Raw genomic sequence first — 925,855 nt, forward strand, 5'->3', positions numbered from 1 at the left:
AGATTAGTTAGGCATAGACTAAATTCAGATCAAAGGAAAATAAAACTTGACCCCCAGCGAAACAGTCAGGAAATCTAAATGTGTACATAGGCCCATTGTAAGTGATATTTTGATGTGTGAAATGTTTATCCTGGCTTTTCGCTAGATCAACATCGCAAGTCGTTGCAATGACTTACTCTCGGTGGCGTGCAACACCAGGGAATGTGTTGGATTTTAAATCCAACACCTTCCCTGCCGTTGCGCTAACTGGAGTAGGAATAGTAATTTATACTATTCCTAAGTCCAGCGCACTACCTAGCGCAAGTCGTTGAAAGGACTTGCGATGTAATGCCACGCGTGGTAACAACGCAGTCATTGTAACGACTGCGTTGTTACCTACCGCGTGGTGACACCACATGTTGTAACATCATACATTCATCAGGGGTCGCAACTGCAACCACAGGCAACTCTAAAATGATGTCCATGCTCTATCATCACTGCCTTACTCTCATTGCTGTGTCAATCTCTCCTATTAGTTTTACATCTCCTCCTACTGTCTCTCTTCTCTTAAACTCACTCTCCTGTAACAAATTATTTTCCCTCTCAGCCATTTCATTGCCCCCTCTGCAAGACAATCTTCCCTTTTCCCTGTCGTCGGTCATCACACACCTCACCCTGTTATTACTGGCAGTCAGTACCGTTGCTACCTCCTTCCTCTCATAACCCCCTGTATCACCACTGTCAACTAGCTGGTGCTCTTGAAAGTCTGGTAGGGTTCCCACCGCTACTGGCCTTTCACAGGCCCAGAGAGGAACAATACTATCTAGCTTTCTTTTCCTCTGATGGTCTCTATGAAACAACCTGAAATTCTACATTAGCAGGAAAAGAACTGGAGTTGTAATCATGCCTCCATTTTGCCCTACACCTCTGCCCAAGCCCTACCACTGGATTCAGCACTAAAAGCAAAGAGAAACGTTTTTGCAGAACAAGCACAAGTGCTTCTATAAACAATAAAAGGTTAATGCACAAAATGATATTGACAGGTCAGGCACAACACTTCTGGCAACAGCCAGCAAGTTGCAATTTTGTGCACAGCTGGCTCACTTCCCAGGTCAGCTGCCCCCACTATTTGAAGGACACTGCATAGCTGGAGCATGCCATTTTGTTAAGGCATGTAGGGTGATTGAAGCTTTCTCACAGTTCTGCAGTGTTCTGTACTGTTACTGTCAACCATATTATTTACCCATTTGTTAAATCTGTTCCCCTGGGAAAAGACAAGCTCTGCTTTCTCCACCCTCCGTTTTCCTATCGGACATGCTATCTAGGATGCCAATCTGTTCCCCGTCAGAGGTATAAAAAAATTGTTGGCGGAGAAACTCCTTTGGAACAAATCAAATGAATATTTTTAAAGGTTTTAGTGATTGAGTGCAATTGCAACTATTGGAACGACATTGTGAGCAAATCCTCTGCTAACCAGTAAATGGGGCATGGTTGAAGCCTTTGCAGCCACATAGAATTAATATGAGTAACAATTTCCAATAGGTATAGATTCAACATTTTTGTTAACCATGTAAAAGCATTTAAAATTATTAGGTTTCTTAAAAAGTTGATTAAAAAAGTCTCAATCTGCCTGAGGTCTTCATGGGTTATTCCGACAGCAGTATGTGTAACAAGCATTTGCAATGCATTAGGTCTCGCATCTGCGAGAGTTTAATCTATTGGCATTGTAAATGACCATGCTTTTTATTTGTTTTAAAAACCAACACGGCAGTAAAAGGCGTTGTCATTTACAATGCAATAGCTCAAACTCTTGCAAATGCGATACCTATTGCATTGCAAAAGCTTTTTTTGTTATGATCGGCTTCATAGTGCAGAATTGCGGCAACTAGGACAAAGGGTTTGGAGGGGCAAGTGAAAAGGAATGTGGCACTGAGGAAAGAAGAAAAGATTGGGATCCGGGTAGGAAAGAAGTAAGACGACCCATGCAGCTCTCGAATCATTCATGGAGATTTTAATAAAACTGAGTGGGCGCTTTTAAGCTCCAGGCTAGAGCTCAAATACCCCCAAAACAGAACACTTGTAAGCAATTGCCACATACCTGCAATATTTCCCAAAGCCCTCACTGCGTGCTCAGAATGTCAGGAAACATTTGCAGTGGCAGCCGCGAGGGAAAGCAAAATATGTTGGTTGTTTATCTTCATTACTGCAACCACACGAAAGGCAAGCTTCGCAAAGATATTACACCCTGGCCACTGCCTATAACAAGCATGCTTGCACATTCGTTTCCTACTATGACAAACACCTAAGGTGCCGAGGCATTACCCTCACAAAGCTAACCAACTCCACATGGAGAAAAGCACTCGATTGGGTACAAATACAAAACAAAGGCATCTTGCATGTCCAATCAAATTACTGTCAAACATATTATTTGCATTGTATTTCAGAAGACCCACCGGTCTAGGGCATCCTGAGCAACCCAGAGCCATTGACTTTCGTTTGCTAAAACATATTGACATTCTTGCAGCAGGCTACAATATTTCGCAAAAGTCTGACTCATGAAGCATCTGAATTCTGTGATTACTTCAGAAATGAATGGCAACCATCAACACAGTTAATATCAATGTGGTACCTTGGCCACCAGTCGCACATACAAAATGTAAGTGATTTCAAATACCGATACAGGGGCAGCTTTACTTTATCAATGACCATTAGCACATTCAAATTACCTCGAAAGTGAACAGATTACTCTTTCGAAGACACTACAGCCTGAAAATGAAACCGCGGCCATAAAAGAGAAAGTGAGTCACACGGGTAACATGGAAGGGGGTGGGGGGGGGGGGCGGTGAGTGCTAAAGCAACACAGGGAAGCCTGGCATATGGTGAGCACTATCGCGGCCGCTTTGATGTTCTCAGTGGCCACGCGGCTCACTGAGAACATCAAAGCGGCCGCGAAAGTGATCAGCAGGCTGACAAATGGTGCGCGCGCCCGGCGCACATGCACTGTAGTTGGCGGCCTCAAAAGCACTAGTTTGCACTTCCAAATCCCACTTTCTATAGCTCTCGCAAGAGCAGCGCTAAAGCGCTGGCTCAGGCGAGACCTAAAAACCCTGTGGCCTCGCCCTTTCTCAGCATTGTATTGGCCCCATCCCCGGTCCCCAAATAGCCGAACACAGACCAGAATCGGCTTGTGCTTCCTCCCGGGCTGGTGTGGAGGTCTCTGGCGGCCGCATTGGTGCTCCTGGCGAGGTGCCTGGCCGGGCCGCGTTTGGGCTGAGCGGGCGAGCGCCGGAGCCAGCGACACGATCAGGCACTGCCCAAGGAGCCTGCAGCAGGTTGCAGCTGGTGTGCTGACAGCGCGACGTGAAACAGAGTGGCTGTCCAGGGGGAGGCCTGCAGAGAGCTCGCCATTTTGCCTCATTCCCGGCGCTGGCCGCGTGCAGGAGACCGGTGTGCCTGGAGCCTTGTGATTCCCATCCACGGGGCCCGGGAGAGCGGCTGGCCTAGTGACCCGCCCAGCCAGGTGTGAGAACTGGTGGCCAACGACGTTCCAGACCATATGGTGAGCCTAGCACTGACCTTCTTGATCTCCGGTGAGTGGGGCCTACATGCCAATAACTACCCTGCCTGACCCTGCCTGGCTCCTGCCCACCACAACAGCGGCTGCTCTGCTTTCCGGAGGCGATAGCCCAGCTGAGTGTCTGGGACCCCCTCTCCCCCTTGGGACCCGGCTGCTGATAGGGGGCAAAGACTGTGGGACTGCACCTGTGCACGATTGAGCTGATGCCAGAGGGGGGCCAAGTGCAGCTGGTGCATCCCTGCATGAACGCGCCTTCAACAGTACTCTCGCATGTAGCCTGTGAAGGACTGAGCTCTGAGCACCCCATCCGGTTGTCGGTTTGTGCTGACTGAGGCCCTTTAGCCAGCCTAGCACCTGCCCAGCCTGGCGCAAGAACTAGTGGCAAACGACGCTGTAGCCTGCCTGGTGAGCCCCGTACCGGCCATATGATAGGGGGCGAAGACTGAGGGTTCGCGCATGCTGCCTGTGCACGACTGAGCTGATACTAGAGGGGGGGGGCCACGTGCAGCTGGTGCGTCCCGGCAAGAGCACGCCTTCCACTGTATTTTCTCTGAGCACCCCATCCGACTGTAGGCTCGAGCTGCCTAGACCTTTCCACGCACCATTTTACGCCGCGGGAGATGGGATCTCTGTGACCCGAAAGACTGCCTGGACAGCGCAAACTTCGGCCGCAGAGAAGAGGTAGGCCCTGGGCGCATTTTGCTGTATACCACAGGCACATTTTGGCGGGTCATCGACTTCCTACTGGCTTATTCCAGCTCTGGGGCCAGAGCTGGGGTGTATCTGGGCGCGTTGTGCCCACGGAGCTACGGATCTCCAGACCTCCCCTAGCCACCTCCTCGACCTCATTACGGCATTATGGCTTCGGCTCGAGCAAATAGGGAGAAGACCCTCAAAAACCTGCTGTTGAAGCAATCCAGCGGAACCGACATGGCGCACGTGGCGCCCCGGGATCAGGCGCACCCAAACTCACTGGAGGGGGCAGACGGACCGGCCACGAAAGCCTTCATGATGGAGCTGTTCTCTGCCATCAAAGAGGACATTCTCGACCTAAAGGGCCAACTCTCTGCGGATCTCAAGGAAGTCCGGCAGGACACAGACGAAGTGGGTGAACGGGTGGCCATCCTTGAAGAGCATGAGCTGAACCGAGAAGATCTTCACCAGCTACAACAGGAAGTCCTCTGGCTGCAGGATCAAAAGCTGGACCTACAGGCATACGCGGAGGACCTAGGGAACCACTCACGAAAGAACAATATCCGCATCCGGGCGGTACTCTGGCGAGCGGAGGGTGATGACCTTCGATCCTACGTCCTGTCTCTCTTTCGGCAGGTGCTGGTGGGATGACGGACCGCAAGAATTAAGATGGACCGAGTACACAGTGTGGGTCTCCCTAGGGGACGGAAGCCCCCCCGGCCCGTCATTTGCGCTTCGCTTCCTCCACCCTATGGTTGCACTTCGCACGCTAATCCTCATCTGTTATGACTAGACACCTGAAAAATGTGAGCCTCAATGTTCGGGGCCTGAATCACCCTACGAAGCGTGCTGCGATCCTCTCCCTACTCGAGCAGACCAAAGGTGATATCTGTCTGCTTCAAGAGACCCATATGCTTGCTAAAGATACTCCCTGCATGCGCACGCAGCACTTCCCTCGTCAATATTGGTCCTCTGGTGCAACGAAAAAGAATGGTGTAGCCATCCTTCTAGGGGCTAAATTTGAGGGCAAGGTTCTGTCTACTTTTTATGTGTCCAAGGGTAGGGTCCTAGCTCTCCGGATTCAATTGAGGTCTACTATTCTAACTTTAATTAATATTTATGAACCCAATGCACACCAAGAGCCCTTTCTTCGTCGGCATGTCACAGAGGGTCTGGCCTCCCCGGACTCTGCATTAGTGGTGGGTGGAGACCCAAACCTGGTCATGGACAACAATTGGGACCGCTCGAGACAGCCCTACACTCAGGTAGGAGCACTCTCCCTGGAGGGTAAGCAATGGCTGGCCGATAGCAGCCTTCACAATGTCTGGTGCCTTAAGCATTCAGACATGCGCGATTACACCCATTACTATGCGGCGCACAAATCCTATCCGCGTCTTGATATGTTTTTGGTCTCTAATACGCTTCTCTCCAGGATCAGTGACGCCTCTATAGCCACACGCACCTTCTCTGACCATGCACATATCTCTTTTTCCTTACGACCTGAAGGGGTGGGGCACGTCCCTGCTAGATGGCGGCTGCGCGTATGTCTCTTACACACCCCTACCACCGTAGAGAGTGTGCATGCCAAGCTCTTAGAATACCTCCAACACAATGACACTGGTGAGACATCCCTGGCTACTGTTTGGGAAACCCTCAAAGCGGTGTAAAAGCACAAAATTAGTAAGAAGAAACAAGAAGAGCACACACAAAGGCTTCAGTTAGTGGCTTTATTGCCAATGAACTGCAGTTATTGCCAATGAACTGCAGTTGAGACAATTTGCAAGTAGGACTGCAAAGAGATCTGATTACAGAAAGGAAAACCAGTCCTTATATACAATTTTCAGAACCTTCACACATGTTAATCATTAATACCAAGACCATGGTGTGAGCATTTCACAAATATGTCCACGTGTACATTACTTTATACATGACGTACATGACCGTGCTAATATTTAGCCAACTCTTCAAGTTACTGCCTCCTGACCTAGAGCTCTAGCTTGTTATCTTGTTTTTGTCAAACAAGCACTGTTTGATCTAGTCAGCAGATGCGTGTGCTCTCTGCTTTCTATGCACTATTTCCATACGTGATATTTGCCATGAACAAACACTTTACCCAAGTAAGAGCAGAGCAGGTTGACATGCTCTAGTTCAGAGAGCCATTCCCAAGAATGAACTCGCTGATCTGGCTTCTGTACATAGTTGAACGCCAGTGGGCCATTTCTAAGAATTTTGAGCAAGGGCCTGCAAGTTACACGTATATGCACAAAGTACAGTTGCAATCCATTTGATTCTTGCTGAATTTCAGACAGTTTAGTTTAACCATTTGTGTACCACCGAACTGTATCTCATGAGTGAACTCATATATTTGTAAGCTGGTGAAACACAGAAATTAATGTAAAACTATGGTTCACTCTAATATATCTTTTCACTAAAAGGGGCTAATTAATTTTTCATCTTTTACAGCGGTGATTTGCGGGGAATTTATGGCCATCTCCTCCGCTGACAATCGGCGACGTAAGGAAGCCCGCCTGGGCCTTGAAAAGGAAGTGGCAGACCTGGAAGCGGTACATAAACGCACGGGGGCCCCGAGGCTCTGGCGGTCATTAGAAAATAAGCGGATGCTTCTTAAACGTTTGGACCTTGATAGGGCGGAATATGCTTTGCTTCGCCTCCGATATAAGTTCGATCTGGGTAGTGACAGATGTGGGAGGATGTTAGCACAGAAATTGCGTGCCAGTGCAGTGGCAGGGTCTATCCCCTCCCTAAAGCGGCCTACAGGAGAAGAGATCCAACTGGACTCCCAGATTGTTGAGGAATTCCGACGTTTCTACCAATCTCTCTATAGCGGGGAAGCACATGGTCCCTCTGACGCAGGGGACTACCGGGAATCTAGCAACTTTACTCGCCTTCATAAGACACAGGTGGAACCACTGGAGGATCCCATTCGATTGGAGGAGGTGATCTCAGCCATCTCACGGCTGAAACTTGACAAGTCGCCGGGCCCAACGGCTATCCTGCCCTGTTTTATAAAACATTCTGTCATGAACTGGCTCCCCTCCTAACCCGCCTGTTCAACTCTTTCCTAGACAGTGGGGTGGGTACGGACTCTATGTCCGAGGCGGCGATTTCCGTACTCCTTAAGCCTAATAAAAACCCAGGGCTCTGTAGTTCCTACCGCCTGATCTCGCTGCTTAATGTTGACGCGAAACTCGTCACGGGCATACTGGCGTCTCGGTTGAACCCCCCAATGGCGGGCCTCATCGATCCCAACCAGGGCGGCAACAACACCAAGCGCCTTCTCCACCTTCTAAATAGTGTTCATCGCTCCCAAGTAGGAGCTGTGCTCTTCTCTGTCGACGCCGAAAAGGCGTTCAATAGAGTTTGCTGGAACTATCTCTTCGACGTCTTACGGGGCTTCGGGTTTGGCCCCCGTTTCATCCAGTGGGTGCAGTGCATCTATCGTGCTCCCCGGGCATTTGTTAGAGTTAATGGGATGTCCTTGTCCCCTTTTGAGATCACCCGAGGCACGAGACAGGGGTGTCCACTCTCACCTCTCTTATTTGCACTTTACATGGAACCTCTCGCGCAGAAACTTCGCGATCACCCGGGCATCCAGGGTCTTAAGTTCGGGGCCGACATCCACAAGATCAGCCTCTATGCGGATTATGTCATCCTTTCCCTCGCGCAGCCTCTCACCTCCCTCCCTGCGCTGGTGGGAGAGCTCAAGTCTTTTGGCCGTCTCTCTGGCTTCAAGGTCAACCTTGGCAAGTCCCAGGTCCTTTATTTGTCACTTCCACACGCACAGGTAGAAGCCCTCCGGCAGACTCTCCCTCTGCACTGGTCTAGCGACCCTTATGTGGGCATCCTCCTGACCCCCTCACTCCCACGCACGCTGGAGTTGAACTACTCAACTTTAGTGACTCAGACGCGGGGGGCTCTGGACGGGTGGACCAAACACAACTTCTGGTTTGGGTGCATCGCCGCGGTCAAAATGACGATCCTGCCGCGAATACTCTACCTGGTCCAGACCCTCACGTTATCACCGCCACCTAAAGCCCTGCGAGCCTTGCAGCTTGCTATGAACAAATTCCTCTGGGGCAACAAGAAGGCACAACTCTCGGTAGCGCGACTGTCGCGTCCCAAAGGTGACGGAGGGGTGAACCTGCCGCTAGTCCACAGATACCTACAGGCTGCACACCTTTGCTATGTGCTGGAGTGGAACCGTCCACTTTCCGAGAAGCACTGGACCTTCATGGATCAGGCGGTAGCCGGTGCGGATGTCTGGCGGGAAATCTGGCTTCCCCGGCGCTCATGAGCATGGGGCCTTAACTCTTCCCCAGTCACAGCAGCGACAATGAAAGTGTGGGACGCCGTGGCACTTTCGAGAGGCCTTACTACCTTCCCCTCCCCAAAGATGCAGATGGTTGACAATCTGGATTTCCCTCTGGGAGGATGTAGGACGGCGGATGCCCAGAGATGAACAGAAGCGGGTTGTAAGCGCTTAGGCCATTTATTCAACCTCAAGATCTTAACCTTCCTCGAACTGACAAGTTCTATTACCTACAGCTCCTGCACTGGGCAACCTCTACGGCTTATCTCCCACACGTCTCTCTTGAGCTTACCCCTTTCGAGAAATGGATAGCAAACAAGAAAGATGACAAGCACTCATAACAGACCTTTATGCCCTCCTTGCCCCACGTGTGATAGGGAAGCGCTCTCGCGGTCAACTCCAGTGGTAGGCAGAACTGGGACAGGCTCTCACAGACAAGGAATGGGACAACATTCACTACAGGGCTCAACACACGGCATACAACACTGCTGGGACTGAATCCGCGTTCAAGGTCGTATCCTATTGGTATCTTACGCCAGCTAGGATACACCAATGGGACAAGAATCACACGGAAGACTGTTGGCGAGGCTGCGGACTATCAGGCTCCCTTGCACATCTTCTTTGGCACTGCCCGAGGCTAGAGAGATTTTGGGAGCAGGTGCTTAATGACATCAACACGGCATTTGACACTGAGATCCCTCGCTTCCCGGCTTACACCCTGCTGGGGCTATCGAACCCACTCACTTTCCCATTGAGGTCACTACGAGGCAGGCAGATGGCGTTAGCATTGCTCACAGCGCGGCAGGTGATATTACTTCATTCGGGTACTCCCATGGTGCCAGACCACACGGCTTGGCTCCATAGGCTCTGGATGACCCTTACCATGGAACGACTCTCGCTGAGTCAAGATCAGAAGGGCGAGAAATACGCAGAACGTTGGGCTCTTTTCATAACGCTGTTGTTGAAGGACTACTCGGGAGGTCACTTGCCCCAAACTCCTTCAAGTGCTCCGTCTAATACCTCCAACTTCGGAATAAGTAGTGCCCCATCTGAGCGAGCGAGAGGGCTGGGGCTGGGTGGTGTGGGTCGCTATACACCTTCTGAAGACCTTGGTATGGGCCACATTCTGTTTTCCCTTTTCCTTTGGGGGGTGGTCGGGAGGGGGGGTTTCCTTTACTTATTGTTCTCCCTTTATGATCGGTTTGCGTTCTTATACCTGCATTGTTTTTGACAGTCTATGCTACTCCTATTTGGTAGGTGTGACTTTGGTAGGTGTGACTTTGAGTGTTGCCAGCCTCCGGGATGTCGGCATTAATGCGGTGGAGATATATATGCCCTCAATGCATTGTCCTTTAGCCGCCGGCCCCTGTGATTGTAGGCGAATGGCTGTGTGCAGATGTTGAGACATCTACCAACCAAATCAATAAAAAAGATTTGTTCCATAAAAACCCTGTGACCCACGTGAGTCTGTAAACTCTGGTATAGAAATCAATGTATGCATCAGATAAGGGTTGACACTGTCATAAGGTGAGGTAAAGCAGCAGTCTTTGAGCACCTTCACCACCGTGAGGTACTAAATTACAAGTAAACTCAGGAAATTAGACTTTTACAAAGAGACCCAGACTTATTCAACCGCAAAATGCAATTTTGCCTAGATTACTGAAAACCCTTTCACGATTTCTATATCAGATATGTACAAATGGAGATCCTCTTGTACATTGCCTGCCAGTGGTCTTACTTATGTCTGGGAGAAACTATGTAGCAGGACCTTTAAGAAAGGTGTCCTGGTTCTCTAGAGGGGAGTGGAATTCTCCAGTTAAAAACGCAGTACCAACATGGGCTGCCAGAAGAGAGTGATGAAAGTAAGAATCCTTCAACCGTGCACAGATGTAGTCCTTCACACTATTGACTAAAATGGAATATTAATTTTCTATTAGTTGCACATTTATACTGTAACATACATAGTTAAGAACACTGGAATGTTGTGAGCTACTCTGAAGACAATGGACCGAGATACGCCCATTAATGTCTACTTCAAGACAGCAGCAGCCAGAGCAGAAGGTCTCCCAGAATGCTCCCTTCCGCGAACTGTAGGCATTCTGTGGCGGCCCGCTCCCAACGTCCCTCCAATTCCCTTGAGCGCTGTCCTTGTTGGGCAAATCTCGACTTACCTCATAGCAATGTAGACCCTGAACACTAAAATGAAGGAGCACAGTTTTTCTTATCTTATCTGCATAGCCCATGTTTGTTTGTCTTAAGGTGCTGAAAATAGTTTATTCTTTCGCTGCTACAGAATGCTGGCTCCATCTGGGTCTTCGAATAAGAAAACCTAATCAACCACAGAAATAAAGCAATAATAAGTGAACCTCCGCATCCCGCACGGATATCCTGCATGAGATCCTTATTCTGCGCTACGAGATCGTGTTCGTAAACGAAAGTGGCAACCGATCGTGTGACCCTGAGGTTTCTGACTGCAGTACCGCCGGAGAAATCAGCGATTGAACTTTGCGGCCCGTGCGGTCCCGAAGCCGGGACCTCGAGTGGACGCCTTGGCCGGGCGGCAGTTTAACAACAGCGGCCTGTGGTGACTGGGTGGAGTCGGTCCGCCGGAGTGGTGCTCCCCTCGGCCTGCATTTTGCTGTGGTCGCTCCCCCCCTGCTGAGCGCTGCGGACCGAGGACATGCCCGGGTGTGCAATTCTCGGATTCTGTGGTGTTTGCCCCTGCCTTTGACGGTGAGCTGCCCGGACGCCGTCCCTGGTTCGGCCTGATCCTTGCGGGCTGCTCCCGGCTTTTTGCGGGAGCTGGTCCGTGGCGGAGACGACTATTGCCCGTGACCGCGCAACGGTTGAATCTGTTCCTCCCCCAGGATCCCTGTCTTCAGCGACGTGGACCTTGAGGCGTTGGTCCCGGGGTCCTGGCCCCAATACGAGTCGGGCCTTCCCAGCGGCCATTTTGTCACTATGCAGCCTACCATCCTGTCCGCTGGGACGCAGCGGGACTGGGGGTGTGTGACGGTCGGGAGTGTGGCAAGGCGATCGGAGAGAGCTGCTCTGGGGTACGGCGACCTCCTGGAGGCCCTTGGTGCCCTTCATTACTCCTTGGCTCATGGCGCCGGGGTCCTGGGGAGGAAGCTAGATGGTGTGGTATCAGCGTTGGGACAGTGGCGGCATGCTGGTCCACAAGTACACAGTGGCTTTCCACACTGCACACAGGAGGAAGATGTTGCGGCCCCCCCCGCGATTAGTGTACAGCCGGACACTCCGGACAGTATGCTACCGTGTGGTCGGCTAACTGTGGGCTTGATCTGCTCCGGAGGTATTGGCCCTGAGCGGAAGATGGTGGCCTTGTCCCGTGCGCAATCTCCGGCGGCCCAGGGACGATTCCAGCAACGTGTGTCTCATTTGACTGCTTCAGCCTGTCTGGACCTTGTGTGCAGTGCAGATCCTGGGGCGGCACTGGAAAAGACGCCCCCCCATGAAGCGGTCCGTGCTGATGCTCAGAGACTTCCACCCCACCTGTGTGCGTCGCTTCCCGACTGTTTTTGGACACTCCTGTACCTTGGGACATCGGACATGGTGCTGGGTCGAGGGGCAGGCATGGGCAGAATCGCAAAGAGCGGTCAAGGCTGAGGCTGATCCTTCGGGAGTGGTCACCTAGTAGACAGGCGGACTCATGGTTGCGTGCTCTCATGGTTATTCGCATAGTTGGTGCATAATGCTCCCCACTCCCCCCCTCCTTTTTTGATATGATCAACTTGGTGTTGCTAATTGTTTGCTGTGGGGAGACTTCACCGTGCGGGAGGGAGAAGCCGGGGGTATGTTTTGAAGGCCCTCCTCCAGTTTATTACATTCCCTCCGCCCCCCCGTCTGGGGGGGCTCTTTCTTACTCCTTTTTTCCCTGTCTCTTCTATATTTCGGGTCTAGTCCCAGGGCGACAGGCACACTGCTGGGGGGTGGGGCCATACTCATTCGCAGAGGTGCAGGGTGGGGGGATGGGGGAGGGGACTCTTTAGTCTTTATCTCTTTTTCCATGGCCTCTTTTTTCTTCTCTGTTTCTTTTTGCTTGTTTTTCTGGGATCAGCGCGGTACACCTCTCTTATTGTGAATCGCTTGCTCTTAATGTGCGCCACAGTTTCCGGGGGGTTCGCTGGGCTTTAGGTACGGGGACCTGTAGGCGCAACTATCTTTGATATTTCTCCCCATCCGTACTTTCCCGTGTCTGCGCCATTGATTCAATGTATTGCTGCTTGCTGCTTGCGTCTCTTATCCTTGCCCCTTATCGCTGTTGGGAAACTGTTTGGCACCTGATCCTACTGTTTTGTTTTATTATAAAATGAAAAACCCTTTCTCTCCTGGTGTCCTACCTGAGCGGCTCATTGGCCGGACTATACTGTATTGTAGACTTTGCTCTCCGAGGTGCCGCCTGTGTTTACATGTGCTTTTATTGTTCTGATTGCTTAGCGGCCGGCCCCGGGGGGTTGTAGGCCCATACGTGTAAATGATTGAAACGTCAATAAAGGTTTTTCAAAAAAAAAAAAAAAAAAAAAAAAAAAAAGAAATAAAGCAATAAGTAAACAAACGCATTTCTCTACTTCCGTGGTTGACTAGGGTTGTTTGTAGTAAGGCAAGGGTGGAGCCTGCAATGGGCGGCTCCTCCATTAGAGCAGAGGAGCGTCAACCAACTTGAGTGCCTCCCAAAGCCCCAGACGTAAAAAATAAAATGGTAATTTATTATCATTTTAATTTTCATCGTCCCATCCTGAACCGAGCACAAGGATGGGGTGGGGCCTGCTGAGTGACAGCAGGGAGGAGTGATGGGCAGAGGGCTGCCTTCACACGTGTTCAAAGTGCACATGTCTTTTTGGCAGGATGTTTTTCGATGGCCAGCCAGACATGCGTGCTTTAAAGCTCTCAACCTAGGTGTCTTAAAACAGATAGGTTGGGTGCAAGTGCAGTCATCCAATGCCCTTGGAAGCACTGAGAAAGGCCGCTCCCACCGAGCAGGGCACTGCCCACATGCTGGTTAACAGCACGTGAGCTGACCAGAATTGGTCGAGGAAGTTTGCTGGGGCCCGCACTGCAGTTCCAGCAGAAGAGGTCAGAGTGAGGAGGACGTCGTCGGTCACAATCCGATAAGTATTATTCTTTTTTCTTTTGTTTAGCCACCCCCCTCCCCATAATAGATACCAGCTGCCACTGAGCCTGCATTCCCTAGCAGGGAGGGGGTAGCACCTTTTCTTTCAGCAGCAGCACCTGAAGAGCTCTGGTCACATCACACTATGCATGCCCATAGAAGAGACACTTGCAGTCTTATTGTTCGCACCTTCGCTGCCATAATATCTGTTAATTACCCTTTTGTCATTATGGGCTTGAGTCATGCTGGAACGGGTATTTGACAGCTGGTATTATTCTGCAGAGGCGTGCAATATGCTTTATCATTGGCCCTCTGCCACTCCTTTGCTTCAACATTCTGTTTGTTTCATGTTGCTCCCTGTAGTATTTACAACATCCTAAATTTGGTCAGGGGAATGTTATAATAGCTTTATAGCTCTTCTGCCCCAGGCTTAGCCAGCAGTGGTGGCTGCTCCCAGGAAGCAGTAGTTGGGCAGGGAGGGGGTTTAAAAAAAAAAATGTACCTGCCGACGGGCAGGCCAGCCACCACCTCCCCTCCGACCTCTCCGCCCTCTTCCTTCTGTGGAAGTAGAAAGCAGAAAGCTCCCCTAAGCCAATCACAATGCTGCAATGCAGTACTGTTATTGGTCTGGGTGCCTCGGCATGTTCTTCATCCAGGCTGTACAATACAGCCGGTGGAGAATATGCAAAGTGCGCATGACTGTTTGGCTGGCCGGTGGAGAATATGCAAAGTGTGCATGACTGTTTGGCTGGCGCAAGACGGCCGGCAAAACCATGATGCGCACTTAGAGAGTGCCGCCACTCCTCCCACTGGTCTGCCCAGCCTAGCACCACCCGGCAAAACTGCATCAGCGAGGAAAAAAATATATAATAACATCATGTTATTATCAATCATTTGTCCTTTTTTGCAGTGCTGAAAGGCAGTCGGGCGACGCTTCTCCACCTTAGCGGAGGAGCTGCCCCTGTTAGCCAGTAGTTTAAATCTCCCCACTTGTGAGAGGTTTAACGACTAGTATAGCCCTTAGCAGCAGGCTATTATGCTATATCAGTATGTGTTTTATCAAACCATAATATTGCTGAGTCAACATAAGAAGCAGGATTGCCAAGAACATATTCCAAAAATTATGTGTATGCACAATGTACCCTCGAATCCTGACATTATTTTGCCCCTTGTTTTAAATCGACAGAGATACAACCTTAAAGAGACAAGGAAACAGATAACCAGCCATTTGTTTTTTAATACACAATAATCAAACACATAAGTGCAGGCAACAAAAATACACCATATACACAGTTAACCCATACAGGCAAAATATCAAATTCTTGGCGGTAAAAATTACCGCAATGAACACTTTCATTTCTTTCATTTTTTAAATATGATTTTTTGAGCACCTTTTAGTAACAAGTACTTTTTTGTGCAAATTGATTTATTAATTTTTATTTCATTTAAATAGGATCACAAACAACACATGAAATAGCTCGTCAAAGGGAGAGGGATTTGGGGAGCACCAGTATTCTATAACACACCCCCAATTTTTGGGCATCAAAGACTTTGCATCAGTTGTTTCTCTAAAGTGGTGGAATGACAGCTCAACTTCTATGGATAGATTTTGTGAAGTTTCTTCAAATGTTCATGATAAGAGTCATTTGGTAGATGGCTCACAATTCAAAAGATCTGATGGGATATGCTGACTATGCAACTTGACCTAAAGATTAAAACCAGAAAGCCCACACATTTCCCAGTGCTTAATTTGTAAAAACATAAGTACCAGTACCCAAGGTATTCTACTGCAGCTGGCATCACCCACAACTAATGCCACTGCTGTCCAGTGTGATGTTTTGAACTATTCCAGGTCACCCCATGCTGTAGGGATGAGATGGTAAATTCTAGCTTTAATATTTCTTTATACATTGAATCGCTAACCATTGTACTGACATGCTCTGCTCAAACATAGGCTGTGTGTGCCACCATGTGGTGTACTCTAATAAACAAGTGCAGGTATTCAAAAATAAGTTCTAGTGCTGAGCACAGGCAAACACCGGCACAAATTAAGCACTGCTATTTCCAAGTCCATCTTAAGCCAAACTAAGAATGAATACACATTTTTTTTTATTTGTTCAACGGACTCTAGCAGCACATCCATTCCCTTAAAAAGAGTTTTCAGAGTTAAAAGTTAAACCTCAGTACAAAGCAGCAATGTATGTGTATATTAATTACACATAGCCGACGCATAATGAGTAACTATGCAATATGGTCACTATAAGGCGATTCAATGTACTGCCTGACATTATAAAGACATTATCCATTATTATGTATATTTTGTATGACACAGTGTGATTTGTGTGCTAGTCTCATTATTTCCAATAGATTTCAAAATTCATAAAGTGCTATTGGGATGTAAATCGTGGGTATTGAAATCATTATGACGTGTGAAATATAACAAACATGAATCATGAATTTCATCAATATATTTCTATCACAGAGTTGGCAAACTTACCTAAAGTTATAGTTTGTGAGCCTAAAATACTCACAGAGTGCACTATACTTTTAAATTTCCTTAATAAGCCTACACATTGTTTGTTTTATAGTATAAGGGAAAATATAATCGTGTTGTACGAGGCAAAATATTTTACTTTGACATGTTCATCAGGGAAATGAAAAAATATGAGTTATCTGTTTAGCACTGCAAAAATATTTGGAAATATTTTGGAGTGATGCATCAGGAAATATAGTCAAGTATATATGTACATATACATTCTAAACTTGTTCTTAGAATAATATTAAGTATAATGCTACCACTATAAAGGTTGTGAAATATGTTCAAAGTTAAAAATAATTAAATGATTTGAAAAAAGCGGCTACGTTTATCCCCTAGCTTTAAAACATGTTGACCATTATGAGGCTCCCCAACCTTAATTTATCTCAGTGTTTTGTTGAAGACATCACACATTGACTTTAGATTTTATATATCTGTCATGAGCAATAGCATCACATTAAACGCTACCAATTGCATACTCAAAGACATAAATGCTTACTAACAAGACCCTTCGAAAACAAAATATTATACATTTGGGAAATGGGATGTTCACATAGTGGAAAAAGAGTGACTTGGCAAAAGAGGATGCAGGAAAGTATGAAATATATACATTTGTTTCATTTATGCTACAAGATGAAGTCAGCTTTATCATGTGAACTCATTTACAAGTGAAATGCATGCTGTAGACTTGTGACAAGCAACAGAGGTTGCACAAATATACCAGTCATGTACAGCACAAGTTGTGGTCTAGCAGATAAAGCATGTCTTCAACAACTCATAACGGAAAGTGCTCTGCACACAGCAGAAGCAAAGAAGAAACTTGGAGAAGAGTTGGAGCACCCAAATTTCAAAGTAGTGAATGACGAGGAAACAAAAAGTGTGCTTATGATACTTGATGCTAAGCACGCCAGGGGTTTGAGATGTTGATATCTTTGTGAAACCAAGAGTAAACTAGAAATATAACATCTAATGAAAGAAGAAACGAAAGCAGAGAAACAACTTTGTACACAATATGTAGAAAAGTATTTGTAGAAAAACAGGAGTAGTTCATTTAAACATAACAGAAAAACTCCTTTGTAAACAGGAGTGGGAGCTCCAGAACATAACAGAACAATTACAGTGTGGCTATAGGTATTTCTGAATAGCAGAGATACAACATGTAGAGATAATGAAATGAAATGTTAGCATATGACTATTAGTGAGGATGCTGTAATGTCACAGGTATTGCAATTCGTGATATTCTATAGGGGTTATTAGCAGAGCACATAAAGGAAATAAAGGTCGTGTTGTTCTGTGCTATTTCAATTTCATAGTGGGTGGGAGATAAATGTAAAGGAAATGTAGTAAGTCATTCTCTAAGCATAGTCACAAAGTGTTTTAAAAACATAACTTATATATCTTATGGACTAAACCTGCATTTCATTTTATAGCGAGTTTTGTGACTTTCTTTTATTTGTTTATACCGATCATAAATTTTATCTTGAGGGATATTAACAAGAAGACAATTTTACTAATGTATTTTCAACTATTAATATTATATAAACTGTATATGCATGCCCCTTAGTAATCACTGCTATAATCTCACTTTTTATGTGAGATTCATTTGCAGAGCAGGAACTCCCTTGTAGGTGCCCACATGGCATTACATAACACCTCTTTCTAACAAACAAACTGAGTTAAAGTTCACAGAAAGGGGTCCGTAACAATAACTTTAACATGGTGTTTCCACAAAACGGTACTTTGGAGCATTTTTAAGGATTGTGTGAAGTTGCAAAATAGACATTATATCTCGGTTTATTGGCTGCTACGCAACTATCCAATTTATTAGGGAACTATAGCTCTTTAGGTTGTTTGCCTTAATACTATTTAGAGGAATACGTCTACTAAATTGCCTTCACCTTTTTTATATTAAATCATTACTATTGTATTTTAAGTACAAGTAGAAAATGGTGGAGGGACAAAATCACTGGGCCACTTTCAGAAACACCCAGCGGTACACAGTCACGTATCTGTTGTAATTACATTACATTAGCTTTTGCAGAAACTCTTCTTTGGTTTTTCGCTGAAGAACCCTTCGGCCACCTTTCAATAGGATCAGAAACAGTGAGTTAGACAGTTAAATTGAATGCGAATAGGGGACAAATAGAATGTTCACCCTGTAAAGACCTGACCCTTCGCCTCTTAGGTGGGCTTACCCCGCAGATTTGAATATAGCTAGCTGATAGACAAAGCACGGAGCGAGCCAAGACATAAAATCTCCACGGGAATTGTTAAAGGATGGCTGTCTATCGAACAAGCAGTGCATGACAATTACAGGTAGATAACATTTTAGCACGTTTGCATGCAGTCCTACTCTGACACAGATTTGAAGAGATAACTAGGTAGAAGGTTTGACGATTATGGAGACATCTTTAGGCCAAACCAAGCAATTTGTGAATGTACTTGGCAAGATAACCTAAACAAATTGAGCTTTTGCTTAACTTGCATCTGGCAAGTAGTGTTTACTCAACACATGTGAGTTGATCTACATTACAACTTTCTGCATCTCTTGGAAGTGAGCCTATTTTGGAAGGCCATGGAACCTGGGTTTGCTTTGTTTGAGTGGGTATGCATCCCTGCCTAGTTCATACTTCGTTTTTTGTAATAGCAATAGGTTATGCACAATTAATTGGGTAATGTAGATAATGACAGACGTCCTGGTAGGCATATTTCCTGCATAAAAAATCTTTACTCCAGAAGTGCATTTAAACTCCAAGGTACAATTAAAGTAAAAGCAGTGCTTAATTTGAGCCATTAGTTGCAAATGCTGTACATGGGGCCCTCATGCTTGAGGACTGGGGCCTATTTTACAATATCTGACTTTGACTCAGAGCAAGAAAGACTGAATGAAAGGCAGAAAAGGGAGAAAGAAGGGAGGAGAAAATAGATGTAGTGTCCATAAAATGAACTTCTAGACATTAGAGAGTTGTCAGTATTTGTGACCCAAAGCCTTTGAGGAGTTCTGATGAGATACCACAAGGCTAAAGTCTGAGTCTTATGGAGGTGTCAACTGAGCCTTGAGAGAACACTTCACATATGTTACAAGTTGAGTGTTTGTACAATGCAATAACATTGCAATTAATGGTAATGACATCTTTAATCAGGATTGTTTTGACAGCTATTTTAAAATTCCCATGAACTGAGAATTTGACAACACTGCTTTTTGATTTGTTATTTTTAAGATGTGTTTTTAGTGTTTGAAATGCAATGTTTGTAATTGGGCTTCAGCCCAGAATAACTTTTACAATGCTCTTTGTGAAATAGCAGTAGAGAAATATGTAATATGTACAGGATACATAAAAGGCAACAAACGTTGTGGTTTATGTAAGCAAGGGGTTCTGGAAATATAATGAACAACAAGACGGATAGTTGAGTGCTTTGTGAAGTCAACTGAAACCTTAAATGGGACTATCAGCTCATAATTCATGGTTAACCTGTTATGTATTTTTATAGTAACAGGTGTACTTTTCAAAAATACTGTAATTTAGCAATAATTTATGTGTAGAGTTTTGGTTGAATGTAGTTCTTTAATGGTACTGCAGTGATATGTTAATAATTTTACAAATGGTAAACAACTTTGTAAGCTTACTGGAAGTATTTTGGCTTAAGAACTGAAACGATTTTGTTTAAAATGTTGTTTCACTGTGCTTGTCTTTCAGAAGGAAATATAGCTTTATTGCTATTAGTTTGCTAGTGAACTCTCTCAAAGAAGATTGTTGTCTCCATTTAGTGCTGTGAAGGATTTGTTTGACTACTCTTTAGTGCCTGTCACGTTATAAGTTGTGGGTTCCTGCATTATTCCTCTGCAATATGGATTTGAAACCCATATTGAGCATGAAATTAAGCACACTACAATACCCAAAAGATCAACCTTTGCAATTGGTCAATAGCTGTTTCTCATGGCCACTTGTGGCCTCATTGTTAATCCCTTCTGTAGTAAACTGTACTACTTCTACATATATTGTTGCTTTACATGGGATTAAACATTAAGCATGAGAAAGGTCACCGTCAAGTTATGGGTGTGAAATAAGATGTTATGGTTAGAATTTGAATATCTATGTGCAAACTCTGTGTTTGGACATGGAATTTGGAACTTTTGATCCATCAAACTGGTAGTTTTAGTAGCATTCTTCTACCTAGATCTGGACCAGATTACACTGGATGGCCATGCCATTTGGTATTTGTCACTCCGCAGGGATCTATTACATTTCCTATCTTCAGAGTGTAAGAAGCTCAACATCCATTTCTTATAACTGCTCTGATGCACTCTCTTTTATTCAGATTGGGAGAGTCTTCTCCCCACCAACCATAACAAAATTACTGTTAGGTTTGGTAGGTTATCGTCACGTCAGGGGAAATAGTCAGATTCTTTCCGATGGACACTAGAGTTCACACGTTCATTTAAATATGTGGGAAATCTATCATACTAAGATGACAAACAAGCATCTAAAAACTTTAGAAAGCGAATAAAACAACAAAACTTGATGAGCAAAATGCTTTCAAGGCTCAGCCACTGGCTATCACTTGAGCAGTATTCCAGTCCATCGATGTGTGGCCTTGCAGTTTGGGCTGCACCGTACTATTTGAGCAAGGCTATGACTGGTTTGCATATGGTTGCTCCTTGTCTGGAGTGGCACCGTAAGCAAAAAAAGTTAGACTGAAATGTGGACCAGAGCAATTTCCAATGGCTTTGATGCATTTAAGCATTTAGCTCTTAATTCTATCTTAAAAAACAAATAAGCAAGGATTCAATACAAACTGCAACAGTAAGAAATTGAGTTAAAACTGAGTTGTGGGCTATCAAAAGGTTTCCACCTTTCTCTTTTCTCACCATTTTAATGTCATGGTTGTTGAGTATGGAGAGAGTACAGTAAGTCTTCAGGCTTATAAATCTTCAGATGATCCACCCATTGGTTTGTGTTTCTAAAACTGATGCCATTAGATTCTCGGGGACACAAAGCTGCAGCTCACAACATATGACATAGCTCCAGGCACTGAAATCACTGAAGTAAAATGCAAGAATGGGACATGTATTGCATGAAGGTCTCCAATAGAGGAAGCCCTAGTTTATGGTAAAACTGCACATGTGTATCTCAGACTGTGTTAAGGAAAAGATGCAGGTATATGCAGTAGTCATGCACTGTGGAAAAAGGATGCCTTCTACAGGACAGAAGGGGGTGACCCTTTGCTTTTCAAAAACATGTGCTGCACAAATTTGAAAGATAAATTAAAAAATATATAATATCCATGGCTCTGCACAGAGGTTAGGTGAGGGGATACATTTCATGATATCTAAAGGAAAGGAAGTTGGCTTGAAGCAGCTAAAGCAGATAGGATAACGTGGTCCCATCTCTTTTTTCACAACATATTTTGTGGGTAGGTGTGGTTGTAGGAAAAGTAGGGGGGCATTTAGCTGTGCTCTTTTCCATTTTCACCATAGGAAATATATGTAGCACAATTGGGCTGCCCAACCATCCAAAGTGCAATGCCACCCCAAAGGCCATGGCACTAATTATGCCTGCATGCTAATTGTTGACCTGCACTATCTAGGCACATTGTGTCCTGCTAGAACAGAGAGCTGGTATAGAGTATCTTGGTAACGGAGTCCTCACCAGTTGCGTGTAGACGGCTTTTCTTGACCAGTGTTTTTATAAATGGTATGCCATCTGAATTAACACAAATATATATGATAAAACTAAATCTGGAAGGAAGTCTTGGATACAGCCTTGCCACCTGTAAAGTGGAACTCCCAGGGACAGGCATTTGCCTACATTTCCCACCCTCGTATCCCATGGCATGACAGCCAAAATGAAGGAGATGAGGGAGTTCTGGACCATAAAATGTAGTTGTTCTATCGGTCCTACAACAAAGAGTGATAAGGCATTAAAGTCTATCAGGCATTTAAAGTCAAGTCATTAGTAAGATTGCCTTCCAGTGAATATGTCAGCCTCAGTGAGTCTCACTCTATATAAACTACAAACCACCACATTTGGGAGAGCCACTGCCATTCACTATATTTGGGAAAGAGGCTGCCATCATGGATGGGTGAGATGAGTGGCTAGAAACAATTACAAGTGATAATTTTGGTACAGTTTTTAAAAAATGCAAACCAAAACATCAATAATGTGTTACTATCTCTTCTGATGAAGAACAACTCACTTTACATATTTAGGAAACAAAAACTGGGGGTGGGTTATAAATACATTATTGCGCAATAAGTGTGCTTAAATTCTTTTAATTTTTTCCATTTTCCTAAAGGAAAAAAGAAACAAATATTTCCTTCACATCATGCAAAGCAAAAAAATAAAATACAAAAATAAAACTTAAGCCTCTGCCTGGATAGCTTACAGAGAGCGCATTCATTTTTCAGGGTTCTGATCCCAACTATACACAGACAAGTAGGAAAGAATTCAACAGACACACTCTTTCACCAAGCACCATCGATCAATTGCTATCAACGAGTAGCTAACACCCTATTTTCAAAGTGCCATGGTACCGTGCCTAGCGTACACACACTAGCACTCTTGATTTAGGTAGGAAACATGTTTTTTTTAAATGCTTCTTTTCTATATTTCTCCTGCTTAAAACTTCTTACACTCCAATACAAGTTAATGGGGTGAATAAACTCCCCTGACTTTGTTCTCTAAATCTCCCTCTTAGCTTTTCCTATATGTTAGCATGCATGTTAATGTCAAAAGTATACTCTTAATTCAGATAGCGCTGCTCAGTGAAAAACAAATGTTTGGCTCTGGGTATATTTCCCAGTGCAGGACATCACCCGATATCAGGTCAGACTCTAATATCAGAGTGGAGAGAACAAGAAGGATTGTATTGTAACTGCATTTATATAGCTCTTACTACCCCATACGAGGGCACACTACTCCGGAACCCATAAAGGATTAGTGGTGACAGGGCCGGCTTTAGCGCTGGTGGCGCCCTGTGTGATAATCATTTTTGGTGCCCCACACCCCATGACGGCCTCCTTGGATTCTCTCACTACCACCGGGCAAAAGTGCCACTCACCTCTACAGTCATACCTTATTGCTAAACACAGCGCCCCCCCCCAAACAGGTCAGCGCCCCCTCCACAGGTCAGCGCCCAGTGCGGCCGCACCAGTCGCACTGCCCTAAAGCCGCCCCTGATTGGTGAATTAGTATAGTGAAATATGAAAGTAATTTGAGTGCATTAGATAACGCTTGCTACCCATGATGGGGTGTTGAAGCACTTTTTCGGCGAGTAGCACGCTACTCTGGAACCCATAAAGGATTAGTATGAGAGTTACATATTCATTTTTGTCACTGAACATTACCTTAGATGCTCATTCCAAAGAAAATATCAGGCAGGACGTCCAAGTACAGACCTCAACTGACGTGGAAGCCCTAAGTACATTGGTTTCTAAATCAAGGAACGAACCTGACTCAAAAGGCAAGTGGAGTTCTGACCAAGCGCCAAAAGATCAGTATCAAAAGAGAAAAAAGTAGCCAACGTAACTTTGAGACGATCTAACCTGAACACCAACATCAGCCATGACCTGGATTTGGAAAAGAACTGAAACTCTAGAAATACACGTCATTAGAAAGTCCTCTGGAGCCCGCTTGATTCCTATATGCTGTTGGGGTTCATGATCTCCAGTTTCCCTTGCCCCAGAGCAACTGTGCTAAAGGCCTTTTCATAACTGTATGCCTGATGATCAAAGCACATGCTGGCTTCATCTGATTCAGACAAGTGCACTTTTTGATGTGTTTTTTATCTAGTTGGCATGAGTTTTCATGATCATGATTTGATGTTTTGGTTATATCATTGCAGCTTTCGTGGTATGATCATTTGTGAATTTTGAAAAAGCCGGGTTTAGAATGTGATTACACTCGCTTGAGGTTTGTCTTCTGTACACTGCTCTACCCAGGAATTTAAACTTCTGCACGTTTAATTATGAACAACTGGAATATTACACAGCAGGGTTTCAATTTCCAGAACACAGCAGGGGCTGTAAGCTCAAGAACTGAGAAAAATCATGAGCAAAATCAAAACTTTGGGCGTTTCCTGAAGAGCAATTTTTTCTCTTTAGAAATGTAAATGCCATGGCGAAAAACAGAACCAAGATGAAGCCTGGATGAAATTTTCATTACGCAATTGTAAGCTCGCGTAATTCTCAATTACAGAATTTTGGGTATATCATTCAAATTTCTTTTGTTTGTTATCTTTTTTCCCATAATTTCCTCTCGCAAGAGACTTGGTTGAATAGAAAATGTCTTGCGGGAACTGTAAAACTGATGTGCCTGTCAACATTTTTTGCCAGAACAAACATCCTACCCATGACTACTGTGTGCGAGGCATGCCCCTGCATTCAGTTTTCACCCATGATACTGCACAAGTGCAGTATATGTCGTGCGCATAATTGTTTTGTGAAAATTATTTGGAAAAATGTTATCAATTACGTGTCATGGCTGCCCTAAAAGCTAGAGAACCCAGTATCAAAGGACCACATTAAATACATACAAAAGCTGATAGTGTACAGCTTGAGATGTTGGGAAGTGGAATAATTAGGGCTTCCGGGTCGGACACGTGCTATTGGGTTACCTCTAATATCACTGTGCTATGAAAAATGTCCTGATAAACAAAAACTAATAATATGCACCTAGTTTTGGACTTCTTAAGATATTTTGGCCAATGAATGGCCAGTGATTGCATTGGTCGATAAACCATGGGGGGGGGGGGAGGAGGGGGGTGGTTATTGACGCATTTCTTTATGCAAACTGATATTTTAGCAGGTTTTCCTCTCAGGGATCTAATTTTCTTATGGTCCTCCATCACAAAGAAATACATGCTTGGTTTATTCTTTTCGGCCATGTTGAGCAGCTTCAAGCTGCCACTGTCTGGCCCGCTGATGCCTGAGAGGTTAAGTACATACAGCAGAGCATTTAGTGCATATAGGGCAATTGCAGATCCCCAAACAGACCGTTTTGACGTTTCCAGTTGGAGAAATCTACTAAAGCTAGTCTCCTGTCAGCATGTGCAGCAGCAAACACGCACTCGTACACACACAAACACACAACTCTCCAGTTGATAGTTCAGAACCCTTTCCAAAACACTCAGAAACAACGGCAAGCAGTGACTGGCGAATAAAGCTTTGTGCCGAGCATGCTCAGAGCCACGTTGAAGTGCATTGTCTTCTCCTGCCGCGTCACCATCTCGCTGCTGATGGTTGCGGACAGGCTGCTATGGCTTAATTTGGGATTTTCTGAAGTTACTGTACTTTTGCGCAGATAGTGAGAATTCAGCGCAATCCCAGGTGTGAAAAAATACATTTCAAGAAGTATACTGTTTCACCCAAGTTCACAATATTGGTTAGACTCTGAATGGAATTGCTCTTGCCAGAATATGAGTTACATGATTACTTGCCTGAAAGTTCCTGACAAATCTTGAAATAATTTCATAAAAGTAAAATGAGGTTAAGATGCAATAACGGCTATCAGGTTTAGGCCTGGAGCAGCGATAAAAAAGTAGGTGCGGCCTTCTGGTTCATGGAAAACGTAAGCTGAGCTCCTAAAGGTTTCTCCACTGAAGGCTGAAAATATATGGACGCTTTATTTATATGTAACACTGATTGCCTCCATGGGTAAATCCTTTAACAGATTCACACTGGCTTCAGGAGAATTTTGATGGTGCGAATCTCTGACAAGAATTTCCCATGGTTGAGAGCAGACGCAGTTGTAGGATTAAGAGCTGATATACACTGTCTTTGCAAGCTGCTTCCTACACCGATAGCAAGCTTTGCAGACACAGAATCACTGACATTTCGGTCAACCACCAGCCTTGCACTTTCAGAGAAGGCTTAGGAGGGTGAATTACTCATAACGACTGGAGACATCAACAATAGTGTCATGTGTTAAAAGTTGGCAGTGCCATATATTAATTGAAATCTTACCCCGCTTGCATCAATAACCTACCAATCACAATGGAGTAAGATTTTGCCAGGATCGGGGTGCATTTCAGGCAACAAATTTCAGCTAAAGTGATATGTGCCAAAATTGTGCACTGGTGGAGCGAGCGATCATGTTCTAAATCGTAAGTCACTAAAGTACAAGTGATCGCTGGCCCAACCCTAGCAAACAATGCTATTGCCGCCAGCAGACCTATTTGTATCATGTAGGAGACAGCCATTAGCACACTCAAGGGGACAGAAATATACAAACATTCAAGCCCACAGTAGGCCTCTGACAATGTCCTAACATGACCATTCCCATAGTTTACCCTTTTAAGGAGGCTATAGCGCTGTTAACTCAATATTATACCCATCGATGTTTAAGTTAACCCTTTTGACCTAGTGACTGTCAGCTGGCCAATGACATGGAATCCTACAATGTCATTTTTGGGAAAAGTGGATGGTCCATCTTTACAGCTTATTGAGTTACAAAAAAAGAAGTCTGCCTAACAATACTGATGGCCAACAGCTAAACCTAAACCTAACAAACTAACCACTTATAGCCGACCAAAATTATTCTATTTGTAAACCAAATTCCGATAAGCTATCCACAGGTAGGAAATGGAATGTCAAGCTAGGAACAAAACTAAGCAGTGATGCGTCACTGACCCCCCAAGTAGGGATTCTTTAATATGTACACAAATCTCCCATTTTAGCTACTGTTCCACCAAATGTGAAACTTTACTGCGATTTCAAGTGCATCTTAGAAAGATTAAAATGCATAGACCCTGGTCATCAGATTAATCTGGAAACAGAAGATGAGATTACACTCTCTCTGTAATAATCTCTCAGCATTTCTCTGAGAATGCTCTGAACAAAACGGACACAAATGTGAATGGCGGAGGGGTAAAATATGGGCAAAATTCACTCATTCAATGCACAAAATGTTCTTAAAATGACATTTATGTCCTTAGCTGTTACTCAAAATAAAGGAAGAGGTAATGAGCTCAGATTACAATGTCAGGGTCTCGTGCTTGGAATGTTCAGGCTCGCGACTGTAATGCGATGGACGAAACGCTTTCTTTGTCAGTAGCTTCATGATCCAAGCACAGGTCTTCTAGGTGAGGGTGATGTAGGCAGAGGCCTTTTCCTTCAGTTGTCGCAGGCACAAATGACAGCTCCAGCTCCCTGTAGGAATAAGGTGAAAAAGTAAAAAAGCGTTCCAACACTCACGATTGGTCGGCGCACCTTGGCAGGTGCACGCGCACAATGGGCAAAGATCTATATTGGCTACTGAAAGCAAGACTGTAAGAAATAAAATTTCTTTCGACAGATGCGCTTTTTGGCATATAAGTTGTAAAAGTGATAAAGGTTCCAGCACTGTAAAATTAATATATTTTTAGGAAAAACTCCTTGCTCGTAAAGGTGTAGAATTTGGAGGGCTCATTTCTGCAAATGAGGCAGGTAAATAAATTTGAATGCAAGAGTAGTGATCTTTGACTATAATTTAAGCACCAACTTAAGGTGCTTAAATTATAGGATAAACGGGTGGCCAAGGCAACACAGAGGTGCATATACCTCTAAAATGGAGCTACCGTTTCAGCACTAAAACACTTTAATTCTGACCCTATTGTTTAACGTTATGAAAGCCCATCTTACTAAAGGAAGGAATATAAAACTTAACATTTTCTAAGAGTGGTAACTGAACCAGATACTTGTTCCAGAGTATCTAGTGTTCTGAGAATAGTGCTATTTATAGTAACGCATACATTTGGACTTAAATTAAAATTTCGACCTTAAATGAAAACAGGACCAAAAGGGAACATTCAATAATTCCAGAATAGGTTGAATAATACTACATTGGGTTGAGAATAACGACCTACAATAATATCACGCCAAGTACATCGATTGCTACTACAGGGTCATGGTGAGCACAATATTACTATTTTTACCTACACATTATCTACCTAATCTTGTTACCAATTATACTATTGCATAGCAGTTACCCATGCCCCCTTTATCTCCACCTATTCACTCTTTCTTACCATCTGCAATTCATTTTGATTTCCCAGCTTGCATCATGCTTGGGTGTGCGTGCGCGTGCTGGTTCACACAGGCACATACGCGCGCGCCCCCACACACATTTTGAAGGGAAAACCAGCCAACCGCTTGCCCTTTACACCAGCCTACTACCGGAAATAAATAAGATGGCAAAGGAAGAAGCTGGGCTGGAGTCCACGGGATAAAATATCAGCCGGCGCTTGCAGCGTTCAGCTATGGAGTGCTGGAGTGTTATGAATAGATAAATCATTTTTTATGATGTGCAAATTTCTCTTAAGATGACATCTTTTAAGACTAGCTTGTGTTTTACTGGAGTCTATTAACCTCGCACAGTTTCAACTCACCCACGCTGAGAAACCAGATTTTTTTTTTCCTTTTTAGACAAGAGACTGAGCCGATTATAAAGGCGGAAGGAGAAGAAGAGGGCTCACTGAAAAGAGGCATTTAATCTCCAAAGCCTGAGGGGATAGGAGGAGTCTTGCTTTTGTGTGTAAAACATATCTACATGTCCAGTTGTAACCAACATACACCATTAATGAGGAGAGATCTGTCTGATGGGCAGATATATACCCAGATATGGGTAGCTCTCCTCTAGCCACTATCTAGATTAGGAAGTTGTTAGACGGACCGGGAGGGTCGGCTGAGGACAAGGGGAGAGGTCTCCGGGGAGAGCCGTCTCCAGCGATCGTACAGACAAGTAACTTCCCCCCCACAGATATACACCACACAAGGATAGGATTTAACGTTCTTTATAAGCGATTTCTTAAGGTACGATGGAATGGTACAAGGAGGTCTGGACTCAGGGGTCCCCTCGATTCTAGTCTCTTGGTTTGGGAAAGGGGGTAGCGGGACAGTCTGGTTACCAATCTGGTAGCTGAGATGGTATGATGGATAGCTCACAATCCTCGAGCTCGATGTTCTAGCTTTGGACGGGCCGCGGCAGCGCCAGCAGGTCCCGGTGAAGATGGTCGTTACACGGTCCGCGGCAGCGCCAGCAGGTCCCGATGAAGGTGGTCGTTACACGGTCTGCGGCAGCGCCAGCAGGTCCCGATGAAGGTGGTCGTTACAACGGTCCGCGGCAGCGCCAGCAGGTCCCGAAGAGGTTGGAGGATGCAGAAGGCCGCGGCAGCGCCAGCAGTTAGGACGATAGTTCACAAGGCAGGGCTACGGCAGCGCCGGTAGTCCGTCAAGGCTGAGTTCGTCTCGGTGTCTCTCGACTCCAGGATACAACTGCCTTCCTGCTCTGGAGCTGCCCTAGTTATAGGTCTGGCGCCCTTTGATGTCCGGACCCTCGCGCTTGGAGGTCGGAAGGTCCGGGATGAGGGAGTCCAGACACCCAGCAGGGGGGTGGAGCCAGCACCCGGGGGAGCTGGAGGGCGATCGGCACCTGGCGGGGGAGAGCCATCGACATTTCTTTCTCCCATTGACCTGCCAAGTGGTCCGTTCACCTCCTGGGTGGATGGTGGTGCCGGGATGTCGGGGCCTGGCCAGGCCCAGGGTTAGGGTCGAGCTGAGGCCACGCGGCCTCGTGGTGCAGTGTCCAAGATGGCGGCTGGTCCGGCCGGGGGAGCCGGTAGTGGTTCGGCCCCATGATACATGGATGTCTGGGGGCAGGAGTTCCGTCGGGAGACGGGGTGCGGGTTGCTCTTGTGGGTAACACCTGGGGGTCCGGGGCTTGGGCCCTGTCATGCGGGGAGGGAGCAAGCCCTTCATGTGGCCTGTCCAACATGCGTCCCCCCCAGCTGAAGGCGGGGAGAGTCACCCATCCTCTTGGGGACTCTCCTCGTCGAGGCGGAAAAAGCGTGACAGGCCATCTGCGTTGGCGTGGTCTTGGCCCGGTCGATGTTCCACAGTGAAGTCCATCCCCTGCAGGGAGATGGACCAGCGCAATAGTTTTGGGTTTTCCCCCCGCATCTGCATTAGCCACTGCAGGGGTCGATGATCGGTTTGCACCCGGAAGTGGGTACCGAAGAGATAGGGCCGGAGCTTTTTGAGGGCCCACACCACTGCGAAGGCCTCCCTCTCGATTGTGCTCCAGCGCTGTTCTCGGGCCAGGAGGCGTCTGCTGATGAAGGCCACCGGCTGGTCAAGACCCTCGGGGTTCAGCTGGGAGAGAACCGCCCCGATGCCGTGGTCGGAGGCGTCCGTTTGCACAATGAATTCCCAACTGTAATCGGGGGCCTGGAGCACAGGGGCAGTGTACAGGGCGGCTTTCAGCTTCTCGAAGGCCGCTTGACAGTCGGGGGTCCAGTTAATCTTCCTCGGGTGGTTTTTGGACGTGAGACCCGTGAGGGGCCCCACAATGCTGCCATAGTCCCTCACGAACCGCCGGTAGTAGCCGGTGAGTCCCAAGAAGGCTCGGACCTCGGTCTGCGTGACTGGGGGTTGCCAGGACTGGATGGCAGCGATTTTGAGTTGCAGAGGGGCCACCAGACCGCTTCCCACCTGGTGTCCGAGGTAGGTCACGGATCCCTGACCAATTTGGCACTTGCCGGCCTTGATTGTGAGGCCGGCCCGCTGGAGGGCCTGCAGGACCTCTCGGAGGTGGTGGAGGTGGTCGGACCAGTGGCGGCTGTACACAGCGATATCGTCCAGGTAGGCGGCGCTGAACTCTTCGAGCCCCGCCAAGACCTGGTTCACTAGTCGCTGAAAAGTAGCTGGGGCATTCTTCATGCCGAAGGGCATGACCTTGAAGTGGTAGTGGCCATCGGGGGTAGAAAAGGCGGACCGTTCTTGGGCTCGGGGTGTGAGACCGATCTGCCAGTAGCCCGCTGTCAGGTCGAAGATGCTGAGGTAGCGGGCAGCCCCCATGCGGTCGATCAATTCATCCGCTCGGGGGATGGGATGAGCGTCGGTCCTGGTGACAGCATTCAAGCCCCGATAGTCGACGCAGAATCGGAGTTCAGGAGTGGTGCCGGGGGCAGCAGCTTTGGGGACCAGCACGACCGGGCTGGCCCAGGGGCTGTCCGAGGGCTCGATGACCCAGAGCGTGAGCATCTTGGACACTTCCTCCTGGATGCAGGCCCGCACCCGATCTGGTACGCGGTATGCCCGGTGTCTGATAGGGGGACTGTCCCCAGTGTCCACGTCGTGCAAGCACCAGGGGGTGACCCCTGGGGTGAGGGAAAACAAAGTAGCAAACTGCAGCAGGAGGTCCCGGCAGCCTTGGCGCTGCTCTGGGGTGAGGGCCTCGGAGAGCCGGACCCCGTCCACGGAACCATCTTTCTCCTGAGTCTTCAGGAGATCAGGGAGAGGCTCGGAGTCTTCTTCCGCCCCACTGTCTGTAGCCATCAGGAGGCTGAGTTCCGAGCGCACAAAGTGGGGTTTGGGTCTGTTGGTGTGGAGGACCCGGAGGGGGTTCCGGGGAGACTCCATATCGATGAGATAGGTGACGGGGCTCTTGCGTTCGACCACTTTGAAGGGCCCCGTCCACTTGTCCTGCAAGGCACATGGTTCGGTGGGGGACATCACCCACACTTGTTGACCAGGTTCGAATTCGACGGAGGAGGCATTTTGATCGTACCATTTTTTCATGTCCTCCTGACTGGCCTCAAGATTCGCTTTTGCCATTTCCCTGAATCGCCGGGTCTGATTGCGTAGTGCCAGGAGGTACTTGAAGACGTCTGGAAGGGTCTTTAGGGGGGCCATCTCCCAACCTTCTTTGACTAGGCTGAGGGGCCCTCGCACAGGGTGCCCGTACAAGAGTTTGAAAGGGCTAAAACCGAGGGACTTCTGGGGAACTTCTCGATAGGCGAAGAGGAGGCACGGAAGTAGTACATCCCACTGGCGACGGAGGGGCTCTTCCAATCCCCCAATCATTCCCTTGAGCGTGCGGTTGAATCGCTCAACTAGTCCGTTTCCTTGAGGATGATAGGGGGTCGTGAATCGGTAGGTGACCCCGCACTGTTGCCAGAGGGACTTCATATATTTCGAAATAAAGTTTGTGCCTCGGTCGCTGACGACTTCTCGGGGGAAGCCCACCCGGGAGAAGATCCCCATTAAGGCCCGGCCGACCACCGGAGCTGTTACAGTTCGCAGGGGCACAGCCTCGGGGTAGCGGGTGGCGTGGTCCACCAGTACCAGGATGAACCGATGTCCTTGTGCTGTGCGGGGGTCCAGGGGCCCCACAATGTCTATTCCCACCCTCTCGAACGGGGTGGTGACAACTGGGAAGGGTTGCAGAGGTGCTTTGAGCTTGCGGCCGCTCTTCCCGCTGGCCTGGCACGTGGGGCAGGACCGGCAGTGGTTGAGGACGTCGTTTCGCATCCTCGGCCAGAAAAAGTGGGTCACCAGGCGACTGTAGGTTTTGTCCTGGCCCAGGTGTCCAGCCAGAGGGACATGGTGGGCCAAATTTAACAGGAAGTCTCTGAAACGGAGGGGCACCACCAGCACTCGACTGGCCCCTAACTCCGCGATTCTCTGTTCACTGTATAACAGGTCGTTATCCCAATAGACCCAATGGGCTCCGGTGGTGTCCCCTGCGCTCTGGGCGATGGCTTGCTGGCGGAGTCCCTCGAGGGAGGGACAGGTCTTCTGCTCTTGGCGGAACTGTTCCTGGGTGGGCCCCCCTTCTTGACGCCACTGAGCCAGGTCGGGAAGGTCCTGGGGCTGGGCGACCCCTTCGGGGGTTTGCTCTGGGGGGTCGGTATAGTCGGTGTCCTCTACTGGAGCGATCGGGGGAGGAGGTGCAGGCCATTCTGGTTCTTCTGGTCGGGGGATGGCACGGGCGGCCATGGACCGGATGGTTACGCACGCCCAGTCCGGGAGGCCCAGCATCCCCAGGTGCTCTCTTCTTTCGACGGCGGCCCACGGGGAACTCTCAAGATCATTCCCCAGGAGACAGTCCACGGGGGCATCATCCCGGACCGTCACCTTCAACATGCCGGAGACCCCTCCCCATTCGAAGGGGACGCAGGCCATCCGACATAGAAACTGCTCTGGTTTTACCAGGTGACAGCGGACGGCCGTCACACTGGCCCCTGTGTCACGTAGGGCTTCGGCCCGGCGCCCATTAATGTTCACCCACTGGCTATATTTTCTGGTGTTGGCGGGTAGGGGGGCCCGCGGGACCATGTCTTTTCCCCCTAGGCACGCTAGAACCATGGCGGCCGGTTCCCACTCTTGTTGTGCCTGCTCGTATTCTTCTTGTTCTTCGGAGATTTGTTCTCCCCCCAGGGCGGCGGCAGCTACCTGGCGGGGTTTTGGAGTTTGGTTCTGTGGACAGTTCGGGTCATTGGTGTAGTGGCCGACTCGCTGGCATCGGTGACACGTGACGTTGGCTCGGAACCCCGGGCGCATCGGGGGGCGGGGTGCTGGCAGCGGGAGCGGCCGGGACGGTGTCTCTCCCTCGCCCCTGGCCTCCTCCTCCTCCTCGGGGACGGTGCTGACCTTGGTTGTTCCGGTTCTGCTCGTGTGGCCCTCTCCGGCCCACTCGGGTGCTTTCCCACCGGTCAGCTTCGGCGGCGAGTTGCCGTGGGTCAGTCAATTTACTGTCGAGGAGGTGCTGCCTGAGCTCGACGAAGCAGTTGTTAGAGAGGTGCTCCCACACCATGAGGTTAAAAAGTTGCTCGTAGGTCGTTACGTGGCTTCCCTTGATCCAACCCTCGAAGGCTCGGCTGAAATAGTTGACATATTCCACCCAAGTTGTACCCGGGATCCGGGTGCAGTCCCGAAACCTCTGGCGGTACATTTCGGGTGTGAGCCCATATCGGGTGAGGAGGGCAGCCTTCATGTGGTCATAGGATGACATCTGATGGTCTGGGAGCTGTAGCAGGGCATCGCGGCCTTCGTTGACGAACCTCCCCCATAGGCCGGCTCCCCAGTCACTTCGATCGATCCGGTGGGAGGTCATGGCGATCTCGTAGGCCTTGAACCACTGTTGTATGTCGTCCTCTCGGACATACTCTCGGACGACATCCTTGGGGATGTGGACTTTCTTTTCTGTCGATCCTGGGGTGCGCGGTCGCTCGGGCACCTCCGGTTCTTTGTTCTGCTTCCGTAGTTCTATTTCTGCCAGTTGGCGCTCGTGTTCGTATGCTAATCTTTTTTCTTCGAGCTCTCTCTGCCTCTGTTTTTCTTCCCGTTCTTCTCGGAGCCGCAGATGTTCTAGGTTCAGTTTTTGCTCGGCTAATTTTAGTTCGCCGTCCATTTTGAGCCGTGCCATTTCTAACTCATGTAGTCTGTTTTTTCTCTTTCTTGGATCTCTTCCTGTGAGAGGCCCGTTCCTCGCTCCTCGGGAGCCGTGGCGTTCCTCTCTGATGCTGCACCGTTTCGGTCTGGGGATCTGGCGACCCCGGTTTCTGCCCACGACTCAATGGCGTGCTTAAAATCGTCTTTGGTACTCAGGCCGGTGGTAGCAATGCCTAGTTCCATGCAGAATTGTTTCAATTCACGATGGCTGTACTCTTCCAATTTATCCATCTGGAATTTCTCGGTGGATCCGCTCTCTTTGGTTGACATTGTGGTTTTGTCGTGGGGTGAGCTACTCTCTGTACGATTACGCGTTGATTCGGATCGCGCCGCTGGCCACCAATGTTAGACGGACCGGGAGGGTCGGCCGAGGACAAGGGGAGAGGTCTCCGGGGAGAGCCGTCTCCAGCGATCGTACAGACGAGTAACTTCCCCCCCACAGATATACACCACACAAGGATAGGATTTAACGTTCTTTATAAGCGATTTCTTAAGGTACGATGGAATGGTACAAGGAGGTCTGGACTCAGGGGTCCCCTCGATTCTAGTCTCTTGGTTTGGGAAAGGGGGTAGCGGGACAGTCTGGTTACCAATCTGGTAGCTGAGATGGTATGATGGATAGCTCACAATCCTCGAGCTCGATGTTCTAGCTTTGGACGGGCCGCGGCAGCGCCAGCAGGTCCCGGTGAAGATGGTCGTTACACGGTCCGCGGCAGCGCCAGCAGGTCCCGATGAAGGTCGTCGTTACACGGTCTGCGGCAGCGCCAGCAGGTCCCGATGAAGGTGGTCGTTACACGGTCCGCGGCAGCGCCAGCAGGTCCCGATGAAGGTGGTCGTTACAACGGTCCGCGGCAGCGCCAGCAGGTCCCGAAGAGGTTGGAGGATGCAGAAGGCCGCGGCAGCGCCAGCAGGCAGGACGATAGTTCACAAGGCAGGGCTACGGCAGCGCCGGTAGTCCGTCAAGGCTGAGTTCGTCTCGGTGTCTCTCGACTCCAGGATACAACTGCCTTCCTGCTCTGGAGCTGCCCTAGTTATAGGTCTGGCGCCCTTTGATGTCCGGACCCTCGCGCTTGGAGGTCGGAAGGTCCGGGATGAGGGAGTCCAGACACCCAGCAGGGGGGTGGAGCCAGCGCCCGGGGGAGCTGGAGGGCGATCGGCACCTGGCGGGGGAGAGCCATCGACATTTCTTTCTCCCATTGACCTGCCAAGTGGTCCGTTCACCTCCTGGGTGGATGGTGGTGCCGGGATGTCGGGGCCTGGCCAGGCCCAGGGTTAGGGTCGAGCTGAGGCCACGCGGCCTCGTGGTGCAGTGTCCAAGATGGCGGCTGGTCCGGCCGGGGGAGCCGGTAGTGGTTCGGCCCCATGATACATGGATGTCCGGGGGCAGGAGTTCCGTCGGGAGACGGGGTGCGGGTTGCTCTTGTGGGTAACACCTGGGGGTCCGGGGCTTGGGCCCTGTCATGCGGGGAGGGAGCAAGCCCTTCATGTGGCCTGTCCAACAGAAGTTTTGTTCCGGACCCCTTAATCACAACACAGGCGTATAGTGGCAATGAAGGAGGCTGCTTTTTTCAGGCACATGTGCCATGTCTGACAGTCAGAATGATGAACTTCCTGGGCATTATTGCATACTAAACTGTCTGCTTTGCACTGAAGATTACAGGTGTGCTGGTGCATTGATGGGCATTACAGCTTCTATATATTGACAAAGATGACAGCTGATTAATAAACTTATATCTAACATCAAGAATCCTATGTGGGGAACCTAGAGAGGGAAAAAGCTGTCACAAGAGAATGACCGAACAAAACACATATCTCTCCAATGGAGCTATTTTGACTCAGCTGATACTGGGTCCAGAATCATTGGTACCCCTCAGAAACAACTCAGGGATCACAGGATGAGTTCTGTCAAGCAAAAGAACAAGTTACTTACCATCGACAACACTCTTTCTGGTAGAGACTTTCTCGAAACACAAATTCCTCAAGTTTGTAATATACCCCGGGCGTCAGACTGGATATGAAAACTCTTCCAAAAGTACCTCTAGTAGGTGGTGCTGTGCGGCTCCACACTGACGTTGTTCCGCTACAGAAATACCATTCGGAGCCTATAGAGGTGCTACTCCCATGTGCTGGTGTTAGCTGTTTTCAAAGCTGTCCTGGCTCCCAGGCACATAGCCCTAATATCAGTGTGAAGATTCCTAGACTTAGGATCTTATTAATGGATAGAGTACAAGTCACAGAATGGGAATGATTGGAGGGTAGTGTGGAATCTGTGGTTAGACAGAGACTCTACCAGAAAGAGTGTTACCGAAGGTAAGTAACTTGTTCTTGTTATCAAGCCGTCTAACCGCAGATTCCTCACCTTTTCAATAGATACCAAAACAATAAATATTTTGAGCTGGGTCTGTGAATGGACTCAAGCAAAATGTCCTATAGGACCGTGCAGCCGAAATGCCCCTTTCAGTGAATCTATCAGTTGTGCATCTTGAATGTATGGAGTGACACCCACATAGCTTCCTGGCAGATATCCAGAACAGAAACTCAGCATGTCAACACAGCGGCAGCAGCTTTTGCACTGGTGGAATGAGCTTGTAGTCCTTCTAGCCATTGGGTAGCAGAGCTTAATGCAGAGCACGATCCAGAGGGAGATGGTCCACTTCTGCTCTGCCTTGCCTTCTTTTGCTCCAGCGAACCCCTAAAGAGCTGATCGTACACTCGGTATTCTCTGGCATAATGGACATAAAAGATTAGGGCTCTTTTGGGGTCCAAGCGATAGAGTCTCTGCTCCTTCTTCAAGGGGTGAAGCAGAGCATAGAATACTAGCAGGGTAATGGTTTGACCTACATGGATAAGCGCTACAACTCTGCAGAACCAGTTTCTCTGAGAAGAGGGTGGTGTACTGTGTGTTGACACCAAGAGCTTGAAGAGCAACTACATGCCATCCGATGTTATGGCAACATGGAACTCTATCTTGAGAGTGGGAAGATGTAAGGGACAGCTGCGAAGCAGCTCAAAGGGAGTAAACATCAGGAATGTAAGGATTAAGTTAAGATCCCACTGTAGCATGACAAAGGGAGAGGGAGGAAACAGATGTTGTAGGTCTTCCAAAAACACATCACAACCAGTGGTTTTATTAATGAGGGATGATCCACCAACTGCAAAAAGGCAGAAAGAGCAGAAAAATACTCTTTAACTGTGCCCAGAGCAAAACCTTGCCAGGTGAGGGACAAAACAGACAACAAAATGCCAAATAACTTTGCTTGGAGAAGGTCTATCTGCCACGTGCTGCACCAAACCCCTAATTTGTCCCAATGACAGCCGTATGCAAGTTTGTGGAGGGATGCCTGTCTGCCAAGATGACATCAACCACAACCAGAGAAAGGTTCAAGATGTTCATCTGTCGCCGCTCAACCTCCAAGCATGAAGGTAGAGTTTGCGAAGTTCCGGGTGCCGAACCCCTCTCTGTTGCTGCAACAGATCCTCCCGGAGAGGCAGCCTGATTCAGCTTTCCTGCAGTATCAGGATCATGTTAGAATGTGCGCCAAACAAAGAATGCAATGTGTGAGATCTTCTTTGTGGAGTGGGATGTCAAGCACAGGTTGTGGTTCGTTGGAAACCAGGCACAGCCTTGATTACAGTCACAGCGATGCCCACACAGAGTCGGAGATCTCAATAGGCGCCCTATAATCTGATGGCGATGGAGTCGGCATCAGTGTCGATGCTCCAGGAACATGTGTGGATTGTGGAGCCGGAAGCAAATTCCGTACAGGAGGAGGGGAAAGCCCAGTTTGGGTATTGGAGGCTCCAACTGGCGCCGATGATGAACCCGCTGGTAGAATCCCAGATGGAGGGCCTCTGTTCTCTTTGAGGTCAGCAGGTGCACCGGAGGGAGTAGTAAAGCATCCGAAGAGTCAGAGCATGCCTCTCTGAACTTTTGGATCTGTTTCACTGTCGTACACAGCCCTAGATACTCGGGTTGTGAGGGGACAATTTAAGGGACGGGCTCCGAAGCTGGGCGAGATTGATAAGAATAGTGACACCATTGCACCTTCTTAGGAATATGAAAGTGGCAGAAAGGGGCCGAGAGCTGCTTCGACTTTTTAATGTTTTTTCTTTGACTTACCTGAAGATTTGGAGTGTGACAATGAACAACCTCGGGATTGACTCCTGAGACTTGTGGATGGGGAACGGTACTGAGAGCAACCTTTGCACCTGAACCAATCTCGATGTGGAGTCATCAGGTGCCTGGCGACGTAAAGTTTCACCTCAAAGTACACAATATTGCCTTCGGGTTCATCCACACACAGTTATTACAGGCCCCGGCACCACAGGTAAAATTGATGAGGAACTGTCACAGACAGTTGCTTGCAACAATCCTTAGGGGTTTCACAGCCTGTCGTCTTGGGAGGTGCCAATTCCCTTGTACACTGTCATTTTTGCAGGTTAATGAGGTATCAACGAGACAAGAGGTGCTCCGGATCCACGTCTGGTGGCACAGACATAAAGGAACTGACGTCAACATGCAGGAGTGGCACCTATATAGGCACTGCATGTGAATTCCGGAGCAGAACGGCTTCACACTACATTTCAAAGTGTCCCTGGTTTCTTCAGGTCTGTGTATTATTAAGGATCACTTTGGACAATATTGCACCTTTATAATGCTGTTCAGACCTGTAATTTCAAAACATGCCCCCTATGTCAAATGTAGGTAGTGAATTGCTCCTGGCAGATTGCTAAAGGGGTCTTTCTATTTTTAGTTCAACCTATTTCGTTCTAATGTTTCATTCTTCCAACTTTGAGAGGAAGCTCTGCAGACTGGCTGACAAAAAGACTCTGACAGCTTTATCGTGACCGCCAGCTGTACATATTCCCATGAATCTAGATGTGCTTGTATATCGAAATATCGTCCCACATATAATATTAGACATATTTAAGATGATTAAAACACCCATGAAGGCTTTGTATGGTCCCTCTTACCACATTCGTTCATCTGGTCTGACTCACACATCATGAAAGACAGAGCACACGCAGTAAGCTTATTGCCAGCACTTAGAGGAGGCTGGGTGGGAGATGTATGCATTAAACTCAGCAGATTTGGGAGTTGTGTCTAGTACAGATCCTGAGACTAGGAGTAGATGCTGAATCAAATAACAAACAGTAAAGGATCTCAGAGCTGTGTAGAAAATTAAGTGGGTGGAGAATGTCTTGTTGCAAATAAATGGTAGCCTGACAACTCAATTATCTCCCAGGAACTCTGCAACAGTTACTTCAATGCCCCAGAGGAGAAGCAACTATCAATGACCCTGCATATGTGGTGTGAGAGTTTAGAATTCCAATGAGTGAGGAAGTTTGGGGCAGAATTAATAAAAGTTATCCTTGTGGTCTTCTGCTGAACATTCTTATCACTAGATCAGGAAATGCAAACGCAAAGACTGTGCGCCAGTTACAATTCAGAACCTTTACATGTGTTGGTGATCCTCTGTCCTGTCCTATACAAGTCAATTTGGCCTTAAGTTCAATATTGCACAGCACCAATATGCACATTAATATGCATACCGCAAGAGGGGAAAAAGCAACACAAATTAGTTGATTGTTTTGCTCATTGTTTTTATGTCACAAAGGTCTTGATTTCAAGTGTTGCAGAGCTAGCAGTGATAATTATCAAACCTGCTAAAATCCGGTGCCGCAGGGTTCAGAATTTAGCTGGAACAATAATTATTCCTTCAAAATGGCGCATTATATGCAGGTTTTGGTGCTTTAAACAACATGGAATTTTAGGTTTGAATACATTTTTAATAACCTTTTAGTACCATGTTCCACCTTCCATAGAGTATCATAAGTATGTGTAGTCACCACTACTGTGAACAACTGGTAATCCCTGAATAACTGTCCTCTCCCATCCACAAGCTGTCTACTCTGCTCCGCCTGTCCCTTTAGAGAGTTGCGTCACTGTGCTAACCATAAATTGGGTTTCTTAAGGTCCATTGTCGGCCTCGTCTCAGCCCTGCAAGTCTCTATGGAGCTGGTAGACTGTGGTGTGATAGTCCTCAAGCCTGCAGGAAGGAAGAAGCTTCAGGATTTGGAGGCGTTTTGGACACAGTTCCATATAATCTCTGCTGAAGTAGTCTAGAAGACGCCCCCATTGTTTAGCAAATGTTTTCTCCTCCCCCTGCACCGGCCGGCCTTGAAAGCTTTTCCATGCTGAGAATCCACCACAGTCTTTCAATCCATTTGTGCTCAGATGGCAGGGTCAGATTCCCCCAGAGACTCAAGATGCTTTGTTTAGCTGCCAGCAGAAGGTGGGAGATCATTTTAACTATGGCTAAGTCAGAACCTGTGATGTGCTCTATTATAGACAGTATGGAGTTTCAGAAGGGTTGTATCATGGGGCATGACCAGAGTAAATGTGTGATAGATCCCTCCTCCCTGCAGCCCCTACAGCAGCCCCTCCTGCAGAGAGGGATGTGTCCTCCCTTCATTGTGGCCAGGCAAGCTGGGGTGTAGAGCCACCGATATAGTATCTTAAAGATGGTTTCCTTTCCTCCCGAGTGTGATGCATGGTTGGCTGTCTAAATCGGGGATTTTTGCCCATTGGTCAAGGACTACTGTGGTATCCAATTCCTTTTCCCAGGCATGCTGGTAGGTCTGTGTAGTGGGGATTCATGTAGTGTGTAGCATGTTTTTTTATGCTTGAAATTGCATGTTCATCGTGCTTGCAATGTAGGAGGTACTTTCAAAAGGTGTTAGATTCTAAGGTATGGTAGCCTGTGGCACAGTTGCAAGTAGCCATAACTTTCGATTTCTGTGAGGTGGAACTCCATAAGTTTACGAAGGATTTGATTGATCCTTGTGATAACGTGTCTCTCAATGTTTTGCAACGACGCTTCTGCCACTTGCCATTGGGGGCGCTAGTCAGTCTCGGAATAAATTTGGAGTTACCCCACATGGGTGTGAATGGGGAGGGGAATGTGGTCAGGCCCCACTTCATCCCCACTCTGTCCCATACCTCTAAAGTAGCTCTTGTGATGGGGGGATATATTGAGCGTTTTAGTTCATTCGGATCTGGGTCGCCAGGGGATTTCCAATAGGGGACCCGCAGTCATCGTTTGGTCTATCATGCACCAACCTCTCTCTGTTTCTTGGAGCGTCCAGTGGATGGAATAGCATAGGTGGATCGCCGCGTAATAACTGGTCGTGTTGGGGATCCCCAATCCTTCCAATTGAGGGTGTAGTGAGCCCTACTTTTGGCTGATTCGCTCTGCCCTGCCATATGAAATTGGCCTAGGTCATTTGAGGCCAGCTATGTATTTCCTTGATATTCGGAAAGTTAGAGTCAAGTCTTAGAATTTTAATTTCAGCACATTTTGCACTGGTTATTATCTGCAGGATTTAATCTGGCATACTTGTACATACGGTGAAAGAGTATGTGAATGTAAGCTGCAAGTTCCAGTCTGCTACAGCCACTGAGCATTTACTGCTTTCATAAGATGCATTCCAATGCCAAAATCCTTATTGCTGCCACAAAGTGCTTAAGTGAATATTTTCCCTAGTGATTACTATGTACTTGTGACACAAAGGCGAATGCTTGCTGTGACAAAGGTATCCTTTAGATTGTTTTCTATCTTATCCATTTGGGTCCTGCTATGGACACAGAGCATCTGATGGCTTTCTCTTCTAGTGACTTTAGTAGTGCTGTGGACCACAAGATCCAAAAGTCTGTCAAGCTGGTGTAGGAAGGTTGTCATCTGCTTAGCAAGCTCTTCAGGCTTCAGAGAAACCGCTGTACCGGCAGCTGCTCTGAAGGCTTAGCGATTTCTCTAAATATGATGGGGGGGGAGGGGCCTCCACTGGAAATGAAAGTAATAGTCTTCGCTGACCTGGTAATCTGCATTGCCTCTGGGTCATATCCTAGGGTCAAATAGACAACCCTCATTTTATATTCCTGGGCATACTATGGTTATTTATGCTTTATACATGGTCAACCATAGATGACCAGGATTATCCCAGCCTAATTTACTGTTAAAAAGACGTTTAAACCAGGGTCCATTTTGAAGGGAAGCCCATGCATTACGTTGATGGAGTTTTCAGAGTCACAGTTTGGGGTGGTAGCTTGACCCCTTCACATAGTGCAGAACAATTGTAGCCATTTGGGGATACACTACTCTCAAGAGATGGTAAGATCCAAACCTTTGGGATGGTCCACCATGTGTCTGGGACATGCAAATATTAAAATCAAACTAAATAAATATATTGACTGAGGCCACCAATCCCAAAACTCTGGAATAGAAGGCCCTGCTCACCTGGATGAGCAGACCTTTACTTTTAAATAGGTGCATCAGTTCCTGAGGTGAGGCTGATCCAAATAGCCACTGAGGGCATCATATAGCATCTGACACTACAGCAGTCTGGTGGACAGATGCAATGGGCATTAAGTAAGCACTGCAAAACTAAACTGTTGTTTTCACTTCCCATGCATAAACAATTCCCAAGAGATAAGGTTCCAGTTTGCAACTAAACAGAATCATTTGTGTGTGTTCCTTAATCTAGGACCTTGGAGAATCGCCAGAGAAAGAGGTGTAACTTACCTTCAGGAGGTTCAGACATTGGAGGGCTCAAGCAGTACATGTGGTATCCTCGGTCGCAGTCATCACAGAACAGCAATTGGTCCTATCAAAAAAATAGAGGAAAACCATAAACCAGTTCCCTGTTTTGGTTTCCTCAATCTTGTCCCTTCTATGTTTAAATAATTAATACACTGACTCTTGGTACATTTGCTCTATCTCTATTGCTGCTGGTTTTGTCGATTCTCCTTACAACTCTGCAACCCAATTAACCAAAGCATTTGCCAATCCCACGGTATATAATTTGCTTCTCTCGCTCTCTGTGTTTGTGTTGTTTAGTATCCTGCTTTATTCAGATTTGGTGGCTGATCTGTTTCATTTCAATACATAAAGACATGTATTTGTTTGCACTTATTTACTTACTGTAGCATTTACTTTGCTGTGCACATCAAAAATTATTTAAACAAAGGTAATCCTCTTTAAACTGTGTTGCCTTAATCATAAAGCCTTAACTGGTAGTGGCTATGCTTATTTAGGTACCAAACTTAGACACTACTGCCTGCCTAGATTTTTGAGATCAAGTGATAAAGCAATGTGAATCATTCCGCGTGTCAAGAGGGCCCATTTGGGCGACAGGTGCTTTTCCTATTTGGCTCCTTTACATTGGAACAAGCTGCCACACTATATTAGGATCTGTACGGATCATTTTTATTTTAGGAGATGACTTAAGACAATTTTGTTTTTTAGCTGCGTACGCTGCCCTGTCACCTGGTCGCGCCGAGATACCCTTTGGGGTGATTCGAGAGTGTTAAAATGGCATTAACATAACATAACTGTACATATAAAAATAGCAGTGGATACGCCATTCTTCGAGAATGTGCATGCACTTTGCATAACACTTATTTTGATCTGACCATATTGTTCTGTTTTTTGGACATCTGTGTCCCTAGCTTGAGAAAGGCATCTGTATGTACTCCTCTCACTGACTCTTGAGCTGTAAAATAAAGAATGACTTATGGCTCTCATCTAATCCATCCTATATTCAAGAGGTCCTATTAGCCATGTCCCATGGCACTATACACACCCCAACTACACATTTTCAAGCCTCCAAACTAAATATTCTCAATCATCTGATGTGCAAAGAGGGATGAAAAATGAGCATGGCAAAGTTTAGTGCCAACAAAACAAACAACCTCAGAAATAACTATACCACTCTATTGCCTAAACACCCAACAATTCCACAAAACCTTTAAAAGTAATGGCAATCTCCCTTCAGACCATTCCTTAAACCCTAACTGCGTCCCATGTAAGATCTGCATCACTTGTTGAAACTGCACCTTCACAAACAAGTTTATAAAAATCAGAGACAACATCCAAATCAATCTTTCCCCTCAGCGGATTACACTCAACAATTCCGTAACTCCAAAAGGCTGCTCTTAGTTCCTTCTCCCCAATGAACACATACAAATATATCATGTGAATCCCGCTATTACCCCACTGGATGTCTGCTCAGATTCCTTCATCACAGGCTACATGGCTGTTCTTACCCTAAGCCACTTGGGCCCTGATTACGTAGGTACTGGAGTATTTCGACCACTGGGCAAATCCCTATCTGCACAGGGGTTACAATTACAAATTGAGCATAGTTTACCACACTCTGTAATTAGCGGGTGCTTTAAAGTCTGCACTCTTCATTAAATTTCAGCAGGTCAAACTACTGGAATTTAGTGGGGTAGTGTATAGTATTTAGTGTGACATGCCAATTCGGATGAGGTAAGTACTAAATGATGTATGTTATTCGCCAGAAACTTGTAATAGGTGCAATCTATTGCATCTGATAAATGATGAAAACCGAGAAGTTGGATTTCATTGGGTGTGCTAAATATTACTTACTCTTCCAGGGCACTCATAATCAGGCCTTATTTTTAAATGATAACGTTCATATTAAACCTCTTCTAAAAAAGACACGGTTGGACCCGGACAATTGGACGAATTACAGGCCAAGATCCAGCTTAAAGTTCCCTTTCAAGAAATATGTAACACTGTGTAATCTCTAGCAGACCCCAAGCCTCTGAAAATTACTTCACCTGATCCTTCAGTGCCCCAGACACTGTTTCCCCTCTGCCATTGTACTTCTTCCACTGTCCAGCCCCCCGCCTAACCCCTACAACTCCTATCACCCCAAGTAATCACCCTCACCCAGTCTTCCACCCGAACCCGATTGTTGAATCGTACTCTCCCAAGCCCCCCTTTATTACCCTAGATACAGAACACCCTTGAATTGTACAGTGCACCGTTGCTTCATGCCTAGGTTTACATTATTCATACATCCATACTCTTCGTCACCATGCATCTGCTTTCTGTCTTCCAACTCTCTTGTCACTATCAGTGTGCTTCAAGGTACTTCCTGGTTCCTTTCCCTTTTTAAAGCCAAGTTGTGATCAGAAGATATCAAATTCCTTTTCTAAGATAAGCTAAGGACAATCAGCGTTAATTCCACCTTGATGACAATAACTTTGATAATTCTAAAACCTGCGGACTGCCTCCTCTCCATTAACCTATAGATGTAAAAACTTACTTTAATGGAACTACTGTTCCAAACTGACAGAACAGTTAATTAGCCTTGGACTAATCAAACTCACTTCCGGTCCTTTGCACAAAGCAGGTAACACTCTGGATCTTATCATGTTCACCACTAAGGACATTATATTCCAAAAGATGAAAGAAATCCTTTTGAGAGATCTCTTTTTTTTTTAACCATTTTAATCAATAAACTACAAAAGCTAAGTCTAAACTAAGCAATCTTAGCACTAAAAAGCAATAAAATAATTATTAATTAGGACCAGTTCCTCTAATTTTTTAACATTCAATTTGAAATTCTGCATACAAACACAACAGATGCTTTAAATACATTAAACACAGTCCTATACAAAGCCCTAGGTACCACAGCCCGATGTATAAAAAACATCAAACCTAAATATGCATCCTGCCCTTTGTTCTCTAGTAAACTTTGAGAGGAGAAACAGAAAATTAAAAAGCTAGAACACAATTAGAGAAAGAATCAAGAGATCAACAAGATAAACTCCTTTATTTAATTCATATCCTTTATTACATCTATTTGGTATGCAAAACAAAAAGAAGCTTCTGTTCTCAAAACATGTTTAGGACCTTCAAAGATGTGAATATGCCATTCAAAACCATGAACCAGCTGACAAATTCCCTTATTATCAAATACTGGACTCCCTAGTCAACTTTGTTCTCAAACAAGATAAAATAAATCAGAGCCGGCCCACTCTCATCAGTGCAGGCGAGATCCCTGAGTCAGAGCTTAACCTCCATCCAACCCAATCGTCTCTGCTCTCCAATGATGAGAGTCTCTCTCTCCAATAAATGCCAGTAAACCTTCAGGGTCCCCTGATGCTCTTTGCCCTGCCTCAGTCGTGAAAAGATTTAAAACCACCCTCACCCCAACCATTCTAACCATCACTAGCACCTCCCTTCCACAGGGTCTAATACCTACTGTTAGCAAGAAAGTCAGTACTCATCCTTTGTTTAAAAACCCAACCCTAAACTAAAATAGCCTGTCTAACTACAGACCAATATCTCTCCTCCCTTATCAATCCAAATTATTGGGGAAAGTTATAACAAAACTACTACAAAGATTTATTGAAGACAGCAATATACTAGCCCCTACCCAAGCTGCTGCTCTACAGAACTGGTCCTCACTTTAGCTATGGATGACCTCAGGATGATCGCTTACTTTGACATTTCTGAAGTAGCTAACCTTTTCACGCTGATCAGTGTCCAACCAACACATTAAATTGAACTCAAATGAGAACAAACCTTCAGATCTTCCAAAACTTCTACATAGACAAACTACGGGTCAAATTCATCTCTCACCCTTTAACTTCCATGTTATGACGTAAACAGCCTTTTGAGCAACTAGAAATAAGTGAAGATCTAGGAGCCAACTAAAACACAAATGTGCAACGTCAACCTCTCAGTACCTTTTACTTTGACAACAAGCACTCCATCTGGAGACAGGAAAGAAAATATAAGAACAGTTGCTCCACGTCAGACACAGATTAGATGTCAAACATCAGCAAAGTACAACACGAACACCATCAATGAAATTGTCAGTAGAAAAAGAACACTCTTTAAAACGATCAAGCACCCCATCAACCGCTGCCTGGCCCTCCTCTACCACACTCCATAGACAGTTGCAATGCCATCAAACACTTCTTCAATGAGAAAATACAGACGTTTCTACAGCAGATCACCAAGCATTCTTTACCTCTGACATCCACTCCTCCGCGCTGCATTTCAAAATGGTCATCCTCAAATATCTCAAATACGCCACCTACAAAGATGACATCTTACCATCATCGTTCATCAAATCCCACTCTGGAGAAGCTCTCTCACCTTTACTCACAAACATCAACGCCCCCTCACTCACTTAGGAGCTCTTTGGCTAACGCACTCAAGATAGGTTAGACCCTCCCTTTCCTGATGAATTCCACAGTAGACGTTTGAGAGCCTTGCCAACCATCGGCCTATTATTCATCTACCCTTCATCCACAAAATCACTAAACAAGCATTAGCAAAGACAGTAGGTCTTGCCTTTGGGAACTATTGCAATGCTGTGCAGAATGGCTAAAAAGGGTAGGAAAATAATTGCTGAAAGGCTTATAATGCAACCAGATGCATTAATTTGTAGGCGTGTGCACTGCGCATGTGCTTGCCTTCAAAAAGACTACAGAGCTTCTTTTTCTTTTTATGTAAAGAGACGAGTTGAATAAGTAAATTAAAGAAAAGTAGTACAAAAGTGTTTTTTAAAGTAGGTGGGGAACCAACATAGAGGGACTGGCTGGGGGAAGCAAAACAGAGGATCCGGTGGGAGTACAACACAGAGGGCAGGGAGAATACACAGTATGGGCAAGAAAGAGCAACCTGGAGAGGAGCGGGAAGGGAAGCACAATGCGGAGGGAGTAGCACATGGGTGAGAAAGGAACATGCGGACGCGCACAGAGGGGGTGCGGAGAAGTACACAGGGGAGAGACAGCAACACAGAGCATGGAAGGGGGAAAAGAAGCATACAAGAGAGACATCTCCCACCTGACGGGGCCAGCCTAATGTGGTTGTAGGCGGATTGCTGTGTACCTCTCCCCGCCTATAATGCTTTGTGGAATGTCAATCTGTTTTGCCGGCCCGCCTGGGATGTAGGCATCATGCTGTGTTTAAAAACTCTTGGCATCAATAAAGGTTGTGGGAACTTAAAAAAAAATAATAATACAATGGAGACATCTGGAAAACTCATGCGCTCTCATGGAGTGCTTAACTAAAAGGAAAAAGTAGTGCTTGAAAATTCAGCAGATGAAGGACACCAGTAATGAGGCACTGCTCCATATTAGGGACAAACACAGGAAGAAATAAAAGAAAAGCCACACAAGCGGAGGGAAAAAAAATAAATGGGAAGAAATGAGAGTAACAATAGAGCCACCAATGGTAAGCAATGGGCAGGTTCTAAGCCCACTGTAAGCTGGCAATAGGTATTTTCACAAACAAACAGGTTGAGCCGCCAAGCAGGCGAGACTTAAAAAACAGTTTATGCACCATTTCAAAACCATATCAACAACTATCTCTTACATTATTCTCAATCTGGACATGGAGACAGCTACCTTACAAATTAGAGACCTGACCATAGACAAAGACAATTCATGTCTCTCCTGATACTACTGGAACTCTCAGCTGCCTAGATACCAGTGATCACTCCACCCTCACCCACACCGATGTCTTGGATGAGATTTATGTCCTTCACAAATACTCCTCTGACCTACCCAACCAACATCAATTCATTTACACAGTCACCTCCAGATCCCAGAAAATCATGATCATCTGCAGAATTCCCCAGGGTTCCATCTTTTGATCTGTCATCTTCAGCCTCTACATGGAAACTTTGGGGCTCTGCACACAGATAACAAAATCAAAATTAACCAATATGCTAACAATGCCCAGCTGTATTTCCAAGTCTAACCTACTCCAGACATCCAATGTCTCAAACATTTTTTGCATTTCATCCAGACCTGGATATCCAGCATCTACCTGGGTTTAACTCAACCAAAACAGAATGTCTGCGTTTTATCACTAACAAGATAAAACGACCCCAAACCTGTCCGGATGTTATGAACCTGGATGGATTTGAACCCCAACTTTCACCCAAAGCCAGCTTCTTGACACTGATTGACCCTTGACACCGATCTCACTGTCAAGGATTACATCACCTAGAAAACCAAGATGGCTCTACTAAAGAAAGTTAAACCATTTCTCCAAGAAAGAAAGCCGCTTCAGAATTGCCATTCAAGCACTCACACAACTGTATCTGTATTGTGAAAATGCTCTCTTCCATGGTCTCCCAGATTCCACACTTGTCCACTTTAAGTGCATCTTATGAGCAGTGGCACGGCTCATCAAGAGCCTGAAGAAATATGACATCAACGCCACTCTGGTGGAACTCCTGTCGCTGCCCTTGCCAACTTGTACCTCGTTCAAAGCTAGAGAATCATCTACACAACTAACTGGCATCCCATCCTATTTGGCTGAAAATGTCACCAACAGCGGTGGCTCTTGGCACCGGCCACAACCAAGGCATCATCAAACTGGAGACTAAAAAGTGTAAAAAAAAGACTGCTCCATTCGTTTTGTATCAAGAATTAAGAAGCTTACAAAAGGTGGCTACAGTACAGACCATCCTTTTCTGGAACAGGTCATTCAGTCTATCTCCTTTCAATGAGTTTTGACTCATCGAGCCTTGACACCAATATGAATATGATAACCATGCAGGTATGTTTGGCACAAGTTAGTCTTATGCTCCAAATTAGAAAAGAGCTGAAGACACACCTTTTTAGAGAACACTTCATCATGAAGCAGTAAGGGTACACATTTGCTCGCTGAAACCATTCCTGTCACTCAAGGACTGTGTAAGTGCCTAGGATAGCATAGAGTGCCATTCAGCTAGGTTTGTGCTACATAAAAACCACATACACACATATAAATATGATTTCAGCAGGCAATTCATGAACCTATCTTTTCTAATAAAACACGATAGAAAGGCGGGAAGACTCATTAACCTGATACCTGCATGGTTATCATATTCATATTGGTGTCAAGGCTCGATGAGTCAAAACTCATTGAAAGGAGATAGACTGAATGACCTGTTCCAGAAAAGGATGGTCTGTACTGTAGCCACCTTTTGTAAGCTTCTTAATTCTTGATACAAAACGAAGACTAACTTGTGCCAAACACCAATACTGCACTAAGCAAATAGTGTCTTTCTGGTGTTTTGGGACTGATACGACCTGCCGGCCTGTGGACTACACCTTGACTGTAACACAGGTTTCCCTGAGCAACCACAAAGCACACACAAGGTATAGTAAAAATGCAATCCCAAAAAGCATGCAAGCAGATCTTAACACAAAAATCTATTCAGTATTTATGGATTTGATACTGGTGTTTTGAAAGGAAAATCTAACTTTTATATTGCAATCGACTTTCGATCAGTATTTAACAAGTGACTAATCTTACAGATAGCAGCGTTCGGTGCAGGTAAGCGCGGTGAAGCGGTGGCGGGGCAGGAGAGGGAAGTCGACAGATGACCGAATAGCGAAAAATAATTAAATAAATAAATCTTATTCTGTTGTCTTTCGACATCCCCACCGCCCGCCCCACCGCGATTACCTGCAGCGACTGCCGCTGCTTACTGATCCTTTAAATAATCCAAATTAAACAGACGATGTGGAGTGTGATGATATGTCAGTAGGCCTGCTGAGATATTATGTGATTATTCCAACAATGCAGAGCCATTTTAAATGAAATAGGTTTTCTTCCTCAGAAAACACTTGTCAAATTTCTCTGTCGATGTAGCAATGCTCACACACTGGTCAAAATGCAGACATGCGAATGCTCAGAGCAGGTGCACCTCTGACACCCTGAAGGCACACCTCATACCTTCCTATCATGGACTGATGCAGGCAGGATTGCCTGCGACAGTTCATGGCAGGAAGGTGCTACTGGTACGGAATTTTGCCAAGGCAAAATGTAGTACTTTTATCTCTATGCTCAGCTCGTTTCTCCTCTCTGTAGAACCCTCACAAATCAAAGCTTTTTAGCAAATCTACTACCTACTACTTAGTTTGACTTGAAACTCTGTAGAATTGTGGTAGAGAACACCTTTGATAAAATAAGTTTAATGAAACTTTAATAAAAAGAGTTGTAAAGGCACAAACATTCTTTGCTACTCATGAATCTTACTCAGGGTAATCAAAGCCACTTAGATGAGCCAGATGGCATTCATAAATGATCAGGGATGCTTAATCCAGACGAACTCTACTAAAACATATAGATTCGATATGTCTGCCTTGCTAGTGTCGAGATCGTATAATTTTTGGTCAATCACCAAAGGAGTTTTTTACAGAACAGGATAAACTTCTTGTTGATTGCATGATAATGAGCAAAAATACCAAGAAAAAATAACCAGGGGGCTAGTCATCATTTTGAAGGATACAGTTTCTAGCAAACCCATTGATATTGTTCCTGGTCCTATGTGTAAGGTTCTTCCAAAATACCGTTCCTTGGCATCACTGTAGTGCTGTAACTTTCTGATCGTACAAAGCCATCACAATTTTTGATTATTTTTTCTTACCAAGGGCATTGTTGGCACATTGCCTCATGCATGTTGTAACATAATCATCAACAGTAATCACCAAATATAAAATTTGACAGTCTTTGTGGACAATAATATTTAATTTGAAGATTCCCGCCAGTGCCAACTTCTTGTACAGTAAATACACTCTATTCCTAGTTTTTCACTTGGAAATGAGGCGTAACAGTATTTTAATGCGCCAAATTGTTTGCCTTTTTTTCATCACTTTCCTACCAACAAATTTCAGGAAGTTTGACCAAGCAAAATCTCTCAGGGGAAAACTGCGGTATTCCCAGCCCTGAAAAGAAACACAGGCGTTTGCACTGGGCTCGGAATTTAGCTTTTTACTTGGAATCGGGGCTTAAGACAAACCTTCATTTGGGAAGGCAAAATCCACCCGTAGGGATTTGGAAACAAAATGGAAGTAGGCTTATATTCCCATCGATAAGGCGTTGTTTTCTAAACATCTACAAGGGGTCAAGAATACATTGGCTAAGATGATTGGGTCATGCAATTGACATTTTAACTGTGACTAGTGTTTTCTCATTCATACATTAGGAAATAAGCTTCCTCTCAGACAAACTTTCAGATAACCTTATGTTACAGGTACTTTACAACGACACCTAGATAGCATATTACTTAAGGTGTAGTGTATAACATGGCCCAGCACCTTCCCATTCGATGACTTCACTGACATCTTGTTTACATTTGAGTATGTCCTGGCATGCTGCCTGTACTCACATCATTTTCTGAAGTGCCGCAAAGACTGCACGATTTACACTCGATGCACTGCCAGCGGTAGGTTCGTACAGCCGCTGTCATATTTACTGTAAACTGTAAACAGGATGGGTGACCTACAATGGAAAACACAACAGCAGAAAGAACGCGTTAGCTAAGTTAATCAACACTGCAGCATCTCAACGTGTCAGTTGAAAGCAATCGTAAACTTCACTTTGGAGGAAGCCAAAAATCTCTATCTGTTCTAAGAATGCCTTAGAAGCTACATCTCCACTTATGGCCACATGTACCACGAAAATCGGTTTGAGACCTCCTAACTGCTAATCTTTGCGAATCGAAATTAGGAAGTCGCAAACAGCGATGTACTTATGTTCTCAGACACATTTAGCCATTCCCAGTGGGTCACAAATGGACCTACCTCATAAATATTCATGCTAGAGGCCGCGATTTGTGACCCATTGGGATCTGCTATAAACAAATGAATGATGGCCTGCTGGGGACAGCAGACCACCTTGTCTGTGTTTGCTTTTAAACTAAATAAAGGCTCAAAAAAACAAAATGCAGTCCATTGTTCTTAAAGGAAAATGGGATACATTTAAAAAAATAAAAATAATTTGTTTTTTCATTTTTTAAGTGTAGGCACTGGTCCGTGTGACCACTGCCACCTCTGAAAAAAACGTTTTCGTAACCAGTCCTCTGGGGACCACTTCCCATATGCGACTGGGATACCAACTACTTGAAGTTATCGATAAACTGCAAATGTTTTACGACCGCATTCCGGTCGTAAAACATTCATACATCCACTGCGACTTGCTTTCAGGAAGGTACGCCCTTAATACGCCCCTTCCTAATACCGACTCGCAAACCCTGTTTTGCGATTCGGTAATACGTTACGGACTCACAAAATCTGGTTAGTCCATCTCAAAAGGCTATTAAGGGGTTGCAAACGGTCCGATTCTCTGTTTGCGACCGCTAAAACCTTTTGTACATGTGTCCCAAAGTAATGCAGAATGAAAACAGTGCAAAACAAAACAAGCTTTTGCAGAGTCAGTAGGTCTTGCCTTTGGACCTACTGGTTTTGGCAATGCAGTTTGCACGTGCTGTGCAGCATCGACAAAAAGTAAAAGAAAGACTGAAAAAGTGCAATGACGCAATCACTGTCAGTCATGTCATCCTGCAAGTGTGCGCATGCATCACCACATATTTGCTCTCCTACAGAATGGCACAGGTGACATGTTTCTTTTTTTAGTTAATGATCCAAACCGCAAATCTGTAAATAAAAGCACAAAATAAAAATAAACAAGCATTGGCATAGCCAATAGGTCTCACCTTTGGGACCTTATAAGTGTTTAGCCATGCAACAGTTGCATAACTAAATACTTATAAGGTCCCAAAAGCGAGACCTATTGGCTATGCCCAGCGGCCGTGCAGCCGCGAAAGTGAAAGTAATCCCGGTCAAGCGCGGCACACGCGCCCGCGCCCATGCACTGTAGCTTTAGGCTGGCCTGGTAGCACTTTTTGGAGCCCTCTCAATAAGTCTCGCCAGACCAGCGCATGCGCTGGGTCCGGCGAGACCTAAAAAGGGCATTAAGTGTTGGACAACAGAACAGTGGGTGGACAGAGCAGATGGGAAGAGGACCGGTAAAGCAGCACACAAGGGGGAGAATAAAACAGTGGCAAGGAGAAGAAAGAGATGAAGAGAACAAAAGAAAAATTTGGATTTTGGCATGGAAGAACCACACGAGAAGAGAGAGAAAGAAAAAGCAGTACACGAGGGCGAAATCAACACGGGTGGAGGAAAGCGCAACCTGGAGAATGAGAGTTGGTGGAGAGAATCACATGAGAGAAATCAGCTCACAAGGGAGGGAGAAACACTGAACATGTGGTGGGTATTTGGCAGGAGCAAAACCCACAAGGAACAGAGCTGGAAAACAGGTGCAGTATCATTAAGTGCTTGTCCAAAAAGGAAAAAGTTGTTCTTGAAAACTGAGCAGTGGAAGTATACAAGTCAATCAAAAGATTAGTACAGAGGCTATAATCCATAGAATGAACAAACAGAAGATGCGGAATCTATGGAATAAGACATAAGCAAAGGAGAGTGACAATAAAGCAACCAATGGAAAGCATTGGGCAATGTGTATGTCCACTATCATTTAAAAAATAGGTCTTTCGCATCCAGACAACTTGCTGGTAGGCAAGACGTTGATAAAGTATTTCATAGATTTATATTTTTGCATATCTTTAATAATGTTTAATATTCCTTTTCACACATGATTTAACATCTACAGACTGATATAGTGTAATTGTCTTTCAAATGAAGCGTGTTAATAATGTGTTTAAGTTTTGTCACATTTCTGTGTAAAACACCATCATGATCTTAGACAAGATGGATGCCATCTCTGTCACTGCTTCGCCCCTGCGCACATTCTCTCCCCATAGTCTGCACAGCACACAGTCAAACTGAGCTCACATTAGTTTATTTTTTATTAATGTATCGTTTTACTCATAAAGGGCTTTGGGGGTCAGCCGACCGCTGGGAAGTATGCCCCTCCCACGGGTGGATTGGGTAAATGGAACAGCCCAGGCGGCATATGGGCTTTATTTGGGCTGTTACCTGATGAGCTTGTAGCCCAACATATAACTGCCCATTTTAGCTGTCACCATTTTGGAAAGGTGACACAGTGGCCAGACCAAGATCAGTGTTTTTGTAGCATAAATTGACCTTTGAGTACGTTTAGCGGATAGGGAGAAGAATAATTGTGGTCATGGAAGATGCACGAGTGAAAGAGGCCATGAGCCTGCTCTCAGCGACAGGTCGCATTGACCTCCTTACACTGAGCTCGCGGGACATGGCGCGCCTGGCACTTCTCGCAGCTAGCGATGTGGCGGCAGCAATCTTGGAGTGTTCACTGCAGCGCAGCGAGAGGCCAGAGGACTTGAAGTCCAAGGTAGGCAGTAAGGGCCACTCACGAGACAGAAGAGCGGCCCCTGGATTGGTCTGAGGTACCCTTGGGGGCGGGCTACAGCGCGGCGGCCCATGCTAGAATTTATGGCTGGCAGGGGACGGGGCACGTGGGAGGCAGGCAGCTCAGGCCGCGAAGCAGCAGGATCACCTTGAGGAGGCCGCATGGGCAGCGGCCTCCGATATAAAAAGGCAAACGGGCGAGATGTACGTCAGGGGGAGGGGATGCATCATGGGAGCAAAGTGGGCAAGTCTGTGGGCTCCGACACAGACCAGAGGACGCGTTGGGAGGGCTGGGGTTTTCATTGGCAGCACAAATGGCCAGCTGTGGAGGCCTGAAAACAACGAACCAGTGGGTAAAAAAGGGCGACAAGGAGTGCAGCATGGCCCAGAGGACACAATGGACAACTAGTGGGGGCAGAGTGGCACGGAGGGCTCCCACAGCACATATACAGTGGCGGGGGTGGGAGGACAAGGGAGAGTGCGAAAGCTGGCAGGGGGATAAGGAGTCAGCAGGCGAAGGCAATTTCATTCAGCACTGGCCCAAAGTGTCGTTGTCGTGGGGGGGGGGGGGGGGGGGGGGGGTTAGAGAGGGCCTCCGCCCAGCTGCAGTCATGTTGGTCGTAGGGGATTGGGTGAGGACAGGAAGACACAGCGAGTTTCCCCGCCAGGAGAGGTGGGGGTGTACAGGTCAGGATACAGGAGAAGAAAGGGGCCATGTGTGAGAAGATAGGTCAACATTGGTGGCAGTGATGTGGGAATGGGGCAATGAGGAAGAGTAGGATTGCGAGGGGGGGTCGGGGGGGATGAGGATGGGCAATTTGGGGGCTGGAAGTTAAGACACCACAATAGACATAAATGTGGAGGGATAAGGAGAGGGGCACGATCCTGGCAAGGTGGGGGAGACACTCGGCAGGGGCGAATCAGGGCAGGGCAGGGGCAAGCGACACACTGGGGCAGCAGGAGCAGAGGGAAATGGAGGAGGTCTTAGGGCAGTTGGAAGCACAGCTGTGGGTTCCTGAATTGGACGACAATCAGGTAGGCAGGAGTATTAACCTCGGCAAGACGGATCTCCCCTTTATATTGCATCTCTTCTTTTCAGCAGTCAAGCAAACTCTGGAGAGCTTTATGAGTCTCATGGACCCTACGGGGAAGAGAAGGCAGGGTGTAGGGCGGCCGGCTTCCACAATGCCTCGCGAAGGCCTGGTGTGGCAGTGCATCAAACTGGACTGGTCGCGTCCGCTCCTGGGGTGGATGCGAGAGGCGAGGAATGACAACAAGCAGGGTTAAGGCCAGGAGGGCATACCACGGCCCCATGGAGTACTTCAGCAGGTGCAGCGGCACTGGCAAAAAATGCGGAATGTGGTGCAGATACACAGGTCGTAGACTCCACAGGGCAGAGGGATTTCGTGGAGGTTCAACCACTGTTAGATTACAATGAGTTGGGCCTGTCAGAAGGTGAAGTGATGGATGATGATGCCCCTGTAAAAGAGGGACACAGGTGGTGCCCAATTGGTTCGTGCAGGGTGGTACAGATAACAGGATGGTCCCTAGTGTTTTACAGGAGTGTCACGATAATCAGGAAGCATGTGCGAAAGCAGCAGATGGTGGTCTCCCCTCGCTACTGGTCAGGCGGCTGGATCCCGTGTGGAGGCCGACCTTGACTCTAGGTAAGGGCACTAAGTGTTTCAGGGTAAAGGGAAGCGGGGACAAAGTCTCCATTGGGCTGGATGCAGGGGGAGACTGGGGCAAGGAAGACATCCAGTTATGGAAAGGTTTGTATGTCAAAGATGCCGGGGTGGGTACAGAGGCACAACCTTCCGAGGAAAAAGTCAAGGTCGCACAGGTGGTGTCAGAAGGGGCAAGGTGACAGGTCAAAAGAAGGGACGACTGGACAAGGGGCTAAGGGGGAGCAGGTCACGCTGCAGGATAAAGGAGGGGGGAATACAGGAGAATGTGGGATCACCAGACGCAGGTAACAAAGAGAGTAAAGAGCTTAAAACTAAAGAAGTTACCATATATGGGGGTGACAAAAGCCCTGGGTGCCAACTTGATGTTGGCAACCAAAGAAAAGAAATGGAAAGGGGAGTATGTGGAGCTTTTGAAACTGCTCCATAGGGAACTTAGAGTGAAAGAAGGTTAAAAGGAGGAGGAATATCAGTTGTCTAAATGGACTAAGATGCCGACAACAATTTAGAACTTTATGGCGATATTCTTAATTTTTGCAAGTGTACATTGCGAAAAATACCCCAGAGGTGCGTGTCACTTTTCAAATATATAGATGTGATCAGGTGAGCTAAGATTACATACGGAGGTTATGCCTGGGTGCATTACGACGAGAAGTTCCATGCACGCCTAGCATGGGACCCTGAGGCAATGTGGGGGGAGCTCGATACCAATCTCTTATCAGTAGACAATGGGTTCAGTTGGCGTGTCTTTGGTATACCAGCCCTTTCAGCCCTGCCCCACCCGAGGAGGGGTGGAGATGTTGGCCAAGGCGCAGGGTGGGGAACTTGGGACCTGCTGGGATTTTAAGAAATGCCAATGTACAAGAGAGTACTGCCAATTCCGCCACGAGTGCTCCAACTGTGTAGGTAGACGCTCTTGTGCATTGCTGCAGGGCAGAGGTAGTGGACAGGGGCAGCAGACAGGGCACTGGACACAACATCCAGGGATCTACAGTGGGCAGCAGGGAAATCAGACGGCAGGAAACAGGGGAGGGCGCGGTACGCATGGAAATATGGGCAAGAGCTCATACGCCAATTTATGTGGAGCACCTCAATTTCTAGTTGGCACAATATCACAACAGGGAAGATGCTAAATTGTTGAGTGATGGCTTTTGGGAGGGTTTCAGGTTGGGGTATGAAGGTCCATCTCTGGTGCTCTGTTTGAGCGTTTCAGCTCTTTTCTACAGTGAGTGTTCACATGGCACACTGGAAAAGGGACAGTGACGTATTACCTAGATTACTTTTTCTTTGTGGGTCAACCCGGTCTGCAGACTGCCAACAGTTGGCAGGTTTTCCAGAGCTCTTGAGTGACCTCGGGATGTCACTGGCTCCACAAAAGACAATGGGGCAAAGAACTGTGCTCTCCTTTCTAGGTATCGAATTGGACAAGAAAATACATATGCAACTGTTGCTAGACCCTATGTTAGCGAAGCCCAAGGTGACTGTCAGGGAGGTACAAGTCCTGATGGCAAACTTGAATTTTGCTTGTAGAGTAGTGAGGGCAGGAAGGACTTTGTGTTGGTGGCTGAGCAGATCCCTAGCCTGGCTGCGTCTGTCTTATTTCCACAGGGGTGAAGGAGGACTTGCGTATGTGGCACAGGTTTTTAGAGGAATTCAATGGCATCCCAAAAGTGGCACAGAAACATTGCAAATGGGATGTACAGATATATTCCGATGCAGTAGGGGGCTTTGGATATGGCAGGGCAAGTGGTGCGCAGAGGAGTGGCCTGCGGGTTGGAAACTTGGGGGCAGGATCAGAGCTTTTCTTGAATTCTTTCTCCTCGTAGTAGCAGTTATGCTGTGGGTTTAGGATTTTGCGCACAATGTTGTGCTTTTCAGAACTGACAACATGACAGTAGTGCATATTGTTAACAGGCAGTCTTCAAGGGATGTGCAGGTGCTCAAACTCTGAGAGTGTTCATGTTGGTTTGTTTGAGACATTACATTTTGTTCAAAGCCCAACATGTGCCAGGGCTGGTCAATTACATTGCAGATGCTCTGTCTCGTTCACAGTGGAAGAGGTTCCATGGGCTGGCTACAGAGGCAGACAAGGTCAAGGCACCAATGCCAGAGGACATGTGGACCATAGGCGAGAAAGGATGCTTCAGTTGGCAATAGGGACTTTGGTGGAGTCTACCAGGTAGTCATTCAGGCAGGCTTGTCAGGAGTTCCTATTTGGTGGTGCCCGGCGGAGGTCTGAGGTTTGGAGCAGGGAAAAGGGTGTTGTTCAGTTAATTCTAGCATTGATAGACAGGGTTTATCGAGAGTCACGATAACAGTGAAGTTGGCAGGAATTGCACTTATGGGCCAGCTCCTCTGGGGTTATGCACCACTGGCCGGGGAGCTGGGACGCAAGATGTTCGAAGGTTGTGCGAGGGAAAGGGGCCGTAGACCGCGAGTGAAACGGCCTTTGTCAAGTCTACTTGTCAGTGAGGTGATATGGGTCCTTCCCTCAATATGCGAAGGGAGGGAGGAGAAGATTTTGTTTTCCTCTCTAATGTCATTGATGTTTTTTGGGGCTTTCCGGCTGTCCGAATTGCTAGGGAGGAAAGGGATCCCCGGGTAACACTGGGTGGACGTGGAGAGTTCGAGGGGCGGTTTAAAGCTGCACCTTCGTCACTCGAAAACAGATCATAGAGCAAAAGGGAGGACCGGGGTTTTACCAGCATTCCCAGTTACGGGGCTGTGCTTGGTGAGCTGGAGCACAAAGCTGCTAATGGGACGAGGGTGACTTCATTTCAGCTTTTGTGGGTCCTGCATGAGGTGTTGATGTCCATGGAGGAAACCCCAGGTGGTTATGGGACCCATTCATTCTGGATTGGTGTTGCCACAGAGCCAGAATGGTGGGGATGGGGTAGGGGTAGGATCATGCAGCTGGGGCAGAGGTCTCTGGACTGCTTTTGTTGGTATGGGCAGTTGCAGGAAGAAGGTTGTTGATGGTATGGGACATTTTGGTGTATCTCACATTTGGTTCTTTTCAGGTGCAGTTGCTGGTCCGGAGGCATTCGAGCTGTCTATTTGGATCATAGGACATTCCTTTATTATGTGGGGAGAGAAGCACGAATTCCAAAAAGGTCAAGGTGTTAACCTTGGGCTCAACGGATGCTGGTTTAAAGTTTCCTTGCATGGGAAAGGTGGTATGAAATTGTGAAAGTTATTGCAATGTTTCAATAAGCTGTTGATAAGGCACAGGTGTCCGGATGTGTTATTGATTCACCTGGGTGAAAATTTAATTTAATTTCAAATAACTTTATTTCGGCTCAAGCCATAAAAGTAAGCAAATAAATAAATACAGATCATACTTAAGCACAGTAAAGTTAACAGGATAATCAATACCCAACTATTTGTGTCCCTAACTGCAAAGTCGATAAGTCACTACAATAAAATTACTGAAACAAATTTCACACTATGTCATAAAATAAACCATTATAAAAATAATACACTAAGCAAAACCTTAACATCACTTAGCCGAAATAATAGCCCTCCTTTTGCCCACATCAACCCCAAGAAATTTGCAACTGTGCATACATACAAGTGAGATTGATCAGTATGTGGTATTCTTAAGGCAATCACATGGCTTGAGGTACACAGTGACCTACACATTGGTGCAATCCAGAAAGAGTGAAACCTGGTATATGCTGGACACACAAATAACACAGGTGGAATGGTTTCTCTTTGCCTTACACAAAATGGGCACTCCTCACTAGACAAACTTTTCCATTTCACTATAAACACTTTGACAGGGAGTGTACCCACTCTAAAATGATGGTACAGCTTCCTTCAAAAGGAACAGTAACCAAATCCCAATACTGCTCTAAAGCATATGAAGACTTAAAATTTTAAAAATCACTTGTCAGTGTTGCATTCACAACCACACGCTTTTCCTGGTGGAGAGAGTCGGCACAGTTGTATTTTTTCAACATATACTTTGGTGGAATCTTCTCAACCTCAGGAAGGAGATCTAGGTCACCAAAAACAATTGCCTTCAAGAGCTGCCTCACTGAGGACAGCCAAGGGACTTTGTTAGCTTTATCCAACTTAATTATCTCCTCTAAGGGCGCTGCATAGTGTCCCAATTTCGGGGTGGCCCAGATCCAACGCCAATAGAGGAGGAGTCGCAAATAGGATTTAAGAATAACCTTTTTCACGCTTGAATCCATAAATAGAGGATGCAAGGGGGTGCTAATTGGAAGCGAAACCAGTTCATCCGCCACGGTCACATAATTTCAATTAAGGGGACAAAGGCATAGAAAGGACGTGATTTGGCTAACATCAAATAATTTGGTGAAGCAGGAGCAGCAACACCACAGCACCAGATTCCATGGCTTTCTCACTACACTACATTTTATTGAGTGTACTGTGAGACTGGGGGTTATGTTTTATTATGTTGTTATGTTTTGCAGATTTGTACAATGCACTATCACCGGCGAGGGTATCCTTGTGCTAATCAGGAGTGAGCCCAGCCAAACCTAGGGCTTCTGAGACCAGTCAAAAAGCCAGGTCTTCAGCTACTTGCAGAATTCAAGATGTTATGAGGAGGCTCGTATGTGTAGCAGCAGGTTAATCCATGCTTTAGGAGCAATGTAGGAGAAGGCTTGACCACAGGATCTGTTTTTCTGTAAGTGTGGGATGGAGCACGTAGGAGTCCGGACGGGCGGTGGTGTCTGGAATGTTTGTGAAAGCAGATGGGATTCTTGAGTTGTTCTGGGTCCGTGTTATGTATTGCCTTGAACGTGGGGGTAAGGCGTCTGAATTGTGCTTGTTTGTGTATGGAGAGCCAATGGAGCCCCTTCAGGAATGGTATGATGTGAGCCCGGTCACACCACACACCATACTTTTTAGCCCCTGGGAAATGTTTGTGAGAACCCATGAAACAGAACAATGATATTAAACACTCCAGGAAATCTACAACTGAATGGCTAAAAAGAAAAGAATCAGAATTTTAGCCTAGCCAAATCAAAGTCTAGACCTCAATCTCTCTGAGATACTGTGGTGAGTCCTAAAGAAAGCTGTAACTAGCCAAGTATCTTTAAACCCCACTGAACCATAAGCAGTTTTGTAAGGAGCAGTCAGATCTTAACCCGGTGACCTGAGAGACTGATAAACTCTTAGTGGAAACATGTACTTCAAGCTATTGCTTGCAAAGAGGATCCCAAATGTTACTGAAGCAAAGAGTGCATCTAAATGTTCACCCAACACTTAATGTTGACTGAATTTGTTTGTTTTATAAATGACAAAATCAAATGCATGTGTATTGGCACAAGGTTACATGTATCTAATGTTGACACTTGATGACGGCTGGACGAAGATCAGAAATGATTTAGGGCCACATGCATCAACGAGAAACCTGGTCGCAAAGGGGCAGATTAGCAGAATCTGCCCCTTTGCGACCGGTATTTTTGCATTTGGGATGCATCATCCCCAATGCAAAAATCGCAATTTAAGGAATCTCTAAATAGGGATTCCTTAAATGCAATGCATTAAAGTAAAAAAATTAGCGATTTCGCTAATAGGGGGAGCAAATTACCATGAAGTTGAACTTCATGGTAATTTGCAAAAACTTTGAAAAATGCACTTTTGTGCATTTTTCAAAGTTTCATGTTGCGCACACACATGCCCTTAGAGCATGTGTGTGTGCAACATATGTGCACAGATCAATTTCAGGGGTGCAATAGGGTGTCATTTTGACACCCTTGCACCCTTGAAATTGCATGAGCAATTTGCGAGTACCTACTGGTACTCGCAATTTGCTCATGCAATCTCCAATTCATTCCTATGGGCCTGGAGGCCCATAGGAATGATTGGGACGGCATTCCTTAATTGCCACTCGAATGTGTAGGAATCGCTATTTTTATAGCGATTCGTACATGCATAGGTTTTTGCAATTCCTTAATTGCGATTCCTTAAAAATTGCAATTAAGGAATCGCAAAAGTCTTTGTTGATGCATGTGCCAGTTAATGTGTAAAAAATAGATTCTTAACCCCTTCGCCGCGGCAGGAATTCTGCCGCGGCGCTGGGGGGGTTTGGGGGCAGGTGCGGTGGCGCTGTGCTCATGACGGAACCACTCCGTCACGAGCCACGGGTGAGCTGTGCTCATGACGGAGTGGTTCCGTCACGTCTCCGCCCACTGCGCTAATCGCCCGCACAGGCGGGGAATTAGCGGCGCGTGGGCGGAGCGGCCGCCAACGGCCGCAGCATGACGGAACCACTCCGTCATGAGCACACGGCACCCGTGGCTCATGACGGAGTGGTTCCATCATGAGCAGGGAAGGGGTTAAGGGACTGCACATTCTTATTGACATGACTGGACATACTGTAGTTTTCATACGCCATTAACATATGTGCAATCAGATGGTATTCTCAGTCCAATTTCCAGTTGGCAGGTGACCACTGAACACTAAACCAGGCATCATATTTGACATAAAATGGTAGCCAGTCTGTAAACATCAGTGGGAGAGGGAACAAGTCTAATATACACTTTCCTCAGTCTGAGCAGCTTTAATTTATGCTGGATGGTTGAGTGAGAAGGTCCGCTACACAATAAGAGAACAGTGCTCCCAGTATGACGCAAATGGTACATTTACAAATGCAAGGCATGTAAACACCTAGCAGTAAATCACCTTGCAGAAGGCACTACATAGAAAACGTTACCTTCTCAACCACTCCTTAGTATTCTAAAAACTTGCGTTCGCATGGCAACATTCACATTTTGAAAAATATCATCTTTTGTCACACTTTTGGATTATTTATAGTTTGTATTAAGCAGACTGACAATTTTTTCAATGGCAAGGTGTGGTTGTGCAACGTTATAACAATCTGATTTCAAACTGTAAAGTGATTCAATATCAGCGATAGTATTTCAGTTTCTAGCATTTTATTAATTTACCTGAAATTGTGTTCAGAAAAATTAAACAGTAAAAACGGTCGTGGGTAAATTAAAGTACATGCCGCATTTATTATAAAAAAAAAAAAATGAAAACTGGCTTTGTACGAAACTGAAATTATATTGAAGTTTTAGTAACCTCTGTATTATATAAAAAATCATTTGGTTACTGTACTTCCTTTGGAAGACGTTGGCAGTTGGTCACAGAATCACGTACTGGTCAAAAAGCCTGTCTGAGGAGAGCTGGTGTCCTTGAAATTGGCTCTTGTCCATGCCTGCTCCAAGGCATCCCATCCCCGCCTTGACATTTTCTTCCTCTCCTCTTTTTTATGTGAATTTAATTGGTACTTTTGAAAAGTGCCGAATTGAGAGGCCTTTAAACTGAAGTCCTCCATTTATCTAAAGAGCAAGAAGAGCGCAGGTGTGAACATTCGAGGCTCCGACACTCAACCACACAATCACCAACGGACTCTGCGCGCGCGCGCACACACACACACACACACACACACACACACACACACACAGCAATGGCAAAGTCAATTGGTCTGGCTATTATTTTGAGTCCTGACTAAAATATGTTTATTGTAAAATTTAAAAAAAGGCTGCTCCAGTGAAAAAAATAAAAATAGGGCTGCTTGTGTATGTCAGGCACGTCTTAGATAAATAATTGGGCGTATGATGATTCAGTGCACATTTGAGATGTAAAAGAGTTCCTCATGCACTGAAATACAAGCTGTCTAAATGAGAAGGCATAATACACCAAACAGCCAACAGCAGGAAGTAAAAGGGTAATTCTATTGTGGAGCGAGCCTGAACCCACTATATGTACATACTGAAAAATTGGTGTCTACAGGTCACAGACAACAGTGCCGGCAAACCAGACCTAAGAAGTACAGCACAGAAAGCAGGAGAGTGCGCTTAATTTGCACCCATGACAAGAGCACTATACGGAGAAAAGGTGTGAATTTATGCAGATAAAAAGTCTACCAATGATAGTACGTGCATACACTATACACTATACAGTTAACACTGGGGCAATGTTACACAACACATGTGACACAACACAGTAGCACAAGTACAAGCCCTTCAAGTTTTGCTCACATACAGAAAAATAGAAAGCAAAAGGGCGGGTGGCTGGGTATGAGTTGTCTTGCTGATGGCCGATGTAACTATTATCATATAGAACTTGGAGTTAACAAGATCTAAAGAAGACTTCTACGGAAAAAACTGTGTGGACTTATTAATTCATTACGGACTCTTATTCAGGTTTTTGAACCTTTTAGTTTTTTACATACAGAACAAGTGGTGCAGGCACTGGCAGCAGCAGTGCAGGCTCCATCATGACACAAGTGAACCAGGTATCGTCGCGTGCCTGCACATACACACACACCACGTATAGGATCCTGTTAAGGTTTACTCACATACAAAGAGCAGGTATACAACGTGCTATACCAGAACAAGATTCACTGACACTGATCCGATACACATGGGTAAGGTTACTACAATCTTCGAAAAAGTTTCTAAGACCTGCTTCAGACAGGGGCTTTGCCATTTTTTTTTTAAAGAAAACGTTGACATTTCTTTTTAAGTCCTAATGGAGAATGGAAATGCACTACTTTTTGATGTTGCTGAAATTGTAGCCACCGCCATTGAACCAAAGGCCGGATACCTGAAGCCAGTTGGTCCCTTTGCTGCTCTGGAGCTTTGTAGATTTATCGCTGAAGTCCCAACACAGAATGGGACTGTGTCACTTTTTCAGAGATGCGGTGGTCGCAGCACAGGGAGCTGTGGAACTGTTGGTCAGATACTTTTCCTGGCGGGTCACACTGAAGGTCTTGAAGAACGTTTTCGGATTCTCTGGGTGTAAGGGAGAGGCCAACAGCAAAGTACAGTCCAGGTGCCACTGGTCAGCTGGGCACTTCAAAGAAAAGGCCCTGCAGTTTGTTGTGTACCTGTAGCCATACAGGAGTTCAGCCAACTGATCCTTGAAGTCTACTTCTTTGTCCTAGCTTCAAGAGGGAACAGGTCCAGTCCTTCGGGCTCTTTTCAGGTCACAGACAGCAGGTCCAGCCCTCTTTTGATCTTCACAGACAGCAGGTCCAGCCCTCTTTTGATCTTCCACAGGTCCAGAAACTGTTCTGAAGATGGTGTCTTGAAGTGCCATCTTTATTGGTGGTGTCAGATAGTAGATGAGAGGGACTCCTGACTCTTTCCTAACCAAAGGAGTAAATGTTTCCAGAGGCAACACTACGGACTTTTGCAGCAGATCGTGTTTGCCATACTGAAAACAATCCAACAGTGCACTTTATTCCCAAAATCAAAGATGGGGAAATGCTTCTCTCCTCGTGCAGAGTCTGGGTGCTCACTTAGAGGTGCAGCCAGGGTAATGAGCAGCCCCCCCCCCCCCCCCCCCCCGTGGACACTCAAAACCAGTTCTGGGGGTAGTTTCCCTCTCACTGGGTTTGGTATCAACCTGACATGGAGGACAAAAGACTGCTTCTTCCAGGTCTCACTTTACATTTACTTGTGAAAGGGCAGAACCAGTAACATCCTGGGCAGTGACAATGTTGTTATGGTTCTAGTCACTGGGGGAACATGCCATTTCTACTGTCACACGTTTTACTGTCACATATTATGCGCCATACATTGTGCTCAGAAATGGGTGTTTAGCTGTGACATTTAATATTTGAAATCAGGTTTTCCTACTTGTCAAACTTCCAGGCCCTGGGTGTATTTTCTGCACCATATACTAGGGACTTATAGGCAAGGTAAATGTGTCAATAAGGGGTAAGGCAATTTAACAATGTTTAAAGAGGAGCACAGACACTTTACTCCTGTTCAGTATGGGAATAACAGTGCACAGAGTTCTGAGCCCCATAAAAAAAGGGTACAGAATAAGGAGAGAAATCTAGAGTGATCATACATTAAAGGTGGATTTCCTACAATCAGCTATTAAAATGTCATGGCAGCTAATAAATACATCAAAATACACACTAGATCTCCATTGCAAAACTCATGGTGCATTAGCGGTCTAACAAAATCAGCAAAACCTAACAGGAACGCAAATGGACAATGTAATCATCCATGAAATGTCCAGGCCTTGATGGACACCTCATCCAAGCAATAACATAAAGGTGAGTGGGAGAGAAGGGCCGACCAAAATTCAAACCTCTTATCTTAACATTCTCATTTCATCTGTGACATATTGACATTACTCACTTTTTTAGGTCCATTGCTCAAAGCAGATTTCATGAGTATTAGAAAAACCCTGATAACACACCATTGTTGATAAGAGTTTGCTCTTCAACACAGTTCAATATTTACTGAGGCAACAGGCTTTCGCCAAAAAATGCAGTTGTGGATAATGTGATTATCCCAGACCTTTTTGTAACCGTCCCTTCACCAAAGCACGCAAGACTTTGAAGACATCCTACAGTCAGCACTATAATAAAGCAACAGATAATATAAATAACATATTTACATCTCATTGCAAACCTGTTAAAAAGGTTTCTGAATTTGTATATAGCTCTATATAAAAATGCAATCTCTCTGTACCCTAAACTGATCATGACATCACTAAGGTACCTATTTGTAAGAAATGACCCATTTTCTCTGTGTTCCATCAAGTACTGCATAACTTCGATTTCAATTCAATACTTTACTTCGGTTTTACAACCATAAAAGTTCATACATGAATAAGTTAATTGTAATTGTAATTGTAATTGTAATTGTAAAAATATTTATTAAGCGCGGTTGCTGCCCGTAGGCGTCCAAGCGCTGAGTTGAACAGAGAGGTGAAGGGAAGAGGAGCTAAGGTATGCAGGATCTGGCGAACAGCAGTGTCTTCAAGTTTTTACGAAATGAGAAAAGGTCAGGGTTGGAACGGAGTGAAAGGGGGAGAGCATTCCAGAGCCTGGCGGCATTCAAAGAAAACAGCCTGCCCCCAGACCTGGCTCGCTTCACTCTGGGAACAACGGCGAGGAACGCCTCCGTCGACCGAAGGTTTCTGTTAGGGTGGTAGGGGATGACAAGGTCGTTGTTAATGGCTGGGCCCGTTTTCCAGAAGGCGCGGTGCGACAAGCACAGTGCCTTAAAGGCCACTCGCTGCCTAACTGGCAACCAGTGGAGACTTTTTAGAGCAGGTCTAGCCGACTGGGTGCGCGGGACTTTCAGCAGAGAACGTGCTGCACAATTTTGCAAAACCTGCAATTTTCGGAGGGTCATCTCAAGAGCCCCCACATATAAGGCATTATTCGAGTCCAGGCGAGACTGGATGAGACCTTGTACAGCCACCTTTTTTGCCTCTAAGGAAAGTAACGGGAGAACCTTCCTCAAGATTCTAAGTAAACCAAAACATGAGGCGGACAGTTTTTTGGCCTGGGTGGAGAAGGAGAGTTTGTTGTCCAGCCACACTCCCAGGCTTTTAACACTTTCCTTAGGGGAGGGGGGGGGCCCAGAGTACTGGGCCACAAGGAGGTGAAAGGCACAGGAGATGTTGGACCTAGGAGCATGAGCTCCGTCTTTTCTCCGTTTAGTTTAAGGGAGGAGTTGGTCATCCATCCCTTGACGTCCTCTAGGCATTTTAACAGATTGGCTGGGGAATGCCTGTTATTCCCAGTTGCCAGCGAGACCACAAGCTGGGTGTCGTCGGCGTATGACACCATTTTAATGCCATACGGTTCGATAACACCCGCCAGCGGCCCCATGTACACGTTAAACAAAACCGGGCTTAGGGAGGAGCCCTGTGGTACTCCGCAGCTCAGGGGTTTGGTAGAGGACATTGTCTCACCGTCGAAGATCTGAAACGACCTCCCAGACAGAAAGGAGTCAAACCACCTTAAAGCATCACCTGAAACTCCGATGTTATGGAGACGGTCCAGCAAGGTGGTATAGCTGACCGTATCGAAGGCGGCACTTAGATCGAGGAGGATCACTGCCACTGATCCTCCCTGATCCAATATCCTTCTCGTTTCTTCGGTGACCGCTAACAAGGCGGTTTCCGTACCATGCTTTGGTCTGAAGCCTGTCTGGGATGTGTGTAGTAGAGAATGCTCCTCCAGAAACTGGACCAGCTGTGCATTTATATATTTCTCTAGCACCTTGCTGGCCCAGGGGAGAAGTGAGATGGGGCGGTAGCTAGAGTGGTCATCTGGGTCTAGACTGGGTTTCTTCAACAGCGCCCGTACCATGGCTTGCTTCCAAGCTGTGGGGACAGAGCAGGCAGATATGGACGAGTTTAGAAGATCCAGAATTACAGGCAGGGTGGCTTTGCTAGCCTGCATCAGGACTTCTGGAGGGGCAGGATCACAGGGAGAGCCCGACTTGACCTGTCGTGCCACTTTGCTTACAGTGTCGAGGTCCAGAGGAGGGAAGTGATCGAGAGAAGGCTGGTCAGGGTGAAAAGATGGTCTGGGGGGGGTGGATTAATCACATCCGGGGTTGTAGCTGTAGTTGGAAAGGAAGAGAAAATTTTTAAAACTTTCTTGTAAAAGAAATCTGCAAGCTCGTTGCATTGGTCCTGGGTTTTATTAGGAGGGGGTGCCGTATTGGCACTGGAACATTGCTTTATAATTTGGAAAATTTCTTTGGGCTTTGATTTCGCTTCTAAAATTTTCTCAGCGTAGTGGGTTGCCTGGGCCGCTCTGATCCCTTCTCTGTAGGCTTTAATCGCCTCTTTGTAGGAGGCCTTTTTGTCTGGGAGGAAGTCTAAACGCCAGGCTCTCTCTCGTTGCCTGCAACAGCGTTTTAACTGTCTTAGAGAGTCAGAGAACCAAGGGGCAGATTTCTGTAGTCTCTTCGAGGAGGATCTATGAAACGGGAGGATCGAGTCTAGCGAGTAGTTGATCCAACTTTCATAGTTGACATTTGCCACATTAGGGTCTAGGCAAGGTGCCGGGCGAGTGGAGTCCAGGTTGTGCAGCCAGGCTTCCAAAGGGAGTTTTGGCCAGTTCCTCCTAGTGGTGACTTGAGGAGGTACATTGGAGGTTTTAAGTGTGACCCAAGTAAACGGGACCAAAAAATGGTCTGTCCATGGAAGAGGAATGGGTTGATCAACAGTTATATCCAGGCAGTTACTGAATATAGGGTCAAGTAGGTTGCCTTTTTCATGGGTCGGGGCTGCAACCAGTTGGAACAGTTGGAGAGCTTCCAGATCGTCTAGTAATTCCTGAGCAACGTGGTCTGAGGGGGAGTTAAAATGGAGATTAAGGTCCCCTAGGATCGTGTAGTTGGCGGAAGAGAGGATTCTTTCCGCTATAATTTCAGGAAGAGACCTATGAAACATTTTTACAGGCTCAGGGGGGCGGTAGATCAGGGTGCCTGAGAAGGAGCTGTTTGCGTTGAACTCTATGCAGAATGCTACACTCTCGCACTCAGAGATAGTTTCTGCTGTAGTGCGGCATCGGTATTGGTTCTTCAATATGATCGCCAGACCTCCGCCTCTCCCTACCTGTCTATCCAGTCTAAGGATATGGTAGCCTACGGGTAGGGCTAAAACTACATCTGGCTCAGAATGAACAGTGAGCCACGTTTCAGTCAGGAAAATCGCGTCTGGCTTTTGCTCCTCAAGCAGCATGGCAATCTGTGTGCTGTGTTTTGGTAAGGAGCGGCAATTTAGCACGTACATACTGTACTTTTGTGCCGCGGCCGACGGGGATTTGCGGAAGGAGTGTTTGCACCCCGGACATCGGGCGGGTAGCTCTGTGGGAGCATAGATATGGGAACACTGGGAAGTGGCAGTCCTGCCTATGCTGTATAAGGCCGCCAAGCTGTATGTCCTACTCTGGATAGGGTGGGAGCCAGGGTTTGTGGCCCCGGGTCCCGGTTGGTCGCGGACGGGCGCAGACGGGCTTGACTTGTGCGCGACTTCGGCGCGCAGTCGGCGCTCCCGCTGCGCTCGTCCGCTGCGCTTGCGTGGAAAGCACATTTGAAGTGAGGGGGTGTGTGTGTGTCCTATAAGGTGGGCGTGGCCTCGCAAGAGCAGCGATGGCGTCCCTGACAGAATGATGTCCCAAACAACGCTAAATCCGCTGGTTTGTAAAATCCTGTCAGCGCTTCAGCCCAGAAGAAAGCACAGGTGAGAGTGCGAGTGAGTTAAAAGCACAACAAAAGAATAAACAATTTTTAAAAATTCTGCGAGTTTTCTCCTCCGGCTTCCGCCTCAGAGGTCAAAGTTCAACTAACGCGCTGATGCTCCGCGCTGTAGTTATAGGCGGGGTGTGTGGGCGTGGCCTATAAGGTGGGCGTGGCCTCGCAAGAGCAGCGATGGCGTCCCTGACAGAATGATGTCCCAAACAGCGCTAAATCCGCTGGTTTGTAAAATCCTGTCAGCGCTTCAGCCCAGAAGAAAGCACAGGTGAGAGTGCGAGTGAGTTAAAAGCACAACAAAAGAATAAACAATTTTTAAAAATTCTGCGAGTTTTCTCCTCCGGCTTCCGCCTCAGAGGTCAAAGTTCAACAGTTAAAACAGTAAACTACTGTTCACATTAAAAAGATATATTAAATAGTTCTAAAAACCTGCACAAAAACCCACATGGGCGTACCCAGTTACAAAGATACACAGGATCACAAACAAAGACAATGTTAAAAAGACATAGTAGAGTACATGAATCAGATGAAACTACTTAATAGCCCACAGAGACAAACATATTGAAAGAATGTAACTAGCAGCAACAATGGTTGAACTGTAGGTGCAGTTTAGAGTGTGATCACTCACAATAGGGCCAGGGCACCTTTCAACTAAGTTGACACCAAGTGCTTGCTTAGTCTGATTCTCCAAGCCCAAAGTACAAATCTAGAAGCAGCAAACACAATGGACTCTGTAGTATGACGCCTAAGTACCTTGGATGCTTCCCTATAGTGAACAATGTCCAATTGCTTGCACACTGGAATAATCATTTTTTTACGAAGCAGGGTGTAACTAGGACAGAAAAAAAGAAATTGATCTACTATTCTTCCAACTGTGGACGAAAAGGGCACAGGGCGATGTGGAGCAACTTTTGCCCAATTTGGATATGAAAGATTTTAACGGCAGAGTCTGCTCTGAACTGTATGTACATACTTTTTGCTGGGGCGGGGCATATCCTCTCCAGATATGGTTCAAATCTAATGAAGTATTTGTGTCTCAAAAACTCAATTCTGCAAAAATGGGTTGTCGACTGAGATGCTCCTATTCATCGTGGTTTACTGTGTCCAATAAATATAGAAGTTGTGTGTCTAAACTTCAGAACTCCTAGGCTTCCAGCTCTCTTTTCAAATATGTGGAAGTATAATCTAATAAACGCACTGCGAATGAGTGCCATTGGTTAATAGTAGCATATTGTGTAAATGGTAGGAGAGGTGCCACTCTACTCTACATAGTCGGTATGGTTCTGCTGCCTACGTATAAGGTTTATATTGCTACATTCAAGTTTCAAACCTGCTATATCCCTTTCAGTAACTACATCACAAGAACAGCTAGCTCACTATTTGGGGCATATGAATTCTCAAAACTACTGCCGGAGCAAAGAGCTACCGCATGACGTCTGTTTGAGCTCTTGAGAATAATAGCACTGCGGGATGCTCAAAAAGTTGCCTCCCATTCCGACCCCTAAAGAGGATTGAACAGTATCTTTATGTGTATCCCAGGTGCTCCAAGTAAGCTGGAAGCAAGGATGACAGAGGTAATCTGGTGGCACCAGTTGAATTTTATGATGGATTTGTGTTATTACGATTTCTAAGTTACTAACATGTTGACTAACCAGCACATCTAGTACACTCCATAAAGGAGCATACTTTTGACTTTTTGTCTTCCTGATTCTATAGGGACTCCTGGTCAAGCGTGTCATTTGAGTGAAGCCACACAAGGATTTCTTTAAAATACTGGCTACTAACAAAGAGAGGGGATATCTTTCAGGTCCTCAGGATATCAAAATAAAATAAACATGCATACAATTTGTGGAAATGGAAATTGGTTATGGAGTCATTGGTTATCCTGACAATCTGGCATGGATCAGGATTCATATAGAATGCCCTTGCTTTAAAATGTCTCATGTTTGTGCAATAATTACCAAGTGCAGATCTTGATTTGAGCTTTACAAATATTGTATGGGTTAATCTTGATATTCGACACCCTGTGCATGCCTGACACAACTTGGTAAACTACACACAGCAATCATGAACCTGTCAGCTTAGCACATAGTATATCATGGGGATAGTATGCAACGCCCTTTCGCATTCAGAAAAGACCCTTTACTATTTACCATAACTACCTCCTATTCTGAGTGTGCTATGCCACAATGAGGCATGGCATATGAAATTGGTGTTTATTGAATGTTTTCAGTTGTTTTCCTCAATAGATGGAGCCTGGGTTCCAAGTGAAATCCACCAGGGCTAGGATAACGAGGTCACGCCAGGTCATTATGAACAGTCTCCAGCCCTGAACTTTTCACTCAAAATCATTGCTTTAGGTGTGTTAGTTTAATTAGTTAGATGGAGGGTGTGGTAATGGTAAAAAAAAACGTGGAATTCTGATATGTGCTGTAACATGAGTTTACTGCACCTACTGAAGTGCAGTGATTCGTTTGTGATCAGGAGTTAACAGATTGACTCCCAGTGTCTGCTTGAACTCATTCACTTGGGCTCTTCCTTCACTGTGGAACTTGATTCCACCTGAATTAAAGCACAGCAGGAAAACGTTCAGTCACTGATAAGGCATGTGAAATATGGTGTTGTACATACCACTCAAGGCAAATACCATTACCCAGAGGTGAGGTATTTTGCAGGTGTGTATCATACAGAATCTTCATTTAACACACCAAAGTATGCAGTTTTTTCCGTTTGTTGGCCTTCCCTTAGCACCCTCACCGCCTCACTAATCTCGCCAACTTGACCTGCCGGCATCTGTTAGAGGAAAACTACAAAAGGTGAACTTATTATCAAACGACAGGTAGTTCCGATCCAAAGGATCGGAATGTAGCACAAAAATTGTAATCAAGGCCTTCAACTTTCATATTAACCATCATTGTTCCCCTTCAGCACTTACCTCCTTTCCTACATTTCGCTATTTTCCTTCTACTTTACCCTGTCAAGATTTCCATCATCTACTTTAGTCAGTCTGAGCAATCCCATGCACTTGGCATTTTGTGCTATGTGTTTTGTCGTACTATGAACAAATGCAGAAATATGTTCTGGAATTAATTGGATGCTAATCTCTCATCCATTATATACATAATGGTTCCCTAAGAGACACCTTTTACCCTGTTTTCTACTTGTGAAGGAGGGGGCATGGACACCAAGTTATGGGTAAGAGTGGCACTTATATAAATATCTTCATCAAGAATAATATTACTGAAAGTAAAGAATATGGCACACACCACACCAACAGGCAACAATCATTTGTTCCCACCTGGAGATGTATGCGTTTATGCACAATGCAAGCTGAGCCTTGGCAGAACTAAAGGTATCATGTCAGAGCCTGGAAAAGCCTCAGTTTTACACAAAAGTACTTGAGCCGTTTAAGCTCAGACTTTCCAACTCACACAAAGATACACATCATTGGCTCCCTTCACACGGTCACCCAGTGAGGAGCTGATTTAAAAAGGTTTGCACACAACCCTTGCGGAGACTAGGGGTGGGCGGAATTTGCGTAATCGCGTTACGCAAATCTCCGCGAAACAGTAAAAAATCTCCGCGAACACGCAGAAATTCCGCGAACACGCGGAATTGCTTGTTCGCGATGCTTTTTTCCTGTTCACAATCGCTGTTTGCGTGCTCGGGGAGAAATATCTCGCGAACACGCATTTTGAGAACGCGAACAAGCAAAAATTTCGCGAAGTCGCGGAAAGCGGAATTTTGGGCAATTTCGCGTTCTCCGCGGAACGCGAAATTACCCAAATTCCGCAAATTCCGCGAACGGAACGGAATTTACCGCCCAGGCCTAGCGGAGAGCATGTTTCTAGCTTATTGTGCGAAGTCTTCCAGCAGCTGTTAGCCATTCCGAGGTGTGAAACCTACCGAGGTCATCTGTAGCCGTTTTTGGGGGTGTATGGGAGTGGTGAGGCGCCGAGTAAAGTTGCCTCTGGCTGTGCTCGGTTCAAAGCCCCACCCCGCCTAGTTCCCACCTCACACAGTGAAAAGGGGAGGCATCTTTTTACTACCTTTTTCCTCAACACTTAGAAACATGGGTCCCAATTCAATTTATTTTGCATCAAAGTTCATCTTAGATGTTCAAAAAATTAGAGGGCATACATTATGTCAATTCTGAGATCTGATTAAGAGTTAGCATATACAGGTAATTATGCTGACCGACCGTCCTTAGTATTGCAGAAATTCAGCTAGTACAGATGTTGTTAGGGCACAAGCCAGAAAGGAAATGTTTAGGGGGACTTGCAGTAGATGATATCCATGCAATATCCATGAGCAGCACAAATGTTGATTTTTTTTGCATATTTCCAAACATTTATTAGTGGCTTTTCCTCAAATGGAAATACATCTAATGACAAATAACAGCTGGGCTCTCCAAACAGATTTCCTGAAATTATGAGTTAAACCCCTCGGAATGGGGAATACCTGCAGACCCAGAATTACCAGATGGAATTCTACAGGGTATTTCCTATTGTTGGGGATTTAATACAGACATTTACCGCTAGTTCTAAGCAGGTTTAGGTGTCTGTACCAGGAATAGGAGACGGGTCGGTTAGGGTATGGAAGGATGTTGTTTGGCAGGGAGGAGCATTACATGCTCCGCCATGCTTGGATGGGGGTGGTGTTTGCTGGGAATATAGGTCTAGGCTGCATTGCAGCCCTTTCACTTTGTGATTTCACCTGCTGAATTTTCAGGCCGATAACTTCAGGTCCAGTGTCCTTGCATCTAGAAAATCCAGCTGTGGAGACACAGACCACTTATATGCCCAGAGAACCACTATCCTCTGACTGGGCTGCAGTTTAAATGCACTTCCGTGAAACATGACTGGGAAAAATGCCTTTGATTGCATGAAAACCTATTTTTATATATTTGTCACCTCTAAAATTATGCATCATAAGCCCACAGAGTAAGGTGCTACTATAAAAAAGTAGGGCAAACTACATGTTACAGTTAGTGTGCCCTCACAGTGAAATAAAGCTCAAAAGCTTTTTCACTTTGTACACATAGCCTGACCTTTCCCTAATGAGCCAAAGTGGGATTAAGTCTTTATTTTCCACAACCGCTTAGGAAATGGCTAGAAAAATGCTTCAAAGTTATATCTTGATCAGTTTTTAAATTCTGACTTACTGATTAAATCAATTTTTTGATAACATAAACAGAAAAGTAACTTTGTAAAAATGTACTTTAGGCAGCCTGTGTCAAAACTGACTTTAAATCATTTCTGCCAATCTTCACACTTCCAGGGCTGTAACACCCATCCTAGGCTGGGAAACTTAATGAACCTGATTCAAAGGATAATGGCTTGTCTCTCAGGCCAAGAAAGGTAAATGGATGTTAACTGCTGACCACTTAACAGAGATTAGCTATCTGGGAGTAGACAGGAACAAATGGCAGAACAAAGGCCAGCTTTAAGCACTGCCTCTTTTGACTTATTGATGCCAGGAAGGGCTTCTCCTATTCATTCCCAGGATCACCCCGGCAGCCCATAGCAAGTCACAGTAGGAGGGGAATCCATGTGTACTACCAATCACACTTCCAGTCTCTGGGCTAGGAAAGGCCAACTGGCGTTAACTGCTAACCACTTGGCAGGAATTAGCTATTGGGGAGTAGACAGGAACACATTGCAGAACAAATACCGGCTTTAGTACTACTTAATTTGACTTGGTGATGCCAAGGAGGGCTTCTTCTATTCATCAACTGGACTCTCACAGAAAGTCAGGCTCCAGCCACAGTAGGAGGAAAACCCAGCTTTGACCTTGTCAGGCACGGGAGTAGCCAAGAAGCTGGAGATAGGCCTGCATGGAAGTAGCTGGGGGCCACCACCTTGAAACAGGGTCATTTTACATGAAGGTAAGAGGAACTGCTTCAAAAGGAGGTGTGAACTGCAAGAAAACTTATAGGATTGGGCTGTAAAAGTCCTCCAATCACTCGCTGGTGCACAGGATAAATCGGACAACTCCATCACCACCTCTTCAGAACATTTAGAGACCCAGAAAGACTCGATCTGAAGAAGAAGTCACAGCTGTAAGAATAATCCAGACTCCTGGCTCCTGCTCCAAGAAGAGGACTGACTGAAGGACTCCTGAATAGTGCTGCCACCCAGGTACTGGAACTGCTCTTCAAGGATCAAGCATCTGGCCTCCTGATTACCAGGATTCAGGGTCACAAAAACAAACAGGACTAGACCCTGCAGGAGACCTGGCTGTAGAGAGAACTGGTGTCTAGAAGCCTTCCCTGAGGGGGTCGGGCTACAGTCCTGACCACAAGAGGCTTTCCTAGCAGTTGAAGACTAGGTCTAAAAGTAAAATCTTTCCCCATACAACCTCCTTGGTGTATCTGAACTCTGCTCCATCATAGTCGGACTGAAATTGTTCCAAAGTCACAGTGCACCTCGAACTGGTGTTTTTTCATAGTGCTTGACTTTCTCCTGGGCGCTTTTTTCCATAAAACTTTTAAAATCCATATCTCATGTTCCTCTTCACCTATTTTGATGATCTTGGTGTCTTTTTGCTCATTATAATTGTCTCTATGTTTCTATATTGCTTTGGGAATTTTATTGTGCAGTGATCTTTGCTTTGACATTGATTGTACTGCTTGAACTTACCACACACTTTTCTAGTTGCATGCTTCTTTTGCCATCACTACCAGGTGCTGAAAAGAGATTCTTTCAGAACTTTGTTTTGATTTAACCAGAATGGGTTTATTGCGTTGGCAGGGATGACCACACCCAAATGAATAACCCCAATTCTAGCTAGACTAATTTCAATGACTTAGCATTTCAAAGCTTATCCTCCAGCACTTAACAGTAAAAGACAAAAAACATGCTGAGGATTCAGTTTTTGATTCTGAGCTGGTGCCAGTGCTACTGAATGCTGGCGTTGCCAAATGCCATCGCCGGCTGACACAGCTGCAAATTAGGCACTGATTTCCTCACGCGAGGCCGAGCCTTTGATGGACCTTTGGTCATTGCCTTGGGTTTACCTTATAGATTAATAAGATTTTAATTATCACTGACATAATATTGTCTAAAATTATACGAAAAAGATTCATCTACAGTCGAATGCCTTTGAATGCCCTGCTCCTTTAAAATGGCGATATGTCGCACTATAACCAAAATCAAAGAATGAGTTTATGTCTGATCTCAGTACTGCACAGGAACAGCTTCAATGCAGGTGGAATTAAAAAAGAAGAACTTTCAACTAGCATTCCGGATAAATAAAAAAGGAATGGATATAAATGTCCAGTGTGCCTGATATTTTTTTCGGGAAAACAAAGCGAGCAGGATGAAAATCCGTTAAAACGATTTTTATAGCTGGGAGATGACTGGGACACGCTTTTGGACTGTTTCTTTTTTCATAAGTTAGAATTTCTTGAAAGGGTAGCTATATAAGACAAAGGAGATTGCTGGAAGCCAGATGATGTTAGACGACCTGCTATCACCAGATAAAAGTCCTTCTCTCCAGGGCAAATTAACATATTCTTAAGAGGATACAAATTGCAGGTGCTGCAGCCTTCACGAGATAAAGTGAGGTGCCCGCCATGCTCCTGAAAGGCAATTCAATGTAATGGAGCAGACGGGGTGCCCTCCCAAGGCCCCAAACATTGCGCGGTGTCACTCTATACAGAATTACCCCTAAACACCCACTGCTTCTGAGAATGCGCACAGTCCCTCGCATTATCTACATTTTTATGGACTGGCTTGGTACTGCAGCTGTCGCCAGACAATTATGTGAGCATCAGAAGAAAGGGGCTTTGGCTTCGCCCACGTGTTGGGAGCCAGGAGTTAACGTTTTGATTGGGCAGAAGTTGTGTGTTTCCACAAAAAAAAAGTGCTTGCCCTTCACACTGCTGTGATCCTTTTGTTCATTTACCAGTTACCTGAGCTTGAACATTCAGGGGCCCACACATATACATTGTAATGCTATTAAAGCGGTTTAGACATAATTTATGTCTTTCTCTGGCAGCAGCAAGATGGGAGGAGGGCAACCAGTAGCGGCTAGTGTAAGTGAAATGGGGTGATGCAGTGAGGGAGCCGAATCGAAAACAAAAAAAAATTACCTGCTTGTCTTCTGCTCGCCGGTCTTCTCGTCTGGACACAGCCTGAAGCTCCCAGCGTCCGTGCGGAAATCCTAAGGCTGCTCTCAACATGACAGCAGTGTTGGGATTGGGCGGAGCGGGCTTGTTCTGCACTCCATTGGGAGCTGGGAGCCTGTGCCTGCTGATCTCTCCACCCAGCAACACAGCTGGGTTGGAGAGATGCAGGGGGCATTGAGGTTTGGCTGTCCTAAGACAGCCGGTCAAACAGTCATGCGCACTGACAGCAGAGCCTACCACTCATCCTCCCCCTGCTGCCGTGCTGTGGCCCCGCCCACACGACTCAGCCACGGGACGGAAAATGGAATCATCTGACTTAAGATCGTTTTATTTTTCGTTTGCCTCTGTGGGAAGTGGGGCGGCCCTCCTCTGCCATACCGGAGGAGCCACCCCTGAGGGCAACTATTAACATACATGTAAGTTTAGGTCTGGCTTGACAGTGCATCTGTCACCAGACCTTTTAACCTGCACCAATATTATTCTTCAGTTCTTAGCTGCCCCACAAATACATATCCATTCCCAAGCTATTTACATGCAGTGCAACATTTCCTAAAAGCCAGACCTATTAGCATTACATTAAAGATGTCCGTAACATAATAATTATTCAAATACACTAAGGAATAAAACAGCCATGTTGAAATAATTTCAAGCTTAAAATACATCACAAAATAATGAATACAATGCACAATTAAAGGATACAGAACCTGCATCAGTAGAGTGCTTATGAGCTTTCAACGGCAAAATAATCAATAGAATAGTTTAAGAAAAAGACAGAAATGTGCCAAAAAGTGCTTAACAGGCTTCAATGACTGACTAAGCAATAAATTAGCCTTGGAATACAAAATTAAGGACAAAATATTTCATTAAATGCTAACACACCAGCCTTTGCAAAGTGATCAATAAAAGCCCAGCTACAGGTCTTTCACTGTCGTGTGTAGTGGGCATCGCCTATCAGCGTTACGGCTGTGTTATTTAGTGTGCCCTTCTCGAGTAAAAGAAACTATAATTTACAGAGTGGTTCATTTCCTTTGCAACCATTTTAATGTATTTTATAAAGTTGGAAGTCAGCTGTCCTGAGTCATCCTTTAAACAAACTTCCAGAACGGTCGGACAAGATCCATCTACAAATCAGCACTAGCCAAACATTTTGAAAAACAGTTAACTTAGGGCAAATGCAAATGATGTGACTAGGTGGTTGATTACATGATCGATCTGTCCTTTTCCAAGCCTGCCATACCAAAGATCTTTTAGAGAAATTAGCCTAAAATTAGGTCTCATCAAGGCCCTTTTCTGATCAAGCAGCCAGGCCAGCTTACAATAATATGGGGCCACCGTCACGTCATACACTGGAAGAGCATGTTTAGTGTGGTTTTTTTTACTAAGATGTCAAGATTCAATTTTGGGGATAGCAATTTTGCCTGTTTATTCAAGATTTTAGGGAAAAAATGTATCTAGGAGACCCTTATTCCTAAATTCCTTGGATTCCAACTGCATAAGGGATTTTTGTCAAGTAAGCCGACTAACTAGAGCTTCATTTATACATGTTTTCAACGTCACCGTCGTGATAACGCGCTCATGATTTAGTCATTTGGATGCTTAACTCCAAGAACTGATATGGGGTGCAACAGAGTCTCCCTGACAGTTCCCTAGAGAGCCCAGAGAGACGGCGGCCTGGGCGCCCCTGGTTTTGAATTAAAATATTTGGCTGTTCGACTACAGTGGTTGGCCCAGTGGTTGGATGATGAGGGCCTTGAGATGCTGGGTTCAACTGGGTTGGTTGGCAACCAGGGTCTACTGGTGGCAAAACTACTTGATACAAAAGTGGTAATTCCCTAGCAGGGAGCATTGTTAAGAGTGGCATCATAGTGCTGGCGACGATGTCTGAGGAGGACGGCGGGGACCTCTGAATATGCCCCAGACTTGCCACTGGTGGGACTACCTCATGGGGACCAACCCTGTCACTTTACGGGACAACAATGATTAGACTGGATAGCAGTGGGATTGATCACAGTGAGCGATTGTTACCAGCTTGAGGAACTCATTCCACTTGGTGAATTGATGACACAGTGTGCACTGCCACCTGGCCAATTCTTGATCTACCATGCTTTAGCACGGACATTAGGCAACCTGTGGTCCACGTGCAGGCGAGAGCCTGCGACACGCGCTGTCCTTCAGCCGCTGTTGAACCTTAGGTTCTGCACACCATCTGGTGAAAATGCTTTATAGGGCTCAACAAGAGATGATTAGGAAACAGTTGGTAGAGATCTGGGAGTAGAGACCTTTCGGACTTGAAGTGGGGTAAGATTTGTGAAGCCCTAAGCTCATTTCTAGAAATACTAGATTTAAATATGTCCAATTTAATTCTATACATATGGTCTATCTGCACCCCTCCCCCCCATAGATTGCAGGTGAAGTATAGGGAAGAACTGATGACTTGTCTCAAATGCATGTAGAATTCTTAGATTTTACAACCCAATATGACAGCAGGTACCTCGGCTGCTGTTTTAGGTGGAAGATTTCCAGTGATACTAGAAACACATTTACCAACACCTATACCTACATTTTAGCCAAAACTTGGCCGTCAAACTTTCGGGTTTGCTAAGATTCTGACAAACTGTTCTGCAAATTCAGGCTCCTGGCTTACGATAAGAACAGTGCTTCCACACATCTTTGAGGTTGCCCTGATAAACCCAATCATTTAACCAGCACCGCAAGTTACTTTTTTCAATTTCTTAGTACAGCATGCCATCTCTGTACTGCACAACCATTCTGCAAGCCGTAGTATGAGGCTTATTCAAAGGGCACAGATGTACAGGTGAAGTACGACTCCTCATCATTTGAGAAAAGTCCATCTAAAATGTGATAATCCGTAAATACCGATAATGCCATCTTCAGCCCAATAGGTGGCAAAATAAAATGAAAATGGTCATCGTACTGTGAAATGGAGATATTTCAGGTGGACAGTAAGATTGTCACATAACTGTAGGCATTTCTTCCAGCATACGGCCGAACGGAGTTATGTAAATAAATAAATAAATAAAGGAAAACGAATTACATTGCACGCGCTGCATAGCCATTTGGCGTAGCAGTGCGAGCAATGTAATTTGTTTTATTTATTTATTCACTTAACTCCGTTAGGCCAATTGCCGGAGTTTACTACCCCCCACCCTGACATTCCCCCGCCCCGCACTACCGCCCTTCAGCACTCCCTCAAGGAGCGGCCACTGACATAGACCCTCCCATCAGAACAAATTGTGGCTAAAGAAAAATGCATATGAGAGGGACAGGACCCTACATTTTTCAACTATCTTTATTTCTAAACATTGACAAATGTTGAAAATAAATCCAGTGCGTGCAGTGTGATAGTCTTTTCTACCTAATGCTGGTATTGGTCATGAGTTTACACCATCTTTTTCTGCAGATTTTACTAAACGTTTTACAGATCTTTTCGCAGGATAGAACTGCCTTTACCCATGAGCATAGGTTCCTGAAATGTAGCACAGATGTGGAAAGGGCATGCTTATTTCTAATTAACAAGGCATTATAACCATAACTTTCAGCATTTACCCAAAAATGTTTCATCGGAAGATGGCGCGTGTAAAGGACAGCTTTTCTAGTTGCCGCTCGCTCTATCAGATGCTTTGTCACCTTGCCATCGGTGCTTCCCCCTTCAATCCTACTGCTTATATTGAATCGATTGTTTCAACAGATGCAGGCTACATCTACTGTTCCATTGACTGGAGACCTATACACTTCACTTTTTCTCTCTAGGCCCACAACTACTTCTTAATAGACCTGGCAATTCACACACATCAGACTCCCCTCTTCCATTTACCTTTTTAAATGGAAGCCACTTTCATCCTCTACAGCTATCCTCATTATTTTTTTTAGCTATCTTCATGTGCCATTGATGTCCTTTTGTCTGAACTAGGGCCCAAGGAATCACCAAAACCAGTTTGGAAAAAGCTTGCTCCTGCTTCTTCCACTGAGCACATACTGGATACAAATTTCAGGAAGACGTGTTTCTCTTTGACTTTCCATTGTCTAGCACTTGAAGTCTTCATAAACTTAAGAAGCGGTGTTTGAGAGGTAGATAAGTTCTTATAAGGCCTTTCGACCTTTTTCCTTGGATCGCGGATCCACTGAGGGGAATGGCAGCCCCGCGCTAACATATTCCAGAACATCCTAAATGTGCATTTGGACACATTGGACCCCTTGGTTTCAGGCTAATTATCCCTAATTGCCTCTCCCTTTTACACTGGCAGTGTGGAATCTGACTGATGTCTCGAACCCTTTCGTCCAGTTGTGTGACCCTTCATTAAGGCAACCAGGACTGCATCTATCATGGTCTGGAAATGTGACCTTTCCAACCACATTACATACCCCCACCCCCAGGTTTCAGCTCTGTCCTGCCACTGAACACCTATTTCATGCATCATCAGTTTCAAGGCATCGTTAGCACAGCCAGAAGCTCGTCTTGTTATCCCTAAGAACACTTTGGAGTGTTCCGCACGTATGGCTATCCCTGTACCTTTTTCTGTGACTATAATCCTCCCTGTGGCTCCAGAAGAATTTTCCAAATTAATTGATCTAGTAAAAATGCCTCAATAGCCGTATACCAAGTCACAAATACAGACAATATCACTTCAGAGCAGGATCAGTACCAGAATATCGGAACCACAAATAGCGTGAGTAGAATATCGAGTCAAAAATATCGAGGACAAGAATATCGAGAAGGTAAGTACAATTAGGTAAATATAAACTTACTATTTTTAACTACTGATCTACGTACCTTGAAGATATATGTTAGGAAGGTACATATATGTGGAGTTATATATAGTAAAACTATACTCACCAATAGAAAATGACTACACAATATTCTTATCCTCGATATTTTTGACATGATATTCTGTCCCACGATATTTGTGTTTCCGATATTTTGTCCAAACACATTCTGAGCACCCTGCCATCTTAAAGGATTAAAAAAAGACACAGATGGAAGCATGGAGGGGTGCCTCCATCGCCTATGTCCCTTGAATGGGTGGGGCCTGTGGGATTTGGAAGAGAGAGAGTGAAAAAACAAAAACCAGAAGGTAGGCTTACACAATGTCAACTTTGGGGCAACAAAATACTTATCTGGGTTATGGGAGTAACTCCTGAGTAAGGAATATTGTATGAATAAAAGTAGAGGGAATAATAGTCAACACATTCCTCGCTTAAGGCACAGATCATGAGAAGATACTCGTACCCAGCCGTATTCAGAATTTGTCAGTGAGAGCGTCATCAAGAACAACAAGTCGTCGACATGCAAACCAAATCCCAAGGACAAAGACAACACACATCCCTCTTCTCCATATACTTGCTTGGGATGCCAAGAAATTGTAAGATTAGTCATCCATGGAGACCTCTGTGATAATCGCTGACAACTAAAAATCAGCAGTCAGCGTGAGAGAGATGACACGGAGAAGGATGTATGACGTTACAACGCATACATTTACAACGCATGCACTTACAACGCAATTTTTACATCGCAACATTCACTACAACGCATTCCATTACATCGCATGACACTACAACGCATTTTAAAAAACTACCTTTACAACGCATTCCAATACATCGCATACTACCTTTACAACGCATACCATTACAACGCATACTGTTACATTGCATTTAAGGTAAGTATTGGATAGTATAGGGGTAAAAATTACTATTCTTACTCCAGGGGGTGCAACAGTATGGTAAGTGTTGGATAGTATAGGGGTAAACATTACTATTCTAACTCCAGGGGGTGCAACAGTAGGGTAAGTGTTGGATAGTATAGGGGTAAAAATTACTATTCTAACTCCAGGGGGTGCAACAGTAGGGTAAGTGTTGGATAGTATAGGGGTAAAAATTACTATTCTAACTCCAGGGGGTGCAACAGTAGGGTAAGTGTTGGATAGTATAGGGGTAAAAATTACTATTCTAACTCCAGGGGGTGCAACAGTAGGGTAAGTGTTGGATAGTATAGGGCTAAAAATTACTATTCTAACTCCAGGGGGTGCAACAGTAGGGTAAGTGTTGGATAGTGTAGGGGTTAAAAATTACTATTCTAACTCCAATGGTATGCATTGTAATGGTATGCGTTGTAATGCCTGCGTTGTAGTGACATGCGATGTAGTGTCTGCGTTGTAATGGTATGCGTTGTAATGGTATGCGTTGTAGTGTCATGCGTTGTAAAGGATGTTACGTTGTAATGCCTGCGTTGTAAGTGTAGTGCGATGTAATAGTTGCGTTGTAAAGGTTGTTTCCCCACGGAGAATGAAACTGAGAACACTCGGTCACTTGTATAACTCCAACCAGTGGAAGCAAGAAATGTACACTCTACTAACAGTAAAGACAAACACTTTCAGGAGCAGACTCCATATACAAATAAAAGACTTGAGGCCGAGGGTCACTAGTCTTCGTCCATAAAAGGAGCACTGTCCTCTTAAGGCCTATCTGCACCCTGTGGTCCTTGTTAGCGAATGGCATTTTGCTATATAAAACATTTTAACATTACATAAAAATTTTAACTCTGACACTGTACTATCCAATTAAATATCCAGCACCCATAAAATCCTGATTTTTGTTTTATTTTATTTAGAATTTTTCTTAAGCTCTTTTAAAAAAAAACCCAGTTGGTCACCACTGAGTACTCAATTAGACCCAAAGTTGGTCAGCTGGAGGCGCAGTATATAGAAATGGGTCCCATCCAATCTATCTACTTAGATGGTTTGTTATAGTTCTGTGAGAAAGTTCACACTAATGTTAAAGATGTTATACACTCTCAAATCTTTCCCACACACAAAACTTGTATATACACAGTGTCAGATGTTTTATATAACTTCCACCACTACACACATGTTCTGTACAAAATATTGTGCTGCTCCTCCTCAAAACGAGGCTCACACTGGAACAAGTACATACAAACATTACACAAATAATTGTCGGTTCTGAAGACGTTTTTTTCTGGAGCCCTAGAAGAAAGGTTTTGGTCAGGAATATTCTGCAATTTGAAGTAAAATAACATTTTAACATAGAAAATGACTAGAGGGGACAAGGTTCCATCGCACTCTGCTGTTTCCCTTTCTTATATAGCGCCAAAGAACTAGGAGCTGCCAAGTAACAGCGAGGGATTCAAAGCTCTTCACGTGAGCCGGCCTGTGCACATGACTTCGCCAAGAGAAGTGCTCTTCAGAAAATCACCCACCTCTCTGAAAGCGGTTTGAGTAAGGAAGAAAAGAGTAGCCTTTCCCGCCAAAACGGCAAGCGCTTTCCTCGCACATGATGGCATCTCTAGCACATGGCCGTGGAGTCCTTCACGCAAGCGGCGGAGCGCCACCTCCGCCCCCGCTTCCCGCGCTTTTGACTCTCAGCCAACAGCCGCCGCCTCTACAGACCTCAGGGAGGCTGTCTAGGGCTTCGCACTCAAAGCAAACGACGACCCGTAGTACACCAGAGACTGCAGTGTGAGTAAATGAAACCGACAGCCGCCTGCACGAGGCCGACGCGAAGGAGACCGAAGTGAATAAGCGCCAGAAAGCATCAAGGCCCACGCTTAAGCCTTTGTTCCCTGGGCATCAAAATTCAATTAAAGAATGAGGCATGGCGCATTTTATAAAGTGTGGGTATGTACGTTTGCATAAGTCTTGTTGTCGGGTCTTTCTCTAAGACACCAAGTCCCTGTCACTGGGTCTCCTCTCCTAAGGCCCAACCCTGCAGATACTTCTTTTTATTTGTTGTAAACCACTCAGAGTCTTAACTGTGTACCTATGCTGTCCATACCTATACAACTCAAAAAACAAATACAAGTATTTCTAGCGGCTAAGCATGCGCTGTTTAGTATACTAACATCATAATGAGTGCTGGAGTACCATGGCAGCTACAAATATGCTGCAGAGTTCAGCAGCCAGTGGTGGGGTGTGAATTTCAGTTTCACTTTAATTTCACAACATGGGTACCTAAGCTACGAACAGCAGCTCCACCATCAATACTGCTGAGTCAATAACTTACCAGGATCCCCACTGACACACAATAGTCTCCAATGAACATGCACCAGAACCTGCAATTCCTTTCTAGTTCATCTCCCGTGCCCCCAGTCCTTAGCTCTGGAGCTACTGATCCCATGTTCCACAAAGCAGGAAGTAGGCCATCCCTACTTCTGTTTTTTTGGGGGCTCTGTGCTGTTCTTCACCATTGCCCTAACAAAGTCCTAATCTGGTAGGTAAATAAAAATATAAGTTGTAATGTATTTTATCGTGTAAGTGTATTGTGACATAATTGCGCTATAATGTTATGAAATGGTATATGGATTTGTAAAGTGCAGAGCCGAACCCAAGAGAGGTATCCAGGCTCACTAGACCTCTACAGAGAGAAGCTGGAAACAGGATGACGCCTGTTTCCGAGGCGCTTTAAGTGGTGGAATCAATGAACTGGGTATTAGAGGCAATGTTGAAACAGAAAGGTTTGATAATCCTTGACAGAGGGATCATATAGACTATGCAGAGTGGGACTCAGGAAGGAGCTTTTTTTTGTTCTCTAACATCGCAAGAAGAATATGGTGTTTCTAGATAGTTCAGTTCAAGAGAGAAGAAGATTTCTTCTTTTAATATCAGAAAAAAGAACCTGAAAGTCTGCCTATCGATTCCTGCAACAAGGAAGGTACTAGACAATCAATGGAGGGAAACAGATAAACAGTATTTTCCCAGCTTTTTTACGAAGCGACATCTGTTGCAGGAAATTGCACAATAATTCCCTACAGTTGTCAAGATAGACTCTCTGATGGTGGAGTTATCATCCTTATGAATGAGGAGGCTTCACCTTCAGATCCAATTGACAAAAGGGTGGAATTGACAGTAAAACGCTCTAATCAGCATCCAATTTTTCGAGCTGAAACATATGCAAGCTACACAATCCAGTAAAGACTAGTTGACAAAAAGAGTTTCAAAACTTGGTGGATCAGTTACAGCAAGCTGAAGAGGTAACATCGACATTTGCGATAATAGACCAACAAGTATGTTTTCTATCAGCCATTTCTTTTGACACATTTGGTGCGTCTGCAACAGCACAGGATAATCAGTGGTTGACCGGTACAAGATCTGGTTATCTTTGTCAAACCACTCAAAATCTCACCTCATGCCGACTCAAGATCTCCAGTTCATACGAGTCCATTCTAATTAGACTTGGGAATGGAGTTTCTGCCTTTATCTCGGAAACAGAGACTGACTTCATGCCTGTCCTCCCTCTGGTCTTAACAGTTCCATCAGCCAGGGAGCAGTTCAGGGTGCAAGGGTTGATGGCCACAACCCTGATCATCATCCCATGGGCCAGATTGCATGTGCACCTCTTGTAAACCATCTACTGAACTTTTGAAGTCCGAGCTCTCATTTATTCGAGCAGAAATTCGGGTGACTCTGGAGATTCGTCAGTCATTACAATGGTGGTTACAGGAGGGGAAATTGAACAAAGGGACTCCTCTTCAGCTACATCGAACTGTGGTAGTAGCTATGGAGGCCAACAGTCTGTGATGGGGGCTACCTTGGGAGAGGAGTGAGTCCAAGTGAGACGGTCCAGCCAGCATGCCGAGATTCTTTCCAACTGGAGGGAGCCCGATGGAATGCAGTTAGCCCAATTGCATTTCACGCAGTAGGTGAAGGGCCAAGATCATTCAGGTCAGGGGAGACACCTGTGTGCTTATGTCGTATGCCATCCATCAAGGAGGCCTTCAGGTTCATTTTCTGGGGTGTCTGGCTTAGGAGGTCTGAACAAAGGTCGAATGCAGTCTCCTCTCTCTGGGGGTACCATGTCTCCTGATGAGAGAGATTGGGCCTGCTGACTGCTTTACAAGGATTTTACCTCTCTGATACCCTTGTCCTTGACCTGATAGTGAAGAGGGCTGAACTCTTAAAAGCTGGCCTTTTCCAACCAAGGAAATGTTTGCATACTTGCTTCTGCACGATAACTCCGTGTCAGGACGCATGAAGGGTGGATGCGATGACCTTTGCATAGCTGAAGGGGGTTCTCTAAGTTTTCCCCCATTCCATTAATCCCGAGGGTACTGCAAAAGATCAAGGAAGATCGAGGACAGATTCTATTGGTCGACCAAGATTGGAATCGGAGTCCTTGACATCACTTCTCATATCGTTGGCAATCCAACCTCACTGGACCATCAAAGTCGATATAGCAGCTACAATTAGGGCCAGATACACCTTTCTGGACTGGCAGTCGACTCTTCCTTTCTAACAAAGCATAAGGCTAAATATTGTTCGATTAACTAATCTAAAAAAAGTAGTGTAATTTAACCCTTAGCATACCTGCGCTATGACCGATAGTGCCAGTAGCAATACTTCAGCTGGCTCACAGTACACCCTCTCTTTTGTGCCTTCTTTTCTCCTGTTGAGTCTCAAAATCCCTGTCTCTTTTCACTGTAACATCAACAACATTGCACTTGCGCCACAAGTCATGCTATTCACACTTTGCTTCTATTCTCCATCTTGAAACAAACTCTCATAATGGCGATTTTTTTATCTAATCCGCCATGCCCCTGTGGGTTGATTGTCTCTCGAAGAACAAGCTCTTGAGTGCTTGTAAGGTGTGTGACTCAGGCTGCACCCTTCATCCAGTCCACAGTACCACATTATCTGCAACCCTTTGCTTCACAGACCCATCTCAGCACCTTTCTTGGTGCTGCCCACGCAGCCGAAATATCTGGCAGCACCTGGGTGCATTGGTCACCACCTCAATCACCAAAGTGCTATCCATTTACACTGCTGCATCGGTTCACAATTCACTCTGAAAGGCCATATGACCAGGGCCCGCCTTAGCACGACCAATTAGCTTCATGGCATTGTTGCACAGGAGTAGCCCTTTACACACCAACTTTTTCTCAGTGGTGTTGCTGACAGTGCCGGGTTGGTCAATTTTCCCGTTGATTATTTAGCTCCAAGATACCCACATGTGAACATGCACTACATACAGATGTGCTTTGTGCAAGTATAATTCATGTAAGGGCATATAAATAAGAATATCATACTTACAGTATCAACAAAAGAAGGCTCTCCAAGCTTTAGTGTTACACTGCTATCAGTTTTTCGATTAACATAATCGTTAATAGTCCAAATCCTGCGCTCAGGCATACACATGTTAGGGAACACTTAACAAAACACTCGCACGTGCCGCAGCTGCATCTTACACACCAGATTCACATGGGCAGTGGAAGGTGTGTGATGACCTAACACTGATATCCAATAGAAATGAAAACCTACCCAACACAACTGGGTCCCACTAAGGGAATTCTACAGATCACTTAGGCACTACAGGGCTTAGACCCAAGGGCAACCTCAAGGTTCTCCACTTCAGTCTGGGGTGCATCACAATTTTGGCTTCAGGGGTCCTCATCATGAAGGATCTAGGTGCTAGATTAGCTTAACTACTAACCCATGTGACACTAGCACCCACCTGACTATCCTGGGAATTTGAAGTGGAGGTTGCAACATTACCTGCTAACAACATGCTCTCCTCGCCTCCTCCCTCGTCGGTATGTAGCCGGGCCACCTCTAACCAGATGAAGGAAAGAAAAGGCCTACTACACAGCTACACACCCCAGGGTGAAACAGGCAACAACCCCACAGGTACGCATTTTGGTTTCTCAGGTGAACACATACATGCTATGGAGGGGGCTAAGTTGCTCCTGCTGCAGTGTCTCCCTTCAAATATACCCAAAAATCCAATGTCACGCGGGTAAACTTTAAGCAATCAGTAATTCTCCTGTCCAATCAGACATGCCTCCATCGCGACAAGCTGCATAGACAGTCACAAGGATCCCCATGTCTGCTGACAGGGAAAATCCACTTCTTTTAGCCACGGTGCATTGCACTGTCCAAATCACATTTTAAAAAGAACAATAATAACAACTGTTTGATGATCCAGATCGACATAATCAAAGCAAAGGTACAGCTGCCATTTTGTTTACAGCCCACTGCATGACAAACAACTTTATCCAATGAATTTAGAGCACCGCTGAGCTTGAAAATAAAGGTAAGCTCCAAGAGAAACAAAGTTCTCAGTAATTTCCACAATATGGTTCTGTTAATTTAGCTATGGGATAGTAACTAATACATTCATTGCAGTGGTCGAGACCGTGGAGAAGGCCATGAAGGGTAAACCGCTGTCACCCCCATGTGTTATGGGTGGCTTCCGTCCAAGAATTTCCATATCACCTATAGATACTTATTTATTGATTTGAGTTTTATTTTATAGAGTGGAGCAGGTAACGTCAATGCTGGAGCGCTTTACACAGCGGTAAACATTATAGGAACGGGTACTAAACACTTCACAGAATAAAACACATTGACATTAGAATTGAAGGCTTCTACAACAGAGTTTTTAATACCATGAGTACCTTTATGATAAATAAAGGAGAAAACGTTTCTTGAAATGATCTTTTGCTACTGTTCTTCTTGGAGAACATTCGACAAGGTGGACTTGAACTCAAAAGGTAGTCTTTGCTGAATTGAGTGGACTGTTTAAGAGGAATTCTTTCAACCATTTGGTCAAGATGGTTATCTTAACTGCTGGGGGAATGGTTCCAGAGTCTTGGTGCCAGACCAGAAAAGGACTGGAAGAGACTTTTTGTTTATTGAATTTCTGTATTTCAAATTAAGCATTTCATTGTTCATTGCATTTCTGTTTTAGCTCTAGGATGCTTATCAGGGCTTTAAATAGGCCGGTAGGGAGTACCGGCACTTTTTTATTTTGAGATGGAGAGTACCGGCACTTCTCAGAAACAAGCAGGTACTCTGGTACAGAGTACCTGCACCTCCATTTTTCCATTTCAAGCACTGATGCTTATGACTGTCTACATGACTTGGGTCCCTCTTCTACTGCAATCTTTTCGATGCATATGTCTCGCCCTCACCCACCATGCTCACCAGATTGCTGAAACCATGGCATACAAATTTCCTTCTCCACCTTGTTCTTTCAGCTTTTTGACTATCGATCCCTGTTGTCGCCACTGTGCTGATATCGAGAAGATGGTGCTAGGTCTGCATGTACCATTTGAGACAAGACCCACAGCACCAGCTAACACCTACACTGATGTGTCAGTGCACTATCAATGCTATCAGAATTGGTGTAATCGGTATTCTAAAAGGAAGGGAAGGGCCTGCCCATGGCAGAGACAAACGTTGGCGTTCTCGTAGAACTCTTGCGCAGAATAGCGAAGGCTCTATTGAGATACTTCTTCTCTACCCGCTACGATGCACAGGCATCCTACGACAGTAGTTAGTCACAGGCTGACATTAACCAATGCTGCCTTTGATCTAAATTAGTGAAATGTAAAAAAAGCACATAGTGTTATAGCTTGGCAAGCTGATTAACGCCCGCTAAAAAAAAGAAATAAAAAAAAAGATTTTCAAAGAATTCTTTCAGTTGACACTTCTGCACCTTCCACGGGATCACCTTTCTACAACAAACGTGTTGGCCTGAAAAGACCAGGATCTGGCATATCTTTAGCGAAGAAGGAAAAATTCATTATTTCTGTCTTCTAGATTCTGAAGGAAATGTTTAAAACGACTGCTGATTATTTTTTTTATCAGTCTGTGCTTCGACTTTGGCCATTAGGCCATTTGCCAATAAGCAGCGACTTTTGTTGACAATGCCACTGTTTCTAATATTGCATTCTCTTTTGATCAACAAACAGCAGTCTCCAATCTAACTTTCCCACAGTTATTTGCTTTTATTCCTCTTGCTGTTGTGATTTTATATAAATACTGCTTTTACTGGTCTTCAGCATACCCCAGACTACCAGACTCAAGACAAATTTAAAGTACCAACCAAACAAATTATATTTTCCAAACAGGTAGCTGTAACACCAATCACACGGAAAGCCTCAATTGATGTAGCTGAACCAGCATACTTCATGGCCTACTTTGAATCATTGTTTAATTTCTACTGTGTTAAAAAGACCTGCAAGTTATCAACAGCAGGAATATGTTGAATTTGACCATCTTTTAAATTTGCCGTAATCTGTCTTTTGTCACAACCAGACAGGCCGTGTTAGAATCTCATTGGGAGCTTTCCCCGACCTTAATAGATGTTTTCCAGACAGAAGACAGTTTACTCTGTTTCCCGCATTCACCTATGCTCCTGACTAGCCAGGTTTCTCAGAGGACTTTGTTTTCTCCAATTCTTTATTATTTGTGGGTTCATTTGTATCTTTGCCCACTTGCCTGTTCCCCTCAAGCCTGCAGATTTCTGTTATATATTGGTACTAACGACCATCAAGTTCTGTTTTGAAATGATGACGAGCAGAAGGCACTGTCATGTCAGATACATTCCTGCTTACACTCGACCTGGCCCTATATGCCTTAAAACTGGCTACAGCGAAATAATTGGAAAACAGAGATGGTTATCTTCTTATAAGAAATTGATCTTGAGTTTCAAAAGACCTGCTTAAAAGGAAAACCCAATTTAGCCGCTGCATATCTCTCAGAGAGCATTTTAATCTCAAGTTGTTGTTTTTTGACACATAACTTACACACCAGGATCTCCATTGGCGCCCAATAGTGTCCGCCCTGAGCACACACCAGGATCTGCACTGAACTCACAACAGGATCTGCACTGAGCACACACCCGGATCTGCACCGAAGACACACCAGAATGTGCATAATTCACACTCCAGGATCTCTACTGATTAGTCTCCAGAATCTGCACTTGGCACATGCTGAGAGCTGCATGCCTGCACACAGACACACACAAAAACACACACACCCCCGGTCACTGTGGACTCAACAGGATTTGCACAGAGCACACACCAGGATCTGCGGTGAGCACACGCCAGGATGTCCCCTGACAAAACACTTGGATCTGCAAGGAGCTCACACAAGAGTCTGCACTGAGCTCAGAGTAGTATCTGCTGTGAGCACACACCAGAATGCGTATTGGGCAAAGCGCCGGGGTCCACTCGGAGCACACACCACGATCTGCACTGAGCTAATTCTGGGATAAGCTATGAGTCGCACTGGTTCCTTCGTTCAGGTGCCAGATACACCTTTTGTGTCTTCTTCCTATCAAAGCTTACTACTAATCACAAATTATTGTTTAACTAATCAAGAAAATCCAAGTGTCTGCAATGGTCAAGAAGAATCCCGTAAGATGAACTAAAGGCACAATATCAAAGTAAGAGACGCCACTCTGCCCACTGCAAAGAGCGTCAGCATGTGTCAAATGTCTTCTTCCAACATCAAAATATGTTATAATTTAGTTCAACCAAAAAACTTTAAGCACTACATACGGTAGAGATGTAAACTTATAGGATGTAGGGGTAAAGAGGAGTGGCAAAACAAATATTGCATGGCAGTGTCAAATTGTTCCTCAGGCCACAGTCATTTATGTGAGACTGAGGGTCGTTTTTGTATGCGAGTTGTGCTCCACCATGCCCACACAGAATCGAGTCTTGGAAATGTAGAATGAAGCCTAACAAATGTAGGACTGGAGAGATGGAATTCTTTTAATTGTAGCCCAATTGCCAGTTGCCAGTAAACTGTGTTAGGCAATTCACTGGCTTATGGAAAAGGTTAGGTGATACACAGTAGTAAATCGCAAAGCCTTATCTCCCTGCAGTAGCGGCCGGCGTATCAAGGTGGACGGACAACACAAATGCAAAATTAAAAAAAACACTTACCTGCTGCATCGCGTCCCTCTCTTCTGTAGGCACAAGCGCCCAGAGTGCACTACGGCCAATCTTGATGCTGCTTTCATGCTGCTGAAAGCAGAGTCAGGATTGGCCTGAGTGATGATGATTTGAGCTGCCAGTTAGACTGGGAGCCTGTGCCTGCTCTCTCCAACCCGGCAACATAAATCAGGTTGGAGGGAGCTTCAGTGCGCATGACAGTTTGGCCGGCCTGCGAGGACTGGCCGTACTGTCATGCGCACTGAATAGCAGTGTAGCCACTCCTCCACCAGCCTGTCATCACCTTGTCCCCGCCCCCAAAACCTCAGCTCAGACAGAAACAATAAAACGATACTAAACAAGGGTTTATTATCGTTTTGTTTTTATTTGTTTGGCTCCTGGCAGGTGGGGCGACACTCCTCCGCCATAGCAGAGGAGCCACCACTGTCTCCCTTGCATGCTATCAGCCATAGGCCGAGCAGAAAAGGTTATTTTTTTCCTGAACCTTATGAAATTCTTCTAGAGCCTTAAGTAAAGAGGTAGGTCATTTCTGATAGTTAGCCACCTTGTTGAGGCATGCTGAGAGTAACCCCGGGCGGGTATCTCCACTCCGCCAGCGGAGTTTCCAGAGTTTTGCCTACTCCGCGTTTGGTGGCGAACGCAGAGTTTAGGCAAAACTCCGATTCCGTCGCTGAGCGGAGTTAGCCTGCCCCTCCACCCTCCCAAAGTAATTATAATGTTGAAAAAAAGGCACTTACCTACGTTGTACACGCGCAATACGTACAATGTAGGGGTTATCAAAGAACAAGGACGGGGAGGACGTGGAAGGAGTGCGGCCATTGTGAGGAGGAGGCAGCCACGGCAGGTAAGTGCCTTTTTCTTAACATTATAATTACTCTGGGAGGGAGCGGAGCAGAGTTGTTTTCCAACTCTATGGAACTCCGCGAAGAGGCACTACGCCTGCTCCGCCCGGGTTTAACTGAGAGTAGGTGCTTGAGAGGCTGGTAGGAGTGCTAAAGGTGAGGCGAGACCATAGAGGATTTTGTGAAATTTTGCAAAGAGTCTGGAACTATGACCTTTCGCTCATGGAATAGCTTGAGGTTCAGCAAAATATGTTTATTTTGTTCCACCCTAACCATAGGTTGACTCTGGGTGGTATGGTCTTGGACACTAAGCACCTTAGCAGTGCATAAACTGCTGATACACGTTACTAAGACTATCTGGGAAACCAAAAGGCAATTCTTTCTCTTTTCTCTCACATCCACTTGGTCAAATGAATAACCCATGAAAGTAAACAGCACACAACTCCATGGTGAATGTGGTATAAACAGAAGGAAACTTCAAGAGAGTAGACTGACTGCAAAACCCAGTGATTAATTTCTGCGGGTGGATGGAGTTGGAAGGCTCCGTCTCACATTTTGGGGAGTGAGATTTATTTTTCATCATCTAGAGAAAGGGGCAGAAAGGCAGAGCAGGGGAAAAGAAGAAGGAACAGGAAACCTAAAAATTGACGAGTGGCGAAAGCAGGGATGATAAAGAAGCACAATCTGCTAGGTGCTCTTGATATTAGGCAACTCAGGCATACGGCAACGCCGGCAGCAGGCCTCTCAGAAATAGTTTAGGTCCTTTCTCGTGTCAGGGGCGTAGCTTGGTCAGTAAGATGGGGGGGTGGGGGGCAGGAGAGCTTCAGATTTCCCGACAATCCAAGCAGGGCCCATGAGAAGCGCTTAAGAAGCAGCAGAAAGGGACAGGAATGTGGATTGGTATGAGTACTAAGTGAGAGAAACACAATATTTGGTAAAATAAGCAAGATTTTTTGGGACTTTCAAAACAAAGGTGAAAAGTGTGTTTGTGTTTTCGTCAGTATGTGTGTGCAAAAATCCCAGGTGAAATCTGACAGACACCTCACCATACCCGACTGAAAGCACCTGCATGCCACTAGTCATCAGAAAATACATTTATTAGGGGGTGTAACACCCCCCCTGAAGGAACGCCCTCGGCTCTTGTTTTTGTTTTAACAAATTAAGTGCTGAGAACAGGTCGGAGGTCGGCCGCAATTGAAATCCTAAACATCTTCCCCAACAACACTATGTGCCCACCGACTCATTCTCACTCTCCCTCACTCTTATCTCTCGATATCTCTCCCTCTCCCTTCCTCCATCTGGCGCTCTAGAGGATCAGTCTGCATCTATACTCTGCTCATTTGCATATAATGGGTCTATTTGCATGTGAATGCAGTGCTTTTGCATACGAATGGGTTATTTCAGAGCAGGGTTGGGTGGAGCAGAAAGCGTGGCTGTGAGGCAGCAAGACCTAGAGTTAGCAAACGCTTCTTTTTTCAATCACAGCTGTTCATCTGCAGCGATTGTGCGAGAAAGCTGGTTAACACAACCCATCTGGTGGAAGGGAAAGGCAGCAGAGAATGCATTAATAGTGTTTCTCCCTCGCGCAATGATAGTATTTCATTGGCGTACACCGTGCTAACCACACCGAGGCCAGAAAATGCAGCTTTTGCAACTTGACAATACAGCAACACCGGAAATGCCACAGACGGACACAAATCTCTCCAAATCTTCAAACAATACAATTATAAGGAGCACAGTCTCTTTGTTTTTCTGTTTTTAAAGAGCTCTAGGACAGGGGTCTCCAACCTTTTCTGTAGTGAGAGCTACTTCTGATCAGTGAAAATCATTGTGAGCTACTGAAGGCCAAGCAACTTAGTAATGTTACCAGACACCCCCGCGCCCAGCTTCGCTGGCTTTAAGCCTAATGTCCATAGAATCGAAGACTATTTGAACAAAATACTTTGACTAAGGGCACTCTGACAGGGCTGCCATGTGTGTCAGTGAGCGCATGGTCTATGGGCGTGTATGAACACGTGTGCATATGAATGTGATATATGTGGATGGGTGAGTATGTACTTGTGGTACAGGACATACCTTTTGCCATATGGAGCACTGCTACATGTATAACACAAACATACAACCATTTTTTTAATGTGAGAAATGTAAAGTGCAGAACAATGTTCTGCAAAACAATATCAGAATATGGAACATTTTTCTACACTTTAAATTTTTCCCACTTCAAAAAATGACTGCATTTTTTTCAGTTATAAATATGACACTGTGTCTACCAGCAACTGGGAGCAAGATGCCTAGTGTGTGTAAATGCCACGTAGACATGGTGCCATATTTAAAACAGAAAAATACTGACATTTGTTAGAAATTTAAAGTGAAGAAACATGCTTCATAAAATATTAAGATGTAATTTTTTTTAATTGAAAGCAGAGGAAATCATTGACTCAATACCTCATAGAAATTATTTTATCCAATTTAACTTTCTCCCATTTGAACAAAATACCAGTATTTTTCAGTTCAAATATGGGATTGTCTACTGGCCAATGGGAGCATGAGGCCTGCTGTTTGTAAGTCAACACTTTGAAACGGGCTACAATTAAAATGAAGAGTTAACTGAATCATGAAGTTAACTCTTCATTTTAATTTTCTCCCATCTAAAAGTATTCATAAAAGCATTCAGAAACATTATTTTGTTCTCCTGCTCCAATATTGAGTTAACATGGAATTTTATTTCAGATTTAAATACCTCAGTGATTCAGTTCTTCACCTCTGTGCCCTTGGTCATAACTGACTCCAGCACTGCTCATTATCAAGCCCTGCTATCTGCAGCTTGAAGATAAGAATGTAAAAAAATACAGACTTCCCTCAACTTTAAAAGGAATGTGTGACCCTTTGCTGATTGAAAATTAAACTCAAGGCTATGAGCTACTCTGAAGGTGTCTGTGAACAACTGGTATCTCGCGATCCACTGGTTCGAGACACCTGCTCTAGGGTAACCAGGTTTTGAAAACTAAAACCTGGTACACGCCAAAGCCACTGAAGTAGAAGTAGAACTATAGTTCTGCCGCAAATCTGGTTCACAGAAATAACTTCTTTGCAAGCACACCCGCACACTACAAAGAATCACTTTGGGGAAATGAAATCTGGTTTTGAGAAATGGTATTAACCGAGTTATTTAAATTGCTTTCTCATAAGGACAACAAGCGAATTCTAGTAGTACACGAATACTTATCCCTTTAATTAGTCAACCATCTTGAATACTAGGTCATCTGATATTTTCAACGGTTTGCCTAGAACCAGTGCTTTAAATGGAAATATAGAAACACAGGCACTCGCTATCTAGAGCAAGGGAGTAGCCAGAAAAATACAATACCCCATATATAGCAATAAATGTGCAAGTAAATTGAGCAATCCTAGCTTTCTATCCTTCTTTATATCTGTTTATTCTTATATTGCTCCTGATATTCTCTCACATCTTTGCATCTTTTCTTATTGTATTTCTTCCATTCGTTAATTACTTCATTCTCTTCTTTCCGTCATCTCGCATTTCTTCTGCTATTTCATTATATTTTTCTGCTTCCCTTCTTTATTTCCTTTTATTTTTATTTTTTATTTCTTTGATCTTTTAGTCGAATATGTGATGTTACAATGCGATCAAAATGATCGCGGAGCGTTGCATCGCAGTTTTTACAACACAAGTCATTACAACGGCTTGCGCTGGAGGGCGCTGGACTTGGGAATAGTATGATTTACTATTCCAACACCAGTCTACGTACAGTAGGGAAGGTGTTGGAATAGTAAATCATACTATGCCTAAGGTTAGAGCGCCATCCAGCGCAAGTCGTTGTAACGACTTGCGCAGTATTACCCGCGATGTAAAGGCATTGCGATGCAATGCCCGCGTGGTAATGGATGTTTCCCCATTTAGTCTTTCCTTTTCTTCTTTACATCCTTCCTTTTCTTCTTTCTTTGTCTTCTTTTCTGCATTTTTCATAACGTTATGTGTTCATTTGAACCATCTTTCCTTTATGCTTTCTTTTTCCTTCCTTCATTATTTGCAATTTACTTGCTTTTCTTCACTCCATTGGCCTCTTACTTTTTTTTCTTTGTCATTTTAATAATTTGTCTTTCTATCTGTCACCGTTTTAGGCTGCTTTTAGGTTTTCTTTTGGTACCCACCACACAGCTGTGTAATTATAGCTTATTCTTGCCGAGTTTACTAGTTTTAAATGTGTGACCTGCGATGGCCTACAAGCCATAGTTAAAGTCAAGTCAAGTCAAGTCACAAAACTTATATAGCGCACTACATACCCATAGGGTTTCAAGGCGCTTAGGAAGGGGAGGAGGATTACCTTTCAAATATCCAGGTTTTAAGTTGCTTTCTGAATGCTAGGTGGTTCTGGGTGAGGCGAAGGTATGCGGGGAGAGAGTTCCATGTTTTAGCAGCCAGGTAAGAAAAGGATCTGCCTCCCATGGTGGTCTTGTTGATGCGAGGGATAGTGGCGAGGGCTTGGCTGGAAGAGCGTAGTTGGCGGGAGGGGGTGTAAAAGGACAGACGTGAGTTGAGGCATTCTGGTCCGATGTCGTAGAGTGATTTGTGTGCGTGGGTAAGCAGTCTGAAAGTGATCCTCTTATTGACGGGTAGCCAGTGGAGGTCTTTGAGGTGACCAGAGATGTGTTCGTTGCGTGGGATGTCTAATATGATTCTGGCTGAGGCGTTTTGGATTCGTTGGAGTTTCTTCTGGAGTTTTGCGGTAGTACCTGCGTAGAGGGTGTTTCCGTAGTCCAGTCGGCTCGTGACCAGAGCGTGGGTGACAGTTTTCCTTGTTTCGGTGGGGATCCAGCGAAATGTTTTTCTGAGCATGCGAAGAATGTTGAAGCAGGAAGAGGATACGGCGCTGACTTGTCTGTTCATTGAGAGTGAGGAATCCAGGATGACGCCTAGGTTCCGTGCGTGGTCCGTCGGGATGGGTGCTTTTCCGAGGGCTTCCGGCCACCAGGAGTCGTCCCATGAAGAGGGGGACGTACCTAGGATGAGTACTTCAGTTTTGTCTGAGTTCAGTTTCAGACGGCTGTGTTTCATCCATTCGGCAACTTCTTTCATTCCTTCGTGTAGGTTAGTTTTGGCGGTGCTGGGGTCATTGGTGAGAGAAAGGATAAGTTGGGTGTCATCCGCGTAAGAGATGATGTTGAGGTTGTGATGGCGTGCGATGGCCGCGAGGGGGCTCATGTATACGTTGAAGAGGGTGGGACTGAGTGAGGATCCTTGTGGTACGCCGCAGATGACTTCATAGGCCTCGGACTTGAATGGTGGAAGGCGGACTCTCTGGGTTCTTCCGGTGAGGAACGAGGTGATCCAATCAAGTGCTTTTCCTTGGATCCCGATGTTTCTGAGGCGCTGTAAAAGGGTGCTGTGGCAGACTGTGTCGAATGCTGCAGAGAGGTCAAGGAGGATGAGGGCGACTGTGTCTCCATTGTCCAGTAGAGTTCGAATGTCGTCTGTTGCTGCGATGAGGGCGGTCTCAGTGCTGTGTTTTGCTCGGAAGCCAGATTGTGAGGGGTCGAGGGATTTGTTGGCTTCGAGGAAGGCGGCGAGCTGGTTGTTGACAGCTTTCTCGATGACTTTGGCCGGAAATGGAAGAAGCGAGATGGGGCGGTAATTTTTGAGTTCGGTGGGGTCTGCTGTGGGTTTTTTCAGAAGGGCAGTGAGTTCAGCGTGTTTCCAGTCTTCTGGGAAGGTAGCGGAGTTGAAGGAGCAGTTGATGACGTCTCGGAGGTGCGGTGCTATGACGGAGTCTGCTTTGTTGAGGACGTGGTGAGGGCATGGGTCTGTGGGGGATCCTGAGTGGATGGAATTCATCAGGCGGATGGTGTCCTCAGTGGAGATTGGGTTCCAGGCGTTAAGGGTGTTCACGGGGGGAAGGTGTACAGCAGATGGTGGGGTGGGTTGGTTTCCGGGTTGGTTGTCAAAGCTGTTGTGGATGTCTGCAATCTTGTTGTGGAAAAATGAGGCTAGGGAGTCGCAGAGGGTTTGAGAGGGGGTGATGTCGTTGGAGTTGGCCGAGGGATTGGAGAATTCCTTGACGATGTTGAAAAGTTCCTTGCTGTTGTGGGCGTTGTTGTCAAGTCGATCCTTGAATGCTGTTTTCTTGGCTTTTCGGATTAGTTGGTGGTGAGTACGGGTGGCGTTTTTGAAGGCGTCCTTGGTGCTGGTGGTAGGGTCTTTTTTCCAGGCCTTTTCGAGGGAGCGGCAGAGTTTCTTGGATTTCTTAAGCTCATCGTTGAACCATGAGGCCTTCTTGTTGCCGGGTTTGTTTTGACGTTTTTTCAGTGGAGCTAAGGTATCAGCGGTGTTGGATAGCCATAGGGTGAGGTTGGCGGCGGCTTCGTTAACGTTAGAAGAGAGGGCTGGGGTGTTTTGAAGGAGTAATGCGGAGATTTGGTCCGTGGTGATTTTGTTCCAGTTTCTTTGCAGAGTTGGTTGGAGGTGGTTGGTGGGTTTGGGCTTGTTGTAGGTGAAGTGGACGCAGCTGTGGTCAGTCCAGATGAGATCCGTAGTGTGGCTGAAGGAGACATGATTGCTGGAGGTGAAGATGGGGTCGAGTGTGTGACCTGCGATGTGGGTGGGGGAAGTGACCAGTTGTTTAAGTCCGAGGTTGGCGAGGTTGTCCACGAGGGTGGTGGTGTTGCGGTCGTTGATCTTTTCGAGGTGAAAGTTTAGGTCTCCCAGAAGGATGTATTCTTTGGAGGGGAGCGCGTGTGGGGTGATGAAGTCCGTGATGTCTTCACTGAATTTTGCGCGGGGTCCTGGTGGCCTGTAGAGGAGTGTGCCTCTGAGTGTGGTCTTGGGGTCGGTGTGGATCTGGAAGTGAAGGTGTTCGGAGTTGGCGAGGTTGGCGTCGGAGCTGGTTGAGATGCGGATGGCCCTAAAACAATTTAAAATTCCTCAGCAGCAGCCCCACGTAAGCTGGTACAGGGGGTGGTTCACTATGCCCTTGATTTAGAGTACCTGTTTGCTTCTGAGAAGTGCTGGCACTCTATATTCAATGTATTGCAGCAGTGCTGAGAAGTGCAGGTACTCTCCCTTTCAAATTAAACAAGAGTAAGTACCCAGCACCTGACAGTACCTACCCATTTAAAGCACTGACCTTGAACATACGTTGAAAACAAAGGACTGCCCTTGCAAATGCTGGACGTATGGTCACTCTAACTTTAAGACCCATGCCTATCTAAGCCAGGTACCAGCACATTTGGAAAATATTAAAGAGGACATTTTACGGGGTGGCCATCTGATCTCACTTTTAATCATAGCTACATCTTAGAGCCCAGAAGCATGAAAGAGACAAAGAACCATCATTTCTTAGGTACTTACTAAATAGCAAAATTTTATTTGAGCATTTTCCCAAATTTCTCTAAATAAGCCAGACAGTGATTACACACATTTATCACCAACACTTGCATTGATCTCATCAATCGGTGTACCTGTTGTTCACTGTTCTTGTGTACTGTTTTGTCTGTTTAAATGTTGGTGCAAACTTGCATGACGTGCAGTTTTATGTGATTTTTTTGCTGGGGCTCTGGTCAAAGTGCCAATTTGAAAAGAAGAGAGATCCACAGGGTTGGTAGGCATTAATGCCATCCCTGCTGTTGTTGCCCAACCGAGAGGCTGGTGAGGGAAAAGTCATCCAAGATACCAACAATTATTGCATGGCAAGATTGTTTAAATGGTTTACAGTATACAGTTATGGTAATGGATGGTAGATGTAGGTGCGTTGGCTGCAACTCCTCTTAGTATTGAGTGGAATGGTTTAGGAGTGTTGATGTTTGCTTCCTGGATCTATAGGTGTGTCCGATGAGGTTCTATGACTCCATGTTGCCATAATATGACATTTCTAAAAGTTCAGTCTGTAGGGGAGGAACAATCTGCAGTTTGCCCTAGCTTCAGGTAAACAGCAAACAGCAAAGAGAACTATGTCTAGTCTAAGGCCTGGACTGATTGCAGTTGGACATGGTAGCACAATATGTGAGTGGTTTTTCAGGCTTGAAGCTGATCTTATTCCTGTGTATGTCTTGAAGCACCAACAAGGTTGAATGTGTTTTGAGCTGGGCCAGGGACATGTTGACAACATTTTGCATACTGCACTGATAATACTGCAAGAGGAGTTGGTCATTCATGAGAAACAGGATGGTCAGAATATTGAGAGGAAAAGGAAGCCAATGGAAGTCAGAGAATCTGAGCCTGGAATTGAGAACATGCTTAACTGTATTCTGATTGGAGGTGGAGGTGATGAGAGACACACATAGAATAGTAATTTGTATTGTAAATACCAAGTGAAATAAAGCTACATATCTTTGCAATAAGAGAAAGGTAGCTTACATTCTATATTGAAGGACTGTGAGTCAGATATGTGTTACTTTGTATATTATAGTGAATCTTGAAAAGAAACTCAGGACACGCTGAGAATGCTATTGTGTAAAGTATATTACACTCTGAAGAAGCAGTTAGATGAGGTTACAGAGAAATGGGCCAAAATGGGAACACAATAAAACTTACCCAGGTGCTCTATGGGCAACTGCTGTATAAAGAGGATGACCTCCCGACCTCCGCCCCCAATTCCCTGCCATTGTTGTGAAGACAGATTTATGTTGGATTTGTGATAAGGACAACCAATTCAAAATATTTAGAAAAAAACTTACAGAACAGTAGAAAACATTTCAGACCTCCCAGTGAAAATGGGTTAATAAGTCAAGGATAGGAGGCCGATTTAGATAATAGCCTAGAGATGGAATGTTAGGAATGTGGCAGTGGACATCCTTATTCGAAGGTCAATAGGTTGTTGTTTTATTGGATAACTGTGAGTGGGTGAATTGATCTACAAAAATAATCCTTATGGGCAGGGACCTGTTGCAGTCAGCAGCTCCCTCTTGATTTCATCTTCAGATTCCTGCAAAGGAAGAGAAGAGGACATGTTCTGTGTTTGCCGCTGCCACACAGGAGCAACACTCAACAAAGATCTTCTTCCCATCCACCACACCAAAATGGCAGATGACCTCTTTCTCCGAGAAACTGCACAGGTGAAGCCAGGGATATTTATTTTCACTTCCACACAGGCACAAGAGAGGTGATGCTCCACCAAAAAGTTGTGCAAATTCCATTTCATCCAAATAATGCAGTAGGGAGGGTATAGAGTACAGATGGGCCAGAGAGTTGGACCGCAGTGAGCACTGATTTCATCAGTGTGTGAAACCAGTGGAGACACTACATCTTTTAAAAGTATAAACACTAGTTAAGCCAACACACATCTCGTATATCTAATGATACATTAGTTAAACATAATCAGAATGTTTTAAAGACCAGTAAAAGTAAAGCAAAAAACGTAAAAAAAAATAGAAACTAGGAAGTCAAGGATTCCACAGATAGCAATGGGCCTCTGTGAGTCAGTTGGAGTGGTTTCCCCAGAGGATAACACCCTGCCCAAATCTGAGTTCTACCAGGTGCTGAACGCACCCGGTAAACCAGGAGCTTTGGATTGGAAAGCAGGCAATCCTCTTGTGGGCGTCTTGACAGCAATTCCTGTAGGATATGCTACTTGTTTTACTCAAGATATCAGAGTAGTGTAGATCATTTCAGGGGTGAAGGCAGCATGTCAGTGCAGGTGAAGTAGTGGGTGACAGCTGAAATTGGCTACTGAGTACAGTAGTGGAGGCATGAGGCAGATAAAGAAGAGTAAAAAATACCTTGATAATATTCATCAGTAAAAATACATGGGAATTTTTACAGTGCAGTATCATCTACACCTCAGAGCCCGGAAATTATCTGGTTTTACTAACTTTTCCAAAACCTTGACTATTGGCTCTGTGGCCCAAGTCTACCAATCCATAACCTTTTCAGTTAGCAATCAGATAATTAATAAAGTTCAGGCTTTTCATATATGGGGGTTGTTTTTGATAATACAGAGCGTTGGTCCCACATCTCTCTTTCAGTCGGAAACTTTTTGTGCAGTCTCAGGCATGTGTGTTCAACTTTGCATCTAGAGGGAAAAACATCTCTTACTCAAATTATTAAATCCTATAACAGTAAATATATGCCCTCTGTTTTTGTGGGGCAGGGGTTTAGGGTTATGCTGAATCTTCTTTCCTTCAGATAGAAGACAATAGGTTTTATAAGCGTTTACCAGCTGTACCCTCCAGTTGGTCACACTTTTCATACCATGCGGAGCTTGGCCTATCTTATTCAGAAGACAGAAATATAATATATTGTCTCCTCTTCTGCTTTGAATTTGTATGTGGACCAGTCCCTCTGTGAACCTCAATAAACAGATTATTAAGGAATGTTTGGTGTTGAACCCTTATATATATATATATATCAATTGGCTCCTGTTATAGTCCTTTCAAAATCGTTGCTTTTCATTCGTGAATAGGCTTACTAGTCCCTCCTTTGTACCACCTTGTTTGCATTTGTAACCTCCCATAACGACTGGACTTTTTACTTGTGGTTTTACACGGTCTGCTTTATCTAATCGGTGAGCACTATTTTCTTTAATGGTAATTAATGTAAAGAGCGCACGCCAGCTTTAGCAATGGGAGCCATTTTTTAGGGAAGGTATTTGCAGTGCGCTGTGCACGCTTTCACATAATAGGCATCGGCTATAAATATGCCCCCCCATCCCCCTACACAGACGCCGTGCGAAGCGGGCACTGTTAATTTGCCAAAACTGATTTCTAGTACCTCAGAGCTATTAGTTTTAAATATGCTCTGTTTCTTGCCCCCTCCCCCCGCTGCACAGACGCCCGAATGATTTTTTTCCCACTATTTCAAGTTTTGGTTGTTTTCATGCGCTCCATACTGCGCTGTCACATTAATAGAAGCCACGCCCCTTTCTTTAGACGAGCTGTGCACAGAAAGGTCCGCATCTGCTATTAAAGTGAAAGTGCGGCATGGGGCACATTTACCAAAAAAAGCATTTGTTTGTCAACTTGACAAACAAATTAATTTTTTGGTAAAAGCGCCCAATACTGCTCTTTCACTTTAATAGCCCCCGCGGACCTTTCTGTGGCCTAGGGTGACCAACCGGCCGTAAATTTCACGGACAGTCCGTAATTTCGGCCGTCTGTCCGTTGTCCGTGAAGAATTCTTTAACGGACGCCATTTGTCCGTAATTTTAACCGGCCACCGGTCACACCACCCTAAAGCCGGCACAGCTTCCACCCACCTCCCTGCTTGACTCCGATGCTGTTGAGGTCGGGTGTAACAGACTCCGATGCAGTACTAAAGCTCAGATACCCAGCAGCATTGGAGAGGCACAGCGGGATGGCAGCCCTCACACCTTCAGCCCTTGATGAGCTGTTAAGAGATGCTGGAAGGTGATTGAGAGGGAGGGGTTGCAGCGTCAGGAGGGGGGGGCATCTATTCAGATGCAAACAGCCCTGAATGCATCATGTCTCTGCAATTTAGAGGGGTCTCACACATTCCCTTTCTGCCCAGGGCCCCAAACATCCTAGAACAGGCCCTGATTACCCCGAGGCAGCACGTTGCTTTTCATTCGTGAATAGGCTTACTAGTCCCTCCTTTGTACCACCTTGTTTGCATTTGTAACCTCCCATAACGACTGGACTTTTTACTTGTGGTTTTACACGGTCTGCTTTATCTAATCGGTGAGCACTATTTTCTTTAATGGTAATTAATGTAAAGAGCGCACGCCAGCTTTAGCAATGGGAGCCATTTTTTAGGGAAGGTATTTGCAGTGCGCTGTGCACGCTTTCACATAATAGGCATCGGCTATAAATATGCCCCCCCATCCCCCTACACAGACGCCGTGCGAAGCGGGCACTGTTAATTTGCCAAAACTGATTTCTAGTACCTCAGAGCTGTTAGTTTTAAATATGCTCTGTTTCTTGCCCCCTCCCCCCGCTGCACAGACGCCCGAATGATTTTTTTCCCACTATTTCAAGTTTTGGTTGTTTTCATGCGCTCCATACTGCGCTGTCACATTAATAGAAGCCACGCCCCTTTCTTTAGACGAGCTGTGCACAGAAAGGTCCGCATCTGCTATTAAAGTGAAAGTGCGGCATGGGGCACATTTACCAAAAAAAGCATTTGTTTGTCAACTTGACAAACAAATTCATTTTTTGGTAAAAGCGCCCAATACTGCTCTTTCACTTTAATAGCCCCCGCGGACCTTTCTGTGGCCTAGGGTGACCAACCGGCCGTAAATTTCACGGACAGTCCGTAATTTCGGCCGTCTGTCCGTTGTCCGTGAAGGATTCTTTAACGGACGCCATTTGTCCGTAATTTTAACCGGCCACCGGTCGCACCACCCTAAAGCCGGCACAGCTTCCACCCACCTCCCTGCTTGACTCCGATGCTGTTGAGGTCGGGTGTAACAGACTCCGATGCAGTACTAAAGCTCAGATACCCAGCAGCATTGGAGAGGCACAGCGGGATGGCAGCCCTCACACCTTCAGCCCTTGATGAGCTGTTAAGAGATGCTGGAAGGTGATTGAGAGGGAGGGGTTGCAGCGTCAGGAGGGGGGGGCATCTATTCAGATGCAAACAGCCCTGAATGCATCATGTCTCTGCAATTTAGAGGGGTCTCACACATTCCCTTTCTGCCCAGGGCCCCAAACATCCTAGAACAGGCCCTGATTACCCCGAGGCAGCACGTGGTTCTCTTCACAGAGCTTAATTACTGTTACTAATTTGTAAGCAAACCTCGGTTCTTCAAACATGCAGTCTATAATGTAATAAAATAAAGAAATGGCACAATCGCACCCACACTGATTAACAAAGTATGGAGGACAATCAGTTAAATCAATTCTCTTGGAGTATCTCCTTTAAGTACTGTACATCACAGTGGGGGATGGCAAAACTAACATTTGGAAAGAGAGCCTGTCCTCTCGTTGTCTTGTCCAGGAGGGGCGAGGAGCCCTACCCCACCCTGGAAAAGACCAAGATGATACTAGAATTCTGCATGCCCACCCCTGTGCCCACCCTGGTGGATCCTGTTCCCCCTCCTGTGATGGCTCCTGCCCCCCCCAGTGATGGCTCCATCCCCCCCAACCCGCCTGTGATGGCTTCTGTCCCCCCTGTGGTGGATCCTGTCTCCGCCCTGGGTGGCTTCTGCCCCAGTCCTGGAATGGCTCCTGCAGCGAGGGTGAAGTTCTTGATGGGCCTCTTCTCAAAAAGGCTCAGCTCAAAATTAATATGAAAAGGTGGGCGAGTGAGTAAGTGAAGGGATGGGTGGATGGCTGGATGAATTAGTGAAAGGGTGAATGAATGAATGAAAGATTGAATAGATGCAGAATGAGAGAGGATGGATGGATGTATTGATGAGTGAGTGGAAGGATGGATGAGAGAAAAGGTAAATAGCTGGATGTATGGGTGGAAGGGTAGCTGGATGGGTAAAAGGGTGGATGGATGAGTGAAAGGATGGATGAGTGAAAAGGTGGATGATGAGTGAGTGAGTGAGTGAGTGGATGGATGAGTGAAATGATGGATGGATTGATGAATTGATAAGTGCAAGGGTGAATGGATGGACGGATGAGTGAAAGGGTGGATGTAAGGATGGATGAGTGAGTGAAAAGGAGGGTAGATGGACAAAAGGATGAATAGATGAGTGAAGGAGTGAAAGGATAGATGGATGAGAGAAAGGATAGATGAGTGATAGGGTCAATGGATGGATTCATGAGTGGATGAGTAGATGGATGGGTGGGTGGATGGAAGGAAGGATGGCTAAGTGAAAGGGTCGATGGAGAGAGAAAGGGAGGATGGATGTCTGAAAGGGTGGATGGGTGGAAGGATGAGTGACTGGGTGACTGGGTGGATGGATGAGTAAGTGAAAGGATGGGTGAAAGGGTAAATGGCTGGATGGATGAGTGAATGGATGGATGGGTAGAAGAGTGAATGGATGAGTGTACAGATGGATAGGGTGAAAGGGTGGATGGATGATGGATGAATGAGTGAAAGGATGGATGAAGGGATGGATGAGTGAAATGATAGATGGAAGGATACATGATGGATAGGTTTGCAAATGTGAATATGTGGGCTTACTTATATACTATTGCGCAACCTCCTCTGATGTGTCTGTAAAACTTATCTATTATCCTGAAATTTTAACCTCCTGTCCTGAATTTGTGTCCTGAACTTTGACCCTTTGTCCTGAATTTTTACACTCACTGTCCTGAATTTGCACCAATGTCAGTTGGTCACCCTACTGTGGCCACGGCTCGTCTAAAGAAAGGGGCGTGGCCCCTATTAATGTGAAAGCGTGGCATGGGGCACTTGTAAACATAAGCTTTTTCAATGCAATAGGTTGCGCATTTGCGAGAGTTTAAGCTATTGGCATTGTAAATGACAATGACTTTTATTTATGTTTTAAAAAACAACACATAAATAATAGGCGGTGTCATTTACACTGCCAATAGCTCAAACTTGCGTAAATGCGAGACCTATTGCATTGCAAATGCTAGTCTATGTGCTGCTATTAGGTTATGGGATAAGATGTTGCCGTAACTTGTTTTTGAATTACATTTATTATAACTGATGTTACTTACATTTTGTATGAAGTGTCATTGCTCAATGACTATATGTGTGTAACATTTATAGAGGTTTTAAACCAAATAAAGTAAACTGATGATGATGTGAGTTACTATTTCCATAACAATGACATCAATTGGATGAGACAGCAGTGGTTAAATTCAGTGCTTCGCCTCCAAGTTGTTCGGGGAAGTAATAACCACTGAGGTATCCTACTTTGCTAACATAGTGCCTAGGGTCACACTCAAATGGGAGTTAAAGCTGTGCTATAGATGCATGTACCTGGAGACTGAGAGTCGAAGACATTTTCCATTGATGCCCTAAACCTGAAATCTGGACCCTTCCCTCCATTTATCTAAAATATCATCTTTAGCCCCCAGAACACTGGTAGAAACAGGACAAGAGCATCATAGGCAGGAGGAGTACAAATCGTTAGATTTTCCAGTAGAAAATGCAGCTGTCTTAAGTTTCCTGCACATTTTGGAAACAGGAAAGGTGAAAAACAAGTATCCTGATACAGTAAAAATGAGAGAAAGCGAACCTGGCCGTCATAACGCCCAAAAAGAAATTTAGAAAAAAATATGTGCAAGGGGGGGGCAGAGGCATTATTTATTCCATTTACCTTTCTAAATATTCTGTAAAAAGGAATATAGAAAATAGTGAGAAACATTAATATTCGTCTTCTCAGATATTTCCACAAATGCCCTAGTCTTTCTCACTGAAATTTGAGAATATTTCAACAGATGCTTTATTTATTTTCCCCGAATGGTTGGACTGACACCAAATAAGCGAAGTTGAGCTTATGAGAACGAGATGAGTGTATCTTGTAATTAATCTTCATTCTAGTTAGACAAGGGAGCAGCCAGGAAAATAAAATACCCCCAACTTTGAACTGTATTTCAAATAGCTCTTGAGGCAGATGAGTAGCCAGGAAAATAAAATACCCCCAACTTTGAACTGTATTTCAAATAGCTCTTGAGGCAGATGAGTAGCCAGGAAAATAAAATACCCCCAACTTTGAACTGTATTTCAAATAGCTCTTGAGGCAGATGAGTAGCCAGGAAAATAAAATACCCCCAACTTTGAACTGTATTTCAAATAGCTCTTGAGGCAGATGAGTAGCCAGGAAAATAAAATACCCCCAACTTTGAACTGTATTTCAAATAGCTCTTGAGGCAGATGAGGCAGTCGAACCCGACAATGTTTTGGAGACTGCTTTTGAGGGATTTTTAAAATTCTTAATTTTTTCCCCTCCTTTTTCTCCATACTTCCTTTTGTCATTTGTCTTTCCTGTCTTCATCCTTCTTTCAGTCTTTTTCCAACTTGCTTTCATCCTTTATTTCCCTCCTTTCACTGTGCTCTTCCGCCCACCTATCCATCCTTCAATCCATCATTTTCTCTTTAACTATCATTCATTCTCTTTTATCTTTCCTTTACATCCATCATCCAGCCATATTACCTTCCTTCTTTTCACACATCACTATCTTTTCTCTCCATCTATTCATCCTTCTCTCCATCCATCCAACAGCCATCCATATCTCCATACATCCATCACCCATTCTTCACTCCATCCACCCATCTCTGCATTTATCCATCCATGCTCTCACCATCCTTCTCATCATCTCTCTAACTGTCTTTGTCTCATGTCCTTCCACTGCAAGAGATCATCTTTATGAGCTTCTTGGAGAACAAACTGAAAGGAGCCAATAATAATATCTTAAAAGTTTCATGTTACACAGAACTGTCCACTGAACCCACCCCTGGTGGGCATAACTGCGCAAGAAAGACCCTCCTGCAGTAAGAGAAACTCATTGAAGAAAATAGTGCTTATAGACTGAAGAAGACGTACTGTGTAAAAACCGAAGTAAAAGGGCCAGTCCTCATGGGAGGTTACAAATGAAGACAAAGCGGTACTAAGGAGGGACTAACAAGCCTAATAAGGAATCAGAAGGCAGCATTTACGAAGGACAATGACAAAAGCCAATGACATATATGGGCGGAGAGTGGGCGGGGCTTCAAGTACATACTCCAATACAGCATGGCTCGCAGAGCAGCGCATGCGCTGCCCAGGCTTGACCTAAAATGGTGGGGCCCTAAAATGGGTGTGGCTTGAGAAGCCTTTAAACAAGGCAAGGTCTATGTAATGATTAAATGTGAAATAGCAACTTGTGTCTGACTTATTCATAAATTAGATCTCACTGGACAAAGCATATTGAAAATCAGCAGGATATTTTATTTAGCAGTTTATATAGCACCTTTATCCAGGGGCAAAAGCAATAAATCAGTTTGACAAGGAAACTTTTCAGAGAAGGGACTTCCGGTGACATGGATTTACAGCACAAGCATGTAACAGACATGTAGATAGATGTTTTTATTTTTCTTGAGCCGGTGAATGACGGGCCCTTGTTCAATGTGCATGTTTTTGGCTAAGCCAGGGCCCAACCATGGCGGACCCGTGTCTTTTTAGAGCACTGAGCATTTCTCTCTCACCTTCCTTCCAAGTTTGCATGCCATGGACTGGCAGTCTTTGACAATTTCACTCCTTAACCCTTAACATGCATACCATTCCCGTGAACAAGGAGATGAAGGTGGCCTGGGATCATGTACAATGCTCAGGGAGAAGGGGGTCTTTGTACACACAACTGTGGGCGAGAAGCAGTGGGAGGATCACTATAGACTTCATGAATAAAAAATAAATAAATTGGTCATTTGCCCAAAACCTGCTTTCAGAAAGACATAAAGGAAAGCCACGATCTGAACAAAAGCAAGTGTACTAGAACCCACCATTGTCGAGGAACGTGTTTGCATTATAACTAGGAATGAAACAGTATGAGCATGCTAATTCACTAACAATTATAGCATTGGTGAAAGCTTCCCATTTCATGCAGTGTTAAAATAACCTGTAATTGCAAGCATGCCTGGCAAGTCTTAACCTTAATACACTGATTTTTTACCGTGCCATGCGACCGCGCACGTTCATGCCCTGTTATCAATGTACAGAACAAAAAGGAGCTAACAAGGGGATCATTCACTGCATTACTTAAGGATTAATCCTTAGGCCATATAAATATTTCAGTAATTTAAAGAAACGTATATTAAATGCAAAAATGTAGTGATAAAGAAAAAAGAACAGCTTGACAGCTGGGCGCACAGGAAAACACAAATGTTCTACGGACACAACAAATGAACATTACAAATGGCACATATAATCACATAATAAGAAGGGGGCTACAAAATGTCAACCACCCAACACCAGAATGACCCATAATGGTCCTAAATAGCACAGTCGATAATAAGGTCATAGGCAGTGCTGATCTACTCTTGCAAAAGGTAAAAAATCCTATGATAAGCCACTTGGAGAAGAGATCACATATATGATGACAAGCAAAGTCTTATTATTGCAGAGGCGAGTAGCAGAGAAACTTTGACGTTTCGGTCTCTATAATAAATAATAAGTGAGACCCTCTTCAGGACAATGTTACAGCTTACAGATATTTTGATAGTTCAGTAATATAAAGGCTGTGGAATGTTCCAACAACTGCTTATCTATCATAATGTTACTTTGAATGGTATTCAATGTGGTTTTTATAGGAATGGATTAGCCATTAAGAGCTATGGTTCCCCGGTGCTGCTTGTGGATGCTGGCAATGGCTAAAACACCGATATGGCTTCTTTGCACACAATTTATTTTAATACATTTATTTTGGGGCTTGAACATAGCGCTTGGGTCCCTTGATAGCAATTTGAAAGTGTTGTAGTTGGTGGAAAACTAAATCCATGCTTGGTTTGCCATGAAGCGATGCTGTGTTGGTAGAGGTTATTGAGAACAGGTGGGCTTTCAGTTGTACCCTGAATATGCAGAACTTTTAAAGTTTAAGTCAATTGGGTAGGAAGGTCAAAAGAGTGGAACTTTGAAAGAGGAGGAATATTTCACAGAACAACTTGTATTTTCCAGGCTGAATGGCAAGCAGACACAGGGATGCTGACTTTGGGCATTTAGTCGGCTAGCATTTCCTGAAGAACTTGTAAAGGTGAGTCGGGGCTCATCTGTGCAAAGCCCTGTGACCATAGTAGACTGTTGCAAATGAGGGTGGTTCCTTACTCATTAACTAACTCAGTGCTAGGGTGCTGTGGTCAGAATGGCACATTCTAGAGGGTGTGGTACGAAGCAGGATTCATAGCCCTTGGTAGTTTGCTGACTGTTTTGGCAGGTAGCCCTGTGCAGATGGAATTACACAAGTTCTGTTGATATATAGGCTGAGCATTGACCAGGGCGATCTGTTGGGGGAGGGACAGCATGAGGAACAGTCCCTGTAGTAGGTGAAAAGGCATTTGACATTATGTTTTTGACTTAGGAAATGAAGGTCAGCTTGGAACAGAGTGTGATTCATAGGTTCTGACGGGACTCCAGTTGGCCTGATTAAGGGAAGGCCAGAACTGACAGTTATGGCCACAAGAAGAATCTCTGTCTTTGAAAGGTGGAGTTTGTTTTGGTGTATTCAACCTTTTTTTTTCTGCCACGCAGGGCCCAATTTGCTGTTGTATGCAGAGAGGTCCTGCAGTCTTAGGTGCTGCTGAGTGTCATGAGAATACATGTACAATGCTGCTCATTAAGATTCAACGATCCCTTCAAAGGAGCTAGGTATGGGCATACCAAAAGGGGCAGAAGCTGTTTGGAGCACAAAGTGCCAAGCTTAACTCGAAAGAATGTGCAACAGTTGTGCGCTGTGCTGCAAAGCCCAAAATGTGTGGCTGGGCAAGAACAAAACTTTGTATGGTCGATGATTCGGAAAAATAAGTACAATGATGGTACAGATATGACCTCAATCCTAGGAAGAAAATAGTCTTTCAAAATGTTGCCTAGATAAATTTCCACAGGTTCGTGTGGAAGCTGGGCTCAATGCCGTAGCAGAGGTGGAGAGTCTGAAGAGTAGAAGACAGTTGAATAGCGATAAATATTTTAAAGATCTCAGCCAAACAGGATTGTTCCTTCATTAGTAGACGCTGATGAGGGTGTCTAGACCTTCCCCAGTTATTTTGTATATGTGTGTGACAATATCTTGTTTTTTAGGCACTTTTCTGTTGACAGTCAATGTTTTTATGAGCAGAGCAAATAGATATTATGTTATAGCAGAGGCCTGCTAAATTCTCTGAAAATAGCTGGTAAGGACTTGTGTCAGTTCTCAGTTCTTCGAGCAAATGGCATCGCATTTTCCCGGCAATTATATATTTAGTGACCACCACCTTAGTGTGATAAACTATCATCAGCTAATGATATGACAAAACTGGTCATGCCTGTATGGTGCATTTGCAAATACCTCAACTATGAAACGAGGCAGAAAGCCAAAATGCTACTCCATGGAATGGTATTGAACTATGGTACTCAAATGCTAGCCAAGTGTACTACATTAGAGATGGAGCTTTTAAGGCAGTAATGTGTTGGCCGTGCCAACACTTCCAGTAAAGTTAGACGTATGACTGTCTCTGCAAGCAATATAAGCAGTCCGCCTGGCATTCTGGATCTTCTCTAAGGGAGAAGGAACAATGTCTGATGAGATGTTTTTTAACTAGAACTTTCAAAGGCCAACCTTGAAATCCTCACTGGGAAATATCATATATGTTTTAGCACACTGGATTGTTTATTGAATAGCTGCTTTTTATGGATGATGAGAAAAAAATGTCATGGATGCAAGCCCTGGCAGCAAAACCTAAAGCGTTGGGGAGCTTCAAGAAGCCTAATTATGCAGCGAGTGCACAGCAAACTCAAGTAGAAAAGCTATTAGCATGAATATTTCGGTATGCCTGACCAAACAGTCTATTTAAGAAAGTGTTGGTAGGTTGGCTAATACTACAAGAGGCTTTCATTTGATGAGTCCAATCTCATCTTACTGACAATTTAAATCAGAAAATTGCCAGTTCCCTTCTGTGATTCTTCCAACTATCATCCAGTTAAATGCATGTCAATTTAAATTTCAAGTGGGCTCAGCTTTTCTATCTAAAGGAGCATATGTACATTTCTGATAAGTTGATATATCTTGCCCCTTCAATTTCTTGACATGTTGAGCCACAAATCAATGAGTTCCACACCACATCAGACAAGTGCAAAACCAACGATCTAGGTTGCAATTAATTGGGCAGGTACCAATAACACTTGGGCTTAGAGAACACCAAAACACCCCCCACGGCTGGAACAACCATCATATTCTTCAATGTGATTTTTTTGTGCAAAACACACCTTCGAAGCCAACATTAATACATCATACAAAAAATCAATGAGATAAAAAAACAATTAGAAAAGAAGCATACAAATACTAGAAAGAAGATAGTTATACTGAAAAAGGGGAGATTCTCCTAACACACTTATAATCCAGACAGTGCCAGACACCCAGATTTGCCACTCAAGAACGCCCATCCTCATAATTCTGTATGCACTGCTCTAGATCTAAAAAGAGAACACCCTCCAAGTGCCCAAGACTGTAGGCTAGAGCCCTCTGGCACACTAAACTAGTATGGGGAATAGGGAAAGTTTTTCTGATTTCATGTGTACTCATTTCACCTGAAAGAGACACCGGCGGGTAAAGACTGACTTCATAAAAACAGGAATGCAAGTACCAGAATGCATTGGGATCGAGAGTGCATCACAAATCATCATAGCCCCTTCCAGAGGCTTAACATGCATGTCCCTCTTCCCTCCCACACACCCACCCTATTGTTCTCCACCTTGAACACCTCCGGTACACCCACTACATTAGCTCTCCTCCTCCCAACCCAACAGCTCTGTTGAGCTCCCTATTAGTGGTGCTTCAGACCCTCCAAGTGGAGGGCGAGTGAGAGTAGCATTACCAGAGCGTCCACAGTCGGCGCAGGAGATGAGGTCCTCTGGACAGCCAGTCTTCTTTGAGCCGCCTAGACAGAAATCGCAATACCCATTGGGAATGACTGTGCCGTCTGGAGCTTTCTTAGCTGTAAAACAGCAATAAAATTGCACACTTGATTTTGGAGGTAGTGTTTTGTTTTCTTTCTTTTAAATAATGTTAACACCCACCCAGCAGAAATGAATGTTGCATGGTGATATAAATGAGGTGCGATACTGGATGGAGATGAAAGTTCTTGTGCCCTTAAATACTTCTCAAATTGCTTTCTTTTCATTTTTAGACATTTGTCATTAGTTGTCGTGCATTAGGTGCTTACTAGGTTTCACCCATACCCTCTTCACAGATGCTAGTTGGCAACGACTGACAGGTGGTTTGTGGGTGTAGAAAATGTCATGTTAATACTAAGGAAAATGGATGGAGAAGCTTGAAATTTCCTTATAGACACGCAACCTGTGGGAGACCGAGGTCATATGAATTCCCCAAATCAACCTAGTGTTGACTTTAACACGTGGCTCAAAAGCGTTAATTTGTTTGCCCCAAATTCCAGTAGGTACAAACCATTGCAGTGTCTGTGTGATGGCAGTGACATAAATGCCTAGTGTAGTCACTTTGTGTTTGTGCACTCACTACTGGAATGCTCTACTTGTCAATGCACTTGCATACATTGATCCATCTTCAATCAGGCATGGTATGGCAAATGGCAATGAGATTTCAAAAAGGTCTTGGAAAGGTACACAAATGCTACCACTGTGCAGATCTAGTGCTGGGCCCAATTAAAGGTTACTGCATAGAGGGTAAGAACAGGATAGATAGGATGAGACAGATAGTTATTTGCACGTAAAATGTGTGTTAGAACGAAATTCACAAAATGTCAACCAGTGCTAAAATTTACATCCGAATTGTTAAATACCTCTAAAGCCTGTGGCAATGGAAAGGGGTGGCCTTGTGAAAAAAACAAGCTCTTCCAAATGCTGCTCAGGTAGTAGCTTCAGCTGTACCACATTTGCTCTGATAGGGCAGAAAAGACCATTAAATGTGCCCTGTCAAATTTGCTACCTCTCAATCTCATTTTGTGACACAACTGGTTGCCCCAACCAAAGAAAGGTGCCTATTTTGAAATTTGATGATGTTGTAGAGGGTAGCATTGTGAAGCCCTAAGCGGGTGTAGGTGAGAAGAGACACTGTGGAAATCTTCCCTTGCCAGGAACGCCTTAGAGGAATCAGCAGGATTTAGGTCAGCAAATAAATGGCAAGTTCTAATGTCACTGTCAGCCAAGAGATCACACCCACAGATATGACAAGCTCCTCTGAAAGAAGTACACCCTGTGTAGGTAGGGGTGGGGGACACAGTGCACTCTTCTGAAGGACAGTGGGGTTTTAGTCTATGTGATTGCAGCGTATGTGGTATCTAGCTAGGGTAGCAGCAGATGTGGAAAGGATGTGACCGTGGACTCTGGATGTGTATCTAGCATTTCATCCTTTGAAAGCAGCAACTACTTATATGAAGATAAATATTCCTGTTTCATTAAATGATGACCTATGACTGGGTGAAGGCTATAAGGGGTGGAGGGAGGAGGAAGGTATTTGGTCTATATATTGAAGTGTGTATGCCACAGAGATAACTATTATGGTTGGCCTTACAATTGATGGAAGTGTATACCTCCTGGATTCTCAGCTCTTATATATGGTATGTTCTGTTGTGGGTTATCTGGGCAGCTCCTAAGCAGCCCACATTCAGGGTCAAAGCGCTGAGAGTTGAATTTAAATGGAGCAAAAAGCTTAAATGGTTTGTCATGTGCTGTTAGGATGTTATGGACCAGATTGGTATGGTAGAGAATCCTAAATTTCAAGTGTTGGGTGAACCAGACATGCCCCACGAAACATTGCACTTTGGACTATGGAAGTCTCAAAGTTATAACCTTCATTATGAGTGCTATGCAAGTCCCACTGATACTCAGTTCCCTTTGGCAAAACAAAGAGTAAGATGGAGTCTTTGCAGGTCACCACTTTGACATAAGGGAAAGCTGAAGCTGTTTTCTCTTCGAGCCTGGCTACACATCCACATTACTATATAGACACCTATTTGGTCTTGGCATACCTCTCAATCTTTTGAGTCTCTGATGACAGGGTGAAATTGTATGGTTTTGGAAGGAGACCCTGTTGAAATCAATGGACGTTATATATTTTTGGGACAGTGAGAAAGGTTCTCAGAGTGTATACACTAAAGTGTATGAAAGGTATTTTAGGAAGGTGAAACCATCAAAATAGGGTCAGGTGAGAGGTGTCTATCTGGGTTGAGGGTACATTTAGACAACATGGGAAATGCAAATCTACTCTGTGGTGGAAGAGCTCTGTGGGAGATATGATTTGTTATTCTTGAGTGGTGATACTAGAGTGAACTCTGGTGCATTGGTTGTGCTGTAATGGGGAACGGGATTAAAGTACCAATGAGATGCCGTAGTGGACTATGGTGCCCTGGCATGGCCGTGAGGATGAGCAGAAAATGTCAGTTTAAGAAAATGTTGGGATGCACTTGGGTGAGATGTGTGGAGAAGCTGATTTTCAATGCTTATGGAGATGATGGAAAGGTATGGCCCAATAACAGAGTTGTTTCGGTGAGCTGTAATACTCGGGGAGTTGCTGTAGAGGACTGTAGTGTATTTCCACAGTTGCGTGGAGGAGGAAGACCACAATGCCCAGTGAGGTAGTAAAGCATACTCTGGTGTACAGGAACAGCTGTGTCAGTGAGCAGGTTGACCATTTGAAAGATTCTGAAGTAGAATGGGGGGGTGGGCACTGGCAAAGGTACGTAAAGGTGCTGATTTATAATGCCCGGTGATATGATGGAGCAGTGTGGTGGGACTTGCAGAGCTATGTGAAGAGGAGTAACTGCAAAACTTATGGAGATGCCGTTGAGGAGACTGGACTATTTTGAGAATTAGTGATGTAGACTGTGGAGATTAGCAGAGCTTTGCTGGGGAGATGGGCCATAATGCCTAGAGAGATACTAAAGAGTAAAGTGGTGGCAGAGACCGCTTTGTGGCAGTGCAGAAGAATCCACCTAGAGAAATGTTATGGTGGACTGTGGAAATGTGCAAGGGGTTTAAGACGCCAGTCTACCTTCAGATTAATCACAAAGACACCTTAAATCGCTTCTGCAGTTCCCTGTCAGGCTTTTTCTATGGACAATGTGGGCCCTACAACTCACCCAACCAAAAGTATTAATGTAAATAACAAACAACATGGCAGGCTTCAGATCAACATGAGTCATGAATTAACAAACCACAGAGAATAGTTTTTGAGAGGGCAAAGTAAGCTTTCATCCACTCACAACCCAATGCATTATGGTACTTGACGTCCTGTAGATACATTTTAAAAAAAAATCACAATGAGAAGACATGTGGGGAAGAGACGATGAATTGAATGGGGACGGCAACACCTACCTTGATCCAATTAAAAACCGTGAGTACACTCTAGTTCAGGTAGCACACAGAGGTTCACTTTAATGTAAATCAGACAGGATGGCATTGAAAAGGATTAGCATGAACAATTTGAGTGCCTCATTTACAGATAAAGGTTTACAGAGTATCATTTATGGCATACCTTCTGTCCTTCAGCAAGACAAAGTCAAACAAAGTGTCAACTCAGCTGGCAAGAGAGCCTCAACAGACTAGTTGGTATTTCTACATATGGACTGTGCAAATGATGTATCACAGCCAGAAACATATCTTTTCCATGACAGTTGATGCCCACCCATTTCTCAGCACCAGTGCTCTTGTGTCTACCTGTTTATACATCACTATATCAATGACGTTAAGATTGACGTACAAAAATATTGCATCCATAACATCACCTACGACTACATTGTCGTGATATGCACATATTTACTATTCTCAATTACACATCTACTTACTTATGCTACCAATGCCAGATAGTGGTTAGATTGATGTAGCGAATGGTTGATTTCTGTAATGCGATATGCTGTTTCCAATATCATAAGGGCATACCATAAAGGTACGGGCTCTCTCTGACCAGATATGAGGTCTCAAACCCCACTGGAGATGTATTTGTAGTGTCCAGTCCCCTTTAAGCGCCCAGTTTCCTCAATCATCCCTAAATACAACTCTGTGCAGTTTGGATTGTACTTTTTATATCTTCAAATTTCAAAGGCTTGCAGTCTGAAAAAAGTGTCTCCTTCCTTTCACCCAGAATGGAACCCCAAGTTACCAAATTAAGGTTTTCAGTGTGCCTCTCAGACTGAGCTTCAATCCATTCTGACTCAGTTTCAGCTCTATGGTTCAAGTTTGCGCCTTAACCTTGGGGTACCTTGCTTTTTTTTTGCATGTTTTCTCTTTATTTCTCTGTGGTGGAAGGCCTCTTTGAAATAACTATTGGGACACAGCTGTGTGACTGAATGATCTGTAATCTGACCTGCATGGGTCTCGTGTATGTCACGGCTCCCTCTGATAAAGCCTTCTTCCATCTCTGGTTTCATGTCCTTGTCACTCTCAGTTTGCCAGCAATCATTGAACCCCCTTGGCTGTTCGTTCTCTTCGCTGTGCTTTACTTATTTATGACACAGTCCTACACAGACAGTTTCGCACAATTTATATGTCGGTCTCAGCTTTACAATCTATGTTTATTGTGTTATCCTCTTTCTGATCCCAACACACAAAGTTTTTCACCCCTTTTTAATTTCCTTTTCCAATCTCTTTCGCTCTGTCTCTCTATTCTTTTCACTCCATATGGTCGTATATTGTCTTGTAAGACCCAGCTGTCTGCCACTTTGTGTTAGTTTTCTAATTATTCATTTGCTTACTTTTTACTCTGACAGTCTTCTAATCTCACAGTCTTCCAATGCATATTTTTACTTGTATTTCTACTTCTTTATTTTGGTTGGCAACTCCCCCAAAATATGCACAGGTGCTACCCTTTCACACTCTTGCCTACCTTTGTCACCTGCACTGGTCCTTCATCTCATCCTTCCAACAGAGTGGCTATGTTCTATTACCCCAATTCCCCACCATATTTCCTGTGTTTCATCATATGAAGAAAGATCCACGTGGTGAGGTCATGCCTTGAGGTCAGGCCTCATATCTCACTGGTGTCCCTCGACTCATCAATTGCTTATAGATTTTCCTATCCATAATAATTAGCGCTGTGTGTGTTCTCAATGGAGAACAACTATGTTTCTTGCACTATCTCTTTGCTGATTTCCTTCTCCATTTCTATTCTTTTTCCTCCTCACTTCTGTATAATGTTGCTAGACCCTAATATAAAAGCAAAAGTGCACTGTACATACCACTGGAGATTCTCTAAAATATCACAACACCTTGCCACCACTGAATTATGAGCCATTCCACCACATCACTGGCATCACTAATCAAATTAATAGCACCCCCAAGTAAATCAGTAGCCCCTTATGTCATAACTAGCTTATGCAACTTTAACACTGACCCCTGCCACCATATCAAAAGTTCATTCACCACATCAATACCCAATAGGATAAATCAACAGCCACTCCCTCATATCCCCAGACATTTTTGCTCCTGTGTCATTATCTGCAATGAAGCAAAGGTCCTCGCTGTGTAAGGCAGTACCTGATGGACTTGAGATGGTCACCTCTGTATCAAACCACGTCACAAGACTGTGTACAAAATGAAAACAGCTCACCTAAGGATGCCTCAGATAGAGCAAGGGAATCATGGAAGACATGCATAAATATCAAATGCTCTGACTTGCAGGAGATGCCAGAATACAGTTTCAACATTATCCAAGAATGGTTTTTTTTTGTTTCTTCTGATTTAGTTGGTGGTGACAAGAACTTGTCATTTGAGGATGGCATTATCGGAATGACCGTTTTGATATGTTTTTGTGATTTTCCTGTGTTTGAGAGGAATGCTTGTTTGCCACTGGAACATCTATCACAATAAATCCAAACAGACAGTGGAAACAAGAATGTTACTCACCTAAGTAATGTATGTAATGTTAGTCCACTAAACCTCCCTGAACACACGCCACCAATCACCATACCACTAGTTAGGTCTTCATAACCCTTAACATTCTTATCCGACCTCCCTTTTCTCTGTTTATTTTTTCTACATCTAGCAAAATGAAATGTATATGCAGGCATGAGAATATGAAAGGCAAGCAATTCAAATAAAAGAAGAGGAATATGACTTTGGTGGCTAACTTGTTGATATTTTTACAGCCACAGATCCCTTCTTCCATACACTGGAAACTATTCCCAAGCTCATGAGTAATTTGTGAAGGGGAATTAACAAACACTAAGGCCCTGCCTTCCTTCTCTCTGACTGGAGTAATCATACATTATGACTATCTTACAGAATACACCATTAGAAGCATGCTTTGGAAAACTAGTTATGATGTCTGGACCTTCACTGCATAATCCTAAACATGCTTTTGTAAACACTGAAGATGATTTAACCTTAACAGAACAAGCATGGTGCCCCAGTGGCTCTCTTGCAGATTACCTGAACAGAAAGGTGCTTTTGGAAAACTTTAAAGATGCCTTAGATGTAACTCCAAAAGCATTGGATTGCCTCGTAGAATACCTTAACATGTACAAAACATAGAGATCCACCCATAGATAAATGCGGAACCGCGTCCTCCCAGACTAAGTGTGCTTCCTACAGTGGTGGGAAAAACACACAGTTTTGTTAAAATACACCTCACACACCAAAAGGGCCCTTGGTGTCATGCTTCATCATAGGGGTCTTCCCACCCCGCTGTGGAACGGAGCGTGCTACGACCTACGGCTACGTGGGAGCACAATTTTTGAAACAACAAGACTATGTGTCGTGTAGGAGTGTGAGTGGAAGGGTCAGGGGTGAATGAAAGAGTGAATTAAAAAATACCTGGCTCTTTGGACTAAAAAACTTTAATATTCCTTTGAGCTGGCATTATTAAAAGTGGGGAAACAGGGTTGGAGGTATATTGCCTTTAATGAGCAGTCCCTCCTATGTCTGTCTACATGTTTTGAAGCCCTCCCCTGGCTTCTTCTTCAGTACCGAGATGATCCCTTCTACACTCACCAAGTTTGGTCTCTGGAATCCCAATTTAAAATCCGAACTTATGGTGAAGTCGGATTATAAAGACACCACCACTTCAGTACACTTCTGGACCTGTGGATACTTTGCCAAGAAGAAGGACTGCTGTGGTTGGCCTGCCCTCCATCGCGGTTGGCCTGAATTTGTGACTTGGTCCTGGTCTGGCACGACCAGATATCCATGGTTGGCTCATTGTGCTTTCTGCCGCTTCTTTCCCTAAAAACTTTCAAATTCAATAGCTCCAGTTCTACTAATTGGATTTTTGTTGTTTTGGCCATTTTATTTATTAAAAAGCACTCAATTTTTTTAATACTGTTGTGGGCTTCTTTTGTCATGAGTTTTCACTGTGTTACTGTTTGAAGTGTTCCAGAAAAACTTTACACATTGCCTCTAAGTTAAGCTTGACTACTCTGTGCCAAGCTACCAGGGGGTTGAGCACATGTTAATTTGGGGTTTGCTTGTGCCTTACCCTGACAAGGATTGTGGTGGCTACTTGACCAGGACTCACACTCCAGTCAACCACCAATCCAATTTCTTACAATACTCATACAGTCTGAGAATGAAGCCACCACACAGAGTATCATTCTTGTACAGCACACTACCCACTGAGAAAGAGAGACGTTTTAGACCTTTTTTCCAGGATCATATGACTTTGTGTACTCCTAGTGGAATCTAGAAGCCCTTTCATGTCACAAGAGGGCAGGTTCAATAGGCTTTTAAGATCAAAAGAATGTGGTACCAAAATATTGAAGCACACAAAAGGTGATGGGAGGATGCTCGTACTAAGTCTAATCACAGCAATAGTTTGGGGTAGAACTCCTACATATAGTTGTTTTGCTCACCATGCGACCTCAGTTTGGACTCAGCCATATGCAAATCAGTCTTGACCCTGTTCCACATGGGAACAGTCCAGCCCACACTGCCCAGCCAGGTCCTCCCTAAAAAGGAACACAAGCAACCCAGGACTGGTTTTGCCCTAGCTATGGGCTCATCAGCTGGGTACAGCTTGGTTCCAGTGGCACAGTGAGCATGGGACCCAGGTCTAGGCCTACCCATGCCACTTAGGGCAGTGCATGAAACACACAAAAGGTGACAAGCAACCACCGGCTCAATTTACGCACTGAGTAGCATACAAAGAAGTGCTCCTGTCAGAATTACATCTTAATGACTAACCTGCACTTGCAGATGAGTGGAATACCAACTGTTTATTGACACGGTAGACATACAAGAGTTTGTTGGTGGCAGGAGAAAGGGTATGGTGTACAAGAGATTTTTGGTGGATACACCAATAATCTAGAGTTCAAAGTATGTCTGCAAAGCTGCAATCCACATGTAACTGTGCGTTTTTCTCTGATCCAATTGCAAGCCCAATTGAAGCGCTATAGGCACATAAATATTTGGCCATAACCTACTATCTGCACCCAGCAAGCCATGATAGGCATGTGTATTTGAAAATGGACTCACAACTCAAAAGTATGAATAAAGACTGAAGGGGAAAATGATTCTACCACTGCCCCTATGAATAAGGCAGCAACTAGTGATGACCTTATGTGATTGACTGAAAATCCCACATTGAACAGAACAGTTTCTCGTTTGAGGTGGATACAATGTTTCATGTAGCCACTGACCAGGTGGGCAATTTTCTGGAAATATTTGCTTACCAAACCATTTATTCCTTGAATTCAGTCTGAGAAGGTCAGGAATGAGAAAAGAAGACAGCAGATTGTAGTTAATGGGGTAACACCCTTTTGACGCTAGACACAAGGAGAGTATTTTGGTTTCCTTCTCTTGATACTCTCTATCTGTGCAATGTCCTATAACGAGTTGGTTCGGTGTCCCAGACCCAGATTTTAATGTTGCCACTCTTGACAGTCTTTAGCTGTGCAGTGTCCTATAACAAGTTGGTTCGATGTCCCAGACCTAGAGTTCAACGCTGCCTCTCTCACTAAGCAAAACCATGAGGTCCTTGGGAGTCAGAGCCACTCTTGTGGCTTAAACTTGAACTGTGCCCATACGGACTCACGAAGTGGAAAGCTTCTAAGCCAAGCTGCATATTTGCCAGGAGATCTGCAAAACATACAAACATTAATGGTGAAACTGGAGCCAGAGATGGCCAGGGAGGGCCTAACCTTGCGATATCAGGACAAAAATATCGAGAGTAAGGGGAAAGGAATTTCTTGGCTACAACAGACTAGCCCAAGATGACTTTACTTTTTCGAACCCAATGGCCTTGCGAATACTTTTTGTGGTTGCCCTGCAGAATCATCAAAAAAGGAAATAAAAACGAAAAGAAAAATGAAAAAAGCATGATGACTTACTGTTCCAAGATGGAGGATGCCACATGGAAAGATTTTTTTAAAAATGTATGTGTGCACAAAAATGCTTTTTTGAAAACGGAGCAGCTGCAGCAAATGGCTGCTGCTGTGCCCCCAAAAGCCGAAACAAAACATTGCACTGGAAGAGCAGTGGGAGCAATGAGGGAGGGAAGGGGTGAGGAGAAATCAATGTGGGGGTGTACAACATCAAGTATGTGGGTATCAACATAGAAGTTTGACAGGAATAAAAAAGAGCTGATGTGGAGAAAACATTGACAACCTGGGGTGGAGAGAGGAGGAAGCAGCACAGAGCACGTGTTATCTGTGGGGAGAAAAGCACCAGAGAAATGTAAGAGAAGAACATGCACTCATTCACTGAGTGCTGAAAGAAACAAGCATTTGCAAAGCCAACAGGTCTCGGCAAAGTCTTTACAACGGAGCATACCACCCGGCAGTTGTGTATTGCGAGAGCAGCCAATTGCATGGTCCCCTTGATAAGCTGGAAAGCAACACTGCTTGACCTTAGCCGCGGCATGGTCCCCTTGATAAGCTGGAAAGCAACACTGCTTGACCTTAGCCGCGGCATGGTCCCCTTGATAAGCTGGAAAGTGACACTGCTTGACCTTAGCTGAGGCCTGAGAAATGGAAATGAAAGTAGGACTCAACTTGCAGTCTGAAGAGGACAGTCACAACGTCAGGAAGCTTGCATGTGACTGTCATGCTTTCACATGTAGACGAAACAGATATTTACGTATGTTAGAAGAACAGAGCGAAATCAATAACAGAACAACCATTCCAAAATGTGGAATGAATATATATATTTACTGCTTACCATACACTAATATGCACTGCATATTTGTTTAAATTCACATACACAAGCCTCCTTTATTTTATTTTCCGGAAAGTTTGCTTTACTTTGTTCAAAGTCACAGTTCCTGAGGAAATCTTCAAAAGTTGTTGATGTGTCCACATATCTTTTCGAAAATAATAAGAATCAGCACTAATCAAATATGGCTGCACAGATTCACATATGTCACTATCCCCGGCTTAGATGTCAGGGCAGAAATATGCAATCATGCGTTTCTGCCGTGGGTGTCCTTTAGGTAACCTAGTGCCTAGTTTTTGATCTGAACTAAAGTGTGATTTAGTTCAGGGGTGAGGGACAGTACAAGATGCAGGCAGCGCGACGGGGGCACTATGCCGGGCAGGCTGGACAGCTGGGTGGCAGCTCTGCTGCTGAAGCCTGTGAGGTGAGAACACTAGATCTTGAATGCAGGAAGAGAAAACAGGAACAATTCTCCAATATCAGAGTTAGGGGCTGGCGTCTAGTATTAAGAGACCAAATCTAATTTTGACGAGATAACAAGATTTACAAGGCTATTTACAAACGGAGCTCGGAGTGAGTGAAAACACGAACGCTCGTGTCAAGTGCTCGTAAACAAATTAAAAAGTAGTTTCTAAACCCGCAGTTAAAATGGGAGCAATAGATGGATAGTAGTAATTGGTCCATGCTCTCTAGGAGGGCTAAACACAGGAAAAGGCATGAGGCATGCATGCCATGAACAAATGGGAAGAAAGAATATGAGAGAGACGAGGGTGTCAGCAAATGGGAAGTCTATGGGTGGGCTGAAGCGCACAAAGTATATACAACATTTCTCTTCGAGACAGTGCATTAGCTGCCTAGAGCCGAAACCTAAAAAGCAGTTCTCTGAAGTCATCCAACTAAATGGATGGTAAAGAAGCTATGCTCCAGGGGAGTGAGAAACATAAAAAGAGCAATGAAAAGCCATTGAATAAGAAGCAAGAAAATGAAAGTGACAGGAAACCAAACAAATGGTAAACAATAAACTGGCATAAAGCCCACTGTAACTCCATAATAGGTATTTTAACAACAGACAGCTAAAAGCTCTCTGTGAACAAGACCTCAAATGTTTGGAGTTTTCTACAAACTTGTTGGTACTCTAATACGTTAATAAACTAAGCAAATCCAGGCACTGCTATAATATCACACCCATCATGTGTGAATTGATTAGACTTTGGTGCCTCCTTTGGCAGCTCATTGAGATGGTCAATTAGTACATTAGAGGGTGAGGTTTGCAGCTCAAGTTAGCCCATTTGACATGCAATTGTTGCAGTATGTATCACAACAAAGACCACAATTCCAGTTTTAGCAGGAAAAGGGTCCACCCAAAAAGTATGCACCAAAAGACGTTCATCACAATTTTCAATATTATAATGGACAGTCGTCATATATTTCCAAACGCTTCCTTACATGCCACATATGACCCACATAAAGAGAGAGAGAGAGAGGGAGAGACAGAGGCTTGGAGCGTAGACACCTACTATCTGCTTAGCTGAGGTAAAGATGTCTTACTAAAGGAGTTGATTGGTATCTGGGCCATTCAGCATCTCAGTTATAATCCAGAACCCCATGTACCAAATAAATGTCAACATATTCATGTTTTTAGTTTAGTGAGATTATAATTGAGATGCGCTGTTGACCTCAATGGAAACTCCTGTTTTTTAATGTGCCTGCAGATGACAAACAAAAGAAGGGCCGAAATACCAGTTTGCCCACTTTGCCTCAGTGTGGCTCAACCATCTTGTAAAGACCCCTTCAGCTTAGCCTGGGAAACAACTATCCTCATCTTTCTCTCCCGCCCCTGAGGGTGTGCACACTTGTTTTCAGATATCTGTGAGCATTTGCTTACTGAATCAGAGAGATATTGGCAATCTGCATATGCTGTTATTTTATGGCACCACCATTAAGTTGGGGGGGAATAAAGAAGGTTCTAATGACCTACGAATAACGGCCTTGAAGGGATGAATAAAATGTGTGTGGCAGGAAAGCCCTTCTGTACTCCTCTCTCTTTCTCTCGCTGTCTCTCTCTCATTCTCCTTCTCTTTCTCTCTGCCATTAACACTTCTCTCAATTCCCTTCCATCTTCTACCATCTCTTCTCTCTTTTACAACTTTCATGTATCTCCTATTACCTTCATTTCATTTCCATCTCTTCTCTAGCTATCCTACACCTGATTTGCTTTCAGTCTCAAGCAATATGTGCTATGCCTTCCCCCGATCTCACATTCACATGGCCTCCAACCCTTCTTTCCAACTTACTCTCTCCTTCTTTCCTCTGTTGTTTTTCCTCCGGTTTCCTCTCCCTCTGCACAGGTGCTAACTTCTCTTCAGAATCTCCCATAGTGTGCCTTCCCTCACTGTATCCTATGCCTTCACCTCCTTATTTGCATTTCTCTAGCTCCCAATTCTGTCTTTCTCTACTGTACTTTTTTTTAAGTTACCTTTCTCTTTTTCTCTGCCTCCTATCTTTTTTTTCTCACACCACTAACAACTCAACTCACACACTTGCCAACTAGTTATCCTCAGGGCGTAGTACCTGTCATATTATGCAAGCCTAACCCACTTTTGGAGTTTGAAGGCTGGTATCCCTGTTTTTGACTTTTTCACAAACAGTCCTTCTCTCTTTCTGCGTTTCCACTTTACTCATTTTTTATATTCTCTTTTTTTGGTCTGTTCTATCTGTTCTGCCTGTACTTGTGTTTTTTCACTCATTGCTCTTATCTCCTCCACTCACACTTGGCTGCCTCTCTCTTCCTAACCCTGAGCCTATTTTACTTGCCTCTTTTTAGCTCTACATTTATAAATAATTTCTCTTGCACCCCCCTCAATCCCCACCCGTACCGAAAGTGAATAAAATAAAATCAAGGCACCATAACAGAGTTGTTTACCTGTATGCCTCGGCTGCATGTCAGGCACCCAATTCATCTCTCTGTAAAACTCTGAGAGGACAGCAAAAAACAAACAAAATAAAAAATACTGCCTCAGAGTCCAGCATGCATGCATTGCCCCTCCCCAAAACAACTATTGTGACTTTTGCATTAAACCCTAAAATGCTAGGAAAGAACTAGGCCTCAGACATGCGTCATGCCACCGTGGTACTTTCAATAAGAAATTGGGCACTGTAGATTTGTATGGCAAATCAGACGACGGTTTTTAGGAACGGATCTTAGCTTCTAACTGTAGAAGGTACTCACCTGTCGTACTAACATCTGTTCTCACAGTAGAAAATTCTTTAATTGACAAAGTGTTGGCAGGCCATTGCCCTAATGGATGGTCATTAAAATTGTGTCAAGGTAACATCGCCAAGACTGTGATACTGAGGCCAAAAGTTGCATGCATGGTTACAGGTTCAGCTGCAATGCTATGCATGTGATGCATGTCTAGGTATGTTGGCAAGCAGTATGGTATTTCAATTAGTCAAGGCCTGGTGGTTCAAATTGTTGCTGATAGGAAGAGGAGAGTACTATCTGTAGTGGTCGCACTGACAATCACTAACCCTGGGCGGTCAAGCAGATACTATGAATTCTTGACTGGAGGGAGCCAAGAGCCTTTGCTGGTCTTTGTTGCCTTTGGTCACTGACCGAAGTAGTCTGCCCTGAGTGAAGTCTTCAGAACACTAGAAGACCTACTCAGAGGACAGCTGGAATTTTGACATCCTAGCGCGTCACACTATATCTCCTCCCTATATATAGAAAGAACAACTTAGTTGGAACCCTTTCTCTACTCATTCAGATCACACACAATAGTACTGCAGGACATATAGAGTAATCCAGCAACTGGTGCTCTGAATTCGAAGGGGACCTATTTTGCAGAGAATGGAAAGTAATTGCCTTATTTGAAAGGATTCTGCTACAGCCAAAGATATCTGGCATGGTTATTAAAAGTTCCAGCTTCGCATAATGGTTGAGGGTAACTTCCCTACTCAAGGTGTATTCTGTCACTGCTGCACATTAAACGCGGCCATGGCATATCAATGAGCTCAATTAATATTTGTTTTTTAGTGAGAAAGTTTTCTCCTATGAGAAAGTAGAACATTATTGAAGGAAAATAGGATCTGCTTTTATGGTTACCCCCACTTTTAGCTGGTGTTATTCTGTTTTCTGACTAGTCTGACTGCTAATCAGGACCCCAGTCACTGCGCTTCCTCCCTAAGTTTGAAAGTGGTAAGTACTTTGGTACCTTTCCAATTGACTACTGGTGTAGCCATGAAGTCCCTAGTATATGGTACTAAGGTATCCAGGGCATAGGTACACCAGGGGTCTCCCATTGGCTGCTGCAGCATGTATTAGGCCACCCATGAGAGACCACTCAAACTATAACTACAGGCCTGCCATTGCAGCCTGTGTACGCTGGTGCTAGCGTCACTTACGACAGATATAAGTTTCCTTATATCTGAGGTCACTGCACTTAAAACCTACAAGTCACCCCTAAGGCAGGCCTTTAAATACTGATGGCAGGATGCTAGGTTATAAGTGTGAGGGTGCCCTGCATGAGCAGGACACCTACTACACACCCCGGAGTCGATTCTCTAGGCTTTGTGAGTGCGGTAAGGCATTTTAATACATATAGTGGCCATGCGTCATTACGCAATGGCTAACTATATATTGGCTGTGAAGAACCTGGGCATGTTTGGTATCAAACATGTTGTAATCATAGCCCAACACCGTTACTGGTGTTGGAGGCATGATTCCATGCACCAGGGGGGTACTCTTGGAAGCCCTCAGTGTTCCCAGTGACAGCCTTCCAGGGTCTGCCAGCAAGCTAGTGCTGCTGCCGACCCCAGGCACGATTCTGCCCTCCTGCTGCTGAGCTGGGCTCGAGCAGGTGAAGGTAGAACAATAGGTTTCCTGTCACAGGGAGGTGTGACCACCTCCCAGACAGGACTTAGTGTATTGGGCTGGGGTGGCGGTGCTTGCCAGCGCCAACAGACTGCTTTGGAGGGCACGTTTGGTGCCCTTCTTGCATACTCTAGTTAGAACCAGTTAAGGGAGCCCTTGCCTCCCGCTCTGGCGTGAAACTGGACAAAGGAGATGGGAGTATCCTCCCCTCTATCCAGCCCCTCCTCTGGGAGGGGCCCTTGAATCATCTCAACCCATTCCCCAGGGTACTTAAGACCTTACCTGTGGGTGGCTCTTCAGATTCAGCGTGGGACAAGATTCAAACTCAAGACCACTTCAACTTCGACCGTCTGGGCACTTTGGACTTCGCTGGACCTCGCCTGGAACTGAGACTGCACCAAGGCTCCTGGTCTCGCTGTTCTGCCAGTCTTCTTCATCATCTGTGCCTGTGCTTCATTCAGGTTCCTCTCCAGGCCTGTGGGCATCAAAGATACCCAAAGTAATCTCCCCTGGAGTGAAGGAGTCACACCCCTGTATCTGCAGGCACCGCAACGAAGCTGACCGGTCTGCTGCTCCTGATGTCCCACTGACTCCGAAAGGCTCAGCCACATAGGTGGTGGTTCAGCAACTCCCTCGAGGTCTGACCTGTCCGCTCAGCAAGTATGAGGCCAGTATCCCTCGTCGGGACCGATGGAACAGAACCCCTGTGCACCATGTCGACTTGCCATTGCCAAGGCTTGTTAGCTCTATAGTCCAGAGATCTTTGGGCTACAAGAAGCTCCAGCTTCCAGCCTCTCTTCCTGCTAAGATCTTCATCCTCAATGCATCCTCTGAACCGCGGGCCTGCATCTTTGGTGAGCTGCTCGAGGTCCTCTTGCGTGATCTGTGTTCTTCACATATGAGCTCTAGTCCTTGCTCTACTAAAATCAAAGATACTTCAAAGAAGCATCTATCAGGGCAACCTAAGATGCATTTCTTGACTACTAAAAGCCCAATCACAGCCATACTACATTAGGCAAGAGCTAGGACCAAGCTCCCTGCTCCCTGAGTGAACTCTTCCTCTAATCCCGATGCCTCTCACTGTCTTCTCATAGGCACGAGCACCACAGAAAATTAGTAGCTGGCTCCAGATCTCCTTTCCTGTAACTTTTTCTTATGGGTGCTCAAGTAATTACATCCCTTAGGGAGCGGTTGCACAACAGCTCTATCTGTAGACAGTGCAGAAATTGAAGAGGCAGTCTCTAAGAAGTTCTTTTGGGCCAGCCTTAGTATCTCAAGACCATTTTAACATGATATGCAACCCTGTCGTGTACTGATTCCTTTCATTGGCCCTCGCCCCAGCCCCTCTTTCTTCGACCTTGGAGTCTCCCCTGTTTCCTTTTGCCCTCTTAGGGCTTACTACCTACAATGCATCTGGTTAGATAATCAGATTTGTAAAAAGCCATTCGACCAATAAAGCTCCTTCCACATTCCCTCTATGTTTGGTCCATTCCCTTCTCCGGGTCCCTCTTTCCATCACGTCTCTTCTCTTGTCTGCACTTAAAAGTAACCTTAGATTTAAGGAGGAGCAAAATGGAGACCCTTTGTCCTTGTAGTAGACTGAGGTTGGAAGCTTTTAAGGGAAGGTTGTAGAGATTTTGGATTTAAACTAATCGAAGGTTCTCTGCTGACAACCGCAAAAAAGGGCTGCTCTCGAGTCACAAGATGTCCCGCTCTTCAAGGGTAGCACATCCTGTAACTATAAACCAGGAAAGACATAGCTCTGCACTGGAACTTAAGGGTTTGTGTCACCAGTGAAAATACAAATAATTTTTTAACAGCTTAAGACACCACTTGAGAAGACCCACCGTGCTTTATCTGTAAAATGTATTTCACTTACCTTTGTTATGCAAGATTGAGACATGCCAATTTTACCTTCACAGTTATACACTTTCCACCAGACCGTGAAACCAGAATATGCTGTTGACACTTTTTGCCCAGAATTTTACATTTGGATTTCCTAAAAGAGGGCTGTCCCAAGGTGAACCATGAGGGGCTTATCTGTGTCACATTTTCAGGATATCCATGCGTTAAATTTATATACAATGGATTTAAATGTCAAGCATTTGCATAGTAAGTGGTTATGCCCCCAAATAATTTGCCAAGGCTTGGCCCCTTGTGGAACAACACTTGGCATCCATGTCCTATGCACTCTCTTGTGCTCTTCCTGGACATGATCCTTCATGGTTATACTATTGTCTAAGTCTGAGTAGAAATGTACTGTCATTCTACTCCTCCCTGGCACTTTAAATGCTTCTTTGTCATTGTTTTCATATCGCATTAGCCTGGGGCTGCACTGTCTAGTGCCTGTCTTCATATGGGAGCCTGTACTTTCAAACATCATTCCAGAAAAAAAGGAAGGTTTTGTAGAGGAAAGATATTAGCCCTTTCAATCCAAACCCTGTGAGATCCAACACTTCTCTACCACAAGCACCTCACTAATTTGTGCCATTCCTAGAGCGGGCCCTGATTCACCTGTACATGACGCTTACCCTACAGAGGTTTCAAGTTTCATCTATATCCATTCCATTTCCTTAAATGGGTCACTATGGTAGGGACAGCAACTGCCGTACCCACCAACAAGGGTTGATTCTTCACACTAACATTGACTCACCTCGGTCCTGAAGCTACACCACCTCAGCGAAACTTATCATCTCTTTGCCCTTAACAATTAAGTTCTCACACAGGTCAATAAACCACCTGTATCAAAGTATCCTTTGCTAGTCTCCTCTTACAAGAGGCTGGGCTTCGCAAAACTTACCTTGCAACTATTAGCACATACCCAGAATGTGAAGCAGGAGAGATGTGGCGCAGTGGCCACAGCAGCTGACTCCGGAGCACGGGGCTCACGGTTCGATCCGCAGAGGCAGCTCAGCTCAGCATCATGTAACTCTGAGCAATAGCTCACTTAATATCCCCGACAGCCCCCTGCGCCCGGATACCCTTAGGGGTGATAAGTTTGCACTTACTACCTCAAGTGTTTTCCCTGGTAAAGTCTATCATGACATTGAGAAAAAATGGAGGAAAACCTTAGCGGCATTCCAAAATAGACGCATGTAGCCTTTATTGCTTCTCTTGCATGCAGGATTAGTCCAAACGTTAGTTCAGTCTCAACAGTTTTATGCTAGACAAATCTACTAAATAAGCATAAGAAATGCTGCATTTGCTCTTGAAACTGGAACTGGTTGTCCTCTGTGGTGGTGTACTTTCCTTTGCTTGGGAAGAACCTAGCCCGTAGCAATTCTGCCTTACAATGTTAGATAGCAGAGTCTGGTCGTGTTACTCTGGACCCATAATAAGCTCAGAGTCTGAGCTAGAATCATTGGAGAACCAAAAAAGCGAGCTTCACCCAGGATATTCGGTAAAGTAATGTGCTGAGACGCTGAACAAGGATTTGTGGAAGACTTGGAAGTAGACTGGGGGAACCTTAGTCAGAGACTAATTATGTAAGTCTATACACTTCATCCCTGAAGCCATAAAGATCACGCCTTTGGCAGACGAGGACCACCTGTGCTAGCTTGAAGAACACATTATTATCAATAAAATAGCGTTAGAGCCCATCCACACACAAGAGAGAGATTCTCAGAGGGCACCAAAATCATGTTGTTCCGCCAAGTGTGATCTAAAATACTGACGCGGAAGAAAGCCCGACAGACATTAAGTAAAAAGATGAAGAACCCTACACTGTTTCTCTGCTACCCAGCCAGACTGAAGGTGGTTCACCGAGAACGGACTACACCCTTTTTGAGAATGTTGAATTGCAATATCCAGAGAAGCTGGAACCAGAGAGACTGGCTATTGAGTTTGAAATAGTTGTGACTGCTGGGTTGAGACTGGGCCAAAGGCATATGGAATTGGATGAATCTTCTAAAGAAAAAAAGTGAGACTCAGCTCAATTTACACATGACTGCCTCCTCAGTTCTACCTCATAACATCCCAACTACAGCCTTTTGTGCCTTGGAATGTGACTGCACTTCAACATTCCTGTACTTATGTAAATACCAAACACAATTCTTTTATGACTGATAAAGACACATGGTCAGGTAAAAAAATATTACAAAAGCATGAAGGAGGAAACATCCTGAACTAATATTCTTTCAAGTGTGCCTGGGGTTAAGTGCTTAATCTGTGTCGGTGATTGCTGGTGGTGGGCACCAGCACACAGTTTTGGGGAATCGGGACTTGTTTTTTATCATCAGATCCTGAGCAAGCAATAGAAAGGCAAAGAAGGGAGAAAACATTAGGAAGAGTAAGATAGGAAAGCAGTATCAATGGAGTAAAGAGGAGTAAAAAAGAACTCAAAAGAGTCCCATAAAGAGATGAAGTATAGAATGATGGAAGAAAGAGACATGAGCTGGAATCAAATCTCGTCAGTCTTGGCTTCTGGCAACCCCGGCATTCGGCAGTGCCAGGCTCCTAAGAAAAACTTTTGACCATATAATTATTAATTTATTTACAAATAAAACGCTTCTCACATTTAGGCTTGCACCCCTTTTATGCTGCCACGTGCATTGCTTTGGTTTAATGGAAGATGCTGAAAGCCAGTGGACCCCATTAGCTATAGAGATGTGCCTGCCAGTCAACATCACCGGGTCTGTGGCTGAGTACTCGGGGATTTATTACTTACGCCGAATGATTGATAGCCAATCCTCTTGTCCGCAGCTGGCAGACAATAAAAAGGGACGGGTCTGAAGAGCAATAAATGAGCCCAAGAACTGTCTGTCAGCGAGGCCGAGAGAAATATGAAATCCCCGTCTCGTCACGGTGTAATAAGGAAGGGGGAAAGATGGCTGCCGGTGGCCTGACACTTCCCCGCTCTACAATGAGCCGGCGGTGCGTCTGAAATGCCAGCCAGTTGGCGAACTCACCTTGCAGAAGACAGGGTGGAAGATAATGTAGGAATCATTTTGGCTTTTACGTTTTTTTTCAGTTTGAACTCAAAACATATTTTCGCAGTTAAGTTTTTGCCGTGGTTTTTATAGACACTGCCTGACATTTTGATTCTCCTCCAACAGAATCTCTGACGTGAAAGCGCAGCCCATCATTATTTTGGGTGCTTTTCTAATTCTTGTGTCTACTTTTTTCAGTTTTATATTGCGCGAACTCGACCCGTAGGTACTGGAGCCTTTACATTAGCACCAGTTAACATTACACAAGGACGCATTCAATTTTGGTAGGCATGGGGAGATTAAGGGTCCTGATTACAATGTTGGACAGAAAGTCTCCTACGGCTGCGGAGACTTTCCACCCGACATGGTAGGTTTAAAGTCTGACCGCGGTATTCGGATGACGGCGGTCGGAGTTTAAACCTGCAGCGGGATTCCGACGTGGTTCAGACATTTTGAAGTCGTTTTTAATCTCTTAAGGATGGCGTTTCCGCTGTCGGAATTATGATGGCACTTTCCCACAGCAGTTTCATGCCGGCCTTTTCGACATGGAGCTGCAGTCAGAAAGTGTCTTTGGGGGCCTCCGCATACTGCCCTGGAGAGCACCTAAGGTGCCCCCTCAACATCCCTGCACTGTGTGGCAGGGACCCGGTGCAGGGATGTTTACAAAATTTAATTTTTCAATAGCAGATGGTGCTGCAGGTGTTTTCAGCCCGCCGCACAAGTTCCCATTGAAAAATCGAAGTTTCCGACTGCACTATCTGCGGTCGCATCCTAATTGGGAATGTAGGAACCGCTGAGCTATGGTAATTAGGACCTAAGTGATTTGCCCAGAATCACAGGATGTTGAGCCGACACAGAGATTCGAACCTGGTTCCCCAGAGGATGTGGCGTAACAGCCAGAGCGGCCGACTCTGGAACCAGGGAATCAGGTTTGTATCTCATAATAAACTTAATAAAGATTATTATCCTCATTTTGAACACTCATGTGGTACTTTCGAACTTCACATTTGGCGACGAGGATGGGATGTGTCTTGATATGTATACTGCATTTTATTTTTATCATTTGTTACAACTATATAGTAATTTGGTAATGTGCTTAGTTATGTGTTAAGAAGTTTTTCATTTAGTTGTTGATGTAATATGGGTGAGGGAGGTGATGTGGTGTTCTATTACTATGGGCCTGATTACGATGCCGGTTTCACCGGCTTCCGCAGTCCTGTCAGAGGCAGTCCGGCCACTGCAGTCTCGTCGGAAGCAGTCGGTCCTGACTGCCGGATTACGATGCATGCCTCCTGTATTCCGACCGACCACTAAAAGACCGCCGACTCCGACATCCTTTCTCCAACCACTTAGATGGCAGTCAGAGAAGAACAGCATCCATATGGTAGTACAGGGATCTCCGACCTTCGTCTGGATTACGAAGTGAGTTTCCGATGACCTGACTGCCTCGAGTTGTCAGAAATTATGGATTTAGGGTGCATGCTCACAGAAATCAGCTGCTCCCTGACAGTCTTCAGCATGGTTCCCTTTCTACAGGTCCCCCCTACACCACAGTAGCTAAACCTCAAAGATTACGACCCTGTGGGCACCAGAATGCAGGTAAGTCCGTAGGTGGCATGTGTATCCATTGACTGGACTGTGCACAGATAGCCACACTCCAGCAATGGGGTAAATGGTGCACATTTGTTATCAGAACTTCCCAGAGGCCTATTCAGAGTGTAGTATGGCACCCTCATTAACGATGGCAAAAAATGTTAAATTCTTTCCACAAGTAATATCACGACTTGTGACAGATATGCATATCACGTAAGTCATACAAGATACCTACTCAATGTATTGGGCAGTTGTCTTCATGACAATTTCTTCTCAAACTATTCTCCCATACATACAAATTAAGTTAAATGGGTACGAAAAAAAAACGTACGTAAAACATCTGAAACCCAGTAGTCACAATTTACAGAAGAGTACACTCTTAAAAAGAAAAATTCACCCAAGCCCAATTCTCACTCATGCTGAAAAAAATGTTCCTCTACTTAGACTTGTTCAAGTAGAAAAGCTAAATTCGGCTGCCAGCACCTCATCCCCCCACTCCCTAGTCAAAGTCTTCCTCAGTAAGAAACAGCAATGGGTCAGACCATTTAACTATGGCAATTCCCTCTACTATTTAACCTTTCCATGTTCCATGGGCTGACCGCACAGACTGCTGAACAATCTTTCCACTCACAGCGAATGACACAGGGACACAGAAATATACCACAAAGCCTGAGACCCCAAACACCAGCTCACTTCCAAAGATTTTCCATTCGGGAAAAGTGAATGGCCAGAAGCAACCCTTAAGAAAATGAAGCTGTGACCATTGGCTTCCACTATATTCTCCAGTATGCAGCATACAACTCTGACCCACTGTCTTTCTCAACCACCAAAGAAACATTCCGCCGGCTGAATTAATTCAAGAAATGTCTCTACAATATCAAACCTACATTTCATGGTAGCACACAACACCCAGGTCATAAAAACTCAACGCTAGAGGGTGTGGTAGCAGAGTATCCTAACCAAAACACTGTCTGACAGAAACATGTCTACAACACAATATTTCTGCCTGAGGACATTGTTCTCTAACAATATTCTCTCAAACAAGTCTGTAGCACTGTGCCTTGAGACAGTGGCGGCTCGCAGTGGGAGTGCTGCGGGGCAGTAGGTTGGGGGAGGGGCAGGGTGGGAGGGCAGTGGAGTCGGACATACGACAGCCACGAGTAAAGTAAGTAAATAAATAAATAAAACTATTTACCTTGCGCTCGCTGCATCGCCAAGTTGGTGATGCAGCGAGCGCAAGGTAAATAGTTGTATTTATTTATGTACTTACTTTACTCGTGGCTGACGTATGTCCGACTCCACTACCCCCCCACCCTGCCCCACCCACGCCCCGCATCACTCCCACTGCGAGCTGCCACTGCCTAGAGATGAAAAACAGCAGGGACTATTCACAAATTGCATTTTGTAGTACATAAAGCACTACAAGATGCTTTTTACTAACTTGTGACTAGAGTCATATGCCTCTTCTATCTTTTCTGCATACAGATCTTCACCTAGGTGACAGAGATTTTTACACTTGTAAGGTTATGTTTCAGTTGTAAATGTGGGAGAGAAAAGGGGAGTCGCTAGAAAATGTGGACTTCTTACTATAAAATGTGAGCAGTTTAGTGAAATGTAAGGAGAGGTTTAGGGAGGGACAATCAGTTCTTTAAATGGGCAGGTGCTGTCCATTACTGAGTACCTGCATTTCTTTAAATTGAAAGGTAGAGTACCTGCACTTCACAGCACTGCTGCAATACATTTAATGGAAGAGCACCGGCCCTTTCCCGGAGGAAGCAGATATTTTAATTAGTGAGTGCATGCACTTCTATTTTTCAATTTAAAGCAGTAGGGATAGGCTACTACAAACACCCACCCACAAAAGAGTAAGCCCATTGCTGTTCACAAACTATGCTTTCAAAGTTTCTGCAGGCCAAAGGTAACAAAGCAGTAGTAAACTGACCCCAGTCCAGCTCTGGAGCAAGTAAAACACAACACATTCCACTCACAGGTACCGCAGCACACCCACAGAAAATAATGGAGGCAGGGCCTTACCACCCCACAATTGTTTTTTAATAAATAACATTATTTTGACTTTTAAAAATATATATATATATATATATATTTTAATTGTATATAATTATTAAAGAATGATTTTATTATTTTAAAAAAAATCATAATATAACTAATTTACAAACACAATTAAATTAAACGTTTAAGCTTCTGTTAAATAATCAAATTAATGAATTAATTGTACATACATATTTTAATAAAATCAGATACATATTTAATAAAAAAGAAAAATGCTGCAGGTAGGACTTTTGTAAATGTTTTTTTCAAACGTATTATTCATAAACAAAATATGTTTTAATTCATGAAATATTTAATATACATTTATTAGTAATGAGTTAATGTACTGTTACATTATATATTAATGGCTTTAGATTTTTAAGAAATATTTTTAATTAACTGTATATATCTATATTAAATTATGTTTAATTATTGTTTAAGAATAATAAAGTTAATTTTTTTTCCTTATACTTTTCCAAAGGGAGAGCTCTGCAGACATCACCACCTACACATAAGAAGTTACTTGTAGTAACTTTACACTCGTAAATCCTGTTGTTGATGTCTCCACCAGGGAATACAGACATGTAAGTCTATGCTTAGGTGAAAATTTACATTTGGAAATGGCCAATAGTACCTAGATGCAGCAGTAGATTCACACGAGTAAATCTACATAGGCAAATTTTCCTTCCAGAATCTAGCTCTTTGTGTTAAAAATGATATTAATATGTAGATGTGGCATCCTTTTACGGATCTCAGCCTGGACGTATATCACCACAAAGTTACTTAGTGTGCTCCTAGAGGTGCAGTTTAAAGTGGTTTCTTTGTAATGTGTTATGATGTGTTTTGCATTAGGAGCATCAAGTTATTGTGTCAAAGAACCACACTGTGTCACGATCCATGCCGTGATCCATTGGTCAGCTGATAAATAATCCCTCCTTGTTGGGCTCACCGAGCCCCTGACCAATCAATTGTTTATTGTTCAGTTAATTAAAATTTTAACGAGGTGCAGCCAGTCAGTACAATACGGAATCAAATAATTAAACATGATGTTTGCAGGAGCATGGCCAACAATTACAAACATAATTATGAAATTCATCGCACTGCGCTAGTGTGGTACCACATTTACGGACTGTCACAAACCTGCTAAGGACATTCACCAATCAATACACCCTTTAATTTTGCTCACCTTGCCTGCATCGTTTTCTTTAGATTCTTCGGGTACTTTAAATGGGCTGGTAGTCTCAGGTACCAAGTTACTGCACTTATTTAATTTGCCAGGAAGGCTCAAGTGCTGGTTGATTAAAGACCTCGCTCTCAATCACTTGATTTTAAAGGGATGTATGAGCCTGCATCATGCGTCCCGCATACCATGGCTTAATTACATTAGACGTAGCTTTGCCGAGCTGGGGCGCCCGGATTTATTTTTGAAGCCAGAATCTATTGTAAAAAAGGATGTGGAGATAGTTAAGAAAGCCTTCAGTAGTTCAAGGAGGCTAGAAAGAGACGAGAGAGAAGTGAGCAATCCTAGCGTCCGAATTTTTTTTACGTTAAAATCAAATCCATCCACTGAGCCTTATCTACTGGAGCCTTTGTCTATATATGAGCGGTTTTTATTGTCCAGATTTTGTCTGGATCTTTTTCACCTCCTGCTTGCTGTTCCTAAAGGGTGCAGTAGAGGTCACGTGTTAGCACCCTGTGGCTGTGACGGAGAGTCTTCACAGGATTTGCTACACTTTATGATTTTTTGTAAGTTTTATGAGGAACCCCGGAGATACTTTTTAGTTCCTTTATTAAAGAAGTTGAATATTAACCAAGCTCGCCCTGTGCTTTTGTTCCTTCAACTGCTGAAGGCTGATTGTATCTTTTTTATTGTGGGTTACTTGAAATCTACGGTGAGAACCAGGGACTGCCTGGATAGTTAGTGACCCATCTGTGGAGTATATGTGGTGACCTGGCTCATAATGTTATGACTGTTTTTATATGAAATTTTATGTATTATGTTTTAATGAAATTTGGATGGTCTCAACTTTTATGGGTTTTTTGCACATGAAACCGAATAAAGTTTATTTGATGCGATTTGACAGGAAGAGTATCAGCACTTTTCATCAGTACTGCAATACCTTTAATGGGATAGTGCAAGCCACTTCTCTATAGCAGACTGGCATTCTGGGATGCTGGGTGCCTGCACTTTTCTACTTTCATTTAAACCACTTGATAATTTAATTATTACTTACTTTAGCAGCCTTTTGCAGCCTCTTGTAAGTAAAAATGCATACAAAACTACATACAAAGCGGGGATTTAGGTCAGTCCTCTTAATCCATTGGCTTGCTCAACTGTCATTCACATTAGGCTTCCACCAACCACAGCACTCAACAAGGGGCAATGTGTCAGCACACAGTGAGTGACAGCATTTTTACCTGATCACATGCGCCCATCCACATAAACTGAAGTGCTCACATGAACTGACCAACCTAAAAAGAAGTGCATTTTAGTGACAGAGCTGGTGGCCCAATACTATACTTTGCAAATGTTTTTTTCCTTTTCTATTCTACATCCTTTTTGCTTTGTTTTAGTCAACTTTCTGTGTTTAAACTGTCTTCAGGTGGCAGTGTCTCAATACAATAACACCTTTTCGTTGTGCCCCTGAGAAATATATATCACAGATGTGCATTCAAAATAAAAAGAGTTTCTACACCAGTTCCAATGACACCGATCAGCTAGGAAGCACCCAAACTGCCTATTGACATTTTATGTGATGATTGATGTTTCCTAAATTAAAAAAAATTGTTGCAAGCATATGGCTGACATCTTTGGCTGCAGCATTTTTTCTACTTTTTATTTTTGTGGCATCTGCTGGGACTAAAAAGTAAAAAAATGTTAGCATCACACCTACGTGCCAAAGCCAGATCTACTGGCTTGGAAAATGCTTTTTTTTAAAGCGCCCCCCAGCTCTTCAGCCTTTACAGAAAAATGTAAAATATGTTTTGGTGTTGAGGGGGAAGGGGCACTGCTTTTATATTTTTAATGTGGCACACTTACATCATGTTGTGCTGTCTTTGATTTATGAGTTCCAAATTTCGACAGACCTTACTTGTGCCATCCTGATTGCTGTTTAAGGCCGAGAGCATGAACACTACTGCCTTTAGCAAACACGTCCCTTTAATAAACCCTAAATATATAAGGTGTCGGAGGATTTCAGGTCTGCAGTGAGGACAGCTCTCCTCACAAGACACTGTACATGCTTCCCTCAGTGTCATTCTATTGCATGAATTTCATCAAAGGTTATTGATGTTTCAAGAAAAACATGACTGGAGCATGAACAACTGGTCCTCTCTCACCTTATTTTCTTCGAGAAGATAAGCGGCAAAACTACAGATTTTTGGTACACTGATACGCAACCTCATCTCTTACTGGGGGGCGTATGACAGGAACAGACACCTCTGAAGCAGCGTTTCCTGCTCTGTATGAAAACTCTGGCTGCCTCACTGCTTTCACACACAGTAAACCCTTATAACCCATGTTATACCATGTCCAGCCTGTAGGTGTCATTCTCTTGTGACATGATTTGGTCCCTCTCTCCAAGACCTCAACCAGTGCTATATTCTCTCTGTCCACTAGATGGCTACAACAATAATTCTTCCTTACTGGCCTGCAACGATTCCTGGGGTATGCTTGACAACCAGGCGTAATGAATCAACAATTACAATCCATTCCTTTCATAACTTTCGTTAAAGCCAAACTACTTGGCAGAGCTACAAAGCTACCGGCCTTCTCGCTAGCATCAAGGGCTGCAGGCATGGCTGCAAAGGACAGGGCAACCAAGCAGGAGACCGTTGCAATGAGTTGATCAGACTCTGTCAGTGAATACCCCCAGCACCTTCACTATTCATTGGCGGCAGCAATGACTAAAAGACATTGCCGTCTTTCCCAAAACCTTGTTATTAGAAGGAAGGAGGTGTCCGTTGAAGGAGGAACACAACTCCCCACTGCCGGGATGGTCCTTTCAGCCAGGGCCGGCTTTAGCGCTGATGGCGCCAGGTGCGACAATCACTTTTGGCGCCCCCACGTCCCATGACCGCCTCCTCGGATTCTCTCCCTACCGCCTGCAAAAGTGCCCCTCATCTCTCCTATCATAAGATATTGCTAAACACAGCGCCCCCCTGAGGTCACGAGCCCTCCCCCACATGTCAGCACCCAGTGCGGCCGCACCAGTCGCACTGCCCTAAAGCCGGCCAGTCAACAAACAGTCAGGACGAGGGCCCTAACGTTTTGAGAGAATACACTTTGAGCTGATAGGAACCAGAGACGCTTTAAGGCATGGGCAAAGTGGGCTCTGGCCCAGGGCCCCAGCCTGTCAGGGGGTCCCCTGAGAGAGCCAGCTCTGTTAATTCCCGGAGTACCTTGAATAATTCTTCAACAGATTGTTTCAAATACCGTTTTCCTTTCATTTACTTTTAATGTGGGTGATGTGTGAGAGTCTATTAGAAACATTTTGCAGAGAAATGTGTTTTTGTTTCATACAACATACATAAAAAGTTTATTTTAGATCAAAAAAGGACCTTACATATTCGTATGTCACAGAGATTATTTGCAGTAATATTAGTGAGCTACTGCCGTGTTACAATATTGAAAACACATCACTATCCTAAATATTAGAATGTAGACAGGTTTAGAATTTGGACCAGTGTGTGTGTGTGCATTGTGAGTGACCTGGCCAAAGAGGGCATAAAAGAGCTAAACTGGATCATAAATTCAAAGCTATTTGAAAAGGGGCCCACACAATATCTTTGGCCCAGGGCCCCCACAATCCTTAAGACGTCCCTGATAGGAATGCAGACAAAGTGGCCCACTGGAACGGACCTAAAGTCTGATAGAGTCCCTGCCACTCTTGTCCACTTGAAGCAGAATCCAGTTTGAGTGACCGATCCCAAAGATTATATGCTACTTGCAACTAGAATGAATAACAAAGGCAAAAAAGAATTGACCCAGCTTGCAGCTTGTTACCAAACCGTACCAGGCATCTATGTGGTTCCAACAAACTGACGGCTTGTCTGTCAGATCAGAAATATGGGACCTCAGGAAGAACGCTGAACTGAAGCCTTGCCGTCCATCTATTTTTGGGATAAGTAACACCTATCACATGTTACTAGGATATTACAAGTCTCTTAGAAGCTCCATGGCTGTGAACAGACTAGGGTGTCTGAAGCTGCAAGAGTAGGTTGCCTCAGTTGTCCAGGGCAGGATGCTTTGGAACAGCTCTGCACACTGTTGCTAAGAGCTGTGCAGAAGTACCTGCGCGTGGCCAGCATGATTGCACTGGTCACTGAGATGGAGGGGCGGCAGCACATAAGGTGCAATACACAAGACGGCGTAAGAAACGGGAATTATGATCAGATGCAATGAAGTGCAATACCTGCAGGGGGCCGGCACACAGCTTTTAAAGCAGTTGGCGACGAGGCATTGGCCAGTGAAGGTTACTGGCCAGCCCAACTGGTCGAGACCACATAGATGAACAAGGCTGAAGGTACATAGTATTCATAAGCATTCTGAACTCCGAAGTGACCCACTATACCTTTTTATGAGGAAGGGGGCATTTTATTCCTTGTAATACATTATTCCACCCTTACCGCATCCCTCTTTAGATTCGTGTTCTCAAGCTCATCTATGTGAAAGAGATACTGTGGTCTAAGATATTTAAAATGCAGCCGTTACTGTGAAAATAAATACACCATTATGCAGTTGGAAATTTGTTGGGAAAACATAAGCAGTGTAAAGTCAGTCACTTTCAAATACATCTACAGTTCAGAATGCATGGTAATATGCACACGTGTTTATGTTTTATGCAAAGGACTTGTAATAAATAGACATCCTACAGGGAACGTGTCTTGATCAGCTGAGAGAACAGCTTTAGAATTAGTTATCCTTTAATATGTTTCAGCCGCAGGTGTAACTCTGCTGACTGACCCACATTTCACACTGTCTGTCTGGCACTACGGCAGAAGGCACTGTGGCATCACCGCCACACTATAATATAACGGTTCACAGTAGTGACAGGTAAATGTCTGTAGAAAACAGAATGTCAAATACTGAACTAGAATGTTTGATGGTCTGTAGTAAATGATCGGAAAATAGTTATAAAGTTAGGAATGTAGAATTCTATCAAATACACCTTTTGCCTTATAAAAATATTTATAGCTGTAGAATGGCGAGCTTGTTGAAGCTGTTCTCTTAGAGGTTCAGTCAACAACAAGCAACGACTGGAACTGGAATAATCAGGTTTTGTGGTAAAGCTCTTGAGAGTGGTTTGGGGTATCGTCATGATGATGAACCCATATATCACAGCTAGCCATGAAAGGGTTTCTTGTAACATAGGCACCAAGAGTTTAAATACCCCAGTGAATTTTGAGGAACAGCAGCACCCAAAAATGCCGTATATGTATATCTCTGGATCTAGGCATGCTTACGTGCCAGTAGCCTTGAGGTTCATATCTCTGACGAAGCAGACGCGACTGCTCAGACACACTCCCTGTGAGCAGACCTTAATCATGGTTACTGTGTCAGAAGGCTGACAAATACAGACAAATGAGCGGTTGTGTTTTCCTTGGTTGCCTGGTTACGTCAGGGCTGCAGTTGCCATGTTCCCTGGAAGGACCACAACTAAGATGCACACAGAGCCGGGAGAGGTTAGCATATTCCTCACTGGTATAAGAGATGAAGGGTTGTAAGGGTGTCAGTCAGGGATCCCCAGTGTTGACAGCTACTACCTTGGTATGACCTATATTACCCTGTGCTACTACTGCTCTGACGGGTAGCTGCATCAACAGTTGGTAAGAACACTTTATTCTCTGCAGTTTCTTCTTCTTGACCTGATCCACACCCTTCTGCGGTGGTTGGCAGTCTGTTGGGAGGCTAAGAGAGGGACTAAGGGTAAACTCTGAGGTCACTGGCAAGAAAAGAGGGCACAATGTCACTTCCACTGCCCATGGCATTCCAGGGAACTGACAATCATGAGCGGTGTGGTATAGACACAGTGGCCACAAAATGCTTCAGAGCATGCAGGTTACTTGGATAACGACACTGTACACGCCATCATGACACGAGTACCTAAATGAAAATAAAGGCCAGGGGCCGACAACTTTCTGACTCCCTGAAAGCATCTTTGGGTTGAGGATCCGATGCGAAACCAGGTTTGCAGCCGCAGCACCCAGCCCTTACCTGACACTTAGCTCAATGAGGTTTGACACATTATAGTTTGGAGGCTGCCTACTCCTAGCACCCCGTACCTCTGGTTCTCTTCCCCAGGTCCTCCCTGGGGTTTTGTGGGTAAACACTTAGCTCAATGAGCCCTGAAGATTCAGAATATATTATATTAAAGATTATTTGTTAGTTAAGTTCAAATTTCACCTTGAGCCTAAGACAAGAGAAGATTAATGGAGGATGATGAGGAAAAAATATAGGTTTCCAGTTTTTGTTTTTTTTAATGAAAAGTAGGGGCGCCCGTCTTCTGTGATCTCTAACCACCTTAGCCAACGCACCCAAATTAACAGATAACTGCAAATTCGCAAAGCTACGAACTACTATATTAACTTGGCCCGAAAAACGCCCGACAGGCCCACCTTAGTGGTCTAGTTACTGGATAATACGAATGCAGGGGTTCGAGTAAGAGTGCTACATCCTAGCTCACCATTCATAACAGTATTTGATCAATCAAGGAGTAGGGGCCAGATGTACAAAGCCTGTTTGTGGTTGCAAATATATCAATGCCCTAAACACAGGGCTTCGGAACACAAAAGAGCTTTTGATAATGCACAAATGTGTTTTTTGCCAGTCTGAAAAGTCATGTAAAAGAAGGGGATGTGAAAGAGGCTTCCCCCTCCTGTTTAAGAGTGATAAAGATATGTATCATTTATTAATAATTTACTGACTCCTGAGTTGGCGATATAACTGATTTATAAAAGGGGTGTACGTGAAGCACAAAGAGGAGTAGGTTTTCGTATCTTTTTATGCCCTCGTTCCTCTTGCTGCAAAATTCCCAGTTCAGGTGCAAATGGACGTTTGTGCCCGAACAGGACTACACCGGGGGCAATACTGCACCGTGCATGTTTTGCACGTCTGATTTTCGCAAGTTGCAATCTGATTTCTGCACCTCGCAACGAGGCAGAACAGAGTAATACTGATATACTGAAAAGGGTCTTTGTTGGCTCTCTAGGTATGTAGCGGGTGTGGGCAGGGTCGGATTGGGATCACAATTAGGCCAGAGTACTCCTAAAAAAGTGGCCCACATTCGCAGGTAGTGTCATGAGACACAAATAGATTAGTCTCATTGGGCACATGTTTATAGAAATGTTAGGTAATTTTAACATTTTATAGCTTATACACCCAGTAACGTGGGTAAAAACTAAAAGCATTGAATTTTGGCCAGGCGGGCAAGGTGGACTATATTGGTCCAAGGGCCTCAGCACTTGAGCTGATTGGTATTTTAATATTCTGGCCTGTACGTAAATGACAAAAATCACCTGAATATTATTTTCCACAAATCTGAATGTATGTTAACCAGTAAAAGTAAGGCAAATGCACTTTATATTGATTTCTAAAGCTGCCTTAATGATCTGTGACTTATCGTCAAATTAACAAAGGCAGAAAAGCCATTTTAAAAAGAAATAAGGTTTTTATTATATATACTACACGCTTGGTGGTTGTTCTAGTGGGGCAGTAGTGCTCTTAGACAGTGCGCGGATATTATTAGATATGGGTTAAATGTAAATGCAGTGCAAAAGGGTAGGGAGAACCACCCCTCTCCCCATACTGTGGTAAACCACAAACAAAATGCTCAAAGGTCCCCTGCCCAAGCTTGTAATAAACACATTTAGTTGATACAATGTAGGCTATGCTAAGGCTTTGTACGAAGGAACTTACAACAAGGACAATAAATCTGGAGTCACAGGAAACAGTGGATGAATAATGTCTCCTTCTGCTCTTTCTCTCTCATAAATTTTATCAACTAAATTTGTTTATTACAAGCGTGTGCAGGAGACCTTTGAACATTTTTATTATATATAAAGATTTGTCGTTAATTATTATGCTCTGGTGTTTGCAGAATTTTAAAACATGAACAATGGCCAGTTCTTTTTTTAATGTTTTTTGTAGTTATATATACTGTGAACTAGTCCGAAGGGCATTGGATCTATTTACATGAGCACCAGTTGCGTCAGAGGACATCAAATTCGTTTTTATTTTCAGGAGATTAAGTTATTTGCAAAGAATCAAAGGATGTTGAACTTATGCTGGGACATCAACATAGTTCCCGAGTTCCAAAGTTGGCAGCTCTGGTCAAGGTAGCCTCACAGCTAGGCCTATGAAAACACACCGGTGCCCCCTCCACCCCTCCTCCTTACACTCAGTCCAGAAAGACACTGGGGCTGAGGTGACAGCACCTGGCCCCCTGCAAAGACCATGCATACTCTCTTCCTCCCCATCCACCAAGGCCTAAATGTGATGTGATGGCCAAGTGGGGGAGGGCCCAAGGAAAATGCAGTGCAGTCCAGCACAACACAAGCAAGCAATGCGGACAGAGGCACGCAAGGCTTAATGAGCCATGACACAAACCCACATGGCGGCTGCGCGCCTGCACGCGCGCGTGAACGCAAGCTTGAGGCCAGCAAGCCTCTGGTGGCACTTTGAAAACCCCCTTACTAAATGTCTCGCAGAGCAGCGCATGCGCTGGCTCAGGCGAGACCTAAAAAACTGCCAACAGATGCCTCTTAGGCGCCGGCCCATCGACCAATGCCTGACTACCCGCCTTCCCAATCCGACCCTGGGTGTGGGCGGGAGGGCTATATTTGATGTATTAGATGGGGTACCTCCGGAATGTGTATTAGGAACCTTGATCCGATTAGGATCGCTTCTTTTGGTTATCTTTTTGTTATGTTTATATAGCCAAATGTTCTCTAACTGAAACTTTTTTTTAAAGTGAAGCACTCCTGTAGTTAGGGGCTTAATGCACTTCCGGCTCCAGGTACCAAAGCAATTTGTAATGTTTGACTTCAGTGTGCAGAGATCATTAACAGAACATTCAGCAATTTTCGTTAGTCTTTCAGTTCTCCCTCCAGCTCTCAATCTCAGAGAAATCAAGAGGCTGAGGAGCAAAAAAGAGTTCACTGCAGCTCTATGCCAATGCTGCACTAGCTCTGGCCACTAGGCCCATATTGTCGCAGCAATGACGATCCTTCAATGGGATTTCAACGGCTGATGTACTGTGTCTGACTTCTTACTGCCACATGTACCAGGGATTGTATGCACCTTACCGGACTACAATCAATGTGTATGTTCACAAGGAGCTTTGATGGGAGCCGGGATTGGCTTATCACGCTCTACCGGTCTGTACCAAATGCTGCCTCGAAAAAAGGGGGACGGGTTACAGACACAGGATGCACAAGGGGCAAGGCGATTGGTTGAAGGATAGAGGGGACTTACATGTAAGTGGATATCCCTGTTTGTGGGAGGGAGGATCTGCTTCTAAAGCTGAATTTTTGTTTTTGACTATCGCTTTGCAGGGCACTCTATGCGTCCTTGTGTTATACTTGTGTGACTTTATAACCACTGAATGCTGCATTGTTCAAGTATGACAAACGGATCCCCTCATGTACCTCTTGTAAAAATTATCAGATAAAAGGGAAGAGGTGTGGCGCCGCGGTCAGTGCGGCTGACTCCAGAATCTGGGGATCACGGTTCGATCGCCGGCGGCAGATTAGCTCAGCACCATGTGACTCTGGGAAATAGCTTGCTTAATCTTCCCCAACGGCCCACAGCGCCTAGAGACCCTTTCAGGTGATTGTTCGCGCTTTATAAATGTGGATTATTATTATTATAATTACATGTAAAGCGCTAGGATACCTTTGGGTCTAGCTAGCGCTATATAAAACTAAAAAAATAATAATACTATTAATAATAATATGTATATTATTTAAATGCCAAGGGCATCTGGAGACCTAGATATTGCTGTCAGAACCCTTATCATGCACTGGTTACAGGAAAAAGATTAAATGCATTAGAACAGGCTTCCCCAAAGAGTAGTTGACGATCTACTGGTAGCTCTCCACTTAACTATAAGTAGCTTTTCTGAGAGCAGCTCAGCCTACTAAGTTAGAAACGTTTGCTTTGCTCAATTAATATATCAAACATTGAAAAGCCTGTATTTCAGACGTAAATGTGTTTAATTTCAGAACTCACAAGCTCAGGTTTAAGAAAAAAAAATTAATTGCCAAATGTATTTAAAGCTGATGTTTGAATGACAAATCATGAGGCGCTGGAGAGACATTACTAATATTACCTTGGTGCCTAGGGTATTGCAGCTAAGGCTGTCATTTATTAGCCATCTAAAGGCATTCAAAATTGATAAGGCCTTTTTTTGGTCGAACCTAGAGGCAGCTCACATGCACTGCTCTGCGAGGCATGCTGTATTCCCTCTGTGGTGTTTGGACACACCCGACACACCCACCACTTTTTCATTGGTTGCTGAGTCTACCTTTACAAATTGCATTGTTTTCGTTGGTGAACAGTGTACATTTGTCCAGCCTAGTGGCTGGTTTGTTCCGACCCTGGCGACTGCCCCTGCTCCGTGGATCCTTTCACTATGGGCCATATTTTTTTGTTTGAGTGCACTACTTCTCCTTTCGTCCTCGCCACTCGCTGGTGCACCGAGCTGTTCTAGTTTAGTTAATCTCCCCGTGCCTTCCCCCAATAACACCTCCCACCCCTTGCAGCTTGTTATTTTTTGCAGTGTCATTGTTCTGTGATCGCGCCTTTTAGAGGAAGTGTGCACACTGCTCTCATTGCATTTCTTGGTCCACCACTCTCTACGCCGGACACCGTTTCCTATCTTGACTGGCGCCGTCTGCCATGACTGACAACTCATCAAATCCAGCAATAACGTTCTCCCTTTGGTCCTCCCACCTGCGCAGTTTATTGCTTTTTAATGCACTGCAACCACTATTTGAAGCCCATATCACTCTTCAAAAAAAAATTCATTTACCCACACCCTGTAGGGTCTCCAGTTGATATGGGAAAGCTCCTCCGCTAAGGCGGAGGAGCATCTCCCCACTTTTCTTAGAGCAGGAGAAAGGAAAAATAAAATGATAATAACCCTGTTATTATCATTTTATTTTGCACTATGGGGCTAAGTTAGGGCTGGGGTCACAAGGGGAGGAGTGGTTTGTACTCCCTAAGTGCTCATGACTGTTTGGCAAGCCCTTTACGGCCGGCCAAACAGTCATGCGCCCGGCCCTTTAGGGCCAGCCAAACAGTCATGCGCACTTTGCATGTTCCCCACCAGGCTACATTACACAGCCTGCGAGGAAAAATGCCCAGGCTCCCATTACCCGTCTGTGTGCCAAACCATAGCGCTCAGACCAATCACAACAATACATTGCAGCGTTGTGTTCCAAATGTTGGCATGTACAACTGCTGTGCATTTTAATTTCATATATTATCCTGCAGATAAATATTGCATAAATCATCACCACTTAATTCTCGGGTCCACTCTTCACATACGCTAGCAGTTGACCATTGAAAGATGGCCTCCGCACGAACTACGTGTCCACGGATCTCTTAGATGGTACTTGTTGTCTAAAGATGTCAGCCAGTGAGATATTTTTGTTATTAATAGCAAACAATCAGCTTTGCAGTGCCAGAACTAAATACTCAAGCCTCAAAGCGTGGATTCCTACCAGGGTTGGTGATGTTATCTGTATACCTGCCAGGTAAGTTAACCCTTAAGTTCTGTTCATAGCATGAAGGGCTATGCCAAACCATCAGTCATTCCATTTCTGATGTAGTATCCGTCTAGAGGGTTATATGAGTCAGTGCATTATCTAAGGTGTTTTTTGTTCTCTCATTAACACCCGAAAATGTAAACATCGCAAGACCTATTTTGACCATAGTTCCTCGCGTAAACATGTCACCTGAAAACAACTTAGCACACGGATGGAATGCCTCTGTCCATTGAAACAAGCCTTATCTCTTGCCAGTCCTCTCAGCCTTAAAAACATCTCTTAGGAACAACACACGTGTCTTTAACACCCCACCTTCTATCTGAACGATTCCACTATATAACCAGCGTGACTTTAACTTCCGTTTGATTTGTGATGTCAGTTTAGCTGTTAAGTATCTGGTAATAAAGGGCAACATATGGGTTATGATGGATGCTTACTTTCAAAATAACCAGTGTGATTTTAAGTTGTGCGGCTTGATAACTTTGGTGTGGGTGAATCAAGTGGAAAGTAACATGTACATTCTTCGTGTTGGGAGGTTGACAAAGTGATTTATTAGACTTTTCGACCTATGATTTACTAGGCAATAGAAGAAGTCATTTAAAGATGTGCATTAAAACACAAATTTCTATAATTGTCCTTGTACACAGTAAAACTTCGAGCTTTGCCTTAAACTATCTTGCTTCTTTTGAGAGATTTCAAGCATAGTTTTGCGCTGATATGGATGCTTTTATTAGTTGGTCTTTTGGCAGGCTCTTTATGGAGCATATTGTGCAGACATTTATACCTAAGTATGTGCAGCTCCTCGTTCCCTTTCTTTTAGATCAATGGTAACCTGCTATACACCTCTGCAGCAGAGAATATAATTGGAAGACATGTTAGCTTATATGAATTGAAGCAGATGTCAATTTTATTTTTGTGAAGGGTGGTTTTGAAATGTATTTCTTGTAATAGACTTTATTGTGTCAACAAGTCACCTGCTAAGATTCCATTGAGTAGTACTACAAAATGTTTGAGAGTGCACCTCTGAGGTTTTTGCCTTATTTTACCATATACCCACTCAAACTGCATGTCCCCTCCCTAATCAGTGCCTCTTCGCTGTTCCCTATCTCTCCCAGTCGATTGTTTCTCCTCACTGTGTACTGTACTCCCCCATGCATTTACTTTCTTATATTCCCAGATCATTATTCTCCCCGATGTTTCCGTCGCCAGTGCGCCTCCCAGTACTCTGTCCATATCCATTACCACTCACTGTGTAATGCACACGTTGGCTGTGTGACTCTCCTCTCTCTGCACTGCCACCAACATGCCCCCACCTTTGCTCTGGACCATATTTCTTTGAATGCTCTCCTTGTATATTGCAAACCTTTGCTTTAATATGTCCCTCCTCATACAATAGCAAGATCTCTTGTTCATCCCCACCCCTTTTGCAGTTCATCACACACACATACACGTGATGCAAGCATAACACAAACAGGTACACATTGCTGTCTAATGTCTTCATGCCCATCCTGTCTTCACTCCCTCAGCTACTGTCTAAAGCCCTCCTAGGGCGGAGCAGCCCCTTCTCCACCCCCCTTCCTTACTTGGATTTGTTTTACGTCGAGCTTCAATTATTGGTCCCAGCTACTCCCTTATTCTGCCTTGGATGAATGAAAGGCTGTGTCAAGCACAACAATCGCTACAGGCCTTACTACACATTTCTCTTTTACCCGATCTCTAGAACCAGTAAATACAATTTTGTTCAGTGGTGACCTAGTTCTATTCTACCTTGCCACATAACATTTGTATAGCTCTTCAATCCCTAGTGGCACAGCACCCACAATAATCTGGTGCATGGCTAAACACTTATAAGGTCGGCTAAACACTTATAAGGTCCCACAGGCAAGACCTATTGGCTTTGCCAATGCTTGTGACATTACTGCTGGCAACCCTACCTGGTGCGCCAAGGTGAGGACTTCTGGTAATCTTGCATGGGGTAGCCTCTAATGTAATCTTGTCTGATGTGCTCACTATTACAACACCAATAATATTAGTAGCTCGGGGTGATTTTCATTGAACATAAGTAGCTCTTATTGCAGAAACTCCTGCCTTATAGTGTCCTAGACTGCGACCCAGATCTATTGGGAGCAGAGATGGCGTCATTTCAGGAAGTAAACAAACTTGAGGTGAAACAATTTATAAAGAAAATGCATTAGGGAGCTCTGACATTCAAGCTACATAGTGGCAACTAATTTACTATAGCAAACCAGTTTTCCGTGATCCAGGGAACAGAGAGGAAACTGAGCATCCTGGTAACAGTTATTGATTGTTGATCCTAGAAAATCCTTTTTAGGCGTGGTCAGGAGCCAGCCAGAAGGAAATGTTATGGTTTACTAATGAAATGTGATGTGGTACAGAAAGGTCAGGTACTGTTAAGACTTGAATTGTGTCAAATAAATATAATGTCCAGTGGGTTTAATAATTTTATCTTTCAAAAAGTATAAGACTTTATTTCACAATAAAAGTTAGTATCATGACAAAAAGGTCATTTTCCCTAAAAACAAGGCAAATTATATTTAACACAGCCATGTGAAATTTCCTGATGTCTACAGGGAGACCTCTCCTTGGACTGACTAAGCGGTGCTGCAGTGGTCCAAGGACAAGTATCTGGTCTACAGGGTGGAGTACAAAAGCACTATTTATCTGGTTGGGGAAAATCCTACACTCTGTTTTAGACAGGCATCTGAGTTTGTTCAGGTTAGTCATGAATGGTTGAACATCTGAAGTCAGATTTCTCATGTGGAGACACAGTGGGCAGGCAGTGAGCAAAGCAATTGGAGATGGGAAAGGAGTCCTTCAAGTCTACTCCTGATGCTTTAAGCAGGACAGTAGTTATTCCTGTCCCTGGCGCAATCCTTCTCTGGCTGGGCAAGGAGCCTTTGCTGGAAGACAAGGTGAGCAAATATACAAACTCGGACAAGCAGCTTATTTTCTCAAAGATTGGCAGCTTAGCTGCATCCAACCAAGGTAATCAGAACGGGAGCAGCGCTGGAATATTTAGAGGTTCAATCAGGTTCAGGTGAATCTTGCTCAAACCAGAGTTTGATCGCTTAGCTATAAACAGCCCTTAATGGTCTGCAAGCTCGGGTCCCTGGTGATGGCAGGGATCATAGCAAATCTTGTTGGTCAGTGGGTTTCAAAGAGACCGTTCTTCAGATAATGGGTTACTTGTTCAAGTTCAAGTTCTCTCTTGACACAGTTGGCAACATTGGGCAGAGAGAAACATGTAGAAAGTCTCCTTTGTTCAGGTGTTGTACCTGCTTTGCCTCTGGTCACTTTTCAATATGATGATGCTTCCTTCGAGACCGCAGTGAGACCTGTCAGAACCAGTATGAATCAGTGGGTAAGTGGTTGACAGTTTTAGTCAGAATGAGTCACATAAGAACATAGGTGCAATAGCCTGGGCAGGACCTGGGGAGAGCGGTCAGGAGCGCAGGGATATAAATGGGGGGGAACTAACACGGTCACTGTGCTGTCTATCATGGCAACCCACTGTTCTGAGATGACACATACTTTACAAGACCCTCACCTCAATCATAACGCTCGCACTCAGAGAATCACATACACACAGACACCTACTCCCACCCCAACACTGTAGGAAATTAATAAAGGGTTCAAATCAAGTAGACTACAGTTTTACCTCTTAGAAAGGTCTGTTAATCTCAGCAGCCAACAACTGCTGGACCTGGGTAACTTGTGTACTTTGGGTGGCCCTATCTCCAGCACCATTTAGCACCTCTGATGGAGAGCACCAAATAAAATCATGTACAGCACCTGCAATATCCAGTGGATCTGAATTTTCTGCGTAGGAAGCATACCAAGCAAATCACAAAGTGATAAAAGTAGTTGCAGGGCTGCACAGCACAGTGCGACTGAGCTGTGAGTCTTCTGACCCTACAAAGTGTAATTCTGTACATTTTCTTAAGGTGTAGCAAGTCGTCTTTTGCAATTGTCAGGTTAAATACAACCACCACTATTGTTATTTTTTAAACCCAGTTGCAAAATTCAAAACTTAATCCCTGAAACTACCAGCTACCCAGCAGTGTCCATTCCAGTCTCCCTCGTGGAAACAGTTGACTCAAGATAGGGTCTGCTCTGGCTCAAAATCTATAACATATCACCGAAACAAGGAGTTCCCAAGTAGCATGGAAAAAAGCCCAACCACATCTTTGTTAAAAATAAATATGGATGACATGAATGACGCCTCATCAGCTCCTCTATCTACTGGCTAAGGCTAGCAAAAGGTGCTTTTTCATCTAGATGAGTAAATTGATCACAGCCACTCTTCATATTGCTGATGATGTCCTACCCAATTTGGACGATAGAGAGATCTGGCTTCTCATCTTCCTTAACTTCTTTGCAGCCTTTGACAATGACAACCACATAACTCTGACAAGTATCCAAACAAGGACACGTGGGCATGGACTGAGTTGGTTATCCTCTTTACAAAACGTATCTCAGCTTGTAAAATCTGATGATTAGATACCCTCCCTGTGCCGGTGCCTCACCAAGTATCCTTAGATTTCTACACGTCTGAGAGTACTGTACCATAGTTTACCAGAATCCTAACCATCTGTCTGGGAATCTTGAAAATGTACAATCATGGGTGTCAGAGCACAAAGTAGATCTTCCGAAATGTGTCTCCATTCTTACCCTCATGGATCTGGCACCTCCCAATTTAAATTTTGTATTTTCCCTTTGGCATCTGTTATAAATGGGGTCTCTAGTTGGCCGAGGTATGCACCATATCCAAGTAGGGACCACCACTCTAGTCAGGGTAAGCTAGATATACACTAAAAGATAACCTGTGGTCACCCTCTTGTAGCTTGGCATAGAGCAATAAGGCTTATCTAAAGAGGCAATGTGTTAAGTATTTGAGCAACACACACACATAGTAAAACAATGAAAGCAACACAAAAAGACTCCACACAAGTTTAGAAAAGAAAACAATAACTTTATAAATAATTCAAGACCAAAACAACAAAAATCCATAAGTGGACACTGAGTTGTGAATTTTTAAAGAATAGAAAGAGTTCTAGCACTTAGAAGCTATAAGCACAAATGGGGGTTATCTGGTCGCGCTGGACCGGGGTAATGTCAATCGTTCGGGCCAACTGCGATGAAGCGCAGGCTGGCTACAGGACCCACACAGGCCCCGGTGAACAAAGTACTTTATCCTGGTTGCAACAGCAAGTTGCGGGGCACAGTCGAGCGATGCGTCGATTTCGGTCCTGCAGGGGTGGCGATGTGTTGGTTCCGTAGACAAAGCTCTGAGCTGATATGCTTTGGTTCCAAAGTGCAATGCACCGGGTTTCTCCGTGCAGTTGAAGGATACGTCGATCTCTCTACACTGCTGCGGCAGCGGTGCGCAGTTCCGATGCATCAGGGCTCTTAAGGCGATCAGTTCAGTGCAAGGCAGAGCCCAGCTCTCCTCAGCAGATTCAGAGAGCAGCATGGCAGCACAAGAGAAAAGCAGGCCTTACAGGTCAGCAGTCCAGCAGAGTGTCAGTCCTTGATGCAGCACAGCGTCCATTTGCAGGTCCAGATGATTCTGATCTGGTGGGATCAGAGCCCCAGTACTTAATCCAGTTGTGCTTTTGAAGTGGGGGTGACTTCAAAGAAGGCTCTTCAAAGTGTACAGAAGCCCTTCCCAGCCCTGACTCCAGGCTATCAGTAGGGGGTAATCAGCCCTTTGTTTGGTGACAGAGCACTGCCTATTCAGGTGTGAGCATCAGCCCCTCACTCCCTTCCCGCCCAAGAAGAGCCAACAGAATGCAGATGACTACTCAGACACACATAACCTTCCTGTGTTTGTGCCTGACGAGAGAGAAAGCACAAAGTGTAGCTGTCACCCACCCCAGATGTGCATTGAAAACCGGCTGCAGGCACACAGATCTGTAAGAGCAGAGAACTATCTACTTTCTAAAAGTGGTATTTTTAAAACAGTAATGTTAAATACAACTTTACCATTAAAGAGGATTTATCATTACCATTCCAAAGATATAAAACAGTTTACTGAGGAATTCCCAGGGTTAACCTATGAGAGGAGTATGCCTCATAGAAGTGAAACACGATTTTTATGGGGGTTTCACTACCAGGACATGCAAAACTTAAAAGTACATGGCCTACCTTTTACTTGCACAGCACCCTGCCCTATGGGCTACATTGGGTATACCTTATGAGTAATAAAAGGAGAGTCTAAGAATTGGCAAAGGGTTTTCTATGCCAACTCAAAGTTGCAGTAAAACTGCACACACAGGCTCTGCTTGTTTAAAGGGCTACTTGTGTGAGTGGCACAATCAGTGCTGAAGGCCCTAATTAAAAAGACTTCTGTGGTAAAAAGAAAAAATCATTTCATGGTGCCTGAGGCATTTGTTTGTTTGAAACTTGTTCTAATGATTCCAGCCTCAGACTTCCCTAACTAAATCACTCCCCATTGTTTATAGTCACTGAATGAAAATAATTGTGCTGTCAGGCTATGCTTTTCTACTGTAATTACTAGGGGGGTTTAGTGAGCTAAGCTCATCACGTACCTTGATCACACTTCTCGCTGTGGTGCAGTCTTTCACAGCCTGTGTAAATAAAATCACATATCAACACGACCAGTCGTGCTCCTTCTAATTTTAGTAGGCTTTATATGTGTAGCTCACATCCTACCAGGTCTTGATACAATGGAGGTTTCTGATGTTCGTAGCCTCCTTTTCTCTGTCTTTTATGTTTACAATCTGAGGGAAAATGAGTAATGTAAGGGAATGGGGAGTACGTTTTGAGTCATTGCGTTTTTTTAATGCTAATGTGCTAAAGTCATGCAGTTTAATTTAAACGTACTCCCCATTCCCTTACATTACTCATTTTAGCCTTACAGCACAATTATTTTCATTCAATACAGGTATTAGATGTCCTACCAGTAAATAGCCCCGCCCTGATGAAGACCTTCATCTAAATAAAACATTCTGGTCCAACCATCACGAAGGTCGAAACGTGTTAGCAACCACACACAAGGAGGTCAAGAGCAAACAAGGACAAAATCATGCCAATTGTTTGGCATCTTGAGCTGGAAAGGTTAAGCTCAAGTTAGAAGTGTGAGACTAGTCTCTGACCCCCACAGGACCTAGAAAATAACGTCTATTGAGGACAAAAAAATAAGTTTCCCAATAGTAGATAAAACAAGTAGGACTGTCAATTGAAAATAAGGCTTTTCATACAGAGTGAATGTATTTTTACCGTGATTTGAATGTTAAGACATGTGTTTGTATATGTGAATTTTTTTTTATTGTGTTGTTAATGTTTTCATATATGTAAATGTTGTACATACTGCTTTTTGCTCTAAGAAAATAACGACAGTATGTTCAAAAACAATTGGTGATAGGAATCCTGAATGTAAAAAATATATCAAAAAGAGAAGAATACGAATAGTGAACCCAGAATTAATTAAAAAGACTTCTGTGGTAAAAAGAAAGTTTTAATTAATGGTGTCTGAGGCATTTGTTTGTTTGAAAGGAGGCCCACTAGTAGAATTTAATTTATAGGCCCTGGGTTTATGGCATACCACTTTACAAGGGACTTACAAGTAAATTAAATATGCCAATTTTGTGTAGACCAATGTTAACATGTTTAGGGGAGAAGCACTTGCACTTTAGCACTAGTCAACAGGCAAAACATTTGGGAGAAGACTACCCTAAGGATGACAGATCTAGGAGCATATAAGGGAGAGTCCCCTTCACTGGAGTGTATTTTGCTAAACTGTTTACCTTCAGGCAACACTAATCTTGAACTTGACTTGCAGATTGAAGAATGGTCAAAAGAGTCCAAGCTCAACTTCATTTGTCAAGACTGATAAGAGACTAAATTCCAGATTTGTGTCTGAAGACAGTCAAAACATTCTGGAGATGTCAAGACTTGACTATTAAGACGCCCTGTCTTGCTTTATTAACAGTAGTGCAAAGTGCAGCTGTCAGTTTCATGACATCCTATTTAATCTAACTGTATCTTTGCAATAGCTCACCTTACATAAACAGCATTCACCTCAGTCTATCCGAATATCTTGCTGAGATGACTGTCGCCCTGAAAGGCTCTGGCACACTTTGACCTATGATTAGAAATCTAGAGTTTCTAATAACTATTTCTTGGGGTGTGCTTTGCAAACCTAGAATATGCTTTCTATTAAGCTCCACTTAGCCTTTAATAATCATCTTCTTATGGAAAACAACTTAAAGCTTTCCTTTTTAAACAGTTAATGTCTATTTTCCTTCTTCCTCCTGTCTATTGTTGTCTTTCAAAAGCTTAAACCAAGTCCTGGTGGTGACTCTGTCCACGTACAATTTCAACCCAGTAGCATATCGTCCCTGTAGGGCTTCTTGGCTCCTTTGACGCCACTGATGGTCACCAATTATCATAAAAACTGTCTAACACTGTCCCTTCATCATTAGGTATGGATACTCACCTCACAAACACGAGCCATTGCTTAGTCGGATCTAATGGCTCAATTGAGTGATGCATCCACTACAGACATCTTTGTTTGACCCTATGATCACACATTCGATTCCAGGGGAGTCAGCTCTGTTTCTTATCCTCTCAAAGTCAACAAAATGGGTACCACTGAGTTGGGAAACATGAATCATTGGTAATTCCATATTAAGACACAGACGGTTGACATGCTTTTTACAAATATAGGTTGCATGTTCCTTTAAGGACCTTGTTTTATCAGGTATGTTCATTCAGTGCCACAACCACATTTATGGGGTCCGCTGAGCATAATCGGGAGGAAAGATAATAACTATGGAGCATCCTCCCAGCTGGGAAAGTCATCCAACAGAGAGCCATGGATGCTCCAACCCAACTTGAAAGCATACTTATGCCATATGAGATTAACTCAGGCCTAATGAAACAGTCTAGCTAGAGATGGAAAGTTTGCCTCTTCTTTCCTAACGACCAAAAGAGGAATAGCAATAAGGAAGAAGCTCTCATTGTGCCTTATTGCACTTTATGACATACCAGCAAGAACAGTTGCCCGTGATTCTTCAAGTTGAGCATATCTAAGGTACACTCCTTAAATGCTGAAACCGCATGCACTTCATTAATATGACTTAAATACAGAAAGAACGCCTTATACCAAAAGTACTCCACATGCATAGATGTGTCCTTCCATAGCATGGCATGCTTTGAACACTACTTCTCCACCTCTGGGAGTAAAAGTGAACATTTGAGAGCTAAAAGGTTAACAGCCACTGAACCAGATTGGAAGTGAACATCCATCCACTGTTATAACACCACAGCGGCTAAAAGACATGCTGTTGTGATGCCATTTTACACCAACAGGAAAACAACAGCAGAAACCCCTTGCTAGGAACGGTGACATAAGAGTCCATAAAAGGCAGCTGGGGACCAAATGAAACATGTAGGTTTTCTAGCACGCAATCCATATAACCATGACAGAAAATACCACAAAGCATTAAGAACATATTCTGGAGACTAATCGCATGCAAAGCTTCCCAGGAAAATATTTCTGAGGAACGGTTGACTAGCATGAGCATGAACCCTGGAGATAGTTTCTTTTTAAACCTTTATCTTGCCATTTTAATAAGGCACTATAACATGCATCCCAGCCAGGATCCTATAAAACCTGCTGATTATGAGACAGGAGTTAGTCAGGATGCCAGGCCACCACATTCAGAAAATTCATGAACAACCCTACAGAACACACAAGTGTCAAAACATCAATTTACCAACACTAACAACTGGAGCAGGCAGCCAAGTCGAGGGGTGATACTATACAAACCCTCAACGCTACTCAAACAGAGCCTGAATTCTGGACATTTATCTAGACCCGTGATTCTGCGATTGACCTGTTCATGAAAAGCTTCCATCTAGCCTGCTTCCTCCTGGGGACACCATTCCTTTATTTGCTGCAACAAACCCCTTGTGATGTCTGCAGGGCACCTACACCATGCTCAGAACATTGCCTGCTCCATAATAAATGCCCTCACTCCCCAGGGCACCCGGGGAGCCACCTCAGGGGTATTACACGTGGGGTTCCTAGCACCGCTCGGACCACGCTGACCTTCTTTCTTCCCTAAATGGCTCTTCAGATCAACGAGCTGCATGGCCCTACACTCTGAAACAGGGAAATAAAGGGAGGAATACAAAGTTAAGAGCAGCTTAAGTTCAGTATAGAAGAGACAGAACATATTTTCTCTCTGTTCCCCAAAAATATAGTGACCCCCCTAATTCTTTTAGCTCTCTGCTCCAAACCAAGATATAAAATGTATTTATGGCAGGACGATCCTGTCGTGTGACACCAAGAAAGTATACAAGACCTGAAATTCAAAGAGACGGTACATCACGATCCTTTGGATTATTATTACAGTAATTTTCACCATCCCCTTGCCTCTATTTTGCCCCAATCCCTCCTATTTGTCTGTTTTTGTTCTACATCTCCTAGTTATTTATTGCTGTATTCCTTGGTTCTCCCTTCTTTAGTGCCTACAACATTCAATTTCTGTGGGTGTTTGACTGTGGTTGGCTGTGCGCTACAAATCTCTGCAAGTTTCACTGTTGTTTTGGCTCTTTTTTCTTCTGGAGGAAATTGATGGATACACAAGTATAGTTCTGTGAAGGTATAATGTGTACTGGAAGGAGTCAACCTTACATTGGTGTATCATATTAAATTATCGATGTCCTGGACCTTATCCATCCATCGGCAATTTCATCTGTGCCATTAAAGGATTGTGTGATCCATCCTTTCCCTATTCAAAGGGGCCATGCCCAGCATACACCACCGAGCAACCCTACTTCAAGCAATCATGGTGCCCCTCGCAGAAATGTAGCATACTTTGTATTCTGCATAAAACCTAGAGGAAAGGCAAGAGGCGTGGCAGAGATGTGAAGTCCAAGGTTATCCGAGAGTACCGCAGAGATCCTATCTCAGAAAATAGGCACCCTGTACCAGTTGCATGAAACCAGCTGGAAAGAAACTTCGAATCCAGCAAAGATCACATCTATGCTATTTGTCAGGAGCATAGTATAGTCATTGAGCATATTTCTACTGTATAATGCATAGAACAGAGACGAAGAGTGCACCATCCCGTGGTTCTCATAGTTTGCACAACCAAGGCCCACGGCCAACGAACATGACCATGTTCAACAGACACGCCTCATAGATTCTCGAGTACTAGGCGGCGACCTCACAAGGGAGGTCTCCAGCCCAAGCAATGATGTATTGTGCGATCCGAGACATGAAAGGATGGCGAGTGAAGCCTGGTGACAACTTCCTCAAAGTAGCTCTAGTTCTATAGTACTTGGAAACTATATTTGATAAACTACCGGCCATCCAAAATACTGTGTATTTTGTGATAAATTTGCAATCAATCAGAACACTGGCGTTTACTGTATTAGCTGGCAGGCGACAACATTGATAACCAGTTTAAGCCAGAGTCCGAGAGACAACAAGCGGACTATCTATGTCCTCTGTGCACTCTGCCGCCAAGCCCATTGGATAAAGTCTGATCTTATGCGGTAGGAGGGTGATGCCTAGTGCCAGTTTGGAGTGAGTTAGGGGAAGCCTCCGCCCTTTCAATGTGCTTACATGAACAAATGCATTGCAAGAGTGACAGTGATGCCAGCCAATTAAGTTTAATTTCAGGAAAGGTTAGTACAACCTTCACCTCGATCCTTTTAAGAGACATTGACTGCAGCAGCTAGCAAAGATTAGGGGGGGTCGAGCTGAACGGAGGGAAAGTGTAAAAGAAGGTCCTGGACAAGCTAAAGGAAGCTCATATGCTGGTCATATTATATTCTAGTTCTTGATGTGGGATCATGGAATTTGCATGTGAAAAAAACATTTATTTGGAGCGGTGCTTAATGTGCGCAGAAGGTGGCACGTGGCGTGCACAGGCACTCTTTTTTGGAGCCAAGAACTTATTTTTCATCACCCAAGGCAAGAATGCAAGATCAGAAAAAGGAGAATAGAGGAGCAAGGGAATGATATGAAAACGGTGCCAAAAGAGGAAAGGAGGGATGAAAAAGAACATGCAAGGGTGAGATGAAAAGACAGGAAATGATGGGATAAAAGAGGTGGAATTTAGCTGGGCAACGTTGTTTTTCACCACCCCCTGCATTTGTCAGTACCACGGGAGAACATTTTGGACACCTGTCATTATAATTAATGTTATTATTATTTTTGTTTTACGAACTAAGGACTTATTTGAGTGATTTCCAACTGGAGGAAATGAATTCCCACTACATTCTCCTTCAGCTCACTCATGTGGGATCATCTTGTCCCAGATTAGGGCATTCAATAGGTTTTTTTTTAATACCTGTGAGCTAGTTTGCTCCTAGTCATCCCATTAGTAAGAACCCAGATCCAGAATGGCTGGCATTCTTATACACCATGCAGGACTGTATCTGCCCCTGCCTCATGTTCACTGTCATGTTGGCGTCCATAAAGAGCAACACATCTCACTGCATGGAATGGTAGGAGGTTAGATGGGACAGCCTTACTCTCTCTGTTCCAAGATACTGTGGTGAAAGACTTGAACTTGTGTTCCTGTTTGGTGAAAAAGTCGAAGACTAAAAGTCTAACAGTGTGGCATTTTAGCCCACTCCCATGATGGATGGCTTCCGAAAAGCAACAAACGGAACTAGAGTCGTATGGAGATCAGTCACGACAGAGATACTGCTGAATCCTTCTGTCGTCTCTGTATCGGTTTCCCACCTGTTGTGCATGCACTCCTCCACCGGCCTTATCAGGGGCACACAGCGAGCACTCGGGAACGTGCTGGGCGATATAGTCAGATGGTTCTTGCTGTTAACTGAGCATTATTGGTGGCCAAAGTTAGCCTATACTTTCTCTTCGCAGCTGCAAATAAAGGTGTTTTCAGCGTTAAAGTTGTCACCAAGGATTTGATTCTTCTTCTGAGGGAGAAGAGTAGATGCCTCCTAGTTTATTGAGAAGGACACAAAGACGATGGACAGCCAGTGTGGCAAGAAGGCTTGCTTTTGCAAATGACTTATCATCCGTTGACCTGGAAGGCCAGGAAGAATTGATCACCTAGAGGATCTACGCTGGATCCCATCACCTTTCTAACAAGTAGGCATAATCAATATTAGACTCAGTTTTTTAAAATTATTTTTATTGGTGAACTGTAAATGGTATATGATGCACAAACATATGGGAAGTGGCTGACATTCAATGAATGATGAGTGGCTTTTACTAAGACAATATTTCACTTGAAATGGCGATCACAAAAACTGCAACAGTTCAAGATGGCATATGTGTTCCCCTCCATGACATGTTGAACAGTAGTACCAGAACTTTAGCTCGAGTTGCCTTTTTTGATTCTGCAGCTTTCACAATTGTATGAAGCGACACCCCTTACATATCTGTGCCTTTGACAATGATCATCATCATCCAGAATAAATTGTCAGAATTGTGTCCATACATTCCAGCTTTTGTGAAAGGTACTCTTCATTGTTGCAGTTATGTCCTCCATTGCCTACAAGAAGTACCTCTTTGTGCCATATAATAAGTGAGGGTCTGGCTACAAACTTCCACTGGCAAGCTATCATCATATTCACTGACACGTGGTTTATGTAACTGCTCGTAGGGAACCTCAAAGGCATATATCCTGTTCATCCACATTTCCCAGTATCATAACTAAGAGATCTCAGGATGCCTCTGATTGTGGTATGCTCTTCATCAGAGGTAATAAATGTTGTTTTTAAGAAAGCTCAGCTAAAGGGCTACCATGTGTAATTTAAATGATATCTCTGATTACAAACTCACCAGAAAGATGTGGGTTGCCCCTGCATACTAGCCCAAATCTACCAGAAACATAACTTTGAAGTTTTATCTACAGACAGTGGCAGCTGGTAGCGAACGGGGGTGGGGTGTGGGGTGGGCGAAGGTGGGGGTAGAAAATAAAAAAAGAAACAAAAAAAATGTAAAACAAGTACCTACAGGTCGCGCCACCAGCCGCCGCCTCTGTGCAGCCTCTCCTCGTCGCGGGGGAAGCACCTGGTCTCCCGATTGGTCCCCCAAAGCCAATCACAATGCTGCATTGCAGAGTTGTGATTGGTGTGAGCCCCATGGTTCGGTGCTCGGACGGGGACAGGAAGCCTGTGAATGTTTTCCACCAGGCAATGTAATGCAGCCTGGTGGGGAACATGCAAAGTGTGCATGAATGTTTGGCTGGCTCAAGACGGCCAGTCAAACATTCATGCGCACTTTAGGTGGGCAAACCCCTCCTCCCCTGCTCTGGCCGGTCCGCCACTCCCCGCACCTGGGAATGGAAAAAGAAAATAACAATTATGTGTTTCGTTATTGTAATTTTCTTTTTCCTCCGAACAACCCCTAAAGCAGTAGGGCGGCGCGCCTCCGCCTTAGCGACGGAGCCTCCCCTGCTCTCAAATATTGAGCTGAGCCTTGATTGGATTTCTTTCTGCATTTTTAACACTAATCAAATATTTGCATTTGGAGGCTTCCTCCTCTCTATCCAGTACATTGTAAAAAACAGTGATGGTTCATTTTGTCCCTAATAAGGCTTTTAAATTCGGATTAACTGCCTAATGCTATATTTTTGCAGAAAGTTCCGGGACACCCAGGTGTTTGCTTGTTGGGACATCCAGTTTTCTGCAAATGCAGTTTAGATAACAGGTCAGGGAGGCAAGTCACGCAAATGTTGAGTCCTTTTATAACTGCCTCACCTAGCTCTTGGAGTGATGGCAAACATTTGAAAGAAGGCCATGGTTGGTATGCTTCAATACCGACTTAATAATGTCACTTTCAATCTTATTTTTCCCAGTTGAACTCAAAAGCATCCAAATAGATGAGATTTAGACTGGACTCTTTTTAGCAAGACATCTTTAAATTTCTTATGAACATGTCTTGCAATGCAAATCAGAACTGGAGGATATGTATGATAGCCTATATTGTAGTCTGTTTCTGAGGCAGTTTAAGCATGTATTTATTTATTCTGGAAGAATTAGTTCAAGCTCTAACTAGTCTTGCTTTACTAATGCACTGTTGGTAGGAACCAGAGGGAATACCTCACGCCGAAGATCACCAACTCTTATTACCCCTCAGGGAGGACTTGAGTTCTGTGGTGTCCAGTGTAATTTGTTGTATTGTCACTCCTTAGTGAGTTGTGCGAGATGTCAGTATTCCAGGTCCCAGGGACACGTGTACGTGCTCTACAAAGCTTCAGTCTCCGAGCTACACACTCCTCTCTATTTTTTCACCATTGACCTCTGACTTTCTTGCAAGCTTTATCAACACAGGACACATGTGCATGTCTTTATTATCTCAGGGGATGCCTTTCTAGTGATAGGATGTAGAGTCAACCTGTAAGTCACAACAAAGGGAGGAACAATGTTGTTGAGATTAACTAGGCTTTTGCGAATATCTCAAGGATTTTTTTGCACCAAAAAAAGAAAAAATAGAAACATCGTTAGTACGGGCCTGTGCAAGACGTTGTATTGCGGCATCCGCCTAAAAACATAATGAGCGTGTGATGAGTAATCATGTACAGTCTTGCTACTGTGCATGGAATGTTATTATTTCCTTGTGCTACCACAAGGCCTGCTCTTTTATACTGTTACGCTATCGAAGGTACTCTGGTACCAGGTACCCAGCTGTGGTTTGCTCTCTCTAAAAACCTTGAGTAAGTCAATGATTTTACTCAGCATTGATAATCCATGGGAGTTTGTGGTGCTCTGGACCCTCACCTAATGGTTTCCTGCAGCCACTGTCTGAGAAGCCTAACTTGGGGGGACCTGGACCTGACATCATCCCTGGGGAGAGGAATCATATTTGAGGGAACAAGGGCTGGGTACCAGCTACAAGCCCTCACAACCATTCAGCAGGAACCTCGTTGAGGCAGGACCAAGACACAGAGATAACAGAGGAGCGTCTAGACCAGGATCCACAATTCCTCAGATAGGCAGTGAGATGGTTACGCCCGGCAAGTCACCACAGAGGAATGCCACCCGCAGCTGTGATTCACAAGTCACTTGGGAGAAGACTTAAGCGCAACGAGGAAATCTTTGCCCGAGGGACAGGGCCACAGTTACAAGCCCTGCATTTCTCCAGCTTGGATTGAAGACACAGCCCATTACTTAGATGGACCGAACAGGGCTGGTTGTATGTCAAAGTATAGAATACATAAGCATTCTGCTACCAAAATATCATGGCCAAAATATCGGGACGGTAAGTGGATATCAGTAAATATAGGTTTACTTTACTTAACTTCGTGTTTATGTACCTATCATCAAGGTACATATACAGGAAGTAGCGTGACCTATACCTACCAATATATTATTACCTTCTTGATATTCTGTTCCTCGATCTTTTGGGTTTGATATTCCGGTAGCATGATACTCTGGAATCGATACTGCGGTGGACTACGCCAGGGACAGAAGAAGGGACTGGTGCCTTGGGTGTGTGCATGATTATTTGTTGCCTCACTTCAAAAGCAGTTTCTGAATGAGGTGTTGCAGAGAGAAAGGTGCAGTTTATGGGTTTTGGGGGATTAAATCACTATTTTTCGTAATTAATTTACGGTACAGTTCCCACAATGCTGTTGTGTTAAACGCTGATCTTAGTGTTTCTGGTTTCCTTACTTTCTGACAGGTGTTTAAAAGTATCTCCAGTTTGATTGAGAGCTTGATGATGTGTTTGGTGTGTCTGGTTCTTTTGGCACCCTTGTTATAGCCTGTCTCCCCAAGTTTACCCATGCAACTGACAGCTCAAGTTTATCAACTACGTATATGCAGTACAACTAATTAACAAATTACTATTGTTCCATTAACCTGTTAATATTACGCACTGTACCAAATTTTTCATCCTTTTACTGTGTGATCGCATGAGCACTGATCACTTCTTGAAGCAGTAAATGTTCATATTTGCAAAGTTTGATTACTTTCTTCGCTAATGCCTAAAATGCTATGATCATTTATTGTTGTTTACATTGATCTTTCTGCCACACAGAACTTCTGCTAGAATATTCTCTGAGCGTTTCAGGAGATTGATGGCTAGTGGGGGTTGGGGACAGTGTGGTTGTGCTGAGGCCAATGGCCAAACAGCTTTACACAGCCATGCAGAATAGAGGAGGCTAAAACGCAAGACAGAATATTTTTTATACACATGAACGATACATTGTAAATGTGATCAGGGTTGTAGCAAGGGAGGGGAGGGGCCGGCGGCACGAGATTTGGGGGCGGCGCCGGCGGCCGCCCTTTTTAGGTCCCGCCTGACCCAGCGCATGCGCTGGTCTGGCGAGACTTATTGAGAGGGCTCCAAAAAGTGCTACCAGGCCAGTCTAGAGCTACAGTGCATGTGCCCGGGCGTGCGCGCCGCGCTTTACCGCAATTACTTTCACTTTTGCGGCCGCATGGCTGCTTTGATGTATGATCGTGATCTCGATCGCGATCACTTTAACTTTCGGGGCCGCACGGCCGCTTTGCATAGCCAATAGGTCTCGCTTTTGTGACCTTATAAGTATTTAGTTATGCAACTGTTGCATAGCTAAACACTTATAAGGTCCCAAAGGCGAGACCTATTGGCTATGCCAATGCTTGTTATCGTCGTCGTCTGTCTCCTCAACACCCACCCCTCTTAGCTGCAGCTGTCGCGGGTTGGCAACTGCAGGGACCGCCGCAGGGGGCAAAAGGTCTAGCTACGCCACTGAATGTGTTCCACGCATACACAAATCACTGACAATTCAGAATTCCACCCGACACTACTAAGTAAGAAGAAAACCACATGGCTCCAAAAAGACAACCTCTTACTGCACTGAACGAAGGCACCACATATTGCAGCTGAGACACATCCTATAGTTTTTCCCTCCAGAGTAACCACCTGGCTCAGAGTAGTCAAGCACTGGAGCAAAACACCAAATACTGCAAAAAACATATTCAATACAACACTTGTTTCTGAGAGAACGTAACAAACCTCAAAGCACACAACCACTCAAGCACTTGCCTGCAAAGAAACACCATAAGTTGCTTACAAAATAAACATAACAACTTTGCAATGTTAAACTGTACAAAGCTCAACACCACATAGCTCTGAGGAGACAGGCACTGAAGCAGCAAACAAACACTGCATGGCTTTATGATAGACAAGCCATCACCTGCAAGAAACATGGAGTATTGCATAAAAATGACCTCTGTATCACTAGCCACTAGAGAACATCACATTAAGAAAAGTACCAACTAGCGCTTGAATCCCCTTGATCTATTCAATATAATCACTGTGTATGTTTTGGATTATATACAATGTCAATGAGGAATGTTGAAGTCGTCTGCCTGTAGCTAATTGATGTGTTTTGGTCGAACTGTTTAATAAAAAGAAACAAAACAAAAGTACCAACTATTGCAAAAAATACAAATACAACTCTGGACAACAGAACAGAACATAGCTCAACATCACAGCCTAGAGGAGACAACCACTCAAATGAGCATACGCGGAGGGGCGTGGCACCACACCGCTGCAATCCTGCTCTCTCTTTATGATGGAAAGCAGTCCTACAGGGGCCCGCCACCAGTACTCTTCACTGACAGGAAACTATAGTGTTTGAAAAGAAAATGGAACAGAGGAGGTACTCACAGCCCTAGACTTCCTGTTCTCTAACGAGAAGGGCAGGCGGTTGGTTTCCCATTAACCTCTTCAGTGCCCATGACGAGATAGTCTCGTCATGGAGCACGGTTGCGCTGTGCCCATGACGAGACTATCTCGTCATGAACCCCACCCACTAGTACAACGCCCGGCACAGGAGGGGGAAAGGGCGTGGCACTGAAGGGGTTAAGTAGATTTGCGATCTTGTTGGTAAATATCTGCCTGATATCCTTAAAGTCCGGCCTCCCACATGTGGTGAGAGGGCTTTCTCCTTTGCAGCTACCAGAGTAGAATATTCTTCCTGGGAAATTAAGTTCACAAACCTCTCTTGTCCTGTTCAAGAAGTAGTTAAAAACCTGGCTGTTATAAGGCCGCTTTTAATTTACAATACCAAAGTCTATTCTGAAGATATGAAATCTTTCCTCAGAATAGTTATTGCTTTAGCGCAAAGAACAACACAGCTGCTTGCAAATGGGTCAAATTAGTAGCTTCTTTTGGGGGAAATAGATTAGCAGAGCTATCAATTGCTAGGGTGATCAGACGTCCCGGATTTCCCTTGACAATGCCGGTTTTCAGGGGACTGTCTCGCAGTCCCCACGTTTTTTAAAATGTTAAATACATATCCCAGTTTTTGGGACAAATGTCAAGTGGAAAGCAGAATTTAAACATGTATGCGCGCGCCCACGTGTATCAAAACTGGGACAGGCCAGATAAGGCTAACACTAAAAGCTTTAGTCCTACTTTTATGTCTGGCCTGTCCCTGTTTTTGCATCTCAAGATCTGGTCACCCTATCAATAGTGCAGCAGGTGCAGAGCACCAGGGGTTTACGGGTTCTCTCATCTCTACTTATGGCTATCTGCGATTAGGGGCCATGTTCCTTGCTTGCTCCAAGACCCATCTATGGCAACCTTTCTAAGGCACACAGCAGTTTTCGGTCTCATGGAAAAAAAAAAAACACAGCAAGAAACGGAATTAAAACGCCTTAAACATTGTGGCTGCCTGCGGTCCACGCAGGGGACCCCCTTTAGAGGGCGGCCGCCTTAGTGCCACATGAGGGCACACGGTGACAGCCTAGTGCTGAGGGACCCCCTCTGGGTCACCAAGCCCCGCGTCATTACCGGGCACTGGTGGGCGGGGAGATAGGTATAAGTACCTCTCCCGCCCACCTGACGTCCTCTTTTGGCCGCAATCCTTCACGCCGCTCTTTCGTGCCGGGCATCATTCTGTGACAGTCTCCCGCTGGACACGCTGTCCAGACACCGGTTCGGAGTCGCGACGGTCGGGGTCTATTCGCCGGTGTGAGGCTCTGCGGGCGTCGGGTGTTTGCAGTGGGTGATTGCATGTCTCCTCTGGGCCTGGGATTGTTCTGTCTGCCTGAGCCTCAGGCCGGGCAGTGTGCTTTGATGGACTGCTTGGCCAAGTGCGGCAACGACCCACGGCATTCTTTTCCGGTGGCAGGTGGCAGGGGTCATGGGAGCAGAGCCGTAGCAGACGTGGCTATTCTCTGCAGAGTCCTGCTCGACCTCGCAGGTGCAGTCGGAGGACGATGAGGGTAAACAGCGCCATGCGCAAAATTCACGGAACAGAAGGGTTCCTGGCTTTATGAGACTCGGCTCTTGCATGCCAAGACCGCAGGATGTTTTGATGTGGAGGGGGTCCACTTGTCTCGAGTGGGCATGGACTTGCTTTGTTGGACCTGGGTGATGCCCTGGCATCATTAGGGTGTAAGTAAGAATGCCGGCATTGGTGGGGGGCCCTGGTTGTGACGGTGGCCACACCCAGAGCTGTGGCGGAGTTACAGGGCGATCCAGAGGCTGAAAGGTACACAGGGGTACCCTCTTCAGGAGCACAACAAGGGTGCAAATGCCTAATCTCCCCAGGAAGTCCTCGCGGTGGACCCTGGAGGAGCGACGGCGTCCCGCTAGTCCTACGGGCAGTTGTAAACCTGAGCAACCGGGGCCTAACCCACCATGTTGGCATATTTTAGTATGCAAATAAACCTGCAGCAATTTACTCCATGAAAAAGTTATCTTGTCTGTTATTTCATCAGGAGATTGCAGTATGTGTGATGGGGAGTGTGTTGCCAATATTGGCACTATGTCATGTACACACACTATAGCCGCTGCCAGTACTGGGCACAAGAGGAAGGCGTACCTGCTGGCTGCCCTCCAGCCCCCTGGCTACAATTGCCTACTACGGGCTGTTCGCCAGCTGCTTCACTACCCCTGAAGCCGAGGTCCTAGCTGCACACGAGTGAGAATGACTTAAGTTTAACAATTTGCTGCTGCCATGGCTGACTCCTCCTGGGTACGAGTTCTTGCAAACCGCAGCAGCACCCTTCTGACTCGAGTTTCTTAGGTCATGCCAGTTTCCACGCCTGCAGTAGGGCGTTCAGCTCTGTCAGCGAAGCCGGCTAAACATTCACATAGAGGGGGAGCCGGTGACAGTGCATGAAACATTTGTGCTTGAGTAATCTGATCAAATGATGGAATTAGAAGGCCTGTAGTTTGGGGAGTAAATCAAATCCAGTGGAATACAGCGCACTACGGGCCTGAATCACAAAAGCAAACATCCGCTTTTGTGTAAGTTTACTACTTTTAAGTATTCACAAACTATGAGTTGATAGTAAGTTTATGACTGCATAGACTCTGCAGTCAGGGCTGAGAACTCCGCAAATAAAAAGATAGGCCTTGCCTAGCTTATGTGCGGAGTTTTCCACCCTGCAGTCATAAACTTACTATTAACTCGTAGCTTGGCGAATACTAAAAAAAAACGTAAACTTACACAAAGGTGTGAGTTTACCTTTGTGAATCAGGCCCTTTAATGTTCATACACCTGAGATGGGAAAAAAGCAAAATAAAGTGCTATGGATTGGAATGCCCAGTTACTTTCCGGTAAGGTTCATTATTCCGAGTCTACGGTCTCCCTGTCACAGTCCTTACATCTCTGAGCGTCAGCTCCTCGCTGCAGCCTTAATCAAGCAAAACCAAAAAAACACATACAGCTCCCATCTCTTCCCTCTATGCCACACCAACATCCTGTGGGATATAAATCTTCTGACCTCACACCCAGAAATCCTGTAATCCAAAGCAAATGAAGCGAACATAGGGAGGGAAGAATGGGAACCAGGACTGGGATGGGGAGGTCGTAGACTCAGAGTAATGAACCTTACCGGTACGTAATGGGGCATTACCTCCCTGTCCGACCTCCCCGTCACAGTCCTTATATCTATGAGTGCATACCCAAGCAACCATCTGCTTCAGGCACCACCAGTGCAGAAACAGAAATCATCACAAAAGCCTCTGAGGCACACAGAAGGAATGGTGAACAAAACACAGCACAGCAGCACCAAAACATTTAGAAACTGCACCACCCACCACCAACTGAAATACGACAGAAAGGTGCGTGGCCTACTCCAAGAGCCGGCCCGCAGAAACCTGCTGTGGAAGCACCCCACAAGCTCACGCCAGAAGCAACGACCCTTCTTAGAGAGGGACCCTGAACGGAGTCAGGCCCAGACATTCCCATGGACAAAAAAGCCGCAACGATAGCCCACATCAACCACCACCCGAGAGTAGACACAGAAGGCTTCAGACCCTTTCCAGCCAAACCAGAAGGAACTACCAGAGAAGCCACAGCACGAAAGGAAGAGCACAAGATATAGACATCCAAAGGCCCGGCTTACTTCCAAAACAGTGCACAGGAACCCCAACCACAGGCTGAGGGACAGAACAAAAAACAAACAAAACCAGCACCACCAAACAATGGCAAGTGGAAGGCACCCAAGGAACAACACGGGAACCGGCCCTATAACCACCCTATACAAACAGCATGACAACCAGGGTTCAAACACAGCAAGGAGCCCAACACATCCACTAGACGAAATAGCCACCAGAAAATCACCATGAGGGCAAGAAAAAGAAGAGAAACCTCAACCAAAGGCTCAAAGCAAGACTGGCAATACCAACAATGGGACACCCCAACAAGGAGAACTTGACCGCACCACCGGGTCCCAAGAAAACAACTACGCAAGGGACCTGCCACCAACGGAATCATACCACACAGACCTTAGCTCCGAAAGCCCAGCAGCAGTCCCCAGTGCCCACAACTGGGACACTGTCAAGCCCAAACAAAACCGTCTTGAAGAAAGTCCAAGAACATAAGCAAGTACACAGGAAAAAGCCAACCAACTTTTTCCAGGACACCATCTCCGGAAAAAAAACCTCCCGGAAGAAGGACACCTCATAGGCGGTTTCCAGGAATACAGATTAAGAGAGCAACCTCAGGAGAACAATCCAATGACACAAGGTCTATCCTTCAGTCCCAACAGTCAGCCAGCCAACAGTAACCTGGTGAGACTCCCCGCAAGATAGACTGGGAAGCACAGTGGACACAGGGGAAGCTCCCAACCCAGCAACACCGTCAAAAACAGAGGAAACCAAGGCCTCCCACCACAGCCCGGAACCAAGGAGAGGCCCACGCTGTTCCAGCCAATGCCAGTGTGGCATTCCGACCCTGCCCCCATCAGCACGCTTCGGCAGCCACAGCTGTACACGGCGTGCTCGGAACCCCAAGAAATGCAGGCCCCATTAAACAGAGCTCTTACGCAAGGAACACTGGAAAAGGACTGATCCCACTAAAGCAGGGACTCTGACCCCCTGCAAATTCCGGTCCCACAACTTGCCGCTAAGGCAGACCAGTATATACGTACCTTCACATCCCAGAGACATGCGAAACCACAATCCTGCCTGACGACACACTGCAGAAAAAAACAACAGGATTTCCGGGTGTGAGGTCAGAGGTTTTATATCCCACAGGATGTGGGTGTGACCTAGAGGGAAGGTATGCTAGCTGTATGTGTTTTTTTTTTATTTTGCTTGATTAAGGCTGCAGGGAGGAGCTGACGCTCATAGATGTAAGGACTGTGACGGGGAGGTCGGACAAGGAGGTAAAGGGCTGCATGTGAGTACACGTGCATGCGTTAGGTGACTATGGTGAACAGAAGTAAGGAATGTGCCAGATTACATGTAACATCTGTGGAACGAGCTGCGGTGTTTGCAAGTAACAGCCTATTGTGAATGTAGATGTTTTGCACTAGGCCTGAGTGTCTGCGAATGCTGTGGAAGTCGTGGCCAAGCACGACCAAAGAGGAGGTAACAGTGAGAGAACGCAAAGTCCCTGATGAAAAGAGCGAGCGAGATTCTATGATAAGTGTTGGTTTACTAAGAGAGGATGGTTGCCTGCACCGCCCACAGTGCATAATTTCCAGTGGTGTTTCTAGAAGTGAAATCTGGAGGGCCACAGATAAAATTAGTGAACCCACCTACTATGGTAAAACTACATATAGATATAGGCCGATTCCATGGCGCCGACCCGAAAGGTTCTGGGAGTACTGGTCTACTTTAGATACCACCCTGCCTGTGACCAAGTACTTTATTATGAAGTTGGCACTTCTATTAATGTTGTCGCTTACGCTTCACCAATCCAGGTCCCAGACTTAATCACGCACCCAAGCAATTTATCTTTTTTTAACATGTAGTCCTAATTTAAAAAGATCTGTGGTCTTATTAATCTTATGTAAAAGTATTTTATCCATCAAATGTTGATAAAGTTCTTTTTTTTATTTTACAGAGTTTTATATAGCACAAACTTGACCCGAAGGTATCGGATATCAAAGTGCTTTACATAGCACCAGTTGCGTTACATGAGGACACATTCATTTTTGTTAGGCACGGGGAGATTTAGTGATTTGCCCAGAATCACAGGATGCTCAGCGTCATGGCCAAGACTCGAACCTGGTTCCCCAGATTTGAGGTCGACCGCCCTAGCTGTTAGGCCAACTCCTCTCCTCATTTTGTAATATCGTAAAGATTGTAATTAATCATACAGTAAAGCACTATAGATATATATGCTTGAAATGTTTACATATATATATATATTTATATATATATACATATATATATCATCCTTTTTCCCACACCGGGTTGCCCCTCGCACTCACGAGTCAGGAAGCAGTTATGCAGTGATGCAAGTTAATTTTATTCCGAATAATATTCAGCATGCCAGTTCAATTAGCTCTACGCGTTTCGGTCTCCACTGAGACCTTGTTCACGAGACTGATCACAGGAACTGCCATTTTTTTCAAATTATAAAGCACACCCAATGCTCATTACATCATTTCCTGTAAGTGCCGCTAAGCATTGTGGTTATGGTAGTCTTTGTGTGTTTTTGATCGTGTTGTTCTCATAATGCATCGTGTCTGTATCTGACCATTTCCATAGTTTTGGCAAACATCATGTATATGTATGGTAATCAAAACTTATCGATTTTTACAATTAGTTGCTATCATTCAGATCACTGTATTATAATTCCCATTATTTCAAGCAACATCGTAAAGCCCTCTGGTGGGCGATTGATTTTATCGATCATTAGGGTCATTGTGCATACCAGCCCTCCAGTGGGACTATATTTCACCATAAATTAGTTGTATATAAGTCTCATTCCTAATATATGTTAGAAACACTCCTACCATCATCAATTTATACCGTGAGGTTTGTGGTCAGTAACAAAAAATTTTGTGTGTAAGCATTTTTTCAACTTCTACCATAAAGAAAGTGGATTATAAGGAAATGTGTATTAGCAAATTGATACTGTGTACGAGGCATTATTAGTTTCAGCTCTACAATAGTGTTGCATGATTGTTCTATTTGGTTATGGAGCTTTCTTCCAGACAGTTCATAGGTGATAATGGAGCTCCTCATCCTGATTTAGACCATTCGGCATTAATGTTCGAAAGTTCAGAATGTGCCGCGATTCCTTCTGTCTAAGAGTTCTTTCTCTGTCACCACCTCTTGGGTGTATTGGCACGGTTTCCAACGCATAAAATTTAAGTTTTTTCCAGTCTCCACCATGATGACAAATAACCGGATGTGGAAAATACAACATCTGATCAACTGTAAAAGCCAGTACGCAATATACATAATTGAATGCCCATGTGCAATGAAGTATATAGGTAGCACTAAGTGCGAATTAAAAAAACGTATTTTAGAACATGTCCGGGCCACAATCAATACGGACAGAAGCAACGCCATTGCAAAACACATGGAGAAGGAACATGTTGGAGACTGGAAAAAACTTTAATTTTATGCGTTGGAAACTGTGCCAATACACCCAAGAGGTGGTGACAGAGAAAGAACTCTTAGACAGAAGGAATCGCGGCACATTCTGAACTTTCGAACATTAATGCCGAATGGTCTAAATCAGGATGAGGAGCTCCATTATCACCTATGAACTGTCTGGAAGAAAGCTCCATAACCAAATAGAACAATCATGCAACACTATTGTAGAGCTGAAACTAATAATGCCTCGTACACAGTATCAATTTGCTAATACACATTTCCTTATAATCCACTTTCTTTATGGTAGAAGTTGAAAAAATGCTTACACACAAAAAATCTTTGTTACTGACCACAAACCTCACGGTATAAATTGATGATGGTAGGAGTGTTTCTAACATATATTAGGAATGAGACTTATATACAACTAATTTATGGTGAAATATAGGCCCACTGGAGGGCTGGTATGCACAATGACCCTAATGATCGATAAAATCAATCGCCCACCAGAGGGCTTTACGATGTTGCTTGAAATAATGGGAATTATAATACAGTGATCTGAATGATAGCAACTAATTGTAAAAATCGATAAGTTTTGATTACCATACATATACATGATGTTTGCCAAAACTATGGAAATGGTCAGATACAGACACGATGCATTATGAGAACAACACGATCAAAAACACACAAAGACTACCATAACCACAATGCTTAGAGGCGCTTGCAGGAAATGATGTAATGAGCATTGGGTGTGCTTTATAATTTTAAAAAAATGGCAGTTCCTGTGATCAGTCTCGTGAACAAGGTCTCAGTGGAGACCGAAACGCGTAGAGCTAACTGAACTGGCATGCTGAATATTATTCGGAATAAAATTGACTTGCATCACTGCATAACTGCTTCCTGACTCGTGAGTGCGAGGGGCAACCCAGTGTGGGAAAAAGGATGATTGACAACGGCTTGGCTCTGCCGTACCCCTGACGCACCGTCAATAGAGCGCCCACGAGCCGAAAAGTGGGCCACCCTGAAAGGATACATATATATATATATATATATTTATTTATTTTTTAGACATAGATATATACACACACACACACAAAAATCAGATGTAAACCTTTTGAAAAAAGTAACACTGCCTTGCAATGAAACGTGGTTGAACAAATTAATGTGTGTGGCAAGGTGCAGTGTCTGTTTTTTTCCCCTCTGTTGCCTCCTAATACATTCAGCAACTGTGGCAAGGTGTGTGTGGGGGGGTGGGGGGCAAGACAAATAGCCCTTGAGCACAGATCCTATCTGTCCCTCTCTAGAGCTGCCACTGGTACTAATTTCTGCAGGCAGGTGGTGAGCACCATTACTCATTAAGGGACTTACTTTTTTCTCAGAATACTTTGACCCATTCCAAGAGAGAGAAAGAAAGTAAAGGGATAATCAAGGTATGCGAGAAAGATAGCAGAACAGTGACAAGGGGACAAAGGGACAAAGCAGGGATGAAAAAATAACCTGCAAGAGTGAGAGAAAGAGACAGGAAGTGCAGGTTTGTAAGCTAAAGAGGCATGAGGTGTGATCAAGAACGGACAGACGTGGTATTAAGCGAACCCATCATGCATGAGTCCCGGTGGTGGGCCCCATAAGATAAGGTTTGGCCCCCAGTAATAATAATAATTATTATTATTATTATTTTACAAATAAAGCACCGAGCACACCTGAGACTAACCTAAGTAATGGACACACAAATTGGAAAGGGCCGGTACCCGGTAACTGCTTCCCCTTCTAGGGCACACTCACTTCCTACCACCCGCGCAATACGTGACCCCGGTCACGTGATTCTAGAACAACGTCGGGTGTCACTCACGCTGCTAATTGGGAGCTCTGAACTGAACACGCGGCGAGAGGGGGCGAGAAATGTCACCTGGAAGTGATCCCCTAATAAGGATGGCACCCCACTCTCACAGTTAACAGGGCCCCAGGGAGGCACCGGTGATACCCCAGCTGGCGCCTTCTCTGTTTCTTCTGCAGCATCATCACGTTGCAGTTTTCTTATTTTCGCTGGTGTCTGAGTCGAATAACAAAAAGCAGGGAGCAGAGTCATTAATCAGCCCCCTTCTCCCTCCTCTTCCCAACCCCCTCTCTCTCTCTCTCTCTGCCTCCCTCTAATTGAAACGATATATCAGATGTAGGAATATTAAACCCTGCAATAAGATTTCTCATATAGGCTGGCGCGAGATGGCAGGTTGCCACAGCAACTGAATCATTCGGCAATGCAGATATCTTATTTTTTTTCTGTCTGTCTGGAATCGCTTCTCAAATGAGGTGCAGCAATTTGAGAAAATCGGCAAAAAAGGCATCTTCTCACAAACAAGCCTTTGCACAAAGGCTTGGGAATGGCAGGCCAGCCTCATCAATGTAGGAAGGGAGCGGGGCGCCTGAGGTGGGGGGGGGGGGGTCCCTTCAGTGGTGCTGGCTATTCCCAGAGGACACAGAGGGCAGGCCTGTGGCTCTAAAAAGAGCAGCCTTGTTCGCCCATGCGGCAGCTCTGGCGTACCCAGACAGGGTCACAGGAGAGAGGTCTGGGACAGCACCACTGCACAAAGGCCATATAGTACGTCCTTGGCAGTGCCACTGTTCCCTTGCCAAGACTAAAGCCATGGGCAGAATTTTGGGGCAATGTTACTGCCCCTCGTAGCAGTGCCACTTACGCCCATAACATAACAGGTGTATTTGTAAATTGCACGATTACCCGAAGGTGTCCTGGCGCTGAATAACAGATGTTTATTGTTACCCAACTCAATGGTACTCATTTTATCGACCTCAAATGGATGAAAGGCTGAGTGGACCCGCCGGGATTTGAACCTGTGACCATGAGGTCGACCACAGGCCCCTGCAGTGGCTGCTTTAGTCCACTGAGCCACCAGACCCGGCTAGAAGAAATCTTTGCTGGGCCACCCCGCCCCCTCCAGGGTGTGATTGATGACTGCAGTGCCCCTCCACTTCATCCAGATAGGAAGTTTGGGCAGTGCCATTGCAGCCTTTTGGAGAGAGAGCTTTGGGCACGCCAGATAGGGAATTTGGGACAATGACAGCCACCTTTCCAGTGATAGAACGTGGGGAATGCCAACGCCCCCTCCATCACCACCGCCAGAACAGAATTTTGAACAGAACCTCTGTATTCCATCTCCTGGCAGGTCGTTGGCAGTACCACTGCGTCTCCCTGCCCTCAGGAAAAGAGCCCAAGGAGTGACACTGTGACCTTTCTGTGGAGGGAGGCGCGGGTGCCACTACTCTCCACCCTCCAAAGAGAGAAGGCTTGGAAGAGAGTCTTGTGCCGGACCTATGTATCTCGATCCAGATGCGGATTTAGGCCTTTGACGCCTCGTCCTATCAGTGACTCTGTTGAGCAGTGCCAGGGCCTTTCCTCCGCGAAATGAGTTCCTAGGCCTCATCTTCTTGCCTTTGTAGGACATTCCACATATTGAACATTCCACAAGCCCAGCAACACAGCTTTTGCCCTGGCGCCCCCAGCAAATAGCTGAGGGGCGCCATTAGACGCTCCACCGCCAGGAGCGCGCCAAGGTGGGAGTTCGATTTTTGTTCTGCCTCCAAAGCAGGTAATGACGTCATCAGGAGGTGCCCGGGACAGGACATTTAAGGCGTCGTCAGGCAAAAGATAGGCCTCTTTTCCTCTCCACCACGCTCCAGCATCGGCCTGTTTTATTTTATGTGGCCACTGGGCAGGCGGGAAGGGGGGACTGGCCTGCTGGTGGTACTGGACCTTTCTGATCTACCCCAGGATGCCTGGAACTGAACATTTTGGGAGGGATTCACCTAGAGACAGGTACCCCGGCAGGGATGGAGCGCTATGCGGTGCCCTGGTTGGTATGGAACAGCAGTTACTGACCATGCCTCCGAGAGACGGCGGTGTAAGTGTGGGTTGCCACTAAGGGATGCTTGTCAATAATCCCCGGGATGCCCTTGGTTCAGGGCTGGGGAAACGGATAAGGAATAGGGGCCGTCTGCAGCAGCAACCAGCACGTTGGGAGCGCACTAATATCTTCTCTTCAGAAAACAGGCGTGACAGACTCCAAGGCACAAGATAATTACTAGTGAATTTGACATAGGATTGGATTCACCTAATTTGTATCTGCTGGTGAACGACATTTTGGGCCCTCTGCTGTTCCGTAAGGATTTCACTGAAATTTCTTAAAAATCTTATACAGGAGAAAATTCTTGCTAAGAGCGGACCGTTTTCCAACCTTCAGAAAGACTGCGCATAACGAACAGAACACGTATTGGCTGCAATCGCTCCAACAAAGCGAACATTGTGTCAAGTATATTAAAAGGAACAATAAGGCTGGAGAGGACTTGTCACAATCATTTATTGAAACTTTAATATGTGCTACCTTTAATAATACATGCTACCCCTGCGGATTGAATGTGCCTTAGAGATTCTTTCTCAGTTGAGGCTGGATCAGCAGTTAACGCTCTACAGGATCTGGGTGCATTAGGATTTGTCCCACCCTTATAAAGACAATCGCTGTTTATATCGAGGGCACTTTATATGGTGCGCTAAGGACCATATAATTGTTCAGCGTAACACGTCACATTTCGTGTTTGCATTAACTCATTGTTTTGTCACTTGTATACATTAACACTTTCTGGGCAAAGATTTTTACCTCATTGGTACCAGTCGGACACCCAAATGCAGCAATAAGCAACAGAAAGATTACCAGTCAATCTTTGCAGAGGGCCTTCAACTGTGCAGCAACACGTGCTGCAGCGTTTTTAGTAACTTCTGATCTGGTTGAGATAGAAACAACTGGGCAGATTTACAAGAACTGACACATCTCTGCATATTAGTAGAGATGTATCAGTTAATTTGCGTCACGCAAAAAATCCCTTGCGCCACCATGTATGCGTCGCATTTACAATGCGGTGCACCGTGGCACAAGGATTGACAGATGCGTGACATATCTGTTGGCGTAAAGGCAAAGCACTGCTGGAGTCGTGTCGCAAGCACAACGCAACTCCAGCAATGCTTCGGAATGCCTATTACTATTATGCTGCGTCACTCCTTATGCCTGCTACAAGCAGGCGTAAGTTTTTGACACAGTGGAGTCGTAGATGTGACGCAGTGAAATCTTGTAGCTTTCACTGCGTCAGTTTTACAAGGCTTTCTTATATCGGAATGCCCACCCTGCATACATTATACCTGACGCAGGTATAATGTAGCGCAGGGCTTTACAAAGAGATGCATCTTCCTAGATGCGTCACGTTGTAACTGTGTCGCAACATGGCACATTGTTTATGACGCCGCTGCGTTACAAAAGTGACACAACGGTGGCGTAAAAGCATCACAAGGGGCTTGTAAATCTACCCCCACATTTTTTCCATAAATTCAGCAGACTATGCAGCAGACGATGGACTATGTGGCAACTGCTGCAAATCCATAATTATGCAGTCTTTCCTCACAAAATCATAGAATTACAGCGACACTGTGTTATAAGAACAACGACTGTGTCTTCTTACTCATATTGGTTTGGTGCGCAAGGGCGATCGAGTGATCTGAGTGCGGAGCATTTTTTTTGCAGTTTTATATAGTGCGAGTTCGACTCGGAGGTATTGGAGTGCTTTACATGAGAACTAGTTACATTACAGAAGGATACATTCATTTTTTTGGTAGGCACGGGGAGATTAAGTAATTTGCCCAGAATCCCAGGATGTTGAGCAGACGCCGACACTTGAACCTGGTTCCCCAGTTCCAAAGTCGGCAGCTCTGACCATTACGCCACATCATTCAAGGAATGTGAGGATTGGTTCTACTGTACGACAATTCTAAGTGACTGCCATGACCCCACCAGGAACGAAGCTGTGTCGAGTAGCAATCGACACACCCACATCTTCTGTTTCAAGACCAATCGCAGCAGATAACGATATTTTAGATTTCCGGGGCGGGTATTAACGAGTTTGTAAAACCGAGCATTGCTTTGTTCTCTGCCCAATTGGCGTTGACAACGAGTTTTATAGGAGAAGGCATTTTTTGTGACCCTCTTTTGAATTTTCTCTGCTGCAGGGATCGCCGCCCTACTTAAGCGAAATAATCAGACTGTGTTTTGTGCATCCTTTGTCAGAAGTAAAATAAAGCCTACCGTTATAATCCGGGATTAGCCCAGAGAGAGAGGAAAGGGCTCTCTGGGACTCATGGGCATGAACCAGGAGTAGCCACTGCTACACATAAACTGCAGCCCCTGGCTTGGCCCTGGGTACCCTTGGCACTTCCCTTGCCAATGCCCCCACTATCTGCAGGGATGAAAACGAAGGAGCAGAAAGTAAGCATGGCTGCAATTTCCACTTCTCGCCTTTCCCGTGAAGGCCAGAAGAAAATATGATCGTACAAAGGTATGATGTCACTAGCACGTAAAAGGGTGTGTGATGTCACTTCCTGAACCCATCTCATTTTAGTGAGTCAATGTCATGCTGACATTTCCTCACCATGAATAGGCCCCACAGGCATTCCTCTAAGAAATCTGAATTAAAGTTCAAATAGATGCTGGAAACCACAATTCGTTCATAGCTCTCTCGTTATGGAAGCATGTTTAAATATGCTTCATAAACTTCTATTCCTCTTTGTTGTATTTTTGCTAAAATATTATTTGAAACCTATAATTTAAAGTCATACCTCAGTGTTTTTTAAATATACGACCTTAAGAATACATTTTGTGTTCTAATGACAAGTAAACAGCTTCTATAAAGTAGCGTTTTTGAAAAAAATTTAATACATGTTTCAAGGTGGCAGAAAATGTGACTGAGGAAAAAGACGCATTTTCTGATACATTTCTTGTTCGTCATCAGAGCGCGTGAGAACTCTGGTCTAGGCCCATCGACTTCCTGCCCCCCAGCGTCCCTTCCCCAGAGAAGCAGAGAGAGAGCGGATCTTACGCTTGTGGTTGTTCTTCCGGTGGAAGGGCAGCGCGTGGCGTTCACAGTTCTCCTCTCCCTCCTCCTCTGCCAGGTGGGTGTGGGTGTAGTGATAGCTGAGCCCAGGGCGGTTTTTGTAACGCTTTCCACAAACTGCAAGAGAAAATCATAGAAATGATCTAAAATATTAGGAAATGCAAGCTCTACGAAGGTTTTTGTCCTGTTTTGACAGGTAAACAATACACTGGTAAACAAACGTAGGCAGATAAACGTCTCACAAAAAACACAATAACACACAAGACATGAAAAAAATAATTTTGTCAAGCCGTGACTGACAGAGGGATGGTATTGCCAGCTAGGAACCTATCGCACACAAGACTGAAACGTCCTGGCTTATTCACTGAATTGTAGCAGACTGTCTCTCCAACTGAGAGACAGGTTTGGCCATCGAAACACAATTACTTCCTGTCTTCCTTACTGGACGTCTCAGTTGTTGTTAGAAGGTTTTTTTTTCTTGTTTGAAGCATATGACTCTCATTGAAAAGAGACATGGCTTGTTGGGAGGGCAGATAACTTGTTTGGAGTTTTTACTGCTGGTCGGAGAGTTGGCTGACTACATGGAAGTCTGTTTTATCAAAAGATGCCAGGCCACTTATTTGAAAGAGGTTATATTTGTTGGAAGGCTGGGTCACATGGTAGATGCATATGTCTCATGGTTGAAGATTTGTCTCACTGGAATGTGACTTGGTTACTGTGAAAAATTTCTTCCTCTTCCAATGCCTATGAACCTGATTTGAAGGCAGTAGGTCTGTCCTGATGGTTAGATGGCTGATGGGCACTTATCGTTGCAAGAACATTGGGTCGTTGCAGCCGCGGCCTGTGCAGGGAAGAGCGGTGGTGCGGTGGACCGGGTTGGGGGGACTCAACAGACGACAACGAGGGAACGTTAAATAAAAAATATTTTTCATTTGTGGTCGTCTGTCGAAATACCCCCCCACCCGGCCCCACCCCCTTACCTACATTGGGTCATTGAAAATATATGTAGCTGTTTAGAAAGCTATATACCTGTTGGAAGGTTCTATTATAGGCTTATAGCCCTTTGCCAAAGGCTATACTTGTTGTTAAAGGCCCTGAACCCAAGCTAAAACAAGGGAAAGAGCCTTTAGCAAGCGGTAGAGCCTGAGGTAGAAGGATTATAAGGTTTATTAGAACATTCCACCTACTGAGGGTAGAATGTTCTGAATTAAAAAGGGAGAAACAGAAAGACAAACATTAGAATGTTGCAGCAGAAGGTTTATACCAGATATTATAACCCTTTATTGTCTTCACTTCAATGTAGCTTTCAACATTCCAATGTTTTTATATGTTGTTCACGGGAAAATGGTAGCCAATCTGTCTTAGTGAATGACTATACGACTTATTGGAAGGGCATCTTATTTTTGGGAGTTTATGCAACACACAGGAAAGCCAGGTTTACTAATGTAAGACTATGTAGATCACAGGAGTGTTATCAGGTGTACTGCAAGTGTGTGACTCATTTGAATGCTACCTATCTGGCTCGCTGTAACCTCCTCTGTCTCACTGGAAAGCCATTATCACTTTGCTTGAGGATATGTCACCTGCTAACAGTCTATGTTCTTTATTAGAATATTTTGTGGCTTGATGGGACACCATGGGCCAGATGTACTAAGGGCTGCTGCAGTCACAAAAATTGCAATATGCAAAATCACAGGGGTTGCCGCTGCAACATCCCTTTTTTCTTATTTACTAAACTCATAAAGTCAGTAAAGTCTTACCAACTTTTAAAATAGGTTACAAAATGATTACTGATTCGCAGTTTGGAAGGGGCGTGTTTTGGGCATTTGTTGCAAACTTAGATTCAGTATCATATGTTTCAATGGTTTGCACCCAGAATATTGTAAACCCTTAATACATATAGTACCAACTCCTAAGTTTAGGCAATACATGATTTGCAAAGGGTACGAGTTCTTGCTTTGTTTGGAACCTTCCCCCTTGGGAATCAGGGAGAAATTTTGGGGACAGTAGGCAGTGATCCTAGGGACCACACTGCCATCTCACACTGAGGTTTTTTAAAATTAAAAACTTCGTTTTTTAAAGCTGACCCGATTCCCATGAGAAAATCGAGCTTCTTAATAAAACAAGCATTGGCATAGCCAATAGGTCTCGCTATTGGGACCTTATAAGTATTTAGTTATGCAGCACAATATGTTTGGTGCAACAACATCAACTGTTGCATGGCTAAACACTTATAAGGTACAAGATGTAGCCATGCAACAGCTGATGTTGTTGCACCAAGGATATTGTGCTGCAAAACTAAATACTTATAAGGTCCCAAAAGCGAGACCTATTGGCTATGCCAATGCTTGTTTATTTACTGTTCGCAAATAATGAGATAGTAAACCCTTGTATTGAATAAAATAAAGAGAATCTGTTTCCCAACCGTCTAGAGCCACCACCTTCTAGCTTTTGAGCAGAGGTATGGTTATTGACATAGCCAGTAATTTTTAGTCAAGGCCAGCAAAAGAAATAGGGCAATCAGTTATAGCCAGTATTGCCGACTTGTAAAAAAAAAAAATGCCCGCAGTATCAAACAGAAGGGAATCATCACTTTAAGGCTGATTAGAACAATGTAAACTATTGCTACATTTTTATTAAGGCCGACGTATAACTGGCAAGTTAAAAAAATAATATAAAGGATATTTTAGAAGTCACAGTTCCAAAGTACTGGTGCCTGGCTCTTCCAGTCAGATTTTCAAAGCATTAACACATGTGCTGTATTTCTCTGTGAGGAAGGTGGCAAATGGCCGCTAAATGCCCCAAATATTTGTGGGCTGGCATTGTTCGAAGAGTGGACTACGATGTGTGGTTTGAATGAACAACACGGTGTGTGAAAAGGGCCAGCAAGTTTATTACTTTTATGTGACTGGCAGAGATGGCTCATTATAACAAGCAACGACGACGGGCCAAAGTACGAAAAGAAAAGAAATATCCTGAAACAAAGTTAGCTAACACATGCATACACATACTACCTTCTGGTTTTTTCGGAGGCTGAGATGGTGAAATATGAAAGCTTTACTAGAAAAACATGTGCGCACTCCCTTAAAGGGTATTAGGGTAATATATGGTGAACACGCCTCTTCGATCCAGAAATGGAGCGGCCAGAATGCAGGCAACTGTGTTGTGAGTAAGGCACTGTGGCACTCAAAGTCAGAGGAGCAAAGTCTTTGTGTTCCTCGTGTGACAAAAGGAAGGCAAGTTTGTTTTTAAAACAGCCTCACAGTGAAAAGAAAGAGAGCCGTTCTAGTAAACTGTGTGCCGCAAAAGCATTGAAAGCACGGTGCATCGCACTGTAACTGCCTGGCTTTTTCAGAGGCTGAGATGGTGAAATATGAAAGCCTTACTAGAAAAATGCGTATTACGAAGAAAACAAGACAAGCCCGGCTTCTAAAGTGGTCCAGACGCGAGCGAGCGCCCGCCGCGCGAAAGTGAAAGCAAATTTGTCACGGCGAGACACAGCAGAGCGTGGCGCGCGCTTGGTGGGGGCGGGGGAGCGCATTCCAGGCGAGGGAGCGGACCCTTTGAAGTATGATGCCGAGGGCGCCAGTGGGCTGAAGCGCTTCCCCAAACGGATTGCATGGCGGCACGATGCACGTGATTGTGCGCATGCTCGCCATGCAATCCACTTTTGGGAGCACTTTGAAATGCCCCTCTTACTAGAGTCTCGCATAGCGATTGCATAAACGCAATAGCTAGGCGAGACCTAAAAAAAAAGCTGTAAAATTTTGAAATGCTATCACAGGTCTTACTGGCACACATCCCTGTGATTGTAGCCAATCGTAGGGGGTTGCTGACTGCTATTTACAGCTACCTAATTAATATTCATTAGACACGTCATTCTGCAACCCGCTACGATTCCTTATTTTATGAACTAACCTGTTAGCACAAATGTCGATTCACAAATTAGATGATGACCATAAAAGGTCAGGTTGCAATTTGCAACAAGTATCTTAGTACATCTTACCCCATATGGCCCGTGGGAAAGATGTATGGACAGTCAGAAGCAGCGTTTAATTTGAGCCGATGGTTTCCAGTGCTCAGCACTTAATCATCCACGCCAGCGCTTTTCATGAGCACCTCTTAAGGATACATTAATTTACAGGGAGATAAAGTGATTTGCCCAGAATCACATAATGTTGAGCCGAAGCCGAGACGCGAACCTAGTTCTACAGCTCTGGAGGCTGCTGCTCTAGTCATTATCCCACATCCTCTTCCACTTTCATGCTTCTGTAGTTGGTTCTGTTGTAGGCAGCGCTAACAGGCGAAATGGGCTGGTGCAAGTTGCCTCCTGACGAGAGCCCAGGGACTTATTTTTTTACATACTAACCACTGGTCAGAAGGCTATTTTTTTTATACTGGAGGACAGGATTAATGACCGTAAATCTATCTAGTGTCCATTTTGGACCAGTATTTATAAGGTTACCCCAGCAGCACTTTTTGGTTCACGAATAGTGCAGACCTTTTTTTTTATGCATTGCTGGGGTATGTTGCAAACTGATACATGGGGTCCTAAAGAAAAGAAAGGGGAACTTACTGTCACATCTTTTGTCTGGTGACCACCTATCCTCATTTTGGTCTGAGGAATTCACTTGAATTAGGTTGGAAATTGAACCATGAACTGGAAATCAGGACAATATAATACCTTGCTGCAATTTGATAACTCCACTGGATTAAATCCTTGGAAACACAAATAGTTTTTAACAAGAACACCGCAGGTAAACAAGAGTGGAGTTAAAATATGTTACTCTTCTATAAAACAAAATGCATGGCCAGCACGGCAAACGTAATGCTATTTTAAATGAATTTTTGGAAAACTGTAGGAAGCTGGCTCTCTATATAGTGTACTTAAATGAGGTACAATGTGCAGAGTCCAGTGGGTCCCCTATTGGTTTTCAGATGTAAAAGTAGATCATATTAATGCTCTATTTGTGGTATTGTGAGCGAGCAGTTAAGTTCATCAGAGGGTAGTGCTAAGACACACACACTCAAGAATAAATCTGAGACCAATTTGCAAAAAAGACATCGATTTTTACACAATTTTGCAGACCAAGAACTTAATTCTGCAGTAAATACTTTTAAAGTTATGAATTTTTAGAGTTCTCAAAATCAATCACATTTGTGAGCAATTACGCAGCATTGAAGTCAATGGGGAAAAAGACATAAAATGCATATGAATTCATACAGTCGACTTTGAAGGTTCACCTCTCAGGTTTTGGTAGAAAGCACGGCCAGGTCCAATGTTCCACAGGTGGATTCTCTGGAGCGTCCAGGATTCGGCTGGGAGCAGGGTTCTGAGGTCGTTGGTAGCATCTGTACTACGGAAGTGGGGCCATTTGAAAATATACTGCACAAGGGGGCTTACAGGTAAGTCTGGAGGGGCCCTCTCAAGGGAGCAGGTCGCAAGGGACTCAGGACCACAGGAGCACCGCTGGATCGTCAGGCCGGGTGCAGAGCAGATAGGTTAGCAGGGCAGCATGTGCCAAGATGTCCTCGGTCAGGGGCAGGCAACATGGAGAGGTGATTTTCGTACAACTGGGCCACTCACACCATGGGTCTCAGGGTCTTGACATCCCTCAATAGGTCCTTGCTTCCTGGGAAGTTAGAGTATGGAGGAGACTCCAACAGTACAGGTTGCAGGAGGTCTGTATTGGTGCAGCACGGCTCTGGTAGGTCCTGGGGTCCCCAAACTTGGTGGAGGGACAGATCTAACCCTTCGTAGCTGGTGTACCACTTTTGGTCCGGGTGCTCTGTCAGAGTCCCCAGGAGTAGCAAGTCGGTAAGTCCAAAGACTGCGGTTTGGTGCCTGCTGGTGCAGGGGAGTAGAGCCTCTACTCCTAGGGAGGTTCTCAGTGAATTTGGCAAAGGCTGGAGGGGCTTTGGTGTTACTGGAGTCCTCACAGTTTCAGGATAAGACCACACAACCACGATTGTCGAGTCCATATGTCAGCAGGCAGAGTTTGGCGCCAATTTCTCTGCAGCAGGGCTTCAGTTCTCGAGCAGCAGCTCTTCTTTGTCCCTACCTTCTTTTTGTCCGTCGAATCTAAGGTTTCTAAGGTTCAAGGTCCAGGGATGCCAACTAAATACTAAATTTAGGGGTGTTAAAGGGGGGAGACTGGTAGTAGCCAGTGGGTTATCTACTTTTAGTGTGTCTTCACCCTCTAAGTGACCACTCCCTTTGGGAAGTGGCACTACCCTAGTCCTGATAGGTTGTTTTCCCACCATTTCAAGATTGTGGATTTCCAAAAGTAGTGTCTAAATCGCTTGCCACACCTTAGGGGTGGGGCTGGCTGAATGTGGACACTCCTTCTCATCTAACTATTTTTCCCGCCTGTCCTCCCGTGAAATGTGGGGCAGGACATGAGGGATGGCATCCCCCACTATCTGGGGAAGCCAGGTGTGAGAATCCCGACGAGCCGGCGAACCGAACTCTGGCGAGGTGGACCGCGATTCCACACAGGAAGGACGGAGAGGTCTAGTGGCGCGGACCCACCTAGCTAATCAGCCGACGTCATCCGAGACACCGATACAGGAATGGTGTAACGAAGGAAAAGAGGCGGAGTTTGGGGCTGTCCCAGAGGGTAAAGAGGTGGAGACCGGAGCAGTGGGAGTCCCCCGACAGGAAGTGATTGGAGCGGAAGAGGAGGACGACGGGACCAGAGCGGAAGGAGGACCGAAGAGGAGCAAAGCACCAGCCGGAGGACCAGAGCGGGAGAAAAATCGAGAGGAGCCCAGCTGTGCCGAGGAAAGGAGTATCGCTGCAGAGAGGAAAGTGGGAAAAGCCAGAGGCCCAGCAGCAACAGAGGACGCCCCGGGTCCAAGCGCCACGGCCGAGCCCCCGGGGTCGTGGCTCAAGGCAAGTGGCCTCAAGGGGATCTTTTTGGTGGTGGGCCAGTCGGGGTTGCATAGGACTATAACCGGGCACAAATCGGTTTGTTTTGTTTGTGTGGCTTTTTCCCTCTTATCGCCACTCCTATCCGTTGCCCTACACATGCCCCTACTATTGTTCGGTCCGGTTACGTTTATTTATTTATTTATTTTTTAACCACGATTAATATACTCTCCTGGTGGTGGTAGCACTACGAACATAAGCTCAAGGACAAAACTGTTAACCCCGGCTTCTCTGTTGTCTATTTATATTTCCGGGGGCCGGAGTCCTGTGAAGAACAGCCGTAGGAGGAAGCACCGCGACTGGGATTTCCCGATGGTTTTCCTGTCCCCTCAAGGGTAGACGACCGCCTGCAAGAACAGACTGAAAAACCCTTGTGTTTGCCCAAACCTATGTTTACGTGGATTGTTTTCTTTTAAAGTCAAGGGGAGAATACAAAACAATAATAAAAGAAGCAGAGACTTCTTTCTTTTCGTTTAAAGAATCCAACATCTGTTTTTTCTATTTTTCGTCTCAAATCCCACCACCATTCACGAGGTTGTTCCCCGATACCCAGTGTCATTCCCCCCTTTGGCCTCGCTGAGGTACCACACCAGGATTTCACTTTTAAAAAGTGGCACCGCCTTTGAAGATTCAGGCCTCTGTGAGCGCAAACTCTCACCCAATAAGGCCAGAAACATGTCTGGTTGTGGCAGGCTGGCTATGACAATTGAAGAGACCCCACCAGTGTTTGGTATGTTTTCAGGGGGCCCCCTAAAGGGTCTCTGTGTGCATTTATTAATCAATTCAACACTGGCATCAGTGAGGATTTATTAAGACAAGATATTTGGTGCCAAACATCTTAGGGTACAGTGAAGCCATCATGGAGCAAGGAAACTCCTATTGACAAGTATCCAGCCCATGTACTCATTATTCATGTTTCCTTCTCCCCCCTGCAATATCTAAGAATGGCTCAGATATTGTAGGGTCACATCTGCTAATGCAGATATGGCCACACATGGGGTATAGTGAAGCCTGGCTTAGGGCTGTAAGGCCTGCAGTAGGGGTGACTTACCTATACCTCATGCAGTGTATGAGGGCATGGCATGCAGGGCTGTGTGCAATGTCGACTCATCGGTTTTCTTTGCAGCAAGACACGCAGCCTGCAACGACAGTTTGCTTAGTCTTGTTGAGGGGTCTCCGGGGTGGCACAATTCGTGCTGCAGCCCCAGTGGACCCTCTTCAGTACCCATGCACTAGGGACTTACAGGGGTAGCGGAAGTTGGACCAATCGTGATACAGTTTTGGGAAAGAGATCTGGCACCGGGAAACTGGTTAGCAGGGACCCAGCGCTCTTACAGTTCAAAATCACATTAGGCATTAAGCAAAAAGTGGGGGCTAACCATGTCAAAAGAGGCACTTTACTACATGAGTGATTAACAAGTCTGTTAGAAATGGGGTATCTATTTGGCAGTGGTTTGCACCCTGTCCATGTAGGGGCCCTCAATCTACTCAATCTAGTCAGGGTAAGGGAGTCACACAGCTAAGATAACCCCTGCTCACCACCTTGGTAGTTTAACACGAGCAGTCAGGCTTATCTCAGAGGCAATGTGTAAAGCATTTGTACATACACACATAGGTAACACAGTGCAAACACTACAAAAGGAGTCCACTCCAGTTTAGAAAAATAGCCAATATTTATCTGCATAAAACAAGACCAAAACAACACAAATCCAACATACACAATTAAAGATATTTATTTTCAAAGGTTAAATAAGTTCAGTCCATAGAAATCTATGGATGTATTTCTTTTAGCACTAAGTACCTTGGATGTGTAAAAATTCAAAGACAAAACAGGCGCAGGTGAGGTGGAGCACCGGAAAAGCAAAGCAGAGCGTTGGTTCCTTACTCCCAGGGGAGGTGATACGTCAGTTCCTTACAGCCAAGTGGGGTGATGCGTTGGTTCCTTACTGGCATGTGAGGTGATGTGTTGGTTCCTAACTGGAAGGGGAGGTGATGCGTTGATCTCCAGACACATGGCGTTGATTCCTTACTGCTGGGCAACGTCCATGAATAGATGCCGTTGAGGGGCGTATGTCGTATGTCGAAAATCCAGACGCGATGTGTCGATGTAGTGGCGGCAAAGCAGGCGTTGAGTTGATTTCACAGCTGTGAAGCAGGTGATGCGTCGATTCTTCAGTGGCGAAGCATAGCGGCGTTGATACTTTAGCCGCAGAGCTGCTTCGGGAAAACGGGAGCTGAGAGTTGAAGCATGGATTTTGGCTTCAGATCAGCATATTCTACTTCCAAGGGTCCAGAAACTGGATTTGGCACAACTTGGCAAGTCAGGGCCTTCAGCAGGAGAGTCCAGGCACTGGTAAGTGAAATGTTTGGTGGCCCAGAGTCTTCTTAACAGGAGGCAAGCATGCACAAGCCCTTGGAGAACCTTGGAACAGGATACAGAAAACAAAGTCCAGTCCTTTTGCTCCCAGGCAAGTTGCAGGCCAGCCCAACAAAGCAACAGGCAGTCCCTCTTACAACATCCAGCTCTTCTTCCTGGCAGAATGTCCTTTAGTCCAGAAGTGTTCTGATTTGTGAGTGTCAGAGGTCCATTACTTATACTTCTTTCTGCCTTTGAAGAAGGGAAACTTCAAAGGAAAGTCTTTGTAGTGCACAAGGCCCTGCCTTTCCCTGACTTGGCTCCAGACACACAACAGGGACTGAGACAGCTTTGTGTGCAGCCTGGCAAAGCCCTATTCAGGTGTCAGTGAAACTCCTCCCACCACTCTAGCTCAGGAAGGCCCATCAGCCTGGTGGTGGCTCATCAGGATATGAAAGACACACCTCAGCTCCCTTTGTGTGACTATCTAGAGTAACTGCACAAGACCCCAACTGTCAGACAACCCAGACATAGATTCTACAGGCAGAGCCACAAAATGGTTAAGGGAGAAAACACCCACTTTCTAAAAGTGGCATTTTCAAACACAGAATTTTAGAAAACAACTTCACCAAAAGATTTACTTTTAAATTGTGAGTTCAGAGACCCCAAACTCCAAAGCTCTATCAGCTCCCAATGAGAAATTACACTCAAAAAGATATTTCACGGCAATCCCTATGTTACCCTATGGGACAGATAGTCGTTACAATAGTGAAAAATGAAATTAGCAGTATTTCACTATTGGGACATGTAAAACCCACTAGTACATGCCCTGCCTTTTACATACACTGCAACCTGCTCATGAGGCTGCCTTGGGCCCACCTTAGGGGTGACATATGTAATAAAGGGAAGGTTTGGGCCTGGCAATAGGGTGCACTTGCCAGGTCGAAATGGCAGTTTAAAACTGCACTCACAGACACTGCAGTGGGTGATTTGAGACATCTTTGCAGGGCTACTCATGTGGGTGCAACAATGAGTGCTGCAGGCTTACTAGTAGCATTTGATTTACAGGCCCTGGGCACACTTGGTGCACTTTACTGGGGACTCATTCGTAAATCTAATAGGCCAGTCATGGATAAATCAGTCACCAATACAATTTACACAGGAAGCACTTGCACTTTAGCACTGGTCAGCAGTGGTAAAGTGCCCAGAAAAGACAGGGGAATTCACAACAAAGATACCACATCTAACAATGTCTATAAAAATATTCTTAGTGTGGTTGTATTTTGATGCAAGCAATTCATCTCCTCACCTTCATTCCATACTACACATCCCCAACCAGGCTTTTTGTGCTGTTGCAGTTGTTTACAAACGGGATGGTGCTTGAAATGTCATATAAATATAACATGTTTATATATTCATAGAACAATATCTGCTATACATAATGCTAAACAGTAGTGTAATGAAACTTGAGCCCCCCCCCCCTTGCATGGTACATTAAGGGACCCCCTTTGGACTCAATCAGGAGCTCTCTGGCCAGAGTACTGTGCTGAGGGGGCCCGTGGAGCATGCCCCCCCCGCACAGTGGGGACTGCAGGGGCCTATGTTACGCCAATGATACTAAACTATTTTTAATATTTGAAGCTGGAGCATTGCATAAGACAGGGATTCTTTGCTAGCGCTTTGGAACTCCCTCCCACTAGCCCTACACACATCTTGCTGTCTGCATGCTCACATTTAAAGGGGGACTCAAAATCCTGCCACTTGAGGGACACTTTGTGAAATTAGGGATCATTAACTGCCTCTCCAACGTTGACTTGACCTGTCTTTCCTGCCGAAATATTTGGTCTGCCTGCCCTCGTGGTTACTTACTGCTGATTTACAATGGTGGTTAGCTGACTACGTCATATCCTGTAACATCCCTGCTGATATGAACTGTTTGTTTCTTGCTTTTCTGGAGGTAATAGCTTGTTTGTATTAGGATTGTTAACCAGAACTAACTTCTTACTTCCTTATACAGTGATGTGATGATGCCTTTAGGCAAAGATCACGCTATATAAAAACCGCATTCAACAAAAAAATATATGAAAATGCTTTGTGTGCACATGCAAGACGCGTTCGAGAAGTGAAGCCAGAAGGGAGGCTGAACAAAGCGAGATGCACGAAGAAGACGGAGATCTTTCTTGGGTTAATGTTACTGGGAAAGAGGTGGAACAAAACACCCGACATTGGAAATGTTAAATAAATGAGTATGCGCACATGACTGAATCAGGAAACGAAGCCATGAGATTTCCTTCCTCCGGAAGAAACATTTCAAGTGAATCAAATAATAACAGCTTGCCTGAAAACCAGGCCGAGCAGCAGCGTCAACCCAGTTCCTAAATATTGGAACAAGGGTGTTTGAGCAGCCTATCTTTAAAGGCAGAGCCTATGTTGGCCTATAGGCCTAACATTTTCATATCTCCATGGCAACCCGGCTCCCTGAAGTAGAGAGCAGTCGCATCTGACGAAGGAGACATTCATTGCTGTGAAATAATTACAGCTCCAGACATTTCGGAGGGTTCCTTGAGGGGAGGGGGAGGTTAAGAGGGAGGGGGTGGGGGGTAAAGTGGCTTTAGATTCCTATTCATGCCCACTTCACATCAGCACAACTCGATCACTGCCTGCCGGGCTACGCACAGCACTCCAGCCTGGCACTTCAAGGGGCTATAAAGCACCCGCTATAACCGCACAAGTGAGTCCCTTAAGTACACCCGGCTCCGTGCGGAGACCGAGGGCTGCAGCTAAAGCATGGGCAGTGGCAGGCGGGCAGACACATGCCAGGAGGCAGACACGCGGCTTTGTACTCAGAGATGCACAACCAGCCAATACTGCTGTAACGAAGTAGACCGAGTACAGGAGGTGGGCAGATATATGTATTTATTGATGTGTTTTTATATAGCGCGAACTTTACCCGAAGGTGTCAGAGCGCTATACAATAGAGCCCGTTACATTACATATGGATATAGTGCGGTTTTTCTGACAGACGGAAACCGCCAAACTGACAGCGTGTACACACGCCCTCAGCTAAAGTAAGTCAGACATATCGCTGCAGACTGAAAAGGGCCCGAGCCACGCAGACACAATGATCCCAACAGAAAGCCACAGAGATACAAAGACATAGAACGAGACAGGTTTGTGCGGAAGGTCACAGGGAGGCGGAACGCCAGACAAAGGGCTGCTTACAGGGAGCCACCGATGAGTAGGCAGAAAGGCAGCGTCGTGTGTACGCAGACCAAGAACCCATGCAGCCATAAAAGGCGAACAGCCACTGCGCACGTGACTGAAGGCAGACAGCACTGCAGATAGACGCATGGGTGTAGTTATACATAGAGCAATGTGGAGAGACGGAACTCAAGCAGACAGGTATGCGAGGGTATGCAACTACAGAGGCAGCTGAATTCAGACAAGCACAGCATCGTAGCCAGACGCAAGGTTCAAGACAGACAAACATGGCTGCCGGCACCCAGATACCTCTGCAGGTCGAAGTGGAGGCAGGCACACAACCTCAGGGCATCATGCAGGTCAATGCCGCTGTACAGACAGACCCTGGAATGTACACGGGTTCATGACTATAGGAAGACAGTGAGAGGGTTATGGGCAGACAGACAGAAAAAAGAAGAAGCAGGGCTGCATGCAGAAGACACTGGGCTTTAAGTGGGATGAAAAACTGGGGAGTCTGTCAAAGGAGCGTGGACGATGTAATTAAGGGCGTGGCTTAAAAAACATAAGCTAAAACCTGTGCTTAGCATAGTGTGCCGCCCGACTGGTATTTTGCTGTTTCTGGCATTGTATCTAGATGTATAATACAGCAAGTAACATTATACCTAAAACAAACTAGTACTTTTGACTTTTTCAATGGTTGATAGTTGCATAGGAAAAAAAAGCAACAACTACAGCTTCGTTGTAGATAATATTGAAAAGGCTTCAGTTCTGAAATGACGAGACTGTGAAAGAAGTAAGACGAGTCTCTTTGAAGTTACATGAAAGGCAGAGAAGGGCGGTACTGCTGCAGAGGTAAGATTTCTTTTCCACCCTGAAGGTGAGGGCAAAAACGGAGAGCCTGATAGGGACACGTCTCTGCACCTGCTTGTTTGAACTGCTGGCGCTGAGCATCGGCAGGACCCGGCCCACTTAAAGCCCTGGTATAGATACCGAAAAACACAAATGTTGAAAACGGAGTTATGGTTCTGGCTCAAACATGTAAAACCACTGAAATTCAGCGGTCACGGTTTGTAGTACACACAACACATACAATAACTAAGGACACGCACCATGTTTTACTCTTCCTAGACCCCCCCACCCCTTTTCCTGTGCCATGGGCAAAAGTGATCAGGGGCGCAACGCTCATAGGGCTGAAATGGCTGTAGCCCCCCACACCTGTTGTGCATCTTAGCCCAGGCTAGCAGCTTTTAAGATACACATACTTCTTGAGCTGCTGGTGGCTCGGATGGGTAGTGGCTGGCTCCTTATCTTACCCTCATCTAAGAATTTCACAGGTCTTTAAAAGACCAACTGGCACATGCATCAACAAAGACTTTTGCGATTCCTTAATTGCGATTTTTAAGGAATCGCAATTAAGGAATTGCAAAAGCCTATGCATGTAGGAATCGCTATAAAAATAGCGATTCCTACAAATTCCCTTAATTGCGACTCGCAAATTGCGAGTCGCAATTAAGGAATGCTGTCCCATTCATTCCTATGGGCCTCCAGGCCCATAGGAATGAATTGGAGATTGCATGACCAATTTGCGATTACCAGTAGGTACTCGCAAATTGCTCATGCAATTTCAAGGGTGCAAGGGTGTCAAAATGACACCCTATTGCACCCCTGAAATTGATCTGTGCACATATGTTGCACACACACATGCTCTAAGGGCATGTGTGTGCGCAACATGAAACTTTGAAAAATGCACAAAAGTGCTTTTTTCAAAGTTTTTGCAAATTACCATGAAGTTCAACTTCATGGTAATTTGCTCCCCCTATTAGCAAAATCGCTAATTTTTTAACTTTCATGCATTGCATTTAAGGAATCTCAATTTGGGATTCCTTAAATGCAATCGCAATTGAAGGAATCACAATTTAGAGATTCCTTAAATTGCGATTTTTGCATTTGGGATGATGCATCCCAAATGCAAAAATACCGGTCGCAAAGGGGCAGATTCTGAGAATCTGCCCGTTTGCGACCGGTTTTTACATTGATGCATGTGCCTACAAATTACTTGTTAACAAAACTTTCCTTTTTTCCACTGGTTCCCAGGACCCCTGCGGCTCCACTCTGCCTATTCCTTACATTTATAAACTACTTTTGCAGCCACATAGGAGAATGCATTTCATGAAAAGTAACGTTAGGCATAGCAAGAGGCTGAAAGTTTGCCGCAGAATCCGCAAAGAGGAGAGAGCAGGCAAAGGCGAAGCAGGCGTAAAAGGCTAAGGATGAAGCAATGCAACAGCGGCTTTGTACTGGGGAGGGAAACAAGGGAAGACTTCAGGCAAACAGTGCATTGTGGGCGGGGGAAGCAGCACTGGCTCCAGAGGTAGGTTTTAATCCAGCATCTGGGCCTTGCTGGCCAGCATAGGCTCCTGCCGTTTTCACTGCTGCTGAAGCCACAACGTAGATCAACATGTGGGCCCTGCTGGCCTAAATGGTGGTAGTGCTTTGTAGAGGCAGGTACTACAGTGGAGAGCTGTCTGAGGCCGTGGGCATGGGTAGCAGCTTATATAGGACACTGGGGGTAAAGCCCCAACAATATTTCAGCTGAGAGCCTGGGGCTCGTGAAAGCACACCAAAGACTGGCCTCTGCATGGGAACACAGGCATTAGCATGGAGTTTTTCTGTTTCATCTTCTCAATTCAGACACATTCAGCTGCTGCTACACAGCATGACCAAAGGAGGGGTGGGGTTTATAGGTGGTGCTATAACATTGGCCCTACAGAGCCTCAGGGCTGTCACGTTTCTAGCAAGCTCCAATGTTTTATGGGAGTTTGAATGTTTGCCAGTTATCACTTGAATTCTAATATCTGCACATGAAAGGCCATCTTTGCCCTTTCACTTCTTCACTGATTATTCTTTGAATGTTTCCAAAAATTGAGGCTGAAAATCACAAACGGAAACTTGTTTTTAAACCTTTTATATAGTTGTCCATTGTTTTGTGTGACACCTTCATCCAATCCTCGATTTCCATTCACCACAATGCTTTGCTATGGGAAGTGTAGTTATTTTTTTTAAGGTTTTAAATTGGGTCTGAAAATCCCACCATGCAAAGTGTTACTGGGTAAAAAGCCATGGCTGCCGAAAGAGTCATGCATTTCATAAGATAAACTTTATGCTGTGATAATACATTTTAGAAAGTGGATTAGTTCAATTCCAATACTGTACCTGTTTGATACACACGTGAAACCTAATACAAGCCCTGTACAGCTATTTTAAGGAAATGCACTTTTTTCATTCACATCATACTTAAAACAAGCATTGACAAGGCCAAATGCTATGATTTTTGAATAATGTATAGACTCTAGAGAAAATGTTTTTACTAAGCTTCAATACATGGCAACCAAGGTATTGCAGGGGCAGCAGCAGTGCAAGATTTTCTAACTCGATGTAATCAGATTTGACTAATGGGAGTGTGAGTGGCACTGTGTGTGGTTGTATGTGGTCTAAGTGACTGTGTGTGTGTGTGTGAGACAGAGTACAAATGTATGATAGAGTGCAAGAGATATAGTGAGAATGAGTGCAAGAGTGTGTAAAACTGAGTGTGTGTGAGAGAATCAGTGTGACAGAATGTGTGTGTGTCAGTGCGTGTTTGTGTGCGGGTGTATGTAAATTATGCTTGCACTTGTGCTGCTGGTCTGGCATACTGGAGGTTATTCTTGAATCACACCCCACCACCTAAAAAGATCTTTAGCCAAAACTAATCAGCAGGATTGGCAGGGTGCACAGGGAGCAATGTAAGAGTAGAGTGAATACTGTGTCTGCAGTAGGGACAGAAGCAGAAGTTTGGCTGTAAAATGAGAGGATTATGTCCGTGACGGAAACGGTACCCACCATTGCACCTCACGCGCTATCGCCCAAGCCTTTGCCAATCTCTATATGGGCCGACCCCCAAGGCCTCCCTAACTGTATTGCTGTATTGCTGTCGGAGACAGGGACCCACCTGCACCGTCTTCCCCAAACGATCTCGGAAACTCTGGATCACCCCCTTACTTCAGAGGAGATTCACAAGGCCATTTCTCACTTGCATTCCGGTAAGACGCCGGGACCGGATGGATACCCGCAGGAATTTTACGCGGCCTATCGCGAGGTGCTGGTCCTGAACTTGGTGGAACTGTTTTGCCACGTGGTAGACAAAGGGTCCTTTCCCCCGAAACAGACTTGGCCACTATTGTGGTGCTTCCGAAGACACAGCCCCCCTCCATTGCTTGCGTGGAGTATCGCCCTATTTCCCTCATCAACTGCGAGGTGAAGATCTTCGCTACTGTTTTAGCCCAACGCCTCCGCCCTCCCTTATGTGATTTGGTCCACTTGGACCAATGCGGCTTCATGCCTGCCCGGGGTAGGCGGCACTGCATTCGCCGTCTCCACCTCGCGCATCGCCACGGTCTCACTCCGTACTTGGCTCTGCTTTTCATTGATTTTGAAAAAGCCTTTGATACGGTGGACTGGGCCTATTTAGATGAGGTGCTGGAGGCGATGGGGTTTGGCTTGCCTTTCCGGCGCCTCATTCACGTTCTGTACTCCTGCCCTAAAGCGAGGGTCCTGGTCAACGGCGTGCTGTCGGAGGCATTTCCTATCCAAAGGGGCACTCGCCAGGGGTGTCAGCTCTTGCCGCTCTTATTTGCACTGGCGATGGAACCCCTAGCCTCCCTTATACGCCAAGATCCCAGCATCCGGGGATGGGCGTGGGACCCACTGCAGGTCGATAAGATCGCCCTGAACACTGATGACGTCCTCCTTTTTCTGGCGGACCCCGAGAACTCCGGCCTGCACTGATTGGAGGTCCTCTCCGCTTTCGAACGGGTCTCGGGCCTTCGGCTCAACCCGGCGAAGACTACCCTGGTTCCCCTACACCCGTCCTGTGCTTGTTTTGATTGGCAGACCACCATCCCCTTGTGCAGGCAATCCTTCAAGTACCTGGGGATTTGGGTTGCCCTACTCTCAGAGCTCGAGTGTGCCCTGAACATCACACCCCTAGTCACCAAGGCCAGGGCGGACCTTAGGAAATGGCAACCTCTTCCTCTTAACCGCCTTGGCAGAAGTGCCCTCTTCAAAATGATGGTTCTCCTCCGGTTCTTGTATATTCTGCAGAATATTTCCTTTCACCTCCCGGCGAGTTGGTTTCGTGAGTTCGATGGTTTTTTCACCTGTTTTTTGTGTGGGGGGGGGGGGGGGGTGGGGGGGGTAGGAGATCGCGGATGTCTCTGGCACACTGCCGCATACCTCCTTACGATGGGGGTATGGGAGTCACCAACCCACATCTCTATTATTTTGCCACAAAACTTATCGTGGTTCACGGGCGGCTGGTCCGACCCAGCGTACCAGGTGGAACTCCAGGCGATGGACATTCCACGGCTCCAGGCTTACTTGTATGGAACCCCCGTGCCAAGGGACCTACCCCCGTCACTCGGTCGGTCCTCCTGGCATGGCGCACTGCTTTGCGACACACGAGGTGGGATCGGAAACTTACCAGGCAGACCCCCCTGTGGTGTGGCACTTGGCTGCAGGAGACCTCATCCCTCCGGGACTTCCATCGGTGGGATCACATAGGGATCTCGCTTCTTGAGGACGTTTGGGTTGGGGACTATATCAGAACCTTTGCGGACCTGCAGCTGCGCTATTCCCTTCACCACTCCCTCAATATCTGCAGCTTAGGCATGCCCTGGGGGTGCACCTATCCTCTCCCACCTCCCTTCCTGAGTTTAGTCCCCTTGAAGCCCAGGTGATGATGGGAAATCTGGGTAGGGGCGGGGTCTCTCGGATTTATCGCTCCATTGTGAATAATAGCTCCGCAACCTTAGACGCGCTGCGAGCCCGTTGGAAGGGTTGGCTGGGCCCCCTGGAGGAGGCGGATTGGAGGGACGCCCTCATGGCCCCCAAGACCCTGACAACCTCATCCAAGCTGCGTTTAGTCCAACTCTATTACTTACACGTGGCTTATCTCACCCCGGAGCACCTATACAAAGCCCAGCTGCGCTCTTCCCCGACCTGCGCGTGTTGCAACCAGGCCCCCGCAGATTTCTATCATATGGTTTGGCAGTGCCCCATTCTTGATCCATTCTGGGCGGGTGTGGAATTGGAGCTCTCACAGACCCTGGGGTGGACCATTCCCCACGACCCATTGCGCCTGATTCTAGGCGTGTTTGATGGCCTGGATGGCTCTCGGGCCGACAAGCGTTTCCTCAGGACAGCGGTGGCAAAGCGAGATTTAACGGCACCATGGTCCCAGGCAAAGCCCCCCACTGTGCGGAGGTGGAGATGGGGGGTGGACTGGTGTGGGACTCAGGAGGAGCCCCTCTTTGAATCCCGGGGCTGCCCTGAACTCTTCCGAAAGATATGGGGCAACCTGTTGTCTTGAGGAATGGGTACATGTCGTCTATATTTCAGGATAACCCTATGTATGATTTTACCCTGCAAATTGATTTGCTGGTCTTTGTCGCTTCGCATGTGGATGTACATTATGATAATATGCTTGATTTTGATGCCAATATGAATTTGTGGTTTGATAAAAACTCAATAAACTTGATTATCAAAAAAAAAAAAATGAGAGGATTGTCTAATCTTAACATGGATACAACTGCTTATATTTCAAAAGTGACTCAGCTTGGGGGACGTGGCCGACCGGCAACTGAGATGGCGGCGCTCGAGTAGAGCTCCATATCCCGCCGGCCTAAAACCCCGAGTAAATCCATCAAGTATCCTGCAAAACCCCAGGTTTGCTGTTCCCGGTGCTCTCTGAGACCCCGAGACACCTGGAGTGGAAGCGGTGAACTGGAGTCTAATTGACACGCAAAATCGGCGCTGAGGCGGTGCTGGCGGAGAGAGGCCTGTGAAGCCGGGGCCTCGAGTGAATTGGTGTCTGGCCGGGATGCGGAGGGCCTCCGGCGACCTCAGGGACAGAAAAAGATTGTAGCGTGTAGATCAAGGAGGCCGCGGCTGGCGCGGGGTGGCCGCTGGCGCCGTGACATCACTCTTCGAGCGCGGCCTCCGCACCGCTTCGCCTGCCACATCTCTCCCCCCCTTCATTCTTTTAAATTGCCTCCACGCGACCGTGGAGAAGGTGCTGGCGCTGCCTCTGCAGACATAGGTGAGAGACCTTACTTACCGTCCTTCCCGGAGATCGGCGCCCTGAAGTGCGCGTTTACATGCTGTATTGCTGGTGAATGGCTGTGCTGGGCACACTGGCTTGTAGTGTGCTGCTGCAACCGGGGACGCCTGCTTGTGCCTGCCTTGAGAACCTTGTCCAGCACTGGGTGTGGAGATATAGTGGAGATTTTATTTGTGCCGTCTCTCTCACAGCAGAAGTCCTTGGCCTTGGTGACTTTTTACCGCCTTCTTTTGCCCTGCTGGTACCCCTGTCGGAGCCTGTCTACGGAGTGGGCCCGCTCTACTGGTCCTTTTATTTTATTTTAAAAGCTTTATATAGCGCGAACCAGACCCCGAAGGATATCAGAGCGCTTTACATGAGGATCAAATGAGTCAACAAGTTACAAAATACAACCGTTACCAGAGCATAGTAAAACACAGGCAAAGAAACAATGTTACGGGAATTCGTCAGGAATAGCAAGAGTAACAGTGATCATGGAGACACGAAATGGGGAGACGAGGAAAACAATGTCAGATGTCCAGCTGGGTAGGTGACGGCCAGGGGGCCAGACTCCTCTATAGCTGCATGGGGCAGCTCCACTGGGCATCGGCCAAGTTTGCTAGGGCTCCGCGGAAGGTACAAGTAGTTTTGACAACTACGTCAGTAGAGTCAGCTAGTTACAGGCTACATAGTAAAATCAGTATGAATCAGATAGTCATAGAGGGAGGAGGAGGGGGAGGGAAGGAGACGCAAACGGGGAGACGAGAAAAACAGTGTCAGATGGCCGGCTGGGTAGGTGACTGCCAAGGGGCCAGACTCCTCTATAGCTGCATAGAGCAGCTCCACCGGGCTTCTGCCAAGGTTGCTCAGGCTCTTGGGAAAGAAACACAAAGGGGAAACGAGGAAACCAATGTCAGATGACCGGCTGGGTAGGTGACGGCCGAGGGGGTGAGACCAGGGCCAGACTCCTCTCTAGCTGCATGAGACAGCTCCACCGGGCATCGGTCAATGTTGCTCGCACTAGCGAAAAGCACAATGGGAAGCACCCTAATGATAGAATAATACCATAGTATGTAGTACTAGGGCGAGGTGTAGTAGAGGCAGCATGAGGATAAGGAGGGAAGGGGGAAAAATAAGAAAAGGGGAAAAGGGGAGCAGATCAGGACAGATAAGTGACCAGCAAGGATCAATAGTCACAACATCCCAAGAAATAGGTGATAGGGATGAAAGTGAGAGGGGTGTAGTGTAGTGTAGGGAATTGGGACCGGTAGTCTCAACAACCCGGTAAACTGCGACAGAGAAAGGTAGGAGGAGGGAAAGAGACCTGGGGACTGAGGGGTGTTGGGGTGAAGGTCAGTCCGACGAACAAACATGGAGTAGTCCATCGGTAGAGACAGAGGAAGTACAGGGGACTCCAAAATGGTGTATCCGGGTCCTAGGCACCGAAAGAAAATAAACCCAAAAAGGCGGGATACATACTAAAAACCAAATCCTAACACCAGGAGAGTTGGATCCAAGACGGAGCAGGGAGGGTGATGCAGTCAGAGAATCATGGGGGGAGGTGGCTGGAGATCATCGAAGAACACATGAGAGCACATCAAGGTTTTAAACAGATCCAGGTGTAAACAAATATGGAGGAGGCGTTTACCCAATTGCTTTCAGGCTCCTCTCGATGGCTTCGGTGACAAGGTTGCTAGGTGGCGTGCGGGGAAACAATTTCCGACTTGAGGAATCTTTTTGTACCGTTACCAGGCAACACTGCGTCAGCGTGGCACTTCGAGAAATGGTCACAAGTCGTTTCCAGAGTTCCCTCGTGTGAATGGCACAAGTGTCAATAGAAAAGGTTGGAAAAAGTTATCAAAGATGCTGGAACTTAGATACAAAGAATGCTCTGGCCAGGATGACCCACAGGCATCAGGTCCTATACCCCTAAGCCTCACGGGGGCCCATAGTGCTCTTGGCGCATGTGGAAGCGGGGGGCGCCATTCTCATGGGTGCAGAACAGCCGCAACCTCTATATTAGCTGCAGCCTGGCCGGAGGTAGTCTTGAGGAGAGCCCGTACTGACGACAGCGCTATGGCAGCAGCCAAGGGATCGCAGCAGACGCACCAAACCAGCTGGATACATTTGCGCTATCCAGGGCGGAGATCCTGGAAGAACAGACTGTGGAACCTGGTGCCAAGAAGCAGGCGGAAGGGGGTGCCCCTACCCTCCAACACATCATTGAAGCCATACAGGGGGTCTGCATGGCCTTGGAACTTAAAATAGATTCTGTTACTTCGGAGGTGACTCTAATGCATGCAGATCTGCAGTCATTGGGGGAAAGGATGAAAACTGCAGAAAACTCTGTGATGGACCTACAATCCTCCACGAAAGTTTTGGAGCGAGAAGTCAAGAAACTTCAAATCGTGACGAGGGAGATGGAAGCCCGGCTGGAGGATCAGGATGGGAGGGCACGCAGGAACAATGTCCGTATCCTGGGGGTGCCAGAAAGGGTGGAGGGCCTGGCGGCGGAGCTCTTTGTTGAAGATCTGATTGAGAATCATCTACAGCCGCACTCGCTCTCCCGCTATTTCTCTCTGGAAATTTGACTAATGGGTGTGTGAGGGGCACTGTGTGTTTGTGTGTGTGTGTGTGAGAGAGAGTACAAATGTATGAAAGAGTGCAGGAGATATAGTGAGAATGAGTGCAAGAGTGTATAAAATTGAGTGCGTGAGAGAATCAGTGTGACAGAATGTGTGTGTGTCGGTGCATGTTTGTGTGCGAGTGTATGTGAATTATGCTTGCGTGTGTGCTGCTGGTCTGGCATACTGGAGGTTATTCTTGCCTTATGGACAAGGGCACGAAAGGCAAATGGATGAGAAGTGTCAATCATGGCAAATACAGGCCCTGATATGCTGCTCATAATTCTTAGCATATGGGGTGCATTCACAGGAAAATACTGCAACTGGCACTTGAGATAATTTTGGGCATAAGAGACCTTGTGCTCATTTTATAGGGGGGCGCTGATGGCAAAATGCCGAAAGCAGAGGTAATTTTTGTAGGTACCGATAACTATGGGTGAATTATCGATGGCAAACCTCTGGCACTGGCATGTTGTATATAATCCTTGGCATAAGGGTCTCACTCTGGAAAAAATGGCATCCTTGACATAGTGGAAGTAATTTCTGATGTATGACATTTGAAAACATTTGATCTACTCCTAGGAAAAGCCAGACGTCCCTAGTTACCATGAAAGTAGGGGAATATTTCATGGATGCCCTTTCACGATCTATGGCATTTTAGCAAATTTGACCTCACATTTTTCAAAACATTCTCAGAGGAGAAGCCCACTTCCCCCACAACTACCTACAAGAAGTCTGTTTACTCATTTTGCTTGCTGGAATTCATGAAGTATCACACCTCACCACTTCTAATGAGCACTGTGTTTGCAGAAGGGACAGTAGCAGAAAGAAATTTGGCAGTGAAATAAGAGCATTGTCTAACCTTAACATGGATATAACTGCTTAGATTTCAAAAGTGACTCAGCTTGTTGTGATCTTCTCCTACCTGTAATTCTCCTCAATTTATAGTCAAACTTGGGCCATATGGTCCAGGCTATCCAATAACTCAGTGAATCTGGTTTCCATGGTTGATGAAAGGTGGTCATGTGTGGGCTGCTGCAGTTGGGGAGAGCGAAATGAGACAGCAGGTTGGGGCGCGAGACAGGATCGTTATTAGGCTTTTCAGGCTGCAGCAAATGGCGGGTCCGTCGGAGTGCTGGAAGGCTGGGATTGGAGGGCAGAACAAACTGCATATTCTGTACAGCACAACCATAAACAGGGAAGCAAAAGAAATATGCACCGATGCCTTTGCAGGATTACAGTGGATGCCACAGCCATCTTGAATAAGGGAGCATCCTTATTGAGAATCTATACTAACCAATTGGATTAGCCTATCGATAAAGAAATGGTTGTAGTTAATGCACACAGGGAGCATATCATGATGCTTCAGCAATATCATTTGCCAATGTTTTTACAGAATGGTAGATGAATCTTCCCATTGCAAACCGCCACATCATTATTTTTTTTAATGATACAAACTTCCCTCAGGAGCCAACAGGAGTACAATGGTCACTGTTTCTTAATGGCATCACACAACATCTGCTCAATCAAATACTGTGCTCAAGGTAACCAACATGTGGGCAGAGACAAAGCTATTTTACGCTCTTTTTCTGTTGATCACTTAAGGTCAGGTGACAGCTGTGATGTGAAGCCAGACCTAAAAATCTCTGAATCTTAGAAGTTCTGAAACACATCAATTAACTATGGTGCTTAAACACAGACATCACAGCACTATGCAAGTATCTTAACTTTTCCAGACTAGGGCATGGAGCTATGCCATGGGTTGCAGAGTATTGGTCATTATCAATAAGCACTGCTGTGGTTTTATAACACTCAATTTTATTCAAAATCACATTCTTTTCAATTCCTTTGTTTCATGCATTCATTGGCAATAATATTGAACAGTTTCTATCTGCACCCTTTGTGTTTCTGACTCCCATTGAACTCTCAGTAAGTGGATGGCAGTGACTACAAGGAGGTAGTTATTGCACTGTGTAGAGTTGTCCTGTCCAAATATGTATCCTTTCTAGTACAGAGCCTATTCATGCAACATTATATTTATCCTAAATTAATATGGGCTCTCCTGTGGTTTGTTCACACCATAAATGTTGAGTGGACTCCGTTAAATGTGTCATTGCATGGATGCCCAACTGATGTATTTTAGTGTCTCAATGTATTATAATTGAACTAAATATATATTCTGCTCAATAATTGCCCATGTCTTAACAGCAAACTCCAACAGGAATAGCCACTGCTCAACCTTTACATGGTGAGCAGCATGGATGCTTCATTTTCATTTCTTCTGAAGAACAACCCAGCAGTAGGTAGCAGGGAAATTTGACTAGAGCCAGAAAAGCCATGAGACGTGATGCCTGCCTTGCTTCAGAGAACTCTATCATGTTTCGGGAGACCTGACCTGTGGTCAGAAAAGTTAACAGTGGTCAAGAGACCTGAACATGTGACAGGAGATCTGAGCAAGGAGAGCTGATGATGGGTCTCCAGATCACTAAATCAGACCCGCGATAAGAGTTCACAGGAACAATGATCCTACAACCACAGTACCTAAAGTGGAAGTACCTTAGGTCATCCTGATGCCTTGCCAGCTGTCTGCCTAGCACTCCTACATTACTTCCAACTCGCCAAACGATTATAGACCTCCTGCTTCCCTCTCCATTTCTCAATCATTGCTCAATCACAATTCTGGCAGTGCTACGTAGATCACCTGAAAATAAATCCTGAAAACAACCACAGTTACTCACCTTTAACCCCTCAACCACAAAGGACTTCATCAAGGCTGCAAAAATCTTGTAGGTCATGACAATCACCGGCGGAACCATGTCCTGTTCATTTATACAAGAATGTCCTCAATAACAACTCTGCAGCTAATCCAGCCAGAACTTTCAACAGCTGCTTGGACAAAAGTCTATACCCAAAAGAATTCCCTAAAACAAAGCGGCCTTCAAACCAGGCTCCTTCTAGTTTCCAGACATTAACCAATTGTTTCTAGGCTAAAAAGATTGAAAGATTGTCATCAAGACAATTATTTAAATTCACTGATTAAAGTAACCTTCTCTCGGAGGACCAAAACAGATTCTGGAATGGCTCTGGCACAAAAGCAGCACTGGCTTCCACATGGGACAATTTATACGCTACAAATGTTTCAGATGGAATACTGGCACGTCTATTACTTGATCTCTCCCAAGTCTTTGATTCTGTTCATCTCTAGGGACTTTACATTTGACCAATCTTCCTAAACAATAACTTTGTATCTGTAGTCTAGCTAGACCTATGCCATCGAATCTGGAACCTCTGCCCAAAATACTCCCTACAAGGCATCTCTTTTTGCCAGCTCATCAATAAACGCCCAGTGTATTCCTGTGTGGATGTGGCTCAATAGGCTACATATATGGGAACTGATCGATGTGGGTTGATAACAATAACTATTAGACTTTTATTTTGTGTAGCACAGATGTGTGGGACATTTACAGGGAGCCATCTTACCAACTCATTAGAACACGTTTAATATCAGAAGGAAGGAATAGTATTTTGGGAATTGAACCAGCAGCTTAGCAGTCACACACCACAACGTAACGTGTGGTAACCCACTAAGCAGTGCTTAGTTTGTAAAATTATGAATGCAGGGGCCCAAAGTTTTGCTAAGGAGCATGGGCCTGACACTTCAAATGTTGGGAAACCCAAATACCAAGACTGTCTATGCATGATTCTACTGTGTGCCACTTTCATCCACCACCAGGCATCTCTGATCTCTTCCCCTTTATCACTCTTGCAGGTTCTTTTTCATCTTTGCTTTCTCCCTCTGGCACAAATTGTCTGTCTTTCTTTTCCTTCTCCTTTTATGTTTTTCTTTCGCTTGTTCTGGAAAAAGTCTGATGAGGTAAAAATAAGTGAGAGACCCCAAAATTGAGTGCAAGCAGGCTCCATCTGTAACTCCCATTATCAGAATCATCACAGATTATGCTAAACATGTAATGGGGCCCACAGAAGTTAACATTTCCCTTGCCCCTAGATGACAGGCAAAGATGCAGTGAAATGGTTGCCTTCAGGTATTTAATCATCGTTTCATGAAAACTACTCCAGAGGAGGGACCAATTACTACTGGCAGTGAAGCAGTGCTTAATTTGTGCCGCTTGTTACGGGTGGAGGCCGCCAGCACTCTTTTTTTGGGGCCCAAAACTTATTTTTAATCATCAGTCTTAGACACAGAACAAGAGAGAAAAAAGCAGCAAAGGGGAAAAGAAAGATGAAAAAGCAGAGGCTGAAGGAGAAAGCAGGGATGAAAATTAACACACTAGAGTGTGATATAGGGGCAAAGAAAGTATATTGGTGGATGAAAGAGGCGTGAGGTGAAATAAAGGCTGTACAGCCTTGGTACTGGTAACCCCAACAATAATCAGCAGAACCACTGGGCTTTTTAGAAATATTTGGACCTCAACACTTATTTTACGAATTAAGCACTAAAGACCCCTCTTTACTCATGGATTCCTATACTGATTTCCAAAGGAGGATTTGAAGAGACCAACTGTGCCTGCCAGAAGTGGCAACTAGGACATGGATGAGCCCGTCCTTACTAAAGATGGAACAGGGGAATGTACAGAAGGGAGCAAGTTTAAAGGTGTGTGTGTATGGATTTTGACAAGGCAGACATGTTTTCACAATGGGGAACACCAGTCTACCCAGAGCCTTTACCCAGGGTCCAAACATAACGATTTGTACACTCTCCATATACCTTCCTCTTAATTATTTAGTTATTCGCTGACAGTTTGGACATGGCCATTTGCTTGTACTATTTTGTTATTGTAGGAAAGTCATCCTTTTTGCCATGATCACACCCATTGTTGTCTGATGCTGGTGGTTACTGACTCTAGAATTGCCCTGGGATCTGCTAACCATGCCCAGGGTCAGTGCTCTATCCTCTAAAGGTATATGGTAATTTGTATAATTCTAATTGTCAAAGACGACCTAACTGTAAGTCTCTAGTATATGGTAGGGCATGTAGGTTTAGAGACCTCATGGACTTAATGCACTTAAGTGTGCACTGCTGTGCTAATTTTAAAGCCAAACCTCCCTTGCAGACTGGTTTTAAAATAAAACTATGTCCAAATTCGACTTTGGAATTGAAAGTACTTCCAAAGCCCCAAACCACCATTTTATAACTTATACGTCACCTTTAAGGTCCATCGTAGGTGCCCCAAGGGTAGGGTGCATTGTTATAAATAGACAATATAAAAGATGGTTTATATGCCCTAGTAGGGAAAAGCAGCCAAAGTCGTGTTTCCCTTTTGTAGAGCTGCTAGCCTCATAGGATAACATTGGAAGGCTTTATTAAACTTAATAAAGTCTATCTTTGCTTGAGAACTAGTTGCAATTTCATTCAAAGTAACAAAATAATGGTCACAATAAATCAAACAACTTGCCATTGTCGAATGTATTATAACTATTACAGGAAAGTGGTTTTGGAACTTCCTACCCTGAGGTTACCTAAAGCAGCCCTGTAGCAGCCTCTTCTGACTAGTCAGCTTTTGACAGCCTGAGTGAAGCTGCTCCCGCAGTGGGTGTGAAGAGGCCTGGGTCTGAAACAATACAGACATTTGGTGGGAGGAAACTTGATTTCTGGAGAAGCCAGGGACAGGAAGAGGCAGGAGAGGTAAGTTGGACTTCAAAGGCAGGAGAACAGATGTCACAGGACCCAGGCTAGCCCCCACTTCCTTGAACCAGAGTCAGAGAGGGAGCCCCCCCTAATTTGAGCAGGAGAGAGGCCCGAAAGGGAGTGTAGTGAGTTGTTAGCCACACCTATGGGTTGGGTTACACAGACACATATACCACTGACAAATATTCTCCGTTTTGATTTTTGTGAGAACAGACATTCTGGGTCAAAAATATGCCACACTGCACAAAGTGGTCATACCAGAGGGAAGTAACTTTATCCTGATTGGTTGGGGGTGAACCCCCTCTTGCCAGTGCAAATGAACGATAAATAAGGGAGAGCTGCAGGAGCTCCTCAGAACACTGCCTTGAAAAAAAGAAGGACTGCCCGGCTTGACCCTAGGACTGCCCCCCCCGAAGGCTTGCACTCAAAAGGACTGCACTGGCTGCCCTCTCAAGGCTCTACAAAGACAGGACTGAGTCTGACTCAAAGGAAAAGGCGTGGACTCCCTGATCAGCAACAATTACAACAGAGTTAGAAGAAGTCACTTGCAAGCCCAAAGAGAGGGTCCCCCAGCTGACCAGTTGGGGTGATTTTTCCTGGACTGTGGAGGTGCAATGTGGAAAATTGAGTCCTAGCCCCCAAGAGGCAATTTAGAGCTTCTGAACCTTTGGACTGAGGTAATAGATACTTATTTTCTCCACAGAAACCAAGAAACAACAGATCTAAAAAGAAAAAAACTTTCTGCAAAGTTTTGCAGAAAAGCTCCAGGAGGAGACCGGCTTGACTCAATAGTCAAGCCACCGTCTTTGACTTGTGAATCGGCTTGACCATGCTGGTTTGTCCCTGTGAAAGTGCTAGAGCGCCTCGCCGTTGAGGACGAAGACTTCCACTGAGGCATCACGCTGTAGCAGGCCACTGTCGATGAATTGAACTTCAGATCCGACAAGCCCGAGTACCAACTGACGAGCCCATCGATGAGAGAAAAACTCCAAGAAAAAGACTAAGTCCGAAGGTAAACTTTTGACAGGGACCTAGCACTCAGCCTATCTAACTTGCGCTCCAAAGCTGTTGGCCTAAAACTCTGACTTTGTCCCAGACCAGCGCAAGCATCTAGCCACGAGTAGCGCTTTAAGATTTTTGCCACTAAAATGCCCAATTTTTGATTTAATCTTTTTAAAATTCACAGCTCCGGTTCCTTACATTGAATTTTTAACGTTTTGCTGTAATTTTCAACATAAATATATTTTCTATTTTTATAAATTGGTGTTGGATTTTTATTGTGTTGTGTCTTTTACTTATTTACTGTTTTGGTGATCTTAAATGCTTTACACATACCTGTAAGTTAAGCCTGACTGCTCATTTGCCAAGGTACCAAGGATTGAGAAAGGGTTCATTTATTGAGACTTGACTGGTCTTATTAGTGATTGCGGTATTTTTACCAGCTGACAGTGAATACCAACACCTACTAGTAATACACATTCCTACAGTTATCATTTGAAAATGTCAGTACCACTTACAATCAAGGAACCAGGTTGTTTGCCCATTTGCATTTAGTGTCTCCGTGCGCACTTCAATGCGTCGTATCAGATAGTCTGAGAGCCAAGCTAGGAGCCCATTTGGCTTTTTCAATGATACTAGAGTAGCAGGAGTTTTGTGAACCCCAGCCAGGTCTAATTAACTGCTTTAGGTGAACGATAGATTTACCCTTCTCCAGTGGCGGCTGCTAGGGAACGGTGGTGGGGATGGGGGTTAGAAAAAAAAAGAAAGCAAAGAAGACTTACTGCCGAACGCTATCTTCCACCTCTCCTCCATCCTCCTTGAGTTCCTGGCCCTCAGACAGGGACTGGGTGCCTGTGTATGTTCTCCACCCAGGTTTTGCAACACAGCCAGGTGGAGAACATGCTAAGTTAGCATGACTGTTACACTGACCTAAGACAGCCAGCCAAACCGTCATGCACACTTAAATGCCCACCAATCCTCCCCTTGCTGGCTTGACGACAGCACAGCCCCGCCCTGTAAAACTGCCTCAGTACGGAAAATTTAAATGGTAATAACATAGTGTTATCATTTTCTTTTTTCTTTTTACACTACTCAAAGAGCAGTTGGGCGGTACTCCTCGCCCTAGCAGAGAAGCCGCCGCTGCCCTTCTCCTACACCAAAGAACAAAGAAAGATGCCTAGAAATGGAAACATGTCTGGCACTGTGTAAGCAGTCCTACAACTCAGAAGATGGTGAATCGACTGGGGGTAGAACCCCAATTGTGGTCCAAAAAAGAGCTGAAGATGTTGGCAAGGCAGTCTTATATGTGGCAGTGGAGGAGCTTGCCAACCTGCGTGCAGCACCTAGTGCAGTGTCATTTGAATTCCACAGACTGATCCAGAGATTTAGGAGAATAAAGTCTCCATCAACCTATAACACCTAACAAAAAGCACACAGCCGCAGGCGGGTGATGAAAGTGGGCTGATAAGGTCTTTCAGGATATCTGTATCTTGCATAGGTACCATTTGTTGTGGCCACAATCGTGAAAGCCAGGTAACCATGGCATGAACTGACTGCACTTACACAGGGAATTCTAACAAATGATGGGCATTAAGCTGCAGTCTTTTGGCACTATACCACTTCACATAGAAGAAATAGAAGCAAGGTGAGGATGTAAGGGGAATCAGGGTGGGGATGTAAGGGGGAGTGAGAGAATTCAAAGGTTTCTAGCCACAGGACTTGTATCTTTTGCTAATTATTTTAGGTGACCAAGTTCCTGCTTTGAGCACACAAGGGACACCACAGTACATTTTAATATCTAATTATACATGCACGTACTAAATTTAAATCCTGATCTGTAATTTCGTAAACCTAGTGTTAAGACTTTCACTTACTCTTTTAGTTGAAAGTATTGATAAGCTGCAGAGTTTAAGAATCTGCATCTCTAATGCATTGCCTGTCTTTTAAACTCAGAGTCTCCGTATCCATTTCCGTCAGGTAGGGTAAAAAAGCAAGGAACCAAAAAAAGGATTGTTTCAATCCAGAATACATACTGTCACAGACATATGGTTTGTCTCTATCCTCCAGTGACGTTGGATCTTGCCTCTTCTTCATGCCCCCTATCCCGCAGCCCTGCAGTGTGGAGAGAAGAAAAGGAAACAGTTCAGAAGGGATGAAAAGCCACTGCTGTTGGTAAAATGTGGTTAAAAGACAGTCAAGTGTGTGTCTAACGCTTCAGAAAAAAGTAATTTTATCCCATATCCAACTTCTACAGACATCTAACCACCCCACTCTTTCAATCAAACCCTAAAGCTGTGTCACTGTCCCAAATGATGCCAATTTTAATACGTTTTAACAAATTATGGGTGAAACACCTGAAAATCTTCCTACCAATGCCACAAAACTCTGGAAAGATTACTGTAGCAATGATGTTCCATGCATAGAGGTGATGAAGTAGCCGAGAAGTGTCTTTGTAAGTTATTTATTAAGCACATGACATCAGTGGTAGCAGCCCCACCAGGAGCAGCCTGCCTGCTGCTCAGCCCATCTTCTAACTGACAACACTCACATCAGGCACTCAAGCATTCCATCACACCATCACACCAACATTCCATACAGAACACTTACACTGGCTGAGCAGCTAGGAAACAGGTAACAGGGAACATTATAAGCATAACAAGAAGATACTACATTATCTTCTCCCCTTAAAATTGAAAATTAATAAAACCATACTAAAATGAAAAACAACTATACACAACAATGTACAAATAAAGTCAATAGTCCAAAACCCAGGGATGAATGGTAACTACAACTTCATGAGTGTGAATAAAGACTAAACAAAGGAGGAAAGAAGAATGAAAAGATACAAGCGAACGATCACACATCCTCCTCCTTTAATAATAAAACAAAAGGAAAATTCAAAGAACGTTAAGCTCACTGTCAAATAGTGAGATAACTCCACCTGACAATACACGTGAAACACTGTGAAGAGAAACACGGTAGAAACAGACTCCGAGAACTCCAACACTGTGAAGAGGAACATGGGTTACTAACGCTCCCCCAGAGCTCAAACACTATGGGTGGACCACACCCATGTACGTACTCCATAAAAATTTCCTCTAACACTATGGGTGGACTCCACCCATGTACGTACTCCTTATGTAAGGAACAAAATCAAGAATAATGTGACTATAACCCAACCTGCCACCCCTCATGTAAGGCACCATACATGCGAAAATAGGACTCTGACCCATAACGCGAACTGTAGATGGGACTAACACCCTTTACTAACTGCGTAGGTGGGACTAACACCCACTACAAACTACGTAGATGGGACTAACACCCACTACAACAAACAAAGTGTGAAGCACAACATGACTAACACACACTACAAGACCAACGTGCAGCACAAAGTGACTTATACACACTACATGACCAACATGAAGCACATGGTGACTACACACATAAGGAACCTGACAAAATATTGTTGAATGGGACTGCCATCTAAAAACTGAGAAAAAGGGAGAAACAACCCTTAAACCACCCCTCAAGTAAGGGAATAGAGGCTACAACGTGGAAGTGGGACTGAAAACCCTTACCATCCCTCAAGAAAGGGAAACATAGTTTGCAACCAAAAAAAAGCCAAAAATGCATCAAAAACAATATACCACCCTCACGTAAGGGTTGGAACACCCACCCAACATATAGAAATGGGCTTACAAAAGATCCAATGCCAGTCAAATACGAGAGATAAAGGTGAGAAACAAAAATGCTGGCATACAACTATAACCGCTCACTCAAAACACATTAGTTATGTCTTTTACATACACCATTCTAGTCATACTATTTAATCATGCCCCTCAGACCTAGAATTTCTCTACACAGCATTAACTATAACATCGATGTAAAACTTCTCACTCGTGACAAGAAACACTGTCCAAAAATATAAAGTTGTGTACCACTTCTGGGATGAAAATGAGTCACTGTCCAAGATGTCAAGGACTTATTTACATGCAGTTATACTTGAGAACTACATGACAGCTGCAACTACCAACAAGTTCGTTAAAATAATGTAACACCCAAAAACAGTGTGTTAAATCGATACCTGAGCAAAGCTACAGGACATCACAACATTGCCATGGGAAACTGAATCCCACGTCGGCAGAAAAATCTAGGAGAAGCAGACACAGAACGCTGCGGCCAGAGAGCAGCTGGATCTCTCATCGGCAGAGCAAAGGCTGCGGCCGGATATACCTCCATATCACGCTGTACGCAAGCTAGCCGAACCGGGCAGAGAACCGGAAAGTCAAGCCAGCAACCAAACTTCATAACAATATACGTGCTGCTGAAATTCCAAGATGGCGGAACATCATAGACGCTGCGCTGGATGGCTCTAGGCACGACGGTGCTGGATAGCGGCAGAAAGCAGTTTGCATTCTGCCTAGCAACAGTGTCCTCAAAGAATGCCAAAGTGAAAATCCACGCTATCCAGTAACATAGGTAAGCCTGCGTGTGCTCAAGACAGATCGTGCCTCTATTTTTAAACCGCAACACAGCGGTTTAACTGCCAAAAGTCCAGGGTGCCTCACAAAAACAAATAACCCTTAAAAGACAAAAAAAATGTCTCACCATCAAAGTCTCACTCGCTCTGTCCGCCGGTAACTGGAATGAAAACCAACATGTGTAAAAAAAGAAAACATAGCTTGATGTGGTAGGTCACATTGAAACCACGTTTAAGATAACATGTCTGCGAATACAGCATTAACACGTGAACACCCATCGGGCAAAAGCTGCTGAGGAAATCTGCGTTTTGTTAAGCTTGACGTAGCACACAACACTTGAATGTAAAAAGTCCAACAGATATGATGTTTGTGAGCAGAGCACGCTTGGGCTGAGGCTGTCCGGTGTGAGGGACACTGGTGGGGCTGCGAGGCGTGTTGCTCCAGTTTCTCCTGTTTCTTGTGATGCTCCATTTCATTTGTTTCTTGTGGATGTTTTGTCTTCTGTGTCCACACTTCCTCTGTTGTCTGTTTTGGACCATTTCCTCCAGGAAATGTACTTGTGCTGTCTGTGTGCTCATTTGTAAACGACTAAATGTTCTGCGTGCTCTCTGCCTTTGTAGTTTCTGTAGGTTCTTTCCAACCTATATACATCCTTGGCATGTCATCTTTAACTTTCTTGAGACCACCAATAGTGCATTAATTAGTCTCCAACTCGTCGCCAAAATGTAGCAATGATGTTCCATGCGTAGAGGTGATGAAGTAGACGTAGCTGAGTAGCGTCTTTGTAAGTTATCTATTAAGCAATTGACATCAGTGGTAGCAGCCCCACCAGGAGCAGCATGCCTGCTACTCAGCCATCTTCCAACTGTCAACACTCACATCAGTCACCCAAGCATTCCACTCATGTCCATCACACCAACATTCCATACAGAACACTCACACTGGCTGAGCAGCTAGGAAATAGGCAAAAGGGAACATTATAACCATAACAAGAAGATACTACAATTACCTTCATTGAAATTCTGGTATATTCAGTCCTTACTCTTCCGAAATTTGAACTGACTGAGAACTGCCTGAATGGAAAAGGTTTCTCCAAAAGAATGCTGTCACTTTAAAACTCTTAAGCTGCAGCAGCAATGTCCCCCTTTGGAACCACCTCTTCAACCCCAACCAGTTTGTCACAAACTACCACAGCAAATTTACTATTTGTGATTTACTACCACCCACCCTGCCCCTCCCCCGCCCCAACGCCCGCAGCACTCCCTCCAGGAGCCGCTACTGGCCTGATCACTATTTTTGTTTCCTAATTTTTTTTCTTTTAGAGAAACTAACTCCTACAGAAGGGTTTTTGATTCTGTACATAGAAGAGTAATAGTACCAGGGAGCTGGGTGTGTCTGCGGATATTTATTTTTAATGACAGTAAAGCTTTCAATCCTGCGGCGGGCAGGTCACTGGCAAAGGATTTTTTCTAAATGATTTAGGGAAAATGAGTGTGGACGACTGACAGGATAGGTGCAAATTCTGCCCTATTACTGCCTCACTCTAAATGACCCCTTAGACTTGGTGCCAGTCTGCCATCCGGTTAAACTGAAAAACAATTCTTACAGCCACCTAGATTTTGTTACCCCTGAGGAGGTGTTTTAGTTCATGAGACAGAATTCATTCTAAAACACATAATGACAGAACCTTTCTGGGTGCAACCATGGATCGGCACCCTTAAGCAGCACTATATGAAATATGGGTAAGTGTGTGATGTTTCATGTTGGACATTTTTATGTCACAATGCCAAGGACAAACGAATCGAGACACCAGTGCTGTACTCAGCTACCATGGGGTCGGAGCCTCGGGCCTCTCTATTAACATTACTGTGCACGTCACGGCTACAACCACTTATGTCCCAAACATGGGACTCCCCTGACAAACACCCCTCCCGTATTTTGCGTGTTGGGATAGTCCATATCCCAACATAACACTCCTCCTTAACCCCTGCAGACAAAACAATACATAAAAAACATGACCCTGACAGAACATTGAACACCCATACATACTTCTAGCGGATGAACGCCCCACATTGCACAACAGTGTTAAAAAAATGGCTCATCTACATCTCTTTGAGGGAACCCTCCATTAGTTCAGCACAAAATCTTTCAGTTTTGTATACGCCAACTGGATTGGGCCTGAGATGGTACTTTGCAGTCCCTTTTCGTCGAATCACTGGCCTGTTCCCAGGTAGTTCCTCCCGTTGTCCAGAGACATCATCTGAGCTCACTCCACCATCATTTCCACGGGAGGTAGGTGACTCCGGAGTCTAATTTGGCACATCTGCCTCTGATGAAGGTTTCATGGATCAAGAGGGAGAAGTCATTGTGGCCTCTTCCAAGGGGTCATCGTTACATCCTGAGCCCTTCCCATTAGAGGGTCGGAGGTTCTCATCTACACGGGGACCTGGTGTATTGTAATGCTTGGAAAATACTATGTTCCTGGTAACTATTTCATCACCCTTTTCGCTGTGACCACTGTTCCCCTTATCTTGCTGACCTTCCAGGGGTTGACTTCAATAGGCAAACAAAACGTGCTTCTTGGATGCCGATGTCTGATGAGTACTGAATCGCAAACTTGTAGATGTATCTGCCGTGCTCTCGTCTTGACATTTTGTCGTTTTTTGCCTTCCACTGGTTCAATGCATCTGCCACCACTGACAGATTTCCGATGTGGGGAATGGTGTCATCCACCATCCGGTTCATGCACAGAGCATTGAGACTGACTTTTGAAGTGGCAAGTGGAGTAAGTCTGTATTCTCGTAGGAATACATACAACACACACTCCATGTTCTGGTAATTGGCTAGAGCAATCCGTAGAACTTTGTTTAGAGTATGCATAAATCGTTCAGCCTCTCCATTCGCCTGTGGCCATCTGGGTGTAATCCTCCCTTGATGAATGCCTCTGGACTCCAGATAGCCAGAAAATACCTGACTGGAGAACGGAGGTCCATTATCCGTGTGCAGCTCGATCAGCAGGCCATGGGTCTCCAGGCGAGGTATGGTCTCACTGGCGGTCATTGACAGCATGTGCCGGCCATCAGGAAGGCTCCCAAAGTCAGCAGTGGGTTGATGCCAGGGAAGTGGGAGTAATGGTTCTGTGATAATGGGCACAAGCGGTTCTGCTGGCCTGGCATAAAGGACAGTAGCACACTGTTCGTTCTACCCTGTCATCAAGGCCAGGGAACCACACTTTACATCTCAGCCTGGATTTTGTCTTGGCCACCTCTTAGTGGGTCGTGTGAGGTAGATCCACTACTTGCTGCTGTAGTGGTCCTGGTATCACCAGCCAGTGGCCTCTCAACATACAGTCTTAAAGATATGGCTTGTTAAAAAAATGTATATATATTTATAATTTTTTATGAACAACATACATAGGGTCATGAAGGATACATTTGCAGATACTAGTCACACATTTCAAGATGAGAAAATACAGGCATAATGACACAGCAATGTAAAAGTAAACACATTTCCTGATCTGAGATGAGTAATGAACATATTGGATCGCGTTTCGCGTTAGTCCTACTTCCCGGTACCTGCCTCCCTTTTGCCCGTCCAACATCTAAGTTGGCTCTTGCACGCTACCCTGATTATTGTAAGCTTGCTGCGTCACCCAATTGTCCCCACATTTTGGCTTGTTCCCTGTCCCACTTGGCTAGCCGGTGTGCCCGATGTATCTTGTAGTCGGAGGTATTCCCTAAGGGGCTGCCAAATGTCCTTGGGTCGCGATGTGGACGGTTGCAGTTCTGCATATCCCCACCATCTGTTGTATTAGGCCATATATTTCCTGCCAATAAGTCTGTAGTATGGTGCAAGACCAAGTCGTGTGGAGGAAGGAAGCGGCCTGCAAATTGCATTTGGGATAGTGTGTAAAAGTGGTGCTTTTAACCCGGGTCATTTGGTACGGTGTGACGTAGGTTCTTCTGAGTATCTTAAATTGTAATAATTTGTGTCTGTGGTTGCATGAAACTAGTTTAATCTGTTTGCAGCACCCTTTCCAAATGTCGTCCGTAAGCGGTTGTTCTATATCGGCAGCCCAGGCATCTCTAACCTTAGCGTCCCGCTGTGGCATCAACGCAATACAGGTTTTGTAGAGTCTGGAAGTGATGTCCTCCCCGCTATTGTCTGTTATTACCGACGTGAGTCGGCTAAATTCTGCCGGTTCTAGTGGGTAAGTGGGAATCGCGCTGGTAAGTGCTCTCTGCAATCGGGTCAATACGAAATTATCCATAAATGTGCCAGACGTGAAACGTGGGTCTTCAGTACAATTGAAGGTGTGTCCTCCCGGGAATAAATCTCCTATAGTTTTTAGTCCCAGTCGGGAAAGAGTATGTTTGGTCCCGACTTCTACCGTGGGGGGGATCCAAGGGTTTGCAGAGAGTGGCAGTGCTGGAGAGTACAAAATGGATCCTCCAGTTTTTATGAGCTTTGTCCATGCCCAGCATGTCATGACAGAGGTTGGATGTTGTGTGGATCCAGTGGGATCCCTACAGGCAGTATTGCATTAAGTGGCGTAGGATCTGCTAATTCTCTCTCTGGCTACATACGGTATGCGTGCGTCAGGGTGATACCAGTGGTATGCCTACCCGCACTGCGCTACCAGAAAGTAAAGTTGCATATAAGGGACTCCCAATACCCCTCTGCCATACGGAAGTGTTAAAGTGTCCCAGTTGACTTTGGGCTGCTTCCCCCCATACCAGCCTAACGAGGTGTGTACGGAGTTGCATAAAAAATAAATTAGTCAATGGGATGGGAATGTTAGTGAATAGATAGAGGAAGCGGGGTAGTATCACCATTTTTATAATGGCTATACGGCCTGCCATGGATAACGGTAGTTTGATCCACTGTTCCAGCAGAATCTGTAAGCGGCTCAGTGCAGGACCGTAGTTTAAACGCAATACCTGTTCACGGTCTCTATGTAAATGTATACCCAAATATTTGGTTACCGCTTTGCACCATTGTAAAAGGTACTCCCCGCACTCTCGATTCTGAACATCGGTTAGGGGAAATAATTTTGATTTGCCCCAATTGATTTTGAGACCAGACAGGGCACCGAAGCGTTCTATTTCTCTTAATATTGATTGCAGATTCTCTTCAGGCTTCCTAACGTATAGGGCCACATCATCAGCATAAAGCGTCACTAACACTGGACCGTACTTGAATTGGAGCCCTCTATGTAAATGGTCCTTCTGAAAATAGCGTATTAGAGGGTCCATCGCTATTATAAAAAGTAAGGGAGACAGGGGACATCCCTGACGGGTGCCTCTAGTCACTTTGAATGGTTCCATTACTGTGCCATTGAAGCGAATGCGGGCGGATGGGTCTGCATAGAGTAATTTCACTAAATCTGTGAAGCTCTTTGGTATACCCATCTTAGCCAGTACGGCATGCAGGAAAGCTCATTCAACAGAGTCAAACGCCTTCTCTGCATCCAAAAATGCAGCAATCACAGGAGTGGCGGGGTTTATTCTGTTGACAACTGAGTAGAATGTCCAGACATTAAGCGCTGTGGATCTGTGCCGCACAAAGCCAGATTGAGCAGATGCTCTGATCTGGTCCATTAAGAGTGATAATCTGGTTGCCATCATTTTGGCCAGTATTTTATAATCAAAATCTAGGAGCGATAATGGCCGGTATGATCCGCACTGGGTCTTTACCGGGCTTGGGGAGCAGCACCAATACCGCTTCCCTAAATGAGGGTGGGAGAGTGACAGTTTCCAATGCTTCGGCGTAGACTTCCAAAAGGTGTGGGGAAAGGAGTGTTTTGTATGTTTTATAGAATACCCCGGGGAACCCGTCTAATCCAGGAGCTTTAGAGCCATCCATTGCTTCGATGGCTTGTTCAATTTCTTCAACTGAGTAAGGTTCACTCAGGAATTTCCTGTGCGCGTCCGGCAACCAAACCATGGCAATCTCATCTAAATGTCTCTTAATGTCAGCCATGGTGGCTGTTGAGTTAGTGGTATAAAGGTCTGTGTCGTATGTTAGGAGTGCACGCCCAATGTCAGTATTCCCTGCTATGATCCGTCCGTCTTCGTCACGGAGCTTGGTAATGTAATTCTGAGTATATCTGGGTTTGAGTGGCCTCGCTAGTGTACGGCCTGGTCTCTCTCCTTCCACGTACCTATGAGCTGCGGTGTACTTTCCTAAGTATAACGCTTCTCTACTAGCGTCCTCTGCATATTCTGCCAATAATTCCGTCCTGCAGTGCAAGTATTCCGCGCTGTTCCAGGTGTCCCCCATCATGTTCCCTTTGTCAAGTATCTGTAAGTCATCTTCTAATTTGGCCAGACGTCTCCTTAAGTCTCAGTACTCCTGTGTGTGTAGAGATGCATACCCCCCTCACGCATGCCTTGAAGGCCTCCCATAAAACTGCCTGCGTTGTGACTGATCTGACATTGTTGGAGAAGTAGTCTATTATTGCTGTGCATAACTCGTCTTGGAATACTGGATCTCTTAATGCCATGGAGGGAAACCGCCATTGCTTCTCAAAACCCCTCTCAGTAGGAAAGTGTATTGAAAGAGACACTAGGGAGTGGTCAGATAATATGCGGGGGTAGATGTCTCACATTATGAAGTAGTCAATAATCCAACCTCGTCCAAGTGTTATATTGTTGTGCATAGTAGGTGTATTCCGTGGCAGAAGGATTCAGATAGCTCCATGTGTCTACCAGATCATGGTCTTGACACATGCCGTGGAGGACCTTATACGCTCGGGGCTTGTTCGATGGGGACTTTGCCGTCCTGTCCAGAAGCGGATCTAGCAAGATGTTTAAGTCTCCTCCCAGCACTAAAAGGTCTGCCGATAGCCTTTCAATGTGTGACTGCAAATGTTTTTAAAAAGCGCATTCGTCAGTGTTAACTAGTGTAATTTTATGGCCTGCTATTGTTCCTGTCACTATCAAATACTGTTCGCCCAGATCAGTTATCGTGTCTATGTGCGTGAATGGGACTTTTTGACTAATCAGAATGGCTACTCCCCAAGCATATGATCTATAGTTTGAAAAGTACTGATGTGTTCCCCAGGTAGACGCAAACTTCGATGGGGATAGTGCAGACAGATGCGTTTCTTGGAGGTATACTATATCTACCGAGTGTCGACATATGCACTGAAGCACTAATCTGCATTTCTTAGGGCTATTCGGTACGCGGATATTCCAGGTCAGTAGGGTAATGTTAGTGTTGCGCCGTGTCTCTACCTTGTGGGCCATTGCAGACTTCCGTGTATGCGTGTTGTGCCTGATTCATTAGAACAAAATAACTAACTAACAAGTGTAAATGTGAACCTGCATCGAATATATGTTCAAACAATTCTATACCCCTCCCGCTCCCTCGCTCAGTGGCTTTCCGCCAGGCCATGTCCCCGTATCCCTCCCCCTCAACTGTAGCTGCACACAATGCCAACATAGCAATTTACCCCAGTTCAGTATTAGTGTTTTTACAGGGGGAATGGCTACGCCATGGGGGACCCCACTCTCCCCGGCAATGAGTTATCGTTTTCCCCCTCCTCCACAGGAATCTACTTGGGTGAACAGATGTTCGCGGTGCAACCCAGTCTCTGCGCCCCTGCTGTTGCCGTCTAGGATTATCAGGCAATAAAGCTCCACTGTGTGGTTCTTCATCTTTCCAGTTTTTGTTTCTAGTTGGTTGTGAATAAGTACGCACTTGTCCCCGACAACGCTTCCTGAGAAGCTCCTCTGGGGGAGATCCGCCACCTGCGACGCTGGTTCCCGCGTAATGCTTGCAGAGGTTTTGGACATCTTCGGGGTTATCAAAAATCTTTGTCTTGCCGTTCACATCGATTTGGAGCCGGGCCGGGTACAGCATGCTATATTGGAGACCCAATTTCCGGACCACTGCCTTGGCACCCCCAAATTTACGCCTGGCTTCTTGCACCAGGGCCATGAAGTCCGGGTAAAAAGAAACGTTGGAGCCCTGCCATGTCAGTGGTCCTACTTCTCTGGCCAGTCAAAGTATCGTGTCTCTGTCTTTAAAATTGAGCAGTCTCGCCATGACTGGTCTGGGTGGTAGGCCCGGATTGGGGCGAGGGCCGAGTGTCTGGGGCGTGTTCTGCCCCGAACAAATCCATCAATAGTCATTCCACAAATTGGTCTTACTTCCCTGTGTTGGTTGACTCCGGAATATCCATAATTCGCACGTTGTTGCGGCGGCTTCTTGCTTCCAAGTCCTCGTTCTTTGCAGCGACTGTCATTAGTATGCGCTCCAGTCTTTCAACTCGCTTAGTAGTTTGAGCTGCCCCATCTTCCAGATCTGATGTGCGGCCCTCCACGGTGTCCAATCTGACATCGTGGCGATCGATCCGTTCTCCCATTCCGTCTAGACGTCGGTCAAGTGAATGAAATCTGGTGTCAAGCGCCTTGCATCCTGAGCGTAGCTCTAGCAGCAAGGCCGAATTCTCTAGAGGTGCAACCCCTCCCGCAGTGCCTGCGGTAGCTTCTGCGGCCATTGCTGTGGGGTGCCGACTGGCCGTCTTTGGGAGTGCTTCAAAATTCAGCTGTCTCTGTTTAGGATCCTTGCGCACCATTCCTGACTGGTAACAGGAGGTTTAGCCAGCCCGACTGCTTGCTGTGTATTTCGCGCTAAGCATGTCGCCATGCACTCTCCCACAATATTCCAGAAAAGGACATGCACTGTATCAAAGAATGGGGGGGCTCCCAGGAGTAGGTGGTCGTTAGCCAGAGGGGAATGTGAACCACCCAGCAATCTGTCTCACATGCAACTTATTGTGGTCTTCAAGGGCTCCAGTTCTTCTTACAATGTGCTCTGCCCCTCCTCCCACCAAAGACCCATGAGGCCCTCGTGTAACTCTCTTTAATGCCTGGGGGAAGAACTACTGGCAAAGGCTCTGTGTCCGCTCGTCCCAGATGTGTGACCGTGTTTGTCCCTGGCCAGGCTCCCCTGCAGGCTCTACTTCTCCAGATAGTGAGGAGGAGGAGTAATGTCACCATGGGTGGGGGGGGGCAATAAGTGTTATTTCAGCCTGCCAGCTGGCTGTGAGTCTCAAATTATTATCACCCACGCGCTACACTGCAGTGAACCGAAGCTCCAGGGGAACGCTCCTCGTGCTCCCAGCTCCAGTGGCGCCGTGTCCACGGTGTCAAAAAGATCGTGATTTGCCTTTTCGTGTCCGCAGAAACGTGCCGCTTCCGAGCCTGTGTTGTTAACAGGCTCCGCGTTCATATGGGGCTCAGCAGGCCTCCGCGAAGGTCGCGCAGACTCACCAACCGTCGCCACCAGACCCGGGCTCGCCGCACCATGCGTACCGATCACCTCGGCGCCTGCAGATCTCCAGCCTTTGTCCAGCACCGGAGCATATCGAGATGACACGGGTACCAGGGGGGCATCCTGATGCAGAATTCTCCTAGAGCACGACGGAGTTCATCTCCAGTCAATGGCGCTATGGTCCGATCCTGCTCAGAAGTGCTTTAGTGAGATATTGTTGCTTTGGGTGCCGCTTGCATCGAGCCAGCAGTCAGTAGGCGCCATCTTGCTTCCCAGGTCACAAAAATGTTCAACAGTCGATTTGGGGTTCAGTTGTCGATTTTTCCACACAGATTTCGGCTCCGCCGCTTCAGCCACTATTCCAATACCAGAATTGCAGTTTCTGGAGTGGGTTAAAGTTGCTTACATGCCGTTGTGTGCCGTGGAGCGTAGGGTCCACACGGAGCTTCAGCTCCAAGCGCCCATTTTAGTCGCCGATCCGGCCACGCCCCGAGATATGGCTAGTTCATGAAGGATGTGGTGTAGAGACAACAGAGTCTGTCTTGCCTCAGCAGTGTGATGGGATAAGTTTTTAATCATCGTGTTCCAGTTTCCTGATGCCACTGTGGCTGACGCCATCCGGAGGCACTCATCCACTTTCATAGCCTCCATTATCTCCAGCAATGAAATGGGGTGAGGTCTGGAACTCTTGACCATCAGCTTAACATACTCCTCCACTTCCTTGGCATCCTGCTCCTCACCTAATGTAGCAGGTCTTGCATGCCTGGAGAGATAGTCCGCAGGGTTCTGAGTCCCAGACCGATAAACTACAGAGAAACTGTATTCCTGCAGTTGGAGTATCCCCTTTTAGAATCTCGGGTGGTTTCGAGGAGGACCCAGTAAACAGAGGAATGAGGGGTTTGTAGTCGGTATGAAATGTAAAAGGGTGGCCATAGAAATAGATGTGAAAATGATGACACCTCAATACACAGATTACCATGGACATTATCTGTGGTAGGGAACTAGAGGCTGTGGGACCTCAAGGGTGAACTGGCCTCCAATCACAACCGTTAAAGATAACTGAGCCAACCGAGAAAATATTTAAACCAATGAAACACCTTACACCAGCTCATCCCTGGGCATACACAAAAATGTGACAGGATGTCCTCACACACCACCAGGTGTCATGCTTGATCATAGGACTCCTGACGCTCGTCAAAAACATGGTTTGATGATGATGCAGGCCTACACTTGGCGATCAGGGAGGCACTTTTAACTAAGAATGGACCAGTGACATAGTATAATTAAAAAACAATGTGATATGCCAAACTTACCTCTATATTAAATGAAATACCACTTTGTATTAAAAACCAATGTGGAGAAAAGGGGAATTAGTACCCCATCACCACTCAAACTGTCAACATGTTTCTGCCTGTTCGCTCACGCAAGTCCATGGCATTATTCAGGCCGGAACACGGGGTCCCTGCCTAGCACAAACCCCTGTGCATGCCACTATCAGTATAAAGGTTGACTTTTGTCAACTGGCTCAAATCTTAGGTCCCTAGGTACCCCAACTTTGGGTCAAGTGGGCCCAGTGGAAAAAGGGCTCAGGAACCCTTGTAGTCACACATTCGTCAAGGTGTGTTCCTCTCCGTAAACCTACAGGTATTGGCTCCTTCCTCCCGATGAACCATAGAGGTAAGCTGTTCCATATAGAGAGTACAATACTGTTTATACAGAACAACTTAAAGGATAAGAACCAAGTACAGTCGAGTGCAATACTGTCTATACAGAGCAACTTAAAGGATAAGAACCGAGTACAATACTCTCTATATGGAACAACTTAAAGGATACGAACTGGGAAGACACAAGTGTAAAAGTTTGAGATATGATGATTTGATATACCAATCTATGCTATGTAAGAGGATACAAGATAACTGTAATACTGAGTACCACTATTCATATTCATGACAACGTTTGTGAAAAGTAAGACCCTTATTGAATGATGAAAAGCTGCCTTTTTATATAGAATTACTGATTGGTGAGAGTCTGAGAGATATGCATGAGTACGAATGAAATTAATTGGGTTCTTATGGTTTTCTAAGGTGTTAACATTGTTTACACTATTCTAGATACCTGTTAATTGATGTGACATATTCGTCATGACAAAGAAGGAAGATGTTTCCCTCTACACAAACAAATAAGTTATGAGAAATATGAATTGACTAAATAAAACATTAGATATTTTAAACGAAAACTGGTCTGAGCCTATTGCACATTCATGAAAGTTTAGGATGTACGCCAAGGAGTGTGTAAGGCTAAACGGGGGTCTTTCTTGTGTAGATTAGATTGTGTCCCCTGCCCCATTGACCTATTTATGACAGGGGGTACCTATTTGTGAATTATCGATGATGCAGGCTCCACAGCCGCAGGCCTGCTGAGCCAAATGCCCTGGTACGTGTATTGAGGCTGGCTTTTTTTGTTTGTGCAAACTGGTGGAGGTGCGAGCACTGTGGCATGAAATACCTTTCTGACAGTGGGGAGGCTAGAAAGGCACGATTTATCCGCCACGAACCGCAGCACAGTAGCGACTGAAAGGTGGCTGTCACTGGTGCGGACACAGGTACAGGTACTCCCTCTCATCACCAATTTTTTAAAAGTGGCATTTTCAAACACGCAATTTAAAAACCAACTACAATAAAAGATTTATTTTTAAATTGTGAGTTCTGAGGCCCCAAACTCCAAATCTCTATCTCTTCCCAACTGGAAGTTACACTTGTAAGAGGTTCTATGGCTGCTCCAATGACAGCCTATGGGAGCGATAGTCCTTGCAATAGTGAAAAACAAAATTAGCAGTATTTGACAATCAGGACATGTAAAACACACCAGTATGTTTCACATACACTGCATCCTGCCCATGGGGCTACCAAGGGCCTAACTTACAGGTGCCTTACATGTAGAAAAAGAATAGGTTTGGGCCTGGCAAGCGGGCGCACTTTACTGCACTCACAGACACTGCAGTGGCAGGTCTGAGACATGGTTGCAGGGCTACTCACATGGGTGTCAAAATCAGTGCTGCAGGCCCACTAGTAGCATTTGATTTACAGGCCCTGGGAACACCTGGTGCATTTTACTAGGGAATTACTATTAATCCGAATATGCCAATCATGCATAAACTAATCACAATTTACACAAGAGAGCATAAGCACTTTAGCACTGATCAGCAGTGGTAAAGTGCCCAGAGTCCTAAAGCCAACAAAAACAGGTCAGAAAAAATACAGGAGGAAGGCAAAAAGGCCAGGTCCTACACTGACATTAGCGGTTGATTAGTCAAATTTGCATAGATGCAGAGTATTACGCTCGTTTTGGAACTTTGCAGATAAGAATGTGAAGATGAGGGGATTAAAGAGGTACTGCTTTGAACGGACAGAGGATTATCAAAAAGCATTCAGGGAGGAAAGCCATGGACTTCTGCAGCACCATTGTTAAGTTGGTTCATCATAGGTGCCGAGATGATAGTGACTATCAACGCCATGAGCGAAACTCTGACTACAGGTTGCAAATCTAGGGTTCTGGTTTCAGAGGTTTATGGGACTAGAGCAAGGAAGTGTAGAAAGAACAACAGGCTTTGCTATAGATACATAGGTCAATAACAAGCAAAGATTAATGCTGGGTATAAAGTGAAATGGATACACTGCATGGCAGGAGGGTGGAGTTTGCACTTACCGGGTAGCCCAGAAGAAGCTGAAGCTGGGGAAAGCAAGAACAACCTTTGGTTTTTGTTGTGGAAGGAAGAACTACTCGAACTGACGGGCAGCTCCAACGGAAGGATTATGGACTGACCCAGATGATGTGAGGGAGATTCTGATTAATCTTTCACATGAGGGCACAGAGGGATCACGAGAAACAAGCAGGGGGTGCCAAGTGAGTACAGGTGGCCAGGAATGGACATGACGGTAGGCACATTTAAAGGCATGAGCACCATGATACATTTCGAATATGGAGCTCCCTTATTGTACAAAGGTGTTGTAAAAAAATATAAGCAATGTATCAGATTTTCAAGTAAGACACTGATATTTTATGTGTACATAGATAGCATTTTTAAATATATAATGTGTACTCTAGGGGGCAGACCAGGGTGACAGCACAGTCTCCTGGACCATCATGCACAGGTACTCCTCAGCAGCAGTAGAGATGCCACCTGAATACACCAGTGTAGAGCTCAACCCAGACCTGTGTTCAAGGACAGTCCTTTCGTACCTTGGTTTGGGAGGGAGACACGCATTAAGAATACACCCCTGACCACATCGTTATCATGAATGGGCTCAGTTCCTCCTATAGCCTTGATCTTGATAACGATGTGCTGGACAAATTTTTTTCTCTTTCTGATGGGTCATCCACTTCCGAGGACGCCGATGTTACCGGCGGAGACTGGGCTGAGTTTGATGCTGGATCTATTAGCCAGGGCGAGATTGATGATTGTTTGATGGGTGGCTATAGGAATATGCCTCCACTCGATGGCACAGTTCGGAAAGTTAAGTCTTCAGGCACACAGGTCTTGTCTGAAATATCCGCACTAGCTAACACCACCTCCGACCCTCCGGTGGAGAATCTGGCCTGGGACTACTCGTTCTCAACCACTCAACCACCAGCAATTGGCCACGATGGGAGTGAGGGGATCTCAGCCGCTGCTAGCTCTTCTGATCCTAATAAGCCGATTACCCTTGAAATGATTTATGACACAATGCTTTCCCACAGGGCTGAGTCAAGACTTGAGAATTCCAGAATGCAGGGAGCTTCCCGTAAGCTCCAAAATGAAATCAGACGCATAAGCAAGACATGCTCTGAGATCGGCACCAGAGTAGGGGAGACAGAATCTCGTATTTCTATTCTAGAGGACGAAGTAGCAACACAGAGAGGAGTGGTCAATGAGTTAAAGAATCAAAAAGAAGACGTCTCATGGAAATTAACTGAATTGGAAAACCGATTGAGACGTAATAACCTACAGGTTTTGGGTATTCCGGAGGGGGCAGAAGGGGCCGATACGAGACAATTTGTCATTCAGTTGTTTGTAGAAGCTTTTCCTGAACTCTCTCACTGGGACTGGGAGGTCGAGATTCAGAGAGCCCATCGCTTTCCTTTCCATAGTAAACCACAAGCTGCTCGTCCTGGACTAGAGACTCCCTACTCCTGTGCTATTTTGATTTCTATAAATAATTTTCTTGCACGAGAAGCCGTTTATGATCTAGCTAGACCTAATCAGAAGAGATCCGCCAAAGGGGTTAATTTCTTTGTTAGGCCTGACTTTTGCCACAAGACAGTTGTCCGGAGGTGGCAGCTCCGCCAACTAATACCTCTCTTTCAAGCTAAGGGGGGTCAAGCATTTCTTCTTAATCCTGCAAAGTTGAAAATTGTGTATCAGGGCCAGAATAAGTTTTTTTCTTCCGAAATCCAGGCCAAGGATTATTTACATTCACTTAAGTCTGGTTCCTGAAGCAGGAAAGGCATAAGTTGGGCATATAAATAGGTCCTCTCCGTAGGTTGTCTTTTTTTTCACTTGGTATGTGGGTGGTTCAGGGGGGCACCGCAGGGAGCGTCACCAGCTTCCCATCACAGGGGCTTAGGTCCCATTGCCTCAGAGAAGGGAGGGTGTGGGGGTTCGAGGGAAGGTTGTGTGGGGCGGGGGTGGGAAGCTCTGGGGGGTTCTTTAATTAAAAATTTGTTCCACAGTACATTTTCAGATCTTTACTTTTCTTCTGTTGTTGTTTATCAGTTTTTTGTCATGAAAAGGTTTAAACTTATTGATAACTCATTACATATCGGTCCATGGCTAATAAGGGGATAAGAATAGTCACATATAATGTTTGTGGCCTTAACAATTATGATAAGCGCAAGAAGATTCAGGCTGAATTAAAAATTATTAATCCTGATATCATCTGTTTGCAGGAGACGCATATCTGCTGGACCCACAGCCAGAAATTAGCTGATCTGGGATATACTACACTCGCTTTTTCTAAACAATCTGATACGACGCGAGGGGTGGCTATTTTAGCTCGACCCTCTTTAGTCCTTCCAGGGCGATCCTTAGTGGATAACCATGGCCGGTGGGCCATCCTTGAATGTTTAGTGGGGGAGACAAAATTCACCCTCTGCACGGTATATGGCTCCAATGCAGATGAACCGGACATCTTTAATTATCTAAACGGGGAACTTGCTCTGTGGCCCACTCCACTAATTTTTTGTGGGGATTTGAACATTCATTTATCTGGTGACTGAGCTTGCTCCCCTTCGTATGTCTATATGGGTCGTAAACCCAAAGTTTTCCGAGCTCTGCATAATTTAATGAATGATCATGGGCTGGCAGATGTTTGGAATATAATTTATCCGCATGATCCTGGGTATACTTTTTTTTCTTCACCTCATAGCAAATTATTTCGTTTAGATTATTTTTTTGTATCCATGGCCTGGGCTCACAATACTCAAACTCAAATTTTTCCTAGATTAATGTCTGACCATGCCCCTTTAGTTATTTCCCTTTATAATATTGCTATTTCTAGAGGTGTTAAGGCTTTCTCGTTTGACAGAAAATTGTTATATGATCCTCTTTTTGTAGATCATATGAAAAAATGGATTCACAACTTTTTTTTGTGTAACCGTGGATCGGCCTCTCCGGCGTGTGTATGGGATACTTTTAAGGCCTGTTTTCGTGGTGAAGTCCTTAGTTATGGATTATTTGTTCAAAAGTCACTTAAACATAAAATGTCAGAGCTTCTTTCTCTTCTTCGGAATGCTGAATTGGACCTCGCCACCCAGCTTCGAGCAGCAGCAGATACCAAAGAAATCTTAGCTAGGCTTGCCCAGTGCAAGGCCAATATTAATCTCATATGGGCCCAGGAGATAGCACTTAAACATCACCTTTACCGGAGACAGCTTTATGAATTGGGCGAATCTTCAGGGAGATTTCTGGCTCAAAGAATACGTGCTAAAAGTCAGTTTTTAAAGATTAATGCCATCTATGACGCTCAAGGTTCACTAGTCTATGATCCTCAGACTATTATGAAGGTGTTTCACCTGTTTTACTCTGAACTATATAGCCAACCGAATACTGGGGATCTTCCTATGGATCTGGGGCTTCCTGCACTGATTTGGGAACAACTAGACCAGTCTGAAGTAGAGAAAATGGATATGCCGTTCACTTTTGAGGAAATTGATCGGACACTACTTAAAATGCCTTCGGGAAAGGCTGCTGGGCCAGATACCCTCCCCATGGAGGTCTATAAGGTATTTTTTCACGAACTTCAAGAGGATATGCTGAAGACTTTTGAGGCGGCCAGGCAGGGATCCCCACCTCAATCTTTGGATGATGCGCATATTGTTATATTTCCTAAAAAGGGGAAGCCTCCTGATCAGCCGGGATCCTACCGTCCCATCTCCTTGGTTAATTGCGATGGTAAGCTGTATGCCAAACTCCTTGCTAATCGAATGGCCCCGTTTGTTGCTGGGTTGGTTTCATTACAGCAGCATGGGTTTGTTCCTGGTCGGGGTACGGTTGACCATGTTAGCCGGGTTGTCGCTCTTCTCGACGTCGCGAAGGTGGAGTCCAGATCTCTGGGTCTCGTCCTGCTCGATGCCGAGAAGGCTTTTGACCGGGTTGCGTGGAGTTTTCTTTGGGAGATAATGGTGCGTATGGGGTTTGGGGGCGGATTTATCCGCGCTCTTCGGGTTTTCTATCAGGCTCCTACTGCGAAGATATGCGCAATGGGAATTAAATCGGAGGTGGTTCGGATTTGTAGGGGGACCCGTCAGGGTTGTCCCTGTTCCCCTCTTCTTTTTGCTTTTTATATTAATCCCTTTGTGAAGATGCTGGAATTAAACACGCAGATTCCCCCTTTTATTGTTCAGAACCAGCCCTATATTGTTTTTGCATATGCGGATGATATCACTGTGGTCACCTCTAACCTTGACACTGCCTTGCCGGTCATTGAACATCTCGCTAACTATTTTGGTAGATACTCAGGCTATAAGTTAAACTCTGCCAAAACTCAATGTCTTTGTACAAATCCGGCTACAGTAATCGATCCCAGGGTAGTGGAGGAAGTGGTGTACCTCGGCATCAAGATTAGATCTAATTTAAATGATATGATTTCAATTAATTGGAATGATATTTTGGATAAAACTAAGTCCACCCTGGATTCTTGGCAGAGCCTGCGTCTTACTCTTGTGGGCAGATCAAACTTGCTAAAAATGGTTATCTTACCAAGAGTACTCTACTTCTTTCGCGCTGTTCCCTTACTAGTCAAAAAGCCTCAGATCCGGCAGCTTCAGTCACTATGTGAAAAATATCTGTGGGCCCCTGGCAAGATTCGAAGAGCCTCCCAATTGATGACGCTACCATTTGCTCATGGTGGATGGGCTATCCCTGATTTTGGGCTATCTTAAATGTCATGCCTACTTCTGAAGATGCGTATCCTTATTACAGGGGAAGAAGCAGGTAATCTCTCAGAAGCCCCTACTATCTACCAGATGGTTCTAGGTTGCTGTGCTAAGAATTGTCTGCAAATTGAAGCTGATGGCAGTTATTATAAACGCACTCGTTTTAAAATGATTGCTTCTGCCTTTTCTGTTTGGAAAAGTCTCATAAAGATGTTTCATATTCCTAAATATTCAGTCTATACTCCTCTTGTTGCACCTCATTTGTTACCTCCAATTTTGACTCAATAGCGCGCCAATGGCATATTAAAGGGATCACTCGGTTAGGGGCTTTTGTTTCTTCAGATGGCGCTTATCTCTCTTTCGATGAACTTAAAAAGAAATTTTACCTAGCCAACACTCAATTTTTTAAATTCCTTCAGATTCTGGACTTTCTGCAGAAATACACTTCTCATCTTGTTTCTATTCGTATTATTGATGCTGTGAGATCACAATTACGAATAGGTTTTATCTATCATATATTATTGGATTCTAGATCAGATGATCTCGATAAAATTAACGCGAAGTGGAGGACTTGGCTTTCATCTCCCTCTATTCATATTGAAGACTCCATCGACATGGCTCATAAGATTTGTTATTCCGCTTCATTAAAAGCCCAGCACTTTAAAACTTTATTTAACTTATATTACACTCCTGCGGTTATTATGAAATGGGGCAACCCTTCACAAGCTTCAAAGTCTGGGGATTGTTTTCGCTGCCAAGCTGGCAACGCTGATATAGTGCACATCTTTTTTTCCTGTCCCTCCTTAAGTTATTTTTTTAACCAAATTGAAAGTTTTTTGTTTCACATTTTAGGTAAACCAATCACAGTCTCTTCAAGTATGATTTTATTAGGGATTGATGGGGTTTCATCTATTGGACAGCCTTTTTGTAAATGTCGCTACTTTTTGTTCATTATCGCGGCTGTAACGCGACTTTCTATCGCTACTGCCTGGCTACAACCTGAGGCCCCGAGTTTTGATTTATGGCGAGCCAAACTATTTAATATTTATAATTTAGAAATTAGTATGTATTTGTTGAAAAAAACGCGTAAAAAGAAATTTGGTATGGCTATTTGGCAACCATTATTAGATTATTTTTCTGAATAGTATTCTTTTTTCTTCTCTATTCAATAAAAAAAATTTTTTAAAAAATTTAAAAAAAGAATACACCCCTGAGAGTAAGACAATAGTTGTTGAACCCCTGGAGGTCCCTTGCCATAGTGTGATGGCAGGGGATACACAGATGCCCCACAGCCATGACAGGAAAGGGACATAGATGTGAGAGGAAGGACTGCTTCATGCCTCAATTGAGAAATAGGCAGGAAAAAGCTGAGAAAAAGCAGGATGAGGCCTTAACAGGAGCTGAGAAGGAGGGCCAAAAGAGTGAGATAGCGGCAGTAGACAAATCCCTGTCCAAACTGGATACACCCGTAAACACAACTATGGTGATGTTTTTCAGTGTGGGTCATGTGGAAAGCAAGATATGTGGAATGAAGGCATCAATGAAGGAACTGGACTTCAGGTTAACAGAGATGAACAGGTAAGACTGCGAGGAACTGGGAATACTGTCAGACTTAAAGAATGGAGTGACTAGAATAGTTCTGGTGTTTGACAGCAGGGTTAAAACTTTAGGGGTTCTATGGTGCATGGTCCCACTGTTAGTATTGGGGTTCCCTGCAGTCCACTGGATACATACAGATGACTAACACATTTTTAGGAGAATGCCTTGTTGCCCCAGTCAGAAAGGTGGCACCGTAGTCTAAAAAACATACAGACAAGCCAGCCAGAGTTTCTAATTCCCAGGACACATGTGGCAGAGGTACGAAAATTGTAGTCCTGCACGACTCGGACCTTCATGATCTGATCCCGAGACAGGTGGCACACATGAAACAAGATCTGCAAATGTGAGGGAGGCAAATCCTCCTTCCCCTGGATCTGAGCTCTGCACCACAGCCCCAGAGGAAAGAAAATTCAGTTGATGTGTTAGGAAATGGCAGGCATAGGCTATTGGCATCAGTGTGGTTTCCTTTGCATTCAAAGTAATAAAAGATGGTAAGTCTTATGTCTTTCTCTAAATTGAAGCAATGTAATATTTTCTGAAGGCCACAAAGAAACACTCTTGGGCAGTTATTGTTGAATGGAGGCCCCCGACTGACATGCAGCTGTACGTGTATGTCCCGGACTTGAAAAATCTCTAGATTACACAGGTATGGGTAGGATGCTTGGATCTCTTTCTTAGATGATTTCTTCTTGCTAAGTGGTATTTTACTTTGTGTTGCCTCATGTCTTTTCCCCATTTCACTATGGTGATGAAGGAGCCGAATCTGCCAACATGAGCTTCAACCACTCAGGAAAAAATCATATTCCTCAAGACTATTTTTAGATTCGAAAAAGGTTCAATAGAGTATCACATTTAAGGAATTGGAACCTTGAGTAATGATGTGACGCTCAAACATTTATTTGCTTTTTTAAAGAAAACACTGTATTGGTGCACACAGTGAATGAAGATTTTTTTGAGTCACTGAACAACACAGTGCACACTCACTGGCATTAGAAAGAAAGAGGATGAGTAACTGTTTTGTGATATTTTTTCATGGGAACATCATTAACCATCTGTTACTGGCTGCACTCAGTATGAGCAGCCTTATCGGTGTTTGCAAGTCCAGATTATATGAGATCTCTTAGATGCGTGATATTCGGTTGATACACGTTTCTTTACCTGTAATACTTGGGCTGTGTTAAAGAGTTTTCTATATTAATGATTTTTAGGGATTGGAGAAAATTTTAGGGACCAATATTTGGGAAAGGCTGCACTACAGTTGATCTGATATCTTGTAATCGACCGACCTTTCACTTGATAATTGTACAAATCCTGGCATTTGGGAGAAAGTGAAACAATTATAAGGGTTCTCTAAGGATCTTCACTGTAGGAAGGTGGAATCTGACTATATGGTTGCCCCCAACTTTTTGCCTGGTGTTTGGATGGTTTTTGACTAAGTCTGGCTGAGATCCTGCTATCCAGGACCCCAGCCTATCTGCTTCCTCCCTAAACTGATGTGAGTACCCTAGGTCCATACCAATTGGATACTGAGGACACCCTATCAGCCCCTTGTAGATGGTACCCTAGGTACCCAGGGCATGGGTCCCTCCAAGGCCTACCAGGGGCTGCAGCACTTATTGTGCCACCCCTGGGACAGCCATACCAAATGACACCACCAGACCACTACTGTAGTCTGGGTAAGGTGGTGCTTGCACTCCTTACAGGGATATAGGTATCCTGTATCCCACTTAATACAACATATCCTCATAGGTCACCCCTAAAGCAGGCCTTGCTAATCCTACAAGGCAGGGTGCTGAGCTATGTGTGAGGAGGGACCCCTACCTGAGTAGGGCCCCTCTGCAACCTTCGTAAAATCATTGGTGGGTTGTTTGTAGTGTAGCCATACCATATACTCTTAACCGCATTATAAGTATATCGCAATAGCGTGATAACTTGAGAATGGCTACACAGAACCATATCGTGTTTGGTGTCAAACATGTAGGAATCATACCCTCAATCCAGCCATGGAACTGAGGGCATGATTCCCCCCTGCTAGAGGGGCGATATGGGAAAAGCGGCGGAATTTAGACACCAATTTAAAAGTGCACACGTAGTACAAAATGGATGCTACCCGCCACCCACACGACTCTGCCTGCCTGTTGCTGGGCAGAACTCCAGCCACGGCAGCTGGACAATAGGGATCTTGTTGCAGGGAGGTGCTCCCACCTCCTCAGACAGACTATGTGGATTGGAACTGAGTGGCTGCACCATAGGATGTCTTTCAGACTTGCACATAGGCTTCTCCAGTGCCTACTGCTGCATACACCACCTCAAACCAGTTCAGGGGCATCCTGTCCCCTGCCCGGGCGGGAAACCACACAAAGGGGAGAGGGTGTAGCCACCCTTTCCCGCCTAAACTCTCATTGGTGGGCTCTGATCTGGACACTCCCCTAATCTTTGGATAAAGGTGAATACAGGGTCCCCGGAGCCTCAGATTATTCTTGAACTTCACAGACTTGAACTTCGACTTGCTGCCGCACAGCTGAATGAAGAAATCTACCTTGGGGTAAAGGAGTTACCCCCCTGCTTGGCAGGCACCTGAAACACTGCAAGTGACCCAATTGGAACCTCGCTGCTCCTACGGACATCAACGACTCTTTCCTACCTTGAGGTGGGTTTCCAAGCATCCCAGAGGCCAGTGAGTGTGCACAGCAAAGCTCAGCACCGTGGACCCCGTGGGTGCCGAGATCCCTAATACCCCAGGACACCGGCCACCTCTTGCACAGCACCCGACCCCGACGAGTGGGGAAGTTGTGCTTTGGCCCATTTTTGAGCCAACCTCTCAGCATCATCTGTGCCAAAGATCAACGCCCTAGCCCGCTCCGGCGACCCGTGGGCGCATCTGTACGCACGCCAAATTGCTGCCTCCCGCGGTCCCTTGTCTCTCGACTTGTGGGCCCTAGCAGAGGTCAATCTTCGATTCCAAGAGTTCCCCTGGTTGCTCCAGGCCTGCTCTTCAGTCTCCTCGCTGGAGACCTCGCTCAGACCTCGTGGGTCTGCACCAGTAGCAGTTTTGTGTTTCTTGCGTGGGTTGCGGTTGCCAAGGCTTAGTGGATCGAATCCGGACACTAACACCGCAGCGACCCTCATCCTTCATGGGACAGTCGCCCTCCAGAAGCTGGCCTTCCTTGACGCCTCCTGGACCCCGTGGCTGACGATCCAAGCTACACCTCTTCCACCTGGAAGCACCCGACATTGAAGGGCTCCTTCTCTTGAGCCCCCTGGTCACTGTGCCGTGACCCAGACTCTGTCCCCTCTGCTTTCAGGTCCTTCTCTTCAAGATCTACATTTTCATTCTTCACGACAACGACAACACTTCTTGCTAGCAGCAGTTCTTCACGTTTTGCCATTGCAAATCAGCCCGCGACCCGACATCGAAAACGACCTATGCACCCGGCTTCCCTGGGGCAGGTAACAGTGGTACCTCGGTACTCTCGTGGGTGTGGGCCCTTCAAAAGCTTAACTCTAAAGTATTGAACTTGAACTCCTGCTAGAAGTGTTTTTAATCTTGTAAAATTCAACCGCGACATTCTCCATAGGCTGTAATAGAGATCCCGACAGTAGCTTTAGCCACTGCACGCGTCACCCGTGGGTCCCCTTCCTCACTACCTTGGGTGGTTTCACAAGGGGCCAGGCATTGTCTGTAGAATTGTCGTGGTTCTTATACCACTTTTTTGATATATGGTTTGGTTCCCCCCGGGGCCCTGTGATTCCAGTGCTATTTATTGTAACTATCAATGCTTGTTTGAATTGTATCTTCACCTCTAGCCTCAGAAAGAGACTAGTGGGGTTATTCCTAGAATAAATACATATATTTTATAGATATACCTGTGTGGACTACTCTTTCATTTGGTTATTCAAGAGGTTATCTATGGTAAAACAATAAGCTTAACACTCCTTCAAGACTTAGCCTGAAGGCTGCTCTCCACAGCTACCACTAGGTTAGCTTTCTTTAAATATCACCATAAGAGTCGAATTGGACTGGTGCAAGGTGTCCCCTATAACTAGAGGACAGCATATGTCAGGCCAACTTCTCACAATCACACAATAAATTACGCACTCTACTGAGAGTGCACTGACCTTCTTTTCAATGTTACGCAAACAATAACTATCTGACAATGCCGCAACTACAACCTGTACCATTTGACTGAAGCTTTCGCTCCTGGCCATCATCCCAGGAACGACATCTTTGATCTCTTGATGCAATACCTTATTCACTAAGTCATTGTTTGATTCAAAGTATGGAGGAAATTTCCCTTGACTGATCTTGTTTAGGCATGGCAGACTAGGGATGTGCTAAATGGCTTTATGTAGGAGCACGTGCAAAAAAAGGATCAACCCATTTAGTCATTCCCAGGTTCCACTAATTTAATTTAGGTCTTTTGACTTAGCGCTCCTGTTGTTTTATTCCTTTATTCCTTTCTGCTTTGGCAGAAGAGTGGGCTGAATTCATTTCAGGGATTTATTGTCGATTGCCTTTTCCCCACCCAATATCACAATTCGACTTCAAAACATTTATGTATTTAATGTAAACTTCTTTGTTTTTCTAACTTAAAATTTGGCAATTTGATTAATCCGTGGCTCCTGACGATACCAGACATAAGGGAGGAGCTTCAGAAGCAAACAGATTGCTACTTCGCCGAGAATGTCGGCTCCGTGGACTCTGCGCAAACTATTTGGGAAGCTTATAAACTGGTGCTGAAGGGGCATGATCTGGCGTTACAGACAGGCTGCCTTCATCAGCATAACCAGCAAGTTATTCAATTAGAGAGTGAGCTCCAGCGACTTGAGGCACAGAATAACTCCTCACCCGACGAGGCCACCACACACCGATTAGCTATCAAACTACTTGAATATAAAAATATGGTGCGGGGCAAAACCCGAGCGAAACTACTTCACACACGTCACAGGGTGTACAAATTTGGAGATAGAGCAGGAAAAATGCTTGCATGGCTGGAAAGAAGGGAGCAAGGGGACCGGTGGGTGCCGGAATTGTCCACTACTGAAAATAATAAGATCACTGACCCCCAGGAGATAGCAGAGGCGGTTGCAGATTATCTGGAGACGGTGTTTTCCTCCTCCACTACATATACATCTAAAGACTCACGTCAACTGTTGACTGATATGACTTTGCCCTCACTATCAGATACGGAAAGGGCTGAGCTGGACGCAGATATAACAGATGATGGGATTTGTAAAGCCATATTCCGGATACAATCGGGGAAGGCGATGGGGCCCAATGGGGTCCCAATCGAATTCCTCAAATCGACGGCCTTACGGGTAGCGCCCTACCTCAAACACATGTATATAAAAAGCTTGGAGAAGGGAAGACTGCCCGAAGATCAGAGACTAGCCTCCATAGCGGTAATCCGGAAACCCAGGAAACCGTCGAATAAGTGTAGTTCTTACAGACCGATCTCCTTAATAAACGCGGAGGCAAAAGTCCTAGCGGAATTGTTGGCATCCAGACTCAATGCCGTTCTCCCATCATTGGTGCACCCGGACCAGTCGGGCTTCGTACCGGGTCGGAACACGGCATTAAATATTCGCCAAGTCCATAATGTTTTGGCACGCCGGCACTGTATAGAAGAAGACGCGGTGATACTGTCGCTGGATGCCTCCATAGCATTCGATTCTATAGAATGGCCCTATCTTTTTGAGGTCCTAGTGCGTCTGGGGTTTGGTCCGCGATTCCTTCAGTGGATCAAACTGCTTTACACTGGGCTGCGTGGTCAGATTAGGGTGAATAACCGCACTTGTCGAACGTTCCTGCTGGGCAGGGGGACTAGGCAGGGATGCCCCCTGTCCCCCCTGCTTTTTGCCTTAGTACTGGAACCACTGGCATCCTGGGTGAGGCGAGACTTAGCCCTTCGGGGTTGAAATGGGAAGAAGACAATGAGGACAGGATCTCATTGTACGCGGATGACATCCTGATCTACTTAGCATCCCCATTCGCCTCAATCCACAGACTGCTAAATATATTCACAAACTTCGGAAAGTACACCGAATACGCTATTAATTGGACTAAGTCAGTGCTGTTTGTTTTACATGGCCCGACACCCAGACTACCCCGGGGATGTGCCCTCGAAGTGACCTACGAAGGCTTTCAGTATTTGGGGATTTTCATTACGTCTGATCCTCAAGTATTTCTTGACAAAAATCTAGCAGTACCCCTAAAAAGACTTTGTGAAGACGTCAAACATTGGAGGACGCTGTCATTGTCCTTATTAGGTCGAGCGGCTCTATTTAAAATGCTGGCTCGACCGCGATTTCTCTACCTGCTCCAGAATTGCCCTTACCAAGTCCCCGATTCATACTTTAATAGCGTGGAGGCGGAGGTCTGTACTCTATTGTGGGATGGGGGCACACCGCGTATAGCGCTATGAAAATTAACGAAGGGGTGGTATGATGGGGGAATAACACTTCCTGATATTAGGCTCTATTATTGGGCAGCGCAGCTGGTGGCAATTAATCAATGGCTGTATGGCCACCCTACGAATCCAGCATACAGACTGGAGCGATATCAGACAGGACGTGAAGGGTACCTTGGCGCCCTCTACACTAAGGTCCAGAAGGGGAGATACCTGGGTCCTATGGCTCAAATGGTCGTCCTCTGGCACAGAGCAACTAAGCGTCTGGGATGGTCAGGAATAATGACAAAAGCCACATTCCTGTGGTCTTCACGGCGACTGGGGTTGCTCTGCTACCACAGTGGCTTTGATAAATGGGACACCATTGGACTATCCACCGTAGGAGATCTCATACACAAGGGGAAGATTCTCACATTTAAATAACTACAAAAGAAACATGAGCTATCGCAGGGTGAGGTGTTTCGGTATCTGCAGATATGCCATGCTCTTCAGACAACACTCCCAGACTTGACAACATTGCCAGAGTCATATCCATTCGAAGACCGGTTGGTATCAGAACCCATCCCAGACAAGGCCATTTCACTCACATATCAGAAACTATGCAATAATTTACCTGACCCCTTCCACACCCTTAGAGACCATTGGCAAGCAGACCTGGGGCCAATAGATGATGATGATTGGCAGACTGCATTGATGTCCCCTAGAGAGGCAGCCATAAACCATCGTTTTAGGTTGATCCAACTTAAGGTGTTGGACAGGACATATTTCACCGGGGTAACACTTGCGAAAATAGGATTTAGGCAGGACATACTCTGTCTACGCCATTGTCACCAAGTGGCAACATTTTACCATATCCTTTGGGAATGCCCCCAGATACGACCCCTGTGGGAGAGCTTAACAGACATACTGCAGGATGCGTTGCGGAAACAGATTACCCTGACACCACAACCGGGAATCTTGAATATTTGGGAGCCCACTGATTTAACAGAAATAGAACAGTAAATAGCCACCCTAGGATACACGCTAGTGAAAAGAGCAATAGCTATGAAATGGGGGGCACCGGATCGACCACTGACAATAGGCTGGGTGGCAGAGATGGACAAATGCATGGTTGCCGAAAAAGATGTTTATAAGTCCAGGGGTTGTCCCAAAAAATGGGACAAAAAATGGGACAAAAAATGGGGCAGATGGAATACAGTTCGGGGGGAACTCTGTGTTTCACCTTCGGTGTAATTGGAAATGTCAAAAAGGGGGGACAACGAATGAGTACGAATCGCCTACAATATTGTGCAAGATACATGTTGATATATAAATGTCTTCTCTGTAACTAAACATACGTAATCTGTGCTTCTAAAAGTGACTAGTTTGATTTCAATAAAAATGTTAAATTACAAAATAAAAAAAATAAAAAATATTTTAAATTTGTCTTTGCTCAGATAATGACTTGAAACCAAAGTGGTGCAATTTCCCCCCAAAATAGGCAAATCAAACAACAAAGTCTACCGCTTCACTGTTGGTCCCTGTACAAGGAGACCAATCGCACCTGAGCAATAATGAAGTCCTTGTGATTGTCCTCATGTGAAAGACAATACATTTAAAGGAGGAAGAAGATTTTCTGAGAAAATATAAGCCCCAGTCCTGAAGTAGACAAGGGGAAGGAAGAGACTCTTGTCTGTCTCAAGAGCTGGTTGAGGATTTCCAGATTGCTGCCAGAACATCCGGATTGCCTGAAGAAAGGCCAGTGCATGTGTGTCAGTTGTCGAGAACCATATATCAGTTTGGGGACTGTCCTAAGGGATTGAGGATTTGCTCCTCTCTCCTCGCTTGAGGTCTTGTCTCAAAATAAGCCGTATGGCACACCGACTGTTAGGAGTTGGCTGCTCTTTGTAATGCTGATTTTATGTTGTAGGACTGAGCAGGCAGGCATTCACATTTGAGGTTGGGGCATTTTATAGTTTGCGAGAGTTACAACTCCTTACAGCAAGAGGTCGAGTTTCTGTGATTGTTGTAAGTACTCTAGGGATATGTACGGACATCAGCCATTGAGCTATAATTGTAGGAGCTAGGCGAGCCATGTACCCTCTATGATGACTTGAATTGAGCTGAGATCTGAGGAAGAGCTGATTTTTCTCTTATTTTACACATCTCTTCGGTTCACTGGTGGTAGATACCTTATTAGCGCAAATGGTGTGCTATAATTGTGCCGTGTGGCAGGAGACTATTGGCGTATTATGCTCATTCGATGTACAGTCCCTGTGAACGCTGCAGCATATCATCATATTCTCCCTGCAGCCAATGACCAACCATTTGGCATTACTTTTGGCTCGCAGGAGATATAGTGTGTCAATAAGCATTGTCTGGCTACCAGACACACTGCCGCTAATGTGTGACTGGAGCAGTCGCTGTATCCCATGGAGGATGGGGTTGTAGACTCGGGCTTTAAAAATGACAAATTTGCTTACTAGAAGGAAATTGGTGATGGCCATTATGAAATTCCCAGTTGCCTGTGCGAGACTCCAGCTAATGCAAAGGCCAGATAGGGATGGCTCAGCAAGAATAGCTGAGTTTTCACACAGGACTCATCCTGAGCCCTTCCCCTGCCGTTTCCCTCGGAAGTGGTAACATCAGCCACGGCCCATGCAGGTAAGAGCGCTGGGGTCATGTGGGGTTGGGAGGATTTCGACAGACGAAGACGAGGGAAAATTTTAAAAATGATTAGTTTTCCTTCCTCGTCGTCTGTCGAAATCCCCCCCGCCCCACTGCTCTCACCTGCACGGGCCGCGGCTGGGTAACATTTAGATAAAGATCTGTCTCACCATAGGGCTACAGCTAGAGTGTTTCCCTGATCAATGGGTAGCTCTACTCCCCAATTCTGACCCAGCCCTGCAGCGTCCTATTAAGTACTTGACACAGCCACTGCTTAGGATAGAACTTTGGAGCTACAACAGTCTTCATCTATGGATGCTGATGTTGCCCCTCCCTTGTAGTAAAAAGATCCTTTGGATATTCTAAAAATCTGCTCAGTCCTGTAGCTGTGTCTGTGCTTGAAGGTGTACGTGCTTGGTGCATAGGACTTAAAAGTATGTGTCACACAAGGTGTACGGGCTTGGTGCATAGGACTTAAAAGTATGTGTCACACAAGGTATACGGGCTCGGTGCATAGGACTTAAAAGTATGTCACACAAGTGACCTGATCACAACCAATTGCGTGATGAAATATTACAAGTAACGCTGGCAAAATAGGATTTTGAACTCCTGGAGGAGGAGAAACTGATTCAGATTACATAAACCCACAATGGCACAGTACCAACTGGTTGGTAATAGGGGAGAGCCATGGCACAGATGGATAATATCATTGACTGCTGAAAGACAATTCTGGCCTGGTTACACATCACCCCGAACGTTGGTGTCATTTACAGATAATATTATCTCACACTTGGGCCACAAGTCAGTCATAGAATTTTGTGACACAGCAATGATACTTCACTGTTGCCAAAACCATATGTAGGACAGAGCACAGTGAAGGACCGGGTGACCAGGTTACGTAACCCCAAAATTTTAATATTTTAGCTTCCCCGGCAATACAAAGATTTACCACATCTATTATAAGAGTTAGAAAGCAGATTTCAGCTCTTGGTAAGGAGAAACTAAATTGTTTTGTATTTGTAGAACTTGATGACCATGCTCTGTATCCCTTTCATACCTACCTTTCCTTTTGCTCTGTTTTTGCGTTTAGGGGTATCGTCTTCCATATCTTCCATTTCTAGGTCATGTGGAAGCTCTCCTATTGGTGGCTTCTGAAAGATAAATACCAAAATCCATTAACAATACTTGGCTCAGCAAGCAAATGTAGCACCATTTTATTTGTCCTACTTCATTTCATTCCTTCTTCGATCGAAAAGTCTTATCTTCTGATCTCTCCCATAACCCCCACCCATACCAGGCCAAGGTATGAAAGAAAGCAGGTTTACTTTCATCTTTCTAGTTCAGGATTTCCATAATGGAGTGCACTAACTTGTTTGCCTGAAGCCCTCCCTAATATTTCCCATTAAGGATTCGGGAAAGAGCCTGCAAGTTTGCGCTGTACGCCCCTGCACTGCCCCTAAGCCATCACCCAAACATCACGGTCACACAGGAAGCGAAAGCAATGGCTCTATTTAGACAGGTGGGTCTGGACACAATGGGTGATACATACCCAGATGGACGCTTTTTGAATCGGACAGACCTAACATATATAAATAACGCTATGCCACTTTTCAAATTTTCATACGTACCCGCAGCAAGGAGTGGAAGCTCTCAGGTTGATGCGGGTGGTGTCTCTTCTGATGAAGTAAGAAGCACTTGGTGGGGTACTAAGTTTTTCCGGTTCACTCTGCTCGGTTCTGGCCTGCTGTAGTGGACCAGCCAAAACAGCTAAACGAACAGATGGCGATTTTTTAGCATGCAATGGAGTTGAATATTATACTATGCAGACTGAATGGGTGATCCAACACATGCCCATGATTGTGAGTAGTGTACCATGAGGGGCAACATGGTTCTGGTATTACGATGCGACTGGGTGGGGCGGGACACATTTATGATACATGGAGGGTACATCTGATTTCTGAGTAACCACCCTGTGCAATATTTCTGGGGCCGATTGAGCTGGCCAAGTAGCCCACACTCACCGACTAGTGGAGGTCCAGTTGGGTCACGGTGTTTAAAATTGGTACAATGTTGCAACATTATCTCATGTAGCCGAAATGAGGTATTCTGGGGTCAGCCAATAATTAAATATAATTGGTTCTAGAGATTAAGATAGTAAAATGGAACTGATAAGACATACACGTGGCTCTCTCATGATATAAACACGTGAAGAGTTAGGATATTATGTAATCTGTTATCGGACATGCCGTCCTATTATAAGAAATTTGAAAGTGTCCGTTTCTTCCTTCTTTTTGTGTCCCTCACACATCACTTGTTACTGACTTTGGAAGAGAGTGACAATGAAGGATACCACCCTCTCCTTGACCAGCCTACCGGTATCCCCTCAAGCTTAGGATAAGACGTAGGTGCATTAGTGAATTAGTGAATTATGCCGCTTTACTAATTATAATGCAGGCCTTTTAACTAACCATGAAATAGGAGGTAGTGGTGGTAAAAACAGTAGCACATCAATCCCAAAAAAACACACATGTATTGGTACTTGAAAGTAAAGAATTAACAGTGTTGGTGCCCCTCAAGGTAACAAAAAACATCCCACTACCAAGGATGTCACTACACGGAAGTTCATCCGAACCCCCGTGTTGTTCCTAAGAAAAACGCTGTACCTCTGCACTCTTAGTATTTACTTCTCTATTCTTAGGCAGTAAGCATATTGGTTTATCCTATTTTCAGTATGGCAACTCACAGGAAAACACCAGTCTTGATAAAATTATTTCAACAAAGCTATTTAATTTCCAATGACAATGCTCCACTCAACAATACAATATCCTGTCTTAATAATTTGTGCAAGTCAATCCAACATAATTAAATAGATTGCATAAAATGGCATTGGTACAATTGACATATGGAAGTCCTGTTCTTGAAACCTCCTTGATGACAGAGGATGATGGCAGCTGACACGTGTTTCGTTACTAATGTAACTTCTTCAAGGCTTGAGTCCTTAGGAATTGCAGTTCTCAGATTAAAAATTGTCAAACGAGCATGTAAAGACTTTAAAAGTTTCTCAAGGGAATTCAGGAGACCCTTGTGGCAAGTGGGACCGGTACCGAACAAATCATTGATGAAGTGCACATCAAGCAGAATAGGTCCTGGAAAGGGTATATACAGCCTCCAATAGTTAACACGTATTCACTCACGTGTGGTAGTTACCCCTCTTGAGTAGAGTGAAGATGACTGTATTAAGAACAAGTTTTTGAAAAACGCTATATGTTTCATTTGCAGCGAAGACAGACTTCAATGTGCACTATATTAATGGTTTGCAGTGGTTACGGGCCAAAGTGTGTCCTTGCACAGTACAGCAAAAGAACAAGGGCTGTGATATGCCCCTGTTAACGGCGATCCCGCCGTATGTCAATACGTCAATCCCGGTCCGGCATAAGCGAGTATACTACCATCCTTTTTGGTTCACAGAGGTTATGGAGTACAGACTTCTAAGTAACTAGGCTCAAGTGGGCAGGTTCAAAGGGTATTACATTATTTGAGAGGCAAGTGAACTATTCAACGCGGCTCATTTCCCTGGTGATAAATGGTCACGGCGAGCCTGTAAGGTCATATGTAGGTCTTGCAAATACTCAGGCAATTATTGCTGTACCCTAGTATTTGTCCTGATTTCTCAGTGAAGGATGTTAGCTTGTCCGGTGAAGAGGTATCTTGCCAAAGGGAACTTTTCTGTTTTTATTCAACAATTTGACAGAATGGGGGCACACAGACCTTTCAGACGAACCTGTCACATCTATAAAGTCCAGCCAACACACGTATCTACTAGCACTCATGGATAACCACTTCTTTTGATTAACTTTTATGTCAGACAGCCATCCATTTGGGGACATTCGCTACCAATACATTTCAGTAAGACTTTCTAATGCCCTGATTCGAAGACAAGGAGTGTTATCGTCCCTGTAAAGTCAGTAGTTCGAGCATGGATCAGAATTACAAGTGTTGCCGTAAACAACACTCACCTGCTGTTTTCCCCTTGACAGATGTTGTCAGGTTAAGACTAAAGAAAATTGGTGATGAAAATGTGTGAGAAAAATATGATAAATACAGAACTGGCAAACGCTGAATCTGGATAAAATTCACAAGTTTCCCTGCAGAAACTAGGAGCAGGAGGTTTTTACTACGCCCGGTACACCCCCTGTTACCACTGTTTCTCAAGTTTGGTAAACAACACCCATTACTGAAGAAGCCAACGGCTGAGAACAGTGACTCCAGTAACTATCGTCCAATCTCTCAAATCCCCAATCCGGCTAAATTAATTGAGAAGTACATCAGCAAAAAGTTAGCTAACTATCTGGAGGATTAAAATATTTTGTAGAACGAACAGAATGGCTTCAAACCAGCGCACGGAACAGAGTCAGCATTAATCTTGACCATGGACGAATTGAGGATGGTGGTTGACAGTGGTCAGACTGCAATTTTGATATTATTAGGTCTGTCAGCTGCGTTTGACACTGTCAACCACCAGATACTGCTACTCCTGTTGGAAAGATACCAGGAGTGTGAAAAAAGAAAAAACAGAACATGGGGTATCCCACTGATTGGTGCTGAGCTCGATTTTGTTTAATGTTTACTTACATCCTCTGATGACCATGATTAGGTCCCATGGGATCTCCTTTGTGAATTATGCTGAGGATACTCAGCTAATTCTGTCCATGGGCAAAATTTCGTTTGGCAGTTCGGGCTGGACTGTTCCCATGAGGCACAGGGTCAGACTGATTTGCATATGGCCATGTTTGAACTGGGGTGGCAGAGTGAGCTAAAGAATGATGATGGATTAAACCCAGATCAGTTGACTGGGGGTGAGTGCTTGCAATGTTCAACACTCCGTCCATCATCCCCTTTGGTTTTGCCATGAGGCTTCCCAGCTGTGGAATAAGCTCCAGGCTACCCTCAGAGCCTGTGATAACCTCAACTGCTGCAGGAAAAATCTGAAAACATGGCTCTGGGGGGGGGGATAGATTTAGGACTGCATTTGGGTGGGGTTTCGGGATTAGCTTCTTTAGCACCAAAATACCTGTAAGGTGAACGTCGCGCTTTATAAATGTCTGCTATTATTATTCTCACAGACTCATATCTAGGGCCTAGGAAGGCTACTAAGACACACTTAGATGAGTAACACATAGGGCCATTAGGTTCATCTGTGTTTTCGACTTGGCAAGTCAAATGAGAAAGAAGGATTTTATCATCCTTTAATCCACCAGGTGTCGCGTGTTCTTATATTAAAGTGATGACACTGTGACATACACGTTCCTTGGATGCATGACTGATCTTCAGTGTGTCACCTGGACACGGTTCGTACATGAAGGCTCTTTCGTTGGAAACCTGCTTTGGGTAACATCAGCCGGAGACTGTCAGGTGAGTATGATTTTTCCCTGAAAACTCCAGTCTTTCTGATTATTAGGTGGGAATCAAAGAACTATCTCATCAATAAGAAGACCCCTATACATAGCTGTTAAAACCAATAATCATGCTCCAAACACACCTGTTTTGCCAGGTAGCATGCCACATCAGATGGCTGTATGTTCAATTATATAAATATCACATTCAGAATATTGACTAGCACAATATTCTCAAGGTATGGAAACTGAAGTATAGATTTACTATTCCCAACTCCTCATCTACTTACCTTTAAGATATATATCTATGAATATTGAGATATGGATATTTAAGGTACGTAAATGGGAAGCAAAACATAGTAAATATAGACTTACGTATATTCATACCATCACAATATTGTCATAGTCAATATTCTGGATATGATATTTTTGATGGAAGATTTGTGAAACTCGATTTTCTGATAGTACCTCAATCAGGAATTTACTGTGTAAGTAATACTGTTATGTGCAAATAGCCACATCGCATCCGACAGCTACTGTGCCACGAAGCCCGCTAAGACATTGTGTGCTAGTAATTATGTTACGAGAAGACATTTACTGTGACAGTAATCACAGCGCACCACCACAAAGTGCAGGCAGACTGCTAAGCACTTTGGGGGCTTAAAGCTTCAAACCATTTTGTTTCATTGGGTGGGAGTAACAAGGAAACAGCAAGAGTAGGTAGGCTTGGTGGGCCTTCTGTGTGATCATATTATGCAGCTATGGCAAAACCTACAAACCACCCACCCACTCCTCTGCAAGCCTTTCCCAGTGTTATGATGTCACCTTTTTACCTGGCAGTCCATGGGGATCTCTTCTTCCTTGAGTTCCAGTTTCTTCTCTCCAGTCTCTGCACATAGAAGGGCTTCGAGAACGGGTCCCTCAGGTAACCCGCTCTCTTTTTTTAGGGGAACCTCATAATCTGGGGAGAAATTGAAAAAGAAAAAGCAGTGCCGTCAGTTAAGGGATTATGAGTTATGGGATTATGGCAAAGCATCCAGGCGGCAGTGATCAATCTGTAGCTGTGGCTGCTGGCTCAAATCTGAGAGGCGAAGAGGAGCAATTAAGTGCATCATCAGTAATGGTATTTCTTCTAAAGACAGCGTGCAGGGATGCTGTCTTTGAAAGAAATACGAGTGTGCAGGGATCATGCATTCCTTTGATCCACGAGTGTGCAGAGATCGCACATTTCCTTGATTTACGAGCAAGTCAAGTTATTACTTAGACAGAGGAATCAGACGGACCGGATGCGCCCTCACTCGAAGGTCCTTCCATTGACCTTTGCAAGCAGTTACACTCTTTTGAGGCTCTACAGGAACTTTGACCCAATCGGGATTACCACACTGGTACCGTAAGGATCTACTGAACCTTCTATGAGCCACCCGATATCTGTGTAATCGCAAGGTGGCCATACAGGCTGTCTTGTAATATATCCCGAGCCCTGAAGAAGACCAGTGGAGATGTTTTCTAATTACACTCTTTGAATAAGGCTCAAAACGTTGACGTACTGAACAGACATTCCACACTAGCACTTCACATGTGGGTGCCCAATGATAAGGCTATATGTGCTAATTAATATACTAAGTTACTACGGATGTCTAGCAAAAAAATTCTCCTCTTTCCTTTTCAACATGCTCTGTAAATGTTTAATGTGGGTCTTTGTTGATCATGTTCACATATCTATGTATGTAATGATATACAATGTTGAATTGTTTTTTTATATTTGTATATGTAGTGTGCTATACGATATATGACTGATAATATATCGTTCACTTTTTTTAGTTCGCTGTGTCGATCTCAGTGTTTTTGTGTCTATATGGTACATAATGCGAACTATATACCATTGATTGGCTTTTCCTAGTGGTCAGGATAAAATATAAGTATTAAAGTAATTCTACCTTGCTTGACATAACCAACTATTAGTACATACTGTTCTAGTCCCCCAGGTGCTGTGAGATGCTGGGTCACCCCATTAATCTTTAATCATATTGTCTAGCAGGAACAGATGCTTTTACAAATACTACCTTGTTTACCGGACACAGCATCCTGAATTGGAGAGACAGTAGCGGCTAGGGCCGTATTGTAATCTATGGGTGTACTATTGTACAGCTTACTGTTCATTGACTGATAATAGGAGAACTTAACAAAAGAAGGATAAAATTAGATTTAGGGTGACTGTGCTACCCCAACTCCATAGGACATCAGATATACCTGTGGGTACCTTGAAATGTAGTGGTGGGACCTGAAACTGCTACTCATATGGTTATAATTCAGAACTTTGCATGGTTAGTACCACATGAGTGAAGATGTACACACCACCACAACAGGTACTTGCAAGGGGAGGACAACCTTCAATTGTTTGTTCTTTTTTAAATCAGCTTAAAAGTATGTTAATTTCCATGGGTGCTTGAGAGACGGCAGGAAGGAGTTTGAAATAGGGAAGCCAACAGAAACTTCGTAACTTTATCCTACACCTGCGCCTCAAATCACTCCTATTCTCAAGCTGTACAGATTAAAAGAAGGCGGCGAAAAGCAGAATTGAAAAATCTTTTCTAAGACAAGTTTCCTAAGAACTTTAAAATGTTGGCAAAACTGTGCATTTAATGTTGGTACAACAGATGAACTGACTGGACAGGCATCTTAAGCCGGTTGTCCAGCGAAGGATCCCAGTGATCTGCCAAATGACGCTAAAGAGATATCACCCACAGCATGACAAGGAGAGCCAACATCATGCAGGGAGGTGGAAGGATCTGGAGCAAGCAAGATATCTTTAGGCTGAATTCCAGGAAGTTGTTCACGGTCGATTTAATAGATGACACTCTTTTTCAGGTGCAGTAAAAACAGTCACCAGACCCACAGCAATAATCACCGTTATTAATTTGATTCTTCGTGACAGAATTACCCAACACATTGGGACGCTCACTGTAAGTCCAAGATCAAAGATTATCGAAAGAGGCACGGTCAGGTTCAATGCAGCCAGGCCCCTTGAGGCTGCTCTCACCAGGCAGTATTCCTGGTAAGGACAGCAAACAGCCTTAAACCGCAGCAGATCAGCAGCAGTACTTTTGGGGCTGACATGAGAAGAAGCAGAACATCCTGCAATGGTAATGATGGTACCCTCCTGGGACATTCAAGTATGTGTCCTGCAGGTCTTAAGAGCATAACCAGTCATTGATCGTGATACTAAACCTGTAGGGGTGATGGCTAAAATCGCATAGACACAGAATTAAGCAGAACCAAGGTCCCTTTTCTTTTTGTTAATAGCATGTAAGCGGAACAGGAGTCTTAAACTCTATCATGAGAAAGTCTTAGCAGGAGGAGTCTTTCCAGCTCCTGATAAGGTATTGCAGGCCTTGATGTGACAGGCGATGGAGGTGTAGAGCAAGGCTGACTAATTACAGCACCCAGAAGTCACTACTGATCTGAGTACATGGATGATAGTTAAGATAACATCTTCCTAGCACTTTTGTGGTGTGAACTCCCTGCAACTTAGAGGCTGGGTAGTCATTGTTTTTTCCTGGCATCTTTAGAGGCAAATGGGATGGCTTGATTTTCTTCCTGGCGTCTCTTCATTTGCATTGTGGGGTTGAGTCAGAGAAAAAGGAGGCGCTACCTTAACACTTGTGGTGCACTAAAATTAACTTGCTGGCTGGAAAGGGATTGGAGGTCACTTTGGTACTGACTGGATGGAAGTCATTGTTTTGCCAAAGCCATAATGGGCTTGTGAAGGTGCAGCCCCTCATCACTTGAGGGGTCAAGAGGGTCTTCCCATCAAATGGCAAGTCCTTCAACATATTGTGGGCCTTCTGATATTAGTGATAAAATTCAACTAGGCTTGCCGCTATAGGAGAGACCAGTTTTTTTGGTCCTGACAGAGGTGTCTACGAGATCACTGGACATTAACAACTTTTGCTCAATACCCATTGTTGCACGACTGAGCATAAACATGACCTCCTCCTAGACTCATTTAACCAGTACAGAGGTGTAGCAATTAGATCAACTCTGGAGGTGACAGGAACAGGTTGCCACAATGGCCCTGTCATTAGCCTGTCAATGGCACTGTCATTAACCTTTTTAAGAGAGGGATCACCAGGTATTCCTTCACTTGGGCCATCATCACTACCACAGACTGACGCTGGTGGGCATGGATATCTCAGAAAGAAAGTCATTGTCGTCTTTGGGTGTACTGTACTTGTAGCCCAGAAACCTTGATATTACAGACTTAGAGTGAGGCGTACTGCTAGGTCTCTTGCCTGTTTGAAGACCTGGTGGCCCAGAAGGAATAAGCACCCCAGGGATAACGTTGTACTTAAGATATTGCCAGAGTCCTTGTCGATATATGGTTGGGCTACGTCTTGTTAAGCAACAGCTCAACCAGAAGGGCCTTAAGTTTCTATTGATGAACACACACCCCTTGTGCAGTGAAAACGGTCTCCACCGAGCACAAGTCGTCAGGCACCACTGTAAAGAAAATGATGCCACTAGGTGCTTTTATCTTCTTAGGGGTTACTAACAGGGACTGTGCTTTTAATGATGGGGACACCCACACTGCAGTGAGAAGTCCCTTGGAAAGACTGTCTCATCATTTCACCAACTGAAGAGGTATCCATGATTTCCAAGCTCCCAAACATACATTTTGCATCCTGTGGTCATGAGTCCACATTCCTTTGCATGAACAGCAAATGGTTCTTCTAAGACCTTATCCTGTATGGTGCACAGTAGGAGCAGACATTCACAGCACCATTGATCTCTAGGCATGATATGCAGAAAGTATGCGGGTCAACTGCTGCAAACCACCTCTAGAACTTGTGTAAGGCCTTAACATTGTGCTGAACAAGAGACCAACAGGAAAAAACATCAAGAAAGCCAAAAAAAGTTTGGGTAATGGAACCTTATGTATTGCACAATTTTTCTCATCTTGAGCGAGAAGCAGATTCCATTCCAAATTGAGGGGGAAATATAGGAAATGGGCTCGGATTTCACCTATGTAGGGGGAGTGGCATGGGTTGTATATGCCCTCATGCATATTTGGAACTGGGTGTGCTAAGCTCAGATTTATAATTCATTTGAAGAACAGGTTCCAGTCCCACCATTAGGTGGCCAATAACTCAAAAGGTGAGAGCAGGATAGATTCAGGACCTAGGAGTACATTAAGAATACACTGAGGCCTTTGAGATCAGTGCACCACGGAATGAGTGGGATTCTACTGATGCACATGCGGCCAAAAACAGCAATGAGCGAGATCCTGTTAAAATAACTGATGCTGGTGAGTTGGGAATTAGGGAGACTCAGTTGAATGGATGACGCCAGTTATGTGGAAACGGGTGAGGATCAATTTAGGCATATACGGTCATTTTGAGAAAACCAAATAATCCGACCAATCCTGAACCTATGTTTCTACTTAGAATTACCACTTGGACCTATACAGTGACTGACGGGTTTAAACATATGTCAGATTTCAGAAAGATTTTGGTTCCATGTGTTTGTTAGTCAATGTTGTATTATTGTAGATATCACGGCATGTTATATTACCTTTATTAAGTTTGTCGTACATACTAACCACTCTTTTTCTTACTTTGCTTTTTCTGCTATGCTACAATTCAACCATCTATGCTTTCATGTTTGTAATTTTTTACTTTTATAGTGAGCTATAATTTGGATCTTGTACACTAGCTTTTCATTTTTCAGCTTACCTGAGAATAAGAGAAATTCTACAGTTAAACAGCAAAGGATGTACGGGTCTGTGTTCTCTTGGGGGAGTATAGATTTTTTTTTATTGATTGGGGCATGAGATTAAGTGTCCATTCAGCCCCTAAAGATTTGAGAGCCTGGTTTTCTGAAGACCTCACCGCCTGCCCTCTCCCAGAACCCAGCAGTAACTTAGGATGCCACAAGCACTAGCTGGTAATGCCCTGAGACAACTCAGCCGTTCCTAGCAGTTCCATCTCACCATGAAGCAGCTGGCTCTGGGAAGGGCACGCCTCCCTGCTCCAGTGCCAGGCACTTTCCCTCTGCTATTTGGAAATGACAGACGTTCTAATTCGAAGGAGGAAGCACTCCCTCCTCCATTATTAGCACCGCCAAGACAATAAAGGGCCGTTTGATGGATGCAATTAACAATAAAAAGCACATTCAAGACTCAGTGCTAGAGCGGGGCAGTGGAGCCTTCTGGTAGTGTGGGGAGGGCTAGCGAGGCAGCGGTGCCTTCTGGGACTGTGGGGAGGGCTAGTCCTCAGTGGCGGGACCGGAGACCTTATGGAGGAGACCACCGTCTAGAACCCCCAGTTTACAGAGTTGCTTCAGGTCAAGAATGCCCCACCGACGTCAAATATACGAAAACCCAATTCGAGCAATGCAATGGTGGCATCACTGACAAAAAACAAATATCTGCTAGACGAGCACATAAAATAAAAAAAAGCACATTTATATATAAAATCTGAATCTAAAAACCTATGACTGCACCGATAACACTGAAATACTAGAACAATAAAGGAGAGTGAGAGAGGTATTGAAAGCATTTAAGAGACAATAAACAAATAAAATATAGATTCAGAAAGAAACCTAGTCTGAAAACAAAGGCTAAAGAAAGCAGGCAGTCAATGGAAAAGATGCAGATGTAGCAGGACGACTAAATAACAGTGAAGAAGCTGAGATTAGGGTATTAATGGCTCTACAGTCTACACCAAGCAAGAGGCAACCTACCCATAGTGCATATCAACAAAGTTTGAATTGTTACCACCATCCAGGGAAACCCCTAGCAATGAACGAAAGGGAGCCAAGCTTCACGATTAAAATTGAAATTCAAGGAAAAAACAGTGCCCTTCTCTAGAGTAGACACAATCCACACCTATCTGAACAAGCAAACTTAAGTGGTAGTCCTCCTGACTTACGTATAAAGCCAAATACTTGTATAAAAAGTTGTTCCACAAACAAAGGACTATGAACTGTACATGCACATAAATTGAATCACTTGCCCTTTTTTGCAGTTCCCAATACCTGGAGATCAACACAGGGGATGAGGACCTCCAAGCATCAGAGCATATTGTGCAAGCAATCAAGAGACAAGCAGATTTGACATCCAACATGTCTGCTGCCAAAGATAAGCCTCTCCAAACGCGGCCACAACAGGGCTATAACACAACCTCATCCTAGAAATGCAACTTCGGACTAAAGATCGAAGGGTGTGCTCAGGGATTACAAAGGTGCGCTTTGCACACCTTGACATCCACGGTGCGGTGCATCTGAACGACAAGGCACACCACACCCAAACAGGGACTCAGTGGGTAAACTGCTCACGTGAAACCCCAGTGCTTCATGCTAATGCCAGATTTAGCATCTGACCAACAGATCCTGTGATCCTCCTCGCTTTCTCTTTGTAATGCATACATCGTAAATATGTATACGGTAATGTAAACATATGTACCATACTGTGTGAGAAATGCGTCTAGGATTGCCCCTATTATAAAAAGCACAAACCAGCACATTCTAGTTTCTGAGATATGCTCTTAAACGAGCCCCTAAAACACAATGCTGCTCTATGTGATGTACCTCATGTTTTTGATATATCTGCTTCAATAAAAGTGGTATTGCAAAGCGCTTTGCTAGTCTTGGAGCTAAGTCTGCATATAACAAATACCTAAAAAAAAAAAAATGAATACCCATGGGTGACTATTAAGGGTGTCTTATTAAGACATCACAAATTCGCCAACATCAGTTCTACAGCTCTTACTGGAACACAGCAGCATAAAAGGGAGAAAACAGGGTGGGCTTCACCAGTCACTACCAGACGAAAGTCCAGACTGAATCAAAAAGATCAGTCACCAATTAAGGAGGAGCCAAAGAACACTGAACAATGCTGTAAGGAAGGAAATCATTGCTGTAGATCTAGCAGAAAGAGACCAGCACATAGGGAACTTAATGAATCACTACATTTCGAAACAGGCAACCTCAGCAATTAAACCTAGAGCAAGAGGGGCGTGTTATCTTGTTTACCAGCAATATGGACCACAGAAAATCTAGAACAGCAATTGCATGTTAAAATTAGCATTTTGTGATAATTAGTAGTACGTAATGATTACAATTCGCAGTTCTAACCAGGAAGAACCTGCCTTCTACCCTTATCTGCGAGGTGACATGGGCTACTGGATAAGTTACTGACTAGTGATCCAGCGCTGGGCCAAGCCTCTCACCACTGATTATCCAATAGGTCTTTCTCGTCGACTGAGAGGTGGAGGAAGTTAGCATTAATCAAACAATCTAACTAACAGTGTAGCCCATTCGGCTACACAATAAGTACCAGGAATCAGTGAATAAAGTTGAAAGGTGTATTGAAAATTAGCAGTTACATAAATCTCAATACCATGCTGTAAAGATAACGAATAATAAGAGGATAGCCTCACCTCCTAAGGAAGCTCAGGTGCATCAGCACAAAGCAAACAAGAAGTTCAGTTACAGCAATACAGGAGATTATAAATAGTCAAATCTGATTCTAGTCTCGGATCCTCTCTCCTCAACATGAGTAAAGTCTAAAATCATCTAATTTAAAGTCCAAACTAAGAAGGATTGTTAAGTTTAAAGGGATCTCAAAAGGTCGGGAAAATGCAGGAAATTTGAAAAATATGGGAAGTTGTCAGCATTTCAGAAGCTTGGTCAAGAGTCTACTAGGAACAGGGAATGAATGTTAGCCTAAGCCACATCCAGCAAAAAGTCACAGCGAAAAGCATAGAGGTCTGTACCTCTCAAAGTCCAAAGGAATAGTGGCTAACATCAGCCTGAGAGAACAGCAGCTATCACCACACAAATCCTCTTGGGTATCACCCCTTCCACACACCATCAGGGGCTCCATTGTCCTTTTCCATTCTCACATTGAGAGCTGCAACATTAACAGATTCTCTCAGATCAAACCTGTCAACGATATCGACCTTGGTCACCTGCAACTCCTCGCAACATCACTGAATAGAGACTGTCAGTTAACGCTCTGGCTTTCCATGCTCTTTGTCAAGGTCATCTACTCAGGCTCTCTAGCACTAATATAGTGTTACATCTATTCTCATACTAACACACCATGTGAATGCATCTGCAAGAAAAAGACACGCAAGCAGAAATGGAAAAGCAGTATTTTAAGAATAATAAATACAGGCCTACTCGAGTCAACTTAAATGTGTTCACTCAATGGTGAAACATTTAATATGCATGTGCACATACAACTGCAAACAAAACAGGAATGTCAGTACATTAGATTCAAAACTAGATTCATGTTACGTCTAAATATTTGTAATTTAACCTAAAATTCATAAACATAAATCTGAATACGGACTAGATTCTAAATTCAAATGTGAAAACATGAGTGCACAAGTTTACATAAATCATTCTCATTTCAGAAGCAAAAACATTTAATAGTGTGAGGATGGTTTATCAAATCTATAAAGGAGTATATATAATTTTAATAAAACTAAGGCACACAGCATGTATGAATTTCTAATTCTACAGCGAATGCACATCATTAACAAGTTCAAGTGGAAAACTTTACATTAATAATGTTATGACACTGAATATGTAGTGCTAAGCGCACATATATTGCATATTTGTGATGTGTAAGGGTGGAGCCAAAATGACGCTGCTCCACTTGGAACCTGTGGACTTGGGCCATAATCACAGGTTTTGTACTTGACTCGAAATTGTTAGATTTTGGGCAAATCACTTAGGGCCCGATTTAGAGTTTGGCAGACTAGTAATCCGTTACAAATGTGACAGATATCCAGTCCATCTTCTTACAAGTGCAATATATCGAAATGTACTTTGACAAGGCGGACAGAATTAACCCATCCGCCAAACTCTCAATCTGGCCCTTAATCTTCAAGCCATAAAATTTATGAATATTTGAAATATAATGCCACTGCAATAGGCGTTGCCAAAGCCAGGAGGTCTAGCCTTGGCAAGTAGGGTAATGGTTATTTTTTTATTGTAAGCAAATACTACAAAAAGAAAAAGGAAAAAAATCATGCTGCTTCCTAAATGTGGTAGAAATAGGCTTGAAATAATTTTAAATTAACAAGAAAAATGATCATTGCCTACAATTTTAAAAGAACGGCACAATTGCCTACTAGCAAGTACGAATCCTTTCGTTTAATGCAGGCAATGGGGAAACATGATTCTTTTCAGGCGAATGAAAAGATACTAGTGGTTTTGGATGACTGCAACCCGAAGCACCACTCTAAACACACAAGGACGACTAAAACAAATAAAAATGAATAAATGAATAGAAAGATAATGAATTGGTAAAGTAGTGGCCCACCAGATCTGGCAATAAAGTGCACTTTTTATGTGACTTTTACATGGGACCAGGAAAAATGCTGTCACTCAAAGTGCAAAGAGGAAACGGCTAAAGTGCTTGCTTTGACCCTTTGCGCTATGCTGTAGCGGGCGGAAGTAATAGGTCAGTTATAGCTGGATAGACAAATGGGTGTAAAAGGCTTACCCAAAGTCAATCTATGTATTTGCTTTTTTAATTAGGAATATTTTTATTACAAGAGTCTAGTGAGATAGCTGAAGCTGTCTTTAAGTCAGACCTAAGTTTGTTAAAAATGTGTAAATACTCACTGGAGGTATCAAGAGTAGTATCATCGCCCCATCCCTATTAATGTACAGCACTCCGCTGCTCCCCAGCTGAGGTTCTCACATACACACACACACTTTTAAGAAAAAATGCTTTATGTGTAATTGGTAATTGTTTCTCCTGGTAGTTAATCCTTTTACAGTTCATATTTGTTAGGTTATTGATATTTTCACTATCAATGGTGATATATTTTGTAATTCACTGTTCAGCCTTCGATGCTGGAAATATTGCTATTTTATTAGCTGCTCTGCTGTGCATAACTACTGACCGCTATTACTAGAACCGATAACCACAATCAGTATTTTATTGCATGGCACTGCCTAGTCATAGAACTACTAATATGGAGTAGATTAACATCCAATGCTGGAATAGCCAAGTTATGGCCTCATCCCCATAAGGCCACAAGAACAGACATTCACGCTTCCTGTTAAGCCTGTGGGACTATTATGATATCATTTTCTTTTTTGCGAGACTCCTCTTTTGCCAAAGGCACTGCTCTGTTTTTGCCTGCAGGGAGACACAGAGTTGTAAGTAGAGCTAGTAAAAACTTCAAACGAGGCAGGCAACCTGGAGGTGTCCCTGTGCAGTACAAAAGAGAACACACAATCCTTGGCCGCTTAGGAAAGATATTCCATATTACTGGGTCAAAATAACCACCCAGAGTTTTGAAAACAGAGATATCTTACTCTGTACAATGTACAAGTGGGTTGCATGTGATTTCACAGGGAAAGGGAATTTATACAGTACCAGTTCTGAAAAAAATTTCTCCTACACCATTTCATCGAAATTTTCAAGATGAGTGACATTTACAATTTGACAGAATGCAATTCACTCAACGTCTTTCTTTCGAAAATGCCTTTCGAGGCAGGGGTGGCGCGGCAAGGGGGTTGGTGGGTTAATTTAATAAAATAGAAAAATAAAAACTTACCTTCACGAAAATCTAACTTTACGACTTTTGGTATTCACAAAGGGCATTTCCTACTCAGAAATGCCCTTTGTGAATACCAAAAGTTGAACTTTACGACCTTCTGTATTCACAAAGGGCATTTACGAGTAGTAAATGCCCTTTGTGAATACAGAAAGTCATAAAGTTAGACTTTCGTCTTATTTTACCTTTGTGAATTGGGCCCAGAGTCTGTGTCGTATGTCTTACCAGGTTCTGCCAATAAAGGCAGTGATTATGGCATTTTCGATACCTGAACTACTGTCTAAAGCAAGAACTTGAGGGGCTTTGCTTTCTGAGCCACAGTTCTGCTGTCTGAAGGAAGACCACGTGGCATCTGTGACATGGGATGGATGGGATTTTTAAAGCATGGACCCGTGACATCTTTCTAACTCGAAGGAACGTGCTACTTTTCAAGCAAGGCCACAACACATGCAAACTGACTGACAGCTTTGCTGAGAAATCGAAAACAAATCTGGGCTGCCTAAAGCTTGGCCTTGAGAGCACACATCGACAAAAGACCCCCTCTACCCTGAGGGCAGACTCATTTTACACTGACACCGCCATCTTGACACCTTAGATCCACCAGTCGCGGCTCGTGCAGGTAAGAGCGGTGAGGCGGTGGGGCCGGGTGGGGGGGATTTAGATGGACGATGATGAGGGAAAGTTAAATAATCAATTTTCCCTGGTCATCGTCTGTTGAAATCTATCCACCCCACCGCCCTTACCTGCACAGGCCACGGCTGACATACACCCCCAGGTCCTGGTCGTAGCACTGTGACCCTGAAAGCCATACCTACAGGTGGTCAGGGTTACAGCTTTGTGGGCAGTAATATGCTTGTATCATAACAGAGAGAGTGCAGGGAAACGGCTGATGAATAATGGTCCTTTAATCAAAGTTCGGGAGAAGGGAGATCTGCCATCAGAAGGTGGGATGTTCTCACATGCTGCACTGGAATCTAAAGGCACCACCACTGTCCGCATCAGCGCACAAGAGGTGAAGTATTCACCAATCCAATTTGTGGATGAAAAGTGAGGATTGCTCTCTCTATTTAATTTTATCCATGCTCAATATTTGTTTTATCCTTTTATAGTACATATACAAATATCAAAGTTTACCAAAGCAACATAAGTCCTGGCCACCTTTACTTCTTCTTTCATACCCAGCTTTTAAACATGTTTATATTTTTAAACAATAATTTTTACTTTACTGAAATGTTGGCGTCTGGACAAGAAGTAACATAATAGTGCTTTGTATACCACTGGCATGGGAATGCGCTTCTAAAACTCGAATAGGTATTTGCAATACAGTTCAAAGTGTTCCTTTGTTCCCTGCAAAATCAGATTTTTTTAAAAAGTGATATGTAAAACTGGCCCGCTCTGCTCTTCGATAAGCTGTTTTTCGTACACATCTATGACACCACAGTCTTTACATATGAAGAACAACACTATATTTGAGATGATGGTACATCACAAAAATAGAATGTTATCTAAAATGTCTTAAAATATCCCCTTTTTGTCGTGCCGGCATAAGGCTGCCACACCAATCGCAGTGATGGCAGCGCTTTCCAAGCGGGCGCCGGCTCCCCAGGAAGTGGGAGGAGCCACAAAGTGGGAGGGGCGAAGGACGGAGGAGAAAGGGAGGGGCAAGCACCTGGGAGAAGTCTAGCTGCTGCATCTGAAGGCCAAATTCATGTAGCCTGGGAGCTAAGAATCAAACTTCCTTTGAAGCACCAGAGTGTCTGTTCGACCCTGAAAACCTCACACTTTACACCCATCCAGAGATGGCGAGTTGTGTTATTATCCTTTCCAAAGTTACATGCTTAGAAAACTGTGCTGTTTAATGCCAATGTTTATAGTTGCACACGACTGAAACGTGCGTCATGCATAACTTGCTTTGTATTTTGAAGTAGTAACTGGTCAGCGTCATAAAACCAACCTTAGCTAAATAAATAAATCTAAATCCGGTATTTGTAAAGCGCAAACTACTCACTCCTAAGCGTCTCAAGGCGCTGGAGGCCGTCAGAGAGAATAAGTGAGCTATGGTCCAGAATCACATTGTGCGGTGCTGAGCTGCCGCCGGCAATCGAACCCTGAGCTCTGTGCCCTGGAGTCAGCCGCCCTGGCTGCTGCGCCACACCTCTCCTCTCCCTTAACAAACCAGCACTGGCAAATACAATAGGTTTTGTCCACGTGATTAATACGCTTTTGTGTGGTAAATATACGTTAAAGAAACTCCATAAAAGTGTTAATATAATGTGCAGTAACTGCTTATAATATAATGCGCTCCTGTATCTTCGGGTGATGTTGGTGCTTTATAAAACTCACCCTAAAATAAAATTGCGAAAATGTATGGGTAGGTGTGGGAGAGTGCATGGAACCGAAGAATGGATAGGATGTTAGTTGTTTGAGGGGGTGACAGAGTGAGGTACTGGGATGCACAGGAATAAGACGAAGGAATGAGAGGTGAGGAGAGCAAGGTGGTCAGGTGATATCTGAAATTCAGCAAAGCAATCTGCATATACAAGCAACAGAAGTGACCTCATATCTATTTTGTTGTTGTGTGCAACACACAAATACTTAACTTTTATTTATGCAGTTATTTTTTTAATTTCTCCTCATCTGAAAAATGGGGCTTCTAAAAATATGGATTGGCACCTACAATATTGAACTGTGAGGCCACTGGCTCCATGGCAAAAAACTTTGGATAAATGCACCTGAGCCAGCATTTTATCATTCCGACCCTAGGTGAGACTCATGGATTAATTAGAAGCGAGAAAATAACACAGCATATTATGACGGTGACCCAAGGTGAAATCCAAGGTATCGCAATCGCAAAGCCCAAATAATACTGTAACTGTATCATAGGGCGAGCTCATTATGCAATGACCAGGGTGTACGAAAATTTGATTTTCTGCGGAGAAATTGAGAAAATCACATGAAATTACAAGAATGGTGCGAAATGTGATTGCTAGAATCTTGCCTGAATTTTTCTGCAAGAGTAAATGGTGCGTAACAAAAAAGGTTACATAAGCTACCAGTATAATATGGTTTGAGCAGAAGACGTACCTTAACAAGAAACTTCTCAAACCAGTATCTCCCGCGAACAAAAGATGATGTAAAATTGCAGAATTCAAAATTTCATGAATTCGGCATATTTTTGCATAGAGACGCAAATTCTGTAAATGTTGCAAGAGTAATTAAAATTTCAGAGGGGTCTAGATACGATCCAAACAGACTGTTAAATTCATAAAACATTTATGTAACACAAGGGGAGAGTAGCATGCTATAACCCCTATAACACGTTAAAGTAGCCCAACTGCCATAAAGGGGTTAAAAAGGCACAAGGGACTAGCTGAAAATGAAATGCAAGCTAAAAAAACAAAAATAAATAAAGAGAAGACACAAACATAATATAATTCCTCAAGTGTTCATTCATTAGAGTGAGTGTGTGCACTTCAGTCTGGAAATCCAGGGCGCAGAGGCTACAATCGCTCATTTTGAGGCCCAAGTGCTTCCAATTGCACTCCAGCTGCATGTTTCGAAGCAGCAGTGCATCCGCTACTGCCAAGTGAAGATATTTTCATAAATCAGCATTCACCACACGTCTCTGTTTCCTGTGCTTATTTTAATCTATTAGATCTTTTTCACCCAATCAGTGTCACCCTTTTAAAAATGACACATACCCATTCCAAGTACAGGTGAGAAGGCATTATAGCTATAATTCAAAAACTAAAAAACAATCACATTCCTCAGTCATGTTTAGCTATACTACACCTCCTAACAGCACTTAAAAACACTACACTGGTTGCCGATTGAGGCGAGAATCAAATTCAAGACACTCTGCCTAACGCACAAGACCATACACGGCAAGGGACCCGGCAAAATCAGAGCTCTGGTATGTCTATATGCCCCGAATAGAAGCCTTCGTTCTGGCACTGAACAGTTATTAAAAACAACCAGAATCAAAAGAGCCAGATGGGCGGCAGATAATTTACATACCTGGCACCCAAGCTATGGAATTATATGCCAAGGGAGTGCAGATTCGTGAACCTATTTTCCCCAAAAATGTTAGGACCTGGCTCTTTACTCAATATCATTAACCTCCTGTGGCTTTAGGATTGGTTTGCTCTGCTAGCACTGGGAAGCCCTTGGGCAGCCATGCGCTCTATCAATACCCTAAACATAAACACTTGACATTGCAGATGACATCACAAATAATGTAGGTCCCGATTACGAGTTTGGAGGTGTGGGAGCGGGCTGCCACACAACCGCCCCGCTCCCACACGCCAAAAAGGGCTCCCGACCGCCTGCCAGATTACGACATTCCCACGGCCGTGCTTGCAAAAGGGGGACTTCAAAGTCTGTTCCTGCACTGCATTGATTGTGAAGTCCATGCCATGCAGGAAAGGGGTGCATGCAGACAGGTTGGCACACCATGTGCCCCCCCATGCATCCCATGAGCCTAAAGGAAAGAGAGGGCCCTAAAGGGCCCCCTTTGTTTGCCTACTGCCACCCTTTCCAATGTGGGCTCACTGCCGTGGTTAGGGTGCACTGAGGAAACTTGTAATATGCCTGGAGGTGCTCAAGCATATTGCTGTCTCAAGACCGCTGCGATCCCTGGTGGCTGCAACCATCCAACCACCCAAGTTGTAATACGGCAGTCGGATCAACGGTGCGCACTGCCACCGGTGCGCCACCCCGGGTTTGGCAGTCATTAGACCGCCAAACTCTGAATCAGGCCCATAATCAATTACATTACTTGTGGTATCACATCAGACAACAAACAGTCATCACATAGCTTCCACACAGACACTATCGTAGAAACATATGTAAATCCACTGACAACATGTCCTGAAACATAACAGAGACTAAAGCCTGTAGTACCATCGTCAGCAGCCAGGTGCCCTCACTGCATTTATATTAACAAGAAAAGCAGCTACAGCCCCAATCACAAGTGGCAAATATCCCAAACGACATTAAATGGAGATGTTGGGCTACAGTTCATGTCTGGCAACTGGATGTCAGTTATATAGAAATGAAGGATTCCTGCAGATACAAACACCCTTACATACTTAAATGTAAGACTGTCGTATCAATGTCAGTAACGAGATGTCCTTTCTGAGAATATAAGAAGAAATGCTTCGGCAGCTGCGCTCTGAAGCTCAGTTTGCTGTGCTTCCAATCACTAGTAACAGATATGCCCACAGACATTAAATGCAGATGTGAGCCTGAAGTTCACTGTCAGCAACTCTGAATGATCGATTGGTGCCGTTTTACTGTGATGTGACAAATATCATCATAGACTCAAATACGAATGTAAGGTTTGAGTGTCATTAACTAAACACATTTGCTGCAATTATATACAGAAGAAAGGCTGTTGCAGATGCACTCTGAATGTAGAGACAACCTCGCAAATGTAAATGCAAATGTAAGACTGCGTTATCAATGTCCGTAACTAGATGTCCTTCCTGAGATGGTATAGAGAAGAAAGGCTGCAGCTGTTGCAGTCTGAAGTAATACATACCCTTACAGACAATGTACGAAGAAATTAACCTGCAGTGACACAAACAACAATTGGTTGTTCTCGTTAAGATGATCTAAAGGAAAAAAGCTTCTGCCCGCAGACAATGACAGCAAATGAAAAAAAGCTGTCGGATGTATGTGAAAAACAATTTCATTGAATATCATTATTGAGAAATCATTTCGCCTAAACTGTTTAACTGAATTGTAAAGAATCTGCAGAATAAGTTCCCCTCTGCCAGTGGACCCCCTGAAAGGCTGGGGCCATTGGCCACAGTCCACTTTGCCTCCAAACCTCTATGTGCACAGGACCTGTGGCTTGAAGTATATCAGGGACAACCAATAGTATAACTAAGTGCCATGCATATGTGGGAAATGTGTAAGTGTGAGTTATGAAAGCAAACACAGCAGTAACAGCATGTGTCTCACATTTAGATACAGTAGGTGTAAGGTACACACACGAAAATGGACACGTGTATAAAACTTTCTACAAAGGTATGACAATTTAACAACCTCCATGTGTGGATATACAAATAACTAACTTGCACACATCAAACACATATCCAACCTACATCATAGTGAGCAGTGCAAGCTAAATGATGTTGACATTGGACAAGCCAAGCTGAAATGCCATATAAAATACTACCCAAAGCAACGTCAGCCCTAACTAGAATTCATCCCACATATTCATCCATTAATCATTTCCCCTTGTCCTGTGTGACTACAGCACTGGTTCTAAAGTCAGATCATACTAACCACTTCAAATGGATCATTAATCAGGTTGAAACTAATACAACTGTAGTCACACAAGTATCCAATAACATCAAATAGTTTGAAAATTAATGGCAGGACTAATGTGTTCTAAACCAAGCAAAGTGTTTTATTTCTCCAAAAATAAACACATGGAGTAAACCAAAGTCCAAACCTTAGATACATTGTGAGGTCCAGCACACTACTGTGCCACTAAACTTGCCCTTCATGGCACCGCCAGGGAAACCTCCCCAGGAAGGGGCATCTAGTGGGCAGTCCAGGCACCGCAATGATGTTATCTGGGAGTGGTGCATTTGGTTTTGTGAGGGGTGGTCCTGACTTTGGGAGGAGTGTCTTTGATATTGGGAGGAGTTTTGGTCTTCTTCTCCGGGGTAGGGGGAATCAGTTTTCTCAGGGATGTTTTGAGATGTGGAAGGGATGGGTTGCGGTGCAGAATGGGTTATTTTGACTTTGAGAGGGTGTCAGGTTTGACTGGGGTAAGGGCAAGGGCAAAGAACATGCTTTCATGGTGAAAATGGGCAGGATGTTTGGGAGTAGGGGTTGGGAGGAAGAGGGAGTAGAAGTGTCAGGTGTGGGTGTGTGTGTGTTGTAGGTGTAGGTGTCTGATATATCTTGTCTGTGTTTTGTAGGTGTCAGTTGCGTGGGTGAGTGTGGGCGTTTGCGTGTTTTGGCGGACTATGATGTGGAAGTGCTGGGTATGCTGGTTGTTGTGAATGGGTGTGGGTGTGGTGTCTGGGGGAATGCTGGGTGGTGGATGGGTCTGTGGGTGCAGGTATGATGTCTGGGGGAATGCTGTGGTGGTGGATGGGTCTGTGGGTACGGGTGTGGTGTTTGGGGGAATGCTGGGGTGGTGGATGGGTCTGTGGGTGCGGGTGTGGTGTTTGGGGAATGCTGGGGGTGGTGGATGGGTCTATCGGTGTGGGTGTAGTGTCTGGGGGAATACAGCGGGTGGTGGATGGCTCTGTGGGTGCAGGTGTGGTGTCTGGGGGAATGCTGGCAGTTGTGGATGGGTCTGTGGGTGCGGTGTGCAGAGGTATGTTGGGGTGGTGGTGAGGGGGTTAATGTCAGGAGAGTGGTTCCGTGCTTCTGTGGTGTTTCTGTTTGCATGTGCTGCTTGGGGTTGTTGAAGTGTGTGCAAGCATATGTGTGAGTGTGCTTGGGACAGGTATGGGAATAGGGAATTTGGATGGGGAAGAGGCAGGAGGTGAGGTGAGGTGGAAGTTTGGGATGGGTTGAAGGCTGTCGTGAGGGAGGAGGCCAGAGCCTGAAAAGATCTCTGTAGGCCAGACATAGCACTGTAGATGCCTTCCAGGTAGGCCACCATCTGTTGCAGATGGCTGGCTTGCCCCTGGATGGCATTCAGTAGTGCTGTCTGCCCTACAGAGATGCGCCTCAGGAGGTCAATAGCCTCCTCACTCAGGGCAGCTGGGGTTACAAGGGCCGGGGCTGAGGTGTCTGGAGCCAAGGAGATGGCTCCCCTCTTAGTGCAGTGGGCCCAGCCAACTGGGTGGGGTGCAACAGGGAGGGTGGAGATGGAAAGGGGGGTGGCAGAAAAGGATGGTGTGGGTAATGTTCCTGCGTGCTCTGCCACCACTAGGAAGTTTCCACTGTTGGTTGACTCAGAAGATTATGCCGTTGAGCTTGCATCCTCCGTGGCACTCCCCACACCCTCTGGGCCACTGGGTCACTTGGTGTCTGTAGTGTCACGACCAGATCCACTGTGGTCAGCTGCTTCCCCAACAATGTTGGCCGTCTCCTCCACTTGCCTGGGATGATGCTGAAATGACATTTCAAATAATGTGCCAGAACACATTTGACTAGGATCTTTGACCACAGAACGTGCCTAAAATGCATAGAAGACTCCAACTACAAGGTCCCCTTTAGTGGCTTCAACATTAGCATGAACACATGTATACCTGCAAAAGGTTGCTCACTGAGAAGTTGTCTCAACTCCATCCTCATGTATTAAGTGGGATACTTGATCACCTTGTATAGTTTGTCCCTTCTAGTATACCATAGTGACCTGATGTAATCAAATAGTAAGGCAATTGCAAACTCATCCCTACAAATGCAACAGAAGGCACTGCAATCAGCAAATGGTCAGATACCTAATACCACACTATGATTAAATGATGGTGAAGTAATACAGCTATGTTGCAGAAATATGTGCAATAGCAGGAAGAAGGTGCCATGAAATGCACATTTCACACTGTTGACAATTGATAATAGAAACTTTCCCATATGTCCACTGTCAGAATATACTCATGAAAGCTGTACTTAAGTAGCTTCGCTATGTATTACACGTAGCACAGAAACGTAAACTGGTGATAATCTGGCCCAAATATCTGGGAGATTTGTCTACAAGTATCCACAGCATAATGCTTCACATAGGCCTAGGGACATCCCCAATTCAGCTTGGAACTGGTGATAACACAATTCTCACATAGTATACCCAAAAGCAATAGACCATTGAAGGTTCTTGAGGCTCAGGGAATCTCTATTGCATGAAGAGGTGGTTTCACTTTCGTCCTAATCGGAAGGCACATCACAGTACCTTTTTGTCTCGCAAACACATCTTCCATTGTAATAATGAGTGTAGACACTAACATTTGGTCCCTAAATTTCTGTATGTCATTCCCTGATACATGTCACCACTAAGTGAATGAACTTTGCCAAACCGACATTTGCAGTTCACATAACTGAGAACTCCCACATCTATGCCATGGAAATTCCAACAGTGACACATTTTTGTAAGTCTACCTGTCATGTCCTTCATTGCTTTAGTTAGTCCTGACCAATTAAACTGAGTAATGGCTTAGGGTATGTGTAACCCATCCACCAATGTGTGCACAGTCCTGCCTGTGGTAACACATGAAGTGTAAACCTATAACACATGACTATTTCCAAATACAGATTGGCCTACACACACATTTGTGATGGAATTGTGGAAATGTGCCTAAAAGTGGGCACACTGGTGCAGGGTCACCCTCTCGTCCACGGGTCCAGAGACCAACAAAATAGAGATCAGCACTGGCGTTGGAATAAATAACAAGTTTATTAATCACTCATGAGCGGGACCACGTTCATACAACATTTCCAAGTGTTGCAGGAGGTGGTACACTGAAGTCACAGAACACAGGTCTTTTATACAGGTTTTCTGCAATGTAAGCATGTGACCAGAAATAGGAAGAACACGTTTTAGGAATAGCTATAAAGCAAACAAGGGCAGATGAATAACCATGTGGTCAGCAAAGTGGTAGGGGGAGCAGGAATGATTATGTCAGCAGTAAATGGTTGACCGTTAACATCTGAGACCAGGTGCACTGACAACTATAAACCCTCAGCAGGTACATTGCTTTAGCCGAGTCAGGAAATCAACAAAAATAGATAACACAAGCAGAGTGAAAAGATGAAAGAATTACGAAGGAAACTTAAATGGACACCATAGCCAAAATTTGCTGTTGCTTATGCTAAATAAAATATTACACGTTTTCCACAGAATCAGACCTCAACCTATGAAGACACTTAGATCAGGTATGAAACAGTAGTGCAGATGATACTACAACAGGGAAAGGTACTCATGCCAACATGTAGGCACTAATGTTGATGGAACTAGTGATGTTTGCACACTCATGTTACTGTTGTATCCCAGCGTACCAAAAGGAAGTGTTGTCTAGTCACTGCATATAAAGTGCACTATATGCCATGTCACATATAATAAGGCTACCATCACATGAGACACAGCAGTGAGGGAGCATCACTCCAGACACAATGAAGATAAGTGGCCTGTTTGGTACAGCTGTCACCCAGAACATCCAAGAACATGAGGTGATTAATTATTTTACTCAGCCATGTGTCTGCTCAAGACAGAAAATTGGCAGTGGACTGGACTCTGCTGTGTTACTGGCCATAAAGACAACAGGCAAAGCACATAATCATGCACCTACTACCAGACGTACACATTCAATAATTCTAGTATGCTGGACATGAGTCACCCTCAATGTTGATGGGGAAATGGCTGCCTGTTACTAAAAAAGATGACAATGTAACATGTATATTTCTGGTCAGGAATTACCCCCTTGTAGCTGCTGTTGGGCCCTCAACTGCCCATCAAGCTCTGAGTCACCACCCGTAAGCGGGCTATTAGGGGGGTGTGGGTGCTGCGCGTGCCCTGTCCACGTTGGGAGCATGCCCCAGCTGGACCTCTGTGATCTTCCGGGTTCAGCGCCTCAGGCCCTTCCACTTTTTCCTGAAATGGGCGGTATGCCGGCCATAGACTCCGAGGTTCCACACCTTTCGGGCGATGGCTTTCCAAATGGCCCATTTCCGATGGGGGTTGACCTGTATGGATACAAGAGATGAATAAATAGATTATCACTGCAGGTTTTTGGAAATCCCTTTTGTTGAGACACAAGTTGTATACATCTAGCACAAGCATTAACCCCTTGCATGCCCGCCCCTTTCCCCGCCCAGTGCCGCGCCTTCCATTAGCGGGCGGAGTTCATGACGAGCTGGACTCGTCATGGGCACAGCGCCACCGCAGCCCATGACGAGTCCAGCTCGTCATGGGCACTGAAGGGGTTAATCAATAGTTAACTCATGCTGAGCACTACAAAGACATGAATACACACTTTTGGAGTAATCTGCTGACTGTCCTCAACCCTGGTCATGTCCTACACTGACTAAGCCAGCCCACTAACATCAAGTAGCCCAGGGTCATCCGAAATGTACTGTGATGTAATGCGGACTACTTAATGGGAAATCATACTACGTCTGATTGAGTTTGTGTAGTATGTACTGCCATCACAGGACACACAATTTGTCATATGTGGCACTATTTACAGGGATGACATCAACATACCATTGTATTTTGTGTTTGATTGGTTGAATGTAACAAAGCTGGTGATTCACATATCAAAATTTCTTCTGAAGTAATCAACTATATGCGCCGTTAATGTGTCACACATGCAACAAGCCTGTACAGTGCAAGCATGACTTTTGGAAAAGTGACAACAGACCTGTGGGAGTAAGGGGCTGTCATAAGTAAATGACACACATCGACAATGCAGATCATTGGAAAGAAGTATCAGTTCAGGGGATTACCGAGTCACCATTCCAAATGCAGTCCATGTAAAAGCAACCAGGGCTACTATTGGTTCTGCAAACTCATTTTGGGAACATCCAAGGATCTGCAGGTGTACAGGGGGGAGATTACTCTGTGCACCAATAGTATTGTCACAGTAACTCTGCTCCAGGTTGGGCCATGTCCTAGACTGGGCACAACTCATTGTCAGGCCTTACTATCTGCAGGCTGAGCATACTGATCCCACATGAACATCACATTTCTACCACTTCAATACATAAAAGTACATCTTGTGGCCATTCAATAGGTGGCCTCAAGGTGGTGTGGCACTCTGAAGGTGTGAGGTATAGCTAGCTTCCAGATAACAGTTTAGCAGGCCCTGATCTGGGCTGAATCATATGTGGGACTGTACACATAACTAACATCATCCTCAACTGTTCATGCTGTAAAGGCTATACATTTGTTTGCACATTTACCATGATCTGATTAGTGCCCTTAAATGTATACATACATAGATACATGAATGCACCACAACTAGAATCTAGGGCTTATCACACATCACAATGGTGATGTTAAGTACACAAAGTACAGTGCTCATCAATTCATTACACAAGTGTCCTATGTAGGGACCACAAAATGTTACAACATTAATTTAAATTAAATCTGGGACTCAGAGGCACATTGTAGCCTGTGGGAATGGAAAGGATGGAGTTAAACAGAGTAAAATATGTATGTGAGATAGTTACCTGTTCCTCTGGTGAGCCATGGAGCTGGCCATACATGGGAAGGACCTCTTCAACCAGTTGCTCCAGCTCCTCTGGAGAGAAGGCACAGGCCCTCTCACCTGCTCGGCCTGACATGATTGCTCCCATAGGTGGCAAACAGCAGCTAAAGTGGAGGAGATGTTGATAGCAGCAGTGTCAGGAGGCAAGTGAGTTATTTTTCAAACCACAGTGTACATGTACGCCCCGTAAGCGGTCATCATAGCAGACTGACACAGCCATTGGGCGACTACCGTCACAATCACCATTAGCCTATGGCTGTGTCCACTGTGGATAAAACCGCCAACCAAGCCATTGACTTCTGATGGCGGTGGCAGGCTCTGAATATCCAACATGCAAGGTCAAGTATCTGCCAATTAAGCGGCTGGAAATATTGGTGACTGTTAAGTGCATCGCCACCCTTACAAACGAGTTGTAACATGTTTACAAATGTACTACTCAATTGTTCTGTCATTTCCAATCCAATCCAATCCAAAATTTCTTTATTTCGGCCAATTAGGCCATAAAAGATAGAATCACACGAGACATTTAAAACATCACAAAAAATGCAAACATGATAAAAACAGTAAAATCAATGTACAAATGTTACGGGCATCTAGAAAATGGAATTCATTAAACGACACAGTTCTTATTTATGTTAGACCTTATATGCCACATAGCCGTTAGAAATTTTGCAACTGCAAATACTATATGCTGATCACTGTTCGTTTTCAGTATTCTGTATACCTGCTGATGACTCCTAATGCCCAGATTTCTGCATAGTGGGACTAGCCAATATCTTCTTGGTCTATTGTATGCTGGGCAAAAGAACAGAATGTGGGTTTCTACCTCATCATGGTTGCAGCACCCTGGACAAATTTTATCGTTCTTTGTTGTCCAGTTGTGGGTAAAAGTTTTAATAGGGAGAGTCCCTAGCCTCCATTGTATAAACAATTTTCTAGATAGAATGGGAAAAATAATGTCCATAAATCCCTCAAACTGATAATGGTCCTTGAAAGTCAGAAATCGGTCAGTCAAGGACCCTTTGTTAGATGCCGAGACCAGGGAGGCATAACATTGTTCCCTGTATATACCCACAAGACGTTTGCGGGAGACCCCAAGACAACCTTGCTCTGGCGAGTCCCATAGTTCGTGGAGTCCCAACCTATAGAGTTCTTTCTTTATCGAGGCTAGCCAGGTAATTTTGTCGCAGGAGTTCAGATTCATGACATGTGCAAGCTCTTGCCTATAGTGTAGAAGCTCAACAGTGGTCCAGAGCCTATGCCAGAACCTTAGTGGCATAAGTTCCAGGTCCTCTTTTATAGAGGGTAAACCCATATCCATTCTTAGGGGAAGGAGGGGTGTGCCTCGGGGGAGGGCCAGGAGACGCCTTAAAAAATTGTTTTCTGCATTAATAATTCCTGTACCCGCCTTGTAGCCCCAGAGTTCTCCACCATAGGATGCGGCTGCTTTAGCTTGTGACTTGTACATTACAACTGCCGGGCTAATTGGTTTGTAGGTGGAGGAATTTGCTACCTTCAAAATTCCCCCAGACAGTTGTGCGAGTTTCATACGACTGATTGCTACGTGAGGTTCCCATGATAGGTTCTCATGCAGCGTTACCCCTAGGTACTGAAAGGTTTTTACTCTCTCCAGTGTAACTGAACTCAGGGATGGATTAGGTCTGGTTTTGGCTGAGGGGTTGAATATCATAAATTTGGTCTTCCCTGTATTTATTTCCAAGCCATATTGGCTACAGAAAAGACCAAAGCCATCCAAAATCCGTTGTATCCCCATCGGGGATTTGGACAGCAGGAGGGTATCGTCCGCAAACATAATGGCCGGTACCCTCCTGCCGGCCAAGGACGGGGCGTCATTATCTTGAACCTTGTCAAGATAAGCAATTACATTGTTAACGTAGAGGCAGAACAGGGTCGGGGCAAGGACACAACCCTGTCTGACCCCTCTACGAACTGGGAATTTGGATGTCAGCGCACCCGTCCTTCCATACCTGACCTGTGCAAAGTTGTTTTCATGGAGCCTAGTAATGGCATTTAAAAGATGGGGTGGAACTCCCAGCCCCATTAATGTCTCCCATAGTTTCTTCCTGGGGACCAGGTCAAAAGCTGACTTCAGGTCCACGAACACCATGTACAGCCTTCCCCTCTCAATGGTGACAGTTTTCCAGTATAGGAGTACGAGGCGGAAGATCTGATCCATGGTGGACGTGTTTTTCCGGAAGCCAGCTTGTAGGGGGCTGAGAATTTTATTTTCCTCCATCCACTCCATAAGGTGGTTTAGGAGAAGGCGCGAGTATATTTTCTGGGGGACGTCTATGAGGCTTATTGGCCTGTAGTTGGCTGGGAGCAGAGGCGAACCCTTTTTGAAAATGGGCACTATCTCAGCCCCCAGCCAAGTACAAGGAATCTCCATCCCACCCAGAATGGCATTAAAGAGTGTAAGGAGATAGGGACCCCATATATCTGCGTATGAGCGAAAAAGATCGCCGGGCAACCTGTCAAGACCAGGGGCCTTCCCCCTCGAAAGGGCTAGAATGACATTTACCACCTCGGGAAGAGTAAATTCTAGGGCTGGTACTAAGGCAGGAGCAACAGTGGAGACCATGTCCCTCCCACCATCGGTTAGGGGTGGATCCTGGTATAATTGGCCGAAATGGGCCTCCCATATAGATGCTGCAATATTTGGCTCAATTGCAGCTTTGGGGTCTGGCATACCAGTATTTACCAGGGACCAAAATTTCCTCAGATCTTTCGTTTCCAGTGCTGATGTTAGATCCTGCCATTTATTCCAGTCCCATTCGGCTCGTGCCGCTTCCATTGTTTTCTTGTAAATTTGTCTTAGCTCAGCGAGTTTGCTCTTGTCTGAACCTTTTTTGACGCCCTTCAGGAGTTCAGACTTGGCCTTTTTACAAGATGCATTATACCAGGTTGAAGTTCGAGTTATATTTTTCCTTGGGGGTAACACTGGGTAAAAGACCTCACCTAAAAGGGCCACCAGTTCCTCATGTATGTGGGCTAATTTCTTGTTGAATTCCAAATTTCTTGGCTGTGAAATTAGATTGTCCGTTTCTATTAGCTTCGGGAGTGCTAGCCGGAAAATCTTGCTTAGGGACTCTTCGGAGCTCGCCAATTTCCCCCATTTGATCCTGCGTCTATTGGAACTAATTATCAAGTTCCCGGGGTCTTTGCTGGGCTTAACGGCGAGTGATCGATCAGCACCTTTAGGGTGCGCCATAAACATTACGAGTGCGTTATGATCACTGTCCGTTCTTGGTATTATTCTAAAATCCTGAACCGTGGGCCAGAGACTGATATCAACAAAGATGTAGTCTAACCTGGATTCTTGGTTCACCCTGTTAAAAGTACATGCAGAGGGTGTATCTGAGGTACTGCGGCCATTGCATGCCCTTAAAGAAAAATTTAGCGTTAAGGACAGAATTTGTACTACAAGGGGCGACCAGATTTTAACATATGGCGATTGACATCGCGGTACGCCCCAGAGGTCGTCTTCCGCAACAAGGGCTCCTTCCTTAAGGCCTTCTAAAGGCTCGAAATGACAATTCAAGTCGCCTCCCAAGACTATCTTAGAGTCATTAGGGAGGGTGGCAAGGAAGCTGGTGAGATCGTCAAGTGTGGGAGATTCCATGGCCAGCTTGGTGGGACGGGAGTATACATTGATTATTGCTAAGCTCGAAGCGTTAGGCCACCTGAGTAGAACGCACTGGATGTCCTGCGAGTTCGTCGGTAAACACTCCGCATTACACCCAATGTGACTAGCCACCCAGATCGCCAACCCTCCGGAGGGCCTCCCTCTTCCTGACCAAGTCGCATTGATTTCGAACACAGCATACCCCACTCTAGATAGTGACTCCCTTGCCCAAGTCTCTTGAAAGAGACAAATGTCGCTGTTAGCTATCAGGGACTCCCAGTCGCTCGTGTCAAGTTTGTTTGCAATGCCAGCGACATTCCAGGAGAGAACCTTTAGAGGGATGTCAGGCGGGTCAGGGAGACTTCCAGCACTTTTGGGCGGAGCAACATCCAAAAGTACAGTCGTAAGACTGGGCAGGAATGTTTCCACAGTAGATAGTTCCTTCGGGTCTGATTTATGAAACGTTGGAACTGGCAATTTTAACTTATTATTAATACCACCCAAGACAATTTTAGTTTTAGATGATTCAGTTTCTTCACCGTGGAGGTTAATAGATGTCAGAATCACCCGTGAGGGGGCGCCATATTCTTGAATGGCGATATCTATTTCGCATACACCCTGCCCCTGACCCTCGGAGAGTCAATCCGTCTGTTCAAGACGGCTGTATCTATTGGGATGAAAAAGGTTACCAAGGTTCATGCGTGAAGCATTACTGGTGGGCCTGACTCTGTAGCCATCCATGGACGGTCCAACCCGGGTCCAACCATTGTCAATGGTCAAAATTGGCTTAAAAGTATTGGGATAAAAATATGACAAGGGGACCACTTCAATAGATGTAGACCCTTTGTTCCCGGTCCAATTGCAAATATAGGACACAATTTTGGGGTTCCTAAAATTTACAATTATACAGTCACCAGGACATTTCTTGTCGGTGTGGCCGATCCAAGGGACTCTTCTAACCATGAGAATTTCTCCCCTAGTATTGGGTGGAAGTGACCTGTGGGTATTAAGCCAACTAGTAACCTTGTTATGTAAAGCATCGTATGGTTCCAGCACGGTTCCCTCAACCGGGGGTACTCCCTTCAAGACAACCGAATAGGCAGCGGCCTCTGGAGGCAGATTGACCACTTTGCGCCTATCTTGTTGACTGTCTTGCCTATCTTTGGGAATCCTTACGTCATTTGGTGATTTTACCTGATTAATACCAGAGGCCGTGCCAGATAGATTCTGCCTATTGGAAAATCCTGTGACGGGTGGTGCAGAGGCGGGTTTTAGCAAAGGAGCCGGCTGCACATTTTCCATTACGGTGGCTGTCGGGGGTAAGGGGGGCGCGATGATGAAATCTGAAGATAAGTTAGGTACATTGGGAACCCCTCTAGAGTGCCCACCTATTGCATGCATACCTGCTCTTTGGTCTGATGCTAGACTTAGTAATCTCTTGCGCAAATCAATTAGGCAGATTTCAATGTTGGCCAGACGGTCTTCTAGGGGATTAAGCAGTTCCCTCACAAGAGTACGTAAATCAGAGAACATACTATCATACATCCCTGCAGCGTTTTGTTTGCTGGGAGGATTTTTTTCCGGGGTGTGTTGATGGATGGCTTCGTGTTTGCGGGATGAGGCCGGCCCTTTGCTAGCTATGTCCTGTTTAGTTCCCCTAACTCTAGGGTTAACTTTAGTAGCTTTAGAAATACCCCCCCTAGTTTTGTTTGCCCTTTTATCCATTTTCGGGATTGCTCCCTCCTTCTCCCGCTGTATGAGCTGGGTCTTGCTTATAGACTGCTCAGTGACAGCTGCCTCAGCAGTGGTGTGTGTTAAGGGGCCCTTGCAGTTTGGGAGAGGTAGGATGCTAAGCTCTGCATGCTCAGAATTTTCACAGTCAATGGAGGAGGTAGTGGAGCGGTTGGTATCAGATAGGTCTAGAAAAGCAGGCAGTCCCGCTTCACCCCCTGCCGGAAGTGTTGTGAGACTTGGTGGCTTGGAGGGGGTGGCAGCATGTGCGATGGGTCCCAGGGAGGATCTCCTCACCCAGTCTATTTCTTGGGAGATACGTCTTTCAAGGATGGAAATCTCATCCACAAGAAGGGACCCAGCTTTAGCAAAGTACGTATCCAATGTACCTGTTGGCCTTCCCGTCGCCATAGCACTCTTGCTCCTGGTTTCTCTCGTGGTCATAATGTCACCGACAACACCTAGTATGTAGTGGATTATAGACAAACTGAGGTGCCCCAGGCCCTCCCTCGACCGTACTCGAACGGCCTCAAACGGCCCGCTCTTTGCCCGGTCTTCGCCCCGGACTACGCCCCGCACGCGTCCCGCATACGCGAGACAGGGAGCGACTAATATAGGGAAGGGGAGGAGTCGGGAAGAGGAACCAGGTGCGGCAGTTCAGCAGGCAGCAAAGCGCCCTGGTCCTCGCAGTCCCGAGGTGGCTAAAAGCAAGTAAAAATGTCCTCAGCCTCCCGATCCAGCGGTGAAGTTCTCCGTGTCAGCCCCAGCAGTAAACACACAATCCAAGGTTGCGAGCGGCTCCCGCGAAGCGGGGGCCGCGAGGCGCTAAATGGATGCAAGGGGAGGAGTCGGGAAGAGGAACCAGGTGCGGCAGTTCAGCAGGCAGCAAAGCGCCCTGGTCCTCGCAGTCCCGAGGTGGCTAAAAGCAAGTAAAAATGTCCTCAGCCTCCCGATCCAGCGGTGAAGTTCTCCGTGACAGCCCCAGCAGTAAACACACAATCCAAGGTTGCGACTGGCTCCCGCGAAGCGGGGGCCGCGAGGCGCTAAATGGATGCAAGGGGAGGAGTCGGGAAGAGGAACCAGGTGCGGCAGTTCAGCAGACAGCAAAGCGCCCTGGTCCTCGCAGTCCCGAGGTGGCTAAAAGCAAGTAAAAATGTCCTCAGCCTCCCGATCCAGCGGTGAAGTTCTCCGTGTCAGCCCCAGCAGTAAACACACAATCCAAGGTTGCAAGCGGCTCCCGCGAAGCGGGGGCCGCGAGGCGCTAAATGGATGCAAGGGGAGGAGTCGGGAAGAGGAACCAGGTGCGGTAGTTCAGCAGGCAGCAAAGCGCCCTGGTCCTCGCAGTCCCGAGGTGGCTAAAAGCAAGTAAAAATGTCCTCAGCCTCCCGATCCAGCGGTGAAGTTCTCCGTGTCAGCCCCAGCAGTAAACACACAATCCAAGGTTGCGAGCGGCTCCCACGAAGCGGGGGCCGCGAGGCGCTAAATGGATGCAAGGGGAGGAGTCGGGAAGAGGAACCAGGTGCGGCAGTTCAGCAGGCAGCAAAGCGCCCTGGTCCTCGCAGTCCCGAGGTGGCTAAAAGCAAGTAAAAATGTCCTCAGCCTCCCGATCCAGCGGTGAAGTTCTCCGTGTCCGCCCCATCAGTAAACACACAATCCAAGGTTGCGAGCGGCTCCCGCGAAGCGGGGGCCGCGAGGCGCTAAATGGATGCAAGGGGAGGAGTCGGGAAGAGGAACCAGGTGCGGCAGTTCAGCAGACAGCAAAGCGCCGTCATTTCATTTACACAAACTTCTGTGTAGTCCGTTATTCTGCATAAACCCTGTGTTACCGCGGCGCACTGTACACCACCGGTGAAGGTATTTTGATAGAAATTTTTAAAATGTACAATATTAAGGTGCTCATGATATACATTTGTGGATGTATAATGTGCACATTTATGTTACTAACACTTGTCAAGACCACAGTGGAGATTATAGGTGGATGTTGGACAGTAGACAATTATTATGTGAATAATGTCTAATGCTTTCTTAACCAGTTATGTTTTGTCACATGACTTTTGGCTTACTCTTCGTATATGCTACTCTGGACGCTGTGACCGATGTTCAAAATTGTTTTCATTCTACACATAGGTACCCTGGAAGAGGGAGGAGGCAAACAATACAGGATTTATGTCATTAGTTGGACCCTGATCGTCTCCTTCAAAACACTAATCCCACATGTATACCACCAACTGTGAAATTTATGTCAGTATTGCATTTTCTGGCCACAAGTTCCTTTCAATACGCTGTGGCTATATCTGGTGGTATGTCACAACCAATGTTCAGTGGTGTACTACAAGTCGTGCTTTCAACAATGATGAGACACATTAACAGATACATCCAGTTCCTTAGATGTGAGAATTTAGCCAATGTGAAGGTTGACTTCTATGGGTTTGCTTGCCACCCACATGTGGTTGGAGCCATTGATGGCATCCATATTGCTTTAGTACCAGCACAAGCCAGGGAACAAGCTTACCATAACAGGAAGCACTTCCATTCTATCAATGTGCAAGTTGTCTGCTTAGCGCATTTGTATATCTCAAACGTCTGTGCCTGATTCCCAGGATCAACTCATGATTCCTTCAAACTGCGGAACAGCACCATACCCCAGATGATCTCACAACTACCACAGGAGAGAACCTGCCTTGTTGTCAAATATGATCATTTATATCTTTGTGTGGGTAATGTCAGGTAGTAGAATCAAAAAGTGTGTAACTTATTGTTGCACTTATGTCTTTCTTCCATCTAAGAGATTCAGCGTATCATAACTGCCATGGTTGTTGACACCGCTGAGGAATCCAACTACACCAGGGGACGTCCGCTTCAATGAGGCTCATGGAAGAACACTGCGGCCAGTGGCACGGGCTTTTGGGCTCCTGAAGACCAGATTCAGATGTCTGGACAAGAATGGAAGAGCCCTCCTCTACTCACCCGTGAAGGTGTGTCAAATCACTATGGCCTGCTGCATGCTCCACATCGCCCTGCGACGGAACATCTCTTATATTGCAGAGGATGGAGACCATGAATTGCCAACGGGTGTGGATCCTGAAATGACAAATGATGATTATAGTGGTGAAGAGGTAGAAGCTGGCGCATCAAGATCTCATAGGCAACTTCTTCATGAGTGTAAGTATGTTGTGAAATGTCATGACTTTGACTGTTAAAGCAACTCTTGTAGTGATGATGTGAGGAGTATGTTAAGAGAAAATACTAGGGAGGTAAAGCTCTGGAAAAGCCTTGTGAAGGGTGTTTGTGGAGGATGGTTTTGGCACATGGTCATTTTGAGAGTGTTGGTTTGTTTAGCTTTGATTTTTGTCATGGACTTTGTTCTCCAGACGTTGACTATGTGAATTGTGTTATATGTATTGTTTAATAGCTAATCTCTTTCTTTTGGTCTGTTTTAGGTACCTTCACCATGACATCTTCTTTTGTACATTTCAGAGTTGTGACATTAGCAGGTAAATTATGCTGTTTGGGAGTACCAAGGGGGTGTGGGTTGTTAACCAGTATCAAGACAGCTTGCACAGTAATTTGGTTAAAAGTAATGAGGAATCCATTGGACCTGTTCCTTGTCATGCTCCTTGTCGTGTGGTGGCCCTAATGCAATATGTGTGCCATCAAGTGCTCCAACAAAATATTTTTGTGGGGCCACATTCGCGAAATCCTCATTGTGTATTAACTGTATGTAGATTTTAATGTGTATCCTTCTCATTGTAGGCCAAAGTGCTTGAGGTACATCACTGACATTTGTTTGTGACATTCCACCAGATGCAGCAACACTGGACTGGAATGATCCTGTGATCAGATTATGTTGTAATGTGATGTGTCTGTATATTGGTGTAAGTGATGTGGGATTCCATTTGTGAGCTAGGCGATATGGCTCCAGCTGATGTCAGACCAATTTTATTTTAACTATTCAATAGGAAATTGTCTGCTATATCTCCTCCTTCCATGGTGTTACGGTCTTCTCCTGAAAATGTGATTACTGAGACAGAATATCTGCGTCATGTATGATTAGCTACGTTTCTGACATAATTCCAGCCTATGGTTGCAATAAGGAAATAAAGATGTTATAAGACAAGCCACTTGTATGTATGTGTTGGTGTGACATGGTTGTGATCCTGACTTAAACACTGTGTACATGTAATGTACCCATGCTTACACAAGTTGATTTGTTCCCTATTGTAAAGTTTAGATGGAAGTCATATATACATTGCTAGATGTGAGATATACTGCAGCAGTCAATGAGTTTCTGTTTTGTGTATTTGTTGGAGTGGTAAAGGTGAAGCGATACATTGTGCAAAACAGAAATAAAAATGAAGTGGTCAGTCATGGTGAATGAAACCACAGTTGTAGATGCCAAATTGTTTGAAGTTTAAAGTCCAAAATACTCCTCACATCAGAAAGGTAAATATGTCCAGAAATAGTCCAAAGAGTGAATGTGTTACAAACACACTGGAGGAAGGTAGGGTTGAGGTTTCTTGCTGGCACTGGTGGGTGCCTTGCCATCCACTCTTCCTGGATTTTCGCATGGATGTCCCCACTTGCGAACGGGGAGAGTGGTGGGGGGCCCACTGCTACAGGGGCAGGAGTGTCTCCAGGTGTGTCTTCCTCTGGCAGGGCCTTCCTTCCTGTGGCTGCCGCAGATTGAAGTCTATGAGTATTAAATATACTATTTCTACTCTAGTTTATTCAACTATAGAGAAAACATTGGATTTTGGAGGGGTGCAATTTTCTGGTTGCACTCCAGTCAGTGAAATAGTAGATAAAGTGTTGGACTTTGGAGGGGTAAAATGTACTATTTCCACTCCAGTCTGTGCTACAGTATGGAAAACATTAGATTTTGGAGGGGTGAGATTTACTATTCCCACTCCAGTCAGCACATCAGTAGGGAAAGTATTGGACTTGGACTTTCTAGGGGTAAAATGTACTATGCCCACTCCAGTCTCTGCAACAGTAGGAAAAGCGTTGGACTTTGGAGGGGTTACATTCACTATTCCCACTCCAGTCAGTGTAACAATAGGGACAGTGTTGGACTTTCCCGGGGTTAAATCTGCTACTCCAACTGCAAACAGCTCAAATAGTAGGGAAAGTGTTGAACTTCGGAAGGGTAAAATGTAGTATTCCCATTTCAGTCTGTGCAACAGTTGAGAAAGTGTTGAACTTTGGAGGGGAAAGATTTATTATTCACACTGCAGTCTAAGCAACAGTAGGGAAAGTACTTCACTTCAAACACATTACATATTTGAATAACCCTGTTAACTTACAAAAAAAATATTAAACTCTCAATATATACATTATTAATTAACATTAAATATATATACTTATTAAAAAATCGATTAAACTATTTACATAACAAATTAATAATCTATTAATAGAATCATTATTTACTATTTTAATAATTATTATTACCTATTCAAAAAATAATTTAAATAATGTATTACTATTTTTAGAAACATTATTTAAACAATTATTTAATTGTTATTTAATTAACGTCCTGCCCTATAATCCTGCACACCTAGCAGCCTACACCAAAAATAAAACTACACTAAATAAGTATAGCATAATTTATATAATTAAGATCAATTAAATAATTAATTAAGGATTAATAACACATTGTTTATCATTTATTACTTAACTAACGTCCCACCCTATACTTCTACAAACCCAGCAGCCCACACACAAACTGTAACTGAAATATATGTGTTACACAATTTACATAATTAAAAAGTAAGTAATTATCAATTTATAAGTAATTGTTAATTACTTTACTCCCCACCCTAAGCCCCTACAAATAGTTACCCGCACCTCAAATATATAAGTATTACACAATTCACATAATTAATAATCATATAAATAATTCCAAATGAATAATTGCTAATTAATTATTGCTTAATTAAGTTCCCACTTTATACCCCTACAAACCTAGCAACCCGCACTTAACTAATGACTAAAATAAATCAGTATTACATAATTCACATAATTGATATATACCATGTAACAAATTCAACATTAATTAATTAATAATTATTACTTAACTTCGCCCATATCCTCTACACACCTAACAACCCGCTACAACACCATAAATTACTTTTAACAATTAAATAAAAAATTTGAAACCACTTAAAATTACAAACCATATTTTAAAAAGTAATAACAATTATACAACCAATAGTAACATAAAACTAATATATGAACTAAAAACACATTAAAATAGTGTAAAAATGATTTTTCTTACAACTATATTACTGAAAACGATATTGAAAACAACAGTATTCTTAAGAATGATGTTACTTACCTAAAACGATATTCTTAACAACAATATTTTTGTATCACAATACTTTATTTCCGACATTTCTGTCTCCAATATGTACAGCTCGATATTTTGTCCAAACTCCATGGCATGGTGTGTAAAATAATGATGGACTGGGATGCGAGTAGTTAATATTGGTTCCAATTAATTCAAGCATTCCATCCATTAATTTTTTATGCTTCAGTGTGACACCCTCAGTGGGATGGGTATGCCCAAACCTGGCTCTCGTGCATACTGTGACACTGAAACCAAGCTATAACGGACTGATGACAGTAATAAGAGTGAACCTGCTTTTGTTCCGGTTCTTGGAGGTCCTGATCTGGCAGTTCAGGCTCGACTGTTCCTGTTGGAGAAGAGTCAAGACTGATTTGCAAATGGCTGGGTCCAATCTGAGATGGTGTGGTGTGCAAAGTAATAATAAACTAGGATGTGGCTCTTAATAATTTCCAGGTGCTGAGATTACATTCATGCCTTCTATCCATCATTGTTTTGCATACTTTAGTGTACGATACTGGACACTGTCATTATAGAATAGCTTTATCTACACCTTCCCATTTGGGCATGTCTTTCCATTTTTGTGGTGATCAAAATACTACAGTCTTTTTTACGTGCTTTGTTTTTTTCTCTCAATTATTTGTTTTCATATATTTTATTTGTTCTTTTCTAACTACTTGCAGTGAGAAAGAGATGTGTTGTAATGTATAACTATGTACTTTTCTCATCAGGCTTATGTAACATTTCCCTATATTTGTACTCCAAGAAATCTAACTGGGTCCAAGTTCTGTTCTGGAGTTCACAGTGTATCCTGGTCAGTTGTCAGTTAATGCTTAAGGAGCCAGAATGCTTTGATATAGTACTCCTATTTGAACAACCTTCCACTCTTATATCCTGAGAAGTGTCAGCACATTTTTAAGCCCTACCAAGTTTTTGAGGGCAGGAAGCCAGTCTAGCCTAGGACATGATGTGTGGCTTGCCTGTAGCTTTCATGACTGCTGATGGTCTGCCGTTCACAGCCTTAGGAGCATTAAAGGGGCTTACGGTCTGAACAATTGCTCACACTTGGACCCTCCATGACATATGAGAGCAGGTGTCTTTCAGCAGGTTGTATATGTTGTACTCATGTCATTAACTGGATTAAGGTACAAGTTGTTATGCCTCTGACTTCATGTGATCATACAGAGCAGATAATATAGCTGCCTTCAAAAAGTTGCATAAGTTCCTCTCATGTTAACATATGGGTCACATTGGACATTGTTACTACTCTCTTCTGGTGTAAATTCACAGTGCTCCACTTTTATTGTGGATAGGTTTGGCTGCATAAATGATTGTAAACAAATAAGGACACAAGCACCGGTTACTGAACAACAAGGAATGCGCAACACAGATGAGAAAGAACCAGTCTAAAAGGAGAAAAAAAGACAGCACATCATAGGTGTTCCAGCAGTGTAACTGCTACAGCCCTAAATGCTGCACAGATTACCATGTCATTCTACCACATTAAATAAGGGAGGGCAATGGACACAGCTATTAGCTGTGCTCTGAAATCCAATAGACATGCCAACTGGTGGTACACATAACAACATCAACACATTGATCACGCTCCAGCCTGTTGCAAATCGCCGAATCAAATCAATTAAAATACAGCTATTAACTGCTATTAAGTAGCAACAGTGGGTGACAACATTTGTTACCAACTGTTGGTGCATTATAAAGGGGCTCCAGGCTGCCTCTCTGTGAGCCTGTCGCCGCAGTGCAGGCTCTCTGCTCTGGTAGAGGGCAGAAGGCACAGCTTTGGAAAGGGAGGTGGCAGGATGACACAGAGGGTGTTGAGTTGGGCGACTAGAAGCCAGTTATTATTTTTATGTCCCTCCTAGCAGGAAGGTTGGGAAATACTATGTGAGCTTACAGTGGGCTTACAGCTGGTACATTGCTTACCACTGGTTAGCTTTACTGTAACTCTTATTTGCATATTCTTTATTCAATGGCTTTTGCTGTCCCATCTTGTCAATCTTGTGCTTATCCCTTCCCTGCAGCATAGACCCTTTGCCAACCTTTTGCCTGGATGATTTACATCTTTCCACTTCTCAATCTGAGGTTACACATTTTTTCTTTTTGGTTTGGGCACATGCGTTTTCCAGCTCTCCCTAGTGTACTTTCCCCCGCCATTACCCCTGACCCATGCTCTGTGTTGCTCTCTCTCTCCCTCATGTGCTTCTTCATCCCGTTAGACACCTGCTGCCCATGTGCTCTGTGCCACTCTCTACTTTGTGTGCTTTCTCCGCCTGCAAACTCCATTTGTGCTTCTTCATCCTCTCTCCCTTTGATGCTTCTTCCCCTGGAGACCCCCACCCTGCACTCTGTCTTTTGTGTGCTTTGCCCCCAGAAGACTACCCGCACTCATGCTCTGTATTGGTTTTCCTCGTGTACATTAATGCTCCTTGTTGTTTTCTCCCTCTTATGCTTCCCCCACCCCAAAACACTTGTGCTTAGTTTTGCACTCTTTCTCATGTGCGTCCTCCTGCTCCACCCCATCCTATGCTCCATGTTGCTCTTTCCCTCATATACTTCTTTCCCCAGCAATCCTCCTCCATCCCTACGCTCTGTGTTGCTCTCTCCCTCGTGTGCTTTCCTCATCCTAGTAAACACCCTCTGTCCATGTGCTCAATGTCGCTCGCTCCCTCATGTGCTTTCCCCACCTGCAACTTACCCCACCTCGGTCCTTTGCGTTGATCTCCTGCTCTGGTGCTTCTCCCTCTGAAAACAACCCACCCATGTTCTCCATTTTGTTCTCTCCGTGTTCCTCTCCCCACCACCCTGTGTTGCTATCTGCTTTTGTGCCACCTTTTGCCACCTGCCATTCATTTTGCTCTCTCAATCATGTGATTCTCCCATGCAACTCCAGCGCCCTACCCTCGAAACAGAATAGACGACGCCAACAGGCCAAATGGAGTAATCTATTGGCTTTGTCAGTGCTTATTTTTGAAACATTGGGGACAGGGAAGAGAAGCCATGTTATATATGCCTCCCCATGTCTCCTCTGGCCAAGCATAGCTACTGAAAGCACAGGCAGATGATTTTTGGGCCATACATAACATAGGATTATATATGGGTAGAAAGTAATTAGCAGGGAAGCTTTTCATCTTGGAGTGACATCATAGATAACTCGAGTTTTTTTCTTGTTGGTTATTTGGTGTCACTTGGAACCCCTCAGTGACTTGACATCAATGCTATAACGTCACTACTTTGGGAAACAAGAGTTGCTTCCTATTGTTGTCACATGACAAGCAATTCTCGCCTGCTCTGATCAGGATCGATAAGAGCCTGTCACAGGGTGCGGGTTCTGTGTTCTGATGGAGAGCAGAGAGCACCTCTTTGCTTACAAGGAGAGAGGAAGGCACAGAGGGTGATGGGACTGGATGTAGAAGACCAGATATTATTTTTATATATTTGGGCAGGGAAGGGGCTGGATGGAAGAGTAGTTGTTGTGTGTGGCAGGATACCTGTTTCTTTTTTTAAGATAAGATGGAGGGTGGTGGGTAAATGCTGAGGGAGGTCTGGGTGGGTAGCATGACGTCATGTGTGTGTTTTTTTTAATGTCAGTAATAGGGTGTAGGTGTAATGCTCAGACAGGTGTGGGAGGGGTTGCAAGAAGCCAGTTAATCATCAAAATTTGGGTGGTAGAGGCGAGGAATGGGGTGGTGGGGATAGGTGGCAGGACACTAAGTTCAACGCAGGGCAGGTACGGCCATATTATTTATGGCTCCCCTTTTATTTCTCTGCTTCTGCACAGCTGATAACAGCAATCTGAAATGTAACGGAGAGGGCCATCATAGCCTAAATGTAAAGATGGATGACTATGAGTGAGGGGATGTTTTTTCATGACAGCATTCTGAATGACATCATGGACAACTCGTACTTCGCTCTTGTTTGTTTGATTGCTCGAAATCCATTGATGAGGAACGTCCGTCATTCACAGTTACTTATATATAATTCTGTATGTGATTTAGTGCTGGAGCTGAAAAGTACATGAACTTGGAGGATAGCTTTCGTTGTGGCATAGGGTCTGCTCAAGAACTAAGATTCTTAAAACAAAGACAACCAACCGAGCAGGACCCGGACACAGAACAGCAGCTGTAACAGCTCGTCCAAAGATTACGAATGGGTAGGCAAAGAAAATACAAGTAGATTTAACACAGTGCTGAGCACTCTAGTAGAAGACGCAGATCTTAATAATTGCTTTTTTAAAGCCACAGTAGACACATGGGGGACAACTATGTGTAATGCTACATCTGAAAGCCTTCTTGACTAACTTCTGCTAGATTCTTCTCCTTTCTTTTTTCAGTTACCCTTGTCTATACTTTCCATCCTTTGCATGGTAAACAGACATAATATCGAATAAAAAATATCGACTGGACAGAATATCGAGTTTTTAATATAGAACGGACAGAATATCGAATTGCCAAAATATAGTGGGGAAGAATATCGAAAATCAGGTAAGAAATATCCATTTAAATAATATAGAAGTAAGTAATATCGACAGTCATAATATAGTTGTTAAAAATATCGATTTTTTTTATAGTGTTTTAAGTGTTAGTATATGTGTTAAAAGTATGTATTAATTTTGGAATGTATGTTTGAATATTTTTAAAGTAATGAATTTTATGTTATTTAATTTTTGTGTAAGTTAATTCCGTAGCGGGTTGTGGGTTTATAGGGTATTAGGGTGGGAAGTAATTTAATTATAGTACATTAAATAATAATTTTTAGGAATTATTAATTATTTTTAATTTAATTTTGCGTTTTACTTCTGTAGCGGGTTGTGGGTTTATAGGGGAATAGGGTGGGAAGTAATTTAATTGTTATTAGGTAATTATTAATTGGTATTGAAAATTAATTGGTGGTTGATGAATTATTAATTGGTAAATAATTTATATTAATTGGTAATTAATTTGTATTAATTGTTTAATTGATAATTATGTTAATTGTATTAATTTCATATTTGTAGTGGGTTGTGGGTTTATAGGGGAATATTGTGGGAGGTAATTTAATTGTAAATAATTAATTATTGAAATATTTTTTGCGTATTGATAAATAATGTATTATTAATTAATTATTAATTGGTATTATTTGTATTTATTAATTGTTGGTATAAAAATTTATTGGCTGTTAATTATTAATTGGTAATTAATTTAAAAAAATGTATTGGTATGTATAAATAATTATTAAATATTGTGTGATTGGTAATTAATTTTAATACTTTTTTTGGTATTAATAATTAATTTATTTTTTATAAAATATTAAATTATTATTTTCCCTACTATTGCACTCACTGGAGTGGGAATAGTAATTTTTACCCCTACGCTATCCAACGCTTTCCCTACTATTGCACTCACTGGAGTGGGAATAATAATTTTTACCCCTACGCTATCCAACGCTTTCCCTACTGTTGCGCTCTTTGGAGTGGGAATAGTAATTTTTACCCCTATGCTATCCAACGCTTTCCTTACAGTTGCACTCACTGGAGTGGGAATAGTAAATGTTACCCTCCCGCTATCCAACGCTTTCCCTACTGTTGCACTCTCTGGAGTGGGAATAGTAATTTTTACCCCTACGCTATCCAGCGCTTCCCTACTGTTGCACTCTTTGGAGTGGGAATAGTAATTTTTACCCCTACGCCATCTGACGTTTTCCCTACTGTTGCACTCACTGGAGTGGGAATAGTAAATGATGCCCACCCGCTATCCAACGCTTTCCCTACTGTTGCACTCTCTGGAGTGGGAATAGTATTTTTTACCCCTACGCTATCCAACGCTTTCCCTACTGTTGCACTCTCTGGAGTGGGAATAGTAATTTTTACCCCTACGCTACCCAACGCTTTCCCTACTGTTGCACTCTCTGGAGTGGGAATAGTAATTTTTACCCCTACTCTATCGAATGCTTTCCCTACTGTTGCACTCTTTGGAGTGGGAATAGTAATTTTTACCCCTACGCTATCCAACGCTTTCCCTACTGTTGCACTCACTGGAGTGGGAATAGTAAATTTTACCCTCACGCTATCCAACGCTTTCCCTACTGTTGCACTCTCTGGAGAGGGAATAGTAATTTTTACCCCTACGCTATCCAATGCTTTCCCTATTATTGCACTCTCTGGAGTGGGAATAGTCATTTTTACCATCCTGCTATCCAATGCTTTCCCTACTGTTGCACTCTCTGGAGTGGGAATAGTAATTTTTACCCTCCCGCTACTCAACGCTTTCCCTACTATTGCACTTACTGGAGTGGTAATAGTAAATTTTACCCGCTCGCTATCCTACGCAAAAAATATTGAATATTTTTAATTAATATTACGTAAATATATATTTATGAAATTTTTTTTTACTTACATTAATTATTTATTAATTTTAAAGTTATTAAGCATGTTTTAGTTAATTATATGTATTATTTCCTTAATTTTACATTACTTTTAAGACATGTAAAAAATTCGATATTTTGACCAACTATATTTTTTACAACGATATTTTGGATTCTATATTTTTGTACTTACCTGTTTGGAGATAGGGATTCGATATTTTGGCATTCTATATTTTTTCCTCGATATTTTGGTAGGTCGATATTCTCCTTCTCGATATTTTGTCAGTGATCCCCTTTTCATACCTTCTATTTCTGAGTATAGCCTCCTCCAAGTCTCGTGCCTTTCTGTCTTAATCTCTCTTACTATAATTCTGCAATTGGCTGATACCTCATTTCAGAAATCACAACTGCTCCTCTTTAAAACCCTAATCCTGTAACCTAACATTACCTAATCCTTGCCAGTCTATCTATCTCACTAATCATTCCCTGAAACAACACGCCTAACTCATATTATAATAAACTATCACAAAGTAACTGGAGTATATGCATGCAATTTTTCTTGAAAGTACAGGACTAATCACAGGAACCACTAGATTAACCACTAACCTTGGGTTCCAGAGTAGTGTGCTACTTGCCATAAAGCGCTTCAACGCCTCGTCAAGGGTAGTAAGCGCTATATAAATACAATTACAAATGCAAATATTACAAATTAAATGCAGCATAATTTTTGAGCCATGTTAAGGAGTAAAATAAGACACAGAGGGCAATGCCACAATGGTATCAATCAAAACTACCCAAGCAATATACCAACAAGAGAAAACAGTGCAACATACGAAAAAATGTCATGACTAACATTTAATTTCTACACCAAGCACCATTTGGGAAGCCTACAACAATCCCTCTCCATGCTCCGTGTCCTGCTATTAGAAATGAGGCCTGTCTCAGGTAGATATTCCTGCCAGCTAATGCTCTCGTCCGCCAGGTTAAAAAATGCCTTTAGGAGCTATGTTACTGATTAAACTGCTGTCCGTTTTAGTCTCCGGACGGTGCTAATGTTTTTATTTCCGTTCTGATCTTATTTTGGATTTTAAAACCACTGTGCTTCATTAGGATCTTGGCAGACAGGGTTACTCCGTCACAAACGTGACGGATATCTCGTCCGCCAAACTCCAATTCCAATAAATCCTATGGAACTTGTAATACGGTGGACGGGATGGAGTATCCCCTCCACCAAGATCATCATCAGGCCCTTATTGTAATATGTCTGGTAGGATCATGCAAGGGGCTGCATGGTGAACACTGACAAAAGCAGAGGTCAAAAGGTCATGAGTTTGAATAGGAGTGAGGCACATTTAGCTTTCCGTCCTTCTGAAATCAATAAATTCCGTACCCTCAAATTGGTAATAGTAACATCAATTAGTACTTCGCTTATAAACAGCACAAGCATGATATAAATTGCTATATGAGCTGCTATAATTACTTTTCCTGAAATAGAGCATTTTTGAAACCGAAGCACGTGTGGGCAATGACAGAGGTGCAACCAGACCGTGTAGGGGGGAGGGGTCGGGGGCGGGGGGTATTGGTAGAGGGGCAGGGAGAGCTACCAGGTCAGCTAATGTAAGTGGGCTATCACTTAAAGAAATGAGGCAGAGCTATCCTTAGAGCCAGTACAAGAAAATAGAGTGATAAATTGTGCATTTTAAACATTGGTCAAACTTCATACGATTACAACAAACATGTTGACAATGTGTGGCGGCTATTGACAGAGCTTGCCAATTCGCCAAAAATCGCTTCTGTGAAATAATAATGAGTTCATAAAATATTTTTTATTTATTCTTCTGACAGACACTACAGTTGGAATGTTTTCAGTCTGCCCATCGGAACATTGCGACATATGCTTGTTTGAGGGCCTCTCACATGTGCAGGTCTCAGAATCGTGATCCTGGTGGGTTAAGGTCCTGATTTCGGAATGAGTGATTGCCAAGTCTCAGGCTTGATTTCTAATGGATTATCTGGTTTCCGTGAACTTGCGCGGATAAGGGGGCGCTATGTATCCAAGAGGATTCGCCCTCCTCTTTCCGCCTGGAATCTTCAGCATTCCCTTCCTTATTAGGAACGACGTGGGACTAACCAGTTGACTTTCTTGCCTTTCCCGGCCCAACAACTCGCCGGACCCGCTGCGCGGGTCCCGCAGCGTCCAGTGAACACCGTAAGAGCGCCTGGACGGGGTTGCCTTCACCGGGGTGAGCGCATCTGTACAGGGCTGCGAGCAGTAGGGGACTCCATTGCCCAGGAGTCCCTGCGAGCCCCATTGCCTACACCTGGGCTGCTCTCCCTGCACGACACGCCCCCCTGCATAGCTGTGATTAAAAGCAGAACACCAAGCTCCCATCCCTGGGATTCATCTTTGCTTTCAGGAACGACGTGGGACTAACCAGTTGACTTTCTTGCCTTTCCCGGCCCAACAACTCGCCGGACCCGCTGCGCGGGTCCCGCAGCGTCCAGTGAACACCGTAAGAGCGCCTGGACGGGGTTGCCTTCACCGGGGTGAGCGCATCTGTACAGGGCTGCGAGCAGCAGGGGACTCCATTGCCCAGGAGTCCCTGCGAGCCCCATTGCCTACACCTGGGCTGCTCTCCCTGCACGACACGCCCCCCTGCATAGCTGTGATTAAAAGCAGAACACCAAGCTCCCATCCCTGGGATTCATCTTTGCTTTCAGGAACGACGTGGGACTAACCAGTTGACTTTCTTGCCTTTCCCGGCCCAACAACTCGCCGGACCCGCTGCGCGGGTCCCGCAGCGTCCAGTGAACACCGTAAGAGCGCCTGGACGGGGTTGCCTTCACCGGGGTGAGCGCATCTGTACAGGGCTGCGAGCAGCAGGGGACTCCATTGCCCAGGAGTCCCTGCGAGCCCCATTGCCTACACCTGGGCTGCTCTCCCTGCACGACACGCCCCCCTCACCTACCTAATTTCCAAACTTAAGCAGCCACTCATCCGCAGCGCGGGAGCGCGCGGGAGCGCCCGGGGCTAAGCCCGGGCAAAGGGCGGGCCGTCTAAGGCCGTCCAAGGACGTACAGGGACGGGCCGGGCCCTTTCTCTTACTCTCGGGATTCGAGGACTCAAAGTATGTTTTAGTTATCAATGTGATAAGATGTTGAATGTAGTTATAATGTGTAATTGAAGTTTTAAACTTTTATCTAATTTATATTTTAAATTGTACACATTATTCCTTATTTTTAGTCTTATGATGTCCTCATCACTAAGAAAGGGTAGGCGGGTTACAGTAAAGTCAAGTAGTGTTAAAGCCACTGGAACCTTAGATGATTTTATCACCCGTGCCACGGGGATAGCAGATAAGGAAATTGCTCTTACTGAAAAGCGTTTGTCTCTGGACTTAGTTACGGGGAAGCGTTCATCTTTGGGTCGGTTTGCATCTGTGGTCACTCCTGAAAAGAGCATAATAAACGACTTGGAAGCCAGCCCAGACTTAGCCGTTACTTCAGATAATCAAGAAATATCTATGGGCGATGTAGTGAACGGTCCAATAGAAGATTGTTCTGTATTGAGCAATATTGAGGATGGGATCCAACACCCTAATTTGACCCTGTCAGGCCCCATTTCCCTACAATCCAAAGCTTCGGCCTCTGTTCCAGAAGTCACAAAAACTAGTAAACGTAAAAGAGGGGGAGGTCACTTGAAGGGAAGGGTCATACGTATGGGAGACCCTGGTGATCTGACTCATTGCTGCCAAAACAACAACAACAAAGCTTTGTTAACACATATTGAGAAGCTGGTAAAAAATCTCTTGTTACCCCTTATTGAGAGAACACAAATAGTTAACCTAAAATTGGACCAATTAGAGCACTTAATATCAGTTAACACACATTCGCTGGAAATTTTGGCTAACAACAGCAAATTTCCACAGGCCCAGGGGAATTGTATTGAAATAAAGAAGGGGGCTCATAAAACCTCTATTCAAAAACCAAGTAATCCGCCCCAGCCTATTGCATCTGTTGATTCCCAGCGAACCCCTGTACGATCAGTCCCAACTAGACCTGCACTGGTGGCTGATGGGGACTCTCAGTCAATACCGATTATGGCTATAGCAGCAGCACCGAGCTCAATTACATCTAAGCCAGTAGCCTCATCTCAAGTTAAACAAACTCCACTGAGCGGCCCATTAGTTCTGGATGAAATGGCACCTCCAAGTAAACCAATATGTGTGAATATACCCCCCGAATCTGCACCTTTTATGGCCATCCTGACAGGTGTCCCGGTGGTCGCACCAAATAAACATGAATCAAATCAGGACCTATCAAATAAAGTCATATTCTGGCTCAACAACAATAGACCACTCCCCCCAGCCTCTAGTACAAAAATATTAAACGTACGAAGGGTCCCTTGGGTTGGCCCAAGCAAGAAGGATTTAGAGGGGGATTGTATCCTAATTAATTTTAGGGACAGGTGGGTCAAGGACTTAATCTGTAACAAAGCAAGGTTTGCTAGAATGGGGGATATTCAATGTATAGGTCTTGAATATTTTTATCCCAACTTGCATCATCTTCCCCCTAACCCTCGCTTTCCTGGGTCGAGAGTGCAGGGTAATAATTACTCTGGATGGACTCAGATTAATACTATATCTCGACCCCCTCAAAATCATCCTGGTTTGTGGTTCCAGGGTGATGGATCTTTCATGGGGCCAACAAGTTTCAAAAATTTTGGGCAAACCCCCTATGACCAATCAAGAAGGAGATTCCAGGGGGAGGAATACCTAGGGTGGATGCCAAATAATAATATTCCATTAAGAAACCGATTTGACCCACTGGTGGGAATGGAGGGTTTAGATTGACCATTAGACAAGAAAAAGGAAAGCATTTTATCTACCACAGATTTGGTCATGGGGGAAAACGGGGGGATAAGGCAGGAGGATAACCAGGTGGTGGACGCTTTCGACCACAATGCTCAACCTAATATGCGTTCGGATAGTCAAACTGTTAGCAACTTAGCCTGTGAGCTAAACCCACCAATTACTGGGCCTGACCTGGAAACTCCAATAAAGTTTGTGGACAATAGCCTAGGGGAACCTGGGCTGTGTCTAATCTCATGGAATATTGCAGGTCTTGCGGGTAGAATGGAGGATGAAGCTTGGCTGGAGCATGTGGGTGGTCAGGATATCCTGTGCTTTCAGGAGACATGGAGCAGAGTGGGTGGGGAAATTGATGGTTTTCAATCTTTTAATGTTTTGGCGGTCCCATCACTAGCTGGGAGGGCAAGGGGTGGGTTAATGACAGCTCTATCCATCAAACTAAAGAACCTGATAACCTCAAAAATAGTGGATACTCCTTGGTACCAGTTGCTCTTGTTGGAAAATTTGTTCCCAGAGCCCGTGTTGTTAATTAATTGGTACCATAATGTCTTTGATAGAAATGATGTATCTACAATCCAGAGTTTGGAGGAAGCAATATGTAAGGCTCGTAGTGATCGAGCTTTATTAGTAGTTATTTGGGTTGGTGATTTTAATTGTACACTGTGCAAATTTGGTGGCTGCAATGTCTGTGGTATCAATGATCTAAATGAACAGCCCTTGATGCATTTTAAACACACGCCCCAGGGGGACGCTTTAAATAATATCATTATTCTAAATGACTTATGTATGGTAGAGCCCTGGGCTGCCCCAAATATATCGCCAATACCAACCTTTCAGGGAACAAGAGGTGCAATGAGTACTATTGATTTTGTATTTGTGTCTAGTAACTTTCTTCATTATGTTAATAGGCTTGAGGTAATCGCAAGTGCCGTAAGCGATCATAATCCTTTAATGCTATCCTTGAGTGCCCCTGCTAGTAGAAAACATTTGGTTTGGGAGCAACCCATAACATATAATAAAAATCAGGGAGTTACCATGAAGTGGGGGAAAATAAATGCTGAAGGCCTTGAGGTAGAGATTCTGAATGTTTGTAAAACTGAGATCGAATCATGCCTGTCTCTGACGTCTGATCCAGACAAGGTCATTGGGAGTTTTGAAAAATTATGTGGGCACGTGGCTGAGCACCTTAGAAAACCAGTGGGGAAAAAGAATTTAAGGTGTTTTAAATGGTTTGACTCCGCATGCTCTGCCTCACATAAATCCTTAAAAGCTGCCCTTACACAAAAACCAAGAAATAAGGAACTGATAAGATCGACCAGAAGGGCTTATAAAGAGGCCATCACAAAGAGGAAGCAGGAATTGAAAAATCGAGCCTGGGACGATCTAGAGAAGGCCTCTGAGCTAAAAGATAGTAGGCTCTTCTGGGAAGTAGTAAATCGTCCCTTGTTTAAAAATGACACCAAAGAAAGTATACTGACGCAGATTACTGGTGAATCTTGGGAAGTTCACTTTGGTAAAATCTTTAATCCCAAAGCATTATTACTTTCGGATTTGTTGGATGATGTAGGGGATTTGGTGGTACCATCTTCAGCTTTGCTTCTTAGCTCTTCACTTACACTGGAAGAGGTTGAAGTAGCTTTGAGGAAGGGCATATCATTAAAAGCCCCGGGCCCTGATGCCGTCCCTTTAGACTTTTTTAAACATAATATTGAAGCTTGGGCACCTTTATTACTGAATGTTTTTAGGGCTGTTGTTCTTGGTCGCATCCCTGTATCGTGGAAGGTAGCAGTGGTGGTGCCGATTTTCAAGAAGGGCGATAGGTGTGATCCCCGATGCTATCGCCCTATATCCTTGATCGATGCATCATGTAAACTATTGGGGAGGGTTATTTTGGCCAGATTAGAAACATGGGCTGACTCTGTTGGTCTAATTGTGAACTCCCAGTATGGATTCAGAAGTGGGAAGGGGACAGTTGAGCAGTGCCTGAATTTGGCGCTAATTATTGGCAAGTACATGAAGGCAAGGAGTTCTGCAATTTACCTTGCCTTCATGGACTTGTCAAGCGCCTTTGACACTGTTTGTAGAAGCAGGCTGTGGCAGATGATGGACGATATGGGCTTCGAAGAACCCCTGGTGACACTTCTCCGCAGACTACACGCAGCAACGTCCGTGGCTATAAGATTTGGACCTGGGGGGGAAACAACTAAACCTATTCCCTCAACTGAGGGGGTGCGTCAAGGTTGCATTTTGGCGCCTTTCTTGTTCCTAGTATACACAAATGGACTAGAAAAGTACTTGTTGGACCACTGTTGTGATTTTCCTAAGGTAAACGGTAGGAGTATTCCTATACTCTCATATGCAGACGATACTGTTTTAATGACCCTCACTGGAAACAGTTTGCAGTTGTGCCTAGATGCCTTTAACACCTTCATGCTGGATCTTGACCTGAAGGTAAATTTTGGAAAATCTTTTGCAATGGTCTGTGGTCCTAAAGGAACAAAACCTAGAAAATTTGTGGTGAATCACTCTACTATTGAAAGGGTGGAGAATTTTAATTACCTTGGAAATCTTTTCAATAGCAAACTAAGTTGGGCTCCTTTAATGAAGGCTCGAGCCCAGAGTGCTACCCGCTCCATAGAAGGTCTTTTTCGCTTCTGTGGTAAGTTGGGTCAAAAACCTGTTGCGCACCTTAAAACTCTTTATATATCTAAATGTTTATCTGTGGCTACCTACGGGGCAGGAGTATGGGGGACCGAAAACCCCTCAGTGGTACAAGTGATGGAAAATAAATTCCTAAAACGGGTATTACTGATTCCATCGGGTTCATCGAATAGCTTCTGTCATAATGAAATGGGAATGACCAAAGTGACTGACATCATTCGTCTGTCACCCCTATTATTATGGGGCAAAATATGGTTATCTGACGATTTGCAGCTCTCGAGAGAAATTCTCTCAGACTGCTTGAGCCTGGATAATGCAAACAAGATCCCCTGGTTGTCATACGTCAGGGACATGTTGAATAAGATAGGTTTGGGTCATGTTTATGAAAATCCTGCAAACATCCAGGGAAACATAAAAACCCAAATTAAGTCAAATTACTGGAAGTTTTTAGGCTCACGGTGTCTGGGAGGCCCTATTGGCTATGTACCTAAGTTACAGCATCAATTTTATTTAACTTTTACAACTAATGTCCAATGGCGGTTTTATCTCACGAGGTTTAGGCTAAATACCCTCCATTTTCTTTTCGCCTTTCCTAAACAAGGGGGTTGGTGTGAGCAGCTACCCCCTTGTCCCTGTAATGACAGAGTTAGCCAAAGTACTATACATGTTGTCCTGTTTTGCTCCTTATATCAAGATCCTAGGATTAGATTTATTAAACCTGTCCTGAAGGGGCGGCAACCATGCACTTATAAAGAAGGCTATGATTATTTGCTGTCATTATCTTCTGTTGATACTTGCTGTGCCATGTTAAATTTTATAAGAGTTTCACTTCAGATTAGGAAACGCTATGGATAAATTAGCTGTAGAACTGTGCTTTGCCATTGGATTTGTATTTATGCTGTATGATGGATTTTTTTGAATTATAATTTTTATTTTATGGATGGATCACCTTATTTGTGTATTATGTTTTTTAACTTTGTGCTTTTATGATTCATTGTATGAATCGAATAAAGATTTTTGAACCGAACCGATTTCTAATGCATCTTAATTCCTCCTGAGATTGAAAAGGTTGGTGCCATTCAGCTGGCAATATTATCGCCTGTTAATTACTCTTCCAGAAATCTGCACTACCCTAAATCAAAATAAAATCTTTCTTTTTAGCACCCTGCATTGATCAGTTCTCTCATGAGATGACAGAGCTGCAACCATGCAAGAAGCCACCAGTCCTAAAGAACTGGCAAAAAGGTTGCTGCCGTGAGATAACTTTGCAACAAATAATGTTCTAGAATGCCAAAGATATAACTATTCCTTAAAGTCAAATGTGTGGCTGATAGCAATATCCTACAAAGAAAGAGTTGCTGTAGATAGCCTATGTTATAATAACAACCATGCTTTCAATTCTGTTCTGAAGCCTCCACCAAAAATTGTGAAATCTACTGAAATCTAAATGTTGTGTTTTTTTACAACCTGCAGGGACAATGTGTGAAATAAAATGCAGCTTTTGTTACTAATTTATCCAAACCTCCTTTGAGAAGAATGACCATAGGCTCTATAATGGTTGTAACAAACGGTCTATCCTAAGTATAGCAATCAGCCTGGCCTGAGTAGAGAAAGGGACAGCCTTGAATGGGGGCACAAGGGACAACATCAGGCAGGCAACATGGCTACCAGTTTGTCAACGGAGAAATGGAACAAGTAGGAAGCAAAATAGTGTTTTCATTGTGCAGTGCTTTTACAATGAACCTCTCATACCCTATAGAAGGATTATGCTGCTTGTAACAGACCCATACTGAGTTTGACATCAGAATAAGGGTTTATAAGCATTTTCTTGTCAAACATCACTAGTTTGACGAGGCACGACTCAGTGATGCAATGCCAACACAAGGGGCGAATAGGTGTACTGTGTCGGCATAAACACTATTATGGTGAAAAACCACACAAGTCACACATTAAAGCAATTTTTACATTTATCTTACACTGCACTTTGAGAACCTGATCATAAAAGCATTTGCTTTAGGAGGCATGCCTGTGTTAGACATAATTTGTATGTTCCGGTTTCACATAGTTGAGCTATCTCTCATTGTACGCATAGATCAGGTAGCGGACCCCTTTGCTATGCCTCACGTTCCATCATCAAAAGTGTTCCGTTGCCAAAAGTCGAGAGCCACAACCCATCATTTCTGCACAATGTCTACTAAAGTTGGCACCTGCCCTGAGTGAGGGCAGTGATACGGGCGGGGAGGATCACCAAGAGAGTGAGGCAAAATAATTTAAACTGTAGCCCTGCAGGATACTGTGTGTAAGCTAACACCTCTGTGGAACTCGAGAGATGTCGTGTGGACCCAAGCATTACAACTCCATTTTTAAGTGGCTTACATTTTGTTGTATGCTGTGATGTTGATGTTTTAATGTCATGTAAAAATGAAAAAAAAAAAAAAAAAAAAAGAGGAACCTGCCGAGCCCAGGGACTAAGGGCAGCTGATAAATGTATTGAAAACCTATACATGGAAGCTATAAGTTGAGTTGTTAAAATGCAACCAACACCCTAAGGCATTTTGGCACTGAACTGACTAACATCAGAAAAGATCAATGAAACAGATTAATTTTAAGAGCTTTCCTAAACATAGAAGGGTCCTCTACTTTGAAAGGCCCAAACGGAGTACATTACAAACTCAGGAGAACAAAAGAGAAGGAACATTCCCCTCTACCCCCCACCTAGCTTTCTAAAAGGGGTACTGATAGCAGGAGGGAAGAGCCACAGTGAAGAGATTGTTTAGACTTGGAAGCAAACACAAACGCTGTCTGGGGATTGTTTCATGATAGCCTCTCTGGGCATAGCAGAAAGCCTTACAATGGGTCCTAGGTACCTGTATGGATATCATAATGACAGAAGCAGATAGACAGATTTATAGACTAAGGCCATGATTTCAAGTTATGTAGTATTTGGGCTATAATTGGTGCTCGTAGCAATTACAGCTAATTTAGTGTGGGATATAAAGGGCCTTATTATGAGTATAGCTGTCCATTGGATGGCTGTGGTAGCGGTGGGGGTCATACCGCCTCCACACTGCATCACCATGTGCCGCATTAGGAGTGTGGCTGTCGGACCGCCGCCTCTGGTTGGATCCAGGATCCCTTGGCATAGCAGTCAGTGGCAGTCAGGCATAGTAATATGTTGGTGGTGCCGCTGCGGCACAGACGAGCATATTATGAGTTGCCAAACCACCACCCTTTCCATGGCGGTGAGCCCACCATGAAAAGGGTGGCAGTGAGGCAACTAAGGGAGCCCTGTATGCCACACCTTGTAGGAAGCTGCAGTCCGGGCTCTGACAGAGGCGGTCTGAATGTTTGGCTCTTCTATGAGCTTAACATATCGCTGCTGACAGACCGCCGCAGGACCACCCGCCAGACTAGGATTGAAGCCCTAATCTGGCAGACGGCAGCACCATGGCTTTGGCGGTCCTACAGCAGATGGCGCATTGCACCATCCACTGTAGGACTGCCAAAGTCGTAAAAAGGCCCATAATGTTTAACATACTTAACTTCTCCTGAGTTCCTCAATTTAGAATGAGACCTAAGAAGGGGAATTGGTATTTGCCACACCGATTACTGCATGTTTTGCATTTATGTCTTAGCATTTTATCCTGATATATTTCCTCTGCCTTATCCTGGGAAAATCCGCCAGGAGAAAATTGCAGAATGTTGTGACTGAGGCACAACTCAGAATTTCAAACTTTGTGCAAACATTTATCTGTGCCAGGATTAGAATGTAAAGCCCAACTTTGAATGGGGGTCTAAGTAAAATATGGAAGTTTAGAAAAGGCAGGGATAAGTTATGTCAACAGTAATTTGCATAGTTCGGTATTGCCATTATTAGGGATTCCCACTGCTGTAGGGCTCGAGTATATTGTATTGTACTGTATTTATACAGTACTTTATACTCCTAACGAGGCGCCAAAGCGCGTTTGCGAATGGGTGGAATGCTACTCTGTGGCATACCATAGATGGAACAGTGCATGTTTGTCGTGCGGCCTATATTGGGAGATTTTTGATGTCCTGTCTCAGGAGCAGAGGTATGCTCTTCATACATTTTGTTGCTATTGCCTCTGTGTGAATTTGAAGAGAACATGAGTGAAGAATAGATTGGAGGGATTTTACCTGCGGAGTTTACCACCCAGTAAAATATAGTTTGTTGTTCCTGCAGCCAGAACATCCCCTAAGCAGGAACACTGGACATCATTTGGCATAGCTTAAACAGAAAACACCATTCCAGAACGGATTATGCTGACCTTAAGGTGCCTCTGGCTGAAAAGGAAAGGAGGTGGTCTTATTTCTGTAAAGCCAAGGTAGAGGCGGAGAGCAAAAGAAAAAAAACACCTTCTCACTAGGGAGCCTGCTACCTGAAATAGATGCAAATGTGAGCAATCAGTTAATCAACAAATCTAAAGGCTTCTAGAGAGCCAGTATACAGCTTTAATTGATGGAGTTATTGGAGGCTTTTTGGTGAGAAAGGTTTATTCTTTTCGAGAAGTAATGTAATTGTGGTATCAGCTGCATTCTGGAGTGTGTCCTTCTAATGGAAAGCCATTAAAAGGGTTTGCACTATTTATATTCTGATTGCACATTACTACAAATATATATTTTCAATGCGCTTGTCTTATATTAAACTCCAAGGGCCTGATTTACCAAATATAAGTGGTTACAAATCCTGCGCACCGACTTTTTGCGAATGGAAAAGAATATTGGGAACTGATGTATGCACTAATAGGTCTGTTCATAAAATTGCAAATCATAGTAGGTCACAGTCTGGCCTGCCTCAACAACATTCCTGAGGTAGGGTGCAAACTGCAACTCACTATGCTTAGCAGCCATCACAGGGCTGGATGGTGGCCTCATAGGTCACAATCTGGCCTACCTCATCAACATTCCTGAGGTAGGGCGCCAATTGCAACTCCCTCCCACTGGAGGCCATCACATGAATGGATGGTGGTCTCCTGGGGTCAGCAGATCCTATGTCTATGATCGCATTTAAATAAAGTACACTTCTTTTTTTTTTAACTGCAGCCTGTTTTTCTTAGGGGAAATGGGGTTGCATTTAAAAAATAAACTTTTTTTTGTTTGGTTGAGATTTGGTGTTGTCCCTTGAACCACTGCTCCTCATCTAACATTACTTTTTTCTTTCACATTTGCTAATGGGTTACCATCACTCTGGCTTTGTACATCAGGCCCAAAACCCCTTTGTACATTTTACTGCAGACTATCTTATACTCCGTGTAATACAATTTTAAAATAATGGCTTGCATATTTACTGTGGTTTCAGTCCGGGCTGGGACCTCATAGCACCTTAAATACACGTCACTATTCCCTGGTGCACTCGACAGGATTGAGTTGTGTTACTGTCTGGTTACACACACACATAGACATCTGCAGTGATCACATTAACCAGTTGAGCTTTCATAAAAGAATGTTTTTCGTACTGATTACCTTTTTTCACTTGGGATGTGTGCCTTATATTCATTTATAAAAAGGTGAACGGCCAACAAAATAGTTGTAGAATATTGTGTTCTTTTTAGCCACATCTCTGGCCTGGTCCCTTTACACTCAGGATCACAGCTCCAATACTTGTTTGATGCACTCTGGAAGACTTTAGAAATATTTTACACAAGGCTGTTATTGAGACGCCATATTCAGTGCAGCCCAGGACACATCAGCTGAAGAACTGTGCCAGTCCCGGAAGTTGCATCACCCAGGAGTAGGACACACGACGGTGGGGGGGCTATGGCTATTTGAGCACAATGCGAGTTGCACGTCTCGGCAACAGTCTCCTTATTAATGGCCCCGCACTAACTCTACGAGTCAGAAATGTGGAAAAATGACGACCCAGTTATTGACTGCAAACAGGAAGTACTTGTCCGCATGGGCTGCGAAATAGTGTTTGTTGTATTAAGACGACCTACTGATTATTCAACTTGTGCATTTGCACTCATTCGTTTCTATTACCTTGCCTTTGCCACATCATGGCTATGAATGGGCTGATCTCTATTTTTAGTTTTTGTAAATGTGTGTCTTTTTCATTCTCGCAGACAGCGTTGAATACAATTCTCCACAAAGTCAACTCTTGCTCATTATTGAAATGTAGGGTGATCAGATGTCCCAGATTTGCCTTAGTAGCCCCAGTTTTTCAAGGACTGTCCCGGCATCCTGACACTTTTAGCTTAAAATAAATACATGTCCCGGTTTCTGGAAATGGCCAGACGAGAGCATACATTAATTACAGTTTAGTGCAGGTAACTCCAACCAGGTGATCGTGAGCTACCAGTGGATCCCAGACACCTTCAGAGTAGCTCACAGCCTTGAGTTCATTGTTAAATAAGCACAAGGTCACTTTTTTTTTTTTAAAGTCAAGGAAAGGGTGTGTTTACTTTACATTAATGTTATCAGGCTGCAGAGAGCAAGGCTTGATAATGAGCAGTGCTCAGTCAGATTTATGACCCAGGCTGGGCACAGAGGTGAAGAACTGAGGTATTTAACTCTTGGATAAAAGTCCTTGTCAACTCAATATTGGAGTGGGAGAGCCTAATAATGTTTCTGAATTCTTTTAAATGTGAGAAAATTAAAATAATGTTCACCCATTTCCTAGTGTCACATTTACACGTTTGTTTATTGCTTCTAGTGGCTGGTAGACACTGTGGTGAAGTGAAGAAAAATATTTTAATGAAACATTAAAGGCCTTGTTAGGAGTTTGGCGATACTCCTGTCGGCCCGTCACGTTGACAGGAGGATTGCCAAACCCATTGTGTGCCCGCCTGTCAGATTACAACTGTAATCCATGTGAGCCTTAACAACAGGCACTGTGCTGACTGCGCCTGGCAACGCATGCAGCACCTTCATGCACGGTGTCACATGCATGCTACACCGTGCAGGACCTGGGGTGCATTTCCAGGGAGGCACAACATCTGTCCCCCCGCATGTACCCCCAGGCCCAAGAGCGTCAGAAAGCCCTGTTAGGGCCCCCTTATTGCCTCTCCACCAACCTTTTCATGGCGGGCTCACCATAACAGCCATAATGATAATAATACAATGGTTAATTTCCAAAGTGAACACTACAGCAGACCTATCTCCTAGCACAAAAATTACAGTTATTTTCATTACTTTCCTAACAATACTCATTTTATAAAAAGAGAGAATCCTAAAGTTGCCCTGCTAGCATTTAAACCTAGTGTACAGGTATGCCAAAACCTGTTGTTGTATGTGGTTAAACCCAGTAAAGTAGCTTAGAGAGTGATCAGGACTACGCAAACCAAATTTGTCATGTGTAGTTTTGGAAGGCCTAATCCCTCCATCAAAATGGTGGTTCAAAATCTGCCATATTTATGATGAGCTGCCAGAATGGCATAGGTTTATCAACCATTGTGGGTGTGTCTACCAGAATCAGAGTAAATTGACGGAGAAACATATCAGTGGAAATAAATGCCCATCAATGCTGGTGGAGATTCTGACGGCATATGGTCAGTGGAATGTTCCACAAAGTGGGGGTACACTGTTAGTGTCCATATCATACTCTCCCTAACTTGCTGAAAGCAACATTACAGCATGTTAGTTACAAAGCACTAACCTTTTCCTGAAAGAATAACATTCCACGTTGGTCTTTAGCGGATTTAACTCAGCCAGGACAGGGAAGAAGAGCAGTCATCCCCCACCGGGCAGATGTTTTGCCTCATATCTGGTACAGTTAACTCCGGTCTTTGTAGGAGCTGGTTGCTCTGCTGGCAGCATTCCACCAGCTAATATGAAAAGCCCAGGTCGCGTATACAAACAGTAGAGCCTACGGAAAATCCGCCATTTTGATTTTGCAAGAGACTCTTGTAGCAGTGATGCACCAAGAAGCAATTGTCTGCGTCGGAGTGTTCCCTTTCAAATATTAGTGGCTCATTCCTCTCAGAAAGAGAGAAAGCAGAGAAATGAATAAACCAATAAACATAATAGGAGGTATTCATAGGAAATGAATTTTTATGATTTTTCACCTACAAACATCGGGCATAATTTCTAGGCAGATGATGTGTTAAAGGAGAGATGTCTTTGGGCATTCTCATAATTAAAAAAACATTTTTTTGTCAGCAGACTTTTTGGACTGCAGACATTTCCATATACATTATCCCCCGTGTGCCAGACAGAGGGCCAGACCGTGCTGGGGGGAGGGGACGGGAAGCTGGAAGGAGCTGCATTTCATTGTTGCACTGAGAAAATACATTTCCACTTCAGACATTTCCAAATGTACAAAAGGCGCAGGGTATTAATCAGACTTGCCATGTGGTTTGATAGTTGTCATGGTTACCGGCATTTTTTTATTGAAGGGAGAATAATAATAATAGGGGGAAAAAATAAGAGCAAAAACAAGAAAAAAAAGCTGCATAGGAATCCTAGGCAGACAGGCGGTGTGGGATGCAGATAGAGATGGGAGCTGGAATTTATTTACTGCTTTTATAAAAGGAGAGTTCAGGACGGAGTTTGAAATGTCTAGTTCTGTTGATGTGAATTTAGCACTGGTTTGCGAAAGCCCTGCCTGTTCTGTCTACAGTTTTCTTAATGACAAATGTCCCAGGACTTGACACCTTTTATTGGTTCACCATAAAAAATTATAAGTGGTATAATCCAATCGGTTTTGAAGTAACATATTTTCCTTCAGTTTTTACATGTGCTTTCTTGCTCTGCACATCTCCTTTTTATGTCGCCTGGCTGCACCGTAGATATAAAAGGAACTGCTAACTGCTAGCCCCACCCCTTGTAAGCCCCGCCCCACCACTAACCAGCAGATAACAGGTTATAGCAGGAGTGCCGTCTACCATATAGTTCACCTTTACAGGATGGGGATGTGTTCCATCCTGGTCTTTAAATGGGATGCTAAGCGTGTATTGCAAGAAGCCCTTACTATTTTATGGAAAATTCACCCTAACAGATTTGGTTGAGTTCGGGTTGAAAGACACTGTTGAGAATGGGTTGAGTATGCGTCGAAAAACATATAGATTGATAGGAGTGTGGATTGAAAGGCAGGCTTAAAAGAAAGTTTAGATAGACAGTAAATAAACTGTTAAGACTTTGTTGTGCAGATTGGGCTGACTTTACGTTGGAAGTGTGCTGAAAGACGCTGTGTAGATTGGGTTGACTTTGTGTTGAGAGTGGGCTGAGACACTGTGTAGATTGGGTTGACTGTGTGTTGAGAGTGGGCTGAGAGACGCTGTGTAGATTGGGTTGACTGTGTGTTGAGAGTGGGCTAAGAGACACTGTGTAGATTGGGTTGACTGTGTGTTGAGAGTGGGCTGAGAGACATGGTGTAGATTTGGTTGGCTTTATGTAGAGAGTGGGCTGACAGACACTGTGTAGATTGGGTTGACTTTATGTTGAGAGTGGGCTGAGAGACACTGTGTAGGTTGGGTTGACTTTGTGTAGGTTGGGTTGACTTTGTTTTGAGTGGGCTTAAATACGCTGCGTAGATTGGGTTGACTTTGTGAGGAGAGTGTGCTGAGAGACACTGCGTAGATTGGGTTGACTGTGTGTTGAGAGTGGGCTGAGAGACGCTGTGTAGATTGGGTTGACTGTGTGTTGAGAGTGGGCTAAGAGACACTGTGTAGGTTGGGTTGACTTTGTGTTGAGAGTGGCTGAGAGACATGGTGTAGATTCGGTTGACTTTGTGTTGAGAGTGGGCTGAGAGACGCTGTGTAGATTTGGTTGGCTTTATGTAGAGAGTGGGCTGACAGACACTGTGTAGATTGGGTTGACTTTATGTTGAGAGTGGGCTGAGAGACACTGTGTAGGTTGGGTTGACTTTGTGTAGGTTGGGTTGACTTTGTTTTGAGTGGGCTTAAATACGCTGCGTAGATTGGGTTGACTTTGTGAGGAGAGTGTGCTGAGAGACACTGTGTAGATTGGGTTGACTGTGTGTTGAGAGTGGGCTGAGAGACGCTGTGTAGATTTGGTTGACTGTGTGTTGAGAGTGGGCTGAGAGACACTGTGTAGGTTGGGTTGACTTTGTGTTGAGAGTGGCTGAGAGACATGGTGTAGATTCGGTTGACTTTGTCTTGAGAGTGGGCTGAGAGATGCTGTCTAGATTTGGTTGGCTTTATGTTGAGATTGGGCGCTGAGAGACACGGTGTAGATTGGGTTGACTTCTTGTTGAGAGTGGGCTGAGAGACGTTGTATAGATTTGGTTGACTTTGTGATGAGAGTAGGCTGAGAGACACTGTGTAGATTGGGTTGACTTTGTGTTGAGAGTGGGCTGACAGACACTGTGTAGATTGGGTTGACTTTGTATTAAGAGTGGGCTGGGAGACACTGTGTAGGTTGGGTTGACTTTGAGTTGAGAGTGGCTGAGAGACACGGTGTAGGTTGGGTTGACTTTGTGTAGGTTGGGTTGACTTTGTTTAGTGGGCTTAAATACGCTGCGTAGATTGGGTTGACTTTGTGATGAGAGTGTACTGAGAGACACTGTGTAGATTGGGTTGACTGTGTGTTGAGAGTGGGCTGAAAGACGCTGTGTAGAGTGGGTTGACTTTGTGTCGAGAGTGGGCTGAGAGAAGCTGTGTAGATTGGTTGACTTTGTTTTGAGAGTGGGCTGAGAGACACTGTGTAGGTTGGGTTGACTTTGTTTTGAGTGGGCTGAAATACGCTGCGTAGATTGGGTTGACTGTGATGAGAGTGTGCTGAGAGACACTGTGTAGATTGGGTTGACTTTGTGTTGAGAGTGGGCTGACAGACACTGTGTAGATTGGGTTGACTTTGTGTTGAGAGTGGGCTGAGAGACACTGTGTAGGTTGGGTTGACTTTGTGTTGAGAGTGGGCTGAGAGACACTGTGTAGGTTGGGTTGACTTTGTGTAGGTTGGGTTGACTTTGTTTTGAGTGGGCTGAAATACGCTGCGTAGATTGGGTTGACTTTGTGATGAGAGTGTGCTGAGAGACACTGTGTAGATTGGGTTGACTGTGTGTTGAGAGTGGGCTGAAAGACGCTGTGTAGATTGGGTTGACTTTGTGTTGAGAGTGGGCTGAGAGACACGGTGTAGATTGGGTTGACTGTGGGCTGAGAGAAGCTGTGTAGATTGGTTGACTTTGTTTTGAGAGTGGGCTGAGAGACGCTATGTAGATTTGGTTGACTTTGTGCTGAGAGTGGGCTGAGAGACGCTGTATAGATTTGGTTGACTTTGTGATGAGAGTGGGCTGAGAGACACTGTGTAGATTGGGTTGACTTTGTGTTGAGAGTGGGATGGGAGGCACGTTGTAGATTGGGTTGACTTTGTTTTGAGAGTGGGCTGAGAGACGCTGTGTAGATTTGGTTTACTTTGTGCTGAGAGTGGTCTGAGAGACGTTGTATAGATTTGGTTGACTTTGTGATGAGAGTAGGCTGAGAGACACTGTGTAGAATGGGTTGACTTTGTGTTGAGAGTGGGCTGGGAGACACTGTGCAGGTTGGGTTGACTTTGTGTTGAGAGTGGCTGAGAGACACGGTGTAGATTGGGTTGACTTTGTGTTGAGAGTGGGCTGAGAGGCACTGTGTAGGTTGAGTTGACTTTGTGTTGACAGTGGGCTGAGAGACATGATGTAGATTAGGTTGACTTTGTGTTGAGAGTGGGCGGAGAGACACTGTGTAGATTTGGTTGACTTTGTGTTGAGAGTGGGCTGACAGACACTGTGTGGATTGGGTTGAGAATGGGTTGAAAGAAGCTGTTTAGATTGGCTTAAGCGTAGGTTGAAAGGCACAAGTTTGAAGCAGGGTCGGAGTGAGGCAGAAAATAGCCCCAGGCACCAAAATAAAAGTGGCCCCATAACTGAATAAGATAGCTAAAGAAAATGACCAATGTTTGAAAACGGGGTCAGGTCTGTACTTGTAAAGATGCAGTGTGCAGGTGTTTTACATATTATAGAATCTGCATGGGTTTAAGCTTGCTGTTGGCAATGCTTGTTAGTTTGAAATCAACAGTAAAATGTGGCCAGCAGACCATAAAACAGGAAAAAAGCCCAAAACACTGACCTGTCAGACCAGCCTGTCTGGCACTGTCTGATTGCCCTACAGGCCAGTCCGACTGTGGTTTGACTGACCCTTTTCAGATTGTTTTTTGAGCGTAGGTTGAATGACACAGATTTGACTAGACTGAGCAAGGGCTGAAAGACACAATTTAGATTGGGCTGAGCTCGGGTTGTAGACCCCATTTGGACAGGGTGGATCGCGGGTTGAAATGCACTGTTTAGACTAGGGTGAGAAATTGAATAGCCTGAAAGACGTAAGGTTGAAATGCACTGGTTAGATTGCTTTGCACGTGGGATGAAAGACACAGTTTTGATTGGGCCAAGTCTGGGTTGAAAGACACTGCTTGGATTCAATTAAGCATGGGTTGAAAGACATTTTTGCGGCTACATGAGCATGGGCTGAAAAACACCGTTTGAATGGGTTGAGCACGAATGGACACACTATTTAGAATAGATTGAGAGTGGCTGGATAAACACTGTTCGGATCGGGTTAATCTGGGTTGAAATACAGATTTTTGATTCAGATGTTCAAAGGATGAAAAACACTATTTGACTAAAAGTTTGTAATCCTTGTTAAACCCATAATTCCTCCAAGTAAAAATTAATTAAAAGGAAGCATAGAAGGTATTTTTACCTTCAATCTCTACCTCGGCACAAAACCATCCTGAAGATGCAGGAATTGTGGAAGTCCCACTATTTGCTATCCTTGCTCAGTGAGGATCTCAACTTTATGCCTTCCTGCAAAGATTGAGGTCTACAAGGAATGCCAGTGACCAGAAGAAAGTTATACTGATGGAGGATTCACCAGAGGTGATGAAGCAGATTCGAGGGCAAAGCTCTGAAAAGAAACTGACAGCTTTGGGTACCAGGGTGGAATCACATAGAGGTGCTATTCGTTCATTTCAGGACTTGAGGAACCGTTCCATTACATCAGTGTTACAAAAAGAATTAACGGGAAGTAGAGCAACAGGAAAAGTCTGTGCAAGTTGGTAGGATTGGAGTGCTGGGGATTCCACCCCTCAAAGGAGATGATGTTTTGAGGCACTCATCTTTTAGTTTTTGAGAACACTAGTCCTAGGATGAGCAAAAGTGACTGTTTTGGAGTTCTGTAGAAGTAGTGACATCGTCACTGCCAGGAAGAGGAACCTATCAATTAGAGACTGTAAAAATCGTTGTATTCGAACTCTAAAATAGGTAATCCTGGGAAGGGAAGGAGACATCAACTGCTAGGTATTACGATACACACGCTACCTCAAAATCTTGAATTCTTCACTTAGGTTTTCAAAGAAAGCACAAACTAGTCGTGGAGCCCTTCTTGTTTAGCAATCCCAATCGTCTCGAGAATTTCTGGAGTTTGGTGATCTTTGTTCATTGTTCTTTTTCGAGTCCCTCCCACCAGGCCACAGAGTAACCCATATTTTGCTAGGATTTGAAAGGGAATATATATGGTCCTGTTGTCACCTCGATTTCCTATCTACTTTTGTGTTCTACTCCACTCTCCTTCTCTCTTTTTCTAAGATATCTGACTTTAGATTTTGTTCACGATGAGATGGTTTATTGTTTATATGAAGTAAATACAGATGGCGGGTTGCTGCATTGCATTGTTCCTTTGTATACTGTTAATTCTTTTTTTAAGTGATAGGTGTAGTGAAAAGATTTTATTCACATTTAAACGTGTGATAGAAATTTCTACAGCAGGCACTAAATCCAATGAACTATCTTACTAACATTATATTGTTTCTTTCTGACAATAGCTGGGTTAGCAGGCAATTACTTGACTCACAGGTACCACGCAAGAAAACGTCATAAGAAGCAAACATTTTGCCTTGATCCGAGCACAGCATGGAGCGATTACCCAAAAAAACACACAGGAAAAAAACGGTTAGAAGAAGATTAGAAACACAAAGAAAGAATATTATTGAGGACGTCACCAAGGTTCACTGGCTGTGGGTGAGTCGGTGTCAATCCAGTTGAATGGGCCATGCTGATACAGACCTGTGAGATGGGGAACGGTGTATTAGAGAGGTCAATATGGGCAAACCCAAGTTATGGGACACGTTTGGTTACATCTATTGGAGAGAGAAGGCTACTTAAGATCAGTTAAAGAAAAGCTATTTAAGACCAGTTAATTGGGAATGCTTTTCCGTACACTAGCAGAATGGAACAACCCCTTTTACAGTTCAAGAGAGTGGGCTCTTTCAGGAAGTGCAACCCCAGTGTATCGTCTCCCAAAACTTTGATTACCTCTACCTCGACTTGACTATTATCTCGACATAGCGATTCCTTCAAACCGACCACTTCTTCTTCGTGGCTCTCGTGCCTCACTTGCCAAGATTGAAACTGAAATAGTAAAGCCATTGAGTCAAAGTGATGGTCAGCATGAAATAACTTTCAAAGTGACAGGGTCGAAGTTTTAGCATATATAGGTTTTAGACCAGTTCAATGTGGCGGGTGTTTTATGTGAGTTAAGAAGGATTTTGTGGTTCCCAATGTGATTCTCTAAAGTTAGATGGAGCAGGTGGTTTCCCACAAGTTGTGTAGCAGATTATTTTATGGTATGATGTGGTGTTTTTTGTCTCATATAATGTCTTTTATGTCTCGTATAGTGTGATGCTGTGTGGTATGTTTGATGCAATGTGGTGCTGGATGGTGTGATTTAGTATTAAGAGGTATAATGGTTTATGTTATAGTGGGGAGTTGACCACACTAGCCCCAGACTCTGCTGGGGAAGGGAACTAGAGGCAAACAGGGCGTCAGGAGCAGGCCAGCCTCCAACATAAACTGTTATACACAAATGAGGCTGCTCCCGATAATAATAACCTAATTGGTGCTCAGGGTTGTCATGTGTATGTGAGTGAAGACATCTCACAAAAAGTTTAGGACTGGCCTCACACACCACCTGGTGTCATTCTTCATCATCGGCCGTCCTCGCCCTCTAAAAACTTGACTTGATAGAGGGCGGGCATGCACCTGACGACCGGGATGCACTTCAAAACCAAGTGGGAGCCCAAAGTGAGTGAGTGAAATTTAAAAACCATTACAGTTCCCTCACTAAATTTTAATGAAATAGGCAACTGTATGGTATTTAAAACAAGTGAACGACGGTATGAGGACAGTTATTAACCCCTCGCCGTGTAGAATTGGGTCAACATGTTTCTGCCTAGTGTCATACAGTGGTACATGGCATTCATCAGGACCTATATTTATAAAGGGCTCCTTTATATTTGTTTTTAAATACCATACAGTTACCTATTTCATTAAAATGTAGTGAGGCAACTGTAATGGTTTTTAAATTTCGGATGGCATGAATTTGTCTAGTGAGGTGTGTTGATGTTACTATGTGATGTTTGGAGTTGTATGTTATGGTCTTGTGTGGTCCATCAGTGCCAGTTTGTGTCATTTTATTCACAAATCGAGGACATGTACATTCATATACTACCTCTCTGCCCTCTTGTCTGATTCGAGCCATCTGCAACTTTTAGCGTCTCCTGCTGCTGCATGTTTATACCACCAGTGTCTTTGTTTTCTGACCCGAGCACCCCTTCCCCTGTGTGTGGCACCCCTCTGTTCTGAGTCTACTTCTTATATTTCATGTCTGTGATCTACTGTTAATGTGTCTGTGGCTCCCATCTCGTTATTTGTGTCTCCCTGTCCAGGTGTCTGATACCCTAGTCTGCTCCATACAAGACACACGTTGTGGTAGGCTGCTTGGTTGGAGTTAGCAGTCATCCACCAACAAACAGGAAAGCTAACGTGCAGCCTGTACATTAGAGGGTCTGGCTAGACGCCAAGCAATACATTCCACTTCTATAGTTGACTCAGGAAACGCAGAGGGCCAGAAAACCAGTACCCCTGCAGCAAATAGCTTCCAAAGAGAGAATCCAAGCACACACACGTCACCTGGGTTTGGTCTGCAAGATTCAAGAGTCACCATCTCTGTGGACATACTTGATCGGCAGGAAAAAAAAATACACTAATTTCACACCACTTTTACTCACCCTGCCAGGGCATGTCCGTGGTAAACCCACAACCGCAGATAAGCTCTAAACCCAAAAACTGGAACGCATGCGCTATGCAAAACGTGCTTCACATTACATGACACTGTCAGGAAAGTAAGAGGGAGCAATTTAAGTGAGACATGCGCATGGAGCCAAAAGGTGAGACGCCATATGCAGGTGGCCATAAGCTTTTCTGCGTGGACGTATTTTGCTTCCAGCAGACGGCAAACAACAACGGCCTAACTTTATGGAAGTTGTCTGCCAGATTAATAATTAAGTAAGAATATCAGTGAAGCTCCTCTTCACTGTTCCTGACTAGCCATGATGTAGGGCCGCAGTCCGCAGGAAGTCCGGGGGCTGTCAATTATTCATGCGCCTCATGCCAATCACCAGAGGAAAGTGATTAGTGTCTGCCATTCGAGATGAGTGACTGCTCACCGGCAAGCCAACAGCAGAGCCACAGTGTGGGTAAGCCAGGTGTCAATAAATAATAAGGGCTGCCAGGCACACCTCCTGATGAGAAATGGCAAGCGGCCGCGTTCTGCTTCCTCTCTACACCCCCTCGAATCTTCCCTTCCTGTACCACTTTTTTGGGTTTCCTCTTTCGTTTTCCTTCTACTTCCCATCCACACACTTAGTTGTCATTTATTGTTAAATTTCCCCATTTCCGTCTTTTTTTCCTAACTCTCTCTTCGAATCTGAGAGATAAAATTGTTCATGGGGTTGAGCAGCCTTTGGTGAGATCTTTGTGTAACCTTAAGGACACTAGATCAAGCCCAAAACTGAGAGTTACACCTCACTGAGTTGACAAAAATATACTAGGATATCTTCTATTGCGAGACAATCTAGCATGTAGTGGGCTTTATATAAGAGGTCAATATTAACATTTTAAATGTCAGTTCCATTGTACATGGCTATGTGTAAAGCGCAGCAAACACCCTAACTAGAATATCTCTTGGTGCTAACGAAAACCTCAGACAGTCGTTACAGCCCTGGGACAACCGCATATATCGAAAACAAATAAGATTTAAGGTGTTTTAAGGTTTAGGAGGAAACCACACACAAAAGACATGATGCAGACCGAAGCTGTAGCAGGGAAGTATATTTATAAATGAATTAGCCAAAAAAATAGAATAGCCAAGTGGAAGACAAACATACTACAGGACGTGTACTAGGAGTTGGGCGGTGTTAGGACTTTTGCCAGAAAGTCTCTTCTGACTAAAACGTATCAGTAAGTGGTGTGGCGCGAGAAACTGGAGATGTGCTTTTGTGAATTTTGCATGGAATGGGAGCCGAGTGACCATAAGTTATTACACAAGGTGTTAAAACAGCTGACTGTCCAGCGTCAAGAGAAAGCTGATGTAGACCTGCTCAACTGTGATCATTTGAAATGACTTCTACTGGAGTTAATGCTGGTGCTGCATAGTTTGCTGCATGCTCGGGTGAGGAGTCGCTCACTGGGGAAAGGACGAGTTAACTGCCAGTGGGAGCATGGGAGAGATACTGTTCTAAATATGCTATGCTTCACTCCAGTGGTTTTAAATGCCATGCTGAATTTTAGGATTCTTTTTGGGGAGTTTGTATGCTGGAGTGGTATGTGCAATTGTGACATGGTGTCATGTTGAGTATTCTCCCCGGTTCTATAGTGTATGCAGAAGGGTGTGTGTGTGTTGACGTTTTATGTTACTGGTCTGCCATGCATGTTTACCTGTGATGCAGTAGAGGGTAGGAGAAGCCCTAGTCCTGTGTGAATGCAGTTGAGGAAGCCCTGGTGCTGTGTGAATGCAGTAGGAGGTGTAGTGTGTCTCTGAGTTTCTGCCCCTGGTACTGTGTGGATATGGTAGAGGGGTGAGGTGAAGCAGTGTGGCTACATTTCGAATTTACTGCTGATCCTGTCTGGAGGCAGTAGGGGAGTGAAGTGAGTGTTTCTGATCTTGAAATTATGCAGTAGAGGGAGAGTGTTAGCTGCTTAAGTGAATTTGTGTTGTTGATGGGAACGTGGAGTTAGCTTTCCCTGAAGTATGAGCAGTAGACGGCGTTTGTGTTCTTGGTCATGCCTGGAGATTTAGTGTGTTGTGGTAGGAACGTGCGGTTAGTTTTCCCTGAAGTGCGAGCAGTATAGGGTGTTTTGTGTTCTTGATAATGCCAAGAGATCTAAAGTGTTGTGGAGGGGAACATGTAGTTCGTTTTCCCTGGTGGATGAGCAGAGAAGTTTTGGGTTGTCTGATTAACCTTTTCTGTTCATTTCTTTAGAGTGGAATTTATAAATGTGTAGGACATATTGATTGGGTATCTTAAGAACCATTGTATTTGTAAATTTGTAGGACGCATTGCTTGTGGATTTTACCATGTTACGTCCAATTGCATTTTCTTTTGTCTCTATGAGGCGGGTGTCACAAGGACGTAGTCCACGGAATCCAGGCGGATTTTTCTGAGATAAAAAATAAAAGTTGTATTGGGATGTAAGAATCTCGTGGATTTTTCACTGTAGTGTCCTCTCTCAATTTTGTGCATTCCATCGTGTCCTACACCCTGTTCTTCATTCATCATGAGTCTCCTTGAGATTTTTATTTGTGCTTATGATGGAGCAAGGATTTGAGAAAAAGAAACCTGCTCGGAGAAATCCTCTATTAACTTTCATTAACCGTTAAAACTGTAGATGAGACGAAACTAATACGCATCAGACATTGATACATGGGAGAAAAGGTTTATGCATGCTTAATTAATGTGGAATAAAATGTGATGCAACTAAAACCCGCTTTAAGTCAGAAAAATGCTCTGCGCATGTGACTCAGGGGATCTCCACCAGTCCTTTGGCCAGAGGGGTGGTTTTCAGTATATTCTACTAGGTAAATATTATTCTGTCTTAAAATTTGCATATTTCTTTGCAAATGTATCTTATCGTGTGCCTTTTGTCTCTACATCTATCCACTCTTATGCGTTGATTTTGTTGAATGAGGTTGTGTTATTGAGTGTGTTGTTAAATGAAAATTGTTCTCCCATTTGAAGAATGATGGAGTTTGCACTGTGAATCTGTACTAATGAGCGTTCAATTTATGACTGAAATTTTAGATAAAACTTATGAATCTTACCCAGTCTGTGGTTATTTCACTGAGATCTGTAAACTAGTTATATAACTGTTAATATCACCATCAACTAACTCAACTAACGGTGCATCAACCAGAGGAAGAGTGTTGATTTATGAAGATTAGTTAGGCATTGAATATTATCCCAAACTGATTTATGGTTTAGGTAGGTAGACTAATCAGAACTTAAGTGAATTATAAAACTTGACCCCTCAGCGGTTTGGCCAGGGAGCGTGAAAGAACACTCGGGTAAATGTGTATGGGCCCCATTAAAATACTTGGTTTTGTGCAATGTTCAACCATGGCCTCCCGCTGGATCACTTACATTGCTACTAAGTGGAGTGTTAGACACTGGTGAACCGAGGTTGTAGGAGATGTAACACAAGCCCCTTTGGCCCGTGCAGTGCAGGGACCCTCAACCCTTCAGGGGCCCCCATTCAACCCGAGACCAATGAATATATGTAAGATATGGGAGACACAGGGGTCCCTCTTCATATTCTGCAGGGGGGGGGCATAATTTAGCGTTATACCACTGCAGCTGGATTGCGCCCAAGGAACGCACCCCCAGAAACAATGCAGAATGGATACTGCACCCTCACCACCTTACTGCTTGATATTTAAAATAACCAGTGGATTCGATACTTTGACCTCAACTTAGTGACACAATATCGATGTGTTAAAGTAACAACACAACTACTAACCATCACACCGCTACTGTCACAATTCGGACTATTCCAGGCCCCCAAAGCTATAAGAATAGCTTGGGCGGCAGGTAATAGTCATTTGCATATTGAATTAATGATTGATTGCTGTTGTGGTCATCTTAGCCAGCGACGCTTTGTGCAGTGCAGACTGTCACAAGTGCTGGTGTTGACAATTAAGTGCCGAGCACCGGATAGCACCGGCTCAAATTAAGCACTGATGTTGTGTCACAATCTCCACATTTTGCTCGCTTAAGAGGCTCGTCTCTTATGGCACTGGTTGCAGACAGTGCGATGCTCGGGTCACCAGCTGGAGTTCCGGCAGTGCCCAGTCAAAGTCTTCTTCAAGGTCAATACATTTAGTACCTTGAATACATTCAGTGCATTCAGTAAATTCAGTCCCTTTAAGTCGAGCGACAGTAACAGCTGTTATTTGCAGAGCTTCATAAGAACAAAACGAGCTATTATGAAAACAGACGAAAAGAACCTCCTTTGGCAGTGTTAGGATCTCATCTCCAGCACAATAAAATGAAGAAGCCACAACCTCCTGGTTTACAAACTGACATCCGCATAAACACTGTCAAAGCCCGCATACCAAGGCATTTTGGAAGCACGACATTGCACAATGGAAGCATACTTCAAATTGCAGTATCAGCAATACAAGAGGTACCGAAACAATGAGCACTCTGCACACAAAAGAGAACCAAATTAGCATTCAAATCTGTTTTAAAAAGACACATTCTGGTCGTTTCATGTTCAAATGCAAATACAGATTGTTTCACCGCCTATCTTGCTTTGTTCCAGACTGTGCATGCCGGCAAAAGCGAGTAGACACTGGGTTTCCTTCATGGTCGACGGTGGGCAAATGCTGTTTTCCCAGATCTGGGCACTCAAGAGAAGAGGCCTCTATGGAGGTAGCAGACCACCTGGAATTCCAGAATAACCACTGGCTATTTAAAAGATCCCCATCTAGATTATTTCTATAGACATTCATCTCGTGTGCATATCCTGACAACCTCTTGGTCTAACACTGGGCACCCTAAAAGATAGATTAAACAAAACCATTTAAAATAGGGTCCAAGGGATACCCTTTACAATCTGTTGTGGATTAATCAGCCATTTTACGAATAATCGATGATGTACCGGTCTCCTCTATGCATGTAGTGTTAGCCTTTTTTCCTTCTTTATCTTTATTAATACGTTATGTGTGTGCGATAAAGATATTTTGAGATCTTGTTGACTCAGTATCGACAGTGTAGCCTCTCAAATTTGGCTGTTAGACCCCCTGTGTTTCGTGTGTTATACACCCTAAAAGATAGCCTCAGATCAACAGATGGCGTAATGTATTTAAACGGAGGGGATCTGCTCAAATGTAACAATTCTGTACACTAGGCAAGAGATTTTGTTCTGTTGCATTGGGAACTGGCATCAGGTACATCAAAATGCCCAGGAATGAGTGGTACATGACAAATACATAAATTGCGTGATTCGAGGCGCAGGAACCTTTTGTGGTTGGGATGCTATATTACTTGGGGTTTAGGGGGTCAGAGGTCATTAGTGACTTCCAAGGGATCACATGAGCCACGGTTCATTCTCTCGATTTCCATAAAGGTCACAGGTGTCAATCCCCTAGCCCACTCTAGCCTTCCCAGGAGTCACACATGTCACGCTGCTGTCCTCTCCTCAGCGGGCTTATGGGCGTCACTCCCTTGCCCTCTCTACACTTCCTCAGGTCATATATATCATGCCCTTCTCCTCTCTACACTTTCTTGGGGCTCAGCTGTGACACAAGTCTGTCTTCTCTGCATTTTCGCCTGGGATCCCTTGTGTCACGCCCTTATCTAATGTTTGTCATGACCCTTTTATTGCGCCACCTAAAATGGGCCCAAAAAGAGGACAGATTGTAACACATCTCTCAAAAGGCCTTGTTGCAGGGTAAAAGGAAGCACCCAAACTGCACACATCATTTTTTCCTGGGGCTCCAAAAATTCTTAGACTAGATCCGAGGTTAGATGTCTGTCACTCTTGTCCTCTTGAAACAACCAAAAGGGTCAGATGCATCAACAATTCTGCACTCTAGACTTCCACAAGAGTCCAGCATGTTGTGTCACTATTCTCTCTGCATGTCAACTAGAGCTCCTGTGTATCATATCTCTCTCTACAGGTTTTTACAATGTCAGATATGCCATGCCCTTCTGGGTGGGCATCAGATGTGTCACACGCGTTTTTTCTAGACTTCCAAAGAAGTTTAGATGCTTCCTACCCCTGTCCTAACTAACCTTCTTTTGACAACAGAGATGTTGCAAACTTTATACACCCCTTTACTTCCATGAGGCATGATGCTTGGACACTCTCAACATTTTTAGAGTGGTCAGATATATCAGGCCCGACCTTATCTAAACATCTGTGGACATTTTGGTGTTTTTATCAGTCTCCCTCGTTCTCTAGTCATCCACATGTGTATCTGCTGACCCCCATCCTATCTAGACTTCCACGGAGTTCATATCTATCCCATCCTCAATGAACTTCATCAGCACCTTAGATATATCATCCTCCTGTACATCTCTTGAACTCTGCGGTTGTCATATAAGTCTCGTCTTAAGAAATTCTAAGCTTCATAGTGGATCATGGTTGTCGCAAATATGGCATCTCTAGAGGTGTACAAAGGTCACATGTGTGCGTGCCATGACTGTCCTCTCTGGACTCCCACTGGAGTCAGATGTGCCAGGAACCATGGGCTCTCCGGACTTCCACAAGGATCAGATCTGCCAAGGCCCGGTACTCTTCGGACTCACAAGGGAGTCTGAGTGCCATGGCTCTGAGCGGTCTCTACAGCTCACTAGAGCTGCCCTGAGCCAGCTGACACACACCATCTTCTTACCGATCTTGAACTCACAGGGCCTCAGACGAGGGTCCTCCAAGATGTTGAGCCGCCTCTTCTTCCGCCAGCACCGAGCGGGGTATGTGTATATTTGTCCTGGAGAGGAACCTGTGGTACAACGGGGAGCAAGCAAGAGGAAGACATTGTGACTCTGAAGCACCAAACGAGAGGGCGACTGAGTTTATGAAGGAGATTTTTATAAGGCAGGCAATGAATCAGCCTTGAAAATGGGTCACAGTAACATGTTTAGCAGCCAATGGAAACATACAGAGAGAGGTACACACGAAACACAAGGTTGAGAGGGGGCATATGCGTAAATGAATGTCCCAGCCATACAGCTGCAGTCCTTCAGTAATGTACATTTGCAAATGCCCTTATTATGCGGTTTGCTACGCAAAGGATTAAAAGGGTTACAATGGTTTGACCCAATCACTGCGCATCCTTTATTCACTAAGGTAAGCAGAGACATTACACCTATCCGTCCATATCACTTGACCAAATCAAATGGTTTTTAATTCAGATGAAACAGACAAGGCTTCTCTTTAAAATATGTTATATGGGATGCATGACTGGATGCCGCTCTCTACCAGGCCCCCACTTCTTCCACATAGGCAAAGAATGAGCAGGAGCAAGGTGTGTACCTAGTCGTTGCATATTCATCACAAAGCTACACAGTACAGAGTCAAATAAAATGTTTTATATCCCTCTGTCAATCTGGAAACTGGGTCATTTTGTAGATGTCTTCAAAATACGCTTTAGCATTTTGCAATCCTGAGTAAATTTATACAAGAGGGTCCCACAAAGGTCAAATATAGCACAACACTATAGTGACGTGAAGAAACTCACATTTACTACATATTAAAATCTGTAGAGTTTACATTCAAAGTATTACCGCCATTATTGGTGGGGTAGCTTGTGATTCACAAAAAAACCTTGGAGTTGGTCACGCTGCATGGATGGATGCCTGGAAAGAATCAACTTCAAATCAGAAGGAGGGGAGCTACTCTCCACCTAAATATTGGTATCCACTCAGAGTTCCCTGTTTCTCTTTTGTATAATGTATGCAGCACACTAAACCTGCAAGGGCATGGTGTGGACTTACAGTGGGTGCTCCTTCATGTCTGGACAAAGCTGTGCTTCTCTGATGAGTTCAAGACTAAAATGTGTACCAGGAGTTGTTTTACTTATTGTGGGCTGGAATGGATGGTATTTTTATGAATCCAAAGCAATAATACTGTACCCACAATGATGCAATTCTTTTGTCGTGTTTTGCCTTGGCATGAATAGCGCTTGCTAGTCCTATGCTAAAGACATAGATAAAAAATGGCAAAAGCCTTTGGCACTTTTCTAGCTTGGCATGGATGGTACTGGGCCTATCCTATGCGTAAATTGCCTGCTAAAAGAAAAGGCATATCTGGGATTTACAGCTTGCTCCTCATTAATTCCCCTGACCTGTTTTGGAGCCTCAGGGAAATGTGGGTGGGTGATCTTGGCATCCTGGGTGATGAGGAGTGGACTGAAGCAAACGTGGCCCCTAGACTGTTGGCCATTTCTGCCTGCCACAGACTCATGCAGTTCAAGTACCTGCATCTTGTGTCCTTTCATCCCTCCAGGCTGTGGGTGATGAGCAGATGCTCCTCAGTCACATGCTAGCAGTGCAACAACACAGAGGGTTCCTTCCACCAGATCATCTGCGGTTGCTCAATCATTGCTAAATATTGGTCAAGAGTGCACACATACTTGGAGGGATTTGTAGGTCACACCTTTTCCAGCTGCCGCTGCTGCAGGTAAGAGCAGTGGGGCGATGGGGCCGGCTGTGGGGGATTTCGAGAGATGAGCACGAGGACAAATTATTTATTTATTTAATTTTGCCTTGTGGTCGTCTCGCGAAATCCCCCCTCCCCCACCCCTCTAGCCAGCCCCACCGCTCTTACCTGCAGCGGCTGAGGCTGACCTTTTCCATAGATCCCAAAATTACAATGGTGAAGAATAAATATGGTTGTGAGGGTGGCCGCCGCAGACATCTGCTGGTCGGATCAGGCTGATTGCCAAATGCAACATTGGGAGGGAATGGAGAAGTGTCGACCCCCTAACTGGGAGCAAATGGTGCGGGGAGGGGCAGATGCTATTTTGGCAGAGGAGGAAGTGTTCAGGGCAAGAGGATGCTCTGCTAAATATCAGCGGGTCTAGTTCGGATGGATACAGCACATAGACTGTACCCGATTCTGGATGCAGCGGTAGATACTGTCGCAGGTACCACAGACAAAAGGAACGCAACATGCATGATCATTTTCTTTCTTATTTGATTGGGGGACATGTAAGTAAGATACGTGTTTATAACATTATACACCACTGCTGGTAGTCGATGACCTGCTTATGATGTAAAAAAATACAATTAAAAGGTTCTGTCCAAAAAACATGTACTAGATACACAGAAACTTGGAATGAGCAGGTTGAGGGTGTTGGTGGTGTTGTAGATGTGTCCCCTGTGAAGGAGCAGCACTCCAGCTAAATATTGGGAACTGCCCTGAGTTCAGGATTTCTCTGTTGCATATTATATATGTATAAATTAACAGTTCCTCAAGTTTATGTCTAAAGAGTTTGAGTTGTTTGAATTTTGCTTTGGTAGGTTATTTCATGCCATCATATTAGCATCCTGATTGACTGCACTCACTCAAAATGCACACTATGGGCAATGGAGTGTAGTAAATTGGGCTTGCATAATATCCGATCTATTCTAACATGTAGTTTATGTGAGTGGGAATGGAAAGAATACACTTGTGTAGTGGGATTACGGGACCTCCATATATTTGCCAGATGCCATTGATACAACCAGTCTTTCGGCGTCGAGGCATTAATAGAGGCTGCTGTACGTTTTAAAGGAGAAAATGAGCGGTCCAGGCTTGTGTCCAAGACACTATTAAAGTCACCTCCTATCAACCATGGGAGGTCATACCAACTTGAGAGTATCTGGGAAAGTGACTGCAGAAAGGAGCCCTGATCAGCATTAGGTACATAAATATTGCCCAACAGGAGAAGACACCCAGTGAGCCTGCCCTTAATGAATATGTACCTACCCTCTGCCTCTATCAAAACCTCTTCCACCAGAAAATTAGTCCCCGGGGTACCCAGATTAACACTCCTCGGGCATAAGAAGAGTAGTTTGTGGCAAAAACCTGCCCTCTCCACTTCCGTTGCAATTTGATCGCTTCTGAAAGTGTTAAATGCGACTCCTGCAATAGAGCGATGTGGGAAACGCGGCGTTTGAGATATGAATATACTGCATAGCAACTAAATGGGGTATACGTACCACAGACATTCCAGGTGATAATGTTCTGAGGTGTCATATTATAGCTGGGTGAAACAGTGTATAATATTGAAGTCTGAGAGTGTACACGTGACTACATGGAAGGGCAGGGTTGGAATCCCCCGAGATGCGCGTGCAGTAGAACCAATGCAACTTGAAACTTGAACCTTATGCCAACATGGAGTGTTGTCGATACCAAGAGGGGGTACCTTAGGGTAGACTGCCCAAACTGACACACAAACTATGTCAAAAAGAGTGAACCGTAAAAGATGTGGGTGTGGGAGTATGTGGCTTCATAGGTCATTCAGAGCATCAATCCCTAACAGTACAGAGATAAGGTAGGGCCCCCAGGAGCATCCTGACTTCAGCCCAGCTGCAACCCCCGTGTGGGTATGCCGACCCAGAGGGATGGGGACACCACCGCTCACCATCAACATGCCTGGTCCTTCACAACTTGGAGAGGCCCGATCTGTGCGCAGTAGATCATGATAGGCAGGAGAGCGAAATAATGATTTTTAAAAAAGTATTTTACAGACCAAAGCAGGATTACATCAAATAATGTCACAAGACATCTGTGGGGTGACATCCGGCAGGTTGGTAGAGTTGGTATCTGATGGGCACACTGCAGACAATCGGTTAGATACTGCATCTTGATCAGTACCAGTAACTGCATCATTGATCCATGCAGCCTCCTGGACAGCCCATCAGTGCTCTGTTATGATCTGTTCCATATTCGGGCCAGGGGGTGGTGTTTTTTTATGCCGATGACGTGATCCAGGTGGGCTCCTTGTGGACCCCCTGCTGCCCCCCACACCCGCTTGGTCAGGGACCAGAGAAGAGTCCAGAGGCCTCAAGCAGTTCCAGGCATCTTGTGATGTATCAAAAAATCTTGTCAGCAGATACCACATGCAACTAACTGCGCATGGAAAAGTAAATATCCAGTGTTCACAGTTGCTGTTTTACTGCAAAGAAGGAACTGCGTTGGCGTTGCACTCAGCGGCGGCCGGCACAGATCGGGGGCAGAGGAAGGGGAGGAGGAAGGGGAATGTAAAAAAAAAAAAAAGAAACCACTTACCTTATCGCCGAGTCCCGCGTCTCTGCTCCCGCTCTCTTCTGCGTCAGAACAGGAACCAGGAAGCACACCCAAGCTCCCCTGACCAATCACAATGCTACAATGCAGTGCAGCCTGGCCACATTGGTCTGAGCACCAAGGTTCTTGCGCTCAGACTGGGACTGGGGGCTTGGGCATGTTCTCCTCCCAGGCTGTATTGCAGCCTGGATGGAAAACATGGAAAGTGCACATGACTGCTTGGCCAGCCCCAGAGGGCCTATCAAAGCATCATCCGCACTTCCGTGTGCTCACCACTCCTCCCCTGCCCTGCAGCTGTGCAGCCCCATCCACCCACCTGCTCGCAAAGCAGCTGGAACAAATAAAATAATAACATTCAGTTATTATAATTTTACTTTTCCTTTAGTCACACTGCTTAAAAGCAGTGGGGCGACGCTCCTCCACCTTAGCGGAGGAGCCGCAACTGGTTGCACTCCTATGGTGTAGTCCAGAAAGAACATTGCGGTGTGCGTTGTCAAGCCTGATGTCTTCCACTTTCCTGGTTTCACGCAGAATGGAGTCTCTGTCACAATAGTGTAATACTTTAAAAATGAATGGTCAGGGGCTATCGCCCAGGGCGGGTCTCCATGAGGGAATTCAGTGTGCCCTTTCACCAGTGCAGTAAGATGACATGGAGGATTCCGGCAGCAGCTCCCTGACCCACCGTTCAGTGAATGCGACCACATCATGACCCTCTGCCCCCTCTGGGAGGCCAATAAGGTGGATATTATTGCGTCTTGAGCGACCCTCTGCGTTTCCACTCTAGACTCCAGGCACTGGATCCTAGAACCATATTCTCGCACTTGTTGTTCCAATAATGTTGTTCCAATAATTTAGTGGCAGGTTGGTTCTCCGAGAGAGTTTGTTCCGTTGTTGATAATCTGCCAATTTCCTGAGATCAGCATGGAGTAGTGTGAGATCTGCGACTACATTGTCAATTTTAGATTCCAGGGAAACCCGGGAGTGTTCTATAGCCGCCAATACCACATCAATCCTGTCTCCAGGGGGTGATGGCCAGGTCAGGGGATCCGATCGATCAGCTCCCTCAGACGATGTGGAACGTGAGGAGGTCCTGGAGGTGGTGTTCCGAGTACGGCCCATCCCAGCAATCCCTACCAGCAAAAAAGCCACTGCAGTGCAAACAATCAGGGTCTGCAAGGATCTGCCAGAGAGCATAATGATTAAGAGGTCTAGTGTTGTGTCAAAGGCAGCTAAGGCAGTAGACGCAAGCAACAGTCACGCAACTCACTTCTATCTTCTTCCACAGATAGGGGAGCAGCCAGCTTCAGGGCGTAGGCATCAGGGAGGAAGGGGCCAAAAACCATAGATCATGGGCCCACCCACAGTTGCTCTCCAGTGTAGTGTGGCACAACGCAGCACATGCAGCCCAAAGCGCAGATGGCTGCAACAGTAGAAACGTCACAGCATCCAGAGGCGCAAAAACTGCAAGGATGAATTGAGGCGTTGTATCTCTGCTGCACCACCACCAGGGGTCCCCAAACAGTGCCAACGAAAGAGATTATGACTAAGTAGCTAGTAGTGAGCTAAGTGGCACAGGGTAAAAAGAGCCAGCAAACAACTGTACCTAGAACATATTTTTCAGTGAGGGAGCCCGTAATTTTCCTGATAGGTAGAACAAGTGCTTGAATGAGTATTGATGGGCGTAGGCTGCCAAATAAATGTGGGGCGAACCCATGCAACACGAGCCCTTCTAGTTCTGAAGGGGAGCCCAGGCAGACTCCCAGCGAGGAGCAGGGAGCCATTCCCCCGTCTCTGGGCCCGTGTGGTGGGCCCGTGTGGTAGGCCCCACCCCAGGCCTCAGATCAACGGCAGGAATTTCTGTGGCGCCGGGAGCTCACTCAGTAAGCCCCGCAGTTCAGCACCATGCAGGCGGGGGAAATTTGTGCGCAATGGGCTGGGGCACACCCGGGGTCCAGCAACACCCACGGTGTCAGTGAAGGGTGGGAGGAAGGCGGTCAGCCGGGTTCAACCCCACTGAGGGTCCCGCAGGCCGCCACCCCACCCGTGGCAGGCCACAGATCCACGCCGGCTCAGTCCAGCAGTCTCACCTCCAGTGCACTCAGGACGCGCCTCTCAATCAGTGTCCTAGATCATGCAGTCCACCCCAGGCCACAGATCCACGGTGCCCACTCACGGGTTGTTGCAGGTGCAGCATCGACAGGAACACAGAGGGGGTACTTGGGCAGCCCAGTAAGCTCTTTTCAGTGTGTGGATGCCCCTCCTGGGGGTTATAAAGTATTGGATAACAGGGATGGGTGGCAGAGCAGTGTTAAAAATAGTCCACCATCTTGGCCCTGTCTTCCTTTCATTTTTTCACTCTCCTTTCATTCTTTCTTTCACGTCTTCTTTCCCAAAGGCAAGAGGCTGGCAGTTCATGCCAGACCGATTGGCTTTTTTAAATCAGTATTAGCCAAGACCTTTTAATTTTACTACACTTTTGTGAATAACATAGTTAAGTGTGGGGTTTCTGCTAGACTTCATCCATTGATCAGGGATTCTGTCATGCACATTTTTCTTCCACCCACTCCAGCATGCATCAAGGGGCCATGTGTCAGCTCACTTCAGCCATTGTGTGACTTCACCATGAGTTACGGCTTGGACTGTCCTTTTCCAAGGAGCACAGGAATACACAAAGTAGTTTCCTTCAGTGCTAGGGAGGACTATGGCAATATGTGCTATTTGAGACCAAAATAACATTTTTTCCTTTAGCCAGTGCTTTTGTTTAGATTGATGAGGTCCCAGCAGCAAACAAGAATTGCCAAAAGGCTGGTGGCCAACGCCAGGGCTACTGGCTTTGCTAATGCTTGTTCATGTGTGTTACCTGGAATTTGAACCTTTGTATATGAATTCTAAAAACTACAATAGACGAAAAGGTCATTAAAAATACAAGGAAAAGATTAAAATGTACAAATAAAATAATTAATTGGGAACGGTCCTTAAAAGTCCAAGTATTTCAAAGGTCAGAGGTTGATTAAAAACAGCTCAGAAATGTTTGAAGCTTGTGGAATGGCACAATAATCCTGCCAAATATGTTTAAACCTTTGTAATTATGTATCTGACTTGTTTGGCTGTGACACAGGAAGGAGAGGCTTGGCTGGGACCAGGGAGAAGAGATCTAACTAGAGGGAGGGAGGTAGAAGCAGCATGGCGAGGCCTGAGCGGGCACGAGGGAGGTGAGGCCTGGTAGGAAGAGAGAGCGGTGAGGACTGATAGAAGAGTAAGGATGTGAGTGAGGTCTTAGGGGAAGGGAGGGGAGACGCAGGAGCGAGGGGCGACCCGGTAAGGACGCAGGGGCTAATGAGAGAACTGGATGGGAGTTCTAATGGAAACGTAAGGGTGTGATCGTTATGGGCTGCAGGAGGGTGAGACCCCTGCACCTCAACAGGCCTCACTCACAACCTGAGCCAAAGGCGATGGGGTAGGAGAGATGTGAGGCCTGATGAGGGAGCAGTGCTTGGAGGCCTGATGAGGGGTGCAGGGAGGCAAACCCTAGCAGGGCAGCAAAGAGTTGAGGTCTGACATGGGGCGGGCCTAGTAAGGACCTATGCAAGTGATGAAAGCAGGGCGAATGATGCCTGGTATTGGTGGTGAGGGAATATAATGATCGACCGGAAAGTATGGGCACGGGTGAAGTCTGATGGGGCTGGAGGTGAGAGCTAGTGGTGCAGGGGAGAGCAGGTCAGGAGGGGGCCTCCCTTTGGCTCAGGGTGTGAGATAAGGCACCACACCTTGCACTAAACATACGCTGTCTCTAACGAAGGGGCACGTCGTCCAGGTGTGCGGAGTCAGGCGCGCAACACCCATTGGACTCAAAGGGCTTCAGCCCCCCCCGTCGTGTGTGGCAGCCCGGGATGAGACACCTTCCCGGGCAAAAAAGCAGCCGCACCCGAGCACTTCACAGGTCTTTAAAAGACCATTTGCATGTTAATGAGGCCTTGCTGTTGTTTCACCCCTTCTAAGAGCCCCTGCAGCTCCACTCTGCCTATGGCTTGAAAGATTCAACCCCCCCCCCCCCCGAAATTTTTGCTCAGCCCCCCCCCCGCCCCCCCCCGAAATTTGGCTCTAGTTGCGCCTCTGTGTGGAGTTTATGCATGACCTCCCTTTGCATTCTAGTCGTTGGTGCTTTGCTCTTCCTGTCATAAATGCAAGGCTACAAGCTCTAAAATGTAAAAAAAAAAAAAAAAAAAAAAAGGGTCGTACATAAATTGCTTACAGTAAGGCTGGACAGAAGCCCACTCTGCTCTTATGCTTAAAGGGCAGGTGCCATGCTGCTTCTGGTTGCAGCTTGGGTCCCGTGCTCTTCCCCACCACGCGGCGCGATTTTAGACCAGACATCACCTCTCTGGAGTTTGTAAACCAGGAGCACGTGGGGTTTCTGCTCTTTGTAAATATTTTCATTCAGTGGGTAGACATGAGCCAGCGTCAGCACAGAGCACGCGGCAGCAGGCCGCACACCTCGCGAGTCCGATGTCGCGTGAGGTACCCTGCAGGACACCGGTGACAACAGACGGGAAGCCCCTATCTCTTCCCTTGCGAAGCCCCGGAGCCGATAACAGCTGCCCGCCTGCCACCCCAAACAAGGAGGAAGTGCTAATTGACAGCCACCGGCAGGCCGCGCAGCCGCTGCCGGGGCGCAGAGGGCAGCGCTCTGCTGGAACATCTGGAAGGGAATGTGTTCCGCGCGCCGGGTACTGGCGCGGAGCACGTGACACTGTCTGGAGTGGCTTTCAGTGGGTTTGGTTGTTCGAGTACATCTTTTCTCGGTCGCAAAAAGCAGTATACTTTTTGCCCCGCCCACTTCTGGAACACTTGCCTTACGGCTTTGCCCTATAGGCAGGGTCGCTTCAATTTTGCAGCAGCAGCAGAAGAACTAATTACGCCGCAATGTTGACTAAATTACGCCACAAAAAGTCAGCACATTGTGTGGCCGTTTCAATTCGCTTTTTGTCATTAACACACATTAATACTGCGTGGGGGAAAGTGTTTATATCATTACCAGTTTAACTTCGAAATATAGACAGTGTTTTAAATGGGCCGGTACTGAGTACCGGCACTTTTTTATTTTGAGCGGGACAGTGCCGGCACTTCTCAAGATAGATGCAATACTTTTAATTGGACAGTACTGGTACAGAGTACCTGCACTTTTTTTCCCATTTCAAGCACTGAATACAGGTAATCAGCAAAGGCCAAAGGGGATGTTACTTGGCTGCACCACCTCATTTCAAAAGTTTGATCCATTTAATGTACAAATACATTTTTGTTGTTGAACTCCGAAAATCACGAAGGAGATGGCAGATTATGTGGCAAGAGTGATAAGCCATACATTGGCCAAATAACCTCATAATTACAGCTGTCCTGCCTGTAGTCAGGGACACTGGAATCATGGGGTAGAGAGGGTCAAATTGTGAGGCAGAGTTATCTAAATTCAGTGGCACGAAAAGGCAAATAATGCAGCGTTATGCGGTACATTTTCTGACAGTATTACTTCTTTATTTTATCATTTTACTAAGGCTTCATTTCAGTTATCTGTTTAATACCTAAATACAGAAATCAGCCACTGAAAAGTGTTCAGATAACCTTTGTAAAGGGCTGGTAGTTGCATGGCAACATGCGTGGCAGTGGTTTTAGTAACTTGATCCATTTGAGTAAGAACAATTTTTATTAAAATCTGCAAATCATGCAGAAGGTGATGGAATTTGGGGAAAGTGCAGCAAATCTGTAATTATGTGTAAAACATCTTAGCCGCAGAATCGTAAAAGTCCAGTGGACCTGCCTATAGTTGAGATGTGAATCCTTACACATTGACGAAATACAATGATACCATGGTTTCGTATGAAAGATCACTTTAAAAAAATGTAACAACTTAATTTGAATATTATATGGACGTGGTAGCCTAGCATCTATATTTCTGTTTGCTGAACCAAGAGGGACCATTTGAGCTGATACTTTTTTAGAGAAATAGTCAAAACCCTCTATGTACAAGGGCATATGGCCAACCATAGTTTATTTATTTATTTATTTATTTTTTTTTAAACCGTTTATTACAGAATCCAAAAAATGTACAAAGATGGGCCTACAACCTTCAGGCCGGCCGCTAGCAAACAGGAAGAGCATATAATACAAGCAGTAAAACACACGCTGCGGCAGAAGAGAGGTCACAGGAGTTGAAAGAAGCGTCGGCAGCCACACCATCCGGACCCCGCACAACGGTTTCATTTTTATATAAGAAACGAAAAGGCCAACCATAGTTAAGTCTTTATTTTATAGTCTATTTTTATGTTTGGTGTTATGTAAGGACATGGTGGGCAAACCCAAAATACACCTATGTAAGTCCTGCAAAAAAGACTACAATCATAGCCCCTGATATGCTCTGTCATGTTATTGGCAGCAGACCCCCAACTGACACCCAACTGCTGGGCAACCAATACGTATTTTTGTGGTAGTGATAGGAATCAGGGGCTAGTGTACTTACCGATTTTATCTGAGAGAGCTTGAAGTGCTGGTGACTAGAAATATAATCTTTGAGTGGAGTGTATGAATGAAGTGTTACAGGAAATTATTACTGCGGCCCTACTTGTCAATAAAAACATCTTTGACTAGTACGATCCTAGTTAGTGTATCCGACCTGCCCTCCATCACGGTCAGCATCAGATTGGTCCTTAAGTATCATTGGCACTTTGTGCTTCTTGGTGGCGCTATTTCTACTCTACACTCATTCATATATTTGTTTATACTTATTGGCTTTTTGTCATTTTGTTTATTAAACTTCAGTCAATTCAATTTGGATTTTTTTTATTTTTTACATTTAAACTTTGAGCTAAGGTTTATTTATTGACTTTAGTGATTCACCCTGACAATGACTGTGATTATAACTTGAGGTGGGTGCTTACATCCCTCAACAAATAACCCAATTTCTGACACCCTGCAACAATATTGAGTGCACAATATCGCTCTACAACAATATTGGATGCAGTATAAAGAGCAACACTATGCTGTGAAGGCACGGACATATAGCTACAGGATGCCTTACTATCCCTAACCTCAAATTCATGGACATTGACCACCTTCAAGGTGTCTAAATGTTGAGTTATAATTGTACATGTATAATAACTTATATGTGCTTTTAGCACTCTATTTTGTATGGGTACATTATAGTCATAGTTGCCATGTACCCACAATTAAGCATATCCAGTGCAGTGTTTTATAATCATGAATATGTATTTAGTGGAAATCATTTACACATTCACTGTAGTGCTGTGTTATAAAATGATCATGTATGTATCATCATGCCTGCGTATATAAACGCAGGACAATTCATAGTCATGTAATGTAACCGTTTGTGTTTAAATTGCCCGATTCCCTAGGCCCAAGACTGTACTTGTTTTGCACCTCCATGGCTTCTCGAGAAATAAATAATGAAATGCATGTTGTTTTCGAGACATAGCAGTGTTCTCACCCTACTGCAGGTATCGGAATGCCAACTCGTTATTTTCAGATGGGAGAAGATACAAGGAATGCTTTGAAGACAGAAGGAAGCGAGAAGGGAGGATATCTTTCATGTCTGACTGTTCTGGGAACCAAGGCCACTGCACCTCACAAAGCCTTCTTAATTAAAAGGCATGAACCTCCCCATTTAGAAAAAGTTGCAGTGGAACAGTTTACCAGGATGTAACTGAGAATCGAATTCTGTATTATATGATGTGCAGGGACAGAGACCCCAGACTTCAGCTAGCTTTCGGAGAGAATGGAGTATCTTAGACCTCGCTCCTAGCCTGAAGCACCTTAACCCATTTGACGTGAGTACTTCTTAGGAAGTCAACACGTGCGGACACCTGTGGGATCTGATAGAAAGGCATTAGATGGGAATCCTTTAGCAAAGTGTAGGGACAGATTTGATTTATTTTCTCATGAAAAGAGAATTGGACTCTGTTTCTATTTTAAGCTGTATATTACTCTTGGAGTTCACTATTTTATTCCTATTGTGCCAAATCACTAATATTCGTAGGATCGGCTCTGTATTGATTTTCCTGTGTCTCTATATGATGGTTTTACGATGTGTGTACATCTTATTATTCTTGGCCTTATAATAAATTGATAAACCTAAAGTTGGAGTCTGTGGTACTTTCAGGTATGCTATTGTCATCATGTTATGAAATGTTTTTCCCCTCCATCACTGTTTAGTGGGTAAATAAAAGATCCTGGGCGCTGATTGCGAGGAGGAAGATAGGGTTGCAATTTAGCGTAATCATCTTCATGATATAGACTTAGTCGGTATCCTACACTCGATATTGCTGCTTGTCAATATTCTACACTCTTTACAGTTGTAGGTTGATATTTTCTTTTTTTTTAAAACTTTGTTTATTGGTTTCAATCACAGCCATACATAACATGATTGGACGACATGTTGAAGGTTGTCTATAGAAAGTAAGCAGACATTACTTTTGGTTACACGTTAAGCATTTCCTACAATACTTGCTGGTCTATGCATCTCCATTTCAACAGTAGGTGACACGCAGGGCTCCCCTCGATACTTATTCCAGTGTGACCATTTCCTATCCCACTTCTTGGGACACCCCTGAGCCTTAAAAACCTCAGTCTCCGCCAACATACATCTATCCATTTCTTTGGCCCACACGGTGACAAGTGGTGGGTTCGCTTCCCCCCAGCCTCTCGCTAGCTCCCGTTTCACCAGCGTGTATCCCAGTGTCGTGAATTGCTGTTCAACCTCTGTGAGATCTGTCGCCTCCCAAACTTTCAACAGTCCCAATTGTGGCGTTAATATTACTTCCTTCCCCAAAGCCGTACTCATGTGGTCTGAGGCTCCTTCCCAAAGGGCACGTATCCTTGGGCAAGTCCACAGAGTATGGTAGAATGTGGCCTGTTGTCCACAACCCCTTACACAACGGTCATCAGGTCTAGTCCCTATTCTCACCAAAACTGTCCCGGATATGTATGATCGGTGGAGTATCCTAAGCTGGATCAGCCGAAATCTCTGTGTAATAGCCGCTTCTCGCGGGGACATGAGTGCCGTCTGCCAGTCCTCGTCGTCTATAGGACCGATGTCATCCTGCCACCGCTCCCTGAGCTCCGGGAAAGTGTCCGGCAGGTTATTACTCAATTTCTTGTAGGTGAGAGATATTGCCTTTGAAGTGAGGGGCCCGTCTAGCAAACGGTCTTCCAGAGGTGATGACTCTGGTATATCTTTAAGGGATGGAAACGCCGCCTTTAGCGCATGTCTGATCTGTAAATACCTATACACTTCTCCCTGCGCCAGATCATATTGTTTCTGGAGATCACTAAAGGTGAGCATTGCTCCCTTTTTCACCAGATCCCTTACTGCTGATATCCCGATGAGGTCCCATTTATCAAACACGGGCTGATAGCACAGCATTCCCAGTTTCTGGGTGAACCACAACGGTGTAGCCTGCAAGAGAACGCCCTTCCATCCCAGCCGGGCAGTAACCACACACCAGATTTCCATAGTGTGTTGGGTGGGTCCAAAGAACTTCCCCCTATTTTTCCTGTCAGTAGTGTATAGGGGCCCCAAATATCCGGAGCGATCCATTTGGTATCGGTCCAGGGCATATGCTGGGCCATCTGGGGCGTGATACTTCCAATGATTAACAGTCACCAGTTGCACCGACCAGTAATAACGCTGTAGGTCAGGTAGTGCTATGCCCCCATCGTACCAGCCTTTTGTCAATTTCTGCAGTGCTATTCTAGGGGCCCTGCCATCCCAGAGCCACATGCAAATCTCCCCTTCAACCGCTCTAAAATATGAGTCTGGGACCCGGTGGGGACAGTTGTGTAGTATATAAAGAAAACGAGGAAGGGCCAGCATTTTAAAGAGTGCCGCCCTCCCCACCAGTGTTAAGAGCAGAGACCTCCAATGTTTAACATCTGCCCGTAATCGGGCCAAAGGGGGGGGCAAACTGGAGCTGTAGAAACAAACCAGATCTGAAGTGACAAAGATCCCTAGATAACGAAACCCCTCCGTCGCGACCGCTATAGTGCAGTCTGCCGGAAGGCGGGGAACTGCGCCTCTCAACATAAACAGTACAGACTTGTGCCAATTGATCGCATACCCCGAATATTTGCCAAAATTCATGAATATATCCAACACTACCCTAATCGATTTATACGGGGATGCCAGGTATAGCAATATATGGTCCGCATAAAGGGATATTGGATCTTCCACGTCATCTGCCCAGTGCAATCCTCGCACCATCACATCTTTACGCACCCAGGCCGCGAGAAGCTCTAGCATAAGAGAGAAAATCAGCGGGGAGAGCGGGCACCCCTGCCTAGTACCTCTTCGTAGCTCGAAAGTTCTAGATGTAAAACCATTAACCCTCACCTGTCCCAGCACACCAGTATATAGAAGCTTTACCCAGGCTATACATTTAGGGCCCACTCCCACTTTCCCTAGGACCTCGAATAGATACGGCCATTCAATGGAATCGAATGCCATTGATGCGTCTAGAGACAGCACTGCTGCATCCTCTTCGATGTATTTCCTACGAGCCATCACTTTATGTAAACGCCATATATTAAGGGCCGTATTTCTACCTGGCATAAAGCCAGATTGGTCTGGGTGGACCAGCGATGCAATGACTGACACCAGTCTATTCACCAAGACTTTTGCCAACACCTTCGTCTCCACATTGAGGAGTGAGATTGGCCTATATGAGCCACAATTATCAGCTGGCTTACCCTGTTTATGAATGACTACGATGGTGGCTAACCGCTGATCTACTGGTAGTCTACCCACTTCTAAACTAGGTTGATATTTTCTTGATCGATATTGTTACATATTACCAAGTTCTCTTTTTAGGACAGACTACAACTTTTCTGTGAACTGCTAGTGATTGTTTTGCAATCGCATGTTGTTGTTATCTGTTTAACACATACATTGCCCTGTGGAGCTCCTCATCTAACTATTGCAAGTTGGGGCTTGCATGAGTGGTTGGTATAATGCACTTGTGGGTTATGTCATACATGGTATGAGTTGCTTGGTGGACGAAGTTTTTATAGATGCTACAAACTTGATGCTTATGGTCAAGAGAGCTTTCGAGAACAACTAAGCTAATCTTTTGTTTTATGTGACTTATGTGACAGTGGCTAGAGTGATCAGCAGAATATACTTAAAATAATCATTTGCTGGTGGTGTCACATTAACATGTATTTGGACAGCTGTGGTATTGTTTTCTGTCATTCATGTCGCACATGGCCAGTGTGCTGATTAATAGCAGAAATCCCCCCAAACACCGGCTGCACAATGGAGGTAGTACTTAGATTAGCAACAGTCAGTCAAGGGAATCCCTGTAACATGGAAATATCATTTTGAGACCTTCTTCTTTTGAAAAATTTACAATTTGGTATAGGATTTTGTGACTCAGAGGTTAATATGTCATAGGATGGCATCCAAGTTTATGCACATGTGTTGCCAACGCTATCGGTGGTGCCACGTGGGTGTGTGCACAGTACACCAGTATCAAGAGCGAAGAGCAGAAGGAGCACAACTGAATCTCCGGCCCTGCTCTTGTTGTCAACCTCATCTCTAAGAAATTACCAGCTGCTCTTCTTGCAGAGGGAAGATTGTTCATTGCAGAGAGAGGTTGTCTGCAGATCCAAGCTTCTCCGAGATGGAAAGTATTGCCATTCTCTAGACTGAGACTGGAAGCTGCTTCAGATATCTTCTTTTCAAGGGGACACTGCTTGACTCACCATGTTTTAAGTACTTGCGTCTGGAAATGGACCTAGTGTATTAACAGTTTCATCTGTCTTACACAAGGGCTACACTTACCAGTAGCAGTGCTGCTGTTCTGGCATGTGTTTGACAAGCTTTTTTGAGGGAATAGCATTTGTACAGTGCTGTCCACCTGTGGCAGGCGGGCACATAACCATGCATTAGAAATGATGCACTGAAATCTTTGCGGCATGCATTATCTGGCCACGTCTCAGGAAACAAACATACTTCACACAATAGACCCCACCCGCCCCCGTGGGTTCTTCACTGACCCAATTAAGGGTTACATCGGAAAGCTGACTGTATCTCGCATGTCTCGTCCTAGATAGAAGCCATCTTTAATTGCTTCTATTCTCTAATCACCAGAAGGAGGCAATCTTCACCTTGGACCCAACTCCTGGAGAATGTCTTCTATCCTATTTTGGATATCTATTTTGTTTTTGTTTTTGTTTTTATTGGTTTACCTCCTCTGCTCTCTGAACATTGTAAATTGTACCTTCCATTTTCTGGATACTGCCTTATCCTGTATTTTTGTTATTATTGCTTTTTTGTCTCTGCTGTCAGTAAATTTGTAAAGCGCTCTGATACTCAAAATAAAAATAAAGAAAATATATATATTGAATATGCTACTTACCAGTATGCATCTGTTCTTGGCATGTAGGGCTGCTGACATTCATATCTGTGCATAGATCGCCGCCTAGTGTTGGGTCCGGATGTTTGCACGTTGTTGTCCTGGAAGAGTCTTCGAAGTATCCTTGGATAGGTGACTCCTCCCCTGGACTACAGTGCGCATGGGCATCCTCTCCATCCTCAGATTGTTTTTCGCCATTGTGGCAGTGATGGAGTAGATACAGAAAGTGATGACCATGCTTGCAGTAATTCTGAGAGCTGCAGCTGCGACAGGCGCCGGGGAGGAGGGAGGGCGATATGAATGTCAGCAGCCCTACATGCCAAGAACAGATGCATACTGGTAAGTAGCATATTCAGTTCGAGGCATGTGGGCTGCTGAATTCATATCTGTGCATAGAATACATAGCAGTGCCCTCTATTAGCGGCGGCTACCCGTGCCAGCTGCAGCGGTCTGAAAAAGTGTCTTGAGAACAGCCTGTCCTACAGCTGCCTGCTGTTTTGACTGCACATCTACACAATAGTGTTTTGTAAATGTGTGTGTAGTGGACCATGTGGCTGCTCTGCATATATCATGCAGGGGAATATTTCCTAGGAAGGCCATGGAAGCCCCCAACTTACGTGTTGAGTGGGCTCGTGGTGGAATAGTTAATGTGCGTTTTGCCTTTTGATAACAGATTTGAATACACTTAACTATCCATCTGGCTATCCCTGCTTTGGAGATGGCGTTACCTTTGTGGTGTGGGGCAAAGGCAACGAACAGTTGTTTTGTCTTCCTGAATGGTTTAGTCCTGTCGATGTAGTACATGAGGGCCCTTCGTACATCTAGTGTATGTAGTGCCCTTTCTGCAACAGTTTGTGGGTTTTGGAAGAAAACTGGCAGTTCAATAGTCTGATTCATGTGGAACTGCGATATTACCTTGGGCATGAATTTGGGGTTGGTACGTAGTACGACCCTGTTGGCGTGAACCTGAATAAATGGCTCTTGAACGGTTAGTGCCTGGAGTTCACTAACTCTTCTTAGGGAAGTGATCGCTACTAGGAAGGCCACTTTCCAGGTAAGGAATTGAATCTCGCAGGAGTGTAGAGGTTCAAAGGGTGGACCCATCAGGCGTGTGAGGACCAAGTTGAGGTTCCACATTGGAGCCGGTGGGTGACTAGGTGGAATGACTCGTTTGAGCCCTTCCAAGAATGCTTTGATGGCAGGCACTCTGAATAGAGAGAGGTGCTGCCTGGTTTGCAGATAGGCTGATATTGCGGTCAAATGGACACGTATAGAGGTGTACGCCAGATTGCATCGGTATAGGTGTAAGAGGTAACAGATGATGTTGTGGATGGATGCGTCCAGCGGGTTGATGTCATTATTACCGCAATAAATGACGAACCTTTTCCATTTGGCTGCATAGCAAGCCCTGGTAGTGGGTCTCCTGGCCTCCTTGATGATGTCCATACAGTCAGGTGGCAGGTTGAGATAGCCAAACTCTAGGACTTCAGGAGCCAGATCGCCAGGTTCAGCTGTTGCGGATCTGGGTGCTGAACCTCTCCATGGTTCTGCGTCAAATGCGCGGGTTTGATCCGCAGCCTTTGATGCGGCACCACGGAAAGTTCGAGGAAGGTGGTGTACCACGGCTGGCGTGCCCACGTGGGAGCAACTAGGACGAGTGTCAGGGAGTGTTGTCGTAGTTTGCGAGCCACCAGCGGTATCAGCGGCGCTGGGGGAAAAGCGTACGCAAATCTGCCGGACCAGTTCATCCATATCGCATTGCCCTGCGACTGCGGATGTGGGAATCTGGCGGCGAAGCTTTGGCATTTTGCGTTTTCGCTTGTCGCGAATAGGTCTATCTCTGGATGACCCCACTGCTGGAAGTACGGTTGGAGTACTGATGGGTGTAACTCCCACTCGTGCATCTGGTGGCTGTGTCTGCTGAGCAGATCCGCCATCTGGTTGTCCTTGCCAGGGAGGTGTTCCGCCATGAGGAACATGTTCCTCTGAATGGCCCACTTCCACATGCTCTGAGCCAGATGAGACAACTGTGGAGAGTGTGTTCCTCCCTGCTTCTGTATGTAGTACATGGCAGTCATGTTGTCCGTCCGGATCAACACGACTTTGTTGCACAGATGTACTTTGAATGCCTTCATGGCCAGGAAGATTGCCATCAGTTCCAGAAGGTTGATGTGCATCTTCTTCTGTTGTGTCGTCCATAGTCCCTGCACTGTGTAGTGGAGTACATGAGCTCCCCATCCCTGGAGAGACGCGTCCGCTGTCAGTACTATTTGCGGAACAGGCTCTTGGAACGGTCGGCCCTTGCAAAGGTTTTGTGGATTCCACCAATTCAGAGAGTTGTATGCCCGACCGCTCACCAACACTAGGTCTTTCAACTGTCCTTGAGCCTGATTCCACTGACGTGCTAGGCACTCCTGAAGTGGGCGCATATGTAACCTCGCGTGCGGGACTATGAAGATGCAGGAGGCCATCATGCCTATCAACTGCATAAACACTCGCGCTGGAAGCGAGTGATTGGGTTTGAACTTGGAGATCAGCAGTTGTATGCTGTTGATCCTCACTAAATTTGGCTGAGCTGTGGCCGCCAGAGTGTCTATAGTCGCACCTAGGTACTTTTGTACGTGTGCGGGCTGGAGATGGGACTTTGGGTAATTTAGTGAGAATCCCAGACTGTGAAGAAGGTGAATGGTGCGGGACATGTGGCTTGCACATTGCTGGGCTGACTTCGCTTGAACGAGCCAGTCGTCTAGGTAGGGGTAGACGTGTATATGCTGCCTCCGTAAATGTGCTGCCACCGTAGCTAGGCACTTCGTGAAAACCCTGGGCGCTGTTGTCACGCCGAAGGGAAGGACTTTGAACTGATAGTGCTGCCCCTGAACAGTGAACCTGAGGTATTTTTTGTGTGAGGGGTGGATGGGTATGTGAAAGTACGCATCCTTGAGGTCCAGTGAGGCTAGGAAGTCTCCCTGCTTGAGAAGCGGAAGGACTTGCTGTAGGGTGAGCATGTGAAAGTGCTCTGAAATAATGTACTGGTTCAGGGGTCTCAGGTCTAATATAGGCCTGAGCGACCCGTCCTTCTTTGGAATTAAAAAGTAGAGGGAGTAAACCCCCGTACCCTGCTCGTGGATGGGGACGACCTCTATAGCGCCTTTTAGAAGCATACTTTGCACCTCTTGCTGTAAGAGCGTTAAGTGCTCTGAGGACATAGGACGGTTTCTTGGTGGTATTGTGGGTGGAGTGGAGGTTAACTCCATACAGTAACCGTATTTTACAATATCTTTGACCCACCTGTCCGTGGTGATGGAGTTCCACGTGGACAGGAACCTTTGTAGTCTTCCCCCGACAGGTGTTATGTGGTCGGGAGGAAGGGAGAGGGCGTCACTGCTTGTTCTTGGGGGAGGACCTGGTGTTGCCGTAGCCACGTCCTCTGCCCTTTGTACTGGAGCCACGATATCCACCTCGGGTGTTTTTATCGTAGGTGGTCTGTGTATTGCCTTTGTTATACGTTTGTTGTGACCCCTGTCCTCTACCTGCCCCCTTGTTTCCGGGGCGACGAAAGGAGCCGCTCCGAAAGGACTGAGTTTGGAGGGCGCCCATGGACTTTGCAGTGTCCGTGTCCTTTTTTATCTTTTCGAGGGTGGTGTCAACCTCTGGGCCGAATAAATAGTCGGGGTTGACGGGCTGGTTCAGTATGTTGTTTTGTACCTCAGGCTTGAATCCTGAGATTCGTAGCCAGGCATGTCGTCGCAGCATGACGCTTGTGTTTATGGCCCTGGCAGCCGTGTCTGCAGCATCTAGTGCACATTTGATGGAAGCATTTGTGAGTAGCTGTCCCTCTCTGATAAGAATTTCTGCACCTTCTTTGAACTGGTCAGGGAGATGTTGGAGTAGTTGCTCCAATGTGTCATAGTGCGCTCTATCGTAGCGAGCGAGGAGCGCTTGAGTGTTGGCGATGCGCCATATGTTGGCAGCCTGGGCGGCAACTCGCTTGCCGGAGGTCTCTAGCACCTTGGACTCTTTGTCCGGGGGAGGAGCGTCACCTGTCGTTTGCGAGTGTGCCCTCTTGCGAGCATTCGCTACGACGATGGAGTCGAGTGGTAATTGTCCTTTGATGTACGTAGGATCCCCAGGTGCTGATCTGTATTTTTTATCAATCCTGGGGTTTATCACTCGTGCCCTGGTGGGTTCCTTGAAAATGTCCTTAGCTGGTTTGAGGACCCCTTTCAGCATTGGCAGAGTTTTTACATGTCTTTCTGAGGATGCAAAAGTGTCCATTAGAAAGTCATCCTCGATGGTATCCGAGTGAAGCTGTACCCCATGGTTATTTGCAGCACGTTCAATAAGAGCGTTGAACGCCGCAGTATCCTCCGTGGGAGATGTTTTTGCCCCATAGAGTTGTGGGTCCTGTGTATCGAGAGGTGCACTGGGGTCTGCAGGGTCGCCCCAAGTTTGATCAGGGTCCTGCTGGTCATCAGGGTCTGTGTCTACATGGTAGGGTGCTTGGTCATCCATGTAGTCCTCCAATGCATCCGTGTCGGAGCGTGTGGGGGAGAACCGGTGTGGATCCTGGTAGGAGGAATGGAACGGTTCATAAAGGAGAGGTTCTGATTCCACAGGCAGCTTCCTTTTTAGTGGGATCCTGAAAGGGTCCAATGGCGGTTCCGAAGTTATTCTTCGGTCGTGGAGAATCATCCTGCCAGTGTCGGCGTCGATGACACGTGACGGAGACGTCTCGTCCGGTGGAACCGGAGTCTGGGTAACCCGTGTCCTGAGTTGGAACATCTTCGGGATTGTTGACGGAGGCAAGCCGAAGGTAATGTTGGCTGGCCCCGTAGAGGTTGCTGGAGCTCCGATCGGGCCGGAACCCGACGGGTCTTTGAGGGCCGCCGTGGTTTTGTTGCTTTGCGTCGCAGCAGGCCGCACTTGGGGCGTCTTTGAGGCTTTGGCACCGGGCAGGTTCGTAGAGCCGGGCGTGGATTTTTTCGGTGCCGGCGGGTCCTCGAGTCGAGGTGTGGAGATCACCGTCGACGTCCTCGATACGTGAGGCATCGGCGTCGTCGAGGGAGCGACGCGAGGCGAAGCAGGCGGTATTGCCCTCGGTGTCGTTGGCGTCGGTAGCCGAGTAGGTTTCTCGGTGCCGATGGCCTTTTTCCGTTTGTCGACTCCGATGTCGCCCGATTCCAGTTCGGCACCGAAGTCCCTCTTGGTGCGGTCGGTGCCGACGCGTTGCGCTGGCTTCGAAGGCGTGGAAGGCCTCGATCCGACCAGCGCCACTTTCAGTTTCGGTTTCGTATGAACCGGAGCAGCTTTCGGTTTCGGTTTTGTGGTAGGGAAACCAGCTGGCTTATGCAGCAATGGCTGCCGCTGAACGTCCGAGGCCGGGCCCGAGGGCGGGGCCGAAGAACTACGGGATGGGTCTCGGGTAAGGCCCGAAGGCGATCCCTCGACCGGAGCCAAAGGCTGTGGCGTTGGTGTTTCTTCGGTTTGAACAGGTAGGCCTTGTTCATCATTGGAGCTACTCTCTTCGGCCCCTAAGGCCTCCTCGTCGTCTCCTACCTCGGTGTCGTCTTCACCTCTGTGGAAGAGTGACTCGTCGCCCTCGTCCGATCCGGGGTCGTGTTCGGAAACGGGACTGGAGGGTATGACTTCTAATTCTTCGACGTCGGCCTCGTCGAAGATGTCTGTTGGGGCCGGTGCCGCGTGCCGCGCCTCGAGTCTCGCCGCTCTTCGGTTCCTTAGAGTCTTCTTGGAACGGAACCGGGCACAGGCCATGCATGTCGATTCGTCGTGGTCCGGCGAAAGGCATTTGTTGCACACCGGATGGACGTCGATGTGTGGGTACTTCGCATTGCATACCGGACACCTTTTGAATGGCGTCCTGGATTCCATCGTCGAAGTAGTCGATGGACAGGTAAATGCGAAAGAAGTCGGTGCTGAAAGTTAGTAAACTAACAAAATGCTATCGAAACCCGATCGATAAACAGTACCGACGCGAACTAAAGGCCTTTTGGCCTCGACCAAATATTTTCCTAACTTGAGCTAAGATAGCACATCCGAACCCAATGGCGGAAAAAAACAATCTGAGGATGGAGAGGATGCCCATGCGCACTGTAGTCCAGGGGAGGAGTCACCTATCCAAGGATACTTCGAAGACTCTTCCAGGACAACAACGTGCAACATCCGGACCCAACACTAGGCGGCGATCTATGCACAGATATGAATTCAGCAGCCCACATGCCTCGAACATATATATACATCCTTGCAGAAAGGATCCCCCTATTCTCTTGCCACATTTCCACTACCCTCCAACCATCTCCCTATATGTCAAACAAAGGCTGTGTTCTACCTAGCTTCAAAATCTTTCTATCTCCTAGATTGATGCAAGCTTTTACCTGACTGTCTTTCTGATCCTTCAAAACAGGAACCATCCATGTCCACTCTCTATCTGTCAGCAAAGAACTTAACTCTCAGCTGGCACCACCTGTTGTTCTATAATTCCTCTGAAACAGAAACAACATCTCACCCTAGCCACCTGTGCTTGATCCCCAGGCAGGAGCCACTTTCCATTTGTCCTCTCACCTGTTTTTGCCAGGAAGGAACCATCAATCCGTGACACTGACTCCACTTTGTCCTACCAGGCAGCAAACAAATATAACCAGATATGCTAGTACCCTTGCCCCAAGTAATTAACCACTTTTCACCTAGCCCCACCACCCTCATCCATAGAGGCACTCATCACTTGGCTCTGCCTCTCCTACTTTCCTTCAGTAATCACTCCTCACTTGACCGCCACCTCATTTTCTTCTACTTCCCAAAAGATATCTCCATTCCACTCTCCTGCACCTGGCCGCAAGCTGTCACTCCCATCCAATGTAAAGCCATCTCTCACCAGCACACAAGCACCTCCCCAGGGTTGCTTCTCACCTGGTCCTCGATGTGTCTTCTCCATCCATATATAACAGTTGTTTTGGGCCACGCCTGTCTGCGAATCGAGGAAGGGCAGGCGCATGCTTCGCTCAGCGCATAGGCGTGCATTGTAACTCCGACAGTGCTCGATGGCTTCACGGTAGAAATCCTCTCCTAGCCTGTGAGGGGACCAAGGAAAAAGAGAAGGCTTGAGTTGCTACTAGCACTGAAAAATTCTAGGTCTAATTGGCGAAATTCTTCAATGCCCGCATGTAAAACAAAAACAGTCTCACAACTTAGCCACAAGAGAACAATATACAGACTTATACCCCAGGGTTGTCCGATGGTACAACGCAGATAAAGACATTGCATGCCTTTACCACGCATTTTTTACCATGCATGTTTTTACAGCGAACATGCTTTTTCAATGCATGCCATAAACACACATTGCTTACATAAAAAACAATGTATTTGCGCGGGGAGACCCCCCCACACCTCCAGCTTACCGTAAATCTGTAGAAAAGGCATGCATTGTAAAAGCATGCATGTAGTAACAATATGCATGCTAAAAAATGCGTGGTAAAGGCACAACGAGGTAAAAACCTTGTTGTAAAGGCTGTTTCCCATATCCCAGCAACTCTGTCCACTGCTTCGCGTTGTTTGTATACTACACACTACTAAAACCCACAAAGGCTAGCAACCACCAGATAGGTCTTCTGTGATCAGCAGGGAGGAAACATAAAGAGCCAAAAAACAATTGTCTTTAGGTCAGAAAGAGATCTGTTTTAAACCAATTTGTTTTAAACCACAAAACCCAGGGCCATAGAGACAGGATTTTTTTTTTTATGCACCAAATAAGACTAGAAAATATAGTGGTGCCAAAATCTAGCGGCTTAACTACCAAGCATCAAAATAGTGTGACGATAAATATATATAAATGTCTTTAAGCGTTGTATTTCGTGTGCAACGTATGGCTTGCATGAATCTCGTGTGAGTTATGGATTGCAGTTGTATGCATAATTTGTGAATTTCAGTGGTTTCCAATTTCCAATTTGCAATCATGAATCCACTTTTACTTTGCCTTTTCAGGGCATTTCTACATACATACAATAAGGTGTAATAACAAGACATAACCATAACTCCCCTTTATCCTATTTTTCTGATGATTTTGTTTAAAAAAAATCAAAATATAACGTGCAACTGTTTGCTGCCCCCAACCTGCCATGGACTGTCCACAGCACGTATTGGCTGCGTAATCTGGCATGTGGCCAGGTCCTGCATGTAATCTGCCATGTGCAGCCAACTAGACATGGGTGGCCAACCTTCTCAGTGCACAGCTGCGAGGCCTGGCCTAAGGCCCCACCCGCCGCGGGTGGCCTACCCCCACTGCAGACAGCCATGCATATGGTCCACATCACCTTGACTACAGCCAGGCCCTGCACCAAACCTACTGCTAGAAGACAACCGCTGTACGTGGCTGTTGGCCAAGTGCATTTTTAGTCAAACAAATTCTTTATTTTAATCATTTTTTAGGGTTAATGAATCCACTCTCAGATTCATAGAACCAGGGACCCCACAAGAGTCTCAGATATCCAGGGAGGTTTCACAATTTGTGATTCTCTTTTTAACTCCATGCAGGCGGTCCTGATATGGGCCTCAGCATCAAGTTTAGCACACCCTACCCTCTTATGTCACAAAGCAATGCCTGTCATAATCCATATGAGTACACCCTGCGTTATGTTTACCCTTTCCTGAAACCCCCTTTGCTTTGAACATGTCCCATATCAAAATACTTTTCACCCAGCTGGCAGGTAAAAGATTGAAACTCTGTAGCAATTTTGGACAGGAGTGGTCTTCCAATTTTGACTCTTAATGAATTTCACTGACCCCTTTACAGAAGTCGAACTACATTTCCACACTAAAACGTTGGCACCATTTTCTGTTCAATCAAAGGGAAGGCCAGTAAGCTTTGCTGATGCTTGATAACATTCTTAAATGAAGGCTGCCATTTCCTTGGAGATTTCTCCTTTTGCAGAGGTTCTGGGAAATGACGAATTAAAAGGAAATGTACAAGAAAGAAGTGCGTGCTCAGTGTGCAGTGATTTCCTTCAAGAGATTGCTAATGGAGAGGTAAGAGTAGTAAGTGGTTTCCTCTCTTTTCTACAACATTTTTTGTATAAAAATGCAAAAGATATGGCTCGCCAGCTTCCACATCACCGACACGGGGTCGAAACAAGGTACAGAATCTACTCCACTTGAAAGGGTTAACATCTTTGGCCCTCTTCAACAGAGGCCCTGAATTTGGAGGATAACATTCATGCCAATTCCTGCATGTTTTTCCTCTATAATTTGCCTAGAGATTTTATCGGCTTCACGCAGGGATAGTCTTCCAGACATCCATTATTCCCCCAAAACTTGGATGTCTGATGGGGCTGGTAACTTCTGTTTACTGACCCCAGCAGAATTCTTGGGCCAGTCACAACGAGGGCCTCAGTAGCCAGCTTCATTGCTTCCCTCATAATTTCCCTTCACAGTTCTAGGTGGTTAAACTCAGGGACGTCTTAAGGATTGTGGGGGCCCTGGGCCAAAGATATTGTGTGGGCCCCTTTTCAAATAGCTTTGAATTTATGATCCAGTTTAGCTCTTTTATGCCCTCTTTGGCCAGGTCACTCACAATGCACACACACACTGGTCCAAATTCTAAACGTGTCTACATTCTAATATTTAGGATAGTGATGTGTTTTCAATATTGTAACACGGCAGTAGCTCACTAAAATTACTGCAAATAATCTCTGTGACATACGAATATGTAAGGTCCTTTTTTGATCTAAAATAAACTTTTTATGTATGTTGTATGAAACAAAAACACATTTCTCTGCAAAATGTTTCTAATAGACTCTCACACATCACCCACATTAAAAGTAAATGAAAGGAAAACGGTATTTGAAACAATCTGTTGAAGAATTATTCAAGGTCATCCGGGAATGAACAGAGCTGGCTCTCTCAGGGGGTCCCCTGACAGGCTGGGGCCCTGGGCCAGAACCCACTTTGCCCATGCCTTAAAGCGTCTCTGGTTAAACTGGCCATAATATTAGACAGACCTTTCCGCCCCATGCCCCAATTGCCCCGTGCTAGAGTAGTGAGGCAAGACAGACAAGTTAATATTTTATATTTCAGAACATTCCCAGAGCCCATCACCTCCTCTAAAGCCACCTAATACAGATATTAACTCTGATTTTAATATAGCGGTAGTTCTATAAATTCTATATGCTGATAATAAATGTTTCATCAACACAAGTAAAGACAGGAAAGCCAGTGAATCGAAGTCGGGATAATGATTCGCTGCATTAGACATGTGACATGCAGGCTCTGTGCGGCGAGCGCATCAAGAGTCTTGGCAATATAGCCCATTGTAAAGAGCTTGGAACTGATCGTGCAAAGGCAATGGTGAACTGGTGAGACTCTACACATCAATGCTGCACTATCAACTGCTGTGCCTGTTTTCTCATTAATAGGACTCTACGTTGGAGCACTAACAGGCATTTTATGCGATAAGCCTTTGCTATTATTTGCTATCATTTGCTAGTTTGCTACTCCTTTATCCGAAATAGTCAGAGAGATAGTGAGATTAAAAAAAACAGAGAGACATAGAAAGAGAGAGAGAGATGTGCATTTGTGTATAATGCTGAGCTGGTTAGATACATTTCAGTTGAATATTGCCACTGAGAGAAATATTGTCTTTCCGTTCATGAAAACATATTATTGTGAGGTTGCATAGGTGCAATATATGGTTTCGTGTAATATGGATCTATATTGCAACCAAGGGGTTCTGGGGAAATCATAAACCAGAAGCCCGAAGACTGTGCAGTTTGTCAATGTTATGTTATGTCACGTCACATTACACCTCGTTATGTGGCTCTTTAGAAAGCTCATCAACCTAAAAGTTATCTGGCTCTAAATAAAGCAATAGAGAGTTTGCAATATTACTCAAGTTATTTATTTTTGTATTGGATGTTTATTTGGGTGCCTTTAGTTAAAAAACATTGCTTTTTTAATCAGGAAAAGGTTGAATAAAACATAAAGCAAACTTTGTGGTTACACTGTATAAACAGAAGAGAAAATATTTCATTAAGAAGATAAGAATTCAGCTACATAAACTTTACCTTTTTCAAAAACACGGTTTAGCAACGAAAATCAGAACTCTGTTAGCCAGACAGGGAAAACAATGGCCCTGAATGCAATTAGAATGTTCAGATTTCATGAACAGACTTCTGATAAATAAGAAGCAGTGGTGATGCTGAGAGATCTTGAAGCCAGTGAGGCAGAGCACATAGTGGAGCCTAACGGCAATGGGAATGTTTAGGTTTCATTATTAGACATTGGATTAAACGATGGACACAGACTGTGGTCAGAGACAGTCGAAGCTACTGCCAGTTAGCAATGTGTCTTGATTGCATATCGAATGTTATATACACATACAGAGAGATAATACATGTTGTATAGCTCTATATTACCACCAAGTGTTTCTCATGATATTGTTAGGCATAGCTTAGCTCTGGTACAGAGCCCCCATCATTCATTTCAGTTTCTAGAATCTCATAATCCACTGCTATGACATAGCAACAGTTGATAGCTTAACTAGTTACCCACTGATGTGTTGTCGTAAAGGCCTTCCAGGCCAGACTGACAGGCCTCCCTGACTGAAAGCAGAAAGCACAGCGGCAGAAGGGAGAAGGAAAGCAGGGAAGATGGTGGGAGTTGGTCAAGAATGGCAGGTAAGTTCTTTTTTTATTTCACAAAGAACCACCCGAGTCAACTGTGAACGCCTGCCTGGAAGACTCAACCTGAGTTATTTCACAGTCTCTATACTTTTTCCTGTCTGTCTAATCACTCTTTGACAAACAAAAGAAGTTGAAGGGATATCCTCACACAGCTACCTACCAGGTGTAATTTTTCATCATAGGACACCCCCACGCTATGCAAAACCCGGCTTGATGGAGAACGGGTCTACACCCTCAGATGAGGGAAGCCCTTTTTAAGCTAAAAATCAATAAAACAGGTTAAAAAACAATGTGGTAACCCAGTGTGAATTTTACTTAGCGGAGTACCACTCGGTATTAAAACTGGGTGTGGAGTACAGGGGAACTAGTACCGCAACCCAACTAAATTGTTGACATGTTTCTACCAAGGCGGCTCCAAAGAGTCCATGGCATTCATCAGGAGATGCACAGGATCCTAATAAAATATACACCACTTGCATAAACTGTTAGAGCTAGAAGAAAATACTTGCAACTACTGCTGTTCTCAGGTTCTCTAGTCACCCAAGCGAAGGGTAAATTGAACCCCATGAACAAAAGCCCCAGGAAAACCTGTAGTCACACTTACACCAAGGAGCATCCCTCTCCTTTAGCCCAATATTCCTCCCTTTGGGACACATATGCTGAACAGAGGCCGTGTTATGTATGGCTCCCCCGTGACTCCTTTGTCACTGCTTAGCAGCTAAAAGCAGGGGCAGATGATTGTGGGGGCTATACATAACGTAACATTATAGATGGGTAAAAAGTGAATTACAGGGATATTTTTCACCTTGGGGTTCTGAGTGACATCAGAGACTACTCGAGCTTTGCTCAAAACCCCTCGATGAAAAACATCCTGGATTACACTGTTATCCATCTATGATTCTAAATCTACATCACGAGGCAGGTGGTTAGTAAATGTCACCTGAACCCCAAGATGGCAATATATTAACATGCTGTATTTTGCTCTTTATGTTTTTTTTTATTGCATGGTTATTTTGAAGGACGTTAGCTTGCAAAAGGTGTAAGGAACGGTTCATTGAAGATAACTGAATTACTCTGTTTTCTCAAGTAAAAATAGAAAAAAATATATTTTTGCTTAGTACAGAATCTGTCTGCAGAAGGAGGGTAGAGTTAAAGCAGTTCTCTGCAAGGTGCTGCTGACAATAGGCAAACATTTGAATACAATGCTCATGACCTATTCACACATGAATAGAAAATAGACTTTTAGCCCGCCGTAGTGGGCTATACCAGCCATTTAAGGCTCGCTCCAGCATTAAAGGCCCGAGCCGACGGCGAGGTCTTTCTAACAAGGGAGCGGGACTTTAATGCCGGTATAGCCCAGCTACGGGGGGCTTTAAGGCTATTAGAACATTCTGCCACAAAGGACAGAATGTTCTAACAAATAAAACAAAGGCCTCACGAGGGGATTGAAATCACCTGAGGCTCTGTGAGGCCTTTGTACACAGCAACAGCTGTGAAGGACAACATTGGAATGTTGGCACTCCTGGCTTCTACCGGCCATTAGGAGCCCGGAGCACTCAATTGTTTCCAATGGCGCTCCCAACATTCCAATATTCTAATTTTGATTAAACTATTAGCAATGGTAAAGTTCTGCATAGTGGTCTAGGCTGTTGTTATGTCATCAAGAACGTAGAGTTTTAGAAAACATGCTTATCTTTGTTAATAACACATTCTGTCTTTAGAAGGATTGGACCATTGAAACTGTTCTCTGCATGAGGCAGCAAAAAGGGGCACTTCTTGGAATTGCAACCTTCATGTTTTCCCCTACTTTTCCTAAATAGAATTTTGATTAAACTACGGGCAACTGTAAAGCTCTGCAGCCGCGGCCCGTGTAGGTAAGAGCGGTGGGGCCCGGTGGGGGAGGAGGTTTAGACGGATGATGAAATCCCCCCTGCCCCTCCACCGGGCCCCACCGCTCTTACCTGCATGGGCCGCGGCTGCAGATCTGCTAAGTGGTTTGGGGGCTGTCACTGTGATGGAATTTCCACAAAATATGAAAACAATTTCACAGGTCGCTTTGAAATATGGATTTTTATGAGCGATTGGCAAGCCACTGAATGCTCAAGGCAGGCTGGAGCCTGAAACCTGGCTCTGGCTCAGCTCGAGGTCCTGTTGGAACCTCGAGCCCATAACGGGCCGGGCTTTCACATGGTTTCTGCCTGCCATCCTCCTTCTACCCAGGATGTGGTGTTATGAGCAGAGCTGCCCTGAGGAACTGGGTTCGAGTCTTGGCGTCGGCTCAACAGCCTGTGATTCTGGGCACATCCCTTAAACTTCCCATGCCTGTAAACAATGCATGTGACCTTGCGTAATGTAACTGGTGTTCAAGTAATGCGCTCCAATAACCCTCGGGTCGACTTTGCGCTACATTTTAAAAACTACTGAAAAATGCACTGAGAAGTAAAAGCAAAGCTTTAGCATAAGCAAAGACAAATAGATACCCATTTATTTGCTGATATGTACAAAGTGAAATAAGAAAACCTTGACAAATCGTGGCTTCTCCACTTGAATTGTGTTATCTTAGGCAAATGTTTTATTTCGCCAAAACTCTTTTTTCTTCAAAGCACTTTCAAATGTATGAGTAGAGACTTCCAGTTGCCCAAAACTATTACTTTTAATAATTATTGCTCAGTGCAGTGCTATAATGTGCCCTAGTAGTTTCAAAGCTACCGCATGTTAAAGAAATACACTTTTTTGAATTTTGAAGAGTCTTTACAACATCCCTCGACGCAGCCGCATCACCCCCCACCTAAAAAAGACCTGCACTGGCTCCCCATCAACAAGAGGATCACCTTCAAGCTCCTCACCCACGCACACAAAGCACTCCACAACACCGGACCAGCCTACCTGAGCAACAGACTCAACTTCTACACCCCCGCCCGCCCGCTCCGCCAGCCTCGCCCTCGCCGCCGTCCCGCGAATTCAACGTACAACGTTCGGCGGCAGATCCTTCTCCTTCCTCGCCGCCGAGACCTGGAACACCCTCCCCACCCACCTGCGGCAGACCCAGGATCTGCTCACTTTCAGGAGGCTCCTCAAGACCTGGCTCTTCGAGCAGTAGCAGCTGCCCTCTGCCCTCAGCGCCTTGAGACCCTCACGGGTAAGTAGTGCGCGTTACAAATTCTATGATTGATTGATTGATTACCTATTTTACATCACGTTTGTTGTATGATTTACATAGCAAATATGTTCAGGGCTCGACTCGTGCACAGGTTTTAAGATCCGAGCCAGACCCTTGGCTCGGCTCTCTCTTTTATTCTGTTGGCTCGCCCACCTCTAATTTTTATACTGCACCATTTTATGCAATAAAAGCAGCTAAATATGCAAGGGGCCGAGACAATAGGAGAGGAAGGGGGGAGTCGCTGGAAACATGTTTCTCGTTCACCCACCTTATCGATTACATCTGGAGCGCAGCATTCATTCTAAAGCTGTGCACTGGGAGCAGGGTCTGCAGGGAAATTTAATTGGATGGTTGAAAGTCACATACAATGAGCGGGGAGAGAGGGCTGGTGAACAGATCAACCCACGTTTAGCCCAATTAGTGGGTGTTTCTTTCCAGCAACACCTTTCACGTGGTGAGATTCTGAGATAAGGAGGCTGGGAAGAGAGGGGCAGGAGACGAAAGAAAGAGGACAGACAGAAGAGACAGTGTCACGGAAAAAGGGCAGGTGGAAGTGGAGGAGGGGCAGAGAAATGGGTGGAAAGAAGGAATGGCGGCAAGAGACTAAACAAGCATTTGCAATGCAATAGGTCTCGCAATTGTGAGGTTTTGAGCTATTGGCATTGTAAATTACAATCTTTTTATTTAACCTCTTCAATGCCCGTGACGAGCTGGTCTCGTCATGGGCCGCGGTTGCGCTGTGCCCATGACGAGACCAGCTCGTCATAAACCCCGCCCGCTAATGAAACGGCCGGCACAGGGCGGGGAAAGGGGCGGGCACTGAAGGGGTTAAGGGTTTTAAAAAACCTGCAATAATAAAAGGCACTGTTATTTACAATCTCAATAGGTCAAAGTTTCTTGCATGTGAGATCTATTGCATTGCAAATGCTTGTTGTTAGCAAGCGCTCCATGCTGTGCTTTCATGTTAATAGAGGCCACACCCTTTATTTTAGACGAGCCGTGTCTAAAGAAAGGTGTGCAACCGCTATTAAAGTGAAAGTACAGTATGAGGAGTTTATTAAAGAAAAAATAGTGCTTACAGACTAAATAAGATGTACCCTGTAACAACCGAAGTAAAAGGGCCAGTCCTTATGGGAGATTACAAATGAAGACAAGACGGTATTAAGGAGGGACTAACAAGCCTATTATGGAATCAGAAGCCAGCATTTACGAAGGACAATGACACAAGCCAATGAAATATGGGCGGAGGGTGGGCGGGGTTTGAAGTACATACTCCAATACAGCATGCTTCGCAGTGCAGCGCATGTGGTGCCCAGGCTGGACCAAAAAATTTCCCTACCTCAGGAGGCGAGCCTAACAAACCAAGCAATGACCACACTAGACTACAAGTCAACAGACGCAAAAGGAAAGGCCTTGAGACAGGCTACTAGTATGACACTCACTCCTTCACTTTGCCACTTCAGATGAGCAGTAAATACATCTATTCTATGAAGACCATCTTCAAGGGCCTTGCCACCTGCCCCGTCTGGTCCACTGAGCAGTATTAAGGAGCTCCCTCCCCCTTACTACATACAGAATCTTGAATCTCACTGCAAGTGTACACAGCACAGCGCTGCTTACCAGGTATTGAACTGTGTGACCTCTGAGGCACTCTCCTTGGCCTCAATCTCTATCCTTCTGCCCCCTCCTCTTACTTTGTAAGGAATGTATGACCCAACAGGCGACTGCTGCCAAGCAGGGCACCCCACCCACGCCCCTTGTGGTCCTTTGCAGCAGCAGGATTGCTTTCCCAATGTCGCAAAGGGCCACTAAAACTAACAACTTTCGTTTTAACTTTGGATGTTTCGCAGTCTGTGAGGCTTGCGAAATTAGAAGAAATTTGTGTAGTGCCAATCTTCGCATACCCCGAATGACATGCAAATTACTGGGTCATAATTTGAGTTTTTAAATATCATCACTTCAGGAAGCAGACATCAAATGGTGACGTCACTCCGTGACTGAGGCATTTAATGGTGACATCACTCCAGGAATCAGAGATGAGACTGTAACAATAATAGGTATCAGGCTCCAACTGTAATATCCTTCCAGCAACCAAGTGTAGATTAGGACGTCATGCCTGGAACTAAAGGAACTATACATCAGACAATGACATTTGTGCCTAGCCGAGAGGCTCTTTGTGGTCTGTTTGTAAATTCCAGTTGTCTATTGCACCTTTTTTCTGTAACTAATTGACATTCCCTGGCCTTAGCACTCTCATTGTGTGGCTAGAAGTCCTTACTTCAAGGAGTTCTGTTTTTTATACTGGACAATCCCCGGCACTGGATTGACCTGGATTGGCCCCACTTCTGACCACTCCCTGGGCCCGAAAGTCTTGTGAGAGCCTTTCGAAATGTATATGTTAATGGCGGCTATATGAGGGCCGCATATTTTGTTTACAACAACGCTGTGAGTGGCGTATTTTAAAACATGGCACCACCAATGGAAAATATATTTGTAAAAACGCGCTATGAGTGCTGTATTATAAAAGATCGTACTACTGTTTACCCAAAAATGCACTGATTACAACGCAATGAGTGCCGTATTATAAAACATCGGTTATAAAACATGGCACCACTGTTTAATATAGCTTTGTCGCTATTGCACTAAAGTAAAGTGTTCAGCCTGTCGCATACTAAGGAACGAAACGGACAATTCCACCCAAGATACACTTCTGGAGACTCTATAACATGCTGTTCCTCACTGTGTTACCAGACCCCCCCCCCCCCCATACCAACATGTGAAGCGTTGCATTACTGTGGCGCTTGACAGAAAACATTAGGGCACAGTAGCTCCTCTGTAATAGTACCGTGCAAACGTATTATAAGTACAACATGACAGTAGGCAATGTCCCTAAAGCACAAGAATGTGGCGTAATGCCCAGAGCTGCAAGCGGAAAGCTAGAAAGCCAGGTACAAATTAGGACGTCAGCTCACTATGCTGTGATTGTGGGCAAATTAGTTAATGTCCCCGCGGCTTTCAAAAGGCAATGTGTTCTTGTACAATGCAACTAGCTCTCTTGTAAAGGGTGCCACTGTTTTGGGTGGGGGTTCGCGCTATATGAAATTGCACACAAAACAAAACAAAAAAACAGCAAGCTAGCACACCCCTTTGTGCAGATCTCACTACACTAGCCGATACAGCACACAAACAGTTATAAGGGCTCTGTACACCTACTGCCCGTGAGGGGAAATGTTCCCACTACACATATAGCGCTGCCAGTGTACAGTATTCAAACACAGACCGAGGTAGTATACGGCTCTTAAACACCTATACAGCCTTGGGGTGGCAGGAACAGTACAGTACACTTTTAGCACTTCAGAATCAAAAAAAGGCAGCTTTGTTTTGTTTAGTGACAGAGCGACAAGCTACTAAATTGTACTTTTTCAGACAGAAGTTTTAGTTTATGACTGTAAGGCAAAATGCCCTACTACATATTAATGGGCAGTATCCAGACGCACACGGACTTAGTGTACAATAGTTAAACGCGTGTACAACCCCAAAGTAACAGTAAGAGCACACTGCACCCCCACAGCACCCAGGGCCGGACTGGCAATAGCGGGTACCGAGCCATTCCCCAGTAGGCCGCTAGGGTGGGGGCCGGTTTTAGGCCCCTGGGGGGGGCATTCTTGTTACCGGTGGTCGGCAATATCGGCCACCTGTAACAAAATCGCCCGAAACCGACCTTCGCAAACTGCTTGGCTGCACCCCCCCTCAACCCAGGAGGGGGCGGCTGAGCAGTTTGCCAGGGCCAGTTTCTGTTCCCAGTCCGGCCCTGACAGCACCCCATAATCAAATAGGCAGCTTTGCTGTGTTTGCCGACTAAACAGCAACACACTAAGTCATACTCATTCAGACTACAGCTATACTTTAGCAGATACATTTTTGAGGGTTAAAGTTTGCACCAGTTCTGTTAATGTATGGGGCGCCTTATTAATTTTAGGTGGTCCCGTGCGTAAAGTGTCTACTTTGTTGCATACTAAGGAACGAGAGGTACAGTACCACCCGAGGGACACTTCTGGAGGCTGACTCACATGTTGTTTTTCACTGAGTCCCCAAACCCCACCCTTTGTACCAAAACCTGATGCATTGTATCACTAACAGCCAACACAAAACAACCAATAGATAATAAGCAGATGTAGCGAAGCTTCCTTCCAGTCTGGCCTCTTCCTGTTTGTAATTTAAATTACGCTAGCACGGGCAGAAAGACACCGCAGCATGCGGGTTACAAACCACAGCAGTTTGCATTTGAATAATTCACTACGAACAGTAAATGGTGCGATAGATAAGATACACCAAGTTACCTCCCAGACAGTAAAGAAAGTGCCACAGGACATGTGTTTGCCTTGTGGGAAGTACGTAGGTATACAAATGTTTACATGGACAACGGTTCTACTACAGCGCAAACGTTATGATATAGAAAAGAACAGAGCGCCGTAGGTCGGAAAAGCGGAACTGAAATAGAGCCACAAAACATATTCCCCACGAACGTTAGTAGGCACACACCAACGAACAAATATAAAAGACCCAACTTTTCAAAGGGAAAGCAATATGCGCACAAATTGTAACTTCGCCAATATTGCTGTTCTGGAGATTCATACTGACCAGACCCGTAAAAGTCCGTTGTCCTACAGCACATCTTGACCAGAGCAAATACAGCAAAAGAGATGTAAAGTAAAATCATTGAGTTCAGTGTATTGGCCTACGGGCACATGGTTATGATTCTTTAACATTGTAAAGTTACAGATAATTTGATGTAAGGAGCATTTGCCCCTACAGAGGATGTTGTATTTTGAAAGAAAAGTAAGAAAAATGTGTTTAAATAGTTGTAAGTAGTGTTTTCATAGTGGAAGAGGAGTTTTTACTGCCGGGCCACAAAATGGAAGACGGATATGGGTTTGACAAAAAAGGGCGGTTATATGGATTGCTGTAAATTACACTGGAAGCGTGATACCACAGCATAGACACTACCTAAAAGCCACACAGTAACAAAACAAATAAAACTCCCCGCTGTTCCAAAATGTATATGCTAACGGCGGGTTTGAAACAAAACGCTGAGGTTGTGTAGGACGCGGGTATAAGACAAAACGCTGAGGTTGTGTACAATGGCTTTATGTTTGTTTTAAGTAAGCGCAACACTAAGGGAAGGTAATACTAAAAATTAGCAATTCTGTCCTGTGTTTGTTTTTGTATTGTGCAGGGTTGTAACCAGCTAGACATTTAATATTGTGGAATGTACTAAAGGTGCCTAAATAGGTTAGTATAGCTCCTGCATACACCCCAAAAATGCATACTGCTCTGACAAACAAAGCGCAGTTAGGAGATTGCATTATGAAAGCAAAGTAGGGAAAACTTTGGCTAAACACATGTAAGCAGTGGTTTAAGAGAGGACGAGGAGTTTGTAAACAGCTCGGCCCGAACATAGAATGAGATATAGCTTAAACAAAGAAAGCACAGTTATATAGATTGATGTAGATCACAGTGGGAGCTGTAAGCGGGATACCAATAAAGACACTACCCAAAAGCCACACAGCAGCAAAACACAAAAAAAAAACCCTGCTGTTTCGAAATGTAGATGTTAATGGCAGCTATATTAGTGCCGCATTTCCTGATTAAAACAAAGCTCTGAGTGCCTGTACTGCTCGATTTTCCCGGCTCTCTTGTGATTAAGGGGACTAATGTGACTTCAGTCTCTTTCCATCCAAGTCTAAGGGTTAGAGTAGTGTATAGAGCCTATTTATTAGGCACTTCGACATGATCCTGTGTTCTTCCCCATAGATTAGGGTTTGCACATATATCCTAGAGGATAGATCCGTTAAGTATTAGGGGTAATCTGTTCTATAGTGAGGGTATTTCATGGAGTCGTGCTGAATCCAGGCCTGGTAGGCCTTAAACGGGAGAGACTCCATCTTTCTTTCCTCTCCGGCAGCTCGGAAAGTTTCTAGGTCGAGGGTGATGTTTTAGTTATGAGGTGTTATTCGCTTGGAGAGAACCGGTTCAGGCCGGCCCTTATCGAAGGATTGTATTTTTCTTCATGCCGAAGACACTACATCAGGCCGGCCGGCTGGGAACGTGTCCTTGGTACGGGGAGATACAAGAATTTGGTGGGCGGCAGGTTACGGGCTGGAATTTTCCATGAGAAAATGCACCTCTATATTAGTGAAAGTCTGAGGCAGATACTGGCACTTGCTTTTTAGTCCGTAGGCGGCACCTGGCCGTTAAGCAGTAAAGCTACTACTTATTCCAGGGAAGACAGATGACAAGCTCGAAGGTGGAGAAAAACCGAGAGATAGATATTCTTCTAACAGAATAGCCAAAGAAAAGAGAGTAGCCGATGAGGAAGAGGTCCCAGTGACTCGGAGAAGGAGAAGGGAGTAGATCCGTGACTGCGGAGGTGTGACTTCCAGGCGAAGCCGGGGCACAGACGAGAAGGGAACCTAGATGACCATTGAGTGCAGGCTACATACGACCAAGGTGATGTCAACCCCTTTATTATTAGAGTGTACAACTTAATCTATCGCTTTTCTTTGCAGGTCATATGTAATATGTATTATGTTCTGTGAGTGTGTATGTAGTGACTAAATAAAGTATCCAGTTTGTAGTGAATCAACATGTACTGCGTGTTCTTGTATAAGAGGGTAGCCTATTCTTCTAGTCAGTTGTGACTTGATATGAACAGATGTTAATCCTGATCAGGTAAGTGATAACTGAATAAGGGAGAAAGGAGCCCCTCGAATTGGGGAACAGGTTGTGCTCAACTAGCAGTCTTTGTGTGATCTGATACATAGTAACACTGGTTCCCTTGTTGTATGTCATGGTAATTATAGGATGAACTTGTGAAGGCTGCCGTCTGGGCAGGAAGTCCTGGGTCCATTTGGGACCGCGAGGCTAAGGCTGCCGTCTGGGCAGGAAGTCCTGGGTCCGTTTGGGACCGCGAGGCTGAGGCTGCCGTCTGGGTAGGAAGTCCTGGGTCCGTTTGGGACCGCGAGGCTAAGGCTGCCGTCTGGGCAGGAAGTCCTGGGTCCGTTTGGGACCGCGAGGCTGAGGCTGCCGTCTGGGCAGGAAGTCCTGGGTCCGTTTGGGACCGCGAGGCTGAGGCTGCCGTCTGGGTAGGAAGTCCTGGGTCCGTTTGGGACCGCAAGGCTAAGGCTGCCGTCTGGGCAGGAAGTCCTGGGTCCGTTTGGGACCGCGAGGCTGAGGCTGCCGTCTGGGCAGGAAGTCCTGGGTCCGTTTGGGACCGCGAGGCTGAGGCTGCCGTCTGGGTAGGAAGTCCTGGGTCCATTTGGGACCGCGAGGCCGCCATTTGTATTATAAGAGGTCTTGGTATATATAGTAGGAATTCCCTGTCCTTAGGTGGTATATATATGTGGTTTTAGGTGTGAATAGGCCCTAGGGAGGGGGGGGGTAACGTTCTGGCTGGGTTAGAGAGGCTCTGTTGAGCGGGTTCTATCTGATCCGAAAACCCAAGCAGAACATTGCCGTATTTTAAAACATTGCACCATTGATGTAAAATATAATTGAGAAACGCGCCATGAGTGCTGTATTATAAAATATCGCACTACTGTTTACCCAAAAAAGGCACTGAGTGCAACCACGCCATGAGTGCCGTATTTCCTGATCGCAACAACGCCACGAGTGCCAGATTTCAAACCATAGCACAACCGATGTAAAACTGAATTTTTGAAAACGCGCCATGAGTGCTGTATTATAAAATATAGCACTACTGTTTAGCCAAAAAAGACACTGAGTGCAACAAGGCCATAAGTGCCGTATTTCCTGATTGCAACTACGCCGTGACTGTCGTTTTCTAAAACACGAGTGCTGTATTATAAAACATGGGTTAAAAAACATCGCACCACTGTTTATTTGTCCCAAAAATGCAGCATGTGCAAACAGAAAACCATGTCATGGGCTGCTAATTCTACAGTCCGGATGGGCGAGGACACAACGTGCGCTGAACAGATGACGGGTGGGCGGGGCCTAGGGGAGACAGGGCGTGCACCAACCGCACTTCCTAAGAAGCCCGACAGAAAACCAACGACAATAGATCTCACAAGCGAGCAGAGCATGCGCTGCGACGCAGGCGAGACCTAAAAACCAGGGGATGGGGAGGGAGTTACGAAGGGAAGAGAAATAAGGGGCTCGAAGGAGACAAAGAGTGGAGAATGAAGTCTAGAAGGAAAAGGGTGAGCAAATGAGGGGGTGAGGGTGATGGCACTGGTAGGAGAACTGTGCATTGAGATAGAGGAAAGAGTGAGGCCGGGAGAGAAGTAGGTAGAAGAGAAGATGGGGTAGCAAGAGTACCAAGGGGTCGCACTACATTAAATATAAGTAGAGCGAATTATAGGTGAAAGAGACTGAAGATAAGAAAAAGACTGACACATCACTTGGGAAGTGAGAGGAGTCGAAGTGGGGTAGACTACAACAGAGATGGGCGTGAGAGGTCAAGGCAATGAAAGACAATGAGATGATAACAGCGGCAGGAGGGAGAGGGGAAAGAATAAAAGGAGGGGGGAGAAAGTGTGAAGGGGCAGAGACGATAGATACAATCTGCATTGGGGATGGATGTGGGGCAGGGTTATTGTGGTAGAAAGTAATGAGAAGAATGAAGGAACCGTTGACATGGCACTGATGTGGATGAGAGAGTAACCATAGGGGGAAAAAAGTTGTGGATGAAAAGGCAAATGATAAGAAATGGAAAAAACAAGCGGATATTCTCAAGATTGGTATGGTCACTAGAAGTGCAAGACCCGCTTATACCACTCAGTAGAACCAGAGCCAGTCTACATACTCCTTGGGCCTGATTATATAACAGGAAGTGATGTGGCATGACGTTTAACCTTGCTGACATCACAGGAAGTGACACACATTTGAAGCAGTAACATCACAGGATGTTGTGACATCCCTTGCTAATGTAACACACATATAAAACAATACAATGCGTCATGCTACTTATTTATCAGCAAAAGAAAAGTACAAATCTTAAACCCCATAGATCATAAACTTCTTCCAAACTCCGAAGGCGTTCAAAAAGTCTTCAGTGCATAGGTCCACAAATGTTATGTTCAAATTAGGGCTCTTCCTGCTTGCCCCAAGAATTAACCTCCTCCCTGTGAAACAAACCATAAGCAGAACAGCCTGAGTTCTCCTACTTGAGAAGCCCTTTAATGCAGACTTCTGTTTCCCCCTGAAAGGAGTGCAGATGGTTGAAGTGTATACCAAATCCGGGACCAACAAAAGTGAGGGAAAGGGGATTTCTCCAGCCATCCTGGCAAACTACAATACTACTTTCTGGTCACAATTCTTTTTTTTTTTTGGGAGGGGGAAGGAGTTTTATATAGCGCTAACTAGACCCGGAGGTATCAGAGCGCTTTACATGAGCACCAGTTACGTGACATACGGACACATTCATTTTTGTTAGGCAAGGGGAGATTAAGTAATTTGCCCAGAATCACAGAATGTTGAGCGTCCCTGCCGAGACTCGAACCCGGTTCCCTAGCTTCGAGGTCGATCGCCCTAGCCGTTAGGCCACATTCTCTCCCCACGATACTGGAATAGATCAATAACCAGACAACGCAGTGGAAATGTGGACTAAACCTTCGGCCCAAAAAATCACAGCACCATCCTCTCCATAGCCACCAAAGGAATACAATGCAGAGAAATGGAAATAGGAAATAACCTAATTTCCAGAAAAAGTAGGTGAAAAGTACATTTCAAATGTAGGTGAATTGAGAACTATGTCAGTCACAAGCATAGATCAGGTACAGCTCAGGGAGCAGCAACCTGCTTCCCGCAACCATAACAGATACAGTACAGACAGCAACATTGACAACCTCCTTCACATGCAGCATAGGTATGGCACAGGCAAATAGGTCACTTACATTCGGTAAAGCTCATTCTGGTGGATACTCTATCCACCCGCAGATTCCTCAAGTTTAGAATATTCCCCAGAACCAGAGTGGATCGTGAAAGTTTTTGTAGCAGTGCCCCTGCGAGGAGCTAGGTGATGCTATGTGGCTTCACACTGACTTAATTAAGCTCTAAAAGAGACAGAGTGGTGGTGCATATAAGCACCACCCCTGTGCCCCAACATCAGTTTCTTCATTGACTGTATCCATGCCCTCTGTTGCGGTGCATAATACAGTTGGAAGTACCAGTGTACAGATCTATAAGTTAGGGATCTTTATAGGTGGTAGAAGTAACTGGCATGACAAACCTTGAGGGGGCCTCCCTGCAAGGCACCTGGGGGTCCCCCTCCGGGCTCAATCAGGAGCCCTGCAAGCAGAGTGCTGTGCTGAGGGGTCCCCTGGAGCTTGGGCCCCCCCGCACCGCGGAGGCTGCGGGGGCCTGTATTACGCCCCTGGTAGAAGTAGTATGTGCAAAAACAATGGTTCTGTCGGAGTATGGACGGACTAACTTAATAGGTGCTGAATACACTTTTGATTCTCAAGGACACACACAGACCCAAAGAAACAGGACAGAATCCAAGTCACTTGATAGAATGATGTTAATTAATGTATCGAGAACACCAAAATATTTACAGGGTAAACCAACCAAAAAACACAGGTTGTAGTGAAACAATTAGTGAAACAGTGATACTTAGCACAAAACACATCACATAAAACGAATATGTACAATGGACAATACATAAAAATAATCAACAAACAAGGTCCTATTTACAATACATAAGCCACTTAAGGGTTCAAAATTTCCTTGTTATCTGAGTGGATTTGCATGTGACGCATAGGACATGTAACGTCGACGTTTCGACCCTAGGATGATTGTGCCAATTACTACGCATCAGATTGGGTCTTCATCAGGACAGACGAGGTTGGGGACCTGGGGAACCAACTTAAATTATAGGGAAAAGATTCCTGTTGTCGCAAATGCAGATGGCCAACATCAAATGTGGAAATATTAGTTCAGTCCTCTGGGACGGAGATATATGATTTGGAAGGAGGAGTGGTGCAGTTGCAGCTGAGCCGTAGACGGAATTAGATGTCCATTCACGGACTCCAATACGTGGCGATTGTAGAGACAGCACCACTCCTCCTTCCAAATCATATATCTCCGTCCCAGAGGACTGAACTAATATTTCCACATTTGATGTTGGCCATCTGCATTTGCGACAACAGGAATCTTTTCCCTATAATTTAAGTTGGTTCCCCAGGTCCCCAACCTCGTCTGTCCTGATGAAGACCCAATCTGATGCGTAGTAATTGGCACAATCATCCTAGGGTCGAAACGTCGACGTTACATGTCCTATGCGTCACATGCAAATCCACTCAGATAACAAGGAAATTTTGAACCCTTAAGTGGCTTATGTATTGTAAATAGGACCTTGTTTGTTGATTATTTTTATGTATTGTCCATTGTACATATTCGTTTTATGTGATGTGTTTTGTGCTAAGTATCACTGTTTCACTAATTGTTTCACTACAACCTGTGTTTTTTGGTTGGTTTACCCTGTAAATATTTTGGTGTTCTCGATACATTAATTAACATCATTCTATCAAGTGACTTGGATTCTGTCCTGTTTCTTTGGGTCTGTGTGTGTCCTTGAGAATCAAAAGTGTATTCAGCACCTATTAAGTTAGTCCGTCCATACTCCGACAGAACCATTGTTTTTGCACATACTATTTTACCCAGGTTCTGAGGGTTACTGGGTTGCCCCATTATCGTTAATGGCCTGGTAGAAGTAGAACACTTCTAAGAGCGGGAGGAACCTGGTTTTTCAAGTCTGTAGTGCTTGGTGAACGTGTGCATCGGTGCCCATGTTGCAGCCCGGTAGATCTCAATCACCGGCACTCTGCATGCAAATGCTGTGGTAGCTGCATTAGTCCTGGTGGACTGGACTCTTCGTCCTTCCAGACACTGCTTTTTAGTCAGTATACAACAAATCTCAATGCAAAGGACTATCCATCTTCCGTGGGATGAGACCTGGGGGATCACTCCCTTCTGTAAGACTTCGAGAGAAGAGGAGTATTTTCCTATGTATAGCAAATTTGTTTATGTACTGCTTGTTTCTGTGTCTCATGGTAATAACGATATATTCATGATGCTTTGTTTTGCTGTGTAGACATGTCGATAGATGATATACTAACATGCTTCCTGTATAGAATGAAAATTAATAAAAAATAATTTTAAAAAAAACTATCCACCTTAAAAGAGTTCTTTTCTGCACTTCTTACCATTGTTAGCCCTAGATAATGCTACAAAAAGTTGATCATTCACCTGATGGTCTTTGGCGTGATCGCTGTAAAAATGTAACGTTATTTTGGGGTCCAGTTGATGGAGTCTCTCCTCCTCTTTCAAGTGGTGAGGAGGAATAGAGAACATTGGGGTGATAATGGATTAGCCCCGTGTGAAAAGGAGGCACCACTTTCGGCAAGAAGGCCGCCCTGGTCTGTAGCACCAGTCTGTCCCAAAAAAGTTGGAGGGCGGTAGCTCACTCCCACAACGAGCTGCAGTCATCGCAATGAGGAAGTCAGTCTTTGGGGGTCATAAGACTGAACAAGCAACTGTACATCGGCGCAAAGAGAGTACACAAAAGAAATGTCAGGACCAAATTGGGTCCCACTGAGGCATCGCAAACAGTTTGGGAAGGAACATGTGTGTCAAACCTTTAATCAAACCACATCACAACAGGTGATTTAAACAAGAACAATCGGTCCAGCAAGCATAAAAAGGCCATAAGATCTGACAAATAACCTTTAGTAGTGTCTACTGGAAGGTCTTGCTGGGCCAAAGACAAAATAAACATAAAACAACCAACAGTTTGGCTGGTAAAAAGTCTGTCTTTTGGGTTCCACACTGGGTCATAAATTATTTCCTGCACCCAGAACAGACTTCGCAGACGGACATCTTGCAGCAGCAATGACATCCCCAAACTTAGGTGGTAGATCAAACACAGTCAACTGCTGCCACTCAGTCTCTACGTATGAAGGTGTAGACTTCACCGGTTCAGGTGCTGAACCCTGTCCTGCTGCTGCAACAGAAGATCCTTTAGAAGAGGAACCTTGATCAGGGTCCAGATGCTCATGTCTAGAGGTTCCGGGCGCCTTGGCCCAATACGAAGCACCTAGGATGACTCGGCGCAGTTTTTCCTGTTTTGCTTCAGAACACTGGGCAAGAGATGCTGAGGCAGGGAAGCATACAAAAAGTTGTGTGTTCCACTGCAGCTGAAATGTATCTCCTGGGCAGTGCCTTCACAGGAACTCCATCATGCAAACGTTTGGGCACTGACCTTTCTCGGTGGCGATGAAGAGATTTAGCCAGAGTTCTGCCCTTTGGCAAAAGACATCCTGCTTTGCATTCCTATGTTTCCTTTTCGATTTAGACTTCGACTTACCAGGTGACTTCGACAACAAAGAAGATCTGTCACTGGATCGACCTCGAAACCGAGATCAGTAGAGGGTCCACACCCTCAACTTGTAGAGGGGGTGAAACGTACACAAGACCCATGACTTCTTCTGATGTTCCATGGCGTATAGCTTCGCCTCATTATCCTGGATCGCCCTCAGGCATATGAGAGCACAGTCATCACACAACTTGGAGTCATGCCCTGAGCCCAAACACTAATGACACATCTTGTGCGAGTCCGCTACCGACATCTATATACGAAAGTCACGGCATGGTTTGAACCCAGTAGTTTTAGGTGGGGACAATGTTCCCTTGCACACTAAATTTAGATGTGAAAAATGGGTAAAAACAATTGATAGAAGGAGAAGAGCGCTGGATCCACGTTTGAAGGTGCAGGAAGAAAGGAAATGGCATCAGCACGCAGGGTTGGCCCTTATATGCGACTCCACTCCATCATTTCCATAACACAATGCAGTTAACGGAGAGCCACCACCTAGCTGCACGCATGAGCACTACTATGAAAACTTTCCGTGTCTGGTCTGGCTCATGGGAAATAGTCTAAAGGGGAGGAACCTGCGATTAGTGGTATCCATCAAAAACCAGTGGTGAAAGCTTCTCTCAGACATACAAGCACAGTATGGCTACTAACATGCAGAACAAGTGCACATAACAGGCAGTAAACAGTACATGTTTCCATCACACACACACACACACACACGGTAGGTACTGTTATTACACAAGCAGAAGCAGTGCCTGAACGGTACCATTCATCTAGCAGCAGTGCATGCTTCCCTCAGACACAGAACAGCTGTAGCACACAAACAGAGGCAAGCATCCTTATACACAACAGAGCGTATGACGGTATCCCGGATGCGTTCAGGACACATGCATTCAGAATGCCATCTTTAGTAGGAACACGTCTTTAGGACGCATTTTAACGACTTGCTTGGGGGGTGCTGGATGTTGGAATAGTTTAATTTAATATTCCAACTTCAGTCAGCGCATCAGTAGGGAAGGTGTTGGACTTTAAATCCAACACCATTCCACCAATGCGCCCCCCTAAAAGCAAGTCGTTGTTATGACTTTCGTGCTGAACGAATGTGTGCTAATGCCGCGTTCGTTCTATTGCCGGTGCTATGTTGGCAGAGCAATTCCGGCTTTGTCTGAAAGGACGTTTCCCTACACAAAGCACACAGAAAAATGAGCGCCACCCATGCATGATTTCCTCACACACAGAACAGGAATGGCTCTAGCCGGACAAAGTTACCGTAGTGGCCTATGTACTGGTACTCAGCTGCGCGCTGCTCATGGAAGCCCGGCATTGTTACGTGAGGGTTCCATGTGCGGGGCTGTTGAGAACAGCAGTAGGAGATGGAAGGTGCTGCGACCAGCAGCTCACTGATAAAAGCTAATAACCAGTTTATTTGTCCTTACCTGCAGGCTCCTTCATTCTTGAAGCATCACAGTTACAAGTACAGAAAGACCCTCCGGAGGTACCCCACTGGTTAAAATCCTTAGAGATCTGGGCACAGGCAGAGAGCACTATTCTTCATAGGGAAGAAACGGCTGGGTTGCAAAAGTTTCCCATCGCACAGGCCTGGGATGATATTCTGAAAGCCCTTACACAAACTAACACTACGTCACAGACGCCTCCCATGCGGCAGGTGGGAGATGATGCCTAGCATGATGCCTGGGTGGAACTGACAGGCTGTACTCACAAGGCGCTTGGCCATAGCTGTCGGGTCAGGCAATGACCCCACATTCCATTATGACATTTCATAGACATAACTTCAGACGCAAGATACCTTAGTGTCCATGCAACTATGCACAGTACAGGAAAAGTATCTCGCATCCACTATGTACACATGGCCCTTGGCATGACTTCACTCGAAAAGTGCGTACTACACCAGATACACGTTCCTTTAAGTACTAGATATCTCCTTTTCTTTTACTTTTATTTTATTTTTATTAGTTGTGGTTAAAATGTTAAAAATGAAGATGTCTTGCAATCAGTTATGATATTCACTTCTTATCGCCCATGCACTATTGTCTACTGTGATCCTAAAGTTAAACTACACATGGGCCATGCACCTCTGTAATAATTGTCATGTCTGCATATGGTTAATTACTGTTGTGAGGAGTCACATGTAATAAACGAGCCCTGCTCCTCAATTAGAGGTAACGGTATACGTGGGTTGTAGATACCCATGCTAATTTCCAAATGCACGTCAACTCCTGCGACAAAGATGCTACTTATGCTATGGTTATAAAATTATAATATCTAGAACTGTATATACAGTGACGTAGCAACATTGATCTTGTAAAAAAAAGTGCAACATGTACCAATGCTTAGTTTGATTGTATTAGTAACATGATAAAAAATGCAATAAAGATATTTTTTTTAAAAAGTCCCAGTTACAAGTACAGAACAGCAGTAGTGCAAGTCGACACACAGAACTTAGATTTCCATAAAACAAGGCCATTCTACTCTGGCTTGATGCACAAGAGTGAAATCACTCTCCATAAAGAATATGAGAGTATGAAACAGGATAAAATCTCCATCCCTAAGCCCCACTCTTCTAGCAATGCTGACTAGCAGACGGGTGCAAGGCAGCAGGTAAGGTGGAGGGCGCATCCGCAGCGGATAAAATAGGATGTAGAGAAAGCACGAAGGGAAATGCCACAGGGCAGGGTTTAAACACCGAGTTACATCAGATAGTATCAGCGAGCCGTGCTTACCCCAATAAGTGCAGGGTTCTCGAAGCACAACACCTATAAGCGCCGTGGACCCTCAGCAGCAGCGCATTTTATTAAGCTAAACAATGTGAAATGCTTTATCACTTCCGGTTTTTGGTCAGACCCATTTATTAATGTTAATTGAAACGGGCTAAAACATCGGTTGGCCTAAACGAATGAATGGAATGAGAAGAAACGTGAATAAATGGCACAAGAATAGATGGAGGTAATCAGAGGGAAAAACAGAAAGTGGAGGAAATAAAGTGGGATAAAAACAAAGGTGGAGTATGAAAGGAAAAAGGAATCCAAAGGATAGAAATACATCAGAAGAATTAAAAAAGAGACAGTGGGAATTGGAATTTCTGAGAAGATGAAGAAAGAGCATTGGCAAAGTCACTAGATCTCGCCTTTCAATGACATTACCTGACCTTTTAGCTTTGCCAAAGCTTTTTTAAGTCCACATCAGCAAAAAGAAAAAATTCTTGCTTGGCCAAGCTGAAAAGCCTCAGCAACAAAACAAGGATGATGCATGAACATGCATGTGCACATATGCACCATTAATTTAAGGCTGCCTCAGCTGCACGGTGCATGCAGAGCATAAGTTCAGGGTACACAGGGTGGACGCCGTCTCCCCTACCAAGAGATTGGGCCCCACAGAAAAATGCTAAACTGGTCCCGTTGTAATTTTCAGACATCGGGCAACATTCAGCAGTGCCTGCAGGTTGTTTGCTTTTGTTCCAAGCAGCAACTTGTGCAGGCAAGGAGGGCGCTTATCAGATTCCAGCTGTGCCCATAACAAAGGCCATCCGGACTCCTTTTCTTGGAATATCCTGGCTGGGAACTATCGGGAGTCTCACACTGGAGCCTCACACCAAAAATGCAATTGAGGGTAAACAAAGGCACACAGCTTCCTTCACAGGCACTTAAGAGAGGCATGCTTTTATCTTTTGTTCTGTACCTGTATTTAAAGGACATGTGTGCACTGTAAGCATGTCAGATGTGTTGGTCTATCCCAGTATTTACACAAATAATTTGAATACCAATATTTTGTTTCCGTTTTTTTATAGCGCTATAGCACTACTCTTCCCAATGCAAGGTGTCAGAGCGCTTTATATCACATGTACGTATTATACATTAATATTAAATCATATGTGTGTAAATCAATGTACTGGATGTGTTACATAAGATAGTGAGGGTTACAAAGTTTATGAGTCATACGTCCTTCATAGCTCACTGTGCTATATTGGAAGGATTAGAATTTATGAACAGCAAATAACTAAAGTATCTTTGTGTTAAAAGCAGTAACCCACTTACCCATCTAGATAAAATAAAAATCTGCCATCTGTGTGTTACATGATGTGCTTTGTAGGAGACATTGTAACCCTCTATGCTACTTTGATTCAAAACTGTGACAAGACAAAACACAGATCACTCCACCAAATACGTTAACTTCCATAGTTGTCTGACCATTATTATTATACCCCGAGATTTAGTTGCCACACAAAGATCTATGCAGCAGGTGCCTTAACCCCATAAGATATTTGAAAATGCAGACTTTACAGCCAAATTTCTCCTTCTTGTCAATTTCTTTGTGGCAGGGATACAGAAATAAATGCATAAGCTGAGGCCCATATTTTTTGTCCTGGTTCTGTCACTTTTTTTGCCACAACCCTGGTGCAAAATCTCATTTGTTGAATACTGTAAGGTGCTCATACGTACTCATGATAGACCTGCTAAACATATGTGTGAGGCCTTAAAATCTGATGTCACTTCCTGTGAGGTCATGGGTTGTGATGCCACTTCCTGTGATGCCACGTGCGATGCTCAGCGCTGTGATGTCACGCGATGTGATGTAACGCGCCATGATGTCACTTGCATACTGCCTAACTTGGTTAGTCACCCTTTTTTTCTTTTACTATACACTGAGTGTATGTGTGTGCATGCTTCACCACAGATGCTTCATGAAGCTGTGGGTATTTTGTTTAAATTTACTGTTCCAAGACCGCAGACACCCATCTTGGAGCGGTGAATTAAAAATATATATAAAGTGCACCAAAGCAATTTTTGTTGTTGTTGCGAAAGGAGCACCCTGACTGCAAATTGCAGCTGCTGTGGCCTTCAAAAAACAAAAAAACAATAAAGAAGATCTAGGGGGGGCAATAGTGGAGCAGGCGGGGAGCGAGCGGTGTGTGGGATAAGTAAGGGCCAGCAAGCAGCAGTGGAAGCAATGGAGGAGCTGGAGTGGAGTTACTTAATATAAAGAAAGGCAAAAAAAAACTGAGTGCGACGGGGAGCAGCAGGGGAAGAAACAGATGAGCAGGGGAGTGGAGATCTGTATGGAGAGTGCTGTAGGGCAGGAATTTTGGCGGGGAAGTAGCACACGAGGGAGAGTAGAAGAATACACATGCACTCCTAAATAGTGCCTTAAGAAAAATGTAAAAATTGGTTACCTGACCGTAAACAGTCGAAAAATACAAAGGTATGCTCCAGGTGAGGTATAAACACAAGCAAGGGAATGAAACTATCCATTAAGAAGTAAGCAAATGAGATTGACTAGAATGCAAATCAATGACCTGACCCATGCCCACTGCAAGTATTGGTATTAAACAAAAGATAGTTAAAAGTTGGCCGTAGGTAAGACCTAAAAATGTATGGAGAACCCTAAAAAGGAGGGAAAGCTGGTGATAAAAAAAGAGAAAATTAAAACAGGAGAGCAATACGCCAAGTTTAGCCACCCTGCAAAGACAAAATAGCAACCATATACTAAGACCTACCGTTTTCACAAAAGACCTATGCCAAAGTATAAAACCCACTTGGAAAGACAAAATAGAGCAAATTGAACTACTTTTAAACTGCACGTAGCTAGCAAAGAAATTACTTCTAGAATAAAATCGACTCACAGTGGGGAACGCCAAACAAACACAAATAATAATCGTACGGGGTAAAAGGCCACAGACAGGAGATTGAAGCGCTTGCACAAAAGAGAGAGTGGATGTGTCAGCAATGTAACCTGTGCTTTGTTGAAAACAAGGTCTATGTCATGATACACAACCCAAAATATCCAGAAAGTGACCCTACCCAAGGTGCAGTAGTGCTCTTTTTTTGTCGCTGTCTGCAAGTGGGGACAGACACTCATTTTGGGGGAGCAGAATTTATCATCAGACTGACCAAAAGAGAGAAACGGTTTGAAAAAGAACCTGTGAGAGTAAAATAAAAAGAAAGGAGTGTAGGGTGAGGAAGAAAGAGGAATGAGATGGAATCAAAACTCAAGCCTTGATTCACTTCCTTCTAAATAGGAATTTTCAGGGACAACCAACTGCAGGGATCTGCATAAATGTGCCCTATTTAGTGATCTTCTCCATTTCCTCAGGGACGTTATACCTTTTGGCTTATATACAGACTTAGGGCCTTATTATGATGAGGTCCGAAAAGTCTCCAACAGCAGGTCGGAGGCTTTCCGAGCCTCTATGCAGTTTCAATTCCGACTGCCTAATTACAATATAGGTGGTGGGAATTAAAACCAGCCGGTCACTCCGACTGGATTCCGACAGCTGAAGGAGCCCGTCGGTCAGTCAGGAGACCAGCCCATAATCCCTATGGACGGCGATTCCACCGTAGGGATTATGATGCTTGGTTTCTGACTGACATTCAATGCCAGGCTTTCCGACATGGAAGGCCTGTCGGAAAGCGAGTTTTGGAGCCCCTAGCAGGGCTCCCTTCTCCTTGCGGCCTTCGGTTGGGGGCCGAGGGGGCACCTATGGTGCCCCCTATTAATCCCTGTACTGTGTGGCAGCGGGGCAGGGATTAACACAATCTCTGAATTCTCTATGGGAGCTAGTGCTACAGCCGTAGCACAAGCTGTCATAGAAAAATGGAAGTATGCAACCGCACCATGTGCGCTCGCATTCTAATTGCGGTGTCGGGACCCAAGACCGCGACGGTGTCGGTCGGAGGCAACTCCGACCGACATCGTAATCAAGCCCTTATTATTCAACAACTCTTGCTATGGGAGCACGAGTGCATGGTAAATTAAGCACTCTGGGAAAATCTGACATTCTAAATTATCTGAAGGGCTTTGCATAGCACAACAAGCTGATGGCCTGAGTTCAAAAGGGCAACCAGACAACTAGGCTAATCTGGAATAATATGCGTGCCTCATGGAGTGACCTGAATGCAATCTATAGATTATAGGTACAATACTACAGATTGTCTGTCTCCTACCAACATGGTTATGATTAATGGTTATCAGTCACTTGTGTATGCCTTTAACAATGCTGTAGATTTGTCAGGTAGATTGACAGTTTAGTGGTACTACACAAGGTCATAGGGTGCTGCTGGTACCATACTATTACCAAAGAATAGGCAGATGGGCTGCTACGTGTCCACGGCCTTAGCTAACCTCAGCTTTGTCCTGTACTGCTGAGACAATAATTTCATGGAAATGTTCAAGCCATTCAGTTGGAACTGAACGTCTCTGGTGGATTGTAACATTGACAACTTTTGAAAGAACAGTTTAGGCTCCAACATAATTCTTCGCTGCTTCTCAAGGTCACCTTCCGGAAATCAAGAATGGGCTTCTTTTTGCACCAAGAAGAGAGCTTCCAATGAGATTCTTTTGTTTTAGTAACCGGGTTTTGGGGAGGCCTGATTCATAATCCCAGTTTGATAGTTCATTACACGGATTCAAGATTACATGTGTTGGCTGCACGCCACTATGGAAGAATAATGGTATGCACACATGGAATACTTGCAAGCCACCACTTCCCCAGTTGGCAACTCTGCACATATTTTGCGCTCATGCTTGCTAGAATACTGTGGCATCAGCACACAAGTGTTTTATGTCAGACTGGGATGAAAAAGTCAGATTAAGTTTAAAATACATAGGAAACATGGCTTTGTGTCAGGACGTGGTGTTCAAAATGTATGAATAACTGGATGCTGGCGGCCACCTGTGTGGGGTCTTCACATGTACAATAACTAAGACAGATGTGGATTACAAGCCTTCAAATGGATAATACGTTCTCACACACAAAATAAGGGGGTACCGGATACAGTCCTGCTTAAAGTCCACAAATGTGCAGTATGGGTATGCCCCAACTTTGGTTGTCTGTATGGGAGTCGTTGGTACAGCAAGGAGAGCCCAGAGGAGACTTCTCGCCTTCTTTCTGTCATTTTTGGTGGAGGCCCAGCATTTTGCCAACCACTAAATGAACTCAAGTCACCAGACCAGTCTGACTTTTTGTCAGCAGGAAGTAGGTGCCTCAAATCATGGAGTGCACCATCCATATAGTAGCCTTCGTACATCCACTTCTAGCTTGGTGTGCACTATGTCTAGAGTTTCTCTGGTATTTCTCTGCCTCCTTACTCGCTATGTGTTACTCCTAAAGTATCCCTTGCTCGGCAGTACCTTTGGATTTGGTGTGTGCTAATTATTCTATAAGGAGCCTTGTATGTCTGTGTCTTCGTGCTTGGTGTATGCTAGTCCTAGGTGTTCTCTTGCAGGTCTGTGCAATTGTGTTTGTTGTATATTAGACACAGGAGTGATGTTGAATGTATGGGGTTGCTTACATGGTGTGTAGTGTTCCCAGAGGTTGCATTGTGAGGTTATGCCTTCTTGTTTGGTGTCCGTTCTTCAAAGAGGATCCCTGCACATCAGTTACTCCATATCTGATGTGTAGGTTCCCTACAGTTTGCATTTTAACTCTGCTTTTGTGCTCGGTATATTCTATTATGAATACTTAATTTGCCATAATAATAATAATTATTATAATAATTATAATAAATTGGTGCAGGGGGCAAAAAAATGTTATTAGGACCACGTCGCCAATGCTGCTGCATAGTACCGCTTACGGAACTTCATTGCATCTCATGACCCTTTCAAACTCCACCTCACACTTCCTGCCTCTATCTTACTTCTGAAGGGTTTGTGTTCCCTTATTGCTCTTTGTTGTTGTGTTCCCATCATTGTCTCCCCGCTTTTATCTAACTTTCTGCCTTTCTCATACTTGCATTGGGTCAAAGTCAGATGAAGAAAAAGTCCTGACATTTTCAGCACACAAGAAGCACTATATACCAGTAAACACACCGGTGGCCTCAAATCTGCAACCTTTGGCCTACTTTGGTAGGAGAGTAGTTCTGTAATCTAAAAAATGCAGAGAAAATCTCAGAATTTGGTTTTGTTCCAGAAATATATTCATACTCAGGAAAACGCTGCGCATGGCTATTTAACCAAAACAACGCGTGGCCCAAGGATATTACAGAGAACATAGCCAGTGCATCTGTAGAATTGTTAACCATAAAATGCTAATTTAGGTTCAGATCGTGTGCAGGAGCCATCAACACCCATGATTTCAGTATATGAAAAGTAACCGGTGAAAGCTCTACTGGTTCGGTAGCATGCAGGGAGCAAGAAATTAAACTGTGCGTTACATTTTCTCTAAGATGTTTTCAGGTTTGCCCCCAAGGTTTCTGTTTGAGAAGAGTGCTCATGAAAGAGAGATAGAGTAGTGATATCTTAAGGTGGTCATAAAAAGAACTACAGAGAAGTTGCAAAGCATTAGAAAGAGGATAACTTCCCATGGCCCTGCTCACTATGTCTTGCTACAAAGCCTTCCAGAAAACCTCAAATGTTAAGTAAACTCTGAAGTTAAATACACTAAGCAACTGGAATTCTGGAAAACTGAAATACACTAGGCTACTGAGCAAAGTGTGCTAGCCTTGTTCTCCCTGATATGGTTTGCTGGTTGTTTTTCCCGTGAAGCCAAATAGTGCCACGCCAAGCTGGACAGCAGATAAAGCACTACAGTAAAGGCCCGTACCATATAACAACATTAATCTTACATGCATGCTCCATTCTACCAGATTAAGAGCCATGCTTCTGTGCCGGCTCACCTCTCAATTGAGATTTACCACACATCTGCAACCCTTGTGGTGAGGGGCAGAGGGGGCAGGTAGAGGAGAGCCGTTGGAGGCAGCCCGGAACTCTGCTACTATTCAACCTAGCACCGAAAGTTGGGCAGAACCTCTAGGTCAGTTAAAATAATACCATATACAATAGAAACAGAACGGAAATCTCACTATCATAACTAACACTGGCAGAGACAATAAGTCTCAACTTTAATATGCTTTAATATGCGGCTGCGGACCTATTTGACTATGCTACTACTTGTTTGTTTTACCATAGTTTTGGGTGATTATACCACAAATCATTCAATGACGTTCGCCCTATGATATTGGCTTTACCAATGCAATTATTCAAGCATTGGAAAAGCCAATCTTGACGGGAGAGAGTGGAAGTTGGTGGGCAGAAGACGGAGATCATGGGGTGCAAGGAGAGAGAAAGCAGTGAGAGCACTGGACAAGAGGGGCGGGGAGGCTCTCTGTAAAGAATGGACAGAAAGCACAGGGGCAGCAGAGGGAGCGTGTGTGAAGTGTTTAATACTATAGGTGTGCAAAAGACAGACCGCTGAGATGAAAAGAACAAAGGTACATTCAGAACCCACATAAGGGTCCTTTACGTGGAATGGGTCGCACCGGGCCTCTGACCTGGCAGCAATTAAAACAAGCATTGGCATAGCCAATAGGTCTCGCCTTTGGGACCTTATAAGTGTTTAGCCATGCAACAGTTGCATAACTAAATACTTATAAGGTCCCAAAAGCGAGACCTATTGGCTATGCCAAGCGGCCATGCGGCCGCGAAAGTGAAAGTGATCGCGATTACGATCACGAACAAACATCAAAGCGGCCGTGCGGGCGCGGCCGCGAAAGTGAAAGTAATTGCGGTAAAGCGCGGCGCGCGCGCCCGCGCACATGCACTGTAGCTCTAGGCTGGCCTGGTAGCACTTTTTGGAGCCCTCTCAATAAGTCTCGCCAGACCAGCGCATGCGCTGGGTCAGGCGAGACCTAAACAGGTCCTTATATTGATGTGCTTTAAAGGGAAACCACTGATCCTTTTCTCAACAACGGTATCTCAATAATTACTGTTACCCCATTACGGCAATCCACGTCAGTGAGGTAGCTCCGGTTTACATTTCACATGGTTTACTTAATTTGCTTCCCTTAGAGTGTTTGCTTTTTATAGTAAGCTGTTTTCCTGTAATTTTATTTCAGCGTATTAATCTATTATGCGGGCTGTAAACTGAATCGTTTGTAGGTGTCTGTGTGAGCTCAGATTGTGGGTGGACGTTTATAACAGCCCAATATTAAGTGCTCTGGAGCTGAGGATGAAGGCAGCGCAAGGTTCTCAAAATGGCTGTCAGTTGGTGCAATCCTTGGCCCCTCTGCTGAGCGTACAGAGCAATGGTGGCATATGTCACTAATAATTGTAGATATATGTGCTAAAGGTTGGAAAGGAGATACAAAGCTGTTGAAATACAAAGAGGGCGAAAGTTTAAAAAAATGAAGGGGAATATTATCAAGACAGGCGATAAAATGATCGCCGCTTTAGCGGCAGAAAACTGCCGCTAAAACGGCGATAATGGGCTTGATAATATGCGCTATGGAATTCCATTTGAAGCCCATGTTAGACGTCCTTCACATCTAACATGGGCATCAATTGGAATTCCATCGAGCATATTATCAAGCCCATTATCGCCGTTTTAGCGGCAGTTTTCTGCCGCTAAAGTGGCGATTATTTTATCGCCTGTCTTGATAATATTCCCCCAAGTGCTTACAGGTGAATGGGTGTGGAGGTGGTGAAAGAGGTGCAATGAAAGTATGTGCAGAGGGAGAGAGTGAATAGAGGGTGCTCAAGACGAAATGAGGTGTGCAATATGCAGATGAAGGATTTCTGAAAAAGATGCGGGGAGAAAAGGGGTGAAAGCGTCTAACAGATAGGCTGCAGAGTAAAGTGATGTGCAGCGGAGAACAGGAGTGACCGAGACACTCTGCAGACCGCAACTCTTCCACGGACCTCAGTAATGTTTAATTTGGAAGAAATTAGGTTTTCTGATACCTATGAACACTGACATAAGCCTGCTAAGAGATGAAAGCCCCGTGCGCAATAAACGGATGACGTAAGTGATGAGCTTTGAGGGATAGGTACCCAGAAAAGAGGTCCCGCAACTTACCTCAAAAAGAAACCAGTGAGTCGCAAAAGTTTTTCCAAATATGTCTGCTCTGCGCAGCCCATGCCTCGTTCCAATACAAGCAATTCCATCGTTCACAGGCTCCGAGCACTTCAACGACGAGCACGTGGCCGTCTAAAACAAGCTAACTGGCTGCTAAATGAGCGAGGCCTGCGGGCGGCTCGGCGGCGTGCCGGCTCCGCGGCCGGTGCACCGCGCGGGGTTAATTCTCACGCTGTCAGGGCGAATTGTCTAACTATCCTTTAAACGCCGCGGTGTGAAGTGCGCCGCGCCTGAATGATGGGTTTCTCTAACCCGCAGCACAACGTGTCTTCAATTTTCCCCGCTCCGAGGTCCCCACAGAATCCCATTTGGAGCCGCCGCCGGGGGTTCCCGCCAAGGCCTTGTCTGCTGCCAGACGATTACATGGAAACCTGGCTCTTGTCAAGCCCACTTTATCCTGTTATGCAGATGGCGCGCGGAGGGCCGCGGCCCGCTTGTCTCCGAGCAGCGGCGACACGCTCCTGGGGCCCCTCGCACGGGCCGGCCCCTCGACGGATGCCGGGCGGGGCGCGTGGAGCAGATGTGACAAGGCGACCAACAAGCCACCGTACCGGGACTGTCTGCGGAGTTCACGACAGTAGGAGGCGGCAAGCCGCAGCCAGAGGCCGTCCAGAGCGAGGCTCGAGGGAGGCGAGGGTCTGTCAACGCCAGTGCTCGTTTTGTGCAGTGTAGGATCGGGATTTTCATCATCAAACTTTGAGCAAGAGAAAGAAGGCTGAAAATGGAGAGTGGAGTAGGGTGACCAACTGGCATTGGTGCAAATTCAGGACGGTGAGTGTAAAAATTCAGGACAAAGGGTCAAAATTCAGGACACAAATTCAGGACAAAACTTCAGGACAATAGGTAAGTTTTACAGACACATCAGAGGAGGTCGCGCAATAGTATATAAGTAAGCCCAGCCATACAGTGCTTAATTTGTAAAATATGAAGTCCAGGTGCTCAAATGTTTGTAGGAGGCCACATCCACTTTCCCTGGCTCCACTCACTTCCTTCACTGACTCCACCCACTTACTCTAGGAGCATTATCAACTCTGCGGGGGTCCTCGCTGCTGGATGGCCACCTGCCAGCCGGGCAGTAAGTTAGCCACAGAAACCAACTGGCTCACCTCGCCGAGCTGTGATCCAATGACCTGGACGAGGGTGGCATGAAACCAGTACATGAAACCAATGGGCCACCAAGTGTTTACGTTTATGAAAGTGCCCTCAATTCAGCCCTCTAGTGCTGGTCACACACATAAGTCCCTAGCCCGAACCATCCACTGGTCAGGCACACAGTCCCTCGCCCGAACTGTCCACTGATGGTCATGCACATACAGTCCCTAGCCCAAACCATCCAGTGCTGGTCACGCACATACATTTCCTAGACCGAACCATCCACTGATGTTCACGCACATAGAGTCCCTCACCCGAACCATCCAGTGCTGGTCATGCACATACAGTCCCTCACCTATATATTCAGTGATGGTCATACATGGCAGTCCCTTGCCTAAGGCATCAAGAGATGGTCACTCATGGCAGTCCCTCATCCGAGCCTTCCAGTGTTGGTCACACGTGGCAGTCTCTCACCTGATCCATCAAGTGATGGTTACTCATGTGCTGGTCACTCATGGCAGTCTCTCCCCCGAGGCACCAAGTAATGGTCACCTATGGCATTCCCTGACACATCAAGTGATGGTCATTCATGGCGGTCCCTCACCTGAGACATCAAGTGATGGTCATTCATGGAAGTCCCTCGCCTGAGGCATCAAGTGATGGTCACTCATGGCAGTCCCTCACCTGAGACATCAAGTGATGGTCATTCATGGCAGTCCCTCGCCTGAGGCATCAAGTGATGGTCACTCATGGCAGCTCCTCACCTGAGACATCAAGTGATGGTCATTCATGGTAGTCCCTGAGGCATCAAGTGATGATCACTCATGGCAGTCCCTTCCCTGAGGCACTGAGTGACAGTCACATGCATGACAGTCTCTAGTCAGAACCTATATTAACAACGTGGCCAAACTGCAGCAGTATATATGTAGCATTGATGCAGATGCGCCGAGTGTATTATGCTATTTATTTCCACTGTGAAATGTGGAGAGGGGCCATCAATAAAGAAGGGCAAAGCCTCAAGTGACTCCTGATGTCCTTATCCACTCTCAGCAAAGATGCCACCAAGTACCTTTGGTAACTGGAATAATACTTGTTAGTTACAGCGCTTAGAAGCATGAGATGTTCTTTAAGGAGCAGATTTACTTCATATGATAAGAAGTTAGAGGGCACAGTACTCTTCGTGGGTCAACGCATATATTGCAAGTCATGCTGTTTTATTATTAATAAAGTTATGTTTACAGCTCCATACCACCCTTCTGCCCCTTTCTACGATCTGTACACAACAGCTGTTAATATTTACCAGGTCAAAGGGTCTCAATTACTCACCATGGAGGATGAAAGGCTGAGTGGCCCTGCCGGGATTCAAATTTGTGACTTAAACAAAAGCCCACAACCCCATTCCTCTTAACAGGAGGATGCCATACGAAAACACAATTTATACAAAAGACAAATAGACCAGTTCTACAACTCAAGAAAAAGAAAACACATTATGCAGCCAATTACCAAAATAGCCATTTCACAACACTAGAAGGAAAAACACCCGGTGAAACTAAATTCCCAGTTCGCTCACAGAAAACGGAAGCCCAAAAAAGCTGTGAAATACTATTTCCGATAAAGGAATTATTTTCCAGCTGTAGTATAGTCGGCCCACAGAACACCACTAAACTGTGTAATCACCCATGCCTCAAGGTGCAACACCGGCACCCTTCAAGAACACGCAACATCCACCCCCTTAGAACGTGCTAGCATAGTAAGGCGGCGTGCTATCAGGAGGCAACCGCAAGGCCTTGTTAAACTCCACATGATGTACCGTAAATAGGCATGACCCCATATCACATGTGAAGTGTACATAACACAGAGAGCATCTCATGGCTCCTTACTCAACCACACCCCCCCCTACAACATAACGCTATCAGGTACCACTGACCGGACGTCTCAACCGCCACAAGAGCACAGCAGAATCACATCCATCCTTACAAAAACCTCCACAAGAGCGCAGCAGGGTATCCCCTTTGTTCATGTTTTTTTTTTAAATTACATTCACCACTACTGCCTCCTGAAAATAATTTATAACCCCGGCCCTAAAAATGAAGTGCCGGTGCTGAGCACCGGAAAGCAGCGGCACAAATGAAGCACTGCAGCCATATCCAAACATATTCAACCATTTGCAAACCTATCCATCATGTATCCTTCCATCTATCATTTCACTCATCCATCCCTTCATCCATCCTTTCACTCATCCATCCATTATCCATCCATCCACCCTTCCACCCTATCCATCTGTACACTCATCCATCCACTCTTCCACCCATCCATCCATTCACTCATCCATCCAGCCATTTACCCTTTCCCCCATCCAGCCATCCTTTCACTTACTCATCCACCCACCCAGTCACTCCTCTTTCCACCCATCCACCCTTTCAGTCATCCATCCATCCTTCCTTTCTCTCTCCATCGACCCTTTCACTTAGCCATCCTTCCTTCCATCCACCCACCCATCCATCTACTCATCCACTCATGAATCCATCCATTGACCCTATCACTCATCCATCCTTTCTCTCATCCATCTATCCTTTCACTCCTTTACTCCTCTATATATCCTTTTGTCCATCTACCCCACCTTTCACTCACTCATCCATCCTTACATCCACCCTTTTACTCATCTGTCCATCCATTCACCCTTGCACTTATCAATTCATCAATCCATCCATCATTTCACTCATCCATCGATCCACCCACTCACTCACTCATCATCCACCTTTTCACACATCCATCCACCCTTTTACCCATCCAGCTACCTTTCCACCCATACATCCAGCTATTTACCTTTTCTCTCATCCATCCTTCCACTCACTCATCAATCCATCCATCCTCTCTCATTATCCATCTATTCAATCGTTCATTCATACATTCACCCTTTCACTAATTCATCCATTTATCCACCCATCCCTTCACTTACTCACTCACTCACCTTTTCATAATAATTTTGAGCGGAGCCTTTTTTGAGAAGAGGCCCATCAAGAACTTCACCCTCGCTGCAGGAACCATTCCAGGACTGGGACAGAAGCCACCCAGGGCGGAGACAGGATCCATCACGGGGAGGGCGGGGGGGAGGGGGCAGGAGCCATCACAGGCAGGGGAGGGGGACAGGAGCCACCACATGGGGGGACAGGAGCCATCACTGGGGGGGGGGGGGGGGACAGGAGCCATCACAGGAGGGGGAACAGGATCCACCAGGGTGGGCACAGGGGTGGGCATGCAGTATTCTAGTATCATCTTGGTCTCTTCCAGGGTGGGGTAGGGCTCCTCACCCCCTCCTGGACAAGACAAGGAGAAGACAGGCTCTCTTTCTAAAATGTTAGTTATACCATCCCCCACTGTGATGTACAGTACTTAAAGGAGATACTCCAATAGAACTGATTTAACTGATTGTCCGCCATACTTTGTTAATCAGAGTGGGTGCGATTGTGCCATTTCTTTATTTTATTACATTACATGCTGCATGTTTGAAGAACCGAGGTTTGCTTACAATTTAGTGACAGTAACTAAGCTCTGTGAAGAGAACCACGTGCTGCCTCGGTGTAATCAGGGCCGGTGTAATCAGGGCCGGTTCTATGATGTTTGGGGCTCTGGGCAGAAAGGGAATGTGTGCGGCCCCTCTAAATTGCAGAGACATGACGCATTCAGGGCTGTTTGCATTTGAATAGATGCGCCTGCTCCTGCAGCCCCACCCTCTCAGTCACCTTCAAGCACCTCTTAACACCTCATCAAGGGCGGAAGGTGTGAGGGTCGCCGTCCCGCTGTGCCTCTCCAATGCTGCTGGGCATCTGAGCTTTGGTACTGCATTGGAGTCAAGAAGGGAGGTGGGTGGGAGCTGTGCCGGCTTTAGGGTGCTGCGACCGGTGTCGGTTAAAATTACGGACAAATAGCGTCCGTTAAAGAATCCTTCACGGACAACGGACAGACGGCCGAAATTACGGACTGTCCGTGAAATTTACGGACGGTTGGTCACCCTAAGTGGAGTAAGACACCGATAGAAAAACAGAGGCAAAGGGATTGGCCAGTGGCAGGGAGGATGAAAAAGAACCTGCAATTGTGGAATAATAGTAGTGGAAGAAGAAGGCATTACGTGGACTCCAAAGTAGAAGGTATTCTATGAACCCCCTCCCCCCCCCCGACCCACCCCACCCCCACGTTACGGCTCCTGAGAAAACCTTTGAGGTGACTGCACATTTCCCCCCCAAAAAAATTCCACATACATGCCCTTCGAACACCTGTTAAAGTGAGAATTCCAACTTTGAGTAATGTACCTGTTACTTTATTTTGCCCTCCCCTAAAATATCTAGTTCAAGTCAGGAGGCAAAATGATATGTCCCTTTAATCTTTCAAATGGTCTCCCTCTTGAGTGCTCGTAATGTTGAGAATTCCATGTGGGTGGGCCTTCTATAAGTGCTAGCAATCTATTTTAGTGAAAACAATTGTATTGAAGAACATCCCTCATAATCATTCACTCTTCTTATTTCTACAAAGTCCAAGACCACTCTTGTAGTAACAGCTGCTGCACTTATGATAAATGCACTTAATTGCCACTTCTAACTGCTCAGTACACCCTTCTCTCTTATGACAGTGTGACCTGCTCCACGTCTGTCTACTGAGACAAGTGTCTACTCTCCGCGTCTCTTTTGATATTCGTAAATAATCCATGCCTACTTAATTTTGACATCAGTAGATACTAATGCTTTAATTTTTTGACAAGTGCCCTCTCCACACGTGTCTATTATAATAATACGATGCTCCTAGCTTGTCTCTTGTGAAATCAATAACCACTCACTGCTTGTCTTCTCTGACATCATTATCATACTCACAGATCTCTTTCCACTTACTTCTTCTGACGTCAATAAATACTCCCTGCTTTCTTCAATTGGATCTTTGTTTTGGTGTCTAATATAGCGCTAACAGGCTATCTCACCGCTGCTTTTAAGAGCTCTCACATACTACAGCCGTGAAGAAATGCAAACCACAAGCGATATTAAAAAAATACAGTCAGTTGGAGACAGAAAGTGAGTATCTTGCTTCCACACGCAGGTCAATGGACAAGACACTGCCACCAATCAGGAAGAGAGAGATATCGATTGTAATTGTAGTTATATAGAGCTTACTACCCCAGACATGGGCCCTAATTAGGATGTCAGTCGGAAAGGCTTTCCGACCAACATCCTTGGTTTGAATTTCGGACCGCCGTATTACGATTACGGTGGTTGGAATTCAAACCGGCCGGTCATTCTGGCTGGCTTCCAACCAGTCGGAACCGCCACCAAAATCTCATACAGGCGGCATTTCCGCCGTTGGGATTATGATGTCGGTTTCCGACAGGCTTTCTATGTCGGGCTTTCTAACATAGAAAGCATGCCAGAAAGCTACTTTGGGGGCCCTTAGCAGGGCCCCCCTTCTTCAACGGCCTCCTGTTGGGGGCCGAGGGGGCATCTATGGTGCCCCCCTGTAAATCCCTGCACCATGGGATACTGATACTGTGTTATATATGTATTAAACACAAACCCATAAGCACACAGTCCTCTACATATGTGCCCACACATCACTTTCACAATCTGAATTGAGACTCCTGTCTGCTATAAAGACGTGTGGAGATTTACACAGACTGATGAATGGGCTACAACACCTTGATAACTGCAGATTTTGCCGCTCATAAGTTCCTCATCAACTCTGCGGGGAGATACTAGGGCCGGAAATAACAAAACGCGCTGCATCTCCCCAGGAGATAACAGGAATTTTGAGTTAAACTCAGCAAAAATGGGAAATAACTTGTTAGACTAGGAATTAACTGGTCTTTTAATGGAGTTTTTCCATGATTCTGGGGAGTTTAATGCCGATATTTACCACCTGCGCTGTACAGGTGCTAAATGTCTGCGTAAGGGAGCAGAAAGGTGAAGTAGTGTTGGGCAGCGATTAGAGAGTGTGTATTGAGGGGGCACTGCCTGCTCTCCTTGTTGTGCTGGAGGGGTGGGCGGAGGTTAGGGTGTGCCTCCGCCCACATGCCCTGCTTGCCTCCAAACCACAGTTTTCATGGATGCAGATCTACACCGGGGAAAACCAGGTATTGTGTTCTCAGATCTAGAATTTCAGGTCCCGAAGCAGTGGACAACTCACAGCTGCACAGAGTGGGTCCTCCTGGGACTACCACTTCAGACAACTCGAAATGAGGGCAATGTATCATATAAATGGCAGTAACATAGCATAGGTTTGTGGTAATTTGTTAGTGTGGGATCTGATTTCTTTTGAAGCAATTCCTGATTTACCAAGATTCGAAGAAGTGAAAGCAAAGCCTAAAGAACGTTTGTGACTTGGCTCGTGGCCAGCCACAAGCTGTAGCAGTAACCTTTTGCAACTGGTCAACTGCAACCTGTACCAAAGAAGACTAGTTTGACAGTCTTGTGACTTCCGTTACCTCCGTTTCCAACCTTAATTGGTTAAGTTATAACTAAGAGATTTGGCCCAATGGGGTGACCCGGTTATATGCTTCACAAGCAATAGGGTTATTGAAGGAAAATTAGGTCAAATCAATACAGTCTAGAAGAAGCCCTGCTATGCGCAATGGCGTACGAAAGGTGAGGGGGGCCCCGTGCAAGGTACTTGGAGGGGCCCCCTCCGGATTTGATAAGGAGCTCTACAGCCATGAGGGGGCCCCACGCATAGCGGGGGCCTGTGTTACACCACTGTTGCATTATCACAAGTCCTCACTGAGAATTCCTAAGGAACGCGATTAGCAACCACAGAAACAGACTATTCCTCATCCTGGTGCTGTATTAAACAAAATAAGAAGCACAAAGGACACCTAAACTAAGAATAACTTGATTTTTCTATAGCACTTCATTCATATTTCACTTACTCCATTTCTCAGGACAGTAAACGACAAGCTTTAACATTCAATTTACTATTGGCACTCAATTTATTAACCACAAATGGATTGATGACTCAATCTGTCTTGCCAGGTTCAAGACTTGTGATTCTCAGATCATTGCAGAGCTCAAAAGCGAGGTTAGGAACCAGAATATTACAGTCCTAATATCATCTGGCATAATTATCGTGTCCTAAATATCACACACCTAAAGTTACCAATGGAAAATATACAACCAAAGAGACAATATTTTTGTAAATGATGTTTAGGATGCAATGTTTAGGTCAGGCAATATTTCCGACAGAAATATTCAGACATATAAAATTCACCGAGCCATAGGGCCAGCAATTCATAAATATTGCTTTTAAGCAGCAGCTGCATTCTGACAATCTCCACATGCAGGCTGGATTTGAAAACAGTTCTTGGAAGTATTTTCTTTCATTAATTGCCAGCTTCTCTGCACAGGCTTTGAAAGAGGTTATTAAAGCGGTATCATTAATCCTGGCTTCCCAAATACCCCTTTACAAGGGGTACTCCCAGAGATGGATCCCATGCCAGAGATGCCTTTCAAAGGTGTATTTGGCCACACAGGTTCTATAATACAGATGTTTCCACCTTTCAGTCCAGCATTCAAGAGACACAAACAGGAGGAATTAGGAGGGGTGATTGATACTAAAGACCGAGATACAACACAGCCGAGCTTTTTATTTCCCTGCCCCTGAACCTATATGCCCTGCCAAAGGAAACTATTAGAATCTTAATTCAGTTAGTAGCTTCCTCCATTTGATCGATTTAACCACGTTTTAAATACTTTAAAGCCTGCTTCCACTCCTTATGGAGGGAAAACTTTCTATCATAGACTTTGCTGGCAGGGATTATCGACTAACAGCCAGGCAGGTATAGAATCTTTTTTTTATCACATGTTTGTAATATCCTTTAGTCAGGTGGAGACCAGACCGAAGAAAATACTTTTTTTTCCATAGTTTCTATTATGCATATTTCACAAAATGGGCGAGTGAGGATAGGTCGCCAACAATTTTTTAAAAAATACAAAATTTCCAGCGTGTTAAAAAAGGGGCCTGTGTTAATGCCTATATAAAATTTATTTCAGACAGTTTGATTTACACACATTGAGTACTATGCCACCACCTAGATTCTTTTCAGTAATGCAATTTTGATCAAGCCAATTTTCTGCATAAACACATTGTCCCACAACAGTAGAGGGTGCCAATAATTTGGAGGAAATACATTCTGTTTACAGAATGTGTGATTCCAGACATTGATTTCAACATGGACACCACAGATTATCAAAAGTGGTGGCATCCTCTGCTCTCTGCCCCATGAGACCATGACAGGTCAATGCGACTTAAAGGCATTAATCGCTGATATCTAATCTTGCTGAAACACTGAATCACCTGCAAACAGGAAAATGCCAACTATGATACCAATATATTTCAAGGTACAAAAACAAGTTTATTTAGACATTTGTCCATAAAACATTCTAAAAAAACACACATGACAATTAAAACATTTAAAAGGACCTGCAAACAGGAACATGCAAACTATGATACCAATATATTTCAGAACTTCTAGTTTTCTTTTTCATAGTCATTTCATGAATACAAGAATCAAATACTACAAGTACTAGGGTCGGTTCCTGACAATCTTGCTACTACTTTGGAAATGGGTCAATATATTTACTTCTTTTGGCAAATTTCAATGTAACATACTTCTCTAGGCAGAGCTAGCAACTCTTGTTGATCTACTTGAGTTCCACTCACTGTGTCAATGGGCTTTTTAAATATATTCTCCAAAATAATATAGTTATAGGCATGCATGTAACGTATGATACACAGGGAAAACTCTCCATCGCCTTTTGAAATACACCTGCATCTCAGCCAGAGATATTCCTCCTCGCTGCATCCAGGTTTAAGTTAGAAACAATTTTTACACAGGAATCAATTTGTAACAGTGGTTAGTAATAAACCAGTCCTTGTGTATTCCTGCCCGTGCCAGAGGTCACGATTATTGCAGATTTCGAACAAGACATTGAAACTAGCTCATGCAGCTTATCAAAAATCTAACATTTAAAAGTTAAAAAGCCATGGCTCTAGATACACCTTACCTAAACATAAAGTGAATCGTTCGGATCCAGTGTCTTTAGATTTAAGAGCATCACCTTATTTACAGTCCGAATAAAAAGTATACATTGAGGGAGTGCAACTATACCAAATAAGGTTCACGTCCCTCCTTAAATTGTCGTCTACGGGGTTCTGTATGCTCTGTCTCGGAAACTATTGTCTCTCGCTAGCAGTTTTATAGAATTTTCTGTCCTGCTGAAGTTGAATCTTGAAAGAATGGCATAAATATTTAGTAACATTCCGGAGTTCAACTTTAAAAAAATAAAAATCCGACCATCCTGAAACTTTCCTAACAGCTGCTCGCCATGAAGGTCTTTGCAAAGAAAGAGTTTGATACTCTTTACAAAATATGCACAACAAATGTGTATAATACTGTCTCCTCCACATGAAGTAAGAATTACCATGATCAGTATCCTCACTTTTGAGATTACACATAAAGTGTGAATTTAGCAGGATTACAAAGCAATGGTCTTACACACAGCAAATAACTATTTACTTTATACCAGGAAACAGTCATAATGATCTTCAGAATGAAAGACTTAATAGCTGAACAGGCATGGCCTGAGGGTTGTGGCCACGGCCTATCCTCTTTTTTCGATCATACAAATATGTTTTAGGTATCTGCAATTCTCCAGTTTGGATAGGGGTACATTCCAACTTTTTTTTCCTTCTGAGTTTTATATAGCGCAAACTTGACCCGAAGGTATTTGGTATCAGTGCGGTTTACATGAGCACCTGTTGCGTTACATAAGGACACATTAATTTTTGGGAGATTAAGTGATTTGCCCAGAATCACAGGATGTTGAGTGTCGTTGCCGAGACTCTAACCCGGTTCCCCAGATTTAATGTCGACTGCCCTAGCCATTAGGCCACATCCTCTCCCCAACTTTAAAGAACCTGACTAGTCAGTATAAGTACATGTCGCCACTTAAGACCAAATAGCCACAAATCATATTTCCCATGAGATCCCGAAAGTTTGCCTAGTACCTAGCTTCTAATAACACCTTATGCCCAACACCGTTGGATAGATGATAGATCAAACACCTCTCTTTGCCTTAGAGCAAAAAAAAATCTGCGCTGCCATAACAAGCAATTACCTCACTCTTTATTCCTTAAAATATTTGATATGGTTCTACATTAAAGTATTGTTTGGAACTGTTGCTGCAAACTTGTATGAGCATTCATGCGTCATTATTTCATCCCAGGTGTCGTTTTTTAAGATGAAGTAAAGGTTAAACACTAACGTTTTCTATTAAGATTGCGAAAGACCACTTCAACCAAAGCTAAAATCACAGCTGTCATATGACATACCAACTGCAAGAAAGCACTGAATGTGTCTGGCGTTTTACAGTAATACGTAGAGCGGTGCCTTTTCCACATGTGTTGCCGCTGGTCCCAGAGTATTTGCAAAACAGTCTAAGAAGACATTTTGTAATAACTTTGCTGTAATATGTCAATATTTACATTGATTCCAAATAATGCAATCTATTTCCAGCTTAGTAGAGGTGTGAACCAATACTCCACAGAAAAAGCCTTCTCTGCTTGCAGTCAGTGATCCAACAGTGGACCAGCTGATATAGCAGGTTAGCTGGAATGGCCACATCGTTTGAACTTCCCAATCTCAATAGTGAATATTGTGATTTGTGCAAATAATCATCATACGTGTCCAGCACACGGATTTAAACTTTGAGTGTTGCCATGTAGTATTCTAATTTTTATTTAAACCCTGTTCCCTTTTCACTGCAAGCGGATGGGCACTATAGCCCTCATTTTCAATCTCAATGTTTTAACTAAGTTCTGGAAAGCCACCACACTTTAGCCGTTGGGTTCAAATTCTGGCATCTCCCATACTGGCACTGCCACAATCTAATATAGTAAATTGAGTCGTTCTGTGACCATACTAAGGACTGTTATGATTCCTGCAAGTAGCTTTCTACAACAGAGGTACAATGAACTGGTCTGTTTGATTATCTTTAACGTTTATTTTATTTATTATTTTGGGTGGATCCCTTTGGTACCATTTTAAGTACTGTAGGGTCACAACCTAATGCAATGAGTTTGTCAGTGTGAACAAGGCATGAAAACGGAGATAATCTATAGGTTTGTAAACTCGCACCACAGGTTTCGGCTTAACAGTCAGTGAGCCCCGGGAACATAGCCTGTGATGATCTGCGTCTTAAAATATTTATCTCACCTCTGGATCATATCAAGAGGATACTGTCTCTACCTCTAAAAGGCGGGTGTCTTAAAGAATTGATGGGAAAACAATTCAAAAGACTTGAGTTTTCAGTTGTAAATAGGAAAACAAATCTAAGTGAAATTATACCACTTCCCTACCAAGACAAAAACGCTTAAGGAAATTATGATGGCATCTCCTTATGCCTGTTATGAGTGCTGCCCACCCAGCTCTAGATTACTGAACGCTGCACTCCTCGCTTCCTTTATTCAGAATATAACACAGCCATTAAGGGGTTCTCAAACTTCTGAAACCAACTCTTGGATCTGGGGAACACTTACAAGGACTCTATTGTTGGGTTTTTGCTCGTTTTATCCTGCCGCCACTTGCTGCCAATACACTACTTTGCCCAATGTCATCCTGATTGGAAAACGCTTGTCTTGTCTGCTTTTGCATCTCGATTAAAGTAGAATGCCACTGGACACAAAGTACTCCCAGCCATTGTACAGTTAATAAATGCCTTTGGCCACTCTCTCACTTTGGCGCTAGGAGTGTACGTTTAAATACACACGATGATTTAAGGACTGATGCAGCATGAGAAAAGGGTTGAATAAGCGGCCGATGCAAAAAATGCCCATGGCTTAACTTCCGCCCGAGCGGGTACCTAACCTTAACTGATGAAGCTAACACTTAAAGATCTTCCACAGGACTGTAAACTGCTAGCTGGCATCAATTGGTTGTCTCAAGTGGGGCCCTTATGTCTCCTTGTCCTAATATACCCTAAATAATCCCCAAATTTGGTCTGCATTTTCAAAGATCTTAGGAAGCCTTTCAATACACAGTATTGGCACTCTGGTGTCACTACAGCGGCATTCAACACCGTCAACCACGCAATATTGCTAAATAGTTTCTGCTTCACTTTCCACTGTCCGCATCCCTTCAAATGACTGATAAGAGCTGACCTGGGCTTTCTTACTCTTGAAGTATATTATAAAATGTGCGAGTATCTTGAAAACGCCCAACAAGTTAAAGCTGTCATTCCTCAGATTCTTTCTAAATTGGTCTGCACTAACCTAATTTACTTTCGTACTTGCTAGTGAGCTGACAGCTAATCTTAGCTCCTTTTAAAAGGAGGCTGCTCACAAACTGGCTAAGAGGCCTTGAATAGATCCCTGTCACCAAGGCGGTTACACTGGCTGCCCTTGCAGAATGGACCACAGGTCGAGGCAACGCGCATTGTTCAGAGAGCCTTCCTTCGCGAGTCTGCATGGTATCAGCCATCTTGTATGCTTGAATCTGCCTCTTGTAGTCTAGCGGGTGCTACATCTCTTCACCATTTTATAACGGGTGGCTGTTGTTTTTCTTATCTGGCAGCCCAGAGTACATTACTACCTTCTTTACGCTTTATCTCTGATCATTTCCTTTTTCGAAAAAACACCTAAAATGTGACTTAGATATTGGTAAGTAGAACAGCTTGGTTCCTTATTGGTTAGGTAGGTAGCACTGTATTAACATATTAGTAATAGTCAGTAAGCCGGAGGATCAAATCTGTGCAGAACAACAGGCACTAAGAGCGTTATATTCCAAAACGTGGTCCATTTACATGTGCGCTGATCAGTAAGAGATCAACGGTGCTGTGTGGTGGGATAATACTATTCACAATAGGACACTAGCAACATCCCCCATCTCCTATGTGCTCATTAAATAAATCCATCAAATTGTAAATCACTTTTTCCATTCATAATATTTGCAGTATCAGGCAAAGGATTATGGGAAAATTTGCCTGATAAAGTTAAAGGAATACGCTGACAGAAGTTAGGGTGAAATAACCATTAGACCAGGAATATCCAGCACCTGAAAAGATTTACACCCCATCACTAAGTATATCATGGAATTTAGTGTCAGGTGGAGATTAGTAAATTAGTATCTTTAATCAGAGGTGGGTAAAGGACTTTTATTTACACCGAGGCAAGCTGACTGCTCAAGCACAATCGCATCTCCTGTCGTGGCACCCCGTTTTATATTAATATCCTAAAATGCAGCAGCGCAAAGTCTACACATAGTGTGAACATTGTACATCTACCTAACTTTATCCTTCTTTATCCGGTCTGTACCTTTCAAAATTATTTAGAGTGTGGATGTGATCACCGGGGTTTTCAGTATGTTCTTCCTCTTACAGTCTATATGAAAATACATGCAGATGTTTTGTACATCAAAGAAAAGTTAAGGATGATAAATAACTGAGTGACCAGGAGCTCCTTTTCTTTCAACCGCGTAACAGCTCTCACAATCAGATCACAAGGGCACCAGATTTTCAGGGGATAATTCTCTCATCTGGACATCCCAGTACCTCTGTGGCAGTGGAGCTACTGGCGGTCACAAGTGAAACCCTGGGGTTCCTCAAAAAATGAAAAACTAAAGGGAGAATCTGTAACTGCGAAAACAAATCCCCCAGCAATGCCTATTTTCACCCGATTTTTCACCTGGAGATTTTGGAATACTTTCTGCAGCCGATATCTCCAGGTGAAACTCCACCCATGTGCAGTGATCTCATTTGGGGGGGAATGTGGGGGTAAACGGTTGCAACTGTCCGCATCCCAATTAAATGATCCTTGTGATAAAGGCCTTAGTCTTTGTTCTTGTAGTTTTTAAAGATTACATGTAAGGTCTTGGGGAAACCAAGGTTAAATCTGAGGATCAAATCTTTTCAACCTTTAGCTGTACGTTTTGCCTGGCCAAAGATTCATTGGCACAATCGTCAGTACTCTCTTGGGTAAAAAAAATGCAGATTTTTCCCTCTTAAATCTTCAAATTAGGTCTGATATGTTTTTACTCCTAAAATATTTTGTTAACTGAAATACTCGCATCTTGAATAGCAACTATTGAAAGCGCGGACTTTGGAAAAGCCCGCCATTCGGGCCCGGCACCCTGGGATCCCTGCCACGCCCATCCTGATGCCGGGGTAGCCCGATTGGCGACCGTGCGTCGCGAATCGCTTCCGGAGAAGCTTGTGACGTACTTCAGGCTGGGACCGGCGATGTGGGAGGGGGATTTGGGGGGGGGGCTATTTAGGGCATCGTGCCCGGGCCCTCATCCTCTCTTTTTCCAGCGCCAGCCCCAGTTGCAGTGGACTCCGTAGGAATCTCTCACCAACCCGTCCCTTAGATTTAGGGTTTGGGAAGGTGTAGGAAGGCGAATGATGAGTGGTGGTAAGGAGGCCACAGAAGATTAACTTACATTGTTAACTGGAGTCCTCCTGCATACTCTATAGGCCAGCACTGAGGGGGAGAGACGGTAAGCTCACCGCAGAGAGAATGGGGACACCGGCTGTTGGACCCGGCCTCGTAGAATGGCCCTCCGTGCCCCCGCACCACCGAAACCTGGTACCTGCAGCCCAAGCACACGGCCCAGCCGACCCTCCCCACCAGGACACACGCACCGACCCGGACATCCCCGTCCATGGCCACTCTCCTTTCGGCCACCCCGGGCCCGCGTGCCCACTTCATGCACCAAGATGGCCGCCCGGCCCCAGCGCGACCCGGGCCTAGAGGCGCCACTCCGGCTGGAGGACATCACGCTTCCAGGGGATGAGAGAGGGAGGAGCAGTTTCTATCGCACCTCTGAACTCCGCCGGGACGATGGGTTTCGATCGGCCCTCCGGCCTCCCTGAGGGCTGGCTCCGTGCCTGCTGGGTGTCTGGGACTCCTCCCGACCCGGCCCTGAAAGGATCAAAAGACAATAGCAGGAAATCCGACAAGCGACCCCCAGGTGACAAGACCCCTGCCTGCACAGACTCCGGACATCAAAGAGGGGTCGACCTATAACAAGGGGTGCTCTGGGTCTGGCCGGCAGATTTGACGCTGGAACAACGAGAGCCTGCCGACGTGGTCGCGGCTCCTGGAACTTGGACCCTCCTGAGCCCTGCTGAGTGACTTGCGGCTCCCTGAAGATCGTAAGACCTCCGAACTTATACCTGAGCCTGCTGAGTGACTCGCGGCTCCCTGAAGATCGTAAGACCTCCGAACTTGTACCTGAGCCTGCTGAGTGACTCGCGGCTCCCTGAAGATCGTAAGACCTCCGAACTTGCACCTGAGCCTGCTGAGTGACTCGCAGCTCCCTGAAGATCGTAAGACCTCCGAACCTGTACCTGAGCCCGCTGAGTGACTCGCGGCTCCAACAGACTCTCACGGTCCCGCCGGACCCCGACTACAACATCGTATCCCCCAGCTCGAGGATTGTGAGCTGTGCGCCGGATACGTCCCTGCTTTGAACCTTTACCAGAGACTGTCCCGCTACCCCCTACCCCTTCCGAGACTCTTTTTTTTTTTTTTTTTTTGAAACCGTTTATTGCAATCTCAAATATATACAGGTATGGGCCTACAACCTTCCGGCCGGCCGCTAAAGTGACAGAAGCAAATGACATACATACAATGAGGCACTAGGCTTTGCAGAGACGATAAAGCAGGAGGTATCAACAACGTGGGCCACATGGCTCTGAGCCCACAATACGGTTTCGTTTTATACAACACAACAACATAAAACCACACCCGCAAGGCAACCCGCGATCGAGAATGACGACACGTGCTCCTCAAGTGGGGGACCCCAACCATCCAAAGAAATCCAGAGAGGGGAAGGGAAACAGATCCGGGACTGGGAGAACAATGTGCCCGGGGCTGAGGGAGGGGGTCAACTAGGGGGATGGAGCTGGTGAAGCGGGAGGCAACAACGGCGGCTCGCAAATACCCCCGCGGTAGGCGTTCCAGGGGCCCCATATCTTCACCCATGCCCCAGGCTTACCCCGCGCCACATACACCACCTTTTCTCGAAACATGCACCAATCCATGTGTTCTTTCCAGGCCGACACCGCCGGGGGCCTCTGGGATCCCCACAGTTGAGCAATGTCACGTTTAGCTATCATATATCCCAGAGTCACCCATCGCGTCTGCGGAACCGAGTAATCGGTCGGTTCCCACACATTCAGCAAGCATCTCCTCGCTTCAGGCAACAGCGCGACATGCGTAACCGCTCGCAGGACCTCATGCACACCACGCCAGAATCGCTCCACCCTCGGACATTCCCACAGAATGTGCAAAAAAGTCGCCAAAGCACCACACCCACGCTTACACAATCCATCCTCGGCATAGCCCATACGCAGAAGCCTTGGCCCCGTCATATACACCCGGTGGAGTATCTTAAGCTGGACGAAGCGAAGGCGAGCCGGGATGGCCACCTCCTTCGGAGAGGCCACCGCGGAAATCCAGTCCTCGTCTTCCAACTCCAGCCCATCGGCAACCCAAGCCTCGCGGAGGCCAGTCAGTAGGCCCGAGCGGTCATTTATCAATTTCTTGTAAATGAGGGAGATCGTGCTGTCCGGAACGTGGCCATCTAGCACTCTGTCCTCCAGGGGGGAGGACTCCGGGATGGAGGCCACGTCTGGGAAGACGGAACCCAGTGCGTGACGGACCTGCAGGTAGCGAAAGTATTCACTGCCCTGCAGCTGAAACTCCGCCTGCAGCGTCTCGAATGTTTTGAATCCTCCCCTCGTCCAGAGATCTCCCACTGTACTGATGCCTATCATGTCCCACCTCTCGAAGCCCTTCGAGGTCCACAAAGAGCCCAGTCTCTCCGACGCATACAACGGTGACGCCCGGGTCAAACGGTCCTTCCATCCCATAGCTGCATTAGCCGCGTGCCATACTCGCACCATGACACGCGTGGGTCCCGTCAAGCGGGAATCGGGCACGCTAGTGTAGAGCGCTCGATTGTAGTCGCCACCGGGCAGGAGCATTTTGTCCATTTCGAATGCCGGGTTTAGGGCGGGCCCATAGAAGCCGTGATTAATTGCAGCTAACTGGGAGGCCCAGTAATACCGCTTAATATCCGGGAGGGCAATCCCTCCGTCGTACCACGGGAGCGTCAATTTTGCCAGGGCTATACGCGGCCTCCCGTCCCAAAACAGACGGCGCTGTAAGCTTTCCACCTCACGGAAGTAGCGCGCCGGGACCAAGTCCATAGTGTTCTGGAGAGCGTACAGAAAGCGCGGCAATGACATCATCTTGAACAATGCCGCCCGGCCGAGCGGCGAAAGCGGCAAGCGCCGCCAGCGCACGACGTCCTCCTTCAAGCGCTGGAGGGGGGGAAGCAAATTTCGCTCGTAGCGGGCCACCGGGTCCAGCGTAATATAGACCCCCAGGTATCGAAATCCCTGCGAGGCAATCTGAATCGGACAGCCCCGAGGGAGGACAGGAGCCTCCCCGGAAAGCACGTAGACACAGGATTTAGCCCAGTTGATGACAAGGCCTGAATTACGGCCAAAGGAGCGCAGAACATCGACCAGGACAATCAGTGATTTGCGCGGGGAGGCTAAGTACAAGAGGATATCGTCAGCGTAGAGGGACACGCGGTCCTCATACTCGGGGGTCCAACGGAGACCACGGATAGAAGGGTGCCACCGCAGCCACTCCGCCAGGGGTTCCAAGGCCAGTGCAAAAAGGAGCGGCGACAGGGGACAACCCTGTCGCGTGCCCCGTCCCAGCACGAATGGGGCCGAGACTCGACCATTCACCACCACCTGTGCCAATGGGTCCGAGTACAACAATTTGACCCAACTGATGAATCCCGGGCCAAATCCAAATTTCGCCAGCATCGCCCAGATGTAGGGCCATTCGAGCGTGTCGAACGCCATGGTGGCGTCCAAGGACGCCAAGATGGCCGGCTCCCGCACGAACGGAACACGCGCGAGCACCCCGTGCAAGCGCCGCAGATTAAGGGCCGTATTGCGATGGGGAATAAAGCCGGACTGGTCCTGGTGGACCAAATCGCCCACCACGCCGATCAGCCGGTTGGCGAGCACCTTGGCGAGGATTTTAGGCTCCGCGTTCAAGAGCGAGATAGGCCGGTAGGATGTAACCCGGTCTCGCGGTCTCCCCTCCTTGTGGATAACCACGATGGTAGCCAGACGCTGGTCCGGCGGGAGGGAGCCCCGCGAGTGGGCCGCAAGGAACATTGCGCGAAGGTGGGGTGCCAGTACATCCGGTCGCAGTTTATACAACTCGATAGGAATGCCGTTCGGGCCCATGGCCTTGCCAGAAGCGACCGAGCGGATGGCAAGGGCAATTTCGTCCGAGGTGGGGGCGGCATCCATCAACTCCCTGTCCTCCATTGAGAGGGAGGGCAGCGCGATGTCACGCAGCAGGGCATGGGAATCCTCCTCCGGGCAGGGAGAAACCGGGGAATATACCTCGCGGAAATAATCCGCAAAGCAAGAGACAATGCCTTCCGGCTCAGTAACACGTACACCATCCATTCTCTCAATCAGCGGGACCACACGACTAGCTCTCTCCTTCTTATCCAACCACGCAATCAACTTGCCAGCCTTATCACCCACATCATACAATCGCCCCTGTTGCTCTCTGCTGAGGCCCCTGGCCGCCTCCGTGACGAGGGACCTATAGGCCGCCTGTTTAAGGTGTAGAACGTGCAGCGCAGCGTCAGTCACCCCACTCCCCAGATCACCCTCCAGTTCAGTAATTTCGGCCTCCACCCGGGTCACCTCCTCCTGTGCGCGCCTCCGGGCATGGGAAATAAAGGAGAGGGCCTCCCCTCTAATCACTGTCTTGAAAGCCTCCCACAGGGAGATGGCCGACGGGACAGACCCCACATTCTCCTCAAAATACCGTTGCAAGGATTTAATCAAGTCAGCACGAATAGTGGGGTCGCGGAGGTACCAGGCATTGATTGGAGCTACCCTGCCCTCCCCCTTGGGAAGACATCAAAGTGCAACAGGAGTGGGGAATGATCTGAAATACCCCGCGCCAGATGGCGCACCTCCCCCACTCTCCCGGCATAGGCCGCAGGGACAAGGACATGATCAAGCCGCGAAAAGCTACCATGGGCCCCCGAATGGAAGGTGTATTGCAGCTGAGTGGGATGCTTTAGACGCCAACAGTCCACCAATCCCAGTGTGTCCAAAAGGCCAGACAGCCACGCTTGTGCCCGGGGGAGGTCCCTAGGGGGATAGCGATCCATAGTCCCAGAGGCCACCGCATTGAAGTCCCCCCCAACCACCAGAAGCCCCCCCGGAAGGTCAAGCAGGAGGCGTCCCAGGTCCGCAAAGGTGGTGGACTGTAACCCCGGTGGGACGTACACTGAGACAAAGACGACTACTTTGCCCTCCATTCTCCCCACCAAGACAGTGTAGCGTCCCCTCTCATCATGGCGCACCTCGTCTATTTCTAGCGGGAGCGAGGTCTTGACCATAATGCCCACCCCTCGTGAGCCTGATGTGAAGCCCGAGTGGGCCACCAAACGATAGCCACGTCGATTCATGGCACAAAAGGAGTTACCAATGAGGTGTGTCTCCTGCAAAAAGACCACATCAGGCGAAATCCGTTTCAGATATTGCAGGACCACACCCCGCTTAATCCTATCACCCAGTCCGTTAACGTTCCAGGACAACAAAGTCAGGTCCCTACCCCCCATCACATACAGAAGCCATCATTTGTCCCCCCGAGAGCATCTCAAAAACACCAATACAATGAAGGGTTTGCCTTGCGGTAGAAACGAACCACACCCCACCCCAACCCACCCATCCCAACAGAACTCCCCCCACCCTGCACCCCTGCATGAGCCCAAACAGCCCCCCCAAAGTGCAGTGTGCCTGTCGCCCCATAGAAAGAAAACTAACTAGTCCCCCAGAGGAGGAGGGAGATCCTCCAAGAGACCCCACACGACCTCCACAGGAGGGGAACTTACCCTAACAGTCAATGGTGACAATAACACAGTCCCGAGCAAGGCCTACCATTAGCCCCTCAGTCCTGATCCGGCGGGCCCTCCCCACCAACCGCTCCCCCCCCACCGCCCCGGCCCCGATCTCCGGGCAAAGTGTCCAGCCAGTCCCCGGCCGCCTCGGGACGATCAAAAAAGTGCGTGCGGCCATCCACCTCCACCCTCAGCTTAGCCGGAAAAAGCATCGCATATTTGAAATTCAGGTCCCGTAGGCGACGTTTGACACCGAGAAAGCTCAGTCTCTGCTTTTGGACCGCCGGAGTAAAGTCAGGATAGAAATTTATATCCATATTGTCAAGTCTGACCGGCCCTTGTAGCCTGGAAGTCTGCAGGATAGCGTCCCTGTCCCGAAAATTGAAAATCCGGGCGATGAGAGGCCTCGGAGGGGCTCCGGCCTTAGGCCTACCCCCGGGGACCCTGTGGGCACGTTCCACTGCAAAGAATTTACTCAGCCCCCGAGGCTGGAGATGGGTGAGGACCAAGTCCTCCACAAACAGATCCGCTGCCTCTGCCTCGCGTCCCTCTGGCACCCCGATAATGCGGACGTTGTTTCTCCGGGCCCGACCCTCGGAATCCTCCAGTCGACGATGCATCAGGGCGCTCGCCTGGCCAAGCCTGCGCACCTCCTGTTGGAGGGCCGCCACGTCAGATGTGAGGCCCGAGGTAGAGTGGGCCAAAGAATCGACCCGGTCATTTGTTTTTGACAGATCGGCTCTCACGAGGCCCACGTCCACGAGGACCGAGTCGATCTTCTGCGCCAGAGTGTCAAAGCGCTGGTCCACCGAGGCCTTCATCTCGGCGATGGCGCCCATGACGTCTCGGAGGGTCAGGTCCGTGGGCAGAGCAGGAGCATCAGTCGGGCCAGTAGGGGACCTACGCAGCGCCTCTGGAGATCCCTTCTGGAGGGTGTAGCGGTCCATGTTGTTGGATTGATGGGCCGCGCCACGACGGGTCGACTTCACCTTAGCCCGGTCGCCATCTTGTTTTGTGGCCATGGTCGCGGTCCCCAAATCGAGCCAATCTCCTCAAAAAGGGGGTAGACAATCCCGTTCAAGGGATCTGGGGGGGGGCGACCACCGCTCCGCAGGACGGACCGCAGCCGGCGGGCCGGCAGGGCACCCCAACGAGGCCACACCACCGCACACCGCTTCGCGACCCTACCTCGCCTGGCAGCAAGGAGGGCGCAAAAGCGAAAGTGAAAGTGCGGGGTGCGCGAGTCGCCCAGCCTTGCCCGCCGCTGTTATTCACTTTGTCGCCGGATCGCCCCACAACTCCAGTACGGGGGGCCGGTGTGGAGAAGGCCGCAAACCTTAATCGGTGCTCCCGCCGGTGTCCGAAGTCCGAATTGAAAACGGAAAACGGGCGTCACCTCAGCTCGGGTTCACAAACACAGTCCCCTCATCTAGGACAGGATTCGGTCAGGATTTATGCAGGAGGTCGCGGAGGTCCTCGGGAGCCTCGCACCTACGCGGCCATCTTGGGTGCGCGCTAGGCTCCTCCTTCCTTCCGAGACTCTTGAGCCCGTGCTCACCTTGTACATATTTGCAGTGATAACCTACTTGATAAAGATTGATTTCTCAGAATACCCGGTGTGGTCACTCTGTGTCGTGTGGTGCCAGAAGTACGATCCTAGATACGAGATTCCTCCCCCTGGGGAGTCTCCCGCCAGTGCCCGGCTACGATACTTCGAGGGTGGGTCTCAGGGTAGTCAGGACCCCTTCCAGGCTCCTCTGAGGTCGCCGTCTAACATCGGTGGCAAGCGACGGGATTCGGGCCCATCACCTAGAGATCGTACCGTGAACAACGGAAGCACTACCGACAAAGATGGCAGAAGGAAGCGCCGTGAGCCCCGCAGAAACCAACGCCAACAGGGTGTTCCAGGTGGAGCATCTAGAAGAATACACACACAAAGAGCTAAAGCAATTTTGCAAAGAACTTAAAATCGCTACCACTGGTCTCAACACTAAAGAGGATTTGCAGAAAGCACTGAAAACTTGGGTGGAGACCGGGGCCTCCCGCCCGGAAGGCACGGGGAGCGCCCCGACGAAGCCGAACCCCCCCAAAGTGAAAGCAGTAGCAATCAGGTGCGAGGCATCGTACCAGACGGGGGCCTATCCCCGGAAGAGCTCGCGGACAGAGAGAGAAGCCGCAATCATGAACTCGAGTTAGCCAAACTCAAAATCGAGGGCGAATTGAAGTTAGCGGAAAAAAAGCTAGCAGTAGAGCAAATGCGTGTACAAGGCGAACTAGAAGAAAAGAAGCTCCAACGGGAGCACGAAGGAAGGAAGCTCCAACTGGAGCACGAACGCAGCTTGAAGGAACTCGAGCTCAAGGCCAGAAACGAGGAAGGGAGGCCCCCGGGAAACCGAGAGACGGCCTCCCTAGCGGAACAGAAGGTCCACATCCCCAAGGATGTGGTCAAGGAATATTATAAAAACTATGACATTCAGCAATGGTTCAGGGCCTACGAGGTCGCCATGACCTCCCATCGGATCCCGCAGAAGGACTGGGGGGCGGGGTTGTGGGGGCGGTTTCTGAGCGAAGGAAGGGACACCCTGCTCGACCTACCCCTCTCCCTGCAGACCTCCTACAGCCACATGAAAGAGGCTCTACTCACAAGATACGGCCTCACCCCAGAAATGTACCGTCAGCGATTCCAGGACTGCAGGAAGATCCCGGGCACCACCTGGGTGGAGTATGTAAACTTTTTCAGTCGGGCCTTCGATGGGTGGATCAAGGGCAGCAAAGTCACCACCCTTGCCGAACTAACTGACCTCATGTTGTGGGAACATCTGGCTGCGAACTGCTTCATAGAACTACGTCAGCATCTGCTTGACAGCAAGCTCACAGATCCCTGGAAGCTGGCTGTGGAGGCCGACCGCTGGACCAACACCCGGGTCTCCCGGGGCATGGTAGGAGAGTACCCCCGAGCCAGTCAGGGACCACCCCGCCAGAGAGGGGGAGGGAACCAGGGAGGGCCGAGAGAGTCCCAGCCTAGCCCCCCGAAGACACAACCTCCACCTTTCCCGGCGCCCCCCCCACCGGTGACAGGGCCCCCTGGGAGACGGGGACACCGGGTGACCGTCACATGTTTCCGTTGCCAGAAACCCGGGCACTACGCCAATGACCCAGAGTGCCCCATGGTCACCCAAGTCTCCCCTACCACCCCTGCGAGACAGATAGCCAACGTAGCCCTGGGGGAGGAGGTTGAGGAAGCCGAGGAGTGGGAACCCGCAGCGATGGCCCTAGTATCCCTGGGAGATAGGGAGATGATCCCTGGTAGCCTCCTACCCTCCAACACACAGAAATACGGGCAGCTCGTCAAGATCAATGGCCACCAAGTAGAGGCCCTGCGGGACACCGGGGCCAGTATCACCGGTGTCCTCAGGCACCTAGTCCCCGAGGAGCAGATCCTCCCCAACGTCTTTTGCCCCGTAATATCCGCAGACAATAGAGAAAGTATGTGTCAGGTAGCCCTGGTGCCGTTTGAGTGGGGAGGGGTGATAGGTAAACTCAAGGTGGCCGTAAGAACCTCCCAGCCGGTCGACTGCCTCTTAGGGAACGACCTGGAGAGTTCTCCCTGGAAGCACGTCGAGCGCAAGGCTCACCTAGGAATGATGGGACTCCCCGAGTGGGTGTGCGCCACCACCCGATCTATGTCAGCCCGACTCACTCCCCGGAGAGAAGTCGGGAGCACCCCGATCGAAGAGACCAGTACAGTCCCCGCCGAGGGTCCTCCTGTCCCCCCATCAGAAGGGTCCGTCGCCCGCGACGAACCCGCACCATCCGACCCCACCCCGGTCCCCGAGTTGGGAGATCTACCCGAGTTGGCCCATTGGCGCCACGAGGGCGGGCCCACCCGGGAAGAATTTTGCCGGGAGCAAGCCACTTGTCCTTCCCTGGTCGGGCTGCGGCGCCAGGCCGAGGGCCAAGCCGCAGGTGACCAGACCGGGACGCACCGAATCTATTGGGAGAATAACGTCTTGTACAGTGAGCAGAAGTAGGTGGAGCTGGGATCCGGACGGGTACTGGTGGTACCCCTCCGCTTCCGAGATTTCCTCCTGGGCTTAGCCCACGACGTCCCCCTCGCCGGCCACCTGGGTCAGGACAAGACCTACAGCCGTCTCGTGACCCATTTTTACTGGCCTAGAATGAGAGCAGCGGTAGAAGCCCACTGCAAGTCCTGCCCCACGTGCCAGGCTAGTGGGAAGAGTGGGGGGAAGCGCAAGGCTCCCCTCCAACCCTTCCCGGTCGTCAGTACCCCTTTTGAACGAGTCGGGATCGACATCGTGGGACCACTGGACCCCCCCACCTCCCAAGGCCACCGTTTCATCTTGGTCCTAGTGGACCACGCCACCCGCTATCCTGAGGCTATTCCCCTACGCACCATTACGGCCCCCGTGGTGGGCCGGGCCCTGATGGGGATCTTTTCCAGGGTGGGTTTTCCCCGCGAGGTCGTGAGCGATCGCGGCACTAATTTTATCTCGAAATATATGACGTCCCTGTGGCAACAATGTGGGGTGTCCTATAAGTTCACCACCCCGTACCATCCCCAAGGGAACGGCCTAGTAGAAAGGTTTAATAGGACTTTGAAAGGGATGATCGCTGGCCTAGAAGAGCCCCTCCGGCGTAAGTGGGACGTCCTGCTCCCCTGCCTCTTGTTCGCTTACCGGGAGGTCCCCCAGAAGTCCTTAGGGTTCAGCCCGTTTGAATTACTCTATGGACACCCCGTCCGAGGTCCCCTCAGTTTGGTTAAGGAAGGGTGGGAGGCAGCACCCCAGACCACCCCCCGAGATGTGTTCCAATACGTCCTGGCCCTCCGGAACCAGACCAGGAAGTTCCGAGAACTGGCCGAGGCCAACCTGGAGGCAAGTCAAGAAGAGATGAAGCGCTGGTACGACCAGAATGCCACTCTGGTCGAGTTCCAGCCGGGCCAGCAGGTGTGGGTCATGGCCCCCGTGAAGCCTGGCGCCCTCCAGGACCGATGGACTGGGCCCTACAAAGTGGTTGAGCGGAAGAGTCAAGTCACATACTTGGTGGACGTCCAGTCGCCTCGGGATCCCCTCCGGGTCCTGCACGTGAACCGCCTCAAGCCTCACTTCGAGCGGACAGAACTGAGCCTCCTGCTGGCCACCGATGACGGGGCCGAAGATGAGTCGGATCCCCTCCCGGACCTCCTGTGTGTCAAGGAGCAGGATGGCTCCGTGGAAGGAGTGAACCTCTCCCCAGCCCTCACTGCCCAGCAACAAGCGGACTGCCGCCAGCTCCTAAGACAATTTTCCGACCTCTTCTCCCTGACCCCCCGGGTCACCAACTGGTGTGTTCATGACGTGGACACCGGGGACAGCCCGCCGGTGAGACACCGAGCCTACCGGGTTCCTGACCGGGTCCGGTCCTGCATTCAAGCGGAAGTCTCGAAGATGTTGACCCTGGGGGTGATCGAGCCCTCTGACAGTCCCTGGGCCAGCCCCGTGGTCCTGGTCCCGAAGGCAGCGGCCCCCGGTGTCACCCCCGAGCTCCGATTCTGCGTGGACTACCGGGGGCTCAATGACGTTACCCGAGCCGATGCCCACCCCATTCCACGAGCCGACGAACTCATTGACCGACTAGGGGCAGCCCGGTTCCTCAGCACATTCGACCTCACCTGCGGATACTGGCAGATTGCGCTCACCGAAGGGGCCAAGGAGCGGTCCGCTTTCTCCAACCCCGATGGGCACTACCGCTTCCGCGTAATGCCCTTCGGGATGAAAAATGCCCCGGACACTTTCCAGCGACTGGTGAATAGGGTCCTGGCCGGGCTAGAGCAGTTCAGCGCGGCATATCTGGACGACATCGCTGTCTTCAGTTCAGAGTGGAGTGAGCACCTCCAGCACCTCCGGAGGGTGCTAACCGCCCTGCGCCAGGCAGGCCTCACAGTAAAAGCCAGCAAATGCCAGATCGGGCAAGGATCCGTAGTCTACCTGGGGCACCAGGTCGGGAGCGGCCAGGTCGCCCCTCTACAGCCAAAGATCGACGCCATCCTGGCCTGGGAACCACCCATCACCCAAACGGAGGTCCGAGCCTTTCTGGGACTCACGGGCTACTACCGAAGATTCATTCGGGGGTATGGCAGCCTTGTCGGCCCTCTCACAGAACTCACGTCTAAAAGACAGCCAAAGAAAGTGCAGTGGACGGCTGCCTGCCAGGAAGCTTTCGATGCCCTAAAAAAAGCCATGTGTACTGCCCCCATCCTCCAGGCTCCCGACTACGCCAAGGAGTTCATAGTCCAGACCGATGCCTCCGAGCATGGCATTGGGGCCGTCCTGTCCCAAGTGAATGACCAAGGCCTAGACCAGCCCGTCGCCTTCCTCAGTCGGCGGCTGTTGCCCCGAGAACAGAGATGGAGCACCATAGAGCGCGAAGCCTTTGCCGTGGTCTGGGCATTCAAAACGCTGCGACCCTACCTGTTCGGCACCCATTTCAGAGTCCAAACTGACCATCGGCCCTTGCGATGGCTCATGCAGATGCGAGGAGAAAACCCCAAGCTACTGCGGTGGTCAATCTCCCTCCAGGGGATGGATTTCACCGTAGAACACCGCCCTGGTACGGACCACGCCAATGCTGACGGCCTCTCCCGGTTCTTCCGCCTCAGCGAAGAGAACCCCCCAAGATGATGGGCAGTTCTCTCCGGCTTTCAGCTGGGGGGGACGCGTGTTGGACCCGGCCTCGTAGAATGGCCCTCCGTGCCCCCGCACCACCGAAACCTGATACCTGCAGCCCAAGCACACGGCCCAGCCGACCCTCCCCACCAGGACACACGCACCGACCCGGACATCCCCGTCCATGGCCACTCTCCTTTCGGCCACCCCGGGCCCGCGTGCCCACTTCATGCACCAAGATGGCCGCCCGGCCCCAGCGCGACCCGGGCCTAGAGGCGCCACTCCAGCTGGAGGACATCACGCTTCCAGGGGATGAGAGAGGGAGGAGCAGTTTCTATCGCACCTCTGAACTCCCCCGGGACGATGGGTTTCGATCGGCCCTCCGGCCTCCCTGAGGGCTGGCTCCGTGCCTGCTGGGTGTCTGGGACTCCTCCCGACCCGGCCCTGAAAGGATCAAAAGACAATAGCAGGAAATCCCGACAAGCGACCCCCAGGTGACAAGACCCCTGCCTGCACAGACTCCGGACATCAAAGAGGGGTCGACCTATAACAAGGGGTGCTCTGGGTCTGGCCGGCAGATTCGACGCTGGAACAACGAGAGCCTGCCGACGTGGTCGCGGCTCCTGGAACTTGGACCCTCCTGAGCCCTGCTGAGTGACTCACGGCTCCCTGAAGATCGTAAGACCTCCGAACTTGTACCTGAGCCTGCTGAGTGACTCGCGGCTCCCTGAAGATCGTAAGACCTCCGAACTTGTACCTGAGCCTGCTGAGTGACTCGCGGCTCCCTGAAGATCGTAAGACCTCCGAACTTGCACCTAAGCCTGCTGAGTGACTCGCGGCTCCCTGAAGATCGTAAGACCTCCGAACCTGTACCTGAGCCCGCTGAGTGACTCGCGGCTCCAACAGACTCTCACGGTCCCGCCGGACCCCGACTACAACATCGTATCCCCCAGCTCGAGGATTGTGAGCTGTGCGCCGGATACGTCCCTGCTTTGAACCTTTACCAGAGACTGTCCCGCTACCCACTACCCCTTCCGAGACTCTTGAGCCCGTGCTCACCTTGTACATATTTGCAGTGATAACCTACTTGATAAAGATTGATTTCTCAGAATACCCGGTGTGGTCACTCTGTGTCGTGTGGTGCCAGAAGTACGATCCTAGATACGAGATTCCTCCCCCTGGGGAGTCTCCCGCCAGTGCCCGGCTACGATACTTCGAGGGTGGGTCTCAGGGTAGTCAGGACCCCTTCCAGGCTCCTCTGAGGTCGCCGTCTAACACCGGCTGTGGGCAGGGGCGCCAGGTTACAAGCTAGGGCATGGGGCAGCTGCCCCTGGTTATACCCTACGAGCCCCCTTTGACAGCCTGGTGGTGGAGGGGTGGGCCTCTAGGGTTGCGGACAAGGACCAGATGGCAGGGGCTCACCTCTCAAGGAAGCAGGTGGGTTGCGCCTTGCGTGGTTCTCAGTTGGGGGACGCGAGCCAGAGGGCCCCTTAGTGCTGAAGCAATAGAGAACCTTTTGTATATAAAGTAAGTCTGTCATTTTACGCTGATGGTTTATGATGCTATGATAAAATAAAAAGTGTAAATATCGTTTGGTGATCAATTTAATAAATCTGCATCTTAAGGAATGTGAATAAATTAGATATTGTCATGTTTATGTGTGATTGTTTGAAATAAACATGGCCATTTTTTACCCACAGCTCTGGTAATCAACTCTTGCTTTGTGGGTTCTGTGGGGGCGGGGCGGGAACAACCTGGGGGGTCCGGGTCCTATTGTTTTCACCTGTTTGTGTGCTCAGATATTTCTGGAATTTCATCCCATCAACTAAAGGGAAAATAGCAATTGGAGTAAAAAAAAGTATAATATTACTGTGTATTTCTGCAGGAGTATATGTCGAGGTTGGACTTCCTGCACCCCCATATGTTTCTCATACGCTACATAGTTTCTAGTCTTCACATACATGGTTATCACCTTCCCTAATGTTCTTATCAATCTTCTGTTGCTTTCCCTGGTTTCTTTTGCCCATGATACAAATATTTGAAGAGGGAACTGATCTATTGAGTAGGAGTCTTAATTCAAGGGAAATCAACACAATATTCCCAGCAATGCTAGTTAGACTTTGGCATATTCTTGACACAATATTTATCATCAGTGGTGACCCGGCTGGACTCTTGTAAGGCAGCAGTTCTTAACCTGTTGACTTTTCTGGACCTCCATTGAATCACTATTGGATTTCGGTGACCAAAGCCATAACAATTTCTATGATCTGAACCTCAAAACAATACACAAACAAGTGTAAATCAAACAAATAGGAAAATTATGAAATATTTTAATTTACAAATAAAAATACAAAAGAATTGAAATTTTAATGATAAGGTTAAAATTTTCCAAATAGTGTTTTATTTCTAAAATACGAAGGATCTAAAAGAAGCACACACTTAATGAAGCATGATCGGAAGGTGCTAGGACAGCACGCTGACAATGGAGGGTGGGAGTGAGAGGGGAGTGGGAGGAAGAGCACAGAGAAATATGACTGGAAAACACATCCACTCTCGTAGAGTGCTTAAACAAAAAGAAAAAAGTAGTGCTTGAATAATCGAGCAGTGGAAGGGCACGGTGATGCATCCATGCTCCACAGGAATGACAAACACAAAAGAAGGAAGGAAAGCCTACAGAAGCTAACTTCAAAGGAGCAAGCAAATAAGAGTGACAATGAAGCCAACCAATGGTAAGTAATGGGCACACTCTAAACCCACTGTATAAATGTCTCACAACATGCACTGTCTGAGGCAAGACCTAAAAATGATTGCTGTGAAGAAAATCTCAGATGGACATGAATCTCTGAAAGCAGATAAGGATTATCTGGAACAATTAGAGGGAGCATTTGTAAGTAGTTAGACCCAGAACAGAAGAACGACTGAAGGAATTATGTGTCTTCTACGTATATACCCCTATGATCTAAAACAACTTTTACAATCCTGCAGCAGAACAGAAAACAGGTATACTTACTTTCCCTTGCCCCTCTCGTTGGTCACGTCCAGTCTTAACTTTCACCAAGTTTTTTTTATAAAGTTTACCTATCAACTACGCATGCGCTGTCTCTTGGCAGGTGAGATGCTAGAGGCTCTGTCCCAGCTTGGCTACCGCAAAATTTAAAACTAGACAATATCTGCCTTGAAAATCTGAATGCATGTGTCCTTATCAGATAACCCTGTGAGGGCCATTGAGGTGTAACTGGAAAAAAACAAGAGGATGTGCAGCCTGGAGAAGACATGAAGACCCTCGGGACGCACATGCACGATCTGAAGTGGTCCAGAGTTAAGTGTCATTCACTTGTGCAGCTCCGATTTCTTTGTATACATTCTTGTATGCATACTTGTACGCAGGGCTTTAAGTGGGATGGAAAAAACTGGGGGGTCTCTCAAAGGGGGCGTGGCCGATGTAATTAAGGGCGTGGCTTAAACACGACTAAGTTAAAAACCTGTGCTTAGCATAGTGTGCCGCCCGACTGGTATTTTGCTGCTTCTGTCATTGCATCCAGATATATAATACAGCAGGTAATATTACACCTACAAGTCAGGACTGTTGGCTTTGTCAATGTTAGTTGCATACGATAAATAATCAACAACTATGGCTTTGCTGTATATGACATTTGAAAATGCTTCAGTTCTGACATGATGAAACTATGGCAGACCTACAACGAGTCGCTTTTGAGTTACATTAAAGGCAGTGAAGGATGGCCCTACTGCAGAGTTAAGATTAATTTTTTTCACCCTGAGAGTGGGGGCAAAAATGGAGAGCCCGATAGAGACCCGTCTCACCGCCTGCTTTCTAGAATTGCCGGTGCTGAGCACAGGAAGGCCCGGCCCACTTAAAGCCCTGCTTGTACATTTCCCACTATAGGTACAGGGCCTCGTCTGTCAGAATGTCAAAAAAGTTGTGCGTCAATTACTCCAACCTTACTTGAAATTTCTGTACTCACAATATAAATGGCGGGGTAAAGGGTATAGAATGATTAAAGCTCGTTTTATGGGCAGTGAATGCAAAGATGCTTTTATTCTTATAAAAAAATATATATCATAACCCCCTACTTGGAAAGAATGTTAGACTCAATTTAGTTTTTTGAAGAATTCTGCTGACCCAACTGTTTTTACATAAAAGACGAACGTGTCCTTCAAATATGGCTGACTGGCAAATGCTTTGATGTAGAAGTGTTCGGCTTTCCTAGTCTAGAGAATTATATTTCGCTTTAATCGTATTGCTTAATTCACTTCCTAATATATTCCAGTAAATCCCCCAGGAGAAGGCTGAACACGGAAAAGGCGAATCAACAATAAATCCAGCACAAAGCAAGTAGGGCCCCGAAAGGCGAATCGGAAACAAAAGGCCTGGCGCGGTGTCTCTTGTCAGACCTTTCGACGCTTGCTCTGATGCTGATCGTACGACTGCCCTCCGCGGGTCGCGCTCCAGTGTGATTGTAGTGTGTTATCCAAGAGGGCTCTCTCAGCCGCACACTGTCCCCTCCCTCCCCATCCTGCAGGGCCTCGGGTGCCGCGAGCTCCTGCCGCCCACGCACACACACACCCCATTGCAGCCGCGCGTCCCGTTCCAGTGAGGCCTGCCAGAGGGGGCTGGTGGACGGCGGGACCGGAAACAGCAAGATTGCTTCCGCTCTTGCGTCAGTTCATTTGTGCGTCAAGGTGTCCACGTGCCCTACACCTAATGCACTTATATGACGACCTCCTCTGCCAGTCCAGTCTTCCACCGCTGTCACCCAGGCACTCTGTTCTTTACACATATACATACCTGTGCACCGGGTGACCCCGGTGAATTGTATTCGATATGTTGTTTGTCAGGAGAGTGAATATGAGTGAAAAGATGGTGACATCCCCTAGAAGCATTGAGTTGTCAGTCATGCCTCAAGTTTCATGTCGTGTTTGACACCATGAATTTGGCTTGGTTTAGTGTCTTAAGCAAAGCGCATTGCTTTCTGGCACTTGTAATTTTCATTTTCCCATATCTGTCAACTCACCCGCATTTGGCGGGTGTCAACCTATCTTTTTGTGTTCATTCCCTATTCAACTAATGGGACTACCACCTTGAACACCTGAGTTAACTCGCATTTTTCATTCAAGAGATTGACAAGTATGTTTTCTAATTCGAAGTGCAGACCCACAAGTACCATTATGCCAAGTTCTGCTTTCTAAAACGTGATGTAATAAACAGGAGGAAGGGCTTTGACAGCTGAGCTGAAGTATGGGCAGAGAGGCCTCTCAGTGCCACAATACATTGTTAGTAACACATAGGAATACTGTTGGGACAGCACGTCCGCTGACTCACCAGTTTCCTTGCACCTCCTCCCTGATAAGCCGCCTAGAGGGATTAATCACTCTGTAGAATGACCTTCACCAGCCCGCAGCAACTTTGAGGTCACCACTGGCCTGAGTGCTACCTAAGCTATTCGTTTAGCAGCCAAGGAAAAGAAGCTTTCTATGCTCACGTGAGCAGTGAGAAGCAACACCACACCCATGTATGGTATCCAGTCCCACCTTCTGTGTACGTGTGGCGGCAGCGTGTGCTAAAAGAAATTTGTGGTCAAACACAATCACCTACAATACCAGGAGAGAAGCAGGAAATGCAATTCAAGATGTTATATTCCTTCACCTATCCAATGCCGAGGGTCACACGGGGCAGAGGGAGAAAAAGCACTGACAAATGACCAACCTGAGGTCAAGTGAGTGTCCTGTTGGAGCAAAAGGCATACCCAGATGAGCCCCTGAACTTGCTTTGGTTAGCAATGGCTTTTATAAATGGCATACCTTTCGATGACAGTTTTTTTTATATAGCACTTGTTACCACAGGTTTGCTATTTTGCAGCGCTGTAAGTAACAAGCACTATAAGGACATTGAATGTTGAGGGTATCACAGAAGCCGATGAAGTTGCTAATGGCTCATAATGGCTGGTACAGACCTTCTGCTGCACCACTCCATGTTTGCCTTTTTGTTTCTCCCTTTTGAATTTAAAACATTCTACCGCAGTGGGCAGAATGCTCTAACAGCCTTATAGCCCTTCTGCTTCAGGCTACAATTGTTGTTAAAGACCCTCACCCGCGGCTTGTGCCTATAGCTTGGATTCTAGGACTTCAACAACCATTATTGCATCGGCAGTAGGCTGTAATGTTTAATTAATACCCAATTGTCATAACTCAATTTAATGGCAATGAAAACAGTGGGGTGAGTCAGCCATGCTGGGATTCGACCCTGAACATCAGATCAAACAGACAACAGGTGGAGAGCTCAGCAGTGATATTTGGCACAGATTACACATAGTAACCATTACATCGCTGCCCACTGTCCCGGAAGTGCCTACTGTCCAATGGAATTTAGAAGTGTGCTGTTTCTTGACTGATCCATATTTGGCTACCTAGCTGTGATATAAGCAAGTAATTGTGTGGTGAAGTATCACTAGCACATATATCGCAACCACGAACGATATTGACGCTCAAAATACCAATAAAGGGCGCTATTAAGATATTTCAGAGTCAATATTATGGTAACACATTGTGTAGGTGGATATTTCGACTGTGCTACAACATATGGGGGCACATGCATCAAGAAAAGAAATTGCGATTCCTTATTAGCGATTTTTAAGGAATTGCCATTGCACTTTGAAAAATGCAATTTTGTGTATTTTCCTAAGGATTTGCAAAATAACATCAACTTGAAGTTGATGTTAATTTGTGATTCCTTAATGCAAAGTTGCATTTTGAAAATGCTTCTTGCATTGAATTTAGGGAGTCACAAATTGCGATTCCCTAAATGCATTTGCAAAATAGCTAATCGCATAAATTGTGATTACCTATTTTGCAAATATATTTTGGGGTGATGCATCGCATATGGCTTTTTACCGGTCGCAAACGGGGCGATTCTGCAAATCGGCCCGTTTGCGACCGGGAAATATCTTGATGCAAGCTATTTGCATCCATTCAAGGTGTGTTGCAAATGCCTACAATCTCATTCATTTAATTGTCAATAAATCTGTGCTGAGGTACTTCTCACAGTGGCCATGCAGCAGCCCACAGTTAGAGAGGAAACCGTACAGTGGGTATTCATGTGTAGAGACAGTCAGAGGACTACCCTGACCCACAAGAACCCCGCTGGCACAGAGGGTGCTAGGAGATGATTCAATGAGTCTCCATCAGTCTTTTTAAAAATCTTTTCTGTGAGGTGTTGCGAGTGTCCGAGTTCAAAAGTACCACCTTAGGCCTAGCAGGTGGGAGTTTAAAAATATGATTGCACATCAAACAGTGCGCGAGCACCCCCTGATATAGTAGCAGGTAGCGTTCTCCCCAGGGCGTTCCACCTATGAGAAGGTCTGCAAGCACAGTTATTGCTTCACGTCTGCACCGTCTCCTCCAAACTGCAAAATAAAATGCAATAATGGCTCTACCTGTCGAAAACAGCGGTATTGGCAGTGAAAGCTGAACGTTAGCAGCAGATTGTGGGCCCCGGGCTATCAAGTCGTCGACAAACTCTGCAATCTTCATTATCACATAGCCCTCCCACTCTCAACGCGTTGAAATAGCAAAACCCCTAATGTCAGATTTTTTTTGCATCTAATTTGCATCCTTAATCGAGTGTGACCTGGATTGCCTGCAAAGTTTCAGGCTTATAATTGCTACCATTGGGGAGTCCGTGCAACTCAAGATGAAATGAGTCCCGGGCTATAGCCCATAATGCCGACTCTACAGTACCCTTTCTTAGCACATCCCCTGCTCACCTCTATCAGCAACATGGACAAGGACTGTACTGAGAACTAAAGCAAAGAAAAAAGATGCAAGATGGATTTCCCCAATATATAGCCATAAGACCCAATGTAGAGCAACGCTGCTTCCAGTGTAAAGGCAGAAACATCTTACAAAGTACACCATACTCTTCCCCAATATACAGGAATCAACTTACTCCAAACACATACCACCATCCTTAATGTATGACACTCCCACCTCCAACAGTCAGTCCCACTCCTCAGACCGCTCTATACCAAAATATACAGACAACCTCAAACGTCCATATAGCAACCAACCTCACCCTTCAATACAGAGAAAGATCCATCCACATTACACAGCAACTGTAAACCCCATTGCATCAACATCCCAAGACTCAATAACAGCCATTTGATCCCAAAATGTACAGGCAACATCGCTGCCAATATACCACTAGCCTCACCCACCACTGTAGAGCAGCGGTTCTGAACCTTTTGACTTTTGTGGACCCACAATGAATCACTACTGGAAGCCGGGAACCCCGCCTTAAGCAATTTCTAATATCTGAACCTGAAAACAATATACAAAAATACAGAAAAAATACACATACATCAAATACACAAATTGCGAAATACTTTATTTAATTCACAAACAAAAACATTTAGGGGCCAATTACGATGTTGGTCGTAAGGCCTCTGAACTCAGGTCGGAGGCCTTACGACCAACATCATCGGTTTAAATTCTGACCGGCTGATTTTGATTCAACCGATTGGAATTGAAACCGGCCAGTCATTCCGGCTGGCTTCCCATGGGCTCAAGGAGGCCGTCGGCCAGTCAGAACCGACCCGTAATTCCAATGACCGGCGGTTTACACCAGAGGACGGTCGGTCCAGTTTTCGAGAAGGTGTGGGCAGACGCAAGTCAGCCTGACATCGTAATAGGCCCCTTAATGGGATGGGGTAGAGTTGTTTTTTTAATTGGGTATCATTTCTGAAAGACAGAGCAATATGCTTGATTCTAGCATATTACTTTGTCTTGTCTGCTCCAAAAACATGCTCTCTTTTTTATGACACCTACTTGTACTTCAATTGAGGTCATCCATCGTTGGTAGCAGATTATGTTTTCTCTACTTACACTGATCAACAAATCAAGCTAAGGCTACCAACTTAATTTTAGCCTCCAACTTCAACTTGCTTCACATTTACAGTGTTTTATTTTTTTTAATTTTAACTTTTTTACGTATATATACTTTATTAGTCTACTAATATCATTTGAATTTCCAAACTGTTGCAGACCCACGAGTAGGTGTTGTCGGCCCCCAGAGATCAACTAGCTCCAGGTTAAGAATCGCTGAATCCCACCCCCATGATCAAAATACAATCAGTCTGCTTTACAACCAGAAAGTTACACCGAATACATAGACAGCCATAATCAGTTCTTGGTGTGAAGCTGTTGTTGCCTCGGGCTAGCTTACAGTTATTCAACAGCTAGGTAACCTCTTGTCATGGGCCACAGCAACAAGAAGTTCCCACCTTCTACCGGCCTGCCTCTTTCAAGTGGCAATGGTGGGGTGGGTTAAACACGCCTAACAATGTAACAAACAAACCATGGGGTCTACTGATTCTTCTATTTCATGTTTTATCTTTTTCCCTACTGAATCTAATATGTGTAGCAGCTTTACTCCTGTGCTCTTTTGTTGGTAGACTGCATTGAGCTGTGCTCTGGCGGTGAAGTGTCCCTTAAGTTGTCTAATATTGCCTCTGTCTCCACAGACTTCTAGACTACTTGATGGAAGGTGATATTCTACCTGAACAACATTTGTATAAACCTGAGCTGTGTTTTGTCTTCGTCTGTGGTTTGTGAGATGGATGCTGATAGGTGCATCTGGGTTCAAATCTTAGTCTTGACACTGCAGCAAACAATTGCATGCACTGGGCTGAAAAGCTACACAAAGACCAATTACACAGTATGCAAAGTAGTATTGCCTCAATCAAATGCTCAAAACTCTTTCATCCTCATCACATACACAACATATCTAAGATAAATTGTGGATCCCCCATGATACACACACACCCTCTCCCTCCTTGAAACGAGGATCCTGGCGGTTGGTATTTAAGCCCATACTGCCTCCGAACCCCAGATGTTTCAACAGCGGGGTTTCCAATCTCCCCCCTCCTCTGTTGCCTGGCTGACTCCCCGAGGTCGTGGGGGTGAGGGAGAGGTGTGTGATGGTGCTTGGGAATGTGACGCTACACCCGGCCTACAGAAGTGTCGCACTGCAGGGACAAACAATCGTCTGCTCCTATTGAAGGCCCTTGGCTGGACTGGGACTCCAAAGATCCCCTGGCAATATTCTTGGACAAGCCCCTGAAGAAGAACTGCGGAGCGCCCAGTGGTTGAAAATGCTCGCCTGCTGATTTTGTTACTGGGGGCTATTGCAGCACCACTGCAAAGCCGCCCCCTACCCTTCCAGCCTCCCGGGAAACACCCGATGCCCGGTACAGCCAGTCGGGCCCTGTGAAGGCCCTACCTTTGTTCCTTGGAGTCGTTCTCAGAAACTGAGCACGCATCCTCCCTACAACTTAGCTGTTTCGAAGAGTGTAGGGGGCCTTAACCTCAACGAAAAAGGTTAAAATCGGACCTATGGCAATGTGACACAAAAGCTTTTAACATTCGGATTACCTGTTTGAAAGAAGTTCATGGACTCTGCACCGTTATGAGACTAACTCGTACTTTGTTAAAACTCCCATCATACCTTGCTCTTCACCTGCCTGTCTTTCTAGCAGAGGATTGATCACACATGAAATTTGTGGTACTCTTCGTCCCCGTGATTTCAGGTTGTGGGCACAACCTCTGAGGTCAGAACAGGTTCCCCAGCGGCTCAGTGTGGTAGAAGTTCACAATGCTGTGCTGCTGCTTTGTCATGCCCTCATCCCAGCACGTGGCAGCGGAGGGCGGGAAAGGAAGGCCCACGTACCGCACTGCACCTGGTGGAGGCAGGCAAGCCTCCCACTGGCCTGCACCCCGTCCCTCACACAGGACTGGTGGCTGAGGGACCCCAGGGGGGCACGGTCACCCACAGACAGCCACAGCTTCCATTTCCACAGCTCTCCCTTTGCAATTCTGTTCCTGGCTGCAAGAAAGTGGACTACATGTGGAAACAGTGGTTGAAGGGTCGCAAATTGCCTCTAGGAACACAAAGTAAGGAGTGGAAGTTGATAATCCATTGCACTTCAAATGTACCGTATTTAATTCAACCTTTGCTTTTTTAAGCCGAAGTAAAAAGTAGGTTAAGTAAATCATAGGTCTTATGTTGTTTCAAAATATGGGTGTTATTAGCCTTACATTTTTTTTTAAAGAATCCAACATATTGAGACCATGACACACTATCAGTAAATTATGTAATTGGGTTGTACAAAAGCAAGTCATACAAGTTTCAGTGTCAAATGGAGTGTGTTAGTACATTTTGGCCAATTAATACAAACAGCGAAGCCAAAAGGGATATAGAACGGTTTGCAGAAAGGCTTCTGAAAGCCCAATAAGGCTAGGGAACTGTCTGTCACGTGAGGGAGTGGCTGGCATGTGCCTGACCTTTCCCCACCTCTACAGGCTTTCTGGAGGGCAGCTGACATCATGATTCTGCTAAATCTTTTACATCTACCTACACCTAAGACATGACTATATCTGTAAGCATTTGAGAAGTTGCAACCACAACCGTACAACCATTCCATGAGGAAGCCTCGACGGCCTCTGAGAGGAGAGTTTGACTTGTGGCTAACATCACTCAAATCCTAATGGATTCTTAGTAATGCAGTGCTTTTGAAATCCCCAGATATTCTTACTGGTGATTTCTCTTATAACAGTGAAGCAACTGATGCATATGGTCAAACACATCAGGGAACACAGACATATGGGTAACAGTCAATGGTCTACTACCTCAAGTAAGTAAGTAAAGAAACAAATGCCAATTTACCTGCCCCTGTCGAGTGGTCAACTTTAACTAGAGCCATGGTGGTGGAATGGGATCATAGGAAATAGCTAAACCCCAGTGGTCACATATTTGGGTATAGTTTGGAAATTAGGTTATGTATATAGATTTCCCTCTCCTTCCAGAAGTCAACATCCCACATCTACTGAGTACCAGTGTATGTACACTCTGTTAGTTCATTCAACTCTACAGACTAAGGTTTTTGTACAACACATCATCAGAGAAATTGGGTTCACCCTTTAGTGGGTGATGCTATCTCAGATGCCTTAGAAGCTACTCTAACAAGATGGTGGAGGTACATCAAGTGTACCATATATATTATGCATTTTGATTTTAGAATGTCAGAACTGGAATATGGACTGCCATTTTCAAGTTCTAATGGAGAATATGCATCTCCTGAAAGGCATCTGAGAGCATATTCACCACTAATCCTTTTTGGGTTCTGGAGTAGCATTCTAATTGCAGAAAAGCGAGTCAACACCTCATCAGGGGCAGCAAGCGCTATATAAATGCAAACCCTTCCCTCTTCTATCCATCCACTATTCCTTTCAATCCAAACAACATACTAACAAATCCACTTATTTCCCTATACTATTTCCCCACTAATGCTGTTTGGGTTCCAGACTAGCGTGCTATCCACGGAAAATCACCTCATTAGGGGTAGCAAGCTCTATATAAATGCAAACCCCTTACTCTCCTGTCCCTCCACTATCCTATTTCAATACAAATAACAAACTCACATGTTCACCGCTCAAATTAATTTTATATTTCCCTATACTAATTCACCACTTCCGGAGTAGCATGATACTCGCCGAAAAGCACTTCTATAACTCATCAGGGGATGCAAGCGCTATATAAATTCAAACCCTTCCCTCTTCTATCCATACACTATCATTTTCAATCCAAATAACAGACTAACATGTCCACCACTCACATTAATTTCATATTTCTCTATACTAATTCACCATTAATCCTTTTTTGGGTTCCGGAGTAGCGTGCTCAAGCCAAACTATCACAACACAACCCGTCAATTATGCAGTATATGGCGAAAATCAACAGAATAGGTCATCAAGTATCGCACTTCTACAAACTTCTACGCCCAAACTCCACCAAACTTAACGATAAGTCAACTAACTACTGGGTAAATCAAGGTAATATCTCACTAAATGAGCAAGAGCTGGTTTTGCTTTGGGCCTCCCCCTCACGTAATAAAATCTCCCCAGTACTATCCCAAACAAAATTTTGGCTACACCACAAGACTTACTGGACCCCGGCTCGGTTAGCCTCGCTAGGCCTCAGAGAAAACGACCTATGCTGGAACTGCGGCAATGAAAAGGGGGATCTAGCACATCTCATCTTCTACTGCCCAAACATCAAAAAGTTCTGGGGAAAAATCTTTGATTTCATAAAAAAGGCGCTGGGATGTACACTAAAACCAGAATTCTCTTCCCTCACCACCGCATTTATGACCACAGGACTTGCTTCACAGCATGACAGGCATCTGCTAGACCTCCAGCTGACCGCGGCAGTGAAACTGGTCCTGTCCAACTGGAAGGATACAGCTAAGACATCATACAAAGGCTGGGTCAACTGGGTGACGTACCTCAAAGGCGCAGATAGCACTGCACTGCAAAACTCACCCTGGAGACCAGCTACTAGGGGGATGTGGAAGTCGTTGACGCGTATCTGGACTCCTATGAACCCCGTGAGGCCACTTGGGGGTGTCGGGTTTTTCACACAAGGCTACAAACCCAGACTAGGCTCATCGCTACAGAACAATTCTTGTAACCTATCTCCACCCTTTCTTTTCTATCCTCTCTCTTTCTATCATTCTCTCCTTAATCTCCCAGCAAGTCAATGTAAAGGGGTGCAGCTAAACACGTATACCAAGTACCTGTAACTACTGCAACACCAACCACGTTTGGCTGGTACCTCGCAACGGAAACGCTAATGTACCTGTCTATAAAATTAATAAAATACTTTGAAATTAAAAATAAAAAAACGCTGTGATGCCTCGTCAGGGGTAGTAAGCCCTATATAAATACAATTACAATAAAATACAATATTTCACTTTTCACTTTTACTCCTCCCTCCGTATTCCACCCCTTTCCATGTCACTTATCCATTTCTCTCCTTTCATCTTCTCTGAATCCCTTTTGCTCTGTTCCCATTTCTTCATCTGCTACTCTTTTCCAACCATTTTCTCTTTCATTACGTATATTCCGATTCCGGCCAGCTGCCATTTACTTTCTTCCCTCCTGTCAACTGTCCCTCCTATTTACTATTCAGTATATTTACATAATGAAAATCTAAACCTTCACCATCTAAAATGTATTTCGTCCATATTTCCCTTTTACTTTCCTCTCTTCCACTCCTCTTTCCACTACTTCTTCTAATAGCTTTCAATCAATCATAGCTACTTAACGTTTTCAGTCTCCTCTGCAATATTCTTTCTTCTTGTCAGCCCTTACCTACTACTTTATCTTCTGCTTTATCCAGGCTTCCTCTGTCAATTCCTCTTGTACCATGTCTACTGTCATTTTGCTATTTACTCCTATCCTTCAACCACTCTCGGTTCTAGGGTGTCTTTTCTAGCCCTACCTTTTGCTGTATGTTCCGCCGTTTCATTTAAATCAACTGATGTCACCCCTGAGGGCATTAATGATTTGACAAATACATAAAGGAGTTATTGTTAGTCAATACTAAAGGAAAGGGTGGTGAATTATGACGAGCCACAATAACCTCCAATATCTTTCATAGCTTTCGAAACATTAACCGTCTCATTCAACACTTGTTAATAAATTCATAAATATATTTCAAATGGGTTTCACATCGTGGGCTTACTGCTTATACCACAGGTTTATGCATCAAAGTGAGCTCTTTGCTTTTCTACTGGGAGGTGTCTACTTCTTGGGTTTCTATCCCTGCTATTTGTGTTTCTTTCCCTGCTTTATTCTTTTTATTTAAATTTAGTGATATGTAAATATACGTCAGAATTTTAAAGCAGGGCACATATATTGTATTTCGTCATACATTTTGATTCTGTAGGGGGCTTAGATTAATTTCGAAATAAAGTTTAAAATGGAAGCATGAAGAAATGAAGACCCTATGTGTATTTTCTTACGCTCTTGATCACCAGTGGCATTCGCCTGAACTACCATCTTACCCAAAGGCGAAAAATGCATTGTTTGGTCAGTGCTAGTACCACGGCAGTGACTGCACTGCACAGAGTGAATACGTGTCACGGGTCCCATCGGTGCCGCGGGGGGGGGTGCCGCGAGCAACGCTGCCATTTCCGTGGCTCGGGCTACCCTCCGTGCTTACCTGAACTGCGGGGAGAGGCTTCGGGACCTGTGGTGCGGCGTCCAGAAGGAAGGCGGCTCCAACACTCTTCCGCTACGCAGCGGGAGGAGCGTGCGCGAGGACATCGACCCGGAAGCCTTCAAAAGAGACTTCCGGGTTGAAAACGAAGCAGATTATTTTGCTTTGTGAAAGGATCAACGCGTTTCGAGGGAACTGCGTCTGGTGCGGTAAGGTGGCGGAGGGTACCTGTGGCGGATACAAGGGAAATTATCCTGTTAAAAAACTTGGGCTCTACTCACCTTGACCTAGTTGGATGGGGCTTAAATTTCATGGAGAAGCTTGTTGCTTGTGACTATATAAATTCCACGTACTGCCATTTATGTTTTGGAATACATGTTTACCAGCATTTATTTTCACGATGAGGAGGCATTTATGCATTATAACAATTGTGTGACCAGATAAGACTTATTATCGATTACCGCAAGGCAAGGGTGCAACCAAGATACCGCGCACTCACAACCCACAACCCTCGAAGTATAATTGTTTATTACTGTTTCCTAACAGGGGGCTATGAGATCTTTCTAGGATTCATCCCCTGTGATGCCTGTTTTCATTATCATTTTGGTGGGTATTGCGTGAGAGAGTGTGTTCAAATGATAACTGCTCGGATGTAGAGAGATGAGCCTAACATAGGGCAGGAACTCATTGCTTAGTTCTGTACTTTCAGCTACCTCTTCATCATTGGATAAATAGGAATAGGACATTCCTAAATGTGTTCTTGCGCAAGATTGTGTTGTTTTCTTTACAGGTAATAGGCACGCTAGTTTCCACATTATATGTGTTAGTCATTTCTGTCCATGCTCAAAGGTGTTGTTTTTCGTTTCAGATCTTCCTCCCTGCTGTCCCCTTCCTTTCCTTCCCTCACTTGATCACCTTAACCTTCTGTGCTATCATACCTAACAGAATTGAGGCTATCAAGGGGTGGACCCACTTGAGCCACGAATCGATCCAGAGGATTCGACAGGAGAAACCGAGAGGTGACAATACGATGAGAGGAGTACAGCTGGGGAATAAGAACCTCTCAGCCAGTGATGCGGGCCCATCGCTCTGCAGCTTGCCTTCCCGCGCCTGTGCAATTAGGGAAAAGGTTCAGCTGGAAATACTAATCCTCTTGCATTTATGTAATATTATGTCCTAGTTATTTCCTGCTGCACTCGTGTGTAGGCGTTTGCATCCACCGAATAACATTGATGTCTCATAACCTCACCCTATGCACTTCCAAAAACCTGCAAGCATGTAGAGTAATACCTATTACCTCCAGGCGGTGATATAATTTCCTACAGTGACCATTTTTGGTTGAGGTATATCGAACACTGACCCCTAAGACAGGGATGAAACGCATGCCCCAGCAGCCACTGCGATGCAGGCGTGGCCCATCCCTTCAGGGGGCACCAAACATTCAGGGGGCCTCCATTCAGCCCAAGGCCAATGAATATCTGCACAATATGGGAGACTCATGGGCCCCTCATCACATTTTGCAGGAGGGACCCATTATTTTGCCTTACTCCACTGCCTTAAGACGACTTTATTTGAGTGTGAATCCTTGGCTTTTTGAAGGTACACTCGGTTTTTGCCCCCTCCCTGCCTATGCACAGCTTTCACGCACCCGCAAAGAGCCAAAACTCATTGTTGGCAACCTCAGCGTGCTAAATAAGCAGTAGGCCAACAACAACAACAACAACAAAAAATAATCCAAAGCATTGTAAACATTTAACAGATTAAATGTAAAGATCATAACCGTGTCAAGGTCAAGTGAGAGCAACTACCAGCAAACACACTATGCTATGGGCAGTGGTAAAACCGTGTCTGACGCCGCACAAAACAGCAGCTCTTCCCACTGCTCCCCCATCGAGCTAGTCTAGGATAAAACTGTTCCAACTCGAATGCTTAAGAAAATCCAGGCATGTCCACCATGGTTCAGGTCATCTAAGGAACGTTATAACTCCATGATCTCTGCAAAATCCATTCAGTTGGGCCCCTTTACAATCAGAAGCCAAAATGACCTTCTAAAACAGTCACATTTCCACACAGAAAAATAATTCAAAAAGAAGATTTTTTTTAAAGAAATAAAATAAACAATAAAAACTAAGACCTCTCAGTATGTTAAAGTACCCACAAAAGTACATTCATACTAAACGTTAGATTCTAGATGGAATGAATTTCCTGCCTGTCACCCTCTCGCATGGTGTTCAAGAAGACCCTGAAGACATCTGTTAATGTAGTTGGGTCGAGTCTCCATTAACTGCACCCTTCCCCACTCACATAAGACAGCAGCACGAGTTTGATGCATGTTAAACCTATGTAACCTGTCTCCTTCATAGCTGATTGTCACTTATGTTTCTAAATATTGCTGTACAGCACTCTGACACCCTTTTGGGCCTGGTTCACACTTATACAAAACTAAGATCTAATGAATTCTTTATAAATTGTCAAATGATGGCCTTTACCAATGTAAAAGAAATTCCAAAATGATACGATAGGGGTACTGAACGATCTACATGAGTTGTGCACTGTGTTTGATTATGGCCATGTTTTCATGTACATAGAAATTTGTAATACAAGCGGATAAGAGTCTTGTTGAGACAGAGCTTGCTTTGCTCTGGTTCTTACCCCTGACTGTCATGTTCTGATTCTGATTCAGTTGTAATATTTGCCTTCATGGAGCCAATCAGGTAGGAGCAAAGTTCTTTATTTTTCAATGCACTTTTAGGTTACAGCAACAGCAGGTAGGCCCTTTCAGGGCTCCATCCTCCCTCTAACTACCTCTATCTCCTAGTTACCGCAGCAGACCACACGTTCTATTACGTCATTCACTCTCAGCATTCCAGACATCAATTTAGACATACCGGGAATGGGTGGACACAGGATACTACACACCTCCCTTTCTTATAAACAACCAAACAAAGAACAGTCATTCCCCACACTATCAAGTACAGAGACAATCACTCAAACTCCAACATGTCTAGCATACGCATTCACCCAACAACATGTTAAACTCTCTGATACTCGCACAGACACAAAAAGACAACACATATTAGTCACAGAAACTCTGCAACAGGACAAGACATTAACCTCCTCACACCACACGTTGAATAAAGAAACAACAACGAGTCTATGACTACCACTGGGTGGTTGAAGACATGCAAGTTTAGCAAACTCCTCAAATATGAAGCCTGACCACCACATGTCTGCACACTCACTTTGACATCATACAACATATATGCACGCAGGACGTGTAATCATGGGCACCCAGTCGCGTGACAGCCAAGGTATAGGACCCACCAGTTTCTTTCAACAAAAGGTTTAATGTTCAGCCATACATTCACAGATTGAAGACTCAAAACAAAGCAAAATTGACAAAGTTTAACCGTACATCACCTCAATTAAAAATTCCCTTGACCAGAATCCAACACTAAACCTTGTCATCACAACTTCACTGGTACACAGAGCCCTAGACATTTCTATGGTCTGGTTTCTTTCTTATGATTGCTCTGTCCCTGTTCTAATTATGTTCCAATTCTGGCACTGAGCATGTTCCGGTTATATTGAAACTCAGGTATTCCTGGTACTGAGCATGTTCCGGTTATATTGAAACTCAGGTACTCCTTATGGACTGACCCTGTTCTAGTTAAACTGGGATTCTGGGACTACTCTGGTAGTGGCCTTGTTCAGGTTACATTGAGATTCTGGTACTGCTGTGATACTGATCCTGTCCAGGATATGTTTCGACTTCGGGACTGTTCTGGTCTTAGGCTTGCCAGTTTATGTTTTTCTGATTTTGATGCTATTCCTCTTCTGGCCCGCTTCCAGTTATGTCCAGATTTTGGTACTTTTCTTGTCCTATTTCTATAGTGGTTTCACACAAAAAATGGTGTCTCCTAAATTACTTTTCCCTCCGCTCCCTGTGCTTCCAATACTGCCGGCTACACACCTAAAGCCAGCTACCCACAATGCACTGTTCTTCAGTCTGGCGAGAAACCAGTTTTTTGGGAAAGATCACTTCATCCACAGAACCCTCCCCCTTTCCTAGCTGCTCCTTTCTAACTCGTCAACGCACCCCCCCTTCCGTCAGTATTATGAGACTACATAAATATGGTGCAAAGAGAGATGCGACTCACCAACAAGCCAAGAAAGGCATGGCATTTGCGCCATTGTGGTTTCACTTAAGTTGACCTATTTCTGATGTAGCTACGAGTTTGATACCGCGTGATGATTGTACTACTGAGTATCAACCCCTAGATTATTGTGATACAAGAATATCGGGGACAGATTCCCGAAGGATAAAATATCGAAAGGTAAGTGCATACAGGGAAGTATAGAATTACTATCTGTAGCTCCACTTTTACGTACCTTGAAGACATATGTACTATATAGGCACAGCATAGGCGGAGTTAGGTGTAGAAAATCTAGGTTTACTTACCTGCCAGTATTATTTCCATATTTTGACCCCAATATTGTGTCCACATCGATATTCTGGGGTCAAAATTCAGGATGCACACCCTCTGTGACTCTTTACTAGTTATGGTCCAAATTGGTGTGTGTTCTGAATCTGGGAATGTTCTTGATATATTTCAATTCTGAAGCTGTTCCTGCTAAATGTAACTTCCAAATGTGGTACTCGTTGGTTCTAAATCAGTTCCAAAAGCAGCTGTAACCCCTTTCAGTTCTTTTTCATAACCAGATAAATTTCCGGTTTTGTGACGACAAAAATATTAGGCCCTTTTTGAGCTATGTTTTTTGAGTCTGGTGTGTTTCTATCACAGTGTTGATTTTAAAGGAGGGCTTGTAACAAGTCTCCTGTATTATAGACCAGCCTGCAGCCCGCCGACTCCCAATCAAGTTAATGCATTTCACAGAACACTACAGCTGGCAGGGACCCCATCGGCATTATAGCCCACCCCGCTGTGCTGCAGGAAACATCAGTCTGCTAATGAACTAATGCTCTAAATTATTACAGTGATGATTTTCCAACCAACTCACCATGGACGCTTTTCCAGCAATTAACTGCTTTCTAATAGCTACAAAGATTTTCCTGGGCACTACCTTACTTTTAAACCATTATTTACCATACATACATTTTCTTGCCAGCTATGGCTACCTGCCAACTCATTACATAGTGATACAATATCTATATGTTTGTAATTTTGCAGAATAATTTTAGGATCTCTACTTTTAGTCATTCTCCATAATTAGGACAGTCTGCTCCCCCTCATTCTGTCGTTTTGTAAGTGTCCCTATAGGTCTGGCCTGGATACAGAGCCCTGTCCGCCTCATATTTTCGAAAACATTACGAATAGAAATACATAAATAAGTAATTGCATAGTAGGTTTTCCAGTCAGACCTCTTCCTCCAATGACCTATGCAAGTGTCCTACACACTTTACTTCTGCCTACAAGATCAGGCAGCATGGGGCGATGGATCAGCCCAATACACCCACTGGCTGTTTAGCGTTTTGCTTGATCTCATGTGCGCAGTCGCCTGAAAAGGCGTACACTTCCTTGCCAAGGCTGGTGTGCCTGGGCTGCTTGACCACCCATTTACTTTTAAATGTATTTGTGATTTTTTGCATTCCCTATTGCATGCTTCCCAAGGCAGACATATTGGCGATGCCAATGCTTTTTTTTTTACACACTGCAGGGGTCCAAAATGAGAATTTTTATTTTAAAGGCCTCTTTACTCGGCCTCTTTACTCGATATATATCCTTTATAAAACAAAGTACTTCATTTGATCTCTTTTACTTCTGAATCTCATTGACATCTCATTTGCAGTTACCGATCACTAAGACACACATATTCTTCTCGGATTTACTTCAACCTGGGAAATCCCTGCTGATTTTGCATTTACAAATTGGACTCCTGCATGCAATAGAAAGAAATGTACATTCTGTTTTGCCACATCACATACCATCCACACGACCCCAGCTCGGTAGTTCATCTAGGTCAATGGTTCTTAAGCTGAGGTCCGAGGACCCACAGAGGTCTGCAGAGCCTATTTAAGGGGGTCTGTGGACCTATAGGACCAAGAACCACTATTTTCTATCAATAATCATAAGCATTCGGAACTAAATAACTGTTATAAACATTGTTCCTACTACGAGTATAGTAGTTTAATCAAGTAACACTATTTACTTGAAGTCTACTGTATTGCCATCCCAATGTATTTAATATATGCATTAATAAAATCAAGACAAATATGTTAAAGTTTTTAGTCAAAAGCTAACTGCAAGTTCAAGGAAGAGCATGTGAGAATGCAGTTACTGTTTGTATTCTAGCAAACTCAGACATGAAGTAGAAATCAGCTAGTGACTAGGCCTAGGCGGAGTTTGCGGAGTTCCACTGCGAGGAACTCCACAGAGTGACAAAAAAACTCAATCGCGCTACACAGAGTTCAGCAAGCAGCAGAGTGCATTGGATTGTGCCATCCGCGCTGATTTTTAGCGCCGGGTGTTTGTCTTGCACTGGAAAATCAGCGTGAGCGGCACCATGCGCAGCGAAAGAGGGCGCTACTTTTTTCTGCCGTTCGAGTAAATTTTCTACTCGAGTCGCAGCTTCATCAACGAAAACAGAAGGTTTCTCAAAGTGAGAAATCTCGCAGGAAGGTGGTCTGGAGTAAGATTTTCCTCACCCGCACTCCCCAACTTAACGTTGGCGGGCATGAGCGAGGAAAAAACTCTGCTCTGATACGTGGAGAGGAGTTTTTCAGAACTCCACAAGCAATAAGAGCACGGAGTGGGAAAAACTCCACAAATTACGAGAGCGAAGCAGAATTTCATGCCCAGGCCTACTGGTGATTGAAAACAATTTTGAATTGCTTATGATTTTTTAGAAAATCATACACCTCTGGGCACTCAGAGAGCCTGTGTTCTAACCGCACAGTCATCTATTCATGTATACGCAGGCAGACTGCCCAAAACACCATTCCAGGCTGCATGTTCTCCCATCCACTGCTTTACATGGGCGGCTGGTATTTTCAGACCCCCCAAGCACAACTCTTTTTATTTTGCAAAGAGGACATGCTGGCACTTTTCAGCAGAATATAATGCTTCCACAGGCAGAGTACCACTTTCCAGCAGGCAGCATATACTCTAGCGTAACGAGCACCTGTTTGTACTTTTCTTTCGCTTTTATGTAATCACTGTCTTTCTCACCTTTTGAAACAAAGTCCCTGCATGTACACTATCCGGGAAACGGCCTTTACAACGCATGTGCTCCATTTAACCACAAGATAAACAACGCTTGCCTTAACCGTGCATATGCGTGGTTAAGGCAGTCGGCGTTCTAGCTTAATAAGCAGGCGCGAAGAGGAACCGGAAGGGACGACCTGCACGAAGGACAAGGACGCTGCGAGGTAAGTTGGGCTGGGGGATAGGTCTCAAGGGAGGGGGGCGGTTTTAGGGCTCAGGGCGGGGGTAGAGGGGGATAGGTTTTAAGGGAGGGTTCTGGTTTTAGGCCTCAGGGCGGAGTGGTAAAGGGGTGTAGGTTTTAAGGGACAGGGCTGGATTTAGGGCTCAAGGTGGGGGGCTTGGGTCACACACAGCCCAATAATACGAGTCTATACAGCATTATGATCTTATAAACAAAGACGCACAACCATAGCCTTAATGAAAGTACTAACAGTATTGGTTCCTGTACACCCTGTCCACAGAACCAGTATGTACTGAACCTACAGTGAACATAGATCAATAAACAACCCATCAAATCAGTTGAAAAAAAGGTTTGGTAAATAAAATGGAGGTTCTTTATGCACAGTATGAAAGAATACCTCAGTATTCCTAAAAAAAAAGTTGCTGTTTAAGGTTTGCTACAAACTCCATTCAGCCACATCCTATGCTGCTAACGACTTGAGGTTAACATCCCAAATGAGATCACTAATGATATCATATAAGATATAACCAATGCCATCATCGATAATGCATGCCAGTCAATGTTTGGTCTATGCTGCTGAATGTAGCACAGAACATAGCCACATGGATTCCTTGTATGCCCTGTGTGTGTATGCCCCATGGCCCACTATGCAGCTGGCACAGTGAAAGGCCCAGTAGGGCCTACTGACCGTGCCTGAAGGCATGGGTAGGGGATGCAGGAGTACTGTGCCCTACCTGTGGCCGGAAGTTACAGCCGGTGCTTAGTGTCTACTGGACACGTCTGGAGTGGCTTGTGAGGGCCATGTCTGCAGTCCTCTGCAGACGGCAACACTACTGTCACAGCACACCGATCAGCGATATTTGAGTGCAGGGACACTGGACACATATGACAACTTAAATAACATCAATTAAACTGCTGTGGTAACTGGGTCATACAGCACAGAGTCTAGATAACCCCCAGGTCCATGCCACATATGTACTGGCATTGCTGAAGGACAATGATAATCACCTGAAATCATCTGCAGGAGAAGGGGTACTCAGTATTGACACTTACTTGTCATCACAAATGACATTTACTGACATTACTGATTAGATCGCATATAGTTTCACCGGTCACTTATTCATTACTTCTTACAAGTCTTATTTATGATTTATGGGGCAAGGCCTGCTTGTAAACAGCATGTGTAGTGCATGCAGGATGTGGCCATATGCTTGCTCATTTCCTCTGACACAGTCTTTCCTCCAATAAATATTCTGTATGAAACTGCCTCCTTTTGACATGGTCACCCCCACTTTTTGCCCACTGGTACTGATGTGCACTGGGTCCCTGCTAACCAGGCCCCAGAGGCAGTACTCTTTCCCTAAAACTGCAACATGTTCAATTGTATAGCAATGGGCAAGAATTGTTGTACCCCTATAAGTCCCTGGTAAATCATACCTATGGTATCCAAGGCATGGGTACTAAAGAGGGTCCCTATGGGCTGCAGCATGTAGTATGCCACCAGAGGGACCAACCCCAAAACTGCATGCAGACTGCCACTGCAGAATGCATGAAATGGAGCAAGCCATTCCGGAAGCAAGACACTGCACACTCCCTGTGTGCATTACCCACGTACACTGCATGCATTATATACAAGTCACCCTTACAAAAGGCCATAAAGCCCTAAGGCAGGGTGCATCATATTACATGTGAGGGCACACCTGCATGATCAGATGTGCCACTGTGATGTCTAGTTCAATTTCTAGACATTGCAAGTGATCAGGGAGGCATTTTAGAGATATGTACTGGGCACTGGTCATTACAAGTTACCCAGCTACATAATGGCTTCACTGAAAATAATGGTGTTTCGTATCAAACACCTCATCTCAATAAATCTGTACTGATGCCAGTATCAGATTTATTGTGACATGCATCCAGAGGGCAACTTAGAGGAGCCCCTGTTAACCTACTAGTCCCTTAGTGTGCTATCTGACTGGTATCGTCCAGCCTACCACCACAGATGAGCTTCTGATCCCTGTAGGTGAGAACCCACGCTCTGAGATCAGAAACAATGCCTGCTCCGGCGGAAGGTGTTCACACCTCTTATAGCAGGGTGGCTAGTGTTTTAGCATATCAAGGCAGGAAGTTTCAAAGTCTCTGCTGCCTTTGATATGAGACCCTGGCTTCCCACCAGACCCGGGGAACGCCACCCCCTACCCTGGGGCCAATTTGGCCATCTTGGTTTTGGTGAAACTAGAGACCTCTGAGTCAGTGTTATGCCCACTCCTCACAGGAAGTGTTCATTTTGGGTGGAGTCACCCCAGGGGTAGGTAGGCCATTGGATACTAGCCTATACTCCCCTAAACACCCTTAAATTCAGTATTGAGGTCCCCCCCCCAACACCAGACTGACAGATTTGACTACCTGGGAACAGAAGAAGGACAAAGAAGAATCAACACTGAGAGAACAGAGGACCTACACTGAACATGGTGCCAAACCCTGCCTGGCTGCAGGTACCTCATCAATTGCAAAGACCCGACTCACCCAAAATCTGTGCCTCCTCCCCAACACTTGGAGAACTGGCCAGCACTTCAAAACGCATCTAGCACCTCCCTTGGGGTGAAGGAGCCACTCCCCTGCTTCTGCATGCATCAACCACATCCGCTCTGTGCACCGTGTTGTTGGCTTTTGGGCACACCGAGGGAGCAGTATGTCAGCAGGGAGTCTTTGTGGCTCTAGGAGGTCAGTCCTTCTCTCCACTGAGTTCCGAGATGCTAGACCCTCCAGGAGCCTGCTTGCACCAATACCCTGGGTACCGCAGTACCTGCATCAGCCAAAGCTTGTGTCCAGACACCACCTCCAAGGAAAACTGAACTGCATGATAAGGGACTTTAGGACAGGACTGAGTGGCCCTGCTGTCTAATTTTCTATCCCTCTGCAGAAATCGACCGACAACCATGAGAGCCTAGAACGCTAGTGGGGAGGCAGCCTTGTCCCTCAGCACCTGAGCTCCACAGCCTAAGTACACAACTCCTGCCTGCATCCCCCTTGGTATAGGGGGCATCACAACTTGAATCTCCCTTTAGTTCTCCCGAACTTGCCCGTGAGTACCCCCTCGCAGCCTCTTTGTTACAAGTACCATTGACTTCAACGGTGTAACGCTTGGGCTACCAACCCAACCAGCACCTCTGCACCCAGACACACCAGGACAGGCAAACCCGAACTGCTGGTGGTTCTTTAGACCTTAGCTCCCTAGCACCTTTAATCAAAAAGGGTATCCCCGAACACCGACGGCAAGTCCTGTTTTGCTGTATATGTCTTTCTGCCTATAGGATAACATGATCGCATTCGAGACTCATAGCTCAAAAACCATTATTTGACTATTTTACTGTTTTCTTGTAAAATCAACAACTCCGTAAGTACTTACCCAAAATTATATAGAATTCTGTGTTATATTTATAAATTGGTCCCGGATTCCTCCTTGAGTGTACGTACCATTTGTTGACTATCTGTGTACAGCAAATGCTTAACACTCCCCTTTGATAAGCCTAAGCTGCTCGACCAAACTACCCCAAATAGAGCACTTGGAATTATTAAAGTAAGCCCTGTGAACCAATAAGGGTCGTCTGGACTTTTTGCATAGTGTGCCCTTACATTGGCACTACTACATAAAAAGCCAGCTTCCTACACATTCCACTTTCAATCATTCAAGATTTAGGAAACTCCTTAAGGCTAGGCTGATCTCCAAGTATCTCTCGCAAGAAATTTCTGTCTGGTCTCTGCCAGAAAACTCACTTAAACTTGAATCCAAATCCCACTGATACACTATGCTACCTTATGTGTGAATGAGACTTGTCTCTGCAATCAATGCTGAACTATTCCTTTTATTGAATATAGTCCCTCAATGGCTCTCTTTACTAGGGCACTAACAATTAAGGGTGGAAACGTATGTTTACAACAGAATTTACCTTTGTGAATAGTCCTATAGGCCCCATTGTGTGCATACAATTTTATGCCACTTAACAATCTGCTTTGAGAGCGCAGGGAGGTAATATTGTATAGTAGAAGTTAAATAACGGGTAACTATTCCAGGGTCCAAGTGGCCCGATTCATGCCTGTTTTTATTTAAATGTGTTTCACTTAGATGTATTGTTTTTAAATAGATCTTTTGTTGGCATCAAGAAACTTATGGCATGGAACCAGGATATCGCTTGTGAATTTATTTACATACCACATATCCTGATCCAGAGGAGATAAAGTCAACACATTTTCTTGCAAAAAGACACCATGAAGGTCATGAGGAACTGCCATGTGGAGGAAAGAGGTGTTAAACTGAAACAGGCAAAAAAAGTGAAATGGCTATAGAAGGATGGATAATAGTCAAACTGCCTTTTAAACCCAATGATGTAGGTCTACTCCTGTCAGATCACTTATTAACCAGGGTGTTTCTCAAAAAAGCTCTACGGAGAGACGACTGAATGAAGGGCACTTTAACTATCAAATGCTATCCAAAGGTGCATCCTGGCACTAGCAGAAACACAACCATAGAGAGAGGCGATGACCCAGCTCTATTACAGAGGGATTTTATACAACCACGTTTTGATATTTTCCCTTAAAGTGTGATAATTGGGAATGTTGTATATAAGCAGGGAGGATGAGTTCCAAAGTTTGGATGATATGACAGAAATGGATCTACCTCCTTGGCTGGAAAGTCAGTTATTGGGGATAAACAACTGAAGAAGAGTTAAAGACCTTAAGGGACAAGAAGGAAGAAGTCACAATAATTTCTCCCTGATAGAGAAAGGGCCTGTCCTGTGCAGCACACTGCCCCCTGAGTGAAACAAAGATCTTTAAAAATGACAAGTTTCCATATCTGGAATTAGAGCTGGGCTTCTAGATTGACTTTAACCAAACATCTGTTCAATAGGATGCGAACCACAGCTTTCGGGACAACATGTAGCCACAGCAAGAGCTATTCTTAAGTACAAGGAATAGCCACAGTCCAGTCTGGACCATTTGGGAGCTTGGATAACGATTTTGTGAGATGGGATGGATAGCAGAGGAATGATTTTATACAATATCGGAAGAATTTGGAAACAGGTAGCTTCCACATGTGAAATTTGTGTAGATAAAGATAGTTGATTATTAAAATAGAAGCCTAGATTTTTCTATTGCTGGTAGGCTTTGACGGGATGCCAAGAACCTTGGGCTGTCCATGCAAGAGACAAAAATCTCTGTTTTGCCTCTTTTATGTTGAAACAATTTGTTTTCATCCATGATGCCACTGCTAACATGCACTGACAAAAATGGATTTTGTAGATTAAAGATCCCCATAGATAAACGGGATGATCATGTGTCATATGTATATGACATAGTGTTGAAACCAGAACTACTTCTGACTAATGTGGCCACTGAGCAAATATACCCATTGAAGAGTGAAGAGCCAGGCAAAAGATTACAAATGTTGGTCAAAACTGGGGAAATGGCACTAACCAGGAACTGAAAAGTATAGGTAGACAGGTTCACATTGGGAGTCCAATTTAATCCTTGTGAGACATTCTGAGACCAGGTAGAGGTGTGAACATCTCCAGGGAAGAGACCTCAATCTGGCACTAAGAGTTTTTCCAAGTAAAGTCTGATGAGGGAATTTCAGAAAAATTTCTACAAATATATTCTATATGCTTTTTTTTTAAAGATGGCTAGATGTAATTACACAATTAAGGGGTTCTATGGGCAAGGAGATTTTGATATCCTCTGACATGCTACACACCCTATGTGAATCTAAACATTTGGGAGCAATCCTTAGAAAGGTTTGTAACACACGGAAGCAGTCAAAAGTGGGTGCACAAGGAATCAATCACACTGACACAGACCTATCCAAATTCTTCATATCAGCTCCACTGTACAACTGTTCACAGTCCATATTTGCAAAATGAAATGCACACACATATATATTTACTGAAAACAACGAAGGTTAAAGTCATTTTAAAGTTAGATGTTGAAATGAGACAAGAATTACCCAAAAAAATAAAAATAAACCTGTGCCTCTTCATGCGCAGCTTATGACCTCACCCGAATGTTATCTTGATTAAATCAAAGCTGCAAACTGCCAGAATTTCCTATGGAAGATACTGCAGTAAATAAAGAAAATAAGGGGTTTCTGATCCATGTCATTCAAACATTCTGACATATAAAGTAAAACATACACTTCCAACACCAGCGGAAGCCTGTCTGTTGACTCCCTAGCAATCAACTGCAACCTCACCACAGAGTTCTAATGAACAATTAGAGCTCTAACATTTTGTATTCAAGACAAAAGTGATGCACTCCTGAACCCAATTTTGTTGGAAGAGGAGCTGTTAAATTCAAATACTTTACTGAGAAGCAGGCTGTAGTAAATGAGCATTAAGATGATAATGCAGGCCTGAAACCAGTGGGATACAAATGGGAGGCAGGTATGGGGTTTTAGCAATTTGAGGCATAATGTATTTTTAAAAGGGCTAAAAATAGTTGGAGAGAGACAAATTTGCATAAGTACAGCATCCGCTTTCGACATCTGTTTACTCAGCCTACCCATCTTCTCCGTTACTTAACAGCTCCCTAATCTTAAAATAGTAATATTTTGGAATATTAGTATATACATATATACGTATTGGTGTGTGTGTGTGTATATATATATATATTCACTGAAAAAACCATAGGTTTCAGGCACGTTATAGTTAGGAATTAGCATTTAAAAAACCTTAAAAATTCACTGAAAAGAACATAGGTTTCAGGGGCATTATAGTTAGCTGGACTTTTCACTCGTACAAAACCATTGAAATTCCCCCGTTATAGTTAGTTCAGCTAACTATAACTCACGCACCCGCAATTCACTGCTGATGACGTCACATATTATATCACTCATGACATGGTCAGTAACATCACTCATGACATCACTGATGACATCTCAAATTACATCACTGATGACATCACTGATGACATCATCCTTGTGATAGAGTGGCAGACCTCCTCTCCCCCTAATATAACCTTTCATACACACATTCAAAAATAGAAACTAAAATGTTCAAAACAATGGACATACCAATACCAGTTACAACAACCTATTCATTAATTCTAAGATCCACACACGTTAACTCAGGCCCCGTCCCCTCCCTTCCCCACTGTGTAAACACGCCCTGTGGCCGTTTTAAGTTGGGAGATTAAGTCCCCTTGAATCCTGAGGGTCCCTAGGGGCAAAATAGCCCACTAGGTACGTCCAGTAAGCGCCATTGCAGAGAGGTGTAAAAAGGGGCACGGCCTGCACCACCTCTCTGCATCACAGAGCAGTGGCGCTTACTGGAAGCACCTGGTCAGCTAGTTGGCCCCCAGGGTCTCTCAGGATTGAAAGGGAATTATTTCCCCAACTTAAAACGCGCCACAGGGCGTGTTTGCACACGTCACCTCAGGCCCCGTCCCCTCCCTTCACCACTGTGTAAACGCGCCCTGTGGCCGTTCTAAGTTGAGAGATTAAGTCCCCTTAAATCCTACGCGTCCCTAGGGTCAAACTAGCCCACTAGGTACCTCCAGTAAGCGCCACAGAGCTGCGTTGCATAGAGGTGCAAAAAGGCCTCAGAACACCTGTCTGCAACGCAGCTCCCTGGCGCATACTGGAGATACCTGTTGGGCTAGTTGGCCCTCAGGGACCCTCAGTATTGAAGGGGAATTAATTCCCCAACTTACAACTGGCCAGGGGGCGCTTTTGCAGAGTGCTGCAAGGAGGGGGCGTGGCCTCCGGCGCGATGCCGGTCTTTATTTATTTTATTTTTTTAAGAAAGAGGGCTGTGTGGCTCCCCTTCTTTTTCTAATTTATTGTCCCTGGGGACACCATCCCCCAGGGCCTGCACCCTAATTTTTTGTTGTTGGAAAAAATCAATTTGGAAGGGGGCCACGTGGCCCCCCTCCCAAGGCCTTAATCGGCCCCAGGGACCCCAACCCCCGGGTCATGGCCTTTTTAAAAAAAAAATCTTTAGGAGGGGGCTGCGTTGCCCCCCTCCTCAGGCCACTTTTGGCCCCAGGGACCCCATCCCCGGGGCCGGCCTTTGTTTTTTATTATTTAAAAAATATATATATTTAAAAAAACACCTAGGACATGCTGGACAAACCGTATGTACCTATCACCATGACGATTTGCGTGATATTCATTAAAAGGCGACTATGCATACAATGAATCCATGTGGAATGTATTTACACCGCTAGTGAAGCTCTGACATGTCTGACGCCCTACCGTGCCTAATCCCGGCGCCCCCGCCGGTGGGTACTCTCCAAGTAGACACCCTTGTCGTTTATTTATACAAACATGGGTAGCTATTGACGGGCACATTTAATACACACGCACACCAAGCCATTCAAAGGGGATTCGACAAAAATTTGACCAAACTATGCAAGAAACCCCCCTCACGGTTAATAAAACACACATCCACCGCCGGATGTGTAATACTTTTTATTTTACTCTCTGGAAAGGAGACAAACCTCAATTGAGAGTCACAGCGTGCTCCTGGCTCAGCCCAATAGTGTGTTACACCCACCAGTGCGCACCGATTGCCACACAACTCTGTGTTGTATTCCACCTGCTAGTGCGTATGCTATGACACTCTCTAGCCCATGTGCACTGTAACACCACCCCGTGAATATGTCATGCCACACTTGCCTTCGCAAAGGTTATATTGCCCCATCTAACGTGCCTTCCTCGATGCCTATGTTGTAACGCACAGCGCTATGCCATACATATTACAATCTGGGATCCATATCTTTGTCACAGTGCATATGCAACGTTACACTCCCCAGTACATATTTTATATTACAACTTTAGAGACTAGTTAGGTTACACAACACTGCCCTGTGCATATTACACTCCAAGGCGCATATCGCATAGCACGCGCTAGTGCGTGTGCTATCTCGCGCTCTCCAATGAATCTGTCATTGCGCACAATGTATTGCATATTATATTTCACGCCCGGTTCATCTTATGTCACACTTTTTGGTGCATAGTTTATACCATAGACTATATCTAGTTTTCATTTTCAATCGTGCTCTCAGGACTATGTTTTATATAACACTGCGTACACCTACCCTTTTCACAGGCATTACATTTTGCGATGGGTGGTGGAGGGTCAGGGGGTGTTTCTGCCAAGTGAGCCCGGAGTCACAGTCACAAACGTCCTCTTCTTCCTGAATAAAAGTGAGATTATGCTGCATACTTGTTCATATTTTAAGTAGTTCGCACAGACACACATTTTAAAAACAATAAAGTTCCTAATACCCACCTTCTCTGAACAGTTAGCTTGCTGCCCCATCCACCTCCTCCCTATCCTCTGTTGTCTGAATCCATGGACTAGCCTCCTCCCTCCTGCCATGCATGGTCTGATGTGCTGCCACTGCCCTAAATTTAGCATGATGTACCAGTCCACTCCTCCTGCCCTCCATTGCCCAATTCTATGGCCCATCATTGACCTCCTGCTTAGCCTCTGTGCTTAGCTTGCTGCCCCTATTCTCCTTCCCTCTGCTCTCCGATGTCTTTGTGCATGCCCCTGCACCATCCTTTTTGCCCACCACGTTCCATGGACCTGCCACTCCTATCTACTCTGAGTATTCTGTTGAGCTGCCACTCCCCTCCCACCTGCCTAGCATTGTCAGATGACTGTAACCTGTCCCTGCCACCTCCACCCTGCCCGCCCACATGCCATGCCCCTATCCCCTTCCTCCTGTCCTCCATGGTCCATTTTACTGCCACACCCTTCTGCCCTCCCTGGTCTGTTGTGCTGCAACTGCTCCTCCTGCCTGCCCCGCGCGGTCTGTTGTGAGGCCCCTTCCCCTGAACTCTCTTGTCTGTGCCCAGATCCTGACCCTCCCTTCTATCCTCCATGGTCCTTTGTGCATGCCCCTGCACCCTCCTTCTTGCCCATCATAGCCATTGTGCTGCCTCTAACCCTCCCGCTTGCCATGCATGGTCTTCTGTGCTGCCATGGCCCCTCCCACCTTCCCTGTGTGGTCAGCTAGCTGCCCCTAACCCCCTCCCACTTTCCCTCCATGGTCTGTGTGTATGCCATCATAGTCTCACTGTTGCTCTCCATGGTGTGTCTTGTTTCTAGTGCCCATCCTGCCTGACCTCCACGGTTATCTTGCTGCTCCTGCCCTGCCCCCTTGCCCCCAGCCCTCTGTTTCCATGCGCAGACCCCTATTCACTCCCTCCTGGCTTGTCTGTTCCATTGTAATGCCCCTGATCCGTCCCTCCTGCCCTTTATGGTCTGTTATGCTGCAGCTTTCTTTCCTGTCTGCCCATTATGGTCAGCTAGCTACCATTGCCTCTTTCCCCTCTGTTCTCTGTTGTCCATGTGCATGGTCCTGTCACCTCCCTATTGCTTTCTATGGATTGTTGTGCTGCACTCCCGTCCCGCATGCCCTGTGTGGTGTATTGTGCTGCTGCAAACCCTGATGCCTGCCCTGTAGGGTCAGTTTGGTGCACCTCTCCATGTCCCTCCTGTCCTCTGTTATCCGAGTCCATGTCCCTACCCCAATTCCTCCTGCCTACCATGATCCAATGTACCATACTTGCGAACATTTTGAACTTGGTAAGAGGGAGATTTTGAAAAAGAAACTGGGGTATTGATTTTCCCCTTTGAGTTACATTGAAAAAGAGGAGATTGTAGACAGGAGAAAGTCAAATAAAGCCCATTTGAGCTTAAAAACATTGGACGTTTCCTGGCTGAAACGGGTCTGTTGGTATGTATGGTTGTACTACCACTGCCTCTTCCTTCTGCCCACAATGGTCTATTATATTGCCACAGCCTCTCTTGCCAGTCCTGTATTGTTGGTTTGTTGCCCCTGCCCCCCTTTCCACTGCCCTCCATTGTCTGTTGTGCTGCCACTGCCCTTTCTGCCTGCCTAGTGTGGTCAAATTGTTGCCTCTGTACTCTCCTACCTGCCTTCAATTTTCAGAGTCCGTGCCCCTGGCCTCTGCCTCTCAACAGTATCCCAATGAACAACTAGATTGCTAACATTCTATATTTATTACAAAAGTGTGGAAGGCCTGACGTCATCTTGATGTAATCAAAACTGTAATACCTAGAGCATTTCCTTTAGAAATTACATATATGAAAGGGTCTTATTTGCATCAAAATTATGGTTAGTGCTCTAAAAAACTAAAATGAGGACATATTTTCTGAGTTTTCAAATAGCGACAAAGAACTTTTAAATTATTTGTAATCTTTATGTTTTTTTATCCAGTTGACCACTTGATTAAATGTTGCACTTAGGGGCGAGGATGTGGTGTTACTTCCAGAGCTGCAGACTTTGCAACTGGGGAACCAGGTTGGAGTTTCTGCTTCAGCTCAACATTCTGTGATTCTGGTCAAATCACTTAATCTCCCCATGTCTACAACCAAAATGAATTTGATCTTGTGTGATGTAACCAATGCTCATGTAAAGCACTCCAATACCTGACAAGTCTGCACTATATAAAACTGCAAATACACAAAAATAAGTGTTTTGCACACTTCTGTCATTGGGCTACATGTGGGCTACATCTGGGTGATATTTGTGCTGCATTTGGACTTTTTTGTCTCTGGTGGCCATCTTGGGAGATTTGTTATGAAGTTTCCTCATTTACTCATTTACTGCAGTCACCTCAGTAGGAAATGCTTTCAGTTTTTTACTTTGATTCCATCAAGAAGGTATTCAGATATGTCACACATTTGCCATAAATTCTGAATGTTAGCACTCTAGTTGCTCATTAGATCACTGTAGTAAAGCTACTGCTCACCACGAAAGTCTGCTGCTGGTATTAAAGGTGCATGTTTCAGTCTGCATATCTGAATTTTTTTATAAAATAGAAGAGGATTTGAGAAGTCACTCAAAATGTGCCCTAATTTTTCTTTCTTCAGCACTAATCATAATTTCTATGGCAAAATGAACCCCCTCATTGTGTTCCTTTTTAAATTAAATGTTTTAAGTGTTACCAGTTTATTCCAATCAAGATGGCTTCAGGTGTGCCATACTTTTGTCATAAGTAAGACAGTAAGCGCTCTAGTTGTTCTTAAGAACACTCTGGAACATTCTGTCATTGGGCTATACTTGGGCTACATCTGGGTGATATTTGGGCTACATTTGGGCTCTTTTGTCTCTGGTGGCCATCTTGGGAGATTTATTTGTTATGAAGTTTCCTAATTTCCTCATTTACTGCAGTCTCCTCAATAGGAAATACTTTCAGTTGTTTACTTTGGTTCCATCAAGAAGGCATTCAGATGTGTCACACATTTGCCATAAATTGTGAATGTTAGCACTCTAGTTGCTCATTAGATCACTGTAGTAAAGCTACTGCTCACCGGGGAAGTCTGCTGCTGGTATTCAAAGTGCATGTTTCAGTCTGCATGTCAGAATTTTTTTATGAAATAGAAGAGGATTTGAGAAGTCAAAATGTACCCTAATTTTTCTTTCTGCAGCAGTAATCATAATTTCTATGGCAAAATGAACCCCCTCATTGTGTTCCTTTGTAAATTAAATGTTTTAAGTGTTGCCACTTTATTCCAATCAAGATGGCTTCAGATGTGCCATACTTTTGTCATAAGTAAGACTGTTAGCGCTCTAGTTGTTCGTTAGAACACTCTGGGACATTCTGTCATTGGGCTATACTTGGGCTACATCTGGGTGATATTTGTGCTACATTTCGGCTCTTTTGTCTCTGGTGGCCATTTTGGGAAACTTATTTGTTATGAAGTTTCCTAATTTCCTCATATACTACAGTCTCCTCAGTAGGAAATACTTTCAGTTTTTTACTTTGATTCCATCAAGAAGGCATTCAGATGTGTCACACATTTGCCATAAATTCAGAATGTTAGCACTCTAGTTGCTTATTAGATCACTGTAGTAAAGCTACTGCTCACCAGGGAAGTCTGCTGCTGGTATTGAAAGTGCATGTTTCAGTCTGCATGTCAGAATTTTTTTATGAAATAGAAGAGGATTTGAGAAGTCACGCAAAATGTGCCCTAATTTTTCTTTCGGCAGCACTAATCATACTTTCTATGGCAAAATGAACCCCCTCATTTTGTTCCTTTTTAAATTAAATGTTTTAAGAGTCACCACTTTATTCCAATCAAGATGGCTTCAGGTGTGCAATACGTTTGTCATAAGTAGGACTGTTAGCTTTAGAACACTCTGGGAAGCTGCAGTAGAACACAAAGGAATCAACTGACAGTCTCTGCCCTTGTTGGATATACATGTTTTACAGAGAATGTCAGACTTTATTCTCACATGACTGAGAAAGATAATGTAAATTTACAGGAAATATGCTCTCAGTTTAGCTTATAGATCACCTTCCAAACCTCTGTGGGAAAAGCATGAGAAAATAGTTTTCTCTCAAACATGATTCATGATATCACAGCAAAAGTCTTTTTCACATGGTAAAATCACCTTAGAACACACCACAATTCCTAAAATGAGTATGGTACCATCAACAAATGATTTATAATGTAACTAAAGTCTTAAAACCTTCTATTAACTGCAATGCTTTTTAATGAGGTGCTGTCATGTATATTGGTCCCAAGATGGCTGCCAACACTTCTTGGATGAAGTACTGACAGCCAATCAGATCTCACGATGAGATGTGTGGTTAGGCTCCGCCCAGATATATCTAACTTTTTAACTCTAATTTTCTCAGGAACTACTGAACGGATTTACACCATTTAAGCAAAAGCCACGAGTCTGAACTGAGTACTACCTCTTTGCCATATTTGGTGTAATTCCGTTCAGCAGTTCGGGCTGTAGCTGCTTCAACAGGTCCTATAGGAAAATGCATGGGGAAAACGCGTTTTGGGACCCCCCTTTTTTCTCGGCCCCCGCTTGACGAATCACCGTGAAATTTTCAGGATAGGAGCGGACCGGAGCTGGCCAAAAGTTTGGAAAATTTCGCAAAGATTCGTCAATCGCCGCCAACGTTATTCCAAATAGAATGTTGCGGATTTCCTATGGAAAATAGGTCCTAACTATAACTACCTACTGGCGACTGCCAGTAGGTAATATACATACATATATATATACACATATATACACACACATATATATATATATATCAGTCTCAAAGTCAAAGAATGACGCGGCACTCCTCTCGGCAGAAAAGATATTATTTAATTACAAATCGTAAACCTCCCTACGCGTTTCGAACCGAAGTTCCTGGTCACGGTAGTTTGTTACATTGGTCCTTCTTTCATTTTTGCTTATATACTTAAGTGACAAGGTGCCATTGAGGTGCATTGTGGGTATGGTAGTTTACATGCTTACAAATGCAGAGAATTTCATTCATTCCCGCACTAAAGTTTATGTTTCCACATACTGCCAAATAAATGTGATTGGGTCGGTGTTGTGCCGTCCTTGATTGGCACATAGTCAATAGAATGATGGCTATGTAATTATTATCACAAATACAATTATAGAATTTGCGCATGCAATTTGCTAATGAAGGTATAGCAACACATTGATGGCCTCTAAATTAATGGACAATGTTTAACATAATTTGCACATTAACTGGTCTGAGTGACAATGTCAAGCATGGTGTGATTGCACATTACAGGGCTGAGTGCCCGTAGTTCCATCTCACATTTTTGGAGTATGTTAGAGTTCGGTTGTGGTTCAGTACCCATTTAAATCCTCATGCACTTTTGTTAATTGGTTTTATACATAAAATGTCATTGGATGTCTACAGATGGACATGGAGCTCCTCATCCACGTTCAAGCCTAGGGGAAGTTTAGTTTTAAACCTCATTATCATGCGTGATTCTAGTCTTCGTAGTTTCTGAATGCGATTTCCTCCACGTTCATTTGGAGGTACTGTCACGAGTCCTGAGTATTTTACATCAAGCCAGGATTTACCAGTGTGAGACAGCATATGTTTTGCAATTGCATAGGTACTGTCCATGTTTTGTATGGCACGTGTATGTTCCAGTATGCGTTTCTTTAAAGGGCATATTGTACTTCCTATGTACTGTTTTCCACAAAAGCATTGAAGAATGTATACAACAAAGGTTGAATCGCATGTTATGGTTTCTCTAATTTCAAAGATCTTGCCAGTTGGGTCTTTCACATTTTTAAAATTTTTTCCAATCTTGCATGCTTTGCAAGACATACACTTCGAAAAGCCTTTTGATCTGGACTGCAGCCAAGATTCAGATTTTAATGCTTGAAAATGACTTCTTACTAGGTGGTCTGCGAGATTCGGTGCTCTTTTGTAAGATATCATTGGATGTTCTCCTATGGTTGTGCCTATGTCAGGATCTTTCTGTAACACGTTCCAGTATTTATTCAATATCTTTCTAATCTTGCACGTTTCCTTACTGTAGGTCAATATTAGTCGAGGCTGGTTTTCATCAGTTTCTTCTTTTGTAATGTTAGCCTTTTTCTCTTTTGACTTTGTTGTCAAGATTTCTGCTCTGCTTTTTTCTTTCATTTTTGATTCTCCTTGTTTGATATCAGCGTGTCTGTATCCACGTTGTAAGAAGCGAATTTTGGTTTCCTCACATTTTTTCTGCATTTCTTCTTTTTCTGAGCAATTTCTCTTCATACGCAACAATTCGCCATACGGTATACTCTTTTTCAGCGAGCGAGGATGAAAGCTCTCGCCATGTAGTAGACTATTGGTTGCTGTCTTCTTTCTGTGAAGTGTAGTGTGTATGTGCTCGTCCTTGATGTAGACCTTGGTGTCTAAGAAATCAATTTCTTTAGAGCTCAAATTGTATGTAAAGCTCAATCCCACATCATTTTTGTTCAGTTCTGTGAAGAAACATTCGAATTCTTTTTCAGTACCTTTCCAGAGCAGAAATAAGTTGTCTATGAAGCGTAGCCAGAGGGCTACGTTCGCCATGTGATGATTGTTTTCCTCTCTCCAGGCTATGCACCTCTCCCACCATCCCATCATGAGGTTCGCATAGCTTGGAGAGAAAGAAACTCCCATAGCAGTACCGCAACATTGTACATACATTTTCTTATTGAATAGAAAGATATTGTTATTGAGGCACATGGAGATCATTTCAATTAACATCTCGGAATGCGCTAGTTCACAGATTGGTCTCTGTTTCAAGAAGTAGGAAATGTAGCCCTTTGTCATGATTAATCAAGGTATATAAGGACACTGCGTCAATTGTTATCAGGAGATAATTGGATTGCCATTGAGTATCCATTATGATACGTAGAAAGTCTCCAGTGTCCTTGATGTAAGAACTGAGTGTTGGAACGATAGGTGCCAAAAAGTGGTCCACGTATAAAGACATATTCTCGTACAGGCTTCCACAGCTGGAGATGATCGGGCGTCCTGGTGGTTTATTCAGTGTCTTATGTACTTTTGGAAGAAAGTAAATGGTGGGTATTGTTGGATTCTCCACCATAAGAAATGTCTTCTCATCCTCCGTTAGTAGGCCCTTGCCTTGCCATTCATTTAGCTTATCGCTCAGTTTCAATTTGAGGTCATTGATGGGATTTTTTTCGAGACATTCGTAGTTTGTTCTATTCTGTAATTGACGCATGGCCTCTCCTATATATTGCTGTTTGTCTTGAATTACGATGTTACCACCTTTATCGGTTGGTTTAATTTCGATTAAATTGTTGTTTTTAAGTGTTTGTAAGGCACATCGTTCTTTTTTGGTTAGGTTCTCTCGATTGCTGTTGTTTTGGACATTTTGCATTTTCTCCAGATCCGCTAGGACCAATTCGTAGAATGATTCAATCTTATTGCCCGGATGTAGGGCTGGACAAAACCTTGATTTTTTCTTAAATTTTGTAGGTCTTCGTTTGTCTGTTTGAATATCCATTTCCTTCAGAATTTGGTTATCTGAAATTTCAGTTGCATCCATTTCATTGGCTAGTTCATATGCAATACGTAATTGCGGTATTTCTCCAATTTTATAGGGGTCAAGATTTTCTATGTCTGTTATCTGTAGTGGTTCATCCGTTGTTTTAAATGATTGTTTCGCAAAGAATTTCCTTAGTTTCAGTTTCCTTATGTATTTGTAAAGATCTATCTTTGGTTCAATCAAGTCCTGATGTATTTCAGGGCAGAAGGAAAGGCCTTTGTTTAGAACATCACGTTCAGGTTTTGTGAGCTTATATCTCGAGAGATTGATGACTAGATTTTGAGTTTTTAGACATATTGGCTTTATTTTCTTGTCAACGTTCGGTTTCTCAGATTGTATCTGCCGCTTCTTCCGTTTGCCCCTTCTTGTCTTTCTTGTTGTTCCCCTGGAGGAAAGTTGACCCTTCCTCTTCCTCTCACTCTGCCTGTGCCACGGCCTCTTGGCTTGTTTCTGGGTGCTTGCTGCTCCTGGTATAACAGCTTCATCTCTTCTAAAAAAGAGAATTTCCGTGATGTTGATGGTCTTTGTTCGCCTTCACTTAGGTCGGACTCAGATTCACTGGTTATTTGACCTGTAAGAGGATCGACGGTCACCTTGTTTGTTTCCCATTGCTTTTTGTAGACATCGAATTTCTTTGCAAACGTGAAGATTGTGCCGAATTCATAGTCATCTTCATCTCTGCTAAATTTTCGTTGTTTGCGTTGCACCACTTCATCCTCATGTTTTTCAAGATTACGTTCCATATCTCCACGTAATTTGTTGATGGTCTCTTTACTTTCATTACTCGATGATATCTGGGATTCAATCTCTGTTATTTGTAGATGTAATTCTTCCACATCTTTTTTTGCATATTTGATAATTATAAGCATCATATTCCTGGAGCACTCCATATTATTTTTACCCCATTCTTCCAGCATTTCGGGTTTGGTGTCTGGATGGTTGGGAAGCGTAAAGACGCGTAATCCTCTTGGTACCATGTTGTTCTCCACATATTTTTCAAGCGTGATAATTTCCCAGCTACGTGAGGTTTCTTTACGTAGTAATTTTTCCAATTGTGTAAAGATCTGTTTGATTGTGGACACATGAGGCGGTGTTGTTTTTGCCTTCGTTCCCATATTCTTAGAAGTTGATGCCCCCCTCTGAAACATGTTCTCTGCCTTAGACATCCTTTTGGATGCTCTTTCCTCCATTTTGGTACAAGGTATTTATATATTTGTACCCAGTTGCACGTTTTAATCAGACCTCGTTGTGTTCAGAGCATGGGGCCTCGTAACAATACAAAAATGGTTCTTTTAACGGGAAGGGAATGGCCGTTGACCCTTCAGTACGGTTTGTTTATCACTGCCGAGAGAGCCATTTGAGACAACCATATATATATATATATATATCTCTCACGATTTCCACAGCGTCTCAGCTTTCTTCGCAGCAACACAGGGACACGGACCACAGGATAGTGCCAATAATCGTTTTTTATTTAGATGCCACCATAACGCGTTTCAACTCCTGCGAGTCTTGATCACATGGTAACGGTGTTTAGCGGCAAAGACACTTTTAAACTTGCAACGTGCTCCGTGATTGGTTCACACAAATCAATGGGCAGAGAAGAGGTATTTCACTTCATCATTTTCACAAATTCATTTGCTGACATTGATACTACGTTTTTGCGTTTTTTGATATTTCAACAGTTCAACAAATGCTCTACATGTTATTGACAATTATGTCTATATATCCTAATAAATTGTTGAATAATAATGGCATAAATGCGGTTTTCATTTTTGAAACATCATCTTAATAGGCCTACCATTTGTCAGAATACTGTATCGTATACAATGCCTATAGTTTGAAAATAAGAAGCCCAGTGATTACAATTGTGCAAATAGTGCTATAAAGTGCTGTTCTAGTGAGAAGTAAAATGTGTCAGTGCATATGTAGAATAAAATAAAATAAAAATAAAAATAAAATACAGAATTTGAATTTTTCCTTTGTTTACAAATGTATATGTGTATGAAAATTATTCTTAGTTTCACTGATGTCACTATTGGAAGTATTTTCCTTTTGGATATTGTATCATTTACAAATTAATTTTACTCTGAACTTATCCTGAGTAATGTCTAGTACTGACAGATTAGAAAAATGCATGGGTGAATATGTATGTGATTCACCTAAGAAACACTAGTGTGGTACTCGAACATACATCACAAATATATGGTGCAAAATCGCGCCTACATAAATATAAACATAAATATATAAATATATAAATAGATATATAATATATAAATATATAAATACATAAATAAGCAATATATATACACCAATATTTGCAATGTCCAAGTTTCACGCATGTTAAAATTCCTCATAAAATTACATAAAATTCTATACAGTATTAAAGTCATTGTACGGTTTATAGAAGTTCGTGCTGGCCCAATAGGAGGTTATTTATATACAGGTGTAAAGATCTTCCGTGATGTTAAGACCACCTGGGGTCTTTGTGTCGAGGTTTAGTATATATTGGGTTTCTAATTTTCTTAGTTTAACCTCTCTGTTACCACCCCGTCTGCTTGGTGGAATACAGTCTATTAGGAAAAATCTTAAATCCTGACTTGTTGAGTTGTGGTGTTCACGGAAATGTCTGGCTACCGGATATGTATTATCACGATTGTTGATGGCTCTAATATGTTGAAGAATCCGCTTGTGTGCTTGTAGCTTGGTGCTACCGATATATTGTAGCCCACAAGGACATATTAGAACATAAATAACATATTCCGTCTTGCAGGTAAGTAGCTTTTTTATTTTAACCTCCTCCTTGCCAAAGGGTGTTGTGTATGTAGTTTTGCTTATGCCTAACTGGCATGCCTTGCACGTTTTACATCTGTAAAAGCCATAGTGTGTTTTGAGCCAGCTACACGATTCAATTACTTCTGGGCTTGTGCTTACAAGTTTGTCCCTCATAGACATTCCTCTCCTGTATGTGATGGATGCTTTAGTGGGCAAAGACTCACCTAGAACTGGGTCGCTAAGAATGAGTGGCCAATTGTTCATTATGATTTTTCGTAGCTCTTTATGTTGGTTATTATAGTCTACAATAAAGCGAAATTCACATTTGTTACTGTCCTCCCTAGTATTTACTGCTAAGGGCTTCGCTTTTGGCCTGATTAAGTCTAGGCGATCACTGTTCATAGATTTTGCTATTGCCCCATCTATAGTTTTGTGGGAATATCCCCTGGCAAGGAATCTTTTTTTGGCAAGTGTTTGTTCTTGTCTGAGGACTGTCCCGTCACTATTGATACGTCTCAATCTAAGCATTTCCCCATAGGGAATGCTGTTAATTAAGTGTCGAGGATGGGCACTAGAATTATGCAGAGTTGAATTGCCTGCTGTCTTTTTGCGATAAAGTTTAGTTTGAATTTTGTTTTTATCAATGTAAATGGTGGTATCAAGAAAATTAACAGTTGAGTTACTAATAGTGCCAGTAAATTCAAGATTTAGGTTGTTGTTGTTAATTGATTTAAGGAATCTTTCTGCCTCACATTGTTCACCCTTCCAAATTATGAACAAATCATCTATAAATCTTAACCAGATGATAATGTTGTTTTTCATATTTTCCTTGAATTCGCTGGCCAGGACCAGCTCCTCCCACCAGCCCATGTGGAGACATGCGTAGCTGGGGGAGAAGCTGGCTCCCATCGCTACTCCTGTTAACTGTTGGTAATGCATATTATTGAACATAAAAACATTGTTATTCAAACAAAATTCAACCATATCTGTTAACATTTTACTGTGGTGAGTTAATTCTGCCGTCCCACCACTCAAGTAATATCGGAGTGCCTGTAGTCCATCACTGTGTTTAATGCTCGTATAGAGCGATGTTACATCTAATGCCATCATTAGATAGTCCTCTTGCCATTGAATGTCTTTCAGTTTGTGGAGGAAATCACTTGTGTCTCTTACGTAAGATTTTAAACCTTGTACATGACTTCGCAAATAGTAGTCCACATATTGCGAGGTATGTTCCAGTAGACTTCCACGTGCCGATATTATTGGTCTGCCAGGTGGTTGAGTTCTGTTCTTGTGAATCTTGGGAATAAAGTACATGGCTGCTGTTATTGGATTGTCATTTTTTAGGAAGTTGTATTCATCCTTAGTTATGAGGTCTTTAGTTCTCCAATTTAATAATTTCACATTGTACTGCTGGTATATTGTTTTCAGATCTGCTCCATTTATTTTAGTGTAACATTTTCCATCATTGAGTTGTAATAATGCTTCCTTATGGTACTCCGTTTTCTTCCAGATTACAATGTTGCCCCCCTTATCCAAGTTTCGTATAACAATAGAGGGTTCATTGCTCAGTTTCGACATTAGTTTATTGTAATCCGCTGTACTCTTTTTATATTTCAATTTTTCATTACGTACCCTGTGATGTAGTTTTTTGATGGCCCCAATTAAATGTTCATTAAAAACATCAATAGAGTCTCTCTGACTAATTGGTACAAATGTGGATTTGGGTTTGAAAGGTGATGGAATTTCCGCTCTTTCCCTTCCATTGTTACCAACCGGCCCTGCCATTAGATCATTGTCGGGTTGTACATTGCCCTCGCTCCATAGGTCATTGAGGGTATCCAGTAGTATATTTTCATGATTGGTCTCCGTTGCCCCGGTTGTTGTTATCTTTGTCGGATTTTCAGGATTTACTTTTTTTATTTTTGTTTTCTCTTTTTCTTGTAGCAGAAAATGTTTTTTTAATTTTAGTTTTCTAATACTCCTGTAAATATCCATCCTTGTTCTCGAATAATTGAAGTTACTCTCCGGGCAGAAAGATAGGCCTAAACTTAGAATTTGTTCCTCCGCTTTGGTTAAATCAATGTCAGATAAGTTTATGATTGTTTGCTTGGTTTCATCGTTTAAATTCACCTTCTCATCCATCGTCCCCTGCCTCTCCTTCTGGGATTTGATGGCCCGAATTCTCGCCTTGCGCCTCTGCCTTCGTTTGTAATTTCTTGATTTTCCATCGGTTGGATTCGTGGGCGCAGGGTTTGCCTTCTGTCCATACATAAAAAATTAATCTCATCACCTGGCTCCGGCACCGGTTCTGATATTCCAACCGTTTTGTCTCTTAATTCCGAGTCTGAACCGCTATCTATGGCGGAGCTTAAATCGGAATTGTATGTAGGGGTAACCAGGTTTTCTCTTGTTGTTTTGTCTTTTGTTTGTTTTTCCCTTTGATTTGCCCTGGTTCTTCTCAGAGAATCGTATTTTCTAGAGAAAGTGAATATCTGACCCAATTCATAGTCTTTCTTATCTCTCATGAATTTATAAGCTTTCCTTTCCTTTATTTTGTCCTCCTCCCTTTTCAAGCGTGTTGACATTTCCTTTCGTAATTTTTCAATTAGCGTTTGGTTTGCCTCAGTTTTTTCATAATTTGAGATTTCCTCATTGAGTTTGTCAATCTGTTCCAATAGTGCGGTACGGTCAATTTCAGCATATTTAATTAAGATTAGGACCAAATTTCTGGATGATTCTAAATTACATTGTGCCCATTCCTGCATCATTTTCGGGTTTGGATTCTCGTAACTTGGGGCAATGAATATTCTGAGGCCGCGTGGTATTCGACCCACATCGATGTAGCCTTGTAATGATTTTGATTCCCACCATTTGCTTTGCTCCTGGCGCATGCATTTTTCTAACTGTCTGTATTTGTCATTAAGAGTGTTGCCACTTTTGCTGTTATCTGCGATGTTGATTTGTGGCATTGCTTCCGTAGTAACTGCATCGGTGAACATGTTAAAAGCCGCCGCTTCTCTGTCTTTAAACGTGTCACCGGACATCATGATTTCTATGATATTAATCACGCGTTCTGGGATTATGCCTTTTGCTTGTTCAGGTTAGTACCGTCCCATCCGCGTTCGTGGCACACAACCGCTAGCCCCTTATTAACGCTCCGCTCGTAGTCTCGCCTACCTTGCTCATACCGGTTTCCGTCGCGTCCTCCGACTCGGCTTCCTCCGATGACAGCTCGGTAACGGTTTGACTTGAATCACTCGTTGTAGGGGGGTCAGACAATCCTAGTCCCTCCGGACTCTCCTCGTGTTTCCTTTGCCGAAGCTCCGGATGTGGTTTCTCTTTCCGTTGTCGACCAATCGATGTAGCGGGGGTCCGTGTAGAGCCGGGTGAAACCTCCCGGTTCACATATCTCACGATTTCCACAGCGTCTCAGCTTTCTTCGCAGCAACACAGGGACACGGACCACAGGATAGTGCCAATAATCATTTTTTATTTAGATGCCACCATAACGCGTTTCAACTCCTGCGAGTCTTGATCACATGGTAACGGTGTTTAGCGGCAAAGACACTTTTAAACTTGCAACGTGCTCCGTGATTGGTTCACACAAATCAATGGGCAGAGAAGAGGTATTTCACTACATCATTTTCACAAATTCATTTGCTGACATTGATACTACGTTTTTGCGTTTTTTGATATTTCAACAGTTCAACAAATGCTCTACATGTTATTGACAATTATGTCTATATATCCTAATATATATATATATATATATATATATATATATATATATATATATATATATATATATATATATATATATTACCTACTGGCGGTCGCCAGTAGGTAGTTATAGTTAGGACCACGTTTCCATAGGAAATCCGCAACATTCTATTTTGAATAACTTTGGCGCCGGTCGACGAATCCTCGCGAATTTTTCAAAATAGGTGCGGCGCTACGCTCCGCTCCTACCCTGAAAGTCTCGGGGGGATTCGTCAAGCGGGGGCTGAGATAAAAGGGGGGTCCCAAAACGCGTTTTTCCCATGCATTTTTCCATAGGACCTTTAGACAGGGCTACAGCCCGAACGGCTGAACAGAATTTAATGAAATTTGGCAGAGAGGTAGTCCCCAGGTCAAGGAAGTGCCTTTTGTAGGTTTGGTGTAATTCTGTTCAGTAGATTCTGAGAAAATAGCCTTTAAATCAATATATATATCTGAGCCAGCTTACGGTGCGCTTACGGTACGCTTAACGTACGCGTACGGTGGCGTGCGCGAGCGCGATTCTGATTGGCTCTTAGATCTTAGTAAACATTCGAATCGGTCGAAACCAGGAAGCGGCGGCCGCCATTTTCTCTCTCGCTTCCTGAGTTGGGCAGCAAAAACGAACCCCAAAAATGTGTAAAGAGGCAGTTTCATGAGATCCTAACCACCCAGCATTGATACAGGGGTCCCCAAACAACCCCCAAGCCCAAAAAAAAAAAAATTTTATTTTCGGAAAATCGCCGATTACGCTTACCGTACGCGTACGGTAAAATTTTAAAAAAAAAAAAATATCCACATTCTCCCCACCCCGTGTGCAAATGGTGCCCGCAGGACACCATTTGTGCATGGCTTATTTCAGCTAAGAAGTTAACAAAGAATAAATTTCACAAAGATGCGCAAAATATGTCCCCCATGTGCGCACGGTGCGCGAAGCGCATCGTGCGTACATGGCCCATCCCGCTTAACGTGGTCACCACTGTGCGTGCACGGCACTAACTGCGTAAAGTGGGCGCGCGGTGCGCGAAGCGCACCGTGCGCGCATGGAACGAACTGCGTTAACTGGGCGCGCACGCCACGAATGGCGTAAAGTAACTTAGCATTTAAAAAACCTTGCAAATTCACTGAAAAAGCCATAGGTTTCACACGTTATAGTTAGCTGGACATTTTACTGATAAAAAACCAATGAAATTCCCCCGTTATAGTTACTGCAGGCAACTATAACTCACGCGACCGCAATCTTCTGCTGATGACATATGTGTCTTTATGAAAAAAAAATATTTGTAATATATGTAAAGCTAAAATTTAATGGAAGAAGACATGGGCAAATAAGTGTCTAAATACAGTATTAGCATCAGCAGAGGATTGCGGTCGCGTGAGTTATAGTTGCCTGCAGTAACTATTACGGGGGAATTTCATTGGTTTTTTATCAGTAAAATGTCCAGCTAACTATAACATGTGTGAAACCTATGGTTTTTTCAGTGAATATATATATATATATATATATATATATATATGAGAGGTGCTAGAATCTTAACTTATGTTAAAAATAAAACTGAAATTCAGTGAAAACAATCATGATTAAAATGATGTTATAGTTAGGTGCTGGAATGAGACATGAGCTAGCATTAAAAAAACTCCTAAGTACTGAAATACGCCAGGTATAGTTTAGTAAATTAACTACAACTTGCAACCCCGTCATGAACTAGTTATGTCCTCACGTTACAGCACTCTAAACATGTTAAGTGTCATCATTGACTAACATCACTCATGAAACTCAACGATAGTCTCCGACCAAACCCTGCATCCTATCCGCATCAGGCCTCGGAGTCGGTGCTTGGTTCCAGCAAAGCCCTCTACCCAACCCTCTGCAAGCACCAAACCTCCCCTGCACACAATCTTCATCCATATTTGGGACAAGTTTGACACAGGGCTTAGCCTATGGCAAGGTTATGCACTCATCCCTCCACAAGTGGACAACCCTTATATGCATATTAACTTGTGGTGGTCGCCACTAGTTAGTTATAGTTGGGTCTGCTTTTCCACAGAAAGAGGGTTTCGTGGTTTGCTAATAACTTGGGCCCAGTTTGAAAAATCTTCACAAAACGTTCAAAAAACATGTTCATCCACCTCAGCTCCTTACTGGAAAGTTTTGGGGTGACCCCTCAAGTGGGGGCCGAGAAAAAGGGGGGTCCCAAAACATAAAATCCACATGCATTTTCCATAGACTACTTTAGACAAGGCTACGGCAAAACTGCTGAACGGAATTACACCAAATTTGGCAGGGAGCTAGATCTTTGTCCGCAGATTGTGCTTTTTGTGATGTGGTGTAAAACCATTCAGAGGTTTTTGAGGAATTTAGGGTCAAAATAATGGTATATTTTGGCAGCTGGCTCTGCGAGAGTTTTGGGAGTGTCCTGAGAGAGCCCAAATTCAAAAATAGAGCCCCGTGATGGCTATAGAGGCCTGTCTTTCCCTTGAGCCTTCGAGTCCTGAGAGTACTCTGATTGGCTGGCTGTTAGAGTTTTGGAAATGATTCAGCCGCCATTACTGTTTACTGTGAAAAATTGCAGGTGTTGTGGGAAGGAAGTAAAAAAGCTATATAAGGTGACCGCAGAAAGGCATGCTGTCCCCCTGGATTTGGAGAGGAGGTCTCCAAGGCAGAAATGCTGTGAAGAAAATAAATGTGTATTGTTTTAAAAAAGAAGTTACGATCTCGTGGAACTCTCGTGGGATTGTAAATGGTAAAAAGCAGTAGGTGAGTTCTGAAAACCCTATACTGGTAGAAATGCATATTGTGGTGCCTGTTATTGAGAGGACGTATGTAAGACATAAGTACTGCGATGAGTAGAAGTTTAATTCTTTTTTTTTAATGTTACAATGTCGCATGACTCTTGCAGGATTGTGAAAAAATAGGAAGGAATAGGTGATGTCTGAATACACTCTGGTATGCTCACTTGTTAGTGTAGGAAAGAGTCTTAGGGGAGATGGTGTTTATCAGGGTCTACTATTTACGCCCCTAGTTTGGGAAGAGTTGTGAATAGAGTTAAGGCTCTTCCCACATTCTACTATGCACACCTATCATACAGGAGAGGGGTGTCAGCGGAGAGGCCACTCCCACCCCACACCTTATTATGCACACCCGACATCTGAGAGGGGGGCCTGAAAGGTAAGGTCAGTCCCTCCGCACACCCTACTACGCACTCCAGTTATCCGCGAGAGAGGTCAAGAACGAGCGGTCAGTCAATCCCCACACTCTACCATGCACACCCGTCATCCGAGAGAGGTATGAAAGGAGAGCCCAGTCCCTTTCCTCACCTTACTATGCACACCCGTCATTACAGAGAGAGTTCTATGCAGAGAAATCTGTCCCTTCACACACCCTACTGCCAGTGACGGCCCGTGTAGGGCGTTTTACCGGGGCGGTGACGTGGCGCAGAGGAGGGGCAGGGTGGTGGGTTGCAAAATGCGGCAAACGGACGATTTCAGGTAAGTTACAAAAAAAAATAATAAAACGAATTTCATTGCGCGCGCTGCATCGCATTTGGCGATGCAGCGCGCGCAACGAAATTCGTTTTATTAATTTTTTTCGTAACTTACCTGAACTCGGCCGTATGCCGCATTTTGCAACCCACCACCCTGCCCCTCCTCTGCGCCACGTCACCGCCCCGGTAAAACTCCCTACACGGGCCATCACTGCCTACGACGCACACCCATCATCTGAGACAGAGGTCTGAAAGGGGAGAGGATGTAGCCTTACAGCTAGAGCAGTCGCACTCGAAGCTGGGGAACCGGGTTCGAGTCTTTGCAACAACGCTCAACATCTTGTGATTCTGGGCAAATCACTTAATCTGCCTGTGCCAAACAAAAAAAAATGAATGTGTCCTTCTGTAACAAAACTAGTGGTCATGTAAAGGCTCTGATACCCAATGTCTCGGGTCTAGTTCGCACTATATAACACACTGGGGGAAAAAAAAGGAAAGGCCTGTCCTCCCCACACCCTACTATGCTCACCCGTCATCTAAGAAAGGGGTCTGAAAGGACAGCCCAGTCCCTCTACATACCCTACTACACACACACATCATTACAGAGAGAGTTCTCAGCAGAGAGGCCAGTCCCTCCACACACCCTACTACGCACACGCGTCATCTGAGAGGTCTGAAAGGAAAGGCCTGTCCCTCCCCACCCCTACTACGCTCACCCGTCACCTGAGAGAGGGGTCTGAAAGGAGAGCCCAGGCCCTCCCCACACCCTACTATTCACACCTGTCACCTGCGAGAGGGGTCTGAAAGGAGAGACCATTCCCTGCCCACTCAATGCTACGCTCACCCGTCACCTGAGAGAGGGGTCTGAAAGGAGAGCCCAGGCCCTCCCCACACCCTACTATTCACACCTGTCACCTGAGAGAGTGGTCTGAAAGGAGAGGCCAGTCCCTTCTCACACCCTACTATGCACACTCGTCATCTGAGAGAGGGGTCTGAAAGGAGAGCCCATTCCCTGCCCACTCAATGCTATGCACACCCGTCACCTGAGAGAGGGGTCTGAAAGGAGAGACCATTCCCTGCCCACTCAATGCTATGCACACCCATCACCTGAGAGAGAGGTCTGAAAGGAGAGCCCATTCCCTGCCCACTCAATGCTATGCACACCCATCACCTGAGAGAGAGGTCTGAAAGGTAGACCTGTCCATCCCTACACCCTACTAGGCACAACCGTCATCTGAGAGAGGTCTGAAAGGCGAGTACAGTCCATCTCCACACCATACTACGCACACCTGTCATTACAGAGAGAGGTCTCAGCAGAGAGGCAATCCCTTCATATAGCCTAGTATGTACAAATTGTCATTTGACAGAGAGGTTTGAAAGGAGAGGGCAGTCCCTCCTTTCACCCTAGTATGCACACACATTATCCAAGAGAGGGGTCTCAGTGAAGAGACTAGTCCCTCCCACATACTACAATTTCCCTACAATTGTGTTGCAATCCCGCAAGAGTAGCTCGCAAGCTTCAGGGAGTGAAGCATGCTGCATGAGGCTTGTGCAATCCCTTATTACTAAAAAAAAAACCACTGAAACAAGCTTAAAGGAACGTTACAGTTAGGTGTGATAAAAAGATCTGATTATTTTTTTTTTAAAACTAGTAATTCACTTGAAATAAACAAAGGTTAAGGTAACGTTATAGTTAGGTGAATTTTTCAGTGCCAACATTAAAGTTTTGAAGAAAACCCCCCCAAAAAACAGAAATTCACCAGTTATAGTTAGCAGTGCTAATTATAATTTTCACCCCGCCATACACTGCATATGACCTCACATATAACATCACTCATGCCATGTTCAATGACATCATTTATGGCATCACTGATGCCATCATTGATGAAGCACTGATGACATCATCCAAACTTCTTTTATACACATTGTTCTGTAAACGGGTACACCATTAGAGCTATGAAAGTAAATGCAAAATAGTGCAGAATAATATGAGGCGTCTTTACTGCTATCATACATACAACCCCCATAGGTAAAGTAAGCTTGTGTTATTTGCAACATTGACCCTATACCATAACTTTATAGGTAGCCAGGTTCATGTTGCCTTTGAACCACAGATGAAAGGGTAACCTATCCTGCACACAGTGTTTGATCTGTATGCATCTGTTCAGGGAAAGCCAGGTTTCTCAAGATACTCAAGCCATGTTACATGACTAATACCTTACTACAGACACTCTTTACCTGTATCAAACTCCTGACAGTAACTGAACCTACATTGAGAAATGACGTGGATATGAGTAGAAAAGTGGGTACCATTAACACTGTTTACCCTACGAAAAACGTTTCCTCTGTACCACACTGTTTGCAGACAGCAAAACTCTCATGTTTAAAAAGTATCTACTAATCACAGTGTACAGTCTATGCTGAACTTGTGTAAAGAGAGAATGTTCACTTACAAATAATAAGGGCTGAACTGGGAACCTAAAGCAGCCCTGGCAATGTTGTTGGACCAGCGCTCCCCCCGTGCTCCCTCCTGGTGGGCTGGGGAGGGAGGAGGGTGCACTGCTGCTTTTGTTACTGGGGCTGATATTGCAGCCCCGCTGAAAAACCGGCAACAGTAACAAAACCAGCCCCCACAGCTGCAAAGCCTGCCTCCACCCTTCCAACCTCCCGGGAAATGCCCAATGCCCACTATGGCCAGTCCAGCCCTGCAAATAACCAAGTTCTGAAAAGGATAAAGCTCACACTACCTACAGCCTTTATACTGAGGTGAAAACTTTACAGACACCCATCTTCCGAAGTAAAACGAGCACATGCACATAGCTTAATACCTGGTGTACACAGGCTTCTATGTTACGTAGACATTGTCATGTTGACATAATTCTGACTAATAACTAAAGGCTGCTTATGATACTTAGTAGGTTGTATGTAGAATATTTTCCCTGTTGCAAACTTGCTCTACAGAGCCTAAAAACATGTGTAGAACATAATGGACACAAGTTGTCAACTATCACCTGCACACAGGGTTACTCTCCAATGCAAACATTTATAACATCTTCAATACCTCAGCACACCTCCGATGCATTAGTAGCACATGTGTTTTGTAAACAATTACAGCCATTAGTGGACTCTGGCTGTAGGAAAATAGGTAAAGTAATATGGTAGTGGCTCGCCACAATGTAAACTATAAAACAAACTAGGACACTCATTGGATGATGTCATCATTGAGGTCACAAGTGGTGTCATCAATAATTTCAATTGAGATGTCATCAGTAAGCTCATAAATGAAGTTATAGAACATGTCATGAGTGATGCCATATGTGACGTCATAAGGAGAGTTTCAGTGTTTTTTAGTTCAAAACATTACTGTTGTCACTGACAAATTCACTTAACTATAACGTTATTTATTTATTTATTTATTTATTTATGGAGCTTATAGAGCGCGCAGCTACCTCCAAAGGAGGTGTCCCGGCGCTAAGATTACATAACTGTCCCCATGAGGAGTAACCAAGATCAAATCTCACCGAGAAAATGGGAAACGGTGAGGAGTTGACAGTTCCAAGTCCTACCGCCTAGTGAACAGCCAGGTCTTGAGTTTGCGGCGAAAGGCTGGCTCAGATTCGCAGAACCTGAGGTCAAGGGGGAGGCTATTCCAGAGCTTGGCGGCAGTGACGGTGAAAGATCTGCCGCCAGTCCGAGAAAGCCTGAATCTAGGAACCAACAGAAGACGAAGGTTATTGGATCTGAGATGTCTGGCTGAAACAGAGATCTTGAGACGCTTTTTCAGATAAAGTGGGCCAGTACCATGGATAGCCCGAAATGTCAGGATCAGAATTTTAAAGTCTATGCGTCGTGAAATGGGAAGCCAATGAAGTTCTTCTCGGTAGGCTCTGACTGAAGTACGGGCAGGGATGTTACCGATAAGCCGGGCTGCCGCATTTTGGACTATTTGCAGGCGGTCAATAAGATAGTGCGGGGCACCTGCATATAGACTATTAGCATAGTCTAGATGGGTGATGATAAGGGCCTGGACTACGGTTTTGCGTGAGGATAGAGGGAGGAAGGGGAAGATTTTTCTGATCATGCGAAGTTTAGAGAAACAGGCCCCTACCACTTTGTTAACTTGGGCATTTCCGGACAAAGAGTTGTCAAAAATGAAGCCCAGGTTACGAGCTGCCTTCACGGGAGAGGGTGGGGGATTCAGAATGGTAGGCCACCAGAGGGTTGCAGGGGGGGGGGATTTTTTACTGAAAAAGAGAACCTCGGTTTTGTCGGTGTTAAGGGCAAGGTGATTGGCTGACATCCAGGAGCATATGTTACCAAGGCAGTTTCTAAAGTTGGAGAAGAGGGAGTCAGAATGGTCTCGAAAGGAGAAGATAAGCTGAGTATCGTCAGCGTAGGAGACCACCCTGACGCCCCAGGATTCAACTACCTTGGCCAGAGGAGCCACATAAGCATTAAACAGTAGAGGGCTCAAGGCAGAGCCCTGGGGCACTCCACACAGGAGGGGTTTGTCTTCGGATTCAAAAGGGTGCATCGTGACCCTTTGGGAACGGCTAGACAGGAAAGAAATAATCCAGGCCAGCACTGTCCCACCGACCCCTAGCTGCTGTAGGCGGGAGGTAAGTATTTTGTGGGAGACAGTATCAAAAGCAGCGGATAGGTCGAGGAGGACCAACATGGCCTCCTCGCCCCTATCCACTGATTCCCTGATAATTTCAGAGACTTCAAGCAGCGCAGTCTCGGTGCTATAGCCGGATCTAAAACCGGACTGAGAGTCGTGTAGCAGCTGATTAGACTCTAGGTACAGTGCCACTTGTTTCTGTACCACCTTCTCCAGTATCTTGGCAGGTTTAGGCAGGAGAGAAATAGGTCGATAGTTGCCAAAAAGCAGAGGGTCTGCACCAGGTTTTTTCAGTATGGGGACCAGCCTGGCCTGTTTCCAAACTGAGGGGAATAGACCTTGCGACAAAGAGGCATTCCAGATGGAAAGAAACGGGTTCACAAGGATAGGGGCGAGATTACCCATGATTTTGGCAGGAACTGGGTCCAGGGGGGAACCAGACTTAACGTTGCGTAATAAAGCTAACGCGAAATCAGGAGTTAGCTCGCTAAAAGAGTTGAAAGAACAAGAGGGGAGGCCAGGGCAATCATCAGGGAAATCCGGAGCCATTGCTGCAAAGGAGGAGGAGAGTTTAACTATCTTCTCTTGAAAAAAATCAGACAATCCATTGCAGAGATCTTGAGTGGGAGTAAAGAGGGATTTCAAAGCAGGAGGATATACGAAGTCATTCACTATGGAAAAAAGAGTTTTGGAGGAATTCTGCGCCTGTTGAATCAAATTAAAAAAGTAAGCTCTCATGGACGAGCGTGTTAGTTTGTGGAACTTACTCAGGGCAGATTTGTAGGCCAATTTGGCTACAGGATCATAGTTCAATCTCCATTTACGTTCCAACTGCTTACACTTGCTCTTTTCCTCACGTAACAGAGGGGAGAACCAAGGGGCAGAAGGACGGGATCTGGAGGAAGTGACGGGGACCAGAGGGGAAACCGAGTCAAGTGCATCCGAGAGGGCCGAATTGAATCTCAATGTTTCTAAATTGAGGTCATTTAGCTGGTTAAAATGAAAATGTAGATGAGCTTCCAGGGAGTTACATGTAACTTTGGTCCATTTACGACCTTTAACTCGATTAAGGGGGATAGGGGGAGGAGGGGAGGGGGCTGTGAAAGAAAAAGGGATAAGATAATGATCGGTCCAAGTCAAAGGAGTGGGGGGGAGAGTGGAGAGGGAAGGAAGATTGGAAAAAATGAGGTCAAGGGTATGGCCTGCTATATGAGTAGGACCTGTCACTAGTTGAGGCAAGGTGAGTCCTTGTAAGGTTTCTAACAGAGAGGAGGCTAGTGTGCAGGAGGGATTATCAATATGAATATTAAAATCTCCTAAAACAGTAAAATGGGAGTGTTTGAGAGAAAAATCGGCGATGGAGTGAATCTATAATCTATAATGGAGTGAATCTATAATTACATATTACTTTAACCTTTGGTTTTTTCCGGGAATATATACACTTACATCAATGTCTCAGAGCTATTAATCATGCAAGGGTGTACTCTACTTGTTATGGGACAGTTGAAAGTCACCATTTATAAGTACCATACAGAAAGATCATTCCATGCCTTAGTCGTGGTTGCTACATGTGAGAAAGTTATCCACCATTGTGTATCTCTAAACATTGTGTTTACAGACAGCCAAGATCCAGGATGGCTAGTATTTTCATCATGCATAAATTATTTGAGCAAGTATATGTAAGCCCAACACTTACGGGGTTATTTGGGCAGACTCCAATGTTTTGTATAGTGAAGGTCACCTTTTTAGGTGTGTCAGTCGAGAGCACATAACAGAGATGATTTTGTAAGCATTAGATCAATCACTGAAATATGATCATCGAAGTGTGGCAGCAGTTCGATGAAAACGACAATGGTCCCTTGAAAAATGTGTGACTACAGGGCGATGCCTACGTACCCACCCCAGGTTTTGGTGACCTAATAAGATTACTGGAAGGTTAATCCATTAAAACATGTTTTTTCTTTATACCACCAACACATCTAGAGCCGGACAATATCCAACAGTTGGGGTCAATTGTGATTTGTGAGTTCTGATGAAGGCCATCAACCCATCTGGGCATTAAATTACTGCCAAAACATGTTGACCCCAGAGATGGTAGGGTGATAAGTGCCCAGTGACCATCTATATATATTTTAACCCTGACAAAGAGAGGCTGCAAATAAAGTCAAATAGATTGAACATCTCTTAATGTAGTTTTAGCCTTGTGTTCTGATCGATCCCTAAGTATTTTGTCACCTTTGTTTCTCCAAAAGAGTTACACCATTGTATGTGCACCAGCACAGTCTGGTGTTCGTTGTATGACGTTACAACGCATTCCGTTGCAACGCATGCCTTTTCCACGCATGTGTTACAACGCGAATGCCATTACCACGCACATCCTTTACTACGAAAATGCCTTTACCACGCATACCTTTACAACTATTTTCATTGTAAAATTATGCATGATAATGGTATTTCCATGGTAAAGGTTCCCCCAACCCCAAACCCTTTTAACAAATACCCCTCCCCTGCCTTTAACCCTAAAATCGCATTCCTAAGTAACACAACCCCCTCAATCTCTAAATATATATTTTAGTAAACTGAAATTCCCTATTACCTCTCCACGTCGTCTCCTCTCCAAGATCTTCCGAGGTGACGTTGCACATCGTTAAGAGGAAGCAGAAGTGTTTTTCTGTTTCCTCTAACGACGCAGATTGCCTCCACATCGCGACTGAAACAGGTGTGTTTTTTGGGGGGGAGAGACCCCCCGCCCATTTTTTTCTCACTTTTTTTGGGGGGGGGGGGAGGGGAGACCCCCAAGCCCCCTTTTTTAATTTTAGCCTTTAACACACATTCCTTTACTACGTATCTCGTAGTAAAGGAATGCGTGGTAAAGGCTATTCGTGGTACCCACGCATGCGTTGTAAAGCATGCGTGGTTAAATGTATGCGTGGAAACGGCCGCGTTGTAGTGGCTGTTTCCCTCTGGTGTTTGGTAGCATGTCCCATGATGAAGCATAGTGGGTTCGGGCATTACTCAATAGTAATTGATTCCTTTAGAAGGTGTTGACAGCATGGCTAATTTGTATAAATTTGTATGTGTGATATATTGATAATAACCATGACAGCCCTGCCTCGCCAAATAAAAAAAATAAAAAGATTAAATAAGGCCTGGTATTCTCCGGATTGTCCAGTGTAAAAAATCTCTGTTAATCCCTGCAGAAATCCTAATGGTCTCTGAAAACAATTGCTCGCAGCCTCTGCGGATGCCTGTACCCTTTAGCCCACAAAACATAGACTAAATGGTAAACCCACGGGTGCCAGCTGCAACCCGCCTTGCAAAACGAATGGTGGTGTAACCCCACAAATCTCCCCTGCATCCATGTAGGTGAAATAAACAGATGTGGCTGCTCCCTCCTCCGCGGCCTTAAAATCAGTGTGCATGTTTTCCTGTGGCTGCCCTGGCAACCGTAAACTTGTTCTGGAAAACATGAATGCCACATGATGTGCCACATGATGAAAGTGCTCGCAATGTCTTTTTCGTTGCTGCGTTTTATTTGCAACATTTACATCAACCGAAAGACAAACTGTTGTCTTAGGTTACCTGCTGCTCTTGCGCAGCAAAAAACCCCAAACTCCCCTTCAGCCTGCACATAACCCTATGAAATAAATACCATAACTTGTTTTTTTTAATTATTTTATATAGCGCGAACTAGACCCCAAGGTATCAGAGCGCCTTAAATGAGCACCGGAAGCGTTAAAGACGGATCCATTCATTTTTTGTGAGGCAGGGGGAAATTACATGACTTGCCTAGAATCACAGGATGTTGAGCGTCGCTGCCGAGACCCGAACCCGGTTCCTTAGCTTCGAGGTCGTCCGCTCTGATAGTTTGGCCACATCCTCTTCCCCTTTCTCCACGCAATATATATATTGCGGATGATTTGGAACTGCATATTTTCAGGGTGACATAATAGAATTGACCAGAATGGGCCGCCATATTTAAGAAAAAAGACTGAAGGGCATTGTCTTAGCACAAGCCTTGGCAAGAAATCGTTTCCCTACAGTTCCTCGGCAGAGTGCTGGGGCACTTTAAGACATCTTCTTAAAAACCTGCAGGAAACGCAGGTGCTTCATTACAAGTCACCAGGGCTGACATTACCATACAATTTCCATAAATTACATAAACCCAATGCACTCCTTGACTTGTAACCAGTTCTATTTTCCCCAATTGTTGCTAGGCAAGACATCTCGGGTGCAATGTGCCACCAGAGACATTTACAGTCCTTGCTGCCTGCGGGTGACACCCCCCTGCCCCCTGACCCCATGTCCGCTATAATAAGCACCTGCTCTCGAAGGAGAAGCCCCCTACTTTTCCCATTTCCCACAGACTGTAGTATTTCAGGCTGCCAGGTGCGCCTGAAATAAAATAATAAATAAATAAAAACATGATGCCTTTACTGTGTTAGACAATAAAGTAACTCAGTGAGTTAGGCATTCCCTGCTGAAGGTCAGAGGTTCAAATAACGACAGCACTAAGGCGGCCTACATCCTTCTAAGGTCCATACAGTGGGCAGCACCGAGCTGGCAAATGTATGCTCTGTAATGCGAAAACCGACGCAGCAAACGCTATGTGCAATGAGGGGAATATCTCAAGCAACAGTCAGCTGATCCTCCCAATCGGGAAAAAAATGTAAAGTGCTTAGTTACACAAACCTATACTTATAAAACATTCCAAAGAACATGCCAGATGAAAATTATTTTACTTTTACCAGGGGCGGCTCCTCTGCTAAGGCGGAGGAGCGTCGCCCCACTGCTCTCAGAGCAGTGGAAAAAGAATACAATGATAATAACATCGTTATTATCATTTTATTTTTCATAGCTACGGGGCTGGGTTGGGGTGGGGCAGGCTGGTGTTACCGCCAGGGGGAGGAGTGGATTGTGCACCATAAGTACGCATTACAGCTTGGCCGGCTGTCTTGGAACGGCCAGTCATTCGCACTTTGCATGTTCTCCACCGGGCTGTGATACACAGCCTGGGTGGAGAACATGTACAGTCTCCCAGTCCCTCGGAGCGCCGAACCACCACCAATCACATGCTAACAGCAGCGTTGTGATTGGCTTAGGGAGCCTGTGTGCTTCCTGCTTCTGGGACTCGCCAGGAAGAGAAGCAACGATGGAGGAGAGACAGCCGTGAAGAGGTAAGTGATTTAAAAAAAAAAAAAATGTGTTCCCCCCGCAACCCCCATTCCCTGCCAGCCGCCACTGACTTTTACAGTAACGCACACAAACCACTGCGAAACCTAGCATGCTAGAAGGTCACTACTAAACACACAAAACCAAACACCACCCAACAAAATAGGCTATCAAGCAATAGTTCCGTTAAGATCCACACTAAAGTCCGCCTGGCTTGAGCATGTGCTGCTGAGACCACATAAAAATGGCATGTAGAGCTATGGAAATGTGAATAGCAAAACACAATATTAATTGGTTCAGAGTGAACTTTTGGTATGCTTTTAAACAAACTGAAGGCGCACCCGGCGCATAGCAGAGTGGCGCCCTTAGTCGCGGAACGGGCAGGAGCAGCCAAGGGGAAGAGTTGTCCTCTGTTGGTGTCGCCACATCGGAGGGGTGGCTCCCAAGACGTCATTGGGGGCCGCTCAAGGAGGCAGCAGCTTTATAAGGTCCCGCGAGGCGAGGGATCGGACTCTTTTCCCTTCGCTGAGCACCAAGAGCCATCACACTGGATTCGCACAACCACCCACCCACCCTGGCAAGAAGGCAGGAGCAGCCAAGGGGGAGAGTTGTCCTCTGTTGGTGTCGCCACATCGGAGGTGTGGCCCAAGACGTCATTGGGGGCCGCTCAAGTAGGCAGCAGCTTTATAAGGTCCCGCGAGGCGAGGGATCGGCCTCTTTTCCCTTCGCTGAGCACCAAGAGCCATCACACTGGATTCGCACAACCACCCACCCACCCTGGCAAGAAGGCAGAATGTGGCGATCTTGGCGGATTTTCTTCCAGAAGAAATGGGGGCTACCCCAAATGTGGACTGATTTACTTGACTTTCCCCTTGGAAGGGGGTTGATTAATGTGGGCACTGGGCAGGCAGGAGGGGGGACTGACCTGCTGGTGGTCCTGGCCTTTCTGCCCTACCCCGGGATGCCAGAAATTGAACATTTTGGGGGATTTGGCCTAGTGGTAGGTCTCCCCTGGCAGGGATGGACCGCGATGTGGTGCCCTGGAAGTTACTAATAAAGGGATGACCTTGGTTTAAGGAGAGGGTGATGAATAAGGTTAAGGGGCCTGCGGGCACTTGACATTAACCTCTTTGAAATGTTCCTTTGTAAAGGAAGGTCGAGATACTGATGTGTGGCTTGCACAATCTATGAGCTGTTCATCTGCCCTATGACCTGCTTCTCAAAAACAATTATGTATGATCTGGCTGATCTTATGAACGGTGTTCTCATAACAATGTTTGCTTAACTATGCCAAAGGTTTTCACTTATCATTTCACAGTGAGTGGTGTCTATATGAATCAAAGACTACGCCCTTGGTTAAACCACAGTAATGACTATTGTCCATCTCCTTGGGAGTGATGCAGTGGGGCGCAGCGAGTGGCACGTGTGAGCGTACTATACATTGTCCCACATGAGGTCACATCTCTCAAGCTCGTTCATGTAGGTAAAGGGACCTTAGTGGCGCATTTTTGGATATTTTTATCATTTATTTGCAGTTTTGTATAACACAAACCTCATTAGTGAGCCACCCGGGCTCTCTGCATTTGAAATAGAGTGGAAATCTTTGTAGCAGCCGCTGCATCCTATATACATTTATATTGGCTTGGACATACTGGAAGGTATACATGAATCACGGACCTTCAAGCATGGGGATGAACACATAAGAGCAAAACTTGGACCGAATCAAAGTTTGATCTTCATGATTAGATTTCTGGAGTATGTTATGTTATGTTATGTTAATAAAATGTATAAAGCGCACGAATACCCTCGGGTGTCTTGGCGCTTCCAGTGCTTCATACTGTACTCTGTGCTACTACTGCTGAAAAAGCCAAGTCTTCAGTTGTTTCCTGAATTCAAGCAGCAGCTTGTAGCAGCTAGAATTGCTTCTTAGTTGATCAGAAAATGTTTTATTCTTTCCATTCTAGAATACGCAGGTTTGCTTTTCGCATCAAAACTGAATGAAAAGAAAATGATCAGGATGGGATGACTGACGTGGCTGCTTGAGATCTATGTATCATGCGTGGATAACTCTTCGTAGTCTGTGGTCGTCTTTATGATGGTTCAATGCAACTGCAAGAACTAGCTGAACATTTCTGGTGTGGATACCTTGAAAGCATACCAATACATACAGATGCAAAGCAAGAACTGTTGCAAGGGTCATTCGGGATCTTAAGAGATAGGATAACATCTTAACTGAGCTTAGCTGCTGACAGACAAATAGAGGGTTGGGTTTTTAAAAGTCTCTCAGCTTACATCATGAATCCTAGAACAGCAATGTCTCCGGTACTATTTTAAACTGTTCTCCAATTCCCACCAGATCAGCCTAAGATCGGCCTATATGTTGCAGCTACTTCTGAAATACACATAGTTTAGTGGTAGACCCGGTATTCTGAAAGCACTGGCCTCTGGGACTCGTCTGCGCTCTTCGACACAAAGGTGATGGGCGGAAATTCCACAAACATCTCATACATCAAGTATTCAGACTTGAATTAGTGTAAATGTTCTGACTATTCGGTCTCTTTCTTCCCCTTCTTTTTCACAAATGTATTGACACATCCTCTGGTTGAAGTAGCGTTTATAAAAACTAAAAGTAAAATGTAAAAAATGAAAACTCGCAAGTCCCAAATAAAGAGCGAGAAGGAATCATAGATCACCCGAGCATACATCTCAAAATTTACGATTTTGTTGGGAAAGTCCTGATTTGTTCTGCAAGACCAGTCAACATTTTAGCTTTCTTTATCATACATTTTCATTCACACCTATGTAAGTTAATGGGAAGGTAATTTCTCCACATATATTTTTCTAATTCTCCTTCTAGGTTTTCCCAAATGTTGTCATATAGCCCAAGTCTTCCAGTACTTTAAGGCTTTCAATTGATGCTGATTAATTTTGTTATTAAAATTGGAGTTAAATTGATTTATTTAGGTTAAGCCTCTTGAGAAAAACTGTAAAATTGCAAAAATATTCCTGAAATAAGGGGAAGTATTATAATAGGATCTGAATACCGCACTGAATATATTATGTAAAATAGGTTTAAAGGCACATCCTCAGACTTGGCTTCCTTGAAATCAATTTTCGAAACTTGGGCTGTTTGGAACCTATATTGTCAGGAAAAAGTAATGTATCTGCCACTGAAATTGATTTCCACGACTGAAGGGAAACCAATCGAGATTGAGCAAGGAGAGCACAAGGGATTTAATTAAATGAACCAGTCTCAGACTACTAACTATGGTGATGAATTGTTCGGTTGCTTTCAAGGCGTTTCTGTAGAAGGCAAAGCATCTAAGTGTTGGAATGTAAGATTTTCTTCAGTGCTTTTTACTGCTTAAAATAAAGACTTTACTTATATTTATTTAACAATATAAAAATTATATAAGGAGTTGCAAATAAAGAAAGTCGGCTTTTTCTCCGCCTGGTCACTATGCCAGTAAGGTGCTATTCAGTCCATTTGGTCAGGACAGATTCCTCGTCTAGTTAAATGTGACAATCTCTTTTCTCACACCTCTATGAATTGTGATGAAATGTGTTTTACTTACTTGGGCTAACTTAGCCTGCCGACAATCCAATTTATAAAGTGAGGCTGTCAGTGATCTAAAGTGGCACAAGTGACGGTTAGCACTTTACACAATTTTGATACAAATGCTCAGCATCGCCTAGGCTAACACGAGTAACACACTAAGGTACCCTGCTAATAACGCAGCAGTAGATATATAGATTTGTAGATGGGTAGCAGTTGTTTTTTACTGGGGGTTCTGGGAGACTTTAAATAGACAAGAGCGAAGCTCGAGTTATGATGTCAATCAGAACTCAAGGTGAAAAACGTTCTTGTTATTCGCTTTTTATTCATTAATACTTTTGTGTTATGTTATGGTCCCCAAATCATCTGCCCTTGATTTTTTGCGTCAATGGCAGAGGAGTCATGTGAAAGCCATTTACATGGCCTCTCCTACCTGTCCCAAATGTAACAACAAAAAGACCTGGCCTCCTGCTACCCACCCAACTACATCTGCCATCCTCTGCGCCTTCCCCTCCTCTCAGCAGCCGGTGATTCTGTTCTCTGGCATTCCACTGACAGGCTCTCAGAGAGCCCCGACGGAGCATCCAGAAACTCCTTTATGATGTAGCAACAGTGAGAAACATCTTTTGTTTCCCATTTTATTTCCTACTGCACTCAGTGAGAGTCCTACATAATATATACAATTATACATGGGTAACAGTGAATTACGGGGACGTTTTTCACCAAGAGGTTTTGAGTGACATCAAGAAGACAACCAGAGCAAAGTTTGAGCTGTATATGAAGTTATCTAAGGCCTCCAATATCATCTGCCTCTTCTTTCAACTGCTACGCACTGGCAGAGGAGTAATGGGGGAGCCATGCAAAACATGGCCTCTGGTATGCATCCCTGCTACAAAGGTAAAAAAAACCTTGTCTGCCATCCTTGACCACAAGCAGAGGTGCGCTGAGAAGCTCTCAGAAAGCCCTGTTTGCCTGGAAGGCTTTTAATACGTTGCAGCCGTGGGTAACAAGTTTTGTTATACACTGTTGCAACGTCATAGGAGGGAGGTATCACAGTTAGAAGCTTATAAGAAACGATAAGGGCTCTCTATGACAGCCATAGTTAACAAAAGGAAACCTTAACATGAGATCACAATAGAATTTGACATGGGTTTTTCCTATAAAAGTTCCCAGTTATCTTCATATCAATTGATTGTTTAGGATCACCCTTATAATTCATCATCTTAACCTTGAAAACAGGGGAGGCAGACATTCCCTTCCCCAGGAATATGGGTAATCTCACTCCCAGCTGCATTCCTCGTTCAGAGAGTAAAATTATGCTAGTAGTATGGCCTTGATTTACAAAACTGTGAGAAATGTACTTCATTGGGGTACCTAGTACCGTCAAATGTCTACATTTTTTTTAAAATCTGAGGATTCCAGGGGTACTTATGAGAAGCTATGAAAGACTCTGTCTCTTAGAAGTAGTTCTGAAATTATTTTTTCAAGTGGAAATATAACAGGGGCAATATTGTACTGACACCAAAACACTTTTCCTTCCCTGGTAAATAATTTTAGGTTGAGCCTGTGCAGCGCATGCACTGCTCTGCGAGGCATGCTGTATTTTAGTATGGACCTGAAGCTCCGCCCACTCTCCGCCCATCTTTTTCATTGGCTTGTGTCATTGTCCTTTGTAAATGCTGGCTTCTGATTCGTTAATAGGTTTGTTAGTCCTCTTTAGTGCCACCTTGTCTTCATTCGTAACCTCCCATGAGGACTGGCCCTTTTACTTCTGTTGTTACACATTATGTCTTATTTTGTCTGTGAGCACTATTTTCTTTAACCCCTTCAGTGCCCATGACGAGATAGTCTCGTCATGGAGCGCGGTTGCGCTGTGCCCATGACGAGACTATCTCGTCATGAACCCCGCCCGCTAATGAAACGCCCGGCACAGGGCGTGGAAAGGGCGGGGCACTGAAGAGGTTAATGAGTTTCTCCTATTGCAGGCACGCCATGCTGTCCTGCAACATTAGGCTCGCCATGCGGTCTTTCACTTTCCAAGCAGCCCGGGACAATGGCGGGCACTTCTTTGAAGTGAAATAGGTCTCACATTTACAAGAGTTTGAGCTATAGCCATTGTAAATGTCAATGCCTTTTATTTATGTCTTAATTATCGAAACAGATAAATAAATGGCATCGGCATTTACAATGCCATTATCTTAAACTCTCGCAAATGCAAAACCTATTGCTTTGCAAATGCTTGTTTTTCATGGAGCTAGAAGCACTTCCCCTACCCTCCACCACAAACATGGGGATGTTCTGTCCCCATTCCATCACCAGGTACATATTTACTCAGATCCTTGTCAAGACCAAATCCAGGGCCTTAAACAATGGGAGAAAGTGTCTTTAAAAAGTTTGTGGCCTCTTACAAACTCAAACATTTGAGTGTGTTTACCTTGTGTTCCCTACCCTGCAATGAAGGAAGCTGATCAACATTTTCTGATGTTTAATAGTCATCTGTTACATTTTGAATGAGTCACTCCTTCTCTGCTACATTTTATAGCGCGGGAGATGTAACGACCTCCAGAAGAAATTACCGAAGCCTTCTGGAATGTTCGAAAGTACCTTCACGCTGTAGGGAAACTGTTACTGTTGATACACAGGAAAGAGAAGGCAAAAGGTCAAACGTGTGATTTCTGAAGCAAATGAAAAACACCCGAGACGTTAAACTCGAAGCTACGGAAAAGGTTCTGGAAAAGGCACCGAAATCTAGGCCGGTGAGAACGGCCTGTTTACACCACTATCCAGTTAGGTGCTCACGTGGTAAGAGATAGAAACGGCACTAAAACTGATTGGCAGCTGTTACAAATGCACGAGAAAAACTGACATCAATCAATCAAACATGGCGGCCAAGCAACAGGAAAATGTTTGACAGCAGTTACACTTTTCAAGCATGTCTGCTGTCATACAGGCCAATCAAGCCTGTGAGTTGTCATATCAAATATGCCTGTGAGATATCCTATAAAAACAGGCGTGCCTGTGACCCGGAAAACTAACTAAATAAGCCACGTTGCTGCCTTTAAGCTCAAACATTGTGGTCAGCTGTAATAACCTGTGACAGGTGTCAAACACCTATAAACATATATGATAGCTAAAATGTAACTGGACGCTAACAAGAAACCTAAACGTGTTTTATACTATAAAACAACCAAAAAGGCCTGGTAACTTTCAGATACCCCAAATATGTCTCAGCTTTCAAACAATGTAAACATGCCAGCCAGCTGGAAAGCAATCAAAACGTGCTTGACAAGTGTCAAGCAACCAAACGTGTTTAGTGTTTGAAGCACCCAATAGCTGTTTAGCAACTCAGAAAATATCTGATAGCCTTCACAAAGCTCAAAAATGATTGAGTGATAGCTGTAGAACAATCTCAACGAATGTGTCTGCCAACTTTCACACAACTCAGACTTCTGGCAGGCCTGTGAGTAAACAAACAAACTAAACGTGTATGATCACTGTCCAGCTCAAACAAGCCTGAGCAATTTAAAAAAAGACACACATAACTGCCATTTTAAAAGCAAGCATTGGCAAAGCAAATAGGTCTTGCCTATGAGAGCTATTGCCTTTGGAAATGTTTTGTAGCCATGCTGCACAGCATCGCATATTGTGTGCCTAAACTAATTTAGAAAAGCGCTAATGCAGCAAGAGCTAATGCGCTTTGGTTTCTTAGGGTGCACTCAATGCATTATTGTACTTTTTAGGTCTCGGCCACACATCACATGTGCTGTCTCATAGAGAATGTTGTTTCAATTCAGTGGGCCTCAGCCCGCCCATAGCTGTACCATTTGTCACTCCATTGTCGCTCTCGTATCCTTCGTTCCCGTTTGTTCCATAGCATGAATGTGTCATGCCTCTTCCTGTGTTTGGAATTCCACCAGACCATGGACCAAGTACTTATTTCCATCCACTGCTTCCGTTTTAGAAGCTATTTTTTTATTTGTCTCTGAGCACTCCACACTTTGGGGCCTATTAGCATGGCAGGCGGATCGCCAAAACACCCTGCCGGATGGCCTTTTACCCCCTGCCACATTAGCATGGTGGGGGGTCCCGCTCTCTACGGAAAGACCATCCGCCGCTTTTCCGCCAGTAGACAATCATCACGATTGCCTACCGGGTGGAAAAGGCCCATCATATGGTGGCGGTGCCCTGCAGGCACCGCCATCCATATTATGATGTGTGCGGAAAAATGCCTTTCCATGGCGGAGACCCCGCCATGGAAAGGCATGCAGAGTTCTCTTTGGGGCCTGTTGCGGGCTCCCAGGGGGGTGAGGGGGTGGGGGGCTGCACTTGGGGGGTAGCCAATTAGAAGGCAGCAAATAAGAGTGACAATGAAGCCAATACATGCTAAGCAATGGACTGGCTCCAAGCCCCTTGTTTTAGACAATATCTCTCACAAGCAAGAATGCATGCAGCACATGCTCTACTGCAGGCTAGACCTAATACAGCCAAACCAAATGTAATAGCGTTTAAAAACACCCAAGCCTGATATGACAGCTGGTAAACTTCTTAAACACCCCATGCGTTGCCAAAATGCCACAAAACATGGAACTGTTAAGTGACCAAACCATGTCCGACATCTGTCTCATCTAAACATGACTGACACCTGTTAAACAACCAAAACACTTTTGATGCCCTCAAACGTGAACATGAACTTGGTTGACATATGTCAAACAATCCAAACCTGATGCATAATTGTCAAATAAACCAAACATGTATTTTGCTGTCAAAGAAACATTTCAAAAGTCTGTAAAGGAACCCAATCGTGTATGACAGCTTTCAAACAGCCCAAACGTGTCTGATGCCAGACAGTCACCCCAATAAGTCCTCTGAATTGACTTCTCCAGCAGTAATGAGATATACCCCAGGATAGCTGTAAAAATATTGTCAACAAATTGCCAATGAACAGCCAAGTGACAGCTATGAGACAAACCCAAACCATCCCATGGTGTGAAACTTGAACATTTGTGACAGCTGTCAAACAACCCAAGCCAGCTTGACTCATAACTGTCAAACCCAAACATGTCTTATTTTGCCAACCAATGCACACGTGTGACCCCAGTGCAAAAGAACATCTGAAAAAAGGCTAAGTAATGAAAACAATAATACATGAAACGATAGCTGTAAAAACATCACCGAAAATTACCCATAAATGGTCAATTCACTATCTTACATCTTGATGCTTACAATCAGAACCAAAACACAGGCAATGTCTCTACAAGATGGTTTGCATTGTTAATACTCTACTGTACACTGAAGGCCAGTGTATATAAGACATACACAAAAAAACTGTCAGAAAGCTAGAGCTCATTGGATACCCAACCGACCTACACATAGCTATGTCACAACACTGAGATGAAACGTCAACCCGCAGGTGTAAATTAGCCAGTACATAGGAATCTTACATTTGCCAAACACTTACACAATTTGAACTGAAAAAGACGCTTGGTGGTTTATTAACTAAGATCTGATTGTGCTATAATTCTCTATGTATAATACTTACACATGTGGGCTTTCAGCCAGCGTTCTTCATCCATTGGTGAGTTGCCAATCACATGTATTTTTCCACCCTCTACAGCATGCAGCATGGGGCAGTGAGTCAGCCCACTTCAGTCATTGACTAACTTCACTGTGAGTGATGGCATTCCACTCTTTCATAACAAGCACATCCATACACAAAAGAGTTCCCTACAGTGCCAGAGATTGCTGTGGCAATTTGTACTTTTTGAGACCAAAAATGTTTCCCCTTGCAGGCATTTTTTAAAATTATTGTCAAGGACTCACCAGCTCCTACAACAATGAGGTTTTACAAAACCCCTGACAAAAGAAAACAAGCATCGACAAAGCTAAAACCCTTGCAGCCAGTACCAGACCGACTGGCTGTTCCAATGCTGCTTTTTCATGTTTTCTGTCTGAAAAGATTAAGTTTAGTCAACGCCAGGTGAAGGACAAGAAGTTTGGAAGACGTTGTAAATTACTTCTCTGCTTTGGCTTTAGGTGTGCAGCTTTACATTATGTTATGAAAATTGAGGTGCCACAACCAGGTGCAAATTAGCCTAATTTATCTGAGAAACACAAACACAAAATGACAAAAATAATCCAAAATACACAAATCAGAATACAAATTTCCCAAGATTAGATCAAGTATGACTTTTTAGAAACACAGTAGCTCCAATGGGGCTATCTGGTCACGCTTGACCTTGACTACTCCACAAAGTCAGTCCGGCCTCGGGGGAGAGAGGACCGGCGTCAGGGTCACACAGACCCGGGAACAGAACCTTGTAAATGCCGGATATCAAAGATGGTGCAAGACGCATTGGAGATGAAGTGTTGTGGAGGCAAGCGCAGCGCAGCCCAGGTCGTTGGCAATCAGACAGAGAACCCACAAAACTTGTCTTGGCATCCTGTCCTCTCCCCTTTAAAGTGTGCCCCAAGTGTAGCATGTGAACCCAACTGACCTAAAAAGTCATACTTGATCTAATCTTGGGAAATTTGTATTCTGATTTGTGTATTTTGGATTATTTTTGTCATTTTGTGTTTGTGTTTCACCCTACCAGAATGATGTCTATTTGTTTACTGTGGGTACAGTAGCTGCCTGGGTTTCAGTGCTAGATGTGGATGGACACAAGGCTTACCTTAGCACACTCCACACACACCCAGCCCACGGAGCCCAAGTTGAGTGTGGCTGAAAACTTTTGCCATCTTGAAAATTCCCAAAGAGGGTAGGGTTGGCCCGAGACCTTTTATCTATTGGTTAGGGCATTCCCATGAGTCAGTCCCACCCACTACTGCATGTCAGGCATAAATACGGCATCTCCTGGCACCCACTTCAGAACATTCCCGGACAGGAGGAAAATCAGACAGAGGATGGAACCAGTTGTCTGTAACCTGAGAACAGCTCTGAAGGACAGGACTGCATCCCTTTACTGCCCAAGACAAAGAAATGGACTCCAAACATCACAAGGCTGACGTCCAGTTGAAGCTACAGGGATTAAAAAAGCTACAAGAGGCCTTTTCCTGGAAGTACCCAGGTGACCAGTGGCAACTGGACCTAAACTGGATCCTGCTGTTGGCCTCTGCAGACATCCTGTGAGTCTCTAAGTGCCCCCCTGAGGTCCTGGGTGCTTTAGAAGTGTACTTGTGTGGTGGTAGAGACTTAAAGAACTTATTTGACCAGGACAAACCCGTTTGGTGTATCCGAAACATCAATCCATCGCAGTCAGCCTAAAATTGCTCCTAAGTCCTTGTCTATTTCGACCATAAACAATCATTGACGCCAGTGGCATGGCTAGGCCGTAAGAGCGGGGGGGTGCAGGCAATTGATTCCTGTGTTTGTCACCCCACACAGCTGCAGGTAAGAGCGGGGGGCATGCCGCTGCCCCCAAATCTTGTGCTGTCGGGGCAGACCGCCCCCACCCCCTTGCTATGCCACTGATTGATGCTTTGTGGGGTTTTTTTTTAGCTATTTTCCCTTTTATCTTTAAAAACTCATATATCCGGTTTCCATGATAAGATTTTGTAATTATGGAGTGTTAGAAATGACCAAATTTTGTGTTGCATTCCCCCAGATTTTTGCCTCCACTACCCTAATTTTGCAGAACATGTTTTTGATGGTTCTAGGACTCTGCACACTTTACTCCTACTAACCAATGGTAAAGTGCCTATGCTCCCCTTACAAAACATGGCACAGTTGGCATACACCCTATTGGCACATTTAATTTACTTATAAGTCCCTAGTACATATTACTATATGTTCCTAGGGCCTATAAATTAAATGCTGCTAGAGGGCTGCAGCACTCATTGTACCCCTACTAAAATAGCACTGTAAGTCATGTCTCCGGTCTGCCATTGAAGCCTGTGTGTTCAGTTTAAAATAGATTTTTTGAGAGGTCAACACTTCCTTTTTAATACGTATAAGTCAACCCTGCGGTAGGCCCTAAATGCTCATAAGGCAGAGATTGGAATTTATAAAGCAGGCCATATTTGTTTGTAAAAAACTCTTTTTATTAAACAAAGCTCAGTGTAGGTCACATAATCACAATATCGAGGTTACATATTCAAATGCTGTCATTCTTTGTTATCAGTGTAGCCACAATTGCAAGTCTCTTCTCTTATCCATAGTGACCATCAGGAAGTCTCTAGTCTAATCTGAAGCTCGGCTACCCCTCCCCCTTGAATTATTTTAGTATCCACTGTATTTCTGCCATGCTCCCCAAATTGTATCCCATTTGTGTGGGCATCCACTGGCTTTATATATCACCTTCTATGCGTTGGAGCACGAATCCAAGTCAGTTTCCCATTCTCTCCTCAAGTCCGGTGAAAGCAGGCCATATTCAACATATCCTGGATCTGATAAGATTCCGAAAAATGACTGCCCTGCTGTCTGATGAAGGAATATTGGACCTGCTTGCCATGAACCCAGGACCCCAGATGTAACGCCAAGCGTCAGTCGACTGACCTCCTGTGTGAGCTACAGGGACACAACAAGCTTCCAGAGGCCTTTTCTGCTTTCCGGCTGACCAGACCCAACTGCACCTGACCTGGTGCCCTCTGCGGGCCTCTGTGGGAGTCCTGACCCCAACTGCTGTCCTTAAGATCCTGGACCCTTTGCTGGACTCACAGTGTACGTCTCCCTGCTAACTGAAGGTTTCACCAGATCCAATGCACAACGGCGCAGAGTGTTGCAGGGCCTCTCATCGCAGTACCATGCAGCTCCTCATAGGCAGCTTCACCGGATCCAATGCAGAGCAACTTAAGAGCCTCACATCATAGCAGTGCCAGTTTCTGATCGGCAACTTCGCCCCATCCGATGCCGCACAACACAAATCCCAGCACACCTGTTCAGCTTCCTGACTGAAAGTCTCCTCGGGTCCAGTACAGCGCGACGCAGGACAACACAGAGCCCGGCAGAGTCACACCTCACCATCTTCGCATTAAAGTCAGAAGGTAGAACTTCCAGAGGGAAGAACCTGGTGCTGTATCTGGCCTACACTTCATGGCTGTCAGCCTGAAATTGTGGCTTTGTCTCGGTCCCGCGAGACCAGATACCTGTAGTTTGTGCTTCGCTCCATTGGTCACAATTTTTACCTAACACTTTAACAACTCACAAGTCCAGTTCTACTGATAGTAGTTATGTTGTTTTTGTTTCATTTTATTTATTAAATTATTATTTATGTTCTAAATTGTTTTGGGATTTCTCGTGTTGTGTTTTTACTTTATTACTGTTTGAGTATGGCATAAATACTTAACACATTGCTTTTAAGATAAGCCTGACTGCTTTAGTGCCAAACTACCAGAGGGTTAATTAAGTGCAGGTTTATTTAGAGACGTTTGTGGTTCACCCTAACAGGAATTATGATTATTTGAAGAGGATTCTCACCCCCTTTTAATTAAATACCCAGTTTCTTAGATGATGTCATTTTGAACACTAAGGGGTCGATTCCGATCCTGGATTTTTTTTCCAGTATGACTCGTATCCGTATTTTTTTACGTATGAATCGTACAAGTCCCGTACAAACGGCGAAGTACGATTCGTACGTGAAAAATACATACAAATCGCCTCGGGAAAAGTCTACGAGACGTCCCCGAACAGTTTTACATACAAATCGTAAAACTGAAGTCCGAGTGCGCAAGTACTATCTGTACCACCCGTCCGAAAACACAAGCGCATGGAAAAGGCTCCGTACGGAGCGAACTTTGTACGAGCCCTACCCCGAGTACACTTGTGCCCGGGGTATGAGTCGTACGCCCCCCCAGCCTCCCACCCCTCCCACGTATGTCCGCACCGTACCCCCCGTATGTACGGACCGTACCCCACCCGCATATGTCTGCACCGTACCCCCCACCCCCGTATGTACAGACCGTACCCCCCACCCCCCGTATGTACGGCCCGTACCCCCCGTATGTACGGCGTACCCCTCACTCCTGTATGTACGGCCCATACCCCCACCCCCCGTATGTACGGACCGTACCGCCCCACCCGCGTATGTCCGCACCGTACCCCAGGCGTACCCCCACCCGCGTATGTCCGCACCGTACCCCAGGCGTACCCCAATCCTCACGTATGTACGGTCCGTACATATGCAATGTTGGGGTACGCACCGTACATGATGACACGTACGATATGGGTGATGGCGTGTACGTCACGTAGCAGACCCGCTTTTCCTCGTGCATCGCAGCGTACTTAGCTTTTCCGGCACTTTTTGGCTCCCGTAAAAATATAGCCGTGCGGAGTGCTGTAGGTACGAATCGTACTTGCTGGTCCGTAAAACGCTGCCTGACTCCGTGCGGACGACGCGTAGGCGCTGTCCAGTATTGGAATTGTATGTATTTTTTAGCCGTACGGTGTTTTTTACGATTCGTACGGAAATGGTATTTCTGTACGAATCGTACTTGCTGGTTTGTACGGTGGAATTCCCAGGTACGAGTCGTACGGAGAAAACGCTCCGTACGACCATTTGTACCCGGGTTTTACAGGATCGGAATCGGCACCTAAATGTTTCTCTATATTTCAAATTCAGTTTGGGATTTCTATTGTTTTTCATTATGAATGTATTACTGTTTTGGTACTGCATCAATACTTTACATATTGTACTTCACATATTGCCCTAAGTTGAGACTGTCTGCTGTTTGGGACATAGCTACAAAGGGGTTGAGCTCAGGTTAATTTAGTAACTTTGGGAGTTCACCCTGACAAGGATTGTGACTGTTCCTTGAGGTGGGTCGTCACCAAGCCCAAAAAATGTTCCAACTTGTTACAGGGGGTAATTCAACAGGTGTTGAAGACGGGTATCAAGCAGAAACCAAAATAATAGGGAGCACATGAACTGAGCCCTGTGGCACCGGAATGTCTGGCGTCTTCTAGTTCTGAAAATGTTGAACCCTGACGACAGCATCAAGGCCAGGAACTAGCAGGTCATCCTTTCTTAAGCTCTCCCTCTGACTCCTGTATGAGACGTAAAGCATATTCACAGTGTTTGTGTTATTTACTTTTAGTTCAATTACCACTGCAGAATCATATATTTATTTTTGAAAAGTTCATATATGATCAATGAAGAAAATCTGTGTTGAGCTCACTAAGAACTAAACAGTCTGCACTGGTCATCCAGATTGGTCGCACACTGCTACACCTACCAGGCGTGTTCCCCCAATGAAAATGGTCCCTGAAGGTCAGCGTCGGCGGATACACCTATGCTCGAGTGTGAATGCAAGTATGCGTGGCGTGTGCCATCCCTGGACACGTGTTTCGAGGTAGTTGCCTCTCGTCAGCAGGGAGTAGGAAAATGTGAGGGGTTGCTGTGTAAGCTGCTAAAATCGTCTGCACTGGTCATCCCTCTACCCACACAAGACATTATAAGGATATTACCAACAGAGAAACTATTTAAGGGACTTCTTGAATTTGTAAGATGTGACTTATTACGTAGATTGCAAGGCAGAGCTTTCCAGGGACAGGAAACCCATTACGCAGGACAGTCTTTAACCAATCTGTTTGCATTCTACTATTGGAACAGCCAGAAGACTACTCGTCAAGGAACAAAGGGTCTCTGAAAGTTGGTATCAAGTGTCATTATGGGTCAGATAGCAGCGGGGCCTGCCATAAACAAAGGGTGGTGGGGCAGGTGGGGTGGCACAGGAGGCGTCATGCAGGGTTGGGGGAGTGGGGAGATTTGAAATACAATATTTTTTTTAAAAACATACCTTTTGCCACTGGCCACCTCCAGCATCACGTCCCGTTTGCCGCCTCTCTTTTTGCTGGGTCCCAGCAGCCCCTGGGACAGACTCCCATACAATCCCCGCAGCATGGGGATTGGTCTGAGCGAGCAGGAAAGACGCCCCGCTCAGACCAAGGTGTCTGTGGGGGGTTTCTCCAGCCCGGGTGCTCAGTGCAGCTGGGCTGTAGTAAACCTGAATGCGCATGTGTGTTTTGGTCGGCCTGAGACGGCCGGCCAAACACGCATGAGCACTTTGGGAGTGGAGAGCACGTAGCACTCCTCCTCCCCCCTCCCATGCCTTGGCCCCACCCCTCCCAACACCGCTGGCTAACAACCGGCAAATGCAAAATAAAACGATGCAAGAACATCAGGAGGGCACGTTGTCCAGAAGAACTTAGTAAAGGAGATAGAACACTGTACATTTAACTCTACCAGCCTCCAGCAGCTAGTATAGCAATATTCTTCCGACTAACACATGGTCCCTTCTAGAGGCATCATTAGGAGACCTGGGCAGTAAATTCCGTTCCGATCGGCGGCTTCGCGGAATTTTTTGCTTGTTCGCGCTTTCAAAATGCGTGTTCATGAGATATTTCCACCCGAACATGCAAACAGCGTTCGCGAACAGGAAAAAAGCATCTCGAACGGGCGGAACAAGCCATTCCGTGTGTTCGCGGAATTTCTGTGTAATCACAGAGATTTTTGACCGTTTTGCGGAGCTTTGCGTAGCACAAGTACGCAAATTCCGCCCACCCCTAATCATTAGCTGTCTTGCCAGCATCAGGTAACACAAAAATATTATGATTAAAAATGCTCTCAAATACATGCATAGTGCAGCTTTGGGTTAGAACACCTCATCCTCTGATGTAATCACCTGTCATTCACATGTTGTTCCCACTCACCATGCACCCAGTATGGGACAATTGGTCCGCTCACTTTAGCTGTTGCACTTTGCCTGATCACATGTGCACATCTGCCATAAAAGAAGTGTACTTCAGGCACAAAGCTGGTGGGACAATACTTTTTCCAAAGATTGTTCACTGTGCGTTTGATTTTTCGCACTATTTTTTAGCACCAAATGTTAAAACTGGCTTGAGGACGCATTTTGCTCTAAAAAAAAAGCGCTAAACGACAGACTGCCATTTCACAAAGTTATGAGTAATTTTGCGTCATTTTGCTGACTATGCAATAGGAGAATGTAACACACCTGTACTATTTAACAGCTTGACCCTTCCAGAAACATAGCGTAGGTTGGCTAGTATTACTGTCCTGACCCTGAGGCTTTCCTGGCACTGATCATATCTCGAAACAAGCCCCAGTTCCCGCTGTCCATGTGAATACATTCCCCGCCAACCACTTCCAAAATCTGAGCGGCCCACCCTAGGCGATAAAGCTCTCCGAATGTGAACGGCTCCTCGGATCTGGTTTTGAGAATTAGGTCAGTCGAGGTCAACGCTTCTTGCTGGTGGGAGGCCCTCGGTGGTTAGACTCGCTCTGTGCCGATGGAATCTTCATGGCAAACCACAGGAGCCTCTTAAGTGATGTCTCAGTTTATCTAGGCGCTAGGCTAGCGCCACCTCTTGATAAAGGGCATCGCTAGTAACATGTAGAACATTAAGAAGATTCAAGGTGATTTTTAAGTTGTATGAAACGCTGCGAGCTCGCTCTAGGGCTCAAACACACAAGGACCCTTCAAGACAATCTGGACTCGGAATGATATAGATTTTTTTCCCCCGCAGTTCCCTGAATGGGCTCGCGCTGCTGACAGACGGGCCTGCGCTGGAACCGTTCCAGGGCCCGCGCACGTTCCTCTGAGTCACGTGGCCGGCTGATCCGCGTGCCCTGATCTCTCCCCACCCCCAGAATATGATCCACTTCATTCACGTGATGCGATTTAATTGTGGCTCTTTTTTTAGATCTTTATCTTTTCTCATTTTGAATCCGTGTGTATTATAGGGGGTGAGGGGAGGCAGGGCCGGTGCGTTTTCATCTGCAGAGTAATAAATTCAAGTGGCCGGGCCTCATCAGTGTATCAGAAAATTGCATTCATCAGAGCTGGGCCTGAGGATGGCCATGAATAATGCATAGGCTGAAATAGGACTGTCGACCGCAGCCCAGAGAGGGGGGAACCTAGGGCCCCCTTGTCCTCAAGGTGGTAATGTACAACAGGGTGACTGCACATTCCAGTACGAGGACATCTCCCCAGTCTCGTGTCTTGCCCTCTGAGACCACCGCCTGGAACCAAGAACCAGGCAGGCAATGTGCTTCCAACCAGACACAACAATACATTAAATGTAAAGCACATGCATTCTACACCCCTCTCTCCTGTGCCCTCCACTACACGCTTGGGCACATCGAGCGATATCAGGCTAAGAGTATCACCTCTGCAGGACACCAAACTGCTTCCCACATGTATTGTATTGTATTGTAATTGCATTTATATAGCGCTTACTACCCCTCACGAGGCACCAAAGCGCTTTTTCAGCAAGTAGCACGCTACTCCCGAACCGATAAAGGATTAGTGATGAATTAGTATATTGAAAATATGACAGTAATTTGAGTGGTGGACATGTTGAACAGGTATTTGGATTGAGAAGGATAGTGGAGGGATAGAAGAGGGAAAAAGGTTTGCATTTATATAGTGCTTGCTTCCCTTGATGGGGTGTTGAAGCGCATTTTCAGAGAGAAGCACGCTACTTCGGAACCCATAAAGAATTAATTAGTGGTGAATTAGTATAGAGAAAATATGAAAGTCATTTGAGTAGTGGATATGTCACGCCAGGGCCGGACTGGCCGTGGTGGGCACCGGGCAATCCCCCGGTGGGCCGGACGGGTTGGGCCCGGTTTTGGGCCCCTGCGGGCCGTTTTTGTTACAGGGCAGTTTTTGCAGCATTAGCTGCAAAATCGGCCCTGAAATATAATCGGCCGAAAACCGGCCCTGGCAAAGAGCTCGGCGGCACCCCCAATCCCGGGGAGGGGGGGACGGCTGCCGAGCACTTTGCCAGGGCCGGTTTTGGTTCCCAGTCCGGCCCTGTGTCACGCTGCAACTCAACACTCTTGCAAGCAGTCACCCCTAGAGTGTAGCATGCTACCCATCTCCCAAGCCACTTTGCCGCCTCCTCATGGGTATAAAGTGCTATATATATGAAACTACAATAGGTTTTGAAAGTGTAGGTACTTCTGAGGACCTGTGTTCAACGATGAATAGACACCCCTGGGCGAGCCCAGTACAAGGAAGACAAGTTTATTAAAGAATGAACAGCCCACGACAAGAGGTAAATCCACCACCACCACCACCAAGGACTGCAACCAACTGGCGTTAGAATATCAGTGTGTGGAGGACCCATTCCCGACGGGGTGAGTATTCCATTATAGCACATAAAAATCTAGTGCTTTACAAATCATAACACCACTTTACAACACATAACGTTACATGAATCTACCACACCATCCCCACCCTTAATACCAAACAGCAACAAAAAGATGAATGTGTCAATGTTACAGAAAAGTAACTAATACAAAACACCATCATTACATTTTGCAGGAATTGTAGCTGGAAGCGATGCCCATTTGGAAGCAACATCGACCCAGACCTGTTCATCAGATAAACCATACTCACCGGACACATTTACACCCGCACCCTCATTCAAATGAATATTGCACCTCCCACCATTAGACCGAGTTGTGACTTAGATGAATTCGATGTACGCCTGTACCAGAACGATTAGCACCAGCCGCATCACATCCATTCCAATCAAAACCAGCTTCCTCAGCATTATGAGAGCCCTGGAACATAATACGTGCTTGATTCTCCCTGACTACTACAACAACAATCCTGCGATCCACCACCACCAAGGGCTGCCAACAACTGATAAGGCATGGAGCTTCAGCACCCGCCAAAGAAAGCATTGCCTATCAGAACACAGAAGTCTAAGCCATTACAGTTCATAACACTGCTTTAAATTACAATACATAACACTACATACCATACTATTGTATTGTAAGTGTTATTTCTAAAGCGCAGCTATCACTCGGCAGGAGTATCTTGGCGCTGGGCAGAAATAGACGGGAGGCACAGGAGAATGCTGCTGTCTCAGAATTGCTGGAGGGTTAAATAAGAGGGAAGCAGAGAGAGTGCGAAGCTCCAAAGATCCAGGTTTTCAAAGATTTCCTGAAACAGGCCTCAGATTGGATGAAACGAAGATAGCTAGGGAGTATATTCCATGCTTTTACTCCAAGAACAGTTACTGATCTCTCCCCCTTAGTTTTATATCTGAACGGTGTGGGTTTTAAAAGATTAGCTGGGGAAGACCTAAGAGGACGTGTGGTGACATAGGGTTATACTATAAAGTGTTATATAGACTACAATACCTCTTAAAAGCCTCGGCAGTACTGAGGTCCTGCCCCAGTGGAGCGGCTCTGCCAAAAGAAGACATTTGTGATAAACCAGAAAAAAGCAAACATAAGTCCACAGAAGAGGCCTCGTAATATATGCAATGCATGCAGGTGAAGATACAGCTGGATCAATAACACGTTACTTAGTCCAAGTTTACTAACAAAGACAGAGTCACACATTACTATAGTGCAATGGTGTTGCCCTGGTGGAGCATAATTGGGGTGAAAAAAGACATTCAATTCTAGAATCGCTTCACTGAAGAAAGTGAGCCCATGCTCACAGGGCCTGGAACATTTATTTGTAACTGCGGCACATGAAAATAACTGCATGGAGTAAACTACACATGCATGTCCGCAGAGCCCCGAAAAAGTGCTTTGACGCCTTGTCAGGGGTAGTAAGCGCTATACAAATGCAATTACAATACAATGTCCGCAGAGTGCAATGTTCTGTGTATTTCCATGTTTGGGAAAGGGAGCGGCAACATGTCCCACTTGAGCCGCGTAACCCTCTTAGTTAAGGGTGTCCTGTACGTTGACTTGATCAGGAGTGCCATGACGTTGGCCTCTGGTACGCCTCTGCCAGGTTCTCTGTGAAACTACGACAGCCTGGACTTGTAGTTGCTGGAGGGTCTGAGCAATGATTGACATCTGCAAGTCCCAGCTTTTTAACCAAAAACAAGCAGGACCCTATGTTAGGAGGGTAAAGAGTGTAATTCTCCTGTTTGCGCGGGTGTTAAAGTTACAAATGGGTCGGAGTTTTCTGACCCCCTCGGAGTGTTCCACAGGTATATTGGCAGGTGCTGAAGTGATGTTTACCCGGGAAAAGGGCCTACAAAATTCCAGAGATGGGGATTTTGGTACACCCAGTGCAATCCTACATTGCTTTGGGAAACTTGCAATTGGTATTATCCCATTCAATAAATGCTGGTTCCAAGGGTCTAGATATGTATTAGATGTGATAAATATCACACCCACACCGGTGCACTAGCAAGCAATGCCTTGGTCTTTTCCCCATTGTTTTTGGTATTATCCCATTCAATAAATGCTGGTTCCAAGGGTCTAGATATGTATTAGATGTGATAAATATCACACCCACACCGGTGCACTAGCAAGCAATGCCTTGGTCTTTTCCCCATTGTTTTTGGTATTATCCCATTCAATAAATGCTGGTTCCAAGGGTCTAGATATGTATTAGATGTGATAAATATCACACCCACACCGGTGCACTAGCAAGCAATGCCTGGGTCTTTTCCCCATTGTTTATTTCTACCTCATCCAATGCAGCATTTAAATTCTAATGATTGTTGTTGATCATTCTAACATGGCATTTACTCTTTAAATATTATGATTCTTAAAATATGTATCTGTCTACCTGTGTTGAAATCTCACAAAATGCAACTAAAAAAAGACGCGTAGGCCCATACTTATAATGAGAAAAGGAAACATTAGGTCACTGAATTAAAAAAGTTGCTGAATAAAAAAATATAGCCTGGCCAAGGTATGTGCGAGTGACATGCGGTCTAATCTAAAGCCTGTTAAACTACAGGTTGTAGTTAATATTTTGTAAAAACTGTCAGCCTTAAAACGTGGGACAGTAGCCCCAGCTACTCATCCCGCCCTTCAAGGGGTATCAAACTGCATTAATGGGCAGGAGATAACTGCATGTTTATAACATTCAGACCTTGGTCTCTCTGCGGCCGGGGCAGCTAGATGGCGGCTGGCAGCTATGACGTATGTTACTTCTGATGTGCCCAGCTCGTGCCACTCAGATCAGAGGGCAAACCACCAACTGAGAATGGGTTTTCTTAGCTGGCACAGGAGCTTTAAATCCAACCCTGTCTTTCAAAGCCTTGAAACATTGCCAGAGAGAGAGCCTCCTTCAGCCGGCCTCATTTTGAGAGGTATTGATCCCATGAAGAATTCATGGAGCAAGGCAGATGCCTTCGTCATGGCGCAGCGAGCAACAGTGCGGTAAATGCAGCGTCAGGTGAAGTGCGCACCACGTTGTGTGTGAGCGTGCTTGCATGAGTTTTGACATGCGCAAATCTGTGTGTACACAGCCATATGCTCAAAGGTATTTCTTATTTATTACACACTAGTGTGTGCTTGGGTTGTATAATTATATATGTGTGTGTGAGTATATATATATATATATATATATATATATATATATATATATATATATATATACAATACTTTGCCGCCACAATTTCCTGGGAGGACGATGGCAGACTCAGGTATCGGTGCATTAAGATTTTATTGACAGATGCCCTGCACCACCGCCATTACGCGTTTCAGCCTTGCAGAGGCCTTGATCACATGATACGCCAAAGGCGAGTTTTTTCACCTATTTAAAGTGCTAGTGCTCAAAACACGTGATAACATATTCATAGGTAATCATAGACAACCAATTAAAGACATTGTTGTCGGCATAATACTGCAGCAATATAATATGTGCCAAAAAATGCATTACAGTACTGTGATGAGTATCATAGTGCAAAGGACGCAAAATCAATAAATATTTATAAATAATTAAATATTTAAAGAACTATAGCATAAATAAAATATGATATAAATGCTAAAAACAGAGCTAAAAATGCATATAAAACCAATGTAAATGACCTAACAATTAGCAGCAAAATTGCGATTCTAATCTTTCCGTCAAGATTAAAATTGGTCACTATATGAAGCTCTATTGCACGTTACTAAAATCAATGTAAAATACTGATTCATATTAGTTACAGCAAAATTATTATTACAAAAATATTGCTTTGCAAAAATATACATGAAGCCCAAGTGGGCCATGAGATTTTACCTATGAAAAAAAGTGCATTGTGCTAGTGCATAAACTACAAGTGCTTACACTATCCCAAATCACAGCCGCGATTGGATGTGCAGTACTAAAAAAGAAAAGAAATCCTAAAAGAATATAGGAGGCGGCAGAACAACTGTTCTAAACTGTGTGATGCGGGCGGATTTAAATATGTTAGAGGCAGGTGAAAAAGTCCTCGCTTGAGTTCAGCCCCTGGGGTGTCTTGCTGTCCAACTCTAAGATGTATCTAGTTTCCATTTGTCTTAGTAGTTGTTCACGATTACCACCCCTTCTCACTGGAAATACCGCATCAATGATAAAGTAATTCAGATGTAGCAAGTTATTATCATGTATTTCCTTAAAGTGCCTTGCCACTGGATATGCGGCGTCATTGTTGATGATGGCTCTGATGTGCTGGAGCACTCGCCTGTGCACCTGCAGTTTCGCGCCCCCCACGTATCGCAGGCCACACGAGCACTCCAGCACATACACCGCATATTCTGTCTTACAATTGAGAGATTTGGTGATTTTAACAGGTTTGGGCTGAAACGGCGTATGGTAGGAGGACGTACTTTTACCGTATTTGCATGCTTTGCAGGTTGCACATTTCAAGAAACCCGTCCTATTGAGCCAGGTTTTGGTTTGTCTAACTTCAGGGCTGCTTCTGACAAGAGAGTTACTCATAGAGTGGGCCTTTCTGAAGGTAATACTGGGGGATTTGACCAATTGGCTCCCCAGAACAGGATCATTGCATACTAAAGGCCAGCTTTTATTAATGATCCTGCGTAAGATTTTGTGCTGCTTGCTAAACGTTTAGTATAAGGCGCGTCGATTGATCCTGATGTAACTGACTGTCTTTACTAGCTACTTTGTTAGTGAGTGCAGCAGACCTCTGTATCTTGTTTGCTATAGTCATGGCAGTATTGAGTATATCTTCAGTATAACCCTTCTCCAGGAATCTCTCTCTACACTCATATTGCGCCTGTCTGCATTCCCTGTCAGAACTACATAACCTGCGTATCCGCAGCATCTCCCCAAAGGGGATGCTCTTGATTAAGTGTGGCGGATGGTGGCTATGAGCATGTAGGACTATGTTACCTGCAGTAAGTTTTCTGTGGAGTCTTGTTTCCAGTTTATTATTACTTACAAAGACTTCCACATCAAGGTAAAAAATGCTCTCCTTGCTCATTTGGACAGTAAATTTAAGATTAAGATTGTTGATGTTAAGTTGTTCAATAAAGTGCTGAGCCGACTGCTCTGTCCCCTTCCAAATTAAAAACCGTTCATCTATATACCTGTACCAGCATAAGACATGTGTATTCGAGGTGTCACCATGGCTTGCTATCAGGACCTGCTCCTCCCAAAGTCCCATATGTAAACAAGCGTAGCTTGGAGAGAAGCAAGCCCCCATGGCAACACCTCTGACCTGTTGAAAAACCTGGTTTTGGAAGAGAAAAAAGTTATTTTTGAGGCGAGTTGAAATCATTGTCAAAAGCATTTTGTTATGAAAATACCAGCTCATGGGGTGGGTGTTTAAAAAGTATTCAGCAGCTTTTAGGCCATCCTGGTGATGGATGCTCGTGTATAATGATGCTACATCTAGAGAGATGAGCACACATCCAGGTTCCCATTTCACATTTTTGATTTTGCGTAAAAAGTCCCCAGTGGCTTGTATATATGAGGGCAATTTCTTCACATGTTCTTGAAGGAAATAGTCCACAAATTTAGATGTATTCTCCATGAGGCTACCCTGGGCAGAAATGATCGGCCTTCCCGGGGTTTACATGCGTCCTTGTGAATTTTGGGAATTAAATAAATTACAGGAATGATGGGATGTTCAATTTTTAAAAATCTGAATTCTTCCATGGTCAGCAAACCTGCAGATTTCCATGCCATCATCTTTGTGTAAAAGTCATTCCAGGACACTTTTATAGCTTGCATGTCTCTTCGCCTGTAGCAGTCTTTATCATTTAAATGGATGAAGGCCTCTTCCATGTAGAGCTTGCATGGCCATAACACTACATTGCCTCCTTCATCCGATTGACGAATGACGATATTGTCATCAGCTTGTAGTTTATTCATCAATTGAAAATACACATTATCTTGTTTTGTATATTTTCTTAGGTCCCGTGTAGTGGAACAATAAAGTTTTTTTAATTCAGATGTTACTTTATCATGGAATAAGTCCACATTGTCCCGTAGCATTATGGGACAGAAAGTAGATTTGGCTTTACATTTTGTCTGAGTCCTGCCCCTAGCTGTAAAGGATCCATGTCTGTAGCAGAGGCAGCTTCGTTGTTTTCATCCTGAAGTTGTTGCATTACCCTTAGAAGATCTGCATCCAATGCCGTAAGTGCATCCTCATTTTCCTGCTTGACTAGGACATTCACTGAACTTACTTCATTTTGTTTGCCCTGAATCAAGTGATGTTTTCGCAGTTTTAATTTGCGGACAAATTAAACAATGTCTATCCGGGTTTGGGCGTACTTAAAATCGCTAGGTGGACTGAAGGAGAGTCCAAAGGCCAGCACCTTTCTGTCATCCTCGCTGAGAACGCATTCAGTTAGGTTGATCACTGACTGTGGGTCTGACCCTTTGATGTTTGTCTTTACTTGCGATTCCATTTTTTGTTTATTTGTTTTCTGTTGTTGCTCTTGCCGTTGGCACCGCCATTTGCGCCTGGCCCGTCTTTTTTGATTGCGTCCTTGCTGACGTTTGCATTTTGGGCACGAGTTTGTAATGTTCTTATTCTGCCCTGCCTTACATAATCCAGTTCCTGGGCAAGGCTTGGCTTTGGAAACCCCAATCTCCGTGCTGCTGCCAGTTGTTCATCATCTGATTCACTGTCTATGGCAGGACTCATGGCAGAGGCAGAGGTAGATGCTGGTGCACTGCCACTGGTGCATTGCCACTGGTGCATTGCCACTGGTGCACTGCCACTGGTGCACTGCCACTGGTGCATTGCCACTGGTGCACTGCCACTGGTGCATTGCCACTGGTGCACTGCCACTGGTGCATTGCCACTGGTGCACTGCCACTGGTGCATTGCCACTGGTGCACTGCCACTGGTGCATTGCCACTGGTGCACCGCCACTGGTGCATTGCCACTGGTGCACTGCCACTGGTGCTCAGCCGTGCAGGTTTGGGAGCACCTGATATGTTTGCCGCTTTCACCGCATCATATTTTTTCGTAAAGGTGAACACGCGGCCCTGCTCTTAGTCCACCTTATCTCGTTGAAATTTAAAGGCGAAACATCATGTCATCTCTATGTTTTTGAGTCACAGGCGTGACTCCCTGCTTTTCTATTTCTGCGTTCATTTCATCAATTTTTATCTGATATTTATATATATCATAAAAACATAGTAGGTAGCCTCAGTTGACTTTCTTGCTCTGCGTGGCCAAATTCCCAAATTTTTAATTTGTGAATATGTTCAGACTTTCTTTCCTCAATGGCTGACACGTCTCTATTGGTGTAACTGGGCCCACGAACCATTATAACATTCTTTACTTTCACACTATTTCAATAGTAAGCGAGGTAACGAAATGCGACAAAGCATCCATCGTCATGTTCAACGTCCCCAGCATACACACATCAATGATTTCCAACCCAACACAAAAGAGCAAAGCTTTTCACCGAAGAACACGGTAACGAGAAGGATAAAGTCAAGGTGATGTCATTATTGGGAAGTACTGGCGCTTTAAAAACGTGAGTCTGCCTTCAAAGACATGCTTCCCTCAAATATTTTCAGCATACGCATAGTTCATAATTTTGGGTCTTTCCTGTCTGATTTCATTGACATGCTCTAATGGTCATGCAAATCACGTGTGTTGGAAGGCAGAAGTCGGGTAACAGCGAGGATAGAATACGTCTAGTTCTGAAAATGTAAAGAAGCTAAATTGGCGCATTGCAAGACTCAGTATACAAAAGCTATTTTACACTATATAGAGAATAAATGGGTAAATTGTAACGCCTTGAAGGCTCGCTGGAGCACAAAGGCCGCTCTGGTGGTTGAGGCCTGTACCTAATCAAGGGAACTTGGCGGGCTTAGGCGAAGTGCACCTGCGCCCCAGAGGGGCAGCGCGCTCCAATATATGCGCTGCGATCCACATTCAAAGGCCTAGGCGGCGCGAGGGCCTTTTCCACCAATCACGGTTCTGCTATCAAAGCAACCATCGTGAAGAGAATCATTGAAGCATCGAAAGCGAGGATGGCGCCGGCAAAACGCGAAAAAAGGACATGGGTTGGGCATTCCCAGATTTTGAGGGGGCAGGCTCGCAACTTCTAGATGAAGTGTGACAAATGGGTCAGAAATGGCATTGAGTCCGGCTAAGATCTGCTTTTAAGTCTACAGCGCCATATTATGTTGCGGTGTGCTGCCTTCCGGCAATGGTGGGCTTCATTTTAGGGTCGGAGTGACTCGTTCTGTTTGAGAGATGTTACAAATAGCTGGTGCTTTTGAGATGTCCACGCACCCAAGAATTACAAAAAGCACCGAAGCGCCATATCAATGTTAGATTGTGCCCTACACAAATGCCAATAACAGTAACAATATCAATTCATTTCGCCCCAGATTCAAAGCACTAACAGCTGGCTTGACAGCAAATTTTCAACCAGGAGCGCAATTTTTTACTTCAGTAATTGTAAAGAGGGAATCTGATTAATCTAGTGCTTCAGAAGTGGTGTCAGTTCTGTTTGTCAATGACACATATCTCATCGACTTTCAACAATCAAAGAAATGTTTCTTCGTCTTTGATTTATGAGCTTCACTTGCTCTTTTATGCTGACTGGAAAATGCCAGAAAGCAAAAGGTGCACAGAGAGCTAGCTCTGCTGTGAAAAATTATATGCGTCAACATGAGTGCATGCTTTGCTGCAGTTGGCGAGAGAGAAGTTTTTGCTATGTGAGATTTCAGGGAGTGAGTAAGGTATTTATGAAAGGCAACAAATGTACCCACCAAAGAGGCTTCAGGGTTGGTTGACCAAAAAGGCTCACAAAAAACGAGCGAGATGGAAGCTGTGTGTTTGACACCAAAAGGAAGGACAGCGTGGTTTAATAAGATAGCATATTTGGGGGGAAAAGACAAGTTTTAATAGGCTTAGCGCATCTGATTTTTTTTTCTGTAATCACATTAAAGAAAATGGGAGTGAAGACAATGTCAATAAAATGTGGTTCTGGTGACAATACAGAGGAATGTTGGGGGAGGAGTAGGATGCATAAGTTATGTTTTGATATTATAATGTAAGGGACTGTTTGGGTACTTTGCCTTTGACCTATTGGTGTGGTTGGTGGTCAATCTACGCCTTCAAACCTACTGTAGGCACACAAATCCCTGCTTATCCCTCATGTCAATGGCGATAATGTTAGTGCTGTACCAAGTAAGACTGTAAGTGATTGATGTAAAACATGGTCTTTTTCTTTTGTTTGAGCAATGTTAATAAAAAAGATGGATAAAAAAAATGTGGTTCAAAAGCTCAAACGTCATGACGAGAAAGGCATTTCTGATTCACTCAAACGTGCTTCAGCCTCCTGGCCGATGCACTGTTCTTCTGAATTAATCAAACCTGCATCTTTGCCCACCGATTGATATACTACCTTTCCCTCTCCACAGGATAGTAATAGTGCACTTCGTCCTCTTCTTTTAAATCTGAGGTACTGACACAGACCTGGATCCTGTCGCAACGATTTAAGCTTTGGAACCACACTTTATTGGTTCCCCTTATTACAGAATCAGTCAATGCTACATGTAGGAGTTGCTAATCCCAAATGCTGTTGACCCAGTCCTGATGAAGACCCTAATTAAATAACTTAAGGGTTGAAACTTCGACAAAATTATCCACTGCATATTACTAAGACATATTCGGTCCAGAGTGCCCTGAACCCTTCAACGTATGACATTTCAAAGCCACTGCTTTTTAACTATTTGTGTGCTCACCGCAGACCAAGAATTTAACTTCTGTTTGTTTATCGTAGCACCCTGAAGGACGGCAGTACGAGTTATCACGATACATTTATGTAATGCATACATCTTCATTTTGGGTTTCTTGTTTCAATGGGGTTCTTTTGAGATACTCATGTTAGAATGATGTTGTATGACAAACCCATTTATGGCATGATGGTCTTGTTGGCCATTCCTTAAAATTACCCATCAGTATTTGACTTAAGAAACCCCGAAAGAACCACTGTCTTTGTATTTCCGGGTTCATCTATGGCCCTGGAGTTAATTAACTGGTGGGACAGGGAGTTAGCTTTGATCACCGACTAAGTTGCATTTCTCGGGGTTAAACATGCGCCTGCTTTTTTGCTCCTTGTCAGCCTTATGTCAAACCCTGTGCAGGAAGATGAAGGCAAGTCCCAACGAAGCCCCCTCCTTTCCCCCTCTTCCCCATTTCAAAATTCACGTCAATCAACTGTGGTTTAATGAAGCGTGAGGCCCAGGCTGGCTTGATCTCTGAATCTTTTTATACCACCAGCCACAATCAGATTGGGTTGCCATGGTGAAGGAATAATAAATATAATATTTAAGAAAATGGGGTGGGGGAAGGGAACCGAAGTTAACCGGGATTTCTGTCCAAATACCAAATCTGACTGCAGTGCACCAGGCCTCAAACACGGAGTACTGCCTTTTAGGTCCCCGTTTTTAAAATATGGTTTGTTTACTGCCCAAGAATTCGGCTTTTACTCCGAAAAGGATAAAGTGCAGCAGCAGTGCGCTCAGAATGTTGTAAATGACAGCTCCTAGGAAATCTTAAGCGTATCACGGTTGTTGCTGAGAAGGGAAAGCAGAAGACAAGTCTGTAGTAAGACAGGAGCACGTGCGCTGACGTCGCCATTTCAAACCTCGACGTTGTTGTTTAGTACTGAGCATTGTAATCGGCAAAAATCAGGCCATGAACTCTTTCAAGAGTTAAGACTTTTGGAAAAAAGAAACAGTTTTTTTTTACACCAGCACATATAACCATCCTGAATGCTCACACCCACAGCGAGCCCCAAACCAGACCCCTTGTAATTCACCATAACCAGCCACAAATCCACCCTTTTGTTATCCACCACAATCAGCCACAAACCGGCCCTGGCTGCAAGTCCTAGAGCAATTTTGAAAATGTGGGTGCTGGCCAGCAATATCGCTTGATGTAAGTGAATTAATTATACTTTCCGTTCTGGTGATGTATATCCCTGCTCCCCAAAAACGACCCTTAGTACCGGCACTAATGAAGCACCGGAGACATGCTTCCAACCATATCTATTGTGGCGGTGTCATCATGACAATATATAGATCAGGATTCTGTGTCTGAGTTGGCATAGGGACAGATGTATTGCACATGTACGTAAGTGCACAAAGGATGGTCATGTCACTTCCAGGCGGCACTTTAAGCTGCCAGTGACATGAGCAGCTAAGATGTGCCCATGAAAGGCCTGAGAGATGAGGTGCAGCGTGAATACAAGAATACCAAGGCTGGGTTGTTCTAGCTACCCTGATCTGCAAAGACCCCACTTTCTCTTTTCTCTACTTGTTAATATAGTCCTAGGAAGTGCCTGGCATTCACATCAGGCCAGTTGTCAACAGATACCAAGGTCCCTGGATGGGGGTTGGGCCATATAATTAGGCCACCCCTATGGTAAGATGTAGCCTTACGGCTAGAGCAGTCGACTTCAAAACTGGGGAACCGGGTTCGAGTCTCGACAACGATGCTCAATATCCTGTGATTCTGGGCAAATCAAGTAATCTCCCCGTGCCTAACAAAAATGAATGTGTCCATCTGTAACGAAACTGGTGCTCATGTAATGCGCTCTGATACCCGATTTCTCTGGTCTAGTTTGTGCTATATAAAACTCTCTAAAAAAAAAAAAAAAGAATGACAAACAACTGATGTAAGTCCTGTTTTAAAGCAAGTCCCACACTTGCTGTCCTTCCTTCTCCACTTTAGTTAGCGCCCTCTTACCAAGTATATGAACAAAAAGCAAGTGTGTGGGTATGCAGGTGCCCACATTATATGGGGCCTGCGTGATAAAGTTATCAAGCCCTGCCATCGTACACTCTCTCCTTTTCATATACCATAGGATTCTCTTTTGCCCCATCAGACCAGATGATGCTGCACAAAGAACCACCTACTGCTAAGAGCTCCCAAAAAACTTTCTAGACCCTCCCTCTTCTTCCCCTTCACTATCCTTTTCAATTCAACTTAACAGACTAACATTCCCACCGCTCAAATTACTTTTATATTTCCCTATAGTAATTCCCCACTAATCCTGTTTGGTTTACAGAGTAGCGTGCTACCTGCTGAAAAGCGATTGGACATCATCACAGGGAACACGCTCTATATAAATGCAAACCCTTCCGTCTTCTATCGCTCCACTGTCCTTTTTCAATCTATATTAACAAACTCACATGTCCACCGCTCAAACTAATTTCATACCTCCCTATACTAATTCACCACTAATCCTATTTGTGTTCCAGAGTAGCGTGCTACTCACCGAAAAAGCGATATGACGCCTCATCAGGGGTAGTAAGCTCTATATAAATGCAATTACAATCTTGAGTGTGAAAAAGGCTGCTTTAATGAAACAGGTGCGTTTGACATATCATTGCCAGGCAAATGCCTTACAAATGTTTTAATCTACCAATACATCAAGTTAATCCTGTCCAACTCTCACTTTAAACACCCCAACAATCCTTGCCTGAACTGAAGCTCTGTAACTTTCCCTCCTTTTAAAATGCTCCTCCAAAAATCAGGTCCCATGGCCAGAACCTGTCCAAACCTATTGTGCTTAACCTCAAACAATACCACAACTGTCCCCAACCCTACACATATAACCCTTTCTTGTGCTGGCCCACCTGACCAGTAGCAATGCAACTAATGCTTGTAACCCTTACCTAAAACCAGGGCCACTGGAATTGTGGGGCAGAGGAGGGCAAATTATGTGGCCTAATGAGGCACATTTTGTGATAGGATTACTTCATTTTTTTTGTCATTTTTACACTTGTTAACACTGTATAGGTATTGGTTGCACCTCACAAGCACCAGTTTAACACCCAAATACATCAATAAACAACAGAAAGGTGGCCAGTTAACCTTTGCAAAGGGTCTTCTGCTAAGTGCGAACATGTGTCACTGCTTTTTTAGTAACTTTTGAACCATTTGAGTTATAAAAAAATGTTTTTGTTAAAATCTACAGATTATGCAGCACATGATGGATTATGGGGCAATCTATAATTATGCAAAAAATGCATCGCCCGCACAATTGCATAATTTCAATGGCCCTACCTAAAACTTAACAACCTGCCAAGTCAGTGATTGCACCTGCTCATCAGAGACAAACATACTTCAGCAACCAAAAAACTAAAATTAGCCTATCCACCTTTGTTATCAAAGCAACCCTAATCACACCGGTGCAGGGGTCACCCTTCTCTGTCCACGGGTCCTAAAACCAACAAAATAGAGATTGAAACTGAAGCTGGAATTCAAATAAAAGGTTTATTAATCACTCATGAGTGGGACTACATCCACACAGCAGTCTCAAGTGCTGCCTGAGGAAGTACATTGAAGTCACAGAACACAGGCCTTATATACAGCTTTTTCTGCGCTGGTAAGTATGTGGCTACACATAGAAGGTACAGGCCTACATAAGAATAGCGACAAACATGGGCAGATGGGAGATCACTTAGTGAGCAAAGTGGGAGGGGGAGCAGGAGTACTTATGGCAGCAGTAAATGATTGACAGTTGAGTCTGAGACCAGCAGCTACAAACTCTTAGCATGGATACTGCTTTTAGCTGAGTCAGGAAGTCAACTAAAATAGACAGCACAGGCTGGGAAAAAGATGAATAGCAGAGGATGGGAGAATTACAAAGCCAACAAAATGGATGCCACAACCAAGATGGCTTCAGCGTATGCTAACAGAAATGATTCCAGATTTTCACAACACAATCAATTGTCATCCAAATCAACCAAGAAATAATTTTTGGCCAACTCATCTACATCAATCACTGAAAGGGAGAGCAGGTCAAATTATGACTATTACGCACCTGTTGAGAAAGAGGACCCCTGGGAGCAAACTTTATTCCTAACCTGTCACTAAACCATGTTCCCAGCACTTTCCTATTAATCACCCAAGGTGTGACTTCAGCGCTGCGAGTGGGTGGAGAGGTCTAACTTATGCCTACCCCGAAAGCCCCCATTCTACTGATTCTTAGTAACGATATATGTCTTTTTCCTTTACAGTCATTTCGCCAAAAGACAACTGGCAGTGACTTGGAAAACCTTGTTGCCATTCTAAGTAAGGACTGCCAACAAGGAGGGCATGGCAAAGCCTAGTTTAGCGAGCCTTTGGGACACATTGTGGGCATGGGAAGTTATTATGGAGTTCTCACACTTAATTCTGCAATAAAAATACGTTTTCAAAAAAAAAATGGCAAAGCCTAGTTTAACTTGCCAAACAACAAGTTTATGGTGAGATTTTCTTACAACACACCTTTAACCAGTTCTGAACATCCAGAGCACAGTGGGCTAGATGTACAAAGTGTATGTTCAGTTTAAAACTCTCCGGTTTAGACGTTGCCAGCCACTGCAAAAATGCCACAGGACCATTGCAAACTCTCAAACAAACATTAAAAGAAATAAACTTTTCTATTTTATACACGGCCTGGTTTCCTTTAAGGAAGTCAGACTGCAAAGCAAAAAAGGTTCCTTTATTTAAATATGATTACCGTATAGCTGGTGTGCTGACCCCGTGATGGCCTTCAATTGCCAGTCACAATTTGCAACCTAACTAAATAATATTCCTGACGTATGCTGAACTGCAACACACTATTATTCTGATTATTAATAAACAACATAATAGTACATAGATCAGTTCTTAAAATTCTTTATTGATCGTAAAAATACTGGTCATAATTTGTGACCAGATATTCGTACATCTGGCCAAGAGTGAGGTATCAACATGCATTTTTAAAGTTTTCTTAAATGGGTCCCCGGGTGCACAGGCTTTGAGATTAGGTGTCTTCCCGAACAAGAATGGAGACCCACTGGTGCATATGTGCTAACATTTTGAAATTAGAAAGAGGGAGATTTTGAAAACAAAAACATGGGCTGATGCTATCTGGTTGGTGAGACAATGTGCACAGGGGGCGGAGCTGGTAAAATATGATATAAAATCTGCTTTTCGACTGTTTCCCATACACCCAGAGAATTTTGTTGTTGTTAGGCATGCAATTTGGGGTGTCATTTATGTGGACAGACTGTTGCCCATGGGCTGGTCGACTTTGTGTACTTTGTTTGAGGCTTTCAGCACCTTTTTGCAGTGGGTCTTCAAGTAGAAGAGTGGGCACCGAGAGGTGTCCCATTACTTGGATGATTTTCTGTTTGTAGGCCGAAAGGAGTCAGATGATTGTCACAGGGCTCCGAGACAATTCAAGAGGGTAACTGTGGACATGGGAGTTCTGCTGGCTCAGGAAAAGACAGAGGGTCCCAATAAAGTGTTGACATTTTTGGGTATTGAACTGGACACAGAATGGTTGGGGGCGATGTTTCCTCGAGCGAAGGCTCAGAAGATTTAACAATTTTTGAACGAAGTGATCGGCGAACGTAGACTGGAGTTGAGGAAGGTGCAAAAGTTGTTAGGTTTCTTGAATTTCGCATGCAGAGTTGTGAGGAGTGGACAGACTTTTTGCAGGAGATTGGGCATGGCTATGTCAAGGGTAGTTTTACCCCACCACAGAGTCTGGATTTCTTTGCAGTGAGAGATAATCTGTGTGTTTGAAAGACTTTTTTTTGAGGACTTTAATAGAGTGCCAATGATGTTTCGAAGAGAGCACAGTTTTGCAGGTACAGATTTTTTCAGATGTGGCAGGAGCACATGGTTTTGATCTGTTCTGGGATGGAAGCTGGTGTGTGTAGAGGTGGTTGCCACACTGGATGCAGCAGGGACAGAGTATGGGCTTTCTGGAATTTTTTCAGTAGGTGGCATTGACAGTATGGGGAGGTGAGTTAGCGAACAAGACAGTGATGTCTAATGTGGACAATCCAACAGCATTTGACTTGGTGCACAGACAGAGGGTACGGGATCTGAGAGTTCTAAGATTGTTGAGATGATTTATGCTGGCTGTTTGCGATTTAACATTATTTTCAAGGCTAAACATGTGCCAGTTGTGAACAATGATATAGCAGATTCATTATCTCGTTTGCAGTGGCACCGATTCCGCAGCTTTGCACTGGGAGCAGAGGACAGCAAGACGCCATTACCTGCACACATTTGCGCATGGGGGAGTGAGAGTGATTAGGCTCATGGAGAAGGTAGTTAGCGGATTCTACCAGGAGAAGCTATCGTCTGGCATGGAGCGAATTTGAGAATTTTGAGGGATGCCCACAGAAGTCGTTGAGACAGGACCACAGTGACAGGGAAGGAAGAATGATACAGTTTGTTCTGTCTTTAATTGACAAAAGTTTATTGGCAGCGACCATCGCGGGCAAGTTGGTGGGCGTTTCTTTTTACGGGAAATTGAACTGGGCCTATGACCCGGGGAAGGATGAGATTTTGGGGAGGATTTTGAAAGGGTGGAGTAGAGAGTGGGGTGCCTGTGAGGCTCCTTTGCAGGAGGCTATTGTTTTTGAATTGTTGCAAGGGCTTCTTACAATTTTGGCCGAGTGTTATGATGGGTTTGAGGTGGCAATTTTCAGGTTGTGCATGATATGGAAGTTCTTTGGTGAGTTCAGGGTATCTGAGTTGTTGTGGTTCCCACGTGGGTCAGGTGTGTTACATGGCGAGACAAGTTTGGAGCAGAGCCAATTGGTGGTATGGCTGCGGAGATCAACGACAGACCAGGTGGGGAGATGCAAGTGGATATTGCTTCAGGAAGGGGGCAGAGTTGAGGTGAATGAGTGGTGTAGGTTTCAGGCTTGGCCAGGGCGAAGGCAAGAGGCAATCATTTTTCATAAAGGAGGTGTGAGGGTTACTGCTTTCAGCTACCGGCAGTGCTGTGCATGGCCTTACGGAAACTGGGGAGGAATCCGTCCCACTTCGGGATGTACAAATTTAGGATTGGGGTAGTGAATTGCAGAGGAGCAACTAGAATGGAATTGGAACCAGATTCAGAGGATAGGCAGGTGACGATTAAGGTGTTGTGAGCGCTATGTTCCGATATACGAGGTTTGGTGCTGTGCGTGGGAGGAGGGAGCACACTCTATACTTCATTTTCACCATAGGCTGCATGAGTGGTCTTGGAAGAAGTAAACTGGTGGCTTGGATAGTTGGACATTCATTTGTGCATTGGGTGGGTAAGTATGCGGACCAGCGGATTTATGGATGGAACCTGGGATTGCCCAGCAGCACACATGAGGTTTTATGGTGGGGTTGGAGTGGGATACGCTGAGGCAATTGGTTGCTAATTCTGACAAAGCTGGTTCCGCAGAGGGGCTGCCTGGATATGCTCCTCATGCACCTGGGGAGAATGATTTGGTCCAGTTGCGGGGTTGACCTTATTGCAACACATGCAGCAGGATTTACTGTTGATCAAACAGAAGTTTGAGGGGAAATGCTTGGTATGGACTGAATTTGTGCCTCGGAGACAGTGGAGAGGTTCGATTAAACATGCGTCCATTGACAAGACCAGAAGGAAGCTAAACAGGGCGATGAGGGTGTTTTGCTTGTCAAGAGACATTAGGTTGATAGCCCACGAGGGCATCAAGGAAGAAGGACAGCGTCTCTTTAGGACGGATGGGGCACACCTTTCACACTTTGGCGAAGCTTATCATATGATGGAGATGGTGGATGCGATTAGCAAGCAGTGGAATTAAAGTATTTCGTGCAGAGGGGTGTGTCCTTGAATTCCTGATGTGTTGCAGGCGAGGATGGGGGGCAGTAAAACGCCCTCCAGGGTTTTCCTGGATGGTGGCAGTTGAGGGGGTGGAGAGTCAGATGCAAGCGTATCCATCCCTTGGGGGTCGGAGGGGATGAAGGGGGCACATGTAAAGGAAGTCATGTGTGGGATTCCTGGAACAGGATAAGAAGGCTTCGTTGGAGGATGTTTTGGTAGGGGAAGTGAGAGATATTGGGAATGGAAGGAGGTCAGTAAGTGAAAGGAAAAGTATGTAGCAATGTATGGGGTGTGGGGCTGAAAGCTTAGTCAGAAGTGAGAATTGTTGGGTGAACAAAGGGATTACGGATCACAGAGGTTTGCGTTATATCAATGTTGTTGAAGTTAACAGTTTTGCAACCCTATCCTAATCAAATGGCCTTTTACACTTCATGGTAGTATGGCATGTGATTATTTCACAAATTCAGTTTGCAGCAACTGCTAAACTATAACCTCACACACACCAGCCTGGTCTATAAATAAGTACTACTTCCAGGTCTGCAGAGGCAAGCACCAACAAAGAGAAGCAGAAGTAATCACATGACATATGCAGGACGAGAAGGAAAAAATCCCTCCCTTCAGCACACCAGTGGCTAATCACACCTAACCGCTGTCGCCTGCTAACCGCACTAATTGAACAGTAATGAACTTCAATGTGCAGCTGCCAGCCTTTAACAGGCGGCGCAATCTGCCTCCGCACTTGTTGAAAAAACATGCTTTAGCAACAGAAAGGGATGCACATACAGGAAGCTACACATATCAGACTATGCAGTCAGACTGAACATCTGATGAGGTCAAGCGAGACCCCAAAATGCACAGCCTGCAGGCTGTGGATTGCTGTGATGGGCATCACTGTAGCCTGAGGAGCACTGACTAGTAGGACTTTGAGAATGATACCTACAAGAAGTGTAACTGGGCAGGTGCGAGGCATCGCCCCATGAGCTAAAGATTGTTTTCTGAAAAAATGCACTGAATCATACGGTCGACTGACACACGGCTGGCTGTGTCTTGTTTTCTGAAGGCGTGGGCTTCATGCAGATTTCAGGATATAATTTATTAGTTGTCTTTTTTAAACAGTGAGTCAGCACATAGCAGTTGTGTCGCATTCGGCCGCACGGGCGCTGAAAGTAGGGTTGTGGGGGTGCCAAATCACCCCCAAAAATAACCATGCACAAATTCAGAAGGTGAATGAGCAATAGATATGCCTTTAAATTTTCTGTTTATTTTGTCACATTTCCTATAAGTTGAAAGACAAAGGTAAAATGTCTGGCAATGTCTTCTGGCCAATTGCTGCTTATTCAGAAACTGGTGTTTACTTTTATTTCTCTGACTGCAAAGTGAAAGAATTTTCTAGAAGTGACCTAGGTGACAATCTCGCTAGGTTACAGGAAGTGAAAAGAAAGACTGTAGGATGTCAGGATTCTCTCACATACAACATTATTTAAATATGTGTAAATGATCTGTGCATATATATTACGAAAGAACAAATGAAGCACATTATCTTTTAAATTCTGAAGTGGGATGGAAACAAAGATTTTAATAGAATCAAAACAAATGACACTACCTGGTTATGGTTGTAGGAAGCTGTTTCTTTAAGTGATATATCAAGAATCAGATATACTGTGAAAAGTGTCCAGGGGTTCCCTTATGAGTGGACAGGGGCTTGCTATGCAATCACAAAGTGCTCTATTAGGGGGTAGTGTGGTCGAGCAGTCTTAGACTTAATACAGAGGAGTGCAAGACATTTGCAAATACACACATTGATTAATAAATGACTCACGCTACTCAAGAAGGAGATCCACACCAAATTTTAAAAAAAGCAAGTATGTTTATAAATGTTTAGGCATCTGAGAAAAAGCATTCAGGTAAGTTCATTTTTAAATATAAATTATTTTTCCAGTTCTGCAATGTTATCCTATGGAAGAACGAACAAGTTCTACAAACAGGTACAGTACAGCGACTTACGAGACCAATCTCCAGCAGTTAAGGTGAGTGGTGGGCAAGGTCCAAGGCAGCACCAACAGAACACCACCAGCAGCACAAGGGGAGGTGGGTGTAGGGTGCAAAACAGTGTCAGGAGCCCAGTAGGTTTCTATGGAGATCAGTCACTGTGAAAAGAGGCGGCAGGCTCTGGCTGGAAAGCCAGCCGGGTTGAACCAACAGGATGTTCAAGACTTGTGATGCTCTAAACATAGGAACGCCTGGGGTCCTCTCCTCCATGGCCCGGGCAATGGATGCAGAGGTGTGTTTAGGCGTCGGGTTTCCTTACTAGTTGCGGTCGAAGGGGCCTGTGTGCAAAGGTTGTAGGCGTCGTCGGGGAGTTCACGAGGGATGAAACTATAATGGACTCGTGCTCTGGAGGGCTAGGGGACACCAGTGCCCCACTTCAACTCGGGCCAGAGGGGACGGGTGCAGTTGATGCTTCAGGTGTCAGGTTTCGGCTGTTCCTGAGGCCTCAAGAGTCTTTGCTTTAATGTCTCTAGAGGATGCAGGAGAACCGGTCCGCTGTTCACAGGAGGTCTTGAGTCTTTATCAAAGTCAGACAGTCCTCCCAAGGTTCTGGAGTTAACAGCTGCAAAATGATTCAACTTTGGCACAGTTTTCGATGAGGGACTCAGACAAGCTGGCTAGGTTGGACCAAGTCAGCTGCTTCTTCCCTCGTCTGCTTTTGTAGTTCTTCGGTGTCCTCTCTCAGGTCATCGAGATCTGCTTCTCTAGAGTCAGAGGCTCCCCTGAATAATTAATTTAGTTAGTTAGTGCTAGGGGAGTGTAGGGTAGTAGCCAATAGGCTACTGACCCTTGGTGTCACTACACCCCTATATATGTCCACTTCCTGTGGGAAGTGGGCATCACACTGTCCCAGAATTCCTAAGTATGCCATCACAAAGGTAGCTACTACTGAAAAATCGTGTCCACCTCACAGTAGCCCACCTTAGGGGTGATACTATCCTAAAGGTGGCGCACCTACCTGACTAGCTACTTTTTCCACCTGCCCAGGTGCCAAAGTGGTCCTGGACAAAGGGGGTCGGCTTCTTCTCATGTAAGGGGAGCCAAATTTGCATTTCAAAGGCGGCAGCTCTTTGAAGCTTGCTGACCCAAGTAGGCTAATCACCAGGTCATCCTGTGGCAGGGGGTGTTACCAGTGGCGTAGCAAGAACGGGGCAGCAATCCGCTACGGCCACTCCCCACCCGCTCTTCAGTGCGGGTGTCGGTTGTCAAAAATCCGAGGAATCACCAGCATCCTCCCCCTCCCCCCCCGTTGATCTTCAATGCGGCCGCCGTGGGGCGGCAAACGAAGGGACCACCTCAGGCGGCAATAGGTCTAGCTACACCACTGGGTGTTACACCCTCTTCCAGGACAGGCTTTTGTTCTGGGTCTCCTGAGAGCAAAAGGCTCTCACCCTGGGAGGTGATAACAGCGTCTTGTGGCAGGCTGGCAGAAACCAGTCAGCAAGGACACCAGAGGCTAGTAGGTTTTCAGGGGCCTCCTCTAAGGTGCCCTCTGGGTGCATGTAGTAGTAAATCTAACATTGGCATCAGTGTGAGCTTACCAATATGAGATGTTTGATACCAAAAATCCCCATTTTCAGTGAAGTCATCATGTAGCTGGGGAACTTGTTTTCACCAGTGTCCTGAACGTGTCTTACGATGGCTTCCCTGATCACTTCTACTGGCAGCAATAGGACTGACCAGCACAGGGGCATATCCTCACATATAATATTCAGCACCGTGCCTTAGGGCAGGTCAGGCCTGCTGTAGGGGTGACTTACGAATAGTACTTGCAGTGTTAGGGACATGGTACACAGGGATGTGTGAAATGTTGTGTTTTCACTGCAGCAAGACATGCAGCCTGCAATGGCAGTCTTGCATGTGCTTGGTGAGGGGTTACTTAAGGTGGCACAATTTGTGCTGCAGCCTTAGGGACCCTCTTTAGAACCTCGGGCCCTTGGTGCCATGGTACCATTTACTAGGGATTTACTGAGGGTGCTAAAGGTTTTTGTCAATTGGGAAAAACAAATGTACAGTTTTAAGGAAAGAACATTGGTACTGGGGACCTGGTTAGCAGGAACCCACTACACTTCAGTCAAAGTTACATCAAATATCAGGAAAAAGTGGGGGGTACTACAACAAAAACACAGTTGAGAGGTAGGACTTTTTAGAAGCATTCTGCTGAAGGGCATAAGAGAGAAAGGCAGAAAACGGAGATAGAAGATACACAAGAACAATACAAAACCAGCTATCACCAATGAAAGCAGGGATGACAAATAAACTGCTAAATGCAGGTAAACAGACATGAAGTACAGTACGCATAGTGGTGGGTGAAAGAGGAATGACATGGAATCAAAATGAAACAGTCTTGGTAATGGGCAACTGGCCAGCACTGGTTCGAACTCCTGTACTTATTGTTTTTCTCTATAAATGAAGCAGAATAAGGCATAGCTCTTACTCTACAAGTGTTCTCTCTGAAGTGAACACACCACCAAAAACACAACGAGAAGGCTAACTGGCCCCCTGCCCAGTCAGTTTGTAAGAGTTTGGTAAATCTGGAGGTTGGTGGTCACTGCACCCAATTTCTCCACCATATTATACTGCCAGTAAAGTGAAGTCCCAGAGTGGGAATATTCCCTCCTAGCTCTATCGACATATGCTCGCCTTCATATACCAACCACTACCATGTCTGAGTCAGCTACAGCATAGTGGAGCTTCAAAGAACCTTTCTGTATCAGAACAGAATGGTATGGTGTATGTGAGATGTAAAGAAAACCAATTGAGAGATGTGCTCAAGGTACATCCTGTTAGTACTCATGTGGAACAGTTTTTTGGTCTGGCTAGAGAGCACAGGAGTCTGCAGTCTTGCATTTCTCACATATATTAATTCACTCTGAGCTGAATGGGGCCCCCTGATGGCTCTACACCAAATAAAGAAAGTAATCAATGGATCTGCTTGAAATAATTCGTAGCATTTCATTCCATCTTTTTTTGGTTTGGCTCCTTGCGCATTAGAAAAAAGGACCAACCATATTTAGTCATACTCCATCCCTTAAAGAGACAATCCAGTAAAACAGCTACGTCTTCTCTATTCTTCACAGAATCACATAAAACACAAGTAATGCTTCAACCAAGCTTTAGTGTGACGTGCATTTTGTGTCGTGACAGAGCACGAAACAAGCACAAATGAGCTTTCCATAAATTAATCTTTGAAATCGATCAACATACATTTCATCCCAGAACATTTCTAACTCCTTAAAGCAGATATGACTAAATGTTTATAAATGCATACATTCTTTTCAAATGTGAGCTCATATATCACCTCAAACATTCCCTGCTGCTTTGGAGTAACAAACTTACAGATAGATATAAACATATGGTATATATATATATATATATATATATATACCTGTACCTGCCACTACATGGCCCCCCCTGAGACATGCATTATCGGCGCTCACTAATAGTTTTATTTTTCCTGCTTTTGGACTTACCAACATATTGCATGCTGGGGGCTGTAGTTTGACATTTGATCACAGCTGCCCGGAGTTAAGCAGGATCCGCTGATCTCCCACGGCTGGGAGTGTTGCATAAAGAGCACAGGAGGGAGAAGGTGCAGACTAGTGGCGTGGGGCATCTGAGGAAGGCTAAAGCAGCCGAAATGCATTATGCCACACCACAATCGGTGAATAAAGGGTTCCTACTTGAAATCCCCGCTGTGTCCTAGGATTGCTTTCATTAGAGTGGTCTTTCTCGTCATGTTTTCGCGCCTGCCAGAGGCACGCTACAAGGGCCCGTCCATCCAAGAGTCCTGCGAGTTTCCTGGCACCGAATTTCACTACAATTAAGGGATTGATTATCCCGGGACCGCCACAAGAACGGACCACACCAAAGGCTGCTGCCAACCGGTAGACTGTGATTTCACGGGGGAGACAGCACATTGCAGCTTTCTCCATGGCCCGGTTTGCTTCACTATTGTGGCTTTGGGCGTTGGGGACTCAAAGGAACGCTAAACACTGTCAGTAATGGACTGTACCTGCCACTACATGGCCCCCCCTGAGACATGCATTATCGGCGCTCACTAATAGTTTTATTTTTCCTGCTTTTGGACTTACCAACATATTGCATGCTGGGGGCTGTAGTTTGACATTCGATCACAGCTGCCCGGAGTTAAGCAGGATCCGCTGATCTCCCACGGCTGGGAGTGTTGCATAAAGAGCACAGGAGGGAGAAGGTGCAGACTAGTGGCGTGGGGCATCTGAGGAAGGCTAAAGCAGCCGAAATGCATTATGCCACACCACAATTCGGTGAATAAAGGGTTCCTACTTGAAATCCCCGCTGTGTCCTTGGATTGCTTTCATTAGAGTGGTCTTTCTCGTCATGTTTTCGCGCCTGCCAGAGGCGCGCTACAAGGGCCCGTCCATCCAAGAGTCCTGCGAGTTTCCTGGCACCGAATTTCACTACAATTAAGGGATTGATTATCCCGGGACCGCCACAAGAACGGACCACACCAAAGGCTGCTGCCAACCGGTAGACTGTGATTTCACGGGGGAAACAGCACATTGCAGCTTTCTCCATGGCCCGGTTTGCTTCACTATTGTGGCTTTGGGCATTGGGGACTCAAAGGAACGCTAAACACTGTCAGTAATGGACTGTACCTGCCACTACATGGCCCCCCCTGAGACATGCATTATCGGCGCTCACTAATAGTTTTATTTTTCCTGCTTTTGGACTTACCAACATATTGCATGCTGGGGGCTGTAGTTTGACATTTGATCACAGCTGCCCGGAGTTAAGCAGGATCCGCTGATCTCCCACGGCTGGGAGTGTTGCATAAAGAGCACAGGAGGGAGAAGGTGCAGACTAGTGGCGTGGGGCATCTGAGGAAGGCTAAAGCAGCCGAAATGCATTATGCCAAACCACAATCGGTGAATAAAGGGTTCCTACTTGAAATCCCCGCTGTGTCCTTGGATTGCTTTCATTAGAGTGGTCTTTCTCGTCATGTTTTCGCGCCTGCCAGAGGCGCGCTACAAGGGCCCGTCCATCCAAGAGTCCTGCGAGTTTCCTGGCACCGAATTTCACTACAATTAAGGGATTGATTATCCCGGGACCGCCACAAGAACGGACCACACCAAAGGCTGCTGCCAACCGGTAGACTGTGATTTCACGGGGGAGACAGCACATTGCAGCTTTCTCCATGGCCCGGTTTGCTTCACTATTGTGGCTTTGGGCGTTGGGGGCTCAAAGGAACGCTAAACACTGTCAGTATGGACTGTACCTGCCACTACATGGCCCCCCCTGAGACATGCATTATCGGCGCTCACTAATAGATTCATTTTTCCTGCTTTTGGACTTACCAACATATTGCATGCTGGGGGCTGTAGTTTGACATTTGATCACAGCTGCCCGGAGTTAAGCAGGATCCGCTGAACTCCCACGGCTGGGAGTGTTGCATAAAGAGCACAGGAGGGAGAAGGTGCAGACTAACTAGTGGCGTGGGGCATCTGAGGAAGGCTAAAGCAGCCGAAATGCATTATGCCAAACCACAATTGGTGAATAAAGGGTTCCTACTTGAAATCCCCGCTGTGTCCTTGGATTGCTTTCATTAGAGTGGTCTTTCTCGTTATATATATATATATATATATATATATATATATATATATATATATATATATATATATATATATATATATATATATATATATATATATATAAACACATACAGTGCTCACTGCACACATAATAACACAAAGTTAGTACCCAGCTTTTATAGGAAAATAAAAGTATCCCCATTAAAGTGAGGACTATGATAGGGGTGGGGACCTCACTTCCTCTGTCAAATTGACATCATTATCAAAGCCCAAAATAATTAGACCCTCAGTCAATTTTTTGGTCTGGCCTAGAGACAACTTTAGCTGTCTTGCCAGCCTCGTGTAATTAAAAAATATAAAAAATGCATACATATGTACATATATAGAGGTGCTTTGGGTCAGTCCTTTTCAACCACTGGTCTGCTTAATAAAGTCTGTGCAACAAAGCATACTGCACTGGCTAGTGGGTCAGCCCATTCAACCACTCACTCTCTTGCACTGTGAGTTACAGCATTTTCTTACCACATGTGCAAATCTTCCTAAAAATAAGTGCACCTCAGATCAGCGACAGGGTCAATAGTTTTCCAGTTTTTCTCTATATTTCACCCTTTTTAGGTCGAGCATTCAAGACCTCTTGTATATACTTTAGTATATACTTATATGTGCATGTACTTTGTGGGCTCTGTAGTTCAGCCCTAGGACTAGTCTGCTTCCGCTTAAGGACTTTTTTTCTGTTCAACTGCCTCTATTTATCTGTCTTGATAGAAAACAACCAGTAAAGGGTAGTAAAATACCATAATTGCTTTCTGCTTGTTCAACTGCTTCTATTCAACTGTCTTAATAGTAAACGACTAGTAGAGGCCAGTAAAATACCAGAATTGCTTTCGTCTGAGGGCCTTTATTTTTTTTATTTTTCTGGCAACTGCCTCTATTTAACTTTCTTGATCGAAAACGACCAGCAGAGGTCAGTAAAATACCAGAATCCCTTTAGAATTCTCTAGATTGCAGTCCATAGAAATTGTTTTCCACGAGCACCTGTAGACAATAATATTTTTTTCAAATCTTGTATTTTCAGTGATATGATCACCGAATGCCCTGATTTTATATTAAAAATAGAGCTTTGGACTATACCATTTCAAGCTGAAAGGCAATATTTCTCTCCATGTGTTCCCATACCTGGCATGTCACACAGTTTGGTGCTTACTTTCCCTCCATGTTAAAGAACAGTAGATGTTTCAGCCCCCAGGCTAATGTGCTGCACAGCTAAATACATATAAGGTCCCAAAGGCGAGACCAATTGCATTGCAAATGCTTGTTATTTTTATAGTTATCCTTGTGTGTTTAAACTGTCTTTCAGTGACAGTAATTCAAATTATATAAAATAGTATCATTTTCATTGTGCCAATAAGAATCACATTTTCCTGTTATGTGCATTAAAACCAAAATGGGTCAATCCGGTTTAAGTACACCTGCCTACTTAGAAGCACCCAGACTACTCTATCAAAATTATATTTAATGATTATGATGGCTACCATGTTTAGGTGCCGCATGTTTTCTTGTGGTTTTTTTTACATATGGTTGCAATAAACAAATACGATGAGGTCTAGCGATTGCACCAGCTTGCTCAAGCCAGACAGACCGAGTTTGCCAATGCTTGTTTGCGTTGTTCTCTGTTGCAATTTTATACAATTATTAAATTGTGGCTTTATACGTCATAGCGTGGTTGTGGAGTCGTACGAAGGTCTCTGCCTTGGCGCATCACTCCCTGCATCTTATGGACGCGCCTGGCATTTGACCTCAAAGGTGCTGCTCATACAACTAGAGCTTTAAATGAGCAGGTACTGTCCGGTACTGAGTACCTGCACTTCTTTAATCTGAAGAGGGAGAGTACCGGCAACTCTCGGCACTGATGCAATACATTTAACGGGAGAGTACTGGCACTCCTCAGGAGAAAACAGGTTGCTAATAATGAGTACCCGCAGTTCAGTATTTCTAATTAAGCCTCATACAACCATGGCAGGGCCCGGTCAAAAATCTGGCCATTCACTCCCTAATGTCAGTAGTCATCGCCACGCACACTGCTGTCTGCTAAAAATGCAAAACCTTCCTCATAATAAACACTGGGCCTAAAAATAATAAAAATCAGATCAGTGCCTGTCACTACTCAGAGTAGACATAGTGGAAGAATGATGTCTACAAAACGATACACTTAAAATGCTCTCGCGAGGGCTGACGTTCAGGTAAACCCTCCACCGCACGCGGCGCCTCGGAATCCTGAGTGTCAGTGTGGGAGCACCTGAGCCACTCAGCCCGCGCGCTCCCTGTTTGCTTTCGCTCCCCATACCATTGTTCACATCGCGCGCTTTACAGCATCACATCCGTACGGAAATGACTTCAGTCGTTCCCAAGGCACTCCCACTGAATTGTGACGCAGCATTTTTCGTTAGCAATGCAAATTTGCAGTGTTCTGTGAGGCTGCCAAATGCGCCTTTTCAAAGAATGTATAACGTTATCAAAGCCGCACAGCCAGGACTATCAATTTAAGCCAGTCATCCAGAATCGTTTCTCTATAGACCTTGTTAAAAATAGATTCACAAAAAATGAACATTCCGTTTGCATTAATGAATCTTTTTCTTTATATTTTAATATGGGCTATTCGTATTGCTTATATAAACATAAATGTCTCCAGCCCATTTGAAAATTACATTGTTCTTATCACCAGGTGGCCCTATTACATATTTAAAGCCTTCTGTAACTAGAGTTGCTGTAGGTCACCATGTCGCAGGCCTAAACTTTCCTTTCACAAGCACTGTCATCTTTTTCTTTAGTCCAATAGGATCAATTGAAGTGAATCAAGTCCAAAGCTCCCAGAATGCATTTGTTTGCAAACTGGGAACAAGAAGTTCCTTTAAAATGGAGTCACCTTAGACTATGGCTATATAACAGGTATAAATAACCCTCTTACTAGGCCCATCACAAATTATGAGGTCTGCGGATATACTAAAACCTGCATAGTTTTCTTCAGAGCTTTGGGCTGTTCAAAACAGCAACCACTCCAGAGGGAAACTGCGGGGAGGAATTGGGAATTAACGTGAATGGGACCCAGAATTAAGAATTCATCTGGAAATCCTCTGTTTCCCAGTGGAACCTCAGAGTTCCACAAAATATCTGCTAATTCTGCGCTACTGGATGTACAGGGGCCCTGGTAACAACCTCTGGGGCATGGACATGCAAGGTGCGGAGCACTACTATTAGGCCTACAGAAGCATTGTAAGGATGCCTCTGGCCCAATGCAAGCAACCAAAATGGCCGCTTCTGATCTCCAGTTTCGTAGAGAAAGGCAGCTACAACTGGGATTATGTGGGCCAGTCGCACCCTTGGGCCCTCGTGCCACTGTACCACCCGCACTAATGATAGCTACTCCCTGCACCCACAGTCCCAGCAATCAGACATAAAAGGCTGCATGTTCTATGCATGAACCACTTTATCCCTAAGGGAGCCCTGAAAATAAACCACAGTACTTAATGTTGGGGAAAGACATGCTGACCTGAAATGTTGAGGGGGCACATTAGAGAAGAGCGTTCGCTGCTTCTTAACTTTAATAGTCAGCTTTATGCTCCATTCTGGATTTACCCTAGCTAATCTAATTACATCAAAATCAAATGTTATTAGTTTACACAAATATAATAGTTTACACAAACACAAATATAATAGTCTGCTGAACTAGGCTGATACCATTATATGACAAGAACTGGCAAAGCCAGTAGGTCTGGCTTGCACTTTGTGTCCTAATTTTTTTTTTAAAGCCACATGCACAGAATACAATTGCTTTCTGCATAAACAAATAATTTCATGTGTGATAATCAGCGGCGGCCAGCACAGATCGGAGGTAGGGAGGGTGGGGGTTGGGGGGTGGAGGACATGGGGGTTGCGGGCAGCAAAGATAAAATAAAAATGTACTTTCTCGATAATACCTTGCCGCGTCTCTTCTCCATAGTCCTTTCTCACTGACCTGTTCAACAGGCAGCACACCCAGGCTCCCAGTCAGCCAACCACAATGCTGCCTTAGCAGCATTGTGATTGGTTTGAGCGCCGTGTTTCGGAGTTTAGACGCTGACTGGGAGCCTGGGCATGTTCTCCATGCAGGCTGTACTTCACTCCGCCTGAATGGAGAACATGCGAAGTGCGCAAAATTCTTTTGGGTGGCCCAAGAGTGCCGGCCAAGCAGTCATTGCGCACTTAGGAGTGTGCTCTCCTGCCCCCACCCCCTTACACAAAGCTGCGGAAGTTGGAGAAAATAAAATGATAACAACACGAGTTATTATCATTTTATTTTCGCTTTATTTCACTGCTAAAAAGCAGTGGGGCAATGCCCCTCGCCTTAGAGGAGGAGCCGCCACTGGTGATAATTCAGTAAACGTTTGAGGTGTTAAATATTCGCTCATACACTGCCATTCAAGAAAACACTCCAGACGAAGCAAATGTTTCACCTAACCGGCAGTAGCATGAACGGCGACTGTACTACTCCTCTGGGTGGAGTTAAAGCCCACTTTATGGATATTTTAAAGAACTAGTAACAACAAGTATTTCAGACAGCTGTGCTGTCACATCAGATCTAAAAAGCAGTGAGTAATACTTGGACCCATAGACTGACTGAGGACCGGACTAAATGCAGCACAGTAACCGTTCACTTAAGAGAACAGTGAACTACTAGTACCGGGGCCCAAAATTATGTTCAGAAGCCCACGACCAGCACTATGATTATTGCGGATGCTGCGTTTAAGACGTAGATTTAATTCCATCCCATTCCTCTTCCATCCACCAACAAATACCCCCAATATCTTTGTCTCACTTTTTTGTTCTTTTTCATCCCTGTTTTCTCGCTTTGTCACAGGTTTTCCATCTTTCTCTTCCCTTTTCTTTCCCCTTTGCATTTTTCTCTCTTTTGCTCTGGGTGAAAGTCTGATGAGGAAAAATAAGTGCTCGCTCAAATTAATAAGCACTGATTCCAGGGTTCGGAATGTGCTTCGGGACTGTAAAAATGAGGTGATAGTGCTTAAAATTGCACATAACATAACATGAAATGTATTCACTTACAAGAGATCTAAATGGGTGCATTTGTTTATTCATTCCTCAAACAGAAACTATGTTTGGTGTGTTCCTCAAGGACCATCAGGGAGCACCTATGCCTTGGACCAGTGATCCTCAAAGTAAGGCCCGGGGACACATGTGGCTCTCGTGACCTTTATATGTGGCCCCCTGGGTAACACCAGCACCAGGCTGATGTTTACTTGACTATAAACAGGCAAGCATTTATTTATAGGTTACCCAAAGTAAAAGAAAAGAAGGTGTCCTGCACCACTTAAGATTAGTAACACCTTCATTTTTGAAGACCTCTTTCCGTAAAAGTGTAAAAATATGATAACGTCTCTTCAAAATTCAAAAACTGTATTTCAATTACATTTTAACCTTTTCAGTTAAATACGCCAGATTATATCAGTGCATTGTGAAGTATTTTTTAAAGTGTTTTCAAACATGATTTTAGAAGCATTCATGCTTTCCCCCACCCTGGTACAATGTCAATGGTAAACTAAGAGGCAAGTCAGTTTTGTACACCCTTTGGGTGACTTGGGTTGCTATAATACATAACATTATAGTTATCAACTCAAAGATAGGAGCAGTTGGTACAGCGCACACCCTGAAGTCATGCATCTTGAGGTTCTCTTATATGCTACAATGATGAAAAAGGAGAGAAAGTGAAATAAAACAACTGCCTAGGATCACACAATTCAGCCAAGTGGGGTTGCAGGGATTGATGCAGGTTTTCGGGTTTCACATTATGCAGTTCAGTCACTAGATGTACATGCTTCATGTCACTTACATCCACCTTACCGGCGCCCCCTGACCCATCGACCGCCACCCTGCTGGTATCAATGCGGCTCTCGGTCACATCGCAGACTAAACTCTTTGGCCCCTGGGAAAATGTTTACGAGTACCCATGCCGTAGACTGTGGCCTTTCATATGTCTGGTCTAGAGTAGGCAAGCATGTTTTATTGCTTTTACTTTGTAGAGCGGACGTCCACAAATCTTCTTGGCAATGTGCATAAAGCAACCTCACGAATAAACACAGAACTAAAGTGGACTAGGAAAGACCTGTCAAGGATAAGAAACATTGTAAGTGATAATTGGATGTACAGATACATTTTCAATCATCCCTCAAGTTTTCCAGTTCTCTCTCGTGGGCAAGGAAGTAGGCAAATTCTTGCACTGCTAACTTTCTGACACTAACAAGCACAGCTCTATTTCACCCACTGAGCAGGCATGACTGCTATGGTCAGGTTGTGTTTGGATCTTCCACTGCTACAATAGACATTAGCCTCAAGTGCCTTCACAGGCCCGAAAGGGCCAACCGCATAGAGGCAATCCAGCTCCAAGCACATGCTCTATGCTATACATTGTTGCTGTATCCCTACTCGATGCAAAGCACGGCTCCACAAGTGCGCACTGGGATGATGCACAACACAAACTAGCACCTAGAAACTACTGCAGTCAAAGTGGTGGACAGGATACAAAAAAGTATCAACTACAGAAAATCTTTTTAAAAAATTGCTAACTCAATTAAACAAATAAATGTCTACTCCAACTTTTAGCCACAAATATTAAAATATTTATTTTCAAGATGGATCTTCTCATAGGAGCTAACAAAATTTATCAAAAGCGGAAGATCTTTGGCTCGGAAGCGGAAGAACGACAATTTCTCAGTTACACATGGCTGCTTCCACAGGCTTACAGTCAGTAAGCAGAAGGCCTTGATATCAACAAACACAATAGCATACTTGATTTTCCTCATGAAGATATAGGCAATGTAGGCTCCACTGGAATTTGAAACAGTGCCACACAGGTTGCACACAGATTTCTGCGCCTGATGCAGCAATTTGTGGAAGCAATCTTGAAGGATCAATTCTACATAGTGAGGTTCTAACATCTACCTGCCTTGAGGAGCACCCTTGAACTTGTAAGCATTGCTCTTTATGGACACTTCCCCCACCACATTCTGGAAGTTGGGCTCTCTGAAGGGCAAAAATTAATCTGTCTGTGTCGGTCTGCATACTATATTGTCCTAGCGGATAGCGGGGCATTGTCTCTACATGAAAGCACGTCGCCTTTGATCGCGCCTCTGTACCTTGCTTTGCAATAGGAGTTCATTTGCAGTACTGGAAATTGCAGTGCAAGATTGAAGTCTCGGCCCAGCATCATGACAAATTCTATAGAGCTAAATTATGCATTCATGAGGCAGGGAGGCAAAAATTACTTTCTTCTCACCGACTAGGCAGCCCATCGGAAATTCACAATCGTAGCTACATCGCTCTCAACAGTTCTTTCCTGGTTGCATATGAGGTATCTTCAAAGGTCCATGATCAGGACACAATACCAATGGAAAATAACTATATTATTCTCCATCCTGCTCACACACTAAAGGCGCGCGGAAAATGCTACAAGATTCGATTCCTTCATTTTAAATAATATAATACATGAAAAAATAAGTGCCCAATTTTTTTCTTAGGATCCTGCTGCAGTGCTGTCGAATGCTGGGGTTCCAAATATCAAGGCTGATTCCACCCCATGCCACTTTCTCTCACCACCCTACATTTCCTCTCTCATTAATGGGCTCTTGCAATTTATTCTACATTCCTGATTTTTCGTTTTGTCACTCCCGTCTCCCGTCTTTGTTTTTTGCTTTTCTCTATCTAGCTCCTGGTTGAAGTCAAATGGTGTATATAAGTCCTGCTCCCAAAAGCGAATGCCGGTGCCCGCCAGCCCCAACCATGCCAAAAGTTAGGAAGTGAGATGGGGAACAAAAAGATCTTGTACTGCTTTCTATGGCCTGCTCTGCACATTTTAGCCCTAGGGCCATGAAAGCAACAGGAAATTATTGAACCAAATCTCATCAAATGTTGGTCAGAATGTTGATGATTGTTCAAGACTGTACATCGCAGATCTAAAGGTACGATCCAGAGCGACAGTCAATAAAAAGTCACACCATAGCCGGGTCGAAATAGAGATTCGTTGAGCAGAACCTGAAAGCAGCCCAGGGGTACTGACACGTTTGCTGTTACTAGAACCACTAGGTCCAATCAGGAGCGAGTGTGCCCTTAATATAAAATATTGTAGACATGTCAGGGCCCACCACGATATTTTGGACCATGTGCTAAGGACCCCAAAGCAATGAACACCGAAACGACAACACAACCAAGGCCACTGGACATTGTGGTGACAAACACAGACATCCAAGACCTTTGTCCTCAAATCAGCTATGAAATGTGGGCAACTCCCAGCTGCAGAAACTAAAAGAAACGTTATGCATTGTAAATGCACTGTTTCTATTAATGCATGTATGAAATTGTTTTTTCAAAAGAGAGTGCCTTTTAAATGACTACATTCAAAACCAAGCACATTAAAATATACACAGAACATACTTGAGCAATCTACTATTTTGCTGCATTGTTGGGTCACAGGAAAAATGACTTTGAGTGGTAGGGTAAAACGCGCAAGCACCCCATAAAAAGTTATCATTCTCCATCCTAAGGGCCTGATTACGAGTCAACCACCAGACTTGCTGGGGGGCGATGGTGGTAGTCCAGCCACCACCGCACCTGTGGTCAGACTTTATTATGACTTGAGCGGTCGGACTGCCATTGCACTTCTGCAACAGCCATGGATCCCTGGCAGTAGCGCGGCGGTCTTAAGGCTGCAATATGCTTGGCCGGACCGCTGGGGTCCAGCCAAGCATGTTACGAGTTTCCTCTCCGCGACAGTTTTCATAGCGGTTCCTCCACCATGAAAACCATGGCAGAGAGGAATCAAAGGGGGCCCTCTAGGGACCCCTGTTACCTCAGTGCCAAGGAGGGCATGCAGAGGGGCACATTTTGTGCCCCCTGTGTGCATGCACCCCAATACCTACACGGCATGGACTGCACCAGTCCATGTTGTGCAGGTACTGACCTTGATGTTCCCATTGCGGTGCCTATTTCATAGGTACCGCTGTGGGAACACCAAAGAATCACCCGCCAGTGACAGAAAAAGTCATAATCTGACAGGCAGAGCACACACGGGTTTGGCGGTGCAGGAGCGGGACGCCGCTGTGGCGGTCCCGCTCCTCCACCGCCAAACTCATAATCAGACCATAAGCCCTAGAGAGCAAGTACTCCCGTTCTTTACCTTCATGTATCTGAAGTACCCTGAACCCATCACAGTGCTGTTAGTGTTACTTTAAATACATTTTACTTAAATGCTGTTCGTATTATTTTGTACTTCTGTGTTGGTAAATAAATACATATACAAGAATACAATTATATCCCAAGTAACGTATCAAAATGGCGCTCACTGTGTTTTGGGTGGGGGCGACATTTTAATATACAGAGAAGATGCACAACAAATAGTCAAATTATATTTTCTTGTGCTCATTATTATAATAGAATTATTGCAGAGCTGAAGATCAATGTGGGGAGTTGTTTTAAAATCCAATAATACCGTGCTTGCCTTTGGCTTAATCAAACAATGTGTGAGGCCTGAGACGTACTTTAAATTGCATCTGTACTTCGCGGATAGTCCCTTGACTTTTGTGAAGGAAAACTGACCAGAGAGACTTCAGCCTCAAGTGCTCATCGCTGCGCTAATACAGAGGCTATTACTGCAAGGCCTGATGGGAGCACTTTGTAATCACAGCTGGAAAGCGCAAATTTACCATACCCAGGAGCTAATTAGCGCACTCGATTTTGATTCCTATATAGTACCAATAAACAGCAGATTTATCTATTAAGCTAGAGAACCTCAAATAACCAAAAACACACCTCCCAATGGCCGTCAAGAGGCCAGAACATATTTCCCAAAAAACAAGAAATAAACAATGGCATACACCTGCAGGCCCCAATATATCATAGGAAATCATCACAGCCATCAATGGGCCTTCATATTGGCTTCATATCACCCAACAGGCCTCCATAAAGCCCTGTAGATTCTTGCACAGCCTTAACACACCCTTATCCAGCACCTGATTGATATTCACCTACCCAACAAGACCTTAGTTGATATATACAGAGGTATACATATATTTAACATCAAGTAAACAAGCTATATTACATTACATATAATGTAGGGCAGAATCTGATTTCCTAGGGTCATTGGAGTCAGGATCTTCATGGTTTTTGTTTTGAGGATTCCCTCACAGAACAGGGTGTTTCTTAGTTGTAATTTGTCTGCTGCAGTATGAATGTAATGTATGTTTTATTGTTGGTAATTTGATGTGTTTTCAATGTGCTGCGCGTGGTAAAGGTCTACCCAAAGCTTTCGTTTTATCTTGATTATTTGGCTTGCGCGTTGCCCAGTGGGGTTACATCTCAGCGTATCAACTGAGGTACTGGTGGTAGTGGCAAGTCCTGGTAGACATCTGGTGAAATATCTGGACTGTTTTGTTGTGAGTTCTCTTTAGATGTGTTTTGTTGTAAGTTAGTATAGAGCGAGTCAATATATAGCTCTCAACAGGTCCTTGTACAACCCTCAACAAGCCTTCACATAGCTTCCAAAAGACCCTCACAGAGGGCCTAATTTAGATCTTGGCGGATGGGATACTCTGTCACAAACGTGACGGATATCCCGTCCGCCGTATTACAAATGATATCGGCTATAATGCACTTGCAATACAGTGGACGGGATATGCGTCATGTTTGTGACGGAGTATCCCATCCACCAAGATCGAAATCAGGCCAGCGTCCCAAACAAACCGTCCCAGATCTGAGTAGCCTTTCGCATACCTTCACATAGATCCCCAACAGGCTCTTACAGTGTCCCTACCATTCCATCACGTCATCCCCAACACACCAACCCCCATCAGACTCCTTCATACAGCTCCATAGAACCAACCCTCGAATCTCTCACAATGGAACCTCACGGAACCTCAAAATAGCACCTAACATAGCTCTGATACTGGCCTCTCACTTCCTTCCCAAAAATACACTCTCAAAGCCCTCTAAAGACACTCATACACAATTAACAGACAGTGCTTAATTTGTGGCAATGGTTGCATGCCATTAGACACCAACACTTATGTTTAGGGACTGGACTAATTTTTCATCATGGGACCTCACAGAACCTCAAAATAGCACCTAACATAGCTCTGATAATGGCCTCTCACTTCCTTCCCAAAAATACACTCTCAAAGCCCTCTAAAGACACTCATACACAATTAACAGACAGTGCTTAATTTGTGGCAATGGTTGCATGCCATTAGACACCAACACTTATGTTTAGGGACTGGACTAATTTTTCATCATGGGACCTCACAGAACCTCAAAATAGCACCTAACATAGCTCAGATACTGGCCTCTCACTTCCTTCCCAAAAATACACTCTCAAAGCCCTCTAAAGACACTCATACATAATTAACAGACAGTGCTTAATTTGTGGCAATGGTTGCATGCCATTAGACACCGACACTTATGTTTAGGGACTGGACTAATTTTTCATCATGGGACTTTGACCGAGAACAAGGAAAAGACAGAAAATGGAGGAAAGAGGATGGAAAGATGGGAAAACAGCGACTATGGAAGCAAGCAGGCATGAAAAAGAATCTGCAAGAGTGAGATCTAGGGGCAGGAAGTATTGGGGGTGGGGGCAGAAAGAGGTATGAAGTGAAATCAAGACTAGGTAGATTTGGTATTCAGCGACTCTGGTATTTGGCAGCGCTGGTGGCAGTCTTCTAAACTAAACTGTGGGTCCATGTGCTTGCTTTTTACATTTTAACCGATGTTAACACACCATCAAACAGTAAACAATTATGTGTATGTCCTCACCCTGTTTCTAAGTGTCACAGAATGCCTGGGCAGTGCATAAATATGTTAACATATAAAATGTAACACTGAAAGGGAGCAATCGTGCAGTCCCTGGCCCTCCTAAACATGCTGTTCCATCATGCCCACACCACACACACTTTACAGTGTCTACATCCTTCCCAGGCCTAGGTTCATTCAAGGCGTCAGCAAACTCACCCCAGCACCCTTACAACAAGTTTGCAAACTCTAGTCTCAGAAACACGTCCCTTTCCAGTCACTGATGCCACTGAAAGGACCATTTCCTCTGAATACAGCAGGAAAATTAGGTCAGCTAGAACGTCTAATAAAGATTATCATGGCTTTTTTTTAGCAACATCACAGACCGGGGTCGAGCACCTGAAAATCCATCAAAGGTGGGTTGCACGACAGTGCGGAAAATAACTACAAAATGTCCAGTAGAACTTCCTATGCCTCCAGTGGCTACAGGAGCAGGTGTCTCCAGAAACAGGCGGGCGTGACGCGTCCTGGTATGCAAAACGCTGCCGTCCGATTGGGCAGTTTTTTTTTCATGTAGTGCACCTTCCTTTCAGATTATAGATGAGCGCGCTGGTATAAGCCAAGCTTTCATAGAAAACCAATTAGCTGTGTCTGGGATATACAGGTATTAGCCACATGTTTATTGTAACTGCCCGGCAGATGCAACGCATTGAATGATGTTTTATCCCAGAAAGGGTAGTAGTTTAGAAGATGTATTTCATACTTCATCACAGCTGATTATTTTTAGGGAAAGGCTCTCTACCTCATTATAAATGGCAGCTTTCGTCGTCAGTGGACTACATGCAGCCATCCCAGAGAACACAGAGCAGCACACGCAGACAGTCAGAGATATGAAAGACAGCATATTGAGAAAAAATGCCACCGCACAAACAAAGCCATTGTTCACTCCCTGTGTACCCAAAAATTCCGATGGATGAAAAAAACGGTATATGAAGGGCAAGATGTACAGCGAAGGCAGAAAAAAGGACATCGGAGATAAAACGATGCCAAAAAGAGCAATTCCCAAACTCTGAAATGTACAAAAAGACACTTATGTAACGGATCTAAGGTCAGAAGTGAACTGTTCTGTGCCCGATACAATTACAGGGCAACTGCCAGCAGAATGCGGGGTCCGGAGAGTGCAAGCACTGGGTTCTAGGGGGCAGTGCAAAGAAAGCTCATCTGTGTATCCGTAAACGTCTGCAAAGGCAATGCAAAAGACATACGTTCTAAAATGTTCCTAAAACAGACTTCATCCATATAGCTAATGCGCATGTCTATAGAAATGCCAGCTGTGAGCTGAATATATATATATATATATATATATATATATATATATATATATATATATATATATATATACACACACACACACACAGACACACAATGCACATGATATATGAACTCTTCCCAAGAGCACGGGCTCTGTCTGCAGGATGGAGTAGCCGAAAAGCGCGCTGGTTGCAGCTGTGCTGAGCAGTGCCATTGTGAGATGTGCGCTGAATGCCCCAGACATACGGTTTGCATGCCGTCTGCGCTGTCTACGCCGCTAATAATGTGCAGTGCAGCGTTGTACCATGTGCAGCGTATGCAGTGTCTCTTCCCTGAACAGTTTATGGAATTTACCTACTATCTACAGAGCCTTGCGTGCACTGAATGAAGTGCAATTTGCTGTCTTCTGTGGGCATTGACTGCACTGCATGCAGGTGCCCCTTACATGCTGGATGCATTGTTTGTGGTGTCTCGATTGGTAGTGGCATGTTTAGTGGCTCTGTATATAAAACACTATGTACATATAGCGCTTTCATAAAATGGTGTGTGCACGGGTCCACTCTGTACATAAAGAAGTAAAGTATGCCATGCCCGTAGTGTGCCATTAATTTCTCCACTGTGTCCTCCTGTCTACGGCAAATCCCGTATCTGCAAAATGCAACGTCTGCCCCATCAGTGCTACGGATCAATGCCACCCCTACGGTACGCTGCTTGCAGTTTTTGTAGTTCCCCGAGTGCAGTGCACATCAAGACTCCCTGACATTACTCTGTGCAGTGTTTGCGGTGCATGCAGAGCCCTGTGCAGTGCATGCAGAGTGCAGTGGATGCAGTGAACTGTGCCCGGTGTATGCAGTGATCTGTGTAGTGCATGCATTGTGTACCACGCCAGTGGTAGCGCAGCAGGTACTTACGATTTCAGAGGGTTCTGGACGGCTGTGGCCATTTTGATACAGTATAATACACTCAGCTGCAGATTCCGGGCTCTCACCTCCAGCGACAGCTACTGTACAATTTCATTCATTCTCTGGGCAGCGCTAGGAAGATTCAGCCAATCAGGGACCGTGATGGGAAGCTTGTAGCCAATCAGGGGTCTTTGTGATGAGCCGTTTCTCTCCTTGGTTCTGGATGTTGTAGTTTCACGCTGGTTCACTGAAGCGACTGGAAGGGAGTGTCGGACAACAGCTCCCGACATGCAAATGGATGACAGATTGACGCGCCGGCCTCCTCCGTGACCTGATTGGCCAGTGGATTCTACTGTAAGGTCAGCGGCCTACTGAATGGTGCTGGCAGGCTGGGATTCACGCTTCAGAGCGTAGATGCGAGGATTCTGTTCGAGGCCTAAGAAAAGGTCACTGTTGTAAGAGGCTTTTCGTATAAGCACCGAAGCTAAGTGCTGGTAGTTTACAAACATGCAGAGCGGAGGGATTTTTTGATGTAGTGCATAACGAAGCAATAAAAGACACGGCAGGACAGTTACTTGTATTTAGGAAGGAGGTTTTCAAATTTTTGGCCACATATTGTTTTTTTTTATATTTGTTTATTCATCATCATTTAATCTTTATTTCGACTACAAAGAGTCATAAAAGAGCACAAAGAAAAAACAAACATACAATTAAAATTTGACAAAATATGTAAAAAATACATCGTGGTAAGACAATTGCACTAGAATTAAGTAGTAATTAATTGTAACAGATCACAAGTATAATACCTTGGAAATAATTTCCCCCATTCAGAAGAAAAGAAGACATATTTAACATAATAGACTCATTGTTCCAAGACTCTTCTTCTAATTTTCCATAATGCATCTAGGTATTTGCTAACAGCAAAAACGGTCATAAATGACAGATCTGTTTTTAATAATCGATACGCCTCCAAATGTTTCCTGAAGCCCCATTTTTTACATAGTGGAACGATCCACTTTTTCCTAGAAGCTTTATACAAAGGACAGAAAAACATTATATGGAGGTCATTTTCCGGGTATTCAGTGCAGAGAGGACAATTTTCAATGGATGGGGGTGCCATCTGCTCGTAAGAGCTCGTATAGGAAGCGAGTTATATCTCCATTGAAAGAATAATTTGCGGAGACTAGCGGGGAAGATGTCATTAATCACAGTCTCAAACTTGTAATAATCTTTAGTTAAAAGAAATGAGCAGGTCAAAGAACCCAGTTTATCAGAGGCTAACCAAACCGACTGGTTACTTTCATAATACAATCCCACCAGATCTTTACGTGATATCATTTTTGAGGCGTCCACAGGGCTAGTTCACAACAAAGGGCAACCCAACCTATAGAATTCTTCCTTTATATATTTTAACCACGGAAGTTTTTGTATGGAATGGTATTTTAATAAATCCAACAATTCAAGTCTGTAGGTATTCAATTCAGGGGTTGCCCAGAGGCGCCTCCAAAAAGTTAAGGGCTTGAGGCCTAATTCCTCCTTAATTGATCTTATACCTAAATCTAACCTGAGGGGGAGAAGAGGAGTACCACTAGGAAGGGATAAGAGTTGCCGGAGAAATTTATTTTCGATGACCACAATTTCGTGTGGACAATCGTGGCCCCATAACTCAGCTCCGTAAATTATTGCTCCTCTTGCCTGCATTTTATATATCTCAAGTGGCGGGGCAATAGGTTTTACGTGGCATTTATTCCATAGTTTAATGATCCCCCCTGTTTTTTGTATTAATTTTAGTTGGGATTTGATCCGATGTTCGGTCCAAAGAAAGTTCTCATTTACGGTCACTCCCAGGTACTCAAACATTTTGACTCTTTCCAAGGTAACTCCACCAATGGTAGGATTAGGACGGGATTTTTTGGGAGGATTCAGTATCATGTACTTTGTTTTAGTGGTATTAATTTCCAGTCCTCTATCACAGCAAAAAGAGACGAAACCATCCACTCGCTGGATGCCCATCGGGGACTTAGCGAGTAACAGGGTGTCATCGGCGAACATAATCGCCGAAATCCCCGTTCCAGCTAGCTTTGGCGCGTCTCTATTTGGGACCGCATTTAAGTAGGAGATAACTCCATTTACATATAAACAAAAGAGGGTAGGTGCCAGGACACATCCCTGGCGAACCCCCCTGTTAACAGGGAAGCTAGATGTTAAATTACCCTCTCTCCCACATCTCACCTTAGCAAAATTATCGGTATGTAGTCGTATTATTATGTCCAGTAAGGGGGGTGGAATTCCCAGATCACGCAGTACAGCCCATAGCTTAATGCGTGGGACTAAGTCAAAAGCTGAACGCAGATCTACAAAGACAGTATAAAGAGATCCGCCCTCAACCACGGCCGTCTTCCAATACAATATGTTCAGTCTAAAGATCTGGTCAGTGGTGGAAACGCTTTTCCTAAAACCAGCCTGGTAGTCACTCAAGATCTCGGACTCTTCGATCCAATCCAACAATCGATGTAAAATCAGCCTAGCAAAAAGTTTTTGAGCTACGTCAATAAGGCTGATAGGGCGATAATTGGCTGGGAGGAGAGGCGACCCCTTTTTATAAATGGGAACCACCTCCGCGCCCAGCCAAGTGTGAGGAATCTTCATACCCGTAGCAATTCCATTGAAAACAGTTAAAAGATAGGGAGCCCAGACTCTGGGTTCATGTTTGTATAGGTCACCGGGGACCTTATCAAGACCAGGTGCTTTGCCGGCAGGAAGTGCCGAAATGGCAGCCTGCACCTCCACAAGAGTAAAGGTGATCTGATGGAACTCAGAAGTCTCAGTTACGATCAAATCTTCAAAGGGGGGGACGATGCTGGGTGAATCGCCCATATATAAAAGACTAAAATGTGCCTCCCAAACTTCTGGAGCAATGTTCGGAGTGATTGCCGAGTCAGGTGTTACTGTACCAGTAGTCACTATCTGCCAGAATCTACATGAGTCCCGGTCCGCCAGAGCAGTTGTTAGGGAAGCCCAATTCTCATTGGCCCACTCGAGCTTAGCGTGGTGAATAAGATAACGGTAGGCCTGTCGTCTCTGATTAATAAGCTCTCTGCAGGCGTTTGCCTTTAGTGCATTCATGAGTTCTTTCTTTGCCAATCTACAGGCACTATTATACCAAGGATGGTTCCTGGGTTGCCATTTTTTCGTAGGACCTAAGGGGTTCAAAATATTTGATAAACTAATAAAAAGTGCATCATTGAGTGCAGCAATTTTTATATTAGTGTCAGGAATAGATGGATAATCAGTGAGGTCAGCCATTTCTTCCAGAGTTTGGCTAATACTCGCATAGACTTTAGATAATTCTTTCGAATTACTAGCCAGTTTTGCCCATTTGACCCTACGCCGATTGGTAGAGAGGACAGGAATATTAATTTTGTCCAGTTGTAACAAGGGTTCAACCGCACCCATGCCTGGTAGCGCAAAGTCCAGGATTAAAGGGTTATGGTCGCTTTCGCGCCTGGAAAGCACCACAAAATCCTGAACTCGCTTCCAATCCTTGCATTGGACAAAAATGTAGTCAAGTCGAGCCTCTCTACCATGTGTATTATAGGTAGGTTTCGGCGGGTTATCAGATCTTGTTCGCCCGTTGCATGCTCTAATAGAGTGAAGCAGGGCCAAAGAGGTAATTTGTACGGCCAATGGGGTCCAGGATCTTACAGTGGGACCAGCCACACGTGGGATTTCCCAAAGGTCGTCCTCCTCCTGATTAATAGGATCCAATAGACCCTCGAGGGGTTCAAAATGTGAGTTAAAGTCACCAGCTACCACTACTACAGTACCCTCAGAAATGTTCGACAACACAATAGATAACACTTCAACAGCCCTTGATTCTGCTGATAAACTAACCGGTCTAGAATAGATGTTGATCAGGGCCAGTTGTGTCATAGAGCGCCATTTCAATGTTATGCACTGCACATCATCAGACCCTGTGTCCAAAACAGTAGCAGTGCAGCCCAGATGATTTGCAACCCAGATTGACAGGCCACCGGAAGGTCGACCCCTACCTCCCCATGTAGCGGGGAGAAAAAAGGAAGAGAAACCCACTCGATGATACTCGACCCTAGCCCATGTCTCCTGTAGATAGCATATATCATGAAGATCTATAAAGGAGCCCCAAACTGGACAGTCGAGCTTATTAGAAAGGCCCGCAATATTCCAAGATAAAATTTTTAATGAATTGCGGACACAGGAGGAGTCATGAGGGTCACCAAATGTAGGATCAGAATCTGAAATCACAGTTGGACCAGAATGACTTGATATATGAGTCAAAATTATCGGGCTCTGAGCTTGACAAGATGACTCACACATATGAGTGTTTGGGGAGATTCCATGAGGGACATCCTGTGTGCGAACAGAATCCAGTGAGAGAGGCGGGGCAGAGTTACTAACTGTCAAGTCTAAGTAGGCTGTCATAGTCTGTGGTTGGTAAGGGGACTCACACTTGTCTCCAATGGAGGGAATTTCCGCTCGCAGTCAATCAACCTCCTCAAGATGACTGAACCTATTATGGCAGGGAAGGTCAAACACTATAGGCTTATTATACCAAGGATTAGTGAACTTTCGACCACCAAAAGTTGGACCCACCCTAACCCAGTCATCGAGAATCTCATGATGTGTGGGGTGATTAGGTGGAGGATAAAAGTTTGAAAGCGGAAGAGGTTGAATGGATGTAGGTCCATGATTGCCCTTCCAAGTGAGTATGTATGACACAATCTTAGGGTTGCTGAAATTCACTACAACACAATCATCCTTAAGATGCTTCGTGGTGTTGCCCAGCCAGCTGATCCTCCTAACCATCAGAATACGAGCAGTTGCAAGTGGTGGTAGAGGCCTATAGGTATTTAGCCAGCTAGTAACTTTGTTTTTTAGTGAGTCATAGGTTTTTGAATCAGGGTTAGTACACTTAGGGACTCCAGTCAATACAATTACATAGGGAGCCGCCTGAGGGGGTAAGTTGACTACATCTTTCCAACTTGATTTCCCCATATCATTGTTTTCGGTGGCACCATTCCCCAATTTGGCAAGATTCAATTCTGGAGCATTGTCCGTGGACCTTAAGGGGTGGGAAGGATATTTATGTGATGTTAAAAACGTTTCAACAGTAGGGTGGGGTGGGTTTAGGGATCGTGAAGGTTGGTCGATAACAGTTGTTTCCTTTACTGCTATAGATTTTAAAGGGCGACCTGAGTTAGCAGTGGTCCGAGAGGGGGAATCAAAGGGTTGGGCTTGAGATACATTATCAATTTTCGAAGTAGGCCTACCACCGTTCATTAAACAATTGGTAATGATCCCTGTTGCCTTTTCTATTTCTTTCAGTGTCTCATTAATAGAATCAAATCTAGCCAATATGGGGTCAAGAAGGACCTTAAAGGCATTCACCAAGATGTAAGTTAGAGAGTCTTTCTCACCACCCGCTCCCTCATTGAAAATAAGCGGGGGATGGCAGTGGAGTGTTTGTTCACAAATAGGGATAGTTGTTGGAGTAGAAATTACAGTAGGACCCCTCGAAACCTCAGATAATGCCTCTGCTGGTAGCTCAGGAATAATATCTATTTTGGCCTTTTTCGCGCTTTTAGTTTTTCTAGGGCATTTTCTTTTAGGTACAGCTCCCTCCCGTCGACCCAAAACTAGTCTTGATGTTGATTCACTTTCACAGGGTACAACAGGGTCTGGTAGAGATACTGTAGAGCTCTCGGGATTACATAGAAGGTGATCCCTCCGGGAAGTTATACTAGTTCTTATGTCCTGGAGAACCGAGTCGATCGTTAGATCGATACTATTCATTAAAGCGGTATGAGAGTTATTCATGTTCTCCGGAGATCTAACAGTTGCTAGTAGACCCAAGGAAGATCTCCTAGTATTTTCAATGCCTTCAGAGAGTCGTTGTTCTAAGATGTGTAGCTCATTATTGACCACAGAGTTGGCCCTGATGAGAAAATTATCCAGAGTACCTGTTAGCATGGGGGCTGAAGGCACTATTTTCTTGCGTGTAGCCATTGAATAGCCTCAATTTGCGCAGGGAATGGAAGGGGGTGCCCGGTCCGGTCTTGTCCGTGCTTGAACGGGCTTAAACGGGCCCGCCCTTTGCCCAGGCTTCGCCCCGGACTGCGTCCCGCACGCGTCCCACTAGCGCGTTGATAATTCAAGACTAATATAGAGGGAAGAGGAGGGGCCGGGAAGAGGAACCAGGTGCGTGGGCAGGAAGTCAAACAAGGCACACTGGTCCTCGCAGTCCCGGAATCACAGGGAGCCCCAGAAGCAGTTCAGCGCCTTCGGGTTATTCCAGCCAGCAGCTCCGTGAAGGTGAAGGTTAAAAAGCAACTTTAAAAATAATGCGATATCCTCTCCTACGAGCGGCGCCCGCGAAGCGGGGGCCGCGAGGCTTAATGTAGTAGTGAAGGGAGGGGCCGGGAAGAGGAACCAGGTGTTTATTCAGTTTTCCGTTAAACGAAATACAAATAACAGTGCAGCGCAAGACATTTGGCCAAATATTGTTATGTTGGTTTCTAGCACCGTCAAATGCCCCTCACTGCAAATGCGACTGATTTTGCAATACAATTTTAAATCATTGTTTAAAAATCTTATTTTTAATTTCTAATTTAGGTCTTTAGCTGTAATCAAAATAAACATTGGTAAAGCCACTAGGCCTGGCCTGAACATCGCAGTATGTGCTAACACTCATGCCTCTCCTCTCACATGTCCCTCAGTAGCAAGTGATAATTTGCACATCTTATAAGTATGATTTTCACTTTGTAGTTGGCCGTAATTAAAGTGTGTTCACATTAAGTTAACCCCAGTTTAATAACTCATGCTAACAAACTGAAATCCATTTTGGCTGCTGTTATTCTGTCTCCCCTTTCTCTCGCAGGGGTGTGGAATTTAATGAAATATCTACTTGTCCATGGGGCAGGTTGCTTCATAATTCTACTTGTCCTGTGAAAAAAATCCACTTGTCCCTTTGTGCCATGTAACGCAGTGACAAATTATGGCAGCAAACTCATTATATAGGAGCTCTGAAATAGCCTCTCTGATTATGCCAGGGCTCCTTCCATAGTAGTGTTCTAATACTAGTAATTCCCTTACATTGCCATGTTTCCACAGATCTACATACTGGGGCTGAATGTAGTGGTAAGCAATAGTTCCAGGGTTGGAATGCCCTTTTGAGTATGTGCAAACCTACTAACTTGCATGTTTTAAGGGTTTTCACTAAGTCTTCTCTAATCTTTTCCCATACTGAGAAAGGTTTGACAATTACAGACATACCTCTTCTTCCAGGGTTGGGAAAAAAGTGGTTGGAGGGAAAGTGAACTTGCAAACACTCAGATTTTCGCATGAGCAAATCTACGCCTGCATATTTGCTCGTGCTAAAATGCAGTTCAGAAATATTTTCTAGGAGTACTATTTCTTGGCCTACTTCTGTAAAGTCATGTGAATTCACGAAAGCAGCATATCTGCACTTAATGCAAGGACATTTACCATGTGTGCACTTTGGAGACTATTTAATAATTGGGCCCCTAATGAGGTTTGGTGTTAACCATGACGTTTTGTTTTTATTAAAATTCTCTCTCTCTCTATCGGCTAGCTTCACTGTAAGTCACAGAAATCTGTTCTTTCACAAGGAGCATATCGACACAGTCCTATTTGTCCATTCCCAGGTATTACTGTGGCAATGTGTGCTTTTTGAGGCCAAAACAATATTTGCTTTTGCCAGTGTTTGTTGTAATGGTAAGTGTCTGGCAGCTCCCACACCAATAAGGTTTTACATAAGCCATGCCAAAACAAGTCACACATTGAAAAAACCAAAAAGCTGACCAACAATTTCAAACCTGCTGGCTTTACCAGTGCTTGTTTATTTTTGTTTCCCATAATCTTATTAAAACTGGTTACACAGATTTTCCATTATGGATATTTTAGGGAAATACTAGCATACATCAACACATTTTACTAAATGATGCTGCAAGGAAATGGTACCTGAAATTTTATAGAAGTTTAGCTAAATGTTTTAGCATTTTTTTGTGAACATTTTATTTTGAAAGCATTGAATCCTCAATACTGCTTTTAGCTTCTGCAAATATTTGCATCTAATGAAAGAGCATTCTGGGAGCATTATACATAGCCTCATGTTGCTAAACACTGAAAACGTGTGTGCACATTTTGATACTGTAACCACAGTCAGTAGTGCAGTCAGAGCTTACAACATTTACTTAGAGTGCTCACCCTAATGATAAAGACTTTGCATTAATGAGCCATAAATACAAGTTTGAACAGCACTAACATATGGACACAAATATTACCTTAACTGCAGATAATGCCCTTCCCTGATCCATAACATGGTACTGTAATCTGGCAGCCAAAGGGTTTGTGCTGTAGGGGGTTGGGCCTACTTGTCCCAAGGACAAAATACACATGAAAACTTGTTGCCCTTGACCCACAACAATATGTTCCGGGCTATAGGAATTCCACATCCATGAAAGAGTTTCAGGAGCCAAGCTACAGCAGTTAGCATTAGTTTAAATTGTTGTAAATGTTTTTGTGAGAAACACTATCAGCATGTGTCCTTTAGAGTTGTGTGTTTTGTTTGTGTATTGCTGAGCTAGTTAAATTCAGATATTCTTTCCCTGTTTCTTGAGAGCGGACGGGGCATTTCCTTTCAGGGAAAATTGAAATTTACTTGATTTGCAAATGACAACTTTAAACCACCTATCTTTGTATTTGCTATGTTTTGAATTGTTTTGAATTATACTAATTATACTGACATTTACTTGATTTAGGACTAATTTGAATGATCATAGTTTGTAACTTTGCTAATATTCTAATAAACGTCCATGGTTTACAAATCCACTACTCTTTGTCATTCTTGTCAGATCTAATGTACGTCACTGTTATTGAGATATTGCTGATTTATTGATGTTAAACTGCAGCCCGAGACAAAACGTTCACACGCATGAGTGTAGCTTGCACTCGAATTTACACCAAGGAGCTGAGCGTTGTGGGGGCATGGCCACACAGGCAACCAAGATGGTGGCCTAGTGCGGAGCTCCACCAAACTCACTTCAACGGAGAAGGTAGCAGGCCCCCCCCCATGACAGCATCATGAAGTCATGGCAGCAGAGGGTAACTGGGTGGGGTTGTGTGGAGGCCCAATTAAATGCCTGAGTAAAGGACGGCCACTCTTTGTGATTGCGGCCTAAGGGAGCAGTAGCCTCAGAGGCCCCAACCGCGATATCGGCCACAGTGAGCCTGGGGCTGCTCTCCTGCGCCGATATCCTCTTGGCTGTGCGGCATACTATCAAGGGTCGCCTCCGCTGGCAGGATTGGATTGCGACTGATGCTGGCATGTTCAGCTGATCGGTGGCCTAGAGCTGTGTCTCTCCTCTACAAACCGTGGCCCACCCGGGGCGCAAATTACAGCAGATAAGCATCCAACCTACGCAGAGGCCCCAGCCTGAGGCATCGCTTCATCTAGCTCCAATGAATCTTGTTGATTCCGGGGGCTGGGAGCCCTGTTGTGAGGGGGGTGCTGTTTTCTGAGGACCAAGTTTGTATGCTAAGACGCCTTACAGCCCCCCCCCCCTCGCACTAATGCCCCTCTTTCCCCTGCTGCCCTCCTTTCTCAGTGCTGGTCTGTGAAGATAGTCCATCTGCAGTGTGATACTTGACTGGTACTAGTGGAGTGGAGACTTCCTAGACTCTGGATTGTTAGGGCTGGATGGGGGGTGGCTGACCGGGCTTGGCCCTGCCTCTCCCCCGCTTCCACTATGGGGAAAGGTGATACCAGGGAAATAGAGTTGTCCTTTGATGCCAGGAAAACCCCCTTTCTGCTGAACCCATGCCCAATGGGGACCAGGATTTCATGCAGGAACACCTAAGCTCCGGTGATTCTACAGCCACCCTGGCTTCTGGACCTGAAAACCAGTCTCCAGTCTATTGATGGCAAGATAGATGCTATTGCGACACAATTGGACTGCATAACGGAGTGGCTTGACAGACACCTGGTCAGAATAGATGGCGCTGAAAGAAGGATTTCTGACTTGGAGGATGACCTTATGGAAAACAAGACCTAATTGGCAAGACTAGAGAAGCGGACCATTACAGTGGCAGGAAAGAATGAGGACTTGCAGACGAGGGCTAAATGAAACCACATCCGCATCGCAGGTGTGTCGGAGTCCACAGACACTGGTAAGATTTCCCTATTTAAAAGTTGCTTGTTGACCTGGTTGTCCTGGACAGTTTGTCCATTATGTTTGCCAATCTGGCCCCAGACCCCCACAACGGGCCCGCTCTGAGGTCGTTGATTGCATGGGTAATGAATTTGCAGGACCATGATCCCATAATGCAGCAAGTGAGAGTGCAGGGGTTGTTGCTGTACCAGGACTCTGTAACCTCCATATTCCCAAACTTTGCAGTGGCAGTACAAGAGGCGCGCCTGAGGTTCGTAGAGGTCAAATGCACACTGCGTAAATGGATTGTAAACTATGCCATGCTATACCCTCCATGGCTGAGGTTGGGGAAGTCTCAATGTTTCTCATCAGCAGAGGAGGACTCGAGATTCTGTAGCACCATCCGCACTGCTCGGGGCTGCCCTCAATTGACGACCAGCCTTCCAACGCACTCCGTGTAACAGCAGATCTGACCTGCCACAGGGAGAGGAGGAGGCCCACTCAGACACTCCACAACACTGAGCTGGAACCTAGGCCCCTTGTCTCATGCAGGCGTGAGAATGGTCAAACAAGAGATTCTATGCATACACTTGCAAAGCGTGCTTCTATGGTCACCATTGGATGGGACCCTGCAAACTGCTTAAGAAACACTTGTACCTTTACTCATCAACTGGGTGCTAAGGTGTTCCATGGTTTGTACCACCTGGGTATGTCTGATTGCTCTCTTTGTTTGCTGTATCACCCAATTTCTCATCTTTCTGAGGACAGTTATGGGTTTTTTATTGTGGGAATTTATAACTGACAGGGGACAGGGTTGTCGGTGTAGGTGGGTGTCGGGGGTATGGCTGTTGCAATGTTGTATGTGTTTTTTTTCACATGATTGAACCACCCACATATCTCAGTGATTCAGACCTACTTCACAAGACAGTACCCTACTTGCATCACCCTCGGAGGATGACACCCCCTAGGAAAAATATCTTTTGCATCTCCAGGAATGTCACAGGCCTTAATGATAACTATAAAGTGCTATGGGTACCTGCATAGTTTGACAAACATGCTATAAATGTCACTCTATTCCAGGAAATGTATTTATCCCGTAGAGACATGCATGATTTTCCCCGGAAGAGGGGCTTTTTATACACTTTGCTCCTCATATGGCTCATAATTCTGCGGGGTCTGCATCCTAAGACCAAAAGATGGATTTTAGGCTACACTGCCAACACAAAGACATAGATGGATGCTTCATAGTGTTGAAAGGAACACTGGAAAAAACACATCTGGCTTTGATAAACATCTATGCGCCAAATTTGGAAAACCCCCAGCTCTTCCAAGATATTCTTCCTATATTAAGACATTCGCATGCTGACACATTGCTATGGGGTGAGGACTTTAACCTAGTTTTGAACCCTGACATTGACCACATAGCTGTCCGATGCTCTTCACACACAATCGATTAAAACATTGGAAAATACCGTGAGCTTGCTGGAGCTGCAGGATCAGTGGCAACGTGCCCACCTCTCTATTAGAGAATTTACCCTTTACCCCTCGCTGCATGAGTCCTCCTCCCGACTTGAGAAATGGCTTTCCACATCAGACTTTGAGGCCTGGGCCACTGATGCCACTCACCTACCTTATACTTTATCGGACCATTCCTCGGTTAAGCTGCTGATGTCCTTCTCTGAATCCAGATTGAATCGGCCATCGTGTCGCCTCCCAGCAGATTCCCTTTTAGGTCCGGTGCTTCGATATGAATTGCGCACAGCCATTATAGAATATTTCCAGTTGAACAAGGGCATGATGGAGAAATATGCTACACTCTGGGAGGCCATCAAGGCCTATATCAGGGGGAACAACTTCCCAACATGCAGGGATTCTCCGTGATATTCACGGGCAACTTACATGCCTAGAATAGACACTTAAGAATATAGAAGGCCATATAACACCCACTCCAGTTCCTCAAGTAACAGCACCTGCTGTTGCAGGACTACAGCAACATAGCAGACAAAGAGGCGCATTTTTTAGGTAAGAATGCGCTTGCCCAGCAATATGGTGAAGGGTAAAGACCGAGTGAGACACTAGCCTGGCTCTTACGTCGATACCGACAACAGAGCAACATACATACAGTCACAACCCATTCTGGCCTATCATTGATAGACAATGAGGATATGATGTCTGAGATCCAGTACTATTACATACATATGTATTAAGTGGCCGACTCCATCCCGGAATATGTAGAGGAGGTGGCATGGTTTTGGCTGGATAGCTGTCACCAGCAATTTCTTTTTTTAAGTTTAAGGTTTATTAAAGGAAAAATTGAGGCAAACAGATGAAAAAACCTTATATAAGAGAAATCACAATCTGAGAGGTGCATAAATTTAAAAACAATTAACAACCTATTACTGATAATCGAGAAGGAAAATAAAAAAGGGGGAAGGGGAAATATGAAAATATCTATTACAATAGTTCTTTTAAAACAATGAGAAGAAAAGTGATGACTAAGACCTTAATCTCTTATACAAACACAAAAACATTAGTAAATACATTATAATCATAAACTTTAAGTCATAAACATTAAAATTAAGGGACTAATACGGAACTTATATCTGAGACAAAAATAAAAAAGACAACAAGTATTTCATGGAGGTTTTCTGACTTCATCAGGAGTATTAGCGGAGGATAAGGCTATGTCAGTTAAGTACGAGGATAGAGGGAGCCAAAAGAGATCTCTTTTAATGGATAAGGATACGGGAGTGACATTGCATGTATCAAGTCTATGATGAAACCAAACAGCATTCCACCATGCTTTGAAAGTAACTTTATCAGCTTGTTTCCCGTTAGAGGTTATTAAATGGATGGCTGCTGCTATTAGAGAGGGGCTATGGGGAGAATGTGTCCAGGATGGTGATAAGGAACCTAAAAAGACATTAGTTGGACAGAAAGAGATTTGGGTTTTAAAAATTCTATTAATTTGGGACCAGACTAAAAGCCAAAAACGGGAGAGGGAGGGGCAATCAAAAAGCATATGTTTTAAATCAGCTGAGGTACAAGAGCAAGACCAACATGCTGAAGAAAGTTCTGCGGAAAAGGAGGCTAACTTCACTGGGGTATATAAAAGGCGCTTGTAAATAAAATAAAGAGTCTGAGAGATATTAACTGCTCTCAATGTCTTGTGGATCTTTAACCACAGTTTATCCCAAAATTGTATAGACCAACATTCTATTAAATCTTTTTCCCAAGACAATTCAGCCTTCCCCTTGATCCTGTCTGAAGAGAAGAATAGATTTTTATATAACGAAGAGGCAGAGAAATTAGTAGATAATAAAGGAAAAAGAGTGGAACATCTGGCAGGAATAATGGGATCAGGGGGTAAAGAAAGAAGGTAATGTGTGAGAGAAGGAAGGAGTGAGTCATATTGAGATCTACAAGACGAGGGTAAAGAAAATTTTGATTGAAGGGTTAAGAAGCATAGAGGAACATTATCATGTACCAATTGTGAAATCCAAATTAGGCCCCTGAGTCTCCAAGTTTTCCAAAAGAAAGTGCGACCCCTAATACGCAGTAAGTGATTGTGCCAAATGGGTTGCTGATCCAACGAGGAAAAAGAGGGGTAGGAGGACGGGAGAAGAGGTGCTAGTATTTTACGTGTATGGGAAATAACTTGAGAACGAAAAGAAGAAATATTTTTAGTAAAAGTAAGAGATTCTTTAAAGTGGAAAGGCGCTATAAAGTATTTTTCTATATCCAACCAAAGGGGACGGTGGACACATTGATCGAGGGATAACCAGCGAGAGGCTTGTTTTAGAGAAAAAGCATAATCATAAGATTTAAAATCAGGGAACTTTAGACCTCCAGAGTTCTTGTCAGCCTTGAGAGCATTGAGAGCTATTCTAGGAGATTTGTTTTTCCAGAGGAACTTATTTAGCATAGAGTCAATTTAGTAGAAACCAGGAATATGCACTGGAATCATAGATAAAAGATAGAGAATTAACGGCGAGAGCATCATCTTAATAGAGTCCAACCGTCCCCACCAGGAGAGGAAGAGCGGGTGCCATCGATCAATAGACTCAGATAAAGTTTTAAGAATACTATCAAAGTTTTCCTTTAAAGTTTCGGGGATAGTAGGAGAGAACCATACACCTAAATACTTTATTTTAGAGGGTTTCCAAGAAAAACCAGTGGAAATAAAATCATGTTTTAAACAAAAAATATTTAAAGGAAGAACTTCACATTTATCTGAATTAAGGCGATAGCCCGACAAATGAGAAAAAGTATCAACTTGGGATAGAAAGGCTGGAAGAGAAGTAGATGGATTTGAGCAATATAAAAGGATGTCATCAGCATAAACAGACATTTTAACATGAGTAGTGTCAAGCTTAAAGCCAGTAATTCTATTATCTAATCTAATTTTCGGTAAAAAGGGTTCCAATGCTATTATAAATAATAGAGGGGACAAAGGGCATCCTTGACGAACACCTCTAAAAAGAGAAAAATACTCAGAAGTTTTCCCATTACCAAAAATAGAGGCTTTAGGGCCAGAGTAAAGTAAAGAAATAAGAGAAATCAATTTAACAGGTAAACCGATCCATTTTAATGCCTGGAACATAAAATCCCAACCAATCCTGTCGAAATCTTTTTCAGCATCTAGTGCTATTGCAGCGATGGGATAATCAAGAGAGGAAGCTTTACTTAAAATGTTAAAGAAAACTCTGGAATTATCTGAGGATAAACGACCTTTAACAAAACCTGATTGCTCTGGGCCAATAAGGTTAGGTAGAATGGGATCAATACGAAGGGCGAGAATCTTTGCGAAAATCTTATAGTCCAAATTAACTAGGGAGATCGGGCGGTAATTTTTGCAAAGTGTGGGATCTTTATTTTCTTTGGGAATTAGACAGATTATGGCTTCCTGAAACGTTCCTGATGAGGACCCATCATTAACGAAAGACTGCTATAGCAATAAAAGTTGGGGAAGTAAGAAAGATGCAAAATGGGCATAAAATTCAATAGTAAAACCATCGGGACCCGGTGCTTTTCCTCTTTTCAATACTGAAACGGCATGTTTAATTTCAGAGAGAGTGATGTCTGATTCTGATGATGAAAAGTCAGTATTATAAGAGGGAGGAAAATTTATTGATTGAAAGAAAGAGGAGAGGGCGGCTGAAGTTGGTTGTTGCTCTGGTGTATAAAGATTTTTATAAAATGAGACAAACTCATTCAGGATATCATTATCTTTAAATAATGAGTCACCTACATTATTACGGATGAAATCTATTTTAGTCCTCTCACGATGAACCTTTAAATAATTAGCAAGTAGTTTCCCCATTTTATTTTGGCCTACATAGTAACGGGCACTACTTTTTAGGAGATAAGAGGATGCGGCTTCTGTAGATGATTTGTTAAAAGAAATTTTTGCCTCAATAAGATTTTTTAACGAGACATCAGAGTTGGAGTGATAGTAACAATATTCAAGTTGTTTAATCTTAGCTAATAACTGAGCATTTTTGGCTTCAAAGAACTTTTTTTTTCGTGAGACAAAATTTATGATAAAACCTCTAGCTGCAGCTTTAAAGGAGTCCCAAATCATTACTGGAGAAGAGTCTGGGGAGGAATTAAAAGAAAAAAATTCAGAAGCAAAGGAGGTGAATTGGCTTGTGAAGTTAGGATCTGCTAACAATGGGTTATTAAAACGCCATCTACCAGCATGGGGAGAAAAGGGTATCAGATCAAAATCCACAAAAACTGGAGCATGATCCGATATTAAAATAGAACCAATCTCAGCGTGAGAAACAAGTTGAGACAGAGGTTTACTAAGGAAAAGATAATCAATCCGGGATTGTGAATGATGAGGGGGAGAATAGAAACTATATTCACAGATATCTGGATTACAAAGCCTCCAGATGTCAATTAAATCTTTCCGGCGTATGGCAGAAGTAAATTGTGTAAGCATCTTTGTGTTGGTAAATTTCACACAGGAATGTCTATCTAAAATAGGGTCTAAAACCTGATTACAATCACCTCCAAAAATAACATAATCGTCAGCAAACATAAGAAGCTTATCAGATATCTGAGACCAAAACGTATTGTCAATATGAACAGGTCATAGACATTAAAGAGTACTAAAGGTATTTGATCAATAAGCAATTTAACAATTACCCAGCGACCTTCTAGGTCATTGTCCTGATGAACAACTGAAAACTGATGTTTTTTATGGCATATGATAGACGTCCCATTTTTCTTCCCTAAACTTGGAGAAGAAAAAACATGACCCACCCAGTTTCTTTTCATCTTAGTTGCTTCAGCGACAGACAGGTGAGTTTCCTGAATTAAAGCAATATCAGTATTTAATCTGGCTAAATGAGTTAATACACGTTGTCTTTTGATAGGGTTATTAACTCCCTTAACGTTCCAAGTTACAACTCTAAAGGAGAATCTTTAAAAAGAACATGCACAATTATTATAAAAGCAATTAAATAGGAAACTTGTTGTTTCAAGAAAGAAAGAAAGACAGTTGATGAGAGAATAAAAAAGAGAAATGAGATTAAGAGAGGAGAGGAAACAAATTGGAAGATGATAGTTTCAAGGCGAGAAGAAAGGAAAGAGGAAGGGTAAAGGGAAAAGGACAGGGAAGGACAAAAAGACAGGATAGAGAAACAGTACACAACAAACCATTGATATTCAAAAGTAAAATCAAAGGGGCATACCACATAAAGACGATGAAAATGGGGTGGGTGGAACCACATGAGGAAGGTAGCACACCAGACCAAGGGCTCCACAGAGACGCAGCAAAGAGAGAGAAACCCCGGGCAAAAACGAGCAAGGTAAATCCAAAGAAGCACAACCTACATCTGAAAGAAACAGACCGATAATAAAAAGTGATTAACAAAGCACATAACTTGATGAAGAACAAAAACAAATGAGAAAAAAGTCAAAGATAAAACAGTGACCAACAAAACTTATGCCACAGAAAACAGTTAAGCTTGAGGAGTGTCCATAGAATCAGCTCTGCAAGAGTCAAGGAATTGTTGAAGAAGCGCTGGGTCTTCATAGGACAATCTTTTATTATTATAAGTCACTTTGAAGAGACATGGATGGAATAAGCCGTAACGAGCATTCAAAGCTCTGAGAGCAGGTCTCATCTCTAGAAACTTTTTTCGACGATATGCAGTGAGTTTGGCGTAATCCTGAGCAAAAAAGAGGGTTGAACCATTCCATGTTATCCTCCCTTTCTGTTTAGCCGCTTGAAGAACTTTAAGGAGATCAGTATATTCTAGAAAGTACAAAATTACCCCTCTAGGTTTCAATGAAGAGGAAGTGGTGGCAAGAGAGCGAGAGATTTGGCCTAGGTGGTGAGCTCGTTGAATATTCAAGGCTGTAGAATTTGGAAGTCCAAGAAGCGTGGGCAAAAAGGATTGAAAAAAGGTTATAGGGTTAGACCCTTCAAGACCTTCCGCCAGTCCGTAAATGCGTAGATTATTTAGTCTGTTGCGATTTTCCAAATTTTCCACTTGTAGCTTAAGGTTTTGTATCTCTCTATGTAGGCAGGGGACCTGGTCAGTGATTACCTGAACAGAAGCGACTTTCCTTTCTAATTCGTCAAATTTTTGCTCAGTGTGCGACCAATTATCCTCCAAATTTTGAATACGCAAATTAGTCTCTGCCATGTATGGTTTAAGAGAGCGAATCTCATCCAGCAACAATTCCATAGACATAGTGGAAGAAGAAGTAGTAGGTGAAGGAGGATTAGTTTTCACTCTTTTACCTGGAGTAGAAGCAGAGGAAGGAATTTTAGAAGTATTTTTATTGCCTGAGCGTGGATTTTGCGAAGATGAGCCTTTTGTCGTAGAAGTATCCATTGTTGCTTCTTCCACATTGTCTGATAGGACACTGAATGGGTTAACGTCCTCCTGCGAGCCACTATTTGAATTTATTTGATGAAGACCACTCCGAGCAGCACGAGATTCTGCCATTTTAAGAAGAGGGGAGGTAAAAGTCAGATTTCAGAACTCAAAATGGCGGGAGCAACTGTAAATATTATTCACTGCTTCAAAATATTAAAAATAGTCCAAAATACAATGCATGGGTAAATAAGAATGAAAAGCCTGAGGTCACTGAAGAAGATACATATGTGTTCCTAAGAAAACATTCTGGCAATTCACCTCCTCAAAAAAAATATATAAAAAAAGAGCAGACAGAGGCAAAAAATACGATTTAAAGATGAACAGTCACTGTGGAGAAGGAACCATATCCCAGTCAGGAAAGTTATCCGGCAAAGAAAAGCAGATGAGAAGTTTTTTCGGCTGAGAAAGCTCCATCCATGGGTGATATACGGAGCGGTAATAAATCAAAATGGCGGCCGCGCTTCACTCGCGGACCGCGCTGAGGTAAAAATAAAAAATAAAGGTCGAAAATCGCTCACCCCGCAGACTACAAGGGACACATTGTCATCAGCAGATGCTCCGGCAGCGATATCTGCATCGCGGGAGGTCACACGTCAAAAAGACGAGCCCGGAGAAACTCTGACGCGCTACGCGACAGCGGAGCTCTCTAGAGTGGCGGCCATCCTCTTCGGCGCCTTAGCCACGTCCCGTCACCAGCAATTTCTAAGTGTTCCTATTTGCGGGTGAAAGATAGTGGCGGCTATTTACGCTCTGGCTGGGAGGAAGACTCCGACGGCCTGACAGTGGTCTTTTTCAAAGCCTAAAAGCATTCTTTCCCACCACCTCTTAGAGATGTGCGCCAAGGCGCTCACTGATGGTATGCTTCCCCTGACCATGCAGGAAGCGGCAGGGCTTTAAGTGGGCCGGATCTCACCGGTTTGAGCACCGGCAGTTGTTTTAAGGGGGCTCGAAACGGGTCTCTATTGGGCTCTGTTTTGTGCCCTGGCAGAGGCGGTCCGTTTTTTTACGGACTGCAGTGACAGCAGCCTGCTGTCACTGCAGTCCAGAAAAGATTGCTAGGGCACAAAACAGAGCACGACAGAGACCCGTTTCGAGACAGCAGACACATCGATGTACCCTGCTCACACTACCCACAAGTTACGGCATGACTTCATGCCAGGTGAGCATTGTAGGGGGATGGGAAATCCTTTAAAGAGTCTATTTCTCTCTGGATTTCCTTTCTCTTCTTGAAACTCAGGAGCAGCAACATTATCGTGGTGTCACCAGGGCTTTAAGTCGAAGCTTTTTAAATATTCTATACAAGCCATAGTTGCTGCTTATTTATCTTAAGCAACTAACAACCATTGACAAAGCCAATAGTCCTGACTGGTAGGTATGATGTTCCTTGTATCATATCTGGATGCAATGACAGAAACAGCAAAATACAAGTCGGGCGGCACACTATGCTAAACACAGATTTTTAACATACTGTTTTAAGCCTCGCCTTAATTACATTGGCTTCGCCCCTGTAGGAAGGTGGATATCTGACTATGGTTACCCCCAACTTTTTGCCTAGTGTCTAGCTGGTTTTTCGACTTAGTTGGCCTGAGATCCTGCCATTCAGGGTCTCAGGCTGTCTGCTCTCTCCTTAAAATGGACTCCATGTACCCTAGGTACATACACAATTGGTAAGGATCACCTTATTGGACCCTGTACAGTGTACCCTAGGTACCCAGGGCATAGGTGTACCCTAGGCCTCCCAGGGGCTGCAGCATGTATTATGCCACCCCTGGTCTGGCCTTCCAATCAGACACAACTGGTTGATCACTCAGCTGGGGCAAGGTCGTGTAATCACCCCTTGCTTAGATATAGTATATCTATATCTACCTTATATATAGACACATGTGTACCTATCAGTCACTCCTATGGCAGGCCTTAACAATCCTGGAGGCAGAGTGCTTGGTAACATGTGAGATGGTGCTCTAGCATGAGCTGAGCCTGTCTGCAGCTTTCGGAACCATGTCCTTATAGCTGTTCTATGATATAGCCTACCATATACTCTTAAAGTGCCTTATAATCTTAAACGGTTATGGTAACTATGGTTGGGCTGTATCAAAACATGTCGTGTAAGGTGTCTAACACTTTGGAATAATACCCCCATACCATTTCTGGTGATGAGGATATTATTCCTCCCTTCTAGAGGGAAAGACATGTTAAAATCATACTTCACTGTTAGCCTCTGACCAAAGCCTCAGCATCACAAAATGGATGCTGCTGCCACGACACAAGTCTGACCTCCTGCAGCTGGGAGTGATCCCAGCCAGGGAGGCCTGGACAATAGGTTTCCTGCGTGGGGAGGTGCTAGCACCTCCCCAGACAGCCTTTAGTGTATTGGGGCAGGGTGGGCTGAAAGGAATGAGACATGCCTGGGGCACACAAGGTGTTCCTTGCATAGTCCAGTTCAAACCGGTGCTGGGGCACTCCAGCCCCAGCTCTGGCGCGAAACTGGACAAAGGGAAGTGGGTGTAACCACCCCCTCCCAGGTCCCACCCATAAGGCGTGACCTAGCAGGTATCCCAGCCCCCCAGATTAGTATAAGAGTGGGAGTTGGGCCTCAAGATTTTAGATTATCCTGAACCTGCAAAACTGAACAGAAACTCTGGACCTTCGACATTCGACGAAAGAAGAAGACTGAAGAATCTCCCTTGTGGCCAAGGAGTGGCTACCCTGTGCAAACAGGCACCATCAAGAGACTACCCTTTGCTTTGCCCACGTTCTACGAGGAACCGACTGCAGAGCCCGACCGGAGCCTTGACTTCCAGACTTCTCCGACCCTGATCCACATCTGCAGCAGAGCTGAGATCCGTGGAGGCGACGAGCGACGTGGGACCGGCTACCTGGGAAAAGTGGCTAGTATCTTCAAGCGCAGCTTCTGAGGCACCCTCGAAGTTGTGCACCGGGGATTGAGAAGCCCCACCCCCAAGCACCATCTGCACCGAAGACCAGCCCCCCCACACTCAATGAGTCCTGCGTGGGGCCCTTCAGCATTTTCCTGCTTGCCGCGTCTGTCCGGTTGCTTGCCCGCTGGCTAGTGGCCTTTGTGACGACGCATCCCGAAATCTTCTGCGCTGGTTTGGCTCCTCCAGACTGGCTCCCGCTTCCCTGCAAAGAAGAAGCACCCCAGACCTTCCTGGTCTGATCCTGAAGCAAGTCCTCCGTTCTTCGTGGGTTCCGCTTGCCAAGGTCTGGTGAGTCCTAGCCCAGCTTCGACGCCGCCGACAGCAAGAGCCTTCGTGGGACAGCTCGCCTCCTGGTCCTGGTCGTCCTCGACGCTTCCTGGTCCTCCTGGCTGCAGCGACAAGCTTCACCTTCACCTGCAACTCTTCACGACATCGTCTGGTTCCTTCCTGGTTCCACGTGGTCACTGGCTAGTGATCTTGACTCTGTCCCCTCTGCTTGCAGGTCTCTTCTCTTCTTGATCCCAGCCTTGGGATCCACCGGACACTCTTCACTGACTGCCTGTCAGCATCTTTCTTCAGGCATCCATAGGAGTCGACGACGAAACCCGACGCAACTTCAACCCTATGCACCCGCAGCCTGCGGGCTAGGTAACTTGGGTACTCCGGTGCTCATCAGGATAGTGACTATCCTAGTGTCTAAGTTTCAAGTCTCAACTTCCTAGCTACTCCGGAAGTGTCCTAAATCTATCTATTTCTACACTGTACTATTGCTAGTGACTTTTACGCATTACGCGTGAGTGTTTCCACTCTGCATACGAATCCCGTGGGCCTCCCACTTCCTAACTGTTGCTAGTGTAGTGTAGCCCCAGCGATTCCCTAGGCCTAGGCCTACTCTTTTTCCGTGACAGTGGTCCTTATACCACTTACTTAGTATATGGTTTGCGTGGCCCCTAGGGCCTAACTGTATTACTTACCTGTGTGACTTAATGTATGCTTAAATAAGACTGTGTTGTACTTACCTCTAATCTCATAAAGAGTGCTGAGGGTTTGCTTAGAATAAATACACTTTATTTTATATATATATCTGTTGTGGTGTCCTTTCATTTGGTATTCAAGGGATTATATATGGTATCACAGCTGGCTTCACATGCCATTCAGAGTTTAGCCTAAGACTGCTCTTGTCCATGCTACCACTAGGATAGCTGGTCTATAAGGTTGACTTTACAACCAATCACCATAAGGGTATTTGGACTGATATAAGGTGTACACTATAACTAGTGACATCATACATCAGGCCAACTTCTCACATTGGTGAGCAGCGGTTGGGATCTGAGCTTGCTGTTGTAATACCATTGTAATCTTGTGATACTAAATTGAAAGATCACACAGATATTGTCTAGGTACATATTACATAGTTTATAATACTTAAGTCCTACTGGACTTAGTGGTTGTAGGTTGAAGGGAGTAACACACCCTGACTACAACTACTAGAGAGGTTTAGTAGAAACAACTAGTGTAGGTAGGTGCACACACCACACCCTCACTAGATCATGCCTCTGGGAGGAGATCAAGTAGATGCTCTCTCAGGAGGGGCAGGTCTGTAGAAGACCCCCTCTAGGTATGATACCTTCACATTCCAGGAGATGAGACATTTGTGTACCTCCAGAGGAATAAAACAGGGTTCCAACCCTACCCTTAGACAGCTAGTGGAGCTTCTGGAGGCCTATGATGCTGAAAGAGCTGCCAGGGATGATGCCATAGCTATAGATAAGGGTCTACCCACCACAGATGAGTCAGATGGGACTTCAGAGGAAGAGGTAGACAGCCAGGGCCAAGTAGGAAGACTTAGCCAGGCTAACCTAAGTTTACATGGGAGTTAGCATGAGGTCCCCCCATACAGACCCCCAAGTAGGCTTTCACCGAGAAGCAGGAGGGACAGATCCCCTTCAAGGGAATCCATCCACTCCAATGTCTCTAGCATCTCTAATGCTTCCTCTCACAGGGGAATTACTTCACCTGAGAGAAAGGAGCATGAAGCCAGAATGAGGGAAGCTAATCTGAGGATTCAGAGGGAAGAACTTGCCCTTGCCAAGGAGAAGCTTGCTCTGGCTAGAGAGCAAAAATTGTGTGGGTCAGAACCCACTGGTGGCAGCAACATCCCTAGAGATAGGGATAGGTCTTATGACCATAGAAACCTAAGCAAGATAGTCCCCCCATATCAGAATGGGGATGACATCCACAAATGGATGACTGCTTTGGAGAGGGCCTGCAAAGTACAGCAGGTACCCCAAAGTCAGTGGGCAGCTATCTTGTGGCTCTCCTTTTCTGACAAAGGTAGAGACAAGCTCCTCACAGTCAGTGATGAGGATGCAAACAATTACAAAGTCCTGAAGAGTGCTCTGATAGATGGGTTTGGCTTAACCACTGAGCAATATAGGTTGTTGTTCAGAGACACCCAGAAGACACAGACACAGGACTGGTCTGATTTTGTGGATTGTGCCACTAAGGCTTTGGAAGGTTGGTTAAATGGCAGCAAGGTGCAGGACTATACAGGATTGTACAACTTGATTATGAGGGAGCAGATCCTTAGTAATTGTCAGAACCAGCTTCTCCATCAACACCTGGTAGAGTCTGATTTGACCTCTCCCCAAGAATTGGGAAAGAGGGCAGATAAATGGGTCAGGACCAGGATTAGGCCTAAAAATCAGGGTGGTGACCAAAAGAAAGATACCACCAAGCCTCAAGAGAAGGGTGGGGATAAAGCAAAAGAGAAATCTTCCTCAGGGCCCCAAAACTCCACACAGGGTGGTGGGTCCCAAGCTCCCTCCTCTACCACAGTTAAAAAGCCTTACTGCCATGTGTGTAAAACACCTGGGCATTGGAAAACTGACAGCAGTTGTCCACAGGCTAAAAACAAAACTGTTCCTCCAACTACTCCTGTCACACCACCTATTACTGTCAGCAGTAATCCCCCAGGTGGTGGGAGTGCCCCCAAAAATTTGGTTGGGTTTTCTTGGGGAACACAGGGGGATCCTGGCTTAGCCAATTCCCCTGCAGCAGCTACTCTTGTCTGTGATGGTGGCATGGGGTTTGCCAACTTCACTGCCTGTCCCTACACTTTGGGTAGGTACAGACAGGAACCCTACATCAATGGTAGAAAAGCTGAGGCCTACAGAGACACTGGAGCTAGCATCACTATGGTGGCCCATAGGCTAGTTCCCTCTGAGCAGCTTTTGCCTGGTTTCTCATGCCAGGTAACTAACATTGATGGCAAACAGACCAGTCATCCCATGGCAGAGGTATGTCTCAGCTGGGGAGGGGTCACTGGCCCTAAAAGGGTGGCAGTGTCTCCAACCTTGCCTGTGGACTGCTTGCTGGGGAATGACTTAGAACTCTCAGCTTGGGCTGGAGTTGAACAAGACACCCATTCCAAAATGGTAGGCCTTTCCAAAAAGGGTAGGGGGGTTGTGCCAGTCACAACCCCTGTCCAAGTAGCTTTCCTCCCTGAAAAGGTTGGAAGGGCAGTGGTAGCCACAGCCCAGGCACAGACAGACTTCCCTGTAGGGACTGGCAGAGCTGTGACAGTCACAGCTCAAACACAAACTGAGTGCCTTCCTGAAAAGGTTGGCAAGGCTGTAATGGTCTCAGCCCACACTCAGACTGATATAGGTGTATTGAAGCCTGAAACTATGGATCACTCCACACAGACAGAGAGTAGTGGGGAGGAAGAAAAGTCTCCCTCCCCCCAGACATTAGGAAAAGGTCAGCCTCCTCAGGGATCTGACCTCACCCCTTGTGAAGGAACTGCCCCAGAGGTAGCCAGGCCTGGCCTGGCAGAGCCTCTGATGTCAGTGGCCCCTTCCAAGGTGGGACCCAGTCTGGTGCAGGTAGCCTGCCTCTCTCTACCCTGCCTCAGTCAGCCCAGGGCTGCAGAGGTCAGGGAGGCCAGTGGACCCCAAGAGGGCCCCTGTCAATAAGAACCACGCCTTCAAAAGAATGAGGATTGCCTGGTTAGTTGCCCTAGCCAGGTGATGGGTAAAAACATTCCTGAGGGATCCCCTTCACAGGTAGTTAGGGACCTCCCCCAGAGGGATTCTGTTGGGCACAGGCAAACATGGGACCTTAGGACCCCAAACCTGACCTGTCCCTCCAGTAAGCCCACAAAAGGGACCCAGCCTCCAGCTTTAGGTAGCCAGAGGCTGACCCTGAGAGCACAGTGCAACTCAGTTAGAGAAAGAAAGGCATCCAGGGTGGAGGATGATTGGAGGAAGCTGAGGCCTCACTTTGAGGACACTCACTTCAGTACTCCATCTCAACACCAGCCTTTTACTTTGCAAAGACACACCAAAGGTAGAGATTCCCTATGGTGGAGACCCTATGATATCTTTAGGATGAGGGATTGCTTAGTGGACCATGAGACAGGGTGTAACCATGCCAGTGCTGGTTCTTCCTTATATGGCCACTCAGGCAATAGAGGCTTACCTTGTCAAGGCCAGCCTTATCTCCTTTCGTTTGGGGGGGGGGGGGGGGTTGTGTAGGAAGGTGGATATCTGACTATGGTTACCCCCAACTTTTTGCCTAGTGTCTAGCTGGTTTTTCGACTTAGTTGGCCTGAGATCCTGCCATTCAGGGTCTCAGGCTGTCTGCTCTCTCCTTAAAATGGACTCCATGTACCCTAGGTACATACACAATTGGTAAGGATCACCTTATTGGACCCTGTACAGTGTACCCTAGGTACCCAGGGCATAGGTGTACCCTAGGCCTCCCAGGGGCTGCAGCATGTATTATGCCACCCCTGGTCTGGCCTTCCAATCAGACACAACTGGCTGATCACTCAGCTGGGGCAAGGTCGTGTAATCACCCCTTGCTTAGATATAGTATATCTATATCTACCTTATATATAGACACATGTGTACCTATCAGTCACTCCTATGGCAGGCCTTAACAATCCTGGAGGCAGAGTGCTTGGTAACATGTGAGATGGTGCTCTAGCATGAGCTGAGCCTGTCTGCAGCTTTCGGAACCATGTCCTTATAGCTGTTCTATGATATACCCTACCATATACTCTTAAAGTGCCTTATAATCTTAAACGGTTATGGTAACTATGGTTGGGCTGTATCAAAACATGTCGTGTAAGGTGTCTAACACTTTGGAATAATACCCCCATACCATTTCTGGTGATGAGGATATTATTCTTCCCTTCTAGAGGGAAAGACATGTTAAAATCATACTTCACTGTTAGCCTCTGACCAAAGCCTCAGCATCACAAAATGGATGCTGCTGCCACGACACAAGTCTGACCTCCTGCAGCTGGGAGTGATCCCAGCCAGGGAGGCCTGGAAAATAGGTTTCCTGCGTGGGGAGGTGCTAGCTCCTCCCCAGACAGCCTTTAGTGTATTGGGGCAGGGTGGGCTGAAAGGAATGAGACATGCCTGGGGCACACAAGGTGTTCCTTGCATAGTCCAGTTCAAACCGGTGCTGGGGCACTCCAGCCCCAGCTCTGGCGCGAAACTGGACAAAGGGAAGTGGGTGTAACCACCCCCTCCCAGGTCCCACCCATAAGGCGTGACCTAGCAGGTATCCCAGCCCCCCAGATTAGTATAAGAGTGGGAGTTGGGCCTCAAGATTTTAGATGATCCTGAACCTGCAAAACTGAACAGAAACTCTGGACCTTCGACATTCGACGAAAGAAGAAGACTGAAGAATCTCCCTTGTGGCGAAGGAGTGGCTACCCTGTGCAAACAGGCACCATCAAGAGACTACCCTTTGCTTTGCCCACGTTCTACGAGGAACCGACTGCAGAGCCCGACCGGAGCCTTGACTTCCAGACTTCTCCGACCCTGATCCACATCTGCAGCAGAGCTGAGATCCGTGGAGGCGACGAGCGACGTGGGACCGGCTACCTGGGAAAAGTGGCTAGTATCTTCAAGCGCAGCTTCTGAGGCACCCTCGAAGTTGTGCACCGGGGATTGAGAAGCCCCACCCCCAAGCACCATCTGCACCGAAGACCAGCCCCCCACACTCAACGAGTCCTGCGTGGGGCCCTTCAGCATTTTCCTGCTTGCCGCGTCTGTCCGGTTGCTTGCCCGCTGGCTAGTGGCCTTTGTGACGACGCATCCCGAAATCTTCTGCGCTGGTTTGGCTCCTCCAGACTGGCTCCTGCTTCCCTGCAAAGAAGAAGCACCCCAGACCTTCCTGGTCTGATCCTGAAGCAAGTCCTCCGTTCTTCGTGGGTTCCGCTTGCCAAGGCCTGGTGAGTCCTAGCCCAGCTTCGACGCCGCCAACAGCAAGAGCCTTCGTGGGACAGCTCGCCTCCTGGTCCTGGTCGTCCTCGACGCTTCCTGGTCCTCCTGGCTGCAGCGACAAGCTTCACCTTCACCTGCAACTCTTCACGACATCGTCTGGTTCCTTCCTGGTTCCACGTGGTCACTGGCTAGTGATCTTGACTCTGTCCCCTCTGCTTGCAGGTCTCTTCTCTTCTTGATCCCAGCCTTGGGATCCACCGGACACTCTTCACTGACTGCCTGTCAGCATCTTTCTTCAGGCATCCATAGGAGTCGACGACGAAACCCGACGCAACTTCAACCCTATGCACCCGCAGCCTGTGGGCTAGGTAACTTGGGTACTCCGGTGCTCATCAGGATAGTGACTATCCTAGTGTCTAAGTTTCAAGTCTCAACTTCCTAGCTACTCCGGAAGTGTCCTAAATCTATCTATTTCTACACTGTACTATTGCTAGTGACTTTTACGCATTACGCGTGAGTGTTTCCACTCTGCATACGAATCCCGTGGGCCTCCCACTTCCTAACTGTTGCTAGTGTAGTGTAGCCCCAGCGATTCCCTAGGCCTAGGCCTATTCTATTTCCGTGACAGTGGTCCTTATACCACTTACTTAGTATATGGTTTGCGTGGCCCCTAGGGCCTAACTGTATTACTTACCTGTGTGACTTAATGTATGCTTAAATAAGACTGTGTTGTACTTACCTCTAATCTCATAAAGAGTGCTGAGGGTTTGCTTAGAATAAATACACTTTATTTTATATATATATCTGTTGTGGTGTCCTTTCATTTGGTATTCAAGGGATTATATATGGTATCACAGCTGGCTTCACATGCCATTCAGAGTTTAGCCTAAGACTGCTCTTGTCCATGCTACCACTAGGATAGCTGGTCTATAAGGTTGACTTTACAACCAATCACCATAAGGGTATTTGGACTGATATAAGGTGTACACTATAACTAGTGACATCATACATCAGGCCAACTTCTCACAGCCCCCTTGAGAGATCCCCCCATTTTTTTCATCCCACTTAAAGCCCTGGGAAGCGGTCATCTCAGTCCTCCCTAAACCCAGACAGGATGCGACATAATGCTCAGCATATAGCTTGCTATCGCTACTCAATTGTGATAACAAAACCCTAGCTTAAGTGATAGCAAACCAAATGCCTCTTCTTCTTGAGAAGATAGTTTTCCAAGTACGAGCTGGTTTTGTCCCTCACAGATCTACATCACTCAACTTGTGCACACAGTCTTGCACCAATTAAACCCTGAGCTGAAGTCCACAGTGGTCTTACTTAACGCCAAAATGGAATTTGATTCCTTGTACTGGCCATTTCTGATGGAAACGCTAAGACGATATGGCATCCAAAAGGAATTTTTGGCTCAGATTCTCTTGCTCTATTCTAATCCTCTTGTGAGGGTCACCGTTAACAGTCTACTTTTAGGTTTAAATCTATTTTATTGAATTTTCAGTAAATAAATGGTACATTACAATACCCTCATCTACATCCATTGGCCGGTGTGGTAAAATGTGTAAAGAGGGAGATTAAACTGGGAAGGGTGGTAGACAGGGAGGTGAAGTTGGCAGGGGTACAGGTGGCAGGAAGAACTGTCCTGGAAAAGGAGGAAAGGGATATGCTTGACAACATCCTTCATCAGAGAATGCAATGATTTCAGGCCTAGGGGGAGGCAGCACTGTCCAGATCGCGGCTTCCACAGCTCACTCTGCTTCATGTTTGTTTCAGGTGAGGCAAGGTAAGCTCAAGTGTGCTGGGCAGGAGAGGTCCCAGAAGTCTTGATCTAGAAACCGTAAACAAGGCCCTCAGGTTTTATCAAATTGTGTCAGCTTGCGGTCAACCATTGCCGTCGGTTTCTCCATGCCAAGGAGTTCCCAGAGATTATGCTGCTAATCCAACCGCGTCGGTATCTTATCCATACCCCACTTCAAAAAGATGACTTGCTTGGCTGCACAAAAGGCAAGGGTAATGGGTTTCCCGTTTGCTGACTGTTGTGATCTCTGTAGAAAGACACCTGGAGCCAGGAGGTATTCTTAAGCCATCTTTATTCAGTCTCCAGTTCAGGTTACACCTGTCTCTATTCCAGCCAGCCTAGTTTGGTACCAGCCCCACCAGGAGCAGCCTCCCTAGCTGCTCAGCCCATCTTCAACTGCCAACACTCATCCACTCAGACACCCAGGCATTCCATGCATCACAGGCACACCAACATTCTATGACCATCTCACGCTCTGGCTGAGCAGCTAGTGGCAGCAGTGCTGGACTACAATGTTAATCAATTAAGTAGGATATAACACTGACCGTATGGGATCCAGTATCATTGTAATTTAGGGCAATGCCAGAAAATGCGTGTCCTGAGTGTCAGCACAGCCTCCAGCATTTATTATCCCCGCTTTGTTTCCATTAAGCTGTCCGGCCCAGGGTATAATACCAATTGTGTGTCATTTTAAGTTATGGCTCCTTTCCAGAGGCGCTACAGGTGGACATGCGTGCCTAGTGCAAAATATCAGACCACTCCCTAGGGGTGAAGGGGCGTTCACATTCCACTTCCCACTGCTGTTGTGCGGGCGATTTAGTGTTGGCTAGTGGAGAGTTTTGGAAGGCATACGTGCCAGATAGGAGACTTTTAAAAGTGTGTCGGGTAAGGAGACATTTCTCATATGGTGTAAGGGCCTGACTGACGTGTGGATGGATATGTGGTTGGGTAAACCAATGTATGGAGACGTATTGCCAACGTGCGCTTGAACAAATGTTGTAGTTCGGCTGGACTTGTGTAAAGTCCTTAAGACCATTATAGTCAAACAGATCCCCGCACCTGTTTACAATTCGCTTCCTGCTATGGCAGAAATACTGCTCCCTGTAGAGCCAACAGAAAGTCAGGGTTCGCCAGTATAGGTGTTTGTGGTGCAAGTGGATATCTCTCCGTCAGCTGCAGTTGTCCCATGTTCCTACTGACAACCTTACTACCTGGGAGATATAAACCCCTTTTCCAAATGTGTACCCCTGCTACTGCTTGATCTATTAGGCACCAGTGTTTTGCAGTATGAGGCATATTCCATTCAGCCATATATCTAAGCTGCACTGCCTGGTAGTACCGCACCAGATGGGGAACCCCCGATCACCCTCTCCCATAGCAAGATACGCTTGTTTTTATGCCATACGGGCCTTTTACTATCCCAAATGTATTCCTCAATTGACTGTTGTACCGTACCAATGACATGCAAGGGAGATTGCTGGGGTAGGGTCTATATGACGTAGAGTGATTTCGGGAAATGCATAATTTAAACCGCCGCCAACCTACCCAACCTGGAGATGGGGCCTCCCCTTAAGGATTGGAGATTGGAGATAGAGAGCAGCACCGCATAGTTACGATCCGTCATACGCTCTAGTGTGAAATGTATCTGTAGGCCCAGATAGGTGACCCATTGGGTTGCCCATGTCAACATAAAGAGGAGCTCTAGTTGGAGTTGGTCCCCTTGTGGAATAGTGAGATTGAGAGCCTGTCATTTCTGGAGATTCTCTTTAAAACTAGAGGCCTTCCCGAAAGCCTCTAGTTCCTGCATGAGTGGGGGGAGAGAAGTGAAAGGTTGTGCATTGGCTATCATGACATTGTCAGTATATAGAGCAAGTTTATGCTCTTGGTATCCCATGGTGATGCCCGCAATAATGGGATTCCTGCAGATCTTCTCTGAAAATGGCTCCATATAAAGGGCAAAGAGGAGCGGGGATAGGGGCCACCTCTGTTTCGTACCGCATGCTATATTATAGGTAAGGCTCTCAGTTTTCCGTTTTTACTGATTTTTACAGATAAATACAGAGAGAAAACAATGTGTTTCCTGTCTGTATTTATTTTTAAAAGCGAAAAATATGTAAAATTGTGCTTGTTTTTGGCAACTCTCCATGCTGTTTTTTGTAATTTCCAGGACAACAGGGGAGCAGATAGCATAGGAAGTTACAAACAGGTTGAGATTGACCTAAATGCAGGCATATGTTAACATATATTTGTTGGAAGGCGGACCCCGAGGAGTCGGCGAGACCACCAAGGGGGGGGGGCCCTCACACTGCACGAAGTAGCCGAGCGCTGCCGAGAAGTCTCCTGAGAGATCCTTCTCCTATCACGTACTAGCACAGTAACACCACCACACAGGACTCAAGGAGGTTGTCTTTACGACAAGCAATTCTTTATCAGCAATAAAGGTTTACGAGTTCAATATTTACACGAAGGGATCGAGGGATCCACCAAAAGTCTCAATGTCTCTTTGGAAGGGTAGGGGTAGCGGGACAGTCTTTGGCGGGGATGCGGTACGAGGGTACCTGGGGCCCAGTTCTTATCCTCAAGCTGGAGGACCTCCGATCTCGGAGGGGTCGAGCCGCGACGGCGTCAGCAGGGCTCTGGCGTGCAGTTCGTGGAGAGCCGCGATTCAATCAGCAGGGCTCTCAAGATGGTCTTTGGCTTAGCTCGAGCCGCGACGTCGTCAGCAGGGCTCCGAGGAAGGTTTCAGCGAGGTTGGGCCGCGACGGCGTCAGCAGGGCTCCGATGTTCCAGGTGGTTCAGATTGTTCACAAGAGGGAGCCGCGATGCAGTCAGCAGGGCTCGTGATGGTTCCGACAAGAGTTCTTCTCCGTAGGGTCAGCCGCGATTCAATCAGCAGGGCTCTCGATTCCGGGATCCAACTGCCGATCTGTGGTGGGGTCGCCCCAGATATAGGTCTGGGGCCCTTTGATGTCCGGACCTATGCGCCCGGGAGGGCGGAGTGGCCGGGTGGAGGTGGCCAGACGCCCAGCAGGAGAGGCGCCAGGCCCAAGGGAGTTGCCGGGCGATCACACCTCGAGAGGGGAGGACAGTTGGGGGTCCCATCGATACCGTCCTCCGCCGGGGGCGATGAATGGTTCCTGCGGCACCCCCTGGCCAGTTCGTGGTGCCTCGATGTCGGGGCTTCGCTGGGGTCGAGGCCGGGCTGAGCGGGGTCGTGCTGGCTGGTGCACAGTGTGACGTAGATGCCAACAAGATGGCGGAGCCACGAGGAGTATGCGACCGCGTGCAGCTCTGGGTGAAGGGCCTTGGTGCAGTTCAGACGGGTGGCTCGTGAAGGCCGGGGCGGGGAACGGGCACAATCCATGGGGTTAAGGACCACGCCACAAGGCCGGGTCCAACAGGCGTCCCCCCCAGCCGAAGGCATGGAGAGTCACCCATCTTCTTGGGGATTCTCCTCGTCAAGGCGGAAGAAGCGGGACAGGCCGTCGGCGTTGGCGTGGTCATTGCCGGGCCGGTGTTCGACGTCAAAGTCCATCCCCTGTAGCGAGATGGACCACCGCAGCAGCTTGGGGTTCTCGCCCCGCATTTGCATTAACCACCGCAAGGGCCGGTGGTCGGTCTGGACCCGGAAGTGGGTACCAAAGAGGTAGGGCCGGAGCTTCTTGAGGGCCCACACCACAGCGAAGGCCTCACGCTCAATGGTGCTCCAGCGTTGCTCTCGGGGCAGTAGTCGTCGGCTGATGAAGGCCACTGGTCGGTCGAGCCCCTTTTCGCCGGCTTGGGATAGGACGGCCCCGATCCCATACTCGGAGGCGTCCGTCTGTACCACGAACTCCTTCTGGTAGTCCGGGGCTTGCAGCACCGGGGCAGTACACATGGCTGTCTTTAAGGTGTCGAAGGCTGTTTGGCAGCGGGGTGTCCAGTGTACCTTCTTGGGCTGCTTTTTGGACGTTAACTCTGTGAGGGGGCCAACAATGCTCCCATAGTCCCGGATAAACCGCCGGTAGTATCCGGTGAGGCCCAGGAAGGCCCGGACAGCGGTCTGGGTAGTGGGGGGTTCCCAGGTCTGGATGGCATCTATCTTCGCTTGGAGGGGGGCCACCTGCCCGCTCCCCACTTGATGGCCCAGGTAGGTCACGGATCCGTGGCCGACTTGACATTTGCTGGCCTTGATTGTGAGCCCGGCCCGCTGGAGGGCGGCCAGGACGGCTTTCGGGTGAAGGAGGTGCTCGGCCCAGTGGTTGCTGTACACGGCAATGTCATCTAGGTAGGCTGCGCTGAAGGCCTCAAGCCCGGCCAAAACCTTGTTCACCAGTCTTTGGAAGGTGGCCGGGGCGTTCTTCATGCCGAAGGGCATCACCCGAAAGTGGTAATGCCCATCCGGGGTCGAAAAGGCGGATCTTTCTTGGGCGCCGGGGGTGAGCTGGATTTGCCAGTACCCGGCGGTGAGGTCCAGCGTGCTCAAGTAGCGAGCGGCCCCTAGGCGGTCGATGAGTTCGTCGGCCCGGGGTATCGGGTGGGCGTCTGTCTTGGTTACTGCATTCAGGGCTCGGTAGTCCACGCAGAATCGCAACTCTGGGGGGTGGCCGGGAGCTGCGGCCTTGGGCACCAGGACAACAGGGCTGGCCCACGGGCTGTCGGAGGGTTCGATGACCCCCAGGGCCAGCATCTTCGTTACTTCGGCCTGGATGCAGGCCCGCACTCGGTCAGGCACCCGGTAGGCTCTGTGTCGCACGGGGGGGCTCTCCCCGGTGTCGACGTCGTGGACGCACCAGTGGGTCACCCCCGGGGTGAGGGAGAAGAGGGCTGCGTAGTCCCGCAGCAGTCGCTGGCAGTCGTTGCGCTGCTCCGGAGTCAGGGAAGAGGCGAGTTGGACCCCTTCGATCGATCAGTCATGAATGTTGGACTGCAAGAGGTCGGGCAGGGGTTCGGAGTCGTCCTCGCCCCCCTCGTCGGTCGCCAGCAGCAGGCTCAGTTCGGTCCGGGCAAAGTGGGGTTTTAGCCTGTTCGCATGTAAGACCTGGAGGGGGTTCCGGGGGGACTCCAGGTCGACCAGGTAAGTGACGGGACTTTTCTTCTCCACTACCTTGAAGGGCCCGGTCCACTTGTCCTGGAGGGCGCCGGGTTCGACCGGGGCCATGACCCATACTTTTTGTCCGGGCTCGAATTCGATGGTAGAGGAGTTCCGATCGTACCACCGCTTCATGTCCTCCTGGCTGGCCTCGAGGTTGGCTTCGGCCATGGCTCGGAACTTGCGGGTCTGGTTCCGGAGAGTCAGGAGGTATCGGTAGACGTCAGGAGGGGCGCCTTGGGGCTTCATCTCCCAACCCTCCTTGACCAGGCTGAGCGGTCCGCGGACCGGGTGTCCATACAACAGCTCAAACGGGCTGAACCCCAGGGACTTCTGCGGGACCTCCCGATAGGCAAACAGGAGGCACGGCAGCAGAACATCCCATCTTCGCCTGAGGGGCTCTTCCAGGCCCTGGATCATCCCTTTTAATGTTCGGTTGAACCGCTCAACCAGTCCGTTCCCCTGAGGGTGATAGGGGGTCGTGAACTTGTATGTGACCCCGCACTGCTGCCACAGGGACCGCATGTACCTGGAGATAAAGTTCGTGCCGCGGTCGCTCACCACTTCGCGGGGGAATCCCACTCGAGAGAAGATCCCCATCAAGGCCCGGCCTACCACAGGGGCCGTTATGGTTCTTAGCGGGACCGCCTCCGGGTACCTGGTGGCGTGGTCCACGAGGACCAGGATGAAGCGGTGGCCCAGGGCGGTTTGGGGGTCCAGGGGCCCCACAATGTCGATTCCGACCAGTTCGAACGGGGTGCTGACGGCTGGAAAGGGCTGGAGGGGGGCCTTGACCCGACCCCCCGTCTTCCCGCTGGCTTGGCAGGTCTGGCAGGACCGGCAGTGGTTGTCCACGTCTCTCCGCATCCGGGGCCAGTAGAAGTGGGTCACCAGACGACTGTACGTTTTGTCTTGCCCCAAGTGTCCGGCGAGGGGCACATCATGGGCCAGGTTGAGAAGGAACTCCCGGAAGCGGAGGGGGACCACCAACACGCGGCTGGCCCCGAGTTCCGCCACTTTCTGTTCACTGTACAACAGGCCCTCGGCCCAGTAGACCCAGTGGGTGCCGGTCTGGTCACCGTCGGCTTGCGCGGTCGCCTGTTGTCGGACCCCTTCGAGAGAGGGACAGGACTGCTGTTCTTGCTGGAACTGCTCTCGGGTGGGGCCCCCTTCATGTCGCCATTGTGTCAGTTCTGGTAGGGCGCTCGGGGACGCCATCTCTTCGGGGGAGGATTCGCTGGGTCCAGGGTCGGTGTCCGCCTCCTCCTCGCTGCTGGTGGGAGGGGGTATGAGCCCCTCGGCTTGGGCGGCTCCGGAGGTCGAGGATGAGCGGGGGGCCCGGGCGGTCATGAACCGGGTGATGGCGCAGGCCCAGTCAGCCATTCCCAACATGCGGTGGTGCTCTCGTCGCTCCACTTGAGCCCAGGGGGAACTCTCCAAGTCGTTCCCCAGGAGACAGTCGACAGGGGCGTCGTCGCGCACCGTCACCTTCAGCAGGCCCGTCACCCCTCCCCACTCGAAGGGGACCAGGGCCATCTGGCACAGGCTTTCACTGTTGTCGGCCGTCCGTACGGGGCACAGGACATTCGGTAGAATCTGTTCAGGGGTCACCAGGTGGCAGCGGACAGCGGTGATACTGGCGCCTGTGTCACGAAGGGCTTCGGCCCGTTGTCCATTGACCGTGACCTGCTGCCGGTACTTCTGGGTGTTGCTTGGGATGGGGGTGCAGGGTACCATTTCTCGGCTACCCAGGCAGACCAGGGACATGGCTGCCAGCTCCCACTCAGTGCTTCCTCGGTCGAGGGTCTCCTCTTCCTCTTCTCCTTCTCCCAGGGCGGCGGCCGCCAGCTGTCGGGGCGGGTGCCCGCCGGCCCCGCTTCTTCGGTTCAGGGGGCAGACCGGATCGCTGGCATAGTGTCCGGTTTGTTGGCAGCCGTAGCAGGTCACTGGTGGTCGTGGTCCGGGTCTGGCCGGGGGCGCCCCCCTTCGGGCTAGGCTCGGAGAGAGTTGTTGCTGCGGTGGCCCTCTAGGGGGGCTCCTGGGGGCCCCGGCGGGAGGGTCTCGGTTCCTGTTCGGCCCTCCCCCTCCACCGCGCTGGCGGGGTGGTCCGGTGGGGTTCCTCTGGTACTCCCCCATTGAGTTCCGGGGGACCCGGGAGTTGACCCATCGATCGGCCTCGATGGCGAGTTTTCGTGGGTCGGTCATTTTGCTGTCGAGGAGGTGCTGTCTTAGTTCCACAAAGCAATTGTTGGAGAGGTGCTCCCACACGATGAGGTCGACCAACTGCCCGTAGGTGGTTACTTTGCTCCCTTTGATCCACCCTTCTAGGGCCCGGCTGAAAAAGTCCACATATTCCACCCATGTGGTACCCGGGATTTTCTTGCAGTCTCTGAACCGCTGGCGGTACATTTCCGCGGTTAGCCCGTAGCGGGTGAGCAAGGCCTCCTTCATGTGATCGTAGGAGGTCATCACCTCCTCCGGCAGTTGGAGCAGCGTGTCTCGACCTTCACTCAGGAACCGCCCCCACAGGCCCGCGCCCCAATCTTTTCGGGGCACCCGATGAGAGGTCATGGCCACCTCGTAGGCCTTGAACCATTGTTGGATGTTGTCATTCTTGTAATACTCCTTGACGACCTCTTTCGGGATATGTACCTTTGTCTCGGAAGGCGGTAGAGTGTCTATAGTACTGGTGGTGTTGGTCCCCCCGTTCTTGGCCTTGATCTCGAGCTCCTTGAGACTGCGCTCGTGTTCAAGAGTCAGTTTCTTCTCCTCCAACTCCCGGTGTCGTCTCTTCTCCTCGATCTCCTCTTGAAGCCGTAGCTGCTCTAGGGCCAGTTTCTTTTCTGCCAGCTGGAGTTCGCCGTCCAGCCGCAGTCGTGCGAGCTCTAGCTCGTGGCTCCGGACCTTCTCCCGCTCTCGTATTTCGTCTTCGGAGAGGCCGGTTTCTAGGCTCTTTCTTCCTCCGGTTGCCGGAGTCAGTGCGGTTGATGTGGTCTCAGTCAGGGGCAGGGGACCTTCTTCCTGGGAGGGGCCTGCCCCGGCCTCCCACCATGCCCTTAGAGCCTTCTGCATCTCCTCTTTGGTACCTAGGCCGGTGGTTGCAATGCCTTTGTCCTTGCAGAACTGTTTTAACTCTTTGTGCGTATATTCCTCCAGCCGTTCGGGCTGGAACTCCATTGCCACGTTGTTTTCCTGGCTGCTCATGATGCTGTTCGTTTGGATGGGTAGCTAGTGGGTACTGGCTGGTACGTATTGCGTTCGGCTCGGATCCCGTCGCTGGCCACCAAATGTTGGAAGGCGGACCCCGAGGAGTCGGCGAGACCACCAAGGGGGGGGGGCCCTCACACTGCACGAAGTAGCCGAGCGCTGCCGAGAAGTCTCCTGAGAGATCCTTCTCCTATCACGTACTAGCACAGTAACACCACCACACAGGACTCAAGGAGGTTGTCTTTACGACAAGCAGTTCTTTATCAGCAATAAAGGTTTACGAGTTCAATATTTACACGAAGGGATCGAGGGATCCACCAAAAGTCTCAATGTCTCTTTGGAAGGGTAGGGGTAGCGGGACAGTCTTTGGCGGGGATGCGGTACGAGGGTACCTGGGGCCCAGTTCTTATCCTCAAGCTGGAGGACCTCCGATCTCGGAGGGGTCGAGCCGCGACGGCGTCAGCAGGGCTCTGGCGTGCAGTTCGTGGAGAGCCGCGATTCAATCAGCAGGGCTCTCAAGATGGTCTTTGGCTTAGCTCGAGCCGCGACGTCGTCAGCAGGGCTCCGAGGAAGGTTTCAGCGAGGTTGGGCCGCGACGGCATCAGCAGGGCTCCAATGTTCCAGGTGGTTCAGATTGTTCACAAGAGGGAGCCGCGACGCAGTCAGCAGGGCTCGTGATGGTTCCGACAAGAGTTCTTCTCCGTAGGGTCAGCCGCGATTCAATCAGCAGGGCTCTCGATTCCGGGATCCAACTGCCGATCTGTGGTGGGGTCGCCCCAGATATAGGTCTGGGGCCCTTTGATGTCCGGACCTATGCGCCCGGGAGGGCGGAGTGGCCGGGTGGAGGTGGCCAGACGCCCAGCAGGAGAGGCGCCAGGCCCAAGGGAGTTGCCGGGCGATCACACCTCGAGAGGGGAGGACAGTTGGGGGTCCCATCGATACCGTCCTCCGCCGGGGGCGATGAATGGTTCCTGCGGCACCCCCTGGCCAGTTCGTGGTGCCTCGATGTCGGGGCTTCGCTGGGGTCGAGGCCGGGCTGAGCGGGGTCGTGCTGGCTGGTGCACAGTGTGACGTAGATGCCAACAAGATGGCGGAGCCACGAGGAGTATGCAACCGCGTGCAGCTCTGGGTGAAGGGCTTTGGTGCAGTTCAGACGGGTGGCTCGTGAAGGCCGAGGCGGGGAACGGGCACAATCCATGGGGTTAAGGACCCACGAGGCCGGGTCCAACAATATTTGTATTATAATGCTGATATTTCCTGTAGGTGTGGTGTTTTGCTACATTTGACTGCTTAATTTGCTAAAATGTTACAAGCAGCAAAGTATTAGTGCAGGTTTATCAGTTAAATAAATGTGGAAATATACCATTTTAAGACTCTATATATTCGCAAAACACCAAATAAATATGGATAAATACCAGTGAGATGTCCAAAAAACAAATATGGATAAATACAGATGGAAATATTGAAAAAATAAATACCATAAAAGCGGGAGCCCTAATTATAGGGTTGCGACAGCAACCATTAACTCTGACTGTGGCCGCAAGTTTGGTATAACTACACCACATCCAACACTAGAACCTTGCTCCAGGTCCTGCTTTGGCCAGCACCAGCTGGAGATAACGGCAAGTGCATCTGGTCAGACACCATTTTGGCGTTGACCGAGAACAGGAGTGCCGGTATGCGGGAGTGGTGGGTTTTGTCAATAAGATGTAGAAGACGTTTAAGAATATTCGTTACAGCCCCTCTCAGGGATAAATCCGGCCTGGTCGGGGTCGACAAGACCCAGCATGTATTGAGCCAAGTGGGCCGCAAGTACGGTAGTGAAGATATTAGCATCGACATTTAACATTGAGATAGGGCGGTATGAGGAGCAAAGTGTGCGTTCCTTCCCAGGCTTCGGGAATACTGTAATGATGGCCTCTCTCATAGTGCCCATGAGTCAGCCCGTTGTGCTAAAGGAGTTATAGAGGTGGGCAAGAAGGGGAGCCAATAGGGCAGCAAACGTCTTCTAATAATCAGACGTGTAGCTGTCCTGACTGGCTGCACTTGAGCGATGGCTGCGAGCACCTAATCTGTACTGATGTCGTTGTCCAGCTACAGGGCATCGTTTATGGCGATGTATTCCACATGTGCATGAATTAGGTAGGCCTCGGCTTCCCACAGGTTAAGCGCTTCCATAAAGTGCAATGTAGAATAAAAGTGTTCAAACTCCTGGGCGATTTGCGCATCCTGATACACCCTATGGCCCTGTGACCCCTGGATTTCTATTATTACCTGAGCACACATCCGATGTGCCAGGAGGCGCCCTGCCTTATTGCCCCCTGCATAATATTTTTGTTAAGTGCAAGGAAGCACATATTCGGCCTTCCATATCTAGGGACTTAAGGTACTTTCGAGCTATCATAAGTTGGCGTTGTACTTTATGGGATCCGGGCTGCTTGTGAGCCTCTTCGAATTCCTTCACCGTCCCCTCTAGCCTGAGTCATTTGTCTTTTTTGTCCCTTTGGAGTCGGGCAGCAAAGCTATGAAACTGCCTCGCAGTACTGCTTTCAGGGCATTCCATAATAGGGCAATGGGGGTGTCTGATGTGTCATTGGTGCTGAGGAAGGTGCTAATTGAATCCTTAATTTCAGTTAAGGTCAAATTGTATGTCAGTAATTTATGATTAGGGCTTCTGGCTTTATTGTATTTATTTTTTGGACATTTCTGTCTGTATTTATTCATATATATTGTTTGCTATCTTTATCTGTATTTACCATATTTATTTTGGATTCTGTGAAAAAAATGAAGCTGAAACTGGTAAATTTTCACATTTATTTAACTGCTAAATATGCTTTCATGCTTGAATGGCTGCCAGGTTTCAGTGATATGAACACCTGCAGAATATAAATCAATGCAATTTTCAGTAACAACGTTGTGCATATCTACTGCTGTTTAAGCCTCTTTTCTAAAATTCCTTTCTTTTTAACCCCCTCATCTATCATTCCATGCAGCTGTTGGCCTGGCAGTCATGACAGACAGTATTTAGAATCATTCAAAAAGCAACCCAATTCCCATTTTTATCCACATTTAAAAATAAATACAGACAAGAAAATAAATGGTTTTTGTCTATATTTATCTGTAAAATCAGTACAAACGGAAAACAGGGAGCCTTATTTATGATTAAGGCTCCATGTGCGAGGGTGTGTCCTGGTGCCTGGGATGCGTAGTGTAATCGAAATAGGCACGTGGTCAGAGATGGCAGCCACACCAATGTCGACCAGAGTGGTTGCTGCTGTAAGGCAGGGAGACGTCAAGAAGTAATCTATTCTAGTGTACGCTGAAAAGTATGTGTAGTCTTTCACAGCCAGATGGCGCATTCACCACACGTCTACTAGCCCCATGTCACCCAACCACTGAAGGCCTGTCTGTGTGAATGCCCCTTTTTGCCCCGTTCTCTGAGCCGATGTATCCAAGAGGACATCCGGCAGTAAGTTGAAGTCACCTCCAACTTTACGACTCATAAATGCCCTTTGTGAATACCGAAAGTCGTAAAGTTAGACTTTTATCTCAGTTTACCTTTGTGAATCAAGCCCTGTATTTTTAAATACGGCTTAAATTGGTTATATTTTTTCATTCAAGAACAGCAAGGTAGTGATTTGCAATAAAAACCATAAGAAAAACTTTTAGTTTACAGCCTTTAGTTTGTTTGCTACACAAAGCAGCACAAATGAAGAAAGGCACTAAACTGATGGCAGTAAGTAGCAAGAAAGAGGGCAAATTGCAGCATAGTGGGATTTTGATGTTGTGGGTGTTAAACGGACGATGACAGCTATGCCTTTTGTCTCTAGTACTATACTTTGAGCCCATGGATTGCTGTGTCTTGTAGTCATTTCCAGGGGAGTAACGCAAAAAGGTACCCCCACACACCGAATGTGATGATGGGACCTACAGAACTCTCACAGATAACCATAGGCTTTTGACTGAATGGTGGGGCCATTGTGGTGCGGGGACCTTTGCACTGAAGAGGCAGCAGGAGCTTGCCTTACACCTCTGGTTATTCCTGGGCCATGTTGTCTTTTTCATCCTCTTGAAGTTTCAAAGCTGTTAGTATTCAAAATAAAGCAAGAAAGAGAAGCACAAAAGAAAGGCCTTGCCAGAAAATTAACAACAGTCTTGTAAGAATATCGAATTTATACTCAATTAGAAGGTGCCTATAAGAAACAATTAAGCACTGACTTTGGAGGACTCCCCCCCCCAAGGCCTAGTTAACCCCTTCGCCGCGGCACGAATTCCGCCGCGGCGCTGGGGGGGTTTGGGGGCAGTGTGGCGCCGCCATGCTCGTGACGGAACCACTCCGTCATGAGTCACGGGCGAGCTGTGCTCATGACGGAGTGGTTCCGTCACGTCTCCGCCCACTGCGCTATTGGCCCGCACAGGCGAGGAATTAGCGCCGCGTGGGAGGAGCGGCCGCCAACGGCCGCAGCATGAGAGAGCCACTCCGTCATGAGCACACGGCGCCCGTGGCTCATGACGGAGTGGTTCCGTCATGAGCAGGGAAAGGGTTAACGATCACAGACAATGAAGTTCAGGCTCCTGACTAACCAGAAGTGATGTTTAGTCTTGTATGGTCTTATTGAAGCCTATCTGGCTCACTGCCAGACTGTGTTAATAGAGGCATTAAAGGAAAGCACTGACAGGTGACACTGAAGATTAGATGCCGCCTAGGAGCCAGATGTACAAAAAAAGTTTATGATCGCAAATGCTGCGATTTAGAGTGTGCAACGACAAATGCTTTTTGCAATGTTTTAAATCCTTTTTAGGAGTCGTATTTTTTTTCCGAATCTTAAAATGAGTTTAGAAATGGATAAGGAAGCGCTATTTGGAAATCGTGTGTTGTAGACCTCCTCTCCAAATAGTGGTTACTTGATAGGTATCAATGGTTTAGGACCAAAATAGTGGTCGTAAACCATGGCAACTCTGGTTAACTTTTCAGTTTAAACACAGTCCAATTTCGTTCATGACTAATGGGCTGCATGTAAAAGAACACACAGTTACTTGAAAATCATTCAGAGATATAGTGGCCTGCTCACCCCTGCAGGCCACTATCTCTGTGATTGTGGCTGGTAGGATAGAGTCACAATTTGCAACCTATTTTATGCATATTAATTGAGTAGGTCAGATTGTGTTCAATCTGATTCCAATCTGATTTTTATGGACTGACCTATGGTACACAGGTTGATTTGTAAAAATACTGGTACAAATTACAACCAGTATTTTGCGACCAGCAAACGTTACTTCTGACCCCTAGTCAGAACCAGGTTCGCTTCCTGGCCTTCGCTCAACATTCTGTGATTCAGGGCATATCACTTGGGCCCAGATTTAGACACATTTCCCACCTGGTTTGCATAACAAAAGTGTTCCAAACCTGTGCAAAATGTTTTTTTTTTATTGTCTTTCTGTATCGAAACTTGTTTTGCACTGGAAAGTTGACCCAAAGTAACACAAACCAGTGCAGAGTGCCTCTTTGTGTTACTCAGCCTCATGTGAAAATTCCATGAGTGGTGCGTGGGCGTTTCCATGCGTTCCCATGCATCCACCCATGGTTTTTTAGGCAAAACCGTGTATGCTAACTATAGAATACAGTGTTTTGCACCAGAAAATAAAGGCACATTGAAACCTGTGTTTAAAAGAATGTATGCTTTTATGTCTCCTAACTTTTCCCACTTTGCATTTGTGCTGTACTTACTGTACAGCACACATCTGAAATCGGAAAAGTTTCAAAGTTAGTCTAAGCATGGTATTTTGTACTGAAAAGGTTCCCTTCAGTAGGAAACCTATGCTAGACATGATACAGACACATTTAAACTATGGTGCAAAGGTCTGTGCATGACGCTAGGCAGCTCATTGTGCTACAACACTAGGGCATGAGCAGGACAGTGCAATATCTGAGTAGATATGGCACTTTCCTGCACTCTCCCTCTCATGCAAGGCAGATAAGAGAGAGTGGACCAGCTGAGACTCTGCTACTCTAGCGCGACTCTACACAACTTGGGTAAGACCGCCAACAAACTTTGTTTACATGCCATTGACCCCAACTGTATCCCGCAACACTGTCACATATGTAACTACTCCCCCAGCAAGGCTCCTCTATATAAGGCCCCTACACCCAAACTCAAAATGCTGTTGCTAAATTGTAGATCGATGGTAAAACACAAGACGGAATTGCGAGAGATACTACAGTCACAAGATTATGATGTGCTGTTTCTCACAGAAACATGGTTAGACGATTCTTCAGCCCCTGACATCGTAGAGGCGATACCTTTGAGTTATAGCCTTTTAAGAATCGACAGACCTAAACTACGTGGAGGTGGAATTGCATTAATTTGCAAAAAGGAATTACAATGCACACTCACTGACACTGCTAATACTCATAGCGAATGTGGGACCTTCTCAATAAAAATGACCCCATTGATGACCATTACCGGCCTTCTTATATATCGTCCCCCTGGAAACGCAACTTCTTTCTGTAACCAGCTTATAGAATCAGCTACTCAATTAGCGATAAAACATCATAACTTCATGATTTTAGGTGATCTGAATCTTCATCTGGAAGATAACAATGCTAAAGAAGCCCAAATACTTAGAACTGCTTTACAGGCGATAGGAGTAACACTGCTATCAAATTCCCCCACGCATCAGCAGGGACATCTTCTTGATCCAGTCTTTTCTACCTGGGAGGACATTGAAATACTCCCCCCTACACCTATCATATGGTCTGACCACCACCTGATCACTTTTTATATTCCCATTAACAAGAGTAAGCTAGCCCCCAACAAACCCCTGTTCACTAAACGACGAAACTGGAAAAACTACACCCCGGAACGTATGGTCAGTGAATTACAGAAACACACCCCGCCAATAGGACTCTCCTTACAAGATACCTGGAAGAATTATGAAACATGGCTGAGCAAGGCACTCGATACTATTGCACCGTGGACGTCCAAACCCCCCGTTAGAAGAACCAAATCTGAACCCTGGTACACGGAAAAATTAAAACTTGCGAAATCACACTGTAAAGTGACAGAACGCAAGTGGAGGAAAAATTACTCCCGTGAGCTTAAGGAACTATATAAACTAGAGCTAAAATCATACCAGAAAATGGTTAGAGAGGAGAAAAGTTCCTTTTACCAGACAAGAATTGAAGAGGCAACTAACCCCATGAAAGAACTTTTTAGCATTTATAAGGAACTTACAAACACCACTACCCTAGATATGCAGGACACATATTCTGATGACATATGCGATCAGATAGCTGACTTCTTTGTCAATAAAGTCGAGAAAATACATGCCACTTTTTCAAACCATGTCATAGAAGGGAAAGAACCACTTCTTACCCAAAAAACCACGCTCACACGCTTCATCACTCCTGACAAAGAAAAGTTGATCAGCATTATCACTAGTATCCATTCAGGATCCCCTAATGATGTGTGCCCTTTAGGTAAAATTAAAGACATCATGAACAACGGTCTCATTGATCAAATCAGACACTTGATCACTTTGTCCTTTCAAGAATGCTACGTCCCAGAAGCATGGAAGACAGCACAAGTCATCCCTCTCAAAAAAAAACCTAACATTCCGGTTACTCAATATCAAAATCTTAGACCCATCTGCCTCTTGCCACAATGCGCTAAGATTATAGAAAAAATAGTCAATAAACAACTGATGACTTTTCTAGAAGAAGGAAACATACTTCATCCGACACAATCTGGTTTTATACCTGGATACTCCACGGAGTCGGCGGTTCTTTACTCCACAGAGTGCATTCGCAAGATGGTAGATGAGGGGGAGACAGCTGCACTTGTCATGCTTGACTTAAGTGCAGCTTTCGACACTGTGCTTCATGACACCCTGTTGTCCCGACTATCAGACATTGGAGTAAGGGATCATGCCCTTGCCTGGTTTAAATCTTTTCTCTCCAAAAGATCATTCCATATACATTGCCCACCCTTCAAATCATCTTCTCGCGACATCAGCTATGGGGTCCCTCAGGGCTCTAGTTTGAGCCCTACCCTGTTTAACATCTATATGGAACCCCTAGCTCGAGTCGTAGAGAATTTTGGGGTGGGCATTGTCAGTTATGCTGACGACACCCAGCTCATGTTCAAACTCACCCCAGACAGCGAAAAATTTGCCACCAATTTTTCTAGCTGCATGGCAGCGGTCGCCACCTGGATGGATAATAACTGCCTCCGTTTGAATGGCGACAAAAGGGAGGTGCTAGTGGTAGGGAATAAAACCTCCATATGGTCCCAGGCTTGGTGGCCTACTACTCTGGGCGATTGCCCCCACCCAGTCGAAAGGGTCAAAAACCTAGGAATAATGATTGACTCGGATTTGTCGGGAAGAACACAAGTCAATAAAACAATTGGCAAATGTATGGGCACGTTAAAAATCTTACGTAAGACTATTGATCTTGTTCCCATTGAAGCAAGGAAAACGTTAGTGCATGCACTGATAACGCCCCACCTGGATTATGGAAACGTTCTCCTTTTAGGTGCGAACCAAAAACAACTGCACCAGCTTCAATGCATTCAAAATGCGGCTGCCCGCATGGTACTAGGTCTACCAAAAAGAACATCCGCTACAGCAACCTTGTCCAAGCTTCACTGGCTTCCAGTTAGAGAAAGAATCAGATTTAAGGCTCTCTGCTCTGCCCACAGAATTGCACACAACAAAGGACCCACTTATTTGAGAAATCTTCTAACTATCCACCGCCCTACCAGAAACCTCAGATCCTCGGGTATGTCACAATTCAAACTTCCCCGGATCAATAGAGCAAGACTGGGCGGTCGCTCCTTTAGTTTTCTTGGAGCAAAGCATTGGAATGCCCTGCCAGTTCATCTGAGAATGGAACCATCAGAAATTCCCTTTAGAGCTAAACTAAAAACTCATCTCTTCCCTTATTAACATCTCCCTGTCTCTCTGTCTCGGTGAGCTGTAAGGAGTTTTTTGTCAGCAATTAGCGCGGGGATACACAGTTGTGCAGCCATGCGCTTTATAAAACGCTTTATTATTATTATTATTATTATTATAAGCAACTTTGGTTGCTGCGCTTTGTTATATGATCCCTTTTTTAAATCTAAGCCTTATTCTCCCTGTACCTAAGAAATGTGTAATGTAGTCTGGTTCTGTTGTAAGCCACGTTAACACCCTTGGACCAGATTCATGCAATAAAAAAACTGCAGAAAAAAAGCCTTTTATGCAATTTACTTCCAAGCACTCTTTGCCGTAGATGTTAAACGGCAGTGATTTTCCTTTACCATAACTCTCATGTTGCTCCATGTAATGCATGAGTAGCTCATCTATTTCTATTATTCTTTGTATCCTGGTATATGTAGTTTTGATTACCCTATTAAGTATTTAAAAATACAAATGGAAGAAGGTAAAGAAAAATGGGACAGTACGAACTATTCATATGGAACAATGTGAGGTCTCCCTGTCAGGAGCACCTTAATAAAACAAGCATTGGCATAGCCAATAGGTCTCGCTCTTGGAACCTTATAAGTATTTAGGTAAGCAGCACAATATCCTTGGTGCAACAACATCAACTGTTGCATGGCTAAACACTTATAAGGTCCCAAAAGCGAGACCTATTGCCTATGCCAATGCTTGTTTTAACTCCCCATGCTGTCAATCCGAATAGCTAGCTGATGACATGGAATTCATGAATGACAGCATGGGGAGTAAATCCAAAGATGTACAATTTTCTGTATTTTTCCACTTTTAAAAATAAATACAGATAGGAAACACAATGATTTCTGTCAGTACTTTACGGTAAAAATCAGTAAACACGGAAAACTGGGAGCCTTATGCATAAACAAGGCGAACTGCGATAGCATTGCAAAAGTGAAAGAGGAAATGCGTGTCGAGCTATATGGCATCGAGATTTTTTAGCGTGTTGTTCAAGCTGTCATTAGATCTGCTGTTGACATCCTCATTCAAGATGTCGGCCTTTATGAACCTGTTTGAACGGAGCGCTTCCACAAATGTCTTCCGACTAAAGAACGGTAATACTTCCATGTCTAAGAAAGGGAACTCTGCCCGTTCCAAGATGGCCCCCTTCGGCAACACTGGCTGTGATCTGAGCGTTAAATGAGCGAGTGTACAGGCTTCTGAATGTTGTTTTGGGAATGATTTGCTGAGCACGTCCCACCTATGCAGCCACGTTCGAGTCATGACGTATTCTCTGTGTATGATGGACTTTTCTTGTAGTATTACAACTTGATGGAAACCGGAACCTTTGTTTCCGGGGGATTGTTGTGTGAGTCGCACTGCTTCCTGTCCAAGCAGCCACATGTGTTAGGACTGGAGAAGTCAACAGTTTTGAGTGCTCGTTAAGGAATAAAAGTCTACTTTTGTCAGTAAGCGGTGACTATTTGAAACACCCTGCTGGTGCCATGGCAAAACAAGGAAGTTAACTGCGGGGCCAAAGTGAAAGTGATCGCAGGGGAAAAATGCTACCGCCGGCCACAGCTTGCAGTGCATGTGCACAAGTGGTGCGCGCGCAGCAGTAATCACGCCATATGGCGCCTCTGCTCAAGGGCGCGCCCGCGCACATGCACTGCAAGCTGTGGCCGACGGTAGCATTTTTTGAAGCCCTTACTTAAAGTCTCGCCAGACCAGCGCAAGCGCTGGGTCAGGCGAGACCTAAATAGTGAGGCTCAGACAAACAGCCCCACGCTGCTGAATCTGTGCACAGTAAGGAATAATGCTGAATTCGACTAAATCACTCTGCTGCACGACCTAATTTGCTGAACTCAGCTTCCTGAATGCTGGTCAACTGCAATATTTAAAACAATGATTCCTGCAGACTCATTCATAAATACTGGTAGCATCTTTAGGGGGAGGCCGTTGACATATCTTCAATGTAAATTACTTAAATGAAAGGGAACCAATATACCACACCATAATCAATATGATAAATACTGTACATTGTAATAGTATCCACAGAACAGTCCATTGTAATAATGTCCACAAATACAATATATGCAATCTTCAAGGTGCTTCAGGTGAGAAGACAATGTATTGCGTGTAAATTGTGAAATGAGGGGTCAAAACAATATAGACCAATGCACACAAAAATAATAAAGAAGGAGTTTCAGCTGTCTTTGAATGTTATCATGAGCTAGGTTCTTTCTCATAATACTCATTGTACAATAAATATTGGGGGAGAGGATGTGACCTAAAGGCTAGAGCGGTCAACCTCGTAGCTGCCGAAACCGGGTTCGTGTCTCAGAAATCACGCTTAACATCCTGTGATTCTGGGCAAATCACTTAATCTCCCCGTGCCTAACAAAATGAATGGGCCCGTCTGTAACGCAACTGGTGCTCATGTAAAGTGCTTTGATACCTTCGGGTCGAGTTCGCGCTATATAAAAATAAAAAATATATATGTATATATAGTTAGCAGTCTAAAAAGCAAATATTATTAGCATTTTGACCCCCTTATGTAAACAATTTAAAACATGATCTTCATCAGGACTAGAAGAAATAGTGATAGAACGCTCCATCCTAGGAATCATGAATGATAATGGAGGGCTTCCAGGGAGAGCCCTTTGATGCTCTGTGATGTATTCCGCTGATGGCATAAAGAATACTCCATCAGTTTGAAGTTATTAGCAGTCTCTATGTTGTTGTTGTGAATCATTTGTGATTCCATGCATCATCACCCCAACTATCCCACCAATTGAAGAAACAAACCATGAGTTGAGGTTTGGAAAGGAGGGACTAGGATTGTTCCCAGTCCCTCCACTTCCAACCTCCACTCATTAGGTCTCGCCTGACCCAGCGCATGCGCTGGTCTGGCGAGACATTTTGAGAGGGCTCCAAAAAGTGCTACCAGGCCAGCCTAGACCTACAGTGCATGTGCGCGGGCGCGCGCATCGCTCTTTACCGCGATTGCTTTCACTTTTGCGGCCGCGCGGCCGCTTTGATGTTCTCCGTAAGGCTTCAATAGATTGCAGCAGTTAAAACAAGCATTGGCATAGCCAATAGGTCTCGCTTTTGGGACCTTATAAGTGTTTAGTTATGCAACTGTTGCAAGACCTATTGGCTATGCCAATGCTTGTTTTTCAGTTTCAGACTTCTCCTTCATCTCCCCGAGTTCCTCTGTCCAAGAAAAACATTGGCCGAGGAAGGAGCTGTGTGCCTGTACCCACCCCATCAAGAGGCCAGACACTATTTGGATTTTCATTAGCATAAGAAAAAATTCAAGCAATGCCAGGCTACTTTTTGGCATCACTGACAGACCATGTTGAGCCCCAGCAAGGAGCCAGGTGGAGTTTGGACTTTTTATCCTTAGTAAAAACCCAAACAGCACCTTGCTGTTTGCTGGGACACAGTAATACACCTCAGTGCCCCACCGAGAAGTCAGAATGCTGTTTGGATTTGTTTCTAGGACTCAAAAAAACCCAAGCAGTGGCTGGTTCCTTGCTAAGGTGTAGACACATGTCTGTGCCAGGGGGAGGAGCCCACACCCTGTTTGATTTCTTTTGTAACCTTAAAAAGAATCAAAACTTCGCCTTCCTCTTTGCTAGGGCACAGTCACTCACACACATCTGCACCCCAGCGAGGAGCCTCAACGGTGCTTGGATATTTTCTTGGCGTGTGAAAAAATCCAACTGCGCATGGATCCTTGCTGGGTTGCAGACACTCACACACATCTGTAAGCCAGCGAGGAGTCCAAACTCTATGGATATTTTTCTAGGCCTCTGAAAAATAAAACATGTCCCTGGCTCTTAGTGGGACGCAGGTACACATACATTTGTGTCCTAATGAGGATCTTGGATACTGTTTGGATTTTTTTCCAGGACTCAGAAAAAGCCAAACAGCAGCTCGTTCATTGCTGGGGTGTTTACAAACGTGTCTGCACTCCAGCAAGAGCTCAGGCCCTGTTTGGATGTTTCCTTAGCCTCACACAAAATCTAAATGTTGCCTTGCTTCTCACTGAGGCGCAGACATACACACAGCAACCCCAACACTGTTTGCATATTATTCTTAGTGTCAGAAGAAATTCATACAGTACCTGGATCCTTGCTGTGGTGCCGATACACACGTCTCCATGTCAGCAAGGAGCCAGTAGTCTGTGAAGCTTTTTTCTAGGCCTCAGAAGAATAATAAATGCGCCTGACTCCTTGCATGGAAGCTGATGGACACATACTCCTGCATTCGTGCAAGTAGTTCAGGTGCTGTATGGATTTTTACTTAACCTAAAAAAAAATCCAAACAGCACCCAGCTCATACATGTCTGCGCCCCAGCGAGGAGCCCAGACTCTGTTTGGATTTTTTTCTTAGTCAACGAAAAAATCCAAAACAGCTTCCAACTCCTGCTGGGGCAGAGACAAACACACATATCTATGTTACAGCCAGCAACCTGAACGCTGTTGTGGATGTTTTTATCCAAACAACCCCAGGCTCTTCACATGTGCACAAAAGCACACATCTGACCAGGGGGTCGTTTTGCACCGAAGGAATCCTATCAACCCCAGACGGGAAACATCCTTACCACGCAACCATTACAACGCGGTATGGTTACATCGTGGTTTTTACAACGAAAGTTGTTACACCGACTTGCACTGGAGGGCGCTCTAGACTAAGGAATAGTGTGAATTACTATTCCAACACCTTCCCTACTGTACGTAGACTGGAGTTGGAATAGTAATTCACACTATTCCTAAATCCAGCGCCCTCCAACGCAAGTCGATGTAACGACTTGCGTTGTCAAAACCGCGATGTAACATACCGCGTTGTGATGGTACGCGTTGTACCATCATACATCCACCCCAGACATTTTTGGATACTAGACATCTGGAGTTATCCTGATTCATGTTGCTTGTGGGGATTTGTGGAAGTTTGGGAGGGTGCTACCACTTATTCCTAAAGCATAAGAGGGGGCAAGGGCCAATCAGGGTTTGTAAGTCAAAGGAGTATGCAATTCCTGAATAGAGAGGACAGCAAAAGAAGAGGTTGGGAATTGAAAATGCAGCAAATATTGATTAAATAACAACCACAAATTGGACAAACGGGAACAAAAAAAGTGTGGTTTCATAACACGTCCAACTACGGGTGCCATATTGGAGGTAGTGTGTGCCATACTGCAGAGACATGTACCCGGGGAGGTCGACTGCCGGTAGATGCCGAATAAGACAGTGAATGGCTGTATACTGAGACAACGAAAAAGAATAATAAGTAGGCCAGATGACCTCGTTAGAATGTATAAAGGTCATGAGCCGGACTCAATTGCGTGAGGAATAGGCTGCCATACAGGACCGGTGAATTATATAAGACAAACATGGGTACTGATCCCTGAAATGCACATGGGGTAACTAGAATGATCATAACCATGGTACCAACGGAAGGTCCAAACCAGGGAAAGAGTGTTCTTAAAAACCCTACATCGGTCTTTAGCTATATAGAAACAGTGTACAGGGATCATAAGAGCCCTTAGCATAGGCCGTGGCAGATGGTCCAATTATCTATACCTGGAGTAAAGCGGTATAAGAAGAGGACCAACTGTGTCTTAAGCCGTTATCTCTCCTCGGGATGTCATTATTGAGCGCTGTTTTATGTGGGCCAAGTGAAAAATTCATTTTTACTCCCTACAAAAAAGTGTGTTTTTGTACATCTGAGGATGTGACTCCGAACCTGTCTAATGTAAATCGTTAGGAGTGTGCTGTGTGTCAACATAATGAGCGCTCATCCTGGTAGTGGCCTTTTTAAAGCTCATGTTGCTGTGGTGTTCCATAATTCTGACCTTCACTACACGAATAGTCATGCAGGGGAGGCTCCTCCACTAGGGTGGAGGAGTGTCGCCCCACTGCTTTCTCTCAGTGCGAGAAAGCCGAAACATAAAATGGTAATAACTTAGAATTAGTATGTGACTTCTGTGTCCAGACATGCGTATGGTCTAATTGGATGACCGTGGAAGGTTCAGTAAGGTACAAACACCACATGGGAAGTGTCCCATGATGGGTGGCAGGTTCCACAGGGGTTGCTGTGTGTGTCAGGTGGCGCTAGATCCCGACTGTTCCCTTTCATTGACGACTCATTGGGGAACCCTTTACACTCCCCAGAGGTGATTGAGGGTGTGTTTGCAGATTACTATGAAAGACTCTACGCCGATAGGCTGAGAACCACCCACAAACTAGCCCATCCTCTCTTGCCTGACGTCCCTCACGCCCACCTCACCCATGTCCAACATGCAAATCTTGACTCTCCCATTACTGAAGATGAAGTACTTGCCGCAATGCATGATCTGAATCTGGGAAGACCCTTTTCCAAGTGGTTTCCCCCTTGAATATTACTGTAAACTCAGAGATGTTGTTGCTCCACACTTACTCTGATTATATAAGGAAGTGGAGGAAAATGGCTCCTTCCTTCCAGACCTGGACCTGGCAATTATTGTGGTCATCCCTAAATCAGACCACGTGGCGACCAGCTGTGCGTTTGATTAATACTGATATCAAAATCTGTGCCAAGATCTTGGTTTCTAGGCTGCAGCAGGTCCTGGGCACCTTGGTACACCCAGACCAATGTAGTTTTATACCCAACCGCTGAACTAAGCAATGTATCCGGCATTTCCAGACTGCCTTAGCTCATGTCCATGACACTGGAGAATTTGCAGCCTTGCTCCTCGTAAACATTAGAAAAGCCTGTAACACAGTAGACTGGCTCTATCTCAATTCAGTATTACGCTGCATGTGTTTTGTGTCCATCTTTTTAAACTCTTGTACATAGACCCCTCGATGCAGGTCCTCATTAACAGGGTGCTATTGAATGCAGATGGGGGACTAGGCAGTGCTGCCCTCTTTCACTCCTCCTCTTTGCCCTGGCTATAGAACCTTTGGCTAGCATCATTCGGTGTGATGCCCAGATTCGGGGCTGGAGATGGAGATGGAGATGGAGAGAGATAATTAAAGACAGAATTGCACTTTATGCAGGACAAAGTTCTTCTTTTCCTCACTGGTCCCCTGACATCTGACCCACTCATGTTGGATGTTCTGCACCTGTTCAAGGAAGCCTCAGGTCTCCGAGTAAACCATGGTAAATCACGTTTAATTCCTTTGCAAGGAGATAGTGCTGTGCTCATATCGCAGTCTGTAATTCAGATTCATCTTCTCCGCTTCAAATATCTGAGGGTGCATATAGCAAAGGTGCCGGAGCTCACCTGCAGCCTTAATCTTGCCACCCTCCTCCAGGTAACTAAATCCACTCTCAACACCTGGACTACTCTTCTCCTTAACACTGAGCCAGGTTGCACTCTTAAAAATGATGATTTCCCCCCGCTTTCTCTATACTCTGCAGAACTTCCCACTCCACATCCCCAACACCAGATTCGTTGAGGTTGCAGCGAGGCTTCGGTCCATTCCTTGGACAGGCAGGCCCCCATGCAGAGCGCTCGCTAAATGTTTTTGTTTGGTTTTCGATGGTGGCCAAAGAGTGGCGGACATCCCATTGTATTACTAGGCATCCCAACTTCTACTTATTAACGACTGGTTGACAGGAGGCTGGAGTGACCCAGCCTTCCAAGTAGAGGTAGCTTGCCAAGGGTTGGATGGTGTTATGCACTACCTCTACTGCTGGCCGATTCCCCTCCGTATCCTGGAGATCACCAGAATGGTCTTTCTGGTGTGGCAGGCGACCAACAGATGCACGGGTTGGGATAAGAAATGAACCCAACAGACTCGCCTCTGGATGGGCCGTTGGCTGGAACACACTACATGGCTGGAGGAGTTCCGGCATTGAGATCTGATTGGGGTCACTGTCCTGGGGGTCATATGGCGAGGGTTCCACCTGCACTCCTTTCAAGACCTACAAACCCACTTTAGACTTTTCCACACTCAATTCCACTAATACTTGCAACTAAGACATGCTCTCGGGCAATATCAGGCACACTTAAGCGGCTTGCCGAGTTTAGTCCCTTTGAAGCAAAATTGTTGATGGGAAGCCCAGGCCGAGGGGGGATCACCCAGATCTACTGCTCTTTAGTTTGCACTGGAGCAGTTCCTGCAGAGATAGGAGCAGTCGGTGGGGAACCTGGAATACAAGGAATGGCCGGAGGTGTGAATGGTCCCTCAGGTATTTGCTATTTCAGCACGGCTGTGGATGATACAACTAAATTATTTGCACTTAACCTACCTGATGCCACAAAGGCTCTGGAATGCATGCATTCTTCCTGAATCCAACTGTACCTTATGCTCCTTCCCAGGGGCCAATTTCTTTCATTTGGTGAGGCAGTACTCTGCAACTGTGCATTACTGAGTTCAGATTGGCCTATACTTGACTAAGATCCTAGATAGACCCATTGAATTGACTCCAAAGGTGTCCCTTCTGGGTCTTATGGATGAGTTGGGGAGATCAAGAGGTGATCGGATACTGGTTGGTGAAGCAACACTGGTTGCCAAGAGAGACATAGCATGCAAATTACAACAGTTACCGGGGTTGGTGGAGTGGAGCTTCAGCATGGATTGGTGTGCCAAACAGGAGGAATTGACTTACATTGCCAGAGGATGTCCTCAAAAGTTTGATAAAATCTGGGGCAATGGGTGGGAATACTATGGTTTGGCAACTGCACCAGAAGCTGTGCCCTCGCTGGGCCATGATCTTCCATGATTTGTTGGGGACTTGGGGTGGGCATGGAGGTGTGGTACGGAATGGGAAGCAATTCTTCTTTTATTCTTGTTATTGTATTTCATCTAAAAAAACAATAAAATGTGTTTATTATTAAAAATAATATTCCCTGGTGTCTGTAGTCCGAATCTCTATGTAACCCCTCGGAAAACACATCTATGTCTGACAACACCACACTCAGCAGACCTAGGGGAACATGGGTTTGGGTTAAGTCTTGAAAGGGGTATAAACCTATGTTAGGAAGACTGAAGGAAACTACCATACTTTGGTGAAAAAGTGCAATATCTGACAAACATCATGCTCAGCGCTATTTCCTTGCCAGCCATTCAGGGTGAGCCCTTTGGCAATCCATACATGTCCGGTAACCCCATTCTCAGGAGACCTAGCCGAACAAAGCTGAAGGTCCTGTCTCAGCAGTGAAAAGTTCTTCCGCAATGAGAGTGGAGGGACTTACTCTGTTTCAGAAAGAGTGTTGCATGAAATGTCATGTTCAGCGCGATCTCCAGGCCTTCCATTTAGGGTGAGGAGGTCTAGCACTCAGCGACAGAAAACTTAGGATGTGTAGGTATTTAAAATATCTGTTTGTGTTATATTTCCGTTCTACCTAGGGGTGATATCTGTGGCCAAAAGCTAGATACCCTGCACCAGGATTTTGTTTGCAGCTGCTTTTTGAGTTTCTAAAATGCACTTCACCCAGCATATTGCCTGTAAGCACCCTGAACCCATAGAAACTCCATGCATATTGGATACTTTCATGATCAGACCCAAAGGAACAGTTCCGGGGGTCAAGCCTTAAGTTCCTGTGAGAGGAAGATTTAAGGTAATTACTATATTTTGGGAACAAATGCTAAAAATCTGACAAATGTCTTTTTCAGATTGTTGTGCTGGCCAGCTGTTCAGGGCACGTGAGGACTGGGTTGCAGCAATAGATTACTTAGGTAGACCATAATTAGAAAACGTACCGTTTGAATACTTTACATATAGTTCTCAGGTTTTTTTCAGTCATCAAATGAACAGTGCACAATAAACAGTGATTATGCTACAATTTTGTGATCTGGACTAATATTACATAATTATGCAGACTACAGTCCCTAGGAAACTCACATATATTTGGTATTGTGAGACTCTAGACATTAAGGGCAACATTTCCTTTGTTAGAGTTCTGAGAATTATGTTTGCCTATTTAAGATATTGTGCAAGTGTGACATAAAATGAAAAAAACAAGATGTCTCCACATTTTTCATATATCTTCTGGGCGCAATTGATATTGAATATGTTTGTAGAGCACTCGAATGCCCTAAGAAGTCTTGGCGATGGCGTCCATAAATAAGAACGGATCCATAAGGCAGAGATGATGGTATTAAAGAACCTGCTTTTGTGAAAAGAGCTATGTTTTTAGTTGTTTCCTAAACTGCAGGAGGGTAGAGGATGTTTTGATACCTAAAGGGAGTGTATTCCATAACTTGATGGTGACATCTGAAAAATGTCTCCCTCTCCAGGCGGCTCTCTTAATTTTTGGATGTGCCATACATTTAATGTAGCTGGGGTGGAAGGATCTACTTGGCCTATAGCAACAAAAGACTTTCCTCAAATAGTGAGGGCCTGTCTCATGAAGCCCTTTATAGGCCAAACACAGTGTTTTAAAAGCCACTCCTTTTCCCCCAGGCAGCCAGTGCCGCTGCTTGTCGTTAGAGAAACTGATCAGTGTTTGGGAATTGTCATCAGCAAATGGTCAGCTGTATTTTGAAGTGCTTGTAATTTGCTTACGTGTAATTATTTATTTATTTATTTATTTGTTGCGAAAACCTTTATTGTGCATAAAAAATTCAATACAAACATGGGCCTACAACCCCCAGGGCCGGCCGCTAATATATACATGTTCATCAACATCAAGGCAGTAACAGGCCCCCTGGGGCTCAGCCAAATTAGCAAGTTACTGAGTGCACCTCAGAGGCTATCAGGATACATACATTTTAGAAATACAAACAAATGGAGAAAAAATAAAATAATACCAAAAAACAAGGCGGAAACCATCGAAAAAGGGCGTCTTGCCACCGCCGGGGGACCACACAATACATACTCCACCCTCGGGTGGTCAATGAGGAGGATCAAGGGTTACGTGTAATTATTGATGCCCTAATAAAGAGCATTACAGTAATCAATCTTTGACAGCACTAAGGAGGCGATTATTGTTTTTTGTAAATTGAAGGGGATGAACTGCAAAATCCTCTTCAATGTTCTTAGGAGGTAGAAACATGCAGAAGTAGTTTGATTTATCTGCTCTGATAGCATGAGCTTGCTATCTAAAAATAATCCCTAGGTTTCTGACCTTAGAGACAGCAGAAGGTAAAGGACCTAATTCCTGAGGCCACGGGGTGGGATTCCAAAAGGCAGGGGCTTTTCCAAACAGTAGGACCTCTGTTTTTCTGAGTTTAATTTCAGACAGTTGTTGCCCATCTACCTCGCAACTTCCCGCATACAAGATCGAAAATGATTTGCAACCTCTGATTAATTTCCAGAGCTTGAAACTACAATCTGTGTATCATCTGCATATGATACAGTTGAAAAACCAAATGATCTAATCAGTTAGGCCAGAGGTGCCACTTATATATTAAAAAGGGTTGGACCCTGGGACGATCCCTGAGGGTTCCTGCAGGACAAAGTATAGGGTGTGGATGTAAAATCACCAAATACAACCATTTGTTCTCTGTCGACAGGAAATGATGTCAACAAGGCAAGTGCTGATCCACCAAACCACATACTTTCTAGCCACTTGGTAAGTACTAAATGGGAGTGTTAGACTTGGGGGTCTCTAGTTGGCACAGGTATGCACTTGTGACAAATAGGGACCCTCGCCTCTAGTCAGGATACACTCCTAAAATAACCCCTGCTCACCCCCTTGGTAGCTTGGCACGAGCAGACAGGCTTATATCAGAGGCAGTGTGTAAAGCATTTGTGAACACATACAGTAATCAAGTGACAACACTACAGATGGACACCACACAGGTTTTATATCAAAAATAAGTATTCTTTATATAGATTTACCACAAGACCATAAACAACAAAAATCCACAATACTGTATCTTTAAGATGGTAGAATTTAACTTAGTTCTCTTTAGTTCTTAAATGCAACACTTTAAGTCAATGTACCTTTAGATGCGGCACGCAGGGCAACGAAAGTGTTGCAACGATGTTGATGCAATGAAAGTTTGGTGCAAAGAAATAAAGACGTGAGGATCTTCCAGATGCGGCACGCTTCTCCGATGTTGCGAGAAGACTCAATTTGATGCGTCAGCTGCAACGGCAACACCCCTTTATGCGATGCGACAACAGCGGCTTTGGCAGCGACACTCTTCTCCGACGTTGCGAGACGCTTCCGCTCGATGCGACAACTGCAGCGGCGATGCGACGACAACAGCTCCGACAGCAGCATGCTTCTCCGTGGATGCGAGGCGCTTTCCTTGATCCGGTGCAATGCGTCAGCTACAGTGGCGTCATCCCAGATGCGACGGCAGCAGCTGCGACAGCGACACGCTTTTTCCTCGATGCGAGACTCTTCTCTTGATGCGGTGCAATGCGTCAGCTACGATGGCTGCGATGGCGACACGCTCCTTCGGAGTTGCGAGACACTTCTTCGAAGATGCGAGACACTTCGGCTCGATGCGACAACTGCAGCGGCTACACCCTTTACGCGATGCGACGACAACAGCTCCGACGGCGGCATGCTTCTCCTTCTTGAGTCGCGCTTCCAGCTCCTTGCGACACGCAGTCCCTCAGAAGGCCCCAAAACAGCAGCAGGCACTTCCAAAGAACTCTAGAGAGCTGGTGGTTGAAGTTTGTTGTTCCTGAGACTTCAGCAGGAGGCAAGCTCTTTTCCAAGCCCTTGGAGATCCTTCACAAGTTGAGCAAAAGTACACACAAAGTTCCTTTCTCCTCTCTTTGGCAGTAGGCAACCCTTGCAGGCCAATCCCCCAGTTTCAGGGATAGTTACTCCTCAGTTTCTTCTTGGTTCCTCTCCTCAGCAGAGGTTTCTTCTTGTTTTCCCAAAGTGATCTAAATTCTTGGGGTCAGGGTCCCAATACTTATACCCCCAAATCCTTTGTCCTCTGAGGGCAGAGGGGCCTTTGCCTTGTTCAAACCGGTTCTGGTCAGTCCTGGAGCACTTTGTTTACCTGACTCCCTCTTTCCTTTCAGAGTGCAGGGCAGAGACATCAGACGCACCACAGGAGGTGGAGCCAGCATTGTGGAAGGAAGGCACAGCCCTATTCGGGTCCCAGGTGTAACTCCTCCCTCCCATCTAGATGCAGATATCTCTATTCACCACTGGGCCACCTCACCCTGTCTCCTGGAATTCCCCAGCCCTGTCACTCAAACTCCAGACAAGGAATACACAGCCTAGCAGAGGCAGGTTTGAATGGTTAGACAAGAAAATACCTACTTTCTAAAAGTGGTATTTTCAAACACAGAATGTTAAAACCAACTTCACTAAAAAATGTATTTTATCATTCTGAGTTCAGGCATACTAGATTCGAATTTCTACCATGTTCCCTGAGTCAGTTAGGATTATAAGATGTAATAATCAAACTGCCCATTCTGGCCTATGGAGAACAGGTAGCCTTACAATAGTGAAAAACGAAAATGGCTGTAATTCACTATTAGAACATGCCACATACACCAGGGCATGTCCTACCTTATCCTTACAATGCATCCTGCCCTTGGGCCTACCATAGGGGTGTCTGATATGAAGAAAAGGGAAGGTTTAGGGACTGGCAAGTGCGTGCACTTGCCCAGTCAGCATGACAGTACCAGACTGCACGCAGGCTCTGCAATGGCAGACCTTAGACACACTTTTACAGGCTGCTTCTGTGGGTGGCACAACCAGTGCTGCAAGCCCACCAGCAGCATTTAGATTTACAAGCCCTGGGCACTCCTGGTGCACTGTACTAGGGTCTGACAGGTAAACCAAACCAACCAATCATGGAATCACAAATTCATACATCAATTTACAATAGGGAGCACTTGCACTGTGGCACTGGACAGCAGTGGCACAGTGCCCTGAGCAACTAACACCAGCACAAACACATGAGACAACAGCAATAAAATGGAAGGGAGACCCACGCCAAGGTGCCAGGTCTAACACGTGTACCTTCCAGCAGAATTGTGAGAACTACCCTTCCCCCTGGGAGTTCTCATCACTAAAGCAGAAAAATCTGGACAGGCCATCAGCATTGGTGTGTTCTGTACCAGGACGATGTTCCACCGTGAAATCCATCCCCTGTAGGGAAATGGACCACCTCAACAGCTTTGCATTCTCACCCCTCATCTGCATCAACCATCTGAGGGGCCTGTGGTCTGAACCCGGAAGTGAGTCCCAAACAGGTATGGTCTCAGCTTCTTCAGTGCCCAGACCACAGCAAATGCCTCACGCTAGATAGCACTCCACCTCTGTTCCCGTGGAAGTAACCTCCTACTGATGAAGGCTACGGGTTGATCTAGGCCCTTCTCATTCATCTGTGCCAGAACAGCCCCCACACCATGCTCTGAAGCGTTGGTTTGTACTATGAACTCTCTGGAGAAGTTGGGTGCCAAGAGCACGGGCGCCGTGCACAGCAGTTTTTAGGGCCTCAAATGCTTTCTGACAGGTGTCAATCCAAATCACTCTCTTTGGCTGCTTCCTGGAAGTCAGCGCTGTCAAGGGGGCAACAATGTTGCCATACCCCTTGACAAACCTCCTGTAGTAACCTGTGAGTCCTAAAAAGGCTCTCACCTCTGTCTGGGTTTTGGGCGGCTCCCAAGCCAGGATGGTTTCAATCTTGGGCTGCAGGGACGCCACCTAGCCGCTCCCCACTTGGTGTCCTAAGTACACCACGGAACCCTGCCCGTTCTGGCACTTACTCGCCTTGATCGTGAGGCCTGCCCTCCGCAGCACCATCAACACTTCCCAGAGGTGGCGCAGATGTTCTTCCCAACTGGCGCTGAACACTGCGATGTCATCCAGGTAGGCGGCGCTGAACGAGTCCAGTCCAGCCAACACCTGGTTGACCAACCTCTGAAAGGTGGCAGGGGCATTCTTCATCCCAAAGGGCATAACCCGGAACTGGTAGTGCCCATCTGGTGTGGAGAATGCTGACCTCTCCTTTGCCCCATCTGTCAAGGCGATCTGCCAGTACCCAGACGTTAAGTCAAACGTGCTGAGGTACCGTGCAGCCCCTAGCCGATCTATGTGCTCGTCAGCTCTGGGAAAGGGGTGCGCATCAGTCCTGGTGACGGAATTGAGCCCTCGGTAGTCCACACAGAAGCTGAGTTCTGGTGTGGCACCCGGTGCAGCAACCTTTGGCACCAAGACCACTGAGCTGGCCCAAGGACTGCTAGAGGACTCAATCACCCCTAACGCAAACATCTTGGAGACCTCCTCCTTGATGCAAGCTCTCACCCGGTCAGTCATTCGGTAGGATTTGTGCCTCACAGGTGTACTATCCCCAGTGTCCACATCATGGATGCACCAATCAGTGACACCGGGAACCAGGGAGAACAGATCAGAAAACTGTCCCAGCAACTGGCGGCAGTCATTCTGTTGCTCAGGGATCAGGGTGGAAGAGAGGTTGACACTATCCACTGACCCATCTTGCTCTGTCGCCGACAGGAGGTCTGGAAGAGGCTCGGTCTCCTCCTCCATTCCACCATCTGTCGCTAAGAGAATGCCCATTTGAGACCTCTCAAAGTGGGGCTTCAGGCGGTTGACATGCAGGACCCTTAAGGGGTTCTTGAGAGACCGCAAGTCCACCAAGTAGGTAACCGGACTTTTGCGCTCCACAACCTCAAATGGTCCGGTCCACTTATCCTAGAGCGCGCAGGGCTCCACTGGGGCCATGACCCACACTTTCTGACCAGGCTGAAGCTCTACCAGAGTGGCATTCTGGCCGGACCACCGCTTCATCTCCTCCTGGTTGGCTTCCAGATTCGCCTCAGCGAGTTGCCTGAAACGCCGAGTTTGGTTCCTAAAGGCCAGCATGTAGCTACATACATCCTGGGAAGGTTTCCTGGGAGATTGCTCCCAGCCTTGCTTAACCAAACTTAGAGGTCCTCTCATTGGGTGTCCATAGAGAGGCTCAAAGGGACTGAACCCTAGAGATTTCTGTGGCACCTCGCGGTATGCAAAAAGCAGGCATGGTAGGAGGACGTCCCACTTATGCCTCATAGGTTCCTCTAGACCCATAATCATGCCTTTTAGGGTCAGTTGAATCTTTCAACCAACCCATTTCCGTGGGGGTGGTAAGGAGTGGTAAACTTATAGGTTACACCACACTCCTGCCACAGGGACTTCATATACTTGGAAATGAAGTTGGTTTGCCGGTCAGACTCTACCTCGCAAGGGAATCCGACTTTGGAGAAAATTCCCATCAGTGCTCGTCCCACCACGGGGGCTGTCACTGTCCTCAGAGGTATGGCTTCTGGGTACCGGGTGGCATGGTCCACCAAGACCAGGATGAACCTGTTGCCCATGGCTGTCTTGGGGTCCAGTGGCCCCACAATGTCAATACCCACCCGTTCAAAGGGGGTGCTGACCACAGGGAATGGCTGGAGAGAAACCTTGCGCTTCCTCCTACTCTTTCCACTTGTCTGGCAAGTCTGACATGTCCTGCAGTGAGTGTCTGAACTCCTGGGCATTTGGGGCCAATAAAAGTGGGTGACAAGCCTTTCAAAGGTCTTGTCTTGCCCCAAATGTCCTGCCAATGGAACATCATGAGCCAGCCCCAGTAGGAAGGCTCTGAAGCGCTGGGGTACCACCAGCACACGGGCTGACCCAGGCTCAGCAACCTCAGGCTCTGTATACAGGAGGTCATTTTTCCAGTAGATCCAGTGTGACCCAGACTGATCACCTACTGCCTGGTCTGCAGCCTGTTGCCGCAGACCCACAAGAGAAGGGCATTCTTCCTGCTCCTTGCAAAATTCCATCCTGGAGGGTCCTCCTTCTTGCTGCCAATGGGTCAGCTCAGGCAGGTCCCCCAGTTCGGCTACCTGTTCCCCTGTAGGCTCCAGGGCATTCCCCTCAGGGTCTGCTCCATCCTGGACCGTGGGAACTTCGGGGGCCGATTTCCCACACCCCCTGCCTCTACTCTTGACGGCAGGTACCTGGGCCTCCCTCTCAGGCTCCAGGTCCTCTTGAGCACCTTTACTCGCTGCCATGGACCGGGTGGTCACACACACCCAGTCAGGCAAACCCAACATTTCTAAATGAGCACTCCGCTCCACCTTCGCCCAAGGGGAGCTCTCCAGATCATTCCCTAACAAACAGTCAACAGGCATGGCGGGCCTCACAGCTACCTGAAGAGTACCAGAGACCCCCCCCACTCAAAGGGAACCTGAGCCACCTCGCAGTGACTCTCTGTGTTGTCAGCGGCAACAACTGTGTAGAATGCCCCAGGGACAACCTGCTCTTGAGACACCAGGTGACACTTGACAGCTGTCACACTGGCTTCTGTATCTCTAAGAGTCTCCACTCTATGGCCATTGATGGTCACCCACTGCCTGTACTTGTTAGTGTTATCAGGCAGCTGGGTCCTGGAGACCATCTCAAAATCTCCTAATGAGACAAGGGACATCTCTGCGGGACCCCACCCACCTTGGGCACCCATCTCCTCACCCAGGGCTACACTAGCCATGTGCCGGGGGGCTGCACCAGGGGGTGCTGGCTTTCCAAACAGGCGACACTTGGGATCATTGGCAAAATGACCCAGGTCTTCACATTTGTAGCATTTCGGGGGCCCTCTTTGAACAGGGGGAACTGTCGGGCCCCTGACAGTTTCTGGGGGGGAGGCTGAGAACCTTTCCCTTGGTTCCTTTGGGGACTACTTTGGGGCCTCCTATGGAACTCCCTCTGTTTACCCTTGTCCCCCCCCCTCTTCTGCTGGGGACCCCGCCCACTCTTGACTGGGTCTCCCACGTGACCCTTGTGGACCCTGGTACTGACCCAGCGGTCCGCCTCCTCAGCAAGCTTCCTAGGATTAGTCAGCCTACTATCAATCAGGTGCTGGCGTAGCTCAGGAAAACAGTTACTTGACAAGTGCTCCCATGCAATTAAATCAAGAAGTCCCTGAAAATCATCAACTTTGCTACCCTTCACCCAACCATCCAATGCTTTGCAGAAAACAGTGACATATTCAACATAGGTACTGTTCGCTATCTTTGTACAACCCCTGAACCTCTGTCTGTACATTTCAGGAGTTAAACCATATCTAGACATTAATGCATCTATCATGTGGGGATAGGAATTATAGACATCAGAAGGCAAGTCTAGCAGTGTGTCCCACCCCTCACTAAGGAACCGCCCCCACAACCCCGCTCCCCAATAATTCTCAGGGACCCGATGGGAAGACATGGCTACCTCATAGGCCTTGAACCACTGCCCAATATCATCATTTAAAAAAAATTCCTTCACCACATCTTTAGGAATGTACACTCTAGATTCCACAGGCATTGACGGTGTGCTGCCACCAGAGGGAGCAATATCTAAACTCTTGGCTTTCAACTCCAACTCCCTCAAAACCTTTTCATGTTCAAACTGCATTTTCTTCTCTTCTAGGGCTAACTTTCTAGTTTGCATTTCAAATTCTAACTGCCCACTTAACTTGAGCTTGGTCAGCTCCATTTCGTGCATCCTACACTCTTCTTTTCTATCTGCCAACTCCTCTGGAGACAGACTCTTAACAGAAACACTGTTACCGGTAGGGGAAGGGGTTCTCCTTCCTCTTGGACCCACTGGCCCTTCCAGCTGCTCCTCTGCATTATCATCATCAGTGGCATTCCTTGCTTCTACCCAGGCCCTCAGCGCCTTGTAGAACTCTGCCTTATTCTTACATCCAGTAGTGGAAACATTGAATTTCTTGCAGAAGAACTTCAGCTGTTTTACTTTGTAGTTTTCCAGTTTCTCTTCTTCCCACTCCCACTCATCATCACCAGAGACTACAGATTCTGCTCTCTCCATCATGATCAAACTTGGCAGTACTCAAAAAATAGAAAGTCCCAAAAAGAAATCTACCAACAAGTATGTGGTCGCGTCTTGGTCTGCACTCACTAGTCGTGTTCACCAGTCACAAATGCAAGTCCAGAATCCTCGCCGCTGCCCACCAATGTTAGACTTAGGGGTCTCTAGTTGGCACAGGTATGCACTTGTGACAAATAGGGACCCTCGCCTCTAGTCAGTGTAAAGGGGTACAATCGTAAAATAACCCCTGCTCACCCCCTTGGTAGCTCGGCACGAGCAGACAGGCTTATCTCAGAGGCAGTGTGTAAAGCATTTGTGAACACATACAGTAATTAAGTGACAACACTACAGATGGACACCACACAGGTTTTATATCAAAAATAGGTATTCTTTATATAGATTTACCACAGTACCATAAACGACAAAAATCCACAATACTGTTACTTTAAGATGGTAGAATTTAGCTTAGTTCTCTTAGTCCCTCCTGAAAAATCTGAAATCAGGCTCTCCGGCGGACCCCGCCCCCCCTACCATTCTGAACTTGGTGTCAGATACTGTGGCCCCGGTTATTCAAGAGATGATTAATGCCTCACTGGCATCAGGTACGGTTCCCCCTTCCTGGAAGCAGGCAAAAGTGAAGGCACTATTGAAGAAGCCAAACCTAAACCCGGAAGATTGGGCCAATTATCGCCCTATCTCCTTACTGCCAACTATCAGTAAGCTCGCGGAGAAGCACGTCAACTCGATGCTGGGATCTTACCTTGAAAACAGCAATTCCCTCCATATCACTCAGACAGGATTTAGAGCTAAGCAGGGCACGGAAACAGCCCTAATTACTGTTGTGGAGGAAGCTAGGAAGATTGTGGATAACGGAAACAGCGCAGCCATTCTCTTATTAGATCTTAGTGCCACCTTCGACACTGTGAATCATTCCATCTTGATTCACAGACTGATGGAAGTAGGTGTCGGGGGAGGCGCACTAAAATGGCTGCAGTCTTTCCTGTCCGATAGGACCTTTGCGGTCTTTGTGGACGATGCCTGCTCCCCCCAAATGCGTCTGCAGTGCGGTGTTCCCCAGGGTTCATCCCTCAGCCCTACCCTATTTAACATTTATATGAGGCCCTTGGCTGAGGTGGTACTGCCCTGGGGAGTACAGTTGGTAACGTACGCAGACGATACGCAGCTTATCATCTCCCTGGCCTCCCAGGATGCTCCATTTGAGAATCTTTCCTTATGTCTCAACAAAGTACAAGAATGGATGGATCGATCGTTCTTAAAGCTGACTGGAGCAAAAACTGAGATGATGTTGATGGGATATAAACCATCTAATACGGTAGAGGGCTGGTGGCCGTCTAATCTTGGCCTTCCACCTTCACCTAAAGAACAAATTAAGAGCTTGGGGGTCTGGTTGGACCCAGCCCTAAACTTTGGTGTTCAGGCTCGCAAGGTGGCAGGAACTTGCTATGACATCATTAGACTACTTAGGAAGATAATTAAGCTTCTTCCGTTTGAGGCCAGGAGAATACTAGTGCAGGCGTTGGTTCTTTCACGCCTGGACTATTCAAATGCGTTGTATTTAGGTACCACACAAGCAACTATTAAAACCTTGCAGACAGTGCAGAACTGCGCTGCTCGAATGCTGCTGAATGTCCCTCGCCAGAATTCGGCTAAGCCAGCGTTGCGTCAACTCCACTGGCTGCCTGTCCTTCAGAGAGTAGAGTTTAAACTTTGATTACGGTCCATAAAGCAATTAATAAAATAGGACCATCCTTGACTCAATCAATGTTCCACTTATATCATCCTGGACGTGCCCTAAGATCTGATAACAAGAAGCTGCTTGCAATCCCTAAAACCAGGAGAGTGCGAATGGGAGGCAGGCGTTTTTCCCCTTCAAGCCGCCACCCTTTGGAACAACCTTCCCGATCCTATCAGAATGGAAGTTTAACCACCTTAGGTTTAGGAAGAGGTTGAAAACTTTCCTGTTTGCCTGATTCTTCCGAGATCTAGTCGAGCTGAAGCGCTGGGATGCCTCCGGGTAGCTATGCGCTATATAAGACCGTAATCATTCATTCATTCATTCATTAGTTCTTAAATGCGACACTTTAAGTCAATGTACCTTTAGATGTGGCACGCAGGGCACCGAAAGTGTTGCAACGATGTTGATGCGATGAAAGTTTGGTGCAAAGAAATAAAGACGTGAAGATATTCCAGATGCGGCACGCTTCTCTGATGTTGCGAGAAGACACGATTCGATGCGTCAGCTGCAGCGGCGACACCCCTTTACGTGATGCGACGACAGCGGCTTTGGCAGCGACACTCTTCTCCGACGTTGCAAGACGCTTCCGCTCGATGCGACAACTGCAGCGGCGACACCCTTTACGCGATGCGACAACAACAGCTCCGACGGCAGCATGCTTCTCCGTGGATGCGAGGCGCTTTCCTTGGTCCGGTGCAATGCGTCAGCTACAGCGGCGTCATCCCAGATGCGAAGGCAGCAGCTGCGAAAGCGACACGCTTCTTCCTCGATGCGAGACTCTTCTCTTGATGCGGTGCAATGCGTCAGCTACGATGGCTGCGATGGCGACACGCTTCTTCGGCGTTGCGAGACACTTCTTCGAAGATGCGAGACGCTTCCGCTCGATGTGACAACTGCAGCGGCACCCTTTACGCGATGCGACGACAACAGCTCCGACGGCGGCACACTCTCCTTCTTGAGTCACGCTTCCAGCTCCTTGCGACACGCAGTCCCTCAGAAGGCCCCAAAACAGCAGCAGGCACTTCCAAAGAACTCTAGGGAGCTGGTGGTTGAAGTCTGTTGTTCCTGAGACTTCAGCAGGAGGCAAGCTCTTTTCCAAGCCCTTGGAGATCCTTCACAAGTTGAGCAAAAGTACACACAAAGTTCCTTTCTCCTCTCTTTGGCAGTAGGCAACCCCTGCAGGCCAATCCCCCAGTTTCAGGGATAGTCTCTCCTCAGTTTCTTCTTGGTTCCTCTCCTCAGCAGAGGTTTCTTCTTGTTTTCCCAAAGTGATCTAAATTCTTGGGATCAGGGTCCCAATACTTATACCCCCAAATCCTTTGTCCTCTGAGGGCAGAGAGGCCTTTGCCTTGTTCAATCCGGTTCTGGTCAGTCCTGGAGCACTTTGTTTACCTGACTCCCTCTTTCCTTTCAGAGTGCAGGGCAGAGACATCAGATGCACCACAAGAGGTGGAGCCAGCATTGTGGAAGGAAGGCATAGCCATATTCAGGTCCCAGGTGCAACTCCTCCCTCCCATCTAGATGTAGATCTCTCTATTCTCCACTGGGCCACCTCACCCTGTCTCCTGGAATTCCCCAGCACTGTAACTCAAACGCCAGACAAGGAATACACAGCCTAGCAGAGGCAGGTTTGAATGGTTAGACAAGAAAATACCTACTTTCTAAAAGTGGTATTTTCAAACACAGAATGTTAAAACCAACTTCACTAAAATATGTATTTTATCATTCTGAGTTCAGGCATTCTAAGTTTGAATTTCTACCATGTTCGCTGAGTCAGTTAGGATTATAAGATGTAATAATCAAACTGCCCATTCTGGCCTATGGAGAACAGGTAGCCTTGCAATAGTGAAAAACGAAAATGGCTGTAATTCACTATTAGAACATGCCACACACACCAGGGCATATCGTTACAATGCACCCTGCCCTTGGGCCTACCATAGGGGTGTCTGATATGAAGAAAAGGGAAGGTTTAGGGACTGGCAAGTGGGTGCAGTTGCCCAGTCAGCTTGACAGTACTAGACTGCACGCAGGCTCTGCAATGGCAGACCTTAGACACACTTTTACAGGCTGCTTCTGTGGGTGGCACAACCAGTGCTGCAAGCCCACCAGCAGCATTTGGGTTTCCAAGCCCTGGGCACTCCTGGTGCACTGTACTAGGGTCTGACAGGTAAACCAAACCAACCAATCATGGAATCACAAATTCATACATCAATATACAATAGTTAGCACTTGCACTGTGGCACTGGACAGCAGTGGCACAGTGCCCTGAGCAACTAACACCAGCACAAACACATGAGGCAACAGCAAAAAAATGGAAGGGAGACCCACGCCAAGGTGCCAGGTCTAACAGGGAGACAATTACGAAAGTGGTGATCTGACCATGTCAGTGGTAAAAGAGATTTAATCTTTACACCATTATAGCTAGAGAAAATTCCATCTAATGTATGGCCAGCCATGTGCGTAGTTTGATCAACCAGTTGAACCAAAAGAAAGGAATCTAATTGCTCCTGTTCAGTGTTCTCATAATCTTCAAGATGAAAATTAAAATCCCCAAAGATTGTTAAATTGGGATACTGCATAGAGGACTCAAAATATTCATTTAATGTCGATAGAACCATAGTGTTTGGGCCTAGTGGTCGGTAAATAAGAAGACCATTAAACATTTTCCCTATTGTTATTTTTGCATTTAAACATAAATGCCTCGCAATCAACTCAGGAAACGTCCTCTCCCATAATGTTCAGGTGGTCTCGATAAATATTAGCAATTTCACCGCCTCATTTGTTCTTGCAGTCAACCCTAAAGGAGGTATATTCCTGGGGTATTGCAATCACTAGTTCTGGGTTGCAAGTCTGGTCTGTCCAGGTTTTGGTTAAGAATATTATGGGCCTGATTTGGATCTTGGTGGACGGGTAACTACGTCATAATGGTGACGGATATCCTGTCCACCCAGTATAAATCCCATAGGATATAATTGGATTTATATTTCGGCAGACGGTATATCCGTCACCGTTGTGATGGAGTAACCGTCCGCGGAGATCTAAATAAGGCACTATGTCAGGTGAGTAGTTCTCCACTAAGACGCTAAACTTGTAGCAATGCTCAACAAGGGAACGAAAATTTAACAAAATGCCTAGCAGTTGCTCACTGCATTTTGAGACTGTGACCGTGGCAGTTTTAAGCGATGTAATTTTGCGGGAAGAGATTTTAGGTATAATTGAAGAGGGTGTTAAATCTGTATTGCATGCAAATGAACAGTGTTTACATTCTACAGGATAGCTATCCTTATTAAAATCCAAAGCATTACAGAGAGCGCTCTTAGCCTCAGCTTTAAACTTCATAAGTTGCTCCCTTGTATACAATTGTACGGCAAAATGGGCAGGGGTCCTGGCCCCTGGCGCCGTCCAGGCATTGACGGGCATAGACACGCTTGCCTATGGTGGGCCTTCGGTGCGCAGGGCGCGCCCACTGTACGAATCTGCTGCATGCCCACGTTCCAATGAGATATTGATGCAAATTTATACAAATACCTAGTCTTGAATGTCCCAAAACAGTGTAGTTTGCATGTGTGAACACAGAGACTAAAGAGGTACAGGTTCTTGAAAAACTAATGCTACATTTTTTTAAAGCTCAGGCATAGACCTGCCCAAACACCCATGTAATGAACAGTTAATTTAAGAAGTCCCCAAGCTGCAACATAAGGAATACACATTAGTATTGAACCTTCCAATAACAATCACTTCCCTGCCCTTGTCAATTCTTTAATACCAAGTTGTGACTAAAGAAAACTTAAAATAATATGTACGAAATAGGATCCTTCTGCTCCTCTCATTAAAACAATTGTGCGGGTTATAGTTAATGTTCTCAGGGGAAAAAATGAAAAAATACAGTGTTCATAATATCAATTTTTAAATCCTTGAACCAAATGCTTTCCCATAATAATTCTTAAATATAAATGTCTTTGATAATTTCAGGTATAGCATTTGTATTCCAGGACTGGTACCAGGAATCTAGCCTTAGCATCTGTGGGCTCTAATCTCAAAGAGAGATTTACAAGTGTAGATTTACTCTTACTCTGAGGCTTAAATCTACATTTCTGTCATATTTACCATTTCGGAGTATATATTTACACCTAAGTGTAGACTTACATGTCCAGAACCCAAGGGATGGAGACATCTGATCTGAGAGAAAATGTACGAGTGTAAAGTTACTACTAGTAACATTTCACAAGTAGGTGGAGAGCTCCACTACTCTGATGATGATCTCCCTCTGAAAAAGTATCGGAAAAAAATTGAAGTTTGTTATTCTTTAAAAAAAATGACAAATATTTTAATATAAACTATAAATATAAAATAATTTCAAATATATATTGTTAACATAGAACTAATCAAATAAAACGTTAGAACACAATTCTTTAGGTATACTGGGTGCTCCCTTGTGTCTGAACAAAGCAAAACCTCTCTGAAGAGCTGTAATGGCAAGGAAACAGTGTCAATTGTTGTTTTTTATTAATTCCAGGTCAGCCTGGATGGCATTTACCAATCCAAAGCTGTAATATTGTGCCATGAGCGGTAAAAGGCTTTTGTCAATTCAAATAGAGTAACTTTATTCAGCACTATTAGCATAGGACATAAAAGGACATAGTATAAGTAATAAATACAATACATCAAAAGAAAGTTAGTTATTAAAATGAATGCTTCAAATGCATTAAAATTAATAATACAGATCCAGTAATCTTAAAAACATGCTGTTCCTCATCCAGTAATCTTAAAAACATGCTTTCCCTGATACAGATTGCTTTACAAATAAACAAAAAATACAATGTATCAGGAGACAATTAGCTATTGAAAAGGAACACTCCAAGCTCATTCAAATACAGCAATCTTAAGACATTCTCTTCCTAAAACAGGTTGCTTTACAAATAAATCATGCAAAACTAAAACAGATCAATGGAGATTCCATAGCGTACAGAAAATGCATAGTAGCTTTATGGTTCCTGATGTTGTATGCAATAAATACAGGTTCTAAAAATTGCTTCTTTAGATTTGAATAAATTGACAGAAAAGCATGAAATGTAAAGTGCATTGTTTCGAATTTCCGTCACACTGAACTGTCATTAGATACCACTTATTTATGTTAGGAAAGGAGACAAGGTGGTGTACTTTACTCAACCCTAGTCTAGTCAAAACATAGCGCTGTTGTTGATTTGTTACCCAGGTTAAATTGGGTTGAAAACCTACGGGTAAAGTATAGGATATATAGGTCACCACCGTTTGTTTAATCTCGTCTGCAGAGGCTCTAACCTCACGTCTAGTGAGGCGGCCTTCATTGCTGATTTCTCCAGCGTTAGAATCTTGGCCGGGTCTTCAAGCCTGGGGAAATCAAACACCATTCTAATGGTATTATTGATAAAAGACAGCCATGGAATTTTAAGGGCTTGATCTAAAGTTAGGCAGTCCTTTATAATTTCCTTTGTTTGTTCAGTCTCAAGGTTGGCCCATATAGAGCTCAAAAAGGAAATAGGTTTAGGTGACAAGATGTCTTCCGGATGGTTCAATCCTACTTCCATATGCATAATGATTGATGATGCCGAGAGAGGGGTACACAACAGATGCTTTAATAAGGTGTTTTACTCGGCCTGCAAGAAATCACTAGACACACACCCCCCATTATAGGTTGCAGTAGATGGTAACCATCTCTTTAATAGGTCAGTTACCAAGGTTACCGGAAAATCTAAACACCCCCCTCACAGACTCTTTTCTTCTTAAGTATTATGAATAAGATCAGCCCAAGTTTCCTTCCTGGAAAACAGGACGCCTAAGTAGCAAAAGGACTTAACCTAGCTATCTGGGCACCTTCAAGATGGAATGATCTTACATTGTTGGGGGTTTTCCCGCAGGACATTTTAAATGTATTGGATTTATTCATTTAAAATTTTCTGGAAACTGTAAAATCTGTAAAGAAGTCCATTAATCTCTGCAGCCTGACCACGGTCCTTGACAAAAGTACTGCATTGTTAGTGTAAAGGACCTCGGGTACCAAGCGTCCGGCAACATTCAGCGCATCAGCCTTCAAGGACTGTAAAGTGTCATCGACCCCATATATAAAGAAAATAAGAAGGGGGCTAATACACAACCCTGTTGTACATCTCATCTAATTCTAATAGTGGGTGACAGTTCACCATTAGGGGCAAATTGAACTTTAGCTGAAAGATTATTGTAGGAAGGTGGAATCTGACTATATGGTTGCCCCCAACTTTTTGCCTGGTATTTGGATGGTTTTTGACTAGTCTGGCTGGGATCCTGCAATCCAGGACCGCAGCCTATCTGCTTCCTCCCTAAAAAACTGATGTGAGTACCCTAGGTACATTCCAATTGGATACTGAGGACTCCCTACCAGCCCCTTGTAGATGGTACCCTAGGTACCCAGGCATGGGTCCCTCAGAGGCCTACCAGGGCTGCAGCACTTATTGTGCCACCCTGGGACAGCCATACCAAATGACACCACCAGACCACTACTGTAGTCTGGGTAAGGTGGTGCTTGCACCCCCTTACAGGGATACAGGTACCCTGTATCCCACCTATGTACAACACATGTATTCTCATTGGTCACCCCTCAAGCAGGCCTTGCTAATCCTACAAGGCAGGGTGCTGGGATATGTGTGAGGGGGGACCCCTACCTGAGTAGGGCCCCTCTGCAACCTTCGTAAAAATCATTGCTGGGTTGTTTGTAGTGTAGCCATACCATATACTCTTAACCGCATTATAAGTATATCGCGATAGCGTGATAACTTGAGAATGGCTACACAGAACCATATCGTGTTTGGTGTCAAACATGTAGGAATCATAGCCCCAGTCCAGCCATGGGCATGAGGGCATGATTCCCCCCTGCTAGAGGGGCGATATGGGAAAAGCAGCAGAATTTAGACACCAATTTAAAAGTGCACACGTATCACAAAATGGATGCTACTCACCACCCACACGACTCTGGCTGCCTGTTGCTGGGCAAAACCCCAGCCTCTGCAGCTGGACAATAGGGATCCTTCCCAGACAGGCTATGTGGATTGGAACTGGGTGGGTGCACCATAGGATGCCTTTCAGAGTTGCAAGTAGGCTGCTACAGCGCCTACATTCTGCATACACCGCCTGGAACCGGTTCAGGGGCATCCTGCCCCTCGCCCAGGCGGGAAACACACAAAGGGGAGAGGGTGTAGCCACTCTTTACCGCCTCAACTCTCATTGGTGGACACTGATCTGGACACTCCCCTAATCTTGTGGATAAAGGTGAATAACGTGTCCCCACAGAATCAGATTAATCTTGGACTTCACAGACTTGACATTCGACGAGCTGCTGCCCAGCTGACTGAAGAAATCTCCCTTGGGGTAAAGGAGTTACCCCCCTGCTTAAACCAAAGGAAATGATGGATGGTGTGTTGAACATTGCAAGCACTCACCCCCAGTCAACTGATCTGGGTTTAATCCATCACCGTTCTTTAGCCCACTCTGCCACCCCAGTTCAGACATGGCCATATGCAAATCATTCTGACCCTGTGCCTCATGGGAACAGTCCAGCCCAAACTGCCAAGCCATGTCTTCCCTGGACCGAAAAAAGCTTCCAAGGACCGGTTTCTGGCATTTCAGCCGTCTTCAGCCAGGCTTGCTTGAATCCAGTGGCAAAGTGAGCAAGGGACTCACGTCTGAGCATACCCTGCCAACTTATGGCGAACAAAGCAAAAACCAAAGGAAATGATGGACGGAGTGTTGAACATTGCAAGCACTCACCCCCAGTCAACTGATCTGGGTTTAATCCATCGCCGTTCTTTAGCCCACTCTGCCACCCCAGTTCAGACATGGCCATATGCAAATCAGTCTGACCCTGTGCCTCATGGGAACAGTCCAGCCCGAACTACCAAGCCATGTCTTACCTGGACCGGAAACAAGCTTCCTAGGACCGGTTTCTGGCATTTCAGCTGTCTTCAGCCAGGCTTGCTTGAATCCAGTGGCAAAGTGAGCAAGGGACTCACGTCTGAGCATACCCTGCCAACTTATGGCGAACAAAGCAAAAACCAAAGGAAATGATGGACGGAGTGTTGAACATTGCAAGCACTCAGCCCCAGTCAACTGATCTGGGTTTAATCCACCACCGTTCTTTAGCCCACTCTGCCACCCCAGTTCAGACATGGCCATATGCAAATCAGTCTGACCCTGTGCCTCATGGGAACAGTCCAGCCCGAACTGCCAAGCCATGTCTTCCCTGGACCGGAAACAAGCTTCCTAGGACCGGTTTCTGGCATTTCAGCCGTCTTCAGCCAGGCTTGCTTGAATCCAGTGGTAAAGTGAGCAAGGGACTCACCTCTGAGCATACCCTGCCAACTTATGGCGAACAAAGCAAAAACCAAAGGAAATGATGGGCGGAGTGTTGAACATTGCAAGCACTCACCCCCAGTCAACTGATCTGGGTTTAATCCATCACCGTTCGTTAGCCCACTCTGCCACCCCAGTTCAGACATGGCCATATGCAAATCAGTCTGACCCTGTGCCTCATGGGAACAGTCCAGCCCGAACTGCCAAGCCATGTCTTTCCTGGACCGGAAACAAGCTTCCTAGGACCGGTTTCTGGCATTTCAGCTGTCTTCAGCCAGGCTTGCTTGAATCCAGTGGCAAAGTGAGCAAGGGACTCACGTCTGAGCATACCCTGCCAACTTATGGCGAACAAAGCAAAAACCAAAGGAAATGATGAACGGAGTGTTGAACATTGCAAGCACTCACCCCCAGTCAACTGATCTGGGTTTAATCCATCACCGTTCTTTAGCCCACTCTGCCACCCCAGTTCAGACATGGCCATATGCAAATCAGTCTGACCCTGTACCTCATGGGAACAGTCCAGCCCGAACTGCCAAGCATTGTCTTCCCTGGACCGGAAACAAGCTTCCTAGGACCGGTTTCTGGCATTTCAGCCGTCTTCAGCCAGGCTTGCTTGAATCCAGTGGCAAAGTGAGCAAGGGACTCACGTCTGAGCATACCCTGCCAACTTATGGCGAACAAAGCAAAAACCAAAGGAAATGATGGACGGAGTGTTGAACATTGCAAGCACTCACCCCCAGTCAACTGATCTGGGTTTAATCCATCACCGTTCTTTAGCCCAATCTGCCACCCCAGTTGAGACATGGCCATATGCAAATCAGTCTGACCCTGTGCCTCATGGGAACAGTCCAGCCCGAACTGCCAAGCCATGTCTTCCCTGGACCGGAAACAAGCTTCCTAGGACCGGTTTCTGGCATTTCAGCCGTCTTCAGCCAGGCTTACTTGAATCCAGTGGCAAAGTGAGCAAGGGACTCACGTCTGAGCATACCCTGCCAACATATGGCGAACAAAGCAAAAACCAAAGGAAATGATGGACGGAGTGTTGAACATTGCAAGCACTCACCCCCAGTCAACTGATCTGGGTTTAATCCATCACCGTTCTTTAGCCCACTCTGTCACCCCAGTTTAGACATGGCCATATGCAAATCAGTCTGACCCTGTGCCTCATGGGAACAGTCCAGCCCGAACTGCCAAGCCATGTCTTCCGTGGACCGGAAACAAGCTTCCTAGGACCTGTTTCTGGCATTTCAGCCATCTTCAGCAAGGCTTGCTTGAATCCAGTGGCAAAGTGAGCAAGGGACTCACGTCTGAGAGCATACCCTGCCAACTTATGGCGAACAAAGCAAAAACCAAAGGAAATGATGGATGGAGTGTTGAACATTGCAAGCACTCACCCCCAGTCAACTGATCTGGGTTTAATCCATCACCGTTCTGGTTGGCAGGCACCTGAAACACTGTAAGTGACCCGGTTGGAACTTCGCTGCTCCTTCGGACATCGAGGACTCCTCTCAACCTTGAGGTGGGTTTCCTAGCATCCCAGAGGCCAGTGAGTGTGCCCAGCAAGTCTGAGCACCGTGGACCACGTGGGTGCCGAGATCCCTAATAACCCAGGACACCGGCCACCTCTTGCGTAGCACACAACCCTGACCAGTGGGGAAGTTGTGCTTTGGCCCAATATTGAGCCAACCTCTCAGCAGCAACTGTGCCAAAGATCAGCGCCCTAGCTCACTCCGGTGGCCCGTGCGCACCCTTTTACGCACTCCAAATCGCTGCCTTCCGCAGTCCCTTGTCTCTCGACTTGTGGGCCCTAGCGGAGGACAATATTTACTTTTAAGAGTTACCCTGGTTGCTCCAAGCCTGCTCTACAGTCTCCTCGAAGGAGACCTCTCTCAGACCTCGTGGATTTGCACCAGTAGCTGATTTGTTCATCTTGCGTGGGTTGCGGTTGCCAAGGCTTAGTGGATCCAATCCGGACACTAACACCGCAGCGACCCTCATCCTTTGTGGGACAGTCGCCCTCCAGAAGCTGGCCTTCCTTGAAGCCTCCCGGAGGCCGTGGCTGCAGATCCAAGCTACACCTTTTTCACTTGAAGCACCCGACATTGAAGGGCTCTTTTCCTTGAGCTCCCTGGTCACTGTGCCGTGACCCAGACTCTGTCCCCTCTGCTTTCAGGTTCTTCTCTACAAGATCTACAACTTCATTCTTCACGGCATCATCAACGCTTTTGGCTAGCAGCAGTTTTGTACATTTTCCCATTGAAAATCAGCCCGCGACCCGACATTGAAAACGACTTATGCACCCGGCTTCCCTGGGGCAGGTAACAGTGGTACCTTGGTACTCCCGTGGTAGTGGGCTCCTCAAAAGCTTAACTCTAAGTTTTTAACTTTGAACTCCTGCTAGAAGTGTCTTTAAGCTGTTTAATTCAAACCACGACATTCTCCATAGGCTTTAATAGAGATCCCGATAGCAGCTATTTCCACTGCACGCGCCTCCCGTGGGTCCCCTTCCTCATCACTTTGGGTGGATTCTCAAGGCGCCAGCGATCCTAAATGCCCTAGGCATTGTCTGTAGAATTGTCGTGGTACTTATACCACTTTTTTAATATATGGTTTGGTCCCCCCCACCCCGGGGCCCTGTGATTCCAGTGCTATTTATTGTATCTATAAATGCTTGTTTGAATTGTAACTTTACCTCTAGCCTCATAAAGAGACTTGTGGGATTCTGTTTACAGTAAATACATATATTTTATATATATACCTGTGTGGACTACTCTTTCATTTGGTCATTCAAGAGGTTATCTATGGTAAAACAATAAGCTTAACACTCCTTCAAGACTTAGCCTGATGGCTGCTCTCCACAGCTACCACTAGGATAGCTTTCTTTAAAGGTTGTCTTTTAAACCTATCACCTTAACAGTCCAATTGGACTGGTGAAAGGTGGCCACTATAACTAGTGACCAGCATATGCCAGGCCAACTTCTCACAATTATCATAAAGCTGTGCAAGTAGACAGAAAATATCCGTTGGAGCCCCATAGGAGAGCAAGGTGTGCCACAGTATAGAGCGATCTACTAGATCAAATGTGCTGGTGAGGTCTGAAAAACATAGATAAAGTGATCCTGACTGAGCTCTTGTATAATCCCTATCCCCAAGAGCTCGAGATTTAGACATTGCTCCACCATTCCGAGTCCCTTCCTGAATCCATACTGGGACTTGGACAAAATGGAGTTGTTGGTTGCCCAATCCTCTAGTGTTCTTAGGATGATCCTGCCCAGGAGGTTTGCAAAAGAATCCAGGAGGGAGATGCAAAGGTAGCATTTTGGTCTGCTTTATCACCTTTCTTATATATAGGCACTATACAGACTCAGCCAAGGAAGTAGGGAAAATACCCTTAGCTGCTGTGTTAAAAACTCGAGTAATGGGGGGGCCTGGCCAGCCATCTTGGCCGCGCGGATGTGATTCTGTTCGGCTACGGCACGGGAGTCCGCTTTAATGCTGCCATCGAGACTTCTAGCCTGTGAAAACAAAGGGCAGACGAGAGAACCACACGCGGAAAGCGTGGGGAGCATTTTGAAGATATAAAAGAGCCCGGGAGAGTGCTTTGGTCCCGTCGTTGCGGTCGAGCCGGAGCGCGGCCGCGCGGAGAACATGGCGGCCGGGCCCTGTTGGTGACGCTCCTGTGGGCCGGAACGCGATCCTCGACACCGGAGCACATCTCGGTGCTGTGACCTCCCCCCTAGTGCAGCGGTGCTGGTGGGGCAGATTGCCGCATGTGAGGGTGAAAAATCGGTGGCAATGTTGTTTATGCAAGAAAGGTGACGGCAAGCATAAAATGGTTTGGCGTGAAGGCCCCGAGTGAAGGCCCCATGCGGCAGAGCCCACCGCTGCGACTGAGGACGTCACGGAGAGACAATTGTGACCAGGGCACAGGCTACCTTTCAATTACACCATAACAAGTTCCTCTGTGGCGCCCCCGACTGCTGAATCTGCTACAGCTACAACGAAAGGTGAGAGCAGGCGCGATACCCCTGAAGGCCCGGGGGGCCTCCACTTAGCTGTCAAGAGACTCCCGCCTCCCGATCTATGGCACGTAGTCTGAGTGGGACCACTAGCAATGGGGCTGAAGGCTGGGATACTGAAGCGAAGAGAGAAGCCCCCAGAAAAGACCTACCTGACCTCGCTGCCGGACCTTAAAATGGCGGCTTAATCCCTTATATCTCAATCTCATAAGGCGCCCGTGGGGTATACAATAGGCCGCGGTCACTCGCAGGACACTACCCAGAGGCTCTGAGGAGCGTGCTCCGCGACAGAAAAGATACCCTGACCTACAGTGCTACTTGAGAACCACAAGCCTAGTCCCCAAAGCCGAGTCAGAGGGGGAACACACGAGCGTAACAACGTGCGGCTTGGCCCTGGGAATTGCCCATATGCCTCCCAATAAATCACAAGCCAACAAGTTCTCAAACTACTTTGAAAACTCTAATACGGGAGACGGACAAGAACTAGAGCATAAACAGCCAAAGGAGAATATGGCGCTGACTCGCGATGATCACCTGGCCACGCTTAGGGACTTTAAAAGAGAGCTGCGTGACGACATTAAAGCCGACATCAGCGCTTCTCTCGATGCCTTCAAATCTGACATGGCCTCAAAAATGTGCGAACTACGCACCGACGCGGACACAGTGGGGACCCGCACCCTTCACCTGGAAGCGAAATGTCAGACTCTTGAGGATCGAATCCAACCCCTCGAAGAAGGCACCGAAGCCCTCACAGCGCAATTGATCTCCGTGTTGCTCAAATGTGAAGACCTGGAGAATCGCTCTCGGCGGCAGAACATCAGAGTGCGCTGCCTGGACGAAGGGCGAGAGGGAACAAACCTGGAGCAGTTCATTGTGGGTCTCTTCACTAGCATCATAGGAAACAATGGCCCCCCAGTCCAGTTGGAGCGCGTCCACAGAGTTGGGCCTGCTCAACAAGGGAAACATCAACGACCTCGGGACATTCTAGCCAAGTTTGCCTCTTTTAAGACAAAGGAATTGGTACTTCACAGGGCCAGGGGACGAGAATCGATCAAATACCAAGGAGAATCATGTGCATTGTTTCAAGACGTTGCCCAGGCCGCACTGATGAGGCGCCAACAGTTCCGCCTCATTACCACCACACTTCGAGAAAAGCAAATTAAATATAGATGGACATAGCCCTTTGGGCTCGCCTTTACTCTCAACGATAAGCACCACCATATCACCGAAGTCGAAGGGGCTGCAGCCCTACTTGGCCTCGCCAGTACACTGCTGAGGGGACTCCCTACCCCTCCAGGAGATGCCGGGGGGCAGGCAAGAGGCAAAGAAGCTGTCGGAGAGTGGCAGAAGATACTGTCTTCTGGCACAAAAATACCCTGACCGCCCTGCGTTGGGTAGGTTCACATGACCGCCGAAAATATCTCAGTAATAAAAGAATCTCTTCGGGGCTCCCACTAATCCGCAGGATGGCATAATGGCGACCCTTTGGCCCTATTCCAGCTCATGGGAAAACACAACAAGGGTCATCCGACGCATTCATCGGACTACTCGGTGAGGGAATGGTCCTGCCCCTAATGACATCCAACAATGCAGACCTTGAGGTTTGCGATGACTTTAACTCACGTTTTGGTTCTTTATTGTTTTTGTTTTTTCCATTTTAGGTGCTCTACCCGGGGATGGCAACATAGGAAGCAGAAGGGGAACGATGGGGATGAAAAGAGGGGCTGTCATTAACTGGATCGACTTCTACAGGGGGGATGGGGGTTAAGCTCTCATCATGGAATGTCAGGGGCCTCAACTCCCCTAACAAGAGACACAAGTTTTGGAAATACATCGGCGATCAGGGGCCACTGATTGTGGCAATCCAAGAATCACACATAAAACGAGCGGAAGAATGCAGACTCACGCATAGACGCTACCCCCAGATCTTCCAATCTACCAGCACCAAAAAGCACAATGGGGTCGCCTTGATATTTCATTCCTCCGCCCATTTTGTACGTGAGACTACACAAAAGGACACGGAAGGCAGATACGTCATGGTTAGGGGGTCATTGATGGGCAATCTTTGTACAATTGCTTCTGTGTATGCACCCAATACTGGGCAAACTGACTTCTTTTCCTCCTTTTTAGATTCCTTAATGGGTTTTGCAGAGGGAGACCTGAATATTATGGGGGACTTCAACCTCGTCTGGGACCCTCAACTTGATATGTCACATGCCCAAAGATCTGGAGGAGGTACATTTCCCACACCACTTAAGCAAACAATCCAGCAGCCAGGGCTAGTGGACATCTGGCGCCACTGTAACCCGACAACGACAGATTTATCCTTCTTCTCTCATGTACACAAACCATACTCCTGCATTGATCATATGTTTCTCAGCCAATCACTCACCCATGCAGTTATGACTTCCCTTATTCTTCCCATTGCCATCTCCGACCACGCCCCTTTGACTTGCCTTTTAGACTGGCCGGCCCCACGCTCTAAACTTGTGAGATGGTATTTCCCGGAGTTTCTATGTAGGGATCGCCTACACCGAGATGATCTGCGCAAAGCGATTAAAGACTTCTTCCTACTCAATGACCCAGCTGACACATCCCTAGCGAATAATTGGGACGCGTTTAAGGCGCATATACGAGGTCACTGTATTTTTCTGGTTTCCTCCCTCAGGAGACTCCAAACTAAAGAACGCCTAGAACTAGAGCGCGAGCTGGTAGCAGCGGAAGGGCAGCACAAAACCACTCCCTCGGCCCTGTCATTGAGAAAAGTCACGGCCCTCAAAGGCAAACTAAATGCAATCTATACAAATAGGGCGGAGAAAACACTCCTGAAGGCTTCAGGCCAGAGGCTATGAAGGGAAGGACAAGGTGGGCACCCTATTGGCCAAGCAACTGCGGGCCAAGCAAGAGAAAGGATACGTAAAACAAATCATAGACGACCAAGGCACGACCTACGTTGGTGAAGACGAGAAAGCTCAGGTGCTTCATGACTTTTACCAAAACCTTTACCGAGCCGATACTCTCAGGGAACCCGAGCAAACACAGTATGTAGCTGCCCTTGACTTGCCCCTACTTTCTACCTCCGCTAATGAGAGTCTTGGAGGGAGTATTACCTTGGAGGAAGTCCAAGCTGCAATTGACTCCCTGAAACATCACAAAGCACCAGGGCCTGATGGCTTTACCGCCCAATTTTATCGCACCTTTTCAGCTGACTTGGGTCCTCACCTTACCACACTGTTTAACGAAATCGCATCCCGACAGGCAGTGATGTCATCCATGGGCGAAGCCCTAATCTCTATTATCCCAAAACCCAGGAAAGACGCATTTTCCATCTAATAGATAAGTCCCAAAAGAAGAACATTCCGGCCGCACTACTGTCGCTCGACGCGGAGAAAGCTTTTGATCGAGTTGATTGGACCTTCCTGGAGCTTTCTCTGCGCCGATTTGGCTTCTGCGATGCCTTCATAGGGATGATCCGAGCCAACTTTAGTGCCCCTAGATCCAGCGTGGTGGTGAATGGGGTGGCCTCGAACTTTTTTAATTTAGAGAGAGGGACCAGACAGTGCTGCCCCCTATCACCATTGCTTTTCGCTTCTAGTATCGAACCCTTTGCAGCCCGGATCCGCAGCAATCCACAGATCTCTGGGATCCGCTTCAGAACAGATGATCATAAGATAGCCTTATTTGCGGATGACATCCTTCTGCCAGTCACCAACCCAACCACCTTCCTCCCTGCCATTAATCAGGAGCTTGAGCAATTTGAGGCTGTATCTGGCTTCAAAGTCAATCTCTCCAAATCATTCATTCTGAATCTCACTCTGCCCTTGGCAACGCAACAGAATCTGGAGGAGACATCCCTCTTCTAATGGGCCTGTAAAGCCATCACATACCTAGGGTCCAAATCACTCCCAAACTTTCAGACCTATACAAGGCCAACTTTCCACCCCTTCTTAAACGCCTAAAAGCTGACTGCAAAAAATGGAGCACAGCCTACATTTCATGGATGGGTAGGATCAATGCAATTAAAATGAACATATTGCCATGTCTCCTTTACCTCTTCCAGGGCCTCCCCATCCAACCAGACAAGACACTCTTCCCTGAGCTAAAAACCAGGCTGCTCAAATATATTTGGCAAGAAAAGTGTGCACGGCTCTCTTATCACTAATTAACGTGGCCGCGTGGGAGGGGGGGTCTGGCCCTACCGGATTTCCTAACCTACTATAGGGCAGCTCAACTATGAGTACTGAGCGAATGGTCACTACGAGAATCTGACAATCTATGGCTCCATATCGACAGACAGGTGACAGGTAGAACGATTTGGGACTTGCCTTGGCGGCATAAAGCTGATAGGCCTCTTAACGCTTACCTAAGTGTACCTACCTCCACCACCACCCTCCAAGTGTGGGATTCAGTAACCAAAACACTACCACTGACTACATTCCCGTCTCCCTATACCCCCATACACTTTTCTAAGAATTTTCCCCCAGCTCTGCAAGAGGGACCCTTTGACTTAAGGAGGGAAGAGGGTGCCTCATGATCTTGGACCTCTTCCAGGGCCCCAAACTACGCTCCTTCCACAATTGTATGACTCCCTTTCGCCTGCCAATCACTGAACGATTCCACTATACTCAACTGATCCATTGGGTCCAGCAGCCACAGATCCACCAAGCTGCCACTAGAGACTACCTTCCAAAGGAGAAATTTGTCCAGACGGGCACTACGGGCAAAGGATATATTTCCTTTATATATACCTTATTACTCGCACTCTCACCACAACACACTCAACGCCATAGAGTGTTTTGGGGAGACATGCTACAGACACCGACCTCAGATAAACATTGGGAATCCCTGTATAAAGACAAAACGAAATTCAATAGATCCATGCTCCTCAGGGAAGCCAATTACAAGACGCTCTATGATTGGTACCTTCACCCCCACAAACTACACTCTATCTTCCCGGGTACCTCCGATCGCTGCTGGTGAGGTTGTGGTCTACTGGGAGACTTTAAACATATATGGTGGGACTGCCCGGTCATCCAAACCTTTTGGAAGGAGGTTCTTTCCCAAATTAAGATCATATTAGGCTATCTGAATTGGGGAATCTATAGAACAGATACTGCTCGGTCTCCGCGACCCGCTCCTCAAATACCAAACACATGGCGACAGATCCATTTTGCGGGTTTGCCTGGGAGCTGCGAAGATGGCTATAGCCGGGACTTGGAAGACACCCGAGGCCCCCTCGCTCTCCCAATGGCACGCTCGATTGTGGAAGGCGATGGCAATGGAACGACTAACTGACATAGCAGAAGAGTCGAGGAAGGGATTTGATTATATCGGGACCCCTCTGGTGAGCTACTTGTCAGAGGGTCTTCCCCTATTTGCCTGCAGTCCTAGGCTGAGGGCACCACACCTCTTCCTGATCTAGGTACACCTGGCCCCTCTGCGAGACAGCACCATTGGAATGGCGGTCATAACGAGGTCAGCATCTTGCGCTGGTCGTGAGATGCTCCTGTCGAGAACTGCCCTCCCCCCTACAGCCAGTAAGTCTGCTTCGCTCATTTCCCTGGGTATCACCATAGTTTGACTTTCTCCTTCCCCCTTTTTTTTTTCTTTCTTTTTTTTGTCTCTTTGCTTTTCTCTTCTTTCTCTATCTCTCCTGTTTCCTTCTGTAATTACTCTTTGTTATCTGCTCTGATTCAATTCAGACGAGGCCTGTAGAAGGCATCCAGTGGGTCCTCATTGGATGCTCATTGCTCATCTCTCCAGGACGTTCGCCCACAAGGGCGCCCAGTTGACGATTCGGCCCAGTAGCTCCCGGGAGTGATTGGGTTTACATTTGTTCTTTCTGTTTTAAGATGCCCATTTACGCGAACATCGAGGGGCAGGTCCACCAAGTCAATTAGAAACTGTGCTTTTTACATTAGCTATCTAATGATGGTATCTGCCCGTCTAAATACTTGGCCGCGCATTGTGAGATGTATTCCTTATGCATTGGATTTTATTTGTGACTAATATTTCAATAAACAAATTTTGACAAAAACTCGAGTGACTATAGGGGCCCACAGCTCTCCCAGTCCTATAAAGGCATTGTCCAGCACCCCATCAGGTCCGGGGGCTTTCCCTTTAGCACACTTGCACATTGCGTCCAAGATTTAATCTACCGTGAATACTAGGGGCAAGGTACTAATATAGATAGAACTCTCGAACAGATTATTTAAGGCCAGTAATCAAAGACTTGGTTCATTAGTAGACACTGGGTCAAAAAATCCTCTCAAAATGGTCAACCCAAGCCTGTAAGGGAACAAAGGATGTGAGGACAGGGCCATAATCCTGCATCAAGAAAGTGGTATTTACAGTACTCCAGAACAGCAAAATATAGCTTCAGCGGCCTGCACCAGATTTAGCCATGCCTTATCCCTCAACTCCTCCTTCCTGGCTAGTAGGGCCTCATTGTACTGCTTCCTTACATGTTTAACAGAAATATGGTCTCTTGGGACCTGATGTAAAACCTAAGTACATTCATGATTGAACCACCCCTGTCTAACAGTCAACCCTGTTTTTGTCGGATGGGCCACAGTAATCTGCTCAAAGGCTGAAACCAAGATTTCACTATCCACATCCAGGGCTAAGCATATGTCGAACTTGGTGGACACTTTGGACAAAAGCTTCCAAAATATGCACTCTGGATCAATTCCCGTCTATTTAATGCAGACCACGTTTGGCCTACCCAAAAAGCGATATGGGAGATCTTTGCAAAGGCTGTGGAACAGTTCGCTTGTAAGAGGATAGATAAAACTAATGGGTTATAATGATAGCTAACTACTGTTTGTTTCGGTCTAATGCTGGTGACCATCTGATCAAGGGTTGAACTAATCAAAGTGTGATCAATCGTGGGGTAGTTACCCCCTTCCACAAACATGTGTGTCTGTAAAATGCCCAGGCTCTTGGGGGCATATTATCAAGCACGGCATTAAAATTATCGCCGCTTTCGCGGCGATAATGGGCTTGATAATATGCCGCAGAGAATTCCAATAGAAGCACATGTTGACACCAGAACATGGGCTTCTATGGGAATTCTCAAGGGCATATTATCAAGCCCATTATCACCGCTTTAGCAGCAGTTTTCTGCCGCTAAAGCGGCGATAATTGTAACGCCTTTTCTTGATAATATGCCCCTTGGTTTCTTCCAGCAGCAGTAGGACCTACTTAAGCAGCACGGTATTAAGACAATCCCTACACTCAGTATGTTTAAAATGCAGTGTACCTTCACCAACTCCATTAGTGAAACCACACACCCACTTTGCTGAATGGCAACATCTTTGAATGTTAAAATCTCCTGCCCATACAATTGGACAGACAGATTCGAATTGCAAAAACCAGGCACCCAGGCGGGTTTCCAGGGCTCTTACGACCTCCCCACGCGTAGAGTCGAATACATTATTAGAATAATTAACAATCACGTCAGAACCCTCCTTAAAATTCAACTGCACAAATTGATAACAGGGAGAGGACGTGACAGATCTTCTCAATGTGACAGGTAGTAAGTTGCAGATTAGCATCTGTAGCTCGCCCTTTGCTCTGCCGGCCGGGGCTGAGCTAGCTTGAGAAAACAAAGAGGAAAAGCCCTTGATATACAGGGGAGTCACGTGCTTTGTTTCTTGGATTCAGATTATATGTGTAGTAAGGGTAATATTAAGCCACTCACAAGCAGTTAGTTTATTCTTCAGCCTTGCAATATTCCATGACACAATATCACATACCCCGTTGAAACCTTGTTGAAACATGGGATTAGTTGTGTCGGCCTGACTGGGGCTCCTCCCCGGGACCCCACTACAACCTCAGAGCAGGATAGGCGAAGCTGAGTCCACAACAGCTATTGGAAGCACACTATGTCAATCTAAGTCCTGCAAATCATTCAGGGCATCATATCTATTTGAAAGCGCAAGGTGGGGATTCTGGCATTCCACTAAAAACTGAAGGGCGGCGAACCAAGCCTACTCGGTCCTGGGATAGGTGTAGAAGTGGCATATTGCCCTCCTCCAAAGGACTAAAGAGTTCTTGTGTATGATCTTCCCAGCAAATATAGGATGCCTAAAGTTTATAATGATGAGATCTGCAACAAAAGATTTTTGGGACGGCCCAATCCTGCCCACCTTCCGTGTCAGCAGGATTTGATCTGCGGCTGATATTGGAAATATTGACCCGGACTGGAGCCGGTGCAGGACTTTGTTCCTTAATTGAATGGCTGACTCAGCTGAGCCCTCTGGTAGAGGAGGAACATTTGCCATGATTACTATGCAGGGGCAACATGTGGGGGGTAAATCAATCATACCCTAGATGGGACACCCAGGTCCTCTATTGTGCAACCCTCTGGCCCACACAGCCCGTGACGAGTTCTGAATAACTGTAGTCACTTTGAAAGGTCTATCTACCGAATTAGCTGTACTAGTGGCATCTACTGGGAGGGTATGTTGCATAGCCAACCTGTGATCAGATCTACACATGCCTTGGCCCCCCTGAAGGTGATCAGTTCACCCTCTCTCCTCACCTCAGATGCTCCTCCATGTGTACATAAATGGGGTGGAGTAGGCTGCAGAACAGATTGCTGGTTATACTGGGGAACCCTGCCTGAGTGGGAATTACAGGACCCTGACAACCATAGACTGGGATCAGAGAGAGATGGAAAACAATGTGTGACAATCCCCTCCAGCCCTTGCTGGCGCTGTGCGTGGTGAGTGGTATAGTAGAGAAGGTAACGCCTTTTATTTTAAGCTCCTTTAAATGCTCTTCGAGTAAACCCAGCCTAGCCTGTGTAGATGCAAGCATATTACATATTACTTCGCTGACATTCTCTAACAAGGATCTCTGAAACAGATCTAATTTTTCAGCACTATATAAAGTGTGTTACATGGCTAGATTAAGAGGTATTCGATAACGCTGACTTCCATAGTGGCGGACTTCTTTTCCGCTTTGCAGGGGGGGGCATTATTGCCAGGAGGGGTAGTATCCAATCCTGGGGTCAACAGGTATAATGTCAATGGTGGGGTTGGGGCTGGTGTAAGTTCAAATCCTTAGACCTGTGCCAAACTTGGCACCACCTCACTCCCTCACTCTCTGAATCCCTGGGAGGTGTAGGTCCGACACCACGCCTGTCGCCAATGAGCCCGAGAGGTGATATTCCACATGCGCAATTTCTTTATTTAAAGCCCTATGGCACGTTTAATAAATCCATCTAGGGATGAAGCTGAGGAATCAGGTTTGGTTGGAACGATTATTTTATGTTTCCCTGTATCAGCTTGTAATTGGATGCTCAATTAGAGAAAGCACAAAGCACTAATGCAAAGCCAAATCTCAAAAGTTACCAAAACTTCTCGGCCTGTATATGCTCCAATGACTAGTAACCTCGTCAGAAAGTGACACACAAACAAGGCAGCAACAAATTTAACTCAGGTCAGGACCAAACTATATAAATTTAGTGTAAATTTTCCCAGTACCTGAGGGCATGAGAATGAAAAGAGGGTAGCTGGTCTTCTCTTAACATAGCAAGCGATGGCCAAGCAGAGTTCAAAATATAATGAATAGGCAAACTGAGGTTTGAAGGGGATGGCCTTGCCCTTCCTCTTCCTGATGGGCAAAGGATGGGCCTGCTTGGCTCAGATTTGCCCAGGCATGGCCCACGCGGCAGCATTGCTGAAGCGCTTTTGAGCGTGTAGGCAAAATCTGAAGGGGCACCTACTCGCGCAAAGAACAGTGGGGGGTGAAGTCCCCTGGTGTCAGGAGGGTCTGCGGGGGTCACCCCTTGACTTTCCTCAAAGAAGTCCTGCACAGTGGGATTGCTAAAGTGCTTTTGAGCACATCGGAGGAGGCCATGCCCCATTAGGAAGCAACAGTCTGCAGGTGTGCCTCCTGGCGCAAAGAACGGTGGAGGATGAAATCCCCTGGTGTCAGTAGGGTCCGTGGGGGTGAATCACCCCTTGACTTTCATCAAAGAAGTTCCAAGAAGCGGGATTGCTGAAACGCTTTTGAGCTTTTTAAAGGAGGCTCCACCCCCTTGGGAAGCACCATTCTGCAGGTGCGCCTCCTGGCTCAAAGACCAGTGAGGAATGAAGTTTCCTGGTGTCACGAGGGGCAACGGGAGTCACAGTGGCGCAACGAAACTTGAGGGGGCCCCCCTGCAAGTTACATGGAGGGGCCTCCCATGCTCCGGACCACAGTGCCGGAGGGGGCCACCTAGAGCGCAGGGGACTCACCTGCACCGCAGGGACTGCGGGGGCTATCGTTACGCTACTTACCCATAGGGGATCTGTATCTGTATATGATAATCTTATGTGACAGACCTCAACTCAACCCAGCTTCTCCAGTAGAATGGGCATGTAACAGTAGAAGACACATATTAAAGAATGGTCCTAAGACAGCAAAAACCGCAAAATGCAGGATGCTTCTTTGAATGGCAACCTATGACAGTACCTACAAACTTTATCAGAATTTCACAAAAGGGTAAATTTACTAGTTGATTCTCTGTCACAAAGCACACAATGCACCTGTAGTGTATACAGATCATTGTTTTCAGCGTCAATTGATGTGATAAAATAAAACGTCAGGAACTGCTTAAGTTTTTAAATCAAACATTAAAGGTGGAAAACTGCATTCCTGTTGACATGGACTGACCTTACAAAAATGTATCGAAGGCCTGAGCCATCTTTAAACAAGCAGAATGCGATGCTGACTGTAAGAGCGCTAGAGGACTTAACCAGGCTCAGGGGCACAGCTATCATTGGTGGAGTTGGTGCAGTGGAACTAGTGCCCAGGGGCGTGAGGGGCCCACTGCACTATACAATAGCTGCATTTGACTACTCAACCTGTAAGCAGGAGGATGGTTTTCCTCACTTGCATTAGGGCCATATGCACCCTTGCTATGCACTGACCACCTGTGTCATTAATGCAGCAGCTTGAATGAAATCTCCTGGTAGTTGCTTATCTATTTTCTTAATTGAGTCAAGTCGTAGTATGCAGGACATTCAAAGATCCCAGACTCTGCAGCTGATGAACGTCACGTTATAACAAGACCAATTAATTACATCCGTCTTTTAAAATGAAAGCAAGAGAAATAAATCTGAGGTGTATAACTATTCACTTTAAAAGCATTAAATTAGAGATGTGTTTTACAAACAAAAATCATAAAACAAGTGGCCCTACAGAGCGTGGTTGTTAGCACTTACTCTTCTAACTTACAAAAACCAGCATCGCCTGTCACGTGGGCTACCTGTCTGCATATTTATTTCTGGAAACTGACACAATCCATTCATCAACAGAGCCTCTTTGATAAGTAAATACCTGTCTTCGTCCATGGCACACGCTGTACAGTTAGCGTACACGCAGGAACTCCAAGCAGCCACAGAGTAATGTGCTGAGGGGCCCCCCTGCAGCTGGGGGCCCCCGGGCTGTGTCACGCCCCTGATCTGTGGAGTTCTTTGGCTGCGAGGTTGGCGTCGGTCGAGGTAGTGGGGGCATCGTTGTTGAGGGTGGAGTTGAGCTGCTCTTCAGTGACTTTGCTCAAGTTCCTTTGTGGAGGTTGTGGTGCGGGTTTGGGCTGCGAGGGGTTGTCGACGTGGAAGTGGACGCAGTGGTAGTCTGTCCAAGGGGGTTGCATGGTGTGGCTGAAGTGGATATTGTTGCCACCCACGAAGATGAGGTCGAGGGTGTGTCCTGCTTTGTGGGTCGGCGTGGTGATGAACTAATTCAGTCCAATGTTGGCGAGGTTGTCCAGGAGGGAGGTGGTGTTGGGGTCGTTGGGCTTGTCAAGGTGGAAGTTCAGGTCCCCGACGAGTATGTAGTCCATGGAGGCGATGGCGTGGGGTGTGATGAGGTCAGCGACGGTGGTGGCGAACGGTGCGCGGGGTCCGGGGGGGGGTCTGTAGATTAGGGTGCCACGAAGGGTGGTTCTCGGGCTGGTCTGGACCTGGAAGTGGAGGTGTTCGGTGGTGGGGGAGGAGATGTTCGTAGTGGAGGTGGAGAGTCGGAGGGAGCTCTTGTGTGTGAGTGCATAGCACTAAAACACCCTCTAGTGCGCGCGCGCACACACACAAACACAGTGCATAGCGCTAAAGTACCCTCCAGCATGCGCGCACACACAGTGCATAGCACTAAAACACCCTCCAGCATGCACACACACAGTGCATAGTGCTAAAACACCCTCCAGAGCGCACACAAACACACAGTGTATAGCGCTAAAACACCCTCCAGCGTGCGCACACACACAGTTCATAGCGCTATACAAACATACTTTCAGCAAAACATTCCTGACGAATGTGCACATGATAGAGCAGAGGGGATGTGTTTTAGAAGGTAAGTGTACAAGGACTGTTTATAATATGCTTACTGGTTTTTTATACATGAAAACATGCATTGCTTCATACAATCGTAGGCTGGATATGGAAACCTTGAAATGCATCACTGGAAGGAACTGGAACATTTGCCTGGTTATTTCAAACATTTGTTTAGTCGTTGTGAGAAGTTGGTCTGGTATACGCGGTTGACGGGACCCACGCAGGTGGCGGTACGTGTGTGGCACGCGGCGAATGCTGCGATGGGGTGGAGGGATCGCTTGACTCGGGCGACGCCGTTGTATGCCTCTGGGCGGTTGGGCTGTTTGTGGAGATCGAAAGGCTTTGAGAAATGGGATATGATTGGTATATGTAAGGTGGGTGATCTTTGGGTGAAGGGAGCTTTCAAAACGTTTGAAATGCTTAAAATGGAATATAAATTAAACGATAGAGAGTACTTCCGGTATGCTCAAGTCCACCATGCGCTGTGTTCGGTCTTTCCGGATGCTGCTGCTATCCCCGAGTATTCCCCACTGGAGGATAGATTGTTGGATGGCTACGTGCCCGACAGCACTATTTCTCTGATTTATAAGAAACTCATTAATGATCGCGCGGACTTGCTTCTCCGTCTGCGGGAGGCATGGACGGGCGATGGCTTGGAATTGGACGATGAGGACTGGGTATCGGCGGTGGCCTCCCCGAAAGAGGTGGCGATCCCGGCCCGCTTACGGTTTGTACAGCTGAAGATCCTTCATAGAGTGTATATCACGGGGCCCGGTTTGCTGCGTATGGGTTATTCGATGGATGGACTGTGTAAACGTGGATGTGGCCTGCCAGGCACCTTTCTTCATATCTTGTGGGAGTGTTCGGAGGTTGTGCGATTTTGGAACGGTATCCACACTGTAATGGAGGAAGTCACGCACGTTGCCCTGTTGCCAGAGGCTAGGAGGTGTTTGTTGAATGTCTGGGAACCGAATGATTGTAATGCGGCACAGACACAGTGGGTGACCTTGGGGTGCATGGTGGCTAAGCGTAACATTGCACAGTTGTGGGGCTCCCCGAGGCCGCCCACGATCGCGGTATGGAAGGAGAATATGGATTGGTGTATGTTTAGGGAAAAGACGGTGTATGTGGCGAGAGGCAAGCCAGGGAAATGGACTAGGGTATGGAGTCCTTGGAATTTATATCGTGGAAGTATCTGCACCCCGCCTCTGCCATTAGAGGTCGATGTCGCTTTGACCCCCTAGCCGCGCATTCTGCGGGAGGGTATGAGGTGTGTTCCATGCTCTGTTTTCCCGTTGTCCCCCTCTGCCGCTTCCGGACAGGAACTGCTTTGGACACTGTATGTTGTTCCCTATCCTTGGAAGAGCACGCTGCTATTTCGGACTCTCATTGCCTTGAGTGTGTTTTATATGTAATAGAAAATGAAACTGTTGTTTCCGATTGCTCCTGGCCTATGGCCACGGCCTGTTATATGTGCTCACGAACTGCCGGGCGCTTTGCCTCTGGTTCATTGGAATGTGTGGCGTTGCACTGCGGGCCTTCGGGCTCTATAGCGGCCGGCCCTGGTGGTTGTAGGCCCTTGTCTGTATTTTACTGTGTGCTAACGGTTTCTAATAAAAAAATTATTTAAAAAAAAAAGAAAAAAAAGAAAAGGGAGCTGGGTAGAAATACCCTGACCCCATAAGTGTGGTGGTGGGGTCTCCCTGTGACCTGGACAGGGCCAAAAATCACTTTTTAAAAAAAAAAATGTTGCTGCAAATTATCAGCAACAAAAAAAAAACACCAGCACGGGTTCCCACGCTTATTTTGAATTCCAACCCCAGGTATTATTTTTAAAAAAGGAGGGGTCATTGAGCCACAGGAATAACCACCTCTCTGGGGATTTATTGATTAAAAAAGGGGGGGCCTATGGGACTCTCCTCCATGGGCTCTATAAGGCCTGGAGACCACCACCTCCCTGGGCTAAAGAAAGATTAATGGTGGCGCTCGTGGACCCCCCCGAGGCCAGGGGACCACCACCTTCCTGGGGCTATATAATGCATACAAGTATGTCCCCCACAAGGCAATTGCTCAGACCTCGTTGGAGGCCCAACCCCCTTTCTCAACCTATCTGCAAATGTGCCTCCTGGCGCACTACTGGTTGGGGGATGTAGTTCCCTTGGATGCTGTGGGTCTTAGGGGGCCAAGAACCCCTACTGTTGCCACAAGTAAGTCCCCCAAAGCGTGATTGCTCAGACCTTATCGGATGCCCTGCCCCCTTTCTCAACCACTCTGCAAACACGCCTCCTGGTGCACTACAGGTTGGGAGATGAAGTCCCCTTGGCTGTTGAGGGTCATTGGGGGGCCAAGAACCACTATTGTTGCTACCAGTTAGTCCCACACAGTGGGATTGCTCAGACCCTAGTCGGAGGCCCTTCCCCTTTCTCATCCACTCTGTGAATGCACCTACTGGCGCACCACTGGTGGGGGTTGATGTTCCCTTGACTGCTGAGAGTGATGGGGGCCAAGAAAGCCCCTATTGTTGCCACAATTTAGGCTCCCACAGTGGGATTGCTCAGACCTCATCAGAGGCCACACCCCCTTTCTCAACCATGCTGCAGATGCACCTCCTGGGGCACTACTGGTTGGGGGTGAAGTCTCCTTGGCTGCTCAGAGTTGTTGAGGGTCAAGAACCACTATTGTTGCCACAAGGTAGTCCCCCACAACGGGATTGCTCAGACCTCATTGGAGGCCCAGTCCCCTTTCTTAACCACTCTGCAAACGCGCCTCCTGGATCACTACTGGTTTGGGGGTGAAGTCCCCTTGGGTCCTGATGGTTGTTGGGGGCCAAGAACGCCTATTTTTTCCACCAGTTAGTCCCACACAGCGGGATTGCTCAGGCCTTACCGGAGACCCCGCTCCCTTTATCAACCACTCTGCAAATGCACCTCCTGTCGCACTAGTGGTTGGGGGATGAAGTCCCCTTGACTGCTGAGGGGGTAGGGGCCTATAACCCCTACTGTTGCCACAAGTAAGTCTCCCACAGCAGATTGCTCTGACCTTGTTGGAGGCCAGGCCCCCTTTCTCAACCACTCTGCAAACACGCCTCCTGGTGCACTACTGGCTGGGGGATGAAGTTCACTTGTCTGCTGAGGGTTTGTTGGGGGCCAAGAACCCCTATTGTTGCCACAAGTAAGTCCCCCACAGGACTGCTGGGGACAAAGTCCCCTTGGATGCTGAGGGTCTTTGGGGGCAAAGAACTCCTATTGTTGCCACAAGTAAGTCCCCCACAGCAGGATTGCTCAGACCTTGTCTGAATCCACGGCCCCTTTTTTAACCACCTTGCAAACGCGCCTCCTGGCAGACTACTCTTGGGGTGCTGAAGTCTAGGCCTGATCCCTCCAGGTAACTACACTCCACCGGTGGAGTTTTTACTGAAGTCAGCGTTCCATGTGGAGTGTGGAGTGGCAAAACTTCGCCGGTGGAGCGGAGTTTACAGTCCACCCCTTTCAGACACTCACACACCAACTCACAGACCCACTCAAACACTCATAAACCCACTTACAACCCCACTCATACTCTGTCACACAAACTTGCAAACCTCCTGAAACACTCAGAAACCCACTGACTCATACACTCATTGTCAAATGCTAGTGGTTACAGTTAGGAAATACAATTTTAAAAAAACCATACAAAGTCACTTAAAAAACCAAAGGTTACACGGATGTTATAGTTAGGAAATAGAATTTAAAAAAACATAGAAATTCACTGAAAAAACCAAAGGTTACAGGGATGTTATAGTTAGGATTAGATTTCACTCATACAAAACCAGAGAAATTCAGCAGTTGTAGTTACCTGAGCTAACTATAACTCATGCTTCCCAAATGCACTGCTTATGACCTCACATATTACATCACTCATGACATGGTCTCATGACATCACGCATGACATCTCAAATGACATCACTGATGACATCATCCACAGAACCACTCACACACCCATATAACCTCTCAAACGCCTACTCACACAACCACTCACATACCCATTCACAGGCCCATACAAGTACTTGCACAACCAGTCTCTTACCCATAGAGCCACTCACACACCCACTCCCTTACTCATAGAGCCTGATCATAAAACCAGTCACCCATACAACCACTCACAGAGCCATACACTCACCCATACATCTACCAACACTCCCAGCTACTCACCTTTACAGCCACTCACACACCCATTCACTCACCCATACAGCCTCTCAAAACAGCTACTCACACACACACACAACCACTTACACACCCATTCACACATCAATACAACCACTCACACAGCCACTCACTCACCCATACAGCCAACCCCACAGACATTGACTCTTCCATACAACCACTCACACACCAAGTCACTTAACCAAACACTCACTCATCCATTCACTCACCCATACAGCCACTTACACACCCAGTCACTCACTCATATATCCATTTAGACACACACTCACTCACCCATGCAGTCACTAACACACCCACTCACCCACCCATACAGCCACTCACTCATCCACCCATAAAGCCACTGTCACACCCACTCACTCACCACTCACGCAGCCAATAAGTCACCCACACAGCTACTCAGACAGCTATTTATACACCCATACAGCCACTTGCACACGGATGCACACAGTCACACAGCAACTCACATAAGCTATGTTAAAAAAAGGAATCATTCATTATTAGTACACAAAGTATACTAATGTTACTTGTGTGGTACCTTAGTATAAAGTTTTAGCACACAAAAACTTTTAGAAAACACTCACAATCACTGGATGATGTCATAAGTGATGTCATTTGAAGTGTCCACAGTGATGGCATCAGTGATATCACTGACCATGTCATGAGTGATGTAATATGTGAGGTCATAAGCAGTGCATTGCGGGGATGTAAGCCCAATTAACTATAACTGTTAAAATTCACTTGTTTTGTATAAGTGACATCTAAGACAAACTATAACGTCCCTGTAACCTTTGGTTTTCTCATTGTGTGTGTGTGTGTGTGTGTGTGTACGTGTCTGTGTGTAAAAATCCTGTGTTTTTGGTCCTGTTCAATGATATGGCACTCTTCATTGGGGGTGCGGGTGAAAGGCAGACCCTTCCGTTTGTTATCACATTACCAAACTGTTGCTTTTACAGCAAGCATTTTCAATGCAATAGGTCTCGCATTTACGCGAGTTTGAGCTATTAGCATTGTAAATGACAATCACTTTTTTTTATGTGTTGTTTTTAAAACAGATAAATAAAAGGCATTGTCATTTACAATGCCAATAGCTTAAACTCTCACAAATTCGTGACCTATTGCATTGCAAATGCATGCTAGAAAAAAAATTCAAAAGCATTAGTAGAGAGCATGTCCTGCCTGCAACAGCAGGCAGGACAACACTATTTGAGAAAATAGTGCTCAGAGGCTGTAATTAAAGCCTACAGAGAAACAACACACGTAACAGGAGGTGTCACCATGGGAGGTTACAAAATAAGACAAGGCGGTACTAAGGAGGGACTACTAAGCCTTTTGACCAATGCACAGCCACAGCTTACAGTGGACAATGACACAAGCCAATGAAAAATGTGGGTGGAGAGTGGGCGAAGCTTCAATTCCCTACCACAATACAGTGCCTCGCAGGGCAGCGCATGCGCTGCCCAGGCTCGACCTAACAATCACAAATGACCAGTACTCGGTGGCACTGTAAAGTAGTTTAATAGGCAAATTCACACAGTGAAAGCCCCTTGAGGCGTTTTAGCCCTGCATGGCCTTGCTCAGAAGTTAAAATTGCAGTCCCTTCTCACTGTTGGCATCAGTATCACAGTGATCTACATCATTTACTTTTGCTTTGCTCTTTATGTTAGTTTTCATTTACAGTTCAGCCACTGTTTGTAACTGTAAAAATGTTTAATGTAAAAAGAAGTCTGCTCCTTAAGTCTTTCTGTTTTATTTCATAACAGTGGTTTAGGTACCTTTCGATCACGCTATACTATACTGCTATGTAATTTTACCCACTGTGCACTTTGGAATGCTTTTTGTGGTAAATTATGTAAAACAACATTTGAAGCTGGCCGACCTCAGCATGCCTGGCGGACATCTTGAAAATGACTTACTCATAAAGTACAACAAAAAAACATTTAAAAATGGCAGCCTCTTAATTCTTGCGTGTGAAGCTTCTGCAGGAAACTTGAGTTGTTTTATTTATACATATATCATTTCACCATTCCAAGATGGCCACTGGCAAATTTCGAAATATATATAACTAATAAAGTGTGTGCAAACGCCAAAGAGAGCAAGCATTGAGAAAGCAAATAAACTCTGTGTCATAAGTGAGACCTACTGGATTTGCCAAGACTTGTTTTTTGTGTTTGAATTGTGCTATACTGGAAGCGGTGTGTCCCTACCGGTGTCCTGAGGTGGAACACTGAATGATGGAATATTTAAGGCCCATATGGGTAGTTTGAAGAGCAATAATTGTTGCAAGCTTGACGAGGGAGCAGTGCTTAATTTGTTCAATTACTGGCCCTCATTTTTTAGCGATTGGGGCTAATTTTTCATGATCAAATTTTTGGCCCAAGCAAGAGAGAGAAAGGCAGAAAATGAAGCAAAAGGATGAAGGGTAAGGTAGAAACAGATATTATATGGAGAAAGCAGTGACGACCACGGATCTGTAAGACTGAGATAGGCACAGAAAGTGCAGGATGTAGGATGAAGGAGGCATGAGGCGGTTTCAAGACAAGGGAGTCGCCGGCAGAAGGCTCTCAAGGAAAACGTCCCTTTTTTTGTTACAAATTTAGGGGCATATCAACAAGGGCTTTATCTCTGCTTTTTTGGCTTTAAAAGCCAAAAAAGCAGAGATAAAACTATCACCCTATCAACAACAGGGTGCTAACATGCAAATTTGCATGTTAGCACCCTTTTACTCTACGCTTCCCCTTGTATCTCTAATGAGATGCAAAGGGGGCGTTCCAGAGTAAAATAATAGGAGAAATGTCACTAAGCGACATTTCTCCTATTATCAAGAATATCGCTAACCCTGTTAGAGACAAAAAAAGCAGCGCTAACCGTGGTTAACGCTGCTTTTTTACGTCTGGTATTTTTCTGACTTAGCCATGATATCCTATGGAAGGAGGATATCATGGCTAAGTTTGTCTGTCCCTATCAACAAGCTAACGTGAGATTATCGCTGGGTTTCCAGCGATAATCTCATGTTAGACAGTTAGCATGAGGATTTTCATCGCTTTTGAGATAAGCGTTGCTAATAGCACGCTATCTCAGCGATAAAAATCCACGCTAGCCGACGATAATTATCCTAGCGCTAAGTGCTCTTAGCGATAATTATCGCCGGTTGTTGTTGATATGCCCCTAAGCACCGCCAGAGAGGTGGCATATTGGTGAATACACTCTTTGTACAGCAGGTGGCACTGTGGATTAGCTCAGAAAAAGTCACAGGCCCTCATGCGTTTTTACTCCAATTCCAAAACTTACCCTGAGAAGGGGAGGCCAGAAAATCAGTTGCTGTTCGGGTTGAAAGTCTGATCTTGAAACAAGCTCTGCAAAACGTATTTAAGTGCTTCTGGGCTGCTGCCAGACCTTGAAAATATTCATCCCCAAACTAGCTGCATTCCCAGCGTAAAAAAAGTACTCGTCGGTGAAGGTCAGAGTGCCGGCTCCTTCCTAGTAAGTGCTGCGTGAGCACGAGCGTCCTTAAGAATTGCACTATATAAATCCTGCATTACACTAAAGAAGGGGTTGCTTTTCATCACTCGAGCAGGCTTCAATTAGGCGTTAAGGCCCATCAGGGAGCACTTGTCCCCCATTCCAGCACACCTTGAGCGTTTAGGACTGCACGCGACCAAAGGCCACGCGAGAAGTGTTGTAAGGGCCCACGAGACCATTCCCGGAGTGCCGTAAATGCCGTAATAGGGACCATTCAAATTGATTTTATTCCAGTTTAGAAGCTTGTGATTTGGTGCCAGTGATTTCCTCAGTCGCTTTCAGAACAGATATGATGCTATTAAATCAGACGTTATGGACTCAAACCCCAGTTCGCTTCGCACCGTAATGGAATTGCGCCTCTTCGCTCGCACCACGTGTGTCTGTGAGCGGAAACTCGGCACATCCGGTTCTGGTAGACCAACGGATCAATACGACCACTGCAGGGTCCTGTGTTTGACCTCATGGTCACAGCTTAAAATTCTGGTGTGTCCTCTCAGCCTTTCATCCATTCTGAAGTCGATAAAATGAGTACCATTGAGTAACAAAAAACATCTGTTATTCCCCGCCGAGATACCTACAGGGCGAACGTGGGCGTTAACCGTGCAGCCCTTCCTTTGATCTGACCTTCCCTCAGAAGGTGATTAGAGACGGAGTAAGAGGGTGGTCAGATGAGGCCAGGAGCCCCCCATCCGTCTAACAGATACCTTCGCCAATGGCAGGCCTTGCTTCGTGTGCCGGATGTCTTATGGGATTTGCTAAGGAGATATTTTTAGACATCACTTTAAGGGTTTCCAGGCTCTGGAGGAAGCACATAGGCTCTCCCAAGCTCCACAGGGAATTCATATATTCTGGGTCACTAGTCAGGGTCAACCTGTTTTCAAGCTTGGATGCAGTGCTGTGCGTTAACCATTCTGCATTTACTTTTGCTTCAGAATTACTCCATTATTTGTGGATAGGTGTTTCTTGAAGTATAGAAACAAGAGGGCTCGCCACGTGAGGCTAGGAATATTTATGATTACAATAGATAACTTATGAAAATGGAATAATGGGATTGGCTAGAAAGGATCACGTGTCTTGTAAAAATCTCTTAACCTACAATGACGAAACAAAGGAAGCTGACAAGTTGAAGTACACTTAAAAAAAATTCTGGCATCAAAATGTAAACTGCTTTGATGTTTAAAAAAAAAAACGTTTTATATAGTGTGAACTCAACCCGATGGTATTGGAGCGTTTTACATGAGCACTAGTTACATTACATAAGGGCATATTCATTTTTTTTCAAGCACGGGGAGATTAAGTGATTTTCCCAGAATCACGGGTTGTTGACCTGATTCCGAGCCTCAGAGTTGGTGCCACAATTCCAACATCAGCAGTGATGGCCATTACCCCACTTCTTGTTATGTTCTGCACATTTGTAGAGCGCACTATTACCCGGGAGGGTTTCCTGGCCCTGGGCAGGTGTGAGTCTAGCCAAAGCTAGGGCCTAGTGGGACTACTCGAAAAGCCAAGCCTTCAGCTTTTTGCGGGATTCAAGATGTGAGGAGGAGGCTCTTATGTGTAGCCGCAGGTTGTTTTATGCTTCTGGATCGATGTAGGAGAAGGCTTGACTGCTGCGTCACGGTTTTTGTATGAGTGGGATGTGTGTAAGCAGGAGTCCAGACGAGCGGAGGTATCTGGAAGGTTTGTTGAAAGCAGATGCCATTGTTGAGGTATGGTTGTCCAGTGTAATGTAGTGCCTTGAAAGTGTGGCTGAGGTGTTTGAACTGTGCTTGTTTGTGTATGGGCAGCCAGTGCAGCTCTCCGTCATTATACAGGTTAGAGGGCTTTTATTTACATGGCGCCTGAATTAATTTTCTTCCAAATTGTAAGTTCTGCCTCGTGACTTTTTGGAGTCGTTGAGCGTGAGTGTGATTTCTCATACAGCACTCTGTGTAGCAGACAATTTTCCCAAATGCATTTCCTTGATTGATTTCCCTTAAGTGTGCAGACTGCTGTTACAGTCCTACTCAACATAATTTTTTAAGACTAAACATGATGTATGATTACAAACCTTGCTCAGTCTTTCTTCTTAGATTGATCCGCCCATCTATAACGATCTAGGTGTCCCTTTTCCACTTTCTCAAGCTTAGAAATTTTACCACACACCAATGTGTCATGTGTTAATTTGTTTATTTCTGCAAATGATCAGTAATGTCCATTAAATTAATGGCCGCTCTCCCTAAAAGTGCATGCACTCCCTTTTTTTGGAAAAGCAGGAAGAACTAAGGGGCATATTATCAAAGACGGTGTTAAAAATTAACGCCGGTTTAGCGGCAGAAAACTGCAGCTAAAGCGGCGATAATGGGCTTGATAATATGCCCTTCAGAATTCCAATAGAAGTCCATGTTCTGGTGTGAACATGGACTTCCGTTGGAATTCTCTAGGGCATATTATCAAGCCCATTATCGCTGCTTTAGCGGCAGTTTTCTACCGCTAAACCGGCGATAATTTTAACACCATCCTTGATAATATGCCTCTAATACTTTAAGCTGGATTGTAACTGTGGATTGAAACCTCCAACCTTTCAGTTTCATGCTTTGCTTAATTTGTAAAAAAAAATAAGTGCCAGGGCCCTCGTCAGGAAGCCAGTGAAGCTTGCACCACACATTGCCCCTGCCAGTGTAACCACTGACACTACCAACACTTCTATCAACCATCACACTACTATAAGTGTAACAATTCAGACAATTTCAGGCCCCCAAAGCTATAAGATTGCCTTGGGCTGCCGGTATTAGCCATTTTTACCATATATATAATTATTAAACAACTGTTAGTTTGGTTACCCTTAAATTAGTTAAACAGCACCATCGTGTGGCAGATGTTAATAAGTGCCTATGTTGACAATTAAGTGCTGGTGCTGAGCACCGCCCAACCGGAAGCTCAACTTAAGCACTGGTCATGTAGCAGGAACTGGGCTCAAGGGCATTAGAGCGCTTTACATGAGCAGCAAATTATATTACACAAGGTCAGATTCATGTTTTTTTAGGCGCTGGAGAAATTAAGGGTGTCATTATGATGGCGGAGGGTCCGCCACCGCCAACGTGCGGTGGCAGTCCCTCCGCCAACGAACGGCTATTTTACCCGCCATATTATGTTGGTGGGGAGAATTGATGTGGAAGCGTGGTAGTCGCAAAGATCACCCGCCACGGTTCTGCAAGGCGGTCCTTTTCCAACCGTCCTGCGGAACGAAAACATAGGCCAACATTGCGACGGTGCCTTGCAGGCACCGCCGTTGGGATTACGATATTCGTTTCCGCCGGTCTTTTCGCGGCAGGCAACCCGCCACGAAAAGAAAGGCAGAAACGGATTCAGGGGCCCGTAGTGGGCCCACTTCATCCCTGGGCCTTGGACAGGTGCACTGGGGGGCGCCTATGGTGACCCCCTACATATCCCTGCACCAGGTGGCAGGCACCATATGGTGCCTGCCACGTATTGCAGGGATATGCAAGTGCCTTTGTATTTGCATTGTGGCGGGGGTTGCTGAACACATCCCTGCCACAATGCAAAGTGTGGGCAATGCAACCCCCACCGTGATGGACACATTGTAATCGGAATTGGGGGGCCGCGGCCTTACAGAAGGGGGGTCCCAGACCTCGCTACGATGGCGGTCGGACTCAAGTCCGCCCGCCATCGTAATGAGGCCCTAAGTGTTTTTGCCCAGAAACCCAGGATGTTAAGCCAACACTGGGATTTTGAAACTGGAAACCTCAGTTTCAAAGTTGGCGGCTCTGGCTGCTAGGCCACATCAACAAAGCCAACATCAGCAAAGTATGAACCTCAGCACAAGTAGCCCAGAATCACCAATTCCGGGTGAAATCCCTGAATCATCAAATTGTCCTCTTCTTCCTTGTCCCATTACTTACTTAGTGAGTGGATATGCCCATTCACTGCACCGCTCACCACTTCCCAAAGTTGTTTTCTACTTCTATCCACAAGACAGGGATTTACCTATAAATCCCCTCTTCCTGCACAACACTGCCTGTTCTGCTTTTCCGGCCTTATTACTTTCTAGGGCTATTTGGAGGTTTGCAGAAGCAACTTCCTGTATGTTTTAGGATGTGGGGGCTGTGAAGAGCCTTGCGGTGATCCCGCCAGACCCTAGGCGCGCTGCAAGCACTGCGGCGGTTGCACGTGCAAATAAATGACACCACACTCATGTGTGCTTGGGTGCCGACTGACCATGTGTGGATGCCGCCCCTTTTATTTAACGCGCTGTGCCCTACTGGCGTGAGCGCATGTGTGCAGCATATCCGGCGTTGGCCGGGGTAGTCAGCTAGACCGCTGACACATTATGTTCCATACCAACTCAGTCCTTCATTTTAGCCAAGGAATCTGCTGTTCACTTACTTGTCACGCAAAGGCCCTCAGGCGTGTGCTCGGCCGGGGGTTTCCCCTAAGTTCATTCCCGGGGTGGCAGTCTCAGGTGCTGGGCAGAGGTTCTGGCATCCTGGATGCTGACAATGCCTCAGGGGTCTCTATTGCTACCACCTCACTGGGCTCAGCCGGCTGTGATTGAGTCGACTAACTCCCGCAGGGTTCCTCCTGTTCTGCTCCGCCATTCTCCCATCCGTCCATGGCCCTGTCGGTTCCTTCACCGGCAGAGGGTTCTGGTATGTTCTTAAACCACAAGATGTTTCGCGTCACAGTCTCTCCTCCTTTCTCTGCTGTGATCATGGTTCCTTTGGTGCTAACTACTGACCAGTGCCCTGGTACGTTGCGGGTCCGGAATTTTTCTCCGGGTCTTCTGTCCTTTATTATAACTGCGTCCCCTCTTTGTATCTTTCGGGACACTGCTCTCCTGGTCCGACTGGCAGCCAGGTTTTGTCTTTCTCTCCGTTCAAGGGCATCTTCTTCATTGTAGGGGGGTGGCGTGCACCCAGGGCAGGTAGGGAGGGTGTCACGGCGGCCTCCGTTGAACATGAGTGCCCACGGCGCTTGACGCGTGGAGCTGTGGGGGGTGTCGTCCGGGGTCCATGTTCTCTGCCACGGTAATGCGGAGGGTCTTGTTGAGAGTCCTCATAAGTCTTTCAATCTCTCGGTTGGCTTGTGGCCACTGCAGAGTGATTAGACGGTGCCGTATCCCATGATGTAGGAATTCACGGAACTCACTGCCCTGGAACGGGGGTCTGTTGTCACTTTTGATCTCCTCCGGACAACCGAACATAGCGAAGATCTTTTTGAGCACTGGGGCAACTCGGGAGAACACGATGGAGCTGATGTCTTCTACGAGTGGGTACTTGGAGTAGCTGTCAATCAGGGCCATGGTTGTTGGACCGTCTAGGAAGCTCCCAAAGTTGAGGCTCACCTTCTCCCATGGTATCTTTCCGTGTTCCTTTGTCTAGACGGGTGCGGGTCTTTCTGATGCACTCGTTAACTGGCAGGATGGGCACCACCATACTGCTTCTTCAACCTGGGCTTTCAGCCCTAGAAACCAGACTTTGTCCCTCATGCAGGCATTCATCTTTTCGACTCCTTGATGTCCCCCATGAGCCAGCTGGGTTGCTTGGTGCTGCAGGGCTGGCGGAATGATGATTCGAGAGCCCCTCAGTAGGATTCCCCCTTGTGTCACGCTTAGCTCGTTCCGTATTTTCCATATTTGCATGAGGCCTTCTTTCTCTGGGCCTGTCCAGGTGTTGGCGGACTGCAGGAAGTGGTGCCAGTGTCCCCCTTGGACAGAGGCACAGACTTTTGTGATCACGGGATATGTTTCCGCCGCTGCAGCTACCTCTTCCAGTGTTAGTGCCTTTGGGCATGTGATGGTGGAAATCCTGTTTAAATGAGCCTCAAGTGCTTCTACGTCCTCTCCTTGCGGGGTGGGGTGCCTCCAGAGGAAGTCGGCCATGTTCTTGGCGCCAGGCCGATAAGCCACCTTCATTTCATATTGTTGGAGTCCAATGGCTCACCGCTCAATTCACCGGGGTGGATGAGGCGCCGACCCCTTGAACAGTGGTACCAGCGGCTGATGGTCCGTGATGACTCTGAATAGTTGGCCGCAGATGTATAAGTGGAAGTGGTGGCATGCCCACCGGATGGCTAGAGTCTCCCTCTTGATTTGCACGTAGCGCCTTTCGCTAGGTGATAGTGCCTTGCTGGCGTAGGCTAACACTGCCCATCTTCCTGGCTCCTGTTCTTGAGTGAGAACGGCCCGAGGCCCACGGGGCTGGTGTCAATTAGTAACACTGTTTGTTTGGCGGGGTCAAAATACAACAGCGTAGTCTGGTCAAGCAAGTTGTTCTTGATTGTTTGGAATGTGGTTTCTTCATAAGTCGCCCATTGCCAAATGGCGTCGGTGCGCATGAGGTTCTGGAGGGGCTCCGCGATGGTGGCCAGGTCGGGGATGAATCGGCCACAGTATGTGGCCATCCCCAAGAAACTTCATACCTCCGACATGGTCCGTGGGGTCGGGATGTCCTTAATTGCTTGGGACTTTCACGGGTCAACTTGGATTCCCTCCTGGTTGAAAGTGTACCCAAAAAACTATATTTGCTTCTGGAAAAATAGGCATTTCTTTCTGTGGAGGGTAACACCGTGTTCTTGGAGTCGCTTTAGCGTCGCTCTGAGGTGCTTGTAATGTTCATCCGCGGTCCCTGAGTGGATGAGGATATCATCACTCACGTTCAGTACTCCTTTTACTGCGTCCTGGAATACCTTGGCTGCAGACAATATCCCAAAAGTATGGCGTTTGTACCTTCCCAGGCCCAGGTGGGTACAGAACGTAGTAATGTAGTGACTCTCTTTCGCCAGCAACAGCTGTGGGTAGCCGGAATTCAGATCCAGCTTGGAAAACCACTGGGACCCGTTAAGGTTGGCTATGATGTCGTCCATCATCGGCGTGATGTGGCGTTCGCTTTGGATGGCTTTGTTGGGTAGGCGCATATCTATACACGATTTTTACTGGCCGGCGGGGTTTTTCCGCGATCACCATGGGGGATACCATTGGCGTGGGTCCGGAGACCTTCTCAATGACCTCTTGGTCTTCCAGTTTTTGTAGTTCTTGTTCCAGTAACGGTCTGAGGTGGAAGGGGATTCGCCTGTGTCGTAGTGCCGTCGGGGTGACAGATGGGTCAATATGCAGCTTGATCGGCGCCTTCTTAATCCGCCCTAGGCCTTCCAATAAGTTTGCAAATTGGCTCAGTAGTTCCTTCGTTTGGTCTGCTTGCACACTCCTCGCAAACGTCACCAGTCCGAGGTCTTCTGCGGCATGGCTGCTTAGCAGGGTGTCGGCCTCTTGTTTTTTTACATGGATGTCCATGGTGATCTCATTGTCTTCGGACTGTATGGGCACAGTCATTTTGCCTCGTAATGGCAGGGGCGAGTCACTCCCTGATGCGAAGATCCTTGTCTTGGAAGGTCTGAGATCTGGTCTGCGTTTCAAACGATTATGTTGCTGGATCCCCATAACGTTGACTGACGTAACGGTGTCAATCACAGCGCTCACTTCGGATCCAGTGATTCACACTGTGCACGTGGGCTGAGGCCTTCTTCATTTCTTGAGCACTTGGGTAAAGGAGACTAGATATGTCTCTCCTTCATCATTCTCCATGGATGTGTCATCTGCTTGATGGACGGTCCACTCATCCTTTCTTCTTGCTTGGGAGGATGCGAGTGAAACGCTTGATAGCTGTCGCACCAGTTTCGGCATGGGTTTTGCTCGTCTGTTGTACTTCCGCGGTGCCTTCCTCCTGCACACGGATGCAAAGTGATTCGAGAAGCCACAGTTAATGCATACTTTCCCCTGGGCAGGACACGATTAGGGAGGGTGTTCCTCAGGCCCACAGTACCTACACTGGCCTCTCGGGATTTGGGGTGGGCGATCTCTTGGTCTGCTGTTCTTGTCACATGCTTTGACAGCATCGGCTCACTCCGCTTTGATGGTCGCACTTTTCTCCATCGTGCGTGTCAGTGCTAGATCCCTTTCATCAGCTCGAGCCGCTGATAGGGCATGCTACGGCTTCCTCATAGTCATTCGGGGGTCTGGCTGATGGGAGATGCTTGAAGAGGAAGTACACCTCCTCTCCGGCGTAGTGGAACAGGACCGATATCTTGACTGCCCCATCCGTTTCTCTGGTGGCTACGAAATAGTTCTCCAGATGGCCGAGCCACGTCTTCCACCTAGGAGATGCTGTGGTGGGGTCAGCTGCCTCACCAAATGGGGGTAGGATGCCCGTGGGAGGGTGATGCATGACTATTCTGACCGGGGCCTGGTTTTCCACTACATTGTCACCCATTGTGTCTTAGTGCCGTGCCTCTGGGTCACTTGGTGTGGGATCCACAGGGCCTGAGTAGTGTGACCCTTGTGACTGTATGGGTGCTTCGCTGGGCTACGCAGTTGTGCCCTTACCAGGTGCTGGTGTCTGTGGTGTGTGGCTCCTCCACACCTACCTGCGCGCTGTTGAAAATATCCGCATGGGCGGTCTAGCGCAGGCCTTGCGCAGCGTGGGGTCTGGTTGGCCAACCCACGTGTTCTCCCACCTTACCGGTGGCTGGTGCGGCCTGTGCAGGGGCCTGGTGGAATGTCGGCATTGGCTGATGCCTCTTTCCAGGTCGTGGGGCATGAATGGTACCCCCAGTTCCTCATGGGCTTTGTGTGCTGTCTGGGCTCTTCACGGCGCGACGGCCACGAGTCACATGTTGCCGATGCTGGGGCCGATCAAGACACGCTGCCCTCTGCTGCTGGGCCGCTGGAGCGTGGATCCTGCTCCGCCCTTCGTTGGCAGTGTGAAGAGCCGTGCCCCCGCTGGGCCCTAGGCGCACTGCATGCACTGAGGCGGTTGCGCATGCAATTAAATAACACCACACTCATGTGCACTTGGGTGCTGACTGACCACGTGCGGTCACCGCCCCTTTTATTTAGCGCGCTCCGCCCTACTGGTGTGAGTGCGTGTGTGCGCATGTGTGCAGCATATCCGGCGTGGGCCGGGGTAGTCAGCAAGACCGCTAACTCATTACAGGCACCAACTGAAAAAAGCTACATTTTAAACTAAGATGTTTATATAAGCATAAACTGTTTTTGGTTTTAATTTAATTTTAAATATCTTTAAGTCAAAGAAAGGGCAAATTTACTGCAAGACTTGAGCTTCTGAAAGCGTTTCCCCACGGCACCCATTTACGCTGTGGCAGTTTATATCGCTTTTGGTGAAGCGGGTTTCTTTGCAGCCTCCCTGGTTCCCTCTTTTTTGTCAATAGCATAGCTGAAACAGGGGAATGGGGTGCAGCTCCTATAAAGGAATTATGAAGGATGCAATAGTGTCACTAACAGATAAAAAAATACAGGTTGCCGCAGAAAACAGCGCCTCACCCATTTAAGAGTAACGCAGCTGTTCTGGTCGCTGCTCGGAAAGAGGGAATTGCAGCTGCAAGGGTTCTAATAACTTTTTTGGTCTTGGCTACATAAGCAAGAATTTGGGATCAGGGAGGGCTATGAAGATACATGGGTGGGCCATAAAGATGAGTGGGGTTACCCAGAATTTCCCAAGTGTCTGAGAGCTGGGTCTGGGCATACTAGACAGATTTGTACAGCTGTAAGCTGCATACTATATCTACTGCCAGCTTCTATCTACTAGTTTTAACTGTGTATTTCTAGAGGTTTAAACATATGGGCTTGATCTCTTCTGCTCTCTACACCTCACCTCACCATCCTTTCTCTTTATCTCTCCCTCCTCTTTGCTAACTTTCATCCTCCTTTCTCTCCACTTCACCCTCCTGTGCCACTCGCCCCACCCTCTACTTCTTCCCACCTCACTTTCCTCTCTGTTCACCTGATCCTACTCTCTCTCTCCAACTTATCCACCTGTTTCCCTTTTGTGCCCTTATCTTTCTCCACTTCACCATCATATTCCTCTGACCCTTTCCTCCTTAATCTACTTTCCCTCTCTTGTGACCTCTCACTGTCAACTTACTCTCACTCCATTTTACCCTTCTATTCCCACCTCACCCTTCTCTATCAACCCCAAACTTCTCTCTTCAGCTCACCCGTCTCTCTCTTTCTCACCCTCCTCTCACTTTTGTTCACCCTCCTAGCTTTCCCTCTCACTATTCTCTTTTTTTTCTCAGTATCCTCCCTCCTGCCTAAGCCTCTTCCCTATTACCCACAGGGGTCACTCTGCTGCACTTTCCCCTCTCTTCACTTCACCCTTCTCTCTCTCTCCACCGCGCCCTCTTCTGCCAGGCTCACCTTCACTGCTGCAGCCTATGCAGTAAAGCTTTTGTGTATGTGAAAGACTGAGGGGTGTGCATTTGCTTGTGTAGGTGCATGGGAGTGTGTAATTGAGCCTGGCACTTCTCTGTCTCTGGATTTGTTCTTTTCTGGTAGCTCGCCACATTCTAAACAATGGCAACACTAAGGCCTGATTCTATAGCACCTACTCATGAGCACACTTAAGAGCTACAAAGATTTGGGGTTATGCATATTTTAACTAAATAAGTGAGGCAACAATTGGAGGAGCCAACAAAGGTGGCAACCTGAGAAACAAAACAAAACCAGACATCAAATGTGGCCTGTTTATACTCCTATCTGCCCACTGTGCCAAGAATAGATCTTCTGAAGTCGACGATTGAGCTTGTAATCAGATGGCCAGTTTTGCAACTACTATTTTGTCACTAGTCTTTTGAGCAGAACACAGAGGAAATGCCCAGCTTATGCGAGTGTCTCAAAACTAAACTGTCTCTCCTAAGTAGTGACTAGCATGCTTCTTCTTCTTTCATTCTCCTGTCTCCCACCAGTCTCTCTCATTCCCATCACCCCATCTTTATCCATCACCCTCCCTGCCCATCAATCTATCCTCCTTCTTGTTCCACCACTATACTCCAATCTCTTCACACTCATTCTCTGGCCTCTCCCCCACCACTTATCATTTGCTTGTGACCCTCCTGTGTTGGCACCTTCCTTCTTATCATCCGCATTGCTCACAAGCATCACCCTCTGCCTTCACCCCTCTGTATTCTTCTTCCCCTGTTCACCTCTTATCACCCTTGACTCAGTACAAGCTGACCCACCCCCCTACTCGCATCATTTATTTTGCTCATTAGTAACCTGCTCCTTCGATCCTACGTTCTCAGACTCCTTTTTCATCATCCTTCATCCACCTATCACATCATCTTTACCTACTGTACTTTATGATGGATATATGATTTTTGAAAGTTTTCAGTGAATCTACCATACAAAAGCAGAAACTCTAATTGTAATTAATGGTTGCAGTACACTGGGCCGAGGTGCGATTTGAGGTCAACCACTGCGGAGCATGTGTCGGATACATAAAGGGGATTGGTCCTGGTGAAAGTCTGGAAGTCAAAAGTTCAAAAATGTTCCTAAGTCTCACTACCAAAGGAGACCTAGGGCCATATGTAGGTAGCCTAACATTTACCGCTTCATAAATACCGAATTTTACCGATTCGGTATTTATGAAGCGGTAAATGATATGTAGGTAATCTATCGGTAATATTTACCGATTCGGAATGGGTCGGTAATTTAGAATCGGTATTTACCGATTTGGTAATGGTAACTGGCTTCCCATTGATTCCTAGGGAAGCCCGTTACCATTACCGAATCTGTAAATACCGATTCGGTAATGGGGGGAGCACAATCAAGGGTGGCAGGGTGTCACAGTGACACCCTGTTGCACCCCTGATTCCTGCATGTGTGCACATGTGGCGCACATACATGCCCTAAGGGCATGTATGTCTGCCACATGGCACTGTTAGTCCAGCAAAATATTGCTTGCAATGTATTCGGTATTTAGCACCAACATATATTTGGTGCTAAATACCGAATTATTTTCCCTACACATCACTCATTTGAGTGTCACCTACATATCATTTCAGGATTCGGTATTTACCGAATCGGTAAAATTACCGATTCGGTAATTTTACCGATTCGGTAAATTACCGAATCCTGAAATGTGGCCCCTACATAGCAAAAGCCTAAATACCGGTCGGTAACGGGATATTTACCGAAAATCGGCCGCTACCGACCGGTATTAGGCTTCCTACATATGGCCCCTAGTCACTTTTTTAGAAGAAAAATCCTTTGGCCCCGTTCATGCTTTGAAACTTTTGAGATTATTTTCAGAAAAATTTCTAATTCCCAACTCAGAATGAGAATTTGTTATTTTTATCAAGGTCCAGAGATCTCTGCGGGGATGAAGCTGGAATTCAATCCAACGATGCGGAAGTGCTGGTTGAATACTTACCTCGGCGAATACCACTGAAGCCAGTCTCTGACTTACCTACTTTTTTCAGTAGTACCTGTTTGCCTTACTACAACCAGGCCTAAAATGGTGTCAATGCAATTCCAAGATGGCTAAAATCTTCAGCCACATTAAACTTGGGCTCTGATAGCTGAGCATGTGTAGAGGAGTGTGCGGAAGAATTGACCAGTGTCCTCCCACATCTAACACTAAAATCCAGTTTGAAGCAGGCCCTGGACTCACGAAAAAATAAGACAAAAGTCTGCTAAGACTAAGCAGGGCCCTTCATCAACCAGAGAGAGGTTACACAAGAAATGTTATCTGATCCTATGTGATCCTTCTCAAGGGCACAGCATATTTACATGTATCTAAAACTGCCTTTTAGGCAGGTTTAGCACTGTTGTGCCAACAAAAGGAGCAGAAGCCCTCACCCTACATGTCCAGCTGTGCTCAGAGGAGTCATAACTGGCCATTCAGGTTGACATATATTTATCTAAGTGGACTATTGTGTGGCTCCTGGAAGGAATTTTACACCTTATTAATAAAGGCTAATTACTGGCTGGGTAGCTGCTGGAGACCTAATGCAGATTAGCCTCCAGGAGCTTCATGAAGGGGAAATGTAACATTGTAAAAGTTAATTTTCCTAATACATATTAAAAATCAAACTTCACAATTAAATTAGATTTTAATAACTATTAAACATTCTGGTTTAATTATTTTCCTTCCTGGTCCAAAATCCAAGATATCTGTGTTAAAAGATTAATCTGTACTCTGGTTTTCTATCAATAGATCAATTAGGGGTTGGTAAAGCACAACTACTCACCCACGAGGGTCTCAAGGTGCTGGGGAGGGATCAGTTGAGTGCTGTGGTCATCCAAAGGGCCAGGTCTTAAGGTCCTTTTTGAACTGGAGCAGTGTAGGAGCTTGCCGGCAGTGGTGGTCGTTCCAGGCATTGGCTGTGAGGTAGGAGAAGGACTTTCTTCTCGTTCTGGTCTTGTGGATGCGTGGAATGGGAGGCCAGAGGGAGATCAGCTGATCGGAGGTGTCTTTTGGGTGCGTGGAAGGAGAGGCTGTTGTTCAGGTATGTTGGTCCGGTGTTGTGGAGGGCCTTGTATGCGTGAGCGAGGAGTTTAAAGGTCATTCTTCTTTCGATATGGAGCCAGTGGAGATCCCGGAGGTTTTGGGTGATGTGGCTGCGACGGGGGATGTCTAGGATCAGTCTGACTGCGGCGTTCTGGACGGTCTGGAGTTTGCCAAGTAGTTTCTTGTTGATTCCGGCGTAGAGAGTGTTGCCATAGTCCAGTCTGCTACTGATGAGGGTGTGTATGACAGTTTTGCTGGATTCAGATGGGATCCATCTGAATGTTTTTCAGAGTATGAGAAGGGTGTTGAAGCAGGCCGAGGATACGGCGTTGATCTGGTGGTTTATTGTGAGCGATGAGTCTAGTATAATGCTGGGGTGGGGGGGTTTTCAAGGGCGGGGGGCCTCCAGGAGTCCTTCAATGCAGAGGGGTGGAGCCAAAGGTGAGCACTTCTGTTTTCTCGGATTTGAGTATCAGGCAGCTCTTATTCATCCAGGTGGCGACGGCTTTCAGCCCTTCTTGGAAGCTGTGTCTGGTGATGTTGGGTTTGTTGGTGAGGGAGATTATAAGCTGGGTGTCGTCAGCGTAGGAGACGATGTTGAGCCCATGGTTTCTAACGATGGTTGTGAGGGGAGTCATGTAGATGTTGAAGAGGGTGGGGCTGAGAGAGAATCCCTGGAGCACACCACAGTTGGTTCTGAGAGGTGGAGCGGGAATCTGACTCGCTGAATTCTGCTGGTGAGAAACGAGCATATACAGTCAAAGGCCTTTCTGTGGATGTCGGCATCGTGGAGTCTGGTGACTAGTGTGCAGTGGGAAATGGTGTTGAAGGCAGCTGAGAGGTCCAGGAGGATAAGGGCTGCTGTTTGGCTCTGGTCGAGGAGGGAGCGGATGTCATCGGTGGCAGCGTGTAGGGCGATCTCGGTGCTGTGGTTTCTGCGGCATCCAGATTGGAAGATGTCCAGGACATTGTTAGCTTCGATGAAGTTTGCTAGCTGGGTGTTGACAACTTTTTAAATGACCTTGGCTGCGAATGGAAACAGGGAGATGGGCCTGAAGTTTTTGAGGCTTGTCGGGTCTGCAGAGGGTTTCTTCAGGAGGGGGTTGACTAAGGCATGTTTCCAGTTGTCAGAGAATGTGGCGGTCTCGACGGAGCAGTTGATTGTCCAGCGTAGTTTGGGGGCAATGACAGGGGTGGCTCTGTGGAAGATGTGGGGTGGGCAATGGTCTAAGGGTGCTCCGGAGTGGATGCTCTTCATGGTCTTTAAGGTATCTCCTGTTGTGAGTGAGGTCAAATTAAGCAGAGTCTGTTGGGTTGCATCGCTAGGGGGGAGCTGGAGCGGTGCGGAGGTCTTGGTTGTCGAAGTTGTCGTAGATCATCTTATACTTGAGGTGAAAAAAGGTGCTGAGTCTTTTGCAGAGATCTTGGGAGGGTGGGACGTCTGTTGTTTCACTGCAGGGTTTGGCGAATTCCTTGATGATGAAGAAGATTTCTTTGGTGTCATGAGTGTTGGTGAGGATTCTGTCTTGGAGGGATTTCTTTTTTGTGGATTTGATGAGTTGGTGGTGTGCTTTGGTGGCTGTTCTGTAGGTGGCACCTGTTTCTGAGATTTTGTTGTTCCTCCATGTCTTTTCGAGTCATCGGCAGGAGCGTTTGGATTCTTGGAGTGCAGGGGTGAACCAACTTGCTTTCTTGATGTGTCGTCCTGTGGCTTTCTTGAGGGGGGCGAGTGTGTCGGTGCAGTTTGTGATTCAGTGGTGGAGGGTGCGTGCTGCGGCGTTAGCGTCTGGCGTAGCCTGTGGTGGGGTGCTGATGACGGCGGAGGTGAGCTGGTCTTCGGTGACTTTGTTCCAACTTCTACGAGGGAGGTGGTGGGTGTGCTTGTTTAGGGTGTGTTTTGTTTAAGGAGCTTAGTATGTAGGACAGCCAGGCCACAGTGAAAATACCTTTTGGGGCCTTGCCACTGTAGAAACAAGGTGACATTAATTTTCTATGTGTGCTGCTTTCAAAATACCATGCACCCTACCTTGTAGGCTACAAGACCTACATAGGGGGGACCTTTTCATATTTAAAGAGGAGATTTTTGTCTGTTAAAAAGGGTTATTTGACAGGTTGCACTGCAGGCTTTATACTGCAGCATTTAGTTTACAACAATAGGCCTGAAGCCATATTTTGCAGGCCCGCTCTGTGGATCACACAATAGGAGGTACAGTCCACTAGTGATATTTAACATCCTGGCCCTACGTGCTTTTTTATAGACCACATAGAAAGGACTTATAGGCAAGTTAAATGTGGAAATTAGTAATAGGCCAATCTATTCATCTTTAAAGGAGGGCACAGGCACTTTACTTCTTCTCAATAGGGGCACAGTGCACAGAGTTAAAAAAACAGCAAAATAAATTCTTGAAAAAGGAAAGAAAATCTGGGGTTACCATGCAGAAAAATCTGATTTCCTATACCACCTCACTCTTAATTTTAGAAATGGAAGGCTGATTAGCAAGATTTGAACATGTGAAGCCACAGATTGTAGGAACATCTCTGCAGCAAGTGTATTAGCTCATCATCTTATTGAAGAGTAAGAGCAGTACTATTATTATTATTATTATTATTATTATTATTGTTATTATATTTAAAATACTATATAAAGTACAAACTGTCTCTGGGGAAGGCATCCTTACACTAGCTACCAGAAACCAACTCCAAACACATGCAGAAGCTTAGAGATTATAAAGCCAGGTTTTCAAACCTCTCCTGGAGGCATTGAGGTTGAAGATGAGGCAGAGCGAGAATGGCAGACAATTCCAGAGACTGGCTGCCTGCATAGAAAACACGCTGCAACCTATGCAAGCCTTCTTCAATTTAGGAACTGTAGGAGGTTAGAATTAGCGAAGCGTAAAGGTCTGGGCAGGGTATAACGTTGACATTTACGGCTAAGCATATAAGGCCCAACAAAATGGAAAATTCTAAGCAGAATGCATAGCGATTTAAACTGAAACCACTTGGCTACTGGGAGCTAATGAAGAGAGTCCAGAGCAGCTGAAGTAGAAGAGTATTGTGGCAAGTAAAGGGCAAGCTTCGCTGCCGCAGTCTGTATACAATAAAATTGCTGAGCAAGGTAGCCTGGTGCACCTAAAAGCAAGGCATTGACAAAATCCAGTCTGCTCAGAATAAAACTATAACAGGGCCACTAGAATTATGCAGCAGAGTTCACTAAATTTTGCTGCGTAATGCTATTATTTTTTCATTGTTTTTTAACACTTTGGAAAAAAGTTTAGTCTATAGCAATAAGCAGCTGAAAGGTGACCAGTAAACCTTTGCAAAGGGCCTTCCATTGTGCAGCAACATACCACTGCGTTTTTAGTAACTTTTGATCTGTTTAATATGATTTGAAAATCATTTGATGCAATTTAATGCCCAATTCTTTTTCCTGATTCTTTGCATTGTCATTATTGAACTAGTTGTATGCTTTTTGTTGTATAGGGTAAATCTCTTTAGGAGATTTGGGCTCATCCTGTTTGTCATGTATTTCTATACGATAATGCTGAGGTTGATTTATATCAATCTGTTTCTGAATTTATAATTAAACCTTACTAATCTCAGATTTAGTTGTCGAGTGGATTATTGTGTGACTAAATTGGTACACTGTTTTGAATTAAATTTGAAATTATTTCTCCCTCTTACCTCTCAAGCAGCTAAAATGACCATCGGGTCCAGTAGGGATGTTTAAGTGGGCCCCAGCTCTCTCAATTGGTAGCAGAGTAGGATGGTTAGCTCTTGAGGTAGAGGAAGATAGAATCTAACCTAGAACAGTCTGGACCCAACACCAGTGGCCCTAGGTTAGAGTCCAGGTTCGAGATGTAGAGAATAGAAGGAGTTTCAGTGGCATGTGTTGAAACAGCGTTGACGGAGAAGTGAGTATTAGTAGGGTTGTGTGTATGAGGACTATTCTTAGCTTGTGGTGAAATAGTAATTGTGTGATGTCTGGCAGGGATGTTGTGAGAGTTGTGTGAATGAGGTGTTAGGTGCAGAAATTGAAGTTGTTGTTGTATTTGTTATCGGGTCTGACATGGCCTAAGATCCCAGGCTATATAATAAAGGTGCAGAAGACTCTGGGCCCGATTCACAAAGGTAAACTGATACGAAGGTCTAACTGTACGACTTTTGGTATTCACAAAGGGCTTTTATGAGTAGTAAAGTTAGATCTTTGTCTCAGTTTAATGTAAGTTTTGGTCTTAAGTTTAACTGAGACTAGATGATTGGTCTCAGTATGACCATGCTTAAGTTAAACGGAGACAAAGGTCTAACTTTATCACTCCTAAATGCCCTTTGTGAATACCGAAAGTCACAAAATCAGACTTTTGTCTCAGTTTACTTTTGTGAATCGGTCCCAGAGTCTTCTGCACCTTTATTATATATCCTGGGATCTTAGACCATTTCAGACCCGATAACAACTACAGCAACAACTTAAATCGGGCCACTGTGTAGTAATTGTCTGCTATGGTTTTGTGGGGTTTGTCATGAGACTTCATGGATGGCCCAATTGAGATAGGTAACTGCAACAAATGATGGACGGAATGCTGAATGATTTAAACGTTCTCCTCCAGTCAAGAGATCTGGATTAAAACCATTGTTGTTTTGCCCACTACGCCACCCCAGTTTGGACCCAGCCATATGCAAATCAGTCTTGACCCTGTTCCTCATGCAAAAAGTCCAAACTGAACTACCAAGCCAGTTCCTCCCTGGACCAGAAACAGCACCCTGAGACCGGTTTCGGGGTATGTCACCCCATATCAGCCAGGCTAGCTAGAATCCAGTGGCACAGTGAGCAAGGGACCCACTTCTCGGCATAACCCTCCTACTTAGGGCGAAAAGTGTAACTGCAACAAATAATGGACGGAATGCTGAATGATTCAAACATTCTCACCCAATCAAGAGATCTGGATTAAATCCATTGTTCTTTTGCCCACTACGCCACCCCAGGTTGGACCCAGCCATACGCAAATCAGTCTTGACCCTGTTCCTCATGGAAACAGTCCAGCCCGAACTTCCAACCCAGTTCCTCCCTGGACCAGCAACAGCATCCTGAGACCGGTTTTGGGGTATGTCACCCCTCATCAGCCAGGCTAGCTAGAATCCAGTGGCACAGTGAGCAAGGGACCCACTTCTGGGCATACATGACCCACTTAGGGCAAAAAGTGTAACTGCAACAAATAATGGACGGAATGCTGAATGATTCAAACATTCTCACCCAGTCAAGAGATCTGGGTTAAATCCATCATTCTTTTGCCCATTACGCCACCCCAGTTTGGACCCAGCCATATTCAAATCAGTCTTGACCCTATTCCTCATGGGAACAGTCCAGCCCGAACTGCCAAGCCAGGTCCTCCCTGGACCGGAAACATGCATCCTGGGACCGGTTTAAGGGTATGTCACCTCTCATCAGCCAGGGTTAGCTTCAATCTAGAGGCACAGTGAGTAAGAGACCCATGTCTGGGCATACCCGTCCCCCTTAAGGCAAAAAGTGTAACTGCAACAAATGATGGACGGAATGCTGAATGATTCCAACATTCTCCCCCAGTCAAGAGATCTGGGTTAAATCCATCATTCTTTTCCCCACTATTCCACCCCAGTTTGGACCGTGCCATATGCAAATCAGTGTTGAACCTATTTCTCATGGGAACAGTTCAGCCCGAACTGCCATGCAAGGTCCTCCCTGGACCGGAAACATGCAACCAGGGACCGGTTTTGGGATATGTCACCCCTCGTCAGCCAGGCTAGCTTGAATCCAGTGGCACAATGAGCAAGGGACCCACGTCTGGGCATACCTGTCCCACTTAGGGCAAAAAGTGTAACTGCAACAAATGATGGACAGAATGCTGAATGATTCAGACATTCTCCAGCAGTCAAGAGAGCTGGGTTAAAATCCATCGTTATTTTGCTCACTACGCCACCCGAGTTTGGACCCAGCCATATTCAAATCAGTCTTGACCCTATTCCTCATGGGAACAGTCCAGTCAGAACTGCCAAGCTAGGTCCTCTCTGGACCTGAAACATGCATCCTGAGACCGGTTTCGGGGTATGTCACCCCTCATCAGCCAGGCTAGCTTGAATCCAGTGGCACAGTGAGCAAGGGACCCACGTCTGGGCATACATGACCCACTTAGGGCGAAAAGTGTAACTGCAACAAATGATGGACGGAATGCTGAATGATTGAAACATTCTCCTCCAGTCAAGAGATCTGGGTTAAATTAATCGTTCTTTTGCCCACTACACCACCCAAGTTTGGACCCAGCCATATGCAAATCAGTCTTGACCCTATTCCTCATGGGACCCGTCCAGCCCGAATTGCTAAGCCAGGGCCTCCCTGGACCGGAAACATGCATACTGGGATCGGTTTTGGGGTATGTCACCCCTCATCAGCCAGGCTAGCTTGAATCCAGTGACACAGTGAGCAAGGGAGCAACGGCTAGGCATCATTTGTTCTTTTTGCATATGTCACCCTGTTAGACCTGGCACCATTGGCGTGGGTATCCCTTCCATTTTTTGCTGTTGCCTCCTGTGTTTTTGCAATGTGTTTTGCTGGTTTAGATGCTTTGGGCACTGTGCCACCACTATTCAGTGCCACAGTGCAAGTGCTCCCTATTGTAAAGTGTTGTATTGAATTAGTGACTCCATTATTGGCTTTTTGATTTACTTGTCAGACCCTAGTACAGTGCACCATGTGTGCCCAGGGCATGTAAATCAAATGCTGCTGGTGGGCTTGCAGCACTGGTTGTGCCACCCACAGAAGCAGCTTGTACAGTGTGTCTCAGGCCTGCCATTTCAGAGCCTGTGTGCAGTCTGTGACTGCAATGTCGACTTGGCAAGTGCACCCACTTGCCAGTCCCTAAACCTTCCCTTTTCTACATATTAGTCACCCCTAAGGTAGGTCCAAGGCCAGGGTGCATTGTAAGTATAAGGTAGGACATGCCCTGGTGTGTGATGCATGTCCTAATAATGAATTACAGCCATTTTCGTTTTTCACTATTGCAAGGCTACCAATCCCCATAGGCCAGAATGGGCAGTTTGATTATAACATCTTATAATGCTAACTGACCCAGGGAACATGGTAGAAGTTCGAGTTTAGTATGCCTGAACTCAGAATGATAAAATACATCTTTTAGTGAAGTTGGTTTTAACATTCTGTGTTTGAAAATATCACGTTTAGAAAGTAGGTGTTTTCTTGCCTAACTGTCCAAGCCTGCCTCTGCTAGGCTGTGTATTCCTTGAGTGACAGGGGCTGGGGGATTCCAGGAGACAGGGTGAGTCAGCACAGGGCTGATTACCTATCTGCATGTAGAGTGGTGGGAGGAGCTGCACCTGGGTCTGAATAGGGCTGTGCCTGCCTTCCACAATGCTGGCTCCACCTCCTGTGGTGCGTCTGATGTCTCTGGCCCACACTGTCAAAGGAAAGAAGGAGTCCTGTAAACAAAGTGCTCCACGACTGCACAGAACTGGTTTGGACTAGGTACAGGCCCCTCTGCCTTCAGAGGACAACTGATTTAGTAGTATAAATATGGGGACCCAGACCCCAAGACTTTAGATCACTTCTGGGAATCAAAACGACCCTTTGCCAAGAAGAAAAACCAAGGAAGCTGAAGGAGGAGACTGCCCCTGTGCTGTGCTGTTGAGGTTGTCCTGCAGTGGTTACTTTATTGCCAAGGAAAGGAGAAAAGGAACTTTGTGTGTACTTTTGCATTTTTGAAGAAGAATCTCCAAGGGCTTGAACTGAGCTTGCCTCCTGCCTGAAGTCTCAGGGATACAAGACTTCACCACCAGCTCCCCTGAATTCCCTTGCTGTGGGAAGTCTGCCTGCAGAGAGGTGCCTACTGTTGTTTGGGCCCTCTGAGAAGACTGCGAGTCGCTGGGAACTGGAAGTGCGACGCAACAAGGAGAAGTGTGTCGCCGCCGCAGCAGTTGCCGTCGCATCGCCAAAGAAGCGTGCCGCCGCTGCAGCTGTTCGCCGTTGCATCATCAACGAAGCGTGTCGCATCACCGGAGAAGCGTGTCGCTGCCGCAGAGGTCGCCGTCGAATCACTGGAGAAGCGTGTCGCAGGGCCTGTCGCGGCTCAGAAGTTACCGAGTTCGCTGCACGGCCGTTGGGCGTGCACGCATCACCTCCAACGTTGTCGCATCGCATCAACCATTTTCTCGCATCACACTGGATCATCGCATTACACATCAAGGCCCCATCTTGTCGCACCGGATCACAGTAAGAAACCGACGCATCACCTTCTCTCCCGTTATGAATCGACGCATCACCTCCCCTGCGCTGCAGTAAGGATCCGACGCATCACCTCCCCGAAGCAAGGAACCGACGCATCACCTTCCCTGTTACCCTTTTGTTTGTATTGCGTGACGCATCCAAGGTAATTTGAGAGTAAAGTGTATGCCGAGACGTGGGTCATGTGCTCTCCATGCCATGGTGTCCAGCTATTCTGGCTGATGAGGGGTGAAACCCGAAACTGGTCCTAGGATGCTTGTTTCCAATCCAGGGAAGACCTGGCCTGGCAGTTCGGGCTGGACTGTTCCCATTGGGAACAGGGTCAAGACTGATTTGCATATGGCTGGGTTCAAACTGGAATGGCATGGAGAGCAACAAAATGATTAATTTAGGTCCAGATCTCTGTACTTGGGTGAATGTATTAGATTGTGCTGCATTCTGTCCATCAATTGTTCTTTTTGCATTTGTTACCCCGAGTATGACGGGTATGCCCATACATGGGTCGCGTGCTCTCCATGCCACTAAAGTCTAGCTAGTCTGGCTGATGAAGAGTGAAACCTCAAAACCAGTCCTAGGATGCTTGTTTCCAGTCCAGGGATGACCTGGCCTGGCAGTTCGTGCTGGACTGTTCCTATTGGACACAGGGTCAAGACTGATTTGCATATGACTGGGTTTAAACTGGAATGGCATGGGGAGCAAAAACACTGGGGATTTAGGCCCAGATCTCTGTACTGGGGTGAATGTATGACATTGGTATGCATTCTGTCCAACAATTGTTCTTTTTGCATTTTTCACACCGAGTGGGACGGGTATGCCCAGACGTGGGTCCTGTGCTCTCCATGCCACTGGAGTCCAGCTATTCTGGCTGATGAGGGGTGAAACCTCAAACCGGTCCTAGGATGCTTGTTTCCATTCCAGGGGGAACGCGGCCTGGCAGTTCGGGCTGGACTGTTCCCATTGGGCACAGGGTCAAGACTGATTTGCATATGGCTGGGTTCAAACCGGAATGTCATGGGGAGCAAAACAACAAGGGATTTAGGCCCAGATCTCTGTACTGGGGTGAATGTATGACATTGGTATGCATTCTGTCCAACAATTGTTCTTTTCCCTATTGTGATAGGTAACTTTTGTGTGCAAGATAGAGCTGTGATTAGTGAGGTGTACCTTTTTGAGCAGGAGGGCAAACTACATTGATCGAAGTACTTTCCCGCTGGTTGAGTTTTTTTATTTGTGAATGTGTGTGTTCTTCACATGATTGAATTCAGTCGATTCCTTTAGAGAAGCAGACAATTGTCATTTGTTTACCGTATGGTTAGTGTGAATGAAAGAGAGTGTGAGGAGTTGTGAAGGAGGGTGAACTGCTGCGAGGAGTGAGAGAGACGTCAACGTTTGCCTCACTGGGATAGGTCGGTGGTATAACACCGCACTGGGATCGGTTATATGTGTCAGTTGGTACTGCACTGCTATTCGTGGTCGCATTGTTACGGAACTTGAAATTATTGGGTTGGAATTGATTTGCAAATGTTCAGATAAAGGTTTGAAAATGAGATGCTTTAGAACAATATGGGATATGATACAAGAAGATATGGATGTACCTACCAGAGTGGGCCAAGAGGCACCACTAGAAGATACACCAGCTCATTACATGGCAACTAATGTAGGGCTAAACACTATTACTTGGCTTAAAAATTGGCTCAAGATCACAGAGAAGGAAAGTGCATTAGCATTTCCACGCTATTGTACATTCAATTTGAGGATAAATGATAATCTGAGAGGAACATTGTTCGCAATGAAACCATTACCTAGATCTACATAGTTTAAAGCGCTTAATGAATGGCTTTGTGCATCGCATGTAAAACCAAGAGACAAATATCAAGGAGAATCAAGAAAGCAATGTGTGCATATGCGAGATGGGATGAACAACAAAGGAGATGGAGGGTAGATATGATCATAGGAGTGCGATTACACCCTGCCATAATGAGTGAGAGAAGTGATACTAGAGGAGAAAGAAAGAGTGGAGAATAAAAAGTAAATGGGCGATGAACATGAAGACAGTGACGTGAGTCACAGCCTTTTGGATGGAATGTTAGCAGAACGTCCAACCCCATATAATCTATCGCACTTTGATGGTGGGGGAGGTATAGATGTTACACACAGTTCCGAAGGTACTTCAGCTCCAGTAGCTTCAAGCTCTGGTGTTGTCAGAGTCATATCAACAGGTATGACACAAACTGTAGCAGGAGGCGATATGGGAGCATGTGCTCCTGGTCCTTCTGGAACTTGTAATTCAATTTCAGCTTCAAGGATCGCGGATGCTCTTAAAGTACTGGTTACCATTGGTCATGTAGTACCCATGTATCATATATGAACCTAGTTCAGTTGAGAAAGAAAGTCAGAAAATGCCTGTTCCTATTTAAGTGAGGGCATCAGAGAAAAGAATAGATGGCTCCAATGCGAGATTTGTTCCATTAACTCTGATGAATGCCAATTCACCTTGTGCAGTGAATGCAGATCCCTCTGCAATAACGAATGGGTTTGAACCCATAACGTCCTTTCCTGGATTGGCAGGTATGGATTCGCCTGTCTGGGAAACACTCCCAAATGTATGCAGCAGTGTGCCTTGGGAAAGCACAAAAAAACTTCTTAGGGCCAACATATATTTGATGTTCAAGATTTAGAGCAATGTTTTAAGGTGCACATTAAGAAATCAAATAAGAGTCAGAGTACAGAGAAAAGTCATGGAACTATAAAATTGTGTGTAAAAGTGGATTTTGTTGATGTGGTCAAATCAAAAACTGAACTAGATGAAATGATAAGTGGGAGTCTAGAGCTTAATCGAATAGATACTTACCAACAAAATGAATTGCTATTTGTAGGAAAGTAGGATCTGCTTTTATGGTTACCCCCACTTTTTGCCTGGTGCTATTCTATTTCTGACTAGTCTAGGAGCCTGCTAATCGGAACCCCAGTCTCTGTAAATTCTCCTCTAAATTGGTTATGGTCAGTACCTAGGTACACCCCAGAATGGTTTCTGGTGTACACTTACAAGTCCCCAGTATATGTTACTAAGGTACCTAGGGCATAGGTTCACCAGGGCCCCCAATGGGCTGAAGCATGCATTGTGCCACCCATGGGAGACCACTCAAACTGTAACTACAGGCCTGCCATTGCAGCCTGTGTAAGCTGGTGCTAGCACCACTTATGACAGATATAGGTTTCCCTATATCTGAGGTCACTGCATTTAAAACGTATAAGTCACCCCTAAAGCAGGCCTTCCAATCCTGAAGACAGGGTGCTCGGTTCTAAGTTAGAGGGTACCCCTGCATGAGTGGGACACCCCTGCAACCTTCGGCGTCCATTCTCCCGGGTTGTAAGTGCATTAGCCATTAAGATACATAGAGTGGCCATGCGTCATTACGCGATAACCATCGCAAAACTGGCTGTAAAGAACCCTATCATGTTTGGTATCAAACATGTTGGAATCATACCCCCACACCGTAAATGGTGTGGGAGGTATGAGTCCATGCACTGTAGAGCTTCTCCGGGAGGCCTTCAGTGCTCCCGGTACCAGTCTTCTAAACCCGGACAGCACAACATGGCTGCTGCCGACCAGAGACACGATTCTGCCCTCCTGCTGCTGAGCCAGGCTCGAGCAGGGGAAGGCAGGACAATAGGTATCCTGTCACAGAGTGGTGCGACCAACTCCCAGACAGGGTTTAGTGTATTTGGGCAGGGTGGGAGTGCTTGCCAGTGCCACTAAGTCTGCTTGAGGGGCACATTTGGTGCCCTCATTGCATAGTCCAGTTGAGAGCAGCTCAGGGAGCTGTTGACTCCTGCCCTGGTGAGAAACTGGACAAAGGACATGGGAGTAACCTCCCCACTGTCCGACCCCTCCCCTGGGAGGGAACCCTAAATCATCCCAACCCTTTCATTAGGGTACTTAAGGGCTTACCTGTGGGTGGGTCCCTTGATTCATCGTAGGACAAAATTAAATTCAAGACACCATTTCATCTTCGACTGTCTGGGCACTCTGGACTTCACTGCACCTTGCTCTGGACTCCGAGACTGCACTGGGAAGACTACTGCTGCTCCTGATTTTGTTGTCCTGCTCGTCTGCTACAATGTCTGGGCCCGTGCTCCATACAGAAACCTTCCAAGGCCTGTGGATATCCAAGACTCCTGAAGGAATCTCCCTTGAAGTGAAGGACTCCCTTCCCTGCATCTGCAGGCAATGCAATGAAGCTGACCAGTCTGCTGATCCTGGGCTCCCACGGACTCCGCAAGGCTCAGCTACACAGATGGTGGTTCTTCACATCCCTCAAGGCCTGCCCTGTCCTCTCACCAAGTTTGAGGCCAGTATCCCTCTTTGGAGTCACAGGAACCAAACCTCTGTGCACTGCATTGACTTGCAGTTACAAAGGCTTGTTGGCTTTCTTCTTCCAAGATCTTCGGACTACAAGTAGCCCCAACCTGTAGCGTCATCCTTATCACATCACTTGCACCGTGGGCCTGCCTGCATCTTTGGTGAGCTGCTTGAGGTCCTCTTGCGACTCCAGTGCCTCCGGCCTGAGGGTCCTCTTGAGATTCTTCCTTGATTGCAGTGAGCTCCCCTGATTGCTTGGGGCCTGCTCTGACTCCCCTGCTTGTGGCAAATCACCTGGACCATGCTGGTCCCGACACTGCACCTTTTCTGCTTTCCACATTGGTTGCGGTTGATAAGGCTCGTTTGTGCTCCCGACGGACACGACCTCTCAACTCTCAACATCCAACGTGGGACTACTCGTGAACGGCTCCTGGTCTTCCACAGCATCACCTGGTCCGCACAGCTGCAGCTCCAAGGTCACTGTCAGCTCTCCTGCAACACCCAACATCGTTGGGCATTCGTCTTCTGTGCCTCCTGGTCACTCCTGAGTGGCATAGACTCTGCCCCTCTGCTAGCAGGTACTTCTCCCTACTGAATCCACCTTTGGGTTCCACCGGACACTTTCACCCTCTCCAGAACTGGCATATTCCTGAAGTCCTCCATTGGGTTCGAAGGCGGTTTCCGACGCCACTTCACACCTATGCACCCGGCTTCCCTGGTGTAGGTATCCTGGTTCCTTGGGTATCCACGGGTGTATATTTCCGGGTAGGAGATATTTGTATGTGTTAGTGAGTGTCTTATAATAAATATATATTTTTATAACTACACTGTGTGGTTCTTTTTCACTTAATCTATACCTATATGATTACGTTCTGGTAAAACAAGCTGCTTTATACTCCTTCTGAATTAAGCCTGTAGGCTGCTCTCCACAGCTACCACTTAGAGAGCTTTCTAAGGTTGTCTAAGACCACTAAAATCCCCATAAGGGTTGTCTGGATTGATGCAGGGTGTCCACTTACATTAGTGTGCACCATATACCAAACCAGCTTCTCACACTATTCATGAGTAAAGATGTTACTAGGAGAGCAAGACAGGCTCACGAGAAATTATCTGAATTGGCTCAAATATTTCATGTTGACATATTACGAATAAAGGCTTTAAGATGAACCATAGACTTGTATTCAGCAATCCAGACATAGGGAACCTAAGGTTACCAGAGCTGAAGACCCAAATACGAGAATTAATTTTGAGCTTTCAGATTTGGAAAACATTGGACAAATGGGAAAATAAATGGGCTAAAAAGAAGGGTTGTAAGAGAGCAGCGGGAGAACTATCTCCCTTAGGGGAAAGGGGAACAGGTGTCCAGGCTTTCTCTTTACGAGAAGTACCAAGTGAATGTTATGTACATGTGCCTTGGTGTAGAGGTGATCCTGCGCCATTTACCAATGATTTTCTGAGATTGAGAGAGTGGTAGAAACAGGTTGATCAATTTGTGAAAATATTGAAGGTGCTGTGAATTAATTTAAATACACTGTTCGAGATTGTAGTCCCTAGTTGACTGTGGTCTGCATGTAAAATAGCTACAGAATGGCCTGAAGGTGACCCTGAGAGGGATCCAGTGATTCATGGTCTGTCACCTATAGCGAAGAAGAAATATGAGCAGGTGATTACTTGGTTGAAGGCTAAAGTACCCCCTCAGGGTATTGATTGGGTAAAGATTGACAGGGCGACTCAAGAACCTAAAGAGATGATTCATCCATTTTATGAAATGTTGTAGCAGGCTTTCAAACTGTATAGTGGAATGGATACCCTTGAACCCAAGAATATGGGACAGTTTGTATCCAAATTTGTGACTGGGTTGAGACAATCACATCGTGAAAAGTGTGAGAGAGGTGTCACAAGAAAGAATATCAGCGATCATGCAAGGAATCCACCTCGTATGCAGGAGGAAGTCAGGATGTTTCTGGGAATGGTGGGCTCCTGTCAACAGTGGATACCCAACTCTTCCCTATTGGCCAAACCTCTGCAGAGGTGGATTACAAGGATGCGTCTGGTCCAGTGCCCTGGGACAATGATTGCTTGAATGCATTCCTTGACATGAGAGAGAGTCTTTGTCGTGCTTCAGCACTGGGAATGCCTGATTACAATAAAGCATTTTCGCTTTTCTGCAGTGAAAGAGAAGATTGTGCTCTCTCAGTGTTGACTCAGAACTATGGAGGTGCCCTTAGATAAGTTGCCTACTTCCCAGCTACTTTTGATCCCGTAGCATCAGCATTGCCCCAATGTTTCAAATCCATTGCGGTAACAGGTGTCAGCGTAGAGAGATGCAAGAGCATCGTAATGGGTCACCCTTTGTCTGTTTATGTGCTGCACTCCGTTGAAATTTTGTTGACCAGAACACGGACTCAGCACTTGACAAATAGTAGGCTCACTAGGTATGAGCAGACTATCTTGGCTGCTGAGAACAAAACCCTGAACCCTGTTACTTTACTTCTATTATCTGATTATGATGCGCATGAGACCAAAGTAGAATATGACTGTCTCAATGTCACTAAACCGTGCACCAAGCCACATCCTGATAAAATGGACGAGCCATTACCCGAGTCTGATTACACCCTATTTGTGGATGTATCCTGTCTAAGGGACATTGAGGGAAATCTGAGGGCTGCCTATGCTCTATACAATCACTGCAGTGGCGGAAGCTGCCTGGATTCAAAGAATATTCTCCACGCAGGCGGCCAAATAGATTGCTCTTACACAAGCATGCTGTGTTTCTGAGCAGCTGAGGGTGACATTATTCACCGATAGCCAGTATGGCTACAGTGTAGTTCACGACTTTGGACTGTTATGGTCTCAACACGGATTCATGACCTCATCAGGGTCCCTCATCCACAATGGTGAAAATGTGAGAAGACCTTTAGAGCCTTTACAAATGCCGAACCATATTGCAGTTGTCAAATGTTCTGCCCATTGTAAGGGAAATTATTTTGTTACAGTTGGGAATCGTTATGCAGACGAGGTAGCACGTTATTGTGCCCTAAATGTTTGCACTTTTAATGGTGAATACACAAATAAGGGAGCAGATGAAACCAATTTGATCCTTTTGAGGACCATTGCTGATACAGGGGATGAAGTGAAGAAGATCAGCAGAGTTGGATTAGAGCAGGATATGTAAAACGAGATGATGGCATTTTGGTTTCAGGAGATAGGAGACCAGTACTGCCCAATAGTTTGTTGCCACCGATGGCGATGCACTATTATGGGTCAACGCATGTAGGAAGAGATGCCATGGTGAGGTTGTTTAGGAAAACTTCGTTTACCGCAAAGTTTCAAGTGATGGCTGAGGCATTGTGTCATAGATGTGTGACTTGTCAACAAATTAATGTGGGAATATGTAATGCTGTTACATTGAGCCAAATAGGGAGATCTGGAGGTCCTTTCAACAGGATGCAGTTGGATTTTGTTGAGATGCCAGTATGCAATGGAATGAGGTACATTTTAGCAGTGGTGTGCATTTTCTCACGTTGGATGGAAGCTTTTGCGACTAGAAGATGTGATAGCCTCACAGAAGCTAATTTGTTTCTGAGGGAACTCACTCTGTGATTCAGATTTCCAATCTCTTTGGAATGAGAACGAGGAATTCATTTTAATAAAGAGGTTCTGAGAATGCGATGTGTAGCATTGCAGGTGGAGCAGAGATTGCATTGCAGTTATAGGCCAGAAATTTCAGGCATCGTGGAACAGGTCAATGGCACTCTAAAATCCAGGTTGGCTAAAGTGTCTGCTTTGACATCTCTGAAATGGCCTGATGCTTTGCCTCTTGTGCTGATGAGTCTTCGCAGTGTACCTGATCAAAGGACAGGATTTTCAACCCATGAGATCATCATGGGAAGGCCTATGCGATTTCCTGCTGTACCTACAAATATGCTTATAAATATTACAGATGATTTGGTGCTCGACTACTGTAAAGGATTGGCTGGCGCAGTTCATTTTGTATCTCACCAGGTTGAAGCGGCTACAGCCCGCCACTTCAAGGGCAGTGTCATGACATTAGTGCCGGAGCCTGTGTTGTCGTGAAAAAGTATGGGGGAAAAAACCCTGCCTAAAGCACAGTTGGCATAGTCTGTACCAGGTGATCTTGGTTACTACGACTGCTATGACGTGTGGTGGCCTTCCTAACTGGGTGCACTCATCCCACACTTATTGGGTCCCGTGTCCCCGTGATGAAGTAACAGCACCTCTCACAGAAGGGGTACCAGCAGTGGTCGAGAGGCCACGGGAAGAGGTCAGCCAAACTGTAGGGGACCAGACAGAGCCTGAGACAGCACTAGAACGACCTGAGGGGTGTCCAGACAACTTAGAAGCCAAAACTGGCTTGGAGGAAGCCGATACCGTGGTGGTGAATGAGGCAGATCCCGACCCCAATGAATGAACTAGTGCTGTAGGACCATGAGTGGGAGTGGAAGAAAGCTGGCCAGGAAATCAAGCGAGGAGAAGACTGAAGTTGTCTTCTGAAAGAACACTTCCACCCATAACTGAAACATCTAGAGGATCTGAGCTGAGTTAAGGCTCAAGTGAAGGGCCTGATCTAAGATGGTTCAAGAGATCGACGGTGCCTTGTCGGCGATATTCTTCTCCTGAGTGGACTTATCTTGCTACGGATAACAGCGAGGGCGAATTTTGGCGATTCCGAAATAATAGTGGAGATTCATCTGAAGCTTTTGGCACTTATTCATCTGAAGCTTTTGAAACTTGATCTGAACTTTCTTCTTACCTTTGAACTATCTCACCTGACAAGACTGAATGTTTTGAGACACCTAGTACTGAATGAAGCTGAATTTCCTTATTTGGACTCAGGGGGAATTTCATGTGCCTGTTGATGGACCAAAAATATTGATATTAGAAATGCTCATTATTGAAGCAGAGATGTTGAATGAACATTTTGAGTTGCTTAGAAAGATTACCTAAGCCCGAGTGAAATAAAATTTAGGCTTGCAATCCAGAAGAACACAAAGTAGAGTTAGGAAAGCCTCATGAAAATTGTACATACATTTGTAAATAAAGTTTAAATAGATAAAGACTGATTTTGCTGTTTGCACTGGTGGAGACCGACAGAAAAGATTCTGTTGCTGCTATTTCTCTACCCATTTGGTCAGAATATAAATAGTATAGACACTAATAAATCTAATCGTAGATGTAGGTACATAATAGGTGCAATAATAAAAATTATAGTGTTGGGTTTAATTATGCTGCTTGTAGGATTATATTCAGATTCGACTAGCGTTGTAGAAGAGAAACATATGCCTGAGCAGAAATCATCACACAATATAGATGGAGGTTTATACTCATTAAGAGAGCAGGATTTACACGTAGATCTATCTAGAGGAGATTACACATTAAACGTTTACGCTAAGTTGCTTTATGAGTATGTCGATACGAGGGAAGCCAGAGACTGCTATGTTTGTGTGCAGTTACCTGCTTCAGTAGCTGAAGGCATTATTTACTATCACATACCCCTGACATATGGCATTACTTGTAGTTTACTGCTGAGTCTATTCTATGGAAAGGGTCATTTCCAGTACTACTACTCTAATTTTTATTTAGTTCGTTCAGAAGTTCCTGTATTCAAACAATAGACATTCATATGATCAGATTACTGAAACTGCCAGTAGATATTTTGCTCTGGTTAAAACATTGCTTATGCACATATACACATATACACAATTTCAATTGTGTTCTCACTGAAATTGAAAATAAATTCTTAAATTAAGTAGAAGATAGTTTTAGAGCAGTAAAAACGAATGCAACTAAAGAGACACATTTTCCCATTTGGCCACAAGAAGAAAAGGCTAATCAGACAGCAGGGAACACTGGAGTATTGACATTAGATTGACAACACCAAAGAATATTGTTCATAGAGAATGATAAAAATGAATATGATACTATCTTTTTAGGTAAGAGTGAATGTGATCATACCTTTAAGATCAGAGGATCTTGTAAGTTGTTGCTGAATGGTGGTGATCCTATGATTCCTGGAGTCTATTTTATTTGTGGGAAGAATGCCTATTTCAAGAGGCCTAATAAATGGCATAGCACATGTTATTTAGGAGTAGTATTTCCAAAGATCTAATTTGTAGAAAGTTTTGATCATCCAGTTTAGGAAGAAAAAAATAGGTCCAAAGGAGAAGCTAGTGCTGAAGAAATTGGTGGAGACATTTTTAGTGCTATAATCCCAAATGTAGGTGTGATACTGAATGACATTAAGATTAGAAAGTTATCTATTGTATTTGATAGGTTATACATTAATACTGCTGGAGATCTATTGCTTCTCAATACTAAAATGGTTGCAGTTAGGGCTATGGTTTTGCAGAATCAGTTTGCTTTAGATAGTCTGCTGACAAAAGAAGGCGGAGTCTGCTGGATGTTGAAGGTTCAGCAATGTTGTACTTATATCCCAGGTAAACGTAAGAATTTACAGAAATATATAAAGAATATTACTGACATACAAAGGGAACTGAGTGGATTTACAACCACAGGTGTTTGGGATTCAGTAGGAAACAGATTTGGTGCTATAGGTAGATGATTTGCGAACTTGGGAAGTGGTATATTTGGTTACATCTTGAAGCCTCTATTGATCATTGCTCTTTGTCCAGTGGTTGTGATACTAACAATGAAAGTGTAAAAGAGATATAAGGCAAAGAAAGGAATATCCTGGAAAAGGGAAGATATAGAAATGGATAAAAAGCAGAGTGATTATTACAATGAAATGAAATGTTATGGAGGAATCCAGATGAAAAGGCAATTGCCACAACAAGGGTTTAGATTGGTTCACCTGATAGTATTAAAAGATAAGATTAAGAGATTATGTGATGGCTTGACACACCATCAGAGGGGGGATTGGAATAGCGTATTTTTAGTCCCATCCTAAAATATTGTTGGAGTGCATCATAATCATGCACAGTCAGTACTCAAATATATTCTGTGGGATTATTATTACTAAGAAAAGATGGGGTATTGTATATTTAAAGTACTCCACATGAAAACTAACGGGACTTAGAAACTATGTGCATACATATGTACATGATAATATTTTAGGAGAAGCTAACGTTTAGATATGTCTCATTGTGAAGTTGGTGAAATAAAGTGCATGTGTAGACTAATGTTTAAGCATTTATACGAGTAACAAGAAACTATATTCATGTTGATGTATTTGAAATGAAATCTTCGTAACCTTTGCAATTAATTCATGCATTAAAAAGTTTCATTTGCTACGTGTATAACATTGTGCACGTATTTGTAACCCTGTGCACTACTACATCAACATGATTTGAGAACTGTTTCAGTACAAGTTCATGTTTAAAGTCTAACATGTAATTCATATTTAACCTTCAATGTTGAGTGTATTTGCTTGTATTTGTGTTTCTACTGCAGGTGCAGACAAAGCCTTATTAGTTAAAAAAGAAAGGTTTTTGTTTTAGTTAGATAGCAACGTATGAGAAGATGGATCTTGATCAGGAGAATCGTGATAACGAGCAAGGAGGCGAGTTCTCATGGAGGAGGAGAAGAATAGCCAAGGACTAATGAAGTAGTAACTTATCGATGTGGGAAAGGAGGTTCCAGTAACCAATTTGTGCTCAAATCATGGAGAGTTTCTGGAACATGTGACTTGCCTTAAGTGCAACTAATGCATTTTGCTGTAACGTAGTAAGGGTCAGAGAGACATCTTAGGATTTCATGAGGTGTAGACCTCTGCTTCAGCTTTGAGGGACTTTATGCTGCTTGACCCTTGGTTAGAGTTTCTTCTACTGAAGACTCTGACAGCTGACACCTTTCTAATTTTCATACTTATTCAATACTTCTTTGTTAAGGGTTGCCCTTTTAAGGCAGTGTAGGGAAAGATAGCATGCTCATGCTTACCTTTGAGAATCATTTGATGCAATTTAATGCCCAATTCTTTTTCCTGATTTCTTGCATCAACATTATTGAACTAGTTGTATGCTTTTTGTTATATAGGGAAAATATCTTTAGGAGATTTGAACTCATCTTGTTTGTCCTGTATTTCTATACAATAATGCTGATGTTGACTTATCAATCTGTTTGTGAACTTATAATGAAACCTTCTTAATCTTAGATTTAGTTGTCGAGTGGATTATTGTGGACTAAATTGGAAACGCTGTTTTGAATTGAATTTGAGATTGTTTCTCCCTCTTACCTCTCAAGCAACTAAAAAGACCATCTGGTCGATTATGGATGTATAAGTGAGCCACAGCTCTCTCAACTATATGCATGGGATTACCCAGACACATGACTATATGGAAGGTCTGCCTAGTTTTGATGGTAAAGTGAAGACTACCAATCCTTCACCCTGCACCCCTTTTATCTCTCATCATCCTTTGTGAATTCTACTTCAGGAATAATTTAAGTTTAAAAAAAACGTGTCGCTTAAATCTTTCCAAACATTTAGGAATTCATGTACCTTCCTAAAATTGAGGTGGTGATCCATCTGACTAATATAAATAGTAAGATCTATAAATGCCTTGCCAAAGATCTTTAAAAGTAAAAGTCACAAATTCAACGACACATGGGAGACCATGGACTTCAGCCGAACAGCCCATCCAGCCACAAAATAGACCAAGGAAGGACCGTGTTACCCAGGTTTTAGATCATTGGGACCCCAAATTACACAATAGCATCCACCATTATATATTTGTCATTACATATCTGTGCCACAGCCCCTTGTCAAAGGTCAAAATGTATAGAACAAGCATTTGAAAAAGCCAAAAGGTCTGACATATTTTAGATTGTGTATTGTATTTTGTAGCACTGCCATGCCAGATGCTACTATTATCCAGTCTAATGATAGAGTGCGGGTGTCATTGGGCCTAGTAACTGCTGTCCATGGCCCCACACAGTACATACATCAAAGGTCAGAGCAATGGGCCTCAGTGAACTAACAGTGCATGCATCAAATGGCCTTCTAATATGTGGCCCTGGCTCAACAGAGTGCATGTAACAATAGGCTTACCAACAGACGTGGATGGGTCCAGAGAGTGCATGCATTAGTAAGCGTATTAACAGGTGTCAGTGCCTGACAGAGACCATGCATCAAAGAGGCTTGTAAGGGGCATCAGTGGTCCCACAGAGACCATACATTAATATGTTTGTACAGGGCATCAGTGGCCTTACACAGTGGCGGCCAGTAGGGAACGGGGAAAGCGGGGGAGGGGTAGGAAAAAAATAACAAAAAACAAAACAAAGCTTACCTTGTGGTCGCTGTCTGAAGCTGCCGCCTCTCCTCAAGCAGGAACCAGGAAGCACATAGCCTCCCAGAATCCTCTGACTAATCTGTCTGTCAAAAACTTTATTTCGGTCCTTTATGACCATAAAAGTATACAAAGATAGACAGCATACAATTCATTAGAATAAGAGAATAAAAAGGTAAAATGACATCCAGCCCTGAAATTCAAAACTATCACAAATCCAAATCCAGTAAGCCCATAAAGTGCATGTAAAAAATGTATACTGTACAGAAGGCAAGAGCTAATAGATACCAGCACTATATAGAAAGTTTCAATAAGATCAATACAAAAACAGTTAATTAATTTTAAACAGCGTTAGAAATCTTATAATTACTCATAAGTTGGTAGTTGAGTTAAATTTGTATCTTCAAAATACCTTTGTTTTGGTCTATATGACCTTAAGAGTTTGTGTACAATATAATCGGAAACGTGGCAATGTAATCCGAATCATAGCAGTATGTCATTAGGACACAACGAACAAAGATATAAGAATCAGGGTGCTACATCTTCGAGTGCGAAAGAAGATTTCGCTGCACTGGCCAGTGAGCACACCTGTAAGTTCGAAAAAGTGGAAGTGCAATAATAGCAAAAATTAAAAAGCACAGGCATAAATACAATAGGAAAGAAGTCAATTGCAATAACCATCCAATGCTGAAGAACATTGATAAAATCGATACAATTGATGATATGTCTGGAGAGGGTTATACATAAAATATCTCGATGTAGAAGTAATCATTTCATGGTTAAAAAAAAGTCTAAAATAATTAAAAGATTAAGAGAAATTTTTCCTCGCTCCTTGTTATGCACAGTAGAATGATCTATACACTAGCAGCAGGGGTGGTTATTATTATCTTTTTTTCTTTTTCTAAGAAGGCCCAACGCCTGCGCCACATTACGTTTAAGAACCGAGAAACAGCAAAGACAATGGGCTTAGAGGTATCGTACTTCAAAACTCTAAATGCCTCCAGACATCGCACAAACCCCATATTCCTACACATCTGAATAAGCCATCAATGTCTAGCCAATTTATAGCCAGGGCAGAAAAATAAGACATGCAGCTCGGTCTTCTCCTGATGGTTGCAAGCGGGGCACCCACCATGACCCGTTGCAAACAATTTGGAGGTGAAGGCCCGCAAAGGGAGGGTACTAAATCTAAACTGAAGGTATAATTTTCTTGCTGGGAACGGTAAAATGTCATCCAAAAAGGGTTCTAATTTATACTTGTCTTTTACAGCGAGAAATTCTAGAACACCTAAATTCGGATTCCCATGTATGATTTCCAGTTTGTGAGTTCGATAAATTCTCGCTAGTTCAGTTCGTGAAACTGTAGAGCAAGTTTCTTCAGGGTCGCTCCAGAGGGTTGGTTTGCCTATCCTTATGCACTCTTTCCTTATATGTGCAAACCAGGCGATTTTTTTTTTCTGCCCCGGGAAGGCCTAGTAGCTCTTTGGTTTATACCTGATAATCTATCAGTTCCGGGGTCACCCACATCCTGCGCCAAAAAGCTAGAGGTCTAAAAGTAACCTCATTTTCAATTGGCCTTATACCTAAGTCTAGCCGCAGGGGGGTTAGCGGAGTGCTAGGGGGGAGACCCAGAATTTGTCTTAAGAAACTGTTCTCAGCTTTACTCAGAAGACTACATGGACAATGTCCCCAAAGTTCAGCCCCATACAACGTGGCTCCACTTGCTAGTGCCCTGTATATTTCAATAATAGGCCCAGTTGGTTTGCAGGTGGATTCCCTCAGTAATTTAGCTATCCCTCCGGCAGTCTGTGCCAATTTAAGCTTTGCTTTGGCCATTTGTGGCCCCCAGTCCATGTTTTCAGTAAGGGTGACACCCAAATAGTCAAATACAGGTACCCTTTCCAGTGCTATACCATCTAAATGGGGGTTTGGACGTGTTTTCTTGGGTGGATTAACAACCATAAACTTCGTTTTTGTAGTATTAATCTCCAGCCCCCTGTTATTGCAGAACATTGCAAAACTGTCCAATATCCTCTGGATACCCATTGGCGACTTAGACATCAATAGGGTGTCGTCAGCAAACATCAATGCTGGAACCTTTGAGTTTGCTAGCTTGGGGGCATTGTTGTCCTTGGCCTCAGTTAATTGGGCAATGAGTACGTTGACAAAGAGGCAAAACAGAGTCGGTGCAAGCACACAACCCTGCCTCACCCCTCTGTCAACTGGGATATTTGAGGTTAGTTCTCCCCCTCTACCACATCTTACTCGGGCATAATTAGCTTCATGCAGCTTAATAAGCATACTTAGAAGGTAAAAGGGAATCCCCATATCTCTTAGTACCCCCCATAGTTTGTCTCTGGGCACCAGATCAAAATCCGATTTCAGGTCCACGAAAATTAAATAGAGGCTGCCACCCTCCATTTTCACCGTTTTCCAAAGTATAAGTTGGAGTCTATATATTTGGTCAACGGTGGAGGTGTTCTTCCTGAAACCGGCTTGATAGGGGCTTATAATGTCATTATTTTGCCTCCATCCCTAGATTCGGTCTGAAAGAATCCGTGCAAACAATTTTTGGGTGACATCGATCAAACTGATCGGTCTATAGTTTGCAGGGAGTAGTGGAGAGCCCTTTTTAAAGACTGGGACAATTTCTGCCCCAGCCCAGGTATCAGGGATTGTCATGCCGTTCATTATAGCATTAAATAATACCCACAGGTAGGGGCCCCAGATTGTTGGCTCTTCTCGAAACAAAGCCTGTCTAATCCAGGTGCTTTGCCCGCAGGGAGTTTCTTGATTGCTTTATAAACCTCCAGAAGGGTAATCCCAACAGGCACCCCTTCAGAATGCCTAGGTGAGAAAATGCTCACCTCAGCTACCCAGCCGCTGTCTATACTCAAGTCCCCTTGAGTGGCCATGTGGCTGCCAGTGTGGGTACCGGGATCGAATTCCATTCTATATAGTGCCTGGAAGTGGTCTACCCACTTTTCTGCTGCAATATTCGGCTCTAGGGCTGAATTGCCTTCTTGTGTACCTGTTCTAACTATGGTCCAAAATTCTTTCATGTCCCGTTTCACTAGGGCAGTTTTTATATCCTCCCATTTATTCTCTTCCCAGGAGTGCTTTGCTTGGCAGACAGCCTCTTTGTATAAAGCCCTCATAGATTTCGTTAAGAGCTTATTTTTTGCTTTGATAGCCACTATCAATGCCCGTTTTGCCTTTCGGCATTTATCATTAAACCATGACTGGGTTACAGCTTTTGTTTTTTTGGGGCGCACTATCGGGTAGAAAATATCAGCTAGTTTAATTGACAGGCTCTTATTGAGTTCTCTGACTTGATTGATGGGGACTAGATTATCCCCATTATCAGAAATACTGCTAAGTTTTTGCAAAACTGGTATAACTACTTCATAAAGAGCGCTCAGCTTCTCAGGTGTTTGCTTTCTTGCCCCCCCACTTAACTCTTCTTCTGTTATTGGTAAGTAATAACCTGTTCTCAAGAAGTGGACTATCAGCTGGGGTAATGCCTGAATCCGGCAACTTTAAAAACAACACCAATGCGTTATGGTCGCTGTCGTGTCGTGGTAAAACGGCAAAGTCGAGGACCCTATGCCATGATCTAATCTCCACCAAGATATAATCCAAAAGAGAGGCTTGGCCAATTCTATTAAATGTTAATTTCCCTGGCCTGTCAGAGATTGTACGGCCATTACAGGCTCTCAGCGAGTGGTTTAGCAAAATTGCATTTATTTGGAGTACCAGGGGGGGACCAAGACTTGATCGGCTGGATTTGCGGGTCAGGAATAGTCCACTGGGAGTCCTCCTCGCTAAAAATTAAATCATGAATACCAGGAAGGGGCTCAAATGGCAATTAAAATCACCCCCAACGCTCACCCTCGTATTCGGCGGGACAGTGGGAATAAAGGAGTTTAATACATCAAGGGTTGGTGATTCCTTACTCACACTTACAGGTCGGGAATAAACATTAATAAGGGCAAGCTTCATCTTAGTGGGAAAGCTAAGCATTACACATTGGATATCACTAGAGGAAGTGTGCAGGGGGCTAGCTGTACAGCCCAGATGTGAGCCGACCCAGATAGAGAAATTCCCCGACGGCCTGCCCCTCTCTCTTGTGACAGCTGGTATATTAAATGTTGCAAATCCGACCCTTGTGCAGTCGTCCCTTGCCCACGTTTCCTGGTACATACAAATGTCGTACCGATCTACGAAGAGTCCCCAATCAGGGCAAGAAAGTTTACCCTTGATGCCGGCCACGTTCCAGGAGAGGATCTTCAGCTTACTAGCTGTATGCAGGATTTCTCTTGGGGGATCAATATAGTATGCAGTTGCAATTGGGGAGTTTGCCCCATGTATAGTGTTATTAAGAGGGGCAGAAGGATTAAGAGATGTGGGTCCAGGGAGGTAACATGGACCCACATAACCGCTAGTCCCACGAGGGGTGGTTACTGTCAGCGCTTGCGTGCCCGGGTAAGGGATCTGTATTATACCCCCATGATCTGGCTCCACTCGTCCATTCAGATGCCTCATAGTGCTCCTTGGATGGCCCAGTTCAACTGTCCCCACTAGACAGTCCACATCTTCTAATGCCCCAAATCGGTTATGAACAGGCAGGTTAAAAAAAGGAGATCTAGTAGTAGGGTGCCTGTGATCAGCGTTCTGATGGTCAATCGGCTGCCTATATTGCCCTGAAGTTGCATCTGCCCTACCAGTATTATAACAGTGAGAGTATAAATGGTCAAGCGAGAGAGCTCTCACCTCAGTGTGGGGCTCTGTGTGGCTGGATTTGTTAGTTATAAGCCTGCGTACAGTTTTGGGATTTTTAAAGTTGATAATCACACAGTCCCCTTGGATTGTTTTTTTACTAGGTCCCACCCAATCAACTCTCCGCACCATTAAGATTTCCACAGCCCTTTCATAGGGGAACTGTCTGTGCTTTACTAACCAGAACAAACTCTTGTTCCTAAGTTCTAGGTGTGACTCTCTCTGAGTTTTGTTAAGTAGTGGGACCACTGTCCAGATAATTACATAGGGTGCTGATGCTGGTTGAAGGTTTATGGTTGGATGGGTAGCTGCTTCTAGCATACCTGCTGGACCCTCTACCCTCCTCGACTCTTCTTCGCTTGTACATGGCCCTGTTATACTAGTGGCGGTTCCATGAGTTTTCTGCGTGGTATCGGCTATAGAACTATTCTCAACTGTACCGCGAGATATCTTCATCGTTGTATTCACTATTCGTTCTTGCACTCGCTGTACATCAGGGTGCTGAATAGTACAACTGGTGTCTTGAGTGGTGGTTGGCTGTATAGTGGGGTCATGAGTCCTAGATGTCACCTGATTGTCTAGGGAAGCCCGAGTATTAGAACCTATCAGGCAATTGGAACCTCCCCCCCTCACGTGTTGTGTAATTTTAGTGCTGTCTTGCATATGCCTTGAATCCCCCAATGATGTCAAATTATTTAGTTGGGCTACTAGAGGGGCAACTTCTTCCTTTAGAATAACTCTAAATTGGGTCAGCAGGTCTGCCAATAGCGTCTGAGCCCAGGGTGGGTATTTTGGATCTGTACCAGTGGTAGCAATACATTCTAACATTGGGTTTAGCATGGGTGTACATTCTACACTTGCCTCATTCCCTATTTTTGCCTTCTTACTAGTAGGTACCCTCCCGACTGTCTGCTTACGTTTCCCATTTTTGCGAGTGCCAACACCCTCATCCCCCTTTCTAGATACAACTGTCAAAACATTTGCCTGATGTGAGGGGGGCGGGGAAGCATTACCAGTAGATGAAGATATGGCGGGTGTGGTATTGGGAATTGGCAAATCTACTGTTGGAAAGGATAATTCAGGGGAAATTGACAGCCGCCTTTCAGTGCGTTCGATTTCGGTTGTAACAGCACCTATGGCCCTTTGTAGCATTTTATCAATTGAGGTTGGAAGGGGCGGTGAAGAGGAATTAGCTTGGTCTCGGGTCTTTTTATTAACACAAGTGCGTTTCCCCATGATGTAATTTTAGGAGACAATCCACACTATAACCACCCTTGGAACAAATCCAATCCACCGGGTAATAGTCAAACAGACAAACCTTTAAGCAATATATTATTGTCCACATAAGTAAAGTCAATCAACCATGAGCTGGCAGCATATGCAGTTTAAAGTGATAGGGTGGGCGCGCAAAGGGGACCAGTCTACTTGCCAGGCGGGGTGATTTTCACAGGGATCCCTCCATTAGATGTCAGGTACCACTCTGCCACATTCGCTGGAAAAGAACTTCGAAGTCCACTGCTAGATGGTTGGGTTCCGGTGGGGTAGCCCTGTCCTGTCTCTTCCTGTCAATGACACGCAAGGACGGACCCGGCTTTGCCCGGGCGCGGCCCGGGCGCGGCCCGCGCGCGTCCCGCGCTGCGGTGAAAACAGCAGCGCTTTTGAGCGTGAGTTAGGCTCCTCCCCCACACCTGAGGCCGTCGGGCTGGACTGCAAGGCACCCTGGGACTTGGAGTCCCACCAGGGTCTAACGCAGCTCTGGAATGGAGGAAATCACAGCACTGGCCCCCGCTGAGAGAAGAACAACTTTGCGCGTCCCGCGCTGCGGTGAAAACAGCAGCGCTTTTGAGCGCGAGTTAGGCTCCTCCCCCACACCTGAGGCCGTCGGGCTGGACTGCAAGGCACCCTGGGACTTGGAGTCCCACCAGGGTCTAACGCGGCTCTGGAATGGAGGAAATTACAGCACTTGCCCCCGCTGAGAGAAGAACAACTTTGCGCGTCCGCGACTAATCACAATGCTGCCTTACAGCAACGTTGTGATTGGTCTGAGAGCAATGGTTTGGCGCACAGAGAGGGACTGAGAGGCTGAGCATGTTCTTCACCCAGGCTGTACAATACAGCCTGTGGAGAACATGTAAGTGTGCACAATGGTTTGGCCGGCGACGGCCAGCCAAACCATCATATGCACTTAAGGTGCAGCCACCACTGCTCCTCCAGCCTCGACGTCAGGGGAGGCTGGTCCGTCCCGCCCTAACAACCTGGCTGCACTGCATACCAACAACAATACCAAAAATAAAATGTTAATAATGAATGATACATTATTTTCATGTTTTATTTACTTTGCACTGCTTTAAAGCAGTGGGGCGATGATCCTCCGCCTTAGCGCAGGACACGCCCCATGCCTTACACTGTGCATGTATGAGTCCAAGAAAGCATGTTTTGAAATGCATGCATCAATGTGTCTAGCAACGGATATCGGTGGCCTCAAATATTGTGTGTATCAGTTGCCTAGTGACGGTGTCCACACACACAATCCATGCATGAATGCGCCTAGTAACAGCCTTAGTGGCCCCACGAATGGGTACATGTGTAGGCATTGTGAGAAAAGTCAGTGACGCACACAAAACATTCCAGAATGGGCCTAGTAGCAGGCATCAGTGTTTTCACAGATTGCATGCATCCAAGGGTGTAATAATGGACATCAATGGACCGAAGAATGAGCATCAATGACTCACACAGTGCATACATTAAAGTAAGGGGGGGGCTTAGTGAACACACTCAAAGCATATAGGATTTAGCCCATTAATGGGTATCATGGCCCTCCATAGTGCATGCATCAGATGGCCTAGTAATGCCTGTCAGTTGCCCTATTCAGTGCATCCATCAGTGGGTCTAATAACAAGCATCAGTGGTCCCACACAGTGAATGAATGGTTGAGTCACACTGGCCTCCTAGAGTGCATACATCACTGGTCCATGCCCTGGGGTGCAAGCAACCTTGCAGAAAGTATGTTAAATTGGACCTAGCAAGGAGTGTCAGTGTCCCCAGCCAGAGCTTGACTCAATGGAACTATTAAGAGTTGTCACTGCTAGGGTGCCATGGGAACTAATGCAAGAAAGGAAACTGGACCCCCTGGGTCGGTAACGAAAGACAACCATCACTATGGACCCAAGTGTCACCGCCCCTGCTGCGCTGATAGTAGCTACTGTCTCCAAGTTCATCCTTCTACCTGCCTCCAGTCCTCTCCTGTCTTTCTTTATCCCTTTTGCAGAGCTGCCCTCCTTCACTGCTCTCCTTCGTGTCCCTTACTCTACCTCTCTTCCCCTACTGTCTCTCATTCGTCCATGGCTCCTTCCTTTCATTCTCTCACTTTTTCTCTCTCCACTCTTCTTAACTCTCTCTTTCTCCGCCCACGTCCTCTCTCCATCAACTCTCCTCTATCTTCAGTATGTGCCACACCCTTCTCTGGCCCAACTTCCTCTGAATATACTGGTTCTCTATTTCTCTTTCCTCTCACAGCTATATCTTGTCTTTGCTTCTCCATATTCTGTCTCATTTCTTCTATGCTTTCCTTGACATCCTACCTTCTAGCACCCTTTCTTCTACTTCCTTATCCCTTTAGTTTGTTCCTAGCTCATTTACCCTTCCTGTCACTTTCTGCTCTTCTTCCATCTTTTACCTTTTTATTTCCATTCATTCCTTTTCTCTCTCATTCTCGTTTATCCTACTCTCAGCCCTCCACCTTGCTGTCTCTCTCTGCTGTCTCTCTCTCAAGACTAAACACCGCACCCTCCAGTCAACCTCTGTGTTTAACTCATCCAAGAGAGGGTGACTTTTAATCTAAAAGCAGGCATAAAAGGGCAAGCTGGCCCAGCCCTCCACCACTTGCTATGTGCCATGGTGTTACTGCACCAGCTGCACCACTGAAAGCTACATCCTTATGTCACTGGGCCGAGAGACAGCAAAGATCGGAGGGCTTAGTACCAGGTGACAACGACACCACATAGTCCAAGTATCAAAAGTCCTTCCAAAGGGTTTGCCACACAGAGTATGCCTCGATGGACCTTGCAATGGGAGTCGGTGGCCCTACACAACATCAGTGGATCTACTAAGAAGTGTCTGCGGTCCAACAGAGTGCACGCGTCATGGGTCCAGTGTAGAGGTCAGTGGCTCCATAAAGTTCATGCATGGATAGGCCTCATAAGGGGTTTCAGTGGCCCCACACGAAACACCCATTAATGGACCTATGAATGGGACTCAGTGGCCCCACAAACAAATAAACGTCAGTGGATCAAGTTGCAAGCATCCATGGCCCCACAGAAGTGTGCAGCTCCGAGTTTGTGGGTGTCTGCTGGGAAAGCAGCAAACTTCTCCGGTGCCAGTCTCACTATGTCATCCACTTTTCTTCCTTCCTTTGCCCTTCCCATGCTTAACATTGTGGCTCGGTTATTGGGTGTCTAATTTAGATAAAACGCTTTAATGGACCAAAGGGCACCCTAAGTCTGTCACAAGTAGGGGTGGGCGGAATTTGCGTAATCCACTTTCGCAAATTATCGCGAAAATGTTTAAAATTATCGCAAACAAGCGGAAATATCGCGAAGATGCGGAATTTTTTTTCCCGCATGTTCGCGAGATTTTCTGCATGGTTGCGGGTCACCAACTTACCCATGTGGTTGCTCGCGGGCTCGGCCATCTTGTTTTGAGTTGTCTCGCGGTGCATGATCGCGAGAAGAAAGACGTGATCGCGCGACGCATGTCGTCACTGCGGGCGCGAACTGTCGCGAGACAGCGCAAATGGCTAAAAACAATCCAACATCTCATGGAGAACGCGACCGGATCAAGAAAACTTGTCAGCGAACGCAGGGATTCAGGTAAGGCGATCGCGCGCGCGCGAGAATGTATTATTTTACAGCGCAAGCAAGAAACAAATTATCGCCAAGCTGCGGAAAGCGGAAATTTTGACATTTTCGCGCTCTCCGCGGAACGCGAAAATGTCAAATTATCGCAATTTCCGCGAACGGAACGAAATCTTCGCCCAGGCCTAGTCACAAGTGTCTGAGTCATTTTGAAACGGCATCCTTTGGCCGTAAAGAAGCAACACTTGAACAAAGGCAGTGGCCAACTGCATTGTCATAGTTGTTACCCAACACAAAGAAGATGTTCCTTTAACCCCTTCAGTGCCCGCCCCTTTCCCCGCCCAGTGCCGGCCGTTGCATTAGCGGGCGGGGTCTATGACGAGCTGGACTCGTCATGGGCACAGCGCCACCGCGGCCCATGACGAGTCCAGCTCGTCATGGGCACTGAAGGGGTTAAGGAAAACGGTCTGCATTACAAAAAAAAATATTGCTTTAATTAAAAAGCAATTACTGACGTGGTCGTCTGCTGACCCCAGCAGGCCACCATCGCAGTGATTGTAGCCATTCCTAATGGATCACAAATTGCGAACTGCCTCGTGATTAGTGATGACGCAGGTCCATTTGCCACTCACTGAGAATCGCACACAGTGTCAGAAACACTTTTGTACTTAGCTGTTTGCGATTTCCTAATTGCAAACTGCAAAAATTCGCAATTAGAAAATCGCAAACTGACTTTTTGGTACATCCGGACCTTTGTGTTGGAAACAGGTTGAGCATTGTTTTTGAAACCAAAATACTTGAACATTCCACAAACACAGAAGTAGGACTACAGTTTTGCATCCACCGAAAGGCGCTCATCAACATAGAACACCCAGGCGAAGAGGCATTAAGGTGAACTAAATGTAACTTTTACTCACAGTAATATCTGTGTAGACTACATTGCGTTCTGCTTGTGCAGCTACTTACTTTACACTGGAGCACATCAAAAGTTACCGTTCTCTATGTTCATTTGAATCTCTCTGAAAACCAGGACGCGTGATAAGTTTATTGGAATTTATGGAGGCAAAGAAAAACCATCCAGGACACTCCGACAAATCCAGGGCGCCTGGCCACCCTAGCTTTAACAGCCATCTCTGCCACTTCCAGCCGCGGTCTGTGCAGGAAACAGCGGTGGGCGGTGGGGCCGTGTAAGCGGGGTTCCGAGGGACAGAGCAGAGGGGAAATTAATTATTTATTTAATTTTCCCTCGGAATCCCCCCTCCCTTACACGGCCCCACCGGCCACTTCCTCTGCATCTCTGAATCACCTTTAATTTCCTTCAAGAACGAGAACTCCTTGTGCCTGCTTCTTTCAGATGCAAAAATCGAGGTAAGATGCCAGAATGCCCAGTGTCATCTATTTTTTGTGATAGAACCATTTTCTGGTACACACTTAGGCTTAACCCCTTCGATGCGCATGACGGAGCGGTTCCATCATGCGCATCGGTTGCGCTGTGCGGATGACGGAACCGCTCCGTCATGGCCCCGCCCGCGCACGAACCCTTCAGCACAGCGCGATAATCCGCGCCGAAGGGGTTAAGGATCTTTTAGCCACAACACACAAAGGGACGGTTCTAGGGCGAGTGCGTCCGGTGCAGCGGGGGTGGGGGTTGAAATATCACAGGTTAAAAATGCACCTGCTTCTGAGTTTCCTGTGTGTTCAGCAGTTTTCAGGCAACAACAAAAATGTCAAGATAACTCAAGTGATTGATGTTCCTGCCGGACAGTGGCCGAGTGTTGTCCAGTGGCAGTTTCCGCTCAAGATAAAGTAGCGGCAAGGGTTACTATGCCTGCAGCATAAGACTGTACCACGCAAATCACCGTACTGTATTTTATCTGGATAACTCAGTAGGTTACTGCCTTTGCCACAGAGGTCCTATTGTTACATGCAGTTCATAAATTGAAATCCTAATAAAGCACAGTAAGGTATGAACTGTCATCAAAGTGCTGCATGCAAACTGCATGGCATAGGTTAGAACGTTATGCTTTTTCTCCCAGTCTTTCATTATCCTAATGTTGCTAAAAAGGGTTAATTTGGGTAGAAATACGTTCTTATTAGTAAAGCCAACCATTCCTGTATGTATTAAATCCAGAGTTTGTGCTTTTCCAAACCAAACACTCTTAAAATATACTTCTACTAGTATTGGAAACTAACATGTGACTCCTACACCTCCTAATCCTTCCTCTTTGTTTTATGTAACATTTCCTATAAACTGATCTACACACTTATTATTTATTGGCTCTGTGTGATGTGTGTGTAATGTAAAGTGCTCTAACACTACACTGGCACGAGTAGCGCTATAAAACAAATGATATGGATGTAATAGAGGGGCTATGGAGAGATGAGGGGCACTGGTGGAGGGTGGTAGTGAGTGAATTAGTGGAGAAGGTGGTTTTTTGGGGGTGCAATCAAAGATTGTCACACTGGGTGACACCAGTGCTAAAGCCGGCCCTGTACACATGCTGACACCTCCTGCCCCATTGTCGTCACTCTCCACTCCCACAGTTTTGGATTCTGCGCCTCGTTTGTCACGCGTTTTATTTGCACTTAGATTACAACACTTCACGGGCATCAAGTTAGATAAATAGTCCTTTTCCGCCATCAAGTGGTCAAATTGCAAAATAACATCATTTCCAGTATGATACACAGTAATCACATATGGCATGGAACACAAAGATTCCAGGCATTAGATGGTGAGGGATACTAGCACTTATTTTTGGGGACCAGCATTTATTTGTCCGCCTCAGATATTTGCAAAGTGGGAGAGCGGGAAAACACTCAAATTGGATCTTCATGCCAAAAGCATCTGAGCAGAGAACTGGCGACCGGCACGCTTTACTTTACATGTTAAGCACTGGTTATGGCCCTCACTAATAACATGCTCTTGCCACATAATGAACATTTTTAACCCATAGGAATATTTATGAACCTCATGAGAAACATTTTTGGGAATACGGATATACACTTTGTGGTGCACAAGCAAAGTATTTTGCTAAATACAGGAGATATTTTTATGTTTATTTTCCAGTACCAGTAACCAGGGCTTTAAGTGTGATGAAAAGAGCGTGGGTCTCTAAAAGGGTTGTGGCCTATGTAATTGATGGTGTGGCTTAAACACGTAAACTAAGGGGCATATTATCAAGGGCGGCGTTAAAAATTATCTCCGGTTTAGCGGCAGAAAACTGCAGTTAAAGCGGCGATAATGGGCTTCATATTATGCCCTTGAGAATTCCAATAGAAGTCCATGTTCTGGTTTGAACATGAGCGTCTATTGGAATTCTCCAGGGCATATTATCAAGCCCATTATCGCTGCTTTAGCTGCAGTTTTCTGCCACTAAACCGGCAATAATTTTAACGCCGTCCTTGATAATATGCCCCTAAATTTCTGAGATTGCCATACTGCTCCACCCAACTGGAAGTTTGGTTTCTCTTTGAGGTGCTGGTATTTCATTCGGATATACAACAACTGACATACATCTAAAACCAGCAAGGACTATTGACTTTGTCCGTGACTGTTAGCTGTTAAGATAAATGAGTAACAACATTGATTCACTAATTTTGTTATAAATAATTAATATTGAAAATTATTCAATTCTCAAATTGTTAGAATGTGAATTAATATTACTGAGACCTGTGGAAGTGGTAGTTGCCCTCAGATTGTTTCAATGCCTTGTTATATTCACTCTATGTTACACACATGCAACCTTTTTCTCTCCACATTTTATCAATCCGCATATCTCAAATATGATTTCTTTCCATTTCAGCAGCCTCTTTCACACGCTCCATAATCCACTTTTATGAATCACTTTGACTTCACATCCCAAGCACAGAAGCAATCCACTCACTTACATTTTCAATGATTTGAACTACAAAAAACTACAGAAAGAAGCATTAATCAAACAAATACACAGAGGATGAAATATTTTATTTAATTCACAAACAAATATTTTTAAAAATCTACATTTTCATTTTAATGGAAAGTTTAGAGCTTTTCGAAATTCAATTGAGGCCACTCACAGTCCATACCGTAATCTATTTGATGCACTTGCACTGCTACCATGAATCAATCTGAGGGGACTAACTTATTTTTTAACCTTCAATTCCAAATTCCTTCACATTTACAGAGTGTTTTCACATTTTCAGTCGTACATTTTGCTTCTTTACTTATAAACACTTTATTAATCTGTAAATATTATTTCTTTTTCTAAGCTGTCCCCAGACCACAGGTTAAAAACCGCTGCTCTAGATGATTCCTACTTCTCATAACAGTTTATCCATATTTTCGGTGGTGACAGCAGAGAAGTGGCAACGTTTGTATTCATAGCCTAAAGATAAGAAATCTAAAATGTCTGACTTTAGTGATTTACCTCAAGCAAAAAATGGGAAACATCCTTTACCACGCAACCATTACAACGCGATATGGTTACATCATGGTTTTGACAACGCAAGTCGTTACACTGACTTGCACTGGAGGGCGCTCTAGACTAAAGAATAGTGTGAATTACTATTCCAACACCTTCCCTACTGTACGTAGACTGGAGTTGGAATAGTAACTCACACAATTCCTAAATCCAGAGCCCTGCAACACAAGTCGATGTAACAACTTGCGTTGTCAAGACCGCGATGTAACATACCGCGTTGTGATGGTACGCGTTGTATCATCATACATTCGCAAAAAATGGATGCAAAAATGGTGTGTCCATGTGATAAATGAACAAAAGCAAGGCATATTAGCTTTGAGCTAACTGGAAAAATAGTAGCAAAAAATGATTGCTTTCTGCGTAGAATATATAAAAAGGAGTTTTAAAAAACTGAATCCGAGAATGAGTGAGGATTGCGGTGCGCTTTTTCTTGATGGTAGAATAATATCCCAAGCAGCCAATAGCATGGGGTGCGAGAATAATACTCCTCTGGCGGAGCCAAATCCTATTATGTGTCTATTTTATTTAATTAGTAATAATAAGAACAGAGCTGTCAAGCTAAACATGGTTGAACACCCCAAAACCGAGGCTCCTTGACATTTCGCTGGGAGGTACTTTAGGGAATTAGGTAAAATGTAACCTGCAGCACAGCGAGGATATTTTGATTGAAAGTTGATAGCTTTTAACATACTGCGATGATCCGTTTTGCATAAATGATGTGACATTTAGAATATTGTTTTCAGCCAGTTTAAAGTACCCTGAATAGAAGAAATCCTCATGGTTGTCTCTCAAATCAATACAGTTGTTTCACTTTAAGGCTGCCATTTATAATCTATTGCCTTTGCCAATGCTTTTTGATGGTGCTGGGCAGCATTGTCAGGAAATAAAAGAAGAAAAAGTGTGCTCATGTATGGTATGGTGATGCATGCTCAGGCACTTGATTTGATGTGCTGCAATTATATATATATATATATATATATATATATATATATATATATATATATATATATATATATATATATATATATATATATATATATATTCTTTACTGTTTCAAGATAGCAGAGGCCAATTTTAGAGAGGTACATAAAAAATATATTTAAATGTATGGGAATGCGCATTTTGCAAAAAAGAGGCCTGGCAGCTAATTACAGCTGCCAAGCCCTCTAAAAACTATTTATAAAAACATTGTTTTTAAAAAGACCATGCAAGTGGGGTCAACAAAGGAGCAGGTGAGTTGAAATGTCAATGCTAGGGTGAAGCAAGAGGGTCCTGAGGGTGGGGGAACAACAGAGGAGCTTGAGACGAATTGAGTTTGAAATACTAAAAAAAGAAAATCTGTGGTTGAAAGGTCAGGGAAGCTGTGTGTGGCTCGGGGAGATGAGGGAGCAACATTGAACATGCGGGAGAGCCATCATTTGTGTGGGAAAGCATTACATGACGATGAGGGAAAAAAAATACACGCACTCCCTTGGAGTGCTGAAAGAACATTCCTGAATGAGAGCACTAGAAGAATACGTTTTATCCAATCAAAAGGATGTTAAAGAAGCTATGCTCCCGGGAGAGATAAACACAAGAAAAGGAAGGAAAGCCATTGAATAAGAAGCAAGCATATAAGACTGACAAGAAAGCCAACCAATGGTAAGAAATGGGCCCCAAAGCCCACTGGAAGTATTGACATTGTCCACAATATAGCCTCAATAGCTGACAGCTAAAAGTTGTCTTTAGGCAAGACCTAAAAATGAAAAAAATATATATCATGTTGGGTTTACTGCTGCACAGATAGTTTCTAGGATAATTGCCTGCAGAAGACAATTTTGGTATCCAAATGCTGATAAACTGTATTTCCAAATTAGTAATTGGGGTGCTTATGCCATTCAAATGACGAGCAGTGTGAAGGAGGAATACTATATGAAAGTGTAGAACACTGGAGATGATGGGATATTTCATGTTTTGTTCCTACGGTGCCATGTTGGGGGCCAGCACTTTGTTTAGCTTGTCAGTGCAGCAGTCTGCCAGATTGAATTTTTATAAATTCTTTAAAATATACATAGAGTGGACGTTGGTTCCACCCAGAGGAATATAGCTCTCACTTCATGCTAACGCCTATTTATTGTATCATTTCACCTTCCATTAAATGCTTTCCTGCAAGAGGAACTTTTTTTACATCTAAAAAATACACTTCACTCTGTCATCAAATCCAATTCTTCATCTCCTATATTCATGTTATACAGAAAGCAATCTGTTTTTGCTATTTTATCTCAGGCTTTAATGTGACCAATAGCTCTGTGCATACAACAAACATAAAAATCATTTGTGAATGTCTAAATTTACATGCGTTGGAACATTAAAAACAACCTTTTGGCTTTTTCATTACTTGTTAATTGCCCTGCCCCATATTAGAGATCTGGCGCCTCGCGGTTGTATTGTGTTTCCCATCAGATTGTGGTGAACGGTGAAATCCAGCTTTGGTTTCCCTCAAATGGCCAGTGGGTGGCAGTGTCTACTCACGAATCTTGAAGCGTAAACCTGGCAAACCCTATCGCAAATTACAGAGTCACAAGTGCGTGAGAAGAAGTTGCACTCATGTTTTCATTTACTCTAACCCCTCCTCAGCCTTACTCGCCAACGTACGTACGGCATTGCCCTTTCTTTAGAGCTCAACATGTTTAACTCAGCGTTTAAAGTGTGCGCAAAAGTACCATCTTTTTCTCTTGCATCTCCATTGCTTGGATTGCCATGACTTTTCTACTTTATGCTAACAAGATCGAGAAGGAACATTTCCAGTCTCAAATGCACACATTGGGGCAGATTAACAAGCCCCTTGCAACACTTTGCCCCAGGGTTGTGTTGCTTTTGACGCAGCAGGTGAAAGTGATGCACAGAAAAGCTCTTGAAAGGGGTTGTTGTAACCATTGGAATAGTAGATTCAAGGGTGTAGCTTCAGCAGGGTGTTTGGGGTGTTACACCCTCCTAATTAATGTATTTTCTGGTAAATAGTTGGGTACAGGTGCTTTGAGTCGGGTTTAAATAATAATAATAACCCGGTATTTGTAAAGCGCAAACTAATCACCCCTGAGGGTCTCAAGGCGCTGGGGGCTGCCAGGGATATTAAGCAAGCTATTGGCTACAGTCCCATTGTGCTTGGCTGAGCTGCCGCGGGGATCAAACCGTGAGCCACGTGCTCTGGAGTCAGCCACCCTGACCACTGCACCACACCTCTCCCTTTTTGGTAAGGTCTCTGTCGGATTTCACCATGGCTTTTTACATCACACAAATAAACACACACACACACACACACTCTCTCGATCTTTCAGTTTTGAAGGTCTTCAAAAATGTTGGTTATTTTACAAAAAAATTGATTTGTCTTACCTAGTACCCCTACTAGTCCTCATTCCTCTCCGTTTTTACTGCCCTTTAAGGCCCTCCCATGCACCCTGCTTGTGGCATAATGTATTTTAACATTATATTGTTTGGAAATCTGAAACTCACACCCGCCAATCTTACTGACAAAGCTACGCCCCTGTATAGATTGTATAATTCACAGAAAAGTCTCCTGGCAGCTTAGGGAAACATTATCAACGTTAAGCACATGATCCAAGCCATTATCAGATGGACTATACTTTGAATTTTCTAAGAATCTTGAGATCAGGACATATTGACGAATCACTTATGTTTTTCCTTCATCCACAATCTCTTCGCTTTGTGCTCTGATGAGAAGGTGCAATCCCTGATGATGTGGGACATTTGAATGAAGCTCAGGAGAACACCAAGCCTTCATCAAGTCTTTACATCTACACACTTTAATGAAAATTACCACTCTTCCGGTATGCATTGCACTAGCTCGCTTACGCAGCCCAATCATCAACATGTGGGAGTCGATAGCCATAGTGGTTGCATCTTCTCCTCGTGGTCGTGAACGAGCATCTTTCACATGACATGCTTAAAGATGCGAGGAATCAGAATCTCTGAGGGGATTTATCATATCATCTGAAGGTCGGCAGAGTGCTGGCATGTGCCATGGCAAGACTGCCATAGTGTTCTCAGGGTGTCTGCAGCAGCTTCTTCCAGGCTGCCATGGATTCCCTTCCTGCAATTGTTTGTGATTTCAGAGCTTCAGTGGCACTATACTTAATAAATTCACTTTCTTTGACACATGCTTACAGGTATGCGACAAATGCATCCATTGATGCCCCAGAACATTGATGTATCCAGAGAAACATGTGATTCTCACTGTCCACATTTTTTCAGGGGTTGGAAATATTACATGAGGCTGCCTTTGAGACCATCATCTGTGTCTTGTGTTTTGTCTGAAGTAGAAAATTCTAATTCAATGACTGGACTGGAGGCTCCGATTATGCTTCTCAATCTTTACTACTCAAATTCACAGCAGCCAGTCAAAAAACAGTAAACATGAAAAACACTACATTTCCCATGAGGCTTTGAACCACGCCTCTATCATCCACCAATCAACAGTCTCCAGCACAAACAAAAGAGAGAGGCGCCATCTTTCTGCCTCTTTCTTTTCTGCTCTGCAGTCAAGATAAGTGCCTCGCTATTATGCATATGCTAATTGTTCGACATATTGAATGTTCTGTTGTTTAAATTATTGCAATGTTATATTGTTGTACACACTGACGCGTCCAGTGACTTGCCACAACGCTGTCAGCTTTGAAACCCGTGCTCGCCGATCGGCGTTTTGTCGCACGATTGCACTCACAGACGGTGTCATCCAGTGAAACATGTGATTCTCATTGTCCACATTTTTTCAGGGGTTGGAAATATTACATGAGGCTTTCTTTGAGGCCTTCATTTGTGTCTGAAGTAGAAAATTCATGTTCTGTATCCTCCCTGTCATAGCAAACAGCACAGAAGGAGACCTGGCTCGTGTTCTTGTCCCTGATGCCAAGAGTTGCAATGTAGATGTCAAATCAACTAATTAGTGGCACGCCCAGAGCAATGGCATTGCGTGATGCATAAGTAGTGATAGAACCACCAGTCTGTATCTTCACCTTTCCACCTCATGTGCTTGGCAAATCAGGCCCCATCATGGGGCAAACACCCTTTTCCTGACAACTGGATGATGACATTTCCACCAGGTACCACCAAAGTGCTTTGTGACAAATTACTTATTTCTTATCAGCTGGACAAGAACGCTAACTCCATTCCAGTGTATCATCATCTGTGCAGCATATTCCACAATGCTCCCCTCATCTTCTCTGATCCAACCGCTGCCAGTGAACTGAGTGAGGCGGAGAGGGACTGTTGATGTCCCAGCCAGGCAGCACTGTAGCACAGGAAGAATGACGAGTCCCTGAGCCCACCCAAACCCCTCATTAACTTGTTGAGGCTCTTGGCTGGCTTGGGCTTAGGCACTCCGGATTGCTCGCCATGGCAATGCTAAGCTCTATCTGGTTGGCCTGTGTGCTTCACTGCACGATGCCAGGCCACAAGGAAAGAAAGCAGTGGCATAACGCAAAATGATGGGGCCCCCCTGCAGAATGTGATGAAGGGCCCTGGCATCTCCCAGATCGCACAGATATTCATTGGCCTTCTGTTCAATGGGGGCCCCTGAATGGTTGGGCTTCAGGACCCAGCTTGGGTAAGCAGATTGGCTTTCCAGAGTGTTTCACTGCTTCTTATTCCAAGCCATTGCACGTATTTCCGCAAGGCATGCAACAGTGTGGCTTGGAGGGTGAGGGGGCCCCCTCCAAAACAAAAAACCCTGTCCCCCCCAAAAAAAACACACTGCTTCAGGGGCTTCTGTTGCACCCCTGTGAGAAAATAAACCATCTTTGCCATCTGACAGTCTGGGGGAGCATTCAAGCGGGACACATGTCGTCAGCAGAGTCAATGATGATGTGTGTAAGAATCTGCTGACTCAGTGTGGCAACTCACTCTCTGATAAATGTGCATTCGTCTCATGTTTATTATGTGTGGCTAGATGTCTCTGCATGTGTCACACATTAATAGCATGCAAATTGGCAGCAACTCTCATTATTATCAAATTTTTGGGTACAAAAAAACTAAGTATTTTCTTTGTTGCACCTCCACAAATATTAATTTTGTTCAGCATATATATTGCAAGGGAACCGTAAGGCTTGGCCCGGTGGTTAGTCTAAATATCGAGTTTTAAATGTCGACCTACAAGTATATCGAGTTGTTAATATCGTAGGTAAAGAATATCGAAGTCAAGAATATCGATGGACAGAATATCGACCCCAAGGTAAGTATTATCGAAGTTAATAATATCGAAGTCATTAATATAGATGTAAGTAATATCGTAATGAAAAATTTCGATGTCAATAATATCGATATTTTATTAGTGTAATGTATTTTAATATGTATTTTATTTGTATGTTAAAGATTATTGTAATGTATTTTAATACATTTAAAAATAAATGTTTAGAGAATAATAATTATTTAAAATATAATTTAGCGTTTTAGTATCAGAGCGGGTTGTGGGTTTATAGGGGAATAGGGTGGGAAGTAATTTAATTATAATTAATTAATTAATATGTATTGTTTAATTGGTATTTATGATTAATTCATTGTTAATTAATTAGTAATTGTAAATTAAATATATTAATTGATTAATTAATTGTTAATTAATTATTAATTGTAAATTCATTTTATTAATTGGTTAATTATATAAGTTATAATTAGTTTAATATTAATATTTATTTATTGGTATTGTTAATTAATTACTAATTAATTGGTGATTTAATTTTATTATGTGATTAATTGATGATTAAATTAATTATGTGAATTTTTATGTGCAGTGGGTTGTGGGTTTATAGGGGAATAGGGTGGGATGGAATTAAATTCAAATAATTACTGATAATTTTTATTTACTTGTAATTAATAATAATTAATTGTTAATTAATTATTAATTGGTAATTAATTGGTATTCGTACGTTAAATATAGTAAATATAAATAATTTATTATTTCATGTTATTTGTTGTTATTGCTAATTAATGTATTGTTAATTAATAATTAATTTGTGAATAATGATAATTTGGTAGTTAATATGTATAAATTAGTAAATAATAAGTATATTAATTATAAAGAATGTATTATTAATTGTAAATAATAGATAAACTGATATTTAAATGTATTGTGTATTTTGTATGTGTAGTGTGTTGTGTGTTAAAGGGGGAATAGTGTGGGATGTAATTTAAAGTTATTTATATAAATATTTATTTTAAATAATTGGTATTTAAGAATAAATATTTTGTAAACTAATTATTAATATGCTATTTTTTTATAACCAATTATTTAATTGGTTATTATGTTTATAGAATCCCTACGCTATCCAGCGCTTTCCCTACTGTTTCACTTACTGGAGTGGGAATAGTAATTTGTACCCCTACGCTATCCAGCGTTTTCACTACTGTTGCACTCTCTGGAGTGGGAATAGTAATTTTTACCCCTACGCTATCCAACGCTTTCCCTACTGTTGGACTCACTGGAGTGGGAATAGTAATTTTTACTCCTACGCTATCCAACGTTTTCCCTACTATTGCACTCTCTGGAGTTGGAATAGTAATTTTTTTCCCTACGCTATCCAACACTTTCCCTACTGTTGCACTCTCTGGAGTGGGAATAGTAATTTTTACCCTTACGCTATCCAACGCTTTCCCTACTATTGCACTCTCGGGAGTTGGAATAGTAATTTTTACCCCTACGCTATCCAACGCTTTCCCTACTGTTGCACTCTTTGGAGTTGGAATAGTAATTTTTACCCCTACGCTATCCAGCGCTTTCCCTACTATTTCACTTACTGGAGTGGGAATAGTAATTTGTACCCCTACGCTATCCAACGCTTTCCCTACTGTTGCACTCTCTGGAGTTGGAATAGTAATTTTTACCCCTACGCTATCCAGCGCTTTTCCTACTGTTGCACTCTCTGGAGTTGGAATAGTAATTTTTACCCCTACGCTATCCAGCGCTTTCCCTACTGTTTCACTTACTGGAGTGGGAATAGTAATTTTTACCCCTACGCTATCCAGCGCTTTCCCTACTGTTTCACTTACTGGAGTGGGAATAGTAATTTGTACCCCTATGCTATCCAGCGTTTTCACTACTGTTGCACTCTCTGGAGTGGGAATAGTAATTTTTACCCCTACGCTATCCAACGCTTTCCCTACTGTTGGACTCACTGGAGTGGGAATAGTAATTTTTACTCCTACGCTATCCAACTTTTTCCCTACTATTGCACTCTCTGGAGTTGGAATAGTAATTGTTTTCCCTACGCTATCCAACACTTTCCCTACTGTTGCACTCTCTGGAGTGGGAATAGTAATTTTTACCCTTACGCTATCCTACGCTTGCCCTACTATTGCACTCTCTGGAGTTGGAATAGTAATTTTTACCCCTACGCTATCCAACGCTTTCCCTACTGTCGCACTCTTTGGAGTTGGAATAGTAATTTTTACCCCTACGCTATCCAGCGCTTTCCCTACTGTTTCACTTACTGGAGTGGGAATAGTAATTTGTACCCCTACGCTATCCAACGCTTTCCCTACTGTTGCACTCTCTGGAGTTGGAATAGTAATTTTTACCCCTACGCTATCCAGCGCTTTTCCTACTGTTGCACTCTCTGGAGTTGAAATAGTAATTTTTACCCCTACGCTAGCCAGCGCTTTCCCTACTGTTTCACTTACTGGAGTGGGAATAGTAATTTGTACCCCTACGCTATCCAGCGTTTTCACTGCTGTTGCACTCTCTGGTGTGGGAATAGTAATTTTTACCCCTATGCTATGCAATGTTTTCCCTACTGTTGCACTCATTGGAGTGGGAATAGTAATTTTTACTCCTAAGCTATCCAGCGTTTTCACTACTGTTGCACTCTCTGGAGTGGGAATAGTAATTTTTACCCCTACGCTATCCAATGCTTTCCCTACTGTTGGACTCACTGGAGTGGGAATAGTAATTTTTACCACTATGCTATCCAGTGGTTTCCCTACTGTTGCATTCTCTGTAGTTGGAATAGTAATTTTTTTCCCTACGCTATCCAACACTTTCCCTACTGTTGCACTCTCTGGAATGTGAATAGTAATTTTTACCCTTACGCTATCTAACGCTTTCCCTACTATTGCACTCTCTGGAGTTGGAATAGTAATTTTTACCCCTACGCTATCCAACGCTTTCCCTACTGTTGCACTCTTTGGAGTTGGAATAGTAATTTTTACCCCTACGCTATCCAACGTTTTCCCTACTGTTGCACTCTCTGGAGTGGGAATAGTAATTTTTACCTTTACGCTATCCAACGCTTTCCCTACTATTGCACTCTCTGGAGTTGGAATAGTAATTTTAACCCTATGCTATCCAACGCTTTCCCTACTGTTGCACTCTTTGGAGTTGGAATAGTAATTTTTACCCCTACGGTATCCAACATTTTCCTTACTGTTGTTTTTGTTGGAGTTGGACTAGTAGTTTTATTGTGTCTGATATTTAATATGTTTTGTATTATTTTTGCTATTGTAATATATCATTAATAATAAAAATTATTCACATTAACAATATTGATTATTATTTGCTATATGTAATTATTAAATATTTATTAATGTTATTTTTTTATGTGTATAGATGTATTGGTAATTTTTAAAAACATTTAATAATTTATACGTTACAGAAATTATTATTAAAATTAATTATTAAGCAAGTATATATATTATATATTATATGTATATGTTTAATTAAAGTTTTATTAAATTATATATATTAATTATACATTTTAAATATTATACAATATATTGAATTATGTTTATTTAATTTCTAAGTATAATTTGGTTTATTTTACATATATTTTTAAAGTAAAAGAAAAACGATATTTTTAATAACGATATTTTTGACATCGATATTTAATTTCCGATATTTTTGTACTTACCATGTTGTAGATAGAATGTCGATATTCTTGACATCGATATTTTTGTTGCGATATATTTGTAGGTCGATTTTCTGTCTGTCGAAATTATATCATAGAACCGCTTGGCCCATACTTCAAAGAGATTGAGGCTCAAATGTAAACAACAGGTCTCACACACTGCGAGTGGGATTCGCACATTTGTTTGCTGGTTCAACTATCAGTTACACTAGGTTAAATGCGTATAAGCCCCCATTTGAAAACAGGAAAGTGGGACCTTTCATAAAAAAAAAACCTGAGCAATTTATTTTTTCCATTGACTTACATTGAATTGGGGGAAATTTTTAGGTGGGAGGCAGCTACAATAGAGCTGTTTTTGGCTAAAAAAAACTGGGAGTCTTCTGCCTGATTGATTGTATTGGCATTTATATAAGTGTCACTAAAGGTGAAGAGTAGAAACTAAATGTAATGCTCTGCTATGTGCAGTGCAGCTTGTGGGACTTTTAGAGGCTTCAGAAGCCACTCCTAGACAATGGAGGCCATCCTATATTCCCTTCAGTTGGTCGCTTATTCTTTGCTATTTGGGAATGATTTCCACCAAATAGTTAATCTGTCAAACATTTAATCTGAATGAGTACTAATTAGCATGATTGTAGACACCACAGGAAGTGACACCATATGACCTGTGATCCTATGACGTCACAGGATGTGACATCACAGGAACGGAAAACCAGATCCAGCGGTCAAGCCTTCTACATTGCTCCTAAAGCTTTGAATTAGATCCCGATACCCATAAGAGCCAGCTCATCACTTCTTGAATTCTGCAAGAAGCTGAACACCTGACTTTTTTACTAGTTTCACTAGGCCATGGGGTTGCCTAGACCCACAATGCTCAGCGTGGGGATACCCTCACAGGTGATAGTGCGCTCTACAAATCTGCATAACATAACAGAACATAATCTTACAAACACTGCATTACATTCTCACCACTTTTTGTACCATTACATAGTCGTTTCTCAAATGCTGTCAAGAAATAAAAAGGTAATTAAAGGTGACACTCATTAAGTGCAGAACTGCACAATGTGTAATTTTGAAAAAGAGGGTTCAAATCTTAGCTTCCGTACTCGACCGAATTGTATGATCTTATGCAAATCGCTTTGCTTTTCTGTCGCGCATAATTGAGTGTCAGATCTGAGACCACCCTCAAGAATTTCAGTTTAAAATGAGTGGAATATAAAAACTTCACTTACGTAGGGCTTATAGGCACATTGCTCCACATATAACAATAATATTTTAACAGATGTTAATGTAGTCTTATAATATAATGTAATTAAGAGTAATCGGAGCAGAAGAAATAAAAATGTTAACACAGTGAAAGCCTTCATCGTGAGGTTACTGGGTGTTTGATGAATAACTTAAATGTCAAATCTATTGATGGGTCAACATGTGACCGATGGCTCCGCTCTTGACAATTTTCCTTGCTTGCCCAACTCTGCTGGACACTTACTGTTGGGCCTGCTGTGCAAACTGCCCAGCCCATGGGTGTAGCACATCACCATTGCCGGAAGCCATCATGCTGTCCTAAGTCTCACCCCTGAGTAGCACTGGCTTCAGTGTACGTAAGCAGCAGATTGTGGTCAACTCAAACAAGGTTCCCTCATCACCTCAGCAACTAAACCTGAGCAACGCAATCACTGACTCTTCGCTCATGTTAAATGTCATGAGGACACAGGCGCCGTATTCATGGTGGCACTGCCATTGCCCATTATGACACCATTTTGACAGTTCAGCTTCTGTGCAGGCACTCACATACCTCAAAATAGAGTTTGTCTCTGAATCAGTCTCGAAAGGACAACAACTTGAATGAACTTGAGACCTTCTCTCCGGAGGTCTATCTGCAGCGTAATTCCTGTGACCATTCATGATCTTGTGCCCACACTAAGATTAGGACATGTTAAAGTCTAGGCCCATTTACACAATTTCTCCAGAGGGGACAGTCTTTCTAGAAGAGTGAGAGGTGAACGGAAAAACACTTGTTATCATCCCAATAGGGTGCAACCTTGTGGCTACACATCAATCCACTCGACCCTTTGATCTGAGTTTTGTAAGATTTAATAATAAGTTTAGAAACATATCGATGTAGATCAATCTCAGCATAATCATATAGAAGTACAAAAAGATCACAATAAGTCCAAATCTCCTCAGAAATTGTACCCTATTTAGTACACAGCAAATGCCTAACTCTATGATGATGACGTAGACAATACGGAAAAAGAAATGAAGGCTAAATTGCATCAGATGATTCTCTTTAACGAGCACTTTCCCTACACTACCTTAGCAAGGAAACCTAACTGGGTAAAAGCATATTCAGGGAAAGAAAAGAAAGAAAGATGTCAGCAGTCAGAGCCTTCAGAAGAAAACACTCCGAAAATGGGTCAAGTAGCATAAAAGCCACGCAAGCAAAAGCATAGGTCGGCTCTCTGAGAAAACCTAAGATGGACACTTACCCTCACTATTACACAGCACATAATGTCAACTACAGTCGAATTGACACTCTCACGAGACTTCTTCTTGGGAAATTTCTATAGCTCTGGCACACCTGGATACTTTCAAAACCTTTCCCACCTAGATAAAACACAATCTCTTCTCGTCCTTGGTCATTCCTCTCCCATGAGAACTCCTCTCCTTGCTCGTTACCACGTTTTCCTCAGCTGACTCCTTCTTCTCATGCTTTACTATCTACTAACACAAAACTCCTTTATTCTAACTAATGAGGCTTCTCCACACCTGCAGTAGAAACAAAATGAGACAAACCTTCCACAGCGAATACTGAACATAGACAAAACATGAGATTATGACTTGTACTTAAACAGAGAACGTTAGGCTAAGATGAAATAACGCATAAAGTTAAGCTAACATAGACATTAGGCCGCACTTTAACTGTCAACTTTGACTAGTGCGCTGGATTACAAATATGGTGCCGATCACGATCCGGTAAAAAATTCCCCCGTGCGACTCGTATCGGGTCTTATTACCGTACGAATCGTACAAGTGCCGTACGAACTGGCAATCACGATTCGCATGGTAAAAAGTCCATACGAACCGCACTGGGAATCATTCCCCACACGTCCTCGGGTCGGAAAATGTGTCCGACACGTCCTCGGACGATTTACCTTACAAACGTAAAAATCCAAGTCCGACCGAGGAATCACGATCCATCCCGTGCGTCCGAGCGTACAACCGTATGGAAAAAACACCGTCCGCACCGAACACCCATAGCAACCATGGAGACATGTGCCCGCATACGCGCCCAACACTCCCCCCAGCCCCCGTACGTCCGACACGTACCCCCCGTATATGTATACCCCCACCCGTCTAGGTACACCCCAGTACGTTCCAGTCGTACCCCCACCCCAGTACGTGTCGTACCACCGTCAATGTACACCCCCCCACCCCTGTACGTGTCGTACCACCGTCTATGTACACCCCAGTACGTTCCAGTCGCACCCCCACCCCAGTACGTGTCGTACCCCCGTGTACCTACACCCCAGTACGTTCGAGCCACACCCCCACCCCAGTACGTGTCGTACCACCGTCAATGTACACCCCCCCACCCCAGTACGTGTCGTACCACCGTCAATGTACACCCCCCCACCCCTGTACGTGTCGTACCACCGTCTATGTACACCCCAGTACGTTCCAGTCGCACCCCCACCCCAGTACGTGTCGTACCCCCCGTGTACCTACACCCCAGTACGTTCGAGCCACACCCCCACCCCAGTACGTGTCGTACCACCGTCAATGTACACCCCCCCACCCCTGTACGTGTCGTACCACCGTCTATGTACACCCCAGTACGTTCCAGTCGCTCCCCCACCCCAGTACGTGTCGTACCCCCCGTGTACCTACACCCCAGTACGTTCGAGCCACACCCCCACCCCAGTACGTGTCATAGCCCCGTCTACCCACACCCCAGTACGTTCCAGTCGTACCCCCACCCCAGTACGTGTCGTACCACCGTCAATGTACACCCCCCCACCCCTGTACGTGTCGTACCACCGTCTATGTACACCCCAGTACGTTCCAGTCGCACCCCCACCCCAGTACGTGTCGTACCACCGTCAATGTACACCCCCCCACCCCTGTACGTGTCGTACCACCGTCAATGTACACCCCCCCCACCCCTGTACGTGTCGTACCACCGTCTATGTACACCCCAGTACGTTCCAGTCGCACCCCCACCCCAGTACGTGTCGTACCCCCCGTGTACCTACACCCCAGTACGTTCGAGCCACACCCCCACCCCAGTACGTGTCATAGCCCCGTCTACCCACACCCCAGTACGTTCCAGTCGTACCCCCACCCCAGTACGTGTCGTACCACCGTCAATGTACACCCCCCCACCCCTGTACGTGTCGTACCACCGTCTATGTACACCCCAGTACGTTCCAGTCGCACCCCCACCCCAGTACGTGTCGTACCACCGTCAATGTACACCCCCCACCCCTGTACGTGTCGTACCACCGTCAATGTACACCCCCCCACCCCTGTACGTGTCGTACCACCGTCTATGTACACCCCAGTACGTTCCAGTCGCACCCCCACCCCAGTACGTGTCGTACCCCCCGTGTACCTACACCCCAGTACGTTCGAGCCACACCCCCACCCCAGTACGTGTCATAGCCCCGTCTGCCCACACCCCAGTACGTTCCAGTCGTACCCCCACCCCAGTACGTGTCGTACCACCGTCAATGTACACCCCCCCACCCCTGTACGTGTCGTACCACCGTCTATGTACACCCCAGTACGTTCCAGTCGCACCCCCACCCCAGTACGTGTCGTACCACCGTCAATGTACACCCCCCCACCCCTGTACGTGTCGTACCACCGTCAATGTACACCCCCCCACCCCTGTACGTGTCGTACCACCGTCTATGTACACCCCAGTACGTTCCAGTCGCACCCCCACCCCAGTACGTGTCGTACCCCCCGTGTACCTACACCCCAGTACGTTCGAGCCACACCCCCACCCCAGTACGTGTCGTACCACCGTCAATGTACACCCCCCCACCCCTGTACGTGTCGTACCACCGTCTATGTACACCCCAGTACGTTCGAGCCCCACCCCCACCCCAGTACGTGTCATACCCCCGTATACCTACACCCCAGTACGTTCCTGGCGCACCCCCAACACAACCTCCTAAGTACGGAGCGCACCCCATGCCCCAACATCACAACCGCATGTACGAGTCGTACAAAGCCACACACAAGGACATAATCGTACAACCAAATGGCCCATGTACACACCGTACACACGCTCAAAACGCACGTACACAACAAGGACAAAACAAAACAATACAAGAATACACCATTCGAAAGGCACACAGCCACTAAACATGGCCAACAACCACTAAAATAACACAATCACTGACCTGCAACTGTCAAAAACAAACAGAGGGCCAATACACCACCACTCCTTATAACACACCCACCCAAAATTCAAACACTGCCACACCCACCCATGGACCAATGAAAAGGGCCCACACACACAAACCATGAGCCTTTGCAACAGACTCACTGCTGCCAGACACCACAGAACCAGACTACAAGCAACACCACATCTTACACTTGCACACCTTCACACGACCACCCTCACAAACACCCTCTCATCACATTCACACACACACACAACCATCCACACCCCCCCCAACATCCACACACCCCCCACACCCACACCATCCCCACCCACATCCCTCACCATGCCCACTACCAAGAATCCAAAGTTCAGTCACCGAGAGTTGGAGGTCCTTGTTGATCAAATCCTCAGAGTCGAGCCACAGATCTTTGGAACATTGGTCAGAAGCACCAGCCAGGCAGCCAAAACAGCCATGTGGCAGACCATCGTCGATGCTGTGAATGCTGTTGCGGACACCAGGAGGACCAAGCAGGATTGCCAGAACAGGTGGTACGATCTGCGGAGGAGGGTCAGAGCCAAGAGGCAGGAGGAACACGACCAGGCCAACGCCACCGGAGGAGGGCCCTCCCGCAGAGCCGTACAGTACCATCCCTGGGAGGAGAGGGTGATGGCCATACTGCCGGTGGAGGCAGTTGAAGGAGTAGAAGGACTCCGAGACCCGGGTGAGTACACAAACAACGCACCTCACATGGGGGGAACTGCAACCACAACCAAAATTACTAACAGGCACGCAACCACCACAAGCCATCGCATGACTCAACCACACTCCATGAGCAGGCACATGCCACTGCTGCCACCATGCCCCATGCACCCAGCTGGACAATGTCAAGTCACAGGCCACAGAAGACAACAACACATGACACGGTAACCCGGATGGCGGGAGGCTGGGCACCAAGAATCACATAGTGCGACTCCAAAGCAGACAACAATGCCCTCTGCCCATATGGCCTAGGTCACAGCTAGACAAACACTGTGTCCCAACACAGGAATGACTTGCCAGCAAATGGCGGACGCCTTGCATCAACACATGGGGGTGAAGGCACTGTTTTGCACATGACAGCCGCTAATGAACAGCCAACATTGTGAAAGAGTGGCAGCACACACCACCACAGCAGCAGCGCACAGACACACAGCAGACAAAATGGGAGCCTGGAGATCAGAAACAAACTCACATCAACAGGCCAAGGGCCACTCAAAGATCTGCTAACAGTGTGTGCCCAGGAATCTGGGCCAAGGTGACAGAGGGTGACACACGGAGGGAGGGAGAGGGGGACACAGAGGGAGGGAGAGGGGGACTGAGAGGGAGGGAGACGGACAGAGGGAGGAGGCTGACACACAGAGGGAGGGAGAGGGGGACAGAGAGGGAGGGAGAGGGGGACAGAGAGGGAGGGAGACACAGGAAGATGGACAGAGGGAGGAGGCTGACACACAGAGGGAGGGAGAGGGGGACAGAGAGGGAGGGAGAGGGGGACAGAGAAGGAGGGAGACACAGGGAGAGCAAATCAGTCCTTTGGTGTGTGGGAATGTCTGCTCGTCAGCAGGTGGACTGCGTGCATGTAGACAAGGGTGGCCAGTGCCAGAACCCCCCCTCTTCATCATGGCAAAACGCAGGGCCATGTCACAACCTGTACACGAGCACAAGGACAGCCACCTGCATCATATAAGTGTGTGGATCCACTCCATGTGCACATGTACAGTGCTACAAGGAAGGCGCAAATGCATGGCTCGCCACACATGCACACTCCACTGCTGACTGCAGTCACACTTGACGCAGCAAGTAAGACTGTGCCACACATAGTTAAAGGGGCCAAATTGGTGCCCAAGGGACACACCCATGCACAAGTGCACTGTGAGTGGAATGCAAGACAGATCCTAATTCCAAGAGGAAATGTGCCAACTTTGTAACGGATGAAACATGGATGTTGCATGGATCAAAATTAACATTTTCTCTCTCACACACAGGTCAACGTCGTGCTGCACCCCCCAACACTGGGGGGGAACACTCACAGGACCCGGATCTGCAGGAGACCGATCCCACCGGCAGCGACCACTCTCACCACTCTGCGGACGACCCCGACCGACCTGGCCCCTCTGGTGTCCAACCACCTGCAGCACCTGTGTCAGGTACAACCGTGCCAACCACCACCCCCACTCCTGCCACATCCCAGGAGACACCCAGGATCCCTGCCCCAACACCACAATGCAGCCAGGCTCGCCAGGAGGGACACGGTGTCCCGGGCACCCAGGAGGAGGCAGGCGACAACGCCAATGCCACCCCTCAGGGGTCCCGGAGACCCGATGTTCCCACAAGTGCAGGCCAGACGCAAGTGGGCAGGGGTGGTGGGAGTGGAGGACGGCGGAGGCGCGAGCCTGACCAGTTGGCTGGGGATCCGGTATTTTCCCATGTCCGTAACATCCTGGACTCATACCGGCAGGACACCACGGGCATGGCCCAGGTTGTGTCCGTCCTCGAGGGGATCAAGGTCCAGCAGGTCCAGCAACATGCGGAGCTAATAGCCTGTCTACAGCTACACCAACGGAGGATGGAGGACAGACAGGCTGAGCAAGTGACGGCGTCCCAGGGGATTCACGCTGAACTCCGTCGGATGGCCGACACCATGGCCGACCCTCCCTGTGCCAGAAGGCGGAGAACATCACCACCCACAGGGAGGGATCATGAGGAGGAGGAGGAAACATCCGACGGAGCATCCCAGACGTCGTCACGGCGTGCTGCTGAGGTTCCCCGCAGGAAGCCGGGTCGTCCACGGAAAGGACCGTGAGGGTGGCTGCTACATCACCATCTCCCAGGACACCTGGCCTGGCACCTGGCCCACTGGAGCAACAGCATCACAGCATCAAGAGACATTTTCTGCCACATGGCCCTGCTGGTCACTGGCTGACCAATGTTGACAAAGACTGTGGCATGGACTCTGAGGATTTCCAATGGCAAGGACACCAACTCCCCTACTGAACTTTGGATTCCCTAATCCCGGAAAGCCCCTCACTTTGTCCCCCCCCCCCAATAATAAATCACACTATTAAGAGTAGATGCCTGCTGGTAGCATTATTACCTAACATGTGTCTTGTACAGTCTAAACATGCCTGAGTCATCTGTTCACTTCAACCATCCACACCCTGGGGCCTGAGTCTGGCACAGGACCCATGGGTCACAGTTTATTAGGCAAGACAGACATGGAGCACCATACACACCCGTGATGGTCAGAACCAGCTGAGGGGGTGGCCGAACAACCGTGCTGACAGACACATTGAGTACAGCAACAGTCATGCGCAGAGGTCAGGGATCCTGGCCCGTGTCCTGGGGGGCACCCAGGTATGTGTAGACAGGTGGCAGAACCATGTCCTGCAAGCTTGAGTCCGGTGGATGCAGAGAATGGGGTCATGGACAACGTTGGATGCATGGGGATGGCACATGTCACAATACCCACACAGTCATGGACATCATGCTCAATACACAGTCTCAGCACACACACACAGCTTGCATCTTGCCACTCGAAACATTGACACATAGCCACAATCAGGGAATACCATGCCAGACATGCAGGATGCACCGTGCCAACACACCAGCATTGACTGAGAAGAGGCACCTTGGAGGCATAGGGACACCTTTATTAGTCATGTTTTTGGGATTGCAGAGGCAACTTGAAGTACACATGAACACATCATGTGGAGTAACATGTGGCTCCAACACTGGCACCCCCCTTCTGCAGCACAAATGCGTGATAGCCAGGGAACTGGCACACAAGCGTCGGCTAACAGCTAAACACCCACAGCTGCTCACGGAGAGCCTGCCATACACCATACATCCGCTGATGTGGAAGTCCCACGCCATGTCAAGACAATGTTAACCGTATATGTCCGAGGGCAGTGTCACACACATTGATGCCATCATCACAATCCACTATCCCATCACTGATGACTGACAACCAGGCAGCCCATCTATTCAGGTGTACCCAGCTGCATGTCGTGTCCCATGGGGATGCCACATGTCTGCAGAGGAACCAAACCCCGACCGGGCCAGTGTGCACACATCGTGAACAACTGCCACACCCAATACACCCCAGATGCATCCCTTACCCCATGGAGACTTCCAAACGTGTCCGTGCCTGTAACGCTGAGTCAGCCCACGATGTCATATCCATGAGGAATAGCAGTGCCACAACAATGCAACCAGCAAACGGCATGCGCAGGTACCTGGGGAAGAGAGACACACAAGAAGTCAGCCACAAAAAGCACAGCCACTTGCATGTGCAGTTACTCGACACATGTATGGATGACAACATGCTAGGTCACAATTATGACTGGGGAAATACTACCATCACTGCCACCATCACTCCAGTGACACACCCACACACACCTCTGAGTCACGTGCCATACATGCAGGTGGAGAGACACATCACAACGCATGCCACACGGGGACCAATGCGTGCACACTCAGACCCTGGTACTCACCACTAAGCAAAGAAGTCGCGTATGAGCCGAGTCCGGATGTCCTCTTGCGGCTCCACATCCTCCACATCACTAGCCCCATTGCCAAGCCCTTCGTCCTCCACGGGTGGATGGTCCTCGTCATGTTGATTCAGGATGAGTGGCACAGCTCTTTCAACTGCCATGTTGTGCAGCATGCAGCAGACCATGAAGATCTTGCAGACCTTCGCCGGGGCATAAGGGAGTGCACCGCCGGTCTTGTGGAGGCACCGGAATCGGCTCTTCAGCATGCCAAACGTCCTCTCTATCACTCGCCTTGTCCGGCCATGGGCGGTGTTATAGCGGAGCTGGGCCGGCGTGATGGGGTTGCGGAGAGGTGTCAGCAGCCAAGGCATGTTGGGATAGCCAGCGTCCCCTACATGGGAAGCACATGGACATCGTTAGAACTGGTGTAGCGGTCGTGCTGGTCGGCTATACAGAATACAGGACAGACAGACTGTACCCACCAACAACACATGCCCGTTCGTTGCGCAGCTGCATCATCATATCAGGCATCCCGCTACGCCTCATGATGTAGGCATCGTGTGCTGATCCTGGGAAACGAGCACAGACATGTGAAATCACCATATTGGACAGACACACCACAAGGGCATTGATGGAGTGGTAGTGCTTCCGATTGCGGTACGCCACCTCCCGTGCGTGTGGTGGTACCAAACCTACATGTGTCCCATCTATGGACCCAATGACATGGGGCATCCCTCCCAGGGCATAGAATCCACGCTTGACCTCAGTCATCTGTTCAGGGGTTGGGAACTTGATGAAGTCATCCAGGTGAATCAACATGGCCTCCAAGAAATCATGCAGCACACCGCTGAACATGCTCTGGGACATGCCACCAACATGAGCTATGGTATTTTGGAAGGTACCCGTGGCCAGAAAATGTAGGGCAGCCATTACCTTCAGCTGGGGTGTCAGTGCCGTAGGATACCTGTGCTGCGGTTGCAGGTGTGGTGCCAGTCTCGCCGTCAGCTCCAGAATCAACGGTTGGGTGAAGCGGTAGAGCCGGATCCTGTCATTCTCCTGCATGGTAGCCAAGTCTGGAATTCTTCGGGCAACAGGAGGCGCTCTGCAGTAATTTGGAAGTGACAAGGAAGAGTGAGTGCACTACGAGAACAACTCATGTCTACTGAGCACATGTAAATCTGGCAATACACACATGCCACATAGGGAGTCAGGCATGTGCTACATGCCCAGGACACGCATGGATGCAAGGTGACACTCCTTCCAAGACCCAGCTACACACGGTGATTGAGAACCTCCCCATGCCACGCCATGGAAATAGCTGTGTCCCAGTGCAAGTGCACTGCCCGACGCAAGACAGGAGTGACATACACCCACACATCAGCAGAAGTGTGATGCCGATTGCAGAGACTGGTAGCGGGACACTGGAGCCACAGGTCACATGACATTACACTAGTCCAGCCCACACACCTTGCCATGAAGGTGCACATGTCATGACTCACCACACATTCCTTGTGAGTTTGCTGACATGGCCTTGTCACGCTACTCCGTGTCCCATGCATACATGTGCACCTCACATCCGATAACACATGTGGCATGGTGTTGGGAACAGTGTGCAATGACAATCTACACACAGCCACATGTTGGTTGCTGCAACGGCTGCAGCTTTTGAGGGTGCTACAACATCAACCTGATGTAAATCCAGGACACATATATGACATAGTCACATTGTGCACTGTGGGTAGTGACAAGTCATGTGTCATGACCCCTGTACCGGGCATCATGGGACACTTCCGTGTGTTGGTGTCCGTGCCATGCCAGTGACGCTCACCCCAAGTGCGCAGTCCCACATGCACACATGTCAAAGGAGTCAAGGGCATGCCTGGCACACATTGCACCCTCACACAGTACACATGTACACATCTCATCATACATCTGGTGCCTTCTCCACTCAGGAGGCATGTTCCACATCACAGCCTGTGACACCTGTGCCCCACACATGTAGTAATGCACAGACGATGCCTTGATGTCCATTCCTGGACAAGTATGTCCATCCATGGACAAGTATGTCCGCCCTATTCCTACATGTGTGTCGCCTATCACCACAGTGATGTGTAAAAACCGCCGTACTGCTGCTGAGAGGGCCTGTGCATGTTCCCAAATCACTGTGGGAGTGCTGCCGTATGTGTACCCATCGTGATGGCGAGCGTACAGGCATTTGTACGGTCCGTAGCACTACGGGTACGCATACGCGTGCAGACCCATAGTGATAGTGAGCGTAGATGCGTGTGTACGGCCCTATCACTATGGGTCTGCACGCGTATGCGTACCCGTAGTGGTACGGACCGTACACTCGCATCTACGCTCACTATCACTATGGGTCTGCACGCGTATGCGTACCCGTAGTGGTACGGACCGTACACTCGCATCTACGCTCACTATCACTATGGGTCTGCACGCGTATGCGTACCCGTAGTGGTACGGACCGTACACTCGCATCTACGCTCACTATCACTATGGGTCTGCACGCGTATGCGTACCCGTAGTGGTACGGACCGTACACTCGCATCTACGCTCACTATCACTATGGGTCTGCACGCGTATGCGTACCCGTAGTGCTACGGACCGTACACTCGCATCTACGCTCACTATCACTATGGGTCTGCACGCGTATGCGTACCCGTAGTGGTACGGACCGTACACTCGCATCTACGCTCACTATCACTATGGGTCTGCACGCGTATGCGTACCCGTAGTGGTACGGACCGTACACTCGCATGTACGCTCAATATCACTAGGAGTACGCATACGCGTGCAGACCCATAGTGATAGAGAGCGTACATGCGTGTGTACGGTCCGTAACACTACGGGTACGCATACGCGTGCAGACCCATAGTGATAGAGAGCGTACATGCGTGTGTACGGTCCGTAACACTACGGGTACGCATACGCGTGCAGACCCATAGTGATAGAGAGCGTACATGCGTGTGTACGGTCCGTAACACTACGGGTACGCATACGCGTGCAGACCCATAGTGATAGAGAGCGTACATGCGTGTGTACGGTCCGTAACACTACGGGTACGCATACGCGTGCAGACCCATAGTGATGGAGAGCGTAGGCATGCATGTACGGGCCGTTGCCATGCATTTGGGGTGCCCTAGGGCCCCAAAACGCATCGTACCTGTGTGTGATGCTCCAAATTACATAGGGGACAAGTATTAAGGCCTACATGCATGCTGGTTGTCATGGAGACCAAGTTCAAAATTCGAAATTGTTCTGGAAGGTGCACAGCAGAAGTCAGTTGGAATTCTTCTACTTTGTTGCAATGTGTTTGTGGGGCTGACATCATGCAGGAGAATGAAACCGATAGAGAACCCACAGACTGCTAGGTTTGAAGTGATTGGTGGAAACATAGGATGCAAATGTGAGTGACCAATCACTCTGTACTCCTGTGCATGAGACTGGGCAGAAGGGCACATATAAGGCAGCCAGGTCCCATGAGGGAGCACTTGCCTGCACATCTTTGCATTCGTCGACCCAGCTGCTGCGACTGATTCCCTGGAACCATGTCAAGGGCTGTGGAGAGGACACAGCCATTCACCCTGGAGGAGAACATGGCTCTGCTGGATGTGATCCTCCCACAGTACTCCATGCTGTATGGGCGACCAGGGTATCAGGTGAGTGCATAGGCCACTGCCACAGACTGTCCCTATGTTGTGACTGTGACTTCTGCCATTGCGTCCAGGTGTAACACACATGCCATGTACTGTCGGGGGGGTCCCAGGGGGGGGGTGCCTGATGTCTCCCAGCAGTGCCCTGAGACAGGAGGGGTGGGGGCCTATCACTCCCAGCAGTGCCCTGAGACAGGAGGGGTGGGGGCCTATCACTCCCAGCAGTGCCCTGAGACAGGAGGGGTGGGGGCCTATCACTCCCAGCAGTGCCCTGAGACAGGAGGGGTGGGGGCCTATCACTCCCAGCAGTGCCCTGAGACAGGAGGGGTGGGGGCCTATCACTCCCAGCAGTGCCCTGAGACAGGAGGGGTGGGGGCCTATCACTCCCAGCAGTGCCCTGAGACAGGAGGGGTGGGGGCCTATCACTCCCAGCAGTGCCCTGAGACAGGAGGGGTGGGGGCCTATCACTCCCAGCAGTGCCCTGAGACAGGAGGGGTGGGGGCCTATCACTCACAGCAGTGCCCTGAGACAGGAGGGGTGGGGGCCTATCACTCACAGCAGTGCCCTGAGACAGGAGGGGTGGGGGCCTATCACTCCCAGCAGTGCCCTGAGACAGGAGGGGTGGGTGTGATGCACAGTGTGAGCCTTGATCATTGATTGTGACATTGCCATCATTCCACCTGTGTACCCACTGTGGCACGTACTGCTTTTTCCCTCACCAGGGGATGATGTCCCTATGACAAAGGTGCAATGCGTTGGCTGCATGACATGCCTTGTTGTAACCAGCTAATTTGTACCCATATGTCTCTCTGTGACATGTGGCTGGTGTATTGATGTGGTGTCACTTGTTCCTCCTCACAGGTAGGCGCCACTGCCAAGGAGCAGATCTGGCTGACCGCCGTCAGTGCCGTGAGGGGTGTGGATGGTCGGAGGCGGAGCCTGCCCCAGGTGAGGAAACGCTGGCAGGATATCCGGTGCTGGACGCGGAGGATTGCACGGCTCCTGCTGGGGGACTCACCTGAGAGCCACAAGAACCGCGGCCGCCGCCGTCTGAGCCACCTCCACAGGCGTGTGCTGCCGGTGGTCTTTCCAGACCTGGAGAGGCGCTTACAGGCGATGCAGCAGCCGGAAGGGGGTAGGTAAATGTGTGTTTGTTGTGTGTCACCGGCATTTGTAAGGGCACAGTAGCATGAATTCACTGGCAGGGTTTAAGGGTGCTGTGCAGATCCTGTTTGCCCCAGTATAGCGCTGTGCCCCTGCCACCCTTCCCCTCCTTGCAATGTGCTCCCTGGTCTGTGTGTAGTCACTCCTTCACAAGGTAATGTAGGGTGGCGCTTTGTCCACGAGAACAATGACTGTAGCATCATGTGTGGGGGTGGTGTGTAACAGGTTGTGGGACCTTGCCTGTGCACTGTCAATTTCACTGCATGTGGGTTCCATGTCAGTTGGCACTGATGCTGACTCCAGACATGGAAGTTGGTCTCTCATGTGTCATGCCTTACAGCGCGCATGTCCTATGTAGTGGCCTGTGACATGATGTGCATGAGTGTGCGATACACATAGTGCAGGGATGGTGACGTGTGTTGCAGTCATTACCATTCAGTAGCATGTAGTTGCGTGCCCACTACTGTCCCCTGGGGCACCTTTTCCTCAGTGGTGTATGTGTCATCATAAACGTGGCCAATCTCAGTGTCTACAGCGTAGGTTGTGCTCTGTGCCATTGTCCCCTGTCACCATGTATATAGACGTGCTATTTTGTACAGGTGTCCACTGTGCAGCCTGACCTGATTGTCCTTCTTCATACTCACAGTTGCCAGTGCCTGTGTGTCTTGTTATACTCATCTGAGGATGGGCACTGGTACCTCATTATTTGTACAGGCGCACCTTGGCTGTTTGGCGTCCAATCTTGCTTTTTGCCTGCCCCTGTGTGTATCACCCAGACTATGAGATGTTGGTGCCACCTGTGTCTCAACAATTTGCCTCGTGTAGGGTCTTGTTGGGGCGGGCAATGCCTATGTGTCAAATCCTGATTTCCACTTGCCGGGTCTGGGCAGTGTGTGATGTGTCTGGACACACACGCAATGTGCAGTGACCGAGTCATGTTGGGCATGTTTTCAGCATTACCTATGCAGCATGTGTCTCAAGTTCATGGATATGGTCCCTGGTCATCGGTATTTTCGCCAACGCTGTGTGGTGCAGATGCAGTGCTGGATTGTCCCCAGGGCCTGGGTGCTATGTCAGACTCCGTTTCCTGTCTTTAGCTATTGTCTCATGCTCTCCATGGTATTTCAGTGGCATGGTGGCTCAACCAACTGTGTGTTTCATGCCCTACATCGGTACCCTGTTCAGTAGATGTTAGGGATCTTCCTTTTCAGGCTATGCAATGTTACCTATGTAGATTGGACTCATGTGACAGATGTGTACAGGTGTCTGATTAATTTCTGTCTCTCCACCCTGCCCACAGCATCGTCGGGGGACACAGAGGGAGACATGGACACAGACCAGGCGGAGGGACCGAGCACCAGTGCCAGCCGTGACATCGGGTCTGGCACATCGAGTGGGACAGAGGCGGAGGAGAGTGTGGCCGAGGACCTGTCGACTGGCACATCAGACTACGAAGCTGACAGGTCCGAGGACGATGTCTCCGAGTGGGCGGAGGCTGCACCAGCAGCTGACAGCGGAACAACACCTCGCACCGCCCCCTCAGTTTCCATCAGCCGCCTCCCACTTGCTCGTGTCCCTTCCCAGCGTGCCCGGTCACAGCATGTCTCCTTCCTGCCAGGCACCGCACCCCCTGCCCCTGTCTCCACTGCTGCCGCCAATGCAGAGTCTGTGGACATCCAGCGGCAACTGCAGGTTGGTCAGGCTGCGATCCTTAATGTCCTCCATGCCCACGGCAAAACCCTCACCAACATCGAGGCTTTCTTGGAGGGCATTCATTCATCGCAGGCTGACCAACGCAACTTGCTGAGGTCCATCGACTCCACACTGACTGCAGCAGTGGGTCTCCTGCAGCGCGACCTCCCCCCACCTACCCCTGCCCCATCCACACTTCCCACTCCCATGCCTGTCCCACGTACACCCAGACGTCGGCATGCACCCACATCAACGGACACGGGCACCACACCAGCAGGGAAGGTCCACCGCACTCCTCCTGACACGCACACACAGGGTGAGGTAGGCACACCCACTGGGTCGGGGGGCAAACGTGTGACACGCAGCCATAGTGGGAGTCCGCATTCCACCCAGTCCACTCCCTCCAAATCCCCTCCCCTCAGCTCTCCTGGCCACATCTCCCCCAAGGACTCCTTCATGGCCGCTCTGTCCCTGAGCCCCACGGTTACACCACCACGCAAGCGGTCAAGGAGGTCCCCGGTCAGGGTGGTTGAGTCTCCCCCCCTGTCTCCACCCTCCCCCAGTGGCGCTGCGACCCATCCCTCTGACCCCCCCCCTCCTTGGGGCCTGAGGTCCCTTCGGGTGCAGGGGACTCCCTGGAGGACCTTGCAAAGGTGTGTAGTGCCATCCTGGCCTCCGCCTTTGGCCCTGCCCCACCCCCTGTGGTGGAGTCCTCCATCCCTGCACCCACAACGCCGCCCCTTTGCCCTGATGTCCCTGCGATGCCTGTTGCTTCCCCCCCCCTGATGCCCTCACCAGTGTGGAAGACGATGCCATTTGACTGTGCAGGCAAGGTAGGGGACACGCATCCCACTGTGTCCCCCATCCAGCTGAGAATCATTGACTGCCCTATGGGCTTTGTGAAGATTGAACTGCCTACGATCCACGGACATTGTGCTCATGCTGAATAAAGCTTACTTTTATTTTCATTATCACACTACTGCTATGCTGGTATTGGTGTTGGTGGGGCTGCTACATGGTTTTGGGTGGTGTGTAAGGGTTTTGGTGTGTGGGATGTGTAGTAGTGTACTGCTCATTGGTGGGACCCTGGGATCTGTGTGCCATCACAAGGTGTTGGCTAACTTTCTTTGTTCATGTAAGCAGTTACTGCATGGTGCAGGGCACTGCTGGGAGTGATAGGCACCCACCCCTCCTGTCTCAGGGCACTGCTGGGAGGACTCTGCACACACCCCTCCTGTCTCAGGGCACTGCTGGGAGTGATAGGCACCCACCCCTCCTGTCTCAGGGCACTGCTGGGAGGACTCTGCACACACCCCTCCTGTCTCAGGGCACTGCTGGGAGGACTCCACACCCACCCCTCCTGTCTCAGGGCACTGCTGGGAGTGATAGGCACCCACCCCTCCTGTCTCAGGGCACTGCTGGGAGGACTCTGCACACACCCCTCCTGTCTCAGGGCACTGCTGGGTGGACTCTGCACACACACCTCCGATTTCAGGATATGTACGCTTGGAACATACACGGTGGGGGTACGCTCAATGCATTCGAGGTGAGGGTACGAGTCTACTTACACTGGTGTGGTGGGGGTACGCTCCATGCATACGCGGGTGGGGGTACGGGTCGTACTTACACTGTTGGGCTGGGGGGTACGCTCCTTGCATACGCGGGTGAGGGTTCGAGTCGTACTTACACTGTTGGGCTGGGGGGTACGCTCCTTGCATACGCGGGTGAGGGTTCGAGTCGTACTTACACTGTTGGCATGGGGGGTACGCTCCATGCATACGCGGGTGAGGGTTCGAGTCGTACTTACACTGTTGGCATGGGGGGTACGCTCCATGCATACGCGGGTGGGGGTACGGGTCGTACTTACACTGTTGGGCTGGGGGGTACGCTCCTTGCATACGCGGGTGGGGGTACGGGTCGTACTTACACTGTTGGGCTGGGGGGTACGCTCCTTGCATACGCGGGTGGGGGTACGGGTCGTACTTACACTGTTGGGCTGGGGGGTACGCTCCTTGCATACGCGGGTGAGGGTTCGAGTCGTACTTACACTGTTGGCATGGGGGGTACGCTCCATGCATACGCGGGTGGGGGTACGGGTCGTACTTACACTGTTGGCATGGGGGGTACGCTCCATGCATACGCGGGTGGGGGTACGGGTCGTACTTACACTGTTGGGCTGGGGGGTACGCTCCATGCATACGCGGGTGGGGGTACGGGTCGTACTTACACTGTTGGGCTGGGGGGTACGCTCCTTGCATACGCGGGTGGGGGTACGGGTCGTACTTACACTGTTGGCATGGGGGGTACGCTCCTTGCATACGCGGGTGGGGGTACGGGTCGTACTTACACTGTTGGCCTGGGGGGTACGCTCCTTGCATACGCGGGTGGGGGTACGGGTCGTACTTACACTGTTGGCATGGGGGGTACGCTCCATGCATACGCGGGTGGGGGTACGGGTCGTACTTACACTGTTGGGCTGGGGGGTACGCTCCATGCATACGCGGGTGGGGGTACGGGTCGTACTTACACTGTTGGGCTGGGGGGTACGCTCCTTGCATACGCGGGTGAGGGTTTGAGTCGTACTTACACTGTTGGGCTGGGGGGTACGCTCCATGCATACGCGGGTGGGGGTACGGGTCGTACTTACACTGTTGGGCTGGGGGGTACGCTCCTTGCATACGGGTTGGGGGTAGGGTCCATACATATCCGTCCCCACGCTATGTGATGTTTGTGCGGCCCGTACCCAGGCCTTTGCCACGTGGGTGCGATCCGTCCCGCCATTGTTGGGGTGACGTGTGTGGGCGTGGTCCGACTCGTACCCACGCTCTTCAGGCGTGGGTACGGGACGTACCTGTCTGGTTGTGTTGCCGGTTCGCGTGGTGACGGACTTCCGTTGTGGCGGTCGCTGGCTTATCAGGACACGCCCCCACCCCCTCGTGGTGACCAGGGCATGGGAGTCAGGTATGTCCAGGCCATGTGTGGTGTGTGACTTATGTGGTTGTTTTGTGGCCTGCCCTGGTCGTGCCACCCCCACCCCACCCCACTTTCCCCCCTCCCTTAGTTATTCTGACCTTCTGCGGCGTCTGCGTCGTAACCTGTAGAGGAGGTGTACTGCTATGAGGGCAGGGATGACTCGTAGGTTCGGGTCCATGTCTGTCCGTCGCGTACTGGTACTCCTTGCTCGCGTCGTCCTGTCGCGTACGGGTCCTCCTTGATCGCGTCGTCCTGTCGCGTACGGGTCCTCCTTGGTGGCGTCGTCCTGTGTGTCCGTCACGTACTGGTCCTCCTTGTTCGCGTCGTCCTGTCTGTCCGTCGCGTACTGGTGGTCCTTGTTCGCGTCGTCCTGATTTCCCGGCAGTTTTTGGCTGCCGCAAAATATTCACCGTGCGGGGTGACGTCGGTGCGAATCGTGATTCCTGGGTCGTGAATGGCTGGCTGCGAGCGTCCCGACGTCAGGTCGGCGCTTTCCCGGATCGCATTGGTAGGTGTTTTTTGGTTCGGTCGGGCTTTTTTACGATTCGTACGGTGATGGTGTACCCGTGCGAATCGTAATTCCTTGTTTGTGAAAATTGACGACCGGGTACGCGTCGGGCGGAGATTGTGCTCCGTCCGACGGTTCGTACCCGGTTTTTACCGGATCGTGATCGGCACCTATATGTCTATTTCTACAAAATGATATGCAGCCTCTCATAACCATGAATAAAATGCAAAAACTACTAAAGTGTCATTATATTTATACCTTCACATGATTAATTTGGGTTATACGTATGAATCGGTCAAATAGTAGTTGCACACATCCTAGTTAAATATCTCACAATAAGATATTTCATGTTAATGTCTCCTGTCGCGGTATATGGAAATTGTCACGCAACTTTATTAATCACATTCTAAACATATTTAAAATAAAGTACTTTCAGTATGCAATACTCCACTCTTTTTAGTACATTAATTACGGCAGACAATATTTGAGTGCTGGCTATGCTTCAGTATGATGCACTTCTATATTATCTCAGATGGGATCAAGATTACACTTCAGACGTATTGACTGACACATTACGAACGACATCCTGTCATCGTGCACAGCTTGTCAAGAGCTCATGCAGCCCTAAATGTACACTCTTAATGTTTGCAATGCATTTACAACCACAGAGTATTAGGTGTTTCAACTAGTATCCACTGTGACTAGAGATGCCACCTTTCCTAGTAATCAAATACTGGCCATTTGTTCATGGTTTAAGATTCTGCAAAAGACCATACATTTTACTTAAATCAGACTTTATATCAAATCGTCCATATTCCTATTCAACATAGCTTTGCTATCTTTGTTTACTTTAACTATTAGTCATGCATCATTAAAGCAATGAAAAAATGTTTTTTTTAAGTATGTACCGATAAAGGAAAAAGTACTGGCTTTATGTGATTTTCCTAATGTTTGTACTGACTGAGACATTAAAGAACTGATTAAGCAGGTAAAAAACTTCAAGGTGGAAACCCTGTAACTGGTGCCAATGTGCATACGAATCAGCTGCCTCTGTGACCAAATTGCACTGTTATGACCATGTATGATGAATGAGTCTTGAGGACACTGTGGTATATATTATTCATTCACTGCATCAGCAAGCAATGTGTCACCTTTTGGAGGACTTAGTGCCATTCAATTAACCTTACATTTAGTACGAGTATTTATCATATTGTATTTTAATTGCATTTATATAGCGCTTACTTCCTTTGATGAGCGTTGAAGCACTTTATGCTGGGCAGCGCACTGCTTCAAAACCCAGGGTTTTTGGGGCATATTAGCAAGGGCTGGTGATACAATTATTGCCGCTTTAGCGTCCGTTTTCAGGCAATAAGCGGCGATAATTATATCGCAATATCATCAAGGACACGCTAGCGTGTGTTTCTTTGATGTAGAGCCCGTTTTTCACAGCCTTGCCTCGCATCGCTAATGAGATGCAAAGAAGGCGTGGCTGTGAAAACAACACATGAAAATATCGTGAAGGCAGCTTCGCGATATTAACAAGGAGGTGCAGCGATAAAACAAATCGCTCTACCTCGGCCTTCACGCTGGAATTTAATGTCTGTTAAATTCCAGACTAAGGCATACTAATAATGGTAGGTGGATTATGCTGATACGACCACAGGGTTGTATCAGCAATGTTATCGCTGTATTCTATGGAACATCGCTGGAAAACCAGCGATGTTCCATGGTAAACACCGCTATTGCTGAAATATTATCGCCATAACGCTATGTATTGTTAATATAGCGTTATCATGGCGATAATTTTCAGCGATAGCCGGCGATAATATTTCTACCACTATGTGGGGCCAGCGATAATTATCGCTGGCCCTTGTTAATATGCCCCATAGCGGTTAATTTAAGAGTTATCAGGATTACGCTTGTGCTCTCAAAGAGACATTCAATGCACTTACTCCGGTTTCTTTGTGGTGGGTTAAATTAGTAGGAGTTAGCTATGATCATTAGTCAGGGTATGTGAGTTCATGCAGATGGTTTGTGAGATTAGTAGATGAGCTAGAGGAGATTAGGTATTGCTAGTTTGCAGAGTATGACTTTCAAAGAAGGGCAGGTAGTGATCTTTCGGATAAGATGTGGGTAATCTGCAGAAACACAATACTGTAAATTAGTGCAAACCTGCACATAACTTAGAGTATGCTGTACGCAGAGAGAGGAGAAATGCAGATGATGGAAAGTAAAGAGAGGGTCATTCAAATAAAAGGAGTGGCAATAATGAATAACTTTAAGTCAAGGTCAAAATTATCATGCAGTGTTTTAGGAACATAGAGTATACTCTTGACATAGCATGCATTCTATGGATGCAAAACTGTAGAAAGAAACATCACTATTTGCATGTGAGATAGTGCTATATTAGGTACTTGTTTAAAGTCCATAGAATCAGGACAGCAGTATTTCTACTGCCATACTACTGCTAGACCACCACTTGAGTAATGAAAGCTGATCAGCTTGGGTTGGAAGCTTAAAGTAATAGCTAGACACATATAAAGGGAAATATCCAGAGCTTTAGGTTGTGCTTGAAGAAGCAGTTGCCTCATAATAAAAGCAACATGGCATAATATATAGGATAAATCTTCAAAGCATTCAATTCAAACATCGAAAAGGAGATTCTGCAAATGCTGGTGGGGATGTCTTCTGATATTCACTCTTAAAGTTTGCTTTGCAGTAATAATTACCAAACAAAGTGAGATCCATGCTGGATGATCCTGGTTTGGAATGGAACAGTGTGGGGTGAGGATAGCTTCCCAGACAGTGAAAGTGCATTGCCTGCATTCGTGTAGCTGGAGGGAGGAGACCTAGACACTGAGGTGAGGAGGGAGAGATCAGGCTACCTTTATAAATTCTAAGAGGCCTTTTATTTGACTAGGAGACAAAGAGATGCAGATTAGACTTCCCGAGTACTGTCATTTGGTGCTTGGCAGGGGTGAGGGATGTAACTGAAGTTTCTGTTTTTGAAGTAGAAAACGTTTCTAGGCTGGGACTGTCCATTGTCTGTCCCTGATTGCTGCTTCAGGAAGATCTCACATTTCATTGTGCCCATGTTGTGGGTGGTCCAGCTTGGAGTCAGCCCCAGTGCTTCTTACTATGCAAGACTTCAATTTAAACAAAAGCTGTATCACAAGGACAGTCGAAGAAAGATGCTTGAAAGAGAACCACCCCAACTTGTGCCTTGCAAATTAAAAACAAATGCAATTGCACAGATATATGTAATATATGTCTGTCTTAATTGTGTTGTTTCCTGTTCGCACATTGTAAATCGAGGGGGAGATTTACCAAATCACCACGCAGCACAGCCTTCCGCGAGGCTGCACTGCATTGCGCGACAGGGAAGGAGCAGTATAGTGCCATATTTTCAAAGATATGGCTCTACCCTCCCCTTTTCCTTGTACCGGCGTGGATTACAGCTGCTGTACGCCATACACCACTTTAGCGCCATAGCGCTAGAGTGTGTGTGTGTGAGTCTAGCATAGGTTTTGTACAGGAAGGGTACCATTCCTGTACAAAATACTATGCCTGGACACGAGGGACAGCTTTTCCCACTTTGTATGCATGCAGCACAGTGCAGCATGCATGCAAAGTTGGAAAAGGGAGGAGAAATGAAAGCATTTCTCCTTCCTTGCACCTAGTTTAAAAGGGCACAGTTTTCTCATGCTAAACCCAATCTACTGTATTTAATAAATTGGGTTTAGTGTGAGAAACTTTGGATGGTTGCATGGGAACACCCATGCACCACCCTTGGTATGCCCCAATGGCGCAAAGTAATGCGAAGCAGCGATATGTGCTGCCTCGCATTAGTTTTACATTATTTCCAGCGCTAAACAAGTTTAGCACTGGAAAGTAAATTAGGAAAAAAGATTTTGCGCCGTTTTGTGTCCCCCCTAGAGTTTACAACCTCCAGTGCTCTACCCCAAATGTAAATGTATTTTACTAATTGAACAGACGTCTCAGTAATTTAAACGTTACAGATAGGGACAATATTGTCTTGAAATAGGGTGGCGCGGCACTATGCTGATACAGGCAAGCCTCAGACCGAATTCAGTTTCAGAACTCAAACAGGAGGAGCAAAAGATCGTATTGCTTAAAGTCTTTTAATATTTAGCAACAAACAATAATTCACAACCTGACCAAATTTTGTAAATCGCTGAATTCTATTCTTTGTCTTTATTTCACAACACCCAGTCAACACGTGTTTCGCTGATAGGGGAATACCCTGTGACTTCTTCAGGGCTGTCAGGCTCATCACTTCTCTTACAACTCCTCACCTCTCCACCGGTTCTACTTCTGACCCGGCTGGTGTGAGACGCTATTTTGTCATGCAATTACCTGTCATTTCCTGAATGGCTTCTGGTTCACGTGGTACGACACTGCCGCAGGAGGAATTGAATTGGAGTCTGCAAGCGTATTCGCTTTCAGGAAAAGACAGGAAATTGCATGACGAAATAGCGTCTCACACCGGACTTAACGACAGTCGGGTGACACGTAACCCTATAAGCAGGGGATATTTATACGGAAGCCTTTTCACTCCAATTACGGGAGGACTTAGATCCATTTGACCAGCTGGATCGGAAGTAGAACTGTCGGAGAGGTGAGGAGTAGTAAGAGAATTGACGAGCCTGACAGCCTTTAAAAAATCGCGGGGTATTACCCTATCGATGAAACATGTGTTGGTTGGGCGTTGTGAAATAAAGACAAAGAACAGAATTTAACGATTTACTCTTTTTTATGCAATGATGAAATTGTAATACTATGTTAATATTTGCGTGTGCAGAGGATTAGTAGAAATTTGGGGAATGACCTTAGGGTCAGATATTGGAGGGTTTAGGGTGGTTCCCCTCCCATTTAGCACCACTGAGGACCATAGCCTTTTCCAGCAAATGTACATAATTTTATGAGCTCCAAGTACATCCTAGTACTTAATACACCCCAGTAGGACATATAACCAAATTTAGCACCATACATTACTTAACAACAAAACCAAAGTACACTTTTGTTTTTTACATTCCAAGAGCCTCTTGGAAGGTAGGCCATTCAGAAGACATGTGGGCTTCCAGTACTAAATGAGTATGGCAAGCAGCATACATGCCAACGTTTTCAAACAGGCAAGTGGGAGGTTTTGAAATAATATCTGAGGAATGTAATTTCCCTATTGGCTTATATTGAAGCAGAGGCAATTCACAGAGATATACACCTAAAATAAAGACATTTTTGACTTAAAAAATCAGGAGTCTTCCACCTGAATCGAGTCTATTGCCATGTATATAGCAGCGAAGTGGGTGAGGGTGCCATGAAAAGATAACAGACATGGAGCACATCCCTACAAATCTGCCACACAACTGAAGGTAAGTTTGGCGCTACTGTGAGGAGGTGAGAATCTTGAAGGCTCTGCGATCCTACAGAGTCACATCAACTCTTAAGCTCATTTAGATTAAATCTTACGCCTGTGTAGTAGCTGAGCAATCTGTTAATAATGCTCTTCGTATATGTACACAGATACGAAGAGGAGCAGATAGAAAGCTAGACAGATGGGCATGGATAGATCATACATGCCAATAGACCCGATTCAGGTGGGAGACTCGATTTTTTAAGCCAAAAATATCTTTATTTTGGCTGGTTACCGCCCTAAATTGCCATTGCTTCAATAGAGGTCAATGGGGGAAATATATATATTATCTACTGGCGGTCGCCAGTAGATAGTTATAATTAGGACCGAGTTCCCATAGGAAATCTGAAAATTCTATTTTGAATAACTTTGGCGCCGGTTGACTTATCTTCGTGAAATTTTCAAAACTAATGGGGCGCTCCGCTCAGCTCCTACCCTGAAAGTCTCGGGGTGATTCGTCAAGCGGGGGCCGAGAAAAAAGGCGGGTCTCAAAACGCGTTTTCCCCATGCATTTTCCCATAGGACCTTTAGTCGAAGGTACAGCCCGAACGGCTGAACAGAATTACTTGAAATTTGGCAAAAAGGTAGTCCTCAGGTCAGGCATGTGCCTTTTGCTTAAATGGTGTAAATCCGTTCAGTAGTTCCTGAGAAAATCAAAAGTAAAATCACATATATATCTGGGCGGAGCCTAACCACACATCTCATCGTGAGATCTGATTGGCTGTCAGCACTTCATCCAAGAAGTGTTGGCAGCCATCTTGGGACCAATATACATGATAGCACCTCATTAAAAAGCATTGCAGTTAATGGAAGGTTTTAAGACTTTAGTTACATTATAAATCCTTTGTTGATGGTACCATACTCATTTTAGGAATTGTGGTGTGTTCTAAGGTGATTTTACCATGTGAAAAAGCCTTCTGCTGTGATATCATGAATCATGTTTGAGAGAAAACTATTTTCTCATGCTTTTCCCACAGAGGTTTGGAAGGTGATCTATAAGCTAATTGAGAGCATATTTTCTGTAAATTCACATTATCTTTCTCAGTCATGTGAGAATGAAGTCTGACATTCTCAGTAAAACATGTACATCCAACAAGGGCAGAGACTGTCAGTTGATTCCATTGTGTTCTACTGCAGCTTCCCAGAGTGTTCTAAAGAACAACTAGAGCGCTAACAGTCCTACTTATGACAAACGTATGGCACACCTGAAGCCATCTTGGTTGGAATAAAGTGGTAATTCTTAAAACATTTAATTTAAAAAGGAACAAAATGAGGGGGTTCATTTTGCCATAGAAAGTATGATTAGTGCTGCAGAAAGAAAAATTAGGGCACATTTTGAGTGACTTCTCAAATCCTCTTCTATTTCATTAAAAAATTCTAACATGCAGACTGAAACATGCACTTTCAATACCAGCAGCAGACTTCCCTGGTGAGCAGTAGCTTTACTACAGTGATCTAATAAGCAACTAGAGTGCTAACATTTTGAATTTATGGCAAATTTGTGACACATCTGAATGCCTTCTTGATGGAATCAAAGTAAAAAACTGAAAGTATTTCCTACTGAGGAGACTGTAGTAAATGAGGAAATTAGGAAACATCATAACAAATAAGTCTCCCAAAATGGCCACCAGAGACAAAAGAGCCCAAATGTAGCCCAAATATCACCCAGATGTAGCCCAAGTATAGCCCAATAACAGAATGTCCCAGAGTGTTCTAACGAACAACTAGAGCGCTAACAGTCTTACTTATGACAAAAGTATGGCACACCTGAAGCCATCTTGAATGGAATAAAGTGGTAACACTTAAAACATTTAATTTACAAAGGAACACAATGAGGGGATTCATTTTGCCATAGAAATTATGATTAGTGCTGCAGAAAGAAAAATGAGGGCACATTTTGACTTCTCAAATCCTCTTCTATGTCATAAAAAAATTCTGACATGCAGACTGAAACATGCACTTTGAATACCAGCAGCAGACTTCCCTGGTGAGCAGTAGCTTTACTGCAGTGATCTAATGAGCAACTAGAGTGCTAACATTCAGAATGTATGGCAAATGTGTGACACATCTGAATGCCTTCTTGATGGAACCAAGTAAAAAACTGAAAGTATTTCCTACTGAGGAGACTGCAGAAAATGAGGAAATTAGGAAACTTCATAACAAATAAATCTCCCAAAATGGCCACCAGAAACAAAAGAGCCCAAATGTAGCCCACATATCACCCAGATGTAGCCCAAGTATAGCCCAATGACAGAATGTCCCAGAGTGTTCTTAAGAACAACTAGAGCGCTTACTGTCTTACTTATAACAAAAGTATGGCACACCTGAAGCCATCTTGATTGGAATTAACTGGTAACACTTAAAACATTTAATTTAAAAAGGAACACAATGAGGGGGTTCATTTTGCCATAGAAATTATGATTAGTGCTGAAGAAAGAAAAATTAGGGCACATTTTGAGTGACTTCTCAAATCGTCTTCTATTTCATTAAAAAAATTCTGATATGCAGACTGAAACATGCACTTTTAATACCAGCAGCAGACTTCCGTGGTGAGCAGTAGCTTTACTACAGTGATCTAATGAGCAACTAGAGTGCTAACATTCAGAATTTATGGCAAATGTGTGACATATCTGAATTCCTTCTTGATGGAATCAAAGTAAAAAACTGAAAGCATTTCCTACTGAGGAGACTGCAGTAAATGAGGAAATTAGGAAACTTCATAACAAATAAATCTCCCAAGATGGCCACCAGACACAAAAGAGCCTAAATGCAGCCCAAATATCACCCAGATGTAGCCCACATGTAGCCCAATGACAGAAGTGTGCAAAACACTTATTTTTTGTGTATTTGCAGTTTTATATAGTGCAGACTTGTCAGGTATTGGAATGCTTTACATGAGCATTGGTTACATCACACAAGATCAAATTCATTTTGGTTGTAGACATGGGTAGATTAAGTGATTTGACCAGAATCACAGAATGTTGAGCTGAAGCAGAAACTCCAACCTGGTTCCCCAGTTGCAAAGTCTGCAGCTCTGGAAGTAACACCACATCCTCTCACCAAGGTGCAACATTTATTCAAGTGGTCAACTGTATAAAAAAACATAAAGATTACAAATTATTTAAAAGTTCTTTGTTGCTATTTGAAAACTCAGAAAATATGTCCTAATTTTAGTTTTTTAGAGCACTAACCATAATTTTGATGCAAATAAGACCCTCTCATATATGTAATTTCTAAAGGAAATACTCTAGGTATTACAGTTTTGATTACATCAAGATGACGTCAGGCGTTCCACACTTTTGTAATCAATAGAGAATGTTAGCAATCTAGTTGTTCATTGGGATACTGTTGAGAGGCAGAGGCCAGGGGCACGGACTCTGAAAATTGAAGGCAGGTAGGAGAGTGCAGAGGCAACAATTTGACCACACTGGGCAGGCAGGAAGGGCAGTGGCAGCACAACAGACTATGGAGGGCAGTGGAAAGGGGGGCAGGGGCAACAAACCAACAATACAGGACTGGCAAGAGAGGCTGTGGCAATATAATAGACCATTTTGGGCAGAAGGAAGAGGCAGTGGTAGTACAACCATACATGCCAACAGACCCGTTTCAGACAGGAAACGTCCAATGTTTTTAAGCTCAAATGGTCTTTATTTGATCTGTCTCCTGTCTACAATCTCCTCTTTTTCAATGTAACTCAAAGGGGAAAATCAATACCTCCGTTTTTTTTCAAAATCTCCCTCTTACCAAGTTCAAAATGTTCGCAAGTATGGTACATTGGATCATGGTAGGCAGGAGGAATTGGGATAGGGACATGGACTCGGATTACAGAGGACAGGAGGGACATGGAGAGGTGCACCAAACTGATCGTACAGGGCAGGCATCAGGGTTTGCAGCAGCACAATACACCACACAGCGCATGCGGGACGGGAGTGCAGCACAACAATCCATAGAAAGCAATAGGGAGGGGACAGGACCATGCACATGGACAACAGAGAAAAGAGGGGAAAGAGGCAATGGTAGCTAGCTGACCATAATGGACAGACAGGAGAGAAAGCTGCAGCATAACAGACCATAAAGGGCAGGAGGGATGTATCAGGGGCATTACAATGGAACAGACAAGCCAGGAGGGAGGGAATAGGCGTCTGCACATGGAAACAGAGGGCTGGGGGCAAGGGGGCAGGGCAGGAGCAGCAAGATGACCATGGAGGTCAGGCAGGTTGGGCACTAGAAACAAGACACACCATGGAGAGCAACAATGAGACTATGATGGCATACAAAAAGACCATGGAGGGAAGGTGGGAGGGGGTCAGGGGCAGCTAGCTGACCACACAGGGAAGGTGGGAGGGGCCATGGCAGCACAGAAGACCATGCATGGCAAGCGGGAGGGTTAGTGGCATCACAATGGCTATGATGGGCAAGAAGGAGGGTGCAGGGGCATGCATAATGGACCATGGAGGATAGAAGGGAGGGTCAGGACCTGGGCACAGACAAGAGAGTTCAGGGGAAGGGGCCTCACAACAGACCGCACGGGGCAGGCAGGAGGAGCAGTTGCAGCACAACAGACCAGGGAGGGCAGAAGGGTGTGGCAGTAAAATGAACGATGGAGGACAGGAGGAAGGGGATAGGGGCATGGCATGTGGACAGGCAGGGTGGAGGTGGCAGGGACAGCTTATAGTCATCTGACAATGCTAGGTAGGTGGGAGGGGAGTGCAGCTCAACAGAACACTCAGAGTAGATAGGAGTGGCAGGGCCATAGAACATGGTGGGCAAAAAGGAGGGAGCAGGGGCATGCACAAAGAGGGCAGGGGGAAGGAGAATAGGGGCAGCAAGCTAAGCACAGAGGCTAAGCAGGAGGTCAATGATGGGCCATAGCATTGGGCAATGGAGGGCAGGAGGAGTGGACTGGTACATCATGCTAAATGGAGGGCAGTGGCAGCACATCAGACCATGCATGGCAGGAGGGAGGAGGCTAGTCTCTGCACTCTGCACTCTGCAAACGTGCCCCCTGGCCAGTTGTAAGTTGGGGAATTAATTCCCCTTCAATACTGAGGGTCCCTGAGGGCCAACTAGCCCAGCAGGTATCACCAGTATGCGCCAGGGCGCAGCGTTGCAGACAGGTGTTCTGAGGCCACGCCCCTTTTTTCAGCTCTATGCAACGCAGCTCTGTGGTGCTTACTGGAGGTACCTAGTGGGCTAGTTTGACCCTAGGGACCCTTAGGATTCAAGGGGACTTAATCTTTCAACTTAGAACAGCCACAGGGCGCGTTTACACGGTGGTGAAGGGAGGGGACGGGGCCTGAGGTGCAAACACGCCCTGTGGTGCATTTTAAGTTGGGGAAATAATTCCCTTTCAATCCTGAGGGACCCTGGGGGCCAACTAGCCCACCGGGTGCTTCCAGTAAGCGCCACTGCTCTGCGTTGCAGAGAGGTGGTGCAGGCTGTGCCCCTTTTTACACCTCTCTGCAATGGCGCTTACTGGACGTACCTAGTGGGCTATTTTGCCCCTAGGGATCCTCAGGATTCAAGGGGACTTAATCTCCAAACTTAAAAAACGGCCGCAGGGCGTGTTTACACAGTGGGGAAGGGAGGAGACGGGGCCTGAGGTGACGTGTGCAAACATATGGTGCGTTTTAAGTTGGGGAAATAATTCCCCTTCAATCCTGAGGGCCCCTGGGGGCTAACTAGCCCACCAGGTGCTTCCAGTAAGCACCACTGAGCTGCGTTGCAGAGAGGTGGTCCAGGCCGTGCCCATTTTTACATCTCTCTGCAACACAGCTCTGTGGCGCTTACTGGAGGTACCTAGTGGTCTAGTTGGACCCTAGGGACCCTCAGGATTCAAGGGGACTTAGGTGCCGATCACGATCCGGCAACAACCGGGTACGAACCATCGGACGGAGCATAATCTCCGTCCGACGCGTACCCGGTCGTCAATTTTTACAAACAAGGAATTACGATTCGCACGGGTACACCAGTACCGTACGAATCGTAAAAAAGCCCGACCGACCAAAAAAAATTAGGGCACATTTTGACTTCTCAAATCCTCTTCTATGTCATAAAAAAATTCTGACATGCAGACTGAAACATGCACTTTGAATACCAGCAGCAGACTTCCCTGGTGAGCAGTAGCTTTACTGCAGTGATCTAATGAGCAACTAGAGTGCTAACATTCAGAATGTATGGCAAATGTGTGACACATCTGAATGCCTTCTTGATGGAACCAAGTAAAAAACTGAAAGTATTTCCTACTGAGGAGACTGCAGAAAATGAGGAAATTAGGAAACTTCATAACAAATAAATCTCCCAAAATGGCCACCAGAAACAAAAGAGCCCAAATGTAGCCCACATATCACCCAGATGTAGCCCAAGTATAGCCCAATGACAGAATGTCCCAGAGTGTTCTTAAGAACAACTAGAGCGCTTACTGTCTTACTTATAACAAAAGTATGGCACACCTGAAGCCATCTTGATTGGAATTAACTGGTAACACTTAAAACATTTAATTTAAAAAGGAACACAATGAGGGGGTTCATTTTGCCATAGAAATTATGATTAGTGCTGAAGAAAGAAAAATTAGGGCACATTTTGAGTGACTTCTCAAATCGTCTTCTATTTCATTAAAAAAATTCTGATATGCAGACTGAAACATGCACTTTTAATACCAGCAGCAGACTTCCGTGGTGAGCAGTAGCTTTACTACAGTGATCTAATGAGCAACTAGAGTGCTAACATTCAGAATTTATGGCAAATGTGTGACATATCTGAATTCCTTCTTGATGGAATCAAAGTAAAAAACTGAAAGCATTTCCTACTGAGGAGACTGCAGTAAATGAGGAAATTAGGAAACTTCATAACAAATAAATCTCCCAAGATGGCCACCAGACACAAAAGAGCCTAAATGCAGCCCAAATATCACCCAGATGTAGCCCACATGTAGCCCAATGACAGAAGTGTGCAAAACACTTATTTTTTGTGTATTTGCAGTTTTATATAGTGCAGACTTGTCAGGTATTGGAATGCTTTACATGAGCATTGGTTACATCACACAAGATCAAATTCATTTTGGTTGTAGACATGGGTAGATTAAGTGATTTGACCAGAATCACAGAATGTTGAGCTGAAGCAGAAACTCCAACCTGGTTCCCCAGTTGCAAAGTCTGCAGCTCTGGAAGTAACACCACATCCTCTCACCAAGGTGCAACATTTATTCAAGTGGTCAACTGTATAAAAAAACATAAAGATTACAAATTATTTAAAAGTTCTTTGTTGCTATTTGAAAACTCAGAAAATATGTCCTAATTTTAGTTTTTTAGAGCACTAACCATAATTTTGATGCAAATAAGACCCTCTCATATATGTAATTTCTAAAGGAAATACTCTAGGTATTACAGTTTTGATTACATCAAGATGACGTCAGGCGTTCCACACTTTTGTAATCAATAGAGAATGTTAGCAATCTAGTTGTTCATTGGGATACTGTTGAGAGGCAGAGGCCAGGGGCACGGACTCTGAAAATTGAAGGCAGGTAGGAGAGTGCAGAGGCAACAATCTGACCACACTGGGCAGGCAGGAAGGGCAGTGGCAGCACAACAGACTATGGAGGGCAGTGGAAAGGGGGGCAGGGGCAACAAACCAACAATACAGGACTGGCAAGAGAGGCTGTGGCAATATAATAGACCATTTTGGGCAGAAGGAAGAGGCAGTGGTAGTACAACCATACATGCCAACAGACCCGTTTCAGACAGGAAACGTCCAATGTTTTTAAGCTCAAATGGTCTTTATTTGATCTGTCTCCTGTCTACAATCTCCTCTTTTTCAATGTAACTCAAACGGGAAAATCAATACCTCCGTTTTTTTTCAAAATCTCCCTCTTACCAAGTTCAAAATGTTCGCAAGTATGGTACATTGGATCATGGTAGGCAGGAGGAATTGGGATAGGGACATGGACTCGGATTACAGAGGACAGGAGGGACATGGAGAGGTGCACCAAACTGATCGTACAGGGCAGGCATCAGGGTTTGCAGCAGCACAATACACCACACAGCGCATGCGGGACGGGAGTGCAGCACAACAATCCATAGAAAGCAATAGGGAGGGGACAGGACCATGCACATGGACAACAGAGAAAAGAGGGGAAAGAGGCAATGGTAGCTAGCTGACCATAATGGACAGACAGGAGAGAAAGCTGCAGCATAACAGACCATAAAGGGCAGGAGGGATGTATCAGGGGCATTACAATGGAACAGACAAGCCAGGAGGGAGGGAATAGGCGTCTGCACATGGAAACAGAGGGCTGGGGGCAAGGGGGCAGGGCAGGAGCAGCAAGATGACCATGGAGGTCAGGCAGGTTGGGCACTAGAAACAAGACACACCATGGAGAGCAACAATGAGACTATGATGGCATACAAAAAGACCATGGAGGGAAGGTGGGAGGGGGTCAGGGGCAGCTAGCTGACCACACAGGGAAGGTGGGAGGGGCCATGGCAGCACAGAAGACCATGCATGGCAAGCGGGAGGGTTAGTGGCATCACAATGGCTATGATGGGCAAGAAGGAGGGTGCAGGGGCATGCATAATGGACCATGGAGGATAGAAGGGAGGGTCAGGACCTGGGCACAGACAAGAGAGTTCAGGGGAAGGGGCCTCACAACAGACCGCACGGGGCAGGCAGGAGGAGCAGTTGCAGCACAACAGACCAGGGAGGGCAGAAGGGTGTGGCAGTAAAATGAACGATGGAGGACAGGAGGAAGGGGATAGGGGCATGGCATGTGGACAGGCAGGGTGGAGGTGGCAGGGACAGCTTATAGTCATCTGACAATGCTAGGTAGGTGGGAGGGGAGTGCAGCTCAACAGAACACTCAGAGTAGATAGGAGTGGCAGGTCCATAGAACATGGTGGGCAAAAAGGAGGGAGCAGGGGCATGCACAAAGAGGGCAGGGGGAAGGAGAATAGGGGCAGCAAGCTAAGCACAGAGGCTAAGCAGGAGGTCAATGATGGGCCATAGCATTGGGCAATGGAGGGCAGGAGGAGTGGACTGGTACATCATGCTAAATGGAGGGCAGTGGCAGCACATCAGACCATGCATGGCAGGAGGGAGGAGGCTAGTCCGTGGATTCAGACAACAGAGGATAGGGAGGAGGTGGATGGGACAGCAAGCTAACTGTTCAGAGAAGGTGGGTATTAGGAACTTTATTGTTTTTAAAATGTTTGTTTGTGCGAACTACTTAAAATATGAACAAGTATGCAGCATAATCTCACTTTTATTCAGGAAGAAGAGGACGTTTGTGACTGTGACTCCGGGCTCACTTGGCAGAAACACCCCCTGACCCTCCACCCCCATCGTAAAATGTAATGCCCGTGAAAAGGGTAGGTGGACGCAGTGTTATATAGAACATAGTCCTGGGAGCACGATTGAAAATGAAAACTAGATATAGTATATGGTATAAACTATGCACCAAAAAGTGTGATATAAGATGAACCGGGGCGTGAAATATAATATGCAATACATTGTGCGCAATGACAGATTCATTGGCGAGCGCGAGATAGCACAGGCACTAGCGTGTGCTATGCGATATGCGCCTTGGAGTGTAATATGCACAGGGCTGTGTTGTGTAACCTAACTAGTCTCTAAAGTTGTAATATAAAATAATTGCTGGGGAGTGTAACGTTGCATATGCACTGTGACAAAGATATGGATCCCAGATTGTAATATGTTTAGCATAGCACTGTGCGTTATAACATAGGCATCGAGGAAGGCACGTTAGATGGGGCAATATAGCCCGTGTGAAGGCAAGTGTGGCATGACATATTCACGGGGTGGTGTTACAGTGCACATGGGCTAGAGAGTGTCATAGCATACGCACTAGCTGGTGAAATACAACACAGAGGTGTGAGGCACTCGGCGGGCACTGGTGGGTGTAACACAGCATTGGGCTCAGCCAGGAGCACGCTGTGACTCTCAAGTGAAGTTCGTCTCCTTTCCAGAGAGTAAAATAAAAAGTATTACACATCCGGCGGTGGATGTGTGTTTTATTAACCGTGAGTGGGGTTTCTTGCATAGTTTGGTCGAATTTTTGTCGAATCCCCTTTGAATGGCTTGGTGTGCGTGTATATTAAATGTGCCCGTCAATAGCTACCCATGTTTGTATAAATAAACGCCAAGTGTGTCTACTTGGAGAGTACCCACCGGCGGGGGCACCGGGATTAGGCACGGTAGGGCGTCAGACACGTCAGAGCTTCACTAGCGGTGTAAATACATTCCATGTGGATTCATTCTATGCATAGTCGCCTATTAATGAATATCACGCAAATCGTCATGGTGATAGGTACATATGGTTTGTCCAGCATGTCTTAGGTGTTTCTATAAATATATATATTTTTAAAATAATAAAAAACAAAGGCCGGCCCCGGGGGATGGGGTCCCCGGGGCCATAAGTGGCCTGAGGAGGGGGGCAACGCAACCCCCTCCTAAAGAATTTTTTTTTTAAAAAGGCCATGACCCGGTGGTTGGGTTCCCCGGGGCCGATTAAGGCCTTGGGAGGGCCAAATTTATTTTTTTCAACAAAAAGAGTTACGGTGCAGGCCAGTAAATTAGAAAAAGAAGGAGGGCCACACAGCCCTCCTTCTTAAAAAAATAAAATAAATAAAAGACCGGCATCGCGCCGGAGGCCACGCCCCCTCCTTGCAGCACTCTGCAAACGTGCCCCCTGGCCAGTTGTAAGTTGGGGAATTAATTCCCCTTCAATACTGAGGGTCCCTGAGGGCCAACTAGCCCAACAGGTATCACCAGTATGCGCCAGGGCGCAGCGTTGCAGACAGGTGTTCTGAGGCCACGCCCCTTTTTTCAGCTCTATGCAACGCAGCTCTGTGGTGCTTACTGGAGGTACCTAGTGGGCTAGTTTGACCCTAGGGACCCTTAGGATTCAAGGGGACTTAATCTTTCAACTTAGAACAGCCACAGGGCGCGTTTACACAGTGGTGAAGGGAGGGGACGGGGCCTGAGGTGCAAACACGCCCTGTGGTGCATTTTAAGTTGGGGAAATAATTCCCTTTCAATCCTGAGGGACCCTGGGGGCCAACTAGCCCACCGGGTGCTTCCAGTAAGCGCCACTGCTCTGCGTTGCAGAGAGGGGGTGCAGGCTGTGCCCCTTTTTACACCTCTCTGCAATGGCGCTTACTGGACGTACCTAGTGGGCTATTTTGCCCCTAGGGATCCTCAGGATTCAAGGGGACTTAATCTCCAAACTTAAAAAACGGCCGCAGGGCGTGTTTACACAGTGGGGAAGGGAGGAGACGGGGCCTGAGGTGACGTGTGCAAACATATGGTGCGTTTTAAGTTGGGGAAATAATTCCCCTTCAATCCTGAGGGCCCCTGGGGGCTAACTAGCCCACCAGGTGCTTCCAGTAAGCACCACTGAGCTGCGTTGCAGAGAGGTGGTCCAGGCCGTGCCCATTTTTACATCTCTCTGCAACACAGCTCTGTGGCGCTTACTGGAGGTACCTAGTGGTCTAGTTGGACCCTAGGGACCCTCAGGATTCAAGGGGACTTAGGTGCCGATCACGATCCGGCAAAAACCGGGTACGAGCCGTCGGACGGAGCATAATCTCCGTCCGACGCGTACCCGGTCGTCAATTTTTACAAACAAGGAATTACGATTCGCACGGGTACACCAGTACCGTACGAATCGTAAAAAAGCCCGACCGACCAAAAAAAACCTACCAATGCGATCCGGAAAAGCACCGACCTGACGTCGGGAAGCTCGCAGCCAGCCATTCACGACCCAGGAATCACGATTCGCACCGACGTCACCCCGCACGGTGAATATTTTGCGGCAGCCAAAAACTGCCGGGAAATCAGGGCGACGCGAACAAGGACCACCAGTACGCGACGGACAGACGACGACGCGAACAAGGAGGACCAGTACGCGACGGACACACAGGACCACGCGACCAAGGAGGACCCGTACGCGACAGGACGACGCGATCAAGGAGGACCCGTACGCGACAGGACGACGCGATCAAGGAGTACCAGTACGCGACGGACAGACATGGACCCGAACCTACGAGTCATCCCTGCCCTCATAGCAGTCCACCTGCTCTACAGGTTACGACGCAGACGCCGCAGAAGGTCAGAATAACTAAGGGAGGGGGGAAAGTGGGGTGGGGTGGGGGTGGCACGACCAGGGCAGGCCACAAAACAACCACATAAGTCACACACCACACATGGCCTGGACATACCTGACTCCCATGCCCTGGTCACCACGAGGGGGTGGGGGCGTGTCCTGATAAGCCAGCGACCGCCACAACGGAAGTCCGTCACCACGCGAACCGGCAACACAACCAGACAGGTACGTCCCGTACCCACGCCTGAAGAGCGTGGGTACGAGTCGTACCACGCCCACACACACGTCACCCCAACAATGGCGGGACGGATCGTACCCACGTGGCAAAGGCCTGGGTATGGCCCGCACAAGCATCACATAGCGTGGGAACGGATATGTACGGACCCTACCCCCACCCCGTATGCATGGAGCGTACCCCCACCCCAACAGTGTAAGTACGACCCGTACCCCCACCCGCGGACTCACGGACCGTACCCCCCATGCCAACAGTGTGAGTACGACTCGAACCCTCACCCGCGTATGCAAGGAGCGTACCCCCCACCCCAACAGTGTAAGTACGACCCGTACCCCCACCCGCGGACTCACGGACCGTACCCCCATGCCAACAGTGTAAGTACGACTCGAACCCTCACCCGCGTATGCAAGGAGCGTACCCCCCACCCCAACAGTGTAAGTACGACCCGTACCCCCACCCGCGGACTCACGGACCGTACCCCCCATGCCAACAGTGTAAGTACGACTCGAACCCTCACCCGCGTATGCAAGGAGCGTACCCCCCACCCCAACAGTGTAAGTACGACCCGTACCCCCACCCGCGGACTCACGGACCGTACCCCCCATGCCAACAGTGTAAGTACGACTCGAACCCTCACCCGCGTATGCAAGGAGCGTACCCCCCACCCCAACAGTGTAAGTACGACCCGTACCCCCACCCGCGGACTCACAGACCGTACCCCCCATGCCAACAGTGTAAGTACGACTCGAACCCTCACCTGCGTATGCAAGGAGCGTACCCCCCACCCCATCAGTGTAAGTACGACCCGTACCCCCACCCGCGTATGCATGGAGCGTACCCCCCATGCCAACAGTGTAAGTACGACTCGAACCCTCACCCGCGTATGCAAGGAGCGTACCCCCCACCCCATCAGTGTAAGTACGACCCGTACCCCCACCCGCGTATGCATGGAGCGTACCCCCCATGCCAACAGTGTAAGTACGACTCGAACCCTCACCCGCGTATGCAAGGAGCGTACCCCCCACCCCAACAGTGTAAGTACGACCCGTACCCCCACCCGCGGACTCACGGACCGTACCCCCCATGCCAACAGTGTAAGTACGACTCGAACCCTCACCCGCGTATGCAAGGAGCGTACCCCCCACCCCAACAGTGTAAGTACGACCCGTACCCCCACCCGCGGACTCACTGACCGTACCGCCACCACACCAGTGTAACTAGACTCGTACCCTCACCTCGAATGCATGGAGCGCACCCCCACCGTGTATGTTCCAAGCGTACATATCCAGAAATAGGAGGTGTGTGTGCAGAGTCCACCCAGCAGTGCCCAGAGGCAGGAGGGGTGTGTGCCTATCACTCCCAGCAGTGCCCTGAGACAGGAGGGGTGTGTGCAGAGTCCTCCCAGCAGTGCCCAGAGACAGGAGGGGTGGGTGCAGAGTCCTCCCAGCAGTGCCCAGAGACAGGAGGAGTGTGTGCAGAGTCCTCCCAGCAGTGCCCAGAGACAGGAGGGGTGTGTGCCTATCACTCCCAGCAGTGCCCAGAGACAGGAGGGGTGGGTGTGGAGTCCTCCCAGCAGTGCCCAGACACAGGAGGGGTGGGTGCAGAGTCCTCCCAGCAGTGCCCAGAGACAGGAGGAGTGTGTGCAGAGTCCTCCCAGCAGTGCCCAGAGACAGGAGGGGTGTGTGCCTATCACTCCCAGCAGTGCCCAGAGACAGGAGGTGTGTGTGCAGAGTCCACCCAGCAGTGCCCAGAGGCAGGAGGGGTGTGTGCCTATCACTCCCAGCAGTGCCCTGAGACAGGAGGGGTGTGTGCAGAGTCCTCCCAGCAGTGCCCAGAGACAGGAGGGGTGGGTGTGGAGTCCTCCCAGCAGTGCCCAGACACAGGAGGGGTGGGTGCAGAGTCCTCCCAGCAGTGCCCAGAGACAGGAGGAGTGTGTGCAGAGTCCTCTCAGCAGTGCCCAGAGACAGGAGGGGTGTGTGCCTATCACTCCCAGCAGTGCCCAGAGACAGGAGGTGTGTGTGCAGAGTCCACCCAGCAGTGCCCAGAGGCAGGAGGGGTGTGTGCCTATCACTCCCAGCAGTGCCCTGAGACAGGAGGGGTGTGTGCAGAGTCCTCCCAGCAGTGCCCAGAGACAGGAGGGGTGGGTGTGGAGTCCTCCCAGCAGTGCCCAGACACAGGAGGGGTGGGTGCAGAGTCCTCCCAGCAGTGCCCAGAGACAGGAGGGGTGGGTGCAGAGTCCTCCCAGCAGTGCCCAGAGACAGGAGGGGTGGGTGTGCAGTCCTCCCAGCAGTGCCCAGACACAGGAGGGGTGGGTGCAGAGTCCTCCCAGCAGTGCCCAGACACAGGAGGGGTGTGTGCAGAGTCCTCCCAGCAGTGCCCAGAGACAGGAGGGGTGTGTGCAGAGTCCTCCCAGCAGTGCCCAGAGACAGGAGGGGTGTGTGCCTATCACTCCCAGCAGTGCCCAGAGACAGGAGGTGTGTGTGCAGAGTCCACCCAGCAGTGCCCAGAGGCAAGAGGGGTGTGTGCCTATCACTCCCAGCAGTGCCCAGAGACAGGAGGGGTGTGTGCCTATCACTCCCAGCAGTGCCCAGAGACAGGAGGTGTGTGTGCAGAGTCCTCCCAGCAGTGCCCAGAGACAGGAGGGGTGTGTGCCTATCACTCCCAGCAGTGCCCAGAGACAGGAGGTGTGTGTGCAGAGTCCACCCAGCAGTGCCCAGAGGCAGGAGGGGTGTGTGCCTATCACTCCCAGCAGTGCCCAGAGACAGGAGGGGTGGGTGTGGAGTCCTCCCAGCAGTGCCCAGAGACAGGAGGAGTGTAACACATGTGTGTGAGGCCGGAATTACCCACATCCATACTGCCTACAAGGGAACATGTCCCCATGAACTCATGTCAACAGACTCCACACACAAGTACAGTGATCACCAAGGATGCCACGATTGTTGCAGGTGGAGACATGGCCATGCATGCATGGCCAAAGTAGAAGGGCTCCGTCACACACACAGCTCATGTAGACACTGCTCTGCGCTAAACATTGGGAACACCCTGCAGGGAAGAAATCTGGGTACACAGAGGAAGGAATACACCCTGGGACAATTGCACCATGCAGTAACTGCTTACATGACCAAAGGAAGTTAGCCAACACCTTGTGATGGCACACAGATCCCAGGGTCCCCCCAATGAGCAGAACACTACTACATATCCCACACACCCAAACCCTTAAACACCACCCAAAACCATGTAGCAGCCCCACCAACACCAATACCACCATAGCAGTAGTGTGATAATGAAAACAAAATTAAGCTTTATTCAGCATGAGCACAATGTCCGTGGATCGCAGGCAGTTCAATATTCACAAAGCCCATAGGGCAGTCAATGATTCGCAGCTGGATGGGGGACACAGTGGGATGCGTGTCCCCTACCTTGCCTGCACAGTCAAATGGCATCGTCTTCCATACTGGTGAGGGCATCGGGGGGGGGGAAGCACCAGGCACCGCAGGGACATCAGGGCAAAGGGGCGGCGTTGTGGGTGCAGGGATGGAGGACTCAACCACAGGGGGTGTGTCATGGCCAAAGGCGGAGGCCAGGATGGCACTACACACCTTAGCAAGGTCCTCCAGGGACTCCCCTGCACCCGAAGGGACCTCAGGCCCCAAGGAGGGGGGGGGGGGGGGTCAGAGGGATGGGTCACAGCGCCACCGGGGGAGGGTGGAGACAGGGGGGGAGACTCAACCACCCTGACCGAGGACTTCCTTGACCGCTTGCGTGGTGGTGTAACTGTGGGGCTCAGGGACAGAGCGGCCATGAAGGAGTCCTTGGGGGAGATGTGGCCAGGAGAGCTGAGGGGAGGGGATTTGGAGGGAGTGGACTGGGTGGAATGCGGACTCCCACTATGGCTGCGTGTCACACGTTTGCCCCCCGACCCAGTGGGTGTGCCTACCTCACCCTGTGTGTGCGTGTCAGGAGGAGTGCGGTGGACCTTCCCTGCTGGTGTGGTGCCTGTGTCTGTTGATGTGGGTGCATGCCGACGTCTGGGTGTACGTGGGACAGGCATGGGAGTGGGAAGTGTGGATGGGGCAGGGGTAGGTGGGGGGAGGTCGCGCTGCAGGAGACCCACTGCTGCAGTCAGTGTGGAGTCTATGGACCTCAGCAAGTTGCGTTGGTCAGCCTGCGATGAATGAATGCCCTCCAAGAATGCCTCGATGTTGGTGAGGGTTTTCCCGTGGGCATGGAGGACATTAAGGATCGCAGCCTGACCAACCTGCAGTTGCCGCTGGATGTCCACAGACTCAGCATTGGCGGCAGCAGTGGAGACAGGGGCAGGGGGTGCGGTGCCTGGCCGGAAGGAGACATGCGGTGACCGGGCACGCTGGGAAGGGACACGAGCAAGTGGGAGGCGGCTGATGGGAACTGAGGGGGCGGTGCGAGGTGTTGTTCCGCTGTCAGCTGCTGGTGCAGCCACCGCCCACTCGGAGACATCCTCCTCGGACCTGTCAGCTTCGTATTCTGACGTGCCAGTCGACAGGTCCTCGGCCGCACTATCCTCCACCTCTGTCCCACTCGATGTGCCAGCCCCGATGTCACGGCTGGCACTGGTGCTCGGTCCCTCCGCCTTGCCTGTGTCCATGTCTCCCTCTGTGTCCCCCGACGATGCTGTGGGCAGGGTGGAGAGACAGAAATTAATCAGACAGCTGTACACATCAGTCACATGAGTCCAATCGACATAGGTAACACTGCATAGCCTGAAAAGGAAGATCCCTAACATCTACTAAACAAGGTACCGATGTAGGGCATGAAACACACAGTTGGTTGAGCCACCATGCCACTGAAATACCATGGAGAGCATGAGACAATAGCTAAAGATAGGAAACGGAGTCTGACATAGCACCCAGGCCCTGGGGACAATCCAGCACTGCATCTGCACCACACAGCGTTGGCGAAAATACCGATGACCAGGGACCATATCCATGAACTTGAGACACATGCTGCATAGGTAATGCTGAAAACATGCCCAACATGACTCGGTCACTGCACATTGCGTGTGTGTCCAGAAACATCACACACTGCCCAGACCCAGCAAGTAGAAATCAGGATTTGACACATAGGCATTGCCCGCCCCAACAAAACCATACACGAGGCAAATTGTTGAGACACAGGTGGCACCAACATCTCATAGTCTGGGTGATAAACACAGGGGCAGGCAAAATGCAAGATTGGACGCCAAACAGCCAAGGTGCGCCTGTACAAATAATGAGGTACCAGTGCCCATCCTCAGATGAGTATAACAAGACACACAGGCACTGGCAACTGTGAGTATGAAGAAGGACAATCAGGTCAGGCTGCACAGTGGACACCTGTACAAAATAGCACGTCTATATACATGGTGACAGGGGACAATGGCACAGAGCACAACCTACGCTGTAGACACTGAGAGTGTCCACGTTTATGATGACACATACACCACTGAGGAAAAGGTGCCCCAGGGGACAGTAGTGGGCACGCAACTACATGCTACTGAATGGTAATGACTGCAACACACGTCACCATCCCTGCACTATGCGTATCGCACACTCATGCACATCATGTCACAGGCCACTACATAGGACATGCGCGCTGTAAGGCATGACACATGAGAGACCAACTCCCATGTCTGGAGTCAGCATCAGTGCCAACTGACATGGAACCCACATGCAGTGAACTTGACAGTGCACAGGCAAGGTCCCACAACCTGTTACACACCACCCCCACACATGATGCTACAGTCATTGTTCTCGTGGACAAAGCACCAGCCTACATTACCTTGTGAAGGAGTGACTACACACACACCAGGGAACACATTGCAAGGAGGGGAAGGGTGGCAGGGGCGCAGCGCTATACTGGGGCAAACAGGATCTGCACAGCACCTTTAAACCCTGCCAGTGAATTCATGCTACTGTGCCCTTACAAATGCCGGTGACACACAACAAACACACATGTACCTACCCCCTTCCGGCTGCTGCATCGCCTGTAAGCGCCTCTCCAGGTCTGGAAAGACCACCGGCAGCACACGCCTGTGGAGGAGGCTCAGACGGCGGCGGCCGCGGTTCTTGTGGCTCTCAGGTGAGTCCCCCAGCAGGAGCCGTGCAATCCTCCGCGTCCAGCACCGGATATCCTGCCAGCGTTTCCTCACCTGGGGCAGGCTCTGCCTCCGACCATCCACACCCCTCACGGCACTGACGGCGGTCAGCCAGATCTGCTCCTTGGCAGTGGCGCCTACCTGTGAGGAGGAACAAGTGACACCACATCAATACACCAGCCACATGTCACAGAGAGACATATGAGTACAAATTAGCTGGTTACAACAAGGCATGTCATGCAGTCAACGCATTGCACCTTTGTCATAGGGACATCATCCCCTGGTGAGGGAAAAAGCAGTACGTGCCATAGTGGGTACACAGGTGGAATGATGGCAATGTCACAATCAATGATCAAGGCTCACACTGTGCATCACACCCACCCCTCCTGTCTCAGGGCACTGCTGTGAGTGATAGGCCCCCACCCCTCCTGTCTCAGGGCACTGCTGTGAGTGATAGGCCCCACCCCTCCTGTCTCAGGGCACTGCTGTGAGTGATAGGCCCCCACCCCTCCTGTCTCAGGGCACTGCTGTGAGTGATAGGCCCCCACCCCTCCTGTCTCAGGGCACTGCTGGGAGACATCAGGCACCCCCCCCCTGGGACCCCCCCGACAGTACATGGCATGTGTGTCACACCAGGACACAATGCCTGAAGTCACAGTCACAACATAGGGACAGTCTGTGGCAGTGGCCTATGCACTCACCTGATACCCTGGTCGCCCATACAGCATGGAGTACTGTGGGAGGATCACATCCAGCAGAGCCATGTTCTCCTCCAGGGTGAATGGCTGTGTCCTCTCCACAGCCCTTGACATGGTTCCAGGGAATCAGTAGCAGCAGCTGGGTCGACGAATGCAAAGATGTGCAGGCAAGTACTCCCTCATGGGACCTGGCTGCCTTATATGTGCCCTTCTGCCCAGTCTCATGCACAGGAGTACAGAGTGATTGGTCACTCACATTTGCATCCTATGTTTCCACCAATCCCTTCAAACCTAGCAGTCTGTGGGTTCTCTATCGGTTTCATTCTCCTGCATGATGTCAGCCCCACAAACACATTGCAACAAAGTAGAAGAATTCCAACTGACTTCTGCTGTGCACCTTCCAGAACAATTTCGAAATTTGAACTTGGTCTCCATGACAACCAGCATGCATGTAGGCCTTAATACTTGTCCCCTATGTAATTTGGAGCATCACACACAGGTACGGTGCGTTTCGGGGCCCTAGGGCACCCCAAATGCATGGCAACGGCCCGTACATGCATGCCTACGTTCACTATCACTATGGGTCTGCACGCGTATGCGTACTCGTAGTGGTACGGGCCGTACACTCGCATGTACGCTCACTATCACTACGAGTACGCATACGCGTGCAGACCCATAGTGATAGTGAACGTAGATGCGTGTGTACGGTCCGTACCACTACGAGTACGCATACGCGTGCAGACCCATAGTGATAGTGAGCGTAGATGCGTGTGTACGGTCCGTACCACTACGGGTACGCATACGCGTGCAGACCCATAGTGATAGTGAGCGTAGATGCGTGTGTACGGTCCGTACCACTACGGGTACGCATACGCGTGCAGACCCATAGTGATAGGGCCGTACACACGCATCTACGTTCACTATCACTATGGGTCTGCACGCGTATGCGTACTCGTAGTGGTACGGGCCGTACACTCGCATGTACGCTCACTATCACTACGAGTACGCATACGCGTGCAGACCCATAGTGATAGTGAACGTAGATGCGTGTGTACGGTCCGTACCACTACGAGTACGCATACGCGTGCAGACCCATAGTGATAGGGCCGTACACACGCATCTACGCTCACTATCACTATGGGTCTGCACGCGTATGCGTACCCGTAGTGGTACGGACCGTACACACGCATCTACGCTCACTATCACTATGGGTCTGCACGCGTATGCGTACCCGTAGTGGTACGGACCGTACAAATGCCTGTACGCTCGCCATCACGATGGGTACACATACGGCAGCACTCCCACAGTGATTTGGGAACATACACAGGTCCTCTTAGCAGCAGTACGGCGGTTTTTACACATCACAGTGGTGATAGGCGACACACAGGTAGGAATAGGGCGGACATACTTGTCCATGGATGGACATACTTGTCCATGGATGGACATACTTGTCCATGGATGGACATACTTGTCCAGGAATGGACATCAAGGCATCGTCTGTGCATTACTACATGTGTGGGGCACAGGTGTGACAGGCTGTGATGTGGAACATGCCTCCTGAGTGGAGAAGGCACCAGATGTATGATGAGATGTGTATAGGTGTACTGTGTGACGGTGCAATGTGTGCCAGGCATGCCCTTGACTCCTTTGACATGTGTGCATGTCGTACTGCGCACTTGGGGTGAGCGTCACTGGCATGGCACGGACACCAACACACGGAAGTGTCCCATGATGCCCGGTACAGGGGTCATGACACATGACTTGTCACTACCCACAGTGCACAATGTGACTATGTCATTTATGTGTCCGGGATTTTCATCAGGTTGATGTTGTAGCACCCTCAAAAGCTGCAGCCGTTGCAGCAACCAACATGTGTCTGTGTGTAGATTGTCATTGCACACTGTTCCGCACACCATGCCACATGTGTTATCGGATGTGAGGTGCACATGTATGCATGGGACACGGAGTAGCGTGACAAGGCCATGTCAGCATCCTCACAAGGAATGTGTGGTGAGTCATGACATGTGCACCTTCATGGCAAGGTGTGTGGGCAGGCCTAGTGTAATGTCATGTGACCTGTGGCTCCGGTGTTCCGCTACCAGTCTCTGCAATCGGCATCCCACTTCTGCTGATGTGTGGGTGTATGTCACTCCTGTCTTGCGTCGGGCTGTTCACTTGCACTGGGACACAGCTATTCCCATGGCGTGGCATGGGGAGGTTCTCAATCTCCGTGTGTAGCTGGGTCTTGGAAGGAGTGTCACCTTGCATCCATACGTGTCCTGGGCATGTAGCACATACCTGACTCCCTATGTAGCATGTGTGTATTGCCAGATTTACATGTGCTCAGTAGACATGAGTTGTTGTCGTAGTGCACTCACTCTTCCTTGTCACTTCCAAATTACTGCAGAGCGCCGCCTCTTGCCCGAAGAATTCCAGACTTGGCTGCCATGCAGGAGAATGACAGGATCCGGCTCTACCGCTTCACCCAACCGTTGATCCTGGAGCTGACGGCGAGACTGGCACCACACCTGCAACCGCAGCACAGGTATCCTACGGCACTGACACCCCAGCTGAAGGTAATGGCTGCCCTACATTTTCTTGCCACGGGTACCTTCCAAAATACCATAGCTCATGTTGGTGGCATGTCCCAGAGCATGTTCAGCGGTGTGCTGCATGATTTCTTGGAGGCCATGTTGATTCACCTGGATGACTTCATCAAGTTCCCAACCCCTGAACAGATGACTGAGGTCAAGCGTGGATTCTATGCCCTGGGAGGGATGCCCCATGTCATTGGGTCCATAGATGGGACACATGTAGGTTTGGTACCACCACACGCACGGGAGGTGGCGTACCGCAATCGGAAGCACTACCACTCCATCAATGCCCTTGTGGTGTGTCTGTCCAATATGTTGATTTCACATGTCTGTGCTCGTTTCCCAGGATCAGCACACGATGCCTACATCATGAGGCGTAGCGGGATGCCTGATATGATGATGCAGCTGCGCAACGAACGGGCATGTGTTGTTGGTGGGTACAGTCTGTCTGTCCTGTATTCTGTATAGCCGACCAGCACGACCGCTTCACCAGTTCTAACGATGTCCATGTGCTTCCCATGTAGGGGACGCTGGCTATCCCAACATGCCTTGGCTGCTGACACCTCTCCGCAACCCCATCACGCCGGCCCAGCTCCGCTACAACACCGCCCATGGCCGGACAAGGCGAGTGATAGAGAGGACGTTTGGCATGCTGAAGAGCCGATTCCGGTGCCTCCACAAGACCGGCGGTGCACTCCCTTATGCCCCGGCGAAGGTCTGCAAGATCTTCATGGTCTGCTGCATGCTGCACAACATGGCAGTTGAAAGAGCTGTGCCACTCATCCTGAATCAACATGACGAGGACCATCCACCCGTGGAGGACGAAGGGCTTGGCAATGGGGCTAGTGATGTGGAGGATGTGGAGCCGCAAGAGGACATCCGGACTCGGCTCATACGCGACTTCTTTGCTTAGTGGTGAGTACCAGTGTCTGAGTGTGCACGCATTGGTCCCCGTGTGGCATGCGTTGTGATGTGTGTCTCCACCTGCATGTATGGCACGTGGGTCAGAGGTGTGTGTGGGTGTGTCACTGGAGTGATGGTGGCAGTGATGGTAGTATTTCCCCAGTCATAATTGTGACCTAGCATGTTGTCATCCATACATGTGTCGAGTAAATGCACATGCAAGTGGCTGTGCTTTTTGTGGCTGACTTCTTGTGTGTCTCTCTTCCCCAGGTACCTGCGCATGCCGTTTGCCGGTTGCATTGTTGTGGCACTGCTATTTCTCATGGACATGACATCGTGGGCTGACTCAGCGTTACAGGCACGGACACGTTTGGAAGTCTCCATGGGGTAAGGGATGCATCTGGGGTGTATTGGGTGTGGCAGTTGTTCACGATGTGTGCACACTGCCCCTGTCGGGGTTTGGTTCCTCTGCAGCCATGTCGCATCCCCATGGGACACGACATGCAGCTGTGTACACCTGAATAGATGGTCTGCCTGGTTGACAGTCATCAGTGATGGGATAGTGGATTGTGATGATGGCATCAATGTGTGTGACACTGCCCTCGGACACATACGCTTAGCATTGGCTTGACATGGTGTGGGACTTCCACATCAGCGGATCTATGGTGTATGGCAGGCTCTCCGTGTGCAGCTGTGGGTATTTAGCTGTTAGCCGACGCTTGTGTGCCAGTACCATGACTATCACGCATTTGTGCTGCAGAAGGGGGGTGCCAGTGTTGGACCCACATGTCACTCCACATGATGTGTTCATCTGTACTTCGAGTTGCCTCTGCAAACCCGAATACATGACTAATAAAGGTGTCCCTATGCCTCCAAGGTGCCTCTTCTCAGTCAATGCTGGTGTGTTGGCACGGTGCATCCTGCATGTCTGGCATGGTATTCCCTGATTGTGGCTATGTGTCAATGTGTCGAGTCGCAAGATGCAAGCTGTGTGTGTGGGCTGAGACTGTGTATTGGGCATGATGTCCATGACTGCGTGGGTATTGTGACATGTGCCATCCCCATGCATCCAACGTTGGCCAGGCCCCCATTCTCTGCATCCACCGGACTCAAGCTTGCAGGACATGGTTCTGCCACCTGTCTACACATACCTGGGTGCCACCCAGGACACTGGACTGGATCCCTGACCTCTGCGCATGACTGTTGGTGTACTCAATGTGTGTGTCAGCACGGTTGTTCGGCCACCCCCTCAGCTGGTTGTGCCCATCACGGGTGTGTATGGTGCTCCATGTCTGTCTTGCCTAATAAACTGTGACCCATGTGTCCTGTGCCAGACTCAGGCCCCAGGGTGTGGATGGTTGAAGAGAAAAGATGACTCAGGCATGTTTAGACTTTACAAGACACATGTTAGGTAATAATGCTACCAGCAGGCATCTACTCTTCATAGTGTGATTTATTATTGGGGGGGGGGGGGGGGACAAAGTGAGGGGCTTTCCGGGATTAGGGAATCCAAAGTTCAGTAGGGGAGTTGGTGTCCTTGCCATTGGAAATCCTCAGAGTCCATGCCACAGTCTTTGTCAACATTGGTCAGCCAGTGACCAGCAGGGCCATGTGGCAGAGAATGTCTCTTGATGCTGTGATGCTGTTGCTCCAGTGGGCCAGGTGCCAGGCCAGGTGTCCTGGGAGATGGTGATGTAGCAGCCACCCTCACGGTCCTTTCCGTGGACGACCCGGCCTCCTGCGGGGAACCTCACCAGCAGGCCGTGACGACGTCTGGGATGCTCCGTCGGATGTTTCCTCCTCCTCCTCCTGATCCCTCCCTGTGGGTGGTGATGTTCTCCGCCTTCTGGCACAGGGAGGGTCGGCCATGGTGTCGGCCATCCGACGGAGTGTAGCGTGAATCCCCTGGAATGCCGTCACTTGCTCAGCCTGTCTGTCCTCCATCCTCCGTTGGTGTATCAGTAGACAGGCAATTAGCTCCGCATGTTGCTGGGCCTGCTGGGCCTTGATCCCCTCGAGGACGGACACAACCTGGGCCATGCCCGTGGTGTCCTGCCGGTATGAGTCCAGGATGTTACGGACATGGGAAAATACCGGATCCCCAGCCAACTGGTCAGGCTCGCGCCTCCGCCGTCCTCCACTCCCACCACCCCTGCCCACTTGCGCCTGGCCTGCACTTGTGGGCACATGGGGTCTCCGGGACCCCTGAGGGGTGGCATTGGCGTTGTCGCCTGCCTCCTCCTGGGTGCCCGGGACACCGTGTCCCTCCTGGCGAGCCTGGCTGCATTGTGGTGTTGGGGCAGGGATCCTGGGTGTCTCCTGGGATGTGGCAGGAGTGGGGGTGGTGGTTGGCACAGTTGTACCTGACGCAGGTGCTGCAGGTGGTTGGACACCAGAGGGGCCAGGTCGGTCGGGGTCGTCCGCAGAGTGGTGAGAGTGGTCGCTGCCGGTGGGATCGGGCTCCTGCAGATCCGGGTCCTGTGAGTGTTCCCCCCCAGTGTTGGGGGGTGCACCATGACGTTGACCTGTGTGTGAGAGAGACAATGTTAATTTTGGTCCATGCAACATCCATGTTTCATCCGTTTCAAAGTTGGCACATTTCCTCTTGGAATTAGGATCTGTCTTGCATTCCACTCACAGTGCACTTGTGCATGGGTGTGTCCCTTGGCCACCACTTTGGCCCCTTTAACTATGTGTGGCACAGTCTTACTTGCTGCGTCAAGTGTGACTGCAGTCAGCAGTGGAGTGGGCAGGTGTGGCGAGCCATGCATTGGCGCCTTCCGTGTAGCACTGTACATGCGCACATGGAGTGGATCCACACACTTATATGATCCAGGTAGCTGTCCTTGTGCTCGTGTACAGGTTGTGACATGGCCCTGTGTTTTGCCATGGTGAAGAGGGGGGGTTCTGGCACTGGCCACCCTTGTCTACATGCACGCAGTCTACCTGCTGACGAGCAGACATTCACACACGCAACACGGCTGATTAGCTCTCCCTGTGTCTCGCTCCCTCTGTGTCCCCCTCTCCCTCCCTCCGTGTGTCAGCCTCCTCCCTCTGTCCGTCTCCCTCCCTCTCTGTCCCCCTCTCCCTCCATCTCTGTCCCCCTCTCCCTCCCTCTCTGTCGCCTTCTCCCTCCCTCTGTGTCCCCCTCTCCCTCCCTCCGTGTGTCAGCCTCCTCCCTCTGTCCGTCGCCCTCCCTCTCTGTCCCCCTCTCCCTCCATCTCTGTCCCCCTCTCCCTCCCTCTCTGTCGCCTTCTCCCTCCCTCTGTGTCCCCCTCTCCCTCCCTCCGTGTGTCAGCCTCCTCCCTCTGTCCGTCTCCCTCCCTCTCTGTCCCCCTCTCCCTCCCTCTCTGTCCCCCTCTCCCTCCATCTCTGTCCCCCTCTCCCTCCCTCTCTGTCCCCCTCTCCCTCCCTCTCTGTCCCCCTCTCCCTCCCTCCGTGTGTCACCCTCTGTCACCTCGGCCCAGCTTCCTGGGCACACACTGTTAGCAGATCTTTGAGTGGCCCTTGGCTTGTTGATGTGAGTTTGTTTCTGATCTCCAGGCACCCATTGGGTGTGATGTGTGTCTGTGCGCTGCTGCTGTGGTGGTGTGTGCTGCCACTCTTTCACAATGTTGGCTGGTCATTAGCTGCTGTCAAAGCAGTGCCTTCACCCCCATGTGTTGATGCAAGGCGTCCGCCATTTGCTGGCAAGTCATTCCTGTGTTGGGACACACTGTTTGTCTGGCTGTGACCTAGGCCATATGGGTAGAGTGAATTGTTGTCTGCTTCTGAGTTGCACTATGTGCTTTTTTGGGCCCAGCCTCCCGCCATCCGGGTTACCGTGTCATGTGTTGTTGTCTTCTGTGGCCTGTGACTTGACATTGTCCAGCTGGGTGCATGGGGCATGGTGGCAGCAGTGGCATGTGCGTGCTCATGGAGTGTGGTTGAGTCATGCGATGGCTTGTGGTGGTTGCGTGCCTGTTAGTGATGTTGGTTGTGGATGCCGTTCCCCCCATGTGAGGTGCGTTGTTTGTGTACTCACCCGGGTCTCGGAGTCCTTCTAATCCTTCGACTGCCTCCACCGGCAGTATGGCCTTCACCCTCTCCTCCCAGGGATGGTAGTGTACGGGTCTGCGGGAGGGCCCTCCTCCGGTGGCGTTGGCCTGGTCGTGTTCATCCTGCCTCTTGGCTCGGACCCTCCTCCGCAGATCGTACCACCTGTTCTGGCATTCCTGCCTGGTCCGTCTGGTGTCCGCAACAGCATTCACAGCATCGACGATGGTCTGCCACATGGCTGTTTTTGCTGCCTGGCTGGTGTTTCTGACCAATGTTCCAAAGATCTGTGGCTCGACTCTGAGGATTTGATCAACAAGAACCTCCAACTCTCGGTTACTGAACTTTGGATTCTTGGTAGTGGGCATGATGAGGGGTGTGGATGGTGGGGGGGGGTGTGGATGGTGGGGGTGGTGTGTGGATGGTTGTGGGTGTGTGGGTGTGGTTGTGCAGGTGCGTGTGTGTGTGAATGTGATGAGGGTGTGTTTGTGAAGGTGGTTGTGTGAAGGTGTGCAAGTGTAAGGTGTAGTAAAGGTTGAGGTCTGGTGCTGTGGGTTGTCTGTGGGGTCTGGCAGCAGTGGGTCTGTTGCAAAGGCTCATGGTTTGTGTGTGTGGGCCCTTTTTATTGGTCCATTGGTGGGTGTGGCTGTGTTTGAATTGTGGGTGGGTTGGTTATAAGGAGTGGTGGTGTATTGGGCCTCTGTTTGTTTTTGGCAGTTGCAGGTCAGTGAAGGTGTTGTTTTGGTGTTTTTTGGCCATGTTTAGTGGCTTTGTGCCATTCGAATGGTGTATTGTTGTGTTGTTTTGTTTTGTCCTGGTTGTGTCCGTGCGTTTTGAGCGTGTGTACGGTGTGTACATGGGCCATTTGGTTGTACGGTGCTGTCCTTGTGTGTGGCTTGGTACGACTCGTACATGCGGTTGTGATGTTGGGGCCTGGGGTGCGCTCCGTAGTTAGGAGGTTGTGTTGGGGGTAGGACTCGAACGTACTGGGATGTACATACACGGTGGTTCGACACGTACAGGGGTGGGGGTAGGACTCGAACGTACTGTGTACACGGTGGTATGACACGTACAGGGGTGGGGGTAGGACTCGAACGTACTGGGGTGGGGGTACACGGTGGTAGGACACGTACAGGGGTGGGGGTACGACTGGAACGTACTGGGGTGGGGGTACACGGTGGGACGACACGTACAGGGGTGGGGGTACGACTCGAACGTACTGGGGTGGGGGTACACGGGGGTAGGACACGTACAGGGGTGGGGGTACGACTGGAACGTACTGGGGTGGGGGTACACGGGGTAGGACACGTACAGGGGTGGGGGTAGGACTCGAACGTACTGGGGTGTACATGGATGGTGGTATGACACGTACAGGGGTGGGGGTAGGACTCGAACGTACTGGGGTGGGGGTACACGGTGGGACGACACGTACAGGGGTGGGGGTACGACTCGAACGTACTGGGGTGGGGGTACACGGTGGTACGACACGTACTGGGGTGGGGGTACGACTGGAACGTACTGGGGTGTAGGTACACGGGGGGTATGACACGTACTGGGGTGGGGGTGGGGCTCGAACGTACTGGGGTGTAGGTACACGGTGGTACGACACGTACTGGGGTGGGGGTACGACTGGAACGTACTGGGGTGTAGGTGGACGGGGGGTATGACACGTACTGGGGTGGGGGTGGGGCTCGAACGTACTGGGGTGTACATAGAGGGTGGTACGACACGTACAGGGGTGGGGGTACGACTGGAACGTACTGGGGTGGGGGTACACGGTGGGACGACACGTAGAGGGGTGGGGGTACGACTCGAACGTACTGGGGTGGGGGTACACGGGGGTAGGACACGTACAGGGGTGGGGGTACGACTGGAACGTACTGGGGTGGGGGTACACGGGGGTAGGACACGTACAGGGGTGGGGGTAGGACTCGAACGTACTGGGGTGGGGGTACACGGTGGTACGACACGTACTGGGGTGGGGGTACGACTGGAACGTACTGGGGTGTAGGTACACGGGGGGTATGACACGTACTGGGGTGGGGGTGGGGCTCGAACGTACTGGGGTGTAGGTACACGGTGGTACGACACGTACTGGGGTGGGGGTACGACTGGAACGTACTGGGGTGTAGGTACACGGGGGGTATGACACGTACTGGGGTGGGGGTGGGGCTCGAACGTACTGGGGTGTACATAGAGGGTGGTACGACACGTACAGGGGTGGGGGTACGACTGGAACGTACTGGGGTGGGGGTACACGGTGGGACGACACGTACAGGGGTGGGGGTACGACTGGAACGTACTGGGGTGGGGGTACACGGGGGTAGGACACGTACAGGGGTGGGGGTACGACTGGAACGTACTGGGGTGGGGTACACGGGGGTAGGACACGTACAGGGGTGGGGGTAGGACTCGAACATACTGGGGTGTACATGGACGGTGGTATGACACGTACAGGGGTGGGGGTAGGACTCGAACGTACTGGGGTGGGTGTACACGGTGGGACGACACGTACAGGGGTGGGGGTACGACTCGAACGTACTGGGGTGGGGGTACACGGTGGTACGACACATACTGGGGTGGGGGTACGACTGGAACGTACTGGGGTGTAGGTACACGGGGGGTATGACACGTACTGGGGTGGGGGTGGGGCTCGAATGTACTGGGGTGTAGGTACACGGTGGTACGACACGTACTGGGGTGGGGGTACGACTGGAACGTACTGGGGTGTAGGTACACGGGGGGTATGACACGTACTGGGGTGGGGGTGGGGCTCGAACGTACTGGGGTGTACATAGAGGGTGGTACGACACGTACTGGGGTGGGGGTGGGGCTCGAACATACTGGGGTGTAGGTACACGGGGGGTATGACACGTACTGGGGTGGGGGTGGGGCTCGAACATACTGGGGTGTAGGTACACGGTGGTACGACACGTACTGGGGTGGGGGTACGACTGGAACGTACTGGGGTGTAGGTACACGGGGGTATGACACATACTGGGGTGGGGGTGGGGCTCGAACGTACTGGGGTGTAGGTACACGGTGGTACGACACGTACTGGGGTGGGGGTACGACTGGAACGTACTGGGGTGTAGGTACACGGGGGGTATGACACGTACTGGGGTGGGGGTGAGGCTCGAACGTACTGGGGTGTACATAGACGGTGGTACGACACGTACTGGGGTGGGGGTACGACTTGAACGTACTGGGGTGTACCTAGACGGGTGGGGGTATACATACACGGGGGGTACGTGTCGGACGTACGGGGGCTGGGGGGAGTGTTGGGCGCGTATGCGGGCACATGTCTCCATGGTTGCTATAGGAGTTCGGTGCGGACGGTGTTTTTTCCATACGGTTGTACGCTCGGACGCACGGGATGGATCGTGATTCCTCGGTCGGACTTGGCTTTTCACGTTTGTAAGGTAAATCGTCCGAGGACGTGTCGGACACATTTTCCGACCCGAGGACGTGTGGGGAATGATTCCCAGTGCGGTTCGCATGGACTTTTTACCATGCGAATCGTGATTGCCAGTTCGTACGGCACTTGTACGATTCGTACGGTAAAAAGACCCGATACGAGTCGTACGGGGACATTTTTTACCGGATCGTGATCGGCACCAAAATCTCCAAACTTAAAGCGGCCACAGGGCGTGTTTACACAGTGGGGAAGTGAGGGGATGGGGTCTGAGGTGACGTGGGCAAACACGCCCTGTGGTGCGTTTTAAGAGGTAGTTTTAATCCCCTGCCCTATTATATACTAGGGGCTTACAGAGGAGGCCATGCTGATCACAGGGGGACCCCAACGCATAGTGTTCCATAGTGTATGTAGGTGTTTTCACTGTATTCTGAGTGTCTTTTAACATAGCACTGGCTCTAGGACTGGTTAGTCAGACTCAGTTACCACCAGTATCCGTCTGAAAAAGTTGAGGGTACAGGATGATTTTGCAACAGGGCTTCTTTCTGCTCTTCTGTTTGTTCTTTCTGCACGTTATCCTTCTTCCTGCACTTTTCTTCATCTTTGAGGACTTCTGTTGCTTCTGTCTGCATTTCTTTTTTTTCTTTCTGTGCGTTTTTTCTTCTTTCTTCACATGTCCTATCTCTGTAGGCGTAGTTAGAAATTAACATTTAAAAAACCTTTGAAATTCACTGAAAAAACCATAGGTTTCAGGCACGTTATAGTTAGGAATTAGCATTTAAAAAACCTTAGAAATTCACTGAAAAAACCATAGGTTTCAGGGGCGTTATAGTTAGCTGGACTTTTCACTCGTACAAAACCATTGAAATTCCCCCGTTATAGTTAGTTCAGCTAACTATAACTCGCGCGCCCACAATGCATTGCTGATGACGTCACATATTGCATCACTCATGACATGGTCAGTGACATCTCAAATGACATCACTGATGACATCATCCTTGCTGATAGAGTGGCAGACCTCCTCTCCCCCTAATATAACCTTTGATACACACATTCAAAAATAGAAACTAAAATTTTCAAAACAATGGACATACCAATATCAGTTACAACAACCTATTCAGTAATTCTAAGATCCACATACACATCCACTCATTCACCAACAGTCCTATACAGTCACTCATACATGTACTCACTCATCATATGTACTCATACATCTATACATCCTGTTACACAACGCCACTCATCCATAGAGTTACTCACACACATAGTCACTCATGATAATAAAGAATCAAACATCCATTTACTTGCATATATAGTTATACACACACCACCACACTTACTTCGACAGAAATGTACACATACTTAGTCTTTTAAACAATCACTTATAGAAACACATACTTATTCATACAGGAACTCTTTCAATCTCTAACTCTCACATATACTCACTTATATACACCAATAGTCACATATACTAGTTTAAAACATATGTAGTTACTCATAAAGACACTATTGAGACAGTCATTCACTCACTAACACACCCATGCACACACTCATCCGCCCATACAGTCCTGCACACATGCTGTCTTCAACACAAAGAGTGAGTCACTCATTCATGCACCTATGCACTACGTAATACCCCCCACCAAACCATACAGACACTTAGACACTCATACTGATACTCAAAAAATCAACTAATAACCTATATAGACACTCATGTAGCTACTCACCAACCCATGCAGCCACTTATACACAAAATGAGAGACTGATACAGATATTTACATATTTAAACATTACTCACTAAGCAATGTATTCACTAAGATACACTTGATCAGTCAGTTATACAATCAATTTTTCAAAAACAAATCATCCATTTAGACACTTATATACCCATTTATTCTTCCATCGACCTTGAGATATACATATATAAAACATATGTAATTTTCAGAAAAACACACATTCACTGGATGATGTCATCAGTGATGTCATTTGAGATGTCATCAGTGATGTCACTGACCATGTCATGAGTGATGTAATATGTGACATCATCAGCAATGCATTGTGGGCACGCGAGTTATAGTTAGCTGCACTAACTATAATGGGGGAATTTCAATGGTTTTGTACGAGTGAAAAGTCCAGCTAACTATAACGCCCCTGAAACCTTTGGTTTTTTCAGTGAATTTCTAAGGTTTTTTAAATGCTAATTCCTAACTATAACGTGCCTGAAACCTATGGTTTTTTCAGTGAATATATATATATATATAAAAATATTTATATATATATATATATATATGAACAAACACTCCTCTAGAAACAAAAGGACACGACGCAATGTCTTATGACAAATACAGCCAGGGTTTAATTAGTGGCTATGTCGGACGCGTTTCGCCTGAACCAGCAGGCTTGTTCACCAACACAGTTTTGTCAACCAGATCCACCATTTATGCTGTGCACGTGATACAGTCATGTGAGGACTACAAAATGACTGAAATAAACAACAGACTCGTAGTTTTTTCCTATAGTACACAGAAACCAGTAAAACGGCATACGAATAAGTGTGACAAAAGTAAAGCGCAATATCAAAACGTAGACAACATTACTCAATCTACACATTTACAATTCTATTGCGGCATGGCTTTATCACGCAAGGTCACCTTTTTAGGAAAACAGCGCAAATCTGATAGCCATTACAATTACGCCCCTGTGATCTGTTGATTGGCAGATACCAGCATGGTACACACAGTACACCAATAATTAATATATAACACAAGACCAGCAGGCTGGCCATAATTACACGAAATAGAAAGATTCCTTTAACTCCCCACCCAGGATCCTCTGACCTCTCCACACACTTCCTGAGATAGATTTCCATAACAAGCTTTTGCGTATCATACCCAGGTATCATAATGCTCCACTTTCTACCCTAACTGACTTCCAGAAATTAGGTACTTAGTCATATCTCCCAGGGATGCTTCCAATCGTGATGACCAGAGCGGGCGGCTTGTCCACCCTGTCCAGGAGATCCTCACCCATGGGTCCTCCGAGACCCTTCCATCGAGGGGTGGCCCGCCATTGCTGCCCTTCAAGGGGGCCAGACCCGCTAAAACATGCAGTGACATCCCCTAGATCTATATACTTGCTCCTCCGCCTGCATGCACCAACTAAGATTCGATTTCCACTCCTGCAATGTTGGCAGGACTGGGCTTCCCCAGTGCCTGACTGCGTCCCTCCTCGTGATCGCCATAGCCACATTACAGAAGAGCAGGACATACCTATCCACGATCTGCTCCCTCAAATACCCAACACTACCGGCTGGGGCGTAAGCTGTATGTAGGTCTCCACCTCCTTGTTCAATCTCGATAATGGTTGAAATATGTTCTCTAGATTACTATTTTTTTTCGATCTTCCACTTTTCTCTTCTTAAATGTTGACATGTATGATAAAAAGAAAGTGAGATACTGAGCTGTATACCTACAGATTTGTAGATAGAAAGGCAGATATATTGTTGTTAGCGAAACATAGGTCAGATTTCATTAGCTCGACATAAACTGTTATAAATTAATTGTAAGCTTCAGCTTTATGAATAAAAGCGCTGAGAAGCTGTTCATAGTATGCAGGTATAGTTTAACAGTGTTAAAATCAGTAAAGACAGATAGAAATAGGCAGTATTAAGGTAAACGCACAAACTTAAACAGAAGGATAGACAGAATTAGGCATACATAAAATTAGTAAAATAAAATTAGGTATAGACCAGTTTGTCCACAGACGCAGACGTTTTACTGATGCCACTATGTTCTCATGATGTCCTACAGTAGCATCAAAGATGATAATATGTCCTCACTTTTAAAAATGTTCAATGCTGGAGAGCTTTGCTCAAATTAACTTTAAAGAGTTGTGGCCTGCAGAATACTTTAAAAAAGCTATATTATTACTGTTATGTGACAAATTGAAATACATCGTTTCCTGCACCGTGACGAAACATGCTAAAGTATCATTTAAACTGATACGTGCACAAAAGTAATTTACATATTTATTGAAAAACTATGACGGTGTATTCATGCAGCCCCACTACAGGTGTCATCTATACTATTTAAAGATGGCCACTCTAATCTCTGTTTGCTTGACGTCATAGCGTTTTTATTTTATGTCCAAAGTTAAAGACTCGCCATGTGTCTTAAGGCAGAATATATCGGCCATCTTTGAATGACACTCATTCCAGTTCAGGGAGAAAGCGCATGTATAATACAACACAGATAAAAAACAATTTTTCAAAGTAAGGGAAAGCTTTCCAAAGTATTTTGCCTAACAAATATTTCATTGAAAACTTTGAGTTCAAACATATAACTGTGCAAAATAATACGTTTGGAAACTTCACCGAAATGTACATGAAAGTCCGTGGTCAATGTCTGCGAAAGTATGTTTTCAGTAAAACTAATCAGAAATCGTGTTTTTACTGCACTTCCTGAAAGTAAACAGGACCACGTGATTGCTGCTTTGTTTTGACTGAGGGTTGACGTCATTTTAGTCCCTCTTCCATGCCTGCTGTCTGTCGTCTCTCACGGTGTGCAGGTGTTGTTGGGAGAAGGGACATGAGAAGTGAAAGTGTTCGGGAGTTGCTGGTCCCATGACCGCAAGGCGTGGATGATGTCCGGTCTGCTGCTGACCGAAATGGACCTCCAGGACCAGGATAGCCTTTTGCAGAAGCCCAAGCAGAAAGAGGAGGAAGGGGGAGGCGGAGGCAGTTTCCTGCTTGTGGATGAGGAGGAGAACCTGCAGGTAAGCAGACACTAAACAAACCCCCTTGAGAGAGGCAGAGGCGAGTGACAGCTGGGCTCTAGTTTCGCACTCTCCTGTCGCTTGCACGCCCCCCTCTTAGAGTTTCCCCACTTTCTTTCACTAGCGACTCATCTCCCTTTGGATATTAACCCCATATCCCCATCTTAGTCCTTTTCACAGCCATTATTATCTTTGTTAATCGTATACTTCATTTACTTATTCACATATGCCTGGAGGAATTAATTTATGTCGTCATGGGCTGTCATTTTACTTTTACATAGGAATGCATTCTTGGACGAGTAGTCTCCTTTCAAGAAAGCTGCTGAGTATTTGTTTTGATTGTGTGTGATCTGTTCTCAATTGCTGTGTGCGCGCAAGGGATAATTTCTTATGCCAAATGTGACGCTTTGTTGCCACATTACCAAATCATTTAAATTTATCTTTGATCATTATGTATGGAAATTGCACTTTGTATTTTTTATTTTTACAAAGTCGTTGCTACATAGTGTAACTTCATATCGTAGACCTAAAATGACAGAAGGCCAGCAAACGGACACTTCTTATACAGTGTTCAAACAGCTGGTGTGACACAAACCTAACAAGTGGCTTAGGCTGGATAGAAACGTTGCACGAGAAATGGAAGGAGCAACAGGTGTAATTGGGAAGAGGTGAAGGATGTGGGTAATAGCCTAAGCTTCCTACTGCAGACCTGGGTTCGAGTCTCGGCGTCTGCTCAACATGCTGTCATTCTGGGCAAACTACGTATACTCCCGTGCCTAGAAAAATGAACGTGTCCTTGTGTAATGTTACTTGTGTTCATCTAAAGCGCTCCAGTATCTTCGGGTCAAGGTCGCGCTTTATAAAACTGCAAAGAATAAAGCTGGGAAAGCAGACTACCTAAACAGGGCTGTAGGATGTCTTCAGCCAAGCAGTATGACACCCCGGCACTTGCAACTTGGGTGATTATAGAAAAGCAAGCCGCAAGCGATCTATGTTAAATTCGTTTTTTTTGTAAATTTGTAAATAACCTATAATGTCACTAATGTTGATTATAGGAAGGAAAATCAGGTGCAATGGGTGCACTATATAAAATTAAATTCGTGTAAATAGTACGGAGAAATTGTTAGCTACCATTCCTGTTTTCCTCCTCATTAATAATAAAGAGATGTGAAATTGTGCTGAATGTGGACTGGGAGCATAGGTGGCCCACCACAATAAAGTAGGCCCTCGGGATGCCTCATGGCAAAGGTAGTGAGGGAGCGAAATGTCCCGACACAGCCACAGGCAGGATAGATGAAATGCTCACACAGGTTCCTTGGGATGCCACACGGCAGGGGCCTTGAGGAGCAGGCAAGGGACCAACAAGGGGTCCAGGGCAAGCAGAATGGCACATGCAGCCCAGGCAGATCCTGACAGACACTCACCAAATTCGGTAGCAAGTTGAAGCCTGGAACCGCAGACACAGAGGCCTGGACAAAGGGGCACCCCACAAAATAGGCTGCGTGGGAGCGCACAACGACAATGAATGTACAAGGGGAGACGCTTCGTTGTCGGCGCAGGCTGAACCCACCTGATCCCAGCCACAATCTTGCTCCAGGACACGGAGGGGCTGAACGGACACCTGAGGCCCCGCCCCCTGCCACCGGGGAAACCTACAACTGCTGCTCGCGCCTCCCGCTTCGCGGGAGACGCTTCGTTGTCGGCGCAGGCTGAACGCACCTGATCCCAGCCACAATCTTGCTCCAGGACACGGAGGGGCTGAACGGACACCTGAGGCCCCGCCCCCTGCCACCGGGGAAACCTACAACTGCTGCTCGCGCCTCCCGCTTCGCGGGAGACGCTTCGTTGTCGGCGCAGGCTGAACGCACCTGATCCCAGCCACAATCTTGCTCCAGGACACGGAGGGGCTGAACGGACACCTGAGGCCCCGCCCCCTGCCACCGGGGAAACCTACAACTGCTGCTCACGCCTCCCGCTTCGCGGGAGACGCTTCGTTGTCGGCGCAGGCTGAACGCACCTGATCCCAGCCACAATCTTGCTCCAGGACACGGAGGGGCTGAACGGACACCTGAGGCCCCGCCCCCTGCCACCGGGGAAACCTACAACTGCTGCTCGCGCCTCCCGCTTCGCGGGACGAGCGCGGGCGGCGCCGGACGAAGCCCGGACAAAGGGCGGGCCGTCTGTGGCCGTCAGGGGCCAAAGGAGGCCGGGCTGGGCCATATCCCTTACTTTTAACTTCTCAATCTGATTTAGGTGATGCCCTCGCCAGGACTACGGGAAACTCCATTAAGGGAGGGGGGTAGCAACACAGGGACACTGGATAACTACTTCAAATCTGCCAAAGGAGATGCAGGCAAAGAAAATTCCCTGGAGAGACGCAGGGCGGAGCGGCGGCGCTCCATTGAATCCATGAAGAGCAGACCCCTGACAGAGATTATCCCGCATCCTATGTCCCAAGAGGAAGGTACGCCCCCCAATAGCTTAAATCATCTGACTCTTGAGGACCTCCCACTCTTATTTCGGGAAATTTCTAGTTCCCCTGGGTTGGCCCCTGGAAGGCTTACAGACACAACTCCCCCTACGACATGTGCTACCCCCGTTAATTTGGTTACCCAAACTCCCCCTTTGCATGCAACCAAGAAAAGTAATCCAAAACAAAGTGTTGTGCTCGAGCTCCATAGGCCTCCTCCAAGCAAACGTAGTAGGAAGTCAATGGGGGGGAGGGGGAAAGCCAAACCACTCCATCTAGATTTTGGCAAAAAACATACAAACGCTCTACAATCTGGCAGGGACAATGAGACTGTGCCTATTGCTTTTCCCTCCAAGACCCCCGGTCCCAACATAGCTGTCACTAATATCGACCCAGTGGCCAACACTTCTAATATAAATCCCCCCCTCACATCTATTGAGAGTATAGAATTCCTACTTTGTTCCCTTTTGCAGCCCATTAGCGATAGCCTGAAAAAAGTGGAGATTAGGCTCACTCTACTAGAGACATCTCTTACTACCTTGAACACCTTAGTTAGCAAGCAATCCAAAAATATGGGACCTCATCTCCCCGCAGGAAACCCTCCTAAAATAGGAGTCCCACAGGGTGCTAATAAAGTCCCCCCTCAGAGCGTGCCTACTGTCCCCCCCCTGCAGCCACTAATGGCTATTTCAGTCCAGGCACCGTGCAGTAAGTCAACTCATAGGCCTTTTCAACCAATAGACTCTGCCCCTCAAAGCTCCCAGACAGGGATCAATGGCGGCCATCAAGAAGCCGGCAGCGCCCCTCTAATTTCCCCGGGCCGGCAAGCCCCAAGACCACGGAGACCAGATCTGCCGCCAGAAGCCAACAGTCTAACGGTGGTCCTAGCAGGTGCCCCCCAATTAAGAGCAGGGGAAAATGAAGTCTACCAATCCCTAAAGAATAAGGTCATTAAATGGCTGAATTTGAACCGACCTCTACCATCTCATTTCAACAATGAGATTATAATGGTTAGAAGGGTCCCTTGGTTAGGGAAGACAAGAAAAACAATAATAGGGGATTGTATCCTGGTAAGTTTTAAGGATTCGGGCACTGTTCTGCATATCTGCGAAGGAACAAATAGATCACTGGATTCTACTATTCAGACCCTTCCAGTATCCTTTTTTTTCCCCCCTATCCGCATGCACCATGTTCCATCACAAGATGAGTGGATAAGGGTGGAACATAGATGCAGACATAAGGATTATGTACAACGCCCAAATCTCCAATTGCAGGATACACCCTATTTTCATTTTAACCGTTTCAACTGTTTGAATGGTTTGGATGGGGTTGATTGACTTTCCGCTCATACGCCAATGACCCAAGACTGCGGCTCCTGTAGCTTTTCCAAGCCATTCACCCCGATTGTTGGTAAAATCCCTGGGCCACTGAAAAACCCAGTGTTCCTGGATGATCTATCTGCCCACATTGTTGCCAATGCCTCTGGAATATTGAATGAGCTAACACCTGTGGAGAACGGCTCCAGTGGACTTTCCGAACCATCGGTCCCTACTGTTGGTAATGCGCCAGAATCCCCGATTGCAGTAGAGTCTGGAACTATCTCCTCTAACTCCCCTGGCACGGCATCTAATACCCCTGATCATCTGAGGCTAATTTGCTGGAACGTTGCTGGATTGGCTAATAAACTGGGTGACCCGGACTGGGCAAATTATATCGAGACTGGAGACATATGTATGTTCCAGGAAACCTGGGCCAGAGAGGACTATGGTCACCAAGGCTACATGTCATTCTTCATTCCAGCGAGGTGGGAAGGCAAAGGCCGTCCGTCAGGAGGGCTTACGACCTGGGTCACATCCCATCTGGGCTGTGTGGCAATGCGGTTGTCGACTAACTCTGAAGACATCCTTGCGATTTCACTATCATGGCCCAACCAAGTTAAACTCGTGTTTATTAATATTTATTCTAGGCCAATGGGAATTGCAAAGGAATCACCGACCATAGATGAACTCTCCAACTTTATATCTGACCTACCGAGTGATTCATTCTATGTAGTGGGAGGGGATTTTAATTCTCATTTTGAGCCACTCCCTGGCCTTCTGGACGGGTTATCATCGGAAGAAGAGGCCAGATGGGCAGTACCTTTAGTGGAAGCTCCACCTCCGAAGGCTTGGACCCCACTAGCACTACAAATTACAGCCCTCACCCTAAAGTTCGGAATCAGAGCTTGCAATGGGCGAATGAAATCCGACATACCCAGTAAAACCACCTACAACAGACCGGGAAGAGAGAACCGTCTGGATTATGTCCTGGCTCAAATAGTGAAGTGGCCGACAATCCAGGATTTCAGGGTGACGGAAAGGACCGATAGTGACCATAATGCACTTGAGCTTGACCTTGTCCACCCTGGCCCCCAAGCTCTCGCGATTAATGCAGAAGGGAACAACCCCGCCCTTCTCCTTGACAATAACAGGAGAAGGATTAGGTGGGAGCACTTGGCTACAAGCAAGAATAAACTCCCCAGGCTCTATGATGGGATAATCCCCATTTTGGAAACTGTGGGGTGCTTGGACACCGAGGCAAACAATAAAGACTCCCAGGGCAAATTGTTCAAGGCCCATGAGGACCTCATAAAAGCTGCGGCACCTCATTTCACCTGCAGTCCACGAAAAGTAAAAGGGGGGCGTCAAGGCAAAACATCATGGTACAACCTAGCTTGCAGAAGGGCAAAAACAGAACTCCTTAAACTAATCAAGGAGGGTTTAGGGGGGGATAGCCTTAAACAAAGCAGGCGAGCTTACAAGAAACTCACTGCCCACGCTAAGGTAGAATGGGAGGAAAACCAGTGGGAAGAACTTACCAAGGCCCTAGCGACCCAAAACCAACGTCTGTTCTGGAGGATTGTGAACGGGGGGTCGGGGAACTTACAATCGGCACTAGAGCCCAATATTGCCCCAGGGGTGTGGCAGGCTCACTTCCAGACCCTATACAGCTCTGAGCCAGGAGAATCTCCTGTTGCTGATGAGGTGGGCTGGCCGGACTGTGAAGGGGAGCCAATAACGCTGGGCGAGGTCACCGCTGCCATCTCAGGACTGGCTTCTGGAAAGGCGCCGGGACTGGATGGATTACCAGGGGATATGTTTAAACAGGAGCCCATTGTTTGGGCCCCTTACCTTACCGCCCTTTTCAATGGAGTTCTTGGTGGCATGGAAATCCCTAGTACTTGGCTGGGGGCAGAGGTGGTCCCCATCTTTAAAAAGGGCTCGCCTCTCCTCCCAGCCAACTACAGACCAATCAGTTTAATAGACGTGGCACAGAAACTGTTTGGTAGGGTGTTGCTGAATAGGCTCCAGGACTGGATGGAGGAGGTGGGTGCCCTTAGTCCCTACCAGGCGGGATTTAGGAAGGGGGTATCCACAGTGGACCAGGTTTTTAGATTGAACCTAATCTATTGGAGGGCAGCAAAATTCGAGGGCGGTAGTCTGTACACAATTTTTGTGGACTTATGGGCCGCCTTCGATCTGGTGCCCAGGGGGAAACTTTGGAGCGTCCTGGCAGAGATGGGTGTTCCCCCGGACATCCTATTGATCTTACAGAGGCTGCACCACAATAATTACGCCCGAGTGAGGTGCGGGAGGTCGGGGGAACTGACCGATAGATTCCCCGTTGGCCGGGGGGTAAGACAGGGTTGTGTGCTGGCACCGACCCTGTTTTGCCTCTTCGTCAACGGGGTAATCGCCCATCTGAATGCCACTGAATATACTGACGCCCCGAAATTAAATGGCAGCAGGGTGCCCGCAATTATGTTTGCGGACAACACCCTGCTGCTATCCAAAACCCCTATGGGTATACAGAGGATTCTTGACTCCTTCGTGGCCTTCTGTATTGATAGGGGGCTGGAAATTAATGCGACAAAAACTAAATTCATGGTTTTGAATCCGAGGCAACAATTGCGGCCAAATCCGCAATTGGGAGCTGCACGGCTCGAGAGAGTGGCCACCTTTGAATACCTTGGTGTGACTCTCAATGAAACCATGACTTGGGGATCTCACCAGAGTAGGGCTAACCTCAAACTTACGCAAACCACTGGGGGTATCGCCCAGATGATGACTGGTTCATCATACCGTCCACTGGGGGCACTAATCCAGATATATAAGGCCCAGGCTAGGGGAGCGATAATGTACGGGGCGGTATTATGGGGCCACACGCCTTGCCGGAGTCTGTCATTAACGGAAAACAAGTTTATAAGACAGATAGCCGCACTCCCGCCCAGCACCCCGCTCCTCCCCCTGAGGCTTGATTTGGGCCTACGACCGTTAGCTGACGAAATAAGCCTGAGACCCTTAGTATTCTGGCGTAGGCTGTGGAGTAGCAATGATCTCGCTGAATACAGGGCGGAACTGGTCGAACTTCTGAATCACCCAAAAGTGCTCAATATCCCTTGGCTCAAAAACATCCAAGCCACTTGCATGGAAATAGGGCTCCCCGATTTATGGACCGAACCAGCGAAAGCCGCACTAAATATTTCCAAAAAGTCCCTGGCTAACGTATATCACGAACACAAATTAGCCAGGGCCCAAGCCACACAGGCAGAAGGGTCCTTATCCTCTGTGTTTCTGCAAAGCAAGGATCTTTATAGGTTTGAGAAGGTATTGGATCCTATCTCCCCTGTACTGGCCCGGAAGCTGTTTCTCCAATGGAGATACGGCACACTGCCTTTCCGGTCTTTTACAAGCACCTGGCCATTGGCCCCTACCACAAAGCAGTGTCCGGCTTGTGATGCTACGGAGGAAACTGATTTGCATGTGGCTTTTTTCTGCCCAGCCTACAAGGTAGCACGAAAATACTGGCTCCTCCCGCTGATAAGGAATATGGGCTGCAGGGAATATGCACCAATGTATAGGATTTTAAAATCTGATGTCTCTGGCCCAACTGTCTTCGCACTAACAAAATTTCTTACCAATGTTTGGCATACGCGTAACCGTATTCTAAAGGCGTTGGGTCCCTCTTAAAATTTTTTATTTTTTATCATTGATTGAATATGTGTACTGTATACTTTTTCCTTGGCTACGGCCGAAACAAAGAATGGAATTAGAATGGCTTATTGTTGCTACTTTGATAACTGTTGTTTAATAACTTTTTTATCTCAAATGCTGAATTATTTATGTATTTTATGTCTATGTATATATTTTATTTGTGCTTTTATGGTCACCGACCGAAATAAAGCTATCAAAGTAAAGAATGTACAAAGTCAATTATAAAGGCAATGAAAGTATGCGATAACATGGATATTTATTAATGATCAATAAAATTGCGAAATGTACAACCATATTATGTTTCAATAAACTGCGACCTTTCAACACACTAAATCACGTTGTCAGTGGTGTAATTTAAAGGCAAAGGGACGCAGTTAAATTTGCAGGAAGGGAGAGGAGGACTCGCCCCCTGGGAGGGGTTGGCTCAGAGCAGACCAGTAACGTTTGGGTGCTCATTGCAAACAAAATAAGTAACGTAAATACTCAAGCACAATAAAAATAATTGACAGTAACTAAAATAATAAGATAAGATGCTTGATTCTAAAGATGAACATTTCTTTAAAAAAAAATTAAGTCAATTTTCAGTATTGGTGCATAATAGAATTGAGTCTAGTGTTTCAAGCAGAGTTCCAAAAAAGAGAGCTTAGTTCATTATATGAGAATATAGTTAACATAATTAATTTATTTGGTAATCAAATATGTATATAAACTCAAAAGAAAAGGAGGCCTAAGAATGATACAGTAAACAGTATCTAACAGGTTAGGCACTAATTAGAATTTATAATACAAAACACAAGAGTTCAATACGTAGTCTTAACTTACAGGTAAAGTCAGTATGGGAGCTTCAGTTTTGCATGGCCCTCCTCGTGACGTCTCAGCTTGATTTAAGTTCTGAAAACTAGATTTACCTAATATTGGGTCTCTCACAGTCTCATATGCACCTTACTAGTTGTTCTTTGTAGCATTTGTAATATTACTTATCCAAAGTTTATTTAAGCTGCTGCCTTTTTGGCTCACCGTGTATAATCTGAAGGGTTTGATTTGTTCCATAGTCTAGGCGTGGGATACATCATAGTGGCACAAGTCTGTTAGTTCATGAACATGCCTTAGATTGTGCAATCCTTCTTTCAGTCCAGGTGGGGGTCCTTATACGTATCACCAGTATACACCAGTGCTTAATTTGAGCTGGCACTTAGTTGTCAGCACCGGAGCTTGTAACATGCTGCCTCAAGGTAGCACTGTCTGGCTAAATTAGAGATGGCCACAACAAGATAAATTTGAACTGAATATACATTAAACAAGCATTGGCATAGCCAATAGGTCTCGCCTATGGGACCTTATAAGTGTTTAGCCATGCAACAGTTGCATAACTAAATACTTATAAGGTCCCAAATGCGAGACCTATTGGCTATGTAAAGCGGCCGTGCGGCCGCAAAAGTGAAAGTGATTGCGATCACGATCACACATCAAAGTGGCCGCGAGAAGTGAAAGTAATTGCGGTAAAGCGCGGCGCGCGCGCCTGCGCACATGCGCTGTAGCACTAGGCTGGCCTGGTAGCACTTTTTGGAGCCCTCTCAATAAGTCTCGCCAGACCAGCGCATGCGCTGGGTCAGGCGAGACCTAAAAATGACTATTGCCTGCTGCCCAAGCCATTCTTCCAGCTTTGGGGCCTGTATTAGCCCGAATTGTCACACTTGTAGGAGTGTGATGCTTAATAATTGTGTTGTTACTGTCATTGGAAACGTAATGTGTGGTGCAAGCTGCAGTGGCCTCGTGACGAAAGCCCTGGCTCTTATTATTATTATTTTTTTTTTCTCATAAATTAAGCACTGGTATACCCTCAGCCTGAAATTTGTCACCTAATATGTTCAATGTATGCTCCAGTCTATAGAATAAAAAAATATGGCATGTGTGGTGTCACCTCCAGAATCCTTAAAATCTTGGAGGAACATAAACGGCCCAGTGGGAAATAGGTTGCACAGTGTTATTTAGTTTAGTGTGATAGCCTAGGCATGGGCAGAGTGGGCAGCTGCCCAGGGCCCCACACCCAGCCTAGCAACATGGGGCCTCACGCCAGGGAGTTACAGCCAGGCTGGCGCACTGATCTCTTGTTCCGCTTCCACTCAATTAACAGCGTATCATCCCCTGGGCTTCACAACTGTAGTGTAGTGATGCATGGCCCAGGGGAGGAGCCCCTCCTTCCCATGCGCCAGGTAGGTGAGACACAGTGTGAAGGTTTGAAGCAATCAGGTCTAATGTTTCACTGTGAAAAGCATTGTGGGATGCCCATTGTCACGCAGTTAGTGCGCTGTCTCCTTTAACATTATTATATCACATTATAGCACTGCAGTGAGAGGTACTTATTAAAATTGATAGTTTATATAGGTAAACCATTAGGAAACTAAGAGGCAAGACAGTTGTCATGTAAACCCTGTTTTACTCTGGAGCAACATTGTAGTCTATTAAATCAAACACAATAGGGGTTTGTACAACTAGTATTCTCAGCTCACATGTTTGAAAGCGCTTTCACAAGGAATAGTTAAGAAAAAGGAGCATTGGTGAAATAAAATATTGCCTAAGATCACATAATTTAAGCGGGTAAACCATAATTTATCCAGGTTTTCTGGATTTACTTTGTACAAATGAGCCAGTATATGGGTGTCTCTTAGTCTTTTCTTTTTATGTTAATCATTAGGGCCCGACATCGTTTGGGAACTGGAACCGACTTACCTCCTGTCGTCAGTTCCAGCCCAGCAAGTAGGATGCGACCAAACCCTGTTCGGTCGCAATCCTATACTTTACAATGGGAGCATGCATCCTCAACGGAATGCATGCTCTCATTGTAAAGAGCAGAGGTGCCACTCATCCCTGCACCCCATAGCAGGCACCTCATGGTGCTTACCACGGGGTGCAGAGATCAACTCCTCTAGGCTGCCATTCGGCAGCCTTACACCCATGTTGGCCCTGCTGGGGGCCCCCAAAGACAGATACCCAATGCCTTTCTGTGTCGGAAAGGCTGTCACAGAAAGGCAGTGGAAATCTGCCATCGTAATCCCACTGCCGGAAAGAGCTGGCTGAGGGAATACTGAAGACTTTCCGAATGGGGGACGGGCTCTCCGAGCCAGTCGGAGGCCACTCGGAAATCTGATCGGGTTCCCTTCCGACCGACCCCATCAAAATGGGTCAGTCGGAGAGGAATCCAACTAGCCGATTACGATGCGGGCTAAAGGGCTCTGACCAATGGTCAGTTCCGTCTCAGCCCACATCATAATCGGGCCCCTAGTTTTTACTTCCTTGTACATTTTTTTGCAGTTTTTATACAGCGTGAAACAAAAGCATTGGAGTGCTTTACGTGAGCTCCAGTTACATTACTGAAGTTCACATTCAGTTTTTAAAGGCACAGGTAGATTAAGTGATTTGTTCAGAATCACAGGATGTTGAGCTGAGGTCGAGACTCGAATTTGGTTCTCCAGTTCCAAAGTCTGCAGTTCTGGCTGTAATGCCTCATCTTGGGAAGAGAGATCATGGCAGGCAGAAGCCACTTGAAAGCTCAGTTCAGTACGGGCCTGAGGTTCCAACAGGACCTTGAGCTGAGCCAGATCTAGGCGTCAGGCTCGAGCCAGGCTTGTAGTGTCAATGGCTCGCCCACTTCTAGTCTCCAGCTAGTCCACAGCTGGGGTGGCACCGACTCTGATAGCGCAAAACCAAAGGGGATGATGGATGGAGTGTTGAACAATGCAAGCACTCACTCCCAATCAACTGATCTGGGTTTAATCCATCATCATTCTTTAGCTCACTCCGCCACCCCAGTTCAGACATGGTCATATACAAATCAGTCTGACCCTGTGCCTCATGGGAACAGTCCAGCCCAAACTGCCAAACCATGTCTTCCCTGGACCGGAAACAAGCTTCCTAGGACCGGTTTCTGGCTAATCAGCCGTCATCAGCCAGGCTAGCTTGAATCCAGTGGCAAAGTGAGCAAGGGACCACGTCTGGGCATACCCTGCCAACTTAGGGTGGATGGGTATGCCCAGACGTGGGTCCCTTGCTCACTGTGCCACTGGATTCAAGCTAGCCTGGCTGAAGAAGGGTGACATACCGTGAAACCGGTCCCAAGATGCTTGTTTCCGGTCCAGGGAGGACCTGGCTTGGCAGTTCGGTCTGGACTGTTCCCATGAGGCACAGGGTCAAAACTGATGTGCATATGGCTGGGTCTAAACTGGGGTGGCATGGTGAGCAAAAGAACAATGGATTTAACCCAGATCTTTTGACTGGGGGAGAATGTTTTCATTGTCAGCTGTCCGTCCATCATTTGTTTGCTGTAACACGACTCTGATAGCGTAGCCAAAGTACTGGCCTTTCCGGGTAAATGTCACTGTGTAGTGGGCTCTTCCCAGCTTTAGAATAGAGTGTTTATTTTCAGCATATTTAGGTGAGGTGGTAAATCTGAGATTAGATGTTAAATATCCTAGGGCCATGGATAACACATACCCACTGGACCAGGTCCTGTTGCAGTGGGTTGTTACTGGACAGTACGAGTGGTAGATATTGATATTTACCACTAGTGTTTCAAAGTTTAAGACTAAGCTTGAGACTTATTTCATTGCTTTTGGATCCTAGAGTTGTTCACTTTCAAACTCTGCCTCAAAAATTGTATTAGTCAAGGGTTACTCGAGGAGGTGGCAAATGGATTATAAATCAAACTCAGTGTGAGTAGTAATCACATTCAATAACATCAATATCCAGCCGAGTAATCTTTTAAGCTAGACTAATTTAGAAGAGGGATTTAGAATGGAACAACAAAAATACACAATTCGACTCAGACGCCCCTGCTCCCCCAACAGACATCTTCTGATTTCTCTGCATGTACAATGTGCCTCTGCACATATAAAGTGTCCTGTGACGTGATAATGGAAAGTTTTCCACTCTACCTGGGCTTCATAGAGCTAGATTATGGCTGCAAAGTCAAAGGCAGTGGGGCCCTCTCTCATGGGCCTTGCAGCACTATACATGGCTGTGAGGTCTAGGAGATTGGACCATTGTCCTTCACAAAGCAAGCTCTCGCAGCTCTGGATCATGGTGGAGAGTCCCAGGGAGTGGGACCCCACCCTGCCCTAGGCTCGCAGCACTTAACTGTTTGTGTGAGGCCCATGGTAGAAGGCTCCCATGCCCTGGGCTTCTGATCCCCTGGACCTCTTAGCGCTAGACCATGGTTGTGAGAGGTAGGGTAGTGAGGTACCTTGCCCTAGGTCTCTTAGCTGTGGTGTTGTGCTGCAAGGCCTTGGGAAAGTGCCTCTCCTCCGGGCCCAATAGCAAGTGCTTCATTGGACTGTACTATGACTGTGTTCATGGACCCATGCCAGGGACTTAGCCATAAGCAGTGCAGAAGGTGCAGTGACACCTAGCCACAGTGGTAGGTATTAGTTTGCTAATTTACCCAAATTATTGCTTAATTTTACTTTGCAGGAAGCAGAGAGGGCGAGGGATGCTTTTACTTTGTAAGAAGACACACTGCCACCATTACAATGCTACTTGCCTCTCTTCCATTGACTTTGCTGTCATGGTTGGACACTCGGGGGAGGAAGGGATCAACCATTGGCTATGCAATGTTGAACTATGGCTATGAGGCCTATGTGAAGGAGTCTCTCTCCGCTATCAATAGTACAACAGGTGCAGTGGTACCACGGCTTAGGGATGTTAGAGACCCAATGCACCCAAATTATGGCTTTGTTTTACTATCCAGCATCATTTGCTTCCATTAGGGATCATTGCTATGCCACTGGTCACCTCGCTCATGCCTCTTGTAGCCATTATCCAGAGCTGCAAGACCCATCAAACCCTGGGCCTCGCAGCCATGGTCCAGTGCAGCAAAGCCTAAGTGAGGGATCCTCCTCCCGTAGGCCTCACAGTACCGCACAATGGCTGCCAGGCCAAGGGGAAAAGCACCTCTGAGGAGCATAGCTGTCAATAGTGTCGCAAGTGCAGTGACACCATGGCCCTTAGGGGTTATGGGCCCAATGCACCCAAATTATGTCTGTTTTTTCTGTCCAATCAGTAACTGGGGTTCAGATGAGCAACAATTCACTTTGCTTGCGCCAGAGCCTGTTGCACCTTTGATATAACACAGGCTCTCCTCACTTGGGAATCTCCGCCATGGTGCTCTACTGTGAGGTCTTAAAAAAAGGGGTACACTCTGGGTGGCCCCTCCTGGACCTTCAGCAAAGGACCATTGCTGTGATGCTTCTCTGGGGATGCTCTCAGGGGTGTTGTTATCAGTAGTGCAGGAGGTGCTGTGGCACAGGAGCTTAGGAGACTTAAGGGCCCAATTTACCTAATTTTCAACTGTAATTTACTGTCTACCCAGTGGATGGTTGGGTAAGGGGGAGAGAGTGATCCGTTTGTCTTGCTTTCAGCAGTGCCCATGGCACTATTGTTAATCCACTGGCGCCTGCTTTCATTGTCAACACGGTTGTCACACGCCGCCTGCTTTCATTATTAACACCCGCTTACATGCCACATGAACAATTTAATGAATTCATCTGTGTCAATGTGTGTGGATACGTCCGTGCATACTCTAGACAGAATTTAATGATTAGCTTTTGTCAATACTTGTTTGCAATGTGGGAAAACTCTTGAGAGCCCGGTTATGGTGCATTTATAGTCTTGTTACTTTTAATGGCATCTCATGTCCTCAAACATTTTTCTACCTATAGCTGTAGATGAGAAGATAGATGTATGGCAAATAATTTCCCCTCTGCATCCAGCAAGGCAATAAGGCTATAGTTGCTTGGCAATTTTGGGGGGCTTCTATTATATATGAGATACAAGATTGCTCCTTTTAATGAAGGTAGCATCAGGCCGAGTATTGAACACAATAACCAAGTAATGCTCTCATGAAAGTGACGCATTACGCCACATGATTTACCTTTTCTTGCCGCATAATTTACTCAACTCTGCCGCATAATTCCAGTGGCCCTGATTACAGGGCAGGGCTTTAGTGCATTGGTAGTGGTGTTTGTGGGCCACGACTTTGCACCATCAGAGGGGATGGCTGGGCAGAGGTGCACTGTCCGAGCTTCTTGTTGCCTCCAGGACTCTAAGACTAGGGTGCGTAGCACATGATTGGGATAGGTTGCCCCAACTTACCCAGCTGCCCTCTTCTGTGCTTCTTCTGTCTCCAAGGCTCGCGCTCTCTGCACAGGTGCAGTTGTGGCACCCAGGGAGGCAATTTATATCCTTTTCAATGGACGCTGAGAAATTCCGGGCCATGCCCTCTCACACACTTCGGGGGGTTGGTGGGGAGTCTAGCGTTGACATGTTTTTGCTTCCATAGTAACCCCTCCTCTCAGGAGTACACTAGGGACGTACCTGCCCTAGGAGTGGCAGAACAAAAGGAACCACCTAGATGGAGGATGCGGCGGCTGGGGGGGGGGGAATGGTTGAGGGGGGCTGTTCACGGGCATCTCTTGCTGACAGAGAGGTGTTGTCATTCGGGCATCAGCATCTAGAAGAGCCGGGAACGGACGGACGGGCAGCCACCGCACCTCTTCCCTGACTCTGAGAACTCCCACTGGAATGTCCTGCTCCCGAAAACAGGGGAAGAGTATGGTGGACGTTTTTAGACTCCTCCTGAAGTCAGTGCAGTGAACGAATTAGGTCACCATCCGAGCTATTCTGTAAAGGGAGCTCCCAAAGTTAGGTTCCAAAGATGTATTTTTTTAACTTGCCATTGTTAAATACAAATATATTTAAGAAGGTTTTGAACATTTCTCTGTATAGTAATAAGTACCTTGGAAAATTCAGGACTTACTTAAACCTTAATAGATTAATTTAGAAGCGAAAATTCAGATTATGAAATTTTATTATATAAAAAATGTGCACAGCTGTGGGTGATGCTGCAGGACAAAATAGAGGTGCACTGGAGGAGCTGTGAGGGGTTCTTAGTACTGAAGCTGCGGGGGATGCCGCAGGACAGGATAGAGGTGCACTGGAGGAGCTGTGAGGGGGTCTTAGTACTGCAGCTGCAGGGGATGCCACAGGACAGGATAGAGGTGCACTGGAGGAGCTGTGAGGGGGTTTTGGTACTGTAGCTGCAGGGGATGCCACAGGGCAGTTTAGAGGTGCACTGGAGGAGCTGTGAGGGGGTCTTGGTACTGAAGCTGCAGGGGATGCCCCAGGACAGGATAGAGGTGCACTGGAGGAGCTGTGAGGGGCCTTCGGAATTCTGAACTTGCAGGGAGTGATTCCGTTGAGGGAAGAGGTGCACTCACAGAGCTTGTTCTTTACCTGTGTACTTAAAGTACAGGGGGGCAGAAATTAGGTGTGCTGGAGGAGCATTTCTAGCCTTTTGTATTCCCAATGCTTCCTTCTCCCTCACCGATTCTCTCACCGCACACCTTTCTTCTTCTTAACCCCCTTTTCAGGCCACCACCTTTCCTTCTTGCTCAACCACCTCCGAACAGCGGATGCCAGCGGGTAGCTTCACACTTGATAAATCCACATACATTCATGAGAGAGGAGAAAGTGACACAGGTAATCACTGCAGTGAGGCCAATGAATGAATGTGAGCTGTAAATGGCGAACTTTTCCCAAACAAAAGAATCAGAAAACTGCCAATCACATTTTTGGAGCTTTGCCCTTGTTTGTTAAAGGGAACGCCCTTGGTACATCAAGTGGTCGAAAAATGTCAGATGAAAAAGTGAAAGTAGTTATTCATGATTTGTTTGTAGTAAGTTTTTTATTAGCAATCCAAAAGTAAAGAATTTTGTATTTCCACTCATATGCGACACCAATGAGAACATTTAGTGACGTTTCTATCGTTTTATACAATCCACTTTTCTCTGAATAAGAAAGTAATGCAATTAATTGAATATATATGTCTGCAGGGAGCTCGAATATTTTTTTAACAAGGTATACAGAGGCCCCTAAATACTTCTTCCATAAATGCCATTTTTAGGTTGAGCCTAGTGCAGCGTGCATGCACTGCTCTATGGGAGGCTTCTTGTGAGCACTCCAAACTTCTCCGTGTGGGTCTGACTCCTGCCTTTCATTGGCTTGGCCTTTGCCTGTGCCTTTCAATAATGAAAGCACGCAAATAGCCAAAGGCGGGTGCATGCCCCACCTCCTTTCCAATGTGTCACTCCCACGGCGTTTTGCTCTCGGGAGCGAGCAGAGGCGCGCAGGGTGGCAGTTGCATTCCTGGTGGGTCAGGTTACACGCAATGCGCCGTGCTTTCGCTTTTTTTTAAATGAGAGTTAGGGTAATGACCATCTGTGCTCTGTGATGCCACCGCTTGCTCACGTCTACGTTGCAGGTAATGCAAAGCGTTACATAAACCACAGAAGCGGCCCACTGGCTTCACATTAGTTAACATCAGTTTAGCACTGTATTGTAGTGAAATTGGATGTATATAGCGCTTACTACCGTATTTGGTCATCCCTATTTACCATAAGATTAGTGCCCTGCCTAGAAAGGAATCTCGCGCTCGGCCCCTGAATACTTTACACCCCGTAGCTTGTACACCATTCTCCGGGTCCCCAACAACAACACCGATCTTTTTCTAGTCCCTTCTTTGCCAAATTCCCGCCTCTCAGAGCCTTGAGTCCACATTGGTAATATGAGCTTGTCAGTCATATTCAGCCAATCACTGACTGGAGACATATGGCGGAAGCTCTGCATTTTGAGGTTCCAGTTGACGAAGTAGCGGATTTTTTGGTAGATGAATGATAACAGGCAAGAAGAGTAGGTTGAGTATGTGTAGGTCCTGTTGATGCCTTCGTTGCAGGGCGTGGACCTTTTGTGAGATCGCTGTGTGGGGTGGGTTTGTCTGGTTGGTGGTCATACACCTAGCTATGTCTCTTGATGTACAGTGATTTTTTTTTTATGTGCCCCCGGAATTGTGCTTAGTCAACCGTGGAAAGCACCGTACCTCTGAATGTATTTTCATTGTGACTTCTGTTGAGGGTTTACATTATTTTAGGCGGGAGAGCGTAGGCTAAACCCAATTCACAGCTGATAAATTATCAGTTCACTTATGTGTGACATTTTCATGCCTTCAGTCAGGGCTTTAAGTGGGCTGAAAAAACTGGGGCGGGAGGGGGTCTCTCAAAGGGGCGTTGCCAATGTAATTAAGGGCGTGGCTTAAAATATGTAAGCTAAAAATCATTGCTTAGCATTTTGTGGACCACTTAAATCCTTGGTGCGATGCTCTTTTAAATGAGAGACCACATATTTGCAAGTATGCGGAATACATGTGTATTCTCTATTGTAAAATTAAATATACCAAAAATCAGTTTGATTTTTGTTACGAAAATATATTAGAATAAGTTTAATACCAGACAGATTTTTTATAAATATTGCACTAAAGTGCGCTATGTTATAAATAACCGTATTGTCATTGCAGCAACCTGCACACAAATTATCTTTTAAAAATTACAACTCATTGTCTGTTTACAACAGCTGTTGAAGTACTGATGGATTTTGTGCAAAGCTTCTCTGTTTTCCCTAAACGATTGTTTTAGTGTTACTAAAAAGTTGTAAAAAGGTACTTACTACGTAACAGCCCTTCTAAGGAACATTGTTGCCCATATTATACACACACTATCCCATTTTTCTTTGCACTTTAATTATTATATATTTGTTTTGTCATAAAAACATGCTTCCCTATTTGAAAACGTGCTACATTATAACACCTCATCTGCCACTGTAAATACACCATTAAAATGCATCTTAATTTTGCTGTCACAGTTGTAGGACAATAATCGCAAAACAAGAAATCTTTTTTTATGTTAATTCTTTATTTAATAAGGTCGTTCAGTTGTACAGAAGGTCTTCTTGGTTACATATAAAGTAACAAAAAAGCTTATAAGACTTTTATATTTTAACTTTTCAACATCCTGCACAGCGGCCACAATGCTCCACAACATAGCTTGAAAACAATGGCAAAGCCAATATCTCTGGCTAAACACTTATAAGGTCTCAAAGACGAGACCTATTGGCTATGCCAATGCTTGTTGACATGGTCAACCCCATTATTGCCTGGTATTTGATGCAGCGTTGATGAAGTGCACTGGGTTCCTGCAAGCCAGGTGCCCAGCGTCCGTGATCTTTCCCAAAAACACGGTAACTGTGCAATTCTCCTAAAGTTGTCAATGACCTTTAGCACCCTTGCCAGTACCTAGTAATTGGTACCCAAGGTACCTAGGGCCTGGGTATTAAAGAGGGTTTCTAAGGGCTGCAGCATGTGTGGTGCTATTCTAAGGGACCCACCAACAAAGTCATGCAAACTGCCATTGCAGGCTGCGTGAAATGGTGCAGACAAAAAATAAAAACGCGACCTTGCACACGCCCTGTGTGCCATGTCCCCAGCCACTGCATGAAGTATGTTGGTCACCCCTGTAGTAGGCCTTACAGCCCTAAGGCAGATGCATTATATTACATGTGGGGACATATACGCATAAGCAGATATGTTCTGTCTAATCCAATTGGTAGATAGTACAACTGAACAGGGAAGCCATCTTGAGTACTTTTACTGGGCACTGGTCATTACGAGTTCCCAGGCTACATGATGGCTTCACAGAAACCTACGGTGTTTGGTATCAAACACCTTGTCTTAAAAAATCTATACAGATGCTAGTAGTGGATTTATTAAAACATGCACCCAGAGGCACCTTAGAGGTGCCCCCCGAAAACCTACCAATCTCTAGTGTACTGGCTGACTGGTGTAGGCCAACCTGCCACTACAGACAGGTTTTTGACCCCCTGCAGGTGAGAGCCCACGCTCTCTGAGGTCAGAAACAATGCTTTGCCTGGCTCAAGGTGTTGTCACCTCCTTCAAGCAGAATTGCTGAGTAATCAGCATTTCAAGTGAGGATGCTTCAAAGGTCTCTGCCACTTTTGATACACAACCCCGGCTTCCCCCAGCCTGAGGAAATGCCTCTCCCTGCCCAGGGCCCATTTGGCACCAGGGCAGATGGGAATATTAGCTAGTCAGAAGGCATCTTGGCTATCAAGCTAGATACACCCCTAAGGTGGGCTACCTGAAGTGAACACAACATAATAATAATAATAATAATAATAATAATAGTAACCACCATCTTGGTTTTTGATGAAATTAGATACACTGGGCCAGGGTTATACCTACTCCCCATATGAACTGGTCATATAGGAAGTGTAGGCACCCCAAAGGTAAGTAGCCCACTTACACTCCCTTGAACACCCCTAAATTGAGTATTTAGGTGTCACCCCTGACACCAGGAACTCCGATTCCACAGGCACAAGACGAAGAAGACCAAGAAAAGCAAAGAAAGCGAGAACTGAGGACCAACTGCTGACTTTTTGGTACCAAACCCTGCATGGCTGCACCTGTCCCAACAATTGCGAAAACCCGACTCTTCTGCTCCCAAAATCCCTGGTGGGCTGCCAGAACTTTGGAAACTGTCAGTAGATTCCCTTGGAGTAGAAGAGCTACTCGCTTGCAGGCACCAAACAGCAAAGTCCGGTCCACTGTTTTGCCAATTCCTGGTCTCATTGATACAGCAGCCGCTCAGGAAGAGGTTACCGTGCTCCAGAAGGCCAGATCTATCTCCCCACCAAGTGAGAAGACACCAGGACCAACCGGAGCTGCACAGCACCAATACCTGGGGTACCAGACTCCTTGGAGCTACCAAAGTCTGTTTGAGTCCAACCTGGACTCCAAGACCGAGCAGCCGTCGAGGGACATCCGCACTGCAGAGACCCACTTCGAGAGTGGCCCTGCTGCCCTGATTTTTGTCCCCTCAATCGGCGAGACCGACAACCGTGAGTGTCCACGAGGCCCAAGCCCAGCCAACCAAACCACTTTGCACCCAAGCACCCCAGCCGGGGTTTCCTAGAACTGACTGCTTCCTTGCCCCCAGGGCTGTCACGAACCGAGACCCCCATTGGGTGCTCCTGGATTTTTCCCCCTCTGCAGCCTATTTCTTGGTGCCCCCCCCCCCCCGTCTTTTGGTGTTGCGCTCAAAGCTATCAACCCAATCAGCACCTCTGCAGCTGGATGCTCAAGGGACTAACTGCTGGTGGTTCTTTGGGCCTTGACCCCTACCATTTTAATTTCTGAAGGGGACCCCTCGAAACCTATTGCAAGTAACTATGTAGTATATACCTTTTTCCCATAGCACATCATTGCAGCGTAAAGACACATTTAAGTGAACATTTTGTTTACCTGTAAAAATCAGTATCTCGAAAAGTACCTACATGATCCCGAACTTCTTAGTGTTGAAAATGTATATCAAAATACGTGATATTTTTCTAAATTGGTCTTGGGTTTATTCTTGCATGTGTGTCTCATTTATTGCCCCTGTAAGCATAACAATTGCTTAGCACTACCCTCTAATAAGCCTAAACTGCTCACTGACACGACCACAAAAGAGTGCATTTGGTTTGATTGCTTGTGCCTCTGTAAAGCAATATGAGTTGCTTGTACTCTGCACAGTGCCACTCGTTTTGGTGCAGCATAGCACTATATAGAGAGCCAGCTTCGTACAAGAACACAGTGCAATGGGAAGAAAACCCCTTCTGGTGGTCAGATTGAATCTCATTTGACTCAACAACTCCTCCTAGGATTTTTTTCAGGATGTAGTGATACATGATATTGAAGACTGCTAACAGTTCTAAATGTCTCAACACCTCCATTGTCGACCCTGTGACAAAGATCAACCAAAACTGATGGGATCGCCAGAACTGTACTGTGTCCTGTCTAGAATCTGACTTTGAAAGTATCCAAAAGATTGTTTTCAGCAAACTGCTTGAGCTGTTTACACACTGTTTTTTCAAATGTTTTCCATGAACTGGTACAAGGCTAGTTGACTGAAAGATGTTGATCTTTAAAAAAAAAGTGATTTTGCGATCTTACTGAGCTTGTCAGTGAATTGCTTCCCTTGCCGCACAACTCTGCCTGGTAGCTGTTGCCTCGACCCTTCCGGTCCTTAGTTTGAGGCCCTTCTCCAACTGCAGGCACCTGCCTGCACCTCATTCCTGGTGGTCCAGTGGGGAGCATCTCTGCTCTGCTGCTGCTCTCTGCCCTGTGTTTTTATGCTTTCTGCTCCTCTGCTCTTTTTACCTTCCTTTCTATCTATCTATCTATCTATTGCTTTTTTTCACTTTCTCTTATTTCTCCTCTTTTTTTGTACCTTTTTCCCCTTCCGTGCCTTTGCCACTGCTCCTCCCCCGCGGTCCCACCCCACTCCAGTGCTATGTTCCTGCTTCCACTTTGACCTTTCCTCTACACCACAGTAGGTCACAAAGATGCAGTATGTGTTTGTAGCAGCAGTGGTAAAAGCAGATCGCTTCAACAGTCTGTCAGAGACTGGTAATGGTCAATGTTACCAGTGTGTAACCAGGGATGGATAACAGGTTCAATATCCCATTATTTACTGCTTCAAAGAGGCCAATTGTACTGCATTCTAGTTCTAGTCTGGGGGACAATCTGTCAAAAAAGACACCCTTCATTTTTAGATGGTCATTATGCTTTAGATGTGAATTATTGTGGAAGCTTCTTCACCTCATCTGATCTTGTCCTTCTTATGGCATTTCATTTTCACATTCATTCAGTGTCTCATTTTATAAACGAGCTGAAGCATACCCTGATTTAGTTTTGACATTTGTGTTTTTAGGTAAAAGATGAAGTGGCATTCCTCTCCAAGCTGGGCTGCACTGAAGACCAAACTGTGAAAGTGCTATCTGTTTTTGGCAACACCGGGGATGGCAAGTCCCACACCCTTAATCATGTGTTCTTTGGTGGTCAGGAGGTCTTCAGAACTTCTCCCAGTCAGGATTCATGCACTGTGGGTGTCTGGACTGCCTATGATCCTGTCCACTCCCTCATTATTTTGGACACAGAAGGACTCCTGGGGGCCACATGTAAGCCAAACCAGCGCCTGAGGCTGCTACTGAAGGTCCTGGCCGTGTCGGATGTTGTAATTTACCGGACCAAAGCGGAAAGGCTTCACAATGACATGTTCTTTTTCCTGGGGAACGCCTCAGAGGCCTACCTGAAGTTTTTCACCAGGGAGCTAAAGGCATTGTCCACCCGCTGTGGACTGGAGGTTCCATTGTCTAGTTTGGGACCAGCAGCCATTGTTTTTCAAGAAACCTCACGAACTACCTTACTTGGGAATGGTAGGTGACTTCTTTCTCTCATTTGCACTCTCATACCCCTTCTCTCTCACTGTTATTTGCCCATTTGCAGTATATCTTCCCTACGTCTTGGCTCCGACTGATCTCTTTCATTCTGAGTTTGTAAGTTTTCAACTTCTGCTTGTGTGGAAACATTGCATTTGTGGATTGCATCAATAGACTCATTAGACTTATGAGTGACAACTGTCATGGCCACTCTTTTAGGTTGGCGTTATTGTCACTCTCATTTGCTTGTGTTGTTATTCAAAACCCTTCTTGTGTTTAACCCTTCCTCTGTAGTGTAGCGTCTTTACCATCTTTTTGACTGTCTCACTTGTGCCCTTCCACTGCTTACTTTGGGAAACTTATTTTTTTCTTTTTTAACACTCCATCAAAGTGCATGCATTTTCCTTTCTCTCTCACATGCTGCTTACCCCCCTCAAATACTCTCCCCCCCTTTGCTTCCCTATTGCTTCCCCTTCAACCATCTGTCTCCTGCTTCGCTGTTAAAATGCTACCACTCAAGTGCTTTCATATGCCTCTGTTGCTCCCTCACACCTTGCCCTACCCCTTTGCTTCCATCCGCTTAACCCCACCCTCTGTTGAGTCCCCGCCCCTTGCGATCTTGTTAATTTTTTTTACTTAACATTTTTTAGGCGGGCCCGGCAGATGCCATTTGTTCGCTAGCTAAAAAGCGCACATACAATTTTATTGTTTTGTTGTTTATTCTGAGTGGCTTCCGGCCTCTTAGATGGGTTTTAAAAAAACTGAAAATCCCACCTGTGTCATACCAAAGGTGCACATGCATAGGTCACACATGCGCGCACACATGTCCAAAGGTATACACTTGCCTAGAGAATGACACGGTTGGCAACAGTGGTTGTGTCATTCTGCCTCCTTTTTGTTCTGCTGATGCATTGGCTCGGACATAGCCCTGACAAAAGTCCTCAGGATACACATATTTGGGATGCAGTTCCTCCAGTCATGGGTAATCTGCCTGCTAAAAAAGTAATGGTATTACAAGATTGTATTATGTTATGAGATATCAAGTGCTGCATGATTCAAATATTGGTACATAGTTTGATGTCACTCATTCTACCTTTAGCTTCATTGTGCCAGAGTTGCACCATTCACCTACTGCTGAGATGATATCAGAGCAAGTTAATAATTTAACATTTCCTTCTAATTCCTTAACAGGCTCATTCTTATCTGAGTTTCAGATAATGGGTCTGTGACCTGATGGCAGTTAGGCAATCCTTGTAACAAGTTTTGCCTCTGTCCTTGGAAACAATGAAGCCAGGTGCCACAGCAAGCAGACTGAGTTGTTGACTCTCTCTGCTTAGGCTATTCAGAGTATAGCATAATTGCTAGGCTTGCTGTTGGGATCTTGTATGGGCAGAACATCTAGTTTAGGGGACGCATATAGAACTCACAATTAAATCTAGCATCCAAGATAATTTTATAGAAATGCCTAAAGACTCATTATTATGGATATAACCTGCTTGGTAACTTCAGGAAATGTTATGCTCTTTACAATAATCCTGCATAACATAATGAGTTATTCTGGAGTGCCCCTGTGCTCAGCATGCGGAGTGTGTGCAGAAAACCAGGGTTACTGTTACACATCTTATGTGAATATAGTGAACCATCGCTACGGCACAAGTGACTTGCTGTCAAGCATTTCCTCTTCAGGCGTGACTCCTGTTATTGTTTGCAGTCTGACATTTTTCGTATGTAGGTCTGGCTATTGTTTAGATGGTGTCTTAACGCTTCTGGGGTGGTGGTGCAAGGGAAGAGTGGAGTCTGGCTTCCTTTATGTGTGGTGCAAGCACATCTTCATCAAACTTCCTAGTGAATATTTGCTCATAGTGCGCTGGTGCAGGTCATTGCTAGAACACCGGACTCCGGTGACCATAGGGCAGTCTGTGCACCGCTCCGGTCTGCTGGGTCTGGTCAAGTGCAGGGGCTCACAGTACATTGAAAACAATGCATTGCCATCTTGCTTACAGTAGTACTTGTTTGGACAGCATCCCTCCAGAGGATAACAGTGTGCTTGGCAATTTTGCAGAGCCTCTGGTGTGGATAAGACTTAGAGAATATGAGTTCATAAAATTAGTACCTTTCTCTATGATGGTGTGCAGAGCATCTTCAAGTAAGTAGTGGACAGATGCAGAGTGTCAGCTAGTATCTGTTCTTGGGGCGTTTGGATTGAAGACAACTATTTACTCAAACTGAAAGTTGGCCACATACTTTAGGAAAGAACAAATCAAGAAAAAGAGCATATTTTCAGGTGTGCCTCACTCCAGTTGTAGCCAGTCACTGCTAGCTGCCACTCCTGTTTGTGCATTAGCTTCGAGACCATTGTTGCTAGGCTCTTCACTCTCATTAAAGACATGAAGACATAAGAAGCTTGGACATTTGCCCTCCTTTATGTGAGGTATGTCCTTGTCCATGCTGTGGCCACTTCATTGTTCAGATCTTGTTTTTGTCAGGCCACAGCTGGAATCGGCTTTGTCCACCGAGCAGCAAAGTATCCTTTCTGCTTTGTTCTCTCTATGTGTTATACATACCCCTTAACAATGAATTCATCGGGCTGTGAAAATCAAAGGATCAGCTCTTGGGGATATGCAGGGAGAAGGGAAAATAGCAACAGCACTGACTATCACTAATCCATATGAATCATCTTGCGGTCTTTTGGGACTACATACGGTCTATATGGCCCCTACCGCGGGATACCCCATCTATTTTGTTCCGGAGCACTCTTATTCACACAACATCTAGTCAAAGGATGGAGGGAAAGATGGGACCCATTTATGACGTACTACACATATTTAGCAGAGAGAGCTTGTAAACCGTTTCCCCACTAATATTAGTATTCAAATAAATTGGTCGGTAGCCTGCTACTATAATCAGCAACCACCAACTGTTAGTAGGACAATGTTGTGGATCTGAAGACAGTAACCCCTATGCACTTGCGCATAATCACCTGATGAAAATAATAAGAAGGGGATATATTGGAAGTTAATGTTGCCGGGACTTGTGTGTAAAGCCTTTGAGAAAGGAATAACTTCCGAAACGCGTCAGGCATTGCTTTGTTTTATCTCTGCAGCCTTCGAAACAGCCCATTGAAAATTAATAACCTGCTTGAGGAGTGCATTTTCAACTGGAGGCAATCTGTGTTTTTTCTGTATGACGGCTGGCCTGGTCGCAAATTTGCACCCCCCAGGGACCCGAGCGGGCCAAAGCATGCTCATTCAGGCTGCATTGTGTGGATCAGCAGCAATGCAATAACAGTGGGTAACTTGGGTAAGAGCTGAATGGACTTATAATATATGTTTAGAACGCATGTGACTGGCAGCTCATATGAGCTATACAGAACTGCCAATCCCATGATTCTTTGCACTTACGCATACTCACCAGAGGAAAATAATGAGAAGGGGATATATTGGAAGGTAATGTTGCCGGGACTTGTGCGAATAGTCTTTGAGAAAGGAACAACTTCCAAAACCCGTCAGGCATTGCTTTGTTTCATCTGTGCAGCCTTTGAAGCAGCCCATTGAAAATAAATTGAATGCTTGAGGAGTGCATTTTCAACTGGAGGCATTCTGTGTTTTTTTTATTTTATACATATATACACATTTAAGAATTTTCAAATTACAGATGTGTTTGTGTTTTTTATTTTTACTTTTGTGTATGATAGAAATAATTTATGAATATGTCAGTGTTGTTTTTCGCTCAAATCTTAATATTCTTTAATGTGAACAACAGGTAGTTGCATTAAATCAGCAGATATGTTTGTCACTGCAAAGCACATTTCTTCCTCTGGGTTGTAGTTGTAGGAGAAGTTGTGTAAGAGAAGAGGATAAAGGTCAACCCAAGAATCTGTCAGCATAGAAAACACAAGTTAGTAATTTTTCTTGAGTGACTGGAGTCTTGAAGTGCTGCTAAGAATATCTTCCTTAAATCTTTCTCCCGAGTCACCGGTCAGGCTCCTGTACTTAGTTGCATGGACTAGACCGGCTGAGCATTGAGCAAGAAACCATGGACAGGGCAGTGGCAGTACCCTTAGCCGCTTGGCAGATACCGGTAGATACGCTGGGAGTGAAAGCAAAGCTTGTGATTTTAAACTGAGTCCTAATTTTAGCCTGTGATAATTGTGTTTTACTTTTTACTTTTAAGCTTTAAAAACTTGAAGCTTTTAACATTGTTTGGCAGCTCACCTAGGGTTTTGTGTGCCTCTGTTCCTTCTTCCTCCTTCCCGCCCCGGTCCGACGCGGTAACTAGTACCGTTGCGCGGAGGGCGGAGAAGGTCAGGACAAGGCACTTCCGGGTGACTCTCAGGCTGTGGGGAGGCTTAAAGGCGCATGCTCCGGCGCCCGCGCAGCGGACGCGCGCAGCGGGCGCGCCGCTGGCGCGCCGAAGGCGCGCCTAAGGCAAGCCCGTCTGCGCCTGTCCGCGGCCGTACGGGGACCGGGGCCAGTCCCCCTGGTTGTTTTAGCAGGGAATTATACTACAATAGGCAAAGCCTTTTTGCTCTTCGCCCCATAATTGCTGATACTTGCACTCATTCTATGTTCGCCGACGGCCTAACTAGAGCCTGCAATCACTGCCCCTTTAAATTTAACACCACGCGTGAGGGAAAGATGGGCTCACCCACTCTAACCTGCGGTCTTCTTAACTGCCGCTCTCTCAAGAAACATAGATTAGAGATCTACGACCTCCTGACCGACAATCAGGTCGATATTTTGTTTCTCACCGAAACCTGGCTGGACGAGGACGCAGCTCCTGAACTCTTCGAAGCTCTGCCAGTGGGGTATTCTATTAACCATATTGATAGGGATTCCGGTAGGGGAGGCGGCGTGGCTATCATTTTTAAACATGATATTCAGTGCAAGCTTGAGCCTATTGCCATTACTGATTGTGAGGCCGGTCTGTTTACTATCACGATTGATAGCAAGTGTATTGTTAAAGGCCTCCTGGCATATAGGCCTCCGGGGTATTCATCCCGATTTGTATCAAGTTTGGTAGACTACCTCACCCTACCAGCTCTCCGCTATAGCAAGCTTATTGTGCTAGGCGATCTCAATCTACATCTGGAGGATGCCGGCTGCACAATGGCACAAGCGCTGCGCCAGGAGCTATCGACACTGCAACTTCAACTCAGTGTTACGGGCCCTACCCATCAGAAGGGCCACTTGCTTGACCCTATTTTCTCCAACTGGGAGGAGGTGATGGTTAGCACCCCTCTGCCTCTGATTTGGACGGACCATTATTTAATCCCTTTCTTGCTCCGGACCTCCATCCCGAAGGCGAAAGAATACTCATGTGAGGGTATAGTTTGCCGGAAATGGGCTGGCTTCTCCCCAGACAGGTTTAAGAGTGCCCTCCTGAGGGGGGGCCCGCCCGGGGGTAAGGACGCCGATAGTGCCTGTCGTGAACTGGATGGGAGGATAGATGAAGCTCTTAATATAACTGCCCCCTGGGCATGTAAAACAGTACCCAGAACTAAAAAATCTGCCCCTTGGTTCAATAATGCCCTGAGAACTGCTAAGGCAGAGTGCAAACGCGTGGAAAGATTATGGAGGAAGAACTTCTCCATGCAAGGGAGAAATGAATACAAAACATCGCTGAAAGCCTATCATAGGCTTATCAGGAAAATCAAGGCTGAATACTACCAAGAAAGAATCAGATCTGCAGAAAACTCCACTAGAGAATTATTCAAGGTCTATAGAGAGATCTCTTCCATAGACTCTATAGTAGCGCCTGCTACTGGTTCAGCCGAACGCTGCAACCAAATAGCGGAATTCTTTTCTGAGAAGGTATTAACAATATACTCTTCCTTCCCTGTTGTGGCTCCGGCTAACCAAGACAGATGGGCTACATCTCGCCATATAATTGTAGCACAGGAGGAAAGGCTTGAGAACTTTCTAATCCCTTCCCCTGAAATTTTGATAAAAATCTGTCGCAGCGTTAAGTCAGGGTCTCCCAAAGACCTGGCCTCCCCGAAAAAACTTGAGGGATGCTTAGAAGCTCTGGAACCCTTCATCAGGTATCTCCTGGAGATCTCCTTTAAGACCAGTACAGTCCCTAACTGCTGGAAGGAGGCAGTTGTTCTTCCCCTTCCAAAAAAACCGCAGCTAGGCCTTGAGCGCCTGGAGAACCTACGACCCATCTCCCTTCTTCCATACTTTGCCAAAATCGCAGAGAAAGTGGTCAACCAGCAGCTCACGGCGCACATTGAGAAATTCCATCTTCTACACCCCACCCAGTCGGGCTTCCGCTCTTGTCATTCGACAGAGTCCGCCCTCCTTCTGGCCACAGAGACCATCCGGCAATTTGTGGACGCGGGCCAGACTGCCGCCCTGATCCTGCTCGACCTCAGTGCGGCCTTTGATACTGTGGCCCACAAGATATTGGTCTATCGTTTGAAGAGGGGAGGTCTATCTGGGAAGGCTTTGGGTTGGCTCACTTCTTTCTTGACAAATCGTAGTTTCCAGGTGAGGCAGGGGAAATTCTATTCTAAAGTGATGGCACTGCAACAGGGGGTCCCCCAGGGCTCAATCCTAAGTCCTACCCTTTTTAATCTCTACGTGGCTCCTCTAGCTGAGATTGCGGAAGGCTTTGGGGTTGGTGTGGTGTCCTATGCCGATGACACCCAGCTGGTTGTGTCCTTGACTCAAGACCAACAATCGGCAGCTCCCAACTTAGTGGCGTGCCTACAAGAACTTGCAGCCTGGATGGATATAAACTGTCTAAAACTCAACGGCAATAAGACAGAAGTGTTGATAGTAGGGAAAGCCCCTTCCGTCTGGTCGTCTGCGTGGTGGCCGCAAGATTTGGGCCCTACTCCTATACCTTGTGCCCAGGCAAAAAATCTTGGGGTCTGGATGGACACCCACCTCTCGTTTGATTACCACACCAGACGGGTTGCTGGCACTTGTTATGGAATCCTTAAAAAACTTAGGAAAACCCTTGATATACTACCCACGGCGGCCAGGAAGACCATGATTCACGCACTTGTAACTTCCCGTCTTGATTACAGGAATGTTCTCCTTCTGGGGGCTACAGAAAGGTGCACACAGAGACTACAATGCGTTCAGAACGCAGCGGCCCGCCTAGTCCTGAAGCGCCCTATGAGAGCTCCCTCTAAGCCGGCTCTTGCCTCCTTACACTGGCTTCCTATCCGGGAACGTGCACGCTTTAAGGCATTATGTGTGTGCTATCGCATTATGCAGGGGACCGCTCCTGCCTACCTGCGTAACCTTCTCACCCCCTACACTCCCGCCCGTCGCCTCAGGTCTGAGGGACTGGGCTTAGTCTGTGTCCCCTTGATAAAAAGAGCCAGGATGGGGGGCCGCTCTTTTCGACTCCTGGCGGCCCAATCCTGGAATAAACTACCGGCGTGCCTCCGACTGGAACCAGTTGAAAGTATTTTTAGGAAAAAGCTTAAGACTCTTCTATTCCCACACATATAGACCTGAGTATCTGCTCTTGCTGCTCCACCGCAGCGCGGGGACACACTGATATAGTGTAACCAGGCGCTTTACAAAATCCGTTAACATAACATAACATATATGGCTGTACCAAAGGTTCCGTGGATAAAGGGTGTTCTTGCACCACACATGGTAACAGGAGAGAAATGTTGCTTAAGGAAAAGCACAAAAGCATTCTTTTAACATCTGATTTATAGAGCTAGGTTCTTTCACATATAAAGCCCTGGTACATGGGAATGTTTTCTGTCCTGGCATTGCAGCAGTCAAGAAAACAGAAAAACCATAGTTGATTTTAACATCTGAAACGTGTAGGTGTCTATGTTTTCAGCAAACACCATGACACTGGGGCTGGCAGAATGATAATGGGTGGCTGTTATGGAAAATGATGCACCTCAAAGCAGCGGACTAGGTGTTTTCTCCATAGACCATATGAGGCTTGTCTGTTTGGCTCTTATATCAGACCTATCTGATGTGAACTAATGAGCCAGCAGCCCGCCATTTCATAGGCCATTGATTGTATCATCTGGTGTTGTGGTGTCTTGCAGAGTGCTCCCCCATTGGTGGGCCCTACCCTCAGCAAAGAGGTAGGATGGCCATAGTCTAGGAGGCTAGTGGGCAAAGACTGTGCCTCAGTTTCCTTATGTGCATACCGAGGGAGCACTTAGAAGCACATTCGTTAACTGGGGTCATGACCTGGACGAGGAGAAAGATGGCTACATGAGCCTGCATTTCCGTTCCAAGGCAAACAAAAATCCTGGTAAAAATCCCCTACACGTTACAGAGATGTGACCAATTAACTGGAGGGACATCGCGATGTGACCATAAATCAGGTGATACCATTATCATTGCACCAATCACTATTGGTATCCTGATGTCAGCCTGAGGGTGGCCCTTGCTGATGAACCGCCATAACACTACGTGGCACCAGACAGGCCCCAACATCAGAGACTGAGCGCAATTGCTCCTGACCACCGAAACACTACTTGCCGATCCTGGTCGATTCCAGCTCAGAAACAACTAAGGTTCACTCACCTGGCTCGTGCTGTGCTCGCTAGTGGCTTGAAATACTAGCAGAGCACAGCCGTATATACAGAGGCCGCACACATCTCAAAATGGCGGCACACTTAATCGCTTAAACGGAGGTGATAACCTTGCCCCGGTATAGTTGGAAGCCCCAGGCTAATATAACTTTCTGATTTATCTTAAAAAGATACCTTCTCTCGCCCAGCGCTGCACCAACACGGCTCACACCCTCAAGGCATAGTGTAGTAATGAGGCTGTGACAACAAATAAACAACGTTCTTAAATGGTGGCATCCTAATGCAGTTGTGCATGATCTGAAAGAGAATCTGGTGTCCCCCGCAAATAATAACACTATTTTAATGGAAGCGCTTCACTTAACCTCTACCTACAGCCACATGCTACTATAACCATCCTAGTCCAGCATTTACAAAAAACAGAGGTTCTAAAAAAGTGGATGTAGCCCCATTGCAATTGCTTTCAAAATGGCGGCCCCAGCTCAGTGTGTGGTCTATGTATTACGCAGATTAGCCTGATTTCTGCTGTATAAATCACAGGCTGTTAGCTGTTGAGAGAGGGGTGTCCTGTATGGAAGTGCATAACAACACCTGAAACTAGCACCTTGTAAATCTGTGGCATATTAGTGAAAGCATGCATAATCGTTATCACTTATCATTACAATGTGAATTGCGCAGGTGCTAGCTCTTATGCTGATTAAAGGAGGCACAAACCTTCTAAAAACACACTCCTGCCCATCTCCTGCTGTAAATGCTGTATACCATGTGATGGGTGCGTAATGACATGAACTTTTCCCAAGCACTTTAAATCTGGGAAGAATCTCTGCCTTGCTTTAGTCCCATTGCTACGCAGAGCTCCCTTCATACATGCACTTCATGCATGTGACAACCTAGTGACAAAAGTGCTCATACAGCAGAACGGAAAACTGAGAACGTGAAGCAAATCTCATAATCGTCCACCGTCATACCACCAAGGTCTTTTGCTGCTCTCTAAGCGAGTATTCAACTCTAATCCAGAGTACAGCTCGATACAAAGTCTGACATAGCCAATAGCGGTGCAGAGCTGCCTAATACCAAATCACCAGGCCACTGAAACGCTACTACTACCATCAAACAAAATGCCAGAAAAAGAATCTAAAACTAGTGTAAAGAGAGTCCAAACAGACCCGACTCACCAGTCTAGTCAAACTACGTCAGTACAGTTTCATAATACAATTATAATATAGTTTGTAGCATATATTTATACACTCGTTAGTGCTCCCATCCTAGAGTAGGAGTTACTCCAGGTCTCCTGTATATTAAGAGAAGCACCTGTCATGAGTATTGTAATGGAGTTCGTTTGGGGGGGATGTTCCCAATCTTCGTTTCCATTGATTAAAATGCCTGTAAGGATAATGGTGGTGTATTCTGTCGGAGGAGTGAGCAACATCCATATTTATATAGGAGGGATTTCTCATTCCCATCTTCGGGCCCAATGGGCGAAGATCACAGCCCAGTCGTGGCGGTCTGCCGCTTCAAAAGGAATCATAGTGGAATTATCTGTCACTTTGTCCTCTGTTAGTGAGGTACGTCCTCCAGTCTGGGGATTATTTATGTTCAGGCGGTCCAGTGCTGAATCCCTGGCTATCTCTAGTTCAGCTATTAGAGCTTTGCTCAGATATCTAAGCCAAAGCGAGACCAGGGGAGGTAGACGAGCCTTCCAGCTCATAGCCAAACTGCGTTTAGCAACAACCAGGGCCAAATTTATAAATGTATTCAGTGGTTTGTGTTTGGATGATCGTTTAGTGATCCATAGTAGGAAATGTTGCCCGTTCACTTGTAGTGTCATACCAGTGGCCTCTGTCAGTATTACAGCTATGTCTGTCCAATATGTAGTTGTTTTTGGGCATGACCATACCATATGCGTAAATGTGGCCACAGGGGTATCACAGCGCGGGCAGATGTCTGTAGCGCATGGGTGTACATTTTGGCTTTCCTATGTGGGGTTACATAAGTATGATGAAGGTAACTAAACTGTGTGTATTTAAGCCTTGCATTTATTGAGGTGTCTTTCGGGACTCCCAGACATTGTTCCCATTGCTTGTCTGTCAGTGTAATTGCTAAACTCTTCATCCCAATAAGCATGTAGTGCCGTCAGTGAGGGACTCTCATCTTGACGTATTGAGGTATAGAGCATTGTGATGACTCGTCTGGCAGTACCGTGTGTTAGGAGTGTTTGGAGAAGACTAGATACCTCTGGTTCCGCGCGTGTCTTTTTCCATACTTTTCACAATTGATTAGCCAATGAGGCATATAGAAATGAGCCCAGAGGTGTCCCATAATCGTCTACCAATTCATTAAATGTGTAAAAAAATGTTGTCAGTAAGCATGTCACCCCACGTGGTAAGTCCAGCGTTGGCCCAAATTGTCACCTCTGATCTGCGGCCTTGTGGTGAATTTCCCGGTAGCACCCAAAGGGGTAGTGCTGGAGCATGGGGGGGGGAGAGGGCTTTTCTTATGCAAATAATGATGCCAGCAAAAGCGTGCAATAGTCATCAGGAGATTGTCTGGCCTCTTGGTTTTATCTGATATTTAGATACTTACCTAACAACAGTAGATACATGTTGCCACATGTATGGTACCTTTCTGTTACTGCTTTTAACACAAGATTACCTTCAACTATTGCCTAGCCTATGTCTAAGGCCCCAATGTATTTCATACTATATTCAGGCAACACCCCTAGATTTTATACAGTCTATTATATAGTCTACTGTCTTTATTCCTAGCTTTTGGTTGTTTAATAATGTTCAACTCGGGAATAGTCAATCATTTCAAATCTTGATAGGATGACACTCCTTATATGTTTAATATATCCAGTCGTTCTCTAAGTCCCCATTGAGCTTACCAATACTAAATGAAGATTTAACCAATCAAAATAAAAAAATTAAACTATGCATAAGCAGCTAACCATGTCGGTTTTGTGATCGTGTAGACATTTTCTAATGGTTAATATGGTTCAATCATTGCCGTGGAGGAGCGTTTTCTCCTCCCGTCATTCCTGTTGGATATTTTTGGGGTGCTGGATAGGAGGGGGAGGGTGTCCCACCAGGATGAGATTGGAGGTATACATCTTTCATCTGGGTTCTCCTTTATGGTTTTGTATTTTCTTTGTTATCTTTTTTTTATTTTTATGGCAGTACTAGGAAAACAAGGTATGGTCGGCTACGAACATGTCTTTCTTTACCGAGACCACGGTATTTTCAGTTTGATAAGAATACAATGTCATTCTGTAAACCTGATCAAGGAGGTTCACTCATCACTACCCTTCTTACATCCTCTGCTGCTTCATCGATCTATAATACAGATAAGTGGACTCTAGTACCTAATTTCCCACAGTTTTTCAGTTGCAATGTTTTGAGCAAAACACTAGTTCCTACTCAGGAACCACATTGCTTTAAAATTAATCATGCTTAATCCACCCCAGAATATCAAGATAATTTCATTAAATGTGAAAGGCATCAGTCATCCGAATATGAAGAAGAAAAAAAAGGAAAATCATTGACTACATAACAAACTCAAAGGAGAAATAGTTCTCCTACTAGAAACCCAAATCGATTCTTCACACATCACTTTGATGCGAAAACAGCGATTTACTGACGTATCGTGCTCAGCTGCTGTTAGGAAGAAAGAAAAATGGAGTCTTGACCCTAATAGCTAGGAACTTGGATATAAACATGATCTCCAATTTATCAGACAAACCAGGAAGGTAGATTATATTCAAACTTTCTAAAAATGCAGAGTTCTTTTTGGTCAATGTATACGCTCCAACTGCAGATGAACCATCCTTTTGTAATGATATTTAGTCCCATCCAAAAGTGATCCCAGATTCCTTAACTAGTATCTTTGCAGGTGAATTTAATGTGCCCATGGATCCCACAATAGACAGAAATTCGCAGTTCTCATACTGTCCCAGCAAAAGCTATAAAGCACTTAAAAATCTATGCTCGTGATTCAATCGAGTTGACACATGGAGAACCCTAAACCCAGTGGAAAGGGACTATACCTTCTACTCCTTTCCACACAATTCATATTCCAGCATTGACTACCTGCTAATCTTGAGACATTCCATTAGAAATATCAACCATACAACTGTTGAACACAGGGTGATATTGGATCATTCGTGCATAATCATGTCCATTACGGACCCCTCTCCTGAGCCAAAACAAACCTAGTGGAGATTTAATGACCGGATACTTAAACACCATAATAATGTGCAGGCCATTGCAGAGACACTACAGAACTTCCTTGCAGACAATAAACTTGGTGAATCCTCTGAAATCATTAGATGGGTAGCCCTGAAGGCCACACTAAGAGGGATAGTTATCAACATTAGATCCAACATGCATAAAGATGCGAATAATAAGCTATTAGAACTGGAAAAACGAATCTCTGTTATAGAAAAAAACATCTTTAACAGAGATAATAATACCCTAAATAAGATTACCTGGAAAAATATGAATAAGATAAAATAATGAGTACAAGAGCAGGCATACTGATCAACGAACAAAAGAGTATTCATCTTTGCAAGTCTAACAAAGTAGGTAAAGGTTTAGCATCATACCTAAAAATTTTAAACTGGACAAATATGCTACTAAAGACAAGCAACGTGCTGTCCACACTAACCCCACTGAAATTGTGGAGGTCTTTCAAGATTTCTACCAAACCTTCTATAAAGGCAACATCACCCTTGAGCATAAGAAACGCATAGCTTACCTTAAGAACGCTAACTTGCCTAAACTTGCAGATGAAGAATTAGAAATGATCAGTGGACCAGTTACAAAAGAGGAAATAGCCAATGCTATTAGAAAACTAAAATCAAAAATGATGATGAGAATGCTTTAAAGAACTGTGTAGTGTACCCATTCAGGGGCCCAGACGGATACACTGCACTGTTCTGTAAAGCATTCTCATCATCAATCATCCCGCCTCCAGAGACCCTCTTTACTCACTTCGCCAACTCAGGGCGAGTTACAGCAACTCCTGCAGAAGCTATTATCACTGCTATCCCAAAAGAGAGGAAGGATACCCTACTCCCAAAAAACTACATACCAATTTCCTTGATTTATTTGCAAAATCTATGCCATGATAATCTCAACCAGACTCTAAAAATACATCTCTAAACTCATACACCCTTCTCAGGTTTGGTTTCTGAAAAAAGATTATCCAGTGATAATACACGTATACTATGCCATTTCCTAGGAAAGGAAAAGCTATCAAAGTCCAGAGTTGCAGTTATGCTTGATGCAGAAAAAGCGTTCGACAAAGTTGATTAGAACTACTTAAAACTGGTCCTGAAAAAGTTCAACCTAGGCGAGTTCCTCATTAGAATGATCATGTCACTATACTACAATCCGACGGCTGGAGTAAGAGTGGGAATATTTATATCAAATGAATTTCCCTTAGAACAAGGGACAAGACAAGGGTGCCCCCCATGAGCTCCTCTCTTTCTCTTAGCTCTAGAACACTTTCTACATCATCTCCGTGAGAATAAAGGTATATGAGGGGTTTAATTTGGTAACCAAAATATAGAGTTAGCTCCATACGCAGACGGTATTGTAATTGCCACCGAGGACGCCCCCTCCTCTATTACCTCACTGGTGACATCAATACAAGAATTTTCTGAGATATCAGGCTAAATCCTCAATGGAGACAAATCAGAGATTCAGCTCCTTAACAACATAGGAAACAAAGATATCTTGGAACTTGCATGGCAACCAGGATGCATCAAATATTTAGTAGTAGAATTCTCTAGGGACCTTACCACTACATTAAAATGTAACGAAGACTCATTACTCAAGAAGATCACTAACTCTCTAGATGGCTGGTCACCTAAAAACAACATCCTGGTGGGGTAGGGCTGAGACCCTAAGGATCCTAAGGATGATGGTAGCTCCTCTAGTCGATTACCTAATCAGTATGCAGTTTGGGGAGAGGATGTGGCCTTACGGCTAGAGCGGTCAACCTCGAAGCTGGGGAACCGGGTTCTAGACTCGGCAACGACGCTCAACATTCTGTGATTCTGGGCAAATCACTTAATCTCCCTATGCGTAACAAAAAAATGAATGTGTTGATCTGTAACGAAACTGGTGCTCATGTAAAGCGCTCTAATTCCTGATATCTTCGGGTCGAGTTCGCGCTATATAAAACTCTAAAAAACATTTTTTTTAAATTACAAAATACATTTTTTTAAAAATGCTCCTTATGTCCCTTTCAAAAGACTTTTTATCTACAATAGACAACATTTTCAATACATTTTTGTGGCAAGGCAAAAAACTGAGAATATCACTCAAAAAATGTAGCCTTGCGAAAGGTAACAGTGGAATAGGCCTTCCTAACTTTAGGAACTACCAGATGGCATATTTATTTAAACAGGGCACCAATTGGTTTCTTGAGGATGCAGACTATACACCTGTCTGAGTAAACCTAGAAAAATCAATCCTAAACAATAAAACTATCAGTGCATACCTAACAATGCATTATCCCTGCCTTACCCACTCCAGATGCATCATGGATAACACCAAAAGAGCCATCCTTGGGGTGGACTATCTCTTGAAAATAAAGATCCTTAACTCCAACCTGTCATGCATTTGGCTAAATCACAAAATTAAACTTGATAGTGAACCTGTACTATGGTTCAATTGGTCGGTAAAAAGAGTAAACTTGGTCAAAGACATTTTTGACAATGACGTCCCTCTTCACTTCTCCAGATTAGAATCCTGCTTCGGATTAGATAACCTGGACTTCTATAAATTCTTGAGACTAAGAATCAGATATCGAAATGCCCATCATTTAAAAATATCCCCTCACTCCTGACTCTCATCAAAGGCTTGTACAAAGCAGGACACATCGTGTCCAAGGTGTATAAGTTACTCATCCCCAAATCTCACAGAGCCAAAAGTCTCAACGAACAGAAATGTGAGGCGCAGCGCTCCAAAAGCAATATAACATTTGACAGGGACTGCATATATGGATCCATTTTCTCAAGTAAGATATCTCTGATCCTCTCTCAAACTAAACACATGATCAATAATAGATGCTACTGGACTCCAGAAGAACTCCATAAACCCCTGCCCAATGCTCATTCACCCGCATCACCCCCGTGTAGGATCACATTTCCAACACTTTTTTACATGCATTTTGACCACTGCATCGTGCATACCGTGAACTGAGTTGCCTAGGTGTGTGGATGAGTTTAGGTTGTCGATAGATGTTCATGACTGAGCACAATTGAGATCCCTGAAGTTGAGGTTGAAGGCAGAGCGAGTTTCTCACAGTGAGTGTGACTGGGTCATAAAGGTGTTCAGACGACATGTGCAGAGTTCACAGAGCGATGGTCACATATGTGCTACTTGTAATTACCATTTTATTTGAAAGTGTGTAAGAAGCAATCCGCATCAAAGGAAAAGAAAATGCTGAGTTTACGCGAGAGTACCCTACCTACAATGCCTGCTACTTCATAAACTACTCACAAACTCAACAAAAAGGTCCAATTTCTCCTACGTGGACTGGTGAGATTATACACCCAATTTACACAAAAGGGGCTAAAGAAAATCCTAAGAACTAATGACCCATAGCCCTTATAGATTCCATTATTAATGAACATGTAGCTCTCACAATCACAACCTACACTTATATCTAAGTTTTTATTTTAAATGTATTTGTTCATGTAATCAATATTTTATCATTTCAATACAATAAATTTGCACTTAACTTAAATAGAGAGAGAAATTAAGAGGAAGGAGATGATGTATGAGATATGAAGAGGAAAGATTACAGAAAGATGTGGAGAGGAAAACAATGTGAATGCTTAACAAAGTAAGACACTGCAAAGGGAAAGTGTTGTGAATGGGAAACATTTAGTCACTTTGAAGACCACTACCCATTCCACAGATCGTAGTAATGTTTAAATCACAGCCTCTGGCTTGACAATTTTTCTATTCTAATTATCCAGAAGAAAATCCTTGTTACTCATTTATCTAATACTGTTAGGCAAGCACTGGCAAAGCCAATACGCATGGTTTTTCTAAGTGTATATTCAATGCTGGGTGACTTGTCTGGATGCAATAACAGACAACTCACTGAAAGGCACCCAAATAGTGGTTAAGTCACACAAAGTTTGAAAAACAGAATTATAGTTCATGTGTTTGAAGACCCCCTTAAAATATGAACATTACTGTGTTTTTCTGTTAGTGGGTCTGTGGTTGGATGCTGTTGATTTTGCATACTTATATTTTATTGCCTTGTAGAATTTTTGTAGTACTTCATACCCCTGTATGAAAGGGCCTCCTTTTTATCTGGTCACCCCCACTTTTTGCCCTAGTACTGGTGCTTTTCGACTGAAAGTGCACTGGGTCCCTGCTAACCAGGCCCCAGTGCCAGTGCTCTTTTCTTAAAACAAGGTACATGCTCAATTGTTAAACCAATTGGCAAGGACTTTAGCGCCCCGTAAGTCTCTAGTAAATGATACCCCTGGTACCTAGGTCATGGCTACTAAAGAGGGTCCCTATGGGCTGCAGCATGTATTATGCCACCCCAAGGGACCCACATACAAATTGCATGCAGACTGCCATTGCAGGCTGTGTGAAATGGTGTAAACCATTTAGAAAATCCCCATACACCCTGTTTATGTAAGTCACCCCTACAGTAGGCCTTAAAGCCCTTAGGCAGGGTGCATTATGTGATGACTAATCTGCAAGAGCAGATATGTCCCTAAGATGTCTGGCTCTATTTCCACGACATTGCAAGTGTTCAGGAAGCCATCTTAAGTATATGTACTGGGCACTGGTCATCAAGAGTTACCCAGCTACATAATGGCTTCACTGAAAACAATGGTGTTTGGTATCAAACACCTTGTCTTGACAAATCCCTACTGATGCCTGTATTTGATCTGTCCTGACATGCACCCAGTGGGCACCTTAGAGGTGCCCCCTGAATCCTACTAGTTTCTTAGTGGGCTGGCTGACAGCCTGCCACTGCAGACAAGTTTCTGTCCTCCTGCAGGTGAGAGCCCACTCTCTTTGAAGTCAGAAACAATGCCTGCTCAGGAGAAAGATGTTCACACCTCCTCCAACAGGCCCCTACCGCCTTTGATAAAACACCCCAGCTTCCCCCAGACGTGGGAGATGCCACCCCTGCCCTGAGGCCCATTTGACACCAGGACAGGCGGTAAAATTAGCTAGTCCGAAGGCGTGTTTACTCTCCGGCTAGTCACGCCCCTAATGTGGGCTACCTGAAGTGAACAAGTTTCCACCATCTTGTTTTTAGTGGAACTAGGATATCTGTGTCAGGTTTATGCCGACTCCCAGGAAGTGGTCATATATGGGGTGCAGACACCCTTGGGTAAGTAGTACATTGGCTACACTCCCCTTGATACCCGTAAATTTTGTATTTAGATGGTCCCCTGCCACTAGGAACTCAGATTTATCTACTGGGAACAGAAGAAGGTCCAAGAAGAGCCGTAAATGCAAGAACTATGGACCTTCCCCGGGTTTGACGCAAAATCCTGCCTGCCTCCTCCTGCCCCGTCAGTTGCAAAGACCTGACTTATCCTGCAGTATACATCCTCCTAAAGCCTTGGAGGGCAGTCAGAATTTTGCCAACCAGTCAGCATCTGCCTTGTAGTGGAGGTGCCACTTCCCTACAGTCTGAAGGCACTGACCACATCTGTCTGGTACACTATTCTGCCGACCCCCAGGTCCACCAAGGAAGTAGCACTCCAAGAAGAGGTATTTGTGGCTCCAAGAAGTAAGCCCCATCTCCTCAGTGAGTCTTGAGCCGCTAGACCCTCCAAGAGCCTACCAGCACAAATACCCTGGGTACCGGAGCACTTGCAGCAGCCAAGGCTTGTTAAGTATCCAATCTAGACACCAACCCTCCAAGACCGACCTACTGACGAGGGACGTCTGCCTCACCGAGGCCAGCACTTAGAGTGGCCCTGGTATCCCTTTTGCCCCGCATCATTAGTTCGACCTATGAAGTGAGAGCCTCCAAAACAAGTGACTTGCTGGACAAAACACCACTGCACCCGAGCCCCACGGCCCAATTCCGAGCCAGCCGACGGTGCCTTTTTGCTCCAGAAACCCTCAAGAGCAAAGCCTCCCTTTTGGTTCTTCCGTACTTGTCCCAATTCCCCACTTGCAGCCTTTTTCTGTTACATGTCTCTCAGTTGACTTTAATGGGTAGCATTTGAGGCTACCATCTGTACCAGCACCTCAGCACCCAGGCACACCAGGGCAGGTAAATACGAACTGCTAGCGGTTTTGTGGACCTTGACCCCTAAGCACCTTAAGTCCAGAAGAGTTTTTAACTATACAGTGAATGTTTCTCACCTAGGATAACAATACTGCGTTTGAGGCTCCTGTCTCAAATCTGACAACTGTGGTTTTCTACTGTTTTTCTCGTGAAAATCTATGACGTCTACAGTACTTACCTGATTCCTTTGATCTTGGTGTCTATAAAAATATAAAATCTGTGAGAGAGTGAGAGTGAGAGAGTGAGAGTGAGAGAGTGAGAGTGAGTGTGAGTGTGAGACAGAGAGAGACAGACTCTCTACACACAACAAATGCTTCACACTACCCTCTGATAAGTCTAAACTGCTCGTCCACACTACCACAAAGACGCCAATAAGGGTTGTCTGGACTTTCAACATAGTGTACCCCATTTTGGTGCAATACATAAAAAGCCAGCTTCTTTCAGCCCAAATGTGGGGCGGTGAGGCACATTTTTGATTGGGTAGCACACTACGCTGTATGAAAAAAAAAGCGGTTGTCACAGTACTCTATTTGTTCTGATCCTGTGGGCAGGAAAGCATTTTAATGTCGTGTGCAAGGGACCAGAGAGGTTCTCTTATCTTGTCTTTGGGCACACCTGCTAGCGTTCTAATGGAGGAGGTGTTGTGAGAGAGACAAGCAAATTATGAATATGGCTAGGGCTAAAACCATTAGGCAACACCAGCCTAGCCCGTGGTGCTGTGTGGTGATTTGTGCATGTATACCAAGAAAAGCGGTGTAGCCAAAAAAGGCCCAGTATGTCAGATGAGTAAAATTATGGCAAATAGGCAATATTGGACGCTAGTAACATAAGCAATAACCATGCTCCTATTTTAAAGGAAGGGATACGGTCTGCTGCTGTACAACTACACCTCATGAACAAGAAATACATTGGAAGCTGAATCAAGCTTGCCAGCTATAGCAGAAACTACACAAACTTTAAAAGGCTTGCAAGGTCATAAAGGCCAAAAGTTTGAACAGGAGACAGTGTGATGGAAAGAAACTTACCCTTCTTCCATCGTTTCAGCTAAGACAGTAGCATGATGAGTAGCCCACTCCCACTTTTCCAGTTTAGACACAAAGACAGGTTCTCTCAGTGCAGCCATAGGCCAAAGAAAAGGCTACAATGAGGTGAGAAAAGTGGCGAAGGGGGTGAAGAGCAGCAGGGATTGGGGAATACAGTTGAACCAGCAGCAGTGAGTTGGAAAGAAAAAGCAATACACATTCAGGAAGAAAAGTAAAGACAGATGGAACTGCACCCCCTACAGCAGACGTCTCACAGCTGCAGACATGGAGCACAGTTAATGTAGCATGTAAAGCAGTCCACTCTTGTTTTTCCAAATGCCTCTAGGTCAGCAGAAGCACAAAGAGAAGTTCCATCAGTGCGATCAGTAGCTAAAGAAAACTTGTACTGGACTTCTGAAGAGGTAAGGAGGGCAGGGAGGAGCATCTCTTGGCAGGAGGCACAGTGGAGCCCCGGGAGAAGGAAAGCTGGGGGAGGAACCTGCAGCAGAGAAGGCAAAAGCGGACACCTGAGGGAAGAAAACAATACACATACATGAAAAACCGAAGACCGATACAATGTGGTTCCTAAAAACAGGCTTCTAGCATATTTGGCAACATAGAACAGTTTTTCTAAGCTGAGGATCAGCCCTCTCCCACTTTTTCAAATGGCCTAGAAGTTAAGAGAGGCACAAAGAATGATGTGTGTTGTAGTTGTGGTGGTTGGTATCAGTGTTTGATGTTGGAAGTATACATGTGGGTGCTTAAAATTATTTTGGGGATGGTCGATGGGCGTGTGTAGATATGTAATGGTTGGAATGTGGTCAGATATGATATTTTGTGGGTGGCTGAATGATACTAGGTATGTTGCCAAATGATGGTGGGTTGACTTGTATAGGAAAATGGTCATATTGGCATATAATAGTGGCTTTGTTGGAGTATGAAGATGATTTTGTCAACCTATGATGTTGGGTGATGTGTATATGTACCATGTTGGGTGCATTGGAATATAACTTTGAGTGTGTTGGAGTATGATGGGTGTATTGGCTTCTAATGTTTGTTTTGTGGACCTGTAAATATGGGTATATTGGTATGTAATTGCTGTTTTTGGTTTATCATATTGCTTCTACGGATGTATAGTGGGTGTATTGGTATCAGTTGGTGGTTCTGTGAATGTATGATGGTGCATGTGTAGACCTACATTGTTGCTTGTGTGAACATATGACAGTAGCTGAGTTGACGCATCACAGTGGGTTTGTTGGATTAAGACATTGGGTATGTTGGTGGGATGATGGTGTGAGTGTTGGCATATGCTGTAGGCCATGGGTAGCTATAATGGTTGGTGTGTTGGCGTAACATGTTGGCTGTGTGAATGTATTTGGTGGGTGTTTTGACTTAGAATGATAGTTGGGTGGATGTATGATGGCTGATAGGTTGGCGTATGATTGTCTTACACAAATGCCGAGGCACAACCAAAACTTAGTCCAACTCTGTGTATCAGGCTTTCGCCACCATAGAGGCCATTTGCCTTGAGAGCACCTCAACACACTTGAACCTTGAGAAATACTTCCCGACATATTGTAAGCTGTGGATGTGCATTCGCAAGTTGGCAGTTCTGCCGTAACTCTTTGTGCAATAAGGTTGGCGTATGATGTTGGTGGGTGAATGCCTTCTTGTGGTCTGTGTGCCGCTGTGCCTCGCCCCTGCAGTCCTTACATGTGGCCATCAAACACCCTTACAGTACCTTTATTTCGCTTCCGCCTCCCCTACATCTCTCTATGTGCTCTCACCTGTCAGTGGCCCCTCTGTATGTGTCTGGCCCACTGCAGCCCCTTTGTCCTATCCCTGCAACCTCTCCATGTGCCTGCCTTCCTCCATCCCACAGCTTTACTATGTACCATCGACCTTACCTGCATCTTTTCTTGGTGGCCTGTCCATCTGCCCCCACTCTGTGTGACCTGGTTCCACTGCAACCTCTATGTTCTGACCTGCCTGGTCATAGGTTTGTGCCCACTGCCTTGCCTCTGCAACCCCTCTGTGTATTCCCTTCCTTTCCTGCATGCCACTCTTTGTGTCCCTTCCCCCTGTAAAGTCCTTGTGTGCTGCCCTACAACAACTGTGACCTTCTATTTAATTATCTCTCCTTGCCGCTGTATGGCCCAGTCCGCTTGAAGTCCCTCCTTTTGCCTCGCCCCCTACCTATGTCCACCCATTCCCCTGTAGCCCCTCTGTATGTTCCCTTTTTTTCTCATTTGGGAACAACTCACAGAGGTGGGTGTCAGTTCTCCTGCTCCCCTCCTGTCTCTTTTCTATTTCCCTCTCCCTCAAGCAGGGTGAGGGGAAGGGGTAATTGTCCACCATTTGCCCTTTGGCAAGGCCACAGGACAATGAATCTTGGGAGAGGTGAGCGAATCGGGCATTCCCCCTCATGATTAACCCCTCCCACATACTTTAGCAATCCCATTGAGTTTTGGGGGCACCTACCATGGCAGCTTCAGGGTGCCTCCAGTTGAAGTTGAAATTGTGATGTGGTCTTGTGTAAGGTTGAAGGGCTTGGGTTGCATTTTTGGCTTCCTTGGGTTGGGTTGAAAATTAACTTCACCCACCCTTAGACAAAGCATGGTGAGAATGTTGTTGGCTCCACAGGTCCTGTTCTGGCCACGGGGGTGAATGCCTTTTTCTTTGATACATCTCAGGTCTCCCTGTAAGCCAGTTTCTGTTTTTTTCCCTCCCATTTTCCTTCCAGTGTTTGCAAACAATAGGAGGAAAAAACATTTTGGGTGTCTATTGCACACTCACTAATGTGCAATGACAGTGGGCTTCTGTTGTTGAGGCATAAACATTTTTCCGCTCACAACCTTTTGAAAAATAGACTTACTTAGACATGTGAATTGGATACTCATGTTTTATCTTCGATCTCCAAAACAGAACAGATGTTTACCAAACAAAAAAATGCATTGAATGACCGAAAGGTTGCTGTACCACAACCATAACCTTTTGCGTTTATTCAAATTCTGTGTCTCTCTCTCTCTCTCTCTCTCTCTCTCTGTCTCTCTGTATCGTCTGGCTTCACTATGAGTGACAGTGTTCTGCTCTTTCACAAGGAGCATATCGGCACACAAAGTAGTTTTGCTCAGTGCCAGTAACTACTGCGGCAGTGTGTGCTTTTTGAAACCAAAAACAATTTTTGCTTTTGCCAGTGGTTGTTATTATAGTGAGGGCCCAGCAGCTCCCACACCAGTAACGTTTTACAAAAACCATGCCTAAACAATTCACACATTGACAAATCTAAAAAGCTGACCACCAATTCCATACCTACTGGCTTTGCCAATGCTTGTTTATTTTTGTTTCCCAAAATCTTATTGAAATTGATTACACCGATTTTGCATTATGAATATCTTTTGGGAAATACTAGCATGCATCAACACATGTTACTAAATGATGCTGCAAAGAAATGGTTCCTAACCTTTTACAGTAGCAATCTGTTTTTATTCTGCTTTCATTTTTTTTATAAACATTTTATTTGGAAACAAAAGAATCATCTATCTTGCTTTCAAGCTTCTGCAAATATTTGCGTCAAATCAGAGACCATTCTGGGAGCATTATACATAGCCTCATATTATTAAACTTTGAACACGTATGTATACATTTTTATACTGGAACCACCGTCAGTAGTGCAGTCAGAGATTACAACTTTTACTTAGAGCGCTGACCCTAATAATAAAGGCTTTCAATTAATGAACCTGAAAAAAACAAGTTTGAAAAGCATTAACATATGGACAAAAATATTACCTTATCTGCAGACAGTGCCCTTCCCTGATCTTTAATGTGGTACTGCAAATTGGCAGCCAAAGGGTTTGTGCTGTAGGGGGTTGGGCCTACTTGTCCCAAGGACAAAATACACATGAAAACTTGTTGCCCTTGACCCCAAACAATATGTCCTGGGCGTCGGGCTATAGGAATTCCACATCCCTGATGTTTTGCTCTTCTACACATCATTGTGTTACATGCACCCTACTAAGGAGTGTACTGATCATGGGGGAATCCTGAGTTATGGTATGAATTGTGCATTGCATACTGTAACAGGCGTTTTGCTGAACCATAAATAACTTGTAACTATTATTCTAATGAATTAATTGGGTTTTTATGATGAACCACATTAACCTGCATGTAACCATTCTACTCTGTACATGGCTATCAGTCAAACTGAATGTCCTTTGGCCATACACAGCGACAATGGGTCATAGGACCTGCTTGACCTTACTCTTGGCTTCATTAGAATATGGTCTACCAGAATTTATGCAAGTTCATCCAACAGCACCATGATTATCAGTATATTAAGCTGTTTCCCTCCTATTTAACTCACCCAGATGTTTAACGGTTCTTCTCAAGCCTTGACCTAGACAACATAAAACTAAATCTGCTATAAATCTGCCAAATGTAGCGTAGATTCATCATATGGTTCCAAACTACTTAGCAGATGAACACATCAACACCCCCGTTTAAATCCCCCTTCTTTTAATCTACCTTCCCCTTTGATGGCCTCAATGAAATTGAGAAAACCTATAGTAGACTAAGGGCCTGATTCCGATCTCGCTGGGAAGGCCCTCCATATGACTCGGATCCGGAGTGCTTTCCTAGAGAATCGTGGTCCGGGAGTCCCATCGACCGATTCCGATGCATCCGTATAGTGACGGACTCGGTTCGCTCGGACTGCCATGGAACTCTATCGGAGCCTGTATACCGAATACGTACACAGGCTTCCATAGCAAAAAGGGGTGGGTGGGGAAAAGTGTGCACCCTGTTGCGGGCACCCCATAATGCCTGCCACACTGTGCATGCTTGGAAAGGGGTGGACCCATGGTTACCCCCGCGGGACCGATTCGTAGGACCCCGGGTGAAGGGGGGCCTGCTACAGCCCCCCGAAGTTCGATTGCCTCAGCCTTTTCATCTCGACACAACTGAGTCGATACGGCTGTCTGCATCGTGAATCGTACTCACTCGTTCGGAAGCTGGCTCCATTGCGCGGCACGATTCGGCTGCGAACGGCTGCGAACGAGTCAGACTGCCAAGATCAGGTTCAAAAACGATTTGGTCGATGAAGACAAGATCTTCGCATTGTACTTGGTCTTTCAGAACGGGGGACGATTCGGTCGGAAACATAAGCTCCGAATCCGATTTGCTTGTTCCGGAATCCGTCTGGAGGCCTTCCTAGCGAGACCGTAATCGGGCCCGAAGTCTCTGCCAAAATCTGTGCAGATCCATGAAACTGTGCCAACTTTATTTGTTAATCAAAAATTATTTACCTCTCCCATTTAACTCCCCACCCCCCACTGGATCAGTACAAAACCATAAATCCATGCATTGAGTGTAACATGCTGTCTGTCTGTCACATTTGATGTAGATTCATCAGACAGTGCAATATTTATAAGCAATTAAAACATTTTTGCCTCCCCCTTTTGCAAACCCCCCACCAACCCGCAATATGAAATCCATTCAGCTGTTTTGGACTGCTGGACCATAGCTCCATATGCTAAACCATTGCCAGCTTAGGTGCAGATCTATTCATGGGCACCTAGTTTAAAGGCAAATCAATAAAATTGTATCTCCAGTGGAAAGGGTGGCTGAATCATAACTACACAGTGGTGATTGCGTAGTAAAAAGACATACTGTGCATGCCTCATACCTCTCCACTCCACAAGGAAAAATTGGGGAAGAGTTCATTTATGTCCATTCACCCACAAAGGTTGTTATTATGTTGGTAATTTGTCTTGGGTGGCAACCTAATGCCTTGCAGATGCAGGTTTCAGACAGAGTTTCATTCTCAGCATCTCTGTCCAGAGTTGAAGAAAAGATCTGGAATGCCAAGGGAGATAGTCTGTTTTTGCCTTGTGTCAGCCCAATAGTGCTCCGGTTAGCCCTTTGCTCCTACCAATAGTTTGATCCCTTCTCTTAAGGAGAGCCCCCCCCCTTTAGCTGGGTTCTCACAAAATGAATCACAATTTTTGCTGCCCACCTGCTAGTGGGAGCAGAATTGAAGCTTATGCCTCAGTGTGCTGGGAGTTGGGTCCTTTGCTTTGTACGTACAGCAAACTCTACCTGATTGGATTCCTCCAGTACATTCACCCCTGCTCTTCAGATCCTCTCTTCCACAGGCGTGCAGAAATCCATATCCCTGCAGGTAGTTTCAGACACACCCGACACTGCAATGATAGTTCCCTTCATGAGCTTTTCTTCAACATTGCTTTAATGGGTTGCATGAGCACCAATATCTCAGAAGCACACACAAACATGATGCATTTTTCTTACCACACTAGCTTATTGGCTTGTATTAAAAATGTCCATACAAGGTGCTGTGAACGTCTAGATTATAATCCTGCAGGAAAACAATAAACATGTTTCAGTGATTCGCAGTCGCCGCATGCTTTTTTCTACTCTGTTGTAATCAGAATTGAACATCCTTCTGTGTCAAACCAGCTATGTACTGTTTAACCGTTGCTTTGCCCGTATTAATAAAACAAAAATAAATAATGATACAATTAATAGTATGATACGTTTCTAATGTGCATTGTCTTTAACTATGTACAAGAAACCTGTTTCATAGCAATGTAAATGATCAGTTTTACCATTACCCAGTCTGTGTACTGCTGTTCTATTAGGAAGATTGAAAAGCTGAGTCATTCCACTGAGTTTCCATCTGTAAACTTAGGATGCACACGGGCATTTGCTGAAGGTGCATAGCTCTCTCCCCTCCGCTATTGCTGTACGAGATTAATATGCTATAAATAGCCCCAAAATACGCCACTGGGGAAGATTCCTCCTGCTGCAAAATCAATGTAAAGCTGAAGCACTTTGTAGATCAGCAATTTTAGCTTTTGCGCACCGAGCAGTCCAGCCCCAGACAATGCAGGTGTACTTGAATATCTGATAGACACATCTAGCCAAAGATTCCTCAACTTTTGAATTCTCTCCAGGCACCAGTCTGAATCCAGGATTTGTTCAGCAGTACCTCTGTGATGTGTAGTCTGCAGGTGAATGGTGGGGGTAGCTGGGTTCTGAGAGCAGTAGCCTGTTACCTGTTTGTTATGTAGTGTTCTTTACAGAGGCGTGTCTTTAGCTCTTTCCTAAATTGTATTAATATTGGGACAGTTCTGATAAGGTACGGATATATCGTTCCAGATCCTCTGTGCATAGGTGGAGAGGGCCAGGCACCTTGTTTTTAAGTGAGCCTAGTAGACAGTGCAAGCTGTCTGGTTTTAAAATACCTATTGTACTCTTACCAAGAGCATACACTGGGCTTAAGCCTACTCATTGCTTACCATTGGTTAGCAACATTGTCACTCTAATTTGCTTGCTTCTTATTTGATGTCTTTCCTTGCCTGGGCCATACCATTTTTTTCTTGTGCCCTTCCACTGCTCACTTTTAGGGAACTACTTTTATTATTTTTGCTTGAGCACTCCTCGAGAGTGCATGTATTTTCCAACTGTTTTCCTCGTGCGCTGCAGTTCCCTTCTCCCACTCTGTGTTGCACTCTCATGTCCATCTGCTTTTCTCCCCTTCCGTGCTGCTCTCGCATGCCTTTTTGCTCAAGCATGTCACAAGTACATGCATTTTCTGACTTTCTTGCCTACTTCTTTCCCCCTTCCCGCTCAGTGTTGTTCTCTCTCGTCCATGTGCTTCTCTCCTGGGCTCCGTGTTGCTCTCTCTCGCACGTGCACTTCTGTAGTGTTTTCTCCCTCTTGTACTTATCTACCCACCCTCCAAGTGCTGCTTTCCATCTTTCTCCTTCCAACCTGTTCTCTTTTTCCACCCCGTATAACATCTGCTGTCCTTTTTTAATTTAATTAGCATTTTTTTACTAAAAAGTCTTCATCTTTTTTATTTACCGATCTTAGTTGCATCTGCCTATCTCAGCAAATAAAAAATTAAAATAAAATAAAAGGCACCTGCATCATTCCGCTGGTGTGCGCATGCGTTTTGACACATGCGTGCATTAGTGGAAAAAGGCAACCGCCATCGTGCCTTTTTTAAAAAATAAAAAACAATTCTAACAATGCTGCTTAGCATCTTTATGCTGCATAGCAGTGCCAAAATACAATAGCAAAGCCAATAGGTCCAGAGGGCAAGACCTTTTGACTTTGCCAATGCTTGTACTCTTTTGTTGTTCTCTGCCTCTATCTGATGGTGTTTTTGATGTGGGTCTACCGAAAAACACCAAAGATGTCCAGTTTGCCAGACAGGTGAGTAGGACCTTGATGGGCATGCTGGTTTGGAGGATAGTTCGAATTGAAAGGGGGGGGGGCAATGCAGTTCCATTCTTTTGAGGGTGGTTTTGTCATATTTCTCCAGACGCATGATGTGGCATGCTCCAGTGTGTAGGATACCTGGTGGTGGGAGGGACAGTATTAGATATTTCTACTTATTTTCCTTGAGCAGCAGCCCCAGGGCATCATTTCCCAGCCTGGAGTAAGAATAGTAAATAAGCCTCCTTAGCTGTTTTGAGAATATTACAGTATTCCCACATGTTCTAGGATTTGAGTTACAGTAGTAAATTTGCCTTCCCAGCACCAAAAAAGCTCTCTGCTTCCCTGAGGGTGCAAATGAAGGCAAGAAATGGGCTTGTACTTGGTGGAGAACAGGTTGATTGTGGTAATGATGTGACTACTTTTGGAATTGAAGCATTTTGCAGCTATTGCTGCAAGGAAATCTACAGAATGCGTGTGGTTAGGCTTCGACTGATCCCCTGATCTGGTCTTCATGTTAGTCGAAAATGCCTAAATATTGAAGGATAAGTGACAAAATAAAACTTGCTGTTTTAACCTTGTCATGGGTTTTTGACCTTACCAAATGTGTCTAGTCTTGATTACACAGAAGAAGGATGGTGTGGGTAATTCAACATGTCTAATCTCATAGTTGTATGTGGAACATTTTTAAAAGTCTGTTTATGTTTTGGACTAACTTTCACACCGTGGGATTTGGAGTTTACGATGGGTGCGTAGCACCTGGAAGAAGTATCTGGAGGTGAATGTCATACAAGCTTTTAAAATAAAACTAATAAGGATACTAAATGTTTTACAGGCAGCAAAACCCCAGGGACTGCTGAGATGCAGCTTCAGAAGAGGTTCCATGATCTGAATCTGACTGCTGATGCCTTCAGCTCCATGCGCTACGTCGGCACGCAGACAGTCGTCCCTCCCACTGATTTCTCCAAGCTGCAGGAGGTGGTGAAGCAGAATGTGAAGGACACCTCATCTCGCTCGCCCAGACCCCCAGCCATCGTTTATAGTGCTTTGAAGGTAGAAACAATCTGTGTTACTTGCATTTCAACCTGCTGCTGAGAACATAATTGGCTGTTGATGTCATCCTGCAGTCAAAGTTCCAGATGGACTTTGTTGTTCCTCCTTTTTTCTTGTTATCATTGTGAAACTCCACCCAATTCCATTTTGTTTTCACCTTGCACTGTGTACAAACAAATGAATGATGATTTGTAATTTGTACTAATCACAGAGTTGAATGGATGAATAAATAGCACAAGAGACCTGAGACTAGATACATCAAGTGATCATGACATAAAACCTATGTCGTACCGAGCAAGCCTCTTTGCCAGTTCTGCATACATGTATTAGGCTTTCTTCCCAGCATCTGTGTGGGGGTTAGAACCTATAAACCTATAACATGGCTGACCGGGGGGGGGGCACGACATAATGGTAATAAACCAGTTCTTCATAATGGGGAAGATTGTTATAATCTTGTCAAGTTCAAGAAACCCAACAATGGTGTGTTCTTAGGATGAAATTTCCAATGTTGAGTGATTATTTTGCAATACCCAGACAAACCGTTAATGATATGTGTTGCTTATCTTACATGTTTCTTTTGTTGCAATCGGTGTTACAACCTACCAGATTCCTTCTTCGCCTTTACTCTTTGAATTATTCTGTTCAAAAACTTACCTACAGACATTTTTGTCTTCATTTCCTCCAGTTTTCCATCAGTAAATTGTTTGGTGGATGAAAACCCCTAGTAGAATATGCTACAATTTGGTTCTGAACCAATCACAAGTTCTTTTATTCAACATCACCAGTCATTCCTTGCTAGAATTTTCCTATTAAGTGCATAGTACTTCTTTGCTGAACAGTAGAGTTGTGTGGTAAGCTGTGGTGCTCCATAGAAAGTCATGCTTTAGAACCTAACATTTGCCAGACGCATTTTTGATTGGGGGACATGGAGGGAATGGGATAGGGGGACCCTGAAGTTCCTTTTCTACACATATTCTATGCTGTATACTTTTCTCTGACCTAGCAGATCATTTTTATTAGGCATTTCTTAAATGTGAGAATCCATAGATGCAGTTGACTCGTGTGTTGGTATGATGGTGGTTTCAGCTAGATATGTGATGTTGCTTTTAGGGCTGATTACAAAGGCACATTGCATAAATGCTGATTCACTTTGTTCTGTGTGTACTCTGTGAGCAACAGACAGTGGGAAAGTGTTCCACAGCATCTCTGGTGCATGCAGTTTGATCAGTACTTTCCAGTGGTAGACGTTGAAGAGACCTAGTGTTGTTCAAAATTGCTAACAACTAATGCCCCCGCCCCGCATGACCTGCGGTTTCATGGAGCTCAGTTTCTGTGATTTGAGTCCTTTTCTAACAGACCCCAAAATCCCTGTTGCCCTTCACTTCAAACATGTAGTGTTTATAAACAATTTAATGTAAAAATGATCTTGTTGTGGTGAGTCTTTTTACTTGAATGACAGTTTTCTGAGTCATCTTCTCCAGTGACTGTAAAGCTTGCGTAGGATTCTTCTGACTGCTGATGCTTTTATCTCACATTGGTCATTTTCTCTGACTCTTGATACTGAAACTGCAACCTTACGCTTTGTACGAGAGTGATTTCTGATGGTCATTCTCCTCCTTGTGTCTTCCAGGCGCTAAGTGACCGCTTCTGTGGGGAGATCCAAGATGATAAAATTGCTCTTCATTCCTTCTTCCCGGATGAGTATTTCACCTGCTCCTCCATCTGTCTGAGCTGCCAGTGAGTACTGTAGCCTACTGAGACATCACCTAAAAGAACTCCTCACTTTGTATATCTTTTCAAACGAAACTCCCTAATAAGTGCCATAAGATTACTGTAAAGACACACTCTGCGTCTCTTCATTGGCGAGATACTTACCAGCCCTTCTTCCTTCTACCACTGGCCATTTAAATAAGGTGTCAGTCTTGATTTCACTTTTACTTACATCTTTGTATTTCTGTTAAAAATTAAGTATTTGCAATGTTGTGCAAAACGTTGGCAACACCAGTGTTAACATCCCTCTGATTCCTGCACCCTACCGTAATGCTTAATCCTGAAAGATCCAAAAGACAGTTTTTTTGTGTTTTCTATTAATTTTATTTTTAATGTTTATATAGCGCTTGTTCTGGGTGGCAGCCGATCATAGATGTTCATTTACACATCATACTCAAACACCTATAATCATCCGCCCCTCAGTAGGTTCTTTTGTCCTGCTTTTTTTTTTTTTTTCACATTTCTTGCCCCTGTCCCCTTTGCAGTTCCTACCCCCTTGTCCCATGTCATGGAGTTCCAGGTAACATTACAATTGGGCCTCTAAATGAAATAAGTTTTTGGGTCAGAGTGAGGTCTGAACTAGCGAGTTTTTAAATCTCCCAAAACTCTTTGACCTTGTCTTGAAGGCAGCAGATAAAGTCAAATGTCCTTGAAGTCTGAATTAGTCCCCTTCTGTATGTATGAGTTGGTATTTGGATAGCACAAACCTTGCTACGAAGCACTGTACATTAAATGAGGGGTGGTGGGCTTTCAGAGACAACCTTGGATCGTTTACATCAAGTAGGAATTACACAAATACATTTTACCAATTAATTTTTTAGGCACAGGGAGATTAAGTGATTTACACCGAATCGCACAATGATGTGCCGAGCACCGTGGATGGGATTCGAACTTACGTCCCCAGGCTCCACGGTCTGCTGCTCAAACCACTACGCTGCTGCTCCTTTCATTACACTTTGGTTGCCATCAGCTGATTCCATTAGCTCAACCAAGTAAAGGCAATCACTAAAAAGTGTGCCTTTGTGGTTGAAAGGGTTATCAGAACATTGGAATGTTGAGAGCTCTATTGAAGACAACGGAACAGCAGCGGCCTGTATAAACTGATGTAGGCCAGCTGCTCTCAATATTACAATGTCCTAATACACAGCCTCTGCCTCTCTCTTTTTTTCTGCCTCTCCAAAATATATTAATTTGGTAGAGGAAAACGAGTGGTGGAGCCTGTGCATCAGGCCACACAGCAGCCTTCCCCATCTCTCCTCCTGTAGCTCACAGTGTCACTAAAACCTCAAAAGGAGGGCGATCTCAACATTCCAATGCTCTACTAATTGGTATAAGATGTAGAATTATTATTGAACATTACTTTGAATGTGTTTTGTTTTCATCTGGCAGGATTCGATGCAAAAATGGAATGAACCACCTGAAGGATAACATTCCCCATGAGGCGGATAGTTTGTGCCAGTTTACTCACCAATACAACAACAAAGTGCTTATCTGTAAGGTAAATGAGAAGAAAGATAGTCGAAATGGGATTGCCTTGTTACATCAGCACATATTATCTGAGGAGTTTCTAACACGAGAAGCAGTCAGTGGGGCAGAATGGTGGGTTGCAAGATTCTCTAAATTCTCTTGTGGTCCAGAAAAGGAGGTTTTTTAATTGATGATAGTGGGATAAGAGACCCTATAACCAGGAGCTGGTGAGAAAATAAACATTCAGCCCAGAATAGTGTGCAATATGTCCAAGAATAAGTGCGCTAGCCCAGTTTTCTCTAAGCTCTATGTTAGGGTCCAGAAAAGGAGCTTATTTACTTGAAGATGTTGGGATAAGACACCCTATAACCAGAAAACCCCTAATAACCAGTTGAACAAAGAACTTTGGAGCGGTGCTTGATTCGTAAAAAAATAATAAGTGGCGGGACCCGTAATTTTTCTCAAAAGCTCATAGCCGACCCTCTGTAGCTGCCGAATGTCGGGATTACCGAATACCAAGGCTATCTAATCTTAATTCACTTTGTGCCTCCTTCATTCACCACCAGACACTCACTGCCCTCTTATCTCACCCTTGCAGGTTCCTTTGCATCAATGCTTTCTCTGTTTGTCACTGTTTTACCTTCATTCTGTTTTCCCTTCTTCACGTTTTTCTGCCTTTCTCTTGTTCTGGGTTAAAATCTGATGATGGAAAAAATCTCGGTCTGTAAAAACGAGTGGTGGTGGTCTCCACCTCCATTCACGAGTTCACTGACCAGGAGCTACTGATACAGGGCTGAATAAAAAAAAAAAATGAACTGACAATCTAGAGCTCCAGTAACAAGGAGCTGCCCAGGTAGGTCCCTAATAACAAAGAGCTTGCCAGCTTGAACCTTCATGGCTCAGAACTGGAGGGTGAGGCTTAGCTCTTAGAGCCTATGCATGAGCTGAGCATGTAAAATGTTTGCCATCTAAATCATACAGGAAACATCACTGATAAAGTCTCTTAAAAAATAACCAAAAGTGCATATGTTTAACTTGTGGACGTTTTCACATTAATATGTTTTAAACATGAACTTAGACCCTTTCCTGCACCCACCCTCACGACAGTGCCATTAGTGAACTAAGTGGAAAGATAGTTGTCCTGTGAACCCTGGCCCAGATTCTTATAGATAGTAGCCTAATAAACGCAATATGTTTTTGTACAGCTGGTATTCTGAACTCACATATTTGAAGGTGTGTATCTTTCATTCTTACCTCAAATGTAATGCTTTGTTTTCACTTCTTTGTGCAGCGAGTTTCGATACTGTATCCCATGATATTTTACTCCAACGATGGGCAGCAAACTGGGTGGGATTATCGCATTGATGTGGTTTACTTCCTTTTTGAATCTCGGAGAGCAGGCCGTTTGGATGAAGCCCTAATTTTTGGATGTTAAGACTCTTTTAAGTGAGTAGTGGGGAGTCCAACCCTATGTAACATCTATATGTCCCCACTTGCATTTTTAGTGGAATCTTGTGACATTAAAATCACCTCTTATGTCGATGATACTCGGTTACTGCTCTCTTATGAGGGCGATTCCACCTCAGCTAAGGAGATTTTCTCAGCCTATATGAGGGCAGTCGTCAGCTGGCTAAGATCCAATAACCTGCTGCAATGCAATCTGGACAAAACACAGATTCTGCTTTTTGGCCCCAATCCATTGCCTGGATGGACTGGATTTTGGCTGAGGTACTGTCAAGCTCTCCCATCTCCCACAGAGGTGGCTAGGAATTTAGGGGTGCTGTTTGATTGTCATCTTTCACGTTAGGCCCAGGTTTCTTCTGTAGTGAAGATGTGTTTTTAGATAATGAAAGCGTTGAAAAAGTTTTTGGCCTGTCTCCCATGGGAAGCACAGAAAATAGTTGTCCAAGTACTGATTTATCTAGATTGGACTATTACAATGTTTTGTATCTGGGTCTGCCAGCTACCTAATGCAGGGCTTGCTAGTTGTGCAAAATACCACAGCATGCCTCCTCCGGTTGGCAAGAGAATTGTATTCAAGGCTGGAATGTTACCTTATCGGGCCTTTCATGGAAAGGTACCACAGTATTTCAATACTAGGATAGGCAATACGGCCCTCCCAAAGCCTTGCACTCGGGGGATGCATGGCTGATAATGTTCTTTCGTTCTAAAAGGCTGAAATGAGGAAGATCCAACACCAGTTTATAAAAATAACATCCTACTTTTATAGAAATTTAGATACCAAGATCATCGTAATCTGTAAGTACTTTCCGAGTTATGAATTGTTTTTACAGTTTTCAGAAATGGACACAGTGCATTTTCTGGATAAGTAATGTTATCCTATAGAGGAAAAAATTGTATTGCATTCAAGCACTTGCCAATGACTCACAGGGCTGTTATACAGGCTTTGAGATGAGTATGGTGCAAGGTCCGAGGCCACACCAATAGGTCACCTCAAGAAGTTCTGGGGTGTCTGGGTGCAGAAGCGCATCACAGCGTTCAGGGACCCATTCACTTCAGTGGTAGAACGGTCCAGTTGCAAAGAGGCTGCAAGCTGGGGCTGGGGTACCAGTCTGGGGGACTCGACCCTTGAGATCCTCATGCACATGGACACTTTGGTCCACTTCTCCTCGGCCTGTGGGGCTTGGGTGCAGTCGTGTCTTTTGGGGTCAGATTCCGGTGCAGGAGTTTCTCACAGTTGGAGGGGGCATTATTATTATTATTATTAATGAGTTTTATAACGCGCCTGGTTACCCTTGGGCATCCCCGCGCTCATCCAGAGAGAGACGTCATAACATGAGGCACTAGGAGTTAGGCAGGAAACAAGTAAGTTTTTAACAACTTGCAGAAACGCAGGAAACTTGATTCCAAGCGTAGATAAAGTGGAAGGGAGTTCCACAGAGTGGCCACATTGAAGGAGAATCTTCTGCCCCCAGATCTTGCCTTCCTTATTCTCGTGACCTGCAGCAGATGTTGATGGTCCGATCGAAGGGAACGAGAGGCTTTGTAGGGTTGCACCATATCCCGTAGGATGGGAGGGCCTTTCCCCTGCAAGATTTTATAGGCCATGCAGAGTGCCTTAAATTTCACCCTCTCCCTAACGGGAAGCCAGTGCAACGCCTTCAGCGCAGGTCGAGCAGACTGACGCCTGGGGAGATCCATCAAGAGCCTCGCGGCCGCGTTCTGCACCTGCTGTAATTTGTTTAAGGTGGACTCTGGGGCCCCCAGAAACAGCACATTACTAAAGTCCAGCCGGGAGATGATAAGCCCCTGAACAAGTAACCTCCTAGAGACCACAGGGAGGAGAGGTAGAATCTTCCTGGCTGAGCGGAGCAGACCAAAACACACGCCTGCGGTCTTTTTAGCGTGAGTCTTAAAGGTGAGGTCCTGCTCCAACCACACCCCCAAACTCTTGATCTCCTGTCTGGGGGTGGGAGCCACTCCCAGGCAACTGGGCCAGCTACCCGGAGACAGGGTAGGAGGGGAATTCCCCAATATCATCAATTCAGTTTTGGAGCCGTTAAGCTTGAGGGCTGAGCTGCACATCCACGTGTAGATCTTATCCAGACACGTATGCAGCTGATCGGGATGGTAAGATGACTGGGGAAGGCCTACCACCAGCTGGGTATCATCAGCATAGCTGATAATCTTGACACCCAGGGGCAGTATCTCATTCTCCAGGGGGGCCATATAAATGTTAAATAAAGTAGGGCTCAACGAAGAGCCCTGTGGCACACCACACTGGAGAGGAACCGATGAAGATTTCATATGGCCTTCCCACACCTCAAACGTACGGCCAGCCAAAAAGGAAGAGAACCACTTCAGGGCCAGCCCGGAGACCCCCACCCCCGACAGTCGTTGGAGAAGCACTTGATGGTCCACAGTGTCAAATGCCGCACTGAGGTCGAGGAGGATCACTGCCACTGATCCCCCTGTATCCAGAATGCTCCTGGCATTCTCCACGAATGCCAGCAGGGCAGTATCGGCATGCAGGACATGAGTGAAAACACGACATGACACACTCCTGTGTGTCATGCCAAAGTCACTGCATCTAATATATGTAAAGTCTCCCCTTCTATGAGGCCTTGAGCCCTAAGGCAAGGTGAATTATATTTTATGTGATACATATCTGCAGAGCAGATATGCCCCTGTGAGGTCTAGTTCTATTACTAGATATTGCAAGTGAGCAGGGAAGCCATTTTAAGGTATGTACTGGGCACTGGTCAGAATGAGTTACCCAGCGACATAATGGCTTCACTGAAATATATGGTGTTCAAACACCTCATATTAATAAACCTACACTGATTACAGTGATAGATTGGTTAACACAAGCACCCAGAGGGTACCTTAGAGGTACTCCCTTAACCCTATTAGCCCTCTAGTGTGCAAGCTGACTAGTTCAGTCCAGCTTGCGGCCACAGATGAGTTTCTGACCCACAAGGGTGAGAACCTTCACACTCAGAGAAGGTCAGGAACAATGCCTGCTCTGGAGAGAGGTATTATCACCTCCTCCTCCAGGAAGACTGTTAAGAAGCATTCCAAAGCAGAGGGATTTGAAGACCCCACTACCTTCTGGTATGCAAGTCTGATTTCTCTCACAGGACAGGATGCCGCCCCCTGCCCTGAAGTCATCTGGCACCAGGACAGGTGGGAAAATTCGCTTATCAGGAGGCATGCAGAAAGAGGCTTAAAGGCGGCGACTGTAAGTCCAGTCTCGGCAAACCCAAGTGTGGGCTTAGCTCTTGTGGGTCTGGGGACCCCATTGGCACCGTCACCTCCCTTGAACTCGGGCTCTGGTGCATAGGTGTTTGGAGACGTCGGGTGGCGGCGGTCGCAGACTCATTCTTGTCTTGGTTTCTGCTGCAGAGGGGCAAAACGGGACAGCTGGGCCACTCACGAAATGGGTCTCAGTGTCACTAAAGTCCCTGTCTTCTTCAACCTTGGTGTCTGAACTGGGCTCAACAAACCTTGGCTGCTGTTAGGGTTCTGGTACCCGTGTATTGGTCCTGTTTGGCTCAGGTAGGTCCTGGTGTCCTCCCACTCGGTGGGGAGACAGATCTAACCTTCAGGAGCTCAGGGTCCTCTTCCTGGGGAGCTGCTTCGTCGGGCTGGCTGGGGAGTGGGAGCTCGGTGGATCACACCCTGCGTCTTTGGTGCCTGAGGATTTAGGGGAGTAGCTCCTCTACTCCAAGGGAATTTCTTCATGCAATTGGTGAACCACTGGCAGCCCTTCGAGTTTCTTGGAGACTGCACAGCTGCAGGACGAGTCTGCTTCTTCCACGATTGTTGGGGGCAGCAGTCAGGCTGGCAGGGTTGGCGTCAAGTCAGCCGTTGCTCCTCGGTTCTCGTGACAGGACTCTTCTTGTCCACTCCTTCTCTTGATTCATTGGAATCTGAAGTCCTGTTATCATGAGTCCTCTATATAATCAATTTAGGGGTGTTAAGAGGAGTGAGGGGTAGTAGCCAATGGGCTACTTACACCTGGGGTCACTAAACTGCCTAGTTGACCACCTCCTGTGGGCATTACCCTGGCTCAGAATTTCTAATTCCACCACACACAATATGGTGGCATACCTAAAGTTGGGTTCACGTCAGACTGTGTCACTCTAGAGGTGTGCCCAGCCTGGCAGAGCATCACACCTCCTGATAAGCGAATTTTCCCACCTGTCCTGGTGCCAGATGACTTCAGGGCAGGGGGCGGCATCCTGTCCTGTGAGAGAAATCAGACTTGCATACCAGAAGGTAGTGGGGTCTTCAAATCCCTCTGCTTTGGAATGCTTCTTAACAGTCTTCCTGGAGGAGGAGGTGATAATACCTCTCTCCAGAGCAGGCATTGTTCCTGACCTTCTCTGAGTGTGAAGGTTCTCACCCTTGTGGGTCAGAAACTCATCTGTGGCCGCAAGCTGGACTGAACTAGTCAGCTTGCACACTAGAGGGCTAATAGGGTTAAGGGAGTACCTCTAAGGTACCCTCTGGGTGCTTGTGTTAACCAATCTATCACTGTAATCAGTGTAGGTTTATTAATATGAGGTGTTTGAACACCATATATTTCAGTGAAGCCATTATGTCGCTGGGTAACTCATTCTGACCAGTGCCCAGTACATACCTTAAAATGGCTTCCCTGCTCACTTGCAATATCTAGTAATAGAACTAGACCTCACAGGGGCATATCTGCTCTGCAGATATGTATCACATAAAATATAATTCACCTTGCCTTAGGGCTCAAGGCCTCATAGAAGGGGAGACTTTACATATATTAGATGCAGTGACTTTGGCATGACACACAGGAGTGTGTCATGTCGTGTTTTCACTCATGTCCTTCAACAATTGTAGCACTATTAGACAATTAAACACACTTTTTTTTAGGGAAGGAGCACTGGCATGGAGATCTTTTTAGCAGGCCTCAGTGCACTGTCAATCAAAAATCAGCAGCTGGTAGCTAAAAAGGGAGCAAGACGTGGGGGGTAACTGCAACAAATGCACAGTTCTCTACAGTAGACTTACTATGTTTTCTTCACTAAAGAGAAATTAGTTTGCTTCATACATCTTAATGGGTTGAATGTCAGCTGTAAAAAACATGTTGGCATCTTGCAGACCTCATGGGAGAATCTCAGTTTTACCTACTCTGTTTTTCATCCTTCGCAGTTTGATTAAAATGTGTAACACTGGTTTGGTAAACCTGCTATTTATGCACCGAGAGATGATTAACTTTATTTTGTGTGCTGTATAAATTGTGTACACAAATGGGGAAAGCAGTGCATACAGCCAGTGCATACAGAAAAATAGTTTTTAATAACTAAGAACATAAATGATTTTAGAAAAATGTACAGTGATATAAAAACATAAAAATATGCAGGAACAATTGTTGCAGCATCTCATATAATTTTGTGCAGTGGTTGATAGATAGCTAATTATTTCAGATATGAGCTGATTTCTAACCTGCTTAGTAATAAAAGGACAAGAGTTTATTCGAAAGCCAGTGACACTGGCCTTGAGCATGTTTACCAAAGTGGAAGGGCCCGATAACCCAATACAGAAATGTCTGGATAGGTGGAAGCCAGTGAAATAGAAAAGTGATAAGCCTGTAAAACAGGTCGCCTTAACCAGAACCAGTGAAATAGGCATTGGACATCCAGGAACACGCACAGCCGGACCCTGATAAATAGGAGCTAGGGAAATATTACTCTAATATTAAGTCAGTGTTGACATATGACCACTATAGGTAGGAGGGCTGACATAGAATAATGATAGCCAGCCCTTTGTGGAATTAAAATGGTGAAATAGGACACAGGCAAGCTTGAGACATTGTTTGAAGACCTTGAAAATAAGAGACTAGCATGATAGATATAATAATCTCAACCATTTTGAATCGCTCACCATCCCCGATAGTAATGTATGTTGACTCCCATTTTCCTTCTAAACAGTCAAGAGAGCTCTTTAAACACAGTAGGCTCTTGCAAACTTTGCACGCCCATTCTTTTGTGCTGTCTCACAGTCAAGCAGTTCATTTTGGTACTATGCTTAATCTGTACCCTTCATATCGTGGAGCGGCAGCTAATAAAGAGGAGTGTCAATGGCGACAAGTGAGACAATGCAGATCGGGTTACCACTTCGAATGCCAAATGGTATGGTCAAGAGCTGTGTTGACGATGAAGAATGAAATATTGCCAAGAAAATAGACACAGCAGTATGACCTTTAGGTGCTGTAACTTCTGAATTCTTCCTCTCTTGAGGCAGGTCTTTGGAAAGAGCAAAGCAAGGGCTTCCATATAGATTAATCACATCAGAGCTCGTATGAATATATGTAAACGTTTAGGTATGTGTAGCGTGCATAACTAGCTAGAGAGCAGCGGAGCTCTAAACGGATGCTAGTGCTGTGTTATGGCTCGGGATCATATACAAACAGTATGTTTGCAGATTATAGTGAATCCCATACGGCGATATAGCGGTATGTGAATAGGTGAGTTTTCAGTGAACGTCTGTAACTCCAGTACTAGTCCATGCGCAGCTCTAACCCTGAGGCAGCCCCAAATTTCTACTATTTTTGCCTTCCGTTAATTGTCAGATCACTCAATGGATACATTTGACGATCTTTGCCATGATCCATGCCACTATTAACTCCTTCAGGAAACATTGGTTGCTGAGATACAAAGATAGCTGCTTAGATGTCAACTCTTCACTTCCCGAATAGTTAACCTGCCGCCTTTCAAAACAAATAGGCTGCCTGCATAAGGAGCTGTATTAGATGTTGAACAGCTGGTCAATTAATAGCGATGTTAATGTCACATTATTAAGAAAAGTATAGGAACACACAACTGTCTGCTAGTCTGTGTCCGATCTTAAATACTGCAGCCAATTTGCTATAACCCAGTCTGAATTCTTCACCTTACATGAATTGGAACTGCCATGAACTCCCTAGTGGGTACTTTTCACCTGTCTAGGGATTGAAATGTGTGGTTGGACTAGATTGACATGCTGGTGAGAAACATTAGGATGAACTTGCGCTCCTAGTATCAGATGTACACATTCTGAGGTTCTTCTACAGTTCTGGCCGCACTGCAGGCACTAGTTGCAGCTACTGACAGGACGTGGCCAAATGTTGTGAAGTTTGCTTCTACTTCTCTTGATGATGACCACAGATTCGCTTGTCTCAACCCTTGTGTTTTACACAATTGGAATATGTGTCTAACCCCAAGTGTAGACCTGACTGGTACTGGTGAAAACACCCTGCAGTGCTAAACGTAACTAGTCACATGTTGTTAAGTGTTTGTTAATGTGCGCTGCCTTTTTGTGGTTGCAAATTTAATAGATCAGCGATGGCCTAATAGGCACAGCCTGAATTAGGACCTGAATACTTCTGGGACCTGGTTCCTCTCCTGACATGTGGCAATTATGCCTTGGTTTAAATAGGGCAAAACCAAAGGGGATGATGGACGGAGTGTTGAACATTGCAAGCCCTCACCCCCAGTCAACTGATCTAGGTTTAATCCATCATCATTCTTTAGCTCACTCCGCCACCCCAGTTCAGACATGGCCATATGCAAATCAGTCTGACCCTGTGCCTCATAGGAGCAGTCCAGCCCGAACTGCCAAGCCATGTCTTCCCCGGACCGGAAACAAGCATTCTGGGACCAGTTTCTGGCTAATCAGCCGTCATCAGCCAGGCTAGCTTGAATCCAGTGGCAAAGTGAGCAAGGGACCCACCTCTGGGCATACCCTGCCAACTTAGGATGCTTGTTTCCAGTTCAGGGAGGACCTGGCCTGGCAGTTCGGGCTGGACTGTTCCCATGGGGCACAGGGTCAAGACTGATTTGCATATGGCTGGGTCCAAACTGGAATGGCATGGTGAGCAAAAAAACGATGGATTTAGGCCCAGATCTCTGTACTGGGGTGAATGTATGACATCGTTCTGCATTCTGTCCATCAACAGTTCTTTTTGCATTTGTCACCCCGAGTGGGACGGGTATGCTCAGACGTGGGTCCCGTGCTCTCCATGCCACTGGAATCAAGCTATCTTGGCTGAAGAGGGGTGAAACCCCGAAACCGGTCCTAGGATGCTCGTTTCCAGTCCAGGGAGGACCTGGCTTGGCAGCTCGGGCTGGACTGTTCCCATGAGGCACAGGGTCAAGACTGATTTGCATATGGCTGGGTTCAAACTGGAACGGGGCATGGTGAGCAAAAAAACGATGGATTTAGGCCCAGATCTCTGTACTGGGGTGAATGTATAAACATTGTTCTGTATTCTGTCCATCAACTGTTGTTTTTGCATTGGTTTAAATAGGGAACGCCATGATTTGTTACTCAATGATTTACTATTTGCTTTTGGAAGCCAGGCAGTCTTCAGATGCTGGTTTGAGGTTCTCACTGCATTGCATACAGAAATCAGGATTGCGCTCTTGCCCTAGCGTTTTCTAAACTATTTCATAGCTCATTTCCTTCCTGATTTTCCATGCTGGCTCAATTTAAATTCAGTTTTGTCCATTTATTGTCGTTCATTTTTGCACGGTTTTCCTGTTATTGTGTTATTTTATTGCTGTAAACCTTCAGCTGTGCTTCTTTTGGTGGTTGCAAGACTTCACCTGTTGTGTACAAAGTTATGGTGGCGATTTGCCTTTTGGATGTTTGTACGTCACCCATAAGAGACCAGCGGACTTCAGTGGTTTAAACAGTGGTGTGTCTTTGTTGAATAATTGCCTTATTTTTGTTTGCATGCTCGCCTGAAACCTACGAATTTCCACTGCATCTTTAAGGGAAACTTTCCAGTTCACAGTTACTTGTAGTATGCCAATCTCAATTAGATTGTTGATTAATACTTTATTGTTTTTAGTTGAAGGATCTGTGTTTCAGAGTTCCCCATATATTGTTCTTTGATATATTGTGTTGAACATCGTCCTGTTCCTGGCGTAGGAATTCAGCTTAACATGCTTGGGTCTTGGAAGCTGAGCAACAACCTACTGTCAAACAGAGCCAGTGCATTTTCCAAGTTCAGATTTCCATCCAATCAGGTTAGGCAGAGTTCCTACCTCAGAAATGAGGTTGAGCAAAGGGCTGGTACCTACCTGACACCAGGCAGTTAAATTCCTTCCCTAGGGTCTCCTCTTTCAGGAAAACCATGTTTATCCCCTATTAAGAGAATGAGAGGATGGAACCAGAGAGTGGAAGAAGTGGGGCCTGGGCTGCTTTATAATTTTTCTTTGGCCAGCAGCCGTCTTGCGTGTTACTTTCACAGTTCATAATAATAGTTGTCTGCAGTTATCCAAGGACTGATGTATCAACAATGATTGCAGCCACATTTCCGCTGTTACTCATTCCAGTGTTTGCTATAATTATTCCAATCTAGATAATGTTTCCGAACGTTCACACCCATTTTACATAAATAAACAAGAGTGACCTAAGGCTATTGAACTGAATTTACCATGGTCATGCCAGTAGACATTTGCTAGTCCAATACAGCCCCTAAACTAGACACAAACTTGCCACTACTAAGGACTTGGACAAAGCAGTCAGAGAGTTACCCACTCAAGGGTGCACTGTAGAAAGATCAGTTAAGAATCTTCTCTATCCTGGGATGCATCCAGTGTTTATCTACACACTGGGTCTACTCTACAGTTTAAGGAAATCCTGTGAAGAGAAACATTTAGGAGATATTTTGGGACAAAGATCAAACATCCGGTATGATCATCTGCACAGTGGGTTGGGGATTCACAGTTAGCAAATACAGCTCGATAGGAAAGAGATCTGTCTTGAATTTCTTTTAATAAGGGAGGAAGTAGGTCTAAAGAATGGAGACTGAAATTCTGCCTTCTCTCCTTTGTAGACGGATTCAGGGGTCCACCAGAGTGTGGCCCAATATGGAGTACAAGGATCTAGTAAGACTACAAAGTATGATTTTGTTTTTCAGGAAAGGAGGTGAGAATTCCTTGACAATCTGATGGACCGTGCGAGGAACCTTAAAGTACATTCAGCAACTAACTAAAAACTATTGAAGGAAGCACAAAAGGGGGTATTCACTGTCAAAGGTGCAGCATTTTTAAATTGTCAATCATAGGTGTCATTTAGGCAGCACAGGTATTCTGTAAACTGACATATTTATTTGTCTGTTTATTTGAAGCTTTATTTGGTAGCGAGGGGATTTCTATTTCAAGGTGGCTGGAATTTGACTCATTATTCGAATGCCCTCTGAAGCCCCGTCCCCCACCATACCACCCAAAACTACCGATACCATTAGCATCAGTTATTCCAGGGGTGAGGTTTACTGCTGCTTATAAGTACCATTACTTGACCGATCTGGATTAATGGGGACTCATAATGCAGCCGAGAGTATTCCCTTTTGGGTAGTGCACACCGCTTAAAGTCTTGTAAAAAAATCCTCCTCTTATCAAGCATGGGCATGTTAAAGATTGATTGTGTGACATTGATGTCTAATGTAGGAGGTGAGACCCTTTTCGATGTTCATTTGACGCCTTTTCCATGCCTTTGTTTGAAGATTTGGTATTTAAGCATTTGTTGAACCACTTGTAGTTTGATTTGAGTGTCAGGTTTGGGGTCAGGACATAGCACTGTGTGGGGTCTTTTATAGGTTGGCTGATTGTTGAGGTAGGCAATCACTGAGCATAGATTCCGGATTGGTGTATTATGGGTGGGCAGCAATCACAAGCATTTTGTGCCTTTCCACAAGTACGCTTTGTGAACCTTAAAGACAACCTTGAACTTGATCCTTTCAACCACCGGGAGCCTTAAACAGCCTTTAGTGTTGGTTGATTGTAGTAGTTTTTGCTAAGGTTTGGGCACATTCTGGCTGCCTTGTTTTACAACCTTTGAAGTCGGTCAATGTATATGACTGCAGGGGATGCCCGTGCCTTTGTTGAATCAACTGCTGGGTAGTGGGACAGGACTTCAGGTCCCAGCCTCCTTCGCGGCAACTCCGACGCCCGCATCACGCGCCTGGATGTGCTTTAAAGGCTCTGGAGGGCTCCCGTAGCGCGGGACGCCCAGGACACGCACAGCCGGACCCTGATAAATAGGAGCTAGGGAATAATTACTCTAATATTAAGTCAGTGTTGACATATGACCACTATAGGTAGGAGGGCTGACATAGAATAATGATAGCCAGCCCTTTGTGGAATTAAAATGGTGAAATAGGACACAGGCAAGCTTGAGACATTGTTTGAAGACCTTGAAAATAAGAGACTAGCATGATAGATATAATAATCTCAACCATTTTGAATCACTCACCATCCCCGATAGTAATGTATGTTGACTCCCATTTTCCTTCTAAACAGTCAAGAGAGCTCTTTAAACACAGTAGGCTCTTGCAAACTTTGCACGCCCATTCTTTTGTGCTGTCTCACAGTCAAGCAGTTCATTTTGGTACTATGCTTAATCTGTACCCTTCATATCGTGGAGCGGCAGCTAATAAAGAGGAGTGTCAATGGCGACAAGTGAGACAATGCAGATCGGGTTACCACTTCGAATGCCAAATGGTATGGTCAAGAGCTGTGTTGACGATGAAGAATGAAATATTGCCAAGAAAATAGACACAGCAGTATGACCTTTAGGTGCTGTAACTTCTGAATTCTTCCTCTCTTGAGGCAGGTCTTTGGGAAGAGCAAAGCAAGGGCTTCCATATAGATTAATCACATCAGAGCTCGTATGAATATATGTAAACGTCTAGGTATGTGTAGCGTGCATAACTAGCTAGAGAGCAGCGGAGCTCTAAACGGATGGTAGTGCTGTGTTATGGCTCGGGATCATATACAAACAGTATGTTTGCAGATTATAGTGAATCCCGTACGGTGATATAGCGGTATGTGAATAGGTGAGTTTTCAGTGAACGTCTGTAACTCCAGTACTAGTCCATGCGCAGCTCTAACCCTGAGGCAGCCCCAAATTTCTACTATTTTTGCCTTCCGTTAATTGTCAGATCACTCAATGGATACATTTGACGATCTTTGCCATGATCCATGCCACTATTAACTCCATCAGGAAACATTGGTTGCTGAGATACAAAGATAGCTGCTTAGATGTCAACTCTTCACTTCCCGAATAGTTAACCTGCCGCCTTTCAAAACAAATAGGCTGCCTGCATAAGGAGCTGTATTAGATGTTGAATAGCTGGTCAATTAATAGCGATGTTAATGTCACATTATTAAGAAAAGTATAGGAACACACAACTGTCTGCTAGTCTGTGTCCGATCTTAAATACTGCAGCCAATTTGCTATAACCCAGTCTGAATTCTTCACCTTACATGAATTGGAACTGCCACGAACTCCCTAGTGGGTACTTTTCACCTGTCTAGGGATTGAAATGTGTGGTTGGACTAGATTGACATGCTGGTGAGAAACATTAGGATGAACTTGCGCTCCTAGTATCAGATGTACACATTCTGAGGTTCTTCTACAGTTCTGGCCGCACTGCAGGCACTAGTTGCAGCTACTGACAGGACGTGGCCAAATGTTGTGAAGTTTGCTTCTACTTCTCTTGGTGATGACCACAGATTCGCTTGTCTCAACCCTTGTGTTTTACACAATTGGAATATGTGTCTAACCCCAAGTGTAGACCTGACTGGTACTGGTGAAAACACCCTGCAGTGCTAAACGTAACTAGTCACATGTTGTTAAGTGTTTGTTAATGTGCGCTGCCTTTTTGTGGTTGCAAATTTAATAGATCAGCGATGGCCTAATAGGCACAGCCTGAATTAGGACCTGAATACTTCTGGGACCTGGTTCCTCTCCTGACATGTGGCAATTATGCCTTGGTTTAAATAGGGCAAAACCAAAGGGGATGATGGACGGAGTGTTGAACATTGCAAGCACTCACCCCCAGTCAACTGATCTAGGTTTAATCCATCATCATTCTTTAGCTCACTCCGCCACCCCAGTTCAGACATGGCCATATGCAAATCAGTCTGACCCTGTGCCTCATAGGAGCAGTCCAGCCCGAACTGCCAAGCCATGTCTTCCCCGGACCGGAAACAAGCATTCTGGGACCAGTTTCTGGCTAATCAGCCGTCATCAGCCAGGCTAGCTTGAATCCAGTGGCAAAGTGAGCAAGGGACCCACCTCTGGGCATACCCTGCCAACTTAGGATGCTTGTTTCCAGTTCAGGGAGGACCTGGCCTGGCAGTTCGGGCTGGACTGTTCCCATGGGGCACAGGGTCAAGACTGATTTGCATATGGCTGGGTCCATACTGGAATGGCATGGTGAGCAAAAAAACGATGGATTTAGGCCCAGATCTCTGTACTGGGGTGCATGTATGACATCGTTCTGCATTCTGTCCATCAACAGTTCTTTTTGCATTTGTCACCCCGAGTGGGACGGGTATGCTCAGACGTGGGTCCCGTGCTCTCCATGCCACTGGAATCAAGCTATCCTGGCTGAAGAGGGGTGAAACCCCGAAACCGGTCCTAGGATGCTCGTTTCCAGTCCAGGGAGGACCTGGCTTGGCAGCTCGGGCTGGACTGTTCCCATGAGGCACAGGGTCAAGACTGATTTGCATATGGCTGGGTTCAAACTGGAACGGGGCATGGTGAGCAAAAAAACGATGTATTTAGGCCCAGATCTCTGTACTGGGGTGAATGTATGACATTGTTCTGCATTCTGTCCATCAACTGTTGTTTTTGCATTGGTTTAAATAGGGAACAGCATGATTTGTTACTCAATGATTTACTATTTGCCTTTGGAAGCCAGGCAGTCTTCAGATGCTGGTTTGAGGTTCTCACTGCATTGCATACAGAAATCAGGATTGCGCTCTTGCCCTAGCGTTTTCTAAACTATTTCATAGCTCATTTCCTTCCTGATTTTCCATGCTGGTTCAATTTAAATTCAGTTTTGTCCATTTATTGTCGTTCATTTTTGCACGGTTTTCCTGTTATTGTGTTATTTTATTGCTGTAAACCTTCAGCTGTGCTTCTTTTGGTGGTTGCAAGACTTCACCTGTTGTGTACAAAGTTATGGTGGCGATTGCCTTTTGGATGTTTGTACGTCACCCATAAGAGACCAGCGGACTTCGGTGGTTTAAGCAGTGGTGTGACTTTGTTGAATAATTGCCTTATTTTTGTTTGCATGCTCGCCTGAAACCTACGAATTTCCACTGCATCTTTAAGGGAAACTTTCCAGTTCACAGTTACTTGTAGTATGCCAATCTCAATTAGATTGTTGATTAATACTTTGTTTTTAGTTGAAGGATCTGTGTTTCAGAGTTCCCCATATATTGTTCTTTGATATATTGTGTTGAACATCGTCCTGTTCCTGGCGTAGGAATTCAGCTTAACATGCTTGGGTCTTGGAAGCTGAGCAACAACCTACTGTCAAACAGAGCCAGTGCATTTTCCAAGTTCAGATTTCCATCCAATCAGGTTCGGCAGAGTTCCTACCTCAGAAAGGAGGTTGGGCAAAGGGCTGGTACCTACCTGACACCAGGCAGTTAAATTCCTTCCCTAGGGTCTCCTCTTTCAGGAAAACCATGTTTATCCCCTATTAAGAGAATGAGAGGATGGAACCAGAGAGTGGAAGAAGTGGGGCCTGGGCTGCTTTATAATTTTTCTTTGGCCAGCAGCCGTCTTGCGTGTTACTTTCACAGTTCATAATAATAGTTGTCTGCAGTTATCCAAGGACTGATGTATCAACAATGATTGCAGCCACATTTCCGCTGTTACTCATTCCAGTGTTTGCTATAATTATTCCAATCTAGATAATGTTTCCGAACGTTCACACCCATTTTACATAAATAAACAAGAGTGACCTAAGGCTATTGAACTGAATTTACCATGGTCATGCCAGTAGACATTTGCTAGTCCAATACAGCCCCTAAACTAGACACAAACTTGCCACTACTAAGGACTTGGACAAAGCAGTCAGAGAGTTACCCACTCAAGGGTGCACTGTAGAAAGATCAGTTAAGAATCTTCTCTATCCTGGGATGCATCCAGTGTTTATCTACACACTGGGTCTACTCTACAGTTTTAATGAAATCCTGTGAAGAGAAACATTTTGGAGATATTTTGGGACAAAGATCAAACATCCGGTATGATCATCTGCACAGTGGGTTGGGGATTCACAGTTAGCAAATACAGCTCGATAGGAAAGAGATCTGTCTTGAATTTCTTTTAATAAGGGAGGAAGTAGGTCTAAAGAATGGAGACTGAAATTCTGCCTTCTCTCCTTTGTAGACGGATTCAGGGGTCCACCAGAGTGTGGCCCAATATGGAGTACAAGGATCTAGTAAGACTACAAAGTATGATTTTGTTTTTCAGGAACTGAGGTGAGAATTCCTTGACAATCTGATGGACCGTGCGAGGAACCTTAAAGTACATTCAGCAACTAACTAAAAACTATTGAAGGAAGCACAAAAGGGGATATTCACTGTCAAAGGTGCAGCATTTTTAAATTGTCAGTCATAGGTGTCATTTAGGCAGCACAGGTATTCTGTAAACTGCCATATTTATTTGTCTGTTTATTTGAAGCTTTATTTGGTAGCGGTGGGATTTCTATTTTAAGGTGGCTGGAATTTGACTCATTATTCGAATGCCCTCTGAAGCCCCGTCCCCCACCATACCACCCAAAACTACCGATACCATTAGCATCAGTTATTCCAGGGGTGAGGTTTACTGCTGCTTATAAGTACCATTACTTGACCGATCTGGATTAATGGGGACTCATAATGCAGCCCAGATTATTCCCTTTTGGGTAGTGCACACCGCTTAAAGTCTTGTAAAAAAATCCTCCTCTTATCAAGCATGGGCATGTTAAAGATTGATTGTGTGACATTGATGTCTAATGTAGGAGGTGAGACCCTTTTCGATGTTCATTTGACGCCTTTTCCATGCCTTTGTTTGAAGATTTGGTATTTAAGCATTTGTTGAACCACTTGTAGTTTGATTTGAGTGTCAGGTTTGGGGTCAGGACATAGCACTGTGTGGGGTCTTTTATAGGTTGGCTGATTGTTGAGGTAGGCAATCACTGAGCATAGATTCCGGATTGGTGTATTATGGGTGGGCAGCAATCACAAGCATTTTGTGCCTTTCCACAAGTACGCTTTGTGAACCTTAAAGACAACCTTGAACTTGATCCTTTCAACCACCGGGAGCCTTAAACAGCCTTTAGTGTTGGTTGATTGTAGTAGTTTTTGCTAAGGTTTGGGCACATTGTGGCTGCCTTGTTTTACAACCTTTGAAGTCGGTCAATGTATATGACTGCAGGGGACGCTCGTGCCTTTGTTGAATCAACTGCTGGGTAGTGGGACAGGACTTCAGGTCCCAGCCTCCTTCGCGGCAACTCCGACGCCCGCATCACGTGCCTGGAGGTGCTTTAAAGGCTCTGGAGGGCTCCCGTAGCACGTGACGCCCGCGCTTGCGTGCCTGGGCAGGCCTGTCGAAGCCTGTAAGAGACTGGAGGAGGCCGGGCTGGGCCAGGTCTCTTTGCTCATCTTTTAAGGATTCAGGCGGTCAGGTCTATATCTTCTCAGAATACGGCTCGGTGGATTGAAGCCCTCAAGGGCAGGAACAAGGTACTCGCATGACGTCTTTTTATGGTGATTGGTGACTGCGTCCCTCTTAGTTTTATTCTTAGTGTTCAGTGTTATCTTTAGTCCCCATGATTTAAACTCAAGAAGTGCCTCCTGTTCTTCCCATCTTTAAGCTGAAGTGTTTAAATCTGGTATTGCGGGTTTATTTAAGCCATAGCGTCTCCTGACCAGTTAGTTATGGGCAAATGGAAATTAGCTGTTGGGGAATAATGTTGTAGGGCCAGTTGGTACGATAGACTCCTTTCAAACCAGAGCGGCAAACATCATCACGAAGGAGATAGCCCTGACAGAGAAAAGGCTCTCCCTAGAGACTGAGAGATTAGCATTAGGCACTGTTGGGCACGGTCTAACTCAGGAGGAAATCAGGGTCTCAATAGGAGAAATGTGTTCCAATATACCCCCAGCCATATTGACGGAAGCCCTAAGGGGTGATCTGGACTCACTTACTGGTATCACCACAGCCACCCTAACAATAGATGATGATTTGGACTGCCCCCCAACCAAGAGAAAACAAACTGGCGGAAGCAGAGCCCTGAGAAAGTCTCCGCGGACAGAAACCATCCCACCACCAGCTGAACTAAAACTGGAACTGCTGCTGGATAGCCTCTGTGTAAGGCTAGAGACTATGACCAGCACCTAGCACCTGTAATTTCTAAGCTGGAAGGAATTGAGTTAAAATTTGATTTGCTTGCCTCCATACATAACAACTGTCTTTCAGGGCATGACATAGCAGTTGGTGGGGGGGGGCACTTGTCAGGCATCTAGAGGCTTGGCCCATGTCCCCCAGGTGAGCAGTACCCAAGTTCATCGGGCAATCAGTACTCAGGTGCCCCAGTGAGTGTGTCCCATCTTAGCAATATTTATACTGATCACACTCTGGGGGGGGGGGGGGGGGGGGGCGGTCACTGTATCTGAGGTGGCCCATCGGGAAGTACAGGCATCCCAGGCAGCCTATAGAGATGAGGCCCCACTATCTACACATGCCTCATCCCACCATAAATCAGTTATGACTGAAAACAAATGTACACTTGATATCCCTCCCCAATCAGCGCCTTTAGTAGCTGTGCTACTGGGGGTTCCTCGACTTACATCGGGAACCAAAGAAACTTCCTTGGACCTCATTCATAAGACCACTCACTGGTGCAATAATGTGATTAATGGCTCAAATATATCTCCTGACATCATCATGGCCAGAAGAGTGGGCTGGATTGGCCACGGGACTAGGAAAAGCATTGAGTGGGACTGCATAATCATTAACTTTAGGCATTCCGCACAAGCTAAAGCGCTAGTAGGTTGCCAATACAAGAATGGTACCAAATCTAAAATTAGAACAGTCTCCCTACAGTATTTTTATCCTTGTAAACATCCCCTAGTAAATCGTGACTGGCAGTTGCTGTTTAAACTGGTTAAGCCCCCTCAAGATAGAAACGTGAACACTATAATACCTTTAACAAATCTATACCTCCGCTAGCTAACCCCCAGGGCCTTGATGCAAATGACTGACTTGCGATGGTAGCAGGGACAACACAGGCTAAGAAGTTGCCACTTAAGGCCCTTATCGAGCCAACTGTAGCTGCTCCCTTATTCCAACTCCCCCTGGTTAATCTTCCAAATTCCATCCCTACTCCAATCATCCTTGACGATGTTTCAACTAAGGTATTGTCCTGGAACGTAGCTGGCCTTAGGTCAAAGAAGGGCGATATTTCTTGGGCACACTTTCTTGCCACACACCATATCATTGCCTTACAAGAAACGTGGGAGCCCAATGATTGTTTCTATCTGGATGGCTTTACTTCGTTCTGCAAACACAGAATCCCATCGAACATGGGTAGAGCAAGGTGGGTGTCTTTTTTTAATGTTTAGTCTTAAATTTTCGTACAGAGCCAAACTGATTAACTCTTGTTCACCCCACGTGTTAGCAGTCTAACTGTCAGGAAAGAACCTCCCCACTTTGCTAGTGGTAAATTTTTACAAGAACTCATGAGACCGAACATCTCTTGGCCCTAGAGGATTTATTGGAAAGTTATGGGGAAGGAAGACAAGCACATTATGACACGCTAATCTTAGGGGATTTTAAAACCCGCTAATACTGCCTTAATTGCTTCATAATGCTGGAGGAGGAAGATGGCTTGCAGGTGTCAAACTACTTTGAACACACACACCTTCAGACATCCTTTTAGAAGGCTTCCTCTCAGCCCATAATCTGCACTGCTTACAGCAATCAGATTAGTCTGCCCTGGTTCCTACCTATGCAGGCAATGGTAGCTCAAGCACAATTGACCACATTTTGCTATCTACTCTATTAATACCGGCTGTAAAGAACTTAAGCTTTACTTGGAACTGCCTTAGTGACCACAATCCTCAAATTTTGGTTCTCCTCCTCCCGGCTGCCCTTAAAGGGGGGGTTGCGAGTCAAATATCTACAGATGGATCCCCACCGAGACCAGAAGAACGGTCATTCAAGCACTCGTCAGCAGCAGGCTGGACTACGGCAACGCCCTCTACGCAGGAACCACGGCCACACTCCAGAAGAGACTCCAACGCATACAAAACGCCTCCGCTCGCCTCATCCTCTGACTCCCTCGCCACATCACCACCCACCTGAGAGATCTGCATTGGCTCCCGGTCAACAAGAGGATCACCTTCAAGCTCCGCACCCACGCTCACAAAGCACTCCACAACACCTGACCAACATACCTCAACGAACGACTGTCCTTCGACACCCTGACCGCCAGCTTCGCTCCGCTGATCTCGCTCTCGCCACCATCCCACGCATCCGCCGAACGACCACCGGCGGAAGATCATTCTCCTACCTCACCGCCAAGAAATGGAACACCCTCCCCATCCACCTGCGTCAGACCCAGGACCTGCTGACCTTCAGGAGATGTCTCGAGACCTGGCTGTTCGACCAGTAGCTGCTCCCCCCCTCCCCTCAGCGCCTTGAGACCTCACGGGTGAGTAGCGCGCTCTACAAATGTTTTGATTGTTTTGATTGATTGAAATATCTAATATAAACATCAGTACTAAAGACCATGCACGAAGATTGAAGTTGGAAAGGATTACCTCAGAGAGTTTTTAGAGAACTTGTACTCCACCTGTGCTTCGGAGTTCCAAGTACGTATGGACCCGGCACCACATGATAGAGCTATTTTAGATGCCTTTGACTCAATCACTAAGCAGCTTGCCTCTAACTTATTCATTAAAACTAGAGCGAGATGCCCAAAACTTAAAAGGTGGTTTGACAACACTTGTTCGGCTGTCCACAAGGATCTAATACAGGCCCTTAAGTAAAAACCGAGGGACTCAACTCTAACCAGGAGCTGTAGGAAGGTGTATAAATCTGCAGTTCAGGAGAGGAAAAAACATATAAAGGAGCAGGCCTGGGAGGAGCTCAGTCAAGCCAGTGTCTTGGCTAATAGCTCTAGATTTTGGTCTGTGGTCAACAGTCCTTTCTTCTCTGACACTGCAAATTCTAGCAGAGATTGTATAATACCTGCTGAGAAATGGGTCCAGCACTTTGGCTATATCTATAGTGATACCAATTTAGCAGAAGCCGTGGGACAAACAGTTCCCGGACTAGCAAGTTCCTCACTCCATTTTAGAACAGATGAGGTTTATAAAGCTATCACTTCAACATCTGGTGGAAAGGCCCCTGGCCCTGATGGGGTACCAGCGGGCCTTTACAAGGCCGACTCCAAAGTCTGGGCCAAGATTTTAACCCACGTTTTCAACGCAGCATGTTCCTGTGGTTTGCCCTCGTCATGGGCAAAGGCGGTCATTATCCCCATTTTTAGAAAGGGCGCCCGGGATGACCCGGCATGCTATAGACCAATTTCGCTCCTAGATTCCACAGCACAAATCATGGGGAAAGTAGTACTGGATCGCCTAACAGCCTGGCTTGATCATGCTAACATCATTTCCGATCTCCAATATGGATTCAGGCAGGGGAAAAGGACACTAGACCAATGCCTGAATCTCCACTTGGTGATCGGGAAGTACACTGTTGCCGGCAGAGGTGCATTCTGGTCCCCCTGCTGTTTACGCTATACATTAATAAAGTAGGCGATTCTTTAATATCCTGTTGCAGAGATATACCCAGGACCTGCACCAAAATGATCCCTGCATTCCTGTACACTGATGATGCAGTTTTATTGTCTAGAACCGCAAGGGGCCTGTCAACAACTTTTACATTGTTTTATAGATTTTATGGATTCATTAGACTTAATTAAAAATCCTAAGAAGTCACATGCTATGACCATAGGTTCCGGAAAGGCGGCCAAGGCCAAATTTTATTGTAATGGGGCTGAGCTAACCAAAGAATCCATGTTCCCATACCTAGGGGCACTTTTTGATGACCAAGGCGCTTGGTGCGCGCAATGCACACTCAAAAAGAACGTTCTAGCCAGAGCTGCAGGGGCTACCCTGGACTTTGCAAAGACACTAGAGTCAAAACCCCTTACCGCGCTATTGAAGGTTTATAATGCAAAATGTATCCCTATGGCCACGTATAGATGTGATATCTGGGGCTACAAGGACGCGAAAGAAATCCAAGGGGCCGAGAATAATTTTATGCGTAAACTCCTTGCGGTCCCTGTTGCGATTGCGGTCGCCCCATTGTTACGTTGGCTGAGAATCTGGGCTCAACCGACCCCCAAATTTAAACCAACTAATAATCTCGGGTTGCAATGCACTGGCGGGGGCCTTACATATTACCTGGCTGAAATACATAAAGGAACCGACAAGATTTCTTGTCTAAACAGAATAGGGTTCTTACGGCACACCTTTACATATATTGTTGATATATGGACAGTAAAGATCAAGTAGATGGAAGCATAGAGTCCAAACAAAAACTTTCTCAAGTAAAGATAATCGAACATGTCATCTCAGAGTTCCATAATTTCTGACTTCAACGGCACAACCATAATAAGTTGTAACCGAACTGTAGTAGTTTAACCGCCGATCCGCGTGTTTCCGCACCAGTAAACTTGAGAAAGTTTTTGTGAGGTGTACCATCACCCATTCTTGGGTATTCTTTGTAAACCTCACTCTGTTTTTATGAACATTGGCTACTGCCAATTCATGACGTGCAGATTCCTACAAAATTGCCTTGAAAAAGTCTTAGGACAAGACAAAACACATGTTGGTTATTGTGTGCTGGGAATATTTTATCAAAATAAAGAAATACTTTCGTCAACAAGAATAAAGGAATGCAGAATTGCATGAGATATGACCGTCTCGGATCAGTGCTTTGGATCTATGTTTTAGTGTCTTGTTCATTGTTAAAAAAAATTATTTGGACTCTATGCTTCCATCTACTAGATCTTTACTGTCCATAGATCAACAATATATGTAAAGGTGTGCCGTAAGAACCCTATTCTGTTTAGACAAGTGATTGCACAAAATCTTTTTTGTGCTAATAGAGCCTTTTGGTGGTAGGCTCTTTTAGGGTAGATTGAGCACCCAATGGTATGAATTATAGACGCTTAAATGAATGAATAATTTAACTCTATATTGAATGTGCGGATATTTCCCTTTTGGGAACACTACCACCTCTCTAGACAAGATGTTTTGGTTGTCCCGAGTTGTTCTTGACCCCCAGGCCTCTGGGCAAGACCGCCATTAGAGATTTTAAACAGCAGTTCATCGAGAGGCGGCAATGCATTAGGGAGCAGATCGAACTAGTCAAACCTTCAGTGTGAAGGTTTGCTACACTGAGCCTGGGTCCGTAGAGGCAACCATATCGATCTTATGTCAACAAACGATATCATCGTTTTGTTTTGATGAGATTCCGTCTGAACATGGTTCCCTGGTTACTGGCTTTCCCCAAAGGTTTTTCGAAATTAGAATCACTAAAACCCTGCCCATGTGACAATTTCTCTGAGCAGGATACCCTCCACCTAATGTTCTTCTGCGCCTTTACGATCCCTTGCGCAGGAAGCACATTCTTCTCCTACTCGGAGATTGTCAATTTGTCCAAGTGAGGCCGGGCTTGCTTTATCTACAAATGCTAGCCTCACCCATGGTTTGTTTTGGGGTGGCAAGTTTTTCAATTGGGGCCATCAAACACAGGACTAAGCTGCCGCTGCAGTAGCTATCCTGTGTTATCTCTTAGTGTACATATGTCCTCCTAAACTATGCAATGTACTTTTAATGAGATCGTATTTATGGTCTTGGCTCACCGTTGTAGCACTGCTGCACTTCACGTGATATATTCTTTGTAGGGTTTTAACGTGACCACTGTAATAGCAACGCTGGATACTTTTTATTATATAATGTATTTTGATGAAATGTGTATTTTTATAAAATTGTTTGCTTTTATGGCTCTTGGCTGCCGAATAAAGTACTTTTGACTTGACTTGATTGCAGTAGTCCAGACATTCTATGACCTGGGTCCTTGTGTGAGCTCCACCCACTGGTTGATTGTGAGTAGTGGGAAAAATGTTCTGGGGGAAGGAGAGCTACAGGTTGACACTCTTAATCACTACCATGAGTAGGAGGTTGGAAGAGAGCTCTCAAACAAAGAGAATCACTAGTTTCTATTATTTCAGAGTGATCTACGACCTGATGGTCAAACGAAGGGCAGTGTGAATCGTTTTTTGACTTCATTTAAGTACTGGAAGTTTTTTTTACAACTTGTGAACACAGAGCTCAGACATGAAGAAACGTTGGCTTGGTTTTCTGCTCTTTTTCATCTAGAAGTTGATTTGGGTGTCATCGGCAAACATTTGGATGTTCAACTGGGATTTGGATGTTCAACTGGGATTATTTTCAGAATCGTACTGCGTGCATTTAGATGTTTAAGACTAAGCAATAATTGAGTGATCCATGGGGTACGCCCATAACCACGATCTTGGGGATAACTTCTGAGCCCATCCATTATTGTTTTGCTGTGTCTGGAAAGAAGCAGTTGGATCAAAGCAATAGACGATTCAGACCTCCATGCCATATTTGCAAGCCTTTTCTGAAAAATTCTGTAGTCCACCATGTTTTAAGTTGCAAAGTGGTTAAAAGGTATTAGGGTTATGTTATATCCTGGCTTTGTATTTATGCATGTGATCTCCCACTCAGCCAGTGGAATGTTCAGTTTATGAGGTATCACAGAATGTTGGGAGCCAGTGAGTCAGTTGGGAAGGGCTGAGCAAGAGACAAGCTGCTCCTGGTGGGGTTTACCATGGACTTACCATTGTTTCTGTACTAGTCCTGTCTACTGGTTATGGATTGATCAGGATTACCTGGAACTAACTACCAATAAACATCCTAAGATCCTCCAAACGTCTGGACTCAGTCATTACAATTTTTGGCGACGATTTTCTTAAAGAACCCACTGCTTCTACCTTGTCAAGCTTCATCAACCACTTCAACAGATTTCAACAGCATCTCAATCTGGCACCTGTCTCAACTCATTCGTGACCCCACCAGTGACCCTCCATCGGTCGCCCTCAACACAACGTGCCAGTTCAAGATTGTAAACAGCTCCAGCTCTGTTCTTCTAACGCATGCAGCACCTCAAAAAGCTAATCTGTTTCAACTGCAGCCCAAGCGTGTTCTTTCTTTGTCTGCTGTGTCTCTACAAGCAAGGTAATCAACTACTGCCACAATCAAGTTTCCTTGCCTATGTTTGTTTCTACAGAGCATCAACAAGCAAGGTAATTTCTGACTGCCTGAGTTTGTGTTTCCTGCGCAGCGTGAGGTGTTTTCAGCAAACCTTGTCAGGTTACTGGCTTTAATCTACAGTGCTTAAAACGATTTTTAGTTTTCAACCCTCTACGTTTCTACATTGCTGCGCACTCTGTACACTGCGCACATCAAGCCTTTCATCACGCAAGCATCACATCAACGGCACATTCATGAATGAAAATGTTCACATTTCTTCTAGGTGCACTTTAAGTTCGGCGCTAATTACTAAAGTGTGAGACATGTTCTTTCACTGGTTGTTCAGCAACGCAGCAATTTTCAACTGCCAGGTACATTTTTAAAACTGAAGCACGAGCCTCTATCAGCGCGCTCTCTATTACCTGTTTCATTCTGTTGTCCTGCGATGTCCGTCATGGTTCTCCTGTGACACATGCTCTTTCTCTGTTGGAGATATCTTGAGGAGCACTAGCGTACCGTGAGCCATCCGGCGCAGCGTCGCTCGTGCGTGCCGCCATCTTTTGTTTGGCAGAGTTTCACCACACAAGTTTACGGCACATTTGAAGCGGAAGTGTGCGCAAACACCACCGGAGTCAGTCTCTTTTTGCCAACCACGTTTAAAAAAAACCATATCATCGTATTTTGTAGATCTACTTGCAGCGTGAAGACTAATGAGATCGTTGTACTTAAGCAAAATGAGCAAGATGGTGTTTGTTCACCGGTGGTGAGTGAAAGTTGCTATATTATCTTCACGTTCCTCGTCCACATCAGGATTTTAAGAAGCTCCCAGATGAAGACATTTTGTATTTTTTTTGTTGTGGTGGCATTTCTATCTTGTGTGCAGCAGGTATTTTTAAAATGGTGTAGTCTTGTTTTGATGCATTTCTTCCCTGCTCTGTGCTATGCGGTTATCTAATGAATATTTTCCACGATGAACATTTTACAGTTACAGTGTTTCAGCTTAACACAATTTGTTTGCCTTAATTTGGGGATGTTTGTATTTACATACAGGGCTTAGATGCATTTTACATTGTCCCTACACAGTGTGTCTATGGGGTGGTCCACATTTTATGCACAACTCTAGTCTGTTTTTCCTTCGGGGGGGGGGTGTGCTATGCTAGGGTGTCAGTGTCTTTTGCATTTATGTTTTTTGGGGGGGTTTCAGTCCAACCTCTATGCTACACAACTTGTTGCCTCTACGCGAGGTGTGTCATGGGTTACTGTCCCATCTCTACCGTGCAGATTATTTGCCCCAACTTTTACAGTGCACATGTTACCCTACACAGGGTGTCTACGTTTTTTTTATTATTCACGCAGTGCGCAATCTGTTCCTCATCACGAGGTATCTCGCAAGGATTTTAAGTCCCGTCATTACAGTGCACATGGGTTCTCAGTCCCATTTTCACTAGTGCACAACACTGACCTCTACATGAGGTGTCTTATATGGGTCTCAGTCCCATCTGTACGGTGCACAACGTTTTTGCCTCTTCACGAGGTGTTTTTAAATGGGTTACATTCCCGTTTAGTGCACAACACTCGAGGTGAGCAGTGTGGGTTACAGTCCTATCACTGCTGTGTACGACATTTAACCCCTACATGAGGTATGTCGTTTTTCTCAACAGTGCACTACATTAATTGTTTTACCCGATATTGGGGGTTGTATTAGAATTTTGTTTCTCTTCAACAGTGCACAATATTTTTATGTGGTGTGTTTATTGGGTTTTATGCTCATCTGTTTAGTGCACAGTCTGCACCTGTTCACCACCTGTTTATTTTGTTATGTTACCTTCACAGGGTATCTGGTCTGAATACCATCTGTTGTTTTTCTCAAATTTAATGTGCTTTGTTTACAAATTTTCAATTGGTATTCAACATCATCATTCTTGTTTTTGAAATTGTTATTTAATGGGAAGTGTGAGTGATTAATTTGTTTATCTTCTCACTATTTCCTGTTATACTCCAGTTTTCCTTGTGATATCTTTTACTGATGTCATTTGTGGATTCTGGATTCTTTCGTTCTGTGTTTTTCTCTGCTTTTCTATGTTTGTGTTCTTCTTTCGTTCACTGGAGGTTTTCTTCTCCTTCTATCTGTTAGCGTCTGATTTCGATTGTCTCTTTTTATACATGCCTGGCCAGCCAGTATATCTTGGGGTAGTCATTGATGTTTTCTCTTTTTGTTTCTGTGATTGTCCTAGAAGGGAGGATGGTCTTCTCACTTTTGTCATTTTCAGTTATGTTTTGCATCTTCTTGTGGTTTTTCTGTTTTTTCATTGGTGTACTGTGTTTCCGACTTACTCTTTGTCTTTCTTCTTTTCTTTTTCTTTTCTCTTGAAGCAATATATTTGTTTTATATGGAAGAAAAGGGGATATGTTATATCCTGGCTTTGTATTTATGCATGTGATCTCCCACTCAGCCAGTGGAATGTTCAGTTTATGAGGTATCACAGAATGTTGGGAGCCAGTGAGTCAGTTGGGAAGGGCTGAGCAAGAGACAAGCTGCTCCTGGTGGGGTTTACCATGGACTTACCATTGTTTCTGTACTAGTCCTGTCTACTGGTTATGGATTGATCAGGATTACCTGGAACTAACTACCAATAAACATCCTAAGATCCTCCAAACGTCTGGACTCAGTCATTACAATTTGTTTCTGTATTTTTGTCCATAGAGAGGAGGAGCACTTCTCTAGTGTTGCCTCATGTCTTTCCTTTCCATAATTTGGGTATGCTACGTTAGAGGTTGATTGGCCATTTGCCTGGATCTTTGGGCCAGTGGTTGTTTTCTCTTGGATTGTGGTACTTGCGACATGTTACAGAGGACCGGTCCTACTCCTTTCAACAGCGACCCGTTTATCATGTATGTGACAGCCACAAGAGTGAGGGACAAAATTATTTAATACATATGGCAGGGTATTGTTCGACGGATAGAGTGGATGTTTTTCTCTTCTGGACTAGTATCAACACCTCCCTAGGAAGGACCTGAATCTAGTGGAAGTAGATTGAAGCATTGGGTGGCATGATGGATCAGGCGTGTTATAGAAGGAGATGTAGATTTTGACCCTTTTTAATTGAAAACCTCCAGTCTTTCTAGCAGAGTTGTTATGGTGAATAGGCATTGTTCTTTAAGGCGTTTGTATGCAATAGCGTTTGGCAAATTTTAAAGATCTGCCCTGTTTGGTTCGAGGCCTCTAAAATGTGTTCCGCTAAGTTGACCCTTTTGATGGGATTCTAGTTGCCTTACCGGTGTCTTCAATAATAGAATTGTTCTCTGTAATCATTGACTTGCTTCACTTGCGTCTCCAAAACCAGCTAGTTCCTTTAAACTCTCCTAGTTCCCCTTTGAACCGTTTTGATGTTGAGCTTTGGTTTTCTTGATTCAGGTTGAGCCAACATTTAGAGAGCAATAGATATGTTCCCATACAGGGAGTCATAAAAGTGCTTTGTTGTCTGCTGAATTCTAAATGTTGGACTTACATCATTTTCCACTTTCGTAAACTCTTCTATGCTGACTTTTCTGTAATGCGTAGGATCAGTGGTAGTTCATTTATTCTCCAGGGAATGGGGCTGTGTTTCAGGTAGAAGAGGAGCATGGAGATACCAGATCTGTGATTGGAATGAGGTTTGTGTGAGAACACTAGCTCTAGCATAGCTCCATCACTACCTTTTTGAGCTCCAGAGCCTCCATGTTCCCAAAGGTGGTCTGTTGGTGGATTACAGGCCACTCTGACACATCATTGCTTAAAACCAGCCTTGAACTAACCATATCCCTAGTAACTGATCTGGGGCCTACTGGTGTCCAGATTGAGAGAATCCAGAAGTGGGTTTTTAAGTGAAAGAAGCAGGTTCAGACAGACACATTGACATTTTTGGCCAAAGTGAGAGCAGTATCCAAATTTAATTCTGGGTTCCGATTTGCCTTTACCTTAAAAGGGCAAGTCCCCCGCGCCCACTGGCCAGGAAGATGAAGCGCAGATGTCCTCCATGCCATCAGTGTCCCTAACCTCTGCGACCAGCATAAGACTAGGGCGACTTCCACCAGTAGAGATGGGACATGGTTAACTTCTCTAAAACAAGGGGAGGAACAGCAGAAGCCAAAGCTTTGAACAACTGTACAGATAAGTGCCGTGCAGAGAACTACAAATATAATTAGACATTAGCGAAAATAGTTACTTCAGTGAGACAGGAGAGAACTTGGAAAAAAAAACACTGAGTGTGTTTTTAATGGCAGTCCTTGGGACGAAGATGTGAAAAGGTTACAGATTTAAGAGCCTTTGTCTCATAGAAGGTCGAAACTGACTGCATGGCTGCACATGGGGTACTAAAGGCATCAGAATAAGGCAGCTCAAAAAGACCATTGATGATTACATGAGTGCTGAGATTGCGGTGTTTCAAGCTCCTGGCTGCCCCCAAAAGCACAGGAAAATATGGTTAAGGTGGGTGGAATATCAGGGCATAGAGTTATCCCCCCCCCCTTCCACCTCTAGACCCCTGACAGGATACGCTCCCCTAATATTTTCGGTCATGGAGCAACCCGGACTACCATTTGAAATCTTCGGAATGTGTATCCAATTGGACAATTATAGATTTGTGGGATTTGGGACTCACTGCGCAATGTTTTTGTTATTGTACCTGCAGGTTTTACAGGATTTACAATTTTATGTTTATATAGCCATATATTGTGTTCAAACTGTATCTTTCGGGCCACGTCCTGGTATGCATCATGCAAACTTAATAAAATATATTGTTTAAAAAAAGAATAAGGCAGCTCTCATGAATTATTCAATCTTTTGTCTGTTTTCAGCATTGAGACTTCCATTCCCATTAAAGGTATAGGGATATATAAAAATAGGCCTGAGGGCAGATAAGGAGTAGTAGCTGGTGTTCGGTGGGCTCTTGGAAGGTGCTCTTCGGTGGAGTTAAGTTGTCCCAGACACGACAGTAGTGTTGCGTAAATACATACTAGCACATGTAGTGTTGCATTTTGAAACCGCACTAAGAATCACAGCCTTGATTCTAGCCAGAATACATACAGCCATATGTTGAAAGGCTGGTGATGGGGTGAGTTCTTCAAGAGACATTTGGAAAGAGAACAGCAGTGTACTTTTAAACATACATCGTTTTTTTCTTTCAGTTCGAGCAAAAACTCTTCCTCTTTACATGACTAGAAAAAAGATGCCATGTAATAGTAACCATTTTTGGACCGGCTATTCCTTGTAATCCTCTGTCTGCTTTTTCTCTTTTTCTTCTCAAAGAAATGCTATGAAGGAGGGCGCGAGGTGATAGTGATTCCGAAAACGGTGGCTTCCAACGACAATCCCTGGCTCGGACTTGCGAAGTTTGCGTGGTCTGGGTGAGTATGCCCTTGGGTGGATGTATCCTCCACACTGTGTATAGGCGGCATGAGGACAGGGCCACTAAATGCTATTTCCTGGAGTTGCCAGGACCGGTATAACATAAGTCCTCATCTCCCTGGGGTCCCTGGCTCACTGTAGACCAGCTGCATCTTCAGAGCCCCCCTGTATAGTGATGCATTAACTTTATAAGGAGGTGGCTGCTGCCTTGGGTGTACATCACATCACTTTTAGGAGAAATCACTCAAGCTATTACTTGCCTTCTGAGGGTTACCTCTGGGTGGAGACCATCTCTCCAGACCATGCCACTTGAGGAGCAACAGAGAATGTAGGCAGAACTAACTGCCCAGGCCTCATCAGCTGACACTACTTATCTCATGAAAGATAACCAGAGTCAAGAATCCTAGCTCCTGGCTGTAGGCGGACACTACATGTCTCATACCTCACCAGTCAGCAATCCGAGTCCTTACCTGTGGCAGAGGAGCGCGCCACTTAAGGGAGATACCAATCTAACTTGTCCCAGGGTGACGTGTTAACGGTTTGATTACCTCGGGATACAAATATCTTCTGGTAATTAATTCGTAATAACAGAACACATTGGTAGGCAAAATAGAGAATTCACAGTGATCGAAGGAATAGTAAATACACACGGACTAGGTAGAGAAGATGTGGAGCACATTAAACAGGGTTAAGGAAAGTGTGGGCGTGGGGGTCTTAAATAAAAAAACAACGTGGAGATGGAGTAACACTGCCATCTACAGGCTAAATTGAAAATAGTCATCCGCTCAAAGCGATTGAATTCGACTGTCTATGGAAAGCACTGGGTTGGCCTGCCCACGCACGGAGGGCGCATAATATCGGCTCTCCTCACAGTCTGCAGTCCTCGGTTCTCACGCAGCCGATATTTCACAGTGAACATAAGACGATCCGGATACTCCTGCAGAGAGTGGGTCTATAGCGCCTTTGTAGCGGATGTACACGAGGGAAGGAGATGTGCAGCCTCCACAAGATCTCCTTGGCGGTTGTACGACTTTACAGCGCATTCCGTTGTAACGCATGCCTTTACCACGCATACGTTACAACGCGAATGCCAACACTACGCATATCCTTTACCACGATAATGCCTTTTACACGCATACTTTTACAACGATTTTCGTTGTTAAAATATGCATGTTAATGGCATTTTCATGTTAAAGGATATCACCCTAAAAATGTACCCTTTAAATTTACTCTTGCGCGACACCACCCCCTCATTACCCCTTACCTCTTCTCTCCTTCATCTTCCGAGGTGACGTTGCACGTCGTTAAGAGGAAGCGGAGGTGTCCTTCCGTTTCCTCTAACGACGCCGATTGCCTCCACATCTTTTTGTTCAAACGACAGAAACAGGTGCTTTTTAAAAAAAAATATTTTGGGGGGGTGCCCACCCAAGCCCTCTTTATTAATCCCACGCTTTTTGGGGGGGAAGCCTCCCCTTTTTTTTCCTTTTAACTTTAGCACACATGCCTTTACTACATATATCGTAGTAAAGGCTATTCGTTGTAACCACGCATGCGTTGTAATGCATGCGTGGTTATGGTTATGCGTAGAAACGGCCGCGTTGTAGTCGCCGTTTCCCTTCCTTGGTGGCCTCAGCAGCTCTTGTTTTACTTTTTTTGTTATTTGGGTAGGGAGTGTCAGTGGGGCAGTACCCGACACGAAGCGACGTCCCCAACTCCATTCGAAGTCTAATCCTGGGCTGAACTTGTCAGGCAATAGAGGGCTCAAGGCCCTGCCCATTCCTCTATTTCGTCTCACCTGGTGAGAACTTTTTCCAAACTTGTCCGGACTGATAGGGACTTGTATTTAATTATCATGTGATTAATCTCGCAAGATTAATCCCAGAGTAAATACTGGGCCCAAGATTCACACACGGGAACCCTTCCCAGCAGGGTATGTTCCACCCCTTCTGGAAGATAACAAATTCAGTATTATCTTTACAAGGATGCAACATCAGTATCTTACCTACACGTGCAGGCTTTCAGTTTCCCCCCGATATGGCCCACTTCGTTGTTTTCAGGTCTGGCTTTTGACAGCACAGCTGTCAACTTTATCTATTGCTTATAATTTACATATAGTATATAATATACATAGAATAGGCTTTAACCATTGACTTTCTACATCCTCCCTTTCTCTCATTGGTTTTAGAATCTGTCCTTTACTTCTTGGTTGAGCTCACTGGAGTAGTCCTGTCTCATTTAATGATGTTTGGTGCTTTCTTCTAAGTTCTACCTCCACTTGAGTGCTTTGATTCAGTACAAGAACTACATTAAAGGCCAACTCCCCCCGACTCTTTTGTAGTCCATACTGCCCGCAAAAGGGCAAATGGACGGGGCGCTTGATGTTTGGTGCTTTCTTCTAAGTTCTACCTCCACTTGAGTGCTTCGATTCAGTACTAGAACTACATTAAAGGTCAACTCCCCCCGACTCTTTTGTAGTCCATACTGCCCGTAAAAGGGCAAATGGACGGGGCGCCGCACTGCCGGCGGATAAGGAAAGTAAAGAGGTTGATGCTGCTTGCAAACGAGTCACTGTGCAATTTGCCAATCACTGGCACATTGCTAATTCAGTTGGAATACTTTCAGGGTTTGACGGGGCTTACTGGGATGAAATGGAGGCGCTCCTCCAACACCTTCAGATGAGTATCGCAAAAGGGGCCAAGGATTATTCTCTGAAGGAAAACCATTATCCACTACCACCAGACCCGGTGCCCTAGATGCTGCTTACACTGCAGCTCGCTGCGTTAATTCCAGTATCCCCCTCCGTAGGCACGCCTGCCTCCTTGTCTCTGGCTTCAAGCCAGATGTTCAACAGCATCTCCTCAACCTGCCCTTCGACGAGGAGCACCTCTTCGGGCCGCAGGTTGGTCAGATGCTGGAGAAGATCAAGGACACGGAGATCGCCATGGCCATGTGCGCACTCCAAACACTCTCCCCTCGTGGGTCCTTTTGGTGGCCCTCCTGCTGAGGGGGCTCCAAAGTCACTTTCTCAGATGCTTCCACTTATTTCCAATGTCAGGAGCCTCAGCATCCCTCCAGAAGAGGTTATTTTCGTGACTCCTACAGAAGCAACAACTTCAAATGCAGAGGTAAAGCTGGTTCCCTCAAGGAAGAGGCCCTCACCAAGCAGTGACTTGCCCCTCCTTCCTCTCGATTACACGACACCTGTCGGTGGTCGACTCCAAGCGTTCCCCCCCCCCCATATTTCAGCAGATCACCTCAGACCAGTGGGTGCTAGACATCATATGCCGTTGTTATTGTTTGGAGCTCACTGGCACACCTCCCAACATTCCACACTGCAGACATATCCTCTCCCTACAACACCAACGGAGATAGACGTTCTCCCATTCAAGGGTGCCATAGAGTTGGTGCCATCACACCTTAAAGGCACAAGGGTATACTCCCTCTAGCTTCTCATTCTCAAGAAGGACGGGTCCCTCAGGCCTATCCTATACCTCAGGCCCCTCAACAAACACATTTGCACATGGTCACCCTACAGGATGCCATACCTCTACTCAAACAAGGTGACTTGATAACTGACCTCAATGCCTACTTTCACATCTCAATTCACCGGCCCTACCTCCGGTTTGTGGTAAGTGGCAAACATCAGTTAAAGGTGTTGCTGTTCCGGGTCAGCACCTCCCCCAGAGTGCTTAAAAAATGTTAAACAGTGGTGGATAATTGCCTGCAGCACCTGGCCATCCACGTGTTCCCCTACCTGGTAATTGGCTTATCAAGAGCGCAACTCACCAGCAGTCCCTCGCACATTCGCAAGCCAACATGAATCTCTTACACAATCTTGGGTTCACCCTCAATGCCACCAAGTCCCACCTTCGGCCCCACTAAATTCTGCCCTATCTAATACCAGTCCTCAGCTCTGTGGTAGGCATGACCTATCCCAGTCCTGTAAGTGCGCAGGCCTTCCAGGCATTGCGCCTTCTTTTTCAGCCAGATCACTATGTTACAATCCGAACAGTCTTACGCCTCCTTGGGATGATGGCCATCTGGATTGCCACAGTCCCCCACACCAATTTACACCTGGGGCCCATTGCAAGAGTGCTTAGTACAACAGTGGTCTCAAGCTGAGGGTCAATGAGAAGATCTAGCGTTGATTGATAGCCGCACTCATGGCTCTCTGCAGCGGTGGAACTCCCAACAACCTGTGGCAGGGGCACCCCTTACTCAACCCCATCAGAATGTACCCTTCTCTTACGGTATGGGGGTCGCATGTTCAGGTCCTCGTGGTCCAAGGTCAGTGGACCTCCAGCACCACGGTCACCACATCACTTACCTGGAGTTGTTGACCATTCAGCTATACTGAAAGCCTTCCATTGTCATATTGTGGACAAGGTAGTGCTCATTCGCACAAGGGACATGACTGTCATGTACTATCTACAGAAACAAGGTGGCACTCACTCTCTTCACCTGTCTGCGTTAGCCGAGAACATTTTGAGGTGGGTTCTTTGCCACTGAGTCCATCTGCTGGCGGAATACTTTCTGGGAGTGGACAACAACTATGCAGCTCTCCTCAGCAGGATGCAGCAACAAATCCACGAGTGGGAAGTCCGCCCGCAAATACTCCTTCAGTACTTTTGGTGATGGGGACTTCCCGTCATAGACCTTTTCGCCATCGCTAAACGCAAAATGTCCACAGTACACGGGCACTATGTATGAACTGGTCAGGGATATTTGCCCACACTTTTTCACCACTCACACTCCTTCCATTTGTGGTTCAGAGGCTTCGGCATATGTCCCTCATCCAAATCCTGGTGGCTCCCATTTTTGCCGTACATCCCTGGTACACCACCCTCCTTGAACTCTCAGTGGTACTGCACAAGAGGCTCCTCAGCGGGCCGGATGTTCTCATGCAGACCAGTGAAGAAATCAGACACCCCAAGATGCGCAGCCTTGCGATTTCAGCTCCTGAGGTCTTAGAGCGGCTAAGTGAAAACTATTCATCCACTGACATCACCTCTCTAAGACATTGTCTGCTACCTTTTACACTTACAGACCTGGTCTAAGTTTCCATTTGGCTCCACTTAGCTGCAGTGGCTGCCCACCTTCAGAATAGAGAACACATAACCCTTATCAGCATCCTTGTTCTAAAAGCATGTATGAAAGGTCTCAAGACTCATTCCTCCACAGGTACCCCCGCCCCCGTATGTAATCTAAACATTGTTCTCACTAGACTCATGGGTCCTCCCTTTGAGACTCCCCATTCTTGCCCCCTTCAGTTTCTCTCCTGGAAGGTGGCCTTCCTAGTCGCAATCACCTCTCTGATGTGACCGTGAGCTCCAAGCTTTAACCTTGGAAGAACCTTTCCTTCAGGTTCATAGAGATAGGGTTGTCCTTCGTACTAACCCTAAGTTCTTTCGTACGGTGCTTTCTCCTTTCCACCTTAACCAACCCATAGAGCTGCCAGATGTCCTTTATCCTTTACACATGGTCATCTCTCCATTTTGTATCGCTTCGCTCTTTTATTTTTATCCTCGCCTGCCGTGCAGGAAAGCAGTCTAACAATGAATCTGATGCCTATGAGCATTACCAGCAGTAGGAGGAGTCTCTAAACCTCATGACTCGGTAACACTTCTTCGAAGAAAAACATCTTGCACACATCAGGACCCAACACTGGAGGGCAGGACACGCAACTGCCTTTTTTACATAGGGCTTAAACTTCCCTCTTCCCCCATGCTGCACCTAATAATGTTGCTTCCCTTATGTGCTGGTTGCATTGTCTTGCTGCAATGCAGGGGATGTTGGCAAGGATTACAGAGAAATACCCATACCCATATTTCTGGCTCATTTTTCTACTCTTGCCGGCAGAGTATCTGTGACATTAACTGTCTGCCTGTTCCTTTTGCTCATCTCAGGTACGTGTTGGAGTGCTTTGTCTGTGGGATCATTTATCGTAGCAGGCAGTTCTGGTATGGAAACCAGGATCCAGAGGGCATGATTGTGAGACATGAGGTTCGACACGTCTGGCCTGGGGTACGTGCTTCTCTTCTCGATGGATAATGCATAATAATAAAAGAGTCTGTCCAACTAGAACACTTCCCTATCAGGCACTGATAGAGTGGTTGTATTAACTACAGCACAAGCCACCTTCAGAGGAGTTAATTTAAAAAAAACAAAATTTTCAAATCACTCATAGACAAATATGATCACCTCCCCCTTTGAAAGCCCAAGTCTGCTCACACCAAAGAGAGAGTAACAGATGTAATAGGTAGTAAAAAAAGGGGAGTGTAATGGCCTAATATGACTCATGCTTGGTGATTGATCTGGAAAAGTTACTTTCCAATGGGTGTAAACCTAGTCACTGTGAAAACTGTCTTCCATATATTTCTTTAAATAATATAATTTTATAAGCAGATTTGCTGGAGCATCTGATTAGAGAAGGCAGTGTCTCCTGCAGTGTTCGCTGTCGAAAGAGGGTAATCTCAGTTGCTGCTGAAGTGTGTGTGTATGTTTTCGTGTTAGTAGCCAGAAAACCATTCAGCAACAATCTTCAAACATACTATCGTCTTTGTTTCTCTGTTCCTTCTTAGTGTGAAACTGTGTCAATGGAGCATCATAATGCCGCCCAGCGGGTTCTGGATGGTGTAACTGGCGTGATCCAATCTCTGAATGAGTACAGTTTGGGGCCTACCCGCGCAGTGACATCTTGGCTGACTGACCAGGTCGCACCCGCCTACTGGAGACCCAATTCTCAGATCAAGGTGAGCATCCGCTTGGCCTCTGCTGCCCTTACGTGGACATTAAATAGCCACTGCTTTATAACAATCTGTTAAATTTTGAGGGACCCAAAATATACACATTCTTTGCCAGAACATTTATTTCCTGAGCGCCTTTGTGAACTGCTTGCAAAATCCTTTGCCATCCTGGTGTATTTATATTAAGCAGATTGAAATACAGTGTAACTCCAATAGATAATTGTGAGAATGAAATAATTAATTTTAATTACCTATAATAAACTATATATTCGAGTAAAGGACCCCGAGAATAATACACAATGGTGTCCTGGAATGGCAGTAATTTTTCTGGGATATGAAGACCAATATGTTGTATACGAGGAGAGGAAAATAAGAACAGCGGTAGGGAAATGAGAAAGAACAATGCTTAAAAACAAAGCAAGTGATGAAATGTTGTATCAATCTTTGCAAAACAGCCCATTTATATTCACTTTCTTTGTAAACATTTTAGTGAAATGATCGGTGACACATTTTATCAAATCCAGTAAGTGATCATTTTAACCTTATTACACTTACAACATTTCAGATGTACACTACTTTGTGCTTGGGCAGCTACTTAAATATTTATCAGCCAACATGGAGGAATGATTACAGTCGAATCCCTTCCCTTTAAATTTAAGCTGAATCTGTGGCACACAATAGTCTTTAATTAAACATCACATTCTTTAAGGTGTGGAGACGGTGGAGGGTTCTCTGTAGCCTAACATTGTCATACTCTGGGGAAAATGTGGCCTGTAGAAATTGTGTAGCATGTGTGGCTGTATACACGCGATCTGCATACTCCTGCTCTTCAGTTTTGGGAGCAGACGTTTGTAAGTTGTTTTTCTTTAAAGTTGTTTTTGTATCATAAGACCTGTTGGGACTACACTATTAAGGCACAATGCACCAGAACAAAAACTCCGCCTGAGATTGTTTTCCTCCACCATTGGGTTTGACATTCAAGAACTAGGTCCTCGAGAGACAACACTTCTTCACCAGGAACTTTTGTGCCTACTGTTGGGATTTCAACCCAAGTAACAAGAAAGCACTAGCGACTAGACTGTAAGAACGTAACTCCATAAACCGGTCAGCTTTGATGCAACTTGATTGAGCACAACTTGCCAGACCTCAACTGGGAACCTTCAGCACTGATCAGTGTCGACAACACCACCAAGGATTCAGGTCGTACTCGAATGACTGTGGGTGGTTATTAAGAAGAGAACTCCTTGTTTGTTCTGCCCTGGATGGAACTCAAACTTCCAATGATCAGACCAACACAGGTATAGTAAGTTGTGCTTGTCCTTCCACCACAACGAGGCTGCCTATACCGCCTGCAAGGCCTTTCTGTGCAAACAGACCCATATGTACCAAAGAGAGAGGTGCTGGGCACACTAAAAAACGCAGCCCTGGGAATCGCCCAAAACCCTGGATATTTTCAGCTAGGAAGACATCTTCAGTTTAGAGAGGGGAACCAAGCCTGTTTAGTCTTCCACCTTCCCACGATAACAGGAGCCTAGAGGTGCTCTCTTGTGAGGCCTTTGAGTCCGAGCACAAGGAAGAGGAGCTTCATGCCCGGAAGCCCATGGGACCTCAGACACTTCCATGCCGTCTATCCCTCCTCACATGCTCGAGAGTCAACTCCAGCTAGTTTGACTCAAAAGTGAAGAGAGAGTTGGGCATCGAACCCTGAGCCAAGCTTTATACCTGACAGCCACCTATGACTCCAAGCAAGCCATCGATGAGGGCACTGCGTAATGCCAAATGTCCTCCTCGCTTCAACCCTGAGGTACTGCCTCTGATCCCAAGTCGACTCTGGGACTGCCACCCAAGTCTTCCCCAAAGAAACCCTAAATTCCAAGGTCTGAGTTGAGCGAGGGACAGATCCTCCTGCAGCTGTGAGAGGTGGCAGATTCTAAACAGAATAACATTTACATTCACCGTCTGTGGAAACACTTCACTAGGTCCAGTTCAAGGGAGCACCCACACACATCTTTTTAAACCTCTAAACAGAAAATGCTTACTTTTGAAAAAGAGCTCTCTTGTGAGCAAGTCCCTCCTCCCATTCCAAAGAGGGTTAGAACAGGGTCACCAGCCCCACTCCCCAGTACTCCTCTTCACATTCAGACCACAGTGATTCTGACCGGGACAGCCCGTATCACCCCGGAAACCCTTATGAATGTATGTCTCCAGGACATGTGATGATCATAAGGAAGATTTCCAAGCCAGCCCTGAAAATGACCCATACCGTGTTAATGCTTCCCCTGCTGATGATAACACTGCTCACTAATAGAGGGCTGCTGAGCATCATATTGTAAAGATGCATCTGGTGATAGAGGATGACCTTCTCATAGAGACCCTTTCCTAGATTAAAAGGTCTGTGCAAGACCTGTGGAAGGAAATGGCCTCTGACATGGGTACTCTTTGTGGTACAGCAGAGCTACTGCCTAGAGTTCAACCATGCCACCAAGCATTCCACCTCATCGCCTCATCCTCAGCCACGAACATGTGCATTTGTTGAAGGAGGAAGTTCAGGAACACCTCGCCAAAGGTGCCATCAAGCTGGTGCCCCGACACCAGCCCGGCAAAGGAGTTTACTTCCTGTACTTTTTAATCCCCAGGAGGGGAGTTTACACCAATCCTGGACGTAAGGCCTTTGAATCAGTACATCCTGACACAGCACTTCCACATGATCATTCTGCAGGACTTCATGCTGTTGCTCTAAACAGGGGTTTCATGGAAACCTCGACCTCACGGACACCTAATTTTGCATCCCCATACATCCACCCCACCATCAGTACCTGCACTTTGCGTTAAGTGGACAACACTATTGATTCAATGCACTGCCAGTCAGGGTCACTGCAGCCCCAAAGCCATTCATGTATTTCTGTATCTCTACAACTGGCTGATAAGGATCAGCAGTGGAGAGCAATTCTTAGTACACACGCAGTGTATTGACTCCACAGGCTAGAGTACACCATCAATGCCAAAAGTCCCATTTTCAGCCCCTGTCGATTCAGCTATTTTTCTGTTCAGTTCTAAATGTTGTCATAGGGAAAGCCTACCCCAATCAGGAGAGGGGGATGTTATCCCAAAAGCCGTTTTCTCTTTTCCAGAAAGGGCGTCCTTTCATAGTAACAACAACAACGATGCAAAGGTTGTACTTCGAATAAGAAATTAAAGAATAGGAGAATGAACAGAAGGATGGGAACAAAGATGGAGTGGAGTATGAGTGGGAAGAAATGGAAGGAGAAGTAGAACAGTAGGGGTGGTACTAGTGAGAGGGCTGCGGAAAAAAAGGAGCAGAAGTCAGTAAGTCAGGAATGGTTGGGGAAAGGGATCTTGTATGAAAGAAGGGTGGAGAAGTAGCCTTAGATGAACAGAAAGAGAAGAGGAGAGGGAGCAGGATAGTAAGGGATAAGAGTAAGAAGATTGAAGAAGGTGGTCAAGGAGTAAGAAGTGGGAGAGGGAGCAGAGGAGTCATGGTCATGGAAAGGTGGAGAGAGCAGGCAATGGATTGAGAGGCCAGGTAAGGAGGACAAAAGGTAGGAGGTGAAGGCGGAGAGCGAGAATGGGTTAGTAGAGGGAAATGGAGGAGGCAGAGAGAGGGGTAGTGAGAGCGGGAGTGTGGATTGGGGCTGAAGGGGAGGCAGAAGACAGAGAAGAGAGAGCCAAGTAAGAGCTGGAGGAGGCACCAAGGGCTAGGGAGGAAGACCAAGAGACACGGTTAAGTGAGAGAGGGTGAAGGTGTACAGAGAGCATGTGAGAGCAGCAGCAGGAGGAGGTGGGAGCACATAGGTGGGGCTGAGGGGAGCAGGAGAATGTACCATAAGTCATATTGGAAATCACTGCACTGCTCAGTTAAATTGCCTATCGTTTGCACAGTGCTGTATATTCACTAAGAAGGTTGCGTTTCAATTTTGTAGTTTAAAATGAAATAATAATTTAATAGCGATCATATTACAATTCTCGCATACATGCCTTATTCAAAGGGTTTTTAATTTGTAATGGGCCACTTGTAATGAGGGCTGCTCCTGTGCACTCTATTCTGACCTGAAGCCAACAGATGGAGGGCTAGAAATGTCCATTGGCTAATCCTCAAGCTCAGGTGGAGCCTGAGGGGCATGTGACTTGGACTCTGACCTCAAAAGCTGAAAGTAGCTTGTCAGAGGACCTGTTACTGACCTGCACCATGTACTAATATCCCGTGCAAAGCATGATGTGCCGCATACTCTGATATCCCAATACTCCTGCATCTAGGGTGCTCCCAACGTGCATCTGTGCCTTGCACCACTACACCTGTACTGAGAGCATATGATAAGCTTCTGAATTCTCACTGAGCAGAACACGTGCACCCCTAGCTGGTTCCAGTATCATAGGAGAGCTCTTGGGGTTGACCATCATCAACAGAAACTATGTCTAACCTGCTGGTTGTAGTCTCCAATAGGAGTGAGTCAGCCTGGAGAGTGAATGTGGGTTTTGTTTCTTTGCCCATCTACAACCCCAGTTTACTCTGGCTCCAGCAAGGAAAATAGCATGTCAGATTATTGCAGTTGCAGCCAATATCCATGTGTAATTTGCAGGTCATAAATACCAATGCAGTAAGCTAGATTAAGAAATGTTTTCCCGCTGCAGAGATATGCCTAAGACATGCAGTGGATGAGCTCTATTCATCCAAGAATGGCCATTATTATGCCAGGTAATGTTACAGCTTTGTCAGGGATTTGTACATTTATGCTTGGGCCACCATTATGCGACGTGCAAACTTTCTAATACTGCCAAAGCCCACTGTATAATAAGGGTGGACAGAATTATGACAGGGACTCACAAAATGACTATCATTATTTTAGGGTTTGTCAATGATGCTCACAGTATTCCAAGAATGATAACTTTCTAGGAGGCTTCCCAGGGTTCAGCCGCCATAAAGTCACTCCGTTGATGCTGACAAGCACACCAAAATACCACTGTTAGTGCTTGTCAATAAAATGTTTTTCTGTAACACTCGTCGAACACCAGCACCACAGCTACAGCTGACTTTACATCTCACTTGCCATTGCACTTCAAGACTGGTCTACTGAGATACGCCAAATAATAACTCACTTATTGACAGCCACGGTATGCTGTGTTGCATAATTTTTTTAATAAAAACCTTGGTCCTGTAGACAGCATAGCAGCAACTAAAATGCTGAGTTATGTCTCACCCAGAAAGGCAGCCCCAGGTTCATGGACATTGGTGGTGTGCTCTGACTGCTGAGTTGGGGTCAAGGGTGGTGTACAGGGAGCGGAATAAGTAGCACAGCACGGTCACATTTACATAATCGCACACATACAGACAACTCCGCTCTTTCAGCCATGCATATTGTAAGCCGGGCTGACTCGCCTACACAGTTTGTGTGTGCACGTATTTCACACCTTCTAACTACCTCCTATGGTCCCTGGCCAGCAGCAAACTACATGCCTGTGTGCCACACACTCCAGTCCAACTTTCCTTTTGTGAAACTTCATTGCATGATGGCCACCGTAGAAGCACTATTCCAGTATGTCTCTTTCTGAGACCAAACCCTTCTTGTCAGGCGCTTCCTATTCAGAAACCAGCCCCTTCCTGTCAAATGGTTTTTGTTCAGAGACCAGCAGGTCCTGTGATCAGTGTACCGATAAACACGCACAATGTATCTTTTTTCAAAGAGCCCCACTCTTCTAGTTAGCCGGGTCCTTTAAAGTTCAAGTAAACATTGTCAACCTGAATGTTTTCTTTTCTGAAGCCCCTTTAAACTGTATGCATACATCTCACTTTGCACATAGTGTATTATTTTTATTCTAAAAAAATAATATAAAGTTGCCTTCGTGCAATTCAAATTGCTTATGCTTCATGTCTTGTATAGAACTCTTATATGTACCAATTTTTATAGGAATGCTTTGGTTGTAAGAGGGCATTTGACGTAGAGGAAAGAAGGCACCACTGCCGCGCCTGTGGGGAAGGATTCTGTCACATGTGTTCTAACCAGACGATGCCTGTGCCAGAAAGAGGCTGGGGCCCTGCTCCTGTTCGCGTGTGCAAAAAATGCTACCAGGCTGGCAAAGGTAAGGCTCTCTGTGCAGTCTAGTGATGACCTAAATATGAAAAGGAAAGAAGGTGGCCTAGAGCTAGGCTAAACACCTACCTTGTAGTTTAAGATCATAGGTTTTGGTAGATTGCTGTTTTTTTGCCAGATCACCTTTCTCGGCTGTAACTTGTTTCAATACTTTCTGTCCCACACACAGTGAACGCAATGCAAGAAAATTCGTCTGCCTTGGAATTGTGCAAGATAGAGTCTCTTACTCACTCTATATTCATAAAATACTTTCCCAGCAGCACCTAAGGTGGAAGTATAATGTAATAATTCATTATATATCCCAACATATAGGGTAACCCAAGTCTTTAAGAGAGGAACATACCACCGATTTTCAAGAGTGTTTCCTGTCAGTACTAGCATAATCACAACAAATGTAATGTTCATGTGATTGGTGCTGGTTAAATCTGTTCATGAATCTCCGGTAATGACTATATTCAGTACAGAACGGTAATGCCATTTTCAACTACCCAGTCAGTGCTTTGATTTTCTTATATGGGTAACATCTGGTGGGGTTGTAGGTGAAGCAGTAGTAGCCTACTACTTTTGATAGTGATAGTAGTATGAGCCGTTTCTCTTAGTCGAATGGTACATCGTAACTATTCCAGAGTCACAGTCTATGTATTATTCCATCATTTATTGGTTGGGACTGGTATTTTCTTCAGTAGACATAAAAATAAGATTTTTTTTTATCTACTCCTGTAATGTCATGCGTAAAGGCACACTACCACAGTATGTGACCACCATTTTCCAATTCTTTTTTTCCGTTTTGGGAGTAAGCAGAAGAGCTCTGGGAAAATTCACCCAGGTGATAAACAGTTTTCGATTTATGAAATGAAAGAAGGATCTGCTACATGAATGGTGAATTCAAGATTTTTTTTATTGAGACATTTTCCAGAAACAAATTAAAATCAAACAGAGGCAACATCTAAACGTAGAAACAGCCAGTTCCATGGGCAATCAGCAAGAAAGCAACATCAATCATAGGCATTTGTATAGCGCACTGCTCACCCGGAGGGTCTCAAGGCGCTGGGGGGGGGGGGGGGGGGGGGGGGGGAACGCTACTGCTCGAACAGCCAGGTCTTCAGTTGCTTCCTGAAGGCGAGATGGTCTTGCGTTGTCCGGAGGTGGATGGGGAGGGAGTTCCATGTCTTGGCTGCCAGGTAGGAGAAGGATCTTCCTCCGGCGGTGGCTCTGAGGATGCGGGGGACGGTGGCGAGAGAGAGGCTGGCGGAGCGGAGCTGGCGGGTGGGCTTGTGGAAGGACAGGCGGCTGTTGAGGAACTTGGGGCCCAGGTCGTGGAGGGCCTTGTGTTCGTGGGTGAGGAGTCGGAACGTGATTCTTTTGTTGACGGGGAGCCAGTGCAGGTCTCTCAGGTGTCCGGAGATGTGGCTGTGTCGGGGGATGTCCAGGATGAGTCGTGCTGAGGCGTTCTGGATCCGTTGGAGTTTCTTCTGGAGTTTGGCGGCGGTGCCGGCGTAGAGGGCGTTCCCGTAGTACAGCCGACTGGTGACGAGGGCCTGGGTGACCGTCTTCCTGGTCTCGGTGGGGATCCACCGGAAGATCTTTCGAAGCATGCGCAGGGTGTTGAAGCATGAAGACGAGACGGCGTTGACTTGTCTGGTCATCGAGAGGGAGGAGTCCAGGATGAAGCCTAGGTTGCGTGCTTGGTCCGTTGGCTTGGGGGTGGCTCCCAGGGCGGGGGGCCACCAGGAGTCGTCCTAGGCGGAGGGTGATGATCCCAGGATGAGGACCTCCGTCTTGTCTGAGTTCAGTTTCAGGCGGCTGTTCTTCATCCATTCGGCGACGTCTTTCATCCCTTCGTGTAGGCTGGCTCTGGCGGCGTCCGGGTTGCTGGTGAGGGAGAGGATCAGCTGGGTGTCGTCGGCGTAGGTGATGATCTTGAGGTTGTGTTGACGTGCGATGGTTGCGAGGGGGCTCATGTAGACGTTGAAGAGGGTGGGGCTGAGCGATGACCCTTGTGGAACGCCGCAGATGACTTCGGTGGCCGCTGACCGGAACGGGGGGAGGCGGACTCTCTGGGTTCTTCCGGCGAGGAATGAGGTGATCCACTCCAGGGCCTTCTCCTGGATGCCGGTGTTGTTCAGGCGCTGTACCAGGGTGCGGTGGCAGACAGTGTCGAACGCTGCGGAGAGGTCCAGGAGGATGAGGGCCGCAGTTTCCCCGTTGTCCATTAGGGATCTGAATTCGTCTGTGGCTGCGATGAGGGCGGTCTCCGTGCTGTGGTTGGCTCGGAAGCCAGATTGCGAGTGGTCGAGGGATCCGTTGGTCTCGAGGAAGGCGGCTAGCTGTCTGTTGACGGTCTTCTCGATGACTTTGGCAGGAAACGGGAGGAGCGAGATGGGGCGGTAGTTCTTGAGGTCGGAGGGGTCTGCAGTTGGTTTCTTCAGCAGGGCACTGATCTCGGCGTGTTTCCAGCACTCCGGGAAGGTGGCGGTGTTGAAGGAGGCGTTGATGATGTCGCGGAGGTGGGGTGCGATGATGTGGTCGGCCGTGTTGAAGATGTGGTGTGGGCAGGGGTCCGTAGGGGACCCGGAGTGGATGGTGTTCATTGTGCGTGTTGTGTCTTCGGTGCTGACTGGGGTCCAGGTGCGGAGAGTGGCGGTGGGGGGCATCGGTTCGGTGATGGGGTTCGTGGTTGGTGGGCCGAAGCTGTTGTGAATGTTGGCGATCTTGTCGTGGAAGAAGGCTGCGAGGGAGTCGCAGAGGTCTTGCGAGGGAGTGATGTCATTGTTTCCGGCGTCGGGGTTGGAGAGCTCTTTGACGATGCTGAAGAGTTCCTTGCTGTTGTGGGTGTTGTTGTCCAGTCGTTCCTTGAAGGCTGTCTTCTTTGTGGCGCGGATCAGTTGGTGGTGTTTGCGGGTGGCGTGTTTGAGGGCCGTCATGTTGTCTGTGGTCTGGTTGGTGCGCCAGGTGTTCTCCAGGGAGCGGCAGTTCTTCTTGGAGGTGATGAGCTCGTCGGTGAACCAGGAGGCTTTCTTGCTGCCGCGTCTGCTGGGGGGGTTCTTCAGTGGTGCGAGGGCGTCTGCGCAGTTGGTGATCCACTGTGTGAGGTTGTTGGCGGCTTCGTTGGGGTCCGTTGAGCTGGTGGGGGGGTTCTGGCTGAGGAAGGTGGTGAGCTGGTCGCCGGTGATCTTGTTCCAGCTCCTGCGGGGGGCTTGTTGAGGGTGGTGGTGGGTTGTCGTTTTACTGAAGCTGAAGTGGACGCAGCTGTGGTCAGTCCATTGGAGATTGGTGGAGTGGCTGAAGGTGACGTATTTGCTGGATGAGAAGACTGGGTCAAGCGTGTGGCCGGCGTAGTGGGTGGGGGTGGTTACCAGTTGCTTGAGTCCGAGGTTGGCCAGGTTGTCCAGCAGAGCAGTGGTGTTGCGGTCCTTGTTGTCCTCCAGGTGGAAGTTGTGGTCCCCCAGGAGGATGTAGTCGGTGGAATTGATGGCGTGCGGGCTGACGAAGTCTGTGATATCTTCGCTGAACTGTGTGCGTGGTCCCGGTGGTCTGTAGACGAGGGTGCCTCTGAGCGTGGTCTTGGGGTCGGTGTGTATCTGGAAGTGGAGGTGTTCGGCGGAGGTGAAGGTGTCATCGGAGTTGGTCGTGATGCGGATGGTGTTCTTGTGGATGATGGCGATGCCTCCTCCTGTCTGGTTGACGCGGTCCTTCCTGGTGATTTTGTAGCCTTCTGGGACGGCGATGGCGACGTCGGGCGCTGAGGAGGCGTTCATCCAGGTTTCCGTCAGGAAGGCGATGTCTGGTGCTGTCGAGTCGAGGAGGTTCCAGAGTTCGACGGCATGCCTGTGAATGGAGCGGGTGTTGAGCAGAATGCACATCAGGTGTTTGTTGCTGGGGCTCGGTTTAGCAGGTGCGGTGTTGGGTCGGAGGCCGGTGAAGCGGCAGGTCAGGCAGGTGAAGGGTCCGTGGGTGCGTCTCGGGGTGGCTCGGTAGCAGGCGGTGTTTCGGCCGGCGTTGAGTGCGTGGAGGGTTTTGGCGTCGTAGATGTGCAGGGTGTGCTGGCGAGGGCGAGGACCAGGGGGTCTGGCGCTGGGCGCGGTCCAGGCGCAGCCGGCTTACCTTTGGTGCACCTTCGGCGCTCAATCGGCGCTCCCGCTGCGCGCGTCCGCTGCGCGGTCGCTCTGGGGGCGTCATAAGTAAGGAGCCGGGAGGGAGGAGCAGCTGGGTGGTGGGAGCGGGGCGGCGAATGGAATCACAGGGGGGCGGGGCCGCAGGGAGGCAGCGGCGGGAAATGCCAAGAAGCAGCGGGCAGCGGGAAATTCCCAGGAGCAGCGGGAAATTCCCAGGAGCAGCGGGCAGCGAGCGAAGGAATCTGCAGGCAGGAGGCGGCAAAGGCAGGCAGGAGCGGCAGCAGTGAGTGGGGCGACCAAGCCCTGTGGAGGGCTGAGCGGTCACCATGCGCACATTAGACATGATATGCGGGTTCCATGTGGGTGTAAGATATGCAAAAGGCCGAGCTCAGCCTCATTGCAGAAAATAGAGAAAGCGTGGGGAGAACTTAATATAAAAAGACAGTGTGAGAAGGTAGAGAAACCCTCTTGTTGAACTCCAACCTGGTGTTATTGAATCAGCCCTCTAGAAAAGGAGGTGTATCGAAACGTGTAACATCTACATATGACCTTATAGTATGACCTATAGAGTACCTACAATACAACATGGTTAATATATGGTTAATATAAGTTCACATAAAACTTGCAATGACTATTTGGTACCTGTAGGTGAACAGGTACTACTGGGGAGGGGTGCCCTGCCGTCTTATGGGGGTTTTGTCCTGGTGAAGTAGTTGTCGAGGGATTCCCACATGTTTCTAATCGGTGGTTTCCATGGAGAGTTCTGAAGCGAAATATCGTCAGTTCCTCTTAGAAAAGTAATCCAGTTAAGCCATGCACGAAAGGAAGTAGCAGACATGTTCATCCAGTTGGTCAATATTGATTTATAGGCTGAGTTCAGCAGTATGTCTACAAGAAGTCTATCCTTCTTTGAATTGGATCTGGGGATCTAAGAAACCCTGAATTAAGGAGAGAAATTATTTTTTAAGACGTATCCTGCACAGAGCGTGAATAAAGTCGAACACTATCCCAGAAAGGGATAACCGTCTTGCAGAGAACATGAAGAAGACATCCCCTCTGGTCCTCTGGCATAGCAACGAATACCCCTCCTGATGACAGTGTCCTTGAGCGAATCTGACAAAGAGGAGCTGAGGGACATCAAGCTGGTGCCAAAGACCGGCCCTTGCCAAGGTTACAAGTATACCCAAGACCCTTATTACCTAGTCAGGGCTCCATAAGAAGTCTTGTGCCGAGCTAGAGCACCATTCCAGAGGGATTCATACTTCAAACCCCAAGCATGGAGGCAGAGAAAAGCCAAGCCAAGGCCCCCTGCTGCATTCAGGCTCCGGTCGGCACTGGCAAATATTTTAGGAGCCGATCAAACCTCCATCAAAGGGCGTCAACCTGCATCATCCATTGAGCGTGTGCTGCTTCAAGGCCACTGAGCACCATCGGTCCCATTCGTACCTAAGATTCCATCAGCGCCATTACATGAGAACACGTCAATACATAGTCAGTCTTGACACGGAACCCTCATTGATGCCAAAGTTGAGCGTGAAACCGACCTTGATGCCTCCATCGATGCCTTTAGACGAAGAGGTTGATAATCCGTTCCTCAAGAGGCTCCAAAAGGTGGTGGATGCCAGACAAAAGCAGCAGTTCATACCCCCCCCACCCTCCCCCCCCCCCCCCAGGTGCCGGCAAAAGAATGGCAAAACCACTGCCTCTGGAACCTCTTCCTTATAAGAAGAGACTGCCCTTCGAAGGGGAACCTTCTAACCACATTTTAAGCTGCCTTCCCCGAAGAACCATAAGGACAGAGCCACCACCAGTCTTCTGTCCCTGCCACACAGCCTGCCTCTACCTCAAACACCACCCCAGTCTCTCCCACCTTCACCACGTCTACCCACTTCATCCCCACTGCCTCTACCAGTAAGCAGTGGGGTTCCCACTTTCGTACGAGTCAGGTAGCCCTCATGGCTCGTTTGACCGTCACGACCAGCCATCAGGACAAGGCCTCACTGATGATCCCTGGGATGACCAAAACATGGATCCTCCATGTGACACTGACCTAGACCACTACCCAGCAAGTGCCTTACCCCCTGATGACAGCACAGCCTATCATGAGATGATTCAGACGGCCACAGCATTTCACAAGCTGCACGTTCATGTCCCTCAGGAAGAGGAGGACTTGCTTGCCTTGATGCTCTCGAAATCCAAGCAGACCATCCAGTTCCTTCCCAAGCAACCACGGCCTTCCTAAGAAACATCCTACTAGTGTATATTTGTGAATCTGCTGCCTGGCCAACACCCCACAGCTTTACCAAGCAATGCTGTGTGGGCATCTTAGCCCAATAACTGGACATGGTGGGCTGGATGGTGTTAAGGACCTTAGTTCAGACAGCTGCATCACCGACACTCTAGCCACTGCTTCTGGAGGACACTGCTTTGGTCTGTTAAGCCTGTGTATCTATAGCCACACATACTATAAACGTAAAATGCTATGTGCTGCGCAAGCATCTGTTCATAGATTGTAGCGCTGTAGATTCACATGCGCCCAAATTCCAGTACGGAAGTCTTTGTCTTTTGCATATCTCTTATTGTGTTTTACGCACCTTACCTACATCCATACATACTCTCAACCTCTGTGTGAAAACAGTTTAAAATGATGCTGGTACCAATGCGCAGCGTACGTCAGAAAGGAGGAGTCCTATCGCATCTCGTGACTCCAGAGACTTCTTCGAAGAAAAAGAACTTGCAGATGTCCAAGCCCATCACTAGATGGCTTTGGAATCCACAGCACTACATGCTACAAACAGAAGCTTACATGGCGAGTAGCATTTTCTGTACTATGAATTTATAAACATTTTACACTCTTCCCGAGGGACTAATACCATAGATCTTCACAGATCCTTGCTCAACATCACCTCCAAAATGACCCTGCTGTATACATTTGAACAGCTCCAAGTCCTACAAAAAGATCTGTTTTTACACTAGCTGGAACCTGCACAGTTAGTCCCATTTCCTGCTTTGTTTTTTTCTGTTCGTTACAGGTTTCTACCAAAAATAGTTGTTTTTCCTGTAATGTACCTATTTAAGTAGTTTGGGTATTGCAATGTTTAAAGAAAACGTTAGCAATTTTATTCTAGATTCTTCTTTCAATTGAGTAAAATTTAGAAATGGGGATATTTTCAGAAGTGCAGAAGTTTCTTATTTCATTCTTTTGTTTGTAGCAGAGTCGCCCTCAGAAGAAGGTGTGGATTTGCTTGCTCGCAAAGTGACAGAAGTAGCACAAGGCACTTTGGACGTAGTGTCTTCGGCCGTAGAGTACCCTCTTGGTGAGAAAAATATTGTGTACGAGATTCACTGCTCTCCCACCTCCATTTTACTTTGGTATGTCTGATTTATGATCTGCAATGAGGATTAAGGAAACCTGCCGTAATGCTGTGAGAATGCTCTCACGCTACAGCACAAATACAAATATGGGCGCAAAATATTTCTTTAACCACCAAAGTAGAAAAAAACATATTTACCTACTTCTACATTTCGCAATTCACCACTTGAAAGACAAACATCATCAATGTAAATTTCCTTATAGTGTAACTAAGATTGCAACAGTTTTTGCCCGTAACCCACTGTGGGTGGCTAACTCCTGTTGCTCCTGGCCAAAGGCCAAGTGCTATGGGATTTCGCTACCTGGCGTTTGCCTACGCCATGAGCCCAACCCACCTTGTTAGTCAAATCCTCTCTTAAGGATGGCCAAAGGGGCGCACGCAATGAGACTTGGCTGCAGAGACCCAACTGTCATGGGTGGTCCAACACTCGCATCCAGTGCTGGATTTGTAAATCCTCAGACTCCAGGAGGGTCCACATGACCTATGTGATGTCTACTTTTATTTCAATTCTACCGAAGTCCTTTCCGGGCCTCCTAGCTGGACCTGGTGGTCAGAGTATGCTCTTTTTCCCTTATGCCCTTTTTTGCTCCAAGTCACGCCTAAGACTGTGTATGTGCTGTCTTTTGCAACATAAATGTTATCTTACAGTGGGCTTAGAGCCCGCCTATTGCTTACTATTGGTTGGCTTCCTTACGATTCTCATTTGCTTGTTTCTTATTTGTGACATGTGCACGATTTCCTTCTTTTTCCTGTATTTGAAGCATGGACGCATTACTATTTCCTTCCACTGCACACTTAATTCAGGCGCTCCTTTTACCTTTTTGTGTAAGCATTCCACAAGAGTGAACATATTTTGCCGCCGCCTCCCTCGTGTGCTTCATTTTACCTCTCGCTCTCTAACCCTTGTGCTTCTTTCCCACCCCTGCATTGCCTTCTGCCCTGTGTGCAGTGTACCCTCCAGCTCTACATCACTCTTTTTCACCCTTGATGGTTCCTCCACCAGCACCAATGTGTTGCTTCTCTCACCTGCGGCCTGGGCTGCTCCTCCCGATCTACACCCCGGTGTTGCTTCCCCCTACTCAATTTAAACCACCCACCCGTGCACCTGTGTTGCTTCCTCCCCTCATCCCATGTGTTGTTTCCGCACCCCCTTATGTTGTCCCCCCGCTTTCCCTTTGTTACTTAACCCCTTGTGGCTTCCTCCCCACCAGTTTTAAAAAACAAAACCGATTTTGCGTATTTTTTCCCTCTTTTAGTTACCAATCCTACATGGATCGGTACGTAAATAGAAAAAAAAGCAGACTCATATTTTTGTAGGTGTGCAATGACGCTATGAGCTGCATAAAACCATTGAAAAATTCAGTAGGTCCCGAATGTAAGACCCATTGACTTTGCCAATGCTTGTTATTTTTTCCAGCATGGTTCTCAGTGTACCTTGTTGGGCAATGCCAAATGCAACACAAATGTATCTGTGATGGCTCGCCAATCAGATCGAGGTGGATTTGTTAATCTGCCGTGGACGATGATCGGAAAAGCTTCCTCCGCCAATGGTTTGCTTTTATTTATTTTTAAATTGATGTGTGAATCCTCTGTGACTTTTGTGAATCGACAAACGCTCCGTGAATTAATGTTACAGCTAGTTCTGTCTTAGAACCCTTTCAGGCCCAAACAGACAAAGTGTAAGCATTCATTTCTCAGACTACTGAACGGATTTACACCACACCAAGGAAAGGCACGTCCCGGCATAATGCTCTGCATTCATGCTACGTTTGGTGCTATTCCATTTTAGCCACTTTTTCTGTATTGGGGAACAAAGGAACCTATTAGAGTTAAAGTGGGACTTTTTTTTATGTTTTACCATCACACCCTCCTCCTTTTTTCGGCCCAGTTTGACGGATCTGCATGAAACTTGCTTTGCCGAACACAAATAGGATGAACTTGTTTTATTCAATAGTTTCATGCAGTCATTGAACAGTGCCCGAAGAGCTTAAGAAAACAAAAAATGCCTTTTCTGTGCAAGTCAGACTTAACCATACTTAAACAGGAGCTACCACTGCCTGTGTAAAATATATGTATATACATAAATAAAATAAATGTAGGCTTAAGAACTATCCTGCTAAGATGATCACTTCTGCGGTAGACCGGCATTGGTTTTCCCCCCAAGTTTACCCTTTCATCTAACAGTTCGATCACTCATACCTTGATTGACACAACTTGTCATCTTGTACTTGAGGCAAGCAAGTTATTGAGTGAGGTTTTATTTCACATGAATCACCGATTCCTGATACTCGAATTTGATGAGCCCTCTCTACATGAAGGTGGCCGTCCGATTGCATATGTGCACTTTTTTAACGCCCAACCTGAACTGGGCCTGGTTTTACTTCCTTACGTAGAAAACGTTTTCTTTACTCATCTATGTTATTCATTCCCACCTTTGCCTTACCCGCCATCATCACCTTGATGGGACCTGGGTGTGAAAATACATCCTTATTGTAGTTAATTGAAAATAAGATCTGCCTATCCATTTCATTTCTGCAGGAGAGGCACCTCGATATCTGTTTAGATTGCTCGGAGTCCTTTATAGAAATGTATTTGAGACGCACGTGCATGAACCGCCAGCACTCGTTTCTAGAACCTTTGCGTAATATCATTCACTGGTCACTGAGACAATAGTGGATGAGCTCCAGCCCTCCTCCCAGGCAAGAGTGTACATGAGGAGAATGGCCTTTTTCAGACCTCTGAAGCAGGAATGGAACTTGGGAAGGACATGGAGAACTACAGAAGAGAAATACTGTCTATATGCAAAAGACATGATTTAAATGTTCTAAAACACATTTCTCCACACAAACTCGTGCCCTAATCAGAAGTGCTTGTATAAAATGTTTTCATATAGTTTAGTAACATTTGGATTTGCACTTCCTTTAACTGATCGTGTTCAATTGCTAGTTCCATTTGAATGGAGTTTTTAGCTTTAGTTTCCTTTATAGTGGTATTTTGTTATGTTATGTTATCTGGAATTTATAGAGCGCGCGGCTACTCCCAGGAGTGTCCCGGCGCTGAGATAAAAAGACCACAATAACAACAGACTGAGATCCGCCCTTGCCGCCGAGTCGGAAAGGCCTAGAGCTGGAAAAGCCACGTTTTCAGATTCCGCCTAAAAGTTAGGAGGTTCGGGATCTGTCGCAGTGGGGGAGGGAGGCTATTCCAAAGTCGAGATGCTACTGCTTGAAAAGATCTTCCCCCAACCCGGGAAAGCTTGACCTTCGGAGTCGAGATCAAGGGCTGGGTAGAGGACCTCAATGTGCGCTGCGGAGTGTAAGGCTGAAATCTTTCGCTTAGGTAGGTGGCACCGATCTTATGAAAAGCTTTAAAAGCCAGGACTAAAGCTTTAAAATGGATTCTTTTCTGCACCGGAAGCCAATGAAGTGAGCACAAAAGATGAGACGTATGCGTCCTAGGTCTAGTCAAAAAGATGTCCCTGGTCATTTTCTTTGTGTATCTTGAGTATACAGGATTGTTTCTGCCAAGGATTGAACTATGCCATTCAGTAACACAGACCATTTGGTTTGAAATAATTTTCAGAGCCATATGTTATATTAGTCACAAACCAGTTGCACAATTCATGCGCCCACACTATTTCTCTCTTATAGGATTTGTCAAGGCGGCTGCCAGACCAAACTACTGGGTGTCAGATGAACAGATCTCCCAATGCCACCACTGTAAGAAGAGCTTCACGCCCAAGATGTCAAAGCACCACTGTCGGGCCTGTGGCCAGGGCTTCTGCAAAGTGTGTTCCCAGGACCGCCGGCCTGTGCCTTCCCGCGGCTGGGACCACCCTGTCCGTGTTTGCATCGACTGCAGCAAGAAAAAGGAAGATCTTTGAGTGTTGCCTGTAATGCAAATTTGGCCAGGGTTAAATTACCAGTGTCCATTTTATACTCAAGTGTCTTTCCTTTTCTGTGGCTGGGAGCCCGGGATCCAGGCACGTGTTGATTTGGCGTTCCCTCTATGAACGTACCAGTCTTACGCCATTCTCTGGCTGCCTTTCCTTGATTCCACTAAACCTTGTTAATGATCCCTGTGATGCTCTTTGCCCTCAGAGCTCTTTCAGCACTTTATGTAGGAGGTTCTTAACCTCCTTACCTGATTTATGGATTTCATTGAAGAGACTCATGCTATTATCAGCTGTAGAAGAAGCAACAGGATGCAGCAAGCATGTTGTGGCCGCAAGCCTGGGAAAAGGAACACAAGTTTAAGTAAAATAGAACAATAGGTTTCAAGCATGCTTGGAGATGCCATTTCAATAACTCAGTATCTGCTTGGAATGTGAGTTCATTTTTAGGTGTGGTTGGCAGCTTTTGCTAATCACGTTTTAGCCTTGTAATGTAAGCAGGACAATCGATGGTAGGGGCATCATGCTGAGCATCCCTCTAGTTAGTCTTGTACATTTTGTAGGACAAAACATTCATCATTCTTATCTGTGTTAAAGGGTAGAATTTTTAAAAGGGATAACACAAAATTTAGTTTTGATTTTACAGAAAAGGCAAATGACAGTGGTGCAAATGTCACGTATTGCACGATTCGATCATCAAAAGAAATAGGATGGTGGGATTTAAAAGTAATCCGCACTCCGACCTATAATTTCTTTAGTCAGGTTGCATTACTCCACTGGCATGCATGTGTTGTGATTTCAGGCAAGTCAATATCTGCTCAGTTGGCAGCTCTATGAAGAGGAGACTGGTCCCCCCCCCCCCCCCCCCCCGCCAACTTTCACATGAAGGGCACATTTTATAATGATGGCACTTCAAATACAGACATTGGTGTTAACAACAATCGACCAGATTGGGCTACGCGAGGTGACCAGGTGATGACTCCTATTATCTTGTGAGTGACCTCTTACGCAGTCTGCCACTTCAGGAATTCAGGGTCTCAACACCCACATTTTGGCTCCATCAGTGTCTGGGTTCAGATACAGGGAGGAGAATAATTTTTTTATGAAAACATTCCGTGTAAGGTACATTGGGTAGACAAACAGTATAGATCAGATCACCTTTCTTAATCTGTTTGTCGATTTCAGGTTATCCAGTTTTCAAGTATAAGCATTTTTTATTTCACAGTGGTAACTTTTGAAGGAAATATTGTGAACGGCATCTCATGTTTGTATGTAAGGAGCGATATCTGGTGAAAGTCTGTCTTTTTCTCTATCTGGGAAACTTTGTTCCTGTTGTCTTAGCTTGTTCAGAGCTATGGCAGAAAAAATATGCATCTCTTGACTGTTTAATTTTTCTTTTACTAATGGCCTTGAAATAGTTGATGTTCTGCTGGTAGAATTTGATGCCAAAAAGAAAAGCTGTGACTGCGCCACCTTCTAATATTGTTGAGACTCGCCTATGGGCTACCTTGCCTTGCAACTGGCCATTTTATGCCCATTTCCACATGCTCTCCAACATTTACAATTGAAAACATTTTGGTTTTAATTTGTTTTCGGCAGTTAAGAAAAACATTGAATGTGTTTAATATAAAGTTGATTGTACACCCATCTGGAGCGATAAAAAGCATTTGCGTTAAAATATGTTAATGATCAACAAATTTGTTAATATTTACCTTACATATTGTTCTAACAATGTTTTATAGATGGTGTCAAGCTAATGTCATTCTGGTAAATATTGTTTAAATATGGCCCTAAAATGTTGAATATGTAGCCACTAATGCTAGTCCTTGATGCTCCCCACTGACGCAGTCATTTATTACATGGATTATCTGATCCACTTTCAGACAATTTCCTAAAAGTACCTAATAGCCTTTCTCAGCATCCTCTTCTCCCTTTTAAACATCCCAGAAATTGGCCATGTATGGAAAAGCACGAATGGTGGATGCTTTTAGTGCTATCAGAGGCATTTGACATTGAGGATCACTTAGTTTGTTTTAGGTATCTGCACAATTGTCTGATACAGATGGCAGCTAGGAAATTGTAAGCTATTGTTTGATAGAGTCAAGGCAGAAAATCAGTAGCATTCCTGCCTCTTCTGCCTCTCTGTAAGGTGGTGAGAAAAGGCTTAAGCTCCTCTAGCACAAAACTATAAAGTATGATAGACTAAAGTATGAGATGGACGCTGATAGATAAGAATCCATTCTTTCCTGGTGAATTGGTAATATAAGGATCCCTGCCAGTGAGTAAATACACAGCTTTCCTGGATGACTGACCATCACCTCCACAACCTCAGCCATAGTCACACAATTGTGTTTGGCTTCTTTGACGATCCTTACATGCGGAATAGTCCCAAGCGAATGCTTCTATCTTCACTTGACTGTCCAGTGGACCATAGGTGAGATAGCAGACTGAATTGCAAATGACAATCCACACTAAATAATCTTTCTAGTGGTTGTCTTGTTCAACCACACTTTCCCATAATGGGACCAGTGTCTATGTTCCTGAACAAGCAGAGGGAGAAAACCACCAATCAGTAGTTGTTAGGAAATGCATTTTAGCTATTCCCTTCCATTCATCTGTAAATCTCTGCCTTTCCCTCCTCGCATTTGCCTCTTCACTTGAAGAAAAAAGTGGATACCTTTCTTACAGTGGCAATATGTGGCATGTGCTACTAAACGAATTCAGCAAGAGGAACTATTGCTGGTTCTTCCTAGTTTGAGGGTAGGACAGAAGCCTTCACTCTTTGTGAATCTAAGGTTTCTATAAAAAGGTTCCTTAGCTGGGACAGATTTTTAATCTGATCATCCTTGCACAGGTCCCCCAATTTCTAGAGATGTAAAATTGGCTAGTCTCCACCGGATTTACAAGATGTCTAGTTCCACATCCTGATATATGGTAGCCAAAGACGTTTCCTGTGCTTTGAGGTTGTGGGGGAGTGCGCTATCAAGTTGTCATTCTGGCTTCCAGGCTCAACTACGAATCAAGAGGATTTTACTAATGCGGTGTTCATGGTTGCAGCATATCTGCACAGTAGCAATCCCATGTCGTCCCCTATTTGAGCAGCTTGCATATATAGTGAGACTCGAGCACAGCACCATATTTTGTTTTTAAATGTGTCCTTCACAATATTCTGGAGTGTTGAATCAGTTTTGGAAAACCTGCTGTCATTCCTCAGCAGCACCTCTGAAGTTCTTCAGTGCATTTCCCGAACAAGACTTGATGAAATATTTTGTCTCCCGCTCAGGTAAATTTGAAACATTTGCCAGACAGTGCAGTTGTTCTGACCACGGCCATCACTGCAAGACATTGTCTCCTTCACCTATAAGTCTCGTGGTTTTGTGCATCATCTTTTTGCACAGTGTCAGACTTAGGATGTAGACTATGCTCACTGTTTAAGCAGGCCTAAGGCAGGGCCCCATCAGATGCTTATTGACTCTCACAGAGCTTGTGGCACAGTCTTGGGAAAGAGGGCTTATGGGAAGACTACTGAGATTAGAACCCTCTTCAAGCGCCCACTAACCCACAAATTCCTTCAGGAATTCCAGTGATACTGTTTAGGACCTGCAGCTTCTGGTTACGGTCATTTTATTTCTATTGTGTTCCAGTTCTTGGCTACGTGACCCACTAGATGTCACCCGTCAACATGTTTTGCTTTAGAACAAGATGTGGACACTCAAATGCTGAAGTGTCCAGGTGGCCATAGGGTTGAGTTTCTAGTACCTCTTTGCAACGCTCGACGTAACTATGGCGGCAGTGGCCGGTACAGGTAAGCGTGGTGGGGCGGGGAGTGGCGGGGGGCGTTTCCACAGACCATGGAATAGGATTTATTTATTTAATTTTTCTATTCTGTCAACATTTCAGCCGCCCCCCTCCGTGCTTACCTGCTCCGGCCGCTGCTGATACTATGCAGAGCAACAAATTCTAGTTCACTTTAAGTCACCTTTTTCCCTTATGTAGAAACAGAAGAATTAATGCATCTGTCAGTTTCTTTTTTCAAATTCTGCTTTCTTAGTGCTCACACCACCATATATTTAATGGACGAATGATGCTCTTGTGTCTTCACTGAAAAGCTTTGCTTTAACCCGCCCTGTAAATATAGCAGGCACAAAACATTGGCATAAGTATGAACAGAATGAAAGATGCAGAATTTCCGTGTCCCTAACCAGCAGTACAGCAGGTAGAAATATGATTTCAGCCCAAGCAGTTTTATATTTTTTAAAAGTTGTTTTTTGTTTTACAGCTTTTAATGAGTGCAATTGCATTACTTTCCTTTTGTGTTGCTACTTTTAGGGAAAAAGACGGCGTGGGGACTGATGTATGAAATTTCCGTTTGCAAAAAGCGGTCCTAAATAATGCATCAGCTTTTTGCGAATGCAGTAGTATTGTATATACTGATCTAAGTACAAATAGTTCAGTCCATAAAATACTAAATCGGTTCGGGTCACAGTCATCAGTATTCATTGCACAGGTCGTGACTTGTGACTCATTACGATTGGATTTCATCACAGTGATGGTAGCCTACTAGGGTCAGCAGACCACCAGCTCTGCAATCGCATTTTCATAAAGAAAACTTTTTTTTTGTTTTTAATGCAGACAATTTTCCTGAAAGGAAACTAAAGTGCATTTTGAAAGCAAAATGTATTTTGTTTTTAACCACTGCCTCCCCCCCAACAAAGGGGAAGGAGCTCCAAGACCTTCTTCCCTTTTGCAAATGTGTTACCACCCCAACTAGGGAGTCAATAGGTTTTCAAGGTTTTGTGACGAATTAAAATCACAAGACATGATACCACCCTTAATGAATCACTATTTGGATGGGATGCCCTAACCACAGCCTGTTCCAAATGGAAAAGAGTTTAGGGTTTCTAAACCCATTTTGCAATTCGGTAACCTGCTACCAAATCACAAAATGGCTTTAGTACGTAACATATAGGTGGTTGCAGTCGCAAACCCTGTAATTTTGCAAATCACAGGCTTTACAACTGCAAAATTGCTTTGCACATCAGGCCCCTGATCTCTTGGAGAATAGATCGAGTTGTATCCATTATATATAGAGAGATTATACTTTTTCTGTGTTCTCTCCATTGCTGCTTATCTGTGATTATTTCACATTTCATTCTTTGTAAATGTACGTATAAAAATACAAGCCCTAAAACAATTGTCATTTTCAATTTCTTTATAAAGTATTCTGATTTTATTTATTGTATCCGTCTTTGGGAGTATTTTTGCTGAATGCAGTATCATTTTCATATACCTTTGTATGCTGATAGGGTAACATAGTAGATGGCAGAAGCACATAGCCCTGTCTTTCACTCTGAAGATAGTGTGTGACTGGTACTTTGAAAAGCAGAAGCTGTGTATGGTGTAAAGGAGGTAAGGATGTGGTATTGGGCGTCTGTCAAAAAATGGAAAAGCTGTGGAGGGGAACAGGGAAAGGGAGACAAGAGACTGGACTTGGAAGTGGGTCACGGAATACAAGAGGAGCAGAGGTAAAGCTGAAATGAGGTTGGGAAGTAGGTGTTTGGCAGTATGGGGGTCGTGCTAATGAATGGGCGTCCATCCATGCAAAGTCATCAAAGAAGCAATTCTTGAATGAATGAATGAATGAATATGCTTCATTACAATGTGTGTTTTTGCAAGCAAGCCCAGGAATGCATTTTTATTTTTTATTTTATAGCGCAAACTCAACCCTAAGGTATCAGAGTGCTTTGCATAGTAGGCAAAGTAGCAGTTCGACGAGTTCCAATGTAGTAAATGCAGTTACATGGAGTAAGCACAAATACGTAGTAACAGTATATAATTATGTAGAGATATCTAGTGCTGATGTCACAGGTTGGTCACCTAGCTATGAGTAGAATGCAAATGAGGGAAGATTCTAGTGGGGAGCGGTTAGTACAAGGAAGACTGAGTTGTTGAAGCTGTATTTGCTGGGATGCTGTGATATGAATAAATCTACACTAAATACAAGAAACCTGTGAAGGCTCTTCTTTTCATGGCGACGAGTGGTCTGCGCAAGGAAGCAGAAACAGCATCCCATCCTTGGATTATTAAAAGAAGATAAAGGCATAGGACCATAGAAGATAAAGGCAAAGAAGATAAAGGCATTAGAGCACGATATAGGCAAGAAAACTTAACACTCATCTCTGTGAGTACCCTATTTCTCAAGACTATAACGTTGAGTAACTTTAAGTGTTTGGTAATGCCTCAATGGTGCTGAATTTCATATTCTCAAGCACAAGCCAACATCAACACAACTTTAATCTATTTAAAGACTTGATCTGTTGCTTTGTTTCAAGTGAACTCTAGCACTGCTGTCGCGTATGAAGAGTGTTGCTATTTTAGTGATTTAACAACGTTTAAATTTCAAAGGCACGCTATCATGACATTTATTGAAACGATGAGCGCGTATGTTTAAAAGCTTTTTCATCTTTTGAAAAGTGCCGGGATGTAATGGGTATTTGGAGCGCGTCTTGAACTAGATCGGAATTGTCAATTACTAAACAAATACTAGACGTGTCATCAAAGAAGCACTTAACCGGCTCAAGTATTTACTTTTAATTACGCGTCCATTTCGTCTCGCGCTTGGCTGCTCGAGCCATTTAAACAAACAATGCTGTTCACGCTCGGCTTCACGAGCTAAGTAATACGCGTCGACTTCACGAGCTGAATGATGCGCGTTGCCTCACGCTCGACACCTCAAACTTGAGTCCCCGCTTTGAATCAACATTAAAAGCTCGTGTTTTCAAGCTAAAAAAAAAGAAAGGCATTTAAACGCTTTCTCTACAAGGAGGAAGAAGTAATAAATGACTAGTTCTACAAGAAGAAAGGATTGATTACCTTCCCTGAACAGTTGCCTTCTCTATGCTCCAAACAATACAGAGTGCCAGAACAAGTAACACTAAAAAAGGACTATCAATGTAATAAACACTGGAAAAGGACCACAATTTTCAAGCCACTTCATAAAAACAACTTGGAAGATCTGAAATCAGGATTGCAGACATCAATAACAATTATAATATTTCTATAATTCAAATTATTATTTTAATTCATTATTTTAGATTTTTATTTTAAAATTAACCTATTCCTTTACAGAGAATATGTCAGATCAATCCATGTCATCTCCACCTCCTTTTTTAGTGTCTCCAGGAGAGCCATCAATACCATGGTTACAATGGAAAAAATTATTTATAACCTACCTTTTAGCCATTGGGGGAGACAAATATGGTCCTGTTAGACGACAAGCAATTCTTTTGCATCATTTAGGAGTAGAGGGTAGAAGAATTTATGAAGAAATTCCAGAAATATCTTTAGGTATGGGAGATGGCCAACCTACTAATATATACGATATGTCCCTACAAATGTTAGAATTTCACTTTAAACCAAAAACAAATGTTGTACTTGAAAGTCATAAATTTTTCACCAGGAACCAAAAAGACGGTGAAGATATAAAATCGTATGTGTCTACCTTGAGAGGGTTAGCAGTAACATGTAAATTTGAACAGTTGAACGATTCTTTAATTAGAGATCAATTAGTACGATGTGTAAATAACAAAAAGATAAGGGAAAAGTTGTTAACAAAAGAATATAGTTTAGATGAAACGATTGGGATTGCAAAGGCAATGGAACATACAGACATTTGGATAAAAGAAATGGATAAACCTCTTAATAGCTTCAAACAAGAAAAAGTAGAGCTTATTGAGAAAAAAGGTGACAACAAAACTGATGCGAAGAAAATTTCTGACGATAAGCTGTTACCATTCCGATCGTCTAGGACAAGTTATCAACCAAGAGAAATTAAATGCTTCAGATGTGGTGCTCCAGGGCATATAGCTACTAGTTTTAACTGCGCTGCAAGAGGGACATTGTGCAGAAATTGTGGTAAGAGGGGACATTTCTCTAAGATGTGTAGAACGATGGGTATTGGTAAAAATAGGGTCCAAGAAGTAGAAGATGTCTGTGAGTATGTTGATGATATTTTTCTAATGGTTGATGTTATTCATGAAGAACCTCAGGTAAATGACATCAAGGAATTGTCTCAATGTGATGTGAAAATGGAAAGTACAGATAAGTTGGAAAAGCCACATTGTAATGTCACACTTGATGGGAAAGAAGTTAGATTATTAGCTGATTCAGGGAGTTTGTATACTCTTCTGTCAAAAAATTCCTTTGAGAGAAATTGGCCTAAGGGCCACAGTCCAACAATGGGTAAATCTGATATCCGTGCAGTAGGATATGCTGGGAAAAGGATAGAAATTCTAGGAGTGTGCTGGATGACTTTAAGATTCAAAAGTGAGGCGGTCAAGGGTAGGATCTATATTACAGACTTTGGGTCAGACCTCTTGGGATGGAGACATCAAAAAGATTTGAATATTGTCATTGACCCTAATGCCAAAGAACCTGTTATGGTCCTAGAAAAAGCAAATGTGCAAGATATATCCGATAATGAGAGACTATTTGACAAATATCCTAATGTGTTTTCTTCCAAATTAGGATTATTAAAGGGATTTTCACACAAGATTATTTTAAAAGACAATGCAAAGGCTGTCGTCCACAAAGTAAGGAATGTACCCAATTTAATGCTAGAACCTCTACGCCAAGAAATTGACAATTTATTGAATCAAGGAATTATTGAGCCGATAGAGGCCTCTGAATGGTTGGCTCCAATTGTAATCGCGCCAAAGGATGGTAAAAAGATTCGCCTTTGTATTGACTTGCGTGATCTAACAAGAACATTTGGGTGGATAGAGAACCTCTACCTAATATATCTGAGATGCTATCAACTATGGGGAAGGGACAAGTTTTTAGTGTTTTAGATATGTCGGCAGCGTACCATCAAATTAGTTTGCATGAAGGATCTAGACATTTGACTTCGTTTGCCACGCCTTTAGGTGCATTTAGATACAAAAGGATGCCGTTTGGACTAGCATCGGCGTCGGCTGTTTTTCAGAGGGCAATGAAAAGTATTTTTGGGGACATGAGGAAGGTCTGGTGCTTTCAAGATGACATCTTGATTGATGGAGAAAATCATTCTGATCATGATAGGATATTTGAAGAGGTGATGAGGAGACTTGAGAAACATAATTTGACCATAAAAAAAGAGAAGTGTCAGTTGAAAAAGAATGTAGTTGACTATTTGGGGCATGAAATAAGTGCAAAAGGCATAAAACCAAAGAAAAACATTGTTAAGGCTGTAACTTTAGCACCAGAACCAAAGAATAAAGATGAACTAAGATCGTTCTTAGGACTTGCAGAGTATTGTTCAAAATATGTAAGTAATTTTGCAGAGACTGTTGAGGCCTTAAGGGAGGTTATGAAGAAGGGTGTCCCGTTTGAGTGGTCAGAGAAGTGCAAAACAAGCTTTGAACTTATAAAAAAGAAAATTTCTGAGGCACCCACATTAGGACGGTTCGAGGTTGGTGGGAGAACGATTTTAACCACAGATGCTAGTGGTGTTGGCATTGGTGCAGTGTTGTCGCAAGTAATTAAAGGAGAGGAAAAAATTGTTGGGTTTGCAAGTAGGAGATTGCAAGGTGCAGAAAGGTCATATTCCGTAATAGAGAGGGAAGCCTTAGTGTGTTGCTGGGCTATGTGCCACTTCAAATTTTATTTATGGGGTCTCCCATTCAAAGTCCGAACTGACCATAAGCCCTTACTGTACATCTTTAAAGGGGGAAAAGGATTGGAAGGAAGTGTAACACCGAGGATTTCTAGATGGTTACTATCTGTTATGGAATTTAATTATGATGTGGAATATGTCAAGGGGGAGAAAAATTTGGTTGCAGATTGTTTGTCGAGAATGCCTTTGGAGGAGAATTCTGAGGAAGTGTGTGGTGATATAAATGGAGATATCTGTAGTAATGTAGGAGTGTGTGCTTTGTTGTCTGAAGATTGGGAGAAAGCTATGAAGAATGATTCAGTGTTGGAAAAGGTGAAGACGAGAATTGTTAGGGGTTGGCATTTGGATGATTGCAAGGATCTTGATTTGACAGAGTTTTTCAAAGTTAAAGAAGAATTAAGTCTTTGTGGTGATAACATTATGAGAAGGTGGCAGATCATACCTCCGAAGGAAGTAAGGAAGCAGATTTTGGAAATAATTCATGAGGGTCACCCAGGTCAAGGAATGTCTAAAAGAAGGATTAGAGAATCATTCTGGTGGCCGGGAATTGATAGTGATGTCGAGGCTTTAGTAAAAGATTGTCAGTTTTGCCAGAATAGTGACAAATCAAAAATTGTACGTCAACCTCCTCTAGAATGTACCAAGTTTCCAACAAAACTTTGGGAGAAACTGTCCATGGATTTTATTGGTCCGATTAATAAATTAGGAATGAGGGATAGGTTTATCCTAGTTTTAGTAGATTATCATTCCAAATGGTTTACGATCCAGACTATGGGGGAAATCAGTACGGGTAATGTCATAAGGTTTCTTGAGAAGGTTTTCCTGGAAGAGGGATTACCAGGGAGTATTGTGACTGACAATGGAGTGCAGTTCACATCAAGAGAGATGGTGGACTATTTAAATAAGTTGGGAATTGTGCATGAGAGAGTAGCTTTATTCAGACCACAAGCGAATGGTTTAGTGGAAAGAACTAACCGAATAATTATGGATAACATACAGTTATCACTGGCTAATGGATTATCGTGGAAAGAAGAATTGAGAAAGATGGTGTGGATGCACAGAATTACTCCCCATTCTGGTACAGGAGTGGCTCCTTTTGTGTCACTTAAAGGAAGGGAGCCTGGGAAGAAAGAGTGTCCTGTATGGTTATGTAGGAAGGAAAAATATGGGTTGACCGTGAGGAAATATAAAAAAAAAGTGCAAGGGAATCAAGAAAAAATGAAAGGGATATATGATTATAGGAAGGGTGTAAAACGAGTGTGTGTCCAAAGAGGAGATTGGGTTGTAGTGCGGAAAAATGAGTGGGTCCGAAAAGGGGAAAGTAAATATCTTGGACCCTTTCAAGTTAAAAGTGTGAGATCCAATGTTGTCGACTTAGAAGATGGTACAACTTGGAGTTTAGGAAATATTTGTAAAGTGTGTCAACCATAAAGATGCCAAAAGGATATCAGTAAGATGGTTAGTCATGTCATGTTAATTGTAATGTATTTTAGATATGTAAATGGGAATTTTAGTAAGGAACTTAAGTAGTGTATTGTGTGCCACCTAAAGATAGAATTCTGTTTGACAAATGTTGTGTATAATCATTACTTATCTATTTATATGTTTCAATATTATTTGTTGCAAAAAAGGGAGATATGTAGAGATATCTAGTGCTGATGTCACAGGTTGGTCACCTAGCTACGAGTAGAATGCAAATGAGGGAAGATTCTAGTGGGGAGCGGTTAGTACAAGGAAGACTGAGTTGTTGAAGCTGTATTTGCTGGGATGCTGTGATATGAATAAATCTACACTAAATACAAGAAACCTGTGAAGGCTCTTCTTTTCAAATTGATTACAGAATCTATATACACATGGATATATATATATTTTCTCCACAGGGGGTCTGGGGAGCTCCATGCCTCGTGCTTTAACAATAAAAGCACCACATCTACCCAACCTACAAAACACCGCTACCCCAGGGCAGTAACACCTCGATAATTGCTTCTAATACCGAGTTCCCTCCACACCTCTGCCCATCCCTCATGTTACAAAAACTTTGGGCCCCCGCGAGCCCAAAAAACTTGCGATCCTGAGCACATACCATCAATACCATGCCCCATAAACCTCCTTATTGTTCTTTATTGTCCCTAAGCCCCACTTCTGAATTTCTCATCCAGCGGTCAATATCCGCCTTGTAACCCGCTGCATGACCACACAGTGTGATCCTGTGCACCCTGTATAACAAGCCTAGCGGAGGCAGGGGGAGTGAATTGATTAGGTCGAGCCTAGGCATGGAGTAGACAGGGGTGTGGAATTTATTAAAATATCTACTTGTCCATGGGGCAGGTTGCTTCATAAATCTACTTGTCCTGTAACAAAATCCACTTGTCCCATTGGTGCCATGTTGTGCGGCGACAAATTATGGCAGCAATCTCATTCTATAAGAGCTCTTATATAGCCTCTCTGATTATGCCAGGGCTCATACGATAGTATTGTTTGAATACTAGCAATCCCTTTATGTTGCTACGTTTCCGCAGATCTACATATTGGGACTGAAGGTAGTGGTAAACAATAGTTCAAGGGTTGGAATGTCCTTTTGAGTCTGCGAACCTACTAATTTGCATGTTTTAAGGGTTTTCAACAACTCTTCTCTAATCTTTTCTTATACTGAGAAATGGCAGAAGTAAACCTCATGCTAAAATGCAGTTCACAAATATTTTCTAGGAGTAATATCTCTTGCCCTACTGCTGTAAATTCTTGTGAATTCACGAAAGCCATATTGCTGCCCTTAATGCAAGGACATATACCAAGGGTGCACTTTTGAGACTTTCTTTAATAATTGGGCCCCTAATTTGGTCTTGCATTAACTACGACCTTTTGTGTTTATTAAAATTCTCTCTATCTCTCTATCTCTCTCTCTCCCTCTCTCCCTCTCTCTCTCTCTCTCTCTCTCTCTCTCTCTCCCCTTCCGACCGAGTGACAGCATTCTGCTCTTTCACAAGGAGCATATCGGCACAAAAATAAGTTTTGTTTAGTGCCAGTAACTAATGTGGCAGTGTGTGCTTTTTTGAGACCAGAAACAATTTTTGCTTTTGCCAATGTTTGTTATAATGGTGAGGGTTCGGCAGCTCTCACATCAATAAGGTTTTTACAAAAACCATGCCAACACAAGTCACGCATTGCCAAAACTAAAAAGCTGACCACCATTTCAGACCTATTGGCTTTGCCAATGCTTGTTTATTTTTATGTTTCCCAAAATCTTATTGAAACTGGTTACACTGATTTTCTAATATGAATATTTTGGGGAAATGCTAGAATGCATCAACACATTTTACTAAATGATGCTGCAAAGAAATGGGACCTGAAATTTTACAGTAGTTTAGCAAAAAAAAATGTTTCCTACTTTCATTTTTTAGTAACATTTTATATTGAAAGCAAAGAATCATTAATCTTGCTTTCAAGCTTCTGCAAATATCTGCATCTAATCAGAGGGTATTCTGGGAGCATTATGCATGGCCTCATATTGCTAAACTTTGAAACCGTTTGTACACATTTTTATACTGGAACCACTGTCTGTTGTGCAGTCAAAACTTACATTTACTGAGAGCCCTCATTCTAATAATAAAGGCTTTCAATTAATAAACCATAAATACAAGTTTGAACAGCATTAACATATGCACACAAATTATAACTTAACTGCTGGCAGTGCCCTTCCCTGATCCTTAATGGGGTACTGCAAACTGGCAGCCAAAGGGTTTGTGCTGCAGGGGGTTGGGCCTGCTTGTCCCAAGGACAAAATGCACATTCAAACTTGTTGCCCTTGACCCCAAACAATATGTCCTGGGCGTCGGGCTATAGGAATTCCACATCCCTGGAGTAGGCACAAATATGTAGCAACAGAATATACAAGAAGTATACGATGTACAGTGGGATACGTGGGCGATCTCTGTGAGTGTAGCAAATGGCAAGGTGAAGTGTGCTCTGCAACCAGTCTCTGAACATTAATGGTGTTAGAGACCCACAGTGCTGCCAGCCTCTGGGCATGAATTACTGTTCAATGTATCTTACCTTTATTATAGTTTAAAAACAAAAACAGTTGGGGCCAAAAGTTTTTAAAACCATGAGCAGCTGTGACATCCCTGTCATTTTCCTTTTGTCCCAGAAGGCCCTTGGTGCTGAGGGACCGCCTCCGAGTGCGAGTGCCTACGCGGCTCCGCTTTGGTGTGCCCTGAGAGGGAAAACCTTGCCTTGATTCCCCAACCTCTATTGTCAAGGGGATGCCGTCTTTGACTACCCCTTCCACAGCATCTAGCTAGTATCATCCTATTCGAGTTTGTGGGTTGCAGGAGCTGCATAAGAGTCCTGGGCAGACATGTCCTCCTTCGTGTTTATTTTTGTTTGAATATTTAGGACAGGGACGGACTGGGAACCCAAAGCAGCCCTGGCAATTTGTGCGATCCAGACCCTGGGGAAGCACTTTCTGGCCCAGGGAGACTGGAACCCCTTGCTTGCTGCTTTTATTACTGGGGGCCGATATTGCAGCACTGCTGCAAAACCAGCCCCCACCCCTTCTAGCCTCCCGGGGAAATGCCTGATGCCCGGTACGGCCAGTCCAGCACTGATTTAGGATGTGCATGAACATCATGAGCATAACTTTTTGCAGTACTGATTGCTATGATCAGAACATGCGCACACCATAAATGCTTGACGAGCACATGTATTTTGTGTTACCCATTTGTATTTCGTAAGAATGACAGTTCAAAGATGAAGAATAGATGACGGGTGCAGAGGAGAAATCTTCCTTTCCTGTTCTTTGTTTCCAAGGCAGAATGCAAAGTGTACTCAAGGCTTCCTCCTAGAACAGACCCTTTAAGGCACCAGATTATCTGCAAATAAGTAGTGGCTTCTGCAGTACAGTTGAAAAATGTCCTTCTGAGAAACCCCTCCAGTAAGGTAACACTGCCTCCTCCTCATTGGCTGGACCATTTGAACTTGGAAGATGTGTGATTCGGATTGGCCGTGATTTGGAGTCCAATTGGCTGAGCATGGAACTCAACAACCCTTGCGCTTGTACACCCACACCTTCTTGGCCTCTGCTGCTGCTTCCAGAATGTTGATCTGTGCCTGCGTTCCCTCCTGGCTAGGAACATGCCTGAAGATGATTTTAGCCTCCCTACTGGCCTTCCCCGCTGTTGACTGCATTGCTGCTGATCTTGCCTTCCTGGAAGCGACAAGCTAACCAAAGGAACTCAGTGATGCAGACATAGTGCCTTGAAGTTCTCTCTGCTCATCACAGGAGACCCTAAGAGGGGCTGCCGAAGAAAACTACTCCTACAGGAAAAGGGGAGCAGAGTGGTGGCCCTGCCTCAATGATGTAACACAAAAGGACGGAGCCTCCTGCATATTGTGATAAGGGGGACTCCGAGTCTATCAATCTCCCAGATATGCATTGCTTTGGCCTTAATAGGGCCCTTTAAAGGTTTGGTGGTTCCTTGAAGTGTTGGGGACAACCCCCTCCGGCACTACAGGGGCCCGGGTACGCCCCTGCACTTCTTGAGAACATGCTCCCTCTCTGCAGCGCCTGCTAGCGTCAATGAGAGACAACTGCATCTATGTATTTCTTCTGTGGAAATGTTGCGCAGTCAAGGGGGGTGTTAGTCACTGAGGGGCGTATCAGCAAGGGGCCGCAATACAATTATCGCTGCTTTAGCCTCCGTTTTCAGGCGAAAAGCGGCAATAATTATATCGCACTATCAGCATGGACACGCTAGCGCGTGTTTCCATGCCTCGGCGCCCTTTCCCTTAACTCCCAGCTTTGCATCTCTAATGAGATGCAAAGTGGGCGTTCCTCACCAAAATAACGTTGGAAATGTCGCTAACAGACATTTCTCCTATCCGCAATCTGCTCGCTAACCTGCGTAGCCATAATAAAAGTAACGCTAACCACGCTTATCGCAGGTTTCATTACGCCTGCTTTTAATCTTACCTAGCCATTGTGTCCTATGGGAGGTGGATACTTTGGCTAAGCACACCCTGCCCTATCAACAAGGATTGCCATAGCACTGTGTTTTTATTGCTGGGTTTCCAGCGATAATTGCACATTTGCCCTCTATCGCCGGATTTTTTATCGCTGTTGAGATATGTGTTGATAATAACGCGTTTTCTCGGCGATTATCCGGCGATAGCCGGCGTTAAACAAATTTGCGCTAAGCGCGCACTGCGATGATTATCGCAGTATGTTGTAGATATGTCCCTGAATTTTTAGGTCGAGCTAGGAGATGACCTTTTGGAATCGGTCTGCACTTTTCCTACATTTGTGCATGTGGAGGCATCCACCTTGTGGAAGTGAGCAGCTGCGCGCAGGGGCCATCTGCTTATAATTAGCGTGGCCACGCGCGCTTGTTTACATTTCTCTACTCTCTCTCCCCTACCTCTCTCACCCTCGCATTTGCGTACATCACGTACCTGCAATATTATTCATGCAGGAGGTGTTTGATTGTAAACACCTTATCTAATGTATATTCCAAAGCACCATCAGTGTGAAGGCATCACAAATGGTCCATTCAACAGTAAACAATCTATGGAGTTGCACGTCCTGGTGTGCCTAGCTGTAGGCCTGTTCTTATGCTGTTGTCGATTCATACAGAGGCGATAAAACCCAGTATGTCAGTTTAAACCCAGAGTCTCTTCGAGGCGATGGAAAGGTAAGCAACGCGCAATGCACAGGATACATACACATGTTTGCGTACCAATTGTTTTTATTTGGGTGACTCCTACACGATGCCATGTTCCTTATTCAACATCTGTTAATCCTGTACTGCATGTCCAGCACAGATGACATTCCCAAGGAAATGTTTTGAACTGTGCCAATCAAGTTGCCAATATTAGGGCCGATCACTAACTTGAAAGTAGCATACAGGACAACAAGGTATACATGAGAATGCTTTGTAATTCAGGGTTCTGCAACGTGTTCGGGGTTAGTCTATCCTAGATCTACAAGATCTGGCAGTTACGAATGTTAAACAGTGCAGCCCTGGACCCCGGGACCTGCACAAACAGGCCAACCATATTCCAAGGTCTATATATGAGGTTCATACATTTGGTAATTGTAATATCCATACATACAAACAGCAAAAGTGTGATATGAAGTGCTACATTAAAAATACGCTGATGCTGATTTTTCTTGAAGCCAGGGAGGGGTAGTATACAGTTTTGCTAGATTAATAATCCATTAGTACATTTTGGAGAAACTAAACATACTTTAGTTATATCATAATTTTCTCCAGGAGCTACGAGGTATCTTCTGGCCTTTGCAATATCGCCTCTTACAATACTCAAGTACTTGCAGAAATCTGTAAAGCAATGAACTACTTCATTAACTAATTATCAACCTGGCCCTTAAGGCAACAGGCCTGAGATTATCTCAGAATGGTCTGAGGTCCTTCTAGTTTTGGTAAATTATTTCATGACCTTGCAACGGAACGATCAAGGGGGGGGGGGGGTCCTGTGGCCAGCCACATAACTGGCATACCGCAGAGCTGGGAATTTTGAAAAATAAATTAAAACATCTGAGGAGGAAAAGAGCCACCTCTAGAAACCATACATACCAACATGAGCTAAAAGCTCTATCATCAGGTTACAAGCAGAAATGCTGAAAAGAAAAAAAGTTTTCAAATTGAGGAGATGGCATAATATCAAAGAATGGATGGCCCAGCATGATGCTAAAACATGTTGTGAGTTAATAAGATTGCTAGACTCCTCCGGGACAGACACCAAAAATCTAGAAGGAGAGACGTGGATAACATTTGTTTACGAATTATACTATGATAGACAGTTGGGGTTACGGAAGGGGCGTTAGTTAAACCCAGGATAATATTCTGGACTTTAATCTAATGGCACAAAAAGCAATCCACTGCAGCATCGATCTATATGCTGCCTCGACTTTAGTGTGCCATTTGAAAAAATGAACAGAGCCGAATTATGGGGCAAACTAAACAAATTAGGGTATCCCGCAAACATTATTGAAGGCCATTGCTACATACAGATACTTGGGTTCAGGTAAAACTAGGGATGACTCCAGAGTCTCCAAGAAGGTTCCTACTTATCGTGGGTTAAAACAGGGCTGCCTACTGCCACTGCTCCTTTTTAAGCTATATACAGCAGACTAATCCCCGAACTGACTAAGTAAGGGCCTTGTTCTGCTAGCTGGATTTCTAGCATGTTCCTGCTCTGCAATATGCAGATAACACGGTTCTCTTGGACCACACCCCCATCGACCTTTCGCGGTCCCTGGCCCGCAGATACATCAAGGACAACAATCTAAAGCTAAACATATCAAAGGCTAAAATCATAACTTTTGGTCCATCCAAATATCAGTACAAATGGACAATTGGGGGAGAACTCATCGAAGAAGCCAATGTGTACAAGCATTTGGGGGTCTGGCAAAACAGAAACGTGTTGGAGAACCCAGTACAAGGGTATGCCAAATACAGCCGGTTATTTGCAGCACCAATTCTGCCAAATGCACAAACCTGTGAAGTCCATCTAGACACTCTATACTGGAACTGTTCAGAACAAAGTTCTTGCCGGCAATCCTATACAGATCCTCTACCAATGTCAATAGTTTGCATACGGACCTAGAGCCCAATTTGTCTTCTGACATTAAAACCATTTTTGGGCTTCCAAAGGGAAATCTGGTCTGCCAACTAGGGTTAGAATTTGAGCTCACCAATTGAACCAGGATGGCTGAACTCTTCATCAAGTACTGCTTCAGGTTGAAAAAAAAACAAAGCACCAGACTTAAGAGCGTGCTCTGGAAAGAGCTGTGCACCAATTAGAAAACTCAAAGAATCAATGGCATTAAGAATCTCATGCAAATTATAAGATGATTTGAGCCTTAAGGGGCACTTGGCCATACACCGGGTTGCAGCTTTTTCAAGAAATTAGCAAACAAATCCTCACAGTGTAATTTATGGAGAAATTAAAGGAGTTATCGAAGCTAGAAAGACAGGAACTCCTGCTACCAACCTGTATTTTAACCACAGCTCCGAACTATGTAGCAACAATTCTGAATCCTGAGATGAGATCATAATTCATGAGATTGAGATTTCAACTCTTAGCACTGGGCGACACACATGCAAACTGGAGTTCTCAACGTAAGGAAATTATGTAAATGCTGCAGGGGATATGCAGCTATAAGAGTGAACTGCTATTGCATACTCTACATATGTGTCCTTACCTCTTTGGCTTAAGGGTCAACTTATTAAGGCCCTGCTTCTTAATTAGGACTGGGAGTCCAGAATATTGGGAAGGCAACCTCTGCTTGCTTCATGGGGCAAGGTTCACAGTTGATCTGTAAAGTTGTTAAATTAATTGTTGTAGCATTTGGAGAGCTACAAAAAGTATTCGTCAAAATCCATACTAGTGACAGAACAGTGGGCAGGCAACTCGTAGGAACAAGGCAATCTGGCGCTCCTTGAAAGAGGGTGTTTGGTTCAGAGAAAACTTTTCTGTGCAGGATTGGACCAACAGGCTGCCTTTGGATATGAAAGGAACTCAGCCACAATGTTCTTTAGCTCTCTCTGGACAATAAAAAAATGTCCAAATGCAAATCGATGCCCTAAACAGTTGTACTTATTCCCACAGTGAACAAACACATATAAAGTATTGTATCAAACCTTTATTTTGGCTACAAAAGTAACCATAGAAGTACAACACACAATTAACAAAGCAATGTACAAAACATCTCCGTTTTCAATGTGCATCAATTATACATCTAATATATAAAATATAAATATTTTAAAAGGTAATTTTCGACAAAAATACATAAAACATCTCCGTTAATTCAATTCCGGACATGTCGTAACCCTCAAACACAGCCCTCAAAAAGGAATAATATGATTGCACAGGATCAATATTGTGCTCAAACATTACAGGGCAATCGAGGGCTAATATAAAAAACAAATAAAATCAGCCTAAAGAAGAAAAAAATTCCTAACCCATAATGTACATGGATCAGAATGGCCACACACCAGTGTGAAGCTCATAGCTAAAATAACATTGAATACTTTTTAAGAATTGCACATTTAAACAAGCATTGGCATAGCCAATAGGTCTCGGCTTTGGGACCTTATAAGTGTTTAGCCATGCACCGGTTGATGTTGTTGCACCCAGGATATTGTGCTGCATAACTAAATACTTAAAAGGTTCCAAAAGCGAGACCTATTGGACTTGCCAATGCTTGTTATGTTTCTGTATGAAGCGTTTAATGGTAAGCTCACTTAGGAAAGGTCTATATCCTTGTTCATATCTAATAGGTTTGGGCTCGAAGTATGAAATACATATGCAGAACATGATTTTATGATTTCCCGCTGCTGAATATGGATCCAGAATTTTAGTTTTACATTGTGCTTCATCAGGTTCTATGGTGAAATTTTTATTTATTTTTACATTTAAAGGCTTACAGAGAAAGAAAAGTATTTTTATATTGGTAGTGCCGCAACACATCAAGAAGACGTCAACTGTGCACTCACATAATACTACGGGCACCCTCAAGATGAGATAAAGAATATTTTTTTCTAATTCCCTGTGTTCCAAGATTAGAAATCCCCAGATTTACAAGTAGTCCACTGCGGCTAAGGGGTGGCCAATGGGTGTTGCTGTGGGCATTCACCCGCAACACCCATTGCTTCTTGATGCTGTCCCAGATTTACAAGGCTGGGTTAGCACCAAAAACTAAGGACAGGTAATACCTGGTCTTAGGATGGCGATGCAAGGAAAAATTATTAATTGGTTTCTGGTCCCTTGGGCTGCATGGCAACAGAGCAGCAATCTAGGAATCCAGGAATCTAGGCTACCAACTCGCCCCAGCAGGTTTCTTCAGCTGTTGTGGCACTGTGTTGTACACAGGAGGTCAGCCAGCTGTCCTTGGAGTCTCTTACTTCGATTAGGCCCCAGAGTTGACTTCACCACAAGCTACATGCCCCTGCAAAACTGGTTTAACAGCTGGCTTCCCATCTTTGTCCCCAGTGCTGGTTTGTGGCCGAGGGCCGCACCCTGGGGGCGGGGTCATTGGGGGAGGGGGCGGGGCTAGAGCAACAAAAAAAACTGTGACCATCAGGTGGAACACAGGTCCCTGCAGCAGACGCCTTTGTCCACTGAGCCACCGGACCCGGCATACACATATCTCTCTCTCTCCCTCTCTCTATCTCCCTCCCTCCCTCCTCCGTCGCCCTCCCTCTTCCATCTCCCTCCCTCCCCCGTCTCCCTCCCTCCCTCTCCCTCCGTCTCCCTCCATCTCCCTCCATCTCCCTCCCTCTCCGTCTCCCTCTGTCTCCCCCTCTCTGTCTCCCCCTCTCTGTCTCCCCCTCTGTCTCCCTCCCTCCCTCCCTCCCTCTCTCTCTCCCTCCCTCCCTCTCTCTCTCCCTCCCTCTCTCCCTCTCTCCCCCTCTCTCTCTCCCTCTCCCTCTCCGTCTCCCTCCCTCTCCCTCTCCGTCTCCCTCCCTCTCCCTCTCCGTCTCCCTCCCTCTCCGTCTCCGTCTCCCTCCCTCTCCGTCTCCGTCTCCCTCCCTCTCCGTCTCCCTCCCTCTCCGTCTCCCTCCCTCTCCGTCTCCCTCCCTCTCCGTCTCCCTCCCTCTCCGTCTCCCTCCCTCTCCGTCTCCCTCCCTCTCAGTCTCCATCCCTCTCCCCGTCTCCCTCCCTCTCCCCGTCTCCCTCCCTCTCCCCGTCTCCCTCCCTCTCCCCGTCTCCCTCCCTCTCCGTCTCCCTCCCTCTCCCCGTCTCCCTCCCTCTCCCCGTCTCCCTCTCTCCCCGTCTCCCTTCCTCTCCCCGTCTTCCTCTCTCCCCGTCTCCCTCTCTCTCTCTCTCCGTCTCCCTCTCTCTCTGTCGCCCTCCCTCTCCGTCTGTCTCTTTGCCTCTCTGTCTGTCTTTGTCACCTCTCCCCCCTCCCCTCCCCCCCTCCCCCCCCCCCCCTCCGCTTGTGTGGCAGCTTAGGCAGCTTCCCTTCCAGGGCACACACACAGCCCCACCCGAGTACTTCACAGGTCTTTAAGAGACCATTTGCATGATAACGACGCTTTGTTGTATTTCACCTCTTAGCGCCCCAGCAGCTCCACTCGAACTATCGCTTGAATCCCTGGGCCCCCACAGAGCAGAGTCTGTGTTTGCTGACACTGTTAAAAAAAACAAAAAACACCGGTACGATGTCTGCAAGGTCCGTCGGCAGCCAAGAAAGGCTTGCCGGGCCGCTGGCGGCCCGCGGGCCGTACTATGAGTACCCCTGGCCTAAACAATTGAGCAGCCCCTCTCCCAAGTGTTTGCCATTTGTCCTTCAATATCAGCTTCCCCTTTGAATCTTGCCTTTTGGGCCACCACCTGTGTGGCTTCCCAGGAGGGCTGAAAGCTGACTCGGGGGCAGACCCTGTATGCAACAGTCAACGGGCAAAGGAGACTTGGGGCAACAAAGTGGAAACTTTTTAAAAGTTGCACATATCAACATGTTACATTAGTTTTGACTCAAGCGTCAAGTCAGGCTGAATGTATCGAGCTGTTTGATGCTTTAGAGTACCAACTTTAGTGGTCCCAGTCAGGAGTTAGCATGGCTGAGATTTCAGCTTGTAACTCTGCATTTGCCAGAGGGTCTTCTAGCCTTTTCCACAGTAAAAACAAATTGTGTTTTTTTTTTTTTTACTGTTGAAACATTTAAAAGTACATGTTCCACTTTTTAATATACAGGACCCTCCCATAGTGGTGACATATACATTAACAAGCATTGCCATAGCCAGTAGGTCTCGCTTTTGGGACCTTTAAATGTTCAGCCATTCAGCACATTATCCTGGGTGCTGTGCCCCCAGGGATTGAAGAGCTATACAATTACTACACACTGGGTCATGCAGTCTTATTCGGGAATACATGTTTGCCTCAGAAAACTTTCATGGACACATTCCAAGGCTTTTTAACGCACAGACAGAAAGACAAGTGCCTCGATGCAGAGGGCGGCAGAGAAAGAAATGCTGCAATGTTGAAAAAAAGTATAAAAGTAAAGTATACAGCATGGTGGACTAGTAAGAAATGGTATGAAGAGAGAGAACTAGTGATAGATCGAAGGTAAAGACAGGACCATATAATAGAGAAATAACAATAAGAGATTAAGGAGCACAGGTGAAACAAACATTAATACCCGGAACAGAAACTGTGCACCAAAGAAACAACACTGGTAATGACAATGACCTTAAGTGATTGATGATGGTGTGGATTATTTGTTTCAACTCTGCTCACAAAAAACAGTACACCTCTGCAACTAATAAGACCAGGGCTTTACGTGAGACATGTCCTGCTGGTTTCCAGACTCGGAAGTAAATAAAACAGATATAGAAATTGATCTATTTTGTCCCCTATATTCTAGTGCTTAAGTTTACAGGCAGAAATGCTGATTGATTTCTCACCAATGAGTGACTCTACAATTGAATAGGACACGTTACAACTCAACCCATTACAATGCGGTCATTAGAACGACTTTGTTGTTACTACGCATACCATTACAACGCAAGTTATTACAATGACTTGCTGTAGGGGGGTGCTGGATTCTGGAATAGTATAATTTACTATTCCAACTCCAGTCTGCAACAGTAGGGAAGGTGATTTAAAATCCAACAACTTCTGCCCCCTACAACAAGTTGTTGTAACAACTTGCGTTGTAATGGTATGCAATGTAACAACGTGGTCGTTGTAATGGCATACGCTGTAAATGATGTTTATCGTTTACCTCTAAAATCCTTTCAGGTAATCTATGGCAGCAATGCAGCCTTTGTAACTTTTCACTTCAGCTTGCATTTCCCTAAAGGTACTTGCTCTTTTCAGATGCTGCATTTCTTTTTTTTTTGACTGCTGCGTAATGCATACTGTAAACTTAGTGCCTCTAGGTGTTTGGATGAACTCAATAAGTGGGTGCGGGTGACGGGGTGCTTTTGAAAGCCTCAGAGCTGAGACTGAAGGCAGTGTGAGTTTCTTATGGTGCTTATCAATGGTTTATAAAGGTATTTGGACTACATGCTCGCCCTATGCTTAGCCTACCTGTAGAATACACAGAGTGATGACCACACTTGTGCCAATTGCACTTTACAGGAAATTGTGTGAGTGATGAAAATATGCATCGCTGTTGAAATAATGACCGCTCTAAAGTTATGTTATGCAGAATTGTAGAGCACACGCTGCACTATAACCCAGAAGGGTATCCTAACGCAGAGCAGGTGTGAGTCCATCCAAACGTAGGGCTTAGTGGGAATGCTCAAAGTCAGGTCGTCAGCTTTGGGAGGTATTCAAGAAGTGAGGAGTAGGCTTTTGCGTGCAGTGGTCGGTCGTTCCACACCAAAGGAAAAGGTTTACAGGTGGGGAGGGAGCGAGAGAGAGAAAGAAACAAGCATTTGCAATGCAATAGGTCTCGCATTTACGTGAGTTTGAGCTATTGGCATTGTAAATGAAAATGCCTTTTATTTATGTTTCAGTTTTTAAAACATAAGTGAAAGACATTGTGATTTACAATGCCAATAGCGTAAACTATAGCAAATGAGACACCTATTGCATTGCAAATGCTGTTCTTTTCTTCTAGCAGGAAAATTAATTTTCTAGGAGTTGAATACAACACAAAATCTGGGGGAAATTCTATAGGAAGAATTTCTGCTCTTTTCTCCATAAATGTCCACTTTTCTAGAAGAATCCGTTTATGTTTGAGAATTGCAAAATCGTTGTTAGCATCTGTGGCATCCTGAGTTTCCTCGTTTTTTATGACGATCTCTTCTGGAGAGTCCTTGAATTGTGGCTCAAGTGGCCGGTGTGGAAGGGAGAGTACAAGATTATCATCACTCATGAGAGGAAAGCTCCTTGCAGTGACGTTTAACAGAGCTAATGCAATGTGCAACAGCCCCTTTCCACACGTCTGAACCAGAATCCACCATACCGATGTGTCCATGCATAGGAGGGAGAGCTCAGTTGAGGGCAAATGGAGCGAGAGAGAGAGAGAAAATGGATGCATGTAAAGAAAGAGATTAAGGGAGAAGATGAAGGGAGTGGGAATAGTTTAAACATATTGCCAGGACTGCTTTTGGTAAGGAGGTTGGGCTAAAATTAGTTTTTGAATATAAGGGGACGGTTTCATCGACATTAATAAAAGTGGCATGGTAATGAAATATATACACATTATCATATAAGTTGAGTCCTGCTAAAGACATTAATACTATTGCTCAATTTTTTATCTCACCCCTCAGTGGAAAGGAACCTTCCTAGAATCTGACCTTGATGGCATAATGCCCTAGCAATACACTTTGAAAACACCAACGTGTACTTTACTGGCAACAAAATGCTCTCCGAAATGTACCCTCGACAATTCAGATATCAGAGACCGATTTTTGTTTTTTGTGCATTCCGTAAAACTTAGCTCCGCTTTTTGAAGCCACACGGCTATCACAGCAGCACAGACTTACTGTGATATAAACATGAAGGTGGAGCTGACTGAATAACGTATGCGCGCACTTGAAAGCACGAACCAGTAATTGTCTAAGGCGATAAGTTCATCTAATTCACACAAGGAACAAGGAAAGTGCCTTAGGTGAGTCGGATCCGTGCGTCAAGTGAAAACGAGCATTGGCATAGCCAATGTGTCTCGCCTTTGGGACCTTATAAGTGTTTAGCCATGCAACCGTTGCATAACTAAATACTTATAAGGTCCCAAAAGCGAGACCTATTGGCTATGCAAAGCGGCCGTGCGGCCACGAAAGTGAAAGTGATCGCGATCACGATCAAACATCAAAGCAAATGTAATCGCAGTAAAGCGCGGCGCGCGCGCCCGTGCACATGCACTGTAGCTCCAGGCTGGCCTGGTAGCACTTTTTGGAGCCCTCTCAATAAGTCTCGCCAGACTAGCGCATGCGCTGGGTCAGGCGAGGCCTAAATAAGTAAACTCATTAGTGAAGCCCTACTTGGCGAAAAAGCTGTCTCGCTTTTCTTCTCAAATACACTGCAACAGTGAGCGCAGCGATTCATTAATATTGGTTGTGGTGTCATTTCTGTGAAGAATATGAGGGATCCACTTAGCGTCATTTCCCTTTGTGGATTTGCACCTGTTAGATGTGCCGGAGACATCCCTTTTCTCATGAGCTCATCCCAGGTAATAACAAAATAATGTGTCTGCGATTTAACGACGGCAAATGAAATAAAATTGCCAAGGAATATACCCGGAGGTGAGAAGAGCCTAGTTTTCAGTAATGAAATAAGTGCTATAAAGGCGTAGTGATTACTCGAGAGACTATCACGTCTCAGGCCTTTTCATGAGAGATTGCTGGAAAATGCAAAGCAGAGAAACGCGCCCACGAGCCAGGGTAGCTGCAAGACCTCGAGAATAAGTTATGTTTTGAGACTATCACTGTCCAGTCCTACTGGCAGCCGCTGTATTTTCCTACCTAGCTCAGTAATGCTCTTGTAAACAAGCACGGACTAATGCCTACATGTGATTCCACAGTTAAATCGCCCTCACAAAAATTAATATAGGGAGACAGAATTTAAACCTTAAATCATCATTTTAGTAAAGCACTCCCCTCTCATGGGCTGCTTCTCTGTTCGCAGAACACAATAGAAGCCTTTCACAACATTTATTTTTCTATCTTCTACCCAGAGTGGCAGAGAAAGAGCAAATCAACTAAGGCGTGCAACCAGGGACATTCAAAGTAAACATTGGTGCGGAGCATAGCTACCTGTATGGGGGGGACATTTTGTGTTTATACACTTTTAAGGGGTAATTATTCAAACACAGTTGGACGTAAGATAGAGTGCGCCCCACGGTGCATTGCTCAACTATCTCACACACACAGCGAAAATATCTCAAGGAAGTCCATGCCTTACCTCAGTAACTCGGCCACGGCCGCCCGCTCCCTTTGCTCAGGGGCATGGGCGTCCCCGGCGCTGTGGTTGAGGACGGGGCGAGTCTGGAGCGGCAGCCATGTTAGAGCCAGGCATACACATACGTTGACAGAAGGCAGCAAAAACACAAACCCAAGCTTAAATAAACGGCAGCCGTGAAATGGAAGCCGCGAACAAAATGGCGCAGCAGAATGCCCCCTCCCCCCTTGGACGCTGAGTGAGATTAGTCGGAGCAGCGCCAGCTGAGTCCATCCCGGGGTTGGCGAACCCTGTCACCTTCGCGCATGGGGTCGGGGGAGGCGCCCAAAAAAACGAGCATTCATTTCAAACAGTTATTTCATCTTTAATGTATCTGCGTGCAGTCACTCCTATGGATATTTTTGACTATCAAGTCGAAAGAGCAAATTAAAGTTTTAACGTAAGCAGTAGCTTGTAATCACTAATTATTAGGCACGCAGTTTTTATAATGGATAGAATCAACAAAGTATATTGTGCATTAAATGTAAAGGTAGAAGACCCAAAATATAAATTACGTTCATATTGTTACTGACATGTAACCACGTAATTATTAGCCACGCATTTGCAAAGCCACAAGTAAAGAGATCGGGAAAATGAAGGCAATAGCTTTTGGAAACAGAGAAAGCCGCGAGTGGTGCGCACGCACGCCACAGCAAGCCATATATTTTCAATTATTGCGCCCCTGTCTGGGCACGATAATTGAAACCATATGGCAGCAATGCGTGTAATAGACACCAATAGGCCATAGGCGGAGCAGTGCACCCACCTTTGACCTATTGCGTGCTATCTTTAAAAAAAACACGCAGGCAAAAGCCAATAGCACACCACGTAACTAAAAATACATGTACAAGCATGTACAATTCCAGGGTCCGATTCGGAACGCCGGACAAATGGACTCTAGCTGTGTGAGCAGTGCTGTGCACCGCATCGCTAGGCGCAAGACCTAAAAAGGAGCAGGTGATGGAATTAAGAGAAAAGATAGAGAGGAAGAAGATTACCTGTAAGATATGGTTTTGAATTCTCAGTAAAGCTTCAAACACTTTTATCACCCCATTTAAATCAAAATGTATTCTTACTCTGCTACAACAATTGTGAAGCCATATGTAAGAACTACAACTAGTGTGCATGTAAAGTTATGGGGCGCACACGGGATCACCCCATTTAAATCAAAATATATACTTGGCTACAACAACTGTGAAACCATACGTAAGAACTACAACTAGGGTGCATGTAAAGTTATCGGGCGCACACAGCAGCAACAGTTCTGTAAGGACTGATCGACTTGGAACCATAAAGTGGAATAATTGTGTTTGAAAACATTACGGGTGAGTAGGAAGAAGCAAAGGAGGAGATGGTGTCTTGTTAGTTCCAGGCAGTGACTGAAATGGAAATCTATAAGTGCTGCTACACACTATCCCAAAGTCCCGTTTGTTAACACAAAGGGCTGTTACTCTCCTATTAAAAATATGTAATCCCTATTGAGAAATGCAGGCGTTCCTCCTTTTCAAATCAATTAAGTGCAGATTCTCAGTGCCTGCCCATTTAAACAATGATCCCAGGACATGCTTAATTAATACTAACGCGCTAAAACAGTACTCTAACGGCCTGTTATACAAGGGAGAAGGCGTAAAAATACTTAATCTGCTTGAAAAATACAGAAAACCACCACCGAAATGTTGCAGGCTCCACTGATGACAGGAGCAAAGATTGGCTGTATCTATGACATGTATCGGAAAAAGACTCATACTAATAGGTGGAAGATGTCCCTTAGCAGAGATACGTTTCTATCTGTGCTACTGGTCCAGGAAAGGCTCTGGGAAGTTAAAGGATTGCTACAAAGCTTAAGGGTAGTGTCAGGGTGTCAGCGAAGGGAGGAGACTACAGTCTATACTATGCTAGGGGCAGTTCTTTGCTTGTATAGTAAGATCATATTGCTAGCTTCAGTGTCTCACAAGCTCAGGGTGAACATATATAGGGTGCAGTCATCCTGGAGCTACTGAGCGTGTGGCACCTGGAGCCTCAGGAGCAAACTACAGGATCGATGGGTACCACCTTTGAGCACAGCCCGGCATACCTCCCCTTAGTAAATTGCACAGGGAGGCAAGGCAACCATAAGTGACCCTCAAACATCTAGTAACCCCTCTGTACAGGTTCTTAAGAATACCTCGGCACAAAAGTCCTCCCGCTGCCGCCACCTACCCCCTGGCGTAGCTGCGGCTTCACAATCTCACCAGTGTCTCCCTTTTTTATCGAACAGAGCTGAGTGGAACGCCGGACGCAACTGACCTCGAGCCTCTCCCGATCTGGTGTTCAGGAACTACTCATCAAAACCCAGGACAGGAGCTCACAATACCCCCATCTTCCCCTGTGACAGAAGTAACTCCACGGAACTTGGTATAGAAATAGAAAAGGGACCAGCTTAGAGCCAGTGAACATCACAAGAAAGACAAAGAAAAGACAATTTATTACTATTATTCTATTGAGCTGGTAAAATGGCATATGTATGGTGCAGTTCAAACTTTTAATTCATGGTGCTGGAATTAATAGAGGGTCATTCAGAATTTTTCACTATCCCAAGATGGCCGCCGCATTACATTGAAATGTTTACGTGCCACAGAGACTGTCCTTCTTTTGTTTCCATGGTGCCTCATGCACGTTCGTACTGCTTGCAATTAGCCCACAGGCCCTTCTTCGCCGTGGCCCCCTCCCTGTGGGATCATGAGGCCTCAGATAGAGGTAATAGAGGCAACAAGCAATGGAGCGGGAGGTGTGGGAAGGATGGCAGCCACAATGGGAGGGTGGGGGGCAGGAGGGAAGATGTGATAAAATATGGGTACCGAAGCTGAACATGCACCCACAGTATAACATGAAAGCAGGAAAGAAAAAAATAGTCCCCCAAACCAACAGATAAAGAACCAAAGCATATGGATACAATGCTTGGTCCCTGCTCCTTGGAAGGAAATGAAAGACAAAAAGGTGGGACAAAGAGGAAGGATTGACCACTAGCAAGCAAGGAGTTTTTTTTAAGGATACTGAAACAAACAAATGAAAAGCAGTGGGCGGGCTTTATGACCACACAGAATACATACTAAAGTATATGCAACAGGTCACGAAAGCTCAACCTAAAAATGAAGGATTGGGCTTTGCATGCTTTTAATTGGCTTAGTCAAGTTAGCCATTTAAAACTGCCCTTCCAGTCTGCAGTGGCATACAGGGAGCAAGGTTCTTCCTTTGTCACAACCAGGGTGGCACAACCATTGCTGCAGTCCCTGGACACCCTAAGTAACATATACTAGGGATTCACAAGTAAGTTCGCTTAAGCCAATTGGGTATAAGCCAATCAAGCATATGTTTTTTAAGGTCAGGGCACTGGCATTGAGGTCTGGTTAGCTGGCATCAGTGTACTGTCAGAACTAATAAAACCAACATCAGTCCAAAATGTTGTGGGTGACCATACAAAAAGAGGCATTTCCTTACAGAAACAAACATTGTATTTTTCTCATGCACATTATTAAGATCTTCGATAGTCTTTGGCATAAGAAACAATTTAGCCCACCCCACATGTAAAATATTCCTCAAACTATAGGTAGTGCTATTTGTAAATGGTTGTCTTAGAACACTGTACTGGTAGAAGCAGTACCCTTTGTCCTTTTATACATTTGATAACGAGCACCCCTACTTTCTTCAAGAGAAAGAAAAAAAAAAAGAGTATGAGACGATGGCATTACCATAAATGAGATTGACGGGGAGAATACATGAGAAAGTGGTTGGGTGTGCCTTTTCCATATGATCAAACAGGAATGTGCTGTTTTACTGAAAACACATGAGTTATAGAGGAGGCTTGAGCTCTGCCACTTAAAAAATAAAAATCCTGTAGATAATGACTGGCTAACAGTAAGTACTAAGGAACAAGTGCCAGACAATCTGGACAAAGAGTAAATGACCAAGATATAATGGATACTTCTAATTGTATAGTCCATACCTCTTGACTATCGATTCAGACATCAGACACGTGCAGAAACCTTTTGCCATAGCTCTCTCTCGACGGTAGGGGTGCACATGCTTAGCTCTGGCGCCGGAAGTGATGTCATGTGGTGTCACAGGCAGTACAATGCACTCTCACAATTGAGACGATGTCCATTTCCTTTTTGTCCATCCTTTCGACGAGGTGTGGTGCTCTACAGAAAGATTTTCGCTGGGAAAAATAATTTCTTTATTGAAATAAAAAAAGACCACGTTTCCTACTAAATAGTCAGGTTTCAAACACTGAGGACTGGGGGTTGGGGGGAGGTCAGATGCCGGTTACCAACCACTGTGGTGTTTGCCTCTGGTGTTTAGACTCTGCTCATGACTTTCAGGTCTGCAAGTCAATTCCAAAGTATGTATCTGAAGCAAATTAAAGAGAGGGAAGCTAAGCGCCTTATGGTCCAAGCCAGAGATGACAGGAGGGGCAGACGCGGGTCAAGGTTGAGGACCCTGGGATCATAGATGTTGAGATCTTCCTGCCACAAGCTTAACAAAAAGAGGAGACAATAGCGTGAAAAAAGAGAGGTACGTATCTGAGAGATTCTCTCCCACCCCCATCTCACACCCATCCAGATTGCTCTTTGAAGGCAGAGCTTGTTGCAATTAAGCCATCTTTGGAGCCTGCCCCTCCATCGCCAGAGGAGGTCCCAGTACCACAACAGACTGTCATGCATTCCTACCCCAATTTCTCAGCACCCAGTTCAGGTCCAGTGCCGTACTTGAATGCCATGTTTAAGGTGATCTGGCAGGCAGTGATCCCCTGTGAAGGCTTATTCAGGCACCAAAGGTCCCATCGATTTGCCCTGTGAATTTCCACTGGTGGGTTGTCCCACAACACCGTTCACAACTTTCATGCCGATATCTCAGGCGTTGTTGGTGCCTGTGATACTGCCGACACCAACTCCAATCAACTCACTGCTGCCACTAGTACCAATGACGCAGATCACTATTGTAGCTCCGGCACTGCAACAATTATACAGTTGGGTTTCGACAGTGTGGACTCAGTTTCCACAGCTATGAGGACGTCACTGGCAGTCTGTATACATGGCTGGCTGCGGATATCAGGGTTCTTAAATGATGCCCAGTCCAGCCTTATGGATCTTCCATTTGATTGCTCCAAATTCCCTGGAGAAAAGGAGGACTGCCTTGAAGCACTTTAAGAACAACTCAGCCACTCCTCAATCCTAAGGGCTACAACCCCAGAAGAAAGATAGCCAGGGATCTTGAAATATTTTTGCTCCGGAGTGGTTTTAATATCCACCAGTGTTAGTCAGTCCTCGCTCAGCAACAGGCCCAAAGCTCTATCAGCAGTACAGGGGCCACAAGAAGGGAGAAAGTCAGACCCCATGTCAGTCACTACTATCTTCTCCTCCTCTTCTTCCTCCTCCTCCCTGGCACACAAGGGAAGCAGCTCTAGTTTTCCCTTGATATTAAACAAAGAAAGTGCAACCCAGTAACCCTGGGACGGACAATTAATAAAGACACAAGCGGTCCCTAAGGGGGAAGTGTAGCCCTTGACTTCCACGGCGATCAATATGAAACCTTCATTAGATAGGTTTGAACAGTAATTTATACAAAATTTTTATTTCTGCATTTTAGAAACATATATAAAATTTTAACCTAAACAAACCTTTTTCAAGAACAAGGTGCTTCTAATGGTGTGGTGGCACAGTGCAAGTGAAAAAGTGAATATAACGTGCGCTAGTACTATACAGATTGCAGATATGTAAATAATTGTGTATAAGTTACTACGTATCTAATGAAGGCTTCATATTGATCGTTTTCTCAAAGGCTAATTTGCCCTTGGGGCGCTTGAGACTGGTGGGAAACCAAGTGTTTTCTTTTTTAACAGGTCTGTAAGGTCATAACTTCAGATCAAAGGGTCCTACTGATTGTGGAACAGGGGTATCTCCTACCTTCCACTGGTTCCCCACCCGCTCAGGCTTTTCACAGACGACCTACTGGTGCTCCAGTAAGAGGATGCAGCTTTGCTTCAGTAAGGAGCTGTGGAGTTGGTGCCAGAGCAAGAAAGTTGCAAAAAAGAAAGTTGCAAAAAGAACAATTGATGGACAGAAACAAGCATCCTTGGACCTGTTTCAGGGTTTCACCCCTCCTCAGCCAGGTTAGCTTGACTCCAGTGGCATGGAGAGCACGGGACCCATGTCTGGCCATACCCGTCCCACTGGGGATGACAAATGCAAAAAGAACAATTGATTGACAGAATGCAGAACTATGTCATACATTCACTCCAGTACAGAGATATGGGCCTAAATCCACATTTTTTTTGCTCCCCATGCCATTCCAGTTTGAACCCAGCCATATGCAAATCAGTCTTGACCCTGCTCCTTATGGGAACAGTCCAGCCCGAACTGCCAGGCCAGGTTCTCTCTGGACTGGAAACAAGCATGCTAGGACTGGTTTTGGGGATTTATGCGGGTCCCTTGCCCACTTTGCCACTGGATTCAAGCTAGCCTGGCTGATGAGGTATGTTACCCCGAAACAGGTCCCAGGATCCATGTTTCCAGTCCAGAGAAGACCTGGCTTGGCAGTTCCTGCTGGACTGTTCCCATGAGGCACAGGGTCAAGACTGATTTGCATATGGCTATGACTGGGGGTGAGTGTCTGAAAAGTTTCAGTGTTCCATCCATCATCTCCTTGTGTTTGCAGAGCAATAAAGTCGGCAAGCATGCTACTCCTTGCTATTCCTTGTTCCAAAGAAGGATGCACATCCGATCCTGGACCTCAGGGTCTTGAACCATTTCCTTTGAAAAGAATAATTCAGGATGCTGTGCCTAGCTCAGGATCTTCTGGCACTGGATCTGGAAAGCTGAATGTGTCACTCCACTTATGGGATATGTATTTTCACATACCAATACTGAAGCCCCACAGGAAGTACTTGCGATTTGTATGGGCTCGACTCACTACCAGTTTGTGGTCATTCTCTTGGCTTAACATCAGCACTGCAGGTCTTTATAAAGGTGATGGCAGTCCACCTCACAGGGTCAGGGATTTCAGTTTTTCCCTACCTGGGCAACTGGTTGCAGAAAACCTGGGGGCATATTTACAAGCCCCTAGCTCCACTTTTCGTGGCTTTACACAGCCTTGTAAGTATGGCCCTCTTTCACGCAGTACTCTGTGTTGAAGGGGTGTGTCATGGGTGTTGCTCTGGGTAATCCCACACAACATCCATGGCTTTTTGACACTGATCCAGATTAATAGGATTCGTAAATCTCAGACAGCATCAAAAACTAAGGCCTTTCCAGATAAGGTGTTAAAGTGGCGCAACAAGGAGAAATACTTTTATTTTTCCTCATTTTTTGCTCTTTTTATGTGTGCTGCATTATACAGCACACATAGACAGAGTAAAACACCATTAATTGTTGTTTTTGTGCAGGAAGGGGTCCCTTTCTGCACAAACAAAATCATCCCTGCAATGCTGGCAACCTTGCACCATGATGCAAGGGTGCCTGCATTGGCGCACAGCTGCTGTTTGTGCGCTGGTGCAGGGGAGAGCACAGGACTGCTCCATATTCTTGTAAATATGGTGAATCCCTGCGTTTTTTAAATGACGCAGCTCCGCACAGCAAAATTGCTTGCAGCGCTGCGCCATTTCATTGTAATCATGCTCCCTGTCCATGGCACAATCACTTCTGTATTCAGCATATCGATAGGTCCCCCTTCATATCCCCTGTCAGTAGTGAGAATAAATGACCTAGTGTGCAGCACAAAATTACAGAGGACAAGGCACGGAATGAGATTAACTATGCTGTGCCAAAGTAGTACTTATCAGGAGTACATAGGCTAATTGAGGAAAGTACAGACAACCTGTACCAGACATTAGAAGAATATACATGGGTTACCAGAAGCAGCACTTTGGTGATCGAGACATTCACTAGTCACTTGTTTCATATGATTTACAGAGATTTGATATGAGTTTTGCAATAATACCTGTTGGGCTTATTTTCCCTTTGTGAAAAACTCACCAAGCATTCTGCATATGTTATGGTGGCAAGATTGATTTTATAATAATGTTAATGGCTAAAATAATAAAGAGAAGTGTGAACTGGAGACTTGTAGGTTTTCATATTGGATTTTTACCTACCATTGTATTATATATAACCGTATAATTATGTAACAGTTTTTGGATTGCTGTGATGTACATATTGGACTGAAATAGTCTCCAACTTTATCTTTGTAAGGCCTGCCTCTTTGCTGCTGGGAGGAGGCCTATCTCATTCTTCCTCCCCCCCACCCACCCCCCTTCCCATCAGCTCTGGAATGTCCTTTCTCAGGCAGTCCATAGGTGTAATATACTGAAGTGGACCTCTTCTGTGTCAAGAGGCGCAACCTTCACTTTTCACTCCTTAGTTTCTGTCACCCTGTAAGAATGCTTTTGATGCCAGCTTTAATGAACTGACTACTTCAATTGCCTTATCTCCACCTCTTTTCCTAGTCCCTCCAATCTCAGTGCTGTAGGTCAGATTCTTGATAAGTAACATGGCCCACGAGTGCAAGCAAGCAAATGTCGTTCCCCCTAACTCACATCTAACGTCTTAAAATGCTTGTTAGGAAAGGATTATCCCTTGTATTGTAAACTGATGCACACCCCTACACCAAGTAACCAAACTGTATGACAATTGGTATCCTGATTTTATTGTGGCCCCGGCACACAGTACTTTTTAGCTGTTCGAAGTAAGAGTCCAATGCCTACAGGCATGCTTGTGTAAATGTCCTCTTTCTTGTGCTAGTTCGTGTGCTAACATCTCTGCACGTATGTCAATTGTGTGTGTATGTATGGTGGATGGTAGCAGGTCTCCATGTTTGCTCGTATGTGAATTATGAAACCAGGGGTACCAATTTTGGATTTCTCCTGCTTTGACATTCACAAGATGGATCCTTCTCAGACAGAGCAAGTTTATTGCCTGCATTCCTGAGCTGACGGAGGCCTAAAGACTGAAGTGTGGAGGTATGGACATAGGGCTGCCTTTGCAGTTCTGTGGCCATCGTTTTATAAGGTAATTGCTGATTAGCCCTTCCTGAGCACTGCCATGTGACTGGTGGTAAGGAAATGGAGTGAGTAAGCAGATTCAGTTGTCAGAGGAAGATACATTTCTGTTCAGGGCATGGACCTTTTGCCTTCCCCTTGAGTGACCAACCCAGAAAGTCTGATGACAGCAATGTGCAGAGCTTCACACTTATGCTTGTGTTATGGGTACTCCCACTTGCAGCCAGGGTCATCACTACCTGCTGTCACCACCTTGCATCAAGAGTCTGTCTGCACTATTGCCAGAAAATGATATGCAAAAGAAAACCACAGCAATCCGGTTCCTAGAATTTAGACAGTAGATCCATAGTCCATCGACATCATGTTTAAAATTGATACCCAAACTTTCCCTTTTAGTTCCAAGCTTCTTCACTGACCAAGGATAGGGACACTCTACAGAGTACTCAGAGAGCTGCTGTGATCAAGGGCCGCTATTGCCAATAGCTATTGTAAGAATTTGGATTATTAATTTGAGTGGGTGACTACCCACCTTAAGGAACATCATGACCATTAGCAGGGTGAATGCTTAAAGTCACTAAATTAGCCTGAGCTCAACCCCCTGGTTGCAATGACACAGAGCAGAGGCTGAACTTTAGGCAATGTTTAAGGAATTTATGCAGTATAAAACAGTAATAGAGTCAAAATGCAAAACAATAAAAATCCCAAACCGACTTAGAACAATAGAGTACAATTTAATAAACAAAATGACACCAACATTACACAACTCCAATAAGGGGAGCATGAGATATGATTCTTTAAAGTCAAAATAGTGCAAAAAAAGCACAAAGCACCAATGACAGTCAATGGTCACAATAGACCAGGACCTAGGGGCAATTTGAAGCTGACCGCGATGCAGCAAGGGCTGATACACCAAACAGGTTCATCCTAATAAAAAATGTTGCTTCATAATTAGTCCTTTAAGTCCCAGTCCACTACAGGCGTACCCTTCTAAAGCCCCTCAGGAGAGGTACTTCGAGAATCACAGTGTGTCTGACAGAGGCCACAGCAGGGTCGAGTCAAGGTCCAGTTGCCACTGGTCAGCTGGTTACTTCCAGGAAAAGGCCTCTTGTAGCTTATTTCATCCCAGTAGCTTGAACAGGTCCGCCTTATGACCCTTAGAGTCCACTTCTTTCTCCTGGGTACAAGAGGGAACAGGTCAAGTTCTTCAGGACTTCTCTCAGGTCACAGACAGCTGGCACAGTTCTCTTGATCTTCCACAGGTCCAGGATGTTATCTGAAGTGGGTGCTTGGAGGTGCCACATATATGCTTGGGACTAGCTAGTAGGTGGGAATGTCTCCTAGGGATGCCCTAACCAATAGGATAAAAGTTTGTGATGCTAATCATACCCACTCTGAGCATTTTAAAGATGGTCAAAGTCTTCACACTCAGTTTGGGCTCTGAGGGCCGGGGGCTGTGTGGGGAGGGAACTATGGTAATCCTAGTGCCCACCACACATTTAACACTAAAACCCAAATTTAGGTAGTCCTTATACTCCCAACAAACTAAGTGACAGACTTTTTGTATAACAAAGCTGAGTTTTCAGCAACCAGACAATGGATATACACAGATTGTTTTGGCATTCTGTTTCCCTCCTTTAAATTATGCCCCAAATGCTATATGTAAACCCAGCATGCTTGTCAAGAAGGCTGTGACACTGTTATGTCAGGACGATGCCCACTGTGATTGGCGCCTGACTGGCTGGGGAGAGGAACAAAAGAAGGTGTTTACCTGTGACAGGGGAGGCCTCCTTGAAGTGTGCCCCTAGTGTCATATGAGAAACCCCAGCAGACCTATGAAGCAGGATGTGACATTCAAATAGGACTTGACACTTTAATGTCAAAGAGAATCCTCCCCGGTATGTTCTGTCTGGTTCAAATGGGTAATCTCCCAATTCAGGTCAGCCTATTGTTTGCTCCTTCGAGAAAGTTTCATTCTCATTAACCGGCGGCCTTGGAGGACGGGTGGGTTTCCCGTACACGAAGGAAGGGCGATAACCGCCTTTGTCTGCCCACGGCACCGCTGAAGCAGTCCATCTTCTACCTGGGGAAGGCTGAGAACAGGGTACACGCATAACAATGAAGCAGTCCATCTTCTACCTGGGGAGGGCTGAGAACAGGGTACACGCATAACAACGTGTCCCAGCAACAGTATTTGTTTACTACAACCTTAATGAACGTTTGATGGGAATATATGGCGTCTTTTCCCGGATTCCCATATTCTTCTCACTGGTCCTGATGAAGCGCTCTTGGATCCACTAGGGACCAACACATAGGTGTGAGAAAGGGTCGACATGTTTCGCGCTAACACCTTAGTAACTCACTACACGGGTTGAGAGCAGCTGGATCTAATTTGCTTGGTTTCCCCTCTCATTTTTGCATTACTTTGCGTCTCCATCCCCGTGATATTTTTATCCTGATCCAGAGGACCCCCAATAAACTGATTAGGGTACCCCTTGGGTTATTTTATCTCTCACTCACTATCACTTCCTGACCCACACACCCACATGCACAAATGCGGCAACTCCTAGAAGATCTCCGCCAGAGAGCCCTCCAATAGGGCCCGTGAGAGACTGCAGCGCCACCCCCACGAGGAGCATTGCCCAATGATGATGCTATACACCCGCAAGGGTGTGTGAGGGCACAACGATTTACATATAGGAGTACCTTCTCTCCTCTCTGCACACTCAAACCTATTTTGGAGACACCTTACATCGACAACAGCCGACTTGGTTGCCTTTCCCCCTTTTTTAGGAACTGATACCATCCACAGTGTTTATACTTCTCATTAACTCCTATTTAAATGTTGATTATTGGCTGGCCTTTCTAAAAGTTACTTTTTCGTAAAATGTGGAAAACTATCAGACCTCACCATTGAATTGGATTTTTTAAAACTATTAAAAAATAGTATAATTATTTTCCTAGCTAATCCAATTACCGAGATACAGCATTAGTTTTGTAATATTGCATTCAAGTGCTTTCCTATGGAACAGCAAGTCCTGCCACATTGAAAATATCTTTTAGGGTTTTTTCACTGTGAGGACACCTTTAACATTACACTTTTACATTTCCTGCTTTTAAATACCATGTACCCTGCCTTAGGGAAATATTCCTACCTATGGGTGACATATAAATACTTACAAGGAATGTTTAGGTCTGTCTAAAGGAGTTATATTGAGAGGTTGAATTTGCAATTAAAACCTACACAGCCAGTTTACTGCTGGCAGACCTCTAGTCATGTTGATATTGTCACCGTAATGGATGGCACAATGGGTACTGCAGTCCACTTGTGACATTTAACTTACAGGCCTAGGGTACACTTTGGCTAATTGAACTTCCCTATAAGTCCCTCGTCCATGGCATCAATCCGGCATATACGAATTTCATCAAGTAGAAAGGAGCACAGGCACTTTACCACTGGTTAGCAGAAATAAAGTGCACAGTTCCATAGCCAGCAAAAGTAGGATTCAGCAACAGGCAACAAAAAAAAAATACAGAGTGATCTGGCAGAAATTCCCAGCCCTAGTTTTGTCAGCTGTCATATCTTAGATAGTTGGCTATTCCCAACGTATTGATTCGGAAGGGGCAATTCATAATATGGTCTCAGGAATGGAGATTCTTGACCGTACTCGTTTCTCTTGAGAGTTGAAAGCGGACTACTTCCTTGATAAGGATATAGCCAACTTAAGGACACCACTACTTCAAGAAAGTAGTAGCAGCCATTTTCCTTAAGAAGGAAGTGGCATTACCTGTGTATGCCAGATGAGGAACCGCTGGTAGTCCCAATTGAAGTTGGTACTGCAGTGTCAAAGGTGAAAGTTCCCTAGTGTCTAGGCAAAACCGTGGCCGCAGTACCTTTTGATTCGCTCCAAAGTCTCTAGGGCCATAAGGCAGTGAAGAAATCTCTTTTTTGGCATCCAACACAACTTAATCAATATCCCTGACATCCAAGGACTCTGTAAGCAGTGGAGGAGCTCGCCCCACTGCTTTGCAGCAGTGAAATAAAGGAAAAATAAAATGCTAGTAACTCAAAGTTATTTGATTTTTTCCTACTTCGACAGCTTTGTGGGCGGGCTACTCTGGAGAAGGAGAAGCCGAGGAAGGAGTGATGGCACACTGTAAGTGCAAATGACTGTTTGGCCGGCCAAACAGTCATGTGCGCTTTGCATGTTCTCCACCCAGGCTGAAGTACAGCCTGGGTGGAGAACATGCCCAGGCTCTCATTCCCTGGCTGAGTGCCAAACCGCGAAAGCTCAGACCAATAACAGCGTTGTGGTTGGCTCAATGAATGAAAACAGGAAATGGACGTACCAAAGAGAACAATTTTAATATAAAGGTCTTCCAACCTGATTAAAAAACTAGGTAGCGCCTTTATGAGGTAATGTTTCAGGTTTGGCGCACTGTTAGAAGGTCAACATGTTTCTCGCCTCACAGTCATGTGATCTAGTGGCGATTTGTCAGGACCAATAAAATTATTCTATCAGACGGTGGTTGTCTGGTGATTTAACCCTGATGAACCATCCTAAACCAACTCACAATGTAGTACCTGTATGTGCATGACCAACCTGGAGGGATAAAAACAATATTAGACTCCAAGGATTATCTTTCAAGCACACGTGTCCCCTTACAAATACCATGCTCATGGCACACAGTGGTGAGAGTTAAAAATAAAAAATATAGTGAGAGTCAAGTGAGTGTTGATCAAGAGATCGTAAAATGGCTCTTGTATAACTAAAATGGTGGGACACCCACCATGGTAGCAGAGAGAAATGACTCACCTGAATTGGGTTGGCAAATTATAACATTGAGACCTGGCAGATTTTAACACATGGAATTTCCTAGTGTCCTGGGAAAAGTTCAGGGAAGGAAAATGTGGCAATCACGTCATTAATCAAGCAATGTCAAGAGTTTTGTGGCGGATAAACATAAGACATGACAACAAAAATTGTCTGGTTAAATTTGTTGAGTTTGAGCCACTGCCATGATGTGCAGGACTGAAATCTAGGTGGGGAGTGGTGTTAACATTTATGCCTGTAGTAGTTAGGCATCTCTGTGAAGTAGATGCAAAGGGATGTATGAGGCGCTGCGCAGCTGGTTTACGAAACATGTATTATGTTTCGAAACCTTTAAAAGAGAGTGTGAGGGCAATGGGCCGGCATGGATTAGGTTAAAAGAAATTATATAAACGCCCGCGGCTCCAATCTCACCTGCTATTGTAGCATACATACACAGTGACGTAATCCCCAAAATGCATACATTCTCAAACCGGCTCCCCGTTAGTTTAGATAAGGGAAGTCCGACACGCGTCGGTTCGAGTAAAAGAAAGTGATCGAAGCAGCACCGAAGGTCCGAGTGCTACCTCGTCACTACATAGTGGAAGGAGACAGAGTAAATCCATAGTGGATTAAGGTGGTTCACTCACTAACTTCCATTCACTACAGCTACACTCTTAGGTCCCTCACCCCTTCGGCACAATACGGGTCTTGAAATAAAAGATCTCTGCCAAAGAGCCCCTCATAGGGTGCCCGTCAGGTATTGCAGCGCCGACCTGACGAGGAGCATGCCCTATGATGAAGTATGACACCCAGTCGAGTGTGTGAGGGCCCTAATTCCAACAGGAAGAAGCCCTTGTTCCCCCTGAAATGCATGACCACTATAAGCCCCCCTGTCCTCTTACATACAGTTAGGGACTGCATACTCTTTGGATTGACTATACATCAAAGTGCACACAATAAAAAATGCAGCAGTACAACACACAACGTATAGAACAATCGTTTGCATATAAGAATAGTTTAAAAAGTGACAAGTATCTTCTCACATTTTTACATTAAAATAAGTCTAATTCATCATCATTCCTTTAAAGCAAGATAGCAGCATAAAACTTATGAGATATCATAGAGTATACCTCCAGAAGTGGAATACAACAGAGCAATATATACATAAGGTGACTACACATGGCACTACCAGATCATATGCATAAAACTAGATGATTAAGATACATAGTTCATAAGGATAATAAAACATGTCTAAGAACAATATATAGTTAATAAAAGCTAAAAGATTTTCCTTGATCCGAGCAGCATTCTAAAAGATATGGCATCTGTTATCTGCCTTAATAGTCCCACAGGGCAACATCCACAGAAAGAATATTAAAATAAAGCGATAAAACCTTAAAGTGGCTGTGCATAGTGCAGAAGTACTAATGTGCAATCACATTAAAAGAAAAAAAGATGTAAGCATATTTAGTGAGCCCAGTATTAACACGTTTTCAAGCGAGTAAGTTTAAAATTTTAGTTCTCCTGAACCAAACAGCTTGTAGGAATTTGCTGACTGCAAATACAATTTTTATGGATGTATCACTTTTTAAGACCCTAAATGCTTCCTGATGGCTTCCTGTTCCCATATCATGACAAATGGGCACAACCCATTTGCGGCGTGAATTACAGTACTCAGAGCAGAAGAACATTATATGCTTTTGATGGAGAGAACATCCGGGGTTGCTTGGAGTTGGTCTTTGGCTGGTTCCAGCGAAACGGCCTTAAGGCAAACTCCAGTAAATCGGAGGTGCTGTTCTTCGGCTGCTCTCTGGACCCTGATTGGCAGGCCTGGTGGCCATTAGGTATGGATTGCCCTGTCCAGGCATCGCTTGTGGCTAAGAATCTGGGAGTGAAGGTTAACAATAATTTGTCACTGAGCTCACATATTTCTGGCCTGGTGGGTACCTGCTTTGGTATGCTTAAGATGCTCCGGAAGTTCCTGCCTTTACTCTCAGAAGAGCACAGAAAGATCACTGTGCAAGCCTTGATAGGCTCGAGATTGGACTATGCGAACGTCCTTTATGTAGGTCTTCCGGAATATCTGGTTCAGCGGCTGCAGGTTGTGCAGAACTCCACGGCCCGGGCCATCTTTGGCCTTCATAGGCGAGCGAGAGCTTCGGGTCTGGTGCGATCGCTTCATTGGTTACCTATCCGGAAGCGGATTATGTTTAAAGCACTGACCCTGGCGCATAAAGCGCTATTTGGCACCGGAGCGAGGTATCTACAGCAGAGATTGTCTTTCTATCGCCCAGTTAGATCTCTGCGGTCGGAATCTTTGTTTCTCGCGGTGGTTCCTCGGGGGAGGAAGGCCCGCACTGGGGGTCGCTCTTTTAGTTTGAGGGCCCCTCAGTTGTGGAACTCTCTGCCTTTGGACCTACGGTCCTCTTCTTCTCTCCTTCTGTTTAGGAAGAGCCTCAAGACGTGGCTTTTTAACCTGTAGGGTGTCTTTGTCTTTTTTTGTCTTTTTTTCTTTAGTCTGTTTTTATGTTTTCGGTTTTACTGAGCTGCCTCGATAAAGCGCCGGGACACTCCACGGAGTAGCCGTGCGCTATAGAAATAAAAGTTTAACATAACATAACATATGTATCTCATTGTCGTCGCTCAAGCCACATGCAGGGCATATTGGAAGATCTTGGTTTAGACGCCATTTGCATGTAAAAGATCGTAGAGGAAGAGATCCATATCGAAAACATAAAAACAAACTCCGTGTTAGAGGCGGAGATATGAAATCTAGAAATGTCTCAAATACTGGGACTGACTTAAAATCTAAGAACATGTTAGTCAAGGATCCACTGGGGCTGTTAGTTATGTATCTCTCGTTTGTTTGAGCCTAATAGCGAGCTTTTAACATCTTAAGGTCATTTTTACAGATCACTATTGATCACCCCAATAACTCTGCATGCCAAGTTTACCCTGCCAACCGGAAATAAATGTAACCCATGATATGTGCCTTGCTCCTGGGAGTTTTAATAAATCCATTAGGCAATCTCTATAAGCTCAGAGTTTTAGTGTGGTCCAGAGTTGGACCCAGTAGATTATAGTTTTTAAAGCAACTAGATTGGCTACTCTTTTCATTCCCACGTCAAAAAACATAGGAGTGAGAGGTAAACTTGATGGCAGAGCAAGCAGTTTCCTAATCAAGTTATTTTCCTCTAATGTCAGCAAGTGAGGGTCAGCGTGGCCCTAGATCTCTGTCCCATCTAGCGCCGCACTCTGAACTCTAGCTTGATAAACTTTGAGGGCGGGTGAAAGACGTTGTTTGGTTGTAAAACCGTACAATGGCATTAGATCTGTATTCAATTATTAACATACTTTTCTTCATTTGGCTAGTCCACCTAAGATTGTCCATTGAGCTAACGCCAAATAGTCAAAATTATGTACTCTTTCTAGGACTTCACTTACAATACGGCATTTCTTTTTGGTCTTCTCAAAAACCATATACTTCGTTTTATTTAAATGCAGCTCTAATCCTCTGGAATCACAAAGTCCCATAGGTGTTCTGGAGATCAAGAGGGAGTCATCGACGAATAAAAGAATGGGGATCTTCTAACCATTCAGGGCCGGTGAGTCATTCCTACATTGCTCTAGGAGTGCTACCACATCATTAATGTATATAAAGAGAATAGAGTGGGTGCCAAAACACAGCCCTGGCGGACTCCTCTCTCAATGGGGATACGATCTGTTAATTCTCCATTGGGACCCCAGCGAACTTGGGCATAATTATTTCTATGTAATTTATTCATTAAATGTACTAGGTTGCCAGGGAACCCCATTTCCCTCAAGGTGTGCCATAATCTTTGCTGTGGGATAAGATCGAACGCTGCTCTAAGGTCAATAAAAGCCACATGAAGTTTTTGGTTCTGTAAAAGAACGTATTTCCAGTATAAAATAGAAAAACTAAAAATCTGGTCTAATGCGCTAACCTTTGCTCTAAAACCAGCCGGGGGGGGGGGGGGGGGGGATTACAATATTTCATTTATATTCACCCAATCAAGGAGCCTTTCCAAAATCTGTTTGCCAAAGATCTTTTGGGCGTTGCCAATGAGGCTGATGGGCCTGTTTTTGATGGGTCACTTGCATCACTCTTTTTATAGATTGATATAATTTCAGCCCCAAGCCAAGAATCCGGGTACTGTACCCCCTGCTGCTAGATTTAAATATGCAGACCAAATCAGGGGTTCAGATTTATATAAATCTCCTGGAATTTTATCCAGGCCAGGAGCTTTAGCAGGTTTTAAAGAATCAATTGCTCTACTTGTGTCGTCAAGACTAAAGACAATTGGAGCGGAAGGGTCCAAAGATGTAAAAACGTCAGAATTTTCTTCTTAAATCATGCAGATTCCCAAGTGCATATAGGGTAGAGATGTGTAACACCCATTTGTCAGGTAAGATGTTATAATTATGTGGTTTGAGCTAATCAGCCTTTGTTTGGGCCACGAGATGCCAAAATAATTTGATGTCATTAATCTTACTGGCGTCCAAGATTTTCTGCCATAGATTACCATACAACTCATCTTTGCCTTAGTCAGGACCTTATAAGTGGATCTTCTTTAACTAATCCTAACAACTAGCCCGGTCACCCTGAATTACAGCCTCTCTTAGCAATGTTTTTGCTATTTTACAAGCTTGGTTAAACAATTTTTCTTCCTTAGCAGGATTAGATTTCACACTAAGGATCTCCTTGTAAAAGACCGTTCTTAGCTCTTCAAATAGGCCAGCATTTATGTTAAAAATGGGGATTTCATCTTCACTAAATCCCACATATTCCTCTAAATGCTTTACAACAAGACTATAGATTCGTCTATTTAGTTTTTGGTTGGACATTACATTTGGACATGAAACATATCAGTGGTTATTTGTTACAAGGGGAGTAGGTACAGTACAGTAGTTATGCAAAGGGTATTTCCTTGTCTCAACAAGTCATCTCCCAGAGTCACTTCTAGAGAGTTGTGATCACTATCAAGACGCATTGCAACTGACAAATCGACCAAAAGTGGCCATAATCTCAAATCAACAAGTACATAATCGATTACGCTAGTGCGATTCCCTCTTTTAAATGTTACTGTTCTGTTGGGATCAGAAATAGTGTGCCCATTGCATGCTCGAAGCCCCCTGCTAATTGTTAACGATGCTAGTTGGAGAGATTTTATTTCTTTGGCTCACCCAATAGGGAAAGAATACCCCATAGTTCATCTTCCAGTCTTCTGATCTCGTTTAAATCTTCAGAGGGTTCAAATGAGGTGCTAAAATCTCCTGTTACAGCAATTTTTATCCTAGCTTGGACAGTGTCCAAGGCTTCTTCCAAACTTGACAGGGTAGGCGATTTCTCGGATCCCCTTAGAGTTCTAACATAACTGTTAAAAATAGCTATACTAAATCCTGTTGAAAAGGTGACAATGACCCCCATTAAATCATGGCTATCAATGGTCATTTGTGTGAATGTACTAATGCATCCATTTCTGATTAAAATCATTAGTCCACCAATTACTCTCCCAAATTGCTCAGCTGGTTTTGCATCTATGCTGAGCGAAGTGTACCCATTTAGAAATACCTTCTCTACTTTCCAGGTTTCTTGCAATAGACAGATATCATATTCTGATATATAGGACAACCATTCTGGGTTAATCAGCTTGGGCCCTGGACCTAGCCCTGCTACATTCCAACATAGTAGTCTAATAGTTGGTGAAGAGCGGTTTAATTCACTGCACCCACTGACTGGTGGGACCATTGGTGTCACATTTGAGCCTGTCTTCTCACATGAGTTAATATTGACTCCCCCCGGCAGACTCAGTATATCAACTCTAATCATCCTGGCACAATCCCTGCGCGCAGTGATAGTGTCACAGCTCCTTTTTGAATAAAGTGTGTTGGTTGTGGCTGACTTATCTGTAACATGATTGATAAATGGTTTGTTTACCCTTATGTCAGTTTTGTTAAACCCTACATGGTCCCCCGTCATATAAACTTTTTCCATTACTTTTGGAACGTCCAGTATTATCATTATTATCTGCTTGTATTTTAATCCCATGCATTTAATAGTCACATTTGCTAACTTGTAAGTGTGTTATTATTGCTTTTACACACACACACACACACACACATATATATGTATATATATATATTACCTACTGGCGGTCGCCAGTAGGTAGATATAGTTAGGACCTATTTTCCATAGGAAATCCGCAACATTCTATTTGGAATAACGTTGGTGCCGATTGACGAATCTTCGCTAAATTTTCAAACTTTTGGCCAGCTCCGCTCCGCTCCTATCCTGAAAATTTCACGGTGATTCGTCAAGCGGGGGCCGAGAAAAAAGGGGGTCCCATAACGTGTTTTCCCCATGCATTTTCCCATAGGACCTGTTGACGCAGCTACAGCCCGAACTGCTGAACGGAATTACACCAAATTTGGCAAAGAGGTAGTCCTCAGTTCAGACTCGTGCCTTTTGCTTAAATGCTGTAAATCCGCTCAGTAGTTCCTGAGAAAATTAGAAGTAAAAGTACATATATATCTATGGCCTCGGAGGATCCGTGCACCCTCCCCGAACCCTCCCGAGCACGAGCTGAATGCTAATTGGCTGCCAACACTCTGAATCAGTAAGGCGCGAAACGCGACAAGGGGGCAGGGTAGAAACACCCTGACCCCCTAGGCCTGCTCAGGGGGTCCCACAAGGACCCCCAAGGCCAACATTTTTTTACTTTTTTTTAAAAAAAAATTGCGAGATGCGCGTAGGGTCCGCACATCCCGCTGACGAAAAAAAGCCGATGCGCGGACTCCCGCGCTTCGTTTTTATTTAGCCTCCGGGGGGACCAAGTCCCGGGGGCAATATCTTTACCATAATGGGGGGCCCAGAGGGGGACCGCCACCCCCCGGGGCTTATCAGAATTATGGGGGGGGGGGGCTCTCAGCCCGCCCCAGCCCCAGGAATCGCCACCCCCCGGGGCTTTATTAGATATGGGTGGGGGGGCTCAAAGGCCCCCCCAAGCCCCGGGGACTGTCACCCCCCTGAGCTCTATATCAATGTATGCGGGGGGCTCATGGCCCCTCTGCAGCCCCGGGGACTGCCACCCCCCGGGTATGTTTGTTTTTAAAAAAAAAAAAACTTGGGGGGGGGGGGGGCTTGAGCCCCCCCACACGCCCCGGGGACAGCCACCTCCCCGGGGCACTAATTATTTAAAATAGGGGACCACCACCCCGGGCTTTAAATTAAGTGGGAGGGGGGCTGCACGGCCCCCCTCCTGGAGCCAAAGATGGCCCTGGGGACCGCCACCCCCCAGGGCCGGCTCCTGCAGTGTCCCGGGGTGCCCTCCCCCAGGACACTGCTGTTTGCAATGGCAGGGCGGGAGCCTCGCGGCTCCCACCCTGCCACTGCAAACTACTTTGCTTCATTGAAGCGAGAGCAGGGAAACCAGCTCTCGCTTCAATGAAGCAAAGACGATTGCTTTTCCACATGGGGAGCTGCATGTTAGCTGCTCCCCATGTGGAAAAGCAATGCCGGCTCCTGCAGGAAGCGGGGAGCCGGCTGGGACTGTGGGGGGATTGGGACCCCCCCACGGTCCCCAACGAGATGGCCAGGCACTGGGGGATGGGGTCCCCGAGGCCAGTAGTGGCCTGGGAGGGGGCCACGTGGCCCCCCTCCAAAATTTAAAAAACAAAATAAAAAAATAAAAAACGGCCCCGGGGGATGGGATCCCCGGGGCCTTAAGTGGCCACAGGAGGGTGGCTACGCAGCCCTCCTCCATAAAAATATATTTATTTTAAAGAAAGGCCCATGCCCCGGGGGATGGGGTCCCCGGGGCAGATTAAGGCCTCGGAAGGGGGGCCACGCGGCCCCCCTCCACAGTTTTAAAATAAAAACAAAAAAATAGGGGGCAGGCCCTGGGGGATGGGGTCCCCAGGGCCAAAAAATAAGAAAAAGAAGGGGGGCTACACAGCTGTTATAGTTAGCTGGACATTTCACTCGAACAAAACCATTGAAATATCTCTGATATAGTTAGTTGTACTAACTACATCTCGCGCGCCCGCAATCCACTGCTGATGATGTCACATATTACATCATTCATGACATGGTCAGTGACATCACTGATGACATCTCAAATGACATCACTGATGGCATCATCCAGTGAATGTGGTTTGGTTCGTTATTTAAATATGTATTATATATATATAGCAATTTGCGGGGGTGGCAGGAGGGGGGTAGGAGTCCTGCGTAGATGTATAATTGCTCTTGACAGTATATGAGGTCTTGTAACCAGTGTTTACATTTGGGAGCCCTTCCTCTTCCCCACCTACATGCAATTCTCCTTTTAGCGAGGAGAAGTGCTAGGGAGGTGTACCTCCGTATTTTGACATTCAGGGGTTCTGTATATCCCAGGAGTGTGATTATGGGATCAGTGGGGATGTGCGATCTGGTCATGTGATTCAGCGCCTCTAATACCTCCGTCCAGAAATGACAGATGGGTGGGCAGTCCCAGGGTAAGTGTTTAAAATCTGCACCACATTGGTCATTATCCCGAAGACTTGGAGTGTGGAGTCGCGCAGGTGTATAGTAGAGGCGGTGGATGTATTTGTAATGAATGATACGATATTTGCTACTAGCGGAAATAGTTCCTGTTTGTCTACAGCAGAAGGCCCATTGTTCATCAGTGAGCGCGCATCCCAGGTCTGCCTCCCACCTCTCCCTAGCGGGGGGGATCATATGCTTTGTTCTCTTGTACTGTACGGTATAGTAGCGAGACCACATCTGCTGTAGGAGGGCATGTAAGGGCGGCATGATGGGGGGTTATTGTGGGAAACAGGGCGTAAGGGTCTTCATATCTTGGCGTAGCCTGACGTAATAAAACCGCTCCAGCTCCAGCTCCATCCCCCACCCCGCTCCAGCGGGGTGGGGAATGTGGAGCCGAAGAATTCTTCATTAGAGCGGAATCTGCTCCCAATGTATAGTTGACCCCAAGTTTGAATGGCTAATTTACGGAGGAGCCGGCGGCAGCCTCCTTCTCGAGTGACCGGGAGATCCTGTCGTCCGATAACAGGAAGGAGGGGGGAATACATCAGGGTGCATTGCGTTAGTCGAGCAATGTCATGCCAGGCGCTAAGAGTACACTGAACAGTAGTGGACGCAAACCGTCGCGGTACTGCAGATACGCTCAGGTAGGCCGTGCATGGAGTCATGTGGCCATCCTCTATTGCAAGGTGAGGCATATAAAGGGGGGATGCATCCAATATGATGCAAAGTGTGCCTGGGCAGATAAAGTATAGTTCTAGGTCTGGAATTTCGAACCCATCCTCGCCAAAGGGTCGTGTGAGAATGTCCCATTTTAACCTAGCTTGTTTCCCTCCCCATACAAGCCGTATGAGCTGAGTTTTAACTGTTGAAAAAAAGTGTAATTGGCCCTCATTAGCTCCTCTCGACTGCGGGAAAGAACTATACCAAGGTAGGTGAGTGTATCATCGCACCATGTCAAAGGATAATCGGGTGCGAAGCGCAGGGTAGAGTTGGTTAGGGGATATATCTGAGACTTGCCCCAATTAATGTTGACCCCCGATAGACGACCAAAGAGTATGAATAATCTGAGAATGGGGTTCAGACTGTCCTCTGGATTTCGCAGATAAAGGGTGATGTCGTCCGCATACAATGAGATTAATATTTGTCGTTCGGGGTAGATGAGGGCATGGTCTCGAAAATGTTGGCGGATTTTAGCAGCAAGGGGCTCAATAGCCAGAGCAAATAAAAGGGGGGAGAGGGGGCATCCCTGTCTCGTACCTCTCGCTATCGTGAAGGGGGATGACCGTGCACCCTTTACCATCACTGTGGCCCGTTGGTCAGTGTATAACAGGGATATCCAGGCCAAGAATGGGAAAGGGAAGCCCATACGTTGTAATACAAAGGCTAGGTAATCCCATTCCAGGGAGTCAAACGCCTTGCTGGCGTCTAGGAAAATGGCAGGGGCATTCATGTCCGGGTCGATATCTTGGAGGATCGCAAACAATGTGCGTAAATTGTGGGATGTACTTCTGCTCGGCACAAACCCCGATTGGTCAGGAAGGACCATCACAGGCATAAGGGGGCTGATGCGATTCACGATTAGTTTGGCTAGGATCTTGGCATCCACATTAATAAGGGACAGAGGTCTGTATGAATCACATTGTGTAGCTGGTTTCCCTGGTTTTGGTAAGGAGATGATCAGTGCCTCACGCATAGTACGGGGCAGAATACCCGATTCGCGGGCTTCCTCAAAGACATAGCGAAGTACGGGGATGAGTAGGTGATGGAATGTTTTATAAAATTCGTCCGGGAGGCCATCTGGCCCCGCAGCTTTGCCCGACTGTAATTGCATTATGGCGAATATGATTTCATCATCTTCGTGGTGTGCAAGGAGGAAGTCCCTCTGACCATCTCCCAACCAGGCAATGGCCGTGTCCTCGAAGAAGGGGGTTAAATCTACAGAGTGGGTCCTGTGTGTTTTGTATAGGTTTTTGTAAAAACGTTGAAATATGTCCACTATATCTGGGGTGTGCCTATGGGTCTGCCCATCATAATCCTCAGTTTCTAACACTGTGTTGGAAAAACGTGGAGGGCGAATCACGGAAGCTAACGCGCGGCCCGGTCTCTCTCCCTCGCCATAGCGGCGTGCTTGGTGATATTCCCTGTCTGCAGTTTCCTGATAATCTGTTAGGAGGTGGCGTAAACGTGTTTTAAGGTCAGGAGTGGGACTATTTTGTATCAACAGTTCTGTGTTTTTGATTTCTAATTTGAATTTCCGAAGTGTGGACTGAATATCTCGTAAGATCCCTCCGTTTTTAGCGATGCATATACCCCGTATGGTGACCTTGAAGGCCTCCCATATCGTGGCGTACCGTGCTACAGAATTGTCGTTGCGCGGGAAGAAGTCTGCAATTTCCTGCTCTAATTCCTCCTTGAACACCGGGTCGAGTAATGTCTGTGGGGCGATCCGCCAGGAGATGTAGGGTGATGGTTCATGGGGCGGTGCAAGGGTAAGGAGGACAGGCGCATGACAGAGACGTTTTAATGCAGGGGCAAAGTGGGCTCTGGCCCAGGGCCCCAGCCTTTCAGGGGGCCCCCTGACAGAGTCAGCTCTGTTCTCCAGAGTTTTGCCCTAATGACCTTGAATATTGCTTAAACAGATTGTTTTAAATACTGTTTTCCTTTAATTTATTTTTTATGTACTTGATGTGTGAAAGTCTAGTACAGCCATTTTGCAGAGAAATGTTGTGCTTGTTTCATGCAATATACATACAAAAAGTTTCTTTTAGATCAAAACAAGGCCTAACATATAAGAAATGGGAGGGCATCACAGAAATTATTAGCAGTAATATTGGTGAGCTGCTGCTGTGTTACAATATTGAAAACACACATAACTATCCCTGAACATTAGATGTAAACACATTTAGGGCCTTATTTATGAGAAGTGATGCATCGCATGATGGATGCGTCATATTTACTGTATGATGCATCATGTTGCAAGGAGTTACAGATACGTCAGTATTTCTGACATATCTGTAGGCGCAAAAGTGATGCATTGCTGGGGTAAGTCTGAAAATAGACGCAACTCCAGCAATGTGTCCTTTCACATGGGGCTTGCCTGCATCAGTCTTACACTTGCTGTGAGGCAGGTGTCAGATATTGACGCAATGGCGTCCTAGAAGTGGCGCACTGAGTTCTCATAAATTTCACTGCGTCACTTCTACAAAGCTTTTTGCGGGGCAACACCCACCCTGCATACATTATACCTGGTGCAGGTATAATGTGGTGCAGGGGATTACAAAGTGATACATCTGCCTAGATGTGCCACTTTGTAAATAGGGGGCAACATGGCACATTTTTTACGCTGCCGGTACGTCGCAAAAAGTGACGCACCCGCAGCATAAAAGTGAAGCAAGGCCTCATAAATAAGGCCCTTAGAATTTAAACAAGTGTTCCTTTGCACTGTCAGGGCCCTAATGAAATAGTGTATTTAATAAATCGTGTAGCTACTCAGACTAGAGTGTCCTGGCGCTTGACAGCGGGAGGAAAATGTGCGTAAAAGACCCATCAGTTATTAAAAAGCCAGAAAGAGTAGGTCTGTGGTTAGTCTCAGAGACTCAGGGAGGCTATTCCACAATTTTGCGCCTAGAAAGCCGAGGGATCTGCCTCCAGTGCGGGCACGGCATATTTTAGGCACGATGGCCAGGTTGGCATTGGAAGATCTTAGGGGTCTAGATGTTGTGTAGCGATTAACGCGCTTATTTAGGTAGCCGGCTTTAAAGAAGATGGTCATCGCTTTGAAGTCGATCCGTTCTTTTATGTGGAGCCAGTGTAGAGACTTAAGAATAGGGGTCATACTAGATCTGGGTTTAGGTCTCAGGAAGGCTCTGGCCGCCGCGTTTTGTACCACTTGTAGGCGCTGGATAAGGAATTTGGGAAGACTGAGGTATAAGCTGTTGACATAGTCAAGCTTTTATGTCACCAGAGCCTGCAGCACGATCTTTCTGCTCTCAAGCGGTAACAGTGGCAGGAATTTTTTTAGCATCCGGAGTATGCCAAAGCAAACGCCAGTTAGAGTTTAGATTTGAAAGCACATGGAGAGTGTCTTGTCTATGACATTTCCTACGTTTTTTATTTTCTCCTTTTCCGCGGGCAGGGGCGGCAGATCTTATGGCCACCAAAGGCTCCAGTCAGGTGTTTCTGGATTACCAAAGAAAATAACTTCAGTTTTGTAAGGATTGCACTTCCGCTGATTGATCATAAGCCAGTTAAAAACCTTTGTGTGGCAAGACCTAATCATTGCCCCGTCAAAGTCGGTTCCTTTTTCACACGTAAAAATCAGCTGAGTATCATCAGTATAGGAAACAATTTTGGCGCCCTCTTCCTCTATCAGAAATGCAAGGGGGGCTAGATATATATTAAAAAGGGTAGGACTGAGAATGGAGCCCTGAGGGACACATACATTCATGGCCGGAACCGGGGATGAGAAAGGGGGGATCCAGATGTCCTGAGATCTATTTGCTAAGAAAGATGACATCCATGTTAAGGCGGTCCCCCCAGGCCGATGTTAGCAAGTCTCTCCAGGAGCCTCTCATATGGAACGTATCGAAGGCCGGCGACCGATCAAGCAGTATCAGAACAGCCTTGCCTTCCTGGTCCAGCTTTCCCTTAAGAAATTCAGTCACTTCCAGCAGAGCGGTCTCCGTACTGTAGTTTGCCCTAAAACCGGATTGGGACTCATGAAGGAGCTTCCCATCTTCAATGTATTTTTGGAGAGCCTGGTTTACATGCTTCTCTAATACTTTGGAGAGGGCCAGAAGAAGGGAGATTGGCCTGTAGTTGGTAGGGTCCGTCGGTTTGGCCTTAGCCTTTTTTATCAGTGGAAGAATCTTAGCATTCTTCCATAATTTCGGAACGTTGCCTGAGACGAGGGAATCATTAAAGAGCTGGTTTACCATGGGGTTTATGGTGGGAGCTAATAGGTTCAGGATATTCGCTGGACATGGGTCGGTAGGAGAGCCAGACTTAATGCTTTGGAGAAGGGTCAGTGACTCTTCAAGCTGAAACTCAGGGAAAGCTAGTGAAGATGGAGGATCCAAGAGGTGAAATATGCTACTGGAACCAAGGTAGAAGGCCAGTTCTTCCTCTGAGCTGTTAGTGAAGGCATGTTGGAAAACGGAGATCTTTTTGGGGCCGAATTGAGCTATTTGCTTAGACCATTCTTCCGTGCATGGCCCTTCCTTTGTGCCGGCTTTCAGGGCGGTAAAGGATTTAACTATACTAAAGATTTCCTTACTATTATTTTGGGCAATTTCTATCTTGGTTTGAAAAACGTTTTTCTTGGCTGCCTTCATGAGAATGTAATGAACTTTTAAGTTGTCTTTATACACCTTCCTGTCCTCAGGTGGATAGGATTTACGCCATTTCCGTTCCATTTTTCTACAATTTCTTTTGCTAGATCTGAGGGAATCATTAAACCATGGAGCTGGTGGGGCCGAACTCTTTGAGGAGCGGAAAACAACTGGTACCATTGCATCAATGTTGGTTCGGAGCCATGAATCTATTGAGAGGGTGTCCGAGTCGGGGCAGCCAGACAGCTCCGTTGAGGAATGACCGAGGTCTTCTGCTAAAATCGGGATGGATTTTTTATGGAGCGTACTGTAATTAGGGTCCCTCTTCCCTGCGTTAGCCCGAGGGCTGTGGCAGAGTTGGGAATGACAAATTTTAATAGGAGGTGGTCAGACCAGATAATGGGAAGAAGTAGGCTTACTGATATGTCAAAGTTGTAAAGATTTGGTCTAGAGTATGGCCCTTCTCATGGGTGGCCGAAGAAATAGATGGAAACTTGTTGCAGGCCTGCAGCGTGTCCAACAAGGAAATTGTTTGAGGGTCTTTTCCATTGTCCATATGTATATTGAAATCTCCCAGAAAAAGTGAGTTGTTGTATTTTAAGGCCAGGGAGGTGGTGGCTGTATTAAGCGTAGTAATAAAATTTCCAATTGCACTGGGAGGTCTGTAAATCAGAAAACCAGCAGTGCTATGATGGGGGGATAAGGTTCGGCAGAAGCCTAAGGACTCTGCGCTCTCGATGTTTTCCATCGGGATGGGAGAGCAGTCTAGTTTTTGATTGTAAATTATGGCGACACCGCCCCCCTTCCCAATCTCTCCTAAGGATTTTATAACCCATAGGGATGGCCAAGGTGATAGTAGGGTTGGAGGCTTCAGACAGCCAGGTCTCAGTGAGAAATAAAAAATTAGGCTGTTCGTCTAAAAGTAGGCCATAAATGTGTGGTTCATGCTTTTGCATAGAGTGACAATTTAAAAGGGTGGCCTTTAAGTCCTCTATTTTCTTATTGTTTTTACACTTATTGTTGCCTGGGAGGATCTTGGGTGCGAGATTCCTGGGCTGGAGGAGAGACCAGTTGCACTTATTGCATCGAAAGTCTACCTCCAAGCTCGGATCAGCCGCTGTACACTGACAGTTTTTTTCTATTGTAATATAGTAGAAAAAACTCACCGGAGGGTAAATGGGCAGCATGGCCGGCGCCGGACGCCTTCGGGACGCCTCACGGCACAGACAGGCTTGCCTTTGGCGCGCTCGCTGCGTTTGTTCGTTTGCATCGGGAATATATTGGCTAATGCATATGACGCAAACTGGATCGCTAACGCAGCTGAGGAAGTGGAAACTGCGTTGCCAGAAGTGAGGAGCCCGATACTAGCCCCAGCCCTCCGCACAATCGGAGTATCAGCCGCGGCGGACCAGGACTGGAGGAAAAGCAAGATGCGAATCAAAGCAGCTAAGGATTTGTAGGCAAGCAGAATCAAGAAAAGTGCAAGTGTGCGTAGGTAGGAGAAATTGTTAAAAAGCACAGAGTAATTCAGCCACACATATACAATTTAAAAAGTATTAATATAACAGGGCAGGAAACACTAAATCCTACCGCTGTCCGATGCGCGCGTCCATTTACATCGGGAATATATAGGCTAATGCCTATGATGCAAACTGGATCGCTAACGCAGCTGAGGAAGCAGAAACTGCGTGGGAAACAGGGGCTCAAATTGGATCATAAATTCAAAGCTGTTCTGAACAGGGGCCCCCAAAATATGTTTGGCCCAGGGCCCCCAAAATCCTTAAGATGTCCCTGGCGCATGATCCGAATATGTGCGTGCAAGATGAATTGAATGTGTCATCCAGGTTGCCACTCCCTTGGTAAGTAACCAACCGTCGATCCTCGACCAAGAGGCGTGGGCAGTGGAGTAGCAGGATCCCTCTCGCACTAGCGGGTGTAGGGTACACCAAGCATCCACAAGGTCATACTCCGCCACGATACTATTGAGCGGATGATGCGCTTGTGAATAGTGATAGGGTTGCGGGTGTGATTTGTCCATTGTTGGGTTCAATGTGACATTAAAGTCTCCCCCCCCCATATCGGATGCATGGACCCAATATCCAGTATTTTTCCCCATAAAACCCAAAAGAATTCTGGATTATCCGTATTAGGGCCATAGCATGAGACGAGAGTGATGGATTGGCCAGAGAGACGTCCCCACAGGATGCTATATCGGCCTTGGGGATCTACACAGGACCCAATAGAGATGTAGGGGAGTGTTCGTTTCACTATGATGAGTGTACCACGAGCATACGAGGAGTAGGACGAAAAACATCTGCTGGCTGCCCAACGTGTTGCAAAAGTACTGGGCGCAGTAGGGGCGAGGTGTGTTTCCTGAAGCATAGCGCAGTGGACCCCATGGCGATCTAAGTAGGATAGAATATGGCAGCGTTTGCGGGAGTCTCCCAACCCACGCACGTTCCAGGTAATAAAGTTGTGTTCGGGAGGGCTAGGTCGAGACTCCATTATATTTATTCCAGGTGATCGTCATGGGGCAGGCGTATGGTGCATTCAGGAGTCTCCGTTTAGGCATGTATATACAAGGTGGCGCGGTAAAAACTAGTATTGAACTTTTCCAATGTCCTCCCCCCTCCCACATCAGCAGCCCAAACCCGCTGTGCCGTTTCCCACCCCCCTCCCCGTAAAAACCCAGTGTCACCGTCCCAACAGGGGATGGTGAAGCCAACATTCTAACCATTGCCAAACCAGTCAGTTTAGGGATCACCTGAGTGGGTGGCTGATAGAGGGCAATCATACACCCCTTGTTCCAACAAGGGTGCTCGGGAGGTTGAAATAGCGCCCTTTTCAGTCTTTTTGGCCTCTTGGGATGTAGCTGAGTGCATCATCAGATGCAAGTGCCAAAATGCAGTGCAAAGGGAAGTCACGGAGTGGGTTCCTCAGCTCGGTGTGTGCCTTGTGACCAGCTAAAGGGCCTCAGCACTGCAGGAGGTAGTTGTCATTCTACGCCTGACATGTCGCCTTCATCTTGGGAATGTCTGGAGGGGGAGGCTCGGTTCGCCGTTGTTTTCGGGAGAGTTTTTAAGAAATCGTAGACATGCTGGGGATTAGTGAAGAAGTGTTGTTTCCCCATATGGGTGATCTTAAGGTGCGCAGGAAAGAGCATAGCGTACTCGATATTTAGTTGTTGGAGTTTTTTCTTCACTGGAAGAAGTTTCCTGCGCCCTTCCTGGACAGCTTGTGTGAAGTCTGGGAATACTGAGACTTCAATACCATCAAATAGTAACTTCTTGCGCTCCCTAGCGAGTCGAAGGATTGCATCGCGGTCTCGGTAGTTGAGAATCCTCGCTATGATGGGGCGGGGTGGCATTCCGGGCGCCGGCCGGGGGGCCAACGAACGATGTGCCCTTTCAACTATAAACATCGGGGAGAATGCCTCTCTTCCAAAAGCTGCCACAAGCATGTGTTCGATATAGTCCTCCATTTTTCCAGTAGAAGTGGACTCTGGTACCCCTAGGAATCGCACATTGTTGCGCCGAGAGCGCGATTCTAACTCTTCGTTTTTTGCGGCAATCAGCTTCAGGACCTTTTCCATTTCCAGAGTTTTGTTAACGGTGGTAGCGGTGGTATCATCAAGGGTGGAAATACGTTGTTCGGCATCTTTTATTCTCTCATCGTGCTGATCACTTTTGTGCGCCAAGTGGTCGATACGCGCATTCATAGAGTCCATTTTGGCTTCTATGGAGGTCAGGCTAGACTGTATAGCCAGAAGGAGGGTTTTCAAATCATCTGTGGAGGTGGGCTGATCAGAGCTCGTGGAGCGCGCATCCTCCATTTCCGTCTGGGGTCTTGAGGATTTTCGAGCCTCAAAATTCAGCTTAGGCTGCTCGGCATCCGTGCGGCCCATGGCGAAACAATTATTGCGCACAGGAGCTCAAAGGTGGGAGCACGTTGGCAGGTCTGCCAGGTACTTTCCTATGTGCTTTCGGGGTCCAAGTGCGACTGTGCATGAAAGGGTCTAATGCGGCACAGTCTTTAACCCAGATGGGGGCAGCTCGTCTCACGCTTATATATTCACTGCCTGTAGGTGCTTTGGAGAGGATATATTAAATATTTCTGGCGGACTAACAAGCCAGCGATGAGCGATAGTTTATCCTGGATGCTCCCTGCTGTGTATGAAGGTGGTGATGACTACCGATGTCCAGCACCCTGCTGAACCACCGGATCTGGAAAGCCTGTCTCAGCTGCGTCGCAACGAGAAAGATGGAATGATACAGGCGCCCCCCCACCTCACAGGAAAACAGCAAGAGGCTGCGGGGGACCTAGCGCCTCAAACGGGCTCCAGCGCAATCTGGCTTAGCAAGTGTTGTGGTGGGGGCAGCCAGCAGCAGCAGTCATCCGCAGAGTCACCCCCTCCCGGGCGGGAGGAGCTCCCAGCGGGCCCCAAAGTCACTCCTCGCCCTTCCCAATGCCTGTGTCAGTTTCAGGGACACGTGCCCGCTACCAGTCCCAGCGCTGCGGGCAGGAGGACTGTACGGGCGCAGAGCAGCCACGGGGCAGACGCGAGGGAGTAGGGCTGCAAGCATGAACTGCAGGCGGCAAACCCAGACTCACCGGTGCCGCATTCCCCGCAGGCCGCCAGACAGTTCGGAAGGCCCCGTGCACTCCAGCAGTCACGCGATTGCAGCAGGTAGAGCACTCCTCCGGGGCAGAGATCAGCAGCTCCGCCTCCTCCGCGCAGTATCTCCCACGGCGCCGGGGCTCAGGCACGCCGGAACAGGGGGCAGTGGCGGCGGCCTCCCACACAGGCGGGCTCCATCAGCAATCGCGGCCAGCAGCAGCTCACAGGTCCAAAGTCCTTCCCGGAGCCTCACGCTCTCCTCCAGCAACGGCGCAGGGCCTCGGTACAGGCAAGCCAGAGGAATCTGCACCGCAATCAGGTAGATTCAATGGTCATGGATACTCAGCGCTGATAACATCGGTCTGGCCACAGCTGTCTCATCCGCCATTTTACAGCTGTCTGGCGCAATGTGGACAGTGGCCGTTTCTGGAGTCCGCAGCGGTCTCCCATCAAAATGTGCACAGCAGAGGGTGGCCCAGGATTAGTTCTTACGCTATAGGCCAGTGGCAGGTGAGGAGAGTTGGGAAAAGGGAGGATATATGCTCGATATCCTCCCGAGCGGCAGGAGCCTCACAGAGGTGTGGCTATTTTGCTTGGTGCCCTCTAGTGCCCCCCCATGGTGAGAGGTTGAGATGAATTGGAGCACTGCACTGCACACTGTGCTGCCTGGCATCTCAGTGAGTACCGTTCACTCATCACAATATAGCTGGCATTGTTTGCCCTGGCCTGGGGGCTCAGTTGCGCAGACTGCAGCAGTCTGATCACAGCTGAGACTGACTTAGTCAGTCCAGGCGGCAAGCGGCAGTTATGTTTCTTTTTCGCTCTGATGCATGAGCCTCCACTTTGGTGCATGCCTCATTGACAATGCACGACCACTGGGAGAGGTCACACAGTCATCGCTGCAGAGAGGCCGGATCACGTGGTGACTTAATTTTGGGCTAAATTGACCCTGTATATATGTTTTGTAATGTGAGGGATACCCCACCTTTAAGTGGTGCAGACATACACTGTCCTACAGTACTGTGCTAGCTGATGGCACATCTGCTCTCCCTCCCCGACAGTGCCTGCCTCAGGTGGTAAGCCTCTGACACAGAACCAAATTCACCCACAACACTGCTAAACACTACAGTTGAATCTTGAATGGAAACTGAAATCGAGGATGAATTACAACGCAACCAGATCTATAGAAAATAAGTATGCAATTGGTACTGAGCCCTGGTACAGGGAGAGGACGGTCCCCTGACTCTACCGGAGAAGATTTGGAAGCTGGACATGCCGGGCTGCGACATCCTATACTTATGGCAAGTATCCATGCCTACACTTTGGCTGTCAGTAAAGTCTGCACCATTTATTTACACTATACATGGCATAACAGAAGTTACTGCTGATCGCGAACGCTGTACTCAAAACTTGCTTTGTTCTCTATCTCTCGCACTGCGGTACCACGCCCTTACCTGCATCTGCACCTTAATATTTGAATCACATCTCACTATTTAGCGAGTTAAACAAGGGAACTTTCTTAGGTTAAGGCCAGAAACGGAGCGCCATTTTGGTTAGCGCTCTAGTGGCTAGGGCTATTTAAACAAGGGGGATGCAAGCGCGCAGCACGCGCGTGCGCCAATGGTGCGCCAGAGGCAAGCCTGTCTTCACTCGTCCGCGCCAGTCCATCGCCAAGAGCCAGGACCCCTGGTAGTTCCATATCAATTATATCAAAGACCCCTAGCCTACTTTACAGATATACGCGCGACCAACTTTTAAATATTAAGCCTGTCCCTTGTAAGCTGTTCATTCATTCGTACTGCTCATTTGATGGCCCATTTTCATGTCGGGCTTGCAGATTTCAGAGTACTGGTTATTTCTGCCCTCCTTTGAATTCCCTAGGACAATCCCACCCTAATGAAACTTCTGATTTACTTAATAACATCCTTTCTGAATCGGTTCAACCTTCATCAAAAAACACTAAATGGAACTGTTTCCTGGCCAACGTTAGATCTCTTCCTAAGCATGCTGTTAATATATGGGATATTTTAATTGATTCAAAGCCTGAGATAGGCTTTATTACAGAGACCTGGATTAAACCCTCCTCCATTTCTGCCATTGCTATGGTCAGTCCTGAGGGTTATCGCATCTTGAGACGTGACAGGATAGGCAGAGCTGGTGGGGGTATAGCTATAATTTACAAAGATGCTCTATCCATCACCATTCTCGACCAAGTGTGTACAGAGGCATTTGAATGCCTCATATTTAGAATAGATCTTCTTGCACAATACAGTTGGAAAAGAGCACTGGTGTATAGGTCCCCTGGCCCGATATTAGACTTTACTAGCCAATTACAAGATTTTATCTCTCTACATGTAATTGCTACTCGCAATTTCCTTTTGTTAGGAGATTTTAATATTCATAGTGAAGATGCTCACAACCAGGACGCAAGGCTATGCTTGCAAGACCTGGCCGCTTCTGGACTGGTAAGAATTAACTTTGCTCCTACTCATGTGGCTGGTCACACCCTAGATCTTATTCTAACTAACTCTCAAGATATTGAATGTGGTGATACCAACCTGCTCATTTTTGGACAGATCATTCCCTGATAAATTTCCAAATTACTAGTCCTACTATTATTCCTGCTACGCCTATAACTCCAGCTAACCGTTGGTATAGACCGTGGCATAAATTGATGCCTGATCATTTTCTCTCCCCGTTTCTTTCTTGGGATAGGGAAACCGTGTCCTATAATGTTGAACAACAACTTCACTATTTCAACTTCCTCATCTCTAATGTGCTTGATAAGGTAGTTCCTATGAAGCTTCTAACTCACCCCCTGAAAGCTACTCCCACAGATTGGTACTCCCTTGCTTTGCGAGAGGAAAAAAGCTAGAGCGCATATGGCTTCTCTCTCATAGTGAGCAAAACAAAGCTAGCTATAAGATCGCCTTAACTACTTACCATAATAATATCAAAAAGGCCTGCAAATTTCACATTGCATCTCTGTTAGATCAAGCCGGAAATAACCCCAGGATGCTTTTACAAATTTTAAAGGACTTCACTAATCCGAAAGCTTGTGAGACCGGTGACATTTCTTCACAATCCTTATGTGACAATATTTCTTCTTTCTTTACTCAGAAAGTTGAAAATATCTACCAGAAAGTCATTTCAGCAAATTCCTCTTCCTCCCTCCCTATAGTAGATCAATCTAACCATACGAATGTACACTCTCAATTACTCACCTTCCCCACTGTTGCTGTTACAGAAGTTCTATCCCTTTTGAAATGTACCAAATCTGGTTCTCCTCTCGATATTATTCCCGCTAAAGTATCATCTAAATTCTCGGCCCAACTTGCATTACCTATTTGCACTATTCTCAATAGCTCCTTGAGCTCTGGGAGTGTCCCGTCGGAATGGAAACATGTCCAAATCATCCCTATTCTTAAACATTTTTAAATACACCCTTCTGAGTTGACCAACTATCGCCCCATTTCTCTGCTTCCCTTGCAGAGTAAGCTTATAGAAAAGCATATTAATAAACATCTATCGGCGTTTGTTGAGTCAACCCATTCCCTTGATGTTTCTCAATTGGGCTTTCGGGCTATACATAGTACGGAGACTGCCCTAGTAGAGGTGACTGACAACATCAGGATGGCTCTGAACAACGGTCAGGCAGCACTTTTGGTGCTGCTTGACCTTTCAGCAACATTTGACACTATCTCTCACCAGATTCTGTTGATGAGACTACAGGGGCTGGGAATTAAGGGACTCGCTCTGAAATGGTTGATGGATTTTTTAACAAACAGAACACAGGCAGTCCCCCTGGGCCCTTTCAAATCTGCCCCTTCCCGGATTACCAAGAGGGTCCCCCAGGGCTCTTGCTTGAGCCCGACTCTTTTTAATATCTATGTGACCCCTTTGGCGAGACTTATGAGAAGTCTGGGTTTTAATCCCATTTCTTATGCAGATGATACCCAACTCCTCCTTACCTTTGATAAAAACAGATCTGATATCCAACATATCTGCTCCCAGGGTATGATGGCTATTGCCTCTTGGATGCAAAGTAATTTCCTCCAATTAAACTCTGAAAAATCTGAGATTATGCTGTTTGGAGGTGCTGCCATCTGTTGGTCCCCTACTTGGTGGCCTGAGGAGTTGGGTAAAGCCCCTATTCCTAAAGATGAGATAAAAAATCTTGGCGTTAATATCGATCAAAAGCTCACTTTAGATGCCCATGTCAACTCAACGATTGGCACCTGCTACCATGTTCTGGGCCTACTCAGGAGAATCTTTCCCTTACTTCCTCCGGCGACCAGGAAAACATTGATACAGGCTTTGATTATGAGCAGAATCGACTACTGTAACGCTCTGCTTTTTTTCGACTCATGAAGCCTCCTTAAATGAACTCAGGATCTAAATGTTTACTCTCTATTCCTAGAATTAAAAAGTCGTGTACTGGCGGTAAAGCTTTTTCTTACCTGGCCCCGGTTTTCTGGAATGAACTACCACAATATCTCCGTGCCGATATGACCATCTGTCAGTTCAGAAAACTCCTTAAAACCTATCTCTTTTAATTAGCTCGCCGAGGCAGTAGGATTGTTACAAGCGCAAAGATACCCCTCGGGGTGATTCAGCGCTATATAAAATCATAAAATTAAATAAAATACTGGTCCCCATAGAAGCTCGCAAAGATGGGTGGAGATAAAAAAAGGTGCATTTTACCTTAAAAATGACAAGAAAGAAAGAAAAAAAATCGTTCACTTACCTTACCTGCAGCACATCTTTCATGCTCTTAGTCCCCGACTACAGTCATCTCCGTGCACGATGTGACGTCACACAGCCTTCTACTTTATCCAATCCAGACACTGTTCTCCTGCTGTGAAGCGGCACGAGTGAAAAGCATCTGTATTGGATGGAGCAGGCTGCTTCAGCACTCCAAAAGGCACTGGATGCCTTTGCCTGCTCTCCAACCCAGCGGCCCAAGACAGCTAGGTTGGAGAGGTTTGAATTGCGCATGTCAGGTTGGTCATAGTAAGATAGCCAGCCAAACTTACATGTGCACTTCAAACGAAGGGGGCACTTCCCCTTGCTGCCAATCAGCAGCTGTGACGCTCTGGCCCTGCCCCCACGCTCCTTTCGGCAGAGTAGAAAATCACTCATTACCATTTTATTTTCCACTTCTTCTGCAGCAGTGGGGGGGACAATGTCACTCTTCTGCTCCCATAGAGGAACCAATGCTGCTTAACAGGGCAGAAGACCTGCCAATCACTTTTATCTAGTGCAGGCACTTTGAACATTGGGGATTTGTTTGTAGACTACCCACTACTTGCATTTGTGGAGATTAGTCATATAGTTAACTTCTCAATAGAGCAAACCCACTTTAACGGATTAGTAATAACAACCAGGTGTGTGTGGTTCCTCTTGACACTCTTGACTGTGGAAGTGGGAGACAAGCAATGTCTGCATTATATACAGCATTGCAAAGCATGGATGTCATCGCAGTGAGCGACGCAGGAACAAAATGGAAGAATTAGTCGGGCAGTGAACTTTCCAAAGGTTTATGTGATGGTGCGAATAAGATTGTTAGGAAGGTAGAGCTCATCCTCCTACAATTCCCTGACCTCTACCTGACCTACTTGGCACCAAAGGGGAGTTTTTCGCCTGCTCGCCAAGGTTAAGTTGGCGCATGAGGAATATTTTACTCTAGACCACCTCCCGTCGACATTTCTCAACGTGGGCGGTCGCAGATGGTCGCTACTGCTCGCGATGAGAAACCTTCCGCTCATGTTGGGGAAGCTGCCACTTGAGTAGAACATCTAAAACACCCAGCGCTAAAAATCAGCGTGAACAGCCCAACCTAACGCACTCTGCCACTTGTGGAACTCCACATAGCGCAGCATAGTTTTTTGGTCACTTCGCACGCGCGGAACCCCACAAACTCTGCCCAGGCCTGGTAGATATCTCATGTGTGATAACGCTAACTTCTATCATATGGTCTGGGGTCACCCGGTAATAGTCCCCTTTTGGCGTAAAGTGACCACAAAAGTATCTGCGATGACAGTCCGTATGGTCCTGCATAGCTCCGGGGCATGTGTGCTAGTAAGGATAATGGTAAGACACCAAGAAAGCTATACCTGAGTGCAGGTTTACAGCTTTAGTCATGTTGCTTGACTAATGTAAAATTGAAATGAACTGGAAATCTACCACAGCCCTGACAATGTTATGTTGGGTCACTGATGTGTCCAAATGGGCGTAGGCAGAGGGCATTGTTCTTTAGCCGTGACCCGTGCAGGTAAGCGTGGTGGGGCGATGGTGCCCGGTGGGGGGGGGGTTCGACGGACAATGCTGAGGGGAAATTATTTATTTATTTAATTTTCCCTCGTCATCTTCCGTCGAAATCCCCCCCTCACCCGGCTTCACCGCCCCACCCACCGCTCTTACCTGCAAGGGCCTCGGCTGTTGTTCTTAGAGCTTCGTGTGCCAGGGAACGGATACCCAGCATGGACCTGGGCCACGCTACTGCTGGATTGGTTGACAAATGACAACAAACCTCCCTGGCGTGTGTTCTTGGACAGACATACTGAGGTCCAGGCTGGAACCAGATGCTCCCCTTTTCTGAATTCTAGTGTCCCTTAGTTGCTCAAGAAAGGGGCAAGGTTTACAAATCCTTCATGCCTTTTATGAATGCATGTGCATCCAATGATGTTAATGTTGTACTGTCTTGTTAAATATTTCTGATGATTGTTTATTAACACTGCCAGATGCACACAGGTGCACCGTGCACCATAGTTACCTTTCTATTTTATTGGTTTTAGGGCAACAAATATTGGGAATGAAATTGTCAGATGTTACTTTATTGCCACCGAATAACATAATACAAGCTCTTTTGGCACAAAAGTAAAAAAGCACAGAAGTGGTTTTGGAAGAGCGTGTCAGTGCTTTGTTGGTACAAAATTGCCAAGATAGAGGAAGCAATCGCAAAAAACGAATATCCAGGCCTTGGTAAAGGGTTTGCCATCCAATATTTCAAGTGCAAGTAAGGAAATGTGCCCCATTTCCGCTGTTTGAATTATAAAATCCAACAATAACCAGGGTTCAGTGGCCCCCTCAGGGCACCGGTGCCACTGCACCGGTCGCACCAAAGGAAGCGACGCCCATGCATGTGGTGATCAACCTTGGGCTGGCGATTGACTGAACTCTCCTTGAAACAGATGTCAGCCACTACCACGAAAGCCTGTTTCTTTAATCTGCCGTATTAAGAGGGCTTCCCACCTTTGTCTTTTCTAATTAAAAGATAAACTGCTGCCACAAATCGAAGTGCTGTTCAATGTAAGAAATGCACTTGCAGGGGAGAGGAGTTGGCCTAAGGGCTAGAGCGGTCGACCTCGAATCTGGGGAACTGGGTTCGAGTCTCAGCAACGACGCTCAACATCCTGTGATTCTGGGCAAATTACTTAATCTCCCCAGTGCCTAACAAAAATGTATGTGTCCTCATGTAATGCAACTGGTGCTATGTAAAGCGCTCTGATACCCGAGTCGGGTCAAATTCGCGCTATATAAAACTCTGTAAAATAAAAGATGGCTGAAAAAGTGGCTAGAGACTTCAGTGCAACCTTTCACTGAGCTCCCTTGCCCTTGGAGAATCCTGATCTCAGTCAGTAGCGTGGGCCAAGCTCAGGCCTTCCCCTCCAGATGCCCTCGCAGATGGCACCCCTCGCCCTCAGTGGTGCAGTTGGATGGGGACAAGCAATGGCAGATTAACTGGCACTTGTGCAACCACATGAATTAATCATTGTTGTACACTTACTTTTTCCCAACCCTGAGGCATGCGAACTTGACTTTGAAATGGGATGCTTAGTAATTAAAAGCTAATTAATTGAAACTGGGAAAGCGGCTCTTTCCCTCATTCGCATCGAGGGGGATTACGCTGTATTCACAGATGTCTGAAATACCTTACAAGCAGAGGGCTTAAAGTGCGGTAATCCTGGAGTTTCTTTTCTTTCTAATTGTCTGGATCAAGGCAGCTTGTCTGGCATTAGCTAAACTGCGCCAAGTGTCTCCTCGAGACCTGTGAGAAAGTCATTTTAAATGCCACAGGGTCACCTCTCTCAGTGGACGCCAAGAACTCGAGGCGGTCACAGCTTTCATGCCAGTTTGTGCTGTTGGTCTGGGTTGTGTGACGGAACAACCCTGGGAAATACGCTGCATGCCCTTAGCACGCATTTTTTACCCCGCATTTTCTTTGATCACATATGCTTTTACAACGTATGCCTTTACCATGCATTGTTTATATAAATAATTATATATATAAACAATGTATTTGTCGGGGGAGACCCCCCCACATCCCCGAATTTACCTTAAAAGTGTGGTAACGGCATACATTGTAAAAGCAGATGCGTTCTAAAAACATGTGTGGTAAAAAATGTGTGGTAAAGGTACAACGTGGTAAAACCCTCATTGTAAAGGCTGGTTCCTGTTGGTCTGTACCCGTAAAAAAGGGTCTGTGTCATGTCTGTTAATTTAGCAGGCTAAAAATTTACACTGAGGATGAAGTTTTTTTTGTTTTTAACACAACACGGCACAGCAAGTTTAATTGCGCACGTGGGAGAAAGTAGCCCAAAGCCAATATTTGCTAATTCAAATGGCCTGCCACTGGTATCAACCGCTGTGCTGGTGAGAAAGCAGGCTCACTAGTGCCGGGCACAAACTTTGCACCGCTGGAGGTGTCTAGCATAGGTTTTGTATTGGAAGGATACCCTTCTGGAATAAATGTCTTTGCAGACAGTTCTAGAAAATGTCATAACATCTCATTGCATTGGATGTGTGCTGTAAAGTGCAGGAACCATGCAATGTGTGAAATGTTTGGAGAAATTTAAACAGTTCCCCAACTTTGCTTTAGTGAGATTTTTTACATGCAAAGCCTGGTCTGACTATCTTGAAAGGTTGGGCTTTGTTTAAAAAACGATAGATGCTTGCATTGATCTGCCCAGGTACCTATTACACTTGTAGGGGCTTATTTACAAGCCCCTAGCGCCACCCTTACGTCACTTTTCCATGTTAAAAAGGACGCAAAAGTGGCGCAAGGGGCTTGTAAATCTGCCCCTTAATATTTAATGTATAGTATATACAAAGTAATGCAAAGTGCATTTGCATTGAGAATAGGGCACCTTTCCAGTGCAAAATAGCACTTGAAAGTAAATACTTTAAAAGACTTTGGGCCATATGTAGGTAGAACGTGTTTTGCGATTCTCTAATTGCAATTTTTAGGGAATCGCAATTAGAGAATTGCAAAACGAAATGTAGGTAGGATTAGCAAATAATTTTGCGAATCCTACATATTCCTTAATTGCGAATTGCAAGTTGCAATTCGCAATTAAGGAATACCTCCCCATTCATTCCTATGGGCCTAGAGGCCCATAGTAATGAATGGGAAGACAATCTCAATTTGCGATTCTCAATTAGAGAATCGCAAATTGAGAATGCAATTTCAAGTGTGCCAGGGTGTCAAAAGGACACCCTGTTGCACCCCTGAAATGAGCATGGGTGCACATGTGGCACACATACATGCCCTAAGGACATGTGTGTCCACCACATGCCACTTTGAAAAATGCAAAAATATGCATTTTTGAAAGAAATCGCAAATTACCACCAACCTGTAGTTGGTGGTAATTTGCGATTCCTTAAGGCCAAATTGCACTTTTTTGGTGCTTCTTACATTGCATTTAAGGAATAGCAAATTTAGCGATTCCTTATTTTGCACGCAGATTTGCCTTCCTACATACCACTTAGCAAAATTGCGATCGCAAACGCCGAAATTCGGCGAATTTCGGCGTTTGCGATCGCAATTTTGCTTTCTACAGATGGCCCTTTGTGCCCCTTGGTGTGACTTTGCAACAGCCATTTTTGGGAAATATGACTCCCGAGAGTGTAATTGTATCACAGTGCTTGGGTCTGACCAGACAGTATCTGTTGCTACGCTGCATTGCGTGAGAGAGAGAGAGAGAGCAGGAAAGCGCCATATCTACTAAGAGAGGGCAGTGGCCTGCTCTCTCCCTAGCACGGTTGCACAATCAAGCTGCGTAGTGCCACCCACACACGGACGTCATTTGGGGGTAGTCAAGGGTCGCAGCTGTGACTTCTAGCTTGCTCCCTGCTACTCCTTTGTGACCTCTTTTCTGTGACACCTGGCTACCTCCAAATAGACGTCCATGCACACACATGTCTGCACCATAGTGCATTGGATTTGTACTGGGAGGATACTCTCCACTTCAAAATACTATGCCTAGACAAACTTTAAAACTTTTCCCACTTGAGATGTGTGCTGAATAGTGCAGTACACAGGCAAAGTCGATAAAGTTTAGAAAAGTAATAGCATTTCTACAACTGAACCCCAATTTCAAGGAGGCCTTGAATTTTTGGCACAAAACCCTATCTACTACTGTTAGTAGATAGGGCTTTGCGTCAAAAGCGATGGGAGGTTTAATGGGAACATCCATGTACCTCTTATGGAATATGCCCTACCCTTGACGCAAAGCAATGCATACTTTCAGGCAACTTTCACACCAAACATTTTGTGTGGGTTTGTATTAGGGGAGGGTGACGCTTGCATAATTTAGGGCAGTGTAATCACACAGAACTATCTGCAAGTTCGGTAAGATTACACATGATTATGTGCAAAGAGTAATTCTACGTTCAGCTCTATTGGTCCAAAATGGGCTTGAGACATAGTGCTAAATGCAACAGAACACGAATAGTGAGTGCGAGCAGCTG

At 45.7% G+C, this 925,855-nt stretch overlaps 2 protein-coding genes across 7 annotated transcripts; one reads left to right on the top strand and one right to left on the bottom strand.

The window, feature by feature from the left end:
* Window positions 1-22,503: 22,503 nt before the first annotated feature.
* Window positions 22,504-527,412, bottom strand: DPF1 (double PHD fingers 1). Of its 3 annotated transcripts, none has more exons than XM_085625765.1 (11): window positions 527,312-527,412; window positions 349,250-349,410; window positions 325,510-325,617; window positions 254,294-254,421; window positions 249,129-249,218; window positions 217,271-217,349; window positions 186,330-186,461; window positions 117,172-117,291; window positions 52,458-52,570; window positions 43,043-43,124; window positions 22,504-27,398 (listed from the first exon to the last, which is right to left on the bottom strand). In XM_085625765.1, the coding sequence occupies exons 1-11, from the start codon at window positions 527,341-527,343 to the stop codon at window positions 27,328-27,330; spliced, it is 1,116 nt and encodes a 371-aa protein (XP_085481891.1). In that variant the 5' UTR covers window positions 527,344-527,412; the 3' UTR covers window positions 22,504-27,327. The 3 variants fall into 3 exon arrangements, with proteins under 3 accessions (XP_085481891.1, XP_085481890.1, XP_085481889.1); XM_085625764.1 differs by lacking the exon at window positions 527,312-527,412 and adding an exon at window positions 382,375-382,672 and having other exon boundaries at window positions 325,525-325,617; XM_085625763.1 differs by lacking the exon at window positions 527,312-527,412 and adding an exon at window positions 382,375-382,672.
* A 218,245-nt stretch (window positions 527,413-745,657) lies between these two features.
* Window positions 745,658-862,212, top strand: LOC146798496 (zinc finger FYVE domain-containing protein 1-like). Of its 4 annotated transcripts, none has more exons than XM_085625768.1 (12): window positions 745,686-745,937; window positions 768,092-768,596; window positions 797,512-797,729; window positions 799,360-799,466; window positions 800,889-800,997; window positions 831,873-831,970; window positions 837,878-837,995; window positions 838,553-838,723; window positions 844,642-844,813; window positions 852,152-852,256; window positions 853,731-853,863; window positions 855,964-856,091. In XM_085625768.1, exons 1-11 carry the CDS (start codon window positions 745,803-745,805, stop codon window positions 853,820-853,822), a joined length of 1,830 nt encoding a protein of 609 aa, XP_085481894.1. In that variant the 5' UTR covers window positions 745,686-745,802; the 3' UTR covers window positions 853,823-853,863; window positions 855,964-856,091. The 4 variants fall into 4 exon arrangements, with proteins under 4 accessions (XP_085481893.1, XP_085481894.1, XP_085481895.1 ...); XM_085625769.1 differs by having other exon boundaries at window positions 852,155-852,256; XM_085625767.1 differs by lacking the exon at window positions 853,731-853,863 and having other exon boundaries at window positions 745,658-745,937; window positions 855,964-862,212.
* The last annotated feature ends 63,643 nt before the right edge of the window (window positions 862,213-925,855 follow it).

Source organism: Triturus cristatus, chromosome 9, assembly GCF_964204655.1.
Source record: "Triturus cristatus chromosome 9, aTriCri1.1, whole genome shotgun sequence".
NCBI lineage: Eukaryota > Metazoa > Chordata > Amphibia > Caudata > Salamandridae > Triturus > Triturus cristatus.

Excerpts from the sequence above, each read along its gene's own strand:
- DPF1 (XM_085625763.1), bottom strand. The coding sequence starts at position 382,463 with ATGGAATTGCTTGTATTGGAACGAGGCATGGGCTGCGCAGAGCAGACA. Across the intron at positions 186,462-217,270 it reads CAAACCATATGTCTGTGACA|TTTGTGGAAAGCGTTACAAA; the intron begins GTATGTATTCTG and ends TTTCTCTTGCAG. Across the intron at positions 52,571-117,171 it reads CGCCGACTGTGGACGCTCTG|GTCACCCATCCTGTTTACAG; the intron begins GTAATGCTACTC and ends TTTCCATTGTAG.
- LOC146798496 (XM_085625767.1), top strand. The coding sequence starts at position 745,803 with ATGATGTCCGGTCTGCTGCTGACCGAAATGGACCTCCAGGACCAGGAT. Across the intron at positions 797,730-799,359 it reads TCGTTTATAGTGCTTTGAAG|GCGCTAAGTGACCGCTTCTG; the intron begins GTAGAAACAATC and ends TGTGTCTTCCAG. Across the intron at positions 844,814-852,151 it reads ATGCTACCAGGCTGGCAAAG|CAGAGTCGCCCTCAGAAGAA; the intron begins GTAAGGCTCTCT and ends TTTTGTTTGTAG.